Here is a 965,877-nt window from a genome sequence, read left to right on the forward strand (position 1 = left end):
AAGGTATTGTAGATGATAATTGAAACTCAAAATGATTCTAGATTTAAGTATCGAGTATGCATTCAGCCAAGTTATGTAATTTTTCATTCGACTTTTTCCGCTTTGACGTGTGCTAGGTGCATCTGCACTACGTTCGACGTGTATGCTAATTGAATGATACTATTATACGCGTCACGATGGATTTTTAAATGAAAATTCCATGGTTAACCGATTAGAGGATAGCAGAAAAAGAAATGTAATATCATGTTCGACGAGCGTGACTGTTTCTTTTTCTTTGATCGCGGATCCTTCGAGGGGCTTACAAGCTTCCCGATAATTCGACGAGCTTCCCGAACTTTCGCTTTTCCAAGAACTCGCCGGGAATTACGTCGCTAAAAATCGTTAAGGAGCACTCGGTTGTTGAACCACAGCTTCTAATCAACTTAAACGATCTTCTAATTTAACAAACTGCACTTTGCGTGCATTTTCGATTAGCTCCGAGCGAGCCGAGGGATATCCATGTTTAACAAATTGAATTTTAAATCAGGGCAAGGGGTTAATAATTCTGTTCGGTGAATTATTCAACGGCGAGAGGTGCAGCGGCCCACATCCGCGATTTGTTTTTCGCGTTTAACGGTCCGCGGTGATGCTCAACCGCGGGGAGCCCCGGCGTTCGGGTCACCGGTGACCCACGCGTTAACCTGCGCAACCCCGACACATGCAGGTTAATAGAGAGTTCGGTCGCGGGACCGAGGATTAGTTTCGAGCGCGGAGAATCCGCTTAGCAACAACGGCCTCGGAGGAATCGATAATGAGCGGAGGTTTTGTCGGGATCGACGTGCCAACGAACGGTTAAACTTTCCTCCGTGGTAAACAAAGCGCCGTGTAATCGCCGACGCAACCGCAGAAGACATCCGATACCCACGCGAACGGAAAAATCGAATCGGAGCAACGAAAAGCATCTTCCTCGAGTCGTTTTCGATCAGATCCATTTCCTTCGCGCCACTTTGTTCGTTTAATTTCTTTCTACTCGGTCGTGTTTTCGTTCGAACGATGGTACGGTTGCATTCGAGAATAATATAAGAACATTGTTGCCAGATCTTACGGTCTCACTTGTTAGATGATACCTCGAAACTGCAGATAAAGGGCCAATTGTGGAATTGCGAAAGAATTTCTCTAAAAACCTACACGTTTGTACGTGACGAGAAATGATGACAACGTTCGCTTCTCAAAGGACAATTCGGTTTTTCGAATGATTTGGATTTCCCGTTCGGATGTTTCCCCGAAGCAGTCTATTTTTACGTCGGCGAACCAGTTCCAAGGGAAGACTCCAACACCGATTGTTCCGCAGAGATTGACGGAGGGTTGAATTTTTCATCCGGCGGTCCTCTGTTCGAGGGAACCCGCTCGCCCGATCGCTGGATTCGACGGGAGCTTTCCGGGGGAAGTTGCGCAACCCCCGGCGCGCGGAGCGTTCGATCGAAGGAATCGAAGCGGCACGGTGGAAAGTTATTTACATATATATTAGAGGCGAAAAAGATAGAATGAATAAGTCAATTTCGGCTGGAATATTGCCGCGGCGCTAAACACTTTCGTTTATTTGGTAAATAAGGGACAGCCGGGGGTCGACGTCTCGACGGAAAAATACGCGGAAGCGTATCGTAGCGGAAAAACCTCGAACGTTCACTTTGAATGCCGGTCGACTCCCTTTCACCTAGCAGTACGTACACCTAAACAGTAACTAAACGATCTGAGTGCAGTAAAAATCAAGAAACATCCGAAATACGAATCATTCGAAGGACCGAATTCAGTAGAAACCGAGTTCAAATTCCAGCTGACGAGATCTTTTGTTAAAAACGAACAGCAAAATGTCGAAACATCGTCGGAGCGAAATAATTCTTTTCAGGGGTTGTACGCGAACGAGCGACGCGAGGGGAACGAGGGAAACGTGTCCAGGAGAATTCGCCGGGAATGAAAATGCCCGTCGCGTGTCCGTTACCTTCGCCGGTGGACGCGATTATTTTCAGCGCGTAAATAACCGATCGCCGGGATCCATTGAAACGCGGGGGCCATTCTGATTTGTTGCGGATTCGACGGGCGGCCGACAATTAGCGAAGCTACGGACCTCGGTAAATAGCGCGGGCAATTCGACGTTTACGGCCGGCCAGCGCGCGCGTTGTTTATTATCGCGCTGGCTGCAGGCGGAATTTCGCCGCGTTAAATAATATTTTCACCGCGCGCGGACGTTCCTTTCGCGTCCCTTTTATGTCCGACGCGAAAACGCACGAGCGGAGCGGCGCGCGTTGCGGCCCGTTGAACGGAGATTCAACCCCTCGGACGCGCGTCGAAGAGAGAACGGATGGATCGCCGCCGCACGGCCGGCGCTCGACGAAACCGGTATTCCACCGATTTCACGAACGCCGGGAATTCACATTGACCGGCGGATGCATTCCCGATGCTCGTTTTCACCCAACCGCCCACCGCGGATCGTATCGAACGATTGTTCCACCGGCGAGACGCGAATCCCCAGCGCGCGGCGATAATACGACAATCAGTAATTAAACAAACGAATTTTTGTAGGAACTCAACGCATTTTATTAATAACAGTTCGAGATTCAACATTGAACTTTTCCCTCCTTCGTGTCTCTCTGTTTCTCTCGCTCTACCTCTCGCTCTTTCAATCTTTCTCTCTTTCTCACTCTTTCTCTCCCTCACTTTCTCTCTCTCTCTCTCTCTCTCTCGTTTCGTTTCGTTTGTTCTTTTATCCTAACGCGAAATGCCCATGTAATATCATATATAAAGTTATAAATATTATAAATAATCGAGGTGCGTCCGTTCGAACCGTGGCGGCTCGACGAACCGACACACCAGGAGACCATTTTTTATTCTTTTCTTCGTTCATTCTTTTGTTCTTTTTTTTTTGTATTCTTTTCCTACTTTTCCCGTTTTGCGTCCAGTTTCATTGTATTTTATTGTTCGAGACCGACGTTCCTTTTTTTCCCCCCCTATCTAACCGTGATGATCGTGTTTCGCCGACAGCGCGAGAGAAAACAGCGCGCCTTGAAAGGCGTCCATCGTCCGCCATATTGTCGCTGCCTGCACGAGCCCAGCGAGCGTGCGCGCGTCTCGTTGCTCGGGAGTCGATTTTTGCCCTATTAATCGGTTGAACGTCGGTGATCGGTCACGATTGCGACTCGAGGCACTGCGATTACTTTCTCCGTGTTCTCTCTGTCCTTCTCCCCCTTATCTCTCTTCCTTTCACTCTTTCGCTCACTCTCCCGCTGTCTCTCCCTATCTCTTACCGCGTAGAAAAACAGAACGATCCACCGTGACGATCGACACCACCAGCAGCACGCTTGTTGCTCTCGTTTCGTGTTCCGTGTGTATGTGTACTTTTTACTTCTCAATGTTTTTCTTTTTTTTTCTTCGTTTTGTTCATTTGTTTCGTTGGTCCCTGATACTCTCTCCTCCGACAAACAATTTCTCGTCAATCTTCCCCTTTGTCACTTCCTCGTTCACACATCTTTCGCTCTCCCTTTCTCTCGTTCCCTATCATTCTTTCTCCGGTTACTTTCGCGTCTACTCGTCCGATACTTTCATCCGCGAAAATCGTTCGTTACGTGACAAAGAAACGAGAAGAAATCACTTCGGAAACCAAGAATACGTGAAGAAAACTAAAGGGCAACAACAAACGAAAAGGGAAACGGAACAACACACGGCGACCCCTCGTCTCTTCTCTTCGTCCTTGATCATTCTCTCTCTCTCTCTCTCTTTCAATTTTTGTTCCTGTACACGGTGCACTACGTTCAATCGACGCGAGAACTGGATCGATACACGCCTCCCAAAAGGTGACCGACGTTGCTCACAAGCTAGAATCACGCGAGAACAAAGAGAACTGTCAGCTCGCTTCATCTAATCTCCTCTAAGAAGATTTTTAATACATCGTAGCAGGGCCTCCATGTTCGCGGGATTCCCTGGGCACAAGGAAACCGCGGATATGGAATCTTACGCTAACGTCATCCTCCATCGTGAACTCCTCACTTCAACGCCTTTTGTTTCGGTTGCCATTCTTCGTGAGGCGCCTCGGTCGTCAACAAGAACTTGCCAGAACCGAGACGTCGAATGTCGCTGTTATTTATTTATTTATTACTCTTATTAATAATAAATACTCCATCGATTAATACTCGATCGAGTATCGCGAGTGGACGATTCGCATTGCCTCTGAGCAAATTTTAGTTTGTGTAGAGGTAGTCGACCATCTTTTTGGAAGCGTAGAGTAGCTGCATATCTCATAATTCTGCTCTATTTCACGCACACTTTCTCGCACACGGCTCTTACTCTTTCTCTCTCTCACTCTCTCTTTCTAGCAATCTCTCTTTCTCTCTCTCTCCCTCTCTCTCGCTCTCTCTCTCTCTCACACACACACACTGTGTCTCTCCCTCTTTTTTTGGTATTTTTTTTCTTCGTTTTTCATGTTTTAGATTATGTTTCGTGGCCCCAATATTTTACAAGACAATAATAAAACGCACCGCCCGATGTGAATTCAAGAAACAAGAAAGAAAAGAAACGAAACGATTAATTATACTCTCCTAATGTCGCGCGACACACCGCTGTTAGCCACGCCTCCCCGTCCCGCCACTCCCCCTGGCCCGCCCTGTAACTCCCACTCTCTCGCTTTCTCTTCCGCCGTCACCCTCCGTTTTCGAGCGCGAGTTAATTATCCTTAAATATACTTATGACAAGCGAAACTCCGAATCGGAATTGTTCGTGCACACTTTCGGCGAACGGTCAAGGATATCATTTTTCTATCTTTTAATCGTTTTCTTACGCTACTATCCTTCATTTCGTCACACGCCCCGCCCCCTTCCCCTACTGCGTGTCTCTGTACATTCGTTCGATCGGTCGTTCGACTGTCGCGGCCCCGTCAAACGTTCCCCCTCCGCTGTCTCCGCCACGCCCCATTCCAGCCACGCCCCTCATCCGCTTTTAGAAACGATATTTTTGATTAGACGAACCGTGGATTCCTCACTTCATTCCCTTCCTCTTCTTTTTTTCAGCTTTCTTTATCTATGGAATGTATCACTATTTGGAAGATTAGTCGCGGAGCCGACCGGCAACGACGAACCGCGTCCCTTTCACGTCACACGTCGTTCCTCACGCGAAATCTTGATCGAACGACAAGAACGAGTGATCGTTCAAGCTCGCCGCTGAGCCCCGTCCATCGTTTCCACCTCCCTCGGCGCGAGATCGTCAGCGCAAGCGCTCCGCCCTGGGGGCGTGCGCTTCGGCAACATGAAAGCTGGAGTGGGGAGAGACGACCTTGAACGACCAAACGACGTGGCGACTATAGAACAGTCTTCACCTTTCCCCGATGACTTGAAACGAAGATCGACGTCTTCCCTGACATTTCGCGCGGTAAACACCAGCTTAACGGTAAAGGAGATCGATTCGTCGCGCCGGAAACGGCGTCCACACCTGACCGTGATTATTTGTGTGCAAGTTCGCGCGACGCAGCACATCCCCGCGGAACTAAACTGAATAAATACGCTCGATCGGGGGAACATGTGCTCCGTCGCCTCTACACGACATCCACGTGTCCTCGCACTCACCCCCTCTATACTCGCTCGTCCATTCTCAATCCTCCCCTTTCCCGAACCTTATTCTCTGCACCTCTCTCTCTCTTTCTCTCTTTCTCTCGCGCTCTCTCTTTCTCTCCGCGATTCCCATTCGCTCGTCACGCGTATCGACCGTCTATCGTCAATTACTATTATCATTAATAATATTCACCTATACCATAGGGTCCTTAATCATATAATCGGCTAAACTTTGCGAGCTTATCGTCACGAAATTCCTCTCTCTAACTCGTGTATGCTTATGTACAGTCAAAGTATCCACCTTCTCTCTCCGTTTAACTCCGGGCATAGCAACGTTGACGCGTCCTCAGGAAGGGTTCTCTCTTGCACTCTCTCTCGCACACCCTCTCTCTCCCTCGTCCTCTCTCTCTCTTCCTCACTCTCTCTCCCACTCTCTCTCTCACTGTCACACTCCCGCTCTCACCCTCTCATTCACGCAGCAAACACGAACCCAACGCGAAGCGACCGATCGGATCGAGCCGAGGCCCGGCCAGGCCACGAGAAGAAGTCGATCGAATAATGTATCCTCATAATTGACTTTCTGTTTAATTGTAGAATAACGCCGTGTCGCGGCCGTCGTGAAATAACGCTACGCTCCCAGCCGTCTCGTCGCGACACCGTCGGATCGGAACACTGTCGTTCGAGCGCGGCGTGTCTGGAACGCGACCCCCCAAGTTTCGTCGCTCCATTCGTCGGGAGCTTGTTCGCAAGAGCGTCGCGCCGGGTCGCGTGAGAAATCAAGAGAACGGGTCTCCGCCGTCCCGCGGAGTGCCCGTCGAAGCCACCGAGCGCGCCGCCGGTGTCGTCGACGCGGGCACTCGTGTCGCGAGCGACCGGCCGGTCGACCGATCCTCCTCTCCCCGTTCTAGCTGGGGGAGGCGAAGGAAGACCGCGAAGGAAAGAAACGAGGGAACCGGAACGAGAAGAACCGAGGGCGAGAGAAAAAGAACTACTCGTACCGCGCCGCGGTCGTCGCCGCCGCCGCTGCCGGAAAGAAAAAGAAAACGGAACGCGAGCAGGGCTGTCCTCCCTCCCCGTCGAGTTCCGCCGCCTCTTGATTCGCCACGCGCTCGCGCGCGCTGTATCATCCTCCTCCTCGCCCCTGCCCGCCTGCGATCGTGTCCGATTATACCGTTAAGAGAATTCAATTGTTACCTAAAAAATGTGATTGCCTAGAAAGAAGAGGTCGCCAGCCGCGAAGCTTAGCTGCCGAAAATGCACTACTCGACGCGCGCGATCGTCGAACCGGGTGTTCCGCGCTTCTCTTCCTCCGACCACCCCCAAAACACACGGTCGGCCTTCGAGCGACGCGCGACGGACGAGACGACGACGGCGTGTTCAAACGGTGAACGATCGCCGAGGCGGAACTCGTTTCTCACGGGGTGGCTCGAGAGTTTTCTTTTGCTAGTCGATACTATATTACACGGGAAGCGCGCGGCCGGATCGCGCGAGCGTCACTCCGGCTCGACGGGCTCGCGCCGCGCGTCGAATCGGAAGCGTCGGGAAGGCGTTCCTCGGTTCGAGGCCCGTGATCGTCGCGGGGAAACGTGCTCTTATCTCGGTAAACAGCGGACCGCTTCGACACTAGAACGATCAGATGGAACTGTAAACTAGCTTCGGTCCTCTTTGCGACTCGCCGATGGAAGCGTTGAGTTCACGAAATTCCCTCCACCCTTTCGAGACGGCTTCTCAGTAGGCGAGTCGAAGTTGAAACTCGAAGCTTCCTCTATTAGAAGTACCGATCGAAAGTAACATCGCTAATGCTCATAACGGAACCTCGTTAAACTCCCGTTCCATTAAACTGCAAACGATACGATGCACGCGTGAGCCGTTTACAAAGCGATTCCAACTTCCCCACGCGTCGACCGCCGCGGTTCTCCATCTCTCGGAGGCGATCGCGGGAAGAAGACTCGCGCCGAATCGACACATTCGGTCGCGCAACTAAGATACCAAATCATCGGTAATCAATTCAAGCTTCTCGCGACGGTCGACGCGTTTGCCGAACGTAACAAGCATCCACCGACCGCCTCGAGAGGATCGGAACTCAACAGCTTCTACCGTTACGAGTGCCACCGGAAACGTAGAGAACGATGTTCGTATAATTTCTGTGAGAACCACGTGTCCTATAAATACTCGTTGATCCTAGTGTCAGAAGCGTCTCGCGTCGGATGTGCTTTCTCTAATTATTTCTACCAATCGCCGTGCTGCCTCCGTCGTCCCTGCTGTTTCCCGCTTCGCCCGCACGATCACGTTCCACGTCGCGTGTCGCCGTTCCCGAGGGACACGCGGGCAAGCGGATCGACGCGCGAATTGCGAAGGAATTCGGGGACGGTGCGCGGGAGGGGTGTGTCTGTTCGCATGGTCCCGCGCGTCCCCGCCGCAGACGCCGCCGCCGTCGCCGTCGCCGCCACCGCCACTGTCCCGACCGGCCCTGGTTAGATCCGATTTCCCGAATGGACCGCCCCACGTGGCGTGGCCTTACAGAATATCGAGGTTGAAGCTCGCCGTCGAGTCGAGCGAGTTCAGGAGCTCCTGGGCGCTGAAGTTCGACGTGTCACCGGTCGGCAGGTTCTCCAGGAACTCGAGGCTGAAGTCCGCCGCGGCCACCGACGGGTCCGTGGTGGTCGCCGGCGGTTGCGCGTGCTGTTGCTGCGGCAGGCTGCGCACACCCGGACTGCCCGCGCCGTATTGCTGGTGCGGGTGCAGCGGGGAACCTGGAAGACAAAGGGTTTTCCTCGGTTAGCGTCGGTTTCCTTCGTGCCACTCGATTCGTTGATCGGAGAGAGGTTAGTCTTGTGGGTCAAGTTCTCGATGTGCTCGAGTCTCTGATTTTGATGATTTTTGAAGATGTTGGGGATATGATCTTGAACAACTTGCGTTGTGTTATCAGAGGGCTTTAGTTTTTCTTGTGGTTCGTTTTATCGATAGTAGATGTAATTGACAGAAGATAGAGAATGTACGGATAAGTGAGAATACTGATCAAATTGGGTTTTAGGTGTAGCCTTAACTGGAGGAGATAATTATGAATGAATTTTTGAAAGTAAATCGAAAGTTGATCGCGAGTTGACTGACAGGGACTGTCATTGAATCTAGATTTATAACACTGATTTTTCTGTAAACGCTTTTCCCGTCGTGTCCCAGTTAAGAGGGATTAAGAGAAGTAATTAAATAGCAATGACGAAGTACGATTCCAACGATAGCGAAAGACGTTAACCATAATATTCCGCGATCTACCGGACGTTGGAAAGTAATTCGGATCCGCAATAAAACGTCCATAATAAACACGGTCTAATAATCGATTTGGAAACGTCGGATTTATTAATTCACGTCCGGACGGACGTTTACGCGCGCGTTTCGGCGCGCCTCTAATTTATCGGCCGCCGTTACGATATCGTGCACGAAATGGACATTAGTTACGTAAGCGTACGAAGATATCGCGTTATAAGCGAATAAACGATGTCACCGGGCATAAACGTATGAACTATAAAATTCGCAGAATGCCGGCGCGAGTAAGAGGGAAACGAGAAGGAATTTACGACGGTCTGAAGCCCCGATCGCCGGTCGACTAATTTGCTAATTTATTAGCGGAACCGCTCGATGAAACCGTGCTACACTGTGCATCCAGAAATATGAAACAACCGATCAATTTTTAAAATCGATCGATTCGTTGGAATAACTTCGATCAATAGCGACGTTTTGGGTCAGCGTTCCTACGGCTTCGTTTAATCGCCGAGCTTCCATCGGTTAATACCGTCACCGGATCTCTTTACCGGATGCAACAAATAACTCTGTCGACTTGTTCCAGAGATACTTCAAACATTCAAACCGGTATCGACTGTACATCCGTCAAAAGACTCTTTCCAACGGTTTGAAACGCAAAAACGAATATCTTTATATTACAAACAACTCCTGTTTCCAGTTAACGATATTTCTTCGTTCCAACTGCGTTAATTACTCTACTAATCCAGAAACAACGCAAAGAGTTACGGACGTGAAATTAATATAAACGTACAATACTTCGATGAATTCCCAAGCCAAACCACTCAACTCTCGAATATTTCGAATTTCCAGTGATGTAACACTTAATCAGCAGATCTGTTTCTCCTATTTTAATTCCGTTAGAGTTGACCACTTTGGCAAACGAGTGCCTCGTACAACGCGGAATCCCTCCGATCCGCCGCAACCGGACCGGAAGTGCCAACCGAACGGCCACGGGCCAAGACTCACCCGTGCCTGTACTGCTGACAGAGTTGACCGACGAGGACTGCGTCATTTGCATCTGCAGCGACATCTGATTATTACTCTGCTGCATCGCTAATGTCTGCTGCTGGTGTTGCTGCGACAGTAGCTGCTGCATCTGAGTGGTGTTGCCCATGCCGGAGCCAGCGATACCTCCGCTCTGGGAGCGAATCAACTGTTGATGCTGCATCTGTGCGGCGTTCATCTGCATTCCGCCTGTGCCGCCCATTCCGAATCCACCTGCAACACCGGCCGAAGCGGAACGGTTTCATTTCACTTAAATTCATCCCGGCCTGATTAGGATCGAGCGATCCTCCGCGCGAACGTTCAACGATCTCTTCAACGGCATTCCTGCTGCTTCCGTAGCGTGGTGTTAGAAGTTACTCGAAGTTGACTACTATTTATAAAGAAATGAAGAACACTCCATTGGGAGTGTTTTAGAAATGGCTTTGAATTTTTTTTTAATGATTCCCTGCTGAATACTCGCCAAAACTATGCGGTGAAACAGTTTTCTTAACACTAGAACTACCGAGCATTTAATACGATTAATATGCAATTCCTATAAAAATTGTAACAAAGATTCTTTTCAGTTTCTTCATTATAGTACTCAAATGAAACTATTTTCAAAATCATTTCGAATATTCAATGCTTCGAATCAATAGTTGCTAAACAAAAAAATCGAAACCAGTTTTGACTGGTACGGTAGTCCTAGTGTTAATTCCGCGGGAAATTAACAGTTAAGATTCTCCAGAGTAATTGCTCTACTATCTTCCTTACATCTCAGCCAACAAAATCTGATTCGATAGGACTCGTGGCAGTCAGTGTTAGTCAACGCGTTGAAAGTATTACAAGCATTACAACTCCTGAGAGCCGTTCCCACCTCCGCGGCGGTCCGCGGCGCTAGATCATCGGCGATCCAGGCGTCCGATCCTCCGAGCAGAAAAGTACTCGAAACGGACAACAGGTGTAGTCCGTAGTGGAAACGGGAAACGAAATTACGGGCAATTACGGGACAGAAATTCCTCGCGGCGGCGTTAACGCGGCAATAAGACGACACGGACGGAACGCGCGGCGGCCGTCGACAATGGCCGCGTGGCGCGCGGACTGTATCATTATCGCAATGTAGCGAAATTTAACGATCAGAGCCCCGCCCGTCGGGTGCACAATTACACGCACAACGCGAGGAGGCGCCGCGCGCGGAGCTGCGCAGGGGTCCCGGGGGCCGCCGCCGCCGCCGCTTACCTTGATGACCTTGCTGGTTGAATTGCGATCGCATCTGCGTCTGAAAGCCCTGCTGCTGCATCAGGACGTGTCGCCACTCCTGCTGGGCGCCGCGGCCGGCGATGCTATTCCCAAGGCCGTCGGGCGGGCCGACGCTGACGTTAGGCGGCCGTTGATTGTTGGTCCTAGGATAGCCGAGACGCTGGTGCATCTGGTGCATGCCGCCGATGGCGGCCATACCGCCGCCGCCCATGTACATGTTGCCACCGGCCGCGTGCAACGCCTGCTGCTGCTGCTGCGCCATTTGCGGCCTCATCATCGGACCTAGGGCGAGACGAGCCGGACCCGGCGATATTAATATTCCTTTTCGCGGAACTGCCGCGCCGGTTAATTACCGGTAATCCTCGCTGGATGGGTCTTTAGGCGGGACGACTTTTAACGCGTACTCTCTACGCGGCTAGGTGTGTACGCGGGTAGAGCAGCGTTTATCGCGATGTCTCGCGGCGACAATTTGTACGCTTATCGAGCGCGAACCGATGTAACGCGGTTAATGAGGCTCTGGTTGACGTTCCCGAGTCGAGCATGCTGGGCCAGGTGTGTCTCACCTGGTGGACGAGGTGTTTGGGATTGTTTTATTGGGCCAGGGACTCGAAGCGTTCTTGGGTTCAACTTTTAGCTACTGTGTGGCTTTTGTATGTTGACTTTTTCAACGGTGTCACGCTGTAGTGTTGTCTTTGTTGTCGATTGTGTACGTTGTTGATTAATGTAATTGAGTAGTGGGAGATTCTATTAGTCTGGAATCGCAGTGATATATTTATGATATGCAGACTGCGTCAAATCTTCGTAGAGGTAGCTTCGCTAGTCCCGCGGTAGCTAATGGTAACGATTGTTCCTTTGAGAGGTGTGAATGAATTACTGAGAGACAGTTGGAAATAGATTCTCGATTTCTGAGGAAAATGCGGTGAGAGATTACACTAGATTCAACTATAGAACATTGTCTTCATTCTACTTGAAGCGGAAGTTTCATTCGAAGATAATACATAGATAATAGCGAAATAGTTACGTGCTTCGATCCGTGGGTAACGAACAACATTGATTGTTGTCAAATTAGTCTAGAAATCTTCATCGTGATCACTCGTCATTGTGCGGCAAGGGGTTAAAATCAAAGGCACGCCGTCTGAAAGACGTCATCCGATCGTTCGCGTTTCATTCGAACGATCCAGATTTTTCGATCGCATAGAACCTCATGAAAGTAACTCCGACCACACCGACGCAGAAGCCTCGCGTCGTGTGTAAGCGTGTAACGATATTTACGAGCCTCCTCCCCTTCCACCCTTTCTCCTGTCCATCGTGCGCGTCCCGGTTTCGCATTCTTTCGTTCCGATCTAGAGCGGATCCGGCGAGAGATCGGGTTCATTTCCCTCGGATATGTAACTCGTCCGGTATCGGCGATTAAGAACCGTGTAAACATTCGAGCGGACTCGGGCACCGATGTTTTTCACGATTATAAAACGCCGGAGTTCCTTTTGCTCCCGTTCGGACCCGACGCGGCTCGGTTCGCCCGTATAATCGGGGTAATCCGATAATCACGGTTATCCTCGCGAAATACGCGCGTCCTTTTTCCTGCGCGATCCGCGCAAACACGTTCATTAGGGGACGACGTGCAAACGAACGCTTTGAATAGTGGAATTGGAATAAGCGATATTCCTGTTCTTCGCGTTTCGATATTACGAGCCTCTCGCGGGCCTTTATTAACTTCGGTTCTAGAGTATTTTCGAATTTCAGTGCCCCGCTTCTGTACGCGTTTATCAGACTGTTCCACTTTCTTCCCCTTTATTAAGTGTGTAATAGACATACAAGATTTTACGGTTCACGTTATGCAATTTATTATCGACTCTGATGCAGCGACTTCTGTTTTACTGGAAATTTAACGGTGCCATCTTCGGAAGTTCTATTTAAAGCCTGTCCTCGAAGAAGTCTATTAAAAGATTGTCCTCGGAGCGTAAAAGAAACTTATTACAATCTGACAGTTTCATCGAATTCTACTTCCCATCTTGTGTAGTTAATCACTTAGCAACCGATCGTGTATCGAAGATGGAAATATTAAAAGGGAATCGATATTCTTCAGTCGATAGTTTCGAAATATTGTCTTTAATTTCTCGTTACAGAATTGCAGTTTTCAAGGTAATGCATGAAAATGTAGAAAATCAGCTCGAACGAGTCAAATTTACGAAGTTTCCCGGGGAAAGGTGCCGAAGGATACTTTCGAAATCGAAATTGTCTTCCGCGATTCCATTTTTGATTAGCTCAAGTGCCTATTATCCCGAGTATCGTTTACCGATCGCCAGCTGCCGAAGGAAAGTCCGGGAAATCGGAGCAGCTATCGACAGACCGTGGAAACGTACGTTCCCCGATGGTGGACGAAAGAATCGATAGCACCGCGTCGGATTCTCATTAGCCGGAGTGCCTCCCGAGTTCGGTTAGCGCATATGAAAGTGACGGACCATCGGCGTTTCTAGCGCGGCGAGTGGAACAGTCGAACGGATCGCGGTTGATTTCCGCTTTTCGACGGAGCGAGTTAGCCCGTTTCGTTCTTTGCACCCGAATATCTGACTGCCTTGCTCCCAGCTGGAGTCTATTAACGACTGTGCAAATTATGTCCCGAATAATAAGGAAACTTCGACGACCTTTCGCTCGCAATTGTTTTCTCGAATTTCTCGAAAGGTTCAACGACGAGAGGGTGAAATCTGTCGATCGAGACGCGAAATGGTAATAGGAAGTTGTGATGATCAATTATGAAAAAATTATCTTGCTATCAAAGTTCGCGATGAAGGGTTAAAGGAGACTGGTTGGATCGATTGTCGATCGTGGTACCGACCTGAAGGTGGCATCGGTTGTTGCGTAACCCTGCGCATAGGCCCGGTATTGGGAAACCTCGCCTGCTGACCCATGCCGATACCATGCATCATTTGGGCCTGCGCCGCTGCTTTGTATTCCGGCGGCGGCGGTCTCACGCCTCCCATTCCGCCGGCCATGTGCTGTTGCTGTTGCATCACCTGGAAAAAGGGAAACAATGCATCTCGATTACGTGGAGTCCACTGTGTCAACTTTATTCTTTAATTTCTTGCGCTGGAAAAACGTTTCTCTTCCAAAATTGCCGACGACATGTAATAAACATCAACAGTCTGGTTGCATTAGACGTACATTGCATTCGAAACACAGGTTCTTTTCGTAAGAAAATATAAATAAGGATGTGTGAGTATGTGTGTGTGTGTGCGTTGTGTGTTCGAGGAGGGAGACTGCGATGCTCTCGAACGAACGAGAAAGAAAGGAAGATGCAAGAGCGTTTGTGCTGACGACAAAGTAAATTATTATTGACGAAATAGATCTTTATATTTTGAAACGTATCACTGTAGTGATTAATAAAAGATTAGCGTACTTATCCGCGTACAATGGGTAAAAGCGAAATTCTTCGCAGTTTTGTCAGGTCTCTGAATCAAATTCCAGCGCAAGAGGTTAACCTTTTGCAACGTAAAGTTCAATTTTATTGTAGTTAAGAATTTTCCTATTTCTACTGTGATTACTAACAATACCGTAATTACATTATACATTGCTAGAACTTCAATGCTTCCTGAGTACTAACTAATGATTGAACTACATACGAGCGTACGATTAAATAACGTCGAGGCAAGTTTCACCACGGGAAACCAAGAATACCTCGGACTGCAAAGGGTTGAACGGCTGGGATAGCCGAAGCAACGTATAAAACATTCACTCCGCCTTACCCTAGTTTCGCGACACGCAGACTAAGCTTTTTAATGGTTCGCCAGCCGAACGGGATCTCACCGATTCCGAGCAAATCGGTACATAAGTGGGGAACTTTCACTTCCCTTAGCAACGAGTTACTTCAAATTGTTTGCAATTGAGACTGATCATGAACTAAACTGCGAAAGGTTTGCACGCCGGCACAGTCGAACCTCGATAACTCGATTCCCGATAATACGATGGTCTACAACTTGAAATCCTCTGTAATCCGCCAATCACTCGCGATCGGTATATATTTCACCTGTACAATTTTAAATCCAAAGGAAACCAACCTCCACGAAGTAACACTTCCATCCGTGCATCATCCAAAACCTAGGAAAACCACCATGGATCAAATTTTCGTTTGCCAAACGATTCGCTGGTCGATCGCGGCGTGTCGAACAACCGAACACGGTATTCCCGATCGACACGGCATCGCCTAATCACGGAGACCGGTTTCCCTGTCCAATCACCGCGCGAATAAGCGCAGTTTTATCGCGCGGCGTAACCAGACCTCGATCGATTCCCGGCGAGAATCCAGGAATTTGATCACGTCTCGGGGTACGTGATCAAAAGGAGTATCCTTTCGCTCTCTAGCCGGCTATCAATGGGAAAAACGGCGCCGCGAAATTGCTACGTGTCGGTGCCGAGGATGGTCAGTTTCCTCCGTTCACCGCGGCGCGGGAGCAACAGGGCGACGGCGCGGGCGGTGGCGTTCGCCTAATCGCAGGTTGCGGCCTCGTACTCCTTGAGAATGGAAAAACACCTCGCTGCTCTCTCCCCTGGCCGATCTTTCTCGCATCTTTCGATCGGTCCGCGCGGCTGTGTCAACGTTTTCTTTCCTTCTTTTAACCCTTTGCACTCGGAAGGCTAGATGATTTGATACAAAATTATAAACCTTGTATATTGCATCAATACGTAAAACGTTGAAAGAAAATAGCTTTATACCTAATTCATGTATGATTTCTCGTTAAATCTATTTTACAGAACCTTGTCTACATCTAATTGGAAAGAATAGAATACTTCAAGTGAAAAACTTTCGAGTGCAAAGCACTCCAGATGGTTTTGTAATTTATCAGCAACTGCCGCTAGTTTTTATGGTATCTTTACTAGAAGTTAAGAATGCTGTAACATCCCTTCGATCTTTCATTTTCCTTCTCAGTAGAGAATTTGGATGCGTGGAAAATCGAACAATTTTAGGGTAGTTCCTTTGATTCGTTGAAATATTTGATATTATAACTGGTGCAATATTGGAGCCTACAGAGTGCAAAGGGCTATTACAATTTTTATAAACATTACATATCAATCGTATTAAGCTCGGTAGTTCTAAACATCGACAGTAGCCAAAGGATTAATCATTCAAAATTCACATTATCACGTTATTGAAGCGACTCGAAATTCGTTAGTTTTTTTATCGTCGATGAGAGTTCGGTATCCTATCGATATCTCGCGGCGAGAGAAGGGGGAGAGTGAGAGGCCCGGAGAAAATGCGAGAGAAGCGGTGAAGGTATCCGCTGGCAACGGGGAAAACGTTCGGCCGGCGTCCCGCTCGCTTTCCGTCGCCGTTGCCTTCATTGTCGTCGCGTTCCGCGGGCTTTCGTCGCGGCCGCGTAACACCAGGAAGTGGAAATGCAATACGCCGCGCGAGTAGGTGGCACGCGGGAGGAGAGGGAGGAGAGGGAGGAGAGGCAGCGCGAGGGAAGGCTTGTGCAACGCGCGGCGACGAGCTCTCGAAAACTTCCGCGGTCGACGGCAATGCCGGCCGCGAGACGAGTCATCGATGCATACCGTGACCAACGTCGCCGATTATTCCTTCGGAATCTGCCGGCCGGCTCTCTCGCGGCTTTCTAAACTCGCTCGCTATCATTGTCCGCGACTCGCCGACCGAATCCTGCTGTTACAGGCGAAACGCGTCGATGGAAAGGCTGGATGCGAGCGTTGATCTAACGCGAAGTCGCATTTTATGTTGCGTACTTGGCTAAACTGCGGCTCTGCTGCGTTTTCGATGCTGGGAATTCGTTTCTAGGTAGAGGTCGAGGTAGAATTAACCCTTTGCACTCGAAAGGTGCCTCTCAGTCACCTCTAGATTGGTGCATCAAAATTATAAAATTTCGTATTTAACATTAAATCTTGAGTGATCTGTCGATGCGTGAAATGTGGAAATAAAATACCCTTGTTCCCCTTATTTTGTGAATAGATTCCTATTAAATTAGTTTAAAGAAATGTCATCTATGTCTCTATGAAATAAATTGAATATTTCTAGTGACGAATTTTTCGAGTGCAAAGGGTTAACATACAGACGTTTTTTTAATGCTAATACATGATACATCGAAATTCTGAGTTTAGGATTTGTTTCGCAGCAATTTCCAGTGTATTGTTAATTGTTTAACATTGTTTTCCTGGGTTTCAATGGTGGATGTATTGATCATCGTTGTGCAAGATTTCTTATTTCAGTATCCATTTTTCGGTGCCATTTGTGAAATAGATTTCAACGGTATTTCGGGGAACGAGATATGAAACATTACTTGCGGGATGATTAAATATCGAGGTGGTATTTTATATTTGACTGAAATTGTATTTCTGATACGTTCGAATGCGATCGATCGATGGTAATAGGCGTACGTACTGGAAACCGACGTATTGAATTTGAATGGGCGCGTGGATCGGGTCGACGAATCGATGCCGAAGTTAAAATTCATCGATCGACCGATCGGAGAATTGTTTCTCGATGCGCGGCTGTTGTTTTCCTGTACGGAACGCGCGTTTCACCGAGGGAGGACGGGAAAGACGAAAAAAAAGAGAAACGAGGAGTGGAAGGTCGACGGTGACGAGGGATGACTAACCAATTGCGCGAAACCTACAATTAGTAACTGGAGCACGCTCAGCTTCGATACCTTAACGTTGTTAGCGCAATGGTTGTATGATAACTGAGTCATTCGTTAATAAATCGTGGTACAACGTGGTCGCGACGGGACGACGATAATGTCGATACGTTCAACGAGCTCGATATCGATCTTTGTCTGACCAATGCTCCGCCATTTTGTTGTCCTGGAAGCAGTCGGTACGTGGGAACGTTCTTGTCGGTTTGAATTAGTTTCTCGGGTCATTAGAGTTAATTTGTGGGATTTTTTGAGTTAACTTTTGGGATTCTGAGAATTTCTTAGATTTCTAGGACTAAGTTTTAGGATCTTTAAAATTAATTTCTAGGATTTTTGGAATTAACTTCCGGGGATTTCTAGGAATAATCTGTGAGATTCTTAGAATCAATTTCTAGGATCTTTGAGATTCATTTCTGAGATTTCTAGAATTAATTTCTGAGATCTTTAGGATTAAGCTGTAGGGTCCTCAGAATTAAGTTCTACAATTTTTAGAATTGATATTTTACAGACTTTCAGAATCTTCAATTATTTGGCTCCCGAAATAGAAAACTTCACAGGAATGTTGGAACATTCAATGGAGGAATCGACTGCATACTTCCTGAGAATTATATTCTCTCCTCTGAATTACTGAAACCTGCCGCGTACAGTCGACACGGATTGCCTTTATTTCGCCGATAATTCTTTACCTCGGTCTCGTCAGCTCAGGAACAGATTCACCGAGGACGGTTCGAATGGGCAATATTTCCTTCGAACGGAGCGGAGGAAATAACACGAGCCGGTGTATTGTTGCGTTTATGATAGGCGAAACCGTGCGACGTCCCATCGTTGGTTATTGTTGTAAATTAAACAGGAAGCGCGCGGCTCGTACGACTCGAATGATTCATACCCGGCATCGGGGCGTTTTCTAAATTCCCGGCGCATTCTGTTCGAAGAATGTTCAGCGACGCGGCCGCCGCTTATGAACTATAAATATGGGAGGATGCAACGGGAACACGCCGGCAGGCGCAGCGCGGACGACCGCTGTACAAACGATTAATCTTCTTTAATAAAATTGACCTGAAAATAACGTGGCCTCTTATGAAATCATCTTCCACCGCGCGTTGATTTCTCATCAACCACACGCGAAAGAATATTAACGAACGTATTAATAGAATCTATTCATTGAACCCCCGTTTCCTTCGGGGAATTCGCAGAGCAAATTGATAGAACGATTAATCGAACAAACGATCTCTGTTTCAATCTAGCTTCTATAAATTTATCGAAATTGATATTGCAATGAATTCGTTAACAATATATTTATTCATTGATAGTGTAAAAGAAATCGAGGTGAATCGAATTGAAATAATCCAATCCACATTTCTCAATGATATTTCTCCTTTCCATCAAAGAATTCCGAAATTCTTCTATGTTTTCAGGAAACTAACGAAACTGACTGTCTTGAGGAAAAGTGTAACGATTTCTCGACAGTTTTCCAGCGACGTTCGCAGCGCGAAAGGCGGATCGTTCGCGGCGATTCGTGGAAAAGGTGGCTTCGGTGTCAGTAATTGGGGCTCGCGGACACAGTTTCTTCGGATGCAAATCGGGAATGCATAAAAGATGAAGAATACCGGTGCCGGACAAGATGTAAATGACTGCATGCAAATGTCCGGCTGATTGCAAAGTTGCCAGGCGTCGCATTATACCCGGAGCAATCTGGAACGGCGCTCGGCGATACGAGGCGACGCCACGGGACAAAGGGCAACGAGTTTACGCGTCGATGAAAATTGCTAGCCCTAAACGGTGTCAGCCGACGCGGCGAAAAAAAGGGGCGGAGATAATGTGTGGGCGCACGCACGCGTCTGCGTCGGAAACAATGTGGGCGCCGGGGGAGAAGGACGAGAAACGTGTGCACGAAAATAATCGGGTTGCAAACGAGAGAACATCGGTGTCTGCGACGAAAAGAAGCGAAGAGAAAAATTGAAAATTTGTGAAAGATCTCTCATTAAAACATACTCTACGTGCATTCGTCCTGCGCGGAATGAGAGATTTTTCCAACTAAATTCCACAGTCAACTGGTTAAACAGTAAACACCCTAACCGACACGAAATAAACTTCAGAACTTCCCGCATCAGACGGAATAACGGCAGAAATCCTGCTCGCGATGCCAAAGGGTGAAACCCGGTGGGTCGCCGCGCGCAAAAACAAAGTGGGTAAGGGGCCAGCTCCGCGGAGGCATTATTCGTCGTCGCGTCATCCGGCGGAAGTGCACGCGAGCGCGGATTTCCCGGTTACAAGAAAAACTTTCCATTCATTGTTCCGGCGCGGCGCCGGCTGGAAGGAGCTCGCGTCCTGTTTGCGCCGGATTCTTTCGGCACACGGCGGAACAGAAGTTGCAAAGGAGCCGCGCGCGATACCTGTTGCACGCCGGTCCGCGGTGGGAGGGCGCGAGTCGGCGGCCGCGCGGCGCGGCCCGACGGAAAAGAGAGCGCGACGGACGCGGTGCTTAATGTTTCGGATAATACGTCGGACGGCGATATCGCGATCGCCCTTTCTGCCGTTTGATAATCGGCAGATAGGCGGCCGGCGAAGTTTCCCGGAATGCGGGGCCGTTTACGCGCGTCTCGGCTCCAACGAAGCGAGAACGAGTCCCGATCAATTCGTCCCGCAGACTCCGTCGTCTTACCGACCAAACGAATCGTGTAATCGTTACATCGCGGGTATGGGGGGCAGGGGGGACCTCGGTGGTCTTTGAAACCGTTAAATCGTGAAACGAGACGTTGCCGAGTCGGCGATGTCGTCGGTTTCTGGGGGGCCTCGCTGGGATGGCTGTTAGCGACAAGATGGCCGGCGTGACAGTTTTCCGCGTTCGAGGAGACGTTCCGTTTAGGTTTATTTGAAATGAAATTCTTAGTTTTGGATTGTTTCTTTTGATTGGACTATTTGTGTTTTTAATCTGTTCCGTGTTTAAACCTTTGTGACAATCGAAGGGTTGAGTTAAGGATTTCTGCTTTTGAGTTTTGACACCTTTAACTGAACAATTTCTAATTTTTTCTTATTTAATGTGTTAATATTGAGGTGTGTTAGTTTCTTTGTGAACTGGAGAGCAAGGAATTGAATGATCTAGGTCTTTTAAAGGTCAAAATAGGTACAGAAGGTATTCGAGAATGTTAAAAATCAGTGGAAGAGGTTCCTTAGAAACCTGCCTTATCGATTCGATAACGGAGTTATTGTAATAACGCGTTTAATCGAACATTCCGATCGACATAAAAACCAAGGTCGCTAAAAAGTCAGCGAAGAAGCACCATTCGCGCGGCTTCCGGCGAACGTTCCGACCGCGAACGCGGTAATCGCTCGGATTAAGCGCGTCCTACTGTTTCCCGGTATCGGTTAAGTACCATTTCTATCGGCAGTAGATAACGACCGTTCGCTGCTATTAGGTAATTGAACCATAAACCGAGCGTGTTCGCGCGTTGCGCCGTGGAAAGATGAACGTGGTTGCGCGGCTGGGATCGATATCGGGGGTGGTTTACTATAACGCTATATATTGCTATATATATATATATAGTCAACGCATCACTAGCAGAATGGGAATATTTCTCGTATCTCTGAGAATGAGTTGCTTTTCACCTTCTTTCTTAATTGTAACATCAATATCTAATTAATCTAAAAACATCCCACAAAATCTCTCGAACGCAAACATATTAGACTGTTATTCCTGTCCACCAATTTAACCAGTTAACTGTGGAATTTAGTTGGAAAAATCTCTCATTCTGCGCGCAATAAAATCGAAAAATGGAGCGTGTACTCGTTGAAGGACGAATGCACGTGGAGTATATTTTAATGAAAGATCGAAGCGAAACAAAGAACAATTACATGTTTACGTGAGAAAATAAAGAATTCATCGCTGAAAGAAGTAGTATCATGTGAAGCTTTATGACGTGTATACTCGTCGAACACAGTTAACCGGTTAAATGAAGGAACAAAGAAAGAAATAAGAAAGCCAGACGTACCTGCTGGGCGCGCATCAGTTGCTGCTGCTGGATGATCTTCGCGTGCTGATGTTGGTCCACTTGATTCGGCGGCACTTGCTGAGGATGGCTGCGTGCGCCGGCCGCCCCCGCAGGCTGGGGGACACCGCCCGCCGCCGCCGCTGCTCGTTGCCTCAGACTCTGTTGAGTGAAGTTGATGGTCTGGGACTGGGAGACCGAGCAATAGGTGTCGGTCTGGCCACCTGGTCCGGACTGGTTCGGCGTCTGCTGCTGGGTGAAGTACATGCCCTGCTGAGCCGCCACGGACACCTTCAGGTCTCCCGTTAGCTGCATATGCTGGCCCGCGGACACCTGTCAACGAGAACGGAGATGATTAATTGAGGTCGCCGAACGAACAGGATTTATAGGTTTATAAGTTACGCGAGATCGTCGGAGGAAATGAAGTTGACGGTAAAGTTTCACGTCGTTTGTCAAGCGTCTCTTTAGAAAATAATACAACTCCGTCATTCGAATCTCTTACCAAAAATACATAGATACATTCTTGATCTAATTATGAAGAGACATCTGGGATTCTTAACACCAGAACTACGTACCAGTCAAAATGACTGAAACATCTGAAATGATCTTGGAAATAGCTTCACTTGAACACTATAATGAATGTTCAAAGAAACCGAAAATAATTTATGGTTACAATTTTTATAATTTATTTGTTTTCTAGTGTTAAGGTATTTATCGTGTCACTGGATTTTTTCATATTTTCACATACGCTGAGTGTTGTTACTATACGCTGTGACCGATACATCATCGTTAATTATTGAGAAAGAAAAATTCGTATCCTATGTCTACGTTTACCCTACAATATAATCACTGGTAGCAGAAGATTAATATCTAATTAGAATTCAAAGTAATATTCGAAATCTCCACGAGTCTCAACTTATTGTATGTCAAGGGGTTAAAAAGGTTCAACGAGTGTTTCGATCATGTCGAACCGTCAGGAACGAACCGAGGGGACGGACGATCACGAGTATCTACACCGTACGAGGCGTACCGGCGCGGAGGGAATAAATTATGTCCTATTGCGGCGATCGTCGATCTACCGATCTACGTTCGCAGCATCGTATTCCGCACCCCCTGCGCCGGGCGCAGCCAACTGCCGCGCACGTTCGGCGTTCACGTTGCCGCCAATTGTCCGGCGTCCCCCGCGGCCCGGCGCGATATGATTCGCTCTGTTACGTATGATCCACGGCCGATGGTAGATCGGATCAGGCCGGGCGGCGCGCTTTTCATCGTGCGCCGCGCACCGGAACAACGCCGGCTCGCCGCGGGCGGCCTGGAATTCGGTTTCTCGCAAAAAATCGGCGGACAAGTGGCGACCATTGTCCTGTCGCCGCTCGTATCCTGCGCGACGATACAAAATGGCTACCGTTCGCCGATATCTCATGCGCCGAAACGATGGCGGGGGGCCGAAGGGCGGAAGGCACGACCTGCACGGTGCCCTGTACGGCTTCGCCGACCCTTGACCCTGGCAATTGAGCCGCGGTAATCTAGTCGGAGCTTCCGACTACCTTCGAACTCGCGACCCCTGCGCTCGCATTTGCAAGGCTGTTCCGGAATTTGTAATTTTGCGTCGTTCGCTTCGATCGTCCTCTAAATGCTCGGAGTATTTCTGAGGTGGAATCGGTGTGATTGATGTAGAAGGAATAAGAATGTGTAATCAGTTTCAAACTGTGATCGTAGTGAGTAAGGACAGATTGTCGGGACTGTGAAGCTTGACGTTTCAAATGAGACTTTATTCCAAGCCTAATCATTCCTTCCTCGAATACGATCATCGTGACTACCTTACCGTTAGTAATTCCTTCCAAGAAACGGAAGAAACCTTAGCATACTCTACATTCGCTCTGAATCACGGTAAGGAAGGACAAGAATATTCGAATCGCCACTGGTAAGTCGATTTTTTGATATTTCTGTCAATTCGCAGAGCCTACATTCCCTGATCCAATCACTAAACCAATTTTCAAAAGCTATATATCAAAGGACATCAACCCTTCGCGGATGTCGACATTTCGTCATGAAATTTTCATGTTTCCAGCACTGAGCGTGAACAAATGATCGAATTACTAAAACAGTAAGAGATCAACACGTAGTTTCTGTTTTTCCTATCATATAGCTTCATCTGCCGAAGGTTTTGTACATTTAAAAGAACCTTCGTCCGCAAAGGGTTAATTTCCGCGATGTTTCTTTCCATCGACTCGTTTGCTCTTCAATTCTCCGTTCATTGTATTCGATTAATCGCGAATCTACCGCGATATTACATAGGGGCTCGTCCTCTGGCAACGTTCGCGACGATCGGCCGCCGGTATTGTTTACAGCGTAATTCGTAGCCGACGAATCGCCGCGAGCAGACGCAGATTACCATCGAGTCACCGCCGAGACAAAGACCGTCCCGTTCACGAGGGCAAAGTGAATTTCTATCGCGGACCGTCGAATATTAAGAGCCCCTCCGCGTCGCCGCGTCGTTCCTCCTCGGCCTCGGACCACTTATTGGCCGTCTCCGGCAGTCCTTTGTTCGTGCGCAGCCGTATGGAGATTGCCGATCCTCCGGTGCACCTCGTCACCGCGTTATTACGGCGCACGACTTATGACCGGCGTCGGCGCTCTAAGTGTCACAAGGTCCCGCGAGCGAGCGCGTCGGCCACGCATAATCGAGCCAAGCCTCGATCGTCCCCTATAGATACGAAATTTTCAGTGCGTTCGGTTCTAAATATATCGGCGGACGGTCTCCTCTTCGAATATCAATGACGCAGCCTAGAGACTCGCGATACGCCTCGAGTTTACGACTATTCTTCTTCGGATTCGCAACGGAGTACGCATCCTTCTCTCGTTCTCTGTTCTTCGCTCTCGAAATAATACGCTGCGAACGGTGCTTCGCGATCGACCCCTCGCTCGAAACTTCCCGATTATCGATACAATAAAATATATAAACTCAATGGAATATTCGAGATTCTCTAATGAGGCGTAGACGATGTTCCTTGAAAGTAATTAATGAGAATATATATGCATATTGATTGCACGCTTAACCCTTTGCACTCGAAAGCTTCTGCCTGGAAATACTCAACACTTCCCAACGAGATATAGTCGACATCGTTTGGAACTAATTCAACGATAATTCACAGATAAATTAAGCAATAAAGCTATTTTATCTAGATATTTCACATGTCAAATCGAATGACTCAGAGTCACCTCTCGAATGCAAAGGGTTAACACTAGAACTTGTCTCGTTATTGATATCTCGAAGCATCCGATATTCGAAATGGTCTGGAAAGTAGATCAAATCAAGTCCGCTCGGAATCTCAATAAATCCAACTATACCCTCCAACAATCTCTATGCATCTCACCCTTCGTCGCGGTCAATCCTACAAAAACAAAGCGCCCCGAGCAAGGATCGCGCCGTGAAAACGTGGAAAACCCCATAATCCCAGCTACACGGCCAACCCTTCGTAAACCGGACGATCCACGTAACAAGACGATCCGGACACGGCGGCACGTAAAGCGCGCAGAGTGTGGCGGACGCGAGCGGGTCGCGTTACGTGTTTCGGCGGGTTGGGGTGTTTAGTTACGATGGCTGGCGGAGCCGGGGTTGGCCCGGTCGCGCATAATTAGCCTAAATCACGGCGGCGCGTCCCGCGGGGATCCTCCGGCCGCAACATCTGCATAGCACGTGTCTTGTTATCTGCGGCTCAAGAGGGCTGCCGTAAGTTTCGGCGAGGCAGCGCGGAGATAGCGCGAACCGAAAGAGGTTCTTCCCGCGTTCCGCGCCGCCATTCGGCCGGGAATACTAATATGGCGAGACGAACGTTGCCCGGTAGCCTTCTATGGGGACGGCTGGACACTTTAACGCCAGCCGAGACACCGTTCCCTGACGTTCACTTTATTCCCGTCTTGTTCCTCTCATTGTTGGCGTGGGAAGATCCCCGCGGTTAATGCGCGCGCCGCGTTCGATGCACTTATTCGCGGATAGGTGTACACGGGCCGGGGGATGTTCAACGGCGGACGCTTTCCAGCGGATTGCTAGGGGGCTTCTTCTCGCTGGGAAGATCTCGGAGATGCTGACGGAGATACGCGAAGACGTTTCGAGAGCGTTCGCTGTTCGGTGCACGTTCGCGGCGGGTGTTTTTCGTTGGAATTGTTGCATCGAATTGAAATGTTCCAGATTCGTGGGACTCGATGGGATTTTAGGTTGGATTGTTCGGAGTTTTGGTGTAGTTTGATAAAATTGAGATGCGGTATTATGCTTCGGTAAGTTTGACTTCTAGGGTAGATGAATGAATTTCTGTTGGGGCATCGTTGACGAAGTGTAGGTGAACGGAGAAGTTCCAGCTGGGATTCATCGGATTCGATGGGATGGGTTTCTAGGTTGGATTATTCGGAGGTTTGGTGTAGTTTGATAAAATTGAGGTGTGATTGTATTTGACTTCTAGGGTGTAGATGAATAGATTGCTGTTGTAGGGATAGTTGATGAGTGTAGGTGAAATGTAATTAGGGATAGTTTGTGAGAATTGTGACACTGAATTGCAAATCATTCTTTATGTCAATGTTACGAAGGAATGAGTGGTATTGTAAGAAACATGGGAAATTGTAGTCACTAAATCTTGAATAATTGAATCCTGGGAACGTCAGTTAATCAACTTTGACCTATATTAGTATTATCATCGTAATTCTCTCGTATCAATGCATCGTTCAATGCGCATTATTCAATAATATCCACGCGAAACAAATGAAAGGAAATATTCAAATCCGATTTCCTCGTTCCAACCGTCCCCTCGTCTCGCAAACTGTAAGATTTCCAGCGGCGACTCTCCGACTACCTGCTCGTTCCTCGCGATACGATCGAACACCGGCGACGCGCATTCCGCGTTTATTTCCTCGCGCGAACTTCGATGCGGCGGAGCGTTCACGCGTCGCGGTATCGTCGAACAAAAGGGCCACGGTATATCTCGGGGGCGAGCGGTTTTCACGGAATCGAGTATTTTCGAAGGGATTTCCAATCGCGATACAGCGCAATCAAGCGCCGTTAATGACGCGGCCGCCATTAACGATCCCTGCGCCCGTTCTTCGAACGATTCCGCCGCTCTGCGGGCGGACCTATCGATCCGCGCACGATCCGCACGCACGTAAGGCTGCGTTTACGTCGCAGCTCCGGTTCCAGCGAACGGGGCATCGATCATAGCGTCGACGGAAGCTATTCTAGACGGCCTGCTTCGGTGTCTTTATAGCGGAGCCGCGATAATCGCGCGGCTTCGGTCGTTCGATCCATTAGCAGGTCTAATGAATACTTTGATAATCCATTTTCCGTGTCCTACTGCACGTAATTCGTAACCGAAAGCGACTGGAACTGAGAAATAGGAGATACATTTGGATCGACGATCGTCGATTCGCTGCTTTAACCCCTTGGCGTACTATTTATATTCGTTACTGTAAAGTTGACAGGAAAATTACGTCAATCGCAAGCCTCTCACCGCCGAACTTTACGAGTTACTGAAAATATTTCCACGAACATCTACGCACCGAAATACTAAATATTCTGAAACTTCTAAAAATATTCTAAAAAATATTCTAAATATTCTAAATGGATAGAATAGAAATTATTACACAATACGTTCACAAGCTATAAAGACAAGGGCTCTAGGAAAAAAACGAAGGACCGAGTAAATCCTTGGATAATGAGGAAGAATACTATTTATTCCATTAAAAATTAGAATACTCAGAAAACACCAAGACTTAACCCTTTGCACTCGAAAGGTGCCTCTCACCACTAGATTAGTGCATCAAAATTGTAAAATTTGTTAGTTGAAAAAAATGTCATTTGTATCTCATAAAAATAAGTCGAACATTTCTAGTGACAAATTTTTGTAGTGCAAAGGATTAACTACATTGGTTTCCAGCGACACGTTTAATGCCCGTACGTGTCACGTGACCGTTTCCACGGCGAAACGACGGAACACGTATCCAGTGTTCGGCCCGCTCGACTATCGCAGCTGCGATGCAAACGCGGCCTAATCGACGCGTCTTCCACAAACTGCGGCCGCGGCGCAGCGTGGCCAGCGACAGCGCCGCCGGCGAACAGGTTACCGAACCTGTTACACGCCGACGTTTGCGGTGGCCGCGTTGAGTACGCGAAATTAGAGGTCGTGTCAGGTATTAATTATTAATTACACGGCCTGTTAGTGCCGTCCCGTGTAATTAATAATATCCAGTTGAACCTGTGATTGCGAGTCTCTGACAGAACCGCCCTATCGATCGCTCGAACCGAACGAAAGTGCTCGACGTTCGCTCTTTCGAACGACTCGCGACGAACGATAAACGTAGTCACTCGGTGTATACCTGGTACTTAGCGAAACTGGTGCTCACCACTGAGAGATAAGATAATAATAATGGTAACGATGAAATATTAATCCTCCGAAGATTCTGTGAAGTATACAAAACTTTCAGCGGATGAAGCTCGGTTATGTATCGATTGCTTGAATAATGGGGAGAGGAAATTACGATGATGTATTGGTATTTGAGTGGGTGAATTATTTGCTTGATAGTTGATAAAGGAAAGTATGATAGGCAGCGACGTGCGATCGGAATGTTGAGATGAGATATTGAGGTTCCAACGAGCAGTGTAATTAAATAAGAAGTAATGTAACATGTAATGGAATCGAATTGCGAACGGTTTCGTGGTGTTTGATGTTTGAGACGTTTAACTGGAGTCCCGACTTCATCCGAGTCGCCTTGTTAAACGTTTCGAGCACCGTATCGAATGTAAATAAGCCTTGGATGGTCAATAAAGAAATAAAGCCTCATCCGTTGGAAGATTTTTATTGATAACAACGTCGCAAACTGATTTATTCTTACCGATTTTCTTCGGGAAGTAGGCAAATTGAAGAACAGCTCGATACGTATGCAGAATACTTTTGAAATACGGTGCAACCACCGGGGCACGACGTCTGACCAAAACGCACTGCTTCTACTTCTTACGAATGCTACCGCGTGGACGAACTTCGGAAGTCGATTATCTCGCGAATAAAGAATCTTCCTTAGAATTCTTAAAACATCGCGTGGAATAAAATGAATTATACAAAAACTAGCGTCGAATATTCTGTCATTTATACACGTGATCAACGCAAAGTCGAGATTTCTAAAATACAAGAAAATTGAAGTTTCTATGGGAAACCGGTTTTCTCGTCGACTGTTCCTTCAAATCTTCGATTTCACAAAGTATTGATAGATATTCATTTTCTACTCAACACGTTAAAAATCATCTACTACTAAACTCCAGATTTTCATCTATGAGAAATTCCTAAGTACAAAGTTGCATAAATACTCGGAAGTTTTTCACTTAAAGAATCTTGTCTACATCTAATTAGAAAGTATAGAATACTTCATTGATTTAACAAGAAATCATACATAAATTAGATACCAAAGTTACTTTCTTTGAATATTTCACGTATTGATGCAATATACAAAGGTTAATGGTAAATACCAAAGTTTCTAATTTTGCCGTATCAAATCATCTGGGAGTCGCCTCTCGAGTGCAAAGGGTTAAACGGTAGATCATCCAAAGGCTACTTCCTGTTTCTCAAAAAAAACAACATTCTACAACAATTCTATTCCAGCACAATCTGAATTTCCATTAAGTCAGCAATCAACTCATTACTAAATCGATTCGACGAACGACTGCCTAGGAATCGTGACGATAACTATTGCAACGGAGGTCGGAGCAAGATCGTTTAACTGACATTTCCAACGTAACGGAGGACCGTCGCGATCGCGACGCAGAATGGCCAGCGCGGGTGTAAATCCATCGTCGCGCAGCGCGTTGCACAGAAGCGCGAGGCCGTGACTCACGAGGAATCGCGTCGCGGCTAATATCGCGATGCGGTAATCGCTAATCATAGCGCTCTCGGTGCTCCGCTCGAGCGTTCCGGCGACGGGAACGCGTTCGCCGAAAGATATACAGTAGACGGAGGATTTATACAGCCTATGGCGCAAGTTTCCGGTCTTCGACTCAGCGGAAAACGCTCGAAAGGGATGAACCTCTTGCGCTGGAAACGAATGCAGAGATTCGGCAGTCTCGAAGAATGTTGTTATCGATTTTACGTAAACGTGTACGCAAGTTTGGTTTATTAACCCTTCTGTCTGGGTATATAGAAAAATGAAAAAGAAGCTGGTTCTTATTACTTTATTTAAAAGAAAGATACGAGTAAAATAAGTCATCGATAGACAGAGTTTAAGGGACCGAACAGAGCATTTTCAAAACGAATGTCATATTGATGAATTCCTTGATTATCAGTCAAGTTTCTAGAATCTAGTGAGTGTACGCCACGAGAGTATCGATACGCGCGAGACATTACGCGGGCGAACGGAACGAATCCGCGCGATGCGCGCGTCGCGTGACCTTGAGATGGACACCTCGTGACGGAGGATCTCTCCCCTCCGCGGTTCCATGGCGAACGAGGATCCGGAGTGCATCACGTGCGTATGCCAGCGGTGATAGCGATCGCGCGGAGAGAGAAAGGAAGAGCGAGTAACGAGAACAGGTTGAAAAGAGGTTGAGGGCGAAACGGGGGGCAGAGGAAGGGAAAGAAAAGGAGAGGCAGGAAGAGGGAAAGGGAGGAAAATAGAGGGGAAAGCGGAGGAAGGAACGGAAAAAGAGAGGAAACAGAGGGAAACGGAGAGGGAGGAAAGCAACGGTCGAGTCTAAGCGAGCAGGACTCGCGTACGAGTCGCACGAGCCTCGGCGGCCGGTGACCTCCACCCTCGCCCCCACCACCCGCGTGCCACTACGTACACATCGGGCATATCCACCGTCGGCGCGACGCCAGTGACGAATCGCCGGGAACGGGATTAACGATATCTCCCTCGGACCGACGCGTCGCATCTTCGGGGATGATAGTCGATAAATGGCGTTCCAAACTTAACCGAAGATTAAGTTAAAGATTAAGTTCATTGCATAGTTGGATTTATAGTAGTAACGATTTAACAACAAAATTGAATGATTTAAACTTTCTAAGATTCTAATTTAATTGCTAGATTTCCAATACTAACGATACAATGCCATCGAAGTAAGGAAACTGATTGCATAGTTGGATTTATAGTAGTAACGATTTACTTGAAGACGATCGTAACATGCAAGATAACCGATGTCGAAGATGTTTAATAACGTAACAAAGTTAATAATAGTGCAAGGATTGCAATGTCAAATAATTAATAACCCTGCTTGTCTCTGTTGAAAAAGAATAACTCTACGAAACAAGGGCCAAGATTTTCGTGGCGCTTACCGTGTTAACATTGAATTGAAAATTTGAAAGTTCGCTGCGTCGATGGCGACTGTAAGGCGCAAGAGTGCAAAGGGTTAATAATCAGAGGCGCGACGAAGAACTGGACGTTTCCACGTGTATCTGGAAGAAGAATGAGGTATCCGAGCGCCGTTAATCTCGCCGAGGGAGAAGAGGATCGGTATTCCCATCCCTGAGGGCGGCGGCGGGTCCCAAAATGGCCGCTGGGTAACGGACAGGAAACTAGGAACATTGCGCTCGCAGTGGAATAATCCGGTCGAAAAGTTAACACTGTAGAACAATGGCGCGCTCCTCGCTGCCTCGTGTAATCTCCCCCTCTCTTCCTCCCGTTCTCTCGCTCTCCGTCTTTCTCTATCTAGACGTAGAGGCGCGCGAAGAGAGCCGGGGGAAAGAAAGGAGAAACGGCGCCGGGAGAATCCCTGATGCCCGGCTGCGACCGTGGAGGCTTCGCTCGGACTGCGCGAAAGGTGAACCCGGACGGTCGTTCCCTCGTAATGCGCTTCCCGTTTCGCCCGGCTCTTTCCTCTGTACAAATATGAACAACGCGTTATTAACATTTCGCGAAAGTTTTTCTCGCCGGAGGAAGGAAGCTCCAGCCGAAAACGAATCGTCGGATCTCCGCACTCTCGCGACTCGGTCTCGATTCCTTGAGCGATGCGAGCGGATTTCACTCGGAATGCGGTTAGGACCGAGGAAAAAATTGAGAATTTACGGTTCTGAAGGTATTTTTAGCTTGAGTGTTACAGGAGATTTAAATGAGTTAGATTTAGCTTCGCAATTATGATAATCGTGTGCTATTCTGTGAGATTCGATGAAGAGTATTTCGAGTATCGAAGTCTTCCCGAGGTGAATGTGTTGGAAACGTGAAGATTGTTTGTAGTGAATAATAGCGAATGGTACAGTGAACCCCATAAATCTGAACAGTAATGAACTGAGACATTAACGCTGAAACTACCAGAGAGGTCAAACGACCCATGATGTCTCCTTTTCGCAATTATCAGAAAGGTAACAAATGTTTCTCCGAGAAACTATTAAAATTCATTCAGCACTACGCGAATTGAATTGCAAATGAAAGTCTGAGCAGACGCACCAAGTTTCTATAGCGAAATTTTCAAAAGTCAATCGAAGCTCGGTAGTTTGCGTTAGAACACCGGTAAACGGTAAACACTAAAAACTACAACTACCGAGCAACAAAAACAGAGGGAACTCGTACAATCAGTCAAATCTAAGAACAGCCAGAAGACGAACCTAACTCGACCGAAGTTTACGGCGAAATTCACGGTGATTCGTCTGGCTGCCGGCAACTCCGTTCTCAGGCAGCGCGAAATCTCGTCACAGTGTTAACGGGGAAACGTGTTCCGCCGTGTCCCGTGGAACCGGTAACTAGCGGCCATTGGCGGCAAATAATTGAATTCGAAAAGTTAACCAGATAGGACAACGGCGCTCGCTGGCTGGGATACCTGGTAATCCGTTTCCCTCTGTCGCCCCCTCCCGGCGGTGGCCAAGGGGGAGAAAAGACGACGCCACCGTCTAGGGGACACCATCGCGCGAGCCGACGTGTATATACGTCCCCGCCGTGCCTTTTATTTCTTCCACTCCGCGGCATTACGTATTCGCATACCGCCGTCGAAGTAAATACGTAGTTTCCGCGGGAATTTACGGCTCCTCGCCTATCGGGAAGACTCGAATCGGGTACCGTAAGGGTTTCGAACACTCGCTTCGCCTACGTATCGACGGTTCCGATTATTTTTCGGTAACCGGTATCGAGTTGTACTCGTCTGGGTAAAGGACAGCTTCCTTTTAGGCTAATTGAGTCGCTCGGAAGCCAACGGTCGAGTGCAGGAAAGAAGTTTCTGGAAGTTTGGCTTATGAAATTAGTATAGGATGTTCAGAAGATTATTCAATTATTACATATTATCGTATTTTAATTATTCTACTGATCTGTCGCGTTCCTGGAAATGTCTAGGGGCCTGTATTTTACAACTACAGTAATTCCAATTCTTTCAACTGTTATACATCTAACACAATATCTCCAAATTTCACATCTGAAATCTATTAAAACATTTCATAAAGCATTCCTCTCCATGTTTCACCCGAACAATTCGATACACTCCCAAAGTATATGTCAAACCTTTAAAACATTCGAACCTAATCCGTTTCCTGAAAAATGGCGATTCATCAAGCGGATCTTAGACGATTCCATAAGATCGATTACGAAATCACTCGAAACGTCGATTGCTCGCGAAGCCCCGTAAAACTCGGGAACGAGGGAAGTTCGATCGGCGATACAAGTTCCGCTCCGGGGCTGTTATATTTTAAACATTCAACGGCGAGTTTTACGCAACATTACCCGGCGTCGACGGAACCAGTTAGAGATCACCGGCGAGAGGGGACGTGTACGTCCGGAATAATGGCGGGAATAAAACGAGGGGAAAAAGAGAACCAGACGGAAGAACGTTGAGCTGCGGCTCGCCGGAGAGCCATGGAATCGTTATTTCTCGCACCTAACCGGTCATCCGCGTTCCGCTTACAGCCGCTTGCCCCCCCGGTAGGAATGATTCCGCCTCCTCGGCCCGCCGCGAACGCCGCGCGCGACGACCGACTCGCTTCCCTTTGACGAATTTTCCACGCGCTTCCATAAATCTCCCTATAATTGCGACGACTCGGGCTGTAAATACCCGCCGCGACGGCCGCTGTAAATTCACCGGGCAATACCGATACCCGAACGATCGGATACGATAACGGCCACCGGGTATGCACGCGTTGACCCGTCGCGTTGAAAGTAACTGGAGTTCGTGGATGACAAGCTTCAGGGAAGCTTCAGAAAATTTGAATTAACACATTGAGCTCCGGCACAATTTTTAGTCTATCGTTTAGTCTATAGAAATCCAAAGTAAAATTGACAAGATCGAATTCCTTATCCTCTTCCGTAACTTAGAAATCTTGGTTTAATCGATGTTTAAAAATGTATCGATATAATCACCGACGCTTGCGTTTCTAGTAGCTGAAATTTAGGCGTTCAATGTAACTTTGATGGCATTGTATCGTTAGTAGTGGAAATCTAGAAATTAAATTAGAATCTTAGAAAGTTTAAATCATTCAATGTTGTTAAATCGTTACTACTATAAATCCAACTATCCAATTAACTTAGTTGCTACGTAGCCAAACTAATCAAACATACAACATTCATCGAATCTTCGAACTAACAGTGCCTCGAATCCAATTTGCCGTCGTTATTTAATATTTCCGTTCGAAGGAACAAAATCCTCGTAGAACTGTATCTCTTCGTTCTCGATCCCGTCGATCTCCGAGCACGGATCGCCGGCGCCGCGGCGCTCGGACAAGAGAACGCCCAGTTTTCAGTAGTACGACCGCGGCTATTGTCAGACACGACAGCCTTTCTCCTAACAGGGCCACTCGATAAGCCCGGCCCGATCCGCGGCTAACCGATCGAATTCGCTTTTGAAAGGAGCACCACTTTATTCGGGGTTTACAAACGAGAGCACGGTATTTAAGGCACACGGGAATCCCCGGCGCTTTCCGCTCGAGCCGTCCGGCCGGCCGCTCCGCTCGAACGAGCCGCTCGCAGAGAAGATAACGACGGTCTCGTCGGGATTCGATTGCTCTCGTGTCCCCGGAAGCGGGCCGCGCTTCCGCTCGCGTGTGACGAGGAAACTCCGCGAACGTCACGACGTCTTCAGAATCAGATTTTTATTGTTTCCACGGAGATTAGTTTGTTACACTCTTGGATTCAGTTTTTTACTAGAAGTTTGTAACAGAGATGTTACATTTTCTACAGTGGACGAATCGTGGAGTAATCTTTGTCTCTCTTCTTAAGATTATGATTGATTATGATGACAACACTAGAACTACGTACCAGTCTAAACGACTGGTTCCGATTAGTCTCGCAGTTATTAATACCTTAAAAGCATTGAATATTTGAAACGATTCTGGAAATAATTCCACTTCTATTACAATTTTTATAGAGATTACATATCAATCGTATCAAACGCTCGGTAGTTCTAGTGTTACTAATACCAACTTTCCGAAATAATTCAAATATCCTGCGAGCTAGTGAAGAATTAAATATCGCGAGCAAGCTAATCTATACTGTGTACTAACAACTAACCTCGCGGACATTGCTAATTGAACAGTGGGAGATCTCATTCGGTTGGCTAAGCGTTAAAAATCTTCATCACGAGTCGTAAGGGGTTAATGACGACACGTCGCCGTGCGCGGACTCCGTTGCAAAACCGATCTAGCCAGAACCTTTCGAACGGTACGTTGCATATTTCTATCCGGCATCAATCTTCGTACCGCAGTTCTCCCGCAATTCGAAAGCTCGGCTCATCAGCGGCACCGGTGGCAGTCAACGCGTCAACGATCCCCGCGGAGAGAGCGTCGGCGATCCGCTGGGCGAACGTTCCCGAACGTCCGCCTCGTTACAGGCCGGCGACAGATTTACTCGGTTCTCGAGTTCGAGCGTCGGCCCAATTTCCAACGGCTCGTTATCGCGCTCGCGAGCCGTCCGCCGGCGCGCGAACGTTCCCGCTGGAGCGACGAAACGCTCGCGCCGCGCCGCGACGTCGGGCGATAATTTTAATTTCTCCGGTGCCTCTCCTCGTCGCCGCATCTGCGCGCAGGAAACGAGCCAGTCGCGGGGAACAGGGAGGAGGAGGAGGAGGGGGAGGAGTAGGAGGGAAAACGGGAACGCATTATGCATTTACACCGCCGGCAAGAATGCGATTCATCGGGCGCACGCAGGCGCCAGCAGCGCGCGAGAAATGCACAGTCGGCGGGCGACGGTGCTTCGAGCAGCTAATTATCGCGCGGACGCGCTCGTACGCGGGGTAAAAAAGAGGGAGAGAGACGCAGGGGAGCGGAGGGATTGTCACCGTAAATAGACACTCGGCGCGATATTAAAAAATTATGAAAACTAATTGGGAAGCCCGTTTCGTTTCTTGCTTTCCGCCGGAACTTTTTCCTCGCCGCTAATTATTGTCTTCGCTGCTCGTTTCCTTTGCCGATGGTCGCGCGGTTTTCTGGTTTCTGGCTTCCGCGCGAAGCTTCGCGATGGTTTTCGAGGTTCCGACGCGCTGGATTTGTTAACGCGTTGAGCGCCGGCGACTTAACGCGTTAAGCGCCGTGTCAGTCACCGGTGACTAAGAAACAATCTGAATGACTAAGAAACAATCGTTACAAGACAACCGACGTGGAAGAAAAATTTTTAATAAGGCAACTAAGTTGACAATAGTGTAACGCAAACATTGCAACAATTCATAATTATTCCTACTTTTCTTTGCTGCAAAAGACAAACTATGGGAAAACGTTTCAGATCTTCGTGGCGCTTAACGCGTTAGACGTTTAAAGCCTGAGCGCCGGCAAGGAATCAGTCACTTAGCCCGAATGCCTTCATTCGCTTGTATCTAATCATACGCTAGTAATTGTGTATCTCGGATACGAAAGTTTGACGCCTCCAGAATACCGACATCCCTTCTTAAAGGGTTGAAGCTGTATCACGCAACATCGCATCGAGAAATCCACTAAACTATAGACGTTTATTCAAACGATATCAATTTCTATTTTTCCGTTGTCAACACAAACTTCGTTTTTTTTCTCAATATATCTTTCTTTTTTTTTCTTCGCGCTACACCCATACATATGCACGCACATCCATGAAGTTTACATCAATATTAACCTACACGTCTACGAAACGAAGGTTCGTTTCGTTATTTCGAAGCCTCGTCGGAACGAATCGAACATCCGAGCAGAGAAGGTCGTCACCGGTGCAAATGGCGATAGCGAGCGCGTTAAGCGTTCTCGCGGCGAGCCCATCACCGTGGACCGAGAAATATCGCGGTCGTTTCGCAACCGCGTTGCAGGAAGCGCGCAGCGTTCGCATGATGGAACGCCGGCGCGGCGCGTACGCGAAAGATTCCTCCCGGTAATCAGTTTAATTACCTTCCGCTCGAAACTCCCGGACAACGCGGGCCCGGCTAATGCACGACGACTAATTGACCGGTGTAAGGGTTCACGAGCGTGGCCATTTAACACGGCGATCGTGCGCGCCCGCGCGCTCTCGGCCCGTGAATCATAACCGCCGCGAACCAGCGCCGGGCGCAACGTTCAATCTTCGGGACACGCGCGTTCTCGAGCGCCGCTCGCTAGGGAATTCAATATCGCGGTATTTTATTTACTCTGCATCTGCATTCTCTGATCCGAACGTTAGAGCCGTTGACGCCATCTTTGAGAAGACCAGCGGGAAACAGGCGTACGTTAAAATGTACTATTTTATGAAAATGTATGTTTTGAATATTTTTTTTTGGCTACTCATTGATTAGATACAAGCGAAAATAGTAGATCAATGAACTCTCCTTTAGTTCTCTTTTTCTTTAGTATTCTGGGATTTGGTGCATAGTTTAACTTTCTCGTGATGTCATCGTGAACACGTTTATCTTTCCAAAAATCTCCACTGATCGTTTAATTTAGTATCCGCGTTAAGCCGAAAGGAACGCGAAAGATCATCTCAATAAGCATTATAAAATTCCACAAATCATCCCGAGAAACATAAAATCCCAAGCTGCGTCTAAATCGAAGGAACTCGAGCAACCTTACACCCCCTGAACTAAAAACAAACGAAACCCCCGTCAGCGGAGGATCAGTAAAATACTCGGCCGCGGATCATCGCTCGGAATTTTCGGGTAGAGGCGTCGAGTGTTCGCCGGCCGGACGGGCCGAGCAATTGAACGCGTGGCTAATGACTCGTGGAAAGGGTGAGCAAGAATGTAGCGAACCGAAGTGGTCGGGTTACATCGTGAAAGGGAAACGCTTGAATACGGTTGAAGCGCGCGCCACGCTCGCGGCCGGTAGTGGGGAGGGGTCGCGCGAGCGAGCAAACGCGCGTACAAGTTCACCGAAGAGGGTGACAAGCGTAATATTCTCGGTAAGGGACACCGCCGGTAGCGGCGGCAGCGCCGTTGCACGGGGCTTCCTGGTCGATAACGCGTTCTGCCGGTCGCTTAGGGTACGTTTGCAGCGGAGCTGCGACGAAACCGAAGAGAGCGTCGATTCGCCTCGATTCCCGGCGCCCGTGGCGGCGATCAATTAACCCCTTGTCTCGCGACATCGCGGGCCGCGCGACGAAAATCGGGGGTTAGCAAATAGAAATCTCATCGCGTCCGCCTCGGCTGGAATTGAATGGCGCCTCTTCGCGTTAACCCTTGGCACTCCGGATGGTTTTGTCATTTATCGGCAATTGCAATTTTTATGGTATCTCTAGTGAAAATGGAAAATGCAACATTCCTTCGATCTTTTAGGAAAACCTTAGTACGAAATTTGGATGTGTGGAGAATCTAATGATTTTGGGGTAGTTTCTTTGATTCGTTAAAATATTTGATATAACTAGCGCAATATTGGAGCGTGCAGAGTTCAGAGGGTTAATATAGAAACACAGTTCGAGTCTTAGACGTTGAATTCTTCAGCTGTTGCACTAGGTTTTCAAGCCTTTGCTCTTTTATGTCGAGGGTGACTCGTAAATTAGATAATAGTGCAACGTAAGCATTCCGATACCAAATGATAAGTAACTGTTCTTTATCTTTACAAAAGAATAAGCGAGACATAAAACTCTGAATTAACCCTTTGAACTCTGTAGGCTCCAATATTGCAGCAGTTAGAATATTAAATATTTCAATGAATCTTAAAGAAACTACCCTAGAATCATTAGATTCTCCACACACCCAAATTTTGTACTAAGGAAAATAAAAGATCGAATCAATGTTGCATTTCTAATTTTCGCTAGGAATACTATAAAAATTAATTGCAGTTGCTGATAGATTACTAAACAACCTGCGCTAAGGGTTAACTTCTAGCGCCAACTCCTTATATTCAGTGTTAACTGTTTACATTCGAGAGAAAGGTAGACGTTTAGCAAGTTCGATTGTTCGAAGAATAGAGACGTTCACTCATGCGTCTTATTACGAGACAAAGGAACATTGTTTGTCTATTATTCGAAACTAATCACCGCCGCAAATTTTTCGTGTGCGTTCGACGTGGAGGTACTGTTAAGTCGCGTTGCACGCTAGGCACCGGCAATCCTCCGTGCATGTCGCTTGACTCGATGATTAGTGCGGCTCCCAGACAAACCGGTGGCAAACGGCCCATTCACGGGCTTCGACCCACGCACGCGCGTCCATCGATCGGCTGCTCGGAAGCGGTCCTTTAACCCTTTTGGGCCATTGTTCCTTCGACGCGAGCAATATCTTTTTTTCTTTCTTACTGAACGGTGCTTGGTTAGGAGTTGGGGTTCTAATGTGTCTCTTTTGAGGATCAGAGTGGTGTTTGAGTCGCGAGATAGGTGGTTCTTTTAGAATACTGTTCTTTAGACTAGAATAGTATCTTTCTGTTCCTTGATCATTCGGTGATTAGCTGCTGAAAGTAATTCATTCACCGTTTTGATATTAACATCGATCTTTCTTGAATACTAAGTCTAATGTTGAGATAGATTCTTTTAGAGTACTGTTCTTTAGATGATAATAGTGTCTTTCTGGTCTTTGATCATTCGGTGATTAGTGGCTGAAAGTAATTCATTGACCGTTTTGCATGTTGATATCGATCTTTCTTGAAGACTAAGACTAATGTTGAGATAGATTCTTTTAGAGTACTGTTCTTTAGATGAGAATGGTATCTTTCTGTTCTTTGATCATTCGGTGATTAGCTGTTAAAAGTAATTCATTGATCGTTTTGCATATTGACATCGATCTTTCGAATACTGCAGTAGATAGTTCGTTTAGAGCAATAATTTCTCAGATACGTATCATATTTCGTGTTTCTACAGAACTTTGCATAATGAAGAGTCGAAAGTAATTCGAAAATGCCTTTTAGGACGGACGTTCTCTAATCGATAATACGATTATAAGAATCTCGAGATTGCCGAGAAATAGCAGAGGCTAGACAGTCGGTCGCTCGAGGGTTAAATATCGAGCCGACGCGTCGTGCGGCTAATTGGACCCTCGGATCGATCCTTCGTCTCATGATAAATGGACAAGATTGGAAAATTGCTGGCACTGGTATCATTAACCCTAAAATGACGGGTGTGGGCCTCCTCGAATCCAATTACAAAGCACTAACCTGTCACCTCTCTCGTCTACAATATTCCAATCGAATAAAAAAGCGAACGCACACGAACAAGTCGCTCGACAATTACGCGAGCACAGTTATTATCGCATTCGTCCAAACGGTTTCGATTCTGTCATCCCCTTATCTCTCCTCAGATAACTCGAATTCGAAGAAATCGCGTGAAAACGTTCCGCTTTCAAACGAACCGGCCAACTCGAAAAAACATTCGAAACGCGAAAACAAATCAGAGGTCGGTCAACGTCGAGCGAAACTCGAGCGATCGGAATTCACGGATCAACGCGCGGCCGTTACACTCCGGAAACGCGCGCGAATTCTCGAGAATCATTCGGGCCCGTAGGATGCCTCTCATTTTTCGTGATGCGGGCATTAATTATTCTCGAATTCCCCGGGCGGACGGTATGTTAAAATCATTTCGGGAATCGATGCGCGGGGAATTAACAATGACGGGAATTCGTCCGAGGATCATAAATAGTATCGGTTTACGGTCGCGCGGAAAACTGGCGACCGAGCGTGTGCGCGCGCGTACAATCGACGACAAAAGTCGAACAGCGCAGTAAGAAATTCAAACGAGAATAACCAAAAATATTCGAATGATTTAGCAGCGTGAAGGAATTGTTACGAGAATAATAAAATGAAAGCAATCTGACAAGTTAAAAGCACATTGTACACCGAATTCATTCATCGAAACGAGTTGCGATCGTGGTACACGTGTGCAACGAGATTGAAAACATTTTTACCAATGTGCGAGCAAATAAAAGAACATTCGTCGAGTCTAAATATGTACGATACGACGAGCGAATACTTTCGCCGCCGACTGTATGCGTGCACGGTCGCGCGAGCGCGCAACCGTTCAAAGGGATCGTAATCGGCGAGCTTTGAAACAGCATTAGTCCGGCAAATCGAATCCCCTGTGTACTTAACGAAATGGCCATGCGAAACGAGATCAACACCTCGCCCCGAAACGCACAAGTCCGACGGGGCGACTTCGAGACTCGTTTCATAACCGGGCCGCGATAATGAATTTCCACGTTGATCAATGGATTTTTATGCGATCCCGGCGCAGTTTCTTTGCTCCCGCTTTTTTCCCTCGGCCTCTCGCGCTCGGTTTTCCTTTGTTTCACGGGAACGCGCATAAATTTCCGAGCACGCCGGGAACCGCACTACTTCCGAGCCACCCCCGTTCGATACTAATTTAGTTTCGAAATTTTTCCCTCGCGGAAATTCGCGAAAGTTCCGGCGTTTTAATTAGAACCGTGCGTTTCCCTGCGAGCGCCGTTTAAAATCGCCGCGGAACCGGGATCTATTTACGCCCGCCGTGTTACCGAAGGGTTAATTAAATTTAATTATGTCATTGCGAGCGGCACGCGTCCACGCGGATGGCATTAGCCGCGCGGCAACGTTTCCCGCCCGGAATCGACAGCCGAAATTCACCGCTGTCCGCGAGCGAGCGAGCTGATAAACGGTCTTGTTATTAAAAAAAGGAAGCCGACGCTTCGATAAACCGCTCGCAATCGTTGCGCGTCGGATACGGTGTAATCGCAGGCTAAAAATGTATTTTGCTCGCCTCGTGGGACGGAGAATGCTCGAAGATTTGATATTTCGTTTAAAATTAAACGACGCTTGTCGGGTACAGTGGACTTTCCTCTTTCCGTGGAAGTTATGGGATTTGCGTGGATGAGTCTTCGCACGGCTCCATATCGATTTCCTTAGTTGAACTCAAGTTGTTTTACGTTACATCGAGTTCACGATCTTCAAGTTTAAAATCTTCAAGTTCTAACCATTCAAGTTCAAAACCCTAAATTTCCAAATCCCCAAGTTCCAAATCCTCAAGTTCCAAATCCCCAAGCTCCAAATCCCCAAGCTCCAAAATCCTCAAGTTCCAAATCCCCAAGCTCAAAAATCCTCAAGTTCTAAATCTTCAAGTTCCAAATCCCCAAGCTCCAGAATCCTCAAGCTTTAAACCTTCAAGTTCTAACCCTTCAAGTTCCATACCTTCAACTTCTAAACCTACAAGTTCCGAACCTTCCAGTCCCAAACCCTCAATTTCCAAATCCCCAAGCTGCAAAATCCCCAAGTTTCACCCCCTAATTTCCCAATCCTAAAGCCAAAAATCCTCAGAGCCAAACCTTTCAAATCCAAACACCCAAAAATTCCCCAAAGAACTCCAAGGATCCCCAGAAGAAAACTTCACCCCAGAACAGATACACTGTATCTCCCAATAGCAACATTCATCCGAAACAACACGCCGAAGCGCGACAATTCACGAAAGCTAGTCTTCCCGAGCGAAAAACAAGCGAAGCAGGAATCGTACGAAGGGCGCGAGAACCTGAAAGCTCGGCCCCTGCGATCCTGCAGGCACTCGGGCCGCGGAAACGCGCGCGCGCTCGCGCGCTTCCGCCTAGGACGCGTTTAAAAGCCAGCCAGTGTTCAAAGCATATTGCATTACGGTCTCGTTCGGTCTTTGCGTCGTTTAATGTAACGCGTCCGCTATTTTCCCTGTGACTTCGGTAGACCGAGCTTCAATCCCCCGCGCGCGACTTCCATCCTCTCCGCCCCGGCCGCCGCTGTTCGCGCGTACACGCGCGCTCCTTTCCCTCCGCCGGCCCCCCTCGCCGGTGTATTTTTTTGTTTCCGTGCACAGTGAACCCACCCCCGTTTCTTTTCCTCCTTCCAGCCCCCGCGGAGGCTCTCTTTGAGTCCCTTTCACGCACACACGCGGCCGCACGCCGGTGTTTTCAGCGGCAGGGAGGGTGAGAGCGAGGTCCGGGGTGGTTGCACCCGTTGATCGATACAGTTAACTAGCCGGTGTTTGCGAAGCCGGTCGTCGAACAATGCGCGCGCGTGATTTTGCGCGCACGCACACACGCACGCACGCACGACGACCGAGCGCGCTTCCGGTTTCTCGGCGTTCCCCGTCCTCGCCGAGTGTAAGTCGGGCTTTTTTTCGGATGAACGAGCTTCTACGGGGGATACGCGCTTCTTTGTTCGCGCTTGACGCGTTTGCAGTGCCGTCTGTGAGAACCCGAAATTCCACTACTCGAGTAAGATTGAAAGTTATTGTGTTGCTGAGTAGTCTATACAGAATGATTTTCATTTGAACATAAGAGTTTTGTGCGAGGACATTCTGTTTCTATGTATAATAGAATCGAAATGCAAAGTATTGTATATTTTGTTACTAGAAAGAATTCATGTCTCTGTAATGTAGCAAAAATAACTGCCACGTCTTTTGCTGTCTTACTACGTTAGTTCGAAGTATTCTGCAACGTTTATTTGGAGAATCGATTCTGCATCGTAATTCCGTTTTTCTAATTAGGAAATATATGGAGAATTAGCTCGAAGCTATTCGCTGTTGCAGGCAGCGAAAGTGATTTGAACTTCTTACAGGAACGGCAAGAATACTTCCGAGATTTCACTTTGTTGAAACTTTCGTCGAACACGCCCGGACAATTACGAAACGGAATATCCGAAATTACTAACTTCCATCGAACGCAATTTAGACGAGACTGAACGCAACGCGATACCTCCGCCACTCGACAACCCACTTCTCGCGAGCATCCCCTACAATGACCACTAAACGTACAATGGGCGGCCGAATGATCGGTTTTAAAATTGGTTAAACAGTCCCCATTTTCTGTCGTTCTTTCAACGTCGTGCCGCGTCTTGCATTATTCAGTTAGTCAACTTTCATTTGGCTGGTTGCGATAGATATAAGTACCCTACATAAAGTTTCTTCAACCAAGACCAAAATATCTCCCAACAGTACATACAATGATGTCCTTAAAAACGAATAAACACGAGTAATTAATAATGAATATATTAATTAATAATTCAATTTATTTTTACGAGATATAGATGACATTTTTTAAAACTAACTTGGTTAAGAAATTTTACAATTTTGATGCGCGTGGTGTTGAATGAGTGGTGACTGAGAGGCACCTTTGGAGCGCAAAGGGTTAACCGCATTAGCTTCCGAGCGACTCAATGATTACCAGCAACGCTACACAAGACAATCATTCTCATCCGAAATTCCACGGAACACCTCAGAAAAGCTTGCTCCGACAAATTCAAACACCGCACACGTTCACCCACCGAACTCACGATCCTCCGCGACGTTCTCCGCGGATAACGTCATCGTTATCGAAGCGGGGATCGATACGCCACGCGTGGAGGAAGAGAATCTCGGCCTCGGTTCGCCTCGGCGCAAGCCGGCGACAGCAGCGGAGGCAGGGGTTAGCGCGAGCAAGGCTCAGGAGGAGCGAGGCAAACGAGGCGGAAGAATCCGGCGTTGCAGGGGCTTGCGCGAAGGTAGCCTAACCCTTTGAAAAATTCCTGGCGTCGCGCCGCGGGAAACAAAAACGGGGAGAGCCGTGGCGGGGGTGGGACCTGCCGAAACCTGCTAGACGCGAGCAAGAAGAAGCAGAAGAAGAGGAAGAAGAAGACGAAAAAGAAGACGAAGAAGACGTAGAAGAAGAAGAGGACGAAGAAGAGGAGAGAGACGAAAGCGATAGCAGGAACGCGGTTGCCTCTTTAGGGGATGGCGAAGGTGGGACCTGCCGAAACCTGCTAGAGGGAGCAAGAAGAAGCAGAAGAAGAGGATGAAGAAGACGAAAAAGAAGACGAAGAAGACGTAGAAGAAGAAGAGGACGAAGAAAAGGAGAGAGCCGAAAGCGATAGCAGGAAAGTTGTCTTTTTAGGGAATGACGAGGGTGGGACCTGCCGAAACCTGCTACACGCGAGCAAGAGGAGGAAGAAGAAGACGAAGAAGAAGAGGAGGAGGGAGACGAAAGCGATAGCAGGAAAAGGGGATGGCGAGGGTGGGACCTGCCGAAGCCTGCTAGACGCGAGCAAGAAGAAGAAAACGAAGAAGAAGAAGAGGAGGAGGGAGACGAAAGCGATAGCAGGAAAAGGGGTTGCCTCTTTAGGGGATGGCGGTGATGGGCTGGGTTTAGGTGGAAGGAAAGTGAAAGAGGGGCTCGAAGGGGAGGTTTCGAGGGGGAGGTGGCGGATGGAAATGGGAGGGGAAAGGGGGGACAGGAAGAGTGGCTGCTGGCTGTGGCTCCCCGATATCGATTTCCGATAGCGGCATTTAGTGCTCTGTATATTCTGTCTACTCCCATACGTGCCTGATATGGGGACGTATAGGTACGGTACACCGTGATGAGCGGTGCCGTGATAGCGACAGAGAAAGAGGGGCGGCATGGCGAAGGGCGGAAGGCGGAGAGAGACGGCACACGGTAGTCCAGCTTTCAACCGCCGCAGTCAAGCGACGCTGGAAGGTGTCGCAAAGAGCGAATCGCAGCCGAGTTCGATATATTTTCGGTGGTTCGGCCGCGAGTTCCTTTGTGCGGGGACGGGAGACGTTGAAAGGCAAATGTGATTCGATGCAAAACTATCTGGAATTAGGAATGTAAAGTATCTATTGTCACTCAGAAGCTTTGTAATATGTAATATCGATATTTTGAAGGTTCTCTGATCGATGCCTGGCTTTTTTATTACGATTGAAGAGTTTAACAGGTACCAATAACGATTGAGAGTTTAATATTAGGTTCATAGAGGTTCTATGGTTTCTAATAACAAAGTTCCTTCGTTTAGATCTCGAAAAATCAAGTATCAGAAACTCTCCACTGTTTCAAACTCTCTAGTAACTGTTATAATCCTAAACGCTTCGAGACTGCTATCGAATAAAACACGATTACCAACCGATACCCAACCGCCCAGGTAAACGAGACAACTTATTCACACCGCGAGCAACAAGAAATCGATCGCACTCGGAATCCATCAGGCGAGTAATCAAGTCCCGACAGCCAGATTCCAGCGAGTTCAATTGTCCAAGAAACGCGGCAAGAACTCTGAGGAACTTGAACCGAGCCCGGTTCAAAGACGCGAGGCGTTGAACGTTACAAGACCCCCGAGATCACGTTCCGGGTCCATTTGCATCCTAGCCGTGTCGAGAGGGACGGGGCTCCGCGCGACCAGGACATAATTAGTCGGCACAATGGCGAAGAAGCCGGTAAACTCGTCATTAATCAAATCCCCGGGTTCCCGCAAGAAGCTCCGGGTTCCTCGGGGATGCCAGCCGCTCGTATTAATTATCGCCGGGCTCGCCTGTTCACCTTTGTTCGGCCGTTCCGCAGGCGAGAAACGAAGGCAGGCGCCGCTGCGAGCCAGCGATTTTTCAAAATATCGATTCAGGCCGATCGGGGGATCCCAGGCCGCGGATCCGTTGACCCGGTTCCGCTCCTTTAGACCCGTCCCCGCGTTCAGTATCGCTCCGAGCCAACCCTCTAACGACTCCTGACTCGATGGGCGGGTAAACTTGTCCCAGTTCTGAAGCCTGTCACCTCCAGCGCAACAATGAACTCACGGGACAAAGAGTATTTCTGCCGTTGCTCCGGGCGCAGGTGACTAGCGCCGCGGATTTCTGCTCCGACTCGAACGCGCCTTCGAACGGCCACTCGGTCGAATGTCGAATGACTTTCGGCACGTTTCGAAGTTCTTCTGCTATGAATGATTCGAAGGTTATCATATCGATGTAGAATTTGACTAACAGTGGAAAGAAACTTATGGTGCACGAGAGTTCAGTGAGGTTTAGTGCGCAGGGGACGCCGTTGAGGAAGCTTTAACGTTTTTGATGTTTGGACTTTTGAATGGTAAATGAAGTTACCATCATTCTACAGATCCTTCCAGAAGAGAATATTAAGAACAACCCTGATGATGCTCGAAGATCCACCATCCTCGATGAAACTTACAATTTTAACCCCTTGACCTTCCAAACTATCCGTCTCACAGCGATACATTTACGCTGTAACAGCATCGATGTACCCGAATGAATTCCACGATCAAGGTAAGAATCATTCGAGCATCCAACGATCTCTGGACACCTTCCAGCAGGCGATAATCGAGCAACCGACAATCTCGATCAATATTCCCGCGCGTCTTCCTCCGGCGTCGGAGTTATCTCGCGAGACGCCGTGCGCCGAGCGCGCACAATAAAAGCCGCGGATTGAAGGGGACCCAAGGATGCGATTTACGTAACCGGGGATATCCCGAGCTGGGAGAGCTTTCCATTTGCCGGACGGCTGCTCTAACCAATTGACCAGGCCACCCCGACCCACCCCTTCGACCGGCGAACCCGCGGCCCTCTCCCGATATTCGTAATACAGAAACGTCTGTTCATGAAACACATATTACGCAACGACGGAAAATCGATGGAACGAAAATCGTCCCTCTCCTGCCTGCCGACCACTCTCCTCCGCGGTGGCTCGTCTATCGCGAACGGAATCTGTCGCCCTGTTCGCGCTTCGTTTCTATGGATCCGTTGGTATTTAACCATTTGCACTCGAGAAGTGACTCTCAGTCACCGCTTGATTTGGTATATCAGAATTATGAAGTCTCACGCTTAATATTAACCCTTTGAACTTTGTAGGCTTCAATATTGCACCAGTAATAATATTAAATATTTGAATGAATCTGAAAGAAACTATCCCAAAATTATTCGATTTTCCACACATATTGAATATTGTAACAAATCTGTGAAGGAACTGAAAATAATCTGTTACAATTTTCGAAGGGATTACATACTGTACAGTCAGTAAAGTCTAGATTATTCTGCTAGGTTCTTCAGCTACAATTATTCAGTATTAAAAATATTCCACTGCAACTATTTTTCGAAGGGATTACATACTGTACAGTTAATAAAGTCTAGATCATTCTGCTAGATTCTTCAGTCACAATTATTCAGTATTGAAAATATTCTACTGCAACCATTACAAACACTCAACCAACATCAAGAACATCAAAATCGAATTACAATAAAAACCGTTCCAGTCACCATAAACACTACTAAATCAATTACAACTACAAAGAATCAAATAATCAAATAATCAAATAATCAAATAATCAAATAATCAAATAATCAAATAATCCGAAAACAGTAAGGAACCAAACCGATTCCGCGAGAAATCTGACATCCCTCCACAGTCGAAATAAACATTTAACCCCTCGAACTCTGACAAAGGAAAAGAAGACAATCCGCCCGCGACAGTCCATCTACGCCACAACCAACCAACCAACCAACCAACCAACCAACCAACCGACCGATCGACCGGCGTCGTTGGCTCGTCTTTCGGTAACGAGACCGGCACACGAGTAAATGGCACGTAGGCACGAGGAAGTCGAAAGGGCCGCATTATAGGCGGCCCCCGAGGTCTCCTCGAATATGCCAGGAGAGAAATTGAAGGGGGAGACCGCACGGCGGTGCATCGAGCCGGCGGAGAGCAACGGGAAGGAGGGCGGCGGAAAGAGGGAGGAAGGGGGACGCGGCGGGGTGGTCGGTCGGTAATCGATGCTCAGCGCCAATTAGTAAAACCACCCTGCGTCGAACTGCTTTAAACCGGTTCACGGAGCAACGCACGCCAGGAACCGAGAGAGCTCTCTCCGATCGATTCCCTGAGAGACTCCTTCGCCGAGAGAGCCTGATCCTGCTGCGATCCGCGCCGTTCATCCGCAGTCGAGGATTAGGGGACGGGCACCGAACCGATACGCCTCGTTCTCTCGCGTCTGCCGGGACGCGACGTTTACGGGTCGAGGACGAGAAGCAGGCTGGAAACCGGGGAAGAACCACGGAACGAAGAAGGAAAGGTGTGCTTCGTTCGGTAGGTAGAATCGGGAGAACGGAATCGATCGGCGAAACCGTCGGTGTAAAGTACTCCGATTGTCACGAGCACTTTTGAGTGTATGCTGAGTTTTTCGAAGGACCACCCAATGTTGGGACTAAACGACTGATTCACTGATAGCTCAGCTGATTCTAAACTGATTCTGATTGAAGCTGAGCTGATTCTCACCTACTTCTGACTTGAAAGAAAATAGTTCTCTTCCTCGATGCATGTGAGATTTCTTAATTCAATCTGAGAAAATGTCGTCTGTATTAGAAAATATTTCATATTCCCCGTGAAAAACTTCTGGAGTGCAAAGGGCTAAATTATATCGAACGCTACAGTTCTAGCTTTAAATCATTTCTCATTAGTTACACGACTAACAATATTGCATAACAGAATCCTCTTTATCTCATCAAAATTATTAGAAAAATTATTAAAAATAATCAACCGGATTAAGGGTTTCCCTGTGAGCGACAGTTTCGTCGTCTAGGCAGGTGCGCGAGCTGCGCAGGGCCGATCATGGCTGTTTAAAAATGTAACCGGTCTATTTGCTTAAAAGCGTGCCCCGGCCGCCTTTTTCATCCGTCGCCTGACTATTTCACGAGGCAATCCGCTTCCGCGCGAACCGATACTGGTTCAGACGCCGCGACTGCCTCTCTCTTTCCCTCCGTTTCTCACTCTCTCTCTGTCCCTGTCCCGCCGCCCCCGTGCCCCCAGGAGGATTAAATCGCGTCTCATCCACCGGCCCCGGTCGATATCCAACTCGGCTACCGATGGAAGAACGTTGACCAGGAGACGAAACTTCGCAAGGATACACTTTCCGCACGTATCCCTCCTGCGCGCGCACTCGCGCGACCCCTATATACGGGCGGACGGTTTAAGTAGGACAGCAGAACGACACTGGCCGCGAGCGGATCGAGAGTGGATGCTGCGCGCCACCCTCGCCGAAATCTGCCGCCGCGGTGCAGTTACATGGAACAAGCTCCGATCGTTAGACCACTGATGTACAGGCAGCTTTTACTTTTCGAAATTGTGCAAGGTGAATCGGGAAGTTATAGAGAAATATGGAATTCGCTTGGAATGTTGAATTTTGAGGGGTGGAATATAGTTTAGATGGTAGGCTTTGAAAGTTGAACTTGGAAGATTCAGGTGGAGTTTGGGAATTTAATTATATTTGAGATGTTAGGTTTGGAAAGTTGAACTTGGAAGATTCATGTAGATTTTGGGAATTTAATTATATTTTGGGGGTTGGGCTTGGAAAGTTGAACTTGGAAGATTGAAGTAGATTTTGGGAATTGAATTATATTTTGGACGTTAGGCTTGGAAAGTTCAACTTGGAAGATTGATGTAGATTTGAGAATTGACCTAAATTTAGGACGCTAAGCCTCGATACTCGAACTCAGAAAGCAGAAGTGAACTCTGCAAGTTCTGAAAGTTGAACTTCAGAATGAAATTTCGAAGTGAAACTTCTGAAAACATCCAAGTTTTAAAAGGAAACTTATTGTATTTACCACTTAGTTACTCGCGCCGAAGTGAGCGATTGCGCAACTTCTCGATCGCGAATTGCAACGCGTGATACAAGCGTTATATCTCGTTTAATTAAAGAAGAACGTAGAATCCGTATCGAACTCTCAACAGATTTCAGCGAAATTCATCCGGTATCGTTATGACGGGGAGATCGCGGGGAATTCTGCAGTTTCACAATGAAACCGTACAAAACGCGAAGCAACAGGCACGATTACGAGCAAACGTAAACAGACGGTCGAAGCTGGCGACGATAACGAAGAAGATAAATATTTATAAACAGTCGCCGCGCTCGTGGAATTCGTCCGGTGCCCGTCGACTCTGCCCGACGATCGCGCCGAGGAGATTAACTTCGATAACTGTCCGAGAAGTATCTCGGATGGAGTTCGGGCAACGCGTCCGTTCATTACCGGTTGTTTCTACTAGTTGCGGACACCGGAGGGAGGCCGCGGTGTTATCTGTTCTTCGACTCTGTTATTCTCCGCTATCGGTGCGAAAACAATGCCAATTACTAAAATTAATACCAACGGAACTGGTTACTTCGGACAAACGTGATCGAAATGGATCTGACAGCTCAGAGAATCGAAAAAAACGACTTTCAACGACTTTTAAATGAATTTAGAATTTCCCTTCAAAACATAATTCGTAACTGTTCTGCAATGAAGCGTGACTTAAGGATTCTACGATGGATAGACACGTTTATCAACTCTTCAACCTAATGGAAGACTACGTTGATCCTTGGAATCTCTCGACCGAATATTACAATTATAGAGTTATAATTAACCCCTTGGCTACGAGAGTTTCGTGTCAATCAGGAAAGCGTATTAAAACCATGAATTGAACTAAATATCTAAAATAATCAGATTTATGTAATATGACTAATAGATGTAATAGTTGAATTAGCTATGGGTGCTAGCAGTACGGAAACAATATTGACAGTAGCCAAGGGTTGAAGAATAATTAATTAACAAACTCCGTCGATAGAACTAAAATCAAACTTACAAATCGGCCGTCAATAATCAAAAACAACTTCCACCAACTTCAGTACGTCAATAACGGCTTCGCTCCCGAAATTCGCGTGATTTTAATCAAACGGTTATAACGCGAGGACACTCGTCCCCGATCGCGGCGTCCCAATCAGTCCCAGCTGATGCTGAAATCCGTCGATTCCAGCCGGGCGGCGTTCGTCGGCGGCGCCGTGCCTCGAATCTCTTCCGGGCTTCCTCGAGGAATAATCCTCTCAGGAATATTCGTATCGGGTGGCGGTCGTAGCCGGCGTCGTCGTTATCGCGGCACGGTAACGATCGTCGGCGTTAAAGTCGCTAGAGTGAAAAGGGCGAGGAACAGAGGAGAGAAACCGGAGAAAGAGCGCCGGGGCGAGAACTCGAGGGGCTGGACGAGGACGGAGACAGAGGAAACGGAGGAAAGCCGAGCGAGGAAGGGAGAGACGGCGGCCGCCGCGCGCGGAGGATCGGAATGCAAGAGGAAGACAGGGAACAGAGGGGCAGGAACTCTCGTCGAGAAAGAGAAAGGGCTGCTCTACACCCCCCCGTATATAGGTGTGTCTGGCAGAGACCTCTTCCGCGGGGGAATGTTAATTAATTAGCGTTGCGGCATCGATCACGCCCGTTACTTTGCACCGGTGCGCGCCCAACGTCGACGCCGGCAGAGAGCGTCGTCCTCGTCGTCCTCGCCGACACCGCCTGCCGCCTTCATTACCCGTCAACCCAGCCCCGGTAATGGCAGGCTACGCGGAGCCACTAACCCCGGCTACCCGAGTCCGCCTGGCGAAACCACTTGCCTTCCGCCATCGAAAGCGCCACTGGTCAACTACCTTCCACTGGAACACTCTGACACAGAGGTTCGCAAACTTGTTCGGCTTGTGTGCTCGTTTTTAGGAGATAGTGGGCAGCCTGGGATCTTTGGCACGGTGATCGGTTCATCTATGATTTGGGGACTGGGAGTTTGTTATATAGAGGGGTGATAACTTGTTTAGTGTCTTCTTATTTAGGAGAAGCTAGTAGGTAGCTTGGCAGCTTTGATACGTCGATCGGTTCATTAATGATTTGGATACTGGAAGCTTGTAATATAGAGGGTTGCTAACTTCTTTAGCTAGTCTTCTCTTTTAGGAAAAGAAGCTACTAGGCAGCTTTGACACGTTGATAAGGTCATCAATGATTTGAATACTGGAAGCTTGTAATATAGAAGGTTGCTAACTTGTTTAGCTAGCGTCTTCTTCTTTAGGAAAAGAAGCTACTAGGCAGCTTGGCGAGCTTTGTTACGTTGATAAAGTCATCAATAATTGGGATATTACCAGCTTGTAACATAGAGGCCTGGTAATTTTTGATACGTTGATCGGTTCACGAACGATTTGATAGTAGAAGCTTCTAATATAGAAGTTCACTAACTTATTCATCCTACCACCCTTAATTCAAGAAAAAGAAGTTACCAACAGTCCCCTTGCAACATCGAATAAAGTGAATAAACAGAACTGCTCCGTCATCGCTCCTTTGAGAACCACTGTTCTAATCCCATCGTCGTGGCTCTCTATTTCCTATCGACAAAACTGTCGATGGTGTCCCGGCGCGGCTGATGTTTCGGTGAATTTCTGGGACGGCAAGCACCGGCGGAATTTCAACTTTTCCGGGATGCCGGGGAAATCGGTCAGTGGACGAATCGATCGTGGAGCGTGGTAGGACCGATTTACGCTCGAGTCGATTAAAAAGTTCGGGACGAATTAGAAAACGAAAGAGGACGGTCAACAACGTTCTCCTGTACCGATGCCTGTGCGTCTATCCCGGTGGATACTGTTTCCCAATATCGACGATCCGACCGAAGTGAAAAGAAGGGAACGCTGTATTTGTCTTCGGCGAAGTTCCAAGGACCGTCGCGAAGAAGTCACGGCCGGGAGAAGTTCTTGCGAACAGCGAACGGGGCTGAGATATTAGCCCTCCGAGTCTCTTTGAATTACAGCGTGAGAAGCCCGAGGTCGGCGGACCGTTTTTTCCCCGTGAAGATTTGTGTCAGCCGGTAGCTGCCTCCGGTATCTGGGGCTCGGAACCACCCACCTCGATATCTTCGTCTCGTCCACCCACACGTGGAACACTCCCTTGGCATACACCGCCGACCAAAAATATCGAACCGGACGGATCGACGTCGCCTAGCCGTGAAACACTCGACGAATCCAGCGAACAATCGTTTTGGCGCGTTCCTGTGTAATAGTTATTCGAACAGTTAACCCTTTATGAACCGAATTTTTGTTTACGATTGTAACAAAATCTATGCAGTACAAAGTTACTTCGAAACGAACGGAAATTAGAATAAACTGTGCAAGCTCTCGTTCGAAAGTGCTCGATCGCGTTTGTAATCATTTGCAAGTTCCTTAGGTTCTTCGATAAGGACCATCGTTTAGAGGTGGATTAAGTTTTACGCGAACCTTCAAATTTCGTGTAATATGTATTGTATATTATGTAATGAATTGTAATATAAGAAATGTACGATTTTGGTTGATCAGTGGACGAAGGTTCTCAGGAATGTACAAAAGCTTCAACAGACGAAACTAAATGATTTATCAATCGCTTAATCAATAGAAAAAAGGAAACTGTGCAGATCTCTATATGTTCGAGTAATTAACTCGTTTGCCTGGTCTTCCAAATATGAACATTTCATCTCGCAGAATGTCGACAGTCGGCAAAGGGTTAAATTTTGTTTTAGAGATTGTAGCCTCTGCTTCGCACCTGGGATTCGTTTCACGGCTTGTCCCGGCTCGTCGCGACGAGTTGAATAAGAATTCAGATCAGCGAACCCCTTTTTCCAGAACGCGATTCGGGGATACTTAAACGGCCGGACGAATGTTTTATTCACGGGAGCCGAGCGGATCGCTTAGCCTTTTGACCTTCGCCGAGCGAATTAACGCGTTTTGTGCCGCGGGCATGTTCGAGTGTGTCTCGGACTCGCGTTGGGCCACGTTTATTGTACTCGTTGGAAACGTTCATAAAATATAGCTTACAACATTTGTAACAATTCGAAAACAATGGGAAAGACGACGAAGGGGTAATGTGTAATTATGAAAATTATATACTGTCAATCGGTCAGTTTCGCAATAAACGTAGACAGAATAAGCATCTGATCCTCTTCTTCTGATAGATGATTAACCCTTTGCACTCGGAAGGTTTTCACTAGAAATATTTTAACATTTTCTGATGAGATGAAAACGATATTTCGTAAAACTAACTCGCAGAGAAATCATAAGGTACATTGAGGAACAAAGCTATTTTATTTCAATATTTCTCAAATTGATGCGTCATATGAGGTATAATATTAAATATCAAATTTTATGGTTTTACTCTTTTTAATTCTTTGGGATTTTGATTTCTGGACGAGCTAGTTGCGAATATTTATCTTTTATCATGGAGATTTATGTTTCTTTATATCGATCGCGCGTATGAACGATTTCTATCGCTGTTCGGGAAAATTGATTTTCCGCTCTGAATATCTGTAACTTCTTTCTCGTTTCATATGGACGATTATCGGCGAAAGAAACACGTTTCGAGTAGATACCTACCCCAATTCCAGATGAATCCCATCGAAATCGCGTACGTGCTCGAAGCCTATCGCTGTTAATCAGAGACGCGGGAAAAGACGTCGATCTCGGGGTTTGTTTGGCCACGGTATTATTCGACCGGATGATATCAAACGCGTCGATATCGGCGAGCTCTAATTTGTAATCCCGTTAGTTTGTAATGTCGTTACCCGGGTACTAGATACGCTCGAGTCTATTCAAATATTGATCTCGATAGTTCGTAACCCGGGCGCGCGATGCTCGAACCCGAGTTCCGATGGCCGCGAGCGAGCGAACGAACGACGCGACAGTTCCGCCGTTGTTCTGACAGTTTACGTCAACATTGTTTCGCGGGTCTGTCGAAGAAAGTTACACAGGAATTTCTTCCCTCGGAAACTTTATTCCCGCCGCCTTTGGTAATCGCTCGCCGTTGGACGATCATTTTCATGCGACGACACTTCAACGCGTTAAGCGTCGTGTAAGTCCTTACTATGCGCTTCAATTTAATTTCACGAATAACCGGATCAATTGAATATCATTATATTACATCGTAATTCATCGATAATTCATCCCTTGTTCCATATTAACCCTCTGCACCCGAGGGGTGCCTCTCACTCAATTGATTTCATACAGTAAAACTATAAAATTTGATACTTAATATCAAACTTCGTACAACGCATCAATTTGAGAAATATTCAAACAAACTAGCTTTGTCCCTCGACGTACGTGTGATTTCTCTTCAAGCTAGTTTCACAAAATATCCTCTCCATCTCATCAGAAGTTAAAATACTTCTGAAAAACTTCCGAGTGCAAAGGGTTAAATTAGTACACATTTAAAACTCCATCTCAAACATTAAGCACCAACTTCCAAGCAATACCACAATCTCCAAACCGTTCCTGAAACCAACGTCCACAAGAGATCCCCTATCGCTGACCCATCATCGCACCTAAATCGAAGGTTCGCCAAGGTTCCTCGGCTCGGCACGTACAAGACGTCCTCCGCGACAAAACAGCACGACCGGTCCCGGGACGTCACCTCTGACCCAGATGAGCCTCGGCGCGCGCGGGCGAGCGCGAGGTTCACACGGACACGTAACACGAGGCACTAGACGACGGCGGACTACAGCTCGCGGCCCCGGTCGCATTAGCCGAGACGATATTCTGAATTATGCTTAGCGCTGGCCGCGGCAGCCTCGTTTATTAACGGCTCGCGGTGCTTCCTGATTGGCGAGACGTCCCGAGGAGGACGGGGCCGCGGCGACGGAGGAAACGACCAGCCGTTTTCTATCGTTTTTCAGCCCCCGGCTGAACCATAAGTTCGCCCGTATCGCGTCATGTTGCATTAGCGGGGCGACGATGTGGCACGCCGTCCTCGGGGCTTCTTCCTCCGTTTCGCGTCCTGGCATCCAACCCCCGACTCGACCCGTTTCCAACCACCCTTCGACCCCCGCGCCCCGCCCCGCACCGCGCTGGCCCGTCAAGCCGACTCGAATCGTCGCCTTCTCCCTGCGACATCCTCGGCCACCCCCTCTTCGCCGGCGCCCATGACATTACCGCTCGTTCCCACCCTTCATCGAGTCCCTGACTCGATATGCATGTCCTTCGTGCTACTTCTGTCACCGCGTTTCGCTCCGGTTCGCTCGAAGGCCTCGCCACCCCTTTTTCCTTCTCATCCTTAACGCTGGGTTCATGGAACCTCCTCGACGCTGGAACGCTCGAACTGACCTTTTAACACTTTGCGAGAGACATCGGTGTGTGGTCGAGGCTTTGGATTGCGTATCAATTTAGGTAGGAGTTTTGATGCTTTCACGGCCTGGGTTGTTGCGTTCATTTCTGGCTTTCTGGAGAGAGCCGTGTCCACTAGGAATTTTATCCCAACGTTTACAGTAAAGTGTTAATTGTTTCTTGAAGTGTCTGTATCTTCGTGATTGTAAGTGAAGCGATTGTAACGGTGTTACGGTGTAGCGAAGTTATTTGTGTATTATATACATAATACTATTTAACCCTTTGACGAAGATTCTTTGAAATATAGAAAACCGTCAGATGAAGCTGAATTGTATATCGATTGCTTAGACAACTGGAAAAAAACTATATATTCTGTTGTTTTAGTAATTAAATGCCGACATCCGCAAAGGGTTAATATTCGTTCATTACATACTCCGCAACTGATTACAATTACACCTCATACTTTCAGAAACATTCACGGCTGTTTTTCATTTTCCCGGATATAACGGTCGAATCACAAAGACACCGGTTCAGCGGCACGTACGGAAGGCACTATTCAACCCCCGAAGAATATCAATTCGGATGACACTCGGCTGGCCCGTGAGCCCCCGCGTCTCATATTTTTCCATCAGCCGTTATTCAATGGATTCCGCATCCAGCGGCCCCCGGCCGCCGGCGAGATGAATCGTTAAGTCGGAATCGGGGATAAACAGTCGGTCGGTCGACGGCGGGAGACGGGAAGAGAGGATAAACCGGGGACCTTAGGACGGCGTCGGCGATATTACGGAAGCGGCGGCGGTGTTACTGGCTGCGCCGCTGGTTATATTGGAGACCGTAGAATCGTGCATCTACCGGGAAGAGGGCGGAGATGGGAGGGCGGAGTAAAGAATTATGCTACGTGCCTCGAGTGTCAAGTCGCGGGGGTGGTTTATGGAAGAGCAGCGGAGGCGAGAGCGTCAGGAGCCGACTGCTGTCCCTCTCGCCCTCTTCCCTTCGGGTCCCCCTTTCTCTCCGGGCAACGGGAAATGCATCGATGGCCGCTGTACCAGCCAGCGTCCGAGCTTGCTGCGTTGGCAACTTGTTAGGCGATGGATCCTGGTACGCGAATGTCGACGATGTTTCCGCGGTTAACGATATTTCCATCGAAGCCAAAAGCGGTTTAGGATTCTGACTGGGAATGACTGAAGTTTAATCGTTTCAAGTTAAAATATTGGGTTCCTCTCGGCGTCGTGTAGAAATAGAGAAACAAGTGCTGGGAAGAGGTTGAAGGTAGGGTATGAACTTTACTTCTTCTGTGGTTATTAGTATTGTCGATTCTTTTGAGATTTCGTATTCATATTTTTAAGACATCTTTTTCTTTGGGAGGTATTTAATGAAATTAATCGATTGCGCGAGTAAGTCGACTAACAGTAAATTGGCGATCGAAAGTATCAGAAACCAACAGAAAACTGGCTGAGAACAAATGAAGATTGATCGAATTCCTCAGGCTCGACGTCGAAGGTCGTCTAATAGTATAATTAACCCTTCGAACTCTGTAGGCTCCTGCAGCAGTTACAATATTAAATACTTTAATGAATCTTAAAGAAACTACCCTAAGATTATTCGATTCTCCACACATCCAAATGTACTGAGAAGGAAAATAAAAGGAAGGAATGTTGCATTTCTAATTTTTGCTATGGATACTACAAAAATTAGTTGCAGTTGCTGATAGATTGCAAAACAGCTTGGAGTGCTAAGGGTTAATAAGACTGCCCGACAAAGCGAGGCGCGAATTACAGCGCTAACGCGTCGAAACGGCGAAGCTCTCGCCTTGGCCGACAAAATGGCTGGGAACGCGGGTAAAATATTTCGCGGCAAGTAGACCGCAAGAAATCTTAATTGAAGTCGCTGGAAGGGTCCCATCCGGGCCGTGTATTTTCGGGGTTGGACGCGGATCCGCGCGGCGTGAATGGCCGAGGCGCCTCGGCCGGATTCCGATCGGGAGGAGGAACGGCTGAGCGCGAGCGCGAGCGCGCCACGCTGAATTGGCTCGGAACAGAGAAATCTATTCTGACCGCGGGGCCCTCGCGATACGCTAATATAGTATGCTTCGCAGATGCTAAGAATGGCGCGAGGAGTGCCGACGCGCTCGCGCGCGTCTTCGTTTGCTCCCTTTCTTATGCGATCCGCTCTGAATTCAGCCGCGACGCGGACTTAATCTTCGCGTTAGCAATTTAGTGCTTGGTTACTCGATTTTCTGCGAGCTTCGCTTTCTATTTGCGTGGGCCTGAAATACTCTGGTGCATTAATAAAGTTTGTATTATCCGGGTTATACCGAAACGACGGTCATCCGGGTTAATTGTAGTTTTACATGAATCATCTCTAATAAGCAACAGGTCTTATTCCCTTCTAATAACATATCTGAAGAATAACATTCTACGCTTGCACCATATTTCATTCAAATTTCATTCAAATTCCCGCAACACCGTTTACTTCAACGTACACAGTGAGCGAACTTCAATCCCCGAATACAACTGCATCAGAATTTCACTGCGCAACAATGAATCTTCCGCATAAAATAAACCTCCGCGGCGAGTTAATCGAGAATACGTTATCGTCGAGACCGAGTCTGTAGCCGGTAGTTCCGGTCACACGACTCACCCTGTATATCGCGAGCGGAGAGCTGTCGCGGCGACAGGGAAACGTCGGGACGACGCGGGAAGAATATGCCTGGCGCAATGAGAATGGATGGGGAATTTTTGTAACGTGTGCACGCGGAACAAACACGCCGCGGTACATTTAAAAGGGCGCTGCTATTAGACGCGGAGATTCGAGTCCGCGTCCGCGAGAGTAATGGAAAGCTCCATAAAGCCCGGATGCGACGGGACGCGTGAAACAAAACCGGCAGGGGAAAAAAACAGGGGGCGGAGAAAAATGTCGCAGCCCGACAGGAAATTTCGGCGGACACGTGAACCGTGTTCACCGGGTTTACCGATTTTTCCGAAATCGTCACCCTTTATTTTTCATCGTCACGGCGTTGCGGTTTCCATCTGCTTGCCCCTCATTTCATTATTTAACACTGAAACCACCGAGCAGTTCGATCGACTTTTGAAAATTTTGTTATAGAAATTCTGAGAGTGCTACTGAAACTCTGAGAGTTATAGAAATTCTTGAGTACAACTCAATGCCACGGAGGCCAATAAGAATAATTGTAAATTAGAATAACTGTAAATAGAATTTGGAGATTTCAAATGATTTCAGATTCGATCGAATTGGATAGGTTATTCGCATAATTTCACACGACGGTAAGCGACACAAGACAATAATGTCCAATGTCGAATCGAGTAGCGCGAATGTGTCATCTCCCGAGTGCAAAGGGTTAGATGATTCCAGAGGGTGGCGTCTCGGTTTCCACGATGATCCGGGGAACCGAAGGACGCGCGGATATGGGTTATTCAGGAACGGCTGGGCTCGGCTGAACGTGACCCAAGGCTCGTGACCGTCATCCGCTGTCCCGAGACGATCATGAATCTATCAGAAGGTAATTCTCGCGGTCTCGGGAGCATTAGCTAAATGAGGACACGCTCGACGTGGCGGGGCCCCGGTTGCATTACCCTTCCGCGATCGAAAATTCTTCCGCGTTGCTAAAAGTTTAACCGACTCGCAGCCGGCGTTGCATATCGCCGATGCGTCGACCTACCTGCACGGTGAAGCTCTCAGCGTAAGTGCAAGCTAAAAGCGCACGGGAGTAAGAAGCAGCGATCGGAGAGCAATTTTTCGATTTATAACTGTATCGACTTGAGAAATGAATCTGTATAAGTCATGAGGCAGGATCTTGCTGCGCCCATCCGAGGGAAACTTGGATATCTTGGAGCTAATATCTGATTGAATAATTCGAAATATATTGTGAAAGAATTCTGTGAACACTGAAACTGTGCTTTTTGAGTAATAATTAGAATCTTGAGGGACGAATCGAGGGAAACTTAGATATCTTGGAGCTAATATCTAATTGAATATTTTGAAATATATTGTGAAAGAATTCTGTGAAAATGAAACTGTAGTTTTTGAGTAATAATTAGAATCTTAAGGAACGAATCGAGGGAAACATTCCGCAAAGGGATTCGAAACGGAAAGAATCCAACAAAGCTGATATCTAATCGAATATTTCGAAACAAAGGATCCTCGATTACTACTAGATCCACAGATCATTGTTACTCTATTCCTCCCCAACGTCTTACAAATCGCGAAAACGTCTTCAAAAGCATCGCAACGCGTACCTACTCGCGCGAGCCGAAATCCTGAAACTCCAAATACTCCTCGATTACCACTACATCCACAGACCACTGTCCTTACTCTATTCCTCTCGGAAGACGTCATACAAATCGCGAAAACGTCTTGAAAAGCATCGCAACGCGTATTACTCGCTCGAGCCGAAATCCTGAAACTCCAAATAACATTAAAAACATTGAATACCCATGAAATCGCGGTAAATCTAGGATCGCGAAAATCCTCCCAAGAAGAAATCCTCCCCTTTCATCAGCCAGGAGACATATCAAGCCGCTAATCCAAGGAAGACCGACGTGTCCCGACGCGAGGTCCGGTGCCGGGGAGAAAGGTCGCCGGCGCGGTACGCGTGGACAATGTTCGAGGACGGTAATAAAAAGCGTAGGCAACGGCGGGCGTCGACGTTACACTGGATGACAGGGGGCGTCGGGAGGAGGGTTGGCGCCGGACAAAAGGACGCGGCGAGGAAGACGGGAGAGAAGCGGATAAACGTGTGCGTGGCGGTTGGTTCGCGCGCGGCCGTTCGTCGTTGTGCACATAACGCGCGACGCCGACGCCGACGCCGACGCCGAGCGACGCCGACTGCTGCAATGCGGCGATGTCGGCATTTTAATTGAAAACCCTGGCTCTCTCTCTCTGTCTCTCTCTTTCTCTTTCCTCTCTTTCCTCTCTCTCTCTCTCTCTCTCTTACTCTCCTCTCTTGGTCTCTCGCGATATACTGCCTCTAACCACTTCTCGCTTCTTCGCTCATCCATTCGTGGTTTATTAACGAACGTTAATGTCGTAGGAGCGCGCCTCGTTCCTTTTAATTGCGTCCCTGAATTATTCACCGTGCACGCCGCTGCCTTATCGCGCGCGTCCTGGCCCCGAGCTTCGCTCCCGACGCTATCGACGGGATTCTGACCGACCGGAGATCTGGATGGATTGTTTTCTTAGTGTCTGAAATACGCGAAACCTTCGGCAGATTAAGCTAAATACTCCGATTGCTTAATTAACAGGATGGTATAGTTTGTTTGTCGATGAGTTTGATGATTATCCGAGGTTTTGATCAATTTTATAAATGTAGTTGATTATCGAAAGTGGACGAATGGTAACCGAATGACAGACAGAGTAAAAACACAGTGAACAGCATTACAGCAGGCTGCGTAGATCTGAAGGGTTGCTAGCAGGTGTTAAACCAATTACTGCGATGAGTGTGCTTTTAATTTGCCCGGGTATCGGTAGCATTCCAATTTGGCTACGGCAATTGAAGTTTCAATGTTTCGTATTTGAATTGCGATAATTAGAGGCCCGTGGGTTAACCGGTCAACGATTGACACTGTATCGACAGCTTATAAAATATCGTTTAGAACTCAATTATGTAGAACTCCCTTGTCTCCGAGTTTCAAATAAATATCATAGCGCACGCGTACCTGTTGCGGCCGATTTGAAATAGATGTTCGTATAATGTCTCGCAGTTAGCATGCAGTACAGTCCGTGGGGTGCTTACCTGAAACAGAAAAGAAGACTCGGTTATTCGATGTCGAGATTTTTAATGCTATAAATGCTTTTGTAACGAAACAAACTTTTGTACAGAGTGCAAAGGGTTAGTCGATATCCATCGATCAGTTAGCATCACTCTATTCCCTGCGACTGATCCAGAAAACCATCCCCAATTTTCATACATGTACACTGTCGATCTAACCCTCTAACCGATTAGCACAGAGCTGAGCTCTGAAGACAGCAACCGAGAATCAAGAGACAGAAGCGAAGTAACGCAAACGCGGCGAAAGACGGCAGAAAGAAAGACAGAATCAAGTCGCGAGTATAAAATCGTGTTTCATTAATAAAGAACAAATAGGTTAAACCTCTTAATCATTCGAAATCTCTACATACAACTACACAGATCACTGTAGACCAGTATCAACTAAAAACCGATACGTTCACTTTCAATTCCACAGAGAGACGTTTACAAGAATAAAGACGCAACAGAAACATTCTGATCTGAAGGCCTCTCGCTTCACGCACTTTCTAAAAGAACAGGAAGGAAGCCAATCTACAGCCAAGAAATCCACGGGAGGAGCAGGAAAAATTGCCGTGGAACCTAGAAGAATAAGCGTGTAGAAGTGTGCGCAACGCAAATAGCCGCTATCGGGCAGGGCGCAGATAAGATACACCGGGGCGACTTGCAAGAACGAAACGGCGAAGTGGAAACGCGGCAGAAATTGTTTTCAAACGTCTGTTGCCAGCGTCCGCGGGAATAATCGGCCCGGCGGTTTCATTAAATCCCCCGTATCGCTGGTCCGTCGCCGGGGGAACAGCAGATTAGGCGAAATTTTAATTATTAATTAACGCCGGCTCTCGCGGTGTCGATGATCTGCGGAACCGAGTCGCGTCGCGGCGCGCTTATCGTTGCCCGCGATAGCGGGGAGATTATTAACGCGTTCACTGCCACCGAGAATTTCGAGCGTTCCATGCAACGCTGAACGTTAACTCTTTGACTCCGGAGGCGCCTCTCAGTCGGCGATCGGCTTGACACAGGAAGATTGTCGAGTTTAACCCTTTGCGGTCAGAAGTGCTCTTGGTTTCTCACTTTGAGGTTCATGTCGAAGTTAGTTGATTCGATTGCAGGTTAATACGACGCTCTATTTATTTATTCAAGAATATTTGGGAGCCATTGAAATGTTACCTTTAACTGGTACAATTTTATTTTATTACAATTTTAATTTAAGGGTTAATATCAACCCTTAGCAGTCTTGTGTCGAGTCACGCTCGACATTCAATTTTATTGAAACAGCTGTACCATTCGAAGGTACCATTTCAGTGATTCCCAAGTATTCTTGAACAAATCATTAGAGTCCTAGCGATCATTAACACCAAACGCGATTATAACATCTGCTCTAGAACCCTGCGTTTCCTTTGTCTCGTTTCACTATATATCAATTCTTCTATCGTCCGATTAGTCTCTCCACTTCTGTTTCTACTAAGAGCAAAGGATCACCTGACTTCATTTCTATGTTATCAGTCATTCGACTGTTCAATTTAACCCTTTGCACTCGGAAGTTTTTCACTAGAAACATCCGACATTATCCTATGAGGCGTAGACGACATTTGAAACGAACTAATTATAACACACACGTAACTTGAGAAACAAAGCTATATTATAAATATTTCACATATTCATGCATTATACAAAACTTAATATTTTGTAATTTTGTCATATAAAATCAAATGGCGACTGAGTCACCTCTCGAGTGCAAAGGTTTAACAATGTATATGCACAAAGAACCAATACTATAATATTGGCGTCAAATATTTACGTAATAGGACGTCGCGTTTCAAAAAGCGGTCTCGAAAAATCCATCTGGACAGAGTTAAACCGTGCGATTCCGGAGCGAAGGGGGACAGAGAGCGATAATACGTATGCAGATGAGAAAGATAGAGACGTGGTAGGGGAGTACAGGCAGGAAAAGACCTGGCCGACGTCTGTGCGCGGTTCGGGGGTGGCTGGCGCGCAGAGGGTGGCCACCCCGCGAGCAGTGCCGTATCAAACGGAGCCGGAGCCCGGCTGAGATCGATGCGTCGCGCGGCTCATCACTTATTTACGCCTTCATTACTGTAAACAATGCGTCTCCCTTTGCGTCCGGCCTCTTTCCCCGTCCCTCCGCCACCCCCCGCAACGTGTGCACGCCTCTTTCTCCGTCGGTTTCATTCCCCCAAGCTCGTCCGCCTGGTCCACGATGCCCCGGTGGTTATATTCGCGACTGCGGCCGTCCATTTCCGAAAGTAACTTCTGCCGGAGCTGAGTTTTAAAAGCGTGGAATTTAAAAAGAGCTCGTCGCGCGGCTTCGGGCACCCCGTATCGATCATCCGCCGCGCGGTAACGGGTTTTTGTAGACGGAAGTTGTTAACGGAGATTGTTTTCCATTGTTTCGGGGACGTTGCTTCAGAATCTCGACGACTCTGTTCGGTCGCTCGGTTGATTGCGTATTTGGGGCTCGGTTCTTTAGAATTAGGGTGACTGGCTTCTTTGGGATCGAAGCGATAATGCGATTGAAGGGAGGTTCTTTGATTTTAATGGAAATTAGGGTGTAAGGGGAATTATGTAACTGAGCTACACTGTGCGAAGTATTGAACTATGCAACTGAGTACTGTACTATGAAGTTGAATCACTGCACTGTACAACTAAGATATTGCATTATGCAACTGAACTACTGCACAGTGCAACCAAAGTATTGAACTATGCAACTGAGTACTGTACTATGCAATTGAATCACTACACTTTGGAACTAAGATATTGCACTGTGCAACCGAAGTATTGAACTATGCGACTGAACTATTACTCTATACAACCAAAGTATTGAACTATGCAACTAAGATATTGCACTATGCACCCAAAGTACTGCACAATGCAATTGCAACACAGCACAGTACAAAGTATTGCACTCTGCAACCAAAACACTACACAACGCAAAGATAAAAATGTTCGCCCAAGTTATTCAATAGTCCCTCCATGTATCTTCCAACCTTCCCAGAGAAAAACTCAGTTCCATCAGCAAGTTCTAAGCCTCGGCTGGACTTGATTAGAAATTTCCAATGAATCGCGGCGCATGAGAAACACGGAGCACGATAAGCGGGCACGTGGCCCGATCCCGAGACCGCCATTATGCAATATCGGCGGCCGCACTTCGCGCGATAACGCGCCCGCCGACCTTGCCCGTGTATTTCTGAAACTCACGACAAACACGGGCGTCGGGTTTCGCATCAGCCCGGCCGGGCTGGTAACCTAATTATTCAAGAAGTGGGCTAATTCGGACAATCGCGACCGCGACCGCGCCGAGGAGCGCTAATTTTTCCCGGCCGAACGAGGAAGACCGCAATTACGCGTCCCGTTCGTCGTCGACCCCTTCGCTGCCGTGTGCACGCAGTAAAAAGTCATCTCCGCGGATCGATACGTGCAAAAACATTCGATTATACTCTGACATGACGGTCTGCCACTTATAAATTGATCGTTGTCAACATCTCTTCAACATTTACTTCCACTCTTTGGTGAGATCGAAGTCTCGGAATATTCAAGGTATCACATTAGACAGTGTTGGCTCATTAGACGGTGTGTAGTATCAAATACGTGGCTCGTCGAGAGGTTTGGTAATTAGAAAACATTGCCATACAGTTCAGAATTAATTTACTTATCGATCATTTCAATGTTTCTATCAATTTTGAGAATTCAAATGGGAAAGAGTGGAAATTACAGCGCCGGTGTGAATGTGTTAAATAAATTCATTTGATTGAACTCAATAAATCCGTCCAATGATCTTTTCATTGCGTCTAGTATTTACTTCGACACATAATCGTGGAAACCTGCTTCACTCGTTAATATCGGGAACAACCGCGCCATTTTCCTTTACTATTCATTACGAAATCCTCGTCGCATAAATTGTACTTCGACGATGATCAATCAATCCTTTCGTTTTCAACACGCCGATTCAAGTTCGCTTACGTAAGTCGCGACATTTATTGCACGGCGATAGGAATCATTCGGAAATATAAATAAACAACCGATCGACCGAACCAGTTCGTTTCCACCTTCGCGAGATAACGGCCTTATCTTCTGTTACGGAGAACGCGAATCGGATTCGTGTTAAACGCCACGCACGGACGATAAAAATTCCGTTACGGTTGTTGTCAGGATAGATCGTGTTTGACGGGACATCGTAAAAACGAAGTTCACTTAACATTTTTACATAGTTTTACTACGCGAACGTCTGCCGTAGACAAAGAGTTTGACAGGCAAAGGGTTGAAGCAGTAGAAAATCATCGAAGAAACCTAGGAGACACTCGGAGTGCAAAGGGTTAACGGCGCACAAAAGAAAATTTCGAAAAGTTCGATTACACCGGTGATGGTCGCCGATGTCACCTCCGATTATTTTGATTTCGTTCCACCGACCTCGGGCCAACATCGACAGTTTCGTGTCTCGCGGAATCCTGATTAGCAAACGAGGCGCTGCCGAGCGAAGCCTAGAACTATTCTCACGAGACAGACGCGAGGGAGACAACATTGAATCGCGCTTACGTCATCCTTTATACGGGAAGACGGGCACCGATATCATTGGGAGCATCACGCCGCCGCCACGCCTAATTATCATCCCCTACGCGCGCTGCCAGCGTTATCTACGAGCCACCCTGTTTTACTAGGTCACTCCATAAGTAATGTCGTTCTTTAACCAGTTAACCAATTAACCGTGTTCGACGAGTATACACGTCATCGTGAAGTTCGACACGATGCTAATTCTCTCAGCGATGAATTCTTGATTTTTTCACGTAAACCTGTAATTCTTCTTTCTTTCGCTTTGGTCTTTTATTAAAATATACTTTAGGTGCATTCGTCCTTCGACGAGTACACGCTCCATTTTCTTATTTTATTGCACGCAGAACCAGAGGTTTCTCCAAGTATATTCCACAGTTAACTGGTTAAATGCAAACTTCGAATTGTCGGAAACGGATACTTTTGACGGGTTTCGATTTTTTTGTTTAGCAATTATCGATATCTTCGGAGCATTGAATATTCGAAATGATTTTGAGAATAAATAGCTTCATTTCAGTACTATAATGAACGTCTGGAGAAACTGAAAATAATCTATTGTTACAATTTTTATGGGAATTGCATGTTAATCGTGTTAAATGCTCGGTAGTTCTAGTGTTAATTGTCAATGTATCGTTATTATCTTCTGTTGCGGTTACTGACACACAGAAATCAACCCAGTCTATTTTAAATATCTGACTACCGTTTTATACGATCATTACCCATTTCTCAATGAATTTTAGAACTCCTCAATTTTAATATTTAATTCTCTCCAATTAAACCACGAAAGACACGTTTATTCGACAAAGTAACATATTTATTCGAAACGGTTACCAACACAGAAATCGATTCAGTCTCATCTTTCCCGGAGCAAATATGTTATTGTCAACTTCACCGGCGATACGATAATAAAGCAAACTGCAAGCGAAGTAGCCCGGTTGTCGAATTAAATAACACAGGAAAGAATGGCGCAAACACAAACGAATTTGATTAATATATTTGTCGCGTCAAGTATCGCGGGAAGAATCGAGCAGCGATTTAAACGTAACGATTCCAGCGAACAAATCCGAGAGGCTTCGTTACGGCGTTTACTTTGGTTACACGTTTAAAACCCTCCGATTCCGTTATTCCCCGTCGCGTTAATGAAATAAAAGAAACGGTTAAAACCGACGGTTATTAAATGTAATTAACAGAACCGCGAACAATCGGGGAGCGCGCGGGGCTCGCGCCGGTGGAAAACGAATGAAGGTGAAATGGGAAACGAGAGGAGAGCCGGGGCACCGTAACAAATGTAACAAAGTAGTAGAAAATAAATGAAGAAGCCGTAGGTGGATACTATCGAAGAGTTTATCCGCTCAACGTGTTAACACGCTCGACGGTGTAACATTAGAACCTACCGAGCAGACAAATCGACGAGACTATACATTGTGCAATTTACAACGCCGTGTTTATTCGCGGTTTAAATTATATTACGGAATAACGGATTTTCTGTACGAACGAAATTGTACGATTTGCATTGAAATTTTAGAGAAATTTAGTACGATGGCAGACCGTTGGACATAAAGTGTTTTAATAATGTAGGACTACTCAGCTGTCGGTCATTCGAAACATAAACAAGTGACCGAAAGAGTGAGTCACCGAAAAATAAGTGTGAGGGATGCATGGGGAAAGGCGACTCTTGTTTCTTGCCTTTTGCCTTTTGTCCTTTGCCAGTTTGTGTTTTGTGTCGTGTGTGAGAATTGCGAGCTGGAGCGAACGAAGTAATAAAGAGAGTATTGAGAGAGTATTGCGAGTATTGCGAGTATTAATGCTCGGTAGTTCTAGTGTTAAGTAGGCGTTAAAATCAATTGTTACAATTGAGGTTCTGCTAAAACGGTGTCATCGTTGATTGATCTTCGAGACACCCCGCATTCGTCGATTCTCGGGAATGTAAGGAACCACCTGCTTTACGAGTGATAATGTAAACAGCTGAATATTTAAAAGTGATAACGTTGCGAAGTAAAAGGAAGTGAAACCCTCATTTGCAACTGAAATAACCGCACCTCCGCGGCCCTCTCTCTCTCTCTCTCTCTCTCTCGACCATCATTTGAACAGTTTACGCAGTGCAAACGGAAAGATAAGTGAAATTGGCTCAGCGTTTAGCGCGTTAATAAAGTAAATTCAGAAAAATGCTTGTTCGCCCGCGCAGTTAGACACGGAACGGTGAAATCGGATGAATATCCGAGGAATTCCGCGCTCGGACAATGAATCGACGATCGCTCGTGTCAAATAATACTGACGGATAATACCGTGCTTGGCGAAACTACTTTATCAATTGCGTTGCTGATTCAATGGATAAATAGAATTTAATGTTTAATCTATATCCACGATTATCCTGAACGATCGTTTGCAATTGATAGTAGAAAGACTTTCGATGTACGTTCAAAAAAGGTAGACAACCATAATAAGCAGACAACTTTACATAAATTATTTTAGTAACAAATACTTCAACCCTTTGAACTCTGTAGGTTCGCAGTTATTAATATCTCAAAAGCATTGAATATTTCAAATAATTTTGGAAATAAATATTTTTACTTGAGTACTACGACGAATATCCAAAGAAACTGAAAATAATCTATTGTTACAATTTTTATAGAGATCACATATCAATCGTATCAAATGCTCGGTAGTTCTAGTGTTATACACCAACTTTCCGAAATAATTCAAATATTCATCAATCTAATGAAGAATTAAATATCGCGAGCAGAAAATGTATGAGTCAAGACAGTCTAAAAGGTGCCAAGAACGATTCGGTAGACGATTTCGATCCGATCGTTCGATGAAACCCGCGCACCGACGATCGCTCGCCGATAGGTGAGAGGAACGAGTTCCGGAGGAAGGAGAGCGCGAGGACGCGGATGACACTGCGCTAAATTCGTGATTTACAAGTGGAGCGGAAGCGGCTATCGCACAAAGCCGTGCGCGCGGGCCTAATGCACTCGTGAACGAATTTTATTGTCGCGCGGTTGCGCAAACAAGCGGCCGAGCTGGCCGGCCCGGCGGAAAATAGAGCGATGCGTGGCGTGCCATCGTAGGCTCGGCGTGTATCGCCGATAGCTGGAATAATATTCTATCGAGCAGATATTCGAGTAACGTCCGCCGATCGGCCGTCGTTAACGCTGGAGCAGATGCGAACCGAACCGTTCCCGACTCCTTCGTGCAGAGTTATCGAAAAGAGAGGCTTTTTCGAGAAATTATTCACGAGGAATTATTGGTTATTGAGAAATTATGGATTAGGTGATATTATACGTTAGCATAGTGCTATGGCAGTGCTGTTCGAACGGCCGCCATTAACCGGCAGATGGGACGAACTGAGTCATCCTTGACTCCTTTTTGAGGAATTATTAATGAATTATTGATTACTCAGAATTGGTTACTGAGGAATTGATTAGGCACTGCGCGAACTAAACTACAATTGAAATTCTAATCTGAATAAGTTTGTTATTTCTGTAAGATTGGAAGGTCAAATTAACAGCTCGCTGGTTAACAAGCTGAGTTATTCATAACCGACGCTTCCGAATCGCTTGGGAACGATTACAATATGTAACTCTCGTTGAGTCATCTCGATGACTGTTCTACGAAAGAATTTATCTGAAACACTCGAGGTTCTCGTGGCGGTTGTACCAAGCGTTGTCTCCGAACCTCTCGCGCGTTCGAATTTCAACCTCTGCTTTACGTTCTATTATTCACCGGGAATCAGATTTCAATATAACCGACGCGAATTTTTCGCTTCTGAATCGAAATAACCAAATCGATTCGGGCAATCGTCTAAAATTTCGAAGAGTCGGGTAGTCTAGCGTCGAATCATTTCAATAGTAAGACAACGAGAACACTTGTAATAAATAACAATCAAGAATTTTTACACCTCTCTTCTCCAAATAAGACGAGGAGACGTAAGAGAGGAGGCTTCGCCGTTCGATTCGAGAAGCGTGTTTACAACTCCGAGGCATCGCGCGCCGGCCAGAAGCCGAGTTATTTGCAGTCGCGCGATTGCACGCGAACCACGGCCTGTTTTTGCGCCGAAGAGGAGAGACCAGAGCCACGGTTAAACGGCGCATCGAGGACAAGATTATCGTACACACTCGCGCGCTGGACGCTCCGCCGCTGGAGCGGCCGCGGTTTTCGCGAGGAAATCGTTCGATGATGAACGAACGATGCCCTCGCTAACACGTACACGAAGGAATAATTCTAAATCATCCTCCGTTACACGGGTCCTCTTACGAATCGCTGCGAACTGGAATTTCGAATTCACATTAACTTCCTACAACTATTGCAACGTCTATGAAAATATTTAACACACCGAAAGTATCGCTACTCAACCCTTTACGAACGACTGTCGTTCACGTCAACATTCGGCGAGATGAAATGTTCATATTCGCAAGAGTAAATCAGTTTAAATGACAATTAATCAAACAATAATCCAGTTTCCTTTCTTCCATTAACACTAGGTTTACGGAACGCAATTCGACGCATGTTGAATCTTATAAACATTACTCGGTAAACGCTTAACTCGGTTTTCGTCGATTTACGCGAACACGTATCCTAGCAGCCTATTCCTAAGCCCCTAATTTCCAAGTTCCGAACTAACGAATACCAATGATTCTAGGAACAACGGTGATGGCAATTTTCGAGGTCAACTTATATCACTATATACAGAGAAACTCGGATATCATATGTAATATATTTCAAACAGATAATCGATTCGAATGACATTTTATATTTCCTTCAATGGTAATCAGCGAAGTTGCATAGCCAAGTGTCTATATAAAAACGAGATTTCTCGGTACCGGTACGCAATGTGTTACTCCGCGCGCGCGCGACGTTGCGATTTAAATCAAATCAGAGAGTCACCTTCCGAGCGCAAAGGGTTAATCTGGCAGGCGGCCGAAAATCCGCGGATTCCAAATTTGTCGGCAAGTAGCCCGCGCAACTACGCGTATATTTTTGGTCCGGTCCTCCGCGGACCGCCGGCTAATAATGACTCGTTCGAGGAACTATCGGCCGCCTTCTGGAACTCATAACTATATATTTGATCCGGGCCAGATAAACATCGCTCTCGAAAATAGTAACCCGCGGCCCGTGGCTCGAGCCTCGCGATACGTCTTCGCACGGTCCCCGGTCTTCTTCTTCTCCGCTTCATCTTTTCCCCCGTGTGTCTCTTTTCTTTTCTTCCCTCTGTTTCTTTTTTTCCGTCGGCCTCTTTTCTTTCGCTGACGAATCGGTTAACGAGAGCGAAGAGGGAAAGAGGAGAGGAGCGATGGCTGCCCGCTCCGCGAGAAGAGAAGCGGCAGACGCGCTCATGCGCTCGAGATCTCTCATCTGCTCGTTCGATCTCTCGTACGTTTCTTTCCACGGCCAGAGATAGCTCGCCTCTAAAGATAGGCCGGTTGTTCTACACGCGTTTCGTATTATGCCGCCATTATCGATAAACCGACCGGCGGCTGGATATTTTTGGCCTCTAAAAGGCTCTTCGACTTCTTCTTCTGCTTCGCCGGTGTCCGGCCGATTTCGCTGCCGATCCGCTTCGACGTCGGTTGCCGTTGGAAAATTCGGTGGGAAGAATCGTGTAATATCTTAACCCTTTGCGGACGAATGTCGATGTTTCAGAGAGATCAAATGTTCGTGTTTGGAGGATTAGATCGCAGACAATGATTTAACACTGGAACTAACACTTAGATTCAGTTCTTGAAAATCCTCTATAGAAACTTCCAAGGGCGCATCGATTTGGGAAACTGCTGAAAATATTCGACACGAGAAAATACAATATTCTAGAGGAAAGGGTTAACAATAAGAACAGGATAATTAACCTTCAACGAACCGGTGGAGAACGATAGTCACGTCGAACAAGGTTCAAACTCGCGAATCCGGGATAAAAACACAGCTAAACAGCGCGGCGCGTGGATCTCGATCGGCAAACGGAATTACGGAAAGCGGAATCGATTGATAATTGTCGGGCGGATCTGCCGGAATTTCGTGCAGGAGCCATGGAAACGGGACCGCGGAAAAATGGACCGGTTAAAGGGCTGCGCGAGGGAGGAAACAATACTCGCGTCGGAAACGTTTCTGCTTATATCGGTCCGATTAAGTAGAATCGCCTTCCTCGCGGTCCAATGCCGATCGAATCGAATTTTCGCCGATCTATCGCGTCTCATGCTTTCAGCACGCTTATCAGCAACATTTCCCTCCACAATCAACCTTCCGAAAATTAAAACATTAATTCTCAAAAATATCAAAACCTCCAGTTCACTATTATCAAACTTTAAACAACATTATTACACTATCTAAACTAAATACTCAAAAATCCTTTGACTACTAACTCATTCTCATTTCCCAAGCATCACGTCGCATCCACAATGACTCGAATTTTCCCGAGATTCAACGTCCCAACGTAATCCAAGCTCGTTATGCTCGTTGAACGCGTAGTTTCTCCAACGTTACGACACACGGTAGAACGTGGGATTCGCGGAGGTTCGTTATCTCGAATATTCTTCGTATCGGCCGAGGAGGAGGCATGTTTTATTGAATAAAATATTGTAACCGGGACTGCTATCGAAACGAATGCTGGTAGCGAATGAGTTAAGCGTCGTACACGTATCGCGATAATTAGTCGACGGGTTTAATTAACTCGTCCCGACGCGACGACGGCGATCGCCGAGGTGCTCTCGCTCCGGCCGGCCGGTCCCGTTCCCCGCCGCTGGGCGTCCCTTTTTTTTCTCCGCTTTTCCCTCTCCCTGCCCCCTTTTTTCCTGTTTATCAGGCTGGAACCCGCCGGTCGAGCGGCACGAGACAATCGCGCGTACGAAACCGCGACGGTATGGTGCACTTGTGCGGTGTCATGGTCGAGTTAAAATTAGCAAGTCAACCGGATTCTCCTGTGCGACGCGAGCCGCCTGAACGGCGAATTCAACGCCGACTGCCGATCGAAGTCCGCGCGAATCTAGTTTTATGTCGCGCCCGCGAGCAGGTCGCCCCGGGAAATCGGAGCGAAGCTTTTACGGTTGACTCGTGTCACTCCGAACGGAGCAGCCTCCGGATTTTTCGTGGATTTCTATGGTAAACGAGGGAAGTTAACCGGTTAACTGGGTTTCACGAGTATACGCGTCATCTTGAAACTCTTAATGGTGCTAACTTTTTCTACGATGGATTATTTATTTTTTGAGACGAACATGTAATTCTTCTTCGTTTCGATTTGGTCTTTCGTTAAGATGTATTTTAAGTGCACTTCGCCTGCATTTGACGAGTATACACTTTATTATTTGATTTTATTGCACGTGCAATGAGAGATTTTTCAAACTAAATTACTCGCTTAACTGGTTACGGAAACGTTTCGATAAGAGTGTTAACGTATACATTAATCATCAACGCTAACTAAGATATTAGTTGTACCGAGATGATGATTGTATCGAAACTATATTGCTTTTCTATTCGGAGATATCAATAGTACCCAAAATTATATCGATTTCCACCCTAAGATTGATTCTACCGAAATTATATCATTTCTCTATCCCAGAATATCGATTGCAAATTTTTCTACCCTAAGATATCAACTGTACCGAGACGATACTGCAAACTTTCCACCCTGAGGCATCGATTCCACCGAAAGTAACCACGGAAAGGATACTCGAAAGGTTGTCAAGCCCGAACTGTCCGATTTCCGGAAGCGCGAACGCGAGGCGGCCCGTTAGGCGCGGACACTTTACTCTCGGTTAATATTTATGCTTTGCCCGCCGCGTCGACGGCCGTCCGTGTTTTACATGCAAATATTTCGGGGGGGAACCGAAAAAACTGCTGTCATTGCGCGGCAGAAAAAATGAAAGCGGCCCATGCGTGATTTATATCGCGCCGCATAAAACGGGTAATGAATGGCGGGCACGGGTGCGTGGCCCGGCCCCGCGTGTGCGCCACACGCGCGCGAAAACTCGCGCAATCGATACGGGCTTGAACCCCGCTGTAATCCCCGGTTCGGCTATATATCCCGAATAAAGTTGAGTAAAGCGCGACACGGATATCAGCGGCGATTTAGCTACGCGTTTCTCAAACACAGAAGTGTCATGGGACACGACACGTCGCAATTTTTCAGTTATTGTGCCCCGGCAACATCGGGAAACCCGACTCCACGGTTTACGCGTGTAAACTTTGATAAAGACCATTAGCGCTGAAGCCGCTAGATCATCGTTGCATTCGACAATTTCATTCGGGAGCATCTTAAATCAATAAACCGCGATTACAACCGGAGGAATCGTAAAACTAACGTCAGGCTTCAACGAATTATTATCGTAATTTCCGATTACTAATCCTCGATAGCTTTATAATTCGAAACACAGGAATTCGAGAAATTCGATCTAACATTAATGATTCCTTAACCCTTTGCGGTCCGAAGTTTTTCACTAGAAATATTTCATTTTCTGACGAGATGAAGACGATATTTCGTACAACCAACTCGACGAGAAATTCACGTGAATTGACGGACAAAGCTATTTTACGTGAATATTTCTCAGATCGATGCATTATATGAAGTGTAATATTAAATATCTAATACTATTCCTGGTGCAATATTGGAGCTTACAGGGTTCAAAGGGTTAAACACCGTAGAAAACCAGTGTACATCGATCCTCCGCATTCGAACGACTCAATTATTCACGAAGTTCGTATCTCGCGTACGAAAGCCGTCGCCGAAACGCCGACGTTCTACGCGGATTGCCACAAAACACGAGTCAACAAATAAAAACGGGACACGCAATCATCCATTAAAGTCACCGTCTAATTACCGATCGCGCGCGGCGTTGGGCGCAAAAACCTGCGAAAAGAGGGACCCGCTCACGCGAGCGTCCCCGCCGCGGCGATCAATACAAAGGAAAAACGTCGTCTGACTCGAAAAAAACAGGAGGAACCGGAACGGACGCGGGAGAGGGTTAAAAAACAAAGAACGGAGAGAAACAAACGATAGCGGCGAGCTTCCGGCCGGCGAGCGAGAGCGAGCGGTATCGCGTCCGAAATGGAAGCGGCGGCGGAATCAAAAATCGAATCCGCTCGTCCCGGCTGCGTCGGCGGCGGCCGATAACGGTGTGCACCTATATACACAGTGAACCGGATCGTCCGAGGAATGACGCGGCCGCAGACGGGCGAGACAATACGCGCGGCGGTTGATTTTTCGCGCGGACTGTACCGAACCGTGCAGACCGCGGCGATGTAGGTTACAAACAGAGGTAACATGGATATCGATTTCAGGCGCGGTATGCAGCACCGTTGCGGAATGCCCGTTCTAACGTTCCGTCGGGGACCGGTGCGTGCGGAAACCGCGCGCTGCGGGATAAGGCCCGCCTCGCCGTTCGAAAACAAAATCGATGTCGCCGGAACTGACGAGCAGTTGGAATTTTTCTACGGGAAGTCTGACAGTGCTATTGTGACTTTGATTGACTCGTGATTCTACTTGGCTAGTGGTAAATCAATTTAATAAGAAGTTTCTGTTATCTGTTTAATAATTGCATTATTAGAACTACCGTACCAGTCGAAATGACTGGTTCAATTCTTTTAGCAATTATTGATATTTTCAAAGCATTGAATATTCGAAATGATTTTGAAAATAAATAGTTCCACTTGAGTACTATAATGAATGTTCGAAGACACTGAAGATAATCTATTGTTACAATTTTTATAGGAATTCCATATTAATCGTATTAAATGCTCGGTAGTTCTAGTGTTAAGAAGGAAACCATGTTTTCTTATAACATGTGTGGAAAATCGAATAATTTTAGAGTAGTTTCTTTATGATTCACTAAAATATTTAGTATTATAACTGGTGCAATATTGGAGCCTACAGAGTTCAAAGGGTTAAATAGAGGAAGCTTGTCTAATCAAGGAATTCATCAATAACATTCCTTTTGAAAGTTTCTGTTCAGTCCTTTAAACTCTCTATCGATAATTGATTTTACTAGCACCTTTCTTTTAAATAAAGTAATAAGAACCAGCTTCTTTCCCTTTTTCTATATACCCAGCCTTGATAAGAGCAAAACGAAAGCTTCCCGATCGACGACAGGTTTATTCAATCCAGCAAACCTGGAAAATCCTGTTCTTGAATGTTCCGCGCGTTCCTAATATTACCCGTCGAATGTTCGTAAGATTAGAGAATCCTTTGAATCACGCCGATGGAGAATGTATTCCAACGGGGAAGCGGTCCGTAACTACGGAAAGATCGTCGTCGGCCACGAAAAGTCGGGCTTATTTCAATTTCAAATCCGTCCAATCTGGGAGAACGATCTCGAGGCGAGCACGAGGAACGCCGAGGCGAGACGCGTCTCGGCGCGCGCGTTTTTTTTTTCGACGGGATAGCTGACCGATTTCCAGCCGATGCGTGCCGCGTATCTAATTAATAGAAAAGAACAGGTCGACGGGTTGCACAAGAGGGGTCCGCCGCTGGTGCGCTGCCGCGAACGGTCGCGTTAATATCTGGACCACGCATCGCGGCGCTGGCCGGGACAAACGGTGGAACGGTTCTCTGCGGTTTCTGCGCGCGAAAGTCGCCTCGCCGAGTACTGTTTCATTATCGAATCACGTTTCAAGCGGCGCACCGTATTCACCTAGTTACACGCCGCCTCTATCTAACTCGGAAACTGTTCCAGCTATCTCGAGGAGCGCACCGGAGAGTCGTTCGACGGCAGACACCGATACCGACGATCGAAACCTGCTCCATACTGATTTTTCGCACGGTCTCATTGTCGGATGCCTAGGACCCGATTATTGACACGTTAAGCGCCACGAAAATCTTAATAATAGTGTAACGCAAACATTGCAACGTCAGATAATTAATAATTGTTCCCGCTTGTCTTTGTTACGAAAGTAAAACTCTACGGGAAAACGCTTAAGATTTTCGTGGCGCTTAACTTAGTCACGTTATTAAACATTTTCATTTCACATCGGTTGTCTTGTATGTTACGATTGTTTTCTAGTCATTCGGAAGCGTCGGTCACCGATGACTGACATGGCGCTTAACGTGTTAAAATCGTGCTTTCGATTTAAATAATATTATTTATTCCATGAAAATTTAGGAGAATTGAGGGATATCAAGATTTTAGAAATCTATCTGGTATAGGTCGTTACTTTTGCAGAATATAGATCGTAGAGTAAATGTTTCAGTCTTCGAATTTTTATTAGAACGAAGAATATCGCGATACCAGAATATAGTAGACACAGCAAAGTCAACGCGTGAATAATCGCGTTTAATCAATTATCTTGAAACATATTTTTACTGAAAAAGGTATTTTGTATTACAGCTTGAATGACTGAAATAATAGAAGCTTGAAAGCGCAGGAAAGCTTCTTTGATAAACGTTCAAAGTAGTCGATTCAGCGATACGCTGAAATGTGATTCAATTAAAATCTCAGCGAACGAGCTCTCGTAGTTGTAATAAAAGAATTAAGGAATCGGTTCCAGCGTGAATTCAGTATCTTCGAAGAACGATGTTTCACGGCCGACACGCCGCGCACGGTTCGCCTGCGGTGGAATTCAGCTCCGCCGAGGCTCCTCGTATCAGACGCGTCTAATTTCGCTGGAAGTTCGTCACAGGCCTCGATCCGCTGCGTAGATCAGCCGTGGAAGGCGGTAATGGCCGAAGTGGCGCGTCACGCGAATCTAAATGCAGAACGCGGCGAACGTTGAACCGCGCGAATCTTTGTTTACGCGTCACCTCCGGAAAAATGAATATTTATGGAATCGATGGATCGAATTTTCCCGCTCGCGTCCGACCGGAAAAGCGGGAATAGACTGCGCGCGGATTATCGGGCCGAGCCGATTTCGATTCGACTCCGCGAAACGTCGCGCGACGAGCAATCTATGGGAAAATTGGGAATAAATGGCGAAAGTCGTGCCGTCGAACGTTTCTTCCTTTTTTTATCTATTGAATAAATTTTTTTATGACTGTTCTACGATTCCTTGAACAGTCGTCGATACTATTCAACAAATTTGAATAATTTATTCAGAAAAATTCTGACTATATTCTGTATATCCACGTTTCTAAAGTAGAATAATTGGTAAGAATAATATTTAATTTGAACTCACGAATGAGCTCAGAAGCCCAGAAAGCAAAAGTTGAGGAAAATTTTCTTTCTAGAGTAGGAAGAACGAGTAAAGTCCTCTTCCAACCGAACCAACGCGATCAACGAGAACGAATAAAACGAGACTTTCCACTATCAATGAAATAACGGGAGAAAAGATTTCAATGCCAAGATCAAGCTGAAGATCACGGGAAGAGGAAACGCGTCGCGAGTATGTAGATCACGGAGGGCTCGATCGATAACCCTTCGACGAACAATCGAGACCGAAAGGAGCGGGTCGTATCTCGACGATCTCGTGCCGGCAGCGGACGCGACGAGGAAAACGCGCGCGCGACCGCGCTGGAAGGAAGTTCGAGCCGCGAGGCGCGTCTCGCATTATCATGCGAATGCGGCACCGAGCATTCCGAACGATTTGAATATTTCGTCAATTAAGCCGATGCCTGATTTGCATAGGTGAGAGACAGGGTCGGCAACCGGCGACTATTTATTTTCGTGCGTGGCGGTGGTCGACGGCGCCCGGATCGATACCGATTCTCGGCACCGAACAGATACGATCTGGCCGCGTCGCATCCCTTCGCTACACTCCGCAACCCTTCAACCCTCTGCACTTGAGAGGTGAGTCTTCGTTACCGTTTGATTCGATGTATGATTGTAAAATTGAAGATTCGGTTATTCAATTTTGAATTAGATGATGGGACACATAGGAATAAAATTTGTGATTTCATTTGTGCAAGATTTTAGGGTTCGAAGATATCAAAATTTTATCAAAATTAAATATTTTTGTGATCGCATTTGTACAATAGTTTTCTTTCTTTTTATATACCTTCATCGGAAGGTGGTGAATGCTTGTAATAGACGATATATTAGACTAACTAAGCAACCGAAGTGATTCAATTGCAAATGAATTTAGAATTTCCCTTCAAAACATAATTCGCGACTTCAATAATCACAGAATAACAATTTCGATTGATCACTTCGAGTTCGATATCCCTATCATCGTTGATACAACTCTTAATCAACTACCATGCAGTTCCTTCAACCCTTCGCGGACGAATGTCATTTTGCTGAGATCGAACTTCCATGTTCGGAATACCCAGTTGTGAAGTAATTTAACTGTTCGAACAGAAAATCAGTTTCCTTATTCTCCGATTTAAGCATTGTGTTTAATTTAGCAGAATTTGCAAAGGGTTAAAATATAATATTCCTAATTCATTACCATCACCGTATCAATCCGAGATATAAAACTTCAACGTAATATTCACGTTGCCACCGATAAATCGTATAACTCCGAAAAACCAGCATGAAACGCGCAGTGAAACGCGAGATAAGCATATCATTACGCGCTGCGTGCCGCGGTGGCCGAAAATAATGCCCGCCGAGGAACGAATGACCCGCAGAAATTCCTCCGCCGCTCCAGGGGTTAACCCCGATTTTTTTCGACCGCGGAAATTGCTTCGAGGGCGAACGGTCGGGGGTGGGAAGCGGGCGAGAGCATCCCCTCGAGCCGTGGATTCCCCGCGTGCCTAGCGACGCGAATAAAATTCTCGAGTTCCGCGGCCCGCGGTCCCCGTACGCGGCGCGCACGCAACTTTCACGCGCCCCTCCGAGCAAACGAGATCATCTTTCGATCCGCTCTCCCGGATTCAACGAATTTCGAAACGAATATCTCCCCTGGCAACGACCGCTGCACGGTTTCGTTTCATTTTTTTTCCCCCCTTCCTCTCGAAAATAAAGTGGTACGCGCGCGTTCCGCGGCGAATTTCGATTATTGATCAATCGACCGGAAGAACTCGGCGCAGCGGACGTCGAGCGAGTGCCTCCGGGGCTCGAACACTTTTCAAACGTCGGGAAATTGTTGAAAATGAAACATTAAATTGTACGCTCGAGTCTTATACGCTGGAAAATGAGGGAAGCGTGCGTCAGTCTTTGAATATTCGAGTAAACAAGTTCTGCGTTCGCAACTTTCGATTTGAAATAGTTTCCATTAGGATATTCGAACTGGAAGAGTCGAAATTTGGAAATTTTAGAATTTTGGGAGGGTTCTAAGATTTGCTGAAGCTGAAAAATCACGAAAACCGTGAGAAGCAATCGAGCTTAGAATTCAGTAGAACTACCAGACAGCTCAAACCAACTCATTCGCTCTGCCCAAGTCCTCTGTTTGCAATGATTAAAACAATAACAAACGTTTCCTTGAGAAACAATAGAAATCGGTAAATCGAGATCGAATGAGATGGAAACAATGGAGATCGGTAAATTCAGTAATCCAACTGAATCGTAAATCAAAGTCTCGATAGGTTCGATCTTCCGATTTCCACAGAGAAATTCCAAAAAGTCAAGCTAAGGATAGTTGTAGCGTAAAGACGCAGAACGATGCATAAAACGATACTATTTCCCAATCACGATCAGCCGAGAGCACTCGAAACGCACACGACCGAAGGGTTACGTAACTTTCGAAGCCGAACGGGAGGGCTGCCCGCGTGCACGGTCAATTTCCGGCAATACGCGCGTGTCCGTTTATTAACAGGCCCGGCGAGGAAAACACTCGTATCCGGATATTCCGATCCATTGCGGTTGGAATCGCTCCAAGAGGCCCGGGGAATCGTAACGGAGGAAAAACGTCGATGGCAACAACGCTCTCGCGATCCTCGCCGCTGGAAATGGCCGGCTCGCGCTCATAAGACGGCACGCTGCACGCTTTCATTCGGTCGGTTCAACGTCAACATCGCCGACGCTGATTTCCTGCCCATCTTTAACCTCTTGTCGAAGATACTAAATTAACACTAGAACTACCGAGCATTTAACACGATTAATATGGAATTCCTATAAAAATTGTAACAGTAGATTATCTTCAGTTTCTTCAGACATTCATTATAGTACTCAAGTGGAACTATTTATTTTCAAAATCATTTCGAATATTCAATGCTTGGAAAATATCAATAATTGCTAAAGAAAAAAATTGAACCGGTCATTTTGTCTGATACGGTAGTTCTAGTGTTAAGCGAGCGAATCGAAATGAATAATATCCGTGATCGTAATGTGTTTAAACAGATAACAGAAACTTATTAAATTTACCAGTAACCGAGTTGAATCACGAGTCAATCGAAATCACAATAGCACCGTCAGAGTTCCGGTAGAAAAATTCCAAGCAAGTTCGACTGCTCGGCAGTTCTAGCGACATCGATTTTACAATGAAACGCGTGAAAGTTCCTCGAAATTCGTCGGAACTCGAACTCGTCCGAGCGAGTGTCGCTGACCCAGATGTCCGAACCGTTTGCATTCCGTGCGTTACCCTCCGGATTCGATAACAATGCGCAGTCGTTGTAATTCCGACAGCTTTCCGCGCGAGGAAGACGAACCGGGACTCGAACGCTCGTTTCGGCGAGTCCTCGACTTCCGTCGCGGTATCGTCGCCGCATTAACGCCGACGGAAACGACGAGCGAAGAAAACTAACGTGGGAAAACGGGGGGCCATCCTCTTTTTTCGGGACGATATGCAAATCCGCCGGGAGATAACGTTCCTCCGGCTGGACGCGACTCGAAATTTTCGGGCCGGAAGTCGAGGAATACGGGCGAGAGGCAAGTGCTAGCGATAACTTCCTCCCGTTGACTTTATTTCTGGACTTTTAATTAGCTGATTACCGGCGACTTCTCTGCGGAATCGAAATCCTGGAGAAGTTCCTCGGAGATACACGTTGCTGTGTAATGAAGAATATGTGGAGATTGTTGGATCAATTTGACATTTAACGAAGCAACGCCACCATTATTTTATTACTTATATCACTGTTATTGTAAGATTTACAATTGTGAATTTCTTTTAGGGTTAACCTTTTCACAATCGATTCTAACGAAATATTGACGAATGTCGACATTTTCACATTCGGAAGACTAAATGGCAAACAAATGATTTAATTACTCGAACAGCGAGAGATCAGCACTTTTCCTTTTTTCCTATTATTTAAGCAATTGATATACAACGTAGCTTCATCTATCGAAGGTTTCGTACGTTTCCAAGGATCTCCGACCGCAAAGGGGTTAAAAATCTCCTGTTGCGAATCGCGCAAGAACTGCCGAAGAGCGAAAGTGTTTTCCCGGTGGGATTGTTCCCTTTGTCCCGGTGACACTGATACGGGCGTTTTTAACTGGGAGAGCCGAGGTGACGGATGAAAGCGCGGCGTGCCGGGGACGGCATAATCACGGCTCGAAGACGGGAAACGTCGAGGAAGGAGACGCTCCGTTCGTCGCGACGCATTCAGATGCAAATGCGGGCAGCGGCGGCTGGCGTGATTTACGAGGGACGGACGTGTCCGTGCCGCGATCAGGACGGGGGAGAGACATTTTCGGTGGCTCGGTGCCGTTCGGATAAGATCTCCCCGGAACGGCCACAATAGTCGCGGGGCTTTACGCGATTGGCCGGATCGATGGAACTCGGCCAGTTTCCTCTCGATCGGTCGCTTTCTTTTGCGTCTGACGATTTCCATGTCCTCCGGCGTCTTGTCCTTCGCCGGAGATCAACGGATTGTGCATTTTTATGTTAATCCCAACTTTTGGGAGTATAATCAGGAAAGCGGGTCGTGGCAGACGATACTCTGAAACGAACTGTGAGTACGTTCGCGACGAGGCTACGATCAAACGGCCGTTGGTTGATCAACCTTTAAATTACGGCGGGATTTAGATGGCTCGTACAAATTTCAACGTACACCGAAACTGTGTACTCTTGCTGTGACGTAAGAAATGTTGCTAGATGTTTACGAGAAACAAATGCGAAATGGAACGAACGGCGGCAGTTGGACGATATGTCATATGTTACTTGTTTAATACTTATGAAAAAATAATAATATTTCGCATACAGTGATACGTCACGATCTCATAAGTTGATCTCGTTGAAAAATCGGCCATTTTTCTAAGAATTAACCGGCACGCGATGTGTTAAGAGTTAATCCACAGACGATAGATTAATGGATCCGCGAGTGTCGGCGTTCGCGGTCGTTGGAAACGGACCGCAACTTTCGGAGTTGCCTGTTGTTATTGAAATTACCGAAAACTCCAGGAAGTTTCCTATCGACCCACCTGCGTTCGTACATGTGGTCGCTTACAGTGTTGATACAGTGAAAATTAGCAAAGAGCAGATCAACGTTACCATCTAATCATCTAATAAACTACAAATACTCAGTTTGAATGAATCTCCAAGCATCAACATAAAATCCATCATTCCAAAAGCGGAAACTTATTCCTCCATCTCTCTCTCACACCAGCTAGCAAATACCACAGCCCGCTGCATGCTCCTAAACCACCCCAAAAGCCACTGCTCCAGCTGAGAACGGCATCCGCGAAAAGAAACGTCGCCCGTTATTACAACGTCGCGTTACCGTTTCCAGCAGCGACGCTATAAATAAAGTGTCGCTCGAAAATAAATCGCGAGGACGGCGCGCCGCTCGCTTGCGTGCGTGCGTGAGTGCGTGAGTGCGTGCGTGCGTGCAGGTTGTCGCGAGTGCAGCCCCGCGACTACCGGCGTATTGACGCGGCGGATTGTAGGCGCAGGTTAAATCGAGCAGACGCTGGCTGCGCGACGTTCTCCTCTCATCTCGATCCCGTCCGTTCGTTTTCGTTCGTTCCGTCTCGGTTCCTCCTCGCGAACCCGTCGACGTCGGCGACGGAGGGGAACAGGCGGAGGGCCGACGGGGGGAAAACTTGGGGAGGAGGGAGGCCGACGGCAGGAGAAACGGAGGGAGGGCGCAGACTACTTGTTGCGCGTCGCGGCGCCCTCGTGACGCCAATATACACCCCCCGGTGGTCGGCCTCCCCCGGCCGCCCCCGCGGGACGCGAGAGCACGCGACGAGAGAGCGTCGATAGCGAGCCCCTTCGCTGGCGACGCCACCGGCGACGTCGTTACCACCACCCACCCGCTCGCTCGCCCGATGATACTACCACCACCGGCGCAGTCGTCGTCGTCGTCGCGGTCGTGGTCGCCGCCGTTGCCGCACCGCCGACGTCGACTCGTGACGCCGTCCCCGACAAAAATAGACGTGTCGTCGCGACGCAACAGATATCATTCGGCCTCGACGCGACGGTGACGCGACTCGCGCATGGAATTCGAGCTGATCTAACGGTGATCGGTTCTTTCGGTTCGTTCTCTTTGCAGGAGGATCAGAATGTTCTGGGCTGAATGTACTGGAGAATGGGAGCTTGGGTTATCCGAATAGTTGATGGAGTAGCTATAGTTACTCGTAATGTAATTGCTCTCGAATGTCCTCGAGTGGATGATCGGTGTATCGAAGTACGAGTTGAAGACTGAAGTTCCAAAGAACTCGCGCAGAGGGTTAACTGTAATCCTTTGCACTCCAGAAGTTTTTCACCGGAAATATTCAATATTTTCTAACGAGGTACAGACGACATTTTCTTAGATTGAATTAAGAAATCTATTTTCCTTCAATATTTTCTACTTAGAGGCGCCTCTGGAGTGCAAAGGGTTAAAAGGTCGAAAGGAAGTGAGCCACGATTGAGTGGACCGCGAGAGGGAAGCTCGAAGCGCGACATAGACTAGTACGCACTTACCTGAATCTGATGCCCGGGGTTGTTGATGTGTAGCTGCTGCGCCTGGTTGATCTGCAGGGACGAGGTGCCGGATCCCGAGGGAGGCCGCGGGGGTGTGGAGCTGGTGAAGGGTGCCTGGGATCCGGTCTGGTTGGGTCCGGCGCCCTGCGAGCCCCTGGGCGGCAGGGGGTAGCCGGGACTGCCGTGGTTGGGCATGGATCCCGGGCTGCCGCCGTAGGGCGAGTACTGCTGCTTGTACCCGCCGCTGGGTCCAATCATGCTGGGCTTGCCGCCGGCGGCAGGCTGCGGTCTCTTCATGTCCGCCAGTCCAGCGGCGAATTGCGTCTGCGAGCCGACGAACATGTCGGTCGTCTGCTGGCTCTGGAACGCCGTGGTCCCGTTGTTCTTGTGATAGGAGCCGGTGCCGGAGGTCGCCTGGGACTGGGCGCCGGGCGGGCCGGCGCTGCCGGGGCTGCCAAGGTAGTCCGAGGTGCCGCCGAACTGCGGGAACTCCGCGTAAGGGGACCGAGCGGTCGGGCCCCTGGCGGCGGCGGCCGCGGCCGCGCCGGGGTTGAAGCCGAGGCCCAGCTGCTGGCTCTTGTGCTGGTGCTGCTCGGCCATCTGCTTCAGCGTCTGAGCCGCGGGGCTCATCTCCGACTTGAAGTCCAAGCTGGAGTAAGGCAACCTGGCGGGCGAGTACTGCGCGGAGCCGAGAGCGCCGGGGCTGGAGTTAGCTGGCAGGGAGCTGCCGTTGTTGGTCGCGGTGCCGTTGTTCACGCTGTTGTTGTTCGCGTTCACGTGCTGCTGGTGCAGGGCGTCCTTGTCGTCCTCGATCTTGATCTGCCCGTTATTGGTCGCGATGCTGTTGTTGTTGTTGTTGTTGTTGGCCGCGGCCGCGGCGGCGGCCGCCACCGCCGCGTTCGTCGCGAGCGCCTCGACGGGTATCTTGTCCTCGAAGTCGAAGTCCTTCATGAACTCCGGGTGGAAGTCCGAGATCTCGGAGATCAGGTCCTTGAACGCGTCCGAGGTGATGATCTCGTCGCCCGTGTCGTCGCCCATGAAGTCGGAGAACCCGGGGAACCCTGCGCCGTTCGCGGCCGCGTCCTTCTCCAGCGCGGCGGCGCACTGCTCCAGGTCGACGAACTCGTTGTCCGGCTCCTGCTTGCACTCGACCAGGTTACCGATGTCCACGCAGCCGATACCGCCGGTCGCCGCTGGGCCACCGGTGCCACCGCCACCGCCGCCGGGCCCTCCGGCCCCGTTGCTGCCCGTCTGGGACCTCGAGGTGGCCGAGGCGGGCGTGTCCGGGCCGGACTTCGGCGACGAGGAGGCGTTCAGCAGGTCGCTCTTCACCGACGCGTTCGTCAGCGCCTTCACCGTCACGTTCGTCGAGATCTGTTGCGCCTGCGAGTTCGCCGCGGACGTCGTGAACTCCAGCTGCTGCACTATCTCCACCGAGAACTTGGTCAGCCCCTCGTTCCCGGCGTTCCCGCCGCCGTTCCCGGAACCGGCGTGCGTCGGGCCCGTCGAGTTCGCGCCGTTCCCGGCCGTATGCTGCCCGTGCCCGTGATGGGGCCCGCTCCCGCCGCCTCCGCCGCCACCGCCGCCCCCGCCGCCGCCAGGACCCTGCTGATGCTGGTGCTGCGCCTGCGTGCATTGCAGCTTCACCGGTGGCTCGCCGAAACCACCGTCCCCGGTACCGCCGCCGGCTGGCTCCAACTCCTCGGCCGTCCTCTTCACGAATTTTTGCTGCTGAAACGAGAACAACGAGATTAGCGTCGGATACCATGTGGAAGGATATCAAGGGTGAAGGACATTGTTTCCGGTTTCAAGTATTCAAGTATTGAAATGATCAATTCCTATTTCCTTCTGTTAAGCTTGATTTTATAAAGAAATGTTATCCCTTAGCGTTCCGGATGGTTTTGTAATCTATCAGCTACTGCAACTAATTTATATAGTATCCACAGCGAAAATTAGAAATGTTATAACATTTCTTAGATCTTCTATTATCCTTGTTAATACAAAATTTGGATGTGTAAAATCGAATAATTTTAGGGTAGTTTCTTTAAGATTCATTAAAATATCTAGTATTATTCCTCGTGCAATATTGGAGCCTACAGAGTTCAAAGAGTTAAAAAGGCGTTGGTGCTCGGTAGTTCTAGTTAACGTTGCTAAACTCGTAAAGAATCAGGCATCGCGACAGTAATTCGAAGAAAGCAAAATTAATCTGTCCCTAAACTAAACTGCAGCGCATAAGAATATAAACCCCCCAAAACACACGATTCATTGTAGCCAAACGCGTAATCCCCATGAAATAGCATCGAGCGAAAGCGAAGTCGCCATCCCGTATTCCGCGCGCGCCACCCGCGTGGAAATGCTCGCTCGACGTCCGGCGGCGAGGAAAAACAGGAGAAACGCGGTAATGGCTTCTAAATCCCGTAGTCACCCGCGTCGCCCATTTGAGGCGGACGACCGGTCGGCGGAAAAGAAGCTGCGAGCGAGCTCCGTGGGTCAAGGCGAATCTCGAGCGCGGAGTCCTTTAAACCCGCCGGGTTTTTCTGCGGCAGCCGCGCGGCCGGCAACCGGTAGCGCGGGATACCTCGCGTCGTAGAACGGGATGCCTCGTTCCGCCGGGCCGTTTCTTTCGCAATTAACCCGGCAATTTCTCACCGCGGCTGTCAATACCGAGGGACGGTTTTTCCCGGGCACGTCTTTGTGCCGGGACGCCTCGGCCGGCCTGCCCTCCCGCGCCCTCCGCCCTCGCGGACGCGCATAAATCGCGATCCACGCGCGAATCGGGCTCGCCCGACGGCCGAGCTTTTCTTTGCTCCTCTTGTTTCAGCGATTCCTCTAATTCCCGCTTCCAGGTGGTAACGCCTTTTTCGTCGGACGCGAGTGGCTGAGTTATAGGCGCAGCGACGGGGAAATTGGGATCGATAGATGCGAGGTGAATCGAGGTAGACAATGGTTCTCGAGGTAGGTACTATGGTTTGTAAAAGTGTGAAGGTAAGAATTGAATTTTCATTGTGGTGAATATGGGAGTTTTAGGGGAATGGTAATTGTGTTATATTTCGACCGTAGTTTATGCCGTAGTGCTGCTCTCCTTGGTTAGATAACGATCGCGCGTTTATCGTTCGTCGCGCTAGCGATGCTTTGATTTACTTACGCTTCGGCTATTTAATTTATAGGCTACGCCTGCGCTATCGCGGGTTCAACCGCTCGATTAATCGAGAATGATCGATGTGATATAGTTTCCTCGTGACGAGGGAAATTTGCACTCGTGTCAACGAAAAAGTCGATGTTTCAACGGGTGTGGAATCGTGAATCAGTGTAATTAATCATTGTCGATCTTCGGATTGCCGAATTTCCAGCCATCAACCGATCACCTTCAAACATTACACAACCTTGCTCTACTTATTCATGAAATTTATTCCTTCATTAACACACTTGCCCGTCGTACAAGCGTGGAACAAGAAAACCAGACCCGAGATTCAGCGTACGTGAGTCGTGATGGACGCGAGACGGGATCCAAGAGAGTAGTCCCACTCCCCGCGCGCCTTTAGCGGGGCAATTTCGCGGAGCGAAAAGTGCACCGGCCGCGCGCGCCGGATAACCGGAAGCCGGCAACTCTGCCTGCCTCGCTCTTTCTCCCTCGCGTCAATATCCAACCCCGTGGATCCTGCGCCGACCTCTTGATCCACTTTCCACTTTCCTTTCATCCGTCCATCAGCGGCTCCTGATGAAAAGTACTTTTCCCGGCGTTCCTCGCGTTTTCTCCTATGTATTTCCTACTTATTACATCTTCATAGATAATTCTATTTATCAGCTTCTCCTCTTATCATTTGTCTTCCATTCATTATTTTACCATATAACTCCTTTCTCGAAGCTTCCTACTTCCGACTCGGTAGCCTCATTTTCTCAGTATCGCCATTTGGTAGAAAATCATCAATGAAGATTCCTACTGTCCCACTAAATACTCAGAACCTGCGTCTAAACAGCGAATCGCACCAAGGTTCAATTAATTCTCGTTTAATCGCATCGCAGTGGGGAAAAAAGGATTCGAATCTCGTTTCCAGCTCGATATTCTCCGTGGAACGCGCATAGTTCAACGGTCCCCGGTTTAATTCGAACGGTTACGCGGCCAGCGAAATGTAACAGGCTCGGAGCGATCCTCTCTTCCATGTTTTTATCGAGAATCCGCAGGTGAAATATTCGGTCGCAGGAATTCCGACCGGAAACGCCGGCGCGCGGAAGTTTGCGTTTCGGATGGAACACTGTTGCAGAAAGATTCCTGGCTTCGGTATAGATTCGGCTGAGTCGACGCGCGTTCGCGAAAGTGTTCTCGAGCGACCGTTGGAACGGGGAATGGACTCCGAAGTTTCAACGACGGCTTCAAACTTCACGGCGCGGAGGGAGGGGGTCTCTTTAATCCGTGCGCCAAGAATTCGCAGAATCCGTTCACGTGACCGATCGATCGTTCGCACGCCGTCCCGTTCCTCCGATTCACTTCAACAGCTTTTAATTATCCACGCGATAAGATTCCCCCTCGAATTTCAGCTCCCCGCCGCTCGGAATTCTGAAATTGCCGAAAGATTTCGCTCGCACGTTCCGTCCGTAGATCTGACTTAATACATCGTTAAGAATCGATGGACAGATCTAACGCGCGGAATATTCGATCTGGGAGCTAATCGAATATTCAGGAAACTGTATCATTTGGAGACACTCCGTTCTCGCCGATAAGGATCCGTGATTTATCCCCAGTCTCGCGTTGCCAGTAAATTCACGGGGAACCTTTTCAACTAGCAGAAGCTGATTTTGAGGAAATTCATGCGAAATATCGTTCTGAAGGAAATTGCTTTAAATTGTTCAACTCAAAGTGAAAAATTTAGATTTCTTTTCTACACCCCCTAATGTCATTCTAAAAAATATATTTTCAACCCTCCATTTTAAGATCTTTTTATCCCTTCAAATTGGATGTTGACCGATAAGAAAATACGTGTCAAATATTTCCTTCAAACCTATATCTCGCATCAGTTTCATTAAAATCGGCGTATGCTTGAAAAGGTTCCCTCGACAATTTCAATTCGAAGCAACAATTCATCCTCTCAACTCCTAATTTCCGGTTCGAAGGAGAAACTATCCGGCTACATCGAACGAGCGAAATGCCGGGGATTCATTACGTCTTCGTAGCTGGAAGCCACGGCGATGCCGGTCGAACATGCGAGCAGACATTTTCGAGTAATTACCCCGGCGACGGTCACGGTGAAAAAGCTGAATCAGTCCTTATAAAATACTCCTGTTCCTAATAATAATTAAGAACGATTCTCGTTAAGGCCGGCGGTGCGCGAGAGAGGGCAACAAGGCGCGCGCGGCCGTCGATGCGAGCCGACGTCGTTCCCGCTCCGACGCGTCCAATCCGGTAACATTAATTTTACGCCGGCCCGTCAGTCGTTCGAATTTATCTCGGCTCGCGGGCAGGGTAACTTGTAAATCGCGTATCGCTCGCGGGATTTCATGAAACGCGGCCGGTTAATAACCGGGGATTCGTTAAAAATGCGCGCGTCTTCCCCGCGGAAATTAACGCCGCCGCGCGACGTTCATTAAACGCCGTACGTCGACAGTGGAGGACGCACGCGCGCCGGGATTAACCGCGGACCCATCCACCGGTGATTACGACGCGGCGTAATGCAGCTGTGATTCCCCCCCTTCGACGTGCGCGTCGATTTTCGCGAAAATATGCAAAGTTTCGATTAACCCTTAGCAGTCCTGTGTCGAGTCAGACTCGACGTTCTATTTTATTGCAACCTCTACATGTTTTAACAGTTTTTTCTATATTTATTTGTAGTATCACAATTGTATTTAAAGGTAACATTTCAATGACTTCCAGATATTCTTGAATAAATAAATAGAGCGTCATATTAAGTTGTAATTGAATGAACTAACGTCCATGTCCATCGTCATGTCCATCAAGGAAACCGAGAATTCTCAAATTGCTAGAAATAATCGCAACATCCAAGGTCTAACAAAAGAGAACTGCATAAAAAAGAAACTAGTCTCAAAAATCAACTCTAAAATCAACTCTAAAATCAACTCTATTCCATTACCAAATCCATATTCGTCTCTACCTATCAATCTATCCAAATTCAAACAACAGATCCATTCTACCATAAAATTCCATTCAAAGTCCATTCTACAGTGAAATTCAACGAATTCCAACTGCTCCGATGCATTTCGTAAAATGTCCATCAAGCCCGAAGATTGCGTAAAAATGATAAAACGCGTCGCGGAATCGCGTCGCGCGGAACGAAAGGGTTCACCGATTTTCCTCGCCGCCGCGGAGCGTAATGCTGTCGACGCCGATACCGCGAACGACGACGCAGTTATTAACGCGGACATAAATCTTCCCCGACTTTCATTCTCGTCCGGTTCAGTTTCATCAACTTCCCCCTTCGCTGGCAGCCCCTTCTTGCAATTTTTCTTCCCTCTCCCTCCCTCACTGCGCGCGTCTGGTGTTCGCTCCCTCTCCACTTGGCCGGTCACCGTCTCATTACTCCACCCCCTGACCGCGTCCAGCTCTTTATCACGCTCGAAGAATTCGCACGATCGATTAATCCCGGCGTTTAGCGATTGCGAATTAATAGGCGAGTGGCCCGGCACGAAACCGGCGCGATTTCAGGGCCCGCAACCCCCCGCGAAATTGGTCAACGACTCGCTCTCTCGCATCCCCGGGTTTACCGAACTTGGGGCCGACATTATGCCAGCTCGGCCGGAAGTAACGCGCCGGTATACGTCGCCGGGTGCACGCGCTTCGGACGACGCGTGTATCGACGTTCCGCGGGGCGCAGTTATTTTGAAACGCGACGCAGTGCGCTGGTCATCTAGAACGATGGAACTGTTCCTTCCTTTTCGTGGCGAACAGGCGAACGTAGTTTTATTGGCGATGGCGAACGGGCGAGCGTAGTTTCTACTTTTTTAGGGTTTAGCTTTTGGATATGTGGTATTAATGGTATTTTAAATGTTCTATTTTTAAAAAACAGGAATAGATAATTGAATAAAATAGAAATAAATAGATATAGCTCGCGGTGTACAGGTCTTTTCTCTTCTCAAGTCAACGCAACTCTCCTAAAATCTCTCTTAAAGTAACATATAAATGAAGATGGAGACCTCGAAGTTTCAATAGAATAGAATATTTATTTATAAATAGAATAGAAATTAGAAGTTAAATGTTCTGTTCTATTGAAACTTCGAGGTCTCCATTTTCATTTTTATGTTACTTCTAATTTCTATTCTATTTATAAATAAACTAACTTCAACAAGTCCAAGTATCGTCCACTGTTGATACAAATTATTTCATTAGACAGAACAAGATTCTATTCCGTTCCCAATAAATCGACAAAACAGTTTCATCGATCGCAGCGCAAGAAATCCTACAAGAAGTCAAAGAGCTACACAAGAACAAAGTGACTCGTCGGGACTCGTTGGGAAGAAATTCCCCTGGTCACACAAAACGAAATGCTGTCGGAGAACAGGAAAACGGAGTTCCGCGAAGACTCTCGGCCAACTTGCGGCGGCGGCGGCGGCGGCGGCGGCGGCGGCACGAGAAGATAAGGAGAAGCGTGTCAGTAACCTTGAGGCGCGCGAGCGTGCTCCCTCCTGCGTGGGAGGATACGCCGCTCTATTGAGCGTTACGTTTCGTTAACGACGCTCTCCGCTAGCGAGGCGACTGTTAACACGACCTAAATATCAGCCAGCGGGAGCCGACAGCGTCGTGCTTTTAATCCTCGAAGCACGTACGTGCGCCGCAGCGTCGCGCGTTTTTATCGGTTCCGTAGGAAAACGGCCACGTTGGAAAATACCATTTCTGTTTCGACACCGGGCAATGAGCAACGCAGATAACGGTATCGTCCAGTAATTAATCAATTCTAATTTCTGGTCATTTTCGTAGTTTCTATCCGTGGACGACGAAGACGAGATCGTCGAAATCGACTAACTATCGTGGTTCGTTCGAAACATCGCACATGAGATTATTTATATTCATTTTGATGAATTTGGGGATGTTCAACGGTAGAACTATCGAGAATTTTAGAGCATCGATGTGTAACTTTTGCAGAGATTGTATAGAAATAATGACATTAGTACCATAAGTAACAAGAAATTCACAGAAGTGATCTGGCACAATACTTGGTTAATTGTAAATGATATTAGATATTTTAGTGAATCTCGAAGAAACTACCCTACAATTATTAGATTTTTCCCACATCAAAATTCTGCACTAAGAAGGGAAATAAAGGATCTAAGAAATGTTGCATTTTTCATTTTCGCTAGAGATACTATGAAACTTAGTTGCAGCTGATAGATTACAAAACCATCTGGAGTGCTAATTAAAGTATCAACAACCACAAGATAGGGAAACGGTAATAAGAATATACACGTTCCGTCAACGTTTCCTATCAAGACTTCAAAGTGACCATTATTACAAGCGAATCGTACGAAAGACTAATGAACGGAGGATCCACTGGGTCAAACGCGACCCACCATAAGATTCGACAAGATTCTGAAATTCTCGGTAGCCAGAGGACTAATTGCAATGCTACTGCAAAGCTTCCAACGCGAGAAATAATAAACAGATTTCTATTTGCGGCACGTTCCCTAAAAATTAGCGTTTGCGTAAGCATCCAGCAGTCTGTCGACGATCGATTCCGGTTACGGACGTCGCTAACCGGATTACGCGTGTTTACGTGTTGTTATTGTCATCTGGTACGAAACGGAGCGGGGGGCCCGCGCTCACGTAACCCGGAGGGTGACGTTTTTCGAGGGATAAACAGTAAATAATAAACAGCGGGCGAGTGGCGCGTCTCATGTGGTCGCACGTGTCGCGATGGAACGCTATTTGCGGCCCGGGTATTTATAAAGCTGTTCTAATTTAGCCGCAGACGTATAAATATCAATTCAGCGCGGCCGATGCACCGGCGCAATTACCGTTTTATCGAGCCGCCCGCCTTTCCCTCGGACAGAAAAATTCTATTCGACGGAGAACTCCGTTGTTCGACGTGTCACGTGCGTTAACCATGAATAACTAACCCTAAATCAGCGCCACCCTGAAAACTAAACGTTCGATCCGTAAGCTACAAATTAGAAACATGTATGTTTTTATAATTAAGTAGCGAAACGTGAGGTATAGGTTATTAGTATTTAATTAGAAATTAGAAATCCGTTCGAAAGTAATGTTTGCTGAGTGTTCCCTTTGCACTTGGAATATTTCAACATTTGATGAGATACAGACGATATTTCGTGAGATGAAAGAACAAAGCTATTTCATTTCAATATCTCTCAAATTGATATTATACGTAGTATAATATTAAATATCAAATTTTATAGTTTTACTGTATGAAATCAAGTGGTAAGACCTCTGGAGTGCGAAAGGTTAAAAGTGCTTTCGAGTTCAAATTAGCGTGTGGTAAAGGTCAGTAAACTATTCTCCTAATATTTAGCATTATTTAACCACCAAGCATTTAATACTAATATGCAATTCCTATAGAAACTGTAACAACAGATTATTTTCAGTTTCTTCAGACATTCATTACAGTACTGAAATGAAACTATTTTCAAAATCATTTCGAATACTCAATGCTTCGAAGACATCAATAATTGCTAAACAAAGAAATCTAAACCAGTCATTTTCACTGGCAGAGTAGTTCTAGTGTTAGTTATCTAGGGTTATTTCAAACGTTACAATGTTTATCGTTCCGATTGTCCGCGTGTTATATTGACGAATCGCGTCGGAATCGAGATAAGTAACGAGAACTGACCAATCAGACTCATGTTGCTCCCAAGGATCGACTCCTGCGCTACGCTCGGTACGTATGTATTAGCTGTAACACGTTGGATCTCCCGGAGAGGCCGCGATGCCCTATCCAGCCTCTCCAAGGACTTTCGTAATGGAGTTGTATCAATAATATAAGGCCGTAATAACTTCGGAACCAGGGGCTGCCACACCCTATTAACCGCATCGCCTCCACCGCAATTACAGTACGGCGTCGCACACTCGTGGGCTTGGCGCGATATTACTAGGCACTGATAATAAAGTTAACACAGAGAGATAGTCAGGCGATAGCGGCCACGGTCTACCGTCCATCCCCCGTGCCCGCCGGCCACGGGGTAAATTGTTTGCTAATTATCGGCCCGGAAATCCTTCGTGACGCCGCGTCGACGCCGCCAGAAAGGTGAATGTTTTCGAGCCACCGAAAGCTCACTTTACGAAACTTGTACTATAAGAAATTTCCTACGAGTACGTTCTTCGATATTCTGATTTCATTGATTTGAGGTTGTTTATAGATAATCTGTTAGGATCGAGACATCGAGAATTTCGGGAAATTATGGATGACGCTCTGTAAATAAAGTGGACGCTTGGAGAATAATTTACAATCGATTACGATTGTTAGATATTTATTGTTATAGACTGTTACATGAGCCTTAGAAGCTAATGTGATTAAGCCTAGAAAAGAACAATTGAGAATATTCATGTTTTGGCTTGTGAAATGACACGACATATTTAGGAGCTAGAAGAGTTCCTGACCTAGGAACGAGTGAATCCTTGAATAACTAAAGAGAATATTATATATTCCATTCGAATTCACGAGAATCAGAAAATATAAGGAAGATTGCAACTGATTTTGAATCAAGAAGTTCATGATTAACGGAAAAGTTGTCGCTGAACATTTGACTCCTAGTTATCTGATTACTCACTTCAGACGACGGTCAATTAATAGAATTTCTTCGACAAAGCGTTATACTTGTTGAACACATATCGATATGTTGTACTTAACAGAATAGTTTTCCTTGATAAAAATCCTCGATCGTGGCTGATTACAGCGTGACCATGCGATCGACTGCTGCGATTTTATTCGATGGAGGATGCCACGAGGCTTCGAGCGCGTCGACAAGGGCCAACGTGCACGCAAATCCATATTTAGACTGGATATCGGTTCGCTTACTTTTAGACGAGCGGTTGGCGGCTCGACGTGGGCGGTTCGCGCGTGTTACCCATCGAAAATCTCGGTTATTCTCCAGTGAAACTCATTGTGCAGCGGATAATATCTTCGCGCGTATCTAGAACGCTCGCGAACGCAACAAATCTGATAAAGTCCAGTGCGAAAGTCGGTGGAACACAATAAGTGGTGCAAAGAGATCGAAACTAACGTTGGAACAGTCTTCGCTGTACACGTGCCGATCTTTTATCGATTCTCATGTTCCGGTTTACTTAGAGTCGGCATTAGACTGGGAACTTTGCTAATTTTAACGGTATTTAACCCTTTGACGAAGATTCTTACAAAACCTTCAACACATGAAGCTAAATTATACATCAATTACTCAATTAATAGAAACAAAGAAAACTACGTGATCTCTTGCTGTTCAACTAATTAGATTGTTTGTCCACCAGTCTTCCAAATCTGAACATTTCATCTCACCGAATCGCCGACATCCGCCAAAGGGTTAACGCTACAACTAGAGTTAAATCAACCCTCTGAAATTCCTCTATAGAAACCCCAAGAGTGCATCCATTGCGACTTCCGCATTGCTAAATCAATAGCCTTAATAATTCCTCGAAGAAACGTCTATTACCTTCTAATACCTGCACAAAGAAACCAGAAATGGCTCACTTTGACTCGTCTAATAATTTTACTATTAAATACAAATCATTTATCAGTTCCTCAGAAGAATCTGCTTAAATTCCCGGGTTGCCATCCAATGAACGCATACTTTTTGGAAAGCAACCACCGCGTTGCACAGGGGGTTACCCGTATTCCATTCCTCCGGCGCGGAAGAAACGCCGTTTTCGTGTCCAGGCCGGTTAGATGATATCGCGCGTCAACTATTACGAGCGCGCACGATAGATCCGCGTGTCACCATGCAAAGCGGCGAGCGCTGCTCGGCCGTAGACTTTCGTCGCATGATATGCAGATTCCAGTAATTACAATAACAAATCGCGCAGAGGCAGGCATAATGGGATCACGTGATCGTAACGTGCGTAAAACGGCACACACGTATGCATGCGCCGCGCACTCGGCCGGCGACGTACGTACCTGTGTACATCAGAAATCCTCTCGTAAATTCGTGACCTACGGAAGCACGGCCGCACTTTGTTCGCTCTCACGCTCGTCACCGTGGTTACGCCATGTTATTAGCCGTCGCGAGCCAATCGCCGCGCGCGGAATTGGTTCGGACGCAGCCGATTCTCGACGATAACGGCGAACTTTCGGATTTTCAATTTTGGGACTGAAGATTTTTGGTTTGAAAGATATCGTGCTGTTGGAGGAACCGTCTTTACGGGATTTCAACTGAAAATATAGTTTTCATGTTTTCCTTTTGTTCTCGACAGATTTTGTCCTTTCGAGACTTGGTAAATACTCGAATTTTTACTTTCATAGTTTCAATTGAAATTCTTTGCATTGAAAGAAATTATCCGAATCAACGCTCTCTGAACAGAAATCGAAAACGGGGGATGATTCGATGCTCTCTAAACCTAGCTGTAGAACCTTGAATCAACATAATTCTAAGAAAGTGTATTTAACCCGCGAAAACACTGGATTGAACAAAACAAAAGCAATCTAGATAATCGCATCAATATAATATAAGACTGACGGAACACGTGATTGAACTAAAATTCACTTACGTCAGATCTAAGCGAGATTCGCCGTAACAATCGCCGATAACATTTGACAAATTTGACAAACCGAAGAATTCAAAAGCTCCTTCGGACGCCAACGGTAGTCGAAGCTTCAAATCCGCCGGTATTCGGTTAACGCAAGATCAACCTTCAATACTGAGGTCCAACGAAAGCCGACTTTCCGTTGCATCGCGCCGCTGCAATTTCACGCCGATAACGGCTCGCCGGCGAGCGCATAAGAAACTGGTAGTAAACAGAGGCAAAAACTCGGGGACACCGGCAAAAACCGTTCGTCTGCATCGGATCTAAGTCAAAGCGTTGACCAATCGGGCGGTCGTCGCGACGCGAGAAGTTACACGTTCGCGTTGGCCTCTCCTGTTCATCGCCGATGCTAGCGCGCGTCGCCTCCATTGTGCCGGGCGAAGAGAGGGAGGCACGGGAAAAGAGGCAAAGAGGGAAAGAGGGAGAGAGACTGCGGTTAACGAACAGCCAGCGGCAAGGGAGACGGATAGACGGACAGATATATAGGCGGACAGGTGGGGAGGGGCAGAGGAAAGAGTTATGCAATCTCCATGTCACACTTGTCGGTAATTGGTTATTTACTGCCCTATCACGCCGGTGGTCCGACTTTTTCCCTTGCAACCGTCGGTTCTTGATTATGTTACCCTTCCCGAGAGCCTATTCTAATTTAATCGAGTTCGGGAGCAACAATCCTAGATGAATAAAACCAGAGTTGCTTAGGAATCCTCTTTACATTATAAATTAGGTGATAGAATACTCCAGTTATCATGGGTTTAACTGCTGCGCTCGAAAGTTTCAGAAATATCTGAAATGCTCTGATACAGATGATTCTTTAAAACTAGGTTGAAGAGAGATCACATGTAAATTAAAGAACAAAGCTGTTTGAAGTTCAGCTGAACAAAGTTCAATATTGAGCATCAGACATTATCCTACTCATCGAATCATCTTTCAACTGATAGACGCTTCTCGAATGCAAAGGGTTAAATTAGAATAAAGTCCAACCCAGAAACAACCTAGACAAAGGAAGTAGCAGAGGAATTTCAGAAAACCTACAAGCCAAATTCTCTATGTAGTAGACTCAGAACATCCGGTAGCTAAATCCTGCACATCATCCAAGTCAGCCACGTCCAAGTTCGCCAGTCGCACCTATGTACACAAGTCAGCCAGCGCGAGTATTAATAACAATTTACGTTCACCGACTCTTATTAGACCTAACCCCGACAAATCGGTCGGCTTCAGCCACCGCGAAGAGGACTCGAGACCACGCAGCGATTGATTTATCGAGGCGACTAATCTGTCGCCTGTTTGGAAAACGATGCCGCCGCGCCGATAGCGAAACGCTGGGAACGGAAGTGAGCCGCGAATTTATCGCGAGATTCGCCGGGAAGGCGCTGGAGTATCGGTAAGCTCCCAATTTTCCTTCGTCCGACCCCGGGGGACGTTTTTCTGTTCGAGGAACGCGGATTATATCGCGGGACGCGGTATTCCTGACGGATTGATTTATGGATCTTGTTACGTAAACGTAATGTGTAACGATCGTAACCGGAACGTACCGAGCGGCGACGTGTCTCCGGAGATCGCAGCCGTTTGTGGACGAAACCCTGAAGTTTGACTATTCGAATCACGAAAATCGGAGGCTAGCAATGTGTCGCTCAGTCCTTGCTATGCGAAATGATTCTTATTTCAAAAATAACTGAGCGAGTGAATTGAATTTCTCTATATATGTAACGTTGGAATCGAGACGCAATGTCCATTGTTGAACAAACTTCATATTCTCATAGTGTGATAAAAATATAACCAGCATATGTTCAGCTGTATAGCTAAAAAATGACTTTCGTCTGAAGAATTTGTTCATCATTCATACTTAGTTATCGAGTTCTGCCTGGAAAATGGCCGTCGACGATTCCACGCGTTAGGTCGCCATAAGTTCGCGCCGTTTATTTTTCCACCGTATAAAATAATATTTTGTTAACCCCCTCCTAGCCGAATTTTCAGCGTCCCAGGGCGCCAAGATCAATAGCAAACACGCTAAACTCGTGCGCTAAGTAGGAGGTATCTCGTAGTCGCCGGTGAATGGCTTAACCCTTTGCACTCGGAAGTTTCTCGCTAGAAATATTTAACATTCTTCGACGAGACAACAATGATATTCTTTGAAGTCCTCGCATCGATCTGTAGATTACAAAACGGAACGCGACGAGTATAAACGCAGTGCGGCGATCTTTCGCGTTTTTGCGTTCGGTAGCTGTGATTTCCAGCGGATCGCGTGTCCGCGCGATCGAACGGGAGAAACAGCTTCTGAGAAAGGATCTCCGGGAGGTTCGAGGTATGCTGATGATGGAGGAGGTTGGAGGATGGTCGAAGACACTCCGAAGAGGGTCAGAAACATTCATGAGGTTTACGGAAGCCTGCGCGGCAGTCTAAAAGTGTCTGGAGCGTGGAACACTGGGAAGATCTCGAGATGATTTGAAAGTTCCGAAGACGCGGAGAAGTTCGAGGAAGGCGAGAGATCATTGGGAGAGTCGGACTGACTGTGAGATCTCGGTAGCTGGACGGCGGACTGAAACGTTGGCAACACTGGAACCAAATGCGACAAAATGGCGCGTCGCTGATTCCTTCGCGATTATTGGAAATCTGAATGATTGCATGAGGGATTAGTTAATAAGTTGATTTCATACGCAAAGTGGAATAATTGATCATCGATGAGTACACTCGTGTCGGTTTTTTGAGAATATTTAGAGAAGACTGGTAGTTTTGTGTTGTCTCTCGAGAAATTGGGAGGAATTCTTAATTCGGTGAGGAGGACCGAAGAAATTTCGATGAACTCCGACCTCGAATGAACCGAGGACGGTTCGGGATCCCGAAGAGATCGAGATCCTGCGAGAACGGGGACCCGTCGGAAACTGAGAATTCGCTGCTCCACCACATCTATTTTAACCCTTTGATAGAGCCGGTGCGCATGACCGAGCTTTACTTTCAATACTGATTACGATATTCCGATGCCGCGTGCATAAATTCGAATGACCAGAAATCAACGTTTTCCTGATCGAAAAGGACATTTTTCCGTGTTTCGTAGCCGACGCGATGAACATCGCGAATTTAAACGGAGACTTAATTTAAAATACAATTGTACGATACAAGGAAATTCGAGTATAACTTGAAAATCAGCAGAGACAACTTGATCACTTCAAATACCAGTTCGATAATTAACTGTAGCGTGTTATCGACGATGATCGCAACGCGTCTGCAACGATCGGCGATCGTCTCGTTGGATTTTGCGAATGCGAATGTAAAAATGTCCCGAAAATCAGGCGCTCGCGAAAGGAAATCGCAACGTGATTCCGTTAAGTACCACTCTAGCCGCTCGCTATCTAGATCTACAACTGTGCACGGCTTATTATCCGCCGGTTCGTTGCGTGTTTACGGATATTTATCAAAAATCGCACGTAACGCGTCGCGGCCGGTTATAATGGCAACGTTGAAAACGGTTCAGAAGTGAGATGGACCGTGGATTTTTCGCAAACAAAGGAATCGATTATTGTAATAGAAAAAACGGACATGCTCATCGCTTTGTTCGAATGATTTGGAACATAGGTATAAAACTGTCATCGTACATCTGTCGAGCAATGACTGTTGAGACAGTGGAATAGATATTTCGCGAAAGAAATTATATCAATAATTGCTAAATAAAACAATCGAAACCAGTCATTTTAACTGGTACGGTAGTTCTAGTGTTAAAGATACGAGTAAATCGTTAAGTTACGATTTCTTGAATATAATCCTAACTACTTCCTTAACACTAAAACCACCGAGCGTATAATGCGATTAATGTATAATCCTAAGAATTGTATTGTTCGTACTCCAGAGGCGCCTTTCATTCGCCATTTAACTTAGTCCAGCAAGTTTACACAATTCAAAATCCAATATCACGTTCTGTATAAGCTACCAACCACATGGAACATCGAAATAAATTAGTCCTGCCCCTAAATTTACGCGAGACGCGTCTTTACTTACAGAATTTATTACTAATATGATACAATTCATCAGAAAATCAAGAATACTCGTTGAGAAAAGTATTCTCGAGTGTTAAATACAGATGCTATCGAGATTTTTGAGAAACACTCAAAAAATGACACTCCAAACAAGCAAGAAAAACGCAGTTTGCCATTTTTTCCTCCTAATCCGAGAATCTAGAGCGCCGCGCGACGTTCGGAGCACTCGGGCCGAGTCTACGGTAATGGACTATTATCGGCGACTGCCTTGACCCCGGGCACGCGGAACGAGGAAGGAAAAGGAAAACCGCGCGGCGCGCGTCTTTATTGCGATGCACATGCAAATTTTCGCGTCGGTTCTCGGGAATTCTGCGCGCGGAAACGGGGTGCGCGCAGTTTCCCGGTGGAAGACCTGTCGACCGACTGCGACGAGTTTATTCGTCGTTCACGTTTCAATTGCAGCTCGTTCATCCGGCTCGTTTCCGCTGATCTCTCGTTCGAGTAATTAAATCATTCGTTCGAAACTTAGTCCTCCGAATAGAAAAATCTCATCTCGCCAAAATGCCGACATTCGTCCCCTGGTTAACCCTTTGCACTCGAGAGGTGACTCTCGCTCATCACTTGATTTCACACAGTGAAACTATAAAATTTGATATTTAATATTACACCTCGTGTAACGCACCAATTTGGAAATACTGAAATAAAATAGCTTTGCTCCTCGATGTACGTGTGATTCCTCATCGAGTTAGTTTCACGGAATATCGTCTTTACCTCGTCAGAAAATGTTCAAATATCTCTAGTGAAAAACTTCCGAGGGCAAAGGGTTAATAACTGGATAAACGATAAGGGAAGGAGTTAATTTCTGACAATGTCACGCAACGTCCGTGCTGTGCAGCACGCCGGATATCAGAGAGACTTCGATTCTCGAGTCATTCGATGGGGACGAGGGTATTCTACGGTCTGACGCGAATTTTTATTAATACGACGCGCTCGTGACCGGTTGGACAGTGTCGGACGCGCCGATCGGCTCGCTTGTGTCGATCGGAGATAAAATGGAATCGTGTTCCAGGGATAAACGACGATCATCGCGAACGTAAAGTCTGAATTGAGTTGCATCGGGTCTAGTGACTGCTTCTAAATCTTCGAAAATAACTCCGGAATCTGATTCGTCGAAAGTTCCATTGGAAAGGGATCGTCGGACTCGTTCTATTATTACAAATTCAACTTTTCTCTTTCGAAGAACAATGACCTTAACTTTGCCCATAGATCCTCGATGCAGTTCGGAACGTAATTCCAATAGAGAAAATATGTTTACCTGTAACCGGTACACCGAGAACGACGGAACTTCTCGTTAGCTGTGCATTTCCGAGAAAGTATATTCACACAGTCGAAACACTGAACTCCACTGCATTAAAACAATATTATTTGTTTCTCTGCATTCCGCGTTAAAAGTTTAACACTGACGTTAATGTTTTCCTCGTGATATACCTGATAATCTGATACAGCAATATTTTCAACCCCTCGCACTCCGAATTTCCTTTACATTTTCTCCTCGATACCCCTGTGTCATTACTTCATTTGAAATGCATTTGAAACAATAGTTTGTAATCTGAACGTCACTCGATCCCTTTGAATTCAAGTTTAACCCTTTGCACTCGGAAGTTTCTCGCTAGAAATATTTAACATTTTTTCTTCGAAACTGACTCGAAGGGAAATCACAAGTGCATTGAAGAACGAAGCTATTTTATTCCAATATTTCACGTATCGATATATACAAAGTTCAAAATTAAACATCACATTCTATAGTTTCCATGTGTCGAATCAAGTGGTGACTGAGAGTCACCTTCCAAGCGCAAGTGGTTAATACGAAAACACCGAGGAAAGCGAAGGCGACGTAAGGGCCGGCCAATGAACAGCCGAATAAGAAGATTAGACCGAAAGATTCGGGTGTTCGAGCGCTGTCGCCCCTGCCCACGAGTCGCGCACACTTATCGTTCCATCACCGATCGATCGAATCTCTCCCCCATTCCCGTCTGCCCCCTTCACCCGGCTCTTTCTCGTTCTCTCGCCCGTGTTCCCTGGAATCGAACGGAGGCAACGCGGAGTAATTTTTGGAGGCGACAAGGAGAGACGAGGAGGGAGGGGCGAGGAACGCAGGGCAGAAAACGCAGATCGATCGGGCCGCCGCCGGTGCAACGCCGGTGCACGGCTGCAGGCTGGTCCGCTTTTCGACGCGAGCGACGATAAATTCCGAAGCCTTTGCGAAAGAGCCAGTAAAGAGAGAGAGACAGACAGACAGAGGGAGAGAAAGAGAGAGAAAGAGTGAGAGGCTCTCGGAGAGCGCGGGTGTGTTACCTTACCGCGTGCGCCCGTTTCCCTGCAAAATATTTCAGCGTCTTGGCACCGCTCCCATCGGGGCGTCGAATTGATTATCGAACAAACAGCGAGATATACTCGACAACTCGCGACTGCGGGCACGGCGTCAATTATACGGGACGATTGGAAACGAGGTGTGGTTCCGAATGTCGCGTTTTTCGGCGATCGAGTTAGACGGCTCGAGCCGAGGCTCGGCTGGTGTCTTCGACCGCTGGAGAAGTGCGTGTCGATGAACGAGTACTCTATAGTTTCTGTACGGTATACTGCGCTTGGAGCATGATGCTCGAATGTTTCACTTGTGTACGGACAGTGTGGATAGAGAGAAGTTATTAGAGGTTTGACAGATGGTTCAATGCGTAGAATTTGTGTAACCGGTTTGCAGCGATAAAAATCGGGAATATTGGTTAAGTGAAAGTGGAATATAGAGATGGAATGTAGGGAGATAAATCAATGGTGATTGATTTCTTGAGGAATTGGGAATCTATCGTGAAGTCGCACTAGTTCAGATGGATGATGCTTTTATTGAACCGTTTATTCCTTGAAATGTATGAAAGCTTCAGCAGATGAAGCTGAATTGCCTATCGAATGCTTAATTAACCCCTTGGCGTACTATTTACTTTCGTTACTAAGCTCGTGTAATATTTTACTATCGATAGTTTCTAAGAAATACAACAAAATTTTCCATTCTACTTCTTAACGCTAGAACTACCGAGCATTTGATACGATTAATATGCAATTCCTATAAGAATTGTAACGATAGATTATTTTCAGTTTCTTCAGACATTCATTATAGTTCTGAAATGAAGCTATTTTTAAAATCATTTCGAATATTCAATGCTTCTAACATATGAATAATTGCAATATAAAACAATCGAAACCAGTCATTTTGACTGGTAGTTCTAGTGTTAAACGTATTACACACCGATGTAAAGAAATAAAGTGCAATTAACCCTTTGCACTCGAAAGATGCCTCACCATTGGTGCATCAAAATCGTAAAATTTCGTATTTAACATTGCCTTGACTAATCTATCGATACGTGAAATGTGGAAATAAAACACCATTGTTCTTATTTCGTGAATAGATTCCTCCTGAAGTTAGTTGAAAAAAGTGTCATTTATATTTCACAAAAATAAATTGAACGTTTCTAGCGAAATTTTTCGAGTGCAAAGGGTTAAATATATAACACCAGTATTATTTAAATAGCCAAATTGCCATGCTTGGGAACGAACCAGGAAACAAAGAGGACGAGGGGGTGGGACGAGGGATGAACGGGACTTCCGGAAATTTATAACTGACCAATATAGCTAGAGACTTCGAGCTCCAACGAGGACGCAATTTACAGCTGTTCTTATTATGCCGGTATCCCAGCCCGTGCTGTCGCGGGGGTTGCTCCCATCCCCCGGAGGATCGAGGGCTCGAACGGAGGAACCGGACCGGCCAGAGCCACTGTGCCTCTGATAATAACTTCGAGAACTTCGGGCGAATTCTGCTCTGATCGATCGTGTGCAGCGGTTACTGGATTTTCTATGTTAATTTCTTGGGTATCCTAACAACCCCTTCTTCGTCGACTCGTACAACCGAAGTTGCTGATGGTTTACCGGCGAATATTGGGCAAATGAAAACGAAACGAGACACCGAGTCCTTAAACACAATGTCGTAGCTTGGAACTTTAATGCTGGAGTTACGGAAACTGTATATTTGACGGATATTGAATTCTTTCAACGTTTAGCAGCAGCTTACGATTTTAATTCGTGAATTATGCGATGTTTTGAAATTTTCGAGATTTAGACGAACTGTTTTCTAGAGTAGAATAGGATAAAGTGTAGAATAAACGTACGTGAATCCGTTAAATAGTATCTAGTAGGATTAATTTCATTTTTGTTGTGTAAAATATAGGACTGCAACCGTAAGTATGTGAGCGAAGCATTGACACGTTGACGTAAATGACAACGTCCTATGGTCTTATTATAAGTAAAGAATATAATGATCTTATTCTGAAATAAATAAAAATAAAAAAATATAATTTTATTCTGAAACTATGAAATCTTGATCGAACTCCCCAACGATCAACTCATTAACAAAAACTAAAGAACTGCTGTCGTTCATCGCCGATTTCAAAGTGATTTCAAACTAATTTTCAGAAAACTGGATTGTGCAATTTTCACTGAGGTCCACTCATATCACTACACACAGAAAAACTCAGATATCATATTGTCATGTAATATATTTTAAACGGATAATCAATTCGAATCAAATTTTATATTTCTTTCAATGCTCTGGTAATTAGCAAAGTTGCACAGTTAAGTGTCTTTATATAAAAAATAATTCACTCAATTAAACTTAAGATTATTCCCGAACACTTCTCTATTATAAACAATGCTACCCATTGCGGTGACGTTCAGTTTGACGAACGTGCAGTGGTAATAATCTAATTCAATCAAACAATTTAATATCGTATTTTTTCCATTTTGTGTACTTTGCTCTACGTTCGTTCAACGTGTTAATTATATTCCGAGCATCTAGCCTAAAATTCGAATTTCAATGACGCACGGGTCGCGTCGAATTAACACGTTGACTGTTTTCTTAATAGAACGGAAACCAGAAAGTCAAGATTCTTCGTGACAATCGTACTACCGTCACTTCTATATCTCTTACATCCAACAAAATTCGATTCATGGTAAGCGCCGATTGCCGAAACAAAACTATTTTTTTTTAATTCTCTCGTAATGAAATTAGACCATTTATAACGTATCATAAATTTATTTCGAGATAGAGTTCTCCTGCAAAGCGAATAGCAAAGCGATACAAGGCGCGGGCCGATATATCGGCTCTGGCAGTTCTCGCCGGTGCATCGAGAGCCGATATATCGGCCTCCGGCGCTAAAAGGGTTAAACGACGCAAGTTGCTCGGAACGAGCGGACGGTGTCCTTCCGAGAGGAAGTTTGCTGGGTGACAAACCCTTCGCTCGCCGGCCGGTATTTAATTTCCCGACGCGAGCGACGCGTTCCAACGGATCGGATAAATATTCATTAGGGCCGCGTGTCCAGCGCACGCTCGCCAGGATTATTCCTAGTTATCATTTATTCATCTGTGTCATCATGCGGCCGGGACAGAGGAGGACGTTTAATTAAAAAAGATACCCGTCCGGCCTCTCGGCCGCGAATTTCTGCGCTCGGTACACGCCGCGCGGAAACCAGTGTAATTTAACCGTCCGTCCGACGAACGGCCCAACCCGAAGGGCCTGGTTATTCGAGCCGCGGAATTAGCGGTCGTCTTATCTAACGGTGAATTCGATTCGCGGAGCAGGGGATTAGTCGAGAGTTCTTATTGAAATGAGCAGTCACTTTAATGGAATGGAGCTGACAAATAAAATGATGTAGGCAGCTACTTGAGGAAAATGGAGTAGACAGATAAAGTAAAGTGCTGTCCTTCAAATCAAATGGAATAAAGAAATAAAATAAAATAGACAGCTTTTTAAACAGAATAAAATAAAATAGGCAGCCCTTCAACTAAAATAAAATAGACAGCTTTTTAAATAAAATAGGCTTTCAAATGAAAGATAATGAGCAAATAAAATAAAATAGACAGCCTTTCAAATGAAATATAATAAGCAAATAAAATAGGCGACGGTTCAAAAGAGAAACATTAAAATTACCAAGCGACAATTTTCCTTCGCATTCGACGATTCTCAGATAAAAATTTAATGACTTTCACATGAAAATTTCACTACATACTCTCGAAACATAAGTGAACATGCTCTGAATTTACTTTACTGCTACCTAATCCAATCGCAATATCGAAACTCCGCCGAGAATTATGAATTTCCCTCGAGATCTACTCGCACGTCACTTAAAAATACTTTTACATTCGAGAAGCACGAGTGCAATAAAATCGTTGCCAATATCCACGGTACACCTCCTCGGACGTTACTCCGAGGCGGACGGAGGACCGCGGCAGGGGGTTAATCCGAAACGAAACACAGGAACCGAATCCGACCGTTCGACTCCGCGTCGATATCCGTTCGATCCGATGGACGGCCGAGATACGCGCGCCGCGTCTTACTTACTCCGATACTTTTGACACCGTGATATAGCGCCGCGGTGTGCGAGTTTACTCCGCGAAAGTTCGCCGAACGGGAACTTCCGAGTTCCAGTTGAAGCTAAATAAGGAATGGAAGGATGTTGAGGTTGCTTCGACGCGCGGATCCCGCGGGGACCGGGCTCTGTCGCGAATATTTATGCGACAGTCCGTTTCTGTTGCGCGTACGTGACCTACCGTTATAATCGCGTTCGTACGCACATTACAGCGTGTTAGATCGACGCCGCGCCGACCTGTTACCCTACAAGTTCGGAAGAAGTACTATTTGTACCGGGTAGGAGAGGAACAGTGAAATTTTTTTAGAATTCACTGTTTGATTGAGATATAGAAAAGGTTGAGCAGATGAAGCTAAATTATTTATCAGTTGCTTGGTTAACGGAAGAAAGGAAACTGCTGGTTTTTTGTTGTTTGATTGATTGTGTCGTTTGATCTGATTTAGTCTTGCGAATATGAACATTTCATCTCGCCGAAATGTTGACAAATTTTCCCTGTTTAATATCATTCAATCACAAAAGGAAACATGAGATCATAGCGAAACGATTGAAACTCTTCCGATCAAAATGGTAACATCCACTAGAAATTAAACAAATCACTTCAAACACAGAAATGAACAGTCCAAGCTACCTATTCACATCTTCATTTACTTAAACTCGATGTTACGAAGAGAATCAGGCACAAAATCGATCCGTCCGCGTCGCAATTGCCCCGCGCGAGATCGAAATCGGCGGGAAGCGTCGCCGTTTAAAATTCGTGTCGCGTCGCGGCGAACAGAGACGCCGTCGACTGGGCGCAGAGTTTTTAGCAGCCCGTGGGGTTAAACGACTGGGCCAACGGTCCGATTTTCGTGCCGCCGACGAATATCGATTCCGTTCGACCTCTTTCACCCTCCGGCCGCCTCCGAGCTGCGTCTCGCCAACTTTCGGGGATCGTTCTCGTACGCGTAAGTATCTCGCCACTCGATTAACCCTTCGCGATTAACACATGAAGCTAAATTATATATCAATATCAATTAGATCATCTGTCCAAGACTTAGACTTCCAAATCTGAACGTTTCATTTCACCGAAATGTCGCAAAGAGTTAACCCTTTGCACTCGAAAGTTCTTCACTAGAATACTCGATATTCTCCGACGAGATACAGACGATGTCCTTCGAAACTAATTAAGGAGAAAACATATATAAATTAACCCTTTGACGAAGATTCTTCGAAACGTACAAAACCTTCAACACATGAAGCTAAATTATATATCAATATCTTATATATCTATGACTAATATCTTCGTTAGAAAATCGGGTACAATCATTCCCGCGATCCTTTGCTCTAATTTCAACGCGCAATACAGTCGTTAGGGTTTCGTTCCCGCGGAGTATAAATTCGTCATCGACCTAATCCGAACTTCGTTCCGCCGAAACCTAATAAATACGTGAAAAGTGTCAAATACTTGCGCACGGTGGTGCACGGAAGTCGGCGTACCTGCGCGCGCTGTATTGGAACGGATGCGGAGGGTAGGAAGAGGAAGGATCGAGAGAGAGAGAGGGTGAAAGGGGGTTGAAACGAACGATCGAGAAGCAGAGCGACCGAGCGAGAGAGAGAACGGAGTCGGGCGGAGGTGGAAAGGGGACGGAGCCGCGAGTGCCGGCACAGTCTCGTGAACTTTAGCCACGAGGGGCAACTTCCGGTCGGCGACTTCTCCTTAAGTCTTCGCGGAAACTTTCTCGACGGCGAAGACCAAACCCAGAGACAATGTTTTGACTTGGCCGCGTCTTCTGTGTACCGGGGCGCGCTAACGGAAGAAATTGAAACTGCGACGGCCGTTCCGCGCGCGGATGAATCGCGAATTGTTGGTAATTAGCGCCGGTCGACGTTAGAATAAATGAATTATACGAAATGAAAGATTTTTTAGAATGAGGATGCTGTTTGATATAACTAAGGAGTACTTGAATCGATTTTTAGATGTTTTATAGAAACTAGAAGTTTGTTGAGATATCGGTTGAGTTGTGTTTTAACCAGTTAACTGTTTGACTTATTGCGACAATGAGAGATTTTTCAAACTAAATTCCACATTTAACTGGTTAATTGGTATATGGATAAATCAACTGTTTTAATCGTTTCTCGAAGTTAGCATGTTTTCGATAATTGTGATGTAAACATATGTTGATTGTTCAATATTGATTAGAGTTCGCGTTATTATATTTGATTAGAAACGAGTTGACCTTACGAGGTCGATCGACTCGAGGAAGTGAAAGATACTCGAGCTTACTCACGAGACTGCCATTAAGAGATCCACCTGGACACTTACCTGTAACAGAGAATCGAAACAGTTTGATTAGACGATTAGCAATAATAATAATTCAATACTATAATTCTGTATTACTATGATTTGCCTTAATTGATAGCATGGTTGTAACGTAATTCAATTTGGTAACCTTCGTTTAATAAATATCTACCGACAAATCAGAAAAAGACCCGCTGCATCGACGGAGACGTCGAAACCGGGGTTCAGAGGTCGAGCTCGCGGAAAGGAGCGACGAACGGTGATACGGGATCGGCGGGCAGCAACAGCGACGACAGCACGGGTCCGGATGGATTTTAACACTTCGACGGCCCCGCACGTTTATCGCGGCGCGCGCGCTCTCACGATCCGCCGACGCGTCGAACGTAAATCTTGCAGCAACGCTGCCGGCGATTTTCGCGCAATACCGAAAGTGATTGCCCTGCAGCCGTCGTTTAACCCGTGCAACATTTTAGAACGCAACGACTTTTATCCTTAATGAGGAGCAAATATCGGATCGCTTGTAACAATATACGATGATCGTCGAATTTTAGAGTGTACGGATACTCTAGAAGTTTGACTAGAATTTTTTTCTATGGACTTGGAGATGAATTTTTTGGACGATTATTTTGCAGTGACTATGAGGAGTGATACATACGTGATTAGAAATAATTGTTAATGGTTTGATACTAGGGTTTCTAAGTTTAGTATTATTTAGGTATGTCTATTAAATACTAGCAGATATGAAATACTAGATATTTCATACTAAAGATTATTAAATACTAGTAATCTTTCTATTGTACCTGTCCTCATGCTGTTCTCAATATTACAACAATTCTTTCTACAACCCCTATTAACCCCTTGACCTGCGATACCCCGTCCTAGCGAAAATTTCCAACTAAATTCGAGAAATCCATTGATTTTCTTTAAATACAAATGAAACATCTCTCCCCTAGATCGTTAACCTTTGAACTAAACACAGTAAGCATCAAAATTTTCCCCGATCAATCATCATCGAGTACTCACATCGATCACAGTTAACAATGCACCAGTTAAATTCAAAAGAAAAGAAACCACGTAATAATCCCGCGTAAACAATCAACCTATCGATTCGCAGCCTCAACAATCTCCACTCTCGATGCCAGATACCAGCGTTCGCGCCATTACAGCGACGCGCAACTTCAGCGCAAAAATCAGCGTTGCACACGCCGTGGAAAATTTCAGCGTCGGTCACCTCCGCCGTGGAAAGGGTTAATAAAGCCGGCGCGCTGGAAGGCCAGGGTCGTCTCCGATCGGTCGTGACGCGAGTTCCCTGAGTCCTCTCGAATTTCTTGGCCGTCGGAAGGACGGGGCAGAATATACGGGCGAGCGAGCGAGCGAGCGAGCGTTCGGTGTGCCTGCGTTAGCCGAGTGTCCGACCGAGCTTTATTAACCGTTCGTGATTTACAGCGACCCTCGCGGCTGATATGTTTCCCTTCGAAATGAGCGCGCGCGCGATTTAATTGCGAAAGAGTACGCCGGGATGATTTACGGCTGTTCCGTTACGGCGTCGTTCCCGATACGGCTCGTTACAAATCTTCCGTTACGCGAAACGTAACGCGAGCGAGAGAGAGAGCGACGGCACCACGAGGAAAAAGATAAATCGCGCGCTGGCCCGGCTCGATCCTCCCCCTGCGCGATCGCCGATCGATCCTAAAGCCGGAAACCATTCGCCGCGCACCGCTCCCTTCCACCGCGGCCGCTTCCTCCTTTCCGCCGGCCCTCCGGCCCCTTTCGCGATCCGCCGTCAGCAATGTTTACTTCGAAACTAACTTTCCAGTCGGTGGAAACTCCGGTTTTAATACTAATATGACCTTCGCGGTCGTTTACGCGGACAGGACGTTCCTCTTTCGATCGCCGATCGGGGGATCGTGCTCTTTTCTGGCGCCCTTTGCTTTTTCGACGTCTCGACGCTCTGTTTAATGAATTTTTATAAGTTGAATGGTGCCTGGTCGTTTAGCCCTTTGCACTCTAGAAGTTCTTCCCCGGAAATATTCAATACTTTCTAATGAGACACAGATGATGGTTTCTTAGATTGAATTAAGGAATCTCACAAACATCGAGGGAGAGAACTATTTTGTTTTAACTATTTAATATTAACCCTCTTAATATTATTCCTCTATCATTACACTTTGTAGCAAAGATTCATATAGAATATGCCTTTCGATCTGTTCTTGTTCTCAATAAATTAATTACAAAGTAGTTGCATCGATCATAGTCGATCAATAAATTATAAGACAAGGGGTTAATCGTCTTTCCGCCCAGTGTCGCAAGCGCAAGTTTCCAAGTTTCCAAGCTTCAGGTGGCAACAGTAGTCAAATGGTTAACCCCTTGCACTCGACTATGCAAGGTTTAATATTGAATTGAAAATTTTATAAGTTTCCTGCGTCAAAGGGTTAAATATCAAAGTTTACAGTTTTCCTGTGTCAAATCATTTGTTGACCTAGAGGCGCCTCTGGAGTGCAACGGGTTAAAGATTGCGGATGTACACTTGATATTCGACGCAGTTTTGGGTTAGGAAAAGAAAAGTCTCGTGGTATTTGGATTGAATGATCCATTTATGACTTTCTTTAGACGTCGATGGAATCGTTATAGCACGCGATCGTAAAGAGTTTTCAGTCTTCGATCACTCGGTTCTTATTTTATTTAGAATTCCTGCGGGTTTACGATGACGCAAGAAAACCGTGAACCGTATAGGATAATAATACAGTGACGTTTGAAGTGTGTCTATGCTCTATAAGTTCTCTAGACGACTTGCATGAAGAAACACGCGTGACACAAATAAATAAATTCGAGCGAAGCGATCGCCTGGCGTCGCAAGATACCCAGGATCGATCGGCGATTAATCGTACCGCGGCTATCGCGTTCGGTTCGCTGCTCGTTCGATCGTAGCGAACGACGACCACCGGGATACGCCCGGCGATTTCGAAAAAAATTATTTACGCGCCGGTCTGCCCGAAAAACCGGGTCCGTCCCGCCGCTTTGCATACGAATCACCGGATATACATATTAATTCGCGATGGACCGCGCGATTGCTTCCGGAGAACGGGCCCGAGTGCACTTCGGCTGTTCCGCGATCGTTACACGCTGTTCCCCGTTCGGCGTTTCACCGTTGAATTATTGATCAGACGTTGTTAATACGCGGCGCCGTTGTATCACCGTGAGCCACGATTGTGCCGGAACGTAGGAAACACCGTTTCCTGGGGTGACTCTCGCCGTTACGCGGCCTCTCGACACTTATCGCCGAGCGGAATCGGGATAACTCGATCGGGAATTCGAATCCGCCGTCGTGTTTGCTTACTTTCACGCCTTGGTGTGTTTAAGGCTCCGATTAACGGCAGAAAAACCGAACGACGAGCTGCTCCGCTTATAAAATATTCCAAATAAAATCGCTTAATCGGCGCGTTGGAAAGAAATTATTTACGATCCGCCGAGATTGATGTCGAGCGACGTTTTTTCTACCTTCGCGCGGATAAAGTTCCTCGGTGCGTGTTCCTCGCGGGAAAGAAACGCGGATAAGTTGCTTAACGTATCCGAGGCTCGTTCCTCCCGGGATTAGGAGTTTAATTACGCAAAGGAAACGTATCCTGCCGCGACCGTATCGTAATTTCGGTCTAATCCTCCCGATTCCACCGGCGGTGCTTTTTCTTTTTGCCCGTGTCGCGCGGCCGATAGTTTTATCGCGGCGGATTTTATTGGTCGCGCGACGCCGATAATTAAGAATACTCATCGTGATGTATCTGACAGGTCTGCCCGCGTTCCGCGCACGGATACGGCTTCCGGTAATACTTGATCGATAACGCTGCATTCGCGGCGCGCTGCGGGGAACGCTGCTCTCTATCGCCACGTGCTCTTTATTTCCGCGACACGGTACGCGCTCGGATTCTCGAGTCCGATGGATACGTTGAATATCGAAGTACGGGAAGGAAGAGAATGGGTTTGATCTTGCGAACGTTCGACTCTTGTTCGAAGTTTGGTGTATTCGTTTATGATTCGTTCGTCTTGTTCGAGAGAATGTTGCAACGAAGTTTGTTGAATTTCTTAACACCGGTGACCCCCAATCAAATCGACTTACTTTAGTTCGCTTAATTAGACGACGATTATTCGAAAATATTTCTATATTATAAATGCCACCTACTGCGGTGACGGACATGATAGATGGACGTGCAATTATAATAATGCAATTCTATCGAATGATTTAATATTTGATTTTTTCCATTTTGTGTATTTTGCGGCGTCAAATCGTACGGCATTCAACGTGTTAATATACTTCGGTGAACAGGATATTTTATATTTGACACTGCCATTGGTTGTCTCATTATTTTACAGAATGTAATGTTCGAAATAGATTAACACTTTGCACTCGAGAGGTGACTCTCAGTCACCACTTGATTTGATGTTCAACATTGAACTATGTGTAATGCACTGACGTGTGAAATATTGGGATAATAAAGCTTTGTTTCTCAATTCGCTTGCGATTTCTCTTTAAGTTAATGTTAAAATGTCGTCTGTGTCTAGTTAGAAAATGTTAAGTATTTCTAACGGAACACTTCCGAGTGCAAGGGGTTAATCATTGCAAAGAGATGCTTCGTCGAAATTAATTCGCTGCGAATTATTCGACGTTTATCATCGAAGGAGATCCGAAATTTTCAAATCTCGACGGCATATTTTCTAAGTTATCTCAAGTACTGGATTCCTCAGGTTTCATTGATCTATTTTATAAATTCGAAAGTTTCGAGGAAATGGAAGTACAAGAGACTGTACATTTCCAAGCTTTCGGTCAGCTTAGAGAGGCGTTACGGAAGCGTTATTGGCTGCTTCTCGCCGGTTTCTTCGGCTGAGCGCGGGATATAAGGAGGGTCAACCGTGGCGCGACGTAACGGGGGTGCGAGTTTGATAGAGAGGGTTGAAGGTGGCCGAGAAACGTTCACGCTCTACCCCGACGTTCGCTTTTCCTCGCGGGGACTCTAACGCGAAAGCGGAGTGATAGAGGTGGATAGACCGAGTGAGAGACGGAGAGGGATCGAGCGAGGGTCGACGAGCTTGCGGAGGGTGGAGGACGCGTAAAACCTCCGGCCGCAGATCGATAGGAAGGTCGGAGGTGTGTCGTGTCTGTTAGACTTTGGCCAGAACTCGCGATTACGTAGGCAGCGTTCTCGTTCCTCGGTTCCTTGGGCCTCGCGTACGGCTGACGAGATATCTCGTCTTTGCAAGCCGAACGTTGTGGCCGGCCGACGAGATATCTCGTTTTCAGGTTTCTTCGACTCAATCGATGATTTAAGGAAGTAAAAATAGATATTCTTGTAGTATCTAGAATTATTTAGCGTAAGTTAAAGTATTGTAAAAATTAAGTAATACCAAATGCGAATTAGAAAAGTGCATATATGCATATGTATAACGCAGAGCGCCGTACGCAATGTGTTAAGAGACCGCTTGAAGGGTAGGCTGCGAAATGCAACGCTGATTGGTCAGTTTCCGTCGTTTCTCGGCTCTTTATCGATACTGGTTTGCCATCAGTACGATTACGAATGAATTGGAAAGTAGAAGCGAAAGCTCGAAGATGCATCTTGCCTTTGTGTCATCCTCTTAGACGTCGAAACATTTCTCAGCGATATTGTTAAGAGATCATTTGAAGGCTGGACTGAGGAATACAGGTTTAATTGGTCAGTTTCTGTCATTTTTCAACGCTTTATCGATACTGGTTTGCTATCAGTTAATATGATTACGAATGAATTGAAAAGTAGAAGCGAAACCTCGATCGAAGATGCATCTTGCCTTTGTGTCATCCTCTTAGACATCGAGACATTTTCCAACGATATTGTTAAAAGATCATTTGGCTGGACTGAGGAATACAGGTATAATTGGTCAGCTTTTGTCATTTCTCAGCTCTTCATCGATACTGATTTGCTATAACTCAGTATGATTACGAACGAATTGAAAATTCCGAAACACCGAGCCAAAGACACCTCGTGACTTCGTCACCTTGCTTCGCACCGAGTCATCTCGCAACGGTAGCGAGCTCGTATTGTTGATCAGAGTCACGCGCATTCGCAGTGAGTCATGCCTGAATTCTTGGAGTCGTGGTAAACTTACCGAAATTATTTCTACTCTGACGTAACGGAACAAGATCATCTCTCTAATCCAACTGCTAACCCTTTGCCGTCGAAAAAACGGAAGATTAGATTTCTACCGGCATTCGTCGCACCGTGGAAGCGAGATTATTAACTTTACGAATAATCTGGAAGTTCGACGGTTTTATAGTATCGCCGATTGCGAAACAGGGGGCGTTGAATTCGCGTCGTTTCGCACACACCGGCGTGATGCGACGAGAACGAATCGAGAAGCTCGATCCAGGAGTGGACTCGCGATATTTCTGGGCGCAGGCATCGCGAGGATTCACGGTCGGGGAATGACTTTTCGTCACGCTGGAAATTAGCTGAGAAACACGGTGGTTTATCGCGTCGTAAAACGCGGTCGCGGGCCGAGGGAACGTCCGCGAGAGCGCGCAAACACCACGACCGGCCGGTTAACAGCGCGTCGAGAGCACGCGGAGAAAGAGATCGAGATGCGCTTCGCAGCGTCGATATCGGTCTGCGCTGCAGACAGTCGCTCGGACCCTTGCGTCGGCGACTGGAATATCTCAGTGCAATTCAATCTTGGTCTTAGTCCGTTGACTTGTATCAGACTCTTCACGATTTCAAATATTATTTAACAAATGCGATTATTTGAACCCTTGAGTTGGCAACTGGAATATCTCAGTGCAATTCAGTCTTAGTATTCTATATAATCTCAGACTCTTGACGAAGATTTCAAATGTTATTCAACAAATGCGATTATTTGAACCCTTGCGTTGGCAACTGGAATATCTCACTGCAATTCAATCTTAGTCTTAGTCGGTTGACTTATGTTAGACTCTTCACGAAGATTTCAAATATTATTCAAGAAATACGAATATCACTCAGTTCAATGGAAACAATTGTTCAGAGTAAACCTAGACATAGAAAGAGCATGGAATTCTTTGTTCTACGCAAGTAGCACTCTTTTAACTCCATTACATAGAACTACAAACATAGGTTGTAGACGCGAAGGCGTTCAGAAAACGAAGAGATGTCTTTCCATGAAAACAACAAACGTAGGAAAGATTCTTTTAAAGCTTCTTTCGCGCGTGAAAGAATATTCCAAGCAAAGCGGTTAAATCTTTGACAGTAAAAGAAATGAATGTTGAAATCCTTCTACTGTGAATAAGAAGCAAGGAACGACAACTGTGATCAACGATACAAGGAATATACCGAATTTCTATGTCGATCCGATACAATGTTAAATCTTTGACACTAACCAACTGAAAACGCTCAAAGGTTAACAAGAAAACAATGGAAAAGAATGTTGAAGAAGTAAAGAACGACAAATGTGATCAATGATACAACGAATTTTACTGAATTCCTATTCCGATCCGATTCACCCAATCGAATTCGACTCGATAAGTCGTACACCGGATTCTCGCGATGTCCGAACTTCTTTCCAGCGATGAAGTATCGTAACGGACGCGAGTGTAACTTCGGCTAGCGGCGGATTGGTGAAACTAGTCGCTATTAATAAACGGCATTATCTATCCGGTCGGCTATCTCTTTTCGAGTCGGATCGCGGCTCTGCATCCATCCGCGATACCCCGCCACGGAGCTAAATATATCTGCCCAGACACGGGGGCAATCGACGGAACGGCAAGACGCTGAAATCTTCGCTTAAAGCGTAGCCTAATAACGCGGCAAGGTCGCCGCGGCGTATTTCGGTGCTTCGAATCGAGAGTTACGGGGACTCCGCCGCGTGCGCCGGGGGAATTAATAGTCCTCCGAGTGGGCTGCTAATTACGTCGGGCCGTGACGCCACCGGAGAGACAACGGGAAAGGTGAGCCACCGAGATCGATCGCGCGGATCGCGATTCTTCTCTGGTTAACGCTAGAACTACCGTACCAGTCAGAATGATTCTTTTGTTTAGCAATTATTGGTATCTCCGAAGCATTGAATATTCGAAATGATTTTGAAAATAGTTTCATTTGAGTACTATAATGAATATCTGAAGAAACTGAGAATAATCTATTGTTACAGTTTTTATAGGAACTGCATATTAATCGTATTAAATTCTCGGTTTAGTTATTTTTCTTGTATTGAATTTTCGACATTTGCTACAGTCAATGATATAATTATTCTTGGAACAGTCGAAAATTCAATTGAAAAATGAGACTAAGCTAGGAGAATAATTTCCAATTAAAATTTAGCGAGATTCCTCTGGTTTATCACCTGGGATGAAGTGATTTTTGTGATTCTCTCGGGAGATTCAAACGTGAATTTTGTTTTATGGTTATGGGGATAGAGAAATGTGTTATATTAGTGAAAATACGAATAGAGTAACATTTCGTGGATCAAACCTGCGACCCACACGTGAATCGATGACGTCAAAGCGTATATTTCAGCGACGAGTTTCGAACATACGCGATAATCTCGTATCATTCAATTTAATTAGAGTTCACGCTTCTTTCGTCTCTGCTCGTGTTATCAATGGCCGCTTACTCACTGTCAAGCTTCATCCGTCTCTTGGTCTGTGGCGTTTCTTTCGCATGTCACAATATACATGGTGTATCACAAATTTGTTATATATGTAACAATATACACTATTACATGAAAATCGAATTTCTTTTGAAACCTCGGAAGAATCTCGAGACTGTCTGTAAATCGCAGAATTTCGCCTCGAACTAATAATCTCCATCTTCTCATAAATAAATAAACGAATTTATGATAAATAAATAATAGATAAATAAACAAACGAATTTAATCTACGAGAGTAACATCTAATTCGACCGTGAAACAAATTTCCAGAGTCGCGCTCATTGGCGGCGTAAGTAGAAACGGTGCGCGATGAACAGACAACGCGTTAGCCTGTAATCCAGTAGCGAATAATTCTAACGAAACTCGCCTCGATATCGGACCGCAACGAGTTAACCCCTTACCATAGAATTTTTACACGGTGCTCGCTTCAGCAGTGCAAATCATCGTTATCGAGATTTTACGTTTTAATGCAACAAGATGTTCGAAATCTCCATGCTAGAAATTCTCTTTTTCCCCATTTTCCTTTGTTTTCCATTAAATTACACTTTCTAGATAACTGATATTTTATTATTATAACTGAAAATCATTCTTTATAGCAGAGACTATTTCGCAACACATCGATCTTCAATTTTCGTTACCCGAATACTTGAACTTTGTGGTTTTTGTTATCGAGATTTTACTTTTTAGTCAACTGCAACGAGGTGTTCGAAATTTCCATGCTTGGAATTCTCTTTTTTCCCCATTTTCCTTTAAGTTATACTCTCTAGATAACTTATATTTTATTATTATTACTGAAAACCATCGTTTATAGCAGAGACTATTCAGCAACCCACCGATCTTCAATTTTCGTTACTCGAATACCCGAACCCGGTTTTCTCAGGCTCGACCCGATTTTCACGTTCCCGTCCATTTCCAACGATCGCCGCGTTTCTTCCTCTCTGTCCTTCCTCGTTAGCCCGACGCGCGTCGACATCGCGGAAGCGGGCAAAGTATGCCGGATTCACCGCATCGATGCTCGATAGAGAACGATGCGCGCGCGATACGCCGCGATCGCCGGCGAGCCTCGCCGGAGAGCTGCTCGGTTTCGGTCGTTTCCGGCGCGGCTCGGCTCCGAGCAACGCGTGTAATCAAGTGGTATAAATAATTCCGACGCGCAGCCATGAGTCGGCCACCCGAGCGGAGCTCATTCCCCTGTTATGACACGCCGGAATCGGGACGCCTGGCATCGGCGACCACGATACCGGCGCAACCCCTTTCTTTAATGCTACAACCATCGATGTTGCTCCCACGGACAAAAAAAAAATATTTACCAATGGAATATCACTCGAAGAAACTAACGGATAACGAATCTAATTGGAATAAACATCGTTTACCTGTCCTACCGATCTAATTGATAATTGATAATTGATAATAAATCTTTTTCGAAAGAATTTATTGTTTCGTGATGAATGATTTCATGGAGAACAATGGTTGTAGTTTCATTTAGATAAATGTTGACACTGGATTTAGGAGTGTTTATTATATACTTTACTGCATTGTTAGAAGACAGGATAATTATGTAGAAACTAGAGCTTCGAGGAAAGAGGATTAAGATAATAATTTATCCTCAGCGAAAAGCGATATTTCGAAGGTACTGAATATTCCTAATTCTAATACATTCTAATTAGATGTAGACAAGATTCTTTAAAATGAATGTAACAAGAAATCACACATAAATCAGAGAACAAAGCTATTTTCAATATTTCACGCATTGATGTATACAAAGGTTAATGGTAAATACCAAAGTTTATAATTTTGCAAAGGGTTAAATTTGAAACTTTCGTCGATTATCTGACGATGTTACGAGGTAAAGCTAGAGCACAAAGAGCACAATAAGATTACCTTCCTAAGAGCAACAGTTTTATAAAGCATCACTCAATCCGACCGATATCGGTGGCAACGGAATCGGATTAGAAACGTCCGTGAAGAATCCGACATTAGAAAGCGGGAGGTCGATGCAGAAAATCAGCGTCGAAGAGTGCTCGCGTCCAGAAAACGCGGCAGCATTCGCTCGAGGAACGGAGCGACGCGAAACGACCGCGGCTTGCCGATTCCCGACTAACGCCCCGGTCGTTAGTGCAACGGAACCGGTGCGCCTGGGACAGAGAAACGCGGAATGTCCACGAGCTCGCGCTGGATGCCCCTATTATCGGCCGTCCCGACCGCCAGAATGCCGTTAGACGACGGCCAATCTATTGTTCTACGTGTGTGCATGCGATCTCGACGCTCCTCGGACGCCGGGAGCGCGGAGCCAACGGCCTAACCGGGAGCAAATCGATAGCGTTCTCCCGCTTCTCGTCATTTTTCCTATTCCCGTAGCGCACGAACGCGCCCATCCTGTTATCCGGCTTCCACGTTCCACAGGACAGCGCACCCGACCTTCTCTACCGTCTTTCCGCTGCGACTTTTTCTGCGCGTCTGCTCTCTCGCGTTTCGGCTCGGAACTTCGAGAGGAATTCCTGCCGTTTTTAGGGTTTGCTGTGTTCGTTGGGGAGCTTTCGTTGTTGGAGAGCTTGGAAATTTAGTGTCTGTTTCGTAGTTTTATTATTGAGTTTTTATTATTGAGAAGATATTTGGCATTGAGTGCCTTGTGTTTTGTAGTTCTATCAGTGAGTATTTAGTACTGAGTTTTTGTTATTGAGAAGATATTTGGCATTGGGTTTATTATTGAGTACTTATTATTGAGTTTTCCTTATTGAGAAGATATTTAGCATTGGGCAGGTACTTATTATTATTTCTTATCGAGTAGATATTACTATCTTCCGTTCTGTATTTCTATCGTTGACTATTCATTAATAAGAACTTTCTATTTCCTACTATCGTTCAGTATCTAATACGATCCCTATCAAAACGACAACTTCCCCAAGTTCCCAAATTAAAAAAATACTTAACACTCCTATGGCATCAATTGCGAAAAGACTAGTCATCCCGACTGGCACTTAACGAAATATTCTAATATTCCCTGCGAAACACACAATGGACATTCAGAAAATCCGTCGTCCTGGAAAAGCATTTAGACGAAACAGTACTTAAGCACGGCGACTGGATCCGCTCGATCTCCGGGAACCATTGCACCGGTACCAGAAGACACCGGGTTCGCGTTATGCTCGGCGAGGCACGCATCGCGATTTCAATACAAACAGCCGCGGCGCGGCGTGGCGCGTATGGCGCAATACAGTTACGACGCTCGGACGTTTCCGGTTTCTTTGAATCTTCGAGAGGCCGCGGACGCGTGTCCGAGGGACGAGAACGGATTCCGCAACTCCAGCCTCGGAGGAAACGTGATCCGATTGCGTGGACCATTCATTTTGAAAGCGCTGCAACTTCGTTTTTCCCGTTTAAATTTAGAAAACGAGAAACTTCACGCTCAATACCGGACAGGTCGACGCGAGCCACTCCTATGGAGTCGGTTTTCGCTATTTCCTCATTTTTGTGAATTTTAATGGAACAAATAGTGTTCTTTTTAATTGTTCAAGGATTCTAGGGCAAGAACTTCAGAAGCCGAAGCATTCATTTTCTCAATTTTTGTTTTCTAAACTTAACCTCATAGCTTCTCAGACAAATAATTTCTACACTTTAGACCTTAAAGCTGCAATATCTGTTGCAATGAGACATAATGTAGCTTCTGAGACAGAAATAATTATATCTTAGACCTTAAAAGCTGCAGTATCTCTTAACGATGTCATCTACTGCGCACAATTCCAATGACAAACGTAACTTTCCTCACAACTGACACAATTCCATCGTTTCTCTATAATTTACATATTCTCTTCTATATCGCAATTCAAATTCGTCAGATCCACTGAAATTCCGTTGCTAAATACAACTGTACTGATCTATTTCGAAAGTAATATCACGATCGATCGAAAAATGAATTTCGGTTTCCACAGAATCATCCCTAGAAAACGAAGACTGAATCGAAACCACAAACTCAACTTCCGATTAGATAACCAGCTGTTCGCAATTACCGATTAGAAAGCACGGCGTCCAAATTGCGATTACAGGTCAGCAACGCGTAGCCTAATTTGCAATCGATACGTCGTGTCTCGTTCCGGTTATTGTTAGTAACGCTTTGTCAGATTACGCTCCGGCCAACTGCGCGCGAACGAAAATAAATCTCGCCGTAGTTTTCACCGGGATTCCGCGGGGCCGTGGATAATTTTTATCGGGCCGAAGCTTCCGTTATCTGGCCGGCGCGCGAAGTCACCGACAGCCGGGCCGCAGATAAAAAAAGAAAAACATTCGCGAATCAATACCCTTCGTCCGCGTAAACTGCGATCGGGGGGATGGAAACCTGCTCGCCGAATTTTCGCCGGCGATCCCGGTAACGACGCGCGCGCGAAAAACGAGCGGAAGAACCGGGACGCCGGGGAAACAAGAAAAACCGTCGTCCCCCGTCGAAAAGCTCGCGATTTCTTGCGAGTTTCGTTTCTCGTCGCGTCGAGGAATTTTCGAATCGAAACGCGCGGGCGTTTCGGTTTGTTTCGCGTGAAATTTAGACTCTCGCCCGTTGTCCGCGGTTTCCTGAATGGATGTTCGTAGAATTAAATTTAGAGCAGGCGGTATAGCTACGCCGTCGACGGAGCGGAGTCGTCGCGAACGTTCCGAACGGAAACCGATAAAGGTCAACCGTACTCGTTCGCAAAAATGGCAAAATAAGACGCCCTCCGGTGATGAATATTTCACAGCGAAACCACCGGGAACATTGATTTTTCCCCGGCTTTTTATAGGACTGTGCTTATTGACAGGTTGATCGACTTATATTTCAGTTCGATCGTCACAATGTCAAACCACCCGGAACTCTCCGAGAACCTCTCGCGTCCGCCGTAATCGCGATCGGTGTAGTCTAAATGGGTCCGATCTATTCCTTCGAGAATCAATTTAGACTTACAGCAAAACACCTGTAACTTAACAACCAGTTTCCCTGTACACCGCCGTTACACGGTTCATTGCGCATTATTTAACCACGCATTCCGAGGAGTCCTCCGATTGACTCGAACAAACGTAACCGTGTAACCGGATCGGTATTCCTCGAGCTAGATCCCCTAACAGTACTGTTAGGAGATGACGACGCGGAGCAAGAAAGATCTTTCGTGGAGAGTTTCGTTGCCGGTTTCAATTGCTCGCGTGTAACCGTATCAAAGAACACGAAATGGGCATCGAAAAGGAGCCGAGAAACGCGACTCGATCGATCAGTCCGGCATTCTTCAGGATGGTCGTCGAAACGATCCGCCAGCAGTGAATACGCGGAAACTGCGCTCTCCCGGATGGGCCGGCGCGCGCGCGCGCGGCCGAGGAAAACAAACTATGACACGGATAGATAAGAAGATTGTTTTTATGGACACTTACCATCATTCCAGGCAGTCTAATGGAGCACGGAGCGGCACGATAGCGCGAGAAGATTTCCTTTTTACAGGGGGGCCACCCGGGCCTGTGGCCCTGGTTGGTGGGGGCCCACCATGCCCCTCGTCCGGTCACTTCTTCGCGCCACTATAATATCCGCACCAACACACTGCCCGCGACACGACGACTCCTTCCTCCGGGAAGGGACTCGCCAGGAGAAGAGAGCGAGAGAGAGAGAGAGAGAGTGAGGGAGAGAGAGTGTGAGCGACACGCGCGCGCGCGCACACTCCCGGCTACAGAACCATGTTTTCCCTCCGTGCGAAGGCGATTCCGAATGGGAGGATTCTCTCAGCGAAACTCGAAGGTCATTTTCTCGCGGGCGAGCGCGCGCTGGCCGCCGCGACACGCGATCCACGAGCGGCAGCGAACGGATCGGCCGCGAGTAACCGTGCAAACGAGAGAAACGAACAGGAATCGCGCACTTTCGTCCCTTCCTCGCGTCCCTCGGCTCTCTGGGACCGGGCACCACTCGCGGAACTTCCCTTTGAAAATTCGAAGCTCGCCTCGGAACGGAGGAAACTTGCGAAAGATCAAGGGAGTTCCGTTACACGCGCGTTTGATCGTCGACGCCGATCGCGGAGTTCTGGTGTCCTAACTACTCGCGTCGCGAAATCGACGAAATCCTCGTTGCGACGCTCTCCTCGGAGACTCGTGTCGAACGACTCGTAGAAACGTCGCTGTCACTGCCCGAGGAACGATAGGTTATTGTAAGTTTCACACTGGCGCGAGCGGTCCGCGCGTAATGCCCTTTATCCGATCACTTTGACTAGCCAATACTCGGGCGAGGACTCCCTCGGAGATCCTCGATCCCCGATCGACGGACGAACGAGAGGACAAAGATGCCGGGAATAGAAACCGCGGTGGTCGATCGGCATATCACAGCCACGCGCTCGCTCCGCTCCCGCGGATTGGTCGCGCGTCTACGGCCGACGCGAGCGCGCCCCGATCCGGCGACGCGGGCCAAAATTCTCGGCTCGTCGAGACGAGTTTGCGTGCCGCATATCGGTGGCCACGGTTCCCGTGACCCGCGACCCCTCTTCTCTCCTTTCCCGGTCTTTCTGGTCTGTCGTCTTCTCTGTCCTCCTCTCACTCGTTCCTCCTCGTGTCCCGTGTCACTGGCGATGCGAGCGGCCGATAAAGCGCCCGGCCAACAACGTCTCGATAACGCTCGCCCCGAAAAACAGTGCGCCGGCACGCATACTCAACACCGACTTCCTCCGAGGACTGGCCCCGGGTAATTCGCATCTCAATGGAAGACGAACCGTCCGCGCGACACTTCCGTCGACGCGATCCGCCGCGCGATCGCAGATTCGCTCGAGTTCTACTTATCCTCCTGGAACCGATCGTTCACCACCGTTCCATCCCTCGTTCAACGTCCGCACTGGCACACGCGCGTTCCCGGCGGCTGGCCGCGGAAAATTACGGCGCCGTCGATTTTCCCTCGTAAACCGTGCCGTCAACAGGTGGTTCTCGGGGAACGTCGGCTCGGACGACACGCGTGCCGAGGACGAGAGGCGCGCTCCCGTGCGAACTGGCCGCCGCGGAGTATCGTTCTTCCGGCGGGTGCACGCGACGAACGATCCCGTCCCCCAGCTGATCGGCGTGCGTGCGTGCGTGCGTGCGTGCGTGCGTGCGTGCGTGCGGGCGCGCGCGCTCGCGCGAGCGACCTCGCAACCGTTTTCGGCCGGCGAGCGAACGCCGACCGCGTTCCCGTCGATTCGTCCGCGAAACTGATCCCGAAGAGGTTGCCGCCGCGGATCCCGCCGTGCGAGGCGGAGGATCGGCGCGTGTATTTTCGTCGGTGAGCGAGAGATAGATCTCGATCGTCCGGTCGCGTGCGCGCACACGGACGGAGAGAACACGGGGAGCACCGCGACGCGCGCGAACGAGAACAGGCACCGCGGCGAACGCGCGACGAGCCGAGAGTCGCTGCACCGAACCACTGCACTCTCGGAGCGGAGGGGCCGCGCGTCACACGTGCCCGCCTGCGCGTGTGTGTACGTGTGTTACGATAACTTTATTCCTCCTGTCCGAGCGTCGCCGGTGTCACTGTCGCTGTCGCCGCCACCGCCGCCGTCGTCTTCTTCTTCGTCGTCGTCGTCGTCTTGTTCGCGTCCCTCGTCGTCGTCGTCGTCGCCGCCGCAGCCGCCACCGCCGCCGCCGCTACCGCTGTCATCCTTCTTCCCCCCGCGTTCTCATTCCATCTTTCCTCCCCCTCGGACCCCGTTCTTTCTCCGCCGCGGCGACTACTCGACTATTTTTGTTGCGATGGAAGTAACGGCGGTAGTAGCACGCGTCGATCCCCCACTCCGGCCGACGCACGATCGTTCGCTTTCCTTCCTCCTTCCCGCGTTCTACCCTTTCCCGCGCGCCGGCTCTTCCTTCACGCCGCCGTCGTTCCCGTTTCACTCGGCCGCGGTACTCGTCGCCGGCTCGCCGGTGATCCCCGGTGCGCCGAGGGCCGTCGATGCGACGCACCCGCCGGTGACAGCCTCGCCGTCGATCGTCCTCCTCGTCGTCGTCGTCGTCGTCGTCGTCGTCGTCTTGGCCGCGGTCCGCCCTCTGCTCCTTCAGCCTACTGCGCGACACGCAGGATCTCCACGCGCGTCGGCCCCCTGGCAGCGGACGTACGCCGGAAACAAGAGGAGGAAGAGGCGGAGGAGGACGACCGGGTCTTTTCATACGCGAACATCGGCCGGAAACGTTCCCTCGGCCACGCTGCCCGACTCGGTCGGCTCTCTGTGCACAACTTCCCGCGCCTACCGACTCATTCGCCTCTCGCGTCTTTCACCGCACGCGGGGACACCCTATCCGTCATCTAGAAACTGTTCCGCGCACACACATGGAACTCTCCGCCGGAGGCTGTCGGTCGGTCTCCTGTCGCGGCTCCGATCATCGGCAAACGGAATCCGAAGGTTAGCGACTGCTCCACCGTGCGGGGGGTTGCTTGCGAGACCGTACGAAACGGGGCGGAAGGGAGGAGACGGGGACCGGAGACCGGTGAGAGACGCGGTACGCAAATAAACGGGACCGCTCCGAAGAGAAGGGAGGAGAGGACAGGCGCCCCGGAGGATCCGAGAGAGGAGGTGCTCGTCCTATCGAAGTCCGCGAGCGATTGACTCCCGCGCGCGGCGCGCGTCCCGGTCTCTCTCTCTCTCTCTCTCTCTCTCTCTCCAGCTCGCTCTCTCCGTCGGTGCACCGTGTGCCGCACACGCGTGTGAGGGGAACACCGGGAGGGGATTCCCGCGGGAGGAGTGCGGGCCCGAGAGAGCCCCCGCGCGGGGAGGGACGCGCCTCTCTCCTTCTCTCGCGCGGCCGAGCGACAGGGAGGGGCTCTATCCGCACACGGGGGTGAGAGGCAAGAGAATCGGCGGCCGCGCTAGAGCCAGGAGGCAACACGAAAGACTCGCCGAGAGGAGGGGCAGGGGGCAACGTCCACGACGGAGGGGGGTGGGTATGGCGCGTGCCACTACACGCTGGCAGGTGGAGTGCGCGTGCCCAGAAATCTTCTCTCGTCGCTCTCCCTCGGTCTCCGTACCCTTGCTCTCGTTCCTCTCTCCTTTCTTCGCGCGTTCTCTTTCCGGCCGCTGCGCCTCTTCGTTCGTCGCCGAGCCTCCTCCTTCCACGCGCTCTTGCCTCTTCGCTCTATCCGTCGTCCGCTTATCCGTCGTCCTCCCGGCCACCCTTCGCCCCGCCGATAACGCGCGACGACGGCCACCGTCTACGATCCCTCGGAGTCGAGACTCTGCGCTGATCTCGGCTTCTGGAGTACCCAGATGGAGCTCGGCTTTCGCACTGTCTTGCTTCTAGCTGCTGGTACCTCTGCCGAGGATTAAAGGGGATGATTCGACGTTAGACTCTGTTTGGGTTTCTTGCGTCGATGTGCTCGAGTCGGTGCGAACGACGTTCACTGCCACTTTTGCTCGCCGGTGCGACGGACACCGGAGTTGTAGATAGAAAGCGTGGTACGCGTCCGGCTAAGTTGCGGACTCCCGCATCAGTGGTGTTTACGTACACGCGGTCAGGTTTATTCTCGCGTAGCCCAGATAAGAGTTGCTAACGAAAGTCCCGGCTGCGATAACCGCAGTCGAGGGCACGTAGCCGGCGGTCGTGACGAATTCGGGAACGCGCACCGATCGCCGCTTATCGGCTGGTCCGTGATCCAACAAGTAGCATCGCGCACGGCGCTCGCAATGGGGACTCGAGTCAACGAGATCGCACCGGAGATCGAGTGCGAAGTCCCACCTCCGGTTCAGCTGATCGAGGATCGGCTTTCTTGTCAAACTCTGGACACTCGACACTGCGACACTCTCGGAACGCTTGTGCAACGGTCGCGACGAATATGCGGAAACAGTCGGATGCGACGGTTCGAGGGATCCTCGTCACCGATCGGAAACTCCGGTCGCGATCCGCGGACGAGCGCAGCCGTGAGCTAGCGCCGACGCCTCTTCGCAAGCTGTCACGTTGCGCACGTGGCGCGAGGGGAGCGCGAAACGACAACAAGCCCCACACAGAGAACCTGACGCCCCGAGGAGTCGCCAGCCACTGACTCTCTTCTCGCTGCGAGTCGATTCGGCTCGGCTCGGCTCGACTGGCCTCGCCTCGCTTCGCCTGTCGTGTCTCACCTCGCCTCGCGCCGTCCCGCCAAGACTCGTGTCGCGTCGTCTCGTCTCGTACCGTGTCGCGTCGAACCGAACCGACCCGACCCGACCCGACCCGACCCGATACGACCCGCCGTGCACCCGCCGTGCGCCGGTACGATACTCCGTTCGGCCGCGTTCGTGTGCCCTACGATACTCGGCTCGGTCACGCTCGCGCTCCGTACCCGAAGCGCTCCAAACCGACGCGTCGCGACTACGACCACTCGGATTCCCGCTCCGTTCGCTGCTCCCCTCGGTCGTCTGCATAGTGCGGCATACACTACTGCACTCGGCACGCGGGACCTGTATTTCGCCATCGGAATTGGGTCTTTTCGGTTTTCCGCGGGTTACTCTGTAACCTGCTCGCCGATGGAGAAGCGTCGTGTATCGGAGCTTCGGAGGAAGCTTCGAGCATCAGGGAATGCGAAGATTGTCGAGGGGTTTAGAAGTATGGGAAGTGTTTCGGGAAATAGATGCGGAGATTCGTATGTTTCGGAGAAGTTAAGCATTTAAGAAGTTTCGGAAATTAGAAAATACGGGGAGTCGTATATTTGCAAAGTTTGGAGTATCGAAATGGATTTCGGAGATTATATAGGGATATATAGGGTAATCAGAACATTTGGAGATTAAAGAGATGTTGAAGATATTGAGCATTCGAAGTTTCGGAAATTAGAAAATACGAGGAGTCATGTACCTGTAAAGTTTGGAGCATCGAAAGGGATTTCGGAGATTATATGTGGTTACATAGGGTAATCAGAACACTTGGAGCATAAAACAGATGTTGAAGATGTTAAGCATTCGAAGTTTCGGAAATTATAAAATACGAGGAGTCGCGTATTTATAAAGTTTGGAGCATCGAAATGGATTTCGGAGATTGTATAGAGTTATATAGGGTAATCAGAATATTTGGAGATTAAACAGATACTGAAGATTGAATGATATAGAAGTTCGTATATCCGAGAAAAAGGTGTGACGATCATGGAACGCAAAGATTCTCGTATTCGTCAGATTGATCGCCTCGAAGGGAGCTTCGTCGGTCTTCCGATGACTAATTCTACCGGGCAGCATGGAATCCTCAACGATCCGGACACGCGTCAGTACGGCAAACCGTCTGTCGTGCGTAGTTTCGATTGGTCCTATGCACCGTGCGCGTCAGTGCGGCGTCGAGCGAACGGAGGTCGAGTCGATACGGATGCACCCGTGAACTGTGAGAACGGAAAGCCGGTCGCGTCGATGATCGACGTTCAGACGTTGTTGTCCTGCGTCAACGCGTACCGGCGCTCTTTGTGCAGTCCTCGAGCGGCGTCGGCGCTATAAGTAACGGAGTCGACGATCGAAGCGGTTGGATCCTGAATCTCCGAAAATCATTTAAAAGATACGAGAAAATGAAAGACCAAAGAAAACGTTGATCAAAACAAGTTCAGAGAAACAAGACTACCTTCGATCGTACATCAAATCATTGATGTTTTAACACGTTGACTGGCAAATAAACACTGAAACTCTCATACAAGCGGAACAGTTTTCTTAACGGAACGGAAACCAAAAAGTCAAGATCCTTCGTAACAATCATACTACCGTCACTTCTATATTTATTACATCTAAAAAATTCCCCCGATACGCCACCGAGAAAATTCATTGTCAAGTCGATGTATAAAACGCTATCGCCCGAATTCGGGTGACGTAGTCAAAGTGTTAAACAAATGGAAGCCTGAGAACTGCGCCTTGAAACTCAACAAACTGAGAGACCTCCCTTCGACGACCCAATAACCAAGTTCCAAGCTCGATCGCGTCCACCCAAGAATTCCCATACAAACGCGAACGAACCACCCCCGTGCAACGTTCGATATCCAATCCCTTCCTCGGACAACCGCGAATCGACAATAATTCGTACACCCCCGAAATATTCATGATCGCCGAATAATTGACCGAAACAGCCCCGTGAACTATTTAATGTAACCCGGTCGATCGTTTCCCATTGGAAAAAAAAGCCAAGTTCAATGTCCACCCGGCGAACGATCGAACGTTCCGTCGCGGCGACGGCGCGCGGGTGCAAGGTGAAGGTGTCGCGGCCGAAACTTTCTCCGCGGAGGATCGTTCGCACCTACGCCGGAGTCGCGAGCGCGGCTTAAAGCGGCTACCGTGCAGCTGGCGGAGCGCGGACCGCTTTTACACAGGCGCGTTCGCGACACCCGACCACCACCAACGCTCCGCCGTTGCGTCATCACGGTTTCACGGTACGCCGGGATTCGACGCGACGATAGGGAACGAGAGAGAGCGAGCGAGAGCGAACGGGACCGGCGCGAGCGACGCATCTGTACCGCTCCGCTTGCACTTATTACAAATCCGCCAGTGATACTCAACCGAATTGGCTCGCGACGGCTCATTTCCAGAAAATTACTCGCCGCTCGCCGGAGCGGACGGCGGACGTCGATATCATCGAAACGCCGGCGCGATCTCGCCGCGAAACGGCGAGTCCGTTTTCGGGGATTCGGTTCGCTTTGCGCTGGGAAGCTTGGGACGAAAACGATGTATTCGCGGGTTTCGAGGTTTAACCCTTGCCAGTCCTATGTCAGAGTCGACTTTTTATATAATTGCCTCTACCTGTTTAACCCTTTGCACTCGAGAGATTCTCACTTGAAATATTATGAAATATCTCACTTGAAATATTACGCCGATTTTGATTGGTGCCACAATTACCTACTATCGAATCTCCAGTTTCTACAATTTAAATAAACGAGTATCAATTCTTTTGGGAATAATAGAATGAAGTGAAGAATAAATGCCCGTAAACCTAGTGTTAAGAAATCACATATGGATTAGGGAACTAAAGCTATTTTCTTTCAATATTTTACGTATCGATGCAGCATACAGAGGGTAATGGTAAATATTAAAGTTTATAATGTTGCTCTATCAAATCATTTGGCGACTAGGAGTCTTTCGAGCGCAAAGAGTTAAAGAAGAAGGTAGTAGTTGACGAAGGTAAATTATGAGATAGATCGAAATGTAACGTTCGCGATGCTTAAGTATCGTATCGGTGGAATGCTAATTAGCCGAATAGCATCGTGTAAATCGTATTCAACTGTAGCCGATCGTGTGATCGTTAAACAAAACGTACGATCGCGTTCGAGGAATACACTAGGGTCTAGGGTAACACGAACAACTGGCCACGGGATAGGAACATGTTGCAATCCGAAGAATTCTGTTATGACTCACCGCGAACGCGCGTAATCGTGATTTACCGCGATGTTATAGGCAGGCTAATTACTGGGATTTCAAAATCGCGAGTGATACTTATTGCGTGCGGAACATGTGCGGTTAAGGAGGGAACGTTCATTATTGTTAACGACTGTTATTCTGCGCGATTAGTCGCGCGAGATGATAAAACAGGCTAACTTATACGATACACATTTCAATGAGTCGACGAATAATATTTTAGATTTCGATGTTCCCTAACTTTCAAGGTTTCACGAAAAATACAAAGAATTTTGTGTTGAACTCGAGTTGACGTTAGAAATCGGAGGCTCCGAAAGCCAAGCGTTCGAACGATATCCGCGGCGGACGTTTTCGGTTTGCGCGAGTCGTTTGAGCCTCGAGCAAGCTTTGCAAGTCGGTCCAGCACGGTAAACGCGTTAAATATACACGGCGTTTAATTACTGCGCCCGTAATTGGGCCGGTTAACGCGCCGCGCGGCGATCGGTGGCCAGAATCTGATCGGCGACGCGGCGATATCCATCTCCGCGACGAGCAACAGCGATATTAACAGCTCGGATGTCGCGTGCAGATGTCGCGGGGATATCGGGCGGGTCCGGAGCCACGTTTCTAATTAAATGTCCGGACGCACGGTATCATGAAGGCGATTCGTGTGACCGACACTCTACGAGCGAGCGAGCGAATGCGCCGAGCGCAATTGATGACCGTCCGGCGGGCATTCTTTGCATAGCGGAGGCCGCGTGTCGCGTTTCAATTAATACGGCACGCTGCGCTAGCGGCAATTTTCTGGACAAACGATCCACGGTCCTCTGGCGTCGGTGTTTAGCGGTTGGTAGCAAGCTGCGACGCGTCCAGAGGTTTTCTTGGTATTGACTGCTTAGGACCTGGATTCAGCTCCGGGCGATGGCGACTGAACGACTCAACCCTTGCGTTGGCAACCAAGATGTCTACGTTCGTTCAAACTTCGTAATGATGGTGATTTCAATAAATATTCCTCCGGTTTTAAAATGTTCAGCGATTGGCGACGAATTGCGATGCAAGTTATTAATCTTGTCGTCTAGAGTCGATCCTCTAAGACTTAGCTTAAGGCTTGAGGCTAGGCTAGCTAAGCTTCACAAACACGGTGATTTACAAATATTCCTCCGGTTTTAAAATATTTAGCGATTGGTGACGAATTGTGGAGCATTGAGTTATTAATCGTATCTAGAGTCGATCCTCTAAGATTTAGCCTAAGCCTTGAACCATAACACAATATGTCAGTGAATTTTATCAAGTTTCCACGAGACCGTGTCTAATTGCGTACAAGACACCAGAAAAACGAATGCACCTAGGTTAGTAGGTAGCCCACAATCCGCCCAACAAAACTCCCTTGTTCTCGAGCCAGATGAAGAGCAAGGATCGCGGAGAACAAAGCAGCAAACAGTCCGAATCTACTCGATCTTCCGCCAGCAGTCTCAGCGGAGCGGTACACGTCAAGCTCGATTCCTCGCGATCCAGCGCGGAGCGAGGCGAGAGTCGGCGTTTACCCCGATCCGATCGCCGCGGGTCGAGCACCGGTAAATCCAATTAACGACACCCGACCGCTGAGACGGCGGGAACAGGGAAAGAGGCGGAAAAGGCAGAGCTCATCGGCGGGTTATTAAAAGTTGCCGGCGCCGGTGGACGGTCGCGTGATCGAACGAAACGCCGCCGATGGAACCGTTCGCGATTCCCGGCCCGACACGAACACGTTGTTCCCGCCTGCGATTCGACGTGCCCGCATATTTTTAGATTAGACTATTTTCGAAAATGCACCGACGCGGAGTGGGGAGCGCGCGCGCGGCGAGCGAGAAAGAGAGAGAGAAGCGGCCGACCGAGGAACAGAGAAAGAAAGGAGGGAATACCGATCGTTTCTCGGCATCTCTCTTTTTTCTTCTTTCCCTCTGTTGGTATCTCCCGGCTCGTTTACGCCCACGGTCACGGTAAAAGCAGCCAGCACCGGTAATATCCGCACAATGCACACACAGAAGAAAGGATTCCGCGGGAGGAACGAGCGGCGAAAGAGGGAGAAAAAGGGACCAGAGGGAAACCTGGTGCAAGGAAGACGGAGGGAGGCGAGGTCGATGCCGCCTTCTACTGATTTGCGAGATCACTCTCTCTTTCTGTCGCTCTCGTTCCCTCTTCCTATCTGCATCGCTCCCTCCCTCTCTTTCTCTATCTCTCTCTCTCCCTCTCTCTGTCTCCGTCTCTCCGACTCTGTTCCTCTTTTCCCGCAATCCACCTTCCCTCCCGCTTTTTCTCTGAACGTAACTTGTCACCCTGCCAGTCCCTCCCGTTTCTGGGTTCGCTGTTCATCGGAATGCGAGGGACAGAGAGAGGACACAGTTCTCCATCGTGCTCCTCTGCAACGCGGCCAGAGAAACCGACTGATTATCTGTCCCATTGCCTCCGTCGCGGCCCTATTTATCGTTACAATTACGGTGCCCGGCGTGCTCCTCCGCGATACCGGACTACGCTCGCTCGCTCTTCGACGGCCGATCGAGTGTATCGCGGTCTTAGCCGGTTTTCGTCGACACTAGTCAATTTGGAGTTTGGAATTCACAAAAGTGCAACGAGAAACTAGGAAATAGATAAGGAAAATTGAGAGGGATGTGATTTTTGAAGGATGAAGTTCGTTATCGATGCTACGACACGAAATTGAAGGGTTTTCCTTGGGAAATAATCGGGAATGGTATCTATTACTTTTGGAGAATTGAAGCGAGACGCGAATAACGCGCAGACTGGGTAGGTTGACTCGCTGGGAAGCACCTTCGAGAAAGAAAGCCGCGGACGCGTCCAAAATAACGCGTGACGAGAAACATTTTTATATCCCCGCGTCCGGGCGAGCCTCGAGGATGACAAATTTCAATTACTCGCGCGCCTCGTTCCCCGTCGGCTCGGTTCTCCGAGTTATCTCGGGGCGTGCGAGTAATCGCGCGATTCCAGCGAAACCTGTCGTCAGCGGATTCCTATTCTGCGCGGCTGGTTCGAGCCTAACTTCATCGCGGCGAACGGGAACCGTGCAGTACCTCGAATTGAATATTTCAAACACCGCGCACTTCGGTGATACTAACGATCTCTAATTTTTTAAAAACAAAGGGAAAAGATTTCCAATGTAGACCTACGAATCGAACATTCCCTTCCATCTCTGAATTAACTCCATAACTCTTAAGAAGATCCTCGGCTACTAGTCAATTTAACGTAACTAAATCACGAAGCCAGGAACATCGCATCGAGAAATATTGACATGAAGTAGCTTTGTCTAATTTACGCGTACCCCTAATTGGAAGTTCCCAAGGAACGCCGGCTGCAAGCAATACTCGCCGAGGTGTATCTCGATATATTTCGATTGCAAAGGATTAACAAAACGATACCGGTCGAGTGGCAAATAAAAGGCCGCGAAGCTCCGAGCGCGGATCGAACCACGGAGTTCGAGCGGCGACTATTCGCGAGGAGTATTCGGAACGCGGCTCGACGACCGCGGTGCGGCGCGACGTTCATCTCGTAACTCTGAATTACCGGTTAATAATATTTCCTCCGGCCGCGGCCGGCACCGTCCTTACCAGCCCCGCCGAGTTTCCCGTTAATTGGCAGGTACCCGCGCGCGTCGATGGCAATTTAGCGTCGGATTCATTCGCCGATCAGACGTGCCGTCCCCGGCTAATTACACGCCTCGCGCGAATATTAATGAGAATCACTGCCACGGAACGACGTCCACTGCCTACTTGCCTTCATTAGAGCCTTAGAAGCGCGCGCGAGGAGCCGGCCGCGGCCGCGGGGAGCGGCCGGCTCATCGCCGGCGCGTACCGCGGCGTCCGCGTAACTGAATCACAACCGTCGCCCTCGCTAAACCGATCCGATCCGTTCCTGGTAAACGAGATTCCGTGGAAGCGGAGTCTTGACCGTGAACGTCGTTCCTTCCATCTTAACGCATCGAACGCCGGCTGAACTTCGGCTGGTAAACACGCGAGCGTCGGTGATTGTATCGATACATTTTTAACCTTTAGCACTGCAGGTTGTTTTGTAATCTATCGGCGACTGCGGATAATTTTTGTAGTATTCCTAGCGAAAATTGGAAATGCTATAACATTTCTTCCATCTTTTATTTTTCTTAGTACAAAATTTGGATGTGCGGAGAATCGAATTATTTTACTAAGACTTCAATTAACTTATAACTCAGTTTGCGTGTTCCTAAATTTCTTTAATTTCTCAGAGATTTCTCAGAGAAACGTCTGTTATCTCTAATAATTAAAAAATGAAGAAATCAGGGTCGTTATGAACCGTCTGACAGTTTCAGCGTCGAACATCGAAGTTTTCGACGCTACGAAAGGAACGAACGACGTGTCAATCTCCCGTTATTCGAACGATTGAACTGCTCATCTGCAGCTTTCAATTGTAGATATCAAGGAGAAAGCAGCGGTAGGATCGAACTGCAGGAAAGCTCGGCGAAGGAAGAAGGTTGCGACGAGCAACAGTGTTTACTCTCGAGGACGCCGTTCCCGATCCGAAGAAACCAGGCCACGGAGATCTCTCTTTCCCTTTCGTCGATACGACGTTTTCCTCCGACGATCCGACTCGAGACGACGTCGCATCGAATTCTATTAGTTATAATATCTCCAACAGTTATCCTTCAACAATACTCAGTCTTATCGTCCTTCGCCAAAGTTATCTAACGAAACTGGATGACTAAGTAATTCAAGTCTATAACATACCACTCATCTCCGAACATCAACGATCAACGCTACCACGAAACATCAGTAAACAACCCATACCATCATCTCCCTTCACCTCTCTCGAAACATTGAACGAATCGAACGTCCGTCGAAAGCGACGCAATTCACGGAACTGTCGCACTCGGCCCTAGAAATGCAGAATCTGAAAACAAGCCTCGCGTCATTCGATCTTCGATCCCGTCCGACTTGACCGACAGCCGACGCGAGGCGAGCCGCTCGCGTCCGCCTCGGTTCGATTTATCGGCGGCGAAGGGATGAATCGGCCGGCGGGGTGTAGGCCGGGGCTGCGGGCGGGGGAGGCGCGTAAACGGGCAGGAGGGCGACGCTTGCATAAAGTGGTGGAAAATTCGGGTTGAAACCTGTGAAAGCGGGGAAAGAAGATCAATAAAGTGGTATGCCACACTGTCGGTGCCGCCGGTGGTGTGCTGTGTTGTAGTAGCGGGTGGCTGGCTGGTGTGTATTATTAAGCGGAGGTGTGGAGCCGGGCGAGGAGGAGGAGGAGGAGGAGCAGCGCTCCCGGCGGGGCCGCGGCGCGCGCGCGGGGGGGAGGAGCAGCGAAGATAAAGGGGGACGGATGGAGTGACGATAGATGAGAGAGGCGAACGCCGCGGCGGGGGATGAACGCGGATAAAGCGCGATACCGGCGACACTGGGGCGAGCGAGAGGCGAGACCATCTCGAGATACCGGCGACGAGAGGGACGGAGAGGAGCGGAGAAGTGCCGAGAGAGAGAGACGGGGATCGACGGAATCGAAGGAGCGACGCGGGGACGAGGGCGGCGGGACGGGGACGGGGGATGGAGAGGGCCTCGGCACGGAAGAGGGCGAGCGGAAAATATGGAACAAGCGTAATAAAAACTCGCGGAGGAGGAAGAAGCCTCGGTTAGGCAACCCGAGAAACCGCGCTGCGCTTCGATGGACTTTCAACCCTTCCCGTATCGCCGCCGCCGCCGCCTTTCCCTTAACCGCTTCGTACCGGAATTTTGTTTGGCTTAACTTCTCATCTACAACGAAGTCGTTTTTTCTGGGGAGTCAGGTACGGGGTTCTTGGATGTTAGAGAATGAGATGGCGTTGCTAGATGAGTTTCGCTGGGGAGAGATTTGAGAGATGCGATGGGGAAACGAATTTTGCTGGAGCTATGGGATGTGTGTAGTTAAGTAATTCGGTTTCAACCGTTTGTGGAAGGTTTTTAGAATTGTGTACAAGCTTCGATAGACGAAGCTAAATTATCTGCCGCTTAATTAGTAGAAAAGGGAACTACGTGCTGATCTGTAGCAGTTCTAGTAATTAACCCTTTGGAAATATTCAACGTTTTCTGACGAGATACAGGTTGTATTGTTTGAAAATAATTTAACGATAATTCATAGATAAATTAAGCGACAGAGGTGTTTTATTTAAATATTTCATGTAGCAGTGCAAACTTCTGTTTGAAATGTTAAATATTCGACTTAGTTTTGTTGTATCGAATCATGTGGTGACTGAGAGTCACCTCTCGAGTGCAAAGGGTTAAGATATGTATAATGGATCGAGATAGGGGGTATTGTATTAAAACAGAGATGTTCCTTAATTCGACTGTAATTTTTCTCTAGGTCAGTCGAAGCAAATATCATTGTTTCTCTCTTCCTTAATTCGACTAATTTCTCTTTAGGTCAGTTAAAACAAATATCTTTGTTCCTTTGTTCCTCGATTCCACTGTAATTTCTCTTTAGGTCAGTTAAAACAAATATCTTTGTTTCTTTGTTCCTTGATTCAACTGTAATTTCTCTTTAAATCGTTTGAAACAAATATCTTTATACCTTAATCCTTCTTCATATTTACTTCTTACATCGCATTAGCTCGAGCACACCTCACAAATACACTCCAGTCTAATAAACCGATGAAAATGCAAAGGGTTAATTCAACAGTGACTTTTCTTTAGGTCAGTTGAAAGAAACATCTTTATACCTTAATCCTTCTTCATCTTTCCTTCTTACATCGCATTAGCTCAAACACATCTGATAAATCCACTCGAATCCACTAATAAACGGATGAAAATTCCCATCAGTTCGCCAGCACGAAATTCCGCGAGGCCTCGAATTGTCGTCGGCCGCGGCGACCGTCGAGGACGCGGGCCGGGGCGAGCCGATTTAGTGGAGCGGCAAGACGAAAAGCGTGCGCGGTGCACCGTCCGCGGCACGGTCTACTTAGCAACGCAGTTTTCCGCATGGTTTACACGCGGAGTGGACGACGCGCGATGGGAAGAGGCGAATTAGAAATCCGTTCTACATACTTACGCCGCTGTAAAGGCCCCGCGTCGTTCCTGCGAGTGTGTCTCGACCTCTCCGCCGCCGCCGATCCGGGCGAGATCGTTTTTTCTATTGGGAGCATCGTTAATTAAGCGAGCTCGCGGGCCGAGCTAACTGTAAACGAAATTAACGCGCGCACCGTGTCCGTTCGGATCGGGAGAAATCGCCGATGATTTTCCGTCGATGCACCGTCCGCAGTGACACCGGGGATCGAGCCTGCGCGCGCGCGCGCTGTTCGAGGGAAACGGGTTAATTACGGCCGATCCGCGATCAAAGCTACCCGTAAACGGCGGAAACCGCTGGGCTCGCGAACGTGATAATTCCGCGGCTCGCGAATCGAAGAACGAACGTGACCGAGTACGATACCGGCGCTCTCTCTCCTCCGACGCGCGGCAGCGTATGACGATCCCGTGCCGCGCGGAACGCGACAAATGTAACGCTGGATTGTTCCAGTCGGGTTATTATCGCTGCATGTTTGTCCTGATGAATGTCGCCCTTTTGTGGCGCGCTGTTCGGCGTGTAGCGGAGTTAAATAATCGTTAGCCGAGTCAATTGAAGTAGTTTGATTTAGTTATGCGAAGCGTCAACCCTTAGCGGTCCTATGTCAGACTCGATGTTCTGTTTTACTGCAACTCCTACCTGTTTTAACAATTTTCCTGTATTTATTTGTAGTATCACAATTGTATTTAAAGGTAACATCTCAATGACTCACTGAGGTCAACTTATATCATTGTACATAGAAGAACTTAGATATATTATTATGTAATATATTTTAAATAGATAATCAATTCGAATTAAATTGAAATTTTTTCAATGCTGTGGTAATTAGAGAAATTGCATAGCTAAGTGTCTTTATAGAAAAACGAGATTTCACGTTACCGGTACGCAACGTGTTAAGAGAGCGAGCTGCGACACGCGAGAAAGCGTTGCACGATTGTAGTCGTTACAGGATTAATTCGACTGTTCTCGATTGTCAAATAAACTCTCTCTCTCTCTCTCTCTCTCTCTCTCTCCCGTCGGTGTATTTTTCACGTTGGCGAACGCTCCGGCCAGCCGGGCTTTTGCCGGATCACCGGGGAAATCGGAGATCGAGATGCAAATCGGGAAACAGATGATCGACCGCGGGAAACGAATAGGTTTCGGGGAATAGGTTGCGGGGAATATTCGCTGCGGATTCCGGCTGTCGCGGTGCGGCGCGTCGGAGAAATGAAGAGATAAGGCGGAGAGGAGCGTGACTGTTAAGGCGCCTTTACACGGCGGAACGTGCGGCGACGCATCGCTGCGAGCGATGGGCTCGAGTCTTCCGAGGCTTCGCGATGCGCGCTGCATTCGATCGGAAAGTGCTAAAGGCTCGATAGAGGCGCGCGAGAACGAAAACGTCAGGTTCGGCGTTTCCCTTTGGGTTCACGAAATGTGTAGATTTATATGGATGGAATGACATAAGTAAGTATATAACAAGAATATGCGATATAATGTAATATGGTGATAATTACTCGATAGAAAGGATATATAATATAATACACAATAACCCATTGAGCTTCTACTTAACACTAGAACTACTAGTCAAAATGACTGGTTTCGATTTTTTTCTCTAGGAATTATTGATATCTTCGAAGCATTGAATATTCGAAATGAAAATAGTTTCATTTGAGTACTATAATGAATATCTGAAGAAACTGAAAATAATCTATCGTTACAATTTTTGTAGGAATTGCATATTAATCGAATTAATGCTCGGCAGTTCTAGCGTTAATAAAGGAGTTTGTTATTCACGCGATCTTTTTAACTGGTAAACTACTGCCTTCACCTTATTACTGTTTTACTCGCGCGAACTCGCGCGATTGCTGCGAGAAGCGACGAAAGTCTCCTACCCGGAAACCGTTCGACAAAAGAAAGGGTCGGCATTCGATGGAAAGTCGGAGAAATAGTAAAACTAAAGCACGGCTTCGCGGCTGCGAGGGTGAAAGGGCGACGGAAGATGCTCGCAGGCGGATGCTCGCGAGGCAAAGCGAGCGGAGGCGGAGGGTAAGCCGAGAGAGCAGCCCTCGAACGCTTGAACGTTCAAGAGGGCGTAGGAAAACGCGAAGTCGATTGCGTGCGTCGGTCGCTCGGGGCTCGCTCGTGTTTCGATTGCCGCGGCGAACACTCCCGGATGATTTTAAGAAGCGGAATCTCGCCGTATGAACGACTGCGAGCGAAACGCGAGCGAATGTTCCATCGCGGAACGTTCCATCCAACCGCGATCTTTCGCTGGGCGGAACAAACTGCGCGAGCAGATTGTCCACAGGATTGTGCCGTTTATTTTTTCACTGCATAAAACAATTAACCCCTTGGCTGTTAGTGCCCACAGGCGCTCGAAACGTTCGGTTTCGACTGTTGGCGCTCGAGGCGATAGTGTTATCGACAATAACTGCGGCAAAGCTCGCCGAGATCTGACGTAAGAGAATTTTAATTCGATGATTACACGTTCCGTTAGTCGTATATTTAGCGAACGCGATTATCTTAGATTGGCTTAGTTCAACCTAAGCCAGTGTTCTCGTTTCAATGGACTATTCGAAACACGTTGAAATTCTAGCCGAAGGGTCAAACATAAAATTTGTACAACTCTACCTGTCGCTCTGGGGTACACTGATTAAACGAAGCTCGAACTATCGCTCTGCAGTTACAGAAGTAGCGAGACAATTTCCCGGTTTCGTTCTGAAAAATTCGAGTCTAAAGCTCCGACGGTCCAATCGGCGTACTTGAAACGGGGTGCAGGTTCTATCCATCTTGCCGCATCTCCGGATCCCTCAACCGTTCGAGGGGTTGTCAAAGGGAGGGAAAAAACCGCGGCAACCCCGTCACTTCGACGGGACCCGACGGCAGCGGCGACGCTTTCCGTCGATCACGTTCTCGCGCGAAGATCAACCACCCTCCGAACCCTTGGCAGTCGCCACTCGTCGAGCGAAATCCCCCCTAACACCGGCTAGAACTCTTTCGCCCGCTCGCTCGCTCGGTTCTTTCCTTTCCGCCCCCACTATCCGACGACGGGTGATGGCCACGCGACCAATGGTGGGAGGAGAAAGGGAATACATCTCTCGGCGAGCAGCTTTCCGGTTTTTTCCTTCGACACCGCCGGCTCGTTTCCGGACTGCTCACCGCTCTCTCCGGGCAGAGCCGCAAGGAAATCCATACTCAGGGTGCGCCGCGCGTACGTGTTTTCTCGGGGGACGAGTCCTCCACCAATTCGGTTAATAGCCGTGTCTGATTTATCGGGCCCCGTCGCTGGCAACCGATCCTCTCCTCTTGTCTTCCTCGCGGACGGACCTCGCCGCCCTGGCACGCGGAGCTCGGCGAGAATGGAAAATTGATCGACCAGCGGAATTCGATGGGGATACTCGGTGTTTATGGGATTGATGCGGTTGTTAATGCGAAATACAAGCTACTTATTGTCAATCTCTAATGATTGGTTTCTATATGCTAAGTTTTGGGAATAGAATTAGAATAGAATTGGTAGACGACTCTTTGTAATGAATGCAATGAAGAGTATTGCACTCTGAGCAATTTGTGTCTTTTCGTATTCTGTGCGTTTTCTGCGAGATTGTCTCAGGTTTCTAGGCGAAACTAGATCGTTTCCAGTGATCAAGGAGAATAGAAAATTGATCGATTCGAGGAAGCAAATGACCAGAGGATATTTATTCCGAGCAGAATATTCCAATGAAAGAGGACTTCCGACGATTCTTTCGTATATTAACTATCGACGGATATGTGACGCGATGCTAGAATAGACGACGGAATATAATTCCAGCAGCGATAAAGCGTTTGTCCCCATGCTCGACGGTGCAGGGAATAATTTCCAGCGATCGTCCTTCGGCAGCGAGATGTGGAATTATTCGCGTATCAATCGAACGATGAGATTCACGCTCGGAATGCACTCGGTCAGGTGATATATCCATCTAATCTCGCGGGAAAAACGTATCCGCGGAGTAACGGAACAGCGGTTCCGAACACCTCCGCCGTAAATTATCCCTCCAATGCGCGTGGATTTAACGGCGACCATATACCCGAGCATTATTACTTTCTTTTCAGCCCGCCTCGCCTACAGTCTCGGAGCAGCGCCTCTTCGAATTCTTCGGGAAACGATTTCCTTCGCTCGGACATCGCACTTCGGAAGACAATTTCGCTCGCGGAAGTTCGGGATAATTGAAATCAACTCGTGGATAGTTCTAGTAACGACTACAAAAGCATCCGGTATTAGCTTAGCAAGAGAAACTGCCAACGAATGCGTAAAGAGCAACAGTTGAACCTTATTTACATATTTTATCTTTCGAAATTCAAAACTGCGGTTCGCTTTTCCTGTGTAAATGAAAAGCTATTGTTAAGGATAAGGATGCACTTTTGCAGTCGAGAGACTTTCGGTCAACCGGTTAAAAGTTGAACATTAAACTTTGTAATATATCTATTACATGTATCTATGAAACTACACATCTTCAATGTTCAATGTTAAAACTACTACTGACTCCTCGATTCTGCAATGACACTAGAACTACCGAGCATTTAACCCTTTGCACTCGAAAGTTTTCCACTTGAAATATTCTATAGTTTCTAATTAGATACAGACGAGATTCTTTAAAATGAATTTAACGAGAAATCATACATAAATTAGGTAACAAAACTATTTTCCTGTAATATTTCTTGAGTACATTCATCATAGTACTCAAACGAGGCTATTTATTTTCAGAATCATTTCGATTTTGAAAAAAAAAACAATTGAAACCGTCATTTTGACTGGTACAGTAGTTCTAGTGTTAAGACAATGGACATTCCTCGGAATCATCAAAGAAACCCTCGTAGCAAGGAAAACCAAATCGGGCGACAGTATTTTATACATCAACTTAACAATGAATTTTCTCGGTGGCGTATCGGAGGAACCGAATTCTGTTAGATGAGATAAATACAGAAGTGACAGTAGTATAATTGTTACGAAGAGTCTCAACCTTTTGCTTTCCGTTCTATTAATAAAACTGTTCCGCTCGCATGACAGTTTCAGTGAGTGTTTACTTGTCAATCAACGTGTTAAATGCCAATATTCTTGCTCATTAATTTTACCATCAACATTCCACACAACAGTTCCACTCTACAAAACCGAGTGTTCGTAGTCGCCTCTCGACGGCGAAGGGCCAAGAAGTAAACTTCATCGGAAGAAAGTTCCAACACCGTTCCCCGCCGAGAGATCCCCTCTCTCGATCGAAGATCGCTACCGATCGCCGGCGAGATCGACTGCGGCGTCCGGTTAATCCGAAAAGCGTTGCGGCCGTTTCTCGCCCTGGGGGTTAGCCGGTCGGTCGTTCCGGCACTCCGGCGTCGTCGGTTCTTTCGTTGGCCGCGTCGGGTGGTTGGATAGGTGGTTGGGCAGGCGAGTCGCGGTGGTAGGTAGAGAGAGCGTAGGCGGCGGGTGGGAAAGGCAGTAGGTGCCTTCCATGTTATGCAGCCCCACCACCGCCGCTGTCCTGACCAACCGGCTGTTTACTGTTTGGCCTCCCGGGATATCGATCCCAGTGGCGTAGGAACCGGCAACCTAGGGCCACCCCGACACGCCGGGAGCGAGGAGGGATGAGGCAGAGCGAGAGGGAGAAAGAGACAGAGAGAGAAAGAGAGAGAGAGAGAGGGAGAAGTACGCACGCACCACCGAGAACAGCCACCGCAGCTTTCGGCCGTGGGCGGTTGGCAACCGAGAGAGGGCTTGTTGATACGGCACGGATCCGACACAGTACTTACTTCGGGACTTCCATCCCCCACCCTCTATTTTTCGAGCGACGCCGCGGCCACTCAAACAAATTGACTCGAACGGAGCGGCGCGCGGCTCGCCGGCCTTTAATTGGAGATACACCCGGAATCGCGCGACGGAAAAGAAAGACGCACCGCGGGGGTGGGACCACCGGGTACTTGACCCGCGAATCGATTCGCCCTCTTCGACGCGCTGCATTATTTTTTCCGCCTCTCCTCTTCCCCGCTCCGGCCTGCCTCGCTGTAAGTGAACTCCTTTTTTCGTACGCGTGCGTGCTTGTGCTTGTGTGCACGTGTATGTGTGTGTGTGTGTTTTTCTCAAGTAAGCAGAGGCGTATCGTCGATTCGAGTCCGTTCGCCAGATGGCCTGCACCGGACAACCGAGAAATTAGATACGCCGGGCGAGGTTTCGAGGAGACCAGACACGATCGAACCGAGTTTGACGATCGGTTCGCCGGCCGATCGGGGTGAACGTTCCGTGGGATAGTTATTCCCGCGACGCGGTTGTTGGGAAAGTTTCCTGGGAAGTCGGCGGGCGCGCTGCCGGCCGGTTTGCAGACCCTTCCCTCGAAATTCCGGGAAACGACGTATTATAATCGCTACGGGGGAGTTCGATGGGTGATTCTTTGTTTCTTCGGTTTCGGGGTTCTTGCGATCGAGGCTCTGATCGATAGCTTCTTTAGGATTGATCCCTAGAATCGAGGATCTCGATAGAAACTGCAGTATCTTCATCGGTAAAGAATGAAACTAACGTCGCGTACTTAAAACAAAATCTTGCGATCGATCGAGGCTCTGATCTAGCTTCTTTAGGATTGATCCCTAGAATCGAGGATCTCGATAGAAACTGTAGTATCTTCATCGGTAAAGAATAAAACAAACGTCGCGTACTTAAAACAAAATCATTGATTATTGTACCTCTACTATATCCTAATCAACGATCGTTTAATTCACCAGCGACGAGCAATTACAATACACCGATAAGCGAAGTCGCGTCCCGAATAAACACCGTAAAACCCGCGTTCGCCCTACAGAAACGGACCCAGTGGGAAGGGGAGGGAGGAAAAAAGGGAAGAAAATTGCTCGTGAGTCACGCGGTTCCGTCGAATCGCGATAAAACGGTGTCCAAGTTACGGAGCCGTTAATTAAACCGTGTAATCAGCGCGGCGGGGGAAGACAGGCGTCCGTTTATCGGCGGGGCGGATAGGTGGCTGCGCTCGTGAACGGAAGCGGGGGCGGCCATTGTTCGCCGGGAGCGGGAACGGGGGCTCGAGGAATGAATCTCGCGCGCGGAATGGATTTCGGCCGGGGGGTTAAGCCGCCCCACTTTCGATTCCGTTCGATGGCGCCGCGACTTATTGTGCCCGGGTCGTTTCGATAAACGCTCGCCGCGACCGCCGAGCGGATTTCGAGACGGCTAGAGGGGACGCGACGGGTTCTTCGACGAAAACCGCGCGTTTCCCGGCAGAAAGAGACGCGAGAGCCTAGATTCCGTGAAAGTCGGGTAAAAATGCCGGTGCGCCTCTCCTCGCGGCTCCGCCGCGTTTCACCCATTGTCCGCGCGAATTTCTAATCGCCCGCTTTCATTGACGGACCGGACCGAGGCGGGATTCGAGAGCGGAGAAACGCGCCGGACGCGAGCTCTTCTGTCACGACGCGACGAGCTTTGTGCGTTCCGCGTGGAGCGGACCGATGAAAGGGAAATCGAGATGCGGAGTTGATTTCAGTTGCGATAGGTTTTGCGATCGTGAGCAAATTGTTATAATGAAGATAGAAGTGTAATCATCGTTCTAAACAGTCGAATCCAAGTGATGGTTCTTCGTAAATCTTGTCTATCGTATATATCTAAGTTACATTTCACCGTTTTATTTCACTATCACCGTTATCGAGACGATGACTTCGCAGGAGATCAAGTTCACGTTGCCATTTAACATCAATCTGACGGATATTGAAAGCTGCAATGAATATTTGGTAACAGTTTACCTCAATTTATCGATGCAACCACGCAAACACACGTTGCAACTCTTCTCGAGACTCTAACTTCCGTATACAGTTTATCTACATAAACAACCATTCTTCTGAAAATGATAGAACAAAGCGTAGAATGAATCTCCTTAAATCAAGTGTTAACTCCGCAAGACGCCACGGTAATTTAGTAGTTTCATTTCGGTGGCACTAGCGTCCCGTCTTATCGCTTCTTACGTGGCGGCGACTCTAGCCGAGACGCACCGCTCGTAACGGCGCGATCCGTTTTCCGTTGAACGCGAGCGCGAGCCGCGCATGCCCGACGGGGCTCCCTATGCGGGTGTATCCGCGCCCTGGCTCTCGCGTGTCGGAACACGTGTCCCGTATCGTGTCGGACACGCGGTATCGCCGATCCAATCTTTCGACTCGCCGATCCGCGCCCAATCTGCCCGCTCCCTTGGCCAACGCTCCGACACGGCGACGGTGTCGCGGACAGCCGCGATTATCGTCTCGCAGGAACGAGTACAGACGGACGCTGCGGACGTAACCTAGAGGAAACGGTCGCTCGCTGGAGAATTTATACGGAGCGACTCTGAAACTGTATCTCCGCGACAGTGGTTCTATGAGCAGATTTTGGCGACGCGAGATTCTGTCGTGGAAGTCTCGTTTCTGAGGAAATTCGTGATTACGGTCCAGCAATCAGTCGAAAATCCTAGATATTCTTGGCGTCTGATTGTTGAAAGCTAAGTTCTTTGAAATTTCGTGTTAACCCTTTGCGGACGAACGTCGACATTTCGAGACGAAGTGGAATAGGTCACAGATAAATGACAATGACTTGGACAGTGAGGGATATGTATAGTTTCCCTTTTCCTATTGTTTAACACTTTGACTGCCACGTCAGCCGAATACGGGTGACGCCATTTTTAGCGTAATCTTGAACATTCATTTCCTTGGTGACGTATCGAATTAAGTTCTATTGGTATGAGAAAGAAAGATAGTGTAATCGTTACGAAGAATCTCTGTAGTTTCTGGTTTATTAAGAAATTAAGTTTCGATGAGTTTCCTTGGCAGTCAAAGTGTTAAGCAATGGATACAGAATTTGGCTTCACCTTTCGTATTTTCCAAAGCTACGTTGTCTACGAAGGATTAAATCTACGGTCAATCCTTCCAGCAGCAACTCTGCGCCAGATCTCGCGTTAGAAGCTTCCGTTCCTCGCGAAATAAAGAACACGAGAAGGAGAAGGCAGGGAACCGAGGAAATCGGGAGAATCGACGTTTGAAGCACCGTTTGAGCGGCGCGAAGCTTGGAATTACGTGATTAAGCGCGCGGAGGGAATGGATGTTGGCGAGCGGACACCCGCGGCGGTCAGTTGGCATCGGCTCAATGTCGCCGGTTACGAGAGGAATTCTATGCAGTCGGCTTCGTTACTTTCTCACGGTTCGCGCGTTGTCGGGTGAATTTTCCATTTCGGCGTGGATCGGGTAGAACGCTCGGGGAAGCCGCGACGTGTTCGATACGTTTGTCCCGGCGCGAAGAAAAGGCCGTGGAAGGGAGGCCGCATGAAAACTGGCGCAGCCGATCCCAAGAAAACCAACATCGATCTGAGGAAAAGTAGAGGGAGTATATAGAGCTCTGCAGGGTTCTTGAAAAACGCTCCTGGCGGAGCCGCGGAAGTGGGTCACTCGACCATCAAACGACATGACTGCTTAACTCGACGCGAACGCTCGCCGAGCATGAAGGCAATTACGGGGACGCGGATTTTTCGAGTCCTCGCCTCGACGTGTGTGTCCTCGCCAGCTCCTGCTGGATTCTCTTCGGGAATATGCGCTGGGATCATCGGTAGAGGCGTCTGGAAGAGCATTGAATCCTGGGGACAAAGTTATCCTCTACAATGGAGAAACTGAAGAATCATGTAGCTGTGTAATTAGAATTGCGGTGCCTTTGACAGTAGGAAGGACGTTTGTTCCTTTGAAATGTACGGAATCGGCAGTAGAAGTTAAATTGTATCAATTGATTGATAGAGAGGTAAGTAAATAGTACGCTAAGAGATTAATAAACCACCGAAACTGAAATTTCCCGAGACTCTAAGATCAATAGTTAGCTCGATTCTGCGACGAGAAGCCTCCTAAAGAGTCACCAGCGAGAATCCTTTCTTCCAGCGTGGCAGCCGGGAGTAGCTAACTTTCCTCGGACGTCCATTCGTTTTCATAGTTCGCAAGTCGAACTAACGAACGCTTTTGAGATCCTTGGAAAATTCATACTAGGTTTACGGAACGCGTCAAACTGACGCATACTGAATTTTAGAAATATTATTTTCTAAATATTTACACCGATTTCGATCGATGCGATCGCACTGACATGTACCCCAATTACTATCGAATCTCCAGTCTCCACAATCTAAACAAACGAGCATCGATTCTTTTAGGAATAATAGAAGTGTACGATAAATGCCGTAAACATAGTGTTAACTGAAACATTTCGTCGGTCCTTGACGCAATTTACTTTTCACTTCCAATCGATCCTTCCGAGTTATTCGAACGACAAGTGACATACACGCGCTGAAAGCGATCGACGAAGCACCGAAAGCGGGATAACGATAAAAGGGTAAAGGCCGGCGCAGCGAACGTTAGCGTCTTCGGGTTACGAAAGTTTGTCGCAACGCTCGCCGAGAACAATCGGAAAGAAACGTAATACAAAGTAGCGAACGGGTGTCTCGTCGGATTCGCGAGGCGTGCGCTCGTTGGGCAACCCGCTTGAGCGCAGTTGCACGCGAGATCACGTGACCCCCGGGCATGCACACGTAGAGAGAGGCGTGTACGCGAGCGCTCATCCTCGTTTATTATTCATATACACCGGCGTATATCACCGCTGGTGCGCATTAAAGCGACGCGGCCCGCCACTCTCGGGCCTCTCCCTGCTTCTTCGGAGTCGGTCGCGTAGTCTCGTTTCGTAATGAGAAAGCCTAGGCCTGTGTGCATGTGCATGTACGCGCGCGTGTGCGTGCATGCGCGCGGTCAACGATAATGCATCGTTGCGGCTGCCGAGAGAACCAGAGATAGAGTGAGAGAGGGAGTGAGAGAGAGGGAGGAAGATTGATAGGAGAGACAGGGAGAGAACAGGCGGAATTAAAAACGACAGGGAAGGAGAGAGCGCGAGGAAAACGCCGGAAGAGGACGGAAAGGGTTGCGAGAGGACGAGTCGAACGCACTTGGAAATCGTCACCGCTGGGGAACGCGGTGTCATCTGCATAGGCGGCGCTGCGGTCGTTACCACGGACGGTTTGGCCTCTCGCGATCTGGAAGTTTGATAATCGCAAGCGTCTTCAGTGCTGACGATGTGACTGAGTATTGGCTTTCATGTGTTGCGTCTATAACGTGGTCGTTAGAGGGATTTATCATCGAGGAGCTGTTTGGTACTAGGACTATCGGATGACTTTTCTTTTTTTCTGGTTATTTGAGAGATGGGTGATTCTTTGATGTTGCTAGAGGAATTGAGCTGTTAATGCAGAAACTTGCGAATCAGTTGAAGTCTCAATGAGATGTTTAGTTTCTATAGAGGAATTTATTGAAGGAAGGTGTTAGAAGCAGTTTTGCACACTTGAAGTGATCTGTTCCTGGTTCCTTCATTTTGGAATTATTAAAGACAACAGATGCTTCTCTGGGAAATCGTTAACTTTTAGCAGTCCAGGTTGTTTTGTAACCTATCAGCAACTGCAACTAATTTTTATAGTATTCCTATCGAAAATTAGAAATGCAACATTCCTTCGATCTATTTTCCTTCTTAGTACAAAATTCGGATGCGTGGGAAATTTACTAATTTTAGGGTAGTTTGATGAACTGAACTTGAAATCGTTTGAAACTCGAATACTCTTGTAGTTTCTACAGAGAAATCTCAGGAAGTCTATCTCGATAGTTCTAACGTCAACGATTATTTTCAAAGCAATTTACCTATTCGATAAAAGCCATCGCCAACAATTCCAGCGGCGAGCGTGTCGCGGAACACGTGTTCCATCGAGAAGTCGCAGTCGAAGCCAGGAAAATGGATTCCTCGGAGGAGTGCAAGGATCGAAGGAAGCCGCGCGGGGTTTGGGAAAGAAGCCTCTATTACGCGACGCGGGGGGACAAATGGGCGTGCAATCTGTCGGCTAAGCCGCTTCTTATTGCTTCGCCCAGCATCAACGACTACCGGCGCGCCGCGGAATCCGCGTGAAAACGTATATCTTCGTTCCACGCACGCAGCGCGACCCGTCACGGGGCCCGGATCGCCGGCTAACGGCTGTAACCTGTTCCCTCGGCGTGTCGCGGCTATCCTAGACGCGCTTTCATGCCGCGCGTATCAGCCCCGGCGTGCGCGCGTTCACAATGCACACGCTCGAACGGTCCATGCCACCCACGAGCGAGCGGCGCGCCGTGACTTTCCTCCTTGGAATCGCGTGAGTCGTTTCTCCGCGTACAGGTGCACGTAAATGGAAGCCGGGAAGCTAGTCGGAACGTCGCTACCTAACTTTGTGCGTGGAACATGTTGCTCGAAGCGTGTTCAAGACGGCGGTACTAGAGATCTGGACGAGCGTGCAGGATACACGTTAAGGGCGCACTTTTCAGTCGTCCCCCGCGTGTTTTCGAGTGTCTGTATCTTAACCCTTTGGAATCGGATGTTTCTTACTGGAAATATTTAACATTTCTTTACGAGGCGAAGATGATCTTTGAGACTGATTCGAAAATCACCGGTACATTGAGGAACAGCTGTTTTATTTCAGTGTTTCACGTATCGAGGCGTTATACAAAGTTTAACCCTTGCACTCCGTTGTCGCCCGTTCATTTTTAGTCAAACATAACTTTAAAGTGTACAGGCACTTTTTTAATGACAAAGCAGGGTCTTGAATCTTTTACAGAGGCACGCTCGTAGCTGATAGCTCATATTAAAATTGATTCGGAGTTGCTGAAAGGTCATATTAAAAATTGCTCGTGCAAAGGGTTAACATTAAATATCACGTTCTATAGTTTTACTGCGTCGAATCAAGTGGTCACCTCTCGAGTTCAAAGGGTTAATACTGAAACTACCGGTAAAATTGATTGTTCAGCATTTTCTTATAGAACTTATGAAAATACGTTTGTCGAGTTTTCAATTTCCTTATATTCTAGTTCGTATTGCTCGAAAAAAGCAGAGGATCTAAATAGGAAGCTCGGTTTTCTCGCAGTGTTCGATTCCCGAAAGGGAAAGCCAGACCCGCCGCGAGACGCGAGCAAGCGCGAAATCGTAGAACGAAAGCTCGCCTATGCAAATGCGCATCCGGCACGAGAAATCGATGAAGAAGGTCGAAACCTGGTCGCTTTCACTCGCGGCGACGCAAAATTTCCATTGTTACGTCAGCGTTGACAATCGCGCGGCGGCGTCGATCGCTCCGGCCGGCGCGCTGTTTTTTCGAAGCGTCAACGAAACACGATAGCATCAATTATATTACAGATAACATCCTGTTGCGTTCGTCAATTCATTCGCTCGAACCTACTACAAACGTAAAAACACACCGGCAACTTCCTTTCATGTCCATCAGATTCCAAGAATCCTCGAAAACCGTGATCGGATAGAGAAAGTCGCAGCATTGCCGACAAAACGAAACGGTAGCTCGAAAAAATCTGAAAACAGAGATTCCGATCTAGGATACCGGAACGTCTGCTTCTATTGCATCGAAATTTAATCCCGAACGCGCAGATTTTCCAAGGGAAAATATTCCTGCTCATGGAATACTTAAGTTAACTGTGTTTGACGAGTATACACGTCATCTTAAAACTCTTAATGCTAACTTTTTCAACGATGGATTATTTATTCTTTGAGACAACACGTAATTCTTATTCGTTTCGCTTTAGTTTCTCGTTAGGATATATTTTAAGTGCATTTCACCTGCACTTAACGAGTATACACTTCATTATTCGATTTTATTACGCGCACAATGAGAGATTTTTCGAACTAAATTCCACACTTAACTGGTTAAAACCGAAATTGAGTATTACTTCTCTACTAACAATCGGTAACCTTCGAAATAGAACGAGCATTAACCCTTTGCACTCGAAAGGTGCCTCTCAAATTGATTTCACACAGTAAAACCATATATATCGTTTTCAAACGAAGTTCCACACTTAACTGGTTATGAACTCGAATTTTCTGATCGTCGAATTATTAGACGCCGATCGCGAGTTCCTACGTGGTTCAAAAGCGAGCGGACGGACCGAGGGAACGAGGAATCGCGTGCAAACGGTCGGAGAGTCGAGGAATCGATTCTCCGCGGGTCCCGATAGCAGCCTCCGCGATCGGCGATGCTCCCGATATTATCGGTGAGCGGTGCGGATTAATAGGGGCCCGATAGGCCGATCGCTCGTACGAAACGTACGGATTTCCGATCGGCCGTTCGCCCGGCGCGCGATCGTCATGGTCAGTCGGCTAGCCGGCTGACGTCTGACAAACGAGAATTCCACGGGAAGATCACTGATACCGCCTCTGTGCTGGGACTCCTCCGTCGACCGGTTTCCGGGTACACGGGGATAGGAATTTCTTCTCGTTCCTCAATGTGTCTTACGCGGATTCCACGGTGCCGTGGCCCCCGTCTCGCGGAGGGACGCGCGGCAACCCCGCCACCCACGAAACTCCCTTTTTCTTCGGCACTTCCGACTAGATTTTTCGCGAGCTTCTTCGGTTCTTCGGAGGATCCGATCGCGTCCCCTGTAACGTTTCGCGCTGGGAATTCAGAGATTTGGCAGTGAAGGATTTTGGTTTTCCTTGTTTGATGAATCGCGAAGATGCGGTTAAGGGGAGGAAAACATTGAGGTATAGGTTTGGTTTTGGAATTATTATATATTCGGAAGCTATAGACGGCGTTTCTGAGTTAAATGAAAAGAGGAAATGTCTGAGTAACTGGGAATATTATTTATTCCATTAGGATTTACAAAAATTAGAGAATATTAAGGAATGGAGTTAGATTCATTGGTTTATGCGACTTATATGTAACCATCTAATCTGATTTGGTTTGTTAATCATTTTGTATAGAGTGATGTATTCTATAACAATCTAGTATTGTAATATAATGAACAAAGGGATACTATAATATGATAAAAATACTGTAATATAATAAACAAAGGAAAATTTTTATCTCGAATTTTTGTAGAACTGTTAGAAAGGACTGTTCAGGTTTCGAGTGTCACGACTATGCTCTAGATTGCTTCATACGAGTCGGAACAAAAGAAAGAATGCTCCGAGGCAGAAATAAAATGGCAGAATCATCGACGTCCGTCGATGCAAGAAGCGGAGGACTGTCGAACAGATGAGAAATCCCGGTGCGCGATAATAAATCCCGAACGGTCGCGCCTAATTTCGGTTCATTAACGCGGACAGTCTTCCGAGTGTCTACAATTAAACCATAATCCACGGTGCTCTGGGCGCGTTACCGTCCAATGAAGGCCGGAGCTCAAGGAGACACAAGTCGGTCACGGAACGATCGTCCAACCGCAAATTAACGAGATCGGTAAACTGTATTTAAACCTTCAAACCCGTTGTCCACGATTACGAGATCGTGTCATCCTACAAATCTCAGCTCTTCGTTGCGCAATGTTTAATTAGAGTCGGGGGACACCTCGCGCGACACCGATAGAACCGGAAGTACGCGTGATACCCGAAGATCCACGCGAAACGGCCGAGGAGAAGCTTCGGAGAAGCTAATTCAATTCTATTTATAGCTTGAACTACTTACACACTAAAGAACAGCAAACCAGCGTCAGAACAAAACCGAAAACTGACTAATTATATTAATTTAAAAAATAATTATCCTAATGACGACTGACTAATTCAATGAGCCCCAAGTTCCTCAGCCTAGCTGTCAATCGATCCTAGAATACGCTATATAATCGGTACAAGGAATCGTCATCGAACCGATTCCAGTGTCTTTACTCCAGCATCCGACACGTCCGTGGAATCGATATTCCTGATTATCGAATGGTAATTCCATTCGCGGCGGGGCCAGGAGATAGCGGGTCGTAGTGTCGCCTGTATCGTCGGGCGGAACGCGAGGAGGAACGGGCGCGAACCTCTGAAAAAAACGAGAACCGAGTCGAACGTGGAATCAATAGGAGGTCGATGCACTTATTACCTGGGCCGGAGAGCGTGTCCATCTATCCGCGAATCTGGAGCCGCAGCGGAGGACCTCTCTTCGACCCCGTTGTCGATAAATCACCGGCGGCCGTTATTAAAGGACCTCGAGGCCCGGAGACAAAAGGACGAGGAGGAACGAAGCTGGCAGGGACGAGCAGGCCGGTGCGAAAGTGAACGAGGATCGGACAATGGGAGCGGCCAACATGATTTTCCATTTAATCCCGGCTAGAATATTTATCGTCGTCGCGGGTGGGGTGGGCGGGGGGAGGAGGAGGAGGAGGAGAGGCGTAATTTTTTAATCCGGGAATTCCCGCTGTCGAATTCCCGCGGCCGCTTTTGTCCCGAATAATGGAGCCAACGGCGAAACGAACCCGGAATCGAAGGGACTGTGAAAGGACTCGCGCACGTCCTGTCGCTGGAACACGGCCGAAAACGATTTCACGTCGCGTCTTGTCAAGTTTCGCGCTGGAACCACCGGATGCCCGGGAATTAACTATTCCTGATTTTTCGGGAATTGTTGGAGAGCTGCGGATGCTTTTTCGAGGGAAGATTTAACGGTACAACTATTCCGCGATGATTAACTTTTAACGAATTGGAGGTATTTGAAGTTGACTTACTGAAAATTGGGTAATATAATCTATATTATATACTTCGGTTGTCTAGCTTATCTAACGGAAAGAAATTCGAAGTGAGCTAGTATAATACTTAACGTGTTGGTTGTAAATATTAGAATATTAACCCTTTGCACTCGAGAGGTGACTCAGTCACAACTTGATTCGACACAGCAAAACTGAAGTTGAATATCTAGTATTCTAAACAAAACTTTGTATCGCTATATTAAACACTTAGATAAAATAGCTTCGTTGCTTGATTTATCTGTGAATTACCGTTAAATTACTTTCAAAAAATTCCTATACGTCGGAAAGCGTTGAATATTTCCAGTGAAAAACTTCCGAGTAAGGGTTGAGGCGTCCAGCGTATCCGAGGATCTGCGTCGAACGACTATCTTTTCCTCGGGCCGCGATGACGATCCTTATCTCGCGAGTAAGGAAATCGAGCTTTCGCCTCGGCGGGGGTCAGCGATGCAGCGGTGTGCGCCGCGTCGTCTTTGTGACCCGGGGCGAAGATGGCGACCGGGCCGAGAGGGAGGGAGCTCGTCTCGCGATAGCTCGCCGCGACGATACGATCTCTCATCAGCAACATGAAGCTAACAAAGCTCGACTCCGGCCACGGCAACCGATAACGCGAAGCGTCGAGCACACCCGGACCCTTTGCTACTTTCACCGTGCGAACCTGCGCCCTTGCTCCCCCGGTCAAAGGCAACGATCCCGCGCCGCTTTGCTTCCCGGTTCCTACCGGTTCCGGGCGACGCGATCGTTTGCCAGTCGCCGCTTGGAACGTTTTCATTTCATCCGATCCGCGTAACGCGCCACTGAATTCCCGCGTCATTGGCTGTCAACGTCTGGGCACGATACGGCGACTACGACGAAGCTGGACTGTCTAGGCCCTGCTCAATGAACTATGTTTGCGGACGTCCATCGCGTAGTTACTTTGGAGTCCACGTTGCCGATAGTTTGACACACGATCCGAGCTTTGATTAACCTGCGCGCAGTCACGGGATACTGCGAGGTAGCCTCGAGGATAAGCCGGCTATTTGGTAGCAAAATTTGGCTGGTCACTGGAGCTGGAATTCAGTGATCTTCTCTGAAGCGATGGTTGATCGTGGTAGTGGAGATTCGTGGTATTGGGGATTTGCTGCTATCGATGAATCGACGAATCCCTGATCATTGATTTTCAGAAGGTATTGACGAGTAAATGCTAAACGATTTTAAGGGGGGAAATTCATGGAATGAAGAGAATATGGTGTATCGAGTCACTGGCAATCATCGATTGCGAGTTAACCCTTTGCACTCCAGTTTTTCTCCGGAAATATGAAATATTCTCTAATGAGATACAGTCGATAATTTCTCAGAGGAAGATAACTACTTTCTTTCGATATTTCGTACATCGATGCATTATGCGAAGTTTAATATTAAATATCAAAGTTTACAGTTCTGCTGCGTCGAATCATTTGGTCACTTGGAGCCTGATGACTTCTCAAACCTTTGAGGACTATTCGTCAAAGACTGAACTATGTAAAAATCTTAAATACCAGAAAGCGAACCTCGTATCTCTCATTATTCGAATAGTTCAATTATCTGAAGCTTTGGATTTCGGATATGAAAGCTTGAAGTCGTCACGAGTTAAATATCAGGCTACTGTATTACAGACGACCGAAGAAGATAATTATACAGATTCCAAAGTGTCTCGAGGCTGCTCGATCGGAACAGCGTAGAACAAGTATCTAAACGGCGGATATTTTCGGCCTCTCTTCCGGAGAAATCGCGGTTAATTCTGGTACACGGCCGAGTCATTGGGCCCAGAAAAGACAAAGAGGTCAGTTCGGCAGGCGGGAAAAGAACGCGGGAGATGATTCATCGAGGGCCGCGAGCGAGCGCGCGCGCCTTTTCAGCCGCGCGATTGTTGTCGATTTCGGGCTCTCCGTTAGGTGTGGTAACAATAAACGAGGCTCGTGCAACGAATACATAAAACGCATCCACTCGTCGTTTCTTTCGCTCGTAAACTACTGTGCGGCCACCAACGGAGAGGCTCCTGCGCGTGTGTACGCGCGTGTAGGTACCCGCATGTGTGCGTCCGTGTCCGCGAGCGAGGAACGCTGAATAGCGAGAAACTTCTCGGAACGGTGCGCGATTAACTCCTTTGCCTTAGAATTTCCCTCCTGATCGGAGTCGGGACCGTTGCTTCGTAAATAAGAATCTCTCGATGGAAAAAATTCAACGGCGTTTTCGTCGTGGGAAGCAGTTGCGAGTCGTTTAGTGGAAATATTGTTTACAATGGAATACTCCGTTTCTATTGCGTAATTATATTATGTATGATGATATTTAGATTTTAAAAATTCAACGGCGTTTTCATCGTGAGGAGTTTAGTGGAAATATTGTTTAAAATGAAATATTCCGTTTCTCTTGCGTGATTATATTATGTATGATGATGTTTATATTTACCGAATGAAAGTTTTGACTTTGAAGTTTTAGGTACGGGTTTAACTCAATATTATAAGGCGGGGGTTGTATGTATGGTTCCGAGAAGACGCGTAGGTCGCCATTGACTACGCCCGGCCGAAAATAACGTAACTTTCCCTGTCGGAACAGGCTATGCATACAAAACGGCACCGGCCAATAATCGCTTTCCGGCAGAAATGCTGATGGTTTCGCGGGACGTCTTCTGACTAATCTGTAATCAGTTTCCTGGCCCTGAATATCCTCTGACTGGGATAATAAATAATAATAAACGCTATATGTTACGAAAATAACGAATATCCGTTGAGAAAAATATTCTCGAGTGCAAAGGGTCGAGCATTCTACATCTAATTTGTCAGAATCAGCAGAAGATTCTCTACAGTTCAAACAATCTTCCACAAAGGGTTAAGACGATGACCGGCGATCTCCGAGATTTATACCTTGCTCTTCCCTTTTCGTTTCTTATCGGGCGGATCGAAAAAAAAAGCGGTCCCCCGGGGACTGCAGGTAAAGCACGGATCACGTCGCCGCGGTGTAATTAAGTCGGAAGACGGGGCCTCTCGTGGGCAGATCAATTATTGTATACGTTCGCGAATTAATGCGATACCCGGCCGAACAATGGAAACGATTTCTCGCGTGGGCGGCTAAATATGAAGATACGTCTTTCGCCTCGATATATCGGAAACGTTGTCGTCACCTAGCCAGCGTGGGCGTGGATACAAGCACGCGAAGCTTTGATGCCCGACGCGCGCAATAAACCGACGACATTACAACCGCAGAACCCGCGCGCGCTACATTTTCGACCGCGCGCCGCTTCTACGGGGTGTTTCCTTTTCAAACATTGTTACACCGGCCTGCTGAGATTTCTCGGCGGCTCGAGCACGTGATGAAATAACATTCGAGGAATGAAGAAGAATACTTCTCGATTCTTCGGGTAAGATTAACACTTTGCAATCGAGAAATACAATCTCACCACTTGATTCGATGTAAGAGAATTATCAAATCTTATGTGTAATATTAACCCTTTGCACTCGAGTCGACGCAGCAAAGTCAGGAAGTAATGCATATCTTTAATGAAAAATATTGACGAGTGCAAAGGGTTAAACTTTGTATAATCGATACACGAAATATCCAAAGAAATTTTCTTATTAACTCATGTACGTTTCCTCGTTACTCAGTTTCAAGTGTCGTCTATGAAAACCTAATGAATTTCGAAAACTACTGCAGAAATATTACAACATTGCTCGAGAATAATACATTTCAGATCTCCAAACTACAAACTATGCACCCACAAAATTCCAAACGCTCCACGAAAATATAAACAATTCAATACTCATTTCCATTACACGCTTCCCACACTCAAACACATATTTCCCGTGTAACTACAATAGTCCTATTCTCTAGATTCACCCAACATTCCATTGTCCCGCGAATAAAATCGCGAAAGACGCGTCACCCAAGAATGAACCCTTCAAAAACCATCTTCTACCATCTCTTCATCTAAAAACCCTGAAAATGTCCAAACGGCACCGGCCAATGCCTGGAAGGTAGCAAGCGGAGGGGAATCGAACAGAAAACTCGTTCTCATCGTCCAGGCGCGTGTTCCACGCGCGCACGATCCCGTGTAGGCCGCCGCCAGTCATTACTCTCGAATAAAACGGGCCGCGAGTGGGTGGCGATTTAATAATCCGGTAATTACTCGTCCCCGTCCGTCTAAAACCCTAATCACGGGGCCGCGATCAATTCGAGTTTTTTTATTTCGGTCGGAGACAGAGGGAAAGAGGGCGCACGAAGACGAACGGAGGGGCGGAGAGGGGCGAGGAGCGCGCGGCAGCCAAGGAAGCCGCCAATAATCTTAATAACGGTAATAACAATGGAGGGAACGACGCGTGCGCCTTGTCTATGAAACGCGCGCGAGAACGGCGATGTGTCTTTACTGGCGAGCGAGCGGGCCGGGAATAGACCGTTGCATCAGTGGCCGACAACGACAGCCGCCTATTAACCGTTCGCTAAATTAACGGACTCCTCCGTGTGTCGTTAGGCCGGTAATTTTCATTTTCGCGTGTCCGCGGAACGGGCTGCGCAACGGACGCCGCCGCGCGGCGCGGTGTGAATCAGCCACCCGGTATGGGGAGACAATCGGGACGGGCTCGGATGCTAAACGAGCGTGAAAGTTCCGTTCGATCGGTTCTGGCCGCGAACTACGGGAAAACCGGCGACTTCGCGAGCGAGCGCCTCGCTGCGAATGGAACACGCGCTCGAGGATGAGTCGTCGAATGGAATTTTGATCGGTGCAGACGACGCGATTGGAACGTTTCGAGGAAATGGAAGGTCTACAAAGAAGTTTTTTGGTAGTTTGTTATTGTTTTCAGCTTGGTTGAGTTGGAATAGCTGTGGAAATGTTGAAAGGATTGCTGTATGAAATGACGCTTGGAAGGTAATGGGGTTAAGCCGATTTTTGGAGGTTTTCTGGTTTCTGTGAATTTTAAGGGAATAAATTTTTAGTTATTCCAGGATTTATTCGGTTTTTCTAGGTCGGGAAGACTTTTTATAGCTTCTGAATATGTTGTATGATTATTTCAGAAGCTGGAACATTAATTTCTCGATTTGTTTTCTGGACACAGCGTTCTAAGCGAGTCAAATGTCGAACGATTTGAATTAATCAGAGCAGCTAATTTGTCGACAGATTTTCGAAAGATCTGTAACGGAGAGGAAGTCGACAGAGACCACGGATTAGTTGCGTTCCCAAAGGATCAAAGGATCAAACGAGCATTCGAAATGATGATTAACGTTCTGCGAACTATTTTCATGATTGAGTAACGCTGCAATTATGCGAGTACTCGACGTATTATCTAATTCGCGATTCCAGCGTACGCTAGGCGTTACTACGACCGGCGAGCGAGCGAATCGACTTCTCGATCCGACATTTTCTCGCCGGTCGGCATTGCGTAAGCACGTGAACCCATTGACATCGTTCGGCCGTCGTGCCAGCATTATTCTAACACCTCGATCGACGAAGTACAATAGCCGAGAGCGGTTGCCGGCCGTTCCGCGTATTTATTGAACAAACGAGGCCTCCCGTGTGCCGCGTATCCCCGACCCGCAGACGCGCTCGCGCGGCGAAAGTCACGGTTCCCCGTTATGCGACTTCCGGAGCCTCGATCTCGCGTCCCGAAATTCCCTGCGTCGACAATCGTTATCGCGGAATATATAGTAAACGTGCATGGTGCGCCTTCTTTCAAACTGTACCGATTTCATTGTTGTATCTCGACTCGCGTTGCATCGTAGGGTTGATCGACGAATGAGAAGCCCGTGTGGTTAAGCCGATTTTTTGATATTTTCCGACTTTTGTGAATCTTAAGGGAATATTTAATGTTATTTTTAATTATTCAAGGATTTACTCGTATTTTCTGGGTCAGAGAACCCTTGTAGCTTTCGAATGTGTCATTTCAGACGCTGAAACATTAATTTTGCAATTTTCCTTTTCTGGACCTATATATTGGCTTTCAAGCGATTCAAATGGAAATGTGAAAATGGAGAACTTTCCCATCTATAGACAAATTTGTAAAGATTCTAAGAATATTGTAGAGTATAGATAGAATACTATTCTTGAAAATTTTTTCCTTCGACTGATATGCTTGCCAAACGTAAAATCTTCAAGTTAAACAATCTCATTTCTTGCAGAAGTATCATTAACCTTAGACTATCTTCCTATTTCACGTTTAAAGGGCTCCGAAAGAATTCTACATCCTTAAAGAAAACTCCGTCACGAAACGTGAACGATTTCGCCCGGCGGCTGTCCGCCATCTTGTCGCGAGGTTCGCCCGTGCGTTATGACACGGTCGCCGGATCGAAAAGAAAAACGAGACTTTCCGGCCGACCCAATGTTCGTTCTGCGAGTGTTGCGCAATGCTCGTTACGATTACATAAACGCTGGATACCGAGCGAATTTATTAAACATTACCGATCCCGCTGCGCGGCGGCTCGTCGGTGCGCGCGGCCGATATCCTAAGCCGGCGTCACGTGTCCGCCGGCCGCAGTCTATAATCATTTTCGTTCCAGAAACTGAACCGATTATACTAATCAACGAAATCGGTCCCCCTATACGGTGCGCGGCCTAATACGCCGGCCGGATTACCGCAGACCGCACATTGTACGTACATTGATACGAGTGTGAATATTTCAGGTCGCGGGAGAGGATCGATTCATTGAAACCTAGCATTACCGCCGGTCACGGCGTGTACAGGCCACGCGGAAATCGACGAAACCAGCGATCCCAACGTGAATTTTCCGCGAGATTCCGCCGCGCGTCTTCCATTCTCGTCGGGATTGTTACCTTCGCGCCGATCGAATCGCGGTTTCCGTTGAACCCGAGTTTCACTCGGCTCGGTGAAATCAAAATCGAGGCTGTTTTATAGAGAAGTATGCTCTGTATTCGTTAGCAGAAGAATTCTAGAGTAACTGTTTTTATCTATTGTACGTCAATCATCTAGAGAGTACGCAGAAAAATAATATTTGCCCTTTGCACTCGGAAGTTTTTTATTAGAAATATTTTAACGTCTTCTGATGAGATAGAGAGGAAACTAACTCGACGAGAAATCACTTACATCGAGGGATAAATCTATTTTATTTGAATATTTCTCAAATCGATGCATTGTACGAAGTTTAATATTAAAAGGGTTAACCCTTTGCTGATGAGAACTTCTCAAACTTTTGAAAACTCTATCAGACGTTGAATTATGTATTGAAATCTTAAATACCAGAAGAAAGTATCTATGTAATACCTCGTATCTATCTCTCATTGTTTGAATTGTTAGATTATGTATTTGAAGCTTTCGATCTTGGATATGAAAGCTCGAAGTCGTTACATTGAAGTGATAAGGATCAAGGTGTGTAATTGAAATTAGATGTAATTAACCCTTTACACTCGAGTGACTTTCGGTTGATTTGTATTTGATACGAAATTCGTTTCAGAAACTATCAAACGTAAAAGGGTTGGAATACATTCGAGTATCACGATTTTGGAGTTAGATAGTTCGAACGTAAAATTGCTGTGAAAATGATGAGTTTATTACATAGAGGAACATTCTACGAGGATTCTAATTGCTCCGATTAAAAGGAGACCGACGGAACGCGAGATCTTAACCGGAAAAAAATGGAGCATGGAGGCCGAGTGTTGCGGATACCTCGAAATTCATATCGGGTAGGAAAATCGATCGAACCGTGGCCCGGCGGCCAGAGATTCGCGCGAGTGTATCTCCTCTAACGAAGAGAACGTCGATCGAGCGGACGAGTTATCGCATCGACGCGAACAGAAACGAAATATAGGCGTTTCCCGGGGTTGTCGCCGGCCGTTTGACGCACGATTCCCCGACGGCCGCGCCAATGGTTGACACGTCCGCAGCGGAGGATATGAAAATATCGGCAGACACCATCCGCCATTCCTGAAATGGATTTCCCGAATGCCGTAACCCATCGATTAGCGGTCGGCGCGAGCCTCCCGTTAACGCACCATCCCCTGTTCCTCTGCCAACGTTTCGCGTATCCTCGATCCGCGTCCGCGTACCTTCGTCGCTTGAAAAATCCGTGTTTCGTTCGAAAATCTAGAAAGTATTCGCAACAATACTTTCGAGTTCGATGTCTTATGAAATTGGTAACTGTGAATTGTAATTATTAGCTTATTTATTGTTGGAGTTGGATGCGAGCTACCCTTTGCACTCGAAAGTTTTCGATGAGACTGAAATGACTGATAAGATGAATGATAAGATGATTCAACAAATATATATAGTCAGTTCATTCGAATTCAAAGTAAATATTATTCCTTTAGGTATAACGTATGATTAGAATTTTTCTCTTTTCCCAATAAATTATTAACGACAAAGTAGCCGTATTCAGAGTTGAGAAATCATAGGCCAAGGGGTTAATAGATCCTCTTGCAGTTTTTATAGAGAAATTGTCAAGAGTCAGTTTAACTGTAGTTCTAGTGTTAAGGAACTAAAAATCGTTTTGTTTGAATATTTCACGTTGTAGTAAGCGAAACTTAATCTCGAACGTGAAACTTTATGGTTTCGGTGCGTGCAATCGATTGGGTCTTTCGAGTGCCAAGGGTTAAATTTCAATGAAAATATTGAAAGACAGTTGGACGCAGGATTTCAAGAGTATGCCAGCGTCGAGAATATCCCGGACGGTTGTTCGGCTTCCAAGTAACTGGCAAGTAACACCGCGAGATGCGACAACTCAGAGAAACCCGGCGATGCTTTCCGATTTTTCGAGTAGAGGGGGAACCTATCCGAGATAAAATGCAGATACCGCGGATTCGACTTGGAGCGTTCGTTTCTTGAAACCGCCTCGTCTTCGAAGTTTAATCCGGACCGCCTTGGATCAGCAGAATTTTTCGTCTGTCTTCCGAGTTCCGGGGAAATGATTAAGGGGATGAAGAATATTTTTGAGTAAACATCCTTTCTTCCGGTATCTTAGTGCTAATATCTTGCAGATCTGTCGACAGCTTCCTGCTTTCTTTCGCTACAAAGAATAATCCTACAGAAAAACGCTCCGGACTTTCGCTTGACACGCTAAGTATTGTGCTAGGTCACTTCTATGAATTTCTTTCTGCTTACCAATATCACTAATAAACCTTGAACTATTCCAGTCCATTAAGGATTAATTTGAGTAATAAATTTTCAATAAATCTCTCAATTTTCCGCCATCAATCAAATCAATCAAATCAAAATCCTATTGCAATTTCGATTGTACGCAAGAAAACGCGATGAAGTCGCCACATTGCTTCCAAACTGATTAGAAATCGCGTGTCTCGAGTGTCTGTCCCTGCTATATATAGCAATTAGCGCGTGAAGCCAGTCAGACGACGGAGATTTAAGAATCTTAGCAAAGTAGCCGGCCGCGTAGATTCGAGCGTGGCTCGCAGGGCGTTCACGGCCGATCGGCCCGCACCCTTTTCCCTGGAATTCCATCTGGAATTCCTGTCCACCGGAGAAAGTGAAATGCCGTTTTGTGCCACGGGACGAAATAACGCGACGCGGGGAGAACGGACGGGGCCGGGCGGAGAGGAGAGGCGGGAGGGGGCGCCGAGCAACGACAATGGGCCACGGTGTTTCGACTCGCCGTTTCGATACGCCCTCGAAAAACAGGAGATAAACATCGGATCCCGGAAATCTTACGAGCTTGCCTACCTGACACGAGTTTTTACGCTGTCCGTCCGTCACGACGGATGCTGAGCGCAATTGATTTATAAAGGGGAAGCGAAACTTTCGATTGCTCGAGAATGGAGGAAATGGATCGGGAATTCGGTCGTTGCCGATAACCCTTTGAACTAAGATTCTCGTTAGAGGTATTCGATATTTTCTGGTGAGATGTGGATGATGATGTTTGAAACTAATGAATGAGGGATACATGAATTAACCCTTTGCAGAAGAAGTGAGAACAGATAGTCTAGAAACAATTTTCTTATGCTATTTCTCGATTCACCTTCAAGAAAATATGGCAAATTCGAACATTGGAGATGCCATTTTCACTTCTCGAAGCGTTCACGTTCGAACATCCTTTTGTTCTATTACTTAACTCTAGAACTACCGAGCATTTAAAATGATTAATATGCAATTCCTCTAAAAATTGTAACAATAGACTATTTTCAGTTTCTTCAGACATTCATCAAAATACTGAAATGGAACTATTTATTTCCAAAATCATTTCAAATATTCAATGCTTTTAAGATATTAATAACTGCGACACAAAAAACACAAAACCAGTCATTTTTGACAGCTTCGGTAGAAATAGCGTTAGCATTAGAACTACCGAGCATATAAAGCGATTAATATGCAACTCCTATAAAAATTGTAACAATGGATTATTTTCAGTTTCTTCAGACATTCATCACAGTACTGAAATAAAACTATTTCCAAAATCGTTTCAAATATTCAATGCTTTGAAAATATCAATAACTGTGACACAAAAAAATCGAAACCAGTCAGTTTGAGCATTTGATACGATTGACATGTAATCGCTATGAATATTGTAGTAACAGATTATTTTCGGTTTCTTTGGATACTCATCATAGTATTCGAGTGAAACTCATCTCTAGATACATAATACTCTAACATCCACACGGTTTCATTCGAAAACAGACTTTTATCCGGTCGTCTCGTTAACGTCGCGTATGCCCGAAAAGATGGCACCCATTGGAGCGAGTGACGAGATGAAAGGCGGTCACCGTCGTGTTACAATCGAAATTTCTTCCTCCCGAGACGGGAACCGCGCAGGCCAAAGTTTCACTTTCAGCCGAAGCCCCGGCCGCGGCGCGCGCCGTTCGTTCCCGGCTCATTTTGCAATGGGACTCGACGACGGGGCTCCGTCTCACTTTCTTTCACCGCGGCCGGAAGTGAAAGATCACCGAGTCATGCTCAAACAAACGCCGAGTGGTGTTCCTTTATTTCCACGAACGGACTCTCGGCCCGTCTTCGCGCGATAACGAATCGCCGGGGAAAGTCGGAATCGAAGCTCGTCCCGACATCATCGACATTTCCCCTAAAATTCAACGAACATCCTCAATTTTCGCGAGACAAATCGGTTACCGAGGAATCTGTGTCGATCCCAAGCTAATCCAAACATTCCGACGTGTCACACGTTGCGATCTAATGGTTCAATATAGAAAATCAATCGACGATTACTTTTATTTTTACCGAGATCGTTCGACTGCATTCTTGCATGCTCCGCAAACGTTTCATGTTTCGGATAATCATCGTACCAGTTCTTTAAAGTACCCACGACGATAATTACATGCTATCGTAGAACTCGTAACGCGATTAAATAATTCATGAAAAATAATAATACCAGCAGAGGAAGAAGTTGTACTAACATCGGAACGCACAGGCTGTAATTTAATTAATTAAGGGGTGATATTGTGCCTGTTTCTAGTCGTTTCGCCAAAAAATTCAAGAACATTCTAAACAGCTGTATCGTTTCCTCCGAACCAGCATCGTTAAATTTCGTCCCAGAAATATTAAAAAAAAAAACAAAAAAATCCTTTGTACAATAAATAATTCATACACACTATCATACATACAAATCTGTTCAAATATTCTCCTAGAATTCATCATCGAAATCTCTAAACAACACAGAACGAAAACTATTCGAAACAGAATTTCCGCGAAACGCGTACTCGCGGTGAAATGTTGCCAATAAATGGAAAAAACGAGTCGGCCTCCATTTTTTACACGCCGGCGAGGAACGCGTTAATCGAGAAACCGATTCGCCGGACGAAGGATCTCCGGCGAAGCCTCGTACGATCCCGACGGCGATTCGATCCGCGACGTTCGGGCGTCGATGCGCGTCTATCGATATTAATAGACGCGCCGGTGCCGTTTCGTTTCTACGATTAGAATCCGCGATTGAGGCCCGCGATCCGAAACCTGTTTCCGCGGTGGAACGCTCGCCGCGCGTTACTCACTCGCGTGATTTTATGCAAGATACACCTGTCCGGTTGGCAACGCTCCGTTCCCGCCGGTTTTTACGTTACCCTGGAAACTTTCAGCCGCCCGCCGGCCGCTCCGTTACGGACGAAGGCGGAAGAAACTGCGATTGGTCCGGCGGGCAGGGTGAAAGTGTCGTAAACGGACAATGAAGCGGCTAGAAAAGAATGCGCCTCGGCTGACAATCGCTCGAAACTTTAATTATTTCGCGCGCCCCGTCGGCATTATCGTGCCGGCAATGCGACGCCGCTGTTCCCGATAGACAATGCTCGCGGGAGGAGGCGAGGGAAGAACGGAGAGCAACGTTAATTACGATTCCTGGTAATTACTAATTGCCGACCGCCGATATCGAGCGTGACGCGACAGAAGAAGTACGTTTCAAAATGTAACTCTCGTAATTGTGGGGACGCGGCTGCGATCTTGAAGCATTCCTCGCGATCCCGTGATTTTTGCAAAGAGGAATGAGGACTGAAGAGTAGAAATGAAAAGAAAGTCGAACAGGATCTCTTGTTTTTCAAGAAAGTTTAAATCTCGTTGACTAAGAGACTTCGTTGAATCAACCTTCGCTTTGTTCAATTGTCTATTGTCTTTTAACTTGCGTAGAACGGTTTGTTGTAATGTGAACAGAATTGAAGAACAATAAGACACTTTAGTCGATGTAGATCGGCTACTGTAGATTTTCGACGAGTGTCTATACGTTTCGTCGGCCGAGGTCTTAATCGAACGGAATCGTGCGAATTAAAAATGGATGGGGAACCCTCCGCGACCGGTCTCCAAGTTTCCCGCTTTATTTTTAGCCGGTTCCGGAATTGTCTCCGGTGGCACCGGCCAGTAATCGATACTAATTTCCAGCGGTACCAGCCGTCGGGTTCCAATCGAGCCGCCCGACGTTGCTCTTCTCGCCTGTCGCGGCGAGCCGGCGGAAAAAGAGGAGGAACGGAGGAAAGGTCATCGTGGAACCGTTTGGTCATTTCTGCGTAAAAGTCGAAGGATCTTTTGTAGAATGAAGACAGAGCGATGAACCTTTTCCTTAATTAAACCTGAAGTGACGTGGAACAAGGAAAAATGGAACAGGAATCAATTTTGACCTTGTGATTGATTAAAATTGATATTTCTCAGAAACAAGATTTAATAGCAATCACATTAAGATTGAACATAATTAAATGGAATTTTAATGGCAAACGTAAACTATTCATTGAATCGTTCATTTAGACAGAATTCTTATTATCTTCAGAAAATTCGAAACGTAAAATCTTGTTCAATCTTTCAGTTGCTTCTTAAGAAATCGACTGTAACCGATTCTCAAGGCAAAACTTATTCCTCATAGATTATGCATATCTCTCCAATTTCACTATCTTTCGGCTGTAATTTAGAAAAATGATTCGCAACACTGTGTCGATTCCATCGAAAGTTCCGTCGTTTTGACGGAAGAGCGACCAAAGCGCGCAGGTCACGGTGCCCCTGCGCGCCGGCGAATCATCTGCTTCGGCAGACCGTTTCGTGCGTCCGGGCGATTGCTCGTGCGTGCCGAACAACTTTCGCAATAGTGAGAGGCGTGTGCCGTTGCACGCACCTTTTGATCTCGGTGCAGCGGCAGGTCTTGCGCCTCGTGTCACCGTTTCGTGGCCGCTCCGAGGAGCCTCGCCGCGCATTCGCGATGCGGTCCTCGCGAAACGCCGCCGTTTTAAACGACACTTCGTCCGCTGCAGCCTTGGGCGAAGTTTCATTCCGATAACCGGTGAAAGATAAATGCTATCGCGTCGTCGGCCAATGGGAAGATCTGCCACTGCTCTTCGCAACTTGTTGTCTTTCGACTTCGCTTTCCTTTCTCTATACCGTTTTACATTGAAATTATATGAAACGGAAATCGAGATCGCTAAGCGTCTTCCGTGGTTGGCGAGAGTTTCGATTCGAAGACGAAAAATGGAGATGAACCGGTGTTCGATGGAATAAGCTACTTTTCGACCCTCTTCTCGAGATTACCTTTTTGCACGTGCAACTTTGTCGAAGCTAGCTGCGATTAGAACGAGCAAGATTCCAGATGGCAAAGTTATTTCGGACGTCCAGCAGACGGTCGATTCCGAATGCAACTTCCAAGGGTTTTATTAATCTTCTTTCCGTTGATAATCCTACCAGCAAGCTATTAAGGAAATGGATTTCGAGACAACCCGGTGTGTCCGTCTAAAACGATCCGATCGGTCGCGGCGGACGTTTATCAGAAATTTTATGTTCCCTATATTTAGTCCATGGCCACGAAGGACGCAGGAGGCTACGGTGCAGCTGCTGTCGATTGAATTTTAAAAAGAGGAAAGCGATCGATTCGGCCATTCGCAGACTCGCGAATGCGTTCTCTTCGGACTTACCCGACCGGCGCCGGCTCGCGTGAGCGCGATAAATTTGTAGCTGATTCGGACACTTACCTGTAACAGAACAGAAAAAATTTCATTAGCTGGGAGGTGCGGAATTCTATCGATCGTGTCGGATAACGAAAGTACGGTGTTGCGTTCGCGAAGATAACGCGATCGGCGAGAAGCGAGCCTTGTTATTCAATTCGACTTCTTCTGCGGCGGTTTTTAAGCGCAGCGGCGGTCGTCGTGGAATGTAGACATTTAGAAACCACGATGAAAAAGCGTTACGTAAACGCTCGCCGGGGACGGTAATCTTTTTCGAGGTTGAAAACTGTGTTTACAGCGCGGAGAGGATCGACCGCTCGCGCACAAAAGTCTCGGCGTCATAATGAGCCTGATACTTTATAAGCGGTAACACAGACATCGGTAATTTCTCCAAAAGAACTTTCACCCGGGACAATCGCCGCGTTCTTACGACTGTACAGGATGATTCAACCCGTTCACCGGCATTATTTTCACCGCTCAATGAAATCTTTCGTGCTCCCCCCCTTCGACGCTAGCTTCACCATTTTTATGCACCTATCTACCGACGCGAGTTCACGTTGCGCGTTTCCTCGAACACTAAAACCATCGAGCAGAATTATTTCAAGTTTTTCTGTGGAAACTGAAGGAGTTCGTCTATCGAGACTTTGATTTGCAATTCAGTTTGCGTATTGATTAATTTCTTGAATAATGTCTCGGAGAAACAGTTATCTTCTCAGTGATCGCGAAAGAAGAAATCAGGAATCATTCACCCCAGATCTCCGAGCAAACTTTCGATTCGAAAGAACGAAAGATACTCTCGCGCTGGAAAGACCACGTGTTTTCGTTCCAAAATCGCCAATGACGTCTGCCACGTATCAATACTCCCGTCGCCCGACGCGTGCCAGATCGTCGAGAAACGTATCGCTCCATGCGAAACGATCGACAGAGTACAGCGCACATATCCGGGTGAAACAGGTAAAAGCAAATTTCACGCGAGTGATCTGCGAATTTCAGAATTAATTTCCAGCGTGAGAGGTTCGGAACTCGTTTCGTCCCACGAGAATCCTAGCAAGCTAAAAATAAAATCGTCCCGCGACTCCTCCGGAGCGTCCGCCATTTTGTATTTCGCGCAGAGCCCGGAGTCATCGTCGCGGCGCAGAGAAGTCCCGCGGAGGATCGTTTCCGAGGGAATTTCATTCGCGAGGAAAATAACGGAAACGGACCGTTCGGCTGCGCCGGCCTGTGGAGCGAGCCCGAGGCGAGAAAATCGTGTCCCCGCGATCGATCGAGACCGTTTCCGGAACCGGGCGAAGAACGTACCTTCGCGGCGGCGCCCGTATAAACCGGCGATCGTTCTTTTCCTGTTGTTCACGGGTGATGTAATCCGGCCGTGTTCGAACCGCGCTCTCTAATCGACTTATCGTCTTAGCGTAATCGATCCGTGCGATCCGGATCCTCCCGCGTCCGCGTCCCGGCGCGGCGATCGGGTCAGTTCGGTAACGCGGACGAGAAAGAGCCGCCGGTCCCGCTAACGTAATCGTTTAATCGGCGAACGAGGAAGCTGACGAAACTCGTAGAAACGACCGACTCGCGTCTGTGCACCGAGAAACGTGGAATACAACGTTGCCCGGTCGGCAGTCGCGTTTTTCACCGATCGGTTTCGTTTCGTTGCGCACTGTGTCACAGCAGAGGTGCCACACGGTAAATCTGAGTTGATCGATTGATGAAATTTCGATGAATCGGGACGCGAGAATCTTTTCACGTAACACTTTAGCAAAGATTAATGGGAGCACTCGTTAATTACTTCGCATCGGAATCTTTGTATTAGACTATCATCGACTTACGTTATTAACCCTTTGCACTCTGTAGGCTCCAATATACCATTTATACTATTAAATATTTTAATGAATAAATTTAGAACTGTCCTAAGATTATTGGATCTTCTATACATCGAAATTTTGTATTAACCTCTTAGGCACGACGCACTATAGTGGTTCCGTCGCTACCAATATGCCATATATTACACCCAATTGTATTACTAATTATTATTCTAAACTGTTGGAAAAATGATAATTTAATCAACAAAAACTTCATTCCAATGTACTCGCGTAGAGAACCGACATCGCGCTCAACGTGTTAACGTCGAGTGGATAATCGAAGCGCGATCATCGCGAGAAAGAATCGGAAATTCGACCACCTCGTGTTTCGCGGGTTCGCAAGAAAGTTCCACCGAATGTTAAAAGTTAAGGCAATCGCATTGGCAGCCACTTCCGCGTTTCCATTAACGTCGCGCTGCATCCTCCTCAAAGAACGTTAAGTACCGAGGCAACCGTGAATCAATCCTCCGCGAGGAGCGCTTCCTCGAAGTGAAGCCGGCGTTTCACGCGCTCGCGTTCGGACCGTTATTACAGGTATCGGGCTCGGCTGCGGCGGCGTTCGATCGAGGTTCGCCCGACAACATTTTACAGCGTCGAATTTTCTTATCCGGTGTGTTTCGAGCGTCGGCGAAGAGGTCCTAAAGCATTGGACAAGCTCGTTTCCCGTGGAACGAGAGGATAAAGCACCGGGTCCGTTCGTTATCGCGGCGGGCACGGTCCGAGGAAATCGCTGGCGCAGCCGGGGAAAGCTCGGAGCTTTGGATTTTCCGCTAGCTCCCTCTCTCTCTTCTTCTCTCTCCCTCTCACTCCGTCCCTCTGTCGTTCTCTTTCTCTTTCCTTCGTATTCCGGCGGCTTCTAGAGCCGAGCCAGCCGGCTGTTTCCTCGCGCTCGTACGCGGCCGGTATGCATGTGCCCGCCGCTCTGGCACAGAATCGCACCAGCCAGTTTCCAGGCGACCCGGAGAGAGATGCAGAGGCTCTGGCTCTCTGGCTGGCTGCGTTTCTAGCATCTATCGATCCTATCGGCGAAGCTTAGGCGACGTCGACGGCCACGCCGAATACATTTTCACGCTCGCCGCCGACGAAAACGTCTGTACCCGGTGGAAAATTTAAAGGCACTGCAGTCGAACGCTAACCCCCGGCACCGCAGAGGCTCTCGGGGTGCCGGGGACCACCATGGGGAGATCGATTTCTCGCTTACAACCACGCGGTTTTCGAACGCTGCTCGGAACGAGAGCGACGCTGATCAACCGAGACACCGTCGGCTGAGTATATTCCTCGTCCCTTTCGAATTGCTCATCGGAGTAGTTGCTTTGGACTTGGAATTTTTGCTTAAAGGTGTGTACACATCGGAGAGCGACTAAAGAGGTTCGAGTGTTTCGTCGCGGAGCGGCTTTTATTTTTGATTATATTTGATTAGGTGCAGAATATGCGAAGTGAGAAAAGGACAATATTAAATGATTGCATTGAATTGCGTTGTTATTATCACAGGTTTGTTTCGCTGAGTCTCACCGCATTAGGTAGCGTTATTAACGATAGAGGAATGTTTGATCAATCTGGTTCTTATAAATGAAGGTCACTGAAATATTCGATCTAGATACTACGAGGACTGTTAATGTAATTTTCAGCGATCACTGGTGAAGAGACGTTTTGAGAAAATTAATTTTCAGTGAATAAGATTCGTGAATTATTTGTTCCACTTATTGTTAATGAATCGTTTTGAAGGGGAGGTATTTAAACGATAATCGAAACGTTGGACGTCGAAGCTCTGGAGCTCGCGTCGCGTTGCACCGTATCGAATCGTGAGATGTATCAGGCTTTCGAGACGATACCAGCAACCCTCTCGAAGATACAACTCGATTCGGAATCGAACACACAGGGTACGCGTGTAAGAAACATCCGCGGCATCCGTCGGTATGCGGCAAGAATCCTGACCCGATGGGATACAATCGTGATCTAGAATGCGGAAGCGGTGAATTACATGCTGGCAACCAATTAATTAACGGGTACGTACGTCAATCGAAATTCTCCGCTTAATCGATGCCGGCTGGAAGCTCTAATCCTCGCCTGCACCTACGTGCACTCGGATCATCCCCTCCACCAGCCTCTGAATGCAACGAAGAAACTTTTCTAGGCGATCTGGAGACGCAACGGGTCTCTTGTTAACCGGTCAATAGGGAAATAAACGAATTCAGAATCTACCCTTCGCGTTCATTCGACGCAGGCTTGAATGAATCGAGAGAATTGATCGCAGTTAGTTGAAAATTGATCAAGTTAGTTGAAAAAAATGTCATACTATTTCTAGTGACAAATTTTTCGAGTGCAAAGGGTTAAACATTCAATATCTAGTTTAGCAGAATCTGCAGGTCTTGTATACTCTAACTTTCACCCGCAAGGGGTTACACAATCTCGATGCAAATCAAGAGAGCCAAGAACACCGGAGCACAGAGGGTCAATAAAGAAACGCAGACCTAAATATAAACTCTCGAAACTCACGAAACGCCCCAATAACCTCGCAGCAACTGTCATCCGTAACGAAACTCCACGGAAAAATCGAATGCGAGCCTTCCCATCGATAACACCCGAAACAGCCGGGCACGAGCAGCAGCCGCGGACGTCGGCAACGCTAAAACCCGTCCGCGTATTTCAGCGGAACTTTCATATGCACAAACTTCGGGGAAAAGGAAAAAGAGGAGCCCTTCCGGCAACGGTATCCTCGGTACCTGGCGAGGTATTCGGCGCGCGCCCGAAAATCTGTCCACATATATCAGCCCGACTTTCATATGCGCTAACCCGGACGAGCGGGTCAAGTGAGCAGCAATTTCGTCGTCGGCGGAGAGGATCCAGGCTCCGGGGGTTCGTCGAACGAAGGAAAAATCGGTGTCGGTGCGGTCGGTCGAGAGACAGAGAACGGCGGGGGAGGGGGGAGGGAGAAAAAGAAAGGGACAAATGAAAAAAGGAAAAACGAGAACGCCCGGCGGTCTTTGCCGCGTCGGCGTTGTATTATTTCGTGCGAGCGGGAAAATTACCATGACAAAGCCGAAATTGGCCAGGCTCGGGGCAGCCCTAAGCAACGTTCCCGGCTCCGTGTGTAGTGGCGCGTTGTTGCGCGGCGACCGTCCGCCTAATTGCAGGTGACGGCCACTGGAAATCCGCCCTTCGGTTCGGGGCGTGCGCTTCCACGGAGCCGAGCTCGGTTCGCCACGGTTCGGATCGGATCGGACCGAGCGCAGCCGAGTTGGCGGCCTCCGGAACGAGAATTGCCACGTTGTCGCTGGGAATACGATCCGACTATTAGCGCGGCCGTCTCGCAAACAGGCTTCGCTCGCGCGTTTAACTGCGCCGCGCGTTGTTTCGCTATTTTGCTTCCGTTACGGTCACCTTTTTGTGTTCGTAGATTTCGACTTGTTCCGTTTAGATTTTGGTAGCGTTTGTAGATTTCGATTTATTCCGTTTAGATTTTGGTAGCGTTCGTAAAGATGAATTGTTTGTTGAATTGTTTAGGTACCAGGAGGAAAAGAAGCTACCGTCGAGTGCCGGGAAGCTGGCACTCTCGTCTGATTGGTTAGATTTGCCTCTGGTGGTACGATTCGCTGAGGCGCTCGCGCACAGCAATCGGGTCGCGCAACAAATAGCGTGGAGTGATGTCCTATGACGTCACGAGTGCCAGCTGCCCAGCACTTGACGGTAGGTAACTGATGATCTTTACAACTGGAGAGAATAGAGGATCGTTGAAACCGACCGAAACCGTAATGAACGAGGATACGAGCTTTTAGGCGACACGCGATCCACGATGAACGAGTTTGCACTGCGAGCTTCACGCCGCTTTTCCGATTCCACTGCCAGGTGTTTGGAATTTCGCGATGTTTGCCGGGGTAGTAATGGGCGGATTTATGGAGCGCGGGTCGCGGCCCGGCCGATCGAGAATGGCTCGCATCATTTCGCTTTGTATTATACCATTTTTCACTGGCTGCCTCGAGAATACCCGGTAATATCGCGCCGAATACGGCTGAATCCAACGTCGACGGAGATCGACTAACTAAAACGCTTGGGTAGTCAACAGAGTAGATGATCAAACATTATCAATACAATATAAATACACTAACCTACAATCTTAAGAACTTACTAACAATAATCTCCAATTTTCTCTAATTCCTCTACAAAATTCTCTTCTCCAATGAACCGACAAACAATTCTATCCTCCGCCAATAAACACCAACGATCTCCATGCAAACTGAGACCATCAAGAACAAATCAGAAACCTATTTTCCCAAAAACACACTCAATATTCCGCTTTCCACATTAAAGACATTTCACGCAATGTTCCGCTTCCCAAGCTCCCATAAACGGAAATCCCTGTTAAACGAAAGCTTCGAAGACAGTTGCAATACCATGTACCGTCGCAGCGAACCTGGCACTCTCGTCCGACTGGTCAGATTCGAGGGCGCACGCCTGATTGGCTAAGGCGCTCACGCCCACCAATCGGTTCGCGCGGCGAGGAGTGGGGAGAGTGGTTTCCCGAATCGCGACTGGATCGTCGGAGCGACAGTATCCGCCTCCGTGACGTCACGAGCGCCAGGATCCCAGCAACCGGTACCCATCGCGCTCAGGCGATGCGTCGTCCGTGACGCTGGGATCGCGGAACGCCTTGCTCGTTGTCGCCTTGGGCGAAGATCAATCGGATCCGTATTAGCCTATCTCCCGCGGATCGGCTGATAAATCTTCCGGCGCGGATTCCGCGCGCATTAACGATCCGGCCGCGCGGTTACGTGCATATCCTCCCTCGGCGCGCGAGTGTCTCCGCCAGGACGCGGGTTACGCCGCTTTCCTCGTTCCGCCCTCGCCGGAATAATTTCCACTCTGTACCGGCTCGGCTCGGCTCGGCGGCGGCGGCGGCGGCGGCCTCGCGAAGGTAGGTTGCTCGGAAGGTGGATGTATATTGCCACCCGTATGTACGCGCTTACATACGAGGCCATGTACGCGCGGTAGGTACTCCGAACGAGGGCTTCCACTATTCTCAAGTTGGCGGCGCGCCTCGAACCACGATTGGGTACAGCGAGCGACACTGATTCTCGCTCGCCGGAGCGGTGCCTGGAGCCGCGTGCACACGCGAGAACTCGACTACGGAGTCTCGCTGATCGTTCTGAGGGGATAACTGCGATTTTATCGCGCAGACGGCTCGCCCTTTTGCGCGTCGATACTCGCGGGCCTGAGAGATGGTCCAGGCCCATCGAGAAATTTATGACTAATGGGACCACCGTGACCTGGGTCACGTACGAAGTCCACTGATGAGTTTTCCTTTTTGGAAAAGCGGTTGAGGAGCAGTTAGTCGCCGGTCCTCGTTAGAGCCGCGTCGCGTAATGAATATATTTAACCTGACTACGGACTTAGTTTTTATTTTAGCCCTACGATCGTGTAATGACGCTGAGATCTGGGACTCGTGTGATGTATGAATGGTTTTTTTTAAGATTTAGGGTTTATTCGTGTTGTGTGGGGGTTTAGTCTGATGGCGACAAGGTTTAGGCGTTTGAGAGTTGCAGTTGTAGAGATACTCATTGTTTGAAATTTTTAGATGGATCCGTTGTAACGAGAGAATGGATCAAGATGTTCGCAATGAGTATTTGACGTGGTTAATCTTCGGGTATTGAGAGGAATAGTAACGTGTTTAACACTAGAAATCAAAATGCCTGGTTTCGATTTGTGTTTAGCAATTATTGATATCTTCGAAGCATTGAATATTCGAAATGATTTTGAAAATAGTTTCATTTCAGTGCTATAATGAATATCTGAAGAAACTGAAAATAATCTATTCTTACAATTTTTATAGGAATTGCGTATTAATCGTATTAAATGCTCGGTAGCTCTAGTGTTAATCATCGGAAGTGTTCCACGAGTATTTTCTAGAATCTTGCAAGGTTATTAAGATACATTAAAACTGAGATCCAGTGAACCGAGTGTGAGAATTTCTGTATAAAGCTGCCTCCGTTAAGTTACAAGTAGGATTATTCGATGCGAAATCGACTTAACAGAACTATTTATAACCGAACAGCCTTTGAGCCGAAGAAACTCACGATAAACGTGAACGTCTAACGGTAGCGGAACGAGGAGACCGTTCTGTTCTAGAAAACTCGGTGGCATTCTCGCCGGGAATCTCTTCCGGCCGGTGTACGCGTCCAGATACGATCTGAATGCGGTATACGTGTCTCCGCGCGCGGCCGTCGAGTGTGCTGCAGACGTCTCCTCTCTCGCGTTGCCCCACATCGAAAATTCCGAATCCCCCGGGAAAGTCGATCGTCGTCCGGCTGTTCCGCGATCGGCCCACGCGCGCCGCGCCGGTTATGTCATACGATAAAACGATTACGCGCCGCCGCGGCGAGATTTAATCGACCTTCGCGCGGGCAACTGTTGCGACAGCTCCTCTCCGGCTCCTCGCGCTATTTCTGCCTGTCGCCGGTTTTCCGTGGAAATCGGCCACGAGTAGCGCGACGTTGCGCTCTCCGATCGATCTATCGCCGCCGATTCCCCGGCACGATAGCACACAGACACGAGCGTTATTTAGTTTTTCGCCGGTATTATTCGATTCGGCACGCGGCGCACGCTTTAACGCGAACCAGGACGCTCGACGTCTCATTAAAATGGAAATGCCGCCTGGGGAAGCGAGTCGAAGAGATTTATGGGGACGTCTTGCAGATCAATACGCGCGAAAACAGGGAATTATAATAAGGGAGATCCGAACGATGAGGTGGCAATTCGAAAATTAGATACAGAAGCTTTCGTTGCTGACGAAGAGAGATTTTTAACCCTTTGCGGACAAACATCGACATTTCGACGAGACGTTCATATTCCGAAGACTAAGTCGCAGACAAATGATTTAATTACTCGAACAGCAAGAGATTAGTAGTTTCCCTTTTTTCTGTTGATTAAGCAACTGACACATAATTTATCTTTATCTCTTGAAGGTTTTGTACATTTCGAATTTTCGTCCGCAGAGTTAACACGATGAAGAGTAGACTTTTGGCGAGGATTCTTTTCGGATCGAATTGTTTCGTTGTTACCGATGCTGATGATCGTTGGTTTATTCGATTCCGCGGAGAGGATTTACCGGAGAGAAGGCAACGAATGTGTAACAACGTCTAGAGGTTCGATACTCCGCGAGGTTCTAGCTCTACGCGAGGTTTCGCCTCGGCGTAATTTGCTCTCGACTTTCACGGAGATCGGCGAAGAAAGTGCACCGAAGAAATGGGAGCGCAAAAGGCGTCGCCCGGGAGGATCTAAGTGGCAAGTTTCTCGAATAATCGAGAACCTTTCGAGGCTGCTCTCTCGCCGTGTTGATTCGCCGCGGCGATGAAACCGTAGTTAAACATTAAACCGGGGAGCGCCCGTTCCGCGGTACCCTTAAAAACAGGAGCGATACAGATGGAATGTCGCGATCGTTGGGATCAATACTTTCGGCGAGTATCGATTACGATATCGTGTCAATTTTGAACTTAACGATCCATCATCCATATGTCGATCTCTTAAAATCGAAATTGAGTATTACTTTTCTAACAATCGGTAACTTTCGAAATAGAATGAGTACTAACATAATATTAATTATGAGTATATTTACAGTAAAACTATAAAATTTGATACTTGATATTAAACTTCGTACAACGCATCAATTCGAAAAATATTCAAACAAAATAGTCCCTCGATGTAAGTGTGATTTCTCGTAGTTTCACAAAATATCCTCTCTATCTCATTAGAAGACGTTAAAATATTTCTAATGAAGAACTTCCGAGTGCAAAGGATTAAATACTCTTCATATTATAATTATTACAAATTTCATCGTGCAGTGAAAGGAATCAGATCAAGGAATTTCTTAATCGCGCTTCCGCCTAACAAATTTAGAAAACAATACCCAATTACAACGATAACAAAGACAAACGTACATCCCCTAAAACCTAAAGGAATCATCCACCATTTATATCCTCCGCAAACCTCATCGAATCCCACAACCTCATCCTCGGCAACGATCATCGAATCCCATTCTCCAGATTCCAAAACATTCGCGAAACGGCGAGCGAAAAAAGGGGGAACCCCCGATCGGAACCGAACGCGATGGCGGCGGCGGCGGCGGTGGAAAATCGAGGGGCGAAGCGGAGGCCGGCCAGAAACAAATCGCGGTAATGAAAATTGAACGGCAGATTACACCGAAACCGGCCGCCCGCTCGTGCTGGACAAACAGCGCGGCTCCGCAACAATTCAGCGGTGAAATTGGCCACGGTTTTCCGTCTTGCCCACCTCTGTCTGTTTTCCTTTTTCCCCGCCCCTCGGGCCGGTATTTTTTGTCTTTTTCGTAGACGTGCACCACCTCCATTCTTCCGCACGTTCCGAGCGTCGCAGTCGAAACTGTCCTTTTTTCTTGCCTCGCTCCGCTCTGCGTTCCGTTGCGCACCCCTTTCCTGGTCGATGCTCTTTTTCCCTCGCAGCCCGCGAGCGAGCGCGGCGGGCCGGAGAGGGGCAGAGGGGCAGGGGGAAGACCGCGCGCAAGCTCTTGGATTTGCGTGCCGCCTCTGCCCACGCTCGGATGATGCTCGTCGCTCAGGAACAGCGACTGGAAATGTTCACGTCAGAAAAAACCGCTTCCTTCTTCTCCCCCCGGGGGTAAAAGCGTAACCTCCCGCTCGAAAATTCGTGCGGGAAACGATGTTACCGGGTTCCTGCCGCCGCGCGGATCGACCGCCGTGAAAGCACGGCCGGCATCAATCTTTCCAGCGATTTTTGCGCTTCGCTCTGCATTGTCCCGGCCGCGCGGGAAGCGCTAAAAGCGCCCTGAAATTCGGCGGCTCTAATGGCCCCTCGATACCGAGCCATCGACCCGGCCCGGCGCGCTTAATAATTACTCCCCGTTAACGGTGACACCTGTCTTCCGCGCCCGCCGCCCGCCCGCGACCTACATTCCCGCGGTGTAACGTTTTATAATATTTTACCGGGAACGTCGAGCTGTCCCGCGACGTTCCGAATAGAAACGGATGAACAACGAGATTATCTCCTTACCCGAGCGAAGGAGAATGCTGCTCTATTTCTCCGGGATGGAGGTTTTACGTTTTGTTTAAGAATTCCGGCTGTCACGGTGCCGTTTACGCGAGGTTACGTAACAATAGCTGGATACGTAGAATCTTGGTTTGGAACGTAGTATTATTAGAGTTTAGAGAAATAGTCCACAAAGCATCGTTATATTGAGACGTACTTAACAGTTTGCCAACCGAATGAGATCTTTTCAGTTAGCAATGTGTTGCCTTTTATTCTGTTTATCTTTTCTTTGCTTGAAGTCTTGAAGTGTGATTATTTACAAAACAGTTTCTAACCGAATTCACTGAACGAGTTGATGATCGAGTTCAATTAAAGATAACGGAGGAGGTTGTGGTTATAGTTCTTTTCAGGCGGTTTAAGTGTTAACCCTTTGCACTCGAAAGTTTCTCGATTATCTCGAAATTAACAGAGGTGTTTTATTTAAATATTTAACGTAGCAATGCAAAGTTTAATTTGAAACATTAAATATTCAACTTCACAGTTTTGTTATATCGAATCACGCGGTGACTGAGAGTCACCTCTCGTATTAACCTCTTAAAGTATTAACCCTTTGCACTCGGAAGTTTTCCACTAGAAATATTTCGAGATTTCCTAATGAGATAAAGACATTTTATGAAACTCGAAGAGAAATCACACGTACATCGAGGAACGAAGCTATTTCATTTCAATATCTCTCAAATCGATGCCTTATACAGGGTACAATATTAAATAACAAATTTCATAGTTACTTTATGAAATCAGTAAAACTGATTTTCTGATGTTTCAGTCAAACATAACTTTAAAATGTACACGCACTTTTTTAAAGACAAAGCAGGGTCTTAAATCTTTTACAGAGCTGACAGCTCATATTAAAATTGATTCGAAGTTGCTGAAAGCTCCTACTAAAAATTGCTCGAAGTGCAAAGGGTTAACATTAAATATCACATTCTACAGCTTTACTGTGTCGAATCAAGTGGTGACTGACAATCACCTGTCGAGTGGAAAGCGTTAATACTATAACAAGCAACAAAGAACGTTCGCGCACCGACTATTTCTGGCTATTCGAGCCGGATTGTCCGCGCTCGAGCACGTAACGAGCAGTTTCCCGTTTCGTTTTCGGCGCCGCGCCGACCCAGCTACACCCGCGATCGCACGGCTGATATTTAGTGTGGGACGAGGATCAATTAAACACCCACCGCACCGACGCTACCCTTTCGCCGCGGAATGGGATCCAGCCCGCTGGAAAGAGAGACCGTTGAAATGTCAGGCTATTTTTAATGACCCCGAGTGGGAGACCGGCCGAGCTGCGCCCGTGGGTAGCGTCTTCTCTCAAGGATCCGCGATCAAAAGCGGAAGACTCGATCCGACCGGCGAATAAATTCCGCCGCGACCCGGCCGCTCGCTCGCCGGGAACAATTCCTAACCTCTTTGAGCGCGGCGCAGCTCCTTTTTTCGCCGAGGTAAAGCGGGAATGAAGCTGAATTCCGGGGATATTTATTGTAATAGCCGCATACGAAGCCGTAACCGCGGAACGTTCTGGAACTGGTTACTCGCAGGCAGGGTCGCGACGCTCGGAGCGGTTGAACTTGTTGACCGAAGCCCTTGAAGATCTTGACCGACAATGAGCGACTTGAACTGTATTATTTCTTCGGCCGCTTCGCCTTTCTCCCCTGAAAATATTATTCGCGTCCGTTTCGTGGCTCGAGCGCCGCGTAACTTTGTTCGATAATTACGCCGAGGATTGTTCAACCGTGGATGTAAGTAGAGATTTCGATAAACGACACGGTCGTTCGTTTCGTTGTAACGAACGAAAGAAAGTAACGGGAACTAGTGCCGTTTCAACGGTGGAAACTACAATACTGGAGCCTACGAAGTTCAAAGGGTTAATATTTTAGCTTCTGAAATTATTATAGGATACTCAGAAGCTGTACGAAAGGTTTCTCGAGCTAGAAAAAACGAGTATCCTCTTTTCCAAGACTCGATGATTTGAAAGACGACAGATGCTATTATAAGAAATTGTCGAAGGAATTGACTCATCGATACACAAGGTATATTACAAATCGCTTGAAGTCTCGATAGTTGCGTTCCCAGTTTCCATAAGGAAGTTAGAACGGATCAACTCGATCGGTAATTCTACCGTTAATTGAATCGTACGTTTCGCGAAAAGGTGATCAATCATGGAATAACGAGTAGGATTTTCCTTCCCGTTAATCGTCTGGGGATTCGTGCGATTGGCTCGTTACCAGCATCCCGGAAACCCCGGCGTTCCGCGGCAGATCCTAGAAGGGCGTCGCCGAAACAAGGGTTAAAAGGAGGTAGAGGTCACGGGTCAAGGGAAGCGTACGATACGTTCCGTCCGTCCACCTGCCGGACCGCGTCTTAATTGCGCCGTCGGGAAGTTCTCGTTAGCGTCCGGCGGCGGCTGCGCGCGGATATTTTAACGAGCGGCGGTCCGCGCGATAACGATTCCACGGAAACGACGCTCGGACTGACATCGATGACACGGGACCCGCCGTTTAACCCTTCGCGGTCGAACGGCGACGCGGTAGAAACTTTCCATTTCGAAAATCGAATAATCCAAATAAATAATATTAACCTCTTGGCGTACTATTTACTTTCACCGCTAAGCTCGTGTACTATTTTACTATCGACGATTTGGAAGAAATGTAACAAAATTGTCCATTCTACTTCAAGTGGAAATTTTATTTGGAGATAGTACAATGGTAATAGCAAAATGGTTGTTTGAGCAGTAGGTAATGAATGACATCGATTGTTGTTAAATTCTAGAAATTATCATTACCTGGTATCAGTAGTTGACCATTTTTCAGAAGGCGAAAAATAACGATTTCGAAAGTATAAATTAACAGGATTATTCAGATAGACTCGACAACAAATTTTCAATTGCTCCGTTATTCCTATCACGGAAATCTATGCCCTATAAACATTCTCCACGGTGCAATTATGTTATATTAGACTATAATATGCACAACTATCGACAAACAAAATTAAGCTATAGTGTACCGTCCAAAAAGATACACGAAAGCCACTATACTAACGTACATATATTAACTACGAAATTAAAAGCACCTAATCTACTAATCTACTAATCCACTAATATACAAATCTACTAATCTACTAATCTACCAATCTACCAATCTACCAATCTACCAATTTACCAATCTACTAATCTACTAATCTACTAATCTACTAATTGGAAGAAGATCCAACTGGATCGAGCATCGAGAACGATCGACGCGGCTCGCTCCCGGAATAATCGGCGACCGGTAAGCCACGCAGGAATCGTCGCTGACGCTCGTTCTTATAATGATTCCTCTGTATTAATATCGTCACCGGCGTCGTCGGCTCGTTGCACCTGCATTATCAGATTACACGTGCAGCTGCCCCCGAGATCGCGGTACACTTTACGAGCAGTTTACGCGCAACGCACCGTGGCGCCGCCGCCCGCCCGCCACTATATTACGTCTAAGACGGGACGGGGTTTCGATTCGTATCGCCGGGGCGTTGGGACGCGAGTGATTTGTGTCGCCGGGGCTCGGCCGACCCGTGAACTTGCCCCACGAACTTCGACGGGCTAACGAATTCAACGGAGAGGCACACGATCGGCCCCGCGACCACCGGTGATACATAAATTTAAGAGATATTCCCCGGGAACCGCTCGACGACGCTTGTTATCCGTGATTAATCCTCGCCCGATGAACTCCGGGTGCTTTTCGATGCTTCGCACTTTGTCCGGTGAAAACGAAACTGCGAAAGTGAATCTCGAAAGAACTCCGAAGCGTGCAGGATTGTTAGAGAATTATTGTATCGTAAACATCGCTGGTACGAATGAGAACAGATTTATGGAAAGAGTTCCTCAGAGTAACGCAGAGGTAGATTTTTTGCTAGTTCCTGATTTTTGTAATTTTCAGGGAATGGAGATAAGGCTTGATACACTTTCCTGGTAAATTAGAAACGGAGAGTTTTGAAAATTAAGGTATTGAAAACAGAGCACGTAGTTTGTTTTCCTATTATTTAACAGTAGAACTACCGAGCATTTAATACGATTAATATGCAATTCCTATAAAAACTGTAACAATAGATTATTTTCAGTTTCTTCAGACGTTCATTATAGTACTGAAAAGAAACTATTTATTTTCAAAATCATTTCGAATATTCAATGCTTCGAAGATATCGATAATTGCTAAACAAAAAAATCGAAACCAAACCAAAGGATAGATGCTTCGAGGAGTTACTAGAGAAACTGATTTAGCAATAGGTAAATAAAATCGTGAGTCGATTGAAATCTTGATGGACACACTCTTAAAATTGTTATAGACAAATTTGGAAAAGATTTGACTGGGTAGTTCTGGTGTTGTTTGAACTGGTAGCTCTTGAAAGGAGATTATTGTTCATTTTCATTACGGATTGTACTCAGGTTATTAAGCAATTGTATAATTTAGCTTCATCTGCTGAAGGTTTGTCTATTTCAAAGCATCATCGTCCGCAAGGGTTACGAAACATGGTTTCCTCAATGGTTCTTTTCCTCATTTACCCGCATCGGCTTCTGTGACTCATAATTGAATACACTGCAGCTAATTGAACATACCGATGTTTGGCAATCCAACATCCAGCCATCTCCAGAATCACTCTACAGTATCGAATGAACAGAAACAATCATCGAAAATCAACGAGAAAGCAGTCCGAGCGCTGATGGACTGAAGAAACTTGATCTAGCAGGTAGATCATTGATGTTAGACAGCAAAATATCAGTCGTGCAGTCGATCGTTTGAAGATTGCTACACGTTGGAAGAAAGATGATTGATTTTGATCATCTAGGCAGCAACTAGAGAGTGTTCCAGAGGCATGGGAAGCTTCCTGGCTCACGAAGGAGCATCGCAACCGTGAAATTCGCGGCTGGCCAACGGAAAACGCACGGGCGACACCATAAAATATCTAACGAACGGTGGATCATAGTGCTCGTAGCTCAGCGACGAGACCAGCGCGCGAACCGCATTATGAAAATGCATCCTTCAAGCCTGATATTTCATGAATGATACCGTGGCCGCTCGCGCGACGCTGAAACTTACGATCCACCATAAACCGGGAACCCGAGGCGTTACCTGTTCTCCCGAGCACTATCGCGGATACGTTCCCCGGGACACGCTGAAATTCCCCGGAATGGAAATTGCGATTTAAGATCGGCAAAATAAGATTCCGCGAGAGCTCGCTTTTATGCGGAATCGATCGCGACTGTACTGTTCGGTTACTCGAACGCCGCGAGATTCGAGCTATCGAGCGTTTAACAGTAAAACTACTGGATACCTAGAAATGGCCGACTCCTGGTTCCTTCTGTTTGCAATTGTTAGAAACACTGCAGATGTTTCTTTGGGAAATTATTCAAATTCATTTAACACTCGAATATCAGTTGCACCATAAAAATCTTCTCTTCTGTAAGTTCCTCGCTCCCTTACTCCAAAAAAACGTTCATTATCATCGATGTAACGGAGATTTGAAAGGTTCAGTTAAAACTCGTTCAAAAGGAATCCTTCTATATCCTTGCAAAGCAGATTACATCGAAGCTCGCTAAGTCCCCGTCGACGGGTCGGTTCGAAGAAGATGCTGTCTGGAAACCAGCCCCGAAATCTTCGAGCGTTGAGGCAGCCTCGATTTTTGCTCGGCCGCGATCCAGGTCACGAATCTCGCGTTACGTCCGGAGGCAAGTCCTATCATCGACATCGCGCTCCTGTCGATACGAGGCGAGGCGAGACGAGGCGGGATTCGGAAATACTGTTTCGCACTTTCCTGCGAGAAGAAAGTTATTTCCGTTCCCTTCCCCGACGTTCATCCGCGGGACGCGTCGCTGGGGATATTCCATTAAACCTGCGCGCGCGACGATGATTAAGGGCAACTTCCGCGCGCGCGCGTGTAAGGGATGAGCGTCGATTCCAGTTAACGCGTCGAATGTCGCGCGATTTCGTGCTGCGAAATCTAGAGAATGAAAACGATGAAGAGCTGTTTTATGGAGTTTTAGTTCTCTTGTATTGAAATCATTTATATTCTTAAAGAATTCAATATCTGAAGTGATTCTTAGCATACAGCTTCACTGAGATAGAAACTATAATTATTGGAATTATACATCGACCTCAATGCACGGTAGTTCTAGTATTAACACACTGCATTTTTAAACATCAATCAAGCCAAAATGTCTAACTCACGAAAAAGAACAAGGAATTCGATTTTGTAATTTCACTGTGGATTTGTGTTACGTATATCTAAAATACTACATGAACGTAGGATTAGCAATTAAACGATAGATTAAAAATCCCGCATTATCGCGGGGCCGGCACGCAACGTGTTAAGGTAACAATATCGCGATCGCCATAGATACGCGAAACCGGTAGGCGAGGCGCGTTGAAACGGAATCACGCGAGACGCGATTTTTCGCGGCGCGGCGCGTAAAAGTCTGAAAAACGAAATTGAAACGATACACGGAATCGTATTAAATTTGTTATAAAATATTCATTGCTATTTAGAGCGCGCGTGCATTACACGTACCGCGGGAGGAGATCGATCCGAAATTATGAAAATGTACGCACGGCGGCGGCGGCGGCGGCGGCGGGTCGGCTTCGTAAATTAATTTGCGTTTAACACGACGTTACGGTGCAGTAAAACACGCCTACAGCGGCACGGGGGAATCGTTAAAATCGTTATGCATAATATCGCCGAAAATTCCGCGTAATCCAGCCGGCGACCCGTTAAATCACCGCGCGCCGGAAGTATCGGCCGTTCGGCGAGCGGCTTTTTTCGGCCACTCGGCACCGCCGCCTTCTTTCCGTTCCTTTCCTCCGTTTCCCTTTTCGAGAACCGCCAGCGAGCGTTGCCTCAGCGGCCAGGATGTTGCGACAAAATCGCCGGAGACCGAGGCTTCTTTCTCAAGAGCCTTTCCACCGTGTCGTCGATTGCGAACGGGGTCAATGTTTACGGCGAAGACCGCGAAGGCGCGGTTACGGCGCTGACCCGCGCGGAAAAATACGCCGCTCGGAACGGAATCGCGAAAGACGGGTCCGCGCCGTTTCTGGTTCCAGGAGATTTATTCTCGATCCCACCGAAAACCGCAGATGTTGCTCGGTTTCTTTGGAACTGATTTTTAGTTTCACTCGGAGCTCTTGGACTTTGTATTCTTGATTGTTTGACAAATAGAAGTGACGTGTTCGTCATTCGGCAACTGTGATAGTATTAAACAGGTCAACGTTTCGATTTTATTTCAGTTTCAATGAGAATCACAGATAATTTGTAGTTAATGAACGAATCGAATTTCTTTGGCTGAGAGATGAGAAGATTAAGGTAACTAGAGGAAAGTTTGATTTACCGATTGCCACTTTGACAATAGCAAAAGAAATCTAATATGGAATCGAAATGTGTAGTAATGTAACTAATAGTGTAACTTGAGAACTTGCAGAATTAATGTCTAATTCTAACAGCGTATGCCTTATAAATATAATCCAAAGTCTTCTAATTCTCTAAGACTCCCTAAAATCCGAATTATAGATTCTCGTAGCAGTGAACCCATCGAGAAACCGATTTCAGCCGTACATAATTTCCATAAGAATTCATTCGTGTTAATTGGAAGCAGAAATTCTGCATTCTGCGGCGATCGATTCGACCGCGATCGCCTGTGACGCGCTGGAACCGTTTCGGAATGGCGGAGCGGAAGTCGGACAGGCTCCGGGTTATCTTCCGCGTCAAGTAGAAAGCTCGATGAATGTTCGGCCGGCGACAACGCGCGGACAGGACAGGGATCGCGACAAATCTGCGAGGGATCGGGCTCGATCGGTCCCCGGCGTTCGTCCGTTCGTCCGTTTGTTCGTCCGCTTCGACAGGCCTTTGAATTCACGAGACAGCTCGCGACGAAAATAAAATAATTGCGGCACGCTCGTCGCGGGATTCGACGCGCAACTGTGCCGCGCCCGCGTGCGGCGGCTCCGTCCGTCGTTTCCACCCGTTTTCCCGGCCCGTTCCCTTGTCAAAGAGAAGGGAGAAGCACGACAAATGCCCGCGACATCGGCCGCGGACGTGGAACCACGGGGAGCCATGAATAAAAGTTCGCGCGGGATGTTTCGACGTCGGCCGGCTCGGTTTTCGCTTCGACTCGGGGGAAAAGGATTAAGTATCGCGCGTTAAACCGCGACTGCATCGAGAAAATGCGGGATACGTTCGCAGTATTTGGTTAATCTTTGGAATTGTTATTGGTATTGTTTGGTTAGGTTGTAATTATGCGTCTATGAGTCGATCCGGTGCATTTCTGAATATTTTTATGATTATCGAAAGAGTAACAGATGTTTCGAGGAATTAAGAGAAATTGATTTGGTAATGGGTATATGGAATTGTGAGTCGATTGAAATCTTGATGGACACTTAGAATTGTTATAGACAAATTTGGAGATTATTGTTTATTTTCATTAGCGATTGTACTAAGATTATTAACACGTTGAACACAGAACGATTTCATAGAACAAAATGCAGAAAATGGAGAAACTATAATATTAAATCATTTGATTGAATCGCGTTATTATTATTGCACGCTGACCTAGCTCAATGTGATCGCATTCGATAGTATTGTTTATGATATAGAAATATTCTCAAATAATCGTCTTTCCATTGAACGAACTATTGTAATTCGATTTGATTGGGGGCCACCGGTGACCCCCATGGCATTCAACGTGTTAAATGTTTGGAAAGTTGTTCATTTGCGAACAAATGAACGGTTAAGTAGATTTGTTAACGGTAGGATTTTATTAAACACGGCTGAATCGTCGCGGAGATGGAATATCCCGAAAATCACACACGGTTACGCAGATACGTTCATCCCTATCCGGTTAATTACGCCGGAATGATCGATCCTTAAATACGAGGGGCCAATTGGCGAACGGCGCATACGCTATTAGGCGCGCAGCATGAAAATGGCAGTTTGTAAAATAGGTAAAGCATAAATATTCACCGTTCGCCGCGGCGGTGGGGGTGAAACAACGTTATTGGGCACACTCCCAATAGCCGAATATCGGGCTATAATTAAGCTCTATTCTTTGCGAGAATTAACTCCTGCCGCGGCACGTAGACACGCCGGAAATTCGAGTAGACGTTCCGGGTATTAGTGATTTCCGATAATCGAGCGTGTTCGATAAATAATCCCGTGAATTATACTTTTCAGCCTGATGTTTTCAATCTTGTCTACCGATCCGGATATGATGCTTAACTTAACCGTTGATTGTATATCAGCAATAACATAATTAAACCTTTCGGGAGCCAAAACAGAAATGTTACAATAATTTCGAACTACCCTCCGAGTAGCGTTGAAGGACCCGCGCACGCGCCGCAGAATGGCCCTCTATTTACGCGCGTCTTACGATCGCGCGATGAAAGATAAGTATTGTATCAACTACTAAACAAAGACTTCGAAATAGTACAAAGATTCAGTACAATAAAAAATTCCAGAATACTACAGACCTAAACCAGAAACTTGTCAGTTTCTAACTACAGAAACTGACCCCACTAAACGAACATCTACAACTAACCCCTCAAGAACGGACATTGTCATACAGACACCAAGAACATCTACAATACAAAATTTCAAACAAATTACTCAATTATCCAAGCAAAGAGCTCGGTACATGTACATAATTCCTTTCTTCCCAGCATTTAACCAGTTAACTGTGGAATGTAATGAAAGATCAAAGCGAAACAAAGAAGAATTACATGTCTATGTGAAAAAATCAAGAATTCATCGCTGAAAGAATTAGTATTATGTCAAGCTTTAATGACGTGTATACTCGTCAAACACAGTTAACCGGTTAATCGCCCAACGTACAATCTCCCCTGCCGAAGGCTCCCAACCGACCATCCCCCTCCGCGAAGGGTAAAATCTACAATCCAGTCCCCGAGAAACCGCCGAGACTCCATCAACAATAACCATTCGAGCAATCCCATGAAACCGCGAGGATCCCGAGAGCCGGCGAACAAGGCGATCCCGGAAATCCGAAAACTCTCTCGCGGAGAGAGACACGGCCGACGAAGAAAAGCGGCTCGCGTTGCCCGAAAATATCAATATGCACGGAGCGGCTCTCGGGCCGCGATACAGGAAGCTGACTCACACACGGTCCCAGCGGCGTATCGCTGGTCGGCGCGCCATCGGGCTCTCGCGAGCGCGTCTGACGGTATTGCACAAGCATTTACACGTTCACGGTTCCCCTACCCGCGCGCGGTTCGAGCAATCCGAGCGATACTCCCCTGCAACCCCTTCGGAATCCCCACCGCGCAGCGCCAACCCCCTCTAGCCGGCAGCGAGCATCAGCTATTGCACCCCTCTCGCGTTGGACTCCCTCCACGGCGTGCCCCCACCAGGGCACGCGTCTCCCTTCGTCGCTCCCCCTTTTCGACTGTCCCACCTGCGGTGAACAACACGGAGTCCTTGTCTATGAACTCGCGAGTTCGTCGACAGGGAAGGACCGGCTGGGTGGGGGAAGGGAAGGGCGAGACGAAGGGCGAAGAGGACGCGGCGGGGAGGAGGGACGAAAGGGGAACGAGGGACGTCGGGAGGGAGGGAGGTAACACGAAGCAGAGAGAGAGAGGAGTGTATGCAGAGTGTTCGCGTCGGAGAACCTACCGCTACCTTTCCGCATATCCTTTCTCCGCGCAGCGGGCGTACAGTCCGCGCCGATTTACCGGGGAGGAAGCCTGGCCGGCCTATCTCGCGGAGTACCTTACTCTCCGGCCACGGCCGGCTGTACTTATCGCGTTGTTACGCCGCTGCCGGCGACGAGGGAACGCCGAGGTGTACTGTCCTAAGCAAAAGCCTGCAGGCATTCCTCTCTCGCCGTGGCGTGGCTCGAGTTGGCTTGGCTTGGCTTGCCTCGGCTCCGCTCGGCTCGGCTTGGCTCGGCTTGGCTTGGCTTGGGTTGGCTTGGCTTTGGGTTCAATCGTTCCTTCGTACACCTCTCGCGCGCCGCTGGGAACACACGCCGAGGAAATTGCCCCGGCGAAATTCCCTCCCGAGTTCACGGGAGATCGTTACTCCGTTCGGCTATTATAATATGGGTTTTATTGAACCCGGCCTGATGATCATTGATTTTTATCGGCCGGTACGTGATTTCGTGCCACTCGCTTTCTTCCTCTTTCTTTCTGCGGTTCTGCTTTTCCTCTCTTTCCCCAGGGCGGCCTCTCTTTCCTCCTCGCTCGCGCTGTGTAACCGGGATTCGTTTGGTCTCTTTGTAGAGAGGAACGGCCGGGGCTCGAGTAATTCCGATTGGTCTATGATTAAACGATAATTGGAACACCGGTGGATCGGAGAATTCGATTTTTCCCTCCTGCCCGCCCTGTCTCACGCTCCCTCGCTCTCTCGCGCGCCCTCGCGCCCTCTGTCTCTCTCTTTCTGCTCTCCCACCCGCCGCCTTTCGTTTTAATTGGACGCGCCTGGGCGCCGAGAGTTTCGTTAGCGCGGAAGATTGTGTTCCGAGGATGAAGGGATAATCCTTCGGTAGCGTGAAATAGGTATGGGTTATGCAGATGTTATCGGAGTACGGAATGCCGGTCATTTCGATCGCGCGATTCCCACGACGGACCCCGCGGATTTCTTATATCGCGCGGGGTACATTCTTACGCGGTTTGTCACTTAACCGGGGCCATTCGGATGATCCGCTCGGTCTATCCTCTTGATCTCCCCGCTGCGTTCAACTTGGTACCTCGTTCTTCGAGCGTTTTCTTCGCTACGTGATTACGAGACAGTCGAGTAGGTTAACCTTTTAACCTATGGTATTGTGACTCTCGATGAAGGTTTTCAAGTGAATCCGACAAATCTAAATGGTACTTCTTTTGAATGAGGAAACGTACATGAGTTAACCCTTTGCACTCGAGAGGCGACTCTCAGTCACCACTTGATTTGACACAGTAAAAGTGTAGAATGATATTTAATGTTAAACTTTGTATAATGCCTCGATAAGTGAAACATTGGAAAACAGCTTTTTCCTCAATGTAGTGATTTCTAAAGAAATGTTAAATATTTCTAGTAAGAAACATCTAAGTGCAAAGGGTTAATATGTAATTCCTACAGAAATTGTAACAATAGATCAGTTTCAGCTTCTTCAGACATTCGTTATAGTATTCCAATGAATCTATTATCAAAAAGCTACTTTGTTCCAATACGTCACATATTGGCGCATTATACAAAACTGAATATTATACATAAGATCTTGTGATTTTGTTATATCAAATCAAGTGGCGAGTCTCTCTCAAGAGTCTCTCTCAAAGGGTCAGAATCGAGATCGCGACGAAGTAGCGCGGATCGCGAGAAATAAGAAGTCACTCCCGCTGGAAGTCGTTAAAACAAGCGAGTTCGCGTCGGAACATTCTGGTAAAGCGTTAACGAAACGAACAGCGTCGAATTTGATTAACTTCTCGCTTTATAGTTCCCTCGCCGACTAATATAGAAACTGCTGTACTGTTCCCAATAATTTTTTACGTAACACAGAACACCGCGTTCGTTGCCGATCGATCCGCGGCCGCTCGAAACGTTAAACGCCTATATCGCGGATGAATTAAAAACACCGTCAGCGTCGCCCCTAATTATTGGCCTGCGTTCCCCGTGAAAAAATGAACGATAATCCCGCACGCTACGGTCCACGGGGATCATAATCGTCGAGGGGATTAACAAAAACGCGAGCCGCGGCATAATAATTTATCCCGATCGACGCGTTCCCAGAGCCATTGATTCGTGCTTAAGGAAATCTCGGCGGATCACGAAATCCACATTCCTCCGGCGGAAAAATCGCCGGTCGGCGAAGTTACTGGCGGTAATACGCGTCCATCGATCGATGCTCTTTTTATCAATTAAGAGATTATCGACGCGAGAAGGCGGAGTGGTCGCGCGGCGCTCCGGAGTGGGCTGTCTTAAAGCCCCGTGCACGCGTGGAGACATGTTGCGGTGCATCGATTTCTGAGCTTCCGGCGATACACGTTACAATGCACCGTTAACTCTTGAATAACGATAACCCTTCAGGCGTTAGCTTTGTACAGATGAGTCTCGCTGAGTTGCGGTTGTTCTCGAAAGATGCGAAAAATGTTCTGTATTGCGAGAACACTTTGCTACAAACGATTCATGAAGGACTATCACAAACGTACGAGTTTCGAATTCTTCGTAAGCTTTCAATGTATGATACTTGAAATGATCTTCAACGCAAAGGAATGTCGCACGTTTCACAGAATGTACTGACATGTCAACGATAATCTCGTCACTAGAATCAAAATCACTTTCAGAATCGCCTTGGTTCCATATTACATGAAGTTAAGGGTTACAAATTATACAAATGACCTCGTGATTTCGTTTTGTCACTGAAAACCCCGTTTCTATACACTCTGAATTCATACGTAGAAGAAACCATGCAATGGATGCATCGCATAACGAAGTTAACACTAGAACTACCGAGCATTTAATACGATTAACATGCAATTCCTATAAAAATTAACAGATTATTTTCAGTTTCTTCAGACATTCATTATAGTACTGAAATGAAACTATTTTCAAAATCATTTCGAATATTCAATGCTTCGAAGACATCGATAATTGCTAAACAAAACAATCGAAATCGGTCATTTTAAGAATATCCCTGTCGTTGATCAGTCCAGCATCAGAAACGATTACCGTGAAATGATGAAACGAAATAAAGAAGTATCGGTTACGCGAGTCGATGCAGGTTTCGCGAAAGCTAGGATGCCCCGGAACACGTTCCAACGTGTGCAGGCAGCTTAACGGTGCACACCTACTCGTAGCCGAGGAGAAGAGGAAAAAATGAACGGAGATACGGGTAATGGTTAGCTACTGGGGCATCACCCAGTTTTTCGCAGTACTGCCTTCTGATTTCTGTAATCCCCGCTAATCACTGCCCCCAACAATCGCACGAACTTTTATGTAAATAACGTAATGCCGGAGCGGAGAGGCCGGCTCCGCGAGCACGCCCCCGGCGACAGCCGGCGAAAAATGCCGCGAGGCCTCTCCTTTGCAGTCGCCGAACTGAAAAATAACCGCGAGACATGGCGGACTCCAATGTTGCAGGCAGCCGATACCATCGCCGCTGCGTGTCCCCGCTCAACTTTGTCCCTTCGCTGAACATCCCGCAACATGCAGCTCGAAATTGTTGCCGCGAGCCGGGACCGCGTCGACCCAACGCAGAATTTCCTCCGCTGGCTCGTTTCCTGGAGATTTACGGTAGGTAGCGAGGCATCGAGGAAATATAGAAAGAAGTTCCTCTGTTTTCTTCGAATAAACTGCGAAGTGAGACGAGGAAGTGGGTATAGATTCTTTGAAATAATCCTAACGGAAGCTACACGGCGTGGAACACCTTTTCTAGACAGTACGCTTCCAAAACGAGAATTCGACCGTACGGAATATGAAACGAGAAAGTTGCTTCAGTTGCTTAATTATACCCGAGGACTCGCAGATTCTCGCTTAGAAACAGAAACTAGTAAATCACGAGGGATTAGCGTCGAAGCCCGATTTTCAAAGTCCCGTTGAAAACTAAACCGACAAAGGGACAGCGTCGGTGACAGCGAAGAATTATTCGAGCGATTATTCTTCGGAAAGCGCAGATTCCGAAGCGTAGATCCGACACTCGTTACCCGAGGAATCCTGCTGGCAGGCCGGAGACGCGTCCGTCAGCGCGGATTATCCGGCTGCCGTCGGCGGTGTCCTTGATCGATAAAACGCGAATAATTTGTTTAGGGGATGCTCCGCCGGCGAGTGCTCGCCGGAGGACGCTGCTCGAAGGAGAAGCGTCGTTTCCTCGGGTTTCTGGAACGCGGCCGTCCGCCGCGGACGCCCGGCGAGCTGGAAGGCAAGAGAAGGTGGGTGGCTGCAGGCTGCGGGAGAAGGTCGATTCGTTGTTATTACGTGACACCGTTACGCAACGGCTCGCCACCGTTTCTGGAGCTAAACTATCTCGGCGGCGCGCGCGCGCGCGCGAGCGGACCGTCGAAAACAGCGAGGAGCGGCGTGCGTCCGCCATCTATCTGAAAGCCGCGCGGCGGCGAACCGGTCCTTCCCTTTGACGCACCGGTATCGCGTTCGGGCCGACCGTTTGTTGTAAATTCCTGATTTTACGCTTTGGTAAACGGGCTGATATTGTAACGGGCGACGGCCGAGCCGCCGCTCGACTTTCCAAACGATAATTCAGCCCGATTACGCCTCGGATAGATCCTTGCTCCACTTGCTCTCGGGTCGGATGCAATCGGGCCACCGGTTCTCGGCTCGGGGCTTCTCGCCTCCGACTTTCCTCCGGTTCCAACGAATTTCTTCGGTGCGCCGGTTGTTCGTTAAGCCGAGCGATGAACTTCGAACGAACGACGCGAGTCCCAGCCTCCTTTCGGCCGGTGAATCGCAAGACTGCGAAACGTACGTAACCGTGCAGCTCCGATTGTGCCGGCGGACTACGCGACTTTCATTCGCGCGAAACGAGTCCGCGCGAGGAATGGTAAACGGAGCAACGGCGGTGATTGCATGAGGAAAACTCCCAAATCCTCGTTCCCTGTGTTCCGAACACAGTAATCCCAGGACAACCGACATCGACTCGGGAATATCGAAAGTAAACGGATCGCGCGATCGGCCGCCGTTTCCACACCCCGACGCTCCGGTCCCATTTTCGCGCAACGACCGAGGCTCTACCGCACTCCGTCCGAGTACGTTCACCGTCGGCGAATCCCGGGGCGGCGGGCCGCGGGGGCAGAGGCGCGTGCAAGAGAACAAGGGGAGGTCGCGCGAGAGGGAGAGAGAAGGCGAGAGATTTGCGGAGGAAATCGGTGTCAGAGGAAGGGGTGTCGTAAAACGAAGGAGCTAGACGTCCGAAGGAAGGCAGCAGCCGAGAGAACACGGACGGAGAGAGGTGGCCGGCGAGCGAGCGAGACGATAAAGGAGGCGGGGAGGAGGGGCCGTCGCGTATAGACGTGCTCGAGCGACGGAGAGAGCGGATAGAGTGAAAGACGGAGCGGAGGAGCGGGCGGAGGGGCCAGAGGGGGAGGAAATAATAGAAGGAGGGCGCGGCGGTCGGTCACTTGTTGCGATCCTGTTAGTTCACCTCTTCGCGGCCGTCTCGTCGTCTCGTCGTCTTCCTTCGGGGTTCTGGCTGTCCTGCTCTCGCACCGGGACACACGGTATCGCGCGGCGCGCTGCCGGACGAGAGGACGGGAGAGGATCCGGCCGCCGAGCGGGAGGGACGGAGGGAAACCTATTTCGCAGGGTGCGCCGACACTCGAGAGACTACCTATGAGGCCATCCTCGAGCGGCGACGAGGAGCTCTTCCCGTTTCAGCCCGAGACTCTCTCTCTCCTCCGCCTCCTCCTCGTCCCTCTTTCTTCGCCTGTCTTCCTCTCTATGCACTCCGCCTCGCCTCGATCCTTCTAGAATCCGGATAATTCGTATGCATTCGGTGCACGCCGCTGTACGCGCGACTCTATTTTTCTCGGGCGCGTCAGCCACGGCTCCTCCGGCGGCTCCTCGGGGGCGGGAACGCCTCGCGACCCGACGACGCTCCGTTCAATGAGACATTTTTCCGGCGATGAATGAACCGTAGGAGTATCGTCGGGATTCGTTGATTATCGCTCGAGGATTTAGCGGGACTGTGGGTTGATTTGTTGCTGCTCCGGGATTCGTTGAACTTCGCTGCGAGTTGGCTTCGGGGAATCTCCGGTGGTTAGGGGTTGGTGGAGGAGGTTTTTGAGGAACTTGGAGCTCGCGGTAGGTTGTTAGGGTAGAATACCGAAATGTAGCATATTTGATGAGATGATTTTTTAGGAATGCGAGAGATTGTTTGGAGAGTTTTCTATTTGGAGTAATGATTCGAATGTAAGAGTGGATTCGACGTAGGAACCCGATGTTTCGCGATCTAATTCGGAGGCTTAGCACATTTCATGAGATGCTTCTTTAGGAAAGTTTAGGAAGTTTTCTATGTTTTGGAGTAACGATGATTTGAATGTGAGAGTGGATTCGACGTAGGAACCCGATGTTTCGCGAGGAACTAATTCGGAGGCTCAGCGACAGCAGGGAATAAAATTAGCTGGTATTACCCTGAACGACTGTATCTAGACGGGGAGCTTTGAAAATATCGTCGCGTTCATTTACATGAGCCTATGGCGGCGGCCTGGTTCAGGAAGCCTACGGTGTCCCAACACGTATTGTATAACAAGCGCGGCGTACGAGGCACATATACTCACTATAATCGGTTACCGAGATAGGCGGCAGCGATGGTGTACCGTTATGCTCAGACTTACCTGAAACAAAAAGGAATGCGTGCATTAGAGACGAGCGCCGCGGCAACTATACTGAAAAATCTCGTTTCGTTCCGCGGTTGAAGAAAGAACGGATCGCCTTACGGACGCAAAATACCGTGCGTTAAGTGTGTGGGTTAACGGGACGGCGGTGAATTCACGGAAACCTGATTGGCCGGCGAGCTCGAAATCGTTCAATTTCATCATTTCTGCCGCGTGACGGATCGCCGCTGCGCGCAGTGCGGCTACTTGCGGACAAAACCCCGAAATTCGACTACTCACACGATGACTTAAAGATTGCCGATATATTGCTGAGTAGTTCTTACTCTACGAAATGATTATCATTTGGAAAATAACAATTTTCTGCGAATAAATCCCGTTTCTCTGTTTATGTGACGTTGGAATCGAAACGCAAAATGTCCACTGTCGTTGAAGAAACTTCATAATATCCTCGAAATGTGAAAAAAATGTAACCACCATGTCTGATGCGTTTGTTTGTATCACTTAGAGTTTTTGAGTTATTGAGTTTTAAATAGAAATTTGTAGAGTATGAGGAAAGATGATTATATCTGTTGGTTAATTGTTTTCTACGTGGCTTGGGCGTGTAAGGATGAAAAGAAGCGAAGTAAAATGACATGAATTCGAAGGAGAATCAAGATACAAAAGTGTTAGTATCAGGAAAATGAAATACGAGAAGATTTCACCGATAATTCGTCAAGTCGATGAAACTAAAAGCGAAAGTGTTGAACGGACGAGCTCGAAGTTGACTTTCCAGCAGGAATGCTCGCGAACGCGTGGAATTGTTATTTACAATTTCGCGTTACAGATAAATCCGACGGAGCACCATTAGAAATTCTAATTTATCACTTTTTCTGTTACTTCCCGCGAAGTTAATACGTTATTTATCGGCGCACCGACGATACGCCGGACGACTTGAAACGTTAAACAGATACCCGATGCAATAAATATCGCCGGCTGGTTCGAATAAACTCAACAATTTTATCGAAACTGTCGGATCGTCGGAAGGGGAGGACTGGGAATAATTCGAGTCCTTTTTCTTCTATTTCCAAGGAACATCGAGCGATATGTTACCTGTGTATTCATACTTTCTTCCTTGCTCGGAATTGTAAAATAGCAATGCTTCAAAACAGACGAAAAGGTACATTAGTCTTTCATTAAAAATATTCAAGAAATCAAGGAAACGTATTCGTTGCTAGATTACGAACACTGGAACTACTAAACGTGTCAAAATGTCCCAGAAATGCAACATTTCTTCGATCTTTTATTTTCCTTCTCAATTCAAAATTTGGATGTATGGAAAATCGAACAATTTCAGAGTAGTTTCTTTAAGATTCATTAAAATGTTTAATATTAATTGGTGCAATATTGGAGCCTACAGAGTTCAAAATATTAAAACTCTGACGAGCAACCATATTCCACTCCATTTCCAAAAAACCAGTATACTGCCATCATTTCACTCGAAATAATTCATTACTACTACGGCATTCACAGTCTACTTTTAAATACGTGAATACAATTCCATGCAAAAATCTGATCTGAAGTTAGACTGTTCGGTAATGGCAGTGTCAACGACGAACGACAGCGAGCGCAGTCGCGGAACGAAAGGCGAGGTGTCGGTTACGGGACAATGAATTTCGGTCGGCGAAAAATCGCCGGCTCGGACGTGTAATTAAGTAATCTCATTATGAGGCGACGGTATCGCGCGGCGAACGACGCGAAGAGGCTGATACGCGTGACGGGTATTACCGGCGTGACGCAGTTATATGCGCACGCGGCACGTGATAACCGTCCCCGCGAATGAAGACGCGCGCCCGCGCGGACGGTAAGTTCCCGTAACAATATCGTAACTGTGTTCGGAACCGTCTGATAAGAGCGCGCGCCACCTGCTCGACCCGAGATTACGGACGATCGATACGAGGACGCGATCGTAAAGAGCCAGATCCGATCTAAGAGGCCGGTGTCCTTCCACCTAGGATCAACCCCCGAATCGCGCAGCGGATTAACTCGTCGACCGGATGTTTGTGCTCGAGTCGTTTTATTTACAGGAATCTAAATGAACAATGGAATGGTGTGTGCTGAGTGCGATCCGTTGCAGTGAACTTGGCGTTCTCGTCTGATTGGTCAGATTCGAAGGCGCACGCCTTCCTCACACGAATTCTCGGTTCTGACGTGTGATTGGCTGAGGCAGTGCCGCACACTGATCGGGTCGCGCGACGAAGAGTGGGGAGAGCCGTTTCCGGACTTGCAATTGGATCTCGGAGCGATTGTCTCCGCCCCTATGACGTCACGAGTGCCACGTTCACTGCAACGCACGGTGCAGTTTTAACACTTATTAAAACTCCTGAGCAGTCGAACTGGTTTTCTTAATAAAACAGAAAGTGGAGTCGATGCGTCGCTAAGAGAATCAATTTTGATGTAAACAATGGTGTTATTAGGATTTAGGTGATGGTAGACGAAGTATTAAAGGAAAATTCTTTTAATGGTTTTGGGAAGCTATTGATCATAGTAGGATTTGAGAAATGTGTAACTATTAGTGATGTTTGAAAAGATGTTTTAGATTAAGGAACTGCCGAAGAATTGGGGTAAAGGAGAAGTTGATTCGGTCGATTAAACATGGCGCTTTATGAGAAAAACGAGGTAGAAATGTGCACTGGAATTGGCTAACGTCCCTCGCGACGAGAGGACGATGACGAGTTCGCTTGATGAAGGAAGTTTGCTCGAAGAGTAAATTTGCGTAGATCAATAGGCTTTCGGTACAATGTATCGCCGGAAAGCAATGTACCGTATTTCTAATGATTTCGACATCTTCTCTGGATAATGACGACACCGTATATACTCAGCGCCGGCGAACGGAGTTTTCCTTGTTTTTCCTGTTCCACGTCGCCGTCGAACGCGGGGATACCGTGCGAAATTAACATTAAGAGGTGATTTATTCCCGAATGAGAAATTATCCTCATTTCCTTTATCGAATAAATCGAAGTGCCAAGAATAATCGTGTCGGTCCTCGTCGTTTATTTGGAAGAAATCGCGACAAGAAACTCGAGCGCGGATAGTTTTCGTCCCGCTTTCACGGAACACAGTGTTTCCCATTTGGAAACGTGAGTTATTGAGATTAGCCCCCCGCGCCGGCACGATAGCGCGAGCCGGTCGCGAGTCTTTTATGTAAAGCGTATGCGTCGACGCGAGGAAAACTTGTCAGGAAAACGGGATTTATACGTCTGGACACGATTATCTGTCAGAAAATTCCAATGAAAGGGGTAAACAACGGCCATTATCGCGATCGAACAGGAACTTTTGCGTCTCGCAATTATTTGCACAGCGCTACGTCCGCGGAGGGACGATACCGAGCGCCGATGACGTACAGTTACGTTTCAGCAAATCAAACATTAGCACTCGGTGACGCGATCCCAGCGATTAGATAAAATTTGCAGGCGGCAAACATGTTCCATTCCGAGTAACGTGATTCCGCGCGAGCGTTTCAATCTATTTTAAGGCTTAACGAACTTCAACGGAAATTTTCCCTCGACACATTCGCTAATGAATTACTGGCGAGCAACGGTGCACCGATTCTACCGAATCAAACGCGGCTAATCAAAACAACCGCATTATTTACACAGTTAACGTCCTGTGGGCAGTCCTGAACATAAGTATACCAGGAATCTTGATATGAATTCGAATCTTCAAAAAACAATTAGCAAACCAGAAATTCGAAAACGTGTTTCTAAAGGAACACTATAAAAGCGATAACTTTCTCCGCTCCTCGACAATAGATACAATACTAGTAACAGCAATAATATAAATAACAATTATAATAGTAATATTAACGATAATACCAACAATAAAGACTATCATAGTGACGATCATAATATTAACGATATTATCTACGAACGAGAGACACCAGAATGTAACAGCCACGCAATTTCACGCGTTCGAACTTCCCGCGTAGCAGAAAAATCCGCAGTGCAGTTACGAGCAATATTCTAAGCGCACAAAAGAAAATCGACAAAAGACTCGGCCGAATAGATTGAGACGAGTCCCGCTCGTCTCGATCGCCGAGCAAGAGGGTGTCCCAGGCGAGTCAACGCGAACACAAAGTTATTGACAGCGCGTAAACGGTGAGCGCGCGTGAAAGGAAGACTCGGGCCGGTGTGGTCGATCGGCCATCGGCGAGCATCGCATCGCGCGCGTAGGAACGCGCGTTCGCTCGTTCACCCCGAGCCGAAGCGAGCGAGCGAGCGAGCGAGCGGACGCGTTTTCCGTTGGCTCGGCCGCGAAACTATAGTCTGACCCGGCGCGTTCGATAGCGGCGCGGCCGATAACGCGGCCACGGTCAATTCATACGCGACGCGACGCGACTATGAACTATTGACACGGCCGGGGCGGCACTGTTATTGGCCCCGCCGAGATCCGTCCGCCCCGCGGAGTGCCGGACAATAAATTCACCGGCGACGTGCCGGCCGCCGCCGCCGCGACGTCGTAGTCTAGGGGATCTAATGCAGCCCGTATAATTATTGCGTAATTAGCAAATTTGAGCACCACGGGCTGGATCGATAATCGTAAATTATTGGGATTGGTCAGCCGAAGCTGATGCATTGCTTACGGCGATGCGCGCTCACCCGGCAGCCCGCGACGTTCTCTCTCGACGCGGCGCGGCGCGACGCACGCGTGCGCGTACCCTTCGCGATTCATTCGATTCCCGGTGTTCCCCTCGATTTCCGATCGATCCGCCGCGTCGGATTCGCGCGGAACAGATTTGATTTCCGAGGAACCGGGGGCCGATTCGGCGAAATTGCCGCGGAGCGACGAGAGGGACCGATTTACGTCGGATGTGGGGATCGTTGGAAATGAACGAGGTGTTTGTTCACCTTGCGAAGGTGGATTCTTTGAAATACAGCACCTTCGGCGGATGAATTATATATAGATTCGTTACATAATAGAAGCTACGTACCGATATCTTGCTGTGTGATCAATTAAATCATTTGTTTGCGACTTATTCCAAATATGAATATTTAGGCAACCCATCGAAGGAAACTCCTTCGAGAAAGATCAGTCTAAGAGCACTTTCCACCCTCCCACTCTGTTATATCCTTTATATATTCCTGATATATTCGAGATACACGGAAATATCGAAACTCGCGTCACGAGAAACCGAGCGATCGAAGAAGCGACTTGAAAAGCCTGAAACGATCGATTCGAAAGGAGTTAACGACAGCCAGCAGCGCAATCAGGAAATTGAAACGTTCCATATTCGGAGAGACTTCGATCCGCGTCGAAATCGTCCGATAATGAAATCCGCGGGGCCAAAAGGATTTTATTTCCTCCCCGGGCGGCGAGGAAACGACGACGACGACGCGGATCACCGCCGACCGCCACCCCCTTCGGCAGCGGAAGATAACGCGTCGCCGGCAAGAAGGGAAAATTTCGATTCGACGCGGACAGGGGAGGCGAGACGGTGGCGAAGTTGCGGGTGTATTGTGCCCGGTGAAATTAAACCGGATTTCACGGGGGATTAAATGGCATTTCACGTGCCGCGGGGGTGTGTGCGCGCGGCCGGAGCCCGCTCGCCGCCCCCCTGTTTTGAATTTGGGCGTGAATGTGACAGTTGGTTTATACGATTTTCGGATTGATGGGCTCGCCGCGCGCGCGGAATGCCAGGAAATGACGAAAATAATTATTATCCGCGGAGCAGCACTCGGGGAAGCCTGTCCGCTGTTGTTCGCCGAGGGTTTACGCGGTCGCGTTCCGCACACGAGCATCGGCTCGCGCGCGCCCGTCCGATCGCGGATATTAACTGGACGCGGAATCATTGCCCCGTGCCGCGCCGCGTGCCCGTTCGTGGTCAGCGAATCGACGGAACCCCGAATTCACTTGTTTCGCCGATAAAAATCCGTCCGAGGACAACATCGGCCGAACGATATCCAACGCCGCGCGTCTAAAGTGTTGCATGATTTCGCGTCTCGCTTTTCCGCGATGTGCTCCTTTCTACGACGCGTCCGTTTGCTTTATTCCTTTGTTTTTTGAGCTTCGTTGCAGGAATCGAGGACGTGTTCGCGAGGATTCGGAAAATGCTGGATGTTGAAGGAATTCTAGATATACAGTGTTCAGAAGTTCCCGAAGATTGTTTTTGGAAGTTTTCTTACGTAGGCTCCAAGAAGTTTTTGTTACTATGAAGTTTCCTCTTTCCCATTATTAAATTCATCTATAATTTAGCTTCATCCGAAGGATCTCCATACTTCAAAGAGTCTTCGTGCAGAAATGGTTAAAAATACCTTCGTCCCGATCGCCTTAAGGTGGATCCCAGTGATTCCATCGCATGCACACTCGATCGTATCGCAACAAGTTATCTGATTATTACTCGAGCGCTTCCGGACGTTCGATACCGGTCTTCTAGAGTTCATTTCCGATACTTCCGTTCTTCGACTTATCGACAGCCGTGGTCGGCCATCGACGCGCCGCGGTCGAGGCCGGTGGAGGGGACACGTTACCGTCCGAACCCCATGTTTGCTTATGCTAACGTCCAACAAGCACTGATATTAAGCCGCGAAGTGGATCCCGTGAATCAAACCGTGGTGTATAGCCGGCGCGCCATCAGTCTGGCTCCGATATTGGAAATCCACCATGAGAATGCCCGTCCTCTGGACGTGGCATCTCTGGACGCGAGGGCTAAATAGACAGAGACCACCTCCGCGCCCCCGCGATATATTTCATCCCTTCCTTTTCCTTGTTTTTTCGCCCGTTCGCCTCGGTCCAGCGTGTGCGTGCGTGCGTGCGCGCCCGTTCGATAATACGTCAAATAAATACGCGACGGTGTCGTCGCAACGAACTCGGCTTTCCCCGTCGCCGGTACAAAAAGAGGATCGACATTGTCGGACAATAGCGATCGCACTTACAGTTAGTCGAAACACCCTCTTTTCCGCGCGATTCGAGCTCGATCGACTCTCGAACGCTAGAAGATTCTATACGCGATATGGAGTATCGGGGAATATTCATCGCAATATCGTGGAAGTGTTATTATCGAAGTATATGGAAGATGCTGGGTTGTTGATAATTTAACCCCGTACAGTGGAGTAATTACTGAGACCTGGGGAGAACGTGAGTCGAAGCGAGGAACTACTTTGCTATTTTCAATGTTTGCAACATTTCTTCATATTTCTTGCTATTGGTAGTTCAATTTATTCAAGCTTCATAAATAGAACAATTAGACGATAAAAGGTTACAGTACCGAAGAAAGTGATTAGTTTCCTTATCTAGGGATCATTGATCTCTCAGAAGCGTTAACTGATTTTACAATACTTTCACTTCGATACAGTAATCTATATACGAAGAAACGTTAAGAGAATCTGTTGTTACAATGTTTAGAAGGATTATATATCAATCATGTTAAATGCCCGGTTACTTAGTGTTAACGCAGCTCGTAATATCGTTGAGTTCGAGAAGATTAATGGATCGTACGGAACAGATGATTCCCCGAAAGCGAGAAGGTCGACTATTCCAACGACGAAACAGTAGGTGAAACACGTGAAAATAGGATATTCATGCCCGCGAGCGACTTCGCAATATGCACGATTTAAATGTTAAAAGATTCCCGCCACCTTGACCCCCGGCTCGCTTTCAGGAGCATACCGGGCGCGTCTTTTTATAGCCCGCGCTTCCTCCCGCCGCGCGCACGTTACCCGTACGAAACGATCGAGCGGTTGTCCGCGATCCGATCCGAAGACAAGAAACGCAAGCGTCTTATCAAACGGGGAACGCGCTCGTTGCTCCTGCTCTGAGTTGTAATTATGTTTAACGGCCTACTGCAATTAGACGGTGAACGTTAGAAAATGCAGGCGACCTAGGGTGGCCGCGTGATCATGCTCGAAAAGGAAACTCGGAGGAAAATGGCGTCGGGGATCGCTGTTAATTCAAAGGAATTTAACACGCGTTGTTCTGACGAAATATTGGATTTTTTAAACATTAAATAAGAGTTTGCGTTGATTTTGATTGATACAGTTATACGAATGCGTGTTTTAACCCTTGAGACCGGAAGTATTTCAAGTTGACAGAAATTCACAGGAGTGACCTAGCACAATACTTCATTAATAGTGAAGATTACAAGAATAGTAGTGATAGAAATAATTAAACGACTTCTGTCGCAGTATTTTACCACGAAAAGTGCCATGTCGCTTAAGCGTTAACTCCGTGGATTAACACTGCGTTCCCGAGGCTCCACTAAAATCTATGCGAAGAAAAGTGATTCCGTCTAGGGATAATAGAAGAAAATGCGCAACAAAAGTCCTGGAAGCCAGCGTTAAAGTCCCTACGCGTCCGCGACGGATCGGTAAACATTAATCGAGCGAGCGGCGGATTGTAAACAGCGTCGCGCAGCGATACCGCCACTTAAAAATAACTCGGGCTATCTTAATGGTCCTTAACTCTGGTAATTATGTGTCGCTGCCAGGTCGCTATCAATCGCGTGAATATTCGCGAAATACCGCGGCGGGTAAACACTCTCGCTTCTCCCTCGTGTCCCCGCGAAACGGAGCGGTGTGCGACGTCTCTCGTGTACGTGTGTGCGTCTTTGACTGCGATTCGGCTGTCCACTTCGCGCTGCTCGCAAACAGTTCGCGCTACATGTGTAAGTAAACCACGGAGCACCGGCTGAAGAGACCGGAGTTCAAACACGGCTAGGACATTTCAAATGAATTGGTCTCGATCGCAACTGGAATAACTTCAGACCTACTGAATAACTTTCGGAGGGTTGCACACCGGGTGTCCCGAATGCAACCGACCTGAATTCCTTAAACCAGCTGACAACTTTCGTCTACACTCTGATACCGTTCCGAGGACAAAGAACATCATTCGAAGATCTTACAGAGAATCGTCTACCGATTCTACGATATTTCAAGGACTACCGTAAGACATCTACAGCGGACGTTCGAAGGGCTACTCGTCGATCGTTTCTAGGTTTCTAGGTAATCTCCAGGTACACGTGCCAGCTCGATGAGTACCGCAAGAGGATCTCGCGAGGACCCGCGTCAAAGAAGACAGCGCGAGTGTTCAATCCATCCGACGATTCGGTGACCTCAGAACGCAAACGAAGGCGGCGGTGCACCGCGCGTTCGCAACGGCGCGACAGTATTGCGCAGAGCGACGCGACGGAACGAGACGAGACGAGGAGGGTCGAGTCGGGACGCGTCGCCGGCTAGCGCGCGTATCGTCTAACGAAGACAGACAGATCAAGTAGGTGAATGAGCGCGAGGAGGAGAGTCGGACGGAACCGGCGCGCCGGTAGTGGAGTGTAGGAGGAAGGCGGTAGGGGAAGCGTCGGATTTGCGACGTTGCCGGTGTGCGCACGCTGCCGGCGACAGGTCAATCCCGTGTAATCGTAATCGTAATTGCAATTGTATCCGTGCCTGCTCCGGGAGCCAAACGAACGACTAGCCGCTGGGTCCTCCTCTCCTCGCGGTGGGCAGCGGATGAGACGCGGCGACGGAAACGGGACGAGAGATGGGCCAACTTTTCGTGGGTCGGACGACGAGGGGCGGGACGGCGGAGGGCCGCGAGAGGGCCGACGGAAGGCCAATCGAGGGCAGAGGCGTTACACTTCGCGACGCGTCGCACACCTGCGCTGACGCGGTCCGCCGTTCGTCGATCGGAGATCGCGGACACCTGCGGGACGACTCCCGGGGAGACCGGTACCTTCGCCGCGAGACTCGTCGATTTCTCGGTTCCGATTCCGCCGGACAACTCTCCAGCAACTGGGACCTGACCTAACCAAAGATTCTCGAATGTTGCGTTCGGTCGAGCTGCGAATGTAGGCGACGGGTGAGTAAACCCAGTAGAGAAGACGGAAAGGGGAGTGCGAAGTGTAAGGGCACCGCCCCCGATGTGTCATTCGCTGTCGCATGATTTTTGGACGTTAAGAGGCACGGCGTTTTCGTAAAAACCGGCGAAAGAGGACTGCAGGGACAGATTCGGCGGATAGTCGGCAGGGAGGTGGAAGGGTTGCGAAGATCAGGAGGAAGGCGACGGTAGGTGGAGAGGGTGGCGTTGCGGCGCGTTACACCTGCACGAATGCGGTGTCCGCCTCTATATTGGATCGTGTGGGCGCGGTGGTGTCATCTCTCGGCGATCTCTCGAGTGACCTCCTCCGTCTCTGTCCCGCTCGCGCGTTCGGGCCGGTTCCGTTCTTCGGAGGCACGTCTAACCTAAGCTAACCTAACCTCGACGCGTCCGCCCTCCCTCGCTTCGCCGCTCTCTTCGCCTACGCTCCCCACCCTACTGCCCCCCTTTCTTTTCCCACCGGCGTGCCCGGTGTGTCTACGATATACCGCGAGCTTCCCCTCCGAGCACGCTCGACCCCCACCGTCGGTTCACCTAGTGTCCACTTCGCTCGTCGGTGGGAAACGATGGGTGGGGTAGGCGCAGGAGAAACACACCGAGGTATGGGGAGGAGGCAGAGGGCGAGGACAGAGATACTGCTCCACAACGCTGTCTTGCTTTCCTGCCTCTTCGTTCACGGTCACATCCGCCGTGACTCTCAACCCGCGGGGAGGAGCGTGTCGGTAGCGGGTAACGCGAGACGCGCGAATTTCTCGGCAAGATTCGCATCGCGCTCCGTGATTGATAACCCTCGGAACTCCATCGTGAACCGGGGAGGAGTGCTGCATAGTTAAGTTATCTTACTCCAAGCTACGGTACCCAACTCGCAATCTCGACTGACCGTTTGCACCGTCGAATCACGAGCTCGACAAAAGTACTCCGATTTCAAGCTTGTACTCCCCTCTCCTATACGAACGCTACTGGAAAAGAACTTCGGTAGTTCTTTGCTCTCGATCATCCATCATACAGTTCCTCCATACCCTAAGAAAAATCGTGCTCCCAACTCCGAGTCCTAGAGAGGACAACCCAGTGACGGGAGCCGCGAGTTGAGAGCCACTGAGGGTACAGTATCAGACCGGCTCCACCTAGCATAGGGTGAACGGGTCGGAGGCCGCTGGTTCCTCATAGAGTTGCTCTCTTCTTATTATTATTACACGAACGCGCGCGCACCAGCGCACACGACCACGCTCGGCTCGCACCAGCGCACACGGGCTGCGCTCGCACGCACGCATCGGTTCAACGCATGCGCGAGCTCCGTCTGTTCCTCGGTGGGGGTGGCCAGAGGTGGGGACGAAAACGGAGCGGAGGGGCGAGGAAGAGCGTCGCGGCACGTGGTGGGGTGGAAAACAGGTTGAATCGCGGGCGAGGCAGCGTGCTGACCGAACCTGCCCAGTGGAAGTCCGGGGGGCGGGGAACGAGGGGCAGACAGCGTCGCGCTGCGGTGGGGGCAAATCACAACCGTATCGAGGCGAAGAGAGGGGAAACGGCGGAGTCCGCCGGAGGGGGCAGAGAGAGAGAGAGAGAGAAAGACAGAGGGGGGCAGCGAGGAGGTTGCCGCACTTACTCCTCGTCTTACCGCGGATTACCATTATCATTATTCCTGCTTGTCGGGCGCCACTGACAGCTACGTGTCAGAGCGACCGTTACGATCGGGGATATTATGTATACGCGCGTTATCATTGCTGTTCTCGGACTATCAGCGCCGAAATTCCCCGAGCTCCGTACCGATTCTCTTTGTTCCCGCTGCGATCTTATATTCATTCCCTTCCTCCTCCTCTTCCGTTGATCGTTTCCCCGTTCTCATCGGTGTAAACAAGCGCGTTCTGGAAACAAAAGATCTGGCGGGACGGTATCGGCGGAGCTCGGTTGACGCGTTCGTATCGCTGCGATGTTTGTTTTCTTTTTTAAGTAGTTTACTGTGACGGCTACACGCGTTATTTTAGAATTCAGATTAATGTTAATCGCTGGAGCGATTGATTGTTTTCGAAATGTGTAACAGTTGTTCACTTTTAGGTTTTTACTTCGATGTGCACAACCGTCGTCGGTTGATTTTATTGCATACTCTGGGAGAGATGTTCGGAGAATTAACTGGTTAATTGATTTTCTATCTTCCGTAGGGGAAATGAAAATGGCATATAGTGCAGAGCGCAGGAAATAGAGATTTCTCTGTTAAACTTCATTTGCGTTGCACGAAAACGGTTCGTTCGCATGTAATAAAATACTGCAATCACGAAGATTGCTTTTAGGACAAACGACGATCGCGTGCCCGCGCGAAGTACGTTTTGTCGAACGGTGGAAGTCCTGCTCGACTTCTGGTAAACAGTCCTGGAAACTGTACACGGCCCACGCGAGCGCTTCCTCTTTCTCGGCCGCGGCGCTGTAACTTTCCTTTCTTTCTTGTTATTCATCTCCCGGCACGCCGACATTATCGCGTGATTTTTCTCGCGGCCGGTCGCGAGGCACGTCCGTCGCCTCGCGCAGACCCGCTTGAATTATTATTAGACGTAGGCCTGATAACGGGCCCTGATGACGTTTTGACGAATAGCCCCGCGACTGGGAGACGGACTCTCGCCGTCCGCACTCTCGCGCGCGCGCGCTCGTCGCGGCCATTCAAGAAATGTAGGGAAACTACGAACGATAAGCGCGGCGAGTCTCGCGGAGGAGCGATCGCTCTTCGCCGAACTTTGGTTCCCTCGAGCCCGGAAATCTTATCGTCGCGGATTTTTCTATGGATCAAAGGCGAACGGGATTCTCGCGATAATTTCGACGACCCGGGAACTCTGTTACGATGAACACGATTAACGGTGGAAGTATCAAATAGGTCAGAACCACCCATTCCGGGTTTACTTTGTAACTACTGGAACGATACGAATAATCTGGAGAATTATTAAATGATTTTGTACACTAAAGTATCAGTGAATCGTGATCTGAACAAACCCACTGTCTAGCCCTTCCCAATATGAACTTTTTGTGAAGCTTGATTCGTCATTGTCAGTTCTATGAAAACCTTCCATAACAAATAACACTTTACCCAAATCGTCGTATCATCAGACAACAAATATTAAGAAGAGTACGAAGAAACGAGACTTTCGACAAACGGAGGAACGCATTGATGTCCCCTAAACGAACGTGCCAAGAGAACAGAAGCAAGGAGGAACGTAGACGACTCGGCAAACAGAAATTCACGGTGGAACGTTCGCGTTAAAGAATACCGTTTCATCCTCGGACTCTTCTCCTGGGACCATTCAGACGTATTTCCGTGCGCGCGCAGTACTCGCGAATCCGCATTCAAAGAAAGATACCCACTTTGCTGGCCAGCTGAGAAGACTTCTGTTTCAACCGGTAATGACTTTCGTCGGTAGGAAACGTGGACGTTGCACCCAGCAACATCAAGGGAGGGTCAGCCGGGAGGGTTGTCGGCCAAGAAGAAGATCCAAATTGAAAGGTGGCGGATCAGAGGAGGCAGCGGATAGTTAGAGGGTGCAACCGCTGATGAAGCTGAGGTTGATTGGATCGCATGCTCCAAGTCGAAGCAGCTATCAATCGGACCCACGGTTACATTCGGACTGGAGACGTTGAATAAACCGTGGATAGGCTGTAATTTAAGGGTTGCTCTTCAACCTGCAATGGCTTGGAGTCCTCTGATCAACCACATTTTATGAATCGAATCGCTGCCGTCCGCCACGCCTCGAAACGAAAGCGGACATCACGGCTATCGACTACTTTAGAAAACACCTACACGTAAGATAGTTGCTTTGGTTACGACACTCCGATTCCAATGGACATCGAGCAACCGATTGACCGATCGATCCGCTATCAGGGAGGATTAAACCTGACGACCGAGGACCGCGTGCACAGCGAATAAAGTCCGAGCTCCTCGAATAATCTATTTCGCCGGAGAAAATGGCGAACGGGCCTCGGGCGTACGACAGAAATATTACGAATGCCAGGGTCGTTGCGGTACGCCGCGCACTGGGGAAGATCGCAAGCTTGTCGGCGAAGAGTCTGTAACGTTCGAGTGAACGAAGGCGAGCTGGTTTTCTGGTGGCAATGAAAACTTCAGCTATTCCACGGAAAAATAATTGTCGTGTACAGGACTACCAACACGATTCACTCTGAATGTTTATTATCTGGCAGCTCAGTAAAAATGACTCGGTGTTGCTGAAAGATCGTATATCCCTTGCGGAAGGTTCTTTGAAATACACATCTTCAGCAGATGAAGCTAAATTAGAGCTATAAACTGCACGCTGATCTCTTGCTGTTCGACTAATTAAACCATTTGTTCCCTGCCTAGTCTCCGAAGCATAAAAACTCCGTCTCGAAATGTCGACGTTCGCCCGCGAAGGGGTAAACAAGCCATTCCACCTCCCGAAGAGCCCCGAAAGCTTCATTCGGCCCGAGGAACGTCTTCCCGTCGCGCGCTGGCGTCCCGAAAGGACGCGTGCTACGCCGGCTACGTCGTAAACGGGCTTATTTACGCGGTGGCGCGATAACGCGCGGATCCCGCGGCCCGGAGGAATCTATCGCGCCTCCCCCGCGGCGGGTTCGGGCCGGGCCGGGCGAAAGGGGGTCGCGGCTTGGTTCGCGGCGGTCACGGCCGGCAACGGGGGAAACTAATCCCGTGAATCAAGGGGAGGGCTCGTTCGCGGGTAATTTAAGAAATACGCCGCGCGGTTTATAAAAAGCGCGCCCATTAGGTGTACGCAGACGGGCGCACACGGACGCGGGCACAGTGGCCGCATGCTAAGAGATTTTATTGCCCGGCCGGGGCCGGCCTACGCGCGCGCGAACTCGCCGACTTTAAATAACGGCCGTAAGTCAGCGGTCCGCCTCGTAAGTCAACGGCGGCGCGTCTCTCGGCGTGCCAAACCGAACAAAGTGGATTTACGCAGTTGGGGTGTATTTATCGACTGGTCCTCAATGGCCGGCCCCCGTGCCATTAGTATTAGCCGGTGGTCGATTATACTCCCCGGGGGGAATCCGTGGTTCCGTCGCGGGACGGAGCGAACGAGGACAACGCGCCGCGCGCGGAGGAGAAAGAAGCCGGAATAAAGGGGCGAGAGCGGGGGTGTGGAGCCGGTGGAACGTTCGCCGCGAACGACTTCTCGGTGGAACCACCGCGCCGATAGGAATGCCGGATGCCATATTCGTTAAATCATTCGTGGCCGGTCATATAGAACGAACGCAAGCGCGCAATTACCGTCCATTCTGAACGAGAGCCGTCTTCCGAACGAACGCTCTTCGCTCCCGTCCGCTCCTCGCTATCTCTCTCCTCCCTCCTCCGCTGCCGCCGCCGCCGCCACCGCCGCGCGCCATCGAGACGCTGCTCGACCTTCGAAGAATTCGACCTTGAGCCACCGGACCGCCCGAACGCAGCGGACGCACCTTCGAGCGGCGACCTAGACGATGATCGCGCCCCCCTCGCGCCTCAACACGCACGCACGCACGCCTCCGCCGCAACACGAGCCGGCGCGGCAGTCGAAATTTCAATTAGGCCGAGTCTAATTGCCAATCGCCACCGACGCGTAGCCGTCGGCCCGGTCCGGCCCGGACCGGCCGGTCGCCCTCTCGAGGCCCCGATGACTCGATCGAGGATAACCGTCGTCGGAGAACGGTCTCTAACGGGGAACATTCGATACGTTGCGTCAGCGAAAGTGGATCACTGGATTCGGGCGACTTTGGTGGAACCTAATGATGTTTCCTGTAGGTTCAACTGCGGAAGGGGAGGTTTTCCTGAAGGTTGAAGTGTAGCTGAGGGCGTAAAGCGAGCGTCGTCGAAGCGTATCGCAGTAGTTTCGCGAATAATTTCTTGCGATACACAATAAAGCATATACCGATTAAAGTATGCTATTCATTTGAAAAGATCGCATGCACGGAATATTCATTTACAGTTTATTCCGCCTTAGACGGAGATCTCTTTGACACGACGTTCTTACTTGGCATCTAAATGAGTCTGATTGGTGTTCCTTGTCTGTAGGATCACATGGTCAGCTCCCCGGCTCCAGATGCTCTCAGTTTAACCCCTCGCGTTCAGCCGGGCAAAATCCGGGTTATAATTGTGGTGGACGAGCGGATCAAAGTGACAGGCGAGAGGTAGAGAAATGGTAGGGAAAGATGCTCGCGAGCCACGAGTCTCACTCTTGACATTCACGTTTGGCCTGAAATTGTGACCTCGAGTCTCACCCGGGGCGCTCGCGTGCGCTCCGAAACTGTGACTCGTCAAAGTAACTCGACGGGTTAATCGGTCTCCGTTTCGTTGACTTTTCAACCGGAGAACTTCCAGCGGACGATGTACTGTCCGTTGCAGCGAACCTGGCACTCTCGTCCGAGTGGTCAGTCTCATGCACACTAATCGAGTCGCGCGGCGAAGAGTGGGGAGATCCGTTTCCGGACTCGCAATTGGACTTCCCCGAGCGATCGTATCCGCCCCTGCAACGCCAGGAACGCCAAGTTCGCTGCAATGGGCGCTAAGTGCCAGAGCAAAGAAACATTAACGTTTACAGTGGAACCTGCACTCGAAGTCGAACAGCGATTTCATTCCGGGCGACTGCCGAAGCGAACTTCCAGTGTAAATACGACAATGATCGGAGGATAGTCGAAACAGCCCGGGGCTGTGTGCAGCGTCCGGCGGGTAGGAGCCGAGTAAACGACCGCGATTAAGGGCGATCACGCGAACGGCGAAGTATTCGGTGGCCGCGGCCCGTAGTTTGCGTAACAGACGATAAACAGGGTAATGAGATTGACGTAAGTCGGCCCGCGCCGCGAAAGCGGAAGGATTAATAGAGTTAATTGGAGCGGATCGGAGAGAAGTCCCAGCGACGAATGCTGCGCGCGCGACTCCGTTCTCTGGCGAACGTTCGCCCGATACACGCTATCGGTCCATTCTCGGTCGCTTCGAAATTCTTTCGTTTTATAGATTCATAGTGCGAACACGTGCGTTATGAGTAACTGAAGAACTATTTAGCTTGATACAGTTTTAGCTTTATGCAGTCTCCTTGTGATTCTTTTTTAGTGATAGACTTTCGGTTTTCTTTGGCTCTGAAAGAACCATTTGATCACCGAGGAGTTCCTTCACCTAATACCATTCGCCTTTGTTGTGAGAGTCGAGTGAGACGATTAGTGAGATAATTATGCTCTTCTATTATCGCATAGACAAACTGTCAGTGCGCGATCGCTCGAGTCTTTCACTTCTAACGAGGCAACAAACGGATAAGCAGTTGAAAGTGAAAGAAATCCATAAACTGAATTCGATTGTGCGACAGACGCTTTCGAGCGATGCAGAATAAGGTAGAAGCACGATCGCGCCGTTCGGCGTTCGGACGGTTAATGGGCGCGTGTACGAGCGATTACGTATTTATATATGTATGTAATACGCGACGTAACAATCGGCGACACCGATTTTCCATCGGCGGCGCGGGCCGAGTGAGAAAATCGCGCGAATTCGGGCGAGGGGCGGGCGGGGGGCGGCGAGCAACCGGTTCGTGGCAGCGTTTCATCGAGCACTGTCGCTTTTTAATTACACCCGTATCGCGGCTGACACTGAGCAATCGCGAAGAATGCGTCGGAGCCGTTGGACAGGTTGCCAACGAGCCTCTAGCTTTCTCCGCGACGTAAAAACTCGGATTTCGTCAGCGACGCGGGCGCGCGCAGGGAGACGAATCGAATTAAACTTCTTCGATCCTCGCGGGGAACCGGATATCTCGTTATCGAAGCCCGGCCGAAGTTCAGCGAGAAGCTGCGAATAATTCCCATTCTTGTTCATTTCATTCCTCGCGTGTTATACACCGGGGAAGATCGAGAATCGGTTCGTCCTTCGGTATGAAAGTTCGAGGATCGAGCAACTCTCGCTATTTCCTTTGCAATTACCGGCATCGTGCGAGATAGATTGAACCGCGTTCTCGATAGAATTGGAAGCAGAATTAGATTAGGAATAGAATACAATAGAAAACCGTTTGCACTCCAAGGTCTCGCGGTGGGAGTACTCAACGCTTTCCTCTGGGATATGGACGACGTTCTTTGAATCTAATCGAAATATGCATGTAAACCGAGAAACGGCGCTTTTGTGTTTCGATATTTTACAGATCGACGCATCGTAGAAGAGTTAATATTATATAACTATCATTTTCCTATATCAAAGAATCTCTCCTGTATAAAGAATCAAAACGATCAAAAGATGATAATCATAAGAGTCATCCCAAAGTTGTATCATTCCATTAGGTTTTTAATTTTTAATAATTTTCCTACTAATTTTGAAGCTGGATAACTTATGGATTCTGGATTCTATCTATAAGAAATTTATGAACGAAATTACTCGTCCTCGGCTTTAGCTATTAGTTTCTGTCAAATCTGAACCGATCCGATTCGCCTCGGTCCAGCCTATCAGATTTCGGCGACTCCTCGAGTAACCCAGAGCACAATGATACAGTTTTCATCCGCGGAAGCGATTGCTACCAGTTCAACGGTTCGACGTTGAGTTTAGAAAGTTTCGCAGGAAAGTGTCGAGGATCGACGATAAGCAACATCGGCGCACCGAGCATCACCGTGCGTCACCGGTTCACAGGTGAGTCCACCTAGCCGTGGAATTCCACTCGGCCGGTACTTTCGGTCGCACACGTGAAATTAAGCGGCATTACGCGACCCGTCCGCGATTACCTAGAAACGCTTGCTCGCTGCGTTACCAACAGGTACGCTCGATATCGCCGCGGTTATCCCGCGGCTGCACGCCGCGCCCGCGGATAATTGCCACTTAACCGTGGATTGTGTATAAGACGCGACGAGAACCACGGTAAAGCCCTTTGTCCTGCGGTTTCTTTCGTGACTGCGCCGTTAATAACTTACCGAAAACAAAGGACAATCGGCAATTCATCTGTGCCCACCTGTACTTCGGCATATAATGATTACTAATAAAACGAATGGCATTCAATCTGAACCATTAACCTTTTGCACTCGAGAGAGGTGATCAGTCATCGTTCGATTTGATGTACTGAGATCATAAAATCATACACACAATATTAAGCTTCGTATAATCGATAAATACGTGGGATATTGAAGCAACTTCGTTTAACTTATGTATACTCGGTTCGTCTCAAAGAATGTCAACTCATTAAAATCTTGAATATCTCTAGTGAAAGACCGAGTGCAAAGGGTTAACCCTTCAAGGACGAAGATTCTTTGAAATATAAGAAACCTTCAGCAGATGAAGCTAAATTACATATCGATTGCTTAATTAATAGGAAAAAAGGAGCTACGCACTGATCTCTTGCTGTTTGGGTAACTGCAATTATACTAAAACACAGAGACAAAACACAGATGACAAACGGAAAGAAATTCACATAAGTGACCTAGCACAATACTTAACCTGTTAAGGATCAATTCTTCGCAATATTACGATAATCGACACACGTTTGAAGAATTCCAGCTAGCTCGAGCGATTTGCTGTTGCTCAATCTTTCGGCGCTCGCGGAAATCGATTCCGCGGAAGTCCTCGAAGATCATCCGTCCTCGAGAATGATGTTAACTGGCACAGCTGGCAAACAGCGACGACTCCAGTCCTCCGGACAACCGTGAAAATTGAGGAGACCTTTTTTGCCGGACGATGAACGGCGCAGCGCGATAGGTGCGATCGCAATTTGAAATTCCGCGGAACGACTGGTTCACGGTGTTTATTAACCCCGGCAATTGGCGAGCTGCTTCGGGCTGATTCACGACGCGCTCCGCGAGGAACGAGCCTGGATCGGTTTTATTCTTTGTTTACCTAGAACGCCGCTCTCTCCCTTTTCCTAGCCGCGAAGCCGGCAATTTCTGGAAGGAGCGAAAGTAATTTCTGTGTAGGCTCCGGCGGAGTTTCCTATAGCGTGATTGAATCAAATTTCAATCGTGTCGATCCTGGCCCAGGGGTTAATACAAAGGGAGGTACGGAAGTGTTGTCGGACAACGGAGTGGTCAATATTCCCTGCGAACTTTGATCCCGAACGAAGATCCACGGGACTAACGATATTGTTCAAACACTTCGTTTGATTCGAAGAAACTCTCATTGAAAATCTTCGAATAGTATTAAGTTTGTTGAAACTATTGCTAACTATTTACGTAACAAACGTATACACGAACACAATGGCAGCACACCATTGAATAAAGTAGCTACTATCAAAGCGGAGGAAAATAGGTTAAACGATAACCCGTTGAACGCCGTAGAAAATAGTCTCGATTAAAGATCCGTTTCGAAATACTGAAACCCATCATCAGCAGTTGATTTTCGACCGGCAATTCACGCATCCTATTCCTAAGGAATCAGCGGCGATCCGTTAATGATCCCGCGGAATGAATCCGTGCCGCGGGACCGTGAGCCGTCGAACGATCACCGCGCCCACAGTTTGCGCGCGAGAGATCGTGTACCTTTTACCTGTCATCCGCGAGTAATAATCTTGTAAAGGTACGCTGCGCCGCGGCCAGGTTATGGGAGCAAGCGGAAAGGGAAGGGGGAGACGCTCGAGGAGGAGGCGGAGGATTCAGCGGTAGAGAAGAACCAAGGAAAATGTGGCAATGCTGAGAAGGATGAAGAAGACGCAGCAGAAGCAGAACAAGAAGACGAAGCAGAAGAAGAAGAAGAAGAAGAAGAAGAAGAAGCAGCAGAAGAAGAAGCAGAAGAAGAAGAAGAAGAAGAAGAAAGGATCAACAACCTGCGGGCACTCCTCTGCGCCGAAGGAGGAATCCTCCTCCGGCGAAAGCAATGAGCTATCCTGACAACGGCAGATCTATCCGCGCCTCGTCGCCGCGCGGCTACACGCTTACCTTACGCCTATAAAACGCGTATCCACCGAGCTTCCATACCTAACGGTCGCAAGAAACTTCGGCCATTATTGCGGTGATTGCCGGGTACCTGTTAACGCGTAGCCGCGCGGAGATATTCAACGGACTCGCCGATCCCCGGCAAGGTCAATGCCACCGGCAGACGATCGAACGAGGCATCGAATCCTAGTTATCGGCCACACCCAATTTCTGCGAGCCGAGTTCCGCGGCAAGATATTAAACCGTACGACCGCGAATTGTTCACCCGAGCGGCGAGCAATTTTCCCTCGGACTCGCACGGACTTCTATTTCGAGAAGCTACTTACTTGATCGCCGATCGAGTCTTCTCGCGCGGCTTTCGGGGAAACGGATGTTCGAGCTGGAAGATCGAGGATCGTTTAGGGCCGAGGTTCTTTTTGGAATCGTTGATTCGATGATCGCGCGGTGCGCTGGTAATGCCTTTCCGAAGGATTGCACGCTGCTGCGAGTGCCGGTGTCTCGTAAATAGACTTTTTCTGCGGATAGCTCAGTTCTTAGACGCGTTTTTTCTTTGATTCCTGCGATGTTGGGAGATCGTCTTTTTTGGAATTAAAGGGGCGTAAAAAAGGGCAAGGTGTAGGTATTCAACAGCTTTCGTGCTGAGTATAGATCTGAAGTAGTTAGGAAACTTATTTAGACGAAGCTCTGGAATCTTTGGTAAATGTAGACATCTTATTCCTTTGTTTTACTTTTTATTTTGAAATTGTGAACGATGGGACTGCTTTATCGTTAATAATTCAACAGAAAGATAAAAAATAATTCAATTCTAAGATAATTCAATTCTAACCCTTTGCACTCCGTAGGTGCCTCTCAGTCGCCAATTGACGATTTCTCGTTAAGTCAGTTTGACAGAATGTCGTTGGTATTTCATTAAAAAATCTTGAGTATTTCTAATGAGAAACTTCTGCAGTGCAAAGGGTTGAAATAATTCTAATCAGTAGGAAGGTAAAAAATACTTTAGAGTTTAAGATTGATCATAGAAGAGTGATGTCGCATTCGTATGAAAGATAAATAAACGACGTTTAGATCTGTCTAATTCGCTTGAAAATTTCCATAATGGTCCGACTAAGCTGAATGTTTAAGGAGAGCGTCAAGGATCGAGGTTCTGAAGGAACGCAGGGGATTACGGGTTCTCGGAGCTTTCGTAACGCGTTGTTCCACCGCGAAGCGCTCGATATCGTCGTCATCCTGTCGTCGTTCTGATTCAGAGCTTCGAAGCTGGGGCAACCCAGGCGACGGCACAGAAATAATCGTTTTTCTGCCGATCCGCATGCCCATTCTTTCGCGGTGTGACTCGCGCGAGCTGCGAAACCGATTATTCACCGACTAATATTAGATTCGTAATGTTCACCGAGAAAGTCGAACCTACGGGGAGCGGAGCCTTTAGCGGAAGGGACGAGCGGGGACGCGTGACTTCCAGCAGACGCTCGACGACAATCGAGTCGCCGTTTTCGAGGCTTCGGTTACTCGGATCCTCGTGAAAAAGAATTCTATTTCCGTGTATCCACAGTCAGAAAACAATGAAAATAAACGGAGAATATACTGCACACTAATACTCGAATTAATTCACCGAACTTTCAATCCTTTAGTCACTCGAATTTTCTTGAGAAGAATTCTATTTCTATATATCCACAATAAGGAAACAATGTAAATTAAAAATACATAAAGACAATTATACTGTGAATTAATATTGAAACCAGTTTAAACTAAACTACCAAACATCAAAATTGCCTACATTTCACAATGACTAAAATCGCATTTTCCCCAAAGAATCCTCGGATTCTCTATTAACAAGATAATAAATGTCGAGTCCCATGCTTCTATAATTTATATAAGAAATTAGAAATGAATCTACTACAGGTATTTACCTAGTATTTACCAGCCTCGAATGCGATAATCAAGAGAAGAATGGATCGTTCTGAGAATAATCTGAAAAATTGAGAACCCCTGCGGATGGAGGGTGCATAACTTCGAGACCATATTACACGGTACGTCCGTATGGGTTCCTACACCGAGAGAGACAGAGACGAAGAGAGAGAAAGAGAAAGAAAGAAGGAGAGAAGGAGAGAGAGGTTTGTCTCCGCACGGGACCAGCACAGCTGTTTCGAATCCTTCTCTTTTCCTCGGTCGCCCTCCCTCCGTCCGTCTCTCTTTCTCTCCGCTTTCATCCCCTGCATCAATCTGTCCCCTTCTATTTCATCTCGCGCGCCATCGACCCTTCCTGCGTAAACGCAAATCCTACGAACCCCCCTCCGCCCCCCGGGCGTCCCTGAAATAGGAAAAGCGTGAAACGCACCGCTCGGAATTCGTGTTCAAGGTTGCATCCAGTTGTTGAAACAACTCCGCATACCTACTCTCGCCGAGGACGGAATCAGTCGGGAGTTCGAAATCGCGCGCGGACGTGGACCCACACTGATTCCTCGAGCAGAGATTAACCCTTGATCCTTGTGTTAGCGGCCGGCTACCTATTTTCATGCTTTCAACGCTTTGGCTCTTTGAGGGCGAGGATTCTTTGGAATATAGACAGTTCTCGGCGGATGAAGCTGTATCGTATAATTATCGTATAATCATTATGTGATTAATTATACGAAGAAACTCCCTTTTCGCCTATTTCACCCGGGTATCTATTTATTTTCTCTAGAGTGATGCATTTCAAAGGAATCATTGAAAATTCCTGCGCAAGAGGTTGATACTTTGTACAATGCATCGATGCATAAAATATCGAAAACAAAATAGCGTTAACTCGCGTGTGACGCCTCGTTAAGTCAATTTCAAAGAACACCACCTGTCTCATCGGGAAACATCGAATATCCCGGCGAAAAACTGGCGAGTGGAAGGGGTTAATAAAACGCGACAGGATCCACGGGCTGTCCCCGTAAGAATGCGTTGCGATTTCCGGCCTGCTTGTTCTCGCGCGACCCCCGCGCGCCGTCGAATCACTATCATTCGCAACTTAAACAATTCATCCGAGCGTGGACGTCGCGAGCGTGCCGGATACGGGGCGCGGCCGTGTAATTTCGCGAAATCTGCCCCTCGGAGGGCCGCAGCCGCTCACCTTGCACGACGCGCGGTTGCGGTTCCGCGCGTCGTCTTTCGCAGGCTTCTCGAAACGAGGAGGAACGAAGGATAACGTCGATTTCGCGCTACACAGTAACCGGGTAAAGCGGAAACGTGTCCAACGAAACCGCCGCTGCATTTTGCAGTTGTATATTCAGAGAACCGGCGATTAAAAGTGACTCGAAGTGCCTTCGAACCGCGTCACGGTTTTCCGAATGCTCAGATAGCTGCGAGAACTGTTTTCTACATTATATTACAATTTAGAGAGACAAAGGTAGGCAACGCTCGGATCAGGTGAATCATGAGACTATGCAACAGTCATTCCGAACAACAGCGTTGCTACATTGAACTTTCATATCTAGGATACAAAGTTGCGAGCGAATAACTTAAATATTCAAACGGGAGACCGGCACTTCCCTTTCTCTAGCGTTCAAGAGTTGTAACTAACTCCCGTCTATTCTAAGTTCCTTTAACGAATCCTCTTCCGTTAACGAACGCGTCTTTCCGTTCCATACTTTCGTTACTAAGCTCGTGTAATATTTTCCTATCGATTTGTAGGAAATACAACAAAATTCTCCATTCTACTTCAGCTGGAAACTTCATTTGAAGATAATGCATTGATAATAGCAAAATAGTTCGCTTTGATCCGTGGTAATGAACAACACTGATTCTTGTTAAATTAGTTTAGAAATCTTCATCGCGAGAACAATATTTCATCGTGTCACTGAATTATCCACGATCCGGTCTGATCTTCTTCCTCCGACTTTCCGGAAGCCTGATTTTCCGAGCTGTCGTTTGAAAACTCGCCGGACAAAGCGAAAGAAACTCATGGGACAACCTAATATTCCGTGCGCGCAACCATCGTCTTACCGCCGCGCACCCGCGAACGTGTAATTCAGTTAATAGCCGTCTCTCTTTCACTCGCTCGCCGGTCGCCCACCCCCTGCCTCCCGGCCTGTCCTCTCTCCTCATCCTCTCGCGCGTTTCTTTTTCCCTTCTCCGCTCGCGAGCGCAACGACTAATTACCTGTTACACACTCCGCAGAGTAGAAAATGTCAGTTTCTAATTCCCGCGAGCACGCAGCTCGGCGACGGAAGCTAAGCCGGCTCGCGTGAACGCTGCGCCCACGGGAACCGGACAATCCTAGGACACGTCGATTTTCGACGAGAAACTGAACCCATGTGTTCAGCATCTTCAGAATTTCCATGGGAAATGGGGAATAGAAAAGACGACTGGATTTTGTGTCCATTTTCGATTGTAGAAGACAATCTTCTATAGTCGTGTCTTCTCAGGGGCCATGTAAGAAATATCTGCGTGAAATATTGAATATTCTACGTTATAGAGAAACTAAATGCGAGATTGACCAAGTCTGAATCATCCCAATCGTCGCTCTTATTGTCAATCGAACGCGAAATTCCCTTGCATTTCTCTCAAAGAACTCAAATTTCACCGAGAACCCATACTGTACAAAGCTTCCAAATCTACTCCGAACATCCACAATTATGCATAGAGAGCTCGCTGCTATCCTCAATAGAACGATCAGCAACAGACCTGCATTGTTCACTGAACAGTTAAACTAAGCGTACACTGACTTCATAGCTGAACTCAGGAATCAGGACCAAATCGATCCATTTCCCCATCCCATTAACGATACACATTCCCAATCATCGGTACGTATACGAGTACTCGACCGAATGCGAAATTCCCTTGCATTTCTCTCAAAGAAACTCAAATTTCACCGAGAACCCATAGTGTACACAGCTCCCAAATCTGCTCCGAACATCCACAATTATGCAAATCCATAGAGCTCGCTGCTATCTTCAATGGAACGATCAGCAACAGACTTGCACTGTTCACCAAACAGTTAAATTAAGCGTATACTTCATAACTGAACTCAGGAATCAGGACCAAATCGATCCATTTCCCCATCCCATTAACGATACAAGTTCCCAATCATCGATACGTATACGAGTACCCGATCGAAGCTACGAACAAAACACTCAGGAAAGACCTCTTATCCCTGTGTCATCTCGCCGGAGACCAAAGCGTCTCGCAGCGGCACACGTGCGCTCGAGTGCGAGCGGAATCGCCGCGGGATGAGCGCCACTGGGCACAGGAAACGTTTGTAGCGTGATTAGTACGGAGAGGCGTGTACTACCTCGATCGCGTACGTTCGCTGTCAGCTGTCGGTGAAGAGGGTCCAGAGCATCAGTGAGCGAGCGAGCGAGCGAGCGAGCGAGCGCGGCGACCTTGCCGACCAGTTGTCTTCGCTCGAACCGACTAATTAATGCCGTAACGTCGGGCCGCGGCGTGTCACGCCACCGGCGCTGATAATACACCGCCGAAACGCCGGCTTATCGCGGCCCACCGTGCCGATCACCCGCGCCGCGTCGTTTTCGAGTCCTCCCGGCCGCGACTCGTTGACTCAGCCCGCGCGCGCGCGGGCGCGGATGCAATTACAGGCCGGGATTCGCTCGATCGAGATTCGCCCCGTAATTTAATCGACGTAATCTAAATTCATTTGGATTAATTGTCCCGGCATCTAATCGTTCCTGCGATTCGATTGCGGCCGACAACGCTGAATCGGCCGCCGGTCGTCTCCGTCCGCCGATTTCTGCGGGTTCAAGTGGATCGATACCGTGACAAGCGCGTCGGTGTCTGTTCCGTGTTCGGTACCTCTGTTCGTGTTCGTCGAACGAGTGCGAACTAATCCCTTCGAGAGCCTATCGAACTGATTATCTGAAATAATTGGCAATGCCGGGTCGTTGGAGGTTGTGGTGGGGCTAGGATTCGAGTAGAATGTATTCTAAAGTATGCAGGTAGATGCATTGGTTTTTGAACTTTGACACTTGAACTGCTACTCGAGTTACATTTTTCAAGGGAACTGAAGCATTCTTGTATCGAACGAACCGAATATCGAATGTGCGAGATGTACGAAAGATACTACAGCAATCGTTACAAAGAATCTTTGCTTCTTCATTTCTGCTTTATTAAGGATTCCGACTGAGTAGAAGTTCTGACGCGTGTTTGCTTGACAAAGTGTTAATCAGTATCATTCCTAGTCCTGACAATACATGATAAATTGTAATAAAACGGAAGCATTCATTCTCTGATTTGTTATTCTCCTCTCTATAGACCTAACCAAGACCTCAGTCATCTTAATCCTTTGCACTCGAGAGGTGTCTCTCACACCAATTGATTTCATACAGTAAAACTATAAAATTTAACACTTAATATACATGGTACTATGTAATAAACTTCGTACAACGCATCAATTTGAGAAATATTCGAACAAAACAGCTTTGTCCCTCGAAGTGTGATTTCTCGTCAAGTTAGTTTCACAAAATGTCCTCTCTATCTCATCAGAAGACGTTAAAATATTTCTAACGAGAAACTTCCGAGTGCAAAGGGTTAATAACTAAAACCATTCTTCGCAGCTCATCTCGGAAGACCTAACATACCACCATCACACAGTATCCCCGATGGACCGTGTATATTCCTCGCGATCGTAGCTCGATAAAGGCGCGATTACAGTTCAAAGTTCCGCTCGCCTCGCCCGACCGTCATCGTTGGAACAGCCGGTACCAAAGAACGGTACTGGAACGGGAACCAGCATAGACCGGCGAGTGTCGCACGGTTCACGTCCGTTTCATGGGTACCGCTAAAAGCAATCCTTCCGCGTTCGTTGTAACCATTAGTGGACTATTTTCACCGTCTACGGTGAAAGTGTCGGCTTGTCCACGAGGAGAGGACAGGAAGCGTCAATTTCTCCGAGAGGTCGTGAACGGGCCCCGGGTCACTCGCACGCCTAGCTGTTATCACGAGGCGATCGGCTCCTCTCGTTTTCGCCCTGCTTTCTAGCGGGCATCCTCGCTCCTCCTCGCCCGTACGTCCGTCCGTCCGTTCCGGTCGCTTTCGTGCGCACGGTGTGCCTCTCACGTAAAAAGCAAACCGGGAACATCTGGCGTCGATCCCGATCGACGTGTCTCGAAGGCGCCCGGTAACCCTCCGCAGGCATTACTCAAAGTCGAACGCGGATTACTCAAACATCCGGAGGAACCGGGGCTCCCCGCATTAAGTCGGCCCCGTTGAATGCGTTTATTGCGCCGCCGGGGTATCTGGGTTAAGTCCCGGCCGTACACGTTCAAGTTCAACGACGATCTCGGGGCGGATTCGAGCGCCCGGCGAAATCGGAATATTCGGCAGATAAAGCGAACAGCGTCGCGATGGCCATCAGATCGCGGCTGTCGAATACATTTACGGACACTTTTCTGGAAGCTTGCGTTTACACGTTCGGACCGGAATTTCGTTTCATCGAGACGTGGGTAAACAGTTTCCTGTTGCTTGGAATGGAGTTTTTCGTTGAATTTTTATCAGTGGTTTCATACCTTGGATTAGTAACGGTTAGTATTTAATGATAGTAATGTTGAATGTCGAAATTCGAGCAAAGGTCGCGTGGAGAATGTTGGAATTGATGTTTAAATGTTAGATGAAATGTTAGGAACAAAGGAATATCGAGTACAGTTGAGACCACTTCGGAATTCGATGCGCGAAAGTTCAGTTTCCGAAGAGGTGATCTTTGCCACCGGTTTTTTAGGCAGCTCGTAGACAGTGAGGCTCGCTACGGTATCGGCAGCGTCTCGTCGCGAATTGCCAGCCACGCGCGTTCGATGTTCCTCTCGTTTCGTTCGGCCTGGACCAGTCCTGCCCTCTCCCCTCTACACTCTTGTTCTTTCATTGCCGCGAATCAGCCGCTGGAAGAGTCTCGGTCGTCGAGACGGCTAATTCAAGGTGGCAGACGGTCAATGAAGACACGGGTATCCTTGAAGCGGACCGAAATTAGGTGCTCGCCCGTCGATACTCCTCCTCCGACGCTTCCTATACGGCAGCAGTGTTTTCGTGGCCGTCGGAATTCGCCAAAATCGAATTCCCTCGCGTGCTTTCGAGTTTACGCTTGGCTTCAATATTTTCTGCGAGACATCGACTCGTCTCTTCGCTCGATCCTTTAGTCGGATCCGTTCGACACTTAATCGTATCGAAATGCCAGATGAGACGAATCTGCCAGAGGCGACAGAACATTTACGAAATAAAAATCATACAAAGTAACGAACAACTGACTTTATGTTAAAAGCATCGACGCGATATTCCACGACCAACGCAGATTGATTAGCTCAATAGCCAATGCAGTCAAAATTTCAATGGAATACTATTCTCTTCAGTTGTTAAAGGATTTACAAGTTTCTTCGTTTTCCTAGGTCAGCGACCCCTCTTATAGCTTCTGAATATGTAGTATAATAATTTCACAAGCCGAAACATGAGTTTCCTCAATATTTGCCTGCTGCGCTTATCTCCTTTTAACACTACAACTACCGAGCATTTGATACGATTGACATGTAATCGCTATGAATATTTCTTCAGGCATTCATTATAGTACTCAAATGAATCTATTCATTTTCAAGATCATTTCGAATATTCAATGCTTCGAAGATATCAATACTTACTAAACAAAGAAATCGAAACCGGTCATTTCGACTGGTACGGTAGTTCTAGAGTTAAAGTATTTCTTTGCTTCTCCGTTTCTTTATTTATCAGAAAGCCCTTAGCTCTGAATATCCTATAATCATTTCAGAAGCCATAACACTAATGATAAAAATCATTTCGACTGGTACGGTGGTTCCAGTGTTAAGCGACTCGCGTGGCGATCGCGGAACGACGAGGAATAAGATTCAGTGGCAAAGCCGGGCAACGAGGTTCGCAGGTTTAGCGAGTCCACGATGATATCCACCGGTTCTGCATATTAATACGAGGACTCGGCGTTACGCAATTCGTAGGTTACTCGGTTACTTTCTACCCGATCGACGGGTCTCTCCCTCCAGCGCGGCTCTCTCGTCCGCCGATTCCCCGTCCGCGGCTCGGTGCAGACGCAAGGTTACTCCGTCTGCCCGTCGACGGCGACAACGGCGACACCGGTAATCACCGCACCTGTGATTCGATAACGAGCGGCCGATTCTATCCGCCTCTGTGGAAAGGATAAAGGTCTACGCGAACGAGAAAGTGAATCGACGCCAATAAAACTGGCCCCCGATCGATCCCTCGATAAAAACGGCTATTTTCATCGTATTAAGGTCCATTTACACGAGACCGTGTGCCTCCGTCGTGCCTCGGATGCGAATCGGTTACCGTGGCTTTGTATGCAACTGTTTATACGCGATCCACGCCGTGTCCGTCACTGTCCGCGGCCTGGCCGCTTCTGACAGCGTCCAATATTTTTCGCGAAAAGCCACTGCCACGGGACGAGCGTACAGTGGCGTTCAAAAGTCACCGGGCAGATCGGTTTTGGGAGTGTCCAAGGCTTTAGCTTTGCTCGTTGGAGAAAGATACAGATGTTTAACAATAACCACCAGATGGGTCAAAATGAGTCAGGATTTGTAGTTTTTACAATGATTATAAATATGACAGATCTCTGAATTGTTAAAGAATTTGATTTAGCAGTATGTAAACTGAATTGTGAAACAATTGAAGTCTCGATAGATGCGTTTTTGGAGTTTCTATAGAGGAATTTCAGAGAGTCAATTTAATTGATCATTCTTGAAGAGATGGGTGTTATGACACTGTAATAGGTGACGCAGTCGAGTATAATTGAAAAAGCCATAGGAATTAGGAGATTTAGACTACAATGACATAACTGGTTCAAGGATTTAAGTAATTGACCGTGATTTAATTAGATTTTAATTCTATTAGCGATTCTTAGCGTATCGTCCTCGAAATGAGCTACGAATCATTTCGCTGGACGCGTCGGTTGAATCTAGAACTGTAAGATTGATTGCATCGAGCAACGAGACGAAGACTGCGAAAGGAATATTATAATAATCAAGCAGTCCGCTTGTTTCATAGCTAATTAGTCAATCGCGTCGCGTTTCACAATAACGATCCCCTGATGATAATACCCACGTGCTCCGAGGGAAACAAAAGCCAACCGAGCCGACGCCGAAGGTCGCCAATAATATTTCTCCAACGCAATACTATCGCTATGAGTCACAATAGTAATTCCCCGACAATAAGGCTCAAACAGAGTCCCTAGAGGGCCATTCTGTTCGACAAATGAATGGGACGAATTTAATTGTCATTGATCGCCGCGAAACGATTTTTCCCATGGCCGGCGGTTCGCGGCGAGACTGAACGCGACTGTCGCGTCCGGAATTACCATCGACAGCTCCCGTCGTTCAAAATTTCAAAATGGATCAATCTCCTAAAACAAGTCCCTAAAAATGTCCAAAAATGTCCGATAAAAACCACTCGAACTCCCGCGATCAATATTCTTCCACGATCGTCTCCAGTCTACGAAAACCACAAACTCAGCACGATCTCTCTCGCACATTTGAAAATCGTGCCGCTCGTATCGTCAAAATTATTTCTAACGTACACTGCTCCGTAAGAAATCAATTCCTGGAGAAACCGTCCGCCGGGAAGCGAACTCTCGATCGACGCAAATTCGAGGAATCATTATCCCCGCGGATCGTTCGCCGGCAGCTCCCGGTAGACAAAAGGAAACTGCTCCATATCCGTGGGTAAATTAAAAAAGTTTTTAGGACGTTAGAAAACGGAGTTGGCCGGGGCCGACGTTCCAGACGCGATCGGGAAAAGGTTTCATTGTCGAGTGGCAGGAAGTGTAGGTGCAGGTAGTTTATAGGTTTAGATGCAAGCAGCGCGACGACGACGAGCCGGCAGAGGGAGAAAGGACGAGAGGGGTGGAGAAGGTGCAAGGGAGAGAATGCGAGATGGAGAGAGGGCCAGCGAGAAAGGGAAAGAGAAGAGAGGCCCACCAGCGTGCCGCTGCTCGAGTCTACACTGTCGTCCTGCAATAACCGTTCGCTCTTTGTCCGCTCAGCTGCCTGCTGCCCGCCAGTGGTTCTCAATCGGGTCCCTCGGCATCTCCGCGCGCTCGGCCGGCCAGGGGCCTTTCCAATGCAACCTACATCGGCTTTATCGATAAAGAAGCCAGCCAGCCAGCCAGCCAGGCCTGCCGCGGCAGAGTCAACGACAGAGTTGGACGAAATGTAATCCGACCGCGCGTTACGCTACCAACTGAAATGTTCGCGTGTTTGAAAGTTTTTCAATGGAAATCGTCGGTTCACGATCAAACGTAGACATTTTCGGAACTTATCGAAATCAGGAGTACACTGGAAGATATACTTTCTTTCAATGTTGAATGTCAAAGTTATCGATTTGCTGTATTAGATGACCGAGTCACCTATCGTGTGTGAAGGGTTGAGATTAGATGCAAAACGCAAAATGGATCAGAAGAGAACTTTCCCAAACTCTTACATCGGTAGTACCTTTATCGAACGTTTCACATTGCCAAGGTTGCAATCTATAGTACCACGAATTTATGAAACTTGAGTCTAACGATGATCCTACTGTATATTTTCAATTTTTCATGTGAATATTCTAGTCCGAAGATGCACGTTGCATCCACTCTTGATAAATCCTCATTGTTTCATCGTTAGACGGAGTAAATCGCAGGTAATGCAAAGTTGCAAGTGAATTATAACAGGAGATATAAATTGCAACCAGCAGGAAGAGCAACGAGAGAGTGAGCGAGGGAGAGAAAGGGAGAGAGTATGAGACAGTATACACTCGGTAGGTGTGAGGTGGTCAGTATCGAGCGACCTGCCTCTGATGCACCATCCCCTGGCTCTCCTTCTGGTTTCTGAACCCTTCCTCCTCCTCCTCCTTCTCCTCCTTCTCCTCATCATCATCATCATCATCAACGTTATAATCCCGTCGAGCACCTTATAATATAATTACTCTCCGCCGCGAATGGCCGTTATTAGTAAACTAGCAATAAGTAATTACCAGGGTGAGTGGGTTGTATGCAAGCGAAATTAGTGGGCAATTGTGGGCCACGGCAAGAAAAATACATATTCAGCAAAGATGAAAAACGTAATCGAACAACGACGGAGAAAAAGACGAGGCCGAACGAGAGAAAAAAGGCCGAGCTGGTATTACTCCGATACCGGAATCTTCTAGAAATACTTTTTAACGATAATTCACTTAACCGCAGAACATAACTCTCGGAGAACGTATAATTTTGTCGATCACTTTATTCAAATTATTCGAACTAAAATGAGACTTCTCGCTCTCAGAGATTAAGCAGCCATCGTTGATCCCATCGACGACAATCTGATATCATATTCTAAAGGATATAATATTCCGAGGCGACTTTCTTCTGCACAATATTATTCGACTTTCACACTTTCCCAAACGAACTTATATTACAAACACCTCTGTACAACCTATATAGACAACAACACTGTACACACAATGAATTCCATGTATATCACACGTCAACCCTTCGCGAATATTTCAAACCTTTGATAAGATTTCGGAAAGTTATTCATCGACTTAAATACTAGAAAAAAAACCAGATATCAATCTCTCGTTAAGTACTTAAATTATTCACTCGCAGCGTTCGAATTTAAATATCGATGTTCGAGGTCTCCATTGTGACACCGGAAACGGTCGAAAAAGAATTCACTGGGCTAACAGATTGATCGATACTCCAGTTCCTAATTTTTGCAACGCTACGAATTTTCCGTGTCAACGTAACGTCGCGCACGTCGGAACAACAGCACTGACTTCGGTAAACAGCTGCCCGCTAATTGCCCGCGAGTGACGCATGCTCCCTGAAAATAGCGTATTCGGCAAAATATTATAGTTGGTCCCGGCGTTGCCGCGCGAATTCCGCGTCCTAGTCCCGTGAACCGTAAACAGTCCCAGTGTGTACGCGTTCCGGCTAATTATCCCCGACTGTTAATAATTATTCCGGCCAAGGCGAGCGGAGACATTGCACCGCCTTCGGCCAATAAATAATCTCTCCGTTGCTAATTAACGCATAAATCAACTGTGCGGGAGGCGGCCGGGCGCGCGCTTGACAGAAATCTGGCCGCGCGATTACCGCGATACAATTCACGGTAATTTGTAGCCGGTTGCGAATAATCTACGATCCTGCACGCGGGATCTAGCCGAAACTCGAATCGGTCTGTCGATCATTCGACGGCTCGTCGCGTTTGTCTCTCGTCAACGTTTCGCGCTTCGACGGCTGCTCTCGGTGACCAGTTGATTCGACGCGTAATTATAAAATTTAACCAGGAAACTGTGTTCGACGAGTATACATGCGTCATCTAATTGTTTCAGCGATGAATTCTTGATTTTTCCACATAAACATATAATTCTTTGTTTCGCTTTGATCTTTCGTTGGAATATACTTTACGTGCATTCGTCCCGCGTTCGATGAGTAGACGCTCCATTTTTTGATTTTATTGCGCGCAGAACGAGAGATTTTTCCAACTAAATTCCACAGTCAACTGGTTAATATTTGATATTGAGCTTCGTTGATATTAGCATGTGAAATATTAAAACTTGACAAACATTCACACAAATTAAGGAACAAAGCTATTCTATCTCTATATTTCACGCAGCGATATTAACAGAGTTTAGTATCGAATATTAAACATTTTCTGATGAGGTACGAACGACATCTCTTAAAACTGTATAATTACAGTTTGCACAACATTGTTCGTCGAATTTGACACTCTCGGTACTGAACGCGTTAACCGGATAAAATTCACTGCTTCACAGTGGAACCGCAACGGGTGGTTCAATTACGGATAAGCGTTAATTGATTGCTCGCCACCTGTTTATCGGTTCGGGAACAATGGATTATTATGTTGCTAAGGCTGCCAGCCTCGGAAGAGCCGCTTATTGTCTACGAACAAGCCATGATACACGCGCGGGGAGTCGAGTCGCAGGTATACTCGATGCTAAGGAACTTATTCGTACCACTACAGTCGCGCGGTAATCACAGGGTACTTTACTGGTTTCCTATTGGCGGTACGTGCTTCGCCATTCTGATCTCCTCGATCGGAAATCGAAATCCAACCTTCAGAAGTCCTTCGTTCTGCTGCGTCAATGAGAACCGAGGGACGTTTCGATTGCAGAAATCGCAGGGTTCGGATTAGTGCGACGAATTTGGGCCCACCGGTGAACACTAAACCGGGGTGCGTATGATTCTTGTTTTAAAAGTCGCAGCAAGTCTAATAACGACACTGTATCAACCTCTATAGACAAAAATCGTGTCTCCGCTTTGCATGTTTTACAAGTTTAGAGTCTTCGGCGTAATTAAAAAAATTCTTCTATTCGAGATATTTCTCCTACCATTCGTCGAGTGGAAGAACGATGTAATGAACATCTAGTTCAACGGTGAACTCGACAGGCTGGATTTTTGTAGAAGTTTGGAACCGGCGATCGAGCTCTCGCAAGTGGACCGAGCGCATGTTTTGAACGCGTGTTCCACTGTTCCACGACAATGCGATCATCCCGGCCGCCTCCAACCCTATCAACCCTGTATCGGCCCTCTCCCAGCGAGCCAGCCCTCTACCCGGTTCTAGAGTTACATCACAGTGCCTAACTGCGGGCACACAGCCACCATTGAATCAATAAATACCCTACCTGGCCACATCGAGGACACTTGGCAGCTGTACTCGATCCTTCGTCGCTCAAAGGTGCACCGCACAACGAGATTTTCGAAAGTCCTGCTTACAGAGCCAGCCACCTGCCCGGCCGACGCGCCTTTTTCGAAGAGGATTCGCTAATAAAAGTAGACAAGACCGGAACCGTGCACGGGAAACTCGAAAAACCTTGATCGCCATTTTTCGAGGAAATAACATCATCAGACTATAACATATTTCAGGATAGAAAGATTCTATACCCTATTTCTGATGCAACTGTTCCAAAAACGTGTACAATTCTACGAAGAGTTCTTTACATAAATAATACCGTGCTTCAAAAATATGCTCAACGCATTTCCAATCAAGTTTTCTCCATTCAGTGAAAGTTTAAGTCTGAACAGCCGCGATCCTTTTTACTTGCATTACCAGTAATTTCATCGAGTACGTAAAACTGGATACCGTGATTCCAGGAAATAGTCGTGGAGCGTTAGAAACGATCGGTCGCAGAATTTTTATACGATGCCCCGGACGAGTTTTGTATCCCCACGGTTCCAGTGAATTTCTCTCGATAAGGATCTCGTGTTCGGTGAATAAGTCGAGCCTCGAAGGATCGCTCGGCACGTGCAAAGTTGAAAATTTGAGCGTCGCTGTCGGGCTTCCAGTTCTCCTGCGCCGAAGCCTCGCCGCCGCTCCTCTCCTCGGCCATCCCCTCGTTTACTACCTTTTCCATAGACAGGATGCTATGGGGTCGAAGCAGCTCGCTCGCTACCATGTGGACCATGCACACATCGCCGCGCAACCCTTCCCGACGCATAAAACATTACCACAGACACCATATGGTTGTAAATGTAGCTTTCTACGGTGGCTTAACCTCGTTGCACCGGTAACGCCGAGCATCGGGACCTCGGACTGTTGTAATCCATCGACACTCGACGCACCGATAAATCTACTTGCGAATTATTCTGCGAAAATTTTCAACACGCGCTCGAAGTTAAACGATTCCGCGAATGAAATTCGAATGGCAGTGACTCGGGGAAATATCTTGTTCTCCGGTGGTTCGAATTCATTCTCTGAGATGATTTCGAGTCGATTCATTTTCCGTTGGAATGAAATTAACACTTTAAAGGAGAACTTTCGAGTATATCGCGGATAATGTTCCGGGAAGGCGACACGTGCTGTTTACGAGTGGTTCATGCACGTGTACCCGGATTTTTGTGCAATAGCGAAAGGAATAAAAAGCGGATTAATATCAACGTGCACACGCGGATCCCCTTTTTTCCAGGCGCGGAACGCCGCCGGAGGTTCCGCAATCTTTCCTTTTTTTACACGTTTCTCACAAGCACAATGCGAGAGCAACGGGCGCGGTTACGCAACCCGTTACTGGATCATGTAAATCGTACACACAATACAGAAACATTGTGAAATCGTTCATTACGCTCCGCCACGGACTCCGGGCCGGTCCGAGCAGATCTCTTTGCGCATTGTCGCAATAGTAACGCGCCACGGTTGTCCTCTTCTTTGACTCTCGTATAATTCAGCGCCGACAAAAAGCCTCGGCGTCGCTGGAACGAGGAAAAAATTCCTCGATCGCGTTCACCGAGATCGGACTCGAGAGACACGGATTTCGCAACGGCGTTCTTCTGAATTCGAGACCTTCACGAAATCGAGGAAACAATTTTACGTCTCGACTCCATGCCCAACGCACGGGGAACAACGAGCGTTGCTCTAGAATATCTTAGAAATACTCGCTCAACTAGCATCGCCGAAGCAACAGGCTGAACTTGCACTCTACTGCTATCTCCAACCGAATCTAGAAACCATTTCGAATCTGAGGCGAGGTCGTTTCCGAGCCGCCGCGATCACAGAGTACAAACCACTAAACCGTCCCCCGAACGTTTAACCCTTCCTCGGAAGCTTTCCGCTAAAAACATTCATCTTCCAGTGAGCCACGAGCAACAGTTAGAAGCTCGAAGGCCCCGCATAAATTAAGAGACGAATCTATATTCTCCCAACAACTCGGTAATACATCGTACAAAGCCTACCGAACATCAAACTCCGCAATTTCCCAGTGCCAAACCAGCACCCAAGGATCGCCTCTCGATTACAAAGGACCAGCATCCCCCAGAAGGTCGCAACCCCCTCAGAATCCTGCATCCCCAAGGCAAAAGCATCAGAAGTCTCGCGAAACGAGACCGATCCGGCGAAAAGGAAAAGGAGCCGCAACGTGGCTCTCCGCGCGCCGACTCCACTGCATCGGCCCGGGATGAGAGCCACTGGGCCACGCTCAGCTGGAGCTCCGCCGCGTGGTAGGGAAGGTGAGGAGAAGAGAGGCGAGGAGGTGGCAACAGCGCGGCGCTCGACGGACGGGTGGCACTGGTTCGTGCATAGGCGCAAGCGCGCGCCTTCCGACGGAAAAAGAGAGGAAGAACAAGACACCGTCGAGGGGATACGGGCCGGGGGCGGCGGAGAGGGGCGCGGAGAGACGGAAGAGAAACGCACGGGGCGCGTTCGAACGACGAACCGTGCGTGCATGCGTGCATGCGTGCGTTCGGACCGTGTGCATCGCGTGAAATGCACCGCGGTCCACCGTGAGGCACGTTTCTTCTTCTGACGCGCGCGTGCACCGATCGCGAGGCCACCGCTCCTCCCTGACCCCCCCGCAGGCCGCGCCAATGTTTTTACGCACACGCACCACCGCGACTCTGTACCAATTGGTAAACCATCCGACACGACACCTACGAGTCGCATCTGGCCCGAGAGATCGTGCCGCTTTTACCGTACACCCCCACCGGTGCTTCTCTCTCTCGGAAAGAGAGAGCGAGCGAGAGAGTGAGACAGACAGAGAGAGAGAGAGAGAGAGAGAAGCAAGCGTGCAAGCGTGCACACAGGCGCACGAGTGCATGGAGACGAGCACAACAGGATGCTTCTGCGATGCATCCTCTAGCAGCGCGGCGCCGAAACGGCCCGGCTTATTTGGAAAGACGACGGATGGATAATTAGCGCCGCGTTACCGCGATAAGCGGCTTTGGGAGTGGCACGGACACGGTTCTTCGCGGGGGAAGTGCTGGAATCGTTTCTTGAGGATCATGGCAGTTTTGGGAATTCGGAATCGGAGCTACAGCTTTGTTTAGGGATCGATGCTGGGTTGGGCTGCAAGTTTGTTTTGGTTTGTTAGGCGAGGCTTAGAAGCTAATGCGGTTATGCAGAGAAGAAATGGGGAAATTAGTAGTTTGGAGTTTGGAATTATTGTAGTACTCGGAAGATGTAGAAGGGATTTCTGACCTAGAGAAACGATTCGCTTCTGAGTTATATAATGCATGCTCGGTACTTGATGTTTTCTGTTTTGTTATTAGGTTGAGTTTCGTTTATTCTGATCTGTTGGTTTCTATTGGGCTTTTGGCGGCTGTGTGATGCTTTTTGTAGCTTCTGGTAAAGTGGATATTACGGAGTGAAAGGAACTTGTGGAAGAACGTAATACATAATGGTACCTACGTTCCTTTTGTTTACTGTACTAAATTTTTTTCGATTGTACGAAGATATTGGATGAACGAGTCGAGAAACGATGAAATGTTCTTTCATGAATTTCGATTTCTCATTGCATGCGATTGTACGATCGAAGGATAATCGACTATAATTATGAATGAGTAGAGCTGTTCTTCGTCTTGTTTCTCTGTGAACGGTAAGCGAATTCACAAGTATGGCGGGGACTGGACTATTTCCGAACGATAGCGCGAAACACGTAAAATACGCAGTCGACGGGACAACGAGTCAGCACGTAAGTCCTGTTCGAAGACGAAAATTCGCCACGCTCCGAGTGACATTTATGCGAAGGCGTCGTGTTCGCGGCACAACCAAATTATGTCGGACGGAGAAAGTTTCTCGAGCGTGTCATACAGAAACTAGTGGGAGTCTAAAGACGACGCGGTTGCCTGTGTGCAAACGGCACGCGTTGGGCAACATCCGTTTCGCCGGGGCCCATTGTGAAGGGAAAGGTAATCGTGACTAACAGATTCTTGCCGAAGGTATCGGCGCTGGTATCTACCGTTATCCCAAATTTTCGGCGCGACGACAGTTTCACGTAGGCATTCTTTCTTAGGTATCACTCCAGAGAAAACATTATCATATAATACTAAATTATCATAATAAAATCGATTACTTATAATTTCCATAGAAAAATCAGATCAAAGAATATTCCAAGTGTAGCATAATTTCACAATTCTCCAGTAGGTATTACACAAAAAAATATCATATAATAGTAAATTGTAGCAATAAAATTTCAAAAGTTGAAATGTAACAGAAAAATGAAAATCGAAGCAGCTTCCAATTTCCCTTCAACGTAAACTGGGAAAGATCGAATCGAAAAATATGCCAAGCATCTATTGTAACAACAATTCCACGATTTTCCTCGGTATTATATGCACAAGGAAATGCAAACATGTTCGAGGTGCAACGGAATCGCAAGAATCCCGCGACAGAGGAACGTCGAACGCGGGATCGAGGAAGGAAGGAACGGTATTTTTATCGAAGGGGTGACTAAGTCACACCCAAACGTAACGGAGACCCGATGACTTCATCGGCTCCCCTCGCGTTTTCATTCCATTAATCATAACACTGCACGGGGTTACTCGTGCGTCGTTGCACACCGCGAGAGAGATCGATAATTTATCCGCGCGCGCCGATTAACCCAGAACGGAAGCGAGCGGCGTCGCGTTCTACCAGAAGTGGCCCACAAAAAAACTAACACAGGGTCGGCCGTATTTATTATTCAAACCGTTCGGTTTGTAACCGCCTAGTATTCGCCTATCCACCGACACGCATGCGAAATTATTAACATCGTTGATAAATGTCCGGACGCGGACGTGAGCGTGCCGGCTAGCTCGCTCGCTGGCGCGCGCGCGCGCGCGATAATTTCTATCTAGCACCGGGACCGGACCGATCGGAGAGAGCCACCATCTAAATAGGAATAAATAGCCCATTGTCGTAATGAACGTATTCTGCGTTACGTCAATATGCCGGAATACATTACGGGCTCGGGATAGACAAGATGGCGGCCGGGCCGAGCGTCAACTGACCAGGCTGCATTGTTAAACAGCCCGATCGGGACGATTAGCTTCGAACGCGGCCGTATTTTCGGCGGTGACGCAAGAAATTCGATCGATCGCTTGCGAACGAACGCGTGAACACGCCGGAATATCAGGAAGCCTTCGTTACAACACAGGCATCCCGTTTTCATCCCCCATAGAACCGCGGGGGAAACTTGCGGAGATTTCTGGCTCGCTTTAATGGAAATCGATGTTGTTTACACCGGCCGGAAAAACTGTTTTGTTATTCATCGATACTTCCAACTAAACGTAGTTTGCGATGGACACTGAATTTTGTCTTTGGAAATAATTAACCCTTAACGGAGCAATACCGCAGTATAATCGTGGCAGATTTATCACTATTATCGTAATATTTACAATTAACACGAAGTATTATACTAGGTCACTTCTAATTTCTTTCCCCTTATCTACATTACAGCATCTTTTGACAGTAAACTAGAAATACTTCCATTGAAGATTAATAGTAAAGTAACATCGAGAATAGATATACTTGGCTTACTCTATTGATTAATCCTCTATCTTATTTACGTAACAGATTTCTCCTGAACACACATGAAAAAGGAATGATTCAATTGCAGATTAAACCGTGACGCTTTCGAAAGTCTTGTTCACATTAAAATCTCATTAGGGGTTGAACGTGTAGTTCCATAAATTAGAAGAACAAAGGAGATTATTAACGCGATTCTTTCTAATGAGTCGTTTATGTAGTATCATTTTTAGGGGGACGTTTTAAGCACCCTGTACAGTCGGAAGCGAGTCTCGGGTTACGAAGTGGCGCATTAGGGGTTGAATGGGTACAGGCAACACGTTGCAAGCCTGGCAGTTTATAAATGACGGACGCCGCGCGCCGGAGGAACGTATTCGGCATTCGGCACGACAATTGCATTATTATTCCGACAGTAATCCCCACAATGGCCGATACTCTTCCTTCCTTTCTTCGATTCTGCCACGGGCTCGCCGGTGGCACGCGCGACAAAGAGCTCACGCGGAGCACCTCCGACTCGGCCGCCCCGTCGTTGGTTAACTCAGCTTTTCTAACGGAGAACGGGAATCGACCCGTAAAACCTAACCTCGGTCAACCGTCCTAGTCGCCCGTTGTTTGCCCGATACTTCAAATCTCGATAGCTCGCGCGCGGTAATCGTTTAAAAAGTTTTATTCGCTCTCCGCCCGACTCCGTCCGGGGGTTGAATTCAATCAACTGCAAATTATTCGTTACACTAGCTACCAACGTGGAATTCCAATCGAGTAACTACAGTGAGACCTAATTAACAGTTGCAGGAAACAACCTGCAGTCGATCCCGAAGTTAGATTTCAACGGTACAACTGCCGGTCGACTCTAAACGAACCATTCTTCCGTTGAAGAATGACACGTGATCGTGCTTCTTTCAATTCAGATATTAAATAACGCTCTATTATTAATTACTCGACAGTCCTATCCAATAATCTCGTTCGACGATCCCCGAAAAATCAGACTCCCTATACGAACTACCATAATTACTGCTCCCAGAATTTCCCGGAGCCCACGTAACAAGCCATCGACGTTACCCGTTAAAGGAGCAAACACGCTCGTCGGTCGGCGTATCGCGGCGTGATCTCGATTGCGACACGCCGCGGCGTGTCCATATATTCGGAACAATAAGCGAGCGGGCCGAGCGAGAAGAGCAACTTTTCCGGGCCCAGCGTGTCCGCCGGCGCGCGGGCCATCTAACTGAAACGTGACCGGTGACTAAAATGTCGCTGATTACGGCACAGGCTCCGAAAGCGGGCGATACGTGTCCGTGAGGAGGCGAGGCGATTGGGATCTGCTCGCGGGAGACGGATGCCGCTCGTTCGAAGAAGAAACGCGACGCTAAGGGAAGAAAAGAGCTGATCACAATCGGCCTCTGCTCGCTGGACTTTCACGGGCATAATCTTTCCGAGTTACGCTCCCATTAAAAAGCGACCGAGAGGTTGCTCCGGTTCGCGTCCGCGTCAACGACACCGCTGCTAGCCCGTTAACGCGCCGAGAGACTTATACCGGCGCGCGTATGCACGCACGTAGACAAATTTCGCGGCGGGCCCGACGAAAGTGTTCCTCCTCGTAATTGGAACGCGTCGCCCGGCCGCTTCCTCGACGCTGTTACAATATTTTCTGTGGACAACGGCCCGGGCAACGCGATATCGTGTTCGTCGATCTCGACGCGGTGGAATCGTTTTTGGTTCTCTCGGTGTGGCAGTCGGTTATCGTCTATGGTTTGTTTAGCGAGAGACGGCGGATAAACAACGTTTACGAGGTAAGCAGCTACCGCGGCTATACATTTTTGTTTACGTTTGCTGCCGAGGCTCGTTGAATTGATCGTGGTTGTGTATAATTCATTACGCACGGTTGTATTCTGGTTGACACTAGAACTACCGAGCTGGAATAACTTGCACTCACTTTGTAAAGTTTCTTTGTAGAGCTGCATTTATGAAGACTGGAACTACGGAGCGCTTATTCAGGATTTCTCTTTGAAAGCGGTAAGCGTGAATTTATCGAGACTTCGATTGGTTTGTATTTCAGTGTGTCGCTAAATCAACTACTTTAATCATTTCGTACAGTAGCTGTACCTTTGCAGCAATTAGGAATTGGTCATTCCGACCTGGTAAACCCTCTAACAAAAAGAATATTACCATTAAAATTCACAGAAATCAGAAAATATAAAAAAATCGGTCACTAGTAGCTAATAAAGTAGCTTAGTTTTCCTCTACCGAGTGATCACGTCATTCTCGATCAGCAGGCGCGCTGCGTGCGATTGAACCTCTTAGGTGCATACTGCGTCGCACACCGGGTGTATAATTCGTCTGGAACGGGTTAACGGCACGCGGCAGATCCGTCAGAGATTCTTATTGAACTCCGAGGCGCAGGCCTCGCTGGGACCAGGGAAAAGGAATCGTGGCGCGAGTTCGTGGCGTGCGTCATACGTCCGGAATGTAACACCCTGCGTCTCGTCGGAGTGCAACCGCAAAGGGAACAACGTCTGGAGCATTTCGAAGTGAAACTCCGAGCATTCGAGGCCGCGATGCAGCGTCGACGGAAGGGCCGTCGAGCGTCTATTGGCTCGAAGAGGAGTGACGTTCGAGTGGCTCGCGCGTCATAGATCGTTCGTTCCCGCATCGGGCGATCCACGGCGAACCTCCGCGCGCTGGCCGCGAAAAAAAAACTGACGGAAAACCCGAAAGAACACCCTGTCGAGCTGCCCCATTCACTTCCCCGATAGAAATGAATCGACGGAACACGCGTAACGTGATCTTCCGAGCGTTCGAGTGCCAGACGACGCATCGCGCTTCTCCGGTTGCCCGGCTGGAAGTGCCGGCTTATCGGTTCGTAGAGTCAAATTAAGTTTACGTGTTAATTGAACGTAAAATGGAGTTAATAATGGAATAATCTGTCGGCGTTTATGGACCACCGTGCGGCGAACACGGTCTTTTTGTGTACCTTCTATTTTTAGGGATTGAGGTATTTGTGACTATGATTATTGAACCGGACGAAGGCTCTGTAGAGTGTACAAAATGTTTGATAGAAGTTGAATTGTATATTAATTGCTTAAGTAGTAGGAAACAAGGAGCTACGTGCTCTCTTGCTGTTTGAGTAATTAAATCGTTTGAAATGTCGGCATTCGTTCGCAAAGGTTTAAAATGAAATGAAATTAATTGTTATATCATTGAAACTAAGAGAATTTACTTCTGTCGTCATTATCAGCCGCTTGGAAATAGAAAAGTGCCACGATCGTTACGTTCAACATTCTTACACGCGCAATTAGATAAACGTAATTCGGTTTTCGAGCTGAAACGAAGGAACTCGCCGCGCTTCAATCGAATTTTCGCGGAGATTCATGGCACTCGAACATTGGAATACAGTTCGAAACGTTGGATCCACGAAAGATCCTGGAACTCCGTGAAATCCGTAGGTTTCGCGTGACCATATACCTCAGACTCTTCTGATACTTTCTAGAGGTATCTGAAACGGCCTATGAAATAATTGATCTTTCGCTTTCACTTCGGGTACACGATTGTAGAACCTGAAAATGACTGCCACGTTGCTCAGCCACCCAGGAGTCGGGCGCAGCCTGGTTTATCGCGGCGCGTTAGCCGATCAATGTTCAGAATCAATTCTGTCGATGTGAAATATCAGCGTCGATTTGTCTATTTAATTTAGCGCGACGCGAAAAATCCGCGCGATCTTAAATCATCCCGATCGGCCGGGGCCCCGGTTTGTTTATCGCGGTCGCGAACCATCATAGACCGGGCGGCAGCTGTATCAATCTTGATTATTGATTCGCACAATCGACCCGGGAAACCGGTATACCCGTGATTCTTGCGAGTAAAACTCTGTCCTCGCGCGGTTCTCGGCCAGCGTGGAACGTTCGCGTGAAAGCCGTCTATTACGCCGGCGATATTCGTAATTAATCAGTCGTCGGTGATAAACCGCCATTCATCAGCGGCTTGGGCGTATCGAGATCGCGGAATCTCGTTTACATAATCCCGACACCGGGCCCGTTCCTACGCGTCTAATCGTTCTCATCCTAGAACCGAAGGTTTTCTGTCGAAGAGACTCAAATAGAAATACTTTCGATTTTTCTCAACCTGGAACCATCCTAATGCAGTGATTCGAGCAAGGTCCAAGATGCATGATTAATTGTATTCCATTGTCGATCCTCAATTTTTCTTTCGTTCAGTTTAGGTGGATTTAACCCTTTGCACTCGAGAGGTGACTCTCAGTCACCGCTTGATTCGATGCAGTAGAACTATAAAATTTGATATTTAATATTGAACCATGTTCGATTTCTATAAGAAGGTTCATTGAATAATAGTGTTTTTTCTCAATATAAACTAAACGTTACCTATTTACTATCAATCGTTAATCTTCAGAATAAACGTAAACGTAGAATAATCATCAGATTTGCTTCTTTCCCTAATAAATGATTGATAAAGTAGTTGCATCGATCAGTTACAAAACGAATCACAAGAGGCTGAACATCTAAAACGAGATCCACATTCGACCGACCGGTAATAGAAGAATCAATGTCGTTCTAGGAGCAGGCACGATCCCACGATTACTCGCGGATCCGAAAACCGGGTCCGGCCGGCCGATTACTCGTCCTTGGTCCGAAACGGCCGGTCTTCTTGTCGGAAGATGTACTCCGGTGTTTATTATACACGGCGAGAGGTCGGGCCGGGCCGGGCCAGGCCCGGCGAAGGTCGGGTATCTCGGGCGGCGACGATCGGGCCGCACGAAAACCCACGGAGAACTCGTGCACGCTCGGGGGCCCCGGCGCGGCCGGTCCCTCACCCACATACGGCCCGTTCCACGCGCGTCGCACGCACCCGCCGCCGCCACGGCGCGGCGCGGCGCGGAGCGGAGCAGGCAGACACGGGTCCCTCGGAGCGCGCGCGACCCACCCGTTTATTGGGATCCCGGGACGGCCACGGCTGCGCCGGGGTGAGACGGCCGGGGGCCGTTCCTGGAACCCTGGGTGCATTTCGAGGCTTTTGTTGCCACGGACGGCAACGGGGACCGATATACGCGCCGCGCTGGGATCGCGTATCGCCGGAGAAAGAGGCCGCGAAGAGAGTCCGGGCGACTTTCGGGGATCATACGAAACGACCTTCGACAGAGGCGACCGAGGGACCAGACACCGGACGAGGATTTATGTTCGGTTGAACCGTGACGGTGCGCTACCACTAGTTCCCCGCTGCAGCCGGATGGGAGGCAGCGGCTCGAGATGTTCATGTTGGGAGATCGTTCGATGGGTAGGAATGCGGTCTAATTGGTTAGATTTTCGTTGATACGCTTGTACGGAAGGAATTGAGGCTACGGGGAAAACGGTGGGAGTGTTTCTGCTGGTTGAATAGCAAGTCACCTCCTAATGGCACGCTTCCGGTGGACGCCGCGTTATCCGGTGTTTTGAATATTTTGAATATTCTGAATATTTTGTCGCGTGGATTTGTAGGGGTTAAGTTTTCTTACGTTGTGTTTCTGCTTTAAAGAGATATATGTTTGTTTGATTCGAAGCTTGTACGAAGCGACGACAAGGAGCACAAGCCGAGGTTAATTGAACGGAGCGTCTGTAGAGATTCCGTGGATCACGGCAGCTTAACTGGGGGACGTATTAATATACATTAACTCGCTCTCAAAAATACTGGACAGTCTCCGTCGGAAGGCAGAAACGCGATCGCCGGGGAAAGAAGCGTGAAATCGGCTCCAACCTGCGCTGCCTCCGACCGGTGACCGTCGATTCCGTGTCGCATATTGTACCATTATGCTGTGTGACGAGCGTGCAGTGTCCAGATAAGAGGACCGCTAATAGGAAGTACACGGTTTTATGCGGTCAATTATAGGTGCTCCGCATCGAATCGGGACATTGTATCTTTGATATCATCTTCGCTCGGCCCAGTCCCCTTTCTCGTTTATGACGGACGCGTCGATAAACTTTATTATAAATGCACTGGCGAACGGCTCGTAAACATAATCGAGCCGGCGCGAGAGAGAAAGAGAAAGAGAGGGAGAGGGAGAGAGAGAGAGAGAGATGCGGAGAGAGAAGAAGAAAGAGAGAGGGAAAGAGAGAAAGATGGAGGCACAGAGGCACGCAACGATTTAAACGCGCAACCCGTTCGGGACGTGGCGTACTCGGTGAAGCTCCTTGGGTGGCCAGGACATAGCAAATTCCAACCCTTCGGAATTCCGAGAAGGACCGTTACATATATCGCTACGCGACGGCCCGGCCGCGTTGCACATTCTCGCCACTTTGCCGGGCAAAACGCCTCCGATACCTTTTACGATCGTCATCAAAGTCAGAAAAATCATTCCCATTAACCGCGGAAAATGACGGACGGTCTCCCCGCGAGCGAAAACTTCGATCCCGTGGCGGGGGGCAATTAAACCGCGTTACTCTCTCATCTCCGGATCGTAAATACAAGTTTCTATAATTCTCGCCATCATTTGCGCCGTTCCACGAAACCGTACGTCTCCCGCGATACTATTTCCACCCCGGCGCGCGGCTATCGCTAGCTAATGGTCGCCTCTAAACATCATCCCCCCCCACTCGTAAACCGTCCGTCGGCCTTCTTTTTCTGTTTTCATTAAAATTATCGGAACTTTTGCCTCGTTAAACCGCGCGGCGCCATTACGAAATGATCCGGGGCGGTAAAAAACGGAATTTCGATGATTATATTCTTATTGCGCGCTCCATCTCGCGCTATTAGCGCGAGCTTTCAACCGAGCCAAGGACGAATAGGAGCGTCGCCGTTGAACGTTGCAGCGAAATGGAAAAACGCGAGTCCGCTTGACGATTATTCGGTGGAACACGCTGCTCTTATCAACCACGCCGCCAGGCGGGTCGCGATTGTCACGCGGGTTTCTCGCAGGAAAACCGAGGGTAGTTGACGCGAAACGTGTCAGCGGAGAGAACTCGCGGCGGCCGAGGATCGCTCGCCGCGATCCAGCCTTGAGATTCTGCGAATTGAACACAAGGCAATCTGCATTTCACGAAGATAACACCTTCCACCGGCCGCGAATATCGTCGCCGTTCCGCCGACGTTGATACCGGGGAGCTCCCGATCGCGGACATTGTTGCTCGTTTCATATTCAGACGGGACGGCGAACGGCCGAGCCACGGGATCGCCTGGATCTCGCAATCTCGCGGGAATTCTCGCCGACACTCGGACGAAGGAGGCTCGGAAAGGTGTTCCGATCGACTCGGACGTATCGTTCCGATAAATCGGAGCCGCTTCTTTCACGCGTGACGGCGGTTTAGCGGCTCGCTCCCTTACGCGCCGTCGCCGGTATTTACATACAAATGGAAAGTCGTTGCCGAGACGGGAATCGGGTCGGGGATCGTTCGTAGGAAACTTTGTTTCTATGTCAGGGCTGTCGTGCACGAAACGATCGCTTTAATTCTGATCCCCGGTTGAACGCGTTGCAATTTTCGGGAATGCTGCTTCAAGTCGTGTTTCCTTCTTGTCTTTTCAATCGTCGATTTGGCGGACGTCCCTTACAAATTTGTATGTTGTCTCAAATGACTATACTACACATGTTCTACGAGCAACTTAGATTAACCCCTCGCACTCGGAAGCGTTTCGCTAGGAATATTCAATATCTTTCAAACATGAACTGGAAACCTGTTCAATTTCAATGTTTCGCGTATAAATGCATTGTACGACACTTAATAACATATATGAGATTGTGCCACATATGTGTAAGTTAAGATTGGATCATTCCTTGACTGCAAAAGGTCAAAAGATCAAAGGAAATCGTTCCAGCAGTCGGCAGATGAATTCCAAAGAAATTTCGGCCGCATTGAAGCGTCGGTTCGGCAGGATCGAATGAGAACCCCTAGCCGATCCGGCCAATCGGTGGACCTGGTGCGTGACACGTGATGCAAATCATGCACATAGAAAGACGCGTCAACCTCTACTCCCTCCTGCGGTCCAGTATCCTTCTGCCTTTTCTCTCCGTGTCCTGTCAACTTGTCGTCCAAGGTGAGCAAACCTATTTGGCGGAGGTGCTTCAGTCACGACCAGACGAGAGCTCGTAGGTGGAACAGAGCCCAGACTGGCCTCCTTCTCCCCTCCACCGACGCCTCTCGCTTCTACTGTTTCTTCTTCATTGTTGCCCGTCACACCGATGCGCGCCGCTGGGAAGGGGGATGGTGGGCACACCAGACTCGTTCCCAAGTCATTCTCAGGGGAACCGAATCGATCGCTCGCTCGGAAGAATTGAAACTGGCCGATCAATGTCAACAGCGCTTCGCCTAACGGCGCCGATTTCAATGGCCCAAAATCAACCATTTTCGAGCGGTCCACGACATTCCTACGCGGACGTCTCGTCAAACATGGGGACGCCTGCTCAAGAGGAACTTCGACCCGAGATTACCATTGTACGACGCTCACTTTGAAATCGATGGACAACAAAATCAGTTTCTTCTCACTCGAAAGATTCGTTGGATTTGAAAAATATTGCTGAGCAAAAACAAATGTTTCCTATCGAACGTGTTAATTTGCAGATGAGAACCTCATACACTTGGAATTCTTTCAATTTCGTCTACTAACGCGACGTTTCGCTCGATTCAAACGGAACCGAGAGCAACGGTCAGAGGAGACGAGCGACGTCGTTCCATCAGAAGACATAAAACTGTCAACGATAGCGTAATAAGAAGCAATTCCTGACAACGTCCCCTTGCTCCATAACCAATCGAGAACCCGGCTCGCTCGTTACGGTGTTGTCATTACAATGGCCCGACAACTCTTATTACAATCTATTAGTCAAACGCCCACGGGCAATTTGTAGCGGTCGGTATCGGTCGCCTCCGCTGGTGGCTGCGGCCGCCTCCCCAGCCCCGAAAAATCGAATATCGGCCGGCATTCGATCCCGACTCGCTCGTCGCGATCGTTCCGGTCGCCTGGACTAGCGGTAGCGGCCGCAGCACGCCGGGGCCTGACCTTTCGCACTCGAGATAGTCTCAAGGATATCTTGTGTCCGACTCCTGGGCTCGTACACGTAGCACGCCGTTGCCTCGCTCGGCGATCGGCCCGATTCTGAATGAATATTCGGCCCGCCCGTGTATATACACCCACCGAAACAGATCTCGGGGGCGAGTCTCGTTTCTAATGCAAATTTTATTTATCGCCCGGCGATCGGTGGACCAAGATCGGGCCCTTCCGAGCTCGAATCTTCGGGGGGCGTGTCCCTCGCTTTTTCACGTTCACTGGCCCCGCTCGGGACTTTTCACTTTGGACCGTTAGGGTGAACGAGATCGTTAGTTTTCTCAGTCAGATTTTCGTCAGAAGAGAAGGGAATGACACAAGTTTTGTAGGAAGGAGTCGAAAGTAGTTCTGAAGTTTGAATAGAAATGTTGCAAAGTAGAAATGTGTGCTCCAGTTTTCCAGTGTTGTCGCATTTAGAAATATTGCTAACGAAATGAGAAGGCGAATGTTTTCAGGGAATGTTCAGGGAAATTCATTGTACTATATTCTTAAGAAACAAACAGATTAGGGTTTAGGGAATGAAAACGTGATTAGATCAGATAGAATCGAAAAAAACAGGAAGATTGATTGTTGGAGTAATCCGTGGAAGTGTACGATTGTCCGGGAACACCCGGTATAGATCGTACGTGGCTCGAGTACCACTGCGACTGATCCCGTCAGTCTCGGCGTTCAACATTCAGCAAGTGAGTCACTCCCGAGGTTGCGTCGGATAAGAATGAACGCGAACAAATAACCTCGAATCCTTCTCGCGTTACCGGCTCCGAGGACTCGAGATCTCTCTCTCCCTCTCTCGCTCCCTTTCTCTTTCTCTTTCTCTCTCCGCCGAACGTTCAGCGGCGCTCGCCGGTTGAGCACCGCTGCCGCGCGCCGATCCAACCAAACTTATTCCTCGGGAAGACGCTTTACGTGACACGTGTCACTCCCGTTGCTAGACGAGCTCGATTCACAATGAACGCGGACAAATAACAGCAACGAAATATCAATATTTATATTCCGCAAATATATGCCTGTTCACGTAAATCGGACGTGTTCGAGCCGCAGGAAGTGAAGACCGTTTAACACGCGCAGATCGGCCTATGTATCATCCCTCGCTATTCCAACAAATCCCCCATTTTGTGAATACAAATTTTGAATTCTCGTGTAATCTCGCGGTCGTTGAAAATGCTTCGGAATAACGAATATTATGAAATACTTGGTTTCCTCTGTGAAACACACGTGAAACCGTTGTTCCATTGATCGACACGTAGGCCCAACCATAGTCCTTATCGCGTAGCGAACGCGATCTTACGAGTTTCAAGATTATTCCAGGGACAAAGTAGCTTTTACACGTTTAACTGAATATTAGTTTCTCGTTGGAATATTAGAAAATAGGAATCGGTATACTTTCTTCGTTTAACAGCCTAGAAACCCAGAAGATAAACTTGATAGCTGATTCCGAATTAGCTCGATAGATCTGTTGTGTCTCCGTTGGATCGTTTCGGACCCTGTTCAATAGTGAATCGATGAAACCAGGTGACGGAATCCGTCGTCGAACGGTCGAACCGTGAACATGTGGCCGTGGACAACGTGTTCAGTGCTAAAGTCGAAGAAGACGCGGAGGAATCTGGTTCACCGTAGTCGGGTTGCCAGCGGAAATCGCGATTCCCACAGCTTTCCCCGTGTTGTGGTCTACGAGTACGGGGCTCATTGTTCGTAGTGAGCAGCCGCGTCGCCATGATTATGAATGAACGAAACGAATACTACGTCGTTACATATAATCTGCTACTGTGCACACGCGACCCGGTCTATTGTGTGCGCGGCTGCGCGCGGAATGTCGGCCGCGTATATCGTTATTGGCGGTTTCTTCTGCGCGTTTCCCGCTTTTCCTCCGCGTTTTCCTCACTTCTACCTCGTTCCAGGCGTACCGTCGGTATTTTTCACTCGACCGAAACTTGTCCGAGGAAATCGTTTTATCAAGGCGACATTAACACCGCGTGAAACTTCGATAAAACAACTTCGAGGACTTCGAGCGTTTTCGCGTATTGTTTATGCAGATTTTGATCCGTATTTATGGGCCATTCAGCGTGAACTTTAAGAACTCCGATAGAAATTACGATCGATACGATGCATTCAAGTTTAACGATTCACCGACGCGATGGAACGTTTTCAATGTCTTACGCTTTTATGGCGGACGCGTTTCTTTTTATATAATCGATAATTGACGTGTTGCTAAGTAGTCTTTAAACGCCTGGAATGGAAACAGTGGGAATGCGAGGAGAATGCGTGTAACGCGTGAGACACTGAAACAAAATTCCGGGAGTAGCGATGAAAACGAGGCTCGCAGCGCTGCCGAAGGATCGAAGATCGTTCGAAGACACCTCCGCCGCTTCGGAAAAGAGAGGACGGTCGCGGGATCTTTATTAATAGACCCAGAGATATTTCGATCGGGGATAATACGTTCAGCGAAAGCGGAAGATGGATATTAATGAGACAGAAACCGGCAGGAATGTGACACGAAACGCGCAACGATAATCCGGCCGCGATAAAAGGATGATTAATTTCACCTGAAAATCGCAGTCCATCGGCAGATAACGCGGGACCATCGTGATCGACGCTAAGGTGAATTATCGATACGATTGCGACTGTACACAGACCGTCCACCGCATTCCCGATATATTTTTACACCGCTTTGCCGAAGCGAACGGAATTCTATATTAATAACTACGTTGCCTCGTCTGAATCGAAATTGGAATTAACTCGTTACTTTACATGCTGTTCGAGGCCTCAAATCGAGATTAAACGGAGCACTCAATTCCGGCTTTGAAGCCGAGAACGAGACGAGCAAGAGAAACGAAGGTAAAAGAAGAAATCGAGAAGACACGAAGAAGAAGATAAAGAACTGGTCTTTATTCTTCGCTCGGCCGAAGTGTTGAAAGTATTTCGAATAATAACGCGAGCCTGATGCTCGGGGAATCATCGAGTAGCATGTAACGAAGCAGGAATCATTTATATCATTCCGAGAAACGAAATTTTCATGTGATTGCGCTCCAATTATCGAACGAAGCTTTCCACGGAGCTCACAAAATCCCTGCGATTCTTCGTGTGAAGTAGTTTCACTTACTAATATTCCTAACCCTTTGCAGTCGAATGTTTTTCAGTAGATATGTTCAACATTTTCAATAAAATATAGACGACATACTGTCAAACTAAGTAATAAAACATACGTAAGTTAGTAAGAAAGCTATTTTGTTCCGATATTTCGCGTATCGATGCGTCATACGAAATTGAATATTATATATAAAATTGTATAATTTTGTATATCGAATTAAGCGGTGAGCGAGAGTCTCCCCTCGAGTGCAAAGGGTTAATATCACGAGCAAGGAATTAATTTTCCACGCGAGTAAAGAAAGGATAACCGGCACTCTGTGACGTTACATCGACGCGTGTGCGACAGATACATTTATCGCTTATCGGTTCTGTAAATAGCGCATCAATGCATTATTCCTACAGCCACGCTGCTGTATCGGGAGGCAAGCCGAGCTAGTCGCAACGCAGTTTCTTGTGACGAAGTTAGCCTAGAAAGAACAATTCCTCTATAATCATTCCCTCTCGATACTATTTACAACACACAACACTTCCATTAAATAATATTCAATCCTCCAATCGTGAACAATGAAAAACCAATTTCTTCGGAACATCCTACCAGGAATAAACAAAACGTTTCCAACATCTCCAATATTCAATTTACAACGTTTAACCCTAGAACCTCCAAACGATTCAAAATGGCCGACAATACCATTCCGCCACTATTAAGACAAAGTTGCTTTCGCGAGAAATTCCAAATTCTGCATTTCAAAAACAATAAGCTCTTCGAATCTCAAGAAATCTGCTTTCCCCAACAACTTTCTCCCGAAGCATTTTTAATCTATCATTAAGTGATCGAGTTTCGCCCGGAAAACGTCCGTTCGCCGGCCGCGAAAATTCCGGTCGCCGTAGCTCCGCCGTAACGATCGTCCGTGTAATTCCGCGTAATTCCCCGACGTGCAACGAGCCACCCTGAGCTCCACTGCAACGGATAAAAAAGAAATCCGCGTGGGCGTATCAGGGCAGCGACTAAAAAGGAGCGTGCGGAGAATTCACACCCCGTTGCGGCAAAGGTTGTCAGCGAGCGTTCACGAAGGTCGGAATAAACGCATCGCGTAGAAGTTCGTGACAATGACGTTACACGTACCGCCGCGGAACGCCCCTGCATTGACGTAAATCCAAGGTTAATATGGAACGTCTCGAATCGAACGCCTACGGGTAACCCGACGTAGGCAGAGCCTACGGCCCCGACGAGGCCTCCTCCGCCCCAATGGCTTCGCGCATCCACCTGTTTCACCTTCCTTTATAGACGACGGTAACGCTCGCGCCCGGCAACAATGACGAAAACATTCGCCGCTCCCCGCGAGGAAACACCACCATACGAGCCGTGCATTGTTCGAGCGGAATCGATCAACTCCGGTTTTCGTGTTCCGCGAGATTTCGCCGTCTAGAACTACCGGACGGATCAACGCGAGTTCTGATTTCTTCTTTTCGCAATTATTAATCTTATTAGCTTCGTTTAACTCTTATTATCTTCGTTCAACTCGTTCGCCGAGAACATTCTGAGACGCGTCGCTAAGAGCTCCTTTCTACCGGTATCTTTCAGCGAGAGCTAACACTGATTTACCGTTTTCTATCTTTGATAATCTACATTTTTCTTCTTTTAAAGCAATCTTGCGAACATTGAAATTGTGTTTGATCGGTGTATCGGCAGCTGTTAATTATGGAACGTTCGAATAGTTTCCGCGATACGCGTTCCAGGCATCGATCCGATCTCCTTTTTAAGATAAGAGTATTCGAAACGGAAGAAATTTGAATTCAGATGCAAAACAAGTTCGGACCAAGTTCTAACGGATGTGCCGAGGCTCTCGAAACCGGTCTCTTTTGGAGCTACTGCTAGCACAGCCGACTACTGTCCCCCGTTCAAGGTTTCTAAATCATTTTTTATACAATCAGCTCCGACCGGCGACTGTTTGCACAACAAATAGCGTCGCTCGGCAGTGTCGCGTATCCACGATTTTGATAACGTTCCATCCACTGTTCTCCTGAGGTCACGTAAATAAGGAATTTTATCCTTGCGAATAATCAAAACTCGCGCGTCGATTATCACGGACAGCGGAGAGACATCGTTAAACTTTAAACGAACTTCAACAGATAATCTGTGCGACGTCGAATCGAAATGAAAACAAAGAAGCGGGAGATTAATCGAAATTTCCAGCGGAACGATACGCTGGCGCGCAACCGAGAAAACCTGCTTGTTATTCGAAACGGGCCAAGGAAAATTTTAACATAATCGTGTTTTCGTTCGGCTCTCGTCCGCGCAATCGCGGCGGAATAAGAATCCCGAAAAAAATGTCGTCGCGACGCGAACGTTCGTCGTTCCGAGTCCGCTCTCTCCCATTTCGCGGAGGAAAACGGTGAAATTAAAAGTCCCGATAAGATAGAGAAAATCATCGATAACGCGGCAATCTCGGGAAAGAATCTCGGAGAAGCCACCGGCATAGAAAATATTCCAGTTATCTATTGTCCCATTATATAAACCGATTCGCGGCGGCAATTCTAAATGCGTTGATCCGGGAATTAGCGACGGTTCGGACGAGGCGAAACTTGCGAGGCTAAATCGGAACGCGTCATCCTCGGTCGATCGTTTCTGTTTTCCTCGAAAGAATTTCGACTTCGACTTCGATTTCGAAAGGAAGACTGTTGCGAAACAGCTGATGCGAGCCGTGTTATCATCGACTAATGGTTTATTTTTGTATTCTCGGCTCGATGTATCCAGCTCGAGTTGATATTTTCAACGAACTCGCCTCGGCAGAAATGTTTTCTGTTGTTACGCGGACAGATAGCGCCTCGAGAAAATTCGGGGCTCGTTATCAGGCGGCGATACCGCGTTTCGATCGTTTGCAAATGGCGGTACGATAGGTGTAAAGAGCGTGGTATTTCATTACGCCCGCGCTTCGATTCCGAACCTGTGTAGTAGAGTCTTGACCCGGCAAGTTGCCGAGTGCCGCTTACTCGGTGTACGCTATGGCTTAGATGTTCTCAATCGCGTGATACCAGGCAGTTTCGTTTCTGGATCGCGTTCGCCGCGACTCGACCTTCGAAACAGAAACGTCTGTTATCCGGCCGGATCCGACCGAACTTCAAAATGCCCTTAGGATTCTTATCGCCGATACCTTTCAACGTTTTAAACGAACTCCTTTTTGAGACTAAAATGTAGCATAAAAATGGAAATTGCGTTTCTGGTGTATCAGCCGTTAATTATGGAATGTTTGAATATTTTCTGTTATACGGATTTGAGGCTTCTGATCTTTTTAAGATAAGAGCACTCGAAACGGAAGAAATCTGAATTCAACGCAACCAGCAAAATATGGAATATGTTACTATAGGGGCTGTTTCTGGAACTTTGTTTTCTGAACTAACATGGTGAGTCTTTGAGAGCTACGTCTAGACCCAGTTATTAACAATGCCAGGGTGAAACCAGTTTCAAAGAACATAGTTAAACTGCCTTGCAAGATTCAATTGAAAACATTCGCAGTTAAGTTGAATGCCGCAGAATTTAATACTACAAAATACTCGGAATGGAGAAAAACATTAAATCACTTGATTGAATTGCTGTTATTATTGCATGTTCATCTAGCTAAATGTCTCCACATTAGCTAGCATCATTTACTATTCAAATGTTTTCAACTAATCATCGTTTAATTGAGTGAACCATAGTAATTCTTTCTGCTTGTGGGTCACTGGTGACCTTACGGCATTGAACGCGTTAACCCTTAGCACTCCAGGTTGTTAATCTATCAGCAACTGCAACTAATTGTTATAGTATTCCTAGCAAAAATGAGAAATTCTATAACGTTCCTTCGATCTTTCGTTTTCCTTCTCAGTGGAAAATCGAATAATTTTAGGGTAGTTTCTGTAAGATCCATTAAAATCTTTAATATTATTCCTGGTGCAATATCGTAGCCTACATCGTTCAAAGGGTTAAAATCGAATTTCAAGTAACAATTGCAACGGTCCCAGCGCCGCGGTCAAAGGGGTGGTTCACGCTCGCAGCGCAAGAGAGTAAGGGGGCGACAAAAGTTCCGCGAGGAGGTTGACGACCGGCGCGCGGCAGCACCGACGTCCAGTGCCCGGCGCGAACCGTACCGAACCGAACCGAACAGTACCGAACGGAAGAAAACGAAGCCCAGACGACGAGAGGCTCAGCAGGGAAAACTAACAAATGACTCACCACGTGAACGCTGGATAGTCCGACCGGGTCGTTCTGCTTCTTATCAGTCTTCTTCGCCTGCCGTTTCGCTTTGCTCTCGAGGAATCGTTGCTTCAGCACCAGGGTGTCCTGTATGTTCTGCTCGCAGAGCCCGTTGAAGCTCTGATCGAACCTCGGTATGCAATCGGTCTGTCTGCGACGGTAATTCTCGATCCTCCTACGGAGACGATCGACGACCGCCTGTCTCTTGGGGGTGAGCACCTCACCCATACCAGGTGCCTGACCCATTTGTTGCTGCAGCTGCAGCTGTTGTTGACCGGTCACGTTCAACTGGCCGGCCGCGTTCAGATCGTGGATCCCGCCGGCCGATTGGCCGATAACGTTGCCGGTATTGTTGTTGCCGGTGTTCGGCGGTGCCTGGCCCACGCAGACCGAGATCTGACCAGGCGCTGTGCCGGGGGGGCCTTGCGGGGGCTGGCGGGGCAGGAGCCCCCCGGCCTCCATACAGCCCCCTAAATCCACCGCAGGGTAAGCCAGCTCAGTGAGAACCCCTGCTATCGAAGCGCCTGACGCGCGCTACTGCTACTGCTGCGACCTCGTCTCCCGCCGCTGCCCTCGAGCCGAGCATCCTCTGCCACCCTGCCAATGCGACGATCCTCAACTTCCGGTCAAGACGCATTTGGAATATGTCGCGTTCGTCGTACACCTCTCTCACTCTCACTCTCTCTTTCTCTCGCTCTCTCGCTCGCACACAGTCGCTCTCTCACTCATACTCTCTCGCTCTCCGTGTTGTTCTCTTTCATTCTCTCGTTCGCTCGCTCGTTCGCTCGCTGTTCTATATATCTCTTTTCTGTTTCTCTCACTCACTCTTGTACTCGTGTTCTTCTCTCGCTCTTCCCTGTTGCGCACGAACCACACGACGGACGAACACACGATTCGCAATCTCCTCTAACGGCTCGAAACGGGCGTCGATCAGTTCACGGAGCCGGTCGGGTCCCAGTGTGCGTATATGTATATACGTAGTGGAATAGGTGTGCGTACGTGTACATGTATATTAATTCGAGCACGCACACGCGTCCGTCGCACCACTGTCGCGCACGATGTTCACGTGGATCGCGTTTGTTGCATTCACTGTCCGATTCGACCGACGACCACCGGTTTCGAATTTTCGAAAGTTCGCACGATAGACCGCGGCGAATCGCGGAACGAAAGGAACCCGTGGGGAGAGATAACGAATTGGGAATTAGAAACGAGAAGAGGGAACGGTGCCGAACGGACGGCGCGCGGGTCGACTGTAAACAAAGTTCGTGACCGTTTGCGCGCACCTACGGCCACGCGACGGTTTCGCGGTTCAGGCGGTGTGTCCGACGTCTTCTCCTCCGCGCCCGGTTGTTGACATCGCCGATAGAGAGATACTGTTCACCGCGTTTTATTCCCGATGCCACGTGACCGTGCGCGGCTATACCGTGAAGTCCGTGTCGCTCGGCGGACGAGCCAGTCACCGCCAGTTCAGCCTCCACGCGAACGCGCCTCGCGCGATATCGCCACGGTGTTTCGCGGTTTCGTTACTGTGCACGGGACACGTTAACGAGGCCCGCGACGCACGCGTGCCACCGCCCCGTTGACAATCTAACGATGCCCGCGGCACCAGCGATACCATTTGTCTTCCGGGTAAAAGAGATTTTCGAACTGTCACTCTCGGACGGGACGCGCGCGAAGATTCGACGGTAGGACGGAACGTTCACCGCGCGCGACTAAGTTCAGGGCCTGGAAACTCCGTGTATACAAGAGGCGGTCGATTCAACGCGACATCTGACGGCGAGCGCAGCTACTACGCGCCATTGGCGCCACGTATGAATTTCTGCTCGAATTAAAACGCGTTCGCCGACGAGAATGCTGTGGCATTCATTTTCATTGCGAGGCAATCACGTGAATGTTATAACATTGAAATTTATAAGTCACGTTGTTATGAATTTAATTTTATGTAGCCTGAACTTTTTGAAATTATTATGCACTTTAACCATTGGAGCACGGCATTTGCATTTTTCCTATTTTACGACTCAGTGAAATTTGTACCGGTCGCGAATAGCTAACGCGTTGAGTGCTGTGGAGGTCACCGGTGACCCCCGACCAAATCGAACTATAGTTAATAAATTATAGTTATGAATTATAACCGACTACGGTTCACTCATAGTGAGTGTACGTTCGTTTTAAAAGTTCGAATGATAATAAAGTTTCTTTAGCTCGTGAAATTTGGAAGAGAAATTTTGGTTAAGTTCGATACTTTGAATGGAGAGATGCAATTGTATCGAATTTGTTTTTTGCTAATTGTATAATGATGTAGATTTGCATGGAATCTATAGGTTGCTTGGAATTTTAAGATTGTAGAGAGTATATCTCTTTTCTAAATATTCTCTCATGATTTACTAATTCTGTGCATTTCGTTTGTCGTTTAATATTTGAACTAGTTCTCGAAAAGACGACATATTGGATTTTTGAACATCGTTAACGGTCATATACGCTAACCTATACCCGAGCAATTGAAAATAATAAAAATACCAACCGCTAATCGGTTAAAACCATTCAGCCTACAAATCGTGTACCAAAATATTTGCTCGTTACTTACTAAGTTCGTTACCAGTTTTCTTTACATTTCAAGCGAACCTTCTTGAAGCAGGCTTGAGCAAACAGGACAGCCGAAATCTTGAAGTTCAATCATCTAGTCTCCAATACAGAAAACCTATCCCGCAAATAAAAGAGAAAAACAACAACAACATTACAAACGCACATTTACCTAACAATTGTTCAACTGAAAAACAATGTCCAACCCGGATACCTTCTCAGAAAAGTATCTCGATTTATCAGCGTCGCGATCCATGCTCCTAGGGTATCGGACTTCGGGAGAATCAATATTGTCCTGGAGTAAGATCTGAAATGTGTTTGGAATGCCCTCTTTCGTTGCTGAAGTCTAACTAAAACTTCTCTAGAGTCTCCCTCCCCCTCGCTCTGTCGCGTCGCTGCGAGGGGAAGAGAGACGGTAAACGAGCGGATAGTGGGAGTGTGCGACAAGTCTTTCGCGGCTTAACATCGAGTCTGGCTCATGGATCTGGCACACGCTTCGCCAACGGAAGACTTTCTTGCGCGCGGAGACGGCGTACGACCGCAGAGGAAGGGCACATACGTACGCTGGGTACACACGGTGAACAGCGGCGCACGGATCGCGCGCTGAATCTTTTCGATTGTCCCGAGTGCGTCGTCCAGTGCGCGTTGAACGTCACAACAGGTAGTTGAGCGAGGGCAGCGTGCTCCCGCTTCGTCTGTGGAAAGAAAGGAAAAGACCGCGCGAGGAAGCGAGAGGCCCGATAGACGGCACGAGTATGCTGGAAAGAGAGAGGGGACGACGCATCCGCGCGCGGTAGGGGAAATGAGGGGAGAATCTGAAGGAAGACGGTCGAGCGGAATATGCTAGAAGGGGAGAAAGATGGGATAGTAACAGGGAGGGGTTCCAGTGTTTGGCCGGATACCTCCGCGCCGTGCCTTTGCACAACTGCCCGTGCCACGGAGCTTCGAATCTAACATGCACGAGACGGGTTACTCACGCGTCCTCCCCTCTTCTTCCCCTTTTTCTCTCTCGGACCCACGTATTTCACTCCCCTTCTCCAGCTCGTCGTGATCTCTAGCAGAAGGACGCGTTTCCGTGGTCTGGCGTCGAGTAGTTTTCAAAATTAATATTTCAGATCCTTCGGAATTAATGCGAATGATAATTTATTCGAAGTTTTTTTTTTTTTTATTGGAATATCTTTTTTTTATGATTTCTTGGTTTCATTGGTTTCTGTAGTTTTTATTGTGCGTGTACATTATGTAGATTGAGTAGAAAGTATTTATAGTTCTCGCATGTAATTAATGTCGGAGAAACATGTGTTTATTGTTCGTAATAATGAGATGAATCGATTAGCGGTTTTATTTGTAGTTTTTGTGGGAATTTCAGATGAAATGGTTTGTAAATGTGATTATGAAATTAGGTGAATAATTGATACGGATAATTTGAATATCGTTTCAGTTGTCGTTTTGTTCGTTCAAAGAATAATCTACTTACGTACGTTTCCGTAAAATAATTGAATGATGGATGAAGTACATGTACATAGGGAATGTCTATTAGATAACGGCTGAAGTGTAATTGCATATAGTGATATGTGTGCGGCGTGCATAATGCATTCTAACAGAAGCCTTACAAACTGTGGAAAGCGTCAGCCCCAGATTGCAACAGTGTATCGGTAGCGCCACCTCTGAATGAGTGACTGTAATTCAAAGTTATAATACAATCGATAAACTACACATTATGTTACAGAATTATATTAATTTAATATAATATCATATCATTGTTCTACTGATTTGAAATTCCATTTTACATTGATGTCGTTCATATATTTTATTAAAATATATTAAAATATACTGACGTGTCATATGATTGTTGTAAACATAACCTATAATTGTAAATGATGTTTGTAGTGGCACGTGAAAGAAACTTTAAACGTAGGTAATTTTTAATTTTTTTAGATAACTTTATCGAATGTAAGTAATACTACTGTTCTATTATTTTTTTAAGTAAATATTAATCTAATATTATTAATTCAACTTTTTTTTTTAAGTATGTAACAAGTAAAACTCCAAAAGAAAATTTTATATCACCACATTCAGCGTTTTAATATAAGTATTTAAAATGGATTTGAGTACCATAAAGGGAAGTAAATTTCCTTTCATACCAGGGACAAAACCTTCTATCAAAAATTCACAGTTACTTATCTCGTCCGGAATTCCTTCTTTGGATCATATAATAGGAGGTGGATTGCCTATTGGTTCTTTAATGGTCATTGGTATGTAATAATTATGTTAGATTTCTTATAGATATCGTTGTTTCATGTAAATTTTGTATTATGTATAAAATTCAGAGGATGATCGATATAGCACTTATGCCAAAGTTATGTTGGAGTACTTCATAGCTGAAGGTGTGGTCACTAATCAGCCAGTACTAATAGCATCCAAAGACTTAGAAACATCGCAGTTTATATCAGAGTTGCCAGCTGTTATAACAGATAATGGGCCAAGCGAACAGATACATCATTCTGATGATCAAATGAAAATTGCTTGGAGGTATCAGAATATGAAGGTCGTTGATTCATCCCCGAGTGGAGGGCAATCTTTTGGTCACTTTTATGACCTTAAGAAAACAATGGATAAAGAAACCATAGACAAAGCAGATATAACACATTGGTATGACAACAGTTGTCCCACAAAAGATAATACATTTGAGAACTCTGCTTATTCAAAACTGTTACAATCCATTCAAGAAACAATCACAAAAGGGCAATATTCGGTATCAGAAACACCAGCAAAGAGACAAGTTCTAAGAATTGCGATTCACTCATTAGGATCAAGATTATGGTTCACTGATTCTGAAGAGAATTCAAATCAAGATTTACTAAAATTTTTATATCTCCTTAGAGTACTCTTAAGATATTCTTACACAGTTGCAGTAATAACAATACCCATAGATTGTTTAAATAATTCGGTGAGTCTTACTTTTCATATCTCTTTAATTTATCTTCTTAAAAAAAAAAATCGTATACAACGATTTTCTAGAGTGATGTCGTACAACGCATTGAACACTTGTCGGATGTCAGCATTGGATTAGAATCGTTTATGGGCTCGCAGAAAGAAACCAATCCGATATTCAAGGACTACCACGGATTATTGCACCTAAAAAAATTACCCGCCTTGAATACAATAGCCAATCATGTTCCAGATTCACGAGATCTCGTGTTCAAGTTGCGCCGCAGAAAATTTGTCATCGAGGTAGCTAAACTCTTACACGTATTTTACATTGAACACGGTTAATTCTTTATTCATCCCATCGTTTAGGTTTTACATTTACCACCTGAACTGGGAGACACTACGCAAAGGGAACAAGACGAAGTTCCGTCGAACGCTGGCTGCGGCGGGCAGTTGCGCAAAAATTTTGATTTTTAATGAAACGAATGTCGCACGTTCGACAACTGTAAATACATTTTCCATACGGACGTATTTAATAAAAATCTTTGTACACACGTTGCATACTCTTCGAAATATATAGCTACCCTTCCGCTCACATTACACGTGGCTTTGTTCTAGCACTGCCCGCGCTATTTTACCCAGAGTGCCCACTGTGATGCGTGAATTAATGCAGACGGGAGGAGATAGGCTTCGTGCACACTTACAATAATACACGTAACACATTTACCTGTACTGTAATTTTCACCGTAGATATCATTCTGTCAATGCATAGAGACACGTACAGAACGTGAAACCTACATCACCCATGATGACTAAAACTGCGCAGATAATGCAAGTTATACAGTCTCTTAAAGAATTTAATTAAATTAAATTCATTAAATACTAATTTCGTTTGCATTGACGTAAAATAATCAAATGAAATCACTGGAAAAATTTAATATTTCGTTTCCAGTGATATCATCCCCTATTCTCTACTATGGAATTTATTTTTTGATGTTTACAATATTAATCAATTATCTCTGCACGTTATCATTAATTAACGATCTTCAAACAATTCTTTTACAATGTTCTATCTGATTAATACATGTTGTATTCGTTGTGTTCAAGTAGGAAGGGGGTGAACGGCTTCCCCCGCAGCGATTGCCTTGAAATTCGGTGCTCCCCCATGTGAAATCCATCGAACACGACACGTATCTGTAACAATCGCACAAGGTATGTGCATATGGACATTTCACCCCCTCCAGTTTTTTGTCCGGTGCCTTTCTATTTCCTTCCGGTTCCATCTGGTCGGTCGCGCATGAGGGCTCGCAACGCAAGCGCACCTACAGATGCTAGTGTTCGTACTGCACCGCGGAACCATGTATCACGCGCGAGGTTTTTAGTTCTCCGGTCAACGCGAGCACGTACGCTTCGAAATTCTTGCTGGAAGTAACGCCCGGGAAAGCAATCGGACCGTACAGAGAACATTTCGTATGAACTCCGACGTAGCCGGTTAACAGGATTTCACGCGATTAATGGAGTGTCATCGCGAGGGATTAACGTGACTGATTGTCACCGGTGTTTAGAAACCGGGGGAAAAAGGAGAACCTCGAGAGATCCATGTAACTTTGAAATGCAGAGTGTGAAAATGGAATCGAAAAGTTTTGCGTTGTCGCGGATCTTCGTTTGTTGCGCGAACGTCGTCTTCTTGGTGAGTCGCCGAAGAAACGGTATCCAACGTTTCGGCGTTCCATCGGGGATGGAACACGTCTGCCGAAGGTCGCAGAGCTCGAGGCGGTGTTAAAGTTCGTTCTCTCAATTTTCAGATATCGGGTTTCGCGCTGATGTCGCTGGGCGCTTTGTTATTAGCGGACGACAAACGGATTTTGCTGTCGCGTCTGCTGGGGCCAGGCGACATCCACCCCGAACAGCCGCTCTTCTATTATTTGGCGTTCGCGATCGTCGGACTGGGATTTTTAATCACGCTGACGGGATTGCTGGGATGCTGGGCGACTTGCCTCTACAATCGATGCGTTACAATCTCTGTGAGACACCCCTTGTTACAAAAAAATCATCGCGTACACGTTCAATCTAGGCCGCAGAATTGGACAAGTCCTTGGCTCTTTGTCTCTCAAACTATTTCACCCTGACACGCGTGCACCACGATAGTCAAGGTTATATTCCATCCGACGCGATCGTGGAAACACAAATTCGCGTCAATCTTTAGTTACACCGTAACGTATGAGATTTCTTTCGAAGCTTGAATATCGCGTTGTTAAAGATTAAATGTCCTTCGAGTCTGGATTCACATGAGAGACTATTACGGATGAAATTCATACAGGGAACTGTAGCAGGACTGGCATTATGACATAGACCCTGAGGTAGCGCGTTTCCATAATAAGAGACAATAGCAGATAGCATTATCTCGCGGTGTCCGCGCGCTCGAGAAGTCACCGTAGCGAGCCCTCGGTTTTAATCGCTGGAAACCAAGGTCTCGGCGACGGTTCTTCGACGGACCCTGACGATGAGTTTGCTCGGCGGACCCAGGTAAAACCAGATTTCCCGCTTTGCCGGTGTACGGTCACGCGTCGCTGCCCGGAAACGGATCTACATAAATCCAGGCACGCGTGCCCGCGGAAGGAGGGCGAGCCCGTGTAACATATAAAAACAGCAATTATTCAGGAGCCACTTATTACAGGAACGAACGCGTGCAGAGCTCGCGGGCGCGTTTCATCGTGCGCTCGACGCATCGCATCGCGATATGAAATTCGGTCGGATAAGTTACAATTGTAGATGATCAATTTAGCCGCAGCTACGGCCGTTCATTAGCGTCAGTCGAATTGATTAACGTTAAAGTAAACGCGCAGGCTATAATCTCAAGGAATAGCGAATAAAATAGAGTGATTCGTTTCAGCTTTGAAAGCTGCTAATCGGTGCTGACACGTGTTTATCGTTACTCTTCAACGCTTTCTCTTCTGTTTTCTCCTCTGTCTCTTTTTCTCTTAGTTTACATAAGTTTCCACTTTTGATCGAGCGTCATTAGAAATCCCTGTTGCATCGTGTTTGCAGTACCTGATCACGATCGTCCTGCTGTTGATCGGCGAGTGCGTCGTCTGCGTCCTGGTCGTCTTTTGGCCTTACGTTCTGGGCATCGACGTGAGGCCGGCGCGATTGATACGAGCCTTGCAGCGCAGCTACGCCGTTCCAGGTCGGGAACAATTCACGGCAGCCCTGGATCTCGCGCAGACCACGGTAGGTTCGAGTCGCCCGGAGGTAATACGCTCGACGACAAGATCAATTCGTCAACCCACGTACAAATCGCTTTCTATCAATCTCCGAGGACCATTCGTTCGTTACCTTGCACTCTACTGTAAGGTAGCTAACAAGCTACACCAGTTTGCAATTCATATCAGTCCCCCGGTCTCTGTAACTTGAACCAGTTCCAGCCGGAGAATCGTTGATCTACATTAGAGTCTTCTCTCTTTAGACGTTCCACTGCTCGGAGTTTGAAAACCTTCACGAATCCCGAGTGTAGCTACGTTGAGCATTTCGGACGAGCACTCTGCTAAACGATTAGGCATCCTCTTAGTCATCATAAAATTCCCAATTCCAATTGAATCCGCTTATAAAATACGAAACTCTCATTCGTGTCAAAATCGCGATTTCCTCCGAACGATCGGCGTCGAAAAGCGGGCAGGCAGCCTCGTGAATAGACAAGGAGGAAGCAACAGGCGATCCGCTCGACCGAAGGGAGGAGTGTCCCGCGTCCTCCCGAAACGCGCATTCGCGGTTCACGTGTCGTAGAAAGCAATTACGCGCACACCCCGACCGGTATCGAATACCGTAAATTGCGCCGACCTTTTCAGTTTGCTTGCTGCGGCATAAACGGAAGCAGCAATTACGGTACCTCCTGGTGGCGGCTGCAGGAAGTGGGAAGAAGAGAATTAGTGGTGCCTCTCAGTTGCTGCACCCTGAACAACACCAACGAGACGGACTCCTTCCTCAACCCCGAACCTGCCAATCTTACTCTCTGCCAGGCTTTGAACCCCGCCGAACACCAATACGCCCGACACACCACGGTACGTATCGTAATGAGGAAATGGTTAAACGAAAAGGACCGGGCCAGCGCGAACACCGTGACGGGTGTCCGCGCGAATATTGAATGTCACTTTTAACTATCGCCAAGGACCTATTAAAGCAAATGTCTCGCCGAGAATAGTGTACCTGTACAATGGACTCTTTGCACTAAAATTAACCCTCTGCGCTTGATGGAAATATTCTCTGAAATCAGACGATACACGTAAATCAGGAAACGAAGCTACTTTAGTTTGATGTTTCACAAATATTCTTAAATCATGCATTACAAAGCTTAACCCTTAGATGAAGATTCTTTGAAACATACAAAACCCTCAGCAGACGAAGCTAAATTATACACCAATTGCTTAAATAATAGAGAAACCAGAAACTACGTGCTGATCTCTTGTTGAATAATTAAATCATTTGTTGGCAACTTAGTCTTCGAAACAACATTTCATCCCGAAATGTCGACGTTCGTCCGCAAAGGGTTAATATTACATGTAACGCTTTACTGAATCAAAGATCGCCTCTCGAGAGCTAAGGGTTAACATCGATAACACAAAAATCAAAGGAGACACGCAACAGATGAAATCGCATGATCCGAATCTTTGTCATTCCGATCGTGCCATTCCGAATTCCTGCGCGGTGCTACGAGTTTCACTGCACATTGTCATTCGAATGGCGACGGAGTCGACAGGAACGATGAAACGCGATCGCCGATACACATTACGCGGCATGCACACGCTCAATAATGACCCGCATGTAAAACGCCGCTGCCTAAGGGAAATCCAATCGGATGCGGGTTGCGCAAAAGCGCGTCGAGTGTATCGTTTCGAATCGTGCGTCGTATCTGGAAACGGGAACGTCGCGGGGACGGTGTGCGGTTCGTTGGGGAAAAACAAAAAAAAAAGGAAGGGAGGACAAAAAGAAAAGATGACACGAATGCGCGCGCGCTCTTTCGCCAAGTGAACAGCGTATCGCGAGGAGAAAGTTCTCTCATCTTTTGTGCCGCGCCTGTATTAAATTTCACGCGTCCGCGCGGCAATCGAATATAGATTGAAACGTCATCGCGTTCGCGGGACAAAAGCCTCGGCACGCGGGATTGTGCGGCGCGATGCTTTCGCCGGTTATATGGGACGATCAGTTTTAATCTATAATTGAATACACTTCGACATGGTAAAATTGAATGTGAGAGGAGCGACGGAAAGCGCACCTAACGCGATCCCCTAAACGACGCGATCAATAGGCTGAAACCGCTTCGATGGAATTCAGGATTTACGCGTCGCATTTGAATAGGTCGCTCCGTTACGAAGGAAACGAAACTTTGTTCGACCTCAAACGTGTCGAGCGAGCCTCGAAGCATCGGAATGAAAGTTGAGAATCTTTGAGAATTGTCGCTGCTATCAGAGTCTTGGATAGCTTCGGAAACTTAGGGGACATCTTTAGTGTCTATACTTTTTGCCCAGTTTCTGCAGGTGTAAACAGACGTTGCACTCAGGTTCGTAGTCCCGGACAGAAATTGAGCGGAAAAGGTTTGCGTTTTACAGGGATGTTTAGACATGCTCGAGAAGTGGACGCAGGACCAGGCGTTGATACTGCTGTCGGTCGGGCTGGCCGTGATTTTCGTGGAGGTGGGCGCTTTGCTGAGCACGTTCTTCGCCTGTTCGCGGGGCGGCAGGAGGGCCAAGTCCCGAGCGTCGACGTTTACGTCCACGCAAACGTTGAGCCCGTTCAGCGAGAGCGATCACGATTTCGGTAAGAACTTTCGGCCCCGTTTGTCCCGATTCCCTCGGCAGACGTTCGATCTGTCCTTCTACGAGAGTGTCGTTGCATTATTCATAGGCATGGGGATTGAGAATCGGATGCACGCGACGGGGACGACGTTCGGCGCCAAGTCTTGAAGGTGGCTAGAGGGCAGTGAGGGTAAATCGCCGGTCGAGGTCAAGAATACAGACACGAGAACCGTAACCAATTTATCTAGGCTGAACGACGTGTCGCGATTCAACCGGAGCATAATCGAGGAATGGAAGAACCCCGGGAAGTTCACCGACGTGCTGCGGAGCGACCAGCTGTACGAAGAGCGCGCGATCGACGTGCCCAACCATCCTTCCCACCGGAACCACGCGAAGAAAGAGGATAACGGCAACGAGGACAAGAAGAGCACGATCAAGTCGAAGACCCAGAACAACGCTACTGTCAGGAGTATCCCGATCAAGCACTATCAGGCTTCGATCGCGCACAACATCGGCACGCTGAGAAGGTCCGAGGCGCCGCAGTTGCAGTTCGAGTCCTCAACCTCGGAGACCGAGAGGAATCACTGCGTCCCGAAGTACAAGACCGCTTCCACGAACGACGTGTCCTGCGCCAGGAACGAGGCCGATTTCCAAGTCCCGCGGCCGATTCACTTCTCGAAACACGCGGACCCCGCGAACCCGATACGCAGGTCTTGCCACTCTTGCGACTACCAGCGCGAGACGCAGACCGGGAACAAGAGAGTCGCCTCCAAGTTGAAGACGCTCGATCGGAGGATAGTCAGGAGCGAGCACAACATCTCGAGTCGGGACGACGAGGACGTCGGCAACTTCGACGAGTACTTTCACAAGACTGGCTCTCGAGCGACGATCGCTGGACGCCCGAAATCGTACGACGCGAGGTCCAGGCAGCAATGCTGGGACGAGGCGGAGGAAGATGGAGGGAACAGCCATTCGAGGGACGAGGAGGGCCGTTCGTCTAGGAAATGGGGGACGATCGATCTCGAACGCGGCCACGTTGGCCAGAAGATATCGGCGTACGAGGAAAACGCGCGGCGAAGTGGTCGCAACTGGGACTTCAGCGACCGGTACCAGATACTTCCGGACATCAAGAAGCACAGGACCATAGGGGTGCCATTGGTAGGTATGCACAACGCGTGCGGCTTGCCAGTGGTAGCCTCGTGGCCCAATCACGAGCTGTTGGAGCCGCTGAGGGTGCGGAGCAGAGTCATAGGAACGCTGAGGCCGATCTTCAAGAGTCCTCGGACATCCGAGGTTCTCCATCGAACGCATCCCAAGAGGAGGGTACCGCAGTCGAGTCAAACCTTGTCCAGGAGGAAGCGTGTTCCGGATGTGAAGGATACCGAGAGGCAGGTCGACTGTCCGTCGGTGAAGTCGTTAGTTTCGTTGGGCGCCGGAAGCTGCGAAGCACGCAGGAGAAGGAGGAGGCGACCTTCGTTCAAGGCGAAGAAGATTGGGACGTTTTCGTCGAAGAACTCCATGAGGCACACTTGCAAATCGCACATAAAAAGGAACAAGGAAAATTCTGTACCTGGTAGGAACCGTAGGAAATCGCTCGACGCTGAGAACGCGAAGAGGCAAACCTTGTACGCGAGGGACGACGGCGACGACGCTGTGCAGGTCCTGAAGAATCTGTGCTTGAATCCTTTAGCTCGTACCAAGTCGGAAACTGATATGATCTGGTGATACATGAAAGGTATTATTTCCATTCGAATGATCTATAGATGCATATATATATAATTCCTGAATTATTCTGTAAACCTTAATCAGAGTGGACCGGTAATGTTTCATTTGAAGCAAAGACTGTTTCGCTGTGCGTTAATCATGAAAGAACGTAAAATGCACACACACGGTTTTACTGTATTCATGTGTGGCTATTGAATGCTTTGTAAATATGCTTAACCGATGTATCGATGTATTGTATTCTTGAGTGTCGAAGTAAAAGAAGCCCTTGCTACCCTCATTACAGGGATCGAAGTATGCGGTAGTTATATATGATTTAACGCGTTAAATGAGCGTATTCTGAAATCAAGTATTATGAATCTGTAATGTTGTTATGTTATGAATATTATTAAAGTAATACAAAGTAGGTATCACAATGGTTTATTGAACTCCCTCGAAACTTCGAAGAAACTTTGTCTGTATCTAGTATCCTTGAAAATAAACAATTTTTATTAATATCAGACAGTTATCACTGATAAATTTATCGAAAAATCTGATGTACTATTTTATTTGAAAATAGCAGGTGAGTAGTGGCGAACAGTCACGAACAGTACCGAACATTGGCAAATTATGGCGAGCAACGATGATGGATGCGATTTTTAATGGTTCTCATGATTCTTTTTTATCCTGATGAAAAATGCTTCATTTATATAAACTGTTAACTGTATAGACCAATCACACATTCTTTAAAACACTGACAAGAATATATTATTTGATTACATGTGTGCGCCATTTGCATAACCTATAATGTGGAAACGAAAATGTTTCACTTAACTGACGTTTAGCATATATTTCGTACAATAATCTATTATATATGTATATATAAATATGGCACCTTTATAATTAATATTTGATTAATATTTAATAAATGTTAAATTTCCAATCAGAATAGTCCAATTAGATACTTATGAGAAACAATTGTTTTTGTTTCAATTTTTAAAAATGCTACAAGAATATTGTATCGTGAAATTAAGTAGTAATAGTGGTTAATAAGTATTTTACAATGATTTTTGACTATTAATTATTTATTTTATACTTTTTAATCAATATACGTATCTTTAGTAGAATTACTTGTACATATTTACATTAATTTTTAAACTAGATGGTAAATAAGTCAGCAAAATGTAATTAATTACTTAAGAATACGAGGAAAAGTGAAATTGTACAAACTGATTTGTGTGAATATAATATGTATTGCAGCTCTGCTTGTATACATAGTATTTACGCAACAGTTAGTGTTTGCGATGGAGCAACGAATTTCTTAGTGGTTTGAGTCGCTCAGTTTTTTTTTTATTTTTTGTATATTTTTACATGTTTTAACTGGATATACATAAAATCAGGAGCATCGCAAAATACAATATTATAATTAAAATAATGAATTCGGTAGTGATGTCAAATCTTCATGGATTGACATTGTTTGTGTGGATCGTATCTATTCTAACCTCATCTATCAGCGATGAACTTGAAACAGATGGTACAACACGATTATTGACAAATAAAAGTTTCAACAATGTATCGCCCGAAAACAACCATCAGGCTTTATCGTCTGATAAGCCTGTTTTCGAACCTAATAACTCAGCTCAAATATACAGAGTAAGAACTCTTTAAGTCTTTCATATGTTCACATTAACAAGTAAACAGAGTTTCTTACATTAATACTTTGTTAATATTAGTTATAAACTATTTTATTTAAATTGTTGTATATCTATTCATATTCGTACCATATGAATATTTTTTTACTTGAACAAAAAGGTATCAGGAAGTATTTTATTGCTTAATGAATAATTGCTACCAATGTATTTAAAATATTTGGTAGAATACTCTATACAGTAATTACAATTAAATATAAAGTTTAAATTTATATAAATGTTATTTCAGAGACATAATGACACCTCTTCATTAATGATGGGAGAAGGTGGTCCAATTTCAGTTGGTTATACAACACAGCTTGCATCTTCAACTGCTTTATATTCAACCAGCAATTTTGACAATCGAAACATAAGAAATAATTTCTCAGCAGAGAAAGATGCTGTCGTAAAAGTTTCAGAAAGAAATATTACTTCTAAGATAGTGCCAAGAAAAGGAGCAACTGAAACATTAAACACAGAAAAAGAAAATATTGCCATTGAGAAATCAATAATTAACAATATAAACTCAACAGTTGAATCTTCTACAGCAACTATTAGCTATAGTAATGACAAACATACAGATAATAATTTGAATCATTCTAAATTAGTTATTTCTGACAAAGAGAAAAATCTTTTAAATATTACTGCAAACAACACATTGCAACCAAATGTAAATACAACATTACAACGAGAAGTAACAGCCAATACAACTATGACAACAACTCTATTTAAGGAACATAAAGCAAAGCCAACTGTAACAGTAGGCGAACGTAATAACGATAAGAGACCACTTATTTCACCAACAAGGCAACGTTTGGGATTGCCAAAAAGAATAGATTATGTTTTCCAAGTTATTATTGCTCTTATAGCTTTGCCAGCATTAGGTGCTATTCTTTTTATAGTGTATAAGCAGGGTAGAGATTGTTGGGATAAAAGACACTATCGCAGAATGGATTTTCTTATTGATGGAATGTATAATGATTAACATTTACAAATGTAATATCTTTCAGGAATTTGGATCATAAGATTACTTCCATTTGTGCAATATATTATATATAGAATATGTTTCCAATGTCCATATGAAATTATACACACAGAAGTGTTTGTAACATCCTGTAATTACAGTTTAATATGTATGTATTGGAGACACTCTATATATAAAATTCTGATATACTATTTTGCCACTATAACTTTGATGAAGCGAACCATCTATATTTAGAATTGCAGATATATATTACGCCGCAGCTTATTCTATATACAATATTATTTTATTGTACTACTGCCTTATGAGATTTATTATTTTATATATTTTATGAACATGTTTGCATACACATTGTTTATATTGAATTTCAAAATTCGTATGCATGTAATTTTAAATGAATGGTATACGCGGAAGACAATATAAAAATAACAACAAATTAGATAAGAAAATTATAAAAACAAAGGTATTCAATAAAGCCTACAAGCATAGAACTTTAAAAAAGTATTGTTTTCAGGGCGAGTAAAGTTATATTTGTTTACATTATGTACATCATTATAACTCTTGAGATTATTTTTCATAAGTATAAAATATAATGGCAAAATAATTTATAGATAATTCGTTTTAGACTAATATAATGTTGAAGATCTTGAAATTTAGAATTTAATAACAGGGTTAATGTTATTGTTGAATTAATATCTTCTTATTTTCCAAGCCTTTCTAAGAAGATTTCTCATAACAGTAATGTTTCTGATTTTTCTCACTAAAATTTTATTATGTTATTCAAGTTTCGTACAATATATTTTGTGTTATTTTACAAATTATAAGCTAATATCTATCCCACCAAAGAAGCGTTTGATTTATGTAACAACAATTTTATAATTGCTTGTAAGGACTGCCTTTTGTCAGTGCATTTCTTTTTTTCTTTTAATTATTATTATTGTTAAGGTAGATTCTCCTACATAATCCATAAGAGTTGCGATATGCATTTTAAACGGAGAGTGAGCAATATTCATAGAAGTCTCATACTGTTGCAAATACAAGGAATAATTTGTGCAATTATACCGTATTATAACATTTTCGCGATTGTTATTTATAAGGAGGAAATTCTGTGCGGAAATTCCTTTTTGTTTACTGTTCGTAAAATTTCTATTTTGTCTAAATGTGATAAAGCAATAACAGCTATTTTTATATATGTATGTAAAAAAAATCATATTGTTATAAAATATAAACACATACAATTAAAATTGTTTAATTTCTTTACGTATACAAAACAAAAATGTCACCACACTCGATTATAAAATTTTATTAATAAACACGTTGTGCGAATATGTACATAAAATCAGCAGTGTTGTAATCTCATATAAATTGCAAACTTCGTATTGTTAATTGAAGAAACGTTGTCGTTTAATACAATAACTAATGAATAGTAGAGCATCGATTTACGTTTATTGTTTAGATGAATCTTTCTCTCTTCATACGAGGAAAAAAAGTGTCGGAGGAAGTTAATTCTACGATTTCGCCAACACACACTTTTCGTACAGACAACATAAAATTTACAAAAATACGATTGTTTGTATCGATGTCTCTAAATTTCACTTAATTTATTTTATAAATTTAAAGCTTCAGAAGTGCATAATCATCGATGACACATTACAATACCATAATCATAATTTCACCTTAGATTAAATTTGTGTTGAGTTATTGCTTTTATTATGGAACTGAATATAAAAATAGTAATTGTCATAAACAGTTTCGTCGCAATATCGTAATTCCAATACAAACATAACTTGTCAAGTAAACGCTTTCAGAATATTGCTATATTATGTGAATATATATATATATATATATATTATACATATATATTTTAATAAGTTAATATCCAGATGAAGTACATGTTACAATTCTAAGTTTCCCAACAGTGTATTTTGTCGTAAAAAAGATATTTCAATAATCTAAATTTCGTTCTTTAAAATTCTTACAGCATTCCATGTATATTTGTATAAAGAGTTAAAGCTTGCTTTAGTCGACCAAGACGTTCGAATCTCCGATCCACTAGAGCATACAGAACTCAAAGAGAACAATCAGTTCTTACAACAGAAGATCAGAGACTTAATTGACGAACCGAATGAACATTTAATTGAGATTGCAGTTATGCATGAAACAGCGGAATCAGCTGAACAAGACAGGGAAAAGATTCAGGCTAACATGCTGAAGATATTAAACGACTGTAAAGAGATTTTAGATGACTGTGATAAAAATCCCGATTCACACATTGAACGTCGTGCAAAAATAGAAGCTTTACTCAAAAATTCAGCAAGCAACAACGAAGCAAACAACATTATGCAAAGGAATCCGAGTAAAATAATCTGGAAACGTATGAAATGCTGCAAACGAAGGTGGCAGAATACATAGAAAAAAATAAAACTACCAACCACATTCCAGAAACTGAAGAGAAAAAGAATTTGAAGTTCAGACAAGAATCAGAGCATTATAAAGAAAAGCGTCAACACAAGGTAAACGAGAGTCGTAGAATTAATTGATGAAAATACATTTCCCGAGTCAGACGACAGTAACATTTACGATGACGTTGAAAGAGATCCAGATTGGACACCACTTTACAATCGAATACAAACATTTCTGAGCACAACGAAACATACATCCTCTGAGCAGTGATCTAGTCCCAAACGATCATCGGACGGAGAAATAAAATGTCGCTGTAAAACAAACTGTCCAACTCGACTTTCATGTTGCAAGAATAAAGAATTGTTAACTGCAGTTGCAACTCAAGAACTTTGTCGAAACAAAGATCCGAAGAATCTGCGGTAAAACTGTGTTCGACTTTAAAAACTCCAAAGGACTGCCAAGTATTTGCGTGAGTCCTCGATAAGAACAGAAAGAGAATGCACATAATACTATTACAACTTTCAAACGATTGCTCTTAGACGTTAGGATACTAATCAATAATACCTTCGATACAATTATACTTAATACGACGCGTCACGTAAGAAAAATCGTAAAATTTAGCGGTCGTGTGCTTAATCAGAAAATTACCATCGCACCATTGTAGTGTTCAGAACGAACCGAAACTGACGGAAATAAATCTAAATACGCAGTGTCTACGTAGGAGAAGCGAAATTGATCGTTGAATCGGGCAACCGCGGGAAAAATATTATCAGCTCGGAATGCAGGTCGCTGATCATATTTCTCTGGTCAGTTATTCTCGATCGGAAACAATGAAAAGGAAATTACTTTAAGTCACGAAGTATCTTCTACTACATCTTCAGAATAACTTTATATGAACTTTCATATTTATCATGACGTTCATCGGAAACCCTTTATTTAGATTTATATTTAACTTCATCTGGGAATGCTTCTCTTGGCGGTACCAAGCTGAGCATCATTACATGACGCTGGTAAGCCCTAGAATTACGGAACTGGGTGTCCGTTCCGTGGATACGATCCAACACCCCCAGGACTCCGAAGCATTGGTTGAATCTGAAACAATATAAAAATCATTGCTATCCAGTTTAAGTCGTACTCTGAAATTTACACTGTGTATTTTATGTACAAATCGTGTCATCGGAACTCTAGTCTAATGGTGTAAACGTTTTCTTCGACTCGATTCCACTACATCTAGTTGACAGTGTTTTACGTTTACTAAGATTCTAGTGGGCAGCGCATTTTCTATGAGAAACAAAGAACAAAAGAATTCTCCTTGTCGATTTTAAACTAAACATCATCGAGAAGCCCATTGTTTTCTCACTGCAAGGATTCTTCCACGTTCATCACTATATTGACTCCGCGAATGCAGAGTAAGTAACGCGACAATCGATACGCGATACCCAGTGATACGAAAGTTACAATCATTTCTGCCCCGACGTTCGCTAGTATAAATTATACTTACTTTAAGTGATGGAAATCATGAGCTTCTGGGGATGGGAAGAATGGTAAATGGTAACCGGAGTGAGCATTCAATGTAGAGAGAATAGCAAGCGAGAACCAAAGCCAAGCGGTAGCCACGTGAGAACCTACGATGAATACTCCCAAAAACGGTGGCAACAGATTCGAGCCAATGTGTTCTAAGGGGTGGCAATATAACGACGTTACAGCTATTGGGGCCGTCCATTCGTGGTGTTGTTTGTGTATGTACTTATACAAATAGCGGCTATGGAGGAATCTGAAATACAATTGCATTACATTACTGTTTTACTTCTACCTAATAACTCGTACAATATTAAACATGAATATCACTCAATTCTTTTGAACTCAAAATTGAATATCATTCTATTAACAATTATACTATGTGGCAAGTGTAGGCATACGCCTAGAATTTTTCCCTGTTTTTCAATTATTACCGATAAAATAGTGCAGATCATAGTTAAGGAAGAAATCATAGGGCAAGGGGTCAATTATATAATCAATATGATGTACAGCGTGTTTTACAATCAGCGAAACGCTCTGCACGATTATAGTACCGCAAAGACACTACAGGAAAGAATACTGTTTCTGTTCATTTAAAAAAAACAGGTAGAGGTAGGAGAAACACTGAAATACCTGTGCGAGTAATAAAATCCAATTTCCTCGCATAATATGTGAATTGCGATTTCAACGAGTACCCAGTGGAAGGTCGGCAACTCGCGCACAGGGGGGTAGCCGCGCCATTCCATAAATTGATAACTGACGTACGCCAGAGGAACTCCGACAATGATCTGATTGAACACTACTTGAGCGATCACTTTGCACAATTCCTTTCTGTTGACGGGTTCGTTCGTTCCAGGTTGTATTTTGTATCTTCGCAGCGCGACTGGCCGGTTAGTCAGGTCCAACAGCGTATAGATACCGCCGAAGAACCAATAAACGAAAAACGTCAGCCCCAACGACCCTGAAATAGTGGAAATATTTATTTCTTGTGCAGTGACCAAAAAAATCAGTTATTCGGTGAACATTTAACGTTATTTGCAGGCAATTGAAAAGATTGTATAAAACAGTCTACAAAAAGTGAATTAAAATTATCTTTTATACAAATCTTTATGTCCATACCTCAGGATAATTACTAATTTTACACGAGACTTTGAGATAAATTTTAATGCAGCCTACGTTTTGAGTAGGTACTACCTGTGTCTGACTATTGCCCACCATTTCTACTTATACTAAACAATAGAAGCGTTAACACGTTGAGTAATGTAGCATCAACTCGTGTAATTGAATTACGTTATTATTGCAGGTTTATCTCGTCGAACGTCACTGCATTACGTGGTACTACTCACGATACAGAAAAGTTTTCAAATAATCATTTAATCGAATGAATTATAGTAATTCGATTCGGTTGAGGTCACCGGTGACCCCCGTGGTACGCAACGTGTTAAGTGTTATTGCTTTCGACAGCAGCGTAATTTCTAATTTAAATCGTTCGCCGCGCGGTAATCGCGACAGCCGCGATCGTGTTAACATTCCCCGGGATTTCTTTATCGTGTACCATGCACCCAGAGTGTCACAGGATCGTCGCCCAGTTTGTTTAGGATTTTGTCCCATTGCGCCTGCCAGAAATCACCGGATGCTCCCCAGAACCGCTGCAAATGCCTGGCGGAGAAAATGAACTTGTGTTTGCGATTAGATTGACAAGAAACGAAGAGACGCGCGATATATTCGGGCACACCGGACGATTCTTCGTTCGATCAGCATACGAGAACGGAAAAACGATCGTTGTACATCCGATCCGATGAAATTTACCATGTTAGTGAGTTGCAGAAAGCGGCGAATCCGATCACCACGGTTCCGATTACGAAGAGCACGCTCCTCAAACTTGACAGAAGCGTCGGAGGAGTTTGATTCTTACAGCCGTCGCCGCTCACAGGCGTCACTGGGGACAAAACAACGTGAGAGTCTCTGAATCCGTACGACTGTAAAGAATTTGAGAATTAAATACACTCGTCGACTGTAATTTCTCGATTCAACCATTAAATTACCAACGAATAGACTAAAGATTTTCAATTGGTGAGATAATACTCAAACATTTTCTGACGAGACACAGATGACATTGTTTGAAATTAATTTGATAATTCACAGATACATTAAGCAAAGCTATTTTATTCGAATAGTCCACGTAGCAATACGAAGTTTAATTTAAAATACTAAATATTCAACTTCATAGTGCGAAGAGTTATAACTGTACATTTACAATCGCATCTACTGACGATATAGGAACAAACGAATACAGTATAAGTATAACAAATTCAGTATATTCGTGAAACTCCATTGATTCTATCAAAAAATAATTTCAACCCTTTAAGGACGAATATCATATTTGGAATACTACGTTGTAAACAAACGATTTAATTAGTAACAGCAAAAGACCAGCGTATAGTTTCTTTTCCTCTATTATGTAAGCATTCGATAGACGATTTTTCGTCCGTAAAGGGTTAATCGGTCGCTCAACTAAATTCCCATCTTATTTAGCGCGTAGTCGCCATTCTAAACGTTCCCCATCCCGCTGTCGATCATCTCGTTCAGTAAGTGTTGCATAACTTGAAAATCCTCGTGTTTGAACACTCGCCTCTCGACTAATTAATTGGATGATAGCGGTTACCATTCTCGTTTTTTGTTCTCGGAGCCGCGGGCGTGCTCGCGTCGACAACTTACCGCTACAGCGCTTCGAGCTTCGATTTCTAGAATTTTGAATAATCATCGCCGTGTCATCGCGTCGGCATGGAAAAACATCGAGAAGAAAAAAGAGGAGCGAACCATCGACTAGCAATAACAGAAGTTATATTCGTTCCCGCTGACGCATATTAGCGAGTCCAGGCGCAAGAAGTTTCGCGGTTGCTGAACAAATGAAGGCAGCAAAGTGGAATAAAGAAACAAACCGTTTGCACAACAGGACGTTGCACAAGACAACCCGGATTCGATCGACAATGCGCTGCACGGCCGCTCGACCTTTCAGCCCTTTCAGACAGGTGATTACGCGCAATTACCGCTCTCAGAGTGGCCGAATTGCAGAGGTGTACTGTAAAACTGCTGCACAAGCGAGAGCAGTTACTGGATCTAACTCGAGTTTACATTGTGGTCGACGAGAACGACAGATCATCGATTGTTATTCTCGATGCTTGATGTAAATCATCTGGGGAACTTGTTGCGTTCGTTGAATATCGCGGAAACGGGGTACGGTTAACGGTACGTTTCATTCGCTTTAATCTTACCGATCGGTTGATTATACTCTCGTAGCTGTATTACAGGGCGCAATATTGTTTAATTAACTCGAATAAATTAATTATGCCGCGAGCGTACATTATTGGTTTCGGCTGGCAATCAGCGTGCACGATTCGGCCGATAGTTTCTCGCGGCTATTCTCTCTCGCTCGCTCCAATTGTACCAGGAAAACGTGACGTTTCCTGACTGACACTTGTTAGTGGAGGATACGTATATCGAATCGAGTTTGCACGGGCTGATTAGTTCGTCGATTTCTAGCAATTGATTGAAAATTGACTCGAGTAGTGGCAATGAAAGTATCGTTGACTAGAATTACTTGTATATCAGACGATCAGTTTTATTGTATCGATACATTGTGACAGTGGAGATCATTTATGTAAATATGCAACGTATAAGGGATCAATTAAATCCATGTGAAAGATTCATCTCATCGCTTGATTTAGTTTATACAGATTTCGCTGTTTTTGAGTAATAACGCGAAAATTCAGATGAATTAGAGAATTCAACAACCTTTTACTAATTTAATCGGATAATCGCGCTGTGGTAAAGTTAATCGAAATGAAATGCTTAGGTGAAAGTTCATCGTTCGCAATTACCATTTCGTCGGTCGTTCTTGGAAAGCATCCGCCGAACGCTCGCGTCAATGTTTAATCCGCGATAGTAGAGAAGATAATTTCAAAACAGAGGTTACAGATCTAAGCAAAATTTATCTCCGTTGACGTACCTCCAACATAAACAAGCGATACGTTTGACTGACCTAAGTAACTCTGACAGTGCCGTTATTGTTCTGTCCAATGGCCTTTCCATTTCCTCGGTCAATTCATTAAAAAAATCTCCGATACTATACACCGTGTATTGCAACTTTGATACTGTACATCTCAATAAATGAAATCCTAAGAAGGTTTCCATTAACGAAGCACTTACGTCACTGGCAAAACATTTTACGCGAACATCTTCGCGCTCCGATACGGTTAAAGTGTTCCGCAATGAAACACGCGATGTATACACCTCCGCTGAGGAAATATTCTGCTCACAATATGAAACATAATCCCGTAACAAAGGAAAATTATTCTTCTTCGGTCAAACGTGCCATTTCAAATACAATCATTCACAAACGTATCGCTCGTATTAATTTACCAAAGAAATCACAAACTAAACAACAATTATACATCGAATTTTCTAACTGTGGAATTTCACTTAAGAAATCTCACATTGTACGCGTAACGAAATCAAACGACTGACCAGAAGACTGAAGTAAAACGAAGTAACACGTTTATCTGAAGAAATAAAGGTACTTATTGTATTATGACTACTTCTGTCTCAACTAAAGATCGCACTCAATCGTCTGAGTTAGTATTTAATATTGTAATATATTTAATTATATTTAACACTATAATACTATATATTCTTTTATTATATGGAATAGTGCAATATTTTATTTCATTTCTGAAAACAAAGGTAGTCCATGCAACAAGTAAGTACCGAGACGAATAATTGACCGTTGAAAGGATTAGTGCCATTCTGAATTTAAGCTGACGCGTATACTCGTCGAACGCAGTTAACTGGTTAAAACGGTCCGGCCGATCGGGGCCGCGCGTTCAACTTTCGCGGACCGTTTCCAGGTTCGGCGGACCGTTCCCGGCAGTCATTCTCGAAACGTACCTTTCCTTCGCCATACCGTTTCGAACAACGTCATTACAAGAGACTGGTCGCAGCGGGTCGTGTAGGAACGTGCGTTTCGAGATTCACGCTGGTTCGGCTACGAACAGCATCGCACCGTTAAGTGTCACCTACTGACCGTAGCCGTCGTGTTTCATTGCCGACTACGCTTCAGATAATAATCGCCCCTCCACTATCCTCCTTTGTGTTCGTAACACTTACTTTTTCTGTTGGTTTATGCAAATATTAGAGCGTCAGAAAATTTCTGACTGTGTACAAACGAGAAACGGGAATACGATGTTCAGGGAATCCCCCTACCATCGGCCGAATCGCGTGCGGTGAGTACCACTTGGAATAATCTTGGTGTTTGCAAAATTCTCCTTAATGAATTCACTCTGTTAATGCATTTCGCGCGTTCCATAAAATAGAAATAAATGGAACGTGCATGGAATGGCACGGTTATCAGAGGAGCACAGCTAATTGAGTCGCTCCGAAGCCAATGTTAACCCTCTATGGGCCGAATTTTCCAATAGTTTCCATAATTTCATCAAACGAACATATTTCGTGACTTTCAAGTTACAATGACGATAAACTTTCACGCCAGGGCATGTCAAAGTTGCAGTTAACACGTGAAGCGCCATGTCAGTCATTGGTGACGGACACTTCTGAATGACTAAAAAACAATCGTAACGTACAAGACAACCGATGCGAAATGAAAATGTTTAGTAAGGCAACTAAGTTGATAATAGTGTAACGCAAACGTTGCAACGCCAAACAATTCATAATTATTCCTACTTTTCTCTGCTACAAAAGACAAACTCCATGGGAAAACGCTTAAGATTTTCGTGGCGCTTAACGTGTTAACCGATTACCTCATTTCATTTACCACTTTGAGTGCAGAATTAAATAACTCGAGAAGATGCCAATATACTGATATGTGACTTCAAAGTTACATGGGCCCACAGAGGGTTGAGTCCAGAGAAGAAAAATTGGGAGAATTAATGGTTCGGCTTCTGGAATGATTATAGAATATAATCAGGAGATATAGAAAGGACTCGCTGACCTAAAAAAAGGAACAAACGAGTATAATCCTTGAATAACCGAAAAGATTCGTTTCATTAGAATTTAGAATCAGAAAATTCAAAAGATGGAGTTAACCGCATTGGCTTCTGAGCGACTCGATTGTATATTTGCAACGCATTTGTCGGCTTTGTTGTAATGTTTTGTAATCCTTTTTCTTCGGTTGTTGTTTCTCGTGTTCACGTGTTTGCCGATAAACATTGAATTTCTGGTACGGTTAGTCGGAATGGATCCCTGTGTTATTTTACGCACGGAACTGAAAAAGATTATTAACGTGTTAATAGGCAGTTAAAAAATACAAACGCACTGGTTCGGTATGATTAATTCGATCTTATAATTAAATTCGTCGCTGAAAAGAATAAGTGAAGGTGAGATTAATATGGGTGGACAATATTTTAATTCTCCACTTAATTAATAAAATGAAATTCGATCTGAAAATAACCGCAGGGTTTCCTGAAAATCCAACGAAATCCGATCAAATTTTACGGCGATTTGTCAGCACTTTAAATGCGTTATCAAGAAACTGAAATGCAAATTTCACCGAGTTCCCGCGCTTTAAATATAACTGACTAATACGTCTGCCTAATGTTTGCTGTTTCTACTTAAGCGAAGTGGGATACTACTTGGGTAACACGATACGCTATTTTCAATCAATTTTTCAACTTTGCTCGTGGGAACGTGATTAGTCGATTGCATATAAATACGCAATAAACAATTTGTAGATATAAACCCATTGATTTCCTTTGAAAACGAAATTATTAAAAATGTCCACGTACGGATATGAGGTATCTGTAAAAATGACTCTTCGAATTTCTTAAAATAAATTTTAAAAAATAAATACACCACAGGCAACTTTGATTCTGCCATTGATACAATTCGACAGTGACCATTAATCTCGGTGCGTATTATCGTTTGAATCGCATAAAAGCTCAGACGCTGTCACAACTTACCATCACAGTCATGCACAGGCCGATACATGGCGTCACGTTAATGTCTCAATGAAAACAGCAATTTTATTGATTAACTTTACATCGTTCATTTTTTTCCTTCTCCCTTTCTTCCTCTTTTTTTGTCACGATAGTCAACATTCAACAGAATCCAAACAAAAGTTTCGTTTCTACGGATGCAACGATATTCAAGCAATGACAATGAACAACTCAATGCGCCCGGAGCAAAAAAGAAAAAAAACAGCGAATAGTTCGACTCGATCAATTAACAGACGTTTATTTACAGTTTCGCTGGCCACTTTCTTCCCTCCAAAAGTGAATGCCCAATAGGCAAGCGTCTGTCAATAGGTTCCGACGCCAGGATCCCATCCCGTGAGAAGGAAACAATAAAAGAATGCACAACGGGGGAAACGAGTGCAATCAACTCTCTCCCGATGAATCGTGCAGAAAACGAAAACACACGGTTCAACGAATTCCGTGGCTGCTCCTCGGGAGCAACTGTCAAAAGTGGCCGTCTTGGTTTCGTTCGTGTCGCCCGAGCGTGATTTCAATCGTGGGTGAACAGGGGGGAACCCGAAATGTCCTTTCCTACCTTTGTACTGGCTCTGCACGTCCATCATGATTGACGATGGCAACGTTTACGAGAAAATCACGTAAATTCTTGTATCTGGAGCCAATGGATCGCATTTGCCACAGCACACACAATAGTCGATAAACGCAGACCGTTGATACTGGCAAGTGCGCCGTAGCGCCAAACCCGTACTTCGCAGCTCCACTATACATATATATGTATCCATGTTTTCATATGTGCTGTACGTACACAAGATTGTTTATACCGCCCGTTCGTTTCATTCAGCTTTTTCTCTAATAAGGCCAATATGATTTTTTCACGTTTCGAATACATATGAAACGAGCTTTACCTTTCTACGAATAAAATGTTATCTTTTCTTAATACGAAATGGTGAATTAGCGTGAGCGACTTCGTGAGACTCTTCGATGCGAAGTCTTTGTGTTAAATTTTTTAAAAATAATTCTCAAATGTTTTCCTTGGATATATTGTTTAGAATAATTGTTTATGGAAATGACATATTCTATGGTGTGTTGTATATGAATTCGGTGCTTGTAATCTGTTTATTAGGTTAGGATTATATGTAATAATAGTTAAGGGTATCGTTGATAATAAATAGTTTAATGAAATGAGAGCTTGTTATAATAAAGGTTATATTATTTTGTGTTCTTTTGTATTTACCTCTTTTGATTTGTGGATTTTTTAAAAATTGTTAGTAAGTTATCTAGGACGGAATTAAATGTTTCCCTTTATTTGTGCATGTGAAAGTTATTTGTCTAATAAAAAAGTAACCTACTTTACCATACAGAATCTATAGGGTGACAGTTTGTTTTGCGTTATACAAGAATCAGCTGTTATCACCTGTTGTGTCGCGGTGTATATTCATAGATGTACCGCAAGCTACAATGAGATTATTTTCTATACCGTCCAGGTGTATTTACTTAAGTACGTTTTCATTTTGGAGTATAACCGTTAGTTTGATTAAATTGTATAAATAGTTGAATGTAACCAGCGACATTCAATAAATATCAAAGTGAACATTAACATTTGAACTTAAATAAATGAATAACAATTTTCTTGCATGTCGAAATAAGTAACTGTTATAACAAAAAGAGGGATGCAAAGAGGTTGTTGTGAAATTTGTTCACTTCATTGATAAATGCTCTTTGTTTAATGAAATTGACTTTGAAGAAACGAAAAATAGTTTAATTTGAAGTTTAAATTTTGTTCAAGAACATGTGAAAATTGCTGACTAGCTACAGACCTCTGGCGACAAGTCGTGGAAGCATCATCACATTTAGAATGTCCAACTGTTTCCGGCTGTAAAAGGAGTGATGTAGACTTTACATTTCGAAGTGTAAAGCAACGAATTGCACAATATTTATGTACAATAATTTATAAAGTTCTTTTGATTATTGTAAAATTGAAGCTAAATAGGAACATGTATGCATTTACAGTGGATTATAAAGAAATGTAAGTGGTGAAAGCTCTTTAGCAAACTATGTGCACGAATTGTGACGTGTTTCCATCTTGACAATTCCTGGAATATAAATAAAGGTAAATGAACTTTGAATAATACTTCTTTTTCTGAAATTTTGCATTTCTACCATATCATCGTAGAAGTTGGCTCGGTTTCATGCGATGTTCAGTTTCCGATGGTATAAATTCATAAAATCTATTTTTTCCACAATGCGAATTACGTCATTTCGCTACGTGTTCAAAATTGTTTCTCAAGTTTTATGTGTTTTTTCGATTCTGTTAATTTACTTCTTGATTTAAATGTAATACACGTCCCTTGTGACGGGGTCAAAACATTTTGAGGTTAACTTTATTACATTGTCAATATAATATTGTTACCAATGTTATTTTTTAAATTAATTCCAATTTATTGATGATAGGATTATGTTGTTGATAATAGTGATAATAATAATAACGATGATATTTGATAATAGTATTGTCAGGATATCTATAATATAAAATATTCTTAATTTAGCATATAAAAAAAATTCTTATAGTGTGTAAATAAAACTGTTTCAGTTAAAACTCACTATTATATGAAATATATAGAGTTTTGTATTTTTTTAAGTAAATGAAATAAAATTCCTTTTACTTAATATGCTTTATATGTTCTTGATAAAGTACAAGGTTCTTGCTTACACCTTATTTTATAAGAATTAAACCTGCCACAAGGTAAAGTATATATATGTATATTGTTACAATATGTATACACAAGGGTAATATAATTAGTTTACCTCAGTCAAGCTTTCATCCAATTAGTCTATGAAAATGAGAGCAGTGGGTGACACACTGTCTGATCACTTTATAAAAACTTTCACTGCCATTGACTTCATAATTTCTTATTCACTGAAGTTTATTGTCTATTTTTATGTAATATAAATTATAATGAAGTGGCTTCTGTTGATATTAATTATACAGTTAACAATGTGGGACTCATCGGGAGAACCACCAGGAGAGGAAGAAGGGAAGTCATCTGATTCTGTGATGCAAACGAAAGAGAAATTGGAAGAAGAAAAGTGTCAAGCAGAGTCTCTTGAAGACATTGTGTTAAAACCCAAGTCAAGTTCAAAGAAACAAGAGGAGGTCCAGGTATCTGTAGTTCCCTTATAAGCATTTAGTGAAAAACTTTGAAATATTCTCTACAACTGTGAATCTGATTTAGGAATATGCTAGGCGGCTTTCTAAACTTAAATCTAGAGCTAAATTGTTACGTAAAAACAAAGAAGGAAAATTTCCATCTAAAGATAAATCACATACATCCGATGCAACTGTGGCTGATACTTCTGAACAAACTATTGATGACATCAGTCAGGCAAAAACTGCAAAAGCAAAGTCTACTTTACTCCAAAAGAAGTTAGCTGAGGACAGAAAAGTATTTGAACAGCGCAACAAAGAGAGAACTGAAACTAAACGAGCGGTGGAAGAGAAGGTAGAGGCTATCAGGCAACAGCTAGAAGAAAAAGATGTATCTAACACAGACTTAGCATTAATAAATGTACAAAAAGATCAACCACCTATCACAAGCATAAAACCAGTTGTGATCACATCAGAGGTTAGTGATGGAGAACTTATTTTCCTTGCAGATGATACATTTTTTATTAAATGTTTTGTTTTAATATTTAAAATTTTCATTGTAGGTAATGTCACCAATACAAATTGAAAGCATTCGAGAAAAAGAATCCAAAATTTCGGAACTTAGTAATAAAATTCTAGAATTGGAAGCAACTATTATAGATCTGCAAGAAAATTTAAAAGAGAAAGACTCTGTTATTGAATCTAAAACAAAAGCAGTTACACTTATGTCTGCAGATCTTTCTTTGAAAGGTAAAACAACATTGGACACTCTCGAAGATACAAAAGATGAGATGCGAACAATGCAGGAACATTTTGTACTTTTGGAGACATCGTTAAAAAGTAAAAATGAAAATCTTCTATCACAATTACAAGAAAGGGATAATAAAATAACAGAATTAGAAGAATCGGTTAAACGGTAATATAATAAATTTGTTCTTAAAAATAATTTTACCCTTACTGAAGAAGCATATGTTGATAATTAATAACTTTTTTATTTGTGTATAGGTTTGAAGAAGAAGTTGATAAACAAAAGTTAGCTGAATCGGCGAGTGCTGATTTCTCTCGTTCCACAATGGATACGTTGGTAGAGACTAAAGAAGCAATGAAATCAATGCAAGAAAATTTTGTACTTATAGAATCTTCACTGAAAACAAAAAACGATAGCCTCCTTCAACAACTACAAGATTATGAATTAAAATTGGCGGAAGCTAACGAACGAGTATTTAAACTGGAATCCGGTATTGGAATACAAAGAGATCCATCGGTTGATGATCTGCAATTTAAATTAGAAAAATTGGAGCACAGTAACAAAAAATTACAAGATGAGAAATATGACCTACAAAAAAGTATTGTTGAGCTGCAAGACAAAATTGTGAACTTGTCTGGCCATGGTAATAGCACCTTGGTAGAAAAAGACAATAGAATAGTTGAACTTGAAAATTTAGTAGAAGAATTAAAACAATCTAATAAACTTCTTGAAGAAGAATCTAAGGAAGAATTGCAAAAACTAGTAGCTGACTTGACATTGAAAAATGAAGAATTTGTAAATAAAATTACAGACCTTAGAAATTTGGTACATAAACTTGAAAAAGAAAACAGTGATATTGCGGCTAAATTACCAGATGAGAATGCAGTTAGCGAAGACGAAAAAGTAGCGAAACTTACAAAAGAATTAGAAGATTTGAATAAGACCATGATAAAAATAAAAGCACAACATAAAACTAAAGTAAAGAATTTGCAAAAGCAATTGGAAGGTTTCAAAATGGTGAGCTATTTTTTTCTTTAATTGTTTACATTTACGTAATCTTTCAATATTTTAAACGAGATGAATATCTAAATGGATGTATAAATAACAAGCGAATAAAGTATTTTTCATTTGAGAATATTTTGATTTAGGTATCAGACACAAATGCGGAACTTGTTAGATTGGCGAATCAAGTGGCATTGCTAGAGGAGGAGAAAGGTAACCTTCAGCTGAATCTGGTAGACTTTGACGAGCTTAAAGGTAGGAACCAGGACAGAACTTCTGTCATTGCTGTTTCCATTGTTCTAGTTTTGTAACCAATTGTACGTGCAATGCATTACCCGTTTATATTATTCTCAAAGCAATTTGTTATCCATAGCCCTATTATCCTTACTGCAGAAAAATTCCAGTCTCTATGTATATATTTTGGATAATACATACAAAGTACTTTTATTATATTATTTAAAAATTAAGTTGAAATTACATAGTTTGGAATACACTGTTTATATTTTTATTTCGGGATGCTTATTCTTTCAAAGGAATATTGATATTGAAACAGATAGAAATATGCCAATTTCTGGTGATGGAATCTTCTTATATAATTAGATATTTACTAAATTTTTTAAATCTTTGTTCAAGATACTAATCGATTATAGTACATGAATTACATTTTAATATTTTAATGTAACATGGTACCTACTTTACTTGTCAAAGTTTGCTATACTCTGATTTTGTAGAAATAGACTTACTTCTTAGAACATAACATTACAAGTTTTTACAATTCATATTATTATTTCATCATTAGTATAATGAACTTACTTGCATGAACAATGCATTAAATCATTTTTCATTTTCTTAAAACCATTCACCCGATATTATTATATTATTTATATATTACAGTATCATATGAAATAATCATCTGCTATAGGACAAAATGTCATTAATGCAGTGCAACATTAACAAATGACATAACAGATTTTTATTTGCTTTAAATAATCGTGTAATTGTCTGAATTATGGTTTTAAAGCTAATCATCATGCTTACTGCGAAATAAGAGAACTACTAATCCTTTAAAAATAATTAACATACGTCGAATTGTGGTTTTAAAATTTCTAGTTTTATATGTTTTCAAGTTGCTTGCTTTGCACTTACTATTCGTTAATATTTATTATGTATAATGTCAATTATACGCATCATTGGCATGTTATACAATTTGCACAGCCTCAGCAGGAGACTGGCAAGAACAGATCGTTTACCTCGAAAGTAAAGTTTCCGATCAGTCAAAAGAAATTCAAATGCAAATTGAGGCCATTGCCGCGTTAGAGAATCAAAAATTGGATCTCATGCAAGGTAATTGATTATATCATGCACTTGGTATCACTTCTTAGATTAATCGATATATTGCATATGAAATTATGAATTTTGAATAATAAATACGTCAAATTAATTACTCTCAGATGCGTGTTTAATATATATTACAGAACTTCACATGGCAAAGCAAGAAATTTCATCTTTAGAGGCAGAAAATGCAGAATCTGAAAATCTTAGGGTGACCGCAGAAATGAAAGTTGTCGAATTTGAGGAACAGTTGGAAGCTATGCAAAAATTGGAGAACGATAACAAATCTTCGCAGGAAGAAAGTCACGCAAAATTAATAAGACAGATAGAAGATTTAACGCAGGAAAATACTGAACTGCACAGTAGGATAGGCAAGATGGAAGAGAAGGGAGCTTACGATTCCGGTTCTACTGAGTCGTTTGAAGCAATACAAGAATTAGACAGAAGCGACTTGTTGAAGAAAGTTGAGGATCTGTTACAGAAAAATAACGAATTGACTAATAAATTAAGCAAGCTTCACGAGAAAGGAAATTCACATGCAGGATCTACAGAATCGTTTGAAACCATACACGATACAGACAAGAATGAACTATTAAAGAAAATCGATCAATTGACTCAAGAGAATTCTGACTTGACAATGAAGTTGAGTCGACTGGAAGAAAAAGGATCGTCCGATACGGGTTCAACGGAATCTTTTGAACGTATCCCAGAGCACAACGAGAGTGTAACGAAAATTGATCTCCTTACACAAGAAAATAGCGAGTTGGTAATTAAACTTACAAAACTGGAAGAACAGTTGGAACACCTAGAGTCTAGTCGGAAGGAATCTAAATCGGACATCGATGTAAAATCAAAAGTTGATAGTTTATTGGAAGAAAATAATAATCAGTTCGTAGAATTGTCTAATCTTAGAGCACAATTATTAGAGGTCACAATAGAGAATACTAATTTGCAGAAACAAGTTGAAAATTTAACTGCAGAAATGTCAGTTACTCAATCGGAGGATTCTTCTGACAGATTAAAGAGGGACATTGATTTTACAACACAGATCGATGAATTATTAGAAGAGAAAGTTCACCTTGAAAAGGAGATAAAAGAACTGCGCAATGAGTTGGAAAAATCGCGCGAGGTCACCGTTCAGGATCACGAAACAAATAATTTGAAATCGAGGATAGAGAACTTATTAAAAGAAAACGAGCAAATACTTTTGAGAATGTCGGAACTTGAAACATTTAACGAGAAATTGAAAGGCGATCTGACAACTGTAAATTCAGAGAAGGATGAATTATACATAGAAATCAATCAAATGTTGCCCGAAGAGCCTGTCAATGATAAATCAGGCTTCCTTGAGAAATTAGGAAAATTGCTCAAAGAGAAACAACAACTGAATGAACAAGTAGAAATTCTTCTCGAAAAATCTGCTAAAGAGTCTGAAAATCGGGCGGCGGACGAGTTTGAAAATAAACTTGAAAATCAAGAAAGGGAGTTAGAAGAAAAAGACAAGCAGGTCAGCGATTATCAAGCGTTTGAACTGAAAATAGAGAGCCTCGAGAGTGAATTGAAGGAGATGCAAGAGAAAGTGAACAGATTGTTGATAGAAAAAGCCTCCATTGAAGAGGAGTTTAATAGATTGGAGAAAGAGAGTAGCGTATTGATCGAAGAGAAAAAGATGAAAGACGAGGAGAATAATTTGTTGAAGCAACAATTGCAAGACACCGTTAGTTCGTACGAGTTACAAATTCAAGAGAAGCTGGCAGCAATATCTGAAAAAGAGAGAGAAATTGTTAACTTGAAAGAAGTCATTGAAGAGAAAGATCAGGAGTTACACGCCAAATACACAGAACTACAAAATAAAATGATTGCAATAGACAGTTTACAAGACGAATTAAATAATTTTAAAACGTTAGTTCAAGAGAAAGCCGCTTTGTTGTCGTCATCGTCCGAGGAAATTCTGGATCTTAACAATGCAGTAAGGAATAAAGACGAAGAACTATTTGCCCTGAGGAAAGATGTTATCGAATTAAATAATAAGATGGAGGAATATAAACCTTTGAAGGACTATAACGAATTATTGGAACAATTAAAAAATAAGGATATGATACTCGACGAAGCTCAATATAGAATTAATGCTATCGCGAAAGAAAACGATAACTTATTACAGGAAGTGAAGAAATGGACTCAACAGAACGACGACATTGAACAACGATTGAACGAAAAGCAACAAGAATGTTCGCAGCTATTGGTAACGAAGGAACGCTTGGACGCAGAGATCGCAGATCTTAAGAACGCTAAAGAACAAGACGAAAAGCGTATTTGGGAGATACAGAACATTATAGACCTCAATGCAAACTTTGTCGACGACTTGCAAGCCGAATTAAGGGGCGCGTACAAGCAGATAGAACAGTTGAAGCTGAAGCACACAGAGGATATGCAACTGCAGAACCAAAGAATCGAAAACTTAATTAAGGATCTACAATCCAAGACACAAGAGTGCGAAATGCTGAACAGCGAACTGCTAGAGAAGCAGAGATTGGTAGGGCAAAACGTAACAGAGGAAATCAAAGTCGCCTTGGAGGTTAAAGTTGCTGAGTTGGAGCAGAAGTTGAAAGACTCAGAGGATAAAATACAGATGCAGCTGGAGAAAATGAAGAAAATAGCAGCGAACCTCAAGAAAAAATCAGCGGTGTGCCAAGAGCTCGAGACCAGGGTCACAGAGCTCGAGGAGAAGTGGACAACCGAGAAGGATGAGAAAGAAGCGAAAAACAAGCAGATTCAGGACGTAGAGATTTCGATGCGCGAGAAGGACAATCAAATAGCGGACTTGGAGAAGAAGTTAATTCAGGCGAGGAGCGACAGTGCGGAAGCTTTCGCGAACGTCGACAAGCTCACCAGTGATTTGTCCAATTCGAAGGAGAAAATGTCGTTGCTCGCGCAACAGTTCACTGAGATGGAGGAGGAGATCGTAAAGTTGCGGGCTGACTTGGATTCCTCGGCGAGCGAGCTCGCCGCCGAGAGGAATATGAAGCAGGATGTAACCTTGGAGTACGAGGGCTACAGGGAGCAGATTGCAAAGGAGAACGAGCACAAGCAAGTGGAGCTGGACGAGGTGAAGGAAAAGGCTAGGGAGCTCAGCGTGCGAATGCAGGTGATGGAAGCGGAGTACGTTGAGCAGCTTGCCTTGATAAAGAATCTGATAGCCGAGAACGCTTTACTGTCGTCGAAGCAAACTCAGATTAGCGAGAAGCTGGAGAACGTGGAGAAGGAATCGGAACAGCGGAGAGTGTTGCTGGAACAGATGCAGAGGGAAGCAGTCAGTTCCGTGACGGCCACCACTCAAACGGTCGACGAAGAAGCCGTCGAGGAGGACGCGAAAATTTCCGACTCGCAGCACTGCAATCATTGCGAGCAATGTCAGACCGTGGTGCAAGCGTTGGAGGCGAAACTGCAGGAGCGAGAAGCGGAGATCGAGAACTTGGACAACGAGTTGGCTAACTCAATTGGTAATTTCGTGCAAATGCGAGAGTCGCTCAGGTACAACGACATGATGAATCAAACCGCTATGCGGAACAGGTCGTTGGAGGATCCGTACAACGATCTCTTGTTCCAATATAATGCCCTAGTGTCGAGCAACGAGGAGGTCAAAGTGAAATTGGAAGAAGCTTCGAAACAGAACAAAGACTTAGCAGAGGCGATCGAAGGTTTGCAATCCGCGAAGACTTCGTTAGAGGAGAAGATAATGGCGGCGGAGCAGGCCTTGCAGGAGACTAGATTGAACACGGAGAAGCTGGAGAACGTTGATTCGTTGAACTCCGATTTACTGAAGAAATGCGAGGACAGTGAAGCGAAGTTGTTGAACGTTCACCAAGAGATGCAGGCTGTTCGAGAGCGCGCCGATCTGCTGGAAGAGCAGTTAAGCTCTCAGACTGCGTTACTGATGTCCGAAGGGGAGCAGCGAATACAAGCGGAGAAACAGCTGGAAGACATGAAGAGCAACGTCGAGCAGGAAATAGAGTCCTTGAAGGCTGACAAGGCTGCGTGCGAGAGGACAATAGAGGACCTAAAGATCGAGTTGGAGACTTATCAGAATCAAAGTGAACGGTTTGAGAAATCGACGATTAAGAAGGAATCCCCGACTTTCGATTTCCCTACCAACGAAGCCGACAACGCGCCTCAGTTGTTCGACGCGTCGAAAATCTTCGGTGCGGCGTCCTCCTTTGGTCCCAGTCCTCTGGACGACTCGGAAGTGCTGAAACTCCAAGCGTTGTTGAACGAGAAGGAGGCGCAATGCTCGAACCTCACGCAAGAGATCAACGATCTGCAGAAGCAGATGATAGAGGAGAGGGAAACCTCGAGGAAGGAGTTGCACGTGGCGCAGACGAATCATGAGAGAGCGGAAGAATTTCTGACCGAGTCGAAGAGGGAGGTGGAGTCGTTGAACGACGAGATGCAGAATTATATGTTGCAGATAAGACAAGCGATGGGGTCTATAGAGAAGTTGTCCTCGGAACGCGACCAGCAGACCGCTTTATTGGAATCGTACAAGCTCCGGATGGCCGACTTGGAAGGGCAATTAGGAAATTCGACTGATTCGGAACTGATACAAGACTTGGAAGCCCGCGTCTCGAACATCACCAAGGAGAGGGACTTGCTGCAGTTGCAGATGAGCGACTTGTCCAGGTCGCTGGAGGAGCTGAAGGACGCCAACGAAATTGGGAAACGTCTGCAGGCGGAGATCGAGAGAACGGCGCGCGAGAGGGACGAGGCGAAAGAACTAGCGGCTAATTTGACGCGAGCTTTGGAAGACGCTCGCGAAACCGCGGCCAGAACGACCGCCGTTGCCGACTCGTTCGCCAAAGAGTCGGCGTTCGCAGAGGAGTCCTTGGCAACTCGCGCGGATTCGGATACTTCGAAGACGACCACCGACAATCTTAAAGAAACGACCCCCTCCGACACTTGGGACACTGGATCCACCGAGAAGCTGAACGTCGACGAGGAGACCTGGGGCTGGAACCCGGAAGACGCGGAATTGGCCGGCGAGCAGCAGGTCACCGCTCTAATTCCCAGCACGGAGATCCAATTGCAGGCGAAGATGGAGGATCTCGAGGATCGGATCAAGGACTTGGAGAAGGAGAGGGACAAGCTGACGGAGGAGAACAAGCATGTCCAGCTGCGGAGCGGCAAGATGATAAAGAAGCTGAAGGAGTACAAAGTGCAGGTGGAGAATCTTCAGCAGCAGTTGAAGATCCAGAAGTCGACGAGCGACTTCTACGAGCTCGACTCCGCCATAGAGGAGGAGCTGAAGTCTCAGATCAGCAGGCTGGAGAAAGCGTTGAACGAGAACAGGGAGGAGCAGAAGAGCATGGCCGCGGAGAAGGAGGCGCTGACGAAACGTCTGGACGTCGTGCTGTCGGCGAACGAGCGGTACATGGAGATGAAGGAGCGGCAGGACATGGACATGGAGGTGCTGCGTATACGGAACAAGGAGCTGTCGGACAAGGTCGAGACGCTGGACAGGCGGTTGCAGGAGGGCGCAGCCGTCGTCGAAGAGAGCGACGCTTCCCGAAACGAGGGCAGCGTTGCTCCGCTGGAAGAGGCTAAACCGGTCGATCGGCCGAAGAGATCCGTGGACGGCGAGGACTTGGAGGCCCGGTGCAAGAAGTACAAAGACGAGGTCGACGACCTCAAGGACGAGATGGAAGCGCTGGCGACGGAGAACGAACAGCTGCAGCAGGTTTTGGGCGAACTGAAGAACAAGCTGTCCGCCTTGGAGTCGAAACGGACGGCGGACGAGAACGAATCCATTCAGATCGTGGACGACCTGAACAAGAAGATCTCGGAGCTGCAGGGCATGCTGAGCAAGACTCGGGAGGAGTACGAGTTACTGAGGAAGCAGTACGAGCAAAGCTTAATGGACGCTAACGATCAGGTCTCGGTGATGAGGCAGAACGCCGATTTTCTAAAGGAGGAGACGTTCGAGAAGATCAGCAACCTGGAAGCGAAGATCGCCGATCTCCTCCGACAGATCGAAGCGTCCGAAGCGAACGGGAACAGCTTGCAGCAGAGCTTGGAGGAAGCTCTTAAGGAGAAAGCGAGGCTGGAAGATCATTGCTCCGCTTTAGTGGCCTCTTCGGAGAAGCAACTGTCCGGTATGAGCGCGTCGATGGCGGAAGTGACTGAACTGCTGAACGTCAGGATACAGGAGGTGGCGGATTTGAAACAGGAACTGCAGAGACAGTACGTGGACCACGAGGGCGTGAAAATGCAGCTGCAGGATTCGATGCAGCAGTTGAACTTGGAGCTTGCCGAGAAGAGGCAGCAAGTGGAGAGCTTGAAGAAATCCTTGCTCGACAAGGAGAACGAGGTCGTCCAACAGCAGAGCGTGGAGATGGTCAGCGCTCTGGTGAGTCAGGCCACCCAGGAGCTGGTGCAGAAGCACGCGATCGAGATCGAGAAGAAAGAGAAAGAGGTCCGTCAGCTTACCGAGAGGATATCCGCATTGGAGGCGACAGCGAACAACTGTTTGCTGGAGAAGGAGAGCAGTACTGGCCAGTTCGAGGCTCAGAGGCAGGAACTGGAACGTCTGAGGAGCGAGTTAGCGGAGAAGGAATCGATCCAAGAATCTCTTCAGCAGAGTCTGACTTCGTTGAAGGAACAATTGTCCGTTAAAGAGTCACAGGTGTCCGAGAACGAGGAGACGGTTCGAGTGCTCTCCGTTCAGAACAAAGAGTACATGGAAGCTGTCGGAGACTTGCAGAAGCGTTTGAACGAGACTGAAGCGTTGTCCAGTAGCGTGCAAGATTACGTTTCGCGTGTCCAAAGTTTAGAGCACGATCTTGAGGTGACGAAAGCTTCTCTGGTCGAGACGGAGACAGCGCTCAGAAATTCCACCCAGGAAACTGCGACGTGTATGGCGAGTTTGGAGAAGGACAGAGCAGAGATGAACGAACTTCGCGCAGAAGTGCAAAAGGCTGACGCGTTGAGAAACGAGCTGCTGCAGAAAACCGAGCAGATTAATCATTTGAGTTTGGAATTAGAGGCTGCCAACGACACTTTGAACGAAGCTAGGCAGAGCTTGAACGACACGGTGTCTTCACTGGAGGCGAGCAATCGAGCACTGGCTGAGAAGCAAATGGAACTGGAGAGGCTGTCAGCTGCACCCCGTCAGAGTCCGTCTGAGATAGACGGTTTGCCCGTGTTCAGGATGGCCGACGACACTCAAAGTCTGCAGCGCACAATCGACGCTATGCAAGCCGAGCTGGATAGAAAGCAGGGCGAAATCGACAATCTGAAGCACATTTTAGACGAGAATACGTATCCCAGTATACTACAAGAGATGCAAGACAAGATGAACGTCCTGTACAACGAAAGAGCTGAACTGGAGGCTGCTCTAAGAACGGCGGAGCTGCGAATCGCGGAGAAGGACAAACAACTCGATGCTCTGACGCAACGAATGGAGGCACCGTGTCGGGAGGAATTAGTGTCCAAAGAGGAGGCGAGCATGTCCGCGAAAAGTCGGAGGTCCGCGGAGGACCAGGAGGAGATCGTGAGGCTGCAGAACGAGTTGCACACCAAAGAGCAAGAGATCAACGAGCTGAAGTACGTAATAGCCGAGAAGGACTCGCAGTTGTCCTTGCAGGCCAGCATGGAGCCGCAGTCCGACGACTTCGAGCTACGCGAGATGGTGCAGAGGCTGACCGCAGAACTGTACGCCAAGGAGCAGGAGATTCAGCATCTTAAAACGATCATCATCGGACTGGAGCAGGAAGTGTCTCAGCTGCGGGAGCTCGAGAGGCTGTCGGAGGAGACCAGGAACGCCATAGAGAAGCTGAGCGTGGAGAAGGAGCAGGTGCGAGTGCAGGCGCAAGAATTCCTAGAGCAGAAGCTGAGAGAGAAGGAGATGGAGATCAACGAGGTAAAGGAAAGGCTGTCCATCGAGAACAGAAACATTCTGAGCGAGTTGCAGTTGAGAGACAGAGACATCGAGAACCTGAGGAAGCAGCTGGAGGACTCGTCCACGGTGGGACAGAGATTAACGGACGATCTACACCAGAAAGAGGAGCTGATCGTACAGGTGAACGCGGACCTGGCGGAGAAGGAGCGCAGATTGGCCGAGCTGAGCATCACCAAAGACGCGGAGCTTCATAACTTGAAGGTGCAGATCCACGAGAAAGAAGTGCGCATCGAGGAGCTCTCGGCCCTCTTCGACGAAGAACAGAAGCAGCTGAGGGACCTGAAGAACACGCTGGAGGCCAGGGAGACTGAAATAAATTCGCTGAAGACACTCCTGGAAGATAAAGTGAAGGAGTACGAGATGATCCAGAACGTGCTGAAGAAAGACGTTTCCATCATGGACACTTCCGCGGTGCGGAACCCAGAGGCTTCGAGCGAACAGAACAGTACGTCGACCTCGCAGGAACTGGATCTTGCTCTGTACATGCTCCACCAACGAGACGTTAGATGCGAGGAGCTGACGCACGAGTTGATGCAGCTGCTGGAAGAAAGGGACACCCTGCAGCTGCGCCTGTCGAACGCTATCAGGGTGAACGAGGAGCTGAGGAAAGGAAGCAATCCCGATTTGAGTCTCACGCAAGAACCTTCTATCTCTGGAACAACTGAACCGCATGTGGAACATCCCTCGCCTTCGAAGTCCGAAGGACCAGTCGAGATTGCCAAAGAAGCCATCGATGCTCCGATTGGAGAAGACAAGGAGACTCTTGCTCTGAAGTACGTATTCTTCGTGTTCCGGTTAACTTGTCATCAGAATCTCGAGTCCAGATTATTTTCGAGGTTGTTCCTTTCACTCATTCCTCTATAAACAACTGTTTTCTATAAATGAAATTCCAGTCATTGTGAAACATTGAATTCTGTTTGTAAAATGGTACTCTGTAGCTTTCCACGTTGCACTGTTTAAAGACTACTTAATATCCGAATTTGCTTAGTATGTAGGAGACCACGAAACAAGCTTTACCAGTTGATCCATCCTCTACTCCGTAAACCCACATGTTTTACAAACACTCGAAGCTCCGGCAGAATTTCCCCAAGATGTAAATGTTTCAGTTAGAACAAAATTTTGGAGTTCCGTCCTGAATTTTACAGGCACAGAGGTTTGGTATATATGTATATATGTTTTAATATGTGCGAATCAATTTTTCCTTTAGATTTGTTTGCTTGTATCATATGAATAGATTCAATTTAACACGTTCACGTTGGCAAGAACATTTGATTCTTTTTCTGTTTCCATTGTCTTCCATTTTGATCCACTGATAAACCGGTATTACTTATGAAAAGTGAAGTGTTTAAAGTTAAAACTCGGTGCAACAGAAAAATCAGCAAATTGTCGTTAAAGGAACGTGTTAATGTTTGACCAGTAGCGCACACGCCCCTAGTTTTACTGTAAAAGCTAGTTTGCTCTCTAGGCTGTCACAGTTGCACACGGTGAGCCATGCGAAAGACGTGCGATTGAGGGATGAACGAGAATTGAGGCACACGCAGCAAATGTCTTTGCTAGCGCACAAAGACGTCCTAAGTACTTTGCCCCCAGAAGCAGCTGCCAGGCTCGTCAATGCGAATTATACACTATGTATGTATCATCAAACGTTAAACACGATGTTCTATCAATATCTTTATTTTCCGTACATTTTTCTGTGAATACTCTTTGATTTTTGCTTTTTACCTAGGTGATATCTCTAGTGCCTATCCCTCTTTTAGTTAAGACGTATTTCCATTTTTTTGGAACATGCAAATTATTAATATTTAGCTTAACTTTAAGGAAGAAGAGAAATGATTCTAACGTAAAATAAATCTGCTTACAGCTAGGGATGTTCAGAGTCAATCGAGTGTTTTACTGAACTGGCTGTGGGGAAAAAGGTGAGTCTAATTTGAATGTTATTCAACTTGAAAGACTTTTGTTTCACGTGTCCTATGGTTTTCTTATAGCACGCCAAAGGTGGTACACATGTGATGGGCTTCTGACATCGGTGAAGTGGACATCCTCCTTGCCTTCTGGATACATTCCTGCCAAGTGCCAACTGCCAAGACAATTCCTGTAATTAGACTAGGCCGGACATGATAAATGCATTTGCTGTGTAGCAACGTCTTGGTCGAGTTTATCGTTGCGGGTGGCCATACTTGCGTCGAGTTACGCTCGCCCCGCCGAAGGGGATTGAAAAAGTATTTGTATTTTCGCCGTGACATTTCCGAGCGATGGTAACGGAGTCCTGCTTTCCTAGGCATCTAAACCGGAAGTCTCTCCTCTTCGGGTCAGAAGAGAGTGCCGAGGAGACGACTTCATTTGTATCATAATCGTTGTATAGCCATCGTTTTTAGGTGCACTGAACGAAGAATTGCCTTGGAGAAAACTGTATATTTCAGTTATTTTATTAGCTACGAGTACTGTTAATATTGTAAGATGTTTCCCGGGTATCGGACCGATACCCAGGAGGTGTGTTTGCTCCGATGATTACTCTTTCACGTTCTCGTAATCGTTGCGTTGCAATCTGTTCGCGTAAAATTGTGTTTCTGCGACTTGGCCGTCTTCCGATGGTTTTCCATTGGAAAGGGAAACGAGAGCTGTTCGAGAGGAACTCTGTCTCGTCGCAACAACTGATACAGTATGTTCACTGTAGCAACTTTGTCCATCGATGGTGGTGCCGTAATTGTCCGTTATTCTTTGACCATATTGATTCGAACTTTCTATTTCCACGAAATTTTGTACAGAGAAAAGTAAGCGTCGGCGAATAAATAAATTATAAGACGAAATATTTCTTCATCGGACGTGTTCTTTTATTGTCAAACTGATTCTCTCTCCTTTCCGATTTTCGGAACAGTCCGAAGAGGTTGATTCAGTACACACAACGTCCTATACTTTATTGATCGAACCTTGCGCGAGTACAACAAACTTAGCTAAGCAAGCGGTACTTCCTGGTCATCATTCTTCATCCTATTTCAGTTATCCTGGCAATAGTATAACTTCGTAGTATACCACGAGGATAGCCTGTTATCATAAATGAAACGAGATAACACGAGGTTGAAGTCGTAGAAAAATAAATCCAGTTTATCGATTACTCTATTTTCCTTAGCTCATCGTGAATTGTAACGTCCCATAGAACCTTTCGGCTATCAAAAGAGGCATGATCAGGACCTCCGAGTCCACGTTCGGTTACTATAATAAATCTTTACAACGATTACCACGGATTCCGACCTCGCGCATCCCGCTGCATAATGTCAGTTTATTTCATTGCGTTTAACTATGTAAGCTGGTTTGGTCTCCAGCAGCCTCTGCGGCGTAAACGACTGTACGTGTCCACTTGTACTCGCGGTCATCTCGTAATCGCAATCAACATTCTCAATCCTCGATGATCCAAGCCTCCTATACCTCGCAATTAGCAATGTCAGCACACCGAGGATGAACAGACTAACGATTATGGACATCAAGGTGACCGCTGACGACGGATACAATTTAAATCCATCCGTGTTCCTGTAGCTCAGTGCCAAGGGATTGGGTTCGTCCCAGCTGGTCCACGTGTTGTTCCACAGTGCCGGATCTGCTCTGGGGTCACCGTCCAAGTTGCTGGGAGGCACAACGGTGAGTCTGTTCTTCATCACGATTTTCTCTAGTATCGCCAGAATTAACGGTCGCTTTTCAGCGAGGTTCACCATTTCGCAGGGATCTCTGGCTATGTTGAAGAGACAGGGCGCTCTTAGAGGATCGCAAGGGATCTACGGAGCAACAACGCGAAATTCAAACTTCGTTCGCTTCCATTGTAACTTCGTGTCACTCACCTTCTCTTCGTCTTTGACGTTGCACTCGAGTCGAGCACTCCGTCGTAACTGCAGTATCTCATCGGCGGTGAGTATCTTCTCCTGGAAGTTCGTCCTCAAGATCGCATCGTCCAGATTCCGTTTTCTCCTTTCTCTCAGTTCCATCGCTTGTCTGGCCGTTATGATTCCGGAAATCGCGACGCCTGCTTTGCTGTGCAACACCTTGTCAGGGTCGTAGACGGGAGGGACACCTTCGGCCGGGCTCCCAGACGCGCCGACCCAGTTGCTGCCGGTTTCCGTTTGACCGATCACATATTTGAAGTCGCCCCGTCTGATTGCTGTGTAATTATCGACGTCGTTGATGTTGAGCACTATCTCCGCCCTGGAGCTGGGTTTGTTCGACACCAGTGCTGGCCAAAGATTGAAGCTATCGAGGTGATTAAAGTGTTTCTCGTGCACACCTAGCGAAGATCGAGGGAGGAGAAATAAGAGGAAATTAGTTGAAGATATCACCTCAATATTAAGTAATACTCGGTTGGCTAGAAAGTTTCTCCTGCTTTTTAATCCGGCATTAAGTGGCTTCAGTGCATTTAAGTAGTACAGTGTATAATTTACTTAGTGGATATTTAATGAGGAAGGTTTAAATTCAACAGCTAAACAAACCAGTTGTAATCGATACTAGTAGCTTACTAGTAGCTTTAAAAAGAAATTTATTTGAAAAGCAAGAAGACTTGGTCCATATTCCCACAATTCGTTGACTCACCTGCAGCGGCCAGCAACGTAGGAAACCAATCCGCCACGAACATCATTTGATTCGATACTCTCTTCGACTGTTGGATCAGTGGGCTCCAAATAGCTGCGACTCCGCGTGTTCCTCCTTCCCAGGGGCTGTCTTTCATCTGCAAAATAATCGAACATTTAGCTCCAAACCCTGTACACGAAGTTTCTCACACGAATATCTATAAAGAAACAATTTACGCCTCGGAGCGGATAATTGCTGCCTTGATTACTCAGGAAACCTTCGGTTGGCGCGCCGTTGTCGCTCATGAATAACACTATACTGTTTTCCAGCATTCCACGGGTCCTCAGAGCGTCCATCACGTCGCCGACGCTTTGGTCCAATTTCGATACGACAGCTGTGAACAGGTGAACAATACGAATTTTAAAAGATTCCGCAAAGATCACCGACGGTACAAGACTTGCAGCTGATTAAAAATCTTATAATTTCGAGGAAGAAGCGGTTTACCAGCTTGAATTCTTCTTTCAGGGTCCACGATGTACGCGAACTTCGCGATTTCCTCGTCAGGAGCTCGCAGCAGTTGATTCTGGTTGCCTTTGTGAGGCGCCAGGTGAGCCAGATAGAGGAACATCGGCTGATTCGCGTCGTGTTCTCTGATCAATCTCACTGCTTCGTTGGTGAAGAGGTCGGTGGAGTACTGGCCACTGGTGTCCCAAGCGACAGAAAGGTTCCGTCGCATGTCGAAGCCACGGAAGTTCGAAAACTCTCCCATCTGCGAAACATTCGGACGCTTAATTGCAATAATCTATTCGGAGGCTGTTCGGCGAAACTCGCGAAACGAAATGAAAACGGCAATCTGAACGGTCTCGACGGCGTTTCAAGATGGCGGAACAGTAACGGTTCGTTTCGTTTACATTCGGAGTTTCTCCGGGCGAAGCGTGTTAAAAGCGTCGCTGGTAAAATGATCTGATCGAGTAATTACTGGTTCTTGGGTGATATGCGTGTAATAATCTTGCAGACCGTTCCAGTAGCCGAAATGGGAATCGAAACCGCGGTACGTGGGAGTGTACGCTTTCCTGTGGAAGCCTAGGTGCCACTTGCCGACCGCGTGGGTCTTGTAGCCTGCTCCTTTCAAGTACTGTAACATCAAATTTGAATATCAGTCTCATCACTTCTGTGTCAACGTTGATACTACGCTGGTCGACGTTAGTTTCAACGCAGTGGAGAGTAGCAACGTGATGCGTGAATATAAATGGTAAATGAAATTGATTATTCGAACTTTAAACGACTGTGATACAATAATAGTTTTATTTAACATGAACATCAAGTTTTATACTAGAAATATAAATAGATATAACGATCAACGTAGAATAGAAATTCTGTTCTAGAAATAAGTCTACAGTCAGATTCGGAATGGCATTAATATACTGCGATATATCCCAAGCGTAAACGTTTGTTTGACGATCTACCTGAGGCAACAGTTTCTCGGTTAACGGCAGCCCTCGCGGCTCAGCGGGGAGGATAACAGAATGTTGCATGCCTAGGTGAATCGGGTTCTTTCCAGTCATTAGAGCAGTTCTGCTTGGTGTGCATAATGCTGGGACGTAATGGTTATTCAAGATGATCCCGTTGTACGCGAGAGCATCGATGTTCGGCGTCGGTATTTGATCGGACCCGTGAAAGCTCACATCGTTCCAACCCTAGAGTTATAAGTTAATGTTCGAATGTTATCGATGATTAATCGAAGATCAGGTATTCTTAACGAAGCTTAGAATAATTATGTTAATCGTGCCCACCATGTCGTCGGCGAGAATGATGATGATATGAGGCTTCTGTTTCTTCGTCTGATGACGACGACACTCGTCATCGAAGTCAAATTCTTCGTCTGTCACTTTCACTGCCAACGGAATGCTCGTCTCCGCCGTCAGCCTCGACAGAAGCGACGAGAAGAAGAACGCGACCGCGCTCGTTACCAGGAGATCCGACAGCACCATCAGGATCAACAGCTTCCATGCGAACGTGACGGTCATCTCGAAAGCGACTGCAATAATAAAAACACACGTTGGATGGAAGAATCAGTAGAAAATTCATAGACAGAATAAACAAGATTTCTATTAACACTAGAACTGCCGTAACAGTCAAAATGACTTTTATTGCTATCTTCGAAGCATTGAATATTCGAAATGACTTTGAAAATAAATAGTTTCCTTTCAGTGTTATAATGAATAGACTCATTACTGGATAGACTCGTTTCTGGATAGACTCGTGGCACTCAAACGATACCGTGTTCAACTAGTATACTCGTCAGTAATACTAATTTTCTCAACAATCATTTATTGATTCATTTATTCAAATAACCATGTAACTCTTTTTCATCCCGCGTTATTTATCCCAATACACAGATCCATTTGCCTTAATGTACTCATTCTTCGATTCACCCGCAACAGATTTTCCAAATTCATTTCCACAGTTAACCGCCTTCTCCTCATTTCACAAAGAGCAATCCTCTAACCGAACGCATCACTTTTCCCACTTCGTACGAAACATCTCAAAACAGAAACAAATGTCTCTAACGAAATCCACGGCGGCGCGAAGGAAATCTTTCGCGCGGTGATCGTCGAGCAACGGGCAAGTCCAACGGAAGTTCTTTTCCCATGGAAACGAAAGTTTCTCTTACGTTGCCGGCAAAAGGCATGGAGGACCGTCGACGGCGAAAGGTATCCTGTTATTAGCAGGAAGACGTCCATTTTTTGCGTTTGCGCCAGTCGAGCATCTTCCCGGGTGAACAGGACGAAGGAGATCAGTTGTCCGGCTCGTCTTTTGCAACACGAGAACCAACTGGCTGTGGAAACTCGAGATGTCTTGGTTTATTATCACTTCGGATTTTCTGCACGGGAGGGGCGGCAGGAAGGGGGAAAGCGCGGCGTAAGGGGAGGATCTGGAGCATAACGAAAGTATTCCTCCGGGGGAGGAAAAACGAGGCGGCGCCGCCGGGTGGAAAAACTTCGCGCGGTTTCAGCGGTTTCCAGTGACGTTCACCGAAAGAAATGATCCTCTGTAGATCTCGAATCGGTAAACATTCCTATCCACCGCGTGACAAACGTGTTTCCGGTGAAATCGCTGCTTTACGCGCTCGATCGACGGAGGATCGAAATTTCGAGTCTTCGTCGCGCGTCCGGGTTTTTGGGGAATTCTTGCAATGATCAATCAATGATTCGCGACTAGAAATGTTCGTAGATCCTTTGTAGCTCTACTTTAGGTTACTCTACTCGCAATGATTGCATCCCGATGATCATTAATTTTGAAAAGGGAATAGGTTGTGTATTTTTAGTTGCGAGATGTTTAAAGGTTTGAATAGATTGGAGGACAGTTTTATACTGTTTGATGACGTATTTTGAAAAGTGTTTAGTCATGTCTTTGTGTGTAATTTTAGGAAATGATTTTTGATGATCATGACTCGGACGGTTTTCATAGTTAGGGGCACGATTGTTCAGTTTTCTCGAAAGCAAGATGAAACGAAGATTCGATCGGAAATGTGTCTTTATTGGAAGGAAGACGTAACTTGGAAGAATTGTATAAATTAGCAATGACGTCTGCGCTATGGAAGAAAAGGACTAAATTAAAGCTACCTCGCCGACAGAAAAGCGTGACTTTAACAGGGAAAGTTACGTCGAAGGAAGCACCGTGTAATGCTGTCGTTCGCTGGTAAATTGTACAGGAATTGCTGGAACGTTTCGAACCAATTACGTGTGCCCGGTGAATTATCATAAATGTTTTTCACCGTTTCAGGAAGCAACGGGAAAGGTGAAATGTTTCTTGGACGGTGACGTTCACCGCGGGGGAATATTCAACGTAATAATTTACGTCGCCGAGCCGAACGGGTCTCGGCTGTTTGCCAAATATGATGTGAATAATTAGATGGGAACGTAAATAAAATTTGCGCGTCAGTCAATCCCGCGGCGGTCAATTAAATTTCCAATCGCGGTGATGTCGCGGATAGCCGCGGACGCGTCCGCTCCCGAAAATCGGCTCGCTAATTGGCTCTGATTCCCTCGATTTGCTCCGATTATCCTGGTTCCCTTGTACGATTTCGCTACATTGTCCCCGGCGGCGTTTCATATGTTCAACATACATCGCGTGACGAATGGGAATGCTAACAGTTACGATAATCCTGTGATTTTCAATGACTAGCTCGTCGTTGCCTCCTGGAAGCTAAATCTTAACAGTTCGACTGTAAAGTGAACGCTCGTCGAAACTCCCATGTGCTCGAAACAGTTTCCTTCCTTAAGTAAAAACTAAACGGTCAAGATTCTTCGTAATAATTGCTCTATCTCTGTTATATCTCATCATCCAACGAAATTCGGTTCGTTCGGTACGTTACCAAGAAAATTAATATTCAAATTTACGTGAAAAATAGTGTCCAAATTTGGGTGACGCGGCAGCAAAGCGTTAATTATGCAACGAACCTTTCACACGTGCGAACGGTGACAACAGCGGCCAAAATTCGAACTTTTACCAGTAAAATTAAGGTCACGAGGATATTCGAAGCTAAAACACGCGAGATTGTTAGAGATTCAATAATTCCTGTTAATCGCATCTCTCCAGATATTTTTTTAACATAAAGTTCTTTGTTACGCGCAACAGATCGTTAGAAGATTGATACTCCGACAGAAATATTCTAATTCTCGTCTCCGTTTGAACGCGAGAAGCTCGCAGCAATTAGCTCAAGATTCTCTTCATTTTCACCGAAATGAGTACGTTAGGGGGCGAAAAATTTGCCGGACGCGAGCACGTTAATGTAATATTCCAACTGTGAGAAAATGGCGGCGGCGGCGAGCGTGTTAATAAACCGCGAGAGGAATCTCCTTCGTCGTGACATTTAGGGAAAGATTGCGCTTTAAATGGCACCGTTATCAGCAGCTGAGCGGAAAAAGAAACCGGGGGAAAATTTCTCATACATTTTCCCCTGGAATTACGGAGACGACTGCGTACACCGGTGATTTGCAAGGTGGTTTCCACGGCGCATTAAGCGCGCAGAACCGTTGCGCGGCGTTGGTCCAAGAAATTCGTGAGCCAGCCGTGGATGCAGGCTCCTCATTAAGCGGTTACGTTAATAGAAAAACCGTATGATGATTAGCTAGCAGGTTATCGCGCATCGTGCTCCAGCTAATGACTCTGTTAATTAGTAACTATTTATTAAGTCGTTTGTAAACTTCGTACCCGTATCGCGATCGCAGATAACATCGTGAATATTTCGAAGCGTTTCCTGGTTGCTAACAGCCTTCGAGCGATCGGGAAAATGGATATAGTTGATGTAAAACGAGTTTGTAGTATATAGTTTAGATAAACATTAAGAAAAACAGTAGAATCGATAACTTCAAAGTTATTCGTACGTTATTGGCACTGAACATGTGACTGGTCGAATAACTGCTTTCAAAGTACCATTTTGAGTTTTGCGTTCTCTTTCGTTCGTTCAACTTTATATTAGATCATATATTTTCATATTAATCAGTTTTCAAATTGTTACCCGTCGCTTCAGTTTCCGACAAGAAAGATTTACGTTTTGCTTTGTTTATTTCGCGATTGGTGATCTTAAAAGCATCGAATATGCGAAACGATCTTGAAAATAGCTTCGCTTGAATACGATGATTGTCTGAAGAAACCGGAAATAGTCCGTTGCTACATTCTTCGTAGGGATTGCATATTAATCGTGGTAAATGCTCGGTAGTTCTGTTAATAACTAATACCAAACGAACGCGTCATGCCAATCTTTTTGCTGGAATTCCTTCGGTGTGCGTGTTATACCGTAATACCGTTCGTAACATTAACAGGCTACTAAGGAAAAAGACGTGATAAATAGCGATTACAGATCACAGCTATCACAGATTACAATCCTCCGCAGTTCTTTTTCATGATTTCTCTTACTCGTTACCGTTATTTACATCCTGCTAGGTGATAGCAGGTGATGCTTCTCATAGCTTAATCCTAACCAATCACTTTGTATATACTTATTCCTAACTAGTTAAATCACTGTCTACAGAAGGAAGGTAAGAGATATTAGATGATACATTTTTCTTGGAGAGAGAAATGAAAGGAAAGACGAAAATTGAGAAACTGAGCAATCAAGCAATATAAAAATAAAAGGGAACGCAGGATTTTCAATAAAATGTTGAAACTGGTTAGTGTTGATGCACTCGGAAAGTTTGTTCAAACAGATTTACCGTGGTTATAAAAAGATACGATAAAATGATGTTCCACGCGTTATTCCATTATATTCGGAACTCGAGCCGCGGGAATAAAGTAAATTGTACACTGGACTGGCAATGTTGAAGCACCGCTGCGCCCGCCGCCATTTTCAATTCATCCCGTACAGTTACGCGTTCACTGAAATACGATTATTTCACGCGTAATTCACGCGCGTTCTGGCTTTCCCTCTCTCCGAATCAATCTCTCATTTTCATCTGACCGACATTCCTCGCGCAAAAACACCGCGATGCGATTAAATCTCATTGTCCGCGCGTCGGGAACACCGGGTTATACCGTCGGCCGTTTACTTTTACTTTCCGCGAAACGAAAATATCCGTTTGCAACGGCGGAATAATCGAACGCGACCCTTTTTGTTCGACAGTGCGGTCGTCTCTGGAAAACACCAAAATTTTACTACTTACACAACGAAAATCGGAAGTTGCCAATGCGCTGCTAAGATTTTCATTACAAAAACAACGATTTTCTGCGAATCAAACTCATTTCTCTATTCATGTAACGTTGGAATCGAAACGTAAATTATCCATTGTCATCGAACAAACGTCACAATATCCCCGTAATGTAAAAAATAACATTACCACCATATACTCAGCTCTATACCTTACAACTTTTGTCTGAAGTATTCGTTGCTATCGCTCATACTTTTGAAGTTATCGAGGTTCAAGCTATTGCTCTCGTCACGGTTTTTGTCGCAACGGCGTTTCATTATCGAATGAAAACCCAGTTTAACTGTTGTCAGCTGCCAGTGTTCTCATAGCACGAAACTATAGTGTTCGTATTAGTACTCGATTATAGTACTCTCGTCACAGTACTCGTCAGAAATAGGTAACTGCTTAATTCCTATGCTCAGCGAGTCGTTCGGGACTGAAGTAACCAGAGCCGAGGAAGAAATTCGAATTACATAAAGGAAAATTTCACTTTCCGCGTTATGGTGAATCTTTCGCGTGAAACGTGCGTATTTATTTATATAATATATTCATTTCGTATCACTTTCGTTATCCTTTAACACTAGAACCGAGGTCTTAAACCGTTCTACTCGATACTTGTGACTATTGCCAGTAATTCTACGAGAAGTACGTGTAACGATCGATTCCCTAATGCAAGTTCTTTTTCAAATTCCAATCCAGAAGACACTAACGCGTCGACGGATTGATTTATTTTTAGTCTGATTCACCGTACCCTCACTTTCACCACGAATTTCCTCGCACCTCGCGTACACTCTCCTCGCATCGCTATGTACATAATACAGTTTTTAACGGAACCTTTTATTCGTTCGCCGGAATTATCCGTTCTCGTGTGAAGGTATTAGTTTGTCTATAATACATGATTATATCAAGATGCGTCTTATCTGAATTGAAAAATGGCACCTGCGACGAATGTGTTTCGGCCGATGTTTAATTAGAGGATCGGTTACGGCACGAATATTTACGGAATGAGGGCTCACCTCGAAACACAATGCTGCAAACTTTCTTGTTCACCAGTTCGTAGGAGACTGCGATTCGTCTAATTCACGCTTAAACGGCTTGCTCGCACAACCTCGACAACAGTTTTTGTATTTCAGCCGTCATCGATTACGGTGTGGAAGATATAATCGAATGCACAGATGAAGCATGGGAAGATAACGGCGTATAAATAGCGAATTTTATTTATGTCTAGCAGAAAAAGTCCCATGTGGGTCTAGACGTCGCGATGTTATTAAGAAAAACACTGTTCTTCGCGCGAGAAAAGTGGATAATGGGAAAATCGTGGATCGGATCTGAGGATTCCTTATTTATTTAGGAATTAAGGTTTCGATTGTTTTGTTCAGCAATTATCGATATCTTCGAAGCATTGAATATTCGAAACGATTTTGGAAATAAATAGTTTCATTTCAATACTATAATGAATGTCTGAAGAAACTGAAGATAATCTACTGTTACAATTTTTATAGGAATCGCATATTAATCGTATTAAACGCTCGGTAGTTCCAGCGTTAAATACATAGAAACGAGAGGCAAGAGGAACATTGAAGTATTGAAGCTGAAGAAATATAATTGAAAACTTCCATCGGATCTCTAATGAAGAAACATAGCTCCCTAAGCAAATAAGAATCGTGTTGTACCGTTATTTCTGGATCGGAGCCAGGCTGCCCGAAAAGTCGCACTTTACGGTCTCCCTTCCGGACGTATAAAGCGAACGAAATGAAATAATGATTTCACGCTTCCTTTTGTCCCGCGACGGAAATGAAATAAAGCATACACTGGATTATGGCCAACGACCTCGCCCAAAATCCAGGCTCACCGATATTCGCGTCCACCCGCGAGGCGAGTCGTAGAAATCGTCCGCATTAAATCACGAAAAATCGCCGGGAACCTGTAATCTTCGGATTAACCTAATGCATTAAAATAATAGATTTTCTTGCGCGAATTTTTATCCGCATAAGGATACACGGTGTGCACGGAATTTCCAATTTTCTCAATTGCACGGACTGTAACAGATTCGTCTGGATACACGCCAACGACCACCGGCTGCGAAACCACCTTGAATGTTAATCACGATCTCCATTCCTGGTGGTTTCTTTTTTCATCGATTTTCTACTGGACCCGCGAACAGCGTGAATGATTCTTGCACGTTTCCATTTGCAGACTTTGATATTCGTCGGATGTAAATATCAGCGAACGAGATTTTCAGAGGTTTCGTAAGATCATAGAAGATTCACGTTTGAACAGCGAAACGAAGACAGAAGACACGCGTCGGATATTAATATTAATTATATTACGAAGCAATGAACTCGATTAAAGTAGATGAGATAATTTTCAGGATTTAGATTTAATACACTGTCAAGAAGTAATGGCAATTCGGAAACGCTACCGTTTTCTCCAGATTCCGCAAACATTGTAACAGTTGCTCGTTTGCCAATTAGACGCTTCGCGTTTCGAATCATCGCCGCGGAAGATTCGAGTAATTACCTAAGTCTGTCTTACGGAAGATCCAACAGCTGACATGGTTCTACGCGACACGTGGCGCGACTGTTAAACGTTTCATTGCGAGACTATTTTCGCGCTCGTTTTCGGTAACTTCCCAGGGAAGTTTTCTAATTATTAGAATAATACGGTAACTTCTCGGACTGTCGACGTTCGTATTCAATGTGTTAATGCATGAGCAACAAAATGGCGTGTTGTTCGATGAGAATTTCGTTTGAAACAATTCCGTGGGTTGTTTCGATGACACGCCAGATTCGGGTATCGATGGAGGGAACGCGAGCAATGGCTGCAACAGGCGTCTTGCAGGTAAACAACCACTGCCTCCCCGCCATCTTGTTAGCATTCATCGTGAACCAGTTTGCACCGAAGTGTCGAGATAGTGCGATACCTACACAAATTATTTTCCGCGCATTCGTTTAAATTTCTTAACAGGGGAAACAGTGCGATCAATATTGAAATGTATTCCGTCCGGCGAACGGCGGACGTCCGCAACAATTTTTCATCATTTCGCTTGAATAATTTTGAATATTTTTTAACGCGCACCGAGCGTTCGTGCTTAAATGCTCGACCATTTGTCTGAATATCTGAATATTCGTTCGAGACAGCTTATACTGAACGATCCCCCGGATTCGCGCGGACCGAAAGTCTCGAACAACAATGCTATTCTCTCAGAAAGTTTGTACACTTTCGTATCCACCAAGATTCGAAGTGTTCTTATAGTTGTCGATTAACTATTGTATTAGTAGATATTAAATGCTAACACGAATTTCGTGGTAACGCGATTAATAAGGTTTTAATTCATTTCAGATCGCTGATGGATGACAAGGTATCGCATGAATCCGTCTGTTGAGCTTCTCAATGGTGAGTTTTATAATTTATATTTGCTGATATAAAGTGTATATTAATCAAATCTTTTTATACTTATAAGGAAAATCATGATTCCAACAAATAACGACTTGTTGCCTAAATATCGATTTTATTCGTTCTTTTCGAGATTTCTGCCGAAGGTCTTCATATTATTATTAATTCATAAATAATAATGATATTTCGTTTTGTATTATAATGTAAGGTTCGAAGTATCAATTTTCAGTACTCGAACTACTTGCACATGAATCAAAGAATCAAGAGGCAAGAATCGAATGATCTCGAACGCCATCGTCGATAGTCGAGTTCGTGGAAGATGATTGCACGGACTCGGTCAGTCCTAGATTCCCAGATGGTTTACTGTCGCTCGTAATCCCTTCGGTGTCCCCATGCACAATGTTCCTTTCCGTGAAACACTGGTCAGCCTTAACGAGCGGTTTTTTGCATCCTCGTCCCGCCATAATTACATTTTAACTGTGTCCACAAACAATGAGAGAACGAGAACTATGATCATCCTAGACTTGGTCGCAAACAGAAATGAAATATTCGACACAGTTACGTAACAGTTGATCCATTTGCTTCGTACGACAGGATGAAAGATATTTTGTTACCGGTAAATTAGTATTCTTCGTTAAGAACGATTAACCCTTTGCACTCCATAGGCTCCAATATTGCACCAGGAATAACATTAGATATTTTAATGAATCCTAAAGAAACTACAATTATTAGATTTTCACACATCCAAATTTTGCACTAAGGAAAATGAAAGATCTAAGAAATGTTATAGCATTGTTCATTTTCGCTAGGGGTACTATAAAAATTAGTTGCAGTTGCTGATAGATTACAAAACCATCTGGAGTGCTACGGGTTAAATCGCAATATGGAATCGTAATAACATGGTAATTAATTAGAACAATACGAAGTATGGTTAATACTGATCGTCTATTAATTGAAACTCCAATTAAACAATGCGAATGCTTTAACTAAAATTATACAGAACGAATCAACTGAATCCGATCGTATTCGAACGATAGATTCCACTGTTATCAGATTCCGCGTCGTTCCCAGATCTTCGTGAATTATCTTTCGAGCCGCGTTTCGTCAGAATCAGAGCCAATTAACCGTCCAAGATATGAAGAATCGATGCGGAACTAATTTGCAGACAACAACGGGTTCCCCGGGCTCCGTGTTTAATTACACGTGATAAATAGACGTCCTTTAATCGCGACGCTGCCCCCTGCCCGGGAACTTAAACCAATTACACTTTTGCTTGTCGGAGAGTTACAAAGCGATTCGACGTTCTGTTAGAATCCCTCGTCGTTCCCCGTTCTTCCTTCGATCTTACCCCGTGAATACGTTAAGATGACCCCGATCGGCTCGCAGAATCGAACAGATACGAATGCACCGAGTGTCCTGGAAAACGGTTCCATTCGTCCGTCGATTCGTTCAACTATCGGTCAAAATTGACCCCTCGCGCACGGGAGTTTTCTAGAGGGAATCGTCAACGTTTCGCTCTCATGGGAAACTAAGTAATGAGAATTTTGTTATTAGGAAGTAACCGACGAGACGAATTTTCGTGGAAACTAATGAGAAAACTCTTCTGATTAGAAACTAGTTAAGGAGAAAATGCTTATCGCTAGAAACTAATGAGAAGACTCATTAGAAACTAACTTAATTAAGCATATACAAATGAAACGAAGCTACTTCGTCTGAATATTTCCTGCATCGATGCATTACACGATTATTAATTAACACTAGAACTACCAGTCAGAATGACTGGTTTTGATCTGTTTGTTTCGCAATTAATATCTTAAAAGCATTCAATAATTTCAATGATCTTGAAAATAAATAGTTTCATTTCAATACTATAAGGAATGTCTAAAAAAACTGACAATAATGAAACTGACAAAAATGCTCGGTAGTTCTAGTGTTAATTTCATATCGAATCGAGTCGCTCAGAATCACCTCTCGTCTAAAATGTTAAATTAAGAATATACTTAAAAGTTTCCATGATGCAACCGATTATTATCGTATCTTCAAAATTTCAGTAGTACGTAACGCGAGAATTAATTATTCATATCGACGCATGAAATTGTATCGTTAATATTGGTGACTCGTCAAATACTGTGCGATTGTTCACTTCGATCGCCATTTGAATCCAACATTGTCTTTAATAAGGAACAACCTGTCGTTGCGCGATAAGATCAGTGACACAGCTGTCCCTCCAGAATTCAACGAATTTCGAACAGCCCGTCGCTGACCCGTGGCCCCTGTACGTCCAGTTCTCGAATCTCTTTATTGCGCGTACACCCCGTACGTTGCGCAAGCAGCTCGCTACGTGAGTAAAGTGGCGAATGGGATGTAACGAATAAATACCGTAAAATACATTATTTATTTTGCGAACGGGAACGCTTGTCTCCGAAGAAAGGAGAGCTTATGTAAATTGAATTTCTTCGTGAGCCGGGTCTTAATTGCTCTAATTGAGCTACGTGATCGCGCGTTTTTACGCTGACCGCAGCTCGCTTACACGCGATCGGTGGGTCTGATCAAATTCTCGGAACAGATTGCACTGCCACGATAGATCTCATAATATATTCGTAGTAACGCGCTTTCGATTTTCATTTAATTGCACTGGAAAGCTGAGGTTTCGTAAGAAAATCAAGTGTAATTATAAAGAACGTTGCGATGGAATTATCAGATAAAAGAAAAACGGCGACTTTTATCGACTACTCTAATCTGCGGATTACACGATCGTTTGTTATCGATATAGAGTCTGTCATTTTTCGATGACTGGCATGTTCGTAGGAATCTCACGGATATTTTATTATTCTTATCTTATAAATATCTTACACTCAATACTCCTGCAGTTGAGATAAAATTAGTCAGCAATTTATGTTACATAAATCGATGAAATAGTTTCATTCTAACTATGAAAATCTAAATTTCCATGGAGATCGATGTGGTAATTAAGCTACATCTTCTCTGTTCTATAATACTTCGTTATATTTAAATTACAAACGAACATTCGTACAAAACACTCGAACAACCATTAATCTGCTTGAACAGTCTCACAATCTCATAGAACGATCGTGCACTTTACTTCTTCTGCGGGGATTTCTGCATAGCTTGCATCTGAAAACGAAAATCGAATGTTATTTCAATATTTCCAACATTTCGAGGAATTCGTAAGTTCAGCTCTCCTTACTATATTCAGGGTGTCTGCGCCTATGTTCTGCGGCACGATGAAAAGTTCCTGGACCTGAAAGCAATATTGATTTTTATATAAACGCATCGATACGCGAAATAATAATAATAATAAAACAGCCCTTTCAGAATGTCTTCATGGAGCAAACCCCACAAAATGGAAAAAATACAATATCAAATCATTCGACTGAATTATTATCACTGCACGTTCATCGAACTGAATGTCACCGCAATGGATAGCATTATTTATAATATAGAAATGTTCGCGAATAATCATCGTTTAATTCAGTGTATCATAGTAATTCGATTTGCTTGGGTCAGCGGTAACCCCCATGGCATTCAACGTGTCAACTTCGAAGAATATCGTTTCGATCTCATCGGAAACCGTCGAGTATTTCCCGGCGAGGAACTTCCGGCTGCAAAGGATTAATTAAAATTCGAATCGCGGAGATTGACTTGCTCGCGAGGCAGGACTTAAAACTTTAATCGATCTCGAAACAATGAGCCGAACAATCTCGATGAACGCGGAACAGGTTCCTGCGATCGACAGCTCCCCGTTCGCCGTCTTCATACTTCGGACAATCGATAGTTCGCAGGAAGTCGAATTACCGTGCACGATTACTCACCTCCACGCCTTGCGGTGTGCCCAACGCGTATATCACTGCATCGGCGACGTCCTTGTCGCTCAATTTCGGTATTTTGTCGATGATTTCTTGCACCTTAATCGCATCCCTCAGCAAATCCGTTAACACCGCTCCAGGACTGATACTCTGTGTGACGCGTAACAAGAGAATAATTCAAATCGTAATTAGTACAGTGTGAAATTCGAATGAAGCAGTTGAGACGAATCGTAGTCTCGATTTTGAATTTATGTTAACCCTTTGCACTCCGTAGGCTCTCAGTCGCCACTCGATTTGGCGCAGAAAAATTATGGAGTACAATATTTAATGTTAAATTTCGCGTGGTGCATTAATATGTGAAATATTGAAATAAAACAGCCTCTTTCAATTTATGTACGGTTTCTCGTGAAGCCAATTTCAAGAAGTAACTATATTTCATCGGAAAGTGTTGGGTACTTTTGGAAAACTCTGAGTGCAAAGGGTTAACTGTAGACACTGATCACCGGTTTCTGCTTGGAAACAACTCTAAGACATTAAATATTGAATACCAATATTTAGAAATTAATAAACTACAGCAACGTTAGAGACGATGATTAATCACTTCATCTCACAGTTCTTACGATAGCGAGTTTCTTAGAACTGTTTTCGAGGAAGTCGGAACGTAAGTGCTATTAGAAGTAATTAGGAAGTATTAATAACTTCATCTCGCAGTTCTTACGTTGTACCGTCATTATCTTCGGTAAATATCGCAGATACCTCGAGATTCTCGTGACACTGAACGTGTTGAATATTGCAAAGCTCGAACTTGTTTGATCGAACGATTCTTACCGTTACTTTGATGTCCAAGCCGGTCTCCTTGATTTCGTGGCGAAGTTCAATGGTCAATGCGTTCAGCGCGTATTTACTGGCACCGTACATGCCAATTGGTATCTGTATTAACTCCGCGAAGTGACCCGCCATGCTGGAAATTACGAATTTTCGTGAATATTCGTGTATATAATTTGCATGGCAATTGAATGTAAAGTTTTGTACGACAACTTCTATTGGGATCATCGGATGCTTCCGAATATTTGGATCACAGCGTCTTTACCTGTTGATGTTGACTAGGTGGCCGACTGCTTTACGTTTCTTGATCGATTGCACGAATTCTCGTGCGCAAACTGCTGGGGCCACGACATTGGTCTCCAATGTCTTGCGATAGTCATCCGCGCTCATTTCTGTAACAGAACATTGACACTGCATTTACGGAACTCGCGAATTTCACGGGTATTGGATTTTTGAAACATTAGCAACGGTTTCAGTCGATTTTGATTCGACGAGGAACACGTATAATTTTCGCGATTTATATAGACGAACGCGTAGTTTTCTGGGAACAATACAATAAAGTGTAAATCAGTTTGAAAAATTTTTCGTAGGATATAGGATAAAATCAAGCAATGACTAGTATACACGTCGAACATAGAAAAAATCTCAATAAAATATATTAAAGTAATGAACTTAAAGAAAAATTGAGAAAGAATTGCACATTTATTTGGAAAAGTAAGTAATTGATCGTTGAAAGGTTGGTATTGTTTAACTGATTAACTTATAATTTGAGAAAGAATCTGGTCGATGTTTAAACGACAGTTAAATCTTGTAAACTTGAAAAATAAAATAATAGTACTTTGCGAAATCTGTACGTTGAAAATGTATTTACAAAAGTATGTTTACGAAAGACAGATGTTTCCTCATTGTTGCGAGTTCATTATTCCCGACGGTGTTGACAGAGTTCAGACTGGATTCGAAAGTTTACAGCGATAACGTGTATCTCCGAGTTGAAATGAAGGTCGCCATATAACGGTTAATGACCGTGAAAAAGAGAACTTGTTTGGAGGTGCACTGGCCTCTGCTCTGACTGTGTTCATGTACAGGGTGTCCTTATATCGAACAATCGAACTTTATGTATTTGTTGCATGGGAAACGATAGTTTAGAAAGATCTATCTAAATATCAGTTTAGATCAAACTACGTCATTTTCATAAATGATAACGTACAATTATTGAATTTCTATAAAAACCCTGAATTCGAATATTCACTCAACGCGATAACTCCCGACATATCAACTATTCATTTACTGTAACAATAAAGCATATAATTGGCAAGAAATGTGTGCTTCCAGGTCAAATTTAGAACGGTTTAGTCACGGTTCCATCCTACCGGTGAAAATTTCGTTGTATCACGTTGAAGAAGATAAATTAACCGTTTGCCTATAATTACCTCGCTAAACTATGCACACTAAGGTATTCAACTGCTTTCTAGCAAACCCAATTTACTGTCTTACTTTTAGTCTCTACTTCTCTTATCCACCCTAGTTTTCTAATCTTTAATTTTAACATCATTTCACAAACATTCATACATCTGCAATCATCATGAACAGAAGGAACCGTTTACCAATGATTTTCGACATCTCAGCGACAGCGGCGTTGTTCACGAGAATGTCAGCGCCGCCGAGTTTCTCCTCGATCCATTTGAACGCTTTCAGAACGTCCTCTTCGTTCCTGATGTCGCATTCGACCGGGTAAAATTTATCCTTGCCGAGTTCCGCGGCTAGTTCGTCGAGCTTGTCCTTCCTCCTCGCGAGACCGACCACTCTGACGGAATCGTTAACCAAGAACCTCGCGGTCGCCGCGCCGATCCCGGCGCTCGCGCCGGTCACGATCGCCAGTTTTCCGTGCCAACGTTTCATCGTTCGCGATATCTTCTCGCTGACTGAACGGCTGCTCCGCTCTTCGCAGCATTTTAAATCCCGCACACTGGAGATACGTTGCAGCCGGGCTGCCAACCAGCGTCGAGCTCGCGGATACGCCGTCAGATTATTCGGCGTTCTTCGAACGTAAACGAGCCGTTATTACATAAATGACAGTGCCGGTTCGTCGTCGAAGGGTGGACCGAGCTGACGATTGAATACGTCAAGCGCCACGAAAATCTTAAGCGTCTTCCTATAGAGTTTGTCTTTCGTAGCAAAGAAAAGTAGGAATACTTGTGAATTGTTTGGCGTTGCAACGTTCGCGTTACGCTATTATCAACTTAGTTGCATTAAACATTTTTATTTCACGTCGGTTGTCTTGTGTGTTACGATTGTTTTTTAGTCATTCAGAAGCGTCAGTCACAGTGGCTGACATGGCGCTTAACGTGTTAAGGGCATCTCGGATCACGGTCAGACGCGAGATTCAATTTTCATTGAACGCGCACACGTGGGAAGTGTCGGTTGTTCGAGCGATTAATCGACACTTTGCGTACTAATTAACACTAGGTTTACGGAACGCGTCAAATCTCCAGTTTCCACAATCTAAATAAACGAGCATCGATTCTTTTAGGAATAATAGAATGAAGTGTACGATAAATGCCCGTGAACTTAGTGTTAAGTAACTTCTCTATAATTGTAGCCATAAAATATATTATTTCATCGCATTATGATGTTTAAATATATCGTCACAAATTCCAGGGATGAGTATGCATTATTAGTAATCTGTATTATATTTTCTAATGTATCGTAAGTAACTGTAAGAGGTAAATAGATTGCGATATAAAAGTAAAAACGTAGAAATCTCAATGAAATTTTAATTGATTAATTGAGTAAACACTTTCGTGTTCATGGTGTTTATATAATTATAATTACATAGTTAACTTGAAACCGTTGGATTTTCTTTATTACGTGTACTGGTAGAAAGATAATCTGATCAGGAAATGGAAGAAAATGTTTGTTACCAACTATGTGCAAACGGTGATACTAGAAAGAAACGAGTTTCAATTGCATGGTCATCATGTAATCTACACTAATGCAGCTATAAATAGGACGGGACACAATATGGTACACAGAGGCGTTATTCTATAATCTTTTATTCGTTCTATCGTACAACTTTACTGCGTCAAAACTGGCGTCCCTCGTTTAGGGAGCTTATTTGACGAAAAGGACTTAATAAACATGACTACTGAATGGTACAAATTACACAACGTTGCAACAGCACGACTGAACTTTTACCAGCTTGTCCAACTTTGTCCATCTATTTACTCGCTATTGAAATTCCCATTAATGAGTTCTGCGGTACAATCGTGAGTTCGTAAACCTGGGAAACATAATCATAAATAAAATCCATACACTGGCGTTTGAATGAATAACGAATATTCCGTACCTCTGCGCCTTCTGGTGCTCCTATCGCGTAGATCACTCCATCGGCGATGTGCGAGTCGTACAACATTATGGCACCGTCAATGCCACTAGCGTTGAGTATCGATGTCAGTAAGTCCGTCGATACAGCGCCCGGACTAACACTCTGTGGAAATGTAAACAATCATCCAATTTACAACCGTGAATTTGTATTAAACGAAATATACTGTACATTGCGCGAGAACGTTTCGTATGTTCTTTCAGTGTCATTGTTATCATCGACTAGCCGTCTCGCATATAACGTTGACACGTTGACTGCCATGTCGGTGACGGACGCTTCAGAGTTGCTTGACAATTATATGTAAGATGTCTGAGTACCTTTGCTACGAGAGGATAAGTCTTACGTAAGACGCTTGAAATTTTTGTGACGGTTAACGTGTCAATGTTCATTGTTCATGCGAAACGAGAAGCCTTCCACGTGTAGAATGATGCGAACAACGATTTAATAAGACGCGGATGTGACACGGCAAGAAGTAAGTCTCTCGATATCGGTCCTGTAAGGTGAAAAGGTCAATGCGAAGTAACATCTTACCGTGACTCTTATGTTCAGCTTCGCTGCAATTATTTCGTGACGAAGTTCCGCGCTCAGTGCCGTCAAACCGTATTTACTCGCGCAGTACATGCCGAGTGGCATCGTAAGAGTTTCCGCGTAATGCCCGGCTATGCTGCAAATTCGAACAGACCATTTTGTTTCATATACGGTGTCAATAGTTAAGTAATTTATCAGTTTCATGTAATTAGTAGTTCATCGATTTTGTCAATTTTATATAGTTCACGAAATTCTACTATGATTATTCGTTTGATTATTCACTCGAAATGATTGAAGCCTCGTAATGAAGTACTCTTATCTTAAGGAAGTCGTTCTTATCTCAAGGAAGGACGCGCGACTGTATTTATCAAAACTCATTTTCCACCTTGCATTAAGTTATGAAATACGCGAAGATTACAGACACTAACGGTATCAGCAGTTTGTGTTGTAGATACTAGTGTCTACCGTGACTAGTCGAACAACTGATTACAAGATAGTGGACAAGTTAGACGGCGAATTCCTCTTAGCGCGAACAGAGATGAAGAAAAAGGGGAAAATTGAAAAGCTAATTAATCCGATGATCTTAATAATCCAAGAAACGCGGAATATTAAATCACGTTTCGAAACCGATCTTATATCATTATATAACAATTGAAATCTCAGCTTCTTTAAAGAAATAAGACACTGTTTGTCTCATTGGAACGTTGCGCAGTTTTACGAGCAAAGATTAAGTAACATGTGCATTAAATCTGCGTAAATTTAGGACGGTGCTTACCTGTTAATATTGACTATATGGCCGCGCGAGTTACGTCGCTTGACCGATTTCACAAATTCCCTGGCGCATATCGCGGGGGCTATTAGATTAAGGTCTAATACCTTCCGGTATTCTTCGGTAGGCGAATCTGCAAGAACCGTGATGATATTAAAACGTACCACTACAGGCAAAAAATGAACGCATTCGTGTAGTATGCAGATAGTTCAAAGAATCGTTCAGTATAGTTCAAAGGTTCATCTTTAGACATTAACCCTTTGCGGACGAAAATTGTTGGAAACATACAAAACCTTCAACACATGAAAATTATATATCAATTGCTTAATCAATAGAAAAAAATTACGTGCTGATCTCTTGCTGTTTGACTAGATCATTTGTCCATGACTTGGTCTTTCAAATCTGAACGTTTCATCTCTCCGAAATGACGACGTCCGTTCGCAGAGTTAACACTTATGTAACTCCAGCTTCATTATCATGTCCAAATGTTCACTCTTTAACATCTACACACGGCGCTTTAAACATTCCCAATTTCCAATCACTAAATTAGAAGCTCAACATACAAATGTAACGGAAAAGGAACAGATACTAGAATATAAGTGTTAGAATTATCTAGTATTAATTAATCACTGGTGTTACTAGCGTAGTGTTAAAGTAATGTAGTAACTAGTATTAATTAATCACTGCCGAGTATACAGTCCAACACAAGGCGAGTATAGTCCAAAAAATCGGCGTAGACATTTACAAAATGATATTTCTAAGATCCAATATGCGTCTATTTGCATTTCGTAAACCTAGTGTTAAATATTTCTCCATCGAGCTCGAATTCGCTGATTCTTACCGATGATCGGTGCGGCGCACACTACCCCCGCGTTGTTCACCAGAATATCAGCGCCGCCCAGTTTCTCGTTCACCCACTTGAAAGCGTTCAGGATGTCCTCTTCCTTGGTGGCGTCGCATCGCACGGGGAAGAACTTGTCCTTGCCGAATTTCTGGGCCAATTCCTGCAGCTTGTCCTTCCTCCTCGCCAGGCCGACCACTTTGATGCTGTGATCGATCAGGGATTTCGCGATCGCGGTGCCGATCCCGGCACTAGCGCCGGTCACAATCGCAACTTTGCCAGCCCAGGTATTCATAGCTAATGCTGTCGCAACATTCATGCTGTCCAGTTGCACTCGGCTACTTTATATACGGGATCTAGCTACTTTTTTGCAGCCGGATACAACATGCGCTTGACCTTCTCCGTGAAGGTCATCGGGATTAGCCGAGTCTGTACGCTCGTTGATTGTCATACGGAATGCGGATAATGATAACAATAAACGCGGAATCTACGGGGATAATGCAGTGTCCTAGTTTTAACGCTAGAATTACTGTAGCAGACAAGATAACTGGTTTCAGTTCTTCTGTTTCGCAATTATTGATACCTTCACAGCATTGAATATTGTTACAATTTTTATAGAGGTTGCATATAGAGTTGCGTTGACCTGAGAAGAGAAAAGACCTGCACACTGCGAGCTACATCGTTTCTATTCATTTCTATTTCATTCAATTATCTATTCCTACGTTTCTTTAAAATAAAAATATTTAAATTCCATTAATACTACACTAAGTTCATGGGTTTATCTAAAAAATTCCTGTATCCCGTTTAAACGAACTATCTTATCTCGAGCTGTTACGTCGCCGCATTGTGAACACTGGCAATGAGCACAGTCTCACATCAAGGAACTGTCTAGTCATGGCAGAATGAAATGGCAAGAATGGATCTCTCAATGTAACAATGTGCAACAATGAATAAGTGATTCCCAGATCACTGCTAAAAAGGCGACACTCGTTCCGATCAATTCAAATCACTTTGTACGAGTTCGCCAACTTTATTACCTCACCGTGTCGTAGTTTCTGCGGGCAGAGTTGGTAACAGAGGTGCAATATGCTAAGTAGCATAGGAAACGCGAAGCGCGCGCCTTTCGGTTTCGAAAGAATTCGCAGAATCACCAAACGTTGATCCAAATCAGGATCGTCGAACATTGTGCTCCAAAATTTCGGTAATGTTCGTCTTATCTCTATGTTTACGGATGTTTATTCTATTGTTCAAGGAAGAATTCATGATCTTGGAGCTTTAACGCTAGGTTCATGGACGTTCAGTGTACAGTTTATTTTATTTATCCAGGAAAGATTCACGTTCCGTTTAAATCTAGACAATTAGGGATTTAACACTAGAACTTAATAGGTCAAAGTGATCTGTTCCTGAACGATTACAATCTTATGTTTACAATCGTTGAAAGGATGACAGATGATTCTCTGAGAAAATTGAGTAATGACTCGGGACATGCTGAATCAACGCCAGACGGAGCGAGATTCGGTGTTCACGGTCACGTGGGAAGTATAGTTTGTTCGAGCGATTAGCTCTAACTGCACCGTCACTTTGTGTTAATTCCTGTCGTAACCAATCGAATAATGGATTAGGGTACACAAGGAAACGAAGTGGAGGATACAATTATATTTATTTATGCATTTATTCCGATTACATAATTAACTTGAAACCGCTGACTTAGTATCGTCTACGCCGATGGAAAGATTATCCGATCAGAAGCTCTTGTCGCCGACTATACACAAACGATGATACTAAACAGAAACGAGTTTCAATTGCACGCTTGTTACGTAACCTACGCTGATGTAGCTATAAATGGGATGACACGTAATACGCTGCAATGTGGTGTTATTCCATCGCGTTTTATTTATTCTCTCGTAGAACTTTGTTGTGATACAATTGGCGTTTCCCGGTGTTCAGGCTAACGCTAACTTAATGAATATTAATAATGAATGACATAAATTACAGAACGTCGCAGTAATACGAATGAACTTTTTGTACTAGTGTGTACTCTAATTATATTCATTTCTGACGCGAAATCTTCTGTAACATTTGTCGTTTGTCCTCGATGGGAAACGCGAAATCCATCAATCGAATTTCGGGGCGCCGACCGGTGCGTTCTGCGGTATAATTGTGAGCTCGTAAACCTGCGAAAGATACGTTAATTATGAGTGCGATCTGCATATACGAAATTTGAATGAATAACGAATGTTTATTTACCTCCGCGCCTTCTGGTGCTCCTATCGCGTAGATCACTGCTTCGGCGATGTTCGAGTCGTACAATATCGGAACGCCACTGGGTATGTTATCAGCCTTCAGTACTGCTTTCATCAAGTCCGTCAACACGGCACCTGGACTGATACTCTGCGGAGACGTGAACATTTATAATTTCACATTTGCAACCGTGGATTTGTGTTTCTTAACCCTTTGCGGACGAATGTCGGCATTTCGACGAGATGAAGTGTTCGTATTAACGCTAGAACTACCGTAACAGTCGAAATAACTGGTTTCAGTTTTTCTGTTTCGCGATTATTGATATCTTCGAAGCATTGAATATTCGAAATGGCTTTAAAAATAAATTGTTTCACTTGAATACTATAATGATTGTCTGAAGAAATCGAAAATAATCTATTACTACAATATTCATAGCGATTACATGTCAATCGTATCAAATGACTGGTTTCGATTGTTTTGTTTAGCAATTATTGATATCTTCGAAGCACTGAATATTCGAAATGGCTTTGAAAATAAATAATGATTTAATAAGACGCGGATGTGACACGGCAAGAAGCAAGTAGATGTCTCTCGATATCGGTCCTGCAAAGTAAAAAAGTCAATGCGAAGTAACATCTTACCGTGACTCTTATGTTCAGCTTCGCTGCAATTATTTCGTGACGAAGTTCCGTGCCCAGTGCAGTCAAACCGTATTTACTCGCGCAGTACATGCCCAGTGGTATCGGAAGAGTTTCCGCGTAATGCCCGGCCACGCTGCAAATTCGAACAGACCATTTTGTTTCATATACAGTGCTAATAGTCGAGTAGTTTATCAGTTTCATGTAATTAGTAGTTCATCGATTTCGTCAATTTTATATAGTTAGTAGTTCACGAAATTCTAGTATGATTATTCGTTTGATTATTATCTCGAAATGATTCAAGCCTCGTAACAGACTACTCTTGTCTCAAGGAAGTGGTTCTTATCTTAACAGTTGACGGACGGGTCGAATCCACCCTGTCTTTCCCAGTTTCCGGGTGTATTTAGGGTATATTTAGTTACCTATATTTTAGGTATATTTAAAACGTGGTCCGTCCTAGGAAGTCACAATGGAAAAACGTAAATTTACGTGGCCCGTCCGTTAAGTGTTAACGAAGGAGTTGCAACTGTGCTTATCAAAATTTATTTTGCACCTTGCACTTGAGTTATGAAACACGCGAAGATTAGACTGACACTAAACGCTCCAACAATTCATATCTAGACACTAATTGCTACCTTAACCAGTCGAACAGCTATTTAGAAGATAAAAGTGAATAAGTTAGACGGTGAGTTTCTGTTGGCGCATACAGAAACGAAGAAAAAGGCGAAAATTGAAGAGCTGATTACTCCAATAATATCAACAATTAAAGGAAATTTTCAATCACGTTTTGATACCGATCATTCGACCTTATGCGTGTATTATAGAATAATTGAAATGTCAGTTTCTTTAAAGAAATAGGACAGTATTTTTCTCATTGCAACGTTGCACAGTTTTACGAGCGAAGATTAAGTAACATGTGCATTAAATCTGCGTAAATTTAGGACGGTGCTCACCTGTTAATATTGACTATATGGCCGCGCGAGTTGCGTTGCTTGATCGATTTCACAAATTCCCTGGCGCATATCGCGGGAGCTATTAGATTAAGGTCTAATACCTTCCGGTATTCTTCGGTAGTCGAATCTGCAAGAACCGTGATGATATTAAAACGTACCACTAGAGGCAAAAAATGAATGCATTCGTGTATCATGCAGATCTACGTTCAATATCATTCAAAGACTCATCTTACGAGATCAAACCCTTACGTATCTCCTTATATTCATTAACACTAGTACTACCGAGCATTTAATACGATTGATATGTAATCTCTATAAAAATTGTAACAATAGATTATTTTCAGTTTCTTTGGATATTCATAGTACTCGAGTGAAACCATTTATTTCCAAAATCATTTCAAATATTCAATGCTTTTGTTAATAATTCTGACTGGTACGGTAGTTCTAGTGTCAATAAATACACGGAACTTTAAACATTTTAATTTCCAATCACTAAATTAAAAGCTCAAACTCAAAAGAAACCGTCACTGATATTTTTAACTGATACAACCCTCAAATACGGAAAACAAACAAATATTAGAACACTAGAACAAATGAATCAATGACGAGCGTACAGTAACTAAAATAAATAGCAAACTGAAAACGAAGATGTGCATTCGGAAAACTGAATAATTAACCTTTGCACTCGGAAGTTTCTTACTAGAAATATTTAACATCTTTTAACTAGGCAAAGACGATACTCTTTGAGATTAACTCGAAGAGAAATCGCCAATATATCGAGGAACAAAGCTATTTTATTCTAATATTTCACGTATCAAGGCACTATACAAAGTTCCCCATTAAATATCAGATTCTACAGTTTTACTGTATCAAATCAATGGTGACTGAGTCACCTCCCGAGTGCAAAAGGTAAATTGTCGGAAAAATAATTATTTTGAGTTCCGTATACGTCAAACACTGCTAACTACTTAATGTTCCTCTAACGAAAATAGTCTATCCAACAAATATTCCATTCGCACTGAACTGTTCCGTTAACACTAGGTTTCCGGGCATTTATCGTACACTTCATTCTATCATTCCTAAAAGAATTGATGAAGAACATTTACAAAATGATATTTCTAAAATCCAATATGCGTCAATTTCCGTAAACCTAGTGTTAAATATTTCTCCGTCGAGCTCGAATTCGCCGATTCTCACCGATGATCGCCGTGCTGCTTCCTACCCCCGCGTTGTTCACCAGAATATCAGCGCCGCCCAGTTTCTCGTTCACCCACTTGAAAGCGTTCAGGATGTCCTCTTCCTTGGAGGCGTCGCATTGCACGGGGAAGAACTTGTCCTTGCCGAATTTCTGGGCGAGCTCCTGCAGCTTGTCCTTCCTCCTCGCCAGGCCGACCACTTTGATGCTGTGGTCGATCAGGGATTTCGCGATCGCGGTGCCGATCCCGGCACTGGCGCCGGTCACAATAGCAACTTTTCCAGCCCAAGTATCCATGGCTAACGCTGTAGAAACACTGATGCCACTCTGCTGCTCGCGGCGACTTTATACAGGAAACTTACTCGGGGTTGTGCAATCGTGCGTCACTTGTGCGTAGTGTCCTTCGTGGTGGCCATCCGGATTGGTTGAGTCTATTCCTACTCGGACTATCACACGGAGTGCAGTGGACGATAAGTTTCGAACGCGGAAACCGCAGCGATAAGTTCGTTAGTTTATCTGAAAAATTCCTGTATCCTGTTCAAACGAACTATCGCATCTCTAGCTGCGACGCCGCTGCATCGTGGACACGTGGCAATAACGATCTTGTTGCAAGGAATTGGCTAGTCACGGCAGAATGAAGCGGCAGGAATGGATCTCTTGTTGCAACAATGTGCAACGATGAATAAGTGATTCACAGATCGCTGCCGAGGAAACGACACTCGTTCCGATCAATTCAAATCAGTCGCTGCGAGTTTGCCGACTTTATTACCTCACCGCGTCGTAATTTCGGGCAGCGTCGGTGGCAGAGGCGCAGTATGCTAAGTAGCATAGCAAGCTACGCGAAGCACGCGTCTTTCCGGGTCGAAAGAATTTATAGAAGTGCCGAGGGTTGATAACCTAGATCGGCGTTGTTGAAGCTTCTCACGTACCAAAAATTCGCGGTAATGTCCGCCGACCTGCCGAGCTTTAACGCTGCGTTCGTGGACGTTATTGTGCGGTTTATTTGATTTGTCTGGTAAAGATTCGCGTTCTTCCTTTCAGATCTTGGAATGTCTCGTTTTTGAATCGTTGATCTATGATTATTTATAAAATAATAGATGATTTTCCGGGAAACTTTTAACGCTGGGTTCGTGGACGTTATTGTGCAGTTTATTTTATTTGTCTGGGAAAGATTCACGTTCTTCCTTTCAGATGTTGGAAATTGGGGATTTAACTCTAGAACCTAGTGAGTCGAAATTTCTCGTTTCTGAATCGTTCGTCTAGGATTATTAAAAAAATAATAGATGATTTTCCAGGAAACTTTTAATGGTAGGTTCGTAAAGAATGCACAAATTATAAAAGAATATCCTATAATTATCTATCTTATGCCTCTGTCGCAAGAAATCCAGTTATTTTCGTTTTCGTATCGCTTTATTTACCGTTCAATTAAAGGGAACAAGTCTCACTCGAGTGAACGACGAACCTACTTTTTTCTCCGTACTATGAACAGTTCACGATATTCGGTCTCCATTCAGAATCAAATCCCGCTTGGTATCGAGAGTCCCATGTACACGTGGCGAGGTATAACTGTTATTTCGAAGATCTGAAACGAATAATTCCCATGTTCCTCGCATGAGAAAGAAATGCATGGGATCTTACCTCTGCACTGTCTGCAGCGGACAGTGCCTGTATCACAGTATCTGCGACATCTTTGTCGTGCAACATCGGGATCTTTTTGTCAAATTCATCTACCTTCAGTGTGTTCCGCGACATCTCTGTATAGACGAGTCCTGGGCTGATGCTCTGTTGAAATTTGAACTGGTCTTAACACTTTAAAAGTTACTTATGACTTTATCCTTTGCAAATCTTTTGTTCGTCACAGGCATTGTTACGATAAAGTATTTATTGCTCGTTACGTTTGACTTATCTCGTGTACTTTATCTGTTAAACATTATGAAATATCATGGAATCAACCGTGAATGTCTATGTTAGGTTCTAAGATTACACAAGAGTGCATGATAGATGATTATCTATAGAATGACTCGACAAACTAGTATGGAACGAGTTTTCACCGTTACTTTCACGTTGAGAGTGCTCTGAATCATCTCGTGACGAAGTTCCGTGCGCAACGCGATGAGTCCTGCTTTACTAATGGCGTACATATTGAAAATTTTGGGAACCGTTTCCGTGTAACGACCGAGTATGCTGTAAATCGTATAGTTTCGTCATGATTCCGCTGATTTCATTTATATCAACCCTTCGAGGACGAACGACGTCGTATAAACGACGTCAAGCTTTCGTGTTGAGAATGTAGAATTACAGGCGAATAATTGAATTATTCAAATGACCAATGCTCGATACGTGGTTTCCTTTTTTCTCGAGTACTCAAGAGGTCAATGGATCATTGACCTTCCTCTGCTGAAGGTTTCGAAGACTTTGGAAAGTCGTCCTCGAAGGGTTAAACCTCTGCACTCGAGAGGCGACTCAGTCGACATTCGATTCGAGATAATAAAATTACTAAGTGTTATGTACGATATTAACCCTTAGCACTCCAGGTTGTCAATCTATCAGCAACTGCAATTTTTATAGTATTCCTAGCGAAAGTGAGAAATATAACATTTCGATCTTTTGTTTTCCTTAGTGCAAAATTTGGATGTATGGAACATTTAATAATTTTAGGGTAGTTTCTTTAAGATTCATTAAAATATTTAATATTATAAGTGGTGCAATATCGGAGCTTACAGAGTTCAAAGGGTTAAGTTCCCTAGAATTCATCAATATATGAGATATTTATATGAAACAGCTTTGTTCCTTGATTTATGTATACTTTTCTTATCGGAAAGTGTTAAATATTTCCAATGAGAAACCTTGGAGTGCAAAGAGTTAGCAATTCTTATTTACCCATTTAATTGTCATTTCTTCCTTCAGAAGATACCCGATTTTCACGGTTAAAGTCCTCGCGCTATAAAAAACACTGGGCTGCACTTTATTAAAACGAAAGCGTGCTTAATCCTTTGCACACGAAAGTTTTTCACTGGAAATATTCAACATTTTTCGACGAGATACAGACGACACTCTTTGAAAATTTAACGATAATTCATAGATAAATCAAGCGACAAAGTAATTTTATTTAAATATTTCCCATAGCAATAGAAAATTCTATTTCAAATACTAAATTATTTTATAGTTTTGCTGTATCGAATCAAGTGGTGACTGAGAGTCAATAAAGAATATTTTTCTTGATAAATATTCATTATTTTCTGATTAAATATCAATGATATGTTTTGCAACTGACATAAAGAAATACCTTGTATAAATTAAGTGACAGAACTAGTTTATTTCGATGTTCCGTGTGTCGATACATTATACAAAAATTTGATTATTTTGTTCGGTCGAGTCAAACGGCGATTGAGAGTCACCTCTCGAGTGCAAAGGGTTAAACAGAAGAACTGCTCACCTATCGATATTTATTATATGACCGCACGCATTGCGTTTCCTAATGGATTTAGCGAATTCCCTCGCACATATCGCCGGCGCTATTAAGTTAACGTCGAGAATCCTTCGGTACTCCTCGGTTGGCGTTTCTGAAGCACAAGTCAAATTTGAGGAATATATTCTTCCAGTGTAAAACTACTGTGCATAAATTACTCCATAGAAATTCAAACGAACAGTAGCACGATGATCATGCTAAAAAGCTGCTGCCTCATCGAATAATTGGGACTCCGATTGGATGTTTTAAGCGAGACTCTAACCTTGCTGTAATTATCGAGCACAGTGTATCACTTTCAAACAAAACCTTAGTATCTTGCTGCAGCGAAGAACAAGAATGTCGGTATTATCGCCGTGAATCATCACAAATGACCGGCAATTATTGTTACCGATATAATTCTGCAAGATCATGGAAAATATAGCAAGTAATACGCTTCCTACCTACATAACGTGCCCGCACGATTCACCAGGCTATAATTAACTCGTAATTTATTGAACACTAGATTTACCGAAGTTTATTCCACGCTTCATTCCTGGAAAACTATACGTTCGCTCGTATAGATCGCGTGATTGCGATCGAAATCGATACACTCTTAGCAAATAATGTTTAACCCCTTGCCGTACAATGACGAGCGAGACTCGTGATGAAGATTTCTAGGCTAATTCAACAACAATCGATATTATTCATTACCCACGGATCAAAGGAAACGACTATTTTCCTATTATCATTGTATTATCTTCAAATGAAATTTCCAGCTGAAGTAGGAAAATTTTGTTGTATTTCTTACAAATTGATAGTAAAATATTAGGGGTTAAAGAATTCAATATCCGTCAAACTGACGCGTTCTGTAAACCTAGCGTTAAGAAGAATTACTTTGCTCGACCAGTTGCGGTAGGACCGGGAATTTTTGAAACTCTGAAACTGTTTCAATGAGAAACTCTGCGAGTCTCGAGTATTGGAATAGGAAGCTAAAATATCAATGTCTCGTTCTATGGACAATTAGTCATTGACAGCTTCAATGACAGTGTTAAAAATGGTGTCACTCGTATTCGAGTAACGTGGCAGTCAAAGTGCTAATACAGTATCAAAACGGTCTAAGCTATTCGTCAATCATCTCCGAATATCGAAGACAGTGTTACCGATGATCATAGTCGCGCTGACGACGCCAGCGTTGTTGATCAATATATCAACGCCTCCCAGGTTGTCTTCGACCCAGCCGAAAGCCTTCAAAATGTCCTCTTCCTTGGAGAGATCGCATTGAATAGGGACAAATTTGTCTCTACCGAGTTGCTTGGTCAGTTCCTCGAGCCTCTGCTTCCTCCTCGCGAGACCCACCACCTTGACGCCGTGTCCGGCGAGGAGCTTCGCGCACGCGGAGCCGATCCCGGAGCTCGCGCCGGTCACGATCGCCACTTTTCCAGCCCAACGATGCATCGTTCGCGATGTGCGCCGACGAAACTGATCAAAATGCAGCGAGCCGCGACTTTATAAAGAGCTAATTACTGTTTATCGTGTCGCTGTCAATTAATGTCGACAATAAACGTGTTACTTTGAAAAAATGGTAAAATGGTCCTTCGCGATGTCACTCCCCAGCGACGCGTTCGTTCGGTCAGTTGACGAGGTGCTCGATAACGACGATACAAAGGTTTCCGACGACCTCGAGAGTCTCGTGGAATTTAGAATCGAGAACGTGGGAAGGGCTCGTTGACCGGTTGTCCCTCGGTTTCGAAAGGGACGGCTCTCGAGCGGCGTTGCTTGCGACCTACGCGTTAGAGGAACCTTGGAGTCGCTTCGGTTTTCAGCTTCTAGGGACTCGTGTTTCGAAAGTGAAGAAGTTCGGGGAAACAATGTCACACGGTATGGAGAAGGCCGAGCTGAATCAGGAAATGGTAATCTGGTTTTTTGTATGTTTCTCAATTTTTGTTTCTTGAGGGAAGGAGATTTTGGATTCTTTTGTTATTAACCCTTTGCACTCGAGAGGCGACTTCCAGTCAGATGATTTGATACAGCAAAATTATAAACTTTGGTGTTTACCATTAACACTAGGTTTACAGGCATTTATTGTAGTTTATTCTATTGTTCCTGGAACAGTTGACATTCGCCTATTTAGATTTTGAAAATTATAAATTTATAAATAGACGATTAGAATATATATTCGTGTAAATTGACGCGCTCCGTAAACTTAGTGTTAACTTTCGTGTACTGCATCGATACGTGAAATATTGAAAGAAAATAACTTTGGTAATTTATGTATGATTTCTTGTTAAATTCGTTTCAAAGAATGTTGCCTACATCTAGTTAGAAAGTATAGAATACTTCAAGTGAGAAACTTTCGAGTGCAAAGGGTTAAGGCGAGTGTTCTTGTCTCGTTATGAAGAAATTCTTCGGAGGGTTAATTATAAATGACGATGGAAAAGTTCTGGCTTCTCGTTTTACGATATAATTATAATTCTTTTGGTGTTATTTCGGAAATCGTTAAACTGAGGGACTAATTGATAGATTTCGAAGAGGTGAATGATTAAAGGAGAATCTGACAGGCAATGAGTAACGATGACGGTGCACCTGAATCGAATCTCGAATTCGGGACACGTGTTTCTTAAAGGGGAAGTTTACCCAGAAAGATCGTGCAAATGGCGGTCGTGTCGCTGGACCATTCCGGGCGATCTGTCAAAACGAATCGCGTTTATTCGTCACGGGGAATCCCTGCAATTTATCGGCGAGACGTTTCAATAATCTCGAGACGCGGCAATGATCTCTCGCGGACTTACGTCTGCGTTACCCGAAAAGGAAGTGTGATAAATTCCTTAACAAAAATTACTCGTTCCTGATCTCTTCTTTTTACAATCGTTAACCCTTTGCACTCGAGAGGTGACTCTCAGACATCAATTTGATTTAAAATTATAAAGTTTTACATATAATATTAAGCTTCGTATGATGCATCAATATATGGAATATTGAAATAAAATGACTTTCCTTCTGAATTTATATGCTTTCTCATTAATTAGTTTCATAACGTGTTTCTCAGAGAAATTATTAAGAAAATTGATTTAGCAATACGCAAACTAAATTGTAAGTCAATTAAAGTCTCAATAGACTCACTCTTCGAGTTTCTATAGACATTTCAAAAATTTAATTTAAAGTTAAAGAGATAACACGTTTCAGAGAAATCATTAAAGAAATTGATTCATCAATACGCAAACGAAATTCTAAATCAATTAAAGTCTCAATAGACTCTTCGAGTTTCTACAGAGACATTTCAAAAAGTTAATGTAACTATCCGGTAATTAGCGTTAAAACCCTGACGTCTTATAAAATCATCGACCGCCGAGGATTAATAACTGTCGTTAAGGTGACTTCGAAATACGGGTAACGACGGGATGCATTGTAAAAGGCATTCTGCGACATCCTCCTGCGTGTAACAAGGCTGTTTCCTGGATTCCTGCCAGAATCAAGGCTGTCGAACGAGAATCGACTTCAGGAACTCGAGGGGATCCTGCCCCACCTGCAATGACGTTTCACATCATATCTCCGTTGATGCAGCTCGCAATTTCCGGGACTTCCGGAAAGGACACTTCCACCCAGAAATCAACTCGACGTCGCGGGACGTAGCTGGAAGTAATGAGAGAATTATTTCGCGTGCCTCCGGAATATTCAATTTATTCGATCCCCGGCGCCGGAAAAAAATCTACCGAAACTTCGTAATTGCCTCGCAATCATTAATGTAACACTAGCTTTACGGAACGCGTCAATTTGACGCAGATTGTATTTTATAAACGTTATTTGGTAAACGTTTCAATCGGTTCTCGTTGATTCGATTATACGAACATGAATCCTGATTGTCTATTTCTACGTCTATGATTTCCAAAATCTAAATGAACGAATATCAACTTCTCCAGGAACAATAGAATAAACTGTGATAATTTAATCTTCGCGTTCTACTACCGTATTAACGGTTACGCCGAGCTTTCCTCCGTGAAACCGCACTGAAAAATTCAAGAGCTCGTTAACCGTCCGCGATAACTGGTAATTACAGTCGAATATGGATAAAATTGATCGTTCGAAACTCGTTAGTACTGATTGAATATTTTTCTGTGTTACAATGTTCACTGCATCGTCCTGCTGATCGTGATAATTATTGATAGCTTAACCCTTTACTCCGAAGTTTTTCACTAGAAATATTTCAACATTTTCTGATGAGACGATATTTTGTAAAACCAACTCGACGAGAAATTCACATGAATCGGCGGAAAAAGTTATTTTACAGTCAAATCAAATGGCGACTGACGTTGAACTTTCATGCCTGAGCGTATGAAAGTTGAAGTTAACTGATTACTTAATTTTATTCACCACTTCGAGTGCAGAATGAAATAAATCAACAAGATGCCAATGTACTGATATGTGACTTTAAAGTTACAGAATTCTTTATTATAGAAATCAAGTGGTGAGTGAGTCACCTCTCGAGTGCAAAGGGTTAATAGCGTTGGATACCTGAAAAGATTCGAAGAATTCGTTCAGTACTGTAGTAAATATGCGAGGAAACTGATAAACTGATAAAGAGTCTATTGTTAGAAGTTCGATAAGAATTGCATGTTAATCGCGTTAACTGTTTGGCAGTTCTAGCGTCAGCGTGCAAATTGAACGAACAATCGAATGTAGAAGCAGCTTCAAAGTTTCTTTTCGAAGAGGAATTAGAAAGTCTAATTAACTGATATAACTTAAACCAATACTCGCCGTTTAAAAGTTTAAAGTGTCCTGCATGTGCAGAACAATGTGCTGAGTGGTTAATGAAAATATTTTTCAAAGCTTCGCGGCGTGTTTCCCGTTTTCTTCTTTGTTTTCCGACGAAAGTAAAACAGGGGATGAAGAAGCGGACGCCAAGGTCGGCGTCGGAAATTCTCGAACGCGTCTCGCGATCAATCCCCGCAGAATTATCTCTGTTTCGCTAGACTGCATTCTCGACTTACGATCGCGGAACGTGTGTCTAAGGTGGAGCGGACCACCTGCCAGATAAACGTAAGGAAGCGGCGGAAGAAAAGTAGAGATATAAGGGAGGAAAGTATAAAAATCTCGAGGCGAATTCTTGCTTTCTGTTATCTTGAGGGTGAGAGGTTATCAAATATAATAGAAATATACGTTTCGTTTGTTGTGCAGCATGGTGAGTCGGTATGTTAGATAAACGAGTCGCTCAGAGGCTAATGGGGTTAAGTGCAGACGAGAAAAATTGAGGAAATTAATGTTTTGGTTTTTGAAACGATTATATAATTTAGAAGCTATTAAAAGAAGAGTATTCTGATGTAGGAAAAACGAAAAGTAAAGTGTCGATGTCCTAGTAGTTTTTTCGAAATATTCTCCATTCTTCCATAATCCATCCTAATTATTTACTTCTGGATTACTTACTCATAGATCGATGGCAAATCACCTCAATTATCAAGAAAAAAGAAAAGAAATTTCGATATTCCCATAGTTTCTTCGAAGTATCCTCCATTCCACGGTAATCCATCCTAATTACTTTGCCCGTTGATTTGTTTCGCGATCTGTAAGTGCAACGTGTTGCACCGTCGCGTTTAAATGCATGGCGGGCACAGTTTGCGGAGCCAGTTTTATGTCAAACGTTCACGGATTCATTTCGCCAGATGATGAAGCAACCCGGGATTGAGAGTTTCCAGGAAAGTAGAAGACTTTCGTGAGCATCGTGGGCCAAGCAAACATGGAATATTGCAAATTAAACTCGGCTTCGTGTGCGGCCTGGCTATACCTTTTTCTTGTCCCTCGCGAGTGCGAAGCCTTTATTTGTGCAGCCAGTTGCCACTGCACTTTCTCGCAGCGCCATTCTTTCGAGGGTTGTTATACGCTGCGAATTGTTCCACTGTTGCGGAAAGTTGTATCAAAAATTCTCAATGTAATATTCCTCCCTGAAATCCTCGCATATGATCCTTGCAATCAGTCCACTTAATTTATTCAACGCTAAACCTACCGGACAGGTCAAAATTACCCATTTCTGATTCATTTGCTTTGCAATTATCCAAAAGATTTATCAATACGCAAATTCTCAATATCATATTTCTCTCTAAAATCCTCGCATATGATCTTTACACTCAGTCTACTTAATTTATTCAACACTAACAATACCGGACAGTTAAAAATTACTCATTTCTGATTCCTTCGTTTTGCAATTATCCAAAAGATTTATCAAACAGAATTGTAAATCAATTATAGTCTCAACAGATGCATTCGAGCTATAAAGGAATTTCAGAGTCAATTCAACTGCTCGATAGTTAGTGTCAAAATCTTCGAGTTAACGTTGACTGCAAGAATCCAGAATACTTCGTACATCACGTATTCTCTATTAATAAAGATATAAAAACTAAACAATTCTCTTCAATAATCTCCAAGCAATTCGAAACTGTCAATGACGACACCTCAATCGCAAGCCCATATCATCCAAACCGATCAAAACACGAAAAACCTCTTACCACCTTCCAATCTCAAGCACATAGGTACACACCATCAACCTTTCCGCGTCAACTGTTCAACTCCAAACTACACCAAACCAACGCTTATCTGCACTTTCAAAAGCTATCTGCCGTCGATCGTTTACACGATCCTCAACACAACACGGATTCCTCCGAACCAGTGTCCCTTATCTAGCCGAATCCCGCTACGGAATCGCCTGAAAACAAAATTTCCCAAGCGATTCGTTGATCTCGATAGATATCTCCGCGAACCCGTGAAACCTCATAGAACTCGTAACGAGGACGATCCGCGCGCGGGTGGGCGCGCGAGTGGCAGGGTAAACACGCGCGATCGAGAGCGCTGAAAAGATGAATTTTCATCGATAAAATTGTTCGCCGGGGATAGTTACTGCACGGTTACAGCCGACGTTGCCGGACGGCGGACGGGGAGGAGGCAAGGGGTTGGAGAGGGATATCCGAAGGGAATTCCGAAGAAATTTCCAAGTTGATTCGCCGCGGACGGAAATCAACGACTGCCGTTACTACGCGCCGGTTAAGAGAGAAATTCTTTCCTTGAAGTTCCGCGGCTCCGCCGTCGAATATAGGTTATCGGGGATGTAAGGCGAAAGAGGGTGGCTGCGTTGGAGGTCGAAGTCAAAGCGTTGACGGGGCAGGAGGGGGGCACGGGGACAGGGAAGAGGTAAAAATCGGAAAGGGAGAACCCGGGGGGAAGGGAAAGAGATAGCGGGGGGGACAGAGGGGGGTAGGAAGTGGCGTGGCGTGGCGTGGCGGCCGCGACGGTGGAGGGGGAGGACGGTAGGACAAAGAAGATCCTGAATATTGCTGACGGTGCCATCTTGGAGTACACTTCATGCGGAGTTTCTCCGTTTAACTCGCCGCTCCCCACCCCCGTCATCCTTGTTTTTCATCATCCATCTTTTATCGCGGTTCCCCCGGCTTTCATAACCGATTCGATCGGCGGCGGAGGTGTCGTCGTCGCGGAGGACACGCAGGTGATCGGACACGAGCTCGCTAACGTCCCCCGCGGTGGCCATCGCCGGACGTAAATAGCTGCGATCGGTTTTACGGCTCTTTTACGGTTACAGTCGATTTAACGCGCACCTGGCCATCGTCTGGTGTACCCGATCGACGCGAGTTTCGAGCTGTGGCGAATCGAGCGCGGTTCTCGATCGGCTCGAGCGGATGCGAAAATCGATGTTTCAGAGTGGTGTGTGGAATCGGATTTACCTTGTCGAATCCACGCTTTTGCAGTAGAGCTCATTTTTTTGTAAATTAAGTTCACCTTTGTGGGTGAAATTCAGCTTTCTGCGCTGAAACTCACCCTTTTGCGAATCAAATGCACCTTTCTGCGTCTCGAATTGACGCTATTGCACTAGAACTCATTCTTTTGTAAATCAAATTCATCAATGTTTCCTTTAGCTTTTTTCAAAGTAGACAAATCTCCGAGCACAAACGCTAGTGAAATTAATAATTAAATACCCAGTGGATTTCGTCTTTTCCCAAACGGCTGCGAGCAAATTGAAAACTCACGCGATCGTGCAAATTACTGGATTGAGAGTCCGATGAAGTTACCCGAGACGTGACGAAATCCTAAATTACGTCTTGCGGTTTCGCAGTTAAATCTACCATTAAGTTACCAGCGAAGAGGAAAATAAGACGAAAGTAGATCAGGGTTCCATTTCTTCGGGAACGATCACGAGATACAAGAACGGCACAGACGTAACGTGGATCTCCGGATTCAACTACCGATTCCTCGAGACCTCGTTTAGCACGTTCAATGGTAACAACATAAATATCAAGAAATTCGACGGGAAAAAGGTACTATTAAATTGTACTGCAACTTTAACTCATTCCAAAAATAATTCTGAAATAAATAGATTCTAAATTAAATTGTACTGTAACTTTAACTCGATCGAAAAATAATTCTGAAATAGAAAATACATTCTGCAAATCGATCGATGAATAGACAATGAATAATACAATCGTTGATGAACTCGTTAATAAATTTATTAATCGATCTCGAGCGGTTCAATTTTGTTCAGTGAACAAATACCAGTACAAAGGAACGCTTTCCGAGGATATTTAACAATTTGAGCGGAGCGATGTAAAAGTGGGCGTCACAAGAGGGTAATGATAAGGGGGCTATAAAGAAAAGCAGAGAAAAAGGATATCAGCGATTTTAGTAGACGATAACCACGCCATCAATGAACTATCGAACGCTGGGGTGTACCTCTGGCTCGACAATTAGCTTTTAATGTCCTCGTAGGAGTTTCCTAAGAGAAAGCAGTTTGGAAATTCGGTTCTTAATATATTTTCCGGCGAGTGAGAAAGTCACGTTCAGAGTAATTAAATCTCCCGTCTTAATCAGGCACGATGATCTCTATAAAAACGAAGTTCGACGACGCGAATGCTCGAAATAATCGAACGATACAACGCGTACTAACATCAGAAAATACTCACAAACCAAAGTTCATTAGTTTTCTTAAAATTCATTGAAATATATAATATTAGAACTGGTGCAATATTGGAGCCTACAGAGTTCAAAGGGTTAATCATTCTAACTTCTAGATTTAGTGTTAACTTACGAGTTCCCAATTTAATGTCCCAATAACTTGCTACTCGAAGAACATCGTCCACGTCTCGTTCATTTAACAGAACGTTAAACATTTCCATTAAAATGTCGCCTGATGAGTGAAACAAAGCTATTCCGTCAATCTTCCCAACTACGAAACCTGCTGCGTTTCTGCATGGCAACCGGTAAGACACCCGATATAAACAGAGAACACCCATAGCCCGATGGAGAACGTTCAGACGAAGGTTCCGTCGAACAACCGTAGGATGCGGATGACAGGAATCCCGATAATGAGGGATCTTTGGCGAACCTAAGATTTATATGACGAGAGCGTACCTTACCGACGGATCGAGCCATAATGAAAGCGAATGAAGGGGGCCGGTTAGAGTGGTCGGGAACCGATTTTCAGTTGACGACCTCGAGAGTCGCCGATTGTTTTCCTTGCTTTTCCTCCCCTCCCTGTATTTTATTTATTCCCCGCGATCCTCACTTCCGGCGGGGGTTCGTTCGATTCTAATAACTTCCGTTCAAGGCCCGGTATCGATAATCCCATTGTCGAGTGGGTATCGAGAAAACTCCGAGCGCTGAATGGAGTGCCGCGCCACCGCGGGAGACTGCTAATGCACTGTCAACAATGGATCTCTCCGCAGGAAATCTCTTCCCCTCCGTCCCCCCGTTCCCGATGAATTCAAGCTGTACTGACTTCGATTACTTTGCCCCCGGATATCATGACACTTTCGCGCCGGGCAACCGCGATTTTTTAATCAAATTCCCCGCGGCACGGCCCGGTCGTTCGTCAGATTTATCAACGAATAATCCACCGTTTCGTCTCGTCCGCCGACGCTGGACAAATTACCCGGTACTCCTTTTCGCTGGATGTCTAAGGGTATATCCAGTCGCTGGAGGAAATATTTTTTCGGCCGCGAAAAGTCAATATACGCGGCGAAACGGCGGGAACGTTTCGTGGATGATTCGAGGGTTGCTGTATGATAGGGTGTATTTGAGATTGAAGGATCGAACGTTTAGCATGGATCCGATCGGTTTTCTCGATTGCTTCGCTCTGGTAATTCATGTCGATGTTTTCTAGCTTAACTTCTGTCTGTTGTAATTATAGAATTTCATTTATTGAAAGACGAATGGAAACGAGAGCGGAGGACAAGGTTGATTGTTCGATTTTCTGATTTTTGAGCCTACCCTTTGGAAAAATACTTTACTTTTCTAATTAATAAACCAATGTGTTAACACATTAAGTTTCTGAATTTCTGTTTTTTGCGCTCAACCGAATTGGCTTTGGGTAACTCACCAAACAACCTTATTTCTTAACACGTTCCGTGCCACGTGTACCACATTTATACGCCAATGTTTGTAATAAAATATTTTCAATGGATATATCACGGTCGGTATACGTTACAAAGCAGTGAAAACAAAGAAACAATATCAAAATATATAAAAATGACCAGAAACTAGAATATAACTTAATATTTAATTGAAAAACTCAATGCAGTTCATAAGCAAAATATAACCGAAGTTTCCACGCCACGGAACGTGTTAATTTACCTATACATTAAATTTAATTAACGTCTCCCTAAGAAACATCAATCCCTAAAAATCTTCCAAGCTCAAAGCGCTAAACACTTCCACCTCACATTAACCCTCTCAAAAACCAGCCACCAATCCAACCGCGAGATTTGAATCTCGAAAATCAAAACAGCCGAGAAACAAGACGCTCGTTCGACGAATGATTGCCAATTACCCCATAATCTCCAGCGAAACTTCTCCGCGCCACGGGCCCGTTCGTTAAGGGAGGAAGATAAATCTGAAAAGTTCCCGGCGCGGGGCGGAAGTCGGCCGCTTATGGCCCGTGAGAAACGTTTAACAGTTCCCTTATCAGTTAACCGGCCGGACAGAAATAGTTCTGGATGAAATATGTGTTTGATTAACTCCCGAAAAAGCGGGGCTCGCCCGCGGCCGGAGAGCGAGAGAGAGAGAGCGAGGGGGTGGGGTGGAGGCGAGAGCGCGAAGAAGAGGATCAAGGTTCGGGAGAAAGAGGGAAAGCGCAGGGTGGCAAGTGCGGAGTTGCCACCCTTCGTCAGCTGTCCTGTACGAGGCAGTCAGTACGCGTCGTGGCTTCGCCACGTGCTTCTCGTGTTCTTCGGCGAGTTTCCAGTCGGTGTGGACGCGACAGTTTTCCGGTGTTATCGCTCGGCTAGCCGGTGCCCGATCATTTTCCACCCCTCGTTCGAGCCGCTCCTTTCTCTCTCTCTCTCTCTCTCGGTCTCTGTGACACCACGATGCGGCTGATCGAGGGACTGCCAATCTCCACGGCGTTCGCGATATTCTTCTCGTGACGAACGCGCCGTTCGAGCGTCAATGGGAACTCGAATGCATCAGGATCAAGCGTAATCGGTGAGTTTATTCATTTCAATCGCGTACCAGCCTCGAACGGCGAACCGACGGAGTTTCGAGTTTAACCGGGTTCACTGGTGATTTTTCATAGGACTACTGTTACGATTCGTGTGGAATTGTTGTGACGTTTAGAGTAATCGGTTAAGAATCTGCGTTCGTCGCGAGTGAAACTTAGAATGACGGGTGACGGTCTTGCGATGTCGACGAGGGAATTTGAGGTTCGCGTTGCGATTTAGTGTAGAATGTGTTTTTTTCATTTATTTGCAGTGGTGTTGATTTTTGTTGAAGTTGACACGTTGGAGGATTTAAGAATTTTATGGTTTTTATTGTTTGGGAGGAGTGGGATTGGTTTTTGAGATTGATGAGATTGAATAATGACGAATGAATTGAATAACGAATAATGTGATTGTAAATGATTAAGTAAATTGTAAGTGATTAAGACACTTTGGAAGTGATCGATTATTTATGCAGAGACGCGAAGCGGATTGTTCGATATCGCTCGTTGAACGTCGGATTCCGCGTGTGTTTCGGAAAGGTGTTTCCAACGATGTACGTAAATTCGTTCGCGAGGCGCGTTAATGTTCGCGGCGACTGGAAACAAAGGTCGCGGCAGACGGCGAAAGTTGAATCGACGCTAATTAGAGAATAACATAACGAACTGATCGATTCCGCGATCATTGTTCCGTGTAATAATGTCGGCGAGCTCGATAATGACTGGATGGAATTTAATTACCAATTGTTCTCGACGGCAAGAAGCTTCAAAGAGCCAGAACGTTACCTTTTTTTTCTCTCTCTCTCTCTCTTAATCCACTGTTTGATTTGTAAATTACTTGGAAACGAAGCCAATCGTTTTTGTTTCCCTTTCGTGCGAGGCTTTTCGAATCCCGCGGGATCCTGTCGGCGGAACTTCCGAAGATTAATGAAATTTTTTGTTTCCGAAGTCGTTGAAACTGTTTGCGATTCTCGACGCCGCGAGGAGCCTTTTAAATTTCCAAATACATTTGCTAATGAAATTCCCGAAATCTCGCGCACCGTTCCCGCCCCGTCGAACGCCGCGCAGAGAAAAACTGATAAAATCTTGCCGGCAAAGGGGAAACTTTAATCCTCGATTTCGAGCATTTCGAAAAGCTTTAATTGTCCCACGTTTTCGGCGTGCAAACAGTTCGCCGCGCGGATTGTGCGTCGCGCGCGGACGAAGCGCGGAATGTCGCAACTTCCATTAAAGTATGAAGCTATTTCCGGTGCGCGATGGCTTGATTCAAGTTGGATTAACTGCGCCGCGTTTGATCCACGCGCGGATACCTTCGCTACCTGTTTCCTCAAAAACAATTAGGAATACCGATGGAATTCTTCGGTGTACGTTCCATGAATCATTAACGAACACTTGCAACTTAGTTGCAAAGCAGGAAATTTTTCTTTGTCCGAGAAATAAATCTCTGAAACGACAGCTGTAAAGTTCCCTTGAATTGTATTTCGCATTATTTAAAAGAATTCGCAGAAGAAAAATATTCCAGCAAGCGCACAAACTTAATGTCTTTGATACGTCAGTCGCGAGACGATGAAAGCGGTTGAAGTCTCCTGAATGCTTGAGCGTTCCGCCCGCCATCTTGAATTTGAAGTCTCAAAGCTTCATACTTAAGGAATTCGCACAGTCACGATGAATAGCGCCGAACGGTTTGAATCGCCGCGTTTAATTGAAACACATTTGCTCCGTCCAACTGTGAATGCGGCGCTAACTTCGACAATTTTCCATTTAAGCGTTTCTTTATCCGCGAACTAGTAGATGTTATAAGTTGCGTGAACATTCGTGGCTCGCGAATAGTTTCTCGATGCGAAGCATCTAACGTTTCCTGCTGAAAATCTTCTTCCATCGAATCTTAATCGGAATAGGATCTCATTCGTGCACGTATCATCCACTGACGCAAAAACTGCAAGAAAAGCTGTGTTTCGTCGTTATTCTACTGCAAACCTTAATGATAATTTGATTTTACACATGTTTTCGTAAGCTTGGAGGAACAGAGATTCCATGCATGGCCGCCGTCTAAATATTTCTTAATTGCTACCCGAAACACGAAATTCTACGTGCTTGGTGTAACAACGAAGAATTCCTCTATTTTATTTGATGAAAATTGAAGTGTGCAAAATCTTCCCGCGACTAGATGCACTAGGATAATGCTAGAACTACTAGATAAATCAAAACCTATTCCTGACTCCTGTTTACAATTGTTCAAGATAACAGATGTTTCGCTGGGAAATTAATTTCGCACAGAAATTGATACAGTGTTTAAGTGATTCATTGATTCAGTTGATTATATGACGACTATATCCGTCATGGAGATATGCCAGAATTTTGCGTCACGACGATTATATCCGTCATGCGTAAAATTCTGTTACAATTTGATACTTAAATTGTAATTCTGTGGAAAACTGAATTATACTCGTAAATTTTAGTATGTTTAGAATGTTTGAGGTCAAGACGAAATGAAACGAACAAATGAAAATTATAAATAATTTGAGTTGGATTCATAACTTCCTGGGAGCTAACTCGTGACGACTATACCCATCCTCGCTTGATTATCGCGACAGACAGTGGCGCTTTGCAAAGAGATCCACGGTTAGCTGGTTAACCCCCGAATAGACGCGTCGTCGGAGTGTCTACAGAGGAATTCCAAAAAGTCGATTTAACTGCTCGGTAGTTTTAGCGTTAATGACAGCGGCACGTCGACGCGGCGCTGAGTCGATTCGAAAACCGATCTGGCCGGGCACTTTTGAGCGCCGCTGCTGTACACGCCAATGAAAATCTCAATAAACACGCCGTTCTCGCGTCCCCGGAAGAATAAAAGGAAGCCGACTCGGCTGCTGGGTGGTTTTAGTGTTGCGAACGAATGGGAATTCGATGGAAGCGGGATAATGCTCGTCGATAGCCTTAATAGATGGGACGTTCACGGCGGTGCAACGAGACGCGGGACAAACGCGCTGTTTAGCTGGTTGTAAACCGGCGCTGATTTATCGCGCCAGCAGCGGGGACGTTTCGTTACGCGAAAAAAAGTGCCACTTAGGTGCCGCCGAGGAATTCCGGAGGAAGGACTTATCGTCCTTCGACGCGGTGACAGTAACTCGCCGGGGGGAGATAAATTCGCGCATCTTCTCGCGTTACACACCGTAGCCGTCGGCGATGGGAGAAAAAATATGGAAGAATGATGGACGACAAGCGACATATTTTATTAAATTGACACGGTGCCTTTTACAGCGCGCGTTTACTGCCGTCTCGCGTTCGGCCGAAGCGGGTCGTTTCTGGAAACGGGACATTCTTTAGGAATTTATCTATTGGTTGTATAACTTCTGGAGCGCAAAGGGTTAATTGATTTACAATTCGGTTTGAGCATTGGTAAATCAATTTCTGTAATAATTTCTCGGCGGAGTAGGTGTTGTCTTTTTAATAATGGCGAAAAAGGAATTAAGAATTGGTGATTTTGATCTATCTGCTAGTTTTAGTGTTAATATACAGTACTTTTGACGAATTCTTGCTTTGATAAATGTAGGTCTATGAGATACAAGGAAAATGTGACTTTGTTCAATGCTTGGAACGTGGATCTTATTGTTTTGCACTGAATATTTGTTCTCTGTGTCAGGAGTTCGCGTTGTATGATATTTTTCGAGGCCTAATAAGGTTACCTTTGCACACGAATCCGACTTTCGGTGAATCGACGCTACGAGCTGCACTCGGACAGGATAATTAGAAAGTTTTATTATAAAAGTTGCATTCAACGTTGCTGGATCTTTTCCTGTATTGTCAAGAATTAGGTCGGTGCGCGCCTTGCTCTCGGCCCCTTCGGCGATCAGTTTTAAAGCGCACTTTTCGCTCGCGATACACCGACGTTACTTACTCGAACTTTCGGTTTCCGTGCAGTTCAATTAAACGACATCGGGAACACCCTTCCAGCATTGTCAGATTTCTCCGCAGATGAATCCCGTTTAATGGAGAAAGTTTCGAGTATCGGACTGAAATAAACATTCGCCTGTTACTTTTCTATGGAGCAGAAGCCCGTGTAACGCGATTGAAAAGTTCCGCGTTACAGCGATCTCGCGTCTGCGAATCTCGCGTTCACCCCGTGTAATTTTCCTCGCGACAGTTGGTGTAGTAAATTTTATTATCGATAATCCATACGTGAACACACGAATTCTCTAATCATTGTAAACAGAAGTCTACTTCGAAGATGAGAACACTAAGAGTAGCGAATTAACATTTATTATACAGCAAGAATCTCATTTTTACAGTAATTTTCCAATAATTCTTTAATCAATATTGAAAGTTCTACGGTACATTATCGATCCTGCTTTCTCGAAAATCATTCCCAAAATTCCAAAGGAATCGCTTTGAAATCAGATCACGAATATTTAGTTACATGAAGAATTAGCTAGTCAAGTATTATTCTAAACCTTATTTATTTATACGAACAGTGTACGTCAAAGCAAATCGAAAACAGTTGTTAGCTTTCCAAACCTGGGAAGAATTTTCTTATTAAGCACAGCGACGTGTGCGATACTACGAATGGACTAATTGAGACCAGACGAAATAGTTGAGAAGTCCTCTCGGAACGAACGCGCGCCGATGATTTCGAATCTTCTTCGTTTCGTCACGGACCGTGGAACAAGCGTCGCGGAAACACAAAGCCACTCCGACGTCGCGGCAAGCCGTTTTTCGGGAAACGCGAAGAAAGTCGGCGTCATTATTTACAGCGGCAGAGGGGCCAAGAGATCTTGTCAGCGACGGTAGATTTCGTTTTCTGGAGGATCGTTGCGGCCAAACGATGCATCTTGTGTTCACAAGCGTGCAATGCAATTTCTCGTTGACCCACCTGAGATGTTGTTTCAGTTTGCGGAATTAAAGGGAACGGTGCGCGGACGCGCGGCACGCGAATGCGCGGCTGGTCTCGTCGAACGTCGTTCGCGCGATGTTCTCGTCGCGTTTCTTCATGTAGTGTCTTATGTATCTATTAAGTACTTGTGTATCTAATAAGTAGTTCAGATTTTAACACTAGAACCACCGAGCAATCGAATACAACAGCTTTATTCCATATTTATGGGCGACTTCTCAAGTTACTTTAAAAAACTCGCCTGTCTTACTGGAGAATGTTGAATGTTTCTAGTGAAAAATTGTTGAAATGCAAATGGTTAACACGTTGAGTAGCACAGTAATTAGTCGATAAGAATTATAATAGAAAGATCGATGAAATTATCTGAAGCTACAACGTAAGAACCGCGATACCAAAGCATTAACGCTCGAACTACCGCGCCCGACAAAATGGCGGGTCTCGGTTTCCTTAGGTCGCCGTTGTCGACATCTTAAAGGCATAGAACTTCCGAAATGATTTAAATAATGAATTCCGCTTGGATACTACAATAAATATGAAGGAAAAGCAAATCTATCGTTGCAATTTTCACAGGAAATACATATTAATCATATTAAACGTTCGATAGTTAGTGTTAATAAACACTGTTCCGTCTCCAATTGCTCCAGTAGCTCACCTCGTTAGCCAAACATTTCATTAGCCCGTTTCCCACGTATTTTCGTATAATTATCACCCCGCATCGGAACGAATCTTCCCTCGAGATTGTTCCCGAACCGTGGCCATTTTTAATCCGGTAATGCGCGGCTGTTTACCATCCCAGAAAACGTTAAACTGGCCGTCTTTGACCCGAATGCGAGACCGTAACGTTTTTTAATCTCTCGAAAACCATTCCGCCCGCATTCGCGTCGGTTCAAGTTTCATTTGCGTCGATGTCCAAGTGTTTGGTTTATGTTTTTTTTCGAAAAGAATCACGAGTCTCGGGTTGAATGCTGGGATAATAGGGAGGCGAGGCGCGAAGTTGGATTTAATCTTTTTAGCCGGGAACCGTTTAAAAATGAATGGGGACGAGGGCGTCACGGTTCCGACGAAGGCTCCAGACTTTAATTCAACGAGCGTCTCCGGCGACGTCTACGCGATTTCTTAATTTTGAATGAAATAAAGCCACCGTCGCGGAGGCGCGCGCGCGGGCGCGTTGGTTTCCAGCGGATTTCACGGTGCCGTGGACACCGCTGTTGCGACGCGACCGCTGCCAAGTAACAAAAACGTTACAGCGTGTCCTTTTTTTTCCCCAGAGACAACGTGGCATGAATTTCGGGCCATCCGTAACGAGATTTTTATTGGCCACTTTGCAACTCCTCGAGAAACTTCATGTTTAATTCCTCCGTTTAAGGACGCTCCGGCCAAGAAACTCTTTCCTGATATTTAATGCGTCCTCCGGTATCACTGAGAGCGTTTGTAAAGATAGTAATTATGCTAAACTCCTTTCTCGTTGTTATGCTTGACATTAGGACCACCGAGTAATCGAGTCTAATACGTGTTTATCAAGAGTTAGATAGATTTATAGTTTAGAATACGAATAAACCGAGTTGCCAAAACATTTCTTTCAAATCTGTTCTCGAAAGTTGTAACAATGGGAATTTAAGAGCTAGATTAACCGCTCGTCGATGAAGTTGTACCAACAACTCACTTATTTCCACAGAAACTCGAGCCACTTGGAGAATAACACTTAAACGGAATGATAAATGGGGTTTCCACGTAAAATTCCCTCCTCCATTGAAATATCGTCCCCGCGTCCATTCTCATTCGCGCGGGGGCGAAGTTATTCAGTCCACCCTTAGTATTTCATCTACCAAAGGAAACCATTTCCACGCTCTATGAATAATTTTTACATTGTACTTATATTTCGTTCGATTAAGTAGCTTCTGCAAATATTTAACGTCCGAATCAATAACTGAAAACAAGAGATACCTCATACACACGTAACACATCGATCAACACCGGGTCAGAAGGGTTGAAATCAGACCTCCGACCGAAAAAACCCGGAATCCACCGTTCGAAACCAGAAATTCCCAAGCTGCGCAATCCGATTGGCGCCTCCTTTGCCTCGCGCGCTCCCAAAAGGGATGTGCTACTTTCGAAGATGTTTAACCAGCGTCTTCGGGTAAAATGGAAACGAAAAATAACCGGAATCGGAGCGAACGCGCGAAAGTCGCGGGACAGAGAGGAGAAGGAAGAAAGAAAGGAAGAAAAGCGGCGAAGCTGTGTTGATCAACAAATAAAGGAAGTCTGCGACGGTCGGGGGCGGAAAGGGGGGCGGCGGCGGCGGCGGTTGCGATATTCTCATCTCGCGCGGGGCGAGCCGGTCGGTAATGGTCCACCGGGTTGCAATAGCTCTTCGTTTCCCGGTCTCCCTCCCTTTTTCCCCGTGTACACAATCCAACGCGGCGGAAAAATTACGCTCGTTGGAACCGGGATTATCATAGAGCAATTTTTCCGACACTTGCGCCGCCCGCGGTTTTATTTCGCGTGTCGAACAATGGGCTTCGGTATTTCCGGGGCCCGCGATATTATAATGGCGGGGAATTTTTCGGCCGAACAATCACAGGCGAGCTCGCGAGCCCGGGGATCGCGAGCCTCGAGGAATTGTGTTATTCCGAACACGCTCATCGAATAATGCGCGCCGCGGGGCGGGGCGGGCCGGGGCGCTTGGGGGTGGAAGTTGAAGTACTTCCGTTGCTTTCGGTGCGTTGATTGCGCTGAAGGAACTTCGAGCACTTCCGTTGCTTTCGGTGCGTCGATTGCGATTAACGCGGAATCGTTCGCAACCGCTTCTAATTCCGAGTGTTTTAACCCTTTGCGCTCGAGAATATTTTTCTCGATAAATATTCATTGTTTTCTGAATGTTAATGATATTTCTTGCAGCTAACGCGAAGAACTGTTTTATTTTCATGTTCCGTGTGTTGATAAGTTATAGGAAATTTAATATTGAATTTTAAATTTTGTCATTTCGTTCGGTCAAGTTAGAGATTCGGCACGGTTGGAAAATTGTTTTGGATGCTGGGAGAGAATGACGTTGAAACGCTGTCGTTGTGGAAGTTTGGCTTGATTTGCTGGTGTTTGCGACTTAGCTAATATTGAGCGATTGCTCTGAGTTTCTCCAACACTTTGACACCATTTTCAACGTAATCTTGACTATTCGTTTTCTTGGTGACGCATCGAACGAAAGTTTCGTTGAATGTGTGAGATATAAGGAAAGAATCTTGCCCCTTTAGTTTTTGTTATTAAGAGAACTGTTTCGATTGCATGGGAATTTTGATGGTTATTTAATTGGCAAAGTGCTAATGTCTTATCTTCTTATTTCTCAAATTTCTCATTCCCTCGTTCCCCAAATTCCTTATTTCCTTATTTCTCAAATTTCTCATCTTATTCCCCCATTTCTCGAATTTCTTATCTTACTCCCCTGTATCTCGAATTTATCTCCTTATTTCCCAAATCCCTCGTATCGCCAACGACCAATCAATTTAAACTCCAGCATTGATTTCAACGCCGAGAACCGTCGTCCGAGAGAGAAATAGACGATTCCCACCGCGCGTTCCTGCGCCCTCCGCGCGAGATAAGTGCGCGAGCCGAGAAATCATCGGATATGCATTCCCCGATGTTAGATTATAGCTGTCGTAAAAGTTATCCGCGGAGCCGACGTGAAATACGCGCGGAAAGAACGCGACGGACGCGAGAGGAGAAGTTTCGCCCGGCGAGGCGGCAACGCCATTGGCTAAACCGATAAACACCGGAAAGCTTTAGCCGTCCGGCTACGTTGAAAAATATTTTGCTTCGAGGCTTCCGGCGGACTACGGTTAGAAAAATCCTCGCGAGGGACGGTTTCCGCGGTTCGCTCCTCGCCGCGGGCGAAAATCGCGGCTCGCGCCGCCGAAAAACAGTTTCCTTGTTCCATTCGTCTTACCCGCGATGCACCGCGCGCGCTTTCTTCGCGCCGTACTTTCCGCCATTTTTTATCGATCATCTCGCGACATTCGTCGTTAGGCTCGTCGATCATTCTTCGGCTTTACGAGCGCCCCGCGCGACATCGGGTCAACGTGTTTTCTTTCGTATTTGATGGAAGACATCTTTTCAACCCGCGCTGCCTAACTTGGCCTGTGTTCGACGCGAACGGTTCGTCATTTTCATAGCGACAACTTTGTTCAGTCTGTCTCGAGATGACTGGATCCTCATTCTGCTTGTGACATCTGGAATTTGGAAATTACACGAGAAACTTCTTAGATTAGCTCTTATTTTGAATTTCTTTCGATTCGATCTCCTTCGAGCAAATCGCACCGTTTCGTCCATAACGACTCAAATTCAGAAACATTACGAAAAATTCGTCGACAGACCGGCTGGCCGTATTTCCCAGTAACATTTCGACTACGCAGATCAACGGGGGATCGCGTTCAAACGATTTTCGCAAGCGCGACGGACCTTTTTCAGAGACACACGGGGAAACTCGTTGCCGGTGATAATATTTGTGTAACGTATGCCACGAACGATCGTTCCGCGCATCAACAAGTGTCATCCGCACGGTTGCGTATTATTTCGATTCGCGAGTATGTAATTACGGTTTAGCGACGGGCGGCAACGATCAATTGTTGTTGCGATTATTTTCGGGAATACACGCCGCGCAACGGTTCGTCGTTATCCGGAGCTTAAGAGGGTCGACCGATCCGCGAGAGCGAATGCGGCGCGAATTATCATCGCGTCCGCGATAATACGAAGGTACAAACAAGATAATACACTGGTCACTGGTATAATTACGTAATCGACGAGTGGATATCGTGCACAGGGAAAAATGATCGATGCCACAAAGTTTAATGACACACAGTCGCGGAAGGACGATCAATTTTAACCGGGAATTATCACGAATTTCCGACGTGCGGGGACGATAAATTTCATAAAGTGCTGCCGCTCGCGCTGTTATCGGGCTCGTGGTGGTTCTCCATCTCCTGCTCAGGCAAATCGTTCCGATCGACGCTCCTGCGGCCATCGGTGTCTGATTTACCGCGCTTCGCATCCTCGCGCGATCGTTTTTGCTGCGGCTGCTGAGATTGTTGCCTCTGCGGGCTTCGATTGCGGGAACGCGATCTGCCCCTCGACTTCGCTGCCTCGGTTTGCTTGTACTTATGCAGCGACGCCCTTTTCACTGGAACGTGTACGACTTGTTAGGGTGCTGCTGAGAATGGTACTTACTTTTATCCTTTGCCGATTGATAATTTGCGTATTGGAACTACCGATCGTTTAACGTGACTAATATATAATTCTTATGAAAATTTTGATAATTAATTACGCTGCAACTACCAGTGAAAGTAATCAAATGAAAAAAATAACAAAACGGAAAATCCACGCGTCCCCCAGATAGAAATTTCATTGGAAACTCATCTCGATAGCTGAACAACCCTCGAGAAAGTAAGAACGCTCGTCGAGAGCACAGTGATCAGGTGGCGAAAGGTTCGATCGCAGTTATGTGCAAAAGAGCCGCGGTTATTTAGTTAGCAAATTTATAGTAGTATCTGAAATATGATAGAAATATTTATAATGAAAGTCACCCTCGCCATGAAGGCGTGATGTCGAACATTTTTTGAAAATAAACGCTTTACCTTTAGGCTTTCTGTCCTCGTAGTCGGTGTCCGAGAGATCGGAACGGCATTCCTCGCCTCTCGGCGCGGCCTTAGCCCGCTTGCGACTCGAGCGGGGCGCCGCGTTCCCGATATCGGCGTTCGCGTTCCCGTCGGAGATCCTCCGGCGCGGTGACCGGTCCCTTTGTTCGTTGTCTTTGTGCCTGTACTTCCGCGGCGTCGCCGCGTCCTCCGCGGGGCTGTCGGTGTCGCTGGATTTGCTTCGGTTCCTCCGCCTCCGCTGGCGGCTCCTGCCGCCCTTGCGATTCCTCTCGCGCCGCTGCTTCTTCTTCCTACCCCTGGACAACCGACACATGTATCTTTACTATACTTCGTTGACAGTAGAACTATCCGGTAGAAAGATCGACTGTCTCGTGTAGTTGCGACATTTGTACGAGGTTCTGCAGGTGAAACGAAATGGAAACTTGGAATATACGCATGACTTTCGATTTGTCAAGATTTTGCGTGGAGGGTACATTGTATTTATGAGAAATGAGAAGAGAGAATATGAGGTTATCTAAATGTGTTTGATAAAGTAGAATAATACGTTCGAGCACTTCCAGGATCATTTGTTTCAATAGCTTTGATAGAAACCTGGAATCGGTCGTTTTGAACTATTGTACTTCTATTGTCACGTTGACTGCTATGATCACCGACTAATCATTTCTAACCAAATCATCTGTTCTATCAATTCCGAAGGTACTTGAAATTTCGACCTATCATTGTAACTAGCGTCGCATCGACTGAAAGCTTCCAATCACAATTATAATCTAAATCTAACTTCATCAACTCTGGCAAAGTCAAAAGGAACTCACAATAAAACACATACATACCACAACGAATTGGCATTCACTTAAAATTATCAATGAAATCGAAGGAAACACGTGATCGAAATCTAACATCACCAACTCTATCAAAGCCAACAGGAACTCACAATAAAACACATACCGCAACGAATTGAATCATTCATCTAAACATATCAATGAAATCGAAGGAGACACGTGATCGAAATCGAATAAATATCCTCGCCCCGAGTGTCCAATTTTCTAATAGGAGCATGTTGAAGTATTAACCTCGTTCTCAAGGGTAACGTCGCTTTAAGTGGACGCGAACTCGCGTAACCGTATTACCCGGAGGATATTAATTGGATCGTAGTTTCGCGTCGCGTGTAAAGTTTCCGGATGCGTTCCTGCTTAATTGAACGGTGAGCGGCGGGTATCGGTACCTGGTGGTGTTCTTGTCCCTGCGATCCGAGCTGCTGACCTTCCTCGGCGGCTGCTCCGCGTCGAAAGCCGCCGGTCCCTCGACCGATTTCTTATCGTTAGTCTCATTCACCGGCTGCTTAACCAGCGCCGGATTCAACGTGAACAACGCCTTGTAACGACCGCTTCTCTGCCGCAGCAGTCCGGCGTTCACCGCGTGCTTCAGCGCTCGGTGAACCTGAAAAACGTTCGTCTCTTCTTAAACGTGCTTCTCGAGCTTGCCGGAACTTACTCTATGTTAACCCTTTCGGTTCTGGGTGGAAGCTTTTGGGGAAAATGCATTTGTTCTCGTGATACACGTTAAACCTATTAACTCTTTTCGCTCGTCGCTTGATTTCATACAGTAACACTATAGATTTTGATATTAACCCTTTGAACTCGAGGGCTCCGGAGCAGACATTTAAAATTTATTATTACAAACTGTGAAACTTTGTTATTAAGTATGTTATAACATTTATATGTATAATCGATGGAAACAATGAAATGTATCTGACTTTTCTTTTCATACGCGTATCGTTTATTTATATGTTAATATGCTTTTTCTATTGGAATTGCTTGGAATTGCTGGTAATACCAATGAGAAAAAGTTTCGAGAGCAAAGGGTTAACCATTGTTATTTGTGAATTTAAGTTAAACTTAAACTTTGCGCGAAGAATGTCGTTTTTAGGAGGAAATTCTTGAATAACTAGTAAGAATATTGTTCATTCCATTGAAATTTAGAGGGATGAGGAAATAGTGTAAATATTCGTACATCACTTTCGTGTCAATAATATTTGTTGAAGCTAACAGGAAGAACAAAACACTTCAACAATATATTCAACAAAATAATAATTTTTGTGATATCAAGTAGACATTTTCTAAGAGGTATATTTGTTATTCATATATTCGATTAAGATTCCTAATGTCTACGACTTAAACACAGACTAGCATCTTCGCGAATAACAGTTGAGAATTGAAAGACGCCAATTAGAGTGTACAATCAACAATGCGTTATTACCGAAGCTGCTAATGGGGTTCCGAGTATCTTACCTGCTGTTTCTATTATTAATAATAAAGTTCTGCAATAAAGTTTCGCAGTTTAATTATCATTTTCCGGAAGAGGTGCAGTTTAATTATCATTTTCCGGAAGAGATGGAGTTTAATTATTACTTTCCCGACGAGATACAGTTTAATTATTATCCCGAAGCCGGAATACTTCCCGCGAGCGCGGGCCGTGTATCGAAATGTTCGCAAGAAAGAGAATGTACGAAAAGCCTGCGCCAAGAATGCCAACCGCGCCGCTCGGTTCCATCGATCACTAAATCGTTCGCGAGTTCCCCGAATACTTGGGATACTTTGACAACTATCCGCAACCTTGAAACGGCGGATCCTGCGTTCGCCGATCGATTTCTGGATACTTTCGGCGCGCGTTTGATAAACTGTTAATCGCGCTGCTAATTGATAATTCTAGTTTAGTTTTAATTTAATATAGAGAATGAATAACATAGTTAACATTGAAAATTCACCTGCATCGTGAGATTCCTCTGCGTGCTTTTCGACGAGTGCCGCAGGAAATCGAGGATGTCTCGAGCGGTGGATCCTTTGCCATCGCCCAGGTGCACCACCGCGTCTAACACGCGATTCATTAATCGCGGATTCGATGGATTAGCCATGTTGATTCGACGTTGCTGAATTTTTCAACCAATTGAATTTAATTCTTCTGATCTGTGTTAGCTGCGAGGAAATCGAAGATGTTCTCAATATAGATAAACAGTAGTTCAGACAATGAGATTCTTTGATGTATCTGCTATTTTGAATTGCATATAAATATTATTATATCTATGAAGAACACGGTGTAAATAAAAGTGTGATCAGAATATTATCTATAACGAACATATGTAAATTAGCACTCCATGATTTTGTAATCTATCATCAACTGCGACTAATTTTTATAGTATCCCTAGCGAAAATGAGACATAACATTTTTTCGTTCTTTTATTTTCCTTAGTACAAAATTTGGATATGTGGAAAATCTAATAATTTTAGGGTAGTTTCTTTAAGATTCATTATAATATCTAATATTATTCCTGGTGCAATATTGGAGCCTACGGAGTTCAAAGGGTTATCTCTGTGAATATCACGGTAGAAGTACAAATATTAACAAAATATTATCATCTCTATAAAGAACACGATACAGAGAGTTCCTCGCTCGCGAACAAATTAATCCGAAGTTTCATTAATCCGACATTTCCTTATAGCGAGCTTCAGCTTCGAAACTATCCAGAAATGTCGCATAACGATAATTACCTGCGGCTATCCAAAGGAATCAGGCGAAAGTCCGAACAAAAACCGTGAATCTGGGAATCAGGTGGTTCTCATTACTAAATGTAGAATTTCCCAAGAAGACGCGGCGTGCGGTGAATATCAGGATCCCCGGGAACCTCGAATTTAATCAGAACATATTGGATTCGATCGAAAAATTGACGTGTAATGTAATGCGTTGCCTGGCATCTCCTCTGTCTTCTTTTTTTTCCGTTCAATCTCGATTTACGAGATGAAATTCTCCAACTTCGTTACGTTGGTACTTCGTTACCGGAAATAATCCTCGGTATTACGAACGTAAGCGACGTTCGTCTCGTCGGAATTCTTTAATTCTTCGATCCCGCGCGTTCCGATTCCGACGATCTGACCGACGAAGGGTCCGTCGCGATGAATTACGAAACACGCGATTGAAACGTCGAGGAATGACTGTCAAAGTGAGATTTTGATTCAAAACTGATTCCTTCTTTTTCAATTATTATAAAGAAAGACGCTTCTCAGAAGATTTAAAGAAACTGTAGCAACACGCAAACTGAATCGTAAATCGATTGAAGTCTCGATAGAAGCACTCTTCGAGTTTCTATGGAGAAATCTCGGGAAGTTAATGACGCTCGGTTTTAGTGCTAATACAAATTACTCCATTCGATACAACCGTATAAAATGGGAATTTCCAACGTTAAAACTACCAAACGAGTCAAAACGACTCATTCCTAATTCCTTCTTTAGCAATTATTATAAAGAAACACGCGATTGAAATAACTATCAAAGTGAATAACTATAAACTGAAAATTTCCATTGAAATTCGTAAACGTTAGATATTCTAACTACGTCGTAGAATGTTCTGTTACGAATAAAAAGTTTGACAAACCTCCCTCCTTATTTCTCGATAACTGATCGTTAATCCTTCTCGCCGCGTTGACGGCGAGCGCGACGGCGAATCGCGAGTTTCTCGAAGCGAGACAGGAACATCGTGCTGAACAGAATGTGGAAAATGTAAATCATATTTCGATCCGTTCCATAAATCGCACGGAAAACGCGGCCGGCTCGCGATCCTCAGTTTTTCGTCGAGTGGGAACACGATGATGCCGCTCCGAGTGAATCTTGAATTTCGAGGGTCTCTTCCCGTGTACGTTCGGGAGCAATTTATCTCGTCGGAGCTAGCCAACCGTTTACCGCGCGTGCTCGTCTGCTGCACGTAATTAAAGAAAAAATATGAGATGATTTTTAATCGGAAGTATTACATGTACACGCGTAGAGAAACGAACGGACGGGGCCACTAGAACTCGTCAAAGTGAAATTTCCAACCCCTGGCCGTATGATCTCTTTCGTAACCTCGCCGAGATAATTGTCCTTATACGATTTGCCGAGAAATGGGGGAACGTTTCCGGTCTATCTGTATCCAGCTTCACTGCGGAACATACGGCGCTCGAAAGTTTCCAGATCGTTTTCGGTACTTAATGAAGACTTTAAAGACTTTATGTTATTAGGACGCAGGAATATGTTCGATGAGAGGATACTGAGAAAATCAACACCATCTGTTTGTACATATTTCTTTGGAAATGAACAATTTATCAGTATGTCTGAAGCTAGGCGTAGGAAATGAACAATTCAGATTTCTCACATTCGTTTCAGATTTCTCACAAACGTTAAACAAACGTTTCTTAAGGAAATATGGTGTTTATAATATATCTGAAACTAGGACCAGGAAGAAATGAAATATTTCACTTCGCGACTTTAATTTCATACCCTACAAACCATATTCCCAACCCTCAATCCGAAATAATGCTCTCACCCTTTGAAATTAGCCAATAACAAAAAACACCTATCAAACATTTTCTTCGCAACAATGTCTCACGCAACTTCCATGAAAATCAGCGTACGCCAGTTAAAAAGCTTCCCTCATCAATCCAAAACATACAACCCCAATCAGACTCAGTCGCGTTCCTTACCCAGAAACCTTTCTAACAGTCTCCCGCTATCTAGTTCCCCGCAACTTATCTAACGAAACAGCTATCCAAGGAAACCATACGCAGAAACCTGCAGATACACGCAGCCCCATCCCTGTAAAGTCTGATTGCGCGACAGGGGTTGGTCCCGGCTCGACGCGGCGAAATTTCGGGGTCCGCGTTTAACGAAGAACGCTTAGCGGCGGGGGTGTGTCGGGGGATGAAAGCGGCCTGATTATCGCCCGTGAACCGCGGCCGAATTAAATTGCAAGTCAAACGTATCCGTCGGAAGTGCGCTTCTCGCGGGCAGGTTTTGCGTGCGCGTGCGCGGGCGGCCGCGGTGTTTAGGTGTTTGCCAGGCCGACTTGTTTGCCGGAATTGCGGCCTGCGCTCGTCGTTTCAACGTCGACGCCCGCCGCTCTGGCTGCGCCGGGCAACCGGCAGCCGGGAATAAGCGACGTTTTGTGTCCCGTCGAACGACACCGGCCAGTTTCCCGGGAAACTGCCGGTTTCCACGGCGCGGCCGGCGGCGGGGGGTACAAAGGAACAGCCATCACGAACGAATTACTCCGCTAATTCGATTCCTTTCTGCGGAGCTCGATGGGACGGACGCGTGCGGCCGGTGCGCGTCCGTCGAACCACGCTCATAAAATGCTATTAATTATCGTCGATCTGCTGCGTAATTGAAGCGCTCCCGTCACGCGAACGGAAACCGTGTTTCCGCCGCCACGGGATTGATGATGCTCGCTCGGAAGCCGATACTTTTGTTAGTTTTTAGATGCACGTGGTTTTTTCGAATATTCTTTGCAAGTTGGTTCACTCATGTGTGTTCCAAAGTGAAAATCAATCTGAATTTTCAGGAATATTCGCGACTTCTATGAGAAATTTGTGTATTAGACAAGATTTGATTGCGTATTCCAGTGTTAAATGAGTCAGGAAGCCAATACTTTTGACAGTTTTTAGATGCACGTGGTTTTTTCGAATATTCGGCCACATTGATTTACTGATGTGTGTTCTCGAGTGAAAATCAATCGGAATTTTGATGAATATTTGCAGCTTGTATGGGAAATTTGCGTTTTAGACGCGATTCGATTGCGCAATTCCAGAGTTAAATGAGTCGGGAAGCCAATACTTTCGTCATTTTTTAGATGCACGTGGTTTTTTCGAATATTCTTTGGCAAATTGGTTCACTTATATGTGTTCCAAAGTGAAAATCAATCGGAATTTTAATGAATATTTGCGGCTTGTGTGGGAGATTTGCGTGTTAGACGAGATTCGATTGCGTAGTTCCAGTGTTACGTCGCTCGGAAGCCAATATTAAAATATCGATATTTTGATACTTCCTGATCCTCCTGAACCCTAACAGAATCAATGATATTCTCTTTATTTACCCAAAGATTTACTTTCCCTTCGTTCTTTTCTAGGTCAGAAGGCACTTCTTTCCATAAGTTTCAGACAGGGATTTTATTAGGTAAACCGAAGAAGCGCCGTCTCGAATAGACCTCAAGCAAGAAGGTGATTACTCGAGTAAATAAAAAGTTTCTTATTTCAATGAAACCTCTTGTACGCGTTCGATTATTGTTCAGAAAATCCGCGGCGGATTTCAGTCGCTAAACGTTACCGAATAACAATCTCGCGAACGTTTACGCGCGGGATCGGACAAAGGTGAAATTCGAATTCTTCGAATTCAATTATCGTTTCAACTATATATTTTTTTTTAAAGAGTCGTTAGCATGTTCGCTCGGATAAACACCGAGACGCCGCGATTTTTTAATGGCACGGTGTATAATTTTCTCCGAGCGGAGCACGTAACCCGATTCCGGTGCCGCGCGATGCACTGTTCTATTTACTCCTTTCGCGCCGGAGCGTTTACTTTATTAGTTGTCGCTTGAGAACTCATCGGGCCATCAGCATATCATTCATCGGGCCGCTAACGAACTTTCGATCTGTGTGTTTCGTGCTCCCCTTTTTTTTCTCTCTCTCCTCTCCTCCCCCGCCGGGGTTCTTGCGCGCATCGTTCGCCACGAAATTTCGAGTGGAATTTCGACCTACATTTTTGCCCGTCGATATGAATCATCATTGATGACCGGACAAAACGAAATTTTTATCGCTCGTATTGTACTCTAAATAACGGACGACAATCGGGACGTGACGTACATGTAGCGTGCCGGAATCCTGGGAAATCCTCGCGCAATTACAATATTATTCAGACATATTTTTAATCGTCGAACTCGACGTACCGGAAATAACGATCGGATGGCCGCGGCGTGAAACGTTTCGTCGATGGATCGTCGATGAGACGATATTCCTGTGTTTAGGCTCTGATCGAACTTGATAATAATTGTACCAACAAATTGTGTTTGATTAATGATACAAATTAAATGCTAAATTTAACAATAATACTACCAGAGGGGTCAAATTTTGCGGTGTCTTTTTTTTGCAATTATTAGTAACAAATGTTTCTCTGAGAAATTATTAAAGAAATTCATTTACTACGCAAATTCAATTGTAGATCAATTAAAGTCTGAATAGATGCACTGTTGGAGTTTCTCTGAAATTTTCAAAAGTCAATTGAACTGCTCGGTAGTTTTAGTGTTAATGATAGCTAACGTTAACTCCCTGCTACTTGCACGTGAACACGTGGTACAAGTCCCAATGATTGTTATACCGAATAAGATGGTAAACAGTTGCCAGAGAAAATTCGATACATATTCATCCAACTGTTACCTTTGACAATCTCCGAGTAAATTGCTCCCGGGAGAGTATTTATTAAACACTTCTCTTCCGTTCCGATGAATATTACATACCGTTAATGTTTATTTCTGCCCTCCCGGACACTCGGAGCAAAGATAACACGTGATCTCATAATACCGAACTCGACATCTGCATGTCCGCGGCCGGACAAATCTAAAACCGCCGGATTTTCTGTTCCAGAAGCAGAAACTGCCGCGACGCTCGGCGTTTGAAGCGAATTGATGAACGAACCGGGACACGTTCCAGGGGAGGATCAATCCCAGGACATCATGAAGCAGCGAGTCCTACTGGCCCTCGCCAATTTGATCACTTCTTATGCGTCCTTCCTGTAAGCGAACGTTAATGCAATTCTACTCGTTCGTCCCAATAATCCATGCGCCACTTGCCACCGATGTTTCATAGTTTAAATCCAGTCGACGAAAATGCAGTGACATTCATCTGGATGAACGCGCAATAATTCAATCGAATGATTTAACGTTATATTTTTTTCTAAGTATTTCGCTCTATAGAATCGTGCAGCAGTCAACGTGTTAAAGCGTCTTGCATCGATATCGAGATGTATTGGTATTATTTCGAGTCTCGTTTCCGAGCCCTATTTATAGAATCGTCATTAAAGTCAGAATTAAAGTCGCGGAGCATCCTTCCGCGTCCGTCCCTCGTAAAATTGCGCCATGAAATCGTACGCCGAAAGAGGCTGCGCCCTCATTGATTTGCCATCAGCTCTCGGTAAAGTTCTCCGTATAAAAATATCGAGAGCAACAAAATCTTGCCCGTAGTTCTTGAACGACGGAAGCACCCACTTGGGAAGTTGCATCGTGCCCGCTATAGTATCCACTCTTAAACTCCCCTTTTTGCTTTCCGCACATTAATCTCTTCGCGAGAAGTGAGGCCGGCCAATTTCTATGAATAATAAAACAGCAGTGCAAAGTGAACGATATAAATAAATTAACGTTCGCGCGGCGGCTCGGTTAATCGGACGGGAAACGGAAATTATTGGTCGCTCTCGGTGTCTTTGTTTCACGGGAATTTCTGGATATGCGTGGCACGTGGAAATAAAATCAGTGATATTCGATGAGCTAGTCAGCTGCTAGAAAAGAAATTGATTGTTCAGCCGGTTTAACACTAGAAATGGTTTAACTAGAAAATTACTGGTTTCGATTTGTTTGCTTCGCAGTTGTTAATAGAAGCATTGAATATTTGAAATGATTTTGGAAATAGTTTCACTTGAGTACTACGATGAATATCCAAAGAAACTGAAGACAATCTATTGTTACAATTTTTATAAAGATTGCATATCAATTATATTAAATGCTTGGTAGTTCTAGTGTTAAACCTTGAATTAAAGAATTCAAAATTCAAAGGTGATATTGAACTAAAATTAAATTAAATAATTAAACATACAAAGGTCATATTAAATTGAAAATTAAATTAAGGAATTAATTATTCAAAGGTTACACTGAGTTGAGAATTAAAACATCCAAAATTCAGAAGTCACATTGAGTTAAGAATTAAATTAAAAAATTCTAAATTCAGTCACATCGAATGAAAAATTGAATTACAGGATTAACCAGTCAAAGATCACATTAGGAATTGAATTAAAAAGTTCAGAAGTCAACAAACGGGAAGCTCTTCCTTCCAGATCGATTAACTCGCACAGCCCGCTACACGAAATTCTCCGAGTAAAATGCAGCCGAACGCAAATTCTTGTTCTTTCGTTGAGGAACCATGGAACTCGCCCATGGAAATATTCGGTTGAAGTGCAAACGCTCTCGCGCAGATCGTCGGAACCCGGTTTGATTCGAACCCTCTCGTCACACAATTAACCCAATTCGAATTGGCCGCTGAACAACCCTTCCTTCTTTGCTGTTCCTGTCATAATTGTTGATTTTCCTGCGGCGCCGCCCCGGCAGGCATAATTGAGGGCTTTGAAACGACAAAAACAATCGCACGGCCGGCTTGCTCTCAAAATGACTTACACGAGAACACAAAAACCGGCGTTTACATCTTGTTTCACGGAGTCAACGGGAGTATTCTGTAATTAACACGTTTGAAACTGACGACGTGGGCCTACGTCATTTTTAATTTCGTTGGAACACTGCTTGGAATCATCTTGAAATTTCTAAGGTTGTTTATAATTTTGATATAATTTATATATTTTAACCCTTTGCACTTCAGAAGTTCATTAGAAGTACTCAACATTTTTTAATCAAATACCAACGTCTTTCAAACTGACTTGAATCGCACATAAATTAAAGAAAGAGGCTGTTTTATTTTAACATTTTACACGTCGATGCATTGTACAAAGTTTAATATTAAATATCAAACTCTATAATTTCGTTGTGTCGAATCAATTGGCGACTAAGAGGCGCCTATGGAGTGAAGGGTTAAAAGTTCTTACTAAAATCAAATTCTTCATACGAGACTTTACCAAATGTTTGACAGAATTTCCAGCGCGAGTTTAATTTCTAACAAACTCGGAATTTATTGTATTTCATCTAGGATATCAATTCATTACATCGAAGCGTCTAGCAACCAATTCCGAATGCCCGGAACGCCGAGAACGATCCGACGTTTCCTTAACGAAGCGTCTTCGGGCTCCCAATTTCCTCGGGAACGGAAGATTGAAATTCAAATGTAACGGAGTACTTATTGTTACGCTTAATAGAGAACTTCCCCCGGCCCCGCGGGTACTAATGAAGTCGTTTAAGCGTCTAAAGGACCAATTAAAAATGGAAGGAAACCAATCAGCCGGCTGAAAAGACGGAGAAACCTCTCGCGGCGAGCAGGTCAACTGGCTTCTAATAAGCGCCATATTGTCGCCGCGTAAAGTATCTGTCCGCCGGCCGCTACGTAGCGGCCGAAGGAACTATCGGACTATCCGTTCGGTGAAAGGGACGCGGCGAAGAATCGAAAAGATCGAAAGCTACCGTTGTCAGCAAACAAAAGCCACGACGATATAGGCGCGTCGGGAAAATAGACTAGGCAGCGGCCAGACAACGTGGCCGATCAAGCAGCTGTTTTCATCGTGACCTAAAACCACCGGTCGCCGTTAAAACACCGCTTTATTTCACTTGAAAAACAAAAAAGGGAGACAGAGGGAAAGAGACGGAGTGACAGAGAGAGAGAGAGAAAGTGAGAGAAAGAGAGGGAATGACGAAAAAGCAGAAGAAGGAGGGGAGGAAAAAGGAAAAATAGTATCCCTGCCGCAATTTTCGTTCCCCCGTCGAAATTCTCTGGCTGTTCCAATTTCCAGGCCGGCCGAGTGTGCACTCCAGCACGTGTACACATCATACTTGTGCCGCGAAACATAAATAAAACAGCGTCGAATGTGCCGCTGAAAAACAATGACGGGAAAAAGGGAGAAAGTAGCGGGGGAAAAAAACCACTGCCGGCTTTAGCGTTCAAACGAAAGCGCTCTCTGGCCGCTTCGATTTGCAAAAGTACGAATCTTTTCGGCCGCGCCGACTGTTCGACGGGCGAGAGAGGAAAAGGTCATCAAGGCGAACTGTGCTGCGTGCATTTCCCGTTGAAATGGCGACGGGAGGCGAGAAAATTCGCGGCGCTCGAGCGTCTTTGCACTTCTCAGCGCGAGAAACCGTTGGCGTTGCTATGAATTCATGGAAGTCTGAATTGTTCGTCGATGCCTCGAATGCTGGGAAAGATGAAATTGTTGCTGGTTGTAGGAATAATTGAATTAAAGCGCGGTCGCAGCTCTCGATTTTAGACGGTGAAGACCGGAGCCGCCATTACGGCGGCACTCGTCTGAAAAGGTTTAAATGGACGACTGAAGAACTTCGGAATCTATCGAAGTTCCTCGATCGAACGCTTTTGTTTTGTAGTAGATATTGTTACTGTTATTATCGTTATTGTTATTTATTTCTGAAACATTTCTAAATGATCATCGGAATTATTCGAGACTAGATCGTTCCAATTTACACTTAGTATGTTCCGTCGAGCTTGGAAATTAGATTAGGTGAATTATTATGTTTTTTTCAAATGTTAAGGAGATTCTTTTGATTTTCTTGACATCAGTCAGCTGATAAATCAACTGTACAATTCACTGAGAACGAATATTCGCGATTGTTTCGATCCAATTACAATTATCCGTTGATTCTCGTCTGTTGCAACGGTATAATAATGACGATGGCAGCGTATCGCGTGAACTCATGAATGTAAATACGTGTTCGTACATCGCGTGCACGGATAGTACGGTTCTCTAAACGACACGCTAAATGGGAGTAAACCTTGTCTCGGGGATCGGGCCGGTTTACACAGGCATACAACGGTAGGGAATCGTGCAAATGGATCGAAGGCGTATGACATACCAAGGATACGAGTATCCGAACAACGATCAGCAGCTGCTGGTTCTCCGTACATTGAAATTGACCCGTGAAATCGGACCACCTTGAACGGTTAACCATAATTGACGATCAGAAGGTACAACGTCGGAAGCGTCGCGTCGCCCTTTATTTCTAATAACCGAGAAGACGATCGAAATTCTTTATTCAGATGTGGGATGAAAAATGCAAATTTTCTAATACTATATTTGTATCGGTGTATTGACGACCATAACTCTGTAACTATGTAACTGTAACTGTAACTGTGTAATTGTGTAATTGTACATCTATAGAACTGTAGAACTATAGAATTACGAAACTATGGATCTATAGAACTATAAACCTACAAAACCAATCAACTATAAACACGTCCCTAAAACTCAGCTCAAAATTTATTACAAAATCTCCTTATTTTCACACAACATTTATCTTTAAATGACGAATCAACTAATACTATTCTCAATGTTCATTATTTCAATTGATCGTACATTCACCCTCCAAAGCACCACTAATGCGCCTCGGTATCACTGTAGATGTACCACCCTCGTCTATGTTCCAGAGCAGCCACAGGGGCAAAAACCTCCACAAGACAGAGAACGCAAAGCAACAATCACAGCAACATCAGCGAACTGCTGGACAATCTGCTTCGCGGTTACGACAACAGCGTCAGGCCAGACTTCGGTGGACCACCGGCCACCGTTGAGGTCGACATCATGGTGCGCAGCATGGGTCCGATCTCAGAAGTCGATATGGTTCGTATTTCCATCGCTCGATTTTGTTCGCTTCGCAGAATGCACGGCGCGCGGCGTCCAATTCAACGACCGGCTCAAGATTCCGCATCCAGCTCGCTTATCTTATCAAACGGATCCCAGAATTCCCCTCTGATCTCCCAGCTTTATTTATTTGCTGCTTTTCATACGCCCGCCGCTTCCTGATTCGCCTGCATCTTCCGCCATTCGCCGCTGGTCCTTAACACCGGAACGACCCATTCCCGATTCCTTCATTTCGCAGTTATTAACCTTTGCACTCGGAAGTTTTTCATTAGAAATATTTTAACGCCTCCTGATGAGATAGAGAAGATATTTTGTGAAAGTGACTCGACGAGAAATCACACTTAAATCGAGGGACAAAGCTGTTTTCAGTCACCATTTGATCTGACGCAGTGAAATTAGCAAATTTAATATTTAATATTGAACTATGTACAGTGCATCGGTGCGCGAAATATTGAGATAAAAAAGCTTCGTTTCTCAATTTACCTGTGATTTCTCTTAGAATTCAATTTAAAAAAACCATCGTCTTTGTGTAGTTAGAAAATGTTAAGTATTGCTAACGAAATACTCCCGAGTGCAAAGGGTTAATATTAACCCTAGTTAATTGTTAACGAACTGGAATTATTTCAAATTTACTTATCGCGAAAATACTATAAAATAGATAACAAGCGGAAATAAATTCACAAGAACGTGTTAATTTGTAAATATTACAATAACAGTGATAAAAATAAAATCATTTCTGCCGCCATTATACGCATTGGAGTCAGTAGGCAAAGGTGTTATGCTTATTATGCATTACGGTTAATTAAAATATAGTAGATGTTTCTCCGAGAAATGATTAAAGAAATCGATTCACCGATACGAAAACTGAATGACAAATCGGTTAGAGTCTCAATGGACACGTCGAATTTTCATCCAATCCCGTTCAGCGCTGTTGGCAGAGTACCTAGGGATCACGGGAATGGGATGAACGAAGAGTTCCGCGGGAATTGAGAGGGAGAGAGGGAGCCGATGCGAAAAACGGGCGAATTTCGGCACGGTCGGCGTGTCGGTCTGTAATCGATTGTAACGAGGCCGGCTAATAGCAGTGACGTTTCTTCTGTAGACTTACTCGATGGACTGCTACTTCCGTCAGTCTTGGGTGGACAGACGTCTGGCCTTTCAAGGCGGCAAGGAGACGCTCGCGCTCAGCATATCGATGCTGGCCAGGATCTGGAAACCGGATACGTACTTCTATAACGGCAAGCACAGCTACCTGCACACCATAACCAGTCCCAATAAATTCGTCAGGCTCTATCAGGATGGCAGGGTCCTCTACAGTTCTAGGTAAGTAGATCGCTTAATGGTTGCGCTGAGGAACGCGACTGATCGATCAGTCTCTTCTCGTCCAATTTTCTAGTAGTTTTGTTTATTAGGTCACTAATTTGATGTTTTTCCTAGGATCACTAATTTGATGGTTGTCCTAGGTTCTATTGATCCTATAAAATTATAGAATAGAAAGACACCCCTTGTTACAACTGTACTTGAGACATAGATGATTGGACTGATTAGACAATCTTCGTCTCTTCTCGTCCAATTTTCTATTAGTTTTGTTTATTAGATCACTAATTTGATATTTGTCCTAGGATCACTAATTTGACATTTGTCCTAAGATCACTAATTTGCTATTTGTCCTAGGTCCTATTGATCCTATAAAATTATAAAATAGAAACATCCCTCTTATTCCAACTACACTCAAGAAACCAGATGATTCTACTAATTAGACAATCTTCATCTTCTCACACAATATTATCAGTCTCACTCCCTAATTACTAACACTTTCGATCACTAATTTCCTATTCCTCGATACAGCCACAAGTAACCAATCAAAACTGCAAAATTCCAAACTAGGTGACACGACATCGCCTCGAAACTAAGCACAAACGCTCGTTTCAACGTTCAGAAGCGATCGTATTGAAAAATTACCGAGCAGATAAAACGCCGGAGACCCAGATCCCTAACATTCGAAATCCGCGCGTAAAGTTGGAATCGTCTCGGCAATAAATTCAAGAAACTCGCCGCGTTAGAAGGGTTTCTTACTCGGGTCTCCCGTTTTATCGCTGCTCCGGACAATCGCGTTACGGTCGGCTTGCGTCTCATCGTGCATGACGATGCATGACGCCGCTTTCAGCTCGCGTTTTACGTTTGGCCAGCTTGTCCAGTCCGACCTGGGGAGAGACGTTAATTGTCATCAGCGAATGATTAATTCGTTCTCCGTATATACATTGTTCTTGGACAGCGTACGACGAACGTGTTGCGCTTAGTCACGCGAATTGGCACGCGATTTGTCCGCAGTCCTTTCGGAATGATCGATTTCTTGTATCTTATGGATGCTGTTTGATGCTGGGACCACGCGTTTAACGCTGGAACACTGGCACTAGGTCAGTAAATGATTTAATTACTCGAACAGCAGGAGATCAGCGTGTTTTCTTCCATTGTTTCAGCAGTCAGTACATAATTCAGCTTCATCTGAAGGTTTTATATACTTCAAAGAACCCTCGTCTACAAAGAATGAACGAAACTTCCTTGAAACTCATCCTATCCAAGAATTCCAAAAACGATCTGGAACTTTCCCCGGTATAGAATGTTTAACAAAAAACTTACTCTCGATTCCGCTGCGAGAGATGAACGCAACAACCGTGAAATTCCTCGCGAACAAGACTCGCGAAAGAAAGTAATACCGATTGTCGGCCCAATGTAAATGAATAGCCCAGCAACCGCGGCAACTAGTCAACGCAGAAGTTCGAAGTTCGTAACCGCTGGAGCTGGAATAATTGAATAAGTGACCGAATTAATCTTTGCTACCTCATTATGCCGACTTTCATTGTCCCTTAAGAAGCCTTCGCGTTTCCGCGTGAAAAAACGTTTCAACGGGAAACGTGTCGCGCGACAGCATCGCGAGACTAGAGCCTGCGTTTGTAACAATTGAAAACGATGATCTAAGTCCGAGGAGAGCTCTCGAATAATCTATTATTACCGGTTTTTGTGGAACTCGGAACAGCGTTTCCGCGATCCCCATCGAATGAATGAAAACGAGTGTTTGCGTTCCACCAACTTTGATTGTACGAGGTCTTTGTGTTCCTTTTACGCTTCCAAGCGCGGAAGCGGATCCGAAAATGAAGGGAAACCCAGCTCCGCGAAATGGCAATTTAACTCTGCTAATCCACTAAAATAATTTGCAACCTGAAATCAATGCGATTTCGAAACCGTCTTGTAGATTGCAGTGTTATACAAAGGTTCTCGTAATTTTCTTATCGTGTTAGAAACCTTGTAGATTGCAGTGTTATACAAAGGTTCTCACGATTTTCTTATCGTGTTAGAAACCTTGTAGATTGTAGTGTTATACAAAGGTTCTCGCGATTTTCTTATCGTGTTCGAGCGAAACTGTGTTGTAAGATCATCGGTTTCAATCGAAACGAATCAAACGAATATACTAGTTGAATGCCGTCTTCTATAAGGGTGGAGTGACAACCCCAACTTCCCAACGGATTTATCCAAAAATCGAAAAATGCCAATCTACAGAATTCCCAGTACAAAGCCGAATCGGCAAAGTCAATAGCCACGTTCTTCCTTCTTCACTGCCTATGCAAAACCTACATTATCCCGATCCACATATTCTCCAGAATATCCGAAATATTACAAACACCAAAGAGTCCTGAAACAGCTAATTCCAGCTCACCACTTCCCCATTAACAGAAGACTCCAAGAATCGCAATTCGAAGCAAACCGCTACGATCGCAGAATAAAGCTAAGGCAAACACAGAGTTTCCTCCGGTAACACTCGCAACGTCCGTTGCTCGCGATAACGTCGCTACCGGCCGTCTCGTCGGTTACTTTTCGCCAAAGGCGGCGGCGAGGTGGAATTCAAATATTCCCAGCGTTCGCGTCGCAACGGTCGGCCTACCTGTAAACGAGTTCGCCGTGTTCCAGCGGACGGCACAAAGGGCAGCGCTGTCGTCGACGCTTGACAGCCGAATTCCTCAGGTTCGCCGAAAGGTTCCGGCGATTCCTGTGTTCCGGATTGTCCGACAAGACAAATAGAAATACACCGGCCACGCGCGCGCGGGCTCGAGCGATGTACGTTTCCCCTTTGTTAAGCCATTCCCTTTCTCTTGACCTAGTCTACTGGATCGGCTCCATTGTGCGCGCCAGAATTAACCCTTGAGCTCAAGGTGGCTTCTATACACGCGCACCTCTGCCGCGGTCTTATTAAGAATCATGTGTCCGACACGAATCGTTCTTCAAGAACTACGCCCCGCCGGGCTCCACACAGCGAGCCGGCGATAAAACCCTGCGGAAGTACGCCGCCCCTGTTCGCCGGCCTGTGCGAAGACACATTTTTACATGCCACTGTGGCGGGGGAATCATTATTATTACAGCGTTACTGTATTATAGATAACGAAAGAGTGGATCTTGAGTAATCGAGAGCTAGGAATAAATATATGTATTTAACGCTGGGTTTACGGGCATTTATTGAAAGTCGAGTTCATGTATATTTCAGCTGTTTATTTCTTGAGTGGCTTAAGTCCATCTTTCGGGAAAATCAGGTTAATGGTTACAATTCTGAATAATATTCTCATTTTTTAATGATTTCTCTACCTAGGCCTCTAGGCTTCCCACTTCACACATGCGAATACCCTAAAACTGCGCTAAATTCTAGATACTGCAGTATCTGTTGTAACAGATTATTATTATGATACAACACTTCTATATTTTCATCATCTATTATAATCTAATAGTTTCATATTCTCAATATCTCTCATTATACTACACTTTTATACTTTCAATATGAATTATGGAGAAAGCGCAGCTGATTTCCGGTGAATCATGAAATAAATTGATTCGCGTGAACCCAAGCTGGTACTCTTTCTTCGAAACCAGCCGCGAAACGTATAATCGCCGGCAATCCCCTTGGACTGATCGGGAAAATCGAATTTCTGTGGAAACTCGCCCGGCACTCACCCGCGGCCGATTGGTAACTATTAAATGGCGATCACGTCGCACTATTTACACAGCACTTTATTAGCTGCTAGTACAGCCCTCCGCAAATATTGATCCAAGCAGCTTCTATTTACTTTGCAGAGATTCAACATAGTTAAGTATTTTTCCTGCCGGCGAGATCTTTCGACGGATCGTCGCGTAATTAATTCGCTCGCCGCGGGTGTGTCTTGAGAAACCAGTGCGAAAATGAACTTAACCCTTAAGAACTTAACCCTTTGCACTGGAGGGTTGACTCTCGGACACCATACGATTCGATGTACCAAAATAAAGTAAAAAATATGACTCTCAGACAGCAAATGCTCGGTAGTTCTAGTGTCAAGTGAAATTAAGATCGCAGGAGAATGATCTAAAATGAATTTTTCAGTGATTTGTTTGACTATTATTGAAATAAGGAATAAATGTAAATGACAGGGTCAACTCTTCGCAGTTTGTAATGATTTTTGCGTCTGTTTGCGATGGTTCGATTACCATTGAGTGATTTTGTTACGTCAAATGACTGTTGGTTTCTTGTGAGGACACATTTATCTCTTATTTCAATCAGTTTCAATCACTCGTATGTTTATTTTATAATATTTTGCGTGTATCTCTAGAAACGATTGCACCATGTTCCTTTGAATTGATATTCTAATTGAGAAGGGTTGAAGCAGCATCGAAATCATCGAAATTACTTCCACCCTAAGTATCCTAGGAAATTAATACTCTTAATTCCCAATGAATATTATTGCCATAAGAATAATATTGAAGTTAGACGCTTTGAAACGCGGCAACGTATTTGGCATCGGTCCCGTGCATTAAGTTTCAATATTCATAATGAGATGCATCGCCCGGGAAAATCTGCGCGGCCGCTTCGCGCCGGACATCCAATTAATTTCGTAATCTATAGGATCTCGTATGACCGGCGTCAGGTAGAAAATTCTTAATTAATATCGCCGAGCGATGCACTTTATTGTGAAACTTCGGAAGTTGTTTTAAGTAGGCCACCTGAAAAGTTACGGGGATCGGAGGATCGGCGGAGGCGCTCTCGCCGCGGCGAAACTATTTATTCCATTTCCTCGAGGACGTGTCTGTTGCGGCGCGGAATCGCGGCGTTTCGCGTCTCGATACTTTTCGGATAAATTAATAGGGTGTCGCTATCTGAACGTTACAGAAACTTTCGTTATTATCGATTGAATTTACCGCGAGATTAATTGTTATCTGATGTAATGACGAAAGGTTTGTTATTATTCGGTGCAACGGTAATAAGGGATTAATTATTATTCAGCGGAACGGTAATAAGAGATTAATCGTTATTCGGTATCGCGACGATAAAAGATTAATTATCGTTCGGTGTGACGGTAATAAAATATTAATTATCATTGAGTATCACAAAAATAAAAGATTATCATTCAGTATCACAATAATGAAAGATTGATTATCGTTCAGTGTAACGGTAATAAAAGTTTAATTATCGTTCAGTGTAACGGTAATAAAATATTAATTATCATTCAGTATCACAAAAATAAAAGATTAATTATCATTCAGTATCGCAATAATGAAAGATTAATTGTCGTTCAGTGTAACGGTAATAAAAGTTTAATTATCGTTCAGTGTAACGGTAATAAAATATTAATTATCATTGAGTATCACAAAAATAAAAGATTAACTATCATTCAGTATCGCAATAATGAAAGATTAATTGTCGTTCAGTGCAACAGTAATAAAAGATTAATTATCGTTCAGTGTAACGGTAATAAAATATTAATTATCATTCGGTATCACAATAATAAAAGATTACTAATTACTACATCAGAACTTGCGAAGATCCACGCGAAATGTTCGCGATCATTCGATTTCCACCGTCGAATCCACTTTCCGATGCCGCTCTGCATCCGCTCACGTCAATAAGGCCGCGAGTGTGCGTAATCGCGCACGCTTATCAAACGCGACACTGAAAGGTACTCGTTACGTTTCATAAAAACGCAATGGAGAGGCGGTTGCGTAAACATTCTCGCCTGATAAACGCAGGAATGGGTCCTCGGTCGGTGTCTGACGGAGCCGTAGTTTACAGCTGAAAGATGGTCGACCCATTTGCGCATCGATGCCACAGCCGCGCGTTCGAGTGGCCGGCAAGGTCGATCCACGTATGATCAGGAATGCGTCGAATCCATAAAAAAACAAGAGCGCAATAAACTTTTACGTTCGTGACTTTATCACGAGCGCAGGACCGTCCCTCTTATGTCGATTTGTTCTGCCGAATGATTTCAAACTCGCGGGGGAGAAACACTTTTTATGGGTCCTCGTGGGACGGAACGGTTCGTTCTGACGTTGCACTGCAATTAGACGGGAGATCTGTAACGATGGAACTCCGATGGATCGATTTTATAGTGGATAGATGATGTAAGGAGTCATTTAACCCTTTACAGACGAGTGTCGATGTTGGGATGAAATGTTCATGTTTGGAAGACTGAATAGTCGACGAATGATTTAACGCTAGAACTACCGAGCAATTCCCATAAAAATTGTAACTACTGATTATTTTCAGTTTCTTCAGACATTCATTATAGTACTCGAATGAAGCTATTTATTTTCAAAATCATTCCGAAGATTCAGTGCTTCGAAGATATCAATAATTGCTAAACAAAAAGATCGAAACCAGTCATTTTCTGATACGGTAGTTCTAGTGTTAATCAACCAGTTAACTGTGTTTGACGAGTATAGACGTCACCTTAAAACTCTCAATGGCGCCAACTTTCTCAACGGTGGATCATTTATTTTTTACAAACATGTAATTCTTCGTTTCGCTTTAGTGTTTCGTTACGATATGTTTCAAGTGCATTCGGCCTGCATTTAACGAGTACACGCTTCATTATTTCATTTTATTGCGCGCAATGAGAGATTCTTCAAACTCCACACTTAACTGGTTAAAAGTCTCCTAAAACCGCGCTGAACTTTAGATACCACGGTACATCCCCGGCGAACGGTTTCGCGCGTCGATAACAATCCGATGCGACGTTCGCGACGGCGTAAACGTAATTTCGCGTATTAGCCGTGCTCGTAGGAGCATTGTGCAGGAAACACCTGCCGGATTTTGATCGGTCGCGCGACGAGCTCGCGGAATCACGGCGCGATTTCACGGGTCGCCGGGTAAGTAGTCGGATGTGCCCTTGGTGGTAGGGCGGTATCCGCTCATTTCCAGACGGAATAGACCTAAAACGCGCCGCTATCCGTCACAGATAATCTGCCGCGCTCCCCGGGATCCGGCCGACCCCGAGGATTCGCCCTGGAAAATCCATGATTTTAGATTCCGCCGACGTGGTACGGGGAGGGCGTACGTGAACCGGCGCTGGCCAAAGTAGTTTTAGGATTTCATCGTGTCTGTATGCTAATCGGGTTCGTTATTTTCATGCAAACGAGAGGCCGGCCGCGAAACCGCCTAAAGAATACGTCGTAATAAACGCGACCTAACAATAGGATCTTCCCTTCCTAGCCCGATGTGCGCCGAGGATAGTTCGCTCGTGTCACGTGCTTCAGAGGATCTTTCGTCTCGATGGATGCTTACTGTGGTGGAGAATGATCGGCCGGGAGATATTTGATCGGTTTGAGATTGATGCGTATAGTTCTTATTTGAACTTGATTCTAGACTGATATGGGAAGTGAGATGGAGAGTTATTAGGTAATTAGAAGAGGGAAAGTAATGAAACAGAGAATCAAATCCGAAGCTTTCCAAATTAATTTTGCGTAGGTGTTTCGATTGAAACTTCTATTGTTACTTCGATTCTTCTACTCGTCTTCCCATAAAATAACTGAAAAAGCTTCAAGAATAGCAAAAAGAAATTTTGCTAGGTACTTTAGCAATCATAGAGCTTCCGAATGAAATAGTTCACTCGAAATCAAGTACAGAACTTTTATTAATGATTCCTCTCTTCTCAAGACAACTGAGAATAATACATTAGAAAATCAAATTTAAACCTCTCGTCGATCCAAAGCATTAATGCGTTAACTCAGTGTCATTAATGATTCCTCTCTGTTCAAGACAACTAAGAAAAATACAGTAAATCAAATTTAAACCTCTCGTCGATCCAAAGCATTAACTTAGCGTCATTAGCGCGGTCCGTGCCACGGAAATTTCGGTCATATTTTGCTTATGAACTGCATTCATTTTTTAAATAAAATATTCTTCTATCCTCCTGTACACATTACAATATACTTAAAATTCCCATTAGCATATTCCAGTTCACACCAATCTACCCAATCATCTCACAAACTCCCCACCGATCATAACGCAAGAAACCAAAAGTCAAACTGCCCCATCTTCCTTCTTTCCACAATCGAAAAGACAGATGATTCTCCTCAAACTTATCGAAAGCACTGATTCAGCGTCGTCCAGAATCATAAACGAAATCTCGATGGATGCTCTCTTCGGAGTTTCCACAGTAAAATCCTCGAAAGTCAAATCTGCTCGCCGGCTGGAGAACCGGCCCAAGCGGCGCGCGCCAATCGAATCGGCCGAACTCCGATTTAGTTGAGTAAATGCGGCCGTAAGTTCAGGTAACCCGAATAATCGTCAGAATAAACATCGGGGCAGGTCAGACGGGCGGCGATATTGGAAACTGTCTGCTTGGCACGGGAATCCGAGCCCGTTGTACGCACGGACGAGGGAACCGCGAGCGAGCTAGCGCGCGCGCCGCAGCAACCCCGGCATTTTGAGATTCCCGATTCCGTCCAAGAGGGTATAAATCATCTCGAGCGTGAAGTGTACACATGCTCCGCGTTACGGAGCCCCTTCACATTTGCCAACCTCCTTCTGGATAGCCGGAGAATTCGCCGGGCTTCGTTCTGCTACCTCGGGCGCGCCCGCTATTTGCGAACTCGTCCCTGCCGCGGCTCAAAGGAAAATTTCCGCCCATCACCTACTTTTTGGGAATTGCCGCGCGAATCGCGCCCTCGCCTGATCCCTTTAAGGACGGGGGAAACTTCCTCGAGGCATCCGGAACCCGTGAATCACGCGGGGATTCTGCCTCGCGCGTTAATGCTCGCGGATTTGGATCGACGGGAGGTTTAAGTTTGATTTGCGGAGGGATGTCGACGTTTCGGATTGGGTGTTTGTGTTTGGAAGACTGAGTCGCGAACAATGATTTAATTAGATGGCAAGAGATCTGTATGTAGTTTCCTTTTCTCCTATTAATTAAGCAATCGGTGTATAATTTAACTTCTGAGGAAGGTTTTCTACGTTTCAAAGAATCTTCGTGCGCAAAGGGTTAAATTCGATTTTCTGATGTATTCTTCTTAGTTGCCTTGGTAAGAGAGGATTCATTAGTGACACTGAGTTAACGCATTAATGCTTTGGATCGACGGGAGGTCTAAGTTTGATTTTCCGATGTATTCTTCTTAGTTGCCTTGGTAAGAGAGGAATCATCCAGCAGTTCCACTAGAAACACAAGATCAGTTTTCTTAGCTTCCACCGCAGCTCCGTTGTAAACGTTCCTTTGCTCGTTGGATAAACTCTTGAACTCCGACCAGATTCCTCTAGTACACAGTGAACTCTGTAAAACACGAGGCATTTGCGATAGACGCGAACGAAGAGCTTGCAACGTTGGATGAGTTTAGGGTATCTATGCGTTTTATTGCTAATCTTTTGGAAAGTACCTCGTCAATGAAAAATATCCTCGTCGTATAACGTCCCTTTCACTGTTCGAACATCGGGAAAAACGTGTTCGCGATGTCTGCTCGCTAAAATCTCGCAATTAATTACAACGCTCCGCGCACGGATGAGGAACTGCGGTCAGATTCAATTTCAAACGATCCAGCTGATATACCTGTTGGGTTGGGCGGATACGTCGGACTCTCCACTTCACCCTTGTATATGCGCTTGTCTTGTCGGCTAATACGAGTTGATTTGCGACTGAAGAGATGGACGTTAACCCCGTTACATTCCGAATTAGCCGCGCGCGCTTCCGGAACAAAAATGATAGCCACCGAACGATGAGAACGGGCTTCGTTAAATCGACGAAAAATTCAATGGGATATTTTCTTCTGAATGATATCGATCTCTTATTTGGAATATTGTGGAACAAAACGAATGATAAAATTAGACGTGTACATTCGAAAAGGTACGTTTTTAACCGTTTGAACTCTGTAGGTCAAAATATTGCATCACTTCTAATATTAAATATTCGAATGAAAGAACCCCTAAGCTTATTAGATTTTCCACAAGTCCAAATTTTGTAAGAAGGAAAATAGAGGGTGTAAGTGTTATAATATTGTTAATTTTATAATGGGTACTATAAAAAGTGACTGAAGTTGCTAGGTTACGAAACCATCTGGAGTGATAAGGGTTGATATAAAGTAGTCGAAACGGGTCGTCTTCTGTTTGATATTAAAAAAAGACACTTGAATGTTAACAACAGGAAATGGAAAAGAACATTTTAATTTCTCTTTTGCGAATAAGCAATGAGAGGTATAATTTGCGGTCCCGCTTACGTTCGATGGACCCGTATTAACCCTTTAAACTCGAGAGACGACTCTCAGACACTCGATTCAGCGAAGCGTGACTATACAATCGAAACTTCAACGTTAAATTTCGAATAATGCGTCAACATACAAAACACGCGAATAAAATACTTCTATCCTTTCCTTCGCATTATGAGGATATTTTTTGTTTGTTTCTATTATTTAAAGTCGCATCGACCACTTATATAGGTTACTAGCGACTCGTAAGATAAATTTACAGTTTGTTATATAACTTCGTTTCTTTTTGATACTGTAGTAGGTTTAGACTCGATTCTTTGTCTTTTAGGTTGTCTTTCAGAGTTGGTCTTATATTGTTGGTAGTGTATTTTTTGCAGTGGATGATGACGTAATCCACTGTCAGTTGTGTCCTATTATAATTCTTGAAATTGCAACTTGGTCATTATGGGGATATTGTATTTCTAATGAATACTTCGCGTTTCGATCGCAACGTGATACAGAGAAACTCAATTCATACAAAATGTTTATCTTCGAGATAAAAATCATTTTGTAGACTACTCAGCAACGCGTTGATCTTCAACGTTCGTTATCGTAGTCGAATTTGGTTCGCTTCCGATATGCACTTTCGAAGCACGCGTCTCGCAGCGATATTTTCCCATAGTCTCGGCTTTTTTCCAGAGGCGTTCGCGAACGAATAATTCTCGGCGCGTGTTGCAGCGCGATTTAAACGTGACGCTCTCCCCTTCAGCCGCGCGTACGGTCAACAATGAAATCTATTCTGATGAACGATGAAAATTATTTCCGCCTCGCGCCGCGCGTCGCCTATTTGCGAAGCAACGCGACGCGTCGCGCGCCCTCGACACGGGCATCGATCTTTGCAGCTCGCTTTCTTTATTTAATAAAATACCGGCGCGACTAACCGGCGCCGTTTTGGTAAATATTTCGATTGGTTCGACGTTGACGTTTGCCGTCGATATGAAACGCGTCTTGATTGATAACACTGTGCAACGGAATTCTTGATTTGCAGTAGCAACTAGGTGATGTTTGTAGAGCACCTTGCTCTTGACGTGATTTTCTTCAACTGTTTGGAAGATGAACCGTTCTCATGGTTTCTATGGGAGGTTTACTCTTCGAAAATGTCTGCAGAATCTAATACTGCATAGGAAATTTGCGCTGGCCGACGTACTTTTCGTAGAAATGTAACAGAAGTGAGTACAAAGTGCGTATCTACAAAGTATCTACTGCTTTTTAAACTTTGATTGTTATTTACAAGTATTTTACGATGCGGAATGTTCAAAATTTTTGTAGCTACATATTCGGCGACTCTTCTATATGTTTTATGGTGAATTTGAACTGCCTGTCTTTTATAGTTTTCACGTGACATTTGTTTCTTCCAAGAATTCGACCGTTCGAAAACCTAGAGCGACACAGCAATTTGGCTATTACAAAACATTAGGAATAAACAAATGAACAAAAACCAATCTCATTCGTCCAGGAATCCCATAAATTCCTAACACTTTCAAATATTGAGATGTCAATCTACCATCAGAGAAATCGTGAAGCAAACTTGCAACAGATCTTAACATCAGCGACCGACGAACAAGAAACAACAGTCTCTCGACGAACAGCTCCGGCGTTCCTCGATGTTCGATGTTCACGATGTTTTCAGAGATTCTTCCGAGTGTGCGTATTTAAGAGGACCCGGTGAAATTTTCCCGCGAAATGGCTCGAACGCGGAAACACGGAAACCTCGTCGGGGGAGTCGACAAAGAAAATGCCGTTCTTCCAGCCTCGCGGCCTGCTGAACAAGGTGTCACGTTGCTTTTGATGTCCCAGCCGAGCCGTTCCAACTTCGAAAACGCTTGCCGGTTTCCGGCGCAGCAATTAAGGCGAAAGTTCACCGCTATAAACGCCGTTTAATCTTACGCCAGACGGCGCGAGGCACGTTTGTAACCGGCACCGGATTCACCGCGCGAACTTTCGGCCCGCTGACAATACGCAGTTAACGCTGGAACTACCGTGTGTTTGATACGATTAACATGTAATCCCCGTAAAAATTGTAACAATAGATTATTTTCAGTTTATTCGAACGTTCATTATAGTAGTCGAGTGAAACTGTTGGTTTTCGAGATAATTTTGAGTATTCAATGCCTTTAAGATATCAATAATTACCAATAATTGTAATGTTAAACAAACCTGTTCTGCGCTGGTCGATTGCGCAGCTGATTCGTAATGGAAACGGTGACCGTTTCTTTAATAATCGGCGTCTTTACCGAACCATCTTGTTCCCACGGCATTGACCCTCCGAATACCGTATTAATGGCGGCTTCAAGCTCCGATGGCCGCGACGCAGAAAGCTACGACTGAATAATTCAATTATTCGAGTAACGAGGGTTGAAATATGGTTCATTGTTTTGTAATGTTCGATATCTTGATGCATAGTTTTCCATGGAAAGACTCTCAAGAACTCGACAGAGTTTTGTCTAGAAAGAATTAAAAGAATAAACGTTCTTCGTGCCAGTTCACGTGCTAAACAATGCTCGCGGTTACTTTATCGGTAATAATTCACTAGGAAACGAAACAGTTTTAATTTATTCTATATTTACAATTACGATTGATGATAGAGAAGTAATATGTAATTTATATTTCAAAATAATAGATGACAGATATCTCAAGTTCAGTTGAAAATTCACGAGTCTGACATTGTAGGTCAAGAGGTTAAGTGTACTCGTTATTTCGATCATTTTCATTAACTTTCAAGTATGAAGCTATGTTGCCACAGTACAGAACATTCCAGAAAAATAGGATAGAATCTTGTACGGATCTAGATCTAAGTTTTTGTTTTATCGAGTCTGTTCAACGAGCACTGATGACGTCGCGAGGAAACAGTGCGAGCAGACTGTGTCGTTAATTAAATCGTGCCGTGTGTAATACCGGGTCTAATGAAATATCCAGTGAGTTATAAAGGTCTGCGACTGATTCCTCGAACGATACCCGTTTCATTTTGTTTCGCTACGTATCGGGTAGAGTATCGCGGCGGTAATCCTTCCACATTGCAAAATGTCTATCCCCTCGAATAAGATATCGACTGGCATCGTATTAAGAATGAATCGGGATGGAACTCGAAGCTAATGTCTGCTCCGGAGCCGCATCAGTTCTAACATGCCGCGATCACAATCTTGGCTTTCCTTCTGAAACGTAAGCAGTTTAGCCTGGGATTATCTTTCGTGCAAACTGTTAAGACCTTTAACCGTTTACGGACGCGCGTTCTTGATCATTCGAACGGTGTATTTTCTTCCTGGCCCGAACGATCGGAGGATCGTGACATTGGGGATGATTTATACGTTGAACCTATCTTGCACTGTCTTCTAATAGAAGTAATTGTAGATTCAGTTCGATAACATTTGTTAGTCGTTCCTCTAAGAAACGTATCTTCGATTGTAAAACGAGAAATCCGGAACAGCCGATTTCGACTGTTCACGATCGGAAGATCGCGAAATTGGGGATGATTTATACATTGAACATATCTTGTACCATCTAATAGAAGTAATTGTAGATTGAGTTCGATAAAATTTGTTAGTCGTTCCTCTAAGAAACGTATCTTCGATTGCAAAACGAGAAATCCGGAACAGCCGATTTCGACCTCTCCGGCGGCTGTATCGTTGAATCGTACTCGAAAATGTTCTATTCATCGGGCGACGCGAAAGCACTCAGCGAACGTAACATTCTTACGAATCGAACGTTCAAAAATGCATTTCGGTGAACGTAATTCGGCGGAACACGTGCTCCATCTTCTGAAAAATACATCGATAAATCTTCCGGGCGGCCGGGGAACGTAGGTAATCCGGCGCCGCGGTGAAAACAGCCCGTTCAGCGGATTTCGAAGTTAATCTGCGCCGTGATACGGCTGCCAGCGAATGCAACGGGTGTGTCTATGCTACAAATTGACCGATCGAGAGTGTCAGAATGATGGATCCGATTAGCCACGGATCGTCTCGTGTTTCGCGGCCCCTTAACTCGCCGGAGTTGTAGCCAATGGCGGCGGCGGCGGCGCGTTAACTCGGCCGGACTTGAGCTGATTTTCGCGTCCTTCGGCTGTGAAAGGGGTGAAAGCGACGCGGCGGTCACCCCGGGGATATATTCGAGTGCCGCGAAAGTTGACAGTTGACGGCTATATTTCATGGGCGCCGCGCGAACGGGGAAGGCGAAGGTGTCGCCATTTGTTTGACTGCTCTTGTTACGTTTCCCTTTGTTCGCCCTCGCCCTTCTTCACGCTTTAACAACTTCCTGTGCCGCCGTGGGCCGACGTAAAGGTCCGTGCACAAGTTGCGACGTGCGGCGAGATGAGGCGTCCCTGCGAGCGATGGGTTCGAACGGTTTTCGACGGTTCAGAGCGACGTGTCGTGGGAATTTAATATTAGAACTACTAGATGAATCAGAATGACCCATTCTCTTGTCTTCTTTTATGATTATTGAAAAGACAGATGCTTGTCTGAGAAATTATTAAGGAAACTGATTTAATAGCTAAATTGGTATGTAAGTCAATTGAATTCTTGAGAACACAGTGGTATTCACAAGGAAATTTTAAAGTCAGTAAAGTCAGTACTGGGTAGTTCTAGTGTTAACTCCTTGCTTTGTGAATTATTTTAGAACTACTTCGTTATTAAGAATTTATTGGGAAAAGAGAAAAATCTTGGGAATATCTGTCTGTGTTTGCTCTGAAGTACAAGTGATGACAGAAGAATATTTCTATATATTTATATTAATATTTCTATACTTCTATATATTATTGCTGGAAGTACTCTCGGCAGTTTGCATAAAAATTGATCGAACTACCTATTCGTTACACCGTGTTCAGTAAGAAAGGACACGTGTCCCCCAACGGTCCGCCATTTCAATCGACGATGGAAGGGTTAAAATGAACAGTCGTATCTGTTAAAGCTCCGCAATAAGCTGAAACTACCAGAAAATAAAAGCAACAAAGCCTATCCCGTATCGTATCGAAATTCGTGGCCAACATCCGGCCGCCGCGTCGGCGGAACAATAGCCGAGTCCGATTCCTCATCCCCTAAATATAGGGTAGCGAATTCAGCGCGAAAGGAGGCAGCCCGAATAAATTCGGAGCGAACAAGGGAGACGATAGCGATGCCTTCTTTTCTAAAAACAACACGATGGCGACAGATAACAGTTGAAACGAGGGAGCCGTGAAATCGATCCATCGCGGTTCTAGTGTTACAGTTCTCCCGTCTAATTGCAGCGACCTAACCGAGACCTAACCCCTGCGAACGATCGCGCGACAAAAATCCACGTCTCGGCGAAGACGCGAATCCCGGAAATCGAGGTGATTAATTGGACATCGCTCGGAAGTTCGATGGTAATTTTATCGCGCCTTATCAGCGGGTACGTCGGCTAACAAGGGAAAATCCGGGGGCGGACTCGCGGGAGCGTGTAACTCGCGAACTCGCCGAGGTATCCGGCGAAGTGGAATTTCGTGTACCGTGAACAAACATTATTATCCCGGCTACCGATCCCGTACAAGTGAGAATGAAGATTTGCCGAGCGCTTAAGATAGCGGCTTCGATTGTCGCAGCGTCGCCCGTAAGTTTCGAGTTTTCAAGGTGTCGAGGGAACGCCGGCGGATCGTTGCGCGGGGAGAACTTCGCTTGATTGGATTCACTTTGCTTTATTCTGTAAAACTTGTTACACGAGCGGACAGGGGATCACTCGGGTATCGCCGGTTTCGAAACGATCGAAGGGCCCTTGTCTTTTTTATCGGGACCTGATCGGTGGTAACTCGAAGAAGATAAAGAATTGCCTCGAGTATCCCGTAAAATGTTGAAACAGAATGTAAGACATTAAGTAACTGTGAAGTTACGTTGACACCAAGATTGACTCGAGAGGTTGCAGGGAAATTTTAAAGATTACTCTTGCAGTTTTTCTTGGTATTTAACACTAGAACTACGGATTAACTAAAAACGACAAGCAATGGGTCCCTGGGCTTTGCTGCTAGGATAGGCTCGCGAAAGGGTTTTTTATATCTAAATGCCTACATAATATTTATGTTGAATTCTGTTTAAAATCTTCGCCACGAGTCTGACACGGTATTGGCAAGGGGTTAAGTGCTCGGTAGTTTCAGTGTTAAAGAGATGTTGCATAGAGCTAGAGGAAGAGGGGAAGGTTTGTAATGCGTGAAACGAATGAAAACGAAAGAATTAGAAAGGGGATGCGCAAAGACACGCAACGCGACAAAGGGAACGTCGGATTGGCGCCGCGAGGACACGAAAAGCTGCCTGCGGTCGCCGAGGAGAAGGCCAGGAGCATTCCCGAGTGATTCGAGGAAAATCCATTGACCTTTCCACGAGATCCCGGGAAGAAATCTTTGATCCGCTTGTCCGCGAACCCTGGCGAGGCTCGCCGTACCTAACTTTAAGTCCCGCCTCAAAGCGGTCATTAGGACGGAGGGTGATCACTTCGAGGAGTTTCCACTACGGTGTCTCGACGATTGTTCTTCGTGCCGCGCCACTTGTTTCCCGTTCTTCCCCTTCATTAAAAACTTATAAATAAACCGCCGAACTTCGCGCAGTCGCAGACATTCGCGTTAGCTATCCGATTAACACTAGAACTACCGTAATACCGTTCATTCTATTATTCCTAAAAGAATTGTTGCTCGTTTATTTAGATTGTGGAAACTGGAGATTTGATAGTAAGTAATTGGGGTACACGTCAGTGTGATCGCATCAATAAAAATCGGCGTAAATATTTACAAAATAATATTTCTGAAATCCAATATGCGTCAATTTCACGCGTTCCGTGAACCTAGTGTAAAAAAACGAACGAAAGAACGACGTCGAATCTCTTTTAGCGTGTTTATCGAGGTTTTTCAGATGTTCGTATTCTACAGGATGACGAGCTGTACGTCCACTGTGGTATTCGATGATTGATTTCATTGGGCAACGTCTATTTTCGGTTAAATTGAATTTCGTTCGCGCTAATTCCGCGCTGAACAGTTGCAGCTCCGCAGGGCAACGGTCATCGGGCGATGTTGATATTATAATGATTCCCGAAATGATCGTGTACAGCACGTATCCGTCATTAGACCGACCCTCAAACACCGTCGGCGAACAGTAGATGTCAATCGGCACCGTTGGAGGACTGCGTCGGGCAAATGGCGGATGAGCCTAATGAACGCGCGATCGATTTCGACGCGGAACTGCCACGGCGAATCGATATTCCAACGAGAAATTAATCAAATTGAAGCCGCGTGTTTGCCGATTTTATTAACGCGAATAAATTGCTGGTGTTTGCCGGAAATCGCGGCCGATGTTTATATCGGCAAACATTTCCGCCCGGGGATGATTACACGGGCAGCCGATTTTTGCGCGGCTGGAAATTACGATCGAATTATTGCTAATCATTCCATTTGCACTTGATTACAGGCTTACCATCAAGGCTGGATGTCCGATGAACCTTGAAAACTTCCCGATGGACACGCAGAGGTGCCCGTTACAATTCGGCAGCTGTAAGTTTATCTTGAAAAATCATTGCATCGTTTGAAATCCAATTTCTAGAAGAATTTTCATTTTATATATATAGTTCATTTGAAGTTTAAATATATTTCAAAGAATCTTCGTTATCCCCTTGGCCTATGATTTCTTTCTCAACTCCGATCGATATAGCTACGTTATCATTAATGATTTATTGGAAAAAGAGAGAAATTCTAAGCATATGTTACGCCTACATTTCCTTTTAAGTATAATAGTTGATTACAGAGGAATAATATTTACTTTGAATTCGAATTAACTAAGTAATTAGTTAATTGGAATTCAACGCCGAACAATTCATAATTATTCCTACTTTTCTTTGCTACGAAAGACAAACTCTATGGGAAAACGCTTAAGATTTTCGTGGCGCTTAACGTGTTAAAAAATGTTGAGTATCTCTAACGAAAAACTTCTGGAGTGCAAAGAGTTGAAATAGATCATTATCGTAACACTCATTGGCGAACGAACGCGGCGTGTTTCACGGCTCCTCAGCGACAGCCGAGCAAGAAATATTCTCTTGATTGCAGTCGGTTACACGAAGCGGGACGTGATCTACAAATGGAACAGCGCGCGACAAGTAGCAATCGCGGAGGACATGAAATTATCCCAATTCGATTTAGTTGCCAATCCGACTGCGAATTATTCTGCATCGCCGACCCTTCCTCAAGGTAAGTTCGGTGACTCGACTTCCCCGGATCGACAAGTTCGCGACTTGCCGGCGGGGTGTCCACGCGACCGAGTTTCCGCCAATCCGCGCGTTTGTCATCCTTATTTCACGCTTCCCGCGCCGCCGAGCGTGTACACAGGTTAAATAAATCGCGGAAAATTTCGAGCCAGCGGGACGCAGTCGATCGGGGGAACATGAATATTTCACTTCGCGTTCCGGGAACGTGGATACATATTCATCGGTCGCGCGTCTCGCGGAAGCAAGATTAATGTCCGTTCTTCAAATGCGCCGGAGCCGAATGACGTTTACGATCGCATTGTAATCGCGACGACGCCCGCCGTTGCATGCCGATTATGTTTTCCTTTGATCGCGGCGAATCGCTGCTCGGAATCCGATACGTTCGTAACGATGTTCGTTTTTAGTCTGAAATTTTGGTTGGTTACATTGCGTACTGGTAATGAGAAATCTCGTTTTTATATAGACTCTTGGCTATATAACTTTGCTAATTACCACAGCATTTAAGGAAATATTTGATTAGAACTAAGCGTCAATTTAAAATATATTACATAACAATATGATACTTAAGCTTTTTTTTATAGATAGTGATATAAGTGGATCTCACTGAATGGCACAATTTAATTTTCTGATAATTAGTCGGTACGCAATGTCAACCCTTTGCACTCGAGACTCTCAGTCACCGACAAGATCTAGCAAAGCTATGAAGTTGAATAATTAATATTTCAAATTAAACCTTGCATTGCTACGTGGAATATTTACTTAATTTATCTACGAATTATCGTTAAGTTTCAAACAATACCGCCTGTATCTCGTCAGAAAGTGTTGAACACATCCATTGAAAAACTCTCGAGTGCAAAGGGTTAATTGTCCATGCGATCACAGGCGAATCTGATTCATCCGCGATGTCCGTTTTACGGTGTTCCAAACGAAGCTTCGGTTAATTAATCGCCACCGCTACGATTACGACCGAGTTGAATTTATACGGGCACGTCTGATGGAAAGTAATTAAGTACGCCACCTTCGAGGGAAAAACCAATGAAAATGGAGACAGGCGAATGGTAGTGGACGCCATCCGGAGGACAAATTGAAGACGCGCTACGTGAGGGAACTTCTGATACTTCGCGCGAGCGTAAAAAGAGTATACAATTGTTATTCCACGAACGTCCCTTACACTCATAATAGTAATTACCTTATGGTAAAGATTCCGCGTTCGATGGAACCAGAATTTCACTGGAATATACATACAAAGCTTCAATATCAAACAAAATATATACGAAAACACGAAAAATGTCAGAAACTCTCAAGCAAAAACTCAGTAAAATATTCAAAATGAACTCTTGGCCACGTCGAGGACGTTCCAAGCGCGAACCAGTCGAATCGAAGATGAAATTAAAACATCGCGACGCGGCGAGAGGTGCCAAGAACGGCGAGTGCGACGCGAAAAATCGTTTGAGACAAAGGGCGAGGATAAGGGCTGGTTCGGATGAGGGAAACGGGGCGCGCGAGGAGGGAGAGATTATCCTATAACGATCGCAAAGAGAGTCGGCCCGAAAGTTTCGGAGATTCCACGGGCAGGAATATCGGCGCGAGGATTGACGCAGGCCGTGAAGGCAGCCGGGAACGGGGCTGAAGGGGCCCGGAAGTGGCGCGGAGGATTGAAGCCGCGAGGAAACGAGAGCCACGAAGAAACGAGGCGGGTTTCCTGCGCTGAATGCTGCCAGCGAGCGAAACGGACGACTAATTGCAGCATCCTTCGCCGGAGAACCTGTTCCACTTGCATCCCCATTGTAGACCCGCCCTATCCGTCGATGCCGGAGAAAACGTTCGGTCGCAGTGACTTCGACTTTTTAATTGGATTAGCATCGATTAACACTCCGGCAAACAAGTGTCGCGTCGACCAATTCCGATCGCACCCGCGGAGAGGAGAAAAAGTCTTCTTGCTCGCCGCGATGAGGGCTGTATCTTTTTACGGGATGTAAGTACACGGGGGTGCACTTCATCGCGTTCCTTGGAGAGGAAGAAGTATCAAGGATTGCGAGAGCTTTTGATTTGTCGGGATTTGTGAACGTCTTTTTGATTGGATCAGTTGTTGAATGTTCTTGACGGTGTTAATGTTGTTTATTGAAGGTGTTCGAGGAAGGTGGACTGTAAGAAGCAGGTGCTGGGTAAATTTGAGATTTCCTCTGATTTTAGCCGACTACTCGATGCTGCTGGTGTATTTTCACCTGCAAAGGCACATGGGTAATTTCCTTATACAAGTGTACGGGCCGTGCGTTTTGCTGGTGGTCCTCTCGTGGGTGTCGTTTTGGCTGAACCGGGAAGCCACCGCCGATCGCGTGTCGCTCGGTAAGTCGAAAATCGGCGAGGTGTAATTAATGGATTTCAATAAGAATTGTGTGTTCACGTTATTTGCACGTGGGAAACAGTTTCCGATCTATTGTTGAACGTTCCGTCGATACTAGCTATCGTATTTTGAGATACGACATGTCGACGATATGCCGCCGTTCCGAGGAACCGCATAAAATAGAGCTGTCCGCGTTTTGTTTAAGGAATAACGACCGTGTTGACGATGACATTTTTGGGATTGGAGGCACGAACCGATCTGCCGAAAGTTCCTTACCCCACTGCCCTAGATTTCTTCGTTTTCCTTTCGTTCGCTTTCATATTCGCCACTATTATACAATTCGCGGTGGTCCATTACTTTACGAAGTACGGCTCCGGAGAGTGTTATTTCAGCTCCGATCTAATCGAAAGCGAGAGTTCCAGCGAGGAGGAGGAGGAGGAGGAGGAAGAGGAAGATGCGCAACCACTTGGGAAGGAACAGGTAACTTTTATTCTCGATTTAATATCGATCAGACTACGGCGGTCTGCTCGGCGAACACTTTAAACCCCTCGCGCTGGAAATTGATTAAAAAATTTCCTAAACTCTCGCCAGAAGAATTTTCTTTTTACCGATTTCACGCGGACGTGTAAGCTGATTTCGTTTGTTAACCCCTTGCCCTATAATGTCGAGTCGGATTCGCGATGAATATATTTCGACGAAACTAAATTCATTTGTTTTTCAGACTAATGAAACGTTATTTCGCTGTTATCGATCTTTAGCCTTTAGAATGCACGTAGAATAAACAACGAATTTTCTTTTACTATTATTAATGATAATGTAGATTTATTAAGTAGAGTCGCGAAAGAAATCATAGGAGAGTTTAATAATTTTGTTTAAAGTGATATATTTCGAAACAATTTAATACGTGTAATGCAAGATCGTCGATGCGTAGAAGCAATTTCTGGACCGAAAACATGGCGCGCGTGGTACGTCTTTCCAGCGCAAGTCGATCGCGTGACATTTATCGACGTAACTCGTACATCTATTTAGCATCCTGTTAAATGTAAAAACGTGCATATCGTAAAATGCCGTATGGCCGCAGCGACGGTTTCGATTCTTCGAAATTCTAATGGAAATCAAGCTCGCCGATAAGACTGTGGAACGATGCCAAGATAGGGGGCGGGGGTGGTCTTGCGTAAATCCTTAAGAAGCACGTCTTCAACGATTCGAGTAGAGCTTCCCGAGTGCGACTTTGAAATATAGGGTGAGCCACTGAAATTACAAAATTAGGACGGCTTTGCTTCCCTACCCCATTTCTTCGGGACGATATCTGCTCGATGATCGCGGCCGTATTGAATGTTCTCCGAAAATTCTCGACCTTGCGTTCTCTGGTACAAATCGAAGATATTCCACGGAATTTCATTAACATTAGAACTACCGTACCAGTCAAAATGACTGGTTTCGATTCTTTTGTCTAGCAATTATTGATATCGAAGCACTGAATATTCGAAACGATTTTGAAAATAAATAGCTTCACTTCGATTCTTTGAAATTAACTCGAAAGGAAATCGCAAGTATCGAGAAACAAACCTATTTCATTCCAATATTTCACGTGTCGAGGCATTATACAAAGTTCAACTTCAACCCTTTGCGTGCAAAGATCTTTTGAAATATGCGAAATATTCAGCAAACGAAGCTAAATTATACATCAATCACTTAAATGATAGGAAAAACAGAAACTACGTGCTGATCTCTTGTTTAAGCAATTAAATTATTTGTCTGCGACTTAATCTTCGAAACATGAAAACTTCATCTCGAAATGTCGACATTCGTCCGCAAAGGGTTAAATATCTTTTATACTTCTACTACGTCAAATCAAGTAATGACTGAGAGTCACCTCCCGAGTGAGGTAAATCTGTAAATCCTCGCGAGTCTCGCCGTTACAGATCATGGGATGAAATGACCTAATATAACAAAGAATAACAGAAACAACAGAAACGTCAGAGAAAGCGCGATGTTTCAGTTGCAGGCGTCGCAGGTCCACGCGAAAGGTTCGAGCAACTCGGCGGGCAGAGTGCATTCGAATCGAAACTTCACGATGAACGAGGACGGTATGATCGAGGTGATACCTCTGTCGGCGATCCCGCATCCGAACAGGGACGCGGGGGTCGGCAATTGGCAGATGTCCTGCGTGGCGTGCAGCCCGCCGCCGAGGCCGCCGCCACCCGCCCGGAAGACTTCCGGCAGAAGACGACGCAGGAGGACGCCGAGGTACAACTCGGTCTCGAAGATCGACCGCGCGAGCCGCGTCGTCTTCCCCCTGTTCTTCTTGGCGATCAACGTCTTCTACTGGTGCGCCTATCTGTCGCGGAGCGAACGCATAAACTATTACAACGCGAACTCGAACGGCTCGTGAGACTAGCAGTGATCGAACGGGAACGGCAAGCGTTCGGTTTCCGCCGGGAGGGGAACGTCCGTCGTCGGGGTCGACCAATCTACAGTACTTTAAGCGAGCATGTATATACGTAATCCGAATTATTCCATCAGCACGCCGGGAGAACGACGAACGCGGGGGATGATATCTTATGCGAGGACGAGCGTGGAAGGTAACGATGCAACGAGGCAAATCCAGAAGCTTCTTCCGCCGATCCAGTTAAGAAAACTTCTTGGAATTTAACCCCTTGGCGTACTGTTTAGGTACCTGCGTTCTATTCGGTATTCGATGATAATTTATGGAAAATGTTTATTACGGAAGCTTCCATTGAGAAGAGGTTGTTTAATTAACACTGGAACTACCGTACCAGAGAATGACTGGTTTCGATTCTTTCGTTTAGCAATTATTGGTATCTTCGAAGCATTGAAATGATTTTGAAAATAGTTTCATTTGAGTATAATGAATGTCTGGAGAAATTGAAAATAATCTATTACAATTTTTATGGGAATTGCATATTAATCCTATTAAATGCTCGATAGTTCTAGTGCTGAACTCGAGTACTTTACTATCGACAGTTTCGAACGCAAAATTGTCTGCTCGAAGTGGAAATTTCATTTGAAGATTGATGATGAAATAGTTGTTCGCTTCCGTGGGTAATAACATTAATCGTTAAATTGATTTCGAAATATTCGTCATTATCTCGTTCATCATTGTACGGCAAGGGGTTAAGCGATTTGAAGAATCGCTGAATCGTGAAACTTGACAGGGTCTAGCGACATTTAATAGTGAGAGCTAAGGATTGGTGTCCATCTGTGTCAGTCTGTGGAATGGATAGAGTATGGATGTAGTTCGAAGCGTGTCACGAGGACAATGAGGGCCGATTGATAATGATCAAGGGATTTTATGAGAAAGTTACATGTTGTCGAGCAAGTTGACTGTAGAATGTAGATTGTGGATGTTTCACGCTGGCCGAGGTGTCAGTTCCTTACTGCCATGGTCTTCTTTATTGTCCGCCGGAACCTAAACCTCGGTGAACCCCTATTTCCGGTTCTGTCTTGTTCATCTCGCTGTATCGTTGCCATCTAACGAGTTTATCCGATAAGGGCGCAAGAGGTGGAATTTTTACCCAGATCGTGGTACTGTAAACATTCTGAATACTTTTTCGGAAGATTACCTGCGTTCTATTCGGTATTCGATGATAATTTATGAAAAATTTTTACTAAGCTTCCATTGAAAAGAGGTTGTTTAACCAGTTAAGTGTGGAATCTAGTTTGAAAAATCTCTCATTGCGCGCAATAAAGTCAAATAATGAAGTGTGTACTCGTTAAATGCAGGCCAAATTAGTTCTAGTGTTAAGTGAAATTAAGATTGCAGGAGAATGATCTGAAATGAATTTTTCAGTGACTTCATTTGATTGAATAATTTCGAAATTACTGATCACGCTCTTACTAAACGAACTGTATTTGGAATTGTATAGTGTCAGTGTAAATGGGATAATTGTAATGATTGTCAAAGGAATTTTGCACTTTGAAATTTGTCGAGTAACATGTCGATGGAGAGTTTTATGGGAGAAATGTAACTGCGTTAAAACGGGCATTGTTAAGAAACATAACATTTATTGTTACAGTAATTTCTGTTAAACGAAATGATGTCCAAGCCTGTTCTATTTATTTCCACGCGAAATATTCGTGACTGTTTGAAAGTATTATATTAGGGTACACGAGCGTCGACTGCTGTTCTTAAGTTATTATTCTGTGATTAATATCATTAAGGTAGTTGATTCCATAGTTTCGGTTAATTAGGTCTTCCTGGCATTAGTATCATCCCTCGCTATGTAAATACAGTGTTCAAGTTAGTCGACTATTTTTCAAATGAATTCGATTTCAATGTTTTCTTGGAGCATTCTGTTGTAACGAGCTTTGAGTAAAAGATCAAACGGTTGCGTTCTGTCGAGCGTTGTTACGAGAGATTGGATATATTTCGAAAATTCAACGCTCCCCACGTGTGTGCTTGTGAAAGATGTTTAAAGTACAAATGATGTAATGTGTATGATAAAAATATTATTAGCCGTTTTAACACTAGTAGGACCAACGTTATCGTTTACATCATTTCGGGAAGTATTTAAATCGTTTTATCTTACGCGATTATGTATGAATAAATATTTATTTTCGGTTCAGTTCATGAAATTCTTTGAGAAGAAATAAATACGGCTAAGAAAGTCTACAATAATATCATACGTTCTCAAGAACGAAAATAATAAAGTTACAGATAGAACATTCCGAACCGATCGTCCTCCTAGAGTTAAATCCATGTTTAATTGAAACACGAATAAATGAAAGATATTCAATGACGAGAAAAGAATGTAATTATATTTCGATGAAAGTCATCAGCGAAAGGTGCGGAATATGTTTTAATCTATAGTGAAGTAATTAGCAAATTACCGATAGAAGGTAATGCGTATTAGGTGCGACAATAAAAATCAATTGCAAAAACAAAACTTTGTTATTTATTGTTGCACGTGAACATGTGTGTAACGTGCATTCAGAAAAAGATAATGAAATCCTCGTGTCATTTATACATTTAACGAAATTATTTTGTTTCCTTTCGTTTTTGCATTGCAAACAATATTGAATGGATCATATTTATCTTTATTGACCTAAACATTGATTTATATCGTGAATTACATCATGTTTATTAGTGTACAATGTCGTCAGAATACTATAACACTTATTCGCATAAGGTGTCCATATAATAAGTTTAGTTTTAACAACAGACAATCATGTACAGCTACTCTTTGGCAAATCTTTATAACTTTCACATAGTATTACAAAAATAGAAAAGCAGAAACGTAGAGTTAAAACATTTTTTTCGTGTATTTGTACTATATCACTACCTTTTTCTTCAAAAAAAAAAGGTAAACATTCATGTTTCTATATTTATTCATATGTCTATGTTAATTAATAGAGAAACATAATTTCATCCAGTATTAAGACAAAGAAACAATTTTTTTCTATGAATGTATACTATTAAATTTTGGTATTAAGCAACTTATATCGTCTATAATAAATACGTAACTATAGTAAATTATTAGATCAAACATATAATATTGCCAATTCAATAATAGAAACAATACAGACAAACAAAATTCTTGAATACATTACAACATCTTTGATAATTATTTACCAAATATATCGTTGAATAATACTATAACTTTCGAAATCGGCGCAATTATCAAGATGAATTGATCATTGTTAATACATCACTTAACTGATCCGCATAATAATCCGGAACAATTATATCTTTAGCATTCGCAGCAGTTGCATTAATAGCGTCTACATCGCTTTGCGTTGTAATTCCCGTTAATACAAGTAAAGTTTTAAATCCGCAACGTTTTCCAAGAAGGATATCAGTGTCACGACTGAAATAACATAATTATTAAATATTGAATAAATAAATAAATAACATAGATTCGTATAATATGTAATATTTACTTGTCACCAATCATCAAAGTCCTTTGAGGATTCAAATTGTATTTCTTGACTATATATTCAATCAAGAAAGGTTCCGGTTTCCCAAGAAGAACTGCCTTTCTGTTAGATGCTGATTCTATTGTTTGTATGAAGCAGCCAGTTCCTGTATAATATAATACATACATATTAAAATTCATATAGTTAATTACAATATAATTTTCTAACTTCTCAAGGAATTGAATTTTTTCACCTGGAAATCTATTAGTATTTGGTGAAGGTCTCTCTGTATCACAATTTGTTCCTATAAAGTGAACATTTGGATCTGCCAAATAAGTAGCAGCTTTCATAAGCTTCGGAAAACTAAAATGTTTATCGAAGCCTACAATCACAGCTCCCACTTCTGGATCAGGTTTAAAGTTCTTTACCATCTCTACTTCATCACCATCCATGATATCAGGCTGTTACAACAAAATGTAAATATTGTTTTCTATTAATAATATATTAATAATTAATAATAAAAATCTTGTTTTGGAAACTTACTCCAATGCCACAATGTTTTATCCCCTCAGTTTCCAGCTCTTTGGTAATACCCACACTCCCAACCACATAAGCCTTTTTAGCAAATTTTTGTTCCTTAAGATAAACTGCAGCCAGAAAGGAGGTGCACACTATTTCTTCCTAAAATCATACACATTAAAGAAATACCTTAAATACTCAGTAATTGTTTAAATTTTGATATCAGAATATAAATTTTATTTACCATTGTGGCATCGTATTTAAGCTCTTTACATTTCTCTACAAACTCGGGTCTGGTTTTGGTGTTGTTGTTTGTTATGTAGAAGAACTTCTTACCTAACTGTTTAAATTTGTTTACAGTTTCAGGTGACCCTTCTATCACTTCGGTTTCTTTCCATAGTACGCCTAAGGTTTACTGAGATTAAAACACCATTTATAGCATTACATCCAGAATCATACAATTTTTTAATGTTCATTTTTTATTAACTACATTCTTGATGCAAGAACGATATAAAATAGAAAAAAATTGCATTTTATTCGAATCATAAACATTATATTTAAAACACTCACCATCACAGTCTGATAAAACTACGTCAAAAGATTCAAGGAATTGTTTAAATTCGTCTTTCGATAATGATGTTATCTTTTTCGTTGTCATTTTGTAATTGTCTGTGAATTAGTCTTCTTAAAACGAAGTCTGCTATCCAGGCACGATATCTTCTTTATCAGTAATCCACTGACACAACTCGAAAGATGATCTTCGACAGAGTGTGTTCCTGGCTGATAGCCACGCATTTGCAACGTGACCTTGCTCGTCTATTACATAATACGGGGGTATAAATTGTACACTTACTTCATTCACAACTACCAATAGGTACAATTGATGACAACGTAATGTGTTACTTAATATGATAGCAAGAACAACAATATTTTTTATTCTTTTCGATATCTATATTTCCGATTGTAACTATTTATTATATACTTTTAATACATATTTACAACAAAATAACCTATGAAACACATAGTTAAATAAAATATTTAGGAATGCAAATTTATGTTATGAAATGTATGAAACTTCATGAAATCATAACTTTTAAAGAAACAAAATAAGGTTAGATAAAACTTTAGATTCTATATAATCACAATTGAAATCAATGGTACATAAATAACTATAATTGTAATATACATTTCAATATACCTGTAACTATTATATATATATTACATTCAATGAATATATTTACTATCTAAAGACATTTTGTTTCAATTAGATTATACAGTTGCAAAATATTTTCATAGAAAATAATATTGTATTTTATGTATACTACATTGCACATTTATTCTTAAATTTTTGTAAGTAAGGTAAAAGATCTCCAATTTCATTAATATAATAATCAGGAATAAAGTCTTTCTCTTCTACACACTCCGATTGTTTCCACCTATTTACATCCTCAGAAGTGGTAATTCCTGTTAAGACTAGCAATGTTTTAAATCCACATCTAGTTCCTAGTAGTATATCTGTGTTATGCCGATCACCAATCATTAAGGTACGTTTAGGATTAACTTTAAATCTTTTTATTAATATATCTGCTATATAAGGCTCTGGTTTACCCATTACAGTAGCTTTCCTTTCTGAACAACTTTCTATGCACCGTACCAAACTTCCAGTACCTGATACAAAGATTTGAATTTTAATCCTTAAATACGTACGTTCATGTTATATTATAAAACATATTAAATTATAAATACCAGGTATGACAACATTGTTAGCAACAGGAAACCTTTCATCTGTATTTGTGCCAATAAAATATACATTGGGATCACTTAAATATGAAGCTGCTTTTACCATTTTGGGATAACTAAAGTGTTCATCGAAACCAACTATAACTGCACCCACTTCAGGATCCTTTACAAAAGTATTATAAGGTACATTTTTATTAACAGGATCTGGTCCTACACCAGTACTTGAAATTCCAACTTCATGCAATTCCTTTGCAATAGCTGTAGCACCAATTATTAGAAGGATATAATATATAACATAATATACAGTACTTAGTAATAATGTTAAAGTGATATAATAAAAATGTGACCCTTGCCTTCTGAACCTATAATATAAGTTTTTCTATTAAAACCCAGATCTTGTAAATAACAAGCAGATAAATTTGCAGTACATAAAATATCTTCTTTTGATGCTTTAAAATTTAGTATTTTACATTTCTCAACAAATTCTTCCCTAGTCTTTGTACTATTATTAGTAACATAAAAAACTCTTTTTCCAGCAGACATAAAAGAACTAATTACTTCTGCAGCACGTGGTAAAGGGGTCATATACATCCAAAGTACACCTAAAATAATATTAATATGATTATTTACATTATTATTTTTCATATACATTAATTAAATAAAATTGGTTACTTACCATCACAGTCAGTAAGCACAGTATCAAAAGAGTTAAAAAATTCAGTAACTTCATCATTATTTAGTGTTTTAAAATTTATTGCAGCCATGCTAAGAAACAATTTAACACCTCTGCTTAAAATTTATTATAACAAAACAAAAGTTAATTTACATATTTCTTACAAAAATTATTGTAGTCAATGCAATTAAAAGATGTAAATAAATGACAAGAATCTGTATGTATTAGTACAGTGGTAAATGAAATTTCAAATTTTACATGAACAAAATCCGGAAATGAACTAATTTCCGATTAAATCATCCCTAACAGGGGTGCCATTATTAATATTGAAAAAAATATACTGTTATATTATTTTATAATTATTACGTTCTTATATAAATTGTTCATTTAATTTGAAAAAATGAAATTAATACGTAATCATTAATGATACAGCATGGACCGACTATAGGTTATATTCACATGAATGGTTGTAAATGCAGTTTCACATTTATATTTTTCTTATAAATTACAATAACGTTAGTATAAATAGTCAATATCAACATATTATTTTATACACAAAACTCACATGTTTATTTAAGTTGAATTTGCTGTTTGCACTAGACTTGTAAATCTTTTTTTCTTACTTTGTCAGCACCGTTTACTTACGTAAATTTGAATTACAAAGTTTTAGGTTTTCAAGAAATATCCGTATTTCGCAATTTAATCGATTCCTCGAACGATACAAGCTTCGAAGATTAGTAAAATTTAAAGTTAAGTGAAACATGAAAAGTAAGAAAACATGTAAAATTTATGACATGACGTCTAAATAGTTGAACATACGATCATGAAAAAGTGATCATTCATAATTTGAATAATTATAAATCTGATCAACGTCATTACCAATTACGTAAACCGAAAACCAATTTCTTTATCTAATCAAAATGTAGATCATAAAATAACTTCACGAACCAAGAAAAAAAATAATTGAAATGAAAAATTTATATTTCATTGAATGTTTATGTATTTATACGAAATTGACCATAAAACGAGATCATAAAATTTTCAAAAAATTTATTATAAAATATACCTTAGTTAAGTACATATTCAACCCTACATGTGTGAACAATGTTTACATACAACAACTACAATGCGATCAGCCTCTACCCTGAGAGCTGATCACGAAATAAAAAGGGGTTTGAACAACAATGAAAAGTACAAAATAAATCATGTTCCTTTCGTAACGAACGATAGACTTAAATCATTATGAATATTATCGTTATTAACTTAGAAATCAGCTAAATTTTTTTTAGTAAGATAGCAGCGTGTGCACACTAAAAGTTTGAGCGTAGTCATATATACATTCTGAAATCACATAAAAATTCGGAGGTCATACGTAGATTGAAACGAGCACATACTCATGACACATTTCAAATGTGTTTATATATATATATATATATATCTATATCTATATTATAACCCTTATAATTTAACCCTTTGCGAATATTTAACCCGTATACGAAATTATATAAGCGTCCATTGAAACCTATCGACGGAACGATAATGATTATTTATTAATAGAAATAAATATTCTACGTGTCTTGTCATGGGTTTGATGAACGTATTTCTAATCATTAACGCAGTAGCTGTTCCGGCTATACAAATTGTTTACTATTGAACCGCAACTGCTTTGCAAAGGGTTAAGACTAAGACATTCATTTTGTCTTTTCTGCACTGTCATACAATTAACATGTTATTTAGCCCATTTAATTAGACATCACAACCTTAAACATAAAGTTCATCAGAACTGGTGTCAGTGTATCCCCGACGAAAACACATTAAAAATATACACACAACTGATTATCAGTTTCTTAATGCATGTTGATTGATAACACAAGTATAATGCTTTCATGTTCCATGTATTAATCATTACGTAATAAGAGAGTTATAATTAAAATATGAAGCTCTGGTGTTGCATATAACATCAACACTAAGAATTCTCTCAATACCAATTCATAACCGACTTTTACTGCCGGGTACGATGTACTTACATTTTTCCTTAAAATGTTTGTAATTTGGATTGAAATGGCCCTAAGATATCAGTCTTTTAGTTAAAATTTTGTTAATTTGATTAAAAATAGTTGAGCATAACTGTATGAAGTTCGACAAGGTCTGCGGTTGAATAAAAGATTTTAACCATTCAAAACTACCTGTTGACTGCCTCCTTTGAATCATATATAATTACGTCTCGATGACACCAGAGGAATGAAAATGACATGAGAGGTAATCTTGAATGGTCGAAAATCTATTGCTATAATAAAAACATACAAATTACGTTCCACAGCCGATGACTTCTAAAACGCTATTATATATCATTATTCGCAGAGCATTTTGTTCGAATAATATTACACAATCTTGTTACAATATCATTTCATTTGCTGGTAATAATTGTTTAATACATAAATATTGATACAACATTAAATTTCAAACGACAAAAATGGACAATTAGTAGAAGGTAATAAATAAATGAATTAGAATAGGATGTGGACTATATTTTAAAAAAATAAAAATCTCTAATTGTATGAAATTTCTTTTACATGCTCTGCACGCTATTTGCATAAATAGCATTTCACATATTACTCGAACAAAACACTCGTAATTATCGGACCAGTAACTACATGTCGCTTTCAAGTGAACATCAACGGGATTCTTATATTAAATATGCTACTTTACGACATATATGCAAACATAACTTGTATGTACTTATACTACGTTCTCATGATGATGATGATAATGATGATGAAAATAATAATAATAATAATAATAATAATAATAATAATAATAATAATAATAATAATAATGATAATAAAATAATAATAATCTTAATCTTAAGACATATTACAAATACATTTAGGGCGTTTGATTATTGAATTATCTACACGCATCGTGGTTACTGATTATCAATATCATCTACAATCCTATATTTTCAGAAATGGACCTCGTACACCTTTGAAATTCAATTGAAATTAAGTAAATGTTCATACTTTCGTTATTGAAAGACAATCAATTTACCAATGAAATAAATAGGATCCAGCCTATAAGTCGCGAATAAAACGGAAATAGTACAGATAGAGAATAATCACTGATTAAAGTTATCAGAAGTATGGCAGTTGAGGCCAACGTGTAAAGTGTTAAAATAAAAGTATACTACTTCCATATAGCTACTACATTATATTAGATAATTAAAGAAAAAAAGACAAACTAAATCATTACTCTTCTTTTCTTCGCATAAGCCACTTTCACTATATTCACAGTTTCCATTAGGAGGGTATCCAATATAGCCACTGTAAGACCATTTTTTACAGCAAGTTCGTCATGATGAAATTTGGTCCATTCATCTTCTTCGGCTTGCGCCTCTCTAGCCAATAATTCGTCGACCCTGTCTCTTCGTTTCCTACTCCAACGCATCACCATATTTTCTCTTTGCAATTTCGTCTTGAAACCGAACAATGTAGCCACCTCTTTGTTGACGTACTCGTTAAGTTCTTCTATAGTTTTCGGAATTTTCATGGTAGGTTTTGTCTTTACATTTGGTTTCGTCCAACTGGGACCGGGTTTCTCGTATTCAGCTTGGTAAACCTCAGCGATTGTTTCTTTGCATAGATCGAAGAGGAATGTATTGTAAATTCTTCTATCCTTCTTTACAGTCTCATCATTCTCTTTGGTTAGCTCATAAATCTCCGGAGGAGCTTCTAAACTCATTATATCGTCCCCTGCTTCTTTAGCTCGGAATATTAATGCTGTTGCCTTCTCGGTAAACGCGGTGAGTTCTTCTATGTTCGAGGGAATCACAGCTGGCGGAGGAGAAGGTGATCCAAGCGATGTTGAAATTCTGGTACCACCACCTGGTGGGGTGTACGGTGGTGGTGGTTTGTTAGGTATCTCTCTCACATAATAAGATACCTCCTCTGCTTCTAACTTTTTAATCTGTACAACAGTAATAGACATGTCACAAAATGATGTTTTTTGTATTAAAAATAATTATAATTATAAATTAATGGTTTTACCTCTAATTCAATTTGAAGCTGTTGAATGCGTAATACTTTTGCTTCCAATTCTGAAACTTCCAGGCCGGGTTGTTCCAGTGATGCTGTATAAATAAAAATATGAAATAATATGAATCTAATAAAATCTTTTGTCGACAAATTGTCCAGGAAAAGCAACACGAATCTTTACATTACAATATGTATTCGTTGTATTACTTTGATTAGGTGCTTTGAGGATTAAAACAAAAATTCAAATGTAGATAAAGAATATTCTTTCAATGCATTAATAAAAATATTATAAAGCTGTGATGAAAATGAACATTCCAAGTAAAATTTATACATAATGAAAGTTCCTTTTCTCAAAAACTTGGAGGAAATAAAAGATAAAGTATTTTACACATGTGTTGTGTAGTACAATATTTACAGGCTTTTCTTGTGCACAGACATTAATAATCAAAGGTCAAGCACACATGCGACACTGATTTGTACAGAAAAACAAGTCAATGTTCATTTCATTCAAAGTTTCGTGTTGTGTTACCTTTAAGTAATTATTATCTCGATTTTGCTTTTCTGAAAATAAACAATATTTGGCTATACGAGGCAATGCTTTGCGCAAAAATACACGGCCATTATAAAAATTAGTACATGTCTCTGTAATGTTTATAATATATAGTATATATATGTATATATATGTATATATTTACACGCAATGTAATTGCTAGTTCAAAAAATATAAGTAATATAAAATTAAATTAAACTCAATCAATTGCATTTGACGGAATTTATGCCTTTAAATATCTATCTCTTAACACTGAACAATAACATTATTTAAAAACCGATGACTTCATGATCATAAATTTACACATACACATTAAAAATGAGGGCTTTTTATATATTTACAATATATAAAGAAATCGCCTATTAAATTATAAAAATAGATATGTAAAAATATACGTGATTCAAACTTAAAAATGAATTATATTCAAATGGTATGCCGACAACTTAAATTTTATAAGGCGAGGAATGTTAATATTTTACGTAAATTAACAATGTACCTTTTAACTTATCAATCATGACCTCTATATCCTTCTCAGATGTAGCAACGATTGGTGTAGCGTGATATGTATTCTTAGAATCCCCATTTTCACTTTTGGTACTAACATTGTTCATCAAATCATCGTTTAATGCATCAATGTATAATCTTGAATCATTAGCATCTCTTGGAGAATCCATCTCGATTTCCGATACACCTTTCGGTGTATCCTTATCCTCACTTGATTCAGACAATGCATCTTGTTCTTGGTTTTCCTTATCTTCTGCATCATTCGAGCCAATTATTAATTGTAACGATCGATTTTCATCCTCTGCTACTGCTGTTACGGACATCTGATTCTCCAAATTGCTACTTCCAAACAATTGCTCGTTTTGGTTACCAATATCCTGATCAGCTTGATCATCAGCTTTCGAAAGTAAAATATCATCTTTCATGGAAATATTGTCTTCCATTTTTATATCAGTTTCTGAAATTTCTTCGTGATTCTGAAGCTGTTCCTCGTCATGATTAGAACTAGGTGAAGATTTTTGAGTGATTTCGTCAAGTATTCTCAATACCTCTTCCGATTTCTGTACCACTTCATACCTTTCTGGTATTGGATACGATTTCTGTACAGAAACAGATTTCTGAACTTCACTTTTATCAAAGATTTCAGAAACCTCGAGGCTTTCTTCTGAAATATCTTCATATTCTGGGTCTTTCAGAATATTGAATGTTTTATTTATTAACTCCACAGGTACATTAGATACGTTCACTTCAGCACAGTCAGTTATCAGACTGTACACAGCTGCAGAACTGTCCTTATTCTCCTGGCTGCATATTTTACATTCTTGGGACTTACTAAGTTGCAATTTTGTCACGTCGGGTGATATTTCTTCTGTTTCAGAAACAGAAGGCTGTTTCTCTATAGTAGCCAATCCACTTTCAGCTACTTCTATCAAGTTATCAAGTTGTTCCCCATCAGAACTTTCTAATTCTGCCGTAGCATCCAATAATTTTTCCTCTTGTATTTCTTGGATTTCTACTTTGTCTTCGCATTTATTTGTTTCTAGCTGTTCCTCTTCTGCAAATTCTATTTTAGCATCGATTTCAAGATCCGATAAAGTGTCATCTTCCGTGCTTCCAGGTTCCAGTTCTGTTATTACAATCTCTTGAGCTTTACATTCAATGAGATGTGCATCTTCATCATTTTTATTTTCTTTGCTTACGTTGTAATCAAGAACAGATTCGCTATGGTCTTCGATTTCTAATATTTTACCTTCCTCCACATCATTATTATTATCCAGTACATCTTTAATTACATTAAACTCGTTTTCGGACTTGTTCTGTGATTCGGAAGTATGTGACACAAATTTAGATTCTTCAATTACAGTTGCTTTCGCTTCAGTTCTATTTTCACTGATATGGGAATGATTCTCAATTTTTTCTTTTATCGAATTATTGTCTATACTATTTTCAACTTTATCCAATATTTTAGTCACAGACTCATAAATAGCATTTTGGAAATCATCGGTTTCTATAGTATGTACAGTTTCGTCCTGTATTTGATCCGCATCGTTATCCTTACCAATGATGTAAAATATATCGTCAATATTATTACTAGCTTTATTAATATCTGAAACCGGTATTGTTTCATCAAATTTGACTCCGTACGCATCGATATTCGTAGATTCACCTTTGGGAACAAATAAGGATAAATTCTCAACATCACTTTCTATTCTCTCTTCAAAGTTTTCAATTTCAATATCAGCTGATTGAGACGTATCCTTTGTATGTACTAACTCGCTTGAATCATCGTTGAATTTTGAGTTTTGACTTTGAGATTTCTCCCATTCCGAATTGGTGACATCCTGTTGAATATCAAAGGAATCAGATATTGTCCAATCATCTTTGTCAAGAGAAGTTTTATCTATGGGTTTTGCCTTTATCTGACTCTCATCTTTGCTAATTTCTTTGTTAATAAAGCTGACACTGTGGTCAGATACATTTGCCTTAGGTGTTTTAACGGACTTTGAAGAATTCCCTTCAAATCCTACTTCTTCGTTTGTTACAAGTAAATTAGTTTCATCTTTGCGCTTGTCCGACATCGATTTGAAACTATCTGCTTTTGAAACTGAACATACACTATTTGTATCTTGACGTTCCTCATCTTTCGCATAATCTATTACTTTCTCAATTACTTCAGTCTTCTGAATTGTATGTACAGATTGCGGAGAACTTGATTTGGTCAATAATATAGTTGCAGATTTTACAGTTGTTACCGGCTGTATAACATTCCGAGGAGATTTTTCAGAACATACACTGACATTGCGTTCCGAATGACTTTCTGTGGTAACAGTACCGTGCACTGAGATACTATGATCGGCATCTGTATGCAAAATCGATGATTTATCTTTCAAAAGTAGATTAGATTTTTCCGATGGTGTCACAGATTTTGGCGATGTCGAATCCTTATTTGATTCGAGCAACTGCAAACTTTTTAAGTTATACGACTCGTCTAAACTTTTTTCAGTGTGTGTTCTTTTCTCGCTAGGGTATGCTATTTCAGAAGCACTTTCTACGGTATTTATACTATTTTTATCCTGCGTTACTTTTAAGTATTCCTCGGATAAAGATTTCATGTAACTCTCAGAAGAAGTATTATGCGATATTTTTTCATTTATCTCATATGTACTTAATTTGTTGTTCTCAGCTAACACATTCGAGCGATTTGCATCGTCATCGGTAGCCTTAATACGCTCCGATATTATAGATTTTTCAATTTCATTTAAAATTTCTTTACTTCTTGCTTTATAATCAATTTCATGGTGGGAGTTAGGAAGAGATGTATCAGTTTGTGGCATTATCACAGACATTACATTATCAACTTCTTCTACTATGTTTTTATTGTCATTGAAAGCACTTGTTGAATTCAATTTTGTAGTATTAGTTAAGTACTCTGAAATACGTGGGCTGGCTTCTGTTTGATCCAACTCGACGCTTTTACTTTCACCATTTTTGGTAGTCTCTACAGTCGGAATTTCGTTGCTTTTATCAGACTTCAGAAGCATATCTGATATATCCTTCGAAGTACTTTTCTCTTCAATATTCTTCGAGTCCTCGTTTGATCTTTTACTGAAACGCGACATCATTTCTGAAAGAATTTTCAGTTCATTTTCAAGGGAGTTTATATCCTCGTACAAATTCTTGTTATTCAAACACGAGAAGTCCAATTTTCGAGAAGAGTCGACTTTTTCATTGGCAGTCTCAGTGCATATTTCTTTACTAGAATTTTTTGCATTAGATTTTTCTAAAGGAATCTCAGAGTATTCCGAACTACATACTTTATTACTATCAGATTGCAAGGAGGTACATTTTGCTTGAGAATGCTCAGACACCGTATGGAAATCCGATTTGTATTCTCCCAAATCAGAATGAATTGTAACTTCATCTTTAGAAAGTTTAGCTTCCGACTGCGTGACTATGTCGTCTTCCGACTTTGCCGCATTAACTTCGGTTTGAATGTCCTCTGAAATACTGCTCTTCTTCCCCGCTATCGAAATTCGTTTACTTTGCGTTTCATCCATGTACGTTTTGTTTTCGTAAGAAGTGTTTCTGTCGGAACAAACGTCATCGGAAGTAACCGATGATGCCGAACCGAGCTTGTCAGACTCGATGTGCTCCGATATACTTTCGTCGAGAACAGATTGAACACTTTGATGAACAGTGTTCACTTTCGAGGAACTCAATTGTTCCGATGATCGTACGCTTCTGAAGGATGTAGTTACCTTTTCCGAATTATTCTTATTGTATTCAATTTCGATGCTTTCATTCCTCAGTAGATTAGTATTTTTTACGTGCTCCGCAATTGGCTTCTTGGTACACAATAAATCAGATTCTGATCTTGATCTTAATAAGTCGCTATTCTTAAATATATCTTGTATTCTCTTCAGAGGAATCTCAGGTACTTTAAAATCTGCTAACGATTTGGACTCTATCGCTAATTTATCACTGTCCTTACTTGTTCCCTTTTTCGATTCCAGCTTTTTACGCATCTCATGAATAGTTGTGTCATATTTCTATATACGAAAAGAGAAACGTTTAACTCTATATTATTGAAATATTATTTCAATGATACTAAGATAGAATGCTTTTACTGACCTTTATCTGATTTAATAAATTAGCTTCTAAAGCTCTTAATTTCTGTTTCGTCTGTTTCCTGGCTTCCCTTTTTAAACGTGACATTTCCACCCGCCGTTCTGCCAATTTTTCAGTAAGTAATTCTATCCTTCCTTCTATGTCACTAGTATCGGATGAAACAGTTGTGTCCATAAAGGGACACACACTCCTCTCTATCAGTTATCGGAATCAAATGTATAAATTATCCGACTATCAAAGATCAAGTGTATAAACACAAATATTATGAGCAACATTGAATCTACCTTGTTGAGAGAAAACATTGGATGTTGCAGTGACAAGTTTAAGGGCGGCTTGTTCCATTCGTGCAACGCGCTCTTCTTCAGTCCTTAATTTCGCGTGCCAGGCCATCCACTCTTCCACACAATTCTTCCGCGACGTAAGGGCGGCTTCGCGTGCATTCAAAATTCTGAAAAACGTAATCGTATCCGATAATATAGATGCACTGTTCATAACAACCGAGCACTTAGAAAGAAACGAAGCTAACGATCGTGACAATTTGAAATCGCCCCAGAACCCTTCTTAATCGCAGGAACAGAACCGAATGCTCTTCACTACAGTGAAATACCGCAATAACACTGGAATGCTGATCGCCGGTGCAGAGTCTATTTTTACAATGCTTCACTTCATGGTATGAATACGCAGTTTATTATTAGACTTTTTCCACGCGTGTGTAGTGATTCGCAATGTTATTAATATTAACTTTTCGAATTGGTAAATTTATCTCGGTGAATAATTTAAGATATAACATAAACATGCGGCACGTGTTCTATTTATACACTTACTGTTCAAGTTTCCTCGAAGTTTTCATATTATGATCCTGCGATCTAATGACCACGGATTTAGAATAATTTCTATCGCTCTCCCCGCAACCATGCTGAGAAACAGTGAAATTACTGATCTCGGATTTCACCGGTGCACCATCCAAATGCTGCGTGCTTTTGTCTTCGCTATAAAACGAATTCTCATAAGCTTCCACGTTCTTGTCGAATACTTTCTGACATAATATATTCTCTTTACTCTCGTAATCGTCTATTCTATCGTTCAATAATTTAAAATGCTTATCCTTCGAAGGTTTGGAATGTCTGATCAGAGTCTGTTGAGAGCTCAGACTTTCATCGTGATCCGTGCAATCTAGAATTGCATTTTCATCATTTTTATCGGACTGAGTGCATTCCTTTTCCATCTTCGTCCGTTTATTATGATGCTTGATAAATTCTTCGGACACTTGGGAATTCGATTTAGATCGCTGCACATTTTCAGTAAGTATACTAGACGATGATTTACTTTTTTGGCATTTTGAACTTCGACGTTTCACATTTGGCTTCGACTCGGAATTATATTGAGATTTTTTGGATGTATCGGTCGGAGTTGTCTTGTTACTTTTTTTAGAAGTCTTCGAATGCGATTGTAAGAGGTCTTCAGAAATTTGGGATGATTTTGATATCTTCGATACCACATCTTGGCTGATAGAACTTATTTCCTCCGGTACGATTTCGCTATTTATGGTCGTGACTTTCGACAAAGATTCTCTCTCTCTTGGGGAGACTAGACTTTGAAAATGATTATCCGTCAGCTGAGAAGATTTCGTCTTTTTTGACAACTCCTCCACGAGGGTATCAGACTCCGATTTGGCGTGCTCGGAAACAGAATTATTTAAATTGCTTTGCAACAATTCTGAAACGTCCGGAGATTTATCAGCTTCAAAGAGATACTTCCCAGATGTACTGATGGAATGACCCGCTACCAATTTTGGATCAATAGAGTGTTGATATAATTTCAGTCTTAAAATATCCGCCCTAGGCATCTTCTCTTCAAATTTCCTCGACTTTATCTCATATTTTGTCTTGTTCCCATCTTTAAATTGTTTATAAGGACACTTTTCTTGAGATATGTTGCCTTGAATTATTTCATTAGGTTTATCAAATTTTAAAAATGAAACGTTAGATTCCTCGATGAAGTTCGTAAATTTATTACTCTTTGGTAAATCAAGTTTAGAGAAGTGTAATTCGCTTTCCGATATTTGCATGCGCGCATCGATCTGAGATCGATCGTGTTGAGACTTATCAGAATCAACCAATGAACTCATAGAACTGTTGCTCCTTATATCGTAACCTTTCATTGGGCCGGACAATCTTCGCGGAGATTGACTGTCCGCGCTTCTCTTCAATTTCGTTAAAATATTCTTCGTAGACATTTGAGGATTGAACATATTTCTTTGTTTTTGTAACATAAGTTTACGCTCTTGACTTGCGATTTTGTGGAGTTCTTTTAATCTGGAAAAAAGAAAACAGTTACACCAGAGGATCATAATAATTTTTTTATTAATCACATACCTGTTCATCTCATCTTTTTCTTGCTGCAATTTCAAAAGTAAAGCTCTTTGCTTCTTTTTTACAGAACTAACACGACTATCCTGACCAGTATCTCTTAATGCACGTTTCTGTTCCTCTAGTTTCACTAATTTCTTTGTTCGATCATTTAAGGTTTTTTCACGGGACTTGAACAGCATCTCGATTTTATCGTATCTTTGTTTTTCATCTTTTATCAATTGTGCAATCTGTAAGCGCATAATATATTGACTTTTCTGGAATATGTTATTATCAATATAGCAATATCGATTATTTTATTATACTCACTTCTAGATCTAAATACTTGTTAAAGGAACAAGTTATATCTCTAGTTGAAATACTAATTTCTGTTCCAGTCTCTGTTCGTATAGACGACGTAGTTTCGTGCAAACTAATCTCCGACATTGTCCTTAATTTACTAGGTAATGATATTTCTTCTATTTGATCTAAATCTTCGAATTGTTCTGCCGAATCCAATGAAAGCTGTGGAACTTCACTATCTCCAACAAATCCCCTTTCATATGGAATACCACACATCTCTGAACATCTACTTTGTACATTCCGTCGCGTTGGACGTATCTCGGTTTGCGTTGCCATGTCATTTACCGTCTGCGTTTGTACTTCTACTGCTTTCACTGCTGGTTTATTTATCTTATTTTGGTTGTCGAAATCATTCGTCATAGTCTGAGTTGTCGTATAATGCACTAAAATTGAAAATAATATTTCAGTGTTAATAATTTTCGGATTGGTCCCTTATTATATTTGAATTAATTGGTTCCATACTTTTGTCGGTCGCAACGTGTTTGTGTAGTTTGCTAATTTCTATACAATGCTCCATGTCATCGATACTTCTTTCACCTGTTGCTTTAAAATAATGCGATTTTGATTGTTCACTTGGTTGATTATGCTGTACTGGTAACTCTTTCTCTTGATCCTGCTTAACATTATATAAACACTTCTCAACATCCATAACTTGTCGCAATGATTCATTAAAAGAATCAAGGAGATGCAACTCAGCTTGAAACTGCATATGCAAGGCGGTAGGATGCAACTATAATTGTGAAGGAAATGTTATATTTATAAAATAAATTAAGACTGTACAGGTATGCACTTACCAATGGCATGCCTTCTTGCTCTGTATCTGTTTTAATTGCATTATGTTTTAAACACTTAGAATCATTGTCTATATTAGTATTTTGTATAAGTTGTCTTTTCCGTTTAGACCTAGATACAAGATTCATATCTGGTGTTATTAAATCACAAAATTCTTCTTGTTGCGAACGACTCTCATCTCTAAAAGAAATTCTTCTTGGATCAAGCAAAGCATCCGACAAAACACTATCATTTAAATTAGATTCACTACTATTACTTGTTTGTTTGGTAGTGGTAGTAATGCTTTGCATATATGATTCCTCTTCTTTCTTTGTATTCGCGCTAATACATTGTTGTAAAGAAATGTCTGTATATTTTACATCTTCTGTAGTTTTATTCGATTTAATATTTTGTATAATTCTTTCGCAATCTTTGTTTTTAATTTGTTGCATAGAAGTTGTATTTGGACTTCGAGTTCTAACACTCATATTGGAATCTATTATACTTCCTATGTCTTCGAATTCTTTCGAATTCATAGCATAAATTTTGCTATCTATTTTACTTGTGGAAGGTTTCACTTTTTCGGATACCCTCTTTAGTTGATCTTTAAACAGTATATTTCCTGCTTTTCCTTGACTCTGACATGTTACTTTATGTTGCTTTATTTGCCTGTTCTCTGATGACAATATATGCTTCTGATCATCAGCTTGTTTTAATGAATATAAATCATCTTTGTATCGATAATCAAAGTTTTCCAGCATATTTCTTGACTCTCTTACTGTAACTTTGTCTGTCAACTTTGCAGACCGTTCAGAAAGTGATTCATTACTACAAGTTCTATTCTTTGATTCCAAAGAAGAATCCCTGGACTTTAAAGACCGTACATTAAGAGATTTGTGCCTTTTGTCATTATCCTTTTTAGCAGTAGATGTGGCAAAATTTTTTGTTTTTGGTTTTGTAGAAACAAAATCACTTTCTCTTGGCATGTGCAATGGTAATCTATCATTTTTTAATTTTGTAATTGATGCAGATTCACTTATGTTGTCAGAAGAATCTTTCCTAGAGACATGTCGTGGACTTCTAGATCTTTTTAAAAATTCTTGTCCCATTTCATCCTGCTTTATGAACATAGAATCATCTTTTCTAATTCTCTTAGATCTATTTTCTTTTTCTCTAGAATTTTCTCTAATGTATTCCTTTTTCTTTGATAAATTTGAAGATATAGAAATATTTGGTACTTTCAGCGGCTCTATTTCACTTGCTATTGTAGAAGAAACATCTGATGTTGAAAAGTCTAATTTTCTTTGAACACGTTCAAAACTTTTTGGAGGTTTGTCTATCCTCTCATGAAGAAGTTCTTTGGAAGGTGCTTCAAATTTGGATGACATTAATTCTTTTGATACACAGTTTTCTCTAGTGGCAAAATCCAATTTCTTAGCAGAGATTTTCAAATCAGGAACTTTTAATGGTCGTATGAAATCCATTTTTTGTACAATTTCATGTAAATTGTGAACACTATTAGACTTTAATACTGTTACAGCTGGTTCAGCTGCATTTTTATCGTTTGTATTGTGTACCTGTTTACAGATCTCAGTAGTATCTTCTAAAGCAAGTTTTCGTTTTACAGCACTTATAAATGTAAATGGATATGGTTGTACAGGGTGGTACGACAATAAATTCTCTAAACCTTTTAAGTCAAATTCAGTTGACAAATAAGATGGCTTTCCTTTAGATATTTGCTGTTGATAAAGATCAAGATTGTGTTTAACTTCAGCCGCCTGAAATTATGCATTTTATACTTTATAATTCCAGTAATATTTAAAATATATTATTTATATTACTCTTGCATATTATCTTACATCAAAGAAAGATATTAATATATTTTACATGGAATATAAATGTGCAATATCAATTTACTTACTGATGCAGATGCTTTTGCACGTTGAACAATAACATCTGGATCAGAAAAAAAGACATATTTCTTTTTTACATGGGTGTCTTCTTTCTTAGAGCTATTTCTCATATTTTAATACTTGTATTAATAAATTTATATTTAACTGTTTTATATTTATCCATGCTTACACTTCCAATGCACCATTTAACTGAAAAGAAAATATTTATTCATTATTATTAATACATAAAAGAAGAAAAATTTATATAATTCTCAAGATAATTATATTTATATTCATACTGAAATTGGAATCTGTTAATACCAATGTAGTGAAACTTACGTTCATTTAGTAGAATTCGTAATTAACTGTTAAAAGTTCCCTGTATTTATAACCTAATTCAGAACGCCATACTCCACTAATAAATTGTGTAGAATCGATCTGTAAGCGTCAATATGAAACAATGTATGCATTCCAAAATATTTTTCAGTAACGTTCTCACACGTCATACATTATTCATGTATATATATATTTTCGTAACATAGAATACAATAACTCATCATAACGGTTATTTGTAAACGACAATCACGTGGTACTCTACAATTTGTTACTCGCACAAAATTGAAAACATGGCAACAACATGAATGATCGATAGACACTGTTACTATCGCAGATCGCAACACGTATGTCAATAACGGAATAACTATGTTTTCCCTTTTAAAAATGGGTACGGTATTATATGAATGTACAAATGTTGTATGCGAAACATTACGAAAGCAACGGAAAATATTAACGATAATAACAGTTCGTAGTACTAAACGGAAACATTATTGTCGCTCTACCTAAATAAAGTGTGCTTAAATTTTTGCAACTTCGTCAGTCCTGACAACATTGATTTCTTGCGCTATGAAGTTAGCCGTGAATAAAAACCGTGTCAATATTACGTTAAGATAGATACATACCTACTCACTATATTCATATATTTTAGTAAATACTAATCTCGTTCTCGCTTCTTGAAAGATAGTATGTAAAATGATATTCCCATCTATAATATGAGATTCTATGGTGCGAAGCACAAATACAATGTGCACATGTTAATCATAGCTATTCTTCAGTATATACTATTTTTGAATATGGAACTGTCGATTTAATGATAATTCTTCTTAATAATAAATGTAAACAATACATTAAAAGCGAAGTAAATTCCATTATTATTCATTTGTATTTCATGAATATTCTTTGTTTTATATTCACGTTAATATTATTATCAGTGTAAAGTCGAGGATATTTTATTATGTTTATGTACAAAGTAGATCAAAACTGGTGAAGAGTAAAACCGTGAATTTCTAATGTATAGAAGACAGTAAACTTTTTTCATAAGGCACTATATTGTACTTAGTAGTATATATACATATGTACTTATGTATATAATGTGTGTATATGGTTAACGTACATTTTGTTTCATAAAAAGATTTAATATTATAACGCGATGAGCAATTGCAAAGAGAATAAGATTTAACTGTTATTTCAATTAATAATATAATTGTTATTGCATTTAATTAATCAGTCATTAAATACCACATGTTTAATGGTTATAGGTTAGACAGTGATTATAAAAAGTTGGCAAAATAAATTTTTGATACCTGACATTGTTTATGAAGTAATGTTATATCTTACAAGATCTTCTCGTATAAACAATTTTTTTCGATGCTTAAAACTTCCAGTTGGTAAGATAATATACTAGTACTTTATAATAAAATTAGGAATGCTGGGTATAAAATGTAGAAATTTTTTAGTGATTCTTAATTTTAGATTTAATATGTGATAAAAATAATGAATCTAATTTAAAAGAGAGATTCATTATTTTTCAAATTAAAACAGTATTAGTTCTTTCTTGAAAGAATAATTATCATAATTGAATTTTAAATTTGCAGATAACTTTTGTCAAAACATGTCAGTTGTAATTAATGAAAGTAGTCATGATGACAGCAAGAAAGTTGAGGAAAGTAATAAAAGACATATAACCGATGAAGACCATGAAGTTGCAACAAAAATACAGAAGGTAGAAGCAACCGAACATGAAAAACTACCTAAAAGAAGTAACTTTGTATTAATGATGGGATATCTTGGTAAAGGTTATTTGGGTATGCAAAGAAATCCTGGTAGGAAAACAATAGAAGAAGATTTATTAACTGCTTTATTCAAATCTAACTTAATTAAAAAGCATCAGTTTGAAGATATTCGACAACTTCGTTTTCAAAGGGCTGCACGCACAGATAAAAATGTGTCAGCAGTTAGACAAATTGTTTCTCTTCAATTACGTAAGTCTCTTAAGAGTAATATGTCACTTTTTATGTTTAATATAGTATGTAATGTTTTAATATTAATTTTACACATACATGTATGTATTAACACATTCACAACCATTGTGTAATTTCAAATATCTTTATTATGGACCATGCCTTTCTTGAATTGTTTCACGTGATGTGTTATTCATATAACTTTTACACATTTAAAACATAGTAAATAAACCAAACAAAGCATTTTAGATAAATGTCATATGTGTGTGATATTTTGATACAGCCAAAGCAACAATAGGGTGTACTATATCCCAAATATATGTTAATATATCCCTGTATCACACATATGTGATACATAGTTGTGAATGTGTTAGAGTAATATGAAAACAGGTATATGATTATTAATGATATATATATAATGTGTTCATAAATTTGTAGAATCGAAATAGTTAAATAATTTTTTCTTTTTAGCGAGAGATGTAAATAAGGAGGTAATAAATGAACATCTTCCACAAGAAATTAGGATATTCGGTCTTACAAGAGTAACAAAGAATTTTAATTCCAAACAACAATGCGATGGAAGAACATATAGATATGTTATTCCTACATATGCTTTTGCTACAGAAGACACAAGTACTTTTAATAGTACGTCAGAAGAAGGAATAGATGCAGATGAACGCTTGAAACAAATTTCTATAATAGATGGAAAACCATACAATGAATATCGATTGTCTAAAGATAAGCTTGATATACTTAATGAAACTTTAAAATTATTTGAAGGCACACATAATTTTCATAATTTTACAATAAAAGTGTAAGTTATCCTAATTGGTTAAAATTTATTATCAGATATAGATTAACTCTAAAATTCTGTAAAATACTACTTTATAGACGACCAAACGATCCAAGCGCTCATAGATATATCATGAAGTTTCTCTGTGCTGAAGTATTTGTTGAAAATGACACAGAGTTTGCAGTATTGGAAATTATAGGACAAAGTTTTATGTTGCATCAAATTAGAAAAATGATATCTTTAGTGATAGGAATATGTAGAAATATTATTACAAAAGATATTATTAAAGATGCACTGTCACAAGAGAAAATGGATATTCCTATTGCACCAGGCCTTGGATTAACTCTACACCATGTATGTTACCTAAAATTTAAGTAACATTCTTGGATTAATATTTACGTTTAAAATTTATATTTTTCTTAGGTACATTATACATATTACAATAAAAGGTATGGAAATGATGGAATTCATAAACCATTAAATTGGGAAGAATATGATAAAGAAGTGGCCCAGTTTTATAGGGATTTTATTTTAAAAGATATAATATGTACAGAAGTTGAAGAAAAGATGTATCCTTTTTTACAATTATTTAGTTCTTCAATAACTAATATAATGTATTTGCCTTAATTAATATGAAATAGAACACTAAACTGGTTAGCTACTTATCTTACACCGAACAGGTTTAAATTCATAGAGAGAATTTACGAAAATGGTGATGATTAATATTGTATTTTGTACACATGAAATACATTTTCTGACAACTGTAACTATTTGACTTCTAAATTGATCTGTTATTAATTACACAATGTTTGTATAATTTACCAAATAAGATATGAAACTAATATCTATATTTTACTTATTTTAAACATATTTCATCTTTAAAACATAACTTAACATTTCTATCATAATTATCACAAAAAGATAACCATTCACCTTTTTTCTTCCTCTGTCTCAATGGTTAAAATATGCGTCATATATTATTTACTTCTCTTTCACGCGCAATCTTTGAAGAATATATTTTGTATGTGTGTTGTGTTTCCCCTCACGACTACACTCACATAACAGATGAGACTCTACTTGGAAATTACGTTTGCCTGAATCCGGTAATTCCAGATTGATTCAAGATTGGTACACGGCTATAACTGCGGGTACCGGCTACAGTGGTGAACCGTGATTACAGCAGTTTACTCCAGTATTATGAGAAATATTGTAATTACACTCTTTTTAACAGTCAGTTATAGTAAGTATCGATATTTTCATTTAATTTTTTAATTGTTTAAATAGAATTACAAAATTTGATATGTTTTAGATAAATAAACATTTGAAATTTTTTTTCATCTTATGAAAATTAAAATTTTATTATATAATGTACTGTGAATCTTAAAATTCCTTTAATACATGTCTTAATAATTCCAACACAGCAGTAAAATAAAAAAAAGCAAACATAAGTTTTAGAAGCCAGTTTACTCATGACCTTGAACTTTAGAGAAGGCAGAAAACATTTATATCAGAATCACATAACAGTCATATTTAAAAATTCAAGTCAATATGGAGAATCATGAAATGATGTTCTAATTTTTATTTTATTTAGAATTCTATAAATTTTTTAATAATAAATAAATCAGTCTATGAAAATATTATTTCATATTTACAGGTATATTAGAAACTGGATATGGACAGAGAAAAAAGTGTGGGTAAGTTTGAATAGTTCAATATGCTTTGTTTATTTTATGTAATGTTGAATACGAAACAAATTATTACAAGATGTTCTAGTTATTGAGGATGATAATGTATTCATTTTTATTTTTCAATAGTGTGGAAAAATTTCAATGTAAAAATGGAGAATGCATAGCAAGTGTATTGTTATGTGATGGACGACCAGACTGCAAAGATGAATCTGATGAAACATTCGCAGAATGTACTAAACCATATATCATATGTCCTCATTATGCATTTCGATGTGCATATGGTGCTTGCGTAGATGGAGATGCAACTTGTAATGGAGTAAAAGATTGTATTGACAATAGTGACGAAACATTGTCTAGGTGTAATAGTTCAAATAATGCATCTACAGTGTGTCTAAAAAATCAATTTAAATGTAATAACGGGGAGTGCATCTCTAGAAACAATTTGTGTGATGGTAATGCGGATTGCACTGATAGCTCAGATGAAACATTTATTCAATGTGGAGCGCTTCCGTAAGTTGCAAAATGAAGACATGTACCAAGTTTGTGTACAATATTTATAATTATTATGTTACACCGTTTTCGATTATCTAAAGTTTAGTATAATTTTCGTAGCTGTGAACAATTCTTTTTCCGATGTCGTTACGGCGCCTGCATTGACATTGATTTAAAATGTAACGGAGTCATAAATTGTGTGGACGGTTCAGACGAAGATCCTAAATTATGTACGACAACGGTACGCCCGACAACACGTCCAGTAACACCTCCTGTAACGTATCCAGTAACACCACCCACTTCCAAACCAAAAGTATCTTGTATAGCACCGGCACAGCCACAAAATGGTTTCTGGAAATTGCATAAATCACAGTGCTCCACTGGAGAGGATTGTAATGTTGAACAAGGCGTTCGATTCGATCCAGGAGCATATTTAATATATAGTTGCAATCGCGGTTATAAAATTGAAGGCAGGCCTGATGTTATTTGTGGCTTAGGGGGTGAATGGTTATATATTCCTCGGTGTATAGGTAAGAAAATGTTGAAGCTCAATATGAGAGTGTGTAATAATAGAAAACTTAATTTAATCAGTTAATATTTTCTATAATTTAGAGGTACGCTGTAAAAATCTAAATTCGGCTGCAGTATCGGCTGAATATTCGTATTTTGGATCTAGTGTTGTGTCATATGATTCACCTAAGCCTAATACAGTAGCAACATTAAAATGTCGTAACAGTTATCGTGAGGACCAAAGATTTTCATCGTCTGCAAGCGTTACATGTAATGAAAATGGACAATGGGAACCAGAACCAATGAGATGCCTCGCAGGTCCGCCAATAAATATTTATATTAATAGTTCCTCTCTTTCATTGGAAATCAATATAAAAGAGAATAATCTGACTTTGATAGAAACACTAGGTGATAAAATCATTATATACACAAATAAAGATCAAGAAAATAACCCAGACATTGACATTAGAATTATGAATAATGATAGATATGCATAGACATATTATTACAGAATTTTGTAATTGAAAATAACAAAATTATCATCAAGAAAAAATGTATTTCCTACATGTTGAGATAATTCACATGTATAACAGTGTATTATAAGATTTTATTTATTTCAACAGACTGGTTTGACATTATATTTATATGATCAATAAATACATGATGCATTTAATTACCTTCAAATTTGTTATTCATTTCTATAAGATGTTTATATGTTTTAAAAATAAATGTGAATCATCTCTTTTCATTTATATATAATTAATTATAATATTTAACTATTATAATTACTAAATTTGATTTTATTTATTTACTTATAAACATTGGAAACGTTACACAGTGTATTGTATTAACAATATTTTAGTCATTAATTATTAGATGTATGTACTTGACAGTTATATAATTCTTATATAATTGAATTGTAATGGTCAATAATTTAAATGCATGTTTCAGTGTGTGGTGTTGTTCCTGCAAATGTTAAACCACTTATAGTAAATGGAACTCAGGCAAATATTACTCAATTTCCATGGCATGCTACACTTTATAGAGCGCAAACAACAGACGCGCCTAAAGAATTTATTTGTGGTGCAACTATTATTCAGGATAGTTTGTTAGTTACTGCAGCTCATTGTGTTTCTGACGATTCCTGGAAATATTACGTAGCAGCTGGCAATATTTTTAGAGATTATGACTCTTCCTTCCATAATGCAAAGTATGTGAAGAAAGCCACGGTACGTACGTCTGTGCCAGATTATTTATTTAAAAGTTATGTTTAATATTTCGTTAATATACTTTGATTTCAGGTAGAAGAAGTCCATATTTCTTGCGACTATAATGGGATACTTGGGTCTTATGCAGCAGATATAGCTGTATTAAAGATCACTGAACCATTTGTATTCTCATCATTGTTGCAACCAATATGTTTAGATTTTTCTAATAACATTTTATTGGACCCCGAGATGTATGGCAGAGTAGCAGGATTTGGTAGAACTGCTACTGGTTCAAGCAGTTTCGTTTTACAGACACTTACATTACCATTTGTTCCTAAAAGAAAATGTACAGATGCGAGTGTTACATATGAGACCCAAAATTACATTACATACGATAAGCTCTGTGCAGGTTATACAAATGGTGAGTAAATTTAAATATGATATGTTTTTTGTATTCCTTGAAAGCTAATTAACAAACATAAATTACAGGATCGTCAGTTTGCGAGGGCGATAGTGGCGGTGGATTAATTTTCCAATGGGGTTCTTTATGGTATTTGAAGGGTATTGTCAGTGTTAGTCTTGGAACGAGAACAGTAGGAGGAACTAGGCAATGCGATAGTACCACGTATACTTTGTATACTGCTGTTTCTTTCCATATGTCATGGGTAGAACAGTTTCTCCATAGTATGGAGCTACTGAAACCATTACCTACTTGTAATGCAAAGCAATGAATACTCTAAACGTGTGATTTATAATATTGAACATTTAATGTGATAAAAACTTCAAAGAGTAAAGCCTTAATGAACAAAATACATCGAAGCCTTAATGACGAAAATCATTTTACATAGTTTACATTTTGCATTATCACACATTTTTTTGTACGGTATACATTTTATATAATAGAAATAACATGCTTCAGTGACAATAAATAATTATGTTAATTGTTACGAAATTATATAAATTAGATTAAAATTAAGAGAACTTACACGTGTAAGTATACATTTCTACAAATTACAAATATTGCATTTACATAGATAGTAAATTTTTGATGTTATTTTAATGTAAGTACCAGGGTTGTGTATATACACAAATAAAAGAATATACAATTATTCTTGCAAGAGTTTTTTTTAAGTATCACAGAGTCAAACTATTTGTATTTGTAAAGACAAGTTTAATATAAAAACCATTCTTTGTAATTTGTTGATATAATGTTTTATGCATATTCAGGTTCTGCTAATGCTTGCTTTTTTTTAACAGATGGTGATGTTGATTCCAATGAAGAGATATTGGATCCTATAGTATCTATGAAAAATGTATTGTTAGAAATATTATAATAATAGATATGAGTTATACTTGCATCATTATAAATATCTTACTTCCAAACTGTAATTTTTTTAATCTCTCCTCAATTTCATCAATATTGGTGCTTAATGAAGTACTTGGTACTGAAGGTAGAACATTCTCCTCAAGTTTTATTAATTCATCTAGTTCTTGTTCCAAATCAGTATATGAATCATCTTTAAAGGTCTCTGATAACATAGATTGAACTTCCTTCTGTTCTTCTAAAGCCTAAAATTTGACATTAAAATAATTTAATATTTCAAATGAAAAATAAATCACTTGCAATTAACGTTCTATTTACCTCTGATAAGTCATCCATAATATCTCTAACATTACTTTCTGATAAACCACTTTCATTCAATTTCTTTAACACATCAGACCCTGTTTTATATGCTGATAACACAGCCGTGTTTGTATGAGTATCTTGAATACGCAATATAAGAATTCGAATATTTTCAAGTGTTTGAGACCGTTTTACAATAGTGTTTTCCAATTCTAATTTTTTTCTTAAATGCGTTTTTGCCACTTGGCGTAAACCTTTATTCAAATAAGATTTAGCTTCATTTATAATATTGATTTTTCCTTCTTCCAAAAGTTCTATTTCTCTTACAAGTTCATTCTCTTGCTTTAGTAATTTGTATAAACCTTCCTCAATTTCTGTTACATTATCAGATGGATGAACAGGAATTTTTATCAGTAACTCATGTTTATCTGTACTATTTGTAAAAGTCACTCTTTTTTCACGTCTTAGCCAAATTAAAACTAACATTACTGTATTATCTGATATGTTTTGGTTTATTTCAGATTTACAACTTTTTACTATTTCAGTAAATGGTACAAGAATATGTTCTCTTTTAGTTTCCAAAAGGGAAAAAACTGTTTCTCCTAGATTTTTAACAATTTTTAAATGTATGTATCTGGTGTCTTTATCAATTTCATTATTTACAACATAACTTTTAACTTTTGAAAATGACCACACAAGTGGTCTCTTCACAAATATATCTATCGACCATGCTGTCCATGAATCACAAGGTTCTTTTAAAAATTCAGCCTCTGTAATTATTTCATTGTTCCTAAAAAATATTATGTACATTAATAACTACATAAAAATATCCTCCTCTTAAACAATATTAATGACTCTTGTATTTTGTCTTAATTATGGAACTTATATTACCGAAGGAGTTCCTCAACAACAGTTACTAAACAATGCGGTGTACATCCTTTCCTTTTAAAAGCAATATTTAAGTCTGAAATGGAAAAACTGATTTGCATTGTGTGATCCAACCATTCGTATATCAAATTTTGCCAAAACTTATATTTAGATGACCAGTCCAAAGGATTTGCAGATCTACTTCGAAAAGGAGAAAACAAAGCGTTCATTCTGTCTTCTTCGTTCCAACATTTTGGCATTTTATTAGACGGTAGAGGTGTATTATCCATCTTTTTGTTATGAAAAAATTGAATGTTTCTTTCAAATTATGTCTTATACGATACTAAGGCCTAAATATTTACCATTTGTACTTACTGTGAACAGTAATTTGTAAACAGTAAAACTTTAATTACACGTTAAATTAATGTTTCCTCAATTTATTGAGTATTAATAAAATGTTACATTCCATGAAAGAAATGAAAAAACGTTAAGTGCATTCTGTTAAGACATCAGTATCAAACATAAAAACAAACAGAATATTGTTTACACGTATGTACAATAAATTAAGACAAACAATATTTATACTTAATAATCAATTATTCAAAATATTAAGTCATGGTAAAAATCATAGTTTTTGCGTATATACGCGTGCACTGATGTTAATCAGCTGTTCGTCAACATTCATTATGGCACACTAACACTAAAATAAATGCACCTGTAGAATACACTACTGGTCAGCCATCTGTGATGACCTCAGGAACTACGTAGCGCATATCTTTTGTTTCCGAATCAAGTTACCATCGTAATTCTAATAATACCTCAATTTTTCATTTAATCGTTTTTTTATTTATCAAAGCTAAACCACAAGAATTATTATCCGAAATCAAATATTAACCTTCTATGTTTAAACATTTTTAACTACAATGTTATTATGTCAATGACCCTGATTAGTACTGATTAATTGTCTTATTATTATCTGCAAAACTTTTTATGTTTGAGTGTAATTCATCGATTGTTCAATAATATCTATGATCTGTCCCACCCTCGATTCTAATAATTTATTTCGTTCTTCGTAAGTCCCTTCGTTGTCCCGAGTAAGTCTCGTCGATAAGGGTGGCACAAATTCGTACACGCGTCGCGCCATCGTCGTTCTAATTTATTCCAGATAAGGAACTCGATGAAACCGTCGATTGCGACGCCCGCAGAATTGCAAACTGTGATTTACCGGCTAGCAAACGCGATCCGATACACCGGCGCGCAACACGGGGGATTATTAATTATTCGGCATTGCAGCTACAGCCTGGCCCATGCTCGGCTGCAATTAGCCCGGGGGTCTTAATTATAAATTAAAACAACCGCTCGACAATTCTTGGCATCAAAATGTTAATTCGCGCGCTCGTTCGCTGAGCCAAAGAGAATGGTCGAATTCGAGTCCTCCTTTTCGGTTTCGCTCGATACTGGCTTCCGTCATCGAATTACTTCCACCTCCGTGGATAGTCGTCATAATTGTAATTATTTCTCGTCGCTGACGATCGTACAATTTAATCCGTCGCGAAATGGTCCACGTAGCCTGCTTCCTGCTGCAAATAGGGCGACTCCAAGATGGCCGAGTCTTATTTCGATTGTCAGATGTTTGCGTTCTCAATTGTTTTTAGTACAATAAATTTTGATATTGTTTTCAGCTACTTTTTATATGTATTTCATAAATGCGTGTATTTTTGTTATCAATGATATCCGTGATGCAGCTGTTCTGTTGAGAAAAGTCGGCCATCTTAGCTTATATTTCAATTCCTAGTCCTACGTTAACACGAAAAAAAATTACAAAATCGAATTCCCTATTTTTTTTCACTGTCACGAAGAATGAACAGCTTCGAGAATACTTTTGTCATCCAAAGAAAAATTACAAAATCGAATTCCCTACCTTTTTTTCACTGTTACGAAGAATGAGCAACTTCGAGAATACCATTGTCATCGAAATTGTGCCGCGATTGAAATAATCTCGACTTTATTAGGGTTCGAAGTGTCGAGACACAGCGGTGCCTGAGGTTTGCTTCAGCAGACGGTGCCCAGGGACAGGAATGAAGCAACTAGAGAGCAGGCTGGATAATGGGTAGTTGATATAATACGATATAATGGAACCATATAATACGGGTGGGTGTAGGCGAGGCGTTATTTATGTATGGGAAACGCTCGGTCTACAGGGACCGTGGAATCAACAGCTGGACTAGATCTTTCGCAATCTTCTATTCGCCGTCTCTCCTCGATGCTGTTCCTACGAGCCAGCGGCTCTTCGATTAACTTGTTAACCAGCTGATCTTTCTTGGTCACGGATCCATCACTGTGGACCCGGCACAGCGAGGATCGTGACTCGGATCGATTTGTTCCATGGAAAATGAGAGTCTAAGACAGATTCGATTCTAATTGCATATTTTTCTGAGGAGCGAACAGCGCAGCGAACAGCGTGAAGTGATGTCCTATGACGTCGCAAGTGCCATCTTCCCAATTGTTCGAATGCATTGTGACATAAATTACACTTGGACATGATGTTATTCGAGTTTTATAGTATTCTTGAAAATTTCATAATTCAGACGTTGATCCTTTAGAACGAGAGTACTAGTGATCGATATGTTAGCAGTTGATGACTATCGTGAAAAATCGTACGCAAAATCAAAACCTATCGCCACTTTTAGTTTCAAAATCCTGCTCAGAAAGGTTTATTCAATGTTTCCTTTGATTCATTCAATTCACGAAAGACCGTCACACAAAAGCAAACAAACAAACTCATTACTACAATCCGTACGAAGGAGCAATAGCCGTCACTTGCGGCAACGGGTTAATTGGTAACACCGAAACGGCCGATTGTCCGCGGTGTAAAGGCGGGCGCGAAGGGTAGAACGAGAGGACGGCTCGGTTTGTGAATCGGCAGGCGAACGTATCGAAATTACCGGGGAGGGCTCTATTAGCGGACGGGCCTACCAAACAATCGGAGCGGCGGCATGATCATTGCGCGGCCGATTGTCGACGTGGTAACGAATCGTCGCGCGAGCGCCGGCTGTCGTCCGAGCAGATTGCGAGCACCTGTCCTGCAGAAAATATCCACCGGTGGCTACTCAACGGCGAGGCTGGCACGGCAGAAGGTTTGTCAGCTGCTGGCGCAGCTGAGGTAACCGATCGCCATCCATCGGATGAGATGACGCTATGTAGATCGAAAATGTTCGAGTCTTTCTCGATCGCGGCTCGGGCCCCCGGCCTCCTCTCCGGTTTCAACGGACCGGCTGGCTGCTCTCCGGCCGCGGTCCACAGATTTTTCAACCTGTCGATAGGCCGCATATCTTCTAGGGATAACGTTTCATCGCTGGAGAATCTTCTCTAGCCGGAACTAATGCGGCCAAATCAAGGACGACGGGACCGCGTCCAGCTGCGAGGCGTCCCTAGGAATTTTCGCCTCGCGACCTGGAATGCTTCGCTAGGAATCCATCGAGGCGTGCTATCGGGGGATTCAGGTGTAAGGGGAACTAGAGTTTCTATCGAAGGTTTCAACCCTTTGTGGATGATTGTTCTTTGTAGCGTGCGGAAGCTTTGGTAGATTAAATTATGTCGAATGCTTAGATGAAGAAAGAGACACTAGATACTGATCTTTTGTTTTAATTAGATCATTTTTTAATATAATATTCCAAATATGAATTTGATCTCGTCGAATGCTTAGATAAAGAAAGAAACTGGATACTGATCTTTTGTTTTAATTGAATCATTTGTTAACATAATATTCCAAATATGTTGAATGTTTTGATATTGATAATTTGATAATTTTCATTCCAGTATTGTGCTAGCTTCAATCGATGTTACGCGATTTTGGAGCACGAAGATTAGCGTTCGCGATAGGTAATTGTTCGTTGTCGCGACGTAGACCGCGACTATCGTCGAACAAAGTGGCTGAACGTATAAAGAACGACGTTGAACAGTGTCGCAGCGTGGACGGTGTAAGGTTCGGTGTCGCGTATACATCGTTGCGCGCACGATATAAATTTACGGCGCGTGTCGGGCTCGGGTTTCTGAAACACCTCTCCAAAAATCCATGCTTTTTTGCGAGCAGTGTGCAGGTTGGTCTCGTGTTGCCTGTCAGATCGCTCGGAAACGCTTTCGATACATCTCGCGTGACGCTCCGCGTTCACGAAAACACGACATTCCTCGAGCGATTAGACGGAACGAACTCGAATTCAGTGGAAAGTCCTGTAGGAACAGGCAGATCTTTGAATTCATTTCTAGCGCAAGTGGTTAAATCAATCTAGGAATCTCCATCACTCGTCATGGAGCTGCACAGGGTTAAACCTTTGCATTCGAAAGTATTTCGTTAGAAATATTTAACATTTTCCGACTAGACCCAGACGATACTTTTTCAAATTAACTCAAAGAAAAATTGCAAGTGAATTGAGAAACAAAGCTTTTTATCCCAATATTTCACACACCGATGCATTATATACAGTTGAATATTGTATATCAAATTTTATAGCTTTACTACATGAAATCAAGTGGTGACTGAGTCACCTCGAGTGCAAAGGGTTAATAAATAGTTTCAGAGAACACTATCCCCTAACTCAACAACAAACAGAACACCCTACACCAAACAGTAAACCCCATCGAGCAAAAAGGTAGCTAAAAACGCCGAATAAAAGACGATCAAGCCATAGAATCATCTCTGTTCCATCGGGTCAAACAGCGAATCAGCGACGCAGGTCATCGACCATCAAAAAAATCGCAAGGGTGCATTATTGCATCGGTCGCCGAAGCGATGAAAGACGATCAAGCCGTACAATCATCTCAGTTCCATCGGGTCAATCAGCGAATCAGCGACGCAGGTCATCGACCATCAAAAAAATCGCAAGGGTGCAGTATTGCATCGGTCGCCGAAGATCCTCGGGAGCGGGCGGCGGTGCGTGCGGTCGCCGGTGGGGGACGGCCACGTGACCGAGCGCGTGTTCCAACAATAACAGCTGCACTGTTGCACTTCCCTCAATTCACGTTCAGCCTCCACCGAAGCAGGATCTCCGGCGAGTCCTCCGAAACCCCTCGGACACTCTTCGTTCGTTCGTTCGTTCGTTGTTTCTTGACAGCCGACAGAGTATCCTCTGTCTGTTCGAGCTGCAAAGTCGAATTTACCCTTGCTACCAGTGCGAACCGCGCGGATCTAGATCGAAGGATCTGTCGGTCGATCCCAACCGATCGTGAATCGTAGCCCGGCGATCAACCGAGCCGCGCGTATGGATCGTGAGCCGCGAAGATTGGATTTTAAATGAACTATCGCGGCCGAGCTGATTTATTTCGGTGATTGAAAGTGCGCCGCTCGAACGGTTCGCGTGGGATGCTGTAAGAGAAAGAGCGGCCGATCGACGCTTCCAAGGAAATATCGAGGACAGAAAGGGAAGGAGAGGATGCCGTCGAAGATGATTGCGCGAGGATTAATCTTCGTCCTCGCCGCCTGCTTCTTGCTCGCTCTCGTCGAGGTAAGACGGTTCGCTCCTCGGATTTCAATGGACCCGCCGGTTAATCGATTTTCTTTTTAACCCTTTGCACTCGAAGCCTCTCCTAGGAATATTCAACGTCCGACGAGCTGCAGACGCTTCGGGAAATTGAATTAACCCTTTGCACTCGGATGTATGTTACTAGATTTTTACTATTTCTTTACGAGGAAGACGATGTTATGTGAGACTTACTCCCTGGTTTCATACGATAAATCTGTAAAATTCGATAATATTTTACCTTCTGTGATTGATCTGAGAAATATTGAAGAAGGTCCGAATGCAGAGGGTTGAAAATCGATTCGTTCGTAGCGAAGTAACGTAACAGTCGAAGCTTCAAGATTTAACAGTAATTGTTACAATCATCCTTAAAAATCGATTCGTTCATAACGATCCAAATAGCATAACAATCGAAGCTTCAGGATTTAACAGTAATTGTTACAATTATCATTAAAAAATCCATTTACGTCTCGTGGAAAACTGTCGAATGTTTCCAGTGAAAAGCTTCCGAGTGCAAAGGGTTGATAAATTAATTAAAGGGATTCTCAGTCACCATTTGATGCGATATATACAAAATCACAAAGTATTATAAATAATACTAAGCTTCGCATAATGCATCAATACGTGGAATATTTATATAAAACAGCTTTCTTCCTTCATTTACATACGTTTCTTCATTACTTTCAAATAATGTCATTTACGTCCCATCGAAAACTGTCGAATGTTCCCAGCGAAAATCTTCCGGGCAAAGGGTTAAGTCCCTCCGGTGTCCGATGTCTTATTTACGAAATCTCGCACCCCTCGTTTTCCGCCCTCCGCGCCGCGAATGGATTCCTCCCGCTAAGGAATAACGAATGAATCAATTTCTCACGGAACGGTACGCTTCGCGATCGTGTCGCATGCTGCGGAACGGATTCCGCAGCGGCGGTACATGCAGCCGAGCGGAGGGCCCATCGGAGAAGCGCGTAAATCTCCATCGAGCGCGTTTGTCCCTCGACGCTGGATTAGCAGTTGATTCTGATTTATCCGGTGCCGAGCGGACGCTGCGCAGGTGTGCTCGCTCGGCCGGCAAACCTCAACGGTCCGTAGAAAAGTTGTACGAACGCCGTTCGCGCGACAGGATCGCTCGTCGAAGTAAACAAACGAAAGCGAACAGCTTCGACATCGTCGCGAGAAGGTTCGCCGCGATCGGCGAGGCCGAAGCAGGATGAATTGCGTAAGGCGCGGTCTTGAACGCGAAGGAAGCGATAATTCTTGACAATTACAACCGCCGGTGAACATTTATGCGGGATACCGCTAAGAATGAAAACTTTGACGCTAAAACTAGCGGACGGGTTGGATTGAGCTGAGGATGTTCATTTTGTGAGTATCTTAACCCCTTGCTATTCGAGTAACTACATCATTCGTCTGCGACTTAGTCTTCCAAATATGAACATTTCATCTCAATGCGCATGGATCAAAGCAAAAAGCTATTTTGTTACTATCAACATTTTATCTTGAAAGAAAATTTCTACGTAAACTGCAGTGGACAATTTCTCCTTTTTTCTAAACTGCGGATAGAAACACTTTGCACGAGCTCAGTAGCAAAAGTAAATAATACAAGGGGTTAAAGACACGGGAGAAACGATCCCCATCCGACCGAGAGAATCCTCGCGAGCCGATCGCGGCGTGCGCTCCCCCAGTTCCAACCGGCTAATTATCCGCGCGGCGGGAACGATCGGGTACAGATAAAGCGGATTCGCGTGCTGGCCCGGTAACGACAATCGGAAGGACGAGAAAGGGCGCCGGGCCGGGGGAGCCCTTTATTTCGCGTCCGCGTCCGTGTGCGCGGCGCATGCATATATGCATCAGGATCCAGGCCGAAAGGTCGACGAACACCGGAGATAACTGTACGGCGGGGGAGGGCCGTCGCGGCGGAATTAACGAAAACCCGTGGAAACGCCGCCGCGATGAAAGGGGTAGCGGGAAAGTTGAAAGGAGGAGGAGGACGACGAGGAACACGGGGAAAAATGGAAGCGGAGGAGGACAGAGCTGAAATGGAACGGCGAACGCGGGACAGGGGTAAACCGAGTGGAACAACAGGAACGCGAGGGTGGCCGGCGGGACAAAAGGAGCCGCGGGGAACGGAATAGAACGTTAACGGTGAAAAACAGAGATAGGGGATGAAAGAGGGAGATGAAAAGATGGCGCAGAGGAACGGCCGGGCAAAAAGATACACGTGTAAACAGAATACAAAGGCCGGGGCACGGGGCTCGTGCCTCTCCTTGGATTTTATTCGGTGGCTTTTGCGCCTCCTTTTTCCCCTCGCCGCTCGGGGACGGGGGTGCGGCGGGGCGGGGCGATTCCACGGTCGTTTCCCGATGTATGACCCGTATTCCCCTAGACGTCGCGAAACGGCGGCTGCACCCGGGAAGCGGTTTTCCTCCTGTATTCCGTTTCCGCGCGCCGGCTGCGCTCGGGTTTCGCTTATTTATACCGCGGGAATACGGCAACGCGGAGGCCCCCGTGTAACGGAACGGGGATTGTTAAAGGGGAACGGTTTTTTGCGAAAATCGAGGAGAGAAAGGTGGAGAGAGTAAGGAACGAGTGCGCAGGGGAAGAGGAATCGGGACTGTAGGCTGCGGAGGAAGGTTTAACCCTTGCGGTTGGCGAACTGTGGAGGATGGAATTGTTTCGGTGCGCCGATCGCGGGGGGTAATCAACTATGGATAATTGAGCATTTGTTTAAGTAGGATTGTAATGGTTTGCGAGGTCGAAGGGTGGAGCTCGTTTTTAGAGGTGTAGAGATTAACGTTAGTTTTTTAGGTTTGATTGCTACTACTCAATTAGTTTCGTTAATTTCTCATAGAAGTGTCTGTACTATTTTAATAACTGTAACAGAAGAAATCAGAAGTAAGTCATTTTTACCCATCTGGTAGTTCTACTGTCAAATCATTTGTATACGGGACTACCAATCTACGAAAATTCTCCGAGATTATTACTCAATTAGTTTCCTTAATTTCTCGTAGAAGTGTCTGTACTTTCTTAATAACTATAACACAAGAAATCAGAAGTAAGTGATTTTGACCCATCTGGTAGTTCTATTGTCAGATCATTTGCATACAGGTGTACCAATTTACAAAATTTCCCGAGATTTTCAAAACATCTAGCACACTTCGTACGTGAGACTAAGACGAAAGCAGCGGGTTAATGCGGCATCGCATTAGCCTGGGCGGGGGTGGAAAAGGAGGAAGTTACACAGAGGTGGAGTCGGAAGGATCAGACGCGACGACGAGTCGGAGTCGCGAAGCCAGGAGCCGTGGGAGCTGACGAAAGGCTCGCCCGGCTAGGCCAGTGTCTGCTAACAAAGTGCGGAACACTGTCACGTCCACTTGCACGCGTAGCAAAGCCGAGGGGTGGGGTCGAACGCCGACGATCGCGGAAAGCGTTTTAACCTGTCGCTGTCTGAGAAGTTATTCCCATCGTAAATGAATTCTTACGTGGGAAAATCGGCGATAGGCATTGCTTTTAGTTAGTCGCTTCAGTTCGGCTTTTCCTCGGATTAGAGTAAGGTTCGGTGCGTCGGCTTTGCGATCTTCTAAGTTCTCTGATCGATTGAATATTCATCGATTTTTCATAATACAGTAGATCTCTCTGCAATGTGATTAGAATATTCCGTGTTACAGGGTTCCACGTTTACGAATTCCTCGTGAAATTCTCTTTTCGAACACCGGTTCAATTTATATTCATCGGTCTTGGTTACTTTTTGATGATCTATCGACCCTTTGCACTCGAGAGGAGACTCTCAGTCTTTTGATTTGATATAAAATTACAAAGTGTTGTGTATGATATTTATCCTTTGAACTCTAGGCTCTAATATTGCAGCAATTATAATGTTAAATATTTTAATGGATCAAAGAAACTACCCTAAAATTATTCGATTTTCCACACATCCAAATTTTGCATTGAGAATGAAAATAAAAGATCGAATTAATATTACAGCACTTCTAATTTTCGCTAGGAATACTATAAAAATTGCAGTTGATGATTGATTACAAAACAACCTGGAGTGCTAAGGGTTAAGTTTTCTATAATGCATCGATACGTGAAATACTGAAATAAAGCAGCCTTGTTTCATAACGGTTTTCTCTTTACTTTCAAAGAACGTTGTTTACATCTCATTGAGAAACTTTACACGTATCTAGTGAAGAACCGAATGCGAAGGGTTAATCATTTATAGAATGACACATTTGAAAACAATGTACGTGTAACGTACCATCGAACAAACATCGATTGCAGCCGAACGCTCCAAAGTAGAAGTTTCCAAAGACTCCCCTAAAAACATCAGTTCCAAAACACCAAACACGATTTTTCACGAAATGAATCCTCCCCCCAATTCTCTCATCAGCCAACCAGAAAGGTAACCTAGGCACATACCAACGCTAGTCGCAAAATCCGAACAAGAACGGAATCGAACGCAGCACGTCCCGATCGGATGAATAAACAAGGACACGGCCGAGCGGCGAGACGGCTTTCGCGAATTCCCGCGTCTCCCCGCTTGGCTTCGCCGGTAAATGGGTCGCCTTTCACGAGCACGTTCCTTGGACGAAATTCTCGCGAGTCCTATCGAATATTTAACGATTTTACCGTGGCGTATGCACAAAGCCGGCGCGGGAACGATACGCGCGGCGCCGCGCGGTGGAAATCGATTCGACCGGAGGATTTGAAAGGCCGCGCCGCGTAAATGGGGCGGTCGAGTGGGCGCGGGAGAAGAACCGGCCGATTAACAGGCGTCGCGGGGTTCCCCGGGTCGCGGGAATCCGGAGGAAAACGAAGGAAACGAGCGGGACCGTTAGAATTCCCGCGGACGCCCGCTCGCTCCAGACGGACGCTTCTTTCGGCTCGAGTTCCCAGCGAGCGCTTTTCAGAAAAGGAACGCCTCTGAGAGAATCCCGTCTCGACGGAAATTAACCACTCGCGAAGGAAAGTCTTCGGTCTGCTAATATCGAACTCCGACTGGAATAATAGAGTCGAGCTCGATGAATTGTAAGATACGTGTTCGGCATGGTTCATTTGGTTAAGATTTTCATTCGTGTTCATTTGAAGTTTAAATATATTTCGAAGAATTTTCGTTAACCCCTTGGCCTATGATTTCTTTCTCAACTCAAATCTTAAACAATAGAAAGTCAGATATTAGCTTGATTATTCCAATAACGAGAGATCCAAGAATCTTGTAGCATAGAAATCTATCAACAACTTAACCCCTGCATTACTAGGTAGCTAAAAACTAGGCCAGAATTGTAATTAATGTCTGCCTGAAATGCTAGCCTAGTGAACTGATCGAGAAGGATTTATTTCATCGTCAAAAGCCTCGCTAACTGCCCTCCGACCTTTCTATCTTCTCGCCTCATTCGTTTAACCCTTTGCGAAGATTCTTTGAAACGTCCAAAACCTTCGGCGGATGAAGTGAAATTACATATCGATCGTTTAATTAACAGGCAAACAGGAAACTACGTGATCTCTTGCTGTTCCACCAATTAAATCATTTGCTCGCGACTCAGTCTTCCAAATATGAAAATTCCATCTCGCCGGAATGTCGACGTTCGTCCGCAAAGGGTTAAAACATCGCAGCATCGCAGAGCAGCTCGAACACACAACACACGCACAAGACACTCAACACATCCTAACACGTTGCACATTTCACAATCTGAAATTGCGAGCGCAATTGTAGCTTCTAGTCACTGGCGACTACATTGCGATCGCGATCGATAGCGCGAGGGGTTGTCGCGCTGATAAAAATCCTCGTCCGCGAAGGGTTAATGAGTCGAGGCAACAGGCGGCCGCGTAACATCGGTTTCCATCGCAATTTCAATTCCCCTCGCGACGGGGAGCTTTGTCTCGGGAAAGTGAAATGGAACGTTCCCATTCTCGGAAGACGTTGGAAGGGAACGAGGGGTTAGAACGGGGGGGAAGGTAGCCGGAAGCCGGATATCCCCGAAGAAGCGCGCAGCGCCGGGATTCCTGCGTAGGCGGCTGGCTCCGTGGGCTGGCGAGACGCGTAGGTCGAGCGCAGGGTCGGCGCGGGATCGTGAAGACCGCCGGGGACTGGCGGATCTACCGGCTCCCGGTTCCCATGGCATGCTAATGAGCCCCGCGAACCACGAAATACCCCAGTGAACTGAATAGCGCGCTGACAACATCTAAACCCACGGCGGAACGCTCGCTCGGCGAACGCATCGAACCGATCTCCTACTGGCTTCGCGGCTGGTCTAGTTGCCGGTCGCGTTGCCGTTGCTGCCGATTATTCGCTCTCTTAACCATTTCGATCGTGGCGTCCTTATGTAAGAGTATACTATATACATTGGTGCATCTAAATTTGGGAATTTTATTGATTGTAACCCTTTCGATTATGTAAGAGTATACTAAATAAATTGGTGCATCTGAATTTGGGAGTTTGTTTGATTGTAACTATTTCGATCGTGGCGTCCCCGTGTAAGAGTACACTAAATAAATTGGTGCATCTAAATTCGGGAATTTAGCTGGTCTAGTTGCCGATCGCGTCGCCGTTGCATTATTCGCTCTCTTAACCCTTTCGATCGTGGCGTCCTTATGTAAGAGTAAACTATGTACATTGGTGCATCTATATTTGGGAATTTGATTGATTGTAACACTTTCGATCATGGCGTCCTCGTGTAAAAGTATACTAAATAAATTGGTGCATCTAAATTCGGGAATTTAGCTGGTCTAGTTGCCGGTCCCAGATGAGAAGTTTTGAGGAACACAGTTGTTTTCAGAATATATGTTGAGTTTACTTTTATGAAAGTATTTTCATTGTGAAGGAAAGCCGATTGGTATATCGATTTTATAGTGATTAGATCAGTGGTTCGTTATCGATATTGAATGTGTGGTTTCGAGATTGGAACTAAAGGGAACTAAAGGGTTGACGCTAGAAATCCAAGTTAAATTGGATTTGCGCACTGCCAAGTCGACATTGGTAATTACAAAACAAGAATTCAAGAGTTGATAATTTCGAGCTACTTGTTAGTTGTAGCGTTAGATTCCAAGTGAAACCGATGTACACGTTCGTTCCCTTCACCTCGAAGTTTAATCTTGATTATCTCGAGATAGTAATTGTCCGAATGAATGATTAGACGCCAGCCGTTATTGCTCACGCGTAATTGGCTCGCATTTAGCCTTACCCTAAGTAGGTTCCCGCCGGCTTCTTTCAGCTCCCGGCGTGCACGAGCGAGCGTTTCCGCGTCCGTCTTATTTTCGGGCCCCCCGGGAAATCTCATTTCGACGCGAAGAATAATTGCGACGAAAAGGGAGAAACGAGCGGAGTAAACCCCGGCCGGGTCGCGCGGGTCGGCGCCGGGAAAAGAATGCAGGAGACGGTGGCGCAAGAAATAGACAATTAAAAGGACGAGAGTCCGAGCTCGTTACTCCGTTAAGATGTACGAGCAAACGCGCTCCGCGGGACAGCAGCGAGAAAGTCACCGCTGAAAACTGTAACGGTGCTCGACGAGCCCTCTCCACCAACGGAACCTTTCCAGAGCCGCCTTTGCTCGGCCGTAACAATGGCCGTTAACCCTCTATGGGCCGAATTTTTGTTCATTTGTGAAATATTCTAATAAACTAGCTTTGTTGCTCAATGTATTTGTGACCTCCCTTAGAGTTAGTTCCAAAGAATATCGTCTTTGTGTTGTCAAAAAATGTTAAATACTTCTAGTGAGAAATTTCCGATTTCTTGCTGTTCGAATAGATAAATTATTTGTTCGCGACTCGGTATTCCAAAAATGGAAGATTCAAAAATTAATTATTCCGGTGACGGTTTCTTCAATTCTATTGTCTTCGATCCAATGAATCTAAAGAAAATATTAATGAAACTGAAACGAGTCTTCTCTTCAAATTAGTTTAGAAATCTTCATCGCGAGTCTCACTCGTCAAGGGGTTAATTTCATCATATAAAATACAGGATTACGACCGCCACAATATGACGCTATTGTCTTCCCTAGTTTCTAGGTTATTCCAACTCGTTCTCAGTTAATTGCATCGATCAAAAGCGACGAACACCGACTAGATAATGTTAACTAAATTACGAAACCCAATCTACGAAACTCGCGGTTGTTATTCTTATCGAGGCGCCCCGAGAATCTCCCGAAAACCGGCGTCGCGATCTCGTCCTCGAACGAAGACGACAAGGCTGTTCCGGCTAATTCATCTCCGCGCGGCGGGGAACGCTCGAACAGTTCCGCCGGAGAAGGCTCCGGGTCTTACCTGTTAGACGGAACAAAGATACCACCCTCGGCAGCGCAGTTAAACGAGTGGCTTTTTATGTCGCGAGCCGTTCAAGGGACAGAAGTATCCTAAACAACAATGACACTGTCGCGAGGATGGTCATGTCCCAGATCTCACGAGAGGGGTGGCTCGAAACACAAAAACCAGGGAGGCTTATCGAGCGGGGGAGGGGGCGTAGGTGCTCCGGAGAAGAGCATCTTTTTTATTCTCGCGCGAGCGCGCTCGAGAGAGCAGCCTGGAAGCGGAGAATATTTAACCGAGAACGGGCAATTTGTCAGGGCTGCTTTTACGCGCTCGTACATCGTGCTTCCGGTGGCAGCCACGTACTACCCTGCGAGAGCTACGTACGCCGCGGCGGTTGCTGCTCGAGGATATCGGTGGCAGCGCCGTCGAACGCGCGATGATGCGGGATTTTTAGTCTATCGTTTAACACTTTCGTAGCGAAGAAAAGTATTGTCGAGTGCAAAGGGTTAATAAACAGTAGATTACGAAATCAAATAAACAGTAGATTAGATTAGGAAATCATAGATTAGGAAATCGAAGATAACGAAGCGTGACACCCTGATTGCTACCATGTATAGTTGGGTGATCGCTTGATTTCTGGAACTGTATAGAGGCGAGAGTCTCCCTAGTGTTCAGTTATAGTTTTGATTGGTTGTAGCTTTATTACAGTAAATTATGAAATCAGGAAAGAAACTAGGAAACTAGAGAAATGGATCAGTAGAGTTCCTCAGCCTAGCCATCGAATGATCTAGTATGCTTATGAGCGTTGTTATAGGATCTTCTGACAATAAGCAAATAAAACGACTTAACAGAAAGGAATTAACAAATCTACCTCTGGCAAAGGAACAGAGGAACTCAGTTTACGATATAATAAATGTATCTTAGAATCTCCCCCGATCCAGCTGGGTCTACCCTACTAGAGGTTAGCTTCCAAACGGAGAACACCTGTACGCCGTAGCCATCTTCAATACTCGGTGCCCCGGGCTCATTCGAATGTTTAGTTACAGAGCGATACCGATTGAAGTTTAGCTGTCTAAGTTTAAACTATGGAATTTTGAATGGGAATTGGAGAAGTATATTCATCGCTTAACACTAGAACTACCAATCACTTAGACTTTTTCAAATTTCTTTAGAAAAACCATAAGCTTTATTAAGATCTCAATTGAGTTGTATTTCAACTTTGCTATTACTTAGATTCGTTAATTTCTCGTAGAAGTGTCTATACCACTTTAATAACTACAACAGAATCTGAAGTCATGTTGACCCATCTGGTAGCTCTACTGTCAAATCACTTATATAGAGTATAGCTCTACCAACGTAAAATCCTCCGAGATTATTACCCAATTAGTTCCATCTTCAATACCCGTTGCCCCGAGCTAATTCGAACGCGAGTTTCGCGTTCTAAAGCGGACATGTGATCAGGTCAATCTGCCGCGAACCCCTAGCGCACATCCTCCGCCCCCGGGTAGACGCGATGATTTAAAGGCTCCGGCGTGCACCGCTTGGGAACCGCCTCGCGATCGTTTCGGGTAACGACGGCATGCATAAGCGCACGGCCTCCTCGGCGCGGCTACTTCGGCCGCGATTCCCTCGCGCCACAATGCGCCGCCATATATCGTGCCCGGCGAGAAGAGGATCGAGACGCGGGCTGCGAACTTTCGGGCCTCCCGCCTTCTCGTTCCTCTCGATATCCTCACGGAGGAGCGCAGCTGCGTAGGTGCGCAGTCGATTCGAGCCGGGGCCCTCGGGCCCCAGAAAGCGAGTCCGCTCTAACTCCGTCGACGGGGAGGAGGAGGAGGAGGAGGAGGTGGCCGAAGGAACAATGGGGTGGCGGCGGGCAAAGATAATTATCGGAGTTGCCGGCGCAGCTGCGCCGATTCGTTTCACCCTCCGGGCGAGCGAGAGGCAGCGGGCCTTCCTGCTGGAAACAGGGCCCGACGCTGCCCGCCCTCCGCGCGTAAAAGTCGAAACCTATGGAGAAGAGTTCAGCGTGCCGTGACACCGCGCGCCGACCGCCGCGGCTTGTCCTGCCCGCCGCTCGAACACGTGCGCCAGCAACCCTTCGACCGCTACGGACCGTTGCACCCGCGCAACGAAATGCGAACGGACCCCTCTTGCACTTCCTTCGGAAGCGACAAAGCTTCCGAGACTTTCTCGCGTGTCGCTTCGAGACTGGCTTTAGGGTTTTCGTGTTCCGAGGTAGACACTCGATTCGATGTTAACGCATTGAACTCTGTAGGCTCCAATATTGCAGCAGTTATAATATTAGATGTAACAATAAAGCTATAATAATAAATAGAATCTTTCAAGTGAAGAACTGTCGAGTGCAAAGGGTTAAATATTTTAATGAATCTTAAAGAAACTACCCCAAGATCATTCGATTTTTCACGCATTCAAATTTTGTACCAGCAAATAAAATAAAAGATCGAAGAAATGTTGCATTTCTAATCTTCGCTAGGAATACTATAAAAATTGCAATTGCTGATAGATTACGAAACAACCTAGAGCTCTAAGGGTTAACCCTTTGATCTCTGTAGGCTCCAATATTGCACCAGTTATAATATTAAATATTTGAACGGATCTTAAAGAAACTACCCCAAGATCATTCGATTTTTCACGCATTCAAATTTTGTACCAGCAAATAAAATAAAAGATCGAAGAAATGTTGCATTTCTAATGCAACTGTTTTTGTTGATTAGTTGGCTCACAGGAAAATCGATCAGGACTTCGTATTTCCGGAATAAAATGATTATATTCTTTTACTTATAAGGATATAGAACGGCCATTGCCTTCTGCACCCACATTTACAAGCCACAGACGGCATCAACGCGTTAAACTGTGTTAGATTATACTTGATGCAGAGAGCGCAATTAGATTGAAAGACCGCGAAGCCTTTGAACCGCAAAGTGCTAACTTTTCACTTCTTCCCGGTAACTCCGTTCCTCACAATTCTCCGACTACCTTCCGTGTCCATCCCGCTGCCAAAGTTCGCACTGTTTCCTTTCCTACGTTCCCTCGGCGAACTCGGGAACAAACAGAGGTTAAAGTGCTCCAGAACTGAATGCGGGGAAAGCCTATTCAGCGGTTTTATGCATGTCGCATAGACCCGCACAGGAAGGCGAAGACAAAAGTCGGTTGGCTCGTTCGCCGCTGCACGCGCCGCTGAATAAACACAGTGGCCTGGGACACCGGGGATACCAATTTAGCAGACTGTCGAAATATCGAGTCCGCCGGTGGCAATAAGCGACGGTTGCGTTGCGTTTCTTTCGCTCGTGACGGCGACGCCACGCGGAAAAGTATCGGGACGTGTTCGCCTTCGAAATATTCAGCGGCGGCGAATTTTCGAGCGGAACACGCGACCTGCGAACGGAAAGCCACGTTGCCAACCGTTCCTAACACATTGAACGTCGGCTAAATTTCAGCTACTGAAAACGTGAACGTGGGTGACTATATTGATGTATTTTTTAACGTCGATTAGACCAAAATTTCTAACTTACGGAAGAGAATATGGGATTCGATTTTGTAAATTTTACTTTGGATTTGTTATACGTATCTAGAATGTTAAAAACTTTTTAAAGATTTTGTGACTAAAAATCTAGAACTACCGAGTGCTTAAGCTGACTTTTGGGAATTTTCTTGTGAGAACCACAAGTGTGTGATTATTGAGATTTCAAGTGGATTAGATGTCAATTTAGGTGCGAAATCAGATTTCGCAATAATTTCTGGAACAGATAATTGTGGAAGAAGACAAAGGAATGCGTCATTTTGAAGCTTTTCGCTAAGCAGGGGATGTCGGTGACCCTTGGTACCTGATGACTCGTTATAGATGACTAGCCCTGGATGAGACATTTGTGTATTTTACCTAGGATTTTGGACTTGTGGAAAACATGCTGATATTTTGGACGCGGCGGGTCTAGACGCTTATCCATGGTGCGATATTAGGTTGGTCAGCCAACATGACGTTTACGAAGAATTACGGTAAAAATCGCTAAAGCGAGTCTGAATCATCTTCGAGATTTATATCACGATAAACTGCATTAAATATAAGCGTTATCATCTGTATCATTGGTCGATTATCAAAGGTTCTACGATTCAACTTCATTTCGCTTTCGTTTCCGACGCGATCGAAGAATATAGAATGATACAGAAGATATTCAGACGCCGAACGTGAATCAGCGATCAGCGAAGGCAACAGAATCGGAGGAGAGAGGAGGAAATAAAATGGGAGTGATTTACAGGCGTTCGTGGATCTACAATAACGACGGAAGTAACGGTGCTGGTAGTGACGCGTGTGAATAGGACTTCCGGCAGGACAGGCGAACCGGAAGCGGTAATTGCGACGGCTTTTGTGTCTTTCCTTTTTCCCCCTGCCGCGCCGGCGTGTATCGTCGCGCCGATAAATTCCGATCGAAAATCGTGTCTTTCCTGATGCACGCGTACGCGCGTCCAATAGAAATTTCCCTCTTCACCATTGTTTCTTCCGTTACGGACGACGCGTCTGTTCCTCTATGGGATCAGGCGATTGGGTGTTCCACAAGGTGTCGGGAACGAATGTTTCTCTAATAAGATCGGCGATGTCGAAACGCCTCGGAGAGCCAGAGGCTGACGCGAAATTTCGTTGCTATATTTAGCGACGACGATACTCGAGTATCGAAGCGGATTCAGCACTTAGCGGAAAACACCGCTCGTTTTAATGGGGCTGCGATCTGCCGCGTTCGCGTAACGACGCGTGCAACGCGAGCGTCGGGTTAAAGGGTTAGTCTCGTTTTCAACTTTGGGAAGATCGATGCGTTCTCTTGCGTTTTCGTCGAGCGTGTGTTTCTTGGAATATCCGTGGCGAAGGATGAGGTGGGATTTTTAGAAATAAAGTTGTAGGTAGTTGAGGGTTTTATAATTTTTGTAAGATATCAACAAAACTATCGTGCAGATTTTCCAAAAGGAATCATCTATATATACATGTATAGATATATCACATGTATATATAGGAATCCTCATTTTCAGCTTAGATGATTCTTTTTGAGAAATTTGCACGATAGTTTTGTTGATTTCTTACACATATATTTACAAAATTCAAGCTATATATATAGAGCTATATATAGTTTCAATATATATATATAGAGCTACATATAGCTTGGATTTTTTAAATATATACCTAAGAAATCAACAAAACTATCGTGCAAATTTTTCAAAAAGAATCATCTGAGCTAAAAATAAATACGTTGAAACGCCGAAATATAATTATTATTAACGAATCGGACTTCGCGTCATTCACCCGGATCCCAAGAGTCATTCGCGAGCCGATTCGCTGCAGGTTTTTCGTCGTTTCCGGCGTCTTGGAGCCGTTTAGAAGGCGGACGAAAGTTGAGGGGAAGAGGATCTTCGCTGGCAGTGTCGGCGAGGCTGCAGTTATCCTCGGATAAACGATCGGAAATTGTTAAGGCCCGTTTCCAAGCGGCGCGGAGGCTCGCCCTGCAAGGGCGTCGTCGGTTGCGGCTCCTTCCGAGGACGCAATTTCCTTGTTTCCCGTCTGCGAACCCCTTTCGTCGTTGATTGAAGCTAAGAACCACGCTTGGACCACAATTTGACTATTCGACGAAAATTGAGGGGATGATTTTCATTTGGAAAATAATTTTCTGTGAATAATTCCCGTTTCTGTTTATGTAACATTCACATCGAAACGCGAAGTATCTATTGTCATTTATCTATATATATATATATATATATATATATATATATATATCTATTGTCGCGGAGCGTCACGCGAGATATTTCCAAATGATGTCGTCTAAGTTTCATCAAAAAGTCTCGAGTGTTTCCAACGAAAAACTTCCGAGTGCAACGGGTTAATATCGAGTTTCGTCGAGAAAACCGGCGTTCGGCCTCGCCGCGCGGTTCTTTCGAGTGCCGGGACGTCACCGGTAACCGGAACCGAAGAAGAAAATGATTTCTCGGTTCCCTCCGAGCCGGTCGTCCGGACAATTCCACGGCGAAAACGTAATGCGCGAGCGATTCCGGCGGCAGCTAGCTGTAACCGTTCCTCGGAAGCGATTACGCAAAGATCGTCGCGGCAACGGCGAGATAAATTCTCCGCGTCGAGCGCCGCTCGCGACGTTAACTGCTCCTATTCGTCTCGGCGAGGGCCTGCCTCTATTCTCTACTGCACAATGATAAAAGATTCCGACCCGATGGTCTTTTATAAGCGCGACAAAGCGGAGGCAACTGCCCGCTTCGCGCCACACCGCGACAGGCTACTTTAGCTGACTATTCTTTAACCCTTTGAACTCTGTAGGCTTCAATATTGCAGCAGTTATAATATTAAATATTCGAATGAATCTTAAAGAAACTACCCTAAGATTATTGGATTCTTCCATCCAAATTTTGCATTGAGAAGGAAAATAAAAGATCGAAGAAATGTTGTGTTTCTAATTTGTCGCTAGGAATACTATAGAAATTAGTTGCAGTTGCTGATGGGTTAAGGGTTAAACGCCGCTGACACTTCCGGAGACCCTCGTTGCACGCTTCGCGAGAAACAGCTTAGCCGTCGAACCATTCGGACGTAGAATGCCATTAATCGGCCCGAAAAAAGCAATGAGGAAATTATCATCGGGGGTTGCGCTCACCCGCTGCATCGGATCTTTATATGGCATTTGCGCGACGGGTTTCCTTTCCGTGGCGCGTGACCGGGTTACCGCGGCGAGTTTCGTCGGCCTAAAGAAATCGAAGCAAGAAAGAGCGCGAGCTGATGTTGCCGATCGCAGAACGGATGCAGCTTACCGTGGCTGTCTCATTAACCTTAATCGGACCGCGATGCGACTTTGGGTCGCGTTTGAACTTTTTACTTAAATTTCTTTGAGTTCAAGGTTTACTCGAGCTTCTCAAATTTCGGCTCTATGAACAAAAACAATAGCATTCTAATCATTCCTTTCGTTTCATTTCTTTAGAGAAATTAACAACGTATTCAATAGTTCCAATAATTCCATCGAACGAATATATTTTGTAACTTTCAAGTTACAGTGACAAACTTTCACGCCTCCGCGTATGAAAGTTGAAGTTAACCGATTGCTTAATTTTATTCGACACTTCGAGTGCAGAATGAAATAAATCAACAAGATGCCAATATACTGATACGTGACTTTAAAGTTACACGGGCCTACAGAGGGTTAAAGCTATCTTCGTCCGTTCGAAGTCGAAGAGGAGCAAGGCTGACTCGCTCGCCGCAATATCCGAACGACGAATTCCCGTCGCCCGATGGAATATGTGTTAAGGGAGTGGCATATGTCGTACGTGCGCGGTCGGAGTACCGTTGTGTAATTTGTCCGGCGGGGGGACGGGGGGTCAGCTATTATTAACCCTTTTCACCAGCCTCGTTTCACCGGCAAATTGACAGGGTGCATCCTTACGTGAGGAGCGTGGCTCGTGTTACGCGACCGATAAGATGACACTCTTTCGCCTGTTCGAGCTCCTCCCTCGCGTCCGTGCATCACGGTGCCGCTCGCGTGAATTACCCGACGTACTTGTACGTGCTCCGTTCGGGCCCATTCTGCCGGTGCCCGACCGCTTTTTTCATTACCGAAAATGTACACTTTGTCGGCCGCTTTAACGTACGCGTGACTTCTTTTTCGCCAGCTGCGATGCTATGTTATTCCGATGTTTATGGGAATACGTATTGATGCTATTTATAGAGAGATGAATTTTCAAGTCCCAAACGGAACATCGATTTTTCTAGGAACAATAAACTGGACAATAAACGTGAACCTGGTGTTAAAATCTTTTAACCCTTTGCACTCTGGAGGTGACTCTCAGTTGACTATCAGTCGATTTGACAGAGTAAAATTATAAAATTTCATATGTAATGTTTAATTTTGTACAATAAACTATCTTTGTTGATCAATGTACTTGTGATTTCCCAGGGAGTTAGTTTCAGAGAATATCGTCTTCGTCTTGTCAAAAAATGTTAAATATTTCTAGTGAGAAACTCCCGAGTGCAAAGGGTTAACACTATTTCAACCTTAGTCGTATACTCTGAACTGACCTTCGACTTTACCAATGATTATAACATTAACTACGGGAAATGTTCAAAATTCAATGGGGGAAAAATTGTTAAACTGAGAAAAGAATTGTAAGTTAAAATTTCAGAAAGTGTCTTTTGACACCTAGAAATAGTGTTAAGCGGATGATTCTGTTCGTTTGAAACTGTCTTCCACTGCCTTCGAATCTCGAGAGTCTAGATCTGTTGCAGAGTTATAGAATATCCTTGAAACTGCATTAGAATCTAACCAAAGTGTTAAGAATCCTTCCTCGACGCGGTTCGCGATGTCGTTTTTGCTGCAGAACTCGGCGATGAAATTCTATATTCCATTCTCGAGCGGATCCTGGCGGCGTAATCCTCTTTCTAATGCTATTTTCCGTGAGATTAATCGAGATCGAAGTGAAATCGATTGGCTGCCGGAAGCTACGTGTTCCCCGGTCGCCTCCTCTCTCTCTCTCTCTCTCTCTCGCGAGGTTCCTCGGCGAGGAGATAAATCCCGTCCGGCGCGGCTCGATCGGGCAATTTTATCTTCATAAAGAGAGCCGCCGACCGGATGGTAGGGGTTGATGGATCGCGAGGTCCGAAAGTTCGAGATTCCCCGGAGCCCTTCGCGCGACGGTAAGTCCCACGGTCGCGCTATCGTAGGGAGAACCGAGCGGCCGTCCGTGATTAAGAAGAGAAAACGAAAGCGGCGAAAGGGAAGAAAAAGATCGACAGTTTCACAAACCCAGGGCCCGGTGCAATGATGCACCTGATGCCTGAATGACCGTCGGCGCGTGCTGGCAGCCGGCTGCTGCCAGCTGCGACCGATCCGTGGACCCGATCCGTGTTTTCAATGCGAATTGCAATCTGTATAAGAGATGTTGGGGACAACGCGCGTTTTGCGAACGGCGAACGTTTGCGAACGACGAAGAATCGAGGACGTTGGAATTTCAGTTTCGAGAATGATCTCGTTGGAGCTGGTCATGTATTAGGATCAGTGTTTTATAGGGATTTTGTAGAGCGAAATACACAAAAAATATATAACTAAATCGTTTGATTGAATTGAATATTATTACACGTTAATTTAGATGAACGTCACGAAATTAGGTAGCATTATAATATAGAGACGGTTTCAAATCATCGTTTAACGCTAGAACTACGTACCAGTCAGAATGACTGGTTTCGATTGTTTTGTTTCACAATTATTGATATCTTAGAAGCATTGAATATTCGAATTATCTTGAAAATAAATAGCTTTGATTTGAATACTATAACGAATGTCTGAAGAAACCGAAAATAATCTATTGTTAGAATTTTTATGGGGATTACATATCAGTCGTATTAAATCCTCGGTAGTTCTAGTTAATTGAAGGAACAGTAATTTGATTTGGTTGGTCACCGGTGACCCATATGACTTTCAACGTGTTAACCCTTTGCACTCGAGAGGCGCCTTTCACTCGCCATTTGATTAAACCCAACGAAATTACAAACTTTGAAATTCAATATTAAATTTTCTATAATCTACCAACACATGGAACATCGAAATAAAATAGTTTCGTCACTTTCGTGTGTATCATCTTTTTGAATACGTCGCCATAGTGACTCAGTAGTTTCTCTGTCATCGATGACTGTGCACGTCATCGTCTAACATAATTACATAGTGAAGGATTTTGTCAGTCTCAAATCGCAGCGACACACTTATGATATACAGACCGTGCCAAACCTTGCTATACAGAGATATAGATTAGACTCGCAATTAAAGGGTTGAATGATAGTAATATTGCAACGTCACAATCGTATCGACGAATGACGTTATCGGTTCTTAATCATCTGCAGACTTCATATAAATGAATTTCAACTGCGAATCGATGCGACTCCTCCGAAGCTAACTGTACACTGTACTTCAACTAAATTCAGAAACCTAAGACACCCGAGCAATCGCATTAGAATATTAATTAGTTCATACCGCAGAGAAAACGCTCGTACAGTTCTAGTCCGATATCCCTCGATCCGCGATCGGTTGCCAGCTAAAGGAATGGAAATGAGGCGCGCTCGGTTCGTGGGACCGCGGCACGCACGGCAGCGTAATAAGGAAACCGAGAAATTCTAATTTACATCTCGGCCAGGCGAGTCTCATCTTGATCGCGGCGCGTCGCCGACGAAAGAAAGGCGCAAGGTGTTCCGGGAGTCAGGTGGTTTCACCCTTCGACACCTGTTTCCCGGCGTTACGCAGTAAATTTAGATGAAAAGGGATGCGAGAATTCCCTCTCCCTAAGCAACCGTTCGATCGACGGACCTCCGCGAGCCGATCTACATGGGAATCGTTACGATTACGAAGCGAACGGTTCCGATCGCAATGAGAAAAAGTAACGAGGATAATATTCGAAGGGGAACGTTCCGTGAACATTCCTTCCTGTATGGCTTTCGACTCTCGAGCCCCTTCTGTAAATTGGACAGTTCCCATTGCTACCCGGCCTTGCTTTAATTCCACGCTATTCCGCGCAACGATCGCGCTAATTGATCCACAGAGCCCACCGAATAACCAGTTCCTCGAAAGAGCCCGTTAAGCGAGGCCGGGCCCCTAGTCCGAACCGTCTAACCGTGTGCATCTGCCGGGTGTTCCAGGTGAGCGAAGCCAGGCCGCGCATCAGGCACCAAAAAGGAGGCACCCATTGCAGCAGATGCGGTCCAGGCTGGGGCGTGGTGAACCGATGCGTCCGTGGCCGCGACACCGAGTGCGGCAAATGCGCGCCGGGCACCTACAGCCCGCACCACAGCGTCCAGCCCTGCTGGATCTGCTCGAGATGCGGGCCGGGCCTCTACGAGGCGCATCCTTGCACCTCCAAGAGCGACACCGTCTGCGACTCCTGCCACAGGCCGGCCCCGGGCAACCCGGACTACCAGCGGAAGTGCAAGGGACGGGCGAACCTCTTCCTGGCGCCAGAAGACGCGCAGGACACCGGCGAGGAGAGCGTTCTGGTGAACGAGCCCGTTGGCCAGGACCGGCTCGACGATGGGAAAGACATCCTTGAGAAGGACGCCGAGGCGGCTATCATCGAAGGCGAGCTGAACTTCTTGGAGGGTCACTAGAGTCGCGACAGATCGGTTCTTGCTTTCCTTGGTAGGAAGACAGGGGAGAAGGTTCGTAGTGTCGCACGTGGTTCGATGGGAAGGAGGTTCTCTGAAGGATGTCGAAGTGATCATCGGAGAGCTAGACCTTTGGAGGATTAGAGTCGCGATACTCTTGGTTCCTTTGATAGGGGATCAGGGAAAGAAGAAGATAGAAGGTTCCTAGAGTGTCGCACGCGTTTCTTCAATAGACAGTGATGATGGAAGAGAGGTTCTTCAGAAGGATGCCGAAGTGATTCGAAGAGCTGGACTTTTTGGAGGATTAGAGTCGCGATAGATGTACTCTTGGATTCTTTGATAAGGAAACGGGGAAACAAGAAGATAGAAGGTTCCTAGAGTGTCGCACGCGTTTCTTCAATAAACAATGATGATGGAAGAGAGGTCCTCGAGAAGGATGTTGAAGCTGCGATCATCAAAGACAAGCTGATCTTTTTAGAGGATCACTAGAATCGCGACAGATGGATGTCTTGGTTTCCTTGATAGGAAAACAGAAGGTTCCTAGAGTCTCACGCGCATTTCTTCAATGAGCAATGGAAGAGAGGTCCTTGAGAAGGATGTCTAAGCTGCGATCATCAAAGGCAAGCTGAACTTCTTAGAGGATCGTTAGAATCGCGACAGATGGATATCCTCTTGGTTTCCTTGATAGGAAAACAGGAAAACAGAAGGTTCCTCATGCGCCGCACGCGTTTCTTCAACGGACAGCAAGCATCTCTATCTACAAGGGTAGCCAACTCTTCCTCCCGTTGATGATCCCGTCTGATTCCCGAAAAATTGATGAAGCCGTGGGACACCGGCCTCCTCCGGGAATTCGTGCGAGCTGGCGGACCCTTTCGGGTCACACCCGGAATTCGGAGAATCCGCGGCGATCAGCGCGACCGATCGCCTTCTCGGATTCCAGTGCCGCGTTATCCTGACGCGGCGAACGGGATTGGCGAATTTTTGAATCGCCGGCGGAACGGCGGATCCTTTCAAGAATTCATGGCGCCGACGCGGGATGGGAACGGCGGGATGGAATCGGTCCGCGTATTAACATTTCAACGGGGAAGAAGATTGGACCATCCCCGGCGCGTTCTCTTGGATTCATGGAGTTCCCGTATCGAGGATAATTGTTCGGAAACGCGTGTTTGATTATTGTCCCGGGCCGGCTCGGGGAGTCGGTTAACCGGTTGCCTGTGGGATTTCGGTTGAAAATTCTCTCGCAGAGCGCGCGATGAGATCCATCAACGACGAGTGTTTCGTTCCGAGCGCGGAACAGATGAAGCTGATACGCATTGAAACGAAAAACTCGGGCGAAACGGAAGAGAATCACGTTCCTTTGAAAAAGTGAACGATCAATTGTTGAGAATATTAACGCTAGAACTACCAGACCGGTGAAGATTAGATTTCAAGCTTCCTATTCCGTTATGAAGCTGACAAAGGTGCTCTCGTGAGTTTCATTCTACATTCCTGCACTGCTGCAAGTGCAGCAATATGAATCTCAAGAAATCTGCTTTCTTAATTTTCATGACTTATAAACAATTGCTCGGTAGTTCCAGTGTCAATATTATAGACCGGCGAATCCGAAACAAGAATTCAGTCTACACTACGCGAAGCATATCTTCCCATTTCTCCTCTGCGAAGGACACGTTTAACAATTCTTTTTCACGTCTCATTATGAATACTTAAGTATTCTCATTCTTCCACGTTCAAGCGGAAGACGATCCACCTCGCCTCGGTGTGCCCATTATTTTCTGTTTCAACGTAGCTATAAAAACACGGTTGACCGGTTAATTATTCCTCCGAGCTTCCCCTAATCGTCGTCGAATTAAGGCGCTTCGAGAAAGATTTCACCGGGAACACCTGGGATTCCCCGAGTCGGTGTGCGCGTTCTTCGATCGTACCGCGATCGGTTGTAACCGGATCGGCTCAAGCCTCCCTAGAACTACTCGTTAACTCTGGTGCTCGTTCTTCAGCGTATACGCGCGTAATCTTCCCTTCCGCGGGGAGGAAAATCTCCGAAAAGAGGATCGATCCAGCGGCGTCCGCCGTCCATCGATCCTCGATTGCTAGTCAGTTAGCCGATAAGTAGTCGTTACGGTGTAATATAAGACACGACCGATCCTCGGGATCGCGGCGATCGAACCGGGGAGTGTGTACGCGCGTTTCGTATTGCGGAATCGTGGCAGTTCGAATCATCGAAGTTCAAATCGGATCGATCGGACGAAGATTCTACGATAACGCGGTACGATGTAGTCTGTATTGATATAAACGCGACAGAGTAGGGCGCAGGTATCATTAGCGAGCGAAAGAAAATGGCGGCCAGCCCGGATCCACTTTCGGAATCGTAATACGATTATAGATCTCTGTAGAATGTAAGTACACTTCCGATGCGAGCACGGTTGGGAGATGACTCGATGTCAGACAAGCAAGAGATGTCATAGTTCATAGAAAATAAAGATAACAGAAGACCGATCGATCGTCATCTTCAACGTAGACATCGAGTGATCTCCTAGCAGTATGTTCACGTGTCGTCCAAAGATCTCTTCGGTAGTCTCGAAACGCGTTTTCCTTCGGAGAAGAGTAAGTTCGAGAGGAGTCGTTTTTCGCGGAGATCCCATCTGCGGACAAAACCCTTAAATTCGACTATTCGCGTAAAGAATGCTATGCAAACTGCTATACAAACTAATTTTCCCTTGAAAACTAACGATTTCTTGCAGATCAATTTCGTTAACGTCGGAATCGAAATGCAGAGTATCCTTTGCCATCGAAAAACTTCATCCCCGTGACGTAACAAAAATATAGCCGTAACTTTTGTCTGAAGTATTTGTGTGTATCACTCGTACTCCTTAAGTTATCGAGTTTCCTCCGAGAAACGGCCGCACTGCGCGATGGGAAAACCCGCGAGCGTCCTCGAGGGAAATCCTTTAAAAATCGGCCGGAGGACTGGAAGATTCAGTTGCTCTTCTCCGAAGCGGATTCCGCGTGCGCCCAGAGACCGCCGAGCACTGTTGCTCCACTCCTCTCGCTTGCTCCGGAGAGATTCTCTTTTCTTTGTCGGGGAAAGTGCTCCATTGCGTTCGGATAACCGGGAGCACGCGAGCCCCGTGCAAGCGTCCGTGTAAATAAATACACTTCTGTACATATGTGTACGTAGAAACGACAGCGAACGCGGTTCAAGCACGTAACATCCGATCGACCAAGACTGGAACAGAATCGGGGGATTTCCGTTTTCCGCTCCAGGAGCCGCTGGTTTTGTAAAAACTGCGAAACGCCGGTGCACAGAGCACGCCTGCTAACGCGACTACCGTTCGTTCTATTCGCGTTTGACCTCTTGCGCTGGAATTCAGAGATTTGACGGAGTTCTGGAAGATTGCTGCTTTTATCTGTTTCACGCGGATGTGTACGCTAATTCGATTAATCGGTTTGTTTGGAGTGATATGTTTCTGAACAACATACTTAACGCAATTTGATTGTCGATGTTTATAAGTGGTTCGTAATTTTGGAACATAAATTTGGTACGTCTTTCCAGCGCGAGAGGTTAATGTATTTAATGCTGGAACTATTGGATAAATCGAAGTAATTTTCTGATCTTTTCTTTTGAAAAGGCGTGATCTATATCACTTCGATCAGTGATATAGATACATAGAAATAAAATTGTCTGTTGAAATCTTGAACTTCGACGATTTCTACGAGGTAATGACAATTTATCGATAAGTGCATATCAATGGTTTCTCCGAGAAACATAACTTATCAATAATTATAATGAGTTTGAGAAACAATTTACGCACAAATGCACTTCCACGATTTCTACGAGATGAAGATTCATCGAACTGCTCAATAGTTCCAGCGTTAAATAGCGTTCCTCCGCTGCGGTTCCTCCGAAAAACCGGATGTTCGCGTCGAAACCCACAGTTTTCCGTGAAAGCGAACGAGGGACCGCATTCTCGAACGATTCTCCTCCTCGGAGGCCGCCTCGGCGAATTTATAATACGCGAGGACGTCAGACGCAGTCGCGTGACGCGGATGGAAATTCACCAAAGTATATATATATATATATATACATACATATACGCGCAGTTGTGTTATCATTTTATTCGTTTTTATTTATTCGCGTCATCACGTTCGTTCCGTCGATGAACGTATCCGCGACAGACGCCTACTATAGACACAATAAAGTATACAGACATAATAATCTATGTTCCGTTTATTACAACCCCTTCCTTGATCACGCGCGAAACGATAGAAAGAGAATATACTCTATTACGGTCCAGTGTTCGATGCACATGTACACGCTCGCGTGGCTACCGTCGCCGGATTTTCAGCTATTGTCGCGTCTCTTCGCGGAGCACATAAATTACATTCGTTATATTCAGGTAGCGACGTGATTCGTCAGGCATTCGTCGATATATGGAATCGTTTATACACGATTATGCGCTACGATACAAATGTCGGTGAATATTGTCGGAGAAAAATATATTAAACGGATGCACGTAACTTTCATCCCTTCTTGTCTAACCTTCCTCTCGAGTAAGTTCCACTTGCCCGTTGCACGAGAGTTGGCACTGATTCACCAGTTTTTCTCCTCCCATCTGATTTTCAAGCAGCAATTTACTATTCATCGATACAATGGCATACAACTATGATCGAGATATGAACGAAGCACACAACGAAACCCTTCTAGCATCTGCATCAACCCACGCGCCAACTCTCGTTCAACGGGCGTTATTCCCAACCAATGATATAGGCATTCGATACGAAATTAAAGGAGAGAACGAACCGGCACACGATGATCTCGCGGTGTGTGCGACGTTAAATTCGATTCGATGTTTTCACTGCTACCCCGAAACGCTGACGGCCATCGCGAAGTCCCTCGACAACTGTTCGTCTGATCCCGCGGAAATAGAAAACCGATAAGTATAAAACTCGCAGATTACTCGAACAATTTCCCCTCTCCTCTTTTTATACGCGTTTCTGCAATTTTATCTGAGTTCCTTCCTTCTCATCCCCCGTAGCAGTGAAAACGCGGTTGCGCCACGGTCGAACCCGGTGGTGAACCGACGATCGCTGCCCCGACGATACAGTGACGACGATATAACGCTCTATAAATGATCTGAAACAACGTCGATATACTCTCGCACCGTAAAACCTAACTATAAAAATAAGGCGCTGTAAAACATGCCGTGACAGGATAAACACGATTAAAGACGATCCTCGCAATTTCGCATCCATTCAACTGTATTAATTATCCTCTACGCGGTAAAGGTAACCTCGGCTAAATGTGTCCTCTATCATTCTAAGGAACTTTGAGAGTAGATATAAAACGCTCGCCGTTCGGCTAACAGGTTCAGCTTGAAAAACGTTTAAAGTCACTGTGTATTTGTGTCTGTATGTATGTAAGTATGTGTCTGTGTGTACGTTCCTCGTCGTGTTCTATATCGAAGAACGCGTCGACTTTCGAAACTGTACTGTACGTAAGTCGTATTACGAAAGCGGTATGTATTGCGGTAACTGCACGATTATTGAACGTAACGTATATACATGCACACGCATACATCTGCATTTGTCGCGACATCTACACGGTTACCGTCGGACAGGGGTTGCACCGATCGGAAAACGTTTCCAAAAAAGAGGGACTGTGCACACGGGCGACGCGAACCTCGAGTGATGCTGCGTGATTTTGAAAAAACGACGTAAAGTTCTCTTACTTCCGGACGAGCGTTTTCTCCGTTGAAATATAAACTATGAGTCGCTCAGAAGCCAATGTTAAGTCTATTTCTGATATTCCTGATGTTTGTACATTTGAATCTAAACAATGTTCTTTCTAGTTAAAGAATTTACTCGTGTCTTTGGTAGAAAGCTCTTCTTACAGCTACTGAATATGTTGTATAATTTCAATCTTCGTTTTCTAGACTTAACCGCATTAGCTTTTAAGCGACTCATAGTTCAATTGACTACGAACGTTCAACAGCGTGTGAGCCAAAATTCCATGTCAGCGAAGAAAACGTACGTGCAAGTACTTGAGTCCATTGCAGCGAACTTGGCACTCTCGTCTGAGTGGTCAAATTCATAAAATGGGGAGAGCCGTTTCCAGACTCGCGATTGGGTCTCTCGAAGCGACTGTACCCACCCCTACGCCGTCGCGAGTGCCAGGATCGCTGTAACGGTATCTAGTCCAGGTTTTATCCTTTTTTCGTGAGACACAGGATCTCTGTTTCTCTGTTACCCCAAAAGAATCGTTGCGGCAGCGCAGCGGGGTCGCGTCGCTCGTGTGCATCGGCCCGAAGGGGGTAGTTTCGGTTGCCGCGCGCTCGCGAGAAAAAAGGGACGACGCCGCGACGCGGAACCGCGTGTTCCAGGACGTTCGTTAGGTTAGGCGAATCTCGCGCGACGCTCCTCCTACGCGGCGTCGCCGCGCGATTCATGGACCCCGTGGTGTTTCACGTACTTTCAAATGTCGTAGACGAGACTGTGACGTTCACGCTTTGGCACTAAACGAACGAGGTGTGACGCGGAATCGTCGGAGCCGCGCGTTCTATTAGGTTGTAACACATGAAACGTTCGATTTTGGATTTGTCGTGCGCGTAACTGCGAAGGGATCAACTGGCTTGACGAACCTAATTGCAATTTAAAGTGAATCCATCGGAGTTTCTTCTATATGGAACTCGAAAATATTTTTGGGACCGGCTGAATGTCACTTGGCTAGTACGGGAGCTGAAAAACGAAGACGGAGATGCTTACAGACGATACAGATTAAATTACACGGTGCTCGGAGTGAACTCTAGACTCGACGCTAATTCGGTGTAATTCGTTTCGATCGCGCGGGACGAATGTCTCGGGCGAAATGGCTACGAAAAAGGCTTCGGTGTTCATCGAGAAAGGGCCCACGCTCGCAGAGCTGTCACCGCTCCGATTTAAATCGTGACCTCCGCTCGCCGTCGCGTCCCTGTCGAATTTTTACATTAACCCTGTTGCACGCAGGTGTGAGAAAGCAACGAAGGCATACGACAAAGGATTTACCGGAATAAATCTCTGCAGCGCCGCAACAAACGCGTCTCATTTGCATGTCGCGATCGACGCTCGATCTAGGACACCGCAACACAATTTTAACAATCGCGCGTGCGTGTTGCCACGCGTGTCCAATATTTTTCGATAATTCATATATATATATATATATATATATATATATATATATATATATATATAATATATATAATATATATATTTTTTTATATGAATTATATATGCTTTATTTATATGTATATACGCATCCACGCACGTCTGTATACAAGGCAAATCACCTGACACTGGATTCGCGGACAGTTCCGCGGTTCCTAGCGCTGTGAACGATTCAACGTGGAAAAAACGAGTTTCTCTGAGTATCTTGCAGTATCGAATTTGACATTTTCCTTTTTAGAATGTCCGCCGCGCGTCTGGAAGCGAGGAACGTTCGCGATTCCAGGTTTAGACGATCGGTTATGCTTGCAAGGTGCACAGAGGGTGTCCGACAATTTTTCGAGCTTTAATAGTGTTTTCTACGCCCGAGTGGAGGATGGTGTCGTGCAGACGTTGAAATAAGTCAAAACAATCGTGATTCGAGGGATGATGTTGAAGTCCTGAATTCCAAAACAGTACGAATCCACTTTTTAACGTTATCCACGCGAGTTACCGATTTAACTGTTGGACTACTCGGATCTATATGGTAATATTAAAAATGGCGCACGTAACGGAAACGTATGACCGATGCTTGCAGAGAATCAGTAAAATAGATAATGAACGAAGATGAAAAGGAAGATTGATTTTCCCGGAACGTTGATTAGTCGAGTGGTGCTGTTTTGGAAGGAATGACTTCAATCGCGCGAGACACAGTGAAAAGTTAAATCAAGGCCACTACGTTTACATCCGCTGTGCTTCTTCCATCGTCCCGTCTATTTTCGTGATAGAACACTCTGCTAAAGTTTGGTTCGGAAATTGTCGAATTTCCTGTATATATGTATATGTATATGTATACGTGTATATATATACATACATATGCGAGTCACTCGAGTGTGAGTATAATCGGGCGAACAACATGATTCACGTTTCCGTAATGATAAACACGGTACATAGAGACACGTGCGATAGTAGTGGAATAAACATGAACCTCGTCAGCCATTCCGAAACATAAATCGCATTAACAAATCCATGACTGGGGCGGTTCATTGTGTCCGAGGAGCCTTGCACACACGTTATATTTACAATTAGCGTTCTCTGCACGGAGTTTCCTCGTGTACGTGTGTGTGTGTGTGTGTGTGTGTGTGTTGGAAAACCAAGATCGTATAGATTTTTCTCTAGAGATATATGTACAAAAAGAAATGAAAAATCCGAGAGCGAAGCAATCCTTGGGAAAACGTGTTCATTGATAGAAAAAAGATACAGGGGGACTTAACATTAACATAAAAGACTTAATTTCGAAATGATCGTCTTAAATAATAATTGAGCCTGTACAGATATATACGATTTAAACGAACAAGCTTGAAAAATCACCCGACCGACTTACAAAATATACTTCTATGGCTATCGGATTTCTTTGCTCGCGCTCTGTTCGAATGTCAGGAATGTTTTCTCTTCTCTTTTGCTCTTTTCCGTCGAGGTAAACACGGATTAAAACGTATCGAACAAGCGTTACTTAAAGCATAGCCACTTCGATCGTATAACTTGTGTAGCACGTGCACGCATGCATGCATCCTGTGAATCGTTTCGTTGCCCGGTATCAACGCGTGTCCGCGATGATACTTCGTTTCTCAGATTGAACGTTCGGCAGATCGAAAGATGCGTGTTTCATGAGAGGAATCGATTAAAAAGAACGACGAGAACACTTTCTTAGCTGCAACGGGTCGAATAAAAGGAAGAATGTTGAGCACAGGAAACAGCGGAGGCTCGTTTAATCGTGTTATTTTTTTTCCTTTTATTCGATCGACGAGTGATCTCGATCAAGGATATCCCATAATTTCGAATATGAAACCGATACCTCGGATCACGAAACCTTTGGCGTTCCCTGCGACTCGATCGTTAAACGATCGTTGAAATACATCGGCACATGTAAAATCTTTCGATTCGGTTACAAAGGAGACTTCAATGTGAGAGACACTAGTGTTCTTAACAACGCGATTCATACACAAATCTCTGCGGTCATGCTGATGCAAATGACAACACGCTCTATAGGTATATATATATATATATATATATATATATATATACGTATGTACGTAAACAAAGAAAATAACAGGTGAAATTACAGGTGGAATAAGGAGAGGGGGATTTCCAATATAAATTTATGCTATACGAACATAGAAAACAGAAGAAAAAATATACATCTCGTGTTCGCGTGACAAAGAAATACAAATGAAACAGCAGGAAGAGACGATATTGTAGATCCTCGTGCCAGCAAACACCTGGACTCGTGTGTCTCGTGCAATGGCTTCTTATCAGCACATTTAATCAATGGATTTCTTATGTACAATTCAATTAGAGCTTTACAATTTTCATAACAAAGATAGACAGGAGATAATCGAAGCGTGGGAGTCGCGAGATGCAAACGCGGTTCAAGCGTCACTCAGAGCTGCTCTATTCTTTTCCTTTCTTTTCTTTTCTTTTCTTTTCTTTTTTGTTTCCTTTCTTTTCCTTTCCTTCGTTAGCGCTAACGGGAACATAATTAACGTTGAACGCATCCGCAAATATCATCTGTACAAGATATACTACTGAAATATACATCTCACACAAGACTCGTTAATAGACGATTAGAAAAAGTTACTTCTAAGACAATTCTTGGTTCGTTCATGCTTCGCCTGAACTCAATCGCTTCCCTTCTGCGAGCCAAATAACGTGACCAGCCATGGATTTTTTTTTTTTTTTATACACCAACCGCTGAGGTAAAAGAAGATCTCTAGGGGAAGAAGCGGAATAGGGGACGGGGGGATGGGGAGGGGGGGCAGGAGCGATGATATCGAACCCTACTAATTACAAGAGAAATTTTGAGCTCCGTTAAATATAAAGAAATCTACGATAAACAACTAATATCATACAGCTACTGTCATCGTGCCCAAATTTACTCTCGCTCACGCAACAGTAATAATAATAATAATAGTAATAATAATAATAATAGAGTAATAATATTAATAATCTCAAAAAATCGAAATCGGTACGAAACAAAAGGGATCGTACGCGCAATAAGAGCTAAGGAGGCATAGATGAAAGAGCGCCACGAGAACGCAACGGATCGATAATACGGAATTCCTATTTTTAAAAAAATACTATTCAGTACGATAAACTGATTAAAAAAACGCGCAGCGGAAAAAAGTTCCTGGCTATAAATCTCTTGTAAAAAAATGTATGTCAATGATCGGATTACGATACTGTCCCCATACGTATTTTGCTAATACTCGTGGCAATAAACATCTATAATTCCATTAGATAAATTACGAATCATGATTTTTGCTAAAGATGCGTTAGATCAAACCAAAAAAAAAAAAAACAAGAGAGAAGAGGAGAAAAGGACAAAGGTAATCATTATGCTCGTTACCTTCGCTCATGGACTAATATTGTCCGTTATGGTCATTGCATACGATGTTTGGTTTTAGACTTTTTTTTTCGTTTGTTTTTCATGCACGTAATTATATGCGATAATTATACACGATAACGTTGATTGTGTGTTCCGGCAATCCTATGCCTTGCATTTTTTTTTTCAGGATTATACGTGGTAACAACGCTCCGTCTACACAAGGGTTCAGTTCTCACGACCGCGCTGTGAGCGTAAGCTTGGGTACAACGAATATCTCTTAACAAATAATCATCAGTATCTTTCTGAACGTCGAGAGACGACATCCTTTTATAATCACGATATGTCTTCCCACGGCGTTTTTAATGCATCTTAGATTAATTTCACGCCTGCTAGGCCGTTTTAAAATTGGTCCACCAGCAGGTCGCAGATCTCTACTGACATTGATTCCTTACTCGAACGTACCGTCAAACGGAACATCTGTAAATATAGTATCATTAATAATTGACAAAGCGAGATATTGTACTCCTCGTGCAAAGGTTACCTGCGCTTGTTTATTAGGTTCCAAACGTAACAAACATCCTACTTGTTGTGCCCTCATGTGTACTATACCCGCGCAGACAAAATTATCAGGATTCGGATCGATACCGTCCAGTAACTGCATTCCAAATCCTTGCAATTTCGTGCGAACCTGCGATAGATCTATTGGTTGTTGAGCTTTGAATATTTTCTGCGAACGCTGCTGGTTCGCTCTGGAAAGACATTCGCTTTTACATATAAAAAATAATTGGAACATTTTAGGGCATATTTTTGTGGTCCACGTACCCTCCAAGATTTTTCCATCTCGCGAAGAAGGATTCTCCGTTCATCTCCGTCGGCTCGAAGAATTTGTTGATCGTCAATGGTAATTTCATCGTTATCTTTTGTGGCACGTTATTGTAAACGAAAGATATGAGCATACTCGGCGCATCTGTACAGACGAAAACAATTTAATAGCAGCTCGGTAACTGTCAATTGTGTGTTGCATCTAGTTGGTGTTTCTTGGAATATTATGTAACATGTTTTCCTTTACCGCTATAGTCATCAATGCATTCCGCGTTGATCATTTGTTGAATCTGAGCACCGTCTTCCAGCACAGGATCGACTAGCTTCACTTGTACGGCTAATTTTGCTTGATTCTCCTCTGTCCAAGAAAGTTGAGTTTGAAAACTACGAAGAGCGTATTGAGTCTTATTTCCGTAGAACAAACCAACACGCCCCAAATTTTGTCTAAATTCCGATTTCACTCCGATTTGAATTAAATCATTTTCGAATAGTACACCGTTGTTTTTACAAACGAATCTAGAAAAGACAGTATCTCGATGTTAAAAGACAGCGTGTCGCGAAGACTCTGTGTCGATGTCTTTAAGAGTATTCGTAGCTTTAAAGCTGTCTTACTTCTTAGGATTATACGTATTTTGGGCACCATTTGTAGCACCGACTTTGTTTGATATATTATAAATATCTCCCAGCACGTCGAGGAGTACTCCTGTATTGCTGGTCGGTTGAGAAGACGGTGGCGTAGAAAGACCCAATAAATCTGCTGATGTATTATTAACCGCTCCTGCTGCGGCCGCAGGCGCCTCTGCATGATGATTAGCATTCGGCGCAGGACTTTTACTGTCTCTGGTTTCATTCTCAGGCACTCTACCAGGCTTTTTCTTTTTCAGCACTGCAAGAATGGAGGATTCTCTCTCGGGGAACGCAGGCATCTCTTCCAAAACAGTTGCCTGTAAAACAGTTAAATCGAATAATTATTCACGGGACTATATATTCTATTTGATTATGGAAAATTACTTACAAGTACATCGCTGGATGCAATAATACTTAATTGGAGGTACTCGGAAGCTCTCTGTTGTAGCTCCGCATCTGCGCTACGTAAATTATTGTGTTGTCGAAAGACATCTTGTATCTGATGTCTCATTTCAGGGAACAAATTAACAAATTTAATATACGTCGATAATAACAATGCTCGAGTCATTGGGGAGCATAAGTGATACTAAAAGGAGAATATATTAACGTTAATACATTAAATGTAATTAATTGAAACGTATGTAACTCACTTTGGAATGTAATAATTGAAATTGCACAGCCGGTGACGAACGTTGATCACCAGCAATGAGATTTCCGAATTCGCCAAGTATATAGCCACCAACCTTCACCATATTTTCATGGCAAGCTGGTGCCTGCAAGGCCTAGTCAAGTAAAGATTAAAGTTATAAGAAATTTTCACGCTAAGACGTGTGTAAATCGATTAAATGTATATTAGTTACCTCAAACACAGTTTTCGCTGCGTATCCCTGCACGTCATCTCGATTGATGACTATCTGGATAACTCTGTACCAAACTTCCTCCGACACGTAATCACCAGCTATCCTAATGAGATTCAATATAACATCAACATACCAAGTGTAATCGGTAGCATACTTCTCAGCTAGGATCGCAACTTTTAGAACCATCTCTTCCCTAATCGAATAATCGGCCGTTTCAAGGTAATTTAACATTTCTTGTACTATTTCTTCTGCATTGCTCTTATCACATAAAGCGTATAGAAGGTCTACAGCTTGTTGCCTCACAGACACGTCTTTCTCCATCTTCATAGAAAGAATAACAACCTCTTGATGCTTTTTCACTGCCTCGTGCGATAGCTCAGATCTAGCTAAGTGACACATGGACTCCAGAGCCAAATAGCGAAGATTAGTTTCACGATTTGAAAGAAATTGGCCAAGTTGATTGCACGCTCTGACCGACAAAGGCAGTTCACTATCATTGTGAATAATTAAACTAATGGCCTCAAACAACACCGCATTTTTTGCATTAGAGTGTTGTACTTTCTTTGATTTTGGTGGTTCTTGAGCTTTGTTTAATATAGTTTCTAAACATTCGTTCAATCTGCCTCTTACACCTGGATCTTCAGCTGTTAAAGTTTTAGAATTAAAATTCAGTTGCTTTATAACTACAATCTGTAAGGACCTAAACAGAAAGTTACTAAAATCTGACACTTTTACGAGAGTAAAGGTTTGATTACTGTTAGGAAAATTTTTTAAATTAAAGTTTCATTATTTCCATTTCTGTTTAGGTGCTTAATTAAAAAAATGGAGTTGAAGTAATATACCAGGTGGAGTATAATTCTGTAGTAAACGCAGCAACTTAACAGACAACCATGGTGCTGGCACAAAATAATATGTATAGTCCTGTAGATCTGTGTAGCTTGATGTCACAATCTAATGAGATAGAGTAAATATCAAAGAAGTATCTTTCGACCATGGGCGAATTTAACAAATTATGCCATACCCTGCTCAATCTTGAAACTGCTAAGCTAACACACCCCTTGTATTCATCTGGATTTCTTTTTACAAGGGCATCTATCAGAGATGCTGCTGCAGTAACAACACCAAGATGTTGATCGTTTAACAGATGAACTATACGTGAAGTCCATTCTCCACCAGGAACAACATCTGGGGCAGTGCGCAATAATCTTAATAAGCACAATGCTGCACTTTGTTTTACTACATCCATGGTGTCTCTATACCATAACAAAATAATAAAAAATGTTAACAACCATTTTATAGTTTAATAAACCACGTTTAAACCTAATGAAATACTTATATAAACCTACCCAGAAACAAGTAATTTTGGTATCTCATTACCAAAAGCTTCAGCCATCTCTTTACTGCCAATATTGGCAATGCATTGAAGCGCAAGATTAACATGAACTGGATTACGGGACGCAAGATCATTTTTTATACTTTGAATTATCAACTTAATGAGATCACTATTCGTATTTACTAAAACTGATATGAAAAGGTATCCCTAAAATTAATAAAATATTTACACATTTAATTGTTTCTTTTTTAATTACAGACAATGTACTTGTGATGATAAATAAAAGCATATCATAAATAGCTCCTCACAGAATTAATACTTACAATTTGTTTTTCTGAATACTTGTTAGATGAAAGTAAATTGACAGCCTCCATATGTCCAAAGTCAATATCATGACCAAGCAGAAAAATAAAGAGGAGCTTGCAAACATATTTCTTTTTTTGGTAACCATCTAATGGTTTGTCTCCTTTAAATTTACTCCGAATATTTGCCAATTCTTTATTTATTCTCTTGATCTCCGCTTCTTTACTTTTGCCTGATAAGACCAACAGTCAGGTATTTATATAATACTTAAAAATATAATATAGTTTATGGGCAATATAATTTCTTAAATAAAATACTAATATATATAAAATATGTAAACATTCAACATATATATTTATATGTATATAGAAGTATACATTTGTTATAGATTTCACAAAAAACTATAATGGCTCTATGCCACTTGGACTGGTATCAAAGTTTGCTTGTATTGATTTGCTCTATATCTGTTAGCTTTTTTTATTCTATTTTACATATAATAATTTAATGTACTAATGCACATTTCATTATTATTTATTTTCATAAAATTCTCTTTAGGATATTCAAAGTGTTAGGTTCAATAAACATTTATTACATTATGCCAAGTATTACATATTGGTGTTTAAAAGACAAGCTATAATCAGAGAGATATGACTATATCAGAACTCCGCCCCCTGTCTCCTACTTTTGACTGCTTTAAATACATTGCGTGTTACATTAGTTTCAATGGCATCGTATCTCTGAATGGATAGAACGTGGGTCAAAATTTCAATGATCCAAATACTAACTTATATTCCATGTTATCTAACATTGTAATATTACAGATAAATACTATGATCGTATAATCAAGTACAATTTAATAGCTTATGAAGTTAATACATAAAATTGTAATATAATAATTATATGGTCAACTTCACTTACAATTTCTGATATCGGAAATGAACACAGCCAATCCTCGCATTCCATCTCCTCTAACAGCCGGCATTTTGTCTTCTTCTTCTTAAAAACCACCTGTGAAACATAGCACATTCAAAGGTACTTATGTATCTACACAAGAGTACTTCAATAATTCAAAGCTATATCTTTTCACAATTAAACGACTCCCCTCTTTCATAATGGCTCCAAAAATGTATTAGCCATAATTATATAGGCCGAATTAAAAAAAAGTCAGACGTATAAAAGTATCAAAATGATATTTCATAAGAATAAGCAACATAAAAATCATAGAATCAATTAAACGTCACATTATATTTAACTGAATTGTCTCTTGTACTAACAACTTGTTATACTTGTAATCTTTCAGAATTGAGAGTCAACACCCTGTATCTGTCACATATATAGGACACACTATTTTTTCAAAATTCGCAAATACAGCTCATGCAGTACTATCTACTTGGCAGTGGCAAAAATATTAAAAACTGTTCGGTATAATGCGGCGGTAATTTGTTTATTAAATTTTTTAACGAAGACGTTCGAACATATTTCGTCAGCCACTGTACACGGTCATTTAATGACACATGGCTGATGCACAGGGGAATGAAGCTTAAAAAAAAACGATCCGAACGTATTCGTTGATTAAGAGTACTCGAACAGGCAAGCCCTTCGGTCTGAAGAGGAACTTCGAAAAACGATTCGGTGTATCAAATTCGAGTATATAATATCATTGAGAAAAGCTAGCACAGCGGATGAAAGGGAGAGAAATCGAAAGGGCAGGCAGTGTGATGCAGAACAGAATATTAAGACGCTCGAAAGGAAAATCGAGCGATTAAGCCGGTACCGCGTCCTAGATTCCGCTGCCCAAACACTTTTTGACAGCAGTGCCGTGCAAACGCTGATAGTGGCACCCGTTACGTGAAAACTTTTTCGATTGTTCTCTTTGCGAATCGCGGTAACGCTCGCCGTAAGATTAGTCGAAGATCATGATGCATCGATCGAGCGGACAAAACGAATATTTCGAAGGGGAGAAACAGGTCGCAGAGTGACTTTTTATCTCCTTAAAAGAGCTGTCGTGTACAGGAGGAGAGTGCCACCAAGCGCGACTATGTTTTCTAAGGCAAAAGGTTATTCGCTGTGCGCGCCGATTATACGATCAGTTTCGAGTACATACCGATCTGAGTTAAGGTAACTTTCACGCACGGCTCGATCACGCAGCACTCGGTAGGCGTGAAACTATTCGCGAGTCGGTGCCAGAGATTTCGTGGCTGTCGCCATTTGCAACCGCTGACTAGCTGACGGCTGCCCGTCAAATGCCATTGCGCCTGCGCCTTGAGTGTTGCGCAGCCAAATTCATATTCGAATCGCGGAAAGTTTCATTGATTGTTTAATTTTTTTTTGCAATCATTATAATCGCCGTTGTCTATTTCGTATCCGAAAACGAAGAGTATCGTTCGTCATTTTAATAATCGCAGTTTGTGAGAATAACGAACACGACGTTGAATCGACGAACGACTTAATTTTATGGACATTTCAATTTTCGCGTGGCTTGGACGCTGTCTCGAGATGCAGCGAAGTTTGCTAAATTCACCAATTTTAAATTGGAATTTAATTTAACGCTTTCGTGAATGGTAATGTTCGAAGAAGTGGAAACCTATATCAAAATATGACTTATTTTTAAGAAACAAGGTACTTTATTGAAGATTCGTGTCAACATATGTACAGATATAAGAAACCAGGTGGGTAACCTTGCGTTGTACGCATCACATTCAAATATTTTACACCTGTTGCTGTATTTTCTCCAACAGCATTTCTAACCTGTCTTTCATTACAGGTTGACCCTTTTTCGTCTTTTTCGAAAGTCTCTTATACGTTTGCATTCTTTTCTCCTTGTACTTCTTAAGTGCCTCTTCTCGTTCAGATTTCACTCGCATAGCCTCCTCCCTTTTTTTCCTCTTCTCGTCCTTCTTTCGCAAGAACTCCTTTTTAGCTTTATGAAATGCACTTATCTTCGGCGGATGTGACCTATAAATAGTAAGTGCGGTTACATTAATCTTATCGTCACACCTTGAACGTAAACTGTCAGTTACATACTGCTGACTATTTCCATTCGGATCATCACTTTTCAATGAAACCGGTTGCTTCGGTCGTTGACATTCGCTCTTCTCACGTTCCTTGTAATAATCTCGTAGAATCGCTTTTTTCCTGCGCTCCTCCCATTGATTAACTGAAAAAATCATGCACGATAATCTCACGGCAACAAACATTCGGCCATGGAATCTAACCTATATGTACTCATGTTACTCTCACGGTCCCCGACGTACTTTTGTATTTGTTGCTGTACTTTTGCGCCCTGTACTTCTTTTTGTCGAACGGTTTCTTCGTGCTAGCCTGATTTTTCTCATCCCCCCGTCTCGGACGCCTATTCGAAGCATTTTCCACGGTTCCCTTCATGATCGTTGACAAACTTCGCCAAGACGTTAATTTAGTACCGTCGGTAAACGCAAGGGGGAGTTAAGAGCAATCAAGCAGCGCGACAAGTGACGGCAATTCAAACGGAATTTCTTCCCTCCCTTATTCAATATAAATATACCGACCATTATCATAGCATTTACTTCGGAGCTAAATAAATCACACCGCTGTCAGACATTTAAATATAATACAGCACAAAGTCTCGGTAACGGACGTTTACTCGCCCCTCCTTTTGGTTCATTGAAATTCATTTTGCAATGAAAACCATCGTCTATTTCAATAGAGAGCTACCTGCGTCGCGTGGTGCACGTTTATTTATAAACAATTTGTATTTCCTTGTTGGCAGTTCCGCTGACAATGTATGCACCGTGACGCTGTGTATCGAAGAAAGGAGGTTCATAAAATAATAACGGTTGCACAATCAGTTCAATTTACCACGGACGCTCGCGTTACGTATTCACGGTTTATTCGTGGCAGTGACATTGGCCACCGCCACATTAACTCGCGTGTAACGGCATTTTTTCACGCGTACTGAAGATAAAGGGTACAGCTGGTACCAGATATAACGGACGTCACGAAAACCGTGTTTACGATTTCGCAAACAACTCGGTTGTCTCGTATCGATACAACATTGTGCCCCGTTTATAAACACGATTCCCATTTTTATCGAGTAAGAAGAAATGACAGCGAATTCTTGAAAATTTCAGATCGAATTTAGAAGCGCACGGTTACCGTACTTAAAATGGCAACTGGCAGGAGACTCGAATTTACAAACAACGAAACACTGTTGCAGAGTTTACAGCGATGATTGCTTGCAAGGCGAATTAAAACATAATTCAACACCAGTTCGGACACCGAATGTTTATTCACGGTATTTTATTGGTAAGACGAACACAGGCGCGTACACAGGCACAGCATGCGGTTGCAACCAGATCGCATTGCAAACCCACGTACCGCGAATGTTTCTAACAAACCGGTTGTCGTCGGGTTTCATAGGTTTCCGGTAAAGTTGTTGCAAATCCGTTAACGAATTCGCGAGATCGTAAATCCGTTGGATTATTATTTCAACGCGGGAACGTTGTTGCATAAACCCGAGTATAATTTACAAAGTTAACGAGGACCGAACGCGAAGGCGACGCGCAGAAATTTCTTAATGACAAATTATGTAACCCGAAATCTGAGGCCAGTATTTTGGTCGAAGTTGAGAGCCAAAGTAGAAAGTGGACTCTATGATATCAGACAGTGACATCACGGCGCGTTAACCTCAAGCCCCATTTGCACTCAAGTCACCGATACCGATGCGAAGTCGTCGTACGACGACAACGACTCGTGCTCCTCAGTCAATCGCTCTAAGTAAGCCAAGTACAAATTACTATTAAGTGCTCATTGTCTGCTTGGTAGCGAAACATTGAATGAAATCGCCTTTTACGGCTGCAATGTATTACACCGACTATTTTCGTCTTCCCATAGCGAAACACGATATAAATTCCTATAAAAAACTTCGGTGCTTTATTATATTTTCTAAACAATCAAATTTCATGATGACCCTCTAGCCTATTCTTTTTAAAGAATCATCAGTTTTTTAGTTATCCCTGCATTTCAATTGTAATCATTGAAATACATTGACTGCGATAATTTAAAGAATAACAATCTCGGAAGATTTTTCACGGAACGAGCCAAGTCTCAGCGTGTCCATTGGAAACTTTAATTCTATCATCAACGTTCATCGGCAGAAACGACGAAACGGTTTTATTGTTCTCCGTTCGTCCGCGGTTGAAGGAAGTTGGCGCAGAGAGAGGTCACGAAGTCGTGTTACTTCGGGCCGTACCCTCGACATTGAATCGTTCAGGAATGACAGTCGAAAGGGTCGAATGGTTAAAGAATTCCTTCGTTCGAATCTGGCCTCGGATGCTATAGCTCTCTCGGACTTTGTTAGCTATTAATAGTCGGTGGCGTGTACCGAGCAGCTACTATCTTTTCAGCAGCTCTCCGTTTAGTTGTTTTCTACGGCATACCCCGTATACCACTTATAATTGCTCGGCCGAACAATCTCATTCCCGTCTTCAGCCTACGAAATGCGCATGACAACGTAATTACCGCGCTAATTACGTTCTACACGAAAGACACCCAGCTATTCGTAACTTCTTCGACTTCCTCGAGCGTCCCGCGCTGCAACCGGCGCTCGTGAAACGCGATTTTTAAACGCACCGGCTCGCGCGTATCATTTTCGCGCGACGCGAACGGTTGCACCTGCCGACGGTTGCCTTCTAAGTGCATTTCTAAACGGCACCCGAGATTCCTCGAAAAGGAATCCGGTCGGAGGAAAAGAAACGCACGTAGCGGGAACGCGCGACGTAATGAACGCGTGCCCGATCCATATTAGGGACCATTGTGACGCGTTTTATCGATCACTAAAACCCCCACGTAGGTGACGTCATGTTAGCCGCGTTCTCCCACGCAGAGTCGGGGCAGAAACTTAAGGATTCCGTGGTCGTTCGAGGAACACGGGGGACCAGAAGCGAATTCGTTCTCGGCTGGAGTTCGGGGCATTGTCTGGAGACTCGGAGCAGCTTGACATTGACACAGTTTATCGGCGGTCTCGATCGTTCCAATGATTCGCGTCCGACGGCAGGCGAAACTAGAACGAAATTTGTTGCTCGAGTACACGTTTCCCAGGACACTGATACATAAACACCTTTCGAGCGCGCGTCGCCGATAAGGTAAATCGCAGAGGGATGACCCACTTCTGAAGGTGCTATCGCATCGTAAATACCGTTAATACTTAACTGAAATGTATATGTAATCATGAAAGTCGGTTCTTCAGGGAGATCGCTCGAAGGCTAGCTTCGCTTCCTGACTCCTAATATTTTCGATCAATTGAGGCCTTTGCGCAAGATTCGGTGTACCGCTGAAAACAATGGAAGATATAGATATTCGATGATCTAAATAAGTTCGGGCGGTCTTACCCGCAGAGTCATCTCGTCCAGAATTACCCTACGCAGAAGAATGCAGATGACCATTGTTTCGAGAATCCTCGGCCGAGTTACGTGTCGAAATTGTCGGCGCGTGGCAGAGCAGAGAAGCCGCGGTACAGAGCGGTGATTGTTATTCATCCATTCCGAGCTGCAAGGGTGATTCAGCCCCTGCTGGCATCCGCCACCCCCGGTCGCGGTACGACGCGCGGAATGATTCCGCGCGGTTTGATTCACCGGAAATCATGGACGGACGCCGGGCGGCAGGACTATTTATGAACAATAAGGAGGCGGTCGTGACGCGGCGCTCCATTCAGTTCGGCGCGCGGTGACGCTGCAACCGTCGAAAATAGCGTCGGCATCATTTGCAGCTTGATTTAATGCGGCTGAACGAAAGGGAAAAAAAATGTTATGCGGCGTTACGAGCGGCCTTCGCGCTTCTTCGAACGCCGCGCCGAATTAGAACACCTGAAACGTTCGCGCCGATATTAACCCCTTGTCCTATAACATCGCGCCAGCCTCGCGGTGAGAATTTCAAATTGAATTCGGACTGATCTACGTGTCATCTGTTTCCTCCGAATGGAGATTGAATGGTACTTTTCTGTTGACCGTTCACCTTTAGGGTGAACGTAGAACAGGTATCGAATTCTTTTCGTTTCCTAGTGAATTATGAACGGTAGCTTTGCCGAGCAGAATTGAGGCAGAAATCGTGGGACAAAGAGTTAACGCTGAGGCTGGGCCATTTTCAGCTTTGAACGAAATCTTCGTATAGTTACGTCAAGCTGTTCGGAAGTGTACGCAAGCCTACGGGCATCCTAGATAAATAAGTGATCTCCGACGAGAAGAATTCGTGGGCGTACGTTGGTTACGATTTCGTAGGCACGAGGAAGCATTGTGCTTTGCGCGGGAGACGATGACTAATACGCCGCGCGATCATTTCCTTATTGATTGTCTCCCACGAAGATGAATACACGTATGCACCCGACATAGCCTGTTAGCCGTTGGAACCCTGAAAATGATCGAATTCGAATTAAAACGACGAAATTTCTCGCCGAAACGATCAACCCATTCGCTGCCAATTACAAGTAACACGTAGTTAGCGCTGTAAGTTTGGATTAACAGCTACTTTCCACGAACGACAATCTCAAGCGAAGAAATAAACGACGAGCAATTATTTATCATAAATAAAGAAGCAATTTGGCTTTCTTCGAAATTAACTTTTGGCGCTCGGGGCGAGACCTTCTTAATTTCCCCGGCAGCGAACGGATTGAACGATTAACGATTATCGTTACGGTGCCGATTTCAGTAAAATCATTCCCTCATCGTTGCCATTTTTCACGCTATTACCGTTAACAAGACTTAATCACGGGCAATCAAATTTCCACGATATCAATCGGTTAATTAGATTACACAGCGCATCAGGGGCTTTCTGGAGGCAGCAACGTCCGCGAAGAAAATGATTGGACCTGAATTACCGTGGTGACCCAGTTGCCGACGGAGATCTTCGTTATGTTTTATTACGATCTCCACAGATGCTACCCTCCATGCTTTCCTGTAAGGCGATAAATCATGAGTTCTTTTTATCAGGACTACGGTGTCCTTAATTCGTTAGCCGAGGAAGGCTAACTCGTTTATCCGTTTCGTTATATAAAGATATTTTCACCACCTGTTGTTTCACGTTAATTCCAATTAATCATCACTCGACCAACTACAGAACCATGCACGCCAAACCAAAAATACCAATCAAACCTTATGCAAGGGGTACACAGTCGTTAATTGATTATATATACCAGCGAAAAAGAAGATTCGAAATCCGAATACTCACGTTATTCGCGGGAGGTGCACGCACTCGTTCGCCGCGTTCGTCCAGCAAGTCAGAAATACATATTTAATTCCATGAAACAAAATTTCGCGCAGAGCCAACGAAACGCGGCTGAAGCGCCGGGGCCGGTTTGGACCGCGTGCACGGCCGCGAGGTTGCCCGAGGACGGCCGAGCGCCGGCGAACTCCCACGAGCCGTTCGACGATTGCGTCGGGACTATTTAAGGAGCAGCCGGTGAGCCGCGCTCATTCTTAGGCGAGGCATCGCGCAGTACGGTTCTATACGTGGCTTCAAGTATTTCGCTATCATAAGAAGCGATCGTTCGCGAAACAGGCAGCTAGATAGAGATAGAAGAGAACCAGGATAGAGAAGGGGAAGAGGAAAAGAGAGAGAGAGAGAGCAAGAGCGAGAGCAGTGCTTATTATTATACCTCTTTAGTGGCTTGGTGAAAGAGACACGAGTGCGGTCGAAGAGAAGAGAATCATGGCTGACAGTGGTATCAAGCGTAATATTCCCATCAAGCTCGGTGACTTCAGCGTGATCGACACCGAGTTTTCGAACATACGGGAACGGTTCGACGCCGAGATGAGAAAGATGGAGGACGAGATGTCACGGTTCCGTAGCGAGCTAATGAACCGTGAAAGCAACAACTTCTTTAAGAGCACCACCAGGTACGTTGCTACCGGCGTAACTGCCGAAACGCACCTAACCTTTTTACGCGCGCGCACGTACCCGCCACGATTACCCTTTCGACTTGCGTCGTAGACGTATCAAACGGACCACGCGAGATTTCGATTTTTAAATTATATTTTATTGGCTATTAAAATGCGTTAGCTATCAGAAATTCGTTGAGGCGTTTAGGTGCTATTGGTTCACCCTTTGCACTCGTGAAACTGAATTTGATGTTTAACCCTTTGCCTCGGAAGTTTCTCGCTAGAAATATTTTTTTGACGAGGCGAAGACTCCTTGAAATTAAATGGAGGGAAATCACAAGTAGGGAACAAGGTTATTTTATTCTAATATTTCACGTATTGAGACGTTGTACAAAGTTCAACATTAAATATCAGATTTTATAGTTTTACGTCAATTAAGTGGTAACTGAGAGTCACCTCCGAGTGCGAAGTATATGCAAATAATATTGAAATAAAATAGCTTTCCTCAATGCATAATTTCTCTTCCAGTTTCAAAATATCTTTATCTTGTCAATGTGAAAATATTTCTACTGCAAAACTTGCTAGTGCAGACGGTTAATTACCAATACAACGGCTTTTCGAAATCCTATAATGGCTTTTCGATTTCTAGTGCTTATCAACCGATAGCCTATCGAAATTACTCCGACAAAAAAGATTTCTACACGTAGATTCGAAAATTAAAGTTTTGAATTGATACACACATTCGAACGCGATAGCCATGTTTGGTTATTAGCAACGAATTAGCCACTTGAGTCTGCTGCTAGCGGGTAGCCAATCTTGATCGCGAATAATCGATAAAGTTTTAATTATTCTCTCGTCGGTCCTACCGAGATACTCGCTACGAAGTTGACTACGATTTATTTACGTTTTTTTAAATTTCACTCTGCGCATTTGGCCAAGGATACAGGGAAGAATGGGCAGAGGAAAGAACTCGGTGCGCGACCGTGTACTTGATTGGCTATCAACAAGCCCCGGGGCTCTTGGTGCGTGCCTCGCTTTATTGAAATTCCCGAACGGTTTGTTTACATGTACGCCGAGCGTTCGCCGGTTTCTTATGGGGCCGTTCGCGTCCCAGAACAGCTCGGGACGAAAATTCGTCTCTGACGCGAGCGAAAGGGAATCGGCGCGAGACGATATTTTAACGCTGCAAAACTAAGAAGCGCCTCTCTTGTGTTTTTTTTTCTCTTTTATCCTTGATTCTTATCTTCGGTCGTCTGTCTCGATGCTGACGCAATCTTTTACGTTTGATCGATACGGATTACAAAGAAACCGATCGATGCTGCGCTGCTGCGACGTAACGTCTGTTTACGTTTGTCCGCCATATTAGGATCGGTACCATTTCGATGAAATGTACAGGATCGTATTGGTCCAATTACATCGAACGTCCGTTTATCGGTATGTAAATCGATTGAAATGGAAAATATTTCGCTGATAAGTTTGATTATAATATCAGACAATCGAGAGGTGTATCTGAACCAATGATAGCACTGTTAGGTCAACGGCGAAAGGTCGGAGTCTTACTATGAACATTTCGTTTTTAATTAATCAGTTAACTTAAATTTTCATACACTCAGGCGTGAAAGTTTAACGTCAGAATAACTTAAAAGTTACAAAATATATTATTGAAAGTATTGAATACATTATTAATTTGTATTCATATATGGATATTTATTAATTTTGTACTGCATAGATTTTGTTAGTCACGAACAAAAATTCGGCCCATAGTGGGTTAACGGTTTTCCGAGAAATCGCTGAAGAAACTGATTCAGTGGTAAATTGAATTATTAGTCAATCGAGATGAAAATAGATCTATTTTCAGAGTCGCCATAGCAAAGTTTGAGTCAACTTGGCTTCTCGATAGCGTTACCGTTGAAGTCGTTCGGTAGAGCCAATCGATACCGCCGCCGGCCGAATAACTCTCAACTTGCAACATTAATTAGCACATAATCGAGCCTGGCCGCTCGAAAGTTTCATCTTATAACTTACGGGAACGTACTCTTACGTAAGCCAACCGTTGCCTGTCTCTCGCGGTGTTTTCCGGGTGGTCGTAAAAACGAAACGGACACGGACAGACCGTTATCGATCGTTTCAAATTAATTTTACAATTGCGCACACGTGTCACTAGGCCACGGAAAGTGCAAGCGATACGCGTAACTTACTTCTCGCGCGCCGGTTGCGCAACCGGCTGTTGATTTTTAACGGCAATTAGCATAATCGTCTGTCGGTCGGTAGGTGTAAACACCGCGCTCGTTCAACGGAGCCGGATCCGACCGAAATATTCGATCGTTATCGCGTCCGCCGGAGGAGAGATGAATTTCACCGGGTACTTAAGTCCGCTGCATTCTTCGAGCCTCCCTGACCCGATAACTTTCACATTTCTTTAGCGCCGCTTCGTTCGGTTAGCCTTTCTTCGCAGAATCTTGTCTTCGTTTCGTACAGGATCATTCGAATTCGAGAGTACTGTAAGAAGTTTATTACTATTCTACGCATTCCCATCGTTTTTTTAAACATTTGCCGTCGAATACCTCGATACTTCGTAGATTCGATATCTAAAACCAGAAATTGCAAATCGGTAATTTGAGTTATTTATTATTAGTTATTATTATTATTAGAGTTATTTAGCCCAGAAACCAAAAATTGAGAACATTAATGTCTGCCTTGTGAAATTATACAATATATTCAGGAGCTATAAAAAGAGCTTTCTGACCTAGAAAAGACGAAATCAGAAAGTTCTCTTGTTTTATACTACTTCACACTTCGTTACGTAACTCAGTTTTTCAAGAAACTATCGTCTACAAAGAGTTAATGATGTATCGAATGCACGGATAAATACAAGTAGCGACAGCGACACGGTGAAATCTTTTTCTCCGAGGTCCACCCCCGCGAGTTACGAAAGTGAATACGAATTCCAACGAACGTTCGCGCCTCGCGCTGAAATGCCGGAGGAATCGCGCGAAAAACTGTTCAGGCGGATTGTGGGAAACGCTTCGCGCGATCGCGAGCCGCCGCGGGGAAGAAAAAGCGCGACGCGGCACGCGAAACATTCGCGCGGGCGTGTTTATTGTCGTAAGGCAATGAAAATCGATCTCGAACCGGAGCCGAACGCGTGAATTAAGGTCGCGTTTCTGTCGATTACATTCCCTTTTTTCTTTCTTTCTCGCGCGTGCATGCGCGCGCCGTATTCGTTTCACGTATTTCAGCGACGTATCCGCTATTTATAGAGGCTTCGTCAGTGCGTTCGGTGCGAACTGCGCCAACCAGCCCCCTCGAACTTTTCTACGCTCCGGTCCTTGCCGGGGGGTGGACGAAAAACAAACGGCCGATGGAAATTCGCACCTACCGTCCTAGACCCTCGTACAGATACGGACAATGGACGATAAAAGACGGGAAATCTCTCGCGAGTAGAAGGGACGAGATAATTCGATTTGCCTCGAGGCGTAAAATATTCTCGTAATCTGCACTAGATTCATGGATATTCGCTGTACTTTGTTCTATCGTTCTTAGAAAGATTGATATTTCTTTATATTTTCTGATTTTATTGACTCGTATCGTTTAGATCTTGGGAATTAGAAGTTTAACGCTAAATTAGCATACATATTTCCGTAACTCAGTTAAAATCGGCATAAATCTAGTTAACGATTCGGAGCAGATCGTCGATGCACTTCGAATCTGTAAGGGTTGATCCCGCAGAGGATGACCAGAAATCCGGAGCAGAGATCACGCAGAAATTCGCGTCGAGCGAATTCGCCGAGTCCGACGAATGCGCGCCATGTGCCATGGTTTTTGCACGCCAACGCCGCTAAAACCCAACACTCGTGTTATTTTAATAGGTGGTCTGTTCGAACATGGATGATATCGTTGCTCGCCACCCCTCGGAACCACTAATTATAGAGTAGCGAGAGCTGTTCCACATTTATTGCTCGGTGATCTGGAAAGATCGAAGCTCGTCGTCACTCCCGCGAAGCGAGAAAAATCGAGCGAACGCGAGCGCGCCGAGTTCTTCATCGATTATCAATTTCGAAGAGTAGTTCGCCGAGCGGTTCGCCGCCTCTTTCGTTGAACTTTATGAACGCGATTTCGAGCGGTCTCAGCTTCGTCTTGGCAAGCGCGAATTCGGGACGCGCAGAATTTACGAGGTATTTCGTAGTTTCTGGGTCGGCCGCGGCTTTTCTCGAATCGAAAGTATACGTGGCGCTAACGACTCGCGTCCGGTTGTCTCGTTTCGTCGGGTAGGAAAGCGAGAGATATCCGATTCGCCCAGAATCCCGGTGTGAATCGGATATTTCTCGCTCTTCGGTTTGTCACAGCCTGTAGAACCGATGCACCGAATACCGGTTGTGACCTTGTTTCGGTTGTTTATAACTGTTTCGAGAACTGAAACCGATACAATTGTTTCCAACCCTCCCTTCTCGTCGGGACAGCTGACGGAGACTTTCAATGAAGGGAAAGACGGATCGGATAACGCGCGGAATCGACTCTAATTTCGGTGGCAGCGGTAGATTGCACGTTTCGCGTGGAGGGCACGTTAACGGTTCGGCCGACGTTAATAGAAAATTGCTCGGTGTAATTGCACGGCACCGAAACGAGTCGTTCATTCGATCATGGAACAGTTGATCGCGAGGCGAGCGATGGCGCGATCATTATGTAAATGCGCGACGCCCGTCGTACATCGGTCGAAACGATACATTGCATAATGGAGTGCCGTTTAACACGACTGGTCGCGCCGACAAAGGACACGCTTCTTCCTGCAATCTCGTTAGACGCATCGGAGTATCGCGTCATCGAACAGGAACAGTCGTCGAACGGGAGATTCTCTCACGGATAGGCTTCCGTGTGGTGATCGTTGTCGTCGGAGTCTCGGTCTCGAGAGGCTACAGGCAGAAGTACCTTCTCAGAGAAAAAGGGAAATCCGTGTTAACACTGAAACTACCGCAGTTAAATTGACTTTCAGACATTCCTCTGTAGAAACTCCAATAGCGCACCTGTCGAGACTTTGATTTACAGTTCAGTTTGCGTATTGGTAAATCTTCTTGAATTACTTCCAAGAGAATCTTTTCTATGAATCCAATTAGTTCGAAATTACATTAGTCTCGTAGTTATTCAATTTCCCTCGAAACCTACGTCGCGAGTCCCATACGATATTATAAGGCCAGAGGTGAACATTACATGAGTCACTCAGAAGCCAATGCAAGTCCAAGAAAGAAAAATCAAGAAAAATAAGAAAATACATCTTTTGGCCCCAGAAATGATCATAGCTATGGAAACAAGAGCTGCCCAACCTAGAAAAACCAAAGAAACGAGTAAACCATTGAACAACTAAAAACATTTATTCCATAAAAATTGCAAACCAGAGAATACGAAAAAGTAGATTTAACAGCATTGGCTTCTCACTCGTGTAAGGCTTCGTAATTTCGCGATATCCAATCAAGCGGCGACTGAGAGTCACCTCTCGTTCGGCAATGATCGCAATTCGTCGATGCCCAGCGGCGTAGAGATACGCAGTGAAGTCCACGGGCAACAGCTGCGCGCTAGAAAATCCGTTGAACGCCTGTTGCGTCAACGATTACATCCTTGACAGTGACTCGCGTCGGCCCCCACTCGGTGCCGTGCACTAAATTGCAATTGCACGCCGCGGAAAAGGTGAGGATGCCTGCGCCGCGTCGGATCCTGGCTCGTTTTGCGCAGTAATTTTCCCATCCCGTCGAAAGCGACACGGGACACGGTTGTCCGCTCTAGTCAGGCCTATCGCGTTCCGTGCGCTCGATCGGCTCGTCGATCGACCGAATTCTTCCCTTCTTCACGGATCGAGCGGCCGAGAAGCATGGCGAGCGTGTTCGTGGACCGGGACCTCTATCCAGCGGATCATAAAACGGTGATCAAGTTTCGGTAGGTGAGCACGCTCGATCGCAATCCTCGGATCTCCCGTATCGCTCTGGCCCAGCGCCAAGCTCCGCGTAAACGTCCGCGGACGATGACAAGTGCGCAGTCGGCGCGGTCCTCGAGAGGAATCGATCGGTTCGCGAAAAGAATCGATGACTTCATACGCCCGAAACGCTCCGGGCGAAGGAACCAATCGCAGATGTTCACGGGTCGCTTCGAGGAGCTGTTTACAACGGGACTTGATTACGCGTGCCGCGCGTCGTTTCGATGAGCATGCAGAGGAATGTGGGTAGAATTGATTAGATTTCATCTTTTCTCATCTCAGATAGCTTGCTATTGAATGTTTGCACTAGGCGATCAGAACTGTGACAAAGTTTTTAGAGCGAGATCCTCTTCCGTTTCGAGAATTGCATCCTAAGCAACTTGTAGCCTTCAGTTTTTTGTCTTGGTCATTGTTTTGCTATTGTTCCGCGTGATGCGTTACTCATGATCTGTACATATTTAAGATCTAGACCCAATTAAGACCGAAGAATGTTCGCTAGGTTTCGAAAGTCGGAATCCCTCGTTCCAAGGGCCATCCGCGAGGAGTGATTCGCAAGCTGCGCACGAGATTCTGTCTCGCAGGAACTCGTCTGTCAAGGTCTCGGTTGTGTAAACGCCGCGAATCGATCGGGCAACGTCTAGATCGGGATCTCGTTTTAGACAAGACCACCGGATCAGAAATAGTTGTTGCCCGGCGTCGAATCGACTCGAATCCAGGTGAAATTCGAGCCGGTATCGCGTTACCGCGAGTTAACGAGCGATTCGTTCCGGCCGGGTCTCGTCGACGGAGAAAAATCTGAAAACGGAGCTGGCGGTGGATCGCGTCCGAGCCGCGGCACTCCGAATTAACCCTTTGGCTACTGTCGGCGCCTGAAGGCGCTCGAAACGTTCGATTTCGGTGTACCGTTGCCGCCCGTACAGTCTTATTGACGATAATTGTGGCGAATCTCGAAATGACGCAAGTGAATTCTAATTAAACAATCGCATGTTCCGTTGGTCGTATATTATTCTCTTAGATCGGTTTAATGTAGTTCAATACAGCTTTCGTGGTTTCAATAGGCTTCCTTAGAAATACGCGGTGACGCGAAATTGTGCCGTAGCCAAAGGGTTAACGAGCAGCCGCGACGCGAGAGGAGAGGCAGGTGCTCTCGTAGTCGATCATGAATCGCCGGTTTACCCGTGGGAGGCGAATATGGACCATTACGAGGTCCGAGGACTCGCGTGGCGGTGACGCAATCCTCGCTCAGGGACGGCTCGCCGCAAATAGACAAGTATCGTTCGAAATAAATGCTCCGGCGAGCTTCTTTCGAAAATGTTTTCTAGTACGCGCTCTCCCGGATGACTCAGCCAGAAACGCCGCGAATTATTTCGAAGCCGCCCCGCCGTTCCGCCCCGCCGGTTTCTCGAGGGTTCGAAAGGAAACACGAGAAACGGGACGGGATTCTTCGGGAGTTTCGGCGAACGCTCCGCGGACGGGATCGAAACGCGATCCGATTTGAATCGGCGATAAAGGCTATCGCGTAAGGTTTCGTACCGGTGTATTTATAGCGATGATCGAGTCGATCCGAAGCGCGCCGCGCAACATGGAAACCGGCGATGCTACGCGGAGATAGCGAGACGCTAGACCGTCGGATGGAAATTAATCCCCGGCGAGTCGCGTGTTACACGTTGCACCCCGCGCGGCGAGAATCGATGCTCGAAACTTCGCAGCCGGCCGAGATTTATGCCCACTCGCGTTTAAAGGCTGCTTGGCGTGCGAGCGGATGATTAGCGCAGCGTTTCGCGCTCCGTGTGCATCGGGCCACGTGCGCCGCGTTCGCCTTTAAACGATTGATGCAGTCGTCGGGCGCGCATTCCTCGCGCGATCCGAGGGGAGACGTTTTCTCGAACGAGAGCGATGCAACGGAACGCTCGAGGTTCGTTGGTAATCGGCTCCGTGCTCGATTAACTCGTCAACCGAGACGAGTCGGGATTCTTTGATTTTAGACGAACGTGGAAGCGGCGTTGAGGCTAACGACGGTCAAATGGGTCAGAATGAATCATTCCTAAATTCATCTTTCGCGGCTGTTGAGGTAATAGATGCTTCTCCGAGGAATGAGTAACGAAATTGATTTAGTAGCGTGCGAATTGAATTAGTAACAGATTATAAATCCATTGAAATCTCGATGCAGTTTCTAAGGAAAACTTCGAGCTAACCAATTCGACTGCTCCGAAACAAGGAAGCCCCGAATTCTGCGAAACCGTCTCGTAAACCGAGATTTCGATCGCGTATCTATTTATCTAGGCTCGGCCATGCTCAGGGTAACCCGGAGCCGCGCCGTTTGACCTATTCCCGGTGATCGAGTTAAGCGATTGACTCTCCGTTAACCGTTCGCGACGCGTAACAAGAAAATACGCTCGCCGGCAATTGGTCCTCCGACGAGATCGCATCTGCATCGACTTTCCCCTCGGATTCCTCAGAAATAACGACCCCCGCGATCCGTCCATCACCGTTCGAGGTGTTGGCTTCGCTCGGTCGTTAATTGAAAGTTTGCGCGACAAGTTTGCGCGCCGGCGATCGAAGGGCGATCGTCTGTCAACCCGCTGTCGCGGCCGCACGCCGCCGGTATGTGTCAGTCATTGATTTTTCTCGCGTCGCGTTGTTTCTGGGTCAAGTACGCGTCGATGAACGACGCGTACGCGCGGCGGAGTTTATAAAATTATACATTGACGTGCTGCCAGAGATAAATTAGAAGTTCTCCGTCCTATCTTTACATTGGCGAAGGAAACATTCCGACTCGCGGCGGCTCGAGTCGAGGGCCTACTTCTGCCGTGCCGAGCCGGCGTCCGTCTCCCTCGAAATTTCGCTTATCCGTCGCCGCGACGGGACCTCTTCCAGTCACGGAAACGAACGGCACGAAACGTATCGCGTGCCCTTTCCAGCCCGGCAATCCCGTCCTCGGTAGATCCTGCTCGGCACGGTTGACCTCTTCTCCGCGAGACGCGAGTAGGACCTTTCTCCTGCCGAGAATAATTGTCTGCGGCGTTCCGCGGGCCGTCGCTCCCGCGACGACGCGACCGCTTCCTGCTCGTTTCGCCGTGAAAGACATTTTGACAGACATCGCGATCTCCTCGATACGGCTCGGCCTTTTGTGCCGTGTGAAAGGGGCCCCCTAAAGAGAAGAAGACCTCTTTTAATTTCTACCCGGCTCCCCACGCCTCTTTCCCCTTCGCCTTTCTCTCCCGGGCTGACCAATTGTGGCCACGATTGCCGTGCTGGCCTCTTCTCCTTCGTCTAGCCTCCTCTCCTGCTTCAGATTAAGCGGTTGTTTGCGGAAACACGTCCCCTTTTGTATCCTTTGTCCGGGTTCCTAAGTCGGCGCTGCTAGCTTTTCTCGTCGGAGCGCTACGGGGTCCACGCGCACGGACTCCGCGCCGTCCTGGGGACGCCATTGCTACGCTCTCGAAGCGCTCCCGGCATTTTTCGAGACATTTATTTATCCGGCGAACGTTGATAGGTTTCTACGGGCCGAGAAGCGATCTCGTTCCACGAGGAACCGTTCGCGGACCTAGTCTGCATGCCGAGGTAACTGTAACGGTCGTTTCTAGTCCCCTGTGATCGAAGAATGCAGCAGCGGCTCGTCCGCAGCCTGTCATCTCTCGATCTTCCTTTTCGCCCAGGGGAGGAACTGATTTCTTCCTGGCCCCGGTGAACAGCCTGCGTTCGATTTAGAAACCGTCCGATTTATAGTTGCCGAGGATTATTACTCCCTTTTTATTTATCGCGCGGTCCCTGTCATCGGCTTTCAGCCCGCCTATTCGCGTCCTTCTCTTTTTACGATCACCAGGGGTAGAATAAAGCGTACCGGCACGTTATTTCGCGTGACAGGATGCACGACGTTTTCCCGTCGAAATTGTCTCGTTTCGCGTAATTCCGATGGGAACGACGGAGACGCTCGTCGGCGGAGCGTTCAGCGGGAAATAATATCTGTGCCGCTCTCCCGTTTTATCGACAAATTGATCGACCTTTCCGTCGTTTACGACTGAACTGCGTGTTCGCCGTATATACGATTGTCTAATATCCGGCGTAGACAAGAAAGCGTTGACACAGTTCCCTTGTGTTTTATTCGGTGTTCAACGGGACTGTATTCTATTTCTGTTCGCGCTAATTGCTCCGATGAGCTAGACCGAGGTGAATCGGTTCTCTTTCACTTTGCCACTGGAGAAACGAAAATACTGGAATATTTACTGACACAAATCTAAAAGGAATTACATGGTAGAAGATCTGTAATTCTCAAGATCGAGGTAGAATTTTTAACTCTGATCCGATTTGCCTCGGTGTATCCTATGAATATTTTCAACAATTGATTATCTGCTTTCGTAAGCAAATGTAATTCTCACCCATTTTGCTCTAGTCTTTCATTTCAATTCATCCTGCGATTCGACTCGCTTCGGTCTCCCCCGATTCCTGTTCGAAAGAATCGTTTCTCTCCCTTCCGGAGAACGAACACGGGAATCCCTAGTTTCGGGGCCGCATTCGCCAGCAGCTGTTTGTTCGTGCACGAAGTAGGAATCGGGCACGAACGACAAAAGATTATCGAATCCCCGAAATAGACGGTTCGGCCCGTAAGGGACAGAAACGAGCCAGGGGGTTAATATCATCGAGCCATGACACCGCGCGTCGGCAGCTGGCGCACTATTTTCGTACCCTCCAGGTCGGCGGCCTCCCCGAAGAGGAGCCGCGACTTCCGGTTATCAGTTTTATGAAACCTGTACCGAGCCGGCACCTATAAATAACGCTGGGCGGCCTGGATCGGTGATAAATTAATTTACGGCGCGAGACGCGACGATCGCGACGGGCCGTTGATTAATCGGCGGAATAATTGGCGCAGCATCGATCGGCGTCCAACAAGTTGAACATTCGTTGCCGCACGGGAAACGAAGAGAGAGAGAGAACGGGCACGCCCGTTCTCGAATCAAGACGGTTTTGCTTTGATTAATCAGCATTCGTGTGTTTCGCAAGTTCGAAGACAAATCGACGTTCCTGGCTCGGAAAAAACATGCGAACAGGTATGATCGTTTTTAACCGTCGTTGTTTGGCTTACGCAATGACCGTAACGAGACTTTTATTTCAGTTTTATTCAGCGGTTAGTTTTCAGTTAATCGGTCGAACGGTGTACGTTGTTTCTTTTCTCTCGACGAATTTTTCTCGTCGACGATCCTACGCGAACGCTTTTGGTCTTCTTAAAGGCAGCGTTATCATATGCGTACCGACGAGATTTTTTCTTAATCAGACGTTTCATTTACATTTTCAGTAAGGTTGAAACAAATGCCCGTGACAATCGCGGCGATCTCCTTGTACGATAATTATTTGAACTCGAATCTCCGAGTACTTATCGAATTAATTCCCATGGCTGATTGGCACGATACGGATATACCCGGTTTCAGTCCGGCTAATTGTCGAGTTGCCGAGTGATGTAACGACGCGTAACACGGGATGACGTAAACGCGTCAACGAACGGCTTGCGTCAGCTGTCTCGTGCCGAATTCTTTCGTTGTTTGTCCATGAAAAAACAAAAACCAAGAGCTTTCTACTTAACGCTCGCGTCTCGTCCGGTTTTTACATCGCTCCGCAAATCGGCCGGTGAACGGAAGCACCGCGGAGGCTCGAAACGAAAACGCCGTGCATAACTTGTCGAACGTTCTTTTTCAAGCAATGTCGGCGACTCGAAGCTTCCGGTGCTACTTTACACACCTCTCTTACATGTAAATACGAAGGGAAACGTCTAATTTTACCCTGGGAATGGATCTTTTTTTCGAACGCCTCTTGTACGCAAAGTTTCTTGGCGATGGACTTCCGTGCTCGTCGACGACGGAGTTTCGAACGGTTTGCACTCGAAACTTCTCGGCCGCAAATTGTGCAGCCACGATATTGAACGGCTGCAACGAGAGAAAGAGAAATGCGTTTATCCTCGTTTAACACTGGATTTATGGAACACCTAAACATTGAACACCTAAAGATTGATTCAAATGAACATCAACTTCTTTAAAAAATAGAATCAACTATAAAACAAATGTCCGTGAAGCTGGTGTTAACGAGGTTCCACAAATGTTCGCAGAGATTAGTCGTCGATCGGTCGTCGATCGCCAAGGAACGTTAGAAATTTTCCGAAAGAGTGTTAGCGACTTTGCCGGTGTAACGTGGCCGCTGAAACGAAAATGAAAACGGAAGCGGCAGAAACGAAACTAACCAACCAGAAGTTAACAAAAATAATAATGTCCCCTGTTCCCCCCTGCTCGACTTCTGTCTCGCCTTCTGATTGGCTCTCTCTGCATTGGCACGTTGGTGACTAACTTGAAGTCGACATCACACGAGCTCCAGCGAACACCGTACGTCGACTACCTCGAAGACCGAAGGTTGGGACAAGGTCGACCCTGCAGCACCGCCAAAGCGGTCCGCATTCGACAGCTTCAAAAGGTGACGCCACTGTAAAACAAAAACCAAACAAAACAACAACAGCAACAACACTGTCGAAACGAACAATCACCGGAAAAACTGCCCGGGACGCCTTCATTCACGCCAGATCCTAATTAGAGACGCCTGCCATTTTGTTTATCATCCTAGCTCGTCTTGAAGCCACGTGGACGCGCATATTACTCGAAACCGATGCCACTCCGGGAACACGAGTCGCATGATCTTCTATTTTTCGAGAAAATTGCGAAGTTTCGAATGGAATGAATTCTCTGTTCGTTGTATTAATTGTTTCGAATTAGAAGTCAATTATTAACTCCTTTATATTATCGTGCGACTCGTAAGACTCGAAATAGTGACTCGAAGATTGCAAACAGAACTTCAACTTCAATGTCGATTACTTTGAATATTAACTGTCAATATCTGTACTGATATTTCCTCGACTGTTAATATTTAAACATAAGCATAGAACGCTCACTAGCAAATAATCGACGATAAAGCAGTTGCAACAAACCGAACTCAGAAATCCTAGAGATCGATTGGATCATCGAGATCGAAAACACGTCCCCCGAGTGGCATCGTTCGAATTAACCCCTAGCAGCGAGTGACGCGCGTCCACCGTGGCATTCTCGTCTCCTCCGTAGTCTCTGAATTTCTTTCTCTCACCGCTAACCGCAAAAGCACCATCAGAAAGTCTCGCACTGTGTAAGAGGTAATGGGGAACGCATTGTCCACGTCGATCGCCGACAAAGCAAACTAACACCACGTCCAACCGACTAGACCCTGTAACCAGCCCAGTAGTGAACGTAGTACCCAGAGCTTGGTGTGATTTTGTTTCCGCGTGTTTCTCGGCGAGCGAAATCGCCTGTCGTTTGAACCCAGCACAGCACGAGTCGGCAGTTTGACCCGTTGAGTAGACGTGCACGACTTTAGGCCTCCATTCGTGACCAGTTCTATCTCTCTGTGTTGTTCCCTGTCTATTGCATCATCACCGCCCTAGGTAAGAGCCTCTATCTCGAATTGCGCAGCCAGGTCAACCGTGGCCGAGCGAAACGTCTCCTCCTCATTCGTACCGATATTATCCCCGATATTTTATATACATATATATATATTTTTATATACCACGCAGTATCATCGTCTCACCGTCTCACCGTCTCACCGTCGTCGACGCATTCCGCCTGTTTTTTTTTTTCTTTTCGTTCATCGTTCGAGCGCACTTGTCCCGCCGATCGCGATTTGTACGATACCCCGAGCGAATTAGAACCGCCCCCGTTAATCGGCTCGTTGCACCTTTCAGCACGACCACACAGAGCACTCAGAACAGCAGTTCTCTGAGCCCGCAGCATGACTCCGCCTGGCTGGACGGACTCAACAGCCCTCTCATCCAGGACGAAGGCGACAACAAGATGCTGAAGCTCCGGTTCGACGTGTCGCAGTACACGCCGGAGGAGATCGTTGTCAAGACCGTGAACAACAAACTTCTGGTGAGTGACGGAGAGTCTTTTCCTATTGCCTTCGAGCCTTGTTCTGTCATTCGCTTCTGAATTATCAGTACGACTACCTCTATGCAAATTCGTCTTTCCAAGAATCTTGGTAAAATAGAACTATGACAGAACAAGTTGCTTTTTTAAATAAATACTAGTTCGTTGTCGATGTTTTCCATCGGACCGAGTTATCGAACAGATTCACGGGAAGAATCCGCAGCGTTATTTCCGTGGACGTGGAAACGGCTGCCAAGTGCGATACCCCGTTTCCAAGCGGGACGTTTCTATCGGCCGGCGTCACTTAATTAGAACGGAAAGACAATTGGCTCGCGACTTTCTTCTTCGGGACCGCGACGTTTCTGCCCGCATGCTATAAACGCGAAATTATTGCGCCTGACTCATTGGCCGCGCATTTCGCGGCGGACCGCCTTGTTGCGCAACTTGGCACCACCCGAATCTGGTCCACCTTTTTGCGTAATACTCGCCACGTCGACGCGCCCCCGTCGACGGTTTTTGCCTTATATTTTCGCGATCCTGACGTTCGAGAACTTAATCGTCGAACCACTCACGCGAAACTGCGATTTGATGATTGAAAAATACTCGACGCGCTCGAGATCGTTGAACCAATCTGTTGATCGCGTGAAATCTCGTATAAGTGTTGACTCGGTAATTAAGAGAATATTTCATATTACTAAAATTCTGTTCCTTCGATTCTAATATCTTTGTACTTGCTGTTGCAACAATACAAACTGCTGAGTCGATTTAGGACGTCTGAATTTCATTGAACTCTTCGAATCGAACTTCGGCTAATTGATTTGCAACGGATCTCGAGTGACTCGCGATTCCCGAAGCTGATCGACCGAGAACCGGCGAGCAGAAAGGCAGGCGTTCAAAATTTTCTGCCGCCTCGCCAGGACTCCGAGGCTCTCCGCGAACGATGTGGAACATTCTAATTGGTCTCGTTGCGTCACTTCCCGTCAGGAAGTCGGCTCCGCCGGCCGAAGCGGCGCGCGACTCGCGAAAGGGCAATTCTCGTTACTTAAGAGTAGCCGGCCGTCTTTCGTAATTAAGCGTGTCGCGGGATACACCGTCGCCAAGTGCCGCGCCTCGCGAGTCGCTTTCAGATTTTCGAGTAACGTCGCGAGCGGAATTCGCTTCGCGTGTAGTCGTCGCCAAGATGTAAGCGCTGCGCGGCCGTAAAGTCGGACGGGCGTTAAAGTAAACATGTTCCAAGCGACAGGGCGAACATCAATCGCTGCGCGTGCTGAGGAGTTTAGATTCAGCCTTAACGTTAGAACCACAGAACGGCCCATCTGGAAGTTCTTGTCTAGCGATCAATGAATCTGTGAAGATGCTTTGGCGAAAGATTGTAAAGTAGGGCTGCGTATTCGCACGAATACAACAATGCGAAACAGTTAATCAGTTTTTCTGGGACACCACGAAGTCGCTCTAATTGCTCGGCAGTTCCAGTGTTAAAGGTTCAACGCGTTCGCGAGCATTTGTCACGGCAACCTTCGTAGTTACGTTTCATTAAACGCAAATCGCCTGTACAAAATGCTCTTGAAAGATATTGTCAACTTCCTTCGTGCGTTAAGATTCCAGATCAAAACGCGTGAAAGTAATTCAATTGTCTTTACCCAGGATATGAAACGTTGAGCGTCACAGATTAAGTTCAGAGGAACTCGAATAGTCTCTAGTCCTGTCGACGGAAACGCGAGTCGCTTCGAAGGGCTGGAACTCGGTTAGCCGAGAGGCTGGCGCAGGAAGTCGCGGCCAGAATTTTCCCCGAAGAGTGCGAGCGTGCGTGCGTGCGCGCGTTCAGGTTTCTTCTCTGGCCGGCGTTCCCGTCGACGGAAATAACCCGCGCCGAAAATAAGTTCACGGCGCTCGTCACACCGCGACTGCTTAGAATAATGTTCGGCCATTGTGAAGCTCATAAACGCGAGACCAAAAGCTCGTCGCCTGTTCGAACTTCACCGAAGATCGGTTTGGGCGCCATAGATTCGGCCTGTCCGCCGGGAAACAAAATGGCGGCCGCTCGGCGCCGACACTTCCCAAACGAAGTTTACGTCCCGCCGCTTACGGGTTTCGATTTGACGCGAATTACGAGCGTTTTCGTGTAGTATTATTTATCTTTTCGTGACGAAGATGAATGATATTAGAGATAATTATCAGTACTAGAACCACCGAGCAAATTGTATTTCATTATCCTGAAACGAAACTAACAGAGTTAGACTCTAATGAAACTCTAAACGCGATAGAAGAAATCAGGAACCATTTTTATTCATTTGTTTGTTTTATCGTTAATGATTTGGTATCGCTCACACGTTACGCTGTTACATCATTGTCTAGTTGTTTACGTTACCAGATATTTCCATTCGATATCAAGTTCCTTGTTGCCATTGCTTTCAAGCGATTTGGAAGCTCTCGGTGGCCACCGTAGCCATCGAAGCGTTAACACCGTTTTCCCCGCTATTTCCGCGTTTCCCGTGGAAAAGCTTTGACCGAGCAAACACGTCGAGGATGGCGGTGGTTCCGACCCGGCGCGACACAAAAATCCCGCCCCGGCGTAGTGCTGAAGCGGGAGGGAAGGGCGAGGTCATTGCACCGCGATATAGTCTCCGTTAGCGTGATGGAGGAAAGATCAAAGCGGAGGAGGATCTTTGCACACCCACGAACAGGGACCGCTTTATCCCGATTTCCTCCGCCGAACCGTCCGGCACGCCGCTGATAAACTCCGCTGCTTTTTTCATCGCCCCAATCGCGTCGCGGCGACCTCGTCGCCGTGCAGAAGTCGTTTTTCTTTCCTCAGCGCTACTGGTATTGGCTCTTTACGTCTGCTTTCGAAAATACACCCGATTACTCGTATTCGCATCGTTACTTTCACATCATCCCCAGTCGAAACTACATCGAAACATAGATGATTTCAACCCCGATCCCAATCACAACAAAAATGGAAGATCTACAAATAAAAAAACTATCACTTCTCCAATTGTCCCTCGCGCCACATCACTCTGCCATCCATCTCAACGCTAAAACTGCTGTCAACTTCTTCAAACTTCTCCATAGAAGGTCTAAAACAGCTACCGAGACTTCAACCGATTGATCGTTTACATACTAAATCAATTTCCCCAGTAATATCTCACAGAATCATCTGTTACGTCGTTAGCGAACAGAACAGGAACTCAACAATGAATAAATCTGTCCCGCTCGTTAATTCTAGTGTTAACATCATCCACAATCTACGCGGATCTATCTCATTCCCTCCAAATCCAAACTCTCGACCCCATAGCTCTCCACTCGAATGCAGATCGCGTCGGGATAGCTCTGACTCGAGGTTCCCGTGGTTTTCTCGGTCGACCGGTGACGGCTGGTGTCTTTTTTCGGTGTCCGCGCGGTGAATCGTCACCGAGGCGGTCTTCCTTAACCGGTCCCGCGCGAACGGAATTTTAAAGAACGGCCGCTCGGGGAACAGGTTGGCCGGCGTGTATCGTGGTCAAGGTCCGGCGGGAATCGAGGTCGGGCTGGTAGCGTTTCGCTGGTCCTTAAAGGGCTCCGCCAAGGACGCGTTCCGAAGGATGAGCAGCGGACGGAGCGAGGAACGAGAGCTCCGCCGATCTCTTCTCGCCGGACACGCACGCACGCACGCACGCACGCACGCCATCGACGTCGCGTCGCGTCGCGTCGGTGACGTCACGCTCGCTCGATAAAGCACGCGGCCGGATAAATAGGAGCAGGGACCGGTTTGTTCAGCGGCTTTATTCAAACGAGCCGGCGCTTGGAGGGCATCGGTTGCGAAATCTCCCTCCCCCTCTTCCTCCCCCGTCGTTCTCTCGTTCGCTCGTTTCGGGCAACTGGGTCGCCTCCCCGCCGGAACGGCTCGAATCGATTTTTAATGGCCACCTCCGATAACGCCTGGCTCGATCCGCCGCGGCCACAGGTGTTTGTTGGCTCGCGCGTCCTAGAAAATGGACGCCGGCCGCGAAATGGTGTAACGTTCGGCGCGTCCCGCCGCTTCGCGTCGTTCCGGCGTTGTTTTCGAGAGGCGAACACGGTTCACGGGCACCTTGTTTGGCGTTGAAATTTAGGTCGCGGATGAAGTTGTTATGAAAACACCGGCCGTCGCGCGGGCTTTCCTTTTTCGGCCAAGGAGACTGCGCCATTAGACGGTCCGGGAAGGAGGCTCGCGTTACGCCGACGCTTTAATCGGGTTTCGAAAGCTCGAGCGATTCGCGGCACGTCCGGTTTACGACTTCGTCGAGAGCGGAGGCTCGAGCTGGACGCGAGATCGCGATATCTTCGCGAGATGTAGCGTTCATTGAAAAGTCTCTTGGAGCGATTCTGCGACGATAAGACGGTTGTTAACGACTGAATCGTAACGGCGGCAGCTTTTAGTCGCACGACCTTTGACCGAATCATCCGGGAGATATACCAAAGCAGAATGGAATCAGCGTAACCCTTATTCAAGCTGCGAATCGCGTTATCCAAGGAGCAATGGAAGCTAAACAGCGCGCCGGGCACGTTGCATATTCATTTCTCGGAGCACCGGCTTTCACTCCGTTTAGCCATTTCGTTGGTCTTAGCGTCGCGGAATCCACTTCCCGAATAGTAAACCTACATTAGAACTTCCTGGAGGCACGTAGCATCAGCGCTACAGAAGATTGAATACTAATTCGCTTAGCCTACGTTCTCGTTTAGCAACAGTATTTAACCCCTTGCGGTCCGAAGTGCCCTTGGTTTCTCACTTCGAGGTTCACGTTAGTTTATTCAATTACAGCTTAATATGACGCATTTATTTATTCAAGAATATCTGGGAGTCATTGAAATGTTACCTTTAAATGGTACAACTGTGATACTACAGATAAATATAGAAAAAATTGTTAAAACAGGTAGAGGTTGCAATAGAATAGAATAGGACTGCTAAGGGTTAAGCAAATCGATGCCTCCAGCTGAACAAGTTGCTCCAATTCGTCTTCCATGGATCCCAAATTGATCTGTTCGAGATCTAAGACTAAAATAAACCCCTAGCTACGTCCTCCAGCTAAACAGCATCAGTTCAACCCGAGCATCCAACGGTGGATTCGTTTTCGGTCGAAAACTATCGCGCCCAGGGAATTCCGATGCCATTGAAATTGATGATCGAGTGTCGTCGGAGCCGGTTCCACGGTTTTGCGTAATCCCCGCGGTCCGGTAAGACGATATCGAGGCGGAAAGCTTAGATCCGAGGCAGAGTTGAGTTACCGGTGGCAGAGTGTCGGGGCTAGTCCACCGTTGGTCCCCTTTGCTCCGCGATTTCCCTCCGTTTCCCCGTGTCTAGGGTTACCTGCGCCGCTGCTTCGGTTGCTTGCTCGCTCGCTCGCTCGCTCGCTCGCCCGCCCGCTCGCCTTTGGTCTTTTACGGGCAGCCCGATCGATATCGCGAGCACGCCAAGGAGCGGAGAGCACGCCGCGCCGCGCTTCCTCGACCGCCGCGAGAGCCAGACGCCCGAGAAATCCTCGTCGACGCTCTCCTCGTATCGATTCGCCTGGACACGCTCTCCTCCTCGACGAACAAAAGACACCCGAAGTCGTTGCCGACACTCGAGTCCCATCGATTCTCTAATGGACCTCGCTGCTGACGCGTTAACCCCTTCGAACAGCGTTGCACCCTAATTTTGACACGAGTGATTCTCAGTCGCCATTTGATTTCCTACAGTGAAACTATAAAGTTTGACATTTAATATTATACTTCATATAATGCATCAATCTGAGAAGTATTGACGTAAAATTGCTTTGTCCGTCAATTCACGTGAATTTCTCGTCGAGTTGGTTTTACAATATATCGTCTTCATCTCATCAGAAAATGTTGAAATATTTCTAGTGAAAAACTTCGGAGTGTAAAGAGTTAATCGCGCATGAAGATTCTATAAAGTATACAGATCTGTTAAATTATACATCGAATGCTTAGATACACTTTCTTGCTATTTCAATTCTGAAATCATTTGTAACGTGGTATCGCAAACGTGAAACTTTGATATCGACATTCTGTCGATATTCGTCCGAAAACGGACACCGCTCAGTTTATTCTAATCCCTAGAACAACTGACGTTCCTTCGAGTCTTGGAAATCAGGAGCTGAAAATAGACAGATTAATCAATGTTCAGAACTCGAAGTATAGTAATATTCAAAAATAGTGCAGTTCAACGTTCACAGGACGAACGCATCCTGTGAACCAACTCGAAGATCTAGCCTTCCGTTTCCGTTTCTCGGAGCAGCGAGCACCGTAACCGATTAAACGTTTCCGAACGGTAGCATCCGCCGAGCGTATCGGTCGCCGGAAGTGCCGCGCGAAAACAAGACGGGATCGCGTTAATCGGATCAGAACGTTCGAACGCGAGCGCCGCGAGCGAGCCGCGAGCGAGCCGCGACTACAGGATCATTTTAATGCGCCTCTTCCGCGTGGTCTCGTTAATCGAGAACTTTCCGGGACCGCGCTCGACTTTCACGGTGTTCCCCCTCGACCCGCCGCGGAAGAGCAACGGAGAGGAAAACCCGCGATGCGTCCCATTTACGTATCCCGTCTACTGCGTCGTTGCACGCGGCGCCTCTTCCGTTTCGTTTTCCTCTTTGGAGCGTAACGCGAGATCCTCCGCTCGAGAACGGGACGGCGAAACAGGTCCGCGACCTCTACACCGCAGGAGATGGACTTTCCTCCGGCCTCGCTCGAGCAGAAAACCAGCGTTTCTCCGGTTGCTTTGCTCCTCGCGCCCTGTTTAATCCTCTTCCTCGTGGGACGATGCTCGAAACTGGCGACTTTCGAATGATCGTAACGTTGGTGTGGGTATCGATTGAATTGTTGATGGAATCTTGAACGGCTTGTGTTCCTTCGTAGTCGAAGCACTTCTAATTATTAATATCAAGGAATATTAAGGAGAATGATTATTGAAACGTTGAATGCCGCACGATTTCACAGAGCAAAATAGCCAAATCGAAAAGATGTAATATTAGATAATTTGAATGAATTGCGTTATTATTGCATGTTCATCTAGCTGAATGTCACCGCGTTAGGCAGCATTATTTGTAATATAGAAATCTTTTCAAATAATCGCAGTTTAAATGAGCAAATTATAGTAATTCGATTCGATTGGATCACCGGTGACCCCCATGGCATTAGACGTGTTAATATCAAGGAATATTAAGAAGAATAATTATTGATATTAAGGAATATTAAGAAGAATAATTATTAATATCAAGGAATATTAAGAATACTTAGTCACTAAACGATTAAACATCTGAATTCCATATCAACGATACACATTGCAGTTTTCGACTCGCAAGACACCGACGACAGTGAACATAACACTAGATTTACAAACACTCACATACTTCACTTCAATCTATCAAATAATATTCATCAAATTTAATATCCGCCAAATCTACGGGTTCCGCAAGCCGTGCAATTAGTCCTGCCATCCTCCGTCTCTCGTACTCGCTCACCGTGTAATCAACGAACGTACAATTACCGCGTCCCGCTTCTTTCTCCGTAATTCCAAGCTCACGCGTGCAACGGCGATAAACGATCGACGAAACGCGGGGGGCGGGAGGGCGAGCGGACCGTGTCCGACGCGCCCAGAGGTTGCCGGCACACGCGTGAAAAAGCGGCGAGGGTGGGCGAGGCTGCCCGCCGCGCTAATTGCGTTACGCAAACGACGCTAATGAGAGCCGCGTTTCGGTGTCCTCGGGGAACCGAGCCGAGTCTAGGCGCGTCGCGTCGCGTGGCCGGCTGCGCTGCGCGAGGAATTCTCGTTCTTGGACCAATTCGTCCGACCTGTCCGCGCGAGCGTCGCTTGCCAACGAACCAAATAACCTGGCCTTCACCTTGCTAGAAGTCGCGGAACGTCTGCGAATCGAATGACAAGCGGATTGCGCAACGCGCGATCGATTTCCATTGATCGAGACGTGTACCGCCGCGGGCGACGAATGCTTCGTTAACCCTTTGCACTCCGGAGGTAACCCTCAGCTGATTTGATATGGTGAAGTTAACCCTTTGCACTCGAGAATATTTTTTTTAAGAAGTATTCGTTATTTTTTGATGAAATATCAAGATGTTTTACAACTAACATAAAGAAATACCTTGTATCAATTAACTCCTTGGATCAAAGTCATTACCCATTGTCATTACCCACGGATCAAAGCAAACAACTATTTTGCTATTGTCATTGTATTATCTTCAAATAAAATTTCCAATTGAAGTATTTTTATATATTTTGATAATTTTTTCTATATTTATTTGTGGTATCGCAGTCGTACCATTTAAATTACGATGACGTGTATAGTCGTCAAACACAGTTAACTGGTTAAGGTATTCGAGTTCCCATAAGCGTAAAAAAAATCAGTTCGGTACTCATTAACCCTTGGCACTCGATAGTTTTCTGCTAGAAATGCTCAACGCTCGTAACAGATGTTTTCCTGAGAAGCTATTAAAGAACTCATTCAGCAACACGCAAAGTGGATTATAAATCAATTAAAGTCTCAAGATGTACTCTTGAGGTTTCTGCGGAGGGATTTCAAGAAGTCAATTTAACTGATCGTTAATTTCAGTGTTAACCCTTTGCGCGTATCCATCGTGACTAGAAATCAGTTTTATTCACAGCTATGATTTTGTCAAGATATCTTTCAAATAGATTATATCATTATGTTATGTTCAATATTATCAGAATCGTTTACTGCTCTCTACAGACTATCTTTTCAAATGCATTTCAAATATCGTAATGATATAGAGTCATGGAAAAATGCAAAGGAAATTCCGAGTGCAAGTCAAAATGACTGGTTTCAGTTTTCCTTCGCAATTATTGATATCCTCAAAGCATCGAATATTCGAAATGATTTTTTGGCTTTTCCAACTGAATTCCACAGTTAACTGGTTACTTGGGAAGCTGTCAATGACTAATTGTCCATACAACGAGACATTGATATTTTAGCTTCCTATTCCAATACTCAAAACTCGCACAGTTTCCCATTGAAACAGTTTGAGTTTCAAAAATTCCCGGTCCTACCGCAACCGGTCGAGCAGCCAGCAAAGTAATCCTTCGGATTCCCAGCTCGTCGAGCTGGATGGAGAGTAGAGAGTTCCGTTGCTCGGCATTCGAAGCGTCCGAAGCGGTACTTCGCGAAATCGGACAGCACCTAGAGCACTCGCGCCTGCGGACGCATTAAAAATAGAGATTGCATCACGCGGCCGGCCAGCTTCGAGCCGCCATTCGATGCCATGCAAATATCGCCGCGCGGCACCGAGTCTTACGGGATTTCGTATAAATGAATCTCATTAGCGAGCGGGTTGCGTCACGGCGATTAGCAGGGACCGATCGCCGAGCAGCTGGTGTCATCGACGTATTTAGACGCCGCGTGGCCGAGCAGGTTATCGCGATTATCGGCGAACTATCTGCTCAATTGTGCCGCGCTTCTCCCTCGGCCGCGGCTCGCGATCGCGGAAGTCGGCGCTTCGACGAGCGTCACCTCTGCATCGCTAATCGACGAGACTGTCGCTAATTAACACGTCGACCGCCGCACGATTTTGCCGAGACAAATATAGGAAATGAAAATAATGCAGCATCAACTTCCGCCATTGAATTACGGTGTTATTATTACAGGTTTGAATCGTTGAATGTCAGTGCATTAAGTTGTATCACTTGTAATATAGAAAAGCGTTCTAATAATCATCGTTTAATCGAATGAATTGTAGTGAAATTCTTTTGTTTTTCCAGTGAATCGTTAATACTAAAAATGACCGGTTCGTTTGCTTCAAAGTTTATTGATGTCTTAGAAGCATCGAATATTCGAAATGATCTTGAATCTGTAATGAATGTCCGAGGAACGGAAATATAGGGATATCTCGTATCAACTGCTCGATAGTTCTAGTGCTAACAATAAAGTAATTAAAGGATTTGAAGGAATCATGATTTCACTCGCGCAAGGAAATTAGCGTTAAGCTCGAATTCAAAGAACGATCGGCGTTCGAAGAATCGAATGAAATCACCGCCAATTTTCCAACCCCGTATCCGGTAATCGGACTCGAGATCGTGCTGTAACTGATACATCTAGCTGCTAATATTCTGGGAATCGCAATCGATGCCGAAACTTTCTTGGCAGTGACACGTTTCCAAAGGTTTCTGGGTAAACAACGGTATCGACGTGTTTCTCGCGGAGCGGCGACAAAGTGGCGAACGCTAGAATCGCTGACGCGTATATTCTTATACAAAATCACGAGAATGCGTCTATGACAATTTCGATTGATGCGTGGTCCAGAATGCGCGTCGGTGAGCCAGTTTACCAAAATATTTCGCGGAGAAGCCAGTGCACCCGAAAATTGCAAGAGACGCAAGGCGGATCGTTTTGATCCGTTCGGTGGTTCTAGGGTTAACACTAGCAATTCCTATAAAAACTGTAACAATAGATTATTCTCAGTTTCTTCAGACATTCGTTATAGTACTCAAATGAAACTACTTTCAAAATCTTTTTGAATATTCAACGCTTCGAAGATATCGATAATTGCTACACAAAAAGATCGAAACCAGTCATTTTGACTGGTACGGTGGTTCTAGGGTTAAGAAACGCTCGCCCCGCTTCGGCCGGCGATTCGGAGCTCATGTATATTCGACTAGGGACCCTGTCCGCCGATCGTATCTGAAAACTGTTCCGCCGTGCGGAACGAGCAACACCGGAGTCGGGGATCACGCGAACCGCGGCGTTCCAGGAACACGGAACGCCGGACGATTGCTCGGCGATACGCAAATGAGCCGCAATTATGAAATATTCGGCCGCCAGACTCGCCCGAAAGTCGCTCGACTTTAGCGGAAGTTCTACCTAGAACCTGTATTCAGTGCACGAATCGACTTTGTAGAATTTCTGTATAGAAACTCGAAGGCTATTCACTCTTTGCACTCGAAAGCTTTTCACTTGATTCAATAGTTTGCAATTAGATGTGGTGAAGATTCTTTAAAATGAATTTATCAAGAAAACACGCACGAATTAGGGAACATTAATTTCAAAAATGTATCATCAGGAACCGTGTTTCATCCGCGTCAATAAAAGTCGACTTAAAAGTTTAGCAACTACTTTCTAAAATTCAGTATGAGACAAATTGGCATTGACCAGCGTTAAACGATATTACGGTAGCCGACGTAGCTGAAAGGACGAAGGAAAGCGCAACGAAGGGTGCATTCGAGGAAAATGGCGATCGATGGCACGACGAAGCGTACACGCGAGCAGATAAGAGTACCGGACGTTTCTAGGACGTTGGAATTTTACAGGCAACATGGAATCAGTGACGAATCGCCGTGGACGACGAAATAACAACGAAATTCTGAGTCGAACGAATACATTTGCATGCAAATGTATATCGGCCGAAGAAAACGGACCGAATGATTCATTCGATTTCGACGTCTACTGTCGATTTCGATCGACTATTTCGAACCAGAGTTATTATAGAAATCAGCCACCTGTTACGATTACTCGGCGGCGATCCGTTGCCCAAACGTTCGCATTCGCGGCGACCTCATCCTCGCTGCCAACTCGCCGTTTCGTCACCGAGTTGGCCGCCAGGCCAGAGAATCTTCTGCGCGTAGACGACACCCGATACCCGTGTAAATTTTCGAAATAATACCCGTCGATCGTTGTTTATCGGCGCTCGGATCATTGCCCGTTGATGACTGACGCGCGGCTATCAATGAGAATCGCGTCCTTTACAAGACTGAATAAACTAGACTCCTAAGAGAACTCGAAAGATTCGTAGCAGCTTTCGATGTAGCGATCTTGGAAAGTTATCCATATTTTGTATAATTGCTATGTTCACGGTCGTCTCGAAGACATATATATATGTTCACGTATACTATAGAATTAGCGTAGTGGTGGCAGGTTTTCGAGACTCAGAAAATATAAATTGGCAACATTGTCAGAGGAAGACTTTAGCATTTCTATGTTCGTCGATTGATTTCTTTATATCCGAAGCGACTATTCAATATTTGATCAGGTTCTCGTTAATTATTGATTAGAAGAATCTTTGCTTATTCTGTCTACTAATCCAAAGATTAAGGATCAGTAACAGAAAAGTAATTCAATTCACAACAAATAACACTTAGATTTCTCAAACGCAGTTTCAAATTTCCCTCTGACCCGGTGCTGTTAGATCAAGGGGTCAACGAAGGTCGAAGACTGAAAATTCCGTATCATTTGAAAAATAGTTTTATCCTGATTCGTTATCATTTTTCTATACAATTTGTACATAAAGTAGTGGACAATTTCTCTACGTTTTTTCTAAACTGCTGATAGAAACATTTTGCACGAGCTTAGCAGTAAAAGTAAATAATACGGCAAAGGGTCAAAGGTCGGTCGAGTGCCGGAAGAGGAAGCCCGAGTAAACGGAAGCGCTGCGACGAATTTTTCGGTTATCGATTCGGTTCGGGGTCGCCATGGGGGATGGCCGTTGTATACGTGGCGCCCTGCCGTCGCCATTTTCCTCCTTTCACCGTGTCATCCTTCTCTGTCTCTTTGCTTTCCGTCCACGTCCATCTCGCACGCCTTATCGTTCACCCGAACGACGCGATGGCTGCTCCGTTGAACGAGCCTCGTAAAACGCTCTCGGGTTGCGGGCATTATCGCCGCTTCCCCTAACCTAGTTTCCTAGGATGTTTGCGTCGTTTTACGAGCTGCTCATCCCTCTCCGCGCCTCTCTCGCGTCGATTCACCCCGTTTTCCGACAGCGTCGACAGACAGGCTGTCCGAGTTACATCGCGGCCAATTCCGTGTACCTTTAACCCTTTGCGCTCGGAAGTTTTTCCACTGAAAATATTTGAATGTTTTCTGATGAGATAAAATCGGTATTTCGTGAAACTAAGTCGACGAGAAATCACGCGTACATTGAGGAACAAAGCTATTTTATTCCAATATTCCTCAAACTGATGCATTATAGGAAATACAATATTAAATATCAAATTTTATAGTTTTACTGCATGAAATCATGTGGTGGGCTTTGAAACTTTTGGGCGCCTTTTGCATAAAGAAGTTCCATAAAGAACGATACTAGCAAAAAGGAAACTATGCGCCAAGCCCTTATTTGAATAATTGAATTATTCATTCGTTCTCGAATTTAGATATCGAAGCTCGGAATCTCAATTATGAGGAACGTAAGGGTTCCTTCGTGATCGAATGCGATATACACTTCTAGCGAAAAAATCAAATATTAAATCATTCGATTGAATTGCATTATTATAGTTGCATGTTCATCTGAACGTCACCGCAGTAGGTGGCATTATTTATAACTAAAGTAAGTCGATTTGATTGGGGTCACCGGTAACTCCCATGACACTCAACGTGTTAAAAAGAATTTCTTTCAAAACATTTGCCACTGAATTTTCTCCTATCTTAGAAGCGTGCTAAAGTTAAGGCTTCTGGCTCTACCGCGAACGGCACCCTCTTCCTTTTACAGTAGGGGGTGACTCATCGCCTACAGCCATTTGTCCAGAAAGTTGGGGTGGAGTTTCTATAAGAATATCGGTTGATCTCCCCACGGTCTACTTTCCACGTGCGACGACTCGGTTCTCGTGTCGCAGATTCGTGCCGTGATTGAATCGAGTTCGAACCTGCTGAACATTCAGGCTAACCTCGGAGTTGTGCTGCTTCGATGCTCGCAGGAATAGACGTTTGTTTTCCTAGCAAGAAATATTCTTGTTTACCGAGGTCGATGAGTATTCCGTCGGCGAGCCAGCGAAAATACAAATTCCCATTTGTCCGAGTAAAGTGCACCGTTAGGATCGACCTCGATACGTTATCGCGCCCCTTGACCAGGGCCGCGCCGGCCACGATCGACTCCCGGCGGTTGCGTGATCGCGGAAACGAGCCTGTCCCAGCTGATTTATTAATACGGGCACTTAATCGAACCCGCCGACCCAATTTCGCGGCCTCGTCCCGCGCCTTCTGCGCGGAAATCGCTGGATTTCCTTGGGAAACTTGCTCGTCGATAAGTCCGACGTTAAACCGGCCGTCTTCCGTGTTTCCGGGCACGGTTCCAAGGCTCGATCCGATCGATCGCGTCGATGAACGAGGGCTGGTTTGCACAACCGAATCCTTAACCACCGTTTCTTTGGTTTCCTTTGTATCTGCCCTCGCTGGGATAACTTCGGTCAGTAACTTAGCCAAACGGGGATTACCGATTCTTCCGCGTTCACTTCAACCCTTTGCGGACAAAGATTCTTTGAAGTATACAAAACCTGACTCTGCCGAGTTACACATTGGAAGCTTGGATAATAGAGGATAGGGGAACTGTGTACTGATTTCTTTGAGTAGTTAACCTATTATTATTCCAAACATGAAAACATTCATCTGCAAGGGGTTTAACTTACCAATTTTGATAGTAGTCCTACTGAAAATTAACAATGTTATAACACTTAGACCTTTAATTCCCTTCTCAGTGCAAACTGTATATTTGGAAGATCTAATTAATCTTAAGGTAGTTTTCTTAAAATTCACTGAAATATTTAATATTAGAACTGCTGCAATATTGGAGCCTATGGAGTTCAAAGGGTTAACCCTTTGCATTCGAGAGGTGATAATGAAAATTGAGAAGAATGATGATGAAATTTGATACTTAATATTACTTCGTACAATGCATCAGTTTGAGAAATATTCAAACAAACTAGCTTTGTCCCTCGATGTGATTTCTCGTCGAGCTTCACAAAATATCCTCTCTCATCAGACGTTAAAATATTTCTAACGAAAAACTTCCGGCAAATGTTTAATTGTTGTAATACTCTCGATTGTAGTCTCAGTCGTGTTTGTACCGCGAGAAGCTAATATTCTCTGTCGCTCTGTGCAGGTTCACGCCAAACACGAGGAGAAGACGGAGAGCAAATCGGTGTACAGGGAGTACAACCGCGAGTTCCTGCTGCCGAAGGGAGTCAACCCGGAGAGGATCAAGTCTTCGCTGAGCAAGGACGGCGTCCTGACCGTCGAGGCTCCGCTCCCGGCGATCGGCTCCGGCGAGAAGCTGATCCCCATCGCGCAGCAGTAAAACCGATCGCCGAAACGGACGAACGCGCGAGAACGACAGCGAAACGATACACCCCCGAAAGCTACCCCGACAATTCCATCATCCGTGCGTCCGTGCCAGATCGCTGACAAATTCCTGTCCCCCGTTCTTCGTGAATTCCCGTAAGTCCATTTTTCTTCTCTCTTTCTTTCTATCCGCAGCTTCCCATCGTCCCGTTTCCCGCGAGCATCCTCCCCGCCGCTCGTTTCCGGTCCACCTTCACGCCCTTCGTCTCCGTCGTTCCCTTCCGGTGATCACAAACACGGATCGTCCCATCTTCTCGGTCCCTCGTCGGAAAACAAGCGATTTCACGGACGACGCTCGAGAGACGAAGCCAACGAACGATTTTTCGGGAAAGAGGTTCGCCGAGGATCGATGCTCGAGTTCCAGCGATAACACCTGAAGGACCTGCGAACGATTGCGCCCCGCGGATCGAACGTCGATTCGTTTTTTACTCTTGTTTTTCGAGGACCACCGATCGTTGACCGGCTTCCTTTTCGACGACGATCCCGATCCCGGCCCGGTACGGGTCGGCCGAGCGATATAATCAAATTTTAGACGAGATAGGCGTTCGTTAAACGAACCGGATAATTTTTCTATGGAACTCGAACGTGCGAACGTTCGACGCGCTTTTCGTCGGGATCGAATCTCCGACAGGGAATCGAATGTTTCAACCATCCGCGGGGATCGCGATCGTTCGCGGCTCAGAACACGACGAAAGAATGGAGAGAAAGAAAGATAGAAACGAAACGAAACGAGTATAATTGTAAACGTTAAGGTGTACACGGCGCTTTGGACGTCGTCTAATCGTAGGAGAATGTTTGATAAATTATTCTTCCTTTTTGGTACGAGCAGCTTTTTTGACGCTTTGATATACTTCCTTTTTAGAAGTAACACGAACTTTTTCAGGAACACGCATTGCCTTTCAAAATGTATCTTAGATGTTGTTTCGTGGGAGACACGAAGAAAAAAAGCAAAATTACAGAGAGAGAGAGAGAGAGAGGGAGGGAGAGAGAGAGGGAGAGAGTGAGACGCGTTCGCGTGAACCCGCCGGGTTCAACGGAAACGAGAGAAGTTCTATCGGGCAATTCGAACGCGAACGGAAAGCGATCTTCTGTAAACGATAACTTATGTATGTGTTAGTTTTAGGTACTACGTTAAAAGACTATAACACGAGAATGCTTAGAGTATGTAAGCATCGTAACGATGATGATGAAGATTATGATGATGATGATGATGATGATGATATGATGATGAATATTATTATTATTTATGAATATTTTACTATTGTCGAGATACGTATAATGTTTAAAAGGTAATGCGAACAATATGGAAGTTTAAATAAAAATAAACCTTCAAGGTGCGTAGGTGTTCTTCCGCTCCGCCCAGTGTCCCTTCAGAGCTTCCATTAGCATTCTTCATTGAGTCCCTCTCGGTCTACCCATTGTCGAAGCATAATTAATCGCGTCGATTAATAAATTGTCCCTGTAGTACTTTAATCGGTAAGTTAGCGTCGCATTCACTCGGCCAATGATTCACAATGAAAGGGGATCCGCCTACGAGCAGCCGGAAGGTACAGTTCAGACTTGACGTCTAGCAGTACAGAGGCAAGATGTGTCTAGTCTATAATCCCATAGTTTCGATTAGTCAGTAACCTATCAACGAATAGTAAAGTAGACTATAGAAAATATCGTTGAGACTTGACGTCTAGCAGTACAGAGGCAAGATGTGTCTAGTCTATAATCCCATAGTTTCGATTAGCTTGTAACCTATCAACGAATAGTAGACAATAGAAAATATCAGGAATCAAGGAATAGCAAACAGGAAATTTAATAAGACGAAATCAGGACTGATTTACCAATGCTGCAGGAGTTAGCCTAGTTCCCAATAAATAGACCAACGCTCGTTCACGGGTTATCACAGTTTATTTATAATCGTTTATTAACAAAATATTCCATCATCTTATATACATATATCGATAATTCTTGTGAAACCATTATAAAATCGATGCACCGGACTCGGTTGCACACTTAATACAACATCGCGTCAACGCTTTGCGATCCGCGATTCGCGAGGGGGGGAACGAGATTTCCATGAAAGGTTATACCGCCAGAACTGCCGAACCGGAATGGCACCAGCAGCGAATCGCAGAGCGTTAACGGTTCACACAGCGAACAACGGTGTTGCGTCTGCGAGGAGCTTCGGAACGTTCCGTCGAGCCGTTCGCTCTGCGTCGCACCGTTGACGCGATTGAATTTTAATATGACGCGTTCGTCGATTGCACGGTAATAAATAAGCTTTCATCGAAGCGGTTAATATTCTCTGGAACAGTGCTCCTCGAAACGGCAGATTTTTTACTTCCTCCGTTCCGTTTTAAACGTGCCATTTGGGAACCACTGCGATTGACTATCGCGTATCTTCGAGCACCAAGTTTTTCGGAAATCATAAATAACCTTCAACCAATCCTCGCCGTACCGGTTCGCGATTGCTCTCGAGTATAAAAAATACGCGATGATAAGACGCAATGTACATTTTCAAATCAATTATATACACATAATGGTCACGCGAGGCTTGTTCCTCTGTGCTGACGGGGCGGCGGCACGTGTACGTTCTCAGAGCAAGGAGAAACAATAGTTTACGCAACTCACTCCGACATGCTAATCGTCCCGACGCCTGGACTCGAGTTGCAACATAAATACAATCGACGTGTCTATAGCTTAAACTACTCGTTTAATGTTTTGGTATACATTATACTGATCGGATATCATCGTGTCAAAAGGTGATAAAAAGCATCGACGCGATCGACCGTTAATAAATACGATATAAAACGACGCGAGGGCGGGGATCGAGCCGGTTCACGTCGAATCGGATACGAAATTATTTAAAAAAACAAAAACGAAAAGGAATACTCTTCTCCCGTGCGTTGGGTTCGTTTTGTGTACTGATTCCGGAGTAATATCACACGAATCCACTTGTTCGTTTCTCTGCAGGTTCCGTCGGCGAAAATATCCGTCCCCGAGTTCCCGTTAAAGTCTTGGCCTTCTCACCGCCGACCTTGTTTCAAATGAATTGTACAAAAATTCGTATCAAAGTGTTCCTCGCGCGGAAAGTCTATTGCCTAGGGAATCGAATCGCCGTCGTTCTATATGCTCGGGATCTCCGCGGAGAACAGGGGCGCGTCCGACGAGGTGAACGTCGGCGACTTGCCCTCCCTCGCGATGCGAAGCGCCTGGTGAACGGACACGGTGTCCAGCTCCTTTTGATTAGGTTTCTCGTTGTCCAGGCAAATGTCCGCCGCCCTCTTGCCGAACGGCTCCAACACTTTCACCCTGTAATCGACGATCGTCGACACCGGGTTGCCCGTCAGTCTCAGATTCTCCAGGCAGGGCAGGTGCCCGATGTTCTTCACCTCCTCGATCTTCTCGATGCGATTGCAGCTCACGTCCAGGCCCTCCAGCGAGTACAATTTCGAGAAGCTCGACAACGAAGTTAGCTTGTTCTGCGACAGGTCGATGTAGACTATGTAACCGAGTTTCGTATGCAAATCGCTCGGCAACGTTGTGAAGTTGTTCGACGCGAGATACAGTTGGGACAGTCTCGGTAACAAGGTGACGTTCGATATCTCGGACAGGAGATTATTGTTCAACGTTAGACACTCTATGTGCGGCAACAGCTTGATCGCCTCGTCGATCACCTCTATTCGATTATCGCTGAGATCCAGATGCGTCACCTTCAGCCAGACGTGCGAGTCGTTCGCGTTCTCGATGCCTTTGTGCACCTCCTCGCACATCGCGAACTCGACGATGTTTCTGAGCCTCGTGTTGTTCACCGCCAAATGCACCACCGTGTCCCGAAGGTTGCCCATGTGATAGATCTTCTCCACTGGATACTGGTCGATGTTCAGGTCCTCGATATTCCTGAAGCTCGACAGCTCAATGGGAAGGGTGTTCGTGTAGATGTTGCTGGTTCTGTAGGCCTCCGAACTGCTTTCGATTATCAGGCCAGTTAAATGGGAATTGAAGTCCAGAACATGACTGAAGTCGTATTTTATGTCGATCATCTCCATTGGTGGACAAGGTTGCTTCAATCTTTCACTGATCGCGTATAACTGAAAAGAAGTTGCTTGTGTAGGAGTTACATAATTGTTAATGGACTTCAGGAATTTCTAATCACCTGTATAGGGTTGAATTTGTAGGTTTTAGACTTCTGCAGCAGATTGTCGCCTTCAGTGAAAAATTCCAAAGCCATGCTCTGCAGTAGGAAAAATATATCGTACACATGCAGATCCAGGAACACAGCCAATTCTCTGGGCATTGCTTTTTTCAGGTAGTTGTAGACTATGCTCAGATACACCTCCAAGCTTAGCCTGCGTTTTTCCACGAAAGCTTCACACTTGTTGCCGATTAGTTTCTTTGGTGGCAGTATATCTTTCTCTACACAGTGCTCTGTCACAAGCTTGTCGTGTAGCTCCGCAAAATCATTGTACCTGTAACAGTCCATTAGAAGGGAGGTGTTAGCAGAGATACAATCGCATTAATGAACAAGTAAACCATGTAACAATAAATCCACCTCTGACCAAAAACTCAAGCAGGTACTATTCTTTAGAGGTCGAATGTGGAACGTCCGCAAGAAGTAAGTCATCATCCATTTGTTTGGGGAACAGTATATGCTCACCTGTGCTTCACAGTCCATTTAACTGAGGCAATCCCAACCTCTATGCAATAATAAGTGACACCGTCGACGGTGTCCGTGGAGGGAATTTTAATTTGAACGTTTTCCTGATTCAACAAAAGACACGCCATCCTTCAGAGGAGCGAGCTTGACGATCGTCGGTCTGGTACGTGGCAAGGAATGTCACTGTTGTTCGAACGGGCCGAGAGGTTATCCTGGATCCGAGCGAGAGCTGTCAATATCGGCTGTTTTGCATCAGAGGGAGGGACGAGTGTTATCCGTTCGGTGCATCGTACTCTCTTGTTTCTACGGTCGCGTCTTTTTCGCAGATCCTTCTCTCGCAACGTAACGCAATTTCATCCAAGCGAACATCTTTGACAGCGACTCATGATTCCGAAAACGTATACGGTGCCGCCACCTCGCGGTCGTATAGGCAACCGACGGAAACCGGAATCCGAATGTACATGTTTTAACGACTCTTGGTTCTTCGTTTTAATTTCCCGCTGGAATATAACAAAACACGTGTGCGTGCGAGGTGTTTATGAAAATCAAGAGAACACGATTTTATGATTCCTAATTATAATATCTGGAAGGGAGCAGTCGCTATTGAAGAATGCTACTTGTTGCGGTTAGTCGGATCGAGTTTCATTAAGATTTAATCGTGCTCGATAAGTCGATCAATATTCGTAACGCAAGCGCGAAATCGTTATAGAAGTTACGAAAGTTCGTTACAGTTAAAGGATTCCGTTAAATATGCCATTATCTGTTTTTACTCGGTACTTCGCTATCGTTCATTTGCCCCTGACTAATTATAACACTCCGTACACCCTTCGTATCAATGAGTAATTAGTCTTTATATAGAATTATGTCTTTACACTTATTTCTGGAAAGAAGTCAATAACGTTTTAGGTTAAGTCAACCGACTACACGTAAGGGCATTGTTTTATTTTCCGATTATTTTACGTTATCATCCTTTTTACGATGTATTGCAATCATTCTTTCAGCAGGCGATTAAATCGTATTTCCTGATAGAAGAACGTCGAAATGGAAAGCAGACTCTTATCAGGAGCAGAGAATTCAAATTTTCGCCGAACTTCCGGAACGTTCTCCAGAGGTACGTTAGCTTAAAGACTCCATTACTCTTCGCATTTTACATTGCAGGAATTAAACTATATTTACGGAATGAGTCAATGTGATTTATGTTGAATTTTATAAGCAGTATTTGCTAAATCTTTGAGTCGATTTTTATTAACGCAATTATGCAAATATGTGTCCTAATTGTTTATTCTTAACCCCTTGCACTCGATAGGTGACTCACCTGATTTCATGCAGTAAAACTATAAAATTTAATATTTAACCCTTTGCAGACGAAAACTCTTTAAAGTACACAAAGATTGTAACACATGAGGCTAAATTATACATTGAATGCTTAAACAATAGTAAAAAGGGAACTTGATCACTTGCTGTTCAAGTAATTAAATCATTCATTTGCAACTCAGTATTCCAAATGTGAAAATTTCATCTGGCAGAAATGTCGACATTCGTCCGCAAAGGGTTAATATTATACCTTGTATAACTCATCAATTTAAAAAATATTATAATAGTATAATGTCTCTTTCAATTAGTTTCACAAAATATCAATTCTCATTATCTCATCAGAAAATGGTTAAATATTTCTGATGAAAAACTTCCAAGTGCAAAGGGTTAAACTAATTCCTAAGATCTATATGACCGAATAACAATTGCTCTAAGAACAATAGAACAATCTGTACAGTAAGCGTCAGTAAATCTAGCGTTAAACTAGGATGACTGTACATTCGGAAGGTCGTTTTCTGAAATATTCAGAGGATAAACTTCCGGGTGTCTGACTAACGAGCGCCTCCATTACGGCCGCGTTCGTTGCGTTGTGCGAGCGAGATTAGACGCCGATCATTGCCGCCATTCATGCCGATCCGACGTCCTTCGATTATTCCCGGGAACGTGATTTGCACGGTCCTGTTCCGTGACTGGTTTGCAAATTCAAGTTTATTGGTCGCATTCGTGCGGCGCGAACGGTCGATTCGCAATTGGATTTACACAGAGATTCGTAGATTCAAAAGATCGGCCGGTCCGCCTGTGGCGGCGGGTCGCGCGCCGTCAAATGGAAGAACTCGCCCATTCACGGCGGCTCTCATTGGCGACAACCTGTTGCTGCAGTGGCGTAATCAGAATTTCGCCTCGCCGTAGAAAGAGTCGATCTCTGGCCTGTTCCGCCGGTCGTAAAACTGAACGTCGCGCATTATATCTTCCAAAAATGCAAGTCGACTATTCGACGAGGTCTCCGCAGTGGAATTGAACCGAACTAAGTTCTTAACACGCTGACATCGCACGATTTCACGTAGCCAAATGCGCAAAATGAAAACGATGTATCACATTATTTCTTTGAATCGTTTTATCTTTATTGCACGTTTATCTTGCCGATCGTCAATAGATAGCACTTGTAATATAAAAGTATTTGTAAATGATGATCGTTTAATTGACTGAACGATAATCGAACCAGTTAACCGTGTTCAACGAGTATGCTGATCTTAAAGCAAGGTAATACCGACTTTTCCGACATTCAATTATTTATTTTCACAAGGGAACTTGTTACTCTTTATTCTATTTTACTGTTTTATTTTAGTATATACCAGATGCACTGGATGCATACACCGGTCGCAGGTTTCCACCGTATACTCCAAGAGATTTTCAAGCCGAGCTCCACAGTTAACCGGTTAAGCGTCGAACAGTATCAAAACGAAACACAGAAAGACCATTGTGGCGGATACTTTCATTTCCCGTTAAACGCGCCTCACGGACCTTTTGTGCGCGGATAATGCTCGAGGCGAGGATCCCCGCGGTATCCGCAAAACGACCGAATAAAAGCTTTAATGGCTGCGTCAGCTGTAGCCCCGCGAAAGCGGCGCCGCCGATCGCCGGCGATCCGCGCAGATTTTTCGTATCCGCTTCGAATCGACTCGACTCGACTCGACTCTCCGGCGAGCCGAAAATATTCCCCGCGGGCGGCGTCTCTCTAGATCCTCCCGGAACGGTCCGCGCCATTGCGGATCGGCGGACGTTCCATCAAGAACAATGCCAGCTGTAGGTTACCTGTCCGCTCGGGCCCGATTCAGGCCGGGCTCAAATTCATTGAACGGAGCCGCACCTGCTTCTATTTATTTTACTCGCGCTCCTCGTTCCGCTCCGGCCATTTCGGGAATATTTCCCTCTCGAGAAAAATCGCTATCCTCCGAACCGAACCGCGCGAAGCGACGGAAACATCAAGCCTCCGATAAATTCTCCGCGAACCTCCGAACGTTTACGCCACTGCGGATCCGCGATAGCCTGCGATAACGAATAACGCCGTTTAAATCACGCGCAGGTACGAAATGCGAACGACAACTCGGATGCCATTCGAACAGTTTACTTTCCGTTTCGTCTGCATTGATTTCAGCTTTCGCAGCTTCTCTCGTTGCTTCTGATAATCCTTGTAATTATCTGAACATTCCTCGCGGACTAGGTTTCTGTCTAACACTTCTTCCGAAGCTAACCAAACGTTTACGCCACTGCGAGCCCGCGAATCCCGTAAAGATAACGAACGCTCCGCGTCGGATTGGACCCTCGAAACGGATCGTCCGCGTCGACGAGCGTTCAGCCGTGCCCTTGTTGCGCGGAGTCTTCCCGGGAAACATCGATAAGAAGGTGCATTATTATTTCCCGGAAAGCTGGCTGTCGGTGGTTACTCTTCCCGGATTGGAAGCCTTTGAGGATGCACGCGCGAGCCGCCGGGAAAGGAAACGAAGGGAAAGGAGGCGAAAGGAAAGGAGGCGAAATGAAACGAAGGGAAAGGAAACGGGTATAAATAATGTAAAGCGAATCGCAGCCGTAAAGAGAGCCCGTTGGAGGGGGGAGCGGCCGGCCGGTCGGTCGGTTCGCATCGGGACATATCGGCGTGCGCGCGTTTACGCCACTGCAAATCGGTGGATGCTGCGTCAGGAGCAATGGCGGCACTGGCTTACCTGGCCGGTACCTCCTATCCTCCGTCCCCCCTCCCGTCCGTGCCGTGGTCACGTTCCTCAGGGCAACCCGACGAACCTGTTGCCCGTTCTCATCCAGTGTCGTGTCGCTTTCACGGCGGTCGTGCGCGGTTCATCGCGGCGGCTGTTCCGCTTCGTACGATCCACCGGCAGCATCTCACGGAATCCGATCCGCGGAGCGTTCCTCGGCCCCTCCTTGCGCCGCCGAACCGCGGAAAACAGTGCTTTCCCGCGGATAGCTTCGTCTCGACGAGCCGATCGCGTACGGTCGGCCCAGGTGTTGTTCCCCGGTTCGCGAACAGTCCGCCGAGGGATCGCCGCGAATCGGCGACACGGAGAGCTGAAAGCGAGCCGCGAGTCGGGTTTCTCTTCCACTCGGTTGCGAGGTGATCTGTGTTTTTTCGAAAATGACCTCGCCGACTTGGAACCAGTCCCGGAGCCGCGACCGGATCGTTTCGTCGGCAGTGCCCGACCGTGCGCGCGGATCGAAGGGGACCCCGAGGATCGTGTCGTAATCCGATTCCGTCGCGAACGGTGCCCGAGCAGCGTCCCCGCCTCGCCGATCACGCTCTAGGATGCTAGATAGAAGAAGGAACTCGGCGACAGGTTTTCCCAGTTTCGGGTGGACGTTGCTCTCGACGTGCCGCGCGACGCGTCGGTCATGATCCCCTCGCCTCTTGAGCGGGACCGGATGTTCGCTCGATTGAAACCGAACGCCGCGCGGTGAATTCCGAGGCGGCGCGTTACGTGCAACGATCGCCGGGCATTTCCGTGGGAAACTGTTCCTCTCTCGAGCGATCGATCCTCGAACGATCTACCCGCGTCGCGTTAATCGGACGCCGGCCGTGCAACGTTGTCGGATTTTTCCTCGCGTTCCATTAGGAATTCCGCTTTTCCGCTCGCAATCGGGCGCGACGACGGCCGCTCGTTCGCGAGATTTTCAAGAAGGTCCGAACCGCCGGGAAATCGGGAATCGACCGGTTCCCTGCCAGCTGTCGCGTTTTCGCGGTGACGCGATCGCCGGACGTCCTCCGCGGAGGGACTGTTCCCGTACGAGTGGAATCTTGTTGTCGAGAGGCGGGCTCCTCGTGACTCGTCCGGTTTGTGTGTGCGAGGTGCAGTGAAGTAAAATCCAGTGAGTCGTGTGTACCGTTTCTGGACGTCCATTACGACCTCGCTTCGTCCTACGTGCGGCGATCCTGGGCTACGGTAAGCTTCGTACACGCAGCTCGTCGTGTCCTGTAATCGAATAGAACCGGCCGACGCAACTCGTGTCGGTTGTATCGATAAGAATTTGCGGAGGCCTGTCCAAATTTGGGCTCGCGTTTTTCATCGAAGGGTACTAACATGAGTAAACTTATAGCATTCGCGAGCGTTCGCTTTTCGAAACCTACTTTACGATTCTACGCCGCGCATACCACTTTCGATTGTCAACAAGCGTAACAGCCTAGTATCTAGCAAAGGTCACGTAAAGTCGAGATTAACGGAATGTTAAAAATCTCTTCGGCGCGACGCCCGCGAGAAGCGGATCGAATGGAAGACCGGCAGATACGTTTCCCTTTCACGAGGACACTCGAATTCTCTGAAATTTTTCTCCGAAACGCTGTCCCGTTCGTCTCGACCTTTCCACCCGAGGTCTCCGGACGCGTCGACCCCGAAACGGAAGATCCTAGGATGCTCGATCGGCTCGCCGGTCGATTCCCTCCTCGGCAGACGCGAATCAGCGGACAGGGTGATTAAGGAGAGAGGAACGCGTGACAAAATGTCGGGATATTCGGCAAAGCGTGCGCGACACGGCCTCGTGACTCATAACCTCGAGAGAACCGCACGGGCAGGTAGGCATTTCAGTGGTGGGCGGCCTCTCGAATTCTTGTCGTGTCGTTAGCACTCGGCCGCGTTCGCGAGCGCTCGCTCGCTCGTTGGCGCTCGCCCGCCTTGGGGAAACGATCGTTCCACCGTCGATTCAATGAAGAGGCGAACGCCTTTTTGCTCCCAGCGTCCTGCGCGCCGTCGTGGAAGGTATTTTCGGTGACTTTTACGGTCGCCCGGTTCCCCCGGATGAGGCTGATGAAGGAATTAGTCGCTTCCGATGATGTCTGTCGGGTGTTTAGCATGAATGAGACGGAAGGATCTAGCTTCGACAGCTACCCTTTGAAATTTATTGCTTTCCACGGTTTGTAATGGCTCGATGTAAACGTTCGTTGATTGGGAGCGGAGTGGAGTAACGAGTTAACCATAGATATTCTTCAAATGAATCGAGTTAATACGCTCAATGCCACGGAGGTCACTGGTGACCCCCAACCAAATCGAGTTATTTCTGTATTATAAATTATGCTACTGAACGTGCGGTCATAGTAATGCAATTCAATCGAATGATTTAATATATTTTTTCATTTTGTGTATTTTCGTCTAAGAAATACGGCGTTCAACGTGTTAAGGAAGGCCCACTTGTTTTGATAGAATTGTTAGAGGACGTTGATGCCTGGCAAGGGAAATATGTTTATGAAAGCAAATGAGATAGGAATAGTGGAATAGGCCTCTGCTAGATTCAGTGCGTGACTAAGAATAATTGAAGACGTTTGATAATTTAACCCAATTAAACAGTCCTAGACGATTACCATAGACATTAACAAAACTACCGACGTCGAATTGACCCATTCCAGAAACTTTTTGCGATCTAAATTCTAAATACGCTTTCCGAGAGACTTTCAAATTTATGTATTATCACAATACCAGAAAACCGATCGAATCTCGAGTGTTCTACTTCCGACAAAAACTTGAAATTAAGTCACTCCGATTGCTCGGTAGTTTAACTGTTAAACCAACGACAGCTCGCAGCGGGCGATCGCTCGGTCCACGAAACTCCGAGGAACCGTTACGATTAGCGGGAATTTCGGGATCGAGGGATCCGTTTCTAGGGTTGTCGATCTAATCCGAGGACGCTTTGTCGCAGGCCGGGAGGCTCCGATTACGCGTGCCCGCGCAGAAACCGGCGGGCGAGGCGATAAGAGAGGAGAAGAGCGGCGGACGGACGGGGAGGACGCGTCGCGAGGCCGGAGCGGAGGCAGAAGCTGAAACCGCAGCCAGAGGTGAGTGCCCGCTCTCTTCTTCTCGGAATGTTGCGTTTGCTCCCCGCATTCCCGCCGACGAATCGGGTTTATCGGTTTCGCGCGATCCTCCGGGGACCTGCTCCGCGGACCAGCTGCGAATTCGTGACCCGGCGATCGATCGATCCCGTTCACCGACTTTCCCGTGAGAAATATTAGCTTGTCGCAAATGTACCTTACGTTTTCCTGATACAATCGGCGCATAACATCGTATGCCTTACGTAACTTCGATCTATGCTTCCGATCACACCGATCTTACCTTTCCTTTTCCAAAAGCTTCGTCATCTTTTCATCATTTTTGCCGAACGAAGCATTATAACTGGATCACGAAAGAAATTTATAGGACAGTCTAACACTAGAACTACCAGTTAAAATGATTTGTTTGTTTCGCAGTTATTAATACCTTAAAAGCATTGGATATTTGAAATGATTTTGGAAATAGTTTCACTTGAGTACTATGATGAATATCCAGAGAAACTGAAAATAATCTATTGCTAGAATTTTTACATATTAATCGTATTAAATGCTCGGTAGTTCTAGTGCTAATATGTACTTGCTAATGTGCCAAAGTTGCCAAATGTCTCAATACATTCGATCAATTTGGAAGATGGCACTTATGACGTCAGAGGACGTCACTTCACGCTCCTTGCTGTGCATAAGCTCCTCAGAAAATACAATTAGAATCGAATCCGACCAATCAGACGAGAGTGCCAACTTCCCAGCAGTCGGCGGTATATTTTTCCGCTCGATCTTTGCAACGCGCGGAGACAAGGACTCGCTCGAGCGACTATGATCACAGGAATGCGCCGAGTCCTCGCCGTCGCTCCTTTTTCAGGAGGATCGGTCCTTCGCGTATCGATCCCCACCCCCGCTAGCTTTCCCGGCCCCCGACATGTTATTTATTGCCTGGGACTCTCTCGATTCCGAGTTAGATTCGCAGCGTTTCGTGCATTCCCTTTATTCCTCTCTCGCGATTGTAATCGAAGCTTCGATGATCGGAGGATCGTTACGATGATCGTGAATCAGACTCGTTCGTTGTTGCGCTTTTGTCAGGCGATAAGAGTGAGGAGATCTCGGTATACGACGATCAATGTTCGAACTCCTCGATCGGTATCGAAAGTTTGCTGATCGTATCCCGTGCCTTCCATTTTAGGGATTATGGTAGTTAGATTGCGTTTGAGCGTTTAAACATAATTTATGTTATAGACGTTTATTTATATTTTTCCGTTGTCAACACAAACTTCGTTTTTTTCAATATCTCTTTCTTTTTCTTCGCGTTTATCCAAAACAACGCATACACGCATTACACCGATACATATGCACGCATCCATGAAGTTTACATCAATATTAACCTACACGTCTACAATGTTTAATTCAGGTTTTTACCGAATCAAACTTTCCATGCATGTTTTTGTTGAATCTGCTAGGAAAAATTAATGCAGGCTTTTATCCAGTCTACCGATAAGACTTTTAACGCATGTTTTTATTAGATCTACGAAATCTAATTAATGTCCGCCGTGAATGATTACTTTCGCATTCTAAACGGGCCGCGAACAAGATTTCCGACGTTCCGGCTGTTGTCCGCGGCGAATGACGTGTCCCAATCACGCGCGAGGCGCGACATTGTTCCCGATTCGCGCTGAGCGGCCATAAATCTCTGTCCTTTCCTCGTATCGAGCGCGTTATCGCATTCCGCGCGGCTCTAATTCGAATCGGTGACGGTCACCGGGGAAAAATTCGCGTTACGATCTCGTTACGGCGTTTCAGAGAGCATTACGTGGCGCGAACGCGACTCGCGGGGCCGGGGAACGAGCGAGTTCCCGGCCGGCCGGCCCCGTTAAACCCGTTCGAAGATCTCGCGGCAACATCCGATCCCTCTCGATCGGAAGCGATCCATCAATCGGGATTCTACGACGTCCGGGAACGTTTATTTTCTAATCCTTATCTCGACGGCGGGAACATTAAGGTTGCTCTAGCGTGAGATAGCTCGCGTTGCAAAGGCGTCCGCGTAATGTCGAAAATAAATCGCGGCTGAAAATGAAATCCCGTAACGTATTACCCGAGCTACCTTTCTAACGAAATTCGACGGACTATTCAGAGAAGCGAAGATCGATGAGAGTAGAAATTGAATCATCTCAACTCTGAAAAGGTGACGTTAGTGCAAAAATGGTTGCATCTGAAACCTCGATGAATGTTAGATTTATGGAACCCATCAATTTGGAAATTGAATATTTTCAATGTTGCTTCGAATTATGAATTCACAGTATAATTCTCTGTTGCTAATTTCCGAGATTTATGTGAACAAATGTAGCCTTCTAGGAACGATAGAATCAAGTGTAAATTTACCCTTTGGCTCTCAGTCATCACTTGATTTCCTACAGTAAAGCTATAAAGTTTGATATTTAATATTATACTTCGCAAAGGGTTAAAACATTGTAACTATAAATGACAATATCCGCAGCATTAGTTCTCCTATTATTTAAGCAATCGATACATCATTTAGCTTCGTCTGAAGATTTCGTGCTTCAAAGAATCTTCGTCCAAAGGGTTAAAGTTTCTCGCCACCGGAAGCTAAAGAAAACTGACCTTTCCGCCAAGAATACTCGATCGCCGAGGGAACAAAGATAACCGCGAGAACTTCCCAATCTTATTTTCCCGGCTAGGAAGAGGAATCCTGACCGGGTCATCGCGAAATTCGCAGCGTCTTACCCCACTTACCCAGATTCCCTTCGCGACCGGAGCCTCCGGAGACCCCGATCCCGTGGGATCGAGCGTTGTCCTCGAGAAATACCGCGAAGCGTCGTCTATTCTTCCATCGGAACCAACCCCCGACTCGGTCGTGTCGGGACACCGCGACTCGACCCGATCCACTGTTCCCGTTTCACGGTGGAAGCGTTCGGGGCGGTCCGATAACGTCGCACGGTGACCCAGTGTTCCACTCTATCATCACCTTTCTATCTGGTGTTCCTCGGAGAACGAACGGCCGCCACGGCGACGACCCACTTGCCGGAATCGTGTTCCCCGGCGCAGATTTCTGTCGGCTGCAGGGGTTGAAAACAGTTGATATCGGCCCCGCTCCTTGAAACTGTCCCGGCGAACCGTGATATGTGCAGTCGTAACTGTTATCGGTGGACTGTGGATTTTTATGCGTTCATGGGAATTTGGAAGTGCAATACATAGAATGCGTATGGTACAGAGGAATATATAAGATATCTAGAGTTTGGTTTTCATGACATTTGTTAGGAGAAACCATTGTAATTCTGCTATATGTCTATAATTTCTAAGGTCTGATCCAAGGAACATCAGTTTTTCTAAGTACAATCCATAAACCTGCCAAGTCCGTTTATTTAACACCAGGTTCAACTCGTCAACGCCACACATAATAAATTCTACCACCGTTACTTGATTAATATTCACGTCAATTCTGATTGATGCATTTCCACAGATACGTATCCTCGCTTTACTCTCCAAGATCTAACTCAAAAAACATCAATTTTTCCAAGTACAATCCATAAACCTGCCAAGTACGTTTATTTAACACCGAGTTCAACTCGTCAACACCACACACAATGAATTTTACCACCGTTACTTGATTAATATTCACGTCAATTTTGATTGATGCATTTCCACAGATACGTACCCTAGTGTTACTCTCCAAGATCTAACCCAAAGAACATCAATTTTTCCAAGTACATTCTATAAACCTAGTGCTAAGATTTATTTAACACCGAGTTCAACTCGTCAACGCCACATAATGAATTCTACCACCGTCATTTGATTAACATTCCCGTCAATTCTGATTGATGCAATTGCACAGATACCTATCCTAGTGTTACTCTCCAAGATCTAACCCAAAGAACATCAATTTTTCCAAGTACAACCGCAAACCTACTACCAAGTCCGTTTCCCCGGTGATCCAACACTTGCGCCCCGTGAATACCCGTGTTTCCCACGGGTCGTACTCCCAGCCCGAACGAAAGGAGGACCAAGGAGATCCCGAGCTGCGTGGCGACGCGACGAGATCCTTTCTTCCGCGATATACAGGGTACGCCCGACAATGGTTCACGGTCCCGGGTCCCGAGCGCAATTGAACGCGTTCGCTCGCTCGCTCGCTCGCGGCCAGACAACTCACCGTCTCGTTCCGCTTTGATGTTGTGACCGTGCCGCATTCCGCTTTCCTCTCTCTCCTCGCTCCTCTCGATCGCTCATTCTCCGTTCTTCTTCGATCGAGGCTGGCGTGTCCGTTTACACGCTTTCTTGCTCGAGCACAGCCTCCCGACTCATCCCCGGCGCACACTTGCGCTCCTCCGATCCCGCGGACTCCCATAAGATCGTTGGTGACCGCTTCAACCCATTCGAGACAAATTACACGCCAGGTGTGTAACGGACCGCCTAAAAAGACCAATCGCGCGGCCGCGTAATGATAATGGATCTCTGTCATCGGTCGCTAGCGAGAAATTAGCGTACTTTGTTCGGTTAGCCGAAGTTGACCCTTTGCACTCCGAAGTTTCTCAGTAGAAATATTTGAACGTTGATGAGATACAGACGACATTGGTTGAAACTGATTTAACGATAATTCATAGATAAATTAAGCAACGGAGGTGTTTTATTTAAATATTTCACATTGCAATGCAAAGTTTAGTTTAAAATAGTGAATATTCAACTTGTTTTGCTGTATCAAATCAACCCTTTGCGGTTAACAGGTGACTCGGTCGCCAATAGGTTCGAAATTATAGTCTCGTATCGAGAGAATGAATGCAGTGTAGACTGTCTAAGGAAATATCTACGTATTAATCGACTTGATTGCTCGTTAACCTTTAAGTATGCACGAGAATTCGACCTTTAAGCGTAGAACTCTGAAAACCACCGATTAATCCTATACATTCTCGTGGCAACTGATAAACCAATTCATTGGATTCATTCATTTTCCATTATCGATACTATCAACAACGAAGATTTCACTGGTTTCAAAATTTGAGATATTTTATATAGAGGTCTATAACACTACACTCCATACTTAACCCTTTGCACTAGTTTTTCACTAGAAATATTTTAACATTTCCTGATGAATGCACTCTTGAAGTTTCTACAGAGGAATTTCAAAAAGTGAATTTAACTGCTCGGTAGGTTTAGTATTAAAGAAATCTCGAATGAATTCAACGATACGTTTCAACCAGTTGCGTTGACGGTCGAACGAAAAGACGAGACGTCGCTCGACGAACGCGGAGTCCCTGTAAGAGCACGTTCCCACGAAATCGTGCCTGCGATTCGAGAATTCGACCTTAATTCGCGATAGACGCTTTTTCCAGCAGCCGGCGAATCGATCGCGCGCGAATCGCTAGGAACCGTCCCGTCCTCCTCCTCCGGGAGGGGGGGCTGGGATCCGATAATTAAATTTGCACGCTGTTTCCCAGGAACTCGTATCGACATCTACGAATGCGAAACGAGCATTCGGGTCGCGAATTAATTCTCGTCGAGTACCGAGAGTCCCGTTGAACGCTCGCGACTCGTTGCCGGCCATGTTTTCGGGCCAGCCGTGCTCTCGAGCTCGCTCGCTCGCTCGCCCGGCCATCGAGGGTTTTTAGCCGACTTTCCTTGGACAATGGCGGAGAAAAACTCGACGGTGTGTTTACCAATACGAGTGCGCGGCTCCGGAAAAATTTCGACAAGTCAATTTTACTGCTCGTTGGTTACGGTGTGCAGTAATGGTCGCACGATGTTTTATGTTATTCAATTATGCACGATTTCTTCCTATTTGTTACCTTCTTTCTTAACCAGTTAACACTAGGTTTACGGAACTCGTCAATTCGACGCAGATTTAATCGACTGGTTACGGTAGGTAGAATTGTTGAAACTCTGGAACTGTTTTAATGGAAAACCGCACTGCGACTGTTAAATGTTGGAACAGTAGAAAACCGTACCAAAGTCTCGTCGTTTGAACAATTATTGATCGAGAGCTTTCAATTTAGATATTAAAACTTGAGCTCGCCACAACAGCGCGGCCGTCTGTGGACAAAACCCCAATATTCGACTACTTACATAACAAACATTGAAGACTACCAACGCGTTGCTAAGTAGCCTGCTTACAAAACGATTTTCATTTCAAAAATCACAAGTTTTCACAGATCAATCCCCTTTTTCTATATCGGAATCGAAGCGCAAATCCATTGTCATCGAAAACTTCACAATACCCCGTAATACAAAAATACAACCATATGTTCGGCTCTATACCTCGTAACTTTCATCTGAAACATTTGTTCGTACCACTCGTACTTTTTAAGTTATTCAGTTTTCCCCTGAAAACTGCGCTGCACCGTGCACCGGTGGCATTCCGCCGCAAAGAATTAATTTTCCATCCGGTTTGCCGATCGGGAATGCGAAAGAGCGTATCGCAATGGATCTATTTATTCGGCTGCCTGGTCGGAGCGTTCGTCGATTTTATCGAGGTTTTTGCTCGTTTAACGCTCTTATCTTCGTCTATGGGTTTAGCTCCTGTCGCGCGGCGTAACGAACTTTATTCGCCGTCCGCGACGAATGCAGGAGAAACCGGCGATCGTGCTCGGGAGCGACAAGAACGCGCCGCGCTGGAAAAGATATGCGCATAAGCGTGAGCAGAATGAATGTGCCCGCGGAGAAAGCGAACGGAATGGACGAACGAGTGTAACAGACGGCGAGCCGGGAACACGGGCTCGCGGGAAAATTCGTCGGCGACGGCGTATAGAATGAAATTGTACTTTTATTCTCGACGCGACGCGCCGCTCTTCGAGTTCCGTTATCGGTTACCGTTCCGGCGCGTTCTTGCCGGCTGATACCGATCCGGAGACCGTTTAATCCCTTTTGTCGCGACAGTTAGATCGCGTATCATGATTCTCTACCGAATTTGGTTGTCGTTATTCGTTGACTTTCTGTTTCTATGGGGTTTCGGTTTTTTGTTTGGTGGTGAGCGGTTGGGTATAAGATTTTGAGTTTAGAGGACTTGGGGTTTGCAGGGGGACGCGTGGAAGATTGAAATGGGGATGGGGAAGTTGAATGTGGGAAGTGGGAAAGTTGGGAATTGATGGATTGAGAATGGGAAGGTTGAATATTGGAGAATTGAGAATGGGACGATTGAAAATGGAAGATTGGAGATTGGAGAACTGAAAATAGGAAGATTGAAGATTAGAGAACTGAAAATGGGAAGATTGAAAATTGGAGAATTGACAATGGGATGGTTGAAAATGGGAAAATTGAACAGTGGAGAATTGAAAATAGGAAGATTTAAAATTGGAGAACTGAAAATGGGAAGATTGAAACTTGGAGAACTAAAGAAGGGAAGATTGAAACTTAGATAATTGAAAATAAGAAGGTCGAAGATTAGAGAATTGAACATGACAACACTGAAAATTGTACAACTAAAAATGAAAAGATTGAAAATTGGGAAACTAAAGATTGAAAACAGAAGCCCAAGTTCGACGTCTGAAATTTGAAATCTAAAACTTGTGACATACTTGAAACTAATCCAAGCAATTAAAATCGAACCATTACCAAGAGGTTCTGCATACCGTACTCCCCTCGAATCTAATACTCTCTCCTCGTCGATGAACATCCCCTGGCAACACTGGCCTGCACGATCTTCCTTTTTCCCTCGGTTAATCCGGTAAAAATACCGGCGCGGCGGGAACGATCTCGGCTCCGATAAGGGCCGTCGATTTTTTCGCGACTTGTTGGCCAGGAATCACGGATTTCCGGGGGATTCAAAGGATCCCGGATTGAAACCGTTCCAAGATAGTGCCGATGTAGATGGGAGTTAAACCGCACGGTCGGAGATACCATAAGCCATATTGGTTCAGCTCGGATCGAGTCCGAGTGCCGGCGAGCGACAGACTTCGCCGTGCGGATAAACGAAAATTGAAATAGAGTCACGGTTCCTAAATACCGCGGTTAGTTTCCCGCCAGAACGCGGGATGATCGATCGATCTCCATTCTCGGTGAACGGCTCTGGATTTCTAGAAAATTTTCGCGAGTCAGCTGCCAACCGAAAGTAGTCGGGCGAAACTTTTGTACGAAGTTTTCACGTGGAAACGGATGAGCTTCCTGTTTCTGCTTCCGGTTTACGAAACGATCCGAAAGTCTAGTACACAATAACAGTTCGGGAGGGTTGGAACACATTTGTCAATATTCCAACGGACGGTGTTTTCGAATTTTTGTGAAGAATGTCATGGAGTTTATTAGTTTGAAACTTGGTGATTCACTGTGTGTCTACAGAAGATGTTCGTTTTCAAGTGAAAACACTTAGTTTCTCGGTTTCTATGTTTCTTCTTCTAAGGTTCCAAAATTTCAAATTTCCAAAGTTTAAATATTCTAGAGTTTAAACATTCCGAAGTTCAAAAATTTCAAAGCACCAAAGTTCAAAAATTTTAAAGTTACAAAGTTCCAAAGTACCAAAGCTCTAAAGCACCAAAGTTCAAAAACTCCAAAGTTCTAAAGTTCCAAAGCTCCAAAGTTCAAACATTCTAAGATTTCAAGGTTCTGAACTTCCAAAGTTCCAAAGTTCCAAATTTCAAACATTCTAAGATTTCAAGGTTCTAAACTTCCAAACTTCAAAACCTCCAAACTTCCAAAATCCCAAAATTCCAAAGCTCCAAGAACTCTAAGCCCACAGGCTTTCCGAACATGCACACCATCGCAATTCTGTACGAAAAAGTATAAACTAAATTCGATCATTTTAAACCGTCATGGCCAGTGGAGAACCGGAAGGAAGGGATGACGAGTTCCAGTGAAAAAGAAGTCGGTGCACGGAACGAGCCGCCACGGCCGATTGACTTCCCTCTGGATCTTCCGTCGGACGTGGCCGTGCTCCTTCGTAATCCTTCTTCCGCGTCGAGTGATTTTTTCCGAGCACCGTCTTTCCGAGTCCCTGCAATATCCCGTCGACCTCAGAAACTCAGGAACTTCTTCGGCAACAGGCTGCACGCTCGAGTTGCCAGCCACGTGGTCCCATTTACCGCAGGAGCGAGTAAAACGTTCGAAATTGGAGAGGCTCGCGATCCTCGAACATGTTCGTTGGAAAAAGGTGCAGGTTAACCCTTTGAACTCTGTAGGCTCCAATACTGCACCAGTTGTAATATTAAATATTGCAATGAATCTTAAAGAAACTACCCTAAAATTATTCGATCTTCCATCAAAATTTTGTGCTAACAAGGAAAACAAAGATCGGAGAAATGTTGCATTTCTAATTCTCGCTAGGAATACTATAAAAATTGCAGTTGCTGATAGATTAACAACTGGAGTGCTAAGGGTTGAAATCTGACAAGCGACCGACAGTAACTATGTACCACTAATATCAATTTGGAAATGAATTATCTCAATCACATACCTAATGGAGCAAATAATTCGATCTACGAGACACAAGACAGTTAAGGGAGCAATCTTTGCGAATCTTGACCTTTGTACCTCCATTTCATTAGCAAATTGAATGCTGCGTCATTGCAACCCCTAACCAAAGGAAACTATCCTCCACTCGATCACACAATGATTTATTTGGAAACATTGTTGCATTATTTATAATATGGAAAACTATTTTCACTTAATCTATATCATAAATACTGCAGTAACAATAACGTCATTCAATCGAACTCCACACTCCATTCGTCTCATACTCCGCACTTTGCTCCACGAAATCGTGCAGCATTCGAGTGAAGAAAATAGTTTCGACTGTCACGTAGTCGTGACGAGCACCGATCCATCGCGCGTTAAAAAACTTCTCGTTAAGGAACGCTGGAATGAATGAAGCGCCTCCAGCGATGATCGGCCTCATCAAAGGGGGAAAATGATGCAAGCGGCCTGCTAGAGGGGGTGGCGATGACTCATCGGTGAGTCAAGTCGCGAGAGAACCGAAAGAAAATCGAGGCAACGATTCGACTAATAGTCGCGTCGATGTTTGTGCATTCGATAAGCGGCGTTTGAAAAAGGCAACGATCTCGTAACTCAGTCCGAGAGGCAATATGGAAGATCTACGGAGGCGCAGCGACAGCGGCACGCTTTCGTATTTCATGCGGAACAGGTGGATATTGCTCTCCATGTATCACCGGCGCGGCGTTCCCGGTTTACCTTCAATCGCTCGCTCGCTATTTATTTCATCGACGCTTTTCGTTCCTTTTTCGCTATATTTGTGGCTCGTACGTCGCTCTTCCAGTAAGGGAATTTGACGTCTTTGAATACACGTTTCGCTGTGTTTACGAGCATGACACCATCTTTCTCAACTCCGATGCGGCTGCTTTGTCATCACGTCCCGTGCCGGATCACTTTAAGACTTTCCCTTCAGGCCGTATGGAGCATACGACCCACATTTTTACAATCGACTGAAATTAACCCCTTAACAGTTTTTTTTAAAAGAACCGGCGAAAGAAATCAATTTTGATATACTGCGCTTTTGTTCCATGGAAAATCTATATTTTATTCTTGAATAAGTAAGTGTTACAGCTTACAATCCCATACCGGCTAATTTTCGGAGAACTGAGAAAAACTCAGATATCATATTGTTATGTAATATATTTTAAATAGACAATCAATTCGAATCAAATGTTATATTTTTTTCAATGCTGTAGTAATTAGCGAAGTTGCACAGCTAAGTGTCTTTATATAAAAACGAGATTTCTCGTTACCGGTACGCAATGTGTTAAGAATGTGCGTATTATGTGTGTGTGTCTGTGTGTGTGTGTTGTGTATTCGAGGACTGCTCTGCGATGCCGCGACGTTTTCGACCGAACGAGGCAAAAAGAGAGAGGCAGGTCGAAAGTCAGTCGGTGACGAGTGCCTGTGCGGAGACGAAGTTTTTGACGACGACGAAATAAATCCTGATACTCGTGGCCGCAGCGTCTCGTTGGAAGAAGGAGCTATCGGCGGCCAACGGAGCGTAGCGTTGTCGGTGCCATTACCGTTTCGGATCCCCGGGCAACCGTGCCTTCCGAACAATTGCGCGGGGAGATAAGATGCGAGAAGAAATTGAGCGGCTTCGCTAAAAAATGCGTCCACCGTTGGGAAGAGTGGATTACCGGAACGGGGGAGGATAAAACATAGGGCAAAGACGGTCGGCTGTAAGTTGCGGTGAAGGGAAGACCTCTTCGCGGTTGTAATACGGCTTCCGATAGGGTTCGACTCCTCGTTCGGCGTTCCTTCTTTCGCGGCTCGCTTTTTCCCTGCCTTCTTTTCAACACCGATCGCCGCCCGTGCGATTTAACTGCGCGAGAATGTCCCGGAACTGTTAACACCTCCAACAATGTTTCAACCTCGCGATGAAGATTTTAAATGGAATTCGACAAGGGTGAAAATGATTTAATTAACGAGAAGCATTTTTGCAAGGTAATGTTTCCTCTAATTTTTAAGGGAAGCGAATACACCACGTAAACCGGGCAATTCTCACGATACGTTGCACTTAGCGAAATGCTGGGACTACGAAGACCGCCAGCGAGTCGCAAGTTGGTAGCAAGCGTGCTTTGAACGTCCTTGCGAAAGCTCTCGTCAGGTACGGGCCAGCTGTAAGCATGAAAATGAGACCAGCTTTTTCTGCTGCCTCTCGTCTCCTTTTCTTTTTCATCGTTTTCTTCGCCTGCTTATGCCGCGGCCGTGTACGTCGTCGACGGCGCGGACCGGGCGTACGTGACCCGCGAAACTGGCAGTATTTTCCTAGGACAATGCTTTCCCAATTTCGAGGGCTCGCCCGTGCAACGAACGCGCGCCAGTCAATAATTCAGGCTCCTCGGACAATGTCCGTCGCGGCGACGACCACGTCCGACGATAAGAAGCGATCTTGCCATTTTCGTTCCGACGAAACGCGGAAGTACGTGATCCTGCATTTTTCAGGCTCGTTGGAAATTCTTGCACACGGCGGGGCGATTTTCGCGCGCGAGATGGACTTTACTGCTGCGCCGGGCAGCCGCCATCTTGTCGCTCGGTAGAGTCGAGGAGCTAATAGTACTCCGCGACTGCCCGAACGAAATTTTCGGAACTGTTTAACTCCTTGTGATCGGAACTCTTCTTGTCTTTCAGTTTGGAACTTGGGACAGCTTTGTTTTATGCAGTAATACTTTGATATTGCAATTTAACAGTATTGTGTAACATATTGTGTATTTATATCGTGAATAGTTGCAACAGGAATTGGTAGAATACTTAATTATTGGAATAGAATTGAGTATCGAGTGTCTTGACATAGGTTCACATGTTTTCGTGCTAATTTTATGAGACGAATCGTGTAAAGTTCGTTAAATTACAGGTTTTTGCTTTATTTCTTTCGTTCAGTTCGTGCAAGTACGGATCCAGCGCAGCTGCCGCGTAAGGTTCCGCTTTTATTCTTCGTTGCCCCCTAATCTGAGACGCAAGCGTTGTCCCATCTTCCGGACAGTAGTGTCCAGGAAGCCGCGGTATTATTTCACGCGCGGCCGCCCGGCATTTTTCACCGCTTTATCTGAAATCGTGATTCACTGTATTCCACGGGACACACGCGGAGATACGGAGCATTTCCTGCGGAACGAAGGAGCCCTCCATTTTCTCGTGACGTCGCATCAGAGGCTAGTCTTTATCCGCGCGGACGCGGAGACTAAAAACGCCATCCGGATCGGCGGAGCGTGAGATCGCGGATCGGGTCGCGCGTTCTGGTAAACACATGCGTGTTCGGCCGCGAACGCGTTGAGTAGAAGGCTCTTGCCTCGATCTCTTTGAGAGTCGTTGATTAAGATGCTTAGATTCTCAGATTCTTAGATTCTTAGATTCTTAGATTCTTAGATTCTTAGGTTCTTAGATTTTTCAGATTTTTTAGACTCTTAAATTCTTAGATTCTTAGATTTTTTAGATTCTTAGATTCTTAGATTCTTAGATTCTTAGATTCTTAGATTCTTAGATTCTTAGATTCTCAGATTTTTTAGATTTTTTAGATTTTTTAGATTTTTTAGATTTTTTAGATTTTTTAGATTTTTTAGATTTTTTAGACTCTTAGACTCTTAGACTCTTAGATTCTTAGATTCTTAGATTCTCAGATTTTTTTGACTCTTAGAGTCCTAGATTCTAGATTCCCAGATTTCTAGATCACTTCGCGAAACGAATACTGCAACAATTTCGCGCTGCAGATCAACTACTCGATTTCTCAGTCACCACCCCCTCTTCCACAGAGAATATATTAGTCGTCCAAAGTGTAAGGATCATTAACACCGAGTTCGTTACACGCGAATAACGATGCAAGGGTAATTTTGGACCTGATTTCACTGCGCTCCTTCAGCGTGGCCCTCGAAAATCCCGCGAAGGAATCCGTCGATGGGCGTTCCGATGACGCGAAAACTAATTTTAACGCGGTTCTTCGATCCGTCGGTGGCCGCGATTGATGCACCGTTTCTCTTTTTTACACGATTAACGATGGATTTTTAAACAGTGACCGCGGCGGGCGCCGTTCCGATACCCGCGGCGATTTTATTTGCCCGAGGTTCGAGGACGCGTACTCGCGGAATTGCATCGCGGAAAATTGATAGCGAACACGCCGGCTGCGAGCGGCAATGATATTTCGGTCGCGCGTCAAGGGCCGCACAAAGGGATCGCCGGTGTGGAAATGAAAAATCCCGGCTAAACGTGCACGATTCCCGAAACAAAGGGATTGGCCCGGAAAATCCATGGGAATTCGGCTCGCGAATCGATCGTCCGTGCGGATCGTCATCGTGCATACGTGAAATCGCAAGGGCATGTGTCCGGCTGAGGGTAAAACTATCGCGAGTTTCCATTGGGAATGATTTTCACTAGTGGACAGTGCGTTGGGGACGACCAGTTGATAGTATTATACAATTTATCATCATTATATAGCAGCGTCCACTTCCGACAAATGAGAAATATCACTCCAGTGACGAATCACGAGTATCCAACAATATTGTCAAACTCATCGTCATTGCAACAGTATCCACTTGATGAAAGGAATTATCTAAACAACTAATCACAGTGATAATATCATTATCAAATTTATCGTGATTTCTATAGTACGCACTAGCGAGAAAGCAAAGAAATTGTTCAAACTATCCAAATGACTATCCAGTATTTCCAAGTTCATTACCATTCTCAAGGCAGTGCTCGTGGAAAACGAGAGAAACTCCCGACTAATTGATCAGAGCGGCTATGCAGCAGCATTTTCAAGTTCATTACCATTCTGAAAGCGGCGCCCACTCGCGAAAAACGAGAGAAACTCTCGGCTAATTGATCAGACGGCGTTTGAGCGCAGTATCCGCTCGCGGAAAGTGCTGTCCGAAGCGACTCCGGATAGTTTTCCTCTGAAACGAACGGGTTCTTTAACGCGAACGCGGCGAATCCCGACGACCGGCGAGCCGAGCGCAGAAAAGGTACCATCCGCGCTGAGTTATGACAAGCCTGGGCTACGCCATTGGCGGAACATATGCGGATCGTATCCGTACAAGAACGTTCATCAGCGGCGCGCACACTGGCGGACCGCTCGTTCCCTCGACACACGCGCTTCTGTGTTCTCTGCCGGCCAGCCGGATCAACAACCGGACGCGTTCCTCGGCCAGCTCCAGCTTCTTTCGCGTTCCAGCGATTTCGTGCTGGTGCGTCGCCGAGACCTTCGAGCGAATGTATTTAAAACAGCGTTGGCCTAGCTCTAACCCTCTCAGCGGGGAATACTCTCGGCCGAAACGTTCCTCGTGGGCGGAATATTTTTGTTTGCTCGTCCGAACATCGGTGAATTATATTAATTCGTACGATTGAGTAAGTTGTAATTAAAGTTAATTATAATTCCTCAGTTTTATTAAATTGAATAACGCTGGGAAACGTGTATATTAATTTTGTACAATTATAATTGAGCTCAGAAGCCATTGCGGTGAGTCTAGGTAACAATTGAGGAAATTCATGTTTTGGCTTCTGAAATTATTATGCAACATATTCAAAAGTTATATAATATAGAAAAATATACAATATAGCTATACAAAGTTATTGAAAGCTACACAAATCCTTGAATAATTACAAAGTACATTATTTACTCCATTAAAATCGAACATCAGGAAATATCCAAAAATCCACTTAACTCGATTAACACTAGAACTAGTACCAGTCAAAATGACTGGTTTCGATTCGTTTGTTTCGCAGTTACTAATACCTTAAAAGCATCTCTTGCTCTAAAAATATCTCTTCAAGTTAGTTTCACAAAGTATCGTCTTCGTCTCATCAGAAAATGTTAAAATATTTCTAACGAAAAACTTCCGAGTGCAAAGGGTTAACGTTATTCCAAGGTTGTATAATTTACAAACAAGCCGAAACTCCAAGAAAATAGAACGTCCTCCCTACTTCCATCGAACCTTTCCTCGAGTTACCTAGATCGCTGCCGGCGACACGGCAGTCACTCGCGTTAACTGCCAGCAGCGGTCACGCGATTTTCCGTGTTTCCCGAGCATCCGAGCAGCCAGCTACTCGCGGTAGCAGCGGCGGCCGCTTCGAATTCGACGACTAAATTAAGCAGAAGTCGCGAACACGTTGCTCGCATAAAATTCAGCGCGAGTCGCGGGCGAGCATCCCCGGGACACACGCGCGCGAACATGTGGCGGCGGCCTCCTCCTTTTCTCTCGTTTTCCTCTGTTGCTGCGTGTCCGCCTCCTCGCGTCCTCTCCTCTCCCATTTCTTCGGCGACTGGTTCATTCCGAGCGAAGTCCTGCGTCGGGTTAGTACCGTTTCAAACAGCCGGCGTGAAAGAACTCGATGACCCGCGAACACGCGCGCGCGCGCGCGGCCTCTAATCGCGATTCGTTCCGGGAGAGTCGCGCAGGCTCGTCGCTCGGGAAATTTCCCATTTCCGGAGCGAGGCGACGCGAAAATTTCCGCACGATCACGGGCGAGCCTCGCTCGATCGACCGTTCGTATTGCTCCGGCGGCTCGAATTTCGATCGCTGAGTTTAGATTCTGCGAAAATCGGCAACTTTCGAAGTGGAGCTCGGATCTTCATCAAAATCTGCTGATTTTATTGACTCTGTCTTCTCTGTGGTTCCTCGACGCGAGACACGTTGCGGAAATGTGGTTGACGTAGACGTTCGGAAGTTCGCACAACGGCTTTTATATCGTTTCCTCTCGTCGAAGAAGTTGTTTCGAGGAGGTTGCGATCGAGAGAGAAGGAAGACCGATGAGGGATCGGCGAGGATCGTCGGAGATCGAACGAGCGAGGAGGAGAGTCGTTCCGCGAAGCGCCAGGGAGCATTTTACCCGGAAAGATATGGCGGCCCGTTAGGATCACGTGCGCGACGCGTAATAGAATCAACGGACGGGCGTCCCTCGAATATTAAGAATCGTCGGACAATTATCGAAGAAGGGGGCGGGGGCCGGGAGGAATAATAAAGCTTGTTGCTCGAGCGACGGTGTCCGCGTACACGGCGTACGTGCCTGAAATGCGGGACGAGCGGCCCGCCGGCAACATTGTTCCGCGTCCATTCGTGCGAACGACGCCGGAGCTTCTCCCGTGCCTCTCCGAATTTCGATCGTGGCTGAAATCGCGCGCGATTTGCCGCGGCGATCGGACTTACCTGGCTCGGGACGAGGAACGCGAAACGTGTCGGCGCGCGTCGCTGATAGTCGCGGGACTTTGGAGCTTCGAATATTACTTCGGGGGAGGAATGCGACGCTAATTAGAATGCGGTGCCGATTGTTGTGGGGTTTTGATGGTTCGAATGTTTCTCGGGGGCGGGATCATCGGGATGAACTGGAACGCGGGATTTTGGGGCTTGGACTGTTTGTTGGGAGAAGACGATACGAATTGCGAGTTGGGAGAATTGAAACGCGTTGAAGTCGCGTCACTTTGAATTTTTGAACATCAAGCGAGAACATTGTGGAACGAATCGAAAGGAGAACAGTCGCGTGATCTTGAGTTTTTGAATGTCAATCGATAGGAAAAGTAATACGAAGTTGGAACGCGTCGCGAATAGTCGCGTCACTTTGAATTTTTGAACATCAAGCGAGAACATTGTGGAACGAATCGAAAGGAGAACAGTCGCGTGATCTTGAGTTTCCGAATATCAATCGAAAGGAAAAATAACACGAGACAAATTGGAACGCGTCGCGAATAGTGAGATATCGATGCTATGAATATTACTCGAGAGCAACATCGCGAAACGAATTGGAACGCGTCGAGAAAATTGAAACTCAATATGAACGTTCGTATGATTTCGAGTTTCCTAATATCAATCGAAAGACAGAAGCACCGTAGATACTTGCTTGATTTCTTACGAATATCACTTTGAAGCAGAAGTAGCGCCAGAATAATCAGGTTATCAATACCCGCGAGGCTTCTATTCGTGCAATATCACCGAAGAAGAGAGGCAAAGCGAAAGGAATCGACTCCGAACGGCTCGAACCTCGGAATACCACTCGAGACGCGCGCAATCGAGTCGAGTCGCATTTCGCCGAAGACAAAACGCGCCTCGGAGCTGAAAGATCTCACGAAAAGAACCGTTCCTCGGGATTCCGGAGGACGCCTCCGCGAATCCGGTCCTGGCGGACGTAGACGGCTCGCAGCGAAACGGACGTCGAGGACGCGCGGGAAGGGAAATAAAAGGGGAACGCCACGGATGATAACGGGAAGTTTAAAGGACGCGCAGAATTCCGGGCTGGAGGGTGGCGAGAGCGGAGCACGGAATGAAAACTGGGATTTGATATCGCGCCGCGAGACGAGAATTCCTTCGGAGAATTCCTTTCGACCGAAATCGCGCGTGTTCCGAGGGTTGCCGCGACGCGCTCGGGGGACGCGTGGGATTTCGAGCTGTTCGCTTTGGCGGAAGGATTTCTGGAGGAGCGTCGAATCTACTACGTTAAGCGAAAACAACGGAAGCCGTACGGAACCGTCGTGATTTGCGCTTCAGTTTTACTAAATTGAATAACGCTGGGAAACGTGTATATTAATCTCGTAGACTTGTAATTGAGTCGCTCAGAAGCCACTGCGGTGAGTCCAGATAATAACAATTGAGAAAACTCATGTTTTGGCTTCTGTGATTATTACACAACACATTCGAAAGCTATGCAATATAGAAAAATATACAATATGGATATACAAAGTTATTGAAAGCTATACAAATCCTTGAATAATAACAAAGCACATTATTTACTGGTTTCGATCAAATGACTGAATCTTGAAGAAACTATTATTAACCTTCTATTATTAATTATTAGATCTTTATTAGATCGAAGGTATGTTATAGTATTTTTCATTTTCACTAGAGATACCATAAAAATTAGTCGCAGTTGCTGATTACAAAACCATCTGCAGTTCTAAGTGTTAAAATATTGTTGCGTAACGAATCATTAAAACAAAGGATTGATGAAACTAGTACTATTACCAACGGTGCCAACGAAGAATATAATAAAATAATCAAATAAACGAGGGACAATTAAACGGTTCCAGACAAAAGTGCAGTGAAATGATACGACGACGCGTCGCGATAAGTTGACAGTCCTGCCGCGTAGCGTAGAAAATCGGTAGACGCAGCGATGTCGAACTGCTGCGGCTGCATCCGCGGTCGCGCCGCGGACACCTATCAGCCGCTGAACTCGCGGATCTCCCGCGGAAGTGTCAAGCTCCCGAAGGACACCCGGGAGGGTCTCAGGAGTCCGAGGAATCAGCGGAGGAAGCCCAGCGTGCGCTACGACGCCGTCAGGCCAGCTGGAGCAGCGAGGTTAGGCTACGAGTCCTATCGTTGATACGTTAATCGTGTCACTCACTGATGACTTACGCTTCCGAATCACTTGAAATAATTTTAACATGCTAGATAATTGATGTCGAATCAAAACGTTTAGCCCTTTGGCCCTTTTATCAGTATCAATTACAATTTTCTTACGATACTCTTCAAGAAATAAATCGAAGTAAATTTCTTTGAATAAATGTTACTTTCTGATATTTTTTGTAATAACATAGTATTCGTGATCTCATTAGATAAGTACTCTTATTAATTTTCTTGCATACACACCCAATCACTTCCGCAATTTTGGTAAATATCCACAGTTGTTTAGCATCCAAACTGTTGACAATGTAACTGAGTTGATAATGTACTGTAAAGATTGTAACACCGAATAGTGAATAATTGTTGCTAAGAAGGATAATTACATAGAAAAATAGTCTAGATTGTCGTGTTAAACGAATCTAACAACGAATCGGTTACCAATGCGTTGCTGAGTGGTCTCTATACAAAACGCTTTCCATCTGAAAAATAACAATTTTAAGGGAATACATTTAGTTTTCCTATTTATATGACGTTGAAATTGAAACGCGGGATATCTCTTGTTATCAGAAAAACTTTATAGTATCCCCACACTGTAAATAGAACGTAACCATATGTTTAGCTGTACACAACTTTTGTTCGAAGCACGTTTGTACCACTCGTACTGTCGAAGTTACCCAGTTCCGCCGAGAAAATGGACGTTCGGCCGCACTGCGCGGGATGCTCGCACTCGGCGCGGTTCCAGATAACCGGGAAGCGCTCGCGCCCGCTCGTGAAATCGATCTTGGAACTATCCCTTGGCTTCTAGTCAGCGGAATCTGTAAAGGGGCTCTTGGGGCGTTGATGATCAACGTCGCCTTCGCGAGGGAATCTTCTGGGAAATAGTCTGGAACCCGGAGAGCCAGATTAGAGCTATCAAAGATTTAACACTGGAACTTAATACTACGACAATCTTCACTACATATAACCATTCCCTCCCACAATCTTTCCAAACTGTCACCGATTAATACAACCCACCTAAATCCGTAAGAATTCATCACGCAACATCCCTTATATTATAAGCCCATTTTTCTACACATGAAAATAAACTACCGAGCACCTGAAACGGTTAACACTAGAACTACCAGTCAAAATGACTGGTTTCGATTGTTTCGTTTAGCAATTATCGATATCTTCGAAGCACTGAATATTCGAAATGATTTTGAGAATAAGTTTCATTTCAGTACTATACTGAATTTCTGAAGAAACTGAAAATAATCTATTGTTACAATTTTTATAGGAACTGCATATTAATCGTATTAAATGCTCGGTTCTAGTGTTAACTTTTGGGGTTAGGTGGGTTAAGAACTGTCCTACCCTTTGATTAACTTTTCCTACATAGTGGGATATATTTTGGAAATTACTTATTTCGAGGACCACTTGAGATACTTAGTACTTCTAGGATACCAATGGCTACGAGATAAGAAGACTGAAATCGGACATCGTGACTGGTAGCTCTGGTTAACCCCTCGCGCGTTTATCCGGGCAAAATCCGAGCCACAATTATAGCAACGCTAACCGGGCAAAATGATAAGGAAAATGTAGAGAAATGGCAGGAAAGATGCTCGTAGACCATGAGACTCACTCCGGACATTATTTTATCCTGGAATTGTGTTCGCTACGAAATCTTGGCCACGAGTGAGACTTAACCCTTTGAACTCTGTAGGCTCCACCATTGCACCAGGAATACTATTAGATATTTTAATGAATCTCAAAGAAACTACCCCATAATTATTCGATTTTCCACACATCCAAATTTTGCACGAAGAAGACTTCTAACGGTTAATTACCAAACAGCAAGAGATCATTTCTTAGTTCCCCGTTTCCCCAATCAAGCAACCGATATACAATCAAACTTCATCTACAAAACCTTCCGTACATTCCACACAACCTCCGTCCGCAAGGGATGAATCTGAAACTTACCCTCCCAACTTCTCATTGCGCTCGGTTTTCACAATGCAGCTTCAACCCCCAAACTTCACCCTCTACACCTAACTCTTCCTTTTCTGTTTCAGGTAAGTCCGACTACTGAAGTCGCAACCGTCGACGAAACAGCTCGCAGCCGCTCGGCGCGATTCGTCGCGCGTTCGACGGCTCCGCGGAGAAGGGAATCCGCGTCGAGTCCTCTCGCCGGCCGTCGTATTTCACCGATCCGCGACATTTTCGAGAGCGCAACCCCTGCGGTTTCCGATCATTCACCGGCGGCGCGCCGCGCCGGCTCGAGTACTACGCCGGCCACCCCCGGCCGGCGCTCGCGAGGGGGTGCGAGGGTCGCCGGTCACGTGACCGGCGCGCCGGGAGCTCCGTGGTGGGGCCGCGCTCGTGATTTTTCCGTGATCGTGCGGAAGTGCCGGCCAGTTCCGCAGGAACTCTCGCGCGGTTCGGACGTCCGCGAGTTTCTCCTCTCGATTTCAGACCGTGTGCGGGATTGCCCGGCGTGCGTGCGTGGGTGGATGCGTGTTCGCCGGCGTTCGCTGGCCGGTATCGTTTGTTCGTAACGTTATCGACTCCGGAACTGCCCCAGGACGCTCCCGTTCCCAGGCCTCTTCGCACGCGTTCCCCGGAAACGATTTGCCGATCGAAAGATTCCGTAACGCGCGGATCGCGTGGAATATGTATCTGGGCCGAATGACGATGGTTTATTGTGGGATTGTCTCTGTTGTTGGAATGCGACTGTTTTTGAGACACTTTTAGATTGAGGATAGTTTGTCTTTATTCTTGTATGTTGATCGTTTGTATTCCAGGAGATTTTCATTGGAAATATTCTTATTAATCGGATATCTGCGTGGGTAGGATGGTATTAACTTTGAGTAGATTGCTGCAGATTGGATATTGCAATTTCTCTCGTATTATATTAATACTCACCTTATGTTAATATGATTTCTCTATTAACCCTTCGCACTCCGGAAGTTTTTCGTTAGAAATATTCAACATTTCTTAATCAAATACCAACGTCTTTCAAACTGACTTAACGAAACTGACTTAAAGAAATCGCACATAAATTAAAGAAAGAGGCTATTTTTTTTTAATATTTTACATGTCGATGCATTCTACAATGTTTAATATTCAGTGTCAAACTCTATAATTTTGCTGTGTCAAATCAATTGGCGACTGAGGCGCCTATGGAGTGCAAAGGGTTAATCGTTTCGTCGTGAATCGTGTATAGAACTCTAATGTGAATGAAGATCGAGAGATTAGTATCAACGTGAGGTTTTCCGTGAGAATCTATGTAGAGGATCTTAATCTTTATTCTTGGAATATCGTAGAACGATCAGTCGCTCCAAATAAGATTGCTGATAAAGGAAATTCGATGATTAGTGCCGAATAAGTAAAGATAATATCAAAAAACAGGCTGAGGATGCAAGTTACCAGTATTAGAACAGGGAATTTCATCTGAAGTTGTAAACATGAATCCTTGTGAATATTCTACTCGTTACAAGGGATTCTACTATATGTGACGTTGGAATTTGGTAATTTCCGGTTGGAAGGTTTCGGAGCTAGAATCCAAGTCCGTTCCGCCGTCGAAGGGACCTCTCCCGTAGAATGGCGATTTCCGAAACTGTGTCAGACTTTACGGGTGTCTTCATGGTCCTGGCCGCGATGAGCGCATCGAATCCGCTGTCTCCGGGCGACGGAGACATTACTCTCGCTATTTGCTCGTCGTTCGAACCGTTCGCCGCTCCGGAAACGTGTTTGCGCCGCTGATATATCCGAACTCCGGAATATTCGGGAGCTACCGAATGCAGGTCGCTTTCCCCGATGCAAATATTATTCGGATCCGTCGCGGGGGCGGTGTTTGGCTTGACCAATGGCCGGCCGTTTCATCGGGGATCGGTGAATCGTTAAACGATGTGTTCCGGCTGCAAAGGTTTACGACGCCGGCCGTGAAATCACGCGCTGTTGCCCCTTAAATCTTTATTCTCCCGATCGCGCCGTGCCTGACGGTCAGGTTGCCGTAAAAACTGCAGATTCACGTGCCTGCCGGGAGCAAAAAAATAGTGGCTAAAAGGATACCCCTGTTACGTACTAAAATTGTCTTCTCCAGTGTCCACCCTTTCACGGTTGCCGCTCGTTTGTCTCGCTGAATCTCGCTACGAGTTATTTATAATATAGGGAACCTTTCGAATAGCCAACGTTTCGCTGACAGTAATTTTCTAGCTAAGTAGTCCCTGACATAGAAAATGATTATCAGTTTAACCCTTTGAACTCTGTAGGCTCCAATACTGCACCGGTTGTAATATTAAATATTTTAATGAATCTTAAAGAAACTACCCTAAAATTATTCGATTTTCTACACATCCAAATTTTGCACTGAGAAGGAAAATAAAAGATCGAATGTTATAGCATTTCTCATTTCCGCTAGGAATTCTATAAGGGTTATACTTATATTATACCCTTAGGTTAGCCCTTTGCACTCGAAAGTTTTTCACTAGAAATATGCAACACTTTCTGATGGGATACAGGTTATTTTCTCGAGTGCAGAGGGTTAAACATAACGATTCTAAACGAATTATTTCCGTTGCATCTAACATTGGAATCAAAATATCCATTGTCATTGGAAAACTGCATTCCACCCCCATAATATAAACAATACCTCCGTATATTTATCTCTACACTATCCGAAGCATGCTCGTATCACCGATACTCTTCGAGTTCTTGAGTTTTGTCCAGAAAACGGCCGTTCGGTCGCACAGTGCGTCGAGCGGATAACGCGTCGGGGCGCCGGAATAAATGAAATTGCTGTCGCGCGTGCGGACCGCCCTCCTCCGCCGGCAGCGTAGCTCGAAACCACTCTGATTAATGCCGGAGCATTGTGGAACTATCTCCGGGCCGGCCGGTCGGGTTCGGCTCGGGGTCCACGACCCAGCCGGCTAAGCGATTTTGATTACGGTTTACTCTCCGATCCTCTCGGGGCTGCGTCCAGCCCGTTTCTGCCGCGCGATCCCGCTGGAATTCACCGGAAACACCCCGCAATCATTGCCAAGAATGGAATACGCCGGATAGATGCGAATTCCGTCGAATATTTCGAGGAACGGGGAAAACGTTGCCGAAGTAGACTCGAATTTCACCGGGATGGATTTGACCTCGAACTCCAATGGTCGGATATGTAAACGTTGGCTTAGAGATGGCCCACTTTTCTTGAAAATACTGTATCGCGAAGGTTTATGTAGGATGTGACTGTTCGGGGAACTGTAACGACCGTGTGTTTGAAGAAATAGAGAAAGTGGTTTATTAGACTGCTTTCTATTAGTGATTATTGTTATTAAATGGTCAATGAAGTGATACGATTTCCAATTTCAAAGGGAATACTAGTTACTGATCGCAGGAGTCTTGGGAATTAGTTCTCGAGTATTATAAATTGAAGATCTGACTTGGTTGAATCTATTAGATTACTTGTTACGCTTAACGTCTTGATCTACTTTGATTTAGCATCACTCTAATTTTCATCCCCTTTCAAAAAGAACCACTCAACAACCAAAAAATCAATTACTCTTTACCAAAGTCTAAATCATTTGTCACCCCTAAATCAATCTTTCAAATTTCAATATGCAAACGATTCTGATGATCTCCTACATCACTTACTACTCTTAACATCCCAGTCCTCTTCAATTTACCATCACTCTAATTTTCACCCCCTCTCGAAACGAACCACTCAACAACCAAAAAATCAATCATTCTTTACCAGAGTCTACAGCATTTTCCACCCCTAAATTAATCTTTCAAATTTCAATATGCAAACGATTCTGATGATCTCCTAGATCACTTACTACTCTTAACATCCCAATCCTTTCAAAACGAATCATTCAACAACCAGAAAATCAATCATTCTTTACCAGAGTCTAAATCATTTGCCACCCCTTCTCCATTCGCCGGACAGCAACTCGATTCGGTAAACTAACAAACGGACAGGCCACAGATGTTTCGTTATGCAAACGATTCGTATGATCGAACCGCGGCGAAATTATTCCGCGACGATCGCGTTTGTTTACGCGAGGCGGCGAGTTTATAAATATTCAGCGACCCCGTCGCTCCTCGTTCACCCCGTTCCCGACGGAACTTCCGTCGTTAGGGAATTTCCCGAAGACGTTCCGGCTCGCTCGCGCTAACGAGGCTCGCTGTTTCCAGTCGACGTCGTTCGCCAGTGCCCGGGAGGAAAGTTCGGTGAAAGTGAGTTCGCGGTGTGCCCCGTGGACGCGTTTACACGCGATACTCGCGCGTCTATCGCCCGGCAGAATCCGGGGACTGATCGAGAGTAGCCGATCCACCTTCCACTCTGTACGCTGGATACCACACTGAGGTGAGACCAGTTTTCTCTCTTCGATTCGTCGCGTTTTTGTTTCGCGCTGGAACTATCGTGCGTTTAACCCTTTGCACTCGAGTGGTGACTCTCAGTCAATATTTAGTATTTTAAATGAAACTTTGTATTGCTATGTGAAATATTTAAATAAAACAGTGCAAAAGGTTAATATGATAAAATTTTTGAACATGATTAAACTTTTTATACCTTGGCTAAGTATGTTATATTATAATATTTCTAAAACTTGTCATTTTTAGAAAAAAATTCGCGAACACAGTAATTTTAATACAAGATTTGTTTGTATATTGATTGTAGCATTGAAACTGTTTACTTTTCAAATCATTTAGGATATTTAACAGCTTTTTATCGATAATTCCGAAATGAGGAAACTGGGAGCCGTCATTTTGAGGGGCGTCGTACTTCCAGTGTTAATGACGGGAAAAACGGTACTGCCTTTCGCCTGAAATTGGTGGCGCGTCGCGTTCTTTGGAAGGATGCAATCGAAGCAAGAAACAGTTACTTTAAGTTACTGTAAGAAATATCGCTTATTTCAGGGAAACAATTGATCTGATTAATGTCTCTAAATCTAATTAATGATTGTGGGGGAATCAGCTGATTCTATATAATTATTTACTTTCATCAACGGAGCTCGGTTCAATTATGAAGATAATAAATATAGTGGGCAGACGAATATTAACCTGTTAACTGTGGAGTTTAGTTAATTAAAAATAAAGAAATTAAGTGTGTACTCATCGAACGCAGTTAACTGGTTAAGGGATGACGTACGTATAAGACTGAATATATACACGGACGTGATACAGTAAATTTCATTCGGGGTAAAGAATATTAGACAACCTCTTCCTGAAAGAGGACACATGAAAGAAAACAACTTTGAACTAGCTCTCGACGCTCGCCGGCTCCAGGTCTAGTGTTTACGGTGTACGAGATATCGAGTCAAAGGCTTGCGAAAAAGCGAGCTTTTCTCTCCTCGTTCCTTGCTTTCTTTTTCCTTGGGGAGCGATACTTCCAAATGTACCGCCTTTATTTGTTCCATAATCTTTCCAGGTTCTTGCTGATGTTCACTACATTGCGAGAGTGAAACTGTTAATTTCTGGTATTCGATGCTTTCGTGACATGAAAAGTAATTAAATTAGAAAATTAGTCAGTTTGATGTTCATGGAATTTTACTTTTAATATTGAAGGCTGAGTCTTGAAAACTTAGAACTGTACAAAGCTCGAATCTTCTAAGCTATTGAACCTCCAAAGCTCAGTGTTGTAGGCTGAGTCTTGAAAACCTAGAACTGTAGAAAGCTCAAATCTTCTAAGCTACTGAGCTTCTAAAGCTCAACGTTAAAGGCTGACTTTCCTAAACTTCTGAGCTCAACCTTAAAGACTAAGTCTTGTAGCTTCTAGGCTCAATCTTAAAAGCTAACTCCTCTAAGCTTCCAGGTTCAGGCTTAAAGTCAAACCCTTCTAAGATTCTGAGCTCAACCTGAAGTCCTTCAAACTTGACTGACTCTCCAAGCTTCTGAACTTAACCTTAAAGAAAAAGTCTTCAAAATTTTTCAACTTGAAAGCCTAACTCTTCAAAATATCAAAATTCAATCTTAAACGCTCTATACCCAAAGACTCAAACCATGTATACTAACAACACTAACAATATAAACAACTCATGCAACAAAACCTACTCTTCACCTATACAGACTCAATCACTAAAGACCTCAGTCTTCGCATCTAAAAGCTCGTACCCCAACAGCTTCTCGATTCTCAGCTGCAGCCTCCGAGCTCCAAACTCGGTACTCATTTTTCCAGTTCTCGGTGACCTAATACGAGGAGTTACGTCTCGGTTCCCAGAAACTTTCGAAGAGGACACGAGTGTGTCGCGTCTCCCCGTAATCCGTCTTGACCCGGTCGACCCTCGCCGCGATATCGGAATATTCCGCGGACCGACGCAGCAACTGGCGTCGACTCAGCCGAGTCGTGAATTTCGAGTTAGCGGTTCTTCCCGGATTATCGTCCGCCCCGGTGTCCCCGGCTGCGCCAACCGGTTGCCAGCGGAACGATCCTCGAGCGTGTCCCTCTCGAGCGAGGCAAGTGTCGCGGCGCAATTATTCGGACAGCCGGTTGCGCGGTGATCACCGAGGCGGCTGATAGGAAAGTGCAAGGGCGATACGATCAACGGACCGCGTGATTTAACCTTTAGAGGGTTGGCCGTCATTGTTGCCAGGAACGGAATCGAGGACCGCGCGCAGCGAGGTTATGTGAGTCAATGCGGTTCAGTCGGTTCTTTGATGTTTTCTGGTTTTTCTAGATTTCAATGGGGTAAATAATATTTTTGCTAGCTGTATGGTTCTCTTTGAAAACATCCCTTCTTACGCACCCTGTTCTTTGCATATCTGTAGCTAGGATTCTAGTAATTACGTATATACCTTGGAAATCAGGTGATTCTCATGGTTGGGTTGTTAACATTCAGTAAATTATGGGATAAATAACCTCTTTGCAGACATTCCTTCTCGCGCACCCTGTCCCTTGCATCTGTAGCTAGGATTCCAGCAGTTGCACCTTGGAAATCACGTGATTCTCATGGTTGGGTCGTTAACATCCAGTAAATTATACGATAAATAATATTCTTTCCAATTGTACGCTTCACTTCGAAAACATCCCTTCTTACGCAGCCCGTCCCTTGCGTTTGTAGCTAGGATTCTCGCAGTTACCTGACTCATCGCAAAGGGTTAATTCTACTTCCAAGGGAAAAGACTCTCTCCGGTCTCTCCGTCGCAAGCAGATTTTATTGGAAACGGAATACAGAAGAGCAGCGTATCCCGGGGAATACTGCCCGGACAATGGCGACGTGAATATCTAACAAGTCTCGAAAACCGCGGGAACTTATTTAGTTACTCGGCGCGAGCTTCCGCCGGCGGTTCGGTGTATTTAGACCGAACCGGGTCGCGGAATCAAAGGAAGCTCGCGAGGCAGGACGAGCCATCCGGCAAAGGGAAAATTAATAGGTCCGAGACCTCCTGACATTTCCGCGCGCCGCGGTTTTTTTCTTCTTTTTTTTTTATTTCTTTAAACGTCCCGTGCCCCCGGAGCGAGCGGTCTCGCGGAAATTGGGGTTGAAAACAGGAAAGAACGCCGCGGCGGAAGGAGCCGCGGAGATAAAGCCGGGCGGATGAATGCGCCGCGTGTTCCTTTCACGAGGGGAAGCTCAGGGTCGCGGTTATTTCAAAAGCCGAAACTTCGAGCCAAAGGAAACTGGCACGATTCCGCGGCCTTCCCTTTTTTCCCCGTCGAGCCGCCCCGCGAGGGCGCGCGCGGAGCGTCCTCCGGCTTTCTCCGGCGTCGCGCGACTCGTTAATTTCATCCCTTTGCTCCTCTTTCGCGCGTCGGAGTTATTTCCCCTGGGAGATGGCTGAACTTTTACGGTGAATATTACTGCGATTGATATAGAATTGATGTTAATAGAGCGTTCACCCTAATCGCACGTGTTTTTGTAACGAATACCACGATTCTCTATCATTCTCTCTGGAATTGATCTCGTTTGGATCTCGGGAATTAGAGGTTAACCCCACATTCGTGACACCTGGGCTTCAGTAAATTTTATGTGAATACACGTTGCGACGCTTTATCTTCGAAGATATAGTTTTTGTGATCTATGTAATCTAGTTATATAGCTTCCTGTATAGTTTTCTATGTAGTTTTCTATGTAGTTTTCTATGTAGTTTCGTATACAGTTTCCTATATAGTCTGTATAGTATCCTATATAGTTTCGTATATAGTTTCCTATGCAGTTTCCTGTATAGTTTCGTATATAGTTTCCTATGCAGTTTACTATATAGTTTCGTATATAGTTTCCTATGCAGTTTCCTATATAGTTTCGTGTATAGTTTCGTATATAATTTCCTATATAATTTGCTATATAGTTTCCTATATAGTTTCCTATACAGTTTCCTATATAGTTTCCTATACAGTTTCCTATATAGTTTCTTATATAGTTTTCTATATAGTATTGTATATAGTTTCCTATGCAGTTTCCTATATAGTTTCGTATATAGTTTCGTATATAGTTTCTTATATAATTTACTATGCAGTTTCCTATATAGTTTCCTATATACTCTATAATTTCCAGAACCAATAAAATCAATCCTAGAATAAACGTCCAAAACCTATGAAGAACTGTTCCAATGTCCACAGCCTCCAATCGTCGCACCGATGCGTTGCACCTGACCGTTGAACTCTCGAACCGACATTGTGTGCCGCGGGATTACTTCCGGCCAGCGAAATTGTTGCGCTCGGGGGACACGGCGGTTTAACCGGTCGCGGCGGCGGGCCGTTTCTTTTCCGGGGAATTAGGCGCCGGTGGCCACGGGGCTTCGGCTAATTCCGTCGTCTTCCTTCCGCGCCGGTAGCTAACGCGGAAACTTTCCCGTCCCGAAACCTCGTTCGTCGCAGCTGTTCCGTTCTTCCATGCATTTCCGCGGGACCGTTGCGTCGCGGTCACCGGCGCGGTGCAACGACGGTCAGCTAAATGGAACTTTTAATGGCCGCGCCGGTAACGCAATTTGTCGGAAGCGACGCTGCCCGCGCCGGCGACGATAGATTTCACGAGGAGCTTTTTTTCCAGCGCGGCCAACCGGTCTGCCGGCGATCGATTTCACGGCTGGCCACGCGAGAATTAATTTATCATCGATCGTTTCCTGGCTGGCGTATCACACGCGATATCCTTTCGAATGGGATCTAGGCGATTCGGATTTGCTCTTGCCTCCTTACCGCCTGAATCGCCGAGGGAATCGTCTGGTTTAGAATTCACTGCCAAGCGATAAAACCGATAGTTTTCGTAGTTCTAAGGAAGTTCGTTGAAACCGTGGATTGAGCCGAATGAAACTGATCTAAAGTAATCAGGTTTATATAATATACGACTGATGGAAGATGTTGAATTAAAGTTCACTCGCGTCAGATCTGAATCAACGCCGCGATTACTGTCAATAAGATTTTACTGTTAACAGTACATCGAAATCGAATGTTTGAACAGCCTTCGAGCCAACAGTAGGAAATACGAAATGACGTGAAAGTTTGATTTATTAATCGTTCAATTTTGCAAGAGAAACCTCTCGACGTACGTGGTGCTTACGTCTTTCCGTCATGAAAGGATTGAATCGGATGATGATCAGCTAATGCCACTTCATTCGAACGATATTTTGGAAACTTATACTCATAGCAAGAGATCGCCAGTTCGGTTCAATTTTGATTGTATTTGAAATGTATCGTGTTATAACGTGTTAATTCGCTTCTCAGTACAAATTTTCTATATTTGGAAGATCTAATAATCTCAACGTGATTTTCTTAAAATTCATTAAAACATTTAATATTAGAACTGGCGCAACATTGGAGCCTACAGAGTTCAAAGGGTTGAATCATTGCATCTCGGTATTCGAAATATAAAAGTTTGATCTATGCAAAACGTCGACATTCGACCGCAAAGGGTTAATCGGGTGTAGAAGTTCAACGAGTAACAAGCGTGTTTTTAACGAGATCTCGACGCTCGGATGACGATTCATAAGTTCGGAATTGTCATCGGCGTAATCGACACCGTTGCCCGGCGGAATCGCCGATCCAGCGGAATTGCCCGCGATAAAATCGAGTCGCGCGGCCGAGTAATTGAATTAATCTGCAATTCCGCCGCGGGGTTAATCGCGATGCCCGCGACAAAATTGGCTCCGGTTAAACGAAATTAGCCGATCTCCGCGCGGCGGTTTTGCGCTTTTCAGGGCAAGTTATTCGGTAAAAAGGGAAGCGGCGGAAACGGCCGGAGGAACTGATAGAGATCTAAAAGGAAATTATATATGGAAAAGTGAATTAAGTCGGTCCTCGTGGGAACGCGGCGGGGCTAGAGAGAACGCGGAGCGCTTCTGGGAAAAATACTCGGCTGAAAAAATTAGGAACGTGTCTTTGATCTTTTCCAATTCTGGTTATCTCGAGCTCTTCCGCTCGCGCTTCCGTTTCCCTGGGAAAGCGCAGTGATTCGTTTACTTTAACGCGTCGAGCATGGAGATCTCGATTTACTTCACGCTCGCTGTAAATGACGGTAAATGACAGTCAAAGAGCTAACAAAGTAAGAACACAGCACATTAACAATTTCCCTTGCGCGATTCCCAAATTTAGGGAATCTTAATTTACTAGTTTTAGGGAAATTTAGTTTACGAACGCTCGAAAGATAAAGCAAGAGACACGAGACCATCGAATAAACGAAACTTCACGATTCCTCCGCGGGGAAGCCCGAGCGCGAGACGAGCCGCTCGTGAATCCGCCATTGTTACGGCGCCCGCGACCGAGGGCAGTTCGATTTCATGGGATTCCAATTTTCCAGCGTCTCCCCGAGTTCCTTCGAGCTACCCTTTCGCGGATGCGTTACTCGAATCTATGGGTCCTTCGGTTGTAAACCTAACGAGCCGATTCCCCGGGGGAATCGTAACTGCCACCGCGATTATTGATATCGCGCTCGTTCCGTTCGAAGAACGGCGAGGTGCGTCCTCGCGTTCGCGACCAGATTTGAGGAAGCTGGAACATTGCGACGAGAAGTAGCGATCGTTCAATCGTTTAAGCGGAGCTTTAATATCGAATTCCGGGATACACGTCGGCGAGCAGGCAAATCGGATTACCGGTTATCGTTAAGGCTCCATCTTCGAAAACATCGAGGAGAACCGAATAGGAAGGGAACTCGACTGAGTTCTCGTATTTGATCGAATTATCGTTGACGGAATGCAACTAAGTGTGTCGAATCTGTTCGTTCTCTCTAAGTATTTTATCATTTTCACCATAATTTAAAGATCGAAGCTAATGAAATCGATATTTCCTTCATCCCACATTCACATTTGACTCAATGCTCAAAGTATTTTATCATTTTCACCATAATTTAAATATCAAAACTAATGAAATCGACATTTCCTTCATCCCATGCTCACATTTGACTCAATGCTCGAAGTATTTCATCATTTTCACCATAATTTAAATATCAAAACTAATGACATCGATATTTCCTTCATCCCACGTTCACATTTGACTCAATGCTAAAACTAAGTCTTACTTCGCCGCTGCCTTCAGTTCGTCGAAGTGAAAAGACATTCTCTATAGCATACGATCAGTTTCATTCAGGAATCTCAAAAACTGAGTCTACGATGGACTGACCTTGAGCGACCTTGGGCAGATCATTTCTACGAGGCGGCCGATCAACGGTGTAAAGCGTTCCTTAAACGAGCGAGCGAGTTCCGCTCGGAACATTTTTCACGCAATGAACAGCGCGAGAGATAATTGTGCTCGGGATAAATCCGGTACCGTTAAATTCCATTCCATTCCCTGAAACGCCAGACATGATGCAACGGCGTCGCCTAAACGCCTGTAACCCGCGTAGCAGGAACTCGGCGTCCCGGAAGCAGATTTATTCGTTCGCCGGTTCGCAGCGGGAAATTTTCTGGGAGCCGCGCGAATCAAAGGCGAGCGAACGGACGGGAAAAAGAGACGACGACGAAACGGAATTCCGTCGGAATTAGGACGACGGATTCGAGCGAAACGAGGAACACTGTTTCGAGGCGAGAAGGAAAACGCGTGGACGTTGCCGCGAATGTTATTGTTCGATTCGGGGCACCACGGTCCGGTTTTGTTCGCTAGTTTACGCGGTAATTAAATGCGCGGAGGAGGAATAAAAACCGAGTAATCACGTTGCGATTGTGCCGGCGCGTGCGCAACTTGGAACGTTAACCGTTTGGCTTGTAACAACGTGTCCAGCTTTGGGCGAAGATTTTCACCTGAATTCTCGACAATTACATCTGATTATTTTACGTTCGTCTAATTTAGTTCAGTTTCCATGGTTTCTACTTTCTTAGGATACGTTAACAAAATTCTATCGTATCTAGAGAGTTAGCTATCGTTAACACTAAAACTACCGAGCACTTCAACTGACTTTTGAAAATTTCGCTATAAAAACTCCAAGAGTGTTTTGACTTTAATTGATTTACAGTTCAATTTACGTAGTGCTAAATGAATTTAATAATTTCTCTGTGAAACATTTGATACCTTAATAATTGCAAAAAGACATCAGGCATCATTTGACTCCTCTGGTAGTTTTAGTGCAACGCGATTCGATTATTCTTCGAGTTGTGTTCTTCTGTTATCAATAATATTCAGAGGAATGAAAATTCTTTTTAAATTATTACCGACAAAGTGGATGAGAATTAGATTAGTTGCGTTCTTGTTATCAATTATATTCAGAAGAATGAAAATTCTTTTTAAATTGTTAACGACAAAGTGGATGAGAATTAGATTAGCTGCGTTCTTGTTATCAATTATATTCAGAATGAAAATTCTTTCTAAATTATTAACGACAAAATTGATGAGAATTAGATCACAGGCTTAGTTATTAGAATCGATTGGTCGATTACCATATTAGTTACTAATGAACCACGGATTTGAACTGCTTCAGGATTATAATACATAACATAATTATTATTCTATCGAATGAAAATATTTAACGTCGATAGCAGCGTAACGCAAGGATCGTCGTCGCGAATACTTAATTGCTGCCACTTGTCTCCGGCACGGGAGGATAATTCCTCCGCGGAACATTGGGGGTTTTCATAGCCGTAAACGCGTTAACGAGCCGCGCGTTCGCTGCTCGAAACCGCGGAGTGCCTCGAGGACGCTCGAGCCGTCGGCTCGTTCGGGGTCGTTAAAAACGCATCATTCTCCGGCGAGGCGCGGAAGACGCGTCCGGCCGGGCTCGAAAATCGCGGGAACGTTCGCGCGCGTTTTTCTCCGCGAGCGGGGGAAAGACGAGGAGCGAAAAGGGGCAGAAGAAACGCCGATTTCGTCAAGGTAAACGGGAAAACGGCGCAGGAACGGCCGCCGACGCGCTCCGCGAAAGGAAGACCGGCGAGCCGCGCAATTACGGCCGTGTACGGCGGCCGGCGGATTAAAATATGCGAGTTGTTGCAACGAACGCGGCGCGCGGAGCGTATTAAGCCCGTATATTTCGCGTCGGCCCGATATAGCTTCGGGTTTTCGAGCCAAGGTCGGCCGATAACTCTCGTTTAACGACCGTTCGCCGTTCGTCCGTTGTCGCGGTCGCCTCGGGAGGCTCAGCGCCGCTTCCGATGTTTTCGTTTCATTCCGGCGGAAACTTCTGCGTCGGGAAAAACCGTCGGTGTGTGACGGTAGCCGGGACGGAGGCAAAAGGAAGAGATTATCGAAGCGACGCGCCATCGATCCCGACGGACGATTAATCGCTTCGGGGGACGAAGAGAGTAGGAAGTGTTAGGTCTGGTTCACACCGAGGAGGATCGTCGCGAGTCGCTTGCCGAGGGACAGAGTTTATATTGGAGTTTGCGAATGGCACGGCAGTTGATCGCGAGCGATTGATTGTTTGTTCGATAGTCAATGTCATAGACACGTTCGGATGGGATTGAAACTTTGGGAGAGATCGGTTGGTATAGCACCTTTCGAGGGAAAGCTGTTTATTGTGAATTGTTTGCTGGTGGATCCTTGTGTATTAGTTGCTTGCCGTTCGTTGATGAATTCTTCTGGGGTCGTTGAATGTTCATTGGTCGGTGATGATTCCTACTTGCTGTTCGCTGATGAGTTCTTTTCTCATCGGTGTTCTCTAATGAGTCCTGTACTCACTGTTCATTGTTCATTGATGAGTCCTCTACTCACTATTCAGTGTTCATTGATGAGTCTTTTACTCACTGTTCACTGTTCACTGGTGAGTTCTCTACCCACTGTCCACAGTTCACTGATGAGTTCTCTACTCACTGTTCACAGTCCTCTGATGAGTCCTCTACTCACTGTTCACTGTTCATTTATGACCCCTCTACTTATTGTCTATAGTTCACTGATGAGTGTTCTACTTACTGTTCACTGTTCACCATCGCTATTCACTCATGAGCCCTCCACTGTTCATTGTTTACCAATAAGTCCTCTACTCATTCGCTGTCGATTCCTCCGCTCTCCGTCTGCAAAACAACACACTACCACTATTGCACCAGGATCAACCGGATGCGCATCGATCGAGACGCTGCGTTGGCCCAGCCGTCTCTTGTTTGCTTCCTTTATCGATCCGGCCGTGCTTTTCCCAACTTTCCCAGCCGAAGGAAACGATGGATGGAGGATTTTAACGAGACGGGGATAAATGGGAGGCAAATTAAGGACGCGGAGAGTGTTTCGCTGCTCGCCTCGCTCGCGCGTCGCTCGGCTTCTTGCCGGCCGGGCCGAGCGAGCGTCGATCAATTTCCTGTAATTCGTCATCCCGCTTCCTCGAATTTCCGGCTTCCCCGTGCCAACGTGAAGCGACCGGCGAGCCTTTTTAGGGATGCGACTGCGATCGAGCCTCGAACTCTTGATAAACACGCTACCTTGATAAATTAACTCGTCGCCGGGGAAGTACCATCGCACTCGACGCTCCGTCCTGCTCGTATTCACCTTCTTCGTTGAAAATAACCAGAAAATCATCGATTAACCAATAATTAATAGATCCTCTGATGTTTCCTCTAGAAACATTCAACATTCTCCAGTAAGATACAGCATTGAAACTAACGAGAAAACATAGAGAAACTCAGAGACGAAGCTATTTCATTTGAACATCACATATCAATGCACTATACATAATTGCAAATATATATAATTATTCATCGATGCACCTCTAGATGCACGAGCGTCAAAATGTCATCGTGGCTATAGAAATATAATAATATGCAATATGAAAAAATAAAAATAAATAAAAAGGAAAACAAGCGTTTAACGCGTTAATGTATCAGTGATTGCGTCACTTCGACTGGTAATTCCAGCGTCAACTCCGAGACTCAGCCCTTAGCAGTCGTTTAATTCAATTGTTACCGGATCGAAAATTGATTTGTAAACACAGAGGAAACGCGTCCGTTTAGCCGAACGACGAACGCAAGGAACCGGGACCGCTATTCATTCCGAACACGCGTGTTCGGAAAAAGAAGCTTCGAAAACCGCGGTCCGAGGCAGAGCGACCGACGGAGACGGAGCGAACGCGAGATAATCCAGCGATCGCGATAAGCGCGGTTACAAGTTGGTTCTCGTCAAAGAGTAGCCGCTGCACGGAATAGGCGAGCACCGCCGGGGAAATTGAGCGGCCCCGGAGAATCGGGAACGAGATCGGATCGTGCTTCTATTTAAGTAAGCTCCGAGAGGATGAACCGGTCCGCGGACACCGATAAACGATCGCGACCCGATCGGTGTTCCCGCCGCCTTCGGGCTGAATCGATTTATCTCGATTCGATTCGACGCCGCGCCGAAAGAAAAAGCCCGCTAATCTACTATCCTCTTCCCGACGCTCTCTTCCGGCCGACCAGAACATTCGTTTCGACCGGTGCGCTTCCTACTCGCGCTGAAAAAATCGTTCGATCGACTCAGCGCCGAGCGAAGCTAGAGAAAGAGGAGACCGGATTGTTTCATTAACCCCTTGCCGTACGACGAGTGAGACTCGTGATGGAGGTTTATAGACTAATTTGACGACAATCGATGTTATTTACCCACGGATCGAAGCAAATTATTTTGCTGTTATTGTATTATCTTCAAATGAAATTTCCATCTGAAGTAGAATGGAAAATTTTGTTATATTTCTAACAAATTGTCAATATTCCACACATTGATGCATTATAGAAAGATTAGTGTCAAATATCAAACTTTACAATTCTGTGTTGAAGCAAGTGGTGACTGTGGTTCACCTCTTGAGTGCAAAGCGTTAATTGCAATATTAGCATAAGGAAAGGTTCCAGATGGTTTTGTAATTTATCAGCGACTGCAACTAATTTTTATGGTACCTCTAGTGAAAATGAGAAATGCTATATTCCTTCGATCTTCTATTTTGTGTTAATGTGTTAACTATAAAGTTAATTATAAAGACACTTAGCTATGCAACTTCGCCAATTACCACAGCATCGAAGAAAACATAAAATTCAATTCGAATTGATTATCTCTTAAAATATACATAAATATATTATAAAATATATTACATAACAATACATCTAAGTTTTTCTACGTACACCGATACAAGTCGACCCCAGCGAAAACTGCCATCCGCAGAATTCAGTTTTCAGAAAATTATCCGGTACGCAACGTGTTAATATCGCGAGGCGTGTTTTTTCCTCGGCGAGCGTCGCGCTGGGACGCCGTGCCGCCGAGGCGCGCGGAAATCTCGTCTTGCCCCGTGGCTGCAGGAAATCGTAGTTTAAATTACACACGCCGGTTCTGGCCGGTCGGTCGCGCGCAAAAGTCCCGTCGTTCCCGGCGCGGCTCGCCGGGACGCGTTCGCGCGACAAAACTTCCCCGGCAGCTCGGCAGAGAGAGAAATATTAGCCGGGGTACGCGGTAATCGGGAGCACTCGCTCGGCCCGATGCTCGCGTTCCCGCCCGGAATTACTAGCCGTTGGTCACGGGACTCTCGATCGTTAACTTATTTCTTTATTAAGCCCCCTGCACAGGTCCGAGCATGTTGCGGTGCATGCGCCGGCTCTCTTGGGGTCTCGCGGAACCTCTGTCGGCCCCCGAGCAGCAGATTTTTCTTGCTGTCGCGCGACGTCCGTTGCATTTGATGCATTCGTCGCAAAAAACCCCGACTGCAGTTTGGAATTGCGTCGTTACTGAAAGCGCGATTGTAGCTCGGCACTGCGTCCTTCGGAGTGCAATTTCGCTTTGCGGCTGTATTATTTGAAAGCGCAATTACAGATCGCGACTGCGCCATTAGAAACAAAACTGCAACTTCGAGACTGCGTTATTAGAAACGATACTGCAACTTCGCGACTGCGACTTTTAGGAAGTGCAGTAGTTTGCAACTGCTTCGTTATAAATGAATGCAATTTCTATTTGCTACTGTGTCATTTGGAAATGCGAGTATGGCTTGCGACCGCATTTTTTAGAACAAAGCGTAATTTAGCTTTGCGACTGCTTCATTCGGAATATACAATCACAGTTTGCAGCTGCTTCGTTATAAATATGAATGCAATTTTTATTTGCTACTGTGTCATTTGAAAAACGCAGTTATAACTTGCGACTGCATTTTTTAGAATAAACGCGTAATTTAGCTTTGCTACTGCATTTTTTAGAATAAACGCGTAATTTAGCTTTGCTACTGCATTTTTTAGAACAAACGCGTAATTTAGCTTTGCGACGGTATCATTCGGAATATACAGTTCTAGTTTGCAACTGCTTCATTATAAATGTGAATGCAATTTTTATTTGCAACTGTGTCATTTGAAAAATGTGAGTATGGCTTGCGACCGCATTTTTTTAGAATAAACGCGTAATTTAGCTTTGCTACTGCATTTTTTAGAACAAAAGCGTAATTCAGTTTTGCGACTGCACCATTCGGAATATACAATCATAGTTTGCAACTGCTTCATTATAAACATGAATGCAATTTTTATTTGCAACTGTGTCATTTGAAAAACGCAGTTATAACTCGCGACTGAATTTTTTAGAATAAACGCGTAATTCAGCTTCGCCACGGCATCATTCGGAATACACAATTATAGTTCGCAACTGCGTCATTAAAGAAAGTGCAATTATAGTTGGCGACTGCGTCATTCGGAAAATGCAATTACAGTTCGCAACTGGTTCGTTCAAAATAAAAGCGCGATAGCCCTATGCGACTGCGTCGTAAAAAAGCATTGTGCTCCGCTGTTGCATTTGTGGAACAGCTTCCGCCGGGGGAACTGGGTTAACTATAAATATAATATATTCGCGGATAACAATAATTCCCGGGAATTTTTCCGAAATCCCCGCGTGTATCGGGTATCATAAAACCTGCGGCGGTCGCTTCTATTCAATATACCAGACTGTTGTTTCGATACCGCGGCTAGACGGCTCGCCGCGCGGTATCTTGAAAGCGCCTCAGATAATACGGAACTCGATTAAACGTGACTCGATTAAGCCAGACTGCGCTGTGATAACGTGGATGCAGATTATTATGGACGTTCCCCGGCGCGGTGTTTGACAAAATCCACTTGGCCTGAATGTGACTCTAAGTCGCTTGACTCGTTAATCGAAACGCTCCGATGCAGATTCGGTGACACCGGTTACTCGAGAAGATATTAGATCTATGCAACACTTTGTTATAATACAGACACTCATATTTCAACTCCTCGATGAAGGTTTTAACCCCTTGCACTCGAGAGGTGACTCTCAGTCACGTGATTTGGTACAGCAAAACTATGAAGTTGAATATTTAGTATTTTAAATGAAACTTTGTGCTGCTATAGGAAATGTTTAAATAAAATTACTTTGTTGCTTAGTTTATCTATGAATTATCGTTAAATTAGTTTCAAAAAATATCACCTATATCTCGTCAGGAAATGTTGAATATTTCCATTGAGAAACTTTCGAGTGCCAAGGGGTAAAAAGGTTGTTATCCTAGTAGTCGACTAGTTGAGCGTCCCTATGGAACGAGCTCTGACTAAAGCGTTGTTTACAGTCAACAGAAACGTATAATTCGTTATTATAGTTACCCTTTGTTATTATAATTCATAGAATAATGCAATATACTCTCATACGTTACTCAAACGAAAAATATTATTTGGTAACGAACGAATTAAATTCCATTATTCACTCAGACAAGGCTATCATGTCTATTCTAGACATTCATTTCTGTTCAAAAATTGAAGAATGAAGGATATACTCCTAAAGTGTTGTTAAATTAAAAAGGTTGTTACTCGAATAGTCTACCAATCAAGTGACCTCATGGAACGAACTCCGAGGAAAGGGTTAAACGATCACGAAGCGTCGAAAGATAGACGACCGACTCGCGTTGAGGCCTCGGTGGCGCGACTCCAAGTGGCGAGCCACCGAAGGTACCGGCCTGCGAGCCACAGCGTGTCCGGCGAGTGGCTCGTGTGTCTCGCGATGGATCACCTCGCTCTCCATGCTCCGCGGGTGGCCGAGACACCGAGGACACAGTGTCGGCCGGAAATGGACAGCTTCGACACGGAGACGTTCGTGAAATTGGTCCGCGACAGGCCGGCCCTCTGGGACGTCCGCAGCGAGGATTACGCGGACAAGACGAGGAAGAAGGAGTCCTGGATGGAGATATTCCGCGAGATGCTCGAGAACTTCGACGCTCTCTCGGGGGAGGCGAAAGAGAGGACCAGTGAGTACTTTGCCACGTCGCGGCGTCGCTCGTTATCGGTTACGCTGCGCGACGACGACGATAAGGACGCCCGCGAAGTTTCTCGGTGGACGATTAGGTGTCTGCGCAGCAATTTTCACCCTTTGAGGTGCACGTCGACGTTATTCGATTACAGCTTAATGCGACGCTCTGTTTGTTTATTCGAGAATATCTGGGAGTCGTTGAAATGCTACCTTTAACCAGTTAACTGTGTTTGACTGTGTTTAATTTTCAGTAGGATTATTGAAATTGGTAGTTGCTGACGTATCACGAAACTGTGTGGAGTGCTAAGGGTTAACGAAGCATGCGTAAATTAACCCTTTGACTTACGAGGGAGATTTATTGAGGCAATGGGGAAATAGAATACAATATGGGAAATACGATGAGTTAAAGAATTATGATAATAGAATTGATTAGAATAAATGATTGTAATGGCTTGTGGAATATTTATACGCTTAGATTTTACAGATTTTTAAAGCTAATAACAATACAAGTTAAGGCGAAGTATGAGAAGTTCGTACTGCCGGCCATCTTGGCGGGACGCCATATTGTCGGCGCGAGGTTAGCGCCCGCCTTTGTTTGGAAGTAGGCGTAAATTCTGTTTTATTGCTTTTGTTGGTTGGGATATAAAGATTAAATTTGTAGTTTTCCAATTCAGAGTTTTGTTATTAACTTTTTGCAATCGAAAGGTTTTCACTATGGTAATAGCTTCTTTCGGAAGTAACTTAACTAGGAATCAGATATGAATTACCGGAGCTACTTTATATCAATATTTTATATATTGATGTTAATATTAACGGAGGTTGATATTAATTATTAAATAAAGAGTAGGATAGAAGAACGGTGAAGCAGAAACGTCGATGAGAACGGAATCCCGAGATACAGCTTCACCCGTTCTTTCAGGCGCTAAGATCCAGCGGAAGTGGAAGAGCTTGCGCAATTGTTTCACCAGAGAGTTGACGAAACAGAAATCCGAGAAATCCGGCGCTGGATCCTCGAACCGAAAGAAGTATATGTATTTCGACATCCTGACGTTCTTGATACCGGCGCTGACGGACAAAAGGTATCGTCTATCGCGCCGTCACCTTTAACCCTTTGGCTTCCACAGGTCAGACATAAGTGATGCATTGGTTTCTTTTAAGAAATCGTTCATTTACCAAATTAACTACGGTTAACGAAGATTGTGGAACATTGACGAGATTTCATGAACAAAAAGGGAATCGATGGTTTTAACACTAAAGCTATTTAGCACTACGCAAATTGAATTGTAAATCAATTAAAGTCTGAACAGACGCACTCTTGGAGTTTCTATAGCGAAATCTTAAAAAGTCAATTGAACTGCTCGGTAGTTTTAGTGTTAACTGGTCAACTATTGGTCTCGCCTTGCACGAAATGAAAATGCTGAGACTTAGAACTCGATGCTTGACAATCCCGTGAGTAGCGTCAGCGAAGGGGTTAAACTTGCCATATTCTTCCGCGTTAGAGCTTACCTTTTCAACGAGACGGACGAGGAGAGGGACGGAGAGATGGTGGACAGGGAGAAGGACAAGGAGAAGCCTACAGCGTTGCCAGCGGTGTCATCGAAACGGGAGAGGAGCGAAACCGAGGAGATCCCGCAGGATCCGAGCGACGCGGCGGCGGTGAGGCGGCCGTCGAAGCGCAAAGCGCAGGCGGAGAGTCCGGCCGAGGACGAGGACAGATTGTTCTTGATGTCGCTGCTCAAAGATTTAAAGTCCATACCGACCGAGAGGAAATTAATGGCGAAGGCGGAGCTGATTCAAGTTCTGAACAGGTACAACAACTTCCAGACGTTCTTCCTCTCGGTCCATCCCGCGCAGAACCTCTACCCGTCGCAGCTCTGCGAACCTCAGCTGCCGCCGCCGAAATCGCAGACGAAACAGGCTCGCGCCGCTTCCTCGATGGAATCCTCGGACTCCGAGGGATCCATTCTGAGCATACTCAACGATAACTCGGACGGTTACAGGTTCTAACGATTGTCGGGTCGTGTAGTGTGCTTGAAGCGTGATACTTCTTGCGGAGATTTATGGTTGAGTTGGTCTTCGGGTGTTGAGCTTCTCTGCTGCGAGATGGGGAGATGAGAGTTGATGGTATTGATGCTTTGGTACTTGATGGTACTACGTTGGTGATATATTGCTGATACTTGGCGATATCGCTGATACTTGGTACTACGTTGAGGATATATTGTTGATACTTTGCTGATACTTGACGATACAAAGTTGGTGATACATTGCTAATACTTGATGATATCACTGATACTTGGTGGTATTATGTTGAGTATACATTGCTGATATATTCCTGATACTTGGTGATACTGCATTGATGATAAATTGTTGATACTTGATGATACATCGCTGATACTTGGCGATACTACATTGAAGATACATTGTTGATATATTCCTGATACTTAACGATACTACATTGGCGATACATTGCTGATATTTGACGATACTACATTGGCGATACATTGCTGATACTTGATGACACATCGCTGATACTTTCCGACGCTACATTGACGATACATCGCTGATACTTTCCGATGCTACATGGATAATACATTGCTGTAACATTTCTGATACTTGATGGCACTATATTGATGACACATCGCTGATACTTGATACATCGCTGATACATTAACCATACATTGATACTACACTGTGACAGAGTAACTCTCCAATCGAATCAGCCAGCAGGAAGGTCAACTCCAAGTTTCCCAGCGCCAAGTGTTCCACTGCCACAACTTGCTACGTTTCATACGCTAATCCCACCATAAAAAACCTAACTAAAAACAATTATTAACTCCTTCAATATCGCAGCCGCTATCAAGCAATTCGGAACCGGCGATCGTTAACCGCAATACCAGCGAACGCATTAAATCCCGTCGCAGAAGTGCGACTTTTTGTCAGCGTTGCTTCCCATTGTACGCTATAGTTGTGTCACGCCGCAAACGCTGCGTCAGCGACCGCGAAAGGAAACGATAGCAGTAACGACGAAAAGCGGCGACGCAAAAAAATCGGGTTTCTTAAAATTTCGAAACGGAAAACGCGTACTGCGACCGCCTCTCGTTTCTCGAGCAGTTCCTCGAATCATTATCCCCGTTCCGAATGACATCGGAAGAACAACCGGGCGATTTCGAGTGATCTGGCAGTCGCAGCGTTGATCCCGCGCGACGCCCCGCCGTCTCGGAAATGAAACGGCGAGCTCCGTTCCTCGTAATATTCGCCGGGCAACGTAGCCCCGTTAAAGTTTATCGTTCCGCGATTTCGCTGCGTTTACGGGCGTCCGCGTTTATGGCCCCGATCCGTCACGTCCCGCACGAGCCGCGATAAAAGGCCAGCTTATAAAAGCCCGACCGAAAGCTGCCGGCGCCGTTTCCCTCCGGTTAAGCATGCGCCGGGCCACGTTTCTGCTGAGCTTGGTCGCGATCGGTGCCGTTCTGTGTCTCCTCGCCGAGCAGGGGCTCGCGGACGCCGCCGCGGACCCGAGCCATGTCATCTACATCATCGACCATCGGCCGAAGAAGCGGCACGACGTGATCATCGTGATACACCGGCGGCCCAAGCGGAAACACCGGATCGTGTACGTCGAGCCGTGAAAATTCTGGACGACTCTCAACGCTTGGACGACCGTCGACATTTCGAGAGATGAAATTTTCATGTTTGGAAGACTAAGTCGCAGATGATTTAGTTGCTCGAACAACCAGAGATCGCGTAGTTTCGTATTAACACGTTAAGCGCCATGTCAGCCACTGGTGGCTTCTGAATGGCTAAGAAGCAATCGTAACGTACAAGATAGCCCATGTGAAATGAAAATGTTTAATGCAACTAAGTTGATAATAGTGAAACTGCTTTTTCCTATAAATACGCCGACTTTTTTCCCTTGAGCATCAGTTAACAATCACCCAGTCTCAACAACTGTAGAAACAAGCATCCAAAATCAACCTCTGTGTCGATGAAATTATCAGAATCGCTGTTTGACTTCAACATTGTACTTTAAAGCGTGAAATTATATTTTCCTTTTGTGAAACGAGCAGACCAGTTCAACAGCCTTACTAACCCTATCTCTGCAAAAGAGAAATAACGACTACTCGTCGCGGACGCGTTCGCGAACACCTGTTTCACCGGAAGAATGGAATGTTGTTGACAACAGGTTGTACAATTAGCTGTATCTGCTTTATGGAGGAAGTTGTATGGATGATTTTGTTAATTAAGCTTTACACGTGTGCCGCGGTTTGCCGACTCCTGCTCTAGAGGATCTGCGAGGACAGGCTCTAGAACTGCAATGGTTTCAGAATCATTCGAGAGCGACGTCGACTGATCGATTTGGAATCTGTCGATGGATCGTGAATTGAGAGATTGTCTCGATTGGAGTTGCTGTTGAGAAGGGTTGTTCAAGTGATAATTTTCTAATAAAATGTTTGTCGTCTGCGGTAGTTGAATTTATTCGTGATCCAGCGTTTAACTTAACCGTTTTCCTTGTGGCGCTCGACGCGTTAAGGTTATGAGAATCTTTGATCTATTGGAAAGCGAATATGCAGGAGGCGTTGGAAAACGCAGTGGAGTGCGAACGCGCGCGCCGCGTGCGCACAGAGGCAACGTCTTACCTTGACCGAGCGCTTCCGCGCTCTCTCGCGCGCGCGGCCGCCGCTTTCGCGTGAATCTCTTTCGACGCGATGCGCTTCGCCGTTGCCGACTTCGGCCTGCTCGCCGACCGTTGCTTTCGTTGATCTTCCGAGCGAATTCGACGCGAAACGAAAGAGAAATCTGTGAGTTCAGGAAATGAACGAGAAATTAATGACATTGGTACTTTATTTCATGTTTGTGTTTGACAGAATGCTCGTACTGTCTGTCTCGTATCGTCTCATTCTACTAACCCTTCGCACTCGAGAGATGACAGTCACCATTTGATTCGATGCAGCAAAATTACAAAATCTTATATATAATATTAAGCTTTGTATAATGCATCAATGCGTGGAATATCGAAACAAAATATCTCTTCTTAATTCATATATGTTTTCTCATTAATTAGTTTCAAAGAAGATTGTATCCTATCAGAAAGTGTTGCATATTTCTAGTGAAAAACTTTCCTTCAATTCCTATAAAAATTGTAACAATAGATAATTTTCAGTTTCTTCAGACACTCATTATAATACTGAAACTATTTATTTTCAAAATAATTTCGAATATTCAATCCTTCGAAGACATCAATAATTGCTAACCAAAAAAATCGAAACCAGTGATTCTGACTGGTACGGTAGTTCTAGCGTTAACGGAGGCACCAGGGAGCAATGATCGAGCCACTCGAACAGCCGATATCGATTCCCAATTACCGCCCATTCCTAACCAAGACCCTCCTCGAAAGTTGTTCCAAACGAACGGTTGCACAAGCTGTTCCGCTCCGGAAATCCCCGCGAACGGGAAACAGACCGGTGCCGAAATATGTTCGGCGATGTTCGCGAGCGTCCTTATTTACGAGCCAATTAAGCGAGACCTCTGCGTCGATACGTACCATTGGATGTCGTAGAATTAGCGCGACCGAGATCCTCGAAACGGATGCCTGCCTAGAATATCCGGCCGGATATTTATTAATTTCCGTTTCGCGCCGCGATACGGTCTCGGCGATCAACGCGTCCAGTGCCACGTGTACCATACATGGCGAGCGAATTTCTGTAAGAAATTATCTTCGATCTTCGAGTGCAAAGGGTTAAGACTATTGAAAAGTAAAAGTGGGATTCCTCGTAAGAAAGTGACACAAGAGAGAGAAGTTGCACAGTTCGAGAGAAAGGAATCTTCCCAGAACTTTTGTCCGAAGCACGTCACTTATTCTTCGCAAGTTATCGAGCTTCGTCCAGAAAACGACCGTTTAACTGCGCCAAACGACTGCGCGCTCTCGATAGACACGAGGAAACCGTCACCGACGGAATCGCCGGCGGCCACGAATTAATTTCGCTGAATTTCGCGGCGCGACGAGTGTTCGGGGGCCGGTTTATCGGCGAATTCCGTCCTCGGGACGCGAACTTTTGTCGAGCGAAGGGAGAAAAGCGCTGTTAACGCGCCCTTTTTGTCACGGGCCAGCCACGCGAAAAGCTCGGCTTTATATTTCAGGCGTTCCGCGCGGAACAGCATTTCGTCGCGTCCAGCGAGCGAGTGGTTCGCGCGTTTGCACGGCAATTAAACGCGACCAGTTGAAAAGGCGCGTGTTGAAGTCGCGGAGCAAGACAATGCCGCTTTGCAAGATATTCGAATGGGATAAAGAACTATTAGGAAAATATAGAGGAGCGTAGGGAGTTCGAGCGACAGTTTTTAGCGGAACTTATGGCTTCAATGGACTTTCCTCGGTTCTTTGGGATTTCCTTCTGGGTCATCGATTGCTTCGGGTTTTGTGGACCTTTGTTGACTCTTTGTACTGGGGAGTATTGGAGGTATTTGAGTAAGATGTTAATGGGATATTGTATAGACAATTAAGGGACCGTTTATTCTAATATTCAGAATATTTCCTTTTGGATCATTGATTGCTTTGGATTTTGTGGACCTGTGTTGACTCTTTGTACTGGGGAATATTGGAGGTAATTGAGTAAAATATTAATAGGATATTGTATAGACTATTAAGGGACGGTTTATTCTAATATTTAGAATATTTGTAGGAGAAAGAGAATTTTATTAGAAACAGTATAATTATTTCTTGACAACTCACAATAGAACACTAACGAAATCAAACAACGCACACACTATTTGTTAACATATAGAGAAAATTAATATAATCTAGAATATTCTAAATTAATATAATCTTAAAATTCTTAAAATTTCATCTTCTTAATTCTTACTCTTAAAATTAACATAATCTGGAATATTGCACACACATTCATCACTCATCAATATATCTATCCGCACACTAAAATACACCCATTCCCACACATTTCATATCTCAATTCCATAACTTTCACTAGAAAAATCAGGCGAGAGTCTCAAATGTAAAGGTTAATTCTTTCAATTGTCGCGAGAATCTGACTACTTTTGTCTTCTATACTAGAAAATCCATTGTAATATTCCACTTAGAATCGATAGTTAAAGGATTTTACAAAACTACCTAAAATTTCCTTTCCTCCCATCGCTCGATTTCTGCCTCGAAAATGCCAGCGTCCGTGCAAAAACGCAATATCCGAGGGGAAACATTCGACTCGACGCAAGGATCGAAAACAGACGCGTCTACTCGTAAGCGTCGTTTCAACCGTCGAATTCTCATTTCGATCGAGGAAACTCATTTCCCAACTTTCGGCTCGCGGAATCTCTTCTGTTCGCCCGAACCGTTCGTTCGTTGTTAATCGTGAAACATTCGCGGGTTGCTCCTCGGTCGGTCCTCCGGACGCCGTCAAAGGATTTCTAAGTTCGGGAAACAATAGCGAGACGTCGAACGCCATTTCACGCGCGATTCGGATTGCTCGCGACTCCCTTTGGAAATCTGGCCGAACTTCCGGCGGGAAGCGGTCTCCGTTGGTTTCCCCGCGAGCGACGAACTTCGAGACGCGAGTCGGCGTTCGCCAAGAAATCGGAAAGTTTCCCTTGAAAGGGATTAATGCGTTGACCGGCGTGTCGCTCGTTTGATCGAAGTTGAACAATGGCTTCTGTGGGGACCGTTTGAGAGGACCAAGTTCGATTCGCAGGGAACGCGCCGGAACGGATTTATATACGGAGCGTAAGAAAGTTGCCGTATGAATTACTCCCAGAGCGTTCTTGCCGAACGTTTCGAATGTAAATTTAGATTTGAATCTGAGGAACGGAGTGAAGCGAAACTGGGATTAGATAAAGTTCAATGGAACCGAGGAAAACAGTGATTTATTAGGAAATTAGGAAAACAGGATGATTTGGTTTCTGCAAATTTAGGGCAAGGAACTCTACAAGGATAATTAGTTGTTACTATTATCTTTGTATAGCTTTTATATTCGACTGGTTCGAAAACGTTCGAAAAAGTAACTTAGTTTCCGCAAATTTAGGGCAAGGAACTCTACAAGGATAATTAGTTGTTAGATTCAATGAAAGCAACATAAAGTAAATTATATGTAAAGCTATACGAAGATAATAGTAACAACTAATTATCCTTGTAGAGTTCCTTGCCCTAAATTTGCAGAAACTAAGTTACCATTTTCGAACGTTTTCGAACTGGTCGAATTCTCGGAAGAAACTCGTGTCACGTGAAAATTAAGAACAATAGGCAGTTGATGTTTGTAGTGAAGATAGAGGAGAGTTGACTGAATCTGTAACTAAGTATGAAAATCGATTACAATATCAATATCCGTTGAAAGATTCGAGATCTAACGTATCTCCCGCAGTGTTCGGTAGCCCGCGGGATCGAGCCGGCGCGCTCGCGCGCAATCCGGCGGATTCTATTAAACGATAAATTACGAGCGTCCCGCGAACCATCGTTTAAGTAGGTTAACGAGTGCTTGCCGGTAGTGCCAACTTAATGGTTCATTCGCGGAGGAGAGGCAACCCTTGCGGGACAGATACGTACGAGAACTCTCGTTAATTTTTCACGGTACCGTAAACCTCTTAACTGAGGCATTATCATTAGACTTCGGAGTTTCGTCCGTTTATGGCGCATAAAAAAATCAGCGAACAACGCCGGAAGAGAGGAAGAAAGGGAACAAAGTTCGATGGTATCTAACGCAGCCTCGTTTCCTCTGGATAACGCTCAGTGAACCTGGGGGTGTCTTTTAGAATCTTTAATAATTGAGTCGCTTAGACAATGCGGTTTAATCGGTTTCTCGATGTTTCCTGATGTTTGTCAGTTTCAGTGGAATAAGTAACATTTTTAAATCATTTCAAATATTAAGTGCTTTTAACCCTTTAAACTATAAAAGAGCTTTGTTTCTCAATTTACTTGTGATTTCTCTTTGAGTTCATTTTAAAAAATATTACCTTCGTCTCGTTAACCCTTTGAACTCTGTAGGCTCCAATATTGCACCAGGAATAATATTAGATATTTGAATGAATCTTAAAGAAACTATCAATTTTTCACTAAGAAGGAAATAAATGTTATAGCATGTTTCATTTTCGCTAGGAATACTAGAAAAATTAGTTGCAGTTGCTGATAGATTACAAAACCATCTGGAGTGCTAAGGGTTAAGATATTAATAACTGCGAAACAATCAAATCGAAACCAGTCATTTTGTACGTTCTAGTGTTAAGAATGTTTCTATATCCACGAGATCTATATTCTAACCCTTCGCACTCAGTAGTCTCTCAGAAATATCTTAACATTTTCCCACGAGACAAAGATATTTGAAACTTTGAAATACGTACATTCAGGAACGATGCTATTTCCTCTCAATATTTTACAGATCGATAAAGTTCAACACTAAATATCAAATTCTATAGTTTCGCTGTACGAAGTCAAGCAGCGAGAGTCTGCAAAGAATCAACGCGAACTATTTCCGTTCACCGCGAAACGGGCGAATCGCGCAGAAACAAAGTACGCTCGCCATAAAGCGTGCATTCGAAAATGTTTAATCTCCGGGTAATAAACGTTGACATCAGCGCTCGGAGCGACGCAGGAACGCGGATGCATGAATTTATACGAGTATGGAATACGCGTATTACGTTGAACGCATAAAAATCTCGCGAATTCGCGAGTTTTACGCGTGGCCCGGGCGCTCCGCCATTGGTGCGGGCCCGCCATTGTTCCGCCGGCCGCCGCGCGGCTTCGTCGCAATTTATCCATCCGCTCGAGGCTCGCGGGAGCGTGTCCCGGCGCGGCGCGAGTAAATTCTCCAGGTGTGTAATCGCGGCGCCGGGCGTTTTTCCATTTCCAGCGCCGCGGCGCCGTAACTTTACCCGTAAATACGAAATCTCCAGGGAAGTTTACCGGCTCGGAAGAAACGGGCCGCGCGTGCGTCGACTTCGGCATCCGGGAACGTCACCGTGTCCCACTGTTGGATGAAAGTTACGCGGGGTAACGAGTAAACTCGATCCGACGCGACAAATAATTAATGCGTTCGCTGTTCACGGGCAGCAGAGGAATTCAGTTTATTCGTTGTTACTGTATTCTTTGGTTCGAATTACTTTTGCCAACGGGGGATTTGGGAATTTGAATGACAAACGAGTCTTAACGCGTTGACGCTCTTTGAAATTCCTGGTCGACAGAAGCAGTTTTCCTTGGTAATTAGTTGATTGGGCAGTTCAAGATTCCATACTTTCGAAATGAAATTATTATATTGTTTCCTTTGTAACACTAAGAACACTTTCACTGGTTAACCCCTTTATCTATGATTTATTACTTACATATGATCAATACAATTACATTATTGTTAATAATTGATTACGAAATAAATATTCTTCATGCTTATTCCATCTACGTCCACTACAAAGCTTAACTATTGACGATAGAAGATTAATATGTGATCTAAAACAAATAACACTTAGATTCACAAATTCGGTTTAAATCTTGTTTCACGAGTTTAATACGAAATCATTCTATCACATTCGTCATTGTTATTAGATGTATTCACCTTTTACACGTTAACCCTTAATTGCCACAGCTTCCTAGTCTCTTAGTTTATGGTCGAAAAAGTTCCAAATTTCTTAGTGTTATTTATGTACTTATAATGAACAATAGGAAGAAAAATTCTTTTCTCACGGAAAATAATTCAGGGCTGAAAGGGTTAAACGCAACATCGGTGCCTCGTAATTTATTTACCCGTCATCCGTGCGTTCTACGGAAAGCGGTAAACTTCAAATTCTTCCGGACGGTTCAGAGTGAACCGCGTGTATACTCGTTATTGCTATTCAAACAGAGTTTCAATCTTTTCTTATATCCCTTTGTCGTTATGCAGCTCGATCTCCTTTCCCGGTAACAAGTGCGTCTTTCCGCGCGGCTCTTCGCAATTTCGCCGGAGTCCGCCGGCGAATCGTCCAGGACCGAGCGCCGCTGGAACTCCGGGAAGGTTCCTTAATTAAATTTCCTCCCTCCGAGGGCGGAATTTTTGCGAGCGCAATTGCCGCCGCGCCGTGGAACAAACGAGACGGGATCGGTTCGCCTTCCGGGGATAGTTTCCGCGCGATCGTTCCGAGCCTGCTTCGCTCCCACCGCCTCCAACGATGCCAATTTCCGCCGCGAGTCCTGCGGGACCCTGTTCCTGCGTCGCCTTCGCGATCAGAATGAATACTCAGCTCGCGGATTCCTCGCGTTAGGCTGCGCTTACGTCGCAGCTGCTGCGAAACGCTGGAGTCCTCGACTGAAGACTTAAGGACTGAGTCTTTAATGCTCAGGGTTCTATGTGGCTGGAGTCTTTCGAGTTTTTGGGATCAAACTTGGAGGCTGAGACTTTAAAGGTTAGAGTCTTATGAAGTTGGAGTGTTTCGAGTTTTAGGGTAGAACCTTGAAGGTTGGATTCTGAAAGTTTAGAGCTCTGTAAGCTTGAGTCTTTGAAGTCTTAGGCTTTAACCTTGAAAACTGAGTCACATAAAGTTGGAGTCTTTAAAGTTTTATGGTAGAACCTTGAAGGATGGATCTCGGAAGTTTAGTTCTATAAGCTTGAGTCTTTAAAGTTTTAGGGTTCAAACTTAAAAACTGAAACTTTAATGCTTAGAATCTTATAAACTTGGAGTCTTTGGAGTTTTAGGGTAGAGCCTTGAAGGTTGGATTCTGGAAATTTAGAGCTCTGTAAGCTTGAGTCTCTAAAGTTCTACTGTTCAACCTCGAAGACTAAGTCCTGGAAGCTTAGTCCCAACTTATAGTATTTCTCGTTTTAGACTAGAACCTTCCAAGCTACAACCTTTACTAGTCTCCTTAGCCTCCCATAATCTTGAATCTTCAAACTCTTACCCTCCCCTCTTGAAGACCAAGTCTCCAAAACTCACAATTCTATAAAACTCCGATCTCAAAGTCTCCAAGGCTTCTTAACATCTACAGCCTTTCACGATGCTATTTACGTGGAAGCAGGTAAACCGACGATCGTGGCTCCAGGCCTCAATGTGTCTAGGTTAATTCCCTTCGCAGCGCTCGCCTTCATAACGAATTACCGAGGTGTTCATTAAAGCTACCGGTACAGACTAAACGCCTGAAACCGCGCGGTTATCGCGGCCCCGCCGAAGAAAGCTAATTTGAATAGTTTCTAACGACGCTATGATCGGTGCTCTCTCAGCTGGTATCGCGGCGGCCGCGCTGTAAACGCAGCCTTAGCTTTCCGCGCTCTGTGCAAACGCGATGCACCCCTCCGCGCGATAATATTGACTTTCCCGGGGTAAAACTACGCTCGCCGGGTTACGTTACGCGAGTCGGGCCACGTGGAGCCCCTAATGCAGCTACCGGGACGCTTCTTAGCCTCCGTCGGGCTCGCCTGAGAGTCTCGTCGTTTTCCTTTTCGTATACCGTCGTAACCGTGACGCTGCAACGTCGCGAGCAACCGTTATGGACGAGCAAAGTGCGCCATGGAACGCTTCAATTTCCATGGGGGACTTCGAAGGCATCGAAAACGAAATCCACTGCCGGTGTGTACGAGAAATTTGAATATTTATTACAGATAAATTTAACGATAACACCGCTACTGCGTGTAGTACCTTAGGGAAGTACAGAGGAAGCAAGTCAAACTGAATTTCTAAATCTTGAGCAGAGGGGTTGAATATTTCAGTTTGCTGGACTGTGTCGATGTGTCTTTGCTCTGTGTTGGCTCTGTTGTGGAGATAATTTGTGTCGTGCCATGTGGTTGGGTTTAACCGTTTGAGTACTGAGAAGCGCTGTAGCGTTTTTTTTTTGTGGTGTCACTATGGGAGATTAGAATTGAAGCTAGAGATGGTTGACGAGATTCGTTCGTAATTTCTTTGTAATTATTGAGAGGAGACGAATTGTTTGGGAATTATTGAAATTGATTAGGCGATGCGAAGCGACATATCAATTGAAGAATTAAATGGAGAAAGAAAGGTTAATCGATATTTGAGTCACTCGTAAGTGAATTTGATGTTTCCCGATTTTTGTGAATTTTCATGGAATAAACAATATTCCTCTTAGTTATTCAAGGATTTACTCATGAAAATGGTACCGAAGGTCGATTGTTTCGGAGAACGTTTCTAGTGCGAAGGGTTAACGATCTAACCGACGATTAGTCATTCCGTGTTCCTCGGCTGTAACTTCAGGCGTGACATTTCTCTCGCGAAGGTGCAACGTACAACGAACTGCAACGCAAATGTCAAGCGGCGCGACGGAGAAGCGAGCGAGTAATTCGATTGTTCAAACAATAGGAAGTCAGTATTCAAGTTTCTTCTCTTTTCGCGTGTGTGAATTCACGTCGTAATTATTTTCTTGTAATTTCAAAGCTTCGGTCATCGGTGACCGTGGCAGTCAAAGTGTTAAAAAAAGGAGGCGTGGAAAACAAAATTTGTTTAGGATTAATAATTGCAAAAAGGAATTAAGAATGGGTTAATTTGACCCATTCGGTAGGTTTAACCCCTTGCCCTACAACGAGTGAGACTCGTGGTGAAGATTTTCAACATGATTCAACAAATATAAAATAAAAGGAAATATAGGCGTAACGTATGCTTAGAATTTTTCTCTTTTTCCAATAAATTGTTAATGACAAAGTACCCATACGAACAGAGTTAAGAAAGAAGTCATATTCCAAGAGGTTAACGTTGAAGTCTTTCGAGTACAAAGGGTTCAAGAGAAACAGTGCGTTCGAAAGTTTCCGGTTTCGACAGAACTTGTCGCGGTTGGTCGATACGAGCTGCCCAAATTGCGGTGAGACTCGAGTCCCAACACAGACGTCGGCAATTCTATCGATTCCGACTTTATTAACCGTCGTTCTGCTCGAGAACGTTGTTTCGCTTGTTCCTAACCCGTTGATCGATGGGACGGATCGAAGCTCGTCGTAAAGGGTCCCTGAAATTCTTCAGAGTTCGCAGACACGACGTTCGATCTTTTTCATAAAAGAATACGACGCATCGGGCGTAACCTTTCGTTCTCGCGTGTTACGATCGTCTTCGGGTCTTAAAGAATTCGGAAGTTCCATTGGTTAGCGACGCAGGCTTCTACGTTTTATTCTACGCTTTTTATTTGGACGTATAATACTGTATTATATGGTCTTGTGACCTGTTCACCGGGTCTTTTCCTTGCACGTGACTTCGTTGTTACTTTATCTTCAATTATTCATTGAGGAGATGTATTGAGCATCATTTTGTAATATTTGTTCACGTTATAATTCTCTGCTAATATAAATCTATATAAACAAACATCTAATCTCTAAAAATTCTTTGCATAAAGAAGTCAATTGATCATAGATATGTTAATTATTAGCGAAAAACGTATGAGTCGCACTTCAGTCACACTTCAAAGGCTTGAGAAAGAAAATTCCCAAGAAACAATAAACTAAACTGTAAAATAAACATCCCCAAATCTACTCTCAACAATTTCACACACTCTTGTACAAACAACAGCACCATAATCATCAATTGCAATCTAAAATTCAAAGCCTTCGACCCTAACTCGACATCCTATTTCAAAGAATCACAAGAATCAAATACAAAGTTATATTTAACCGATTAACCGTGTTCGATGAGCATGACAGTGATCTTAAAACCTAACATTGATTTCCTTCAATAATAGATTACAAACCATCTGGAGTGCGAAGGGTTAAAATATATTACATAACAATCTGATATCCGAGTTTTTCTATGCATACTGATACAAGTTAACCTCAGTGAAAATTCTCATCCGCAAAATTCAGTTTCCTATCCATAGTTCCATCCATAGAAATCCGTTCGTCGTCGCGAACGAAGGCTAGAATCAATGGCGAATCGCGCGGCGCCGTCTCGAACGGTGAACCCTTTCCCCGGAGGATCTCGCACTTACACGTTCGGGGGTTGGAAAGTTGCTCGACGGCGACGGAAGTTCCCGGAGCCGAGTTTTCTGGCGGGCGTGAAAGGAGCCCCGTTCCACGTGTCGCGCATATGCGCGCCGCATTTCCATGAGAACCGTTCCGCGATCGGAACGGAAAAGTTTCGCGCCACGTGACGCCCGGGGGACCGTGAGAATGGCCGAGCGACGACGCGGACGGGCCGGGAGAGGCCGTCGCGAATAAAAGGTCGGCAAATACGAAACCTGGCCGTGTCCCGAGGCCATTGTCTCCCGAGCGGGCCAGACTCGGCCCGAAAGAAACCAGTTCGATGGCTCGCAGCCGAAGTTCCGTGGAACGGTGTCCAGATGCCGGACACGCGGACCGAACGATGAGACCCCTTCACGTGGCAAAAACTGCGAGACGGAAGGGTGGAAATGGGGAAGAATGCTCCACGTCTGCGCGACGTGCAGTTTGTCTACCGCTTCTTGGCGGCTCGCTTCGGGAATGCGTTCTAAGTGGACAGTTGTTGTCCTCTTTTGGATTGCGTCGGTTTTGCTTATTTGGCGATTGCGTTGAACTTGGGTAATGGGGATTGTTGATGAGAGATTGTGTTGTTGGGTGGTTATTAGATGATTAGATTGATAAATCAGGATCTAAGTGGACAGTTGTCGTCCTCTTTTGGATTATGTCGGTTTTGCTTATTTGGCGATTGCGTTGAACTTGAATAATGGGGATTGTTGGGTGATTATTTGATGATTAGATTGAGGAATGCGAGTTTAAGTGGTTAGTTATGATTTTTTGGTATCTTAATTTTGGTACTGCTTCGGTATTTGCTGATTGCGTTGAACTTGAACGATGGGAATTGTTAATGAGGGATTGTAGAGTGTTGTTGGATCATTATCTGCTGATTAGCTTGAGAAATGGGGATCTAAGTGGTCAGTTGTTACGTTTCGGTATCTTAGTTTTGGTACTGTTTTGACGATGGAGTTGAATTTCGACAATGAGGATTGTTAACGAGAAATTGTAGTGTATTGTTGGGTGATTATATGCTGATTAGATTGATAAATCAGGATCTAAGTACTCAACACTAATATTTACCAATACGGAAACGAAAGAATCAACCAGGTTCTCCAAAAACCGCGTCACTAAAACCAATTAAAATCATCATCCATTCCCCTCTCACTTCCCCAATCCTCTGCTCCATTCCACATTGTTTCAATTGAAAATCCCCGCGTCGGTTCATCTAAAATTGCGTTTGAAATATTACGGAAAGGGATGAAGGCGTAGCAGCGGCGCATAATTCACGCGAATTGTCGATAGCGTAATAAATCCGGCGTAGTCGCGAAGAAAATTGCACGGCGAGGGGTTAACCGCGCCACGAAGGGTCCCGTTCCCTCCGGTTCGGTTCGGCTCGGCGGCTCGCGCGCGGAGGCACGCTAGGTAAACGTACACCGCTCGCCCGGAGGAAGTTCGACTCGCTGGTATTGTCGAGCCGCCATCCCGCAGGTCCGTAAGAGGCTTAAAACAAGGGGAAAGAGGGCCGGTCCCGCTCTTATTAACGAGACGCGTCTGGAGACAGGCACTTCGGAGCCGCGCGAGGCAACAAGCTGCGCTCCTCGCGTTTTCCGTCACTCGATACAACTGTCGTCGCGGATTTCCGGGCATTTGCGGGGAACTTGTGAACGGGAGAAATGAAAGATGAATATTTGTATGGAATGTCGGAAGTCTGGGGCTACGAAGGATTAGTATGATCGAACGTTTTCCGGTGGAATTCTGTGCTTCTGATTGTGCTCTTGACACTTTGCACTCTGTAGGCCCTAATGTGGCAGCATTTATGCTATTAAATTTTTTAATGAATCAATTTAGAATTATCCTAAGATTACTGGATCTTCTATAGATCGAAATTTTGTGTTAAGGAAAATAAAGAAACCTAAGTCAACTGCTAAGGGTCAACCCTTTGCACTCTGTAGGCTCCAATATGGCAGCATTTATGCTATTAAATATTTTAATGAGTAAATTTGGAATTATCCTAAGATCCTAAGATTATCCTAAGATTGAATCTCTGAAGAAAGTCGATCGTTGACCTTTGAAAGATAATCACTGAATTTTTGAGTATTTATATTCTATTGCTAAATGCTATGCAATTTCAAATGTGCTACTCGTTTGTTTTAGTTACTGCTTTTTTATAACATTTACTTGAAACTTTCCAGCGTTCATTGGCTAAAGCAAAAGATTATGCATAATTGTTCATTTCGCAAGTCTCAGTCAATTGTCACTATTAGTTTCTGAGAAAGTCTCTATTGAAAGATCACACAACAATCGCTGATAAATAATCAAAATGTTGAATTCACATGAAAAATCTATATAACAGACTACAGTAGAATTATATCACCATAGATAGTACAACAAGAATGCTTTACTTCGAACGAACGGACGAAGAGTATCCCACGAAATCGATTTGAAACGCAAATGCCAAGGTGTCCGACAGGAGTTAGCCATTTCCGCTGAAAGCAACGAGCGCTGTCCGCTCGGAAAAAGTTGTTCACGGTCGAAAAGGTAAGACCGCGGCGCGAGGATACTTTTTTCACCCCTGCCACGCTCGCGGAGCCCGGGTTTCGCCGCTTTACGGCTTCGCCTCGCCTCTTTGTCGCGTCGACGCCGGATAACGAAGGGTTCGGAAAAGTTGTCCGGGACATCGATCGCGCGTTTTCGGTGTGTCGCGCTCGCCGGGCCGTGAAATTTCAATTTTTTTACTCGCTCCGGGGAAACTTCGTCGGCGACAGTTCCGCGCGTCGCTCCGAGCGTTCAACTCTTTGCGGTCGATGAAAATGTTCAGATTTCGGAGACTAAGTCTTGGACGAATGATCTAATTAGTCGTTAATTAAGGTAACTGTATTCAATTGAACATGCTATATACTTTTAATTGGAATTCAATAGTACTCTTCTATGATCAATCGTTAATTACCCAAATATAATTTGCCTTATAACGTTTGCGATAATAATCTCGAATAGAAGTTTAATCTGAATGTTATATACTATTAATTGGAATTCAATGGTACTCTATTATCAATCGTTAATTACCCAAGTACATGTAGAGCAATTCTTTTCTATATAATTATTAACAATGAAACTGTTACAAAGTTTCCAAGAGAAATCCTGAACAGTTAATTAACGTAACTGTATTCAATTGAACAGTATTAAATATCTTCCTATCATCCACTGTCACCATAGAAAACATAAACACAGAAGGAGCGTAGAGTTCTCCTGTCTAGTAAATTATTAGCAACGAAACATTCTGGCAATCACAGTTTCGAAGGAAATCATAGCACGGGGGATTAAGGGAAGCAACAAACGGCGCAGAGCGCGCATCGCGAAGTTCGCGGGATTACCGAAGACAGCCGCGGAACGCAAACTGGGCTACGAGTTAAGCCGTTACACCCTTATTTGCCGAGCCGCGATCGTTCCGAATGTGGGACGTAACGCGGCCGTAAATAACGTTCGCCGGGGTTTCTCCCGATTCTTTTGACCGCTCTCGCGCTTCGACGTCACGTCTGACGTCACGCTAATATATTACGAAACGGGAACGAACAGGATCGAACTTCTGCAGGATCTAACCGGAACACGTAATTATGGCTCGCGTTGTTTTATTCTCGCCGTTATTATTACTTATCGGAGCACTTTATTGTTTGTTAGATTAATCAGAAGTTATTCTATTAATCTGATTCTAAAATAATAGTTAGGATTAATGAAGGGCGTCAGACTTTCGAGGAATTCGGGAATCAAGGTTGCAAAGGGTTAATCACCGATTAATCTATCAATCTAATTCTAAAATTCTAGTCAGTCCTCCAACGGTCATGAAAATTTCTAAAATTCCAAGAATCTAGGTCTCAAAGGGTTAATCGTCGATCATTCTAAGAATCCATCTAAAATCCTAGTCAGTGCTCCAGCGAAGGGCACGAAAATTTCAAAAATTCCAAGAATCTAGGTCGCAAAGGGCGGAAAGACTCGGTAATTGCGCGAGGATGGTGCGGTTACGATGAAAGCGTCCTCGGAAAAAGCGGTTTTCCAACGCGGTTCGTCCCGTGCTCGCTTCGATCCGCTTCCTCCCAGGTCCCGTCGTGTCGCGTCGCGTCATTCGCCGTTCCGGCTATCCGTTCACCCTTTATCGTCGCGCCCGTGAGATAAAACGCGCCGGCTGCTCGGGACACGGCGATCGTTTCTTATTGCACGTCAGGATTTTTCAATGGGGCCAACGTGGTTTGCGACCGAATCCCCCGGAAACGCTCCGAACCGAGGTACATCCGATGTTGCTTTGATCGTCGCAGCTACCCTCATTCTCTCCCTCTCTGCCTCTTTGGCCTCTTCCCTCTTATCTCTTTATTTTCTCTCCCTTTCTCTTCTCTCTGCTGCACTCTGACCTTTCCTTTTTCTCATATACTACAACCTTCCCTCCGTCTTATATACTGTGCCCTTTATCTTCTACTTTTCCTCCCTCTGTCTCTCATGTTCTCATTTCTTTTCCATATTTTTCCCTACTTTTACTTTTCCTACCTCTTTCTGCCAAGTTCTTTTCATTTCTTATTTTTCTATACTTTTACATACTCTTAGCCTTTCTCTGTCTCTAAAATTCTCTATTCATTTTCTTCATTTCCCTCTTTCTCTCTAGTTCTTTTTCCATTTCCTACTTCCCCATACTTTTACATACTACCACCCTTCCCCTCTCCATCCCTCGAATTCTCTACTCATTTGCCTCTAGCTCTCTCATCTCTCTCAACTTTTTTCTCATTTTCCTCCCTCTCATCTATTCATTCCCAACTTCACCATACTCTCACACACATTCACCCTCTCCCTCTATATCTCTCAAACTCTCTATTCGCTACCCTCTTCCTCTCTCATCTCTCAACTTCTTCATTCCCCTCTCGCTCTCTCTCTTTCTCTCTCATATTCCTAATTCGTACTCTCTTCTCTCAAACTCTCTATTCGCTAGCCTCTTCTTTTCTCTCTCTCATATTCCTAATTCGTACTCTCTTCTCTCAAACTTCTATTCGCTACCCTCTCCCTCTCCCATATGCTCCATCAATATTCCCCTCTACCTCTCTCATCACTCAACTTCTTCATTCCCCTCTCTCTCATCTCTCAACTTCTTCATTCCCTTCTCTCTCATCACTCAACTTCTTCATCCCCTCTCTCTCCCTCACATTCCTAATTCTCTCTTCTCTCACCTCTCGAGTCCTTTCCAAACTGCCCTCGTTCGCGAGACTTCCCGTCTCAGTCCCAAACGGAAGCCTTTCGCGCTCGAGCCGCGCTCGAATTTGCCGGGCGTCGCCGAGCGTATGCTGTTCTCCGCGTAGCCTCTTTCCGGCGAATCTCGGCCGCGCTTCCGGAAACGCAGCGGATTTCGCCGAGCGCGGTAAGCTGCTTTCGTACGGATTGATTCGCGTAAAGCGGCGGGACCATCTTTGATATCGGCGGATGCACCGGGGAGCTGAAGTTTAAGGGGCGCAGCGAGGCTCGAGGAAACACGTTCGAAATGGATCCAGCTCGGCTGGCAAAGCTCGAGTAGTTGAGATCGAACGAACGGCTGTTCTCGGATTCGCCGGTTCTCCGAATTTACTTTAGTTAAGCGAAGTACCTTGCGGTTGCAGTTATGTCTGGCTGCACGAGCTTCGATCGCTGCGCTTCGCTATCTTCCCTTCGCGCGCATCGTTTCCCTTGTCTTCGGCTCCATCGCGGTTTACCGTGTTACGTAACCCCTTGCCCTGCGATTTGAACTATGATCGACGCAACTGCTTTGTTATTAACGCTTTGTCGAGGGAAAGGTGAAACTAGCGTCTTTACTTCGAAGTGTTGATGGAATAATGTTTAGTTTGCAGTCGGAGGATCGAGTGATATTCACGCTGATTCGATTCTCTTTGAAATCTTTACGGATACTATTACTTTGTCATTAATGGTTTATTGAGAGAAAGATGAAACGAGGATCTTTACTTCGAAGTGTTGATAGAATAATGTTTAGTTTGCATTCGAAGGATCGAGTGATATTCACGTTGATTCGATTATATTTGAAATCTTTACGAATACAACTATTACTCTGTCATTAATGGTTTGTTCAGAGAAAGATGAAACTAGGCTCTTTATTTCAAAGTATAGTAATTGATAATAAAATAATATTTAGTTTGCATTCGAAGGATCGAGTAATATTTGCTGACTCGATTCTCTTTGAAATCCGTACGAGTTCGACAAGCTATCCTAAGATTGAATTAATCCAATTAACGAAATAACAATTATCCAAAGAATGTCCTTCGGTTTGTACAACGGTTCTATTAGTAATACAAAAGATCGATTCGACATATAATTCAATCCTCCACCGAAGCTTCCGAATACCCTAAAGTTCAACTCTCCCAGTGGAAGTAGGAACGCGTGCAGCGTCATCTTCCCCAAAGCAGCCATCAAACAATCCTATCGTGGGGCCACGGTAACAGAAATTCCCATCGTTGACCGAGTTTCCCGGGAACCGCGCCGAAAAAGATGCTTATTCCTCGGGTCGCAATTTCTCACGTGAGATTCCGCCGCGAATAAATCTCGCCTCCTCCCGGCCGGTCGGCGACTCCGCTCGCGGGAGGAAAAGTTGCGCCTGTGAATCTTGTCCGAGGAGATTCCGAACGGCGGCGGTCTCCCTTCTCCGTCCGTGTTCGGAAAGTTTTCGAGGATCCTCGCGAGGAACGCGGGACCAAAGGATGCTGCCGTGGCTCGTCCCTTTCCGTTCCGGGGAACCGTGCAATTCCAGGACGCATTTCCTTCCCTGCTTTCCGCTCGACTTTTCCGACGGACACGGGAGCATCTCTTCTTTCCGGCGGCGCGGCAGTAATATTAATCAACTGCTCGTGTATACTTCGGAACCATCGATTCTTCGAGAATGGAAACGCGATCGAGGGAGATCCGTGAATCACTGAAACATGCATAATCTTATCAAATCTAACGTTTGTTACACTTAACCCTAACTGGACCACGATGTGACCACATTTGAACTTTTTACTTAAATTTTTTGATCATTTCATATCGCATTTCCAAGTTCTTTTAGGTTATTAACACTAGAACTAGCATTTCAACTGACTTTTATAAATTTCTTTCTGAAACATCTTAACGATTTCTCACAGAGGCATCTGCACTTTTTCAATAATTGTAACAGAAGAACAGGAATGGGTGATTTTGACCCATTTGGTAGTTCTAGTGCTAACATTTGGGCTCTATAAACAATAACATTCTAACCATTTCTTTTATTCTCATAAGTGACTGATAGTCACATGGTATGATTCGTTAGAGAATCACGTGGTACGATTAGGGTTCATACTTGTAGACATTTATTTGTTCCAAGGATAGGAAGATATGTCTAATTTCATTCGAACGAAACGAAATGATCGTACAGTAGAGATGTATCTGTATATACGTTGAAACAGTTACTCTAGAAACGGTTTCAATTTTTGCCGGTGGCTGAGCCGGCTCAAAGCAACTCGCGCCCGTTGGAAAACGGAATCTCCCCGGGATCGTGAAAGTTCCTTCTGAGATATCGGGATCCGGGGACGATTCGTTTCCGGCGAACAGAAACGAAAAATCTTGGGAACGCGGTTCGACGCCCACCGTTTCTCCCTGAGCCGGCTGAAAATGATCCAGGATTTTGTTAACAAGTTCTCCGGTAATGTGACATGTTTCTGTTTATCATCATTTTGTACTTCACGCGCAGATTTCAACCCTTTGCGGACGAAGGTTTTTAGAAATGTGTAAAACCTTCAATAGAAGCTAAATTGTCTATCAATCGCTTAATCAATAAAAAAAGGAAACTATTAATTAATACTATTTACTAATAATTTTAGAGTAGTTTAATTAAAACTATTAACTAATAATTTTAGGGTAGTTTCTTAAGATTCATTAAGATATTCAACCCTTTGCACTCGGAAGTTTCTCACTAGAAATATTCAACATTTTCTGATAAGATAAAGATGGCATTCCTTGAAACTAACTCAAAAGGAAATCACAAGTACACTGAGGAACAAAGCTATTTTTTCCAATATTTCAAAATATTGGGAATTGAAAAAAATATTGAAAAACTTGAAATTGAAAAAAATTGAATATTTTAAATACCAGATTTTATAGCTTTACTGCGTCAAATCAAGTGGTGACAGAGTCACCTCCCGAGTGCAAAGGGTTAATATTATAGCTGGTGCAATATTGGAGCCTGCAGAGTTCAAAGAGCTCAAACATTTAATCAATACAAATACAAAATGGATAACACTTTGCTATACTATGATTTAATGTAATTAACCCTCTGTGAGCCGAACTTTATTTCGTGATTATAACAAAATTGATGCAGTATAACATTAATGAATATCAACATATGAACAGAAATTATCAGTGTATTCAATAGTTTTAATGATTTTATTCATTGAATGACGTTGAACGTAAACTCCTGTTTATACGAAAGTTTAAGTTGATCAATTATTTAATGGCATTCGTCAGTTTTCAATAAAAAATTAAATAAATCAATTTAACCCACTATATTTCTATCAAATATAGAACTGGAGTTCATAGTCGCACTTGCAAATTTTCATTTGTTTCACATTTGTTGTATACAACAAGAAACAAAAGTTTCAGTAGAAATACAAAATTAACGTGTTGGCCAGAGTAGAATACACAGACGTTTCGAAGACATTCGTTCTTATTCACAAGTCGCGTTACATTTCCCTGTCGCCAACATTTTTGAAAATCGATGGCTCCCCGCGGATCCGCCGCGTCCAATTTTTCCGGTACACCCTTTCCCGACGTTTCCGGCTTCCGTCGCGATAACGGATCGCGCGACGTCCCCCGCCGCCGGCTGTCCTTGACGTTTTCATTAATTGAATCGCGAAGTAACGAATCGCTCGACGCGTGCCGCGCGTCTCGCAACAATTATCGACCGAGATTCGAGATTTATATCGTCTCTTCGTGACTCTTTTTTAAGCGAACTGCAACGAGACGCATCAATCTTCTCATCGCATCCAATGTAATTTAGTAATAATGTAAATTTACAGTTAGAGGTTCTACAAAGAAATTTAGAAAAGTCATTCTAAATGCTCGGTAGTTCTACTGTCAAAGAAACACAAAAACTGAACTAACGAAACAAGGAAACAGAAATTCACTCTGTTATCCAATAATTTTCGGTTTCCCGCGCGTCGCCAGTCGAGTCCGTCGAACGGGGAACCGTCCTCCATCCGTCGAGCGATTATTTTTTATTTTTCGAGTCGGTCGAAAGATCCTCGAGAGTTGTGATTGCGTCTAGTTCCAATTCCGAGCTCCTCGAGCGTCAGCCCGAAACACGGGCAGCCTCTAGTTACCGTGCAATCCCTGTCGTCCCGCGGTTTCAATTTTAACCCGGCGTTTCGATATCGTTGCGGTCGCGGCCAACAAATTGGCAATGCTCGCTCTAATTTCTGTCGTTCCACCGCCGCGTGCACGCGGCGCTTGATCGCGTCGCGATATTCCATCCGGAACGACCGTGAACTACGAATTCATCGAGGAATTTGCCTCGTCTTTCTCTTAGATTTTTATATTCGAAGGAACTCGGAGAAGCATTTCTGCGTTTCCTTCTCGCGTTTCGTTGTTTGAGTCATTTAGGAGCCATTGACGTAACTGCGGAAGAGAACCATTGAGATCGGCGGCCGCGCGAAATATTTCGTCGGTTCGATTTCATTTGACGGCACTGTAACAAATTTCCCCTGGTTCGCGCAGGTAGCCCGGCGAAACTACTGCAATTTCTGTCCCAGGGAAGTTGTCGGAGCGCCGGTAATTCGAGTTCAACGAGATCCTAAGTTAATTTTCGGTTTACCGAGGCGGACGGGTCAAAGGGCGCGCTCCGCGGGAAGAAAGGCACGACGTTGTCGCGATTCGGCCGCTGTAATAAGCCCTCGCGGCCGACAATTTCAGGGGTTAGTCTGCCATTGCCTCGACAACGAGGGATTATTTCGACCCATTGAATGTCGGATGATCTTTGCATGCAACAAAATATGCATGATGACATCATACGAAATTATCGAATACTATTCCATTGAATTGCTTTCCTTCGTACGTTCTTTTCAATCGAATATTTAAGATATTTAAGTCTCTTAAACATTTCGATAAAATGTTTAAGAAATATTCTAATGATATAACAATATAGTAATTGTAAAAACTTTCTAAGTATAATAATACAATAATTTTAACCCTTTGGACTCGAAAGTTTTTTACTAGAAATATTCAATATTCTCCGATGAGATACAGAAAGTTATTTCATTTCAATATTCCATATATCGATGCATTCTACAGAACTGAATATAGTATAATAACACTTTGTAATTTGATTTGATACAACAAAACTACAAAGTGTTATATACTATATTAACTTTTCTAGAATGCATCAATATTGGAAACCTAAAAAACTCATGAAGGGAAACCTATAAATATTGATATTAAATATTGACTGATTGATTAAATATTGAAATAAAAAACCTATCGAGTTTCTTTTTCAAACCCATGAAGTTGAATATTAAATATTTTAAATCAAACTACGCACTGCTAACTGAAATATTTAAATAAAATATCTTTGTAGCTCAATTCATCTAATTATCGTTAAATTAGCATCAAACGATCGTCCATATCTCCTCAGTAACTATTAAAAATTTCCAGTGAAAAGTCTCCAAGTGCAAAGGGTCAGAAAAATAAAACAGCGTTCAAAAGTAACGTTCACACTCCAGACACACGTGAGAACCGCGCCTAATTGAGACCCTAGTAGCGAAACTCGGTGGATTATTTAGACGAATGCTTGGTTATCCACGATTAACAAGAATTACGGTAACTCGATTCGACGGCCGCGCCGTTGAACGGCTCGAAATTCCTATAGCCTTGTTAACAATGCGCCCTCCCCCTCCCCCGCTGGTTGCACCCGTGAAAAGCGCATCGCCGCGTTCCTAATTCCCCGAGAAGCCAGCGCGCTCTTAATTGCAAATGTCGGTTGTTCCACTTGCCCGAAGAATGCGTCCTTATTGCGCGACGGCTGAAAGAAAAGTGTTTATTCCCCTTTGACCGGTCACCCCCTCCCTCCCCTCTTGGGTCCCCCGGTGGCTTTTCACCGAAATAAATTAACGAGCGCGTGCATACCTGCTCCCATTCATTCCCCCGGCCCCGGTGAATAACTGAATATGCATTTCGACCGATTCTACGCGTCGCGTCCCGTAACAATGCCCGGCCGAAGAAAAGGCTCCTTTTACCTGAGGTGTTCACCTGTGTCCTCGAACGCGCCTCGTCAGGTGCATTCAGCGGTCCCGCGCGTCGCGCTTTTAACCTTCGAACGACGCCTCGGGTTCCTTCGGTTTCGGCCACTCTCGATTTAACCGGCTAACCTTTTGCACTTGAAAAATTGTGCAATAGGAATATTCGAAATTTTCCTATTTTTTGAGTTTTCCTACATTCTTTGAGTTTGACTAATGAGGGAACAGGTGAATTAATCCTTTGCAGAGGGTCAATCGTCCTTTCGCAAGATAAATTCATTTTTTACTAAAATATTAATATTTCTTCACAATTAAGACAAGTGTACATAGTACACTAGACATAAAATCATCCTTTGTAGAAATTTCAGAAATTATTATACAAAAATAGAAGGAAGGTTTTTACCGAGGTCAACTTATATCTCTACACATAGAAAACCTCAGATATCATATTATTGTGTGATATATTTCAAATAAATCCATTCGAATAAAATTTCATATGTTTTCAATACTGTGGTAATTAGCGAAGTTGCATAGATAAGTGTCTTTATATAAAAACGCGATTTCTCGTTATAGGTCCGCAATGTGTTAACTTCGATTTGACTTCCTAAAACGTAGTGGATTATTGAGATTGAAACGAGTCCAAACATGATGGGAATCGGAGTTTGATCGATTCAATGTAATTAACGAGGTTAAAGGTGCATTTGATTAAAGCAGATCTAGGTTTGATTTTTCATTAGTAACCGTATCGACGGACAGTTAATTAACGATGGAAGATATTAGGAACTGGAAATAGAAGTAATAGAAAATCGGTGGAGAAAAAGTGAAAATTCCTTAGCTTAGTTATCTAGTGAGTTTCCAGCGGTAATTTGTCGGGAGTTCTTCTCCCTGCGTTGACACGGTGCAGTTATAGGGCGGGTCGTAAATTAGGGGCTGAGTGGAGGGTACCGTTGGAGGTCTTAATGAAAATTTTCGGACGAGCCCTTGTTTAGGGTTTAGGTTAGGGTCGAGGAAAAGCGACGGTGACGTTGATTGTAAGTTAATCTGTTGTGTCGTGATTACAGACACTGGCGAGAGACAAGGTAGAATATTTCGAAAAATATTCTAATGATGTAGTAATATAGTAATTGTAAAACTTTCTAAGAATATATTAATATAATTCGAAAAATATTCTAATGATATAATATAGTAATTTGAACCTTTGCACTCGAAAGTTTTTCACTAGAAATATTCAATATTCTCCTATGAGTTCCTTAAAGAGCCAACTAATTAGAATACATATTTAACCCTTTGCACTCGTGGGGCGCCTTTCAGTCGCCATTTGCTTTGACCTAATAAAATGGTAAAATTAAAAATTCAATATTAAATTTTATTTAATATACAACATATGGAACGTCGAAATAAAATAGTTGTTACTTAATTTATGCAGAGTATTTCTGTATATTAGTTGTGAAAAATATAATGAATATTGAGAAAGATATTCTCGAGTGCAAAGGGTTAAAAGGGTCAAAAATATAACAACCATTATTTATTCGCGACAGTACACTATCTCCGAAATTTCTTTTGTTGATTTCGATTCTTCGTTCGAAGTTTCCAGTTCTTGAAAATGAAAGGCTCGGGACACGATCGATTTGATCCCGATTCTCCTTGTTTTTCTTTCGATGACGACACCTGCGTTTATTTCTTGCTTTGTTTCTTTATCCGTTTGACGGTAATCGACGAGCTACTGGCCCACATTTGAAAAGAATGCGATCGCCGGTTAATCGGATCGTCTACAATATTCACTCGATCCCCGGTCGCACAGGTGCGAAGAGCACTCGATCGGATCGCCGGTTCGCACGCGGTCGAGGTCTCTTTCCTTCGTTTCTTTTTTCGCACGGCGGTATTAATCTCGATCGTGAGATATCAGCGAATAATGGGGAATAAACGAGCCAACGGTGGATTCTTTCGGAACAAAGTGGGGCATGCGTGATCGCGCTCGAATAAATGAACCAAATGAAGACGCGAGGGAAGCTTTTAACGAACCTACTTTCTTGCTTCCGTTTGCGGTACGCGGACGCGAGAGAATCGCCGCGTTATCTGCGGACGGGAGGTGATGATTAGTCACCGGTTGATTTCATACGGTACTGTTGCGAGGTTTAATATTTCATCGGAGACGCTCTGGGAATTCTAGAAATTCCAGGGATCATAGAAACTGTAGAAATTATGGAAATTAAGAAAATTATGGAAATTACAGAAATTGTAGAAATTATAGAGATTGTAGAAATTGTAGGAATTATTATAAAAATTGAAGAAAGAAACTAGTGCAAAGGGTCAACTCTTTCCTCGCAGGATAAATTAATTTTCTACTGAAATATTAACCCTTCGCGAAATGTCGATATTTCGATGGGATGGAATTCTTATGTTTCGAGGAATAAGTCGCGAAGAAACGATTTAATTACTATAACAGCAAGATGTCGATACGTAATTTCTGTTTTTTCTATTATTTAAGCGATCGATAGATAGTTTGGATAAGTTTCTGTTGCTTAATTTATCTATGAATTATCGTTAAATCAATTTCAAACAGTATCACCTATGTGTCGTCGGAAAATGTTGAATATTTCCATTGAGAAACTTTCGAGTGCAAAGGGTTGAGACTCAGGTGTCACGTGTAGCGTGTCGTTGGCGACCAGCCTGTAGGTTCGAACAAAAGGGCCGCGGTTTGGCTCGACGAAACGACGCGCGACGTTTTTATAGATTTTGCGTCGGCGGCTTCGAGGCCGTCCGAAACGTTAGTGCTTAGGGGCCGAAGGAATTTCTACGTGGAGATCGACGTGACGGGAACGTACAATCGGCATCTGCGGACCTTCGTTCTTCTGCACACGATTTCAACCGGTTGAGTACGGAATAGTGTTCCACGAGTGCCAAAAATGCTAAACGTATAATCTAAATGTATATAAATAGTCGTTATACGTGTTATTTATTTTAATTGTAGCGCTACAGTTGTAAACAGTTCTTGTTTCTCAGTGCAAGAATTCTACAAAGGGTTAAATCATGCGTTTTATAATGCCAACTGAATGTTTTGAAGAATGTCGCCATTTGTCTACTACCTATTACCAATTGACTTTTCAAAATTTCACTAATAGTAGTACTAATTTAGTGACACTAGCTTGAGAACGTGTCTACCTGTCGTTTTATTAAATTAGCATAATTGTTAATATGATTTTGGAAGGTTTATTCCATTTCTACATTTCTTCTAATTCTTCAAAAATGGCAGACCTGCAGAACTGAAGGAAGACTCAAAATTCTATTAATAATACAACTAATTTAGAACAAGTTTGAGAATGTCTACGTATTATTTCATTAAATTATCGTTATTGTCAATAGAATTGTGGAAGGCTTATTCCATTTCTACGTTCCTAACTCTCCAAAAATGGAGGACCTACAAAACCGAAGAAATACAGACACAAAGCCATCCTTCTACTAAACATTAATTTAAGGATACATTTTTTAAAGGAAGCATATAAACGCAATCCCTCGGTTTCCCAGCGCCAAGAGCCCGCGAGATTTGCAGATCGCGCGACACACGCGCGAACCAAGCAGTTTTGCATTCGAAAGAGGATCGTTTCGCGCGGATCGGAAAGGCCAGGGGTTCCACTTTGATTCAGCGGAATCTTCAATCTCCTGCGAGGGAGGTATCGAGCTCCGGCGAGGATTCTTAGCGCAACTGCCGCGATCGTTCCGCTATATATCGTCGCCGTTGAACCCTTTCATTCGCGAAACGGGCCACCTACTGCCTCAAATAGAATCTCCGTCTACCGAACTCCGGAGGGCACTGAAAATCTATTATTAGCGTTCGCGAGAAATTTCCAGCCCGGCGAAGGGTGTCTGCGAGGGGGACACGGGCAAAGGTCGACGAATCGCGAATCACCTTTGATAGTTATTCTCGCGCGTCTCGCCGCGAGTGATTCTCGTTCGGCTCGGTGCCGGGGGAATCGGAGACGCCCGATGCAAATTGGAAACATGCTAATAGACAAGCTCGACGGGATTTTGCGCGATTAATCGGGGGAATATGTGAATCGAAGAATGAATTATGATTAATTGCTAATCCTACGTTCGTGTAATATTATAGATATGCATGACAGAGATCCAAAGTAAAATTCACAACATCGAATTCCTTATTCTTTCAAGGTAGAAACTTCGGTTCGATTGATGTTTGTATCCGATGATCGGCGATCGGTCGTCATTGTCATGTCATGTGAAATATTCCCAGCGAAAAACTCGACTGCAAAGGGTTGACTTCCAAACGATTTTCATATTTCCGAAACTTCTCTTATGTTCCAAACATCAAAGTAGCAAAACAGAACGATAAGCCAATAATTCTCAAATTAAATGACTGCACTATACTCCGAGTATCTTTAAAACCCCGATCCACAAACCAGTCCTCTCGAAAAACAAAGAAACAAAAAACTCTCAAGTTCAAAGGGTTAACTTCCAAACGATTTTCACATTTCCGAAACTCTTATATTCAAAGCATCAAAGTAGCTAAACAGAACGCCCTATTAATAAGCCAATAATTCTCAAATTAAATGACTGCACTATACTCCGAGTATCTTTAAAACCCCAATGCACAAACCAGTCCTCTCGAAAAAACAAAGAAACAAAAAACGGGGTGGTCGAGAGGCGAACGTGACCCTCGACAACTCCGTGTCCAGGCATCCGATCGTCGATCGGTCGTCATCGGAGAGGACGAGCCTGGAATAACAACGGAAAAGGGACGTCAGCTGGCCCTGTCTTCTCGCCGTTCCTCGTCTCGCCGTCCCTCGTCCCTAGAACGGTGCAATTAGATCCTCCAGGACGGCCGTGTCCGCTGGAAGGGGGAGCGCACACTGCGAGTCAGGTCCGCCGGAGGCCGGGTGGGGGCAGATCGGCCGCCAAGCGTGGCTCCTCTCCAGTCAGTCCGGAAACGCGGCCCCGAGCGGACATATTTTCCGTTGCGAGACGTCCCTGTGTTTTCGGTGCACGTGCGACGACGATGAGAATTTGTGCGCGCCGCTGTGCTCTTCCCGTTTACTCCCGATCGTCGCTTGTGTGCTGTTCGGTGTGACCGGTGGTGTCCTCGAGGAGCAAGGTCAGAGGTTAACAGTGCGGAAAGGTGTACGGTTGTTATGAAGGAGGCAATGGTCAGCTTCAAGAACAACAACGTGGACAGGTGTGTTCGAGATTTAAACCTTTGTGGACGAAGCTGAATTACTTATCAGTTGCTTAATTAGCCCCTTAACAGTTTTTTTTTTTAAACCGGCCAAAAAAAGTGGTTTAATGTTAAACCAAACGTTTAATATTTCTAGCTGAAAATCTTTTGATATACTTTTGTTCCGTGGAAAAAGGCTATATTTTATTATTGAATAAATGTTATAGCTTACAATCCCATGTAAATGATGAATATCAGTAAAACGGTTTTTTTTCTTTGCTTTCACATTATTTTCACAGTTTGGCTTGTTTAGCGCGCTCGAATTAACTCGAGCGTGCAAGTTAAGGGGTTAATATAAAAAAGGAGACTACGTATTGATATCTTGCTGTTCAAGTATTCAAATTCGTCCACGACTTAGTTTTTTAAATACGAAACTTTCGTCTCGCCGAAATGTAGACGTTCGTCAGCAAAGGGTAACCTGTCGACCCTTTAATCCGAAGATTTTCGTTAGAAATGTTTCATTTTCTGATGAGATAAGGATGTTTTGTGAAACTCGCAGAGAAATTTCGAGGAAGTTATCTTTGAATATTTCTGGAATTGATGCGATGTACAAGGTATAATATTAACCCTTTGCACTCGAGAGTTGACCCTCAGTCACCACGTGATTCGATACAACAAAACTACGAAATTGAATATTTAATATTTCAAATTAAAGTCGAGACTTTGGCGCGTTGATTGTCACGTGAATTTTCGGGTGTTTTATGTAAGAATACTTAGCAGTCATCAGAAAGTAAATTTAACTTTTAACTGTTGGTATTAGTTGATTCAAGTTGGTCCTCGACAAACCTTCCACGAGATAACCTATCATCGATCCTCTAACCCTACGGTTTCCAACCTGTAAGGTGCGGCTCTCAAGGGAGGCGCCAAACACTTAACGTTAAATACAAAATTTCACAAGTTCGATGCACCAATCAAGTGATAACTAAAAGTCACCTTTCAACTGCAAAGGTTGAATATCAAACTTTACAATTTTCCTGTCGAATCAATTAACTGAGAGGCGCCTCCGAACTACAAAGAGCTCCACGTCCATCTAATGAAAACCTTCAGGAGTTCAAAGGGTCAACTTCAACGATTTCGATAAATATATTGCGATCGACTTTCATCGAATTTCCAAGCGAACAAACGCTAAAATGCGGGTTGCCGGTCGATGTCGCGTGTCGGTGCAACGAGTGCCGGCCGGATATGCGTTATTGCCGTGCGGTGTGTCGCGACCGCAGATTCGATGCTCGGGTGTAATCGGTTAGGTCAGAAAGGAGTGAAATCGTCCCGCCAACGGAAGAGCGTTTCGAATAACGAGGAAACGGTGAAAACACGACGCGGTCGTGTTTGTCTTTCGCGTCGAGCGTGGACGCCGCGCAACCGTGGGCCCCGTGGTGGGGACCGAGCAAGTGTGTACGACGTTTCCGGTCCCCGGCGCGCGGACCCCTTCGGAAAGTAACAGTTCATACCGTGGCGTGCACAGTTTCGACGTGTAGATAAATACTCGACCCAACGTGCGTGCCGCATCTTCGCTGTCTCGTTTTTGGAGCAGTCGGCCGGCAAATTATGCCTTCCGCGCATTGATAATCTTGCTGCATTACGCCTGTTAGATTGTTTCGAAATGTATCGCTCTATACGGAATGATTAACAAAATTGGTGTACGTGTCAGCGTATACTAGGTGAAAAAATTCATCGCGCGAGACATTGCGCGAACCGAAGCGTCAGCGAAGATAAATAAAACGAATCTTTAGACTTCGCAATACGCAAACTTAATTGTAAATCAATTGAAGTCTCCATAGATGCATCCTTGAAGTTTTCCTAATGAGTTGATTGAATTTCAAAGAACTTTGTTCCTTTGTTCCCGAAAGTACCATTCTCGTATCATTTACCCCATGCGCATTCGAAACAACCGATCGCTAGATTTGAACCGAAGCGACAGCGAAGATAAATAAAACGAATCTTTAGACTTCGCAATACGCAAACTTAATTGTAAATCAATTGAAGTCTCTATAGATGCATCCTTGAAGTTTTTAATCAGTTCATTGAATTTCCACCTGCGATTCACAGGCGTAGGGTTCTTTGTTCCCGAAAAGAGAGGAATTATTATTATTCACGTACCATTTACCCCATGCGCATTCGAAACAACCGATCGCCTGATTTGCACCAAATCAACGACCAGGTTAGATAAAACGAATCTTTAGAATTCGAACGGAAAGGTGCATCCGCGATGATTTTTCCATCTACCAGGCTGCAATTACAGGGAAAAGCAATAATGCACGCTCGCTCGTATTCCGTGTTTATTTTCCGTGGCTCGAGCGCGGCAGGTATTCCTCGGGAGGCGCAGCGACGATGCTCATTCGATAAAAACGGCGGTATTGTTTACGACAACGGCAACGATAATAATGTGTTTGCGTCCCGCGTCTTTTTTACCCGATGAAAACGGCTTTTGTGCTCGTCCGGCGTCGGACGTGTCCGCTATCGTTATCGAACGATATCGCGGATGCTTTCTTCTCCCGTTCCTCTTATCTCTCCACCCTCTCCGGAATCAATTGCAGAAGGATAATTAATGTAACGAGTCAATTAAGAGACGCGGGTATAATTACGTTAATTGGAAACAAATGGCCGATGAAACGGCAGCTGCTACGTATCGGCGCGTAATGAATTATCACAGTCGGTCGTTAATGAGATCGCGGGCCCGTTAAGTTTTCATGGAAGCTCGAGAAACTCTGGGAAAACGACCCGAGCCGTTCGTCGCGATCGGGATACGCTTGCCCCAGTTCCTTTTTTTTTCCTCTCTTTTCTTACCTTCGATGTTTGCGCGGCGAACGCGCCGGTTACATCGGAACGCGCTGCGTATTCGAGCGACGAACAGCGCGATCGGACGTTGCAATGAACCGAGCTGCGCTGCTGCATAATCGCATCGGTTTTTTCAGTTTCTTTGATTTTCGAGTATCTCGCGGAATCTGTAAAGGGGCTCTTGGGGCGTTGATGATCAACGTCTTCGCGAGAGAATTTTCTGGGGAATAGTCTGGGATCCGGAGAGCCAGATTAGCTGGATTCATCACTTGATTTGATTGCTTCGATCAAATTCAACATTGAACAGTGTATAATGCGTCGTTACTCAGAAACAAAACTTTGTTTCTCAATTCATTTGTGATTCCTCTTTGAGTTAATTTAACACTAGAACCACCGTACCAGTCAAAATGACTGCTTTCGATCCTTTTGTTCAGCAATTAATGATATCTTCGAAGCATTGAATATTCGAAATGATTTTGAAAAGAAATAGTTTCATTTTAGTACTATAACGAATGTGTGAAGAAACTGAAAATAATCTATTTTTACAATTTTTATAGGAATTGCATATTAATCGTATTAAATGCTCGGTAGTTCTAGCGCCAATTGGTCTCTGAGCGACTCAATTGTAGCTCTGAAGGTTCAAATCACAGGAAGTCTATGAAATTGATTTTACTAAATCAAGAATCTTTCGTAAATACTCGATATAGCTTAAACAATTTTGACTCTTTAGAATTCTCCCTCAAACCTTCTACTCTACAGTTCCTCCACTTTGAAACACTCAAAAAATCAGAGCACAGTGAAACAATTCTCAAATTGAAAACTACCCCAGAAAAACGAACACGCGATCAACAAAGCAAACAAACAATGGCGTTAAGAAAATGAAAATTCGATTAGATAGAAGAAGCCTGCCATTAGTTACGTTAACGAAGGCTCGAATTAAGACTATCAGCGTTCGTTTTTTCCGTTCGCTGATTTGGCGCGACTGGAAACGCCTCAGACTGCTTCGCCTTTTCCAAATAGAGGCTTTCCCTAATAAAACGAGACCTTCGTCGAACTGATTTCGCTTTTCCGACGGAAACCGCGGTTTCCACGGAATGAACGCCACCTGCGACATACAGGGTGATTCGGATGTTGCGAAACGATTTTCGTGGAGCGAGATTCCAATCGTTCGGCGCGCCCGACGTCTCCGGCTCGACGAGTCGCCTGGCCGTAGCGCGAACAAGATGAAATTCCTGCGAGTTTCTCTAAGGAATTTCGCGACCGCGTAGCGGTACCGAATCGACCGCGTCACGGTCGTTCAAGCCGGTGCCTCCCGTCGACGGCGTTCACCGTCGAGCACCGCCGGGAAGAGCGTCTCGCCAGGTGCCGTTCGCGAATTTACTCGAGTGGAACCGACGCGTTGTTCGATCGGATTTCTAAATAATCTGACTCGTCGCGTTACACTGTGTACTGCAATGAGTTACAGCTGAACGAACGATTAATATTATTGATCGCCGGACTAGACGACGTGACCCGTTTCCCGTTTTCTGTTTCACGATTGCTGAAATCGTGGAAACACGTCGCCGAATAGGTAATGACACGAATCGTTGGATTTTGGGATAAACGATTTAACCCTTTGCACTCGAAAGATTTTGATTGGAAATATTCAATATTTTATGATGAGATGTAGTCGATATTGTTTGGAACTGATTTTGATAGTAATTCACAGATAAACTAAGCAATAAAGTTATTTTATTTAACCCTTTGCACTCTGTAGGCTCTAATATTGCACCAGTTATGAAAGAAACTACCCTAATATTATTGGACTTTCTATTATCAATTATTAGATTTTTATTAAAATATCGAAGGTACGTCACTAGAGATACCATGAAAATTAGTTGCAGTTGCTGACAGATTACAAAACCATCTGGAGTGCCAAGGGTTAAATGTTTCACATAGCAATAAAATTTAATTTAAAATACTAAATATTCAACTTCCTGGTTTTCCTGAATTAAATAAATAAATGAATTAAATAAATTCTCGAAAGATTATTACCTCGAGAAACTTCATTTTTCACGTTTCCCCAGGAATCAGCTGCTACCAGGTGAATTACTGGTGTCTTTACTAATTAAGTTTTACTTCGGTAATGAGGAACGCTAGATCTTAAACGGTGTACTGTTATTTCTATAGAAAGTTGTAGCAATGAATATTAAGATTTTTAGCGATAGATATTGAGGTACTTCTAATGCTGGGTATTAGTGTGATCAGTCGTGAATATTAAGGTACTCGCAGCGATAAATATTAATATTAACAATAAACATTAGCGTCATTACCGATGGAATATTAAGGTACTTCCTGTGATAAATATTAATATCGGTAATAATAAACATCAATGCAGTAATAAACATAACCATCATCACCGACAAACATTAAACCACTCAGATCGCAGAAGATTCGCGACGCGACCATTTCTGCCCATTCATCGGCCATTACGTCGCTGCACCGGGCAACGCGTTATTAAAATCGCGTGCGTCGATTTCCTCGTCAGCGGAGGCCGCGGTCCGCGCGATCCTGATTGGATCTTCAGGATTACGGGCACGAGATTGCGATACCTCGATACGGTCCTCGTCAGATTACCAAACGATATTGATGCCGGATTAATCTCCGCTAACGCTCGCCGCGGAACGAGCGAGCGCCATTTTAAGCGCGCCGGCGATGGGTGGGAGCGTACCGTTCGACGCGTCCTCCTTCGTGGCTCGGGGATCGCCCCTGAAATTCCCATTGTTTCGGGCTTAATGGAAATTTCAGTTGCTTACATTATGACGTATCGTTCGGGGATTTCAATTACTCGACCGATCCTCCGGCTGTCTTGCCGCAACGGAGGCGTCCCGCGGACGCTTCGGGGTCGCTGCACGCTAACCCTTTGAGAACGAATGACGTTCGTGACTGGAATCCGAAGACCCGAACGGATCATTTGATTATTTGAACGATGAGAGGCGAGCACGGGGCTCCCTTTTTGTCTGTAGCATCTCGGAGAATAGCGCATTGTTCGGGTTTCCGTTGAGAAGCTGTGTAATACGCCGCAAACTCCTTTATACAAAGGGTTAATAACTAAGGCGGCTGAGTTTTGAGTTATTTATTGTTATCCGTAGCCTCGAGATTGTTATGTGTAAATGACTTCGGATTAGGAACGATGTATATTGAAATATTCGAGATACAAACGATTCCTAAATATAAAACTAATCTTCTATGCGACGACTCGCTTCTAGGATTAACGAAAGTCGGTATTTCGGGGCATCCAGCTTTCATATTAGATTCGAAGTTACAATTCTATTATAACAACAGATCGATAGTTCTCTTCTCATAGAATTCCAATGCATAATTCTGTTCTCTGTTCCATATTTTTTTCAAAATATCTTCGCTCGCTGAGTTAACACTAGAACTACCGTAACAGTAAAATGACTGGTTTCGATTTATTTGTTTAGCAGTTATTAATAACTTCAAAGCATTGAATATTTGAAATGATTTTGGAAGTGAATAAATTACAATTTTTATAGAGATTACGTATCAATCGTATTGAATGCTCGGCAGTTCTAGTGTTAACCCTTTAAACTCCGTAGGTTCCAATATTGCAGCATAATATTAAATATTTCAACCTTAAAGAAACCAGCCTGAAATCACTAGATTTTCCACGCATCCGAATTTTGTACTAAGAAAAATGACCGAAGAAATGTATTTAATAACTTCTCCTTCGAAACCGTAGCTCCAAGTTCCCGTGTTTACGCGTCGTCGGAAGGGTATTCTCTTACACGGGGATAACGAAGCTGATTGGTGGGTTACCGGTGGCGTAATAAATCGCGTTCGCCTCCGGCGACCGCGGAAACTTTCGGTAAGCTGTCCTTTGAAGTTTGATTAAAGGGACTCAGCCGTGCTGCGCGGCTCCCGGTGTACACGCGAATCCCGAAAAGAGCCGTCCCGTCCGCGGCATTCGATCTCCTGAAGGACGATATTATTGGACACGTTGTTCGCGAAGTTGTCTGGTATCGGGTGAAACGAAGCCGGGGGTGGGCGAGCGCGCGCGACGGGGGACCACCGCAAAGTTTGCGCCATTGGACGGACGCCATTAAGGTCAAGTATAGCGTGTCCCTTGTCTAAACTTGGCTGCGGCTTCGACGAATTTTCGGCAACCCCCGCGCTGACAGACGGCGGAAAAACTGCGCGGGTTTATTGCTGGCCCAGAAGCGGAGTCTCGTCGCTGGAAATAGAACGACGGAGGGACTACGTTCCATCGGAACGATGTTAACCCCCTGTGCTATGATTTATTTCTTAACTGTGATCGATACAATTGTTTTATCGTTGATAATTTATTATGGAATGAAAGAATTTGATGCTTATTCTATGTCTGTATTTGCTACAAAGGTTAACGGTTAATTATAGGAAAGTAATATTTAATTTATATTTAAAGGAAACTAGTGATAATTAGATTTCTCAAATTCAGTTTAAAATTTTCATCGCGAGTTTGACGGTATTGTAGGTCAAGGGGTTAACCGTTTAACCCTTTGCGCTCCAGAGGCTCTAAGTCACCAAATTGACACAACGAAACTGTAAACTTTGATATTTAATGTTAAACTTTGTATAATGCATCAACGTTCGAAATATTGAAAATAGTTCTCTTTCTCGATGCACGTGAGATTTCTTAATTCGATCTGAGATGTCGTCTGTATCTCATTAGAAAATATTGAATGATTTCGGTGGAAAATTTCTAGAGTGCAAAGGGTTAATAGTTTGTGTAAATTTGGAGTTTTTAGAATAGTAGTTAGAAAATGGTATCTATATTTGATCTGTGTTCGTTGAATTGTATAATGAAATATCGATGACGGAATTTAGTTCGAAAGAAATATAGAAATATGGAAATTCTTCTGAAAGTGAAATATTGATGAGAATATAAATGGCAGCTTGTTCGTTTTATACTCGGAATATTCGGAATGAGACTAACGCGATATCGCAGAGCCATTCTTCGAAAATGTCTGCCAGAAAGGCCTTTCGTGTTTGCTGATGCGCGCATTAAAAATCAAACGGTAAGAACCCCGCTGCGTATCTAGGAAATCTCTGCAATGCCCGTTTTCTTCGTGGAAAATTCGCTGAGTCCTATTTCAATTAAAATGAGATCTTACTAGTCGAAGAATCTAAGGAATCTCTGGAGTGTCTTCCAGCGGAATCCCGAAAGAAAGTGCTTTCATTCGAGTTGCAATGAAAATCAAATTGCCATTTACACGAAACGATAGAACTGTATCACTTGATGTTTCTATATTAAATATCAAAGTGTAGAGTTTTGCTGTGTCAAATCATTTGGCGACTTAGAGGCACCTTATTAGACGAAACGTTTAATAAATATTATTTCAATATCACATAAACTGATTTTCAATGGAAAAATCGGAACAAAAGTATTAGGAACCAATGAAAATTCAATTTGAAACTTTCTCGAGAACTGCATAGGAAGAACTTTCCAAATGGCGTCTCTAGAACTCGCAACGCCGACTTGGAGTTTTCATATTTGAAAGCGAGAGCTGCAAGCAAATCATCGCTCCTCGTTTCGTGATTCAGCTAACGAGAAACCGACGCGTTCCCTTTTCCCCAGTATTCGAGACCCAGATACGCTTTCGGCGTTCGTTCGCGACAGTTTCGAAAAGCTGAAAAAATGCCGATCCGCGAAGGGTGAACACGGGCGAGGCAAATTTATTCAATTAAACGGCAGCGAGACGGAATCCTTACGTCGCTCCTCGAAATGCTTTTCCCGTTCGCGGCCGAAGCAGGTTTACGGATTACGTTAAGATTTCGCGTTTCGGATTCCAGCGCGAGCGCGGCCACCGTTTTCGCGGTTCGCTCGCTCCCCGGTTGCGAAACGCCTCGAGTTCGCTTAAAGGCGCGAAGAAGGGGGTCGCCGCGGACTTCTTTTTTTGCCCGTTCGTCTCTTTCGAGCAATCGTTTCGCCGGCGCGGAACGGAACGCGCCGTGCAACGTCTTAACAAACTGTGTAACCATTTTCTCGATGGCCGCTGGAAAATGAAACGAGCATCGCGAGCAGCCCGCGGCGCTGGGAAATTGCACGGGACTTTCGAAAAGCAACCATGGAGATTAAAATTGGAGGTAGAGATGGCTCGGCGAGATTCGTTCGTAATTTCTTTGTAATTATTGAGGGGAGACGAATTATTTGGGAAATTATTGAAATTGATTAGGTGATGCAAAGCGACATATCAATTGAAGTATTAAATGGAGAAAGAAAGTTTAATCAATATTTGAGTCGCTCGGAAGTAAATTTGTTTCCCGATTTTTGTGAATTTTCATGGAATAAATAATATTCCTTTTAGTTATTCAAGGATTTACTCGTTTCTTTGTATTTTCTAGATCAGGAAGCTCTTCTTAGATCTTCCTAATATGTTGTATAATCGTTTCAGAATCCGAAACATGAATTTTCTCAATTTCTTTCCTCAACTTCTGAGCGATATTTATATTCCAGCTGTTCAATCAATACATTTCACTACAACAAAACACTACAATGTTCACTGCGAGTAGCAAAAATTGGATATCTCTCTGAAAACTGCAACATTTATCATTTAATAATAATTTCGGTTTCCGTCGAGTCTTTCCCTTTCGGTGGCTGTTTTCCCCATTTTTCCGGCGCTCCGCCATTACCGCGGCGAGAACAAACGGGAGGGCTTCCATTCCAGTCGAGGAGTCGAACCATTAGCCGATATTTCAGCGAGTCTTTGAACATTTTTGACTTGTGTTCCGGCGGTCTCGAGGCAAACAGCGTCGAATTCCTCGAGAGACGTTCTTCTCTCCCGCGCATCGCGCCGCCATTCAATGCACCCCGTTCCGAAACGGGCGCTTTGATCATCTTCGCGGTTTTCAAAGGGAATGCGTGAAGTCGCGGACGTGTTAACGCGGGAACGTCGATTTAATTAGCGATCGTTGATAAGGCACGGCCAAGGGAAAAAAGAGCGTGCGCGTTGTTAACACATTGGCACGTAATTTTCCAACGTTTGTAGTTGACTGCTTGAAGAATATGGTTCTCAAAGGTGTACGAATGTGAAGGTTACGTGGTAGAACCGCGTTGTCAATAGTTAACTCCTAATTCCAAAAAGATTCAAAGTAAGTAAGTTCCCAGTTTCCAATCAAAAAGATTCAAAGCACCTAACTTCCCAGTACCCAATCAAAAATATTCAAAGTAACTAAGTTCCCAGTTTCCAATCAAAAAGATTCAAAGTAACTAACTTCCCATTTCCCAATCAAAAATATTCAAAGCAACTAAGTTCCCAGTTTCCAATCAAAAATATTCAAAGTAAGTCCCCAGTTCCCAATCAAAAAAATTCAGAGTAACTAACTTCCCAGTATCCAATCAAAAATATTCAAAGCAACTAAGTCCCCAGTTCCCAATGAAAAAGATTCAAAGCAACTAACTTCTCAATACCCTATCAAAAAGATGCCACGTAACTAAGTTCCCAGCTCCCAATCAAAAATATTCAAAGCACCTAACTTCCCAGTACCCAATCAAAAAGGTTCAAAGCAACGCACAACTACGTCACAATATCCAGATAAAAGGATCACGAACGACATAGACCTACGGCACCGCTCTCAAACGTATCAGCAGCAAATTCTGACGAACGCTCGCTTGTTTTCGAGCGGAACGCTGCAAAGTGTTCCGGGAATCCCGTGAGCTCGAGTTAATTAGCGTCCGGCGTCTGCCAAACTCGCGCGGATCGTCGAGAGACACGGTAAACTCGTTTTTCGTCGTCGCTTTGCCACGCTCGCGCTTAGAATTTTCCGGGGGCGGCTCGGAATCGCACGCGAAACTCCTTCCGCGCGCCGACGGGGGTTGCGAGTTCACCTCTTTAGCCGTCGCTGCAGAAAATTCGACGCGCCGCGACACCCTAATGATATTCTACGAGCGAAGTCGTATTACAAAGTCCCATTTTTTCCCCTGCTCGGCCTTCGTCGTCGTTATCATCATCATCATCTTGCTCCTCCTCCTACTCCTCCTCCTCCTCCGACTGCTTGTTTTCTTTCTCCCCTTTTTCTTTCTTTCCCTTCTTCCCTCGTTAGGCGAGATCGTGCGACCGGAAGGTAGGGCTTTCACGGAGTATTTCGCGCGCGGTGACACGGCGCGCGTGTACCCTCGTTTGCGTAATTAACGCCGCTACGTGTCGTTACGCGGCCCCCGATTATCGATGGAAACCGCGGCGTTTAATTGAACCTGCGTCGAGAATCACCGCTTTCGTTGGCATAATCGTTTTTTTAGGGGACGTATTGCTTTTCGTGCACCGGCTGCTCGGGACTTGCGACTTTCGTCTAACCTCGTGAACCTTAACCCGCCGCACTCGAGAGTCTTATAGTCTTATATATAATATTATGCTTTGCATGATGCATCAATATGTGAAATAAAATATCTTTCCTTCTTCATTTATATATTTTTCCTCGTTAATTAGTTTCAAAGGACATCGTCTGTATCTCATCAGAGAATATTGAATATATCTAGTGAAAAACTTTCGAGTGCAAAGGGTTAAGCGATATATTATCGGAACTATCAGAGTTATTATACAATAACTGATTTCTAATTTCTTCTGTTACTATTATCGCAAAGATACAGATTCTTTAAACTGCTCGGTAGTTTCACTGTTAACACGTTCACTGCCATAAGAATTTTAGGCATTCTACACTATATTCCTTATTTTATAACAATGACAAATCTAACCCATTCACCGTTAGCATAAAATGTGCGATTGCATTTCTACTTTCAATTTATTTACTTTATATTACGATACATTTCAAATGCAACCGAGATTGTACCAAACTGGCAATCTCTCGCTACGAGTATATTCGTGACTGGCAGCGAACGGGTTAAAGTTCTCTTCCTTGTGTTCATGAAATGTTCACATGCGACCGATAATCCGTTTCCATTTCCCCCGCGGAACCGACGTAATAGATCTACCAGCGCGTTGCTCGATAACGATTCAGCATTTGATAGATAAGACGGTCAAACAGTAGCTTTATCGCCGGAAACCGACGATAAACGTACACCTTCGGTTGACACACGGATTAACACTAGATTTACGGACGTTCATTCCACACTTTATTCTATTGTTCCCGGAGAACAACGTTCGTCCGTATAAATCGCGAAAACTGTAGCTTCGAAGTGCTGCGATGCGTATTCGTAAAATTGCGCGAATCGGAATCGACTTAAATTGTCACCGAATACTGTCTAACTCTTTACGGACGAATGTCGACGTTTCGACGAGATGAAATTTTCATATTTGGAAGTCTAAGTCGTAGACAAATGATTCAATTAACGGAATCGCAAGACTAGCACGTAGTTTCCTATTTTTCTATTAATTAAGCAATCGATATATAATTTAGTTTCATCTGTCGAAGGTTTTCTATATTCCAAAGAATATTCCGCGAGGGTTAAAGAGTTCAACACCCGACAAATTGACGAATTCCTAGAATCTAGTGTTAATCTCGACACAATGAACAGGTCGGCGACGTTGAAAACCGAATGCTGAATAGGGCCCGAAGGATGTCCGTTGTTCGCGAGTGATCCGGTTCCCAGAGTCTTCTTTCTAAACAGGAAACATAGTCGAAACGCGATACTTCACCGTGACGCGTTTCGCGCGCATATTTTCTTGTTAATTGAAACGGCGAGCCCTTTCCAGCGTCTCCCGCAGGATCCGGAGGTTAAGCTCGCGTAATTTATTTGACGGGCATCTAGTTTCCGTGGCCGCGGGCTGGGATCGACTTCGGTAATTACGTCGACTTAAGTGAAACCATTTGGACGCCGCTTTGCGCCTGGGAGACCGAAAATCTTGCGTAGCTGATACTTCAACCTGTTCGCGTACCATCCGTTTAACTCTCTAGATTTCAAATGAGAACTGAAAAAAATACGCGTTAACTAATTCATCGACTTTAACCCTTTGCGGTCCGAAGTGCTCTTGGTTTCTCACTTTGAGGTTCACGTCGACGTTAGTTCATTCGATTACAGCTTAATGTGGCGCATTTATTTATTCAAGAATATTTGGGAGTCATTGCAATGTTACCTTTGCAATGTTACCTTTACCAACAAATATATATATATTACTCAGTTAATTCGAATTCAAAGTAAATATTATTCCTCTGTAATCAACTATTATACTTGAAAGGAAATATAGGCGTAACATATGCTTCGAATTTTTCTCTTTTTCCAATAAATTATTAATGACAAAGTAGCCGTATCGATCAGAGTTGAGAAAGAAATGATAGGTCAAGGGGTTTCACGTACAATTGTGATACTACAAATATAGAAAAAATTGTTAAAACAGGTAGAGCTTGCAATAGAATAGAATGTCGAGTCTGACTCGACATAGGACTGTTTGCGGACGAAGGTTTTTAGTCTGTAAAACCTTCAATAGACGAAGCTAAATTATCAATCGCTTAATCTATAAAAAAAAGGAACAAAGGAAACTACGTAAAGTACTAGCTCAGCAACGAAAGTAAATAGTACGCCAATGAACTCCAATGTCGTACCGACACGACCGGCCTTTCTCCGTGCTCTAACTTCCGAACCGAATCTTCCCATGACCGATGGCGCAAACAGAACGCTCCGAGCATTACGTATCCGAGCGTTTAGCAAGCGAGGACGACGCACGCTTACGCGTAATTACATTTGCGTCGATTCGCGGCGCGAACCTGTTAGACGAGTTTATCCCCCCGCGCCGAGTAAAAATCACTCGAAATTATTTTACGAGCCGCTCGTCCCGCGGCGCGAGGAGAAAACGGGCTGCGGTTTATTTAGCGGCGGACTCGCAGGTTTCTTCGCCGCTTTCACGGCGCACAGAAGCGTTGTTGTCCGGCCGAGCGGACGCGACAGGGGCCGAGGCCTCTTCGCCGGGCCCCACGTGAAGCCTGTCGTCCCTTTTTTTTTATCTGCCTTAGGCGAGATACCGTCCGGGGCTCGAGCGTTCGGTTATTAGATAAGAATGCACAGCCGCCGCGGAGGCGGCTTTAAGCCGGCCCTTTCGTCACTTCCGGTCTCACACTGGTTTTCACGTGCTAGGTAGATAAAATCGCTCGCTCGCTCGAATTGAAACACCGCGCGAGCCTCGCTCGCTCTGCCGCCTTCTCTCCTTTTTTCCCCGTCGGATAATATTTGCCTCGTTTAACCCTTTGTCCCGTGATTTGTTTCGCCGGCCTGTTTTGCCCCTTTGCCGCCGAGCGCCGCCATTATGGAGACACCGAGGTTTGATATTTAAATTAGGTGAATAATTCTGTTGCTCGGATAGAGAGACGCGTTGTTCGCTTTGTAGCGTGATTTTCATGCATAATTCAGGTTTTTTAAGGTTTTCAATGGTTTGACTAGTTTCTGAGTGTAATGGAGCCGATGGTTTAATCAATTTTTGACTGTAATAGAGTCGATGATTCACTAGGGAAAGGAATTCCATGGTTGTTCTATGTTTATGGTTACTTTAATGGATAATAATCTATCAGCAACTGCAACTAATTTTTATGGTATCTCTAAAATCTAATTAATAATAGGAAATCTAACAATTCTAGGGTAGTTTCTTCGATTCATTAAAATATTTAATATCATAACTGCTGCAATATTCGAGCCTACAGAGTTCAAAGGGTTAATTTGGGTTCTGTGGAATGTGGTAACTATGTCTCATAACCTCATATTTTCGTCGCTAGTCACGTGATGTAAGACAATGAGTTAACCCTTGGAACTCAGAAGTTTTTCATTAGAAATATTTTAATGTCTCCTGCCAACACACGACTCTCTATCACGCACAAAAATGTTCTCCGCTGTCTCTCACCAAAATGTCCTCACGCGCGCATTCCCACTCGCTTTTAACGCACACCCCCGTTCGCTCCGTCTTTCTCACCCTTGCACCCTTCTCGCTCGCATCTTTCGTCCACAGTCAAAATTCACGCAGTCGCGTACACGCTTTTCTCACGGTCCAGTCGCTCGGTTCCAGACACTCTTCCTCGTATTCTTTCAGCCACTCGAGATTTTCCAAACGCAGTCGCACTATTTTCCAATCATCCCGGCGCCGGTCCGTCGCAATACGACCCGGTCGCCCTTACGCACGCACAACGAACCGTTCATCCTACAATACTTTAACCTACGCTAAATAATTCTACACTAGTGTTAAAGATGTCCACCGATCGCGCTGCTTCCTACAGAGCCCCCGGAGAGTAGCAATTTCCAGCGTTCGATCGCGGAGCGCATCGCGCCGGCGAGTTTTAATTACGCGCGCAACAATAGCCGCGAAATCGAGATCCGCGGAACACGTAACGCGTACTTGAAATTGGTCGGACGTCACGGTGCTGGACGTACTCGAGCCACGGGACCGTGAAGCGGCCGGAGAGGATAGAAATCGCGTGTTGGCAGCGTACGCTCGGAGAACATAGGAAAAATATTAGCTGGCAACGTAAATAAGCTCGGTCGAATTCCGATTTGTTACTAATTCACGTATAGAAAAACTACTCAGTAAAACGCGATTTGACCAGTTAAGCGTGGAACTTAGTTTGAAAAATATATTATCGGCGTAATTGAATCATTCATGCTTCAAACTGATTAAGCCCGCGTAACGAAGGATCGAGAAGTTCCTACAGATTGTATTATAATACTGAATATTTATATATAATTTATTATAAATATTTATATATAATTCTAGAAACCAAATATTTTTAGTCGACAGCAGTTACCTTGCATATTATAATTTTTCTCGAGGAATTCAGAAGTGAATTGAAGTCCACGTTAATTAAAACTCATCGCTATCTCACTGCTTCTCGAAACTCAATTTTCCGTCTTCGTCGTAGTTCTCTTTTATGTTTTGATTGTATTCGAGCGCGTAGCTGCGGAAAATGTAAATAAATAGTAGGAAACGCGTTGAATGTATCGACATATTTATGTTCGGGTGCCATTTTTTTGTCGTTTCGAACGGGAAAGGGGACTCCGTGGAAATATACATCGCGTCGGAGTTCGTGCTGCGTTATTTTTATCGAAATCCAGAGTTCCGTTCAGGTGTGTCGACGCGTTACCCGAACACACACGGGTACGTGGGAATTCGAGCGTCCCGTGGAACCGTCCAGGTGGGTTACCCTGCCGTCACCGGATGTAACGAGAGAGTTCGTTTCGTGCGCAATTATTTAACAGGTGTGAGGATCGGACGGACAATACCCGGCGGATCGGCGATCGGTGGCTTCGGGGACGTTTCGAAAAATCGTTTAACCCTTGTACTATCGACCCCTTGGCTTGTAATAACGTGACAAGGTGGAGGAGTTAAACAGAATTTAACGAAATGTAAATATTACTCGATTGTGAATATAGATGAAATGTTCTTCTGTTATAAATTATTATAATTCAAAGCAAACATAGAGAATATACTTCTAATACTTCTATACTTTAACTTTGTCTCTTTCAATAAATCATTAATGTCAAAGTAGCTGCTTTGTAATAACGTGAGAAGGTGAAGGATTTAAATAGAATTTAATATAATGTAAATATTACTCAATTATGAATACAGATGAAATGTCCTGTTATCAATTATAATAATTCAAAGCAAACACAGGCATAGAATATACCTAAAATTTGTCTCTCGTTTGAATAAATTATTCATGGCAAAGTAATTGCCTGTACTATTAACCTGTTGCCTTGTAATACCGTGAGACTCGTGGTGAAAGATTTAAACAGAATTTAACAAAATGTAAATATTACTCAATTGTGAATACAAATGAAATGTCTTATCAATTATTATAATTTAAAGTAAGCAGAGGCATAGAATATACCTAAAATCTGTCTCTCGTTTGAATAAATCATCAATATCAAAGTAGTTGCGTCGATCCTATTAGAAAAATAAATCCCAGGTCAAAGGGTTAACACAGAATTCAACGTTACAATTCGTGCGATATGGATTCTATTATAGATCTCTACATAGATCGCTCTGCTATTCACGCGAGCTGAAATGTAGATCAAAATGGCCGTTCGTCATGCGAAGTTAAATGTTTGAAATCGCTTTCGGGATTTACCCACGGCAAACCCAGCGATGTTTGACCATTTCTAAAATGTCGTTAACCGACGCTTCATCTATAATGAAATTATCAATTCAAATGAATCGTTATCGCAGAGGAAACCGCGTTATCTCCGATAAGATTTATGACCGCGATATTCCAAAGTTGAATCTATTTTTAGCCGTAATCCACGTGGATTTCGGATATCTGGAGCGTCTTAAACGCGCAATTGTTTTGTTATCGAAAAGCGTTCCAGATAATTCGAAAAATTCGCAATGTCACTGATAAGTTCGGTACCTTTTCAAGGTAACCGGTCGCTCTGCAGCTTCCTTCCTTACCTCCGAGTGGTAAGGCAGCAAACGCCGGTCTCCTGTCCAATGGTCGGCAAACGTCGAACTTTAAGGGTACCGTTTCATCAACCCCCAATAACGCAGATTTTCGAATTCTCTGTTGGAAAATTTCCTAAACGATCTATGGTAAAAGTCCTTTGCTTTTTCGTCATCGCGATTAACCCTTTGCACTTGGAAATATTTTGCCAGATATATTTAACCCTTAGCACAGATGGTTTTGTAATTTATTAGCAACTGCAACTAATTTTTATGGTATCTCTAGTGAAAATGAAAAATGCTGTAACATTTCTGAGATCTTTTATTTTCCTTCTTAGTATGAAAATTTGGGTGTGTGGAAATCTAATGATTTTGGGGTAGTTTCTTTGATTCGTTAAAATATTTGATATAACTGGTGCAATATTGGAGCCTACGGAGTTCAAAGGGTTGACATTTTGTAATTAGACACAGGCGATGTTTTTTTAATACTGGAACTACCGAGTATTTAATACGATTTATGTGCAATTCCTATAAAAATTGTAACAATAGATTATTTTCAGTGTCTTCAGACATTCATTATAGTACTCGAATGAAGCTAGTTATTTTCAAAATCATTTGGAATATTCAATGCTTCGAAGATGTCAATAATTGCTAAACAACAAAGTCGAAACCAGTCGTTTTGATTAGTACGGTACTTCTAGTGTTAAATTAACTCGAAGAGAAATCACAAATGAATTGAGAAACAAAGTTTTGTTTCTGAGAAACGACGCATTATACACTGTTCAATGTTGAATTTGATCGAAGCAATCAAATCAAGTGATGAAATTTCGGTTATATCTTGATTATAAAGCGCACTGATTTTTTAACTGATGGATTAACACATTTCCGGCCCCTCGATAATACGGGATTTTTAGTTTATCGTTGAATTGCTTAGATTAATGTAGCATTGTAGATATGTTTAACACAAGTCCAAAGTAAAATTATAAAATCGAATTCCTTATTGTTTTTCATTAGAGATTTCGGTTTGATTGATGTTCAAAAATATATCAATCGACGCTGGCGTTTCTAATAGTTGAAATTTAATAGAACTTTTTCACATTATAATAACTGTGACATTAATACGGTAATGTCGATAGCCCCGCGTGTCTTTGAATATCAGAGAAGCTTAATAAAGGTCAACGTATGTTAGTAAATAGTAATTATAGTATCCTGGCCTATGATAATTATCTCGCTGCGTTCAAGGTAATACTGAAACCAAATATCAGGAAATATAACTAAAGAAAATATTTAGTTATATTTTAAATAAAATATATAACTTAATATTTATAATATACGAAATTAAAAAGAAACTCGAATATAACTTAATATTTTATTTAAAAAGTCTATACAGTTCATAAGCAAACTAGGAACGAAATTTCCGTGTAAAATCAAGTCCTAAAAACTGCCGAACAATGTTTCTTTTTAATTTCATATATTTTGACATCTCGATGTTTTCGGTGCTTTGCACACAGCTATTCTCCACCATATGTCCCTTGAAAATATTACAAAAAATCACGTGTACCACATGTACTGAACATATTAATCACGAATCACAATTACTCGCACAATTGCACTGGAAATCAACTCTCTCCACTAACACTTGAAGTTATCCGCGAAATCGACGGGTGATCGTTAGTTCCATCCCTTAAAGGGCGCGCCGAAGAAATTGCATACGCGATTATCCGCGGCGCAAGGTCGCCGCCAGGCAGAAAGCGAGGGACGACACGAGGAAAATTGAATTTCGGTGGTTTCAGCGACCAGTCGACGCCGCACCGCCAGCTGCCCGGGAGTCTGCAGGGTTCCCTGAGCTATTCCCACAGCCACCGGCACAACCATCTCCACAGACATGATCCACCGCCGCCACCGGCTTATTGCGCCCCGCCTCCGCCTCCACCGGTGTCCTCTAGTTACCCCACAGTGCAGCGTGGCTGCGCCCTGCATCCGAGGTAAGTCGCACGCCCCTCATCCGTCCGCGGAACGCTGAGCGCATCAGCGTTCGTTTCACCGGCGGTCTTTGTACTCGGCTACGATAGCACGCCGGGAACTTCACTTATTTATGCGGCTGCTACGCTTGTCGTCCTAGCGGAAGACGAACGACGTTTAAGGGAATGCTGTCTCGTGCGGTTTGGAATCGTTGGATAGGTTGAACAGGTGATTCCTGGCTTTTTCGTGCGTAGTTGCGAAAAGTGATTATTTGAGGAATTACTGATGATGCTGAATTAGTGATGCTTGAGTTGGAGCGTAAATCAATTGAAATTTTAGTAATCGCAGGCTCGTAGATTTTGTGAACTCTTGAACTTTTAGTTAGAACTGTTAGTTTGAGGTCTCGGTAGTTGTAGCGTTCAGCTATTACTGATTTCTTCGTACGTAGTTGCTGGAAAGGTGATTATTTGAGGAGTTAGTGGTGCTTGAGTTGGAGTAAATCAATTGAGATTTTAGTAATCGCAGGTTTGTCTTATGAACCCTTGAACTTTTAGTTAGAACTGTTAGTTTGAGGTCTCGTTAGTTGTTGCGTTGAGCTATTACTGATTTCTTTGTACGTAGTTGCTGGAAAGGTGATTATTTGAGGAGTTAATGATGCTTGAGTTGGAGTAAATCAATTGAGATTTTAGTAATCGCAGGTTTGTAGATTTTGTGAACTCTTGAACAGTTAGTTTGAGGTCTCGGTAGTTGTAGCGTTCAGCTATTACTGATTTCTTCGTACGTAGTTGCGAAAAGTGATTATTTGAGGAGTTAATGATGCTTGAGTTGGAGCGTAAATCAATTGAGATTTTAGTAATCGCAGGTTTGTCTTATGAACTCTTGAACTTTTAGTTAGAACAGTTAGTTTGAGGTCTCGTTAGTTGTAGCGTTGAGCTGTTACTGATTTCTCGACATAGGACTGCTAAGGGTTAAAGTTCAGTCTTCGTCATTTCAAACTTGCCAGGCCTCAGCTCCGCGTTATTAATCAATCAGCAAACTAGTCCAGTCCTCGAAGACCCTAAAAACATCGAAGACCACAGCCTCCGCTTTCCAATAATAGCAAATATTTCCCGATAGCGCGTTCAGAATCGAACGACCAAGGATTCCTCCGAGCAGACGTGAAGCGTCTTAATTCCGTCAAACGGTTTTAAGGCCGCCGCAGCTCGGGCTCGTTAACGGCAGGCGTTACAGTGGCTGTTCTTGCAAAGCAAGCAACGAGCACGGAAGCAGCCTCTTCGCAGCCACTAGACTCTTTCCGACGAGAGCTTTGAACGCGGCTCCGCTCCGCTCCGTTCCGTTTCATTCCGCTCGAAACCCGACTGCGCCACTCGTTATTCCAGCGTCCACTCGTCTTCTCCTTAGCCTCCTTTCCCACGTTCGATTATCGGCGCGTCCCGACGTCACGCGACGCTCCTCGCGATGCAACCTTCGATACCGCTCCGCGCGTTCGATAACACTGTGGAACAAATTTTAACCTATCTTGCTTTTTGCAATAACCACTAGGTGATTCTAGTTCCTTACCCTGAATACGAATCCGAAAACCAAATTCCTGCGTCACGTCCAGTTTTCGGAAAAACTGGGCTTCGGGTAACACTTGGTTCTCTGGAAAATTCGACCGTTTTTACAAAAGCCCAGTTTCTCATATTCTGTATGTTGACCGTTATGTTCTTACTACTTATAATTTACGTAGCATGACTTGATGTTTTAAGAAACAAGTTCATTGTTTAAAATCTCATGTTATCTCTCATCTCAATAATATCAATTCAGCGATTGGAATCGAGATAACAATCGAGCAGTCGCTATTAGGGGTTGTTGCGTGCTCGGCACTTTTCGTAATTCAGTGGTTCGTTCGTTTCGTTTAACGCTGGCGATGTGGATTAAAGATTGAAAGTCTCGTTGCTTGATCGTTTCATTCAGCTTCTATCGCGGAATGGAACGACAATTTGGCTAGCGTTGTATATCAACCCCTTGGCTAGTGATATCCTGTCAGACTCGTGGTGGATGTTTCAAATAGAACGTAAGACAAATATTATTCTTCTGTTATAATTTCGATTATAATTTTCTCACTATGTTTTTCAAGAAATAAATTAAAGTAACTTTATTTGAATAAATGCTATTTTTTGATATTTTTTGTAATAACACAATATTTATCATTTTCATTAGATAAGTACTCTTAATGTTTTCGCATACACAATCACTTCCGCATTCTTGGTAAATATCCACAAAAGTTGTTTAGCATCCAAACGGTTAATTATACTTCAGATTAAACGTAGAATATACTTATCGTTTTCTTTACCAATAAATTATTAACGACGTAATAGGTGCATCGATCATAAGTAAATTCTAAAGCAAACCATAAAGTTAGAGACCATAGTATCTCGTATTTTCAAATGTTTGAACTCGTAATAACAAAAAGTCAAGCTTGCCTCTAATAGGTTCGTATCGTTAACCACGGGAAGATTCGGGACGTCCGACTATGTTTAATTGTTCAGCGAACTATAATAGAACGTTTGTTCCTCTGTTGTGTTCCGCAGTAGATATTGGACGGCCATGGTCAGACGAAGCGGCGATCATTGTTGAAGCTCGCCGTTGTGTGCCGTGATCTTCGTTTATAATTAGGAATCGCACGGGTTGTTGTTGGCGATAGTTGCGCTAGGAATTTCCGAGTGAAAATCGCCCGCTTATTATGCGCCGGCAGTTTGACCGGCAGCTTGCTGCACTCGGCGAGTATCCTCTCGTTGCGGTATCGAATCGGTTTAACGCCGACCGTTCTATCAGGTGGTTAAATTCGGTGTCTACGGCCGTAGTTTATTAGTCGATCAGTAACGGATCGGTTTCACCGAAATTTCGGTGTCTGCGATTCTACTTTATTAGTCGATCACCGGTGAATCGAGTGAACTTGATCCGCTGCTGTCCGCGTTGCATCCAATATTTCGTTCAGTCATTCGCTTCGGCATTGATTGAATTATACTTTGAATTCACTTTGGTCGACTATTGTACTTAGAATGTATTGGGACTAGGATTTTCTGTGGTGGGATTGTGGTGTGAATGAAGGTGGGACAGATTGAAGTATGGAAATGTTGAGATGTTTAGGTGGAGAGATGTAGAGGTATAGAGGTATAGAGGTAAAAAGGTATAAAGGTATAGAGGTATAGAGGTATAGAGGTATAGAGGTATAAAAATATAGAGATATAGTGATATAGTGATATAGAGATATAGTATTATAAAAATACAGAGACATAGTGATATAGAGATACAGTGTTATAGAAATATAGAGATATAGAAATATTCAGATATATTGTAGATATACAGAGATATAGAGATATAGAGATACAGAGAAATAAAAATATAGAGATATAGTGATATAGAGATATAGTGTTATAGAAATATAGAGATATACTGTAGATATATAGAAATATAGAAATATAGGAATATAGAGATATAGAGATATATTGTAGATATATAGAAATATAGAGATATATTCTAGGTATATAGAAATATAGAGATATACTGTAAATATACAGAGACATAGAGACATAGAGATATAGAGATATATTGTTATAGAAATATATAAATATATCGATATATTGTAGATATACAGAGATCCTCGATAATTCTGTCCAAGATAAGAAGACGCTGTCCAAGTATTTTTACCGAGCGATATCTATTCTTTCGAGCACACTTTTTCTCTTCTTTCTTTCCTTGTTTCTTTGTCCCCTGTTTCTCCTTCTTCCGTTCAGCCTCGAAACGCGACGTCGGTTCACCCCGGGCCGCCACCTTCGCTGAAAACGCGTCGGCCAAGTTTCTACTTCGCGCAGTACCCACGTCAGTCTGCCGTGCTTTTTAGGTTTTATTCGAACGACCCGCTGTCACGCGGCACGCTCCATAATTTCGTGACACGGGTCGCGTTACCGGGATGTCAGCCGGTGGTTCTCGGATAACCATGCATTATCCACCGAGTCGCGAGCCTTTTATAACGAGCCCCGCGTCTCTGTTGCCATTAATTTCCCGCCGCCCGTTTACTCGTTGCCTTGTAAACAGCGGCCGCGTAATGCGCCGGCTAATCTCGCTGGTTAGATCGATGCGACAAGGAAGAACGAAGTCATTTTCGTTGCACTTTGTCTTCGTTTCGATTCATCGAGAAGCGAAACATAAGATTTTCGTTCTTTATATTGAGAAGCAGAGAGAAAAAAGTTTTTTCTTTTATAGTTTCGATTGAAAAGCGAAGAAGATCATTTTCGTTGCACTTTTGTCTTCGTTTCGATTCAATGAGAAGCGAAGGATTTTGGTTCGTTATAGTTTAGTTCTTTCGATTGAGAAGTATAGAACGAAATCAGTTTGGTTTGTTATAGTTTCGTTGTTCTTTCGATTGAAAAGCGAAGAAGATCATTTTCATGATACTTTCATCATTCTTTCGGTTGATTGAAAAGCGAAGAACAAGATCGTTTTGGTTCATTATACTTTCGCCATTCTTTCGATTGAAAAGCAAAGTGCAAACCATCTTAATCTATTACTTCGCCACTCTTATTTTCGAGAATTCTTCCCAAAAACTTCATTCCCACCATCACGTTACGTTTCACGTAACTTCCGTCAAAATTCTGATTTTCCAATCACTCGCGAAAGTCTTTTCGATTTCGAAAGAAATCATATATTCAAGCTAGAAGCGAGCTTGTTATAAAGCTCGAACGTTTCTTCTCGGAACCAGTGAAAGAACGATCTTTCGATCGACGCGAACCAATCTTTCTTCGATCAACACGGACCAAGTTTTCCTCGATCAACGTGAACCAACTTTTCACTCGATCTAGTTTAATTACAAAGGAATTCGATCACGGGACCAATTATCTCGTGTAATCAGCGTTAATGTTCCGTGTCAAAAAAAATTGATTACAATCGTTGACGAGGAATCAGCGCGGTTTAATGGAACAGCACCACGGACGCGTGTCCCGTTTCGCGTGTTCGTCGATGCCGGTCGCTTTTCATTGGCGGAACGCAAACGAAGGGACCATTTCGCGTGCTCATTGCGCGGGCTATAAAGGACTCCGCACATTTTCGCCGTAAAAACTGGGGCGCCGGAATTTTCGTTCGCCATTCATCATTCGTTCACGAAATTTTCGAATAGTTTCGTTCAGTTTTTCTCGCTCGTCGGCGCTGAAAACTATCGCGTTGAGTGAATTCTTGAAGAACTGTCGGGGAACAAGACAATTTTTTAATTTCCGATTAACGTTAATACTGACACGAATATTAGTAATTCGACCCTTTGCACTCGGAAGTGTTTAATTGATATTCAGCGTATTTATGAGATAAAGATGACAGACGAAACTATTATATTTCACTTTATTATCATAAACTTAGAATTTTATAAATTTTCCATATTAATATTATAATAAAGTTTGATGTTTAATTTTTGATTTGATTTTTAACTACTTTATCGTAATATTAGTATTGAAAATTTATAAAATTCTAAGTTTATAATAATAAAGATCTATAATACCCTAAATTTGACGTTTATATTGTAAATTTAGGGTATTATAGATCTTTATTACCACAAACTCAGAATTTTCTAAATCTTCAGTATTAATATTACAATAAACTTTGACGTTTATATCGTAAACTTGCCAATTTCGTTTCAGAGATTCCCCGAAACACTTAACACTCCTCGTTTCACCGAAATTTCAACCACGAGCGAATTCGCTCATTCACTTATCTATCGTTAACTTCCGAGTTCCCCATTAACGATTCCCGGGGGAAGTATTTTCAGCTCCGCGTCGCGTTATTTTTCCCAGGGCGACGTACGAAGCATAACGAGACGCCGGGAGCGTTTCGCGACGCTCAGACGCGTCTATTAAATTGCTTTTCGACGGAGCGCGCCGGCCGAAACGCGGGAGCCGAGCGGATCGATTAAGGAAATTCGGTTCTTAAGCGAGGGAAATCGAGTTTTCCTCCTGGGGAAATTCAATTTCGAACGAGCAGTTCTTTTCTCGAACCACTAGCCCCGTCTTCGAAAAAAGTGTACAGTTCTCCGATCGCCGTTGGCGGAATTATTCATTAGCGACGAGATAAATCCGGCGGAGGACTTCTTTTCGCGCGACACCGGCGAAACCAGCGTCTTTCGAAATATTTCTCGCGAGATCCATTCGCTTTGGTTCTTTTCCGATGAAACGATCCTCCGACGCTGCGATTTACATGGTTTGGTATCGGACTGATTAAGTATCGGGACTGATTTTCTCCATCCAGCGGCAATTAACACATTGAGCGCCGGCCCCGCGATAATGCGGGGTTTTTAGTCCATTTCCTACGTTCATGTAACATTTTGGAAATGTGTAACGCAAATCCAAAGTAAAATTTACAAAATCGAATTCCTTATTCTCTTCCGTAAGTTAGAAATTTTCGTTTAATCGATGCTTAAAAATGTATCAATGTAATAACCGACGCTATAGGTACATAGAAAGGTTGTGGAATGTTTTCTTTTACTAGTGTATTATTAATTATAAATAATTCGGAGAGATGCACCTACGAAATGAAGTCGTAAGACAAGGGGTTAATTTAATAGAGTGGAACTTCGAGTATCCGATTTAATTAGACGGCTAATAGTCCGGCCAGTCTCGGGAAGGAATTCTCGTTCGTCTTTCCAATTTCCTCTCTGTACACTTTGCGATCGCGGGTAATTTCGTTCTCAATTTTCCAGAATATTGCTTGGAAATTTCGCTGCTGTTCGGGGAAAGTATCGCTGTAGTTCAACAATCCTAACACTTGTTCATTTGCAAGCTATTCTTCTTTGAAATTGGTTAATTAGTTAGAATAGATGAATCTTCCAGAATGTTGCTTGGGAATTTCGCCTCTGTTCGGGGAAGGTATCGCTATAGTTCAGCAATCGTAACACTTGTTTATTTGCAAGCTATTCTTCTCTGAAATAGGTTAATGAGTTAAAGAAATAGATGAATCTTTTAAAATGTTGCTTGGAAATTTTGCTACTGTTCAGGGAAAGTGTCGTTATAGTTCAGCAATTCTAACACTTGTTCATTTCAAGCTATTCTTCTTTGAAATCGGTTAATTAGTCAAAGGAATAGATGAATCCAATTTCTGAGTCCAGTCTAGTGTCATCATTTACTCAACAAGTAGAACAATCCCTCGCATTCTATTGCTATCTCCAGTGACACGAGATAAAACCAGTTACACCTAACTCCGTATAGTAACTCCAGATACAAATCTCCCTAAAAATTCATTTTTCCATATCCATCCATACATCCATCGCGTCTATTATTCACGGTTGATAACTTGGTACATACCCCGGGCATTGAAATTGGCCGATTAATATTCGATTGATCGTTGGTATGAATAATTAAACACATCCCCAGAGTCTCTTCCTGCTCACCGGCAATTCCGCTCGAATTCATCCTGATACTTCCTATAAACAATCCCCGAATAAAAAGTCGTCTAAAGGGAGCCCAGCAGTTTTCGTTCGAATCTCCCGCATAATGGCCGACGGCCTGCTCCCAATTCCGTCGATCAGTTTTTAATGGGTCGGTAAACGGGAGCAAATCGAGGAAAAACCTGGGAAGAAGAAGAATATCGCGGGAAGTTAGTTTCGTTTCGTTTTCAGCGGATCCGCGCCGCGAAACCGGCGTTCCGGTTCAACGGGTTCGAAGTTCCCGACCGGCGGCCGGCCATTAAAAGTCCTCGTCGCTCTTCTAATTAACTTTCCGCGCGCGCCGATCGAAAGGGCGCGTCGTCTCTCAGGAAATCCGGAACAGTGCTCGTGTTTTTTCGGGCCGAGCGGACGAGCAACTTGGCCAGCGGTGTAATCGCACTTTTTCACGGACCACACGCGTCTCTCTCGACCGGAAATCGATGGGAATTAGACGCTCGACGGAGTCTCGCTTAAATCGCGCTTTCACTTTTGTTCGCGGAGATTTATTCTGCTTCGTTGTTGCTAGAAAGGTGCTCGTTCGTTTCGATGTTAGAAGGTTAACCTTTAGTTGCGGCGCGCTTGGCCGCGGATGGCACACAGAAACCGTTCATGACGATTTCCACTACGACATTACTTGAGAATAGAGTTCCGAATGAATGAATTATAATTTCCTTACATATTTTCCGAATTGGTGCGACTCACTATAAGTAGGACAAGAATTTGGGATATTAATGATGTCTTTTGTTTGTCTTCGAGGACGATGTACGTGGAATCTCGATTTTAATCATATAAAGCAGGTACTAAGCTATTGATGATTGTATAGTTATAGATTTCTATCTTTAGGTTAACCCTCTATGGGCTGAATTTTTGTTCATGATTATAACAAAATCTATGCAAAATTAATAAATATCCACATATGAATCCGAATTAACAACGTATTCAATAGTTTCAAATTTTCATCAAACAAATATATTTTGTAACTTTCAAGTTACAACGACGTTAAACATTCACGCCTGGGCATATCAAAGTTTAAGTGAACTGATTAATTTTATTCGCAACTTTCAGTGCAAAATGAAATAAATCAGCAAGATGCCAATATACTGATATGTGACTTCAAAGTTACGTGGGCCTACAGAGGGTTAAGTTACAGAGTCACAAGTGATTCAGATCGCGGGTGAAAGGTTAAAATTCGATGGAAATTTTCGTCACGGAAGAGTAAATTCATGCTTTCGTTTTCGATCGCGCACACTTCTCAGCTTCGGATTCTTCTCGCGTCCGTTCATTCGAGGATGATTACCTGTGTGAATCTCTTCCACTCGGTTCTCCAATTTCAACGACGCACGGGACTCGAAATGAGAGCTCGTGATCCTAATTACCGGTGCTACGGAGCACGAGCGAGAGCGCCGTCTAATGAATAAGCGTTGCGCATCAATGGCGCCTCGGCCGTTTCGCGTCTCATCGGGTATGGAAACGGTTCGCCGTCTCGATGGAAACTGGGTCTCTAAATCGGTGGACTGACTTGTCACATTGCATTAGAAAACTATTCTCGACCTTTCACTTTTATATCGTTCAATTCGTGAACTCTGTCTTTGCGTCACTCACGTTTCTTGGACGTTGAAGCGAATTTAATTAGTAAAACATCGATTGAATATAGTGACACTGAAATTTGGAACAGTATTTCTGTTTGAGTGCTGTCGGCGTTGGGAAGAATTTACTTTCAGTTATTTTTGTTAATCGATGAAATCAATATTAAATTGTAACCATATTGAAGTTGACAGTATTGGGTTTCGAAGCATTGCGGTTGTCAATATTGAAATTACCAATATTGAAGGTAATATTGAATTTCACAGTATAGAAGTTAACGATGTTGAATTTCACAGCATCCAAGTTAACGATGTTGAATTCCACAATATTGAAGTTAACAGTATTACACGTCACAACATTGAAATGAACAATATCAAACCTAACAGTATCAAACTAACCAATATTGGAAGTTAACAGTACTAAGGTTAATATTGAATTTCACAATATTGAAGTTAACGATGTTGAATTTCGCAATATTGAAATTAACAATATCAAACGTCACAATATTGAAGTTAACAATATCAAACTCATCAATATTAACCCTCCTCACGCCCAATCTACTAATTTCTTCACAACCCATGCATCCCTCGATCCCTCAGTCACCGCAATGAAACTCAATAAAAATAACAACAGAACAGTAGAGCCCAAGATAGCCATATTTCCCTCAACAACTACTTATCCCCGTTACTCCCGCATCATCCGCCAATCGTTAACATCCATACCGAGTATTCGTATCGTTAACCCTTTGCGGTCCGAAGTGCTAATATTGTTTCCTATAATGCATCAGTTTGAGAAATATTGAAATAAAATACCTTTGCTCCTCAATGTACATATTTTCTCGTCGACTGAGTTTCACTTCAGTGTTTCACTTCACTCTGAGTGTTAACCAAAAGCAACCATATTCCTCGAGAATGTCAATTCAATCTAGTCAATTTAAAACGAAGCCACGAATTACGCGAAGCGTCGAATCGGCCCCGATCGAGTCCAGTTGACCTACTCCGTCGCCGGAAAACAAAGCGGACTGTTCCGAGGACTCGGATAACGAAAGTATCCCCGTGATGCGGTCAAACATCCCCGAAACTCCGGGAGAAACGGGGAAGTCCGAGACGGAAAAAGGATCCGTGCGGTCGGAGGAGGATCTAGGTGGCCGAGAACGCGATCTACGAGCTGGCTTCGGTTATCTACAGCCAGTGTACACCGCGCGAGTTTTACTCGCGATTCCGCGCCGGTCGCCAAGGAAACGGAGACGGTGCACCGAGTCGAGTGCAGTCTTTCACCGTTACCGGTCTCCTTTGTCGGCTTGTTATCCTTCGCACGCGGACCTCGCGGATCTATACGGCGACGGTATTTTTATTAAACTTCGGGCATCCGTTTGCGAACTTCGACCTCTCGAGCCGATTCAACTCTCTCGCGACGCGTTCGAGGTGGAAGGGAAATTGAAGAAATTCTATTTTAATTTTTCATTCACTTTAGTCTCTGATTCGGTTTCAATGTTAGTTCTTTAATTCTGAACGAAATCGATTTGAATGAAATTGAATATTTATCTAATGCCATGGTAGCGAAGTTACAGAGCTAAGTGTCTGTAGAAAAACGAGATTTCTCGTTGCCAGTACGCAATGTGTTAACCCTTTGCACTCGAAAGGTTTTCAATGGAAATATTCAACATTTTCTGACGATATATAGGTCATATTGTTTGAAACTAATTTGACGATAATTCATAGATAAATTAAGCGACAGAGGTGTTTTATTGAAATATTTCGCGTAGCAGTGCAAACTTTGATTTCAAATATTAAATATTCAACTTCATAGTTTTGTTGTATCGCATCGAGTGGTGACTGAGTCACCTCTCGAGTGCAAAGGGTTAATATTATACCTTGTATATCGCGTCAATTCCAGAAATATTCAAAGATAGCTTCCTCGAAATTTCTCTGTCAAGTGTTAACACTGGTAAAACACGTAGGAAACGTGACGTCACTGTTACACTTTCCCAGCGAACGGCGAAGCAGCAACGGTCGCGAAAGTGTGTTATCGAGTCGCGAGCGAGTGAGAGGGACGAAGCGGGGGATGGGGTGTCGGAGGGACGCGTGAATTGCAGCGAGTGTTTGCTCTCCGGGAAATCCGAGGGTGTATCGAAGCCAATTACACGGCGAGCTTTCGGAACGTACCGGCGATAATTCCTCGGTGAATCGCGGCCGCCGGAGTTGTCGGAAGCGTGCGCCGGCCCGCGGTCGATGAAAGTAAACTTCTCTCCGCCGGGCGGAAACGGTCGGCGCGAACTTCCAGGGCCCCGGACCTCTCTCCGTCATTAATGCCGGGCAGCTTTATCGCGGACATCGCGCTCGGATCGCGCTACTTTATTCGCGGCTTTGCGTCCTTTGATCGCCGCCTCGAATCGCGAGGGTTAATCCTTATCACTGTTCTAACACTTCGACTGACATTTGCGTCGCATTATTTTTTAACCAGTTAACTGTGGAATTTAGTTGGGAAAACCTCTTTAGTTGGGAAAATATAAAGAATTCATCGCTGAAAGAATTAGTATCTATTCTAGGTTAATGTCCAATAGTATTCGCTCTATTTCTAAACCAACTTCGTTAATTACTCAGAGAACCGTGGTATCTTCTCACTAATCGCAAGAAATCGAGAATGAGTCATTTTAACCTGTCCGGTAGCTGTAGTAACGAAAGTTTCCATAATCATCAAGGTTCTATTGTTTCGTGAAATGTTCGTTGCATTTCCCATCGTGTCTCTTCGTTGCAGTCGAACGGTCTCGCTTTTGTTATAGACGTCTCTTCGGAAGACGTTAATTTTCTTTCGAACTCGGGAAAGAAATTCAGCGTCGCTGGAGAGGATAGAGAGAGAGAGAGAGAGATTCCCGCGACGTGTTCCCGAATCGTTCGGAACCGGCGGAAATATTTGGAATTCGTAACGCGGAAGACCCGCCCCTAGACCGGGCCGCCGTATTTTCCAGCGAGGCTCGCCGGAATAAAGCACGGAGGGAAATACGTGGGAGCGCGCCGATAGCGCGGCGGCGGCGGCTCGATGGAAAATTCATACCGGTCCGCTTTCTGTTTAATGATTCCATCTCGGCCGATGCGATAGGTCGACTCGCTTATTCATAAGTTGCGGTCCTACTGGTACGGCTGTTTCCTATATCTCTCGTAGGCTGGGAACAGCTGCAACCTGCTCGTGTCTTTGGGTGCATAGGCGTTTCAGATACTCGATGGGATCTTATTGATACGTTTGCGTATTTGTTAGGGTAGTGTTGTTATGTGTGGGTGGTATCTTTAATTGATATTAATTTTATTTTGGAAGTATGAGTAAATTGAATGGTGAATGGATTTTTATGTAGATGAGGAGCAGTTGATTTCAGTTGGTAGTTTTGGATTGAGTAGTTGGAGTATTGAATGGTGGGAGTAGAATAGTTCTACTATGAAATAGTTCTAGTGTCAACTGGTTTCAGTATTAGACAGTTCTACTTTCAATTACTTCTAGTATCAAATAGTTGTAGTATCAACTAGCTCTAGTATCAAATAGTTCTACTGTAAAAAACTTCTAGTATCAAATAGTTGTAGTATCAAATAGTTTAAGTATTGAGTACTTCTAGTGTCAACTAGTTGTAGTATCAACTAGTTCTAGTATCAAATAGTTCTACTATCAAATAGATCTACTGTTAAATACTTCTAGTATCAAGTAGTTGTAGTATCGAATAGTTCTACTATGAAATAGTTCCAGTATCAAATAGTTCTAGTGTCAACTAGTTTCAGTATCAAATAGTTCCAGTATCAAATAGTTCCAGTATCATATAGTTCCAGGAACATATAGTTCCAGTATCATATAGTTCCAGTATCATATAGTTCCAGTATCATATAGTTCCAGTATCAAATAGTTCTACTATCAAATACTTTTACTATCAAATACTTTTACTATCAAATACTTCTACTATCAAATACTTCCACTATCAAATACTTCCACTATCAAATACTTCTAGTATCAAACAATCCCAGTACCAAATACTTCTAGTACCAATCACTTCTATCGTCTACTTCAGGCATCAACCAGTTCCACTATCAGTTTCCTCGTCAACTACTTCAAGTATCAACCACTTCCAGTACCAAATACAATCATTAAATAATCCCAACACAAAATACTTCTAATATAAAATATCCGCAATATTTAACCCCGAAGCGATCGCGCGTGCGCCCGGTTAAGTGCACTCGCTGTTTGCATAATGCACGTCGGCCGGAAGCCGCGTTTCTCAGCGCGACGTCACGTGCCGCGCGCGAAAGCAACTGCAGCTGCGGCCACGTGCACCGCGTGTACGCGCCCCGCGATGCACTTTACGTCCCCCCGATGGAAACGTTCCCGTAAATACCGTTCCTCTTTCAACCGGTCCCGTTCCTACGCGGAAAAATAACGGCGATTCTCTATCGTCCCGACATTATTGAAACCTCGCCTCAATGCGAGCTCTTCTCGGAGAGCTCGAAGATCGATCGACGCGCGATCCTTCGCTGCGAAAGGATCTCTCCTTATCGCTCTCTCTCTTCACTTGTTCTCGACATTATACGCGGACTGTTTCAAAGACACAATAGTTTTCTTACCCTTTGATGCTTTTTGTGCTGAGGATCTAAACGGACCAAAGGATCGGTAGGCGATCGTTTCAGTACTGTCGATGATACAGTACAGATGAGACAATGACTTGATGTCTAATTGAATGACAATGTTTCTCTATTAATTTTATTCGTAGTTTTTCATGATTATGTGTAGTTGCATTGGCGAATAGCAAATTGACGTCGAAATGAACAGACTAATTAGATCCACATTTCTTAGCTTAAATGAATGATCAACCGACAATACTTTAGAGAGATGATTTGGTACCTAATCACCTTTAGTAAGGCGAGACAAGAAGCCTCTCTGGATATCTGTCTTATTTATTCATCAGTCATTAACACTTGAACTACCGTAACAGTCAAAATGACTGGTTTCGATTCGTTTGTTTCGCAGTTATTAATACCTTAGAAGCATTGAATATTTGAAATGATTTTGGAAATAAATAGTTGCACTTGAGTACTATGATGAGTATCCAACTGAAAATAATCTATTACAATTTTCATAGAGACTACACATCAATCGTAGTAAATGCTCGGTAGTTCTGTTAACCGGAAGTTGCAGTTCCAACTTCTAATTCCTCCAAAATCAGTCTACCACTCGCCGCTAATTGATAATTCTGCGTTATCCTGGCCACTGATCGGTCGCTCCGAAACAGTTAAAAATGAAACCGGCGAAGTTAGAGGCTAAAGGTTACCGGGTTAATTAGCGAACGCCGGCGCGAGCGCGGGGTAGAAATTATTGGAGATGTCCGATAAGAATAAAATCGTACGTCCCCCGAGTGTGCATTAATAATGTTTCTCTCATTCGTTGCTCGCCGTTTTATAAATACACCCGCTCGCTATTGATTTTTCCCTCGAGAGAGTTCGCACACACCCGCACATTCGCTCCGTTGTTCTTTCCCTTCTTCTTTTCCGCTGTCGCGAACCGTTCGTCGCGATCCGGGGGGAAACGTCGTTTCGACGTCGTTGACTGACGCTCTTTTTTCCCTTGCGGTCAACGTTGTCGAATTTTATAACGGATTGATGCATTGCCTGCCACCGGGACTTTGAGCGTTTTGTTTAGAGGCAAGTAGATTGGGAACAATGGCGAGTTGTAGTGGAAATAGTTATGAATAGTTTAGTGTCGGTTGTTAGGTTGTCTAGTTGTTTATGTTATTATTTTCTTGTGTATTCTGCTTCTGTTGTTATTATTCTCTACTGCATTATATTTCTGTTATTATTATTCTCTTCTGTATTCTATTTCTATTATTATTATTTTCTTCTGTTTTCTATTTCTATTATTACTACCCTCTTCTGTTTTCTGTTTCTATTATTATTATTCTCTCCTGTTTTCTGTTTCCATTATTATTATTCTCTGTATCATATTTCTATTACTATTATTCTCTACTGCATTATATTTCTATTATTATTATTCTCTTCTATTTTCTATTTCCATTATTAATATTTTCTATATTACACTTCTGTTACTATTATTCTCTTCTTTATTCTATTTCTATTATTAACATTCTCTTCTGTATTCTCTTTCTATTATTATTCTCTTCTGTATTCTACTTTTAATATCATCATCTTCCTCTGTTTTCTGTTTCTATCATTATTCTTCTCTGTCATATATTTCTATTATTATCATTCTCTTGTGCATTCTATTTTTATTATTATTATTTTCTTCTGCATTCTACTTCTAATATTATCATCCTCTTTTGTCTTCTGTCTCTATTATTACTCTTCTCTGTAATATATTTCTATTATTACCATTCTCTCCTGTATTCCGTTTCCATTATTATTTTCTCCTGCATTCTGCATCTAACATTATGACCTTCCCCTGTTTCCCGTTTCTATTATTCTCCTCTATAATACATTTCTATTATTATCACTCTTCCATACTCCGTTCCCACTGTTACTCCCCATCCACGTCCGCCGCCGAAATTTTCAACACTAATCCCCTTATCGCGACGGTCCCAAGCGATCCGTCAGCGGCGGTCACCGATAACCACCGAACTCAAGCAACTTCCGCGCGCAGAACTACGCGCGGCTCGTTTCAATCCGCGCCGCGGTGCAACAATTTTGTGTCCTTTTGAAAGCGTTTTGAAAACCTCCCCCGGCGCGACACACGTTCCGCCGGTCGCGGGGAAATAAAAGGAGCCGAAAGAAAATGAAGGAAAATAAAAGCCGAGCGAGCGAGCCGCGGCCCTTTGTTCGGCCCTTTTATCCCCGTAGTTTTCTAATTAAAAGAGGAGCGCGACGAACCGCGGTTTGCGGAAGTTTGACGAGCCGAGGGCCGCCGCGCTGCGCGAACTTCAAATTGCTTTCGCTTGAAATGTTCATTGAAAACGCGTTCCTCTTTGGCGACGGGGCCGGTAATACGCGCGAAACGAGCCGACCCTTTCTTCCCCCCCTCATCCAGCTTTCCCTCGCGAGGAGAACGCGACGCGAGGAGCTTCGAGGCGATCTCTCGCTCGCAGGAACCGGAGACGCGCGACGCTTGTCCTTGTGAATTTCCTGCTCCGACGTTCGAATCGCTCCTTGTTTTACGTCCGAGTTCCTTGTGGCTGATAGTAGAGCTGTAAATTACGCAATTTTACGTAGAGGAGTCTGGCTAGAGTTCGTTTGATGACCTGCTGAGGATATGAATGGTGGAAAAGATACTCTGAGCAAGGAATATCTGTGGATTGATGAATCGGTGCGATGAATCGTTGAATTTATTAACCCTTTGCACTTGAGAATATTATTTTTGACAAATATTCATTATTTTCTGGTTGGATATCAATGATATGTTTTGCAACTGACATAAAGGTGCACCTTGTAGAAATTAAGTGACAGAACTAGTTTATTTCGATGTTCCATGTGTCGATACGTTATATAAAATTTGATATTGAATTCTAAATTTGATTATTTTGTTCGGTTGAGTCAAATGGCGATTGAAAGGCGCCTCTCGGGTGCAAAGGGTTAAATATGATCATTTGTTGAATAGAGTTATGTAATAGCGTTTATTTCGAACAATCTTGTATTCTTTTCCTAGCTAGCTGCTAATTAATAAGTTAATTTGAGGAGATAATAGAAATTCGTTATGATGATCGAGTTTGATAGATAGTTAAGTCGTGTACAATTGTTATTTAGCTCGATAACTATTGTTGAAGGGCAAAGAAATCTCGCGTGAAATTTTTCGTGCTACTTGATTCGAGGACAATCTCGGCGGAAAAATGAATTTGTCTATCTCAGCAGCGCTGGAAGTTGGCCGGCGGTAAATTCATCTCGCGCAAAGTTTTCTCGACACCTGATTCGATAATAATCTCGACGGAAAGTGGATTTATCTATTCGAGGAGCTTTGGAAGTTGGAGGACAACGAATCTGTCTTGCGTAAAATTGTTGTCACTCGAAGGATTCGTGTGCTTGAGACGCGATGAAAGTTACGGAACGGCGGACCTATCGTGCGCAGTTTCTTCTGCTACTCTTAGCTTGACAATTGTTGGTTTCTCTTTGTAATGGAATAACGAAGTACTTTTGATTCAGCTGAGACATTCAGTGAACAAGTCTGTTCGGTACAATAACTTGTTTCATTTTAATTGTGTTCTCTCATTGATTAGAATTTTATAATAGTCGATTTCATAGACGCCGTCGTTGTTAATTCTATGTCTGATAATAATCGCGTTGAAATGTAGATCTGTCTATTTGAGTAGCGTTGAAACTCGAGACAGCGAATTTATCTTGTAGAACTTTTTTCTGCCACTTTATTCGACGATGATGTTGGAAAAGTACATTCGTCTACTTGCAAAGCGTAGAAATGTAAGAAATAAGGAATCTAACTTGCACCAAATTTGTTACCAAGACAGTTCCGCGGTTTTCCCATTCCGAATCAACACAGGCGCGTCATTGAAGCGGCTAAAAATTTGAACGCGCCTTGCTCCTTTCGTTTCGCCGTTACATCCGTCCGAGTATTTATTTCCTTAACGAGTTCGCTCATTCACCGTCTGTTTCCTTTTTCTGTTGCAGGTGAGTCTCATCCGTTTTCTTAAATATTTGCCGACGCTGCTCGCGCCGCGGCTAATGCAAGGTAAGAGTACCGGACGACTCGAAGTGTCTTCGGAAATACGATATTATCAACGAATCATCGAAATTTCTTTTGTACCCGTATTTTCTATAATTTCGTATCACCTAAACTATATCGTATCTATAGATTTTTATCTCGCCGTAATTTATATAATATATAAATATATGAATTAGAATAAATATAGTGATACTATACATAGTGATACTATATGTAGTATCACTATATATATAGTATCACTATATATATAGTATAACTATATATAGTATCACTATATATAAAAGTGTAAAAATTATATTATATATTATATATTAATTATATTTATATAATGTAATTTTTACTTCAAGCTTCAGATATGATTTTAGATAAATTTCGGAAAATTCTGATCACTAAATTAAATAGATTAACAGATCACTATCAATTTAGATACATTCGAAAGCAGACGAATAATTTGATTATTCAAATAATGAGAGACCGACATCCAGCTTCCGTTTTTCTAGTATTAGAGTACGATTCCAACGCATAATTCAGCTGCTTTATGAAAGCGGTTTTCAACGGTTCAACAAATTCCCGCACGCAAGAAGGATATTAATACATCTCCGGCATACAATATGCTAATACGACCCCGGCGATTCGAGTCCGCGGAATTCCACACTTTTACCGCGTCCCATAATCCACTTACTTTACAACCCTCATACTTCCGAGCTAACGCGAGCGCCGCAAAAATTCGCGTTCCGAGCGTTCCGGCCGAGAATTTTAAATCTCCGAAGCGATACTATAAATCGCCGGGACCCGCTCAGTAGGCCAGGACGCCTCGGATTCGCCGGCGAGCGGGCTTGGAAGCTGACCAAATGTAAAAGCTCCTTAATCCTCGCCGCGCTGACCCGTTTCGCCGGTGCGTCCGCGAAGGCCGCGCGCTCGCGGGTCGTCCCCGCGATTCCTCCGTGACCTTGCGACCCCCGGCGAGCGTCGGACTCGTCGTTCGGGCGTTTCGGAGACGTCCGGTGTCGTCGGTTGCGTGAGCGCACTCGAATCCGCCTCGAAACCGGGCCACGGAGCCGGAGAGTGGGTTAACCGGCGCGGCGACCGCCGTCCCGAATTGCGTCTGGCTCACCCAGATTTCCGTCGCCGCGACGCCGCAAACATTGCTGGAGTCAAGGTTAATTCGCGATTCGCCCGGGTTAATCTCTGGGAAATTGGCGGGGCAACGGATGAAAGCGGATCGCGCGGGTTTAGGGAAATAAATGTACATCTTGTGTGACACGGATTACTCTGTTAACCCCTTGGCTTACGATTTATTTCTCGACTGCGATCAATGCAGTAATTTTGTCATTGATAATGTATTGGAAAAAGAAAAATTGTGTGCACATTCTGTGTCCATCTTTGCTCTGAAATATCATAATTAAATTTAGATTAATAATTATTAATTATTAATTATTAATCGTGCGATATTGTAAGCCAAGGGGTTAGGTGAAGTAACGTTTGGATCAATGAAGTTTCCGATCGATTTCAGGATTGTTCTCGATCATTCGGGGTATTCCTGGATTATTTAAATTGAGCTGGTTTCTTTGTAAGAATTATGCATTCATTTTGAACGGAATTCGATATGAAAGACTTGAACCGTTGGGCAAGTCGTTAGCTTCTGGACGTGTTCGATGATTCCGTAGGGCCAGCGAGGAAAGAAATGAAACTGCCACGAACAAAAGCTAAGTGGATCGCTAACTTCTCGGAAATAGCCGCCCCAATCCGACGCGAGAGATACTGAATAATCGAACAGTTGCATCGGTACTTCGACGCGAGTTTTGATGAATCTCTAAGATCCGGACAGCGCAGGAACTGTAAGAAGAATGGGATGAAAGTTTAAGTGGTTAAAAGTGGAACGAGACGGATTCCTGAAGACACCTGTCCTAGCGTGGAGCGGATAGGTTGTTCCTCCTATCTTTATTATAAACTCCTCTGTTTATAATAAGGTGTCACTTTGAAGAGTGTCGGAAGTTCGGGGAACGGACGGGAAATGAAATATCCGAACTGTTGGATCATGTTGGAGTATCTCGCTTAGAATATACATAGAATTCGCTGTGCCATCGTTGTATTCGATGTTCCGAAGCGAAACTCAGAAAACTAAGGTGTCAATCTTCGGTTGCCACTGTTGACAGGAAGCAGTTAAACGATATTTTTTTATAGAAAGAAGCGAGGTACGGAGACTATTAACTCGGAGACAAACAAAATTGACGAGGATATGTCGAATAGCTCCTTTGAAATAGATTCCTTCGTGAATTGAGTTCGTCGCTGGATCTACAATCGCGAGAACGCGGAAAAAGAACTGATAATGAGTGCTTCTCGACTCGTCTGTCGTTTATTAGCTTGACGCGACAAGATGGCCGCTCCGACGATCGGGAGCTCTACGCGACAAGATGGCCGCACCGACAATCGTGAGCTCTACGGGATAAGATGGCCGCTCCGACAATCGTGAGTTCTACGTAACAAGATGGCCGCTCCGGCAATCGTGAGTTCTACGTAACAAGATGGCCGCTCCAATAATCGTGAGTTCTACGCGACAAGATGGCCGCTCTAACAATCGTGAGTTCTACGCGACAAGATGGCCGCTCCGATAATCGTGAGTTCTCCGCGACAAGATGGCCGCACCGACAATCGTGAGCTCTACGGAATAAGATGGCCGCTCCGACAATTGGGAGCTTTACGTAACATGATGATTGCTTCGATAATCGGGAGCTCTACACGACAAGATGGCCGCTTCGACAATTGGGAGCTCTCCGCGATAAGACGGCTGCTCCACAATCAGTAGTTCCACGCGAATTTTGATAATCGTTTAATTAAAGCGATTTCCCGGCAGCTCGGCTTCAGAAGGCCGATTTCCCTTGCTAAGATTATCTTAGAATTCCCTAAAAGCCGAAAAGAAATCGATGTCAGTAGGTTTCCAGGATCTCTCGACGCAGGAGAATGTAAATACAGCAACCCGCGTCGCGCTGTCTACTTTCGCGCGGCGTTCGCAAGAATTTCATTTTCACGCTGGGTCCGTACGCCGGCTGGCAACTTAGTATTTGCATTCAAGTCCAAATTCGGTGGTTTCCCTCTTCCTCTCTGTTCCTCTCGGCACGGTCGGGCGATCCGAGTTAATCACGGCTCTCGGAAAAAGAGCGTGCAATTCGCTCGGACGTTTCACGGTTTCCCGGCGCTGCCCGTGGCTCGTTCCTCTAATCGCGGGACTCCCAATTAGCGTCCCTGCGATTATCCCCGTTGAACGAACGCCGGCGACTTCTTCGTTACCGTTGTCCCGCGGTCGGAGCTGCGCGTGGCCGGACTCTTATTTTGATCCGTGACTATTCGCTTTGTTAGCATTGTTACGTTTGCTACTGGAGTTCTTGCGGTTTAACCCCGGACAATTAAACCGTTGCTTCGACTGTTGAATTGTGCCGCTAAATCTGTTGCCGAGATTGTTTAGGAAGTAAGGGGATGATGGGGTTTAAAGGTTGTTCGTTGGGAGTTTTGAGAGAATCGAGTTAAGCTTGGATTTCAGTAACGATGACGGGTTTTTGCACGTTTCAATGCACATTCAACCGAAAATAATCGACGATTTAAATTGTCTTTATCGAGCAAATTCATCTGACCAAGTTACAGATTTAGTTCGCATTAATTGGAATTGATTACCGATGGTTTCGTGTCGCAGTTGTTACACTGTTATCCAATTGCTCGCGTTATTCAATAGTTTAATTCGACATCGGTTGCCTCGACGTGACCCGGTATCGGCGAGCAGAAGCTTAAAGAAGACCTATCGAGGGACAGAGCTTCTTCCCTCCGCTTCGGTTCGTCGATCCCCGTTTATCTGATCAAGCCTGGCGCAGGGGTGAACGCGCTGCCCATGAATGAAACGCTCGCGGAACGATTTACGAGCACGCACCCTCGTACACGCATCCGGTGCGTTCGCAGTCTCGCGAACTGGGTCGAGAAGGGCGCGTTTTCAGATGTGAATGGCGAGTATACTCGTCGCGAAGAAACGGCGATTTTTTTAGAAATATTGACGAGTAAACTCGTCAGGAAGGAATGACGAGTATATTATTCATTTTTGTCCTTTCCCGATTTTTCAAGAGAAAATCAATGCTTCTTCATAATTTCATTGAATTCTGCAGCATACTGTCTTCGACGAGTATACTCGTCATCGTGTCATTTGTGGCGTTACAGCTAATTAAAGTGACAGTTATTATAACGTTTCTTCACGTTACAGTAACCGAAGTGATAATTACAGTTGTTCTAGTTTCAACATTACTGTTAATGTTAATTGCCCCGAGACCGAAGTTATATCTTACGAAATTTTCCTCTCCAGCAACGGTGTTTCGTCGTAAACAAGAAATTTTCCACGCGGAACGCAGCGGCGGATGCTAATTTTTAATTACTCGATTGTTTAGTTGGACAACACTTTACGCGACGCACCGTTTATCGCGCTGTTAGCCGATTAACGCCGCAGCCGTTCGCGCGAAATTAGCGGCCGCGAACAATTCCTGAATTCGCGGTCCCCCGACTTCCCTGCAATTAGAACTCTTAATCTCGCGATTCCTTTTTTTTTCTTCTTTGATCGCGAGCGGGACGGAAAACTCCGGGGGTAATAAAGATCGAGCGATTGGGAATTTCGCTGCGAACGAAACTTCCACAGTTCGTTGCTGGTTAATTACGACGCGCCCTGGAAAAATAGGGACTTCCGGTTACATTCGGCGACCGGCTCCTCGTTATCGCGTAAGAGCTGGGTGCGAAAGGTCGTCTTTAGAGAGCGCTTTGAGAACTTAACCCTTTGAACTCTGTAGGCTCCAATATTGCAGCAGTCTTTCCTATTTCACTTAAATTTTCCTTTCTCAATAGACATCATACTAATTAGTCCTGCATTCGACGCGTATTCTCGTCAATTCCACTACACAATCCACGACTTTTAATACTAATCTTAATTAAATATTGATCTTAATTAAACATTGTTCAACCGAGAGTTAACTAAAAGACATCTTCCCGTCATCGCTCGAAAAGCGAAGATCAGTTTCCACCGATCAACCGTCTCATATCGCCGGTGTCATCACGCGCGTTCATTCGAAATGAAAATCATAAATAAAGGCGACAAATAATTGTTCCGACGTGAAGCGTCCGCCAAATATTTGACCATCCCAATGCGCACGATTCAAATTCGACAGGCCGCGGTGAAAGTGAGCATTGTCGGCGATAAACGTTCGCGATTGATCCGAATTTACCTTGCAAACACGTCGTTGCCCGAGTTGCACTCGCTAAATAGTATCGAGACGAGGATCGTCGTCAACGGCCGTCCGAACTGTGCAACCGTGAACGTGGCGTGAAGACGGCAAGAATGAATAGAGCGAAGATGACTGATGACGACGTGCCGCATTGAGAGCGGCAAGTTCAAAGATCTTTGTTGAGACTTTTTAATATGAATGAAATCTTAGATCGAATAGCAAGGGATCAGCACGTAGTTTCATATTTTCCTATCGTTCAAGCAATTGATATATAATTTAGCTTCACCTTGAGGGTTTTGTATATTTCAGAGAATCTTCGTCCGCAACGGGTTAATACTTGAATATTGAATAGCGTTTAATTTTGAAAAGAAAAATAACAAACACTAAAAGGACCGAATTTTGAGAGTATACATTTTATTTCAACGGTTCAGAATGCAGCTGTGGCATCAGTCAATTATGCAATGCCGAATGTCGCTTGAGATGAAAACCTTTACAAAACGGAAGCTTCATCTCGACAGTGTGCCGAGACTCGCACCGTGTTGAATTCCGTAAAAGCGACTCCAAAGATTGCAGAGCCCGAAGACAAGACTTAAACAAAGAATAATCGTTGCTCGAGCAAAAGTCATTACGGCAAAGACGGAACGCCGGCGAGTTCCGCTGCGAATGTTTCCCCAGCCTCGGAGCGCGTATTGAACTTGACTCCGCGGTAGCGAGAAGAAGCACTTCCGGTGTCGTTCGTTGGAAAGAGGCGACCTTCGAGATGGCAACAATTAACTCGTTTATTAGCAGAAGAAACGTTAGCATTCATTCTTATTGTAGTATTATAATATTTCTGTGCTAACGCATTGCGTACCAGTTAAATTTTAGAACACTGAATTAGGATGATTTTAAATGAGATCAACGTTAAGTTTATTAGCAGAGAAAACATTACTGTTCATTCTTATTTTAGTATTATAATATTTCTGTGCTAACGCATTGCGTACCAGTTAAATTTTAGAACACTGAATTAGGATGATTTTAAATGAGATCAACGTTGATTAAATTTATTAGCAGAGAAAACATTAGCGTTCATTCTTATTGCAGACACTGAATTAGTATGACGATTTTAAATGAGATCAAGTTATATCAGTAAATACAGAAAAGCGAAGGTATCATACGTTAATGTTACGTAATATACTTAAAATAGAGAATCAGTTCTAATGAAGTCCAAGATTCCTGTAAATGCTGGTAATTAGAAAATGTAAGTAGCTAAGCATCTTTGCATAAAGTAGCTTAATACAGCTTTCTATTGTGAGCAGCATGGTCACTAGCATTTCTGTGTCTCTTGGAAGCGTATTTGCTGCGGTAATTAGCTTGTTCACAGCGTTCACGCAGAGGCCGAAAGAGAAGAAGGTACTGTTAGGGTTTAATTGGTGAAAATGGATAGAGCGGCTCCCTTATCACGCACGCTTTCATTTCTAAAGTCTTACTCGCCGAAACGGTGATCTAATAAAAGGCACAGTAGAAAATCCCGTTCGCCTCTTGTCTCCTTAATTCTTTATGGAGCAAAGCTGCGGTGGATGCATATTCATACGAACTAGCCGAAGAATAATTAATCGAACATCCGTATGCATACTAAGAACATTCATCTCCATTACCACTAGATTTACGGACATTTATTCTACACTCTGTACGACTGGTTCTAGAAAACTACGTTTAATTACGTCTCGAATATCGTAGCTTTAATAATTAAAGTTTTAACCCTTTGACGACTGTCGACATTTCGGCGAGATGAAACTGTATTTCGAAGACTAAGTTGCAGACAAATGATTCGGTTACTCGAACAGCAAGAGACCTCTCGAGATGATCATCGCGTAATTTCTTTTTTTATATTAATTAAGCATTTGACATATAATTTAAGCTTCAGCTGCCGAAGGTCTTTATATTCCAAAGAATCTTTGTCAAAGAATTAAACTCAAGACAAGACTCAAAATCGTCTTACTAAACAACGTCTAAACCACCCACTGTCAAATTCACAGTTCCCAACTCTGTTCTTCGAGACAAGTGAACGTACATTCCAAAGACAAAGGTGCTCCCCGAAACACCTTATTCGCATCTACATATTAATTAAGCATTTGACATATAATTCAGCATAACTGCCGAAGATCTTACATATTCCAAAGAATCTGTCAAAGGATTAAACTCAAGACAAGACTCAAAATCGTCTAAACCACCCACTGTCAAATTCAGAGCTCCCGACTCCGTTCTTCGAGGCAAGTCAGCGAGCGTGCATTCCAAAGACAAACGTCCTCCCCGAAACACCTTACAACGTGCAGCGTGAAACATCAAACATCCGCCATGCAGATCCTCCCTGGCAACTAATCAAAGACCAGACTCGTCCGTCTGTTTCCCTTTGAGATCGCGAGGAACAGCGGGCCCACGCGAAGCGGCAGCGTCGTTGCAGCGGGCGGCAGGACAATGCGCCGCCGACGATTGAGCTGTGGCCGTTGGAGGGGGCAGATGGGGTTGCCGATGCGCCGCGCCGCGCCGGCGGGAGGCCGAGACAGGGCCAGGCTGTCCGAGGCGCGCGTCGGAGGGAGCGACGAGGGTGCGTTCCGCTTTGGCGCGACAGAGACGCGGGAAAACGGCGGTCGGGGTGGCGGCGGCGGCGGCGGCGTCGGTGGGGGCTTGAAATCCGACAGGGTGAAAGGAGGGTGGAAAAGGCGCATGCCAGTTGTGCCGTCGCCGCGTTACGAGTCGGCCAGCCGACACCGGTCCCTGCCTTTCCGCCGCGACGCGACGCGACGCGAGGCGAAGCGGCGTCTCGCGATCCACCCGGTCGACAGTGTCCGGTCCTCGCAATCCTCGCGTTTGTCCCTCGTGCGACGAGGGGCAGCGTGTTTCGTCGCGGGGTGCGTTTCCACGGAAGTCGCCTAGGACTTAGCTGCGACGAAGACAGCCCAGGCGAGCTGCGAGGCCGACCGACTGCTCCGGAGCTGGTGCTTCGACGTGAGCCCGCATTTTCGCGGACCGATCGATCTCTCTCCTTTTCGACGATTAACCGCGCGCCGCGGCTTCTCGAAGGGCAACGACCCTGCGTGTGTCTTCCTTGTTCCCGGCCGATCTCGACTCGCCTAGGAGCAGCCTCGCGTTCCCGGCCTACGCTCGTCATTCACGTGCGCGTCCCCTGCGCTTGAAACCTTGCCCTCCTTGGTTTCATGGGGACTTGCGGCGTCGTATTTTCTGGGTAATGAGGTTTGGGGGAAGTGGCTGTAGGAGTGAGGCTGATTGGTTTGAGTCTCGGTTTTTGAGTGCAATATCGTGGGGTGAGAGTAAGTTAGCTTGTAGCTGTGTTGCGTCGTCTTTTTTGGGTAATGAGGTTTGTGGCAAGTGGCTGTAGGATTGAGGCTGGTTGGTTTAAGTCTCGGTTTTTGAGTGCTACATCGTGGGGTGAGAGTAAGTTAGCTTGTAGCTATGTTGCGTCTGTTATGGACAGGTTAGGTTTGTTGTGGGAAGTGTCTATCAGAAGGCTGATGGACGATTGGTTAGAGTCTTTCGGTTTTTGAGTGCATGTGTCGTGGAAGGTGAGACTGATTGCCTGTAGCTATGTTGCGTCTCTTCTGGACAACCTGGTGAGGTTTGTGGGAAGTGTCTAGGATCAGAAGGCTAAGCGATTGGTTTGAATCTCAGTTTTCGTTTGAGTGGAAGCTTAAACTGCTCAAACCCATCGCTAGCTGCATCGCAAATTCGAAACGTGTACAGGGGTTTATAGGGAAGATGAAACCTCTAGGATCAGAAGGCTGGAAGGCTAAGCGATTGGTTTGAATCTCAGATTTCGTTTGAGTGTAACACGCACCATGGAAGCTTGAACTACTCGAACCCATCGCTAGCTGCATCGCAAGTTCCAAACGTGTACAGGGGTTTTTGGGGAAGAGGAAACCTTGAGGGCGCGAGGCGTGTTTAGGGGCGGAGAAGGGGACAGAGTTCGTGTAATGAGGGAAGGAACAGGACACCTGTGAGTTCCATGCTGACACTGGCTGGGTTGGTTCAGTTGGTTCAAGGTACACGACTGGGAATTGTCTTTAGAGTATACATCGGTGTGAACTTCATAGTGTAATTTTCTTCTCTTTGAAACAGTCTTTTCGATTATTATTTATTCCATTATTATCTGAGAAGTTCATAGTCTCCTTTTCTTGTCTTTGAAACAATCTTCTCGATTATTATTTATTCTATTATTATATACTGCAGCCAGAGTATACGACATCCATGTGAACTTCATAGTATCCTTTTCTTCTCTTTGAAACAGTCTTCACCATTATTTTGTTTCTATTATTACATACAACAGTCATTCGATTATTCCTCGCAATTTTCTCCGTCGCGCACTACAGTGTTACTTCCGAGCGTGTTAGGAAAAATTGTCTTTAGACTGTAGGACATCGGTGTGAACTTCACAGTGTCCTTTTCTTCTCTTTGAAACAGTCTTCTCCATTATTACTTATTCTATTATTACATACAACAGTCATTCGATTATTCCTCGCAATTTTCTCCGTCGCGTACTACAGTATTACTTCCGAGCGTGTTAGGAAAAATTGTCTTTAGAGTGTAAGACATCGGTGTGAACTTCATAGTGTCCTTTTCTTCTCTTTGAAACAGTCTCCTCCATTATTACTTATTCTATTATTACATACAACAGTCATTCGATTATTCCTCGGGATTTTCTATCCCTACTACTGTGTTGCTTCGTATTAGGAAAGTTTCACTCGCGCCTTAACGCCCGAACTTCGAACGTAAACAGGATCGCTGGTTATGTTTCCGAAGCGCGTCTTTCTATCGGCGATCGATGAACTCCGCCCAGAGGTGCACGTTCACCGTGGAATCGATCAGTGTCGTCATTGTTACTGCCAGTCGGACCTCTGAATATAATAATTGTCACGGGATTAATGGAACGGAAACGCGTTTGATCTCGTCGTTGGCGTTCCGTAGTTCCATTACCCGATTGGACGGAATTTGTCACGTTACAACGGACTGTTACAAAATTTCAGACCGCCGCCTGCGTTCTGGAGAGCGGACAGGGTCGGGGTGTAATTAGGGAACACGACCGTTGTCGATTCGATCGAGCGAGGGACGATATCTCGCAGCGAGGCCACGGATCCCTCGCGAAATCTTGTTACGCGTTTAATTATGTTCTATTATCGGCTTCACGAACTCACGGCGCACAGGTACAATGGCCCGCCGCTCGGAGTAGGCCCTTATCAGGAACCATTGTCGCGATGGGAAAATTGCCCGTCTTCTCTTGCTCCCGTTTCGAAAACGGGGAACGAATGTGGAGAACTTCGTAGGATTCTGTTTGATAGAGTGTGTGAGGTACCGCGCGTCGTCTTGATTTTCCTCTTAATTATTGGTGCTCGTTTCTCGTCGTTAACTTCCTTTTTAATCTTTCTTTCAGTTGTCACATTGATTCTTCTATTAATTATCGTTTTAATCGCAATCTCTTTGTTGATCTCAGTCTCCATTTCGGCTTTCACCCTTAATTTTCTTCGTAATCTTCGTTTCGATCCTCACTATTATCTTCCTTTTTCATCTTTCCTTCAATTATGACATTGATTTTCTTAATTATCTACTTGTTTTAACCGCAATCGATTTCTTTGTTAATCTCCTTAATTTTCTCCTTGATCTTGTTGATCCTCGCTATTACCTTTTTCATCTTTCCTTCAGTTGTCACATTGATTTTCTTAATTATCTACTTGTTTTAATCACCACAATCAATTTCTCTATCAATCTTCCTCTCTACTCTCTCCATTTCCCTCTGAATCTTTGCCTCGATCTCCATTCCGACTTTCACCCTGAATTTTCTTCATAATCTTCGTTTCGATTCTCACTGTTATCTTCCTTCTTCATCTTTCTTTCAATTATGACATTGATTTTCTTAATTATCTACTTGTTTTAACCGCAATCGATTTCCTTGTTAATCTCCTTAATTTTCTTAATATTCTCCTTGATCTTGTTGATCCTCACTATTACCTTCATCTTTCCTTCAATTATCACATTGGTTTTCTTAATTACTTGTCTTAATCACCTCATATTTCCACAATCTTTCCTTTACTGTCTCCATTTCCCTTTGAATCCTCGCCTCGATCTCCATTCCGACTTTCACCCTGAATCTTCTCCTTGATCCTTGTTCCGACTTCCAGCCCCAAACGTCTACAGGGGAAGCGAGCACCCCCGACGGCGTTAAAGCGGACAGAGCAATTAGAACGAGAGGCGACCTTGACTTTTTTCCCACGCATCCCCTCCTCGAACGGAGAACAAAGAGGCTCACCCCTTTTATCCGGCGATTCCTCTTTCATCGGTGTTCTCGGCCGCGGACAGGGACACTTCAGTGTCCTCGGGTTTCCGTCGACGACGGAACTCCAGGATCCGGTGTGTCACCGTCGGCAGATGGCTCGGTGTCCAACGAAACGACGCGAAGACAAGAGGAGTCTTCAACGGAATGGCGAATAGCAATTGTTCAATTCCTCAGTCTAGCTGTCAAGTAGTCTCTTAACCGGCTAATTATCAGAAAATTAAATTCCGCGCACTTTCAGTGGGATCCATTTATATCACTGTCTATAAAAAAACAAAGGTATCATACTGTTATGTAAGATATTTTAAAAGGACAATTAGTAATGAAATTTAATATTTCTTTAAACGCTGTGGTAATTAGCAAAGTTACGTAGCTAAGAGTCTTCGTATAAAAACGAGATTTCTCGTTACCAGTATGTGTTAACATCGGTCGACGAAAGCAACTTTGTTTCGTTAATTAGATGATTCTTGGGATTAATATTCCAAACTATCAGAATAAAATTATATTATTTTATTTATGATACTAAGAATATCGTGTTAACTTTAAATTTCTCTGCAAGAAAGATCGCAAAATCGACGAAGGTTCACCGATTCTTCGCGGATTCGGTTCGGCTCGATGGGAACTCGCGAGGTTAACGGGTTAATCAAACAGACGTTTCATTCGCGAAATTGAAAAAGATGTTCAGTAGGTAGGTACTTGAGTGACATATCGCATTCAGCAATAACGATGCAAACATTGTCGTCGCCGTGGCGGCTAACAACTAAAAATAGCTCTGCCAGTCAACCTGTTACCCGTTCCTGGGACACCGACGTGTTTACACGTCTAATAATCTGCCGCATTCGCGCGCCGCGAGCGTGTGTACACTTTCGCTAAATTGGCCACTGCCGCCGCCACGGGTGTGTAGAAACGTTGGGCGTATTTATCCTCGTCGCGAGCCACGGGAACAGTCTCCTTCGATTTTTCAGAATTAGACCTCGCCTTACCGACGCGCGCGACGCGATTTCAGGAGAAATTCAATTCTGAAACGTTAACACATTGCGCATTGAGCTTTGTTCCTCAATTTACTTGTGACTTCTCTTCGAATCAGTCTCAAGGAACATCGTCTTCGTAAAGGAATGTTAAATATTTCTAGTAAGAATCATCCAAAGGGTTAAGATCACATAGTTAGAAAAGCAATTATTCAGCTCTAGGCTGTCAATGGTACTTGGCACGTGTCCAACAGATTGATCAAAAGTACAAGTATATTAATTATCTTCACAACCAAGGAAACATCCATTCGTAATAATTGCAGTATTATCGTCCAAATTACTCAGAATTACATCCAATAAATCAAGATCCAAAGGAAATCTCCATAAACCTAACAAACCCTCTAAAGTAAAATCGACAGAAAGCATCATTCGAGTGTCCCGTCGCAAGGGTTGAATTGCGGGTAATCAGCGGAACGCGTGGCGCCGTTGAAACGGGCCGGATTACCGAGAATTAAACCTCGAAGACGCGGTCCGAAGAAAACTTTCCCGTGATTACCGGCGTTCGTTTGAGTGCTCGTTGATCAAGCGTTGGAAAATCTCGGGGGCGAAGTTTCCGACTGCGACTAAGTCGATCGCAGGATTTTTTAAGGGACGAGGCGACGGCGCGCGAGATGAATCGACGTTCGGGAAGTTTCGGGAGGAGCTCTAATCTCTGGGTAATTGCGGCCATTCCGGGGCCGCCCGCGAGGGTGCTCGGGAAAATTGGAACCGTCCACGCGACCGGTTTGAGGATTATCCTCCGCGGAGCTCCTCGGACGTGTCCGAAGACGGGAAACAGGCTCGCGTCTCCGGAGGGCGTGGGAAGTTGTCTAATCGGTGAACTCTTGAGGGGTCGCCGGGGGATCAAAGGGAGCGGAGTTCAGGGGAATTATCTTTGATCTCTCGAGCTACCCTTTTGATCGGTTTTAGCGGAACTATGATATTGGAACGTGTCGATATTAACCCTTTGCACTCGAGAATATTTTTCGTGAGAAATGTTCGTTACTTTGTGACTGAATGTTAATGATATTTTCGCGACTGACACGGTTGATTGTCTTCTATAAATTAAGAGAACTATTTTACTTCGGTGTTTTGTGTGTTGATGCATTGTACAAGGTTTAATATTGAAGTGAAAATTTTATTTTAAAAAAATTTTAAGTTTGCTGTGACTCGGGATGAAGATTTCTAGACGAATTTAACAATGGTCAATGTTGTTCGTTACTTACGGATCAAAACTAAGGACTATTTTGCTATTATCAATTTTCGAATGAAATTTCCACTTTATGTAGGACGGAAAATTTTGGCGCGTTTCTTCCAAATTGTTGATAATAAAATGTAGATTTTTGGTTATAGCTGCTTTCTACCGGAGACTTGCTTCGTTTCTGTTTGTTACTGATGAAGGACACGTTGATTAAATAATTGAGTAACGTAAGGGTTGCAGGGACACTACTGATTAGTTTAGATTGGATTTGGAGAGGGTCGAAAGGAGTGTTCGTGGATAAAGGGAATCCAGAGATCGCGTTATCGGCGAGGAATTTGTCAATTAAATAATTGAGTAATATTAGGGGTGTAGAAATAATAGTCGTTACTCTAGATTGGATTTATAGAGGACTGAAAGGGATATTCACTGACAAAGAGAATTCATTATGTAATTACTGTGCAATCACATCGATAATAATAACACAGAGAAAAATGTTACAAAAAACAGAAAATATCTTTGTATTACAGTAATTACTATATTATAGATAATGAAAAGGTGGATCTTCAGTAATCGGGAACTAGGAATAAATACATGTATTTAACGAAATATGGAAACAACACGGACACGTAAAAATACAATTCAATGCCACTCACACTCTCTTACATTCACTCTTCCTAAAAATACCTTAACCTACGCTAAAAATTCTAGATACTACAGTACGAAATCTAAACAAACATTCATTCCTAGCGAGATCTACCGAGAAATTTTCGTTTCCTTTCTCGTCCCATGATATTATCGGTGTTATTCACGTTACAGAATATAAATAGTGCGGTCACTATCATTGATAACGGCGTTCGCCGGCGAGCGGTGTATTTTCAACGCTCCGCCGATATCTCTCACCTGATAGCCGACAGCTCTTCTTTATTTTCCATCGCGCGGAGAATAAACACGTCTCGGCTAAGCGCTCGAGAACGATAATGGTTCATTGGAAAAGTTGCGCGTTCACGTGTTCCGCGTTCCCTGGACGCGCGCGCGACTCGATTCTTTCGTCCCGTCGCGAAAGTCGATGGCCCTTCGAAGTTCCCTCCGCTTCCGCAATCTCCGCGGCTTCCACTTCCTCCTTCTCGCGGAGACTGACGAGTAAACCTCCGCGTTCGAGTTTCGAACGGTCGTAAAGTAGCCTGGTTTACCCTTTGTCGCCCGATTTTCCCGGCTGCGCTCGTCCGACCTATTCCACTGGCAGCCCTTTGGACTCCGCGGACACCGCGATGGCGTCGTTTATTGTGTTAACAATAGATGGACGTTTGTTCTAAATTTTATTCTATCGTTTCTAGGAAACTACGTGTTCGTCTATGTAAATCGCGAAGATTCGACGTCTTTTAAAATTCAATCGCGAACTTCGAGACTGTTGCATTGTATTCGCGTGATTTGAATCAAAATCGACTTAAACTGATGCTAAATAAATAAACAATGCAATATCCGTCAGATTGACGGGTTCTGTAAATCTAGTGTTATATTATTTATTTTCGATTATTACTGTGCTAAGTATTCTATTTTATATCATTGCATTCGTTATGTCAGACTTTGTCCTAATCGCTGTGATACAATATTTTCTAATTTTGGCTAGGATTATTAGAACTAACTTAGAGTTGACGGTAGATTACAAATTCTGAATGATTGTTTCAGTTTTCGAGTAGTCATTGTGTATTTCAGCCAATTACATTCTTTCAACACTAATTTATCAGTTCAACCTTTCCTAATATACTCACATTCTCCTTTAATTAATTGTGCTAAATTCGAGAACACAAGGAAATAGCAACCATACTATGCACTAATACTTTTTCAATAATTTTATAATAATAATAATAATTTTGTCAAGCCAAGGAGGACCAGAAGTTCCACCGGAAAATGCGATACTATTTTTCCATCGGTTTTCATTACGATTTCGCACGAGATCGGACTCGTCCGTCGATAATTAAATGTCCCGCGCATCCTTTCGAAGTAATCGGGGAAGCTACTGTCGGTTTGCGGCTTCCGGAAAATGAAATTCACCCGTCCCGAGCGTCTTTCCACCGGAAGAGTCCCGTATTCCCCAATAATTCGGCGGCCAGAATGTTACCTCGCAATCGGGGATTTCCTTATCGAGCGTTCGGCCGAGCGCGACGCGTGTCGGCGACGTCGCGCGTCGCTTTGACGCGGTATCAGTCGACGGAAAGGGAAATTTTCATTTGATCGAAGGTGATTAGCGAAAAACCATTCGCGTTCCCTTCGATAGCAGTGTTTAAATATTTGATACTGAGTTTCAACCCCTTGTTTTATGTCATCAAGCATGTTATTAGATAGTATATCGCGTTTCCTTCGAGTCCTTTATCAGCTGAATTAACATCCTTAATTACATCTTCATGTATAGTATCAGCAAGTTTCCGGTAGTTCTTGAATGTCTTCAAATTCCGTTGTTAACAGCCCTTAATTGCTACTTCACGTGTATAGTTTCATCGAATTTCTGATAGTTCCCGAACGTTGAAATTTGTAAGGTTAACAACCCTTAATTGCTTCTTCACGTATATAATTTCATCAAATCGCTGATACTTCTCCGACGCTTCTGAACTTTGTCGTTAACTACCCTTAACTTTTTCCTTCGCGCAGGCATGCGATCTCGTCGGATTTCTGATGCTTCTCGGATGTTTTCGAATTTCATCGCTAACGAGTCTTAACTGGTTCCTCTGCACGTATAATGTCGAGTATACGTAGTCCTCCGTTTCTAAACTTCGTCAACAACCCTTAATTTTATCTTCGCGTACCAACGCGATTCCATCAAATTTCTAGTACTTCTCTAACACCTTGAAACGTCTTCGTCAGCAACCCTTAATTTTTTTTCACGTACCAATGCAATTCCATCAAATTTCTAATGCTTCTCTAACACTTCGAAATTTCATCGGCAACAACCCTTAACCCTTTGCACTCCGTTACCGTTACGGCGACATTGTAAGATAAGTTTATAATTTCGTTCTCAGTCAAACATAACTTTAAAATGTACACGCGCCTTTTCACTGACAAAGCAGGATCTTAAATCTTTTTCATATTAAAACCGTTTCGGAGTTGCTGAGAGGTTATATTAAAAATTGTTCGGAGTGCAATGGGTTAATTTTATTTTCACGTACCAATGCAATTCCATCAAATTTCTGGTACTTCCCTAACATCTCTAACGCTTCTCCACCCCAACAACTATTCTCCACCCGTAGAATCCCCCCGAAAACACCGCGAATATTTCAAAATATCCGCCCCTCAGCGATCCTCGTCGCAGCGTTATCAGGCTTTTCCATTCGTCTCGCATAGTTAATCACTTCGGCGCAGCTCGTTTGTATCTCGACTGACGTTTCCACTCGCGACGTTTTATCATCAGCTGTCTCCGCCGACGTCGCGATGCACCGTGGACGATAAATCGCGACGCGTGCGCGCCCCTTCACGGCGCCGCGACGTTTTCTTATCAGCCGCGCGGCTGTCGCCGCATACGCGATGCCCGGGCGCCGGCATTGTCCCGGAGAAAAATGGGCTCCGCGACGGAGGAGTTTAGACGGCGCGTCTGTCCGCATGTAAATTACTTTATTTATTTAAGGGGTAATTAAGAGGGACGCGAGCCGCGTAGCCGCTCTGAAAAACTTTCCGCGTTTAATCGTCGGGATTAATGGAGCGCGATACGCGCCAGGAAATTTCGCGGACGACCGTTAATCCTCGTTATTTCTTTCCTTCGCTGGGAGCGGAGGCTCGGTCCACCTTTGATACTGCGAACGGCGGATATATACGCTCTTGCCGGTGTATTAACACGCTGAACGCCGCGCGGTTTCGTACCGTGAAATCGTGATACACGGTAAATCTCGCCAATGTTAAAGACTTTCGAAATTGCTCCAATAGATAGTTAATACATCGACACGATAAAAATACGATTGTTAGCATGTTAAGAAGAATTAACCCTGAGCATCATGTTTTGCATAACACGAGCGAAACAATGCAGCAGGATGAGTAAAGTCTGCAGATTTCTCAATTTTCCGCCATTTTTCCTATTTCCTTCGCTCGCTTTCCTTGAAATCTCGTGTCTCCCTACAGAATAGAGTCTAAAGCATACGACGATTTCCGCGATTACGTGTCGACAGGTTGCTAAATACGTTCTTATGGATCGAGCGCGCTCTAGAGCTATACAATCGCCTCCATTTCTTATTAATGGCCGCCATCGTTCGCTACGTCGGTCCGTTTTAGCTCGCGCCGGTTGACGTAAATTTCAATCCGTCTTTCTCCCTAGCGTGATGAAAGTTTCACGTGTTTTCCCGCTGAATATTCTAATATTATGACTGAACGACAGACCCGGGACGTGTCAGAATTTCCAGATCGATGGTCGACTCTAAAATTACCGCGCCGATGAATGTAATTGGTTCTAACGTCTTTATTTCGCTGATCACGAGCTTCCTACTGAAGTCACGGAACCGTTCAGCATTCGAAACCATTGGAAATATTATCTAATACCGTAAACAATCGCGATTGTTCGTCGAAGATCGACATTTCTGTTTTACTTTAGGAAGCAGCAGTTACAACCTTTGACAGAATTTTACGTTAACAAGGATTCCTAAGAAAGTCTATAGAAACTATGAAGAACTGAACTACATTAGACGAATGTAAAATAATCAGATTTATACGATATACGACTAGCAGAAGATGTATTGTCGAATTAGAGTTGTTTCGTTTCAGGCAGCAGTAGTACCTTTGACGACAATTTTACGTTCAAAATTAACTCAAAGAGAAATCACAAGTAAATTGAGAAACAAAGCTTTTTATCCCAATATTTCGCACGTGAATGCATTATACACGGTTCAATATTAAATATCAAATTTTATAATTTTCATCAAATCAGGTGGTGACAGGGTCACCTCTCGAGTGCAAAGGGTTAATAGACGTACACTGTGTCGTTTGTTTCGAAACATATCGAATATTTCTAGCGAAGTGCTTTTCGAGTGCAGAGGGTTAACACCGTCTACTTCAGTTTCGATCAGAATTTCGAAATTCCCTTTTGGGCCTCTGTCTCCGGCTATTTTTTCGAAAATTCCGCGGATCAATTAAGTCTAGAGCAAACGATCTTGCAAAGCCGGGGATTGCGCCGCGCGCACAGGGGAAAAAAAGGGGTCGCCGCGTTTCACGGGTGATGCGGTCCGAAACGGATTTCGCGGGAAAAGGGGGGGTTGAAAAGCGCATCGCCGCAGGAGGAGTTTAACGGTGCGCCGAGCGTTGCCATACGGGGCGAACGCAAACACAAACCCTTTCCCCGTTGCTTGCCGGGGAATTATTCTCCGGCGTTCTTTCCCGCTGACGCGTTTTTCCCTTTTCTGCGGTCGCGCTCCTACCCTTTACCTCTTTGCCGTTCGATTACTGCGGGACCTCGATTAATGGAGTCCCCGTTCCTCGCGGGCTGCGTTGTTTTGCGTTGATTACACTCGGACTCGATAATTTGGATTTTCAGATTGTATCTTGACCAGTTCACTGTGGAACTTTGTTGGAAAAACCACTCGTTCTCGCAATAAAATCGAAAAATGGAGCGTGTACTCGTCGAACGCAGAATAAAGACGAATTACATGTTCATCTGGAGAAATAAGGAATTCGTCGTTGAAAGAATTAGTAGCATTTCATGCTTTAAGAGACTCGATGATTTGGATTTTTGGATTGTATCTTGAGATAGAGTAGACCTATGATCGTCTTATTTTTGGCAACGGAGTATTGGGAATGAATAGAAATATTGAAACTGCGAAAAATGCGGAATATCTAAATCTTTGCGAATGACAACAGAACGATCATTTGCGTGAATAATGAAATTGATTCTTTTGAATTCAAATTATACGTTACTATTCTATTAACCGTTGCCGTTAATGATTAAGATAAAGAATGATATACAAGATACATATAACAAATGTAGACTGAATTCTGATTCTTATATTTCGAAGAATTTCTATTTATCTCCAGTTATTCGAACTGATAGGTTAAACATCGATCAGATATCGATTCGATTCCATAAACTCGAGGAATCCTAGAGTTATCCGATCTCTAAGAGCAACCACTGCCAAGAAAATAGAAACAGAAACGAAAGGAAGGAGGGCGATTCAATCCATTTCCGGGCACACAGCGGAGAAATTATTGTCGCGCGGGCCAATTAAAATTGGCAAACATCGAAAATAAAACGCGACCTCGGCGAGCTATTGTTCGCGCACCGGTACTTCAACTTGGCTTCGCAAATATTGAATCGGTTCCCATCGCAGCGGCCCGTCCGGCTTTTCTCTTCCAGCCGGCGGCCCTCCCCTTTCTCTCGTCCTCTTCTTCCCTTGGTTCTCCGATAACATTGTCGAATAGGAGACAGAAATGAAATCCGTGATCGTATTATTCTCTTCCTTATTTATTTGTACTTCGAGCACTCTGCTCACTGAACGCGCTCGCAGGACCTGCGCGTTTCTTAGCGTTTCAAAGACGTAATACAACTTATATATCAACTTTCTTCATTCAAATCTCTGAAATACTTCTAAACAATATTGCAGATTTATTTCTTGTAGATTCCGTTAATTAAACGATCGATATGTAATTTCACAGAAGGTTTCGTGCACTCAAAGAACCTTCGTCCGCAAAGGGTTAACAACCCGGAGTGCCAAGGGTTAAAATTATATCGCTATTACGCGCATATGAAAAAGCAAACGAAGTATCTCCCAACACATTCGTTTATCATCAACTTTTCACTTAACACGTTAACCGCCATGATGTGAAATAAAAATGTTTAATAAGGCAACTAAGTTGATAGTGTAACGCAAACGTTGCAACGCCAAACAATTCATAAGTATTCCTACTTTTCTTTGCTACAGAAGAAACTCTATGGGAAAACGCTTAAGATTTTCGTGCCGCTTAACGTGTTAACCACGAAGTTCTCGAGTCGGCGAATCGGAAACAGGACGCGTCGCCGAGGCGTTCCGCGTTTTCGCGTTACGCCACTGACCTTGCCTCTTCTCCGTCGCACGCGCCATTGTTGCGCTGCATTGTACCGGCGGCGTATTGTCGCGCGGCCATTGTCGGCCACCCCGAGCGTGTCGGCCGCGTTGAACGCCGCCAGATTTCCGCGCACGGTTTTTAAACAGACGGTGAGACCCAACAGCTGTTCCGAACCGTGTTTGCGCGCGGGGCTTCCGAGTGGCCAGGACAACGCGCGTCCCGCCGCGTCGATTCGTTTCGAATAATCTCCGACGCGAGCTTCATTGTTCCCCGTCGGTCGCTCGTGCGACCTCTCCTCGTTGAAATCGGGCATCGAAGGTTTTCCTTTTCGATTAGATTTTGAAACAACGTTTCCCTTTGTGGTCTTTATTTTTCGGCTGAGAGTGTGGCGCTTTATTTATTTGTAATGGGTCATAGGTGCTTTTGTTATATCGTGTTATTACATTGTGCGCAGATGTGTTGAATTTTTTTAGTTTTCTGGGAGCCTGATGTAGTTGAGTGTTAGGGAATCTGCTCGGCTTAATTTCACTGCAGCATCTCTTCGTGTTGAGCTTGGAAATGCAATGGGGGAATTATTTGTTGAAGTTGATGAAGCTTCGATTGCAATCATTTTAGTCTTGAATCTTCAATGGTAGTACTGGTGGTACTTAGGGGACAACACTAATTTTTGTTTCAATCATTTCTTTGATCCATTCATTACAGTATTTAAGAGAAACTGTCAAACTATCAAATCACAAGGTATCAAATCAAATTGCAATCATTTTAATGTAACCTCGTCAATCGTGATATCGATGGAACTTACGTGACAACACTAACTTTTATTTCAATCATTTCTTTGATCCATTCATTGCGGTATTTAAAAGAAACTATTAAACAATCAAATCGAGCGTCCACTGTAACTCGCCTCTCGACTGCAAAGGATTAAACTGAATAGGAAGCGGAGCGTTCCGCGGCGTGCCGTCCGTCGCGTTCTCGAAGAACGATGAATACGCGGAAAAGCCGCGTTTCCCCGTTTTCCACGGGGAACAAGAGCATCTGGAGCGCCCTCGGCCGCGCCGAGTGTCGTTAACGCTTCGAGCATCGGCGTAATTGGGCAATTGAAAGACCGGGCAAAAGGAAAACGCGGGGAATAATCTTCGTTTCGGTACGCTTTATTCCTCGGACGGGCTATTTCGCCCGTCGAGAGCACGAAGATCCGAAGCGCCGTGTTTCACCGGCGTTTCCTCGCAGTCGCGTTGAAACGCGTCAACGGAAATCGTCTAATTCCGACTCTTCTAGCACTTCGCGGACGAAGATCCTTCGAATCGTAGAAAACCTTTTCCCCGTTTGGCGACTGAATTCTCAAAATTGATAAAAATATTGAAATGGTCAATAAGTCAATCAATTCTCATCTATACGACAACGTTTTCCAATTACCAAACCACTTGACGAGCCACATATTTGATGCTACACACCGCCTAATGAGCCAACACTGTCTAATGTGATATCTTACTGTGAGCCAGTGGTGGTACACGCCGGCTGAACGTATTAAACAATGAAACTCTGTACTGATTTCTTGCTGTTTCAATGATTACATCATTTGTCTGCGACTCAGTCTTCGAAACACGAAAATTTCATCCAGCAGAAATGACATTCGTCCGCAAAGGGTTAACATTAAACCTACCAGACGGGTCAAAATGACTTCCTGATTTCTTCGTTCTGCAATTACCAGAAAGACAGATGTTTCTCTGAGGAATTATTATAAATCGAACTGAATTATAAACCATTTGTTCGCAATTTGCTATTCCAAACCTGAACATTTCATCTCACCGAAATGCCGACATTCGCCCACAAAAGGTTAATTTACGTATGTTCTCTCATCAGTTCGTTTCAAATGTCGTCTATGTCATTGGAAAGTGTCGAATATTTCCAGTATCAATCTTCCAAGTTCAAAGGGTTAATAAAGGACCGCAGTCGACGCATTCCCAATTTTCCTCCACATGTTTACGTTCGCACATTACGCGTTCCTCGTCGCGCGGCGTAAAAACCCGCCCGCGGTTAATTTGCAATTCCGAATTAGCCGGCGAATCGCCCGGGGCTCGCAGTCAGCTTGCCTGCGCCCAGGGAGAGCCGTTCCCGATGTTCCTCCGCGTAAATAAATACACGCCGCGCCGCGGCGCTCGAAGACGCCCCCGAAACTCCGCGGATCCTGCCGCTGATTTATTTATTTGTCTTGTTCTTGTTGGCGCACTTAATTTGCGGGTAAACGCCGCTCGCTATGAAGTGGCCAAAAGTTACACAGACGAATACGGCGATGCCTGGATTAACCGGCGAGGTGTGTTCTTAGGGGATTCACGGAAGCGCTCCGAAGCAACGTTTCTACGTAGATCTTGCACTTCGCGTGCTTCGGATCAAATTGCAAGCGCATCCTTGGAGTAACGTTTAACCCTTTGACTGCTGTTGGCGTCTGGAAGCTTGAAAAATTTGCTTTCGATGTACTCTCGGCGAATTTTCCGTTCAGAAAATGAATTCTCATTGAAAAACGAAGAACTTTTTAAGATTTATTGTAGACGAAGATAGGTATTTTAATACTATGTATACTGCGGTTGTTTAATTTTAATGGATTGTAGAAATGTGGGTCGTACACGCCCCGTACGGCCTGAAGGGAAAGACTTTAAAAAATGGCACGGAACGTGTTAGGAATAATTGTAGCGAAGAGCGATTAGATCTGACGTAAGTGAACTCTAATTCAACGATTACATCTTCTGTTGGTCGTGCATTATATAAATCTGATTATTTCAGGTTGGTTTCATGTAGTACAGTTTTTCTTCATAGTTTCTATAGATTTTCTTAGGAATGCGTGCTAACGTAAAATTCTGTCGCAGCCAAAGGTTATAACTGCAGCTTCCTAAAGCAAAAGAAACGTCGATCTTCGATGAACAGTCGTGATTGTTTACGGTATTAGATAATTTTTCCAATGGTTTCGAATGCTGAACGGCTTCGTGACTTCAGTAGGAAGCTCGTGAGCGAAATATAAATCTGATTACTTCCGGTTGGTTTCGTTCAGTTGAATTCAGTGTTTTCATGGTTTCAATACACTTTCGAAACGCGTCGGAAAATTCAGCCGCGGCGAAAGGGAGAATGGATCGAAACCCGTCGTGTTGACGGATGAGGCAGTTCCAACGTTAAGATCCAGCGTTGAGCGACGTCGATCGCCCGCACTCGCGAACGAAATCGGGGAAGAGGTCGAATGCGAGCTATAGTTATCATTTATTATTCCACTTTCCGCGATCCTTCTCGTCGGAATTCCAGTCATCCATTCGCTCGGCTCCTTCGTCTGCAACGTTTTTAACGACCGTCCCGATTCGAATGAATATCCATTTCCGCGAAGAAAGGAACATCCTAACCAAGCGGTTTGCGTCTTTTGTTGCGCGAACCCCATTGTACGCAGGTTTTCCGGGGGCAACCGCGATTCTTCGGTCGACAGCGACTCCGTTCCATTGGGCCCTGGAGCAAATACGTCGAGATGTATCGAAAATCTGGCTGTTATTAGTTTACTTCTGTTATTAGTTTCGTGCCGCGAGATAACGACGTCGAGTTTGTCCTGACTAACAGTGGCTTCTTGTTCGTCCCAGTTTTGCCTAGTTTCGATGCGCCGCGATCGGATCGTTAGAATCGGAACATGCTCGTGCTTTCTACGAGTCTACTGAGAATAATGTACGAGAAGATAGATACAAGAATAACAAACTTTGCCACGTTACTAATACAACATTATTAGTAATACAATAATAATAATAATAATAATATACAAAAATAACAAACTTTGCCACGTTACTAATACTGTTGATCGTCAAACGAATTTGATCGTCAAACTTTGCAAAATCCCGAGAAGTGCCAAACTCAGCTCAGAAACTGAACGCCCATTTTCACATAAGAAAGTTCTAAATACCGCGATCGTTCCCTTCATGCAATTTACAAGCAAGCAATAACAAAAGTAAAGATCAATAATTAGGGAAAGAAGTAAACTTCATTTGATTCTACGAACTGATGCGTTTAGACGATGTAACGGACGCTTGCCACTCGAGCGGTTATAATAATCCAATTACTCTGTGTACGTAATCAAAAACGACTGTAATTACTACTATAATCATTATGTAACAATATTTATTATCTAATGATTCCCATTCACATCGACGGTTTCGCGCAGCAAGAATCTGTCCTAATCGCCAGCTCCAAAAGTGATCGGTCTCGCTCGTCGTCCCAGCGTTCTCGTTTCACGCGTCGAATTTCCAGGACACCCGGTACGTTGGAACGACCCTCGATCGTTATCCCAGGACTTTGCCCGAAAAGACGGCTCGGAAGGTTTGACGGGTGAAAATGCGACGCCGGTGTGCACGCTCGCCGAGAAGATCGCGCGTCCTGCGTGAATCCTCGCGGGAAACGAGATTGTGCCGCGCGCGTCTCTTAAAGCGAGAATGTAAGTGAACGAGGACAACGGGAGAAGAAACGTTGCCGCGAGTGAATCCGCGTGTGATTATCCGTGTGCTTGTGCTCCGAGGCTCAGTGACAACATGTTCGCGTGCCTGTGGAACTTCTTCGACTGGTAAGAATTATGTGGTGTACTATATACTTCTTCTCGTGAATCAACCGAATCGACGGTGCATGACGGAAAGTTGTGTGGAAAGATTTATAATTGAATTATTTATATGTTTTTCTAAATTGTTATTAGTTGTTTATTTATTGTTAGTTTTATTTGGTAATCTTTGCGGTGGGAAGGTGGTGATTTTTTCCGGGGATTTTGGATGTTTGAATGTTGGGATGATTGGATGATTGGATATTTGGATGTTTGGATATTTGGATATTTGGATATTTGGATACTTAGATATTTAGATATTTAGATATTTGGATATTTGGATATTTGGGTATTTAGATATTTAGATATTTAGATATTTAGATATTTAGATATTTAGATATTTAGATATTTAGATATTTAGATATTTAGATATTTAGATATTTAGATATTTAGATATTAACTACATTATAAAACCATCCATTTTGCAAATAACTTCTGACATTCAAATAAATCTCTTCCAATTTTTCCTCTCAACGCACAGTTACCATGTAGCACAGTGATTCCAATTCCAATAATTAAATATCTCTGATTCAATTTTAACATCATAGCAGCCGCATCAAACTGACGAGTTTGAATTATTTCATTGAGCTCTTTATCCGTTGCTTACTAAACAGAATACAGCGATTGCAAAGGTTCATCGATTGTTCCGATTAATTCTTCCGCGATCATCGAAATTAGCGAGACAATCGATCCTACGGTTCTTCCGCTAAAGAAAAAACTTTTTCGTTTCATTATTCTCCGGCTCTGGGATAACCGTGAGGTTCAGGTAGCGGCCTCGCTCCGCCAATGCAATTTTTCGACGCGGAAATTCAATTCCCCGAAGCCGTGTAACGAATCATCGCCGCTGTCCAGCCGGCTGGCAATCAGTCTGGATTATTTCCACGTGCGCCCGAGCGCTCGCATCGAGCTACAAAAATACTTTGATCGGTTTCGAAATCAGCGATCAATTAACTAACGAATGGGATTTCTCGCGATAATAATTGCCCGGCGAACTCTTCTTTTCCGTCGTTCCCCGTCGTTCGTTATTTTTTCAAACAGTAAGTTCGCTAAGTAAATCTTGCTCCCTGAAATAATCCAATTTGTTAGCAATATTACCAATCATATACTAAACTTAACATTTACAATATTTCCTTAGTTACAATTCAATTGGTCAAAGTTTCAATTACTAAAACTGAAAAATAAACAAGTGTAACATTACATTAATATCCCCTCATTCATGTTTCTTCCGATCGAAAGATCAAGTCTTTCCCATTCGCGTTGTCCTCCACAGACAAACAGACACTCGAATCTCATCTCGACTTCGAATCAGCACCATTGTTCGATTAGTACCCAGTCGCAGTTTCGATTTTCGCGTATTAATCACGAGAATACTGCGTCTCGAAGCGTCTCCGTCGCGAAGGGTCGAGCCGCGCTCGCCCGAGCGCCGACAAGATGGCCGCTCCACTCGGAGACCGCCGAGTCGCGCAGCGCTCGAGAAAAGCGTGCGAACGCTGAATTCCCGCATATTGCTCCCGTATTTTAGCGGCTCGCGGCAGGGGGAACATCGGGCGCGGAAGTTTATTGCGGCAACACGGCACTACCGTTAACATAACTCGGCCGTGTGACGGAATTGCGCGCGGCCGGGAAACGAAAATAACGAAAACGCTCGCCGGGAAACGAACATTCTTCTCGGTTCGGCTCGAGGAAACTCGGAGCCATACTCTTCGATCTCCGCTCGGCTCGGGGAACGTCGTCGCGCGTGAAATTACTTCGCAGGACTTTTATTAAATCGAGAACCACGGGAGAAACGAATTCTTTTTATTCTTCCTCTCGCGGGCTCCGCATCGCGCGTTCCTCGAGGTAATTAGCGATTGGAGTCGTTCGGCTGGTATCGATCGCTTAGAGTTTCTCTTGTTCGCTGCTTTCTTCGAGAGATTGCAAAGTGTTTTGTATATTGAGAGTAATAGTCTATAGAAAATTACTATAGAAAACTATAGAAAATCAGTAAGAATAATTCACGAATGAAACCAACAATGTGTCTCGGAACGATCATTCAAAAATCAAAGAAAATAGCTTCGTTTTAGGAATCGAACGAACGAGAAATTCCTTTCATCTGGAAAGATGATCTGCGAAATTCCCGGATCATCCGGCGGCTCGGTCTCGTTACTTTCGCTCGTGGCGATTTATTTGTTTCACGGCCGCGGTCTCGTTTCCGCGCGACTTTTTCTTTCGTTTCCCATCGAGCGATAAATCGACGCGTCGCCGGCGCGTCGTCTCCTCTCCGGGCCGATTGAAAAACGCGGAGCCACCCCCGCTGCGATCGATACCGATGGACAATTCGAATTCCAGTCCGACGCCGGCCTCTTCTCTTCTCCTCCGGCCACTTCCCTTTCATCGTCCATCGTTTCCGGCGCTGGAACTTTCACGCTATAATCCTCTGCAGACGAGCACTTCTTCAGGCGTCGGAGACCTTTCTCGTTCGGGGTGAATTATGGATTGAACCCTTTAATATTTAGGAATGGAGAGGACTGTTCATTGATCTCTCCTCTTGCGGACAATTAAAGTTAGTGACTGATATGATGTTGTAATTGTTTAATTCGATTTTATGATTGATGTTGGATTTTTGTGATTATTAATTTTGTGATTTATGTGTTTTATGGAAATTGTTTCGAGTGTCTATGTATTTCTCAGCGTTATTAGAATGATGAAGGTTCTATAGGAAATATTTAAACAGTATTATATATTATAATATTATGTATATTATCTATATAATATAGTATATATTATATATATTATATTATATAATTGTTAAGGATTGACACATTCGCTACTGATTCATATATGATCGACATGGATCTACATAATATATATTATATATTCAATATTCGATCATACATGAATCATTGGCAAATGTGTCAATCCTTAACAATTTTCTCATACATTCGCTTCAAATCGAAAACAAATCAATTCCTTGTATATCCACTACAGCACACTGTCTATTAACAACATTACCATCACTCGACCTCGATTAATGACAAGGTGGAATAAAAGCGTGACGTCACCTTCGATATTCGTCTCCAGAGGGTTAAAAGGAATCTCGCGACCTATCGTCGAATGGAATTCACTTTGCTCCGTGCGCCAGTGTCGTCGCATAGAGACTTCAAACGTATCGTCGGTCACTTTTCTCTCGGAATTTCATATTTCCGATGCTCTTCCCCCGAGCTACGCGTCGCCCGGAAGACACCAGTCGCTTCGCATCTCGTTTGAATCTTCGGGGACACGGAAGAGCCGTTCACCTGTCCGGGTAGCAATTTTTCAGCGTCGATCAGCGATCGAATCAACGTCGCGGAAGAGACAGGAAAATGAATTCCTGAAGATAGAATTTTCTTCGTCCACGCAGTAGTCGGATCCACGCGTGCAACGCTGATCCAGTTTTAATCCTTTCGCGTGGCACTGAACCAGGCTTCCGTTTTCTTTCCATTGCTCTGTTCGTTTTATTGGTAGTTCTGTCGGGTCTCGGTTTATCTAGGAATCTTCTCAATTTCGGAATAGTATATAAGAAGCTAGACAGATATACTGTTTGACTTTATGACTTTCGATGACGTTTAGCAATGCGAATATTCGAAGTATACAGTGTTTTTCTTACAAATCGTTAGTTCTCACTTGGGAAACTTCATTAACGATTGCAACGTTTCTTTTCTAGAACATTTGAACATTGGTAGACGAAGTGTTCGAAATAAACTAGCAGGATCATTCAATTAGGACCGCTAATGAATCTCTTTGCAACTGCTCCGTTGTCTCAACCGCAGAAACGCAATCCCTGCTTCGCCATAAGCATTCTCCAGTGTAATTACGTTAGATTAATCCTTTGAGGACGAATGTCGCCATTCGACACCAAGCTTTATTCAGAATAAGTCGTAAACAATTGATTCGTTCAAACAGGAGATCAGTGATTTTCTCCGGAATTTATAAATTTGTTTTCGGTCTTCAAAAAATCCTCGCCAAAGGGCGTTCAAAAAGATTCACACGAAAGTCATTACAGTAGCGTACAGTAGGTAAAAGGTTGGCATTCAGAGTGAACGGCCGCGCAAATTAGAGCGCCGCTGCGGAGTCCAGATAAGAATTGTTCCCCGAGTTCAGCGTTAATCGCATCGAGGGCTGCTCGCCGCGAATAATCGAGTCGGAGGGCTGCAACGTTGAGCGGAGGAGGTTCTCTCGGAGACGAAGGTTCAGCGGCGAGGAAGTGGAATAAGGTTGACCTAACCCGAGCCCGGCGAAACGGTCGCGGGAAAAAGTCGCGGTCGTTGCACTTGCCACTGGAGAACCATCATACCGGAGTTCTCGGAGTTCTCGTAAATTGTCGTCCAGGTATCGATTCCTGCGCGTATATATATAGAGGGAGATCCATTGTCCTATCAGGTAGAACCTTATTCCATTTTTCCCGTCGAGATTTCGTTCAACCCGAACTCGTGCGATCGAGGGCGGGTTAAAAATAGCTCGATCGCTTTTTTCACGGGAAGCACACGTTCCCAGCGACGCGAAAGAAAGACGATAAAAGTCGGGGAGTTGAAAGCCCTTAGGTGAACGGGAAAATTATAGGAATCGAGTTAACAATGGAAATATAATAACGAAACTCTATTTGTTATTTTATCGACATCCTTCGTGTTAACACATTGCGTACCGGCTAATTTTCAGAAAATTGAATCAAGTTATATCACTGTTTAAAATTCGACCGCCTTTTATGGGAAGAACGTGTCGATTCGTAATGTGATTGATGTTTTCATTTGCGTCGGAAGGACGTTTTTATTTCGAAACGTTCGGTGAGAAATTCTGTTAATATTCAGTCGGTTTTTATTCGGAACGCGTTAATTTGTAACGCGATCCACGTTTCCCTGTGATGTAAGAAGGAACTTTCGTTGATTAAATTTTACATTCGCAGTCTACACTCGTTTTAATGAGTAGGTTGGAAATGTCACTAAAATTCACTCGCTTTTTGCGTAAAGGACCGCGAAGGACCTTCAAATTTCTATTCGACAGAAGAGGAAAATCACGTGCAATTCATTAAATTTGTTCGTTAACGTTAAAAATCCCTCGATCGGTTTTCATCCGACAAACACGTTGACTCGCAACAAGGTTCACGTTTCACACGGAAGCTGAAAATTTCATACCAATTAGCATTCGCTATTCGCAATCGGTCTAGTTTCAGTGAACGCAGTTAAGACCGATTCGGAAATATGCTCTAATTTAACAAAATCTCCGAAAAGTTTCGTACACTTTAGAGAATCATCCAATATCATAACCGCGGTTACCGAAAGAAACGCCGACAGCGAGTCGGCTAATCAATGACAGCACCTCAATTCCATCGAGCGCAACAATTCGGATCGCGATCGTCGATGACGAGGCGTTTGCCCGAATTTCGACGGTTTCGGTCCGCGACGCGACGGAACGTCCACTTTCGCGCTGGACGAGGGAAAAATACGCGACAAATTGGACGGCGCGGCCGTATCATCCTTCGGAATCGATTTTCCGGCGAAATTCCCTCGTCGCCGTGACGTCTATCGGCTGCATTAACATCGCGCTGAAATTTACATATCGCGTGAACGCGCCGCACGCCCCGGCCCGGAACGCAATCCACGGGAATTCATGCGGCAGAGTGCATACGTCGAACCGAACCGGAATTCCCCGTCCGAGCGACGAGTTCGCTTGTTGCGTCGGAAACAAATTTCCAGCGTGCGTCGCGGCTTGCAGCGGCGCGACAATGCAACGTCGGGGACCGTTGTAGGAGGAAAATATGATCGATGACTCGAGGGTGAAGAATATCTGACGATCGCGAGTTACACAAAGTTAGCTCAAAGCGTTTCATCGGTGAATAACTACGATCGGCACGAGAATCGAGAGATCGGCGAGAGAAATCGATAATGATTCATCGATACTGTCGACTAGTGAACGTAATATTGTCTTGTAAACGAGTTCATCGTTTGTCGTTGATCAGGCCGTGCAAAGAAGATTTCGAAACGAGACGTCTTCCTCGAGACTCGAGCTCTCAAACTCGAAGGATCCCCAGGATCCAGGGATTTCGCGGCTCCTGAAGGATTTAGGAAGGATTCCAGGTCTGACCAGTCCTGGGAGAACCACCCGAAGGATTTTGGGCGAGGACTATACCTCCGAAAACTGCCGAAGATCTGGAAAGCTCCCGCGAAACCAGCTCGTAAACTATTTCCGGGGAAAATGGGGTTTTCCGGTGTACCGCGGGAAACTACCCGTGTTTCCTCTTTCCGTTTTGAGCCACCGGTGACTCCCGTGCTGTTCGACGCGTTAAGGAATCTCTGTTTCGTAATGATCGCGTCTCGGTGTTCTCGCAGCCGAGGAGCAAGAATCCCTTGGCAATAATAGGCGAGCGCCGCGCACACGTGCACACGCGCGTAATAAGGAGTTTGCACACGGGAGTTGCCGAGTCGAGGAAATTGACGTACTCGAATGCACAAGACGCGGTAATTAAGTAGAACCCAGCCCTCGTATCTAGACGAGGGAACGTCGTTAGGAGGCAGCTACAGCCACGAGGCTCCGCTTCTCGCGTGCGAGGGGATAACGAACTTCGCAGCTTCGCTACTCGCGTTCGGCGAAGCGGACTCGTGGGCTTGCGAATGGGAACGGGGCTCGGGAAACGATCTGGATGGTCAGTGGAGGATTTATGAAGTCAGTGGTAATTTATTTTGTTTACAGCACGAAGTTCTCGGTACAACAGCTCATCACTGTGTCGCGCACGCATTCCCACTCGTTTTTAATGCACCCCCATCGCTCTTTCTTATCGTTGCACCCTTCTCACTCGTATGTTTCGTCTATAGTCAAAATTCAATAAAACTTTGAAATTTTGAAATTTTGAAATTTTGAAGCTTTGAAACTTTGGAATATTCAAATTTTCTAATTTTCGAACCTTCAAATTTTCAAACTTTAAAACTTTGAAACATTGAAACTTTGAAATATTCGAATATTCAAATTTTCAAACTTTGAAACCTTCAAATTTCCTAATTTTCGAACCTTCAAATTTTCAAACTTTAAATCTTTAAAACATTGAAACTTTGAAATATTCAAATATTCTAACTTTGAAACCTTCAAATTTCCTAATTTTCAAACTTTCAAGCTTTGAAACTTTGAAACTTTGTAACTTTGAAATATTCAAATATTAAAACTAGAACTACCTTACCAATCAAAATGATTGCTTTCGATTGCTTTGTTTCGCAATTATCGATATCTTCGAAGCATTGAATATCTGAAATGATCTTGAAAATAAATAGCTTCACTTGAATACTATAATGAATGCTTGAAGAAACCGAAAAGAACTTATTGCTCTCATCAACATTTCATCTCGAAACGTCGACATTAGTCCTCAAAGGGTTGAACCAGAACTCCCGAACTACCCCAAAACCGCAAACAAAACTCCGTTAAATTCATCGCTAAAATTCCCGGCACATCAGCGCCAAAGCTCCTCGCCCGAAACCTCGTTCGCGAGGAGGTGCGCGATGAAAGAAGGGTTGAGCTATTCAAATAAGCGCGAGAGCTTCCGAAACTCGTTCTTCCAGCTCGCAGTTCCGTCGGTAAACAACGGGCGATTCGGAGCCGCGGAGAAGATGTTAGCGGAAGATAACCGCGAGGCGGAAGCGGAAAACGCGAGAGCGTTCCGGTCGGAAGCTCGCAGTTAGCCGGGCGGCGAAACAAGGGTGCGAGCGTCGATCCTCGCGCGGAGGGATCCTCTTTCGCGGGGAATCCTCGGGAACGCGGCCGGCCGATCGATCGAAAACCGCCAGGTGTAAATCCAGAAACCCCGGAGCCGCGGGCCAGCTGGAAAATTGCCCAAACACACTCTCGAAATCCTCGAGCGCGCCGAGGGAGAGAAGTTCCTCGCGACGAGCAGCGGCCGGCCCGCGCGCCGAATACTTTATTCTCCGAAGGAATTTCCACCGTCCGACGACTTCCGGTCCCTGGGACCGTTGCGCGCTTCCCTTTCGTCGCGCGCTCTGTACCTCTTCGACGGCTTCCTTCTTTTGCCGTCTTGTCCTATTTTCCTCTTATGCAGATTCCCTTTCAGCTCTCGCTTCCTTCCTCTTTCCTAACGGCGGGTTCGCATACTCGAGGAACTCGGCTTTCTATGGACTGAGTCCGCACGGTTTTTCGTTGCAGGATTCTGGGTTTCTTGGTTTCCTTGTTGCTTCGGCGTTTTCTTTGTTTTCGTTGTTCTCCTTTTGTGGGGTCTTTCCGAGCTGTTTGATTTTTTGCCTTTTGCATTTCTTCCCTTTTCCCTCTTCTGTTTCTAGTTTTTGTGAACTCGGTCATGTTGAAGGGATAATTGTAATCTTGAACTCGAATATCATATTCCAATATCGTTTTCAATCCATTATTCAAGATATTTCTATTAATATTATTGTATAATAACTTCTAAGTAAATCAATAATACTTCCACTGATTCTAAACAATAAACCCCAAACTACCGGTGACTCCTTTAAAACAACGTCAACCCTGTACTTTCAAAGGTTTATACCTTCCCAGCTTTCAAAAGCAAATTCAATAGAAAAATCAAACCTCTCATTCGCAAAACGAGATAATCCAATAAAATATGGCACATAAAGCATGGTTTAAAGTACAAAATAATACAATATCTATTCCACGCGATGGATCGGCTGTGACTGAGTGCAGCCAGCGATGGGACACTTAGTTTACGGTCCACCATCCACCAGAAAACAGTCCACTGTCGCGGCAGGCGCTAGAACCGAATCTCCTATTACTATTCCTATAAATTTGGAGAGATCGCCACCTAGCACAAGGTTGAAAGGGGAAATCGGTACATTATATGTAAATTATTGGTAATTTATTCGACGAGTTACTCCACCTTCGCGCGTCGCCTATCAACGAGAACGTCTCGAAATACTTTTGCACGACATTGTACACGGCAGCGCACGGTGCACAGGTACGTTCCCGCGATCACCATCTCTCCTATCCGTTTTCTTTTCGCCGAGAGAGGTTCCCGGGGATGATGCATAAGCGACGGGAATCATCCTTGGCTAACGGCAAGCTTCGTCCCGACTGAATTATTACTGGAACGTATCCGGGGTTTCCAGTTCGCCTGCAACCGCGAAAAATAGAGACGAGCCAAGCGAACCGGACGAGTAATATCGAACGAGCTCATTCGAATACTTCGAAATTCACTCCCCGAGGATGAAATATTTATTTTCGAGAGTCTCCGTTCCCCGCGAGCTTCAATGATTCATTCTTCTATTTACATACCGGCGAACCGTGTTTCATCTTTCAATGATCGTCTCCTCGTGCTCTCCGGTCCTGCGAATTTATCCGACGGATTTCAGTGCTTTTAATTACGTTCTCTAATTTTGGAATTAACGTGTGGCGGTTATTAATGTTTTCGAAGTTGGGGGAAGAAGGTTTGTGGAACGGTAAGGTTTAAGTTATTGTTTTTATTAAAACAGAAGGTTAAAAGTTTGGAAAGTTGAAAGTTTGAAAATTAGAAAAATTGAAGGTTTCAAAGTTTGAATATTTGGATATTTCAAAATTTCAAAGCTTCAAAGTTTTAAAGTTTGAAGATTTGGATATTTCAAAGTTTCAAAGTTTGAAGATTTGGAAATTTGGAAGTTTGAAGGTTTGAAAATTTGAAAGTTTGAAAATTTGAAAGTTTGAAAATTAGAAAATTTGAAGGTTTCAAAGTTTGAATATTTGAATATTTCAAATTTTTTAATTTTCAAACTTTCAAAGTTTCAAAGTTTCAAAGTTTCAAAGTTTCAAAGCTTCAAATCTTCAAAGTTTTAAAGTTTGAAGATTTGGAAATTTGAAAGTTTGAAGGTTTGAAGGTTTGAAAATTTGAAAATTAGAAAATTTGAAGGTTTCAAAGTTCGAATATTTGAATATTTCAAGCTTTCAAAGTTTTAATGTTTGAAGATTCGAAAATTTCAGAGTTTTAAGATTTGGAAGTTTCAGGTTTGAATATTTGAAGGTTGGAAAGCTTGAAGTGTTCAAAGTTTAAATACTCGAATATTTGGAAATTTGAGATGTTCGATATTGGAAACATTGAGATACACCCGTGAGAAATAGAATTTTACCGACGATGTTTCTACTAAATTTATGTTTCCGCGACTTGCGAAATGCTTGTAACAAGCGCGCGGAACACCGCTATCAACCGATTAAGAACCACTGTTCTTACACGTCGAAGGGACTGGCTGTTCCGTTGAATAAATAAATGAAATCTCTCTGAGGGAACCGGGAAAGCCGCTTTCCGGAAGCTCGTGTAACAAGATCCGAGACCCGTGCATCTCGCCCCGGCGCGATTAAAATGGAACACCGTGTATACATGCGCTATGAAAATCGGGGTCGGCGCACCGTGTGCATCTCTAGGGTTGCATATCGCGAAGGAACGAAGGGAACGAGGTAACAGTAGGCAGACACTGTTCGCGATAGGGAAAATGATAATATCGAGACGCGGGAGATGAAAATGATACGCTGAGTGCAGGTACATCAAACGCTATTAACCTTCCCATCGCTGTTTGCGCTCGTAGACGCTTCTCAAAGTTCGCTCGGAATATACCGCTGATTTTGAACGTTCAAATTTGCGAAACTTCTATTATTCGAGTATTAGGATTTCTAAATATTATATTTTCAGATTTGCGAACCTTCGAGCTTTGAAATTTCCAAACCTCCGGACTTTGAAGTTTATAAATATTGAAGCTATGAAATTTCCAAGCCTTCAACCTTTGAAATTTCCAAACCTTCAGACTGTAAAACATTGAAACTTTGAAATATTCAAATATTCAAATATTCAAATATTCAAATATTCAAATATTCAAACTTTGAAACCTTCAAATTTCCTAATTTTCAAACCTTCAAATGTTCAAACTTTCAAATTTTCAAACTTTGAAGCTTTGAAATTTCCAAATCTTCAAACTTTGAAGCTTTGAAACTTTGAAACTTTGAAATATTCAAATATTAAAACTTTAATACCTTCAAATTTTCTAATTTTCTAATTTTCAAACTTCTAAATTTTCAAATTATCATATATTTAAATACTCAATCCTTGAAACTCGGAAACTTGGAAACTTCGACGCCTTGAAACCTTCAAATTTTCAAACTTCCAAGCTTCGAAATATAATTACGATAGTAATTTTATAAAGATACAAGAAATGAAAACTTAATGAACCGTCGGTGGATTGCACGATTAACAGTTACCAAAGTACAATAATATAGTTGAACGCGAAGCACAGCTCGCGGGAAAGCAAACGAAACACGCGCGATCCGATACGTTGAACAATATTGTAATCGCAAACTTGAATAATATTGTGCATCGACAATTGCTCGTTGCACGGGCAAACGGTGAAATGCACTCGTGATCAGTCAACGGTGCGTTAATTTTTCAGTTTCCGTTTCATTAAGTGAATTACTTCGGTTGTGCACGATTATAATGGGTATTTATTCACCGGTCGTCGCGTTCAAGAGTTTAAACATGGAAATAAAACGAATGCACGTTGAATTAAATGTTAACAATTATTAATTCGAAGTACTCTGCACATCAACAATAACAAAGACAGTTCCAATTCGAAAGAAATGTCAGATTTCAACCAATCACAGTCGAATTGATATCTCAAATCGAAAGCTGTGAACCAATGATTCAATCATTCGATTTAATCAATCGAATAATTCGATAACTGACGCAATCAGAATACCTATACACGATTTTTATTATATATAATAATCTCCTACAATTTGCTATACATAAGAATTTCCTCCTACAATTATTATTACATACAATAATTCTCTACAACCATCTGCACAAAATACCATTGTTCCCCTTATTTTATCAATACATCCCTCGTTAAGTTTAAAAGAATTTCATCTCATAAAAATAAATTGAATGTTTCTAGTGACAAATCGTTGGAGTGCAAAGGGTTATTCTAAAACAACAAACCGATCTCTATGGTTCCAAGGCTTGCTACCTAAAATACCATTGTTCCCCTTATTTCATGAATAGATACACCATTAACATAGTTTAAAAAAATGACATCTATCTCAAAAATAAATTGAATGTTTCCAGTGACAAATCGTTGTAGTGCAAAGGGTTATTCTAAAACAACAAACCGATCTCTATGGTTCCAAGGCTCGCTACCGAGAACAAGTGTTAAAATTCAATTCCATCGCATTTGCAATACTCTATCGTATTCGCGTACACAGAAACGTCTCCAATGAAACAAATTATCCAACGCAAACAAAAAGACAACTGTACAATCGAAGAGCATCCAAGGTAAGCGCGCGTCAGTTGGAATACCTCGCGAACGCTTTGTTCGTGCCTATTACCGTTTCCCAGGGCGAACGGGGAACGCGGGTTCGTTGCGAGGGAGCATTAAGGGGTGGTTAATTTCGCCGTTGATCGTTTGAAGCAACGAGGAGAGGGATCCGATAAAATCCCGCGGTTTTTAAGATCCTCGAATGGCTCGATGGCACTCGAGTTCAGTGAAAGGCACCGAAAGGTAAAACCGTTTCCCTAATTAATCGGCGACCCTCGATCTCAAAGCTGTCGTCTGAAAGACGGCCCCGCTGGAAAGCTGCTCCCCCGCCGCGGAATCGAGAAATACAATTATCGGACACTCCAGTTCTCGCGACGTCCTCCCTGTTCGTCGGCGCAACTTTTGCTCGTCGCGACGCAACGGGGGAGGAAAGTTCGAGGACGGTTTTGCGCGTTCTCCGACAAACTTTGAACGACGAAGAAACGAGTAACAGTCGTTGGGTTATTTGTTATTCGAGTTACTCGCGGCTTTGTCGCTTGTTATTTACATTCCTTGCGCTTTCTGCGAGCGACCTTTGTTACTCGGAACCTTCGCTTTTCGCGAGGAAAGTTCGTTTGCAACGTTTCTCGGTGGTTCCTGATTTTCGCGAATTTCGGGGGAATTTTAGTGGAGCAATGGTTTCTGCTGTTTGTTGTTGAAGTTGTGTTCTATGTTACTCGCGCGAGAATAACCTTTGTTGTGTGAGAAATCATTCATCATTTGCAGTTCAACGTTATCACTGGAACTACGTACCAGTCAAAACGACTGGTTTCGATTTGTTTGTTCGGCGATTATTGATATCTTCGAAGCATTGAATATTCGAAATGATTTTGAAAATAGTTTCATTTCAGTACTATAACGAATGTTTGAAGGGTTAAATGCTCGGTACTTCTAGTGTTATAAAAATTTCATAGTTTTACCGCGTCGAGTGAAGTGATCAAGGGTCGCCTTCCTAGTGCTAAGGGTCGAGAAATCGAGGATTCATGCGAGATTCGTGCAGTTTAAAATTTTGTACAAGTTTTGCGTAATTGATGGGTGTTTCTAAGCTGTAGAAGCAAGGGTGATTAACTCGTGGAACGAGCATGGAAAACCGTAAGCATTCCGGAGCTTTCAGGGCTGTAATCAGGAGTTAGCTCGAAACGAACCGTGTTATTTCGATTTAATCGACGATGCTCCGACTTCGAGTCTCTCGACTATCTATTTCGAAGGTTGACGGACCCCCGAACTGCCACCCCGAAACTTCCTCGACTACGAACTGCTCCTGCCGGAAGTCCAAAAGCTACCTGGATTTCCAAGGGATCCGTAAATGACGACTAACTAACTGTCGGGAGGCTGATTGCTGGCCAAAGTCTCTGGCCGACTGTCGTTGAATAACCGACTTCGATTCGTCCTGATGCTCCACGACGCGCGGTGCAACAGTTTCATGAAAGGCTGAACCAACATTCAATTTCTCAAGTGTAATTTGTAGTAGCCTTTACTGGTGTCGGCGGTTTGTTGTATGGATAGGGTGTGGTATTTAATAGAGGACATCTGGTAAGGTTTAGATGAAGGTTTTGAAGGTTCGAGGTCTTGAAGCTTTGGAGATTTTGGTTTTAAGGTTGATCCCTGAAGCTTTGAGGATTTAGGCTTTAAGGTTGAACCTTGAAGCTTTGAGGACTTAGGCTTTAAGGTTGAACTTTGAAGCTTTGAAGACTTAGGCTTTAAGGTTGAACTTTGAAGCTTTGAGGACTTAGCTTTTTAGGTTGAACTTCGAAGCTTTGAGGACTTAGCCTTTAGGTTGAACTTTGAAGCTTTGAGGACTTAGGTTTGTAGGTTAAACTTTGAAGCTTTGGAGACTTTAAAGTTGATCTTTGAAGCTTTGAGGACTTAGCTTTTTAGGTCGAACTTCGAAGCTTCGAGGACTTATCTTTCTAAATGAAACTTTGAAGCTTCGAAACCTCAACACTAAAAGTGAAACCTTAAATCCTCGAAGACTCCTCACAACTGAACCCAAAGCTTCAAAGACTCGAGCTTCAAAAGCCCGAAGTCCTGAAAACTCCCAAGAATCTCCGCAGACTCGAACCTTATCTCTACACCTCCCGGACTCGTCCCTCCCAGATTGAGCCTTAAAACCCTCGAATACCCGAGCGTTTTATAACATCGAGTCAACGGTCGAGATCAAGCCGGAATAATCGAGGACCAAATGAACGCAGCGTCCGGGAATGATCCGATCCGGGGAAACGAGAATCCGTGTTCGAAGCTTTGGTTACCGAGCCGCATTTCTCATCGGCCCCGAAAGAACGAATGAAATCCAAGCGAAATGGATCTCCCTCTAACGGATAAGGGGAACCACCTTTCCTTCGGCCGACTTCTCTTTCTCCTCTCTCATCCTGCATCATCGTCATTCTTCCCTCGGCTCCTCTTTACAGCTGTTCGAGGAAACTCGTTCCACTCCGCGCAGAGTTAGGTCTTATTTCTTCAAAGATATCCACTCTCTTCTTCCCCGCCTCTCCCCTCTCCTCCTCCTCCTCCTCTTGCGCGTTCCCCTTTGGCTCGCTTCTAGCGCGCGTCCCTCTTCCCTGAAATTTCAAACCAATTTCGCGCACCGTCTTCGAAATCGGTAGCGAACCAATCGCTCTCGCTCGGAAACAATACCGGATTCCTTTTCGCCGACTGCGGATAAGAGGCCGCCCGTGGAAACCGTGCTTTATTCGTTACTCTCGCGGAAATCGATCTTGCTCGTCGTTAACCGTTTCAGCTGCTCGGTGGTTTCTTCTAAGAAAAATAGAAAAGTGGGATTGTAATATGAAAGAACGTTGTGTGATGAATTGGTACCGATTTAGGTGGCTTTTATTAAGTGCTAGTTTAGAAAGATTGTGGGAACGAATGATTATAGTGCAGATTGTTGTAGAGAATTATTGTATGTAGTAATAATAGTAGGAGGAGATTATTATATATAATAAAAACCGTGTATAGGTATTCTAACTCCGTCAGTTTTCTAATTATTCGATTGATCAAATGACCATTCAGCGTTGATCTCGCTGAAAATTCCCACCCGAGCAATTCAGTTTGCTGAAAAGTAGCCGATCCGCGATGCGTTAATTACAGTAATCGATTCGCGAGTGTATCGTTAAATTATCGAGTGTTTCGCGTTGCGTTCAAAGCGAAAAATCCGTCCTCGAAAGCACTATGCCGCTGAGCGTCCGTCGGAAAGCCTTTCTCCGGATCGATCCCTCTTCTTCCGCGTATTTCCTCCCATTCCCTGTCTCCGCGTCGCGTTTACGAGCAACTTCCATGAAAATTTCCGTGTGAGAGCCGTGTCGCGAGGTTCGACACCTACCAGACACTTTTCCGACCACTCCGCGTTCATTCTTTCGCGAGCCGTGCACGCGACAGCGCGTTCGAACTCCTCGGCTCCCGGAGATTGATCGAACGGCGCATCGCGAGCGTCGAGGACTCGCCGAGGAGCGATATTGCTTCCCCGACAAATAGAAAATTCCGCTTGTGCTCCCGGCGCGTTCCGTTCGCGTGAATTTCCCGGGCGTATCTTCGTCGGGCGAATTCGACGCGCGGGGAGATTGTCTTCTTCGATCGGCGTCGGAGTCTGTTTTCTGGTGGAAACGACTGATTAACCCTTTGAACTCTGTAGGCTGCAATATTAACCCTTTGCACTCGAGAGACGACTTCCAGGCGCCGGATGATTTGATACAGAATAATTATAAACTTTCGTATTTACCATTAGCCTTTGTATACTACTGCAATATTTTAAATTCATTATTAAATTCATTTTAAGGGATCTTGTCTACATCTTATTAGAAAGTGTAGAATATTTCAAGTGAAAACTGTCGAGTGCAACAGGTTGAATATTTTAATGAATCTTAAGGAAACTACCCTAAAATTATTAAATTTTCCATATATCCGAGTTTTGTACTAAGAAGGAAAAAAAAGATCTTGTAGTTGCTGATAGATTACAAAACAACCTGGAGTGCTAAGGGTGCAAATAAAATAATAGTTTTAAAAATCTTAGTTCGAACATTGCAGAATCTTCAAGATATTTCGATTAATACTATTGTACAATAATTTCTAAATAAATCAATAATTCCACTGATTCTAAACAAGAAATCCTAACGTTAACCCCTTACTTCCAAAGGTTTAAACCTTCCCAGCTACCAAAAGCAAATTCAATAGAAAAATCACATCTCTCATTTGCAAAACAAGATGATCTACAGCTAAAGTAATCACTATTCCTCGTTAGGAAGATCTTGGAAAAATTAAGAATTTCAATACACTGCAATAACAACGTCTTCCTGTTCCAAGCAAAATTTTAACGTCCAATTTCGGACTCTAAAGACCTTACCCCAGTTAGAAGTGGACGAAATTAAATCAATTTCCATTCCCTGTCCCTCCAGAAACCCCCGGGATCCTCTAATTCCCGAGTGACCCGCGGCGAGAAGGGGTTTCGATGATTCTTTGCGAGAAGACGCAGCGGATCTGCAGCGCCGGCAAAAATTCTGGGCGAGCATTATCTCCGGGCGAGCCGGAGGAATTGAATAATGAAACGAGTGGAAATTAGTCTGATTAAGCCGGCCGAAAGAACGGTGGATCGGGGCGCGAATGGATTTCCACTCGGCCTCGGTCTTCAACAGGTTGATCCCCTTTAAACCGTATGCCGTGCTGTCTTCCGGAACGCGGACCGACATCGCGGCGCAGCCGAATTCGCCTCCGGTTTCGATCGTATCGATTCGATCGAGGTATTCCGAGAATTCTGCTTCTCTAGCTTTGAATCTACAGTTCTCGCGAACCGTAGGATAAAGCGTAGAATGAAGGTTAACACGATGAAAAAGTACAATATTAAATCATTTGACTGAATTGGATTATTATCATTGCGCGTTCATCGAACTGAATGTTACCGCAATGGGTAGTATTATTTATAATATAGAAACCTTTGCGAATAATGATCGTCTAACTGAGTGAATTATAGTAATTCGATTTGCTTGGGGTCATCGGTGACGCCCGTGGCATTCAACGCGTCAAAATTCTTTGGAATTTTCAACACGTTCGACAAACCTACCAGACGGTGAAATTGGCTGATTCTAGGAATCTAGAATTCTAGATTTTAGTTTGCAAGTATTTAGATGATGCTTTTGCGAGATATTGTAAAATAATGCATTTGTATAAACAAGGGACTCGTCAAATCTCGAGGAATATACTGCTGAAACTTTTGTAAAATCTTATAGATAAGTCGCTCCAATTGATCGGTAGTTTTAGCGCGATATCACTGGGAAATGAGAAGCTTGGAACTAGTTTCGACCGGGTGTATAAGTACTCTAGTTATAATGTTAACGCGGTGCGCCTTAATTCTCCCGTGGGGCAACGCGCGAAGCATCAAGTTTCCGAACTCGGAGTCCCATCGAGACGATGCGCGACGCGACACGCGACGCTCGGGGAGGGAACAGGCGAGCGCGGAAACCGGAGAAGAAAGACAGGATCGATTCTCTCATCTTACATAATCGAGATCGGTACACGGTGTGTGTCTTAACTCGCGCGGGAAATTAGGTCGGCGCTATGCGCCACGATGCGCCACCGTCTCGCTGTTTAACGCGGTTCGTCACACACGCGCGGCCGCTTAACACGTTCGGCGGCGCGTGTTAAGTGCCACCGATCGTGGCGCACACGAAATTTCTTAATAAAAGGGATGTTATACTAGTTGTACTATATATTGATATTATATCAGTTCTCTTATTAACGCTGGATAATGAAATATTCGTCTAGATAGTCTATTGAACTTTGACATTGGACTTGAATGTCATCGATCGTGGGTACACACTAATTTTCTCAATAAAAGGGATATTACAATAGTTGTAAAGGTAGACGTCTACCTTTTGTTAGGAAAATTGATTAAAAATTACAATAATTTTAATCTGTAAGTATGATATCTTGATCGAACTCCCCAAGAACCAACTAATTGCCAAAAAAAAATGAACTATTTCTGGAATCACTCGTCGATTTCGAAATGAGCGTCAACGCGTTAAACAGTCGAAAAGAATCGAAATCAGCGAACGAAGCACGCGGCGCGAAATTGAAAATTCCGGATAACATTCCAGCCGAAATATGCAGGATTTATAGGCTACGAATGTTTGCCCGGATGATGGATATTGCGTGCGTCCGTCGAGGTGGCAACGGTATCGGCTCGAACGTGGAAACGACGGGACGAGCCGCTTTCCATTCGGTACGCGAATAGCCCGCTTGACCTCGAACTTTAAATCAAAAGTATAGACGAAACGAGCGGCGGACGGGGGTGGCCGAGGAGGGAGGGGGGAAAAAAATGGGATCGATAGCTCGATTGAAATGCATAGATGGAAACGAGGCGTCGGGTAATTGAATGCGACCGACCCTCGAGGGGACCGGTGACGAAATGCACTCGTGGATGCGCACGCCTCGCCGAGGATCGCTCTCGTTTCCTAACGGGGATTTAGAGGGTGATAATTACATGGTAGAAGCTTGATTATTTCAACTCATTCGGGCGGAAACCACTTGCGCTGGAAATGAATTCCGAGATTCGAAGTCTCGACCGATGAGTTCATTATTGGGAGCTTCATCGAGGTTTTGTACGTAGAATAAGATTGTTACATTTTTATTTATAGTAGTAAGAATATGCCATGGATGGTGTTTAACTCGGAAATCCAAGAATCAATTTAGTGCACTCGAAATCTTCGATCAACCGAATAAATCGGTTACTCCTAATAAAGAGACGTGTTTTTCAAAGCCGTTGTAATAAGGTCACACTGTAAGATATATACTGTTTCATTGTTTAACCCTTGGCACTCCAGGTTGTTAATCTATCAGCAACTGCAACTAATTTTTATAGTGTTCCTAGCGAAAATTAGGAATTCTATAACGTTTCTTCGATCTTTTGTCTTCCTTCTCAGTGGAAATTTGGATGTGCGGAGAATCGAATAATTTTAGGGTAGTTTCTTTGGTTCGTTAAAATATTTGATATTATTTAATAAAGGATTAATGGTAAATATAATAAATTTCTTAAAAACAGTAAATGGATGTAATACAAAATATTAAGATTAAATCGTAGATAATAATATAATTTAGATAGCTACCAAAAATCCTCGATTATTCTGAAGAGTTCAAAGGGTAAATATTACAAATGACCCGCTACCGGTGGTAACACTGCAACCGCATCGAAATCCCCGTAACTGGGGATTCCCACGCGACGATCTTCCCCGTCAAACGGGGATACAAACTTTCGGAACATATTTTCCCGCGGAGGGTTAGCGCCTTATTGGGTCAACGGCTGTTCAGCCGAACGGAAGGAAGAAACACGTCGGCCACCGTGTAGCGTCTTGCGGTGGTACACCGGAAGTAGGGTACTTACTTCCGTTTACGAGCGGCGCGTTTCGAAGGAATTTGCCGAGCGATAACCTTTTATACGGCCGCGTTATTTGAGAAATGATAAGTGAAATTTTAGCGGATCGCCGTATCACGGTTCACCTTTGACCGTTGCTGTGGCGAGCTTTCGAAGTTTCGCAGGAGATTCCGCATTTTGTTCTTTTAACTCCAGGTAACTGAAGTCACCCGTTATATTCCATTTATACTGGTTCAGTTTGTTTCTCTGCTTGTATCACTTTTTTATGAGGAATCTCATTTGTATAGTGATTTTCGATGATTAACGCATCGCGTACCGGATAATTATCAGAAAATTAAATTGTGTGGATTTTCAGTGAGATCTTATATCACTCTCTATAAAAGAAACTCAGGTATCATATTGTTATGTAATATATTTTAAATGGACAATTAGTAATCAACTATTTCCTTATATGCTGTGGTAATTAGCTAAGAGTCTTTATATAAAAACGAGATTTCTCGTTACCAGTACACAATGTGTTAATTGCGAAGAAAAGGCACTAATTGACACGTTAAATGCTAGGAGAATCTTGAATGTGAGGGATATTTTCTTAAATAAGAATTATTAATTATTTATCAGAATTCTTACATTAAACTAATGTTAACTTATGCGTGTTATTAAATATTCAGCAGTCACGTTGCATACTGTAATCTTTGTCAAGCAGTTCGGAAGCGTCGATTCCCAAAACAGTAAGTTCCAACTGGTAAATGACTAATAATTAACAGCTCGTCGAGTGAACTGCACCTTGTGCTCTTACCGCATGCATAAGGGAAGATAAGATCCGCGTTCAGTGAATTTCATTTGAGATCCCTTGACTCGGTATTATAAAACAAGGGGCCGGCCTATCGCGGGATCTCTAAATGCAATTAGTCACCAACGTTCCCCGTGAGTAATTGCCTGGAATTGTTCCTGAATCACGCGACAAACTTTCATTGATGAACCGCAGATATTCATGCAAATTCAGTACTTAAGAAATGTAACTATGAAAGCATTAATTCAAAGAAATCTGAATAGAAATATAAACATTCTACATCTCGTGATACTGATAATAAAATGAATCATTCCATTCCTACAAACTAACAATTTGCGTTAGAGGTGAACAGTACAAAACCTAGAGTTCACATTCGCGTCGCGAAACTTTGATTACGCTGTATATTTATATGTTTTGTATTTTATTTATATGTTTAACCATATAAGTGCCGAGCGGCGCAATGGCGGTTCTCCATTACACTGCCCAAAAATGCCAGAAGCTTACTTATTTCCCTTCTAATTATTCCGTTTTATTTATTATTACCTTAAAACTGTATAAATCTAACAACCATACAGTTCACATTCGCGTCACGAAACTTTGCTCATACCGTATATTTATGTTTCGTTTCATATTTATATATTTAACCATTTGAATACCGAGCGGCGCAATGGCGGTTCTCCATTCAACTACCTAAAACTGCCAGAAGCTTATTTCTTTCCCTTCTAATTCCTTTTTATTTATTATTGCTCGCTTACAACTATATAAATCTAACAACCATACAGTTCACATTCGCGTCACGAAACTTTGCTCACACCGTATATTTACATGTTTAACGATTTAAGTGCCAAGCGGCGCAATGGCGGTTCTCCATTCAACTACCTAAAACTGCCAGAATCTTACTTATTCCTCTCCCTTCTAATTCCTTTTTATTTATAATTACCTTAAAACTGTATAAATCCAACAACCACTTCACATTCGCATCACGAAACTTTCACATAAAATTTCCCAAGATCACACCCATAACAATCCCCTATCTTTCAAGTTACACCGATCAAACTCCGCCTGATATAAAAAGCTCCACTCACACACTCGTCGATCCACACATACTCGCACCTCTCCTCAGTGATCACTTCCCACCCCACACTTATGAAAGAGATTTTTTTGCCACGTTCGGGAGGCGAACGCGCCATAACGCGCGGCTGCGACGAGGGTCGCGTCCCGCGGCTCTCAGCCGGAAAATCGCGCGCGTCGGCCGATCGATTTCCCCTCGAAACCGGACTGACCTTCCCCGCGACCCTGCTCGTTTGTTCGGTCACCGTTGCAGCCTTGCACCCGGAGACGGGTCGCGCATAAAGCGTGACGAGCCGACGCGGAACTCCGCGGGCAGCTGGGAATCGAGGAGCGGCGGAATTAATTGGACGGCTTCCCTCGGTTTCGATCCTATCGATTATTACTCGTCGCCGGCGCCTCTTTCTCCTTTCTTTTCGGCTCGTTAACGTTCCACTGTGCGCGTGTACTCTCGCTGTTCGGACTATTTTTACGGTGGCCGACGACCCCGACGGGATCGCTCGATTTTCCGCTGCAATTAACGTATCGATTGCCATTGAATCTTCAGCGTTTCATGCGATCCCGCCTGCTCTGTTTGCGACAACGGTAAACGGCTGACGTGATTATTGTCTGGTTATTGACGGCGAATAGTTTTATTCGCCGGCGCTTTTGTTGATTAGGAATTGGTTTCGATTTGGAAGCTCGTTGATGAGTGCGGTTGTCGTGTTGACGTTCGTGGCTTGGACGGTTAAGTTGGGAGAAATGTAGAGTGATATTGATGTTATCGGTACGATTAATATGTGATACGATTAATATGCAATCCGTATAAACATTGTAACAATACATGAACCCTGTTTCTTCAGTCGTCCATTATAGTAGCCGATTGAAACTACTTTTCGAGATTATTTTAATTATTCAATACTTCCAAGATACCATTTTCCCAGAATGAAAGGCAGTACGTTGCGGAGTGAAAAATTGTAGATCTCCCCATTCGGTTATCTAAGTGTCAATAAGCGATTGAAACGTAGACTCCACTGACAATAAGATTAATTATATAATACAAAGTTATTAGTAGCTCGATTATCCCAAGAGATCCAAGCATTCTCTATCACAGAGATCCATCAAAGACTTAGCTCCCTCTGCTAAACGCTTCGGTACTTAACCCCTGCATTATTAGTTAGCCGAAATCGGGCGATAATCGTAATTGATATCTCTAAGGATATAATTGATACCACTTCTAAGGATTTAATCAATCTAGATTTCTCCTAAGAATTTAACCAATCTAGATTTCTCCTAAGAATTTAATCAATCTAGATTTCTTCTAAGGATTTAGTCTCACCTAAATTCCCCGCGCAACCGCGAAATTCTAGCTCTCTGCTTGTCCCGAAGCATTATTGCGTTCTAGTAGATGACAAAGCTGTAGAACGCTGTTCTGCAAGATGCAGACACCATCGTTGTTCCGGTTCTACCTCCTTAATGACGTTTCCAGAGGTTTCCAGCGGCGGGACGTGTCTTCAACACTCAACCCCTGCGTTATTAGTTAGCCGAAATCGGGCGTTAATAGTAATTGATACTTCTAAGGATATAATTGATCGATAAGGTTGACAAGTTAAATAAATTCCGCCAAGAACCGCCTCCATAAAGCATTCATCACCGGCTGCCCTAGTATTAAGAATAAATTCGCCAAAGTAGAACACTCGAAGGAGTGAAAACCGCAGGTCGAAGGTTGAAAGGAGATCGGAATCGTCTTGCCTGGATTCCCTGCGCAACTGCTAAATTCTAGATCTCTAGATAACAAAGCAGTAGAACGCTGTTCTGCAAGATGCAGACACCATCGTTGTTCCGGTTCTACCTCCTTAATGACGTTTCCAGGGGTTTCCAGTGGCGGGACGTGTCCTTTTCGCGTTCCTCCGACAGCGCGTCGCTGCTATTGTCTGTCGCGCAGGTTTCGCCGATAAAACTGGCGCACGACGCCCTGCCGCGCAAAGATCCTTCCAAAGGGACACCGTTTACACCCGGAAACCGTCCGGGCTATTAACCGCAATTAGAGCGGCGCTTATTCCGCGGCCAGCCGCCGCGCCGGGACCCGTTCGGCAAACTCGTTAAGTTCCCGACAACGCTCGCGTAAACCACCCGAGGCGGCCGCCTCCCTTGTCGCAGCTAGATCCGTGGATCTTCCCCCGGGTATCAAAGTCTTTGTTGGATCTTGAACCATCTCGCGTTCGCTCGCTACGTTTGTTTCCGCGACGGTCTTCTCGGTTCCATAGTTCTGTGGAATTTGATGAACCTTTTGAGCGAGTTTTGGGAAGTGGAAGTGGAAAGGTTATGGGGTTGTGGAGTGTAATGTGGATTTTTGGAACTAGATTTATGAACTGGAAGTATTTTAGGTTTACTGATTGCTAAAAAGTACTGTAATGACAAGCGGAAAGAAATGTTGACTTCTCGATTGTGTTCTTTGGAATTTGATGAATCTTTCGAGGGTTTTTGGGAAATGAAAGTGAAAAGGTTATTGAAACTGGTATTTTAAGTTTATTGACTGCCAAGAAACACTATAAATTGTTCCTAGAATTGTTTATATTATTTATTTAATATTATTTTCATAATAGCAGGAATCAGAATCAACTAAACTGCCGAAAAATTGAGAAACTGTTAGTAAATATTTAAAAGCTTCAATATCCGTCAGATTGAGTTCCATAAGTCTAATGTTAAACGATGTTCATCATATTGCTTCAATTTTCCTTCTGCAATACGTGAGATCTTAATTTAAATATTCTATTATCTTGTTACTCGATTCGTTACCACTTACCGTAGTAGCGCGTGAACGGTTCCCCGTAATTTGATCGTGATTTCTTATTGAACAGGCCGAGCGATCGCAAAGTATGTTACACAGTCGAGTAAAGGGGAATCTTTCCGGACATTAATTCGGGTAATTGCGTTCGTTTCGCCTCCGATGGCGCTTCAAAGGCGCGTTCGGTACGTAATGCAGCCTATATTTCATCGCAGCCGCTATCAATAACGCGAAGTTCCTCCGGGGCCACTATAGATTGTTCATAGCCCTAGAGGTATCGCTTTCCGACCACCTGAGTACACCTTAAGTACCCGGCCGTATTCCGCGTAAAGTGGATGGCGAAAGTACGATCGCGTAGACGCTTCTTATGGGAAGAAATAATCACTTCCAGTTCCTTGTCGAAGCACCTTCTCATATAAAACAATAAATGAATCATAAAGTAATTACTAAAAACGATGAAAGTGTAGTACTAGGAAGTGAAGATAGTATTATGTCGAATTATACGTCAAACTTTTAAATACTACAAAAGAAGAAAACCGTAGATTTATATATATTTATTATATATTAAATATATTAAATTATTATTAAATATATATTATTATTATTATTATTCTATATATATAGTTTAATAATTAATTTTTATATTTCTATATTTCTATATTTCTATATTTCTATATCTCTATATCTCTATATCTCTATATTTCTATATCTCTATATTTCTATATTTCTATATTTCTATATTTCTATATTTCTATATTTTTATATTTCTATATTTCTATATATATATATGATGTCTTAAACCTACGATACTACAATACTTCTATAAATTCAAGCTGAACGTCCGCATCGGTTAAAACAAATTAGCAGAAGATTCCAAACTGAACGAATAAATTGTCCCGCAATTAAACGACTCCCTCGTAACTCGCCGTTAAGTGAATGCTCGCAGTCAAAGGGTGAAAGGGGCGAAAATTGGATCGAGTGAGGTTTCCATGGGGGTGAAAAACTAGGAGGTATTTATGCAGAACCCGTGCGTCGAGCTAATAAACCTCGATAGCTCGATAGAACGGGCAACGCGAGACCCGGCCGCGACGCAACGGGGGTAAGTTAATCTACCGGAGAACGGCTTCCGCGCCGAATACGAGAATCCTGGGACATTACAGGAAATTCAAGCGTCCGAAGGGAAGTTATTCGCGACGCAGGCACCGGATACGGCGCGCGGAATTTTTATGCTAAAAGCCGACATAAAAATACACGGGTCGCCGACAAGAAGGGGAATTATTCGAAACGACCATTATCCCGCCGTTTCGTCCCCTCGAAGGCAACTACCCCTTTAAACGCGGCTTGAATCTTTCATGGAACCCGGAAATGATGATCGCTGGGATCGTTATTTTTTCTCCGCGATTTTAATCCGTTGTTTCTTTTTTATTTTCTTTGGGAGTGTGATTGGTGGAGTTTGATAGTTTGGGATCTGGAAGTGATGGTTGTGAGATCGTTATTGTTTCTTGGCGATTTTTATCTATTGCTCTTTGATTTTCTTTGTGACTATGATTGGTGGATGTATTTTGCTATTATAGAATCTGAAAATGATGATTGATAAGATCGTTGTTTTTTCTTCTTCACGGTTTTAATCCATTGCCATACGATTTTCGTTATAAAAGTGATCACTACTATCGTTCTCTTATTTGTCAGTTTTAACCCATTGATATATAATTTTCTTTATAACTATGATTAATAAATATATTCTACTATTAATAATTCTTGCTAACGACAAGAAACTTCGCATTATTCGTTCACTATATTAATTACTTCAAAAATAAAACATTGATAATACTAATCGATCACTCAGACCAACACGTCGTGGAATACTATTATCGAACTGATTGCGAGTTAAAACGTAGAATCCACGCGGACGTGTTAACAAACAACTAAAAGCTAATAGATTAGAATAAGTTCGCAGCTGCCCAATCGAACACACAAGCCCCGATTCGTGGAGGAGCCAGTCTAAACCAATTTCACGTGGCAACGAGCCTCTATCGGTCGATACAGTGAACTCTAACGCAAGTTTCGAGGGATTATTCCACCGCGCCGAACACTCCACCGAATTGGTCAAACTCCGCGCATAATAAACAGAAGCTTTTCTTCCCGTAACTCCTGGACCAACTATGATTAACAACCTGGCCGCTACGCGCATCGGCATAATTGAATCATTCATCCTTCAAACTGATTAAGCCCGCGTAACGAAGGATCGAGAAGTTCCTATAGATTGTATTATATTATTAATTCATCATTCGTAGAGAGTAATACTGTACAATTGTGTAACAATCATTTATAAGAACATAAAATCTCGAATAAGGAAGACTAACTAATCACCTTAAGCATTGAAAGCCACAGTTATTAAGAACATTTCTCTTGAAGTTTCCAATCGAACAAAGATCATTATCCCAAATTACAAAACTCGACATGGTAATTTTAATTTCCACGGTAAATTCAATTTTAATTTTTATTTGCACTCGAGTTTCTATTTTCTATGCGCTTCAAATAAAATGTAATACGGTTCGTTCAATTTTTCGTTCATTTTACATATTTGCTTGAATCTTTCGATTATGAAATGGTGTGCTTTGCAAATCTATTTTTCAAATAGATTATATTCTTATGTTATCAATATTATTACTAAGAATCGTTCACACTGGTTTTTACAAACTATCTATTTTCCATGCGCTTCAAATAAAACGTAACGCGGAGTTATCGAAAAACGCAATGGAAATTCGGAGTTCAAAGGGTCAATGAAAGAGGGGATTCGAATGTTATTCTTTCAATCAGATTTTCTATGGTGAACAAAATCTGCTCGCCGAGAGTGGAATAGAAGAGAAGCTTTTTTAACGAATGTTTCGCGCGAGCGATTCCCGCGCGTTCATCGAATTCGAGGTTCGCGATTGGATTGTTGTTCTTTCTTCCAACGGTCAGTGAATTTACGCGGGACGACCTGGTTCCCGGACAATGGCGGCGGCGTTTTTACGCTGATGTCGTTGGAAACTTATCGAGCGGCCGCTGGCGAGCGCCATTCTCGCGGAACCTGTGAAAGGGCTCTTCGCAGCCCTTCGCTCATTGACGTTCGCCGCGCAGTGGGAAAATATCGATGCTCCCACGAGCGAAAATTAATCCCCCGGCGTTCTCCAGCATTGCAACGGGCTGAAAGGAGAACATTTCAGATTATTCGGTTATAATTGACGGTAATGGGAATTCCTGTGAATCTTAACGCGTCGTTGAACGGTGAACGTGTCTCCGTTCGACTAGTCAAATTTTATTGGAATTATTCAGCTGTAATTGGAAGTAATGGGGAAGATCTCGGTTCAAAGGAGAACATTTCAGATTAGTTATAATTGAAAGTAATGGGAAATTTTGTGATGGGAACTCTTGTGAAACTTAACGCATCGTTGAACGGTTTCGAACATTTCAACGACTTTGTCAATGTTTCTTTCGTGGGAAATTTAAACGCGCGTTCGTCGAGATTTTAATTGGCTCACATTGCAGTTCGGTAATTACTGCGTGAACTGTTTTAACCCTTTCTTGAGATTCTTCGAAACATACAAAACCTTCAACATACGAAGTTAAATTCAATATCAATTGCTTAATTAATAGAAAGAAAGAAAACTACGTGCTGATCTTTTACTGTTCGACTAAATAGATCATTTTTCCACGAGTCTTCCAAATCTAAACAAAAAGTCAATTGAACTGCTCGGTAGGTTTAGCGCTTAGTTAATATTCTGGTGACTATGTTAATTAAGCAACTGCAAGAAAGAATTATTATTGTTATATGTCAATTCATTGAAACGTTAGAAACTGTCGACGGAAGCTTCGATTGCGTCTATTGTGCAACGAACGTCGTTCGTTCAGCGTCGAAATGATTCTCGAACGAAGAATAATCCGATCTCGGTGGCTTTCGAAGAAGTTTCAGTTCGAATAATTTGAAGCCGGGTCTTGTAACGAGCGATCGGGCCCCGGTGAACGACGACTTTTAAGAAAATTCGTTAGCCAGCAGCTCCTCAAAGGCGGCCAAGGATATTACCATTTCTCCGGGTGAAACTCGCTCGTACCGCCTTAACGAACGCTTAATTAAAATTTCATTAAGATCGCCCCGATGTAACGTCCCTTCCACGGCACTCCTCTCTGCCCGGATCAAAAGAATCGTCTACCGTTTTTATTCCTTGCCTGATAACAAACTTCGAAACTTACGCTGCGTTCGCATCGCGGCTGCGGTAGTCGGCGAAGAAACGTTTTTAATACTAAATTTATAAGGTTATTGTTCTACACTTTATTCTGTTGCTTCTAGAAAACTGTTCGCTTATAAATCGCGAGAATTGCAGCTTCGAAGATGAAACTGTAGTTATCTATGGATAATCTTCGAAGTTGTAATTACTTTCTTGGAATTTCGAAGCTCCGGACACCGGTGACCGGCAGTCAAGGATCGAAAGAGGGAATATCTTTAACACTAGATCTACGTTTATCGTTCTACGCTTTATTCCATTGCTTCTAGAAAACTGTTCGCTTATATAAATCGCGAGAATTGCAGCTTCTTTACTGAACGCGTCAAATTGACGTACTCGATTTTATAAAGATTATTTGGTGAATGATCGAGTCGATTTCTAACATTGACTCTCTTTAATCTAATTGTCTCTTTAAACCTTCGATTTCTAAGATCTAAATAGATGAACATCAATTTTCTAGGAACATGAGAACAAGTTGCACAATAGACGTCTTGAAATTCCGTAAACTTAGTGTTAACGAGCAGAATTCCGTGGAAGGATCGAAAGAGGATCGCGGCGAGTCGCGATCGGTCCTGTCCGGCCGTTTCCCGCGTCCGATTTACAATTATGGTAATTTACGGTACAACGTCCGTTAAATGGAGTTTCGATGTTCCGCTGGCGGGAAAATCGCGCGACGATTTATGGCATCGCGACCCGTCCCCGTGGAATATGAGAGCGACATTTGCATGCTCCGAGATTCGGCCGTTGAATATACGATCGGCTCGACTTCTCGACTTGCGATCTCGATAGCCGTTTCGTCGGTAGATAAATATTCTCCGATCACGAGAATCGTCTACCAACACTAAAGTAAAGTATAGAAATTACTGTAGAATTCAGAAGTGATGTACAATGAACAATGAATCCAAATTTAATATTAAATATTAAATATTTTAATGAATCTTAAATTAACTACCCTAAAATTATTCAATTTTCCACACATCAAGATCGAAGAAATGTTGCATTTATAATTTTCTGAATTTCTAATTCAAGAGTGATGTGCAATGAACAATGAATCCAAATTTATTCGAAATGTTTCACTTAACCCTTTGAACTCTGTAGGCTCCAATATTGCACCAGTTAGAATATTAAATATTTTAATGAATCAAAGAAACTACCCCAAAATTATTAAATTTTCCACACATCCGAATTTTGTACTAAGGAAAATAAAAGATCGAAGAAATGTTGCATTTATAATTTTCGCTAGGAATACTATAAAAATTGCAGTTTCTATCTTCGAACTACACTTTGAGAGCTTGAAAACGAAATTTCACGAAATTCCGTAGAATCTAACGAATCTACGGAATTCTATGAAATTTTTCACTACAATCCAACGAACTATACAACGAGAACACGTATGAACGAACGCCGATTGCGATTCCAGAAACAAAATATCCTCGAAATATGAAGGGGACGAACTGCGCACGATGCGATTCAACGTCCCATTTAATTCGTGCAATTAAATGAAACGTCCGTTCCAAGGGAATTTAATATCGAATTAATGAACTCGATTCCGGAGGTCTGGCCGCGTGAATCCGAAACGAGGCACCGCGGCGCGTGTTCCGCCCAATTGCGAGCTACTGTCAAGGAATTCCCGGCGATCCGGTATTTACGGAGCATATTTGCGTATCTTAGTTATTTGTCTGGTAACACGGGCCGGATGGTTTCATGGAGGGAGCCGTAGGACAAAGCGGAAACCGTGTTCCCTCTGTTGACTGTTCGGAGTTCCGCTCGGCGCCGCTACCTCAAAACCAACCGTCCCATTTCGCGAAATAATCTATATTTCAACCGGGATCGATCGGCCGCTAGACAAATGCCTCGGAATAACGTAATGTTCGCGGAGCAATTAAGCCTGGTAATTACATTCGGCGGTTTTTCACGGTAAATACACCGCGCCCGACGATTCGTTTCGGATCTCGCACTTTTCCGATTCGCCCGGGACACCGTTCACGTGGTCCCGCCGTTGAACGATTAAATAAATCCGTTTGAAATTTCGACGTTTCGGAGGGTCGTTGATCAATTAATTTATTTCATTATCTAACCGTTTCGCCGACCGAGCCATTCAACGTTTGGTTATCTAACCGTTCCACTCTCCGATCATTCAATTATCTGACGCGTTAGCGATGTAATCGATTAACTGTACAGCTATGGCGTTTATTATCGCTCGACCGTGTAACCAGTGGCTCTAATCCTTTTTCTATTTATCAGGCTATGCAATTTTAGTAGTCGAGTGTGATTTCTTGTGCAACTTTGAACTTCGAACCTTTGAATTTAATACGTCGGATGTTTGAGGGATTTTTTTGTCCGAAACACTGCGATTCGTGCCTGAAAAAATGCTGTCTCTCGAACATTCGATGTATCAGATTCGAGGGTTCAGAGTTCAGAAACTCAATGTTTCTTTGCAGAATAATATAGAATTAAAGAACTTAAGTAACTCAAGTTTCAGCAATGGAACATCAAGATACGTAGATTTGAATTCTCACGAAATTCCATCATTCTTTTAATTCTATATCATTCTGCAAAGAATTGAGTTACTCAAGTTCAGTAAATTCTTCTTTTCAGAATAATATAGAATTGAAAGGACGATAGAATTTCGTAAGAATTCAAATCCACGTATCTTGACGTTCCGTCGAAACAATCAAATGTCACAGGATAACAGACGAGAAAAATCGAACGAGGATTGTCTCCGCGTAGCTTCCTGTCCGCGGGATCTTCCTCGCCGCGGCGTTCGATCCGCGTTCGGCCCGCCTCTCGTTTACAACGTGAGGCACGTTTTTAATCGGCGACCCATTGTTGAATTCTGGCGCGTTCCACGGGCTCCTTTGTTCCAGCGGGCGACCCGGTCGTCCCAGTTTTCGGTGAGCGAACGTCGAAAGGAATCAGCTCCCCCGATTATATTCGCCGGGGCCGGACGAATCGGAAATGAATCGCGCGAAATCGAACAAAGCCGAGAGATAACCCGTTTACCCGACGCTCGCCGACGAGCAACGGGAAAAAACGTGTACACACGCGGCCATGGGGAACGTTGATCGACGACTCCTGCGTTTCCCCTTTGAATTATTCCGCGCGCGTCCCCTCGGAACACGGGATACACAGGCACACGGAGTGGAATCGATGTTTCCCGGATTGATTCGGAACTATAATAGAATCTTTCCTGCGTTGGGAAGCTAATTTTCCTCGGGAACGGCGAACGTTTAGTGGGAACGGTGTTTATTGGATTTTCCAGGGGCTGCCTGAAATTCCTAACACTTAGCGTTTGCTGAAGAGTATACTCGCTGGATTTAGCGAATACGAATTTGGATTAATTGTTGGTGTTTACTGGAAATATCAAGTTATTGTAATTTAGATATTTGTAAGGTTTCCGAGGGTTTAATGTTTATTGTATTTATATTTAACCGTTGGAAGCGATCGCGCTTTCATTTTTATTTTCCCATTTCTAAACAGGCAATGAGAAGATAAAAATAAGTCGTTAGAAGAAAGGTGAATAGATAAACTTCATTTGGTTCTACGAATCGATAGCTGCCATTTTTAGTGTGACGGAGAACCGCCATTGCGCCGCTTGCCATTCGAATGGTTAACACGTAGCCATGGCGGTCACCGATGACCGGAGCTTCCAAATTACAAGATAATAATCATAGCTCGTGAGATAACTAATATCGAATCAAAATACTCAGTAGCGTAAGTAACTAGATAATGGTGTAACGTAAGAATTGAGATAGGAAATAATTAATAATTTTACAGAGAGAATAAGTAAGAGAGAGAGAGAGAGAGAGAGAGAGAGTATAAGAACTCTAGAATTTGCTTTCACTAATACTTTATACTTACAGAAATTCATTTCTTTTACACATACAATATACTACCTAACATACTACTAAAATATTATCCATAAGAATTCTAGACTTTGCTTTCACTAATAATTTATACTTAAAAAAATTCATTTCTTTTACATATACAATATACTACCTAATATACTACTAAAATATTATCCACAAGAATTCTATTTGCTTGTACTAACATTTAATACATACCGACACACACCGTAGCATTCACTTTTCTTATGCATACGACCCATTTCGTTTCTCTAATTACAGGTATCCTTAAATATATGAATTTGCATAATGGCCCGCAGTCTAGTAATGACCCGAGCAATTTTCCGATGCGATCGTCACCGTTCGCGATTCATTCCGGCCGTGGTTCTCCTGCGGGGCGGATAAGTCGTATCGACTCGCGCGCGGAAACACGTAATCGTTTCGGGCCGTTACAAAACTGCGCCCGGCACGAGACCCGTTCGCGACTGTTTTACGGACACGCTAACAACTCTATGAAGGCCGGACCGCTCGCCATAAACGAGCCGTTCATTTGCCCAGCCGATTAATCACGCGAGATGGACGCCAGATGATTTCACCGAAATCACATGCCTACACGAAGAATTAATTAAGCGTTTCAACGCTGCCATTTTGAAATATTCGAAGGGCGGAGGTAATCGGTCTGACCTGTGAACCGGTCGAACGGGAACGAGTAATTAGGCTGACGGGAGTATATAGGGAAAAAACGTTGAAGGGTGATTTCGTGTAAACCTGGAAAGGCGAAGGGAATGAAATTAGCTTTTGTATTATACTCGAGAATAATTATGGCCTGTGCATGGTTCGGAATCGTTGAGAATATTCTCGTCGAGTTTGAAACAAAGTGCTCGATATTCAATTTTGTTTAATCAATCTTCGTTTGAGTTTGCTTCTACGTCGGTTTCTTCTGTTCTCTTAATTGCTCTACTCAATTTCGCTTCGAATCTTGCAATTACCACAAAGTATTGTAATACTTATCAAAATTTGCAATATTATTGTAACAGAAAATTGGAATATTATAGTTCTAGTGTTAAAATATATTACATAACAATATGATATCTGAGTTTTTCTATGTATTTTATATATTTTCTCTATATAATTTCTATATATTTTCAGTTTTCTGAAACTTAGCCGGCACGCAATGTGTTATAACGCCTCGTGATTTCGAATTTTCATTTTGACTGTTACGGTAGTTTTAGTGCTTTAAGAAAACTCATGCCCGGTAATAGTGGAACGTCGCAAAAGCGCGGAACCGAACAGTTTCCCCGTTCGTTCTAATTGACGGTCTGCGTCGCGCAAAGTGCCGCTCAAAGGGGTGCGCCGTCGATTCCGTATGCAAGCTCCGGCGAAGGGGTTCGACTTGTTAACGCGCCGAGACCTGGAACGGAAACAGAAAAAGGAAAGAACTCGGGGACAAAGGAGTCGACGGAGTTAGGGTGCAGGTCTCGGCGAGAGGCCCTTTGCGATGGGAACTCCCGTGAATCGTAACGCGTCGTTGAACGGTGAACGTGTCTCCGTTCGACTAGTCAAATTTCATCGGAATTATTGAGCTGTAATTGGAAGTAATAAGGAAGGTTTAGGTTGAAAGGAGAACATTTCAGATTATTCAGTTATGATTGGAAGTAATGGGAACTCCTGTGAATCTTAACGCATCGTTGAACGGTGAACGTGTCTCCGTTCGACTAGTCAAATTTCATCGGAATTATTGAGCTGTAATTGGAAGTAATAAGGAAGGTTTAGGTTGAAAAGAGAAAATTTCAGATTATTGAATTATAATTGACAGTAATGCGAAATAATGAGTCAGTTTGGACTAAAGATTGAGTGAAGTTTGGACGTTAATTCGGAAATACTCCGCGTTTCAGTTGAACTATTCAAGTTTGACTAAAGTTTGAATGATTGAATGTAAACGAAATTAAGGTTAATATAATCCGTGTCTCGCCGAGCTATTCAAGTTTGACTGAAGTTTGAATGATTGAATTCCAATGGAAGCGAAGGAGAAAATGTGTGTATCTGGTGCACTATGAAAATTTCATAGAAATTTAAATTACATTTGTCTATAATTCAAAGCATTAGAACGGCTACTTCACGAACCTCTCTTTATGTTCCAGGCTCGACCAGCCGGTGACCAGCTCGACGTCCGGAATGGACAGCAAAAAGGTAAAAACACTAAGATTCCTATTAAAATTAATTATTCTCTCCTATCCACTCTAATTCCATCAGAACTCACTCGCTTATCTCCTCTTTCCCTTCTTCAACTCCAGTTCCTGAAATATAGATCTCGCTGAACTCTCACAAGTTTCTTTTCCAACGTCGCTACGACTAATTTTCCAAAAGTTTGATTATTATTACACTAAACTCCATTCAATGGAATCAGCGTCTATCCCACCATTCGTGAATCAATCATTCTACATACCATAATACGTTGACCGTCTAATCCTGGAATCGGTTCATTATTCGGATTCCTGTTAAATTAATTTAGAAATCTTCATCACTAGTGTCACTCGTCATTGTACGACAAGGGGTTAATAATGCCTGAACCTACGCTAAAAATTCTAGATACTATAATACGTTGACCGTCCAATCCTGGAATCGGTTCATTATTCAGAAGGAACACGGATCGTCGAGGATCGTGTCAGGCGATGATCCACGTGGCTATCTATACCGCAGCTCGTCTCACGAACGGAATCGCTCTCAGCTCTCCGTGGAAGTTGCCGCAATCGATACGCGTGATACGGGTTTATAGCGGTTGTAAAGGTTCCCGGCCGGTCTGATACGGGGCCTCCGACTCGGGGTTAACGATGTCGTTCGAAGTTAACGCGATTAAATCGACACGATAAGGGAGCGGAGTTAATGCGGCTATCCGAGTGAATTCGCCGATAACTCGGAACGTTTTCGGTGCCATCGCGCCCCGGTTAATTGCTTGTTCGCGGCCGTCCCCGAGGCCTGGATCGCTTTAACCGTACAAATGCCACCACGGGTACCCGCGGAAATCCGCTCGAAATGTTTGCGAGTCGCTTCGAAAAATCACGTGTCGAAGCTTCTTTGATTTCCGGTCACTGCGACTGCAGTTCGGAGATTCTATTTTAATGTACGAGCGGTTTCGAGTAATGAGAACCGTGGAAATGCATTCAAAATGGCGACTGGTCGTCGAGTGGCTAAATTTGTATCTGCGGGAACAGACGGGTTTTCTAATCCATTAAATGATTGAGTGAAGATTCTACTATTTTCGGTTGATGAAATGAATGTTGAAAGTCTACAATTTGGTATACAAGTGGTTTGGATTGACAAGAATCACGAAACCGATTGAAAACAGCGATCGATCTTCGAAAGTAGCTAAAATTGTATCTCTGGGAACAGACGATTTTTCTAATGCATTAAATGATTGAGTGAAGATTCTACTATTTATGGTAGACGAAATGAAAGCTTGCAGTCTACAGTTTAATGTACAAGTGATTTTAATTATCAATAATTCAGAAAACCGATTGAAAACAGCGATCGATCTCCGAAAGTAGCTAAAATTGTATCTCTGGGAACAGACGAGTTTCCTAATTTATTGAATGATTGAATGAAGATTCTACTATTTTCGGTAGATGAAACGAATGTTTACAATCTACAATTTAATATACAAGTGGTTCGGATTATCAATAATCACGAAACCGATTGAAAACAGCGACGGACCGTCAAGAACGGCGCAGGCTAGAATTGAATCATCGTGAACGGACAAGTTTTCAAATTAATCATCTCGAAGCTTCCCCAGCTTCCGATACACGAAATTGAAGCTTGAAGTCCGCGCTTCGATATGCAGGTAGTCCGGGTCAAAACGAGTCACGATGATAAATTGGGAACAGCGATCGAGCACCTAGCGTGACCGAGGCCAAAATTGGAGCTCCGGGCCATTCGCGGTCATATCGAGGTCCGACTTGATACTCCAGCGACAGCTACTCCTCGTTGTTTCTATTATTTCCTTCGGATACCTGTCGATGTCCCGTCGAACAGAAAGCTTAACAATCTTTCACAGAACAGAATAAACTGAATGATTCCCGAAGCAGTTACGTTCGCTAAATTCACCGAATAAAACACGATAGAACCTGTGAAATGGAAGTTCTAATAAAATCTATTCTCTATTTCTAATGAAATCTTTCTCCTACATATGTAATATATAATAATGATATTATATTTTTTCATTTTGTGCATTTTGCTCAATGAAATCGGCATTCAACGTTAAATATCTCGAACGTACGAAGTTACCGTACTTCGAGCACTGATGCAAATTGGATAAACGAAGACCGGTCCGCGGACAGCCGCGAGACACGTACCATGAATTTCCCATGGAAAACGCGTCGAGAGGTTAGGTGAATCCCGTTCGCGTCGCGAGGCGGAAAAGATGAATCCACGAAGTTTCCTCTGGCCACGAAACGAAGTTTCCCAGCGCGAGCGTCGTCGTCGTCGTGGTCGTGGTCGTCGTCGTCTTCGTTCAAAGTTTCGAACTCGGTCGTTGCCCCAGAATCGCGCGACCGGCTGACTTCTAATTGATCGAATTACCACGGCGAATTTGTCTGTCCCTTCGTTCCAGGCGAGCGGGAACTTTTCGCTCGTCCGGATTTCACGGACTTTCTCGCGACTACCGGACGCCCGAGGCTGTGTTTACATCGCTGTTCCGATTGCAGCGAAAAGGGAGACGTCGATTCGCGACGATTGCATTGTTCGTCGATTAACTGTTGTGTTAGTCATTAGCCTGGTACCTAGTTTTGCAGTTTCTTCTACTGGATTGGTTAGATTCTTGAGAAAATGCGATAGGATTGCTTCGAGTCGTGATTTTTTTGATACTTTCGTCGATTTGTGCGTTGAGCATTGATTTTTTAATTTTTTTCTACACAATTTGTGTTAGATTTCAATTGTTTGGACACTCTTTCGTCAACTTGTGCGTTGAACATTGATTTTTCAATTATTTTATACGCAAGTCAAGTTAGATTTCAATTATTTGTACACTCTCTCATCGATTTGTGCGTTGAACATTGATTTTTCAATTATTTTGTACGCAAGTCAAGTTAGATGTCAATTATTTGGACACTTTTGCGTTGATCAATGCGTTGAATATTGATTTTTCAATTCTGTTCCACAGAATTCGCGTCAGATTTCAATTATTTAGACATTCCCTCGTCGATTAATGCATTGAACATTGATTTTTTAATTCTTTTATACGCAATTCATAGTAAATTTCAATTACTTGGACACTCTCGCATGACGTGCTTCGCAAATACAAAATTCATATAAATTTCAGTATTGCAATATTGATAAACTTCAATATTGCAATACCGAATCAAAACGAAGTGCCTAAATAATATAGGATAAGGAAACTACGTGCTAATTTCCTCCTGTTTGAATAGTTAAATCATTTGCACGCAACTTAGTATTCCAAACATGGAAGTTTCATCTCCGCCAAGTGTCGGCAATCGTCTGCAAAGGGTCGTCTGCAAATTTAATCATCGTCTGCATTTCACCAATTAACTGTGGAATTTAATTGGAAAAACCTCTCGTTCTCCCCGCAATAAAATAAAAAAATGGAGCGTGTACTCGTCGAGTATATTTCAATGAAATATCAAAGCGAAACAAAGAAGAATTACATGTTTATGTGAGAAAATCCAGAATTCATGAAAAAATTATTATTGTGTCAAGCTTGACGATGACGTGTATACTCGTCAAACACAGTTAACCCTTTGCGGACGAACGTCGACGTTTCGGCGAGATGAAATGTTCATATTAAGAAGAGGAAATCACAATCGAATGATTGAATTACTCAAACAAGAGGCCAGCGCGAAGTTTCCATTTTTTTCTATTAATTAAGCAATTGATGTACAATTTATCTATCTCTTGAAGGTTTTGTACATTTCGAAGAATACTCGTCCGCAAAGGGTTAACCGGTTAGACTATACGAAGCAGCTCCGCCACCAGCGAATCAAAAACGAAAGTTCCCTTCCACCCGTTCTTCCTCTTGCTTCCTGTCCGTTCCCTTTCTCCTTATTATAATTCCAACATCCAAAAGCCGGAAGATCGTGCCTGCGGACCGCTGGCTCCACCGGCGCACTATTAATTTCCGTCGATATTTGTCGGTAGCCGCATTCTCCGGATCGGTATGCGGAATTCGGATGACTTTGACTCGCTCGCTCAGCGCCGAACGTTTATCAAAAGCCGATGCAGTCGCGCCGGGTGCGGCAGACATTATTAAACAAACTTTATTAAGGTTCATCGAGTCGGGGAAGTCCCGGGGCTGACGGTGTCTCGGTGTAGCCTCTCTCGGAAGAGAGTTCCTTGTGAAGCGGACGGTTTCGTTCGATTGAAATTAACCCTTTCCTTTGCGACAGGGCTCGCTGAAGTGGTCGATGCAGTAGTATTGGCGAAAGAAGAATTGATTAGGAAATGATTATTGGAAATTGTGTAATTTATATGAATTACTGAGAAGAAATTTTGTGGTTGATGGAAGGATTGATTAGAAAATCAGTAAAATTGTTATTGTTTATTGATAAATCTGAAATCTACAATTACGAAATTAAGGTTTGGAAATAGTAAAAGCTACTTTCGTTCGTAATAAAGAAATTTTGTGAGATAGATAGAAATAGATTTCGAAGATTAGTAGGTCGATGGGAGAGTCGATTAGAAAATGATTAGAAAATCGTTAATATGTATATCAATAACTCTAAAATTGACAATTTCAAGACGAACGCATGAAAATAGTAAAAGCTATTTTCCGTCCAGTAGCTTCAACGTTAGAAGAATATCGAGTCGATGGGTTAAAAGGGTTGAAAACTTCTCTTTGGAAGAGGACGCGAGCGTTTCCTCGGGGAAAATCAGCGGAGACACGATTTTCTCCGGCGGAGAATCGATGGAAAAGCGAAACTCGCTGATGCCGACTGGCCACTAGCTCGTTCGCTGACCTCTGCACTCTCCTTGTCCCGGCAATCAGTCGCTTTAAGCGGATTCTGCCGGAGAAGCCGGTGCAGAATTATTTACTGCAATTTCGGCGACTCGGTTTCGTGCTCGTTTTCAGCGGGGGTGGGGGGAGGCTTGCCAACTTCCGTGATCGAGGACGTACTTTGCCCTCGAAGCTTGAAAAACTACTAATTGGACCCGCGGATCTTTACGCGAGTCGCGGCGATTCGCGTAAATCGGCGGGATTAAAGGGAAATTCTCGTTTCAACCGTTTCGGCTTCAAAGTGAACGCGACCGCTTTTTATAATTTAATCTTGATATACCTCGATAGAGAGGACTCGATTATTTTTGATTTTACAGTTGACTCAACGCTGGAACTACCAGACCAAAATGACCCACCTCCGATTTCTTTCGCAATTATTTAAAAGAGATGTCCTGAGAATATATTAGAGAAACTAATTTACACCAAACTTACTTGAAAATCAATTAACTGTGTTTGACGAGTATACACGTCATCGTAAAGCTTGACGCGATGAATTCTTGATTTTTTCACATAAACATTCTTCTTTGTTTCGCTTTGATCTTTCATTAAAATGTACTCTGCATTCGTCCTTCAACGAGTACACGTTCCATTTTTTTCTTCTATTGCGCGCGGAACAAAAGGTTTTTCCAACTAAATTCCACAGTTAATTTAAATGCACTCTTGAAGATTTTATAGAACTTCAAAAGGTCATTTGAACTTGGTAATTTTAAGAGTTGTAAGAGTATCGATTACAGACCATGTGTAATATAAAACATTACAAACTTTACTAATTACTCCGATGAAACCAAATTGCCAGTGTTATGAAAAAGAGAGCAGCTAAAAGAACAATAAACTCTGTACACTTTGCATGTTAAAAGTTCGAAATTTAATTTGAAAAGTTAAAAATTTGCTATTATATCAACTAATAAATTTTGCTAACGTTTCTCCGCGACACTGTCTAGTTCACTCGAATTCGCATTCGATTTTAATTCACCGAATCAATTCGCATTCGTTTTTATTCTCGACGCCTCTGTCACCCGTGCTCGAAATCGGTTGGTAAGAGTAAATACACGGTGTCTCGTCTTTTCTTTCGTTATCTCGAGGCGCGCGAGTCTGCGGGCAGCGGATAAGTTTCCAGTCGGATGCCTGGAATTTCTGCGGTGTCTCGGCCGAGACCGTCGGAGGAAAATGGATCTCGATGAACCGTGGAGAGAAGCCTGTCGCTCGGACGGCAACATGACACTGCACTCCGCAAGGCCGGCCGTATCTTCGCGACGAACTCGAGAGCGAACCGATCGAACGCTCGGAAAGTGTGTCGGTCGATCGGTTCTCCTCGCTCGCCCAGCGCTCTCGTCATTTTTCGACTCGGTTAGAAGACGATCGGTGGTTTCCTTGAAACGCGATTCCTCGAGAGGAACGCGAGGATACGTCGAGAGCGCACACGCTGAAACGCGCGGTGCGGGTGACAAGCGATCGGTTCGAGGGGTTTTCAATTGTTACTGTGTATCGCGAAACTTTGTCGGTTATGACGATCTTTGCTTTGGACGTCGATTCTTCGGTTGGGTTTTTGCGTATCCTTTATTTAACCCTTTGAACTCTAGGCTCTAATATTGCAGCAGTTAATATTAAATACACGCTGAAACGCGCGATGCAGGTGACAAGCGATCGGTTCGCGGGGTTTTCAATTGTTACTGTGTATCGTGAAACTTTGTCGGTTATGACGATCTTTGCTTTCTCGATGTCGATTCTTCGGTTGGATCTTTGTGTATCCTTTATTTAACCCTTTGAACTCTAGGCTCTAATATTGCAGCAGTTGTGACATTAAATACACACTGAAACGCGCGATGCGAATAATAATAGTAATAAAGGGTTGACAGATTAAAACAAATGATTGCAGGTTGTCCAGGCGGCGCCACTTCCCGTACCTGTCCAGGTGCGCAGCAAGAACGATGGCTCGGGGGTGGCAGCGTCGGTGTCCGGAGTCCGCAGACGGAGCGGCTCGCAGGGCTTGCGATCGCCGGCCGCGAAAAGGCCGCTGTCTGCCCCGGTCGCCCTTCAGGGCTGGCTGCACAAACAGGGCTCGGAGGGTCTCATGCTCTGGAAGAAACGGTGGTTCGTCCTATCCGAGTACTGCCTTTTCTACTACAAAGGTCAGACTTCTTTCTCTTTCCGTTTACTCTGAAGTAATATTTCTATGTACACTGTCTACTTTATGAATGGTACAAATTGTGTGAATACTAATGATGTTAATGGCTTTAATAGTAACAATAGTATTTCTAGTATCTGTAGCATTGAGGATACAAATATTCATCGTATCGTTAGTATCTATAGTATTAAGAATATAAATATCATATCCCTAGTGTCTATAGTATCAAGAATAAATATCCATCATATTCTTAGTATCTACAGTATCAAGAGAATCAATAGCATCAATATTATCTCTAGTAAATTCATCTACCCTATTAGTAGTATCAGTAGTATCGGTAGTATCTATAGTATGAAGAATATAAATATCCATCATATTCTTAGTATCTACAGTATCAAAAGAATCAATAGCACCAGTAATATCTCTAGTATTCACATCATCTACCCTATCAGTAGTATCAGTAGTATCTATAGTATCTATACCATAAAGAAAATCTTTCTCTTTCCCTTTATTTCCACGGAATTACGTCTCGCTCGGTTGCAAAATCAGGGAAACCAGAGAAACGAGCACGCTGCCCGCACTTTTTCTCGTTCACCTTTTTACCTTGTGTGCTGTTCCGAACAGACTTGCTCGCGACACGTAATTCCAACAGTCTTTTTCCTGCCCCCGGCGAAACAGTCATTGTTTACTCGATTAACACTGTAACTGGCGAACCAGTGCTTCGTTGAACCACAGCGTCTACCTTATCAATACTGTCAATAGCATCTGTAGTATCTATAGCATTAAGAATACAAATATCCATCGTATCTTTAGTATCTACAGTATCAAAAGAGTCAATAGCACTAGTAATATCTCTAGTATCTACATCATCTATCCTATCAATAGTATCAATAGCACCAATAATATCTCTAGTATCCACATCATCTATCCTATCAATAGTATCTGTAGTATCTATAGCATCAAGAATACAAATATCCATCACATCCTTAGTATCTACAGTATCAAGAGAATCAATAGTACCAGTAATATCTCTAGTATTCACATCATCTATCCTATCAATAGTATCATAACATCAGTAGTATCAATAGTATCAATAGTATCATAACATCAGTAGTCTCAATAGTATCAATAGTGTCAATAGTGTCAATAGTGTCAATAGCATCAATAGTATCAATGGCATCAATGGCATCAATAGTATCAATAGTATCAACAGTATCAACAGTATCTATAGCATCAAGAATACAAATATCCATCACATCCTTAGTATCTAAAGAAAAAGAAAAAGAAAATATAAACCCTTGGTCCCGCGATTTATGGGAGACTTCCGGTGGCGTTCGAAAAGGCCATCGAAGCAGACCGTTGACCGTGACACGACCGGTTGTGCTCGACTCGCGACCGCTCGTAAACGTCCGTCGTGGAACTGATTCTTTCGTGTCGCTTTTTCGCGGGACAATTTGTCATCGTTCCAGCGAAACGACTGGCGCGAGTAGTATCGGACAGTAATTGGACGGACGGTGGCGGGCAATTAACGACGCGCCACTGCCGCCACGTTTGTTCCCTTTCATCGGGATATTACCGAATCACCGTGAGACAATGGGGACATTAATATGCGAGTGGCATAATGGAAACGAAATCCGGAGAGTGTCTCATTGGAAACGAATCTATTCGTTCTTTAAAAATGGAAAGGTACGTTTTCAATTAAGGATACGGTGATTAAGGGATGCCATTCGATTCGATGCATTTATTCGGTGGATTATGCAGCATATTTCATTGGCATTTCGCGTGAAGTTGTTTCGAGGTTTAATCGATCGAGGATTTGATTCTGTGGATTATAGATCAGATTTTGTCATTTTGAGACAATGTTGCGTGATTATTCGAAATCTTAGTGATTGATTTATGGATTTCTATAGATTCTATAGCATGTATTTCGAACCTTCAAATTATATGATAATTGTCCCAAGTTTGATTGATTAACAATTCGATGAAACACAGATGAAATTTTGAATATTAAAATCTCACAAATTTCATGAAAATTATGATAGATCTTCATGCTGTCTAATTAACAATTCAATTCGACGAATTCCTCTCGTGAATCATAAATCCGAATCTTCTAACTACACAAATACTGTCCCAAGTTTCCACGATTATTTAACAATTCAATCCAATATTCAATCGAACCGATCAAATTCTAAATATTAAAGCCTCTCAGATTCCGTAGAAGTTCTACAAAACCTCGATGATGCCTTATTAACAATTCAATTCGACGAATTTCTCTCGTGAATCATAAATCCGAATCTTCTAACTACACAGACACTGTCCCGAGTTTCAACGATTATTTAACAATTCAATCCAATATTCGATCAAACCGATCAAATTCTAAATATTCAAGCCTCTCAGATCCCACACACGTTCTACAAAACCTCGATGCTCACTAATTAACAATTCAATTCAACGATTTTCTCTCGTGAATCATAAATCCGAATCTTCTAACTACACAAGTACTGTCCTAAGTTTCTACGATTATTTAACAACTCAATCCAATATTCAATCAAACCGATCAAATTCTAAATATTAAAACTACTTAAACCCAATTAACAATTCAATTCAACAAATTCCTCTCACCAATCCCAAGTTACATTCTAACATTCCTAATGCCCATGTCCTCTAAGCTTCACAAACACCCTTTCTCCTTCTATCAACCTCAGAATACCCCATAGAAATCCATTTTTCGTTAATCGTCGAGAAGTCCCGAGCCTAGGCGGGCTCCTCGCGATCCGACGCGGCTCAGCGTGAGGCCGGTCTCGAAAACGGTCGCGTTCACCTGTGAATAATCGTTTAATTCCCGTCGCGTTGTTCCCTTCTTTCGGGACAGGGGACGCCCGGGCGGAATCGTTTACGCACACGCGAACACTGCCGTTAATTAACGCGATATTATATGACGGACACACAATAGGAACAACGCGTGTCTGGCTTATTATTCCGTCGGAGTAAATTAATTTACCCGACGCGTTCCGCTCCAGCCGAGCGCGAACTCGTTTAATACGGATTTTAATATTCCCGACAATGCCGGCGCGGAACGTGGATGAAACCCGTGAAACCTGCGGCCGGATTATCAGCTCCCCGTTCGACACAACCGTCAGTTTTCTTCGATTAACCCTTCGCGCTCGAGAGGTGACTCTCGGTCACCGTTCAGATGTCCCGTGTCACCATCAAACCTCAAATTCCAAGTTCCAAATTCTAACTTCCAGCTCTCAAATTTTAAATCTTAGATCTCGCGTTTTAAACTTGAAATATTAAATTCCATGTTCCAAATTGTGACCACCAGCTTCCAGATTTCAAATTTCAAATCTCAGATGTCCCATGTCACCATCAAATCTCAAATTCCAAGTTCCAACTTCTAACTTCCAAATTCTAACTTCCAGCTCTCAAATTATGACTACCAGCTTCCAGATTTCAAATTTCAAATCTCAGATGTCCCATGTCACCATCAAACCTCAAATTCCAAGTTCCAAATTCTAACTTCCAGCTCTCAAATTTTAAATCTTAGATCTCACGTTTTAAACTTGAAATATTAAATTCCATGTTCCAAATTGTGACCACCAGCTTCCAGATTTCAAATTTCAAATCTCAGATGTCCCATGTCACCATCAAATCTCAAATTCCGAGTTCCAACTTCTAACTTCCAAATGCCACGCTCCAAATTCTAACTTACAACAATAAACATAGAGTATCCCTATAATTCCCCTCCTTTCTCACTGAGTTAACCCTTCGCGGACGGATGTCGGCATTTCGGTGAGATGAAGCGTTCAGATTTGGAAGACTAAGTCGTGGAAAAATGATCTAATTAGTCGAACAGTAAAATATCAGTGCGCAGTTTTCTTTTTCTCTATTAATTCAGCGATTGATATACAATTTGTCTATTTCTCTTAATTTATTTCAATTTCTCTCTATTTCTATTATTCGAGCGATTGATATACAATTTGTCTATTTCCCTTAATTTATTTCTATTCCTCTTTATTTCTATTATTCGAGCAATCGATATACGATTTAAGGGAAAACGTACTGATCTCTTGTTCGACTAATTAAATCATTTGTCCGTAACTCGGTATTCGAAATACAAAAATTTCATCTCGCCGAAACGTCGACGTTCGTTCGCGAAAGGTTAAGGCAGCACTGCTCGCCGGGTCGGGCGCGCTGGTAAATAAATTCCGTCGTCGCGGGGGGTATATATCACGTTGGAAAAATTGAAGAAAATCACGGGCTCCCTTGGGGAAGCAGGTGGTGCACCGTACGTAAGTACGTAATCGGGGGAACTCGCGCAATTAGTGTTCCCGGGGAACGATCTGGCGGAAAAGATTTAAGGGATGCGGGAGGCGGTACGGGACGGGTCGGGGCGGGGCGGGGCGGGCTGGGAAATTGGTTGAGCGTAACGTTGAAAAGCAACGGGAGCAGCGAGATGAGGGTTGAAGCTGTGCCAAAGTCCTTACCCGCGGCCGGCCGGACGAGAATGAAAAATTGTTAATTCCATTGCGATCCTCTTATCGGCACGCGCGCCCTGCTGATGCTTTCTGCGAACGATTAAGCGATTCCCTAGTATTTTCTAGCTAATTTCGTCTGCTTCTGACGTGTTTCTGTAGTTTTCGATAGTTGTTGGTGGACATCTGAATGAAATTAGCGAGTGAAATGAATTAAATTGCATTGAGTTACATTAAATTAGATCAATTTGAATTGAATCGAACTAGATTATATCGTATAAAGTTGAATCGAATGGAAATAAAGTTAAGTCGAAATAGGTTTGCATTAATTGAGTTAGAATGTGTCAATTGAATTAAGTGAAATTAAATTGCATTGAGTTGAATTAAAGTAGATCAAGCTGAACTGAATCGAACCAGATTATATTGTATAAAGTTGAATCGAATGGAAATAAAGTTAAGTCAAAGTAAACTTACACTAATTGAGTTAGAATGAGTCAATCGGGTTAAGTCGAATTAAGCTGCATTGAGTTGAATTAAATTAGATCAAGTTGAACTGAATAGAATCGAACTTTACAAAATTGAATCAAACAAAGATTCAGTTAAATGAAATAGAAGTAATCCAAACTAAATCTGCATTAATTAAATCAGACTATCTGAATTAAATCGAGTTCCCCTGAAAGAAACTATACTAAATCAAAGTAGATTAACAGCCTCTCGGTACGCAACAACGAATGAACGCTATACAACAGAGAATTCCAAACCGAAGACGAACGAAATCTACAGTCGCTGGTATCGTTCCAAAATTATCAATATCCACGCGAACTGTTCTTTTCGCTCGGTTCGCCGGAGGAGGGCCGAGTGGTTCGCGAGAGGAGTAAAAAGGGACGACTCGGTAGTTCAGTTCCGGGGGCGATTAAACCGAGCCTCGTTCTTGGCTCTTTCGACGCCGGTTGTCCTACGTGTTCATTCGGACGTCCGGCGCGAAATTTATGGCACTTTTTGCCGCCTTCTTTTTCCCCTGTCCGCGGTTCGGCGTGATTTATGCCCGGCCCCGGGCGGAGAAACCGTCGCCGCGCGATATCTAACGCGCGTCAATGGACGCCGCGGCTGTCGGAATCGTTCGAGCTCGAACATTTACGATTCGTCGGACGCCTGTCGCGATTTCCTGCGTCTTCGAGATGCCCGAGGTACCGACGATCGAAACCGAATCGGCTACTTTGGACTCCGACGCCGGGACGGGCGGCTGGAGTTCAGTGACGGCGGCTTTCGCCGCGTCTGACTAGTCGCGGACCTTTTCTACTTGCTATCGTGGAGAGGTGGACTGACTTGTTTTTGATTTCTTTGAAAAAGGGGAATATTTGTTGAGGTATGAACAATGGTTTTGTTAGAGTATAGTCTATATTTTATAGTATGTTTGGTGTAGTGTCTCTAGTATTAATGGTGTGAACAGAATCAATAGTATTTGTATTACTAATGGCACCAATAGCACGGATAGTGTGAATAATATCAATGAAATTAATGACGACAATAGTATCAATAGTATCAAGAGTATAAATACCCATCATACCTTTAGTATCTACAGTATCAATACTACCAACATCACCAGTAATATCTCTAGTATCCACATCATCTATCCTATCAATAGTATCAATGGTATCAGTAGTATCTATAGTATCTATAGCATCAAGAATACAAATATCCATCATATCCTTAGTATCTACAGTATCAAAAGAGTCAATAGCACTAGTAATATCTCTAGTATCCACATCATCTATCTTATCAATAGTATCAATAACATCAGTAGTATCTATAGTATCTACAGTATCTATACAATCAAGAACATAAATACCCTTAGTATCCATAGTATCAATACCACCAATATCACCACTAACATCTCTAGTATCCACATCATCTATACTATGAATAGCATCAGTAGTATCTATAGTATCAATAGTATCTATAGCATCAAGAATATAAATATCCATCATATCCTTAGTATCTACAGTATCAAAAGAATCAATAGCACCAGTACTATCTCTAGTATTTACATCATCTACCCTATCAGTAGTATCAATAGTATCTATAGTATCCATACCATCAAGAACACAAACACCCTCAGTATCCCCAATACCAATACCACCACCATCACCATTAACCTCCCAATACCCATCACCAACCCAACCAACATCACCAACAACATCCTCAACACCATCCAAATCCTCCCATCCACTCTCGGGAGACGCCTCCGAGAGCATCTCGCGATAATTTCCCGAGAAACGGACACTTACCATTCCCGCGGCTTGTTCGCGAGCACTTTCGCGTTCCTTTCACGCGCGGATTTCGCGGCGGGAAGCCGCGGATGAATGTTCCTCGTTAATGAACGAGAGAGCGTGCGTGCGTGCGTCGACCCTCTCCGTCCCCGCTCCCCGGCGAGGGAACAGTCTGCCTCGCCGGCCGGAACGGAGGCGCGCACCGGAGGCCCAGACAAAACGATCTTCCCGGAAACGTTTGACGCCAAAGACCCGGCGGCCGGAGTCTCTCTCGAATAGACGCGCGGCGAATGGTCGATTACCGCGAGTGCGCGCATTGTCGCGCGCAGAATGCGGATACACCCGTGCAAAACCGGCTTTGAACGGGACCGAGGATGGTCTCCTTTTTTTTCCCCGCCTTCGTCCCCTCGTGTCCCCGGGATCTTGTCCCCGAGCACGTTAATTCGAAGGATGAATCGAGCAAGAACCAACTCGCAACGGAAATGAAACCGAGTGCCCCTTTTCAAACGATCTCGCGATAGAACTGAATGCGACTCGATGCGACGCTCTGTGTATCTGTGTTTTCCAAAGCGCAGCCGCTGCAATTTGATTTTTAGGGGGTGCAAGCGGAAGTTCGGGAGGGTCAGGATTTTATTGAATAGAAGGACGATGATTGTTTAGTTTAGTAACACTTTGCACTCGGAAGATTTGTCACTAGGTGACAGTTTTTTCAATTAACTTAACGGGAGAGGTGTTCACAAAATAAGGGGAACAATGGTGTTTTAGGTAGCATCGCCTTGGAACCATAGAGATCGATGGCTTGTTTCAGAATAACCCTTTGCACTCGAAACATTTGTCACTAGGAATATTCAATTTATCTTTATGATATATAGATATAGATGTCATATTAAGCTGTAATTGAATGAATTAACGTCGACGTGAACCTCAAAGTGAGAAACCAAGAGCACTTCGGATCGCAAATCGTTAAAGGTATTTTTCCAGTTGATTTACAATAAATGATGCGTTATAGTAAATATATAGATGTTAAAAATTATACATTATCCTTGCAAGTTAATGTATTTCGTTGAATATATATACTATAGAGAATCATAAGTACTTATCATTTCTCTCGATCGTAAAACTGTATCTAGAAAAAAGAGATAGCGCCGCCATATTGACACTGTACAGTTTCACGGGGAACAAGGGCGTCCCGTGATCACGATGAAAAGGCGGCTGACGTTCGCAGGACCTGTGCGTTATAGAAAATCCATCAATCGTGTGCTCTTTCCCTCTTTTTCATCGTTGGACGTCAATCCTGGCCGGGTTTCTGCGATCGACACGTTTACTCGCGCGGCTCCGATAGCTCCTTCCATCGCTGTCTCTTTCGCGTTCCCGATGAAAAATCGGAGTTCTTCGCAATTGTAACAATTAATATCATTCCGTGATTGATTAAGAGACGTTTCCTAAAAATTAGATTACACGTTGAACCTTTATTGATCTCAACATGTAACGAATAATATAATAATAATAATAATTCACGCAATGAAAAACTACATGAATGCTATAACATTGAAATTCATAAGCCACGTTGTCAGGAAATTAATTCTATATAGCATCAATTTTTTTAAAATTATTATGCACTTTAACCTTCGAGGTACGACGTCTGCATTTCTATTTTTGCTACTCAACATTTTTACTATCCTCACATGTGTTAATATTTTGCGTTCAAAATATTATGAATATTATCAAAGTATCATCGTTCAAAATATTATAAATCAGTTCTTTATAGTATTGTAATTGATGATGTTGATAATCTGCTTTCAGGCCCGGAAGAAGAGAAGCTGCTCGGCTCGATACTGCTTCCGTCGTACCGGGTCACCGTCTGCAAGCCCGAGGACAAGGTTAACAGGAAGTTCGCGTTCAAAGCGGAACACGCGAACATGAGGACCTACCATTTCGCGGCGGACAGCCGCGAAAGCATGAACCAATGGGTGAACGCGTTGACTCTGGCGACTCTGCTTCAGGATCCTAGTCCGTGAGTAATTCTAATCCCTTATTCTTCAATCTTCTATCGCTACGTTCTTAGGAAAATTTAGTAAAATTGTGATCTCGATTGTTCTAATAGACCGAGGAAAATTCAATAAAATTGCTTTTGATTTTCTTTGTTTTAATAGACCGAGGAAAATTCAATAAAACTTCGTCTGATCTCGATTGTTCTAATAAACCGAGGAAAATTCAATAAGTGCTTCTGATCGCGATTGTTCTAATAGACCGAGGAAAATTAAATAATTGCTTCTGATATCGATTGCTTTGCTAAACCGAGACGAATCACGTTGCAGAGTGAATTGGATTGAAATAAGAATCCAGTCCGCATTAAAAAATTGTTTTCAACCCTCTACTAGTAACACTAACATTGTCTAGAAAGCGTCTCTAAAATCTCAGAACAGCAAGAGAGGCCATTTAATATTTTCAAAGCGAAAATTATATTATTTGATCTTATTTTCGCTTTGAAAATATTAAATGGTCTCTCGCTGTTCTGAGATTTTAGAGACTCTATCTAGACAATGCTAATATTACTAGTAGGAGGTTGAAAACAATTTTGAAATAAATGTCGATTGGATTCTTATTTAGATCAAATAATATAATCGATATCCTGGATCCGATTCGATCGGGGTTCAATTAGCCGGGGGTGGTAACGCGGGCTAATCCCGTGGCGCCATTGTCGAGGATAGTCCGCGTGCGATCATTTATCTCGCATCGCCGGGATTTCTTTGCGTCCGGTCTCCATTTATTCGCTATTCTACGGGTGCCGTTTCTTTGAGCCGCGCTGCTCATCAGCGCCCGTATCGGCGCAACGATATCCCCCGCCCATTTCTCATCTCCCGGCGCCGCGATCCTAATTGTTTCGCTGCGAACATCGTTTCGTTTCCTGGCGCAACGAGTCTCTTTGCCTCTTTGCGTGGGAGGACGAGCGAGACAGAGATCGCAGCGTCGCGATAGACCGGTCGGTGTCGGATCGATAAGGGAATTTCCTTGGCCGTGCGCGCGAGAGGATTTATAGTCGTATGAAATTTTAATAAGAACGTGCTTTGATTATTCTTGTGAGCGATTGGGTGCAGCGGAGTGCTGGTCGATAATGGAACTCGCTCGTATTGGAGTTCCCTGTGCTCCGCAGTTTTAACCCTTTGCACTCCGTAGGCTCCTCTCGGTCGCTGTTCGATTTGGCACTGAAAAACTATGGAGTATAATGTTTAATGCTAAGTTTCCTGTGATGCATTGATACGTGAACTTATTATTAACTCAACTTATGTACGATTTCTCGTGAAGCCAGTTTCAAGAAATGTTAACTATATTTCATCGCAGAGTGTTGGGTATTTTTGGTAGAGAACTCTTGGAGTGCAAAGGGTTAATGGGAGTGTTGTTTAACTCTGGGTGAATAAGGTTTAATTAGGGTTAGTGTAGTTGAACATTTGGATTGTGGATTATGGATTGTGGATTGTGGGTGCTTTTGTATTTTGTTTGTTGGGTGGCAGGAGGGTGGTTTGAGAGGTGTGTTATTGGAATTTGATTAGGGAGTAGGAGAGCGTAGGGAATTAAGGTTTGTAGTGTTGGTGGATGTTTAGAGGAATGTTTAGGTATCTGGGGTTAGTATTCTTTTCATTGAACTGTGGATCGTCGAGAGAATTTATATAAATTCGAGAGTATAATGGTAATAGTGAAATTACAGTGGAAGGTCCTCGTTTCTAATGAAAGTTTTAAAAAGCTGGGTAATCCGACTCTGTACTCTCTCTCTCACGTTTCTCGTAAATGAGTGGAAATCCTGAATGCAGTTGTTGTAATTCAACTCTGTACAATTTCCCACCCTCAAATGTCTCACAAACGCAAAAAACCCCGAATTCATTTATTGTAATTCAATTCTGTGCAATTTTCCATCCCCAAATGCCCCAAAAATGCAAAAAGAAACCGAATTCATTTATTATAATTCAATTCTGTACAATTTTCCATCCCCAAATACCCCAAAAACGCAAGAAACCCCAAAATTCATTTATTCTAATTTAATTCTGTACCATCTTCCAACCCCAAATGCCCCAAAAACTCAAGGAACTCTAACATTCATTTATTATAATTCAACTCTGTACAATTTTCCACCCCAAATGCCCCAAAAATGCAAAAAAAACCGAATTCATTTATTATAACTCAATTCTGTACAATTTTCCATCCCCAAATACCCCAAAAACGCAAGAAACCCCAAAATTCATTTATTCTAATTCAATTATGTACCATCTTTCAACCCCAAATGCCCCAAAAACTCAAGGAACTCTAACATTCATTTATTATAATTCAACTCTGTACAATTTTCCACCCCCAAATGTCTCACAAAGACAAAATACCTTGTATTCATTTATCATAATTCAACTCTACATCATCTTCCACCCCCGAATGTCCCAAAAACACAAGAAACCCTGTATTCATTTATTACAATCCAACTCCGTACCATCTTCCACCCCCAAAATTCCCAAAAACGCAAAAAACCCTGTATTAATTCACCGTAATCCAATTCCGTGCGATCTCCCACTCCCGAATACATTTCCGGTAGCCGCAGCAAAGCGCAGAGCGCAACAAGAAGAAAAATAAGAAAGTTTGATCCCCGGCGCTGCCGCAGCTTCAGTTGCACGCGATCGCGAGCTTCCCGTACAAAATACTTCCATGCTTATCTAACGAACTCCCCGGCCGGCCCGGCGGACACGCGTGTCGGGGCTCGTCCCGAGTTAATCCGAAAAACCAGTCCGCAAATAAGGGTAGGCGGGCACGAGTTCCTCGCGTCGCGTTTTCGACCGGGCGGAGTCATTAGCTTTGAGAACTCGGCCGAACTGGAAACCGCGGCGCGGGCCTGCGGACAGAAGGAAAACTCGCGAGCGGCGGATACGAGAAACTGGAAACGAGCGTTCCGTAATTTTTCGACGGAACAACGCCCGAGGAGGACGCGCCACGGTTTCGCGTGTCCCCCCACTTTCCAGTACGCCGTTTATCCGGGGCTAACTTCCAGAAAGCAAACTAACGAGTTCGCGTAGTTGCACCGCGATTACGCGCGAGATGGGGACCTGCGTCCTGCCGCGACGCTTCGAGCAGCTAGCTTGGCCTCCCGGAGGCGGGTTTCGCGTTTCGTTCGATGCTGGTCGGTCTTGCTTGGTAGATAAATACTTGTTAACCCTTAGAAGATGATTTTGTAATCCTCCAACTCCAAGCTGTTTTTATAGTACGCCTAGCACATGAGGAATGTTATATTGTAATATCTCTTAGATTTCTTTGTCTTCCTTCTTGGTACAAAATTTGGATGCATAGAATTCGGAAGATACAGTGATCTTAGGATAATTCTTCTAAATTTATTCATTAGAATATTTAATAGTGTGGTGCAATATTGGAGCCTACAGAGTTCAAAGGGTTAACCCTTAGCAGATTATTTTGTAATCTACCAACTCCAAGCCGTTTTTATAGTACGCCTAGCACATGAAGAATGTTATATTGTAACATCTCTTAGATTCCTTTACTTTCCTTCTTAGTACAAAATTTGGATGCATAGAAGATTCAGTAATCTTAATGTAATTCTAAATTTATTCATTAATACATTTAATAGTATAAATGGTGTCATAGTGGAGCCCAGAGAGTGCAAAGGGTTAAGTCTTCGTTGGAGGAACGTTTGAAAATATGAAAATTCTTGATCGAAATAGAATAAACCGGAGTGGAGAAACGTAGAATAACGTTCTAGAAAATGGGAATTCCTGAGTAGTAATTAAAGCAATGAACAGAAGCGGAGAAAAGTAGAAAAGGGTTGTAATCAATGAAAATTCTCGAAAGTAGAGTCTATAAAGAAAAGTTCAGCGGTTAAACGTTGATTTTGAGAGCGAACCGCCGATTATAAGGTACAATGAATGTTATATCATATGAATTATAATTGTTCTCGAGTAATTTGGAAGCTCCGGTCATCGATAACCACCGTGGCACTCATGTGTTAATCACCCTAATACTCAGAAGCTCGTAAACTCGAAATCGGTTTCAGCGGAGCGGGCGAGGCAGCAGTGGTGATCGAGATAGCCGGGCAGCAGGACGGCGAGCGCAGCGCTCGGCCGAGCGTGTCCTCGATCTCGTCGATCCTGAACCAGAGCGCGGACGACAGCGACTCGGGTTTCCACGGGTTCCAGTCCCGGGACGAGCCGAGCCACGCCTCGAACAACAACTCCAGCCCGAACAGCGTGAACACGGCGTCCTTCCCGAACCTGAGCGGCAGCAACGGCAACACGAACACGAACAACGGGAACAACAACGCGAACAGCAACGTGGCGAACGCGGCGAACAACAACGCGAACGAGGTGCAGCCGATGGTGAACGGTTGGATCCAGCAACAGCAACAACAGCAGCAACAACAGCAGCAGTATAATCAATCGAGCACGTCGCAGCAGTACGGCCAGCTGATGCAGCCTGGCCAGCAGATGCAACAGGTCTACCCTCACCAAGCCATGCTGCACCAGCACATTCCGCTGCAGAACGCGGGGCAGGCCCACCAGGCCCACCAGCACAAGCTGCAGCAGCAGCAGGCCCAGTCCCCGGTCACGGTGCAGACCGTCCAGCCGATGCCCAGGAAGTTCGGCCAGCCGATCTACGCGAACGCGCCGCCCAAGCCGCGCAGGCTGACCGACGGCTCCACCGAGTACTCGACCCCGTCGCCTGACCCCGACTACCGGAAGTCCCCCGTCTCGCCCGACGTCACTATGACCAGCAAGAGCCCGATGTCCGACTACGACCGCGGCAGCGTCATCTACGGGACGAGGATCGGCAGCCAGCCAGCTCAGCAGAACCTGCGCACGGACAAGTCCGGACTGACTTACGGCTACACGCAGCCGCAGAACGAGAGACGCACGCCGGACACTTATGGCCGCAGCGCCGCTAAGCCCAGGTCTTCCGGAAGGGGAAACGGGGACTACGAGGAGGTCTACGGCGCGCCACAGCTGTACCAGAGACCCGCTGGGCCTGTGGGCTACTCCAAGGGAGCCTCTCCGGCGCCTATTCCTATACCGCTCTATGCTCAACAGCATCAGCAGTATCAGCATCAGCAGCAGATGCACTCGCCAGCTGCTAATTGTTAGTACTTTGTGGGGATGAATGGTGGTTTTTTTATTTCGTTTTGGGTTTGGAGGGTTTGTTGTTGATAAGTAATTTTTGTTGATAAGTTCTTGAGGAATGTAGTTAGTAAAGGCTGTGTTTCCTGAGGACTATTGCTATTGAGATGTGTAGTTGGCGAATAGTAGTCCTTGAGGACTAGAGTTACTGAGAACTATGGTTCCTAAGGACTATAGTTTCTGAGGACTAGAGTCCTCAAGGACTATAGTTTCTAAGGACTGTAGTTTCTAAGGACCATAGTTTCCAAGAACTATATTTCCCAAGGACTATAGCTCCTAAGTACTATATTTCCATTGGACCATAATTCCCAAGGACTGTAGTTCCTAAAGACTACAGTTCTTAAGGACAATAGTCCCTAAAGACTACAGTCCCCAAGGACTAAATTTCCCAAGGACCATAGTTCCCAAGGACTATAGTTCCTAAGGACTACAGTTCTTAAGGACAATAGTTCCTAAGGACTACAGTTCTTAAGGACAATAGTTCCCAAGAACTATAGTTCCTAAGGACTATAGTTCCCAAGAACTATAGTTCCTAAGGACTATAGTTCCCAAGAACTATAGTTCCTAAGGACTATAGTTCCCTAGGACCATAATTCCCAAGGACTGTAGTTTCTAAAGACTATATTCCCTAAAGACTACAGTCCCCAACGACCATATTCCCTAAAGACTACAGTCCCCAACGACCATATTCCCCAAAGACTACAGTCCCCAACGACTACAGTTCTCAAAGACTATAGTTCCCAAATACCATATCCCAAGGACTATCATTCACAAGGACTGAGGTTCCTAAGAACCATACTCCCAAAAACTACCCTCCCAAAGACAACACTTCCCAACACAATACTTTCCAATACCACACTCCCCAAAACAGTACTCTCCATCCACCTAGAATCTCCCCATCGATGAATCGTTCACGATGCATTTCTCTCACAGTAGCCGTGATGAGGCAGCCCAGAGCGCAGCCCCCGCCAAGGCCACACAGCGCCGACTTCCTCGAATACGAAGCGACCAGGAGGCCACAGCAGCAAATGCCAACGCACTGCGACGAGACGTTCAGCCAGCAGAGGCGTCCGCAGAGGCCTAAATCGAGCTTGGACATCGTCACGCCGTCGGACACGGCCAGCGACGGTTACTTTTATTCCGAAGAACGGTAAAGAATCCATTTCTCTCCTCTCCCTTTCACCCGCTAACCGATACCTCGCGATTCGCGAAGCTATCTCGAGGTTTCCCGAGACATCTCACGCTTTTGTCCGGGAGTGGTCGACGTTATTCGGGATTTGTTGCGATCAGATACGCGGCGCAGATGCGGCAGTCGGCGGTTTATCTCCACCAGGCGCCGCAGCACCACCAGCAACAAAGGAACCAATCGCTGTCCCGGGCGACAATGCCGCCGAAAGTAACGGGGATCCGCGAGAGAGCCGACGAAAGTAGAATAGCAACGCTGCCGGAGGCTTCTTGCTCCGGGCTGAGGCGCGGACAGCGCGAACACGTTCATCAGCAGCACGTGATGTCGCATCAATCGCTCCAGAGGCACACCGAGTGAGTCGATCCCTTCCTTCTCGCTTGTTCGATTCTGGGACACGTGTGCCCGAGCCTGTTTTCACCGGAATTTTACAACACTTCGATTCAGTTTCTTAGATTTAGGTTAACTTCCTAGGGTAGCCTCTTAGGTTAGCCTCTTAGGCACGGCTGAATTTTACATAGGGCTATTTTTTATATGGCAGAGTTCTGACAATGCTGTTCTCTATGGGAGTATATTGGAATGAAGTTTTTGATGATTAAATTATAATTTTTCTTAACCCCATGGCCTATGATCTCTTCCTGAATTCTGATCGATATATTAATTTATTGGAAGGAGAGAAAAATTCTAAGCATGTGTTATGCCTATATTTCCTTTTAACCCTTTCAGCCCTGAATTATTTATATTCGTCTTTTCACAACTGTCGTGTTTAAGAATCTATTAGTTGTCTTTTATCGGTGTGTATCGCTGGTAGCACTGCCAGCGCCGTGTTAGGCGCGGCTTTATTAGAATTCCAAGGGCACGCGCTCGATCGAAGTAAGCGTGCAATGGTATGGTGAAGGAACAAAAGATTGCTACTGAGTAACAATGGTACAAAATCATGTAGAGAAGATTGCGAAAGTGATCGGTGAATGCTTGATAGAGGCAAGAGAGGTTCTACTTTATGATTAATTTGTAGTAATTATTTTACTGCGATTAGTCACTGTCTGTTCAATTTCCTTCTATTGACAAATACGTCACCAAGAATAGATCTGATAAAATACAAATCCTCTTCCACTTCGACTATACATTTCACCCAAATTCTCACTGAAGCCTTTCAATGCCTCGAAAACCTCGTCTTCCGCTGTCAACGTCACGATGATGTTTGATCTTCTATTTCGCGATCAGAGTGACCAGCAGCGAGGCGAAGCTGCGGAGATCCTTGCGAGAGAAGAGCTACGAGTCGAGCAGCCGGGAGCTGCTGGGCCACATAGAGGACGGCACGGTCCCGCGGCGAATTCCACGGGAGTACGAGGGGTGGGGCAGGCCATCGAGCCACACGAGCCAAGGGACTCACGTGGCGCAGACGTGTCACGCGCCTCGTGCCTCCGCCAGGCGATGGAACGAGCAGCAGCAACAATTCTGCAGGTCCGCGTCCGCGCGGCTACCGAGGACCCGCCACCCTGCAGCCCTCGACCCCGACGACGACGACTACGGCGAACGATCCTCCGAGCAGGACTCGAGGGACGGTGAACGCAAGATCCAGCAGGTTCGTGAACTTTACCCTCAGGATCCTCTTCTTCTTCTGTCTCTCCGACTATCGCGATCACTGGATTAACCCTTCGCACTCGAAAGTTTTTCACTGAAAATATTCATGTTCCGACAAAAACAAATCTAACGGTGAACGCAAGATCCAGCAGGTTCGTGAACTTTACCCTCAGGATCCTCTTCTTCTTCTGTCTCTCCGACTATCGCGATCACTGGATTAACCCTTCGCACTCGAAAGTTTTTCACTGAAAATATTCATGTTCCGACAAAAACAAATCTAACGGTGAACGCAAGATCCAGCAGGTTCGTGAACTTTACCCTCAGGATCTTCTTCTTCTGCCTTTCCGCCTATCGCGATCACTGGATTAACACGTTGACGTCGGCGCTTTTTGAGACCCCGTTTAAAAAAAGGCGTGTGTGAGCCACCGGTGGGTCACGCCGGCGTCAACGTGTTAACAGTAGATTTACGGAACGCGTCAATTCGACGCGCATTGAATTTCATAAACATTATTTAGTAAATGTTTTTTGAATCTATCATTTTCTTCGTTTGTCTGTATATTTTAGATGTTAATGATAAAATAGACCGTGTAGTTTTGTAACGACTTCCTTATGATCCGCCTTAAAAGTATACCTGACGAACTGAGCAAATGACTAACAAGTGAATTGTCGGGTTTACCTGTTAGCAGACAGTCTCATTTCGGTCCCCCTCGATCGCGAGCGATAAGAATGTCTGTCACTTGTCCCGCAAGGTCATCCGACTGTTCCATTATGTTGAGAAAGTTGTCTCGTTAACGTAATTGACACTTGGACCGGGGAACCCTGGAGCGGCCGGGTTAATTGAAATTAGTAGATAACTGACGGAGTGACATAGATTTATTAGCCAGACGGCTGAGATGGTAGCAGCTCGATAGCGTTGTCTTATAAAACGTTCGGGAAAGCATTCCTTATTTTACTATCGCCTTTTACGTGCCAATGGTAGTTCAATATTATTGTTACTAATGTTAATAATCAGGAATAATTGACATCATTACTAACACCGTCGTATTAATATTTAATTAATCGAAACCTTTCAGAAAAACTTGCCTGTAGAACTCAAAACAGGCTACTATCAATATTAATGGTCCACAATAATTAATATCATTAACAATACCGTGTCATTAATATTTAATTACTCCAAAACCTCTTTACAAAAATCTCCCTCGAAAACTAACACTAATTGCACCATCACTAACATTAGTAATCAAATACACCGTATGATTAATATTCAATCACTTCGAAACCAGTTCTGAAAAACCTTTCTAAAAAACAAACGAACACCACTACCACCGTCAGTAATATTAATAATCAACAGTAATCAATATCATTAACACCGTATCATTAATGTTTAATCACTCCAAAGTCACATCAAGAAAACCTCCTTCAAAAACAAACACCGCTCGCACCATCACTGCCATTAATAATCAACAACACATCATTAATATTCAATCACTCCGAGACCAGTTCGCAAAAACCTCCAAAAACCACCGTCACTAATATTAATAACCAACAATAATCAATATCATTAACATGTGTATCATTAATATTCAATCAATCCGAAACCAGTTCACAAAAACCATCCTAAAACAAACACCACTCGCACTTCTCATTTCGAGGCACTCGTAACACAAACAATATATAACTTTACTTATTATTTCGCTGAGATCTCCAACAAACAACTAACCGGTCCACAGTTCAGTATTTCCCACGGATGATTCACGTCCTCTGTTTTCCTCGCGCAACTCCGAAACGTGTCCGGCCGCTGACGGAATAATTCGTGAGGACCGCGGTCGATCCCGATGACTCATCTTTCGGTGCAAACCGCGTCCACGGCGTGCCTGGATTTTCAGTCACGTCCGCGCCCCGTGATTCCGCTTTCGCCGCGATCCTGTTCGTCATCGACGTCGTCATCGCTCGCGGCCACGCCGGGCTGCTCTGAAACTCTTCGCACGACGCGTCGCGCGCACCGACTTCCTCGTGTTTCGCCGGACACGTGGGCGGAATTCGAATGCTCGGCCTTCCTTGAATCCATTCAGCCGACATCGCCGCGTTGCATAAATCTTTGTTTCTATTAAAATTACGTTTAACCCCCTGTGATTTATTTCCCGACTCTGATCGATACGGCTACTTTTTTCCCAATAAATCATTAACGAAGTAGCCGTATCGATCGGAGTTGAGAAAGAAATCTCTGTTCCCAATAAATCATTAACAGAGAAGAATTCTGAGCATATGTTACGCCTATATTTCCTATAATATCATAATAATATCAATTTTCTTATTGTGATTATTTCCAAGCAATTTAGCCTTTGCACTCCAGAGGCTCTAAGTCAAATGATTTGACACAGCGGAACTGTAAACTTTGATATTTAATATTAAACTTTGTATAATGCTTCAATATACGAAATATTGAAAGAAAATAGTTCTCGATGCATGTGAGATTTCTTAATTCAATCTAAGATGTCGTCTGTATCTCATTAGAAAATATTGAATGTTTCCGGTGAAAAACTTCTGGAGTGCAAAGGGTTAATGAGAATTAGATATATGAAACTAGCGTTTGATAAGGGTTAAGTTTATCCAATCTTTGATTTTGATTATGGAATTTCGTTTGGAAATGGGATTAGAAAATTAATCGAAGAATTGGGAATGGATCAGGAAACAGAGGAATATTCCGCGATCCTTCCCGTGCAAGATATTCGTGGAGTGCGCTGAACTCGATCCAAAGTGCCTAGAGTATCGTCGGAAATGAACTTGTCCGATGCGAGGACTCCATCGGCGCCGTTTTAATATTCGATTCCCGTTCGCCGCGCGCGGAGAATTGAACCTTTCTATTCCGTGTTTCTCGAGTATGAACTTGGAACTAACCTTCGAATGCACTATAACGTTTTATCGGTGATTTTGATAAATGTAACACTCCAATGATCAATACTCTGATAATAATCGTTAGATAACGTTCTCTATATTTATCTAAAGAAATCTAATTTCTCCTAGCAACTTGATTCCATCACTCGATTAATCGGTGACAAATCAGTAATTAAAGTTTGAAGAACTATTAATTAACTGGAACAACCGAATCTGTTAAAACCACTCAAATTTCTCGTTTCACCATTGTCAAACAGAAACTATAGTTGTAATAATACGAGAACAACCTTCGCTAGGTAACATTATATGAATTAGGTAACATTATTTCCGATATAGAAATGTTTCCAAATGTTCGTTTAATTAAGCGAACTATAGTAACTCCATTTCTTTGGGGGTGACCGTTGACCCACGACATTCAACGTGTCAAATCTCCCAGCCAGAATTGCACCCTCCAATCAAACTCTGATCCCCATTGCGAAAGTTCCGTTAAAATTTCAGCGCGAGGAGTCGATGAAGCGGCTGCTGGAATGGAAGCAGCGGATGCTGCAGTCGCCGTTGACCCGAAAGCCGTCGGGCTCGGCGAACAGGGGCCGCGCTCAGAACGAGTTGTCCAGCTACTACAAGCAACAGGCTCTGCTCGAGCTGGCCGCGCACGAGGCGTCGGTCGCGGAGGGCCGGCACTCGAGGCGGCGCGAGGACGGCCACCGTCCGCACGTCCGCAGCAAGAGCACCGACGGACGCCGGACCGTCGCGAACGTCTCGCGATACAACAGCTACTCCAGCGACGACGAAGGTAGGGACACCTCGCCTGAACTTATTATCTGAGTTGTTGGCTTCGACGGACGTCCGTGGGTCTCCTCTTCCGGGAACCGAGAAACAGCTGATCCAGAGACCGAATATTAATTTCGATGCTTCCACGGCCTGGAGTGTTACATTCATCTCTGGCTTCCGGAGAGAGCCGTGTCCAGGAACTTTTCCCAACGTTTAAAAACAAAATTCCTAGACACGGCTCTCTACCGAAAGCCAGAGATGAATGTAATCTAGAGACATAGGCGAAACAAGTAGAGACAAGAAATCAGAGGAAAAAGGGAGGAACTAAAGACGTTCGATTGGAAAGGAATTTGTCTAAAGGAATCAGTTGGAGGGAGAAGCTTGATCGTTGATTGATGATTGATCGTCCTAGGTTGTCACGTCCGTGGGAAGTCGTGGATCTTCCAGAGGCTTTCCAGGTTCTCGAGAAAGACTCGATTCAGACGATTGTTCTCGAGACGCGACGTTTGCTTCCTTTCTAGGACAGACGAGCTTCGCTTCTCGAGGACAATTGTTAAGATGTTCGCTGCTCGTGTGCGAGTTTACATAGAAAGAATTCTGGAAACAAACGATTCTCCCATGGAAGACAACTAGGAGACTGACGAGTGGATCTTGATAGTTCGAAGCCGATTCGACCTCGGACGTAGAGGAGTCCCACGATGGCCTTGTCTGCGAGCTCGAAAGTAGATAGCTGGACTGTATTACTAACGTGTAACGCTCTAACCACCGGTCGGCGTTAACGCGTTCACTGCCATGAGAGTTTCCAGCGTTCTATGCATCCCCATTCCTCCACAACAAAGACAAGCCTCACTCGAACGCATTCGCTGCCACGTGCAACTCCGCGTTACATCCTCGACAGACTCCATTCCACCGATACACACTTTTCCCACGAAGACACTCGGCAGTTTCTAATCCTTCCTCCACGAGTGTGCTCGCGATTGGCAGCGAATGGGTTAACCCGGCGAACAGGCGCCGAGAGGACGCTTTTCCATGGTGTTGCACGTCGAGACTCGTAACCCTCGTTCGAGACACGTTGCCGAAAGGACTCGCCACGCGGCCGAGCGGAACGCTCGTTTTGTAACGCGGTGCCGTCCGTTGCCGGGAACCTGGCGCTCGTGACGTCACGGGGGCGGAGACAGTAGACTCCCCACTGCTCGTCGCGCGACTCGATTGGCGGGCGCTCGCGCCTCGGCCAATCAGGCGCGCCCTGGAATCTGACCAGTCAGGCGAGAGCGCCAGGTTCTCTGCGACGGACGTCGCTCGCATACGCTTCGTGTTGCGAGTCCTATTTGAGAGTTCGATTGCTGAGACTGTGTGGCATCGAGAACGCCTGATACGCTGGTTAACACTGGTGTGCTCGTCTAACGAGGAACTAACACGCGCGCGCGCGCGGGAAACCGATCGAGAAGGAATCGAACCCGTTCCCTCGAGGATCGAGCGCACGATCTCCTGCGAATCGTCTCGACTCTGCTCCTACTTGCTCTGTTCTCTATGGCTGTTTCGTTTCCCTCTTCTATCGCGAGAATCGTCCGCATCTTGAGGGGCGGACGACAGTTTTGTAGATAGCGAGGATCATTTCAGAAGGTGAAAGGAACGTATAGATGTAGTACGACATTTTATATATATTTTTATATATCGAGATACATACTTACATACGTACATATATATATATAATATATATAGTATACACACACATTCACACGCGCACACGTATAGGCGAGGATCTATTGTATATGTATATTGTATATGCGGACAAATTCGAACGAGAAAGCGGACACTCTGCAAAAACGTTTTCTACGTTGGGGGCTCCTTCTCTTTGCTGCTGTCGGGTCTGGTGCTGTGACTGGTGAATGGGAAACCGATTAACACCTTTGGAAAAACACTTTAACCGCCGAAACCCCGCGTCCGTTACGATCTAACCAACCGTGCCTTGAGAGCCGTCTCACCTATGCGATGATACGTTGTTGGGTCAGCATGGCATGCCCAGGATTACCACTAACAACGGCCGTCCACACGGCCGCGTTCGAACGCCGTTTTACCATCCTGCTCGCAAAACGTGTACGCCGGCGAGCTGCCACGATTGGACCTTGGATCGTTGGGGAGGAGTTCGATTTTCGATGTAGCGCGGTCGCGAAACGAGAGTCATCTTGCATTTGGATCGTGGAAATTTAAAATTCTTAGTATTCTGTTTAACAAACCGAAACTTATACGATTTTGTTTAGTAGACGGGAAGTAGAATATTTAACACTGGGTTTACGGACGTTTACTGTTTGCATTGTTCTTGGAAGAATTGGTGTTCGTTCATTTATCTTTGCGATTTTTATCGGATAAATTGACGCGATCCGTGAACCTAGTGTCAACCCTAATCGAACCACGATGTGTCACATTTGAACTTTTTGCTTAAATTTTTTTATTGACCGAGAGTCGCACTATGATTCGTTATAGAAACCCGTGGTACGATTAGGGTTAATTCGAGCATCCGAAGATTCGATCGCGTATCCTCCAAGGTCCGCGGTCCACCGATCCAAGGTCGATCGCAGCTCGCCGGAACCCTTGGCTTGGTCTGCGCCGGAATGGTCTGGGTTCTTGTAATTAATCGCCAGGTCTCGTGAGTTAACGAAACGTACCTCGTGTGTTTGTTCTGTAACGGACGGATCAGAGCTGGGAGATGTCCGGAGGAAGCGCACGCGCAGACCCTCGCATGCAGGAAGGAGCCCCCGGCAGGTCGGGGACAATCGTTCATCGGGGATTCCGGGACAAGACGCCGTCCCCGGAACAACCGGCCGCCACAATCAGGGCGCAGCCCGCGCGTCTAACGAACGGAGACAGAGTCCTTCCGGTCCCCTGCTGCCAAGCTTAGGCGGGATACCGCCGGACGCCGGCTACGAGGAGGTCAGCTTCGTCTCCGCGCGTCGGGCTGACCGTTCCCCGTCGTATCCGCTCGCCGAGCCGAGACCGGCGAGAAGCGAGCAAGAGCAGCTGGACGTTTCGTTCGAGGAGGACAGGTACAAGAAGAAACCGTCCGGGATCCTGAAGACCTCCACGGCGTACGGCGCGGCGACCGAGCAACCCGCGAAGCCTCCGACGACCGGATACGCGACCGACACGTGGCCGTCGCAGAAAACCGTTCAGTGGACCACGAAGAAAGAGCGAGACGACTGGGACTCGAACATCGACGAGAGCAAAGTGATCAAAGAGTTCTCCTACCAGTACATCAGACCGAAGGAAGAGCTGGAATCCAAAGAGCAGGAGATGCCGGAGTCGATGAACCTGGTGCAGTGCAGGATCAGGTCCTTCGAGCTGAGCATGGACGGCTCGCACGGCTCCACGCCGGTGAAGGAGGTGCTGGCGATGCAGGAGCCGCTGAAGGTGTCGCCGCTGCAGACGACGGAGGCCCACGTGTCCAGGCTGGACTCGGCGAAGAAGCCGTCGCCCTGCATCCGCAGCTTCGCGCTGGGCGAGCAGGAGTCGCAGGAGGCCAGGCTGATCAGAGGCGTGAAGGACGGGCACGCGAAGCAGCCGTCCACGGACAGCAACAAGTCGGTGAAGGACCTGCTCGCCGACTTCGAGAGGAAGTCGCAGCAGGTGCAGAGGCAGGAGTACAACAGGCGGCAGGAGGTGAAGCACCGGGGCGTCTTCAGCGACTCGGAGGCGCTGCTGTACGACACCGGCAGCGACCTGGATCAGAGGGACAAGAGCGAGGAGGCTAGGGACGAGGCGATGAACGAGCTGGAGCGGCTGGCGCCGGAGCTCGACGAGGACAGCTTCTACACGGACACCGTGAAGAAGAAAGACTCGTTCAGACGGAAGCGGCCGTCTTCCAGGGAGAGCATCGAGGAGGCGATCCCCCAGGAGGACCTGGACATGAACCCGAGCTGCACTAGATTGAGCGTCACCGAGTCCCTGTTAACTCACGGCGACCAGTTCTCCGGGGAAAGCGGGACGCCTAGTCCCACGATGAAGCAAGAGGAGCTGTGCCCGGAGGAGCATTACCTGCCGATGTCGCCGCGGAAGGCCATCCTGGACCCGAACTGCGACGACCGGCCCAACCCGAAGATGATGGAGAGCCTGTTCGCGAACCTGGCGCACGAGGAGAGCTCCTACGTGGAGATGGCGCAGAACGGGATCGCCAGGTCGCTGCTGGCGCCTGATGAGGACAACAGGAAGCTGGACTCGGGAGACTACTCCACGCTGGACACGCCCCACTACGAGTTCGTGTGCGTGTCCGACAGCAAGATGGAGCCGGTCTACATGGAGGTCAGCCAGCTGTCGGAGAAGGAGGAGGATAGCGGCAAGGTGTCGCCGAAGAAGAGGACATCTCACGACGAGCAAGTTCACTCGAGGACTGATCTACCGGACATACTGTCCGCCTTGAAAACCGACAGCTCGGATGCCGATGACGAGTCTTCGAAGGACCTGGACTCCATAGACGCGCCCAGGCACCCTAGATTCAGCTTGTCGGACACCTTCAGGCCAGCCTCTTACTACCTGGGCGCCAGTCGAGGAACCATGATCGCCGAGCTGCACGACTCGTCGGACAGCGAGCTGGTGTCCCCGCCGCCCATCCCCACGTCCCCGCCTCCTCTTGACGACCTGGACTCGCTGGACATGCAGGACTCGCTGGAGATTAAGAAAGTGTCGCCGCAGGTCGCGGTGACCAGGGACAACGGCTCCAGCAGGGACTCCCCGAAGTCCTGGAACAAGCCCATGGGGCAGGTGGAGACGCACAGGAGCCCGTCCAGGTTCTCGGACGCGACGATCAGCTCGACCTTCAGGGACAGCCGGATTTCACTGGAGAGCGCGTCGGGAAGCGACTCGGTGGACCTCAGGACGCCGGAGGAGGAGGCCAGGCATAGGCAGCTGAAGACCAGACCGGTCAGCGAGGTGTGCGAGGTTCTGGACAGCCTGGACGAGCTGGAGTCGCTGGGAAGTCGCTTCGATGGAGCTAGCATCGATCTGGACCAGTACCTGGAGGAGCTGCAGGCACGGGACGCTTTCAACGTCGACTTGTACGCGAAGGATCTGAGCTACAACAGCATCTACGGGTTCAACGAGAACATGATGGTGGTGGACAAGCTGCAGAAGACCACCTGCCACGACCTAGCCAGGCGCGTGAATCTGGGTCTGTCCGGGCTCGAGCAGTCGCTGCGCTACGACGCCGGCAAGATGGGCTCGGCCAGCAGCCTGCCGTCCATGAGAGTCTGCGACGTTGTCCCTCCGTCCCATCAGCACTCGCAGTCGTTCACCGGCGACGCGCATTACGAGAACATCGTGAGCTTCTCGCCGCTGAGGTGCTCCCCCGCGATACGCTCCGATAACGAGCAGACTCGCGACTCGCACAGACTGCGCAGGAGCTCGCAGAACAACCTCCTGTCGGCGTCGCACAGCAGAGACTCCAGCTACTCGATGGCTTCCGGCGTGGCTTCGGTGTCCACGTCGATGGCTTGCCAGCGACCCGCCAGCGCGCAGTCCTCGATGCACTCGCCCACGGGGTCGACCGGTCTGGGCGGCCACGCGGGCAACCTGCTGGCGAACGTGCTGCGCACCGCCAGCCCGTACTCCGAGCAGCGGTTCCAGAGTCACTCCCGGTCAGCCAGCCAGGACTCGGCCCGCTACTCGATGATATCGAACCACAGGTCCTCTTCCAGCCAAGACTCCAGTCACTATCCCAGCTCGTCCACGGTGAAGGCCAGTCCGACGCCTCAGTCCTACCTGCCCGGCGAGGTGGCTCGTCCTCAGAGCGAGCAGTCCGGCGCTCCTTACTACTACTCCGACCTCCAGGCGAGCGTCAGCCAGTCGGAGGCTGAGGCGTCGAAGCCCATCGGACACACGTCGCGGCTGCCGCAGCTGAACAATCAGAGGGACGACGCGTCCGCGCTGAACAAGCGCAACGACATCGGCCGCATAGTGAACCCCATCGCCAGGCAGATGCCCAGGCAGATCCAGGTGGAGGACATCGACGAAGCCAGGCGCATCGCGGCCGAGCTGAGGAAGACCACCTGCCAGCTGCTGGGCGACAACAAGGCGGACCTGGTGGACAAGAAGAACTTCTACGAAGCCGACACTCTGAGGCGGGTCAAGTCCACGGACCCGCTGCCCGACATCTCCACCGCGGAGATCAACACCAGGAACCTCTACCCCCATGGACTAAGAGACAAATCGAACGACCAGAACAATCGCGAGATATTCGAGCTGATCCAAGTGGCGCAGACCTCGCACCGCAGGTCGAGATCATTAGAGGGCCTGCTGGACGACGTTGGTCTGCAGAATCTAGTGGAGCAACGGAACCGAAGCAACAGGACGCTGACCAGCGCGCAAACGAGTCAAGCGGAGGAGACGCCGAGGAACATAGTCGACGGGACCATGGTCTCCACGTCGGACGACCACTTCGCCGTGGAGGATCCCTGGGAGCAGGACTCGCTCTGGAGGGAGAGCCTGCGCAGAGTCAGCCTGAGGAACGCCAGGTCCCTAGACAACCTGGACAGCCCCAGAAGACCATCGGGATCATCGACGGACTCGAAAGGCAGGAACAAGATCACCCGAGGAGCGACCTACGTGAACGACAGCGTGATTCTCCGCCGGGAGAACTGCCTGGAGGACTGCGAGCGGCCGCGAGTGAAGCGGCGCGGGAACAAGGAGCAATCCGGCGCGATGGACGATTTATCGTACGAGAGCCTGTCGATGGACAGGATCCACGCGGGCGGGTACGTGTGGGACGCGCGCAACGAGGCGTACCGGAAGGCCACGTCCGCGGAGGCGAATCATTTTTTAGAGGATGGCAACCTTCCCCCGATTCGGCTGATCTCGGAGGTGGAGACGGAGGAGTCCGCGGCCACTGGCGCGACGACAGCCGAGGCCGAGACGGCCGCCAGCGCCACGTCCGCGGGCCCGTTCGAGCTAGATCGAGAGAAGCTACGCCAGTGGGACCTGTTGTCGAGCGCCTGCTTGCTCCAGGAACAGCAGCGCGGCTCGATGGCGGACTCGGGGCGAGGGTTGCCACCAATCCTACCGGCGGAACGGCCTGGAGGCGTTCCCGATCCACGGAGCAGCGGTCGCGCGGCGATTGGCATAGGCATCGCCGCAGGGACGACCGGGATCTCGGGCATGCCGGACTCACGGGAGTCGAAGGCGACAGAGACGGAGGCGACGACACCGACGATCGCGACACAGTCGATGATGATTGGCCAGCAGGAGCCGGCGGCCGCCATCGCGGACGCGATGGTTAAGAGGCAGGAGCTGAACGAGACCAAGGAGGCTTGTAACAGGGCTACAGGTGAGTGGCTCCTCAAGACCGGTGGTGTGTTCAGGAACTGACTGGCCGTGTTCCAAACCGTCGACTGGCCGACTCTGTGCGACACGACGCTCATCGGTGGTTTACCGATCGATGGACTCCCACTTCTAGCACTACCAAATGTACCTGCGCTCGAATTAAGAACCGGTGGCCTGTATAGCGTTCCGCCACGCACACCCGCCACGATACCTGCATTCTTTCGGAACCTGCCGCCGATCACGGGGCATCGTCACGCGTGAGAACGCGGTGCTCGGTACCGCCGAGCTCCGTCCGTCTGCTCGATGGAACGAATATCGGTGCGGCTTTCGTTATTGTAGAGACGCGCGAGCAGCGACGAACGCGGTTCGTTCCCGTGGTTCTTGCCTTTCCATCTTTCCGTTGCATCTTCGGTGAACTACTTGCGTTCACTCTTCGACCGGCTCAGTCTATATTGTTGATCTTCGCGAGGTTTTACAAGCAGGTTCACCCTTTGCACTCGGAAGCTTTCGAAATATTCAAAATATTCAGATTACATTCTTTAAAATCGTAATGGAGATACATCGATTAACCCCTTGCTGTACGATTTACTTCTGTCATTGATTTATTGAAATAAAATTATAGGCGTATTCTATATCAATCTTTACTACGGAGTGTAACAATTTTAATAGTAGAATTTAATTTGAATTCGAAAGGTTCGAGCAAACTTTAAATTATTAGAAGGCAAGGGGTTAAGGAGCAAAGCTGCTTCGAATATCTCGCGTATCAATGGCCGGTGCTTGGTTGAATATTATTCTAAGTTCGCTATGGTGACCGACAGTAGCCTCTCAAGTGCAAAGGGTTCATCCGAGCAAGTTCATTCGGGCGATCGAAGTTCGTTGCGTCGTTCCAGAAGAATGCAGCCGTGGATTCTTAGTTTGTAGAAGAGACCGCGTTCCAACTTGCATTTCCACCGTCGCCCCGCGCTCACGAGTATCTCCGAACACTTACGATCGGCCCGCATTCTCGGTTCACACCGGTCTCGCGACGGTTGCTACTCGAGATCGTTCGAAAACAGCGTCGACCTAATTAGTGCGAGTTGGAACACGGCCTGACGAATGAGAGTGGTTCGCGCGAGAGGGCTGACGCGTGTGCGAGTGACTCTCGTTAGAGCCTATTGTGTGAAAGGGAAGCTTCGCCGCGCGATCGAACGGACACGGTCGCGGCTCTGCGGCCTTACGAGATCCCTCGCGATCGCGGCTCGAACAGAGACGCTGACCCTTAACCCTTAGCAGTCGAGTCGGACTCGACATTCTATCTTATTGCAACCTCTACCTGTTTTAATCATTTATTCTATATTTATTTGTTAACCTTTGCACTCCGAATTTCTGTTCAGTAGATCTACCAAGCAAACTGACATTTTCAAATGTTTCCATAGTAACTCCAAGAATTCAGAGATTACAATACTCATGATTCAATTCGCGTATTACTAAATCAGTTTCCTCAGTAATTTTGCAAAGCAACTGTCATGTCTAACTACTGGATTCTTTTAAGTTTGAAATAAATATTTACTTTTTACTATGAATTCCAGTGCGGAGTTTACGTAGAATAAGATCCGATAATATTCCCTCGAATCCAAAGGTAAAGATACTGAGAAAATATCTGAAAATTGTGTCCATAAATATACTACCGTATTTTGTGACTTGAAATATCTGTAGCAATTCCATTCTCTTCAAGCGAAACATGTAACAGTTGCAGCGTCTGTCGATAGCGAACGTTTTAATAGAACACGTTAGTAAAACATCATTCGACTGTTAAGGGTTTAAACCGAATAAGCGGATGAAACCTTAGCAACTCGCATTGATAAGGATCGAGCAGAGCCGCGAACGATCCGAAACGTTCGAACTGTTGCGAAGGTAGCACGCATGCTTGCGACTCTTGCGATTTCTTTCGCTATTGTTCTTCGTCATTGTCCACGACACTCGTCGCAAGGAACGAGCAATGACAAGTGTGTCGAGCTACGCGTGCCTGTCTAACACTAACCCTTTGCCTTATTCGTTCCGAGGATGCCGCTGGAAAACAGGGACAGAATAGAAAATAAGATAATAATAGGAACAGTTCGATAATCATCGACGAAGCATTCTCATTGCGAAAGCAATTGCGAATTAAAGAAAGCATCCGTTAAATCCAGTTCGAAATGTCGAGCACTCGGCGGTCTCGCTGTTATAAGGTGAAGGGTTACACGATCCGACGAGTTCGCGGAATAATATAAGCACCTATTCGATAAAATAGGCTAAATCGGGTTTCGGCTGGGAAATATCGAGATGTCCACCGTCTCGTGTCTTTCTCTGACGTTAGGGTTAACGTTTCACTGTGTATATAGCATACCAATAGAGTAATCAATAATTTTCCACTGAACAATTTGCATATTGACAATCTAGTGCGTAAGCGCGACTGAAAGATCGACGAATAGAGAGAAAGATATACATATATATTATATATATATATATACATACACACATACAACATTCGAATGTGTTCTTTTACCCAAGAATTATTCCCGATACTTTGTACACCTTCGATCTCTAAGGATTATCATTATCGCGAAAATTGCGGGGCAATTAACGCGAAGATTTCTTCGTTTTCGAATTTCCGCCGGATTCTAGATAACCGAACGAAATTCGCGATTCCGCCAGCGTCCGCGCTGGAGCACGATGATTTCATACTCGACGAGATAGGAGTGATTTCCATCTTTCTGTCGGATAACTCGGAATTTATTCGACGCCGCGTCGCCGAAATTACCGACGTTTCACCGAGGGTTATCGCGGATCAGCGCGGCCGATTTACGTCTTCCGCGCGACGAGCGGCTACGTTGGCCGCGGTCGATCCAGATTTCGACGGGGATTGCTCATTGTCGGCCGAGGAAACGTTTCAGGGGCGGTTGTTATCGGGGAAAGCCGAGGGAATTATTGGGAAATGATTATTGTTCAAGGTACAAGCGGAGAAATAGTTATTTTTGAAGGGAGAAGTGAGAGAATGGTTGTTATCGGCGAGAAACCGGTTGGAAATGGTTATTATCAGGAAAATATCTGCAAAAGGGTTAGAATAAAGTTGTTATTGTAGGAAAGTTGACGGAACTTTTAGGAAATCGTCGTTATCAAGAGAATCTGAGGAAAGATTTAACCCTTTGCGGACGAGAGGTTTCGACATGAAATTTTCGTATTTGAAGAGTAAGTCGCGACCGAATGATTTAGTTACTCAAACTTTTTTTATATTAATCAAACAGTTGATAGGTAATTCAGTTTCATCTGCTTCTGTATATTTCAAGAAATCTTCCTCCGCAAAGGGTTAAAGGAGGGTTGTTAGGGGAAAATCTGGGAAAATAGTTAAGAAATGGTCAAAAAGTGATCATTATTAAAGAAAAAGTTAATAAACGGTTAGAAGGCTGTTGTTATAAGGCAAATTGAGGAAACAAAATATGGTTACTACCTCGAAAATTTCAGTTAAAATAGGGTTATTACCAGAGTAACGAAGAAACCGATGAAAAAGAATAATTATCAGTGTGATATCTAAAATATCATCATTATCAAAGAAAGAAGGTTAAAGGGCGGTTGTTTAGAAGGAAAATTGAGGAAACAGTTAGAGTATGGTTATCGCCGTAAAAACTCCGAGGAAACGGTTATAAAGACGGTTATTACTGGAGTAAAATCCGAGAAAACGGTTATCGCCGTTGGAAAAAAGGTGAGGAAACGGTTACGATTAGTAAAAGAAAGCTGAAGGATAGTCAGAAGGTAGTCGCGTTAAAAAAAAGAAGCCGACGGGACGGTTAGAAAATGGTCGCCGTCGCGGGAGAAGCTGAGAAAACGATTATTATCCGAGGAAAAGCTGAGAAAGCGAATCGTGCGTCGCACGCTTTCTCCGGGACAGCTTCGGCGAGATATTGTTACAGGCGCCGCGGAAGAGGATACCTGCAGCCCGCCGGATTTCCCGTGAGTAATTTCATCTCTTAATTTAAGAGCGAATCGAATCCCAGGCGCGGACGAGAGGCGCCGGATTAGCTGGCCGGCGTTCGCGAAGATCGCCGACGAGGATCCTGCGAACACCCCGAGGATTTAATCCTAGCTTCGATCGATATCCTCGAGTTTATCCGTTACAGCACGCGAGAAACGGAACGGCGTCTTGGTTATCTACACATTTTCTATAAGAAACTATTTTTAAGGGACACGTGGTCACAGTGGTATACCTTACAAACCAGTGAAAAAAGAACCAATGTGAAAATACATAAGAATACCAAAAGCCTGAATACAACTTAATACTTTTAAAAATCAGTACAGTTCAACAAAATAAAATCGAAATTTCCTTGACCTGGAACGTATTAACTCTTTGCACTCGACAGGCGACTGTCAGTCACCACTTGATTTGGTGCAGCAAAACAATGAAGTTGAATATTTAGTATTTTAAATGAAACTTTGTATTGTTATTGAATTATTATTAAATCAGTTTCGAGCAATGTCGTCTGTATCTCAGAAAATGTTGAATATTTCTAGTGAAAAACTTTCGAGCGCAAAGGGTTAACTATTCGCATGAAAACCCATAGGAGACAGTCGTTCCGCCATGTTAGAATGCCACCGATCCGACTAACTCCGAATTTACGCGTTCCTCGCCAAGTGACCGACATACATGTTTACGCGCGCGCGCGCGGATATCGTTTGAACGATTCTGCTGGCCGGCGATCGAAAACAAACAAGCGAGATTCCCGCGCGTGGAGGAAGTTTGGATAACGGTCGTTCAACGTTCGTTCGCTGACCTATCGAGAGAAAGGGGGTGGGAGAGAGTGCCGGCGCAGGAGAGGGAGAAGAGGACAGACAGAAAGAGAGGAGTACCTTTCAGGACAGTGGTGCTTCAACCCTTCGAACCACCACTCACGAAATTGCACATTGTAATGTACACTGTTCCACTACTTGGATATTTGAAGAATAGTTAACTGTGGAATTTAGTGAAATTTCTTAATAAAATCAAAAAACGGAGCGTGTACTCGAACGCAGGACGAATGCACGTAGGGTAGATTTTAATGAAAGATCAAAGCGAAGCAAAGAAGAATTACATGAATTAATTGGTCCTCGCCGCCACAAATGTTTCCATCGCATCGAAATAAAAATGGTTCGAAACGTATGAAAAAGTAAGAACATATAGTAACCTATATATTTCCCTCTTTCGTGATGTACAAATTACACAACGGTGGCGCGCATATATGCGTGTTAAAAGTACCGATGTAATCGACGCTCGCGTTTTCGGTAGCTGAAATTTATCCGGGCGTTCGATGCGTTAAGAATTATAGTACTCATTATAGTACTCAAATGAAGCTATTTATTTTCAAAATCGTTTCGAATATTCAATGCTTCGAAGATATCAGTAATTGCTGAACAAAAATATCGAAACCAGTGACTTTTACTGGTACGCTAGTTCTAGTGTTAAAATATATTACATAACAGTATGATATCTGAGTTCTTCTATGTATAGTGATATAAGTTGACCTCAGTGAAAATTGCCATCCGCACAACATGTAACCATCGACGCTCGCGTTTTCGGTAGCTGAAATTTAGCCGGGCGTTCGACGCGTTAAGAACCACTGTTTTAGGAAGATCCACGTTTCTCTCTTCCCCCGTGCGGCCGCGAGGCCTCTCCCTCTCGCTTTCTTAATAAGTGCGTTCACCTTCGGGACGGACAACCGAAACCGCGGGGATCAAAGTGGACGCGGCCGCATTCTCGTCCGTCGGAGGCGAGAAAACGGACAACGGGAGATGAAGGAGGAGGAGGGGGAGGGTCACGTCGACCGGGATCCGGAGAACGAGTTCAGAAACCGGGGAGAGAAGGTCGCCGCGCGAGGAGAGGCGAGAAAGGTGGAGAAACGAGCGCGCAACGTTTCAGAGCAAAACTATCGCGAATTGCCCTTGGGAGAATTTTTCATGGGTGCCGCTTTGAGAGTGACTGTGCGATCGATTACGATCGGGGATAGTCGCTGTGATTAGTTGTTCGAATGGTTATTGGAATAGTTTATGGAATTGTTTGTATCTTTCGTGGATCGATGCTGATTTGGGAGTGATGAGTTTGAGGTTTTGGGATTTGCTATGGTTTACTGGGATAGATTTTTTGCGGGTGCTGCTTTGGGAGTGATAGTCACTTTGTCAATGCTATAGGATAGTTGCTGTGAGTAGTTGCTATGATTAGTTATTAGGGTAGTCTATTTTTCTGCGAATGAACACTGTTTCGAGAGTGACAATTAGCTTGACGATGCTTTGGAATTACTATAGTTAGTTACTGGAAAGGTTGCTGTTATTACAGTTACTGTGATTAGCTGCAGGAATGAACGCTATAATTAGCTGTACCAATAGTCTCTATAATTTGTTCCAAATGGTCAGTCCATTAGTGACAATATATTTAACAATACTCTCAGAGATATTTACTCTCAAAGTATCCACTAATGAACGATTCTTCCACTGGCAACACGCGATAGCTCTACTTTCAACCGAACGCATACTCGAAGAATCCATACGACCGTACCATATCAACGTCTGCACGGATAAATCGGGATAAATTCAATTAAATCCACTAAATAATCAGCTGGCCTCCGACCTGCCAGCGCGACCCCTATTTTCAACGTGGCTTCAATTTGAAAATCGTTCCTCCATCTCTACGATCACTTCCAAGGATCAACTAAAAATTCCCTTCTCTCTATACACTAGACAACAAAGGAATCAACAATAAAGTATTGAAACCATGAAAATGCTGAATCGAATTGAATTAAACCAATCTAAACTAATCAGATTTATACAATACCTTATACAGTACAATACATCTTACGTTGTAATTGCTGAATTAGATTTAAATTAGATCTAATCTAAACGATCTTCGCTACAATGATTGCCAATAACGGTTTACCAACTCCTACAAGCGCTACCAGTGCAAAACTAAATTATTCACGCGCATTTCTGCGTCAAAAATAGCTAATCTATTAAACACCAATTTACTTCGCGATGAAACGTTCACAATTTCAACAATCAAATTAACCTTTCTCGAAGATTTTGATATACTTAACGCTAAAACTATCAAACGAGTCAAAATGACCCATGATTCCTTCAGTTTGAAATTATCAAAAAGATAACAAATATCTGAGAAATCATTAAATTGACTCAGCTATACGTAAACTGAATTATAAATCAATTAAAGTCTCCACAGATGCACTCTCGAATTTTCCGCAGACAAATTTCGAAAAGTCAATTAACTCGATAGTTTCAGCGTTAAAAAACGGTTAACCTCATAACACAGTATTCGAATTAGTCCTTTGCGCGTCCGGAGTATCCAATAACGTTGTTTTCGTTGCGATAGAAAATCATTACGCGACTTCTAATAGCAGCGGTCACGTGACACCGTTTTAAATAACACGGAACCAATTAACCTTGTTATCCCGCGGTTGACTATAGTATAGTCTCCCGCTCGGACGCGACGTACGTGTAATAAATAACGATTTCTTCTAAACCGACTTGCCAGCTGGAAACGGTCGTTCGTCGGAGACCTTTTCGAATCGCGATCTACGCGACCGGGCGGCTGGCATTTGATCGCGCGCACCAATGGCGACCGCGACGCCATAAATGCGGCCGGTCGTAACGCGACTAAGCGCGTTACCGCGGTCGTTGTACGTTGCACTTTGTCGCGAGTTCAACAGCACGGACAATCGATGGACGAGACACGCGTCGTCGGTCGGCGAGCGCAGTTTCTTTTCGACGCGGACCGCGGATAAAGCGACCGTGAACAATGCGCGAGTTCCGTGCGGCACGCGAAATTAATGTTCCGAGGACTCTACGACTTTTCGCCGATCTGATACTGAAAGGTATTCGGAGAATGGTTACGCGTTTCTATGGAACATTTCGATGTTCGATCGATCGGTATTCGCTTGAAATCTAGGGAATTCTTAAATTAGTTTATTTATGAAGTTAATATATCAAAGAACTCTACGATTTTTCGTCGATTCGGTTCTGAAAGGTATTTGGAGAATGGTTACGCGTTTCTATGGAACATTTCAATGGATTTATCGTTATTTGCCTGAAATCTATGGAATTTTTGAATTAGTTTGTTTATGAAGTTAATATATCAAAGAACTCTACGATTTTTCGTCGATTTGGTTCTGAAAGGTATTTGGAGAATGGTTACGCGTTTCTATGGAACATTTCAATGGATTTATCGTTATTTGCCTGAAATCTATGGAATTTTTGAATTAGTTTGTTTATGAAGTTAATATATCAAAGAACTCTATGATTTTTCGTAAGGTATTCGGAGAATGGTTACGCATTTCCATGGAACATTTCGATGGATTGATCGTTATTTGCCTGAAATCCATGGAATTTTTAATTTGTTTGTTTATGAAGTTAATATTACAAAGAACTCTACTTTTCGTCAATTTTCTCTTTCAAGTACTCACAAAACAGCTACCCATATTTCCGCAATATTCCAAGATCGTCGCTGTCGTTTCTCCACAGTTCATCGAACTCAGAAATCAGCTTAACTCTAACATTAACATTACCCAATATCTCCATTTTCACTAGAAAAACAATTCCAATATCCACGTTCATTTCCCTACAGTTCATCAAATTTTCAAACTAACTTAATCACGACCTTAATATTTCTAGAGTTTCAAAGATATCGATAGCGCAGTATCAAAGCTGATCCCCTTTGACGCTAAGTGACCCATTGAATTCCCTTCGAGATGAAGTTTCGCAGACTAATATAAAATAAACGTTCAAACTCCGTTCCTTTTTCACTCTTCTTCTCTTCGAGGAACACACTTCGCGTGATCGGCGGGCTCCGCGATCGTTCCGTTCGCTTTTCGGGCCGACGTTTCGCGTTTGATGGACGCGAAACGGCGAACCAGCTTGTATAATTCAATCGCTCGCCGGAGATCGATGCCTCGACTCCTTCGGATCCCTTGAAATATCGACGCGGCCCTCGCGCGGGGCTTTTTAATCCATCAATCGAACGGAATCGGCTGTCGGTCGCTCGCGGATCGATTTACCGGCAGCCAGCGGAATTTCGGTCTCGCCCGTAAATGCTCGAGGCATTTAGTGCCTACTCGACTCGCAACGTTGCGAAACTCGGAACATTAACCTCTTGCTGGCAACGAAGATGAATCGAGGATCAACCGATTTATCAGCTTCCTTTATTAAAGCCATCGGACGGCTGGAAATATGAATGAAACGTCGCTCGCCTGTTATCGATCTCGATCGCTGAAAGTACCGAATAGTGTTGACTTTTTGAAATTTTACGTAGAAACTCAAAAAGTGCATTAACACTAGAGCTACCGAGCATTTGACCCTTTGCACTCCGAAGTTTCTCAGTAGAAATAATTGAACATTGTCTGATGAGATAAAGACGACATTGTTTGAAACTGATTTAACGATAATTATTGAATATCTGACTGTCAAGTCTCCAGGGAAATTTACTGCTAGTTCCAGCGTTAGTAACCGATTTCGAGCAAATACGAGTGATAATTAATCAATAAAGATTATAAACAACACAAGAGATGAACGAAGAACTTCCTATATAGATCTCGAAACGTTTTCCAATGGATTCAACGAAACATCGAACGACTGACATTGAAAAACATTGAATATTTCAGCTCTGTTTATCCAAAAATACTCGAAGAACACAGAAAGTGAATGGAATTCGCTCAAACTCGGTTCCGAAATGTTTGTCAAAGAGTTAACCGGGTCACCTAGCATCGTTACAAGACCGTTCCGAATCCATTTCGTTCGATTCAATTCCGGCAACGCTCCGGAAAAAGCTTTTCCCATCGATTCGAAGGCATTCCGCTGGTAACTCGCGCCGCGAGGCTTTCACCGGCGGTTCCTCGTGTCCGCGGATAAATAAATAAGCGGAATACCGCGGTTAAACCGATCCGCATTTATCCGACCTGACCGCGTTTATCCGGCTCGCCGGGGAACGGCCACCTGGAAGCCCCGAAACGCGTTGAATTTTTTATCGGACCGGAAATAAATCCTGCGGATGCCACCGCGGGACACCTTCAGCCCTCCTTCTCTTTTTGCGCCCCGAAAATCTCGCCGCGAACCCGTCGCCCCCTTTCTAAGAGTAAGAAATACGACGTAACACTTGGTCCCGAGCCAATTACATTCGATCTTCCTTTTCCGTTTCCGACCGCGGACGTGCGGCGACCTCGCGAGACGCCCGACAGCGGCGCGCGCCATGTTTACGCACGGAAATCTCGACGCTGACGCTTCCTTCGACCTCTTAACCTTTTGTCCGCCGGTATGTTGTTAACACTAGGTTTACGGGCATTTATTGTAGAGTTTGTTCTATTGTTCTATTGTTGAGGAAGTTGATATTCGTTCATTTAGATTTTGGAAATTGTAGACGTGGAAATAGGCAATCAGGATTCGTATTCGTGTAATTGGATCGAAACCGATTGAAACGTTTACCAAATAATGGTTATAAAATTCAATCTCAAATTGCAATTTTTATAGTATTCGTAGTGAAAATGAGAAGTGTAACATTTCTTCGATCTTTTATTTTCCTTGTTAGCGCGAAATTTGGATGTGTGAAAAATTCAATTTTATGGTAGTTTCTTTAGGATTCATTGAAATATTTAATATTATGAGTGGTGCAGTATTGGAGCATACAGAGTTCAAAGGGTTAACGCCTCTCGATTGATTTGACGCGGGGAAATTGTGATATTATGTGATATTTAATATTAAATTTTATACAACGCGTCAACATGTGAAGCAGTGGGAACTAATTTTCTTGCTGAATGTACGCGCGACTCGCTAAGTCAATTTCAGGAAATCTCTGCATCTCATTAGGGAATATTGAGTTTTCCGGTGGAACTTCTAGAGTAAATTAAACATTCGAGGCGGAGATTTATCGAAGAGAGCTGTAATTGACCTGGTATCGCGAGAAATAAGAGTCTTAACAGAAATACGAAACGAGACAAATTGACTCGTGCTTAAATTCTTCTGTCTCAATTAGCAACAAGGTAACAGATGCTTCTCTGATTAATTAATTCTTTCGTTTAACGTACTTACACATTTAACCCTTTGCACTCGGAAGTTTCTCAGTAGAAATATCTGGACACTGTTTGAAACTAATTTAACGGTAATTCACGGACAAATTAAGCAACAAAGCTATTTAAATATTGTACATTGCAAAACATAATTGCAATTTAAAATACTGAATATTCAGTGGTGACCGAGTCACCTTTCGAGTGCAAAGGGTTAATAGCAATTATTCGAAAAGATTGTATTTAATTCGTTTATGAATGATGACACTTTCCACGACCGATTCACGAAGGAAATACTAATAAACAATGATGGATTATTTATAATATAAACAAAGCAACAATTTTGTTTTCTTTGGAATCAATTTTTCACGTTCGGGGCAGGACGTTCTCAATTTTCCTGGCAGCGAACGGGTCGACGCCTGTTATTTACTTAATATCGGATTTCGATGCGGGAATTACGAAGGTTAGGAGAAACTATGAAATTATCTTGGGGATCCGAGACATCCAGGCCGCTCGTTACCGGATGGATAATCCGTTCGACGAGTAGGTTATTTCGTTTGCCGGACAACTTTTTGCCAGGCTGGAGATCTCTCGGCGATTTTCTAAATCGCCGCGAGACGCGCTCGTCGACGACCCGGTTTCTCTTTTTCCGAACACCTCCGCGCGTTAACCCGTACGCACCGCGACGCCGGGACGGCGATAAATCGAATTCCTCCGAAGCGTTTCGATCCAATTTGAACGCGTTCGAGGAAGAGGATTGTTTGGCAACAAACCTTGCCAACGGGGATCGTGAAAGTATCTGTTGTGGAATGCAACGTGTACTCGCTTGGGAAATGCAGCTTACGGTGAATATTGTGTTGATCAGCCATTTCTTTGAATTTTTTTTAGTTCGATTTGTGGAAAGGGTGGAGATGATGTGATATGGTGCGTAGGGAAGTTTTCTTAGTGTGCTGTAGTACAAGGGTTGAAATATTATATATTTTCTATATTTTCTGTGTCATATTTTCTATATGTCATATTTTATATTTTTTCTATATTTTATATATTTTTTATATTTTCTATATTTTCTATATTTTATATTTTTTCTATATTTTCTATGTCATATTTTCTATATTTTCTATATTTTCTATATTTTCTGTGTCATATTTTCTATATGTCATACTTTCTATATTTTCTACATTTTCCATATCTTCCACCTTCAAATATTCCCACAATTATCACACCACCACCAAATTAAACAACAAGAAAACTATACGAACAACAAGCAGATTTTCCACAATAATGAAAACTTCATTAAACTCGAACGTATCTCGTTCGACGTGTTTACGGCACCCCAACGTGCGCCACGTGAAATCGATCGGAAACCGAGGGAGGATCGTGACGAAACAGAACAGAGCTGTTTCACGGTCCTTCTGTTCCGTGGGAGCGCGGGGAACAGAATCGTCTGGCGTTCTTGAATGAACATTACCGTGCGGACAATCGGGCCGAACAACGGCGTAACCGGTCGCACCGTAAACAATCGAAATATCAGGACTTTTATTCGGTATTGAATGCCGGCCCAGCTATTCACTGCCCACGGCGAAACACCTACCGCGGCTCCGACGACAAAAGAGAGGGAGGAAGGACTCGTGGACGTCTGTGAAGCGTGCGATTAGGTCCGCGCCGATGTCCGGGGGGTGGAACTCCCTTTAACGCTTCGACTGCCGCGTCGATCGCACGCCGATCATGTGATTCTGTGTTTAAACTTGGGAAATTATTCTCGTATGTATCGCGTTGGAATATTAATATTTTTGTTAACTTTGAAATGAAATTTAAAGTGTTTAAGTAATTTGAAAGTTGACGTTTAATCTGTTAGATATAGGAAATGTAACTTCGTTTGATTTATTTTTGTAAAACTAAGTTTTCTTTGTTTAGCACCGTTTAAGAATTGAATCGAATTCCACGAAGCGCTGTGAGTGTCAGCGGATATTCGATGCTCGCGTATCAATGTCACAGTTACAATAAAAAGCTAAGTTTTCTTTCCTTAACGCTAAGCATGCCAACATTTTACATATAAATATTCCTACCTTAAACAGACAAGTAATTGGTTATAAAATAAATAAAATACATTCTCTTAGTGGAAACAGAAACAGAATCATTTGACCAGTCGCGGTACGTTTAGTGTTATTATTAACTTTTCTTCAAGTTCCTCTGCAATATATTCCAAATACTTCGAAAACCCCTCGTCCGCAAACGATTAACCCTTCGCACTCGAAAGTTTTTGCACAAGAAATATTCAACATTTTCCGACGAGATACAGTCGACATGGTTTGAAACTAACTTAACGATAATTCACAGATAAATTAAGCAACAAAGCTATTGTATTTAAATATTAGATAAACAGATAATAAATTCGAATTAAATTTTATATTCTTCCCAATGCTCTGGTAATTAGCGAAGTTGCACAGCTCACAGTGTCTTTACATAAAAACGAGATTTCCCATTACCGGTACGCAACGTGTTAACATCCCCACCATCGAAGCATCGTACAGAATTCCACGAAGCGCAGCACGCTCGCATTCAGCGTATTCACAATGCTCGCGTATCAACGTCTCAGCGACAAAGCGTGCCACCGTGGTAGGGAGCAGCGGACATTTTCACCGGCGAGTCGAGCTTGGACAGCATTAGGCATCAGGAGAATTGGAGCGGTCCTTGAATCGACCCCGGACGGGGATAGGACCCGGCGGCCGTACACAGCGCTCGTGAAACAACTCAGTCAGCCCGTGGCACTCCGGGCAGCACCACGGCCGGTCCCTCGTTCGCACATCGATCCTCTCCGTCGATCGCGATCGCGCCTTCGAGAACCGATCGTTCGCGCGGCAACTTTCCTCCGCGAAGTGCCGTGTCCTCGCGGGTGAACCCCCCCGAAGTGCTTTCTGCGAGTTTTTCCGAACTTCTCGGGTTCTTCCGGGGAACCCGTTGATATATCCGCTGGATTATTTTGTGACACGTCGCTCGGCGAGCACGCCTTTCTGCGTTGTTCCATTTTAGAAGGTATTTTCCGCTTGGACGGCTCTGCGTCGCTGGGAATCTTTCGGAGGTTTCCCGAATGTTCTTTTGTAATGGTTGATGGGCTTTTCGAGAGTTTCGGATGTTTCCTTGGATGGGAATGTTGGGAATTTGTTGGAGAGAATTGTCGATTTGCATCGATTCTGGTATATTCTGATTCGTACCGATGAATAGTTTCGAATTTGATGAGTTTCAATCGTATGTTCATCGGAAGATTCTAATCTGAAGTATCTAGTGAAATTAGATAATGAATTTAAAGAAAATGAAGCATTATGGAGAATCATATAAACCAAACATTATCAAATAATCTACCATAGATTTCCTATTAACCCTAATCGCACCATGTGTTTTTATAACGAATCACATTACGATGTCTCTCAGCCTCTAATGAGAATAAAACGAATGATTAAAATGTTTTTGTTTATGTGACCCTAATTTTAAAAACCCAAAGAAACTTTTGGAAATGCAATATGAAATAATCGAAGAATTTAAGTAAAAAGTTCAAATGTCATTAAAAGTCACATCGTGGTGATCAGGGTTGTCCTCTAGATCAAAACGTCCAATCTGCAATCTCGAAACCGATCAAAATCAACGAAACAATGAATTAATGATACATAATGTCACGAGCGTAGATCAACGGCACAAACTAAACACCCCAAAATATTCAAATTTCCCGCCGCGGTCCGTCTTAAAATATTTCCAATGAAAAACTTCCGAGTGCGAAGGGTTAATTATACATAATCCCACAATCGTAGAACAACAGCATAAACCAAACACCCCAAACTACCCAGCGTTCGCCGACATTTCAAATTTCGCGCCGCGTGCGTCAGAAACCGATTTCCATCAAAATCAACGAAACAATGAAATTATACATAATCCCACAAGCGTAGAACAACATCACAAACTAAGCATCCCAAAATACTTTCGCCGACATTTCAAATTTCCCGCCGCGAGCGTTCGAAACCGACTTTTCGCGCCACAGGTGAGAGGATTCGGCCGCGCGGCGCGACCGAAGTATTTTCGTTGGTAAACCATCCTCGTTCACAACCCCCGGCCGATCCCCGAACAAGGTCGCCGAAGTTTACGGGCCGGTAACGACAGGACTCGGCGCGGAATTTATAACGGCCGTTAAACCGTCTGAATTCTCGTCTTTAAATACGCGGCTCGTGTTCCACATACCGGGCCAGGCCTCGAGCGTGTTCTTTTTTTTCTCCTCTCTCCTTTTTATTTCGGCTTGTCGCCGTTAGAATCCGTCTGTTGATAAAGACTGGCCGGGCTCTGTGTAGTCTACCGGTACCTAATCTATTACACTTCGTTTCTTTCTCTTCTTTCCTCGGCGATTCTGCTCCACGAGCCGAGGTCCGTGGACCTCGAGTGTCTCAAGCTTCACGCGATACGAGCGCAGCCCGTTTTTCCTCTTCGATCGGGAAGCCGTTACGAAATAACACGTATTTTCTATTCGAGTCCCGGTAATTTTCTCGCCGATGCTTTGATGGCTTCTAATTCTCTCGCTGCGACGATTCGTCGGTTTACCAGTTAAATTTCTGGGCTGGTTGAACGTTCGATCGCGAGGTTCTATCTTTGATTTTTGAGTTTTGGTTTGGTTCAGTCATCTTCTTTTAGTGTTTGGTTTTGCTGTCTTGCGAATATCAATTGTTTAGATGGTAATGAGGTTTGGCACTAGATTTACGGGCATTTATTGTACACTTCATTTTATTATTCCTAAAAGAATTGATGCTCGTTTATTTAGATTGTGGAAACTGGAGATTTGATAGTAGGTAATTGGGGTACATATCAGTGTGATCGCATCAATCAAAATCGGCGTAAACATTTACGAAATAATATTTCTAAAATCCAATATGCGTCAATTTGACGCGTTCCGTAAACCTAGTGTTAGTGTAGGAAGGAAATATTGAGAAAGTTAATGCTTTGGCTTCTGAAATGATTATGTAATAGATTTATAAAGTATAGGAAGGGTTGTCTGATTTGGAACAACTGTGAAGAATATTCTTTCCATTGAAATTTAGAAAATTCAGAAAATTTAGAATATCAAGAAATCGACTTAACCGTGTTGGCTTCGGAGCGATTAATACTCGAAGTACCAATTAGTCAGAAAAAACCAAAAATTATCTATTTAATCACATTAAATGCTCAGTAGTTCCAGTGTTAATTGACTGATCGCAACTCAGTAACACAACAAGAATATTAACATCAATTTAACTAAAAATAATATATTCCCATAATCTCAATTCTCCAACAACGCTTTCAGAAAGACCCATATCACCTGCAAATAAGAATAAACAAACCAAAAAGCAACTGAACCATTTGAGCGTCATTAGCATTTGAAGCTGCATTGTCTACCGAGGTATCGAAACGCGACACGAGTCGACGCGGAACTTTGCCACAATAGATAAGATAAACGTATCGTTAGTTACGTTGTTATTAAACCGAATTCGATTATCACGTCAGACTCCATCTTGATTTCCACGCGATGAAACCGAGCCCGTTTATTTTCCAACGGGTATAATTCGAAGCGCGTTAAGCCCGCTTTTATCAATCGGAAAGAGGAACTTTTAATTGCGCCGCGGCAGGGGTGCGTGACCGTTTAATCTGCGAAAGTGGCACGCGGCGAGAGGTCGGGATCGTAAAACAGTTGTAATATTGAGAAATTAAAAAGCCACCGCGAAATAATATTAAATCGAGTATCGCCGGGGAAAAGAGAGAGAAGGGGAGAGAGACGAAAAAACCAGGCGAGGTCATTGAACCCGAGCACGTAACAAGCGCGACGCAAACGCACGCGAGACTTTGATCGATGCGTCGATCGCGATCTGTAAATCGTTGCGGCCCGGACGCTTGATTTTCGTTTTAACGCCTGCTGCGGAATCAGAATAATGGCCGTGGAATTCGCACGTGTTATTGGATAGGGTTCCGTTGCGTGCTTAACCCCTTGTGCCATGATTGTTTCTTGTAATAGGGTTTTCCGCGGAACTTTATCGTTGATTGTTTACTGGTAGGAGGGGGTTTATGTTTATCGGAGTTTTGGGGGGTTGGAATATTCGATTCATTTTTGCTTGTAATATTTAACAGTTTTCGAAATTTCTCTGTGGCAATTCTAGTGGATGATGTATTGGAGTTTAATCGATCTACAGTTCGTCAGTGCCGAAACAACTTGACTGTCAAAATGACTGTTTCCGATTTGTTTCACAATTATTGATAGCTTCATCATTGAATATTCGATACCAATCATTGAATATTCGAAACGGTTCTGAAAATAAATTTTTATAGGGATTGCGTATCGATCGTATTAAATGTTCGGTAGTTCTAGTGTTCAGAAAACAAACGAAGAAATAACATCCTCTCTGAACGAACAAATAAAAACACCAACCCTAAACGAACAAAAGAAAAATAATAAACAAACCAAAAAACAACTGAATTCATTAGAGTGTCATTAGCATTTGAAGCTGCATTGTCTACCGAGGTATTGAAACGTGACACGAGTTAATCGCTACAACTAATCAGAAAACAAACGAAATAATCCTCCCTGAACGAACAAATAACATCTGCTCTAAACGAACAAAAAAAAAACGGATCCAGCGGATCAAGGGATCGATCTCCGACGCGTCCGTTGGACGGACGGCGGCGCGACGCGATATCGTTGACCGCGCTAATTTATTAGTCCAATATCTAACGGCAATATTTGATCGTTTGCTCGGCGCGGGCCCAATCTGGACCGACTGCGCGTGCGACTCGTCGCGTCGCGTCGTTTTCGATGGATCGTTATTCATGCCGACGGACACCAAGTATTTCGGGCACGTCCGTTCACCGACCGGATCGAGTTTCCCGAATGAATGCCGAGCCGGCCGGTCGCTGTATCGGGAAACTTTAATCTCGGATAATAAGAGTATCGATATATTTTCGTGATACCGTTCCCATGGAACCGCGCGAGCCAATCGTGAGCCTTCTCTTCGTTTTACGAGTGGAGTATACGAGGGTTAACCTCTGACCTGTGACGGTTTTTACAGCTGCTCTGTAGGTTGATTTTTTTAAGTTCTCTTTCGATTCAACCTTGTTTTGTGTTATTTGTTTGTAATACTTATGTAGGGATATTGAGGAATCTGTATAGTGTATTTGTTTAACACTGAAATTATTGAATAGGTGAAATTGAGGCACTTGATTTTTATTTTGCAAGTATTTCAGTCATGAAGGCGTTTTTGAAACGAGATTTGTGGATCTGTGGATATAAACTTAGGAGATTCACTCGGATTTCGAGGAGTCTGTATAGTTTAACATCTGTGTATTTGTTTAACACTGAAATTATTGAACGGGTGAAATTGAGGCACTTGATTTTTATTTTGCAAGTATTTCAATTATGAAGGCGTTTTTGAAACGAGATTTGTGGATTTGTGGATAGAGACAGGAGACTAATTTTTATGGAAAATTTGAAATAAGTTACTCTGGTCGGTAGTTTTAGTGTTAATTAGTTAGAATTGATTCGAGTTGCTGATAGATGATGTGTTGAAGTGTTAAGGGTTAAGGATTAAGAGTCAATAGTTCGAGTATTACCGATGGAATGTACGTTGCGTTCATTTGTTTACGTATTGAGTAACGATCCTTTCAGTTTTCGTTTATCCCATGCTGCATTATACGGCGGACCGATCGCGCGATAGACCAGCGAAAGTTGAAATCGAAGCTGAAGCCGTTCCTCGCGTTCGCGACTCGTTCTAGCCACCTGCAGTCGCGCGACTTTGAGTTTCTAATTCGACGAACCGATTGCCATCGATTTTCCCGATGATTTATCTGTTACAGAGATTCGTTCCTTTCTATTTAACTCTGTCTGCGCGTCGCGAATCCTCGGAAAATCGGCAAAATTCACGACGAGAGGAAGAAAATGAGAACCATTTAATAATTACCTTGGAAATTTCGTTTAACAGTTAATATTAATCTGTACTATAAACGTTGAAACTGTTTCATTACTTTCTGTTTAACTCTTTCTCCACCTCGCGAATCCCCGAAAAATCGGCAAAATTCACGACGAGAGGAAGAAGATGAAAACCATTTAATAATTACGTTGGAAATTCCGTTTAACGGTTTATACTCCGTGTATTCTGTCTCGTCGTTGTCTAATTTATACTATAAATGTTGAAACTGCTTCATTATTTTCTACTTAACTCTGTCTCCGCGTCGAGAATCCTCGAAAAATCGGTAAAATTCACGACAAGAGGAAGAAACTGAGAACTATTTAATAATTACGTTAGAAACTTTATTTAACGGTTAATATTCCATGTATTCTGTCTCGTCGTTGTCTAATCTATATTATAAACGCTGAAACTGTTTCATTATGAAACACCTGTAATACGAGTAACGGAATATTCGTATTCAGGAAGCTTGATAGGTTCGTCGTACAGGTGTTCACAAGGAAACAATAAAATCATTTGACACGCGTGTAAAATCAATAACGAGCACTCGAGGCTGCATCAATTTGTCGGTGGATTACTCCGGTGATCGTGAATTCGAGCGATAAAATCCTTGTAAACATAACGCAACCTGTAGGCGTGCTTTCTGGCGACCGTTTATAGAACTTCGAACGTCGCGGAGGGACGTTCGAGTGTTAATAAAGGAGATTATGAATGGAATCGATGGCGATCGCGTGATAAACTCGCTAGGAACGATGGAACAAGCGTATGAGGCTCGTTAAATCGGTATCGATGGATTTCCGAGTTAACACTAGAACTACCGTAACAGTCGAAATAACTGGTTTCGATTGTTTTGTTTAGAAATTATCGATATCTTCGAAGCATTGAATATTCGAAATGATTTTTAAATAGCTTCATTTGAGTACTTAAAATTGCAACTTAAATCTATTATCTCTTTAATCATGTTTCCTCGATTGATTTTTGGACATTTCCTATAGTTACTTTCATAGTAATCATCGGAAAGGTCGAAAGGTCACAGTCAAAGTCCAAAGAATATACAACTGAACTTTGAGAATAATTTTAACACTAAAACTACCATTCTTGATGTCTTCTTTTTGCAGTTACTATATAGATAAGCAATTACTTATACTAGATATAAGATAACAGATGTTTCTCTGGAAAATGATTGAGAAAATCGATTTAGCAATACGAAAACTGCATTATAAATCAACTAAAGTCTCAGTAGATGTACTCTCGGAGTTTCTATAGAGAAATTTCTAAAAGTCAATTTAGCTCGGTAGTTTTAGTGTTAACCCTTTACAGCTTAATATGACGCTTCGTTTATTTATTCAAGAATATCTGGGAGTCGTTGAAATGTTACCATTAAATACAATTGTGATACTACAAACGAATATAGAAAAAATGATTAAAACAGGTAGAGGTTACAATAAAATAGAACGTCGACGTATGACTGCTAAGGGTTAAGATAAAATTCCAGATATCTTTTGACAGTGTTAAAACTCAACGCAGTATAACGCGGTATGCAGGTGTTCCAGGAAAACAAGAAAGTCGTTCCACGTAGGATTTATTCGTCGGTTTCCTTATTCCCCGGCCGAGCGCGAGGAAAATCGCAAATACATTTAAAACCGGGAAATTGTCGCGAGACTTTCGAATGCCTCCCGAGGATCTATCGCCGTTGTTGCGACGGGATTATCCTCGGAGCGGACTGCGCCGGCCACCGTTTTCCCCGTTACATCTTCCTGCGCCTTTGTCGGTCTTGGATTATGAATACGCCGCGAGTTCGCGTGGTTCCAGCTGGAAAATTACAGTTACGGGCCTCCGGTCGTATTGCATCGCGCTCCGACGCGGCGCCGCGAACGTTCGGTCATTTACGTATCAAAAGCAGACGACTTCTCGCGGAATCAACGTAAACCGACGGATTTCTGTTAACCGAGTTAACTGTGGAATTTCATGAAAAAATCTCTGATTGCGCGCGCAATAAAGTTAAGCAATATGATACATTCTGACGAAAAACTAAAGTGAAACGAAGAAGAATTGTACCTGAACGAATAACTAATTCGTTGAAAAGATCGGAATCATTCCGTTCCATTAACTGGTTAACATAATTATCAGAATATTACAACAAACATCCAAAGAAACTGAAAATGCATCACAATGTTGATTCTGGAACAACTTTCATGAAGATATCACCTTCAGATGAGAATCTTTACACCGAAATATCACTGTTCGAGTGGCAATTATTCTTCGTTCTTCCTTCCAATTATTAATTTCGCATTTTTAAGCATTATACAAATGCCTCGATGCGTGAGATATAAATAAAACAGCTTCGTCTCTCAATATACCTGCGATTCCCTTCGGGTTAATTTCAAATATCTCCTCGTCGAAAACTGCTAAACATTTCCGAGTGCAAAGAGTTGAACCTCAGACTAACCCGGAAGCATCGAAGCAGGAAAAACACGCAGAAAGCGACAAAAATCGGTGTCCGCGAGCGGATCGATCGAAGTCGACCGTGCGCCGCGCAAGGGAAGCAACCGAAAAAATCGTTCGTTTCCAGTGTTACTCGCTCGAGCGAGATTTCCCGAGGGAGGGACCATCATCGACAGGTGTTACACGCTCGGGACAAGCGGAACGATCGCGAATAATCCGCTCCGTTGATCCGTGCCGGCGGTGAAAGGCGTGAAAGCGGCGAGCCGTGGCCCGCGGGGGACAGCTCGAGGCTCCGAAAAACCGGGGAAAAGTCCCCGGAATCGAAAAGCTCCGGCCAGTGGATTTCTATCGTCGATTGTCCTGTTCGCGCGCGTCGTGGCGGAAAGCCACGGAGAAAACCGATCGCGTGACGGACCGATGACGCCCGCGTGGCCGCGCATCGCGTACCGTGTGCTGGAATCCGTCGCGCGGCAAGGGAACGCGCGGCTGGCCGCGAACGCGTGCCTCGTCGTCGTCAAGAGGACCTGGACCAGGAGGAGGATGGGCGGGAAGGTCGGTCTGATTTGCGGAAGCTGCTGGTCTGGAAAGTACAGTACGTATACGAGAGATTTTCGGGGAGTTTCGAGGGATTACACTGAAGATCATTGGTTTGAAAGGTTTCGAGCGATTGGTTTGGGCGTTTTTTAGCGTTTGTTTGAGTGCAGTATTTGTTAGGAACTTTGGAAAACTCAAACGTCGCTTGTAATGATGTCTACATTTAGATTTGCTATGTTAACGCACTTCTATCGAGTGATCTAGTGTTTGATTGTTCCATTTTTTGTAGTTTGATATGTGATATCGTTCGACGTTCAATGTGTTGAGTATTAAAAATTGCCACGTGGTTGAATTCAATTTACTCATATTACTCCAATAGTTTGAAACATTTTAATATTAGAACTACCAAGCAATTATATTATTCAGAATTTGTTATAAAAATTAGAAAAGTTTATTTTTTCACATCTGAAGCTTCATATTACTGCTCTTGTAGAAATATAGAAATTTATTTTAACATTTCTCACGAGTCTTTATCATCCTAATAACGATGAAACAAGAATCTTGTCGGCCATTTTGACGCATCTCATAGGTAGCTCCAGCTTTATTCACGAGTGTGCTTTAACCAGATACTTCTCAAATAAATTTCCAAATTTCCTCTGCATTTTCTCAAACGATTAACACATAACGTACCAGTTAATTATTAGAAAACTGAATTGCGCGAGTGAAAATAGATAATCGACTCCCTCAGAAGCCAAAGCTCGCGTTTTTTTCCCCATACGTTAACGCGATAGGGTTCACTCGGAACCTTGAGTATAGAAAACAGGCTGCCAACCCTTCAGCTCAGTCGGAAGCTGCGCGAACAAGGGAGCTCTATCTTCGTCGAGGATTCCGAGACGAGATTAAACGAAACTCCAACATTCATAAGGCGAATGAATAACCCAGAGAATTTTTAATGCCGGGCGGATAGCCTCTCGTCGAAAGTTTCCCTTCGACGAAGGGGCGGGAGGAAGAGCGACTCTGGTAGTTCCCGCGAACGGGGGAAGAAGCTCGAATAATTTAGCCTGTCGAAGTTCGGGCGGGTCCCGTCGACAGGAGACACTCTCGAAATTTGGACGAACCTCTGAAGACTTCGCCGACAGTTCCGGAAGATATATTAACCCTTTGTAAGCGCATGTAACTTTGAAGTCGCGTGTCAGTATACTGGCATCTTGTTGATTCATTTCATTTTGCACTGAAAGTACTACGAATATAAATTTATCCAAAACTGCAGTATATGTTTGTATGAGAGAAGAGATGAAGAAGAATCACTTTTCAGATTTTCTCACTCGTCAGATCTATCTATACCGCTCGACGCTTCAAGCCAGACCGAGCTCAGCTTTGAAAATCTTTTCCTCCAGTTTCAAATTTGTTTATTTATATTTATAGATATAAATATTCTACAAACTCTCCTTATCGCCCTTTTCAAGTGGCAAGACGTGCTCGTTCTCTTCTGACACAAAACCGGACATTTTTTTTATATATCTCAGTAATTTTACTATATTTTGATTTGATTTCTTGCGTCATTTCAAGAGAGAACTTCAGGGAAACATGCGTGTCTCAAAAAGTTGCGCTGAAATAACTTAATTTCCCGTTACTTAATCTTAATCACTAATAAACTTTAATGTCCCCTGAGAGGGGACAGCGGAGTGCAAAGGGTTAATATAAAAGATATCTCCTCGATTTATTTCGCGTTGCACTGTGCGCACAATGTTAGATAAAATCCGAATTAAGCGTGATTCACTGTTCTCCGCAAGAAACGTGTAACACCGGTGAAGCAGCTTTGACGCGGACATTGTGGGAGAAGTCTGTGTCGGCCTGATAATGCCTACAGACCCCGAAAAATAGGACTGTTTTAGGTCGACGGAGCGTCGCCGGGGAGTCCGGGGGTGCGGGGGAGGGTCTCGCGCCGCGAGGCACCGGGTTAATGGATCGCGGGAAACGGGAACGGCCGATTTTTCGATTCACGGGACCGGGAAGCGAGCCAAAATGACTGTTGCTCGGAGCGAGCGCGAATCGTCCGCGACGTAACGGGTCCGCGCGTGTGCTAGCACCGGAAGAACCCCGAGGATACGTATCATACCGAGCTCAGGAGATGGCAGTCGGTTGTGATTGGCTCTTGTTCGCCGAGAGAACCTTTACGGCGGAGACAGAGAAATGAAAACACGATTGTCGAATCGAGAGTTGGCTGAGTCAGAGTTAGAGATAAGTGAATTAAAGAGTTTTGAGGGTGTAGAGGTCTGTACAGCTGCGAGGCTTTGGGGATGATTATTGGAATTCTTGAGGGTTTAGAGCTTTGTGGAGTTTGAGATCTTAACGTTTTAAGGTTTAACTTTGGAGACTGATTTTCGAAGGTTTAGAGCTCTATGAAGTTTGAGATCTCAAAGTTTCAAGGTTCAATCTTGAAGACTGATTTTCGAAAGTTTAGAGACATATAAAGCTCGAGTCTTCAAAGCTTCAAGGTTCAACCTTAAAGACTGATATTCGAAGGTTTAGAGTTCTATAAAGCTCGAGTCTTCGAAGCTTCGAGGCAATCTTAAACGCCAAGTTTTCGAAGTTTCAAAGTTCAACCTTGAGGATTGATTTTCGAAAGTTTAGAGACATATAAAGCTCGAGTCTTCAAAGCTTTAAAGTTCAACCTTCAAGACTGATATTCGAAGATTTAGAGTTATATAAAGCTCGAGTCTTCAAAGCTTCAAGGTTCAACCTTGTAGACTTATTTTCGGAGATCTAGAGTTATATAAAGCTCAAGTCCTCGAAGCTTCAAGGCAATCTTTAAAGCCATGTTTCCGAAGCTTCAAGATTGAACCTTGAAGCAGAGTCGTTCCTCGGACGTTCGTTCGTTGGATTTCGAAGCTGGTCGTACCGCGATGCACGAGCATTCCTCTCTCGTCCTGTTTGTACCGTTAACCCCCGACGCGCAGCACTTTCGATGATTCGATCATCCACGTTTTCTGGGCTCCCTTCCCTCCCCTCTTCTCTTTCGCGTTACGATCTCTGACACTCGGTTCGTTGTAATACCTTGACGCTGACAAAGCTTTCGCATTTCAATAATAAACGAACCTTCAGTTCGGCGGCGGATGCAAGTTTGCTTGTAGAGTGGGTGCTTTGATATCTTTTGCCTCGATACTTAATCTTTTGTCTTGATACTACATTTTTTTGCTTCAATACTAGATCTTTTGCTTCTATAGTAGGTCTTTTTGCTTCTGTACTAGACCTTTTGCCTCGATACTAGATCTTATTGTCTCGATACTAGACCTTTTTGCCTCAATACTTGATCTTATTGCCTTTATACTAAATTTTTTTGCCTCAATACTAGATCTTTTGCTTCTACAGTAGATCTTCTTGCTTCTATAGTAGATCTTTTTGCTTCTGTACTAAACCTTTTGCCTCGATACTAGACTCTATAGTCCACTATCAAAACACTGCCAACCAATCACGCAATTTCACAAGATTTCTACAACCCACAAGCCATTATCCTTCTATAGAACTTATTCTCCTTTCGAATCCAACTTCTGAACGAAATGTGAATATTCTATAAACTTCATCAGAACCTCTCGCGTAAGTTTCCAAATTCCGAGGAAACCGGGTGAACACCGAGGACAGCTGAGGGGGAACACGAATTCGGCTTATGAACCGTTAAGAAACGTGATTTTACATACTCGTAGGCCACACGATGCAGAACCATTCTGCTCGGTGAGTACCGTTACTCGGCACGCGCGTTCCCTCTACGTTTCATTACGTAATCCTTGCGGACCGTGGCATCGGTCCCGATTTTTCGACACGGTACCCTGGATATCCTGGAGCGGTCGGGGCCGCGCTCTGGATTCTCGATAGAACACAGCGAGCCATTCGATCGATACATAAATAAGCTCCACTCAAACCTTAACCCTTTCCACGCCAATCAAACCAAACAAACCAATCAATTTCCTTGGTAATTTTAGAGAAGCATCTCCTATCTTTTTAACCCTTTGAGAGATGACTCTCATCATTTGATTAGACGCAGTAAAACTGTAAAATTTGATATTTAACCCTTTGCACTCGGAGATTTCTCACTAGAAATATTTAACATCTTTTGACGAGGCGAAGACGAATTCTTTGAAATTAACTCGAAGGGGAAACACTGATTTCTGATTTCAATATTGTATAAAATACGTTTCAACCCTCAATTTTAAGGGCTGTTTTCTCTTTTTCAAAGTAGATATTTATCAATAAGAATACGTGTCTCTTCAGAGCTACGTTTCACGCGAATTTCATGAAAATCAATGTTCTAGTTGGAGAGGTTCCCTCGTTAATTCCCTTTGTCCCATTCTTCCATTTGGCAAGCGTGCACTTGGTTGTTCAGCTTTATTACCCGCGAAATGAGGGATTTTCGACAGCAAGTCGCAGAGTTGACGAGTTAAAGTCGTCGATCCTCGAGCGTTAATTCCTAGAAGAGGAATAGGGTCGTTCGATCACGGTTGGGGAAAAAAAACGTGGACGGTAAGAGAGCATCGCGTCGCGTTGGAACGGGTGAGTGGTTGCTCGATCGACGAATCACCTGTCGTCCGCGGACGAGAGATCGTTGCTGCGTGAAAAGAACGGCGCGCGTTCGAGCCGACTCGTCTCGTCGGTGCAAAAACCGGACGAACCGCCGGCCGGTCGGGCGCGAGCGGAGATTTCGACTTGTTCCCCGCGGACGGAATTGTTTTTCTCTGACGGCAACTGGACCTGTAACGGACAAGCCGACGTCCGTGGACGTGCCGCGTTTCGACGCTGGGGGAACATTGTTCTCTTCAACCCTTTGTGTAGTTCTATATAGTTCTGCATAGTTTTATGTAGTTTTTTATAGTTCTTCGTAGTTTGATATAGTTTTATATAGTTTTATATAGTTCTATAGTTCTATAGTTCTATAGTTCTATAATTCTATGGGTCTATAGTTCTATAGTTCTATAGTTCTATAGTTCCATAGTTCTATAGTTATGTATTTCTATAGTTCTATAGTCCTATAGTTACATAGTTCTATAGTTCTATAGTACTATAGTTCTACAATTCTACAGTTCTACAGTTCTACAGTTCTATAGTTCTACAGTTCTATAGTTCTACAGTTCTATAGTTATATAGTTCTACAATTCTACAGTTCTACAGTTCTATAGTTCTATAGTTCTACAGTTCTATAGTTCTACAGTTCTATAGTTATATAGTTCTATAGTTCTATAGTTATATAGTTCTATAGTTATATAGTTCTATAATTCTACGGGTCTATAGTTCTATAGTTTTATAGTTCTATAGTTCTATAGTTATATAGTTCTATAGTTATATAGTTATATAGTTCTATAGTTATATAGTTATATAGTTCTATAGTTCCATATAGTTCCATATAGTTCTATATAGTTTTACATAATTTTATATGGTTTTATATAGTTTTATATAGTTCTACACAGTTTTCTACAATCTCCATCCTGCGCAACAAATTTCAAACAACTCTAACAACAAACTCCAACAGCTAATGGCATACTGTAATCTATTCATTCCCTATTCCAATCGCGATTCGTACGATAAAATATACAATAACGTCAATGCACATTCCGATAAACAACCGGCACACAGCAGCTAAAGAGTTAAAGCCGCCATTCACAGAAGCCGTAGTCAGAAACAGGCCTGAAAGCCAAACAAACAAGGCGCGCGAACGCGTAAAATCCACGGTCAATCGGCCAATAATAAACTGCGGCGGCACCGAAAAGCTGCCGTGTAACAGCGTCAGTAATAGTCGGCCACATACAAGTTGCGAGCCAAAAAACCCCCCCCAAAAAAAAAAGAAAAAACGAAAAAGTACGGCGCGAACACCAATTTCATACATTTTCCGACGGAACAGATGGCGATCGTTCGGCGCGGCAAGTAATTTTCCCAACGAATGCCTCGAGTTCCGTTCGTTCGTTCGTTCATTCTTTTTTTTCTCTTTTTTTTCAATCGTTAGGCCATCACGACGAATAGCGTGCCTCGTCGCGATACGCCCGGGAAAAACGGCCGGCTCGTCGTCGTCGAGCGGCGCAGCTCGAAATTCGGCAACGAGTTATCGACGCGATATGGAATCGCGGAATGAGAGATGGCGCCCGGCGCGAGAACGCGAGAGGGTAGGTTAATAAATCGCCCGTGGCGGCAATCGACAGCGAACCGACCGGCGTAATTAAACGAGAAACCGACGCGGACACCGATATTCCAACGTGCTCTCCGTGTTTATACCGGTCTCGGGGAAATTTCGCGATTACGTCGCGCGCTCGGCTTGACGCCTCTCGCTCGATGGCGTCTCGACACGGTTAACACGCTGACGAACAATTTGCATGAATCTTGCAGATTTTCCTTTGATTATTCGTCGTTCGTTTTTCGATCTTGATACGGTGAATATGGTTTTGTGGAGGAAAATATGGAAAATGGGAATCGATTGAATTGCATTATTAACCCTTCGCGAACGAAGATTCTTTGAAATGTACAAGACCTTCTGTAGATGAAGCTAAATCGTATATTAATTGCTTAAATAATAGCAAAATCAGAAACTACATACTAATCTCTTGCTGTCGAAGTAACTAAACCATTTACCTGCGACTTAGCCTTCCAAATATGAATGTTTCATCTCGCCGAAATGTCGACGTACCATTAACTATCAATACTATTAACCCTTTGCGGACGAATGTCAACATTTCCGCAAGATGAAAATTTCACATTTGAAAAACTAAGTCGCGGACGAATGATTTGATACAGCGAAATTATAAATCTTTGGGATTTATCGTTAACTTTTGTATACTGCATCGATTCGTGAAATATTGAAGGAGAATGTCTTTGTTACCTAATTTGTATATGGTTCCTTGTTTAATTCTTTAAAGAATCTCGTCTACATATAATTGGAAAGTATAGAATAGTTCTATATCAGAGAATAATGAATATTCATTAATGAAAACCATCATCCAGTGCAAAGAATGTAATAATACCACTTCAATGTCGCATCATTCGACACTATCCACCTGAAAGTCACCAATCCTCCATATTGCTCGAAACCAATCGCAATTAGACGAACCCGACATAAAATCATCCACAGAAGATCAATCGACGAGCACAATCCAGGAGCAAAAAGTGAACAACGATTCACGGCTAATCGAGGATGCGGAATTGTTCCGCGAGTCGTATTGGTTATGTGGACCGACGTAACGGGCGTCGTTCCGCGACACCTTGATCTTTTCTGCGCCAGTGCCAAGTGGAACGACTATATTTACCGGGCGCGCACGTGAGCGGCCGGAGCGGCGCGTACGCGCGGTTAGTTCCCCGCCGGGCGGCGGATAATGTTGGCGGATTGAATAAACCACGGGATTAAACTGCGCCGGTGCATTTCGCCCGTGGAGCGGCCGCGCCGCCCGGCGAAATGGGTCGCCGTTCAATTTTGCAACGGCCCGGAGACCGATCGAACCGTCTGCGCCGGTTCCTCGTGTTCCAGCGGCGGCACAAGGCGCTGATACGCTCGCGAGTAACGTTCCGAGACGTCGTTCGATGGAAATTTATAAAAGTTCAGTCGAATAACGAATATCCGTCGATTATTTAGTAGTACTTTACGATTTATTTCTCAGTTACGATCGATACTAGTTTGTAATGAATAATTCATTAACGTTAAGTGCATTTCATAAAGAAAAGTACTCGAAATGGGAAATATATGATATTAGATTATTTGATTGAATTGCATTGTTATTGCAAGTTCGTCTAGCTGAGTGCCAGTACACTGGTTAGCATTATTTATAATATAGAGATGTTTTCAAATAATCTTTTAATTGAAACTACATTGGCTAGCATTATTTATAATATAGAGATGTTTAAATAATCTTTTAATTGAAACTGTAGTAATTCGATTTTATTCAACGTGTTAAGGAGAGCAGATTTCAAGGCGTATCCTATGTCAACTGCTCCAAAGTGTAATAATTAATAATAGATTAATATTACATTTGAATTCAAAGCTTGTTCTGTTTGAAATTTACGTGTCTGACACGTTGCAAGGTAAAAGGTCAACACTAGGATCACAACTCAATTTCAACATAAATCTAAGAAACTGAGTCGAAATCTTCGAAAATTCCGCTCTGTCTAATTGCATTGCTTTTTAATGAAGAATCTTTCATAGTTATCGAAGAATTTTTCGTAGTAAATTGATCGGTGTCGATTTTACGCGATGAATCATTAGTAGAAGGGTCACGATCGTGGTAAACGATGATCACGTCGGACTTCGTCCTCGTAAACACGTGCTCGCACGAAAACTGACGGCCACGGACCTTGACGGCGCGCGTACCGATCAGGTCGGCCGATCGAAGACAAAGGCGAGTGGCAGCGTATCGGCTCGTCTGACCCACTTGATCACTACAGATCCCGTTAACTGGCATCTAGTGAGCCCGACACCTCCTCCGCCCTCTCGCCGCGATACCGCGTAGTCTGGGACGACCGCCGACAGGAATCGGTATTTACGTTTTGTATGGACTACTTCTGTCGACACATTGCGTATCGCCTACTTTTTGGAAAATTGAATTATCGGTATATATATGGAAATTCAGGTATGTTGTGTTATATGTTTTAAATGGATAGTCAATTTTAATGTTTAATATTTTTTTCTGTGATATGGTAATTGGGAGATTTGTATATGTTAATGTATAATATTGCAACATTATTGTATATTGAATTATATTGCAGTATTGTTATACATTAAATTACAATATTGTGATATTAGTATATTTTAAACCACAATATTGCAATATTATCATATATCAAATTACAATATTGCAATATTATCATATATCAAATCACAATATTGCAATATTATCACATATCAAATCACAATGTTGCAATATTATCATATATCAAATTACAATACTGCAACATTACCATATATCAAATTACAATATTTCAATATTATCATATATCAAATTACAATATTGCAATGCTATCATATATCAAATTACAATATTGCAATATTATCATATATCAAATCATTGCAACATTATCATACATTAAATTACAATATTCCAATACTATCACATATCAAATTACAATATTGCGATATTATCATACAATATTCTACATTACATCACAATATTACTATAATACCCAACATTTCATGCATAAGATCACAATATACCATTCACTTCACACAAGGTACTCCTTCAAAGGTAATCGTATGACACGCAACCATCCGAGGATCGCGAATGCCTGCGGAGAAAATGTCGACGATGTGCTCGCTGGACGAGAAACTCGACTCGGTCGGAGGATAAACAGGTCCGCGTATTCAATCCTACCTCGCGATTTATTAGTGAAATCGTTCGCGATCGATTGTCCTGCTATCCGGAATCGTTCCCCCATTCCGGATAGAAAATCCGGGGAAAACGCCCGTTAGAAATTACCGGGCTATTCTCACTGGAAAATTCTGATAGGCCGGTAACAGGAAATTCTTCGAATTCAATGCACCCTATTATCCTCTTCATTTTCCCGAGAGTTTCTATTTCAACGCTGTTCAAGTAACGAGCGTGCTTTTGTCAGGAATAAAATAGATTTGTGCGTTGGCACGGACGCGACGAGGAATCGTTAGCCGCGCGTCAAACGTTTTTCCTCGGGCTGTTGCTATCGCGTTGTATTCTCGATTCTATTCGCGTCTCTATTATTTCCAATAATAACACTGACATTTGAAAGCTTCTATCTTGCCGTTATTAGTCACAATGCCACTTTCCTCGGGAATAATTTCTGCGTTCGCAATAAGAAATTGTAATCACTCGAAGCATTCGCTGTCGTGTCGAGTTTTTACAGTGTCGACTAACGTCTTTAATAAATAATTTCATTGCTATTCCGTTTCATTGGACATTCGAAAGTTTCGTATCGTTCTAATTACAAAAGTGTTTCGGAGATCGTGGAGTAGATGTAAATCGCATGGATCAATTCTCTTTTTACTGAAGATCCACCTTTAGATCACTATAATATGTAATTTAAATCTAGTGTAATTAAATTCAAGAAAGAAAGAATCTTTTGTACAGCGTGTCGATTATGGGGAAAGGATACGTCGAGTTTGCGATCGGAGTTTCCAGGAATGGGAGGAGAACGGCCGATTTGTGCGGTGCGCGAGAGCCCGTCGCGAAATTCCAGTTCGGTGACCGACGCATTCCGAAGCGGCGACATCAGCGACCCGAGAACAAAACGACTCGGAACACGTTTCCGCGTTCGACCCGAACGAATTCTAAGTGCTCACTTACTTGCTTACTGTTTTTATTCGACGATGTTTTCGCGCTGCTCGCGCAGCTGCGTGGAACGCCGCCGCGAGTCGTCGAGAGAAGGATTTTATTGGGGATCCTGGTTTCTTTGTAATTGTAGGATTAATTGTATGATTATTGATGTTTATGTGATGTATTGTATGATTTTGAATGAGTGGTTTCAGGTTTGGCTAGGTATAGTAGCTGTGGATTGGGAGATGTATTATGTGATGATGGTATTATGTAGTAATGATGATGATATGTGATAGAATAATGATGATATATGATGTTACGATGTTATGCGATGTGATGATGGTATTATGTAATATAATGGATATATATGAGGATGATATAATATAGTGATGATAGTGATATTATATGATTATCAATGTGTTATCATATATTATCATCACTATATTATATAATATCATTAGTATTATCATCAGTATTATATGATAATGATATAATATAATATAGTGATGATAATGATATTATATTATATAATAATAATAATATATGGTATAATATTATATGGTAATATAATATGGTGATGATAACGATATTATATTATATAATAATGATAATATATGATGATATTATATAATATAATAAAGATAATAAATGACAATGATACTATATAATATAGCGATGATAATAAATGATAATAATATAATATAATATAAAAATCATAATATACGATAACAGTATTATATAATACAGTAATGATAACATACGATGATGATACACGATACAATAATATTAACATAGGAAATTATATTATACGATAATGATTGACCAGCCGCAAACTGCGTTTCTCCCGCATTTCCGGGATCCAGCGTGATAAAAAGACAAGAAAAGAAAAGAAAAATCAACAGCCCTGCGGACGAAGCCGCTGCAACAGGTCCGGCAACGATACAAATGATCCTGGACGTGCGTTTTCCGCCTCTCGTCCGACCTGTTTCTCTGACCCTGCCATTTTCCGTCTTTCCTGAACAATTCCTATTCGAATGGCGACTGTCGATGGCGATCAATGAGACACTTTGTCTGCTGCACGTAGCGTATGCGGTGAAATTGAACTACATTATTTATTCCAATAGAAATTGTTTCTGCTGCGACGAATATTCTTATTGGGTCATTTGTAGTGGACCTTCATGCAAATTCATATGTTTACTTAATTAGAGAAGTAGCAGTTCTAGAAATTAAAAATAATATTACCTAATCAAAAAACAGAAGTTCTGGAAATTAAAAATAATATTACTTAATCAGAAAAACAGAAGTTCTAGAAATTAAAAATAATATTACGTAACCAGAAGAACAGAAATTCTAGAAATTAAAAATAATACTACCTAATCAGAAAAACAGAAGTTCTAGAAATTAAAAGTAATACTACCTAATCAGAAAAACAGAAATTCTAGAAATTAAAAATAATACTACCTAATAAGAAGAACAGAAATTCTAGAAATTAAAAATAATGTTACCTAATCAGAAAAACAGTTCCAGAAGTTAGAATTTCTACAAGTAACAGTAAATAATCTAAAAAACAATAGAAATAATATCTACGCTTGGGATATTTCATAATTTTCCATGCACTATTTCTACCACTCCACCACGCAATACTAAACACCGAACAGCAACGAATCAAAATCATAAGCAAACAAGAACAGTACCACTCTGTTCAAAGCTCACTAGTACCACTGTTTACCAAGAAAAATTCGACACGTAAGGGGTTGACTCGCCACAGGGTGTATCAGGAAAATCGAATCTGCCCGCTGCGCCTCGACGCGGCAGCCCGATATCATCGTCCGCGGCGAGGCAGCAAACAGCGCGAAAAACGCGGCGTCGGAGGAATTTCGTTAACGTTCCGTCGAATTCGAAATTCCGAGCGACGCGGCGCTCGAAAGTAATTGAATCCAGCCTCGTGTTTTCGCGAACAAGACTCGTCTGTTAACGCGCGTGTGTGAGCAGCGTTGCGAACAGCAAAGGCACGGCCGCGTTTCAATCGGAGGACCTTCAGCTGTTCGATGAGAAAAAATCAGACGAATTCGAGCATTCTATCGGTTGTGATTTCGAAAATGGAACTGTTACCAATTATTATACTTCAGAAACATAGACATAGAGTACGCCTAGAATGTTTCTCTCTCCAATAAACTATTAATGTCAAAGTAGTATCGCTCGTAATTGAGAAATAAATCGTAAGGTAAAAGGTTAATGAAACACGTGGGAAATGAGTTTATTTTGGACAAAACCGACGAATGAGAATAGAGTTGTGTAATGACGATGAATCAGTGAGAACATTTAGCGCACGCGAGGACGTAAATAGTCCCTAAAAAATAGATTAATTTAGAGCGACCCACGGTCTGTAAAGAGCGACACGTTTATTTAGGCTCCAGCCTTAATTATCGTTAATTAGAATCGCGTTGCACCGTCGCGTTCATTTAGAAGCAGGGGCACAGCATTATCGTCGTCCTTGCGTGGATTGATGGGAATAGCCTGGGAAGGTTGCAATACGAGGGTGCACCGAAAACGTCTAAATAGAGGCTGGCAAATGTAATTGTTATTATTAGACTGCGGATCCTGTGGAAATTTAGATGTTTAAGGGTGTAACGAGGAAAATGTAGTTAGAATAGGAAATTCAGTTTTTTAAGGGACATTTTAATGTTGTACTACCAAATTTCTGATGATTCTATAAGATTCTGCAGTGATTATATTCTGTTGACGTGAAATCTATGTTTCTACTCGATGGAATATTCCAATTGAACCTTCATAGACAAAAAAAATTACAAAGTATTGCAATCTGAACTCGTTTCTTAAAAATTCGTATTTGATTCTTTGAGAGGAACCGAAATTCTACATTCCACAATTGACCTAAAATCTAAATTCCCACTCAACAGAACATCGCAACTGACCTCAAAATATTTTCAAAAATTCGCATTCTAGTTTTCCAAAGCAGAACTCAAACAAAACTCTTAACGTACGAGGTGAAGATTTCCATAATTCCCTAAAAACCCTCAATAACCCCATCGAATTCACCCAAAATCCCCATTCCCACTCAACAGAACAACCGAAATCAAAGTACAAGCTACCGCAATCTCCACATATTTTCAAAAATTGATGCTCCATTTTTCGAAAGAATCGAAAGCAACCGTCGAACACGCGAGGTGAAGGTTCACGAGGCGATCGCGTGCGGCGACGTTGGACGGAGATGAGCGAAAGACTCGAACGAGGTGGCGGGACGTAATTGAATCTCATGGTGGCGGGCTGTTAGCGGGCATAACGAGCAGGACCGGATGTTTCGCGGACATGGGAACGGCACGGGGCGAAATAGAACGGAACCCGGCGAGCGCGACCGTCTGACGGGGGAATTACCGCAGGAACCGCCTCGTTTGAAAACAGACCGAGAGCCGGAGACACGCCGGGAAGGGACAATTTATCGCGTGCAATTACCCCCGTGCCGATCTACGAAACCAGGCCACAGCTACCGAGCGGTTACGTAAGGAGAATCATTCCGCGTGGATCAGACCTCGTCCGTTCTGTCCTTCCACGGTCAGAATTCGTGAAAAATCTCGTTTGATCAAATATTTCTATAGGATTCCGACACCGTGACAACCTTTTAACCCTTTGCACTCCGTAGGCTTCAATATGATAGCATTTACACTATAAAATATTTTAATGAATAAATTTAGAAGAATTATCCTAAGATTACTGGATCTCCTATACATCGAAATTTTGTATTAAGAAGGAAAATAAAGAAACCTAAGAGATGTTAGAATATAATATTCTTCATTTGTGCCGGGGATACTATAAAAACGTGTTGTTGGTAGATTACAAAATCATCTGGAGTGACAAGGGTTAACCCTCTGAACTCTGTAGGCTCCAATATTGCACCAGTTATAATATTCAACATTTTAATGAATCTTAAAGAAACTACCCTAGAGTTATTCGATTTTCCACACATCCAAACTTTCTACTAAGGAAAATAAAATATCGAAGGAATGTTATAACATTTCTCATTTTCGCTAGGAATACTATAAAAATTATTTGCAGTTGTTGGTAGATTACAAAACCATCTGGGGTGCTAAGGATTCAAATAAAATAATAGTGATTTTAAGGTAGTTCGTGATATCGTACAGTTGAATATTGTAGAATCTTCGAGATTAAGTATTATTAATGTTTCTGTTAATATTCCACAGGAATAATTTTAAAGTAGGTCATGGTACACAGCTAATTTACATTATCGTAATAAGTTAAATGATCTTAAATTAGTTTATGAGTTGCAGTTGCAGCAACCTGGAGTGCTAAGGGTTAATATACTTACATATATACGTTAAACGATCGACAATCTTCAACTCTTACCGAGAACGTCCTCTAACCCGATCTCACCGCGTCGTCCAGCCGACGCCGTGACATTTCTATTTTCCGCGGACGCCGTCGAAAGGAAATTGTCCGCGCCGCGGGAACAGATGCGTTCGCGCGTAACGCACGCGATTAACGTCGCGCGCCGGAATCGGCGATCGTCGGCCCGCCTTCAACGGAACGCGTGACGATGCTTTTCATCGTCGTAATCATTCTCGCGAACGGACTTGCTACGGAATGTGGGCGTCTGCGTACTTTATTACCTTTTTCATTCGATGCTTGGTGATTTTATTCGTTTCCATCGGTGAAAGATCACCGAGCTCAGATATAGTACGTTCTTGAACATTCTTGTGGTCTGAGATAATGTGTTTAAATTTAAAGATTTCTGCGGTTAAATATAATACGTCTGCGTCTCCGGATGTCCGCGGTCGAATGTAGGATGGTTATATTTGAATGTCTGCGCGCAACTTTGCTGGATTTATATTTCAAGATTTCTGCGGACAAATGTTGCGTTTGTACTGGAACATTCCTGTGTGAAGATCGGTTGCTATGGGGATGTACCAATATATTACGAAACTGCATTGCAGAGGATTCGTTCGATAGAATCCTAAATGTTGATTGTTCTGTCACTTAGAATTGGAGAACAGATCTTGGCTAGGAAATCGATAATGCCTGTTAGAAATTACCAAAGTATTATTCTTAGTGGAGAATTCTAATAGATCGACAAAAGAAAATTGTTTTACTATAAAAATCGGTAACTACAGGGATGTACCAAGATATTACAAAACTGTATTGCCGAAGGTTCATTCGATAGAATACTAAATCTTTATTGTCTTGTCACCTAGAGTCGGACAACAGGTCTTGGTTAGGAAATCGAAGGAAAATGTCTGTCAGAAATTGCCGAACTATTGTTCTTAGTGGAAAATTTTAATAGATCGACAAAAGAAAATTATTTTACTGTAAAAATCGGTAACTACAGAATCCAAAATGTCGATTGTCCTGTCACCTAGAATCGGACAACAGGTCTTCACTAGGAAATCGAAGGAAAATGTCTCTTAGAAATAACTGGACTATTGTTCTTAGTGTAAAATTCTAATAGATCGACAACAGGAAATTATTTTACTATAAAAATCGGCAACTACAAGGATATACCACCATATCGCGAAACTGCATTGCAAAGGATTCATTCGATGGAACCATAATCTTGAAAGTTTCCCGCATTTCCTCGTACCACGCGCATCCTCTTCTCTTAACGTCATCTTTCAAAATTTCCTGCTCGACGTGTAAACACTCGCGAAGCAGTTACGAGCGTTACCGATTACCACTCGCCGCTCTATGGTTTACTACTCCGGACATGGCCGCGGCCTTAGTCGTACCCTCGACCCGCTCCGATCCGCCGTTAATCACGCGTCATTGTTCCCCGGTGCGGAATTTCGAGATTGAATTCGAGTTCGTCGCGATTGATCGGCGCCAACCCGGCGTCCGGTGCAGCGGACATGCGCCACGTGACCAGGTACGCGTCGGTTCGCGACCCGGTGAATTCGTTTCCATTGTTCGACCCGGAGGATCGTCACAATGATTGTTACTTAATTTTTAATCAATCTCAGGTATAAACTGAACCTTCGTGCTTCAGTCTGGCTAGTAGAAAGTATTCGAGATCGAAGGTAAAATTTTATTTTTGTATTTAGACTTTGTATTCAACACTTAGCCACGGCGGTCTCCGATGACTGGAGCAATTTAAATTAGAGAATAATGATTTGCGAGATAACTGATTTCGAATACAAATCTTCCGTAAGGAAAGTAACTAGATAGAAGATACGAAACAGCAAAGATACGAAACAAGACTTATTAATTCTTTGATATAAAAATTCTTATATTAAGTCTTGTTTCGTATCTTTGCTGTACAAAGAATATATAATATATAATATATAATATATAATTTTTCCACTTTTATATATAGTAGCACTATATATAGTATCACTATACAAAGAATAAGTGATATATAATATATAATATATAATTTTTCCACTTTTATATATAGTATCACTATATATAGTATCACTATACAAAGAATAAGTGATATATAATATATAATATATAATTTTTCCACTTTTATATATAGTATCACTATATATAGTATCACTATACAAAGAATAAGTGATATATGATATATAATATATAATATTTAATATATAATATATAATATATGTAATATTTAATATATATAATATTTAATATTTAATATTTAATATATAATATATAATATATAATTTTTACATTTTTATATATAGTGATATATAACTGACATATTATAACCGCTGTTTTTCCTCAACATGTTAACACGTTGAATGACCAACCAAATCGAATTACTGCCATTCACTAATGAAACAATGCTCATTTAAAAGCGTATACATCATAAACAATGCAACCTAAAGCAGTTTATCAAGATAACCATCCAAAATTCCAACGCAATTCAAATACTTCGATATTACATTTATTACCATTTCGTATCCCACGTGAAATCGCTCGACATTCAGTACACTAATAAAACATTATTTTACATAACAGAAAAACAAACGACACAAACTTATAGGACGACCTAACGTAATAGAATTTCGACAAACAATTTCGATCGTCAACGCAAGAGAGTCGAAGTATGTCGATTCCGCGTGTCGCAAGCGAATAGCTTTCGTCCGAGGGATGCGCGCTCCTCGATGCAAGAATAAATAATAGCGGCGATCGGCACGAGGCGCGAGCTAGGAATTCCTGCGGTGAAAGTCCCGGGATTGCGTCGTTTTTCACCGAGAAGCCGAAGATCGGACGGCGCGGATGCTGCGCGCCATTTCGATGCACCGAACGCGCGCCGTCCCGTCGCGTAATCGTGTCCCGTTGGCATCCGACGATTCAATGGGAATGTTACGCTCGCGAATTAACGTTGTATTCGGGATTAACCGCTCGAACGGGCCACGATAATTGGTCCCGATTCTAATTAGCGTGCAACTTGCGCCCGTACGCCTCGATTATAGGAATGAACCGATGGTTCGCTTACTACGCAATTACGACCGATTGTTTTGTCTCGAACCGTTTGTTTTGATGTAGGTTTCGTGTTTTCGGATTCTTTATCTTTAGTCGGTGGTTCTTTGTGTTTGGTGGTTTTGATATTTGATGGGTGATATTTTTGATGTTTAGTTGGAGGTTTTTGTATTTGGGAATTGATATTTCTGATACTTGGTAGATGGTATTTTTGATATTTAGTAATTGGTATTCTTGGTATTCAATATTTCATATCTTTTATATTTGATAGTTGGTATTTTTGATATTTAGTGATTGGTATTCCTGGTATTCAATATTTCATATCTTTTATATTTGATACTTGGTATTTTTGATATTTAGTGATTGGTATTCCTGGTATTCAATATTTTATATCTTTCATATTTGATAGTATTTCTGATATTTAATATCTAATCTCTAAATAAAACATCTAAGGTTTTTAATATTTCACATTCCATACTTAATATTTTCAAACTTTAACATCTCATACTTTCAATATTCAACATTAGTCATTCCTCAAACTCAACCCTTTGCACTCCAGAATATCTTTCTCAATAAATATTCATTATTTTCTGATGAAATGTCAATGATATCTTTTGCAACATAAAGAAATCGCATAAATTATGTGAACTATTTTACGTCACATCATATAATATTTAATATTTTATTTTCAATTTTACAATTTTCTTCGATCAAATCAAACAACTGAAAGGCTCCAGAGTGCAAATTAACATCACACGTTCAATATCATTAACATTTCATTTTACTCTGAAACTCAACGAAGTTATCAGAAACCCAAAAAACTCAAAAACTCTCCACACCGAAATCCACTGTTAGTTCCAGAAACTATTTGGGAATTCTATTTCCTTCGTTGAACTTCCACAGTCAGTTCGAGAGACGAGCCGAACGTTTCCCGGCGCGCACGCATTGAATTTTTCAGGTCTAATTTAGACCTATTGATTTTCAATGCATCAACAGCATTGATGACATCCCTCCCTAAGCGCGAACGGAAATGAACGATAAATACCATTGAATTCAACGTGTCCAGTTCATTCCGACGCATTTCCGAATCGACGCTCGTATTTCCACGGATAAATCGCGCGGTTGTTATCACTCCTCGCTCGCGCTGCTCGCTTTTCACGGCGATTGCTCTCTTAACCCTATGCACTCGAAAAATTTGTCACTAGAAATACTCGATTTATCTCTATGACATATAGATGACATTTTTTTCAACTTAACGAGGAATCTGTTCACAAAATAGGAGGAACAAATTTTATTTCCACATTTCATACATTGACAGATTACTCAAGACTTAACGTTAAATACGGAATTTTACAATTTTTATGCAATCGAAGAATGGGACAATGGAATATTGTTTGCTTTATTGTTAGTTTACGAAAATCAATTGGTAGTGGAGATTTTAAGGTGGATTCCAGAGAAAGAATTAGAGGTACGAAGTTTTATGGTGCATCGTTTTGAAAATTTGAGAGACAAAGGGTTAACCTCCCTGTATTTTACACAGCCAACGAAACTCGGTTTCCGCGCGTCATCGAGAAGTTGAAACTTGAAAGCGCCGCTAAAAGTTCCCACAAATCCATGTAGCGGTGCAACCAAAGGTAACGTGTCTCGCGAGAAATGAGAACCACAAACTTCCACGTGAAAACCCCTTGCCCGACGATTTACTATTTAATTTCACTCTTTGCGCTCGGAAATCCCGTCCGAGGGGACATTTGAAATTCAATATTAAAATATCCGAGAGCGGAGAGTTAACGTTGAATTTTCAAAGAAATTCAACAACGTTCAGGTTTGTTAATTCTGGTCTCGAGAGTCGTCACTGTATTTCATTAAATGAATTAAGTATATACAGTATCATTTAACAGTAGAATAACCAAGCAGTCGAGTTGACTTTAAAATTTTTGTATAGAAAGAGCGTATCTATTAAACTTAGTTTGTGTATAGTAAAATAATTTCTTTAAAAATTTTTGTTTAAATGAATCAGTGACTTTTGTTACTTTTATGCTTTAAATATTTGATTTGTAGGATAGTGTAGTAGAAAAATTTCTTCAAGTATAGCAGAAAGAGTTCTAGAGATTAAAGATGATACTACTTAATTAGGAAAATGGAAGTTTCAGAAATTAAAAGTAATTATTACTGAACTAGAAAACTAGAAGTTCCAGAATTTAAAGATGATATTACCTAACTAAAAAAGTAGCAGTTTTAGAAATTAAGAATGATATGAGCTAATTAGAAAAATAGGAGTTCTAAAAATGAAAGATGATCCTACTTAATTAGGAAAATGGAAATTTCAGAAATTAAAAGTAATATCACCGAATTAGGAAACTAGAAGTTCCAAAATTTAAAGATGATATTACTTAATTAAGCAAGTAGCAGTTTTAGAAATTAAAAATAATATCATGTAATTAGAAAAATAGAAGTTTCAGAAATTAAAAGTAATATTACCGAACTAGGAAACTAGAAGTTCCAAAACTTAAAGATAATACTACCCAACAAAACAACAAGCAGTTTCAAAAACTAGAAACGATACCAGCCAATTAGAAAAACAGGAATTCGTTGGATTAGAATATAGCAACCGAGTATATCGTCGGAGAAACAGATAGTAGCGGCGGCGTTAAGGGCAAGGGGTTGAACTCCTCCAGCGGAAGTTAAGAATTCACGTAGGAGAGGGGTGCAGTAACCGAGGCGAATAAATTTTTCAGCGGCGTAGAGCCGGCGTCGGCCGAAGTTTTATCAGGTGAAATATTTTGTTCGCAGCTTCCGGATCCGGGTCGGTGATAGGGAGGGACCCGCTTCCGCCGAGGGCGGTGAGCACGTCGCAGCTGGCACAGAACACGCAGACCCAGCCGCCGGCGCCGGCCGGCGTGTCGACCCTTCCGCTGCCAAGGGGCAACGCCTCGCACAGGCAGCCCCTTCCGCTTCATCAGTCCACCCCGCAGTCGGTGAGACAGTCGGACAACGATGTGACCGTCGGCTCTCAGATTCTGCGAGCTGCTAGCAGCGGGGACATCGGCACTAGTTCTCCCTCCATGTGAGTAGGATTTAGTAGTAGTAGTTTTATGGGGTGATCGTTTGTATGGAGAATGTGGGGATATGATGTTTGGTACGTGGATTTGATATCGAAGTCAATGTTAGTTTTGTGGAGGGTGGTCTTGAGCTTGGGGCTTTGAGAGATGTAGCTCTGGAAGGTGGGAAGATGTAGGGATAGGGACTTGAGAGCTGAAGTTCTGGAGGCTTGGAAGCTATGGGGATGGGGACTTCAGAGCTGAAGTTCCGGAGGCTTGAAAGCTGTAACTTTGGAGGATTGTGAGCTGTTGCTGTGGAGGATTGAGAGCTGTAGCTCTGGAGTCTTGAGAGCTGTAGCTCCGGAGTTCTGAGAGCTGTAGCTTTAGAGTCTTGAAAGCTGTAGATTTAGAGCCTTCAAAGTTGTAGCTCTGGAGTCTTCAGAGCTGTAGCTTTTGAGGCTTCAAAGTTGTAGCTCTGGAGTCTTGAGAGCCGTAGCTCTGGAGTCTTGAAAGCCCTAGCTCTGAAGTCTCGAAAGCTATAGCCCTAGAGTCTTGAAAGCTCTATCTTTATAGTCGTGAAATCTCTAGCTCTGGAGTCTTCAAAGCTCTATCTCTAGAGTCCTGAAAGCTCTAGCCCTGGTGTCTTCAAAGCTCTAGTTCTAAAGTCTTCAGAGCTCTAGCCTCAGAGTCTTGAAAGCTGTAGCTCTGGAGTCTTGAGAGCTGTAACTTTTGAGGCTTCAGAGCTGTCGCCTTAGAGTCTTCAAAGTTGTAGCCCTGGAGTCTTGAAAGCTGTAGCTCTGAACTCTCGAAAACTATAGCTCTCAAACCTCGACAGCTCAAGCTATCAATGTCTAAACTTTGAACTTCAAAAGCTAATACAAGATCTATAACTTCAAATTACTATAGTTTTACCTACCAGAAGTTTAACGTTCATTCTCTATCTTCTTCTTTCTCAAACTTCATCAATATTCCAACACTTTTAGTAAAATTCAGTTACGTTTCATAGTACCCAAAAATACCCAAGAAACTGATAATACAACAAAATTTGAAGAAACCGTGAAACACAACTGTAGCATAGTGATAGCGTATTCTGTTGAAATTTTCAGGCTGAACAGCAACGAAGGGAAGGACCTGAGGTTAACGTCGCCGGGCGGCCATTCCACTCAACGACTGATCAGCCCAGCCGGACCCTTAAGGGTCGTTTCTTTAACCGACCATCGAGTCTCCAGCCCCAGCGACAGCGATATAAGAGTTCACAGCCCAAGTATGTACACAATCTCCTTGTCCCTCCTCCCATCCTCCAACCGTGTACCTTATCAATTTCTGTCCACCCTCGACACCGTAAATTGAATGAAACATTCCAAACTTCTTCGCCACATGCTTGCAACATGATACAAATACTTGGACAAGAAATATTCCATCCTTTCCTATCTCTTCGATCATCGATCCTTTATCATTGAAAGATAGATAATTTAAATTTTCATTTGCAATTTGTATTATTCAAGCAATACGAACGTGTGCAGTCGTTTTCAACAAGAAATGAGTAGCATTGATCGTTCAGGTTTGATATTGAACTATTAAAAGACGTGTGTTAATATCCTTGATCAAATGAATAATTAAAGTATTATATATAGTATGTACAATAATAATTGACAATTACCTAGATATAACTACTCATACACACAGTTACAAGAAACAACCAAACAAATAGGTCATAATCAAGTCACCAACAAAAGTTAACCCTTTGCACTCGAGAGACTCTCAGTCACTCGATTTGATTTGCAAAATTACAAACTCTTATATATAATATTAATCTCTGTATGATACACTAATACACGGAATATTCAAATAAAATTCCTTCTCAATTTCTGTATATTTCCTCATTAATTTCAAAGATCGTCTGTATCTCATCGAAGAATACTGAATATCTCTATTAAAAAACTTTCTGGTGCAAAGTGTTAATAACAATTTCCTAATTCCACCGCACACAATTCCTTTCGTAACACGAGATCTCAGCGAGGCAATCAGCGAACAGAAAGACCCGTAGAAGACGGTCCCACGAGTGGGCTCGCGGATCCAGCGATTTGATCCCTGAGACCGCGGCTGAAAGGGACGCGAACTCAGCCGCGGAAGTTGGCCGTACTGTTGTTGTTAATTATTCAAATATCCGCGAGGTCGGCGGGCGGCGAGGATAAAGCCGCGCGAGGAATAATAGAAATCCCGCGTGTATTCAACCCGCCGGCGAGCCTAACTTCGTTCGACGTCTCGCGCAGTCTTTGGTAGACGTTCGCTGGGAGAATTAGGGGCTCCGCGGAGAATATCGAGCCGCGCTGCGAGCGATACGAACTTCCGTCCGTTTGAAAGGCGAAATTGTGTACCGACAGACCCGGTAAACCCGGCAGTCCTTTCATTCCTTTTCGTGCTTCGAAGCTGCGCGAAATTCGGGCGCAATTTCCTTTGGACCATTTGCTTCACACGACCAAATGAAACATGCGATATGTACGTGTACGTAACAGTGCTGTAAGTGCTTCGAGCCTTTGGAGCTTTAAGGGTGAAGATTGAAGACTTGAAGGTTTGGAGATCGAGGTGGTCTTTGATGCTTTAAGGTTTAACCGAAGATTGAGTCTTTATAGATTCAAAGATTAACGGGGGGAATGAATTTTGGAAGATTGGAGTTCTATGAAGCTCGAGTCTTTGGAGCTTGGAGTTCTGTGAAGCTGGAGTCCTCGGAACTTAGAGTTCTGTGTAGTTCTTGTCTTTAAAGTTTAGAGTTCTATGAAGCTAGAGTCTTCGAAGAATTTTGAGTTGTACAAATGTAGTCTTCGAAGCTTTAGAGTTCTATAAAGCTAGAGTATTCGAAGCGTTAGAGTTCTATACATCTAGAGTCCTCAAAGCTTAGACTTCTACATAGTTCTTGTCTCCAAATCTTAGTTCTATAAAGCTTAAGCCTTCAAAGCCTAGAGTCCCAGAAAGCTCAAGTCTTCAAAGCCTAGAGTTCCACAAAGCTCAAGTCTCCAAAGCCTAGAATTTCACAAAGCTCAAGTCCTCAAAGCCTAGAGTTCCACAAAGTTTCTAGTCTTCAAAGCCTAGAGTCCCACAAAGCTCGAATCTTCAAAGCGTAGAGTTTCACAAATCTCAAATCATCTAAGCCTAGAGTCCCACAAAGCTTAAGTCTTCAAAGCTTAGAGTCCCGCAAAGCTCAAGTCTCCAAAGCCTAGAGTTCTACAAAGCTCAAGTCTTCAAAGCATATAGTTCCACAAAGCTCAAATCTTCAAAGCCTAGAGTTCCACAAAGCTCAAGTCTTCAAATCCTAAAGGTCCACAAAGCTCAGCCTTAAACCCCCAAAACTCACATCAACCCCTAAAACCCTTCACTCCACTTCTCAAACTCCAAACAACTCAAACACTCAACCCATCCATTGCCACCCTAACCCACCGAAACTTTCAAGCTTAATCTTCAATCTTCAAGTCTTCCAAGCTTAATATTTCGTTTTCCCGTTAACCTTCAAAATCCACCGCAAACATTCACGTTGCCCTTCATCGTCCTTCGGAGAGTACCGGCGCAACCGGTAGCGATATCATCGCGCGTCCCGGCGGTATCGCTTCACGCATAAATTATCAAGCAATCACCCCTTAAGAAGCGCTCGATTATTAATCCGGTCCCGCATCGCTTCGCGGATGGATGGCCGCCGATACAGCTTGACGCCGAGGGAAATCATTATCGGGCAAACATTGCCCGAGATCGGCTGATCGATTCATGAATTCAGCCGAGCGCGGTTCAACGATACAGCCGGGCGAATGTTTGCCTCGTGCAAGATCCCCGTGCAGGGTCATCATCGCGAATATCGGATGACGTCTTTCCGGCTCATACGTATGCATATCGATCACGGCGCTGTCAAAGAGAACGTCGGGCTCGCCGGTGTTTGCGCGTTTTTCTATGGAAAACATCGCCGTTCCCATTAGACATCATATTCTTAATGAATTCGAACTCGAGCTGCAGTTCACTTGTAGAACGATACTTTAATGATGCATAGAAGAAAAATAAACGCGAGGAAAACAGGAATATTCTTGCTTCTTCAGATGAAAGGTCTTCGAGAGATCATCAAACGTCGAGTTAATGAATTCGAACTCAAACAGCTGCAGTTCACTTGTAGAATGATACTTTAATGATGTATAGAAGAAAAATAAACATGAGGAAAACAGGAATAGTCTTGCTTCTTCAGATCAAAGGTCTTCGGAAGATCATCAACCATCAAGTTCCACTAATCTCAATAGTTCCCAATCCTATCCCTCCATTTTCACAAAATTTCGATAGCTCCGCACGCACAAAATGCATCACCAGACGGCATAGTGTTAAAAGCAACAATAACAATGACACCTCAGAAAACAAAAGAAATCTACATTCAAATTTCCATTAGAAATTCGAATCAGGCAAATTTCGATCGCGCGTAAAACCTACGTAAATAACATTCCAACTTACTCATTACAGTGACGATAGTTCATTCAATTATCCAATTCACTTGTATCACAATAAAACCGAACGCCGAGTCGATATATGGCGACCGCAAGGGGTCAACGCGGCGAAAGAAGGAAATCCCCGTTGAACCGTTAAATCTCACGATTGTGTCGGCGATGAACGGTGCTCTGTTTTCGTTCGCCTCTTTTCCCCGGCTGACTTTGTTTACTCGCTTGTTCCAGTCGAGAGGAAAATGGTGAGCCCGATCGGCCGAGAGGTGGACCGCGGCGGAGGCTGCCCGGCCGCCAGGCAAAATCACCGCGCATGGGACTGCAACGAGCTGCTGCTGCATAAAAGGGTGAGTGAAAGACACGCTCGCGGTGGCCGCAACGGAAACTTTCGAGAGTTGATTGGCATGGCGAGAAGCATGGAAAGAGAAAGGCACCGAACGCAGCCCGACTCCGGCCTCAGCTGATTAGCCGCTTTTTTTTTTGTCACGCTGCCCCCCCACCCCGCCCCACGTTCGATGCATGCGCGTTTCGTTGTTCGAGCCGTTCGCTAGCTGATGCGATCGAATCCACGGTGAAGGAGTCGATCATTTGATGATATATAGGAAATGTTGGGTGCACGGTTTTGCAGCGTGCATTCGGTGTTTTGCGATCGAATCCATAGCGAATGAGTCGATGATTTGATATGTAGGAAATTTTAGGTGTATGATTCTGCACTGTGCATTCGTTGTTTTGCGATCGAATCCACAGTGAATGAGTCGATGACTTGATGATATATAGGAAATGTTCGGTGTATGATTCTGCACTGTGCGTTCGGTGTTTTGTGAATCAGATTCATCGTTTGTATTAACCTTTTGCACTCGAAAGTGTTTCACTAGAAACATTCATTTTCCAACGAGATATAGACGACATTGTTCGACACTAATTTAACGATAATTCATCAACATACCTATTTTATTTAAATATTTCCCATAGCAATACAAAGTTTAACTTAAAACATAAACACTCAACTTCCCAGTGCAAAGGGTTAACCCTTAGCATTCCAGATGGTTTTTTATAGTATTTTTATAGTATTCCTAGCGAAAATGAGAAATGCTATAACATTTTTTAAATCTTTTATTTTCCTTCTTAGTGAAAAATTTGGATGCGTGAAAAATCTAATAATTATATGGTAGTTTCTTTAAGATTCATTCAAATATCTAATATTATTGGTGCAATATTGGAGCCTAGAGAGTTCAAAGGATTAACCAATCAACATATATCTCCCATTTTCTGTATCTCTCTATGAAATCAAACTATTCCGCGCTGAACCGGTAGCAATCCTCCGCTGCACGCACTGTCGATCTACACAGAGCACCGATCAATCGGTCAGTTGAACGAAAAAATATCGAAAGACGCAAAAACTGTGGAGTCGATCTATCCGCGCTGCGAACGGCTCATTTTTCACGAATAGTACACGCCGTTAATGTGACACGCGACGAGCAAGCAAGCAAGCAAGCAAAGCACGTTCACCCGTACAATTGCCCGGCGAGTTTTGTTCAGCGAGTTCCGCTGCAGCCCGCATTATCGTCCCAGCATGCGAATTCCATTAGTCCAATTAATTAGAACGTTGCCCGGGGCTAAACCGGCAGTTTCGCATCCCCGCGTGACCCTGGACGAGCGAAGTTACACGCATCTCCGCGACACCGTGACCGAAATCGCGGCGTCATCATCCGAGGATGACTCTTCTGTTAATGCGCAAGAAATTCTCTTCTCGACTGATCGATACTTTTCCTCGTTTCCATGGTTAATTGGCTTCTTTGCGATACTCGAGTGTTTCCTAGGTTTTCCTCGTTTCCTCGACTGGTCGCCATTTTGTTCCTAATTTCTCATTAATTGGCTACAATTCTCCAATCTTCCCGTCAATCGGTGCCTCTTCTCTTCGATTCCCTCGACCAATTACCACTTTCTCCTGGTTCTCTCCTCGATTAATCACTTTTCCATAATGTCCACGTTCGGTTAGTTTTTGCCAATTCCGTTGTCAACCGATCTCCACTTTCCCCTCGTTTCCTCAATCGGCGCATCGAATTTTCTAGTTTTCTCTTCGATCGACGCTTTTCTCTTAATGTTGTCGTGAATCGGTTGCTTCTTTCTCGTCGATCATCGGCGGACAGTTTGTCTCGAGCTTCGGCAATCGATTGCTGCCTTTCCCCGACTCCCTCAACTGCAATCTAATTACTTCGCATTGGTTTCGTTCGGTTCAGTGTTTGCACGGTTTCTGTGCACTTAAAGCAAACGACGCAAGATTCTGTAATATACAGGGTCAATTAAAACCTGGATACACTTCCAACAATTTCGAAAAGTAAATTTGACTGCTGAAAATTTTAATGTTAACGTTAACGTCAAAATTTCAATGTTAGGAGATGCAAGAAAATTGTCCATTCTACGTCAACAGGAAACTTCATTTGAAGATAATGCATTGATAATGAAAAACACTCTTTGATAAAATGCAGTCGATGCTTGCGACTAATGTAAATAATTCAATCGATCAATCGAGGAACAGAGTACTTCACTTTGATATCACACAACGATGCGTCGTACAAAATTTAATATTAAATATCAAACTTTATTGTATTAAAGAATCACCTCCCGAGTTCAAAGGGTAAATCCAGAAATCTTCACAATCGATGAGTACACGCTCCATTTTTCGATTTTATTGCGCGCAGAACGAGAGGTTTTTATAACTAAATTCCACAGTTAACTGGTTAAATATCAAACTTTATAACTTCACTGTACCAAAGCAAATAATGACTAAAAATCACCTCCGAAATTCAAAGGTTAAATCCAGAAATCGTCACGAGCCTCGTTCGTCACTAGCAAGGGATTAACCGATTATTTTTCTCTCGTCTCAACCAATTTTCAGTTCCCTCTTCTGAGCCAATTACCAATTCCCCGCGCATTCCCCGTCCGCAAAACGAACAAGAACTTGAACCGCGACCCATTCGAAACTCGTGCGCGTCGCGTTTGCGATCGGAGTCGTTCGATCGGGTCGTGTTCGAATTTGCAACCCAGTGGCCGCGCTTCGCGTTTGATTAACGAGAATCAGGCTCCGCTTGTCGCGGAGGTTCATTAGCATAAACGAAGACGGATACAGCGGAGGGGACCGAGAGCGGCGGAGCGGCCTGAGCGTCGAGGGCATTCGAAGTCTCATCGTTTTCAATTAATATCCCTCGCCCTCGCGTCCTCCCGCAGTTCGGCTTCGTTTCGAGGATGTCTCCGAACATCCTTGACTCGTCGCGAACGCGGGAAAAGCTGCGAATGCGAGAGGATTCGAATAATTCGCGATTAACGCGTTGATTGCCACGGTCACTGGTGAACGGAGATTCGAAATAACTTGAGAATAATTATAATTTATGAGATAATTGACGTCGAATGAAAATATTCAATGACGTACATCACTAGATAATATTGTAAGAATTGTGGTAGATAGTAATTAATAGATTATTGACCGGGGATTTTACAAAAGCCATGTCATTGGTGATTATTCTGTATGAAAGTGAAACGATCGAAATGAACTTCGATATACTTTATGAATAATGAATTGAAATGAAATTTTCGACACATCTTGTATATAACTTTGTACATTTTGGAATATTCTATATTGCCTGCGTTTCAAAATTGAAATAGCTGAACTATAAACACGAGTTAACTCGTGATCAGTCGCAAACAAACGATTCAACTACTCAAATAGCAAGGAATCAGTACAGTTCCCTTATTTCCTACTGACCAAGCATTCAATATCTAATTTCACAGATTCTGCAGAAGGTTCTCTGTACCCTAAACAATCTTCGTCCACGAAAGGTTGATAATTATTCCTATTTACCTTTGTTACGAAGATGTAAATGGCACATAAAACGCTGATAATTTCGTGCCAGTCAACGCGTTAAAGCGAATAAACGCGCTTCGAAGTTCGATAAACAGCCGGCAAGTTCGTTCTTGTCCACGCGAAGTGGAAACTCGTCGGAAGAACGGAGGACGCTGTTGAATCGGTGAATTAACGTGACCTGAAACGGTCATGGGGCAAAAGGAAACAAAGGGGAACGAAGTTTACCCGACAGCGCCGAAGACGAGGTATTATGGAAATGTCGGGACTCGCTTAGAATCGCGAAATCCGTGTGAAGTTTCCGAAGCGAGAGGGAGTTTGTTTTTTTACGAGCGTGGAATCTCTTCTGAGACTCCAGTGGGCGGTTTTTGGGTTTGCGTGTAAGAATCATTGAATTAACGCGTCGAATGCCGCGAGAATCAATAAAAATATATGAAACGAGGAGAGACGGATTATTGAATTGAAACGAATTGCTCGTTTATCTTGTCGAATGCCACTATTAGGTAATGTTATTTATAATATAGACATGTGATCAAGTGAGCACTGTTTAATTCAGTCAATTATAGCGATTGCATTTGGTTAGGGGTCACGGCGACGCCCGAGGCATTCAACGCGCTAATGACAAGATGTATTTGATTTCTGATGCAAGTAGGAGGTTAACCCCTTGGCGTACTATTTACTTCCGCTGCTCGTGTAATATCCGACTATCGACAATCTCGAAGAAATGCAATTTTCCATTCTATTTCAAGTGGAAACTTCGTCTGAAGATAATACATTGATAAAAGTTGTTTGCTTTGATCCGTGTGTAATGAAGAACATTGTCGTCGAATTAGTCTAGAAATAAATTTCATATCGTGATTGTGATTAAATATATCTATGTTTTTATTACATTAAAATTTAACCCTTTCTCTATACCGTCTAACGTTCATGTTAAATGAAACTTTTAATGTACTTAACGTATCGATTCAGTCACATTCATCCCACAAACGAATCAAAACCAGTCATTCTGCACGGTAGTTCTATCGTTAAATTAGTCTAGAAATCTTCGTCTTCTCGCTCGTCATTGCGCGTCAAGGGGTTAACGTCCATCGGGAGACGAGTCGGGAACCGTGCGGGATCGGCTCTTTATCCGGAATCCTTGGGACACGCCGGCAAGAAAGTAACGACGCGATTGTCGTTCGCTGCAGCGTTGCAACGGTGTCCAAAAGGTGGATTGTGCGCGAGGAGAAAGGTGTGTCGGGGGGCAGAACGGGAGGGATGTGGCGCACGGGAGAGGGAAGAATCGCGTGGAACGGAGGGACGAAGAGAAAGGCGTCGGGCGGAAGGGAGAGAGGATCGCGGGTCGCTGGGGGATGAGAGGGAAAGAGGATTAAGAAAACCGAGGGCCAGGGTCGATCCTGCATACGGTCAGCGATGGTCAGCAAGGGCACCGTGCCAGGGAACTGCAGACGGTCCTTAAGCTCCGCTCACAACGAGCTGCATCCTGAAAGTGCGGCGAGGAGATGATTGTTATCTTGGTTGTTGTTGGGGCTATTGAGTATTCGGTATGGCGAGTGGTTTGAAGATTGTAATAGATTGTTTTGGGTTTTAAGTATTCATTGCGATGTTTGCTTGTAGAGGATTCCTTTGTAGGGCAGTTTGAGGGGGTAGTTTTGTTAGGGACTTGGATAGGGAAGCTGGAAGCTCTGGCTTTTTAGTATGGTGGCTTTCGTGGGTGTTCTTTTAGGTGACGCGTCGCTATAGAGGTTTTAGCCTATGTCTTCGTTTAGCTACTATTACTTTGATATTAGTAACAGTAGGATAGGAAACTGGAACTTGTCACTTTGATTATGGCAGTTCTAGCGTTAGCTTTTTAGCTACTAGACGTTATGATGTCATCCTTTAAGTACTCTACACGTCACTATGGAGGTTTTAGCCTACGTCATCGTTTAGCTACTACTACTTTGATATTAGTAACAGTAGGATAGGAAACTGGAACTAGTCACTTTGATTATGGTAGTTCTAGCGTTAGCTTTTTAGCTACTAGAAGCTATGATGTCCTTCGTAGATATAATCCTTCAGCTACTCTACACGTCACTATGGAGGTTTTAGCCTATGTCATCGTTTAGCTACTACTACTTTGATATTAGTAACAGTAGGATAGGAAACTGGAACTAGTCATTTGGACTATGGCAGTTCTAGCGTTAGCTTTTTAACTACTAGAAGCTATGATGGTTTTCTCGTATGTCATCTATTAGCTACTCTACACGCCACTGTAGTGGCTTTAGGGTACACCGTCTATTAGCTATTACGCAATAATAGCTCACTTCTTTCTCTACCATCGACACCTGTGTACACTGTTATCTATTCTACCATAATTCCACCATGGAACGCTCTAAAGCCCCAAATCCTAGTAGCCATTCATTACAATCGATGTCAGACCTTGCTATACAGAAATATAAATTCTTATATTACCCTATTATCTACATTCCTTCGATCTTCTATTTTCCTTAGTACAAAATTCGGATGTGTAGAAAATCTAAGAACTTTAGGGTAGTTTCTTTAAGACTCATTAGAATATTTAATATTATATAACTGGTGCAATATTGGAGCCTATAGAGTTCAAAGGGTTAACCGGTACGCAAAGTGTTAAGAGAACAATCGGACGATTCAACGGTCGCAACGAATAACGATATCAGCTCATAGTCCAAACAGAGCCGAACATGATTCTCCGAGAGTTAAATAATGCAACACGAGAAAGTAATCCGTATTTGAGAGTCTCGTCCCGATGTCGGAACGAGAGAAACTCGAGCCGGTGTGCTCAGGAGGATACGTGTCTGCATTATTCGCAGGGAAACGTTACACAGAACCGACATTTTCGAGTTTATTCGGCCGCCTCGCTCCTCGTTCGAAACGTTTTATGGAAATTATGGATTTCCCCCGTTTCCCGAGCGTAACGGCGGTTGATCAAACAGTCTGGGAACTTCTTTGTTCCGTCGAGGAGCTCGGGAAACGGCCGCTGTTTGACTTCGGTGCTGCGAGACGGGAAACAGCAGTCTCCCGCTGGATAATGGACCTTCTTTTGATACTCTGCCTTCTTATCGAGACACTCGAGACGTCCCGAAACTCGCCCAGGATTAAGGGAAATTATTTTTCACGCTGACCACTGGACTGTGGCTACTTGTGCGTTTATTAGATGTTCGGACAGGAGGATTACTGTGATGTACGTGAGGTAGAATTACGGTAGATGATGTTTTTTACTAGGAAATAGTGTGGAAAGATGTGTTATGTTGTTGAATTACAGATCAGGTGTTTTTTCGGATTGATAACTTGATTTTTTTATAATTCTGTTGTTGAGCATTTACATTTGCATCGAGATTCGAATTATTTAGAGTTTTTAGTAATTTAAGTCTTCAAGTAAATTAGATTTTTAAAGGATTTAGGGATTCGAATAATTTAGATTTCCAAAGCATTTAAATTTCCAAAGCATTTAGATTTTTAAATAATTTAGATTTACAAAGCACTTAGAAATTTAAATAATTTAGATTTTCGAAGCATTTAGATTTTCGAATAATTTAAATCTTCAAATAATTTAGATTTTCGAATAATTTAGATTTTCAAAGCATTTAGACTTTCAAATAATTTAAATCCTCAGATAATTTAGACTTCCGAATCATTTAGATTTTCGAATAATTTAGAAGCCCGAATAATTTAGACATTCGCGTTAGACAATTTCTGCGCGACTCAATCTCCATTAAGAACAAGTTCCCAACGTTCCATCATTATCACACCTAACGTCGCGAAAGTCCGCAGATTCTTTTTAACCCTCGCAACCGAGAGACGCGAACTTTCAGGGAAAACGGCTGATATATCAAACATAAGGAACTTTTCCTAACGCCGTTCGGAAGTGCACACGCCGCGGAATCGATTCCGTGCGGACATCAACGCGGCAGACGGTTCGTCGAAGCGTTAAAAGCCCCCAGCTCGTCCGGGGAACTTAAAACTCTTGAAAGTCTCGATCTCGATAGACTCCCGGAGGTTTCCCGGAGAAGCTTTTCCAGTTCGGGAAGAATCGAAAATCTCGATCGCTCCGAGACGGCGGTTATACGTCTATTACAACGGCTGCTCGGGTCGACGAAACGCGTCTCGGATGTGGATCGGGAGTTTTCTGCGGAAGAGGAGGAAGAATAAAAACCAGCAGGCGGACAAGAAAGTCGACGAACGTCGTTGATATTTTATTGCTGAACCCGTTCCCCGCGTTTCTTGCAAAGTAATAATAAAATACCTCGGAAGAGTGCCGAGTGTTTCGAAGTACATGTTACTCGATAGATAAAATCTGAAATAGATATCACTGAACCGATGTTGACATATTGTTGACTGGCGATTTTACAGTAGCTGTCCCATGTTACTGGTTATTGTTCCTTAAGTAACACTAGATTTACTAACATTGGAATAAATGTGAATTTGTTCAACACCAGAACTATCTTTACAGATTTCTTCTTTTCGCGGACGAGTGTCGATATTTTGCAGATCAGATGCTCATATTTGCAACACTAAGTCACTAACGAATGATTTAATTACTAAAACAGCAGGAGATGAGTGTGTAGTTTCCTTTTTCCAGTTATCTAAGCAATCGATATATAATTTAGTTTCTACTGACGATTTTCTATGTTTCAAAGAACCTTCGTCCGCAGAGGGTTAACGCTAGATTTACGGACGTTTGTTCTATACTTTATTCTATTGTTATAGAAATCGCGAAAATTATTTCTTGACTGTTAACGTTATTTTTTGTTGTTTTGAAGCTACAATTTTCGCGATATTTCTGGATTGTTAATTATTTCTTGTTGTTTTGAAGTTACAATGATTCAAAGATTAAGTTCCTACATGGACTGAGTCTAATAGATCTCTTCTAGCCTTGACACAGATGACGTCTTCTATAAAGATTGAATGATCAAGGAGACACATGAAAGGAAAAGAAAGTGTGAACTTGAGAGCTACTCGAATGAGTCAGAATGAGTAATTACACGCTTGTCCCAGGTAGATAGAGTTTTAACCATGATATTAGCAGTTGGGTCAAATTGACTTAATTTAGAATGTTTATTTTGCGAGTATTTAACTCTTTGCAAAGATTCAACACGTTGAAATCGAGTTACTATAGTTCACTGAATTAAACCATGATTATTTGAAAACATTTCTATACTATAAATAATGCTAACTAATGTGGTGACATTCTGCAATAATAACAATGCAATTCAATCAAATGATTCAATATTATATTTTTAATTTAAAATATACAAAACCTGCAGATTCTGTGAATTTGCATATCGAACGAGTGAATAATATTGAATAAGCTAACTTCTTGCTGTTTGAGTAGTCAAATCATTCTGCAACTAGAAACAAACATGAAAGTTTGATTTCGGTAAAGGATTAAACGATGACAAAGCTTTCATGTATATTGTTCTGGTTTTGATAGGAGTTTAGAGACAAGTTGCTGCGATCGCTCGGTAGTTACAGTGTTAAAAATATTCCAAGGCGTTCTGTATGGATAGGATAGTTTCCGAAATAGAAACCGTAGCTTCGCTTTGAGGACTGTTGTCCCGGGAAGCAATACCTTGGAAACTACAATATCGCTTCGAGAACTACGGTATTGCCCCGGGAGCGGCAATATCAACCGCAACGTCAGATCGAAACGCACCTATTTCAGAAACTAGTTTCAGCGCGAGAATCGCTGGCAAGTTAAATCCATCAAACCGCAAAAAAGACCGCGGAGTATTAACACTTTATCCACTCGCTAACTGCCAACAGTGATTTCGCTGTCGCTGGGGAATGAAGGTTTCGAGTCGAGAGAATTTACAATTCTAAAATCAAATTGGGTTCTTTTCAGTTAGTTAAGCTTCATACTTCGACTGTCTGTCAGTCAAATCTGAATTTGACAACATTGTTTCTATGAATATTGATTTTCTTGCCAAGGATCACTGACTTTTTGAAAACTCTCAGTAACTTCAGGAATGTGTCTGTTAAACCTTTAATTAACTTACAATTCAATTCGTGCTTTGATGAATCAATTTTATTAATAACAGCTCAGTGAAACATCTGGTATTTTAGTAATCACAAAAAGAAATCAGAAATCGGTCATTTCGACCATCTGGTAGTGTTAATGTTCTTTTCTAAATGAATCATCGAAACCTAAAACTACCTAGTTCAATTGACTTCTCGAAAACGATCTATAGAACCTCCAAAAGTGCATCGATTAAACTCTTAACCAATTCACAATTCAATTCTCATCAACTTCTCAGCAACACCTCGCAAACATCTATCATCTCACTTTCTATCATCTAGTACCATTAACATTCTCCCCTAAAAAAATCCATCAAAACCTAAAACTACTGAGTTTAATTGACTTCTCAAAAACCATTTATAGAACCTCCAAGACTGCATCGATTAAACCCTTAACAATTCAATTCTCATCAACTTCTCAACAACACCTGACAAACATCTATCATCTCACTTTCTATCATCTATTACCATTACCATTCTCCCAAAAAAATCACGAAAATCTCCCACCTACAAAGGAACTCCGCAGAAATCCGCAACGTCTTGGTCAATTGCAAAGGCAGCTTTAAGCAGCCAGCGAATAGGCCGGCGTGGCCGAGAGGCGAAGCCAGCCAGATCTCAGGCAAAACATACAAAACGATGGCGAGCCGAGAGGCAAGCCGAGCAAGGAACCACGGTGCATGCCGGGTACTGTAAGAGTTGGTGAACAGGCTCCGCCGACCGGGCCGGGCATCACGCCAGTCCTACCAAAGTCTTCGTTCCACCTTCGTTCTCTCGCCGCTCCGGTCGCCGTTGTCCGCGTGTTCCTCGCCGCGTGTCGTCGTCGGCCTCTCGTCCGCTCGTCCGACGGTTCCCCAGGAACCCGGGAACCCGACGAACCCAACGGAACCACTCGGACCCGGACACCTCGGCTGCCAGGACACACGAGGACATCATCCGCCTCGCGTCCGCCGCAGCGCCAACGTCTCGTCGGATCGATGTGGACGCGGTAGGTGGAATTCTCCGCGTCACCGTCGCCTCTCTCCGCGTTTTCGAGTCCTCGGACACCGGACGGGTTCACTGTTCCACGGCTAATCAAAGAGACGACGCTGGGTTCGTTGGCAATTAGACATTTTCCTTTTGCGCCGAGCGGCGGGACACCGCTTCGGACGCTCGTGTCCTCGTTTCTCTCGCTTCTCTCCTCCTCGCTCGTTCCTCCGCTTTGTTTATTGGAATTCGAATACTCGTGTGCGTTCGTCGAGGATTCCTCTCGCTGCGTTCGTATGCTCTCGCGATTTCGACTTCGTTCGATCGGTTGGCATGAGCCGCTGGGTTGCGCGTGCTCTTTGTGTGACTGGTGTTAATCGAGTGGATCCATGGATTTGTTTTATTGAAGTCGGTTAGGTTAGGATTGGAAGAGTGTAGGTTTCGTAAAGTAAGAAACGTGGGGAGACGTTGCGTTGATCGAAGACGAAGACTAGATTCGGGTGTTTTATTAATAACCCGACTCTGAATTCGATCGTTATTACGATTTTACCTGGGTTCACGGATCTTTCTACGGTTTTCAAGAAATTTCGAAGAATCTTCCGTGAAGGGTTAATTTACGTATGTTTTCTCAGTAGTTTCAAGATTCACCTTTAAAGGCTGAGTCTTTGAAGTTTCGAGGTTTATCTTTAAAGGCTGAGTCTTTGAAGCGTGAAAGTTGGACATTAAATACTGAATCCTTGAAGCTTCAAGATTCGGCTTTAAAGACTGAGAGTTCGAAGTTTCAAGGTTCATCTTTAAAGATTGAGTCTTTGAAACTTGTGAAATCAACCTTAAAGACCGAGAGTTCGAAACTTGAAAGTTGAACCTTAAATGCTAAGTCTTTAAAGCTTCAAGGTCAAATCTTAAAGACCGAGTCTTCAAAACCTAAAAGTTAGACTTCAGATGTAATGTCTTTGAAGCTCCAACACTCAGCATTAAACAACAAATAAACGAACACTAAACAATTAACGTCATCCATATCTCATCGAAAAGTGTTGAATTCTAATGAAAAGCTTCCGAGCGCAAAGGGCTAACTCGGATCCTTCGATTATTCCTTTGAGCATGTACCACCGAATGTAACCGAGCTCGGTTCGAAGAACTTTCTTTCGAGTTCAGCTGTTGGTCGACCAATTAAATCGGATAAACGATACCCCGCTGCATTCAAGACGCGCGTCCGCTTTTGAAGCTTCGGCCGCCGTTGTTCCCGCGGCCCCGTAAATATTCATGCGGCAGATTTATGCATACGTCCGTCACGTCCCGGTGAAGCAGCTTTATATTCGTTTACAGAGGAGTACGATCGGGTTCTGTCTCTGTACCGTGAACCTTTGCGCGCGCCGGCGCTGAATTATCCGCGAGACACGACCGCGTCAGCCGCGTTTTCGGTCGCTCGAGCCTCGCCGCGGAAGAAATACTCTTATGGGTGTATCGGTACCGATCCGTATTAGTTTCCGTGTTTCGCAACCAGGCTCGCGCCGATCTGTGTCGGTTCTGTAACTGTCATTCTCGGTTTTCTTGTCTTTCCACTTCCGCGTTCGCTGCGGAATACAAAACCGAAAATGACCATGCGAGATATAACCCCTTGACCTATGATTCCTTTCTCAATGGTACGGCTACTTTGTTTAACCCTTTGCACTCGGAAGCTTTTCAGTGGAAATTTTCAATATTTCGACGAGATACAGACTTCGTTTGAAACTAATTTAACGATAATTCACAGATATATTAAGCAAGAAAGCTATTTTATTTACATATTTCACAATACAAAGTTTAATTTAAAATACTTAATATTCCACTTCATAGAAGCATTTCTTTTATTGTTCATTACTAAAACAATTACTCTTACCTCTTTCTCTAAACAAACGATTTTCAATTCCCAACAAACTTCATCACCTTCCAAACAAACCCACCAATACCCAAATTAACCCTTCGTATATCCAATACTAAGTCGCAAACGAATGATTTAATTACTCGGACAGCAATAGCTTAGCATTTAGCGCATTCTGCTAATATTTAAGCAATTAATCTACAATTCCATCTCCCAAAAATTTTCCACACTTCAACGAATCTTCCCCAAAGGTTTCCAAATCCCGAAGAACCGTCCATGTCCAAAAGAATCTCCCTGAAAGAAAAATCTAGAAACAAACGGCGAAGATTCCGCATCCGATTCGCCTCGGTCCATCCATACGCTCGGTCCAGCGAGCAACGCGTCGCGTCGGTCGCGAGAATGGGCTTGGCTGGCGCGGCGATTAAACCAATCGGGGCCGCGTTCTTTCGGCCGGCCAACATGTTCGCCTGGTCGTCCCCGAATAATAGCGTTTCCAGAGTCGCCCGATGGGGCAGTTGTCTCTCTCCGAGCGGCGGAGGGAAGGGGCCGCGCGACGTGCGTTCGCTTCCGTGCACGCGGTCCTCGATGGCTAACGAAAGATATTGCATGCATCTCGACAGAGCAACGTGGCCGCCGCCACCGCCGCCGCCGCCGCCGCCGCTGCCGCTGCCGCCGCCGTCGTCGGTTCCCATCGATCGGAACAAGCTGCCGGCTACAAGCTGCCGCAACCCGGGAACCAGGGCCTGGTACGCGTGTCCGCCGGCGAGTTACTCGGCAGGACCCACGAGGAGCTGGTGCTCCTGCTGATCCAGCTAAGGCGGCAGAACGCCACCATCTACAAAGCGATGGAGCACTGCCACATGGAGATCGAGGCTCAGGTCCGGAGAACGTTTTCAGCGACAATGATGATCCTCCGGTGTCTGTCGGGTTTTTGAGGACTCTCGAGGATAAACGGATGTTTTGACACTGGTGGACTACGGTTGTGGTGTACTATGGTTGAACAGGGGCGAGAGGCGGTTTTTAGGGAGTTCGATGCGAGCAGTGTCGTTTTGGGAATGTTGGGTTGGGACGGGTTTGGGTGAGATGGTGATTTGTAGGGTTGTTTTTTGGGAAATTATAGTTTGAGGATTAGGGGTTTGGTTTGGTGTGGGAATGTTGATGGGGGTTGGAAAGGGTTGGGAGATTGGGATGGTGATTGGTAGGGTAATTTGTGAGTAGGGTTGTTTTTTGGGGATGTTCTAGTGTGAGGATTAGGGGTTTGGTTTGGTGTGGGAATGTTTGTGGGGGTTGGAAAGGGTTGGGAGATTGGGATGGTGATTGCTAAGGTTTTTATGAGTAGAGTTGTTTTTAGGGAAGTTCTAGTTTAAAAGATTGAGAGGTTTGGTTTGATGTGGGAATGTTTATGGGTTGGGACGAGTTTGGGTGAGATGCTGATTTGTAGGGGTTTTATTAGTAGGGTTGTTTTTTGGGAAGTTCTAGTATAAGGATTGGGAGGTTTGGTTTGATGTGAAAATGTTGATAGAGGTTGGATAGGGTTTAGAGACTAGGATATTGATTATTAGGTAATTCATAACTCCTAATATAGAGATTAATACGTTCCCTTAATCATTGATCTTAGTTGTGTATAATCTTTCTCTATTAATTCATTTATTCACTCTCGAAATGGTTTCTTAGTTCGAAGAAGTTCGTAACAATGTCACTCATAGAACGATATAATAATATCTGAGTTACATAACCCTTCAAATGCTATTCCTTACTAAAATTGATTATCAGGTAGACATTCATTTCAAAGATATTTTAGTTTCGATATTGAACATCCAGGTTAGACTAAAACAGGAAGCAAACGTATCAAATATCTTTCAATCAAAATCTAAAAATCCCATTCCCTTCGACATTTCACCTGTCAGATGAAACAATAACAAAATCGACAGTCAATTCATCGATCAAAACCGACGCTGCTCGCAGTATCAGCAGGTATCTGTACGCCAGTCAGTCGATTTCCGTAAGATCTGTAAATTAACCGAGCCAGACGCGTTTGACTCGCACGACGTTGACGGATGGTAGGCCAGGAGCCGCGGAGAAGAAGAAGATGGCGTCCGAAGGACACGTTTTCGAGCGAACGTTATTAGAATAGTAACGTTTCCTCCGCAACAGGAGAATTCCTTGTCCCTCGCTTTGTTCTCGTCCCGGCGTTCAAGCTTTCAGTGTTGCCTTTAATGCGAGTAGCCGTTGTCCTCGGCGAGGTCAAACGCTGCGCGAATTCAGATTCCGACGGCGGCCAGTGAATCCTCTTTCGGAGAGAAAGAAGGGAAACATCCGGGAATGATGCCGCTCCGCGCTTTCGGAAACTGGTTCAGCCTCGCACGCTCGCCAGCGTTTGAACACTCTGCCGAACAAAGGTGTACGATTTGTTTTCTTGATTAACCCTTTGACCGACCCGTGCTACGATCAACCCCTTGCCTTATGAAGCTTCTGAAGTGAACGCGATGAATGTGAATTTTTCATTTCATTTCATTGCGTTTTATTTGAGTTCCTTTGATTTCTGCTGATTTTACTTCTGTCCTTTTCGGTCTGATTTGCTTAACTTCGGCTAATTTTAGTTAATTTTACTTAATTCCGTTTCGTTCTGAGTTGCTTAACTTCTGTTAATTTTAGTTAATTTTACTTAATTCCGTTTCGTTCTGATTTACTTAACTTCAGTTAATTTTAGTTAATTTTACTTCATTCCGTTTCGTTCTAATGTGCTTAACTTCAGTTACTTTCATTTGAGTTCATTTATTTTCGGTTAACTTCAGCTAATTTCATTTCATTTGATTTCATTCAATTTCTGTTGATTTCATTAATATTTCTCGTGTCTCTCCTGTCATCGGTATAAAAATGATGTTTACTTCAAAAAGATAACTCGAAAATCCTTCTGATATCTACTATTCGCAAAATATCCCTCGTACGCAAAGCTATAGAAAAATTCATAAAGCAAAGAGTTAAGTAAACACGGTCGATCACTTGATCCATTTCTTCTTATCGTATCGGTTCGCATCAGTTGTCTCCGAGACCCTAATAGCTTCCATCGAACGATCCCCAGCATCTCGTCGGATATCATTCGAATGTCACCGAACGAGACTGAACTCACAGCAACGATAAAAAATGCTCGTTTGTACGATCACGATTGCACCTTGGACACTGCACCTGCGTTCTCTGGATGTTCACCAACATCAGTCGATCGTGTCGTTGATCAGGACAGCGGCTCGAACGATAATATTTCCTTTCGATCGATTTTGAACGGAGAAATCCGAGAACGAACGGTTCGATAGACGTTTATACGTTTCTTTAATGTTTGAATCAGAAATTACAAAGAAGTTTCTATAATCTAAGTAGTAATTCGAATTTTTCTGGGTAAGTAGTGTTATAAACCGCATTAGTGATCACCGACACAATCTGCTAGAAAGTTCCTTTTATCGGAACCGTGGAATCGTTCGCGAATAGACGCGACGCATTCAGAAGTATCAACGGTGTCGCGCGTTAAAACGCCTGTCTCTTGTGACCTACAGGCTAGATTGCTCGAGCTCGACACTCCTCGACGATTGGAGAATCTTCAGAAGCTGGAGGAACTGAAGAAACACCTGATGGATCTCGAGAAGCAGGTGAGTTCAGTGAAAGTTCGCGGGACAATTAGTCTTGGAGGCTGAGTCCTCGAAGTTTCAAGGTTCATCTTTAACGGCTGAGTCATCGATAGTTGAAAATTGGAGGTTAAATGCTGAATACTTGAAGCTTCGAGGTTCGTCTTTGAAGGCTGAGAGATCGAAGTTTCAAGGTTCGTCTTTGAAGGCTGAGAGTTCGAAGTTTCAAGGCTCATCTTTAAAAGCTGAGTCGTCGAAAATTGAAGGTTGAATCTTAAATGTCTTTGAAGCTCCAACACTCAGCATTAAAGATTGAGTTTTTGAAACATCAAGGTTCATCTTCAAAAGCTGGGTCTTTGAAGTTTCAAGATTTATCTTTAAAGGCTGAGTCTTCGAAACTTGAAAGTTGAATCTTAAGTGCTGAGTCTTTGAAGCTCCAACACTCAACATTAAAGACTGAATCTTTGAAACTTCTGAGATCAACCTTAAACACTGAGTCTTTGAAACTTGAAGACTCAATCTTTAATGTTGATCTCAGAACATTGTATTCCTCAACATATAAATGAACAAACTTATCATCTAAACCTCCACATTACAATCCTATATTTTCACATGTACCTTCGTTAATTCCTTTCCGCTCGCGCTATTCCAACTTTTCGCGATGTTTCATTTATTTTCCCTTTACTTTCACTCATCCTCCCTGCGCGTCGGTGTATATACTCATACTTCCGGTTCCCAAACAGTAGATTTTCGCGTGTCGTTTTCGGAACGACCGAAAACTCTCGGTAAGATCAACACGAGCGATCCGTAAGCAACGGGAACTCGTTCGGACGACGCGCGTTCGTTTTCCCTGCGATTTAATTATACCGTCGAACTTCGCGCGGAGTTTTTCGAGCCGCGGTTTAATTAAGAAACTTCGAAATAAGCCGTCTCCTGGTCTTCCGGCGCCCTTTTCTCCCTCGAGCTACCGCCGACCGATCCGCGCAGGTTAAACCACCTCGTCCACCCCCCGATCTCTTTCTTTCGATCACCAACTTTAACAAAGGAATTACTTAACCGACAACTTTTTGCAAATTTATTTGTAAAAATCTAAGTCTGATAGAAAACTGCTGAGGTATATGATAAATTAAATATAACAAACGCCTTGACACTGGAACTACCGTACCAGTCAACAACTACCGTACCAGAAATTAGGTGGTGAGAGTCACCTCTCGAGTGCAAAAGGTTAAATGCTCGGTACTTCTAGTGTCAATCGTTGAATATTTGTAACTGAATTCGGCAAATCTAGGTATCATTCAGTTTCTTATAAATTATTAACAATAAAATAGTATTAATAAATACAGTTGTGAGATCATAGAAGAGATTAATGGATCTCCCAATAAAAAATCTTACGCGCAACGCTTCTCGTTCAAGTACGAGAAGGGCAAACCACTGGTGAACCTCGTGGACAACATGGTGAAGCTGGGTTCACTGTACAACCGGAACACTGCCAACGGGACCAGCAGCGTCACGGGATCGCGGCACGACCTCGTGCACGACAACTCCAGGGATCATCGGTTGGAGTTCAACCAGAAGGTGCAGGAGCAACGACTGCTGGCCGAGGAGCGACGAGACTGGGACAGGCTGAGTCCTGATCACGGACAGCTGCAGGTTAGACGTTTCTCGTGCTTCTTTCTCTTTGTCTATTATTATTATTGTTCGCATTAGAGATAGATAATTCGAAAGATAAATCTACGAAGTGCCTTTATTTTTATGCTTCTACTGTCGCTTCTTGGTTTCGTTTTGTCGATGGTTGCGACTTTCTAGTCTCGAGATTTGGAATTTGTAAGCAATTATGCTTCTATTGTTGCCTTTTTGATTTCCCATTCTTGTTAATTGTCCATGGTTGCGAGTTTCTAGTCTCGAGATTTGAAATTCGTAAGCAGTTTTGCTTTTACTGTCGTTCTTTTGATTTGCATTCTTGTTAATCGTCCATGGCTCCGAGTTTCTAGACTCGAGACTTAGAATCTGTAAACAGTTATGCTTTTACTGTTGCCTTTTTGGTTCCTCATTGTAGATAATCCATAGTTGCAAGTTTCCAATGTTGAGACTTGAAATTTGTAAGCAATTATGCTTCTATTGTTGCCTTTTCCGTTTCCTCTTCTTGTCGAGCGTTCATGGTTGCGAGTTTCTAGTCTCGAGATTTGAAATTCGTAAGCAGTTACGCTTCTATTGTTATCTTCTCGGTTTCCTATTCCTGTTAATCGTCCATAGTTACAAGTTTCTAGCCCCGAGACTTGGAATTAATAAGCAGTTAACCCTCTGCACTCCAGAGGCGCCTCTCAGTCGCCGATCGACTTGACACAGCGAACTCGTGAAGTTCCATATTAAATATCAAACTTTGTCTGCTACATCGATACATGGAACATCGAAAAAGTCATTTTTCTACTTCTCATCAAGTCTACTTCAGAAACTATCTATCCCCGATAGAAACAAACTTATAGAGAAAGGATTAAATTTCCAAATCGTCTTATTCTTGTACGTCTCTTATCTTATCCTTTCGTGCTTCCCCAAAATTTAAATATATTATTCACACAATCAGAATATTACTAAGTAGAAAAGTTTATTATATTATTCATAAAATCAGAATACTGCTAAGTAGAAAAGTAATGAAAGATAACAACTGATCTAAGAAACCTGGAAAGATTAGCTCGAATTCAACAAACACGGTTACTATTTTGATAAGAAACCCTGAATACAGTTCTTTCTCCTTCTCGTTCTGTCTCCTTTTTGTTTCTCCTCCCTCTTCTCTGTCGTTGAACAAAAAGATTGAGAGAAGCAATTAGCCGCGCTTGCGTGTTCCGCCATAAAAAGAATAGACAGGCTCGACGACGTCTCGAGGGAGGGTCGTAGAGATCAGACGCGAAGCGACTCTCGCGGCCACGCAAGCCGACACCGATACATTCATGGTCCCCGGGGAATCTTCCCTGTTCATCCTCGGTTTCCGTGGTTAGCAAAAAACACGAGGTTATGAATTATTAACCCTCTGCGGGCCGAATTTTTGTTCGTGATTTTAACAGAATCTATGCAGTACAAAGTTAACCCTTTGAGGACGAAGATTGTTGAATAACCTTTTGCAAATTCTGCTAAATTAACCAGCACTCCAGGTTGTTTTGTAATCTAGCAACTGCGACTAATTTTTATACTAATTACTATAACATTTCTTCGATCTATTTTCCTTCTGAGTAGAAAATTTGGATGTGTGGAAAATTGAATAATGTTAGTGTAGTTTCTTTAAGATTCATTCAAATATTTAACATTAGAACTGGAATATTGGAGCCTACAGAGATCAAAGGGTTAAACACTGAACGCTTAAATCACAGAGAATAAGAAAGCTGTGTACTGATTTCTTGCTGTTCGAACAGTTAAATAATTCGTTCACAACTGGGCATTGCAAACACGGAATTTTGATCTCAGCAAAATGCCGACAAATTAGTTTCAAAGAGCATCGTCTGCATCTCACCAAGGAATATTTAATATTTCCAGTGAAAAACATTCGATTGCAAAGGGTTAATATCTCCTGTCTCCAAGCTGAGCAGCAATTTCCCATGAACGGGGAAAAACACCTCGTTGGAAATGTAACAATGACACAGGATTCGCGTAATTCCCTCTGATGGCAGCCTTTAAGGGTTAAATGAACGAAAACACCGTGACATTACTCGTCCCTTTGGCTATTCTCTGTTCTGCTCGGCGAACAAACGACGTCCGGCTGGGAAGTCCCGCGTTACGGGGAAAAGACGTCGCGATAAATACGAGTTACGCGTGGCAGGATTCGCCGTAACGGTGCGTAGACGCGCCCACGTGACATTGTCGTCGGAATAATGCGCGGATCGTAACGAACGTTACGTCGGGAACAGTTACCGCGCCCCTTTGTGAGACCGCCGTGTTCCCACGTGACCGGCGACCCTTCGAACCGCGGAACGAACGTTTTCTGGATACTTGGTAACTTAACCCTTTGAACTCTGTAGACTCCAATATTGCACCAGGAATAATATTAGACGTTTGAATCTTAAAGAAACTACCTTGCAATTATTAGATTTTTCGCGCATCCAAATTTTGCACTAACAAGGAAACTAAAAGATCTAAGAAATGTTATAGCATTTCCAATTTTCTGAATTTCTAATTCAGTGAAAAAACAGTGAAGAAACGTTGTTTCACTTAACCCTTTGAACTCTGTAGGCTCCAATATTGCACCAGGAATACTATTAGACGTTTGAATGAATCTTAAAGAAACTACCTTGCAATTATTGGATTTTTTGCGCATCCAAATTTCGCACTAACAAGGAAAATAAAAGATATTAGACAGAATGACCGTGAAATTCGTGTCGATTTTATGAACATACAGTGGACGAAATCTTCTAATGGAAACGAGCATGATGAAATGGATCCGACGAAGAAAAAGAGTTAATCGTGTATTCTAGGAATGGAAAGATGCACTTTATGATACGCACCGCGCAATATATTAGCCGTTTTTCCAGCTGAAATTTTATGAATCAAAAACACCGGGAGACGCACTTTAAGCGCGCATAATGGATGCACCGACGCGTACCGTTAATGGCCGACGTTAATGGGAAATTGCATGAGCTTAACGTGGTACTGTATTAATAATTCACCTTACCGGAAGACCATTTATAGACTTCCCATCGTCTGTTCTGCGATAAGAGATGGTTTATTAGCTTCGCTTTAAGCGACGTCGCCGAAAGAAATGGCCCCACGAATCCACGATCGCAATCGTTATTAATATCGAACGATTTATCGCGAGATTCTTCGTATTTTGTAGTATATTAACAGTATATTCATAGAACAATTCACAAGCGTCAAATATAAACCTACGATTTAAGGAAACATGAGATTCAGTAATTCTAGAATTCTAGAATTTCGGGATGTAGCAGGTCAACCCTTTGCACTCGACAGTTTTTCCCTAGAAATATACATTTTTCAGCGAGATATGAACGACGTTCTCTCAGACTGACAAATGAGGAAATAAAATTAAGGAACTGAGCTATTTCATTTGAATATTTTACATATTGCTGTATTACAGAGCATAATATTGTATATAAGACGATAGGTTTGATGTATCGAATGGTGACCTCTCGAGTGCAAAGGGTTAACACTAGAACTACCAGTCAAAGTGTAGTATACAAAAATGTAGTCCAGTATACAAAATTCAACGATAAATTCCAAAGAATAATTTCGCCGTAGCTCGCGAGCGAGCGAACGTCGAAAAGTGCACGCCGACAGCGCGTGTCGGTATGCGCTAGGATTTTTGCCGGGGCGCCGCGATTATGACACCGGTGAACGCGTCGCGATTCCGGTTGAAACGCGACTCCCCGGCTCGCGGCTCAAGGTTAACCCTGGTCGCTTGTGTGTGTCGTAGGCCAAGGTGCAGCAGCTCTACAAGCTGGATCGTTTGCTCCAAGAGGAATCCGGAACGCTGCACAGTCTTCAGCAGGACAAGGCAAGTGACGCGATCGGAGTGCTACGCGAGCAGCTCGTCGCGAAAGGATCGGCTCGCGATTATTTCCGTCGTTTCTCGTTTCTTCAACCGTGTTTCGTGGATATCGTTGCGCAACGTGGTGCCGTAACGGACGGGCGTTAGTGGAAGCTTCGCGTGGAATTTTTGAATGAGCATAGAGTGAGGATCGATCGTTTCGAAAGGAATTCGTTTGGTAATGGAAATTGGAGTACAGTTTTCTGCGATGGAGATTGATAGATTTTGGGGGTTTTTAGTTTTAATGGGTAATCGTGTGGGCTTTTGAGGGATGGGTGGCTTTGAGGGTGCAGTTTTTTGGAGGGTTTCGAAAGTGAGCAGTGATTGGGCGTCACTTTTGAGGATATTAACCCTTTGCGGATGATTCTTTGAAATATACGAAACCTTCTACATATGAAGCTAATTTAGATATCAATTGTTTAATTAATAGAATGAAAATTACGTGATCTCTTGCTATTCAACTAATTAGATCGTTTGTCTACGACTTAGTCTTTCAAATTTGAACATTTCATCTCGCTGAAGTGCCGACATCCGTCCACAAAGGGTTAAAGGATCTTAAATATTTATAGATGGTTTGTTTACGTTGATATGGATATATGATCTTTGTTGTTTTTGTGATGTTTAATAATTTTCTGGATATATGATTTGTAGAGATTTGATACTAAATATTGACAAGGTCTTTGATTAGACGAAATTATAGCTAGAAATAGAAACAATTGTAAAGAATAATGCTCAGTAATAATGTCGACTGTACTCTGATGATCATTGATACCTACTCTGACTCTTTGACTGCGACACTAACGCTGCCGTTAAAGATAATTTACGAAATTCATTTATAAGACAATATATCAACACTCTACGAAATACTGCAATATTTCATTGCAAAGATTCGAATAGCCTTATCAAACCAGCCTAACAAACACCTTCAAACACAGGAGATCTTAGAGAAAGCGCTCGGCGGTTTGCGGCACAAGCTGCAGGGCAGCAGGAGCAACTTGGCGGAAGCCGAGCGTTACCGGAAGCAGCAGCTGATGCTCGAGCGGGAGCTGAGCAGAGTGAGGGTGTTGCTCGCGCACAATTCCAAGGTACGTCCCAACAAACCCCACAATCACCGATTCAAACACACAATCTCAATCCAAACACTGAAGCTGAAGCGAGCAATGCTGCATTCATCACCGAAAACAGGACTGTCTCCCGTGTCTCCAGTGTTTCGATCATTCCACTAACCACTTAACTAATTAGCGACCATTCCTCCTAAACGAGCGAAACACGCGTCTAAAAAGGAACCGCTGATTCCGACGAGCGCCAATGAAATCATCCATCTAAAGTCTCAAAGAAACCTAGCTCTAGCCAAAGGCAATGCTCGTGACGACTCGAATTTAATGGGACTTCGTTGTTTGCAGGTAGAGCCGGTATTCTTCCAGGTAAATGAACCAAAGCACAGAATAACCGTTCTCGTTTCGTTGCGTCCACCTTTTCTCTTGCGTTCCCCATGGTTTTCGTTCCGTTCACGTTCCGTTCTGTTCGTTCGTCCACGTGCCGCGACACAGCTTCTCGCAGCGATCCTGTTGCTCGAAAATGGCGTCGAGTGGTGAACGCTCCGTTCCGTTTCTGATTCGCAGAAGCTAGAGGAGACGGTCGCCGAGAATGCCAGGCTGGAGCAGGACCTGGTCGTGCTCAGGCAGAAGCTGCAGGCCTCGAGGAGGTACGCCGGCAACATGGCCAGGGACACTTCCGCTACCACCGGTCCCCTCGAGGCGGAGCTCAGGAGAGTTCAGCAGCTGGTCGGCGACCTTCAGAGGCAACGGAAGGAACTCAGCGTGCAGGTCAGGCAACTGACCGAGAAGTCGCACAGCTTGGTGCAGCAGATTCGACCGCAACCACCGTCGGGTGAGTGTTCTCAGTTCACTGTTTGCGTCAGTGGATTCTTTGATGGTTACTGTTACCTTTCACCCTTTGCGTTCTGAATTTTGCATTTTTACTGGAGGATTTGGTATTGCGATATTTGAAATGCATCTGAACGAATAGACTTTCAATAGTTTAGATATAATATAATTTAATATAAAATAATATCATATAGCAGCTCCGCAAGTGCACCAGCCGAAGAAGAGGACTCAGAACTCCTGGCTGGAGACGGATCTGGACTCAGGGATCACTCTGGACCACGGTCTGGACTCGCCCTCGAGTCCCGCTCCGTCGACGTCGCCGCGCGGCAAGCAAAATGGCGTCCCCTATCCTCAGTTCAGCTCGCCGACGCAGATGAAGGACTCGTCGCCGACGAACCGCCAGCAGAATCATCAGCCCTACGTCCAACCGATGCAGAACCATCAGCCGTACTCGCAGATGCCGCAGAATCACATCTCGACGCTGTCCCCGCAGCTGCGCGAGCAGATACAGCAGCATCAGCTGAAGCAACAACTGCTGAAGGATCAGATGCAGGGCAAGGGCAGCTTGATGCAGGTGAACGTCGCGCCGTTGTACGTGAACACGGACACCAGGGCTCAAGGTAACGGTTCATGGAGAATTTTAACGCATTGACCGCCGGCCCTGTGGAAACGCGGAATTCTGAGTCGCTTGATGTTGTTTCATTGAGTGGACTATAGTAATTCGATTTGGTTGGGGGTCACCGGTGACCCCCGTGGCATTCAACGTGTCAATCTTTGACTTTTAGAGTAAAAATACACGAAAATAAGCATAAAATTCGTTTCTTTTTCTACCGAATGAATAAAAACTGAATTATTGAGAGCAAAGTACAATAGTGAACTATAGTAATTCGGTTTAGTCGGGGTCGCCGGTGACCCCCATGGCAGTCAACGTGTTAACCCTTAGCACTCCAGGTTGTTTTGTAATCTACCAACAACTGCAACTAATTTTTATAGTATTCCTAACGAAAATTCGAAATGATACATTTCTTCGATCTTTTATTCTCCTTCTGAGCACAAAATTCGAATGCGTGGAGAATCGAATAATTTCAGGGTGGTTTCTTTAAGATTCATTAAAATCTATAATATTAACTGGTGCAATACTGGAGCCTAAGTTCAAAGGGTTAAAAGTGCAATGACAACAGCATCCACGAATCTTCCAGAAAACAAGCTCGACGAGAAGTTACCTAACGGGACGCCGATCCCCGCGCCGGAATACGTCCCGCCCCCGCCGCCGCCGCCACCCTTAAACGAGGAGGCACTGGGGAATGATAATTACCGGCTGAACGAGGACAACAAGTTCGCCGGTGAGTGAAATGAACTAATTGCCCGACAGACCCGACAGGCCCGCGGCCAGTCTGTCGCAACGCGCGGTAGCTAACCGATGTCCGTGCTCGATCTAACGTGCGATCTATCGTGTTCCGCGAAGGCTTGATGCACAACCGTGAGAAACAGGAGATCAAGACCGTGCGAATCGTGAAACGAGAATCGGAGAGACGGCAACGCGATCGAGGCGATAGGACCGGGAACATCGGGATCCCGCTGACCAACGGGCTGCAGGCACCTGGCGGCGCGAAGAGACTGTGCGACGATGATCTGGGCGGTTCGCAGAAATTCGAGGTAATTGTTCAGCGATTTTTATGCGGATGAAATCGATCGAGGCTTTTTGAAAGTTCACTCACGTTCTTCTTGAGATACAGACGACTGTTTGAAACTGATTTAACGATAATTCAGAGGTAGATTGAGCAATGAAGATAATTTATTTAAATATTTCATATAGCAATACATGCTATATTAAATATAGCAATACATTGAACCCTTTGCACTCGGAAGTTTCTCACTAGAAATGTTCAACTGATTTCATGCGATAAATCTGTAAAATTTGATGTTTAATATTACATCTTCTCTGATGCGTCGATCTGAGAAATATTGAAAAACTTCCGAATGCAAAGGGTTAAAAATCGATTCGTTAGTAACGATCCAAGTAACATGACACTGAAAGCCTCAGCTCAACGATCGTTTCAAAGACTCTCGCCTGTTCTCTGAGGTCATGTAATTCGACGACAGCGTGGAGGGGTTGACAATGCAAAAAGCATTGACGACTCTAGAAGCATCGTCTATTCTCGATCGACTTACTTTTAGAAGGCCCAGTTGGGAAGGGTGGTGGAGGAATCGCCGATGATTCACGCGCAGAGCACGGTCCAGCTGACGGATTTGGACGACGTGCAGTTCCAACGGAGCATGTCCCTGCCGCGCGGTTTCGGCGGCCAACGGCAGCAACAGCCCGAGATCCATCAGGGTCCGGTGGTACCACCGCCGAGGAGCGACAGTATGCACGCCCTGAGGAGCATGTTGGCACGACGAAACAAAGTCAGGGTGAGTAGCTTTCACGATCAACCCTTAGTTGCCACTTGGTCCAATCCACATGGGAACTATCGGATATCTTCGTGTGAAGATCAAAGATTTCGCTAGAATAGCTTATCAAACTGAATGAAATAATGTTACTGAAACTTACTATGAAATCTAATTCATTCGGAGTTTCTAATAGAATCAATCGAAAGTTTGATCTTAACACGAAAATACCGAAACGAGACCTAGCAGAAGAGAGCTCGGTACCCTCTACTTCTGAATATTCTTTCTAAAACACGGAATCTGCTCCACAAGGGATCAAGCTTCTCTAGACAGTAGGGTAAACTAAAGGTAACCTGGTAAACGACATAAACACATCAAATCCATCGGATTAATCCATCTGGACTAGAACTCCTGTTTCAACGCGTCATCACCTGCTTCGCTCCCTCCCCATCGCACTTCATTTTATTTCCTCCCATTTTTTATTTAGTCCTTTACTCTAAAAAACAAAATCTGCTCCGTAAAGGATCAAGCTTCACTTACAATACAATAAACTAAAGGTAACTCGGTTCTGAACGACATAAACCCATCAAATCCACCTGAACTAGCTCAACTCCTGTATCAACGCATCATGCTTCGCTCCCTCGTCGCACTTTATTTTATTCCGACCATCTTTTATTTAGTCCTCTGCTCTAAAAACCAGAATCTGCTCAACAAAGAATCAAGCTTCGCCAAACAAAACAATAAACTAAAGGTAACCCGGCAAACACCGACAAACCCATCAGATCCATCAGGACTAGCTCAACTCCCGTCTCAATCTGCTTCCCTCCCCGCACTTCATTTTATCCCCTCGATTTTTTGTTTACCAAACGACGCAGTTCGAAAGTCAGGACGGCAGCTCGGACAGCACTTTGTCGCCGTACACGGAGAGCCTAGGCTCGAGCTCGCACGCGGCGATCAGCTCGCCGAATTACTCGACCAGCCCGCCCTACAGTCCGTGCCATCAGAATTACCCCGGCCAGCAGATGTCCAGGCCCAACCATCATCAAGTCCAACAGCAGCAGCAGCAGCAGCAGCAGTACTACCAATACAGACAGTACGAGAGCCCGAAAACGGAGAGTCCGCTGGATCATCCGATCAGCCCGGAATTACCCGCGAAACCGGACGCGCAGGAGAGACAGTTCGGATCCACGTTGACGGTGAACACTTCCTGCTCGCCGCAGTTGTCGCCGGTGTTCAAGAGCGAGGCGGCGAAACAGATCATCAAGGAGATGACGGAGAAGAAGGTCGAGGGGCCCAGGCGGCGGCAGATCCCGCGCGAGAAACGCCGCCATTATACCGTGTCCAGTAGCAAACCCGTCCTCGACTTAGAAGACACGTTCTCGAAGATGGTATTTTGTTTTCTTTTATTTTGCGTTTTCGATCGGTCGTCTTTCTTCCGGGCTTTCACTGGGGGATTTCGTTCGTTGCCCGATTTTTTCGGTTTCAGTTCGATCACGTTTCGTTCGGGTACCCTCGCCTCATCCCGATGCGGAGTGTATCGTAGAAACGATGGAATATCGTGCTGATATGTTGATTCAGTCTGTGTATATAATGAAAGATTCTTTGGGTATACAGGTCTCGCACTTGGGAGTCATCCTGCTGATGAAATCCATTTTGCATGTCGATTCGCCATTTTGTAGGGGAATTTTATATGTATATTCAACCCTTTGCACTCGAGAGGTGACTCTCTCACCACTTGATTTGATAGAGTAAAACTATAGAATGAGATATTTAACACTAGGTGCAAAGGGTTAATTAAGTAGTAGGAAATCGAACATTTTATTGCAAAGGTGTATAGTATGTACTGCCGCCATCTTGTCCAATTCGTGTCAGTTTCGATAGAGTAGATTATAACCGAAGGAAATTAGAATCATGTGTTTGTTCTCGAAAAGAATTCGTCTCTAAGGAGATTAAGATGTTACGAAAGGGTTAAATAGAGTGTTGGAATTAACTTTGAGATTTAATGGTGTCGAAGTATGTTGAATTATGATGAGAGTTGAAGAGACGTTGGACGGATGATAAGAAACGAGGTGTTTGGTTTCTACAGGGAATGGGCAGAGCGAGGGATGACCTTGACATGGAACGCGCGCTGAGGCCAAGGATCAACGCTCCGGATGTCGTTAGGTCGACGTTGAGTCACAAGGAACTCAAGTACAACGAGAGCACCATCGATCAGCTGCTCGGCACGCCGAACAAGATCGTTATCCCTGAGAGATACATTCCTGAACAGGTAAACTTCGTTGCTTGCTCGCGAATTTGCAAAACTGTGTGACAATATTGATGCAAAATATCAAGTTTTGAAATTAGTACTCACATTAACATTGAATCAGACGATGTTATTAGGGAAGTTCTGTCATTCAGTGGTTCTTTTTTATTCCAGACGCCAGAGTTAACCGCGGAGGAACAAGAGCAACGATTGAAGAAGGCGGAAGCGATCAGGAAAATGCTGTCCGAGACAACGGTGACCGCGTCAGATGGAAATGGTAATCATATTTACGTTGTGTCATCGATGTAACAAAAATATAATATATTATATATTATATTTAAAATTACACTGCAATCACAATACCTAAATCTATCACATCTACTAAATCAATTGCATTACAATATCAATTAATACATGTCGATGAACTTTGCTAAATGACAATATTAACGTCGAACAATTTATTACATTATATTTATATTATATTTGAAATTCTACTGCAATCAATACCTAAACCTATCACATCTACTAAATCAATTACATTACAATATTAATTAATACATGTCGATGAACTTTGCCAGATGACAATATTAACGTCGAACAAGTCATTATATTATATTGATATCATATTTATATTATATTTGAAATTATACTGTAATCAATATCTAAATCAATTACATTACAATATCAATTAATACATGTCGATGAACTTTGCCAGATGACAATATTAACGTCGAACAATCAGACAACTTGAAGAGGAAGGTGGTCGAGGAGAAACGCCAGAGGGATCACATACTCCAGCTGAATCAGATACTGGCGAAGCAAGTCATGGAGAAAAGTAAAATGGTAGCTGGTACGTTCGACGCCATTCTTCCCCCCGTGTTCCGTTCGATTCATTATGCATGAATCTAGCAAACCGACAGCATGACCGATGTGTAGAGTGGCTTCGTTTGCGCCTTCTGCTTCTTTAGTGCAGAGGGCTTGCGCTTGTAAAATTATATCCTCTTTCGTTGTACATTATTCTACCTATTCGAGCGAAGCTGATCAATCTTCCTAAATTAATTCAATCATTTCTAAAATTTATTCATCCAATTTGAATTCTAAACATCTGTATACTTAACGTTTTATTTTATTTTATTTCTTCCTTTTTTTCAAAAAAAGAATCGTCAGTTTTTAACACTAGAACTACCGAGAATTTAATACGATTAATATGCAATTCCCATAAAAATTGTAACGATAGATTATTCTCAGTTTCTTCAGACATTCATTATAGTACTGAAATGAAACTATTTGTTTTTAAAATCATTTCGAATATTCAATGCTTCGAGGATATCAATAATTGCTAAACAAAATCGAAACCAGTCATTTTGACTAGTAGTTCTAGTGTTAAGTACGATTCCCGCGAGTGCGACAAGATGGCCGCCAGAATTTCAGTAGCGCCTACGTTCAGAGCAATACTAAGTCAAACATATTGAAAAATTCTGTCGCGAATATATTAATTGAAATTAACACTAGAACTACCGAGCATTTAATACGATTAATACGCAATTCCCATAAAAATTGCAACAATAGATTATTCTCAGTTTCTTCAGACATTCATTATAGTACTGAAATGAAACTATTTGTTTTTAAAATCATTTCGAATATTCAATGCTTCGAGGATATCAATAATTGCTAAACAAAATCGAAATCAGTCATTTTGACTGGTAGTTCTAGTGTTAACCCTTTGCACTCGGTAGTTTCTCACTATAAATATTTAACATTTTTCGAGACAAAGACGATATTCTTTGAAGCTAACTCGAAGCGATAAAGTTATTTATTCCAATATTTCACGTATCGAGACATTATACAAAGTTCAACATTGAATATCATCTATTATAATTTTGCGTTGAATCAAGTGACTGAGAGTCATCACCCGAGTGCAAAGGGTTAATAATCCTTTGAAAAAACAGGGTATCTCTTACTCACGCGCGTTATAATTATTGTTATCGAGGTTCTAATTAACTTCCGTGGACGCTTTTAACGAAGTTTTATACGATAGTACCATCATAGTTAGAGAGTGTTGTTTGGATTGTTTGTGCTGTGTATAGGTAACCAGGCACACTGACTGACATGCTTTCTCCATCCTCCCATATAGGACACGCACATCATATTATCGTTTTTCAGGTTTGTTTATATTTTTTCTTTCATTTTACTTCATATTACCCACATTCTCATACGTTCGACCTTCCACCGATGTTCTTTTTCTTTTGTGTTTTAGTGTGGACCGTTTATTAATGTATATTATATGTATATCTGATATATACATACTCTAACTATATAATATTAAGCACGTTAACAAAGATTTTTGTCAACACTAGAACTATCACATTCGACAGAAATTTCCATCGTTATTTTATAAATATTCTTGCAATCCTTATCTCGAAACTCTTAATATTAAAATCACGTCAATAATAGTTCTAGCATCAAAGATCAAACAATTAAAATCGAAAATCAAAGAAGAATAATTATCCTGTCTATTCCACTTTATCTCAACCATAAATTAACCGTTCGATTCGCTCCACAGTGAAAGCCCTGGCCACGCTTCCTCTAAAAACCGAATCGAGCTTAGAAGACGAGGACCTCTCGCCAGTAACGCCATTGCCACTCTACCAGCAGAGGGAGAATTATTACTCGTAAGACTAAAGCATCCCCCGTGGGCACTACCAAAACAAGCAAACGAAAAAAAAAGAGAAAAAGCAAAGAAACAACAAAAAAAAACCTCCGTTTACCTATAGAGAATCCATTGAAGCACAAACAAGAGATCAATTAACTGCCAGTTCGGAACAAAAACAACAACAACAACAACAGGAACAACCATCTTTCCTCGAGCAGCGTCGTTTCCTTTTGTTTTCCATCGACGCTCGACAGTCGCTCACGATTGTGCATTAATTGTTAAGAAGAAGACTCGACGAGGAGTTTTTTTTAATTTTGCGTCGATATATATTGTACATAATCACCGGTCGAAATAGGACTAATAAATGAACGATCGTTCCCGTCAATCGTCACGGTATGAGAAGCTAGGTATATATATAGATATATTATATATAAATCTATAAATATATAAATCGGCGTCGAGGAGATCCAACGATGCCGATCGTAGAAAGGAATTAAGTGAATGAAAAGAAGAAGAACGAAGAGTTTCGTTTCAGTCACCTATCACGGAAATAAAGAGGAGCTTTCCAGTTTTCTATCACGTGTCCCTTCCTTCTCGATCGATTTCCGTTTCCTGGTCGATCGTCGATCGACGCTCTCCGTTTTTGGAAGGGCAAACTTGTTACCGAACGTGACGTTTTCGTTCTGAGTAGAAATGTAGACATTCCGATGGCGGACAGCCGGAGAACGAAACTCTCCTTCCGGCTGGTTTCTGTCTCGATTTTCGTTTCCACCTTTCGTTCGAGGGAAATGCTTCCGGTTTCCATTGGTAGCAATAACAGGCGTTAGACGGCCGATCGGATTTAGGGAGAATCGCGCGGGAGATCGTCGGAATTCGGTCGATGCTCGAGTGGAATTAGGAAGAATTCATTGGGATCGTTGGATTTGTTTTATTATTAATTCTTTGTGGAGTGTTTATTAACACTAGGTTGCGTTAATTTGTCGCTAATTTTACAAGCTTCATTCAAATATTCATAAGTCTTGATTGAACCAATTGAGATGTGTCTCCTAATTATCTACTACAGCTCTAATTTCCAAGATCGAAATGATTCGTCTACAATAATGTAAATTATAATATTCGTCTAATGTTAATAAATTGATACTAAACGACGTTGATGATGTTACTGATGAAGTGAACTGCAATGAACATCGGTAAACCTAATGTTAATAAGTTGCTAATAAACGATATTGATGTTACTGAGTTACTAACGAACGAAACAGATGAATGATCTTAGAATTCTCATTGTAATCGAGGCGTGGACCGAATTCACCGCGGACGATCGGCTCGTCGCTTAGAAAATCGAGTTCCTCGGATGCTCGTTCGGGAAAGGACGTCCTTCGCGTCGCGTCGAAGGACATCGTCCGACGTACTGTACATTTCGTCGAGTCTGGGAGGCGAACACTAGCGATAAGGTAACGAACGATAAGGTAGAATCTAAGGTTGCGTTTACGATAGGTGCTACGAGAGCTGCGCAACATAGCGAGACATTAACAAAGATTAACTATGAACTGCGATCGCGTTACGTTGAACCGACTGAGACGGGGAACGGCGTCGCGGTGAACGTCGATCGAGAAACGTGATCTCCTGGGAACAGTTGTTCGTGAATTATAATATCAATTTGATGAATTAACCCTTTGCGGACGAAGATCGTTGAAAGTATACAAAATCTTTCGCAAATTCTAAATTAACCCTTAGCACTCCAGATTGTTTTGTAACCTATCAACGACTGCAACTAATTTTTATAGTATTCCCAACGAAAATGAGAAATGCAACATTTCTTCGATCTATTTTCCTTAGTACAAAATTCGGATGTGTGGAAAATCGAATAGTTTTAGGGTAGTTTCTTTAAGATTCATTCAAATATTTAATATTATAACTGGTGCAATATTCGAGCCTAAGTTCGAAGGGTTAAACACTTAAATCATACCATACCATAAATGGTACACGTGGCACGCCATGTGTTAACCCATTTGCATACGAAAAAGTGGAACATTGGTCCACCATAAATGTTTCAATTGCATGATAAAAATGATTCGAAACGTATAAAAGAGTAAAAACCTATATAACCACACGGCAATTATTGCTGCAATTATTATGCAAATGGGTTAACGAGGTAGTTGCGTCGATCACAGTTGAAAAGGAGCATCATCGATTCGATCGGCGTTCGAAACCGCGATTCGTTCCAGTTCAACGCGGTCAGGCGCACGAATGTATACGACGAAGTTACCTAAAGGTTCGACGTCTCGTTCCGACGCGTTACTATTTCTCAAATGAGAAAGAGAGAGTGAGAGAGAGAGAGAGGTGGAATGATAATGGTCGTACATGCACGCGCTCGATTGTCGTTGAATCGCCTATAATCTAAGGAATACGTACATATATGTATATATATATATATATATAATATACACGCTTTAGAGACGTCCTGTTAATAACGTTCCGCATTGATCACCGGCACGCGTCGACGCGTGGCGTTGCAACGTTTCGAACGCAGTTGTGTGTGTGTGTTTCGTAAAAAAGAATACCTTCTGAAGGTCCGTTCTCCTAGGTGAAATTTAAATTTAAATTTCGTCGTTGTACAAGCGCGACCGAGAAATTCGAGCGAGCCCGGCGGGCATGGATTCCCTTTGTACTTTTTAGTTGTAAAATTTCTTTCCCTCAACATCAGTTTTCTTTTCAATGAAGCTTCCTTCGATCATCTGTTTGTGTAACGAGGAATTTTTTGATTTTTTCGTGATTTCTTCGTACTGTGAAACTGAGAAGAAGCTGTTTTTTGGTTCGACGATTACTTTGGCGATCATCATCCTGTGGAAGATTTCTTCGGTGATTTCTTTATTTTTTTACAGATTTCTTCGTTCTTTAACGATTTCTCCATTCTACAAAGATTCCTTTAACGATTTCTTCATTCTCTAACGATTCCTTCATTCTATGAAATCTTCCTCAACGATTTCTTCACTTTACAAATTTTTCTTTAACAATTTCATCAATCTACAACATTCTTTAACGATTTCTATATTCTACAAAGTTTCCTTTAACGATCTCGTCATTCCATAACGACTTTCTTACCCTACAAAGTTTCCCTTAACGATTCCTCCATTCTATAACGACTTTCTTACCCCACAAAGTTTCTTAACGATTTCTTCATTCTAGTTTCCTTATTCTTCGCTCCTTTTATACGATCTTATACATTTCATAAACTTTCGTTCGCCAATTCCTCCACCCCACGAAGCTTTCTTCAACATCTTCCTCCAACGAAGACACCTTCGACGTTCCTCTCGTCCAACGAAGAATTCTTCAACATGGCCACCTGGTACATCCGAAACGCAACTCGATTCTCCGACGACCGCCGGACAAAATCTAACAATCGGATCGGATCCACCCACTGCCGAACCGCGGCCGATCATGCGTGCAGAGCGCATTCGACTGGACGAATCATCACGATCGAATACACGTGTTACGATAAGATTTCTTACGATTTTTACGCTACACTTACGGATACACTAAAATTCATCTTGGGAAACGTAACTCTCTGTTTCCTCTGTGACACCATGAACGTCCGCGGTTCACTCCGTTCACCCCCATAATATTGTGACCTACAGACGATTTCGATGGAAATAAATACGAACGTCTATGGATATTTAATCTTAACGGATCTACTCCTAAAATCGATAAAGTTTCTGTTATTAGTAAGAAATCGATCAACAATCAACTCTCGCGAGTCTGATTGACCCACGTGTCTAATCGATGAAAGTTATTATGAATAATTATTATCGAAGAACAAAAAAATTTGCTCGTGAGAACGGTCTGGGACATGCAATGCGTTTCGAATTGATTCAATGATTAATCTTAACCCTTCGCACTCGAGAGTTTGTTTGTTTAACCCTAATCGGACCACTGTGTGACTTTGAGTCACTTTTGAACTTTGTACTTAAAGTTCCTGATTATCTCGTATTGCAAGTTTCCTTGGGCTTTTAAAAATTGGGCCCTATAAACAAAGATAATATTTCAATCGTTCCTTTTATTCTCACATGTGATTGAGAGTTGTTTAATTAGGAAATATTTAATATTTCCAGCGAAATACTTCCGAGTGCGAAGGGTTAATTAGTTGTTTCATTCATTGGAACGCTCGTCTTCAACCGCGAAATTTAACGGTCGATACAGGATGGTTTGTCTGCGGTGATTGAACGATGATTTTGGAATGACGATTTACGAGGGAACCAGAGAAAGCGTTCGGAACCAGCGTGCCATGTGAAGAGAAGTGGACGGTCAGTCCACGCGCGAATCCGAGGCGATCATCCCGCACGGTTCCGACTCGTCGCGAAGGGTTCGATAGAAACGAGAGAACGACAAGCGTTTCCGGCAGCATCGGAGAGTGCCAAATCACGCCAAGCGGATCGCTCGCGAGACGCGGCGACCGTTCGTCAATTAAAACAGGGAAAGGACAACCGCGAACCGACAGCACAAAGCAGCTTAACCGTAAGTAGTGTTGTAAACATCTGTCCTGAGCTTTGAGAGTTGAGAGATGTGGCTGCGACGATGTCTTTAAGACTCTAGGCTTTATGGATCATCAGCTTTGAAGCTTTGAAGACTCAGCTTATAAGCTTGAACCTTGAGACTTTGAAGAATTGAGGTTTACAGAACACTATTCATTTAGGACTCAGTTTTTAAGGTTAAACCTTGAAAGTTCGAGGACTAGGTCCTCAGAGGACTTTGAGCTTCCATAATTCAGTCTTTAAGGTCGAACTTCAAGGCTTTGAAGACTGAGCCTTTAAGGTTAAACCTTGAAACTTCGAAGACTAAGTCCTCAGAGGACTCCAAGTCCTGAAGATTCAGTCTTCAAGGTTGAACTTCGAGGCTTTGAAGACTTAGCTTTTAGGGTTGAACCTTGAGACTTTAAAGAATCGAGGTTTATAGAACACTATTCATTCAAGACTCAGTCTTTAATATTGAACCTCGAAACTTCGAAGACTACGTCCTCAAAGAACTCAAAGTCCTCAAGATTCAGTCTTCAAAGCCAAGCCTCGGAGCTTCAGGGACTCCACCGTTTTACAACACTAACCATAAGAACCCAAACTAAAAAGCGAAAAAAAAAGAAGAACAAAAAAGGAAGACACGAGAACAGCGCTCGACATTGAAGCGCTGCTCGGCTCACGAGAACGGTACATCTCGTTAATCACGATAATTAAGGGTAGGCCCAGCGCGTTTCTAATTCAAACCCAGGGCAACCTCTTCGGGAGTCCGTTGACTGCCCGTTCTCCAACGTTAGGAATAATTTTTTACCAGACGAAACCTCGCGGGCGGAACGAAAGCTGTCGCGGAACAACAGAGGAAGGAAGAGAAAGAAGATTCAGTTCGGGACGGTGAACCCTTTAACCCCTTGCCTTATAATCACGTGAAACTTACGGTGAAAATTTCAAATCGAATTCGACGAATCTAAGTGTCACTTATTGATTTCTAACCTAAATTAACACTAAAGCTACCGAACAATCGAGTCTCCTTAATTTTGTATAGAATCACTGACACTGCAATTAATAGGATTTCGAGTGACTTATAATTCTGTTTGCCTATTAAGAGAACGATTTCTTCAGTAATTCCTCAGAGTAATTTGTCATTTCATTTGAAAAAGAAATCAGGAATAAGTCATTTTGACACGTCTGGTAGTTCTAGTGTTATCACCAGTTTATTAACACGTGTTAACCCTTTGCACTCGGAAGTTTTTCAGAATATTTGAACATTTTCTGACGAGATAAAGACGACATTGTTCGAAACTAACTTATAATTCACAGATAAATTAAGCAACAAAGCTATTATATTTCAATGTTCCACATTGCAATACAAAGTTTCATTTAAAATAGCAAATATTCTTCATAGTTTCGTTGTATCGAATCAAGTGGTGACCGAGCGTCACCTTTCGAGTGCAAGGGGTTGAGAGCAAAGTTGTTTCGTCGAGCACGGTTGAGAAATAAATCATAAGGCGAAGGGTTAACGAGAAGCCGTCCGTTCGTTCGATCGAGCGTGCACGCGGACTTCCGTCGCGAGAGAGTCAACGCTCGGAATACGAGCGTTCATTTATCGGCGGTTTTATCGCGGCGACCCTGCTCGTCCCGCGGCCCCTAATTGGCCCGCGCGCCGTTCGACGCCCGACAAACCGGCAGAGGGTTGATTCGCCGCGATAAACGTGCCCGCCGAAAAAGCAAACTCTGTAACCGGCGAAGAGCGAGAACTAACCACTGTCGAAAACAGGAACTGTTATTGTTACACGAATAAAATAAAATCCATATTACACGAGCGACGGTATGTTAACCTTTGTACCCGCACCTCTTCTCCTCGTCCATTGTTCAGGATTATACGATATACAGGGTGGAAACTATAAAGCGTTGCAGTCGAATATCTCTGAAAAATAAAACGATCGCACCTTTTCTCCGTTTCCCTGCAAGTTTGACCTTGAGTGACCTTGAGTAGGTTGTTGAATTTGTCTTAAAACGCACTATTTGATGGTGGGTAAAAGAACGTATCATTTTATTTAGAAAAAGAAAGTTGACCTTCACGTCACCTTGGAGTAACGCTTTATAATTTCCACCCTGTATAGTACCAATTAGCTGAATTAACACTAAACCTACCAGACGGGTCAAAATGACTTCCCGATTTCTTCGTTTTGAAATTCGTTTTAACCCTTTGCGCTGTTTGTCTTCGATCTATCTCGACCTTCTGGCTATTCACTATCCACGTTTTATTACGCGACTGAGTAAACGTTATCGTGGAATCGATGCCAGTGATAAGAGCCTGTCAATGAATCGTTCGCGATAAATTGTGTAACTGGCAGAGATAAACAGGAGTTTGAAAAAAATCAGAATTCTCATGTTACACTATTGCTAACTTATGTTATTAAATATTCCTAGTCAGCAGTTATCTTGCAAATTGATCCTTTTCCAACTGAAAAGCGTCGAAGTGTCAAAGTCTCAATAGTCGATCCAACTCGATAGTCTTAGTAATATAAAATTTTTAAATTACTGTAAAATTTGATATTCAATATTATACCCTGTGCGACTCAGCAATTTCAAAAACATAAATAAAATCGTATAACTTCTGTTCTGAAAAAAAACTTCCAGTTAACTATCTATTTTTCAAATGCATTTCAAATGGAATATGATAATACAGAGTTATCGATGACAAAATTCAAAAGAAATTCGAATTTCAGTCTCAATATTTTCAAATAGTCCCATGTTTCTATCAAGAATTTTCAATAGATCAATTAACCGTAGTTTCAGTATTAATTAGTAGTAATTTTAGTATCTATTGCGAGCAACAGAGAGGCGAGACTCACGAGACGACCCGACAGACAGACAAAGACAGGTGAGACAAAGGGACTGAATGGAAAATCGAGTCATCATCGGTGACGGATAGTGACCGTCGCGCGGGATCGTCCTCCTCGTCGTTGACGGGAGGCAGAGGGTCGACGAACCAACCAATCGTGCGGGATCCTCTGCACCTGAATTCTAATGAGGTCCACCTGGGTATATATGAGAGCTTAACCTCGGCCGAAGCCACGATTTTTCTGTGGTACACCCGGTTGTCGCAGAGGTGAGTCCCGCTCAATCCACTTATTCTCTCGATCTATCGGCGCCAGGCTCTCGCGAACGAATCGCTGTCGAATAAACATTAACCCGAGAGGTGAACAGACAGAACACGACGTTTGTTGGGACGATTGTAGAATTTCATGTGTGACAAGTTCGTGCGACGTATTGATGTGTGGAATTTGAATCGAAGAGAATCTTTCAAGTTGTCTGTACTTCGTATTTCAATTGAAATTTTTTCGTTTAGTTTATTTCAGTTTCAATTTGAATCTTTTCGTTTATTTTATTTCAGTTTCAATTTGAATTCTTTCGTTTATTTTATTTTATTTTGGTTTCAATTTGAATTTTTTCGTTTATTTCATTTCAGTTTCAATTTGAATCTTTTCGTTTATTTCATTTCAGTTTCAATTTGAATCTTTTCGTTTATTTTATTTCATTTTGGTTTCAATTTGAATTTTTTTATTCATTTTATTCCATTTTCATTTCAATCTTAATTTTGTAATTTAATTTATTCCATTTTCGTTTCAATCTTAATTTTGTAATTTAATTTATTCCATTTTCGTTTCAATCTTAATTTCGTAATTTAATTTATTCCATTTTCATTTCAATCTTAATTTTGTAATTTAATTTATTCCATTTTCGTTTCAATCTTAATTTCGTAATTTAATTTATTCCATTTTCATCTCAATCTTAATTTTGTAATTCATTTCATTCCATTCTCAATTCGATCTTCAGTTTCCAATTTACTTAATTTCATTCTCATTTCATTGCTCAAGAATATTTTCACAGAAAACTCAGTGAGAAACTTCCGCCAACGATAAAGTATTCGAATTGTTCACCAAAGAAGCCGACTGATTCGTCACGAGACAATCGATGTCAATATAATCCATTGTTCCGCTGTACTCACTTTTTTCAAACTCAACATCGTTACAAACTATCGACGACCACTTCTTCGAACCAGTGCATCGTACTCGCGAAATCTCGACGAACGCATCACGCTAGATAGAATTCTGATAACATTGTTCTCAATTGTTTGCACGATAATGCGACAAACAGTTCAGGAAACCGTCGTATCATGGTCCTTGGAACGTTGCCTCCCCAGATCTAACCACTCGACGAATTCCGAAAACAATTGCGCTCGTAGACACGACTCGGAAACGTTTCTACGAAAACAATCTTCCGACTGGAACCAGTCGGGACAAACGTTGAATACGAAATCCTCGAAGAGTCAACATTTTTGACAGAGACTTGTCGACACGTCGCATATTAGTTCAACAAGAGTATCGATTTATAAAACATCATTGGCAATTTTATAATAAAGACACGAGCGAGAGGTTGAAGTTAGAATTAACCCTTTGCACTCCAGAAGTTTTTCACCGGAAACATTCAATATTTTCTAATGAGATACAGACGACATTTTCTCAGATTTAATTAAGAAATCTCACATGCATCGAGGAAGAGAACTATTTTCTTTCAATATTTCGTACATTGATGCATTATACAAAGTTTAATATTAAATATCAAAGTTCACAGTTTTGCCAAATCATTTGGTGACTCAGAGGATCCTCTGAAGCGCAAAGAGTTACTTAGTTCTGTCGTATTTAGTTAGTTAGTATTTAGAAACTGGAACGCAAAGGATTATAGTTAGTTCTGTTGTATTTAGAAACTCGGTAATTCCTTGCAGTTTTATTTCTTCGATATTTCATTCAGAAGATTCGTCAGACTTAAGATACCGGGGCTTAGATCGTCATCGAGACGAACGCGTTAGACGGAAACACGAACACAAAAGAGCTCGGTCCTGAAATGCAAATACCTAAAAGAAAAGCGAAGAATATCTCTGTCCGGTCGAATGACTCGCGACTCTGAGGATTTCTTCGAACTGTCGAGTCCTAAATTCCCGCTCGTCAAACACGACGCACGAAAACAGACGCAAACGAAGGACCGAGCCGCGAGAGCCGCCATTGATACGCATCGCGCAGACTGCAGCGAACGAACCGTTTAACCGCGCGGAAAAAAGGAAAGTCTCTGGTCCTCGCTAATTAACACTAAAACTACCAGAGGAGTCAAATGACCCATGCCTTGTCTTTTTGCAATTATTAGAAAGGTAACAATGTTTCTCTGAGAAATTATTAAAGAAATTCGTTTAGAACTACGCAAATTGAATTGTAAATCAGTTTAAGTCTGAACAGATGCACTCTTGGGGTTTCTATAGGAACTTCAAACAGCTTATTTAACTGCTCAGTGGTTTTAGCGTTAATTATTCCTATCAGCTTCAAAATCAACAACTCCTCTAATTACTATTGTTTATCCTGAATTGCAAGAATCTCTGGACAAGGTCCACGCAACGATCACTGCGTGGGCGAGGTCCCTTCGTTTCCGTTGCTTATTTTTTTCCTCGCTCCTCGGTCTTTCTTTTCTTCGTTTTCACGGTTCTCATCGTTTCACTCGGCTCGTGGCTCGAAGGTCGGCCGCATATCGGAGTCCGAGTTTCGTCAGAGGATTTTCTGCGGATTCATTTTCATAAAAACGGGATTGGCCAGCGAGCGAGCCGCGCATTATCGTTCCGATGAACCTTCGTCGTACGCCGGCCTTTGTTAATCACGCCGAGGGATAAAGTTTCCTCGTAGAAATTCGTGACCCATCGTCGTCTCGTCGTTCGTTTTATCGTGCCTCGTGCCCCTTTATTCTCAGTTTCCTCCTGAATTAACCTATGACCACACTCGAACCACTCTTACGGTATCTCCGCACGAATCTACAGAATCGATGCGTATACGAGTCGCTCGGAACGGTTAAGTCGACTGTTTGATATTCTCTGAATTTCGTACGTTCCAACGGAATAAATAATTTAGTCGTTCAAGGATTCACTCGTCTCTAGGTCAAAACATTCACAGTTTAACCCTTTGCACTCCGTTGGCTCTGCTATAGACAATTTGCAACACAGACGTGTTACATTAATCTCAAATTGGAAAATTCTTCCTGTTCGAATACGGGAAATTGACAGAACAAATTGAAAGACGTGAATCCATGTATACTTGTAATTCTCCTTTTTCGAAACGAAATTCTAGGTTCTTCAACGTTTCTCAAATCTAACTTACTAATTTCCATCGTAAATTAAGTGTTACCTGTCTAATATTAATTTTTAACCTCTACAGTAAATATAGACGCAGAATAAGTATAAAATTCAACTTTCTAAAATAATTAGAAGGTTGTTTTATCAAGCACGATTCAGACGTAAATCATCAGACAAGGGATTAAGACGCTTCAGGATAGTGCACGTCGCTTCTAGTTTGTTCTACGATGATCACGAACGTTCATTAACGTCCCGCAGATCAGTATTCACCGGAGCAACGAGAGATAGAGGGACCAGCTCGATTTTCCACACGTATCAAACGTCCTCGAGGTTCTTCCTGCTCGCGAGATCGACGCTCCGACTTTTATTCTCGCCGCGGCGGTTCGTGGATCCGATCAGGGCCATAAGGAACCGATCGATGATACACAGCCTTCCGTTTGATCAGACGTGACCGACATTCCGAGCGACCACCGAATGAACTGGCTCTATCTCGCGACCCTTATCTATCATGGACGACGATCAGATAGTGAAACCTCGCCTCGAATGTGTGCATCGCCTCTTCAAACAGATCATTTTTCTGCTGAACCGCGCTCCAGAATGTTTTTGTTTTCTAGCATTCGAACAATCGATGGTTAACGATGTCCTCTACGCTTGTGTTTTTATCGAATTCTTTCGATCTTATGGAATTTTGCGTTTCGAGCTGATCGTTTCGGAATAGCTTGAATAATCGAAGCTACTTCATTGTGTAAGGAAAGCTAAAACGATCTAGCCAGGAACTTTTGAATACTGTAGATTGAAGCTAGAATGAATCATCTTCCACTGATTTATAATTGCAATTGTAATATAGAATCACTGGCTGGATAGTCTTCGAAGTCTTAGGGTTCCATATCATTAGGGTCTTTGAAGTCGTAGAGTTCTATGAAACTGGAGTCTTCGAAGCCTGAGAGTTCTAGAAAGCTAGAGTCTTCGAAATATTAGAGTTTTAGAAAGCTAGTCTTCGAAGCCTTAGAGATCTAGAAAGCTAGAGTCTTCGAAATATTAGAGTTCTATGAAGCTAGAGTCTTCGAAGCCTTAGAGATCTAGAAAGCTAGAGTCTTCGAAATCTTAGAGATCTAGAAAGCTAGAGTTTTTGAAATTTTAGAGTTCTAGAAAGCTAGAGTCTTCGAAATTTTAGAGTTCTAGAAAGCTAGTCTTCGAAATCTAGCTAGAACAGCTAGATGACTATGTAACACGTGTGCTGTACCAAGTGATTAATAATTACTAATATCATTTGCCTTTGTTACGAACGAATATGCATTGTTACACGAAACGTTCGGAATTCTCGCGGCGGTGAACGTGCTAACGATGGAAATGGGCGAAGCAATTTGACTGGTCGATAGTTCGAATGCCCATTATTCGGGCAAAGTCGAAGTTCTCCGAGCTTCGGGGTTGCCTGGCTTTTGTATTCTCGGTGCATCCGACGGAATAGTGGTCGAGAGGATCCGATGCAGCCAGCATTTTAATTTGCGCGGCGAAAAGCCGCTGGCTCCCGGAGGCCGCGGTGTCTTCCTTTATTTTCGCGAGCCCTGGGACACACCATTATCTAGCTCTCAGACGTTTCGCACGAAGCTCTCTTCGTGAACCCAAGGACGGTCGATCATTTCCCGGCGTTCTTTGTGCGACTGCCTCTTCGTTCGATTGTCATTCCGGATTTAGTGCTGTGAAACGATTGAGCCTCCGACGCGTCGGGACTTGACCTTAAAGCCTTAGAGTAGTATCAAGCTCGAGTCCTCGAAGTTTTAAGATGAAATCAAAGGCTTAGTCTTGGAAGCGTGGAGATCTGTGAAGCTTGAGTCTTTGAAGTTTGAAGAGTTTAGTGTTGGTATTAAATGCATTTTGAAGTCTTAGAGTTCTGAGGATGGAGTCTTCGAAGGCTTAGAGTTCTAGAAAGATAGAGTGTTCATAGTCTTAGAGTTCCATATTATTAGAGTTCTAGAAAGCTAGTGTCTTCGAAGCCTGAGAGTTCTGGAAAGCTAGAGTCTTCGAAGTCTTAGAGTTCTATAAAGCTAGTCTTCGAAATCTTAGAGTTCTAGAAAGCTAGAGTCTTCGAAACCTGAGAGTTCTGGAACGCCAGAGTCTTCGAAGGCGTAGAGTTCTAGAAAGCTAGAATCTTCGAAATTTTAGAATTCTAGAAAGCTAGAGTCTTCGAAGGCTTACAGTTCTAGAAAGCTAGAGTCTTCAAAATTTTAAAGTCCCATAAAACTAGAGTCTTCGAGGATCGATACCGCCGCTCATCGAGCAATGATAACCAGCTAGTTCCTTCTTTCACTGACCAGCCGCTTTTCTTTCCCGTTATTTTCCGTGACCGAGCCGCGCCGCGCGCTCGGAAATAAGACCACCTCAAGGCAGGAAAGAAGAGTGTTCCTTGTGAAAACACTCGCCAGTGTTTATTGACACGTCACGGATGCTATTTTCCTTTCACTTAGAAAATTGCCGCTACGGCTTCATACTGTTTCTAATATTCTGCATTAATCTAACATAATATTTACATTAAATTGAAGATCCGTTTCAACCTCAACGTCGAAATATGTTCTTAACCAGATAAACATATAATACTTCGTCGTTTTAATTTCGTTTTCCATTAAAATATATCATTGGCGCATTAGTCCTCCGTTTGACGAGTACACGCATCATTCTTTGATTTTACTGCACGCAAAATGAGAGATTCCAAAGGAAATTCCACAGTTAGCAGGTTCAGTAAGACGAAAACGATACTTTGTCTTGTTAAAGTCGGAAAGAAGAACGGAGTTACGAGCTTTTTATCGTCGAATTCGCTCGGGCCGAGTGCCGGCAGGGGTGAACAGCCGCTCGTGGCCACATTTTCGTGGCAAAAAGGACGCGTAAAAAATGTCCACCGGTTTTATCGGACTGTTCCGCGTGTGCGAGCGCGTTCGTTCTCGGATTTGGTCGCCCTGCGATGGAAGGGGATGAAAGGTGCTTGAACCTGCGAAATTCTTCATTGCTTATTTTAACATGATTAAATGTTACATAGCAGTGCAAATTTCGAAATAAAATCTGTTTCTAAGCTTGCACGTAACTGTTCAGTTGAGCCAAAGTAAATAGTATTTTTCGGACCCGATTCCGTTTTTTGATCCAATAAGTCTAAAGACAAAAGGATCCTGATCTCGAGTTCAAGTGACAATAATAGATCCGAACGGAAATGAAATCAGCGGAGAAGCGTTCGGCGAAGATGATACGGTGTTTGCTTTACCGGAAACCGGTCGTAGCTGATAGCGTTCCACGACATTGATTCGACGAAATCGATCACCCACGAACCGCTAATCAGTCGCATAGATTATAAACGATCACCTAGATCCGCGTCGATAGTCGAGTTGAACAGTTGACGCCGAGTGCATCGATCTGTCTGTCATCAGTTCACTTTCTTCTGTGGCATCAATATCATTTTGGACTTGGTCGTTTTGTGGCAGTGTGTCTAACAGGTTTTGAAATCCTTTGAATGAATATATCGAAATTGGAAATTACTTTTTCAAAGAAACTCGTCTGTTTATACAGTTTCAGTGGTTTGAGAGAACGAAATTATCAGTAATCGAAATGAATAAATAATAAATAATGAATTAATAAGTAAAACTAATCAATAGTAATGAAATAAATGTATCAAACATAGAAATTGGAAGTGCCTTTTCCAAAGAAACTTTCCTTCTAAATAACATCATACATCTCCACACAAACCGAAAATCATGAATCAAAACTGCATTTAAATTCCATTTCCAGTCGCCCAAACGTCAAAGCAACGAATCACTTTGAAAATCCGACACGTCGCACGCTAACTGAATCCATTCGTTATTTCCAGCTCCAGAAATGGCATCGGGAAGGTCTCTCTTCTCATTCGCGCTGGTGTTCGCGGTGCTAGCTGGAGCGATAGGTGAGCAGAGCTCGCATTTCTGATAAGATATACCTCTCTAAGATAAATTAACCCTCTGTAGACTCGTGTAACTTTGAAGTCGCACATCAGTATATTGGCATCTTATTGGTTTATTTCATTTTGCAGGGAAAGAATCGGCCAGAATAACGTGTTACTTCAGCAACTGGGCGATCTATCGGCCGGATGTCGGCAGCTATGATGTCAACGACATCCCCGGTGACCTCTGCACGCACATCATCTATTCCTTCATCGGCGTGAGCAACGTCACCTGGGAGGTGCTGATCCTCGACCCGGAACTGGACGTCGACAAGGAGAATTTCGTGGAGTTCAACAACCTGAGGAACAAGTATCCTCATCTGAAGACCTCTGTGGCTGTCGGGGGCTGGGGCGAGGGTGGCAGGAAGTATAGCGGCCTGGTCGGGGTGAAACAGAGACGCGACACTTTCATCAGGAGCGTAGTTGGTGAGGAACATTCCAAAATTGTTGGAACTTCGCTGAGAAAATTCGGGAAATTCGCTTTTGATGGGATGACTTTGTCTAGTTGCATGCGATGAGTTTTTGGGAGAATTGCACAACTCCGAGGAATCTTCGATAATCTGAAGATTAGAAGTTCTAAGGCAAAACCTGTATACGAGCCGTTTATTTTGAAAGCCTAGAATATTTACGTTTCTATTGTCATTTGCTTGTCTCTCTTTCTGCGAAGAGTTCATGCACAAGTACAATTTCGACGGTTTCGACCTCGACTGGGAGTATCCCGGCGCAGCGGACAGAGGCGGCAGCTTCTCCGACAAGAACAACTTCTTCTACTTCGTCGAGGAGCTGAGACGCGCGTTCGACAAAGAGGGGAAGGGATGGGAGCTCACGATCGCCGTACCAATGGCGAAGTTCCGTCTCGACGAAGGGTACCACGTGCCGGAAATATGCCGGTCAGTGTCGAATTTTTCTCTCATTCTTTCATCATTTCATTTTCATTTCTTTCCCTCAATCTTGTTTTCTAATCGTCTTCGAATCTGTTTTCGTGATAACAAAATTTCAGTGTGAAATTGATGAATATCAATCTATTCAATAATGCTGATATTAATAAAAATTGTCAATGGTTTTTGCAATTGCAATGGTTTTAATAATTTCATTAAGAGGAACACGTTTTTGAACTTCAGAGTTACAATGACGTTGAATGTTTAGCCTATGTGTAAAGATTACAATTATAATTAATTCTGGTTGTAATTCTCTGATTCCATTCGTCATTCTCGAGTGAAAAATTCAACGAACCAAGAAGTTCCTTTGAATTTCTCGAAATTTCTGTCCGCAGAAACATGGACGCCATCCACGTGATGTCCTACGACCTCCGCGGCAACTGGGGCGGTTTCGCGGACGTCCACAGCCCTCTTTACCGCAGGCCGCACGACCAATGGGCGTACGAGAAGCTGAATGTCGTAAGGACTCGATTGAGATAATTAGTAAAAATTTCAAATGAAACCTCGAATATACGCTAAATAATTCTAGATACTACAATACACATATTCATTCCTAATTCTTGATTACTCAAGATCCACCTTTTCAGCGTCTATAATAACACCCCCGCTATACAGGTAAAATCTATTGAAGCTAATTGGATTTGTTCACGCAGCACGATGGCCTTCGGTTGTGGGAAGAGAAGGGCTGCCCCGCGAAGAAGCTGATCGTCGGAATACCATTGTACGGACGCACTTTCACGCTGAGCCAGAGCAACACTAATTACGAGCCTGGCACGTACATAAACAAAGAGGCTGGTGGAGGTGCACCCGGTGAATACACACAAGCCAAAGGGTTCCTCTCTTACTACGAGGTACTCCTCGATCCTCCGATCGATCTGACACTAACACTAGAACTGACAAAATGACTGCAAGTCGAAATGATTGGTATCTTAACCCTTTGAACTCTGTAGGCTCCAATATTGCACTAATTAATAGTTTTAATAATTTTATTTAAACGAATGTATCTTGTAGCTTTGAAGTTACAACGACGTTGAACGTAAACTCCCGTGTATACGAACTAAAGTTCAAGTTGATCAATTATTTAATGGCATTCGTTTTCAACAAAAAATTCAATAGATCAATTTAACCCAGTATATTGATGTGTGACTATAGAGGGTTAATTATATAATTTTCTTGCAGATCTGCACCAGACTGCAAGCTCCAGGCAGCAACTGGACCCAGAAGTTCGACGACATCGGCAAAGTGCCGTACACGTATCAAGGTACTTTCCATTTTATCTAGAATCTTCCATTATATTCGCTCTTTGCTTTGTGATTCGTGAATTTGTAATTGGCAATTATCAGGAACACAGTGGGTCGGTTATGAGAATGTGGAGAGCGTGAAGTACAAGATCGATTTCATCAAGAAGGAACAGTACGGAGGCGCGATGGTTTGGGCCGTCGACATGGACGACTTCCAAGGACTTTGCGGCGAACGCAACCCTCTGATGAACACTATTCACGAAGGGCTGAAGGGATACGTTGTGACGGACAAAGATTTTCAAACTACGCCCACGGTAAGCTGCGTTTTTCAATCAGTGGCTGAATGGTTTGTATTTGAAACTGTGTAACTTGGGCAGACTTTATCTCGACAATTGCGATTGCGATTTCTCGTCATATCGGTTTGAAAGGGTGTCATTGGTATTTCGTTAGAAAATAAAAAACTGTCGGAGTGCTAAGAGTTACTGCATCATAATTAGATTAAAAGGATGTCCTTGCTATCTGATTAGAAAATATTGAATATTTCTGATGAAAAACTTCTGGAGTGCAAAGGATGAAATCATCATGATGGATTTTTAGCCTGAATGGGCCAGGCCACCGAGCACAACCCCATCGGACGTGCGAACCACTCAGCCATCTTCGACGAAGCCTGCTGAGAGACCAACCCAGAAACCTACACCGGAACCTACTCAAAAACCGGAAACACCCTCGCCGTCGACAACGCCGAGCACCACCACCGATGACTCGAATAAATGGCAACCCACCGACGCACCGAACGGAGGCAACGATGAAAACGAGAAGATCAACTGCAAGATTGACGACAAATTCATCCCGTCCAAGAAGGACTGCAGCGTAGTAAGTAATTCGCGTGTTTGCTCGACACTGGAACTACCGGACGCGTCAAAATGGCCGACTTCAAGATCCCTCTTCCGCCATTGTTACGCTGATACAGATGCTTTCGTGAGAAATGTCAAAATAAATTCCTACATTCCTGCAAGAGCAGCAATAAGATTCCTAATTTTTATAACAAATTCTGAACTGTCTTATTGCTCGGTAATTCTATTGTTAAAACGTTTGAAACTATTGGAGTAATCAATGAGTAAATTCATTTTCGACCACGTGGCAATTTTTAGTGTTTAACACGTTGAACGAATGAATTTTCATCGAGCAAAATACACACAATAGAAAAAGTATAATATATTATATTATAAATGTTTTCAAATAATCATTTCATTGAGTGAACTACAGTAAGTCAATTTGATTAGAGGTCACTGGTGATGATTCCATGACATTCAACGTGTTAATACACCAATTTAACCAATTACATATTCAATGGTACACTCTAATGCGACGTTCCAGATCAACTTGATCATTTTTCATTCGTACATTGACACGATCTCATTTTGTTGCAGTACTACGAATGCGTTCACGGATCGCCGGTGCAATTCAAATGCCCGAAGAATCTAATTTGGAACACGGTCATCAGCATCTGCGACTGGCCGGAAAACGCGGATCGACAGGAATGCAGGCCAGCATAAGTTTCCAAGGATTTCTGTCGTTCGAAAAACTGTGCACTGAGAAAATGCTTGATGATTTAATGTTGAGCAAGTTAGAGACGATATTAGGATATTAATTGGAGACTATATCCCAGTGAATGAATGTTCGAAACGCTATTGCAATTGTTAAACGCTGTGTACACAATATTTGTTTTCTATTGTAATCGTACGGTACGTCTGTAACGCATCGATACTGACGACTTCGTTACATAAATCATTAAGTGACTGACGTATATTCTATTCTTCGCTAGGCTTTCAACAATAAACATATATTTAACGAGTAACTTAACGGAACCGTACGAATCATCGAGCCCAAGTGAAACTTGCAGTTTGTATTTTATTTTCAGGTGATCATCGAAAATATAACACCCATTGAACACTTGTAATTTACAATATTGAACGTGACAAGCTAATTACAGATCTTACTCGATTGTTTCCTAATGCACGCAAACACGCACGCATACACACGCAACACACGCGTACACACACGTTAAACCGGTATCGAATGTAGTTTCTCTTTTGTTTTTAAAACGCTACTCTCGGTATTTAAATTATACGAAGATAAAAAAGGAAAACGAAATATTACAATCACCGTGAGATATCCAATTGGCATTTTAAACGATATTAATACTGTCTTCAATTACATATTACATATAGATGTGTATGTACAGATATACACACACACGCGCGCACACACACGGTCCCCGTCTCTCATACGACGAATCAATTTCAGCATTTTCAAATTGCACCTCGCGGTTTTTTGATTAGTCGCGCGTTCGTTTCGCTCGTCGCCGACGAAACTCGAGGAGTATAAAATTTACAAAGATACAAAGCTTTCAGCACTTTTGTGATCTCGTGTAATCCTACGTGTCGTTCGGCTCTCCCGTCGGTCTTACGTGTAACCGTTATCGTTGAGAGTCCGGCGTTCTAACTACGTAAACGCAAGATGACACGGAAACCATTAAACACGCTTCAAAAGGGGATAACGCACCCTGGCGCTTCATATTGCGTTCGATCGAGAACAGTTCTGATCGTTACACGAGCGTGATACGATGAACGATCGTGTGCCGTGAGGAGTTTCAAGGATACTTTCTTCTTTTTTTCTATATCAATGAGATGTACTGTTCAAAGATGTTACCGCACGCGTATGAATATTATTCGACACATTCGATGCCAAGTCATTTGTGTATCCTTCAGGGCAATGTCATTTGTATCTTTATCGTTTATAAAAATACGTCAAATGTCTTGAGGTCAAAGTTGGTTCACCGGGGCTCACATGATACCAAAAAGATTTCTATTTTTGTGTCACTTTTTTTAAACGACAGCACAAAGGGTACGTGACATTGATAGATGTCAGATAAACTGCCATCTTCGCGAAGGGGCACTCAGAGACGTTTGAAGGTCAAGTTTAGGACGTATGAAGGTCACTCTTATACTCAGAATTTGGTACTCTATTGATCTATGGTAAAAAAGTAGGTCATTCCATTTAAAAAAATCAAGGTGACCTTGAAAACTCTAAAAAGATGATATAAAAACTGAAATTTTGTTGGTATCATGTGAGCCTCACTGAACCATTCAACTTTGTCATTAAGACATTTGATGTATCTTTAAAAACAACAAAGATGTATACATGAATGCATAATATATAATCAGCAACAAAACTATTCGTCACACACAATAAATACTCCTTAACTTGTCTGCATATTGCTAAATATTTTATTAATTCTATACCATGAATGCTTATTTCAGTAAATAGCAATATACAGTGTAATTTCCTTTCATTGCTAACTGTATATTATAAAGAACTTGCAAATTTTCATTTGTATATTGATACAAGTTATTTTCAAAAGATTCTTTATCTCAGCCCTGAATGGACATTACTATGAAGTTCTTTTGGCATACAATGTGTTAAATGTCATCTGCAATTCCATATTGTTGTGTACTGAATTTCGCACCTACATCTCCTTAGAAGGATCTCTGTCTATGCAATAAAGTAACATTATACGAAGGCACGACATTCAAGTGTTTCCATGTCCCCTTTCTTTATTCCATGCTTTCCAATCAATCCTTTCCGTACCACATACGAGTACAGTTGCATCTTTGGTATTCCACTAGATCTTACATATCAATGACAGAGATGATGAGTAATTCGAATAAATGCGATGATGGAATAAATATGCACGATATGCGCTTAGAATGATACTTTCGTGTGACGATAATCGCGTGTTACATATGACGATTATGAATTATCATTTCTAACGATGACCTCGCGAGTCAGAGCGGGTGTCGAGGACGATTCACAAAGTATAATAATATTGTCGGTATACACAAAACTATACAACTCCAAAACTCTCTTGTAACAAGGTGTAAAAAATAGTAATAGTAGATAGTACAGTGCGATCATTTCCACCAGTGTAAACAGTGGGGCTTGTGTTCTGCGATAAAGTGTAAATAGATACTGTTTCTTTTCCACACTCCTATTCAAAGTGATGATTTCAATGTTCCAATGTGCAGCAAATCCAAAGAAAACCTTGCACCATATAATCATCGTGAAACACATATTGAAACTGTTGCAGTATACGATAAAAAACAGAGTGAACGTATGCTTTGTACAGGTTTCAGTACGAGAAAACATTTTTACCTTGTTGGGCAGTAAGTTACGCAGTGTATTTAGTATCATTATAGTACAGGAATGATATCACGTTCGGTAGATTGTGATTCATTGAAATTCTTTTCGATTACTTCAAAACGAAATTAAACAATGACTCTATCAATTAATTAATGAAATGTTAGAAACAAGTTTCCATGATATGTCTCTCCTTCAAAGTATGACTCATTAGTATGAACGTTATTTGTCGATCATTGAATGCCCATACTATATCCTTATCTTTAAGTATTGGTTAACAACGAAGCTCTTCGCCAATTATTTCTATCGACATACAAAGGAACTAGAAAACATGTATACTAAGTACTTAAAAACGTTTCCCATATATACGAAATGTGAACACAGAATTTATACTCATTATTATTACATCAGGTTTCAGTAGAACAACTATAGATGTTCTATTTTAAGACAAAAAAAAAGACAGTTCAACCTATTGATTGTCCACCGTAGATCGGTATTGTTTTCCCGTCACATACATATAATAAAGGTTGCATCCTAAATGCATTTTGTCGCTACTCGCAAGCCAACTTACTGTCAAAACTGCTCAAAGCAATGGCGAATGCTTGAAGTGTGCATAGTGGGAATCTGTAGTCCATCGTAAACACGTCTTCTGCTACGCGGCCGAATTGCATAACGACGTAATCAACTGTAACATAATATGCGAGTATCAAACGTCTGTTCGCTTTCAATCTGTAAAGTACTTTGAACCAATAGTTCAATATACGAACCATCGCTGTCGTGCACGACTTGGAAATTCTTTACTGAAGCCTGCGTCACTCGCCCATGGAAATTAAGCACGTACGACTGAGTGTCATCGTTCCAGACAGGAGTCTTATTGTGTAGTTCTATTAAATTATCCATGTTTTTTGCTTTCCAACGTTCTGTAATAAAGGGCGAATATATTGACATGTTGCATGCACTAGAGAAGAATGATGTTCATTAAAAACTTGAACATACCAAGCAACGTTTCTGACTCATCCCTTGGACAAATTTCAACTCTTTTCTGATCTGACGTCATGCCAGGAATGATCACGGTCATCTTGCGTGGCCCTTTAAATCCTAAAACGTTAGTGTCGTATATTACTGCAGCCAGTTCTTGTCGTGGATTGAAGCGTTCATCTCGTTTGTCATCCTTCATTAACGAATAACCATTATCGTAAACCGTAAACTGTGTTCCCAGAAGATTGGACCTTAGCTTTCCGATGTAAGACTCTCCTGCTCTTGAAAGATCCGTGGGATCGGTCGAAATTAAATAGTTGCTTGTCGTGCTCTTTTTCCTTTTTCGACCCGCCAATAAGAAAATCTGTTAAAATGTATCAATAGCTTGTATAAGTTTCCTTTCTATATTTCAAATGGAAATAATTGTACACAGTACGTACCTTCCTTCCATAATCACGTTCTAAATGTAGGAAGTATGTAGGATATAATCCACGATCCATACCTTTCCTATCACGTGTTATTCTACACTTAAAATGCATTTTTTTGTTTGCTGGTTGCAGTACAAAATGCTCGATACTTCCTTCGACCTTGCCTTCTAATTCTGGGCTCTAATGTAATAGTATAATATTTATTTTCAACAGCATTTAGTATCAATTATCCTTAGTGAGAAGTACATTCAGTCGTCTTGCTTACCGAAGAGTTATTCTCTGTACTGATAAATGTGTTAGCACCATCCGAAGGTGCTACTCTGAGTGGAGAAGGACACGGCAGAGATTCAGAAGGGGAATGTATGTCTATTGGCGATGACTCTTCATCTGCACAATCGGCAGCTTCCATACCTTGGTAGAAGCTTCCTTCTGTACCTACATCTACTTAAAGATAATCAATTACAATGAATAAGGAATAAATGTTTCATTTGTTAAATGTTATTAGCTTACTGTACCATTTATTCTTGCTTCCATATCCTTATTCTCTGTAAATGTGCTTAACTCTGGATTTGTCTGTGATACATTAAATTGTAGTGGTCCATCATATCCTGAAATCAATGGATTATTTATTGGTTCAATGGATTTACCTTATTTACCTTTAATTCGCATGCTTTTTCTATAGTTTCTCAAAATTACCACGGAGTTCCTTATTCGGATTCATCCACTTGGTGGAATGACTTGTAAGTTGAGTACTTAATATATTAGATGCTTGAACCATTCCACCAGCACCACTTTGTCGTTTCTGTTTCATTTTCTGGGCAATCAATTGCCTCTGTAACCGATTATAGAATAATCATAGTGAAAATTGAAAAATCAAATTAACAAATTACATACATATTGCACTTCATAAATTATATACTGTATAGCATTCTTAAACATAAACCTATAAGAACAACACTTGGGTTTGTTAACAATTTAACATGAATAATAAATTCAATATTTGACCTAGTTTTAATTACGTTTATAACAAATTATGTTTGTCAGATGTTCTCTTAATCAAAAACATTATTAAAATATTCGTAATGCAAATTATTCTACACGTAACGCGTAGGTATACCAGAAAATTCGACTGCTTGTTAAAATGTTTAAAAATATACAACACACAGTTATAATCTAAAGACAGTTTGATAAATTGAAGGATGTAAAAGTATATTTGAAACAGAATCGTATCCAGTACCTGTTGTTCGAGTTTCTGTTGCCTTAAATCTAGAGATGTCATTTTGTCGATACGCGTTAACGACAACTGTCATATGCGATTGATTTTCACAGAACAATTCAACTTGTCAGAAAACCAGTTTGTTTACGCTAAACACATTTCGTCGCCTGTGGCTACCTAGGCAACCACACGACTGAAAACCCCAATACATTCTTATGGTTCGTTCACATTGAACGAATTAGCACAATGCCTGTTGAATTTACCGCCAGAGGTCTACATATATTTTTTAAAAAATACAACCTCGTTCGATAGCTATCGATAAGTGTATCAATCAGAAATGCCGCTAAAAGAAAAAAATACAAAAACAGGGAACTTAAAACGCAATTTTTGAATATTCTACGAAAATTGTTATCGGTGTTCCTCTTTCAAATTAAACTCTACAATAACGCAAAACACGCATAAGTTATGAAAAGTATATTAAGAAATTCAGAATTTGTATCCTTAATGAACGTATAAATAATTACACCTTTTAATATTTGCGTTCAGGTGTATTAATGTATTCACGTTTTAGTTTATGCAATTTTTAATATTAATTTACATTGTATCGTACGTTGTTAATCGGTGAACCGTAGCAACAATGTCTGTTTCTCGTGTAGAAGAACTGATTAATTATTTTAAGTCACATAACAAGATTAGGGAGCAACAAAGTCACTCTGCAAAAGTACACAGCGTAGGATGGAGTTGCGATGGAAAACTTTTGGCGTCAGGTTCATTTGATAAATCTGTTTGTATATTTTCCCTGGGACCGGATCGTTTGGTAAATAAACATAACCTTTATAATCAGCTTCTTCAGAATTCTCTTCATAATTGTAACATTTGATTATTTGACATGTGTATTTATTCATCTATTTATTATTAAGCAATATACTTAGTAATATTTACTTCTCATATTTAGACATATATATTATTATTTTTATAAGACGTAACAATTTTTGAGGTTATATTATAATCCAAATGAATTTATTGCAGAAGCAAGAGACAACATTCAGAGGACATGGTGGCAGTGTAGATCAGCTCTGTTGGCACGCTTTTTATCCAGAACTGTTGTCCACTGCAAGTGGAGACAAAACTGTACGTATATGGGATACGAGAACTCAGAAGTGCACTGCAAATATAAGCACTAGAGGAGAAAATATAAATATATCATGGTCTCCCGATGGTAACACAATAGCAGTAGGAAACAAAGAAGACTTGGTTACTTTCATCGATGCACGTGTAATGAAAATTCGCGCAGAAGAACAGTTCAACTTTGAAGTAAATGAAATTTCATGGAACAAGGACTCTGATACGTTTTACCTTACAAATGGACAAGGCTGTGTACATATACTTAGCTATCCAGATTTGGAGTTGTTACACGTGATCAAAGCACATCCAGGAACATGCATTTGTATAGAATTTGATCCCACTGGGAGATATTTTGCTACTGGTTCAGCTGATGCATTAGTTTCTTTGTGGGATGCAGATGAACTGTGCTGTTTAAGGACATTCTCTAGATTAGAATGGCCAGTTAGAACTATATCGTTCTCTTATGATGGACAACTTTTAGCAGCTGCATCAGAAGATCTTGTTATAGATATAGGTGAAGTGGAAACTGGAGAGAAGATTGCAGATATACCTGTAGAAGCAGCAACTTTCACAGTTGCTTGGCATCCAAAACAATATTTATTAGCATATGCATGTGATGACAAAGATACTTATGATAGGAAACGAGATGCTGGCAGTTTAAAAGTATTTGGATTTGCTAATGATTGAATAACTATTTTTAGATACACTTATTAAAATATATTATTGTATAAAAAAATGAATGATGAAATCCTTTTTTATTCTTTGAACTCTCCCTAAGGGATTTCCTGAATATTTGAGATGATAAGTGTGAGATAAAAAATAAAATTACAATTTATTTTAAAATACTTTATTGCTGTATTTTGTTATCACTTACAAATTTGTACCAATTTCTATGTACCTACTTCATTGTTGTGATACAGTTGACATGGTAACCAGAAGCATATAGTATCCATTGCTTCACTTTTGTAACCTGGAAATGATCTAGATTTAATTTTGTATAATTATTAATTTTTCTTTTTGTCTCTATCAGTACAAATAATTTATTACCTTCTCACTGTAAAGTAATGGAAACTAATTGCGAGTGTCAATATACATTGATGGTGATGAATGAAATAGTGCAAGGACAGTTGTCTGAAACTAAAGATAATTTCAATTATGTACCCAGTATTCATGAAGTGGATGAAGAAGATACCGATGAGGAATATGTTTATGACCAAGATTCAACTACTCCAAATGAGGTCCAACAAGACTTGGACCTAACAAAAACTACAACAGATGATGATTCAATATACAGTAATGAATCATTCTGTTCTGATGAATCTGAAGAAACCAATAATACATCAAGAACTTTAATTGACTCAAATTATACTCCCAAAATAACTGATCGTGACTGTGAAGAAGAAGAAGAAGAAGAAGAAGAAGAAGAAAATGAAGAGGATGAAGAAAAATGTGATAGCACAATACCGGATAGGGAAAATATAAATTCACTTTGTTGCAGAAGTTCAGCATCTGACAAAACTGTAGCATTTAAAACAGTGAAATGCAGAAGAAAAAATATGAGTTTCACAGATGAAGAGCTTAGAAAGATTGAGTGGGAGAATCAAATTCTTTTGAGAAAAATAATGGCTCAACAAAAACCAAAAGAGAAAATACTTTATGAAAATGTACCACAACCCAGAATAAGCAGTTCAGCGATTAACAGGAAGAAATTGCAAAAGAAAATTGAAAGTGAAAATATTGTATGTATAAGTATATAAATCGATGTAAGAAATATACCCAAGTGTACGGTTGTTACAAGTCGTTACGCTAATATCGTTCATGTTTTCAGTTACTTCTTCAAAGGTTACAACAAACTAAATCACGCCTTATGCACACTGCAAAAAAACCTGGATGCAGACAAACGATTTTGTAACTTTTAATAAACAAATTTTTTATATATTTTATATAAATCAGATTAGTTTTTCCATGCTTCAATGTGATAAGGTTTTTACTTTTTATAATAACAGGGTATAGTACAAATCACGATTGTGATATAGTTTACTCTATGTGCCATTTAACATAATGCCAGAATTGATATATAACTTTGGAACAAAATCACTGATTATAAAGAAAACCACTTTTTAACGGTACACGTGTGAGAGAAATGACTGATGTGTTACATAAAATGTTATTCATACTGCATACAAATAAAGTGCGTATGTATGATGATTAAAACACAGCAATTACCAGTCTTGAAGTGTAGGTACACATTTTTATTTTGTTTTGTATACATCACAACTTTGTAAAATGTTTTGAAAACTTACCGAAGAAATTTCTACAAGTCAAGACTATAAAAATCACAGTTCTCACTCGTTCCAAGTAACTTAATTATTACCTTTTTATTTTTTTTGTGTAACACCAAGACCAACGTTCTCTGAGTATTGTGATCACCTTTTTATATACGTTTTGTGTAGAAAGTACAACAGAAATAAAGACGATAGAACCGAGAGGCAAAACCTTTATAAATCAGACATCTTATTTTACCTTTACGTATTTGCCTTCTGGATTAATCTGTGCTTCAATTGCTGCGAATAAAACTCACTTCGAATTTCGGTTACGCATTTTCGGTGCATCATTGAAACTTGAAGTTATAAAAAAGAAAAAACAGAAGAGAAAAGAAAAGGAGATGTGCGATCCTGCACCAACAGAAAAAATTTCAACATATCACATTCAAGCCTCAATTAATAACACAGATTAACAAGTCACAATTTTGTCCGAACAAATTATTCGGTGTTATTATGCGAGGTACTATTCAACAAAATATCACAAATCCGCAAAACATGAAAAATAACAAAAACCAACCAGTAGTTGTTTCTTTTAAGCGTTATCGATCATAAAAGTGTCGCTAATAAATACGTTATTACTTTTCGTATTAGAAAAGAAAATCGTTCAACCAAGTCTACGACGATATCACAAGCATAATATCGGGAATTTTGGGAACAACATTAGTCTTCGTGCTTCTTTTTCCATGATTCTGTGGATGACGGTGTCCATATTGTACTGAGAGAACGAAACGGATCGAAACCAGATCTTTCCTGCAATTGAAGTTAGTCAATCAATTAACAATAGAACTTCGTTTGTACAAGGTGGTAATTTGGCAGTTAATTAAATGAATGTTAAATTTCAATCTGACAGACAATACACAGGATGTTCCGTGACATGTAGATTACGTCCTTAACTACGTCCACGCATTTTGAAGTAACCTGTATATAAAAGAGAATTATTTTCTTACTTGTGTGTCTGGTTCTGTCGGTAAAGAGGACAGTTGTGAATTTACAGGTGGAGTGGCAGCTCCCCATGGTCCTGCAGCCCACACACCACCTGTATTCACTCCCCAAACACAACTTCTTTCTTCCCCAACAGCTGCCCTTGTGTACAATGGTTCCCAATTTGTTTCAACTGCCATCCAATTATCTACGAATTCAATGTCAACAGTGTAACATACCAGTTTTAACTACACAATCATAATTCCATCTATATAATTCTAAATATTTTCCAGCAAGAAAGAAAATATATTAAACAATGTAGTGTTTACCCCTTAAAGTGTCCGTCAACATTGAGGAAGGTTTCTCAGAAGATTTCGACGATTCCAATGGAAACCCGCTTGTACTATCCGACAATAAATTATACACAGGACTACTGTCTTCCCATAACTGACATCGCGTATCTTCTTCAGGGCTCTCCAGTTCCATCAATGGTTCATCTGTTTCTGGAAGATCATCGTACGGCACCAGTTCCCGTTCAAACTGAAGTAAACAAAGAAAACAGCAAGATTAAAAAACGAACATACGACAGACTGAAAAAGAATAAATAATTTATCATTTACCGGTGGTTCTGTGAAGGCGTTCATAAAATAGCTATTCGAGTGCTGCAATGTATTCTGCATCTTTAAGGGATCCTGACTAAGTGACTTCTCCTCGACAGACTGAACACAGAGGGGTGAAGAGTTTGATACCATTCTGTATTCCTTCGTGCCCTTCATCAACTCTTGACTTGACTGTTGTTTAATATAATCTATATCTTTGGTATCGTTACTGAAGACCAAGGTATGCGTGGTCGTCTGAGGTTTGTGTAACTTATTTAAGCTTGAGAAGGGAGAAATATTTTCTGGACTTCTGGCCACAACGTCGCTAAACCTCGCTCGGTTCTCGCCCCAACAAGATGGCGGTGGCGGCAACGGAGCAGACACTGTACCCAACGACCGCGATGAGTCTTCTCTTTGGCTAGTGTTCCCGTTCAACGATGTCACTGTAAAATAAACATTTAATGTTAACCTTTAATTTCTTCATGATTTAACACGTTGAATGTATTGTATTAAATCATTTGATTGTATTACATTATTGCACTTTGATCTAGCTGAATGTCACTGCATTAGGTAGCATTATTTATAGTATAGAAATGTTTTCAAATAGTGACCTCCATGACATTCAACGTATTAATATTCAACGACAAGATAGGAGACAGTTATGTACCCTTCGCATGCGTTTTTTCCATGCCACGACGCTTCTGAGATCCTTTATCTTTCCTAGGAGGATTCTTGTTCTGTCGAGGTAGTTTACACGACGACTCGATGGTGCGAGACGAGTGGATGTGGTGTTTTATGGTCGACCTCGTTGTGCTCGTTTTCCACCTGTTCGGATTGTTGTGCCTCTCTTTGTCATACTCGTCGTCGTCGCAGTCGCCCTCGTAATTGTCTCTGTAGTCAACACATGGCACAGGCGTGATCGATTGCGGTTTGGTTTTCTTGGTTACCGGCTTTCTTTGCAACTTCTCTGACTTTCCGCAAGGCTGGTCAAAGTTCTATAATGAAACAGTCTTAATATAAAACCCTTGTACAACATGAAGATTGATAAATACCGTACCTTGCACGGCGGTGGATCGTCTTGAACAGAACTCTCCGTTGTCGTGGAGGACGTTTCCTCCTCTGAAAGTTGAACGTTCCTGTGGTTGCTGTTGGACTCGAATTTCTTGAACGGCATATGATTATTATTGTTATTCCCAACTGTGGACTGTTTCCGTTTGCTGTCCAATTTACCGGTTCGAGTGTTGTTCAACAGCCCCGTCGTGTCGACCTGAACCTCGTGATCGACTAGTTTCGTTTCCTCCTTAACGTTCCCTATCTGATTGGACTTCCCTTTCCTATTGGTCACAGGACTCGACTTGATGAACGTGTTCACGGTGTACTTCCTCTCCTGCACCCCTTGAACATCCGGGAACGTGGCTTCGGACAGGCAATTCTCCGTTTGAACTTCCTGCACCGTATTCTGTTTCTTGTTGTTCCTTTTCTTAGCTCCAAGTGCCATATTGTTCATCACATTGTTACCGTTGTCCAACGACAATTCCTCGCAACGTTTGAAGGACAACAAGTCCTTTGTCTCGGTGTCCAATTTAAACCTGCGTTCCTCGTCCGCGGACCAGTCAGGAATCTTCAGTCCTTTCTGCGAGTTCTCTTTTTCCTTGTACTTCTTCACGTTCATCAATGCCCAGTCCGGATACGTGTCCTCTTTCTTCGCTGCTTTCTGCTTCTCCTCGTTCATCAGTTTCTCTTTCAAGGGTATCTCTTGCGTCGAGTGCACAGGCATGTGCGACAGCAGCCTCAAATCGAACGGTGGTTGCACCGGACTCTCCCTGGTGAAGCTGGCCAGAGCTCCTCTCAACACTCTGTCCGCTTCCAGAAACGAAATCGCTAGCACGCATATTAACAGGATGGACGACAAGCTGATGGCCGCCCATTGAACACCATATTCCCAGGATGGTCTTATCAGCGCAGCTCTACAGTCTTCTAAAGAGTGCGGGGGAAGAGTCGCGAGTAAATTCAGCGTTACCATACCGTTCTCGATGTCGCTGTCTGACCCTAAACTCGTCGATATCACGAGTTTCCTTTCGATCCGCGACAATGTGAAGTCCGGCGTGAACGCTATTTCAATCTTCTTGGTCGCGTTGGGATTCAAACTGAACGGCATGCAGTTCAACACCCGGAATCCATAACCTTCACAGCGAAGGCCGTTTATGTAGAAGTCGTAGACTTCTATGGGTAGCTCTCCCGTATTTCTGGCCATGAAAGACCTCTTCACCGTCAGGTTAGGTACGGGATTTCGTTTGAATCGTTCCCCTGTTATTGAAGAATGGAAAACAAATTAACGTATGCCACTAATGAGAGCTAGACTAATTTCTTTACATTTAGGGTACAAATTTGCAGTGTGTTGCTTAAACGGTAGCGCCAAAGTAAAGAAACGTACATACGTTCACAATCTTTTAGGTGTTTGTCCGCGAGTTCAAAGAGTAAAGGTGTAGTGGAACCTGGCTTTCGATTTCCGAATCTAAATTGTGCATTTGCCCCTTGGCCCATCACACGCAGTACTTCCAGAATCGTCATATTGTTCCTAGAACAGAGATAATTGAATTTAACGGTGAGTAATTTCTGTTGATACGTTTAGGAACAATGATATTTGTAGTGAGGAGTGTATAGTTGAATGCTCTCTCTCTCTCTCTCTCCCTAAATAAAAATTTACCTAATATATAAAAGAGCAGACGATAAAGTAGGTGAGAAAGGAGTGTATGACACTCGTATAGTTTTCGACTCCGAACGTTTTAAATACAAAGGAATCGACTGCGGCGCTACTGAAACGTCCCATTCTTTTTCAAACTGTTCTCTATCCTCTATATTCTCGTCTAACTTAAACTCCTCCGCAACTGTGGACCCACATTCTACGCACGCGAACTTAAATCTGTAAGTAAACATTATATTAGACATCTTGTACATTTTTTCTTCAATTGTGCAGAAATATTTAGAAATGAAAGGAATACATACTTAGCTGGTAATGAATGATAAAGCCTTGTTCCTTGCGGATAATTCCAATCCATTACCAACTGCACTATTAACGGACTGGTGCCGGGATTATACAATTTAATCGATCTGTAAGACGTATTCCCAACTTGCGTTAAAGGGAATACCACAACGACTTTATTTTTATTGTTACCGAAACCAGTCAATAGACTGGGCCAATACGGTTTTATGTTCAAGTAAAATTTGTGCCCGCGAACTTCGGTGGTGTCTAAACGCATCGTTATATTCTCCCAAGAACGACCACCGGTTGAATTCAGAAAACGCGTGTATCTTGTGTTCAACAAATTTAAATCGGAATCTCTCGTGTGCGAAGGAAGGGCTAACGTATTTAGCCACTGTCTGCCAGCTGCATTGCAATTAAACGTATCACGTTATATTAAATCATCACATTATTTCTAACGTTCAAGCAATACTCACCATTGCTGTCTAATGACAATCCTAGATAACAGTGATGCTTGCAGGTCACCGATTGTTCGATTTTAACTGACCCAACGTAATTTTCACCTTTTGTTATAATTGGCATCGATGCTTCCTCTAACGGAATATACTTTATCCTATTATCTTTGTAAACAGGTGCGATTCGAGTCACTTGCATGGGTCTCACAAACGATGAATGTACTTTTACTTGTTGCACGCAAATAGAACCCTGCATGGAAATCATTATGTAACAACGATCATTCTACGAATTGTATCATGACACATTTGAATTACTTACAGGAAAACAATCGGTGAAAATAAGTTTCTTTAATGAAAGTCTTCCGTATGCCACCCTCATGTAAACTGGTAAAATGAATCTCTCGTATGTCGTCCTGACGAACACGTCACCAACGATAGTGTCCTCTTCGACCACTGGAGTCTTCACTTTAATCTTAAAGATGGCTAGGTAACCAGGTTTTATATATTGCTGAAATTAAAGGAGAATATCTTCAACTGAAATTGTTATACAATATCGACACGTTGGATGCAGCACGATTTCAGAGCAAAATATATAAAATGGGAAAAATATAATATCAAATCAGTTGATTGAATTACATTATTGCACTTTGATCTAGCTGAATGTCACCGAATTAAGTAGTACTATTTATAATACAGAAATGCTTCCAAATAATCGTCGTTTAATCATGAAGATCACCGGTGACCATAGCATTCAACGTGTTAAATCAGTATTAGCACATTAGATGATGTTCCTACATTGCCAGTGTGACTGCACACAGTTATATTGCGAAGTTCCTTGTCCAGAAAATCTGCTGGGCCTTTGTGACATCCCATGAGCTCTAATACCGCGCCAGGCATGTTCACTCCCCATCCATGTAAATCGATATTAATTGGATTCTGATTTTCCAGGGCAAAAATAGCCTCGCTTTCGGTTCCACTGCTCACTGTGCCAAAATTCATTGTGCCCTCGTCGGTTTCCCTTTCGTCGGGGACAATTTTCCTCACTTTACCGTCGTAACTGAGCAACGGGACTTCCGTTACGGAGACATTCGAATGAATTAAAATCGAGGACTCCATTTTCACGTTGTCAGTTTTCCTATCTTTGGCAAGTTGTAGTGAAAAAATGTTAACCTTCTGTTCTGGCTTCAGCACTCTCGGAATAAAATTTTTTATCTGAAAATCCCACGTTGATAATCTCTGTTACAGCGCTGGACAATTTCTGAGTACACTCACCGTGAAAAGTGACTTGACGTGCGACGACATTGTGAGGTTCGTGATGGCTAATGGCAATTTAAATTTATTAACGACGCTAAAATTTCGCGCTTGATTGGACTGAAGGGAACAGTAATGTGTTATTGATGCGTTTACTTCTAGTCCACCCTGTAGAACTTGTGCTTTCCATGGTATTGTTAATTTCTGATTGGAACCACCGGGGCCTATTGCTTTAATCACTAGTTTCCCTTTAAAATGTTGTAACTCTAAACCAGTCTTCCCTGGAAGATAAACAACGTACAATTATACGATATACATCTGCATGTTATGCACATAAGATTAAAATGCCTACAGTCATAAATTAGTGCTCCAATCGCAATCGGTATATCTGTATCTCCTGGGATTACCGCTTGCTCAAAGTGAAGTTTTAATGCTTTAGATACCGGCGTACTAATTATGTTCTGTGACAGAAATGAATAAACTTGTTATTGTGTAAGAAGGTAAATAATGGTAAGAAGTAAATAATATTCACCATGATTTTTATTGGTTTCTTCGCTGAGTTCTTCAAAGCAATGGGGTACTGTATGGGAGGTTGCAACGAACCACCCATACCTAAGTTAATTACCCCAGAGTTTCCGCCCCAATGAAGACCAGCCCCATTTTTTACTTCAACTTCGACTGTCGCGACAAGCACTTCCGAAGTATTATTTACTTTTAGCCTGTAATTCAAGGGATAATGTATTAGTAGACAGTTTTATCGGTAATAGGAGAATATTAAACTACAAACCTAATATACGTGGTATGATTTTTTTCTGTATAAGCATAAAAATGTAGTCTTATGATAGGCTTTGTTTGATATGGTGGGATTTCCCATAGTTCACGCGAACCTTCTGCTTCTTCTGATGGCAATTCTAGTTGAAATTCTCCACCACTACTATATACTTCTAGAACCTGTAGAAATATAACGAAATACAATTTAAAAAAGTAAGCAAATACAACAGAGACTAATGGAACTCAAATAAGGAAATTAAAATAATATTTTAATCGGAGATACGTACTTGTAAAGCTTCTGCATGTGGATTGTGCATATATATAAGTGGAGTAAATGTTGCATTTAAAGGTAATTTAACACCCAATACAGATCTGAGTCGATATGGACTACTGACACTTATTCCTTTTACCTAACAGAAAAGACGTGTTTGTAATAGAGAACGAAATATTGGTATTAAACATATGTATTTCGAATGAATTACCTGGTACTTCACAGTTCCATCTGTAGTATGTATAAAAAGATGTGTATCAATATCACCTACTTCTCGACCAAGAAAAACAACATCGAATGTTGTGTTCCCAAGTGGTGGTATTACCTATGCAAATTAAAATGTTATCTGCACTGCAGTAGGAGTCACTTATTGTGGAAAGTATAATTATACATTATTGTAGACTTACTTTATTTCGAAAGAATGATGAATGGAAATGCCGTGTATTTCCAGAAATTGATAAAAGATGGATTGTTTTATTATGATCTTTATTAAACAGGATCACAGTTTCTTGGTGGGGTATACCAAGTTGTCTAAGAAGAAAAATATTCACTGTAAGAAATTCCATTTACAATGATACAATCAATACAGACAATTTGCTTACCTTTCTTTGAAGTCCAGAACATATGGTTCAAAATAAACATGAGATAATACATCTTGTGTTTTATCTTCATCTGATGGGGTGTCCCTTAAAAAATAGTTCCAAAATTTGAATGTATTCACTAGAATTCGATAAGTGTATACTTCTAATAGTGGAAATTGAAAATAGGAAAGGTACGAGAAATATTAGTTTGAAGTAATCACAGTTAGTAAAGCAGTGTTTAGAATTTCAAAGCTTTGTTGTTTAGAAATGTCACTATGATGAAATGATTAAATGGTTAAAATACAAATGCAAATAATAAAACATACAATAATAATTAGGAACAATTACTTTACAATGTACTTTTAACATTTGCATTAGTGCACAGAAAGAAATGTATAATTAAAAGACTACAGTATTCATCTTTTACTTATTAAATACTGTATTTTATTTTCCTTACATATAATCAAATCATCAATGTAAGATTATGATACTGTGAATAAATGTTTCAAGAATAAGGAAGGAGACTTGTAATGAAAACCTTTCCTACTTCCACTCACCATTATTTTAATGAGTATTATGCTTACCCAGCCCCATGTACTGTATTGGTAAAATCCTAGAAAACGAATAAATCAATAAACACGCAATGAAATGGTATAATTCAAATATAAAAAAAATTCTTGTAACTGACCTTATGTACAGACATAGGTATGTTGTCCAAAAGATATTGAACATCATTGTCATCTTGTACAAAAGCTAAAAAAAAGATAGTTCTCAAATAACAAAGACAAATTATCTTCAAGAATCATTTTCAAGATTATTTTTTAATATTGTTAATACTAACAGTAACCACGTAATATTTTGATTTCATAAGAGGAACTCAAGTCTTTTAAAATACAAAAATATAACAGACAATCACTGACTTAGATTACGCTCAGCCTCATACAAAAACTTTAGTTACCATGCCCTTATTCCAAAATTTGCAGATTTTTGTCAAAACAATCAAGGCGAACACAAGTGAACCCAATGTAATAGTTAAATAATAAACTGCAAGAGAATGTTTAGTTCCTCCAAATAAATGGAAATTTTGTTTATTCATCACTGATGTGAAAAAACTGCAGTTGTCACTGAGCACAACACATCAATATTTTTTTTCTACTTATAGACATTTGATTGTTACAAAAAAACTGACGATTCCTCGACCTTTGGAAAAATAAATGGAAGTATCACAGAGGAGAAATCCTGACACACGTTAAAAACACTAAAGTTTGCACAGAATAACAACGCACGAGAATTGTTTCGGATGTGTACCATTGCAGTGCAACTGAAGAATGTTAAAATAGCGTAAATATTCGCTTACCATTATTGTGTCCATGTAAGGACGGTCGAATTTGTGACGTCAGCTCGAAAAACGTTAACAAGAGGAAGCAGTAAAGTACTTTTAACTCGGTCATAATAATTGTTTCACTGTGTTGTTTGCTGTTTTGTCTTTAGCAGAAATGAAAATCCGCTTTCGGCCATACTTTCGCCACTATCGAATTCTGGAGTATCGATTCTACTTCCGTCCGATTTGAAACGTTTCCACGAGCGAATTTCATGCACCTAATATGACGGAGACAGATTATATTCACTTCTCGCATCTTTTATTATTATATCGATACACTGTTGATATTTAGCGCTCGCCCATTAACGTATTTATCTTCTGCGCGATACTTTTCTTTGTCAATTTGTTGTTGTCCCGCTGAACAACCCTCGAACGTTCACGCGTTTGTTCGTTAAATAGAATTCTTTAAATAAATAGAATGACAACGTTGTAACCGAAATTGATTTTCATTTCAATTGTAAAATATCCGTTGGTACTCTCTATATATAAATTATACTATACTTTGTAATCTGTAATTTATATATTGGTCATGGCAATATGTTGTTAAGTATATTCTAAGTTTCAAGAGAAGAAATTTTATAGACTAAATTGCGTTGAAACTGATAATTTCAAATTGTAGGTACTTACAAATAAATCGTGTATTATATTTTTTTCTTTAATTTATGCCGACCAATCCTGTTACATTACCGTTAAAACGTTCTTGACTTCGTTAATCCATCTGTATCAAATTTGTAATTCCTGCATTTAAATACCAATCATACAATAGAATTATGTTTAATCAACATTTGGCGGTAAATTGGAAAAGTGTATTTAGAAGATTTTTATGAATCAATTATTCACTACGTTACATTAAATGATAAATTATATTGTCAATGTAACAAAGAAAAACTTTAGAATCTTAAAAGAATATATAAATATTTATTATTATTTATTTAGGTACGTATTGAAAATTATTACATTATATTTAACTGTAAAATAAATCATGATTTTCTATGTGGTTGAAACGCCATCTACACGTTTGGTACATGTGGTTACCTTAACCTTAACAATAAACAAGTGTAACGTGCAGCATGTGAATTGTGATTGTTAAATATTATTATATTGTTTTCAAAGTGCACATTCAACATGCGGAGTACAACTTATAGTATGTTAACGTCATGTTTAAATATTTATTATATTATTAAAAAAATTATTATATACAGGTTTCTAATTAACGTTTATTCCTGATCCAATAGACAATAGGGGTGAAAAAAAGAAACTTTCCTGGATCTACAGGAGGAAAGCAAAATTACAAAAATCAAAGAATGCAGCACAAGGAATAAGCAACACTCCAAATGACAATAACAGACCGAGAATTATTATTCGTAATCTGTCATTTAAGGTTGGTGAAATCTGTGATCATGAAATGTAAAATTTTAAATATTAAACCTATATTGTACCTTGTCCATAGGCAACTGTAGATGATGTCAAAAAATTATATGAACCATTTGGCCAAATAGACGACATAAATTTTCCAAAACGGGCTGATGGTTCACCTGTAGGATGTTGTTTTGTTCAATTTAAACAATTAGAAGATGCATCAAAGGCAATATTTAATACAAACAAGAAAGAATTTCTTGGTAATATTTTATGTTTTTATGTACTTATTGTATTAATATTGTACAATATGATATTTATTAATTGTGTTAAACTAAATAATTATTTTAGGCAGAGTAATAAGTAGTAGTTGGGCAATATCAAAGTCCAGATATAATGAAAAATTGAAACAGGAATCTAAAGAGAATTTAGATGATACACAAAACACAGATATAAAAGATGAGGAAGAAGTACCGGAAGATAAAGACAAGGATAAAGAAAAAGCACCTAAGAAAGAGAAGCCAGTACCAATAAAAAAAGAACACAGAAAAGTACACAAGGAGAGGAATACAAAGAGAGCAAGAATTGTTATAAGAAATCTTTCATTTCAGGTAAAAAAATATTCTAAAGTAATGATTATCTTTCTAATTGATTCAGTACAATGTACAAAAATGATTGTGTTTCTTTTAGGCAACTGAAGAAGATTTAAAACAACATTTTTCTCAATATGGAGAAATAGAAGATATAAAGATCTTAAAGAGAAGTGATGGAAAAAATGTCGGTTGTGCATTTTTACAATTTCAGTTTGTACAAAGTGCAGCTAAGGCTATACATTATGCAAATTTACAACCACTTCTTAATAGACCTATTGTGGTTGATTGGGCAGTACCTAAAAATAAGTTTCTTCCAAATAATGCAGACACAGCGAATGAAAATGAGGTGAAGGTGAAGATAGAGAAGGAAAGTGATACAGAAGACACATCAGAAACTGCAACGAAATCAAATTTAAATGAAGAGTTAGGTAGGTGAGTAAATGTATTGTGTAATACTACCTCCAATTAAATTTAATTAAATTGTTTTTAAAACATATGTAAATTTATTCTTTAATAGTAATAAAGGTCACATAGATGTATCTATAGAATCAGATGAATCTGACAATGAAGATGAGAAGGATGTAGAAATGAAATCAGAAGGTGAAACTTCAGACAAAGAATTATCTGAAGACGATGTAGAAGACATAGATGAAGAAGAAGAAGAAGAAGAAGAAGAGGAAAAAGATATCAAGGAACAAAAACGTCCACGTTTCGAGTCTCACGACGTCTCCGAAGGAAAGACTGTGTTCTTAAAAAATGTGCCGTTTTCTGTAAAAAATGAGCAATTAAAAAAAGTCATGGAACAATTTGGACCCGTTTATTACGCACTTGTATGCATGGATTCACTCACCGAATACTCAAAGGGTACAGCGTTCGTTAAGTTCAGGGTAAATTTTTGTATTCTTTCAATTGTTCATACATAATATGTTATAATGCTGTGAATGTCTAATTAAGAACTTCGTTACAGAATGTTGAAGATGCTGAAAAATGTCTGGCTGCAGGAAAAGAATTGGAAATAGATGATCAGATAATAGAAGCACAAAGAGCGTTAGACAGGAATGAGATTGAAAATAGAGCAAACTCGAAGCAACCAAAACAAAAAGACAATAGAAACCTGTACCTCGTAAAGGAAGGCGGTAAGATACAAATTTCAAGCCTTGATCTTCTAATAATACTTGTACTGAAAGTGAATTTATTGTTCAGTTATAATGGCCGGAAGTCCCGCTGCTAAGGGAGTGTCGGCGGCAGACATGGCGAAACGGTTGCAAATAGAGCAGTGGAAATCACAGATATTGCGAAATTTAAATATGTTCGTATCCCGAATAAGACTCGTCGTTCACAATCTGCCACCTTCGTTAGATGATACAAAATTTAGAAAAATGATTGAACGTTATGGACCTGCCGGAGCAATCATTAGAGAGGTATCTTTAAATTCCAATGCATTATATATGCTGAATAACAGTGAGAAGTAAAGGAGTAATAATTCAACAAAATATTTGCCAGGCACGTGTCATGCGAGATCTGAAGAACGTTGACTCGAAGGGAGTGGGAAAGTCCAAAGAATATGGATTCGTTTCGTACACGAAACACGAGGATACTCTTCAAGCATTAAGAAACATAAATAATAATCCAGATATATTCAACCCAAACAGAGTATGTGTATTTTTTTAACACTTGTTTCTTACTTCATGTGTTAAATTCTAAAACATGTTTTTACACAGCGACCCATAGTGTCCTTTTCAATAGAAAATCGAGTAATGGTGAACGCTAGGCAAAAAAGGATACAGAGGAGTCAAGAGAACAATCCTACATGGCCAGGGTACAAAATGAAGAGGCAGCAGCAAGAGACAAACGAGAAAGTCCCGACAAAGAGATTCAAATTCGGGGAATCGAGTAAAGTAGAGAAAAACGAGTCGAACAAAAAGCCATTTGCAGGAGCGGTTGGGAAACCGGGTGAAAATAAATTACGGTCCAAGTTCAAATTGAAGAACCAAGCCGCGGTGCACCACGAGACAGTGAAGAAAGAGAAGAAACTGAAGAGGACCTCCAAGAAGCTAGAAGAGAAGAGGAAACTTAGAAAGGAAAATAGAAACGAAGTTAAAGTTAGTATCACACCAAAGCATCACAATGCTTCTTACAACCCACGATTTTATTCCTAATCGTTTCACTTCTTTTCCAGCCCGTGCACAGGACAAAATTAAAAGCCGAAGACGTAAATCTAGACAAGCTTGTAAATAGTTATAAGAATAAATTAAAATCGATAGAGTTAAAGAAATCGAAATGGTACGAATCATAGTGTTCACGCATAGGAAGGTTCGCCGAGACATTACCATAGTCGTCGTTCACCTTGTAAAAATAATTATACAAAATGGAAAATACAGAGGTACACCCGCACATATACATTAACTGCCTATATTTCAGCTGAATCGATTCCTGCCTTATTCCTAAAACACATCACGTTCTGCAGATGTATGTTTATAGTTACCGCTGATCACATGATACACGTGTTCTCGCCAATGACTGATGCTCGGATCCACGTTCTCCAACCAATAAGACAGGCCGTAGGATCCACATGGTAGGGGAGAACCGTCGAGAGGGACTATTCAAACTTTCGAAATTCTACACTCACACAAATGATCATTTCTTTTGTCTTACTCGCCCATTTGTCGTACACCGAACACTCTGAAAGATCAGTGAGGCAGATGTTGGAGGATCCACGAAACGAATTGCTCATGATGATAAGAGGTGCCCGGTGCTTCAGGGGCGCTCATTTAAATTCGTTGACTTTTCCCCTCCTTCGTTTGCCCTCCCACCTGTTCTTGCTCTTTTCTTTGCGACGTTACCGTTTGTATGGTACTTAATAGTTGGCGGGAACCGTCGAAGAGTAAAAGGGCCTCTTGTACCCTGGTCCTCGGCACCGGCACGCATTCATTCGGAACCAGTTGGTCGACGCACGATACGCGCACACCTGGGCTGGGAAATTCGCAACGCTGAGGTGACCCACGAAAATCGAAAGTGACTGAGATTATGTACTGCTAGGAGATCACTTGATGTCTAGGCAACAATAGAGGCAACAGGTGTTTTTCTAATTCATAGTTCTATAGTTTTGATTGCTTGCAACCGCATCAATAGTAGATTAGCTATGGAGGATGCTAATCAGATCAAACTAAGTTAGATGACAAGAGAAGTGATGACTGATCAGCTGAACCCTTCAGTCTAGCCAGCAAGTGATCCCTTAGCAATACAGTATACTACCTTGTAAGTTGGAAAGTTTGTTGAAATAATTATGAAAGTGAAACAATAATAGAAGAGGAAGATCGGTATCCTAATGGCGATGGTGGGATTCAGGGAATCTATAAATGTGAAGTCTATTATAAAAAGAGAATGGGGGAGTTTACTGATCATTTGAATTTGAGACTAGTGACTGTGACAATGGTTGATAGTTCTTTGTATAAGTGGAAATCAATGTGCTCTGGTATGTACTAATTGGTATTGAATATTTTGAGAATCTTCTTTTGAAAATGACAGTGTTTAACTTCGTTGAAGTCTAGTTTTAGGAGTGATTATAGTTGCATATGGATTTAAGGAAGGATTGTATTTAATAAGGGAATAAAGTGGTCAGTGTTCATTCGTTTAACATATCTCTAATAACGTTGAACACGTGTAGAACAATTAGAGAATTGGCGGACTGGAAATTTGGTCAAGGTGAAGTCTGCGATCGCGCGCGTACTTGCTGTTACCGTAATCTCAGCAACGGAACATTTGTAACTGAGGCTCTTGACGGTAAAATTCCTGTTCCTAGAAGAACTCACGTTGTTTAGAAATTAGATTAACCCTTGAAGTCAATCTTGAAATATTCGCAAAGAGTCAAAAATGGAGCATAAGCTATCTTTTTACAATTTCTTTATAGAAACCATAAACGTGAGTTTATTAAGATTTCAGTTAGTTTATATTCGAGTTTAGGTATTACTGAATCTATGCTGAATTAATAATTCTAAATTAAATCATTCTAAAAGGAGAAATAGGAATTGGTGGTTTTGAACCACCTGGGTAGTTCTAGTGTCAACGTTCAACTAGTGTTAATGTATAGAACAGGTGTAACAGAGCTGTTTACTAGATTGCAAGCAATTTATAAAGGAGTCTACTATTTCATTCAGCCGCTGGTGACATTGCGGCTAGTTTCATTTTCAAACAGTGAAACGAGTTCCACGAACGATCCGAGTTATGAGCACGAAACGAGCGTACCGTAGTTTCACCTGAAAGGGTTGCCGTGGCATTCGAAAGAAACCGTGCCTTTAGTCTCGAACCGGGACGAGCCTGGTGCACGAGCACCGTTTCCCTGTAATTACAGCATTTTACCAATGAGAACCACCGACAGATTTCATTTTCACCGGACCTGATTCTCTTCGGTCATCTTCTTTAACCCTGCTATCTTCTTCGAATCTTTTTTGACCCAATTATGTTTTCGTTTCTTTGGCAGTGATTTCGAGTTTGATATTATTAATCTAGGAAGTTTAAATGATTGTCAATCTAATGATTTTGAATTATTGCTAATCCAGTGATTTTAAATGAGTATCAATGTAATAATTTGAAAGTATTGTTAGTGTAGTAATTTTAGATGGTCAGCAATCGATTGATTTCAAATTATTGTCAATGTAGTAACTTTAAATTACTATCAATGTAATAATTTGAAAGTATTGTCAATGTATAGTAATTTTAAACGGTCAGCAATCGATTGATTTCAAATTATTATTAATCTAGCAATTTTAAATGACCATCAATGTAATAATATGAAAGTATTGTCAATGTAGTAACTTTAAATGATTAGCAATCGATTGATTTCAAGTTATTATTAATCTAGTAATTTCAAATGATTAACAATCTAATAATTTCGAATTATTGTTAATCTAGTGATTTTAAATGACTATCAATCCATTACTTTCGTAAATTTATTTAAATAAAGCCACGAGTCCTGATGTTCATCGACTCAGCAAATGAGCAATTCCTGTGCGTCGACTCTCAATAATTTTTTGTACACAGTTATACTAAAAACTTCAGCAGTCTCGAATTCCCCGACGTCATTCTATGTTTTTCAGGACAAAAATGAGCATATTAAGCGGCAGATTCGCCGGATCCTTATCATGCCGCGCCAGACATTTGGTTAACATGCGGCGGGCGATGGAGACGTTGGTCACCGAAATCGAGGAATACCAGTTGTCTCGATGCCGGCCGTACGACGAAATTCCTGGACCGAAACCTATTCCTCTCTTAGGCAACACATGGCGGTTCATTCCTTTCATTGGTACGACACCTGATTCCTGTCCTATTTAAATTCTTCAACGTTAGAATTAGAAATCGGAAAACACGCGATATAGATAAGTTCCCTGTCCTTTCTCTTGTATCGCGTCCAACTCGTGACGAAATTTTCAGCTGAATTTTAAATCGGTTAATAGTATCCACTTGTTTACTATCAATTTGATATCAATTTATTTATTCATGTTATCCGTTTATTTTTAGTATGAACGAACTGTTGAATCACGTACAGATTCTTTTCTTTTTCTAAGTTATTAAGACAATTAATATAATCATCGAGTGAAATTGAATTTTTAATATTTTTTACAGAAACCATAATGGTGGTCTTCAATTCAATTGGTAATTTAATTTAGACAATTTTGAATCATTTCTGAGAGAAACTGTGACAAAAGATCACGAATTGAGATAAGTCATTTTTCATCTGGTGTTTAGTTTTAGCGTTGAATTTACATGGTGCCGCTCCCTATTTTTCAGGATCGCTGCACTCCTAAATTAATTGGCTAAATGATAACGAGCGATTCTTTACGACTGTCGGCAAGCATAATTAAATATGAACGCGCGCTCCGTTAACCACGAATGTATAAATTAGTGACTCACTCGGAATGGAATTGCAGAGCGTTTAGAAGTCTCTGAACCGATTGATTTAATTGCGGCTGAAACTTTTCATTCCTCGCTAGAAACTTGTGTAATTAATTTACTGCTCGCTTCGCGGACAGACAAGTTAGAGTCGGCTTAACGATTTGCATGTAACAGAAAAAACCGATTTATTATCTAAAGAATGTCTCTTTTGCTACATTGACTCTAAGTAATGTAGATCCTTGTATCACTTTGTAACGTACTTCTTACTGCCATTTCGAAAACCGCCTGAGAACGTTGGACAGTCAGACAAACAGTGGAGAATTATTAAAATACAGAAGTATTTCTAAAATAAAATATCATTAAACTGAAACATGAAATGTTTAGTTCTTATCAAAGTAAAATTTACTGAACTAAAACATGAAATGTTTAGTTATTATCAAAGTACAAAGTTTACTGAACTAAAACATCAAATGCTTAATCATGATCAAAGTACAAAATTGTTCCTAAAACCATTAGCAAGCTAAATTTTCCATCATTATCAACGCAAAAGATAATTCAAAATTAAATTTCTAACTCTACAAGTTGCCATAAGAAGAAACCATAAATATACAAACGAAGAAACATTCAAATTCGCGACATTCCGCATTATCATAACCAGAGTGTCGCGAATTTGAATATTTCTCCGATTATACACTTATACTTCCTTCTTATGGCAACTTGTAGAATCAGATATTTAACGTTGAATAATTCTTCGCGTCGCTAATAATAGAAAATCCAATATTTCAGTTTGCCAATGATTTATTTCAGGAATAATTCCATACTTTAATATATGCCATAAGAAAACGATACTCCACGTCCATTTTCCAAAGAAATCAAGTTCACCGTTACACTAATTACAATTCTGCACAATTTTATCCTTCAATTTTCGAATCTTTAAATGGACTCAAGCGACTTTCAACATAAACGGTTCACATATAACTTCGGTGAATATAAACGGAGAAATATTGAAATTCGTGAGATTCTACCTACGATAATGTACAAAGAGTCGGCCGACAATGACCCAATTTCGTACAAAACGGACAAAAGAAACTCCAGACGATTTGTAACGGAGACGCGCAGACGACCTTGGCTGATTCACGAATTTGAGTTACAGGCGACTTCAAGATCCAGTCGATAGACCAGGTGTCGAAGCGTCTGCACGAGGAATACGGGGACATCGTGAAGATGGGGGGCCTGCTGGGGAGGCCCGACATGGTTTTCATTTACGACGCGAACGAAATCGAGCGTATCTTCAGGCAAGAGGAGAGGATGCCGTACAGGCCGTCGATGCCGTCCCTCAACTACTACAAGCACGTGCTCCGAAAGGATTTCTTCCGTGGTAACGCGGGCGTGATCGCAGTGTAAGCTCTGAATACCGGTATCGCCGCCGATCGATCTTGACCTCGGAGTTTCGCTCGGGAATCGGGAGCTCGGCGTACTCCGTAGCATAACCCTTTGCACTCGAAAGTTTTTCACTAGAAATATTCAATATTTTCCGATGTTTCTGTTCTTGCTGTTATTTAAGCAATTAATGTACAATGTAGCTTCATCTGTTGATGGTTTTGTACATTTCAAAGGATCTTCGTCCGTGAAGGGTTAACACTAGATTTATGGACGTTTGTTCTATACTTTATTCTATTGTTCCTAGAAAACTACGTGTACTATAGAAATCGACTTGAACTGTTACTAAATGTTTAAAAAATTCAGTATCCGTCGAACTGACGGGTTCCGTAAATCTAGTGTCAATCTTGTTCCCTTAGTTTTATAATTGTTAAGAGGATAACCGATTTCTCTTTGAGAAATCAAAGAAATTGATTCAGCAATAGGCAAACTGAATGGTAAATCAATTAGTCTCGGTGGATGCACTCTTCAAGTTGCTATAGAGAGATTTCAAGAAGTTGATTCAATTCAAATCTTAATCCACTTACTTTTCTATAGTCTACTGATTTTCAATCGAGAGACGAAATTATTCGGTCTCTTAATTGTTTCCTAAATCGATGCTTTACAGCTCGACGCACCTGCTGGTCCTTCACGAGCAGAGGCAAAAGTCGAGGCGAGGTCGATGACACCTGTCGATAGGTCATAAACTGGCCAATTCGAACAGGTATCTACTCGGCAGTCGAAAAAAGTATATTGCAATCGCCGCTGCAGTTCGAACCGTAGAAAAAGAAATTCTCCTTAACGTTTCTAAGAACCATAGAAGAAACTCTATAGCAAATGTCAGTAAATTCTATTCGAGCTTGGTACTATTAAAAAATAGTACTAGTGAAAGTATCGAATTCTTCTATCCATAGAAGACCTTGAAGCAAAACCATTAGATAAGAATTGAAACGTTCGAACGAGCGCAGAAATGCAGTGTCATAAAACGGAGATTGTTTAAAAAATTCATGTAGGTGTTGGCATTCTCCGAGGTAGGTCAGAGGTAAACGCAACGATCGCTGCAATCGTTAGCCAAGCCCCGATCGGCGATTCCGCGAATATTTCAAAAGTTCCTGGCTCCGTCAATCTAACGAATGGAAAACGCAATTAGCCGCAGCAAGGGATATCCTAAAAACGGGAATTGTCAACATAATTGCACGTCACGCGTCATTGGATCGTTGTTTTCGAAACGAATCCAAGAATTTTCATATCGGAGATTGTGTAAGTTAATCAGTGAACTGCGCTTGACGAGTACAGTCGCCATTTTGAAAGCGAAAGTAACCTCTTCAATTCATTATTTATTTTTCCAACTGTAGTTCTTGTCATTCTCTTCTTTATTCTCTTGTTTTGATGTATATTAGCTGCATTCGCTGCATTTTGCTCGGTTCTATCGACAGAACTTGCGAGCGCCGACAAAATGGCGGATCGCAGTTTCCGTATTTCTCCATCGTTGATGTTTTTGAAGCGTTAAATGTTTGAATTGATTTTAAAAGTAAATAGTTCCACTTGAGTACTATAACGAGTATTCAAAAAAGTCGAGGAAAATGTATTATTACCATTTTTATAAGGATTACATATTAATATCACTAAAAACTCGATAGTTCTAGCGATCATCGGTGTTTCATTAGAGAACGATGAATATATCGTGAATATTATTAACTACATTCCATGGTTAACTGGTTAACAAAGAATTCACGGAAGCCGTTTGCGCAAACAGTTCGATGTACGCGAATATTTCGGTCTATCACGCGACGAACGAGGTTGTCGTACGCAACACTAGAATAATATTGGACACGCGTCGCCGCGGCGCGAGGATGTTTGCAGAATCCATTACTTCTTATGATGATCAAATATTGACGAAGCGATTCGCACAGCTGCGATGCGTAATCTTTCGCTTGGCAAACTAACGGAATGGCAAATATTTGCGGGTCTCGTTGAAGCCTGACGAGTGCGGTCGCGTTGTACTTTCATTCTCGCACGCGCACGCTTCGATCTGGGATCATTGCAATCCAGAGTTTTCAGGGGAAAGATGATTTCATGATCATGTTCACGAACGCGGTGCAAATACTCTACGAAACAAGTGATTGAATACTTAATGCGAAAACAGCTTAAATTATTCATATGAATATTGATAACTTCGGATAACGACTGATACCGGTACATAAATCGTTTCAAATGATTGAACAGTTCTACCGTGATAGTTATATTATGATTATAATAATCATTTTACCGATCAGTTTCTACAGTTATTGATAATGTTTACAACTATTTGTAATCATGACGAGCAAAACACGCCTCGATCGAGTATCGAGAACGCAACTATTACCTAACGGCCGTAAAGAGAAATCACGTTATAGAACCGGAATCCGACACCGCCGCGTATTTTCGGTAAGGGCGTATTAGGAGAAAGGGGTCGATGCAACTGCAACTCTAGTTGTCATGCAGGAAACGGCAACCCGACTGACTGTCCATATCTGGTTGCACAACATTTGGTTTCGTGCGGGTCGAGCGACGCGCGTCTCGCATGTTACATTTCGCTCGCCCACGTTTCAACCGGATTTGTGACGTTCCTATATAGTGATCGCATACAGTGATCAACTGTTGATTTAATACCGAGACAATGCATATAATAATTTTTCGATGATAAACGGATTACATATTTTCATTTGTTTCTAACGACAACGGGAAACTAGCACATTTGTCAATTCTAGTATCGGTCATTCTTCAATTAAACGATGATTATTTTGAAACTTTTCTGTATTACTAGTAACACTACCTAATAGTGGCATTCAAGATAAACTTGCAATAATAATGCATTTCAATTATATAAAATGAAAATAATCTAATATCAAACGATGTATTTTTCTCAAAATGGTGCGGCGCTCGTGTTAATATGTTTACGATAGATAAAGCGTCAAGACATATTCATTTCGCTAACAAGATCGTATGAATAAATTTCCATCCGACATTTATGCCTCTCGAGGATCGTAACTCCGATTCATTTCGCTAAATGATTCCCGTGCTTACTGCCCCGACGAGTCGTTCCGGCGGACATTATCATCTCTACGATGTGATAACTCACGTTTAACATCGGTCCCCGTGTTCATAGTTCAAGGTCTAACGAGAGTCCGGACATTTCATCCTCTTCAGCCTGTCGCAGGCGTCGTCGCCTTTCACTCAACCCTCGTTCAGCGGCGCGAATAGCGATAGTTATTTCGCTGTAACGCGAAGAACGGGGAAAATGATTTGTACGTTCGAACGCGGTACCGTCGCGACGAACATTGAATCGGAATGATTGGGAAACGGTGAGGTAAATTATAGTTCTCGTACGTTGCGACAGAAGCTTCACTTTGTTTCTGTCTATGAAAAGAATAATTCCATTGTGGGATTAATTATAATATTGTATCAGACTCGTGAAGGTATTAACAAAGCTTAATATTAAATGTCAAGCTCTATAATTTTGCTGTGTCTGAGTGCAAAAGATTAATCGTGTTGTTCCGAAAAGAAAGATGGAATCCCATGGGTTCTCTAATACTTATTCTTTAATAACAAAGCAAATGATATTGAAAATAATTATCAATAATTCAGTATCACAGTAGCCATATCATGCTATGATCTAGCTACTTATATTACTAAATATTCTTATTCAAAATCAAGCTTGTTATTATAATTGTTCTTCAATTTGGAAGCTCCGTGACAGTCATCGTATTAACCAAATTCCTATTATTTCCAACGAATGCAAAAAAATCGCAGAGCAAAGAGTTAAACGCGAGAAACTCGAGACTAATCGTGTTGTTCCAAAAAGAAAGATGGAATCCCATGGGTCCTCTAACGAGCACGTTTGTTCCAGACACGGCGAGGACTGGTACAACTTCCGGAGCAAGGTGCAACAGGTGATGCTGCAACCGCGGACGGCCAGAATGTACATTTCTTCCATCGAAGAAGCGAGCTTGGCATTCCTACAAAGGTTCGCCGACAATTAGTCCCTCCTCCCTGGACGAGTTCCACGTACTGAAACTCATCGGGGCTTTCCCCGCGTTTCACTCTTTCCTTTCTGTTACCGTTTTTTCTTCTTGCCCGCCATTCACTCCGTTCCATTGAAGCGGTTTCTATCGGTTTTTCAGGATAGCGGCGATACGGGACGAGCACGGCGAGGTGCCCGACGATTTCCTCAACGAGGTTCACAAATGGTCCCTCGAATGTGAGTAGAAAGCGGCGTGTCGCAAGACTGGCTGTTTTAGGATCCTCTTGGGATTCCTTTCGTTTTGTTCATTGGTGAAAAATAATTGAATCTTGAAACGAATGAGATTTTCAAGCTTTTACAATTATTCATTGAGCAAGTCGATTTCAGAAGATAAATAGTATACGTTGAACGAATGAATTTTCATCGAGCAAAATACGCACAATGGAAAAAGTGTAATATATTATATTATGTTAGAAATGTTTTCAAATAATCATCGTTTCATTGAGTGAACTACAGTAAGTCAATTTGGTTGACGAAACTTAGTTGAAGTTAGTTCTATTAAAGGTTTCAACAGCCGACGATAACTTTCTCGTGTGTAGCCATTTTGAATGTATAGATCTACGTGTTTTGTCGTAACTCTGATACATAGAGATCTCTCGCTTCCAATTAGGCTATAAAAAGTAACGGAAGAATGACGCGGCAGATTTCTAATGGAATTCCTGAGATAATGGTACATCATCAGCGGGCCGGTCATCGAGCGGGCACTATCACTCGTAGGCGAAAGTCCTGCTAACGGATTCGAATTCTGGCCCCCGAGCCACGAGTCGCTCGTTTGCGAATGCTAAGAGTCATTTGAAGTGGCACGGGTTTATTCATGCTGTCCTTCAATTTTTTTTTTCATTAGCCATCGCACGTGTAGCACTGGACGTTCGACTGGGCTGCCTGGACGAGAATGCCAACGCGGAGACGCAGGAGCTGATAGACGCCGTCTGCACGTTCTTCGTCAACGTGGGAGTGCTGGAACTGAAGATCCCATTCTGGAAGCTGTTCAACACGCCCACCTGGCTGCAATACGTGAACGCTTTGGACACTATCGTCAAGTAAAACGGAATTAACGGTGGAACTTACAGAATGGTCAAATTGGTCCAGGGATTCTAAAAGAGAACTAAAAAGAACTATAACTACAATCTCCTCCAATATCTTCAATTGAACTCATTCAGAGAATTCAGTTAGAAACTATGTTCTGTAAAAACAAGAACAGTTTTTGATGAATTGCAAATAATCCCACTTGAAGACTTACTAAATAACAGAAGGAAAGATATACAGAGTAAAGGGCAATACCTTGCTGAGTGAAAAGTGGGAGATCTCCCCATACTGTTAGAGTTTCTGTATAGAATTTAGAGATTTGACTGCTTGATCTTTCTAGTGTTGTATTAACACTTGAACTTGAACATTTCTTTATGAAAGCTATAAGCATGAATTAAGATTTTAATTCAAGTATTAAGTGTCTGTACCTTTGCAGACATTATGAAAGAGGAAATTGGGAATTGGTTGTTTTGACCTACTTGGTAGTTCCAGTGTTAATTGTTAACCTACTGTTTACTGTTATCGAACAATTCAACTGAGTCTGAATGTATTTGCAGCACGACTTCTAAGTACACTGCTGCTGCACTTGAGAGGATACGCCAGGGGAAGGACAATGCCAATGAACCTTCCCTTTTGGAGAGGGTATTGGGGCTTGAAAACGATACCAAATTAGCTACCATCCTATCCTTGGATTTGTTCCTAGTTGGAATTGATACTGTTAGTATTTTAGAGTACCAGTTGTTTACACTAAAGTCTTCTATTTCTATAATTGTATACAGTGAGAAAAGATATTCATACACTGGTAATCCTTGATTTCAATTAAAAATTGTTTCTCTTTCAATTGAGAGAGTATGATCAGTAACATTGTTTGCAAATGATTCTAGACTTCTAACGCGGTGGCATCAGTACTGTATCAACTGGCTCTACACCCAGACAAGCAGAATACAGCATATGATGAAGTCTGCAACGTGCTTCCCAGTGAGAACATGCTGATCGAAGGGAAACACTTGGACCAATTGAAATACTTGAAAGCATGCATGAAAGAAACTCTGAGGTTTGCTTTAATCCCTTAGACTAACAATAATTCATTCATCACAAGTTTCAACAGAGAATCATAGTCTTTTGCCTCACAATATTATTGTAGTCTATTAAAATTCTAATATGGTTCAACAAACGCAAATGTTATGAGTTGTGTTGAGTTTACATTATTGTTCTTATTAGCAATTTGTATGGTTTCTAAATCTAGAAAGAGCATGGAATGCTTTCTTTTCTAGTACATCATTAACGGTAAATAGTTCTGACAAATGCAACGAAATTAAATCCTAAGGCAAGGGGTTGACAAAGGTAGAAGGAAAGAGCCTTAAACTCTTCAGTCATCCAGTTGATCTTTAATCCCTTGGATAAGCCCTGTTACCTGAAAGCATTTACTGCCAATAAAAGTGATTTCTTCGCACAGGAGCATTTTCAAGTTAACACACCTTTCTGTTCTTGTAATCCTAGTAAAATTCCTGACAAGGGAAACGATTATTAAATCAACATTTCTCATCTGCAATTGAAAGCATTCCAACTTCTCTATGTATATTCAGAAGACACACTGTATACTTCTCAGATTACCCAATCCACAATCACATGTAACACTAAATAATCGTGTCCCCATCTTTCACCAGGATGTACCCAGTTGTAATTGGCAATGGACGCTGCATGACGAAAGACACGGTGATCAACGGATACCAAGTGCCCAAAGGAGTAAGAGACAAGGAACAATTAACTTCAAGCTAAACTACCAAACCCATTCTCTCTTCAAAACCATTCCAACTCGAAACATCAACTGACACAAATTTACATTATTCTTCCGTTATTCAACTAGTTGCCTAATTACCTATATTTTATTTCACACATTCTGTGTATCTCCAATTCACAATATTATACACATTTTATACTGAAAGTACTAGTTGGGACACCGACGAGTCCACCACGAAACAGGATATCCTCTCACCGGTTCTCTCCCCGCAATTAGGTGCAAGTGGTGTTCCAGCATTACGTGATAAGCAATTTGGACAAGTACTTTCCGCGAAGCAAGGAGTTCCTCCCAGAGAGATGGCTGCAGGCGAGCGGCGTGCGTCACAGTTTCGCCTCGCTTCCTTTCGGATATGGCAGAAGAATGTGCCTAGGCCGTCGATTCGCTGAACTGGAAATGCTGGTAGTCATTAGCAAGGTAATCACCCGCGCCCGATTTCGCGAGATATCAGAGGAATTGAATGGCCAAGCTATCGCGTGACAACGGGTAATCTTACACGGTACCCATGGGAATTACGTCCCCATTGAGGAAACGTACGCAACCGACGACGAAAACGAAGGTGGACCCAGGTTCTTTGGAAGATTTTATTGCGGCATACCTGACACTTTCCTTGAGTGCCGGTCCCCGTTAGTTCCCTCGGTGGTCACAGTCAATGCTCGTGAACAATAAACGCTGTGTCCGAGCCGAGAATCCGCCGTTTATTGCTGGCGACAGGCAGGATCCGCAGGGTGCCATTAATCTGTCGCCTGAGCAACGCGATAATCCTCACGGTTACCTGAGCAAACGCGGACCGCGGGGTCACTTTTACTTCCCCTGACACTTCCTGCGTTGCAATTGTAATTTCTGGTTCTTCTCTTGGGTAGTTGGAATTTTTATTGGCTGATTTCTTCTATTCTTGGATGATTTGAGTATTAATTGATTGGTGTCTTCTATTCTTGGATGATTTAAACCTTAATTGATTGTTGTCTTTTGTTCTTGGATGATTTGAATCTTAATTGGCTGATTTCTTCTATTCTTGGATGATTGGAACCTTAATTGATTGCTGTCTTTTATTCTTGGATAATTGGAATCTTTATTGGTTGATTTCTTTTATTCTTGGATGATTTGAACCTTAATTGGTTGATTTTTTCTATTCTTGGATGATTTGAATCTTGATTGTTGTCTTGTATTCTTGAATGATTGCAATTGGTTTCCTTCTATTGTTAGATGATTAAAGTTTTCCTTCCACTTTTAGATGATTGGTGTTTCCTGCTATTTTCAGATGAATCGTTGGATGTATAAATATGATTACACTGTACAGTTCTATAAGTTAATAGAGATTATGTAACTCCTTTTATAGCATGCAGAAAATTGAGAATCTTTTGGAGATGTTCTCTTTCTTGTGGATATCCTATAAATATAGAAATTCAATATAGAGATAAACTAAGGGAAACATAATTTCTCTTCTGGAAACAGGTAATAAATTACTCCACTGTCGTAAGGTTCATATTGTTTTCAATGTTTTCAATCAGGAAATCCGAGGAAGCAATAACGCTAATAAAAGTGAACGGTTTCTTCGACCGAGGGTCCCCTATAAAATTGGGGACATTACAAATTGGAAACTGTTGCGGTTTATTGCCGCTCGAAATTCGGGGCATCCCCAATTAGCTAAATTCTACCCCTCTAAAAACAAAACATAAATGCTACTTTCGTCGCTTATAATATTTATAATCCGCGCTATTGTAAATCTTAAAGTTATTCATTGTAATTTTATGAGCATGAAAATGCTTGGATTCCCAACGAACATAGAACGGGGATCTTTATCGAACAAGAAATCGGTTTCGTGCTCCTCGTGCTCGCTTTCTAGTTCTTTGCCCTGGAAATTTCACTTCCACGCTTTTCCGTCATTTCCCAGTACCCAATTAATTATTGAGGTCACAGTAAACGAGAATCGTTACATGTAATGACAGAAGAATGGCGAGAAAGCGTGAAAGAAGTATAAAAACAGCACTTCGTTCAATTGTATACTTCTTTCTAATCATCTGGATCTATAGAGTCTTACAACGTTGTTAATATACAAATATTTACTTCATATATATAAGAGATTTTACTCTTGTATGAAAGTTGAAGTGTAAACATATTTTTGTTACAGATACTTCAACGTTACAAGTTAGAATATCACCATGAGAAGCTAGAGTATTACATCAACCCCATGTACACGCCGAAGGGACCATTAAATTTGAAATTCATTGATAGGTAACCGTATTGAGGCAGCCGACAATACACGGCACTTCAATTATTTATTTGTATATGTACAAAAGTGTGAAAAGGAATAAATGGACGGCTACTTTATACATTTAGCGATACTTCTGAGATGTGTTTATTATTTATTATCTCCGTATCACCTTAAATTTCAGTTCACCATCAGGAGCATACATGAATGTAATTTTATACTTCAGTGGTTTATGATGGTACTCCAATTTATAAGATCGTATCAGCTGAAATATAACAAGAATAAATATAAAAAGAACCTTCACGTTAACCTCTGGTCTTACACGAATCTAATACAGTTGTTCCTATAGGAAATAATTCATTGAACTGTAACAGAAACTTCTGCCAAAAATTGGTAGAGTATTAGTTTCTTAAATAATAACATTGTTACCTACCTTGGCAAGCAATACTTGTATTTCCAAATCGGCGAATCTCCTGCCTAAACACATGCGTGCACCATGACCATAAGGCAATGATGCGAATGGATGCAGCGTCTCTTTTGTAGATTCTGTGAGCCACCTCATAGGCTTAAAGGTTTTGGCATCTTTCACGTATTCCTCCATGTTTCCTGTCACGACTGTGGGGAATACCACCTGTATCTATAACAGATTAAGTTTACATTTAAGAAAAAGGTCATTTGGATCTGTGAGAATAATAACTGTCAGATATAGTGAATGGTGCTGTCATTAAAGGCTCATTACTTACTCCTTTTGGTACCTTGTAACCACAAATTACAGTGTCGTTCTGCAATGTCCTGCCATTTCCAATTACTGTAGAGTATACTCTGAAATGTGCTATCATGAGTTACAGTTCTCACTACTTAGTCTACTTTATACAATCGTTTCTCATTTCTCACAGTATGTCCTTGCACAAGTCATTATCATTGGGATGGTAATTATTATACCTATATACCTAAATACTTCACGAATGAAAGCTTTCATGTAAACTGCCTGATCAAGGTGTTGCCTGGTGAGAGGAACAGACGGATCTGGAAGAATCTCTACGAGCTCCTGATAAATCTTCTCCTGCTCTTCCGGTCTTGTCGCCAATTGATACAGTATGGAACAAACAGCCATAGAAATCTGCAACATGAAATTAGACATTAATAAACGTACCCTTCATCTCAAGAAGTTAATGTTTGCCACATACTGTATCTATTCCAACTAGAATCAAATCCAACGCAAGAATGCAGGCCATTTTAGGGTCAGTCTCTTTAGCCAAGATTCTTTCTATCAAGGATAAATCAAACTCATTGGCAGCTTGTTTAGTTTTTAACCTCTCCATTGCAGCATCAATGTATTTCATGCATATTCTGAAAAATACAAGTATCTTCCATGAACATATTATTATCTCTCAATACATCATCTACCAGTATCAATAAAATGTCACTTACTCAACAAAGTAGTCCATATTGCGTACATAGTTTGTCCACAACCGAGAAGGTAAGTACCGCCAGAAAGGAGCTTTCAATTCAAGCACAGCCACATTCCTTAAAGCAAATTTCGCTGCGTCGATGATCTTCTGGGGTTCTGAATCTGGAGTCAATGTACCTCCTAGACATCCCAATCTAACATCAAGAGCTACTCGACCAATGCCTGCAACAATACACTAATTAATACACTGAATACTATCAATATAAACAAGTGAAATACATTATACAATAGATTGCATATTTCAATTGAAATTAAAATGTATACCAACACTCTAGAGCCCATTTGTGTATCTCATTGTCAAAGTCTCCTGGCAGTTCTCCATCTTCCCTTTTAATTTCCTCGATTCTGAAACAAATTATTCACAATCTTATAACAACGTTAACAATATTCTATCTTAAACTTACAGCTTACACTCTTTACCATGAAATTAGAGCTTGTAATCTATAAGGATCACGTTATATCACATGTTTATCCATAGAAAAAAAAGCAAGGACTGATGTTTGAGTGAAATTCTGGCTTCCCAGAGGATCAAGGACATTAATCAGCATATCTTTGGAGCATGAGATCACTGTTGATCACCTTTTTATGAAGTCACCGGTGACCACCTCGATGGGTGTGATGTACTTTCGAACAGTCTGCGGTTGGAGAACTGGTTTCTGCACGCGGGTACGAAATTCTCTCCAAGGTTCACCGTGTCTGGAACAGGCAAATATTTTATTATGTCATTCTGAAGTAATACTGGCCGTTTAGCTGAAGGCTTGTGACTTATTTGAGGGTCAAGGAGAACCACAGTTGACTGACACGAGTTCGAATACTTCAGTGCAGTTGGATACAAATGAAGGTAAACTTCATATTTTTCATATTAAGTACCGTGAAATTAGATATCACATTTCTCAAAGATATTTCTATAAAAAGTGAAGGACGTTCTTGAAGGTCCTTGATACGAGGAGTGTCGAGTTCAAGAGTCATCCAGCTTTAATTCTTTATCATACAATGACGAATGAAATTTGTGACGTTTTCTAGTTAATTTCGTAATCGTTATTCACATTGCAATATACAATTTTTAAATTCCAAAGTTCAAACCTGAAACTTTATAGATACCATTAACCCTTTGAACTCTGTAGGCTCCAATATTGCACCAGTTATAATATTAAATATTTTAATGAATCAAAGGAACTACCCTAAAATTATTAGATTCTCCAAACTTCCAAATTTTGTACTAAGGAAAATAAAAGATCGAGGGAATGTTGCATTTCTAATTTTTGCTAGGAATACTATAAAAATTAGTTACAGTTGCTGACAGATAACAAAACCATCTGTAGCGCAAAGGATTAAATCATTGTAGAGTTACAAACAATTCAACCTACACCCCAACAACGCCAGGCAAGCTACCAAAGAAGTCCTTCCTGACGACGCTCTTGTACCGGACCAAACACGGCATCGACGGTCTGAACGGCGTCGGTCCTTCCTGCCTGTAGATCTTCTCGATCTCGTCCGCGTCGTAGACGAACAACAAATCCGGTCTGCCGATCAAACCGCTCAGCCGGCAGATAATCCCGTATTCGTCGTGGAACACCTGCGACACCTTCGCCATGTCCGATATTTGATATTGCCCGATCACCGGGAACAATCTCCAAGTGTTCCCGAGAACGGGGATCGGTTTCGGGCCGGGGATCTCCTCGTACGGCCTCGTCTGGACGGAGACATCGTGATCGAAGCTGCAAATCCGCGTCGAGGTCACCGTACCCGCGCCTGTTGCACAGCGAAAAAACAGAAGCCGCATGCACGATGAATGCTTGATCAACGCGGATCGATTTCGAGTCGCGTTCTCATACGAATGGACAACCGCGTCACGAAATATGCGCTGCATATCAAACGGTGGAGCGGAGTAACCGATGAAAATTGTTTAACCGATTAACCAGTTGACTGACGAGTATACATCGTAAAGCTTGACATGATATTAATTCTTTATTTTTTTATATAAACATGGAATTCTTTGTTTCGCTTTGATCTTTCATTATCACGTTGAATGCACTATTTCATATGGTAAAATACGCAAAATGAAGAAAATATGATATTAAATCATTTGATTATTATTGCACGTTCATCTAGTTGAATGTCACGAAATTAGATAGCATTATTTGTAATATAGAACTGTTTTCAAATAATCAACGTTTCATTGAATGAACTATAGTAATCCGATTTGGTTGGGGGTCACCGGTGACCCCCATGGCATTCAACGTGTTAAATAAATAATATGAAATTATATAAGAATTACCAGGAATCTGTATGTAACTAAATATTTTCACTGAAATTTCCGTGCCACGGAACGTGTTAATTAACGCGTTAACCGACACGGTGGTTGCCGGTCACTGGACCTTCTAAACTGTTTGAAAGCAATTAGAGGATGAAGTGTAAATATTTCGTTATTTTTACCCATGCATAAGTTTCGCCGGAGCGCGTCGCACACTTGGGGAAGCCCCGTCTTCACAGTGAACTGCAGCTGCCGATTCATCCTGTGGAACGAAGAATTTATTATCACAAATCAATCCGAAAGAGCAAATCTAAAGATTGTTACCAAATACAACCTTTGCATCATTAATACTAGGTTTACAGACGTTTGTTGCACAACTCATTCTATTGCCTCTAAAACCAATGATGTTCATTAATCAGGATCTTAGAAGTTAAAGGTTTAAAGACAGATAATTGCAGTAATTACTAACTGTAACATTATCAATCAATAAATACAACCTGTGCATCATTAATACTAGGTTTACAGACGTTTATTGCACAGCTCATTCTATTGCTTCTAAAACCAATGATGTTCATTAATCAGGATCTTAGAAGTTAAAGGTTTAAAGATAGATAATTGCAGTAATTACTGACTGTAACAGTATCAATCAAAGTAAACATCCCATTCGCCATTTCTAAAACTCACCATCCTAACTAAACCCCTTGCCCAACAAGTGAGACTCATGGTGAAGATTTTCAACATGACTCAACAAATATATACATCACTCAGTTCATTCCAATTAAAAGTAAATATTCCTCTGTAATCAACTATGATACTTAACAGGAAATATAGACATAACATATGCTTAGGATTTTCCTCTTTCCACTAAATCATTAATGACGTAGTCGTATCAGAGTTGAGAAAAAAATCAAAGACCAAGAGATTAATTACATAACTCTCAATCAGCCGAACAAATCACGAACCCCATTCAATCCCAGAAAGCTCCATAAACCTACATAATTCCAAAACGAAACCCCACAGCCCCATTTGCACATTTCACAGAATCCTCGATCCCAGCATCAAACCCTTCCATCAATAAATACATCCAGCCTTCTCAACACTAGGATCACCGGATCATTATCCCTCCCAGCTACCTGCGATCCGTGCAACGCTAAATCCCATAATTGCACCCCTACCTGGCACACAACGTAGAGCCAGCCGGCTATGTCTGTTTCCGCGATAGCGAGTGTCCCGTTATCGAACGCAGGCTGCTTCACCGTGGCGAACAATCGGATGACCGGTCCGATCGCGTTACCATTCTAACTTTCTACCATATCACCGGGCACGCGTGTCGTGGATCGCGGGTGAACCGTTTGGCACCTCTGCACGCCGGGGGACACTGCAACGCTCGGTCGCTGAATAGCTGGCGATCGAAATTGCCCGCGGATGCACCCGCAAGTTGCGCGCTGTTCACAGCACTCGAAGCAAATGGGACCATAGGATCTGACCGTGTGAACCCCCCACCGCGGATTAATCTCCCACCAGTTGGTTAACGGTCCGAATTCTCTGCCCCGTCGTGGATCCGCCGATGGGAAGAGCATTCCGCCACGATGTCCGAGTCACTTTCACGCGGGACTCGTTTGACCCGAATTTTTACTCGACTTTCTTCGTTTGGGCCGTGCGTGGTCGGCTGGTCCTTCGAGGGTGCCATTTATGAGCTGGACTTTGTGAAGTGTCTCACATTGTTGGGGACTGACGCGTTGACTGCCGTGGTTAGCGACGAATAGCTTCTGAATGATTGGGTAGAATGGTTGGCTGAAACAGGGGATTGTTAGCGATGAATCTAGATCTGATTTTGATGAGTATTTCAATGGTTTGGTAATGGAATTACTGTAACAGTTGGAATTACTTAGCGAAGATTGGAAATGAGTTTGAGAGTAGTTCTTGGATACTGTGATGAATATTTGGAGAAACTGAAAGTATCTATTGTTATAATTTTATAATATAAGAAATATATTATAATATAAGCTATAATAATAGAAATATATTATAATATGAGATATCTATAGTTATAATTTTTGTGGGCGTTGAACTATGTATATAATAATAGAAACATATTATAAGATATCTATAGTTATAATTTTTGTAAATTGGAAATTTACAATAAATCGTTTGTTCAGCGATAAGTGATTATTTTTATGTAATTTCATGAATATTTTGCATTTCTTAGATGCTGTCTTATGTTGTGTATCTGTCTTAAATTGTATGCGCTTTTTTCTGGCTATGAATTTTGCATTCAGCATGTATCCGACGCTGATTGAAATGTTCGTTTTAATAGCAGGGAAGGTAATACCGAAAGGTCGCAGCAAATCTTCCGGTCTGAGGGGACAGACAGGTAGACGCCTCCGAGGATTTATTGTCTTTGAACGGCGTCGGTCATTCTCCTCGATGACCGTGATTATCCTGATAGTACCGTTGCTTATTCCACGGTATCAATAATCCATGTACCTTCCCGAATTTTCCGGAAAATGTTGTATGCCAACGGTATATCACCCATTGCATACTCCTGCCGCTGTTGAACACTACCTGAAAGCAATATTTTATTTTTTATAAGCAATATGTTTGTATTTATATTGTCTACGACACTTGTATTGTCTATCATTTTTAAAAATTGTTAATAAATCAACAAACTATTTCGTATATTACCTTAATTTATATTTCCTATGACACTACTATTACCAATAATGTTTAAAAATTGTTAATATAGCATAATAACTATTTAAATCATTCAACTGTTTCATATATTACCTTAATTTATACTTCCTATGACACTCCTATTAACAATAATGCTTAAAAATTGTTAATATACTGTATGTTGTCTCAATTTATACTGTCTATGACACTCTTATAGTCTATAATGTTTAAAAATTGCTAATATATCATAACAACTATATAAACCATCCAACTATTTCATATGTTACTTTAATTTATACTTTCTATGACACTCCTCTTACCAATAATTTTTAACCATACGATTGTTTCATATGTTCCCTTAATTTATACTTCCTATAACACTCCTATCACCAATAATTTAAAAAATCGTTAACAAACCATCATAACTATATAAACCATCCAACTATTTCCTATACTACCATACTTTACATTATTTAAGACACTCATATTGTTTATAATTTCTCTCTCTGAACATGTTCAGTTATAATTACTAATTAAACACTCCACCTAGCTAGTACTCCCTCAACGTCGTCCTCCGAGGACGCGCAGTGGGGGTAGCTACCCCTGCGAATATATTAGGAGGCCCAGCAGGGTTGACGGTTCACTTTGCGCCGCTCAATCGCGAAACGTTTGTCGTTCTATTCATTTCCCATGTCAGCAACAGTTACAGTTCGGTTACTCTTGAAACGGCAACATGACGGAGACACTCGGACGACCTCGTTGGTAAACACGCGTTCGACATCGGACCGTTCATAGTTTAAAAAATAGAGTTCCCAGTCGCGATAGAATTCTATCCTTCGTCCCGTTTCTCCCCTCCGGGTTTTTCTGATTCAAATTTCACCAAAATGACTGTGTCAACGATGTGGATTAAAAACAACATGCTGTTCTACGACCAATACGTAAGTGTTTCAAATACTTTCAAAGACTGCAAACGCAGTTCCAATTTCTACAGATCAATCATATTTCTCTTTCCTTCGAAGTTCACAATTCTCGTTGATAGAACTCCTTAGAATTCAGAAATCTGGAATAAGAAAATTTAGAATATCAATCCGTTCAATTTCGATTCATTAATTCTTTCATTATGTACGTTAGAAATATTTTATAGCTCGTCAGGCGATTTCTCTGAGTTAAAGCTGTACAAGTGACCAAAACAGGAAAATATAAAAACATTCTCGCGAGGTTTACCGAAACAAATCTAATGACACTGTTAGGCAGTATCTATATATATGTATCATCGGCTTCAATGGAATCTTCTAATTGGCGTATAGTTTCCTCGGATCGCGTGCACCTGCGGAAATTAGGTAGATTGGATGATCTCGTCGTGAAATATTAATTTTTATGGTGTTTTACAGGAGAGACAACTTACCGAAGCAGAGATGAAGGTACGAAGATCACTGGAGAAGCTCTCGATACCGGACTGGTACTTGAACAAACGTTCAAGCCCGCCGAAAATCTTGAACAACATTCCAATCGGATCTCGTGAGCCGTTTTGGAAGAATGCCGACTGGAAGAATTCCACGTTGAACTTGACGACATCTACAATATCAGGTACATATCGACTCCTTATTTCACATTTTATTCTATTAAGATTACTCTAAAGTACTCTTAAACTAAAAAGAATTCAATTCAAGTAAGTGTTTCGGAATTGAGTTGATAGCTACTGCACGTCTATCGTGTCTTTATCGAAAGATCATTATCTAACGCGTTAAGTGCCACGGAAGTCCTAAACGTTTTCTCGTAGAGTTTTTCGTTTGTAGCAAAGAATAGCAGGAACAATTATTTGACTATTATCAACTTAGTTACGTTATTAAACATTCTCATTTCACATCGATTATCTTGTATATTACGATTATTTTGTCATTCGGCATCAATCACCAGTGACGTGGCGCTTAACGTGTTAAAACGCAAATGTTTTTCAACGATAAATTATTAATCTTTTCAGCTAAATGTTTGATTCTCCTTCATTTTGCCTTAGTTTCTCGTTAGAATATGTTGTAGATGCATTTGTTCTGCGTTCAACGAGTATATTTATTGTTTGATTTTATTGTGCGCACGACGAGAGATTTTTCGAACTAAATTCCACAGTTAACTGGTTAATATTTCCTAGAAAATAGTCAACTATCGATACTAGATCAATTTCTTACACCTCCGACATCTTACTATACTAGATCAATTTCCTACACCACACACCCCTTTACCACGCGACAATTTCAATAATTCCCAAAATCTTCGCAATCCCTAACAAGCCTGTTACCCAGTTACAGACACCATGCCAAGAGAGCAGCAAGCGGCAAAGGACACTCCAAACAAAGGCACGTACAAGGTCTCCCGCCAGCAGAAATCCCCGGAGAAGCAGAAGTCTCCGCCGAAGGAGAGCAAACTGGAGGACACGCGGCTGCCGGAAGTGAAATCGAAAAGGAACATCAGCAAGACGTTCCCAAAAGTATCCCCATCTCGGAAGATCCAGAACATAAACATCGTCTTAGTGCCGCGACGACCGCCGATCAACCTGTCGCGCGACCTCGAGGACACCGACGATTCCCCGTGCAAGTACAGCACGTTCAAGGTAAAGAAGCAAGAAAGACAACCAACCAACACCATGGACAACGAGCAACCGGAGTGCAAGAGCTGCGACTGCCACTCGACTCCGCAGAAGCCACCGCGGAGGATCAAGAACGACAGCTCCTGGACAACAGACGCGAACAGCGTGCTGAAAACGCCGAACGCGAAGGGCAACTTCAAGGTGCGCGCGGCGTCCACGCCGAAGTTCCTGCCGGTGAACCTGTTCGCGTCGACGATCATCGAGGAGACGCCGAAGGCGAAGAAGGTGCCGTCGCAGCGGATCCTGGAGAAGCTGTCGATCTTCGAGGACACGCTGCGCTCGAGCGCCAGCGACCGGTCGTTCGGGAGCGCCGGCAAGCCGAAGAAGCTGTCGCAGAGCATGAGCGAGAAGGCCTCCGTCTTCGAGAGCAGCTGGCGAGAGGAGCCGTCCACCAGCTTGAAAGAGGCGAAAGCGAGGAGCTTCCAGAACACCTTCTTGGAGAGGAACATCCGGTCCATCGACCCGATCATGTTCGAGACGGACACGCCGGCCAGGTCGTCCTTCGTCCGCGAGATCGTCAAGAGGGTGGAGGCGCCTAACGCTTGCGAGAGGAACTCGGAGTTTAGACGAGCTCGCGATGATCAGAGGGTTAATATGAACAGCATGTTGGGTTCGCAGAGCGTTAATAAGAATCCACTGAACCAGGCGAGTCCTCTGGGTCGAGAGAAGGGCAACGCGGAGTCGCCTTGTACCAGGTTCCTGAATTCCAGGAGGAAGTCTATCGAATTGGAGAACGTGGTGAGGAGCAAGCAGCCCGCTCGCGAGAGGAACGTGGTGAGGAGCATCATCGAGACTCTGGCCGAGAAGGTGAGCAAGTCCTCGCTGCCGCGGCGCAGCGAGGTCGCCAGGGTCAACCAGAATTTCGTGAAGACCGTGGTGAGCACGCTGGAGAAGGGCAAGAAGAGCCGCAGGAACGAGGAGGAGGTGACCAGCTGCAGCGAGTCGGAGGCGAAGTCGTGCACCACGTCGGTCTCGCCGAAGGACACCGACAGCAGCGACACGGAGCAGCGCTCGCCGAGGGGCAGCGACGACAGCAACAGGACCTTCGATTACGACACCCTCGCGAGCAGCAAGGTGTCGGAGAGGTCCAGGCAGGACGAGGACTCCGTGTACTGGATACCAGTGTCCAGGTGCAAGCTGCCCAGGACCAGCTCCCTGATCAGCATGATGTCGAAGCTGTCCGGTAACGGACAGTCGCCTTCCGTCAGTCCCATCAGGAGCGACAACGAGATCGACAACTCGCGGGTGCACTGGGGCGCCACGTTCAAGAAGACCAATGGCTTGGCCAAGAAGCTCTTCAGGATCGACGAGACCACGGTGGTTGATTCTGGGTATTCTGACAAGTCGGACAGGTCGGTCGTTGGCTGCTCCATGACGGAGAACACTCTGTCGGAGGACACGCAGACCGAGTCTGGCTCTGAGACTACTATTGTCAAGGTGAGGAGGTCACTGAGGCGCAGGTCCATCCTGGGCGCTACGTTCCGGATTCAATGCTGATGGAGGGTTAGGTGGATTTGGAGATCTGGCAACTTGTGGAGGTCTTGAGTGCTTGGGGATCGGTCCTTGGATTGTCTGGAGTGCTTGAGGATCAATTCTTGAGATTGTCTTGAGTGCTTGAGGATCAATCCTTGTTGATGTCTTGAGTGCTTGAGGATCAATCCTTGTTGATGTCTTGAGTGCTTGAGGATCAATCCTTGTTGATGTCTTCAGTGCTTGAGGATCAATCCTTGTTGATGTCTTGAGTGCTTGAGGATCAATCCTTGTTGATGTCTTGAGTGCCTGAAGATCAATCCTTGTTGATGTCTTGAGTGCCTGAAGATCAATCCTTGTTGATGTCTTGAGTGCTTGAGAATCAATCCTTGTTGATGTCTTGAGTGCCTGAAGATCAATCCTTGTTGATGTCTTGAGTGCTTGAGAATCAATCCTTGAGATTGTCCTTGAGTGCTTCAGGATCAGTCCTTGAAATTGTCCTTGAGGCGCAGATCCATCTTGACGCCACGGATTCAGTGCTGATGGAGGTTCTAGGTAGGTTTGATAAGGATTTGGCAACTTATGGAGGTCTTGAGTGCTTGAGGATGAATCCTCATCAATATTGCGCTAGTTTGACACTAGGTTTACGTAAATTTGGACACGGGTTTGATAAACATTTCATAAATGTTCTAAGATTGATTGATAGTTGTCTACTTCGAAATCTACAGTTTAGAATATTTAGATCGTCAATTATTTGCGGAGATAATAGATTAAAGTATACAATAGCTGCCCGTAAACCTAGTTTTAACGTAGTAACGTATTAAAGCTTGAAGATCTTGAAACGACTGATAGGCGTCGCAGTATTTGAGCTTAAACGACTTCCTTGTTTCGGTAGCATTAAGAGATTTCGTAGGTGCAATTTGTTATGCCAAGCGTTCAAGTGCTCTTGAATAGGCAGCGAGAAACCATTGCAGTATTCGTAGGATAGTAGAAATTCGTGTTAATCTAAGCTACTAGATTATTCGGTTGGCAGGTTAGCGTAAGTTTTATCGATTATACCACACTGTTGAAACATTTGCGACAGAAATAAAAAAAAATATATATATATACAAGGAGATCACGTACATTCCGATACTCATTGATCCTCGCAAATTGTCTCGTCCGAAGAAGCTTTCACTTTTCGTTCGAATAGAGGAGACAGTATTCGATGCAGACAATTTCCCTTTCCAGTTGGCGCAACACTTCCGTCTCGGAGATTGTCGGTTTTATCGTTAAATGTAATCGTGTACATAATACCCCGTATTTCCACGAAAATACGTAGATCCTTTCGCGCCAGATTCCAGCCACGGAGAGAGCGCAGTAAGAACATCGTCGAATTTTCCAATTCAATTCCGTGGCGAGCAATTCCGAAATCTGGATTTTACCATTGACTTATTTGCCTAGCAGTAGATAATGTGACGCAAAACGAGACAAAGTTTTGCGCTAGTCGTTCACTTAGGTATGCCTCAACGTTCAGTTCACTCGAAGTTTCGAATCAGTGTGCAATCTGCGGAGATGATCGTTACATATGCCGAAGAATCGTGCCATTTGTGATATGTAATTGTAATTCAGCACGAGGAGAGAGAATTCATACCTAATCTTATGTAATTACTTGAACGAATAAATCAGTATTTTCGATAAACGTTACGAGTTGAATCGTCAACCCTTGTCCTATGATTTCCTGAACTGCGATCGATCTAACTTTTACTAACAATCTATTGAAAACAAGAGAATTCCCAAGAGAAAAACAAGATATAATTGATAACAGGAATACGTAGTTTGCATTCGAACAAACTGAACAACGTTCGTTAAATTCCATTTGAAAGTTTCTCAAACTACGGAGCACTCAAATTACCTTTCCCAAATTTGTAGAAACTAAGAATCTAAAGATCTAATCTAAAGAACGAAGAAACTAAAAAAAATCTGAATTGATTATCTAATAATCGAGACAAATCTAGAAATGAATTCGATCTCGGTTCTATTATTAAATCCTCAGTTTCCTTCAGTTGCTAATCGCGTAGACGTGAATAAACAGTTTATCAAACAATCTACTAATCAACGTTGCTCTATTTCCATATTACAAATTAACATACCGCCAGTGGGAACGTTCGAAGCAACGTGCCATTTTGTTTCGCTTTGTGTATTTTGCTCCGAAGTCGTCCGGCGACGTGTCAATCCGTTCCCTCTCAACACACACCGCCAGTCGACCTCTGTGATATTTATCATTAGTAGTAAACGGCGAATCGCAACACGATCAGAAACGTCGCAGTAAAAGCGTACCGCCGGAATCCGAACGACCGCGGAAGCAAGAGAGAATGAAAAATCGAACGCGATCGTGCTAAGCAAAAATTGTTACATTCCTCGACAACATCGCTTTCAACCCAGAGAACTCAAAAACTCAACGGAAATGGCGCCCGAACTCTGCGACCGTCGTTTCAAGTCAACGTCGAACATCCTCAACGAGGCGGCGAGCCGCGAAGACGAGTCGCGGGAGGATCTCTCCGCGAGGAACCGCTTCAGGACCTACACCTTCAAGGATCTGCGACAGGAGAGGAAGTACTTCGCGGAGAACGTTGTCCAGGAGCGGAAGAAGTCGCGGAATCTCATCAGGAGGCTGATCGGCTCCTTGGAGAGGAAGAACGAGGAGTGCAAAGCGGACGACGAGTTCTTCGCCCGGTACTACAGGAGGAACGATTACTCGGATCCGAACTTCGACCATTCGCTCGGAACGCAGAATTCTGACTTCGACGATCTGGTTCCTGAAAAACCGATAGTTTCTAGTAACAGAGGAAATGGATCGCCTGATCGCTGTAATGATGTGCGACGATTCGAGAGAGGAAGTGTGGATCTCGTTGATTCACGTGATTTAAGTACTTCGGAAGGAATACTGGAGGATGAGAGTTTTGAACGGAGGAAGGACTCGAAGAAGAGGCTCGACCGGAAACGGTCCATCAAGGACTTCTTGGGGTCCATGATCAAATGGAGGAGGTCGAGCGCGAAGGAGACGCGTCATCCTTTCGTTTCCTGCGATCATTTAGCGGACAAGATCTCCGCGAAGAAGAAGGACAGGAAACTGCTGTCTAGGACCTCTTCGTTGAGCGCTGTCGACGGTTGCCAGAAAACTTTGCAGGTGAAGTTTGAAAACCGGTTGAGTCTGGTGTTTTCCGATTTTTGTGGATTTTAGAGTTTTGAGGGTGGATACTGACGTCTCGGCGATGCCATAAGCATAAGCGAGATGGAATGTTCGTGTTTGGAAGAGTAAGCTGACAAATGATTTAATTACTCGAACAGATCAACTGTTAAATGAGCAATCGATGTACAATTTAGCTTCGTTTCGAAGGCTTTTTATATTTCAAAGAATCCTCGTCCGCAGAGGATTAATTGTGGATTCTTTGAAATATAAAAAATCGAAGATAATTCGAAATGAAGGTGAATTGTACATCGAGTTCTTAGAAAGTCCTTTCTACAGCTGCTAAATATTTTGTACAATCATTTCAGAAGCTTAACATTAGGTTTACGGACATTTATTATAAAGTTTATTTTATTGGTCTTAGAAAACTTCATATTCATTAATTTCCATTTTCGAACTGAAAGGTTTGAAGATTAGACGATTAAAATGCACATTTGAATTATTGTATCAATAAAAATCGACATAAGCATTTACTAAATAATATTTGCAACATTTGATATGCGTCAAATTGACGCGTTCCGTGAACCTAGTGTTAATTAATTTCCTCGATTTTCGTTTTCTGGGCTTATTTATTAGCATCTACTAACGAACGAACGATGAATTACATACTCGTTAAACGCAGGGCAAATGCACCTAGGATATGTTCTAACGGGAAACTAGAGCGAAACCAAAACGAGTTGCACGCTTATCTGGGAGAATAAATAATTCATTGCAGGAATTAGTGGCATTTTGAGCTTTATGACGTGTATGCTCGTCGAACGTGGTTAACTGGTTGATTTCCAATGTGACTGTTGTTTAAACTTTTGTTTAAATCAATTTGCAGAGTGAAAAACCGAAGGCGACGATACACCCTGTTTACGGTGGGAGGAGGAATGAACAACTTTTAGAGGTCTTGACGAGGAATAAGGAAAACTGGGAAGTCCCTGCTATGGAAAGTATTGTGGAGGAGCTTAGGATGCCGACAGGAATTAGAAGGCATAGCGACATGTTTTTCCCAACTAGGGGACCTAGAAAAGAATAAGAAGAGAATTGCTCGTTAGGGATAATTATAAGTAACCAAGGGACAGTATAGAAGAATTGTTATTATTAGACTATGTATTATTTATATGTATCAAGACGATTGACTGAAACAAGAAGTTAATGAGAAGCTAATTGAGACTTTGATTTCATTTCAATCCTAATGGCACTGTCAGTAGAATAAGTTTTCTGTACTTTTTGGGAATTAATAGATAGATATTTGTATTTGGAACGTTTGACAGTAGAACTACTAGGTAGGTCGGAGTAATCGATTCCTAATTCCTTCTTTTAGAATTACTGTAAAGATACATATACTTCTTTAGGAAATCACTGAGAAAGCTGATTTAGTAATATCTGAATTGAAATATAGACTAATTGAAATTTTAATAAACTTACACTTGTAGCTTTTATAAAGGAATCTTGAAAAGACTTATTCCTAATGTCTTCTTTTAGAATCACTGCAAAGGTACATATACTTCTTTAGGAAATCATTAACAAAGCTGATTTAATAATATCTAAACTGAAGTATAAACTAATTGGAATATTAATAAACTCATGCTTATAGCTTCTATAAAGGAATTTTAAAAAGACAGTTTAAGTACTCAATAGTTCTAATATTAAATATTCACGGATGGACTGCAAGTGTTTATGGATTTACTCTACAAAATGGGCGGAAATATAAATTTATATAAATACCAGTAGACTATTTATAACAATAAGCATTGCGAGGTACCTTGTGATATCAATAATAGAGTTCAGTGGGCGCCAAAGTTGAGAACCACTGGCCGGACCAGGTATTCTCGTAATGACGTCCCTCTACGTGAGAACTTTCGATGATCCAACGGACAGGCTGTGCATGTAATACAGTGCTGAGTAAATATATGTCAAAACTGATCAAAATTTATCACAGTTAACCTCCGCTCGTGTGTAGTACAGTGTTGTATTACTAAGCGAAAGATCCCAATAAGCTATGCAGGAATTTCCGTACGTCTTATCAGAGTACGAGGAAATAAATTCGCTTCTTTACAAGCCCATCAATTCTACCCAACGGATCAAGGTATTTTATCAAATTCTGAGACTATTCTTATATGATAAATAGAGGAATTATGCTGTGTGACAGTCACGGTATCAGTGACGTCTTTACTTTGATTGATTTTTTCTTGTTCCATTGTTATCGTGTGTACACCTACCAAGTGCAGAGTTCAGTGACACTGACGTTGTTATGCAGTCGTCTTGTGTTATATTCGAAACTGAAAGAAATTATTTAGTGCAGTGGTTGTTGTATTTCATTGATAAACATAAGTATCATGATAACGCGAAAAATGTGTTGGAAAATTAACACTGATACTCGCGAATATCTTTTATAAAAGAAACTTATAAACTGTTGATAATGTAATGACCAATTATCTGTTTATTGCTTTACAGTACACATGCTTCAATGCGTCTCCCAATTATATTGTATTAGGCTCAACCAGTGGCAGTATCTACTTGTTTTCAAGGAAGCCATGTTCTCTTTTGCAATTAATACCGTTATCAGTATGTTTGTTTATTAAATCGAACGTACAAGTAGTTTGTAATGTGAATAACGATCTATTACTTCTGTGATAACAGGAAGGGGCAGTCTCTCGGGTTCTGATATCACCTGATGAAAAAACGATTGCACTAGCAACAATGCGTGGAGTTGTTTGTTTAGTAGCTTTAAAGCCTGTACCGAAACTGATAGCTGTGTCAGCTGAACACATAGATGAACAAGTTAACTGTCTTTGTTGGAACGATAGTAGCTCTGAAGTGTATGTTGGAGATTGGAATGGTAAAATTTCAATTATGGTGCTGTCCATTTTTACGGTAAGTTTTTCCTGTTACTTTTAAAATCATTGATGACTGGTAGTCAAGGCATAGAAGTCGATAGTAATGATATTAAAATTGAATATTTCAGGTGAATGGTATGTTCCAAACACCAGCTTACACTTTAATGGATTTAGATTCAGCCATTGTGCAGCTCAGTTTCTCTTCACCATTATTATTAGTGTCAACCATAACGCGTTGTTATATATGTAACACGGTACAAGAACATTACAAACAAGTAGGAAACAAAGCGCGCAATGGGGAATTTGGTGCTTGCTTTTATAAAACATATCTTACAGAGAACAGTAACGCTACAACTGTTCAAAAGGAGGAGAAACTAGTCAATAAAAAACGTTCTTTTAATTTCATTCCCGAGGGAAACAGCAATGAACAAGTAGAAAATATTCCTCAAATCTTTTGTGCTCGACCAGGCTCTAGACTTTGGGAAGTGTCCGCAAATGGAGTGGTGATGAAAACTCATCAGTTCAAGGAAGCACTAGCTGTTCCACCTATAACGATATGCAAATCAAATCTCAAGAAATCTCTGCATCAGAAGCAACCGGATCAAACCTGGACACCGCAGTCCATCAATTTCTCACATTTATTCGTTATTGCTAAGAAGTATTTGTTTTCCTATACTTCTAGAGGCCTATATATACTTGATCCCGTGTCTGCCACCGTGGTACTATGGAACAACGAATTCCCGAACATAAGTATGGCAGAGACTGTGGAGAATAGGATATATTTAATGACATCTGCCGGGGAATTTCATTGTTTGACTCTGTCTTTCTTGGACTCCTTAATATTAAGACTGTACAATAAGAAAAGGTATTACGAATGTTTAGAAATATGTCTTCTGCACAAAGTACAACTGAAGAAGTTAGTAAGTGGCCTGGAAATCAATAAAGTATGCAGTATGGAGAACAAATTACAGATACTTAACGACGACGAGTTGTCAACGCTGTTACATCCTTTAACAAATCTTCTAGAATCGAATCGTAAGGCGATCCCAAAAAAATTGGACTCAGGTATTGTCGTTGTCAACTCTGGTAATTCCATTTTGAACGAAGAGGAAACTTTTAGGCACAAGTCTATGTCTAACTGCTCCTCGCAAAACTATGAGGCTTCCGGTAACATTGAATCAAGAGAAGAAAATGAAACGTTAGCTCAACAGTCAGCGGAACGCGCTAATGAAATTAAAAGAACTGAAGATGCCAATTGCAATACCGCGCATGAAATAGAGAATGACGAAGCGCCGGAGGCGAAGGAAGAAGTGAATCCGAGCACAAGTGCAATGCAAACAATACAGGGAGACTTAGAAGCTATATATACGTTAGTTGGTAATATTAGGCAATCTATGACCGAGGGAGAATTGGAGAATATAATATCAGACGTAGACTGGAGGATGAATGTCATCAAAGACTTCTACGAAAGTCTAACCGACGTGAAAAGCTTCCTGTACGAAATATTGAGGAGCGCAGAATTGTATTACTTCAACACTTTGTTAGAAAACATTTCTATGCACTTACTTCAATCGACGGATAATATACATATTACAAAGCAAATAATGAAAGCTTTTATTAACATAAACGCTCAGAATTATAGAAGGTGTACCTGTGGTAGCGCGTATTCAATAAATGAAGTAATAGAACCAAAGTTCCTGGGGGTCGGTAGATCCCTTCTTAAAAAGTTTATGAATGAAAATAAAGAGCAATGTGTAAATTTATGTAATAGAGTACCTTATATGTGGCGAGAGTATTTGCCAATGTACGTGGAGCAGAATGGTGTACTGATGAATGATTTGCTGCGTCAGTGCCTTCAGATTAGGGACAACGTTGTACTGTCCATTATTTTACCATTGTTGAATAGCAAACACTGGAACCTTTTAGCAACATATGGAAAGCAAACGCAGGAGGGACAGTGTTTATTCTGTGGAAAATATATAAAACACGGAAACAATGAAACGTTAGAATTAATAGAATGGACTGCTGTGATACACGAGATTATGAAAAGGCAGGGACCTGATTTCGCCATGGCACTATTATTTAAGTTAGAGAAAGCTATACCAAACGTTTCTATTGACAAAAGGTATTACGATATAACTCTTCTGTCAACTTAATCAATCTGTTCACCTTGTGAATTACAAAACATAATTACTATAAATTATTGCAGTGTATTCCAATCACTCATATTTACAAAGATCTTGTACCAGCATGGTATGAAACGTATCATTAACTTTACCAAGAGCAGCCTTGATTCGTCTGAGTATAATACAATGTGTTCTGCAAAGGTATTTGCTTTTAAGTACAAAAATATAAATGCTGTATGTGGATGTTATAAAGAAAAAAAATGTATGCATTATCTTTTACAGGTTCAAGATGAATTGGTGGAGGTACTTGAAAAAGATTTAGGTAAAACGGTCGCCAAAAACATTTTCGGTAGCGGGGCTCATCATTGGGGAATGCATTATCAAAATAAGTTTTCTACGTGTCCCTGCTGCACTTTGTCTCTTCAGACACCGGTTTTATTAGGTAATAATGGAATCGCGATATTTAGTTGCGGTCATGCTTATCATGTGAACTGTATGATCGAGAAGAAACTTACAACGTGTAATCTTCATTCTTAAGTGTGTATATAAATATATATATATATATAAATATCTAACAAATAAAAAATCTCATAAAAAGACATATATAAGCATATAGGCATATAGTTGGTAACAGTTTTTAAACAAAGAGAAATTAAACGTTGCTCATCTAGTCATGAAGATACAAAAACTTTTTTATACGTGATTTCATAAAGAATTTAAACAATTAGCCTCGTAAGCGTTCATACAAATTTATTGTCTCTATACAGATCTTACTCGCAGACAAATTTCATTTTTAACAATGAAATGATACATGAGCTTAAATAAATACTCGTGCCCAAGTTGTCTATTGTGATATAATTAATCTATAGTGATGTATAAACGATATAAAAATCATCTTCGCGAGATACGATTTTGTCTCGTACAGAACCGAGCAAATAATTCTGCGAACCTCGTGTACTTGTTCTATTAACGAATAATAAATAGGAGTTACAATTCGAATATAAAAGTACATACACATTTCTCGAGATAAATTATAACGTTGATGTTGAATTTGCTGATATTTTTAACTACCGTTGAAAATCAAATTAATTCTATATAGTTCATAGTTATAATTTCTGCTATATACATCTTAAATTTATTTTAATATGGTTTAGAAAAATAATATTTGCGCTCTTTCATAATCATGTACATAATTTGTACTTTTTTCCACTACGTATTTCAATATATTTAATTAAACAATGAATTCTAGTCTCAATTGAACACTTACCTTATTTGATAGTATCTATTGCTTATGTTAACAGAATTTATACAGAGTGAGGCATTTAATCTGTACTCGTGTCAAAGAAATCCCTCTAAAGCACACAATCGATGCAAACACTCAATACACAGTAGCATTGGATCATATTGTTATAAAATTCGTAGCGAAAAATTATAACACCGATGTTCCAATTAATAGGCTATAATATACAAGTAAAATACGATGGAATAAGTTCTGCAACTTAATTGAATGTTCACATGATTATTAGCTATAACAAGACGATTCGTTGTTAGCCGTGCGTTCAGGTACTCAGGTATCCGAGATATCAAAATTACCGTAGAAAATTAATATTACAAATAGCAAAAGTTGCGATACAAATTCACTAAACTAAAAATTCTCGAATCGCAAATAAAATACATGGAACCTAGTTTTTCTTCTATAGACCTAAAACTACAACAATGTCTTTCTTTCAAATGCACATCTAAATATTCAGTTCGACTTCGATTGCCGTAAGTTAATTGAATCAAATTGGTGTCTATATTTATCATATATATGCTAGTAACCTTGAACGATCAGAATTTGTGCCTCTCACTATATCCAAAACAAGGGGTGCGGTTTTTAAGGTCACACCTAGCGAAAAAGAGGGAGGAAGTAGCGCAATGACTCCCAACCTACATAACCTCGACCCATAAAAAGTCGCTCAAATGATATGTATAAACATCATTACCTTACTTCGATAATCGTTGTTCGAAATAAAAATGTTCCAAAAGAAACGAAACACGTTCTATCTGTTTTTTACAAATCGATTCCACTCGTAATTGATCGTGACTTTACTCTAAACCGTTGCCTCGTTATATACAGCGAGATAAAAGTATTCATGCTCCTTTTTATTCTTAATATTATTTGCAACGTAACGTCCAGTTAAAAATTATTCTACAAAAGTTCAACTCTCGGCGTACACGTCGATCGAAAGCAAATTTACACCGTTGCGTATGAATACTTTTTCTTTCGTTGTGCATATAATTTATTATTTACAAGTGTTCGAAATGAAATTTAGTTCTCTCTTTCCGTATCAGCGGAAAGTATGAGATGCCTCAATCTGCATAAGGTTTTAGATAAAATCTGTATGTACAGAAACTTACGGTAACGAGCCAAAATATTGTCGAATGTCCGAAATTACCATAAATGAACGCGAATTCTGTTCGATTAACATCTCGTTAGTCACGCAAGGATTTGCGAATTTTAATTGATTTTACTGGCGATCGTTGGTCAACGAAACAAACAACAGCCTTTTTCCTTCTGTCGCATGATACTTACATCTATTACAAAATCTTACAACTTTGATTATGCATAGCTTTCAGTTGTTGCAATACAATGTAACGAACCTAGTCATATAAAATACTATTATCTTCTCTCACCGTATAAAACAAGATATTTAAACCTACGTCAAGTAGAATATTGCATGGAAGCTTCACGTGGCCTCACCACTGTAGAGAAATCAATTCAAGTTAATTATTGCTCTTCATCGATTGGTAAATTGTTCCTTTAATACGTGAGAATTCGATAAAAAAAAGAAAAAGGTTACTTCCTCCGACCGAGGCAGAAACGGCGAATTTGTTCTCAAATTCACATAAATACAAAGCGACGAATTTTGATATTATATGGACACATGGTATTCATAAAATTATTGTACGACGATGCTCAAATTTCTGTGGATTCGTAAAAATCGTTTCGACTGTTTCTGAATATCACTGTCGGATGAAATTTGAACATCCGTTGGCTTGACATTTTCGACAAATCGCGGAGACTACCGTGTTGACAATATATCGTTGAAAACAATATACGAGATTCAGATGTTTACATATTAATTTGCGGTTCATAGAGAAACATCCACAGCAAGAAGTTACAACTGGTCAACACGTTAGCGATCCACGCATTTGAATCCTGAAACGCAGCTTCGACTCTTTCTCAAGATTTATAATGCAGCTTACACAATTAAGACAATCATATATATCTACAGACTAGACTTGGAATGACCAAGAGAAGATTGTAAGAACAAAATTTTAGCTCGTGTATCGTCTATATAGTCGCAAACATATCTAATGAAAAATATTATACAGAAAAAAGGTGGGTCTAAAGTGACTCAGTTAAAGCTATATTCAATTAGACTTACCCCTCAAAACTCCATACATATTTTCTCCAGGCAATCTTTCTATTTCTGACTAATTGAATATGACAAGGCTTAAGAGAAAACTATAAAACATGCTATGTGAGAAAAGAAAGACGAGAACGAAAATCGTAAAAGTTACTTCGTGATAATATATGTATATATATGTAAGTATTCATACGTTAAAACGCACTAGACACCCAAGAGAAGTCGGTTTCCGACGACGTTCGAAATAAATGCAGAGCGTAATGCATCGTGACGCTTAACGCGAGTAGATTATAGTAATCGTAACAATTTGTTTTCCTTATCGTTAGCATTTCTCTGTATCCTTCAGGGGTGATAGGACGTAAATACTTTAGAACCATATATATATATATATATATATAATTACAGTTTTATCTAATCTTAGCTCTGTACTTAATAAAAAACCACAAAAAGAATGTGTATATATTTTGACTTTCTAATACCTTTTTTGATACCTATATATGCTTGCAATTATGTACATTAAAAACTCGTTTTGATATCTTAATGCTTTTGCGAGATCACAGAAGAGAATTCATATTAACTTACACACGTAACGTTTCATACTTTGCTGATGCTCGCGACCGAACGTCCGTACAACTACTTATTTTAAAAGTTTCATAATATTAAAAAAGTATATAATTCCTTCGTGCCATTGAAGTATATATATAAAGTGAGATAATATCAGCTTCTTTTTCTTCTGGTATGTGTGTGTTTTTCGTTTGTCTTTTTTTTTTTGTTCTTTTCGATTTTTCAACAGCATTTAAATATGCGTTTGAGCACTAAATTCATCTATCTCGAAACGTCTCGAGCACGCTTCCGATAAAATTACACGTTCGTTTCTCGACAATTGATCTAATACGCTAACAATCATTAGTACTAATGCAATGCCTCTTTACAGTGAATTAATCTCCTTTTGATCTGCATTGGTCTCTTGGATAATGAACTCTAAATGGAATGTAAGAATACTCGAATACTGAAAGATCCTTATGCATTCGCACGTGCTCGTCGCAAAAGTTGTTAACGGGTCTTTCAGAATTGCAAATAATTTCGTCGACGTAAGAAACGATTACGTACTAACAACTTTTTCTCTCTTTTGTCTTTGTACAAGATTGTACAGAAGTAATCTTCGGCTTTTGTAAGATTTAACGCATATCCTTTCTTTATATATTATTGCTAAACTAAATCCTATTCGTAACATTAGTCAGTACAAAGCGCTTCTTGTATTAATTATTCCAGGAACGGTATTTCTCGTCTCATACTGTATCTATAAAATTATAATCCTACGTGTTTGCTTCCTTTTTGTTGTCCGATAATAAATATACGATTTCTTTGATCGAGACTTCTCCGGTGAACAGAATATAATCTCTACGAATAGAATATATCGTGTGCCGTTAAATATATAAATCATTAAAAAAATAAAGCTCCGAATGAAACGATCTAGTCTTTCTATACTCTCGATAAGAAACATGGATGTTTATAAGCAATTATTCATTCAAAACGCAATTTTCTGATTCAGAGGGAATACCAAATTCAAATCGAACGTACGCAGTACCTTCCCGCTAATCAAGTTTCAAACCTTAACAAGGATCGTTCGAAATATATAAATTAAAACTGAGGGAAATAACACATCCGAGTATCGATGTCACTTTGGTACGGCGTTTCAAATGTATAACCCTTATCGGTACGCATAAAGATAGTATAGTACATTTGAAACTGTCAAACAAGTTTGAAGGTACGATTCTGTTCTTTTCTCGTCTATCGTAAATTTAAATTTCTGATCGTTGATTGCTTCGTATAACCTATCAGTTTAGAAATGAAATTCGTCGGTGTAAAAATTAAAGCTCGTTCAAGCCCAACAGGATAAGCCGACGTTTCTCTTCGTTCGGAACGTGACTACGAAATTAACGTAAAAATTAAAAAAAAAAAAAGAAGAAAATAGAAAAAACGATCACTGCGTCGACAGCGTTGTGGACCGCAGTAAAAGCTGTTGCGTCGAAAAGTTTATACAAAGAAAGCTGATGTACACAGGAACAACAGAGGCTGTGTGTCCTGTTGCAGTGTTCGTGTGCACCTCGGAGGGCTTTAAACCTACGTTTTACATCGATTAGCCTAAAACTATACTTATAGTCGAATTGTCATTTTGGATATCTTCGTCGGAAAAGAATGAACTTCGCATTGTACTATAAAAGATTGATGCAAGAAACTGCCTTCCGGTTAGAACGTGATTCCGAGTGGAAAGACACACTCTCCTTAAACCCTTTGCGATCCTCCACCATTTATTGAGCAAATTTTAAAGCATTCTACTAATCACACAACGGAAATTCTGTTTTTCTAGCGCAAAACAGTTGTATAATTTCTGTTTTGCTAACAACACTTTTTTTAAGTACTTCATTAGTATACTACTCAGGAGTTGATGGCTCAAAACAATCGTGAATCACCGAACGAAATACGTTATCGCGTCTGCACCGTTGGCATTGATAGATCCATTCGAAATCATTAAGCGACGTGATTCTACAATTATTTTGAGTGAACCTGATTCACTACTGTAACCATAATATTGAACGACACGTACACCGTAAGAACGAAATTGTTCTTTCCATGTTCAACGGACTACGGACGTCATCTTACGAGTGCAATCGAATAAAATAGTGTAAAAGGTCGTTTTCCTCATCGAATAAAATTCTTAATACAAGAGACATGTAGATTCCTACTGAATCGCGATTCGTAACGAATCCTATAAAATTCTCATAAACGTCCGCAGTCCATTGATGCGTTTAACTTAATAAAAAGCTTTGACTATGGCTAAAATACAAGACAACGTGAAACGACGAACCAAAGAGTATGCAAAGTGATCTCTAAAATCGACTATAAAACAACCGAGACGGAAAGAAATAGAAAAAAAAAAGAGAAAGAAGAAACAAACATGGAATCGCAAAGGATTAAATGCAGAATAACTCAAACAATTGGACTATGAGTTGGTCATGCTCGAACCGGCGTGTCTTATCGCTACCCGTATAGTATTTCAAATGACTACGTATCTTTAAATGGCACATTGAGAAACATAACGATTCCCGAAACATACGTGGATCATGCAACGCGGTGTATGTGTGTGTTGGCGTGTGTGTCTGAGTGTATGAGTGTGTGTCTCGTCAAGTTTATAATATATATAAAACTCGGGATATCCTTCGATTTCGTGGGACAGGATTAACTATCCTGTACCGTGCTCTGTGAGTGTTCCTCGTCCGTTTCCTGGTACTTGTTAAAAGGTACCGGACGCTCAGCCCTTTGCGATCCTCTTCCCTTCTCATAGTCTCTAAAAAACGATCCGTCGTATTAAAAAAAAATGTTCAACGAAAGTTCCATACAAAACAGACCAAATGAAAATATGTTCACACATACAAATCATAGTAAGCATTGATAATCGTCTAAAAGGTGAGATCCACGGAACGCGCGAGATTCGTCTCGTTTAACGGTAACTCTTTCTTTCTCTCTCTCTCGTTATGGACAAAAGTGGACCGTAAAGGGTTCAGCTTGGCAACAATTATTCAATACAATAGGAATTAATATGTACAGCGTGTAATCTCACAGAGCAAACCGATCACTTGCGTGACTTTGTTTCTTTTTTTCTTTTAAATATACTCTAAAAGAATCTCATCGAAAGGTGAACCATTTATCGCCGTATTTGGTACTCTTGTTTCTCTTTCTAGAAAGAAACCGCAGCCGTTTGTAACTCTTTCATGCGCGAAAGGTGTTTGCAATAACTTTACACTGATAAGAAAATATCAGAGAACTCGTGAGCATTTCAATCGACAAATAAAATCGCCGGCATAAGTGGTAAATAAAAATTCGTTTCGAAGGATATTTAAAAAAGTGAAGGAAGCTCGTTCGAAAGATTAAATTAAAAATGAAATCTCGAGTTTCGAAATTGCTGTACCGGCGGTACTCTAGTGCCAGTTTCTATCGTCTGAAACATGAAAGAGTTTATGCTGTCGCATCGGTGCCACTACACTTTCGATCCTCTTACAATCAAGGATGGTTCCTATAAGTATTACATATAGCCTTATGTAACTCCATCCGATATAAAATAAAACGTAGCAGTAGAAAAAGCATCACGTAAAGATAAATCACAGTAATTTCCTTCCATGTTCACATCACTTCTAAGTACAATAATCTACAATTAGTGCACCGCCGATGAGGTCTTGATTACAAGAGGATCAAAATATTCGCCCTATGAGCGCTAAGGGAAGAAAATTGATTCGCGAGCGATACAGGAACAGCAGGCGAGACGGATGTCATTCAAGTGAGTATACGCTTTCATGATAGTACCGAACGATGCTCGAAATAAATATTGGAGAAAGATGGCACTTCGAACGAGAACCAATTTCTCAAAACTGTTTCAACCTGTACGAGTCTCGTCTCAACCGAGCCCCGTACAGTCCTGTGCGACTGCTGCCTTCTCCCCTTTCGAAAGTCAACAACGAAAAAGGCAGAATAATATTTACAATGTTAAGTTCTCCACAGGTTCGTCTCGCCTCGTTAACACAGACCACGGTGATCGATAACCGGAGCGTTCAAATCACTTAAAAACAGTTACAAGAAAACTGTATCTAAAGTACTCATAATAGTGTAACTTAATCGCTACGACACCGACTCGATAACAATGAATTACTTAATAACAATTAATACAATAAGTACCGTTACATTAAACGCTCGAGATTTCCGTAGGTCAACGTGTCGAGGACGACGAGCGTCTGAGAAATTAGTTCTCGTCCGATACTTATACATATACAGCATTCGGATACTATCAGAACATGAATGAGATCGTCATGAGTAAATCGTGAAAGTATTTTCTCATCGTCGCCGATCGAGCCTAACTCCTAATATTGCACTTTCGACTCCTGTCGCCGTTACGAACACCGAGGATACAGAAATAAATTCAAGGGGGGGTTTGGACGGGTCGAAAGCGCTTTTCAAGCCTATATTTCCTGTCTTTCATCCTGATTAACCTTGGTTTCACCTTTCGAGCGATAGTCCTCGGGACTGATATATCGTTGCAGCACATAAAACAAAAATAACATTTTCAGGAAATTGTGTGTACTGATGAATAAATTAAAGACACGTTTATCACGTATATTTTTTTCTTTTTTTGAAAGCGTATATATATATATATATATATATGTATATATATGTATGTATTATATTAAGATACAATCTTGCATCGTCGAGGTGCTCCCGATGATTCGATGAGTCCACACAGGAAGGAGTCGTCTTCATTCTTCCAGCAGACCGGCAGCAACGTTCTCCAGGCGGTGCGTTAACAGGCGCTTCTTCAGCTTTTCTGTAAACCGCAACTGAACACGACTTCGTGAAACAAACACCCACGTGCCGGCTTTGTCACACATTATTTTTGTTTTGTTTGTTTTTTTTTTTGTTTCCGCGTGATATTACTCATCGATAACACGTCTCGTATCCCTTAAAAACTGAACGAGTACTCTCTTTCTCTCTATCTATCTCTCTTTCTTTCTCTCTCTCTCTCGCTCGCGCTTTCTCTCTCTCTCTATCTCTCTCTCTCTCTCTTTAAATGTTACATAGAGATATTATGTATGTATGTGTGTATTCACGCGTTCCACTCGCGTCTTGTCAGTGTAATATACATATGTACATACACATACACATACATATATATACGTATGATATGTGTACATACATATAGAATGCACGCTGCGTCAAGACAGAGGAAAAAAGTAGTGAGTTTTAAAAGAAACATATACGCAAAACACTACGGCGTGTATAAATATATATACATATATACATACACACACGCACACATATATATCACATGTATGTAGTGTACACATGTATATATGTGTATGTATAAGAATCCCATAAAGAATCCGTACGGTAACTTGGTAAAACCTCGCGTTAAGTTTGTAGGCTCGAAATACTTTTAAAAATTGTCTTAACACCTTCCTGGCCGAACATCTACAATCCTGGCTGCTCTATATACGAATCTTCGACCTACTGATTACACTTGATTAAAACTGTTCAAGTTTCAGTAACTCAATACTTGCATGTCCCAGAAACATGATATATCTACCACACTGCAACGGAATCAACGCTTTACGGTCTGCTTGGACGATACTTAATTAATTATAAGTAACTACGATTACTCGGTACACGACGAGAAGTAATTCAATCGATACATATCCAACATCCGTTGGAGCTCTTCAAACGAAAGCGACTAATTACATTTTTGTCTCTGATCGATGTGCATATAATGGAAATAAAGGAAACGGCAGGACTTCAAATTGAATGACCGTAAAGCGTTCGTAAATGAATATTCGAAGTCCACGCGGTTTTTACAGACAGTTCACCACGGCGAGAGCGACAAACTGATCGGGAGAGGTGTTAAGACGCTTTGTGAATCAGATGAACAGAATAACTGCGTGTCCTCTTGGGTCCGTTTCGTTCCCGATGTTCCCGCGAAACGATGATACCGCAGGGGAGTCAACGATGAGATATCATTCCAACGATATACTGGTTCGCCGCCGTGTGTCCTTGTCTTGATTGTTCCTTTCCCCGTTCCGCTCAAAAATCCTCTCCTCTCATTTCTCTCTCTCTCTTTCTCTCGCCGAGCGCTACAGTAGGTTTTAATGTCTCGAGCGATGCGAGGAGTCTCCACGTTCGTCGCGGCGATCTCTTTCTCGTTCACGTTCCCGTTCACGCTCCGGTTCTCGTTCTCTCTCCGATGGTCTGCGGCTTGATTCTCGTTCTCGATCTCTGTCTCGTTCACGTTCTCTGTAGCGATCGTCATAATACCTACACAAGTCACGTCAGCCAATTATCTTACTTTAGCGGTGTACCAATTTTTTTCTTTAGTTTTTTTTATTATTTTTTTTCTAATTTTTTTTTCTTTTCTTTTGGTAAATGTTCTCTAATGTACTTTCTCCTATCTTTACGCTACCTTCCCGTTCTGTTACACATTGCTCTCTGTACACATATCTGATTGAATAAACGTACTCTCTCCACACTATGTGCTGGTCTGATCATTTTAATTGGAATATATCAAGGAACTGCAGAAAGTAATTACGCTACGTTGGAGAATTGGAGATACTACACCCTTGGCAGAAAGTAAGGTAATTGTGAGAGATAACGTGATTGTTGGAAATGGAGAATATTTAGTGTCAATTAAAGAAAGAATTGTATTCCATTTGTTGGTTTGCTAGATATAAAATGATGCAGTGCTCACTGATTCGCGACAGTTATATGAAATTTGACATGAATAGAGTTCTATCAATATATTATTCTCAAGTTACAGTTTACCCTTATTAAACGTTATGCATCTTGTAAAGGAAGAAAGATGTATATTTGAAAATTTTACTGGAACAACGAACAGTTCATTCTACTTTGTCTCTGTTAGTGCAACATTTTTTTACATCCAGCACGCGAATTACTCCTATTACAATAATAGCTTTTCATTGATCGTATACTTTTTGCCAGGGGCAGTGCACTGAATTTCAATTTCTTGCAATGGAAGATACAACTATGATGATAATAATACATTAAAAGTTTCGAGCAAAAGCGTATGATGCCAACAGTGACTCGAATAACAGAATTTAACAAAAGAAATTTGCTCGATCGATTGAACTCGTTTGTACCATTACATTACAATTCGTCTTTATCATTGTAATAGTAGTAATTAGCTATTTGAACACTGAACTTCTTGCTTTTCTCTTCCTGCTTCCCTAAGGTTCATTCACAACGAAACGAATTGCTCGAAAATGAAATGCTTACTAGGATTTCTTGTGCACAAAGTGACTCTGTTTTCATTCTTTTATTTTTTTCTCTCTACTGTTTTTCATTGCATCGAACAAAATAGAACTTTTCGGGAGATCTACATGCATTCACTTTTAATGGAAAAAAAAGTATAAATTACCTAGACGCCTTGGAAGACGAGACGGGAGCCGTCTCTGGCGGTTCTTCTTTTACTCTTGGCCTGGCTGACTGACGTGTCGTACTAATGGAAAATGCATACTTCGTTATGGACTTATACTGTTACCAGGCTTAGTACGTTGCTTTAGTTAAAACAAGAAAATATTTCAGTTCGGTTTGTCTTAATTTACGATTGACCGCATAACTTTACTAAACCTTAATAGAACTCCGATGTTACTTTCTCGCTTAAAGCTTACGTTAACGTTCAAAATGTTTTACGTGTACCAGTGGCGTTAACTAATATAGAGACGTACACGTTAACGGCTTAATGTCGCACTAATTAATATAAAATACAATTAGTGGACTCGAGAGCCACCTTAGACTTGGAACTATACTCGTACAACAATGATGAAATTCGTATGGTTTCAGGTCCAAGGTTATCTCTCATTGTTGTAAAATGTTTACACATGACATAAGAACATTATCTTCATGATTAATAGATAACGATGCACTACATTACTGTATAAATTGGATAAGTAATACTTTAATGTGCAAATAATAAAATGTAGGATAATTCCCTAGATTCTAGTCTGTACAATTGAAAAAAGAAATCATTTCTGTGGATATCCTCACCAAATAGTAATTACATATTATTATAGTAAGTAAGAATTAAATTACAATATTAATTCCATTTGACAATATTCGTAGAACATACATTGTCGATTCGTTAACGTACAAGAATTAATCGTTAATTTATGAACTGCAGTTAGAATTATCAGCAGTCGCTGTTATGTGAAGTAAAATTTTTAAAAATAACATTTGAAACTATATATATGTATGTATTGCACGTAGAATAAGAATAGTATTGAATAGTTCATAAATTACGTAATTAACTCTTATTATATTGCAAGTACAATCATTAATCACCACCGTGAATGTTCTCACTAAAGTATATTGCGAACAGTAATTGATAATTATAATGTATTCCAGAGAATGTTACGTAATATATTCATTCGTATATTAAAAAATTATATGCTCACATGGTTCTCGTATATTAAACGAATTCTAATCTTGTCAAAAAAATTAGAATTACACAGGAGGAAACAAAAGGGAAAAATAACACTGTTATCCAGTATTGATTTATCTTAAGGCAGAAGCTACAATTTGTTTGAACTCACGGTTCCTCGATTAAATAAGTTTTTAAAACGCACCAGGAAGACTATGTTACACAGCTTCGACCTTTAACTTTTTATTGATGCAAATCAATGTAATTCAAAGAACATTTTGAGATATTAAGTGCACTCACATACACATTTCAGATACTATAATGTAACGTATTCGTTTCTTTCTCAGATATACAGTATAAAATAGAGACTCATCCCTTTAATCGATCAAAGTGAGTTGTAATTTTCCAACCTTTTGCCTGATCTGTGTGTTTCAATTATGAAGATTTTTTCTACGTACCAAAGCAATTGCTTTTTGTCATTTAAACGTCCAAAACAGTTTGGTTCACTTATACTGAATATTTCTGGGTAATAAACGAATTGATTAAAATTAAAATCTTATCCTTTAGTCCATAGTAAAATTTTGAACGATTTACCATAAAATTTACAATTCGCAAAGTAAACTCTTACTCCAGCTGTACAGTTCTAGTTACATCGTTATAATTATTATTATATATCTTTCTAGAACGGTGTATCATGTAAAAGCTGAGATCGCAGTACCATTATAACTTTATGACTTTAGCGAGTACTGTAAAAAACCACTTTTCCTTTGTTATTGACTAAAATGTTAAGTATCTAAAGAATCATTTATGATTGTTTGTATCAATATTCACTAAATGACATTGAAAAAGGGGATTAGAAAAATTTTGTTACTTTAAAACAAATATAAAAAGATCTATTCCGACTCGTTCGTTCTTATTGGAAATAATAGATCATAAATTTGTCCCTGAATTAATCAGCACTCACTGCACACTTTCTAAATTTACAAGATAGAATATTTATCTTTGAATTAATCCTTCGTATGCAGTGAAACCTATGCAGACACATTTAAATAACTGCTGAACACGTGTGTATTGCAAAATATTATAATACTGTACAAGTGCAGTGCACAAAGATTAATATTAGAACTGTAACAGCAATGTTAAATTTCAATGTTCGTATTTTATCCGAATGATAATAACGCAAAGCACTTAAACCTCAATATTAGACTGACAGACTGTGAATAACGTCGACTTTTCGTGTCTACCGTCACAAAAAGGTAAATATTGATTAACTGTTTTACACAATGTTTCCAATGAAATATGAAATCAGCGACATAAGTAGACATTACCAAGCAATTTGATACTTACTTAATGAACACATTAATTGCTATCTTATATATCAGGTAGCATTACAACCCTTGTTCTTACATCAGGTATAAAAATGACCACAATTTAGAAGGTCGACTTCTAATGATTGGAATAAGACCGTATTAATTTAACGCGTACGCATTAATCGTGAGATTTACGAGGATATTAAAAGTAGAAAGTACGGTTATATAATAAATTACTATTCAAAGTTGAATGCACGTGGCCGTTTTTAAACATTTTCTTATTTTTTTCTCTTTAAAAGATTGATTCAGTACATTTATAATTTAAAAATATTAAATAGCAATTAATATGTTGAATTCTATTCATTTAACCCTGTTACTGTTTCAACGTGGAGTAATTACTTTTATTTCATTTCAATGAACACATTAACAATAACCGTCGAAATTGCTGTAAAGCGTAATTACTTGTCTCCTTTGAATTATGCCACAGTGAAAGGGTTAATTCGTTTGATATAATTTTAAATTCTATCATATACTGAATCATAACTTATGGATGTCTTATAAATTACCTCGACGAATCTATATGAAAATTATCTACGATCCTTGATCTATTATATCTCGTGTGTCTGTTTTAAATAATTTAACGGTACAGATGGTTACAGAGTTACGATGAATGGTGACGAACAATTATCCTAACATTCGATGATGACAAAATTACGATTTCTCTTTCTAACTAAATTCCCTAGATATATAGACATCATCAATTGTTTAACAATAGATTCCGGTTCGTAAATGTTCGCGTAATAAAATAATGCATTCTTCTCAAACTATCGCCCATTCGCCTATCGTTTATTACTTAATTCACTTGAATCTTCGCTAGAAAACTGAATCCATTTGTCGTTACATTAAAAATCACCAACCATTCGATTGAAAAGAATTTCTCTTAGTGAATTTTATACGATGATACCTGTTACGAGCACGTTTTTCACGTGACACGAACGACAAAGCTTATTTACGTTCGAACGGGTACACATCGGTTGGAATTCGATTTTTGCGACACGCGAGAGGACTTTCATCATTGCGTTTGTATAAATTGAATATACAGAAAAGTTCGTTACAACGTGGACTATTATTTGCGAACATAAATTCCGTCTGGCGGCAAGGTGACACACATACGCGGGCGACAACGTTTATTATTTTGATCATTCAAGTCGGCTGTCGGTAAAACCTCGATTGAGTTCAATATGACAAGTCATGTTCAGTTGTCACAGTTTAAAATAATTATGTGAGATGATGGTTGAGCTTACCTTTCTTCTCTGCTTCGCTCTCTATACTCGCGATCTCTTTCACGTTCACGTTCCCTCTCCCTGCTTCGTGATCTCTCCCGTGGATATGGTTCACTGTAATAACGTTCCCTGTCACGATCACGATCTCTTTCCCTCTCACGATCGCGTTCTCTGTCGCGCTCTCTGTCCCTATCCCTGCTTCTCTCTCTGTACTCTCTGTCACGGCTTCTTGATCGTTCGCGCCTCCTCCTGTGACTGCGTTCTCTATCGCGCGAACGTGATCGTTCTGGAAGTACCAATACATTACTGAAATACCTTGCGACACTGCGGTCAAAATGCTAGTACAGTACTGCTCCTTCAGATGTAACAGATTAAACGATCGAAAATAATGATGGAGAAGTATAAAGCGAGAACGAAAGCGTCACTTTTAACACAACAATTATTCTAGCGTTATGCAAGATAAGCTTTTCAACCCTTCGAGTGCTGTGGCGCATTGTATGCGTCCAGCGAAAGCTATCTACGTGGAGTACACGTGCCATGATGACAATTACAAGTGTAAGACCTTAATATATGTTTCTTTCAATAAATCTAAAGAAAATATTAGAAAAATGAAACTGAAACGAGTCACTGAGTTCCTAAATATAATGTCGTAGTCTATAATTTCTAAGGACAATATAGGATTAATTTCATTTTCATTGCTTCAATTACTTTCAGCTGGGAGTACTCAACGCTCGAAGGGTTAAGTGAAAATTTATATTAAGTTTACCTCTTCGCGCGGAGCCGTAGCTCTTGGTTTCAACACCGCGTAAAGTATCTTGTAGAGAACTGATCAGAATTTTGCATCTGTCGTCTGCAGCGACCTTGGATTGCTTTATCAAGGAAATGGCTGTAACCAAGGTTTCTATGGCGCTCGCGTATTCTCCTGCCGCAGCGTCTGACACTGCTCGAGCAATGGCAGAGGAAGAAACTGTTCTATTTCGACTCATAATCTCTTCGAATTCTTGTTCTGTGAGTGGAGGAGGTCCTTCTGGGCGATGATCGGGTCCCGGTGCACCGTAGGGTGGCTGTAAGAGTTTGCCAAGTGGTCAGACTTCTTTCTGGTATGTATTAGAATAAATGATGGAAATGTCTACTCTGATTAACCTTTTCGCTACGGCAACTTTACTCGTGAACGTGCTATTGTAATTTATTAATTCCTTATTCTAGTCGCGTTACATGTGATCATTAAATATAATACAGTAATGTACAATACCTAAAACAAGGCATCAGGCATCGGGTGACTGTAGACACCACTAGTAACGAAAAGGTTACAAGTAAAGATAAATAAATTTATTATAAGAAGTGTTCAAAATTTCCAAGTGTAAGCCGCGTCCATTAGAAACGATTTCCCGACGTTTCGCTAGGTTATTGGTTAGCCAGTGTCAGTGATTTCTATTTGATCAGCTGACCAATTAGAAACACCGGTAATGGACACGGTTCACAACCGGTGACTTTGAACATTCCTCATAGCATTCCTAGTCGTGAAAGCCTCAAACGGATCGTAAATTTATTATACTTGTGTCGCAGGTGGTCCATAACCGTGCGGTGGCACATGAGGAGGCCCATGAGGCTGACCATGAGGAGGTCCGTGAGGAGGACCATGGGGAGGACCATGAGGTGGACCGTGTGGTGGTCCATGAGGTGGACCTGGAGGACCTGGTGGATGTTGTCCCGGATGTTGATGAGGCGGTCCTTGCGGGAAGAATGCTGGATTAACGTGCGGCGCTGGTCCTCCCGGAGGTCCTTGCGGTGGTCCTTGAGGCGGTCCTCCGTGTCCGGGCGGGGGTCCTCCTGGACCTGGCAACATTCCTGATCAATATCTATGTTAGCATGCAACACTGCATACAGTAAGCTTGCAGGATATCACTGCGACTTGCATACATTATTAATGTATTCGATAAGCTGTATGCTCTCCTACTTAAGAATATACTTGCATAACACTGTTCTACATTTAGTCTCCAGAAAGAAATTTCAACCTTTTTTCAGATTTCAATGTTCGTGATAACGACATAAAAAATAAATGTATTTTTCATGTTATTTTCATCTGAAACACCTTGTACCATCATACGCCTAAGCATAAAATTTCCCTCAATATCATGCATTATCACATAAAAGGTAAATAATAGCGTTGATAACATTCAATGAACGTCCTAAATTTCTCACCACCCATAGAACCTGGAGGAGGTCCTCTCTGTGGTGGGCCTTGACCAGGTTGCGGGCCTTGCATATGTTGATGTTGAGGGAAACCTGGTGGTCCCTGAGGCCCGTGATGCATTCCTATGCACATTGAATAATATATCAGTGAACTTCTTTTACAACAACATGATTACATAGTGCGCTGTGTTACTTAAAGTGGTTTACTTAAAGTTCATTGTGTTACGCTTCACATTCGTTCCGCATCATAAATCTGACGCTTCATAATATATTTCACAATGTAACTCTGTCACACAATTATTCTATCATGCAAATTATAAATTGTAGAACAAAAGGAATTGAACGTAATAGTGTAAGGGAAACAGAGTATTCGTGTTCAAGATGTTTCAGTACAACGTTTATTAAAAATTCCGACAGGATTCACGTACCTGGTGGTCTATTCCATTCTGGACGTGGTTGGGCACCTCTCGGATCACCCGGAGGTCCACCAGGATGACCAGGTGGACCACGTGGAGGCCCCTGACCGGGTGGACCAGGTGGACCACCATGAAACTGCTAAATAGATATAACCGAAAATTATAATTCAATGTTCTGTCATCCGATTATGAATCATTTTCTATATTCGAAAGTAGTAGTAGGAACTTGATCTATAATGAGTAATACTTAACAGTTAGAATGTTATTGGTGTAAGAAGATACTTGAAATTTCTTTTTATAAATTTAAGTATCAGTAATAACTGAAGAAGGACCTTACTACTAGATCTAATATTAGATATCAGAGCCAGTCGTTAATTCATTAAATACTTTTTACTGATGCATATTTAAGGTAATAAACGCTTGAATTGAAAGAAAATAATTTTATGTATAGGCTTTTCATGTTATACGTATCTCATACACTGTAGCCATTATAAAGTTCAGAACAAATATTGGAACATGGTAAATATGTATACAATGTCATGTTCAATTCGTAACTATCATCTATAAAACTTTTTATACCTAAAGAGGAAAGGCAACAAATAATTTTCAATAAAAATTGCAACATAAGATTTTAATTAAAAAAAAATCTTTTTTTAAAAGTAGACATAATTTAAGTTCTTCCCCAAGTGATGCATTATTCATCTCTTTAATATATTATTTTTCTGTTCTTCTAGGTGCAAACATTGAATGATTCACGGAATGGATAACCTTTACAACATGAAAAGCAGAAAAAACATCACACTGTGTTACCTGTGGCATATGGTAACTGGTTTCTGAAAGGTCTCTAGTGCAACTCTGTTTACGCGAAGCGTAAGACATGTAAGTGCAAAAAATATTCTTGTAACTTGTACTATAATCATCCAACTTTAAATAGTATATGTTATAAAAATTTACAAAGACAAAGAAATCTATGTTAATTCCTGTAAAAATTAATGGTGCAAAACAAGTTAAAATCGCTTAATAACACATTGCATGTAAAACAAGTGATTATTAATCAGTTACACGTATAATCATAAACAGTGGTACATACACAACTGACAGTACATACCATTCCGGGTGGTCGATGTTGGCCAGGACCTGGTCCGGGTGGTCCTTGTTGTGGCGGAGCACCGGGTCCGCTTGGACCTCTAGGCGGTCCAGGTGGACCATTTGGTCTTGGACCGTTCCAAGGTCCCTGTTGATATCCAGGAGGAGGTGGTGGACCCTGGTTCGGATGTCCAGGTAAAGGATGATGCGGTCCAGGTCCAGGTCCCATGGGTGGACCATGTATACGTGGTGGGCCTTGTTGGCCAGGTCCACCTGGACCTGGCGGACCCATACCTGGTGGTGGCATTCTCTGTGGTCTCACACCCTGCGGAGGACCCATCATCATCCTAGGACCATGATTTTGTTGTGAATGTTGAGGGTGTTGGGGATGCTGTGGATGCTGTTGATGAGGCGGCATTGGTGGTTGATGTTGATGCGGATTATGGGGACGCTGACTTTGACTTTGCTGAGGAGCCGGAGCCGGACGTGTCTTGCACTGAGACTCGAACTGAGAACATACACAAATTCATTTATTACGCTAGAACCAAAATTATCTTTTGATTTTATTTTCTTAAACTGTTTTTTTTAAATATAATATACTTTTTTTTTTAGATATAAACTTACTTGATTCAAGGCTTGTTTGGTAGGAAATGTTACTACTGGATTTTGTCCATGTAATTCTTTCTTGGGTAATCTTTCCATGCATATTCTCATACTTTGTTCTGAACCCAGAGAAATCACGCAGAAGCCTTTGGATTGTCCGTTTGCTCGATTTTCGAAGAATTTTACTTCCACAAAGTCAGATACTCCAATACTTTGTACTGCATCAGTTATATCTTGATCACTTGTCCACTGATACATATGATAAACTTTCAGTTAGTAATGGAAACATTCAAGCATAAAAATAAATTATTTTCAAATTACATACCCAAGTTAAATTTCCAACATATAATTGGTGACGTCTTCCAATTTGGTTTGGTTGAATGTTATTCCCGAGTTGATGATACGGGGCACTGCCATTTGTTTCTTCCTTTGGTGATGTACTGTCACCTCCACCATCTCCGCTATTGCCTGTAGAAACGCCACCATTACCACCAGCGGGAGCTGCTATCACGTCATCATATAAATCAACGCCATCACCAGCAAACTCATCCTATAAGAATTTATTAAGCATACAATCATCAAAAATTAATACAACATAATAATCGTAATATCAATTTTATATCAATATTAAAGTAAACTATTCAGTACCTTAATCTGCTAACCAGAAAAAACTGAATTTGCTTCTACAAAGATTTACATTCAATCATATAATTATATCTATATTAACATAACTTGCATCGTACGTGCACTTATTGATAAACAAGATTTTATTCATGTTTATTAATAAACGCGTATGTCCTCAAGATAATAAAAATTACACGGTTAACAGATTAACAAGCACGTAAAGTATGTAAAAAGACAAATTATGTGTATAAAAAATTGTTGGTGATAAGAATTTCTACAAATGAACCACATGATGTAACTATCATACATAACTAAGAGGAAAATCGTCTGAACAAAAATGATCGACAGACAAATTTACACACTACATCCATAAACTACAAGTTTTTCGAAATACTATTCCAAGCATTAGACGCCAAATTACATGCAAATAAAATACTATCTTTATCGCAGCATGGAAAATGAACGGGTAAAAATCAGTCTACCATGAAACATTTTTATTCCAAATTTCGGCCGATCTAATTAATTATTTATATCGCCCATAACCATCGCGTATTATCGGAAATATTTGAAATATCTCACAAGATATCGAATCCCCTGCTCTAAATCATTACCAGCAACATTTTTCAATCAAGAATCCATAATCTCTAACAACTGCGAGGGGACTGCAACGTTCGAGTTTCCATGTTACATATTCCCGACACATATTTTACTTGCATTCGCCTTGGCGTCCGTTGTCTGTAACACTATTTCGAATTCCAGCCAAGTTCATACGAATGTACAGAAAAATGATTTCGAGTGAAAAGAAATCTTTGATAAAGCTACGTATCGTTGAACGAAGCGGAAGAGAAACACTACTGCACGACATTCGCCTTACCGCTAACACCATTTTGCTTTGCTCGCTGTGTATCTGTATTACAACACCGAGAGACGTGATACGCGCACGACGTTACATACACTAATCGTATAACGGAATATTCGAAAACGTTCGTTAATCGCGATGATCGGACGCGGCGGCTAATCGCCCCGACAGAAAAGCACGAAATCGAGAACCGATGTTCCGACCGAATGATGCACGGGCACCGCTCGCGGGCAATCGTTACAGTCTATCCTCCATGACGCCGGATACCCCGCTCTACTATCTCGGCGTTTTTCTCACAGTTCAGATTTTTCGCGTAACCGGCCGATCCACGATTACGCGTACCAATCGCGTGTTTGTTTATTAACAATGAGAAAATCGAATTACCTGCGCGAAATCTTGCTCGAGATCGTCGGCGTACAAATCAATGTCACCGTCCGCCATTTTACGTACACCGACGCTCACTGCATTTGACGAAGCCGCCAAGCCTAAAGGGCTGACGGTCTTGTATATAGAAGAAAACGTGTTAGCGAATTACGTTACGTTTCTACTACTGAACGGACATGACGTCACTGCGCCATCTTTCTTCTTGTTTCTACGATAAGCGGCGAGAAGAACGCGCGATATCGACAGTACTGCCAACCGGATGAAACGTTGGAACTGAAATTCAAAAAATCGGACGTTGCGTTTCGAAGAAACGAAATAAAAAGATCACAAACGTGAAATTGATTTGCAGATTTCCAGGAGATTCGAAACGATCGAAAAGGATCGGGATTAAGATATTTAAAAAATTCGATGATTTTCAGGTAATCTAAAGTTTTTCGGACGAGCCTAGTATCAAACAGAAATTCGGTGAATCCTCCATGCGAACTGCTTTCATAATTAATACGTTGTTCAATTGCACGAAAAATTAGAAAATTTCTTATATCCTTTGCGTTGCCTCGAGAATATTGGAATTCTTTGTTGAAAAATATGTTCGTGCGTGTCGCGTTGATATTTGTTACTCGATAATCAGGGTTAATTGTGTTCTATTTGAAAAAAAATTGTTGAAAAATGATAGGGAATTTTCGAATCGGAGGATAGCAGCACTTCCTGCGAGCAGAAAAGGATAGAAAACGAACGAATTTCGGGTCGTGCGATTTACTACACGAAACTACCGATACAACGGCCGGTTCGTTGTTCGCACTGAGGTTCCTCTCATCCTTTATAATCAGCTTCGAATTCGAAAGGTACGTTTTGCATTTGATATTAATGGCCTTGTGTTTTCATTGAAACCGTTTCGAGTAACGCTTTCATTTAAAGATGATTATATTTTGACTTTTTTATGGGTTTCCACGCATTTATAACCCCGAAAAGTCGTTGCTTTTTTTCATCTGTCCCATGTGCACGCACTTTTTATGCCTTCGAAGATATTGAACCAAAGCAACAGTGTTTCCCATCTTCGCAGCTTTTTTTTCTATAGAATTAATAACAAAGAAAGGGACCCGTCGTGAGTATATCGAAAGTAACGCCGTTTTATTAACCGAATAATCCGAAAGATTCATAAGTATCTAGAGTTCTTTCCACGTTCCCTGCATGCTCTTGACGAATAACCTTTCTTCCCCTCAAATATGGTGACTTTCAAATGTCAGTTTAATGTCGCGCAAAAATTGAAACGTGTTCACCGAATTTCTGGGAAAATATGATTTTTCCCTTCCGGCGAGACGATTATTTGATTTTACACGCGTGCATGATACCGAAATTCAAAGATGTTCGTGATGCACGCTAGAATAGAAGATGAAATCGCAACGTGCAACAGGATTCCGACACACTTGCCGAATTACTTCGTTGTATCTCATGGCTTGGTTCTCGTTCAAAATTACCGTTTAATTTTTCTCGTATTTTTCATGATTTTTTTTCTACACGTATACTCGTACATTTAGCCGTTTCGTTCTGTAAATTCTTTTGCCACGTTTTTTTCACTTCATCTGTTCCAATGGAGATTTTATTATCATATTTCTATTACAATTGAATTTGGAAGCTTTATTATAGTTTAATTTGTTAAAAAGAAAATTAATTTTATTTTTATAATTTATTGCATAATATAATATTTGATAGTTAAAATAATTATATTGAGATTCCTTGAAATGAGAAAATTTAATTCAAATAAAAATATTAAATCATTCAATGTAATTTAAACGAATTGTAGATGCTAAGATTCATTTATGTAATATAAGAAAATTATGCAGATATTGTACAAACTATGTTGAGTACAGCAATACGCATATTTAATAGTTTCAACTTTTTATTTTATATTATCCATTGAATTCCTATAATTTCATCAGAATTCTTGGAGATTTTACTGGAATGTATCTACTTTAATTTTGTACTATCGATGATAGTGAAAGAATTTTATTTTTTTCTTTTGTTGCTCTTAAATAGTTTTTTTTTGTAAAAGCAAACGAATCTGGATTGTAGTACTATGACAACTGATACAAAACGCGCCGGTGATAACAGTGATATGGAATCTGTTGAAGATGAAGATGATAATGAGACTACAGAGATTCCCCCCCTCTTGCTAGCTGCACTGCGAGGTCGTATTTCTACAACAGGGATAGAGGTATTCGAATATCATGTGAATTATAAACACTTCTTTATAATAGAAAGATGGAAAGATTCAATTTCTATGTTCCAACCAAATGAAACCATTAAAATCTTTATATAATTTTATATTCTTTAACAAATTGTATTTTACAAATTATATTGCTCTACACTATTGATACATCTTTAAAAACAAAGCATCCTAAACCATTTGGGTATTGACTATTAAAATTATTATTGAGAGATTCCATATACATTTAATTAAAAAATATCATTAGGTATAATTTTATCATTCACTTAATTTAGTTAACATAATTTGCTGTGTTATCTATCATTTTGAATCATTTTTTTCATTATTGCATACTCGTCATATTTTTATTTAGCTATTAGTATCTTGCACTGCATTAGATTAGTATGCAATTACTGAAATTATCAATGCATTAAATGTTGCTTAATGAATAAAAATGAAGAAAGTAGGTGTTTGAAATTATTATTTAAGCCATAGGAAGAATTTATTGTTCTTAAGTATTATTATTATTTCTATTATTTCTATTATTATTATTATTATTATTATTATTATTATTATTATTATTATTATTATTATTATTATTATTATTATTACTACTACTACTACTACCATTGTCGTCGTTATAATTATTGTTATTATTATTATTATGTGTAGTACTTTAACCGTTTTGAATTCAGCTTTTGTTTCTGCTTAGGTTTAGATTTTCTGATTTTGAGTATTAAGTAGACATAAACTAACACAGTTAATAATATCAAATAATATCAGTAATATAAAAAGAACTATGTTACAAGTTAAAATACAATGCTTTTGCATTGAATAAAGAACAATTCTATTCGATTGTACGAAGATCATATTTTATGTAATACTTTTAATTTTTAGCAAATGCAGTCTCTCCCAGCACCTGTAAAGCGCAGAATCAAAGCTCTAAAAAAGTTGCAACTTCTCACTACAAATATTGAAGCGAAATTCTATGAGGAGGTACATGCTTTGGAATGTGCTTATCACAAAATGTGCATGCCTCTTTACGAAATGAGGCAAGATATAATATCAGGTATTTCCGAACCAACGGATGAACAGTGTGATTGGGAAAGTGGTGATGAAGAGGAAGGATTAAGTAATGATCTGAAAGCGAAAGCGAATCTTGAAGATGATAAAGAACAGAAAAAAGAAGAGTATGCTTCTCTTATATTTTATTAAGTGTTACATTCGTTTCACCGTTTCTTTAATTTCTTTTTAACAGTTTTCATTTAAGTTTATCACTGCATATACTCGCTCTTCATCTAATTCATTCAGTTATCCTTCATAAAGAATAAGTACTTCAACAACATCTTTAAAGAATACATAATATAATTTATTGTGAATACCGCTAAAGGGATTTTATCATTTTAGAAGCGAAAAAGAAGACGTTAAAGGCATCCCCGAGTTCTGGTTGACAATATTTAAAAATGTTGGACCATTAGCTGATATGGTTCAAGAACACGATGAACCAATATTGAAACATTTGTATGATATTAAAGTGAAATTCTTTGAATCTAATCCGATGGTAAGTTGCACACCGAAAGAAGAGAAGTATCAAAATAATAAAATTGCCAGATAACGCGTATACAATGCAATAAAAAAATGTATTACATCGGAGGATAATAAGCTTTTTTATAGGGTTTTGTTCTTGAATTCTATTTCGAACCAAATGAATATTTCACCAACACCACTTTAACAAAAGAATATATTATGAAATGTACTCCTGACGAAAATGATCCGTTTAGCTTTGAAGGTCCCGAAATATACAAGTGCAAGGTAAGTATTTTGAATATAATTTTCGTTTTCTCACGCTGTGAGTTCATGGAGACGTTTATTGAACACTGTTTCTTTTTTTTGTACAGGGATGCGTAATTAATTGGAAAAAAGGAAAGAACGTTACAGTAAAAACAATTAAAAAGAATCAGAAACATAAATCTCGAGGGTCCATACGAACTGTAACGAAAACTGTTGAGAATGATTCATTCTTTAGCTTTTTCAGTCCACCAGTTGGTATGGGCAAATCCTGCTGTTTCCTTTTCTGTATCTGTATTCTGTATCTGTATAATTCATTGTTGCTCTTTTAGTGCCAGATGATCCGGAAGCAGAATTAGATGAGAAAACACAAGCTCTATTGGCAAGTGATTTTGAAATTGGCCATTATATTAGAGAACGTATAGTTCCTAGAGCTGTATTATATTATACAGGTACCTTCTACTTTGAAAATCAAACTTCATGTACAGCTTATCCGAAAAGTAAAAAAGAATTATTGAGTCTAACGACGAAAACTTTTATCTTATCTCAGGAGAGGCCTTGGAAGATGAAGATGAAGACTACGAGGAGGAGGAGGAGGGTGACGAGGATGATCCAGATGAGGAGAACGAAGATGACGAGGAGTTCTCAATAACTAATGCCCCATCAGGTGGGAAACGACAAGGCAATGAACCTGCCGAGTGTAAACCACAGTAGAATTCTATAACAAATTAAAATAAGAGAAAAATCGTTCGTGCGTACAGTAAGAAAAAAAAAAAACACTAACAAAACCTGCCCGATAACTACCTTTGATAATCCTGCACCTGTGGCTCCAATGTAATCCCTGTTTGTATCAGTCATCTAATCATATCATATTTCCTATTCCAGATCAAGCTTAAACTCTTCGACATACCAATGACAAAATTATGCGTACCCTCCCTTTATCCAACAATGACGATGAAACGAAATATGGCTTATTGACAGCTATGATTGTCATATAAATATTTAAAAAAACCAATTGCGCTCTCAGCTCTACACGAATAATCATTGTCATTTTTAATTGCTTCATTTTATACTATGTTGTTACGTTTATATACAAAGAAGAATAGTTGAATTTTTTTCGAAACGCACGTTGATTTGTGGATAAATTTTTCGGTACTGTTAAAGCATTTTTAATATAAAACTTGTAAAAACTGGAAGTAGTCCTTTATTGTCTTTTTCACACTCTACTCTGTCGTACGCGTAACACCGTGATTTCTTTTCCATGAATTAATCATTTCGCGGCTAAATCGCGGGCCCAAATGGAAAAAAGGAATTACTAAATTATTCATAATAATTGACCATTCCTTTCCTTCAGCTTGTAGAATGCCCTGGAATTGCTTGAAAAAGTACTTGTAAGATTTCTATACTAAATTATTTCCAATTTAATTTGTTAGCGATTAGAATTACATTTTGACCTTGAGGTAAATGATTTCATGTTTACCATATAATTTTCTATGTCATTTATAAATTCAAATACTTTTTACGTGGTAAGTACTACATTAATATATTTGATACTTTTATGAAAACAATACTTTTGATAAGTCTGATGAACAGTTTTAATAACATTAACGAATATTAATGATCAATCATATTTAATGTATGCATTCGAACAGGAATTGAATAGTATATTGTTAATTACGTATTTCAAATAATATTAAGTGATATAATTTAATTGTAATTAAAAAAGAAGTAGTATATTTCTGAATGATTAAAATTTGTTACACGATGAGCATTAATTAAAAATTCATTTATTCATGAATATTTCCATCAATTATAAAATAAGATTGAAAAAGGAAAAATCTGTAATGGAGAACTGTTAATTGTTCTTATTTTTTTCCGATGCGAATAAATTGGCCCAGAGTTACTTTGAGCGACATCTTTAAAAAATTATGTGGTAATAAGGTCAGTGCCACCACTTGACAAGCTTTTGTGTTTTGCATGATTTGATAACAGTACTGATAACTGTGACCGATAATGTAAATCACCGAGTCGCATTGACAATTAGTTTTTTGTGAGAGAAGGTTCGCAAACACAAAAGAAATACATTTGCGGCTAATTTCTTACATCATCGATATGTTAGAAAAAGATCAGGAGATTTTAAAACAGTTTTACAACTGTCGAATTTTACGCAATGGCAAGATCTGGTTCGAAGATTTATGGGTCCGCAACGGAAAAATCGTTGACCCTGAGAAAATTTTTTATGACGAGAAAATAAAACCGAATATTAAAATTGATTGCAAAGGAGCGTTAATTTCACCTGGATATATCGACCTTCAGATAAATGGTACTTGATATAAGTACACAATTATTTTATAATAAATTTTGTACCTCGAATCCAACGAGTTTTCCGTAGTTGATGTCTAGATTCTAAATATTGAATTCGTAATATATTAAAAGAAGTATTAAGTTTGATGAAAATTTCAAGTATACCCTAGTTCGTAGATTTGCAATTGTTATAAATTTTTTAAATCATTTTGGTATTATTGTATTATCTAGATATTACTACAAATGGAACGACTTGTTGCATTTACTTATACACGCTCAAAAAATTATATTGTTATGTAATTACATTTTCGATCATTGTGATCTTTATTTTTAAAAATATATTCTAAGTAATAATGATTCACTTATTTTAATTTCATTCGAATTAGGTGGTTTTGGTATAGATTTTACACATAATGTTAACAATGTAGAAGAAGGAATTAATAAAGTAGCCAAAAAATTATTGGAATTTGGTGTAACATCATTTTGTCCAACATTGGTAACATCACCTAGTGAAACATATCATAAAATAGTGCCAAAAATTAAGAAAAAGGATGGTGGAATGCAAGGAGCATCTATTTTGGGCATTCATTTAGAAGGACCTTTTATTAGTCCAAGTAAAAAGGGAGCTCATCCGGAAAATTATATTAAGCAGTTAGACAATGCAAGTCCTTTTTATACGTTAAGAATCATAAAGTATACAGTTATATGCATGAATTTAATTATTATAAATTCATTACACATTTATGTTTAATTTTATTAATTTGCATTTTAGGGCTTCAAAACTTTAATCGATATGTATGGTACCTTGGAAAACGTATGTCTTGTTACAATAGCACCAGAACTTCCTAATGCTCAGAACACTATTGAAGAATTATGCAAAAGGAATATTAAGGTCTCTCTTGGTAAGACATACAAATATTATTATCATCACGATTATTATTACTATTAAAAATTTAAATATTACAGGTCATTCTGTAGGAAATTTATGCGAAGGAGAAGCAGCAGTGAGAAGTGGAGCTTCATTTATCACTCATCTTTTTAATGCAATGTTACCGGTAACTATACAATATATTAAAATCAGTTGTATTCTATAAGTTATATAGAATGAAATAAAATAAGTATTAAATTCGTGTTTACAGTTTCATCACAGAGATCCAGGATTAGTTGGGCTTCTAACTTCTGATAAGATTCCAGAAGGGAAAATTATTCACTATGGAATAATTGCAGATGGTATTCACACTCATCCTGCTGCGTTGCGTATAGCTCACAGAACGCATCCTGAAGGTTCAACATTTTCTCACATTATAAGAAGCTTTTTTATTATATACTACATTCAGTGTCATATTCTAGGACTCGTTTTAGTAACTGATGCAATATCAGCACTGGGTTTAGAGGAAGGTGTACACCAATTAGGGCAATTAAAAATAGAAATGCGTATGGGCAGTGCTTATATCGCTGATACAAATACTTTATGCGGTAGTACAGCAGAAATGTCGAAATGCGTTCGCCACTTTAAAGAAGCAACAAGTAATATTAAAACTGCTAATTAACATGAATTAAATATTTTTTTTTAGTATGTATACTGTATCATGTACTGTACTGATTATTTGTATGTATATTTTTTGTAGATTGTTCAATAGTGGAGGCTTTAGAAGCTGCAACTTTCCATCCAGCAAGAACTCTTGGCATTGAGAAAACAAAAGGGGTTTTAAACTATGGAGCAGATGCTGATTTAGTAATGCTGAATGATAATTTGGAATTGTTGTCCACATGGATTTCAGGTGAATGCGTTTACAGTTATAATTAAGACAACAATTGTATTCTGTACAACAGATTACAATTCTATGTATTTTCAATGCCAATCAAAATATGTCTCTTCCATAAAAAAAAACGGCTGTAAATTTTGCTACAGCCACAGAAGTATTTATCTATACATTCATATATCATAACAGTATATTTTATATACATCATTTTTTAAGAAATATATTTTATATATTTTTTACTCCTACAAAGATTGTTAATCTGCGGTATTACTACATCTGATATAACTACGGTGCTAACACGATTAACAATATATTTTAACATAAGGATCAGTTATTTTTTTATGTACATATATATACTAATAAACAATTTTTATTGTTGATAAATTAACTTTTATTTTATAAGCTAAAGCTTCTTTAAATTAGTAGATCTCGGAAATGTTTCCTCTATAATATAATCAAAGAGAAATGCATATTAAATTCAACGAACATATATGTTACATGAAAATGTAAATTTTATTATAAAAGTTACATTATTTATTTGTATTTTTTCTGTCACATGTTTGTAATAAAACTTAGCATACATTTAAACGAGTTAAAAAAGAAAAAAGATTGTTAATGTCCGTACTAACATAATTATTACAATTTGTAGCACACAATAACATTGTTGAACATGATATCAATTTCATATAAAAGTACTCCTATTCTTTTCGTAGCGTATTTAATTAGTTAGCAATGCCAAGTTCTGTAATCAGTTTTGCAAAGCAAAGTTAAGAAAATATTTGCCTATGTGTAGAATTGCCACTTTGGAATGAAACATTGTTACTGTTATATCGATGATATGTAATTTATTATCTCAGAGTAAGATATTGGTGAACGTCGACTTCAGCAAGGCTTTTTGTATTAATAAACAACATCCTTCAGGTTGCATATATACGGTGAGTGTCTAATGCCAAATGAATGGGCTGGAGGAATATCAAGAACTACCTGTAAACAATGTTTACACATTTTACGAACACCATTTTGAAACATACCAACAGAAATAAGAAATAATTTCTGACGTTTCGGTGTATCATTATTTTCCAACAAAAATGTTCTTAAATCGGAAGAAGACATGTCTGAAAGACTTCCGATAACTTTCTACACTGTATGGAAATTGCTAATACTTTTTCTGGACAGTGTGCTCCGGGTCCTGGAATTTGCGAGTGATCATCAGGCAAGTGAACGCGAGCACTCATGCTGTAGGCGGGACTCTTTACTCGAACAGCGTCTGGCTTCACAGCTTCATAGGTCCCAGGTCCAGGAACTAACACACGGTCGTCTGTGAACACTTTTTGTCTACCAGAAATTGAAAAAGCCGGTGCAGTTTTTTTGTTACCCTCCTTCGTTCCTCCAAGAGCCGAAGGAATGTTGTAAACATTTGGAGCTGAAACAAACAAAGGAGGGGACGCACAATTTGAATAATTGCATTAATGGCGATGAAGCATTCGCTGTTGTTTATATTAGAAAAAGATATTTGACAGGGAAAATGAAGTTTTCCATTCCTGTAAATTATGTTAATGATGCAGTGCAAAATAATATTAAGGAAGCGAATAGGGAGATCAATTTTACACCTTTACCTGGAATGTTGTTCGGTCTGTCTATATTTGTCCTGAGACCGAAAGTAAATTGCAATGCTTTTTCCAATAAAAGCATAGTTTTTTCTGGACTGTACTCGCCTGGACCTTTAAACGAGGTACATTTATTGAAAATTAACAAACAGAAAAATGAGAAATACATTTCAGTGTCTTTTCGTACCTGGTATTGAATCTGTTTCATGTAGATTGATCCTCTGCCCAAAGCTGTACTGTGGAGATTTGTTTAGATTTACCTTTTCTGGGTGATAGCTTCCAGGTGCTGCATTGAATACATAGAAATTTTAAATTCGCCGAATGCAAGCTTAATTTTATACTTGACTAATAATGACGAATTTATACAGAATATTTATTACCAGGTATATTATTGGGTTTCTCAACGAATGCCTTTACACCGAATGAATATTCCGGAGACTTATCTAAATTGACTTTTTCTGGAGAATAAGTGCCAGGAGCTACAAAATTAAAGAAACAATACTAAGATTTTGTTAATACACTTAAACTACGTTATTATTAATATACTGCCACTTTAAATAATTGCAATGTTTGTGCTCAAGTTATTACATGCAATAAGTGCAAGCAGAGTAGAAATGTACAAAAGCTAAAGTATCCTTTTTCTGAAGGTTATTACCAATTTAAAGCATGGAAAGCACTATGTATCCTCATTAATAGTTGGTCTAATATTAAAGAAATGGCAAGTTGTATAGTAAACGTTATTAGTAGTTTGTTAATCCACACCATTACCTGGTGTATCCCTAGGCTTATCCAATGGTTTTCTGTTACCAAAACTGAAATAAGGTTTATGTTCCAAATTTACTACTTTCTCTGGATAGTAATCAGCAGGGCCTACCAAAGCAATCAAAACATCAGTGTTCATAGTATACCGAATGTTAAACCTATACCAACTGAATTTCCAAAGTAACAAGCTCCAGCAACAGTCCAAATAAATTCACCTGGATTGTCATTGGGTTTTTCAGGTGATCCTTTCCCAGATAGGCTATACTGTGGCCCTTTATCTAAATTTATTTTCTCAGGACTATACGTCCCCGGAGCTGCGATAACAAATAGAACATACTGATAAATATATTTACTGCGATACGTATTGACGTTTCTTGTATCGATTACCTGGATTATCATTGGGCTTTTCTGGTAATCCTTTGCCAGACAAACTGTATTGAGGACCTCTATCCAAATTTACCTTCTCAGGACTGTATGTTCCAGGTGCTGTATTAATAGGTATAATATATGTATAAATATTTTCTCTCGGGTAATCAGTATTATTTATTTTTATCCTAATCACCTGGATTATCGTTGAGCTTTTCTGGCATCCCTTTTCCAGATAAACTGTACTGTGGACCCCTATTTAAATTCACTTTTTCAGGACTATATGCACCTGGAGCTAGGGTATAATTGAACCAGAAAAAATAAAACTGTTACAAAAAAATTTGTTTACTGAAAGGGCTAAAAATTCTTTGTACCAACCTGGAGTATCACTTAACTTTTCAGATGGTCCCTTACCACTCAGACTGTACTCCGGACCCTTATTTAAATTCACCTTTTCCGGACAGTAATCTCCAGGCGCTACAAAAGCAGTCCCATTTATTTTTCAGTTAACCAAACCAGAGATCGACTAACATAAAGTAGATATTTTATCATAAAGCTCCACACCTGGATTATTATTTGGCTTGTCGAGTGACGTTCTCAATCCAAAACTGTATTCGGGTGATCTGTCAAGATTTACCTTCTCAGGAGAATAAGATCCAGGTGCTGTAAGTTGGTAAATTAAATACAACAAACTAAAAATCCCATGATTCGTATACATCTGTCATTGTAATCTCTAATACATATTTGATTAAAAACATTGCTTTTACAGAGAAGACAGAGGGGTCGAAACACTATCCATCAAAATTTCCTCTCCACATGGAAGACATCAAGTTAGACATATTTAGAGATTAAAATGTATAGTACCAACTCATACAAAATACTTTATTCTTTCTCAACTGTGTTCAGTTCACACTATTCCATACCTGGAGTATCATTCTGTCTTTCCTGAACAATCTTGCCACTCAAACTGTACTGCGGACCCCTGTCTAAGTTCACCTTCTCTGGACTGTAAGTACCAGGCGCTATAAAAAGGAGCTGCATTCAGAAGTTGTTCCAAGGAAGAACCAACGCATCCAATATTTAATTTCTACCTGGCGTGTCGTTCGTTTTCTCCAGCGGCGTTCTAAGTCCAAACGTGAACTGCGGTGCAGCGTCCAGCTTCACTCTTTCCGGGCAATACGTACCTGGCGCTGAGGAATCATTTTGTCTCTCTCAGTTTGATCGTTTCAATCTGTTCCTGGATCAAATGCTACAAAGAGACTTCTTACGTACCAGGGGTGTCATCTGGTCTATCCACGCGCCCTTTACCTGTGAGGCTGTACTGAGGACCTTTGTCCAAGTTCACTTTCTCAGGACAGTAGGTGCCAGGTGCTATAAAAGATAAGCTTGTGACAATGATGATCCATGCAGTTCTATTTTTAGTTGCTTCGCCAAGCAGAATTTCAAGCTCAGTTTCAATACTGCTCTTGGAAATAGTAAGTTATTCTTTGAATTCTAATCTCATTGTTTCCAACGTAAGTAACTCAATACTTCCATAAATCATTAGCACTAGAACCACCAAGTATTAAGATTGATTTTCTAAAATTTCTCTACAGAAACTCCAGCAGTGCATCCATTAAGACTTCAACTGATTTACAATTCAGTTTATTTTTTTACAATTAAAGTTATTTCTTCAATAATTGCAAAAAGAAGAAATTAGGAATGAGTCATTCTGACTTGCCTGGTGGTTATAGTGTTAAACAAGAAATGTCAAGTCTGTCTTGTCAGCTCTGTTTGGACCCGAACGCTAATTGAAGTGTTATTTTTCCAGTGAAAGACTTCAGAGGAACGAGGAGGATTTTAATCGCTATTGTGGACAGTCCTTGAAACGAACGAGCAACGATTCAGCCGGCGAAGTGCTAATCCAGCAAATTTTTCAACTGATTACCTGGGGTATCGTTCGGCTTCTCGAGAGGAGGCTTGAGTCCGAAGGTGAACTGCGGCGCGCTGTCCAATCTTACCTTTTCCGGACAGTAAGATCCAGGTGCTGGTCACCGCAACAGAATGAAATATTTATAAATTCTGACAATCTGTATCGTTTCAGCCATCGATGAGTTCCTCTATCTGCATCGAAATATGGTTTTCCAATAATCGAATAACGGCGACGGTATTTTATTTCCAAGTATTTAAGAATCAAAGTAATTTAGATTGTGAAACAGTAGTGTCAACTATAATTTAATCAAATCTTGAGGAATTCATCAATGGCTGAAATGAATGAAGTACAATTCAAGATATATATTGCCTGATACTTCATTGAAACGGTGTATAGTGGAGAATATTCTTAATAAGCGTAACGCATGCAATCTAACGAAACAACTTTGCACATGCACTGTCGATCGGAATCATTCTACAGAATATTATTAGTCTACTTCGTAGCGTGAATCTCTAACAGGCGGAACGAACACTTTATCAGGCCACAACTGCAAAGTAAAATAAACAGCCGAACAGAAGATCGCAACTGCGCGAGAGTAACGCCATGGATTGTCTTTATAAAATTGTAGTTAAATTCATTCGAGTACCTAAAACTCAACAAAGTGTTATTCCTCGTTTCACCGTGGCGTTGATCTTCTCTCAACAAATTTCTTAACTTCCGCCGTGACAAACCTTTCTAATGGCAAATTTAATAAAGACAATCGAAACAGCGCCGATTCTATATTCTATATTCTGTCATTTGAAAGTTAACGTACTGGCTGGTTATTATATATTCTTCCTCTAACCGCCGCTTAACTAAAATTAAGGGTGATTAATAGTAGTACAAACTAATGAATCCGAGTTTGGAAATATTCATAGATAATTATAAAACAGCCGTTTCATTTGTCGTAGTTCTAGCGTTAATTATTAATTAGAAATTGAATGATAGAAGTACAGGAGATTATAGAGAACAGTAGCGCTATCCGTTTGTTAGGTTCGCAAAGCGTTTTCAAGGGGCCTGTTCAGTCTTTCGCTGCAATTAGTGTCGATTAGTCTTGAAGAACGAGAATGCTAGGCTTATCGTGGTTCGTAATTACCAGGAATATCGCTCGGTTTCTCCAATAGCGGCTTTAAGCCGAAACTATACTCGGGGGCTTTGTCGAGATTCATCTTTTCAGTGCAATAGTCGCTCGGTGCTAGGATTGAGATTCGATTATCGTTTTTACATTGGACATCTTGTATGATTGCTTTGGACTGTTTTCTTGTATTGAACATTCAGTGATCGGTGGATGATCTTTCATTGAAATCTTTTATTTATTGTTTCAGGAATATTGAAGTGTATACTGAAGAATTTATGGATGTGCTCACCAGGTGTGCAGCTGATCTTCTCTGTTTGCGTTTTGATACCGAACGAGTATTTCGGTGAGCTGTCCAGGATGATCTTCTCAGCTTTCTCCGGATTGTAGTCACCCGGTGCTGGTGTCACCTCCAGCCTCGATGACTTCCCGCGGCCGTGCAATGACGACGCCGGTGCCGCATCCTTTCCTGTGGTTTCGAAACAGTTGAATGTTAGATCCTGTTGTTTATCGTGACTCGAAGGACTATTTATTTTCAAAGTCATTTCGAATATTCAATGCCTCGAAGATATCAGTGATTGCTAAATAAAAAGATGGAAACAGTCATTTTGGAAATAGATTGAATATTTCTGGTGACAAATTGTTGGAGTGCAAAGGGTTAATCACTTGGGTTGGAGATGAATGATCTTTAACCCCTTGTGCAATGACGAGTGAGAATCGTGATGAAGATTAGACTAATTTAACAATCAGTGCTGTCCGGATCAGTATGTTAAATACATTAACCCTTAGCACTCTAGGTTGTTTTGTAATCTGTCAGCAATTGCAATTTCTATAGTTATTATTTTATTCTCCTTCTCAGTGCAAAATTTGGATGCCTGGAAAATTTAATAATTTTAGGGTAGTTTAAGATTCATTAAAATATTTAATATTACAACTGGTGCAATATTGGAGCCTGCAGAGTTCAAAGGGTTAAATGTATTTCCTTCAAACTTTAGACAAATTTCATAATAAAGTTTCATTTAACACATACATTAAACAGAGTAGACAAAGGGTTAAATCTTAATGTAACAAAAACATAGATAAATATATACTTAATCAATCATAAATGAAATCTTGCTAAGGAAAGTGTCTTAGAGAAAATAACGAATATTCTTGTAATTAGTGGTAATTAACTCTTTGCGGACGAACGTCGACATTCGATGAAACTTTCATATCTCAAAGACTAAGTCATAAACAAATGATTCAATTACTCGAACAGCAAGAGATCAGCACTTAGTTTCCTTTTGTTCTATCAATTATACAATCGACATATAATTCAGCTTCATCTGTTGAATATTTTGTACATTCCAAAGAATCTCCACAAAGGATTAATTTCGAAAATAATTAGTAATTGAATTACAGTGATTAGCGTTAAACAAGCAGAGCAATAATTCTCACAAAAATTCCACTAGAATACAATAACGAAAAGAAGACTCGAACGGAGTCATCGGGTAGCCGAGAAACGAATAACCGTCGAACGCGCAGATTATCGAGCCCTAGGTGAAGGAATTTCGTGGATGGTGACCATTAAAAGGCCTACACTCTCGCGAAACAACTCCGGAGTTTGATCGATACAGCTGATGCGAATGCTGAGCAGCGTTGTAGCATCGCCCGCGGTATTATATCATTCTCTAAATTATTCCTCGCTTCGCCAATATCATTCGCGATCCTTCCTTAGCGAAGTAATCATTACGTCCCGGCGTCATTACTGATGCTCACCTTTCGCGCTGAGCCCGGAGACGTTGTACTGGCCGGGACCCGGTCCGGGACTGTCATTCTTGTTAGAATGTCTTCGCGTCGATGGAAAAATTCGAAAAAGAATTTCATTACTCTCTTAACAATTTAATTTAATTAATCTCTCTTACCTGCTGCCAAAAGAAAAGGCTGGAGCTCTGCCTCGCTTCGAGTCGGGAACGGTCTTGCCTAAAAATATTTCCAGAAAATATTCTTTTTATGAAGGGAAAGGTTCGTTTGACGATAATGATCTCTCTCTAATGAATGTTTATATATAGATAGACGATACTGTGACGCAACGATCACGCGTACCAATTAACGGTGGCAGGGTCACGCAAGCTGGACCCGGGCTGGTGTACTCGGCGGCGATGGGACCCCGTCTTTTCGTCGGTGTCCATGGTCTCTGCGTCATTCCGCCCATGATTTTCACGGTCTGTTATTTTCGTCGCTGAATCAGAAGAATATCGAGAATGTTTTATTCGCAGTTCTCTACGAAAGTCATTAGGGACAAGTTGATCCAAGGCGAATCTTTTTCCTGGCAAATCAATCAATTGCGTTCCGAGCCGGACCATTTTTTTCCGTTCAGGCTGTATGGGGCGTATACGACCCTCGCTTTTACGATGAAACGATGATTATTCGCACACATTTCTATATTATAAATAATGCTATCCATTGCGGTGACATTCAGTTTAATGAACGTGCAATGATAATAATCCAATTCAGTTGAATGATTTAATATTGTTTTTCCATTTTGTGTATTTTGCGCTATGAAATCGTGCGGCGTTCAACGTGTTAAGAATTCACAACGTTCCGATTGATCTTTCAATTTGCCACTCGATCAACGTATCGATAAGTTCTACAGAAGAAATCATGAATGGGTCATTATCGCTCGCAATGTTAGTAGTTCCAATGTTAAGCGAACCAGAGTTGTTCAAGTTCGACGAGTGGAACAAGTAGATGCACACAGGAATTTATTGTAGTGCGCCAATCGATTTCAATTGGAGCCGAGTCCGATTTAATTGAGCCAGGCTGATTAACGGTTTAATTAGCTCGAATTCACCAGCCGTTTCGAAGCGGACAGAAGAGGAACACTACCGCCGGTGAGTTTATTACCGTTGCCGTTCCTTTTTTTTCACTCCCTTCGCGGGGATAACAAGATTCCCTCGGAATTGTGCAACAACGAGCACGGCCTTCGGAGGACGGGCCACAGAAACGACTCACGAAGTTCCATATAAGAATATGTCCATGGTGGGTAGCCAGAATCGCCCACCATTCGGCATTGGACTGAATAAAACATGAATATCACAAATTGTACGGCGTTTAAACAACCCAAATAAATGCAGGTCAAACGGGATGACTCATGGCCTACTTATGGTGGCTTTATACTAGCGTACATCGCGACACTAATAATTGCAACTGGAACGATCTTCTAGCAGATTCGGATTATGGAGATTTATGTGAATATTTTATAGATATCCGACGAATACGATGCTCAATTTCATACCCCATCGTGTTATGAGAGCACTAGTTGTCCTTAACCAGTTAACTGTGGTCGACGAGTATACATCGTAAAGCTTGATACTAATTCTCTCATGAATTCTTGATTTTTTCATTTAAACGTGTGATTCTTTGTTCCGCTTTGATCTTTCATTAACACGTTGAATGCCGATTTCATATGGTAAAACACGCAAAATGAAGAAAATATGATATTGACGCGTTAAGCGCCATGTCACTGGTGACTGACGCCGAATGACTAGAAAACAATCGTAACATACAAGATAACCGATGTGAAATGAAAATGTTTAATAACGTAACTAAGTTGATAATAGTGTGATGCATTGTAACGTCAAATAATTAATAATTGTTCCTGCTTGTCCGTCTTTCCAATAGTTGTAACAAAAGAATTCAGAAATGAGTCCTTCGACCTGTAACTCTGGTGCTGAGTCGCAAACAAATGATGTCATTGAAACAGCAAGAGATCAGCGCGTACTTTCCTCTTTTTTATATTAATTAACAGGTTGAATGCAAAATACATGAAACGGAAAGAATATATTATTGCACGGTCTGATTAGAGAGAAGCTTTGTACAAAGTTTCTTATAAGTCACTGTACAACTTAGTGTGGTAACTTAATTTCAACACTGAAATTTGAAATAAATTATAATGAATTCTAACATTCGAATTTCAGTATTCAAATCTTAAACATTCGCATTGCATGTTCATGTAGTCGAATGTCACTGCATTAGGTAGCGTTGTTTATAATACAGAAATTTTTCCAAATAATCGTCTTTTAATCGAATGAACTATAGTAATCCGATTTGGTTGGGGGTCACCGGTGACCCCCGTGGCAGTCAACGTGTTTAGAACGAGGTGGCACTAATTTCATCCTCTTCGTTCTCGAAGCGACAACATGGCGCCACTTATCATTCTCACTCGTTGGACGCAAGGAAACGTGTGTACGTACATGGAGATTTAACCCTTAGCACTCCAGGTTGTTTTGTAATCTATCAGCAACTCGACTAATTTTTATAGTATTAATATAAATTTTTATAATATTATAATATACGCGCTGATCTCTTATAACTTTACAACTTTATAAATTTTATAACGTTAAACCATGATTATAACTACTCTTCATCTCCTTTGTCCAAACAAAGTTACTTATACTTTCCATCTAAAGAACACATTCACACTTCACATTCAAACTCAACGATCAATCATCCAGTACGAACCGAAAACAATCATCCGGTCCACTATTCGCTAATTTCGACTATTCCGGAGCCCCAGTTTTCTCTGCACAACACAACTCGGGAGTAATTACGAAAGAAACTGCCTTTCCGGCTGGAACAATGGCCGGCGATCGTGCGACTCCCGATTTGCATACGTGAAAATCATTCATTTACCGAATACGGCGTCGAACGATCGTAATAGAGGCAGACGCGAGACACACGGCATGACCAAAACGAGATCAACGGGTCGAGCAAACGTGGATGATTCGTGGAAGACAAAATGTTCGCCTTTTAAGAGGACACGCCGTTTTTCCAGCGATTCTTCTCGAGGAAACTGAATCTCTTTCTCGCGAACGGATCCCAGGGATCTAGAGTCCCACAGGGTGAAAGCTATAATCGCCGAACCCGGTTATCTCTCGGTCGTCGCAGTGAAAAGTAGAAATTAGAAAACGACACCGCTCGTAATAAGAGTCAAATGAATAAAGTGAGCTCGATACTCGCTTTCTGCGTTCGAATGGAAGTCAGGCGGCTAGCGCATTGAGCGCCGGCACCGTGATAATGGATTTTTAGTCTATCGTTTAATTGCTCCTACGTTCGTGTAACATTTTAGATAAGTATAACGCAAATCCAAAGTAAAATTTACAAAATCGAATTCCTTATTCTCTTCAGAAGTTTCTCGTTAGAAATACTCGAGATTTTTTAATGAAATACCAACGTCTTTCAAACTGATTTAACGAGAAATCGTACATAAATTAAAGACAGAGGCTGTTTTATTTTAATATTTTACGTCTCGATGCGTTGTACAAAGTTTAATATTAAATGTCGAACTCTATAATTTTGCTCTGCATAATCAATTGGCGACTGAGAGGCGCCTACGGAGTGCAAAGGGTTAATCATTTCATTGAATTGCATTGTTATTGTTGCAGGTTCGTCTAGCTGAATGTCACCACATTAATTAGCATTGTTTATAATGTATAAATGTTGTCAAATAATCATCGTTTCGTTGAGTAGACTATAGTAATTCGATTTTGTTGGGGTCACGGGGTCGTGGCGTTCAACGCGTTAACGCGTTCTGTTCCATGGAACCTTCGTTCATATTTTATTTATGAACTATATAGGTTTTTTCAATAAAATAATAAATATTCAAGTTATAAATATTACTTCCTTCGAATTCAAGTGAAACTTCTGTTAGTATCGTTATTGTTATTAGACAACTATTATTTTCCAGTTATCAATGACTATATCGCAAGGAAAACATACGTAGAATGTTCCCAGAATTCTCCTGTTTTCCAGTGAATTAACAACGACAAACTAGACCGATTGCAATTGTACTGATAATTGCGAGAACTGAATCACAAATCAGTTGAAATCACAATTATCTGCGCTCTTAGGATTTCTTATAAGAAGAAACGTTAATGACATTTCGTACATGATTGAATGGCAGTAGATAAATGCAATTGATTCGATGAACATTTTAAGTTGAAGCTAAGAGTTTGATTCCACTTACGTACAATTGAACATGTTTCTATTTATAAAGAAATATCTGGGAAACATTGTCGAATAATGAATAAATAAACGAGTCGATTGGAAATTCGTATTAGTTGAAACGAGCAAAATGGCCGGCGTATAACGCGTTAATTGCTTCGATCGGGAAACCTTCTTGCTTCGCCATATCGGGCGAGATTGATCAAATGATTTGATTGACTCTAAGCGATAGCAAAACATTCTCTGTGATCCACCGATACGTAAGTTGCCCGCGTTTCAACTTTTCCTCGCGTTTTTTTGCGTTAATTAACGCTGACCGTACAGATTCTTCGTATTTACTTATTTCTACCGTGATCAAACGGCTATAAGATGACGATACGAAAGTTTGATGATAAATTTTAGTAACTGGCAAGAGACGCAAGGGGACAAAATTGAGAAACTGATTAATTAAACAGTATAGTAATTGATATGCTTGATAGATAGAAATCGAATTTTAGAACCGGTTGTTTGAGTGTTGGTATCGGTGATAAATGTGCGACCGAAAATATATAAAATATATAAAATATTTAAAATGCAATGTTTTGTATAGTATTCGTTAGGAAAAATCTTTATCTTAATTTTATTTTTCTAGTTATAATTAGATATAGTAGATATATTTTATATATCTACATCTATCTATTTCTTTTCAGTATATTCTTAAACATTCGAATTTACTTAAAAACCCGTTCTAGTAATTATTATTTGATTTTATAGAAAAAACCTGTTCTGTTCGTATCATTTACACTCGTAATGATCGGATTGCTTCCGTGCATTTCTAGCGTATACTGTTGCTTCAGCCTCGGCACGGTATTTCTAGTTTAATAAGAGACTTGGACAACGTCAACGGAAGAGTCCGTAAAAAAAACGGTTTATAACTGAGATTATCGCAATTTTGACACGTTCGATGACACGTGTACCATATACGGTGCACGCCAATTTCTATAAGAAAACATTTTTAAGGGGCACATGGTCAAGAATAGCGGAATATGTTACAAAGCACCGAAAACAAAGAAACAATATCAGAATATGTAAAGATTACTAAAAACTTGAATGTAACTTAATATTTTATGAAGGGAATCAATACAGTTCATAAAATATTAAATTTTCGTGGCCTTGCTGCTATGATTTATTTTTCAACTGTGATCGATACGACTTTGTCAGTAATTATTTATTGAAGAAAGAGATCAATCATTATATTATAAAACAAACGTAAAATATATATAGAATTCTTCTCTTTTTTCAATAAATAATTAATAGAAATTGACAAACATCAATAATACTCAATTCCTTTGAATTCAAATGAAATATTATTCTTCTGTTATCAATCACTATATTGTAAAACAAACGTAGAACGTAGAATTTTTAACAGAATAATATTTCCTTTGAATTCAAACCAATTGAGTAATATTTATCTTTGTTAAATTCTATTTGAAACGTTCACCGCAAGTCTCACGCGTTTTTGTAAGGCGACGAGTTTACAGAGACCATTCTGCCTGCGTTATCAGTTGAAAAACAAATGTTGACGATGTGGCGCATTATCGAAATATTCGCAATGCTCCTTTGACGGCGACGTGAGTCATCGAATTATTACGAACAATAATAGCAATAGACAGATAAATTGCCATTTATGTCTTTCCGATCTCGCTGAGATCCGCGGACAAACCGCGGTGACATAATATTTGTTTACGGCCTGCTCCATTACTCAGAATTACTCATCGCCGTTTCTTACTGTACAGCTGTAATTGATCCGAAATATCCTTGACGGCGGCACGTTGCGAATATCAAACTTTCAACGAAATTTCACGCGTTTCAGCATTGTTTAACAACAACGTTTCACATTGAAATTCCGACTTCGTTGTAGATTCGAGTCGTTTACAATATATTAATCATGACAATTATCGATTTAAATGAACTAATGAAGAATGAAACGTTTCTAATAATAGATCATTTATGAATTTACGTATTTTCATATTTCTTCCGGGAAGATTATATGATAAAATTCATGGTTCATCTAATTTCTGGAAACTTACTGAATATTGCTGGTTTCAGTGTTCAGTTTCAAATGGAATTTGATTAAAGTGCGCTGCTGTTAGCTATGTATAAATATTGATAAATCAAGAGTGAAGAATTGCAAAATATAATTGAGAATTAAGAGAGAATCTAGAATAAAAAAGAATCTAAAATTAATTTTGTAATTCTTCACTCTTGACTTATCAATATTTATACATAGCTAATAGTAGCTGAAACTGAACACTTAAACCAGCAATATTAGCTATGTATAAATATAGATAAATCAAGAGTGAAGAATTGCAAAATATAATTGAGAATTAAGAGAGAATCTAGAACAAAAAAGAATCTAAATTTAGTATTAAGAAAATAAAGTTTTGATATGTACATTGATATGGAACTTGTAGCTTATTTTTATATTCTGAATTTAATTGAATTAATATACTAAACATATCAACTTGCGTATTCATGATCTACTTATTATACGGTTGTACCATCTAAGAAGTATTTCTAGGAACGATCGGATTTGCAATTGATAGCAGATTCAAATCACCTACGTTCTGTCGCAGCGATGTTCCTTCAGACGTCGCAAGGATTGTGCGAAGGAGCAGCAAGGCAACTGATTGAATCACAGATTAATCGATTGGCGAACGAACCACGGAAGCACGGATCAGTCGTCGATCTACCTGCACCAGAGACGCGTTCCTGACTGAAGATCAAGCGTCGCGGTATCACGGCATGTGCGTCTCGGTCCCCACTACGTCGCTTGATCTCTGCTGTGATTCAGGATACCGAACGCATGCGCCACTTACAATTATCCTTGCACGTTCAATCAATCCCATTACTCCCATAAATGATCTATTATACTTTTGTACGTCTAATGTTGCCTCTGCGTACATGCATCTTAGGTGTACCAAAATAAGATCTACCAAAATGAGATGTAGAGGCAACATTAGATGGACAAAAGTATAATTTGTGTACTTAGATGTACCAAAATGAGATGTAGAGGCAATATTGGACATACAAAAGTGTAATAGATAATTTATGTACTTAGATGTACTAAGATAAGTACATTTCATTCATTTGGCACACCTAATGCTATCAGATTACTATATAGACTGCTTCCTATATTTCTTCTTTCTACATCCAAAGAGACTCATAGAGATCACTGGTGACTAAGATAAACTGTCAGCACCTGAAACATATACAAATATTTTACTCAAGTGTTACAATCTATATAATCAAAATAAAGATCATCATTGATGTGAAAAAGAGAAGCCTGCGTACGGTAAAGACACCGGTGATGGTATCGCAAACGTATCACCTTGGCTCCCTTATTGGGTTCTTTGATTTCGCAACCCACGCACCCTAACGTTCTTGGTCGCGATCCTCGACACTCGAGTCTCGACCTTGCTGTGTCCTGCGCCCGGAGAAAGAGCCAGCTAAAATTAGGGGCTCACGTTATCGTTCGACGGCGGTGACGTAAATGCGAGTGCAAGACCTACTTCCGCCTTCGACTGCCTAGGCACAGAGAAATTCTGCACTCAGTTATTAACGGTATTGAACATTAGTGAAGTCAATTGCTGACAGTTAAGGCAGCTGTTTAATGTTCTCTCATTGCTTAACTCTGTTATAATTCTGTATCATTGGAATTTGAGATTTGAAATTTGAAATTTCAGAGTTCTCATTAAAAGAGTCAAAGGTTGGAGCTCTAATGTATTATATTATAGAGGATCATAAACCTCTATTTATGTAATTTTCTGTATTTCAATAAAATTCTTATAACTTAAAATGGGATCACAAAGCTACCCAGTAACATGAATATACTAAACTCCAATGAGAACTAAAATCTTCAATTCCTGACTACCATAAAATTATATACCATTGTAGATCTTTCAATGTCAACTGAAATTTCATTTAATTTCAATTCAATGTTAAATTGAATGACCTGAAATGAAGCAATGTTACAAAAATTTCATTCAGAAGGAAAAAGTGTAATGAGCTTCCAATTAACAATTGCAGGTATCAGAACCCAGTTATCCTCAACTGAAATTTCATTTAACTCCAATTCAATGTTAAATTGAATGACCTGAAATGAAGCAATGTTACAAAAATTTCATTCAGAAGGAAAAAGTGTAATGATCTTCCAATTAACAATTGCGAGTACCGAAGCCCAGTCATCCAGTAGCCAGAACGATGATGTGTAGTTGAATTAACGTGTTCAGACACACTGTCGAAGCGGTGAAGTGTACCGAATGCTGTCCGACACTTAATCGTTCCCCTCTCTTCCCACGCTGACATCACGACGCGGAGAACTGGTCAGCAGAGTGGCTCAGTCTACTCGATGCTAAACGGAGTGGTGAGAGTTGTAGGTTCCAAGTTGTCGTTCCATCTTCGACGAAGAAAGTGCTCGATGGTAGGACCAAATATTTACTATTGATCCGTGACCTTTGCGCTCCGATATTATTCGCTTGATCCCTGAAAATTAAAACTAAGTTGAAAAATACAGCCAACTTGAAATATTTCAAGAGTGTCTTGTCTCATGTATACTCTCACACATATTTCCAATAGATTAATATCAAATGTGTCGATACCTTTCTTTACCTATCAAGTGAAGTACACACTTGCACAGTAGTAATTTGTTAATAATTAACCCGTTGCACTCCGAACCATTCTGGACCGGATTGGAATTTAGTATAGTTTTGGAAGTAACGTATTATAATGATATTGGACTTGAATTGGTTGACATCAAGTATATTTGCAAAAAAATCAATATTTTATTCCTTATAATTTTGTACTGTGTAATAAACCGTTACGTATCACTTTCATCGCTATCGCTATCTATGCGATTTCTTCGTCGCCTTGTTGATTGGACGATATCACTACCACTGCTATCGTTTTCTACATTTAGTCTTTCTAACATATCTATAATAAACGTCTAACGATCCACGAATCTACAACATAGATCTATTACAAGAGAGTTTATCTCTATATATACTCTTACATATTTCCAATAAATTAACATTAAACATGTCAACAGCTTTACCTATCTTGTGAAGTATACACGTTGTAATTTGTTAATAATTAAAGATCCAGGAATCTACAACATAGATCTATTATAAGAGAGTTTATCTCCACATATACTCTCACATATTTCCAATAAATTAACATTAAACATAACAGCTTTACCTACCAAGTACACACGTTGTAATTTGTTAATAATTAAAGTGATCCAGGAATCCATGATCCACGTTGCCTCGATTATTTAACATTTCAATGCGATTGCTCCTCTTTCTCTTGACAGATATTATCAGACGACGGATAACGCTGCTTAGCATAAATTAACATTCCAACAGTTATCCGCTCGGATCTCGAGTTTCACGGATCGATTCGGCGGTGATTCAATTCATTCATCGTGTTACAATAGCAATCTGATATTCCGCGGCCGATAAAAAATTCCGCGGCGGCACGGGTGTCATAGTACGGTGGCTTCTAGCGGGATTCCTGTCCGCGTTTTCACGTTTGCCCGGGCTTGTGCCACTGCTAACGACAGGAAACGCATCCGGACCGTGTCTCCGTCACTTTGCATGACAAACATTTCGATGATCGTTGACTCCCGCGGCCGGGAGATCTTCGATTTCGTTGAATAGCTTTGTTCTCCATTTGAAAAGCAGGATATTAAAATAGTTCTCGAAATTCTCTTCTCCGTTTGCAGACAAGGCAATCCGGAACAACGAATTATAACGTTGGTGACATCAGAAGTGTGACTCTGGTACGCCCACGCAGTGTTGGGTTGCCTCTTAGTTGAGCTGCTCCGACTTGACAATGAATTGTACAATACAGTCGCTCTCCGAGTAGGAAACTGTCGCACCTCGCTTCTGCAAGAATTTTTAGAAATTGAATAATAATTAGAATAATTGAAGTTGAGTTATAAAATGTATTATAAAGAATGCTAAACGTACTCTTTGATATTCAAATGGTTTCTAAGTGTTTTTGGAAACCAGGATCAAGAGTAATAATGCTGTAGCATTCATTTTCATTGTGATGCAAAATGACATTTAATAAAATTGAAATTTATTAGCATTGTCATGAATTTAATTCTATATAGCTTAATCGACTCTGAAATATTGTCAATTGACTTTTTGAAATTATTATGCACTTCAACCCTCGGAGACATTCGCATTTTAAATTCCTCATAATAAGTATCATTAACATTTCATCAGAAGATAATGAATATTGACAAAGATATTCTCTACTGCAAAGAGTTAAAGAATCTAATGAAGTAACACCTAAACTGAAATACAAGTCGACAATAATCCCAGCAAACACACACTTATGGTCTCCACAAGGAAACTTCAAAGAGTCGACTGGTAGCCCCAGTGTCAAATGACCGTGAAACTGGGCTGGCTCGAATGACCCATATCGCTTTCCAGTTACAGCAATGGTTCCCGAGGACGACTCCCTGCAGATGCACCTGTTGCACGATTACAATTCCCCAATGAAGTCCGGCGTCCTCTATAAACAGCTGCTGGGCAGTCTGTGCTCGGAGGACATCAAGCTCTTCAGAAGCCTGCTGGAGCAGAGCTACAAGAAGGATCCAACGGTCATCGACGTGAACCATGTCTATCCGAACCAGTCAGAAGAAACTTGCCTGGACATTGCCTGCAGGAAGGGACTGCCCGCGTTCGTGCAGCTCCTCCTGGACAAGGGAGCCAACGTGAACAGGGTCAACAAGGTTCACAACCGTGGTCCGATCCACTTCGCCACGGAGAAGGGCTACCAGGACGTTCTCCAGGTGCTCCTGAAGGACCCCAGGATCAATCCGAACTTGGAGGCGGGTCAGCGGACTGCTCTGCACATGGCGGTGAAGAAGAATGACCTGGCCTGCGCGCAGCTGCTCCTGGAGAAGGGCGCCAGTCCCAACATCCCCAACAACAAAGGCTGGACTGCTATTCACATGGCGGCCATGAACGGTCAGACGGACATGGTGCAGCTGATTTTTGACAAGTCGACGCACGTCCTGGACTTTGATAGGTACAAGGATCACAAGAACCAAAGCACCAGGGACGTCCTGGCTAAGATAATGCCTGACCTGCGGCTACCACCTCCGGTTCAGAACAACGGCGCCAATGTTCATGATCTCAAGTATTACTTAAATGTAAACGATGAGACGAATTTCTTGAACTGCTTGGAAGTCGTCGAGGATGATGTGGTGAACAACGTGGCTGAGGACCTGATGGAGATGGCTGTACGACGGGACTTCAAGGACGCGGTCTCAGCGTTGCTGAAAAGAGTCAGAGAGGCTGAGTGTAATCTACCGGAGGCTGCTAAACTGGCAGTGCAGAAGGGCTTACCGGATGTTCTCAGGAGGATATTGAGCACGGACGTCCAGGTGGGGAACAAGTTGCTGATGGACGCCTGCGTGGAGCTGGGCATCCCTGGGAAAGGCTCGGAGGGCACGGCTGATCGCTTGGAGTGCCTCAGGTTGATTCTGGAAAGAGAGGAGGTGGATGTTAGGTGCACTGACAGTGAGTGAATGGAGTATTTCTATGATAGCTGTTTGGGCTGAGGGTTTTGTGGATTGTTTGTCGAAGGTTTACTGGGGCTTCTCTTTGAGTTTGTTGGTGGTGGAACTATTAATGGATAGGTCAAAGAGAATTCTGTTGAATAATTGATAAGTGAAGATTACAGTCTAATCATTGGATTGTAGGGTTTTATGGTTTTGGGAAACTTGAGAGTGCAAAGTTGTACAAAATGCAGTAATTCTTATGGATAGGTCAAAGAGAATTCTGTTGAATAATTGATAGCTGAAGATTATAATCTAGACACTGGATTGCAGGGTTTTATGGTTTTGGGAAACTTGAGAGTGCAAAGTTGTACAACATGATAGGAACAGTATAAAATATTCAAAGTGGATTTTCATTAGGAAAACATGATGAAAAACCACTTTGAATATTTCATACTGTTCCTAAGTGGTTTTTCATGAGGAAAACACAGTCTCCATAGTTCTACTTTTTACAGTTCCATTTCCTTAATTACATTCTCAAAAATTTGAGCTTCCATAAAGATCCACATTTCTTGTACTCTACCCCTCAGCCAAACACGCCTCGGTTCACAGGTGAGACAATACTAAAAACGAGTACCTTCCACAGACAAGGGGAACACGCCGCTGCATTACGCAGCCAGAGCGGACTGCCGCGAAGCAGTGACGATGCTGCTGGAAAAAGGAAGCTACATCGGCCACATGAACACGTTCGGCGTGCCGCCGGTCGCCGACATATCCGTGTCAACATTGTCCGGCTACTTCGACGACTGTATACAAGCCAGGAAAGAGCGGACGAACGAGTACATAATCGAGTTCGACTACAAATGCCTGATGCCTCACGACACGCCTCACATGGAGGGACAAGCGTCCATTAATCAGCAGAAACGTGAAATGGACATCTTCCAGTACATAGCGAACAGCACCGACATGAAGCATTTGCTGAAGCATCCTCTTCTCTCCTCATTCCTGTACATGAAGTGGCGCAGGATAAGGCACATCCTTTTCCTGAACTTCGCCTTCTACTTGCTCCTCTACTGTCTACTGAACAGCTACATCCTGTTGGCGACGTACAACCCAATCAACAACATGAATGCATCCAACTCCAGCGAGGCAGAAATGGTAATGGAGTCAGGTACCATTGGCGTCTTAAGGATTCTAGCAAGCATCGCTCTGGTGTTCCTAGGGATCAGAGAGTTTCTTCAGCTAGTCTCGTCGCCCTGCTACTATGTGTCCAATTGCGAGAACTGGTTGGAAGTAACGTTGCTGATACTTGGCTTCTCTGCACTCTATGGAGCAGACAGCAATGTCGCCGCTGTGGTGGTGCTGCTGTCCGCTTGGGAACTGGTGATCCTGATCGGCCAGCACCCACGGATGTCCACCGACATCGAGATGTTCAAGACGGTGTCGGTGAATTTCCTGCGTTTCCTGTTCCTCTACACGTTCCTGATCCTCGCGTTCGCGAACGCCTTCTTCGTCCTCTTCAAGGACAACGAGAACTTCCTGGACCCTGGGAACTCCCTGTTCAAAACCATCATCATGCTCACGGGGGAATTCGAGGCGAACGAGATACCGTTCGTGTCCCATCCGGTTATGAGCCACCTGGTCTTTGTGTCGTTCGTTTTTTTCATCGCCATAGTGTTATTCAATCTGCTGAACGGTTTAGCGGTGAGCGACACCGCAGAGATCCTCGACAAGGCGGAACTGGTTGGGCTGATCTCTAGGATAAGATTGGTGTCGTACGTGGAGATCATGGCGATCAGCGCTCCGCTTCTGCACGGGCCCCATTGCTTGCTCTGCCATGGCTTCTCGCGTGGCTGGTCCTGTAGGCCTCTGACCTTCCTTGCTGATAAAATCCTGATCTTCCCGGATTACTTGAAGGATGGCAAATTGAGTGTGAAACCGTATGACAGTTTGGAGACTTTTGGTAATATTGATTATAAGAAACCTGCTGGCGAGGCGAAGGACAGAGTGTTTCCTGTCTTCAAGATGGACCGTCACGTTATGAAGCAAGCTAAGGAGATCCTTGCAAAGAGAGGCCGGGAATCGGATACTGAAAGGATGATCAATGAATTAGAAGGGGTGAAAGAGAGGCTGGCTTTGATCGATATCACTTTGAACGCCCTGAAACTGGGTCTCGATAATAATAATGTTAATGCTAGAAGAGACGATTGAATAATTCATTTGAGATCTTTCAAGCATATATATTTTCTCGTTTGTTTCTCATTTCTTTACAAGTTCCAAGGATCATTGGTACTCAATGATACATAGTTTTGTCAGAATTAATACTGACACGGTAGAAAAATAGAAAAATTATATTGTTCAATGTTACTATAATATATATATATATATAGAGAGATATATTGTTTTAAGTAGTGTGGTATTTAATTTCATATAAATTTCTGTACGACTGTTGACTTTATGTCTGACTGTGTAATAAATAAGGTTTCTACAATTGTTATAAGTGTGTAATAAAAGTATCAGTAACGCATACGTTGTTCCTTTTATAGTGCGAATGGGTAATACAAATCTTTTATATCTGTGAAACGCACAACTATATAGTTCTACAAATAAATGGTTTGTTAATAAACTAATCTACATGTATAACTCACGCGCATTCCAATCTCAGATCAATATTTATGGCCGTTCTCATACCATACATGAACATTCAACGAATTTCATAATTTAATTGCAACTTAAACGTGTATGTACTTATAAATAAATATTTTCCACATACAGATGTTCAAACGTTAACCAGAGACTTCTTCTTGAGTGGTCGCTTTCTCTTTTCCACGTCGTATCAAAATATCGGTATAAAATAAATTGAAATCTAGCCTAATAACAAAAATTATTTGATTAGATTAATATTATTAATAACTCTTTTCTTAATTATACTTTTTATAATGCAAAAATAGATAGAGTTAAACATTTCTTACCTGCAGAAGACGTTTAAAAGCTTCTCATTGTTATTATCACTTCCTAGATCACAGATCCTGTCTAGAAGGCGCATTAATACTTGTGTAAATTTATCGTCCAGCGACACAATTGTCTCCTCGAAGCTCCCCGCGTTTTCTTTGGACATGTCTCCGTGTTCAGTCTAACGAGATAAACAAAAATAAACCTATTATCCTTACACTTTGTTTTGTACATGTACTACATCCCTTGTGGAACTAAGATTAAAAAGCATACACCGTTGAAAATGAATGTAATGTACACAAATATATTAGAAGTGTTTCATTGAAATATATGTATAAATTATAGATTAAAATTTATGAAATGAATGCATCGGATGGGTTGAAACTAACATACCTGTAATATAAAAATCAGATCACATATCACTACAAGTACAATTACATATTTAAAGATTGAAGTTCATAATATCAAGTATCATGCTACGTATTAAAAATGTTCAGATATTAGGTATAAAAGTTGACATATAACTTCAAATAAATATAACATACCGTCGAGTACAGATAAATTAAATCACATTTACGGATAAGAAACTATGTAGTCATAATTAATGCAATATCTGCATGCAACATTAACATTGAATTACATAAAATAATGCTGTATAGTTAGATGCTAAATATTAAGAAAGAGATTATAAGGGATATTATACTTCTATGGATCAGAATATTTAATTTCTCGTAATATGGTCTCTACTATTCCTGTAAAACATTATTGTAGTTTTTATTATACATAAATCTATCTGAGAACTTCATTATGTTGTTGACTGTGAACATAGTATGCGCAGGAGCCATTTATTCTATAAGAAAGTCTATTACAGAACTAGTATTTCCCTGTAATTTTCTATGTTTATAACGAAATTGTTAACAATGATAAGTAAAATGTTTTTACTAAATATATATTAATAAAGATGATGTTATACATGATTATTGATTGAATGGTGAGTTAGTAAATATTGGTAATAGTGTAACAGAGTCATACTCCATAATAAATTACAAAAAGTTGATATAAGCTGTAAAGCTTCCATTTATATAATCTGCTGTTTTCTAACTATTAACAAAAAGGAATGAATTTCATTAACGAATTGATAATATTTAAATATTATATACAACAAAATACCATGCGAATTGAAAAATGTATTCTTAGCGAATAGTAAACATGACTTTCTATGTTGATTTTTTCCTTACTGGAAAAGAAAAGCTTTATGATTCTAAGGCTACATAAAATGCATGAAAGCGGAGTTAAAACTTTAGGAGTATACCTCAAAATCATAGACATCTTCCTGATAGGCGCCAATCATGGAAGTCAATTCGGCGTCAATGTAGTATGGGCTCATACGCTTAACATTAGTAAAAAATTAGCGTTCAATTTACTACCAGTCATCACGAGATTTTTACAAACATTCAATGTATATAAAATATTGTACCATATGTCGACCTCGATATTAAACGCGTCATGCAGAATTATTTAATATTCTTGACAGCTCTATGCTAATGTAAAGCAATGACATTTAATAATAATATCAGATATGTCGCTTTTCAATTATACCTATGTCCTGTGTGTATTTATTAACAACGCCTGTAGTATCTATTTTGTATCATAACGAATAACATAGACAATTGAAAGAATCTGTATCGGAGCGAAGAATGCAACTCAGAAAAAATGGTTGATTCTTATTTGGTGTACGTATACGTATCATTTACATAGTTGTACGAAAATTCGGTTACCTGTGTATATCTGTTCGTTTACTGGTTACAATAATAAAGCTTACCTCCATAAAATCACAAAAATCAATACAGGCTGCACATATGTCCGTGATGCACGCGAGAAGATCTGGATCAGTCAGCATGCACTCTTTCAAGTAACTATCTTGCAAATCTTGATGTACGCTTAGAACATCATCCACGTTGCTGACCTAGGATGGACCATTTAAAACTTTGAATCTACTCTTCAGTTTGAAGACGGATGAATTTAGAAATGATCATACTTTACTCATTTTATTTATAAATGTTAGCCAATTCGGTTCTATAACTTCAACCATCATATAGTACGCTAAATGTTGAATACAATCTAGCATGCGTTGCCGCAATGAAAATGCTTTTCTATAAGACATAGCAACGTTATGAGTAAAAGTTTTGGCAATTTTATTGCTGACCCATACCCTGAAATAAGTCAATGCCTTATCGTTGTGTGTCATATAATTTAGTTAACAAAAGCTTTCGTACCAACCTGCATAAACGTCTTTCAATATATTTGCAGTAGAATAAGTGTCTAAACAGCATTTGGTAACAAGCAATCGCTTTTCTATTAAGTATTAATGAAACAGGCCATTTAACGTCATAGTTAAATACAAATGCTTCCAAACCAGTTAAAGTTTTATCATTTTTATAGCAATACTCTACAAACAAAAAATCTCGTTGTATAGAATTCTTTCTGATTTCAATAACAATTGATATTTCTTAATGAAACATACCTTCCTCTTCTCTTGTTTGAATAGAAAGTATCCGAAACATTTGGAATTGAAGATCGTATGGTAAAAGTTCAGGTTTTAAATCATCTTTGTACGGATCTGAATCCGCGGTAGACATACGCAGTGCTACTTCCAGAAGAGATGCCAAACGATGGATTACAATATCATACATGTTCTTATTTAATTCTGCTTCGCAGAGATTCATAAATTGGACCTATAAATACATCATAACATTAACAGAATGTGGCATCGATTGTTGCGAGACATAAACATCTTTTTTAATGAACTAACCACAAAGTCTCCTTGGGCAAGGAGAAAATAACTTTTCACGCTACGAAGTCTTCCCATTAAATCACTTTCATGTATAAGAACCTCTAATAAAGTTTTTGCTGCTTCAGAATATGCTCTATCAATGGCAGCTATATATTTCTGTCCTTGGTGCTGATAGAGGAGAGGCTCTTGTTTTCCCCATTGAACCGTCTTACCTAAGCAAAGAAAATTACGGTATTATATTGTTAACAATATTTGAAAACGTATATTTGCAAAATACTACGTACCACATTGTCTAATTACATTAAAATACTTTCCAGTTCTTAAAATAGTTTGTGCTTGTTCATTGAGAAATGTGGGAATCCTCTCTGACCTCATAGTGTATCTTTTTTCCCAATAATCTGCAGAATAATCTACTGGTAATTCCTCTCTATGAATTAATTCGTTATCTTCCACAAAGAACTATAACATATATGAATAGTTAATATGTCTTATAAGGATCAAATAAATAAGACAAACTATCCTCACCTCCTCGTATGGATCACATATTACACCTTTGTATACCCATTTTTCCAGTATTTGCATGTAAGGAACACTTGCTGTTTGTATCAAAAACATACACAGTTCTTTAAATTTTGCCTCGCCGCTAATATTATTTGCTTGTTCGTGCAAAAGACTAAGTACTTTTCCACCTTTAGCATTTGCCTAAAATAAAGAGCGACATTGTATAATAATGAGATTCATCATAAATATTCAAGAAATGTAATAACAACGATCTCTAACTTACTTTACATATTGTGGATGTTATTTGAAAGAGAACAGACATTGCAGTTATGGTAGGCTGAATGAAGAACCACAATTTTTGTAAATTCAATTTCCCACGTATATGTTCCATTTCCAACTGTACAACAAACAACTGAAAAACATTGAATGAAAAACAATTTTACAATGCATCAGTCGATTGCTTGAATGAAGATTCATTTGAACTACTTACTAAATAATCTTTTAATAAACTTTTTATAGCCCCTCTTAAAGCATGATTAACTTGACCATCTTCTGGTAAGACTTTCTCTTCAACAAACCTTGCTGTCATGGAATAATGAGAGGCAAGAGGTAATATTTGTTGTGCCATTTGTTTGTAAGATATACCTATAAATAATAATAGATAGGAATACAATATTTCACATTACAGTTGTTATGTTGGTATTTATAATAAGATTATGTGTTCCTTACAAACATCAGGAGATATTTTAAATGTTTTTACTGCATATGAACTTGTTAAAGGTTCAGAAACAATATAAGATCCATCTATACCCTTTAAACAGTTTAGAATATCCCAGAGTAAAATAGATTCCTGAGATACAGCAGGTACAACCTCTGTAAAAGCTTCAACTTAGTAAACCAGTTACATTATTACCGTGATATTAGTTTAAAAAACTTTTTTACTCTGGCATGGTGACACATTTGGCTCATTATAGAAATCCCAACTTATACGTGGTCTTTCATGGGTCCAATAATGTTTTATTGCTGATGGTTCTGCTTTCTTTGCAATCACATTTACTTGTTGTGTTAACTTCTTTTCTCCTTCTACTGCAGCTTTGATCACATTCTTACAAATCTGTATTAAACATAATAAGATAAAATTTATGAATAAAAGAATGTCCATTTCTGTTATATACGTATGATACATAGATTTAATCTGATAATACATTTCATTGAATTGTTTCAATCAAATTAAGAGTATTAAATTTGAAAATAAAACCTGTGGTAAATCTTTTGTGGTAATGGCAGTGTTCTTAGTAGAATTTGAAGTTACTGCAGATGCTTGTTTGGCTAAATAACTTTTCAAATCCTTATCCTCAGCTACAAGTTCCAAGACTTGAACAAATAAACCTAATAAATCTATCCTGAGAAAATCAAAGATACAAATGTTAACAGAACCAATTCATCATGAATTAACACATAGAAAGTATATAATAATACCAACTTTTTAGCTTTTAGTTCTTCATATTTTTGAAGAAACAGTTCAGGGACAGGAGAACTTTTTGCTAAGTTACGAATGCAACTTTGTGATGCAACAATAGTTAAAGCACTTGCACTTGTAGGTATACCTTCCTTTTGCAATCTTTCTACATGTTTCTCCGGTGCAGAAGTTGACCTACAAATCAATAAACATTTTGTTAGCCTTTATTGATTACATATGTATTATAAATATTTTATGTTCACTTACCCCAAAAGTCCAAGCAGTTCAATTACTAAATGATGTAATTTAAATTCACTCATTGCTTTGTAATAAGTAACAACCATTACGTGGTTAAAGATAAAATAAATAATTCTTTATGATGTGACCACATTTGTAGTTACTGATAATGTTTGTACATTTAAAAAACTCATGTGTGAAGAAAATCTTTGCTAAATTTTTCAAAATGGTCCTTTTTCTGTTTCAAATTAATGCAATTGATTAATGCACATATACGACACTAGGTTATGTATAAAGGACAATTACATTATAGAAAAATATTAAATCATCTCCTCTCCTTAAGTGGAAGATATCTCTTTTAATGTCAATTTAACGAACTCATCAACAGCTATCATAAAAACACTCATCATAAATACCAGCTACTAATCTGTGATTGTTTTAAATTTATGGTATACAATATGCCGGTCAGATTTGAACAACCAATGACGTACATTCATTTAAAACTTGTAAAATAGAATAATAATATCGCAGACGAGGTATAGATAATATACACAATTAAAAAAGATGCTGTTTTAAGGTTAATTATTTTATTATTATAAATTTAATATTACAGTGATAAGAAATATTATTCGGTTGAAACGAACAGTAAAATTAAAGTAATTATTATTCAATAATGTTAACGTTTATTTTTCCGTTAATACTTCTATTTGAAATTTATAGTATTTCACATTATTAAATATTATTGATCTTCATTTAAATTATTTGGGGGTGTTAAATATATCATTTCATATTGTAAAACTTCTTCACATTCTGTATGAAGGACAGTTGTTTTATCCTTAGGTAATGGTAAAATATTATTCTTTTTCATCCTTGAGGTCATTTGGAATACATATTTATTAGGATTTCTGAAATTATGCATGTTTACATTTCAATCATAAATAAGCTTATTATTTAAAAAACATAAATCAGAACATAAACATTATGGTAGAAATTTTATGAAGAATACCTCAAGTGTGTATTTAAAACTTTAGATGTAAACAGATTGTCCTGCCTCATCACATTTCCAGTAACATCTATGTTTGTTGATACTTTGTGTGGGCTTCTCATAATACTGTCAATGACACAATTGCAATGTTTGGTACTTGTATCAACTGGTGTTTGAACAAAATTTGAAACATTTATATTTGAGTCTTTCCTAAATCTTTTAATTATATTCTGAGTTTCCTCATCAATTATAGGTCTTTTCCTTCTCAATGAAAAAATATCCTGTCGAATACTGTTAGGTTTATAATTTTCTTTTGAGTGTCTAAATTTGAAAAGGAATATCAACAAATATTATTAAAATTCGACAATATTATAGTACAATAAAAATGCTCTTACAATAAAAGATTCCTATCAATGTCAAGCTTTATTTGTTTAAAAAATTCGTCGTCATTGTCGTCATCGATATTGTTATTATCGTCATCACAATTCGATGTGCCGGAGGCATTTGATTTATCATTAAAATTTTGTCTAGTAACATTGGCAGAACATATTATACCTAGAAGCGAATATACTGATTGTTAATACAATTGTTATTTCATATTTAATGCATTTTAATGTGATGACATATACGAAGTGTACTTGAACTTAATTTCTGCAATTCTAATGTTTGATTCTGTCCACCATTTATAAAGTTTTCATCGGAGTAACTTCGAGCGCTTTTGCTATTGTTTAAATCTCGCAAAAATGATCTCGAATGATTCATGAATATTCTTTGTTTTTTCATTATTCACGGCTATACTATGCCTCATGTATAGCACCAATAAAACAAATACGTATTTCACGTAACAAATTTATTATTTCATATAAAACAGTCTAAAAAAACATCAAAAGTTAAATTCTTTTTTCAAACCTACTATACAATTTTCCGTTACAAGTATTCTAAATCTAATGCTTCTTCAATAAATATTTTACAGATATATAAACGTCTCAGAAACATTGATATTAAATTCGAAATGTTATTTTATATGTTTCCTTTCGAAGTTCACCATTTAATATAACATTTTCAAAGTCTGATCTTTCCCGAGTAAATATTGCAACTTTCTCGCGTAAAAGATTGAAGAGAGCCATGCATTGTTGATCACGTTGAACAACAAACGAATATCAACGTTTTTTTTTTAACCATACTGATGTTTTATTAAAATTTAGTAACGTACAACAGCGAAAAATATGGGTTTATAACATTGTCATACGCTGAATTATCAATTACGATTTTCCCCTGTAATGTGCGCGTCAACAGTTGATCGAGTTGCGAAAAGCTCTTTCTAGGTTAGAGAAGTTTTAACCGATTCTGAGAGTGCCGGTTCTAGGATCCTAACCATACGTGAATTTTAATCAGATCGAACGAGGGAATAACGTTTAATGTAAATCGTTTGCAAAATTTGAAAATGATGCGTTTCGTGACAGCGATTAATTTCAAGATGTTGCCTGTTTTTCGGCACCGTGTGACGATTGTTCGATCCTTCTGCAGAAATCAACGTTTGGACTTTCAAGAATCATCGACTTCTATACGACCATCGCAATGCCGAAGAACTGATATTACCGAGTGTCTTGGATCGCTTACTAAAAGCACACATGGTCGTCGTCACACTGCTGCTGTCATTCCCATAAGATCATTCGCTACTAAAAAATTTAGTGATAGGGAACCTCCAAGGTGAGTGCTTCATTTTTCTTATGAATGAGACACAATCCTCTGTAGATCATTCAAATGCACGTGGATGAGCATTTTTAAATAATTATAAGTTTCTTTTACTTGTACGTTTGTGTTAAGTTGTACATATTAGATATTTTAATTTGCAGTGAAAATGATGGAGATCCCCTTGAGGATCCAACTTCATTACCGGCTACTGTTGTTGTTCCAGAGGTATGGCCTCATGTGCCCGTTATAGCTGTTAATAGGAATCCGGTGTTTCCCAGATTTATAAAACTTATTGAGATTAGCAACCCAGTTCTCATGGATTTAATACGCAGGAAAGTTAAATTGAATCAGCCTTATATCGGTGTCTTCTTGAAGAAGGCAGAAGAGTAAGTTGAGCTTGAATTTCTGTGTGTCTAAGAATGATACTTCATAATCTTATTTCTGAATATGAATGCTTTAATAGTAATGAAGCTGAAGTTGTACAAAATTTGAATGATATTTACCCTGTTGGCACATTTGCACAAATACATGAAGTACAAGATTTAGGGAATCGGTTAAGATTAGTTGTAATGGCACATAGGAGGATTAAAATTGTTGGTCAAATTTTGGAAGATCTTACACAGAAATCTACACACCGTAAGTATTGAAAATATACTTTTATTAGACATATGTATTTATCTTTATACTTATTCATGAAAGCTTTAAATACATATTGTCTTAGGAAGATCTAATTTCTTTTGTTTTGAAAGAAAATTGTTTTATTATAAAGTTAACATGTCATAAATAATTTGTCGATGTAATTGTACAAATATTTTGTACATAAATACTATACTGATACACAGACATGAAACTGACGTTTCCACTACTAAATACAACAATTCACGTCCCTGTAGACGATACTGTAACCACAAGCAAACCAAGTCGTAGATCATTATTACGCAACAAATCTGAAACTAAAATATCAGAAGCCGAGAAAGCTAAAAAGATTGAAGAAACAAGCACACCTGACAACAAAGAAGTGGTAAATCCACCAGAGAGCACAGAAGAAAAACTTGATTCAGCAGAACCTGATAGTACTCAGACTGAAACTACTAGTACACAACCATTGTTAATGGTAGAAGTAGTAAATGTTACACATGAGAAATTTAGACAAACCGAAGAAATTAAGGTAAACATCACTAATAAATAATCATTAATATTTCGTTTATCTGTATAAAATTAATATTAATCTGATTCTCTGAATATAAGTACCTTGCTCATAACAAGTATTCAAAAGATTAAAGAAAATTTACCATACAGGCTCTAACACAAGAATTAATTAAAACAATTCGAGACATAATAAGTATGAATCCATTGTACCGTGAATCTCTGCAACAAATGCTACATCAAGGTCAAAGGGTTGTAGACAATCCAGTCTATTTGAGTGATCTAGGTGCAGCTTTAACTGGAGCAGAAGCACAGGAACTGCAAGAAGTGTTAGAAGAAATGGATGTAAGTAAACTATTTTAAAAGTATTAGTAAAACATTAATCTCTTTACAATCACAAGCTTAACATCACTTTCAGATCTCAAAAAGATTAAGATTATCACTTGCACTATTGAAGAAAGAATACGAATTGAGTAAATTGCAACAAAAGATTGGTAGAGAAGTAGAAGAAAAAGTCAAACAGCAGCACAGGAAATATATTCTTCATGAACAATTAAAAGTAATCAAAAAGGAATTGGGATTAGAGAAAGATGACAAAGACGCGATAGCCGAAAAGTATAGGGAACGAATAAGGTCGAAAACGGTTCCAAAAGCAGTGATGGATGTACTAGAAGAAGAATTAAATAAATTAAATTTCTTAGAGAGTCATAGTAGCGAATTCAAGTATGTGTATTGTATTTATATTTGTACAATAAAAGATCTTACATATAATCATTTTATTTTCAGTGTTACAAGAAATTATTTAGATTGGCTCACATCCATGCCATGGGGTGTGACTAGTCCAGAAAATTTAAATCTTCAACAAGCAATTGAGATATTAGATAAAGATCACTATGGAATGGAAGATATAAAGAAACGAATTTTGGGTAATTGAACACTTGAATATTGCGACTGTCGATGATCCTTATTCACCCACATTATTTCTTTACAGAATTTATTGCGGTTAGTCAGTTAAAAGGTTCCACGCAAGGGAAAATATTATGTTTCCACGGGCCACCGGGTGTCGGGAAAACATCAATAGCCAAATCGATTTCTCGTGCGCTTAATAGAGAGTACTTTAGATTTAGCGTCGGTGGAATGACAGATGTTGCAGAAATCAAAGGACATAGGCGAACGTATGTTGGAGCAATGCCTGGCAAAATTATCCAGTGCCTGAAGAAAACTAAAACTGAGAATCCATTGGTTCTTATAGACGAAGTGGATAAAATAGGAAAGTGAGTGATCGCTGGCATCTGTATTACAAATTGCTACAAAATTGATAAACACATGAAATACTATATTTCAGAGGTCATCAAGGCGATCCTGCGTCAGCCCTCCTTGAAATGTTAGACCCAGAACAAAATGCGAACTTCTTGGACCACTATCTGGACGTGTCCGTTGATCTTTCTAAAGTTCTCTTCATTTGTACAGCGAATATAGTTGACACGATCCCAGAACCTCTCAGAGATCGTATGGAAATGATAGACATGTCGGGTTATGTCGCAGAAGAGAAGCTCGCGATTGCCAAGCAGTATTTAGTGCCGCAATCCATGAACAATTCTGGCCTCTCTAACACCCAAATTACTATCGACGACAGTGCCCTCAATTCATTAATTAAATTCTACTGTCGTGAATCAGGTGTCAGAAACTTGCAGAAACACATAGAGAAGGTCCATCGAAAGGTGGCATTTAAAGTGGTTAAGAAAGAAGCAGAGAAGATTGATGTAACCGCAGAGAACTTGCATGACTTCGTAGGGAAACCTGTGTTCACTCATGACAGAATGTACGAAGTGACTCCTCCTGGGGTTGTGATGGGTCTAGCATGGACAGCGATGGGTGGTTCCACCCTGTTCATTGAAACAACAATCAGAAAACCTAGTCTGAAGAAGTCAGAAGGCACTTTCGAGGCCACTGGACATTTGGGTGATGTGATGAAAGAGTCCATTCAGATAGCAATGACAGTTGCAAGGAGATTTTTGAACGAAGTAGATCCCGGTAACACTTTCCTTTATGATTCTCATTTACATTTGCACGTGCCTGAAGGTGCCACGCCGAAGGATGGTCCTAGTGCTGGTATAACTATTGCGATAGCGTTCATATCGCTTGCTAAAAATAAACCGATCCGACAAAACATTGCCATGACTGGTGAACTCAGTCTCATGGGCAGGGTTCTACCTGTTGGTGGTATTAAGGAGAAAACGATTGCTGTAAGTATAAATGATTCGTGACAAGATTAATATGTTTGCTACCAGCATCATATACTTGTGATTGCTGTAATCCTATATTTTACATCATGAAAATGAAATGAATCCTATAGTATTGTTAAAGACTTCTTGGATTGAAGGAAATATAATTGAGGAAGACTGTCACTGAAATAAGTGCTGATAGTGAACGTGTTAACATGTCAATTTTTATTTTATATGTGAGATGATATTCACATTAATTTATATTGTGCATTTCCAAAGGCAAAACGAGTCGGTGTAAATTGCGTGATCCTGCCAGAGGAAAATAAGAAGGATTTCAATGATTTACCAAAATATATTACGGATGGTCTCGAAGTTCATTTTGCCTCTACTTTCGCAGACGTGTACCACGTATGTTTCACAGAAGCGCAGGAATCCGAAGCTCTTGATTCCGACAACTCAGCAAATCTTAATATACCAACTTCGCGAGCTGCGCCGCTTCTGGGTAAAAGTGATAACCATACTGCCTAGAAGCTGAGTTAACAACGTTTAAGTCCATATGGTTTTGTTGGCCTTCAGAGTATGTTAAAACACGTACTATTCAGAATAGTACAGTGTTGAAGGTTAACTGTAAATTTCATTGATTAAACTTATTTAATCTATTTTTAAAGACAAATTTTAATTAAAATTTCATTGATAAAACAATTTTTTTTTTTATTTAATATATATGAATAAATGAACGAATTCCTAAGTCGGAATAACGTTGACCATTGAAAATAATAATAGTTTCTTTTATAGATGTTTTGTTATAATAAAGATAGTACTGTAAATACAATATAACATTTATTTTTTTCACATACTGCAGTGTAATCTAGTAAAAGCTTACTTTGAAAAAGTATATCAGTTTCACGAAGAATGATCTTGTATTTTGTATTGCACAGTACTGTTTTTCGTATACATAAAAAATGTAAATAATTAATACAATATAATGTGTTGTGATTAATAAAAAACCTATATTTTCTATGAATTCATTATTGCCAGAACTCTGACTTTGTTAATCTTAAAGGGAAACAAATGAGTTATTTTTCTCACTAGATTATGAAAGAAATGTTATTTGTATAAAGGTAAAAACCATATTATCAGATGTAAAATTTATGGTAATTTAATAAATAGATATAATGAATTATATAACTTATATGTTTATTGAAGAATACTGTTAAATTCATTTGTAGCTTCTTTATACATTATCATTGCGTCAACTTGGAACTTCCATTTTACTGAGTCTGATTATAAAATCGCATAATCTCATTTGTACTTGAATTTCAGTAGGATTATTTGTAACATAAAATCCTGGTACACCAGCCTTCTCTAAAATACTTTGTTGATCTGCTACTTTCTGATCCAATTGTAGAACCAACTTCATATCCAGTTGCTTTAATTCTTCTTTGTGCTTTTTATGTAATGCTGCTTTTATTGTCACCCTTTCCTCATCTGTGAACGTAGATGTTAATGTTTCTTGCATTTCAATCTTCTGTTGATTCAGCAATTGAAGACGTTGTTGAAAAAGATGTTTCTCCGTAACATGTTGGATTTCCATTAATCCCTTAACAATCTCAAATATTGTGTCGTTCAATAGAGAATTAGCTAAGCCAGACAATAATTCATAAGGAAGTCTCATTTGATATTTCGTAGGGAGTTCACCAGCCATATGCTGAAGTTGTTCTACCAAGAAGTATAATTTTCTTTGTAGATCCTGAGGAGTTGGAGTAGCAACATCCATTGTCTTCTTATAAAACAATTTGAAACTTGAATAAGGAATTATTTCAATAATTTTACTATATTTTTTATTACGAATCTTTCTTGTATATTAAAATATTGTTACATTCTCGTTAAGCAAAGATGAGGTTAAGAGACAATTGATTTTGGTTGTTGACTGCTATTTAACATTTAATGGTAGCCTCAGCTAATGTGAAACTTAAATAAATATAAACGATAAATCGCCTTTTTCATTATTTATAATACTTAAAGCTGCACTTAGATTTCGAGGAGTTCATTATCATTGCATAGCAAACTTAAAGCACACTTTGTCATATACATCTGGTGTACGTTAAATACTGCCCTAAATATTACCTTTTAAGAGATCATTAAATTATTTCTTAAATATGACATATAATAGCCTTTAAAGTGCTTTATAAAAGCATATAAAAGCAATATTTAATACAAATATTAATGTGGATAGTAATACAAAAAAAATACTACCAAATAAAATTCATAGACTTTCAACTCGCCTGGATAGCTCAGTCGGTAGAGCATTAGACTTTTAATCTAAGGGTCCAGGGTTCGAGTCCCTGTTCGGGCGATTTTTTTTTCCTACTACAGACTTGTTCTTCCACTCTTTTTCCTTCATTACAAATGTCCTACAATCTTTTTTTAACTATGATTGTTCTAACTCTTTTGTTATTAATAATTTATTGTAAATCAGAGAAAATTCTAATCTTATTCTATATGAACGTGTATTCTGAAGTATAATTATTGATTATGATTTAATTTGCATTCGAATAAATTGAATAATGTTATTGTTTGTCAAAGTTTATTTGAAATCTTAATCACGAGTCTGACACAGTATCGTAGGGCAAGGAGTTAAAGTCAACAGGATGGACTTGCACCTGTGTAACATTGGTTGCAGGCTGTCAGGGGCAACATGCAAATTGTACGGGGGTCTTGAGACCCCCTTCGTGCCTCTCAAGAAACCCCTCGAACCCCTCATTTTCATTTTATATTTTTAGAAAAGAAATTTATTTATGATATACTGATGATTTTATGAATATATTAATATTTTAATTATAAATTTTCATTCTATATTTTTAGAAAAGAAATTTATTTATTTATTGTGTTTTTCGATGGGTCTCGAAGGATACAAGGTGTTTCTCATGGGATTTGGATAAGAAGATACCTGTAGTATGACGTTGGTAACACAAATTCCTGTTATATAATATCGACAAGAGGCAGGATAGACTGGATGTGAATTTGTCCTAATAGTTTGGATACTTTGTTATAGATGACATTGAAGATACGTTTTTCTGGAATATATATTTATGAGAAAATGAAATTTGTATTCACTGGGAACATTGGAATTAGCAATTTTAAAAGAATAATATTAATTAAGAGAAATTCAATAAGTAATTTTCTGTAAATAATTTAAATTTTATTTGTTAAGATTTCTATGCTTTTCATTGTATTCAAATGAAATTTTTGCTAGGCAACCATGAATGTAAACATTGAACATGTATGAATAAAGGAAATTATAACAGTATTCTGTATTGTGGTTTGATTTTTGTGATAATTAACATTATTACATTAACATGAGCAGTCAGGACATTGACTTTATCAGAGGATATGTGCAACATGAGGAAAATAAGACAGAGCAAGATCTAACTCTTTGCTATGCCTATCCTGTGATAAATAAATTAGAAGAGAACAATGTACTTGTTAAAAATACTGGAAGCCCTCGAAAATTGAATAAAATATCTGTAATAGGGGAAGATGGGTTGTATGTGTCAGACAGTCCTTTTGTTTATAGTGACATTGATTTAGAGCTTGATCGTATGCAAACTTTAGAATGCCAGACAAAACAGAAATTCTCTGGTAAACTAGTAGAGATTGTAGTCCGTGAAGTCAACATTAATACTCTGGAAAATCAATCAAATATAATTGAAATTACATCTGTGTATTTGTTATTTAAAAATAAAGTTATATGCAAAGCGAATAAGCCATTTAATAGGAAAGTGCATAAGTTATTAATTAAGAATTCAGAATGTCATAACTTTTCTATAGAAGTGCACACTAAAGGTGGGCAATCTAGTACATTACCATTACCATTACCCAAGCGAAATATTGAAAACAGTAAAGTAGAAATAGACTTTGGAATTAGTGATAGTTTTGGTAAAATATATGGTGGAACTGTAATTTGCACAATTACATTAAATAATTACGGTGAAAAAGAGCAAAAGCCATATGTTACTCACGCTTATAAATTAAGTAATGATCCAAATGATCCACAAAACAGTTTATCTTTACTCAGACCATCAAAAATTGTGTCTAAGAAGCAAGTCAAGTATTTTTTGTTGGAACGTCCAGCATTGACCTTTGATGTTGATTCAGAAGTTAGTGTGCCAAAAGAAGTTCAAGTAGATGAAGCAAAATCACCTGATATAGTTGTAATGGAACAACCAGCATTTTCTTTATTCGATATATCTTTCATGGATCTATTTCAAGCTAAAAGACAATTGGAACCATCAACAATTACTCGAAGACATCATACAATGGGAAAAACAGTTCTGACTGTTAATGTTTTACGTGGAATAGAAATACCAATTAGGGAAGAGTCTGCATTAGTTCAACCATTTGTAGAAGTTGAATGGGGCAACACTGTAAACAGAACAATTATAGCAGAGGGACCAGCTCCTTTGTGGCAGCAAACAATGCACTTTGAATTACCAAAACAAAATGATGAATATTGCATAAAATTTCGTTTATATGACCAACATCCTGTCTGGGGTCAGCAGTGGCTAGGTGAAACTAGAATTCCATTTGAACATCATAGAAATTATCAAGAACTTGAACGCTGGATTACATTATCACCTTTATTCAGTCCGTTACTATTATTTGGATATGTGCAAGCTAGTCCTGGTCAATCATGTACTCGTATTTATGTTTTAATTAAAATGGAATATCCAGGTACTGCAAAGTCCATTGAGAGTACCACTATGAACACAATAATTAAAGGAATTCCAAGGTGTCTTGTTACACCATATAAAGTTAATAACTTAGAAAATCCAAGGGATGTTGCAAGACTAGTCATGCTCTTGCCGGCATTGCCAATACATTATGGACCAGTAACACCGCGTCAGGCCTTAAATATAAAGAAAGTGGATCATTTTGGAAGGGCAGCTCTGCTTGCTACATTGTTACAAGGCTTAGGTTTACAGACATATATTTTATTAGGTATGTATTCCTATTACAGTGGAACCTCGACTTACGAACCGCTCGACACACGAACTTCGAACTAGAACGAATTATGTTCGTGAGTCGAGACACCACTGTATATATTATTTAATTGTTCAATTCAGTAATATAATTAATACACTAGGTTCTTCGCAAATAAGTAAATGGGCTGCATTCGTCCTATGTATTAGCGAAAATGGAATACATACATTATGGGATCCGGAAACAGGAAATTATCATAAAATGGATGATAGCCATTGCCCCTTAATGAAGGTGTCCCGTCTGATAAATCACTTTGGTGTTAGTATTATGATCTGTAATATGCATTTATATAAAGTAGCATGCAGTTTACTCTAATCATTGACAATGAATATAATTTTAACAGATATGGGAAAATTTGCAAAAATCCATTTTACCACATAATCTCAAATACGATGTGAAATCAAGTAAAGATTGGCGGCCAATTGAAACAACTTCATTGAAAAGTGATCATACTGTACAAGCACTTAAACTAAGTATTACAGATGAGGAAGAAAAGCAACTGAAAAAAACAGCTGCTGAAATAGAACAACATTTGAAAGATAAATTGGCTGAATGGCGCAGCATACTTGGTTTGATAACAATATTTAATAGACATGCAATGACTGTCTTAAGGAATTTTATTTCCAAAGTGGAACCTTCTTCAGAGCCACAGTTAGATAAAAGGGATTTGAAGCAATTACACAGAGCTTATCACATTCACGGTTTCATATTAAACAAACGTGACACTGATAAGAACGACTTAACTGAACAGTTAAATGCAACAAAAATCCATAATATTACCGGTCCAGTTGAATTTGCTCTTGTGTGTCACATACAGCCTTACATAGGAAAAATATATTCAATGTGGTTAGCTGTTATAATTCTCAGAAGTCGAGAATAAACTATTTGTAATGTCATTGTATTTGTTTATTACATATTTGTATACTCCATTAAAATTAATGTTACAATACATACAAAGGAGTATAAATAACTAGTATTTATCACAAAAAATGTCTGCAAAAAGTACTGCCTTCAATATAAGTCACTAAATATACACTCTTATTAAAATCTTGTATATAAAAAGATATTGTGACAAAAAATCGCACGAAAATGGGATTTAACCAGAGCCATTTAAAAAATACTAAACTCCTACGATTTTTTGTCAGTAATATTCCATTGAACGTGTAGGTTTTAATTGTAATATTTTCAATAAAAAAGTACAAAGTTTCAATAGCAAATCTAGTCAAGGAGATTAAAATATGGTATAAGAATTGTAGTTTACTTAACATTGAATCATTTACGATGCGTGTTAACTTGTATATGAAATCGAAAATTTGTAAGATATTGTTGTACCATGGAGTTGTTGTAGAAAAGCTTATACACAGTGTAGAAATTTAGTATTCGTTTTTTTCCCAAAGAATTGTGCCTTGTCCATTGAGCGTTTCAGTTTCACAGTAAATGCTTCCCAACCAAACTAAAAAAAAGGGAAAGGAAGAGAAGTGTTCGCAATGTAAAAATTTTTAGTCCGATTTCAGTGAACACACGTATTGTAATGGAAGTACTACATATGTAAGTATACCATATAATTGGAAGGGTTTGATAAACAAAAACCGCGAGGAATAAACATAATATATCTTTATGCATCTGACATTGCGCAGCAATGCCTCCTCTTATAACAATTGTAATCTTCCTTACACGCCGCGGCAATAATAAAATGTATAAACAGCGTCGTATGTCCTAAACGTCCTCGGAAACAATTGAAACAGAAGAAAACACAGACTCGAGCGAACAGACGCGTTTGATTTTGTACAAGATTTACATACCATCCGTTGTATCGATTCGAAACCGGATATAAAAATTTTTCCATTCCCTATCGAACCAGAAAAAAAACACATATCAGATGCACATCCTCTCCAATGAAATAATCGTTTGTGCGTTATATTCTTAATTTCTGCGTGTCTGTAGCTGCTGCGTCGTAGAAAAATCTTGCTCCGTTCGAACATTGTACGCGTCTCGACCTCCCGCGACATGAACAAAGCGTAACCCGCGAATCGACAGATACAATTCGCTCCTCTATAAATAAACAAATTCCCATGGAAGAGCTAAAGAACGAATCTTCTTTTTATTATTCTACAAACGCCTGGTAAACAATGCTCATTAAATAAGGCTCCCTTATAAATACAAGTGTTAGGCATGTGTCTGCAAAATGCAAATTGTTGTTCCGTTTGCAAAACGCGTACACCTCGGTTTGAATGGTCTCTAGTCGTGTCGGGATTTGTGCTCCAAATTTCTTTGCCTCCTTGAAAAAATGCTCGTTCGCGAAATACAGTTGATCACAAGAGTATTGTCCGCTGTGGTTTCCCTGAACGCTTTTTATTGATCCTTGCCTTCGGTGACATTTTGTTTTTCTTTTTTTTCGGAGATAATTCTCTAGATCACTATATTCTACGGGACGCTTGGAAACTGGGCAAACCGAAATGGTACTGTTCGTGAAGGGTTCAATTGACGAAAACGCTTGCGCGGAGCATCTACAAATATTTTCTCAGCTTACGATGTTCGCGTGAACGTTCCTCGGGAACTAGAACGCGTGTCTGTGAACAACCGTATCTCTCTACATCGTACGATTAGTTTACCTAAACGACCAACGCGCGACTCATACAAAGTGTCCAGTAAATGGAATGACCGCGGTGAGTGAATTTTTCATTAATTCCTCGAGAAGCTGATACTCGAAAGCGTGCCGAGCTTCCCAAGCGTTCTAGGCAACGGCCACCTAACCTATATCATCGTTACTCCTGTCTCGTCGACACCACACCGTATTATTTAATTTTCCATCGCCCTCACCATATTTTTAATCGTCGTTAAAAGATAAGAAACTCTCGAATAAAAGCTAAGATAATAGATTTAGATTTATAGGTAATTCTCTGGACATCGCCCCAAGCGCACGCCAACGAATTCTTTTCCCGCGCTTTTCCCTCGTTTCCGGTGAACGAGTTCGCGCGCGCGCGCAACGGGAAGCCGTTTAAATAAATAAATAAATAAGGAAGCGAAAACGTGAGTGGAAATGATCGGCAATGGTCGTGTTAGCCGAGTTAAGGGGGCATTCTGGTTTTGAACTTTCGGAAAATCGATTTTTCTATTTATTTTGTACAGCGGGAGTGTCATTGACGTTTTTTTAATGTGTTATTTATCAGTCCTACTGTTATCTGTTCGCAGAATCAAATGTTACGTATTCATTTCACTTTTAACTATTGATTCTCTAAATGTTCTTCATTAGAAACAATAATAATAATAAAATGATATACTCATTTCACTTTTGACTATTGATCCTCATTTTCTTTCTTCATTAAAAACAGTAGTAATAATAAAATTATATATTCATTTTACATTTAACTATTGATTCTTATTTCCTTTCTTCTTCAGAAACAATAATAATAAAATTATGCGTTTATTTCACTTGCAACCACTGATTCTCATGTTTTTCATTAGAAACAATAATAATAAAATTACATATTCATCTCACTTTTAACTACTGATTCTCATTTCCTCTATTCAAAATAGAAAACCGACGCAATATTCATTTTCCTACATGAAATTAAAAGGCGTCATTCAGTCTTCGAGTCGGAACGAAGGAAGCTTGCTTTTCAACCCTTGAAACCATGGAAAAATATCGTTCAAATCCAGAATGCCACCTTAAAAGGCGCGTACTCATGACCCCGATTCCCTCGGATGAAAATTCTCGCGTACAACGTCTCTCTCTGTATATTTGCCTCGTTCTCGATCCACTGGACACCCTGCACGAGGTGTCGATCGTGCCTCGATCGTCGACGACCCGCCCTCACGCGGGGGAGAAACACACGCGAGCCTCCGACTCGGCGACCCGTCGGTTCTCCGCGACTCTCTCCCTTTTTTTTTTTACAAGACAGATTTTCATCGAAGATCGCTTACGTTAAGCTTACATTACGCGACGCTATTCGTACTCGACCGAACGAACGATCTCGTAACTCGTATTGACGACTATAATTTCTATACAAGGTGTCCCGGAAGTCTCACGCCTCGGACATCCGCGAATCCCGGACGTTGAGTCGGAGATCGAGTTTCTTTGGAACGAGATCGTGTTTTTCTTGTTCCGAATCCGTTACAACTGATCTATCAGATATTCCGTTCTTCGAGATTATCATCGACGATCAGTGATACTTCTTACAGATCGTACCTGATTATCGTTGATCGTTGATTCTTCTATTGATTATCTTAGAGGAAGATGCATTGGAATAATTCGTTGAACATTCGAATATCTTCTATTGATTTCTTTAGAGAAAGATACATTAGAATGATTCGAAACTAGTTTATTCCTCGAACACTCGAATATCTTCTACTGATTTCTTTAGAAGAAGATGCATTGGAATAATTCGTTGAACATTCGAATATCTTCTATTGATTTCTTTAGAGAAAGATACATTAGAGTGATTCGAAACTAGTTTATTCCTCGAACACTCGAATATCTTCTACTGATTTCTTTAGAAGAAGATGCATTGGAATAATTCGTTGAACACTCGTATATCCTCTCCTACTGATTTCCTTAGAAGATGCATTAGAATTATTCGAAACTAGTTTATTCCTCGAACACTCGAATATCTTCTTCTACTGATTTCCTTAGAAAAGGATGCATTGGAATAATCCAAAACTAGTTCATTCCTCGAACACTCGAGCATCCTCTGTACCGACAATTTACAGCCCGGCCCGCGAAACTCGTTGATTTCAGCGAAGGACTTCCCCGGACACCCCGTATATTTGACTATAATTTGTATGTACAATGCCTTGGGCCGGCGATCCAGACTCCCCGGTCCAAGCCGGTGAAAAGAAAAGAAAAAGAAAATCGCAGGCCGGTATGCTTTACAATCGCGTTGCGGTTCAAACGATGATTCGTGCTCGCGACCGTCGGTCCCGGCTGGATCGCGCGGGGAACACGTGGACGACGCGCGAGCACCGGAAACTCTCGGCCGAACGAAGGACAATCCGGTTCGTTTCGTCGTCTGTTGCCGATCCTCCTCGAGGATCTTCGTTTTCCTTCTTCTATATACTTCTTTCTTTTTTTTTTCTTCTTATTTTCGTTCGTCTGTCGGTTTCTTTCTTTCGTTCGTTCTTTCTTTCTTTCTTTATTCTATTCTTTCCTGCCGCCATTGCATGGCCGACGACGGACACGCTAAACTTTAGGAAGAGTTCACGGACGTCTATTGAGTCTTTTTCGCCACACCGTTCGCGTACCCGTTCGAGTGGCCGAGGGTACCGTTGCACGTCGAGCCCTCGATCACTTCCGTTTTCGACATCGCCTTCATCTTCTCCAGCTGCCTCTCAGCGTACGCTTGCTTGCCCTGTACAATTTCATAGACGATTAGCGTCATTATTGGATGATATTATAATGGAATAATGAATCAGATTTTGTTGAACATGTTTTCTACAATTGATGATTAACACTGGAACTAGCGTACCAGTCTAAATGACTGGTTTCGATTGTTTTCGCAATGATTGATATCTTAGGAGCATTGAATATTCGAAGTGATCTTGAAAATAAGCTTCACTTGAATACTATAATGCATGCCCGAAGAAACCGAACATAATCTATCGTTGCAATTTTTATAGGAATTGCATATTAATCGTATTAAATGCTAGTGTTAATATGCGATACAATCGATCACGTACCTTCGCGATGTACGCTTTCGCGTAGAAGTTCCCGAACAGCACGATGAACGAGATCATGTAGATGACAAGCGCGTACTGCATCCAGAGCGGGAAGTCGCAACCTGATCGGATCCCGTTGATCCCGAGGATCAACGCGGTGGTGAACTGTATCAGCTGGAGGATCGTCAAGTACTTCTTCCACCAGAGATATTTGGCGACGGTCGGGCCGAGCGCGGCCAGCCCGTAATACGAGTACATGAGGACGTGGATGAAGCTGTTCACCATCGCTGGCAGGAAGGCTGAAGAAAGAAAGGAAACAATAGGCCTTAACCCTTTGCACTCCAGACAAGTTTGTAATCTATCAGCAACTGCAACTAATTTTTATAGCATCTCTAGAGAAAATGAGAAATGCTGTAACATTCCTTCGATCTTTTATTTTCCTTCTTAGTAAAAAATTTGGGTAGACTCTGATTCATTAAAATATTCGATATTATAACTGGCGCAATATTGGAGCTTACAGAGTTCGAGGACGATCCTCGAAACAATTCAATGAAACAGGATTCGTAGCTGATATTTTATACAAATTCTAGATTGTACCAAAAGTCTGAATTCTATAAAAATTCCATTGTTCTATAAAAATTCTACTCCCGAAAATTCGAAGTTTGAATTCCCCTGAAAACCCACAGTCGACTGTCAGCGTCCCGCACAATGAAATCGAAGGGTATGCTTACTAGATCCACTTGGTACCCATTTGATACCGATCCACCACAGCGAGAACATGGTGGAGTGGTGGTAGACGTGAAGGAAGCTCAGTTGATTGTCCTTCTTCCGCAGGATGAAGAAGAACGTATCACAGAACTCGAGGAGTTTGCTGAAGTAGTACCACCAAACTGCATGAGCGATCTGCGAACAGGATTAATTTATTCAACAGCGAATTCCACAATACTTATAGTACTACATTCCAAAACAATTATCTCTACACAATACAAAGTGCAGAGATCTAATAAAATCAACGTGAAGAATCAAGTAATCGAGTACCTCCAATAAAATTAGGAAAAAAATGGAATTCACATGTGAACTGTGAACTATAAAAAATATTTTAAGACGTTTCACCCACCTGTAACTCGTCTGGACGCGTCACATGTCTGATCGGCTGGCAGACGTAGCTGTAATGTAACCTGGTGGACGCGACGAACAACTGAAAAGGTGAAAGATCTCCCATAGAAATCCCTCCAACGGCAACTCCGAGGTGCACAATTCAAATTGAATACATCGAAACCGCGAACCTTTCCACTACGCGCGTTCCTACCACAGAAACCGGATCAACGATATTATTCCAGCCACCGCGACCAGAGTTTCGACGCCTTCCATGAGACATCTCGCGACGACAAAGATGGAATGATAATCGAACGATCCGCGGCATTTTTTATTCGCCTGCATGTTCGCCATTTCGAATTTATTCCCACCGGGCGGAATCGGAGCAGCGACGACGGTTCCCCGCTTCAATGGCGTACGCGCGAGTCGCACTGCGTCCGCGGTAGGTACTCGGGCAACGAACGAAACGTTGTCGAGGCGAGCGGCTTCGTCATCGACGATAACACACCGTCAACGTAACTGGAACGCGATCTGATGTGAAAGTTCGCGGCCGCGATACGCTCGCTCGAGGCGAGAAAAATAATGCAAAACGATAATAAACGCGCGAGAAACATTACGCAGTGCTTTAAATTGTCGCATAATCTTATCTCGATGCACGAAACGTCGCGGAGCGTGGGTCGAACGGAGAGGAATGCTGATAGCGTCCGCGATATCGGTCGCGTGAATGGGTGATATGGAAATCGGGGACGCGACACGCGGAACATTCGGGTGAACATGTTGTTTAGGCGAACGGTGTTTACCTGAATGGCGATGTACGCGTTCAGACAGGCCATCGCGAGATTATAGGGCACCAGGGCCCAGGTCAGCTTGAAGGCCTTCCGATTTCTCATGATCTTTGGCCCGGCCCACACGATCAGCAGATACAGCATCGTGTAGATCAAAGTAGGCTTCGGCGAGTCGACCAGGAGCCATCCTCTCGTTCGCTCGTCTGATAAACCGTGCGATTAGAATGGGAGATCGGGGAGTCGGAGGTAATTGTCGAAGTTGATCTTGTTAGTTTGGAATTATTTCGGTGGACGATTAACACTAAAACTAGCAGTTCAACTTTTTCTATAGAAACTCCAAGAGCATCTGTTGAGACTTTGATTTACAATTCAGTTTGCGTAGTGCTGAATTTAATAATTTCGCAGAGAAACATCTGTTACTTTTCTAATAATTGCAAAAAGATCAGGCATGGGTCATTCGACCTGGTAGTTTTAGTGTTAATAGTTGATAATGATTGGTACTAAGAAATTTAATTTGATAGTAATATGATAGATTGAATTGATGTAACACTAGTTGTATTAATGTACAATTATATTATGAAAAATGAAGAGCAACGGGAAAATAGATTTTCATTATTTTTGAAACATATTCCTCGAACTGTACGATAAGAAATTGCAAGAACTGCAAAGCGAGCGGTAGTAAAAGGAAAGCTGTAAAAATGATCGCAAAGTATTCAAGGTTCATCGGGGATTTCATGTACAGTTCGAAATATAATTTTCATATTAATTTGTTATAGGAGCCTCCTGTGTCGGAGGATTTTTGTAAAATGTCAATTCGCTGTCTTACCGGCAAGGGATAGGGTCCAGAGGTAGTAGTCGTAAGCATCGTTTATCAAAGTCGCCGTGGAATTGAGTATGTTCGCCATTGCCTGAAACAAACACATAAGATTCTGTTTAATTGCCTCGGGGAAGGATGATCCGCGTCGAATGATTCGGCTCGATATGGAACCGCGAACGCTCACCGGGTCGAGGAAATGTAACGTTGAACTGTTGACCGGTTCCGCGACAGTGAATACGAGCTTGAACGCTTTTCCCCTTATCTACCCAGGTCGCGTGACACCTTGACCGTTTTTACTTGCCAAGCAGTTTGAAATACGTAGAACGTTTCACAACCGAGCGAGGAACGCGGATATATTGCTTTCGTATGGTCCCTTTTATCTGCTGCTTATTCATATTAATACGACTGTTACTTTCCAGTTTATTTCCGAATGGTACGCACGGTTAACGAGTGAAGTTAAATTTTATTATACCCCTAACAAGGGAACCTCCGATATTTCCTTGTTCTACTAGCTACAACTGTCAACATTCGTAGAAATTCTTAATCAACAGAGAATTCAACGGAATCAGTTATCCAACCTTTCCATGCATTTGAAATTTAAACATTTTCTTCAGAATTAAGTATTTCAGTTAGTACAGTGCATATATATCGCATAAAATGTTACCAAAAGTTAATATCTTATCCGTAATAATAATTCTTTGAGCTGATGGCAGGCTGGGGTTAACCGCGCAGCTGCCATCTTGTCGGCGCGCGGCGATCAGCCGAATCTACGAAACGTCGCTTCGTTTCATTCGCGAATGTTACTGCAAACAAGAATCTATATTAAACATTTGTATAAACTATATATTCTCCTCTGTATTATGTTGTAATTAATCAAGATCGATGAAACAATGCGACTTATAATTAATCAAGATCGATGAAATAATGCGACTTCGTGAAACGTATTTCTCTTACTACTGAAATCAGATCACTTCACCTTTCGAAACCTTTTAAATTGAAATTCGAATTTCGAGAATCTTCGTCTCAAGAATAGACAGTCGAAAATTCGAAAGCAATCGCGGAAGAAAGGCAGAACGGGCTTTCTTCGCGGTGGCGCGGGCCGCTGTCATTAGCCGCGCAGTTTAATCGCCGGGCTCTGTACCGTTATCCGGTCGTTCGTTAAAAGATGGAAACGTCATATGTAACTTTCACGTTACCGGAGTAGCTTGACGCGCTATCTCCTCGCCGTTCGCGGGCGAAACGTGTTCCGTTCGTGCGGATCTTTCGCGCGGCTCGGATTTCAAGCCTCCCTCCTCCCGGAATGTGCAACTTTCATTCGCGGTCTGGCCTCGCCGGATGATCTCCCGGTGCAAGTGCAAGTTCACGTTCCCCTCCGCCCCAAGTGCAAGCTGATCGTGCAGCGACGCGGCTGCCCGAGGACTATCACCGGAAACTTCCTTTTTCTTCGGCAAGTCCGGGTCAGATGGGGCCTCGAGATATTCCCCATGGCGCGATCGAACTTTTGAGAGGCCGATTTGTCAGCAGAAATGTGATCTCGCTTCGTGTCTTTTGATGCCTCGAAGTTTGATCGTTCCGAAGATTCACAGATCTTCAATGCCTTTGCGCTCTTCGATACTCAACAAGCGATTCTCGCGGATAATCGCTAAATAAGTGGAATCTGGAATAACTCAGCGAGCTCGTTATGAGGCGCTTGCCGGTTTCTTTCGAAAGCTGACGATTCGAAATAAGAAACTTTCTCGCGCTCAGCGTATGGGAATCTAGAACTGCGGATCATTACAAAGAGAAACAGTCTATTTCGCATTCAGAGAAAACACGTTTTGGGACTCCCCGTTTTCCGAAAATAGAGAACTGGTAGTAGTAATGATATTGCAAGGGCGGAGGGAATTAATTCTAATTAACACACCTCGACTGCCACGTCACCCGAATGTCAACTTTCTTAGTAACGTAACGAACCTAGTTTTTCCGGATACATGAGTCGACTTTGTTTCTGCTTTGTTAAGGCAACCGTTCAGAGTGCACAGAGGTTTCGATGAGCTTACTCTGTTACACGTTTGAAGTTTTCGTTTCGCAGATCGATGGAAAAACGACGACGCAGAGTTGTCCGCTATTCAAATTAAAGGGGGCAGAGCCTGGCGTTGGCTACCTAATTCCGGCTGCTTCATGCAAATGTTATGTTAATGTTCGGCGTGGCGAGTCCGAAGGACACTGATAATGAACCTTCCGGTAGTAATACGATCGTGAATCGTAGTAAAAACGGCACGTGTCGCGCCGGGTGACGCGAATATTTTAAACTCCCGTTAACTCGAGACGCTGACCGCGCGATTCCGTGTAGCGACGCCCGATTGATTTTCCTGGGTGTGACCGCCGCGATTTCGCATGTATTCGATTAAAATGAATACCCACGGAACCTGTTTCCCCGGGTGAAATCGAACCTCGCCGCGCACGGGGTGTATTTCTTCCGATTCCATCGGAACGGGGATCGACGTTGGCTCTACCATCGTTAGACTGTGAATTTTCACTCGAATCATGGTAAAATATGAACTTTGATTCTTCGTATTCTCAATATCTCATTAATCCTCGCTTTAAATTTGTTAAAGGACGCCAATCACATCGATGAACAAGCAAATTTTATTATTTCAACGTTGAACGAACCGTAATTTCTCTAAATGACGTCTACTATCACTAAATAAGAAAATGAACTTTGATACTTGGGATTCTCAATATCTCATTAATTCTCGCGTGTACTTTATTAGACGCCAATTACATCGATGAACAAGCAAATTTTATTGTTTCAACGTTGGTCATCAACGAACAGTAATTTCCCAAATTACCTCTGATATCACTAAATAAGAAATTGAACTTTGATACTTCATATTTTCAATATCTCAATGATTTTCACTTTTAATTTATTAAAGGACGCCAATCACATCGATGAACAAGCAAATTTTATCATTTCAACAAGTAAACATTAATTCTGAAAATTCTCTATAGAAACTCCAAGGGTCCATTAACACTAATCGATTTAAAATTCAGTTTTCGTATTGCTGAATCAGTTTCTTCGGTAATTTCCAGGGATCTGCGTTCTTAATAATCTTGAAGCCACCGATTGATCGCGAAGATCTGTTAATTACCGGTGCATTCATGAATCGGCGATGCGGGGAGGAAGGCGAGGCGAAACGGTACCGATTTTCACGCGTCTCGTCACGCGACTGATTTCCACGGTGAAAGTCCGATAAATCAATTCATAATCTCCGCGGAGCTCCGGGTGAAATCAACGTCGGATCAAGCCTCTTTTTCCCGTTTGTCCCGGTCGGAGCGTTGCACCACGGTTCCCCGATGGAACAGCCTACGTGGCCGCCGATGATCACGATTCACGCGAAAAATCGCGAGCCGCCGACTTTCTTTTCCGCCAACGTTTTCCGTTCCGCGAATTTTCAGCAACGATCACCGGCGGGGCCGGGCGGAAGAGGCGAAGAATGTTGCCAGGATCATTGGTAATTAATAATGTCAACGTGAAAGCACCTGCTATCGCGAAATTAGAAAGCGACGGGTAGCTTCGCGGCTGATCCTCTTCGAGGGGCAACACGCCGGCTTCTTTTTGCACGGCACTTTCATATTCAACGTTATTTCTTTTCCTTTCGTGGCCAATTAATCTTTTACACCTCGGTACTTTGTAAACCGTGCGCTTTTTATCGATTTCTACTACTACCCATGGAAATTCGACGCGTTCTGGTTGAATTCGTTTGGGATTCGCTTTGGACGTTTTCCCAATATCTTAGAATTATCTATATGCTTCTCGAAGGTAGGATAAAATTCGAGGTAAAATATTCTAAACATTCGAAGTTGCACGGTTTATCTGTAAACAAAATTTATTTTGAAACCAATTCAATCTACTGTTTTATGCTTTAACCTGTGATATTGACGATCCGCCATTTTGTCGGCCGCTAATACCCAGTTGGGCGCATCTTTCGTTAGTGTCGAATGTATTAGCGATCTAATCTAATATTCTCTTGTTCCTTCGTGCCTGTTGTTTAGTATCGTTCGAAAGTCACGTGGAGAAATATTTCAACGTGTTATCGAGGTAGTTAAAAATTGTTTCATCGCCGGGGAAGGTTACGAGCGAGTTAACGACGTTCTAACTGCTGTTAACCGTAACGATTATTCAATGATTACTCGTACGCGTTGAAATGCATTCGCGCGGAATCGTTCGGTAAATCGACAACAGGGTACCGTTTTCATTAAGGCGTCCACTTTAACTGACTGAAAGGCGATAAAATCGTTCGAGCGTCTCGGCCGTCCATTGTCGCCGCACGGGGAATGAAGTATTCGATATGAACGCCTCCAGAGAACGCTAATTGCGAGGATTCTCCGGCTGCGAATGCTCAGCCTCTCGATTCACCGTTTCTTAAGGACCGTAGGTAAATCAGCGACGAAACGACGGAAGGCTGACGCGAACGGCTTTTTCAAGCTGGAAGAGAGACGTCCGCGCGAGAGTATATTGGCTGAGGGAAGCCGTTGAATTACAGAACTGGTAAGTAGACTGTGAATTTTTGCGCTTTGCAGCGTCCGAGGATTCATGGGAACAGATGAAACTAACACTCCTTTCATTCGGGAGCGGATGGGAGGTCGCTGATCCACGAGCGACTTTTCTGAGAATTTCCCGCGTGAGAACCCCTGCGTTCTCCTCATTTTCTAAGGTCTGATAATTACTGACGATCAGATTTGTCTAAGAGACTAGTCCTCGATTGGGGAATCAGTGAGGATTAGAACTCGAGTGAAAATGGCAAATTGGAAATTTGACTCTCGATACTCAGTAAAACCACGAGGCTTCCTAGACAACAGTTCGATAGATTAATCATCAATGCCCCGTAATTCCCAAATTCCAAAGAACCTTCCAACCTTTTAACTCTTCTATTAGAATCCCTATTCCAACCATCTGCAACAAACCATCCACAAGACAGTCCTAACACCGTCGCAACCGTCATCCAACAAACATCATTAGAGAAGCAAAAGTCAGCCTATCGAAGCCATACGTACCAACCACAGAAGAAACAAAAAGCTTACACCTTGTTTCTCATTCTATACTCCAGTTACTCTCCGATCCTCAGCCAAAGATTCTCATCCTCCAATACACTCATACTTCAACTGCTCGCATAACATCGACTACTGATCTACCATGAAAATCAGCCACAAAAGACAAACAAGCTTGCTTTACATTTTGTTCCTCATTCTATACTCCAGTTACTTTCCGATCCTCAAATAGCCAAAGATTCTCACCCTCCAATACACTCACACTTCGACTACCGATCTACCGTGAAGATCAGCCTGCAAAGGAGACCCAATTCCATCCTCGTATCTGTTCTCCCCGAGCCGACCAGCTCACCGCTCTCTTACCTGATCGGTTCAGCGTACTCCGTGATGTTCAGCCTGGCGATTATCTCTGACGCGTCGTTCTCGCGGAGGGTAAAGGTAAGAGCGAAGAGCGGGTCGCGTGCACCTGTGTCCTGAGCTCGCGGGCGTCCGGCGTGCGTCAGAGGTACATGACACCGGTGCGCTGGCAGTGATTCGCGGCGATCAAGGTGAGACCCCGGTCAGGTGACGCGCACACCAGCGGCGTGTGTGATCTCTCGAGGATCCTCCCGTGTGCAGCAGTGTGCCGTTCGGTCCAGCTGGCGCGGGGCTCACTCACTCGTCGTCGGCCGGAAAAATCGTGGGCCGCGTACGGTTCGGATCGCGATACGTCGAGGTCGATGAGCAAAGTGGCAGCGCTTCGCGCCCGCCTCGCCGGTCCGCTTTATAACTTTCGTCCGAAGGTGTGCGTCCCAGGTAAGCGGCGGACGAACGGTCGGACAAGCGAATGGCCGGACGGACGAGCGGACGGACGGACGGTTTCGGGTGGTATCCGTTTGTCGGCCTGCTCAGGTGGTGGGCAGCGCGTTGTGTGCGTTCAGGTGAGCGTTCGGGGAAACGGGGCCGAATATGAGCACGGATAGCGTACTATTAGCTGGCGCGCGTGTGTACGTGCGAGGTGGTGGGATCGATCCGTGGGGATAGATCGTCCCGAATCGGCTAGGATGGGACGATCGAAAGCTACCCTTTCCACGTTTCCTTTCTTCCTTCTTTCCTCTCACCGAAACCGACGGCGGAGCCGACCTATGGGCGACCGCCGGGAATCCCCGTCGCGAGACGCTGAGGCACCCCACCCGAAGAGTGAACCCGTGGTTCCCAATGGTGATTTCAGGTTTGAGGTAGATCGGTAGTTTGGTCGATTGGGAGTTTGGTGTTTTGTAGTGTTTGGGTTTTGATTGATGGTAGATGCATCAGGAATTGAGTATCCTTAGAACTGAGCTAAATCACTTTTATTCAGACACGCTTTAAGATATTTTCCGAATAGATTATATTATATTGTTCTCAATACTTAGTAAGAAGAATCGTTTGCACTCTAGAAACTAACTGCTTCATATGCATTTCAAATGAAATGTGATAACAGGGAGTTACCCAGAAAAATTCAACAGAAATCCAAAGTACAAAGGATTAACCCTTTGCGGACGAAGATTCTTCAAAGTACACAGAACCTTCAGCAGATTAGGCGAAATTATATCTCGTATGCTGAAACAAAACTATGGAAATAACAATGTGAAAGCAAAGAAAAGAATCGTTTTATTCATATTTATCATTTACATGGGATTGTAAGCTATAACACTTATTTATTCAAGAATAAAATATAAAGCGCAGGATATCAAAATTGATTTTTTTTTACCGGTTTTTTTCAAAAAAACTGTGCGTTAAGGGGTTAATGTACAATGTAGCTTCTGTTGACGGTTTTGTACATTCCAAAGAATCTTCGTCCGCGAAGGGTTAAGATCTTAGAGATACTTCGACGGGACATTTAAGGAGGCAAGGCGGAGAACCGCTGGCTGGACCGTTTGTGTAACACCGGCTACACGACGCGACGCGACCCCGATTCCTCGCGGCTGTCCGTCGCCGAGAGGGGCAGGGGTTGGAGTGGTGGGCACACGCACGCGTCACGGGGATTCTTTTCGTGGTTTTTTCTTGTTTTCGAGCGAACGGTCCGGGGAGTTCGGTATCTGGCCCACGAGACGCGCTTCGGGGATATTGGGTCAGCGGGTCGGTGGGTTGATCTTGGGTTTAATTGGACCGGGGTTGCGATCGGGGAGACGCGCGCGGGACGGTGGGGCTCGTTGCATGGCGTCGGAATGCTTCGGGTGAAGTGAACATTGCGAGATGCTGGGAATGATGTAAAGCGAAACGGCAATTATGTGGAAAGAGGCAGTGCGGATGGTGAATGATGTCTGACTTTGATCGTGGAACGAGATAACCCTTAGCATTCCAGATTGTTAATCAGCAACTGTAACTGATTTTTATAGCATTCCTAGCGAAAATGAGAAATGCCATTTCTTCGATGTTGTATTTTCCTTAGTACGAAATTTGGATGTGTGGAACATCTGATAATTTTAGGGCAGTTTCTTTGAGATTCATTGAAATATTTAATATTATAACTGGTGCAATATTGGAATCTACAGAGTTCAAAGGGTTAACCCTTTGCACTCGAGAGGTGACTCTCAGTTACCGTTTCATTCGATATAAAAAATTACAAAGTGTCATATATAATATTAAGTTTCGTATAATGCATCAATATATGAAATATCTATATAAAATAGCTCTGTTTAATTACTTTGACAGCAAGAAACCAGCTCGTTTCCCTTTTTCCTATTAATTGAGTAATTGATAATTTAACTTAACGGACTTAACGGATTAGCTTGAAAGATACACAGATTCTTTGGTAATCGATATTTTGTTATATTGCACGTTAGAAGTGGATTTTCTTATAGATACCATAGATACTTTTAAGTGACCAAGGTAATTCAATGATTTTGGGGAGTTGTAACTAGTTACAAGCTCCACACGCATCGGAGAAAGCGTGGGACTGTTGCGTAGTCCTCTCGTCCGATCCGAGAGGCTGCGTATTCGTAGATTTTTACAGGTTCTCGAGAGTTGTCGATGATTTCTCGTTTCGACAATCAGTACTCTATTGGTTCCAGCCCGCAAGTGGGTCTCGCGAAGGAACACTTCGGTCTAATGATGCGCTTGCCTCGTTAGCTACCGGTATTCGTCTCGATAAACAGTCTTTGTGTTTGCGGTGTTTATTAACACTAGAACTACCAGATAGGTCGATTATTGGAAAAGCGCGAAGGATTTTCTGTGAACCTGTTAAATCAGTTTGTCCGGCGACACTTAAACGGTACAAGTCACGTGCAATTTCGATAAATATAACTAAAATTGTAAACGAACTAATTATTCATAGTCGATTATTCGCAAATGCCTGTGTTATTATAAATCCCTAATTTCCAAGATCTAAATGATCGAACAACAATTTTTCTAGGAACAATAGAATAAACCGGACAAACGTCCGTAAACCTAGTGTTAACTTCCGTTCGAAATACTTATGCAAATAATTTCGTTTGTTCCAACGGAACGCAAGCTGTTGGTCGTCGCAATTATGTGACAGCGAACATGTTAAATAAAAGACATTTTAATGAATTCGTTGAAGAAGCGTGGCTAAAGTTACTACGTTCAATATCCGCCAAGATGGCGTTCGATCTCGGTGCATATTCTTCGAAAAATCTAATGCACACGTTAGAATGAAAGCCGAACGCCGCTCGGTAATTGTCAATTCTACATTGCTATTGTTACTGGACTGCTCCCCGATACCGATCTCGAAATTACAAATGGATTATTCTGTTCCGGGGGACGCGTTACACGGGGCGTTCCGTCCGCGGGAATCTAATGCATCTCGCACGCCGCCATTGTTTTCAGCCGCGTGGATTGTTCCGCGCACGCCTTCATCTCCATTGAGACAATTTGTTTCGCAAGTGAACGGACAATTTCGTTTCTATCACGGCTGAGAGCAATTTCAAGATATATCGAGCCGATTCACCGTCGATAAACTTATGGAGACTGGTTTTCTAACCTCAAATTCGCCGACAAAATGGTGGCTCGCCTGTTCGTACCCTTGCTCCGTAATTATGTGACTGATCAATTAGAACAAAATCCTTTTTATTTCGTTGGAATTAGAATAAAATGAGAACAATGATCTTTATAATAGCTGCAGATCAGTATCCTTACCAAATCTCTCGAACTATTCGAACAAGCTGAAAATCATGAAACAGTTTGCATGGAATTAAATCGATTAGAATCCTTATTTTTCTCTGTTCCTGTTAAAAGAATCGATGCTCGTTTATTCAGATTGTGGAAACCGGAGATTCGATAGCAGGTAATCCGGGTACACGTCAGTGTGATCAATCAAAATCGGCGTAAACACTTAGAAAATAATATCTCTAAAATCCAGTATGCGTCGATTCGACGCGTTTTTTATCTCTTTCGTTTCCCGTATTCCCGAAATTAGAGTAAAACGAAGATAACACGCAGCACGATGTACGCACATCGTTAACGAACACTGATGACAGTGTTTAAAGCGGCGAAACAAATCAGTAACGTTAACGCCTGTCGGGCGTTCGTCGAAGGCCGACGAATAGACATAAATACGGTGTCGCGCGCCGGTACGTTTACGAGCGGCAGACGAGAAACGTAGGATAGTTATCGCGGAATGACCTAATGGAAAGCAAAACGGTACTTTAACGGAACACCGGGACAGGCACGGGAGATTCACGTCCGACAGGCTCGTCACCGAGGAAAGCTGATCTTCTCGACGATCGAGAACATGCGGCGCGACGGGTTTGGTACCGCGACCTTGACCTACATCTGAAATTCATGGGAGCACGGTGGATCTTGGGAACGCGGGATTTTCTGTGGAGACCGAAGGAAATTGATTATTGATGCATGGAATACAATATGCGAGAATTAGTGACAATTTTCTTCAGTTTCTAGAAGAGCATGTTGATATTTATCTGAAGCAGATATATTGAATAAATATTATAAGAGAAACATAATTATGTTTTATGTCTTTAGACAGAAAATTCATCGCTGCTCTCGACTCAGTTGTTTTTCTACAACTCTGTCTTAGATATTCTAACTGTAAACTTCGATGTTTCAATATTCTTTGCGTCACACTCATAGACAATAAATATTTCTGTCTAGCAAAGCCACCGCTGCGGAAGTATCAACAGATCGTCTCTCGAAGCAAACAGGATGCAAATACGGACCAAAGAGAAAGCGATGCGTGGGTACAATGTACAAAGTGGCCCCATCGGATCAGAGGCCGATTAAAACCGGTCACCGGTCCCTTAACCGTGAAAACGCGTTTCCAAATATTCGAATCGGTTTCACCGAGCGCCTTCCTCGTTCCAGTCGCCGCCGTCATCATTGCCTACTGCCGTCATCGCCTTTCACCCGCGTCGCGAGGCAAAGATTCACAATAATCATCGCTGGACTGAGAACTATCGTGCAAATTCAATGTTTCGAAAATAGAATTAGAAAACTAGAACGTGCTTCTTGATACACAGTTTATTTTATTAATTAATTATTCACCCTTTGCACTCGGTGACTGTTGATACTTGATTTGTGAAATTGTGAAATCCGATATTTAATGTTGAACTTTGTACAATGCCTTGATACGTGAAATATTGGAATCTTGTGGTTTCTGTTCGAGTTAGTCTTCGAAGACTTTAAGATTAAAGACTAGGTCGTTGAAAACTTCAAAATTAAAGACTAGGTCTTCCAAGACTTCTAGATTAAAGACTAGGTCTTCAAAGACTTCAAGATTAAAGACTAGGTTTTCGAAGACTTCAACATTGAAGACTATTTCTTCAAAACAATTAGTTTCGCCAACTATCAAACGATTTTTCATCAACGTGAGTACGTCCGAACGATTTCAAAGAGGTCTCGCTACGACGTTGGAATGCGAGGCGCGGTTTGTCGACGGTCAATGATAATTAACCGTGAAATTTATTACATTTGTGATGTGAATACCCGCCGAGCGATAACAGGATTCACGCGAGGCCCAGAAGGATGAACGGAAACAGAGAGAAATAGTCGAAGAGGAATGTAAACGGTGAAACGACGGGATGAAACGTAACTTGCTGAACGTTAGGACGATATCAGTAGCCGAACGGTGCCGTTAGGGCCATTCGGGACCGAGAGGAACGATGGGTCGTTACTATTTCTAGCTTCGAGATTTAGGTTATTGTTTATTCATGAGAAACGGCGCCCGCGGTTCAGGATCTATGGCGACGCCCCGTTGAAAACGGAACTTGTTCCTCGTGTTAGTCTGCGTTTTATTCAGTTATTTTCTCTGAATCGATGACTGTCGTCTGGTTGGAGTTATAGGTTAATTGGTAGCTGATGTATTAACTAGATGGACTGATGGTGTTCTGTTAATAACGTGTCAGATTCGTGAAGACATTCAATGTGACTTAACAAACATTAATGCTACTTGATTCATTCGGATTCAAAGTGAATGTTATTCTTCTGTAATCAATTGTTATACACTCTAGACACATTATATATATATATATATATTTTCTCTTAAGTATTTGACGCGTTAATTTATTCTTTTATAATTATTGGAAATACATTATAGGTTATTTGAAAATTTGTAATTTGAAATCTTAATTAATGAGAGTGGTAGCATTAGTTGAATGTAGTTAGAGGAACGTTGCATCGTTCAGGTGAATGTTTGAAGTAATTTCTCCTTGAGTGGAAAAATACGGGAAAGAGTATCAACGAGAGTGAAAAGTGAACGCGACTGGTAGAACAGTTTGTTGAATAATTAGAAAAAAATGGGAGGAACAGACGAATTTGCTGAATAAAACTCTCTCTCTTCCGGTGCACGCTCCTGATTCGACGACTCTCGCTTTTCCACGGATAGCTTTTCATTCATGCTAATTTCTTGACAGGTTCGTCGACAAACCGTGTATTACCGTGTTCTCGAATATCCTGCACGAAGATTGCGAGGATCATGCGATCGATCATTGAGCCACATCGCGATCGGCTCGGTCGTCTGCCGTTACGTCTGGCATACTTGCTCGCGCTCTCATAGCCACTTGTACTGTCGAAATGTTTTTTCTGTTTTCTTGTGTGAAGGTTTATTTAGTATTCTATAAAATGTGTTTTGAAATATCTTGGAATATTTGTAGAATTGTGGATAGCGAGGAGGGAACGATTCAATAATTCAGTAATTTAGTAATTCCAGAATTCTAGAATTCTAAAATTCAACAATTCTAGAATTCTACAGTTTGAAGGGACGATTCAATAATTCAATAATTCAATAACTCAGTAATTAAGTAATTGAGTAATTCAATAATTCCATAATTCCATAATTCTACAGTTCGAAGGGACGATTCAATAATTCAATAATTCCATAATTCTACAATTCAGTGATTCTACAATTCAATGATTCTACAATTCAGTGATTCTACAATTCAATGATTCTACAATTCAATGATTCTACAATTCGATAATTCTACAATTGCATAATTCTACAAATCCATAATTCTACAATTCCATAGTTCTACAATTACATAATTCTACAGTGCGAAGAAACGATTCAGTAATTCAGTAATTCCATGATTCTACAATTCTATCTAGTTCACTGAAAATTACCCAGCACTGCTATTACTATCACCATTAGAACTCCCATATTTATTAACAGTACAGCTACTAAATAGTCAAAGCGATATATCTTCAATTCCTCTTAAAAATTAGAACAGTTCCCACTAGTACCTACTCACTTACGTTCAACTTGAAAAGATACATCGATAAAAGAACAATGAAACGAATCGAGTCATTTACCTGTAAATACTTTCCGCGAAGTCCATTCGTTTCGCGAACGGTTCAACGAAACCGGACAACTACCGAGGGATCAATTCACGCAAGGAATAATATAACTGTGAATCTCTCGATCCTTTCACGAATCCCGCAACCGTCTCTCCCGATAGAGAGTAGGACGCATTAATGATGTCTCAATTACCCGGCAGAATCGCGTGTCCCTTGCACGCTATGTTGAACAACTCGATCGTAAAGTTAGTTAGCTAATGTACAACGAACCAGTGTTGTAAAACGCTCGAGCCTTCGAAGCTTCGTGACTCAGCTTTATCGCTGGAATCATCGAGCAGTCAAATGGGCTTTTATGGGTTCAGCCATAGAAACTCCAAGAGCGCGTCCATTCGGATTGCAATTGATTTATAATTCAGTTTACGTATCAAGAAACTAAGTCTTTCAGTGATATCTCAGAAGCAGCTGTTATCTTTTCAAGAATTGTAAAAGAAGAATTCAAGAAGATGTTTTGATCTATTTGATGCTAGTAGAGTTGAAGGTCGAGTTTTCGAAGCTTTGAGATTAAAGACGAGGTCTTCGAGGATGAAAGACTAGGTCTTCGAAGACTTCAAGATAAAGACTAGGTCTTCGAAGATTTTAGCATTAATGACTAGGTCTTCGAAGATTGTAGCATTAAAGACTAGGTCTTCGAAGATTGTAGCATTAAAGACTAGGTCTTCGAAGATTTTAGCATTAAAGATTAGGTTTTCGAAGATTTTAGCATTAAAGACTAGGTCTTCGAAGATTTTAGCATTAAATACTAGGTCTTCGAAGACCTGAAGATTAAAGACTAGGTCTTCGAAGACGAAAGACTATGTCTTCGAAGATGAAAACCAAAGTCTTCCAAGACTTCAACATTAAAGACTCGATTTTCGAAGACCTCAACTCATCCTTGAACTCAGCCATATTCATATCCCTCGTACACGATCAACACACAGTAAATAAACCGAACAAAGCATTTTGTGAACGTCATGCACGCGTGACCCTTTGATCTATGCAAAGCGACAGTACGGTACGCCATAGGTTAAATTTACCTTACCAACGTCGTAGGAACGGTAATCAACGGTATCAAACGTATAATAATCGTCCAACCTCTGAATGCTGATTTTTACAATATAATACTAGTGAACGTTCATGTTTCGGCGATCACGAAACGGAAGCGGAACCCGTTCGGGGCCATTTAGTGGGCCAACTGGTCCGAGCCGTTCGAACGGGACCACGTTAACCCGTTCACTGTTCTTCGAACGAAGATCACCTCGATTGGGAGACTTTTGCTTTGTTTTTTTTTCTATCTCGTCGACAGACGAGGGCAGAGAGAGAGGTGAAAAAAGGAAAAGGATCGGAGGAATCTCGCCGCGCGAGGAGAAAGCGAACCCGGTTACTCTCGCCCGCTGATGGACGAATCGGATTTCGGCTTTTTCTAGGGAAATTTAATTTTGCGAAGCACGTGTGTCATTTCTTTGGAGTTTGATATTTGAAATCGTTGGATTGGACACCATAGTGATTGATTATCAAGAAGTTCAATAGATTTATGAGGAATATGAACGAATCTTCGAGTAGAAGATGTGTTAACCTTTGACACTAGAGCTACCAGATGGGTCAGAATGATCATTCTTGATTCCTAAGAAGGAAGCTTCTCTGAGAAATCGTTTATCCTTGCCCTATGATTAATTTTTCATCTGATAGATACAACTTTGTCAGTGATGATTGGGTAAAAGAGGAAAATTCTATGTGTATTCTATATCTACAATATAATAATAATAATTATTATTATCTATATCTACACTATAATAATAATTATTATTATTATCTATATCTACACTATAATAATAACAATTATCTATATCTACAACATAATAATGATAATGGAAGAAGTTTCATTTGAACTCAAATGAATCGAGTAACATTTATGTCTGTTAAATCCTATTTGAAATGTTCACCATGAGTCACACATATTATTGTAAGGCGGTTAAGAACCTGATTTAGTAACACCAATAAAACATAAGCCGATCGAAGTCTTAATAAATAGACGGTAAGTTTTACAAGATTCGGAAAAATCAGTTTATGCTTGGTAGTTCTTGTTAGTTGAAATGCTGCTCCAATTTATTCGTTCACGCGAAGTGACACTGATATCAACGAACGAGGTATACCAACAGATAAATAATATAGTATAGAGGTATAGTAAGATAAATCATGTGTTACTAATATCTATTTGAAATTTTATTGATTAGTAGTTACTTTAAACAACTACTCATACGCGCCGAATCGTAAGATCATGGAATTAAGGACAGAGATTAGAGCCGAACGACTGAGAATTCCGTTAGAACCGAATAAAATACGTTCATCCTGGAATTTATTGTCCAATGAAATTATAAGAAACAGTATGGAAGGTCGTTGAAAGTTTCATTCTCCAGTTGACGCGAATAAGTACGTCCTTTCCGGTCAACCAATCGGAATGAAGATTATAATAGAATTTAGGAAAAACTAATATTTCCCGAGTCTTGCGAATTCGAATGAAAATACGTTTCCGTTATCAATTGTTGTATTTAAACAGAGTCAAAATTTAAAATTTATTGTCCAATGGAATTATAGGAAACAGTATGGAAGGTCATTGAAAGTTTCATTCTCCAGTTGACACGAGTGAATACGTCTTTTCCGGTCAAGGGGTTAATCGGAGTCCGCGAGGATCCTGATTACTATGATTGTTCTCGCGATGTTTGACGAATAAACTGGCCGAACGACGCTACGAGCGGAAAAGGATCAATAGGACTCGCGATCGCCCCGGGGAAACTTTCATCAGAAGACGCACGCACCTTCCATCTTCCTCTCGCGCCGCGAATTCGCGTGTAACAGGTGTCGCGCCGCGCGATGCCGCTTGCGAACAAAATCCTGAAATTCGATTATTTCTAGTGTTAACTAGAGTACTTACTGCAGAAATTGATTTTCTTTGGAAAAATGATTTTGGGCGAAGAAATTCTGTTTGTTTATGGAACTGTTTATTTTCGTTGGTTCTCTAATTCATTTTTATTGCAGAATGTAAAGGGTTGAAATCGATTTTATATTCTTTCTCGTGTGAAATGCTCGTTGAAGTTCCTATAATGATCGAACACTCGGCACATTCCTATATGTAGATCACTACAATTCGCTGACGCGAAGAGAGCGACGAGCGAGTCAGTGAAAAAATCGACGGTGCTGGACGCGGATCAATTTACGAGGCGGATCGTATCAAATTTAGAATTCTTATTGTTGGTTTCCTTTGGAATCTTGTTAAGAATTACCACTGGCAATAGGAAAGTTTCTATTTGTTAGATATTCAGATGTTTCGATACAATATTCACTGTTGAAAATTAATAAATATCAGAAATTACCACTAGCAATAGGGAAGCTTCTATTTTTTTGATATTCAGATATTTTTAGATACAATATTCACTATTGAAAATTAAGAACTATTAAAAATTACCATCAGCAATAGGAAAGCCTCTATTTTTTAGATATTTAGATGTTTCGATACAATATTCACTATTAAAAATTAACAAATACCAAAAACTACCACTAGCAACAAAAAAGCTCCTATCCTTCAAACATTCAGATACATTTCAATGAAACATCCACCATTAAACCTTAACAAACCTCAAAAACTACCACTAGCAACACAAAAACCCATTTCCCATATCCCAGCATTCCATCCTATCGTATCCCGTTTCTAACAGCATTTTGAGAAAGTTCGAACAGTCCTAGCGTCTCCGCAGCACCCGACAGTGCCGTCGTTGTTTATACGTTGCTTTATGTACATAGAAAATCATACGGACACCACGGTATCCTCTTCCCAGCGATCAAAGACGCCACGGTGCCGTGGAACGCCACTCGTTACACGACCTCGTTCGTCGCGGCTGAAGGAAATAGGCGACCGAACGTTTCTCTACTTTTCAGCCGATAAACTGCCGAGTCATTCGCTCCTAGACGATCTCGTTAACTCAGCTTCTTCGTACGGTGCAATTTCTTCGGCACGTTTACGACGACAGACGCCGGACATTTATGTTCACCGCAGAAGAAAATTCGGCTACTCTATCGCCCTACTTCTGTAACACCCTGTATACGCAGATAATATATCTTCGACACTTTAATCGCTGCGAGTTGTTTTCCTACGTGTTTCTCGCGGCACGTGATAAAATTGAGGGAATAAAGGCTTTTAACGTTGTTGTTCTACTTTTGGAGACGAATGTTTTGTTAAATGTTTGTTATCGGCGGCAATGTTGTATCAGGAGGGACTCTAATTGAAATGTAATAATGAGTAATTTGAAGTTTAATTTAATATGAACTTTGTGACATTTGATAATAATGTTGAAATAATGTATTGAATAATACCAATATTTTCCTAAATATTTGTTATCGATAGCAAACTTCTATCAGAAGGAATTCTAATTTAAATGTAATAATAAATCAAGTTTGAGCAGTAATTTGAAATTTAATTTAATATAAACTTTGTAATATTTTCTAACAATGTTGTAATAATACCAATATTTTCATAAATATTTGTTATCGTTAGCAACGTTTTATCAGAAAGAACTCTAATTAATATGTAATAATGAATCCAGTTTGAGCAGTAATTTGGAATTTACTTTAATTAAAATTTTGTAATATTTACTAATAATATTATAATAACACTAATAATACTAATAATAATATATTACGTTCCTAGTTATTCTTGTCACTATTCAATTACATTATTAATAACACTGCTCTACAAAACGAAAAGATTACCAACTTCCAATAAAAACATACACATTGATCGATATTAAATAATTGTCCTCAAGGTTAAGTAGTATTATAAAAATAAAATTGACATTCGGTCGCTTCTTAATCGCGATCGATTATCTTAGCCAGAGACTGATACACGATAACGATTTCACTCAGCCACCTTAATGTCATCGATGGCTGGCACAGATTTCCGTCGGATACGTCATCACGTATCGCGGAAACGCGCGTTACGGAATGTTGGCCGAGCGTACATCAATGAAATAATATTTGACTTGTTCAGCAAACGTTTGTCCAGCGTTACGATCGTTCCGAGAATCGATCGTGCCGCTAAGTTTAAGCGTTTCATTGTTTGGAAATCGGCGCACAGTTTCGTTGCTATTCAAATCCCTTGAATTTATCCGTAAGCAATATTGCGACGATCGTATTCGGAATGATTAACGATCGTGATCGATCCTATATCGTGCAAAATATTTTACTAATACTCTATAATTACATTCATAATCTGTAATTGTATTTAGAATTTGGAAACTTTGAAAGTACAAGTTCAATGAATGTATCCAATTTGTTCAATTCAGTATAAATTAGATGTATCTTAGATGTTTAATAGATCAAGGGATCTTTTAATTCTGCACTTGTAAATCTACAGATCCACTGGCCGTACGTCGCTGTCAATGATTCGAATACCAGAGATTGCGATCTATGCTCGCCGAGCCGCGTAATCGTGGTTTTATAGTAGCAATCGATCATTAGAAAAGAACGCGTTATCTAAGAGGCCTTCGAAACCATTAGGTCTCCGAGAGAGTCATCTTCGTGTCCACATTCCTTCGAAAATCCACGCGAACGGCCAGCCTTTATGCAATGATAACATTTACAGTCCACAGAACCACGTAAGGTACACTCTTTCGACAGTCCGGATAGTAAGCTAAAATATTTGACAAGTATTTCGTCGATGATCTCCAAGGATACATAGAATTTGGTGACCAGCAGAAAGAACGAGTTTACTCGTCTTACGAGAGAGAATGACTCTTCGCAAATTCAAACGGACAGTCTTCGGGCAATGAATACGAAAGAAGCAATTCTCATTGAAAACTTTTTCGTTAGTCATCGACGCTTGATGCTAACGAATTCCGAATTCCTGCATGGCTTTATCGCGATCATGAATAGTCGGCTCGTTAATGAAACCATTAAACTTCGTCATCCGATGATTAACGGAACGGCCGACCGGGGAACACGGTCATTGAATGGAAAACATTTAAGTGTTTCCGCTATAATCGCGGCGCCATTATTCTGTGGTAACTGATCTAAATACCCGACAGCGGAGGCGATTAGCTGAGAAATTAACGAAATAGGCGAGTCTACGTGACGCCGGAGAACGGAAATTGATGCTAGACGATGGAATGATAATCAACTGTTGATAAAATCGCGATTTAACGATGATTCGGTGGAGTCTGACTGCTTTCGAAATGTTCTTTTCAGTAATTCCGCATTGTTTCACGTGTTTTATTTGAAGTGTACTTTGAAAGACGTTGGTTGATCAAATAAATAATATTTCTGTATAAATAAATAAATAATACTAGTGTCTGGATGATTCAGTAGACAAAGTTTAAGACCAACCGTCAATGTTACTGCGAGTCAGTTCCGTAGAAATCTTTGTACTGAATGAATCTATTCAATGTTTGGTCGAGGAACAGTTAGATATGAACCATTAATACAGTACCTGTCATTAAACAGTACCTAATCAACAGTAATAGGTAATATAATGCATTATAAAATAGTATAATACAATTAAAAGAAACACAAAGTCACGGTTTAGCGTGCAAGTTAGATCCGAATCGAGTTTAGAACAGGTTTAGCTACATTGCGTAGATTTATTGCCATTATCCGTGAGATAGATCTATATAATGAGGGCACAGGTCAACTCAGAGTTACACACAGAATAAATTTATGTTGCGTTACGTCTGAATTCAATTTCAACGCGTTGCATTCCGCTGAAAGCCCATTAAACGCAATGGTAACTGCTAACGGTCTTCATCTATGACACCGTTTAACCGTCCATTACAATTTATTTCTAGTAATTAAACGAGTTAATGGGCGACCGAACGATTATTAATCCGTTGCAAAAGTGTACATCCAGTTATTTACCGATTGCTCTCGACGCAATCTTATTACGGACGCTCGCGTAACCTAAAAACGTGGATGCGACAAGATGGCCGCCACGGCGCGGCGCGCGCGGCGCTTCGATAAAGAAAATTTCGCTTTCCATCGTGCATCGAAAGTGGTGCGTCGCTCGAAACTTGCAGCGACTCGTTTAACACCGGTTGCTTTGACGATCGGCGAGCACGCGCGAAAGGAAGCTCGAGAAAAATCAGATCGAACAGCGGTTTCTCGCATTTCGAAAAGAGACATGGCGGCGAGCTCCTTATAACCGTCCCATTAACTTCAACTGTATCTTCTTCAATATTCAATATTCATAATTATAGTACAACTACATAATAATTTCAATAAAAATATTAAAAGATCTACGAAATTCTTAGCTACCAATTACTGTCTTCGAAAGATCAATAAGTAACCGGATCAACTGTTTATATTAGAACCTCCGAACAGTCAAGTGGCATGCTCAATGCCAATGTCAGCGCGTAACACGTTCCGATCGAACGGGTCGGTTGACTTTTCCCGCAATTAAGCGAGCGCGATACACGTTCCCGATCGCGATCGGCCGGCTGGCACTTTCTTCTTAGCGCGGCCAATCGCACCTCGCTTTCGAGGTCAATGTCTAGGAGAACACCGCGTAGATCAGCGATACATGCACACGCCGTTTCTGCACCGGTCGGCAAACTTTCCTTGATCCTCGCGCGCCTCGCGACGCGATCGTGCTGATACCCAGGCCAATATGTCAGCAAATTATCCTCGCCGACCGTGGAAGACAAATTAACTAGTAGAGCTTCACCAGCGAATTTTAACGCAACTATCGAGCAAGAATTTGTTATGAAGATTATGGAAGCAGATTTCTTGAGACTCGAAGAGCTTTGCACTAGGAAAGCAATAGGAAAGCTTCTATTTTTTAGATATTCAGATGTTTCGATACAATATTAACTATTAAAAATTAAGAACTATCAAAAATTACCACTAGCAATAGGACAGCTCCTATCTTTCAAACATTCCGATATGTTTCGATACAACATTCTCAGAAATGAGAACACAGTATTAAGTTTCTCTTAACGATCTCTAAACTGTTAAACGATTCCCGCGTGAAATCTTTCGACTAAATCTAGATTCCAAACAATTGAATCTGAATTCCACATTATCAAGCCTAAATTCTGAACCGTTGTTCCCAAATTCTCGCAAAGTAAGAAAACAAATTGCAATAAAGCTGCTTTTTATTAGTCTCGTAATTCGACTCTTGTTTACTGCTCGAAATAAAAATATTCCGCTCGTCAGTGACACAGATAATCTCACCAGCAAACGTATCAAAGTGTCCGTGAGAGAACGAAGATAACAGCTATCGAAATTTAGGATCAAGGTTCCTACAGTCGAATCGAATTTCGCCGATCTCTCCGTTGCCCGAATTCTCGTATTCCAATTAGAAGAGGAGATGAAAGAAACGAGCGAAAGTGAAACTCTTGTTGCGCAGCGGTCGGCGAACAGAGAAAAACGAGGAGAAAATTATCTCGCGTCTAATCGTGAGCGTAATTTGTTTAAATAACTGGCGCGATTCCACCGTTCCAGTCTGGCGACCGGACACCGAGAGTTAACTCGAACGAGATGAAAAGTAACGCGACTTTCGACTGCGCGTATATTTGTAACAAAGTTCCACGCATCCGATTCGTTGAGTTCTGTTCCTATAATTGGGAGGAAAGTCGAGATCTAATCGAAAGCGTACGATGCACACGTTGTTCGCTAATTGAGATTGCGAAATTGGTGATTATTCTATACTCTATCATTTGGGAAATTAGAGAAATGAGATATCTCTTGCAAATAACGAACTTTGAACCTAAGAGAACGAGGGTTGATCTTTTGAAAAATGGATGAAATAGTTAATCTTGAAGTGAGAACAGAACAGTTAGAAACAAGGTTCGAGAAACTACAAATTGAGGAACTGATTAGTATCAATCATTAATTGGAATACGTTCAGGTTACAACAGAAACTACAAATTTAGGAACTGATTAGTATCAATTATTTCCATAAATGCCTACGTTTAGATTACAGTAGATCTCATGCAACAAAAGTAGCTTAGCTAGAATCATTTTCTATTAATATTTCACATATTCACGCATCATACGAAACTTGACATTAAATATTATTGTTTCTAATTTCTCTATAGCAAATAACGACTGAAACGCCGAAATATAATTATTATTAACGAATCGGACTTCGCGTCGTTCACCCGGATCCCAACAATATGCTAAAACGAAATCGTCTGTTCCCAAAGAAATCGGCGGAACGCTTCCAGCGCAAGTCCGATCGCGGAAACGCAGAACATGTTCCGTCGAGGAAAAGCGAGTTCGCTCTCGGTCCCCTTCGTTACGGTATCATTACCGATCCGGTCGCGATTTAACGCGATCGCGGCGAGTCGTTACGTCGATCCCGCGGAAACACGTTCTGTTTCGTCGCGCGGTTTCCAGCGGGGCGCCGGCCGGTGAAAGTTCCCCGATCGAGGAATAATAAATCGACGGAAGCAAACAGGAAACGGGAAAGGTGCAGCAAGAAGGCAGCGACCGCCGAGTCGTGGCGATAATGCCGATTCAGAGGAGGAAACGACGGGGGAACGAGATCGAAGACATGGCGAGCTTGATCTTGACTTTCGCGACCGCCTTGCTTATGGGAGAATTGAATTGGATTGCGAGGGGACAGAAAATTAATTATAATTAACCTCTTAACCTATGAGAACGCATAAAATTGGTGATGAAGATTGTCAATAGAATTTAGGAAAAATGTTATATTTTATTTCATTTTTCTCTCTTTCTTCAATACGTTAACTTTTTAGCTACTGGTATATATTCACGAATGTGTCTAAATACAAAAAAACCTTACAAACAAATAATCTTTGGTGTTAAGACGGTTCATTTATCGTGAATATCTAGAAAGTAGTAGAAAGAGGAAAATTATTATACTGATGCATGAAAGATTTGATATCTCTTCGTAAAAATGATTGATGTGAATTTCTAATGGAACTGAAATAAGCTAATAAGTACAAGATAGTAACTAAAATCAGTAGATTCTGTAGATGAAAGTATCACGGTACGATCGAATGCAAAAATCATCATTCACAGGTCAAATCGATAAGAATGATCTCAGCGCCTGAATGCAGAAAACAGTCGGATCTCGTCGAGAAGCAAACAAAATGAAAAAGAAGAAAGTGTAACCGAGCAACGAACGTCAATTAATTCATTCCCGCTAATTAACGAGGTAAATGTTCGAGAGAAAAAGTCGCAGTCAAGCAAGAATGGCTCGAAAAGCGGTAGTCTTCGTTGCCTCGTGGCACGCGAGGCTGTAGGAACACTTGTTCTCTATACTCGGTCGCATGCCCACGCCTCTGTCGTCTCTGGTTTCGTGTGTTCGACGACAGAGCCTCGCCGTTCGGAGTTTACACTGTGGGGCCACTTAGAAAGAGAAAGGAGAGCCGATGGAATGCATCGAGTAGACGCAGACCAACTTCGTTTTTCCCTGTGAACCCTCAATTACCAAGAAAGTAACAATGCTAATGTCAAACTGTAATTCATGCATTATTGATGAAGCAAATATGGTGACTCTAAGAAAAAACTGCGAGAAATGGGGAATCTCTTCGAAATGTCGATAAATTTTGAATTTGGGAGAAATAGGGTTCTTTTGGGGAATTTTTGGATGAAAGAGGTAGAAACAAGGTTGAACACTCTAAATTTAACAGTAGAACTACTGAGCATTTAATACGATTAATATGCAATTCCTATAAAAATTGTAACAATAGATTATTCTCAGTTTCTTCAGACATTCATTATAGTACTCAAATGAATATTTTCAAAGTCATTTCGAATATTCAATGCTTCGAAGATATCAATAATTGCTAACCAAAAAAATTGAAAACAGTCGTTTTGACTGGTACGTAGTTGTAATGTTAAGAAAAGACTAGGATCAATAATTTCCAGAAAATCTAAGGGAAAATTAAGATTGAATTTTCGGAAAATTTTCGGATAAAGGAGTTAACCTTGAATTAAGAGAAGCAGCATAGTTAGAAACAAAGTTGAAGACACTCTAAATTTAGGAAAAGACTAGGATCAATCATTTCCAGAAAATCTAATAGAAAATTAAGATTGACTTTTCGGAAAATATTCGGATAAAAGAATTAACCTTGAAGTCAGAGAAGCAACATAGAAACAAGGTTGAAGAAACTCTGGGAACAGATTAGGATCAATTATTTCCAGAAGAATCTACATGTAGGTTACAACAGCAGATTCGAAGGCAACAAAAGTAGCTTAGCCAGAATCAACGAGCTGAGCTCCAGAAATTTCAAATCCGAGACGAGCTAATCCTGATGCCAAATCAGAAGGCTAACGGTTTGTCTCGAACAAACTACAACTTTCGAGCCAATAGAAGGTTAGAATCAAATAAGAAGCCTTAAAAAAATTCTAAACATACTAAAATACTAGTATCAAGCTACCTTAAGAATACCAACGTTGAAATCGGAGCCCTAGTTTCAAAACAAAAATGCAGAACCTGATTCAAGGAACAGTGCAGCCTGCAAGAACCTGAAAACTCGAGCAAGATTCCCTTCAGACGAAGTTCCTTCGAAATATAACCAAACCAGGGAACTTTCAGCAACCTTAAAGTTCCTAGATAAGCAACGATCGAAAATTGATTCTAAAACTATACAGTACTAGTATCGTCGTGATTCGTCGACTGTTTCGATTTATTCCCAGGCCCCATACCCCCATATCGCGAATTGCTCGGTCAACATATTGAAAATATGTAGTAATAAGTAGAATAGTAGAGGATAATAAATAAAAGGATCAACTCTACTCTCTTTCTCGTAATTTGATATTTCGAAGAGATTCCCCATTTATCCTGGTTTTCTCTTAGAATTACCTAGCTTCATCAATAATGTACAAAAATATACTCTTTCCATTAGCATTATAATTAAGACTTTACAGTGAAGAATCAACGAAACTACTCCAGCAACAGCAAAACTGAAATCTTAACTTGGCTGCAAGAACTTTAAAAACCAGTTCAAGTAGTTCCAGTTAATCCTTTGCACTCGAGAATATTTTCAACGAATATTCATTACTCTAATGAAATATCAATGATACGTTTCACAGCTAACACAAAGAAACACCTAGCATAAACTAAGTAACAGAACTATTTTATCTCGACGTTCCATACGTCGATTATACGAAACTTTAACACTGAATCCTAAATTTTATCATTTTCATTGGTCAAACCGAATGGCGACTGAAAGGCGCCTCTCGAGTGCAAAGGGTTAAAGGCAGTCCCGAAGGAGGCCTTCGCAGGACGATCATCGCCACGTAATCTATCGATCGCGGTAGAATGAAATGGTATACTCACCGATTCTGCCTAAGACGAACTGGAAGTCATCGCAAGGAACATTGACACTGGCGTCTCCACGTCAAGGACCTCGAAGGCACACGCGCATCGTCGAACGAGCGGCCGAGACGAGCCCGAAATTTCCAGTCCCGGCTGGCTGGAACGCGGAGAGCCTCGTTGAACGACGCGTTTCGCCCGGTTTGGTCGGCGGCGGGTCAATTCACGGCCGATCCGACGGTGGCCGCGGCGGATTTCATCGTTGGATTTCGATGGGGAAACACGCCGGAGCGGTCCTGTTCCGGGTGCCGCGAGCGCGGAGGGTGCAGGCGCCGGCCGGCCGCCATCATAGAAATCAATACAACCCTTCAGGGGAGCTCGGCTCGCGTGGACGTTTGATCGGATGGACGGGTTCTCTTGGCGTTCGTTAGGCTCGGTTCACAGCGACGAACTGTTGGGGAGAGATGGTGGGTTAACCATAAGTGTTATGTGTTAGGAGGAATTGTACGGGGTGATTTATAGTTTGTGAGGGTAACAGGAGTGATTAATCGCGGTTTATTCTACTGCTAGAAAAATTCATTTTTGTTCGTTCGGATTTTGGGAGTTAGAGATTTGAAAGTAGTTGAAGTATGTGTTGATGTAATTGCATCAATCAAAGTCGATGTAAATGTACTAAATAGGGGCTATGATAGTCAATACTCGTCAAGTTGACGCGCTCCGTAAACCTAGCGTTGAAATGTTATTTTTGTTTATAGGGACATAATTTTAGGACTCTAGATGGTAATAATATTATAAGGAAACTAATACATTTCTAATAGTTCCATTATTAATTCAAATTGTATCACGATGCGACTTACAGTCATTTATGAGAATAACAAGAATGATTAAAACGTTTTTCT

General features: G+C 43.1%; 45 protein-coding genes, 3 long non-coding RNA genes and 1 other non-coding gene across 131 annotated transcripts; 25 read left to right on the forward strand and 24 right to left on the reverse strand.

The window, feature by feature from the left end:
• Positions 1-3,388: 3,388 nt before the first annotated feature.
• On the reverse strand, positions 3,389-259,147 carry mam (neurogenic protein mastermind). 7 transcript variants are annotated; one of them, XM_076371705.1, is made up of 9 exons: positions 259,027-259,147; positions 258,817-258,930; positions 256,212-256,829; positions 85,633-87,363; positions 21,745-22,074; positions 13,951-14,128; positions 11,094-11,396; positions 9,840-10,091; positions 3,389-8,326 (listed from the first exon to the last, which is right to left on the reverse strand). In XM_076371705.1, exons 3-9 carry the CDS (start codon positions 256,692-256,694, stop codon positions 8,091-8,093), a joined length of 3,513 nt encoding a protein of 1,170 aa, XP_076227820.1. In that variant the 5' UTR covers positions 256,695-256,829; positions 258,817-258,930; positions 259,027-259,147; the 3' UTR covers positions 3,389-8,090. The 7 variants fall into 7 exon arrangements, with proteins under 7 accessions (XP_076227820.1, XP_076227822.1, XP_076227819.1 ...); XM_076371707.1 differs by lacking the exons at positions 258,817-258,930; positions 259,027-259,147 and adding an exon at positions 257,058-257,982 and having other exon boundaries at positions 85,633-87,360; XM_076371704.1 differs by lacking the exons at positions 258,817-258,930; positions 259,027-259,147 and adding an exon at positions 257,058-257,982.
• A 213-nt stretch (positions 259,148-259,360) lies between these two features.
• On the forward strand, positions 259,361-262,455 carry Elp4 (Elongator complex protein 4). 4 transcript variants are annotated; one of them, XM_031993260.2, is made up of 6 exons: positions 259,361-260,723; positions 260,840-261,064; positions 261,140-261,759; positions 261,831-262,043; positions 262,110-262,245; positions 262,359-262,455. In XM_031993260.2, exons 2-5 carry the CDS (start codon positions 260,911-260,913, stop codon positions 262,215-262,217), a joined length of 1,095 nt encoding a protein of 364 aa, XP_031849120.1. In that variant the 5' UTR covers positions 259,361-260,723; positions 260,840-260,910; the 3' UTR covers positions 262,218-262,245; positions 262,359-262,455. The 4 variants fall into 4 exon arrangements, with proteins under 4 accessions (XP_031849120.1, XP_031849121.1, XP_031849122.1 ...); XM_031993261.2 differs by lacking the exon at positions 262,359-262,455 and having other exon boundaries at positions 259,361-260,762; positions 262,110-262,295; XM_031993262.2 differs by lacking the exon at positions 262,359-262,455 and having other exon boundaries at positions 259,361-260,727; positions 262,110-262,295.
• On the forward strand, positions 262,388-267,788 carry LOC116434673 (CD151 antigen). 2 transcript variants are annotated; one of them, XM_076371713.1, is made up of 7 exons: positions 262,388-262,454; positions 262,851-262,952; positions 263,546-263,764; positions 264,789-264,971; positions 265,586-265,798; positions 267,344-267,551; positions 267,639-267,788. In XM_076371713.1, the coding sequence occupies exons 3-7, from the start codon at positions 263,564-263,566 to the stop codon at positions 267,695-267,697; spliced, it is 864 nt and encodes a 287-aa protein (XP_076227828.1). In that variant the 5' UTR covers positions 262,388-262,454; positions 262,851-262,952; positions 263,546-263,563; the 3' UTR covers positions 267,698-267,788. The 2 variants fall into 2 exon arrangements, with proteins under 2 accessions (XP_076227828.1, XP_076227827.1); XM_076371712.1 differs by lacking the exons at positions 262,388-262,454; positions 262,851-262,952 and adding an exon at positions 263,029-263,430.
• Positions 267,789-270,360: 2,572 nt separating this feature from the next.
• Positions 270,361-273,572, forward strand: LOC116434348 (uncharacterized). Its single transcript, XM_031993013.2, has 2 exons — positions 270,361-270,883; positions 271,169-273,572. The coding sequence occupies exons 1-2, from the start codon at positions 270,665-270,667 to the stop codon at positions 271,901-271,903; spliced, it is 954 nt and encodes a 317-aa protein (XP_031848873.1). The 5' UTR covers positions 270,361-270,664; the 3' UTR covers positions 271,904-273,572.
• On the reverse strand, positions 273,188-283,561 carry LOC116434328 (fatty acid hydroxylase domain-containing protein 2). Of its 2 annotated transcripts, none has more exons than XM_031993007.2 (6): positions 283,385-283,561; positions 277,631-277,760; positions 277,377-277,480; positions 276,455-276,782; positions 275,805-276,077; positions 273,188-275,395 (listed from the first exon to the last, which is right to left on the reverse strand). In XM_031993007.2, exons 1-6 carry the CDS (start codon positions 283,410-283,412, stop codon positions 275,236-275,238), a joined length of 1,023 nt encoding a protein of 340 aa, XP_031848867.1. In that variant the 5' UTR covers positions 283,413-283,561; the 3' UTR covers positions 273,188-275,235. The 2 variants fall into 2 exon arrangements, with proteins under 2 accessions (XP_031848867.1, XP_031848865.1); XM_031993005.2 differs by lacking the exon at positions 283,385-283,561 and adding an exon at positions 280,769-280,917.
• Positions 283,562-284,593: 1,032 nt separating this feature from the next.
• On the forward strand, positions 284,594-299,792 carry LOC116434284 (uncharacterized). Of its 6 annotated transcripts, none has more exons than XM_031992990.2 (11): positions 284,594-284,917; positions 285,797-285,967; positions 286,041-286,430; positions 286,516-286,868; positions 286,958-287,717; positions 287,849-287,957; positions 288,918-289,046; positions 289,178-297,758; positions 298,451-298,614; positions 298,847-298,901; positions 298,971-299,792. In XM_031992990.2, exons 2-11 carry the CDS (start codon positions 285,803-285,805, stop codon positions 298,993-298,995), a joined length of 10,731 nt encoding a protein of 3,576 aa, XP_031848850.2. In that variant the 5' UTR covers positions 284,594-284,917; positions 285,797-285,802; the 3' UTR covers positions 298,996-299,792. The 6 variants fall into 6 exon arrangements, 5 of the variants coding, with proteins under 5 accessions (XP_031848850.2, XP_031848845.2, XP_031848857.2 ...); XM_031992985.2 differs by lacking the exon at positions 284,594-284,917 and adding an exon at positions 284,929-285,018; XM_031992997.2 differs by lacking the exon at positions 284,594-284,917 and adding an exon at positions 284,929-285,018 and having other exon boundaries at positions 287,849-287,915.
• A 116-nt stretch (positions 299,793-299,908) lies between these two features.
• Positions 299,909-309,272, reverse strand: LOC116434360 (arylsulfatase B). 5 transcript variants are annotated; one of them, XM_076371655.1, is made up of 10 exons: positions 306,754-306,828; positions 304,211-304,420; positions 303,330-303,574; positions 303,003-303,233; positions 302,516-302,671; positions 302,041-302,305; positions 301,773-301,930; positions 301,558-301,693; positions 300,816-301,255; positions 299,909-300,752 (listed from the first exon to the last, which is right to left on the reverse strand). In XM_076371655.1, the coding sequence occupies exons 2-10, from the start codon at positions 304,278-304,280 to the stop codon at positions 300,258-300,260; spliced, it is 2,196 nt and encodes a 731-aa protein (XP_076227770.1). In that variant the 5' UTR covers positions 304,281-304,420; positions 306,754-306,828; the 3' UTR covers positions 299,909-300,257. The 5 variants fall into 5 exon arrangements, with proteins under 5 accessions (XP_076227770.1, XP_076227771.1, XP_076227773.1 ...); XM_076371656.1 differs by lacking the exons at positions 304,211-304,420; positions 306,754-306,828 and adding an exon at positions 309,242-309,272; XM_076371658.1 differs by lacking the exons at positions 304,211-304,420; positions 306,754-306,828 and adding an exon at positions 308,398-308,508.
• Positions 309,273-311,353: 2,081 nt separating this feature from the next.
• Grd (GABA-gated ion channel) lies at positions 311,354-392,940 on the forward strand. Of its 9 annotated transcripts, XM_031993248.2 has the most exons (10): positions 311,354-311,435; positions 311,568-311,621; positions 360,697-360,844; positions 365,413-365,605; positions 366,729-366,949; positions 384,547-384,629; positions 385,179-385,319; positions 387,530-387,682; positions 387,886-388,160; positions 389,683-392,940. In XM_031993248.2, exons 3-10 carry the CDS (start codon positions 360,738-360,740, stop codon positions 390,073-390,075), a joined length of 1,566 nt encoding a protein of 521 aa, XP_031849108.2. In that variant the 5' UTR covers positions 311,354-311,435; positions 311,568-311,621; positions 360,697-360,737; the 3' UTR covers positions 390,076-392,940. The 9 variants fall into 9 exon arrangements, with proteins under 9 accessions (XP_031849108.2, XP_031849110.2, XP_076227839.1 ...); XM_031993250.2 differs by lacking the exons at positions 311,354-311,435; positions 311,568-311,621 and adding an exon at positions 331,892-332,193; XM_076371724.1 differs by lacking the exons at positions 311,354-311,435; positions 311,568-311,621 and adding an exon at positions 331,892-332,193 and having other exon boundaries at positions 365,418-365,605.
• On the reverse strand, positions 314,423-322,128 carry LOC116434669 (uncharacterized). The gene is made up of 11 exons (XM_031993256.2): positions 321,794-322,128; positions 320,959-321,085; positions 320,187-320,319; positions 319,620-319,760; positions 319,497-319,553; positions 317,878-318,331; positions 316,539-316,665; positions 316,277-316,409; positions 315,455-315,598; positions 314,830-314,883; positions 314,423-314,756 (listed from the first exon to the last, which is right to left on the reverse strand). Exons 1-11 carry the CDS (start codon positions 322,110-322,112, stop codon positions 314,721-314,723), a joined length of 1,725 nt encoding a protein of 574 aa, XP_031849116.2. The 5' UTR covers positions 322,113-322,128; the 3' UTR covers positions 314,423-314,720.
• Positions 323,435-327,161, reverse strand: LOC143174174 (farnesol dehydrogenase-like). Its single transcript, XM_076371172.1, has 5 exons — positions 326,823-327,161; positions 325,626-325,752; positions 324,676-324,808; positions 324,041-324,184; positions 323,435-323,967 (listed from the first exon to the last, which is right to left on the reverse strand). Exons 1-5 carry the CDS (start codon positions 327,115-327,117, stop codon positions 323,908-323,910), a joined length of 759 nt encoding a protein of 252 aa, XP_076227287.1. The 5' UTR covers positions 327,118-327,161; the 3' UTR covers positions 323,435-323,907.
• Positions 327,201-331,760, reverse strand: LOC116434680 (farnesol dehydrogenase-like). 2 transcript variants are annotated; one of them, XM_076371171.1, is made up of 5 exons: positions 331,429-331,760; positions 330,257-330,383; positions 328,872-329,004; positions 328,459-328,602; positions 327,201-327,336 (listed from the first exon to the last, which is right to left on the reverse strand). In XM_076371171.1, exons 1-5 carry the CDS (start codon positions 331,721-331,723, stop codon positions 327,328-327,330), a joined length of 708 nt encoding a protein of 235 aa, XP_076227286.1. In that variant the 5' UTR covers positions 331,724-331,760; the 3' UTR covers positions 327,201-327,327. The 2 variants fall into 2 exon arrangements, with proteins under 2 accessions (XP_076227286.1, XP_031849133.2); XM_031993273.2 differs by lacking the exon at positions 327,201-327,336 and adding an exon at positions 328,105-328,402.
• On the reverse strand, positions 351,534-355,170 carry LOC116434681 (uncharacterized). Its single transcript, XM_031993274.2, has 4 exons — positions 355,024-355,170; positions 353,482-353,696; positions 352,239-352,555; positions 351,534-351,784 (listed from the first exon to the last, which is right to left on the reverse strand). Exons 1-4 carry the CDS (start codon positions 355,168-355,170, stop codon positions 351,534-351,536), a joined length of 930 nt encoding a protein of 309 aa, XP_031849134.1.
• LOC116434671 (uncharacterized) lies at positions 377,915-379,304 on the forward strand. Its single transcript, XR_004236612.2, has 3 exons — positions 377,915-378,043; positions 378,138-378,329; positions 378,481-379,304. It is a non-coding gene; the product is annotated as an uncharacterized LOC116434671 (long non-coding RNA).
• On the reverse strand, positions 392,721-397,359 carry LOC116434662 (glycerol-3-phosphate phosphatase). Of its 4 annotated transcripts, XR_012999593.1 has the most exons (7): positions 397,058-397,348; positions 396,496-396,584; positions 396,173-396,421; positions 395,826-396,077; positions 395,278-395,747; positions 394,650-394,895; positions 394,323-394,494 (listed from the first exon to the last, which is right to left on the reverse strand). XR_012999593.1 is itself a non-coding variant. In XM_031993223.2 (6 exons), exons 1-6 carry the CDS (start codon positions 394,735-394,737, stop codon positions 393,325-393,327), a joined length of 924 nt encoding a protein of 307 aa, XP_031849083.1. In that variant the 5' UTR covers positions 394,738-395,378; the 3' UTR covers positions 392,721-393,324. The 4 variants fall into 4 exon arrangements, 1 of the variants encoding a protein (XP_031849083.1); XM_031993223.2 differs by lacking the exons at positions 395,826-396,077; positions 396,173-396,421; positions 396,496-396,584; positions 397,058-397,348 and adding exons at positions 392,721-393,511; positions 393,585-393,726; positions 393,814-394,021; positions 394,104-394,241 and having other exon boundaries at positions 394,324-394,484; positions 394,650-395,378; XR_004236611.2 differs by having other exon boundaries at positions 394,650-395,747; positions 396,496-396,605; positions 397,058-397,359.
• A 166-nt stretch (positions 397,360-397,525) lies between these two features.
• Positions 397,526-411,978, reverse strand: LOC116434658 (uncharacterized). 2 transcript variants are annotated; one of them, XM_031993210.2, is made up of 13 exons: positions 411,919-411,978; positions 411,419-411,517; positions 411,109-411,289; positions 409,211-410,965; positions 408,879-409,146; positions 408,384-408,799; positions 408,081-408,304; positions 406,530-408,020; positions 405,990-406,153; positions 405,709-405,899; positions 401,570-405,626; positions 400,536-400,618; positions 397,526-400,455 (listed from the first exon to the last, which is right to left on the reverse strand). In XM_031993210.2, exons 3-13 carry the CDS (start codon positions 411,208-411,210, stop codon positions 399,730-399,732), a joined length of 9,477 nt encoding a protein of 3,158 aa, XP_031849070.2. In that variant the 5' UTR covers positions 411,211-411,289; positions 411,419-411,517; positions 411,919-411,978; the 3' UTR covers positions 397,526-399,729. The 2 variants fall into 2 exon arrangements, with proteins under 2 accessions (XP_031849070.2, XP_031849069.2); XM_031993209.2 differs by lacking the exon at positions 411,919-411,978 and having other exon boundaries at positions 411,419-411,911.
• On the forward strand, positions 406,357-415,019 carry Pus1 (Pseudouridine synthase 1). Of its 9 annotated transcripts, none has more exons than XM_076371726.1 (7): positions 406,357-406,375; positions 412,675-412,803; positions 413,011-413,397; positions 413,848-414,190; positions 414,268-414,523; positions 414,593-414,738; positions 414,811-415,019. In XM_076371726.1, exons 2-7 carry the CDS (start codon positions 412,740-412,742, stop codon positions 414,890-414,892), a joined length of 1,278 nt encoding a protein of 425 aa, XP_076227841.1. In that variant the 5' UTR covers positions 406,357-406,375; positions 412,675-412,739; the 3' UTR covers positions 414,893-415,019. The 9 variants fall into 9 exon arrangements, with proteins under 9 accessions (XP_076227841.1, XP_031849078.1, XP_031849082.1 ...); XM_031993218.2 differs by lacking the exon at positions 406,357-406,375 and adding an exon at positions 406,858-407,006; XM_031993222.2 differs by lacking the exon at positions 406,357-406,375 and adding an exon at positions 411,785-411,803.
• A 184-nt stretch (positions 415,020-415,203) lies between these two features.
• LOC116434659 (coagulation factor X) lies at positions 415,204-419,178 on the forward strand. The gene is made up of 8 exons (XM_031993212.2): positions 415,204-415,409; positions 415,824-415,863; positions 415,984-416,367; positions 416,470-416,879; positions 416,962-417,177; positions 417,811-418,088; positions 418,161-418,488; positions 418,557-419,178. Exons 1-8 carry the CDS (start codon positions 415,367-415,369, stop codon positions 418,796-418,798), a joined length of 1,941 nt encoding a protein of 646 aa, XP_031849072.1. The 5' UTR covers positions 415,204-415,366; the 3' UTR covers positions 418,799-419,178.
• On the reverse strand, positions 418,811-421,275 carry LOC116434660 (charged multivesicular body protein 7). The gene is made up of 5 exons (XM_031993213.2): positions 420,934-421,275; positions 420,583-420,848; positions 419,710-420,481; positions 419,444-419,636; positions 418,811-419,369 (listed from the first exon to the last, which is right to left on the reverse strand). Exons 2-5 carry the CDS (start codon positions 420,846-420,848, stop codon positions 419,281-419,283), a joined length of 1,320 nt encoding a protein of 439 aa, XP_031849073.2. The 5' UTR covers positions 420,934-421,275; the 3' UTR covers positions 418,811-419,280.
• Positions 421,276-425,589: 4,314 nt separating this feature from the next.
• On the forward strand, positions 425,590-449,652 carry LOC116434057 (uncharacterized). The gene is made up of 2 exons (XM_031992792.2): positions 425,590-426,059; positions 444,991-449,652. The coding sequence occupies exons 1-2, from the start codon at positions 425,988-425,990 to the stop codon at positions 445,453-445,455; spliced, it is 537 nt and encodes a 178-aa protein (XP_031848652.1). The 5' UTR covers positions 425,590-425,987; the 3' UTR covers positions 445,456-449,652.
• Positions 449,653-453,848: 4,196 nt separating this feature from the next.
• Positions 453,849-462,204, reverse strand: AP-2alpha (adaptor protein complex 2, subunit alpha). Its single transcript, XM_031990900.2, has 14 exons — positions 462,060-462,204; positions 460,874-460,963; positions 459,976-460,187; positions 459,666-459,859; positions 459,341-459,572; positions 459,162-459,270; positions 458,320-458,963; positions 458,110-458,241; positions 457,848-458,045; positions 457,445-457,776; positions 457,080-457,348; positions 456,833-456,977; positions 456,552-456,759; positions 453,849-456,487 (listed from the first exon to the last, which is right to left on the reverse strand). Exons 2-14 carry the CDS (start codon positions 460,935-460,937, stop codon positions 456,410-456,412), a joined length of 2,817 nt encoding a protein of 938 aa, XP_031846760.1. The 5' UTR covers positions 460,938-460,963; positions 462,060-462,204; the 3' UTR covers positions 453,849-456,409.
• A 352-nt stretch (positions 462,205-462,556) lies between these two features.
• On the reverse strand, positions 462,557-463,635 carry LOC116433244 (uncharacterized). The gene is made up of 3 exons (XM_031991145.2): positions 463,210-463,635; positions 462,980-463,112; positions 462,557-462,910 (listed from the first exon to the last, which is right to left on the reverse strand). Exons 1-3 carry the CDS (start codon positions 463,337-463,339, stop codon positions 462,664-462,666), a joined length of 510 nt encoding a protein of 169 aa, XP_031847005.1. The 5' UTR covers positions 463,340-463,635; the 3' UTR covers positions 462,557-462,663.
• A 110-nt stretch (positions 463,636-463,745) lies between these two features.
• Positions 463,746-468,291, reverse strand: LOC116433266 (uncharacterized). 2 transcript variants are annotated; one of them, XR_004236264.2, is made up of 6 exons: positions 468,155-468,291; positions 467,677-467,881; positions 467,106-467,338; positions 466,324-466,715; positions 466,053-466,265; positions 463,746-465,995 (listed from the first exon to the last, which is right to left on the reverse strand). It is a non-coding gene; the product is annotated as an uncharacterized LOC116433266 (long non-coding RNA). The 2 variants fall into 2 exon arrangements; XR_012999554.1 differs by having other exon boundaries at positions 463,747-465,995; positions 466,145-466,265.
• A 99-nt stretch (positions 468,292-468,390) lies between these two features.
• Positions 468,391-499,123, forward strand: LOC116433259 (alpha-crystallin B chain). 3 transcript variants are annotated; one of them, XM_076371580.1, is made up of 4 exons: positions 468,391-468,822; positions 481,106-481,222; positions 482,514-482,700; positions 497,548-499,123. In XM_076371580.1, the coding sequence occupies exons 1-4, from the start codon at positions 468,635-468,637 to the stop codon at positions 497,740-497,742; spliced, it is 687 nt and encodes a 228-aa protein (XP_076227695.1). In that variant the 5' UTR covers positions 468,391-468,634; the 3' UTR covers positions 497,743-499,123. The 3 variants fall into 3 exon arrangements, with proteins under 3 accessions (XP_076227695.1, XP_076227696.1, XP_076227697.1); XM_076371582.1 differs by lacking the exon at positions 468,391-468,822 and adding an exon at positions 474,524-474,729; XM_076371581.1 differs by lacking the exon at positions 481,106-481,222 and having other exon boundaries at positions 468,392-468,822.
• A 543-nt stretch (positions 499,124-499,666) lies between these two features.
• Positions 499,667-502,584, reverse strand: LOC116433213 (nischarin). Its single transcript, XM_031991064.2, has 3 exons — positions 502,435-502,584; positions 501,934-502,246; positions 499,667-501,868 (listed from the first exon to the last, which is right to left on the reverse strand). Exons 1-3 carry the CDS (start codon positions 502,560-502,562, stop codon positions 500,903-500,905), a joined length of 1,407 nt encoding a protein of 468 aa, XP_031846924.1. The 5' UTR covers positions 502,563-502,584; the 3' UTR covers positions 499,667-500,902.
• A 277-nt stretch (positions 502,585-502,861) lies between these two features.
• Positions 502,862-796,998, forward strand: LOC116434683 (uncharacterized). Of its 2 annotated transcripts, none has more exons than XM_076371565.1 (31): positions 502,862-503,059; positions 503,436-503,545; positions 600,080-600,271; positions 677,857-677,905; positions 684,595-684,847; positions 693,392-693,602; positions 697,626-698,704; positions 699,676-699,892; positions 700,033-700,281; positions 701,150-701,510; positions 704,903-705,197; positions 707,874-712,487; positions 754,922-755,195; positions 756,276-756,433; positions 759,867-759,982; positions 772,975-773,232; positions 775,903-775,995; positions 777,385-777,621; positions 781,388-781,468; positions 782,437-782,586; positions 782,905-782,925; positions 783,124-783,391; positions 783,582-784,007; positions 784,587-784,730; positions 784,853-785,043; positions 785,566-785,799; positions 786,651-787,163; positions 787,862-788,044; positions 788,195-788,297; positions 788,736-788,870; positions 790,584-796,998. In XM_076371565.1, exons 1-31 carry the CDS (start codon positions 503,045-503,047, stop codon positions 790,694-790,696), a joined length of 11,343 nt encoding a protein of 3,780 aa, XP_076227680.1. In that variant the 5' UTR covers positions 502,862-503,044; the 3' UTR covers positions 790,697-796,998. The 2 variants fall into 2 exon arrangements, with proteins under 2 accessions (XP_076227680.1, XP_076227681.1); XM_076371566.1 differs by lacking the exons at positions 502,862-503,059; positions 503,436-503,545 and adding exons at positions 506,577-507,695; positions 509,440-509,575.
• Positions 796,999-798,085: 1,087 nt separating this feature from the next.
• On the forward strand, positions 798,086-809,348 carry LOC116433159 (endochitinase). Of its 2 annotated transcripts, none has more exons than XM_031990955.2 (10): positions 798,086-798,290; positions 805,204-805,275; positions 805,402-805,737; positions 805,979-806,201; positions 806,585-806,708; positions 806,903-807,100; positions 807,429-807,510; positions 807,593-807,804; positions 808,088-808,363; positions 808,921-809,348. In XM_031990955.2, the coding sequence occupies exons 2-10, from the start codon at positions 805,212-805,214 to the stop codon at positions 809,044-809,046; spliced, it is 1,641 nt and encodes a 546-aa protein (XP_031846815.2). In that variant the 5' UTR covers positions 798,086-798,290; positions 805,204-805,211; the 3' UTR covers positions 809,047-809,348. The 2 variants fall into 2 exon arrangements, with proteins under 2 accessions (XP_031846815.2, XP_031846807.2); XM_031990947.2 differs by lacking the exon at positions 798,086-798,290 and adding an exon at positions 804,668-804,832.
• A 2,877-nt stretch (positions 809,349-812,225) lies between these two features.
• Positions 812,226-814,542, reverse strand: ktub (Tub domain-containing protein ktub). Of its 2 annotated transcripts, none has more exons than XM_031991079.2 (8): positions 814,334-814,542; positions 813,793-813,928; positions 813,612-813,704; positions 813,362-813,540; positions 813,109-813,276; positions 812,687-813,032; positions 812,458-812,610; positions 812,226-812,375 (listed from the first exon to the last, which is right to left on the reverse strand). In XM_031991079.2, the coding sequence occupies exons 1-8, from the start codon at positions 814,373-814,375 to the stop codon at positions 812,242-812,244; spliced, it is 1,251 nt and encodes a 416-aa protein (XP_031846939.1). In that variant the 5' UTR covers positions 814,376-814,542; the 3' UTR covers positions 812,226-812,241. The 2 variants fall into 2 exon arrangements, with proteins under 2 accessions (XP_031846939.1, XP_031846947.1); XM_031991087.2 differs by having other exon boundaries at positions 813,362-813,537; positions 814,334-814,540.
• Positions 814,543-814,578: 36 nt separating this feature from the next.
• On the forward strand, positions 814,579-816,282 carry tex (THO complex 3 homolog tex). Its single transcript, XM_031991100.2, has 2 exons — positions 814,579-815,129; positions 815,342-816,282. The coding sequence occupies exons 1-2, from the start codon at positions 814,950-814,952 to the stop codon at positions 816,122-816,124; spliced, it is 963 nt and encodes a 320-aa protein (XP_031846960.1). The 5' UTR covers positions 814,579-814,949; the 3' UTR covers positions 816,125-816,282.
• A 161-nt stretch (positions 816,283-816,443) lies between these two features.
• Positions 816,444-817,389, forward strand: LOC116433238 (uncharacterized). The gene is made up of 2 exons (XM_031991131.2): positions 816,444-817,176; positions 817,266-817,389. The coding sequence occupies exons 1-2, from the start codon at positions 816,502-816,504 to the stop codon at positions 817,347-817,349; spliced, it is 759 nt and encodes a 252-aa protein (XP_031846991.2). The 5' UTR covers positions 816,444-816,501; the 3' UTR covers positions 817,350-817,389.
• Positions 817,390-817,659: 270 nt separating this feature from the next.
• On the reverse strand, positions 817,660-827,703 carry Tmem131 (Transmembrane protein 131). 2 transcript variants are annotated; one of them, XM_031990888.2, is made up of 24 exons: positions 827,602-827,703; positions 826,951-827,192; positions 826,282-826,346; positions 826,178-826,206; positions 825,615-825,698; positions 825,420-825,543; positions 825,224-825,337; positions 825,029-825,151; positions 824,758-824,921; positions 824,503-824,689; positions 824,323-824,431; positions 823,992-824,251; positions 823,515-823,931; positions 823,039-823,227; positions 822,741-822,969; positions 822,288-822,669; positions 821,989-822,204; positions 821,720-821,859; positions 820,339-821,588; positions 819,949-820,276; positions 819,303-819,724; positions 819,012-819,222; positions 818,709-818,890; positions 817,660-818,511 (listed from the first exon to the last, which is right to left on the reverse strand). In XM_031990888.2, the coding sequence occupies exons 2-24, from the start codon at positions 827,042-827,044 to the stop codon at positions 818,422-818,424; spliced, it is 5,409 nt and encodes a 1,802-aa protein (XP_031846748.1). In that variant the 5' UTR covers positions 827,045-827,192; positions 827,602-827,703; the 3' UTR covers positions 817,660-818,421. The 2 variants fall into 2 exon arrangements, with proteins under 2 accessions (XP_031846748.1, XP_031846730.1); XM_031990870.2 differs by lacking the exon at positions 827,602-827,703 and having other exon boundaries at positions 826,951-827,546.
• Positions 827,704-827,948: 245 nt separating this feature from the next.
• On the forward strand, positions 827,949-831,475 carry LOC116433143 (RNA-binding protein 28). Of its 2 annotated transcripts, XR_012999553.1 has the most exons (12): positions 827,949-828,118; positions 828,210-828,355; positions 828,425-828,593; positions 828,682-828,941; positions 829,021-829,355; positions 829,441-829,810; positions 829,891-830,059; positions 830,127-830,344; positions 830,427-830,576; positions 830,645-831,025; positions 831,103-831,306; positions 831,391-831,475. XR_012999553.1 is itself a non-coding variant. In XM_076371575.1 (11 exons), the coding sequence occupies exons 1-11, from the start codon at positions 828,100-828,102 to the stop codon at positions 831,217-831,219; spliced, it is 2,334 nt and encodes a 777-aa protein (XP_076227690.1). In that variant the 5' UTR covers positions 827,949-828,099; the 3' UTR covers positions 831,220-831,317. The 2 variants fall into 2 exon arrangements, 1 of the variants encoding a protein (XP_076227690.1); XM_076371575.1 differs by lacking the exon at positions 831,391-831,475 and having other exon boundaries at positions 831,103-831,317.
• A 35-nt stretch (positions 831,476-831,510) lies between these two features.
• Positions 831,511-845,467, forward strand: LOC116433207 (putative cytochrome P450 301a1, mitochondrial). Of its 5 annotated transcripts, none has more exons than XM_031991051.2 (11): positions 831,511-832,398; positions 834,020-834,225; positions 835,969-836,215; positions 840,124-840,240; positions 840,398-840,474; positions 841,142-841,337; positions 841,881-842,040; positions 842,208-842,377; positions 842,991-843,069; positions 843,341-843,538; positions 845,253-845,467. In XM_031991051.2, the coding sequence occupies exons 2-11, from the start codon at positions 834,027-834,029 to the stop codon at positions 845,358-845,360; spliced, it is 1,551 nt and encodes a 516-aa protein (XP_031846911.2). In that variant the 5' UTR covers positions 831,511-832,398; positions 834,020-834,026; the 3' UTR covers positions 845,361-845,467. The 5 variants fall into 5 exon arrangements, with proteins under 5 accessions (XP_031846911.2, XP_076227691.1, XP_076227693.1 ...); XM_076371576.1 differs by having other exon boundaries at positions 831,511-831,918; XM_076371577.1 differs by lacking the exon at positions 831,511-832,398 and adding an exon at positions 832,628-832,706.
• On the reverse strand, positions 845,468-852,354 carry Cyp301a1 (Probable cytochrome P450 301a1, mitochondrial). Its single transcript, XM_031991039.2, has 13 exons — positions 851,744-852,354; positions 851,391-851,623; positions 850,234-850,852; positions 849,241-849,320; positions 848,172-848,556; positions 847,384-847,500; positions 847,073-847,149; positions 846,765-846,966; positions 846,521-846,683; positions 846,284-846,453; positions 846,077-846,155; positions 845,767-845,970; positions 845,468-845,598 (listed from the first exon to the last, which is right to left on the reverse strand). Exons 4-13 carry the CDS (start codon positions 849,317-849,319, stop codon positions 845,491-845,493), a joined length of 1,584 nt encoding a protein of 527 aa, XP_031846899.1. The 5' UTR covers position 849,320; positions 850,234-850,852; positions 851,391-851,623; positions 851,744-852,354; the 3' UTR covers positions 845,468-845,490.
• A 165-nt stretch (positions 852,355-852,519) lies between these two features.
• On the forward strand, positions 852,520-857,523 carry LOC116433149 (uncharacterized). Its single transcript, XM_031990935.2, has 3 exons — positions 852,520-852,669; positions 853,123-853,318; positions 854,029-857,523. Exons 1-3 carry the CDS (start codon positions 852,616-852,618, stop codon positions 855,867-855,869), a joined length of 2,091 nt encoding a protein of 696 aa, XP_031846795.2. The 5' UTR covers positions 852,520-852,615; the 3' UTR covers positions 855,870-857,523.
• Positions 857,524-857,960: 437 nt separating this feature from the next.
• On the forward strand, positions 857,961-860,238 carry LOC116433230 (uncharacterized). 2 transcript variants are annotated; one of them, XR_004236262.2, is made up of 2 exons: positions 857,961-859,139; positions 859,895-860,020. XR_004236262.2 is itself a non-coding variant. In XM_031991115.2 (2 exons), exons 1-2 carry the CDS (start codon positions 858,289-858,291, stop codon positions 860,090-860,092), a joined length of 921 nt encoding a protein of 306 aa, XP_031846975.2. In that variant the 5' UTR covers positions 857,962-858,288; the 3' UTR covers positions 860,093-860,238. The 2 variants fall into 2 exon arrangements, 1 of the variants encoding a protein (XP_031846975.2); XM_031991115.2 differs by having other exon boundaries at positions 857,962-859,011; positions 859,895-860,238.
• A 755-nt stretch (positions 860,239-860,993) lies between these two features.
• pink (WD40 repeat domain-containing protein pink) lies at positions 860,994-864,601 on the forward strand. The gene is made up of 6 exons (XM_031990910.2): positions 860,994-861,145; positions 861,514-861,624; positions 861,700-861,933; positions 862,025-864,021; positions 864,106-864,223; positions 864,305-864,601. The coding sequence occupies exons 1-6, from the start codon at positions 861,059-861,061 to the stop codon at positions 864,557-864,559; spliced, it is 2,802 nt and encodes a 933-aa protein (XP_031846770.2). The 5' UTR covers positions 860,994-861,058; the 3' UTR covers positions 864,560-864,601.
• Positions 864,602-864,755: 154 nt separating this feature from the next.
• Cpsf6 (cleavage and polyadenylation specificity factor subunit 6) lies at positions 864,756-885,381 on the reverse strand. 16 transcript variants are annotated; one of them, XM_031991975.2, is made up of 12 exons: positions 885,168-885,381; positions 883,626-883,850; positions 883,322-883,549; positions 882,720-883,205; positions 882,422-882,466; positions 881,624-881,750; positions 881,205-881,318; positions 880,558-880,850; positions 879,769-880,066; positions 879,024-879,288; positions 875,408-875,488; positions 864,756-870,784 (listed from the first exon to the last, which is right to left on the reverse strand). In XM_031991975.2, the coding sequence occupies exons 1-12, from the start codon at positions 885,222-885,224 to the stop codon at positions 870,676-870,678; spliced, it is 2,328 nt and encodes a 775-aa protein (XP_031847835.1). In that variant the 5' UTR covers positions 885,225-885,381; the 3' UTR covers positions 864,756-870,675. The 16 variants fall into 16 exon arrangements, with proteins under 16 accessions (XP_031847835.1, XP_031847856.1, XP_031847788.1 ...); XM_031991928.2 differs by lacking the exon at positions 864,756-870,784 and adding an exon at positions 872,588-874,290 and having other exon boundaries at positions 880,558-880,838; positions 885,168-885,380; XM_031991919.2 differs by lacking the exon at positions 864,756-870,784 and adding an exon at positions 872,588-874,290 and having other exon boundaries at positions 885,168-885,380.
• A 461-nt stretch (positions 885,382-885,842) lies between these two features.
• Positions 885,843-890,354, forward strand: Nap1 (Nucleosome assembly protein 1). Of its 6 annotated transcripts, XM_031992931.2 has the most exons (9): positions 886,119-886,269; positions 887,238-887,379; positions 888,268-888,560; positions 888,778-888,931; positions 889,045-889,182; positions 889,269-889,416; positions 889,491-889,610; positions 889,709-889,825; positions 890,044-890,354. In XM_031992931.2, the coding sequence occupies exons 1-9, from the start codon at positions 886,178-886,180 to the stop codon at positions 890,052-890,054; spliced, it is 1,215 nt and encodes a 404-aa protein (XP_031848791.1). In that variant the 5' UTR covers positions 886,119-886,177; the 3' UTR covers positions 890,055-890,354. The 6 variants fall into 6 exon arrangements, with proteins under 6 accessions (XP_076227800.1, XP_076227802.1, XP_076227803.1 ...); XM_076371685.1 differs by lacking the exons at positions 886,119-886,269; positions 890,044-890,354 and adding an exon at positions 885,843-886,009 and having other exon boundaries at positions 889,709-889,937; XM_076371687.1 differs by lacking the exons at positions 886,119-886,269; positions 890,044-890,354 and adding an exon at positions 885,846-886,009 and having other exon boundaries at positions 887,218-887,379; positions 889,709-889,937.
• A 151-nt stretch (positions 890,355-890,505) lies between these two features.
• Positions 890,506-893,664, forward strand: LOC116434249 (N-acetylglucosamine-6-phosphate deacetylase). The gene is made up of 7 exons (XM_031992969.2): positions 890,506-891,481; positions 891,849-892,123; positions 892,235-892,364; positions 892,429-892,517; positions 892,602-892,746; positions 892,813-892,989; positions 893,091-893,664. Exons 1-7 carry the CDS (start codon positions 891,271-891,273, stop codon positions 893,267-893,269), a joined length of 1,206 nt encoding a protein of 401 aa, XP_031848829.1. The 5' UTR covers positions 890,506-891,270; the 3' UTR covers positions 893,270-893,664.
• Positions 893,665-893,719: 55 nt separating this feature from the next.
• Positions 893,720-907,764, reverse strand: LOC116434185 (uncharacterized). Of its 2 annotated transcripts, XM_031992911.2 has the most exons (21): positions 907,575-907,764; positions 901,072-901,207; positions 900,891-900,948; positions 900,745-900,815; positions 899,279-899,455; positions 899,008-899,106; positions 897,888-897,986; positions 897,233-897,331; positions 897,052-897,150; positions 896,884-896,982; positions 896,525-896,623; positions 896,339-896,437; positions 896,157-896,255; positions 895,982-896,080; positions 895,810-895,908; positions 895,601-895,702; positions 895,213-895,311; positions 895,020-895,118; positions 894,842-894,946; positions 894,389-894,648; positions 893,720-894,209 (listed from the first exon to the last, which is right to left on the reverse strand). In XM_031992911.2, exons 2-21 carry the CDS (start codon positions 901,178-901,180, stop codon positions 894,126-894,128), a joined length of 2,154 nt encoding a protein of 717 aa, XP_031848771.2. In that variant the 5' UTR covers positions 901,181-901,207; positions 907,575-907,764; the 3' UTR covers positions 893,720-894,125. The 2 variants fall into 2 exon arrangements, with proteins under 2 accessions (XP_031848771.2, XP_031848782.2); XM_031992922.2 differs by lacking the exon at positions 895,601-895,702 and having other exon boundaries at positions 907,575-907,763.
• Positions 907,765-908,568: 804 nt separating this feature from the next.
• Positions 908,569-910,888, reverse strand: LOC116434275 (uncharacterized). The gene is made up of 5 exons (XR_004236473.2): positions 910,211-910,888; positions 910,064-910,117; positions 909,612-909,984; positions 909,185-909,495; positions 908,569-909,106 (listed from the first exon to the last, which is right to left on the reverse strand). It is a non-coding gene; the product is annotated as an uncharacterized LOC116434275 (long non-coding RNA).
• Positions 909,294-915,316, forward strand: pain (transient receptor potential cation channel family member painless). The gene is made up of 3 exons (XM_031992865.2): positions 909,294-909,433; positions 911,451-912,545; positions 913,170-915,316. The coding sequence occupies exons 2-3, from the start codon at positions 911,459-911,461 to the stop codon at positions 914,732-914,734; spliced, it is 2,652 nt and encodes an 883-aa protein (XP_031848725.2). The 5' UTR covers positions 909,294-909,433; positions 911,451-911,458; the 3' UTR covers positions 914,735-915,316.
• Positions 915,248-920,960, reverse strand: LOC116434135 (gamma-tubulin complex component 2). The gene is made up of 17 exons (XM_031992897.2): positions 920,497-920,960; positions 920,254-920,424; positions 920,029-920,173; positions 919,713-919,884; positions 919,500-919,643; positions 919,261-919,415; positions 919,054-919,182; positions 918,795-918,971; positions 918,554-918,728; positions 918,288-918,481; positions 918,000-918,210; positions 917,756-917,924; positions 917,514-917,688; positions 917,298-917,441; positions 916,788-916,865; positions 915,496-915,656; positions 915,248-915,394 (listed from the first exon to the last, which is right to left on the reverse strand). Exons 1-17 carry the CDS (start codon positions 920,571-920,573, stop codon positions 915,310-915,312), a joined length of 2,562 nt encoding a protein of 853 aa, XP_031848757.1. The 5' UTR covers positions 920,574-920,960; the 3' UTR covers positions 915,248-915,309.
• Positions 920,773-923,141, reverse strand: LOC143174181 (uncharacterized). 4 transcript variants are annotated; one of them, XM_076371691.1, is made up of 5 exons: positions 923,072-923,123; positions 922,090-922,323; positions 921,847-922,006; positions 921,473-921,772; positions 920,773-921,371 (listed from the first exon to the last, which is right to left on the reverse strand). In XM_076371691.1, exons 2-5 carry the CDS (start codon positions 922,232-922,234, stop codon positions 921,206-921,208), a joined length of 771 nt encoding a protein of 256 aa, XP_076227806.1. In that variant the 5' UTR covers positions 922,235-922,323; positions 923,072-923,123; the 3' UTR covers positions 920,773-921,205. The 4 variants fall into 4 exon arrangements, with proteins under 4 accessions (XP_076227806.1, XP_076227805.1, XP_076227804.1 ...); XM_076371690.1 differs by having other exon boundaries at positions 923,051-923,119; XM_076371689.1 differs by lacking the exon at positions 923,072-923,123 and adding an exon at positions 922,665-922,790.
• On the forward strand, positions 922,243-927,541 carry Lon (lon protease homolog, mitochondrial). Of its 3 annotated transcripts, XM_031992847.2 has the most exons (11): positions 922,243-922,292; positions 922,979-923,161; positions 923,308-923,532; positions 923,610-923,782; positions 923,989-924,314; positions 924,446-924,637; positions 924,711-925,015; positions 925,079-925,218; positions 925,284-925,566; positions 925,638-926,538; positions 926,797-927,541. In XM_031992847.2, exons 1-11 carry the CDS (start codon positions 922,258-922,260, stop codon positions 927,043-927,045), a joined length of 3,012 nt encoding a protein of 1,003 aa, XP_031848707.1. In that variant the 5' UTR covers positions 922,243-922,257; the 3' UTR covers positions 927,046-927,541. The 3 variants fall into 3 exon arrangements, with proteins under 3 accessions (XP_031848707.1, XP_031848704.1, XP_031848713.1); XM_031992844.2 differs by lacking the exon at positions 922,243-922,292 and having other exon boundaries at positions 922,896-923,161; XM_031992853.2 differs by lacking the exon at positions 922,243-922,292 and having other exon boundaries at positions 922,896-923,161; positions 924,040-924,314.
• Positions 927,542-927,697: 156 nt separating this feature from the next.
• On the reverse strand, positions 927,698-928,827 carry gdl (gonadal protein gdl). The gene has a single exon (XM_031992974.2). It carries the CDS (start codon positions 928,292-928,294, stop codon positions 927,770-927,772), a length of 525 nt encoding a protein of 174 aa, XP_031848834.1. The 5' UTR covers positions 928,295-928,827; the 3' UTR covers positions 927,698-927,769.
• TRNAK-UUU (transfer RNA lysine (anticodon UUU)) lies at positions 928,801-928,873 on the forward strand. Its single transcript has one exon. It is a non-coding gene; the product is annotated as a tRNA-Lys (tRNA).
• Positions 928,874-929,876: 1,003 nt separating this feature from the next.
• Positions 929,877-932,440, forward strand: LOC143174969 (coiled-coil and C2 domain-containing protein 2A). The gene is made up of 3 exons (XM_076371326.1): positions 929,877-931,518; positions 931,664-931,818; positions 931,904-932,440. Exons 1-3 carry the CDS (start codon positions 929,877-929,879, stop codon positions 932,438-932,440), a joined length of 2,334 nt encoding a protein of 777 aa, XP_076227441.1.
• Positions 932,441-934,219: 1,779 nt separating this feature from the next.
• On the reverse strand, positions 934,220-965,311 carry LOC116434655 (very long chain fatty acid elongase 4). 3 transcript variants are annotated; one of them, XM_031993206.2, is made up of 7 exons: positions 965,003-965,311; positions 939,922-940,003; positions 939,111-939,298; positions 938,333-938,413; positions 937,947-938,118; positions 937,237-937,514; positions 934,220-936,908 (listed from the first exon to the last, which is right to left on the reverse strand). In XM_031993206.2, exons 2-7 carry the CDS (start codon positions 939,998-940,000, stop codon positions 936,768-936,770), a joined length of 939 nt encoding a protein of 312 aa, XP_031849066.1. In that variant the 5' UTR covers positions 940,001-940,003; positions 965,003-965,311; the 3' UTR covers positions 934,220-936,767. The 3 variants fall into 3 exon arrangements, with proteins under 3 accessions (XP_031849066.1, XP_031849064.1, XP_031849065.1); XM_031993204.2 differs by lacking the exon at positions 965,003-965,311 and adding an exon at positions 945,307-945,824; XM_031993205.2 differs by lacking the exon at positions 965,003-965,311 and adding an exon at positions 940,097-940,172.
• Positions 965,312-965,877: the final 566 nt, after the last annotated feature.

The sequence above is a fragment of the Nomia melanderi genome, chromosome 10 (genome assembly GCF_051020985.1).
Source record: "Nomia melanderi isolate GNS246 chromosome 10, iyNomMela1, whole genome shotgun sequence".
NCBI lineage: Eukaryota > Metazoa > Arthropoda > Insecta > Hymenoptera > Halictidae > Nomia > Nomia melanderi.

What these genes read in the sequence shown, in the direction of transcription:
- mam (XM_076371705.1), bottom strand. Translation starts at nt 256,694, where the DNA reads ATGGAGGCCGGGGGGCTCCTGCCCCGCCAGCCCCCGCAAGGCCCCCCC. An exon ending in AACTGATGCGCGCCCAGCAG is followed by an intron (nt 14,129 to 21,744) that starts GTACGTCTGGCT and finishes CCCTTTTTCCAG; the next exon opens with GTGATGCAACAGCAACAGCA. An exon ending in ACAACCGATGCCACCTTCAG is followed by an intron (nt 11,397 to 13,950) that starts GTCGGTACCACG and finishes GTCTCGCCCTAG; the next exon opens with GTCCGATGATGAGGCCGCAA.
- Elp4 (XM_031993260.2), top strand. Translation starts at nt 260,911, where the DNA reads ATGGATTTGAGTACCATAAAGGGAAGTAAATTTCCTTTCATACCAGGG. An exon ending in TAGATTGTTTAAATAATTCG is followed by an intron (nt 261,760 to 261,830) that starts GTGAGTCTTACT and finishes ACGATTTTCTAG; the next exon opens with AGTGATGTCGTACAACGCAT. An exon ending in GCAGAAAATTTGTCATCGAG is followed by an intron (nt 262,044 to 262,109) that starts GTAGCTAAACTC and finishes CCCATCGTTTAG; the next exon opens with GTTTTACATTTACCACCTGA.
- LOC116434673 (XM_076371712.1), top strand. Translation starts at nt 263,353, where the DNA reads ATGCAGAGTGTGAAAATGGAATCGAAAAGTTTTGCGTTGTCGCGGATC. An exon ending in AATACGCCCGACACACCACG is followed by an intron (nt 265,799 to 267,343) that starts GTACGTATCGTA and finishes TGCGTTTTACAG; the next exon opens with GGATGTTTAGACATGCTCGA. An exon ending in CGAGAGCGATCACGATTTCG is followed by an intron (nt 267,552 to 267,638) that starts GTAAGAACTTTC and finishes CATTATTCATAG; the next exon opens with GCATGGGGATTGAGAATCGG.
- LOC116434348 (XM_031993013.2), top strand. Translation starts at nt 270,665, where the DNA reads ATGAATTCGGTAGTGATGTCAAATCTTCATGGATTGACATTGTTTGTG. An exon ending in ACTCAGCTCAAATATACAGA is followed by an intron (nt 270,884 to 271,168) that starts GTAAGAACTCTT and finishes ATGTTATTTCAG; the next exon opens with AGACATAATGACACCTCTTC.
- LOC116434328 (XM_031993005.2), bottom strand. Translation starts at nt 280,802, where the DNA reads ATGACGTTGTTCGAAACGGTATGGCGAAGGAAAG. An exon ending in TGTGACACTCTGGGTGCATG is followed by an intron (nt 276,783 to 277,376) that starts GTACACGATAAA and finishes CCACTATTTCAG; the next exon opens with GGTCGTTGGGGCTGACGTTT. An exon ending in CATGATTTCCATCACTTAAA is followed by an intron (nt 275,396 to 275,804) that starts GTAAGTATAATT and finishes ATATTGTTTCAG; the next exon opens with ATTCAACCAATGCTTCGGAG.
- LOC116434284 (XM_031992982.2), top strand. Translation starts at nt 285,764, where the DNA reads ATGAAGTGGCTTCTGTTGATATTAATTATACAGTTAACAATGTGGGAC. An exon ending in AGAAACAAGAGGAGGTCCAG is followed by an intron (nt 285,968 to 286,040) that starts GTATCTGTAGTT and finishes AATCTGATTTAG; the next exon opens with GAATATGCTAGGCGGCTTTC. An exon ending in AACTGGCTGTGGGGAAAAAG is followed by an intron (nt 298,902 to 298,970) that starts GTGAGTCTAATT and finishes GTTTTCTTATAG; the next exon opens with CACGCCAAAGGTGGTACACA.
- LOC116434360 (XM_076371655.1), bottom strand. Translation starts at nt 304,280, where the DNA reads ATGGACGTCTTCCTGCTAATAACAGGATACCTTTCGCCGTCGACGGTC. An exon ending in CCATGCCTTTTGCCGGCAAC is followed by an intron (nt 303,575 to 304,210) that starts GTAAGAGAAACT and finishes TTATTATTGCAG; the next exon opens with TCGCTTTCGAGATGACCGTC. An exon ending in CCGAGAAACTGTTGCCTCAG is followed by an intron (nt 302,672 to 303,002) that starts GTAGATCGTCAA and finishes TTGATGTTACAG; the next exon opens with TACTTGAAAGGAGCAGGCTA.
- LOC116434669 (XM_031993256.2), bottom strand. Translation starts at nt 322,112, where the DNA reads ATGAATGTTGCGACAGCATTAGCTATGAATACCTGGGCTGGCAAAGTT. An exon ending in AGCTGAACATAAGAGTCACG is followed by an intron (nt 319,761 to 320,186) that starts GTAAGATGTTAC and finishes ACATTTCCACAG; the next exon opens with AGTGTTAGTCCGGGCGCTGT. An exon ending in GCGCAGACACCCTGAATATA is followed by an intron (nt 314,757 to 314,829) that starts GTAAGGAGAGCT and finishes TTTCGTTTTCAG; the next exon opens with ATGCAAGCTATGCAGAAATC.
- LOC143174174 (XM_076371172.1), bottom strand. Translation starts at nt 327,117, where the DNA reads ATGGATACTTGGGCTGGAAAAGTTGCTATTGTGACCGGCGCCAGTGCC. An exon ending in AGCTGAACATAAGAGTCACG is followed by an intron (nt 324,185 to 324,675) that starts GTAAGATGTTAC and finishes ACGTCTCCGCAG; the next exon opens with AGTATCAGTCCAGGTGCCGT. An exon ending in GAGCACCAGAAGGCGCGGAG is followed by an intron (nt 323,968 to 324,040) that starts GTAAATAAACAT and finishes TATCTTTCGCAG; the next exon opens with GTTTACGAGCTCACAATTAT.
- LOC116434680 (XM_031993273.2), bottom strand. Translation starts at nt 331,723, where the DNA reads ATGCATCGTTGGGCTGGAAAAGTGGCGATCGTGACCGGCGCGAGCTCC. An exon ending in CTCTCAACGTGAAAGTAACG is followed by an intron (nt 328,603 to 328,871) that starts GTGAAAACTCGT and finishes AAATTTCAACAG; the next exon opens with AGCATCAGCCCAGGACTCGT. An exon ending in CCGCTGCAGACAGTGCAGAG is followed by an intron (nt 328,403 to 328,458) that starts GTAAGATCCCAT and finishes TATTCGTTTCAG; the next exon opens with ATCTTCGAAATAACAGTTAT.
- LOC116434681 (XM_031993274.2), bottom strand. Translation starts at nt 355,170, where the DNA reads ATGGCTAATCCATCGAATCCGCGATTAATGAATCGCGTGTTAGACGCG. An exon ending in AGAGGAATCTCACGATGCAG is followed by an intron (nt 353,697 to 355,023) that starts GTGAATTTTCAA and finishes AACGTTTTTCAG; the next exon opens with GTTCACCGAGCGCTGAAGCA. An exon ending in AGGGACAAGAACACCACCAG is followed by an intron (nt 352,556 to 353,481) that starts GTACCGATACCC and finishes TCGGTTGTCCAG; the next exon opens with GGGTAGGAAGAAGAAGCAGC.
- Grd (XM_031993248.2), top strand. Translation starts at nt 360,738, where the DNA reads ATGAACGAACCGGGACACGTTCCAGGGGAGGATCAATCCCAGGACATC. An exon ending in CGCCGATCGCGTGTCGCTCG is followed by an intron (nt 387,683 to 387,885) that starts GTAAGTCGAAAA and finishes GTTTTGTTTAAG; the next exon opens with GAATAACGACCGTGTTGACG. An exon ending in AACCACTTGGGAAGGAACAG is followed by an intron (nt 388,161 to 389,682) that starts GTAACTTTTATT and finishes GCGATGTTTCAG; the next exon opens with TTGCAGGCGTCGCAGGTCCA.
- LOC116434662 (XM_031993223.2), bottom strand. Translation starts at nt 394,737, where the DNA reads ATGACAACGAAAAAGATAACATCATTATCGAAAGACGAATTTAAACAA. An exon ending in TTAAATACGATGCCACAATG is followed by an intron (nt 394,242 to 394,323) that starts GTAAATAAAATT and finishes GTATGATTTTAG; the next exon opens with GAAGAAATAGTGTGCACCTC. An exon ending in ACTTTGATGATTGGTGACAA is followed by an intron (nt 393,512 to 393,584) that starts GTAAATATTACA and finishes ATGTTATTTCAG; the next exon opens with TCGTGACACTGATATCCTTC.
- LOC116434658 (XM_031993210.2), bottom strand. Translation starts at nt 411,210, where the DNA reads ATGAGAAATAGCTCTAAGAAAGAAGACACCCATGTAAAAAAGAAATAT. An exon ending in ACACGTTGCGACCGACAAAA is followed by an intron (nt 408,800 to 408,878) that starts GTATGGAACCAA and finishes TTTCAATTTTAG; the next exon opens with TGCATTATACGACAACTCAG. An exon ending in ACTTCGAGGAAACTTGAACA is followed by an intron (nt 406,154 to 406,529) that starts GTAAGTGTATAA and finishes TACGTTTTTCAG; the next exon opens with AATTTTGAATGCACGCGAAG.
- Pus1 (XM_076371726.1), top strand. Translation starts at nt 412,740, where the DNA reads ATGTTATATCTTACAAGATCTTCTCGTATAAACAATTTTTTTCGATGC. An exon ending in CATAATTTTACAATAAAAGT is followed by an intron (nt 414,191 to 414,267) that starts GTAAGTTATCCT and finishes ACTACTTTATAG; the next exon opens with ACGACCAAACGATCCAAGCG. An exon ending in TTGGATTAACTCTACACCAT is followed by an intron (nt 414,524 to 414,592) that starts GTATGTTACCTA and finishes TATTTTTCTTAG; the next exon opens with GTACATTATACATATTACAA.
- LOC116434659 (XM_031993212.2), top strand. Translation starts at nt 415,367, where the DNA reads ATGAGAAATATTGTAATTACACTCTTTTTAACAGTCAGTTATA. An exon ending in ATTCAATGTGGAGCGCTTCC is followed by an intron (nt 416,368 to 416,469) that starts GTAAGTTGCAAA and finishes TAATTTTCGTAG; the next exon opens with CTGTGAACAATTCTTTTTCC. An exon ending in CTGTGCAGGTTATACAAATG is followed by an intron (nt 418,489 to 418,556) that starts GTGAGTAAATTT and finishes CATAAATTACAG; the next exon opens with GATCGTCAGTTTGCGAGGGC.
- LOC116434660 (XM_031993213.2), bottom strand. Translation starts at nt 420,848, where the DNA reads ATGGATAATACACCTCTACCGTCTAATAAAATGCCAAAATGTTGGAAC. An exon ending in GTTGTTGAGGAACTCCTTCG is followed by an intron (nt 420,482 to 420,582) that starts GTAATATAAGTT and finishes AATATTTTTTAG; the next exon opens with GAACAATGAAATAATTACAG. An exon ending in AAAAAAATTACAGTTTGGAA is followed by an intron (nt 419,370 to 419,443) that starts GTAAGATATTTA and finishes CATTTTTCATAG; the next exon opens with ATACTATAGGATCCAATATC.
- LOC116434057 (XM_031992792.2), top strand. Translation starts at nt 425,988, where the DNA reads ATGCCGTCGAAGATGATTGCGCGAGGATTAATCTTCGTCCTCGCCGCC. An exon ending in TCTTGCTCGCTCTCGTCGAG is followed by an intron (nt 426,060 to 444,990) that starts GTAAGACGGTTC and finishes CGGGTGTTCCAG; the next exon opens with GTGAGCGAAGCCAGGCCGCG.
- AP-2alpha (XM_031990900.2), bottom strand. Translation starts at nt 460,937, where the DNA reads ATGCCGGCTGTTAGAGGAGATGGAATGCGAGGATTGGCTGTGTTCATT. An exon ending in AGTATTCAGAAAAACAAATT is followed by an intron (nt 459,860 to 459,975) that starts GTAAGTATTAAT and finishes TATTAATTTTAG; the next exon opens with GGATACCTTTTCATATCAGT. An exon ending in AGATGGAAAAATCTTGGAGG is followed by an intron (nt 456,760 to 456,832) that starts GTACGTGGACCA and finishes ATGTCTTTCCAG; the next exon opens with AGCGAACCAGCAGCGTTCGC.
- LOC116433244 (XM_031991145.2), bottom strand. Translation starts at nt 463,339, where the DNA reads ATGAAGGGAACCGTGGAAAATGCTTCGAATAGGCGTCCGAGACGGGGG. An exon ending in GTACAGCAACAAATACAAAA is followed by an intron (nt 463,113 to 463,209) that starts GTACGTCGGGGA and finishes TGATTTTTTCAG; the next exon opens with TTAATCAATGGGAGGAGCGC. An exon ending in CCGAATGGAAATAGTCAGCA is followed by an intron (nt 462,911 to 462,979) that starts GTATGTAACTGA and finishes TACTATTTATAG; the next exon opens with GTCACATCCGCCGAAGATAA.
- LOC116433259 (XM_076371580.1), top strand. Translation starts at nt 468,635, where the DNA reads ATGGCTGACAGTGGTATCAAGCGTAATATTCCCATCAAGCTCGGTGAC. An exon ending in TTCTTTAAGAGCACCACCAG is followed by an intron (nt 468,823 to 481,105) that starts GTACGTTGCTAC and finishes ACTAACTTGAAG; the next exon opens with TCGACATCACACGAGCTCCA. An exon ending in GCATTCGACAGCTTCAAAAG is followed by an intron (nt 481,223 to 482,513) that starts GTGACGCCACTG and finishes TGCACCTTTCAG; the next exon opens with CACGACCACACAGAGCACTC.
- LOC116433213 (XM_031991064.2), bottom strand. Translation starts at nt 502,562, where the DNA reads ATGGCGTGTCTTTTGTTGAATCAGGAAAACGTTCAAATTAAAATTCCC. An exon ending in AAATGGACTGTGAAGCACAG is followed by an intron (nt 502,247 to 502,434) that starts GTGAGCATATAC and finishes GGACTGTTACAG; the next exon opens with GTACAATGATTTTGCGGAGC. An exon ending in ACAAATTCAACCCTATACAG is followed by an intron (nt 501,869 to 501,933) that starts GTGATTAGAAAT and finishes ACTTCTTTTCAG; the next exon opens with TTATACGCGATCAGTGAAAG.
- LOC116434683 (XM_076371565.1), top strand. An exon ending in TTCCGGAACGTTCTCCAGAG is followed by an intron (nt 503,546 to 600,079) that starts GTACGTTAGCTT and finishes CGGTGGTTTCAG; the next exon opens with CGACCAGTCGACGCCGCACC. An exon ending in CTGATCACGGACAGCTGCAG is followed by an intron (nt 777,622 to 781,387) that starts GTTAGACGTTTC and finishes TGTGTGTCGTAG; the next exon opens with GCCAAGGTGCAGCAGCTCTA.
- LOC116433159 (XM_031990955.2), top strand. Translation starts at nt 805,212, where the DNA reads ATGGCATCGGGAAGGTCTCTCTTCTCATTCGCGCTGGTGTTCGCGGTG. An exon ending in GGTGCTAGCTGGAGCGATAG is followed by an intron (nt 805,276 to 805,401) that starts GTGAGCAGAGCT and finishes TTCATTTTGCAG; the next exon opens with GGAAAGAATCGGCCAGAATA. An exon ending in AGTGCCGTACACGTATCAAG is followed by an intron (nt 807,511 to 807,592) that starts GTACTTTCCATT and finishes GGCAATTATCAG; the next exon opens with GAACACAGTGGGTCGGTTAT.
- ktub (XM_031991079.2), bottom strand. Translation starts at nt 814,375, where the DNA reads ATGACATCTCTAGATTTAAGGCAACAGAAACTCGAACAACAG. An exon ending in TATGGAAGCAAGAATAAATG is followed by an intron (nt 813,541 to 813,611) that starts GTACAGTAAGCT and finishes ATTATCTTTAAG; the next exon opens with TAGATGTAGGTACAGAAGGA. An exon ending in AGTCGTGCACGACAGCGATG is followed by an intron (nt 812,376 to 812,457) that starts GTTCGTATATTG and finishes ATTATGTTACAG; the next exon opens with TTGATTACGTCGTTATGCAA.
- tex (XM_031991100.2), top strand. Translation starts at nt 814,950, where the DNA reads ATGTCTGTTTCTCGTGTAGAAGAACTGATTAATTATTTTAAGTCACAT. An exon ending in CCCTGGGACCGGATCGTTTG is followed by an intron (nt 815,130 to 815,341) that starts GTAAATAAACAT and finishes AATTTATTGCAG; the next exon opens with AAGCAAGAGACAACATTCAG.
- LOC116433238 (XM_031991131.2), top strand. Translation starts at nt 816,502, where the DNA reads ATGGAAACTAATTGCGAGTGTCAATATACATTGATGGTGATGAATGAA. An exon ending in AAATTGAAAGTGAAAATATT is followed by an intron (nt 817,177 to 817,265) that starts GTATGTATAAGT and finishes TCATGTTTTCAG; the next exon opens with TTACTTCTTCAAAGGTTACA.
- Tmem131 (XM_031990888.2), bottom strand. Translation starts at nt 827,044, where the DNA reads ATGACCGAGTTAAAAGTACTTTACTGCTTCCTCTTGTTAACGTTTTTC. An exon ending in ATGGAACTGTGAAGTACCAG is followed by an intron (nt 825,152 to 825,223) that starts GTAATTCATTCG and finishes CTTTTCTGTTAG; the next exon opens with GTAAAAGGAATAAGTGTCAG. An exon ending in TGGAGCACTAATTTATGACT is followed by an intron (nt 824,252 to 824,322) that starts GTAGGCATTTTA and finishes TTTATCTTCCAG; the next exon opens with GGAAGACTGGTTTAGAGTTA.
- LOC116433143 (XM_076371575.1), top strand. An exon ending in AAACAAGAAAGAATTTCTTG is followed by an intron (nt 828,594 to 828,681) that starts GTAATATTTTAT and finishes TAATTATTTTAG; the next exon opens with GCAGAGTAATAAGTAGTAGT. An exon ending in ATATATTCAACCCAAACAGA is followed by an intron (nt 830,577 to 830,644) that starts GTATGTGTATTT and finishes GTTTTTACACAG; the next exon opens with CGACCCATAGTGTCCTTTTC.
- LOC116433207 (XM_031991051.2), top strand. Translation starts at nt 834,027, where the DNA reads ATGAGCATATTAAGCGGCAGATTCGCCGGATCCTTATCATGCCGCGCC. An exon ending in GCGGTTCATTCCTTTCATTG is followed by an intron (nt 834,226 to 835,968) that starts GTACGACACCTG and finishes TTTGAGTTACAG; the next exon opens with GCGACTTCAAGATCCAGTCG. An exon ending in TCACAAATGGTCCCTCGAAT is followed by an intron (nt 840,475 to 841,141) that starts GTGAGTAGAAAG and finishes TTTTTTCATTAG; the next exon opens with CCATCGCACGTGTAGCACTG.
- Cyp301a1 (XM_031991039.2), bottom strand. Translation starts at nt 849,319, where the DNA reads ATGAATCGGCAGCTGCAGTTCACTGTGAAGACGGGGCTTCCCCAAGTG. An exon ending in ACCGGTGACTTCATAAAAAG is followed by an intron (nt 847,150 to 847,383) that starts GTGATCAACAGT and finishes AATTTGTTTCAG; the next exon opens with AATCGAGGAAATTAAAAGGG. An exon ending in TTCTAGTTGGAATAGATACA is followed by an intron (nt 846,454 to 846,520) that starts GTATGTGGCAAA and finishes TTCATGTTGCAG; the next exon opens with ATTTCTATGGCTGTTTGTTC.
- LOC116433149 (XM_031990935.2), top strand. Translation starts at nt 852,616, where the DNA reads ATGACTGTGTCAACGATGTGGATTAAAAACAACATGCTGTTCTACGAC. An exon ending in TGCTGTTCTACGACCAATAC is followed by an intron (nt 852,670 to 853,122) that starts GTAAGTGTTTCA and finishes GGTGTTTTACAG; the next exon opens with GAGAGACAACTTACCGAAGC. An exon ending in GACGACATCTACAATATCAG is followed by an intron (nt 853,319 to 854,028) that starts GTACATATCGAC and finishes CCTGTTACCCAG; the next exon opens with TTACAGACACCATGCCAAGA.
- LOC116433230 (XM_031991115.2), top strand. Translation starts at nt 858,289, where the DNA reads ATGGCGCCCGAACTCTGCGACCGTCGTTTCAAGTCAACGTCGAACATC. An exon ending in GTTGCCAGAAAACTTTGCAG is followed by an intron (nt 859,012 to 859,894) that starts GTGAAGTTTGAA and finishes ATCAATTTGCAG; the next exon opens with AGTGAAAAACCGAAGGCGAC.
- pink (XM_031990910.2), top strand. Translation starts at nt 861,059, where the DNA reads ATGCAGGAATTTCCGTACGTCTTATCAGAGTACGAGGAAATAAATTCG. An exon ending in TGCAATTAATACCGTTATCA is followed by an intron (nt 861,625 to 861,699) that starts GTATGTTTGTTT and finishes CTGTGATAACAG; the next exon opens with GAAGGGGCAGTCTCTCGGGT. An exon ending in TGGTGCTGTCCATTTTTACG is followed by an intron (nt 861,934 to 862,024) that starts GTAAGTTTTTCC and finishes TGAATATTTCAG; the next exon opens with GTGAATGGTATGTTCCAAAC.
- Cpsf6 (XM_031991919.2), bottom strand. Translation starts at nt 885,224, where the DNA reads ATGGCGGACGGTGACATTGATTTGTACGCCGACGATCTCGAGCAAGAT. An exon ending in AGAATGGAATAGACCACCAG is followed by an intron (nt 881,319 to 881,623) that starts GTACGTGAATCC and finishes CAATGTGCATAG; the next exon opens with GAATGCATCACGGGCCTCAG. An exon ending in CTACGGCTCCGCGCGAAGAG is followed by an intron (nt 879,289 to 879,768) that starts GTAAACTTAATA and finishes TGGTACTTCCAG; the next exon opens with AACGATCACGTTCGCGCGAT.
- Nap1 (XM_076371684.1), top strand. Translation starts at nt 886,178, where the DNA reads ATGCCTTCGAAGATATTGAACCAAAGCAACAGTGTTTCCCATCTTCGC. An exon ending in TTTCTACAACAGGGATAGAG is followed by an intron (nt 887,380 to 888,267) that starts GTATTCGAATAT and finishes TTTAATTTTTAG; the next exon opens with CAAATGCAGTCTCTCCCAGC. An exon ending in TCTTTGAATCTAATCCGATG is followed by an intron (nt 888,932 to 889,044) that starts GTAAGTTGCACA and finishes GCTTTTTTATAG; the next exon opens with GGTTTTGTTCTTGAATTCTA.
- LOC116434249 (XM_031992969.2), top strand. Translation starts at nt 891,271, where the DNA reads ATGTTAGAAAAAGATCAGGAGATTTTAAAACAGTTTTACAACTGTCGA. An exon ending in GAATATTAAGGTCTCTCTTG is followed by an intron (nt 892,365 to 892,428) that starts GTAAGACATACA and finishes TAAATATTACAG; the next exon opens with GTCATTCTGTAGGAAATTTA. An exon ending in TCACAGAACGCATCCTGAAG is followed by an intron (nt 892,747 to 892,812) that starts GTTCAACATTTT and finishes GTCATATTCTAG; the next exon opens with GACTCGTTTTAGTAACTGAT.
- LOC116434185 (XM_031992911.2), bottom strand. Translation starts at nt 901,180, where the DNA reads ATGGGCGGAATGACGCAGAGACCATGGACACCGACGAAAAGACGGGGT. An exon ending in CTCCGGGCTCAGCGCGAAAG is followed by an intron (nt 899,456 to 900,744) that starts GTGAGCATCAGT and finishes TCGAAACCACAG; the next exon opens with GAAAGGATGCGGCACCGGCG. An exon ending in TAGACCAGATGACACCCCTG is followed by an intron (nt 897,151 to 897,232) that starts GTACGTAAGAAG and finishes ATGATTCCTCAG; the next exon opens with CGCCAGGTACGTATTGCCCG.
- pain (XM_031992865.2), top strand. Translation starts at nt 911,459, where the DNA reads ATGGTTCCCGAGGACGACTCCCTGCAGATGCACCTGTTGCACGATTAC. An exon ending in GGATGTTAGGTGCACTGACA is followed by an intron (nt 912,546 to 913,169) that starts GTGAGTGAATGG and finishes TACCTTCCACAG; the next exon opens with ACAAGGGGAACACGCCGCTG.
- LOC116434135 (XM_031992897.2), bottom strand. Translation starts at nt 920,573, where the DNA reads ATGGTTGTTACTTATTACAAAGCAATGAGTGAATTTAAATTACATCAT. An exon ending in ATTGAAAGACGTTTATGCAG is followed by an intron (nt 917,689 to 917,755) that starts GTTGGTACGAAA and finishes GACTTATTTCAG; the next exon opens with GGTATGGGTCAGCAATAAAA. An exon ending in TTATAAATAAAATGAGTAAA is followed by an intron (nt 917,442 to 917,513) that starts GTATGATCATTT and finishes GGTCCATCCTAG; the next exon opens with GTCAGCAACGTGGATGATGT.
- LOC143174181 (XM_076371691.1), bottom strand. Translation starts at nt 922,234, where the DNA reads ATGAAAAAACAAAGAATATTCATGAATCATTCGAGATCATTTTTGCGA. An exon ending in ATTGATAGGAATCTTTTATT is followed by an intron (nt 921,773 to 921,846) that starts GTAAGAGCATTT and finishes TTTCAAATTTAG; the next exon opens with ACACTCAAAAGAAAATTATA. An exon ending in GTTTTAAATACACACTTGAG is followed by an intron (nt 921,372 to 921,472) that starts GTATTCTTCATA and finishes GCATAATTTCAG; the next exon opens with AAATCCTAATAAATATGTAT.
- Lon (XM_031992844.2), top strand. Translation starts at nt 922,896, where the DNA reads ATGATGCGTTTCGTGACAGCGATTAATTTCAAGATGTTGCCTGTTTTT. An exon ending in AGTGATAGGGAACCTCCAAG is followed by an intron (nt 923,162 to 923,307) that starts GTGAGTGCTTCA and finishes TTTAATTTGCAG; the next exon opens with TGAAAATGATGGAGATCCCC. An exon ending in TACACAGAAATCTACACACC is followed by an intron (nt 923,783 to 923,988) that starts GTAAGTATTGAA and finishes ACTGATACACAG; the next exon opens with ACATGAAACTGACGTTTCCA.
- gdl (XM_031992974.2), bottom strand. Translation starts at nt 928,294, where the DNA reads ATGGATGTTGCTACTCCAACTCCTCAGGATCTACAAAGAAAATTATAC.
- LOC143174969 (XM_076371326.1), top strand. Translation starts at nt 929,877, where the DNA reads ATGAGCAGTCAGGACATTGACTTTATCAGAGGATATGTGCAACATGAG. An exon ending in ACAGACATATATTTTATTAG is followed by an intron (nt 931,519 to 931,663) that starts GTATGTATTCCT and finishes TTAATACACTAG; the next exon opens with GTTCTTCGCAAATAAGTAAA. An exon ending in GTCTGATAAATCACTTTGGT is followed by an intron (nt 931,819 to 931,903) that starts GTTAGTATTATG and finishes TAATTTTAACAG; the next exon opens with ATATGGGAAAATTTGCAAAA.
- LOC116434655 (XM_031993206.2), bottom strand. Translation starts at nt 940,000, where the DNA reads ATGGCGAACATACTCAATTCCACGGCGACTTTGATAAACGATGCTTAC. An exon ending in CTGGACCCTATCCCTTGCCG is followed by an intron (nt 939,299 to 939,921) that starts GTAAGACAGCGA and finishes ACGGTTTATCAG; the next exon opens with ACGAGCGAACGAGAGGATGG. An exon ending in ATGGGTACCAAGTGGATCTA is followed by an intron (nt 937,515 to 937,946) that starts GTAAGCATACCC and finishes TTCTTTCTTCAG; the next exon opens with CCTTCCTGCCAGCGATGGTG.